Source organism: Symphalangus syndactylus, chromosome 5 (assembly GCF_028878055.3).
Source record: "Symphalangus syndactylus isolate Jambi chromosome 5, NHGRI_mSymSyn1-v2.1_pri, whole genome shotgun sequence".
Classification (NCBI taxonomy): Eukaryota; Metazoa; Chordata; class Mammalia; order Primates; family Hylobatidae; genus Symphalangus; species Symphalangus syndactylus.
Genome location: NC_072427.2, coordinates 95,889,884 through 97,030,000, shown reverse-complemented (window position 1 = coordinate 97,030,000; position 1,140,117 = coordinate 95,889,884). Strand labels below are relative to the sequence as shown.

The following is a 1,140,117-nucleotide window of genomic DNA, read 5'->3' as shown; positions in this document are numbered from 1 at the left end:
AATTTTATATATGTGTACTATAATATTAAAAGTTAGTCAGGCACAGTGGCTCACGCCTGTAATCCCAGCATTTTGGGAGGCCGAGGCGGCCGGATCACCTGAGGTCAGGAGTTCAAGACCAGCCTGGCCAGCATGGCGAAATGCTGTCTCTACTAAAAATACAAAAATTAGCTGGGCATGGTGGGAGGTGCCTGTAATCCCAGCTACTCAAGAGGCTGAGGCAAGAGAATCGCTTGAACCAGGGAGGCGGAGATTGCAGTGAGCCGAGATCGCACCACAGCACTCCAACCTGGGCAACAGAGTGAGACTCTGTCTCAAAAAAAAAAAAAAAAAAAAAAAAAAGTGAGTATGTTATACCCAACACATATTCAAGGTTGATCTGAAATTCAAATGCAACTAGGTATCTTGTATTTTTGCTAAATGTGGCAACCCTCGCACACAGCAATTCACTAGTGGCTTTGGAGGGCAGAGGAGGTATTTCCCTGAGCCCTCCATGTGGCTTTTCCTTCTGTCCTCCCCTTGTCTGCTCAGAGGCCCCTTCCTGGGAGAAGCCTTCGCTGATCACTCTGTATACCACTGCACCCTTTTGCCACACTCCCGGCCCCCTTAGCCTGCCTTTTCCTCCACAACTTATCATTGGATGACATACTACATACTTTGAGTAAATGATTTTTTTCATCTTTATTCTCAGCCCTTTGTATAATGTCTGCCTCAGAGTGGGCCTTAAAAAATATTTGTGGAACTGCATGAATGACAGTGACTCCATGGACAAGGATAAAAACTGAAAGTAAAATAAAGACAGAACTTAGGTAAGTGAGTATTGCCATTTCCACTTACCTGATAGATCTGTGTGTTTTAGTCAGTGCAAAACTCACCTGGCGAAGGGAACCCCAACAAATCAGAGGATGATTGGGTAGGTCCACCACGTTCCCAGGTGATGCCGATGTAGCAAAGAGAGTCCTTGAAGTGAGGCAGGGCACGGTGGCTCACGCCTGTAATCCCAGCACTTTGGGAGGCTGAGGCAGGCTGATGGTTTGAGGCCAGAAGTTTGAGACCAGCCTGGGCAACATGGCGAAATCCAGTCTCTACCAAAAAATACAAAAAGTTTGCCAGGCGTAGAGTTACTGTCATTATCAGCCTGCAATCTGTGAGCAGCTGTTAAAAACCCACATTTTGTCTCAATTGTAATCATTCAAACAAATAATGCTTACCTACAGTTCAAAAGAAGTCAGTATAGAATTAAGTGCTGTTCATACCAATTATGTTCCTTCTTTCAGATATATGGAAAGGGAAAATAAATTATCCATTAAACTGCAGATATATGTAAAGATGCTTTTTTGTAGTAAAAGCCAAAACAACTTGAATCTGACCTGTGATTAGAAATAACAGACATTTGAAATTCAATAACTTAATTCATCGACAATATCACCAGGTTAGGTATCAATGATTCATTCAGTTTTCTTTTAAGCATTATTAATTGCTTGGTACCATTTAGGATCAGGAAACCCTTAGCGCAGTGAAAATTGTAAAAGTTTATGACCTGGGAGCCCCGTGTCTAGCCATGCCTCTGTCATGAATCTGTGGTGTGACTTCTGACAAGAGTTTTATCCCTCTGGATCTGTTTCCTTGGCTGGAAAGTGAGGAAATCGATCCAAAGATTGCCTCGCAAATTCTCTCCAACTCTGACATTCTATCATTTCACACTCACTTTAAAATAGACTATCGGCGACCCTAGACTGTTTTCCTTGAGAAACAGCGCCACCTTCAGGTCATAATAACCATAAGCGAGCTGAACGTGAAGGTACTTCTCCGGCAGGAGCGATTTGCCCTGATCCACAGAAACCCTTCCCCCGCAGTCCTCTGGGATGCGGTCATACACTTGTGAGTCTGCCGCTGGGTTAAGATCAATGTGTATGGACATGGAGCCAAGCTGAGCTAACTGGCCCACAAGGGACGGATGCATGACCTTGGCCTAATTATCACAGCTCCAGCTAACAGTTCGCCCACAGCAAAGCTCCATGTGGAACCCTTTAAAGAAGGAAAGGAAGCAAGGGATATGCTGGATGAACTAAAGTCTACAAAACAATAATAACGGACACACCTCTTCTTTAGGCAATTCCACTTAAGACGGTTTCCACCTGTTCTTATTTTAGCAAGATATCTACTTGGATATACTTTTTTTCTTTTTTTTTTTTTTTTTTGAGACGGAGTCTTGCTCTGTCGCCCAGGCTGGAGTGCAGTGGCGCAATCTCGGCTCACTGCAAGCTCCACCTCCCGGGTTCACGCCATTCTCTTGCCTCAGCCTCTCCGAGTAGCTGGGACTACAGGCGCCCGCCACCACGTCCGGCTAATTTTTTGTATTTTTAGTAGAGACGGGGTTTCACCGTGGTCTCGATCTCCTGACCTCGTGATCCGCATACTTTTATTAAGAAAAATTACGTAGTGAACTCTTAAGTAAATATCAGATTTTTTTCACCCAGCAAATATTTATTGAGCAACCTACAACTTAATGCCAGCACCGTGCTAAGGGCTCTCACAAAATTACTTTTATTGAATTTCCACAACAGCCCTTGTGACAGAGGAATTCATACCTTCATTTTTCAACACAAGAAAATTGAGAATGAGAGAGGCCCAGAAACAGCAGATCTGGCAGCAAGCTTGAATATGCAGACACAAACATTCCACACAGTCCTCCTCTGAGGACACGAGGCAACTGCTCCTTTTGAAGAGCTTATCACTCAGCACAGTGTGGCACCAACTGCAATCAGCAGTGCAGAGGCAAAGGCCACTAGGGAACTCAGTTGATTTCTCTGCAGTGTGATCTGTATGCAGAAAATGGCCCTATCTTTGCTAGCCATCCTCAGCCATACCTCCCTAACCCACTGATGGATGCTGGGCAGGATAAGGGGGATAAGTTAATTTGTTCCTAAGTGTCTAAACAAGGATCCTTCTTAGAAACAGTGGATATTTAAAGTTGTCCCTTTGATCACATCCCAACAATCCCTAAATTCCATAGGCTTTCTTGGTTGGGAAAGGGTCGGAGCAACTGCTAGCCCATGGGAATGCGTCATATTTGGAAATATAATGTTTCCTGTGCATTACAGAGGAGAGAAGTGGGAAGCATCGCTCAGTGCTGGAGGTACTCCAGCTACAGGTGGTACCCTGTATATCTTACTCTTTCCCTTACCTACATATGTGTAGACAACCCCGGTTGGTGAGATCAGGTTTTCAATTCTTTGTACCCCCCACTGCACTTTGCAAAATACTGGCACATAAACTTAAAGTTACTAAATATTTGCTGGTGTGTTCGAAAAAACACATAGTCTGCATGCAGAAAACAGGAATTATACAAGCTAGCATGATTAGACATATTTGAGATGTCAACTGAGTTACTCTAGGGCAGAGCCCAAGGACGAAGCTTGGCTGAGGGAGGATAGGAGAAGTGCCTTCGGACTTTTAGATTATGGGTGGAAGGAATAAAAGGCCCACGTGGAACAAGACACTAGAGTTGGATTGACCCTTTGGGGAAGGAGAAGTTACAATATGACGTCTAAACCGCAAGGAATATGCCAGAAAAAGAAAGAATAATATATTGTGTAAGCAAGCAATTTCTTAATTTTAAACATGTTTTTATATTCAGATGAAATTGTTTTATTCAAGGTTGAATGATCACTAAGTTGCAGCTAATCAGAAGTTGAGAAAGAAATGCTTGGCAGTTGGAATCCAGTTTTTGCACATAATCAGAACCAGTCCTGTCAGTTTCATGGTGTCTCGAAAGCTAAGACTAAGAAAGAAAAAGGGAACAGAGCCGGCCTTGTCACATCACCATAGATGGGAGCAGAAGTGCAGAACTGTCCCCATGGCATGTGTTCTCAAAAGAGTATCATGTAGCAAACCCTAACCACAGCAGCAGTGGCTGAGCTAATCCTGGCTGGATCCCAGTAAGGCCCTTCTCGAGTCCCAGCAATGACGATGGTAGATTAGCAATCTCTTCTCAATGTGTCAATATCACCTATGTTTCTACCCTGCTAGGCTCCTCTTTTCTTTCTTTCTACCCCACCCTCAATTAACCATGCCTCCTCTTACAATTTCTAGCCTGCAAGACACTAGGACAATAGACAACCAAAAACTAGGGTAGAAACATAGAGGCTGCTGTGGTTAGGGCTTGCTGCGTCATAGATAGGTTTGGTTTTGTAGCAATAACACAAGGCGGAAAGTCATAGAAAATTCAACATTCTAACTGCAATTCACCAAATCTTATCTCCAGACTTTTGGTGTTTATAGTTTCAGCAACACAACCTGACTGCCAGGAGGACAGTGAGGATAATAGCATGAATCCAACTGACAAGGAATATGTCTTGGAGAGCTATGAACCATACCAGGAAGAGATTTTTTGCTTATAAGAGCATATTTGTTTGTGGGCTCTTTCCAGGAGCAATAGACTAAGTTGAAGATGTTTTATAAAAAGATAGTTTTATAGAAAAGATACTAGTAAACTATTTTTTTGTGATGACACAAGGATCTTCAGCCGTGTGGCTGTATCTTCCAGCCTGGTTGATCCTTCTGCACTGGTTGGTACACAGTCACTTCCCTGAATGCCCCCACCTCACCCTCCCCACGCTACCTTGTCCACTCAGTCCCACCCCAGGACCATCCCCAGCCCAGCCTCACGGTCCAGCATTCACAGGGTTAATGGCAGACACAGTAGAGAGCCACAACAGTTGCTAAATATTGTCAATATCAACCCTGATTACAAGCGAAGGAGTCTACGAAGAACTCTACAAAGATTCTACGTTCTTTATTCTATACAGATTCTGTAAAAGAAGAATCTAAGCACTTTGTTCTGCACCGTCCGAACATGAGTCATTGTTTTCAGGGCATCATTTGGCTTTTAACACAAAGACCCAGCAGAGGGAGCCATTTCCTAACATGAGAGGAGCTACAGGCCCTGCTAAGACAGCCACTGCTATTAGTATTATTCCACTAGGGCCGCCATAGAGGGGTGGTGTCAACAACAGAAATGTATTTTCTCACAGTTCTGGAGACTGGAAGTCTGAAATCAAGGTGTCAGCAGAATTGGTTCCTTCTGAGGTCTCTCTTCTTGGCTCATAGATGGCGGATTTCTGAGTCTTCACATGGTCACTCCTCTGTGTGTCTGTGTCCTAATCTCCTCTTCCTATTAGGACACCAGTTATATCAGATTAAAGCCCCCTCTCCCCATGACCTCGTTTTACCTTAATTACCTCCCTAAAGGCCCTTTCTCCAAATGCAGCTCTACAATCACTTTATTGCAAACAAGCAACATTAGAAAAATATTGTTATAACCTTCTTTACAAAATCATGTATATTTCATGCAAAATAAACCATGAGCACTGCCAGTATAGTAGATGGGACCCAGAAAGAACAGCCCTTTGCTTAAAGTAGGATTCTATGTGCACTCACTTTACCATAAGATTACTGTGACTTACTGAGTGTACCAGGATGTTAGAGGTGTAATTTAATTTCTCAAAGAGATTGAAAGCCAGTGCCCGAGTTCAAAGGGCGAGGAGGTTTGCTCCTTTTTTTTCCTTTTTTTTTTTTATTATTTTCTTTTCTTTTTTGAATAGGGTCTCGCTCTGTCACCCAGGCTGGAGTGTAGTGGCATGATCATGGCTCATTGCAGTCTCAACCTCCCGGGCTCAAATGATCCTTCCACCTCAGCGTCCCGAGTAGCTGGGACTACAGGTGCACACCACCATGCCAGGCTAATTTTTAAATTTTTTTGTAGAGACCCCCAGGGGTCTCCCTATGCTGCCCAGGCTGGCCTCAAACTCTTGGGCTCAAGCGATCCTCCCACCTCAGCCTCCCTAAGTGCTGGGATTACAGGCGTGAGCCACCACTCCTGGCCAATGCAAAGCTTTCCACACTCCTCTGGGTTGGGGGATAGGGGCAGGTCTAATGAAACAGCAGGTAGTTCTGAATTAACACTGAATCCCTCAGCCATTGATTCGAGACCCCAGAAGTCAGCAGGGGCCTTTCCCTTTGGAGATGGAAGTGCCATTGGCTCAGCCCCTTCAATATCACGACCCAAGATGTCAACTCATGGACCCTGCATCCTGTCCTTGGATCTCCCCATTTACGCTATTGTAACCTCAGGACTTCTTCAAGTCTGCCAAAGGAATCCACTCACACAAAAGAAGCACTGTGGGAGCCTTGGAAAGTATGGTAGAGAGGCGGGGTGGGGTGCGGGTCGGTAATTACGGCACATACACCACAGCAAATAACCTCACAATAGTTCTTTGGCATTTCTGTTTCCCACACCCCTTTCCCGATGCCCTCCCTCAGGGGGCAGAAGTTTGTGCTCTCTCTGTCTTTCTCCCTCTCTCCTTTGCCACCCAGTGCCCACCCTCACTGCAGCCCTCACCTAACCCCTCAATCCCATGCCCCACGCTGCCTCTAACCCACTCAGTGCCATGGTGGGCATCTGTAGGGAACTCCAGCTCCCTCCAGCCCCTATGCCACCTGTCATTTCCAATCCCTTCTAGCAGCTCCCCTGTACCCTCTCTTTAATGAGATCTACCCTTTTTAAAAATCATATTTTAATTGTAATTTTAATTTTCAAAATGTCCATTCTCTTAACAATCTTAACCAATTCTTAATGAATGCCTTCTGCATTGTGGTCACAAAGGGGCCTCTGGATCCAGACATTGGGGTTAGGATCCTGGATTCGCCACTTACTGTGTGACTTTGGGCAAGTTATTTAATCTCTCTGGGCCTCTATTTTCTTGTCCACAATATAGGGAAGGTAACAATAGTAGCTGACTCTTAGGGTTGGTGTGAGAGAATGAGTCACTGAATTAGTGGCTGGAAGGCATGAACAGCGGTACCCAGCATGGAGCGAGTTCAATAATGTTAGATGCCACTGTGTGGAGGCACCAGAGGGTCCCAATAAACACACACAGAGGGACAAGCAAACCCGCAGTACCGGGTCGCAATCCCACGATGGTGGAAATGCAGGATACTGTGGGCTTTATTGGAGGGTCACCTAACCCACACTGGGGTGTGAGATCGCATCACCAACCCCAACAGACTCGGGGCTGTGTTGGGGTGGGGGGGCGGTGCTGAAGTTCTAGCCTCAGGGTCAAGCCACTTCTGATCACAATCCAATTCACCCACATCACACACACCATGGCACACACACCATACACACACATACACACCATGCAAACACCATATACACACATAACACACAAATACCACATCCACCACCCACACAACACACACACATACCACATACACCACAGTCCCCCGACAATAACACCATATGCACAGCACACACACACACACACACACACACACACACACACGAAACAGGTCGCTACTTCCCTCGTATATACTATGTGCCCTGCTATTTTCTATTCTGTTCCATTTCATGCCATTTCTTCTTAGTGGGACTCACTAAGTTGATTTCAGGACCCACTAATAGGCCTGAACAGGAGTTCAGAAAACACTGACTTGGAGGGAGGCAAAGGAAACCCTTAAACCTCTATGAAATGGAGCTTTGACCTGTGGTCTGCCCTTGACCTCTAAGTGGGGTGAGCCTCACACTAGGGGTGCCCTGACCTGTGACATAGCCATAGCAGTAGGCCATCTTACCACTGGGCTGCCCTGGCCAAGAATGGGAGAAGCAGAGCCTCATCACCAGCTGGGACAAGGGCAGCCCGAGGAGAGACCCTTTCACAGTGTCTGCACAGCTCCATTTGACCTAAGAAGTAAGCTCACTGGTTTTTGTTTCTAATCACCCCTTCATTTCACAATGGCCTGCAGGTTTCTTTTGCCACCTCCTAAAATCAATGTTTTCCAAAGTGCAGCTGAGTCATGACACATCAATATAGTGAGTCTCAGACAACATTTTTTAAAAAAGAAAAAGAAAGGCATGGGATAGGATAGGATAGGATAGGATAGGATAGGATAAAGTAGAGCATGTGGCACAAGGATAAGTACTGATGTGGGGTGTGTGTGTGTGTGTGTGTGTGTTGGGCTTCAACTTTCTTCAGCTGTCAACCCTGCTATTAATATGTGAAGCTATAAACACAGGGCAAAATCCATCATGTCTGGTGATTCAGACACAGAAGTACAGAGTGGAGCAACCTGAGAAATTACAGGCTGAAAAATACACACCTGAAGTCCACAGTCCATGACTGAATCTGCTAGATGATGACTCGGTGGTTGCTGAGGAATTTAATCATCTGGACCATGTCCTTCCCTAGTTAATTTTCAACCCGGATGATCGTATCTCCTGTTTCGGGCAGACACATTTCTGGCGCTAAGACTGGGGCCCCTATTCAGCCTTAGTGGATGATTCAACCTCCTGAGAGGCACTTCAGAAGCCCTTGCGTCAAGATTGCTTTCCTCTTCTATGCCTATCCCAGGAATGTGGCCACTGCTCAAAATGTGGGAATTCCCTTCCAGAATTCCCCTTGAAGCTGCTGCGCGGTTCTTAGACCACGTCTGAGCAATGTCTGCATCACTAGACTATTTGGCCTCAATTGTGTTTGTTTCTTTTTTTTTTTTCAGGCTAGAGTTCAGTGGTGCGATTTCGGCTCACTGCAGGCTCCGCCCCCCGGGTTCACGCCATTCTCCTGCTTCAGCCTCCCGCGTAGCTGGGACTACAGGCGCCCGCCACCTCGCCCGGCTAATTTTTTGTATTTTTAGTAGAGACGGGGTTTCACCGTGTTAGCCAGGATGGTCTCGATCTCCTGACCTCGTGATCCGCCCACCTCGGCCTCCCAAAGTGCTGGGATTACAGGCTTGAGCCACCGCGCCCGGCCTGTTTCTTAAAAAAAAAAAAAAAAAAAAAGTTTTTTTTTTCTCAACTAAAACTTAGGACAAGGCAATCTTAATTTGATCTTTTGTTTTCTGTTTTATATGATTTCTATGAAAACTACAACAAAATTAATAAAGTTAAATTCTATTTAAGTGCCTTTTTAATGAATTGCCTTTGTTAGAAAAAAATTAAATGTTTTTGTCTCACTCTGTCACCCAGGCTGGAGCACAGTGGCACCATCATGGCTCACTGCAGCCCTGACCTCCTGGGCTCAGGTGATCCTCCCTCCTCAGCTTCCCAAATAGCTGGGACTACAGTTGTGTGCCACGACGCCTGGCTAATTTTTGTATTTTTTGTAGAGAGAGGGTCTCGCCAGGTTGCCCAGGCTGATCTTGAACTCCTTGGCTCAAGTGATCCACCCACCTCAGCCTCCCTGAGTGCTGGGATTACAGGCATGAGCCACCGCACCCAGCCAGAATTACATTTTTTTTAAATGGTACCGTCCTAGAAAATCCAGGATGTGCAGTGATCACGTATGAATGCATGGACCTGCACACACAGGCGTGAACACGAGACCCACCCCTGCCAGGTCACCACTCATATCTCACCCCAGCCCACGCTGGCTCACACTCCTCCCCACACACCATTGACCCCATCATTGCTAGGTCCCCACTTGACTTCTCAACAGACTCAAGACAACTGGCCTTCCTCCTCTCTTCTAGAAACATCCTCTTTTCTGGGCTCTGTGTAACACCTGGTCTTTCTCCCCTCTCTGGCCACTTCTCAGCTTTTTTTTTTCTTTCCTTTTTTTTTTTTTGCCACTTCCTCTTCCTCTACACCAAGCTTGTCCAACCTGCAGCCCAGGACAGCTTTGAATGCAGCCTAACACAAATTCGTAAACTTTCTTAAAACATTATGAGATGTGTGTATGTGTGTGTGTGTGTGTGTGTAGCTCATCAGCTATTGTTATTTTTAGTGTATTTTATGTGTGGCCCAAGACATTTCTTCTTCTTCCAGTGTGGCCCAGGGAAGCCAAAAGATTGGACACTCCTGCTCTATAACATCTCAGTATAGGCCCTTTTCATGTTTCATTCTAGATTCTCTCTCTAGGCTACAAGTTCTTAAGGGGAAGTGGCATTGGGAAATGTGTGAAGGTGGCTTTGGTTGTCACAACAGCAGGGTGGATGCTGTGTTACTAGTGTTTGGTGGATGGCGGCAGAGGGGCCAAACAGAAGGCAGTATCACCAAAGAACTGTCCATCCTCGCATGCCAATACCCACACTCCATAGAGAAACACTGCAATGGCATCCACTCCCACAGATTCAGTTACCATCTGCCAGCCAAGGCCTGTCCAGCCAGACCTCTCCTCTGAGCACTGGTATTCCCCTTAGACATCTAACAGGCACATCAGAGTCAACGTGTCCAAAGCTAACTCATCATTTTCTCTGTAAATCTGCTTCTTCTCCAAGATGTCCTTCCTCTGTGCTCACCATCACCATGAAGCCACGTGTTTAAGCACAGGGAGTCATCTATATAAAGCCAATCCTCCATATTCATGGGGAATTGTTTCCAGGCCCCCATGGATACCAAAATCCACAGATGCCCAAGCCCCTTGTATTAGGTTGGTGCAAAAGTAATTGCAGTTTTTGCCTTTTCGTCTTTATGGCAAAAACCGCAATTACTTTTGCACCAACCCAATACAAAATGGCATAGTATTTGCATATAATTTATGCACACCTCCAGTATACTTTTTTTTTTTTTGGAGGCGGAGTCTTGCTCTGTTGCCAGGCTGGAGCACAGTGGCGCAATCTCGGCTCACTGCAATCTCCACCTCCCGGGTTCAAGTGATTCTCCTGTCTCAGCCTCCCGAGTAGCTGGGATTACAGGCACACACCACCACACCCAGCTAATTTTTGTATTTTTAGTAGAAACAGGGTTTCACCATGTTGGCCAGAATGGTCTCAATCTCCTGACCTCGTGATCCACCCACCTTGGCCTCCCAAAGTGCTGGGATTACAGGCGTGAGCCACTGCGCCCGGTCTAGTATACTTTAAATCAGCTCTAGATTACTTATAATACCTAATACAATGTAGATACCATGTAAATAGTTGTTATGCTATATTTTTAATTTGTATGATTTTTATTCTTGTATTGTTGTTTTATCGGGGCTTTCTTTCCCAATTTTTTTGATCAGCAGTTGGTTGATCCTCAGATGTGGAACCAACGGATATGGAGGGCAGACTGTACCTGCCTCTCCCTCCACACCCAACCTAATCACCAAATCCTACCAATCCAGCTCCTAAATATCTGCAAAACCCATCCACTTTTCTTACCCTCCACTGCCAGCACGCTAATCTTGGCCACTGTCATCTCCACCTGAACGCCTGCAGTAGCCCCTCCCAGGTCTCCCTGCTTTCATTCCTGCCTGTTTCAGAGCCCCCATCCTCACTGCAACACGTCATCTTCAAAACAGCTGCTCTGATCCTATCACTCTGGCTTAAACTCCCCAATGGCTTCTTGTTCCTCTCAGACTACAGCCCAAATCCTTAACCCTGCCTCTGAGAACAGCCCTGCAGGGTCTCCCGGCTCCTTCCTTTCCAGCGTCGCTTCCCCTTACTTTGGCCACGCTGACCTCCTGCCAGTTCCTCAATGGCTCTTTTCCCCTTCCACCACCCCACCTAAATGAATGCCCTTCCCTCTGCCTGAGAGGCTCCTCCCCGCCTGCCCTTCCTTTCCATGGCCGATGTCTAACACTCTTCCATTGCTCTTCCAACACTCTTCCCCATCGGTTCAACACTGCTTCTTCCAGGAAGCCTCCCCAGGCCCCTGGATAAATCCCCGTGCATTCTCATAGTGCCTAGACTGTCTCTTTTCTAGAACTGACCACAAATGTCATGAATTACCTAGTTGCAAAAGTATTTAATGTCCATCTTCACTGCTCTGTAAGCAGCCCTGTGGATAAGGAATGAGCCAGCCTCATTGGCTGTGGGTGCTGTGGCTCCCAGCACAGTGTCTTGCAAGCAGACATTCAGTAAATATCTAGTGCCGATTCCCCTAAGATAAACCTTGGAGGAACTACAAAGAGAGAACTGACAAAATTTTGAGAAAATCCATGGGATGTGTCTGGAGGGGAACAGCTGGGAAAGGGCCAGGGGACTTTGGCCAGGAGCAGGATCAGTGGGTGGCTGTGGAAAGGGTAAAACAGAAAAGGAACTATGGGTGTCTGTCCTTGCCCGTTCCCCCACCAATGCTAGGGACAAACAGTGCCTGCCCCTACCCTGATGCTGACTTAGACATGTGTCCAGATGTCCCAGGAGTAAAATTCAGGCATCTCACAAGTCCTGTGCCTGTGAGGAGCTGGGAAAAAAAGGTGGGAAGAAAAACCCCAGGCAGTTGCTTCCTTCTCTAACACCACCTCTTCCAAACCTTCAGGCCAGGGGAACTGCGATCCAAAAAGTGCCCCTTCCTAAACCACTCCTCCCTGGGGACCAAAGATGGAGCACTGACCTGAAACATTGTTTTGCTGGGCGTGGAGTAACAGGGTGGCGCAGTTGTCTGGGACTGATCTGTCCCCACCCCATCTCTCCATAGGTATTGCCTAACAGCGAAGCCAACTGACCTCACCACTGCCATGGAGAATGAGGTCAAAATAGCAAGATAGTTGAGAAGCAAACCATTTTTTTAAAAATTGAATTATGGATTCCATCGGAAGAGGAAATGTTGGAAAAGTCCAAGAAGTTAAAATTAGCCTAATAAGCTTAATAGGAAATAAAGAGAAATGAAACAATACTAAGACAACATTAAAAAGGAACCAAGCATAAGAAATAAAAAATATATTAGTTGAAGGAAAGAACACACAAATGTGACTAAACAGTAGAATGAATACAACTCAAGGACAAATTAGTGAGTTGGAAGTCCAAACTGAGGAAGTTCTTCAAATGAGGGACAAAAAATAGAAAATATTAGAGAAAAGCCAAAAAATGGAGTATTTACATACAAATGCTAACATCCATATCATAAGGCTCAGAAAGTCAGAGGAATAAAATGAAAAGAAGGAAATATTTGAAAAAATAATGAAGCTAGATTTCCTAGAATTCAAAAAGAAAAAAAGAAATACCTCAGAATGAAAGGGCCTACAGAATGACAAAGAGAAGAAAGAGAAAAATATATCACACCTTATGGTAAAATATGAGACTATGAAAGACAAAGAAAATTCTGCAAACAGTAAATCATACAAAGGACCAACATCAAGATTGACACCAGATTTCCCCACAGCATCAGTGGATCCATGAAAGCAATGGAGCAGTATCAACAAAGTACTGAAGGATATGACCTTAGAACCTAGAAATATATATCCAGCCAAACCGCCCTTTAATTAAGTATCAGGGCATGAAACAAATATTCTCAGTCATATAAGACCTCAAAACTTGAATAAGTAGAGAAACAAATCAAAGAGTTGCTGCAAGAAACAAATAAAAATAATCAAATACCTTACAAAAGTTGGCTGTAGTAAACAACAAATTTTTAAAATTCTAAGACCAGGCTGGGTGTGGTGGCTCATGCCTATAATCCCAGCACTTACGGAGGCCAAGTCAGGAGGATCGCTTGAGGCCAGGAGTTCAAGACCACCCTGGCCAACATGGCAAAACCTCATCTCTACCAAAAATACAAAAATTAGCTGGACGTGGTAGTGTGCACCTGTAGTCCCAGCTACTCAGGAGGCTGAGGCATGAGAATCACTGAAACCCAGGAGGTGGAGGTTGCAGTGAGCTGAGATCAAGCCACTCCACTCCAACCTGTGTGACAGAGCAAGACTCTGATTAAAAAAAAAAAAAAAAAAAAAAAAAAAAAAAAAAAATTCTAAGACCAATGAACAAGAAAAAAGAGACTTACACTTGCCTGGACTTAAAAGTATAGATCAGGAATATTTGTGTTATAATGTTAAATTATATAAAATTAGATTTACTCTATAGAATTGTTTAAATCAGAATACCTTTGAGAGTAAAAGGTATTATTTAAGAATTGTATCAGGAAAAGACAAAGTAAACTAGGACTGTCTCAGGCAAATCAGGACGTATGGTCAGTCATGGTATATAAAATAGATCAGAAAATATGAAGGATGAGGAGGGCCCCCAAAATGATAAAAAGTTTAATTCCCCAAGTGTATATAAAGCAAAAATTGATAGAAATATACAGATAAATTGATGAATCCCCCTTCACAGTGGGAGATTCTAGCATACCATTGTAAATAATGGGTCAAGTAAACAAAAAAACTCAGCAGGAATGTGAAAGATTTGAACTTCACCTAATGAATGCAGAAAGTTATGCCTCTAAAACTTAAATGATACATTTTTAGGCCAGGTGCAGTGGCTCATGCCTGTAATCCCAGCACTTTGGGAGGCAGAGGCGGGCGGATCACGAGGTCAGGAGATCGAGACCATCCTGGCTAACATGGTGTAACCCTGTCTCTACTAAAAATACAAAAAAGTAGCCAGGCAAGGTGGCGGGCACCTGTAGTCCCAGCTACGTGGAAGGCTGAGACACGAGAACGGCGTGAACCCAGGAGGCGGAGCTTGCAGTGAGATGGAATGGCACCACTGCACTCCAGCCTGGGCAACAGAGCAAGACTCCGTCTCAAAAAAAAAAAAAGACACATTTTTAAGCACACATGAAACTTTTATTAAAATGGATCACATACTAGACCATAAAAAACTAAACAAATTTCAGAGAATGGATATCACATAACCAGGTCTTCCAGTCACAGTATAATTAAGATAGAACCCACTTTGGGAGGCCGAGGCAGGCAGATCACGAGGTCAGGAGATCGAGACCACGGTGAAACCCCTGTCTCTACTAAAAATACAAAAAAAATTAGCCGGGCGTGGTGGCGGGCGCCTGTAGTCCCAGCTACTCGGAGAGGCTGAGGCAGGAGAATGGCGTGAACTCGGGAGGCGGAGCTTGCAGTGAGCCGAGATTGCACCACTGCACTCCAGCCTGGGTGACAGAGCGAGACTCCGTCTCAAAAAAAAAAAAAAAAAAAAGATAGAATCTAATATTAAAAAAAAAAAACCCTTGCATATTTGCTAGTGGGGATATACATTAATGCAAGAACATTGGAGAAAAGTTTGACATTTCCTTCTAAAGTTAAAAATTCACATATCCAGCCGGGCGCGGTGGCTCATGCCTGTAATCTAAGCACTTTGGGAGGCTGAGGCAGGCAGATCACGAGGTCAGGAGATCAAGACCATCCTGGCTAACACGGTGAAACCCTGTCTCTACTAAAAATACAAAAAATTAGCCGGGCATAGTGGCGGGCGCCTGTAGTCCCAGCTACTGGGGAGGCTGAGGCAGGAGAATAGCGTGAACCTGGGAGGGGGAGCTTGCAGTGAGCCGAGATCGCACCACTGCACTCCCACCTGGGTGATGGAGCCAGACTCCGTCTCAAAAAAAAAAAAATTCACATATCTTATGATATAACAATTTCACTCTAAGAATTATACCTAAAATGCTTGCACACATACAAGAATGTTCATAGCACCACAGTTCTCAATAACCAAAAACTGGAAACAACTCAACTGCTCATCAAGAAAAGGGAGAAGGATAAACTATGGTTGTATTCATTTTCCATTGCTACATAACAAATGACAAACGTAGTGGCTTGAAACAGCACCCGTTTATTATCTCAGTTCTATAGGCCAGATGTCTGGACATGTCATGGCTAGGTTCTCTACTCAGGGGCCCACCAGGCTGAAATTAAGGTGCTGGCAGGGCTGCAATCTCATCTGAAGGTGGGGGCCCTCTTCCCAGCTCACTGGTTGTTGGCAGAATTCAGTTCCTAGAGGGTGAAGGAGTGAGTCTCCAACATCGTGCTAGCTGTCAGCTGGAGCCATTCTCAGCTTCTAGAGGTTGCTGGCCCCATGGTCCTTTCCACGACATGATAGTTATCTTCTGCAAGGCTGGCAGGAGATTTTCACTGCTACTTTGGATGTCTGACTTGCCTGTCTCTGACTCTAGACCCAGGTTTAAAGTGTTCATGTGATTAGATTAAGCTCCCTTCCTTCAGGTCCACCAATGAAGGGCATTAATTATGTCTGCAAAACCCATCACAGTAGCACCTGGATTCAAGTTTGATTGAACACTATATGTTCCCCAGGGCCCAGAATCTTGTCAGTCATTTTCAAATTCTGTGTCCTACAATGGTCTATTCACACAGTGAAATATTACACAGCAGTCAGGTGGAGTGGATGATAACCGCCTGCAACAAAGGGATGAGGCTTGGCAGTTTGATATATAGAAAATATAGACCCAAAAGACTGAAAATTTAAAACAACTAAAATTTTAAAAGTACATTTAAGGAACACATATAGAAAATATAAAGCAATATAAGAAAGAAAGGAAGGAGAGGAACTGGATTCTGAACTTATTGCCCAGATTTGAGGGAAGCAAGAGGAGGGGTCTGTGGGTTCATAGATGCCATTATACTATTTAAAATAACTAATGAATAACTAACTAAAGCAGGAGAAATATGGACCAATGAGAAGAGAATGTCATGAATGAATGATTATGATTTTCCCTATTCTGTGCACCTGATGTCTAACAATGAAGAAGTTCGGCCTCGATGGCTCACACCTGTAATCCCAGCACTCTGGGAAGCCAACGGGGGTGGATCACTTGAGCCCAGGAGTTTGAGACCAGCCTGAGCAACATGGCAAAACTGTGTCTCTACAAAAAATACAAAAAAATTAGCTGGGCATGGTGGGGTGCACCTGCAGTCCCAGCTACTGGGGAGGCTGAGTGGGAAGATCACTTAAGCCTGGGAGTTTGAGGCTGCAGTGACCTGTGGTTGCACCACTGCATTCCAGCCTGGGCAACAGAGCAAGATCCTATCTAAAAAAAAAAAAGATTAAAAAAACAAAAAAGATTTAAAAGATTTGAGAAATGAAAGAACATATTACGGAATTACAAAATGTGTTCCCTCCAGGGCCGGCAAAGCAGCTTGGTTTCCAGATAGCACCAAAGAAGCGCCAAGGGATTTGTCTCCTCAGGTCAAACCTCTCTCCCTGGAAAACTTCCAAAATGTAAGTCGAAATTATTATTTGTTCTTGGAGAAGCCTAGTCAGAAAATACTAAGGATAATCAGATGGCACTGTCACCCCTCAGACCTCAGTCGGCCTCTTACTCCTGTTTCCCGTTTCCACCCGCCCCCCGCCCGCCCAGGCACCACTAGTTGTTTGCATCAGCATTTAAAAACACTCAATGGTGCACTTTGGGAGGCAGAGGCAGGACGATCACTTCAGCCCAGGAATTAGAATCCAGCCTGGGCAACATAGTGAGACCCTGTGTCTATTCAAAAAAACATTCTTTTAATTATAAAAATAGAAAAATAAACACACTCAAGACTTTCCCATTTGGGGGAGAAAAAAAAAGAAAGAATGAAGCAGGACCCCTCTCCTCCCCCACATCTGCCTCCAGCTGCAACATATCTCCCTTCCTTGCCTTCCTAGCAAACTTGTCGAAAACAAGTCCTCTACATTCTTGTCTCATCCCTTCCCCATTGCGCAAAACCCGCACTCAACCAAGTCACCAGCGACTTGTTCAGCACTTAATCCTCCTGATATCTCAGTGCCCTTGGACTCTGTCAGCCACTTCCTCCCAGAACCCTTTGTCGTCGCAGCTGTGATGGCGCTCTGGTGGCTTTACTATAATCTCTCTGCTCCTTTTCTGTCTCGTCTGCTCGCTGTTGCCTGTAGCTCTGCCCTCACATCCTCAGTTTCAGTTCTCCAACCTCTCTGGAATAGTTCATCTGCACTCACAAGACCAACTGATGCCAGACACTGCTGGTCTCCAGATCCATTCTCGCAGTCTAAATCGTCTTCACTCTGGACATACGGAAGCAGCTGCCTCCAGGAAACCTCTGCAATGCCCTTAGCAATTCCACCTCTCTGTGCCTTCAGTTGAATGCATCATTTCTTTCACCCTCAGCATGCTGCTTCTTGTTGTATACTATATTAGGGTTCTCCAGAGAAACAGAACCAATGAGGTACGTGTGTAGAGGGAGACAGAAGGGGAGAGAGGGAGAAAGAGAGGAAAACTGATTGGTTTTAAGGAGTTGACTCGTAAGATTGTGGGGGCTGGCAAGTCTGAAACTTGCAGGACAGGCCAGCAGGCTGGAGACCCAGGGGAAGGTTGATGTTGCAGCTTGAGTCTGAAGGCAGCTAGAAACAGAATTCCCTCTTGCTCAGGGACTTCAGTCTTTTCTCCTGAGGCTGATCTGATGAGGCCAGGCCCTATTATGGAGGATAATCTGCTTTATTCATGGTACATGTTTTCACATCTTTAAAATACCTTCACAGCAACATCTAGGCTGGTGCCTGACCAAACAACTGGGTACTATGGTCCAGCGAAATTAACACATGACATTAACCATCACACATACCATCTTAGAAAATGGTTCCACCATCTAACAGATGCCTTAATCCAGGATCCTGGGAGTTTGCCTCAGTTCCTTATATGACCCAAACTTCACACAGCCAATCTAGCACTAAATTTTATGTACTCCTCTTCCTCGATATTTCTCATCCATCCCCACTGCCTCCTCGTCCAGGGCTCTATTACATCTGAACTGCTACAAGAGCATCCTCGCTCACTCAAGTTTCCAGTCTTACTTGCTCCAAATCTTTCCTCGACACAGCAAAAGAGAGACAAACCTTGTTAACTTGTGAATCAGATCATGCTGAATTCCCTACGTCATCTGGATTCCTCACAAATGCCACAGCTGTCACACAGTCTGGTACAGGTGGGATCTATCATTGACTCAGACATCATGAGTGTTATTGGTATGTGATTTTCCAAAATGGAGAAGAACTCATGGTAAATTTCTGAACAAAACAGAGTACAATCTTCTCTCAATTTACACAGCAGTTACAATTCTGGAAAATGCAGTGATATTAAAACCCTACCATCTGAGTCTGCATGGCTGCTATAATAAAATACCATCGAATGGGTGGCTTAAGCAACAGAAATTTCTTTCTCACAGTTCTGGAGGCTTGGAGGGCAAGATTGAGAATTGGTTACTGGTGAGGACTCTCTTCCTGGCTTGTGGATGGCCATCTTCTTGCCGTGTCCTTACTCGTAGGGACAGTGAGAATTCTCTCCTGTCCATTCTTATAAGGGCACTAACCTCATCGTGAGGGCTCCATCTTCATGATCATGACTTAGTCACCTCCCAAAGGTTCAACCTTCAAATACCATCACATCAGGTGCCAGGACCTTAACATATGAATTTGAGGGGCCACGATTCAGAAAGTATGGTAAAATGTAAAACAGAGTTAGGTTCTAAGCTCAACTCATTAGAAACATGTTTTGTTTTTTTGTTTTTGTTTTTTACCTACATAAGTATCTAACCATGGATTCAAGAGTCTTGAAGAGCTGAGAACTACTTTCAACATGGGAGACCATCCTGAAATTACAGAATATTTAGCATCTCTGGCCTCTACCCACCAAGTGCCAGTAGCACCTGCCCATCATCATGATAACCAACTTTGATCCCACAACTTTCCACAATGCCTCCGGGGGGTGAACATACCCCACCACTGGACTTCTACCACTAACCCCAACCTACACCTGTAGCTCAAGCCCAACTTTCTAATCACATATCTCAGTCCTTTAGCCGGGAATCCCATTTTCCTACCATGGCACTCTCTACTCCAGAGTCATTCATCACGAAGCCTCCCCCCAAAGCTTTGGCATTCTTACTGAATGCTGATTTTTGCTGAATGCTTATTCTTTCTTTTTTCTTTTTCTTTCTTTCTTTCTTTTCTTTTTTTTTTTTTTTTTTTTGAGGCAGGGTCTCACTCTTATTGCTTAGGGTGGAGTGCAGTAGTGTGATCTCAGCTCACTGCAGCCTCTGCCTCCTGGGCTCAAGCAATTCTCCTCCCTCAGCCTCCAGAGTAGCTGGGACAGGCATGCACCACCACATGGGCTAATTTTTTGTATTTTTAGTAGAGACAAGGTTTCGTCATGTTGGCCAGGCTAGTTTCAAACTCCTGACCTCAAGTGATCCACCTGCCTCAGCCTCCCAAAGTGTTGGGATTACAGGTGTGAGCCACCATGCCCAACCCTGAATGCTTATTCTTTTGCTGACTTTATCATCTTCACCTTTTTTCCTTCCCAATTTCCAGACCCAGTGGAAATTCCTTCATCACTCCCCAATCAGCTAATCAGAAACAAAATAATCCAATTTGGGCTCTGAATTCGAGGGGTTCAGTAAATATTGTTTGCAAACAAATGTCATCCTCACTTTTCCTGGCTACACCTGCCCGAGGGATGAACTGGAAGAGGTCTGGACAGCAACAAAATGATCCTGGGAACATTACTTGGTTCTTCTCTCACACCCAGAGAAATTATTGAAATTTCAAGTGCAAGTTCGCTCCCTGCCAGCATCATAGATCATTCGAGTCCCCAGAGTGTGGTTTAAAGCTCTCCAGAATTGTACTTTTGGCAGGATTCCCTACAGCATTCTTCTGTGAGTTTCCTACAGCTCTCCCTGTGGGGGACACTGACTGCATTCTCCCTGGGGTGAGTTTGGGGACCTTCGAAGGGTCCTATACCCAAAACCTAAGATCAAGTCTAGGCACCTTCATTAGCCCTTAACAGCCTCATTTGAGCAGCATGCCCACTGGGGCTACTCCCATAGAAGAGCAGAATCTCCTACAAATCCATCAGGTCCTCATGCACAGAGATCTCCCGGCAGATGGCCATGGGTCATTGGGAGACCCAAGAAACTTGAGAAACAGTTGATGAGACTTGGGTTGTTGTTGTTTTTTTATGAATCTACATTTCTGTGGTAACTCACTGAATGATATTCAATAATGTCTACGCAAAATTAACTCATTGCCACAATCTAAAGCAAGCCTGAGAAAATCTCAAGCAAGCTTGAGAAATGGTCTGGACACCACAGGACTGTGGCAGCCACAGAGCCCTGGCATCTTCCCCATGAGAAGGCTGGTGGGGTGAGGCTGTGGGCAGAACCAAGCCCAAGTTAGTGACACTAGCTTAAAAAGAGTGAAAGAGGAAGCCAATGAGCAATTCTGAGAATCAGAGGTGGAGAAACCAGGTCACGTGCATGTGGTTAAGTCACTGAGTCAAAGTTGGGTATGCTGGAAGCTGTTGCCTCTTTCTCAATCTTACAAAGCCAGGAGCTTGCCAAAGCTGCAATGCCCTATTAGTAAAGGTTGAGCATCCAAATCCCAAATCCAATATGCTCCATAATCTGAAACTTTTTGAGCACTCAGCAGAACTCCTGGAGCATTTTGGATTCGAGATGTTTACATTAGAGACGCTCAACCTGTAGCAACATGTAGCAGCTGAGCAGGAAGAAGCAGTCCCTCCCCGCCTGACTTCCTTCCACCTTCCACCTTCCAGCCACCTGGGGTGGCTAAGGAGGGCAGCTAGCGAAAGAGAGAGGCTAAGTGTGGTCAAACTTTAGTCTGTGGTTTCTCAGTCAGAGACTCAGTGAGGGAACTGGCCCCCACTGTCCTCACATGTGCAAATTTGAAGTTGACCTCATAGCTTCTCATGAACAATGCCATCTGGAACCTCAGCCAGGGCCTCCCAAGAGGAAGCCAGAGTTGAATATTTGGCCTCACAAGCAAATGTGACCAATGAGATGTTCATGCCAGAGTCGGGGCTAGATTCAGTTCTCCTAATTTGGCACTCCTTCCCCTGACCCCCTGGGAGACTAGAAAGTTGTAGGGGTGTGGATTTTATGAAGAGAAGGATCAAACCCACATTAGTAGTCTCTCCAGCCCAGAGAAATGCTTTCACTGAGTCACCTTCCATCAGGCAGTCTTTGATACACAAGAGTATTCCATGTTTAAAATGTTCTTTCTCCACAAACCTCCTTCGTGATCCTCTCTCGGCAGATAATATTGCCACATATTTCCTGTTAAGAGCATGCGAGCCCAAAATATCTGAGACAGGTCTCAGTCAATTTCAAAAGTTTATTTTGCCAAGGTTAAGGACACACCCATGACAAACCCATGACACAGCCTCAGGAGGTTCTGACAACATGTGCCCAAGGTGGTCAGGGCACAGTTTGGATTTATACATTTTAGGGAGACATGAGACATCAATCAATATGTGTAGGATGTACATTGGTTTGGTCCGGAAAGAGGGGACAACTCAAGGCGAGAAGGGGGCTTCCAGGTCATAGGTAGGTAAGAAACAAACGGTTGCATTATTCTGAGTCTCTGATGAGCCTTCACTGAATACACAATTTACACATGAGAGGAGAGTAGAGGAATAGTCTGGCTTAGCGAAACAATAGGGCAGAGGAAACAATCAGATATGCATGTCTCACGTGAGCAGAGGGGCACTTTGAGTTCTGTCCTTTGTCCACACGAGGAATTTCCTTGTGGGCAAATTGTGACAGAAGTATGTAGCTTTTTTTTTTTTTTTTAAATCATTGTTGCTGTTTTATTTAGGAATGAAATAGGAGGCAGGTTTGCCTGACACAGTTCCCAGCTTGACTTTCCTTTGGCTTAGTGATTTTGGGGTTGTTGAAAGAAAAACTTTAGCTGAATTAAATTTAAAGGAGTTTAATTGAGCAATGAATGATTCACTGCAAATCGGGCAACCCCCAGAATCACAGCAGATTCAGAGAGACTCCAGCCTCTCCACATGGGGGGAAAATTTGATGGACAGCAAAAAAAAAAGTGACCTACAGAAAATGGAAGTGAGGTACAGAAACAGCTAGATTGGTTACAGCTCAGTGTTTGCCTTATTTGAACATGGTTCTGACAGTTGGCTACATTTGATTGGCCAAAATTCAGTGATTGACACAAGTGTAGGCTACAGTCAGTTTATACCTCCACTTGTTATAGTTCACAATGTACAGAAAAACTTTTAGTCCGAACTTAAATATATAAGAAGCCAGCTTTAGGCTAAACTTGATCTAACTTTCCCAGTGGGTTTCAAGACCAAATAAGTATCTTACTTTGGTAGTAATGACATCAATGACTACAGTTTTGGTCAATCTCTCAAAATTGAGAAAATGACCAAAAGGGGGGAAATTGTTAAATCAGTTGGGTCCATCGATGATAGCAAACATTCTGCACAAATGCAAGATGTTGATAACAGGAAAATTGACAGCATGGGCTGGGGGTGGGGAGTTCAGAGGAAGTATACGGAACTCTCCATACTTTTCACTCAATTTTTCTGTAAACCTAAACCTGCTTTAGAAAAGAAAGTCTATTAATTTCAAAATATAAAAATAAAAATATCCACCCTTGCCCTGCAAGGCCTCCTTTGGTTCCCAGCCCATTCTTTTGCTCACTTACACAGCAAAACTTCCAAATTGGTTTCTCTCACGTCCAATTTTTTTTCTCAGCCCTCTCTCTGTAGTAGTTTCCTACTGCAGCTGTCACAAATGATCACAGCTTTAGTGGCTTAAACAACACAAGTTTATTATCCTATAGTTCTGGAGGTCAGAAGTCAAGGTGCCGGCAAGGCTGCGTTCCTTTTGGAAGCCTCCTGCATTCCTTGGTTCATGGCCCTTGACCCTTCATCTTCAAATCCAGCAGCACAGCCTCTTCCAGTGTCTGGTCTCCTCTTCTGTCCTTCCATCTTCTTTCTCTGACTCTGATTCTCCTGCCTCCCTTTTATGAAGACCTCGTGATTACTTTGAGCCCACCTGGATAATCCAGGATCACATCCCTATCTCAATATTCTTCATTTGGTCAAATCTGCAAAATCCCTTTGAACATGTAAGATACTACATTCATAGATCCTGGGGATTAGGAGGTGGACATCTTTGGGGGGCCATTGATCAGCCTACCACCTTCTCTAACTGGTCTCTCCTGAAATAGCTCTTTTCAGTAGGTTACTGGCAGCCTCTGGGTTGCAAAGGCCCAGGGTCACTCTTTCATCTTGCTTGAGCCCTCAGCCACATTCAGCAAGAGTGATCTCTCCCTTCTTCTCAAGAAATTCTCTCCTCTTGGCTTCCATGACATCCAGACTCCATGCTCCTGGGTCCCCTGGCCTTGCTTCTCTACTGGATGTCTAAACACGGTCGTGACCCAGGGCCCCACCCTCAGCCCTCTTCATCTGTTCTTTAGGTGAACCCATGCAAATGATGGCTCCAGCTCTATGCTGATAATTCACAAGTTTATATTTCCACCTCATACTTTTCCACTGAGGCCTGAAATTATATATCTCCTTGATGCTGTCTTTGTATGTCTTCAATACCTTTTTTTTTTTTTTTTTTTAGACAGGGTCTCATTCTGTCGCCCAGGCTGGAGTGCAGTGGAACGATCACAGCTCATTGCAGCCTTGACCTCCCAGGTTCAGGGGATTCTCTTGTGTCAGACTCCTGAGTAGCTGGTACTACAAACATGTGCCACCATGTCTGGGTAATTTTTAAATTTTTTTAATAGAGACAGAGTTTCACTGTGTTGTCCAGGCTGGCCTAAAATTTCTGGCCTCAAGTGATCCTCCCACCTCAACCTCTCAAAGTGCTGGGATTACAGGCATGAACCAACACACCCTGCCATTGTTACTTTTAGGCAATTATAAACTTCACAGAAAAGTTGAACTACAGTACAAACAAGTTGTTTTCTGAGCTATTTCCTGGTGCCCCATCACCCCTAAAGAGTTTTTGTGTGTATTTCCTACAAACAAGGACATTGTCCTACGTAACTATAGTACCACCATCAAAGCAGAAAATTAACTTTGATTCATTAGTACCATCTAATCCTCTGACCCCCTTCAAGTTTCACCTGCCATGTCTGTTATGGTAAAAGGATCCAGTTCAGAATCATTAATCATATGTAGTGGTCATGTCTCTAGTTTCCTTCAGCCTTGAACGGTTGCCCAGACTTTGGCCTTCAAGACCTTGACACTTATGGAGACTACAGGCCAGTTATTTTGTAGGATGTCCATGATGGGCTTCCATGGACATCCTTTCCTTCCCTCCATGGAAAGGCCTCCGTAGAAAGGTATAAGATGGAAGTATAAATTTGTGCATCATCAACATAGAGCTGGAACATTAAGCCACCAGTTGCAGGAGTCACCTAAAGAACAGACGAAGGCCGGGTGCGATGGTTCATGCCTGTAATCCCAGCACTTTGGCAGTCCGAGGTGAGTTGGATCACTTGAGGTCAGGAGTTCAAGACCAGCCTGACCAACATGGTGAAACTCTGTCTCTACTAAAAATACAAAAATTAGCTAGGAGTGGTGGTGGGCACCTGTAATCCCAACTACTCAGGAGGCTGAGGCAGGAGAATCGCTTGAACCCAGGAGGTGGAGATTGCAGCGAGCCGAGATCATACCATTGAACTCCAGCCCAAGTGACAGAGCAAGACTCCGTCTCAAAAACAAAAACAAAAAAATCAGAAACAAAAAACAGTTGAAGAGGGCTGAGGGCTGGGCCCTGGGCCAATTTGGTATGCACCTTTGGTGGAAGCATCACACATGAGGTGCTGCCTTGTTTTCATCACTTCCTGTTGCATGGTGCACAGTTCTGCTTTGTCTCATTATTGATGAAGTTCAATTTTACCATTTAAGATGACCTCACCAGGGTCTATCACTGTAAAATTATTCTTTTCCTCTTTGTAATTAATAAGCATTTCTGTGATGAGACATTTTGAGACTATATAAATGTATTGTTCTTCATCAAATTTTCTATTTATTCAGTATTTAAAAAGGAAACCACAGGTGTAAACTCCCAATACGTAGCTTGTCTTTTCATTATCTTAACAGTGTGTTTCACAGAGCAGAACTTTTTAATTTAAATAAAATCCAATTTTTTTTTTTATTTCATGGATTGTGATTTTGGTGTTGGATCTAAAAGTCGTCACCAAACTCAAAGACACCTAGGTTTTCCCCTATGTTATCTTGTAGAATTTTTTGATTTTGCCTTTCACATTTAGGTCTATCATCTAGTTCGAGTTAATTTTTGTGAAAGGTAGAAAGATGTGTGTCTCAATTCATCTTTTCACATATTCAGTTGTTCCAGCACCATTTGTTGGAAAGATTATTCTTTCTCCATTGAATTGTCTTTACTGCTTTGTCAAAGATCAGTCTACTGTATTTTTTATGGGTCTATTTCTGGGCTCTGCTTTCCGTTTCTTAGGTCTATTTGCTTATTTTTTCACCAATACCACACTGTCTTGATTACTGTAGCTTTATAGTAAATCCTGAAGTCAGGTAGTATCAGTCATCCAGCTTTATTCTACTTCAGCATTATGTTAGCTATCTGGGTCCTTTGTCTTTTCACATAAACTTGAGAATCAGTTTGTCAATATTCACAAAATAACTTGTTGGGATTTTGGTTGAGATTCCATTAAATGTATATCAAATTGGGAAGAATTAACCTTTTAACACTACTGAGTCTTCCTATCCATTAACATGGACTATCCCTCTATTTTTTTTTAATCTTTTATTTCTTTCATTAACGTTTTATATTTCTCCTCATACAAATCTTCTACATATTTTGTTAGATTTCTCTCTCTGTCACTCTGTGCTAATGTAAATGGTATTGTACTTTTAATTTCAAATTCTAATTGTTCATTCTTGATATATAGGAAAGCAATTGACTTTTGTATATTAATCTTGTATCCTGCAACCTTATTAGCATTTAAAACACTTACTATTTCTAGGAGTGATTTGTGAGGGTTTTTTTTTTTTAATCAGTTCTTTAGAATTTCCTACATAGATAATTATGTCATCTGCAAATTTAAAAAGTTTTATTTATTCTTTTCCAATCTGTATATCTTTTTTTTCTTATCTTATTGTATTACCTAGTACTTCCAGTACAATGTTGATAAGATTAATGAAAAGGATATCCTTGCTTTCCTCCCAGTCTTAGGGAAGATGCATCCAGTTTTTCACAATAAAGCATAATATCAGCTGTAGGGTTTTTTGTAGACGTTCTTTAGCAAGTTGAGAACATTCTCTCTTCCTAGTTTGCTCAGAGTTTTTATCATGAATGTTAGATTTTGTCAAATATTTTATCTTCATCTATTGATATGTGATTTTTCTTCTTTAGCCTGTTGATATGATGGATTACATTAATTGATTTTCAAAGGATGAGCCAGGCTTGTATAACTAGAATAAATCTTATTTAATCATGGCCTATAATTTCTTTTATATATGGTTGGATTTGGCTTACTAATATTTTGTTGGGAATTTCTGCATCTATGTTTATGAGAGATATTGGTCTATAGTTGTCCTTTCTTGTATTGTCTTTACTGGTTTTACCATTAGAGTGATGCTGGCTTCGCAGAATAAACTAGAAAGTGTTCCCTCTACTTCAATTTTCTAGAAGACATAATAGAGAATTGCTATAAATTCTTCCTTAAATATTTGGCAGAATTCACCAGTACAATCATCTGAGCCTAGTGTTTTCTTTTTGGAAGGTTATCAATTGTTGATTCAGTTTTTTTTTTTTTTTTTTTTTTTTTTTTTTTTTGAGTCAGAGTCTCACTCTTACTGCCCAAGCAGGACTGCAATGGCTAATTTTTGTATTTTTTGGTAGAGACAGTGTTTCACCATGTTGGCCAGGCTGGTCTTGAACTCCTGATCTCAGGTGATCCACCTGCCTCGGCCTCCCAAAGTGGTGGGATTACAGGCGTGAGCCACTGTGTCCGGCCTTGATTCAGTTCTTTAATAGATATAGGACTATTTTGACTATTTCTCCTTGTGTGAGTTTTGATAGATTGTGTCTTTCAAGAAATTAGCCCATTTCATCTAAGTTAATAAATTTGTAGGCACGAAACTGTTCATAATATTTCTTTATTATCCTTTGAATGTCCATAGGATTAGCAGTGATGACTTCTCTTTCATTTCTAATATTAGTAATTTGTGTCTTCTCTCTCTTTTTTCTCTTGGTTAGCCCACCTAGAGGTCTATGAGTTTTACTGATCTTTCATAGAACAAGCTTTTGGTTTGGTTGATTTTCTCTATTCATTTTCTGTTTTCAATTTCTTTGATTTCTGTTTTAATTTTTATTAATTCTTTTCTTCTGTTTGTTTTAGGTTTACGTTGATTTTCTTTCTCTAGTTTCCCAAGGTAGAAGCTTAGTTTTTGATTTTAGGTCTGTGTTCTGTCAACAAAAAGAGTCAAACTCTGTAAAATATTTGAAGAGATTTATTCTGAGCCCAAATGTGAGTGACCAATGGCCCCTAACATAGCCCTCAAGAGATCCCAAGAACATGTGTCCATGGTGGTCAGGGCACAGCCTAGTTTTATACATTTTAGGGAGACATGAGACATCACTCAGATATGTGTTAGATGTACATTGGTTAGATCTGGAAGGGTGGGATAACCCAAAGTGGGGTGAGGCTTCCAGGTCATAGGTAGATTTAAATATTTTCTGATTGGCAATTTGTTGAAATAGTTATTATCAATAGAAAAGAATGTCTGGGTTACAGTAAGGGGTTATGGAGACCAAGGTTTTTATCATGCAGATGAAGCCTCCAAGTAGCTAGCTTCAGAGAGGATAGATTGTAAATGCTTCTTATGAGACTTAAGGTCTGTGTTGATATTAATGCTGGTCAGCTTTTCCTGAATTCCACAAGGAAAGAGGGTATAATGAGGCATGTCTGACCCCACCTTTCATCATGGCCTGAACAAAATTTTCAGGTTAACTTTGGAATGCCCTTGGCAGAGAGGACAGATCCACTCAGATGGTTGAGGGGAGGGCGGGGGCTGCTTATAATTACATTTTTTGGTTTACACTTCTTTTCTTGTGTATTCATTTAATGCCATACATTTTCCTCTAAGCACTGCTTTCATTTTATTCCACAAATTTTGATGTTTTATTTTCATTTTTATTCAGTTAAAATATTCCAATTCCTCCTAAGTCTTCTTCTTTGACCCATGTGTTAGTTACAAGTTTATTGTTTAATCTCCAAATATTTTGGGACTTTTTCTAGCTATCTGTTATTGATTTCAAGTTTAATTCAATAAGATCTAATAGTATATTTTGTGTGATTTCTAGTCTTTCAAATTTGTTAGCATGAGTTTTATGGCCCAGAATGTGGTCTATTTTAATTAATGTTTCACATGAACTTGAGAATGGGTATTCTGCTGCTGTTAGATGACATATTCTATAAATGCCAGTTAGATCAAATTAATTGATGGTGCTGGTCAGCTCAACTATATCCTTACTGATTCTCTCCCTGCTGGCTCAATCTGTCAATTACTGATAAACAGATATTGAAAAATCCAACTATAATGATGGATTTGTCTATTTCTCCTTGCAGTTCTATTAATTTTTGTCTCATATATTTAGACACTTCAGAGTTGGGTGCATATACACTAAGGACTGTTATGCTTTCTTGGAAAGCTGACTTTCTTATCATTATATAATTGCCTTTTATCCCTGATATTCTTTGTTCCGAAATCTGCTTGCCTGAAATTAATACAGCTACTCCAGCTTTCTTTTGATTAATATTAGAATGTCATATATTTCTCCATTTCTCTTCTTTTTTTTTGAAACAGGATCTGCCTCTGTTGCCCAGCCTGGAGTGCAGTGGCACAATCATAGCTCACTACAGCCTTGAGCCCTCCTGGGCTCAAGTGATCCTCCCACCTCAATCTCCTGAGTAACTAGGACTACAGGCACCTGCCACTATATGCAGCTAAAATTTTTTGTGTTCTGTTTTTTGGTAGAGACAGGGTTTTACTATGTTGGTCAGGTTGGCATTTTTAAAAATGTAATCTATCAGTGTCTCTATATTTAAAGTGGGTTTCTGGTAGACAATATGTAGCTGGCCCTTGATTTATTTTTAAATCCACTCTATTAGTCTCTGTCTTTTAATTGGTACATTTAGACCATTCACTTAAATATACTATTAATAGTTAGATTAATATCTACCATATTTGTAACTGTTTTCTATTCAATGCACTTGTTCTTTTTACGTTTGTTGTTGTTGCTGTTATTGTTTTTCTTCCTTCTCTTTTTCTGCCTTCTCTGTTTGTTTTTTTTTTCTTTTGAGACGGAGTCTCGCTCTGTCCCCAGGCTGGAGTGCAGTGGCACGATCTCGGCTCACTACAAGCTCTGCCTCCTGGGTTCGCACCATTCTCCTGCCTCAGCCTCCTGAGTAGCTGGGACTACAGGCACCTGCCACCACACCCAGCTAATTTTTTGTATGTTTAGTAGAGACAGGGTTTCACCGTGTTAGCCAGGATGGTCTTGATCTCCTGACCTCGTGATCCGCCCGCCTCGGCCTCCCAAAGTGCTGGGATTACAGGTGTGAGCCACCATGCCCGGCCCTTCTCTGGTTTTAATTGAATATTTTATATGATTCCATTCTCCCCTCACTTAGCACATTAATTGTATTAGTCAGGATTCTCTAGAGGGACAGAACTAATAGGACAGATGTATATATGAAAGGCAGTTTATTGGGAGAATTGATTCACATGATCACAAGGTGAAGTCCCACGATCAGCCATCTGCAGGTTGAGGAGCCAGAAAGCCAGTCCAAGTCCCAAAAGCTCGAAGTAGGGAAGCCAACAGTGCACGTTCAGTCTGTGGCCAAAGGCCTGAGAGCCCCTGGCAGACACCGGAGTGAAGTCCAAGAGTCTAAAAGCTGAAGAACTTGGAATTTGATGTTCGAGGGCAGGAAACATCCAGCATGGGAGAAAGATGGAGGCCAGAAGACTTAGCCAGTCTAGTCTTTTCCCCTTCTGCCTGTTTTTATTCTGGTCATGCTGGCAACTGATTAGATGGTGCCCACCCAGATTGAGGGTGGGTCTGCCTTTCCCAGTCCACTGACTCAAATGTTAATCTCCTTTGACAGCACCCTCACAGACACACCCAGGAACAATACTTTGCATCCTTCAATTCAATCAAGTTGAAACTCACTATTAACCATCACATTAATTATACTTCTTTTAAACAAATCTTTAGTGACTGCCCTAGAGTTTGCAATACACATTATAACTAATCTAAGTCCATTTTCAAATAACAATACACTAATTCATGGGTAGTACACAGGTATCTTAGAAAAGAGTATTCCCAATTTCTCCCTCTCAACCCTTATAACATTGCTATTATACATGTCACTTATTCATAAGCTATAATCACCCAATATGTTGCTGCTATTATTATTTGGACAGTTATTCTCAACCTGATAAAGAACATCTACAGAATCCCTACAGCTACTCACAGAACTCAGGAAAGCACTTTACTTACTATTACTGGTTTATATAAAAGATACAACTCAGGAACAGCCAAGTGGAAGAGATACCTAGGACAAGGTATGGGAGAAAGGGGCACTGAGCTTCCATGCCCTCTCTAAGTGTACCACCCTTCCAGAACTTTAATGTGTTAACCAACCCAGAAGCTCTTCAAACTCTGTTTGTTGTTCAGGGGTTATTTATGGAGGTTACATCATGTAGGCATGATTGATCACCAACTCAATCTCTAGTCCCTCTCTCCTTCGTGGAGGTTGGGGTGGAGGGAGTAGGGCCAAAAGTTCCAGGCTTTATTGATTATTGGGCTTGGTCTTTTTGGTGGCCAGCCTCCATCCAAAAGCTATCCAGGGGCTCACCAAGAGTAGCCTCATTGCCGGGAGCGGTGGCTCATGCCTGTAATCCCAGCACTTCGGGAAGCTGAGGCGGGTGGATCATGAGGTCAGGAGATCAGGACCATCCTGGCTAACACGGTGAAACCCCATCTCTACAAAAATACAAAAAAATAATTAGCTGGGTGTGGTGGTGGGCGCCTGTAGTCCCAGCTACTTGGGAGGCTGAGGCAGGAGAATGGTGTGAACCTAGGAAGTGGAGCTCGCAGTGAGCCGAGATCGCACCGCTGCACTCCAGCCTGGGCGACAGAGCCAGACTCCGTCTCAAAAAAAAAAAAAAAAAAAAAAAAAAACCAGTAGCCTCTTTACAGCTCCTATCACCCCTAGTACTCAGGAAATTGCAGGGGATTTAGGAGCTCTGGTCAGGAACCAGACCAGATATTTTTCTATGATAAAACAAAACCCCTAGCATAGCAATCATCATGATTTTAAATTCCTAGTCCAATTTGCAAATTATCTGCCATCTCTGAGTCTTATTTCTAAGCTTGCTTTGTCTCTTCCAATTGTGCTTGGCGTTGTCTGCCTTTCAGCATGCCTTGTAATTTGTTGTTACAAACTAGATATAACATATCAGGTCATGGGAGTTGAGATAAATGGCCCTTTAGGATAAGGCGTTAGGTTTATCTGGCTGAGAGTTAGGCTGTGTTAAATGTTTGCTGTAGTTGTAGGTGTCAGAGGCTTCAGTTTCATTTAGTGTCCTCATTTTTGTCTCCTCCATTGTCTTTGGGTTTTCCTAGAAATGCCTTCTTAAATGGAGTTGTAATCCACCGTTATTATCCTACAGAGTCCTGTTGATGTGGTGGTAAGATACTGTGGAGGCAAAACATTCTACAATCTTATGATTACTTCCCAAAGTTTTCTTTAATGGGCCTGAGTCTCTGGGCTATGACCCTCTGAGAAGTTTCTTAGCTTTTGCTTTTTTCCTCCAGTCATGACAGACAGGAAGGCTAGAGGGGGCTGAGTTGTCTAATTGCCCTTCTGCTACGTCAGTTTAGGCTCTAGTAATGTAATTCCCCTGAGGACAGGTTTTTGTTACAGAACACTCTGGGCATATCTCAAAATGGTTATTTTTCCCCTCCCCACTGGCCAGTCAGGAATTTTTCTGTGGTCTTTACCGTGAGAACTTTGTAGAGCTTCCTGGGGTAAACCTTTAACAAGTTGGGGAGTATCCCGCTAAGACTGAGTACCCAGCAGTGTTTAATTTTCAAGCTAGTCCACACTCAGTCTCCAGCAAGTTTTGCTATGATTTCAGAGGCTTCTGGTCCCTGTAAACTGTGATTCTTTGCATTTGTCTTTCAGCTTTTGCAGTTTGCCCTGTGACTCAATTCACTGCTACTGAAACAAGAAGAGTTGTTAATCTTCAATTTGTTCAGCTTTGCTCTTGTTGTGGGGAGTGGAGTGACAGCTTTCAAGCTCTTCACACCTTGGCATAGACTGCATTTGCTTTTGTTTTGTTTTGTTTTGTTTTTTCATTTGCTTGTTTTGAGACGGAGTCTCGCTCTGTCGCCCAGGCCGGAGTGCGGTGGCGCTATCTTGGCTCACTGCAAGCTCCACCTCCTGGGTTAACGCCATTCTCTCGCCTCAGCCTCCCGAGTAGCTAGCTGGGGCTACAGGCGCCCGCCACCACACCTGGCTAATTTTTTTTTTTTTTTTTTGGTATTTTTAGTAGAGACGGGGTTTCACCATGTTAGCCGGGACTGCATTTGTTTTTAAAAAATCTTTTTCCTAATTATATAAGTAAGGATGTGTACTGTAGAATGTTTGGAAAGGAAACAAAATAAAAATCACCTACTATCATCCAATCTGCAATAAGTCATAGTTAAGGTTTTGATATAGTTTTATTTTTAATATATATGTTTAGATAAAAGAGTGCATGCGGCACATGGAGTTTGGTATTGGATTTCTCCCATTTTCAGAGGCTATTTCTGCAAATTTTCTAAAACTGTGGCTGAAAATATTTTCAATGTTGAATGTCTTTTATAAGAAATAGGATCCTAGATGAGTTCCCTTCGGATCGTATGGGGCTGGTGGGAATTCTGCCAAGGGTCACATGAGAGGCAGGACCGTGACATCCTCTTTATGATCACCCTTGTGCCTAGTTTTAAAGGAGTATCAGCAAATGTTGGTTGACTTCATAGATTAAAAGGCTCATTATTCCCATCTACAAAAAGTATGAAACATCATCCTCCTCCCTTTCCTAGGAGGCCAGAAAGCTGAACGAGAGGTTAAATACTCAGTTAAAATAATTTAGGTGGTTAGTGTATCTTTTCCCTCTCCTTCAAAAAGATATTAACATTTCTATCTTAGGCCGGGTGCGGTGGCTCACGCTTGTAATCCCAGCACTTTGGGAGGCCGAGGCGGGCGGATCACGAGGTCAGGAGATCGAGACCACGGTGAAACCCCGTCTCTACTAAAAATACAAAAAAATTAGCCAGGCATGGTGGCGGGCGCCTGTAGTCCCAGCTACTCGGAGTGGCTGAGGCAGGAGAATGGCGTGAACCCGGGAGGCGGAGCTTGCAGTGAGCCGAGATTGCGCCACTGCACTCCAGCCTGGGCGACAGAGCGAGACTCCGTCTCAAAAAAAAAAAAAAAAAAAAAAAAAAAAAAAAAAAAAAAAAAAAAAAAAATTTCCATTTTAGTACCTGTAATGTTTAGAATATACATACATTTTACTTGAAAGCTGCCTCATAGTCTATTTTGGTTTTGGATCTTTTTTTTTTTTTCGTTTTTCTTGAGACAGAGTTTCGTTCTTGTCTCCCAGGCTGGAGTGCAATGGTGCAGTCTCAACTCACTGCAACCTCCACCTCCCAGGTTCAAGCGTTTCTCCTGCCTCAGGCTCCCAAGTAACTGGGATTACAGGCGCCCACCACCACGCCCAGCTAATTTTTGTATTTTTAGTATAGACAGGGTTTCACCATGTTGGTCAGGCTGGGTCTTGAAGTCCTGAGCTCAGATGGTCCATCTGCCTCGGCCTCCCAAAGTGCTGAGATAACAGGTGCGAGCCACCACTCCCGGCCTCACAGTCTATTTTAGAAGTTGACAGACTATAAATAACAAGTAGACAAATTAATGAAGAATATCTGTCTTTCTGCCTACCCCGAAACACGTTGATCAGTGGGGGGGTCGAGGGAAGGGTAGGAGTATGGAAGAGAGACCCGCGGAGAAGAGGGGAGAATCTACAACGGATAATGTTGTAGATATTTACAACATTTACTCAATGGTAGGTATTTTTCTCCTCGTGTTACTGGTTGGAGAATTATATCATGCAGGTTTATACAACTAACAAGCGGGGGAGCCAGGAGAGAACCCATTCACTCCTTAGTTCATTCAGTCAACACATTTTTGTGTGTCTTCTAAATGCCACGCACTATTCTATCCCCTGAGGATACTTCAGTAAACAAAACAATCCCATATTCTTCCCCTATGGGGCTTTCTTGGCGAAGGGGGGATTGGGGATTGGTTAGGAGCTGACAATCGGCAGCAGACGCTTGTAAATGACCGGACCTTTTTTTTTTCCGCCCAGGCTGGAGTGCAGTGGCGCAATCTCGGCTCACTGCAAGCTCCGCCTTTCGTGTTACGCCATTCTCCTGCCTCAGCCTCTCGGAGTAGCTGGGACTACAGGCGCCTGCCACCACGCACGGCTAATTTTTTGTATTTTTAGTAGAGACGGGGTTTCACCGTGGTCTCGATTTCCTGACCTCGTGATCCGCCCGCCTCGGCCCCCCAAAGTGCTGGGATTAGAAGCGTGACCGGACCTTTTTTGTATCCTCCTGCCCAACCCCCGGCCCGGCCTCCGCCTCCGGCCTTGCTCCACCCCGCCCGCGGCTGCGGCCCCGCCCCCGGCTCCAGCCCCGCCCCCGCGCCGGCGCCGGCGCCCGCGCTCCCGGAGAGCTTCTCGTAGGCCGGTGCTCGGCGCGCGCACCCGCACTAAAGACGTTTCTTCCCGGCGGGGAGAAATCCCGTCGGCGAGCCGAACAACTCCCCGAGCGCAGCCCGCGGACCACCACCCGGCCGCACCGGCCGCTTTTGTCTCCCGCCCGCCGCCTCTGTCCGACAGGCCGCCCGCGGGGCGCATCCCGACCGCGAGCGTCCGGTCCCAGAGCCGAGCGCGGCTGGGGCCCGAGGCTAGCACATCTTGGGAGCCGCAAGGCGAGAGCTGCAAAGGTAACGCGGCACGGCGGGGACGCGGGAGCGGAGAGCGTGGCCAGCTGACTGGAGGGAAAACGCCGCCTCCCTGCAGCGGTTCCCGGAATCCGCAGCGGTTCCCGAAATCCCCTCTGGTTCCCTTTGGCTCTCCCCGACTCCTCCTCCTCCTCCTGCCCTCCCTCCGGGTCCTGAGTATGTGGCTAGTGCGCCCTTCCTCTCTCCCGGGGCCGCACTTGCGACCCCAGGACCCCTCCCGGGCCCTGCCCTGCGCCTTCCACGCGTCGCCCCTGCTGGGAGTCCGCTTTCGTTGCACCCCTTCGCTTCCCACCTCACCCCACCAAGGATGCCCAGGACACCGGGCACTTGCCACTGCAAGATGTGAGTCGTTGCTAAGTTTGAGGGTCACATTCCTCCAGATCCACCCCGCCTTGCAATACCGGCACACCAGCCCGGTGCTCAGGTTCGGGATCTCCAGCCCGCCCCCTTGAGGTCCCCTGGGATTAACCCCCCTCGACCTGCATCAGGGTCACAGACTGCAGCCTGGGCTGGAGTGGCCTACACTCCTCCAGATCCGCTGCGTGGAGGCAGGAGGGGGAAGGGGCGAGGGGACGTGGCCGCGGAGACAGAAGGGTGCACCCTCCCAGGGTCGGAGAGGGGAGATACTGGAAAGATACTCCGCGAATATGGAGAGGCCGTCGGCACTTGCATTTCCACCCTGAGCAAATCAATCCGTTACACGCAGTAGCGAGTTGACTCCATCAGCCCGTTTATTTGGTTAGCGATGGTTATATTGACTCTGAGTATTCCCACCTCCTTTCTTTTAACTTTTTTTTTAAATTTCCTTGTTTTGTTTAGCAAGAAGTCTTAGAAACGAATATAGCATGCTTGGGCGTCGAGTCAGTGGTGAGAAGTGCCCGAGCTGTCTCAGGGAGACGTGGAGTTTCCATGTGTGGTCACTTAGCCCCACTGCTTGCCAAGGTTTCTCAGTATCCTGTCCACCCACCCCCAATCCACCTATGCAGGCTTGAGGGGGTGAGGGGGTAGCAGAGACCCTATCAAAATCTACCCTAAGGAAAATATTCGATAAACTCCCCTAGCAATTAGGGCATAGCTGATAAGGTTTGATCTGTTTCTCAGAAAATGACTTGAACTTGTAAGTTCTATTGTTCATAAAGTTGTTTTCCACAATTTTAGATAATCAAAAATGTACCTGACTCATTTTTCTTTTTTTTTTTTTTTTTTTTTTTTTGAGACGGAGTCTCGCTCTATTGCCCAAGCTGGAGTGCAGTGGCGCAGTCTCGGCTCACTGCAAGCTCCGCCTCCTGGGTTCACGCCATTCTCCTGCCTCAGCCTCTCGGAGTAGCTGGGACCACAGGCGCCCGCCACCACGCCCGGCTAATTTTTTGTATTTTTAGTAGAGACGGGGTTTCACCGTGGTCTTGATCTCCTGACCTCGTGATCCGCCCGCCTCGGCCTCCCAAAGTGCTGGGATTACAAGCGTGAGCCACCGCGCCCGGCCACCTGACTCATTTTTCTTACCTATATTTCCTCTAAAGTTTCTCATGTATTTACTGAAAAGTTAAAATCTGATTTTGGTTCACATAATTTGACAATGGTGATTTGTCTGAAAGTCATTTCAAAAAGTAGTATGAAAAGGATCATACCCCAAGAGGTACTGTCTTAGAAGTGAAACATTTATTAAAATATATATTCCATGGCTCACACTTGCACACTCAAAGCCACATTGGGCTCATTTTTTCTGCTACCTTTATAAACCTTTAAACTGTTCAAGAGTCAGTGGTATGTATCATCTTCTGTTATCAATCATCATGTTTTGTTTTGTTTGGTTTGGTTTGGTTTGGTTTGGTTTTTGACAAAATCTCACTCTGTCGCCCAGGCTGGAGTGCAGTGGCACGATCTTGGCTCACTGCAACCTCCCCCTCCTGGGTTCAAGCGATTCTCCTGCCTCAGCCTCTTTAGTAGCTGAGATTACAGGCGCGTGCTACTACGCCTGGCTAATTGTATTTTTAGTAGAGATGGGATTTCCACTATGTTACCCAGCCTGGTCTGGAACTTCTGACCTCAAATGATCCACCTGCTTTGGCCTCCCAAAGTGCTAGTGTTACAGGCTCAATCATCATGTTTTATCAAAGCTAAAACCCAAACTAAAATGCCATTGCTTATAAGATGCACTTTCATTTTATGTAATGAAGTAAGAAAAAAACACTGTCAATCATGCTATGCCATGCCACCAGAATGAAAGCATTCTGATTTCAGAAATGCTCAAATGTTAAAAGAAAATGTGCATTTTATAATTTGTGAAATATTAGTGAGTTAGAGCAGAGCTTGACGGCACTGGCCCTGAGGGTCCTTCTTCTTCTTTTGGAAGAATGAAACGGGGGGCTATGCAATTCAGGGAAGAGTAAAGGAAAAACAGGTAATTGGCAGAGGAGGTTGGCTGACTTAGAGGTACGGAAAAGACAAAACAAAGGAGGGAAAAAGAGAGGTATGTATGATGGGGAGGAGTTCAGAGCCACCGAAAATTTTTTCTGGCCCCAACAGGAAAACAAGTTACCCCACAAGCCAGGGTTTTACCATCTGGTACATGGAGGTATCCATTAGCATCGTCATTGGTTTTCATTTGTTTGTTTTTAATTCTCAAGTTTAAAAAATATATTTAGAATTTAAATGTGTCTCAACCACCAGAAACTATAGTGAGATTTCTCTGTAATAAATAGGAAAGAAGGAAACTGATCCAGTCCTTGTTTTTTTTAAAAAAAAAAAAAAAAAAAAAGAGGAAACTGAATCGCAACATACTTTGCTTTTTTCTTTTCTCATAAAGAAGCAGTGGGCCCTTTATGCTGGATGAAGGTGAGTGAGATGGGGGAAGGTTCACTGGGCACCAACTTTCTGGGCTAGAGAAATTGCCCAGGCTTTACAGAACAAGCTGGAATCAGGTGCAGTTGTAAAAAGGAAGTCAAGGTTTCACTCCGCCATATCAGTAGGAAGTACTAAAGCCAAACTAGCACCAGCAAAGTGAACAGAAATGGTAAGGGGGAAAAAAAGGAAAGGAAAGAACAACGTGGCTTGCAAGGCGTCTTATTAAAAACAAAGAATTACGCTTGGAACAGAAGAAATTCATTACCATTGCCTTACATTGTACAACAACTTGATAAAAATATAAATCCAATAAAACAAACTTAAAGATGAGAAAATTGTAAATTGGAGATGAAAAGGGAGATTGCAGACCTAAAGGAAAATTGGAGACCATAAAAACATAGTGACAGAATAAATAAGTCAGGAGAAAGAACAGAAGCAATACTGCTGAAAATAAAAGTATTTTAATAGAAAAAAGCCCAGTAAGGAAGCCCAGTGAATTCAACTGAAAAGGGACAAAGATTAAGAAGAAAGAAGCTATTATGAAAGACAAAATACAATCAAGAATTGGGACCACTGGAGTCCAAGATGTAGAGAAGTCAACAAGTGGGACAGAAAATTCAAATAAAAATAAGTCCAAAGAAAGCTTATTGAAATGAAGAAAAAATGGTCTGTAGGCCAAAGGAACATGCCATGCTCCAGAAAATGTCATGTGGGAATACGGAAGCACTAAGATATCTTAAACTATTTAAATTCAAAGAAAAAGAATTATTTAGGAATCTAAGAAGAAAAAGTAAAGGAGGGAAAAACAAAATCAAGCTGACCTCAGACTTCAGTGCAGCACTAAATGCCAGACTATGATGGTTGTGAGGGAACAGTTCCAAGGGAAAGAAACTTTTCCGAGGGGGGTATTTTTTTTCCAGAAGAACAAAGGGAATTCAGCACCCATGAACTGTTTTTGGAAAAACAAAAACTTGCTGAGTAATAAAATCCAGGAAATAGCAAATTAAGAGATAAATCAAAATAAAGAACTTAAGAGTAGAGAATGGAAAAAAGACTTGGTGAGTATTCTATTTAAATATAGAAGTAATACATCTATAGAAATTGTGGGTAGGATAGAATGGGATTGTTATTAATCTAGACAAAAATATACAGCCAAAAAAAAAGAAGTCGGGGAGGAAGATGGAAGGAAATAGGAGAATACCAATATTCTCTTCTTTCAAAGAATGGAATAGTAAATATGGTATAAAATTAAAAGATGCTATGTGAATATATAATACTGCAACTTTTAATATCTTTCATAAGTTTTATTTAAAACCTTAGAGGGATATCGTAGGAAATTATACTTTCTTATGGACAAAAAAATTTAAATTTTAACAACTCCTTTGACTTTATTTTAGTCTTTTCCCAAGTAACATTAAACAGAAACACCGTGTGTGTGTGCGTGTGTGTGTGTGTGTGGTGTGTGTGTGTGTGTGTATGCATAGAAAGATCTGTGGGATTATGTTCACCTAATGTTAATGATAGTAATAGTTTTTACAGAAGAAAAAAGAAAGATGTTTGAAAAGTAAACTAGAATCAAATATGCCAAGACGTTAACAACTGTTGATGCTGGATGGTAGGAATAAGGATGAGTGTTACTTTCTTATTTGTACTTTTTCATATTTTTCTAATTTCCAGAAAAAGATACGTAATTGTATTTGTCTAACATTTCTGAATCCAGTTCATTCATTATTCATTGCCTTCTTGACAATGTGCATCAGTCTGTGTCAGACAGAAGGAAAGACACAGCCATACTTTCTGCTGGGAGACTATGAGGCAGCGAGTTTGTGGAGGGTTGTTTGTCCGTCTAGGAGGAGTTGGAATCCAAAGAATCACTTCACCCAATCCATCCATTTTATCTGGGCCTTGAAAATTGGCAGGGTTTGTCTGGTCTCAGGGTGAAGAGCAGGTAGAGCTCTTCTTTCAGAATGGAGAAGGCCAGAGTATCACAGGGTGAACCTGTGACAAAATTGGGGTGCAGCCTGGGAAGCCACATGGGTTGTTGGCTTCGCACAGGAAGGAATTAAAGAGCAAGCTGGCAGAATAAAGTGAAAGCAAGTTTATTAAGAAAGTCAAGGAATAAAAGGGTGGCTACTCCATAGGCAGAGCAGCAGCATGCGCTGCTCCACTGAGTATACTTATGGTTATTTCTTGATCATATGCTAAACAAGTGGTGGATTATTCATAAGTTGTCTGCGAAAGGGGTGGGAGTTCCTGAACTGAGGGTTCCTCACTTTTTTCGACGATATGGGGTAGCTTCTGGATGTTGCCATGGCATTTGTAAACTGTGGTGGCACTGGTGGGAGTTTCCTTTAGCATGCTAATATATTATAATTAGCATATAATAAGCAGTGAGGACACTTTTGTCACCATCTTGGTTTTGGCAGGCTTTGGCCAGCTTCTTTACTGCATCCTGTCTTATCAGCAGGGTCTTTGTGACCTCCTATTTTACCCTATAACTAAGAATGCCTAACCCCCTGGGAATGCAGCCCAGCAGGTCTTATCCTCATTTTACCCAGCTGCTACTCAAGATGGAGTCACTCTGGTTCCAACACCTCTGACAAGAGCAGGGGGTGACCTATCACCTGGAGCTCAGCAGAACAATAACTCTAGGAAAAACTGGAAAGGCTAATAGCCTTGAATTTAACCTAAGGACCTTGGTGCATCATCAGGCAACAGTGAGCTACAGACTGAGCTGACTACATAATTCACAGGGCCCACACAGAGCCAAATAAAAATGCAGGAGAAAGTACCACTAAAGGTACTAAAATATAAAGCCTTTTCTCCCACAGTCCCTCTCTCTCAACACATAATTTTTTTTGTTTGCTATTTAATATCATTCTAAGTAAAAAAAAAAAAAAAAAAAAATAGGCCGAGCGTGGTGGCTCACGCCTGTAATCCCAGCACTTTGGGAGGCCAAGACGGGCGGATCACGAGGTCAGGAGATTGAGACCATCCTGGCTAACACTGTGAAACCCCATCTCTACTAAAAATACAAAAAATTAGCTGGGTATGGTGGTGGGCGCCTGTAGTCCCAGCTACTCAGGAGGCTAAGGCAGGAGAATGGAGTAAACCCGGAAGGCGGAGCTTGCAGTGAGCCAAGATCACGCCACTGCACTCCAGCCTGGGGGACAGAGTGAGACTGTGTCTCAAAAAATAAAATAAAATAAAAAATAAAAATAAAAACTTGAATTATTAGCATGAATATTGCAGTTCTTTATATTATGCAAAACCAGATTTAAATAAGAGCATTTAATTCATATATGGAATTGCCAAGTTATACCATTAGTACTTTACAGCACATCTTGGGAGATTCCCTTGAACTAGCCAGAAGAAGCAAACTGAAGCAAGACAGGAAGATTGCAAAGAGGAAGAGAAGGTCTCCACCGGGCAGAGCCACCCAAGGGAGCCCTCCCTCAGGCACAAGGATACCAAGGGAGCCAGAGCAGATTCCCACAGGTCCCTGGGGCCCCTCTGCCCTGGTGACTCTAGGATGCATGTACTTGCACCTGACTTCTAGGCATCCTCCTCCTGCTAGCTTCCCCTCGATCCAGCCTGGGGCAGGCTCTGGGGAAGTCAAGCCTTGCGTCTCCCTTTCCCAAGCACCTACCATCCTAACCCACAGTGTAGTGGCCACGTCCTAGGGTCTTTACATGTCTGCCTCAGACATGCTAGGTACCTGGGTCAAGAGTGACTCAGAGACTCATCCCTACCGGACTCAACCTCCAGCCAGTCGCCCTCTGACTCCAGTCCATGGGGCGAGGCTGGAGTGCTGGCCCTGACCTCTTCAGCATCTGCACCAGGAGGGCTTCAGTGGAACGTGGTCCCAGTTGACGCCCCATGCCAACAGCAGCAGCAGTTGTTAGGCATAGAGAGTGAAGCCATACAGGGCCTGGGATTCCTCTGCTGGGAGCCTAACCTGCAGGTGATGGGGAAGGATCCAAGTGTTAGCTGGGGCTCCTAGCACAAAACACACATTGAAAGATAAAATGGTTAAGAATTTCAGGATAGCCGCAGGAGAACCTTAAGCCAAGTGTAGGATCCTTCTAGCTGCAGGGCCCGGGGGAACTGAGACTAGCCCTGTTGACAGGAGTCATGCTTTAGGAAGACTGATCTGTTTGTAGTCAGCAAGAGTTTTAAGGAGCTCCATTAACAATTTAGGCAGGATGCCAGGATGGGATATTATATTTTCCAAGCAAGAAGAATCTAGTAATCAGGCATATGGTTCCAAGTGAAGTATAAGTCACCAGAAAGCAAGGGAGGAAGCCATCCCTTGGCCCAGAGGGGGAGAATGGGACTTCTGTGCGTGTGTGTGTGTGTGTGTGTGTGCGTGTGTGCACGCATGTGTGTATGTGTGTGTGTTTTCTTGGCTGCTGAAGAGACTGAATGTTCCTGCAGATACATAACAAAGATGAAGATGTGTCACCATTGGAGACAAACGGAGGGACCAGAGGCCACGTCAGAGGTCAGGTCAGGTGTTCAAGTATAAAGGAGTTGTCCTGGCTGAGTATGGTGGCTCACACCTGTAATCCAAGCCCTTTGGGGGCCTGAGGCCAGAGGATTACTTGAGCCCAAGAGTTCAAGACCAGCCTGGACAACATAGCAAAGCCCCATCTCTAAAAAAAAAAAAAAAATACAAAGATTAGCCAGGTGTAGTGGCACATGCCTGTAGTCCCAGCTACTTGGGAGGCTGAGGTGGGAGAATTGCTTGAGCCCAGGAGGCAGAGGTTGCAGTGAGCCGAGATCACACTACTGCACTCCGGTCTGGGTGACAGAGTGAGACCCTGTCTCAAAAAATAAAATAAAGAAGTTGCCCTTCTACAATCTAGATGTGGTGGTATTTAGGGGAATGTTCACAACTAGGCAACGCCTCTGCTGTGGAGTGATTATGGGAGATGATGTCACACATCAAGATATCTCAGCAGATGTTTCTCAATGGGTACAGTATTATGGGATTAGTTCCAGGCAGTCATGCTTGGATATCTCACGGGTGGTGGAGTCTGTAGCAAGGCTGGAAATTTTGACTTGGAATCACTTGGATTTCTGTAAGAATACCCCCAGGTTGGATCTGTTACTGTGGCAGCAGAGAAGACTTAAAAATTACATTGTTTTTAGCTTGAACTTGGTCTTGTGAAGTCCTAATTAGGGAAGAGGAGTCAGGCTGGGGGTCTAGGGGAAAGCAAAGAGATAAAGCAGATAAGCCATAGGTCTACCTTGCTTCATGGTCCAGGACATACAAACAAAAAGAAGAAGCAGATAAGCTATAGGTCTGCCTTTCTTTATGGCCCAGGACATACGACTCTCCTGCACACGTAACTCACAATCTTCCTGCATATCATCAAATGCTTCAACTTATCAACAAACATCTCAGCTTACAGAAGAATGCAAGTGAGCTCCTTGCTACCTTGGCGTTGTCAGTCCTCCACGTAGCACTCTTCAGCTCAAATTGCATTTTATAAAATCCCCAGCAAGCCTTTGTCTCCTGGCCGTCAGCTCCTCTCTTACTGACCTGCCCATTGCTCCCTTGCAATGTATTTTCCTACTTTCTCTAATAAATCTGCCTTTCTTGACCTAAACTGTCATGGTAAATTCTTCCTACCCCTGTGTCACCAGCCACAGACAGTCTCCACAAGCCATAACAAGTCTGTGATTTCATGGTCTTTTTTTATTTTGATGATATTTCCCCAGTGTTTGGGGGACAGAAGAATGCCCACAATCTATAGGTCTTAGTCACATGGATGGAGACAAAATATCTGAGAGAGAGAAGGAACAAGATCTACTGGGGCTCCTTAAAATTCTTCTTGAAGAATTCCTTTCTCACCTTGGAGTAGGGAAGACTTTCTGATTATGACTCAAAATTTAGAAGCTAAGAAAGAAAATACCTTTAAATCTGAAAACATAAAACTCAAAAACTTTTGGGTGTTTTTTTTGGGGGGGGTTGGTTTTTTTAAACAGCACAAGCAACTCAAAGGGCAAGTGACGAACTGGGGAGAGAAGAAAAAGGTGTGACTCACACCACAGTTTCCCTTCTACTTAAAAAAAAGCTCCTGCAAACCAGTAAGAAAATAGCAACAGCTCAATGGAAAAATTGCTAAAGGCACGAACAGTTAATGAGAAGGAAATGCAAATCACTCTTAAACCTATGAAAAGATGAAGACGTTCGATCACAAAGAGTAAGAGAAATACAAATTAATATTAATGTGAAAGACAACTTTTCATGTATGAGTTTGAGAAAAATCCAAAAACTTGATGATATACCTCTAAGAAGAGACGGTAGGGAAACCAGAATTCTCACACATTACAGGTAGTTATGTAAATTGGTACAGCCCTGAGGGTGGCCAGTGTGACAGTTTCTATCCAAATTGCAGATGCATGGTTTTGTTGCCGGGTCTCTTCTGTCTGCTTCTTCAGACCCATCCTCCCCTCTCCCTACTCTTTAGTTGGCCCAGGGCCCTGTCTGGTAAGGTACGACTCCAGGCCCCTTGCCCTATGGCTTCTGGTTGTGTTCAGCAGATGGGGAGCCCCAAATGAGAGGAGAGGGACACAGTGAGGGATATTTATCCCTCAGCCTCCTGCCTGCACTGGCCTCTTGGTCTGGCTGTGTCCAGTGGTCTCATGTCATAGCTGCTCATACAGGAGTTTCTCCTTACAAATGGCAGTGTTGGCTTCTTCTCCTTCCCCTTCCAGCCCAGAGTGATTACAGCCATCAATGTTGTGAGCTACAGGTTCCTATACCCTCCCTTCTGCATGCCCAGAATGGTTACAGCCCTCAATGTTGTGAGCTGCAGGTTCTGTACTCTCCCTCCTGGGGCCCAGAGTGGTCACAGCCCTCAATGTTGTGAGCTACAGGTTCTGTACTCTCCTTCCTAGGGCCCAGAGTGGTCACAGCCCTCAGTGTTGTGAGCTACAGGTTCTATACTCTCCTTTCTGCAGGCCCAGAGTGGTCACAGCCCTCAATGTTGTGAGCTACAGGTTCTATATTCTCCCTTCTGCAGGCCCAGAGTGGTCACAACCCTCAATATTGTGAGTTGCAGATTCTATACTCTCCCTTCTGCAGGCCCAGAGTGGTCACAACCCTCAATGTTGTGAGTTACAGCTTCTATACTCTCCCTTCTGCAGGCCCAGAGTGGTCACAACCCTCAATGTTGTGAGTTACAGGTTCTATACTCTCCCTTCTTCAGGCCCAGAGTGGTCACAGCCCTCAATGTTGTGAGCTACAGGTTCTGGACTCTCCCTTCTGGGCCCCAGAGTGGTCACAGGCCTCAATGTTGTGAGCTGCAGATTCTATACTCTCCCTTCTGGTTTGCCTACAGCCCGCTCACACATTTGTAAATATAGTCCTGCACCCCCTAATGATGTCTTGGGCAAAGATGGACCCTTTATATGACGATAGCCCCATAAGATTATACCATATTTCTACTGTACCTTTTCTGTGTCTAAATATGTTCAGATACACAAATGCCACTGTGTTGCAACTGCCTACAGTATTCAGCACAGTACCATGCTGCACAGATTTATAGCCTAGGAACAACAGGCTATACCATATAACCCAGATGTGTAGTTGGCTATGCTATCTAGGTTTGTCTAAGTATACTCTATGATGTTCACACAACGAAATAGCCTAACAATGAATTTCTCAGAACATAGCACTGTTTACAGTTGCAAAGTTATGGAATCAACCTAAGTATCCATCAACAAATGATTGGATAAAGAAAATATGGCTAGGTGTGGTGCTCACATCTGTAATCCCAGCACTTTGGGAGGCCAAGGCGAGAATCCAGGAGTTTGAGATCAGCCTGGGCAACACAGTGAGACCCCATCTCTAAAAAAAAATTTTTTTCATTAGCCGGTGTGTGGTGACACATGCCTGTAGTCTCAGCTACTTAGGGGGACAGATGGGAGGATTGCTTGAGCCTGGGAGGTTGAGGCTGAAGTGAGCCATGATTGCACCACTGCACTCCAGGCTAGGCAACACAGCAAGACCCTGTCTCAAAAAAAAAAAAAGTTACATATATATACACACAGTATATTCAGCCATAAAAAAGAATGAAGTCATGTTTTTTGCAGCAACATAGATGGAACTGGAGGCCATTATCTTAAGAGAAACAACTCAGGAACAGTCAATACCACATGTTCTTGTAAGTGGAAGCTATTAATAAATAATGTGCACACATTGACATATAATGTGGAATAATAGTCATTACTGACTGAGAAGGGTAGATTGGGTGTGGGGAGTTAAGGAATGAGAAATTATTTAATGGGTATAATGTATACTATTCAGGTGATGGATACACTAAAAGCCCAAATTTCACCACTATGCAATATGTCTATCTAACAAAACTGCACTTGTACCCCTTAAATTTTTTTTTTTTTTAAAGCGTCTATCCTAATTTGAGCTGTTTCCTGCCAGAACCCTAACTGATATGTCCTTTGTCTAGCAATTCTACTTCTGGAAATTTTCCCACACTTAAACTGGCGCATGTGCAAAATGAAAGAGATTTCCTTGCAGAAGAGACTGGAAATAATTCAAATGTCTATAGTAGGGGTACTAATTATATAAATAATGGTGTGTCTATAGAGTAGAACTCTATCCAGCTATTTAAAAAACAAGGATAGAAAGATCTTCCAAATATATTTTTAAGTGGAAAAAGCAGGGTGGAACAGGGACTATACATGCTATCTCTTGTCTAAAAGATGGGGAAATTAGGAATATGTATTTGTTTTTGCTTATGCATGAAGATACTCTGAAGGATTCACAAAAGAAAAAAAAAGTTTTCTAAAGGGAGCAAGACTTTTCACTCTTGTTTTTTTGTATGCTTAAAATTGTTGAACCCAACAACTGTTGCCTGTTCAAAAGTTAAATTTAAAATTCCTCCTGGACTAGGTAGGGGATTGGGCCCAGAAGCTGAGACCAGGCTCACTCGAATAAATGGGGTAAATGACTAGGAATTTTACTATTCCTTACAGGTCTCTCATTATCTTGTCTTTGCTCCCATTTTTATATTTGCAGTTTAATTAGACACTTCAGAATTTTGATCACCTAATGTTGATTTCAGATGTAAAAGTCAAGAGAAGACTCTAAAAATAGCAAAGATGCTTTTGAGCCAGAATGCCTTCATCATCAGATCACTTTATTTGTTTCTCATGGGTAAGTGCTGCTTTTTATCTTAGCTCTTGTAGAAGCAAGCTGTGATGCCATCCTCACTGAGAGCCCTGGCAGGAAGTCGCAAACTCATTTCCCTGACTAGAGGACCCAGTACCACCCTGCCTAGTGTCAGGAGTTAAGTGGAAATCAAATAGGAAACCTACACTAGTAGTTTAGATTCAATGTAGATTCCTGTCCTGTTGTTAATTTTAGGAAAACAAATGAGCGACTTAAGGCAATAATGATCAGGATTATCCTTGCCTATAATTTGAAGAGTAATTTCTCCTAACACCCTTTCTTCTTCCCCAATCTTTGATAAATGTCTTTTACCTCTAAAGTTGATTAATTAGCAACGTGCTTATTCATATTCTGTGAATATTTCTAGGATGGACAATTGCCTCTGAGGACCCTCCCTCAGCCAGCTCAAGTACTTAAACAAAAACAAGGAAATTCTTTGGTGTTAAAGATCTCGTGTGTGGCCGGGCGCGGTGGCTCATGCCTGTAATCCCTGCACTTTGGGAGGCCGAGGTGAGTGGATCACGAGGTCAGGAGATCGAGATCATCCTAGCTAACACGGTGAAACCTCGTCTCTACTAAAAAATACAAAAAAATTAGGCAGGCGTGGTGGCGGCTGCCTGCAGTCCCAGCTACTCGGGAGGCTGAGGCAGGAGAATGGCGTGAACCTGGGAGGCGGAGCTTGCAGTGAGCTGAGATAGCACCACTGCACTCCAGCCTGAGCGACTGAGCATCTCGCTGTCTCCAAAAAAAAAAAAAAAATCTCGTGTGTGTGTGTGTGTGTGTGTGTGTGTGTGCGTTTTGAGACACAGTTTCACTCTTGCCCAGGCTGGAGTGCAGGGCGTGATCTCAGCTCACTGCAGCCTCCACCTCCTAGGTTCAAGTGATTCTCCTGCCTCAGCCTCCCAGGTAGCTGGGATTACAGGCACCTGCCACCAGGCCTGGCTAATTTTTGTATTTTTAGTAGAGACAAGGTTTCACCATGTTGGCCATGCTGGTCTCAAACTCCTGACCTCAAGTGATCCACCTGCCTTGGCCTCCCAAAATGCTGGGGTTACAGGCGTGAGCCACTGTGTCCAGCTTTTTTTTTTTTTTTTTTTTTTTAGACAGTCTCCCTCTGTCACCCAGGCTAGAATGCAGTGAGTGATCTCAGCTCACTGCAGCCTCCGCCTCCCGGGTTCAAGCGATTCTCCTGCCTTAGCCTCCCGAGTAGTTGGGACTACAGGTGCACACCACCACACTCAGCTAATTTTTTGTATTTTTAGTAGAGACAGGGTTTTGCCATGTTGGCCAGGCTGGTCTCGAATCCTGACCTTGTGTGATCCACCCACCTCGGCCTCCCAAAGTGCTGGGATTACAGGCGTGAGCCACGACTCCCGGCCCCAAATATATTTTTAAGTGGAAAAAGCAGGGCAGAACAGGGACCGAACATATTGTTGTTAGTGTCAGCTCCCAAATGGATCTTATTTTAGCTCAGATCACAGTCCTTGCACCATGTGCTGCTGGCACCAATGTAGAGTAAAAAGCATCTATGTGGGCATTTTTTGGCACAAGAAAAGTCTCAATCTGATACCAATAAATGTGTGTTAAAGAATTCCAGACTTAATCATTGCAAGTTGAGCCCAGATAAAACTATTGCCTCTCTAATGTGTTTTCTTCCTTCTAGTGTGTATCAGCCTCGTGTTTGGTATTTCACATGATTCGCCCGGTAAGAGTTGTTTTTTTGGCTTCACTAAATTTTGTATAAGAGTGAAAGTGTTGGGGCAACCATTCAGAGGTATAAAATGTGGGAGATTTGATTTCTGATTGTACATCTGTTGCCTATTTTATTGGGATTCCTTCTCTGTAAAAGGAGCTAAAATGAGCTAATTCTGGTTTTTTGAGAGATACAAAACTAGTCTAAGAAATGAACACTAGAGATCATTTTTAAACTTCTTTAAAGAATATTCAAACTCTTAATAATCTCACTAATAAAAGAATGAGGAGACACAGACTGTGCCAAACAAAAAATGGCCCAGAAATATTTGCTCTTTAATTTACATTCTTCCACCCTGATGGTTCCAGACAAAGGACGATAATTTTTTTTTAACTAAACTTCCTACGTATATAAATCTGTCCACAAAACTTCACTAAGCATTAAATATGTGTCCAACCTTGTGCTAAGCGTTGGTTGGGGGTGAAGAGTTGGCAGTTGAGAAACAAAGGCCTGGGTCCTAACCACAGGAAACTTAGGTGATCTTTAAAAATTTAAGCATATAAGGCAGACTTTGGCAAGTCTGGCTTTAATGTCTCATTTATCACTGCCACTTCCCACCTACATGACATTGTATATAGTTCAACTCAGTTTCACAGTCTGTAAAATGAATCTCTTCATGGCGTCTACTTCAGCATTGTTTTACGGCTTAAATGCTTAGAAAGGGCCAGTCTGGGCTCATGTTATACTCCCCTGCTCTCTGATCCAGGGAATAAGTGTGCTGGGGAATCTAGAGGAAGGAAAATTTGCAGCGGGCTAAGCTACTTAAGGAGGACGTCATGGAGGAGCTGGGAGCTGAGTTGAGAGAACAGCTTGGGGAAGGAGAATGGGTAGGGGAGAGTGAAAGGAAGTGCACCATGTGGGCTGGGATGGCCTGCTTTATTCTGGTCCAGTGAACCATGGAGGGACAGTCCAGGGCATTAGAGAAGCCCTCTGTCCAGACTCTGCTTAAACAGTGCACAGTTCCTGTTTCCCATGCTTGCCTGCCCTGAACAATATGTTGCTCGTTAATTAACTTACTAGTTTATTTCCCATGTCCTGTAGACTTCCTGTTTTCAAGACACCAGGGCTCTCTGGGGGGTTATCTGCCAGAGGTGTGGGTTCTAGATCCCAGGAAATGACTGAACAGTGGCCAGAATACAACTGTGGCTTCCAAATTTCAATGCCTTTTTTTCTTCTTTTCCTTAGATTATACGGATGAATCTTGCACTTTCAAGATATCATTGCGAAATTTCCGGTCCATCTTATCATGGGAATTAAAAAACCACTCCATTGTACCAACTCACTATACGTTGCTGTATACAATCATGAGGTTGGTTTGATATTTCATTTTCTCTTGGTAAACATATTATTGTTCTGTTATATGGGGAGTGGGAGAAGAGGTGATCTTTTCTCTCTCTCTGTCTCTCCCTCTCCCTTTTCCTATCTATCCTCTCTGCGTTTCTTATTCAGAGCCTTAAAAAGCCAAAGACAAAACACCATCACACATCCATTTTTTATTCAATTGAATACTTTAATAATCCAAATCTATTTTGACAAAGCTTGTATGTGTCATCAAAGCCAATTTCTACAGGTCAGAACCTCACATACAAAATAATTCTTGTGTATGGGTTAGGCAATGATTTCTCTAATTCAGTCAGTCTGAATGTTTAAAAGTCCTGTTATCTGAGGACCGGAATCCAAAGGTCTACTGACCATATTGATGGTTTATGTTCACTTTCTTTACTCTGGTGGGACACCAGAAAGCTGCCTGGCCTAGTCTGGGACAGGCCTGGGTCCAAAGTCTGGTTTGGTCACTAACCAGCTTGACACTTGGCACGGAGCTCAGCCCCTAAGCTAATGCCTATGCTGAGGGGTTGCTGCAAAGGTTCATGACATAACGGATGGAGTCCTGTTTGTCTTTCTTCTTCCTACACCTACCAATCACTCTTAGAAGTCATTGCTTTGATCCAGCAGCCCCTTGGAGTGTCCTTTTGTTGGTTATTTATTTGGCCTAGAGCTGCTGCTGCTACTGCTTACTGACTGAGCCAGTGGGAGACCTCTTGTGAGTTTCTGTTTGGTGCCTGCTAAAAAGTTTTTCTCTGCATCGAGTGGTCACATGTATCATCCAACTAACTGAAGCTTGGTAGATGAGATAGCTGCATTGTCCCTGAAATAGCCCAGGTCTGACTTAGGACTGGATCATCTAGTCTTAGCCAGAGAGGGAGGGGGTCTCAGGGAAGGCATTCATGATTGTCCCATAGAGGGAGGGAGATCTGAGGCCTCCACCATGAGGGCCCAAATTTCATTCATTCATTTACTCATCCGGCAATTTTTTTTTTTTTCAAGATGGAGTCTCACTGTGTCACCGAGGCTGGAGTGCAGTGGTGCGATCTCAGCTCACTGCAAGCTCCATCTCCCTGGTTCATGCCATTCTCCTGCCTCAGCCTCCCAAGTAGCTGGGACTACAGGTGCCCGCCACCATGCCCAGCTAATTTTTTGTATTTTTAGTAGAGACAGGGTTTCACCGTGTTAGCCAGGATGGTCTCGATCTCCTGACCTCGTGATCCGCCTGTCTTGGCCTCCCAAAGTGCTGGGATTACAGACGTCAGCCACTGCGCCTGGCTCATCTGGCAAATTTTACTGAGCACCTACTACATGCCAGGGGGTCCAACTGTGAACCAAAGTCCCTGCCCTCCTGGAGCAGACATTATGTAAATGGAGACATCAGTAAACAAAGGTATAATGTGACAGGTGTGGGTAAATGCTACGATCAAGAAGAGAGAGAGGGATTGAAAGTGCAGGGGTGGGGAGGGCATAAGATGTTCCATTTTCAATAAGATGGTTGGGGAAGATCACTTAATACAGTGATATTTGGGCAGAGCCTTAAAGGAAACAGTGAAGTAAGGCGCCCAAAAATAGACTCTCACTACGTCAATGCTAACACTTTCCTTTTTCCATTGTTTTTCTTTCCAAAGTAAACCAGAAGATTTGAAGATGGTTATGAACTGTGCAAATACCACAAGATCATTTTGTGACCTCACAGATGAGTGGAGAAGCACACACGAGGCCTATGTCCCCATCCTAGAAGGGTTCAGCGGGAACACAACCTTGTTCAGTTGCTCACACAATTTCTGGTTGGCCATAGACAGTGAGTTTATCTCTGTTTCTCCACTTTGTCCCCATCGTCAAGATCATTATTATTTGCTATTCCATGAAATAGGAGGTCTACAAAGGTGTTTTAGACCTGAGGCTGGGCTCACTTCTTGGCCCTGCCACTTCCTAGCTCTGTAACCGTGGACTGCTTTGCTTCTCTGAGCCTTGTTTTTTTTAAATCTGAAAAGTGGAATGATAATTTGTACTTTGCAGATTCGTCCAGTGCCTGTATAAGGCAGTAGGAGCTGCTGTTTTTTGGTTTCACAGCCTGACAGGAAGTGTGGAGCCAGGTTCAGGTGGACTGGATCTAGCTCTTTCATCTCTCTCCCAGTATTTTCTTTTTTTCTTTTCTTTTTTTTTTTTTTTTTTTTTTTGAGATGGAGTCTCCCTCTGTCACCTAGGCTAGAGTGCAGTGGTGCGATCTCGGCTCACTGCAACCTCCACCTTCCAGGTTCAAGTGATTCTCCCACCTCAGCCTCCAGAGTAGCTGGGATTACAAGCACAACACCACCACGCCTGGCTCATTTTTTGTACTTTTAGTAGAAATGTTTCAGCATGTTGGCCAGGTTGGTCTCGAACTCCTGACCTCAAGTGATCCGCCCGCCTCAGCCTCCCAAGGTGCTGAGATTACAAGCATGAGCCACCACACCTGGCCCCAGTGTTTTCTTAATACAGCAACTCCACCCACACATTATAACCCAATATTCTCTTGTGTGTAAACACCAAGTGTGCATGCACCTAGTACCCAAAGCTCAGAGGAAAAGACTAGACCCCAAGAACAGGTCTACCCCTTCTTTCTTTCTCTGTGACTCAAGTCAGCTCCCTAACGCACTGTGTTAACAGCCCCAGCTCTGTTACTTTTTCAATTTCCCACTTTACAACGAGTTTCCAAGAGAACCATTTGGTCTCAGCTTCCTGTTGTAGGCTGTGCAGGTGTGCACGTGCTCATACATGCTTAGCAAAGTGGTAAGGATGACCGAATCCCACTGTGGCAAACAATTCGGATACGACATTTGCTGGATTTGTGTGCATGTTTACGTATATGTATAAACAGACATCTGTGTGTACACACAGGAAAGAAAATCAGAATTTATAGTTCATGGTATTTGGGTTATAAAGAATGCATATTAAAGTAACAGTGAGATATGTTTCATGACTCAAATGATAAATATGAAAAATACATAAATATCCAGGTTTAGAGGGAATACAAAGAGTATTTGTATATACAAAGAGTATATACAAATATCTAGGTTTAGAGGGAATACAAAGAGTGTGTTTTGACATGGTCCATCTGAAGTAATTGACAGCAAATTACTAATCCAGAATTCTTTAGTAATTTGTCCCAAAGAAATTATTAAGGCCAGGCACAGTGGCTTACACCTGTAATCCCAGCACTTTGGGAGGCCGAGACCAGTGGATCACTTGAGCTCAGGAGTTCAAGACCAGCCCGAGCAACATGGGAAAACCCTATGTCTACATTAAAAAAGAAAGAGAGAAAGAAAGAAAGCGGTGGGGGCAGAGAAGCAGGGGAGGGAGGGAGGGGGAGAGAGAGAGAGAGAAGGAGAAAAGAAAGAAAGAAATTATTAAGGACAAATGCAAAAATTTAGTTCCAAGAATATCCCATGATACATTAAGTCTTTAATAAAAATTAGAGACAATTTAAATGTTCAAAACAGTGAATCAGTTAAATCATGATACAATCACTTAGTGGAATAGCATTAGCAATGAAAAATTATGATTTAAATCAGGACTTGGCAGATTTTCTATACAGAACCACTTTAGATTTTGTGGGCCGCATATGGTCTCTGTGACATATTCCTGTTTTTGTTTTCTGAACAGTGTCTTTTGAACCACCAGAGTTTGAGATTGTTGGTTTTGCCAACCACATTAATGTGATGGTGAAATTTCCATCTATTGTTGAGGAAGAATTACAGTTTGATTTATCACTCGTCATTGAAGAACAGTCAGAGGGGATTGTTAAGAAGGTAAGTGTCTTCTCCTGTTAGGATCAAAACAGTTCTGAGTGGGCAATCAATGTACTTGACTGTCTCTTTTGAAAGGAAATTTGCAGTTGAACAATTAAAGCTAAAAGGTCAGGCTTCAGTATGGTCCGACTTAGGGAAGAAGTCACTATGGTTCATTCACTATTGATCTAAACCTGCAGCACAGTCTTCTTTAAAAGAATAAGCCACGGCCGGGCGTGGTGGCTCACACCTATAATCCCAGCACTTTGGGAGGCCGAGGCAGGCAGATCATCTAAGGTTAGGAGTTTGAGACCAGCCTGGCCAATATGGTGAAACCCCATCTCTACTAAAAATACAAACATTAGCTGGGTGTGGTGGCAGGCACCCGTACTCCCAGCTACTCCGGAGGCTGAGGCAGGATAATCGCTTGAACCTGGGAGGCAGAGGTTGCAGTGAGCCGAGATTGCACCACTGTGTTCCAGCCTGGGCGACAGAGCAAGACTCCGTCTCAAAAAAAAAAAAAAAGAATAAGCCACATGCACAATATCAAGGAACACACAGGAGAGGGCGTGGGAGGGAGATGCAGAGTACAGCCAAATTTCAGTGAACCCTGGAGAGATTTCTTTGAAAAGGAGGGTTTAGCTGAGCCACCCCTGAAAAGCATCTGTCGCTGCCTCTCTGGCCCTCACACACAGTAAGGAAGTGGTTTATCTGGCAGGTTCTGTCCTCTCCTAATTTCTGCGAAGGACATGACTCTCAGTAACCTCAGGGTAATCTGGTATCAGACAGACCTGCATCTTCAATTTTTGTTGTCCCTATCCCTCCGAATGCTGGAATAAGTGGAAATGGACAAATTGCTCTCACTGGTGTAGCAGCAGCTTATGTCTGTAGAGCCCTTTGCCAGGTATAAAACCCTTGCAAGTAAGACCAGCCTGAGAGATAATCAGGGTAGATGCATTTCTGGCAGAGGGCGCAGGAAGTTCAAAGGCTCTGAGGCTGGAGTGGGCCCAGTGTGTTTCAGCAACAGCAGGGAGAGGTGGCTGAACTGGAGTGACCACGTGGGAGATGAGGAGGAGGTGAGGTCAGAGGGTAGATGTGGCTGGACCTAGTAGGAGTTTGTGGGTCTGGGTCTTCTGAGTGTGATGGAAGCCCCTGGAACCCAAGGCTTAACAGGGCATCCTGGCTTGGCTGTTAAAAATAGACCACAGGGGCAAAGATAGGAGTTAGGAGACCAGCTAAGACACAATCCAGGGTGGCAGTCACTTAAGAGGCAGTAATAGATTACATGATTATTATCATTGTTCTTTTAATATCGACATGGATTATAATCACTACTCTAGGAAAAGGAGCAAAAATGGGGGAAAAATAAGTTTATGTGGCCTAAGGACTATGTGGAGTGTCATTAAATCTCCTGTTTCAATCATGTCTCATTTGTGTTCACCCATAAGCAACTAACTCTATGTTTTAGATTATGATTCCTAAAATAAGAGACTGAAGCTTATTAGGATATTGACTACTGTGTAAGAGGAAAAACTGTAGTTAATAGGCCTCTTCTTCATAAAGAAAATTAGCCTTTAAATTAAATCAAGAAAAAAAAATAAGCTACTAGTATAATCCAAACAACAGATGGTGGTGGCTTGGACCTTGATAGTAGAGGGGTAATGAGTAGTGAGAAGCCATCAAATTCTGCATATATTTTGGGTTTTTTGTTTGTTTGTTTGTTTGTTTTTGAGACAGAATTTTGCTCTTGTTGCCCAGGCTGGACTGCAATGGCGTGATCTTGGCTCACTGCAACCTCCACCTCCCAGGTTCAAGCGATTCTTCTGCCTCAGCCTCCCTAGTAGCTGGGATTACAGGCACTCGCCATCACATGCAGCTAATTTTTTGTATTTTTAGTAGAGACGGGGTTTCACTGTGTTGGCCAAGCTGATCTCGTACTCCTGACCTCGGGCAGTCCACCCACCTCAGCCTCCCAAAGTGTTGGGATTACAGGCGTGAGTCACCGTGCCCAGCTCATAATTCTGCATATATTTTGCATGTGGAGCAAGACTAACTTCCCCATTAACTATGGAAGATGATGAATGAAGCAGGTGAGGGTTAGATAGGGTTAGAAGGTTTGGGACATGTTAAATTCCAGGTGCCTATAAGGAATCTAGGAGGAGACATGGGGAGGGAGCTGGATGTGCCAGTCTGTTGTCCAGGGGAGAACCCCTAGCTAGAGAGAGAGCCTGGGAGTCACTGGCTTCTTGGTGCATGTTGAATGCCCTGAGACCAGATGAGATCACCTGGGAATAGACACTCAGAGAGAAGACAAGACATCCAGTGACAGAGCCCGGGAACATTCCAAAATTTGGAGATCTGGCAAATAAGGAAGAAACAGCAAAATCGACTGAGAAAGAGCAACAGCATGGTAGGGAGAGAAGCAGGTGAGAGTGATGTCCCGGTAGCTGAGAGAAGAACGTTCCAGAAGGTGAAAGTGGTCTACTGAGTCCAGTGCTGTAAATGGGACAATTGAAGAGGACTGACGATTGGATTTAGCAACATTGTGTCCTTGATAAAAGTAGTTTTAATAGAGTCAGGGGCAAAGAGCTGGTTGGAGTAGATTCAAGAAAGAGTGAGAGGAGAAAAATTGGAGACAGTGAAGAGAGCTCATTCTTCCAAGGAGTTTTTCCAAACAGGGAAGGAGATTGTGTGCTGGCCACTGGAGGGTAAGCTTTTAGTTTGTTGGGTCGTAAGTTTGTTTGTTTACTAACTCCTCCTCCCAAACAGAAATTTACAGAAAAACATTATTACTGAAGGCTGTATTTGAGCTGCTAGGAATCCTCATTTATTAAACTGCTAGTAAGAATGTATTTTAGCCGGGCGCGGTGGCTCAAGCCTGTAATCTCAGCACTTTGGGAGGCCGAGGCGGGCGGATCACAAGGTCAGGAGATCGAGACCATCCTGGCTAACACGGTGAAACCCCGTCTCTACTAAAAATACAAAAAATTAGCCGGGCGTGTTGGTGGGCGCCTGTAGTCCCAGCTATTCGGGAGGCTGAGGCAGGAGAATGGCGTGAACCCAGGAGGTGGAGCTTGCAGTGAGCCGAGATCGCACCACTGCACTCCAGCCTGGGGGACAGAGCAAGACTCTGTCTCAAAAAAAAAAAAAAAAATGTATTTTAAAAACTGTCAAACATGATACAAAAGTTATTATTCATGAAAAAGCTTTCATATCATCTTTTAAATTCTGAAGTGAAATGCAACTACAGGAAAGAAGAGGCAAGGTGTTTAAAGGGAGATGGCTGGGCACAGTGGCTCATGCCTGTAATCCCAGCACTTTGGAAGGCCAAGGCAGGCAGATCGCTTGAGGTCAGGAGTTCAAGACCAGCCTGGCCAACATGGTGAAACCCCATCTCTACTAAAAATACAAAAATTAGCCAGGCATGGTGGCGGGCGCCTGTAATCCCAACTACTCAGGAGACTGAGACAAGAGAATCTCTTGAACCCAGGAGGTGGAGGTTGCAGTGAGCCAAGATCATGCCACTGCACTCCAGCCTGGGCAACAGAGTGAGACCCCATCTATCTATCTATCTATCTATCTATCTATCTATCTATCTATCTATTGATAAAGGGAGAAGATGAGAAACTAGACATCAGTCAGTTTTGTCATAGACAAGCTCTGTGACCTTGGAGAAGTTACTGAGCCACCCTGAGCTACAGTTTTCTCATCTGTTGAATGGAGATAATGCCTATTTTGCAGACTGTTTTGAAAGTCAAAAGAGTCAATGTTTATGAAGGCACTTTCTCAAGTGTAAAGTAGACACACACTGTCCATGAGAGAAGATAATCTTGTAAAAATGACGTCACAGAGACTTTTATTCCTCTTTGAAGACTTTTATCTCATTTATAAAATGAAGGCGCTAGATTAGATTTCATGGTTATAAAATATGTGTGTGTGCGGGTGTATATTAAAAGTAGATGTAGGTGTAGTTTTCTGATAAATTACTTGCTCCAGGTGACTTATAAATCCCTTTTCTTACCAAGCCTGTGATAAATCTAACCCTGTTTGAGATTTGAAGACAAATCCCAAAAGAGATTAAGGCCTGCCTCTAAATGAAATTCTCAGTCTTACTGATTTTTTGCTTGTGTTTACAGCATAAACCCAAAATAAAAGGAAACATGAGTGGAAATTTCACCTATATCCTTGACAAGTTAATTCCAAACACGAACTACTGTGTATCTGTTTATTTTGAGCACGGTGATGAGCAGCCAGTAATAAAGTCTCCCTTAAAATGCACCCTCCTTCCACCTGGCCAGGAATCAGGTATGTTCATTTTTTTAAATTCATGTTTTGAGTATTCATGCTTTTACTCTGACGGCAAGCCTATTTAAAGAAAAGAATCTGAAATTCATGGCTCACTAAAGTCTTTCTTCCAATAAACACCTCACAGAGATGTTTTCTGTTGGTTCGTGTGTATGATCTGGTAGAGTCACTTTTATGTTGTCATACCAAAAAACAATCAGATACTAGTTGATGAGATCAGAAATCTTCAAATGGAAAGATTTTATTTCAGGGAGTCAGGATTAAATTCAGCGCTGTGTGCCCTTTGTGTGGCCATTGCTGAAGCCAAATGCCAGAAGAGGTGGAGTTGCTTGAGACAGTGGTATACAGTGGCATTAAGGGGTGAAAAGGTGGAAGCAGCGAGGTTGGGTGCAGTTCATAGATGTGATCTGGCATCAGCTCTCGCTCATAGATGAAAGGGACCCTTGCCAGGGTGTACGAGAAAATCACTGATGAAGGCTGAACACCTTTCTGTTACACAGACATCAGAACAGTAAACAGTGTGATCCCAAACCTCCTTCCCCTTTGGAGTGAGAACAATCAAGCCTCGGAACTCCCTGCTGATTGTTTTCTCAGAAAGTAGCCAAGTCTCCGCCTGTTTTACCAAAAATGAGAAGCTATGCAAGTCTCCCTCAAAGAAGCCCTTCTAAATGTCCCAACCCCAATGTTGGGGAAAAGAGGTCCCAATCCATACCCCAAGAGAGGGTTCTTGGATCTTGCGCAAGAAAGAATTCAGGGCGAGTCCATAAAGTGAAAGCAAGTTTATTAGGAAAGTAAAGGAATAAAGCATGGCTACTCCATAGACAGAGCAGCCCCGAGGGCTGCTGGTTGCCCATTTTTATCATTATTTATTGATGATATGCTAAACGGGGTGGATTATTCATGCCTCCCCTTTTTAGACCATGTAGGGTAACTTCCTGACATTGCCATGACATTTGTAAACTCATGGTGCTGGTGAGAGTGTAGCAGTGAGGACGACCATCTTGGTTTTGGTGGGTTTTGGCCGGCTTTACTGCAGTCTGTTTTATCAGCAAGGTCTTTTCGACCTGTATCTTGTGCCGACCTCCTATCTCATCCTGTAAGTTTCAGTGCCTTAACTGTCTGGGAATGCAGCCCAACAGGTCCCAGCCTCATTTTACCCAGCTCAAGATGGAGTTGCTCTGGCCCAAATGCTTCTGACACCAATGGAAGTATCTGTAATGTTCTGATTTACCAGAATAAAAATAAGGTAGGATCTATAAAGAAATTACTTCGGTTGTAAACCAAAATAAAATTCTAAGGCCCCCAACCAACTGAATGGATCCCTGCTCTCAGCCAAGGGCCGAGTAAAGTAAATTAACCTGAAACACTAGTTCAGGCCATGATGGGAATGAGTGGTCCAGACGTGCCTCACTGGACTTTCCTACCTTTGGAATTCAGGCACAGCTGGCCAGCACTAATATTAAAACAGAAACCTTAAGACTGACAAAAAGATGCTTTGTAGCACTAATATCAACATGGTGGATAGCAGGCCCTAAAAGAAACCAAAGTATTTTACCCCAAAATACATTTCTTCGACATATTTTGAAATGGCCCTGCAAAGCTGTCTCTTGCAGGAAAAATCTGCTTTCTATAAAGAACCCCCTTCCCAGTCCAGGTCTTCTTCCTGATCCAAGAGAGAATTCACTAAGAGTCTGGCACTTTTTTGAGTCCGGTAAGAAACATTTACAATCTGTTCTCTCCGAAGCCTGCTACCAGAGGCTTCATCTGCATAATAAGAACCGTGGCCTCCGCAACCCTTTGTCTTAACCCAGATGCTTCCTTTTATTAATTCCAAGTTTTTAATCAGAAAATCTTTGAATCTACCTATGACCTGGAAGCCCCCACTTCGAGTTGTCCCACCTTTCCAGATTGAACCAGTGTACATCTTACATGCATTGATTGATGCCTTATGTCTCCCTAAAATGTATAAAACCAAGCTGCACCCTGACCAAGGGTTCTCGGGATCTCCTGGGGCTGTGTCATGGGCCATTGGTCACTCATATTTGACTCAGACTGAATCTCTTCAAGTATGTTACTGACTTTGGCTCTTTCAATTGACAAAGTGATACCGTCATTTGTGAATGAAGTGAGCTACGGAACGTTGCCTGGCACATAACAGTGCTCTGTGTTGGCTTCACTACAGGGCAGTATGATTTGATTCTCTAGTGTTCCTCAAGACCAGATGATGCACAGGCTGGTTCTAAAGGAAAAAACATGTCAAACACCTTTAGCGTAAGTTATTTTTATGTCAACAAATACAGGCAAACCTCAAACTGCATATAGATTCTGACTATAGCTCTTTCAAAAATATAAATCCAAAATAAATGTGCATATCTTTGTTCTAACACCAGCTATCTGACACTAACTAGTTGTCCAATGATTCCATTCATTTCTGATACTACCCAAGGTTAGCACAGACCCCACAGGTTAAAGGCTCAGTCCCACAAAACTGCCTGCCCCTACTTCAGACGCCAGCCACAAGTCCTGGGTGACAAGGTTCCCTGCACTTCCATCTGACTTGGCTATAAATTCAAGAGTTCCCATGACCTCCCTTTAGGTTTGATAATTTGCTAAAATGACTCACAGAACTCAGGAAAGTGTTATGCTTATGATTACCATTTTATTATAAAGGAATTGATGGACAGCCATTGAAGAGGTGCACAGGACAAGGTCTGAAAGGGTCCTGAGTGCAGGAGCTTCTGTCCCTGGGGAGTCAGGGTGTACCACCCTCTCTGTATATTCATATGTTCATGAATTTGGGGACTCCCCAACCCTTGGTGTTCACAGTTTGTATTGGGTTTCATTATGTATGTGTGATTGATTAAATTACTGGCTGCAGGATTGAACTCAGTCTCCAGCCCACTCCCCTCCTGGATAGAGGTCAAATGGGGGAGCTGGAAGTTCCAACCGTCTGACCATGTGGTTAGTTTTTCTAGGGACCAGCCCTCATCCTGAAGCTATCCACACCCTGCCCCGTCACCTCACAAGCATAAACTCATATATGGCCCCTAAAAGGGGCTTGTTAACAAAAGACACTCCTATTGTTCAGGAAATTCTACAGGTTTTTGAAGCTCTGCCCCAGGAACTAGGGACAAAGACTGGATATATATGTATATTTTATTATATCATTGATCTTACATACAAACAAAACTCTTATAGACAATAAAAACTGAAATTAGTGACCTGGCAGACAGATGGTGGTTTATTGAAACTCAGTCCCCAGTTCCAAGGTGAACGTGTTGCTAATGAGAAGGCACAAGCTCCTTGGAGGTTGATGAATTCTGTGATGACTCACTTTCTCCCCTGACTCTTTTCCATTTCACCTACTAAGAAATGTTCATGTAACAACATCCTCTCAGGTCATTCCATTTTTACTTGGTGTGAACACGTCGTGTTGCACATCAAGTCAACCCTCATTCTTTGATTATTACCCAAGACAGGTCAAGTACTGCTCTCTTTAATTATCCAAATACTGTACCTGATGTCAAATTCTTGTTTGAAACTCAGGAAGCAAATAGGTTCAGATAACGTGGCCTCTGTCACTACCTGCTTGCCATCTGACATACCCTTAACTAGCCAAACTCAGAAACCAGACAGGTTTGGATGGTGAGGGGTCTTGGAAGAATAGCCTGAGACCAGCATTAACAGGCTCAGCAGTAAGCACTGCGATCCAATCCTAGGGCAGACTGATATGGGGGGAGTTTAGCCCAGAGATCTGGAGAAACACCTTCTGCTTGTCAAGCCCTAAAAGTAATTGTTTGGCCCTTTTATTAATATTAAGGCCCTAAGGAAAAGCTCTATTCATTCATTTGACAAATGTTTATTGGGGGCCTATTATGAGCCAGATTCTTTTCTGGATATTGAGGATTTAGCAGTGAACAAAATAGATTAAAAACTTCTCACCTTGTGGAGCTTACATTGCAGTAGGAGACAGAATAACAAGATCAACATGTAAAATAGATAGTATGTTAAGTAAGTACCACAGAAAAAAATTATGCGGGAAAGGAGGTGAGGGGGATGTTAGGTGGAGGAGAGTGGGTTGCTGTTTTTAATAGGCTAGTGTCTTGATTTGCCTTTGCTAGAAGCAGAGCCTGGGATGTGAATTCATATTCAAGTGTGATTTATTGGTGGGGGCATCTTAGGAGAAGAGGAAAGAGGGAACAGGTAGGGATAGGGAGAGAGAAATTAAGCAAGCATGTGGCTCTCGGCTGAGCCTGATCCTAAGGGGTTCTCTGAAGCATGAACCATATCCTCAAGTCAGCAGCCAGTCAGTTACTGGTGGCAATCTATGGCATGGCCTGCAGATGAGGCAGCCCACTTTCGGGCAAGGGCAGTTCTTTATGTGTCCAGAGTTGGTTCCTGCCAGTGGGTTCCTGGTCTCGCTGACTTCAAGAATGGAGCCACGGACCTTCCTGGTGAGTGTTAACAGCTCTTAAAGATGGCACAGACCCCCAAGAGTGAGCAGTAGCATGGTTTATTGTGAAAAGCAAAAGGACAAAGCTTTCACACCCTGGAAGGGGACCTGAGTGGGTTTCCACTGCTGGCTGGAGGTGGCCAGCTTTTATTCCCTTATTATCCCATCCCATGTTTGTTTCTGTCCTATCAGAGTGCCCTTTTTTCAATCCTCCTCGTGATTGGCTACTTTTAGGATCCTGCTGATTGGTGCATTTTACAGAGCACTGATTGGTGCATTTTACAGAGTGCTGATTGGTGCGTTTTACAGTCCTCTTGTGAGACAGGAAAGTCCCTGATCGGTGCGTTTTACAATCCTCTTGTAAGACAAGAAAGTTCCCCAAGTCCCCACTCCACCCAGGAAGTCCAGCTGGCCTCACCTTTCACTTAGAGAAGGATCAGCTCTGAGAGATATCAGCAGACATGTGTGGCAGCAGTAGTGGGTGTGCACTGACTGGAAAAGGGGACTTGGGCAGGCCACCCACAGCATCCACCACAGATGGCCAGAGATGGCCTTCCTGAGAAGGTAGCATTTGAGTAAAGACCCAAGGGAAATGTGGTAAGCAGAGTAATGGCCCCCAAAGATGTCTACATCCTAATCCCAGATATATGAACAGGCTAACCTCTATGCCAAAGGGGCTTGTGGGTGTGATGAAATTGAAGATCTTGGCTGGGCGCAGTGGCTCATACCTGTAATTCCAGCACTTTGGGAGGCCGAGCCAGGTGAATCACCTGAGGTCAGGAGTTCGAGTTCAGCCTAGCCAACGTGGTAAAACCCCATCTCTACTAAAAATACAAAAATTAGCCAGGCATGGTGGCATGCGTCTGGAGTCCCAGCTACTTGGGAGGCTGAGGCAAGAGAATCACTTGAACCCAGGAGGTGGAGGTTGCAGTGAGCCAAGATGGTACCACTGTACTCCAGCCTGGGCTACAGAGCGAGACTGTGTCTCAAAAAAAAGAGAAGCAGGAGACTCAGAGGCAGAGAAGGAGCTCTCACAGCAGCAGCAGAGGTCAGAGAGTGAGGATGAACGAGGGGGCCATGAGCAAAGGAATGCAAGTGGCCTCTAGAAGCCGGGAAAGGCAAAGAAATGAGTTTTCCCCTAGAGCCTCCAGAAGGAGTGCAGTTCTGCCAACATCTTGATATTTTTTATCCCAGCGAAACCCATTTTGGATTTCTGATCTCCACAACTATTAATATATTTATATTGTTTTCTGACACTAACTTTCCATCATTTGTTACGGTGGCAATGGGAAACAAACACAGGGTGAGGAAGTGAGTCACGCAGACCTATCAGGGGAAGGAGTTCCATATGCGGGATTCATCAAGTGCCAAGTCCCTGAGGCAGGATATGCCTGGCACGGCACGGCAGGAGTGAACTGAACAAGGGAAGAATAGTAACAGTTCGGGTCAGAAAGGATGGAGGAGCCTGAATGACATAGAAGTTAGAAGCCGTTGGAAGAGATGGGGGCCCTCAGAGGGTTGTGAGCAGGTTGCTTTCCGTGATCTGACTTAGGATGTAAAGGGAACGTCCACATGCCTTGAAGTGGGAGCCAGGTGACCCCTGGGCTGATTACTGCAGTCACCCAGGGGAGAGGCAGTCTTGCTTGTTCCAGAGAGGTAAGTCCAGGAGGAACTGTAAGAGACTGATGTTAGTCATCACTAATCTTTTCATAAAGTTCTTTCTCTTTTCCATTAAAGATCATAGTGATCAGATATTACCAACCCCGTTGCTCAGTTCAGCCCTCTGCTTGTGAGGTTTCTTATTTTTTGCTTAAAATATCTCCACAATGAATCCAGAGACAGACAGGTTTGTCCAAGGCCAAATTTTTAAGACACGACCTGGTCTGTCCTTTCCAAGATGGGTTGATCTGGCCCATCTTTCATGAAGAAGATAGTTAACAGCAGTAACATTCAATCACAGCTTCTCTTTTCTGAATCGGAACATGATGGGATGCATCTCTTTTCAAATATGAATATTTAAAAATAGCATGCATGTATAATTGTCATGACCCCAAGTGAGATTTATATTTTTTAGATTATCATCAAGCTGAAAACAAAAATTCTAAGTTCTCATAAAGAATTCACAGACTCATGAGAATACCCCAAATTGAGAATATTATCCTAGCATATTAACTAGAATTTACACAATTTGGTTTGGAGGATGTCCTATTAAATAGATGACATAGAGTGCTTTGTAGCTGTTATATGCAAGTTGGATGGGTGCATGAGTCTCAATCCCTGTATTATGCCATTCCTTCACCAATGAAATCACTTTGGTTTCCAGTACCCCTTTCAAGAATGTAAACTCTATACCTGTCAGAATTTTGTATCCTAAAGGCGTGCCTCTGTGGCTAGATCTGATTCTGGAACTGTCATTGATATGACAATCCAATCCTTCACACTCTCTTGATGGAAGTGAGAGTGGATTCTTGAACCCTGTGCTATCTAACAGTGCAAGGGTTTTTACTGAACTTCTTTCTATTCATTCCTTAACCTTCTGGAAGACTTAGAGTACATAATCCATTTTGATTTCCTTTTTTCTCCCCTCTATCTATTTTTGCCTTAGGCTATAGTTCCAGGATTAATACTAATGAAGACCTTTCTGGAAGTGCAGGAGAGCCTTAGTGATATAACAACTGATTTTTCAGTCCGGTCGCACTTCAGGAAAATAACTATGGTCAGTCAAAAAGTTGAAATTTTCCAAAAGGAATTGATGAGAAACTAAGGGGAACTGTTAATAGAGCAAGGCAGGTTCTGCAGAGCCCTGATTTGGGGCCCCGGCGTGGCTCAAGTCCAGCCTCAGAATGACCCAGTTGTTTGTTTTCAAGCAAACTTTCCTTCCCCACTTCTTCCTGCCCGCAGCGCGTGCTAACCAGTGTGGCTGCCAAACGTTTGAGATGTGTTTCATGTGACTGAGAGACCGAGCTCTTAATTCTGTTTAATTTTGATCATTTAAATTCAGCCAACTGCAGCCAGTGGCTACTCCACTGGACAGTGCAGTTATAGAACATAAACTGAAGGAAATTTTACTTTTAAAAGCTAAGTCTATTTTATTGTTTAAAAAATGCACACTTAGATTATTCTCCAGTCCTTGGTATTTCTCAATATAAAACTTTTTTCAAACCTTCAGTTTCTTGATCGTCTTGTAACACCAGACCAATGTACATTTATTTCCATCTGCAATTGTCGATTGCATTTTTTGAAATAAAGTCATTTAATTTTTCATCAACAGAATCAGCAGAATCTGCCAAAATAGGAGGAATAATTACTGTGTTTTTGATAGCATTGGTCTTGACAAGCACCATAGTGACACTGAAATGGATTGGTTGTATATGCTTAAGAAACAGCCTCCCCAAAGTCTTGGTAGGTAGTTTTTTTGTTTTTTTGTTTTTTTGTTTTCTATCTTCATTTTTTATTTTAACTTAACAATTTGTATTTATATAAATATTTTCACAGAAGAAAATCTCATTTTCTATAAACACCAAAATGCTTTCTCACTCTGAGTTCTTTTCCATATCTATAAATATATATTTTGCAGGGGTTTTTTTATTTTTTTTTGTTTTTGTTTTTATTATACTTTCAAGTTTTAGCGTACCTGTGCACAATGTGCAGGTTAGTTACATATGTATACATGTGCAGTTATAAGTGTATCTGTGCATTTTATGTTTTCTTTTTTTTTTTTTTTTTGAGACAGAGTCTCACTCTGTCACCCAGGCTGGAGTACAGTGGCATGATCTCAGCTAACTGTAACCTCTGCCTCCTAGGCTCAAGCAATTATCGTGCCTCAGCCTCTCATGTAGCTGGGACTACAGGCGTGTGCTACCACACCTGGCTAATTTTTACATTTTTAGTAGAGACGGGGTTTTGCTATGTTGGCCAGGCTGGTCTTGAACTCCTGACTTCAAGTGATCCACCTGCCTTGGCCTCCCAAAGTTCTGGGATTACAGGTGTGAGCCACTGCACTCAGCAATGTTTTGTTTTTTGTTTGTTTGGCTTTTTTTACTTTATCACCTATAATTTATAATGATCAGGTAGAACTTCATTATTATTAACATACCAGTTTTCATTTAACCATTTCTCAGCTATAGGGCATTTGGATTTCTTTTCCTTTCTTTTCTTTGGTCATGATGAATAGTACAATAAACATTTTTATATGGATCGTCTTTTTATTTTGGATTACGTCAGTGGAACATATACACAAAGTGGATTTATCCTATAAAAAGATTTAAAAAGGGCTGGGCGCAGTGGCTCATGCCTGTAATCTCAGCACTTTGGGAGGCTGAGGCGGGTGGATCATTTGAGCCCAGGAGTTTGAGACCAGCCTGGGCAATATAGGGAAACCTTGTCTTAGAGAAAATAAAAATCAATTAGCCAGGCGTGGTGGCACATGCCTGTGGTCTCAGCTACTCAGGAGGATGTGTTGAGAGGATTGCTTGAGCCCAGGAGGTGGAGGCTGCAGTGAGCTGTGATCGCACCACTGCACTCCAGCCTCAGTTACAAAGTGAGACCCTAGCTCTAAAAATATATAAATATCTTAAAAATATAAAGAAGCAGCCAAAGGAGAGGAAGCCAAGAGGAGTAAGTCAGAACATAGTCTATGTGGCCAGCAGCCTGCCTGGTTTGAAAGGCAGCTGCTCCCACTCACTAGTCACAAACCTTGAGCAAGTTTCTTAACCTCTGCACCTCATTTTCTCATCTGTAAAGTGGACATAAGAATAGCAAGCCTGGGCCGGGTGCGGTGGCTCACGCTTGTAACCCCAGCACTTTGGGAGGCCGAGGCGGGCGGATCACGAGGTCAGGAGATCGAGACCACGGTGAAACCCTGTCTCTACTAAAAATACAAAAAAAAAAAATTAGCCGGGCGTTGTGGCGGGCGCCTGTAGTCCCAGCTACTCTGAGTGGCTGAGGCAGGAGAATGGCATGAACCCAGGAGGCGGAGCTTGCAGTGAGCCGAGATTGCGCCACTGCACTCCAGCCTGGGCGACAGAGCGAGACTCTGTCTCAAAAAAAAAAAAAAAAAAAAGCAATCCTGGCCAGGCGCGGTGGCTCACGCCTATAAACCCAGCACTTTGGGAGGCCGAAGCGGGTAGATCACGAGGTCAGGAGTTCAAGACCAGCCTGGCCAACATGGTGAAACCCCGTCTCTACTAAAAATACAAAAATTAGCCAGGCATAGTGGCGGGCGCCTGTAATCCCAGCTACTCAGGAGGCTGAGGCAGAGAATTGCTTGAACCTGGGAGGTGGCAGTTGCAGTGAGCCAAGACCACGCTACTGCACTCCAGCCTGGGCAACAGAGCGGGACTCCGTCTCAAAAAAAAAGAACAGTAAGCATACCTCATAGAGCAGTTGCAAGGGAGAGGTAAATTATATATAAAGCACCAAGAGTCATGCCCAGCATATAGTAAGCATGGTGGAACTGTTAGCTGTTACTATTGCTGTTATCATCATCATCTGCATCATCATTCAGTCAATCTCATTAAGTTTATTTTTTATTTTTTTAGAGGCAAGGTCTCGCTAAGGGTTGGAGTGCAGTGGCTATTCACAGGCGCGGTCATAATGCACTACAGTCTGAAACTCCTGAGCTCAAACAGTCGTCCTGCCTAAGCTTCCCCAGTAGCTGGGATTACAAGCGTGCATCCCTGTGCCCCAATGATTAAGTTTTATTATGTAAAAAATAAAGAGCAAACAGTCACAGCTGATATGGACTCTCTCTCTTTTTTTTTTTTTTTTTTAAGAATTTTCATAACTTTTTAGCCTGGCCATTTCCTAACCTGCCACCGTTGGAAGTCATGGATATAGTGGAAGTCATTTACATCAACAGAAAGAAGAAAGTGTGGGATTATAATTATGATGATGAAAGTGATAGCGATACTGAGGCAGCGCCCAGGACAAGTGGTGGTGGCTATACCATGCATGGACTGACTGTCAGGCCTCTGGGTCAGGCCTCTGCCACCTCTACAGAATCCCAGTTTATAGACCCAGAGTCCGAGGAGGAGCCTGACCTGCCTGAGGTTGATGTGGAGCTCCCCACGACACCAAAGGGCAGACCTCAGCACTTGGAACTCTTGAGTGGGCCCTGTGAGAGGAGAGAGAGTCCACTCCAGGACCCTTTTCCCGAAGAGGACTACAGCTCCAATGAGGGGTCTGGGGGCAGAATTACCTTCAATGTGGATTTAAACTCTGTGTTTTTGAGGGTTCTTGATGACGAGGACAGTGACGACTTAGAAGAAGCCCCTCTGATGATATCGTCTCATCCGGAAGAGACGGTTGACCCAGAGGATCCTGACAATGTGCAATCAAGCCATTTGCTGGCCAGCTGGGAAGGGACACAGCAAACTTTTCCCAGCCCCTCTTCAGAGGGTCTGTGGTCTGAAGAGGCTCCATCTGATCAAAGTGACACTTCTGAGTCAGATGTTGACCTTGGGGATGGTTATATAATGAGATGACTCCAAAACTATTGAATGAACTTGGACAGACAAGCACCTACAGGGTTCTCTGTCCCTGCATCCTAACTTGCTGCCTTATCGTCTGCAAGTGTTCTCCAAGGGAAGGAGTAGGAAACTGTAGAGTGTTCCATTCTTCCAGGTGACGTCACCTATGCACATTCCCAGTAGGGGGACCATAGTATCATTCAGTGCATTGTTTACGTATTCAAAGTGATGCACTTTGAAGGAAGCACTTGTGCACCTTTCCTTTACACTAATACACTTAGGATGTTTCTGCATCATGTTTACCAGGGAGCAGGGTTCCCCGTGGTTTCAGAGGTGGTCCAGGACCCTATGATATTTCTTTTCTTTTTCTTTCTCTTTTTTTTTTTTTTTTTTTTTTTTTGAGACAGTCTCATTCTGTCGCCCAAGCTGGAGCGCAATGGTGTGATCTTGGCTCACTGCAACGTCCGCCTCCCAGGTTCAAGTGATGCTCCTGCCTCAGCCTCCCTCGCAAGTAGCTGGGATTACAGGTGCCTGCCACCATGCCCCGCAAATTTTTGTATTTTTAGTAGAGAGGATTTTACCATGTTGGCCAGGCTGGTCTCAAACTCCTGACCTCAAGTGATCCGCCCTCCTCAGCCTCGCAAAGTGCTGGGATTACAGGGGTGAGCCGCTGTGCCCTGCTGGCCCTGTGATATTTCTGTGAAATAAATTGGGCCAGGGTGGGAACAGGGAAAGAAAAGGAAAATAGTATCAAGAGCTGCAAAGGAGGCAGGAAGGGAGGAGGAGAGCCAGGTGAGCAGTGGAGAGAAGGGGGGCGCCCTGCACAAGGAAACAGGGAAGAGCCATCGAAGTTTCAGTCAGTGAGCCTTGGGCACCTCACCCATGTCACATCCTGTCTCCTGCACTTGGAATTCCACCCTGTCCAGCCCTCCCCAGTTAAAGTGGGGAAGACAGACTCTAGGATCACGCATGTGACTAATACAGAAAGGAAACATGGCATCGGGGAGAGGAATAAAACCTGAGTGCCATATTTTAAGGTTAAAAAAAAGCAAATACAAAGATGCTTCAAGATCTTCAGAAGTATGGCATACAAGTTTCAGAGACCCTATTTGACAATTTTCAGAGTGCTCTCTGTGCTGATTCCGAATCCGAATCGAGTGTGTCAGCTGTGATTACAGTTCCTGTGAATCTAGGCCGGGTTGGGGGGTTGTGGGTGGGGGAAGGGAAGTCTGACCCCGAGCAATTGTTCCTGCCTGTAACCCCAGCACTTTGGGAGGCCTAAGCAGGCATATCGCTTGAGGCCAGTAATTCGAGACCAGCCTGGGCAACATGGCAAATCTGTCTCTACCAAACAAAATTAGAAAAATTAACTGGGCGTAGTGGCATGTGCCTGTTGTCCCAGCTACTTGGGAGGCTGAGGTGGGAGAATGGCTGGAGCCCAGGAAGCGGAGGTTGCAGTGAGCCAAGATCACGTTACTGCACTTCAGCCTGGGTGACAGAGCCAGACCCTGTCTTTAAAAAGGGGGTTGGTGGGGAGAGGTTCTAGAATGTCATGTAGCAGCCAGTTTAAGGACTGGGATTCAGGGATCCAACTCCCACAGTTTCCCTGTGTGACCCTAGGCATTTGACTTAGCCTCTCAGAGCCTCAGGTTTTTTGTTTCTGAAATAAAAGGATTGGACTAGGTAATCTCCCAGATCCTAGGAACCCAGGAGAAAGATGAGAAAATGTACAAGAATGAACACTCAGGTGGAAATGTTGCAACCCTGAGAAGCCCCCGGGATGAATGAAAGGCACAGGACCCTCTTACCCCTCACCCCTCCCCCACTCAAGGGCTGGTTTCTCAAACCTTTCTCTTAGGCCCCTTCAAAGGGGGAAAACTAAAAATTATACAAGTTATAGCTCAAGGACTATAGATTATTTATATGATTGCTCAAAAGGATAGGGCTGTGAGGAGGGGGGAACACCTTATTTAATCTAATGAAATTCCATAGGAGAGAGACCTTTTGTATATGGAATCAATTTATCTGCCTTCTCAATGCATCTGTCATATTCTGAAAGATTCTGGGTTGATCTTTTGGGATAACCTCTATGGCTGTGAGTGTGTGTGTGTGTGTGTGTGTATTTTTTTAAATTTTGTATAATGGAGATTGGTAAAAAATAATACAGCAGTACTTTTTTAATACAAACTTGGTGTGGTCTTGAGTTGTTTTCCACTGGAGAGTGTACGTGTGCCACAGATTGGTGCACCTGCTGGCATCTCTAGGATTGCACCAACTCCCTCTAGCTCTTCTTGGTGGCCTGCAGGGGCCTAGGGTGCATTCACTTCCCTCTGCTTGACTTTACGTGGTGTTCTAGCGTCAGACATCAGGCGATGCTGTACATTACCCAAGACATTGGACAGCTCCGGATTTTCCCATCTAACCACTAATCAAGTTAAAAAGAGGAAATTAACGCTTTCTCAGTAGTCTCTGAAAGAAACTAGTTATTTGCATAAAGATAACTTGGTTTTGTGTTGTTTATCCCTGGGGAGGAGAAGGGTAAAGAAGACCCGCAAACTGGATTTGCTGCTGAAGTGCTTTTAACTCACCTGTGCGGAGAGCGGACTTCAAGAGAGGGCGTGCCGGTGCTCCGGACAAAACCTGGGGAATACTGAAAGCCACCACCACCACCGTCATTCCAGCATCCAGTTCTCAGTCCTGGGTTGGTGGTGTAGGGCATTTATTTGACTTGACGGCGCCTTTCAAAGCTTGCGAGGATCCCTTCCTCTTCCTCGTGTGCATCTGCCAAGCCGGTGCCCCGCGCCTCGCGGGCGGACCCGGGCTGGTGGGCGGGGCCTGCAGCGGGGTAGGAGCCCGGTCGCCCGGCCCCTCCCCACCCCGCCACGCCCCGCTCCGCTGGTTCCCGGAAGCGACCGCGGACAAGCGCTCCCGGGCGCAGGCGGGGGTCGTGTGCTTGGAGGAAGCCGCGGAACCCCCAGCGTCCGTCCATGGCGCGGAGCCTCGGGAGCTGGCTGGGTGGCTGCCTGCTGGTGTCAGGTGAGGAGTCCGCGGGGAGGGGGCGCGCTTGGGAACCGGGAGGCCCCGCGAGATGCCACCCCGATCCCATCCCTGGGCGCCCTGCAAGTGATTTAAGAGGCATCGGGGCCTCGGGACAGAAGATGCGAACGCCACGGCCGGCTGCCGAGATGCAACTAGGCTGCCGCTGCCGTCGATTCTGTAACAGGAGAAAGCCCCGTCCGCGCCCGGATTACAGACCGTCTGGGCCCTAAACTCAGGGGGAGACTCCCGGCGTCTTTTGACTCCCTGTCCTCCTGCAGCTCTCTGCTGGCGGGGGTCTAAATAAAGTAGCTTCCCCAAAAGACCCAAGATCCCACGGTGGCTGTCATCTGACCCTTCTGGAGACCATCAGTTCAAGTGGAGGCCCCCACCAGCCCCCGAGTGCCCTGACAGCCCTCCCCAACCCGAAGTCTGCCCCCTCAGTGCCAGCCCTCCCTACAGATGTGCCTCCCATCACCCGCTGCACCTCCCCTCCTTCCGGTTCAGGCCTGAGCAGCCTGAAATCTGGATTCTGCCCCCCCAGCGCCCCAGCTCCATGGCTTCTAAACCTAAATCCATTGAAACCTTTTCTGTCCTCCTCTAAATTGACTGTCTAGGTTCCAATAACACCATGGTCACCTCCTTCCTTTCTCATGAACTCTTCCCTGGCCTTCCGGGATACCCCTCCGGTTTCCCGCCTACTCGTCAGGCTGTCTCTGCTTGGGACCCTCCTGCTCTGTCAGGTTTCTATGTAGCTAATTGTGATGCCCAAAGCCTCTTCTCTCCTTCCCTGGCACTGTTCCTTTGGGGGATTTCAGCCAAACCCTGGCATTAAACACGGGCTATAGGCCCATGACTCGCACATTTATATCTCTCTTGGTACCAGTTGGGTGATGGGTGGTGGTTTATTATAGTCTTCTACTTTTCTACTTGCATGTAGGTTTCAAATTTTCTTTTCTTTCTTTCTTCTTCCTTTTTTTTTCTTTTTTTTTTGAGACAGGGTTTTGCTCTGTCGCTTCGCCCAGGCTGGAGTGCAGTGGCTTGATCGCGCCTCACCGCCACCTCCGCCTCCCGGGTTCAAGCGATTTTCCTCCCTCAGTCTCCCGAGTAGCTGGAATTACAGGTGTGTGCCACTACACCTGGCTAATTTTTGTATTTTTATTGGAGATGGGGTTTCGCCATGTTGGCCAGGCTGGTCTCGAACTGCTGACCTCAGGTGATTCATCTGCCTCGGCCTCCCAAAGAGCTGGGATTACAGGCGCGAGCCACCATGCCTGGCCAGGTTTCGAGTTTTCTATTAAAAGGTTTGAAAATAATTTCTGTCTCTAGCCCACATCTGTTCTTGGTGTGACCTCTGGGCTCATTCATCTGGCTGTCTCCCTGACGTTCCTACTTCAGCCCCTCCCCAGCATCTCCAACCTAATGCAGCTCAAATGGGACTCGTGAGTTCCCCAGCTGAGCTCCAATCGGGGCACCAGCTGCTTAAGCCCAAAATGGACATTGACCTCAGCTTTTATGCATCAAATGTATCAGGAAGTCTCCAGTTTGTTTTTACCTCTGGAAATATATCTGAAATCCACATACCCCACCCTACCCCCTCATACCTTTCTGCCACCACGCAAATCCAAGGCTCCTTTGTCTGTCCCCACTTTACTCCTGCCCCTCCAGAAATTTATCCTCATGGCTGTTCAAAGAAAATCTAGCCTCCTCAGCACAGCCAACCTGTCTCTGTCTCCCTCCCTCACCCACGTGGCCTTTGAAGACATGGAGCCATAGAGGAGAACCAAGTACTGGATGTGGGCTTTCTCATGGGCTTCCATTTTGAGGAAAAAGGTTGTAAATGTTTTTGTCTTATTTTCATAGCATTGGGAATGGTACCACCTCCCGAAAATGTCAGAATGAATTCTGTTAATTTCAAGAACCTTCTACAGTGGGAGTCACCTGCTTTTGCCAAAGGGAACCTGACTTTCACAGCTCAGTACCTAAGGTGGGTCTGGCCTCACTATTGGCAGGAACGCACCGGAGGAACCAGCCCTGGGCTGGTCACTGGGTTGGGCCACAGGAGGAAGGGAGTCTGACTACGGTCACCGTGTGACTGTGACAGCTCTCAGGGAGCCTCCCTGCCAGCCTTTTTCTGTCTGGGAAATTCTCGTGGCCACCTTTTCTCTTTTAGATTTTCTAGTTGTGATGCTTGATGATTTGACTGTTGATCACAGGGCTGCTGGCAGATATAGACATTTTATCATGCGTATGTAGATATAATCAGCCATAGTGGTAACCTCATGATGTGCAGATCCTAGCTTGTTTGTCACACTTGATATATTTTAAAAGAAAAATACCACTGCTGTCATCTCCAGGTATGAGTAGTATTGCTAGAAGTCAACAATGTTGAGTGGATGCTACCCAAGAAACCGAGATATGCAAAGCAGTCAGGAAGCCCCTTGCTACCATATATCACCTGTTCCCCTTCAATGGATTATAACATCATGCCCCAGTGCCATGCACGATGCACATAATTTGCATAATGAGCGCTCAGTTTCTCCGTGGTTTCATCCTGAAATTAAAAGTAAGACAGCTACTGTTAAAAGCCCCATTCTCTGACAACAGCAGGGACTGTGAAGGAAGAATGAGTGTCACCCTAGACAGTCATCTCAGTGGTGATCTGAATGCCCTCTACCTCTCCTGCCTATCAGTGTATCCCTATGCCTGGCAAAGGAAGTCAGTGCCAGCACTCCCTTGGCAGCCTGCCACCATACGCCACATGCTGGACTGCAGGTGCAGGTGACACACCTTTAGGCCAGGCGCAAACAGCAGCAGGAGGCCCAAGGCTGACAAGCCAACACACCTGCTTTCTATGTGACTCAGAAACATACGAAGATAGACAAGTCCTTCAGTGAGGCAGGAGGAAATTTGGTCCCAGATCTAGCTGTCATTTCACAAAAATCCCCAAGGCCTGCTACATCAGAGAAGAAGTATAAAGATGAATAAGGTAGTCCTCGTCTATGCATTGCTGGCTTTTGTTTTTTAACTTTTAGTTCAAAATAATTCCAGACTAACAGAACATTTCAAAATTTTAAGTAGAATACAAAGAATTTCCAGATAGCCTGCAATCAGATTCACCAATTTTTTTTTTTTTTTTTTTTTTTTATGAGACGAAGTCTCGCTCTGTCGCCCAGGCTGGAGTGCAGTGGCACAATCTCGGCTCACTGCAAACTCCGCCTCTCGGGTTCACGCCATTCTTCTGCCTCAGCCTCCTGAGTAGATGGGATTACAGGCTCCCACCACCACGCCCAGCTAATTTTTTGTATTTTTAGTAGAGATGGGGTTTCACCGTGTTAGCCAGGATGGTCTCTATCTCCTGACCTCGTGATCTGCCCTCCTCGGCTTCCCGAAGTGCTGGGATTATAGGCGTGAGCCACCAAGCCCGGCCCAGATTCACCAGTTTTTAATGTTGGTCACATTCTGTCCCTTCCTCTTTCTCTCTCATGCCCTTTGTGCTGTAATATTTCACTGTGTATTTCACAAGAACAAGGATAATCTCTTACATCACATAGTACAGTGAGAAGCTCAGGAACTTTTACATTCATACAATACTTGTATCTAATTTACAGTCCATAGTCCAGTACGGTCAGCTGTCCCAAGGATTGAAGGAGGGCATATTCTATACTTGGTTTTTTTCCTGATGTGCGTTTTCTAGTACTGATTGGCTTTATCATTTGCTTTGTCTACTCAGTCTGGGTAGCCACAGAGATTTTACTTTGGAAAATTAACTTTCTTCTCTGTCTGTCTCCCCTGTAGTTTATTTTTTTCTTGTTCTGTGCTGTGCTTTTGGGTTTGTTTGTTTGTTTTTGTTTGTTTGTTTTTTGAGACAGAGTCTCGCTCTGTCGCCCAGGCTGGAGTGCAGTGGCGCGATCTCGGCTCACTGCAAGCTCCACCTCCCCGTTCACGCCATTCTCCTGCCTCAGCCTCCCGAGTAGCTGAGACTACAGGCGCCCGCCACCACGCCCAGCTAATTTTTTGTATTTTTTAGTAGAGAGGCTGTTTCAGTGTGTTAGCCAGGATGGTCTTGATCTCCTGACCTCGTGATCCGCCCGCCTCGGCTTCCCAAAGTGCTGGGATTACAGGCGTGAGCCACCGCGCCCGGCCTTTTTTTTTTTTTCTTTGAGACAGGGTCTCACTCTGTCACCAAGGCTGGAGTGCAGTGGCACGACCTCTGCTCACTGCAGCCTCCACCTCCTGGGTTCAAGCGATTCTCCTGCCTCAGCCTCCTGAGTAGCTGGGACTACAGGTGCATGCCACCATGCCCAACTGATTTTTGTACTTCTAGTAGAGATGGGGTTTCGCCATGTTGGCCAAGCTGGTCTTGAACTCCTGGCCTCAAGTGATCCACCTGCCTCAGTCTCCCAAAGTGCTGGGATTACAGGCATGAGCCACCACACCCAGCCCATGCCATGCTTTTTTGCCATTATAGTCGAGGCACTTGGCTTTGCATGTTTATCTTTTATGTTAGTGATCCCAATGACTTCATGAAGTGATTTCATGAGGGTATCCACACCTGGGTTCCAGGTCTCCCCGGCATGGAACTACAGAGTGAGTATGGCATGTGCTGGAGAAAACAAAATATGTGCTGGGCGTGTCCTTGGGGAAGATATTTGACCCCTAAAGGTGTGATTACCCTCATGTGGCTCTACAAAAGAGTTGTTTAGAGTTTAGCATGAGCAGTTGCATAGCACAAACTCTCTGTTGTTTGTGTGCATTGGGGCAGGGCAGCCAGAGCAGGGGGCACTTCAGAGGATGTACTGGTGATTTGAATATAAAAACATCCAAAACAATTAGATGTAAATATGAGGAATGGGTCATATTACCTATTTAATGCGGGGAGAAATATTTGTACATGCAATAAAAATAACCTAGTGAAGGCCAGGCGCGTTGGCTCATGCCCATAATCCCAGCACTTTGGGAGGCCGAGGTGGGTGGATCACCTGAGGTCAGGAGTTCGAGACCAGCCTTACCAACATGGCAAAACCCCATCTCTACTAAAAATACAAAAATTAGCTGGGCATGGTGGTACATACCTGTAGTCCCAGCTACTCGGAAGGCTGAGGCAGGAGAATCACTTGAACCCAGGAGGCAGAGGTTGCAACAAGCTGAGATTGCACCATTGCACTCCAGCCTGGGCGACAGAGTGAGACTCCATCTCAAAAAAAAAAAAAAAAAAAACCTAGTGGAAAAGAAGTTATTGCAAAACAACTTTTGAAATACTGCACATGCTAGACAATTGATGCATTAGTTTAAAAGAAGGAAATGGGCCAGGCGTGGTGGCTCACACCAGTAATCCCAGTACTTTGGGGGGCCAAAGTAGGATAATCATTTGAGGCCAGGAGTTCAAGACCAGCCTGGGCAACATAGCAGCCCCTTGTCTGTACAATTTTTTTTTTTTTTTTAATTAGCTGGACTTGAGTTGGAAAGAAGGAAGGCGGGAGGGAAGAAAGAAGGGAGGGAGGAAAAAAAATATGGCCACATGTGAGAAAACTCCCTTAATGAAATGACCTCTGGATTTTCCAAATGATGGGATGTTAAGCAGCCGTGAAGAAATGATTGATTGACAAATATTTGTGGTATATTAAGTGAAAAAATAGCATGATCCCAATGATCTCTATCTACTTTTTGCAAGGGATTTTTCTAGGTATCACTAAGAATGCTGTGAGGTGTGATGTGCTACCTTAGACTATGAAGTCAAACAGATCTGAGTTCAGTTAGGCAGATTTCTTAGGCTCTCCACGCCTGACCCCTGTGTACTTAATAAATGTTGGCTGTTGTTATTTTTATCACCATCACTTTCATCATCACTTCTGGGAGCAACCAAATTGGTTTTTGCACCAGAAGATGCCTTGGGGGACCAGATAGCTCCTCACTTTTTTATTTTATTTTATAAATTTTTAAATTAAATTTAATTTGATTTTTTGAGATAGTCTCACTCTGTTGCCCAGGCTGGAGTGCAGTGGTGCAATCACGTCTCACGGCAGCCTCCACCTCCCAGGCTCAAGCAAGCTTCCCTCCTTAGCCTACTGAGTAGCTGGGACTACAGGCGCATGCCACCGTACCCAAATAATTTTTTTATTTTTTATAGAGACAAGGACTCACCACGTTGTCCAGGCTGTTCTCAAACTCCTGGGCTCAAGTGATCCTCTGCCTCGGCCTCCCAGAGTGCTGGGATTATAGGCGTGAGCCACTGAGCCGGACCAGCTCCTCACTTTTTGCAGGATGAGAGCCTGGGCTTCCTTTGATCACGTGGAGCCAATTACACCTCCTTGGCTGTTGTGAGCTTAGATTCAGGAGATTGTATTTCCCTAGCATCCAACAGGCATGTCCAAATGTCATCTGTTTTCTTCCACTTCACTTTCTGTCATGTTCCCTTCAGCGGTTGCCGTCGGGGCTGGTGTTCTGAGACTGATGAATTGTTTTATAATTTTTCCAGAGTAATTGCAATGATAGTCATTTATAGGACAGGACAGTCACGGGTCACTTAACAACTGCGATACATTCTGAGAAATGCATCATTAGACAGTTTTGCTGTGTGAACGTCATACGGTGTACTTGCACAAACCTAGATGGTGTAGCCTCGTATACACCTAGGCTATGCGGTTTAGCCTATTGCCCCAGGCTGTAAACCTGTATAGCATGTTACTGTACTGAGTGCTGTAGGCAATCGTAACACAATGGTATTTGGATACAGGCATATCACAGAGATAAGGCAGTTTTGGTTCCAGACTACCACAATAAAGCTAAAACCACAATAGAGTGAGTCACATGAATTTTTTTATTTCCCAGTGCATATAAAAACTATGTTTATACTGTAGTCCACTAAGTGTGTGATAGCATTATGTCTAAAAAATGTGCACAGCTTAATTTTAAAATACTTACTTGCTGAAAAATGCTAGCAATCATCAGAGCCTTCAGCAAGTCATAATCCTTTTGCAAGTGGAGCATCTTGCCTTGATATGGATGGCTGCTGACTGATCAGGGTAGTGGTTGCTGAGTTGCAGTGACTGTGGCAATTTCTTGAAATAAGATGACAATGAAGTCTGCTGTATCAATTAACTTCCTTTCACGACAGATTTCTCTGTAGCATGAGATGCTGTTTGGTAGCATTTTACTCACGGAAGAACTTCTTTCAAAATTGGAATCCTTTCAAACCCTGCTATCAACTAAGTTTCTGTAATATTCTAAATCCTTGGTTATCATTTCAACAATGTTCATAGCATCTTCACCAGGAATAAATTCCGTCTCAAGAAACCACTTTCTTTGCTCATTCATTAGAAACAACTCTTCATCTGTTCAAGTTTTATCATGAGATTGGAGCAATTCAGTCCCATCTTCAGGTTCTGCTTCTAATTCTAGTTACCTTGCTGTTTTCACCACATCTGCAGTTACTTCCTCCACTGAAGTCTTGAACCCCTTAAAGTAATCTATGAGGGTTGGAATCAGCTTCTTCCAAACCCCTGTTAATGTTATCTTTTGACCTCCTCCTATGAATCACCAATGTTCTTAATGGCGTTTTGAATGGTGAATCCTTTCTGGGAGGTTTTCAATTTACCTTGCCCAGATCCATCAGAGAAATCACTATCTATGGCAGCTATAACTTTACAAAATATATTTCTGTATTTTATTTTATTTCATTTTATTTTATTTTTTAAGATGGAGTCTCACTCTGTTGCCCAGGCTGAAGCACAGTGGCATGATCTCGGATCACTGCTGCCTCCACCTCCCAGGTTCAAGTGATTCTCTTGCCTCAGCCTCCCAAGTAGTGACACCATACCTGGCTAATTTTTGTTTTTTTTTTTTGGAAAGTCAGGGTTTCACCATGTCGGCCAGGCTGGTCTCGAACTCCTGACCTCAAGTGATTTGCCCACCTTGGCCTCCCAAAGTGCTCAGATTACAGGCATGAGCCACTGTGCCTGGCTTCAAAATATATTTCTTAAATAATAAGATTTGAAAGTCGAAATAACTCCTTGACCCATGGGCTGCAGAACGGATGTTGTGTTAGCAGGCATGAAAACAGCATTAATTTCCTTTTAAATCTCCATCAGAGCTCTTGGGGAACCAGGTACATTGTCAATGAGAGGTAATATTTTGAGAGAAAACTTTTTATCCTGAGCAGTAGGTCTTAATACTGGGCTTAAAATATTCAGTAAACCATGCTGTAAACAGATGTGCCGTCCTCCAGGCTTTGTTCTTCCATTTGTAGAGCACAGGCAGAGTAGATCTGGCGTAATTCTTAAGAGCTCTCGGATTTTCAAAATGGTAATCCAGTGTTAGCATCAATTTAAAGTCACCAGCTACATTAGCCCTTAACAAGAGTCAGCCTGTTCTTTGAAGCTTTGAAGCCAGGCATTGACTTCTCCTCTGTAGCTATGAAAGTCCTAGATGACATCTTAATAGAAGGTTGTTCCATCTACATTAAAAATCTGTTGTTTAGAGTAGCCACCTTCATCATTTTAGCTAGATTTTAGCTAGATCTTCTGGATAACTTGCTGCAGCTTCTACATCAGCATTTGCTGCTTCACCTTGCACTTTTATGTTATGGAGATGGCTTCTGTCCTTAAATCTTACGAACCAACCTCTGCTAACTTCCAACTTTTTTTTTTTTTTTTTTTTTTTTTGAGATGGAGTCTCGCTCTGTTGCCCAAGCTAGAATGCAGTGACACAATCTCGGCTCACTACAACCTCTGCCTCCCGGGTTCAAGCGATTCTCCTGCCTCAGCCTCCTGAGTAGCTGAGATTACAGGCACATGCCACCACACCGGCTAATTTTTTTGTATTTTTAGTAGAGATGGGGTTTCACCATTTTGGTCAGGCTGGTCTTGAACTCCTGACATGATGATCCGCCCACCTCGGCCTCACAAAGTGCTGGGATTACAGGCGTGAGCCACCGCACCCAGCCCCAACTTTTCTTCTGCAGCTTCCTCACCTCTTTAAGCCTTCACAGAACTGGAGTGTTAGGGTCTTGCTGTGGATTAGACTTTGGCTTAAGGGAATGGTGTGGCTGGTTTGATCTTCTATCCAGACCACTGAGACTTTCTCCATATTACCAATAAGGCTGTTTTGCTTTCTTATTATTAATGTGTTCACTGGAGTAGCACTTTAAATTTCCTTCAACAATTTTTCCTTTGCATTCACAACTTGGCTAACTGTTTGGCCAAGAGGCCTGTTGTGGCCCGCAATATTCCTTCCTCACTAAGCTTAATCATTTGCAGCTTTTAGAATAGGGAGGCCTGAGGAGAAGGAGAGAGGCAGGGGAGTGGCCATTGGGTAGAGAAGTCAGAACACTCACAACATCTATTGATTAATTTCACTGTCTTATATAGGTGTGGTTCATGGTGCCCCAAAACAGTTACAACAGTAACATCAAAGATCACTTATCACAGATCACCATAACAGATATAATTGTGATGAAAAGGTTTGAAATATTGTGAGAATTACCAAAATGTGACATAAAGACATGAAGTGAGCATGTGCTGTTGGAAAAATGGCACCTATAGGTATGCTCAAGGCAGGGTTGCCACAGACCTTCGATTTGTAAAATGCAGTATTTGTGAAGTACAATAAAGCAAATCACAGTAAAATGAGGTATGTGTACATCTAAATGTATTTAAACATAGAAAAGGTACAGTAAAAATACAGTATCCTTATCTTAGGGCACCACTGTTGTATATGTGGTCTGTCATCTACCGAAATGTCATTATGCGGCGCATGACTTTATTGAAAATCATTGTAATATCTTTATTTTAGTAAATCTTTGTAAATCAATGTCTCATAAATCACGTGCCCCTGCTTTCAAAAATACATAATCAAGGAAGGAAGCTTTCTTGGTCAAGTATGCTGAATACTCAGCCCCTTGGAGAGGCACGTAGTCGTTAAGATGTTCAAGTCTCTGAGAAGTTCTGTTTCGAAGACACCTATTTCTGTGTTTAACATAGTTTCCACTCCCGCCCTGCCGCCTCCAAATTAAGTACCAGTCAGCCTCAGGAAGACTGATGCTAGAACTCTCCTGATTGACCTATCTTTTTGATTGTGTAGTTATAGGATATTCCAAGATAAATGCATGAGTACTACCTTGACGGAATGTGATTTCTCAAGTCTTTCCAAGTATGGTGACCACACCTTGAGAGTCAGGGCTGAATTTGCAGATGAGCATTCAGACTGGGTAAACATCACCTTCTGTCCTGTGGATGACAGTAAGCCATTTTGTTTTCCCTTTTTTTGTAATGTCATCATCTTGCCTTGTTTTTTTCCACATCGGTTGGTCCATCAACAAGAATTCTTTGAGGGCCCACAAATGGATGGCCTTGCACAAGGAGCTTAAGGAATATAATAAAGAGAGTTGTATCCCTAAAGAAATTCATGGGAGAGACAGAAAAAGATAGGCATATCATCAATGCAACAAGTAAATATAAATCTAACACCTTCAGTGCCTCAAGGATGTGACTATGTTGGGGCCCGTGCTGTTAAGGAGAAGTTCTGGAAGGATTCTTGTGGTGAATTTTCTGGGAGAAAGTCAGTATGGAATTATGACTTAAACAAAGAAATATAACATGATAGGCAAAAGAATGAAGGCAGGTGTAGAGATGGAAAATCTGATGCACACAGACAGCTTGCCCAGAGCGAAGGACAGAGGGAAGGATAGGGCTGATGGCAGGTGGGTTGGGTCAAACTGGTTGGTCAGCATCAAAAATTGTTCCCAGGTTAGGTGGAGATTGCAGTGAGCCGAGATCACGCCACTGCACTCCAGCCTGGGCAATAGAGCGAGACTTGGTCTCAAAAAAAAAAAAAAATTGTTCCCAGGTTAGATTTGGAGGGTCGTGGTGACCACCACAGTCCCCTAAATATGAGATGAGCATATTTAGAATATCAGGAATTGAAAACTAGTTAAACCATATATTAGTAATTGAGAGAGTAAAGAAGATTAGAGGTTAAAAGAACCTGATTCACAAAATTCACATACAGCCCTTCAAAACTCACATAGAGAAAAGCACTAAAAGAATTGTCTCTGGCTAGGCATGGTGGCTCACGTCTATAATCCCAACACTTTGGGAGGCTGAGGTGGTGGATCACTTGAGCCCAGGAATTTTCTTCTTTTCTTTTTTTTTTTTTTTTTTTTTTTTTTTTTTTTTTTTTTTTGAGACAAAGTCTCACTCTGACACCCAGGCTGAAGTGCAGTGGCGCAATCTCAGATCACTGCAAACTGCTTCCAGGGTTCAAGTGATTCTCGTGCCTCAGCCTCCTGAGTAGCTGGGACTTCAAGTGCCTGCCACCATGCCCAGCTAAATTTTTTTGTATTTTTAGTGGAGACGGGGGTCTCACCATGTTGGCCAGGCTGGTCTTGAACTCCTGACCTCAAGTGATCCACCTGCCTCAGCCTCCCAAAGTGCTGGGATTACAGACATGAACCACCACGCTTGTCCTTGAGCCCAGGAATTTAAGACCAGCCTGGGCAACATGGTGAAACCCCATCTCTACAAAAAACAAAAAAAAATACCAAAAAAAAAAAAAAATTAGCCAGACATGGTGGAGTGTGCTTGTAGTCCCAGCTACTTGGGAGGCTGAGGCGGGAGAGTCACCTGAGCCTGGGAAGTCAAGGCTGCAGTGAGTCATTATCACACCACTGCACTCCAGCAGCCTGTGTGACCAGAGTGAAGTCTTATCTCAAAAAAAAAGAACTGTCTCTATATGGGGAGCGGTCTTTATGCCAGACCCTGCTCTGGACCCCCATGACCCCCACAATTACATCCTCCCTGGTAGAGAATGAGGCTAGGATGCCTTTCTTCCCTTTCCCAATTCCATCCCAAGCCTGGGTAAAAACATCTTACTTTTGGAATCATAAATTATCAAAGTTAGATTATCTTTTCTAACGGTACCTTTACAAAAACAAAGATGAACAGAAAAGTAAGTTTCACAATAGTTAAAAGTACAAGTTTTTGCTCCTATAATTGCTAACTGGCTTACCATGTCCTAACTTGTCCCAAATTCTGTTAGCTCCCATCCATGGAAGTTCTCTTTAGAACCTAGGAACAACAGGGTTAAGCAGCTTGTCAAAAAGTCATATAGGTCATGAGTGGCTGAGTAAGGATTCAGACCCAGGCTCTTGCATCTGTGCTCTTAGCAACTACTACCCAGTATTGGAGATTTGCCTCTTGAAGTCTATGTATTTTAGTGATAGGAAAGTGCTTCCAGGCATCATGCATAACCTGCTTATACTTGCTTTGGCAAAGTATTCCAACAAGTTTTCTTGTCTGGTTTTCAGACGAGCACTTTAGAATGACATAAGCAGGTCCTTTAACAGCCCTGAAAAAGTAACAGCAGCCGAAGAAGAATACAGGACATAACTCAAACACCATGATTGCCCGGAACCATTTGTGACTCATTCTATAGTTATTATTGAGTACATCTGTGTAACAGCTGCATTCTGAACACTGCAGCTACAACAGTGAACGAGACAAAATACCTCATGGAGTATATATGTGCTAATCAAGAATACAGACAATAAATAGATACATATTATATGACAGGTAGTGACTGTGGTTCTTAAGAAGACTGAAGCAAGGTAAAGGACAGAAAGTAATGGGAGCTGCGCTTCTCCATAGAATGGTAAGATACAGTCTCTGTGAGGAAGTAGCATTTGAGCAGAGACCCAAATGAAGTGAAGGAGCCAGCCACATGAATATCTAGTAAAAGAGCATTCAGAAGGGAAACAGCTTTGGACATTGTTGGAAATATATATGGTTAATTATATATGTTAAACATGTAAAGGTGGCCACTAAAAACAATAGAGATGCCATCTGTAGCTTCCATCCTAAAAAAGGAAATAAAATTCAAGCCAACAAAAAACAGGAATAAAAGAGGAGAAGACACCAAAAACATAAAATAGAAAATTAAAAAGAAATCCTTAGAGAAAATATAAAATAATGTAGCTGGAATAATTCCAAATGTATCAGAAACCACAATAAACACAAGCGGACTAAACTTCATTAATAAAGACAAAGATTATCAGATTTTTTAAAGGAAACTAAATCCAACTATCCTTCTTAGCCATGTCAATCAATGTCATGACAATAGTATATCAAAGCAGTGTACTTCTGTGGACTAATTGTTCTGCATGGTTATGAAAAATTAATGTTGAAGTTTTTAAAATGTGATTTTTGATTGTCATTTTGCTTGTTCTTCTGCTTAGCCATTATTGGACCCCCTGGAATGCAAGTAGAAGTACTTGCTGATTCTTTACATATGCGTTTCTTAGCCCCTAAAATTGAGAATGAATATGAAACTTGGACTATGAGGAATGTGTATAACTCATGGACTTATAATGTGCAATACTGGAAAAACGGTACTGATGAAAAGGTAAGCTTGGCTAATTGCATTTCAGAGGTAGTAGTCTTTCATATTCTTTGCAGAATCTTACAAGGTGGCAGCACCTTATGGACTGGTCCTCTGTAAGCCAAGAGCTTCCCAGACTGAGGGGTTACTGGTATCTCTGGCTCAAGCTTCCCAGACTCCTAACAGATATGTTTAGAGCAGACTTTCAGGACAAAGTCTGCACAGTGACAGCAGACCTTTCCCTCCCTGAGGGGCAGTTGCAGGGGAAGACACAGTTGAGTCAGAGTTGGCTGAGGGAACTTGGAGCTGGCTGAATTAGGTGATAAGCAAATTGACAACCGTCCCATAACTTCAACCCCAGTGTCCCACACACACCAGAAATCAAGGACATCCATGGTCAAGACAGCCCCTAGTTGCTCTATTCTTCAGGGGACAATTTCTTTAAAAACATGGGCTTGGAGTCAAAAGATCTGATTGGAATATCGCCCCTGCCACCATGTGCCATTGGTCATGTTCTTGACCCCAACCTCCTCAAGTCTGCAAAATGGGCATAATAACTTACTTTATTAATAAAACAAGAATAATAACCTACTTCATAGGATTGTTGGGGAATTTAATGAAATAATAGAAAATATAAACTCATCCCATTGCCTGAAATTATGTATATATGGTTAGTACATCTGTACATGAGGTTTCCTTCCTCTTTGCTAGACATGTTAAGGTTATTTTTATTCATCCTTGGTCAAGGTTTATTCTGATACCTAATGTTTCTGAGCCAAATGCCATTCATGGTCCTAAACTGACCTATATATATGTTATGTATGTCATATTACATATATGTTATCTCTTCCACATTAAATGTTGATTTTACCACTTAATTCTCAAAGTGTTTGGGAAGATGGGATCACCCATGTTTATTATCTTAGGAATGATGTAGTTAAATTTATATACACACACTGCATAGCCCAAAAAATCTCAAGTTAATTTTTTCCCCAAAAAAGTTCCATTAAATGATGCAATGTCTTAGTCCATTCCTGCTGCCACAACACAATACCACAGACTGGGTAACTTATAAACACTAGAAGTTTATTTCTCACAGTTCTGCAGGCTGGGAAGTCCAAGATCAAGGCACCAGCAGATGCAGTGTCTGGTGAGCACTGGCACACTCTGCCTTCTAGATGGTGGAAGGCAAAGGGCAAGGATGTAAACAGCTCCCTTGCTGCTCTTTTCTAAGGTCACCAATGGCATTCAGGAAGGCTCTGCCCTCATTATTTAATCACTTCCGAAAGCCTCCACCTCTGAGTCCTATCATATTGACAGTTAAATTTCAACATATGAATTCTGATACTCACAATCGCTGATCAAATGCAGGCATCTCTGCTAAGCCCTGGGGTACAAAGATAAGAGCAGATCGCTCCCCTCCGGGAACTAGCAGCAGACCTCAATTAAGGATCTAGTTTTACAGTAAGCAGGGTCAGGTGCCTCCTGAGGCAAGTGTGAATGCAAACTCCACTTACTGTTTAGCTTCTTTTCTCACACATGCCCACAACACGGGCATCTGGTTACACATTTGTCCTCTCCCTTCGGCCAGTTGTGTGGCAGCCTTCAGTGTGACTTACCGAGTGTGGAAAGGCTGCCTGCTGCACTGCTACTCTCACAGGTGCCTGTGATGCCACCAATACAGGGTTTTTGGGGGTTTTTTTTGAGGCAGGGTCGCAGTCTGTCATTACCCAGGCTGGAAAGCAGTGGTGCGATCTCAGCTTACTGCAACCTCCGCCTCCTGGGTTCAAGCGATTCTCCTGCCTCAGCCTCCCAAGTAGCTGCGATTACAGGCACCTGCCACCACACCCGGCTAATTTTTGTATCAATACAGGCTTATATGGTTCCCCTCTAGAATGCAGAGATTCCTGAGGCGGTGCCAGACTAGGTCCCTAAACTCACAGCATGAAGGGCTTTTGAGAATTCTTTATTCCTGTTGGGAGAAAGTGAGAAGATAAAACCAGAAGTTGCCCAGACGTGAAAGGGCAGAAAAAGCCCCAGCAGGGATTGAGAAGGTCCCTCTACTGCTATGCCACCACCTTACCTGCTTGCCTCTGAGTTTAATGTTTGAAAAAATTTGCATTGTAAGGTTTTAGAGGCACTGGACTTCTGGAACTGCAAGCTGCCATTTTTTTCAGTTGTTGCTTTGATTTGCTTTTGGTCTTTTAATTTACTTATTAGAAGTTAAACCATTTCTTCATATATTCCAATTATTGACCCCCATGGGCTTAGCTCCTCATGCAATAAAGGAATATAGGCATGCTGTCAACAACCCCAACCCCAAAAGAGAAATAACCAATTGCGGCTGGGTGCAGTGGCTCACACCTGTAATCCCAGCACTTTGAGAGGCCAAGGTGGGCAGATCACCTGAGGTCAGGAGTTCAAGACAAGCCTGGCCAACATGGCAAAACCCCGTCTCTACAAAAATACAAAAAAATTAGCTGGGTGTGGTGGAGTGCACCTGTATTCTCAGCTACTCGGGAGGCTGAGGCAGGAGAATTGCTTGAGCCTGGCAACGGAGGTTGTAGTGAGCCATGATCGCACCACTGCACTCCAGCCTGGACAACAAGAGTGAAACTCCATCTCAAAAATAATAATAATTAAAAGACTGGTTTATTTTATTTATTTATTTACTTATTTATTTATTTCTGAGACAGAGTCTCGCTCTGTCACCCATGCTGGAGTGCAGTGTGGGGTGATCCCAGCTCACTGCAACTTCCACCTCCCAAGTTCAAGCAATTCTCATGCGCCACCACGCCCGGCTAATTTTTTGTATATTTAGTAGAGATGGGGTTTTGCCATGTTCACTAGGCTGGTCTCAAACTCCTCAGTCTCCCAAAGTGCTGTGATTACAGGCATGAGCCAACACACCTGGCCTGCTTTATCTTTTTTAAAAAAGAAGTGATGGCTTGTGTGTCATTTAAGCTGGAGAATTTGGGAACCAAAATGGTTTGTGGGCACCACTGTCAGTCCTTGATGCACCCCCTGAGTGGCCTCAGGGTCCCTGAACTGAGAGGAGCACCTGCTACCTGCTCCTTCCTATTTTAAGTCTAAAACAGCTATTATAACTGGTAAATGTGGAAAAAAAAAAAAAAAAGTGGTGCCCTTTCACTGCTTAGTCATGTTCTTATTTTTGTCTCCATTACTAGTTTCAAATTACTCCCCAGTATGACTTTGAGGTCCTCAGAAACCTGGAGCCATGGACAACTTATTGTGTTCAAGTTCGAGGGTTTCTTCCTGATCGGAACAAAGCTGGGGAATGGAGTGAGCCTGTCTGTGAGCAAACAACCAATGACGGTGAGTCCTGAGATGCACCTCCGCTAAGCATCCTAAACAGCTTTATAGACACCTGCCCTAGACATGATTGCATCCAACTCAGACTCTCCAGCTCAGTTCAGAAATCTATCACCCTGACATTGTCTCTCAGCCCTGACTGATCAGCTTCATGCTGGGAAGGAGACCACACCCGCTTCTGAGGCAGCTCATTCACTCTTAGATCAAAGGAGTTGTTAGAAACCTTTTCTGTCTGGTGGAGCGAGGTCTGCCTCCATGAGCCCCCCTTGGCAGTACTTATTCTACCATCCCAGGCTCCCTAAAGCAAGGCCCATCAGTCCTCCCAAGACCACCAGCAGAGCTCGAGCCCTGTCACATACCCCAAAGGTCTTTCCTCCCCAGGCGGCACATCTCCAGCCCCTGCCGACACGTGATGGGAAGCAAGTGTCAGGAAATCTGACCGCCGTCCTCAGCCAGTGCTGCCTGATTCAGGGCCCCTTGTATGCAGGGAACCAGGATGTCAACACAGTCCTTCACACACCATATAGACCACTTCTACCTTGGAGGAAGGAACGGGAGAAGGAAAGAGAGAAGGTTCCCATTGGCCTAAACACTGCATATTTATGTGCAGACACACTGCAGTTGCATATTGGTGAAAACTGTGGCCCAGGTATCTGCATACAAACAGCAGGCCTTCCTATAATTTAAAGATGTTGGTGAAGGGTTCAGCAAGCTCAGACAATGGAAGGATGAAACATGGGCGGCATGCAGTTTGATCAAAACGAAAAACATGTCTGCCAGACATGGTGACTCACGCCTGTAATCCCAACACTTTGAGAGGCCGAGGCAGGCGGATCACCTGAGGTCAGGAGTTTGAGACCAGCCTGGCCAACATGGCAAAACGCTGTCTCTACTAAAAATGCAAAATGTAGCCAGGTGTGGTGGCGCACACCTGTAATCCCAGCTACTTGGGAGGCTGAGGCAGGAGAATTGTTTGAACCCAGGAGGCAGAGGCTGCAGTGAGCTGAAATCGTGCCACTGCACTCCACCCTAAGCAATAAGAGTGAGACCCTGCCTCAAAAAAAAAAAAAAAAAGGAAAGAAAAGAAAACATTTCAAATAGCTTGCAAATACCAATAATCACCCATGAACTGACAAAATCCAAACATTTTACAAAACAAAAGGGTATGAGCCATTGAAAACCTGCTTTCATCAAACACCATTTTCATTTTTTCTTAAAACACACCTATCCCATTTAAATCCCACAAGTTTTCAATGGGAGCATTAGAAGGATCTCCCATTTTACAAACTAGAACATGAAGGTTCAGAGAGTGATACAGTTTGGATGTTGCCCTCATCCAGATCTCATGCTGAAATGTAATCCCCAGTGCTGGAGGTGGTACCTGGTGGGAGGTGATTTGATCATGGGGGCCGATTTCTCATGAATGGCTTAGCACCATCCCCTTGGTGCTATCCTCACGATAGTGAGTGACTTCCTGCGAGATCTGGTGGTTTAAAAGTATGTGGCATCTTGCTCTCTCTTGTCCCCGCTTAGCTTTCCACCATGATTGGGAGCTTCCAGAAGCTTCGCCAGAAACAGATACCGCTATGCTTCCTGTACAGCCTGCAGAATCATGAGCTAATTAATCCTCTTTTCTTTATAAATTACCCAGTTTTAGTTATTTGTTTGTTTATTTGTTTTTTGGATGGAGTCTCACTCTGTTGCCTAGGCTAGAGTGCAGGGGCTCGATCTTGGCACAACCTCCGCCTCCTGGGTTCAAGCAATTCTACTGCCTCAGCCTCCTGAGTAGCTGGGATTACGGCACCCACCACCACACACAGCTAATTTTTGTATTTTTAGTAGAGAGTGGGGTTTCGCCATATTGGCCAGGCTGGTCTCAAACTCCTGACCTCAAGTGATCCACCCACCTCAGCCTCCCAAAGTGCTGGGGTTACAGGCATGAGCCACCACGCCCAGCCATCCAGTTTTAGTTATTTCTTTATAGCAGTGCAAAAACAGCCTAAAACAGGGAGGTTAAGTAACTTGCCCAAATGCTAGTAAATGAAAAGGATCAACCAGAACACAGGCTCATCTAAGCCCAGGTTATGTTCTCTGTAACTTACTACCTATAGATTAATTCCATAGGTAAACTGAGGCACCGTGTCCCTGTGGATAAGACAGCAAAGAGTAGTCTGCCTCCTGGTGTGGTCAGATGGATCTGAAACAAGTTAGAGAACTTTACACAGAGGATGTAGATTAGAGATTCTCCCACAGTTCACAGCCTGTGCAGAGCAGGGTCCTCTCTCCTTCCCCTTCTGGAACTCTCCATCTGGGGTGAGTAACAAAAGCATTCCTTGAATCATGTCACTGTCACCCAGATGTGTCCTTATCTAAGATGCTAAAATGCCCCAGTTTGAGACACCAGGAGACCTAAGCACTGCCCCAGAGGTTCATTACCCAAAATAAAATAACAGGGCGGGGCCCATGGATCCCTGTTTGAATGAGTCTCCCGGCGCCAAATTAGAGAACTACTGAAATGTTAATGGAAGGATGGATGGATGAGTAGGAGCCTGGAACTTTCCCAAGACCTGGGATGTCAAATCCCAAGGAGACCTCACGTGTTCAGCTGTGGTGTGGACTGGGGGCTGCTCCAGCCAGCTCACTGCTGTATGACCCTGGAATCACCAAGAGCAGACTCATATGTTTGAGCTGAACATGCTGGAAGCGTGGGTCAGACGGCACCGCTTCTGGGCTCCGGTACATGAAACAAACAAGAACCAAGAACTGGAATAAGGAGTGCTGAAACCCGCAAGGACAGGAGCTGGGGAGATGGGAGGCCGCCTGTGGGAATGAAAACACAAGAGAACGAGGGCCATGGGTTTGGGGGCGGCACAAATGCTCAGGTCCTTCCAGCCGCTTCCCTCATACAGACGCCAGTTCCATCCATCAGACGTTTAAGGAGTGTCCCCTGTGAGCCACGCACTGTGACAAGCACCATGTGGTGCCAGCAGGTGACTGCACTTGCTGTAGCTCTAGGGTCATGTGCTGTGTCAGGGCTCTTTGATCCCTGTGTCCCTTTAAAATGACATGCTCTTCACGGGCAGTGTTTGTTCTCTTGGCCCCTCTCAGAGCCAAATGCTCTGCTCATGAGGGCGGTGCTGGTTGGCAGGGGATGGGCACAGAGAGATCAGGTGGCCAGGGCAGCTGGAGGAGGGACCTGGAGCCGAACAAGGGGAGCTGGGACCACGAGCAACCCAGGTGACATCCTGGACTCTGTCAAAGATAAGCAAAGCAGGACACTAGTTAAAGCAGTCAAAACATTTTATTCAGTAATGACTGGAGTTGGGAAAAGGGCCAAGTTCCATTTACTCAGAGGTGTTTTAAAGGGAGAACGAGGGCCGGGTGCAGTGGCTCATGCCTGTAATCCCAGCACTTTGGGAGGCTAAGGCAGGAGGATCGCTTGAGCCCAGGAGTTTGAGACCAGCCTGGCCAAAATAGTGGGATCCCCATCTCTATAAAGTATTTTAAAAATTAGCTGGGCATGGTGACACATGCCTATAGTCCCAGCTACCCAGGAGGCTGAGGTGGGAGGATCACTTGAGCCCTGGAAGTCGAGGCTGCAGTGAGCCGTGTTGGCGCTACTGCACTCCAGCCTGGACAACAGATCAAGACTCTATCTCAAAAATGAAAATAAATAAAAGGAGAATGAGGGAGTAAAAAGAAAGAATGCATGGGGAGTTCAGCAGAATCAGGGAAGTGAAAAAATTTTAAATCAGCTAAGGGGGTGGATCAGTGCCGTGAGGCCCTCTGTGTCTGTGAACTGGCGTTTATCAAGGCTAGGCTTCTACCCTCCCACAGAGACAGGGAGACAGAGGCCCTGTCCTTCCTGATGATTTCAAAAGAATGGCTCTCAGATCGTTGAGAAAAATATCCCTGGCTTGTGGGAGATACATATATGTCTCAAAGGGACAGAGGAAGGATTCACCACTGTAAGCCCTTTTTAATAAATGCTCTCCGAAAGAGAGGTCAAGGCCTCTCATCAGGGACTGGGAAGAAGAAATGGTAAGTTCCTTAGGCAGCCTTGGGTTTTTCCAGACAGGAATTCAAGGGGGTTGGGTCGTCTCAGGGATTTGGCCTTGGCCTGCTAGAAGCTATGCTGGGGTTTGGCCGAGTCTCTTAGTGCAGGGGTTTGTTTGTTTGTTTTGGCTTTGGTTTTGGTTTTTGAGGCAGGGTTTCACTCTGTCGCCCAGTTTGGAGTGCAGTGGTACAATCATAGCTCACTATCACAGCCTCGACCTCCCGGGCTCAAGCGACCCTCCCACCTCAGCCTTTCAAATTGCTGGGACTACAGGTGTGTGCCATCATACCCAGCTAATTTTTTTAAAAAATTTTTTGTTGTAGAGAAGGGGTCTCACTATGTTGCCCAGACTGGTCTCAAACTCCTGGGCTCAAGCGATCCTCCCACCTCGGCCTCCCAAAGTGCTGGGATTACAGGTGTGAGCCACCACACCTGGCTTAGTGCAGGGGTTTGGATAGAGTTGTTCATGCAGAGTTTCTGTCTTTCTCAATATAGAATGAGATGGTGCCTGTGTTTGACTCAGGCTCAGGTGTCCAGGGGAGTCTCACTTACTGTGTCAAGGCAGAAGTGGTATATCCAGACCAGGGAGGCCCATTGCTACACTGCCAGTAGGTACAGTGGATCAGAATTCTTGCTTGTTATTCTTTGGATGTGTATCAGCAATAATTCCAGAAACCAAACTTTGGAGAAGATAGGAAAAGGGTGAAACTCTTCGAAAACCTCTGGGTCCTCCAACCAGTTGCTGTTTCTGAGACGTCCCCCAAGATAAACGTACAGGCTCTGTTTTCAGGGATTGTAATGATTAAAATGCTCTTGGGATCACTGTGACCCGACCTGTGACAAGAATGTAACATGCCCATTATCCCTGGCAGAAACGGTCCCCTCCTGGATGGTGGCCGTCATCCTCATGGCCTCGGTCTTCGTGGTCTGCCTGGCACTCCTCGGCTGCTTCGCCTTGCTGTGGTGCGTTTACAAGAAGACAAAGTACGCCTTCTCCCCTAGGAATTCTCTTCCACAGCACCTGAAAGAGGTAGGTAGGATGGAGTGAGATGTGGATTTGAAAACCTTGATTGGAAAGAGCTTTCCTTTCAAGTTAGGGCTGCCCAATTCCAGACAACATGTTTTCCAGGAAAACACACACACACACACACACACACACGCGCGCGCGCATCTTATGTGCTGGTCCATTCTCTTGTAACCGTTTCAGGGAAGTCTGAGGTCAAGGAACAGCCCCGAGGAAAGGGGTGCAGGTTTGTCCAGTAGCCCTCCCTGCACCTAGGGCATCGCTCCTTCTCCAGCCTTCACTGCCCAAAGCCCCAGGTCCCTGAGGAGCAAAGGTGATGGTTCTAGGGCAGGAGGGGAAAAAACAGAGCTCAGTGTGGAAGAAAGAGAAAACTGGAGGCTAAATGCCAGGAAATCGCCAGAGGGAGAGAATAGGGGGAAGGAAAGGCACATTTCCAGTTTTGGAATATACGAGAGCAATTGAAATTCTGGGTAGTGTTTCCTGGACTTTAGGAAGGCTATTTGTAAAAGGGTTAGGAAGAAGAAACAATGCACCTGACTAATGATAACAGGACTGAAGAAGCCCTAAGAAATGAAACTCTGGATAGTTACTGACACTTGAAAATGAAAAGATGCCAAGCCCGGACCCAAAGGAACTATCTTTGGTCTCATTTCCCAGGAAGCAGACTCTAAAATAGAGATTTGTATTCAAAAGGCTTAATGGGGCACATCCTTGGGAATAAGACCCTAAGGGAGTGAAGGTAGCCAGATGAGGCAGAGAGAGGTGGAGCTGTCACACAGCCACAACAGAGGCCTCAGCCAATCCCACGTGGCCTCTCGAGCTGGGGTGGCCCTTTAGAGATGTCCTAAGCTGAGGCAAGAGGGATGGGCATGTGAACTCCCCACTGGCCATGTGCTGGATGTGGGCTACTCCCAGGAAGGGGCCCTAAGCTAGGGTGAGGGGTGAGACAGCAGCAGCCAGGAGCTAGGAGCACGAGTGCCTCATTCCTGAAGGCACCACAGCCTCCATTACAGTCACCCCTGGGACCACTTGGATCTACCGGAAGCAGCTCCTCCAGGATCTGAGTTGATCTCGTTTCCTGGGGAAGGTTGCAGGAGGAAGATGAGTGGAATGCCCTCCAGCCCCCGCTGCTGCTGCTGGTGTCAGGACCACAAAGGAATGCTTGTCGGGCTGGCTGTTCCTCTGCTGGCCCTGAGGGCCCGCTCTCCTCTCCCAGGAGGAGCCTGTGCTGTAGGGGCTGCTGACCTGATCGGGTGACCCAGCCTTCATCCCAGAGAGCACTGAGGCTCCGGTCCCCAGGCCCATCTCAGGCAATGGTCTGTCCCTGCACTTGTCAATTTGCTGTCAAAATCGGGCAGGGGAGTCCCAGGAGGTGCCCAGTGACTCTGGCGGGTACCCACTGTGATACAGTGGTGACTTCTCTCCTTGCCTGCCAGTCTCTTGGCCTGAGGAGGTGGCTTAAAGTTTATCGGGCCTTGTTTGATGTCCCCTGGTAGAAATGCTCCCACTCTGGGAACCTTCTAGACCAGGTGTCAGCAAACTTTTTCTTAAAGGGCCAGATGAGAAATATTTTAGAAGGCCAGGCACAGTGGCTAGTGCCTGTAAGCCTAGCACTTTGGGAGGCTGAGGCGGGTGGATCACCTAAGGTCAGGAGATCAAGACCATCCTGGCTAACATGGTGAAACCCCGTTTCTACTAAAAATACAAAAAATTATCCAGACGTAGTGGCGGGCGCCTGTATTCCCAGCTACTCGGGAGGCTGAGGCAGGCGAATGGTCTGAACCCGGGAGGCGGGGCTGGCAATGAGCCGAGATCGCGCCACTGCACTCCGGCCTGGGCCACAGAGTGAGACTCCGTCTCAAAATTTAAAAAATTTTAAAATTTATATATATATATATATATATATATTTTAGGTTCTGTTGGCAAGAAATACAAGTCAAAATTATGTAGTCACTTATATAACCACTTAAATGTAATCACTTAAAAATCCTAAAGCCATATGAAAAAACAAGTGGTAGGCCGGATCTGCCCCGTGGGCCTTCGTTTGCTGGCCCTGCCCTAGACCCACAGAGCCTCAAATCACAAGGCCAGGGAGCAGCGGTTTCCCCAGGAGGTCACTGGGCATGAGGGTGAACAGCGCCACTCCTGCCCCGCGCTTGCTTCCTGACCCAGATGTTCCACCTGCTGGGGACACAGCACCACGTGATTGTTGGTCTTGGGTGAATGCTAGGGGCTGGAGGACAACGCCCCACTCTCAGCAGATGTCATCTCCAAGCTGGCGCCTCCCCCGCGCTTTCAACAGCCCGCTCCGTCCTTCTTCCAGGCTGGCAGCTGCTGGGTGGTGCAGGGTGTGATACGACCGGGGGGTCCCGCCTTCACTGTCAGTGGGTCCATTGGTCTGGCACCATGCGATGCGCCATCTCTATTAGTTTGTCAGGGCTGCTGTAGCAAAGTAGCACTCGTTGCGCAGCTTAAACAACGGGAATTGATTCTCCCACGGTTCTCGAGGCCAGACATCCCAAATCAAGGTGTCACTAGGGTGGGTTCCTCGGAGGCTGTGAGGGAGGATCTGTCCCAGGCCTCTCCCCTAACTTCTGAGGGTTGCTGGCGATCTTTGGCGTTCCTTGGCTTCTAGAGGCATCACCCATTCTCTGCCTTGATCTTCACACAGCCTTCTCCCTATGTGAGTGTCTGTGTCCACATTGCCCCCTCTTTATACAGACACCAGTCACGGGGGGAGGGCTCACCCTACTCCACTAGACCCTCATTCTAACTTAACTGATCCCCTCTGCAGCAACCCTATCTCCAAATACAGTCACATTCTGAGGTAGAGGGATTAGGAAATACGAATTTCTTTTTTTTTTTTTTTTTTTTTTTTTTGGAGACGGAGTCTCACTCTGTCACCCAGGCTGGAGTGGAGTGGCATGATTTTGGCTGACTGCAAGCTCTGCCTCCTGAGTTCAAGCGATTCTCCTGCCTCAGCCTCCCAAGTAGCTGGGATTACAGGCGCCCACCACCACGCCCAGCTAATTTTTGTGTTTTTAGTAGAGACACGGTTTCGCCATATTGGCCAGGCTGGTCTCAAACTCCTGACCTGAAGTGATCTGCCCGCCCTGGCCTCCCAAAGTGCTGGGATTACAGGCATGAGCCACCATGCCTGACCCAGGACATAAATTTTGTAGGAACAGAATTCAGCCCCTAACAGGATCCTCTCCCAGGAGAGCAAACACCTGTGAGACCTTAGGGGTCCTGACAGGCCCTGCAGGACACGAACAGCAAATCACTCCTAAACTAAAGGTCAGCTCCAGCCAGGATGCACCACTGCCCCTTCCAGAGTGGTGCAAGAGTCGATGTCATCAGGTGGCTGCTACGAGGTGGCTGGTCGGTCTCCTCAGGGAATGCCGTCATATCAGGGGCTCAGCATTGATCTCTGTCGCAGGCAGGTTGGACATTCCACAGCAGTGGTGGCTACCCAGCCGTGGGAGTGGGAGCCCCTTCTTTCAGGCATACGCACAGCCTCCATCCCTGCCACCACGGCTGCTGTGTTCATGAGCCCTGTGCCACGTACAGGTGACCAGTGGCAGAGGCTGGCTGACATCCACTGGCTGTGTCATCATGTCTCCCTGGCTGTCTGCTGTCTATGATACATGCTCTCAGTGGGAGTTAATATGGGATGCAGAAATCTCCACTCTCCAGCTACTCCCTCAGGTCCGTCCTTCTTCCCAAACGTCCTTGTCCCTAACCTTCCAGTCTTCCTTCTCCAGGGCCCCTGACCACCAGGCTTGTCACTAAACCCTGCCTGGGATCCCACAGCTGACCTGATCTTGGGCTGCTTTTCTTTCCACATAAAGGTGATGACCAGACCCACGGCCCAAAGCTTCGCCCGTGGGGAGGCTTTCTCCCTTGTTGGGGCTGAAGTGCAGCAGCGGACCACTTTCGGTGTGTGCCCACATACCATGCTAACCTTGCCATGAAACCAGGCCTGCCTTTCCTCCTTCTCCTGCTAGGCATAAGTACCCATCCCCCCTTTATGGTCATCATGTGAGCAGACACAGACACGGTGCGACAGGGGTAGAGGGGACAGGAGTCCGAGCCACCTGCCTGTGGCCGACATGCACCCTCTGACCCTATCTCAGGACCTACTGGGTCTCAGGCCTCATGATGGTCACTTCTGGGCACACGATCACCTCGTGTCCCTCGTCAGAAGCTCTGTCTCTGCTGGGACCGCATAGCATCCCAGGAGCTGCTTTTTCAAACAGAGTATAATTATCTGCTGCAGATGGCCCCGCCTGACCCCAGAACTCTCGTATCTATGTTGCGATTTTCCTCTTGGGATTTGCCATAAACTCCATCCAGCATCTTTTTCCACCCCAGACACTTCAAGGATATGCCAAGTCACACATTCTCCAGGTTGGATTCACAGGTCGTCCCTGGTGGGTAATGTACCAGTCCTGAGGTGCGCATAGGGCTGCAGGCTCCACGGCCCATACCTTCTGCAGGGCCCTTTCCTGCCTGGGGCCCCTCCGTGCCGGCAGCCTCCTGTGTCGTTTGATAAACATATTGGAGCAGTCAGTATTCCTAGGCGTGGAACATGCTGCCTCCAGAACCCTGAGGCCTCCACAGCACAATGCTTCCTTCTCAGTGGTGGGAAGGGCGAGATACAATAATTGGTCCTTTAAAAAGGATGTCCTGTCATGCCCCACTGCAAGGGTCCCCTCAAATATCACGGATGTGGCAGGTCCCTGAATCTCTACAGGGTGAGTTTCTCACCTTCTGCAGTGTGTGTGCCTCACCAATGCCTTGCCACTTCTTGCATGTCTGGTCCTATTAATGTATTGTTGTGATAGCTAATATCAGGCCCTTGTCCCCGAACCACCAGTTAGCTGATGCAGGCTGCCTCTGGGAAGGGCACAGAGCCTTGACCGAGGCAACTGCCTTCTGGGAAGGGCACAGACTAGAACGGGACTCGGCTGTGAGCCATTTCAGCCTCGGATATTCCTGGAGGCTGGGGGAACAAGCGCCTCCACCACAAAAGGGATCTGGGCAACATAGCACTGCATCTACCCTCAATGGAAAGTGGGGCACAGGACCATAGGCAAGTGTTACAGAGCGACTAGAACCCCCTACAGAGAGTGCCAGGCCAGGCATGGTGGCTCACACCTATAATCCTAGCACTTTGGGAAGCCAAGGCCGGCAGATCACTTGAGGTCTGAAGTTTGAGACCAGCCTGGCCAACATGGTGAAACCCTGTCTCTACTAAAAATACAAAAATTAGCCATGCCTGTAATCCCAGCTACTCAGGAGGCTGAGGCACAAGAATCGCTTGAACCTGGGAGGCTGAGGCTGCAGTGAGCAACCTCCACCTGGGCGACAGAGCGAGACTCGATCTCAAAAAAAAAAAAAAAAAAAAAAAAAAAAGTACCAAGGAGACTGCAGCACCAGAATGAACTAAGAATCCTCTATGAGCTTTTGAGAAGCCACAGCTGTAGCAGGAAGAAAAAAGAATGAGGGTGGGCCCTTTGCTTGGGTAAAAGGTATTGTGTTAACTGAGAACCAAGAGGAAACAAAATTATTCACCTGCTATTTTTGTTTTTGGCTTCACCATCAAAGAAACTGGTCAGACAGGAAAGAACAGACGGAATGAACAGTAGAGGGGCCTGCTGGCATGAGCTCTCACCTCTGAGGCTAGAAGACTTTGCAGACTTGACCGTGGAGCCAGCCCCTGTAAGATCTGAGAAATCAGAGAAGGGATGGAGGGTGCTGGAGAAGGGCCAGGCAACTACGGAGCAGTTCGGGCTCCTCACATCACGACTTTCTCCAGCTTGACTCATAATTTATAGAATCCATTAACCAGGACCCAGAGGATCATTTAGAGTTTAGGGAGATTTGCTAGGAATGGAGACTTTGAGTTAAAAAAAAAGCACTAGGGAGGTTCGTCCTACACTCATCTATTGAGCCAGCCACCAGTTTGTTTGTTTGTGTGTGTGTGTGTGTGTGTGTGTGTGTGTGTGTGTGTGTGTGTCCAACCAGGAGACTCAGCTGATACTGCTTCCTTGAGATTTAATACACCTTCCTTTGATCTCTCCTGTCCCCATTATCCCGGGAAAATCCAAAGTAGCTTCCAGTCCATTCTCATTAATCCACTGGATCCGAAGTTTTAGAGAGGTTCCCCTTCCCTCCAGCCTCCTTCTTGGCCCAACAGAGGAGCACCCCACCACCCTCCATCAGCTGCTCAAAACCCACAAGGGAAAATCCCGACAGGTCCGCACCAGCAGGTAGTGGAGCCACCCTCAGGTTCCATTAAGTCATATCAGAAGGCTGTGTAGAAATGACACTAAGAGGGGTTCCATCTGGAGGGAAAGGGTTCAAGATGCAAAGCTTTACAGAAGATTCTCCATCTAATTATGAAGATTAAGAGCATTGGTGGACCTAGGAAGATGAAGAATGGAGAGTGGGAAACCAGAAGAGATTTCAGGAAACATATAGGAGCATCTTCATCATTCAAAGCACTGGAGAGACAAAGATTATCATGTGGTCCCTGCCCTTAAGGAGCCCTGGCTACAGGTGACACAAACTGAGAAGAGTTGGTGTCTATTAAAAGTGAGAAGGCAGCTCTGTCTGATAGAGCATATTGCAAGCCATGTGTGTTTTAGATTTGCTAGTAGCCACATTTTTAAGAAGTCCAAAGATTGGGCCGGATGCGGTGGCTCAGGCCTGTAATCCCAGCACTTTGGGAGGCCGAGGTGGGCAGATCACGAGGTCAGGAGATCGAGACCATCCTAGCTAATACTGTGAAACTCCGTCTCTACTAAAAATACAAAAAATTAGCCGGGCAAGGTGGTGGGCGCCTGTAGTCCCAGCTACTCAGGAGGCTGAGGCAGGGGAGTGGCGTGAACCCGGGAGGTGGAGCTTCCAGTGAGCCGAGATCACACCACTGCACTCCAGCCTGGGCGACAGAGCGAGACTCTGTCTCAAAAAAAAAAAGTCCAAAGATTGGCCGGGCACGGGCATGGTGGCTCATACCTGTAATCCTGGCACTTTGGGAGGCTGAGACAGGTGGATCACCTGAGATCAGGAGTTCAAGACCAGCCTGGCCAACATGGTGAAACCCCATCTCTACTGAAAATACAAAAATTAGCCAGGCATGGTGGCAGGCAACTGTAGTCCCAGCTACTCTGGAGGCTGAGGCAGGAGAATCTCTGGAACCTGGGAGGCAAAGGTTGCAGTGAGCCAAAACTGTGCCACTGCACTCCAGCCCGGGTGACAGAGCGAGACTCCGTCTCAAAAAAAAAAAAAAATCTTCGTTTGTATAGCAGTGAGTATCCCCACCTGTAAAAATAAAATAAAAATAAATAGTGAATCAAAAGATGCCAGAGGCCGTGGCTCATGCCTATAATCCCAGCACTTTGGGAGGCCAAGGCAGGTGAATCACCTGAGGTCAGGAGTTTGAGACCAGCCTGGCCAACATGGTGAAATCTCATCTCTACTAAAAATAGAAAAATTAGCTGGGCGTGGTAGCACATGCCTGTAATCTCAGCTACTTGCGAGGCTGAGGCAGGAGAATTGCTTGAACCTGAGAGGCGGAGGTTGCAGTGAGCTGAGATCGTGCCACTGCACTCCAGCCTGGGTGACAGAGCAAGACTCTGTCTCAAAAAAATAAACATTAAAAATAAATAAATAAAATAAAATAGATTTTCCAGCCAGGAGTTCTGTGAAAAAATCTTTGTAAACCCAGAAAAAGAAATGGAGAAAATTGATCATTAACTGTCCTCTTTCCCTCCACAGTTTTTGGGCCATCCTCACCATAACACACTTCTGTTTTTCTCCTTTCCATTGTCGGATGAGAATGATGTTTTCGACAAGCTAAGTGTCATTGCAGAAGACTCTGAGAGCGGCAAGCAGAATCCTGGTGACAGCTGCAGCCTCGGGACCCCGCCTGGGCAGGGACCCCAGAGCTAGGCTCTGAGAAGGAAACACACTCGGCTGGGCACAGTGACATACTCCGTCTCACATCTGCCTCAGTGAGGGATCAGGGCAGCAAACGAGGGCCAAGACCATCTGAGCCAGCCCCACATCTAGAACTCCCAGACCCTGGACTTAGCCACCAAAGAGCTGCATTTTAAAGGCTCTCTTGGCAAAAATACTCCATTTGGGAACTCACTGCCTTATACAGGCTTTCATGATGTTTTCAACATTTGGCCACCGAGAGTGTAATTTTCAGCCTCTTATATCACTAAAATAGGATCATGTTTTAATTGTGAGAAACAGGGCCGAGCACAGTGGCTCATGCCTGTAATACCAGCACCTTGGGAGGTCAAGGCAGGCGGATCATCTGAGGTCAGGAGTTCAAGACCAGCCTGGCCAACATGGTGAAACCCTGTCTCTACTAAAAATACAAAAATTAGCTGGGCATGATGGCATGTGCCTATAATCCCAGCTACTCGAGTGCCTGAGGCAGGAGAATTGCTTGAACCCGGGAGGAGGAGGAGGTTGCAGTGAGCCAAGACAGCGGCACTGCACTCCAGCCTGGGTGACAAAGTGAGACTCCATCTCGCTTTGTGAGATAGAAAAATTGTGAGACACAGAAATATTTAAAATGAGGAATCAGAATGGAGATGTTACGTCTGGTAGATGTAATATTCTACCAGGTTATGGATGGACTGATCTGAAAATCGACCTCAACTCAAGGGTGGTCAGCTCAGTGCTATACAGAACATGGACTTTTGGATTCTTTGGGGTACTTTGAATTTATTTTTCTACCTATATATGTTTTATATGCTGCTGGTGCTCCATTAAAGTTTTACTCTGTGTTGCACTGTATGTGTTTGTAATACTACCTGTGTGTAATTGTTAGATATTGAAAAAGGCTCTAGTTTGCCATCTTGATGTCCCCTCATTCCACAAGTACTTCCTAGACCCTGCCTGCTGTTGACCAGGCACTGCGTTAGGTACTAGGTCTGAGTCTTCTGGGAGCTCTCAGTCTAAAGCTTCAAAAACTAGAATTGCAGTCAAGGGCCAGATCCGTTATTTAAAAAAACAAAAACCTAGAAATAAAAAGTATAGTTGTGGAAGTTTAAAAAGCCAGGGGACAGGCTTAACAGCAGATTAGACACAGAACTGAGCAAAAAACGGAGTCTCCAGGTACAATGGCTCACTTCTGTAATCCCAGCACTTTGGGAGGCTGAAGTGGGAGGATCACTTGGGCCCAGGAGTTGAGACCATTCCAGGCAACATGGTGAGACCCCTTCTCTACAAAAAGTTTTAAAATTAGGCATGGTGGCTTGTGTCTATAGTTCCAGCTCCTCAGGAGCCTGAGGTGGGAGGATAGCTTGAGCCCAGGAGGTCAAGACTACAGTGAGCTATGTTCATGCCATTGCCATCCGGCCCTGCCTGGGTGATGGAATGAGACCCTGTAGAAAGAAAGAAAGAAGGAAGGAAGGAAGGAAGGAAGGAAGGAAGGAAGGAAGGAAGGAAGGAAGGAAGGAGAGAGAAAGAAGAAGAAAAGAAAAAGAAGAAGAAAAGAGAGAGAGAGAGAAAGAAAGAGAGAAAAGAGGAAAGAGAAGAAAGAAAAGAAAGAGAAAAGGAAGGGTATTAGGGTTCTCCAGAGAAACAGAACCAATAGAATGAACATAGAGATTTATTTTAAGGAACTGTGGAGGCTGGCAAGTTCAAAAACTGCAGGGAAGACCAACAGGCTAGAGACCCAGGGAAGAGTGGATGTTTCAGCTTGAGCAAAAGCAGTCTGGAGGCAGAATTAACTCTTCCTCAAGGGACCTCAGGCTTCTTTTCTCTTAAGGCCTTCCTTCAAGTGATAGAAGTGAAACTCACCCACATTATGGAGGGTAATCTGCTTTACTCAGAAATCTATGGATTTAAATGTTAATCTCATCTTTAAAAATACCTTCACACCAACATCAAGACTATCGTTTTACCCAATCAGTCTAGCTAGGTTGACACATAAAATTAACCGTCACAGGGAGGGTAGATCTGTGATTGCTTTTTTGAAACTTTTTTCAATGTTTGCTGCATGTATATAGAAATAAAATTTGGCAGGGTGTGGTGGCTCACACCTGTAATCCCAGCACTTTCGGAGGCTGAGGCAAGTGGATCACCTGAGATCAGGAGTTCGAGACCAGCCTGGACAACATGGTGAAACCCCGTCTCTACTAAAAATACAAAAATTAGCCAGGCATGGTGGTGCACACCTGTAATCCCAGCTACTTGGGAGGCTGAGGCAGGAGAATCACTTGAACCCAGGAGGTGGAGGCTGCAATGAGCCAAGATCACGCCACTGCACTCCAGCTTGGGTGACAGAGCGAGACTCCATCTCAAAATAAATAAATAAAAAATAAAATAAAATAAAATAAAAATTATTTTTGAAATTGAATTTCAAGACCTTGTTACACTTTTTTAAAGAAAAAAGAAGTTATTATCCAGGGCACAGTACAGAGAAACAAAAGAATGGAAAATATGAGTGGTTAGGATACAAGACATATGAAGGGTAGAGTGAGATGACCTACCACATGTCGGTTACTAATCAGAGTCCCAGAAGGAGAGGTGAGAGAGAATACAGCAAAAGCACCATGCGAGTATTTGAAAAGACAATGGCTGATAAAAGACACCAGTCTACCAATTTAGGAATCTCAACAATTCTCAAGCTGGGCAAATAAGAAGAAATCATATCAGTGTGAAAATGCAGAACACCAAAACCGGAAAAGGCAGGTTACCTTCAAGGGGGAAAAACAACCAAACGTGCAGATGATTTATCAGCCCTAACAGAAGGCAAACAGTGGTAGGATACCTTTCATGTGCATTACAAACTTTGTCAACTTAGAAGTGTATGTTTTGCAAAAAATGTCTGTCAGGAAAAGGGATAAAGTAAAGACTCAAACAAAACTGTGAGAATTTGACATCAAAACATGTTTATTAGATAAAAGATCTAAAGGATTATTTCAGACAGAAGGAAATCGATCCCAGATGGGTGCTGCGATATTATGAAGAAATATAGGAAAGAAACTGATAAATATTCTGGTTAATCTAAGCAAACATTGACTCTATAAAACAATAATTTTTTTCTCTTTTTTTCCCAAAAGGTATCATGTCAGATTATAGTTAATAACACACCACATGTTGTACAATAGGTCTCTAGTTTAAATTATTGGTTTTTTTTAGTTGTTGTTTTGGAGGGTTTTGCTGACACAATACCTTTGGGGAAAGTACCACTGAGTCAGAGGGTATAACAATGTCTTTTCAAAGTTCTCCACTCCTTACCCTCTCCCTTGCATAAAGAAGCAGTGGCAGAGGCACCTGAAGAAGACCTTGGATAGAGAGACCCGGGAATGAAGGAGCCATGGCTGGGAATGCAGGTGTGTGAAAGAACTTGGCAGGTCAGGGGCCTGAGACCTTGACCTCAGCTCCCTCCAGGGACTACAGTGTCCCGGCTGTGCCAAGTCAGGTGTAGGTAGGGAGTCTCCCCATTAGACCTACCAGGCCTTGCAGTTGCCCACAGCCGAGCCTGGAAAATAACATGCAGGATTTTAACCAGGAGCTGGACTTCTCAGCTTCCTGTCTACAGACCCCACCCAGTCAAACACAATCATAGTGAAATATCAGCCACCTGAAATAACCCACCCTTGACTTGCTTGCCCCACTCCAGGTACTGTCACATTTCTCTGGCAAATCACTAAGAGAGTAGATTTTAAGTGTTTTTTAACACAGAAGATGTTAAGAATATGAGGTAATGCATATGTTAATTAGCTCAATTTACCCATTCCACAATGTATACATATTTCGAAGCATCATGTTGTACATGATAAATAAATACAATTTTTATCTGTCAATGATAGATAATTTTTTTAAATTTAAACAACAATGAGTTTTAAAAACAGCTAAAACACAGGTGGGGGAAAATTAAAGTACTTTAAAGTTCTTGTGTTTGAGAGAAGGATAAACGCACTGATTAATCTGAGACATAGGTAAGTTTAAGTATGTTAAAATTTCTAGAGTAACGTCATTAATAAAGAAGTTGTTCTCAATGGGGAAGGGGGTGAGTTTTGTCCCCCAGCAGACATTCAGCAATGTCTGAAAACATATCTGGCTGCCACAGCTGGAGATGTGCTACTGGCATCTAGTGAATAGAGGTCAGGGAAGCTGCTAAGCATCCTATAATGCACAGGGCAGCCCACACAGTAAAGAATAATCCAGTCCAAAATGTTAATAGTGTAGACACTGAAAACCCCTGTACGAGAGGAAAAAGTGGAATAAAATTACCCAGTCAGCTCCTGGTGCAGTGACTCACGCCTGTATCCCAGCACTTTGGGAGGCTGAGGCGGGCAGATCACTTCAGGTCCGGAGTTTGAGACCAGCTTGGCCAACATGGTGAAACTCCATGTTTACTAAAAATACAAAAATTAGCCCAGTGTGATGGCAGGCACCTGTAATCACAGCTACTCTGGAGGCTGAGGCAGGAGAATCACTTGAACAGGGAGATGGAGGCTTCAGTGAGCCGAGATGACGCTACTGCACCCTAGCCTGGGCACCAGAGCGAGACTCCATCTCAAAAAAAAAAAAAAAGGCTGGGCACAGTGGCTCACGCCTGTAATCCCAGCACTTTGAGAGGCCAAGGTAGGTGAATCACGAGGTCAGGAGATCAAGACCATCCTGGCTAACATGGTGAAACCCCATTTTTACTACAAATACAAAAAATTAGCCAGACGTGGTGGCACGTGCCTATAGTCCCAGCTACTTGGGAAGCTGAGGCAGGAGAATCGCTCAAGCCTGGGAGTCAGAGGTTGCAGTGAGCTGAGATCACGCCTCTGCATTCCAGCCTGGGTGACAGAGCAAGACTCTGTCTCGAGAGAAAAAAAAAAAATTACCCAGTAAAAGGATTACTTGGACAAGGAAGGAGAGAAAAGAACCTAAAAAAAAAAAAAAAAAAAAAGAAGCAAATACAAAACATAAAGCAATATAATAGAAATGAATCCAAAAGTAAATGGACTAACTGATCCAGCAAAAGATAAGTTATCAGACTATATTTTTAAAAAATAATAAAGCTTTAGGTTTTTTAAACACAAAAAAACATAATACAAAATAAACTCTAAGGCACAAAGCATTACTAAAGAAGGACTGCTATATAATCATAAAAAGTTTCAGCAGGATGCAGTGGCTCACACCTGTAATCTCAGCACTTTGGGAGGCCAAGACAGGCAAATCATGAGGTCAGGAGTTCGAGACCAGCCTGACCAATATGGTGAAACCCCGTCTCTACTAAAAATACAAAAATTAGCTGGGCATGGTGGCACATGCCTGTAATCCTAGCTACTCAGGAAGCTGAGGCAGGAGAATCGCTTGAACCCAGGAGGTGGAGGCTGCCATGAGCCAAGATCGCACCATTGCACTCCAGCCTGAGTGACAGAGCAAGACTCCAACTCAAAAAAAAAAAAAGTTTCAGTTCACCAGGAAGGTGAAGCAGTTGTAAATGTGTATGCACTTAACAACATAGCTTCAAAATAGATCAAAATGGACAAAATTATAAGAAGAATTAGACAAATTCACCATTATATTAATATAGTAACGATAGCTGGCATTTGTGTAGCATTGACAATAAGCCAGACACTATACTAAGCAGTTTCCAGTTCTGTTGTCTATTGAATCTAAGATGCCATCAATTGTAAGATTCACCTTTAGTATTTGAACCACTGTGGAAAAAAGGAAAATGTCACTTAAGCTATGCCTCAGTATCAACTGTAAGACACATCTAAATGTCAGAGCTGTTAAAGTGCACTTGTGTGTGTGGAGAAAGAGAGAGACAGAGACAGAAAGCAAATATGGTGAAGCATTAATAGTGATTCTAGATGAAGGGTATCTGGGCATTGAATTTTTCTAAAGGTTTAAAGTTTTCAAAACAAAAGTTGGGGAAAATTGTAATGAATATACAGATGCTTACAAACAGTCATCATTCGAACATGTATTCAGTCCCCATATGTGTTCAAAACACACAGCATTTTCTCAAAATGAGCGCTGATAATGGGTCTTTGTCTCAGAAAAAGAAATCTGTTTGAGAATCTCACTTTCATTTTGCTACTTAACCTTAGAAGTGGTCTTGTTTTGGTATCTTTCTGTCGGATAGGGAACATTTCCACCCCAGTCTGAAAGGGAGGGTGTTACGGGGTGACATCTATAGGAGGGGACACTGCCTGTGCTGAGCAGTGGCTCCCAAATAGCCAGGAACTGCTGAGCACTGTGTTCGGGTGTGCAGCGTCCAGACCAGCTGATACATGAGATGGGCTAAGCCTGTGTCCCTCACCAGCCTTTGCGGGGCCTACTTGGAGAGATGCAGAGAACAGTAAGGCTGATGGCATTCACACAGCACCACAAGGATGCTGGTGAGGACACTGGGGAATCAGCACCCACTTGGTTCCTTTTTATTTGCATTCCTGAAATAGGCACTCAGAGGCCTTTTCTCACCAGGAGAGTTTCTCTTTCCATATCACAGAACTATGTGAGGTCTAGGGAATTAAGACAACAGTTGTCTTCTTAAATGTACTTGATTTTTTTTTTCTTTTTAGGTAAGTCATAATATGGACAAAGGTATCATGTATGAAGTGCTTACTATGTGCCAGACTTTGTGATAAATACATATAATCTTTCATTTAGTCTTTGTGGTTTGAACCTTCCACAGGAACCTCTGAAACCACATAACAAAAGCCTGAGGCAACCATGGCAGCTGTGCTAAGAGCTCATCCCATATGTGTGGCCTATGCCCTGCTGGTACTCAGGGTGGATTTCGAGTCTCTGGGCTGGAGCCCCACTGAGTTGGGAGGATGTGGGTAACACATTTAATCTGCCAAAGCTGCAAATTTTGCAGCCAGTGATACAGGAGTTGAAAAAGAAATTATTTAGGCAGTTAGTAAGGGTAAAAGAGTTCTTGGTGGAATTTTCTTTTAATAAAAAAGCAGCCCCCAAAACATTTCTAACAAAAAGCAGCCTGAAAAATCAAGCTGCAAGCATAGATAAGCAAGCTGGAAGCTTGCACAGGTGAATGCGGCAGCTGTGCCAATAGAAAAGGGATACCTGGAAGCCAGGTACATCCAATATGGAGGTTCCTCCTCCCTTCTCTTTGTCGTCATGTGTGCGGGTGTCATGGTGCTGGCCAGGTAGAGACCCCATCTGCAGAATAAAAGATTAGGGTGGGATGGCCAGCCTCTTTGTGGGCTATGTAAATGGCACAGCTGGCCCAACTAATCCACTGTGCCCTATATAAATCAAACACTGCCTCTTCAAGCTCGTCTATAAAACCAACCATTATCTTGCCCCAAACCCGGAAACCCACTCGGACCCTCTCCCACTGCACAAGGAAGCTCTCTCTTCTTTCTTTCACCTATTAAACTTCCGCTGTTAAACCCAGTTTTTGTGTGTCCATGTCTTCAATTTCCTGTGTCTGTGTCTTCAATTTCCTTAGCATAAGACAATGAACCTTGGGTGTTTCCCCAGACAAAGGATAGCACTTCACCAGGAAGTGACTAAGGGAAGAACTCCACCTGTGGGAAAATGTCCAAGAATTCTGGGACCAGAAAGGGTTTCAGCAGAACATCTGTGGGCCACCAACCAGACATTCTAGCAGAAAACATATGTCCAGTTGGTTTGAAAGATTCCCTGAGGGGAAGACAGTATAAGCCATCCTCACCCCCTTCTACCCTTCCTCCTCGCTCTTTCTGGCTGCCTCGCCTTGTTGAAAATATCTCACTTCCTTATAGGGCTCTTGCCCCTCCCCTAACATACCTCCCACACCCATCCCCAGACTGGTTTAGCCTCCAGGGCACCTTTGTTCCTTCCTCTCACAACTATGGGTCTCAGCCATAGCTGCACACTGTGGCTTCCAGGAGAGCTTTAGAAATGTGGATGCCCAGGCCTTACCATGACCAATGAATTTCAGCTCTCTGCGGAGGGATTCTTGCATCAGCATTTTTTAAAGCTCCTAGGTGATTCCAGCGTGCAGGCAAGGTGGAGAACAGCTGCTGTAGCAGAGCAGGTATGATAGATTGAAAGGACGTGCTTACCTGCACTTCTGTGTGACCTTCTGTTATCTGGCTTTCAAAGGGGTCACTTTCTTTTAATACCCAGCTAACTGACTCCACTCATTACCTTGTGCTTCCACAGGAAGATTTCTTTCCTGAGGGGTTGTGAGTGTCTCTGGGAAACGTGCCCCAGGAATGCATCCTTCCCATGCACTTTGGGCTTCTCGGCTACTCACCACTGACCACCTGGGAAGAAATTCTCCAAGTTGTACCCCTTTCTTTGTGCCTAATAGATAATCCTAAGTAGCTGGTACAAAGAAATATTTGTTGAATTAATGGATAGTAAAAAATGAAGGCTGGGTGCAGTGGCTCACCCCTGTAATCCCAGCACTTTGGGAGGCTGAGGCAGGTGGATCACCTGAGGTCAGGAGTTTGAGACCAGCCTGGTCAACGTGGTGATACCCTGTCTCTACTAAAAATACAAAAAGTTAGCTGGGCGTGGTGGCAGGTGCTTGTAATCCCAGCTACTTAGGAGGCTGAGGCAGAAGAATTGTTCGAACCCAGGAGGCGGAGGTTGCAGTGAGCTGAGATCGTGCCATTGCACTCCAGCCTGGGGGACAAGAGGGAAACTCCATCTCAAAAAAAAAAAAAGATAAACAAAAGCCTTCTTGGGATACATGACAATTATACATGCAGATTAAACAGAGAGCTGTAAGTTAACAAATCACCATAAAACATATGCAAGCGAAAAACAAAAATAAAACAAATACGCGAGGTAAAAGAAAACAGTTATGATCTGTACAGGATGCTACAGTCTGGATGTTTGTGCCCCTCCAAAATCTTTAAGAGGTGGTGAATGGGATTAATGACCTCATAAAAGAGGAGCTGCCCATCTCTTCCACCATGTGAGGACACAGAGAAGGAGCCACCTATGAGGACAGGCCCTCACCAGACACTCAATCGGCTGGTGCAGTTCTCAGAGGTGTTTGAACCAGAGCGACTCCATCCTGAATAGGGGCTGGGTAAAGTAAGGCTGAAACCTACTGGGCTGCATTCCTTGGACAATTTCTGTTGTTTTAAACCATCCAGCTTGTGATCATTTGTTACTTCAGCCACAGGAAACTTAATCCAGCACGGAAAGGCGCCGTTGTTTTATCCCGACCAGTTCTAGTATGTTCTTAGTACCTAAAATGGGGAAGAAGATGGGCAGAGGGTCATTTGGATTTATTTTATGGGAACTTAGTATCTTACTCTTCTCAGCAAGGGACTTAACTGAGAATGACTGTGCATGCTGCCTCACTGTCCCATTTCCTGAACTCTCTAGTTCAGAAAATGCTGTTGCAAACCAACTTCCTTAAAAAACAAAAGGGAAGTAAAAAACAAAAGGGAAGTAAAAAACAAAGTCTATTTTATGAACTGGAGACTCAGAGACTCAACACGATTTTTCTCCCTGAGTCAGGTCCATGGTTCTGTCTCCTGACAGCCTCACCACTCCTGTTTGAATCAAGCAGACACCAAACAATGTCTTTGTTTCCATGCCCATCAGAACTCTTAATTAAACAGCCACTGACTATTGGGCTGGCACTTCATGAGGTCAAATTTATTGCTGTTGGATTGTGATAAAAAAGATTCCCGGAAGGTTAAAGGTGTGGGAGTAATATCTCGGAGCAGGAGGAGTCGTGGCAAGGACAGACTTTAAATTGGGTTGAACGATTCAATAAAAACAGGAAACACAAGCCAGCTGCAGTTCCCCTCCTCTTGGCCTGTGCCTGGGGCCTGCCTGCTACTGGGCTGCCCCTGAGGGTTGCATTGCACACCTGCCCCGTGGAGCTGATGGGGTGGGAGTGATAGCCAACCCTTACTTACTGCTTCCTATGTGCAGGTCTTGTTCTAAGCACTTTTGCATTTTCATTTAATTCGCACAGCAACCCAGTTAAGCAGATATTATTACCTGCCTCATTTTTCAGATAAAGAAACTATGGCACAGAGAGTTTCAATCACTTATCTAAGATCACACAGGCAAGAAATGACAGAGCCAGGACTTGAACCCAAGTGGTCTGGCTCCAGAATCTATCATCTAAGATAGCCACCCATGATCCCCACCTCCTGGTAGCCACACCCTTGAGGATTCCCTTCCTCTTGAGTGTGGACAGTGCCAATGACCTGCTTCTACCCATGGAAAGCGACACAGGTGACAGGATGCTGTCTTAGATTCCATAGGATCGTAATTCTCATCTTGCCAGCAGACTCTGTCTGTTGCCTTCTTGGACAGCACACTTGCATGAAGCAAGCTGCCATACTGGAGAAGTCACATGGCTAGGACCTGAGGATGCCTCCAGCCAACAACGAACAGGGAATCGAGGTCCTCAATCCAACAACAACAGGGGTGAGGCACTGTTCTAAAAACAAGAGGCTGGAGCTCAAGGTGGACTTTCAGCGATTCCCTGCTCCTCATCCAGGGAGCTGCCAATCAGGCATAAGTCACGACCCTTCTGCCAGGCAGGAGACTTCTTTCATTTCTAGGGAAATGGAAGCTTGGGGTTCCCCGACGACTGCTCCATGCGGGAGTGCCAAGGCTGGGCCCCCTTGCGTTAACTTCAGGCAACTCTGAATCATCATGCATCTCCAACGTCTCCCTCTGCCCAATCCTACTTTCCTCACTTCTTACAAGTGTTGTCCCCAAGAGCATTTCCAGATGAATTTCCCACATGCAAATCTTCCTTCCAGAGTGTGTTTCCAGGGAACCCAGCCTAACCTAGAGACCTTGGGAAGACCTGTTGCAGCAGAGTGATGACAATAAAGTCTAGACTTCAGGGTATTGAGGAGTGAACGGGAGGGTGTGGAGAAGCTGGGACAGCAGGTGTAGCCAACTACTTTGAGAAGGATGGCTTTTGGGCTCAGAGAAGTGTGACAGTGTCTGGAAGGGGCAAGAAGAAAGTCAAGGGGGGATATTTCAGGTGGGTGATATTACACCACCATTGTATACTGTCGCCTGAGGCCTGTAGACAGGAAATGAGGAGTCCGGCTCCTAGTTAGAATCCCAGGGCTGGTTTTTCAGGACTGACCCTGGGCAACTGTAAGGCTGTACCAAGCAGGCCTCACAGGGAGGCTCCCTCTCCAGACCAGAACTGGCAGAGCCGGTGCACTGCAGTCCCTGGAGGGAGCTGTGGTCAAGGTCTCAGGCCCCTGCTGGCCATGCTGTTACACGCACCTGTGTTCCCAGCCCCACATCTGTGCCCAAAGCCTTCTTCAGGCACCTCAGCTAAGGCCTCCTTATTCTCAGGGAGTAGGGAAGGGGGAGCCATGAAGACATTGTTATCCGCTCTGACTCAGTTCTTTCCCACTCCTGGCCCTCTCCTCTCTCCCTCCCCCTGGTTCCCGGGTCCATAAAACCGCAGAAGCCTCAACAGAGAGATGACCTTCACCCCCACATCTATACTGATTACTTGACTCTTGACTGGAGCTCTGTTGCGGGGATGGTGGAATCCTCTTGCTTCTGCCCCTGCAGTGAGTGATGAGGACTGCTTTTTTTTTTTTTTTTTGAGACGGAGTCTTGCTCTGTTGCCCAGGCTGGAATGCAGTGGTACAATCTAAGTTCACGTCAACCTCCACCTCCCGGGTTCAAGCGATTCTCCTGCCTCAACCTCCCGAGTAGCTGGGACTATAGTTGTGTGCCACCATGCCTACCTAACTTTTGTATTTTTAGTAGAAACGGGGTTTCACTATGTTGGCCAGGCTGGTATCGAACTCCTGACCTCAAGTGATCCGGCTGCCTTAGCCTCCCAAAGTGCTGGGATTACAGGTGTTTCTGTTACTTTCATTTTTGGCTTATTGCTTCAACTAGCCACTCTCTCCAGCTTAGCTGAGCCCTTGACAGATGCATTGCTGACACCCATGAGAGAAGGCTTGATGTGCCTGGAAAAGACACAAGAGAAGTGACCGGACCTAGAGCCCCCGCTCTGGCCTTTGGCAGGAGGAGGGATACTCCCGAGGTTGTCACTGGAAAGAACACAGGGCAGGGACAGGCAGGTGATCTGACCAAGGGGGTCAGGGGTTAAGGAAGCCTGGTGTCTTCTATGTTCCTGGCAAAGTAGAGGTCATCAACAAAGGGAGGGAAGAGAGGGGCTTGGGAGGAAATGAGTAGGATGGAGCAGCTCCCTAGGGGAATGAGAAAGCGAGCCCACCTGACAAGGCAGAGGGCTGATGGGGCACTGCCAGAGCCCGCTAGAAAACCAGTGGCAGAAAAGCTGCAAGGTGCCCAGCTTGATGACCAGCCAGTAGCAGGGTCTGCAAGATGGCTGGCTCCTCCGTCCCAGCACAATGTGCATTTCTGCCACGGCGGGGACAGCACAGCACAGCACTGTTGGCCAAGAAGGGGGCTGAAGAAGAGCCTTCCCAGGGGGAATGTTGGCATTGTTGCTCTGTTTCTAGTTTCCACAGCAGTCTGGAGGAAAAAAGGACCCAGCCTGAAGATGCATCAAAAAGTGATTGATACTAGCCCAGTTGAACAGCCAAAGCCTGAAGGCAGGGAAATTCAAACACCAAGTCAGCCGGCAAAGTACAAACCATGCTGACACGGGCTGCTGAGCCATCAGCGGGATGGCTGGATTACCGCTGATCCAGCCAATATCCATCCAGAGATTACACACCGTCCCTCAAGGTGCAATCGTGGTTTCTTTTTCTTCTGGTTCTTTCTTCAGCACCAGCTAACAGAGCATCACTGATACTATTTTCCTGAAAGCTTGCAAGGATCCCAAATGAGCTGCCCTGAAAGGCCCCCTACCTTTGAGTATGTGCACTCTCCTAGGGACTTTGTGAGTCCCCCAGCTCCCAAGTATACACAGAGCCAGATCTACAGTAGCAGAGGCCTCATCATTGCAGGGCTGAATGGCCAGGAAGAAATAAAACTGCTGTTTCAGTTAACTGAATTGATCAGCACTTTCATAATCAGTTAAACCAAGCCAGGTCCTTCTTCAAACAAGCAGTTACAAAATGGCTTTTATTGGTGGCATCACAAACACTGTGTAATTAGTCATTGTCTTGTCTCAGGCTGTGCTGTCAAGATAAGACATTCAAACAGCATTATTTTCCTAAAGATCATAAGACTAAGGACACAAAAAAAGCAAAACTGGCTGGTTACAGCCAATAACCTCCACAGTTCCTTACATAATGAGCAAAGGCTGTCCAAAAAAGATAAAGAGTCTATTCTACTATTCTATGTGGATAAGGTCTCGTGGGAGGAAGCACCGTCTCCTATCCCTGGTTCTGAGTCGTCAACTGTTTTTGTTGTTGTTGTTTTGAGATACAGTCTTCCTCTGTCACCCAGGCTGGAGTGGCATGATCTCAGCTCACGGAAGCTTCCACCTCCCCGGGCTCAGCTTCTGGAGTAGCAGGAACTACAGATGCACACCACCACAACAGGCTAATTTTTTTTTTTTCTTTTTATAGAGACAGGGTTTCACCATGTTGCCCAGGTGGGTCTCAAACTCCTGAGCTCAAGTGATCCTCCCACCTTGGCCTCTCAAAGTGCTGGGATTACAGGCATGAGCCACCATACCCGGCCCTTCAACTGTTAACCTGTATTGATCACCCACACTGGTAAGCAAAGGTCACTCTGACTTCCTAGGTCATGATCTATCAATAGGTCAGAGTCCTAACAGGAAACCCATGGCACACTCCAACAGAGTAACCGGGAAAGGCATAATGAAGGATCTTATTGTAGCAGCGTCGGCAGAGTGAAGGGAAACCAAAAAACAATACAGTAGCAATAGTGGGAAGCTCACTAGCTCTAGGCCTGTGGGGGGGGCAGGGGAGGAGCCATTACCCTGGAGAGCACAGGGGTCAGCCCCACAGCCCACTAATGGAGACCCTGCAGGAAGGGAGCACACCTAATTGTCCCCCACCCTCTGATCTTGGGCTGATGCCTCCCACTGGTGGAACCCACCCAAAGTCAGAGGGTAAAGGACTCTGCTGATGCATTTTTTTTAAATTTTTTATTTTTTTGAGATGGAGTCTTGCTCTGTTGCCCAGGCTAGAGTGCAGTGGCACAATCTCGGCTCACTGCAATCTCCACCTCCCAGGTTCAACTGATTGTCCTGCCTCATCTTCCCAAGTAGCTGGGATTACAGGCGCCCATGACCACACCCAGCTAATTTTTGTATTTTTAGTAGAGTAAGGGTTTTACCATGTTAGCCAGGTTGGTCTCGAACCTCTGACCTCAAGTGATCTGCCCACCTCGTCCTCCCAAAGTGCTGGGAATACAGGCATGAGCCACCACACCCACTTTTGATGCATTTTATACAAGAAGTCTCCCAGGGCATGGAACAGGGCAGGCCCAGAGGATAAGGATCTGGAGGGGCAGATGGAAGGCCTCCAGCACCCAGGGAAGCAATATGAGAAAAAGAATATAAGAACAGAGACTGTGACAAAGCAAATTTAGATCCACAACACTGACATTTTTATAAAAAGGTTTTTGGAGGTTTAAACTGAAAAGTTTTGTAACTATTATATTAATGTGTATCAGGTTTGTAAGGTGTTCAAACCATTTTAAAATATCCATTTGGCTTATAATTTTCATTACATTTTTAGTTTGAAAGAGTTTAATGGATTAAATTTTTAATCATTGTTTAAATACTCGAGGAACTCTAATTTGTAAAATTCTAGTTTTTGATATAATAGTTATCTGAGCAGAATGTGAATTTACATCACTGGATTTTTGGGAGTGGGATTGTTTGGAGTGCAGTGGTGTGATCATGGCTCACTGCAGCCTGGACCCCACTGGGACCCAGCAACCCTCCTGCCTCAGCCTTCCAAGTCGCTGGGACTACAGGTTCGTGCCACCATGCCCAGATAATTTTTTTTACTTTCTTTACTTTCCTCATTCTGCAGGGGCTCAGCCTCCTTGCTGTGCTTGCGTGGAGACAAACGTGACTGCATCTTGGATGCTAATCCATCATGTTGACTTCTGATGCACCCCAGTCCCTGAAGCCCTCCTGATTCCTACTTTATTTACTGTCCTTAGTGTAAGAACAGGTACTCTCTACAAATCCTGCCTTGAGATCAAAGCAACCATGATACTATCACACCAAGTACAGGCTATGACACACGTAGCAGTCTTGCCTGTTCTGGACAGTGGCCTTTCATTGTCTCTTTGGAGTATGTACCCTCTTTCCCTCTAGTATATAATCTCTGGGTCTGGGGGTAACCATGAGAAATCCCTCTGTCTTGCATGCCCAAGACCATGCTTCTGTCTGTGAGTTCCCCAATAAACCACCCTTTACCAACAAACTGAATTTGTCTTCCTCGTTCTTCACTTTCTCAGCTCCTTTGGCATTTGGGGGCCTTTTTGCATATAAGGCCCTTTCACGGAACAGCCTGGGATGTGCCAGAGACACATCTGTCTCGGAGCCTGTGCATATGCTCTTCCCTAAGCCTGGAACACTTTCTATTTACACAGCCCTCTCCTTGTGTCATTGAGTCCAGTGTCTCTTCCTTAGAGAGACCCTCTCCCTCGCTGTCTCTTGTCCCTCTTTTTCTTCACAGCATGTAGCATTACTTGACACCATAATATTTCAATTCAATTCAACAAATATTTTTTGTTCACACATTTGTCCTTGTCCAACTAGACTGTAGGCTCCAGGAGAGCACAGACGTTGTGTATTTCGTTCACTCCTGGATCCCCAGCCCTTAGAACAGTGCTTGGTGCTTAATAGGTGGCTCAAGATCTGTTTGTTGAATGCATGGATGTATGAATGAAAGAATGAATGAATGAATGAATGCCTGGGATCTTTCAGTAAATCCGTGGCTGACTCATGCCCAGAGTTCAGGTCTTCTATGTTCCTTTCACTGATAGCTGCATTGCATTCCAGGATTTCCCATCTTTCAGATTCCCAGAAATTATGTATCCATATGTGCTGTGCCCCCTCAGCTGATGGCTTCCTTTTCCTTTCTTCACAGCTCTCTGGCATCAATTTTTCCACTTCTCAGAAACACTTTGGCCCACAAATTCCCAAAGGAACCTTGTTCTTCATTCTGGAAAACACGATGCCAACATATCAGAATAAAGGACAGATAGGAGCTTTTGCTTCAAAGTGAATCACTTCATGGATGTTAATGTGTCCTAAGAGATTCTAAACTTCACAACTTTTGATAGTAACTGTACTATATTTGCAACATATTTGCATATATTAATTGGTATAGCTGAAAAGCATGAGATTGCTGTTTTTTAAAATTAAATGAAGTAAGTTAATATTTTATTGCTAGGTATAAGAACTGCTGATGAGGACATCTATAGAGGTAGAAAATTCTAAATGTCCTATCATCACCAATAAGAAACTTTGACCGTCCAGTAGATACAATACGATCACATAGAAAACTGTATACAGTATATTGTATGTGAAGGTCCCACGAAAAGAACAGGGACTGTAAGAAATATAATCATCTAAGCTACAGGTAAGAAGAACATCAAGATTCTTTAAAGCAATGGCTCTCAAAGTGTGTTTCCTAGACCAGCAGCATCAGCACCACGTGAAAGCTTAGGAATGCAAACTCTCCAGCCCCGCCTCAGACCTACTGGCTCAGCAACTGTGAGGGAGAGGTCCGTATTTTCATCTATGTTGTAGCGGGTCCTTGGGTGACTCCAATAAACACTAAAGTTGGCAAACCATTGCCTTTAAGGGTGTGTAAGTTGTTAATTTAGTACAAAATTTGCAGCTTTCTGTGTTGTTGTGACTTTCTATTTTTGCAGGAGTAGAAAAGTACCCCGTTGCAGTTGAGATAAGTGGATCCAAAACCCCAATAGCAACCGAAGAGGTTCTTTATGACAGCTGGAACCTGCACTCCAGTTGCCCTTGCACGTTTGTGGTTTAACAGTCCCAGACGCAAATCTGCCACTTCTGGCTTGCATCCAACAAAAGTGCAGCTGTTCATCAGTAGGAGATGTTGGCTGATGTACATAGACATGTAAGAAAGCTTCAAAGCGTCATGGATGGATCACCAATAGCACCAGTATATGCAAGACCAGAGAAGAGTGTGTGATCCAGGTCCTAGGACTGACAAATGGGGACTCAGTCCGTACTTGGGATGGTGTTTTATTTTGACTTTTTTCTGAAACAGCAGAGAAGCTTACCAAATAATCACAAGGAGATAAGAAAGTGTTTACACTTGTTTCAGTTGCTCTTCACTGCCTCCCTATGACCAACACTCTTAGCAGTTGCACTGAGAAGTCAGAAGAACCTGCTATTGTGGATTCATAATCTTTTATTACCTTTCACTGAGAAACAATTTATACTACTAAACAAGACATCAGTTATGCTCAAGATTTTAAGTGCTTTTTGAACTAAAAACAAACAAAAAAACTGTGACCTGCATATAATGTAAATGGTTTATCTTCAAGTCAATAACAATCAAGCCTTTATTAACTGCAAGCAAGAAGCAAAAAGAGGCACCAGCACCCCAGTGTTCCTTTTTCCCCTACAGAATGGCCAGGAATGCAGATATGCTTATGAGCAGGGTTGGCCAGAGGTGGTGTGGAAGGTGGGAAACTGAGTCCTTAACCACAAATCCCTCTAGAAAAATGCAGTGCACTGTAGTGCACATGCAAGTCTGGTAGGGGGAGGGCAGTTTCTCCCCATGAGGCCTGGCAGACAAAGCTTTGTAATTTCTGTGGTCAGGATTGAAAGATCACGCACAAGATTTTGGGATGGAGCCAGACTCCTCAAATGAAGAGCAGAATCGTTAGGGGAATAAAAGCTCATCTTCCTCTTTCCACTACGCTGATAGATATAAAATCTGGATATCAGGAAAGAAATCTAGGCAGAAGACCAATTTGGGAGCCATGAGCCTAAATGACAGTCAGTGAACTCACAGAAGAGGAAGAGACCACTACGGGAGATGAGAAAAGAAGATGAGCCAGAACAAAGCAGTGAGGGACACTAATATTTAAGTCACAAGCAGTGGAGTGGGTTGTCCTGGAGATTGAGAAGAATGGCCAGACAGACAGACACAACAGCAAACGAGTATGGAATCATGAGAAGAAGAGCATGGGGAATGATAGATACCAAATGCTATGGAGAAGTCAAGTAAAATCAAGGCTATAAAATGTCTAATAGATCTGAATACTAGAAATTAGCTGATGATCTGGGTGAGAAGAGAGTAAGCAAAATGAGACAGAAAGATAAACTTAGTGGGCTGAGGAATACATAAGAAGTGAGAAAACAAAGATAGTTGTGGACAGATGTAGACAGATTTGGCTACGAATAATAACAGGAAGGACAGCTTCTGGCGTGAATGCAGCATATATGCCTTTTTAAATTGGGAGAGACTTGAGAATGTTTAACTGTTAATGAGAAGAAACTAAAGAGAGGAGATAAAGTCATGAAAAAACGTAAAAATAATCAACGGAAAGCTATCCCTATGAAGGAGTGGCTCACAGAACCGGAGAGAGATTTTCATTTGATTGAAAGAAGGATGTCTTCCCAATGACAGAGAAAGACAGAATGGAAGCAGGTGCAGAAGAGTTTAAAGTTTTGGTGATGGAGAGCTGAAACCTGATCTGTTGACTGTATTTTCCAAGAAAGTAGGAGCTAGGTGGAGGAACATCTGTTGAAAATGAGAAGAAAAGTTGTAGGGTAGAGATTTGAAGTGTAGGTTTTTAATTTCGGCTCAATTGAGGTTGCAGACTATGAAGTTTTGATCACTGGGGCTATTTGATCCTTCACGTTTTCTCCAGAAAAACCAGATCTCCCCTCTGAGCCCTCCTGAAGTAGGAAAAACAATAACCACGATGGTCAGGAAAAAATAGCCAAAATTACTGAGCACACTGCGCCAGACACTAAACTAAGCTCTTGATGTGCATTAACTGATTAAAAATTAATCACACCACTATGATATAGATATTGTTATAGTCCCCATAAGGAAACAGGAAAAAAAGATTAAGTAACTTGCCCAAGATCCCAGAGTGATGGATCTGGGATAGCAACCTAAGTCAACTTCAGAACTCAGACTCTTAGCCAGTAAGCCAGTCTCTGTTTAAGAGATACTTAATTACCATTTGAAAAGACATATGGCTGTCTTCCATGTTACTGCTTAAAAACAGACATCTTTCTCAGTATGCAGTGAGCATGCAGCCACACTCAATCTTTCCTCAAGCTATGTGAACACAGACCAGACCTTCAAATATGCTGTCCCCTTTGTTTAGAATGCTGTATCCCTCTTCTTTTCCTATCTCCTACTTATACTCTGCCTCTCCTTAAACATCTCTTACTCCAGGTCACCTGCTGCAATCTATATCCCTCGCCACTAAACTAGTTTAGTGTTCCCACTGTTTGCTTCATCATCATCATTATTACTATTTTGAAATAGCATCTCACTCTGTCGCCCAGGCTGGAGTGCAGTGGTGTGATCATGGCTCATTGTAGCCTTGACTTCCTGGGGTTCAAGCGATTCTCCCGGCTCAGCCTCCTGAGTAGCTAGGACCACAGCCTCTGCCACCTCATCCAGCTAATTATTTGTATTTTTTGCAGATATGGGGGTCTCACTTTGTTGTCCAGGCTGGTCTCAAACTCCTGGGCTCAAGTGATCCTCTTGCTGCAGCCTCTCAAAGTGCTGGGATTGCAGGTGTGAGCCACTGTGCCAGCTTCACTACTATCTTTTACTGAATTGCCTGCCTCCTGGGATGAGGAAATGTGTAGGATGATAAAGCACCAAGGAGAAAGACATTCTGGAGATTCCAGAGTAGAACTGCTCAGATTCCTTCCTGAACATCCTGGAGCTAGTGTTTGTACACCCTCAAAGTCTGTGCCACTGGGCTGCTACTCAGCTAGGACTCTTCTCGTTTCATCTACCAACCTCTCCTCCCAGAAAGAAGTGAATTTATTCTTCCGGAAGGTTCTAAAGCAATGATTTCTAACCCAGGGTGCACCCACCCTAGGGGTTTGTGTTGGAATACAGGGTCCACTGAAGTGCAATGAAATTCTATTTACATTCTTTAATAAGAAATAAATTAAGCTTTTGATATTTGATATATAACCTAGCACGAGCACCTTCACTTGGTCCAAATGCCAGAGGATCACATGTCACATTCAGTGATGTGTGACACACTTGAGAACAGAGTGAGAAACTCACAAGGTGGAAATGTGTAGCAATGCTTCTGCTTGTACACTTTTGGAGTTGGTGACCATGTCTAGCCATTTACTTGGCTTGATGTGTGTTTACAGGTCGTTAGCTAGTTTTAACTAAATTAATGCTCATAAAATGGATGTGACAAGATTCTTGCAAATAAATTGGAAATTAAAGATAGTACCATTAATACACAAGTGAATAACAGCAGCCTTGACATATTAGCTAATCACAGTATGAAGCCATCACATTAGGAAGACATTTTCCAGAAAAGCAAACCCCCACAATTTCTTTTCAAGAGTGTTTAAAGTCATACGATACTCATTCGTTTTGGTTCTTTACAAAATTTCGTAATTGGTGACAGTGTTTAGAAACTGCTTTGGGGGTTCTTAATAGCAAAATACAAAAAGCCACATGCCCCTTGTTCTTCTTTCTACAATATGACAAACTAAAATACATTCCTCAGTCAGCAATAGTGTCGGACTATGTATAGCAAATAGGCTGACGACGTAAAGAAACAAGAGTTCAATTTCACAGTGTGGAAAATCTGCCATGTAATCATATGGAAACATGCTCTAAAGCACAGATGTTTCTAACATGTCTTTTTCCAAAAAGTGAAATACACAAGCAACGACTTTTTCTTTGTTAGCCAAAAAGGGAAAGATAAAATATATACTCGACAGTAATTTACTTCCTTAATTAAAACAAAAAGTTTTAGTGCCTATATATTGGTTTCTAAATACCATACCCCAATAAAAACAACAACAACAACAACAACAACAAAAAGCAGGGCCCCTTGAAGAAATGGCTGATTTTAGAGCTGAGCAGGAAAAACATAAGATGAACTTGGAACATCTTGTCCTAGAAAGTAAAGAAGTGTTAGAAAAAATTATGAGCATATTAGCAAAAGGAACAAGAGTCAGCTTGAAGTGGCTGCCACTGGCCAAATCTGGGACAATTTGAGCATTAAAATAAATAAGGAGGGTGAATTGGTAGAGCAAAGGAGATATTTAGGGCGGTGAAATGCCTCTGTATGATGCTGTAATGGTAGATACATGACATTATGTTGCAAGTGGTTAGGTATGAGAGGGGCAGGAGACGGCTCTTCCCTCACCCACCAGGAATGTCAGGTGATGGTTCAACGATCACATTGCCCCTCTAAAAATAATTCAGCATCCAGCATCGAATTATCTCCTAATGGTCCGCAGCTATTACATTACAGTGTTAATTGAATGTAGGCGCCAGGGAGAAGCAAAAAGAGCTTCCAATAAAATCTCCGTTATTGGGTGAGTGAGCCCAAACAGGCACATTAAGAGACAAAATGGCAGATTATGACCTTCCGGGGGCAATCCACCGGAAACGGGCAGAAATCTTCAGATGGGCATGTGCACAACTTCCTAAACACACTGCACATGTTCACCTCCCAAGCGTAAGAAGGGCATTGCACATGCGGGCAGCCCACCCTAAGGGAAGAATCATGGGAAAGGGGTGCAAGATCCCAGAAGTGGGCCAGCCTGTAAGTCCTAGAATCACAGTTAAACGCTGCACTTGTCCTTCAAGTTGCCCGCTTGGGTCTCTTCCAAGTGTACTTTCCTTTCTTTCCCGTTCTAAAGCCTTTTTAAATACACTTCCACTCCTGCTCTGAAACTTGCCTCAGTCTCTTTTTCTGCCTTATGCCCTTCAGTCGAATTTGCTGTGCAGGTAACTGGGATGCCTTCTACCAGTAACAATTATACATTGTAAAAACCCATAGAATGTACAACCCCAAGAGAGAACTCTTATGTAAACTCTGGACTTTAGTTAATAATAATGTATCAGTATACGTTCATGAGCTGTAAGAAATGTATCACCCCAATGCAAGATGTTAACAACGGGAAACTGAAAGCAGGCTTGGGATGCGGGGGTATATAAGAACTCTCCACACTGTCTGTAAACCTAAAACTCCTCCAAAAGTTGTATATTAATTGTAAAAATTTAAATAAGGATAGCAATGAACTATAACCGATGAAATAAAATAAGAATCTGTGAGTCTATACTAATAATAAATGGAGACCGGGCGCGGTGGCTCACGCCTGTAATCCCAGCACTTTGGAAGGCTAAGGCAGGCGGATCACCTGAGGTCGGGAGTTCAAGACCAGCCTGCCCAACATGGTGAAACCCCGTCTCTACTAAAAAATTAGCCAGGCATGGTGGCAGGCTCCTGTAATCCCAGCTACTCAGGAGGCTGAGGCAGGAGAAATGCTTGAACCCAGGAGGCAGAGGTTGCAGTAAGCCGAGATCGTGCCACTGCACTCCAGCCTGGGCGACAAGAGCAAAACTCCGTCTCAAAAAATAATAATAATAACAATAATAAATGGAGGCCAGGCGCAGTGGCTCACGCCTGTAATCCCAGCACTTTGGGAGGCCGAGGCGGGCGGATCACCTGAGTCCAGGAGTTCGAGACCAGCCTGACCAACATGGAGAAACCCCGTCTCTACTAAAAATACACAATTAGCCGGGCATGGTGGCACATGCCTGTAATCCCAGCTACTTGGGAGGCTGAGGCAGGAGAATTGCTTGAACCCAGGAGGCAAAGGTTGCGGTGAACGGAGATGGCGCCATTGCACTCCGGCCTAGGCAACAAGAGCGAAGCACCGTCTTAAATAAATAAATAAATAAATAAGGAAAGAAAGAAAAGCTCTTTCTTAAAATGTGTCAACTAATATTTGTAGTGAGAGGGTCAGGGTTGAAAACTTACCATTTCATGACCGTCACAGGTAGGATAGTTTAGGCAAGGATGATTAATGGATGTTAATTCTAGAAGAAAAGTGGACCGTTTTGACTAGAATAAAGGAGAGAAGGGAGGTTCTGGGTTAAGGTTACAGAGGTAGCACCACAGGGGAAATTAATTCATGTCTTATCCTTAACAAATTATTACAGCAAAAAAGTTGAAACTAAAGTACACGAAGTACTTACCACAGGGTGTCACAGCTGTGGCAAATTTTATTAAAGCACAATTTAATTTTATTAAAATACAATTCAATGTTTATAATAGGTTGTATTAAGATGAGGAAGACTGAAAATCTTAGGAAAGGAGGAAGAAAAGGAGAGGAGGAAATTGCCAATGTGTTTAAAAATCTAATTAAGCGTTTCAGTCATTTTGAGCTCATTGTTCTAAATATAAAAATGCATCCTATTCCAACTAGTTTGCAAGAACTTTTGGACAGCAGGAAATGGAAATTTTAATGTAAACATGCAGAGTCGTTTGAAAGGCTTTTAAAATAAGTATTATTTTGTCATCGCAACCAGGAATTTTTCCTCTTCCATTTGGATCCACGTATCTTCATGGGGTGTTTTTCCACCTTTGATGTTGTTAAAACGAAGTACTGACACACTCAGAATCAAACCCCCAAATCGATGAATCATAAAGTGATAATTCAAAGTTTTTAAAACGATACCTAACAACTGGATAGATTGTCTAAAAATCATTATTCACTCAAACTGGATGAATTTCATGATACGTAAATTATACCTCTAAGATGTTTTTAAAATAGGCATATTTCCCCTGGGCGTGGTGACTCACGCCTGCAATCCCAGCACTTTGGGAGGCCGAGGCGGGCAGATCACTTGAGGTCAGGAGTTCCAGACCAGCCTGGGTAACACAGCGGAAATCCCATCTCTACTGAAAATACAAGAACTACCCGGGCGTAATAGCGCACGGCTGTAATCTCAGCTACTCAGGAGGCTGAGGCAGGAGAATCGCTTGAACCCGGGAGGCGGAGGTTGCAGTAAGCCGAGATCGCGCCACTGCACTCCAGCCCGGGAGACAGAGCAAGACTCCGACTCAAAAAAAAAATTCCATTGCATTGTTCTTTACAAACATTCATTTAATCATATAATTGCTAATTAATTGCTTGGTTGTTATAACAACCAAGTATTTGATTCCTTAAATTATTTCATCATTTTAACTGTATTTCGCATATTTTCACAATGCACTTGATCTATTACTGAGGAATTTAATTAAATAATCATTCGAAGGGTGGGCTGGAATTGTTTACTGATAAAGCTCGATGAGCCTAGCGACTGCTGTTTGGAGCCCCTCGGCCCAGGGCCCGTGGCGGTTCTCTCCAAGGGACCATCTCGCCCCTCAGCCAAGTCGCCCCGAAAACGAGCGCTCGACCGCCTCTGCCCCGCTCTCGCTCTGCACACAGGAACGGTCTGGTCGCTCAGCCCCTTCCTCCTTCCAGCCGCATCTGGTTCCCAGGCCCCTGGGGACTCCCAACGCCACTGTTCAAAGCTCTAGGGTCAGCAAGCGCCCCGGACGAACAGCGCCGGGCCGCGACCAGGACCCCACCCGCGCCCTCCGGCTGCAGACAGGGGGAACAGACGCGGGAACTCCAAAGTCCCTGGGTCTGCGCAGGTGTGTGCAGCGATCCTGTGAAGGTCAAGGCCTCCCGTGAGGCGGAGTCTTCTTGGAATGCGATGGTGAACCGCTCCAGATCGACCACTGGCCGGAAAGAGTGAGGAAGAAGAGAATGCAGGAGGCCTACGATTTCTAAGACGCGCGCGCACAGGGGTGGTACAACTAGGATGGGGCAATGGGAGCTTGGAGAGGCGGTGCTAGCTAGGAGGAAAGGCGCGCGCACGGAGGAACGGGCGTGCGCGGAGGGGCGGTGCGAGCCAGGAGAGGCGGTGCGTGCGCAGCGGGGCGGTGAGCGAGCTAAGAGGGGCAGCGCGTGCGCAGAGGGGCGGTGTGACTCAGGAGGGGGCGATGGAAGCTAAGAGGAGCGGCGCGTGCGCGGAGATGTGACTGGTGGGACCTGCGGCGGCTCCCAAATGATGGTCGCCCTCCTGGGCGCGACGACCCTAGTGCTCGTCGCCGTGGCGCCATGGGTGTTGTCCGCAGCCGCAGGTGAGAGGCGGGGAGGAGAGTCGGCGCAGGGCCGGAGGTAGGGTGCGCAGCTGGGCTACGGGGGCGACGACGGTGCTGGGGGCGACAGACGCCCAGTCTGGGAAACCTTCGGTCCACTTTGCCGCAGCAAAGATTGAACCCGACCTGGGCTCGAAAATCAATCAGGAGAAAGTGGTGTTCTGGGTCCTCTGTCGCCGCTTGCCTGTGGCCAGTGTACGGGTACTCGGGCGCGCCCGGGTGAAGGGGCGGTGCCAGAGCTTTGTGTCAAGTTTGCTTCTTTCCGGGAATGTATCGCGGCTCCGCTGGCCTGTTTGATAATAAACAAAACATTTCCCGAAATGCATTTCCTCAATCTGGTAAATAGGCTCCCAGTCCCACGGGGGAGTGAGGCAAGTGTGGCCAGGATTTCTTTGCCCTCAGGATTCATACAGGCCAATAAAAAATGACAATCGGAGTGACTGAGGCATTCATAATTCTCAGTCCTCGAGGTTTACTAAGCCTGCTTCAGGGCGCATCCGGGAAAAACGTGAGCCACAGACACATCTGTGACTGGTTTTCCAGAGGTTTTCAGGAGGTGGGGCAGGGAGGCAGTAAGGCAAATAGTTCTGTGAGACTTTAGTTAGTGCCCAAGAAATCTGTATTTTAAGATACCATGAGTGTCTTGAAGAGAAAAAGAGAGTAAAGGGAGTCAGCTGTGCAGATGCCTCTGGGTAGGTGAAGTCTTGACTTTGTTTTGCACTTGAGAAGATAAGCTTGTAATTGACATTGTCAGTGTGGAAGGCCTGAACTAGTTTTTCAGGTTAACTTTGGAATGCCATTTGTTGAGAGGAGAGGTCCCTTCAGATGGCTGGGGGGCTTAGAATTTTATTTTTGGTTTACTTAACTACCTACTTTTTTCCCAAAGAAATAATCATGTTCAAAACTCAATGAAATGTTATCTCAATGAGATTGTAATGTTGCTCAGTCTTTCAGAAGTTATAAAAATAGTCATACTTTTTAAACTAGTAAATGCAATTCTAGGACCCAAGACTAAGAAAACTGTCCAAAATATGGGAAGACATTTTTATTTATACTTTTTTTTTTTTTTTAACAGCCTGTTGCCCAGGCTGGTGTTCAGAGGTGTGATCTCAGCTCACTGCAACCTCTGCCTCCCAGGTTCAGGCGATTCTCCTGCCTCAGCCTCTTGAGTAGCTGGAATTACAGGTGCATGCCACCACATCCAGCTATTTTTTGTATTTGTAGTAGAGATGGGGTTTTGCCATGTTGGCCAGGCTGGTCTTGAACTCCTGACCTCAAACAGTCCACTTCAGCCTCCCAAAGTGCTGGGATTACAGGTGTGAGCCACTGTGCCCGGTCTATTTATGGTTTAGACTTTAGTTTTCGGAACTAGACTTAGGTTGTAGACCTGAAGTTACAGTTGGCATCCCCTTGTTTATGGGAGACCAGCAAAGAATTGACTTATGAATGATCTGTGGGGATAGCCCTTCCCAGATAGCTGAGTCTTTTTATCTTTCTTTGGGGATTTGGCTGAAGCATAATGCTAGTAACAGCCATTCATTTGGAAGAGGGTGTTGCAGTCACTTGGCCTCTGGGCTTAACTAACTTCCCTTTTGCGTAAGAAAGTTGGGAGAGGTCCTGAGATTTTTTTTTTCTTTTACAAAAATAATAAAAGAAAAATACAAAGGCAGGGCGTCACCAGGCTAATTTGCTGAAATTCTTCATACTTACTTGGGATGCAGGGGGGAATGGCAACTATTATAAGGTTGATAGAGAGTGAGAGGTAATTTTGTAGTGAGGAGGGGTACCCAAAGAGAATCAGGGCTAGCATCCCAGTGCAGGAGTCCAGGTGGTCTGTGAGCCTGCAAGTGAGTTCAAAATACTTTACCTGTTGGCTTGGGAAACCATATACCTGTTTGGTACATGATATCCTATTTCTCAAACTTTTCCACAAATATGTAGTATACTTTTCCTAGGATGTGGGTACTAGGGTCCTGGTGCATCCCATAGTAATTTCTTTGAAGTCTTTTGTTTATGAAAAACTTGCATTAAACTTGTGTTTGGTTTGATGTGAAAAGAGCTTTCCCAGAATTTTCATATAAAATTGACATTCCAGGAGGGTGTGCATTAAGAAATTAATTTAAAATTAGGTTAGAGGACAGGTGGCAAGATATAATTTATAGGCATTTATCATTTCTTAAGCTCTTAGGTGTGTGCCAGGCACTACTCTAAGTGTTTTAAAGGTATAAACTCATTAAGCTTTCAGAGTAGTGTAGATACTGTTATCTTTAGTTAACAGACAAGGAAACTGAGCAACAGAGAGATCAAGTAACTTGCCTGAGGCTATATAGGCCAGTCCGTGGAGGAGTGGGAAGTCAAACCCTGAGTCTGGCCTAATAGCCTTGGGGCTTAACCAGACTAGACTGTTTTCCCAAAGGCCAAACAATTTAAATTCCTGATTGTCCACTTGTATGTTAAGGGCCTAATTGTCAGTATCTTTCAGTTAACTGTGAGCCCAAAAATATCTGAGACTGGTCTCAAATCAACTTAGAAAGTTTATTTTGCCAAGGTTAAGGATGCATTCATGACACAGCCTCAAGAGGTCCTGGCCACATGTGCCCAAGGTGGTCAACGTCCAGCTTGCTTTTATACATTTTAGGGAGACATAATATATCAATCAGTACATCTAAGATGTACATTTGATTGATTCGATCTGGAAAGGCAGGACAACTCAAAGCAAGGCTTCCACGTCATAGGTAGATTTAAAGATTTTCTGATTGGTAATTGGTTGAAAGAGTTATTATCTAAAAACCTGGAATCAATAGAAAGGAGTGTCTGGGATATCCTAAGGGGTTGTGGAGACCAAAATTTTATCATGCAGATCAAGCTTGTTCAACCCACAGCCCACTGGCTGCACGCAGCCCATGACGGCTTTGAATACAGCTCAACACAAATTCATCAACTTTCTTAAAACACGAGGGGGTTTTTTTTTGTTTGTTTTCTTTCTGTTTTTTTTTGCTCATCAGATATTGTTAGTGTATTTTGCGTGTGGCCCAAGACAGTTGTTCTTCCAGTGTGTGGCCCACGGAAGCCAAAAGAGTGCACACCCTTGATGCAGATGAGGCCTGCAGACAGCAGGCTTTAGAGAGAATAGATTGTGACTGTTTCTTGTGAAACTGAACGTCTGTGTTGATGTTAATGGTGGTTAGCTTTTTCTGAATTCCAGAAGAGAGGAGGGTATAATGAGGCATATCCAAACCTCCCTTCCCATCATGTCCTGAAGTAGTTTTTCAGGTTAGCTTTGGAATGCCCTTGGTCAGGAGAAGGGGTCCATTCTGATGGTTGGGGGACTTAGAATTTTATTTTTGGTTTACATAACCACTTTTCCCCCCCAAAAAATTCATGTTCAAAACTCAGTGTTGAAAACTCAAGACCGTAAGTTTACAGCTCAAGCTGATCCTGAAAGTTAACTCAGTGAGATTGTAATGTTGCTCAGTCTTTTCAGAAGTTGTATAAATATACCTTTTAGCCTAGTAAATGCAATTCTAGGACCCTAGATTAATCAAACTATCTAAAATGTAGGAAGACATTTACTTACATATTTGTACAGATATCTATATTTGGATTTATGTCAGACTTAAAGATATAGTAAACCATTTTAGTCATGAAGATGAATGTGAACAGTTGAAAGCAACCAAAATTATAAATGCATTATATATATTAGATTAAATGTCCATTTATACATTTACATATGGGGTAATAATTGTTAATATACTAATATAAAACATTTTAATATACTAGTAAATTAATATATTGTATATTAATGTTACATAACAATTTATGAAAAAATTATTAAAAGGAGATTGCCAATACTAATAGAGCAAAATCTGTGAAAACTAAAATCCTGTTTAATAACTTCATTTCCAAGCCCCTGTCCATTTATCAGTCAGTTATTCATTGGTCTTCCAAATGCCAACATGCCTGTAACTTCGGGGTCTCCTTCTTTTAGCAGTAAAGGATTTTTTTTCTCCCCGAGGAAATCGCTAGCTGTACCCTATAACATTTTCTATTCTTGTCTCAAGGCCCAAAATTACTAGAATTATAATATTCTGCACAAGATATTGTAAATGCTACAAATGCCATCAGATCTTTTGTTAAACTCTGTAAACCCAGTTGCTACCCTTTGGCTGCATAGAATCTATAAATTCTAACAAATGGATGAGAAGCAAGTTAAGAATTCTAGAGTGGGATAAGGGGATGTGATGTATTCTATTCAGGGATGAAGTTTTAGAGACTCCAAGTATGAAACAGAAAATTGAGGATGGGGAGACCTGATAGGTACCACCTTAAATTAAAAAAAAAAAAAAAAAAAAGTGTTTTCTCAGATGTCTCCCCTTTTGACCCCATACTATAAGAGCTAACTGGAAAGAGCAAGAAGCTGTCTCAATTAAGAAAGTTCTATACAAGAACCCCTGTGGTAGAACAAGTCTACAATGAGATAACATGATTGCCCCAAGGCAGAAGTAAAAGAAATATTGTAGGAACCATAAATAAATTTAAAAGCTGGTCTTTTAAAAAATATATCGCTTATCAAAGTGAGAGATCAGTCCTTTATTATATTTAAGGAGTTCCTGTGAACCCACCATTATACTGGATACTCTGAAAAAATGCAAATCAAGTATGAAGTGATATAGATTCTGCCCTTAAGGAACTTGCAATCTAGTTGGAGATTTATGTTTAACACAAAGAAGCAGTTTTTACAAATACTTCTTTTGAGGATTCTGGAAAGATGGCAGAGTAGAAAGCACCAGGAATCTGTCTCCTCACCTAGATGAGAATTGTACTAGCAGAATCTGATGTAACTATTTTGGAACTCTGGAGTCTATTGAAGGCTTGCAACTTCCAGGGGGCAGGCTTAGATGGTAAATTGCAGTTAATTTTGGTCTATTTGAGCTCTTAGTACAGTAGCAGCTACCCATCTTCCACCTCTCAACCCTTAGCAGACAGCTTTGCACGTTATTAGAGCAATCTGCACACAACTTACAGGAATCAGGTGGGCAAAAAGAAACCCACCATCCAGATATCTGGGATCTGTGCTCTAATTGCTCATTGCTCCTTCTCATCACAAAAGCGCAAAGAGATGGGCAGTTGTTGTTGTTACACCTTACTCATTGTTACAACCCCCTCCCCACTCACCCCCCTGCCCCATGGATTTCTCATTGTTACAACCCCCTCCCCACTCACCCCCCCTGCCCCATGGATTTAAAGGGCTAGAAATCTCCCTCTGCTTCATTTTTCTCTTTCACTTTTGGGAACCAGATGTTAAAGACTAGGACATTTAAAAACAACTGCATTTATGGGGAAAATTAGAAAGTCACTGTACATACCTAGGGAAAGGCTCAGGAGAGACCTTCAGTTTATAGCTCAAGCTGATCCTTGGCACAGGATTAACAACAATTAAACAGCAATTAAACAAAGCAAACACACACACACACAATGTAGTCTGGGAGAGTGATGTTAGCAAGATGGCCAACTAGAAGCCCCTTCTGCTCTTCCCCTCATAAGACAGCCAGAACAACAAATAAACAACTACATTTTAGCAAACTTAATTAAGAGTGCTAGAGTGCATCAAAGAAGTAACAGAAATCCTAGTGAGCAGAGAAAAGTGGGATGGCCACATGGAGAATGGGAGGAAATGCCAGGATTCCTAGGATCATCTGGGAACCAGGAGGAACTTCTTCCTATGGCAAGGAGATAAACAAGAAGATCCCAGCTACACCATGGGCACCAACAGATCTCACCACTGGGGTTCCTTAGAGTCCGGACAGCAACTAAGCCAAGCTGAGGAAGCTGCCTAGAGTCTGCACAGCTGTGTTCCCTCCAGAGAAGGAGCCAACACTGTGCTCCACCTGCTGTGGCCCACACAGCTACTGTGCCACTCCACTTTGGAACTGGAACTACTTCTGGAGTATGTCTTGCTTCAGGGACTTGTAGCCATGGCTTCCTTTCATCTGAACCACCCCAGGCTGGTGGCTCAACATCCCTAAGCTAAACTTTAAGCAGTTGTTACACTCTTCCCTGTGGGGTCAAGCAAAGGTGGAACTACTGCACCTACTCCTACCCCACCTCCCTTGGGCTAGAGCTGAAGCAGTATTCTATTTCCTGGGAACACAGTACCTTGGCCACCCAGAGCAGTCATGCACCCCCGTGCCTAAGCTGAAGTGGTATACTGCATTCCAGGGAAACAGGGCCTGAACCATCCAGAGCAGTCACACTCCCCTGGCCTCAGCTGAAGGAGCACATCACTCCCTGCAGAATCAGTGCCCTGGCCAAGCCAAGCAGCTATGCATCCCAGGGCTGAGCTGATGTAGTACCCTACGTCTCAGGGAAACAGAGCAGTGGCTGAGCTGAGACACCCTGTTCTACAGGCCAAACAACTGTAGTACCCCACTTCCCTGGATCTGGACTAGTCTTCTAGAGTCTGAGCTGCTGAGACACTCTGAGGAGTGGAGTCATCACTGTGCTGTTCCCTACCCCCCATTCCCAGCCCAAACAACAGCTATACTTCACCATTTTGTAGTACTTGCTGCTGCTGCTACACCTGGCCTTACAGTCTGGGGTACCACTTATCCCCAGCTGTTCCAAGATTTAGAGTCATGACTTCATGGTGCCTCATCCCTTGGGACCTGTGTTGCCACTGAGCCCTATTAGCTCATATTCCCAAATTAAAACCATACCCTGCTCCCCAGGCCCAAACCTCCAGAGAACCCCTTCTTTATAGTCAGGCCAGTGCTATGTCCTGACCCCCAGAGGGGTAGAATTAAAGCTACAACCCATTCCCTGGGCCTGAGCTGCCAGGAAGTACCTCCAGGTCACAAATCCTGGCTCTATGAGCAACTACATCCAAGCCCTGCCACAGAGAGCAAACCCAGCTCAGGAACCAAGCATCTCAATAGGTTTGTGAGATCCTGAGCCTAGGACCTCTGCCCAGTAGCCACTCTGAGTACCTTCACCTGGAATCAAGAGCTGCTGCAGCTGCATATATATAGCCCCTGTCAGACCTGACACCAAGAGGTATCCCCTTGGCTAAGTCTCCCCATTGTGGGGAAGACAAGAATAGGAGGATCCTAAAAGCCTTCAACACTGAGGACATTAACAACCTACACTACCACTGCCACAAACTTCTGCAGCCTAGGCCCCTGAGGCACCCATTTACTACTGACATTGAACACAGGTAAAGCAGCTGCATGCAGACCATACCACTGCATCTGTCAGGAAACAGTCACCACACCCTTCGAAACCAGCATACTGAAACCCAACTGCTAATAAAAGACTTTATCTTTGAAAGCCACTGTCTGTAAAGTTTGGAAGAGGTAATTATCCTATCAACACAGAGACACAAAAACATGAAAAAGCAAGGAAATATGACACCACCAAAGGAAAGTAAGAACTCTCTAATGGTGGCCCAATGAAAAGAAGATCAACAAATTGCTGGAAAAGGAATTCAAACTAATGGTCTTAAGGAAACTCAACAAGATACAAGAAAATACAGATAGTTCAACAAATCAGGAAAACAATTCACAATACAAAAAATTCAACAAAAAAATTAAAACATAGGCCGGGCGCGGTGGCTCACGCTTGTAATCCCAGCACTTTGGGAGGCCGAGGCGGGCGGATGACGAGGTCAGGAGATCGAGACCACGGTGAAACCCCGTCCCTACTAAAAATACAAAAAAAAATTAGCCAGGCGTAGTGGCGGGCGCCTGTAGTCCCAGCTACTCGGAGAGGCTGAGGCAGGAGAATGGCGTGAACCCGGGAGGCGGAGCTTGCAGTGAGCCGAGACTGCGCCACTGCACTCCAGCCTGGGTGACAGAGCAAGACTCCGTCTCAAAAAAAAAAAAAAAAAAAAAAAAAAAATTAAAACATGTTGAAAAAGAACCGAACAAATCCTACAGTTGAAGAATTCAATGAATTATATTTAAAAAATACAATAAAGAGCTTCAATAACAGACTTGGTAAAGCAGAAGAAAGAATCTCTGAACTTGAAGATATGTCATTTAATATTACTCAATTGTAGAAAAAAACAAGTGAAACCCTACAAGACTTATGGGACATCATTAAAGGAACAAACATTCATACTATGTAAGTTACAGAAAGAGGAGAAAAGGTAAAAGGCATATACAAACTATTTAATGAAATAATAGCTGAAAACTTCCCAACTCCGGAGAGAGATACAGACATCCAGATCCAGAAAGCTCAATGATTCCCAAATAGATTTAACTCAAAAAGGTTCTCTCCAAAGCACATTATTATCTGTTGTCAAAAGTCAAAGGCAGAGAGAGAATTCTAAAAATAGCAAGAGAAAGGCATCAAGTCACATTTAAGAAAATCCCCATTCAGCTAACAGATTTCTTCACAGAAACCTTACAGTACAGGAGAGGATGGGATGATATACTCAAACAGCCAAGATGCTATGCCCAGCAAAACTATCCTTCAGAAATGAGGGAGAAATACAGTTTTTCCCAGACAAGCAAAAACTGAGGGAATTCATCACTGCTAGACCAGCCTTATGAGAAATGCTCCAGGGAGTCCTACAAGTGCAAGTGAAAAGAGAGCAGTCAGTATCATGAAAACATGGAAAAGTATAAAACTCACTGATAGAGCAGATACACAAAGGAGAAAGAGAAAAGAATTAAATCTTATCTCTAGAGAAAACCATCAAACCACAATGATAAATAATAAGAGAGGAAAAAAGGAGCAAAGGATATTATTAGAAAACTATTAACAAAATGACAAAAGTAAGTGCTCAAATATCAATAATAATCTTAAATGTAAATGGATTAAATTCCATACTTAAAGGGACTGGCTAAATGAGTATTTTTTTAAATGACTCAATTATATGCTTTCTATAAGAAACCCACTTCACCTATAAAGACATATATAAACTGAAACTGAAGGGATGGAAAAAGTTATTCCAAGCCAATGGAAACCAAAAGCTGTCAGGAATTGGTATACTTATGTCAGATTAAACAGACATTAAGTCAAAAACTGTAAAAACAGATGAAGAAGGTTATTATATAATGATAAAGGGACCAATTCAGCAAGAGGATATAACAATTCTAAACATACATGTACCCAACACCAGAGCACCCAGATATATAAAGTAAATATTACTATACATAAAGGGAAAGATAGACTCCAATATGATAGTAGTTGGGGACTTCAGCACCCCACTCTCAGCATCGGACAGATCAGCAAACTCCAAGTATAGTGAACTCAAAAAGAGACCACACCAAGAAACAGTCAAACTTTTGAAAGCCAAAGACAGAGAAGTGACTTGTCATACACAAGGGATCTTTGATAACATGATCAGCAGATTTCTCATCTGATACTTTGGAGACTAATGTATTCAAAGTGCTAAAAAAAACAAAAACAAAAAACTCAAAACCCTGTATACGGCAAAATTGCCCTTCAAAAGCATAAGGAAATTAAGATGTTCCTAGATAGACAAAAGCTGAGGGAGTTCATTACCACTAGACCTGCCCTGCAAGAAATGCTTAAGGAAGTCCTGAAAGGTGAAATGAAAGGGCACTAGACAGAGGGGACAGTGCAGATTCAGGCAGGTGCAATAGCTACTGGGGAAGACCCAGCCAGTGGGGCTATTGCCAGCATCCAGTCAGCTGCCACCTTCCCTGACCCCAATGTCAGGTGATGCGCAGGGTGATCCAGGTGTGTGAGGGGCAGCTGGATGTCCAGACTGAGGGCACTGGTGCCATCAGTGGCTATCCTGCCACTCAGTCCGTGACCCAGGTGGTGATCCAGGGTGATATCACCAGTTATGATGCAGTTAACACAGAAGGGACAGCTGCTGAGACACACTATACTTTCCCACCCCTGCAGTGGGAGATGGGGTAGGGGGTACCACATCAGGGAGTACAGCTGCTGTTGTTACTACCCAGGGCTCAGAGGCACTGCTTGGGCAGGTGACTCTTCCTGGCACTGGTCAATTATTTGTGATGATGTCACCACAAGGAGTACTGCAGGGAGGAAGCCAGCACTTGATTGCCCCTAGGACTCAACCTTACTTATCAGGACGTAACACCATTGTAAGTCAAGAAGCATCTCTATCTATCTGTGAACATACAATGTGAAATCAAACTGAGGCCATAAAACAGTTGAACCTCATCATAAGAGTGACTCATCAGTGTCACTTCTAAGACCAAGAAAAATTCTATTTTTATGCAGAGACCATTTGTTTTTTAATTAAAAGACAACTCTTTTTCAAAGAGGAAAAAAAATCAACTTTTTTTTTCAGCTCTCTCAGATGCAGAAATGTAATTACCAGCATCCCTGTGCTGGGAGCAATCATTAGATTTTTTTAGATTTTTAAAATATACTTCATTATATTTCACTATATTCATTCTTTAATCAGGGATGTGAGGGATAGAATAACATTTAGAATATCTGTACAGTTTATATATAATGTTCTTATTTCTTGTTGCCTTTATAGGTGGAAAAAATCTAAAATCTCCTCAAAAAGTAGAGGTCGACATCATAGATGACAACTTTATCCTGAGGTGGAACAGGAGCGATGAGTCTGTCGGGAATGTGACTTTTTCATTCGATTATCAAAAGTATGTGACTCTACTTACTGATTTGTCAGAATGACCTGAATAATTTTTACAAGTTTAACAGCATAATTTTCAGATTTGGAAAGTATTTTGTTTTTCTATTTTTTAGAAATGTTACACCTATTTTACATAATTTTTTTTTTTTTTTTTTTTGAGACGGAGTCTTTCTCTGTCCCCCTGGCTGGAGTGCAGTGGCGCGATCTCGGCTCACTGCAAGCTCCACCTCCCGGGTTCACGCCATTCTCCTGCCTCAGCCTCCCAAGTAGCTGGGACTACAGGCGCCTGCCAACACGCCCGGCTAATTTTTTTTTTTGTATTTTTAGTAGAGATGGGGTTTCACCGTGTTAGCCAGGATGGTCTCGATCTCCTGACCTTGTGATCCGCCCACCTCGGCCTCCCAAAGTGCTGGGATTACAGGCTTGAGCCACCGCACCCGGCCTACATAATATTTTTAACTTTGTTTCTGTAGAGAATTAGTCAAATACATCTTTGGGTGTTGAAGCAAAAAATTGGGGATGAGGGTGGTAGACAGCGTCTCTAACCCATAGCCATTCCTTCTTCTGGGTGTTCCAGCTTCTTTCAATATAAGTTGGGGTCTGAGCTAGAGTATATCTTGAGGATATGGCATAGTACCCCAAAAGGCCCATCCAAGACCTTGGAATAGGCCACCAGGTTTCCTGTGATCAGGCTTTCCTATTATCTCCATCATATACTATATTTTAATTTTAGATACACTTTTTTTTTTTTTTGAGATGGAGTCTTGCTGTGTCGCCCAGGCTGGAGTGCAGTAGCACAATCTTGGCTCACTGCAACCTCCACTTCCTGGGTTCAAGCGATTCTCCTGCCTTAGCCTCTCGAGTAGCTGGGATTGCAAGCACATGCCACCATGTCTGGCTAACTCTTTTATTTTTAGTAGAGATGGGGTTTCACCATGTTGGCCAGGCTGATCTCAAACTCCTTACCTCAGGTGATCTGCTCACCTCAGCCTCCCAAAGTGCTAGGATTACAGGCGTGAGCCACTGCCCTGGCCTAGATACACTTTGTAAATATATTGTTAACTGGGCATGATGGCACGTGTCTGTAATCCCACCTACTTGGGAAGCTGAGGCAGAAGAATTGCTTGAACCCAGGAGACAGAGGTTGCCGTGAGCCAAGTTTGCACCACTGTACTCCAGCCTGGGAGACAGAGCAAGACTCCATCTCAAAAGTAAATAAATAAATAAAATAAAATAAAAATCAGTATATTGGACCTTGCATTTCTAAAAACTCAGTTTTTCTGGAGTGTCGATGTCTCCTCCTTAGTACTTTCTGCTTAATTATTCAAGAGGAGAGGCAGGCAGAAGGAGGAATATAGAAGGGAACACAGATCAGGAAGTACAATACTTTGCCTTCTGGTTATGTGTTGGGGCCCCACCTGCTAACCATGTTCCCCTGTCCAAGAAAAAGCAGGCAATGAAGAAATAAGGCATTAGGCCCTCTGGAACCAGGAGCCCACCACTTCAGCCACAGCTGTGACACTATTCTCGAGTTGTAACTAAAACTGGGATATGAATCTCACAGCTTCAGTAATTGTGTATGCATATATAAATAAATACACACACTGTATATATACATATATACACTATATATATACACACTGTATATATACATATATACACTATATATATGTATATACACACACAAATTCATATATGACTTTTCTCAGAATTGATAATTTAAAATTTTTTATCTCTAGAGATTTTCATTAAATTGAACTTTGAGTTTGGTTACCAGTTTTGTTTTTTCCCTTAGTTTGGAATTTCCTTATGAACAACTATTTTAGGTAGAGAAGGAATTATTTCAGATACCCTTATTTAACGTTACTTGTATAAAGAAACTATTTGCAAAATATACATCCAACAAGAGCTTAATATCCAAGGAACTCAAACAATCAACAACAAAACCCAAATCCATCAAAAGGTAGGCAAAAGATATGAATAGATATTTTTCAAAAGAAAGCATACAATGGCCAACAGGTATATGAAAAAATGGTCAACATCACTAATCATCAAAGAAATGCAAACAAAACCTACCATGACATATTGTCTCCCCCGAGTCAGAATGGCTGTTATTAAAAAGTTAAAAAAGGCTGGGCATGGTGGCTCATGCCTATAATCCCAGCACTTTGGGAGACCGAGGCAGGTGGATCACTTGAGGTCAGCAGTTCGAGACCAGCCCGACCAACATGGTGAAACCCCGTCTCTACTGAAAATACAAAAATTAGCCGGATGTAGTGGTGCACGCCTGTAATCCCAGCTACTCAGGAGGCTGAGGCAGGAGAATCGCTTGAACCCAAGAGGCAGAGGTTGCAGTGAGCTGAGATCGTGCCCCTGCACTCCAGCCTCGGTGACAGCAAGACTCCATCTCAAAAAAAAATAAAAAAACCAACAAATATTGAATATATTTCATGCCAAACACTCTTCTGACTGCTTAGAATGCCTCAGTGAACAGGAGAGGCAAAGATGGCATAAAGTTATATTATGAAACAGATTTCATGAAGTAAATATTACATTAGTTACATATTCATATTTCATATTCTGTTCTGAGCTAATTATTGCATGTGATAATGGTTTTTTGTTTGTTTGTTTGTTGTTGAGACGGAGTCTTGCTTTGTTGCCCAGGCTGGAGTGCAGTGGCGCTCAACGCAACCTCCGCCTCCCGGGTTCAAGCGATTCTCCTATCTCAGCCTCCCGAGTACCTGGGATTACAGGCATGCACCCCCACGCCCAGCTAATGTTGTATTTTTAGTAGAGACGGGATTTCTCCATGTTGATCAGGCTGATCTCGAACTCCTGATCTCAAGTGATCCACCCGCCTCGGCCTCCCAAAGTGCTGGGATTACAGGTGTGAGCCACCACAGCCGGCCAATGATTTTTTTAAGAAAATATAAAAGTAGCTTCTGCTGCAATATCTTTATTAGATGTGAAACAGTTTTAACGGAGCATGCATCAGCATCTCCTGAAATAGGAAAGACAGATGTGAACAGTGAGGTTGGGTTGAAATTATATTAAGTTTTAAATTTTTGATAAGGTTTTCTGTTTATAATGAGAGTTTCTGGATTTTTAGAAATAGATTCTGATCTGGAACCTTTTCAAGAATGTTTAAGGTATTTTTCATGCCAGCTCTAATCTCAGGCCTCAGATATGTAAAGTGGAAGTGAAAACTGGCCAAGAATGAAGTATTTCATATGCTAGTATATATTTTTGGTAATTTCTTAAAAATGTTTCCGTTTTGAAAAACAAGGTAGACTTGTACTTGGTTCAGCAACAAAATTATTTTGGTATTATCTCTGGTTTCTAATATCTAAATCATCTTTACAATGGCATCTGTGATATTATTAAAAATAAATAAATCAGCTAATGAATTAGGCTTGACAAAAATGCCTTCCCAGAAGATAGTTTCTCTGCTACTTACGGTCAATGGGCTTAACATAGGTAAAAGTTTTGAAATCTGCTAAATTGGCCGGGCATGGTGGCTCACGCCTGTAATCCCAGCACTTTGGGAGGCTGAGGTGGGCAGATCACCTGAGGTGAGGAGTTTAAGATCAGTCTAGCCAACATGGCAAAACCCCATCTCTACTAAAAAAAAAAAAAAATACAAAAATTAGCCAGAGTGGCACACGCCTGTAATCACAGCTACTCGTGAGGCTGAGGCAGGAGAATTGCTTGAACCTAGGAAGTGGAGGTTGCAGTGGGCTGAGATCGCTCCACTGCACTCCAGCCTGGGCAGCAGAGTGAGACTCTGTCTCAAAAAAAAAAAAAAAAAAGAAAAGAAAAGAAATGAAATCTGCTAAGTTCATTTCTATCCCTCACTTTCCCTGCAAGCTCTTCTTCCCCTTTCTGGGCAACATGTCCTTTTCTGCTTTAGGCACTCCATGCCCACTTGATTCTTCGTGTTTGCCCCTTTTTTGAAAGGAAGAATCTAATATCAATCACTTCAGCTTTCTGATTGGCCAGTTCCACTTCCAAAAATTTATTTGTTTATGTAAACATTTTAAGTTTTGTGGTTTCTGAGGATGTAATAGAAGAAATTACGGAGACAGGCAAGCAGAAGGGATGGTTTGCTTTTGGAGAGGGCAGAGGAAACCTTGAAACCATACTGATTCCAAAGTCTTTCTTAGGGAAGCTAAGTCTATTCATAGGAGGAGGTCAGAAAGGAATCAAATCCAATTCCCCAATTTCTATTTAATTTTATTTTATTAGAGACAGGATCTTGCTCGGTTGCTGAGGCTGGAGTGCAGTGATATGATCATAGCCTACTGCAGCCTGCAGCCTTGAACCCCTGTGCTCAAATGACCCTCTCACCTCAGCCTACCCAGTAGCTAGGACTATGGGCATATGCCACCATGCCCTGCTTTGCCTTTTTTTTTTTATTATTTCTCATAGAGACAGGGTTTGCTATGTTGACCAGGCTCCGAACTTTCAATAATGAAGATAAGATCCAGAAACACAAAATAGTTTACCAAAAGTCACACAGCTATTTTTAACAGAGCCAACATACTAAATCCACTTTTACCTTGTGGATCATTTATTTCTCTGCTTCCTTGAAATCCTGAAGCAACCACCCACAAAATTATATAAAGAACTGTATTTTAAAATACAATTTTATAAGTAATAACTTGGCTTATATGCATTGAAAAAGAGTGGAAGGGTGTACGCTAAAATGTTAGTAGGACATTAGCTCAAGTAGAAGAAATAACTCTTAAACCAAAAATAGAAATAACTCTTAAACAAGAGTTATTAAGAGTTAAGAAATAACTCTTATACCAGTAAATAGAAAGTATTTGACACTTATATTTATACGTTTACTCACTCTTTCTTTTTTTTACTTTAAAGACCTGGGATGGATAATTGGATAAAATTGCCTGAGTGTCAGAATATTACTAGTACCAAATGCAACTTTTCTTCACTCAAGCTGAATGTTTATGAAGAAATTAAATTGCGTATAAGAGCAGAAAAAGAAAACACTTCTTCGTGGTATGAGGTTGACTCATTTACACCATTTCGCAAAGGTAAGAAAAAGTTGCTAGCTGAATTATATTCTTTAGTAAGTATTACCAGAGCAGTTCACTTTCCAAGCCATTCATTTGCATGATGCAAAATCTAATATCTTTTAAAAAGAACAAAAATTCCCTTAAACCTGTATCTTCTTCCTGCTATGGCTCCATTTGTCGTACTTTCCCTGTAGTAGTGGTTCTCAAAGAGTAGTCCTCAAGGCCCTTTCAGGGGGCTGTAAAGACAAAGCTATGTTTACAACAAATCTAAGACTTACTTGCCTTTTTTATTTTTGTTCTTTCCTGTATTCACAGTGGAGTTTTCCAGAGGAGGCTGTTTGATGTGTGATGTGGTGATATGGTCACTGATTTAACGTAGAATTCAATGTGAAATTCATCTGCCTTCTTTATTAATCCAAACATCCAAAAGATTTGGAAAAAAATGTAAAACAGCACCACTCTGAAGTTTTTATGTTCCTATGGCAAATGTTTGTTACCATAAAATAGGTTTATCATTGTTATTTCTTTTTTTTGTTTTCTTTTGAGACAGAGTTTTGCTCGTTGCCCAGGCTGGAGTGCAATGGCACAATCTCAGCTCACTACAGCCTCTGCCTCCTGGGTTCAAGTGATTCTCGCGCCTCAGCTTCCCGAGTAGCTGGGATTACTGGCATGCACCACCATGCCCAGCTAATTTTGTATTTTTAGTAGAGACAGGGTTTCTCCATGTTGGTCAGGCTGACCTTGAACTCCCAACCTCAGGTGATCCGCCCACTTCAACCTCCCAAAGTGCTGGGATTACAGGCATCAGCCACTATGCCCAGTCCATTGTTATTTCTTAATGGATTAATTAGTTAAAATGGATTGAAAACTTTACCAGTTTTAATTAATGTGCTAATATAAAAATATACAGCCCACATAAATAACGGCTGTTTGGGATCCTCGATAATTCCTTTAAGAATGTAAAGGAGCTGAGTGTAGTGGCTCACACCTGTAATTCCAACACTTTGGGAGGCTGAGGTGGGAGGATCACTTGAGGCCAGAAGTTCAAGACCAACCTAGGCAACATAGTGAGACCCCATCTCTACAAAAAATACATAAAAATTAGCCAGGCATGGTGGTGCACACCTGTAGTCCCAGCTATTCAGGAAGCTGAAGAGGGAGGATCACTTGAGCCTGGGAGATCAAAGTTGCAGTGAGCCTTGTTTGTGCCACTGCACCCCAGCCTGAGCAACAGAGCTAGACCATATCTCAAAACAGAGCTAGACCATATCTCAAAACAGAGCTAGACCATATCCTGAGACCAAAAGGTTTGAGAACCACTGCCCTTTACCAAGAATGATGTGTACTCCCTTTCTATACCACTTATCTTCCCATTCCCTGTCAGCCCTCTCCATTCAGACTCTGTTCCTCATCACTATTAAAACCACTCTCTTCAGCCGGGCGCAGCGGCTCACACCTGTAATCCCAGCACTTTGGGAGGCCAAGGCGGGCGGATCACGAGGTCAGGAGATCGAGACCATCCTGGCTAACACAGTGAAACCCTGTCTCTACTAAAAATACAAAAAAAAAAACTAACCAGGCATGGTGGCGGGCGCCTGTAGTCCCAGCTACTTGGGAGGCTGAGGCAGGAGAATGGCGTGAACCCGGGAGATGGAGCTTGCAGTAAGCCAAGATCGTGCCACTGCACTCCAGCCTGGGTGACAGAGCAAGACTCCATCTCAAAAAAACACAAAAAACAAAACAAAACAAAAAAAAAACCACTCTTCTCAAGGTCACAGCAGCCTCCGCAATGCCAAGCAAATTCCCAGTCCTCTTCTGGCTTCATCCCTCTGTAGCATAGATGTGGTCATCACGCAGTTTTTCCTTTACTGGATCTCTAGAGCACGGCTCTTTCCTGGTTCTCCTCCTGCTCACTGATCGCTTCATCTTCCCGACTTTTCAGTGTTAGACTGCTGCTGGGCTCAGTCGTTGAACCTCTTCTCTTTCTGTGTCACTCCACTGGTGATCTTACAGCTTTCTATCCTATCTGTATGCTCTTAACTCCCAGAAGTGGCAGGCACATGTTAAGTGCTCAGAATTATTTGTTGAATGAAGGTTTTGGCATTGTATTAATAAAGTTCCATAGTAATTGTTTTGATTTTTTCGCAGCTCAAATTGGTCCTCCAGAAGTACATTTAGAAGCTGAAGATAAGGCAATAGTGATACACATCTCTCCTGGAACAAAAGATAGTGTTATGTGGGCTTTGGATGGTTTAAGCTTTACATATAGCTTAGTTATCTGGAAAAACTCTTCAGGCGTAGAAGTAAGCATTATTTTTACCTTTGTTTAATCAATGTGAGAGAAAAATTAGGTGAATTAATCCTAAAATTTAACTTTATACTTTTTTAAAGAACCAACTTATATTTTTATTATAGGAAAGGATTGAAAATATTTATTCCAGACATAAAATTTATAAACTCTCACCAGAGACTACTTATTGTTTAAAAGTTAAAGCAGCACTACTTACGTCGTGGAAAATTGGTGTCTATAGTCCAGTACATTGTATAAAGACCACAGGTAAGGAAGATATTTTGTTTTAGATTCAATAAATATATAAACAGATTGTCAATTTTGGCATCTTCCCCATATTGCTGAAGTTTACATGATAGGTTAATATATGTTAAAAACATTGTAACATTTACATAAGCAAAATAAATGTTACTTGGGATTTTTGTCTCAAATAGTAATGAAAATTAATTCTACTTAAAAGTTCGGGCTGGGCGTAGTGGCCCACGCCTGTAATCCCAGCACTTTGGGAGGCTGAGGTAGACGGATCACTTGAAGCCAGAAGTTTGAGAACAGCCTGGCCAACATGGGAAAACCCTGTGTCTACTAAAAATAAAAAATTAGCTGGGCGTGGTGGCACACGCCTGTAGTGGTAGCTACTTGGGAGGCTGAGGCACAAGAATCCCTTGAACCTGGGAGGTGGAAGTTGCAGTGAGCCAAGATCGTGCCACTGCATTCCAGTGGGGAGAAAGTGGGACAAAGAGTAAGGCTCCGTCTTAGAAAAAAAAAAAGTTCAAATATTTTGTAATGACAAAACTTTTCATTTGTTCAGAATCCACATGAAGCGGGAGGTAGCTGAACTATGAGTTCTGCAAGTGGGAAGAAAAGGTGGGGAAGTAGTTGCTAGTAGACAAGTTATTCTTCCAGAAAGCATACCTTTGTAAGTGGAATGTTAAAATATGAAAGTATCCTGATACATTTAGTCAGTAACGTCTTTCCAATAATTAAGGTCAAGGGCAGGAGCTGGGATTTGTTTATTTTAATTGTAAATTTCATATGCTTCTTTTTTAATCAAACATTACAGAAGGGTTTAAAGTGAAGTCTTCTCCTCCCTTCTTATCCCCAATTCCATTCACTAGAGATGAGCGTTGCTTAGCAGTTTGTGTATATCCTTTCACAGCTTTTTTCAGGACTTGGGTTTTGTTTTTTAAAATTACAAAATAAAATCTTACTAGAAGTATTTTACAGCTTGCTTACTTAACCCAGTGTGTTGGGGATATCATTCTATATCAGTCAATACAGATCTATTACATTCTTCATTTGATCTTAGCCATCTGTTGCATTCTTTCTTTTTTTTTTTTTTTGAGACAGAGTCTCACTCTGTTGCCCAGACTGGAGTGCAGTGGCTCAATCTCGGCTCACCACAACCTCTGCCTCCCAGCTTCAAGCAATTCTCCTGCCTCAGCCTCCCGAGTAGCTGGGATTACAGGCGTGTGCCATCATGCCTGGCTAATTTTTGTATTTTTAGTAGAAACGGGGTTTCACCATGTTGGCCAGGCAAGTCTTAAACTCCTGACCTCAGGTGATCCATCCACCTCAGCCTCCCAAAGTTCTGGGATTACATGTGTGAACCACTGTGCCTGGCCTGTAGTCTTTCAAATGGCTGCATAGTATTACATAGTGTGAATACAAACCGTATTAAACTATTACCTTATAATGATAAAATGCGAGCCTTTATCTTCTTGCCAGTTATCTCACTTGAGTAAAAATGTGTGCTTTTTTTTATCTGTTCTTTGGCTTCTAGTTGAAAATGAACTACCTCCACCAGAAAATATAGAAGTCAGTGTTCAAAATCAGAACTATGTTCTTAAATGGGATTATACATATGCAAACATGACCTTTCAAGTTCAGTGGCTCCAGTAAGTTCCATTCCACAAATTTCCTTTTGCCCAGTTTGTTTTGATTATGCTTCTTTTCACTCTGCGTCAGTCACCAAGTCCTTGCACACAGAATGACCGACTGGGAGGTGGGTACGATATATTGGAAACGTGAGAAATCTCATTTCTAACCCCAGTTCTGCCAGTAACTAACTGGATGACATTGAGCTAATCGCTTAACCTCCATGGGCCTCAATTTCTTCACTCGTAAAATAGATGGATTCTAATATCTGGGATTCTTACTGGCTTAAAAAAAAAAAAAGTGTGACTAGTTGCATGTGTTATTTCCCCAATCTGGAAGACTTGACACTTGACCCTGATCTTTTTCTTAAGAACTCGCTTCTTCATGAGTCCTTAAAATGATCTCAGTCCACTCACTTGTTCAATTCAAAAAATTAGCCTTCCTGTTTTCTTTATTACTTTAGTGGTTTTGACAAAATTTTGTAGTAGTTACCTCAGTGGGAAAGAAAGTTGCAAAGAACTATGTTCTATGTGGTTGAGCAGAGGCTAGCTAAACACGGATGAAGTCTAGGCACTGCATAAATGAAAGAGAACTGGCCTGGTGCAGTGGCGCATGCCTGTCGTCTCAGCTACTCAGTGGGCTGAGGCAGGAGGATTACTTGAGGCCAGGAATTGAGGCTGCAGTGTTCTATGATCACACCTGCTAGTAGCCGCTGCACTGCAGCCTGGGCAACATTGTGAGACCCCATCTCTAAAAATTAAAATGTAAAAAAAGCCGATAAAAGAGAAGTGCATGTAGTTTATATTGATTGGGAAATTGTAGGAGATGAATAGAGAGAGAAGAGAGAAGAGGAAAGTTAAGTAGAAGGAAAAGTGGGTTATGGGGAGAAGAGAGATGAAAGAAAGATATACATTGGTGGCAGAGGAGTAGAGAGGGCAAAGGCAAGTATAGCTAAGACAGGAAAGGAAAAGTGAGAAGAAACTGGAAAGAAACAAAAAATGAGGGAGAAGGGAAGTGTGAGTACTGCTATGATCAATTTCTCTCTATCTTTTAGTGTTAATTTTGAACCAAGGGTGACTGGTAGAATGCAAATGTGTTTATGTGCATATGTGCCCCACAATGCATATATAACCTCACAAACCAATCAGGAAACTGTTCAGTAATCTTTTGTGTATACCTCACTTTCAGAAGTGAATAAATAATAGGGTCACCAAATAGATAACGAGAGGTATTTCTGATAGTTGATCTCTAAGCTTCTTTTCGGTACTTACCATATTGTACAAAGCACTGAAGAAATGGAAAGAGTCAGCAGAATCAAACGTGGTTCAAAAATTGAAAGCAGTTAGCCGACATTGCAAAATGTTGTGTGGTTTAGGACTAAAGACTGGAATACAAATTATAAGGGTTGCAGAAATTGAAAATGTAAAGGTGAATAGGGGCTGAAGAGACCAAAGAAGCCATAAGGAAAGAGATGAGGTATGAACAAGGCCTTGATTGTTAATTCAGATTTTTTTTTAAGTAGACAACTATTAGATGTTAGTTTTCTATTTCTGTAACAAATTACCACAGACTTAGCAACTTAAACAGCTGTTTATTGTCTCAAAGTTTCTGTGAGTCAGGAGTCCAAGCATGGCTTAGCTGGGTCTTCTGCTAAGCAGTCAAGGGGTCAGTCATTCATACAAGACTTGGGGGCCACTCCCAAGCTCACATGTTGTTGGCAGAATTTATTTCTAGAACTCATGGTGGCTCGCTTCTTAGAGGCCATCAGGAAGGGAGAGTCTGACCTCTGGATCCTTTTTTTTTTTTTTTTGAGACGGAGTCTCACTGTCACCCAGACTGGAGTGCAGTGGCACAATCTTGGCTCACTGCAACCTCTGCCTCCCGGGTTCAAGTGATTCTTCTGCCTCAGCCTCCCAAGTAGCTGGGACTGCAGGTGTGCACCACCACACCCAGCTAATTTTTGTAGTTTTAGTAGAAACGGGGTTTCACCATGTTGGCCAGGCTGGTCTCAAACTCCTGACTTCAGGTGATCCACCCGCCTCAGCCTCCCAAAGTTCTGGGATTACAGGCGTGAGGCACCACGCTCAGCCAATTTTTGTATTTTAGTAGAGACAGGAGTTTCTCTATGTTTGCCAGGCCGTTTGCAAACTCCCGGCCTCAAGTGATCTACCCACCTCAGCCTCCCAAAGTGCTGGGATTAGAGGCATGAGCCACCATGCCTGGCCTAGATCCTCTTTTAAGGGGCTCATCTGATTAGGTCAGGCCCACCCAGAATATAGTCTCTCATTTGATTCAACTGATTTGGGACCTTAATTACATCTGTGAAATACCTTCTCTTCTGCCACTTAATGTAACCTAATTATGAGAGGAGAGCCTCCATCGTATTTACAGGTCCTGCCCATGCTCAAGAGGAGGGGATTATACAGGATGTGTACACCAGGGGGCAGGAATCTTGGGGGCCATCTCAGAATTTTGCCTTCTCCAGTGGGGAGGATGTCCTTCTAGAGTAGCAGAACATTTGGACACCAGGTCGCAATGGGAAGAAAGCTGAATAAGTAGAATGGGACAAGATTAGGGTCAACCTCAGGCTGTCCTGTAGGCTTTTGGGGATTTTGTGTTGGGGTGATAGTTAACCTGAGCTCTGGATTTGAGGAAGGTTCACACGGCAACATGGTATGTGGGAGAGTGGACTAAGGAGACACTAGAGAGAGACAAGGAAACCAGTCAGGAGGCTATTAGAGTTCTGGGCTTGAACTAAGATACTTTTAGCTGTTGGTTTCTGGGCAAGTTACTTAACCTCTTTAGTCTCGTACTTATACTTGCTTTCATAACCCTGCAGTGTGTCTCTATTTTACCACTTACCCATTGGTATGCTGGAGCATGTTTAGCAGCTGGCTTTCCAGAAAGAAAAAGTCCTATTTTGTAGTGTTTGCTGATTTTCGTGATATAAATATTCCCACCATGGCCACTTTCAGGCCACCAGCCTGACGTCCCTGAACATAGAGTTGGGAAGATAGGCACAGTAGCACACCACTATCGTATAGCTGCAGTAGATAAAGATAGCCCCAAGAGCTTCGACAATAAAATGTAGTAAAATAATTAGGACAAGGTGAATTTGTTTATTACCTCTGTCTTTAAAACAATTTTTTATTTGCAAATTTATATAACTTAATTTTTAGTAATGGTTTTTCTTTAAAAACCAGTTTGTACTTTGGGAGGCCGAGGTAGGTGGATCACCTGAGGTCAGGAGTTCGAGACCAGGCTGGCCAACATGGCGAAACCCTATCTCTACTAAAAATACAAAAATTAGGCAGGCCTGGTGGTGTGTGCCTGTAATCCCAGCTACTCAAGGGGACAGAGGCAGGAGAGTTGCTTGAACCCAGGAGGCGGAGGTTGCAGTGAGCCAAGATCCTACCACCCCACTCCAGCCTGGGTGACAGAGCGAGACTCGGTCTCAAAAAAAAAAATAAAATAAAATAAACCAGCTGGCAGCATTCCTGGAAATTCTAACTAACAGATATTCTTGCATATTGATATGAGCCACCTCCAGCAGAGCACAACATGATCACAGTCTGGAACAGTCTTTGGTTTTCTTTTAATGTTAGATGCATATCTCTTCCATTGTTTGTGAGTTTCCTGAGTGTGGATACTATTTATTTCTGTAACCTTAGCCCCTAACATAGTGTCTGGCATATTGTAAATACTTAATAAATAACTAATGAATTTAAAAAATATTTGTCTTAAAAGCGCCTTTTTAAAAAGGAATCCTGGAAACCATTTGTATAAATGGAAACAAATACCTGACTGTGAAAATGTCAAAACTACCCAGTGTGTCTTTCCTCAAAACGTTTTCCAAAAAGGAATTTACCTTCTTCGCGTACAAGCATCTGATGGAAATAACACATCTTTTTGGTCTGAAGAGATAAAGTTTGATACTGAAATACAAGGTAAGGCAGTAGTTTTTACTGGAGATTGTAATTTTCTGATGCAAGTTCTTAAAATTGTTTTTCTAATTGAACATTATTTGTTTACAAATTTTTTCTAGCTTTCCTACTTCCTCCAGTCTTTAACATTAGATCCCTTAGTGATTCATTCCATATCTATATCGGTGCTCCAAAACACTCTGGAAACAAGCCTGTGATCCAGGATTATCCACTGATTTATGAAATTATTTTTTGGGAAAACACTTCAAATGCTGAGGTAAAAAGACTGTATAGTATAATTTTGTAACTTAGTTATAACTATGATTTGGGTAAATAAAGCTTGAATTTAAAATTGGGGGGAAATTTTTAAACTTTATGTGGGCTGGATGCAGTGGCCTGTAATCCCAGCACTTCAGGAAGCCAAGGCGAGAGGATCGCTTGAGCCCAAGGGTTTGAGACCAGCCTGGGCAACATAGGGAGACCCTGTCTCAATAAAAATTTTAAAAAATTAGCCTGGCGTGGTGGCGTGCACCTGTATTCCCAGCTACTCGGGGTGGGAGGATCACTTGAGCCTGGGAGGTCAAGGCTGCAGTGAGCCATGGTCGTGCCACTGCACTCCAGCCTGGGTGACAGAGTGACTGACAGCCTGTCTTTAAAAAAAAAAAAAAAAATGTGATTAACTCAGATATTAACAAAATGAAGAGCACGAGCATTTTTCATGTTTTGCACTGTAGAGTTATGGGTGAGCTGCATCTGGGCCCCAGTTTGCTTTTAAAATACAGATTCCTGAGCCTGTTGTTACTGAATCATCATCTCTGGGGATGGAACTCAGGAATCTGCATTTTTAACATGATTCCCATGTATTCATCTAAACCTGGGTTTCTCAGCACTATTGACGTTTGGGCTGGATAGTTCCTTGGGAGGGGCTGTCCTGTGTAGTGCAAGATGCATGGCAACATTCTGCTTTCTGCCTACTAGATGCCAGTAGTGTTCCTTCCTAGTTGTGACAACCAAAAACATCTTCAGATATTGTCAAATGTCCCCTGGTGGCTCCTCTAAGGGGACAAAAATTGGTTCTTATGAGACAAAAGAATTTATGTAGTACAGTTGTTTGTTTTCCTCCAAAACCATTGGAAAGCATTCTTCCAAAGTTCAGCTTTGCCCAACAAAATCTTATTCCTTAGTATTTAATTTTATGATGGGGGAAGGATTAGGAAAAAATTGCCCAAAAAGTTGTTTAGTTGGGGAGGTAATGAAAAAAGGGTTGACAAACACTGGTCTAAACCGTAAAATTCAGATAGCACTGACAAAGATAATATATACCATCAGATAATATACGTGTTTCCCAGATCACTTCTCCCTCGTGGAATTACAGGCAAGAATCGACCTTTAAAACTCCTGTCCAGTCAGGCTGGTAAATTCTTTAACTTCACTTCATTTTCTATTGGAAATCTAAGCAAATTCCATTGATTTGGCTGCTTCCCTTTTTAACTGTCTGACAGCCCTGTAACCATAGCTTAATGTAGCCCATTGAGAATTATGGTCAGTTTTCAGATGTCTGTAGATCAGACAAACCTAAATTTCTATCTCACACTGCTAAATTGTGTAACCTTACGTACGCAAGGTGCTTTACCTCTTGGAGACTTTGCTTCCTCTTCTCTGAAGTGGTGTTAATCATAACAACTAAATTTTTCAAAAGGATGTTTATAAGGTTTAAAAGGAAGTAACAAATATGAAAATACCTAGCACATTGCTGGACAAGTAGTAGAGATTCAATAAATTGTAGTTGCCATCTTAACCTATACTGGATAATATATCAATAATTGTTACTATAGAAACTCTTATTGAATACTTATATGTAAGGTACTATGCCAAGTATCGTACATGAATTGTCTCAGTCATTCTTCAAAACAACCCTGCCGGATGATGTGATTTGTTAAATTGCTGTTTGGCAAATACTTGGGATGACTTCATCCCTGCATCACCAGACTATAGATGCTGGAGCCCAAGCAGATGTGCTGAGAACAGAGGCCTTAAGTGTGCTTGCAGGGTTTGGCTTGGCTCTTGCGCTGCTCCTGTTTGCCAGGAAGAAAGCATATTCCACAGTCTCTGGTCCAAGGAGGATTAGAGGCTGCTGGAGCTGACCTAAACCCCATGCACAGCCTCCATGGGAGCTGCCCAGCCAGTCTGTAGACTTGCGAGTGAGAAACTATGTAATCGTGTTGTGAGCCACTGAATGTTAAGGCAGTTTTGTGTTTTTTGTTTTTGTTTTTGTTTTTGTTTTGAGACAGGTTCTCATTCTGTTGCTCAGGCTGGAGTGCACTCATGTGATGCCAGCTCACTGCGGCCTCGACTTCCTGGGCTTAAGTGATCCTCCCACCTCAGCTTCCCAAGCAGCTGGGACTACAGGCACATGCCACCATGCCCAGCTAATTTTTTGTATTTTTGCTAGAGATGGAGTTTCACCATGTTGCCCAGGCTTTTTTGGTGGTGGTTGTTGTTTTGGAAATAGGGATTTCCTCAGCCTCCCAAGTAACAGAGACTACAGGCTCACACCACCATGCCTGGCTAATTTTTTTGAAATTTCTTGTACAGACAGAGTCTAGCTATGTTGCCCAGGCTCGTCTTGAACTCCTGGGCTCCAGTGATCCTCCTGCTTAGCCTCCCAGAGTGCTGGGATTACAGGTGTGAGCCACTGGCTTGTTAGACATTATTCTGGCAATAGCTGACTGATACAGATAGAAGCAATAACTGTTCCGATTTTATAGATCAGGGAATCAGGCAGAGAGAAATTAAATAATGCTTGCAAGACCACACAGCTGTAAGTGATACCTCTTAGTAAGTCAGTTTGAGGCCAAAACCCCTACTCTTAACCATTCTGTCACTAATCAGAGGTAATACAATGACAATTACCCCAGACTTGGCATGTACTTGTAAATCAATTAGAATTCTCTTAGGAATAGATCATATGCTTTTTTGGCAGCAGCATTTTTAACTTTCTGATTTGGTTATAGTGGTGTGTCTAAAACAAATTTATATTTCTTACACATATACTCTGTAATCCCAGCACTTTGGGAGGCCGAGATGGGTGGATCACTTGAGGCCAGGAGTTCAAGACCAGCCTGAACAACATGGTGAAACCCCATCTCTACCAAAAAAAAAAAAAAAATTAGGCGTGGTGCCATCTGCACCTGTAATCCCAACTACTCAGGAGGGTGAGGCAGGAGAATCGCTTGAACTCAGGAGGTGGAGGTTGCAGTGAGCCCAGATTGCACCACTGCACTCTAGCCTGGGTGACAGAGCGAGACTGTCTCAAAAAAAAAAAAAAAAAAAAAAAAAAAACACATACCAAGTACGTGGGAGAGGCCAATGTTAGACTGAACATAAAAGAATTGAGAAAGTACATATTCCCTGATTTCATGAGGTGAGTAAATTTTATCAATGATTTAATTATATTTTCTAGAGAAAAATTATCGAGAAAAAAACTGATGTTACTGTTCCTAATTTGAAACCACTGACTGTGTATTGTGTGAAAGCCAGAGCACACACCATGGATGAAAAGCTGAATAAAAGCAGTGTTTTTAGTGACATCGTGTGTGAGAAAACAAAACCAGGTCAGAATCTTTTATTGTCTTTTTAAAAAATGTAACTAGACATAATAAAAGTTATTCTATACTGTACATTGAAAATTGTAAAACATTTTCTCTTTACTGCAAAAAATATATAGAAAGAATATTTTCTTCATGAGCTACATGAATCAAAACTAGACTGTTTAGAAAATATTTGTAATGCTTAACTCAAGTCGGTGTTGTTGGATGCTTTATATTTCATCCAGTATCCCTATAATTAATTTCCTTAATTTATTGCTCTTTAACATTTAATAAGACTACTAGTTTTAAATTTTTAAAATATAATCCTTAACATAATTATCATGTAGAAATCACTTAGTTCAATTGTGAGTTTTTTTTAATGTGGGAATTGGTTTAGTCTCATTTTCTATTTTACAGTTTCTAGTGTTGACCGGTAGAGGCTTAGTCACAGAATATCTATTAAATTTTGCTATTTGTGTGGTGTAAAAGTGCTGAAGGATACTTGCATGTTTGGCCTGTCTATCAATATTGTATTTCTCCCTGAGGATCTCTTACTTCCGTTCCCACGCCAATCTTTAAATGTAAATGTCATTGCCTACGGTTGCTGTGGACTCAGTGCTACCAGAAATATTTTTAAGAGTATTATTTAATAGATTTTATATTTCCTTTCATATGGCTAGTCTTTCACACAGCTGTCAGCACTGTTAAGGCACTTGTATGTCAAAATATGTGCTAAATATCACGTATATCTTTTTAGGAAATATCTCTAAAATTTGGCTTATAGTTGGAATTTGTATTGCATTATTTGCTCTCCCGTTTGTCATTTATGCTGCGAAAGTCTTCTTGAGATGCATCAATTATGTCTTCTTTCCATCACTTAAACCTTCTTCCAATATAGATGAGGTATGTTACTTTTTTTTTTTTTTTTGTCAACAGCTAGGAAATGAACAGAAAATATGTTTGATTTCAACAGGATATATATAGGTTTTCTTGATATCCAGAAAATAATAGAGATTGATTTGGGTATTTTCTTCAAAGCTTTAGTCAATTAACTTTAAAAACAGTAATTTAATGTAATAGCATGAGAGAGTAATGATTGTCCTTAATTTCATATTTTTCTGGCAATTCCTAGATTCACTCTGACATTTGTTTTACCGTTTAAAGCCTGTGATTCTTTGGCCAAACGTGGTGGTTCACGCCTGTAATCCCAGCACTTTGGGAGGCTGAGGCGGGTGGGTCACTTGAGGTCAGGAGTTCGAGACCAGCCTGGCCAACATGGAGAAACCCTGTCTCTACTAAAAATATAAAATTAGCTGGGCGTGGTGGCACATGCCTGTAATCCCAGCTACTCGGGAGGCTGAGGCAGGAGGATTGCTTGAACCTGGGAGGTGGAGGTTGCAGTGAGCCGAGGTCGTGCCACTGCACTCCAGCCTGGGTGACAGAGCAAGACTCTGTCTCTAAATAAGTGAATAAAGTTTGTAATGTGATTCTTCTCAGTACAGACAGTCCCCAACTTACGCTGTTTCAATTTGTGATGCGTTTGTCAGAACATAATTCCACTGTAAGTTAGGAGCATCTGTGTATATCCAGAAGACTGAAATATTCTATCAGTGTAGAAACTATATTCTATGGATGAAATCACACAAAACGAAGTAACTAAAAACATGAGACTGTTTTTTATGGCACATCACAGTTTTTTGTTTGGCACGTCTATGAAGTTAGCGTATTAAATGAAAGCACTGAATGGTGAAGGCCTAAGCATAGAATCTGTTCCTGGGAAACCATGTGCTCATCTAGGGTGGGTTTTATGAATTTGAGCAAGTCACTAAGGGCAGGTACGCAAGTACCCTTGGCTGTAAACCACCCCGTAGAGGTGTGAAGAACAAAGGAGATAAACCATAAGAGCCTTACCACTCTAAAAATGCTCCGTAAATATTAACAATTTTACTATTATACCCCTGAGTTTTTTAATGTCATTCCTGTGTACTCTAATATTCATAGCTATTATTTAAAATAGACTTAAAAACTAGTTACAATAGCTAATAATTTCTCAACTGTGCTTCTTCTGGATATATATGGGTTGGATACAAACATTTTTATTATTTCAAAAAAAAAGTCATGATCCCAGAGCCCGCCCGCTCCTGTCCTTCCCCGTGTTCTTCCCTGCCTACCCCTGATGGCACAGTGCACCTTTCTTAGGTGCTCTTCAAAGACTCACCACAAAAGGTACTAAGATATGAGTGACCTCACTAATGGTGCTTTTAAACATTATAAGGCAATTAGTATGTTCTTAGGCGACTTTTTAATATGCATGCCAGAAGATAGGTTTTCTCAGTAATGGACATAAGAAACTAAAGCTATTATAACTAGAAAAGGAATTTTTATTATTTTAAATAATTGATTTCTACTCTTTCCCTTTTTTTAAATTAGTATTTCTCTGAACAGCCATTGAAGAATCTTCTGCTTTCAACTTCTGAGGAACAAATCGAAAAATGTTTTATAATTGAAAATATAAGCACAATTGCTACAGTAGAAGAAACTAATCAAACTGATGAAGATCATAAAAAATACAGTTCCCAAACTAGCCAAGATTCAGGAAATTATTCTAATGAAGATGAAAGTGAAAGTAAAACAAGTGAAGAACTACAGCAGGACTTTGTGTGACCGGAAATGAACTGTGTCAAGTATAAGGTTTTTCTGCAGGAGTTACACTGGGAGCTGAGCTCCTCACCTTCCTCTCAGTAACTACAAAGAGGACATTTCCCTGTTTGGGGGAAGAAAAAACATCTTCAGATCAAAGGTCCTAAAAATACAGACAAGATCTTAACTATTTAAAAATGAAATTACAAGCCCAGGCGTGGTGGCTCACGCCTGTAATCCCAGCACTTTGGGAGGCCGAGGCAGGCAGATCACGAGGTCAAGAGATTGAGACCATCCTGGCCAACATTTTCAAACCCCGTCTCTACTAAAAATACAAAAATTAGCTGGGCGTGGTGGCGCGTGCCTGTAGTCTCAGCTACTCAGGAGGCTGAGGCAGGAGAATCACTTGAACCCAGGAGGCAGAGGTTGCAGTGAGCCGAGATCGCGCCACTGCACTCCAGCCTGGCAACAGCGTGAGACTCTTTAAAAAAAAAAGAAAATAAAAATTAAAAGAGTTGAGACAAACGTTTCCTACGTTCTTTTCCATGTGTAAAATCTTGAAAAAGCCTGTCATCGGACTTGAATTGGATGAGATGAGTCAGATCAAAACAATGGCCACCCGTCTTCCTCCTGGGAGCCTAAGTGCAGCTGTGCTAGCTGTGCACCGTGGCTAAGGATGACGTCTGTGTTCCTGTCCATCACTGATGCTGCTGGCTACTGCATGTGCCACACCTGCCTCTTCGCCATTCCTAACATTCTGTTTCATTCTTCCTCGGGGGATATTTCAAACATTTGGTCTTTTCTTTTAACACTGAGGTTAGGCACTTAGGAAATTTATTTAGGAAAGTCTGAACACGTTATCACTTGGTTTTCTGGAAAGTAGCTTACCCTAGAAATGCCAGAAAGATGATCCCTAAAAATGTTGAGGGACGTCTGTTCATTTATCCCAAGAACATTGGCTTCCACATCACAGTATCTACCCTTACATGGTTTAGGATTAAAGCCAGGCAATCTTTTACTACACATTAAGACTTCTGATTCAAAACTTATTAGAACAATAGCTTCTGGCTGGAATTTGCAATCACTGAAGTCATAGAAAATAGGTAACTATCTAATTAGAGAAATAATTGTTGTATTTTAAGATCTGAGAGTGTGTACAAGGTTTAATATACATGCCATGCCAGAAGATAGTGTATGCAAGAAGTCTTGGGACCAGAAAATGGCAATGATAGGAGACTGACACAGAAGAAGAATGCTTCCATAGGAAAGAAGTCGCTGGCTTTGGTGCAAGAGGAAGAAAATGTTCCACTGGGAGCCCGAGCGCCTAATCAGCTCTCAGTGATTAACACACTCTGTTGTTATGGGTGGTCTCTGTCACTTTGAATACCAGGCTGGCTTCTCTGCACTGTCTAGCAGTATTCAGATACCCCTTCTGCTCAGCGTGCTTGGCGTTAAAATACAAATCATTGAACTGAGGGAAAAAACATAACTAGGAAGAAAAACCTAATTTAAGAAATTACATAATGCTTTCCAAAGGCACCTACAACTTATTTTTAAACTACTTGCTACTGGGGATTACCCATGTATATCCTTAATAGGCAGGAAGTCTGGGAATTCTGGTGGCCTCTAGGGCAGTGTTCTCACAGCACAGTTCCGGCAGGACCAATGAAAGAGAAAAAGAGACAGAGCGTGCTGGGGAGCGGCCATTGCTAAGGCCAGTCTGATTTAAGTAGTCATTTCTGCTGAAAAAACAGATGATCCTGGTGGAAGAAAAGGTTGAAGGCAGCTGCCCTTGGGAGGGCTGTGATGCTCAGCACATCCTGGCACATACACATGTCTGCAGGCCACACCGTGCATGTCCCCAGACCTGCCGCCTGGCTTCTGGAGTGCTTCAAGCAGAGCATGGTGGGCCATTGAAGAGACCCAGGAATCTCCTCTGAGACCCACTCTCTGCTGGAGAACCCCACGGTGACACATTTTCATCTTTCTGACCAGAGGCTGTTTTTTGTTTTGTTTTGTTTTGAGACAGTCTCACTCTGTTGTCCAGGCTGGAGTGCAGTGGCTTGATCTCGGCTCACTGCAACCTCCGCCTCCCGGGTTCAAGCAATTCTTTGCCTCAGCCTCCAGAGTAGCTGGGATTACAGGTGCCTGCCACCACACCCCACTAATTTTTGTATTTTTAGTAGAGACAGGGTTTCACCATGTTGGCCAGGCTGGTCTTGGACTCCTGACCTCGTGCTCCACCCGCCTTGGCCTCCCAAAGTGCTGGGATTACAGGTGTGAGCCACCGTGCATGACCAGCCTGACCTTTGGAAAAGCCTTGTCACTCTGGACTTTTGCATCTTTGAAGAGGCGATGGGAGCATATGATGACTGCCTGCCACCATTGCTTTTCACACTACCGCAACTCAATGATCCTGTCCAGGACTTCTGGCCCTGTGTTCACCACTGGGAAAACATGCTTCAGACTGGGTAGCCTAAAAAGGAGCAATGCCCTTGTAGGATGTGGAGAAGGGAAAATACAGATGTAAACATTAAAAGACACCAGTGAAATTGTTAGGTCTCTAGGAAGTTAGAGCACAAGGCTTCACGTTTTGAGACCATCTGTGGTTTTCAGTGAACAAGCACTGGGCACCAGCAGCAAAAAAAAAAAAAAAAAACTCGTTTTTAGCTTGTCTTCTAGACATGAAAAGGCAGTTGCATTCCACTCTGCATTATGTTCTACATGTTGCTTTATCAGCATATGCTTAGCTGTAAGTGACAAGTATTTTTTCTGAACAGAAGTTTACTTAGAAATACCATGCACTTGGGGGTACCACATAACTGCCTCAAAATTAGCATATTGATAGTTCTTGGAGAGACCAGGTATAATCTAAGAATTTATATGAAAGATTTGTATCATTAGAGCCAGAAATAATTTTATATTAATATATAATACAGATTAACATTATATATGATATGTACCTGTGTAACTTCTGACATGAGCCTGTGAACATATTCATATATGTACCTGCACATGTACCCACATGATGTGGGTCTTATTCCTTTAGTATGGACTTAAAGTACTTACTCATATAGCTTGTAACTAAAAATTAGAACAGCTCCCTAGAATTGCGAACTTTTTAAGAGTCTGACCAGAAATTTGCAACTTATAAAAAAGTTACTTTTAAAAATATAAGTTAGGGCTAGGCACTGTGGCTCATGCCTATAATCTCAGCACTTTTGGGAGGCCAAGACAGGAGGATCACTTCAGGCCAGGAGTTCAAGACCAACCAACCTGGGTAACATGGCCAGACCCCATCTCTATTTATATATATATATAAAACTTAGAGTTTGTATCTTCCCCTAAAAGAGGCTGTGATATTTGCAGCAGCCTCAAATTGCTCTTAAGGGGTTTGGGTGTGCAGAAGCTTTCCTTTCCCTACCCAGTAACCATGTGACTACCTAACATGTTGTGTATTGATTTATTTTGTTTGCTGTCTGTCTCCACTGCCCCACTGCTAGAACAGAGGCTCCAAGAGAACAGGGACTTTATTATTCATTACTGCATCCCCAGTAATGAAGGTACTTAGAAAATAATTATTGAATGAATGAAATCTAAACTGTGAACCTGAGGGTGTTTGTGGCAGTGTTTGTTTTACTGAATTGTAGAAGGACATAACCGTGTTTTCAGTGTTTCTATGGAACAAACTTGTACGTTTTATTTCACTTGTGTTTTGTCTTAAACCCTACTGCTGGAAACAATTTTATATAATAAGCAATGGGCCCAAAAGTCTAGGGGTTTTTTTGTACTTAGTGAATTTGTATGCAACAGAGGTGCTGCATCTGATGCCTTTAAAAGGAATTCGTCATGGAAGGGCTGAGGCCTGTGCTTGGTGTTCAAGAGCCCAGGGTTGAGCATCCTAAAGGAGCCACTGCAGCCGTCACTGTCCCCAGAGCCTGTGGAGATAGAGTCCGTTTGCTGCTTTTTCTTCCCGCTCTTAAGACATGGCTGGAGCACAGTCTTCATTGAATGTAAGTTTGCTGTGGTATTGCATAGCCTTGCTTTCTTGAACTAAACTGTTTGCCCTTCACAAGTATTTCTTCTGTCAGGATTAGTTCGTTCCAAGGAGGCTCTTAGTCTCATAGATAAGTAGATCTCTCCTGCCATCTGGACACATTTCACTCGGAAATTGAATACAATTTGTATTCAGGCTGGGAACCTGAATACACACTTGTGTTTTTAAGCTTCCCTTTTTTACAGTGGACAAGGACACAAAAAATAAATCATCCCTAATGCCCAAGAAATGCCCTGTTACTTAGTAACGACAAAATACCAGTAACTTCCAGTTGTTTCTCACTACCTTTTTTATTGAGTAGGATGGTAATAGAATTACAACTCTTGAGGGCAACATAAATATAGGTGGATATTTGTGGTGTGATATTGATGGAAAAATAGCAATCTTTTTCTTTACCTGAGGGGAACAAAGGCAAGAGGGGAATTCGATAGTGTCTCATAACAAAGGATTTCTGAGTTTTCCTCCCCTTTCTGTGATCTGTCTCCACTTGGAACTCATGTTCTAGCAAAGGACATTTTGTGGGTGAAGAAGTGATTAATGATGAGGATGAAGAAAATGTTGGCAGTTCCAGCCTGGCCAACATGGTGAAACCCCGTCTCTACTAAAACTACAAAAATTAGCCGGGCATGGTGGCATGTGCCTGTAATCCCAGCTACTGGGGAGGCTAAGGCAGGAGAATCGCTTGAACCCGGGAGGCGGAGGTTACAGTGAGCCGAGATCGCACCACTGCACTCCAGGCTGGGTGACAGAGCAAGACTCCATCTCAAAAGAAAAAAAAGTGTTGGCAGAGAAGATATTCTGGTTTTTTTTTTCTTTTTTAAGGTCTTGGGAAAAAGGAGGAAGTTGAAAAATTATACCACTCAACAGCTGGATTAAATTAAACATTACTTCTCACAGTGACTCACCACCCTTAAGCTTCCCTCCCAGATTTTCTGGATACATCAAAGTTAAGAAGAAAAACCTATTTTCCTATCTTTCCAGTAAAAGGACCCTTTTTTCTAAACATAGTCCTTAAATATATAATAGGCTTTTTGTGTACTTGACTCTGTCTATTCCCAAATTTTATAATACTTTTAATATTCTGGAATTGTACTTAGAGAAAGAGATGATTCTAAATGTTGTAGTATAAAAGTACATCATCCACTCTGAAATCTCCCTAAAGACCTACCTCCACTGCGTACATCTGTAGAAGTCATCATGCCCCATCTGTGTCTGTACCTGCGGGTGTGTCTAGCGTGCTCCCTGGGGAAGGGATTTTATACCATTTGCTTATATTTATTTGGCGAGCCCCATGAAAACAAGGACTTTTTTAACTTTGTGGCTGACACTTGGTTACCTAAGTGTTTAATAGTGAGCGGAGACGTTGACGGTACAGACACTGATTGGATTTACCACTAGGGGGCAACAAGTCACCCTGTTCAGGCTGACAATCGGTTACTATTTAATAATGACATTCCCAGAAGATACTCCAAGTATGTTTATACAGGTGGTTTCTTAAAGTTCTGTTTGTGATTATCTCGTCTTGAGCAAATGAGGAAAGGATGTGAAGGATCTGGTGTCCCCATGATCTCACCCAGAAATGGTTTGAGATAGATAAAGCAATTGAGCAAATACTTAGCCCACCACGTCTTCTACCACTACCACCTTCGCCTTTTAATGAGCAGGACTTTGTAGTAAGCGAGTTGTTGAAAAGGAGCTCCACATCCTTAGTAACAGCCTTGGAGCGGATGGGAAGAAGTAGGCATTGCTGCAGAGCTGAGATGAACCTGCAAGGAGACAGCCTTGGCCCCAGGGAATGATCCCTGCACTGCGCCCCCTACTGGCCTGGCTGAGATGACTAGCTGTGATTCCCTCCTTAGTCTCACCTGTTGAAGTTAGAGCCAGGATCAAAAAAGATAATTAATACTTTAGTGTCTCCTGCCCTATCCGCCCCCAGGGAGAGGCCAGACCATTCAGGGTACCAGCTGGAGGTTATAACTAGGGTGGAGTGTAGAGACAGTGTTTTGCGTCACTACTTCCTTTTTTTTTTTTTTTTGAGACAGAGTTTTGCTCTTGTCACCCAGGCTGGAGTGCGGTGGGGCGATCTCGGCTCACTCCAACTTTCACCTCCCAGGTTCAAGCAATTCTCCTGCCTCAGCCTGCTGAGTAGCTGGGATTACAGGCGCCTGCCACCACGCCCAACTAATTTTTCTATTTTTAGTAGAGAGCTTCCTGGTAGCTGAACACGCAGAGGCTGCTGGGAAGGGCATAGAATCTCTGCAGTCCTTCTCACATACCTTATCCTATGCATCTCTTCATCTGTATCCTTTGTAATAGCCTTCATAATAAACCGGTAAACGTAAGTTAGTGTTTCCTCTAGTTCTGTTAGGCAATCTAGCAAATCAGTTGAACACAAGGAGGGGGCCATGGGACCCTCAATTTATAGTCGTTCAGTCAGCACAGGTAAAACCTGGGGCTTGCAATTGGCATCGGAAATAAGGGGGCAGTCTTGTGGGAATGAGCTCTCAACCGGTGGGACTGAAGCAGCATGGTTTGTCTGGGGTAATACGTGAGGTTTATTGCCCCACGCCAAGGAAATCGAGGATAGGGACACACAAGGAGTGGGTTTAAGAGCAGAAGTTTAGCAGGCAAAAGAAAGAAGAGACCTTCCCTGTGCAGAGGAAGGGGTCCCGAACAGGTTTCTGGGTTTAGACTCTGTTGCCTGGGCAACAGAGTGAGACTCTGTAGTGAGTGTGCAGTTAATCACGTAAGCTTGTGTTGATGTCAACGTAAGGCAAGTCCTTCCTCATTGCTCTACATCAGTGAAGAAATGTGAACGCTAAGGTTTAGACTGAGAAGTAGGGCAGGGAGATTGGATGGAGGTAAGCTTTAAACATTTCGTGTCTTAATTTCTGCTTGTTTACCCCCAAGAGAATTTTATAAATCAACTTACTTCTTCATGTTTTAATTAACATCTAAAATATTTCCTGACACGTTTAAATAGTTGCAAAAGAAATACTTTACAGTAGGTTGTAAATGTTCACATTTTAAAATAAACTTGCTTTATCACTCTTATAAATGCATTCAATGGAATCTCCTATCAAAGCAATCTGATACCCATCATTGTCTACTTTGAAATTACAGAAACTCGGCCGGACACGGCGGCTCACTCCTGTAATCCCAGCACTTTGGGAGGCCGAGGCGAGAGGATTGTTTGAGTCCAAGAGTTCAAAACCATCCTGGGCAACATAGTGAGACGACCTTGTCTCTACAAAAAAAATGAACAGAATTAGCCAGGTGTGGTGGTATGTGCCTGCAATTCTAGCTACTTGGGAAGCTGAGGTCGGAGGATCTCTTGCGCCCTGGAGGTCAAGGTATAGTGAGCCAAGATTGTGCCACTGCACTCCAGCCTGGGAACAGAGCAAGACTCTGTCTCAGAAAAAAATTTTTAAAAAGAAACTCCAGAAACTCTTCTTTATGGGTTCTGAAACTTTACATCATTTCCTTTCCTCCTTGAATTCATATTCTTATTCCCACAAAAGTTTATCTTCATGCAGTAGATTTATTATCTATCGTATATCTTTGCAACAAAAAAGTATATAAATTGATATATTTCTTTTTATATGATCATAGTCTCTGAATGTTAAAAAGAAAAAAATCTGACCAGGCGCGGTGGCTCACGCTTGTAATCCCAGCACTTTGGGAGGCCGAGGCGGGCGGATCACGAGGTCAGGAGATCGAGACCACGGTGAAACCCCGTCTCTACTAAAAATACAAAAAAATTAGCCGAGCGTGGTGGCGGGCGCCTGTAGTCCCAGCTACTCAGAGAGGCTGAGGCAGGAGAATGGCGTGAACCCGGGAGGCGGAGCTTGCAGTGAGCCGAGATCGCGCCACTGCACTCCAGCCTGGGTGACAGAGCGAGACTCCGTCTCAAAAAAAAAAAAAAAAAAAAAAAAAAAAAAAAATTTGGTCAGGCACGGTGGCTCATGCCTGTAATCCCAGCACTTTGGGAGGCCGAGGCGGGTGGATCACGAGGTCAGTAGTTCAAGACCAGCCTGGCCAAATGGTGAAACCACGTCTCTACTAAAAATACAAAAATTAGTTGGGCGCGGTGGCAGGAGCCTGTAATCCCAGCTACTCGGGAGGCTGAGGCAGGAGAATCACTTGAACCCTGGCGACAGAGGTTGCAGTGAGCCAAGATCGAGCCACTGCACTCTAGCCTGGGGGACAGAGTGAGACTCCGTCTCAAAAAAAAAAAAAAAGAAAGAAAAATAGCTTTTCTGGATTATTACTGCAATTATTAGTATGCAATTGATCAAAATAAATATTTCATAACCTTTGATAAATAATTTTTCAGCATAAAAAGTCTGATTTCACTGGAAATGCGTCTTTTTTATTTATTTACTTATTGATTTATTTTGAGACAGAGTCTCACTCTGTCACCCAGGGCTGGAGTGCAGTGGTGCTATCTCAGCTTGCTGCAACCTCTGCCTCCTGGGTTCATGCGATTCTCCTGCCTCAGCCACTCGAGCAAGTGAGATTACAGATGCACGCCACCATGCCCGGCTAATTTTTTGGATTTCTAGTAGAGACAGGGTTTCACTATATTGGCCAGGCTGGTCTCGAACTCCTGGCCTCAAGTGATCTGCCTGCCTCAGCCTCCCAAAGTGCTGGGATTACAGGCATGAGCCACCACGCCCCACCTGGAAATACATCTCTTAATGAACTGAATGGAGCTTCTTCCCTCTTCCTTCAATGCCTGCAGGTGTCGCAGATGAATATGCCTTCTTGCCGCATGGAGACAGGACCTAGTGCCTCTGCTGCTCCTGTTTTCCGTGTTTTGGGGTGAGGCTTTGTGATGGGCTTGGAAGGAATCCCAAAGTGTCACCTCCAATCGAGTCTTTGGATTCTCTCTGATTTATAGGTCAAAAGCTATTTAGTGAACGTTTATCAAAAATTATCTCTATCTAGTTGCTGAGCATGATATGAAAGGAAAATAAAAACTCGGGACTCCAATTCACTCTGCCAAAAGAAAAAAATTAAGCTGAAAGCTGTCGAGCAAGAAGCTGCCCTTCCTCGGATCACGCGGTCAGAGACGGTGAAACCCCGTCTCTACTAAAAATACAAAAAAATTAGCCGGATGTGGTGGCAGGCACCTGTAGTCCCAGCTACTCTGAGAGGCTGAGGCAGGAGAATGGCGTGAACCCGGGAGGCGGAGCTTGCAGTGAGCCGAGATCTGGCCACTGCACTCCAGCCTGGGTGACAGAGAAAGACTCCGTCTCAAAAAAAAAAAAAAAAAGTTGCCCTTCCTTTTGTTCCTAAGCAGAGAGCTACAGGTAAAGGTAAGTATCTTGGGGGAATATTTAACCTACTCTGTGTTCACCTTATCTTCTGTAAAGTGCCAATTTTCTGAACATCCAAGGAATACATAATTGAAATTGACTATTCCCCTACCTGCTCCTTTTCTCTTGCAACTTGTGGATTCAATAAGGTGATCATACCCTCCTTCTTTCCACACCAGCCTGTTTTTTTCCCTTATATTGAAGCCCTCAAAATCATCTTTGGAAAAGGCACAGACCTGTCTCCTGGGCATTGTCCTTAACCTTGGCAAAGTAAACTTCTCAATTGAGACCTGTCTCAGATACTTTTCAGTTTACAATCAACAGCAGCTAACATTGACTGGGCGTGGTGGCTCACTCCTGTAATCTCAACACTTTGGGAGGCCGAGGTGGGTGGATCGTTTGAGCCCAGGAGTTTGAGACCAGACTGGGCAACATGGTAAAAACCCTCTCTACAAGAAATACAAAAAAGTAGCTGGGCGTGGTGGTGCACACCTGAGTCCCAGCTACTCAGGAGGCTGAGATGGGAGAATCACTTGAGCCCAGGAGGTGCAGGTTGCAATGAGCCAAGATCAAGCCACTGCATTCCAGCCTGAGTGACAGATTGAGACCCTGTCTCAAAAAAAAAGAAAAAGAAAAGAAAAGAAAAAACCCAGCAGCTAACATTATAAAAACAGAAACTGCCAAACATTATACATCTCCTGATGGACAGATCAGGAGTAGTCTTGAAAAAACCCATTGTTAGGAATGATAAATTCCTCTTCAAAGGGTTTAATTATGTAAAGTTCTTGCTCTGTTCAGAAGCCCAACCTCCTCGTACTCTCTCGTTTCTAGCCTGCAAACAACTCTGCCGCTCTGGTTGCGCCCTGACATGCCCAGACATGTTCAGACATACCTTGTACTCTGACAGACAAACTACTCCTACCCCATCCTTCTCTTAACTACACGTGTACCGTATTTAGAGAAAGTTTAATTCTTATCCAATTCGGTTAGTTTAGATTGTGCGGTCCAGCTCCAACCAATGGGGAAAGGACACAGGAACAGAAGCTGCATGCGGGGTAAAAACCCTTCTCTCCTTTGTTTGGTGTGCTCTTGCAAACAGATGGACACGGGCAGCACCCTTCTGCAGAAGTAAATGTGCCTTGCTGAGAAATTTTCTGTCTAAGTGCTGGTTTTTCTTTGCAGCACTGAGTTCTTGTTTCTAACACCACCCTGACCTGGCCTTAGATCAAATTGCCAACTTATAGAAAATACAGGGGACAAAGAAACAGGTTACATGATACTGTACAGATGCAAATTCCAGACTGTGAGCAAGGCTCTATGACAAAAGGGCTGGTTTCATTAACAAATCAATTGCAAGGAAAAAGAGGGAGAGCTTATCTCTTTTCTTTTCTTTTCTTTTTTCTTTTCTCTTCTTTTCTTTTTTGAGACAGAGTTTCGCTCTGTCGCCCAGGCTGGAGTGCAGTGGCACAATCTCAGCTCACTGCAATCTCTGCCTCCCGGGTTCAGGCGATTCTCCTGCCTCAGCCTCGAGTAGCTGGGATTACAGATGCCCACCACCATCCCCGGCTAATTTTTGTATTTTAGTAGAGATGGGTTTTCACCATGTTGGCCAGGCTGGTCTCGAACTCCTGACCTCAGGTGATTCTCCACTTCCGCCTCCCAAAGCATTTGGATTACAGGCATGAGCCACCACACCCAGCCAAGCTTATCTGTTTTCTTTTTTTTTTTTTTTTTTTTTTGAGACAGAGTTTTGCTCTGTCGCCCAGGCTGGAGTGCAGTGGGACGATCTCGGCTCACGGCAAGCTCCGCCTCCTGGGTTCACGCTATTCTCCTGCCTTAGCCTCCCAAGTAGCTGGGACTACAGGCGCCCGCCACCACGCCCAGCTAATTTTTTTGTATTTTTTAGTAGAGATGGGGTTTCACCGTGTTAGCCAGGATGATCTTGATCTCCTGACCTTGTGATCCGCCCGCCTCAGCCTCCCAAAGTGCTGGGATTACAGGCGTGAGCCACCGTGCCCGGCCTGTCTGTTTTCAATTGTGTGTGTGTGTGTGTGCACATGAGAGAGAGAGGAAGTTACATTTATGAGACTGATAGTGGCAAGAGGCAGGCAAATGCCTAGGAAGATAACAGCGGGTTCCTGGTGAAACCCCACTGCCAAGCCGAAAACAGTTTAAAGCCTGAAAGTCAAGCTACAGTTCAAATCCATGGACTGGACTGAGAACCTGTCTTCCCATTTGGTGCACTTTTCTCTGCGCCCCACCCTTCACCTGTTTTATATATACCTCCTAATTGGCTCTCTACACTGTCATGCCCACCTTTGAGTGGTGTCTTTGCTTTAGCGTCTTTTGCATACTCACAAACCAATCAGCATGCACTGCCCTATTCTGAGTCCATGAAGACCCCAAACTCAGCCACACTGGGAGAGAGAAACCACCTGACTGTGGGGGTCAGGGACCACCCCCACGTCCACTCTCCACTGAGAGCTGTTCTGCTCAACAAAATTCTTCTCTGCCCATCCTCCCCCTTCGAATTGTCAGCATATCCTCATTCTTCACATTCTTCTTGGACAAGAGCTTGGGAACTGGGTACGAGCTATAATGCAGGGGGGGCCGAGTGGTCAGGATGTCTCCAGCAGCAGGCCTGGGGCTGAGCAAAGCCCAGGTGAGGTTGCGGGTGGGGGTGTGTGTCCCCAGCCATGGAGGTCCCTGCTTGGCAAAGTGGTAGAGAAAAATTCTGTGTCAAGACAATTAAAACTTTTAACACCAACAATTTTTTTTTTTTGATACGGAGTCTTGCTCTGTTGCCCAGGCTGTGCAATGGTGCAATTTCAGCTCACTGCAACCTTCACCTCCCGGGCTCAAAGGATTCTCCTGCCTCAGCCTCCAGAGTAGCTGGGACTACAGGTGCACACCACCACACCTGTCTAATTTTGTATTTTTAGTAGAGACAGGGTTTTGTCATGTTGGCCAGGCTGGTCTTGAACTCCTGACCTCAGGTGATCCACCCGCCTCAGCCTCCCAGAGTGCTGGGATTACAGGCATGAGCCACCATGCCCAGCTAAATTTTTTTGTTTTCTTTTGTTACATACATGAGGGCTTCTTATGTTGCCCAGGCTGGTCTCGAACACCTGACCTCACCTTATTATGTGATTATGTGCCAGGACAATAGGCCTGAGCCACTGCACCTCCCACAATTTTTATAATATGAATTACTAACTTATTTTGTGCCAGCTAATAATATTATGGTATCTTATGCTTTAAATAAGATGCATCTGAAATGTTTATAGATGAAGTAAGATAATATTTGAAATTTACTTCAAAGGAACACTGGAAGAAAGGTACAGAAATGCAGGGCAGTGCAATGGCTGTAATGCACTGTGCACAAGGGAAGGCCTTATTCCCCCACCTGCTGAAGCATTGCCAAGAGACAGCCTGGCTCTGTCAGTATCTTCAAGAAGCACCTCACTGAGGAGCACCAGCCTGTGCTGGGCCCTTGTCTGTGACAGCCCACATCCAGTGTCTTCTCCATCAGGGCTTGCCCCACTGGGTCAGCTCCCAGGTCCATCCCCTAGAACTCACTCTTCCCAGCCCTGCTTCCTTCTCTCCCTTGCACAGATTTGATCCTGGGAGCACTCCCTATTCAACTTCCTGCAAGCTAACCTGGATCTCAGAGCCTGCTCCCAGGGAACTCATCCTGTACAAGTTGAAACAAAACTGGCCGTGAATGGATAATTCTTAAAGCTGAGTGTGATAGGTAGAATTCAAAGATGGTCCCCAAGGTCCCCACCTCTGATATAAACACCCTGTATCATCCCCAGTACTGTCTGGCAATAGATTTTACTCCTGTAACTAGCTTCTTTGGCACAGTTGACCGCTAGCCGGGGAGAAGAGTTTTCTGGTGGGCCTGACCTAAATCACATGAGCCCTCCAAAAGCAGCGTTTTCTTTGGCTCCTCCCAGACGCAATTCAAGGCACAGGGATTCAACAGGCTGCTGAGGGCTTTAAGGTGGAGGGAGCCACAGTGCATGGGATGCAAGTGGCTGATGGCAGCTGGGGCAGCCACTGTGGGCAGTCAGCATGGAAACAGGGTCCTAGGTCCTGCAGCCGCAAGGAATGGAATTCTGCCAACAGAAGCAGACTTGAAGGAGAATTCTCCCCCACAGAGCCTTCAGATGAGAACACAGCCTAGCCAACACCTTGACTTCAACCTTACGATACGCTGAGCAGAGAGCTTAGTCATGCTGGACTTCTGACCACAGGGTGTGAGCTAATCCATGGATATTTTTCTAAGCTGCTAAGTTTGTAGGAGTTTGTTGCACAGCAACAGAACCTAATATACTAGGTGACAGGCACAGGGAGGTTCATAACCCTAGTCTCTCTATTTTTGTACAAGTCTGAAATTTTCCATAGTGAAGAAAGCCAAAATATTTCACCCCAAAATATATTTCCTTGACATAGTTCAAGATGGTGATTCAGAAGGGCTAGAAATACAAGAGTAACTAAAACGCTGTCTTTTGTCAGGGAGATTTGCATCTGTCGTGAAAATCTGCACTGATGCAACCAGGCTTCCTCTCAGGCCGTCCCTTGTCCTATCCAGGAAAGTTTAACTGAGAGTCAGACATCTTTAAAGGTCTGAAAAGCATTCATCATCTATTCTCTCTGAGTGCTGCTATCTGTAAAATTTCTAACAAGACCACCTTTGCTAACCAGACCTCCTCTTCTCCCCCTCCCATACCTGTTTTGCCATGATTCAAGTCCCCATTCTGTCTGTACACTCAGGAAGGCGTGGAAGCTACTGAGCCCCACTGGGGAGTTGCGGTCATCACTCTGGGGTTCTCCTGTGTGCACGTTAATACATTTGAATGCCTTCTATCCTTTTAACCTGCCTTTTTTTTTTTTTTTTCTGAGATAGAGTCTCACTCTCTTGCCCAGGCTGTAGTGCAGTGGCATGATCTCGGCTCACTGCAGCCTCCACTTCCCAGGTTCAAGTGATTCTCATGCCTCAGCCTCCCAAATAGCTGGGATTATAGGCATGCCCCACCACACCTGGCTAATTTTTGTATTTTTAGTAGAGACAGGGTTTCGCCACGTTGGTCAGGCTGATCTCAAACTCCTGGGCTCAAGCGATCCACCCACCTCAGCCTCCCAAAGTGCTGGGATTATAGGTGTGAGCCACCAGGCCCAGCCTTAATCAGCCTTTTGTCCATTGATTTTTCAGCAAAACCTCAGAGGGTGAAGAGAAAGTTTTCCCTTGGTCCCCATAACAGTCATCATAAATGTTTAAAATCCTTATTTTCATGTTGCTAATCGAAGCTGAGTGTTGGGAACTCAGCTGAGTGGCTCATTATACTTCTCTCTAATTTCAGGAACATATAAAATTTCCCATAATGAAACCTTCAAAAATTTGTTTAATGATTGATTGGTCAGCAGGCAATTTGAGTAGTTCCTACTTACATTATTTTTGTAAGCAAATATTAATAAGTGCCAGCCTTCTTAAAGGGCTCGTCACCCAGTCACTGGAATCGTTCTGTTTCTCAACTGAGTTGTCTCGTAGCTTGTGCCCCAGAGATTTTCACACCCAGGTCATCCTAGTGAGAGTCCAAAGGTGGGAGAGAGGAGCATCCTTTTCTCTATGAAGTGAAGGAAGGGTGATTGTGGAAGGGAAGGTGGAGAAGAACCTCAGAACATGGGCCCTGAAGATGAATTTTAGGCAAAAGCACTTGTGGAAGCTGAGAGATTGCAAATTAATCGCATTAAAGCAGTGGTGGCAGTTTTACCCCCACGAGAATTTCGCATTGTCTGGAGACATTTTCGGTTGTCACAACTGGAGGGTGGGGGTAGGTGCTACCGGCATCTAGTGGGTACATGCACAGAACAGTCCCTTTTTCCCCACCCAAGTGTCATCTGGCCCAAAACGTCAACAGTGACCAGGTGGAGAGACTTTGCCTTAAACACGTCTGTGTCCACACTTCCGGAAAATCACCAGGAACCCCCAGAATTGTGCATACTCTTTTTTTTGTTTGTTTTGTTTTGTTTTGTTTTGTTTTTGAGATGGAGTCTCACTCTGTCGCCCAGGCTGGAGTGCAATGGCACAATCTCAGCTCACTGCAAGTTCCTCTTCCCAGGTTCACGCCATTCTCCTGCGTCAGCCTCCCAAGCAGCTGGGACCGCAGGCGCTCACCACCACGCCCAGCTAATTTTTTTTTTTTTTTTGTATTTTTTTTAGTAGAGACGGGGTTTCACCATGATAGCCAGGATAGTCTCAATCTCCTGACCTCGTGATCCACCCATCTCGGCCTCCCAAAGTGCTGGGATTACAGGCGTGAGCCACTGCGCCTGGCCGAAGTGTGCATACTCTTGACTTTGTTACTTTGAGAGACGTATTTAGATTTTTCTGCTACTAAAAGTGATTGCTTCTACTTGGGGAGGTATGAGTATGGGATGTAGCATTTGTCACTGTAGAGAGGCCAACAGCCCCCAGGTCTGTAGCAAGACACTCATGCCCTCACTTAATGCTGAAGGAGACCACTGGACTGGCTCCAGAGGGCACCGCCCAGGTGCGCAGGTGCGGTAGGATTGTTTTTGGGGAACCCTGGGGCTAGGCCTCACCTTGTGGGTGGAGTAGAGAGGTTGCTCCTAAAAGAAACGAGAATGGGCCGGGCGTGATGGCTCACACCTGTAATCCCAGCACTTTGGGAGGCTGAGGCGGGCGGATCATGAGGTCAAGAGATCAAGACCATCCTGGCCAACATGGTGAAACCCCGTCTCTACTAAAAATACAAAAATTAGCTGGGTGCGGTGGCGCACACCTGTAGTCCCAGCTACTCGGGAGCCTGAGGCAGGAGAATTGCTTGAATCCTGGAGGCGGAGGCTGCAGTGAGCCGAGATCGCGCCGCTGCACTCCAGCCTGCTGGTAGAGTGAGGCTGCGAAAAAAAAAAAACAACGAAATGAGAATGAGCCTCAGTCCTCCTGGGAAGCAAATGAACTTCAGGCCAGGAAATGAAGACTTGAAGGAATCCATAACCCCTGATTCAGGAAGGCGCCTCTGCCTCCCTCTGATCTCAAGGTGCGTGGGCATCTACCAGGATGAGAGATTTGCCTGAGAGCACTGTGATTCTGAAGAGGTTGGCCTGGCTCCTTAGCAGACAGGAGGCCCTTCAAGGCCCTGAGTTCATTCCTGTGGGTTCCAAGCATGGCCCCAGCATGGCAGCATTAACAAGTGACTGCCTGGGTAGGAATTCCCTTCCTTTACCTGTAGACTTTCAGGGAAGTCACATTAAAGCTGTAATCTTGTCACCACTATCTCTTTGGAAAATGAAGGGAAGGATTTATGCCCAGAGTTGGCTGAACCAGTAGAGAGAAAAGCAAAAGGCAGGAGGTGCCCGTGTGGTGAGCAGACCCCTTGGGGAATAGTAAGCAGGCTCTGCTACCAGGTGACCAGTTGCTTCGAAACTGGGAGAATTCATCTGAAATGATTATTTATGAAGTTCAAGTATATATTCACCCTGAGCAAGAAGAGTTTATTCGATTTCATTAAAATCATAACTGCATGGAAAACAGTACGTCGTTTTTCTTTTCAAAGAGATAAGTTGGTAAAATAAAGCATTTGTGTTGCACGTATGTGTTTTCCTCTAAAATTAAACTGGGATTGTACCCAAAAGCTTCCTTCTGTAACCAGCTCTGTACCAGTTTGGCTGGTGTCTACTTCCTGAAACTCACATCTTTATGACAATACTCATCAAGAATAAATACATGAAGCAAAGCTGGGTCTTCCTAGTTCTGTTGCTGTTTGTCACTTCAGGGAAAGGAAGTTGAAAGAAAGAAGACCGAGTGTATTTGTTCATCCTACAAACTGTGCACGTGTATTGTATGCCCTATAAGGTGCACATCTACTCATTGCCAGGTTCAAGAATCTTTGACTTGGACAAAGTAGAAATTTGGGATGTATACTGCTTTTGGGACTTTCCTTCAATTGTAAACAATTATTATGGAGAAGCATACATTTCTCTGATTCTTTGTTGGCCTTTCGGCCTCTTGACCCACTTCCTCAAATGTATAGCGGTTTTTATATTAAATTTTCCCCTTGACTAAGCAAAGCATGTAGTGTCCAGTTACACTTCCTCTTCAATAGGGAAATGCTTATTTTTTCTATTTGTAGAACTTAAAAGCAAACAGTTGCAATATGAAAAAAATTACTTAGTTCACCCTCATAGAGTGTGGAAATGGATGATTCAGAATTATTCTCAAGTATTTCTTTTGGAGGTTGTACAAAGTTCAGATTCGCAATTAGGCACAAAAGAATGTCGAAGGGATAGGGACTGAAGGGTACGGTAACCCAATTTGAATCCCAGCCCTGCCACCTACTGGCCGTGTGACTTTGGGCAAATAACTTTATGTCTCTGTACCTAAAACCCCAAGAAGTGCTTGGTAAGTATTATATAATAATTATAGTAATAAACATAAAATTGGCATGCTCATGCTCACATCGGTGTCACAGGGACATTGTAAAGAGAAATGATGATGAGCATGCAGCTTCTAGCACAGTTCATAGTTGCAGTATTATCTAGATGATTCTAGGGTCACGTGCTTCAGTCACTTTTTTTTTTTTTTTTCAATAGAGGCAAGGTCTTGCTATGTTGCCCAGATTGGTCTTGAACTCCTGGGCTCAAGCGATCCTCCTGTCTCAGCTTCCCAGCATGCTGGGATTACAGGCATGAGCCACTGCACTCAGCCAAGACACATTTTCTTTCACACACACACAAAAGTCTTCCATTACAAAATGGGAGGTACTGATGCTGATTTGAAGCCAAATCAAACAGTCCCACTCTTCAGTCTTTTCCCATCAACGTAAGTAGCCGCTCCTTCCTTCCAGTCGCTAAGGTCAAAAACCTTATGCCACCCCTGACTCCTGACTTTCTCATGCCCCACATTCTGTCTGTCAGGAAATCGCACCCATGCTACCAAAATACTTCCACTCTGACCACTTTTACCACCTCCACTGCTACTACCCTGGTCCAAGCCACCACTCAGAAAATTAGGACACATCTAAAAAACACCTTCACAGAAACATCTAGAATAATGTCTGACCGAATGCCTGGGTATCATAACCTAGTGAAATTGACACATAACATTAACTATCACATGATGTTCAATAAATGATCAAATAGTTGATCCATTAAAATAAGAGTTCAAATGGCTTAGTTTAAGCTAGTGTCATTGAAAGAAAAAAACACACCATTTAAAAAATATGTTCAGGTTGGGCGTGGTGGCTCATGCCTGTAATCCCAACACTTTGGAAGGCTGAGGTGGGTGGATCACCTGAGATCAGGAGTTCGAAACCAGCCTGGCCAACATGGCGAAACCGCATATTTACTAAAAATACAAAAATTAGGGAGGGTGAGGCAGGAGAATCGCTTAAACCCAGGAGGCAGAGGTTGCAGTGAGCTGAGATCATGCCACTGCACTCCAGTCTGGGAAACAGAGCAAGACTCCATCTCAAAAAAAAAAAAAATTTCAAATTTCAGGGTTTTTAAAATAGACATATTTTTTTCTCTAATGCTAATTGTATTTAAGGTGTTTTCAAAAAGTTAAACAAAAATTTTTCTAAAACTAGATTGTGGTAGTATTTATATAACTGTGAAGTTAATAAGAATTATTGATGTATACATTTAAGATGGATGAGTTTGTGGCATGTAAATTATATCTAGATAAGGCTTTTTTTAATTGGGCAATAAATGAGCTGTTGATTATGTAAAAACATTCTATTTCGGGAAGAATATTTAAACAGAAAATGCCGGGGCTGAGACAAAACTGCACTTGATAGTGTGCAATTATAAGTAGGATAAAATCGAGAAACACTTGAAAATTAGTATTACAGACAAAATCCTGAGTAGACACAAGAAAATAATCTTTTAAAAATAATCTTCGGCCAAGTGCGGTGGCTCACTCCTGTAATCTCAACTCTTTGGGAGGCCGAGGCGGGTGGATCACCTGAGGTCAGGAATTCAAGACCAGCCTGTCCAACATGGTGAAATACCAGCTCTCCTAAAATTACAAAAATTATCCAGGCATGGTGACGGGCGCCTGTAATCCCAGCTACTTGGGAGGCTGAGGCAGGAGAATGGCTTGAACCTAGAAGGCAGAGGATGCAGTGAACTGAGATTGCGCCACTGCACTCCAGCCTGGGTGACAGAGCGAGACCCTGTCTCTAATAATAATAATTAATAATGATCTTTTTAAAAGGTAATAAGTTTTTTTCTTATAAATTTGAATGACACTGAAAATATCAACTGCTTTTGGAAGGAAAGGGCTAAAATGCACCCTTTGGATTTAGCCACAAAGAAGCCACTGGTGCCGTGACAGTGACACTCTCCCTTCATGTTCAGCGGCATCAGCACTGGGCTTCTGGAGGCACCTGGAGGAAGGAGCTTCCTTCCCACCTTGTCTTGCTCCAGCGCCACTCATCCCGTGTAGGGGACAAACAAAACCTTCCAGAGGTGGGCACCGCTCGCCTCTCCGTCCTCATTTTCTCCCAGCAATCACACTGTGCCCAGCCTGCCCTTTTCCTTATTTACTCTCCTTCTTTCTATCTAGCACAGCCGCCTTCTCTACTTTCTCCAATTTGCCAGTTTTTCTGGGATTTTTTTCCCATGCTCTTAAAAATTTCCCATCCTCATGGCAGTGACCACAGTCACCGCAGCATTTTGACAGGCATGAAATGAGACTCATAGTTAGCCACTGTGTGCTCACCTGCTCTGAATGTGGTGCCCTGAATGTCCCTGGACTGTGCGGGTTCACAGACACAGATGACCAGTCACCTCCTGACTCACATGAAGTCCAGAAACCCGTCTGTACAGCTCCCTTCTTGCAAGGGAGCTTAACTGGAGGAAGAGAAAACTCAGCCCCTTTTGATAAATGTCTCATGAATGCAGAGGCTGGCTGGCAATAGAAAGGGTGGCAGAATTTGGAGACTGTAAGAACATACCCCACCTAATTACCCCTTGGCCCAACCTCTGTCATTCACTTGCTTCTCCAGTGCCCAGGAGCGATGGGACTATCCAGGCAGAGCTGAAAGAACTGTGGGGACTCTGTCTGAAAGACCTGGCAAAAGAGCCGGAGCAGTCAGCAGCAGTGTCAGCAGCACAGAGAAGGCATAGCCAACAGCAACATAGCAGAGAAGGCATGGCACAGCCAACAGTAGGGCTGCTTGCAGCAGGTGCAACTCTGAGGATATGTGTGAGCCCTCCTTCTCTGCCTAGGCTTCCCATCTGCTCTTCTCTCCCCACCCAGGAGCCCTTTGAAGAAATGGCTGAAGAGAAGGGGCCTTTCAAAAGCCTGGACTCCCAGCAACATAGCTAAGGATCTGGATTGTTGAGATTTGAGATTCTCTATAACGTCGATACAGTATACGCACACACTGAGTGGAGCCTGGGACATTCCAGAGATGTTGGTATATGGTAAAGCAATTCATTTGCATACATTTGACATGTATCCAGTCACTTTCCCAAGCTCACAGATACTGGCAAAGCTGTCTTGTTTATTTGTTTGTTTTGGGACAAAGTCTTCCTTTGTTGCCCAGGCTGGAGTGCAGTGGCACCATCCTGGCTCACTGCAACCTGTGCCTCCCAGATTCAAGCGATTTAGAGCCTCAGCCTCCTGAGTAGCTGTAATTACAGGTGCGCCACCACACCCGGCTAGTTTTTGTACTTTTAGTAAAGACGGGGTTCCGCCATGTTGGCCAGGCTGGTCTTGAACTCCTGGCCTCAGGTGACCCTCCCACCTCGGCCTCCCAAAGTGCTGCGATTACAGACGTGAGCCACCATGCCCGGCCATGGCAAAGCTTTTAATTGCATCTAAGTGTTTCAGAACAGTAGTTCTCAAAGTATCCAGAACTCCTTTCAGGGGGTATGCAAGGTCAAAACTGTTTTCATCACCAACCAAGAGATGAATTGTCTTTTTCACTCTCATTCTTTCAGTGGGATATGCGATGGGATTTTCTAACGGCTGCATATGTGATATTGCACCCGTGCAGAGCAGAGCAGATGTAAGAACCCAGCTTCCTTCTATTCGGACAGAAACTAAAGAGATTTTTTAAAATCTCTTTTTAAAGAATAGCAATTTTGGCCAGGTGCGGTTGCTCACGCCTGTATTCCCAGCACTTTGAGAGGCCGAGGCGGGCAGATCACTTAAGGTCAGGACTTTGTGACCAGCCTGGCCTACATGGTGAAACCTCATCTCTACTAAAAATACAAAAAGTTAGCCGGGCATGGTGGCATATGCTTATAATCCCAGCTACTTGGGAGGCTGAGGCAGAATCGCTTGAACCCAGGAGGCAGAGGCTGTACTGAGCCAAGATCGCGTCACTGCACTCCAGCCTGGGCGACAAGAACGAAACTCTGTCTCAAAATAAATAAAATTGAATGGCAAGACTCCGGAGGATGCTGGAGGAATGTGTGACCTCAAAATTAAGCAGAGCATCTGTGAGCTGGATGTCCCGTACCCGTTAGCCGTCAATCCCCGTCTCCCCTCCTGCCAGCCCCGGCATCCATTAATGTACTTTCTGTCTCTATGAATGCGCCCATTTTGGAAATTTTACATAGAGAGGGTCATACAATACATGACCTTTGTGACTGCCTTCTTTCACTCAGCATCACATTTTTGAGGTTGGTCCGTGTCGAAGCGTGTAGCAGTGCTTCTTTATTGCCAAATAATTTCCACCATTTGGATACGTCGCATGCTTTGTATCTAGTTATAAGTTGATGGACATTTGGCTTGTTGCCACTTTTGGGGGCGATTATGAGCAGTGTTTCAGGGACCCACTTTCTTTTTCTTTCTTTTTTTTGAGCAATTTTATCAAAGAATGCTTTTTTGTTTTGGAAAATATATTTTTCAGGAAAAATATGTGGTTTGTGTTAACATGTAATTAGTATGTTACTTTTTTTTTTTATTATTGAGATGGAGTCTCACTCTGTCGCCCAGGCTAGAGTGCAAATGGCACGATCTTGGCTCACTGCAACCTCTGCCTCCTGGGTTCAAGCAATTCTCCTGTCTCCTGGGTTCAAGTGATTCTCCTGCCTCAGCCTCCCGAGTAGGTGGGATTACGGGCAGGCACCACCACACCCAACTAGTTGTTTGTATTTTTAGTAGAAATGGGGTTTCACCATGTTGGCCAGGCTGGTGTCAAACTCCTGACCTCAGGTGATCCACCTGCCTTGGCTCAGGACAAACCACCCAAAATATGGCTGTAGGAGATCAGAACATGCCAAAATATACTTCCTTGGCATCTTTTGAGCTGGTTATTTTGAGAAACTGCAGGCACAGGAGCAGCTGAAAAGCTGTCCTTTTGTAAAGAAAATTTACATCTACAAAGGAAATCCACATCAGTAAATTGTATCAGGCAGAAGGCCTGGGATATCTCTATTTTTTTTAATACCTCTATTAGCTCAGAGACTATTTCTCTGCATAGCAGGACAGGGTTTGCTCACCAAGCACTTACTCCCCTTTCCCTGCCATGACTTGCTGTTGCTTAATCCCCGGAAGCCTCAAGCCTCTACTCCTTTCTGTAGAGCAGAATGCTGTATAAGGCCTGAAATGGTGGCTCACACCTGTAATCCCAGCACTTTGTGGGGCAGAGGCGGCTGGATCACTTGAGGTCAGGAGTTTGAGACCAGCCTGGCAAACGTGGTGAAACCCTGTCTCTACTAAAAATACAAAAAAAAAAAAAAAATCAGCCAGGTGTAGTGGCACATGCCTGTAATCCCAGCTACTCAGGAGGCTGAGACAGGAGAATCACTTGAACCTGGGAGGCACGAGTTGCAGCGAGGAACCGAGATCACACCACCGCACTCCACCCTGGGCGACAGAGCAAGATTCTGAAACAAAACAAAACAAAGCAAAAAACTCAAACAGAATACTGTATACATCTCAATCAACTGGCCTTTTTGAGGCTCAGATTTGGTGGGACTTCCATGCGTATGCACATAATTAAAATGGTTTTAGTGGACAGACTGTCATCTGTCCACTGTCAGTTTATTTCATAGACTCAATTATCAAACCTTCAGAGAGTAGAAAGTTTTACTCTCCACCACACTAGTCTTTAAACATGCCCAGTGTCTCTAACATGCAGCCGAGCTGAGAACACTGGCTGGGCTATCTTCAGGCCTCCCACGCCCTCCGCTGTGACTCGCTCTGACTCACAAAACAGGATGGCAGAGGCTTGGCAAGACAGGAAGCCAAAGCCCAGGGCAGCAGCCAGGTCTGTGCTCCCGGAAATTCACATTTGGTCAAAGGGGACACTTTGGGGTTGGTCCTCCCTCTGGCCGGGTTGGCCCGGTTTCTTCCCGCCTCGCCCCCATGCTTCAGAGACTCCTCCACACAGAGCTGGTCTTAAAGCACAAACAAAACCCATGGATGATGGGGCCACAGAGATTAAATGGCAAGACCCCGGAGGATGCTGGAGGAATGTGTGACCTCAAAATTAAGCAGAGCATCTGTGAGCTGGATGTCCCGTACCCGTTAGCCGTCACTCCCCGTCTCCCCTCCTGCCAGCCCCTGGCATCCATTAATGTACTTTCTGTCTCTATGAATGCGCCCATTTTGGAAATTTTACATAAAGAGGGTCATACAATACATGACCTTTGTGACTGCCTTCTTTCACTCAGCATCACATTTTTGAGGTTGGTCCGTGTCGAAGCGTGTAGCAGTGCTTCTTTTCTTTATTGCCAAATAATTTCCACCATTTGGATACGTTGCATGCTTTGTATCTAGTTATAAGTTGATGGACATTTGGCTTGTTGCCACTTTTGGGGGCGATTATGAGCAGTGTTTTAGGGGCCCACTTTCTTTTTCTTTTTTCTTTCTTTTTTTTTAACATGGTCTCACTCTGTCGCCCAGGCTGGAGTGCAGTGGCACAATCACAGCTCACCGCAGCCTCACCCTCCTGGGCTCAAGCAATCCTCCCACTTTAGCCTCCTGAGTAGCTGGGACTACAGGCATGAGCCACCACATCCAGCTAATTTTTTTTTCTTTTTTTTTTTTTCATAAAGACTGGGTTTCGCCACATTGCCCAGGCTGGTCTCAAACTCCTGGGCTCAAGTGATCCACTGGCCTCGACCTCCCAAACTGCTGGGTGCTGGGATTACAGGCGTGAGCCACCACTCCCAGTCTAGGGGCCCACTTTCGAATCACAAGCAGCCACTTTCTGGAAGGCAACTCGTCATGCATTGGCAGGGCTATGTCTCTCACAGGTTGGCCCAGACGATGCTCTTCCCAAGTGACTTCTGCTCCAGGTCCACTGTTCAGGCTCCCCTTGGTCCTAACCCCTCCAGACATCCAGCCTTGGGGGGATCCTGGGCCCTTACTGTTCTTTCCTGTATCAGCCTCAGCCAAGCTCTCCCCACCACTCAATCCATCAGATGTCCTCCAGTGACACTGAACTTCAAATAAAGAGCAGAGGCCGGGTATGGTGGCTCATGTCTGTAATCCCAGCGCTTTGGGAGGCTGAGGCGAGTGGATCACCTGAGGTCAGGAGTTCGAGACCAGCCTGCCCAACATGGTGAAACCCCATCTCTACTAAAAATACAAAAAAAATTAGCTGAGCATGGTGGCAGGCACCTGTAATCCCAGCTACTCGGGAGGCTGAGGCAAGAGAATTGCTTGAACCTGGGAGGTGGAGGTTGCAGTGAGCCGAGATTGTGCTACTACACTCCTGCCTGAGCGGCAGAGAGAGACCCTGTCTCAAAAAAAAAAGAAAGAAAAGAAGAAAGGGAGGGAGGAAGGGAGGGAGGAAGGAAGGAAGGAAGGAAGGAAGGAAGGAAGGAAGGAAGGAAGGAAAAGGAAAAGTAAAGAAAAGAAGGGAAGAAAGAAAGAGCAGAGAGGCCCAGTCGCTCTTCTCAGAGTCTCCGTGGCATCTCGGTAGCTTTGCTGATCCCTTTACATAACCCAAGTTGAGGCATCTCCTAATTTCACCCACAGATGCTACTAAGCCCAGGCCCTTGTCCAGCCAAAACCATCCTGCCAAGCTCCCACCACCACCATCAGCATCATTTTCAGGTTGTTGGTCATCACTGGTTGTTGGTCATCTATGTCACCTAAGAGGCCACTCATGACATTAGCCCTTGACTTCAAAAAGGACCTCAAAGAAAATTCCAGTTTTCACTCCAAAAGGAGAAATCAGGCCAAGCTGTGATGGCTCATGCCTGTATTCCCAGCACTATGGGAGGCTGAGGCAGGTGGATCGCTTGAGCCCAGGAGTTTGAGACCACCCTGGGCAACCCTGTCTTTCCAAAAAAAATACAAAAAATTAGCTGGGCATGGTGGTGAGTGCCTGTGGTCTCAGCTAGTCAGGAGGCTGAGGTGGGAGGATCACTTAAGCCTGGGAGGTTGAGGCTGCAGTGAGTGGAGATGGTGCCACTGCACTCCAGCCTGGATGACAGAGCAAGACGCTGTCTCAAAAGCTAGCAAACTAAACAAAAGGAGAAACTGCTGGCAGCCCCTAATCTAGTACTGTCCCAGCTCCACCCACCTTCAGATCCAGCCTCCTCCCCTGGCACACAGGAGCCCCCTTCTCTGACTGTGCTGAAAGTGAGGGAAGATCCCCTCTGGGGAGAGAGCTGTAGCCTTGACCTCTGCACACCTTACTTATCCAGAGCACGAGGCAGGGCTGCTGACTCATCCTGGTTTACCCCGGGCTTTCCCAGTTTCAGCACTGAAAGTCCCGCATCTGGAAAAGCCCCTGAGTCGCTGACAAACCAGTCAGGACCATGCAAAGCACAGCGCGTGGTGCTTTAGCCACAGAGTTGATTGAAGAGTGAGAGGCAGTGAGCCACAGGAAGTGCCACGTGACCCAGACTGTGAGGAGGACACAGGAAACCAACCCTCACTATGTCCTGCCAGGGGGTTAACCCGTCTACAGGCATCAGGGTTGCCATTCCAGAGATCAGCAAACTGAACAGCAGTCGTGACTTGTCCTCGCCTGCAAGACAAGTGAGTAACAAATCCATGAAGGGAAGGATGCGGAATTGAGCAAGGGGGCAGGGCCTGATGTCATTTTGGCATTTTTTTCTTTTAATGATTGAAGTAAATTTCACATAACATAAATTAACCATTTTAACGTGTACAATTCAGAGGCATTTGGTACATTCACACTGTTGTGCAAGCACCACCTGTGTCTAGTTCCAAAATATTTTCACTTCCCCAAAAAGAAACTCTGTCCCCATCAAGCAGCCACACCCTACTCCCTCACCCCCGCCCCCAGCCTCTGACAGCCACCGATGTACCTTTTGTCTCTGTGGATTTGCCTTTACTGAACAATTCATATTAATGGAATCATACAGTATGTAGTCCTTTGCGACTGGCTTTTCTTACTCAGCATCAATTTTTTTTTCTTTTTCTTCTAGACAGAGTCTTGCTCTGTCACCCAGCTGGAGTGCAGTGGCATGATCTCGGCTCACTGCAACCTCCGCCTCCTGGGCTCAAGCGATTCACATGCCTCAGCCTCCTGAGTAGCTGGGACTGCAGGTGTGCACCACCATGCGTGGCTAAATTTTTTTTTTTTTTTTTTTTTTAGAGAGGGAGGTCTTACTACATTGCCCAGACTGGTCTCGAACTCCTGGCCTCAAGCGATCCTCCTTCCTCAGCTTCTCAAAGTGCTGGGATTACAGGCATGAGCCACTGCACCCAGCCTATCATCCTAGTTTTGTTTTTTGGGTTTTTTGTTGTTTGTTTGTTTTTGAGACCGAGTTTCACTCTTGTCACCCAGGCTGGAGTATAATGGTGCAATCTTGGCTCACTGCAACCTCCGCCTCCTGGGTTCAAGTGATTCTCCTGCCTCAGCCTCTCAAGTAGTTGTGACTATAGCCATGCACCACCACACCTGGCTAGTTTTTGTATTTTTAGTAGAGACAGGGTTTCACCATATTGGCCAGCCTGATCTCAAACCCCTGATCTCAAGTGATCCTCCCACTTTGGCCTCTCGAAGTGCTGGGATTTCAAGTGTGAGCCACCATGCTCAGCTGCCTCATCAATTCTCTATAAACATTTATTAATGAGAAGTCAATTGAGCTGTTTCTATGTATTTGTTTCCAGAAAGAAACAGGGTGCACCTAGACCACCCTAGATCTCAGTAAAAGGCTCTCTTCCCTTTAAATAACTGATCGAGAACTTCTAATTATTCTTCTATGAACCTTAGAAGGTACCAAGAAAATCCATTCCGCAGAGTCTTACTTCTGGGCATCCTGTGCGTATGAGCTGAGAGGAGTCTGATTTTTACACAGCGCTGAATGTCATCAAAAGGCTTCGAGGAAGAGTTTCCTGAGTTTCCTTGATGTTCGCCGCACTTACTGTTACTTTCACACTTAGCTAAGTAACCTTTGATACTGTGTGGTTATAACATAATAACCACAGGTCCTTTGTCTTCTCTGTCAAAAGTGAAGAATTCGAAGGACTTTAACCACTGGTAAAAGTGTCTTCTCACATAAACCGCATAGCAGCAAGCATTACACGAACCAGCTGGTTATTCTCACTAAATGGGTTAGATAGAAGTTACAAGCCGATCGCGAAGCTGCCTAGACTGGATTGAGTGTAGGTCAGCCAAACAGCATGACTGAGAAGATAAATCTCATCTGTCCACCATTTTCCCATTAGTTCCAAGCCAGCCTCGTGGCTGAGCCCAGCTTCCCAAGCCTCTCTGAAGATAGCGTCAGGCAGTCCAAGCCAGGTTTATCTTAGAGTGCTTCTGGCCATCCCAGGCTGCAATCACGCCTTCCTTTGCCATCAGGGCTTTCCCCAGGTTAGTGGAACTGCTTCCAGGAAGGTGAGTCCTGCCCTGTGGAGTGCCTGGAGCAGGGACTGGTCACCAGCATTAAGTGCCCAGGGAGGGAGCACGTATACATGAATCAATTTTTAGAAGAGACAATAACCCACTCAAAAAAGGGCAACAGCCAGACTGGTAGCTCATGCCTGTAATTCCAGCATTTGGGAGGCTGAAGCGGGAGGATGGCTTGAGCCCAGGAGTTTAAGACCAGCCAGGGTAACTTAGTGAGACCCTCGTCTCTCTCTCTCTCTCTCTCTCTCTCTCTCTCTCTATATATATATATGTGTGTGTATATATATATATATATGTGTATATATATATGTGTATATATATATATATATGTGTATATATATATGTGTATATATATTTTTTTTTAATTAGCTGGGCATGGTGACCCCTATGTGTGTAGTCTCAGCTACTTGGGAGGCTGAGGTGGGAGGATGGCTTGACCCTAGGAAGTTGAGGCTGCAGTGAGCTATGATCATGCCACTGCACCCCAAACTGGGCAACAGAGCAAGACAAAAAAAAAAAAAGGGGTGGGGGACAAAAGATGTGATAACAGAAAAAGAGATTCAAGTGTTGTTAAACAGTGGATGGCCAGCCGGGCGCAGCAGCTCACGCCTGATTTTTTTGTTTTGTTTTGTTTTGCTTTGTTTTTGAGATGGAGTCTCACTCTGCTATCCAGGCTGGAGTGCAGTGGTGTGATCTCAGCTCACTGCAACCTGAGCCTCCTGGGTTCAAGCGATTTTAGAGCCTCAGCCTCCCGAGTAGCTGGGATTACAGGTGCCCACCACCATGGCTGGCTACTTTTTGTATTTTTAGTAGAGACGGGGTTTCACCATGTTGGCCAGGCTGGTTTCAAACTCCTGACCTCAAGTGATCCTCCCACCTCGGCCTCCCAAAATGCTGGGATTACAGGTGTGAGTCACTGTGCCCAGGCTGATACTTGGTTTTTAAAAATCATTCAACACAGGACTGGAGTATGACATCTGCAGCTCTCGTGGGAAGAGCTCTGGCCCCTTGGCTTATTCTTGCTTCTTAGCAGTCCCAGTGACCTTCCGCCTGAGGCAGGTGAGCCCCAGGTAGTTTATGACATCCCTGGGTTGTTGGCCTCTCCAAGCCCAAAGTGACACTAGCATTTCTCTAGGCCTTGAACTACCTGGGGAGTCAGAGCCACCAGCATTGAATGGGCATCAGTTTGTTTTTGTTTTTGTTTTTGTTTTGAGACGGAGTCTTGCTCTGTCGCCCAGGCTGGAGTGCAGTGGCGTGATCTGGGCTCACTGCAAGCTCCACCTACTGGGTTCACGCCATTCTCCTGCCTCAGCCTCCCGAGTAGCTGGGACTACAGGCACCCGCCACCATGCCCAGCTAATTTTTTGTATTTTTAGTAGAGACGGGGTTTCACCGTGTTAGCCAGGCTGGTCTCCATCTCCTGACCTCGTGATCCGCCCGCCTCAGCCTCCGAAAGTGCTGGGATTACAGGCGTGAGCCACCGTGCCTGGCCGAATGGGCATCAGTTTTACATATGGGTCCTGAACTGATTTCCGTGGGAGGAAATCCCAGAATTCCCAATTCAGATTAAGAGTGGGACATCCCTAGGTTAAAATTCTCTTAGTAAGTTTCTCTAAGAAGTCACATTTGAGCATACAGATGGACTACTACCATAGCAACCACTGACTGAGCATTTCGCAACCCTATTTTTAAGGTGTCTATGTAGTTTTTTCCCTTTGGTCACAGCTTAATTGAGGTATAACTGGTATCTATTATGTTGTGCATGTTTTAAGTATACATTTTGATAAGTTTTTAACATACGTGAGATCATCCCCACAATCAAAATAATAAATATCCATTACCCCCAAAATGTCCTTGTTGTACACAGCTTTGAAATAAATGTTGTTGGGATTATAAGAGAAAGTAGGCTGGGCACAGTGGCTCATGCCTATAATCTTAGCACTTTGGGAGGCTGAAGCCAGCAGATCACTGCACTGCTGCACTGCTGGCTTGAAGATGGAAGCGGGGAGCGTGAGTTAAGGAATGTGGCCAGGTGTGGTGGCTCACGCCTGCAATCCCAGCACTTTGGGGGCCAAAGCAGGCAGATCACCTGAGGTCAGGAGTTCAAAACCAGCCTGACCAACATGGTGAAACCCCACTTCTACTAAAAATACAAAATTAGCCCGGTGTGGTGGCACATGCTTGTAATCCCAGCTACTTCGGAGGCTGAGGCAAGAGAATCGCTTGAACCTGGGAGGCAGAGGTTGCAGTGAGCCGAGATCATGCCACTGCACTCCAGCCTGGGCAACAAGAGTGAAACTCTGTCTCAAAAAAATAAAATAAAAATCAGCCGGGTGCAGTGGCTCACGCCTGTAATCCCAGCACTTTGGGAGGCCGAGGCGGGTGGATCACGAGGTCAGGAGATCGAGACCATCCTGGCTAACACAGTGAAACCCCGTCTGTATTAAAAATACAAAAAATTAGCCGGGCGAGGTGGTGGGTGCCTGTAGTCCCAGCTACTCTGGAGGCTGAGGCAGGAGAACGGCGTGAACCCCGGGGGGCGGAGCCTGCAGTGAGCCAAGATCGTGCCACTGAACTCCAGCCTAAGCCACAGCGAGACTCCGTCTCAAAAATAAAATAAAATAAAATAAAATAAAATAAAATAAGAGAAAGTAAAATTTTTCTCTCTTACCAAGCTCTTGCTTTTAAGGGACAAATCCAGTTGCTTGACTTTTTGATTTTTTATTTTTTAAAGAGCAAACTAAAGTCAAAAGAGAGTCTAGATTCAATAGCACCAACAGGGTTACACATAATTAATACTACCCTATTTGTAAGTTTCTATCTGCCACTTCAAAAAGAAGCCAAGGTGACATAACGTGGTTGTGGGCTAAAGCAACTCCATTCTGGATGCTGATCTGCCGTGTGGGCTGCTGAGTAACCCAGTTTCAGAAATGCCTCTAAAGAGTTCTACTCTACGGTTCCCTTGCATAAGACCGTGTACTTACTGTAAATCCTGCCCTTAGGTCAAAACAATCTTGATGTTATCATGCACATTATGACACACATAGATAGATAGCATTCTGGTCTTTTACTGGAAGCTCACCTGCCTGCGAAGCACATAGCCCCTTTCCCTATGGCTTACAAGTCCTGGGTCTGGGGGTAACAGTGGGAGATGTACCCGTCTTGTGCTGCCCAAGACCAGGCTTCTGTCTACAAGTTCCCCAATAAACTACCCTTTTCTGACAAACTGGATTTGTCTGCCACGTTCTTTGGTTTCTCAGCTCCTTTTGCACTTGGGGGTGACTTTGCATATAGAGCCCCGGATTGTTTCCTGGAATGGAAAAAGGAAATTAATGTGAAAACTGGTGAGATCCAAATAAAACCTGAAGTTTAGTTAGTATTAAGATGCCAGTGCTGTTTTCTGGGTTTTGACAAATGTCTTAGAAATGTAAGATGTTGGCCGGGTGTGGTGGCTTCCACCTGTAATCCCAGCACTTTGGGAGGCCAAGGTGGGTGGATCACTTGAGGTCAGGAGTTTGAGACCAGCCTGTCTCTACTAAAAATATAAAAGTAGCTGGGCGTGGTGGCAGGTGCCTGTACTCCCAGCTACTCAGGAACCCTGGAAAGTTGGGCATGGAGCCTTGAGTAGCCGCAGGTGAAGGGGACCCAGATGCCTGGGACCTCAAAAGTTTCCAGGAGTTGGGGGCCTCAAACAGCAGCTCCACCCACTTTGAATAAACTGCTGAGTTGTGCTCACAGCAGATGTCACGCCCATCTGTGTACAGAGACCACTAAACAGGCTTTGTGTGAGCCACAAGGTTGTTTATTTCACCTGGGTGCAGGCGGACTGAGTCCGAAAAAGGAGTCAGTGAAGGGAGATAGGAGTGGGGCCGTTTTACAGGATTTGGGTAGGTAGTGGAAAATTACAGTCAAAGGGGGTTGTTCTCTGGCGGGCAGGGGAGGGGGTCACAAGGTGCTCAGTGGGGGAGCTTCTGAGCCAGGAGAAGGAATCTCACAAGGTAATGTTATCAGTTAAGGCAGGAACCAGCCATTTTCACTTATTTTGTGATTCTTCAGTTACTTCAGGCCATCTGGATGTGTATGTGCAGGCTTGGGCTCAGAGGCCTGACAGCAGATTCAAGGCCAGCCTAGCCATCCCTCCACACCTTTCCTGGGCTTTGTCCAACCCTAGAATCCTGGAAAGTTGGGCATGGAGGCTGATTTACTTTGACTTAGACAGCAAAAGTGATATGATCGTTCTTGTTTCTGAGTGTTGTGAAGAAACGCACAGCAGTTCCCAGCTACTTGGTAAAAGACCCACCCTTTAGGCTGATGAAAAAACTTATCTAGGTCAGGAAGTGCATCCTGTTTTCAGTAATCAAATCTGCCCAGTGATCCATCTAGCTTTCTATTTATGCAACACATCTTACTTGTAGATAATTACCAAATTCTTGAAAGCCAGGCTGGGCGACTCACATCTGTAGTTCTAGCTACCCGGCAGGCTAAGGTGGGAGGATTGCTTGAGCTCAGGAGTTCGAGACCGCTTGGGCAACAAAGCAAGACCCCTGTGTTAATTTTTTAAAAGAAAGGAAGAATGGAAGGAAGGAAAAAAAGTCCTACAGTAGGTTGAAGTTGAAGTTTAGCGACAACGCTTTGGTCACCGATGTATCTCAAGTGTCTAGAACAATGCCTGGCATCTAAGGAGTGCTTAATAAATATTTGTTGAGGAATAGAAAAGTAAATGAGTTTGTCTCTCTCTCTTTTTTCTGGTGGAGGAGTGGGCAGGGTCTCACTCTATCACCCAGGCTGGAATGTAGTGATGCAATCATGGCTCATTGCAGCCTCGAACTCCTGGGCTTGGGCGATTCTCCTGCCTTAGCCTCCCAAGTAGCTGGGACTACAGGTGCACACCACCAAGCCCGGTTAATTTTTTTTTTTTTTGAGATGGAGTTTCACTCTTGTTGCCCAGGCTGGGGTACAATGGAGCGATCTCAGCTCACAGCAATCTCTGCCCCCTGGGTTCAAGCAATTGTCCTGCCTCAGCCTCCTGAGTAGCTTGGATTGCGGGCATGCACCACCACGCCTGGCTAATTTTGTATTTTTAGTAGAGACAGAGTTTCTTCATGTTGGTCAGGCTGGTCTCGAACTCCTGACCTCAGGTGATCCGCTCGCCGTGGCCTCCCAAAGTGCTTGGATTACAGTGAGCCACCGCACCTGGCTGAATCTCTTTTTGATACTTGGATAAGTGAAAGCTTCAGCATTGGAATATCATATCTGGTAGTGTTGCCTTTATTTAAGCCAATGTTCTTTGAGGTGAGGCTGTTTCCTAGGCAATGTGAGTGATATTCATTTGGAAAACAGGAATGTCCCTGGGTCTTGAGTAAAGTGGGTTCTGGAGCTTCCTTTGCCTAGATGCCCCTACGCTACCTGGGGGAATGAGTTAGGAGGCATGTGTGGATGTGCCCAGGTCCCTGGGTGTTGGACTGGACTGTGCTGGGAGGAATGGTGCCCTACCCGCTGCGTGAACTGGGAGGCCCAGGCAGGGTGGAGGCTCCCCCAAGCCAAGGCAGGTCATGGGACTGTGAGTTGGGGGTGCAGCCCATTGACAGATGAGAAGAAACTGCCACTCAGTGGACACCCCCCAAGTGCCTTGGGGATGTTGAAAAGCTCTGTGGATTGGTGCTTGTCTAGCACAGCCAGAGGGGCCACCCCAGTTCCTGCCAGGGACTCACCACCTCCCACACAGAGAGTCCAGCCACCTGGGAATCTACCACTAATGCCGGAACAGAGGACAAGGAGGGGCTTTGACAGAATCTCCTACTGCAGACACCAAGAGAGTCGCCTGGGACTGGATGTAATCCGACTTGCAATCCACTCATGGTCCTCTCGATTGCATGATCACCGTCGTTCCAGACACTAGATGCTGTGTTCAGTGATAGACTGGGCATTCTCTGTCGCTGCCACTAAAACGTAAGCTCCGCAAGCTCAGAGTTTTTATCTGTTGTGCTCAGAACAGGGCCTGGCATAGAGTAGCTGCTCAGTAAGTAAATATGTGCTAAATACATGAAAGAAGCGAGGGAGGGAAGGAGGGAGGAAGGGAGAGAAGGCACCATATTCCAGACCACCGCGTCCTTTCTGAAAGTGCTCCACTGCCCCTAGGCTCTCTGTATTCTTGCCCTCATCCACAAAGTACCCATGTGAATTTGTATTTGCTTTGCTTGGATCTGTTTTGTATAGATACACCAGAAGTCACACACTATGATGTTTGAGGTTTCCAAGATAAAAAGAAAGTTCACAGTGACAGTAGTTTAAGATTCTGCAAAAGAAAGGACATTACATTAACAATGTATTTAACGCTCACAAAATGTAGCATAATCTCTACATAATGGCTTACGCCCAGTGCCACAGCTGTACCGGGAAGTCACTATACCCAGGAGTTGGCCAAGGAAGGCTGAAGCTTGAGGGCTGCTGACAGTGAATGTGAGGCATTCGTCATCTCCTCTTATCACTGGTCAAGGCGTGTTCACGACTTTGCAAAGTCAAGACTATACCTGCAGAGAATGTCCTGAAACTACAGGCAACCTGATTTTCATACAATCCTGAAACACAGGAGAAGCAAAAGTTTCCTTCCTCTCCTGTCCTGTGTGTGGTTTCTACACACTTCTCAGAAAGGGTGAAATAATGCTGCCTTCTGGCCGTTTTGCTGGTGCTTAAAAATTGAGGAGTTTCAGGATATGAATTTTAGCCATTTCTGTATTGTAAGATTGTGGGGGAATTGTTTTTTTCTTCTTTATGCTCTTCTGTATTTTCTAGTTCCTTGACAATGAACAAGTACTACTTTTTTTTTTTTTTCTGAGACGGAGTCTCGCTCTGTCACCCAGGCTGGAGTGCAGTGACGCAATCTTGGCTCACTGCAACCTCCGCCCCAGGTTCAAGTGATTCTCCTATCTCAGCCTCCTGAGTAGCTGGGATTACAGGTGTGTGCCACCATGCCCAGCTAATTTTTGTATTTTTAGTAGAGACGGGGTTTCACCATGTTGGCCAGGCTGGTCTTGAGCTCCTGACCTCAAGTGATCCGCCCACCTAAGCCTTCCAAAGTGCTGGGATTACAGGCGTGAGCCACCATGCCTGGCCCAAGTACTACTATTATAAAAACAAAACAAAACAAAAAGTTAGAAAAATTTATGGGTTGGGTGTGGTGGCTCACGCCTGTAATCCCAGCACTTTGGGAGGCTGAAGTGGGAGGATCACCTGAAGCCAGGAGTTCGAGACCAGCCTGGGCGAAATACTATGACTCCATCTTTAAAAGAATTTTTTTTTTAAATTAGCTCATGTGGCGGCACGTACTGGTAGTCCCAGCTACTCAGGAGACTGAGACAGGAGGATGGCTTGAGCCCAGGAGTTCCAGGCTGCGGTGAAATATGATTGTGCCACTGCACTCTGGCCTGGGCAACAGAGATCCTGTCTTTAAAAGCAAAAACAAACAAACGAAAAACTTGTGTATTTAAGTTTACAAGTTCCAAATCAATTAAAATTTCATTTTAAGTTAGCCCATATACTAAGGGCCCCCACAGAGGTACAAATCCTAACAAAAGCAAAAATAGCCGTTGTCTATAGCAGAAGTCAGACTGAAAGCAAAACGTGTGTGCCTGTAAACTGTCCTTCTCTTTTTTTTCTTTTTTTTTTGAGATGGGGTGTCACTCTGTTGCCCAAGCTGGTGTGCAGTGGCATGATCTCAGCTCGCTGCAACCTCCGCCTCCTGGATTCAATCGATTCTCCTGCCCCAGCCTACCAAGTAGCTGGGATTACAGGTGCCCACCACCATGCCTGGCTAATTTTTGTATTTTTAGTGGAGACGGGGTTTCACCATGTTGGCCAGGCTGGTCTCGAACTCCTGACCTCAAGTGAGCCACCCATCTTGGCCTCCCAAAGTGCTGGGATTACAGGTATGAGCCACCACGCCCGGCCTCCAGGAGACTTGGATCCTTACACCACACACCAGCTTGCCCTGGAAGCCTTAGTCCTGGCAAGAGCCTCTGCAAGGGGAATGTGTTCCCAGAAAGAACTGCTTGTAGAGAGGAAGGAGTTAAATAAAGAACGCAGCTGTCCCAGTAACCTCTCCCTCCCTCCTGTAGAACTAACAACTGGCCACACTGCCCAGGCCAGGTCCCCACTGTTACCTTTTCACAACCAGAAAATTGTAGTCTTGTCCATAAATGGATTTGGATAGATTATTCAAGAATCGCAGCAACTCCCTTTCACCCTCACTTGCCCTGAATCCCCAGCCCTAGAAAACAATTTTAATCTCTCTACCTCCCCCTTAGTTGAAGGCAGGCTTTGACTAAGCTAATTTAACAATACACTGAATTTAACAAGAAAAGGACAAGAACCAGCCCCAGGAAATGTAGCCCTATAAGGGCCACAGGCCTGCAGATTTTGAGAGGAGGGGAATGCTGGCACGGTGGCAGCCTAGGGCTGCCAGGCTCTGGGTGTGTGTTGGGAGGGGTGGTTGGGTGTGTGTGTGTGTGTGTGCACGCACGCATGCTGGGCAGGGGTGAAGGGGACAGGCCAAAATGGAAGTGGGGCAAAGAGTCCAAGGTCCAGACGCTGAGAGCTGCCACCTATCTGTCCAGTGTCATTCTGCATAGCCCCTATGGTGGGCTGAATAATGACCTCCAGAGATGTCCACAACCTAACCCCCAACATTTGCGAATATGTTACCTTCCATGATAAACGGGAGTTAGCAGATGTGACTAGGCTAAGGGTCTCGAGATGGAAAGATGATCCTAGATTATTGGGTGGGCCCAATGTCATCACAAGGGTCCTCGCATGGGGAAGAGGCAGGCAGGAGGGTCCGAGGAGGAGGGGTGGGGATGGAAGCAGAGATTAGGGTGGTTTGAAGATGGCTTGAAGATGGAAGCAGGGAGCTTGAGTTAAGGAATGCGGCCAGGCGCAGTGACTCACGCCTGTAATCCCAGCAATTTGGGGGGCCAAGGCGGGCGGATCACCTGAGGTCAGGAGTTCAAGACCAGCCTGGCCAAAATGGCAAAACCCCATCTCTACTAAAAATACAAAAAAAAAAAAAAAAAATAGCCGGGCCTGGTGGCATGTGCCTCTAATCCCAGCTACTCGGGGGCTGAGGCACGAGAATCGCTTGAACCCAGGAGGCGGAGGTTGCAGTGACCCCAGATCACACCATTGCACTGCAGCCTGGAGAACAGAGTGAGACTCCGTCCCAAAAAAAGAAAAAAGGAATGTGGCATCCTTTCTAGAAGCTGCAAAGGGCAAGGAACTGATTCTCCCCAGAGCCTCTGGAAGGACCACAGCCTTGCCAATCCATTTTGGGTTTCTCTCTTTCTTTCTTCCTTCTTTTTTTTTTTCTTTTTCTTTTTTTTTTTTTTGAAACAAAGTCTCACTCTGTTGCCCGGGCTGCAGTACAGTGACACCATCTCGGCTTGCTGCAATCTCTGCCTCCTGCATTCAAGAGATCCTCCTATCTCACACTCCCTGGTAGCTGGGACCACAGGCACGCACCACCACCCTCCCTTTCTTTTCCTATTCTTTTTTATAGATAGGGTCTCATTCCGTTACCCAGGCTTTGGGTTGTATGGAACTGATGTCCCTTTCTTTTTTATAGACAGGGTCTCACTCTGTCACCCAGGCTGGAATGCAGTGGTGCAATCACAGCTCACTGCAGCCTCAAACTCTTGGGCTCAAGTGATCCTCCCAACTCAGCCTCTTGAGTAGTCCTCTGCAGGTGCCCACCACCACGCCTGGCTAATGTTTTATTTTTTGTAGAGACAGAGTCTTGCAGTGTTGCCCAGGCTGTTCTCAACTCCTAGACTCAAGTGATCCTCGCATCGCAGCCTCCCCAAGTGCTGGGATTACAGGCATGAGCACCCAGCCCCATTTGGGATTTCTGACCTCTAAAACTATAAGAGAATGAATTTTTGTTTCAAGCCACTACGTTTGTGGGGATGCATTACAGCAGCCATAGGAAACTAATCCAGCTTCCAGGAACTGGGGGCCCGGCCAGACCTCCACGGGGTGCACTGGCAGAAGAGACTGGCTCACCCATCTCTGAGCTGGGCATCCTCAGCCTGGTTCCCTGAATCTTGAGAGTCCTACATGGAAGGGTGAAGTCCCTTAGTGTGGCCCCAGCATTTCAAAACCCCTTGGAAGTCACCCATGTGCTCCCAGGCAGGCTTCCTAAGAAAATGAAAATATCGAGTTTCTTGATTTGTGGCTAGTATTGCACCCCGTCAGTGTGGCAATGCGGTTCTGTCACCAGAAACGCTGACTGGCAACTTCTGTGTGGTTGTAAAACAGGGACTGGATTCACTGAGACTGATTCCTACGGTGTGGTTATGGTGTGGCAAGCCAAGCACAGGTGTTTTTGAGATCGTGACTGTTGCTATTTCCTTAACAATCTACATAAAATGAGCACCCATCAGGCAGAAGCCGGTGACATCTTCACTTCTGTTTCTCACATCTGTTTTATGGGCTCTTTTTAAAAAAAAAAATTATTTATTTATTTATTTATGTATTTTGAGAAAGCTGCAAATATGGATGCCTTGTGCCCTGCCCCAGCCTCCCAAGGGTAAAGGAATATGGCTGCACCTTTCCTTCCATCTTCCAAGTCTTGCACATTGCTAGGGTTTGAATGTGTCCCCAAATTTCACCTCCTGATCCCCCCTCACTCTCTTCTCATGGATGGGTGGATTCATTCATGGACTAATGGGTTCATGGACCAATGGATTATCATGGGAGTGGGGCTGGTGGCTTTATAAAAGAGGGGATGGGTGTGGTGGCTCACTCCTGTAATCCCAACACTTTGGGAGGCCGAGGCAGGTGGATCACTTGAGGTCAGCAGTTCAAGACAAGGGCAACAGGTGAAACACCATCTCTACTAAAAATACAAAAATTAGCCGGGTGTGGTGGCAGGTGCCTGTAATCCCAGCTACTCGGGAGGCTGAGGCAGGAGAATTGCTTGAATCCAGGAGGCAGAGGTTGCAGTGAGCCAAGATCGCACCACTACCCTCCAGCCTGGGCAACAGAGTGATACTCCATCTCAAAAGAAAAAAAAAAAGGAGGAAAATAAATCTGAGCACCTTAGCACCCTCAGCCCCCCTTGCCATGTGATACCCTGACCACCTCGTGACTCTGCAGAGAATCTCCACCAGCAAGAAGGCCCTCACCAGATTTAGTCCCTAGACCTTGGACTTCTCAGCCTCCCAAACTGTAAGAAATAAATGCCTTTTCTTTATCAATTACCTAGCTTCAGATATTCTGTTATAAGCAACAGAAAATGGACTAAGACACACACAAACATCTGTCCCTGCTCATGTTACCTCAGAACTTTTCAGGGAGGGGAATTCTAGGAAATGCAGTTACAGTTTAGCAGAACTACCGCAGTGCAAACCCACCACAGGCCAAGTCACTGAACTCTGCCGGTGTCCCCATGGGACAGCCATCGCCTGCCTAACTGGGAGGTCTGAGTGTTATAATACCTAGAGAAGCACCACTGGCCAGCAAAAAATGTTGGCTTCTTCCTGCCATCCCCCACCCACTCTCCCGAGGGAGGTGAGAAGAGTCCCTCTAGGTATTAGAAATGCTCCAGAAAGATCAACTGATTAGAAGGTAAGGAATTAATGGAAAGAGATGGTGCAGATTCAGGGTTTGTAGGGCTGAAGTGTATATAATATATGGAGCCCCCTTTATAAACAAATACACAACTCACTATAAAATTAGGCACAAAAGTATTTCTTTTTTTTCTTTTTTTTTTTTTTTGAGTTGGAGCCTTACTCTGCACTCAGGCTGGAGTGCAGTGGTGCTGTCTCAGCTCACTGCAACCTCCATCTCCCAGGTTCAAGCAATTCTCCTGCCTCAGCCTCCCAAGTAGCTGGGATTACAGGCACCTGCCACTATGCCTGGCTAATTTTTGTATTTGCAGTAGAGATGGGGTTTCACCATGTTGGCCAGGCTGGTCTTGAACTCCTGACCTCAGGTGATCCACCCACCTGGGCCTCCGAAAGTGCTGGAATTACAGGTGTGAGCCACCACATCTGGCCAAAAGTATTTCTTTAGAATGATAAACAGGTTACAATTTTTTTTTTTTTTTTTTTTTTTTTTTGAGACAGAATCTTGCTCTGTGGCTCAGGCTAGAGTGTAGTGGCATGATCTCAGTTCACTGCAACCTTCACCTCCTGGGTTCATGTGATTCTCCTGGCTCAGCCTCCCGAGTAGCTGGGATTACAGGCACAGGCCACCACACCTGGCTAATTTTTGTACTTTTAGTAGAGACGAGTTTCACCATGTTGGCCAGGCTGGTCTTGAACTCCTGACCTCAGGTGATCCACCTGGCTCAGCCTCCCAAAGTGCTGGGATTAGAGGCGTGAGCCACCGCACCCAGCCATCAAAGATGTAACCTTGAAGCAAACTGCAGAAGCCTTTTCCCTTAGCCTTAAAATGGACTCCACGTCCCTCCCTTCTTCACAGTATAAACTCCCTTCACATTTACCTAACTGTATGCTCGTGTCTAGTTATGTGCCTTCTTAGAGGTTCCAGACGCTAATGTTGAGACGGACAGACCAAGCCTGGAGATCCTGCTGCAAAATTCCAGACATGACCTCAAGGCGTCTAATTAAGAATCCAGCCATTGTTGAGATGATGCCAGCCCACGCTTCCAGTGGACTAGGACCCAAGACAGCCACCGGAACAAGACAAACAGACATTGTACTTAGCATGATCCTTGCCTGACTTCCACATCGTTTTCCCGTTTTAAACCCTTGCCTTGGCCGGGCGCGGTGGCTCACGCCTGTAATCCCAGCACTTTGGGAGGCCGAGGCGGGCAGATCGCGAGGTCAGGAGATAGAAACCACCCTGGCTAACACGGTGAAACCCCGTTTCTACAAAAAACACAAAAAATTAGCTGGGCGTGGTGGCGGGCGCCTGTAGTCCCAGCTATTCGGGAGGCTGAGGCAGGAGAATGGCGTGAACCCGGAAGGCGGAGCTTGCAGTGAGCCGAGATCGCGCCACTGCACTCCAGCCTAGGTGACGGAGACTCCGTCTCAAAAATAAGTAAATAAATAACCCTTGCCTTTCCCACTCCCCATACCCCACAATTCAAAGTGATTGCTTTGGGGATAGGAATCCAACCATTTCCTCTTGCTAGCTTTGGAAATAAAGTCACTTTCTTTCCACCACATCTTGCTCTTGTTAGACTCTGCAGGCAGCCAGCGACTGAACCAGCATTCGGTTACATCCCCTGAGGCAGATGACACTTGCGTGATCCCGTAACCGATTTCTTGTCAGAATGTTGGCATCTTTCACCCAGTCGTTTTTTTGTAATTTTATCTATTTGTTTGAAAAAGGAATCCTTCTTGCAATCCTGTCATTTTCAGTGCCTTTTTATTATTTTTGAGACGGAGTCTCGGTCTGTCACCCAGGCTGGGGTGCAGTGGCGCAATCTCCGCTCACTGCAACCTCCGCCTCCCGGGTTCAAGTGATTCTCCTGCCTCAGCCCTCCAAGTAGCTGGGATTACAGGCGCCTGCCACCACGCCTGGCTAATTTTTGTATTTTTAGTAGAGACGGGTTTCAGCCATACTGGCCAGGCTGGTCTCCAACTCCTGGCCTCATGTGATCCGCCCGCCTGGGCCTCCTAAAGTGCTGGGATTACAGGCGTGAGCCACCGCGCCTGGCATCAGTGCATCCTTTTTGAAGTGATTCCAAGTTGTCGCCCGCTTTTTTCATGTAACATATAAATACATCTCTATATCTGGAAATATCCAATGCATAATTCAATTGTCTGCTAGGTATTTCATCACATATTTTCACGAGCGTGGCCAATTTCAAAAGAGTTCTACAAAGAGGAAATGCAAGAATGTGGGAAGAGCAAAAGAAAAGCTCTATGTTGCAAAACCCATTTTTGCTAATGTGTCTAGTGGGCTCCCTGGACGACCTGTTTTTAAATTCTTGGTCTCCCTGCACCGCGTCCCTCCTTTGCTGCGCTAGCTTTATGACGCATCTTGGAAGAACACGGCAGATTTAAAACCCTCTCCCAACAGACGTCAAACTGCACATGGTGCAGGCTCGGGCTGGGGAGCGGGCCTGCGGCTGCCCAGCTGCTAAAGGACTTCCTCCTCGTGCACCGCGGCCGGCTCCAGGGCAAACCCCACGCCATTTAGAAATGCTGGAAGTTTCTGTCTCTCCCTCCCCCTGCTCGGAGCCCATTCCCCCCACCCCCAGAGCCCCACCTCTTCCTTCACTGGGCCCTTTCTAACTCCTTCCCCTTAAAACCCTTTTCAAAAGAGGGTTGACGGGCGGCGGAGGTTGCAGTGAGCTGCGATCGCGCCACTGCACTCCAGCCTGGTGACTCCGTCTCAAAAAAAGGGGGGAGGGGGGCGGGGGGGAGTTGAAAGCTTAATATGTACTTTGGGGGCTATTAAAACAAACATTTCGACTAAAGGGGCGAATCCTCGAATTGTGCTATCGAGCACCCGAGAGGAGAATGAGGGGGGATCAGGAGGGGTGGGGGCTCCAGGGAACGCCCAGCGGCCTGGGCCTGGGTCTCGCGGGGCCCTTCCGGAAGGATCGCGGCCCCCGAAGGTGGACGTCCCGCGGGGCTCCAGTCTCCAGGACGTTCCGGGAGGCTCCGAGCTCTGGGAGGCCGGCTGCGTGGGGTCCCCGCGCTGCTGCCGCCGCAGAGGCCCCCCGGGCCGCAGTTCCCGGAGCGGGAAAGTCCCTCGCGGGGGCGGGGGGCCTCGGGGGCGGGGCGGGGGCGGGGGCGCGGGCGGGGCGGGGCGGGGCGGGTTGGGCGCTGGCGGCCAAGCCGGGTCTCCTCTGCCAGGACGCCCCGCCGCTGCTCGGGAAGAGGCGGGCCCTGCGCGCCCTGCGCTCGCCATGGCGCTCCCGGCGGCGACGTGAGCGGCTCCGCGGACCCCAAGCGGGGCCCCGGCCGCGACCTGAGTTGCCGCCGAGCGCCCGGGGCCATGCGACCGACGCGGCTGTGGTCGCTGCTGCTGCTGCTCGGAGTCTTCGCCGCCGCCGCCGCTGCCGCCGCCGCCGCTGCCGCCGCCGCCGCAGCCGCCGCGGCCCCGCCAGGTGAGCCGGGCCTGGGCCTCCGCGGCGGGACGGGGGCGCAGTTGCAGCGTGTGGGGGTTGGGGGACTCCCGGATCGTGGGATGGGGGGAATCTGCCGGGTGCTCAGATTGGGTGGGAATCTGTGGGGTGCTCCTGGTGGGTGGGATATGCGGAGTGCTCAGATCAGGTGGGAACCTGCGGGTGCCCCGGGTGAGGGTCTGCGGGGTGCTCAGGGCTACAGGGGCCCGCGGGGAGCCCGCAGCGAGGCTGGGGTGGGCGGCCAGGAGTTCCAGACAGGAGCTGGGCAGGAGCAGGAAGACGGGGGGCACCCCTCCTGGCGTCCTGGCCGCCGGGACACCCCTCTCCGGGAGAGGACACTCGGTGCCCCTCCGTGAAGCCGGTAACCTCGGCTGCGCCACCTCCCCTACCCGCTCGCCCGCGCCGGGAAAGCCAGCGTGGCCCCAGTCTCCGAATTTCTCGGAATGAACAACAGCAAATTGAATCCAGGGCTCGGGCAGGGGCCGCTTCTGCTGGCCACGGGTTCTGCAGCCGGGCGAGACCGCGCTTAGTCCCCGCCTAGAGTGCCTCCCGAGGGCCTGGCTGGAAGCTAGACTCAGTCCCTTTGTAGAAGCAGCGGTGGAGCAGGGACCAGCGTCTTGGACGGGTGACCCAGACTCAATTCCGACTTTGGCCGAGGGCATGTTTGATACTGGGTGTGAAATCCAGACAGTTCCCGCAGTCATACAGATGGGGCAGCAGCATTCAGGCAGGGCTCAGAACTGTCCGGGTCGCTTCAGTGTTGGGGCGGAAGAGGAAGAGTGTCAACTGAGCCAGGCATGCATGCATTTATTTATTTATTTATTTATTTTATTGTTGTTTGAGACAGGGTGTCGCTCTGTCGCCCAGGCTGGAGTGCAGTGGGCAGCATCTCAGCTACTACAGCCTCCGCCTCCCGTGCTCAAGCGATCCTCCCACCTCAGCCTCCCAAGAAGGTGGGATTATTGGCCACACCTGGCCAATTTTTGTATTTTTTGTAGAGAGGAGGTCTCGCTATGTTGCCCAGGCTGTTCTTGTACTCCTGGGCTCCAGCAATCCACCTGCCTCGGCCTCCGAAAGCGCTGGGATTACAGGCTTGAGGCACCGTGCCCAGCTGAACCAGGCTTTTAAAACCGGTTCTGTCCCTACCCAGGGAGCTTCTTACCTGGTGGCCTCCTTAACCTCTGACACCAACTGACCACGCTTATGAGCCAAACATAAAAACCAAAAGAAGGCCAGGCTTGGTGGCTCACGCCTGTAATCCCATCACTTTGGGAGGCTGAGGCAGGATCATGAGGTCAGGAGTTCGAGACCAGCTTGACCAACATGGTGAAACCCCCGTCTCTGCTAAAAATACATAGCTGGGCGTGGTGGCGCCCGCCTGTAATCCCAGCTACTCAGGAGGCCAAGGCAGGAGAATCACTTGAACCCGAGAGGCGGAGGTTGCAGTGGGCTGAGATCTCACCACTGCATCCCGACTCTGTCTCAGAAAAAAAAAAAAAAAGAAAAAGGGGAAAAGACCTTAATGACAAATGTGTGGCTGGAACATTCTTGTGTATGTATCTGCGTTTGTTTTGCTGGGTTCTTTCCCCTGGGGAGAGTGATATCATAGGTTGGACAGCCCTTAGACAGTCTCGAGAACTTAGAAGATTCTTCCCATTCGAAGCTATAACCTTGTGTTGTGGGTTTGTTTTTTCTACCGGCATTCCTTGCAAAGGCCTATAAGTTCCGTATCTCCTTGATCTGGGGTGCCTTGCACTTGAGGAAATTATTATCTGCTTTTCCATGGGAGTCAGACAGATGGGTTCAAATCCTGACTCTACTTCCACTCGGCTTCAAGTCTTGAGCAATCTGTGTATGCCTCCTCCTAATGAGAGCTGGTGATTGTCCTGTGTGGGATGAGCAGGCGAGTGACTTCATGCCAGAGAGGAGAGACTAGTGGTGATCTGTGGACTGTTTGTGACTTACCTGTGATGAGTCCAGAGGTTGAAAGATATATTTAGAAACTTTATAGTCTGACGTTGCCACGACATCCAGGTGCCTGTCCATCTTGCTAACGATTAACTTTTATTGTATTCTACAAAAGTTTTGGTCTGTGTGATACGTTGCAAAATAAAAAAATTTTTAAAAGTGAGGCCGGGCATGGTGGCTCATGCCTGTAATCCCAGCACTTTGGGAGGCTGAGGCGGGTGGATCACCTGAGGTCGGGAGTTCAAGACCAGGCTGGTCAACATGATGAAATCCTGTCTCTACCAAAAATACAAAAATTAGCGGGGCGTGGTGGTACACACCTGTGTCCCAGCTACTCGGGAGGGTGAGGCAGGAGAATCACTTAAACTCAGGAGGCAGAGGTGCAGTAAGCTGAGAGCACGCCACTGCACTCCAGCCTGGGCAACAAGAGCAAGACTCTATCTCAAAAAACAAACAAAAACAAACAAAAAAACTGCCTCCATCGATCCTTTGAAAAGTAGTAGCAGCTGGGCACAGTGGCTCATGCCTGTAATCCCATCACTTTGGGAGGCAGAGGTGGGCGGATCATCTGAGATCAGAAGTTCCAGAGACCAGCCTGGCCAACATGGTGAAAACCCCGTCTTTACTAAAACTACAAAAATTACCCGGGCGTGGTGGTCGGCACCTGTGATCCCAGCTACTCGGGAGGCTGAGGCAGGAGAATCGCTTGAACCTGGGAGGCGGAGGTTGCAGCGAGCCGAGATCAGGCAACTGTACTCCAGCCTGGGCGACAGAGCGAGACTCTTGTCTCAAAAAAAAAAAAAAGAAAAGAAAAGTAGTAGTGCTTTAAACTAATCTGTTTTGCAACTATTTGAACATTTTCATATTAAACAGCTTAAAAACCTAATGGATATCTTCAAGAGAAACACTCTTTTAGTCAAAACACAGTGAAAGTATTCACAATGATTATATGGCAAATGGGTGGGTGGTAGATAGGTTTTCACACTTTCCCATAACTTACCAGTGTAATTTTGAAATTGCTTTTATGGTCAAAGAAAAAAAAAAGTGTTGGAAACTTTTTTTTTTGAGATAGTATCTCTCTCCATCGCCCAGGCTGCAGTGCAGTGGCATGATCACAGCTCATTGCAGCCTCAACCTCTCGGGCTCAAGCCATCCTCCCACCTCAGCCTTCTGAGTAGCTGGGACTACAGGTGCACACCATCATACCTGGCTAATTTTTGTATTTTTTTGTAGAGATGGGGTTTCACCGTGTTTCCCAGGCTGGTTTTGAACTCCTGGGGTCAAGAGACCCACCCGCCTCAGCCTCCCAAAGTGCTAGGATTATAGATGTGAACCACCCAGCCTGGCTCCGGAAACAGATTTTTTAAAGGGAGACATAGTATCTATCCCTTAGAGTTGTATAAGGGTAGAATATATAAAATACGGGACCTGTGGCAATTTGTAACAATGCCCTGTTAAGTAGTGGCCGTTTGCTCCAGATAGAAAAAGGTAACCAACAGCACAAGTGCAGTAAATCAACTGACTGTTCGGTTAGTTACCTGAGTGTTAAGGAATTAAGGCTTCTATTTGTAATTGTAGCAGCTGCTGCTGACTTTTTCAGGGGATTGGATATGTACTGTGCCACAGAATTTTTTATCATTATTTGCTGACTTGAACAGCCAAAGCTTTTCGTATGCTTAGAGACCACCGAGAAAGACAGTAAGTCCCCAGCAACTTAAAAACCATTGCATATGAATGTCCACTGGGTAAGCTCCTAAGTGTTCATAATCTTGGCAAGTGAAAATATCATGTAGCTGGAATGCTTTTGCCACCTTTATAAATGATCATGATAGTAACATTTATTGGTCAGATGAGATTCCAAGTGCTTTATATACATTACCTTTTTTTTTTTTTTTTTGAGACGGAGTCTTGCTCTTTCGCCCAGGCTGGAGTGCAGTGGCGCAATCTCGGCTCACTGCAAGCTCCGCCTCCCGGGTTCACGCCATTCTCCTGCCTCAGCCTCTCCGAGTAGCTGGGACTACAGGCGCCCGCCACCACGCCCGGCTAATTTTTTGTATTTTTTAGTAGAGACGGGGTTTCACCGTGGTCTCAATCTCCTGACCTTGTGATCTGCCCGCCTCAGCCTCCCAAAGTGCTGGGATTACAAGCGTGAGCCACCGCGCCCGGCCTACATTACCTCTCTTAATTTTCTCAGCCATTCCTTCGAACTAGGTTATATCTCTATTTTACTCCCTGGAAAGTCAAACGTTTTTTTTTTTTTTTGAGACGGAGTTTTGCTCTTGTTGCCCAGGCTGGAGTGCACTGGCGCGATCTCGGCTCACCACAACCTCCTCCGCCAAGGTTCAAACAATTCTCCCGCCTCAGCCTCCCGAGTAGCTGGGATTACAGACATGTGCCATCATGCATAATTTTTTTTGTATTTTTAGTAGAGATGGGGTTTCTCCATGTTGGTCAGGCTGGTCTCGAACTCCTGACCTCAGGTAATCCGCCCACCTCGGCCTCCCAAAGTGCTGGGATTACAGGCATGAGCCACCACGCCCGGCCAACCTTTCTTGATAGGAAGAGCCAAATAACCTAGGTCAAGAACTTGATGTCCAGTTGTTGTTGTTGTTTTTGAGACAGAGTCTTGCTCTGTCACCCAGGCTGGAATGCAGTAGCGCCATCTCAGCTCACTGCAACCTCTGCCTCCCAGGTTCAAGCGATTCTCCTGCCTCAGCCTCCCAAGTAGCTGGGACTGTAGGCACCTGCCACCATGCCTTGCTAATTTTTATATTTTTAGTAGGGGTGGGGTTTCACCATGTTGGCTAGGCTGGTCTCAAACTCTTGACCTCAAGTGATCCCCCCTGGCCTCGGCCTCCCAAAGTGTTGGGATTACAGGCATAAGCTACCATGCCTGGCCTAGTATTTCTTGAAGAGAACAATTTCCTGGTTATGGCTGAGGAATCAGAAAATGCTTTTTTACTTCTCATCTGCAAGGTGATGGAGGTGGGATCAATGATGTTCACCTGATTGATTTTCATCATAATGTCCCCTACCCCCCCACCATAGAAAGATCCTAAAGGGTCAGTCCTTAATTGTCAAGATTAAATGATTAATGTTAATTATATTTTATTATCTGTGTGTGATATATGTTAATCAAACTATGCTGTTAAGACCCAGGATATCCTCCTATTCTTTTTGTTTGTTTGATATGGAGTTTTGCTCTTGTTGCCCAGGCTGGAGTGCAATGGCACGGTCTCGACTCACTGCAACCTCCGCCTCCCAGGTTCAAGTGATTCTCCTGCCTCAGCCTCCCAAGTAACTGTGATTACAGTTGTGCATCACCACACCCGGCTAATTTTTGTATTTTTAATAGAGACGGGGTTTCACCATGTTGGTCAGGCTGGTCTTGCACTCCTGACCTCAAGTGATCTGCCTGTCTCAACCTCCCAAAGTGCTGGGATTACAGGCATGAGCCACCGCACCCAGCCCCTCCTATTCCTAAATATGCATAAAGTCTGAAATGCCTGGATCTGGGATAGATAGATCAAAGATGGTGGGATGGGTCAGGAAGGCAGAGTTTGTTCATTCACCTCTTCACTGGTTGTTAAATGGTCCTAGTGTTTGGCCCTGAGTGTACAAAAATGATTAAGACAATCAATGTAGAGAATAGTCTACTTAGAGACATTGTCAGAATGTCTGTATTACCACATGTACTATAATAGATACACATACACTATATGCCATGATTTTTCTAAAGTACCAGAATAGAAATATTTTTAAATGTTACAGGACACTACTTGCCAGGAAGAGTTGAAGAAAGTCCAATAGAGGAAGAACAAACTGAGCTGGATTTTGAAGCATGGAATTTCAGATTAAAGAAAAGAAGAAAAGGCCAGGTGTGGTGGCTCACACCTGTAATCCCAGCACTTTGGGAGACCAAGGCAGGCAGATCAGGAGGTCAGGAGATTGAGATCATCCTGGCTAATATGGTGAAACCTCGTCTCTACTAAAAACACAAAAAATTAGCTGGGCGTGGTGGCAGGTGCCTGTAATCCCAGCTACTCGGGAGGCTGAGGCATGGGAATCGCTTGAACCTGGGAGGCGGAGATTGCAGTAAGCCGAGATCGCGCCACTGCGACACTGCACTCCAGCCCGGGGGACAGAGTGAGACTCTGTCTCAAAAGAAAAAAAGAAGAAGAAATATGCAAAATTATGTAGGTCCAAAATAAAATAGGATAGAGTTTATGGTATTTTAGGGAGTGGTGGTGATTGGTCTGGGATAAGATCTTGAAGGATTTTCAGCTTACTCAAGTCTGAACTCTACCCTCTATGCCAGGAATTGGCAAGGTTTTTCTGTAAAGAACTAGACAATATGTACTCAGATGGTTACGGAAGCTTGATTAAATGGCTGATTTCTGAATTAAGTATGGCGTTTGAGACTCTGCCTAGGGAGAGTGCTCAGGTCATGCTTATATGAAAATGTGTCATTATTTTTTCCTCTTGCCCTCGCACATGTCCCTTGGTTTCCTTTTGTGTGTGTGTGTGTGTGTGTGTGTGTGTGTGTGTTTTGAGTAGAGACGGGGTTTCACTGTGTTAGCCAGGATGGTCTCGATCTCCTGACGTCGTGATCCGCCCACCTCGGCCTCCCAAAGTGCTGGGATTACAAGCGTGAGCCACCGCACCCGGCCCCCTTGGTTTCCTAAGCTGAGGTTTTGAAAATGAAATTTTTTTTTTTTTTTTTTTTTTTTTTGAGACGGAGTCTTGCTCTGTCACCCAGGCTGGAGTGCAGTGGCACAATCTCGGCTCACTGCAAACTCCGCCTCCCGGGTTCATGCCATTCTCCTGCCTCAGCCTCTCCGAGTAGCTGGGACTACAGGCGCCCGCCACCACGCCCGGCTAATTTTTTGTATTTTTAGTAGAGACGGGGTTTCACCGTGGTCTCGATCTCCTGACCTCGTGATCCGCCCGCCTCGGCCTCCCAAAGTGCTGGGATTACAAGCGTGAGCCACCGCGCCCGGCCGAAAATGAAATTTTGACAATTGAGCCAAAATGCCCTCTATAAGCACGTGTATTTCCTTCTTTAAAGAATTCCCTCTCAGGAATAAGAACGATTGTTCTCCAATGTATTGTAAGACTTGGGGTTCGACCATTAACGCATTAGTCCAGTTCAATAAGCTTCATTTTTTTCGTTGGTAGCAGGGTCCATTTTATGGGAGAACATACCAGTAAGTTCCTTGCCTTCGTGGAAGTTTAAGTTTATTAAAAGCAGTTACAGATATATTACGGATGTATTATACAGGAAGTTTCTCAAGAGGCAAGAAGGTTCAGCAAGTTCATTGTCTTAATTACAATTTTTTTTTTTTTGAGACAGAGTCTCTCTGTCACCCAAGCTGGAGTGCAGTGGTGCAATCTCGGCTCACTGCAGCCTCCATCTCCCAGGTTCAAGTAAATTCTCTTCCTCAGCCTCCCGAGTAGCTTGGATTACAGGCACCCACCACCATGCCTGGCTAATTTTTGTATTTTTAGTAAAGATGGGGTTTCACCATCTTGGCCAGGCTGGTCTTGAACTCCTGACCTCATGATCTACCCACCTCGGCCTCCCAAAGTGCTGAGATTACAGGTGTGAGCCACTGTGGCCAGCCTACAACAACTTTTTTTTTTTTTTTTTTGAGACAGAGTCTTGCTCTATCACCCAAGCTGGAGTGCAGTGGCGTGATCTCAGCTCATTGCAACCTCCACCTGCTGAGTTCAAATGATTCTTGTACTTCAGCTTCCCAAGTAGCTGGAATTGCAGGTGTGCACCACTATGCCTGGCTAATTGTTGTATTTTTAGTAAACACGGGGTTTCGCCATGTTGGCCAGGCTGGTCTCAAACTCCCGAACTCAGGTGATCCGCCCACCTCAGCCTCCCAAAGTGCCGGGATTACAGGCGTGAGCCACCGCGCCCATCCAATTAGAATAACTTTTTGCATGTTGTATTTTTTTTTTTTTTTTTTTTTTTTTTTGGGACGGAGTCTCGCTCTTTCACCCAGGCTGGAGTGCGGTGGCGCGATCTCGGCTCACTGCAAGCTCCACCCCCCGGGGTTCACGCCATTCTCCTGCCTCAGCCTCCCGCGTAGCTTGGACTACAGGCGCCTGCCACCTTGCCCGGCTAATTTTTTGTATTTTTAGTAGAGACGGGGTTTCACCGTGTTAGCCAGGATGGTCTCGATCTCCTGACCTCGTGATCCGCCCGCCTCGGCCTCCCAAAGTGCTGGGATTACAGGCGTGAGCCACCGCGCCCGGCCTACATGTTGTATTTTTAAACTTCATAACTTATAATCTAAAATTTATGCTTAGCACAGCTAACTTTGGAGACATACCAAGAATGGCGCAATGATTCAGCAGCTATTCATGGTAAGACGAGAGCAGCTAGGTGTAACCTGTATGAAACCTGCATCTCACAACCACAGCTCCTTCTCCCCAGCCTTCCAGCCCTGGTGTTTCCCATCGGAGGCCATGTGGCCTGGAACACAGAGGCTGGGCTGCCCAAGGACAGGCCCCCTGACCTGCAAAAAGGACAGTCTTATCACAGATGCGCAATCCTTGGCACTTCCCTGTGGCGTCTGCAGTTCTGAGACTGATTTTCTTCTATAAATGTGAAAAGATAGGGGATGATAGGAAACTCGGATATAGGGCAGAACAATGTTACTTGGGCCATCTCTTACACCTCATTGAAACAGAAATTGAAGGAAGTGGACAGCTGGCATGGGAACCCCGACTTATACCCCTTTTGCTGTTCCACGTGTCGCTTGAGGTGGAGGCCCTTCCTTGTCCCTTCGCCCCCCACCCCGGAGCCCCTTGATGTTTCCTTTCTCAACTGAATGCTTAGATTGGGGAACTGGAGGTGCCTGGAGAGGGAGGTCGGGAAGAAGAGACTATTCCTGTTGGTTCCTTCCCAGAGATGGGAGATGGTGAACAGGCATGTGGAGGGCGGAATAATGGTCCCCAAAGATGTCCACATCCTCATCCTCAGAGTCTGTGAACCTAAGAATGTGCTGCCTGACATACAAAAGGGACTTTGCAGATGTGAGTAAGTTAAGAGCCCTGATGTGGGGAGATTGTCTTGCATTGTTGGGCCAGGTGGCCTTATACCGTCACAGGGTCCTCAAAAGATGGAGCAGAGGCAGAAGATTCAGTACCAGAGAGACAAGAAGGATGCAGCCAACCTTGCTGGAGGACGGTGCCCTGAGCCAAAGAATGGGAGTGGCCTCTAGAAGCTGGGAAAGGCAAGGAAATGGATTCTGCCCTGGAGCCTCGAGAAGGACCCCAGCGCTGCTGATAACTTGACTTTAGTCAGTGAGACTGACTTTCAACTTCTGACCAGCAGGACTATAAGAAAATAAATTTAGATGTGATTTTTAAAAATTTATTTATTTTTAGAGATAGGGGGGGTCTCGCTATGTTGGCCAGGCTAGAGTGCAGTGATTATTCACAGGCATGATCATAGCGCATGCACTGCAGCCTCGAACTCCTGGGCTCCAGTGATCCTCCCGCCTCAGCCCCTTGAGCAGCTGGGACTACAGGTGCGCACCACCACGCATAGCTAAATCTGGGTTGTGTGGAGTCACTAGGTTAGTGATAATGTGTTACAGTGGTAAGAACAACCTAATACAGGAAATAAAAGGAGTTGTCAGATTCTTTGAATGCCCAACCCTAAGCAGGCACTTACCCTGTTCCCAGAAAGAGCCAGGTCCAGCTGCGTTTTCTCTTGGCCCAATAACGAGAAGCAGACAAACGGGGAAAAAAGAGAATTTATTGCTGTAACGGGAAGGTCAGAGATAATCCCACCAGACCAACTCAAAGTGTTTGATTTTCTTAGTGCTTACACAGGTTTGGGTTATGTGCCTGTGTGCGGTATTGCACTAAGTCTATGAGTAACTAATTTTGTTTCAACTAGAAAGAGACCAAAAAAGTGCTTTCTAAGTCTAATCAAGCTGGGAGGTCCCCAGTACCTTCAAGGCCTGTCTCCTAAATTCTATTTATTGAGGACTGTGGTACCAGAGTGTTTATTTATTTATTTATTTTTGAGACGGAGTGCCGCTCTGTTGCCCAGGCTGGAGTGCAGTGGCGCAATCTTGGCTTGCTGCAACCTCCGCCTCCCGGATTCAAACGATTCTCCTGCATCAGCCTCCCAAGTCGCTGGGACTACAGGTGTGTGCCACCATGCCTGGCTGATTTTTCTATTTTTAGTAGAGACAGGGTTTCACCATGTTGGCCAGGCTGGCCTCGAACTCCTGACCTCAGGTGATCTGCCACCTCAGCGTCCCAAAGTGCTGGGATTTCAGGCATGAGCCACTGTGCCCAGCCAGGAGTGTTTATTTCTATCTTATCTTATTTACAGTTTGGTCTGGAGAGCTGCCTTAGACTCTCCAATACATCTTTTCAAACAGCTGCCTCTGTTATCTTGACTTGCTCCAGGTTTGGAAGAAGCCTGTGTAGGATCTGTGTTTCATTTCTGGCTTTGATGTCTGGGTGTCAGTTTCCCTGGGGTTAATTATTAGCTTAATGTGAAGGCAGCATTGTGGAAATTTCTCTGCATAGTTCGGGTGCTATTCAGATCTGTCTGTGTGACTGTCATGCAGGCCTGTCTGTGTGACTGTGAGGGAGCATTGACCTGCCACCACCTCCCTCTGGAAGCATCGAGTCCCCAGCTGTCTTTGGGCATTGCTAGGTCATAGCAGCCACAGCACACCTGGTGGGCCTGCCTCTTTCCATGCAGCTTTACCTATCTGCCTTCGGCCCAGGATGTCATGAGGCCTGCTGTGTGTCAGGAGAAGTGTTGTTAGCTGGTTGGATGAGGGTCACCCAGAGCTTATAGGTGTGGAGGGGAGGGGCATCCTATAACTAAACAAATGGCTGCAGACTTGGCAATTCATCTTTCAGAAGAAGAGCCAGTGGTCAGGCTGTCAGCTGATCTCTTTGAGGTTGGACGCATTTACCGAAAATGTGTGGCTTGAATTTCCTGCTTTGAATTTTGGAACAGCATGTTTTTCAAACCTTTCTTCCACTTTCTGGGCATTTCTTATTAATCTTTTTGGTCAAAAGCCTTATCTTGATTATCTTTTTGGTCAAAAGCCTTATCTTGATTATGTTTTCTTTCTAAGACAAAAGGCTCCCTGTGAAGTATCTGCTTGGGGAAGGGAGGAGTTGTGGCTGTTTCTTCCAGGTCTCCAAAGGCTCCCTGTGAAGTACCTGCTTGGGGAAAGCAGAGGTTGTGGTTGTTTCTTCCAGGTCACCCCAAAGAGAGGGATTCTGATATTGGTGGTGTTTCCGGGGGAGTATAGTCTTTCTCTGTTTATTGCCCCCTAACCTTTTTTTTTTTTGAGACAGAGTCTCTCTCTGTCGCCCATGCTGGAGTGCAATGGCGCGATCTCAGCTCCCTGCAACCTCTGCCTCCTGGGTTCTCCTGCCTCAACGTCCTGAGTAGCTGGGATTACAGGCACTCACCACCGCACCTGGCTAACTTTTATATTTTTAGTAGAGACAGAGTTTCACCATGTTGGCCACACTGGTCTCGAACTCCTGACCTCAAGTGATCTGCCTTCCTTAGCCTCCCACAGTGCTGGGATTATAGGTGTGAGCCACTGAGCTCAGGCCGTATTGTCCTCTAACTTTAATGTGTGTGAGAAGCAGTTGGAAAGCTTGTTTAAAATGCAGATTTCCTGGGGGCCTCAGGACCTGCATTTTAACCAGCACCCAGTGATTGTGATGCTGGGGGTCCTTGAGAGACACAACTCTGATGGTGCCCAGAAGTTGGCGCTCCTTGCCCTCCCCTGCAGCGTGGGCTTTGCATACCTGATTTAGGGTGTTTGTGTGTTTGTGCGTGTGTAGTGTGTGCATGTGTGCACCTATTTGCAGACATTTACCAGACACTCCCTTGGTACTAAATCTGAAGCTAACATGTGTCACATGATCACCACGTTAATCTTCGCCACAGCCCTGTGGGTGTATCATTATTGACCCCTTATGCCTGAAAAACTCAAGCTCAGACATGTGAAGTGACCTGCCCCGAGCCTAATGCATTTACTAATGGTAGAATTGGGACCCCAGTCCGGCCAGACTCCAGGGCCCAGGACCTGTTCATAACAACTGGGACCCGCAGGTGGAAAGGCTGCCCCAGGCGCCTCTTTTCTTTTTGCGCTGCCTGTACCAGTAGGGCCATCTTTGTAGCCAAAAGTCGGGGGTGTGGGGCCGTACCCAGGGGGACCTGGTAATGCCATTTCTGCACTTTGACAAAAACTGAGTTGTATGAATGACTTAGGTAATGTGCATTGAAACATTTTTGTAATTATTTCTCTCTCTCCTCCCTTCCCCCCTCTTCTTTTTCTCTGTCCCCCTCAAGACCCTCTTTCCCAGCTGCCCACTCCTCAGCACCCGAAGATTCGCCTGTACAACGCAGAGCAGGTCCTGAGTTGGGAGCCAGTGGCCCTGAGCAATAGCACGAGGCCTGTTGTCTACCGAGTCCAGTTTAAATAGTAAGCCGGTATTTCTGTTGGATCCTTGCTGGGAGCTGTGGGGGCATCGTGCGGAACCCTAGGGCCACATACTGGTTCCTGCCTCTGTGCAGGGTTTGTTATCAAACCCGTGGGAAACACATCGTTCTTGGAGCTTGTAAAATCTCTGAGGACAGAGGTTTCACAGCCTCCCACTCATCTGAAGGCTTAAACTACACTGGCGGTCAGGACTCCACTGTCTAACCACACGGGTTCTTGCTTTGGTGGAAAGTTTATTCTTTCTCTGGTTTCAGGAGAAAGGTTGTAAAAATAGGCTTCTACCATGGAAGAGCCGGAGGCAGCTTTTAGTCTTCATCTTCGGGCTTAAAAATCGGATTGATTTAACCTTATAGACCAAATATGGCCTGATCAGAAATTTGTTTGGTTAATTACAATGAATTCTGAGTTTCTCAACTGGTTTTCCATTTTGCATATTATCCTGGCTCTTTCATCTGTCTCTTGCCTCTTCAAGCTTTTGCAGAATTGGCCATCACTTGATTTGCAATATAAATACATATAGAAAGCGGGCAAAGTCCACATCCTTTGTTATTTTTTGTTTACGTTGTTAAGTAGGTTAATTGAAGAGTAAGGTGAAGTTATTGGCTGAGTCATTTTGTACTATTCGGTAAACCAAATGTAAAGACATGATGATGTCCATTGCTTGTGAGATGGGACTGGTTCATGTGTGTTCACCTGATGCTGTCTGCAGAATCAATTAGCATAGCCCTTTCAAAGAGGAATTCTACCAGACATTTGAAGTCATGGAAATGTCCATAGTAGTTTTCCTGTGTGTGTGTGTGTGTGTGTGTGTGTGTGTGTGTGTGTGTACACGCACGCCCGCGTGTGCATGTGTGTCTGTTTGTTGTTGTTTTGAAACAGAGTTTCCCTCCATCGCCTAGGCTGGAGTGCAATGGCATGATCTCAGCTCACTGCAACTTCCACCTCCTGGGTTCAAGTGATTCTCATGCCTCCTGAGTAGCTGGGACTACAGGCATGAGCTACCACGGCTGGCTAATAGGTATATTTTTAGTAGAGATGGGGTTTTGCCATGTTGGCCAGGCTGGTCTCAAATTCCTGGCGTCAAGTGATCTGCCCGCCTGGGCCTCCCAAAGTGCTGGGATTGCAGGTGTGAGCCACTGTGCCCAGCCTTCATAGTAGTTTTATCCTACACAGATAATTCAACCCCCTATCAAAAAAAAGAGAGACAAAAACTATAATCATGAAGAGATACATGGAAGTGTATATTCATATCCATCAGTAGGAAAGTGACAAATTGTAGCCTGCTTACTTACGCTTGAACACTAAACCACAGACAGCCACTAGAAGGGATAATTAGATGTCATCTGGTAGAAATTGCAACTCTGTAAACTTTGGCATGTATTTGTATTTTTTATTATTTTTGTTACTTAAAAAAAATTTTATTCACTTTCATACTGAAAAGTTGCAAGTGGTGTGTATTTGTTGTCAAGAATAGAAAGGGGCTGATCACGGTGGCTCACACCTGTAAAAGAATAGAAAAGTAGGCCAGACACGGTGCCTCACGCCTATAATCCCAGCACTTTGGGAGGCCGAGACGGGTGGATCACGAGGTGAGGAGATCGAGACCATTCTGGCTAACACGGTGAAACCCCGTCTCTACTAAAAATACAAAAAATTAGCCGGGTGTGGTGGCGGACGCCTGTAGTCCCAGCTACTCGGGAGGCTGAGGCAGGAGAATGGCGTGAACCCAGGAGGCGGAGCTTGCAGTGAACCGAGATCATGCCACTGCACTCCAGGCTGGGCAACAGAGTGAGACTCCATCTCAAAAAAAAAAAAAAAAAAAAAGAAAAGTAATGTGGAAAAATGACAGGCAATTGATTTTTTAGAGGAGTAGGTTTCCAGGTAATTTTTTTTTTTTTTTTGAGACGGAGTCTCTGTCGCCCAGGCTGGAATGCAGTGGCACGATCTTGGCTCACTGCGACCTCCACCTCCCAGGTTCAAGCAATTCTTATACCTCAGCCTTCTGTGTAGCTGGGATTACAAGTGTGCACCACCCCACCCAGTTCAGATAACTTCTTACTGTTTTTTTTTTTTTTTTTTTTTCAAGACAAGGTCTCACTCTGTCCCCCAGGCTGGAGTGCAGTGGCATGATCATGGCTCAATGCAGCCTCAACTTCCTGGGCTCAAGAGATCGTCCCACTTCAACCTCCCAAGTAGCTGGGACTATGGGCGCACACCACTGTACCCAGCTAATTTTTAATTTTTTGAAGAGATGGGGTTTTGCCACGTTGCCCAGGCTGGCCTCGAACTCCTGGGCTCAAGTGATCCAACCCATCTCAACCTCCCAAAGTGCTGGGATTACAGGCATGAGCCATCACACTGGCCTTTCTTATTCGTTTTTAAATGTCCGTTGTAACAGTATTGGCTTAACAGAAACAGGTGCTAAACTGAGGTTTGAGAGTTATCTCTAAATCACATTGATCTGTTCCTCCAGTAGTTATAAATTACGAACATTAAGTCACCTGTAATTAATGGAGCAATCCACCAGAACAGGCTACACAATTTGCAAGACCCAAAGCAAAATGAAAATGTGAGACCCTTTATTTAAAAAGTAGTAAGCATTTCAAGATGAGGCCGGGTGCGGTGGCTCACGCTTGTAATCCCAGCACTTTGGGAGGCCGAGGCGGGTGGGTCACGAGGTCAGGAGATCGAGACCACGGTGAAACCTCGTCTCTACTAAAAGTACAAAAAATTAGCCGGGCGTGGTGGCGGGCGCCTGTAGTCCCAGCTACTCGAAGAGGCTGAGGCAGGAGAATGGCGTGAACCCGGGAGGCGGAGCTTGCAGTGAGCCGAGATCGCGCCACTGCACTCCAGCCTGGGTGCCTGGGTGACAGAGCGAGACTCTGTCTCAAAAAAAAAAAAAAAAAAAAAAAAGAATTTCAAGATGGCAACCGCAGAGCATCAAATGAAGTGCCTTTCTAAGAACGGGCTTGATGTGAGCGCACAGATCACATGTCATGAAGTTGGCCCTACCCTCAGCATTCAGCAAACATTATACCCTAGAGCTAAACAAGAAGCTTATTGTGAGAGTCACGGCTGATGTATTGACTTAGCGTTGACAGCTGATTTATGGGCTTAGCATTCCTTGGCCTTGAACAAGGAAGTATGTTTACTGGTTTTCAGAGGAGGTGCTTCTAAAAATAGGATAAAATGTTATTGCATTAAAAAAAAAAGAAAACCTTTGATAGAGTTTCATATGATAAAATAACCTGTTTCACTTTGTCTTCTTTTCAAAAAGCATTTTGTAGATATTTTCTCAGGGATAAAGGTTGGTTTTATTTTTTATTTTTATTTATTTATTTATTTTGAGACAGAGTCTTGCTCTGTCATCCAGGCTGGAGTACAGTGGCGTGATCTCAGCTCACTGCAACTTTCGGCTCACTGCAACCTCCAGCTCACTGCAACTTCTACCTCCCGAATTCAAGCGATTCTCCTGCCTCAGACTCCTGAGTAGCTAGGATTACAGGCACCAGCCACTACGCTCGGCTGATTTTTATATTTTTAGTAAAGACAGCTTTTCACCATGTTGGCCAGGCTGGTCTCGAACTCCTGACCTCAGGTGATCCGCCCACCTAGCCTCCCAAAGTGCTGGAATTACAGGTGTGAGCCACCACGCCCGGCCTGGAGGTTGGTTTTAGTAAAAGAAACGTAGGTTAGGGTACCTATGAATGTTCCTGTTAGAAAAAGGTGAAATTGAGGATGATTTTCTTTTTCAGTTTGTAGATTTGATAATGGAAGAGGGCCTTTGCATTTGTTTTTAGATACTTTATTTTAGATACAAACATGTGTTTGGGACTTTTTATTAGTTTTGAGGCTTGTGAGACTTAAATTTCCACCCTGTTTCTCTACAATAAAGCATTGCTATGATTAAAAATGAAGATGCCTTTGTTTTTTGACAGTCAGAGTAGCAAGACCAAAATTACATGAAGCACTTGATGGGAGAATTTCAAGTCTAAATCATGGGTAGCAGACAGTGGCTTGCAGGCTATTTGGCTCCCAGTGTTTAATTTTTTTTCTTCAATTAGTTGCCAACATTAAGAAATCTGGACTTTTCAGTTAGAAAAAAATAATAATAAATAACAGGAAAAAAAAAACCCAATCCTGATTTCAGTTTTCCTTGAAAATGCAGACAGTCGGGCAGCAAGGCCTCTTCCAGATCATGCCTCCTGGTCTACTGCCAGCCCCTCTCTCAGACCTGCCCAGCCCTGTCTTCTCAAACATTTGTTTTTCGTTTTCTTCTGATTTTAATAGCAATCCATGTTCTTTATAGAAAATCTGGACAATCTAGAAAAGTAGAAAAAAAAAATTAAAATAACCTGTTGTTCTACACTCTAAGAATAATCACTATTCTCATTTTATTATTTTATTTTACTTTTTATTTTATCTTATTTATTTGAGACGGAGTCTTACTCTGTTGTCCAGGCTGGACTGCAGTGGCGCGACCTCAGCTCACTGAAACCTCCGCCCCATGGGTTCAAGTGATTCTCCTGCCTCAGCCTTCCAAGTAGCTGGGAATACAGGCGCCCGCCACCGTGCCTGGCTAATTTATTTGTATTTTTAGTAGAGATGTGGTTTCACCACATTACCTAGGCTGGATTAGAACTCCTGAACTGAAGTGATCTGCCCGCCTCAGCCTCCCAAAGTGCTGGGATTACAGGTGTGAGCCACTGCACCCGGCCATTATTCTCATTTTAGACTTTTGTTCTAAATTCATTCTCTTGTTTGAAAGTGTGTGTGTGTGTGTGTGTGTGTGTGTGTGTGTGTGTGTGTGTGTAAACCAAACCAGACTGGGGTCATACTTCTGGGGTGTATTTCCTTTTTTTCTTTTAATTTGACATAGTTAAATGTGAACATTTTTTCATGTAATTATTTCTGTGTGGACATTGTATGTTTCATTATGTGACATGTCACATGTGTTGTATTTAACTTTTCCCCACTCATGGGCGTAGACAGTTGGCAGCTTGTGCCTGTCTTAAGTCATGTCCTCATACATGAATCATATCTGGTTATTTTCTTACACTTCTAGAAGAGAGGTTGCTGGGTCAAAGGGGATGGACTCACTTAACGTTTTTGTGAGTGACATCACAAAGGCTGGACATAGCTCTTGAGTCCCAGGGACAGGCTGAGCCCCGGCAGTGGCGGGTGTGAGGAAGAGCCGTGCACGCTGCTGTTGGAGGAGGAGGAGCGGGGCGGTTAGACGGTCTTTAGGTATCTGTCTACCTTGAAAAAGAAATCACTCACCTCTCCCAGGGCACGCCCCTCACCCCCGACCTGAGAGGAGAGGCTCGTGGTTTGCGATCCCTCTCCCCATTAGGGTCTGTCACCCTGGGGCTGGGTAGTAGGTATCTATGGCGGGTGTCTTCATGGAAGCCCTGGCCACGCATCTTGAAGTGGCTTTCATCTTGTCCCTTGCAACTTAAACGAAAGATGCATCTTGGAGAGGGTTGGAGGTACAGTTAGAAGCATGTGTGGTACGTGAAAGCCGGTGGCCGCGGGGATACAGAGGGGTCTCCAGTCTCGTCTCCTGTCTCCCCATGGCCTTGCTTTCTGGGCCATAGTTGCTGTTGCAGGGGTATACTGTCCACTGCCCCTACTCAGGCTCCCAGCAGCCATCTCCTTGGCCTTTCTGAAGTCTGTCACCCGAGGCAAAGAGGTCAGAGCTGGGGACTAGAGTCCCACATGGGAGTGTGGCATTGGGACTCTGGGAAAGGCACTGTCATTCACAAGGATGTGTGGCCATGTATTTGGCAAGGTTTTCATATGGGTGAGACAAATCCTCTTTAAATGGGCAGCTGTGGGTGGAAAGAAACTCCGCACCAGCAGGAAGCAGGACTGGAGTTTGTATTAACACAGTTCCATTCCCAAAACATAGGCTACAGAGACTGAATTTGAAGTATTAAAATCAGTTATGGGATGGAATAGGAGAAAATATTTGCAAATCATATATCTGACAAGGGACTTGTATCCAGAATAGATAACGAACTCTTAAATTCAACAATTAAAAGACAAATAACCCAATTAAAAACCACAGCTGGGCACAGGGGATCACGCCTGTAATCCCAGCACTTTGGGAGGCCAAGGCAGGAGGATTACTTGAGTTTAGGAGTTCAAGACCAGCCTGGGCAACAAGGAGAGACCCCCAGCTCTCACTTTGGGAGGCCAAGGCAGGAGGATTACTTGAGTTTAGGAGTTCAAGACCAGCCTGGGCAACAAGGAGAGACCCCCAGCTCTACAAAGAAATTAAAAATAAAAATAACAGTAGCAGCTGAGCACAGTGGCTCATGCTTGTAATTTCAGCACTTTGGGAGGCCGAGGTGGGCAGATCACATGAGGCCAGGAGTTTGAGACCAGCCTGGCCAACATGGTTAAAACCCCGTTTCTACTAAAAATATAAAAATTAACCAGGCATGATGGTGCATGCCTGTAATCCCAGCACATTGGGAGGCCAAGGCAGGTGGATCACTTGAGGTCAGGAGTTGGAAACCAGCCTGGCCAACATGGTGACACCCCGTCTCTTCTAAAAATACAAAAATTAGCTGGGTGTGGTGGCTCACACCTATAGTTCCAGCTACTCGGGAGGCTGAGGCACGAGAATCACTTGAACCCAGGAGGTGGAGGTTGCTGTGAGCCGAGATTGCACTACTGCCCTCCAGCCTGGGTGACAGAGCAAAACTCCATCTCAAAAAAAAAAAAAAAAGGGTGGGGGAAACTGTATGGTATATATAAATTGTATCTCAATAAACCTGTGTTTTGAACAAAAGCTCTGGGGAAACTATTACACATGAAACAGAGAATTCTGTGAATTGAAATCCTTTTTTCCTTCCCAGCACCGACAGTAAATGGTTCATGGCTGACATCATGTCCATAGGGGTGAATTGTACACAGATCACAGCAACAGAGTGTGACTTCACTGCCACCAGTCCCTCAGCAGGCTTCCCAATGGATTTCAATGTCACTCTACGCCTTCGAGCTGAGCTGGGAGCACTCCATTCTGCCTGGGTGACAATGCCTTGGTTTCAACACTATCGGAATGGTAAGAGAACTTGGGTATAGAACTTCCTTTGTACTTTCCAGGTTTTCTTCACTTGCAGTATCAACTCCACACACCTCTGTCCTGCCTCTCACCCTAAATGCCCAGCAGACAAATGGGTAAGATGGTCAAACCCACACTCTGACCTTGGAGGCTAATGCTAAGGGAGTGTGATTTGCTAAACCAGGGGTTGGCCAACTACAGCCTGCAGGCCAAATCTGGCCCACCACTTGTTTTTGTAAATAAAGTTTTATCGGAACACACAGTTACATCCATCTTTTATTGTGTCTATGGCTGCTTTCACACTACAATGGTAGAGGAGTTGCAATAGCAACTGTTGAGCCTGCAAAGTCTAAATTTACTGTGGCTCTTTACTAAAAAAGTTTGCCAACCTCATGCTAGAAGGGATGCTAGCATATCTCTCTGATCACCCTCACTTATTCTGGTGCAACTTCTTTTATGTTGCAGAATAGGCACCTTGAATGGTGCCTGGCATGTAGTAGGTATTCAGTAAATATTTGTTGAATGACTGAGTGAACAAATATGTCCCCAGATATTGGAAGGAGACAGAAGAACCCTCAGATTCCAGTTCCTACATTTGTTCCTCCAGTAATTCATTTGTCACGTAGTCAGCCATGCCAGATGTTTCTTCCGTGTCTGGTTTATGCACACACAGGGCATGAAACTTACATGGATCTTGATTTAGACAAACTAATGTATAAGACAATTGAGGAAATGTGATCACTGTCTAGATATTTGATATATAATGAACAATTTTATTGTTGACTTATTTTCAGTGTTACAATGGTGTTTTCGTTATGATTTTTAAAGGGGGAGGTGGTCTGGTTAAGATGTGAAAGTTTATGTTATGTGTATTTTACCACAATAAAAAATTGGGGGAATAAAAAGAGTACCTGCCAGGCGTGGTGGCTCACGCCTGTAATCCCGGCACTTTGGGAGGCCGAGGCAGGCAGATCACTTGAGGGCAGGAGTTCGAGACCAGCCTGGCCAACATGGTGAAACCCCATCTCTACTAAAAATACAAAAATTAGCTGGATGTGGTGGTGCACACCTGTAATCCCAGCTACTTGGGAGGCTGAGGCAGGAGAATTGCTTGAACCTGGGAGGCGGAGTTTGCAGTGAGTCAAGATCACATCACTGCACTCCAGCCTGGGCGACAGAGCAAGACCCTGTCTCAAAAAAAATAAAAAATAAAAATAAAGTGTTCCTATATATCAGAGGTACATATTAAAGTATTTGCAGATGAAATGATGTGATGGCTGAGATTTGTTCAAAGAAATCAAAATAGGCTGGGCGTGGTGGCTCACACCTGTAATCCCAGCACTTTGGGAGGCCAGGGCAGGTGGATCACCTGAGGTCTGGAATTTGAGACCAGCCTGGCCAACATGGTGAGGCCCCATCTCTACTAAACATACAAAAAATTAGCTGGGCGTGGTGGCAGGCACCTGTAATCCCAGCTACTTGGGAGGCTGAGGCAGGAGAATCACTTGAACCAGGGGGGCAGAGGTTGTGGTGAGCCGAGATTGCACCATTGCACTCCAGCCTGGGCAATGAGAGTGAAACTCCATCTCAAAAAAAAACAAATCAAAATAATACAAAGAACAGGAGGGACAAGGACAAAGCTTCCAGGCGTAGAAGAAACAAAATTGGCCATAAGTTGACGGTTGATTCAGTTGGGTAATGAGTACATGAGTGTTTGTTAATGATCTTCTCTCTACATTTTTTTTTTTTTTTTTTTGAGATGGAGTCTTGCTCTGTCGCCCAGGCTGGAGTGCAGTGGCGCGATCTTGGCTCACTGCAAGCTCCGCCTCCTGGGTTCACACCATTCTCCTGCCTCAGCCTCCCGAGTAGCTGGGACTACAGGTGCCCGCCACCACACCCGGCTAATTTTTTGTATTTTTAGTAGAGACGGGGCTTCACCGTGTTAGCCAGGATGGTCTCGAGCTTGTGACCTCGTGATCTGCCCGCTTCGGCCTCCCAAAGTGCTGGGATTACAGGTGTGAGCCACCACGCCTGGCCGATCTTCTCTCTACTTTCTATGTGTTTGAAATTTTCTGTAATAAAAAGTTTGTTTTGTTGTTGTTGTTGTTGTTGTTTTGAGATGGAGTGTTGCGCTGTTGCCCAGGCTGGAGTGCAGTGGCGTGACCTCAGCTCACTGCAACCTCTGCCTCCCGGGTTCAAGTGATTCTCCCTCCTCAGCCTCCCGAGTAGCTGGGACTACAGGCACCCGCCACCATGCCCAGCTAATTTTTTGTATTTTTAGTAGAGACGGGATTTCACCATGTTGTCCAGGCTGGTCTCGAACTCCTGACCTCATGATCCTCTTGCCTCAGCCTCCCAAAGTGCTGGGATTACAGGCATGAGAGCCACCGTGCCCGGCCAATAAAAAGTTTTTTAGAAAGGGTCATGCCTGTAATCTTAGCCCATTGGGAGGCTGAGGTGGGAGGATTGCTTGAGCTCAGGAGATCAAGATGAACCTGGGGAACATAGCAAGACCCCATCTCTATTTTTTTTTAAGTTTTTTTTTTTTTTTTTTTAAATCAGTGGTTTGTGCTAGGTGCTGTGAGGGACAGAAACAGAGAAGACAGGGCAGTCCTGCCGGCTCCTTGTCTGCTGTGGACAAGCCATTTGTCCTTGGGTGCTAAACCACCCTCCATTTGAGCTATAAAGTGTCAAATAAGTGGGAATTAGGAGTATGCAAAGAAGTAAGGATGGCCGGGTGCGGTGGCTCACCCCTGCAATCCCAGCACTTTGGGAAGCTGAGGCAGGCAGATCATCTGTGGTCAGGAGTTCGAGACCAGTCTGGCCAACATGGTGGAACCCCCATCTCTACTAAAAATACAAAAGTTAGCCGGGTATGATGGCACACGACTGTAATCCCAGCTACTTGGAAGGCTGAGGCAGGAGAATCTCTTGAACCTGGGAGGTGGAGGTTGCAGTGAGTCAAGATTACACCATTGCACTCCAGCCTGGGTGACAGAACGAGGTTCCGTCGTTTAAAAAAAAAAAAAAAAAAAGGAATGATACTTAACCGCCACTGCCCAGGGATCAAGAGAACGTAACAGAAGCAGGATGTATCGTGACAGTGGGTCCAGCGCCAGCCAGCTGCCACTCCCGGCCGGAGTCAAGCACCCATGTTTCTGTTAGTTACTGGCTGGGTTGCTGTTCTCTGCCCACATGCTTGAAAAGCTTGACACAGTGGTGGTCTCACGTCACACTTGCCACTTTCACCTCTGCTGGTGGCATTAGAATCAGTAATGGATATGAAGGTGGTTTACCAAGTGGAGAAGTGAGATGGTGGTTGGAGGGGGCAGGCTTTAGCATCACCCCCGCCTGGGTTCATATCCCAACTCTGCCATGTATTGGCTGTGTTACTCTGGGCAAGTAGTGTCACCTCCCGGCTTCCGTTTCTTCATCCGAGAAATGGGGATAACCTTATTTGTTTTTTTGTTTTGTTTTGTTTTTTGAGACAGTCTCACTCTGTCGCTCAGGCTGGAGTGAAGTGGAGCGATCTTGGCTCACTGCAACCTCCGCTTCCAGGTTTAAGTGATTCTCGTGCCTCAGCCTCCCCAGTAGCTGGGATTACAGGCATGGGCCACCACACCCCAGTTAATTTTGGTTTTGTCTTTGTGAGATGGAGTTTCACTCTTGTCACCCAGGCTGGAGTGCAGTGGCCCGATCTCGGCTCACTGCAACCTCCGCCTCTCAGGTTCAAGCAATTCTCCTGCCTCAGCCTCCTGAGTAGCTGGGATTACTGGCATGCACCACCATGCCCAGCTAATTTTTGTATTTTTAGTAGAAACGGCATTTCTCCATGTTGGCCAGGCTGGTCTTGAACTCCTGACCTCAAGTGATCCGCCCACCTCAGCCTCCCAAAGTGCTGGGATTACAGGTATGAGCCACCATGCCCGGCCCGGGATACCCTTATTTGGCAGTGGCACTGATCGTGAGAGGCTTCGTGGAAAGGCCATTTACCTGGAGGCTCCACACATTGTCATCCAGTGTTCCCTGGAGGCAGCCTTCCTCCAGTGCTGTGAGAGGAGGCAGATTGTTCTCCCCTCTAGATGAGGTTTACTGGGTTCATGTCAGATTCCAGGCTGGGACTCTCTTCAGAAGGGCAGGTCTGAGCCCTGTGCTTTCAGCCGTGCAGTGGCCAGCTGTGGCTGGTGTCCACACTCCCATGTGCTAATGGAGATGCCCAAAGAATGTGTCCTACAGCCAGGCCCTGCAGGTGCTTCTGCAACGCGCTTCTGCACACTCTGCCCACTTAGCTGGGACAAGGGAAGCTGGAGAACGTGTGTGCTGGCGTCCCTGAGCAGGCTGAGTGGAAGAGCATTTTGTCACTAGCAGTCAATACACGAACATCACTGTGGCTGGTGGTGGGCCAGGCCTGACCCCACTTCTGCCACTGGGAGTTGTCTGGACTTAGCACCTCCACCAGAACAAATGAGGAGGTACAGCTACAAACTCAGCAGTTCTTTTGCACCGAGAGAAGCTTGGCCAGATCATACACCTAACCCTCACCAACCTGGGGTGCCCAGGGGAGAGAATCCAGCCCCGCTGTTGTGAACACACAGTGACAGGATTGTCTCCTTGTGTAAAATGTGCAGATATTGGTCTCCTAGAACTTCGAGGACCCACCCTGTACTTTGCTATGAGTTTCTCTGGTGAATTATACAATGTGCATGCTTACTTAATAAACGCTTGATAACCCCTCATTGATAGCACATCATGAGTCACAGTCCTAGCCTGACCTGTGAATTATGTGAAAAGCCTGAACAAATAGACTTACCATGGCAACACTTCTCCGTTATTGTGTTTGAATATAGCATGGGCGTGGTGGCTCACGCCTGGAATCCCAGTACTTTTGGAGGTCGAGGCAGAAGGATCACTTGAGCCCAGGAGTTCAGGACCAGTCTGGGCAACATGGGAAAACTCCAGCTTTACAAAAAAAAAAAAATTAGGCATGGTGGCAGGGGCCTGTAGTCTCAGGTACTCGGGAGGCTGAAGTGGTTGGATCACTAAAGCCTGGGAGTTCGAGGTTGCAATGAGCCACTATTGCATTATTGCACTCCAGCCTGGGCAACAGACCAAGACTCTGTCTCAAAAAAAATTTTTTTAATAAATAAATATACATAGTATTACAAGAAGCTAGGAGATAAATGTACATAAAGTTTATAAACACCACTTTTGCTCAGTTATATTGGAATTTTATATATATTGTAGGTAAGGACTAGCAAAATCATTTCTCCTCTGCAGGAAAATTTGACCTTTGGTTAACCTCCCAGTTTTTTTTTTTTTGTTTTTGTTTTTGTTTGTTTTTTTTTTTTTTGAGACGGAGTCTCGCTCTGTCGCCCAGGCTGGAGTGCAGTGGCGCAATCTCGGCTCACTGCAAGCTCTGCCTGACGGGTTCACGCCATTCTCCTGCCTCAGCCTCTCCGAGTAGCTGGAACTACAGGCGCCCGCCACCACGCCCGGCTAATTTTTTGTATTTTTAATAGAGACGGGTTTCACCATGGCCTCGATCTCCTGACCTCGTGATCCGCCCGCCTCGGCCTCCCAAAGTGCTGGGATTACAAGCGTGAGCCACCGCGCCCAGCATAAACCTCCCAGTTTTGTTTCTCTGGAAAGCTGACGCTAAAGGTGTCATGTCAACCATGTTACTAGGTGGCACTGCTTATGGTCACATGGCCTCTGATTGGTAAACTGCATCTCTGCTGTGACAATCCTAAATACTGGTAGAAAGCCACATCTCTAGGATCTGCTGGGCACGGTGATTCTTGTAATTGGGCATGTGCTTTGCGCGGGCCCTGGAAACAACTCCTAGGGAATTGTAGTAAGAGATACTGGCTCTGGCGGCCTTTCAGTCAGGGAGGCTTTTGCACCTGCCTGGTAGAATCTCACCTTCTGGCATCCGAGCTGCCCCCTGAGGAGCCAGAGGAACTTGCTGTGGGCCACACTGTGGACTGCCTCGAGGCCTCTCCTTCCACCTGGAGGCTGACTTGAAGGCAGCCTCACACCTAGAGCCGCCTCTTGTAGTCTTGTGCATCTGAAGTCAACCCCACTGCATATATAAATAGAAATATGGCCGGGCGCGGTGGCTCACGCCTGTAATCCCAGCACTTTGGGAGGCCAAGGTGGGCAGATCACCTGAGGTCAGGAGTTTGAAACCAGCCTGGCCAACATAGTGAAACCCTGTCTCTACTAAAAATACAAAAATTAGCCGGGTGTGGTGGCGTGTACCTGTAATCCCAGCTACATGAGAGGCTGATGCAAGAGAATTGCTTGAGCCCGGGAGGCGGAGGTTGCAGTGAGCCGAGATTGCACAACTGCACTCTAGCCTGGGCGACAGAGCAAGACTCCGTCTCGAAAAAATAATAATAAATAAATAGATAAAAACGTGTGTGTATATATCTACACCCACTATATATATATATATATATATATATATATATATATAGCATTATATAATACATTGTATTATATCTATAATACATATGTGTATGTGTGTGGTTTTCTCTTTGTAATTCTTTTTCAGTGACTGTCGGGCCTCCAAAAAACATTGAGGTGACCCCAGGAGAAGGCTCCCTCATCATCAGGTTCTCCTCTCCCTTTGACATCGCTGATACCTCCACGGCCTTTTTTTGTTATTATGTCCATTACTGGGAAAAAGGAAGAACCCAACAGGCAAGAGCATGTTTCTTTTTTGTTTGGATTTTCTTTTCTTTGCAGTTTCTGGCATAGCAAAAGGAAGAAACCTTTAACATGGGCAAGAACCGGGTGTCCCCATGTCCCCGTGTCCCCATACAGGCTGAGCCCTGAGCCTGTTTTCATTGTCCTCTTCAAGACCTGTTTTTCCACTCAGTTTGCTGAGACCTCCCTCCGCCAGGCCGATCTGAAGGGCCGGCCATCCTTTGATGTCACTCTGTGTCCCTTGTGTGGGGTCCAGACTTTGCCGGTGCCCTGCTTACGATGCCTTTGCCACGCTCTGTAGTTTGGAGGAGGTTTTAGTGGGCCTGGTTCTCCATGAGGAATCCACAACTACAGTCTGCAAGGCTTAACTGTATAAACGTTTGAACAGTTTGTGAAAAGGGCACATGTGAAATCGGGGGGGAAACAGGGAGAAAGAGCTTTCTAGAGAGCAGTACCAGCAGGTATGAGAAGGCATGGCACACGTGGAGAACTGCAGGTGCTTAGATTGGTCAGAAATGCAATCCACAAGGGGCTGTGGCAGGTGATCACGTTGACAGAGGTGCATGACATCAGAGGGGCCTGGTCAGCCTCGGGGAGTATAGGAAAAAACATGATGGTCTTGAAGCATCTCCAGTGCCTAAATTATCCTAGCTGCATTTAAGGAGGTTCTGTTATCTGTGTGAACTTCATGATTTCCTAAATTCAACATTATTATGGTTTTTGATAATAAGAACTTACATTTATTGAGAGCTTTCTTTGTGTTTGGCTGTGGGCCAGAATTTTAGATACTTCATCTCATTTCATCTTTTTTTTTTTTTTTTTTTTTGAGCTGGAGTTTCGCTCTCAACGCCCAGCTAGTTTTTGTATTTTTAGTAGAGACAGGGTTTCGCCACGTTGGTCAGGCTGGTCTCAAACTCCTGACCTCAGGTGATCTGCCCACCTTGGCCACCCAAAGTGCTGGGATTACAGGCATGAGCCACCATGCCCGGCCCATTTCATCTTTATACTAATCCGTTTGCAGAGAGAGAATCCAAGTCGTTAAGTGACTTGCCTCAGGTCAGCAGCGAATCACTGGCAGAGCAGAGCAGAGACGCCTAGCTTCACAGCCCTGCTCTTGACCACCATCTTTTTCTGCCACACACTTTGTATCTGCACTTCTCCTTCACTTTTTTTTTTTAATTATTGTTCTTTTTTTGAGACAGTCTCACTGTCGCCTAGGCTAGAGTACTGTGGTATAATCTTGGCTCACTGCAACCTCTACCTCCCTGCTCAAGCAATCCACCCACTTCAGCCACCCGAGTAGCTGGAACTACAGGCCTGTGCCGACCACACCTGACTAATATTTTTAAATTTTTTTTATAGAGATGGGGTTTTGCCATGTTGCCCAGGCTGGTCTCGAACTCCTGGTCTCAAGCGATCTGCCCACCTCAGTCTCCAAAAGTGCTGAGGTTACAGGCATGAGCCCCTGTTCCCAGCCTCCTCTTCATTTCATTATGGGGAATATGAAACTGGGAAGGGTGAGACTCACTGAAAAACAGACTTAGCATCTAGGAAATAGGGAAAAATCATTTCTCCAAATCAGAGCTCAAGATCTGGGTCGATTAGAATAGAGGGAGCCTGGCAGAATCCACAAGAGAGAGGCTGCCTCTTCCAAGTCTGTCCTCACCAACCGGATATGGTGCCGGAAATGCAAGAGATGGGATGGGCGCTCTGGCCACGTTTTTCTCCACCCTTTGGTTGGTTTCTTCACTCGAGGGCACCGTGTTGCCATGCTCCCTCCCCAAGGGCCCACCCATACTTTTGTTTTTTTTAGGATGGAGTCCATCCACTTTTCTGCACTGAGTCGGCCCCCAGAGGGCGAGTTGCCACTTGTATCCTAGAGCTGGGCAGGGCTGCCCAGCACTGGAGGACTCAGCTCCAGGACCCTGGGGCCAGCCTTGTTGAGCAGCGTGCCCTAATGAAGAGCACACAGAACAGGCTTCCACTGCCTGGGACCCGCTTAGCACCATGTCACTTAGCCTCTCTGGGCTGCAGCTTTGTGTATAAAATGAAACAACTGGCCGGGCGCAGTGGCTCACGCTTGTAATCCCAGCACTTTGGTTGGGAGGCCGAGGCGGGCGGATCACGAAGTCAGGAGATCGAGACCACGGTGAAACCCATCTCTACTAAAAATACAAAAAATTAGCCGGGCATGGTGGCGGGCGCCTGTAGTCCCAGCTACTCGGAGAGGCTGAGGCAGGAGAATGGTGTGAACCCGGGAGGCGGAGCTTGCAGTGAGCCGCGATTGCGCCACTGCACTCCAGCCTGGGCAACAGAGCGAGACTGCGTCTCAAAAAAAAAAAAAAAAAAAATGAAACAACTGAGCTATAAGCTGGAGCCTGTGAAGAGGAGCAGCCGTGAGGGCCCCCAAGTCCCTTTCCTCCATTTGACCAGAGCATCTGCACTTGGCTTCCATGATCAAAAGGTTCAAGGATGAAAATGACTCTGAAAGCCACCAATGTGATCTTTGTTCCAGCTGTGAGTCTGTGTGTTAGGGTCCCCAAGACTCACCCTAGATCGCTCAAAGGACTCCCAGGACTCAGCACAGAGTCACACTCTGATTTCTTTTGTTTTGTTTTGAGACAGAATTTCACTCTGTCGCCCAGGGTGGAGTGCAGTGCCACAATCTCGGCTCACGGGTTCAAGAGATTCTCGTGTCTCAGCCTCCGCATCTGTGCCTGGCCCACACTCTGATTTTTTACAGCAAAAGGATGCAAAGCAAAATCAGCAAAGGGAAGAGGCACATGGAGGAAAGTCTGCAGGTGTCCAGGGGTAGGCTTCCAGGAGGCCTCCGAGCTGAGTCACGCAGGATACACTTCATTCCTCCGCCAGCAAGCTGTGACTGTACATGTGAACTGTTTTGTCTGCCAGGGAGGCTTATGAGAGACCCAGCACCCAGGGTTTTTTCTGGGGGCTAGCCACATACGCACCCTCTGTCTAGCGTATGCCAAAATTCCAACTCCCAGAAGGAAAGCAGATGCTCCTCATAAAGAAAACACATTGTGCAAACAGTGTAAGGACAGTAAGCCACCTTACCAGTTTGGGAATGGGAGGGATAAACTTGAAATCCAAATTCCCAGGCCGGGCACGGTGGCTCACGCCTGTAATCCCAGCACTTTGGGAGGCCGAGGCAGGCGGATCACTTGAGGTCAGGGGTTCGAGACAGGCCTGGCTAGCATGGTGAAAACCCATCTCTACTAAAAATACAAAAATTAGCCAGGCATGGTGGTGGGCACCTGTGATCCCAGTTACTCAGGAGGCTGAGGCAGGAGAATTGCTTGAACCTGGGAGGCGGAGGTTGCAGTGAGTCGAGATCACGCCACTGCACTCCAGCCTGGGCAACAGAGCAAGACTCTGTCTCAAAAAAAAAAAAAAAAACACAAATTCCCAGATGTCACCTAAGGGTTGACCTTGAAATCAGGCCCTTCAAAGGGCATTAGTGTTAGGCCTGTTACGTTAGCTCTTTTGCAGTCTGTGATTCTGAATTTTAGGAATTCCATTTGAATGCTGAAATAAACCCAAAGGGAATTTTTGTCCTTAAAATCGTGTCTTCCTCTGCCCTGGCAGTCCAACACCATTAAACAGAAGAAAAGAAAATGTAAAACCATCAAGTAATACTACTATTTGTAGATCATACAATTATTTTTATTTTTTAATTTTAATTTTTTAGAGACAATTTCACTCTGTCACCCAGGTTGGAGTGCAGTAGTGCAATCATAGCTCACTGTAGCCTCCAATTCCCAGGCTCAAGCCATCCTCCCACTTTGGCCTCCCGAGTAGCTGGGACTATAGGCATGCACTACCATGACCAGCTTTTTTTTTTATTTTATTTTCTGTAGAGACGGAGGGAGGGGGTCTCACTATGTTACCCAAGCTCAAACTCCTGGGCTCAAGTGATCCTCCCACCTCAGCCTCCCAAAGTGCTGGAATTACAGGCATGAGCCACCATGCCTAGCCTATTGTTGTATTTTAAAAAATAATAACATGTTCTGTATTTGAATAATCTGCCTTTTTTCAGTTAACAATTTAGCAGCCTTGTCTTCCCATGTTTTCAAGCATATGTTATACCAACATTTCATGTGGCTGCAGTGGATTATATTGTATCTCAAAATTAGAAAACAGTTCTTTGCAAGAAACCCTATACTGCCACAATAGGGTATCGCTGTTTTCCACTTTGGTATGGGACAATGACAACCTTGCCAAGACAACAGGAGCCATTGCCTGGAAGACCAGGTGGGGAGGCAGCAAGGTCTGCTCGAGGCAGCAGAGGGATGCGCAGAGGAGACACAGAACCTTCCTAGAGTCTAGGGTCCAGTTGTCTCCTGATGACATAAATCCCTAAGGTCATTTTAGCTGAAACTATAGGAGGATCAAGCACATTTTGGTCAAACTAGAAGCAGGTTGGGAATGAAAGGAACATTTCCCAGAATAATTTTTTCTCTGTTGACTAACTTGAGGTATCTAGATTAACCATGAGATACAAAATGTTGGCCAGGCACGGTGGCTCACGCCTGTAATCCCAGCACTTTGGGAGGCCGAGGCAGGTGGATCACCTGAGGTCAGGAGCTCGAGACCAGCCTGGGCAACATGGTGAAACCCTGTCTCTACTAAAAATACAAAAATGAGCTGGACATGATGGTGGGTGCCTATAATCCCAGCTACTCAGGAGCTGGAGGCAGGAGAATTGCTTGAACCCGGGAGGCAGAGGTTGCAGTGAGCCGAGGTTGCACCATTACAATCCAGCCTGGCAACAGAGCAGAACTCCATCTCAAAAAAAAAAAAAAGAAAGAAATATAAAATGTTTGTTTTGAGATGGAGTCTTGCTCTTCGTCCAGGCTGGTGCAGTCTCGGCTCACTGCAGCCTCTGCCTCCTGGTCCAAGTGATTCTCCTCCCTCAGCCTCCCGTGTAGCTGGGATTACAGGTGTGCGCCACCACATCCAGCTAATTTTTGTACTTTTAGTAGAGACTGGGTTTTGCAATGTTGGCCAGGCTGGTCTTGGACTCCTGACCTCAGGTGATCCGCCCACCTTGGCCTCCCAAAGTGGTGGGATTACAGGCGTGAGCCACCCCATCCAGCCCAAAATGTTAATTTTAAAGGAGAAAAAGGTTATCCTAGAAATTGGAATTTGCTGAAGTCTAGTTACTACAATGGGCACTCTGAGACCTCACAGACAGAAACACAGTTCTAAAGCTATCAGCCTCTTTGGCCACACACCACACCAATTTTCACATATAAAATGTGTCCACTGCCAGCCAGTGACCTGCTAAAAATGGCATCTTGTTCTCCTTTGGTTGTCATGTTCACAGTGAATTTGAGGAAACATCAGAAAAGATGTAGGCAGCTTGGCCGTGTTCATTTACATGTGTGCTTGTGATGTTTTTAAAACAGGTCCAAGGCCCTTTCAGAAGCAACTCCATTTCACTGGATAACTTAAAACCCTTCAGAGTGTACTGTTTACAAGTCCAGGCACAACTGCTTTGGAACAAAAGTAACATCTTTAGAGTCGGGCATTTAAGCAACACATCTTGCTACGAAACAATGGCAGATGGTAAAATATACCTTCTTATGTCCTTTCTGAACTGGGAAAAGAATACTCCTCCAATAGTGAAATCGGGGAATGCTTATGAGGTCATGGGTGGTGGGAGTGGGGAGACCCAGTGAGAAGGGAGTGCTGAACTGCAGGAATAATGAGCTTGTGCTGAGATCTGCGGTAGTGGAGGCTGCCAGACAGCTACCGCTTGCTTTATTTCATTACAGGATTGACTTTAGCTATTCATGTAAGCATACCAGGTGAGGGTGGGGGTAGGGGGACTTGCCCATTTTACTAGGACAGGAATGCTCTTTAAGCAGCATGGATGGAACATTAACTGATGTTTGTGTTGTGTGTGGGAAGATCATTCTGTTCACTTTCGTGTCCTCGTTTTAGCCTCCACTGAGCTTCAGCAAGTCATCCTGATCTCTGTGGGAACATTTTCATTGCTGTTGGTGCTGGCTGGAGCCTGTTTCTTCCTGGTCCTGAAATACAGAGGTCTGATTAAATACTGGTTTCACACTCCACCAAGCATCCCGTTACAGATAGAAGAGGTACGTGTGCACACATTTTTTTTTTTTTTTGAGACAGGGTCTTGCTCTGTTGCCCAGGCTGGAGTGTCATGGTACAATCTCTGCTCACTGCAGCCTCCATCTCCCAGGTTCAAGCGATTCTCCTGCCTCAGCCTCCCGAGTAGCTGGTATTACAAGTGCTCACCACCATGGCCTGCTAATTTTTGTATTTTTGGTAGAGATGGGGTTTTGCTATGTTGGCCAGACTGGTCTCGAACTCCTGACCTAAAGTGATCCACCTACCTCAGCCTCCCAAAGTGCTCGGATTACAGGCGTGAGCCACTGCGCCCGGCCACGTAGACATCTTAATGGTGACACATAAGGGCCCCACTGCCCCTGGCAACCCCTAAGAGTGCAGCTGTGGGCAAAGTCGTGGACACAGAGATTTGGGTTAAAAATGGTATGGGGTTGTTTGTACACCCATGTTCATATTGACACGATTCACAACAGCCAAAAGGTGGAAGCACTCCGGTGTCGTTGAAGGATTAATAGATAAATCAATGGATGGTCTTTCCATACAATGGAATATCATTCAGCCTTAGAAAGGAAGGGGATTGTGACGTATCCTACCACACGGATGGACCTTGAGGACATTATGCTGAGTGGAGTAGGATAGTCACAAAAGGATACTGTCTGCTTCCACTTAAATGAGGTCCCCAGAGTCATCAAATCCATAAAGACAGGAAGTAGAATGGTGGTTGTGGTGGTGGAGGGAGGGAAGTGGGAAGTTCGTGTTGAATGGGGCCAGAGTTTCAGTTCTGGGGCTGTAGAGAGTTCTGGAGATGGATGGTGGTCATGATTGCACAATGTGAATGTGCTTGGCACTACCGATGTACACCTAAAAAGAGTTATGATGGTACATTTTATGTTATGTGTATTTTACCACAATTTAATTTTTTTTTTTTTTTTTTTTTTTAATGGCATGGGGTTGGCCAAAAAGGTGGCCTGACCTGGCCTGGAGATTGGCTGCAGTAGGCCCCTCTCTGAGGCAGCAGGTCTCCTCTGCTGTCTGGAGAATGCGCCAGGGAAGCGACCTGGCTGGAGGACATGAAGGCGGTGGAGACAGTGATCAAGAGCTTGAGCTTTGGGGCCCACAGGGTGCTTAGGAGGGCCCTAAGGCAGAGTCAACACCCAGAGCTGTGAGTGCCAGGCCCCGCGCACCCACTGCCCAGTGGGTATTGCTAATATTTGAAAAGACTTGAGAAAGAACAGCAGCTTGGGTCTTGTGGAAAGTCTTTATTTTCCTGCATAACCCCAGCCCCCTGAGGCTTTGTGAGGCCATTGGGCCTTCTGAGGACACGGTCAGGACATTTTGGGGATCAGAGGTGAGCTGAGAGAAGAACATTTAAAAAGGATTTGCAGCCGGGCGCAGTGACCCACACCTGTAATCCTAGCACTTGGGGAGGCCAAGGTGGGCAGATCACCTGAGGTCAGGAGTTCGAGACCAGCCTGGCCAACATGGTGAAACCCTGTCTCTACTAAAAATACAAAAATTAGCCGGGTGTGGTGGTGGGCACCTGTAATCCCAGCTACATGAGAGGCTGAAGCAGGAGAATTGCTTGAACCCAGGAGGTGGAAGTTACAGTGAGCCAAGATCGCACCATAGCACTTTAGCCTGGGTGGCAGAGCAAGACTCCAGCTCAAAAAAATAAAATAAATTAAATAAAAAGTATTTGCTTCTGGAGGCTTCACATTATTCTTGGGCAAACCCAGAGTAAAGGTGTTGGAAACAGAATGTTACTCGGTTACATGTGGGATGAACAGATGTTAGATAAGGTCCAAGTCTGCAGAAACATAGCGGCACTTTCAGAAAGAACCCCAGTCACTTGTTCCTTCATCTGCCATGATGTATTGTAGATACATAGGCAGTATACAGATTCCCTACTAGAATCTCCTTGGTTAATATTGTCACAAAATCACAGCTCCTAAGAGGTCTCAGAATCTTACTTGCAGTAATAATCTCTCTCTCCTGGTAGAACTACCAGCTGAGCCCCAGTACATGAATATAAATATACTATGAGTCATTCCTCTGAGACATGAACAGAAAACACAGGCCTGTCAGTTCACTTTTCTAGGAAAGCATAAAGAACATCCACCAAAGGTCTCTGAGTTACATGGGAACAGTGAATCATGTTTCACCTATAATTCTGGGGTTTCACAAGGGTACATGTTTTGGTTTTGTTCCTCTTTCAGTCAGTCAGCTACAAGCTCATTGTCTTTCAGTATCTTTCAGCATTTCCAAGAGCTAGACACTAGATTCTTGGTAACTTGGTGAATCTATGGCTAAGCCTGCGGGAGCAAAAGAGAAATTAATCGCTGGGAAACACCCCTTTTTATGTTAAGGCCTAAGGCCCTCCCTCCCAGATTCTCTGCTTGCTGTGCGCTGGTGTGAGGGGAGGGGTGGAGTGCCTGAGACCAATGCTTGTGAACTTGCCCCTTTTGTCCCCATCACAGCTGAACAAGAGCCCCCAGTCCCTTCTTCACTGAAAGGTTACAATTTTAGAGACGTCTTAAGATTAATAACCCACAGGCCTACACTGAGGGTTGCAAGGAAGAACTTGCTTTTCTTCCAATCAGAAAATCAGAAGAAAAAAACGAAACTTGCTTTTCCTGAGTTTTGCCCTTTTACACTCTCAGCATATTAACATGGTCAGCCCTGGGATGAGTATTAAAGTGATTACTGAGATGAAGGGTAAGGAGTATTCAACTATTAGAAGTTGTTGGCCGGGCGCGGTGGCTCATGCCTGTAATCCAAGCACTTTGGGAGGCCGAGGTGGGTGGATCATGAGGTCAGGAAATCGAGACCATCCTGGCCAACATGGTGAAACCCTGTCTCTACTAAAAATACAAAAGTTACCCAGGCATGGTGGCATGCGCCTGTAGTCCCAGCTACTCGGGAGGCTGAGGCTGAGGCTGAGGCAGAGGAATCGCTTGAACCTGGGAGGCGGAGGTTGCAGTGAGCCGAGATCGTGTCATTGCACTCCAGCCTGGGCAAGAACGTGAAACTCCGTCTCAAAAAAAAAAAAAAATTGTTTCATTGTTGAAAAAAAAAAAAGAAGTTATGTCATTGGTGGACAGAATCAACTTATATCTGAATAAAATAACAACTATACCAATTAAAACTACAGTAGGCCAGGCGTAGTGCCTCACGCCTGTAATCCCAGCACTTTGGGAGGCTGAGGTAGGTGGATCATTTGCGGTCAGGAGTTTGAGACCAGCCTGGCCAACATGGTGAAACCCTGTCTCTACTAAAAATACAAAATTAGCCGGGCGAGGTGGTGGGCACCTGTAGTCCCAGCTACTCAGAGGGTCGAGGCAGGAGAATCACTTGAACCCGGGAAGCAGAGGTTGCAGTGAGCTGGGATCACACCACTGCACTCTAGCCTAGGCGACAAAGTGAGACTCCATCTCAAAAAAAAAAAACAAACTAAAGTTAAAAGGTCTGGTATATTGAACTGGTAAACTAATTACAATTTTGCTTTCCAACCTCCTCAAGTATTTAAAGGACCCAACTCAGCCCATCTTAGAGGCCTTGGACAAGGACAGCTCACCAAAGGATGACGTCTGGGACTCTGTATCCATTATCTCGTTTCCAGAAAAGGAGCAAGAAGATGTTCTCCAAACACTTTGAACCAAAGCATGGGTCTAGCCCACCGGCTCCCTGGAAGAGATCATCGAGCCATCAGAGCTGCCGGAGTTCTGTCTGGACTTTCCAGAGACCAGTATTCCGTTTTCCTGCCTCCAAAAGGCCTGTCCCTGCAGACATGAGAGACAGCAGGTCTCATGGGGGTGACAAGTTTTTTTTTTTTTTTCTGGGAGAATTTTCAAAATCAAACAAGTTTCCAGAATGATTCTACGGAGATATCCCAGGAAAATTAAGGCTTCTCTTAAACACTAAAAAGCCATGTAATTGCTTGTTAGCAAAATGGATATGACACATCTCTGATACTTTTTTCATTATTGGTTGGGCTGAGCAGTCAGAAGACCTGGTCTTTTTCTTGACTTTGGCAAATGAGCCAGAGCCCCTCAGGCAGGTCACACAACCTGTCCCAGCCTGTCCCAGCGAGGGACACTGAGTGGCCCTTCATGTATGTCCATGGTGTGCTGGCTTAAAATGTAATTAATCTTGTAAATATACTCCTAGTAATTTAAGATTTTGTTTTTAAACTAGAAATAAAAGATTGTATAGTGCATGTTTTTTAAAGTCTACGTGAAGTCTTTTCTTTATTGTAGCCTATTTTCTGCAGAATTTCAGCTTTTTAAAATTACTCAATCTAAACTTGTTTTTTCTTAAATAACACCTGCTAGAGCTACTGAGGCCTCACGGGAACTCAGCAAACACTTCCTATGGATGTCACTTGATCCTCTAAAGGTTATAAAGAAGGCCAGGGCCTAGTGCGGTGGCCCACGCCTGTAATCCCAGCACTTTGGGAGGTTGAGGTGGGCGGATCACTTGAGGCCAGGAGTTCTAGACCCGCCTGGGCAACATGGTGAAACACTGTCTCTATGAAAAATGCAAAAATTAGCCAGGCATGATGACATGCACCTGTAGTCCCAGCTACTTGAGAGGCTAAAGTGGGAGGATGCTTTAGCCTGGGAGGCGGAGGTTACCATGAGCCGAAATGATGCCACTGCACTCCAGCGTGGGAGACAGAGCGAGACCCTATCTCAAAAAAAAAAAAAAAAAAAAAAAAAGGGCTGGGCATGGTGGCTCATGCCCGTAATCCCAGCACTTTGGGAGGTCAAGATGGGAGGATCGCTTGAGGCCAGGAGTTTGAGAACAGCCTGGGCAACATAGTGAGACCTTGTTTTCACAAAAAATAAAAAATTAGCTAGTTGTGGTGGTGCACACCCGTAGTCCCAGCTACTCATGAGGCTGAGACCAGAGGATCATTTGAGCCTAGGAGTTAGGAGTTCAAGGCTGCAATGAGCAATGATTACACCACTACATTCCAGCCTTGGCAACACAGCAAGAGAGACCCTGTCTCAAAAATATAAAAGTTATAAGGGGGATTTGCAGGAGGCACATTAGCACTTCATTTATATGTGACAAGTCACACTGTGTTGACCAAGGCAGGGATTTGTGGGCAATAAAGAGAATTAACTGATTAATCAATAGTAGTGTTATCCACTGAGCATGCAAGTCATCTGATTGTGTCAGTATTGTCGCGCTCTGTTGTTCAAAGGATATGTATTTAAAATCCATTTATAGGCTGGGCACGGTGGCTCACACCTGTAATCCCAACACTTTGGAAGGCCGAGGCAGGCAGATCACCTAAGATCAGGAGTTCGAGACCAGCCTGGCCAACATGGTGAAACCCTGTCTCTACTAAAAGCACAAAAATTAGCTGAGTGTGGTGGCAGGCACCTGTAAACCCAGCTACATGGGAGGCTAAGGCAGGGGAATTGCTTGAGCCTGGGAGGTTGCAGTGAGCCGAGATTGTGCCACTGCACTCCAGCCTGGGCAACAGAGTGAGACTCCATCTCAAAAAAAAAATAAAAAATAGGCCAGGCATGGTGGCTCATACCTGTATTCCCAGCACTTTGGGAGGCCAGGGCAGGTAGATAATGAGGTCAAGAGATCGAGACCAACCTGACCAACATGGTGAAACCCTGTCTCTACTAAAAACACAAAAATTATCTGGGCGTGGTGGTGCACACCTGTAGTCCCAGCTACTCGGGAGGCTGAGGCAGGAGAATCTCTTGAACCCAGGAGGCGGAGGTTGCAGTGAGCCGAGATCGCACCACTGTACTCCAGCCTGGTGACAGAGTGAGACTGTTTCAAAAATAATAAAAATAAATAAAAAATAAAAATCCATTCATATGACTCTTCCCATTTGGAAAACGGATGTGTACATTCATCCCATCTCCCACGCAAAGGGCCACAGCTGCCGTCACGCTGCTTTAGAAAGAAGCCCTGCCAGCAGCCCTGTCTTGACAATGGGAAGAGGTGACAATACCTGGAGCTTTATGAAGCTTCTAGCACTAGTCGATGGAGCCACCTTCTCTCCCTCCGTTGGGGCCCTGTACTGCTGGTAAGAAAGTGGCTAACTTTTTCTTTTTTTTTTTTTTGAGACAAGAGTCTCGCTCTGTCGCCCAGGCTGGAGTGCAGTGGCACGATCTTGGCTCACTGCAACCTCCACCTCCCAAGGTTCGAGCAATTCTCCTGCCTCAGCCTCCCAAATAGCTGGGATTACAGGCATGCACCACTAGACCTGGCTAATTTTGTATTTTTAGTAGAGATGGGGTTTCACCATGTTGGCCGGGCCGGTCTCGAACTCCTGACCTCGTGATCCACCCGCCTTGGCCTCCCAAAGGGTTGAGATTACAGGCATGAGCCACCACGCCCCGCAAGAGTGGCTAACTCTCTTAAGTATTGTGTACCGTGCTGTCTGCAGTGGCAAGAGTTAGAAAAACAAGGCCAACTCCCACCCCATGCACACAAGTCTTCCTGTGAAGCATCTGTTGTATGCATTAGGTGCACCTTAAGTAGACAAGTTTGGAGGAAGAGGTTGTAGATAGGAATTGTAAAGACTTGCCTTCGACCGTTCAGGAAATCGGAGACAGAAGAGCTGCTTCTGTTGGGCAGCAGGATAGTGCCCAGCGAGGAATGGAGGATACATCTATAGCAGAAGAACAGGAAAGAGTTTGAGCCCAGCAGGACAGAGGGCAGATCAACTCTGTTAGGGTAAGTGCGTCTGTGCCACCCCGTTTATTTATTTATTTAGAGACAGAGTCTCACCCTGTTGCCCAGGCTGGAGTGCAGTGGCACAATGTCAGTTCACTGCAACCTCCACCTTCTGGGTTCAAGCGATTTTTGGGCCTCAGCCTCCAGAGTAGCTAGGATTACAGGTGCACGCCACCACACCCAGCTAATTTTTGTATTTTTAGTGGAGATGGGGGTTTCACCATGTTGGTCAGGCTGGTCTTGAACTCCTGACCTCAGGTGATCCACTCACCTCAGCCTCCCAAAGTGCTGGGATTACAAGTGTGAGCCACTGTGCCCAGCCTTAGTATTTTCTGAAATGAAATGCCTCATTCTCCTTAGTAAAATAAACGACTAATTGATGGGATTAGTATTTACACTAGTCAAGGCCAGGCGCAGTGGCTCACACCTGTAATCTGAGCACTTTGGGAGGCTGAGGTGGGTGGATCATGAGGTCAGGAGTTTGAGACAAGCCTGGCCAACATGGCAAAAACCTGTTTCTATTAAAAATACAAAAATTAGCCAGGCGTGATGGCTCACACCTGTAATCCCAGCTACTTGGGAGGCTGAAGCAGGAGAATCACTTGAGCCCGAGAAGCAGAGGTTGCAGTGAGCTGAGATGGCACCTCTGCACTCCAGCCTGGGCAATAGAGCAAGACTCTGTCTCAAGAAAAATAAAGTCGAGCTAAGTACATAATCAATATTTTTGAGTTGGAAGCACTCTTATAAATCATCCGTTGACAGGGCATAATCCATAACCTACTTGCCAAATCAGCCCATTCCCTGTTTTTGTAAAACCCGTGTGCTAAGAATAGCTTTTACATCTTGGAATAGAGAAAAAGTCAAAAGAAGAATATTTCATCACACATGAAAATTGTATGAAATTCAAATTTCAGTGTTCATAAGTATTTATTAGAACCCAGAAGGTAAGCTAGGCGTAGTGGCTCACATCTGTATTCCCAGCCCTTTGGGAGGCCAAGGTGGGCAGATCATTTGAGGCCAGGAGTTTGAGACCAGCCTGACCAACATGGTGAAACACCGTCTCTACTAAAAATACAAAAATTAGCCGGGCATAGTGGTGCATGCCTGTAATCCCAGCTATTCAGGAGGCTGAGGCAGGAGAATCACTTGAACCTGGGAGGCAGAGGTTGCAGTGAGCCGAGATCACACCACTGCCCTCCACCTGAGCAACACAGCAAGACTCTGTCTTGAAAAACAGTAACATAACATAACAAAATAAAATAAATAACGTCTCTGTCCATAGTGTTTACATCACATAAAATGGACGTCTGGCAGGGCACGGCGGCTCACACCTGTAATCCCAGCATTTTGGGAGGCTCAGGTGAGCGGATCACCTGAGGTCAGGAGTTCAAGACCAGTCTGGCCAACATGGTGAAACCCCATCTCTACTAAAAATAAAAAAATCAGCCCAGCGCGGTGGCAGGTGCCTGTAATCCCAGCTATTCAGGAGGCTGAAGCAGGAGAATTGGTTGAACCCACAAGGTGGACATTGCAGTAAGCCAAGATGGCACCACTGCACCTCAACCTGGGCAACAGAGCAAGAATCTGTCTCAAAAAAAAAAAAAAAAAAAAAAAGGACTTCTTGGTACATAACATTTAAAGAAGCCTGCATAGTCACTATGGTCACTATGTCTTTGAAGCACCACAACAGAGAGAGGCTCTCTAAAAGAAAATGATACTGATTTGGGAATAGGGTATTACAAGGGGAACACGTGTGCCAGAGTAAACTATGTACATATTTAGGCAGGTGAAGAAAAACAAAGGTTCTTAAAGGAAAAATGAGGATTAGATCATTGTTTTAAGATAATTATCCTTGGCTATAAGGATCAATAGCAAGGGGGATGCCATTCCAAGGTTAGAAAGGCAGTTGTTGGGCAGATATCTTCATAAAAGTGTTTTTTGTGTAAGGCTGTGAAGGGCTTTGTGCAAGGTTGAGATTTTTGCAGTCTTTTGTGATCATTTTTATTTATTTATTTATTTAGAGAGAGTCTTGCTCTGTCACCCAAGCTGAAGGGCAGTGATGCAATCACAGCTCACTGCAACTTCTGCCTCCCGGATTCAAGAAATTCTCCTGTCTCAGCCTCCTTAGTAGCTGGGACTACAGGCACCCGCCACCATGCCTGGCTAATTTTTTGTATTTTTAGTAGAGACGGGATTTTGCCATGTTGCCCAGGCTGGTCTCGAACTCCTGACCTCAAGTGATCCACCTGCCTCGGCCTTCTAAAGTGCTGAGATTACAGGCATGAGCCACCACACCCGGCCTTGTGATCATTTTTGTTATCAAGCATTTTTGCATGAGAATCCTTCATGGCCTTCCCCAGCTCTATTTGTCAGCGTTTTTTGTTTGTTTGTTTGAAGCACAAGTGACTCCATTTTGATTCTGACAACTTCCACACTATGCAGTCACATCTCTGAGGCACCCAGAGCCCTTCAAAATATATTTGCTGTTTGCCAAATAGTCTCTATTTGAGATGAGAACATCCCCAGCTGTCCTTCTGTTTGGTGAGAAGTGAGACTCCACCCCAGCATTTTCCGGAGATGCAATCACGCCTCCCTGCCCTTCACTGCCGCTCCCAGCCTCCCTTGAGACTCAAGGACTGTCCCATGGGAATGAAGTGAAAGTGATGTCTTTCTCCTTGTTTCCAGTCTGTGGTGAGGGAAAACAGCTGGCTACACTTGGGAGGGTATGGAAACTGGTCAGAGTGGGTATTTGGGACCTGGGGCCTCAGAGCCGCCCGTTGCTAAGGAGAGGACTCTGGTCAGGGCAACTTGCCAATGCTCTAGGAAGATGATCTAGGAATGACACCTAGACATTCCTAAAAAATGATAGCCTAAAAATTCATCCCATTGTAGAAATACATGCAGCACTCGCTTCTCTGGGCCCCTCAGTTATCAAAAAAAGAGGAGGGAGGCAGACCCTCAGGGTTACTTTACATTCATATACCTAGCTACAACATAAACATCAAATGATATGTGGCCAGGCGCGCTGGCTCACGCCTGTAATCCCAGCACTTTGGGAGGCCGAGGCAGGCAGATCACTTGAGGTCAGGAGTTCGAGACCAGCCTGGCCAACATGGAGAAACCCCGTCTCTACTAAAAATACAAAAATTAGCCAGGCATGGTGGTGCACACCTATAGTTCCAGCTACTCAGGAGGCTGAGGCATGAGAATCGCTTGAACCTGGGAGGCGCAGGTTGCAGTCAGCAAGATCATGCCACTGCACTCCAGCCTGGGCGAACAGACAGAGACTCTGTCTCAAAAAAAAAAAAAAAAACAACAAAAAACAAAACAAAACAAAAAGCACAACATATGACACTAATGATTTTCCTTGAAATTAAATAGTGGTATGAGTAACAATGTATAATAACTGTAAATATTAATTCAACTCATTTCATTTCTACATTCAGGTGAATAAAAAATATCTGATCTATTCTCTGTGGGTTATAAGAGTATTTTTGTATCTGAAAAGCCTAAGAGAGGGTCAAACCCTTAAAGAGCTGGTAAGTCCAGGCAGGAGGACCCTGAGGTCCTTGGAGATGGGCAGGTACAAAATTTTGCCTGGCATAAAATTCAATTAATCAATCAAACTAATGTGTTTCTTATTTACTTTCTGAAATTTTGCTGTGACCCTTAGTACAACTGTGAGTACCTTCAAGTGTCCTCCAGATCCAGACACTTCTCAAGTGGCCAGCCCCATGCTAACTACTAAAATATGTGGAGCACCAGTAGTCGGGGCTGTGGGTACATTCCTGTAGGCTGTGCACCGCACAACCCCACCGGTGCTGTTGACCTAAACAGAACACAAAGGCACACAGCAACTGCTAGTAGCCCTGATACATAAGCCACTCGAGTTCCAAATGCCTAGTCACAGAAGACAAAGACTGAAGAACCATTCCAAATGTAAGAGACACTGCAGGGATATGACAACTAAATGCAGTGTGTGACCATAGGCAGGATCCTGCCACAGAAAAATAGAGGTTTTTTTCTTTACTATAAAGTACATTACAGGGGTAATCTGAAGAATTTGAATAAGGCACAAAGTACCGTATCAATGTTAATTTTCTGACTTTGGCATCGTATTGCAGTGATGTTTGGGGGGAAATACACACAGGATTCAAGGGTAAGTAAACAGGCGTCACATCTGCAACATGCTGCCAAACATTTAAAATAACAGACCAAAGCAAATGTAGTAAAATGTTAACTTCTGGGAATCTGAAGGTTATACAGGAATTCTGTGTGCTTTTTTCTTTTTTTTTTATGGAGTTTCACTCTGTCGCCCAGGCTGGAGTGCAATGGCAGGGTCTTGGCTCACTGCAACTACCGCCTCCTGGGTTCAAGCGATTCTCCTGCCTCAGCCTCCCAAGTAGCTGGAATTATAGGCACTTGCCACTACGCCCGGCTAATCTTTGTATTTTTAGTAGAGATGGGATTTCACCATGTTGGCCAAGCTGGTCTTGAACTCCTGACCTCCGGTGATCCGCCCACCTTGGCCTCCCAAAGCACTGAGATTATAGGCGTGAGCCACCATGCCTGGCCTCTTTGTGCTATTTTTATAACTCTCCTGGTAAGTCTGATGTAATTTCAACATAAAAAGTTAATCTCAGGCTGGGCGCAGTGGCTCATGCCTGTAATCCTAGCACTTTGGGAGGTTGAGGTGAGCAGATTGCTTGAGCTCAGGAGCTCCAGACCAATCTGGGCAACATGGTAAAACCATGTCTCCACAAAAAATACAATTAGCCAGGCATGGTGTGTGCATCTGTAGTCCAACCTACTCAGGAGGCTGAGGTGACAGGATCTCTTGAGCCTAGGAGGCAGAGGTTGCAGTGAGCCAAGCTCACACCACTGCATTCCAGCCTGGGTGACAGAGCCAGACCCTGTCTCAAAAAAAAAAAAAAAAAAAAAAAAAAAAAAAAAAAAAAAAAAAAAAAAAAAAAAAAAAAGTTAATTTCTAAACTCACAACTTCCATGGTGGGAGGGAAGTACGTTGATCACACTGAATAATGTTTTTGGCACCAGGAGTAGAAACCGTTGGAGTACAGACCTGTACTATAGTCCCAGCTACTTGGGAGGCTGAGGCTGGAGGGTCACTTGAGCTCAGGAGTTCCAGGTCGAGGTGTGCAATGATCATGCCTGTGAAAGCCACTGCACTCCAGCCTGGGTAAAATAGTGAGACTCCATTTCTTTACAAAAAAAAAAAAAAAAAGCAAAAGAAAAAGAAAGAAAAGAAACTGCTGGCTGGGTGCAGTGGCTCATACCTGTAATCCCAGCACTTTAGGAGGCTGAGGCAGGCAGATCCTTTGAGCCCTGGAGTTCGAGACCAGCTTGGGTAACATGGTGAAACCCCAACTCTACAAAACATTAACAATTAGCCAGGATGTAGTGGCATGCACCTGTAGTCTGAGCTACTTGGAAGGCTGAGGTGGGAGGATTGCTTGAGCCCGGAAGGATCGCTTGAGCCTGGGAGGTGGAGGGTGACAGAGTGAGACCCAGTCTCAAAAAAAAAAAAACCACACACAGAAACTGCTGCTGGAAAAGAGCACAATTTACATCCTTTTTGGAGAGCTCTCTGGTTTTATGTCTAGACCTCTGGGGTGGGGAAGAGGTCAACATGCTCCCCAAATCAAAGACCCAGCGCTCTCTACACTGGCATAATCCATGAGGGTCTAGGCAGCCTGTCCTGCCATACTTAAAGAAATTTAAAATATCGTATCTGCCACAGCTAAAAGAATTGAAGAGACATTTACTGCTATCCAAAACCCTACGTAAAATTACTTAAGCTGTGATAAAGCCTGCTCTGGCAGGCTCTAAACTTGGAAGTCTTGTTTTTCTTAGCATGGCATGCCACCTTGTGGCAAAAAGCTAAAAAGTCATCAGATGAGAAAGGAAACATCCCTTCTAAAGTCATCATAAGAAATGCCGGGTGCAGCGCCTGTAATTCCCTGCACTTTTGGAGGCCCAGGCTGGCGGATCGCTTGAGGTCAGAAGTTTGAGACCAGCCTGGCCAACATGGCAAAACCCCATCTCTACTAAAAATACAAAAACAATTAGCCAGGCGTGGTGGCACGTGCCTACAATCCCAGTTACTTGGGAGGCCAAGGCACGAGAATGGTTTGAACCCACGAGGCTGAGGTTGCAGTGAGCCACTGCACTCCAGCCTGGATGACAAAGTGAGTGAGACTCTGTCTCAAAAAAAAAAAAAAAAAAAAAAAAAAAGGAAAAAAAAAAGCCTACTTGTGTGAATCACTTACTATGTCCAGGAACTATGTTAAGCATTTCCTCAGATTGATTCTCAAACATACTTACAGACAGGGAAACAGTCTTGCAGTCAAATAGCTAATAAGTGGCAGTGCCAGAATAAGGAAATAAGGGAGAAGTAAACCAACCTAAACTTAAATCCATAGGCCTCCAAGAATCCCAGCGCCCAAACCGGAATTGTCTAGTAACAACGCAATTGGAAGAATTCTTCCTGCTGTGCCCTCCTGCCACCATTTTTATTCCCCATAATCAGGCTGGCCACAGCCTTTTCCCAAAGCCAGCCATGCCCACACCTAAACATTTTCCTCTCCTTTTGTTAATTCCCTGTGTTCTATCTATTCTAAAGCCACCATAGCAGCAGTTTCCCCAAATTACATTTTTCTTCTTTTTTGAGACAGAGTGTTGCTCTGTTGCCCACACTGGAGTACAGTGGCTTGATCTCAGCTCACTGCAGCCTCTGCCTCCTGGGCTCAAGCAATTCTCCTGCCTCAGCCTCCCAAGTAGCTGGGATTACAGGTATGCGCCACCATACTTGGCTAATCTTTTGTATTTTTAGTAGAGACAGGTTTCACCATGTTGGCCAGGCTGATCTCGAACTCCTGACCTCAAGTAATCTGCCCGCCTCGGACTCCCAAAATACTGGGAGTAGAGGCGAGAGCCGCTGTGCCTGGCCCCAAATTACATTTTTCAACATGTTCCAGGAGATAAATTTCCAAGTCTCAGTAACAGAAAACACCACATAATTGACACCTTCCTCCTAAAGACACACGTAAAAAAAAAAACTCTAAGAAAGAAAAGAACTTTACATAATTTTAAAAACGTGTTTTTCAAGCCTAGTGTGGTGGCTTGCACCTCTAGTCCCAGCTACTCAGGAGGCTGAGGCAGGAGCATCACTTGAGCTCAGGAATTCAAGACCAGCCTGGACAATATAGCAAGACCCCTCTCTAAAAAAGACTAAGCAAGAAGGCGGGACACAGTGGCTCACGCCTGTAATCCCAGCACTTTGGGAGGCCGAGGTGGCTGGATCACCTCAGGAATTTGAGACCAGCCTGGCCAACATGGTGAAACCATGTCTCTACTAAAAATACAAAAATTAGCCGGGTATGATGGCACACACCTGTAACCCCAGCTACTCGGGAGGCTGAGGCACGAGAATCATCTGAACCCGGGAGACAGAGGTTGCAGTGAGCCGAGATCACACCACTGCACTCCAGTCTGGGTGACAAGAGCAAAACTCCATCTGAAAAAAAAAAAAAAAAAAAAAAAATCAAGAAATAAAGAAAGAAAAAACATGTTTAGACCTAGTTCGGCCCAGGGTTTCCCAAGCTTCTTTGACAAACACACCTTTTCTCAGGTACACCTTCAGGGCCACCAGTGTTCTACAAGCAACTTGGGAAAGGTGCAACTAAATCTAAAAAGGAGAGCTGAATGTGGTGGTGCACACCTACAGTCCTAGCTACTCAGTAGGCTGAGGGGAGGACTGCTTGAGCCAAGGAGTTCAAGGCAGTAGTGAGCTATAATCACGCCACGGCGTTCCAGCCTGGGCAAGAGTCAGACACTGTAAAAAAGACTCCATAAAAAAGAACAATGAAAACAAAGGCTCCTGAGTTGATGTTGTGACTGAAAACCCTTCCATTGGGGAAAAATGTAGAGATCATGAGTTCAATGCACCCATGTCAAACCGTCTGGGGGCTCTTGCTCACGGGGCCAAATTATATGGTTTAACATCATCAATCTTTCAGTCTTCCAATTTCATTATGTTGATGCAAATCAATGTCAAGTCAACGTCTTGTATATAGAAATATATATATACACATACACACACACACACACACACACACACACACACACACACACACATATACTGGAAAAATACAGCCTCTGGGTTTTTACTCAGTGGCAACAGCACAAGGAATACAAAGATCTTAGAGCAATAAAATGGAATACTCTGATAATATTGGTCCACACACAAAAAACACTCAGATTCAATGACCACAGAATCTATGTGACAGCTGGAGAACTTTAGTAAGGGAATCACATGCATTTGTAGATGATTACCAAAGATTCTGCCCTAACTCATAATATTTCTAAGAGTGGATACTAACATTATCTCTTTTATGTTTTTATTTTTTAGACGGAGTCTCGCTTTGTCACCCAGGCTGGAGTGCAGTGGTGCAATCTTGGCTCACTGCAACCTCTGCCTCCCGGGTTCAAGCAATTCTCCCTGCCTCAGCCTCCCGAGTAGCTGGGATTACAGGGGTGCACCACCACGCCTGGCTAATTTGTTGTATTTTTAGTAGAGACCAGGTTTCAGTATGTTGGCCAGGCTGGTCTCGAACTCCTGACCTCGTGATCTGCCCGCCTTGGCCTCCCAAAGTGCTGGGATTACAGGCGTAAGCCCCCACGCCCAACCACATTATCTCTTTTTTTAAAATGAAGAAACAGAAAATTAAGTGATTTGCTCACAACTAAAAAACAAATTCAGGGCTGAGTGTGGTGGCTCATGCCTGTCAACCTAGCACTTTGTGAGGTTGAGGCAGGTGGATGTGTTAAGACCAGTTCACCCAGAACAGCATAGTGAGACCCCCGTCTCTACACAAAACAACTTTTTTTTTTTCGACATGGAGTCTCGCTGTGTTGCCCAGGCTGGAGTGCAGTGGTGCAATTTCGGCTCACTGCAAGCTCCGCCTCCCAGGTTCACACCATTCTCTTGCCTCAGCCTCCCAAGTAGCTGGGACTACAGGCGCCCGCCACCACGCCCGGCTAATTTTTTTGTATTTTTAGTACAGACAGGGTTTCACCGTGTTAGTCAGGATGGTCTTGATCTCCTGACCTCGTGATCCGCCCACCTAGGCCTCCCATTTTTTTAATTAACCAGGCGTGATGAGACGTACCTGTGGTCCCACGTACTTGGAAAGCAGAGGTAAGAGGATTGCTTGAGCCTCAGCATTTGAAGGTGCAGTCAGCTGTGGTTTCATCACTGCACTCCAGCCTAGGCAACAGAGTGAGATCTTGTCTTTTAAAAAAAAAAAAAAAAAATCATGGCAGAGTCAGAAATAGAAAAAAACAGCCACCATTTCCAGTCAGTCTTCAGGGAAACCTTCAATAACCCTCACACGAACATTTTACAAGTCTATTTCTTCTTATTTTATAAACATAACTGCATCTTTAATTGGGTATACTTGAATAATTGAAAACTGAACAGCAAATCAATTTTTATGGTTCATTTTCTCCAACAAACAACAATATTAAGCTGTATGAGAAGTAATATTTATTGCAACAGGTTATGAGGTGGAAACAAATAATTAGTCTTACAATTTGCTAGAAGCATGACAGAGCTTACTAACATTTTGAAAAAAAAATAGCAAAGAAAGAAGTCATCAAACAAGATGGTATCTTGACAAAGGCACAGCGCTCCACAACTGCTTCATACTCTGTGCACAAGAAATCCTCTCAGAAAGAAGAGAGGAGTGATGCCAAACGGGCTTGCATTTGAGCTGTGGACATTACCACTGGTATTATTCATACAACCAAGGCTCTACAATACCCCTCTGGAGAAAAAGTGCAACACAAAATCTGTGTAACAAAGGAAAGCAAAAGTAGCAATAAGGGCCCAGAGGAATACAAACAGTGCAAATACAGTACTGCAAACTCAGTAAAAGGAGTTTTTGATTGGAGTATGAACTTTCAAGTTGAAGATATATTTCGCAGGAACATTCACCCAAAGCTTGAGAGCTAGAGCGAAGAGAGACTTGCAGTCGGTAACTGAGTAAATGAAACGCCTAATTTTTCACTATGTGATAATTCCCTTTGGGAAGAAGTGCTTTATCTTTAATTATTCCACCTTTTGTTAAATGGTTCATGCTTTTAAACTGCGATTGTCTCAAACTTGCTTGCTATTGAATTGTGTAACATCAGATAATGGCAGGTTGTCAAAAGATAACCCCAGTGGATAATTTAAGCTGCTTTTATGAGAAGCATGGTGCTGAGCTGCCTTACACAGTCTTTTTACAGTAACCATAAAAAACTGAGTTTATTTGATCATGTATTATCCCTTCTCACATAAAGTTGTATTAGATGAATTCTTTTTAAAAGAAGCTTTCAAACTAGTCCTTTGGGCATTTAAAAAATCATTATATAAAAGTACACTTCTTCAATACATAAGAACAAACATTTTTCCTTTACAAAAAAAAACTAATTTTTAGGTCAAAATAAATTACAACTTGCTGAAAACCTTCTATGGCTCAGTGCTCATTCCAGATATATGAAGCTGTATTTTTTTGTACATCTTCAGAAATTAGAGATACTGAGAGTGGTCTTTTTTTTTTTTTTTTTTTTTTTTGGAGAGGGAGTTTCACTTTGTCCCCCAGGCTAGAGTGCAGTGGCGCAAACTCAGCTCACTGCAACCTCCGCCCCCCAGGTTCAAGCGATTCTCCTGCCTCAGCCTCCCGGGTAGCTGGGATTACAGGAACCCACCACCATGACGGGCTAATTTTTGTATTTTTAGTAGACGGGGTTTTGCAATGTCGGCCAGGCTGGTCTCGAACACTTGACCTCAAGCAATCCGCCCACCTCGGCCTCCCAAAGTGCTGGGATTACAGGCATGAGCCACCACGCCCAGCCAGAGAGAAAGAGTGGTTACTTCTAAAATGACAAGATAATACAACCCTGGCTCAGGGAACAGATCAAGTTCTAAATCTCAGGAATAAAAAACTGATACTCATTATCCAATTCATATAGTCTTGTATTATATACATATTAACAGTCTATGCAATGAAAAATAAAGAAATTTCATAAAACTATTTCAAAACTCAGAACATAAAAATGTAAAGAAACAAAACATTTAATGTACAATCTACTCCATTTGGCAATGTGTACTGAGAGATAAAAAACCTATCTACAAACAGAATATAACAAAAGGAAAATGTGACTTAAGTGATCTCAGGTCCATAGCTCTTCAGTTCTTCCAAATTTGTAGATCAGAGTGCTAAAAAGATAGGAAAACAAATCATGAGGAAAAAACCGATGGAACAAGCAACACAGAATTCATTTTCTCAATATGCTTTGACAGGTACTTCACTGATTCCTTTCTATCAATTTTAAAAATTAAATTAGACATCATGGCAGTGTTGGTCTTAATTTGCTTATTTTGTAAAGCAGCCTGTTAACTACGATGGCTGAGCATAACTGTATTCTTTCTTAAAGCCTGGGAAGTTATTAACAGGCAACTTGTAAGGAAAAGAGACATTTCTCTATGACTCAAAAACAAAAAAAATGAATCAATAAATCAAAAAAAAAAGAGAGAGAGACCATTCTCATAGTGATAGGCATTAGGGCCGTTTTATGTCTCCAGGAGCCTACCATATCTAAATTACAGTAACTGAAGCACCCTACAACAGACCATGCTGCAATTCTTCATTCCTTCAACAAATAATTATTGTGCACTGAAAACTGGCTACGTACCAAGCACCTAAGTGCTGGAATGAGACTGAGTCCAGACAAACTTGCTCTCTAATGGAGCTAAGGGTCTAATAAGGAGACAATCAAATAAATATAAAATTCCAACTATAAAAAAATGCTATAAACGAGAGGTGCGCAGTATCCTAAGAGTGAAACATAAGGATCAGACCTAGTTGGAGAGGTCAGGAAAGGTTTTCCTGAGGAGTGGTGACTGAATTGAGACCCAAAAGAAGAGGGGGAATTATCTCAGCAAAGTTGAGAGAGGATAAGGAGGCAGGAGCAGGGAGATGGGACACTCCAGGGCCATGTGTTGAGCTGTGGGCATACTAAATGTTTTGGATTTGAAATGTCAGCAACCCAAGAAGGGATGTGAAGTAGGAATCTGAATATATGGTTTAGGCCTGGAAAGGGACATCTGTGACTCATTGGCATATAAGCAATAATTGGAGTCCTAAGTACACATGAGTTCACCCAGAGACAGAAAAATAACAAGGAGTTTCTTACTGCCAAGAACAGAGCTTTAAGAGACTTCAAAAGGTAGTAGGCAGGGAGTGGAGGATCAGCTTGCAAGGGAAACAGAGGAGTGACCAGAAATGTAAATAAAAGAGGTTGTACTCCAGAGCTTAGAACAGGTCCAGCACACAGGAAGCACACAGGCTGCCTGATAAGTTGACAGCCTCTGGGCACAGCACATAGATGACACAGCTGTCAACTATGTCCACCTGAGCATACAAGGTTTCTGTTCATCCAATTGCCATTTAAGTGGATTCATCTACCACCACAAAGTGTTGAATCTGAACTTAATCTCTAAAGACTGCCTAAAATGTCTTCATAACAACTTATCATATCCCCAGAAGGCTGTCAGTCACATGTCTTTGACATGTAAGACAGCAGAAACTGCCAAACATCTTTCAAAACCAGGAGTGTCAAGGCCATAAGGGGAAATCCAGGTAGAGCATGGTGGTCTGAGAGTTGGGGGAGATCACATGGCTAGGGTTTGCCACACAGCGTACAGAAAGCCACACAGAGGGAACGCAGGAGATCTGCAGGGGGTGCTCCTTCAGTCTGTGGCTGAGTACTGATCAGTCTATACATAAGAGGAAACTACCCAAGGGAAGGAAAGAACCACTGGAAAGAACATGTCCCAGAGCTACCACAAGGCTGGAAGAGAGTTCATACTCTCACAAGTCGAGTAGAGAAACCTCGGAATACACGAAGCATCAGAGCGTGGAAACACTCAAAGGGTATGACTGCCTTAGTAGGGGGACAAATCAGTCCTGGGCTACAGCTGCTCTGGTCCTGCCTATAACAAAGCTTACAAGACATAAAAGGATCAAATTGTTTCTGAGTCACCTAACTGCATCCCAAAACAAAGCTCAAAAACATTTAAAGGACTAGCAAAGATCCACTCCCAACAAATTGTATGCAAAGCACCAAATAAGGGAAAATAGGTCCAAAATGAAGAGTAAACAGAAGCAGAAAAAATCAACAGAAGCAGATGCAGAAATGACACAGACAATTGGACAAGGACCCTGAGATAGCTATAAATATACTCTGTGTGTTCAAGAAGGTGGAAGAGGGCATGAGCATGTTAAGGGAAGACATCAGAAATATTTTTAAAGACCCAATCAAGCTTCTAGAGAGAGAAAATACAATGTCTGAGATGAAAAAATCACTGGATGGCATAGATGAGACATTGCAGAAGTAGAGATTAATTTATTTAATTCTTCAAAGTGACAATGGAGAAATTATTTTATTTATTTATGTATTTATTTATTTTGAGATGAAGTCTCACTCTGTTGCTCAGCAATGGTGTGATTTCGGCTCACTGCAACCTCAGCCTCCTGGGTTCAAGTGATTCTCCGGCCTCAGCCTTCCGAGTAGCTGGGATTACAGGCATGTACCACCATGCCCAGCTAATGTCTGTATTTTTAGTAGAGATGAGGTTTCACCATGTTGGCCAGGCTGGTCTCGAACTCCTGACCTCAAGTGATCCACCTGCCTTGGCCTCCCAAAGTGCTGGGACTACAGGCGTGAGCCACCATGCCCAGCCGAGATTAATTTTAAAATGTAACAATAGAAACTATCAAAACTGAAACACAAAGAGGAAAAAAAATCTGACCATTAGCAAGCTGTGAGACAACTTCGAGCAGCCTATTATAACATGTAATTGAAATCCCAGAAGGAGGGTGGAGTGGACATAAAAAATGCTTGAAGAAATAATGGCTGAAAAGAATCCAGATTTATTGATGAACTATAAACCTACAGATCCAAGAAACTCAATATACACCAAGCAGAAGGAATATCAAGAAAACTAGACCACAGTACATCATAATCAAATTACTTAAAACCAGTGACAAAAGCAAAGTTTTTCAAGGCTTAGAACTTACTTAATGATTTATGGGGAGTGGGGACAGAGGCAGATAAAATTTTATAAATAAATACCTAAATATCCTATGTTGACATTAAAAGACATTCATTCTAGGCCAGGCATGGTGGCTCACACTTGTAATTCTACCACTTTGGGAGGCCAAGGCGGGCAGATCACTTGAGGTCAGGAGTTCGAGACCGGCCTGGTCAACATGGCAAAACCCCATCTCTACTAAAAATACAAAAATTAACTAGGTGTGGCAGTGCATGCCTGTAATCCCAGCTACTTGGGAGGCTGAGGCACGGAACTGCTTGAGCCTGGGAGGCAGAGGTTGCACTGAGCTGAGATTGTACCACTGCACATCAGCCTGGCAACAGAGCGAGAATCCAGCTCAAAAAAAAAAAAAAAAAAAAAAGACATTCATTCTAAAAAGCATAGAATGGACTTCATTTTGGGGATATTTTAGAAGACTGCCCCTAAAAAATAGTTTTAATATTGGTTTATTTTTCCACTTTAACTTTTCTTAAAAAGGCATTCAGAAAACACAATTTCCCAACAGGTTTTGTATATAATATGTATATCATGTATTAATTATTATTATTATTTTTTTTTATATGGAGTCTTGCTCTGTCACCCAGGCTGAAATGCAGTGGCACTATCTCGACTCACTCCAACCCCTATCTCCCGGGTTCAAGTGATTCTCCTGCCTCAGCCTTCCGAGTAGCTGGGATTACAGGCACGCACCACCATGCCCAGCTAATTTTTGTATTTTTATTAGAGATAGGGTTTCACCATGTTGGCCAGGCTGGTCTCGAACCCCTGACCTCAGATGATCCACCCGCTTCAGCCTCCCAAACTGCTGGGATTACAGGCATGAGCCACCACACCTGGCTGGCCACTATGTATTAATTCTAGTTTTTCCTTTTTTCTTCATAAAGGTACTTTACCTGTTGTTGTTAATTTTTTTTTTTTCCGAAAGGCTAGTCATGTGAAACAATGGGTCTGATAGGGTTTTTTAATAAAACACAGGCTATGGAAGCAGCAGTCTGGATTCAAATCCAGGCTTCTCATTTACTAGCTAGGCATCCTAAAGCAAGCTCTAAACTTTATTTCCTCATCTATAAAATGGGAATAATGCTGGGTGTGGTGGCTATAATCCCAGCACTTTGGGAGGCCGAGGCAGGCAAATCGTCTGAGCTCAGGAGTTCAAGACCACTCTGGGCAATATGGTGAAACCCCGTCTCTACTAAAATACAAAAAATTAGCTGGGTGTGGTGATGTGCACCTGTAGTCCCACCTACTCGGGAGGCTGAGGCATGGGAATCGCTTGAGTCCCAAGGCGGAGGCTGCAGTGAGCTGAGATTGTTCACTGCACTACAGCTTGGGCTACAGGGTGAGACTCCATCTCAAAATAAATAAATAAATAAATAAAAATAAAAATAAATAAAATGGGAATAACACCTGACATATATTTAAAATAATGAAATGTGATTTTTATTTTATTTTATTTTTTTTATTTTGGTCTCACTCTATTGCCCAGGCTGGAGTACAGTGGTGCAGCCTTGCCTCACTGCAGCCTCAACCTCCTGGGCTCAAGCAATTCTCCCACCTCAGCCTCTTGAGTAGCTGGCACTGTACACCACCACAACCAGATAATTTTTATATTTTTTTATAGAGACAGGGTTTTGCCACGTTGCCCAGGCTGGTCTTAAACTGCTAGACTTAAACAATCCACCCGCCTCAGCCTCCCAAAGTGCTGGGATTACAGGCATGAGCCACTGCACTTGGCCTAAATGGGAATTTAAAGGGTAAAATATATAAAGGATCCAGCTAAAGTCTTGATACACAGCAAGACCCCTAGTTAAAAGGCCTGTCTGCTCTTATGTAACCGTGGAATTCTCACCTTTTAAAAGAAGTTCTATCACTGTAACCAATCCATGGGATTTATATGTGTTCCATGTACATGCTGCCTTAATTAAGTTGACATTTCTGTAAATGTTACAGGCGTGGTTAAAAAATTAGGCAACTTACCTAAAAAATATAAGTGCATTTTGAAAAAACACAGCTAGTCCCGGATAAACATCAGTATCTACATACATAAAGTAAAACAGATTAGAGGGTTATATAGGCAAACAGCAGTAATAAAGTATCAGTGCCATTCATAATGATACATTTTGTATATTACAACATACTGCTATTATTCATTAACTCTAAGACATCTATAATGAAACTGAAAGAAGAAAATGCCAATTTAATTCCCCCAAAGCAAAGGACTGCTCTTACTCTGGATAAAAGTCAATGAACTTATCAAGTTTTCTTTTAGTCTAAAGTAATTGCTGGTTCTAGCTACATCAAAACTGCTGAGGAAGCAGTAACTTGTTCCTTTGCCTCCTATGGCCAACACTGAAATACAAAATCGTAAAAATATACAAAATAAATTCTTGGCTTTTAAACAGTCTGTTAATTTATTTTCTTTCATGAATTCAAGAGGTTTTTTGTGTTTGTTTTTAAAGAAATGGGGCCTCACTGTATTGCCCAGACTGGAATGCAGCAGCTACTGACAGGCACAATCATGGCAAACTACAGCCCAAACTCTTGGGCTCAAGTGATCCTCCTGCCTCAGCCTCCCAAGTGGCTGGGACTACAGGCACACATCACAATGCCTGGCTCTCAATCCAGGAGTTTTATTATGCAAATATGTCAGATATAAATAACACAGTTAGAATTTATCATCATTCTCTTTCACTGAATCTATCCTGGAGGAAATGGTTACTGTCTTTATAGGAAGAGAAAAGAAACAAAATGGAAACTACTTAAATTTTTGTGGATTATTAACTTTTGTAAAACTACAAATGTTGATTAAAAAAATACTGGAGAGGATGAAGAAACTGGTTCAATTCTGAGCTCTTATCATAGCAAACAATACAGCAGCATGGTTAAGATCTCCAAGTTTGAGCCAGACCCAGGTTTGAATCCTATCTATACCAATGACTAAACGTATGACCTTGGGCAAATTATTTAACCTCAGCATATCTTCATTTCCTCACCTGTAAAACGGGCATTGTAATAGCACCTACTCCAGAGTGTAAGAATTAGATGAGTGACTCTATATAGTGCTTAGAACAGTATCTAGCCTATAAAGTAATATATAAAAGTTAGCTATTACTATGAATATTAATAGTTCAAGCAAATCTGTACAGTGGAAGACTTGAAACATGCCCTAGAAATGCTTCTGAAATACAGTCATATTCACTTTACAAATAGAAAAGTATATTTAGGCTGGGCGTGGTGACTCACGCTTGTAATCCCAGTATTTTGGGAGGCCGAGGTAGGTGGATCACTTGAGGTCAGGAGTTTGAGACCAGCCTGGCCAACATGGCGAAACCCTGTCTCTACTAAAAATACAAAATTAGCCAGGCGTAGTGGTGGATGGCTGTAATCCCAGCTACTTGGGAGACTGAGACAGGAGAATCACTTGAACCCAGGAGGCAGAGGTTGCCGTGGGCCAAGACTGTACAACTGCACTCTAGCCTGGACAACAGGGCGAAACTCCATCTTAAAAAAAAAAAGAAAAGAAAAGTATATTTAAATGAGTAATAGAAAGATGAAATTCACAATCAAGAAATTTATCAATATTTACTAGTTCTTTAAATATTAAGATACAATTGGCTGGGAGCGGTGGTTCATGCCTATAATCCCAACACTTTGGGAGGCCAAGGTGGGTGGATCCTCTGAGATCAGGACTTCAAGACCAGCTTGGCCAACATGGTGAAACCCTGTCTCTACTAAAAATACAAAAAATTAGCTGGGAGTGGTGGCAGGCGGCTATAATCCCAGCTATTCGGGAAGCTGAGGCAGGAGAATCGCTTGAACCCGGGAGGCAGAGGTTGCAGTGAGCCAAGACTGCACCATTGCACTCCAGCCTGGGTGACAAGAGTGAAACTCCAACTCAAAAAAAAGAAAAAAGATACACTCAACGATAGTACAGCCTTTACAAACAATATTTCCCTATATACTTTACAGAAATGGCAATTTATTCCTATTTTCACTATAGAAACTGTAAAGTTCATGGATCACTTCAACTGCTAAAGTAAATAAGCAGGAGGCCATTAACCTGAGGCTATCTCCCTACTCTGAGTTCCTGTGTGACCCCAACCCCCCGCCGAACCTAGCTTATGTAAACAAACTGAAACCTAGGGTTATATTTTTTTAATAAATGGCTGAATTTTAGTCAATCACAAACAGCTAAGCTTTAGCCAATCCCAAGCAGCCAGCTGATGAGACCATGCACAAATAAGATAAACATATAGCTACAGACAATCTAAAAATCTGTCTTTGCTTTGTGTTCAGCCTACAGCTGCTCATGCTGCTGGGTGAAGCTCTCCGAACCTCTTCTTGGTTCTGGGTCCTGCCCAATTCATGAATCATTCTTTGCTCAAATTGCTAATTTATCTGAAGTTTTTCTTTAACATAACTATGGAGACCTTTTAAGAAAATCAGTGACAGCAGCCCATCCTTCTTACAGTCAGGGATAAAATGAGTTTAAAACACACTTTCAGGCTGGGCGCCTGTAATCCCAGCATTTTGGGAGGCTGAGGTGGGTAGATCACCTGAGATCAGGAATTCGAGACCAGCCTGACCAATATGGTGAAACCCCATCTCTGGTAAAAATACAAAAAGTATCTCAGCGTGGTGGCATGCACCTGCAGTCCCAGCTACTTAGGAGGCTGAGAAGGGAGAATTGCTTGAACCTGGAAGGCAGAGGTTGCAGTGAGCCAAGATCATGCCACTGTACTCCAGCCTGGGCGACAGAGCAAGGTTCTGTCTCAAAAAAACACTTTCCTATAAGATTCCATGTGTATGAAATGGATACAGACAGAAAGTACATTAGTGGCTACCTAGGGCTAGGAGAAGGGAGTAATGGGGAGTGACTGCTAATGGGTATGGCAGTGATAAAAATATTCTCAAATTGGATTGTGGTGATGGTAGTGTAATTCTGTGAAAATACTAAAAACACTGAACTGCATATTTTAAATGGCTGAATTATATGGTATGCAAATTACATCTCAATGAAGCTATTTTTAAAAAAGCATTTTCCTTCGAATATGCTTCATACCAGAATTATGTGCTCTAGTAGTATTTTTAATTAACTAAAAAACACATTTTAGATACAGGTGACCAATGTTATTTAAGCCAACCACTGTCCTCTTGTAATGTGACTTTTTTTGTACCAAGTGAAAGACAAAGGAAAAACAAAAGTATTCCAAAGATCTTATAGTGATCAAACTATGAGACTTAAATGATACTATCAAAAGTATTCAAAAACCAGCTGTGAGTCAGGACAAGGAGATGTGACAGTTAAGCAAAGAAGGCTGACAAAGAGATTCCAGAGGTAGATGAGTCAGAGGATGAATAAATTGTGTTCTCTGAAACTGACTCCTGTCTTTGGAGCAAAGGAAGATGGCCAGTGAAACAGTCTTCTGACGCTTCCAGAGACACTTCTGAAACTGGGTTCTGTTTTTCATCACTGCCATGAATGAAAAGCTATGGCACCTGGCACAGCCAGAGAACTTAGCGTGGTGTAATAAGAGCTCATTCCATTGCATCAACTGTTTCTGTATGAAGAGTATACATATGTGTTCAGTCTTGCCCTTAAAAAACTCCCCCTGTACCCGTGAATTAAAAATTACAGGATTGGATGGGCACGGTGGCTCACACCTGTAATCCTAGCACTTTGGGATACTAAGATGGGCAGATCACTTGAGGTCAGGAGTTCGAGATCAGCCTGGACAATATGGTGAAACCCTGTCTCTACTAAAAAAATACAAAAATTAGCTGGGTGTGGTGGCGTGCACCTGTAATCCCAGCTACTTGGGAGGCTGAGACAGGCAAATTACTTGAACCTGTGAGGCGGAGGTTGCAGTGAGCCAAGATCACACCACTGCACTCCATCCTGGGTGATAGAGCAAGACTCTGCCTCAAAAAAAAAAAAAAAAAAAAAAAAAAAAATTACAGGATTAGGTTGGAGAGAGAAGGTGTTAATGAAACGAAAGATTATCTACTGGCAATCCATAGCTTATCAAATAAGGGGTCTATACCCCTTATCTGAAATCCCTGGGGCAAGATACATTTTGGGATTCAGAATTCTTCAGGTTTAAGAACAGTAAGGGAAAGCACGTATACCACATAGCACCGCCAGCTGGGTATAGACAAGCATCCTATAATCTAATATATCTATTTTCATTCCTACAATAAAACATCTGAATACTTACACTAAATGGGATAAAGAAAATAGTGAGCCCCATGTCATTTTAGGTCAGGTTTTGCTGCCAAAGTAGTTATAAATAACTTGATTTTTAGCATTTTGTGGATTTTAGAATTGTATATAAGGGACTGTACACCTGTAATGGTTTCTCACTTTTTCTACTGCAACTCCCAGTAAATGGGCCTCTAGCATAAAATCCTGGCTGTCTAAGGTAAGGAAGGAAAGCAGAAAGTCTGGAGATGGCTGAGAGATACCAGCTTTGTCAGTGGCTTGGATTTCCTAACCAGGGCTATCCTACTGCACTAAGTGTTCCCACTGACAAGTTTTATTAAACTCATGCATCTTCACACAGAGTAGTATCTTCAATCTAAGTGAATAATTATACTAAATTGTACTCAAAGTAGAGTAAGCCAAATATAAAAGACATATCTGAATCTCTCCTATAAAATACAAGAAGAATACATACTTACTTTGTGTAACATATGCACCAAAAAGAATCCACATGGAAGCAATAAGTGACCCAAACATCAACATGAAACCAATGAAAAGCCAAACTCGAGCACCTGTGTAGAGAAGAGGCTTTATGATTTTGTTCATTTTTGCAGCTCTATAACGTCTTAGGAATACATAATAATAGGAGCCCTGTTAGCCTAATATATATTATGCATATCAAAGATAGTCATATATTTATATAAATCTGCTGTAAGTTAAATGAATGATGATAAAAAAAAAAACTAAAAGAAGTTAAACCACACATGGAAAAGGAAAAAAAAGAAAGTTATCTTTTTACTGACTAGAGAAACGAATGCCCTAACTAAAAAATTACGCTGTTGTATATATTATCAAAATAATTGCTCTATTAAAAGTAGCATATGTATTCTGGATAGCCATCACCACATAGGAATGAGACACTTCAAATGAAGAAGGACTAATATGTCCCTTTTTAATCAATGGTAAGCTTCTATAATCACACCATTATTCAATATGGTACAAATAACGGCCATTCTTTAGGAGTATGTTCAGGCTTTTTTATTGCTGAGGCAGCCAATCGGTACCACATATTCAAACTTCAAAATCAGAAGTATCTCTTCAACCCTGTATTGAACACAATTCTAGATCTCAATAATGTAAATCATCTGGACACTTGAGTAGATTCAACATATTTTTAGGAAAGCAGGTTAATACTTGCACCAGACTCTGTTCACAGGTATACTGACAGCCCCATCAACCTCTGGAAGGGGAAGAAAGCTCCACTGAAGTAAAAATAAAATCCTAGCCAATTTCCATAACAGAAAACTAAATTTGCCTCAGTTGCAAATATTTTGTTACCAGGGAATAGATTCATTTTAGACACCAGATAAGGAAGAAGCACTGATCAAAGTTCATAATGGTTAGAACAGCTGATATCTGAGAGAAATAGGTCTCTATATTATCTAAATTTTATTACAATACTAAGCAGATCTCCAGAAATAAACAGTAATGTTTAGTTCTTTGGAGAAATAAAATATCTAAATTATATTCAATCATAGCTTTTATCTAACATGAATAAAAGGAATTATTAAAAATCCTTAAAGGCCGGGCATGGTAGCTCACACCTGTAATCCTAGAAATTTGGGAGGCCAAGGTGGGCGAATTGCCTGAGCTCAGGAGTTCGAGACCAGCCTGGGCAACATGGTAAAACCCCATCTCTACTAAAAGAAAAAAAAATCAGTTGGGCGTGGTGGCGGGTGCCTGTAGTCCCAGTTATTCAAGAGGCTGAGGCAAGAGAATTGCTTGAACCTGAGAGGCAGAGGTTGCAGTGAGCCGATATCATGCCACTGCACTCTAGCCTGCGCAACAAAGCAAAACTGTCTCAAAAAAAAAAAAAAAATCCTTACAATTATTTTCCATCATGTCCTTTATTTATGGCTATATACATTAAACTTTCTAATAGAATTAAACAAGAAAAAAATTTCTCTTGAAAAGTAAGTATGTCTGAGGGCATATTAACAAAAAGAGGAAAAAAAGAAAAAGAAGTATGCTTTTGTTTAGCAAAAAAATAAAACTATAACATTTTCTCTTGTTTGCTTTGGCTACAAGGAAGCTCTGAGTTAAGGTTAATGAACAATTAAAAGCATCCATCTTGTCCCAGGTTCTAGGTACAATGATCATTTTTCTACCTAGTTCCTGTTCTTATTTATACTTTTATTATTTAGCTGTTTCATTTATAGTATATTTATTATTTTGATACTTTCCTATTAATTCCTCTGGGAACTAAATAGAGATAGTTTACAAATAAACCACTTAAGCAGTACAAAAGCTTAAGAGTAGCAATACCTGGGCATGACTATAAGACAGTTTGTCCTTAATTTTTGAAGCACTGGACAGAAATTGCACTATATGCACAATATATAAACTGTACTGTTAATTTTAATAGAATAGGGAATATCACAGAATAAAACATAATAATCACTTAGTAAGAGTAAAAATGATGGGCTCGGGAACCAGACAGACCTAAGACAAATACAGGTTCCACTTTTAAGCTAAAAAACTTTGGATAAGTTACAGTGAAACTTCCTATAAAAAACAGGTAATAGTGGCCAGGCACAGACCAGTAATCCCAGCTACTCTGGAGGCTGAGAGGGGAGGATTGCTTGAGCCCAGGAGTTCAAGGCTTTTCTGCGTTATGATCACGCCACTGCACTCTAGCCTGGGCAACAGAGCAAGACCTCGTCTCAAAAAAAGATAATAGTAACATAATTCACAGCAATGTCCGTGGAATATTCTTTAAAGAAAAATGGTGGAGTACATTATTGTATGCTCTGCATACAACATCTTCACTTGCTAATATATACTATTTTTTCTTTACCTTCCCTCATTCCTGACATTACTGCTGAGGCTGACATACAGGATATGCTAAAAAGCGCGATCGCATGCGCATACACACACATATTGTGCACTTCAAACTTAGACTCATCTGTCATTTGTCATTTTACCCTCTCGCGAATTCTCCATGGATTCCAGTAGAAGTGAGGTTACAAAATCTACATCAGCATTTAAAGCATCAGGTAGAAGACTGGGCATGGTGGTTCATGCCTGTAATCCCAGTACTTTGGGAGGCCAAGGCGGGTGCATCACCTGAGGTCAGGAGTTTGAGAACAGCCTGGCCAACATGGTAAAACCCAGTTTCTACCAAAAATATAAAAACTAGCTGGGCGTGGTGGCAGGCACCTGTAATCCCAGCTACTCAGGAGGCTGAGGCAGAAGAATTGCTTGAGCCTGGGAGGCGGAGGATGCAGTGAGCTGAGATCACACCACTGCACTCCAGTCTGGGTGACACAGCGAGACTCCATCTCAAACAAAATAAATACAAAATTAAAAAAATAAAACATCAAGTAGAAAAGAAAGCTAAGCTCTTCACAGCTGCTTTATTTGGTTTAAAAGGCTATGATACTTACTATATGATCCCATTTATATGAAATCATAGAAAAGGCAGAGCTACCATCATAGAAAGTAGATCAGTAGTGGCCAGGAGGTGAGGGGAAGAGTATTAACTATAAAAAGGGGTACGAGGGAACTTTTTGGGGTAATGGAAATGTTCTGTATCATGATTGTAGTGGTAGTTACACAACTGTAACTGTACACATTTGATCAAACTCATCAAATTGTACACTTTAAATGGGTGGATTCTGGCCAGGCGTGGTGGCTCATGCCTGCAATCCCAGCACTTTGGGAGGCCGATAGCTTGAGACCAGGTGGATAGCTTGAGGCCAGGAGATCAAGACCAGCCTGAACAACGTGGTAAAACCCTGCCTCTACAAAAAAAATAAATAAATTAGCTGGGCGCAGCAACATGTGCCTATAATCACAGCCACTTGAGAAACTGAGGCGGGAGGATCACTCAAGCCCAGGCTGTTGAGGCTGCAGTGAGCCAAGATCGTGCCACTGCACACCAGCCTGGGTGACAGAGTGAGACTCTGTCTCAAAAAAAATTAATAAAATAATAAATACATTAGTGAATTCTATTATACTTAAATTATATTCAATTCAATTCAGCTGACAAAACGAAAAAATATACACGTGGTACCAAACCAGACAAAGTGACCAAATGGTTCTAGATGGGAAACGAGCACAGCATGGTGGCTAAAAGCATGGGCTCTGGAGCCAGACTGTCAGTGTTCAATCCTGGCTCCACCAATTACTTGCTCTGTGATTTTGGACACATTATTTAAGCCCACTGTACCTTAATTTCTTCATATTATAATATAAATTTTTTTTTTTTTTTTTTTTGAGACAGAATTTCGCTCTTGTTGCCCAGGCTAGAGTGCAATGAGGTGATCTCAGCTCACCGCAACCTCTGCCTCCCGGGTTCAAGCGATTCTCTTGCCTTAGCCTCCCAAGTAGCTGGGACTACAGAAGTGTGCCACCACGCCTGGCTAATTTTGTATTTTTTTTTAGTAGAGACGGGGTTTCTCCATGTTGGCAGGGCTGGTCTGGAACTCCTGACCTTAGGTGTTCCACCCGTCTCAGCCTCCCAAAGTGCTGGGATTACAGGCGTGAGCCACTGTGCCCGGCCGTAAATGTTTAAAAAACACAATTGGGCCGGGCTCGGTGGCTCACTCCTGTAATCCCAGCACTTTGGGAAGCCAAGGTGGGTGGATCACCTGAGGTCGGGAGTTCGAGACCAGCCTGATCAACATGGAGAAACCCCATTTCTACTAAAACTACAAAATTAGCCAAGCATGTCTGGAATCCCAGCTCTCGGGAGGGTGAGGGAAGAGAATTGCTTGAACCCAGGAGGTGGAGGTTGTGGTGAGCCAAAAACGCACCACTGCACTCCAGCCTGGGCAAGAAGAGCGAAACTCCATCTCAAAAAAAAAAAAAAAATTGGATGACAATTCAAATGAATTCAAACTACAAAAACTAATTTATGTGTAGACAAATAGCATCTTTCTTCTGAACAATTTTGTTGCAATCTGTGTGTGGCTACTCAGGTGATCAGAAGTGAATGTAAAGACACTGTAGTCCTAGGTTTGATCCCCTAATGTGTTCATTACTTTCCTGTTAATAATCATAGTCAGCCATCTTGTAAGTAACATTATTGGTCAACAATTGGGATAATAATAAATCCATCATTAGCACTGGAGTCCAAGATCCATTTGAATAGCAACATTTTTCATCTATATCGTGGGCAGTGTAACATAACAAAAACAGTAACTTCTTGCAATAATTTACTTTCTTAAGGATTTGAATAACAGTAAAACTTTTTTTAAAGCAAATAAAAAATATCCTATATAATCATTACCAGTCCTGAATACAGACTCACAAGAGAGGTTTTTTTTCTGGTGACAAATTTCTATTTTGTTAACACACATTAACAGCTCAAAGTATCTTTACCTGTTCTTCCTAAACAGCCGCTTTCATAGCTATCACCTCTCACCTGAGCATTGGACACAGCATTTATCCTAGAACAGTACAAAATCATCAAATGAATTTCAGTATTCGCTGTTAAAATACTCAAATATTTGTATAACACTTAGACGGAAAACAGATTATTTCATAACTAAAATCAATATCTGAATAATTTAACATATCTTTTAAACTAATAAAAATGCTAGTTGACAGAAATGTTACATTGGCCTTATTTTCATAAAGTACACCCAGAAAACACATTTATTTTAAGAGATTTCTATCACTCGTCTCCAGAGATTATACAGGAGGGGCCAGTTTTCTGGTTTGTCTATTTCACATTTATACATGAATGACTCAGTGCTATCCCATTTCAAGGTTCTCATTATTATCAAGAGTTAAACAGTTTCTCTTTGTGTTAAAAGTCAAGTGATTTTCTATGATCCATTTCTTAAGCTCAGAGAAAATGTAGCTTATGTATAATATGCCCACTTTATTCAGCTTCCCTTTCCATTTTTGTTAGAGCAAGGTACATTAATTAGTAACAAGAATTTCCTTTTATTAGAAGCCACAATGGATGTAAGTAGTTCCATTTTCCATAATATAACCTTTTTAAAACTCCTGGCCAGGTGCAGTGGCTCACACCTGTAATCCCAGCACTTTGAGAGGCCACGGCGGGTAAATCACGAGGTCAGGAGTTCAAGACCAGCCTGGCCAACATGGTGAAACCCCGTCTCTACTAAAAATACAAAAAATTAGCTGGACGTAGTGGCAGGCACCTGTAATTCCAGCTACTTGGGAGGCTGAGGCAGGGGAATCACTTGAACCCGGGAGGCAGAGGTTGCAGTGAGCCGAGAGCATGCCACTGCGGTCCAGCCCAAACAACAGAGTAAGACTCTGTCTCAAAAAAAAAAAAAAAAAAAAAAAAAAAAACCTCCTGACGGTAGAAGGAAATGATGTAATCTTAATATATTTTTTTTTTTTTTTTTTTTTTTTTTGAGACGGAGTCTCGCTCTGTTGCCCAGGCTGGAGTGCAGTGGTGCAATCTCGGCTCACTGCAAGCTCCGCCTCCCGGGTTCACGCCATTCTCCTGCCTCAGCCTCTCCAAGTAGCTGGGACTACAGGCGCCCGCCACCACGCCCGGCTAATTTTTTGTATTTTTAGTAGAGACGGGGTTTCACCGTGGTCTCGATCTCCTGACCTCGTGATCCGCCCGCCTCGGCCTCCCAAAGTGCTGGGATTACAAGCGTGAGCCACCGCCCCCGGCATAATCTTAATATTTTTTAATTGTTAAAAGACATCCATAAAAAGCTTCCATGCTTTTTTATGAAATGAGGTAACATAAACTTAAAAATAATTTAATAAAAACAAAAGCCACAAACAAATCTCTTTGAGGCCAATCTTGCCTCTTCCTCAAACACTGGCAAACACAGTCAAGTAGCACATTAAAAATAATAATAATAATACTGCAAGGTAAAAGTTGAGTGTACTACAACACCTACAGATGATTTACTACTAAAAAATGCAGAAACATGTTTCATGAAATCTCAGAGCCATCAGTTTTAAGATATACCATTAATTTTTAATACTGACAAGAAATAAAAATGTTATCAATTATAATTCTAAGATACCACTGACTATAAGATGCATCCTGGCTGGGTGCGGTGGCTCACGCTTGTAATCCCAGCACTTTGGGAGGCCAAGGCGGGTGGATCACGAGGTCAGGAGATCGAGACTACGGTGAAAACCCGTCTCTACTAAAAATACAAAAAAATTAGCCGGGCGTGGTGGCGGGCGCCTGTAGTCCCAGCTACTCGGAGAGGCTGAGGCAGGAGAATGGCGTGAACCCGGGAGGCGGAGCTTGCAGTGAGCTGAGATTGCACCACTGCACTCCAGCCTGGGCGACAGAGCGAGACTCCGTCTCAAAAAAAAAAAAAAAAAAAAAAAAAGATGCATCCTGATATTCGGAGGTATTAAAATGTGAAAAAGTAGATCTTGGAACTGACAAAATATGTAACTGACCAGATTAAAAAATATGAGGAAAAAAAAATCACAAGATAATTTTTATAGGTGCTAAAAAGATATATGACCAAATCCAACACTCATTTCTGGTTAAAAAAAATCCTAATAAAATGGGAATTATGTATGTATCATGTTAAAAAATAATCTATCAAATAAATTAAAAAGTTATTCAAGAAAGCACTGCACATTAACGGGAAAGTATTTTTAGAAAAATCACCTTGAATAGAGAATTATCTTCATACTTACATGAAGAAAGCCAACGTGGAAAATACACCACATGTGTGAAAGGCATGGTTCAACTGTTCTGGCTTAGGATACACCACAGCTGCATCAATCATTATCCACCAGCCTGTAAAAAACTTAAAACACAGCCCAAGTCACTGAAACATTAAAACTCTTGCTAGCACAATACCTGCTTTTTAACATTTCTTTTGTCCTACAGATCATATAAACGGGCTGGGTGCAGAGGCTCACGCCTGTAATCCCAGCACTTTGGGAGGCCAAGGCAGGTGGATCACTTGAGGTCAGGAGTTCGAGCCTGGCCATCATGGTAAAACCTCATCTCTAATAAAAATACAAGGCCGGGTGCGATGGCTCATGTCTATAATCCCAGCACTTTGGGAGGCCAACACAGGCAAATCACCTGAGGTCAGGAGTTTGAGACCAGTCTGGTCAACATGGTGAAACCTCGTTTCTACTAAAAGTACAAAAATTAGCTGGGCATGGTGGCAGGCACCTGTAATCCCAGCTACTCGGGAGGCTGAGGCAGGAGAATCGCTTAAACCCAGGAGGTGAAGGCTTCAATGAGCTGAGATCACACCACTGCACTCCAGCCTGGACGACAGAACGAGACTCTGTCGCGAAAACATTTAAATACAAATACAAAAACAAAAATTAGCTGGGCATGGTGGCGTGTGCCTCTAATCCTAGCTACTTGGGAGGCTGAGGCACAAGAATCGCTTGAACCTGGGAAGTCAGAGGCGGAGGCTGCAGTGAGCAGACTGCTTCACAATTATCATTAGTTCTTGCTCTGCTTCGTTTCATTTTGTTTTTCTATAGGACTTTGGGTGTAGAACTGTACATTGAAAGAGATGAATTTTTAAAACGTAAACAGATGAAGAAATTTGCTTCCAAAAAATGCTGTGGGAGCCAGGAATGGTAGTATGAACCTGTAGTCCCAGCTACCTGGGAGACTGAGGCAGGAAGATTGCTTGAGACCATGAATTTGAAGCTGTAGTATACTACGATCACATTTGTAAATAGCAACTGTACTCTAGTAGCTGTACAACACAGCAAGATCTTGTTTCTTTAAAAAAAAAAAAAGTGTGGACAGGGAGTGGTTGATGGAATTGTAAACCAAGATAGGTCCTGATTTTGGGGTATTTTTTTTTTTAAGCTGGATGGTAGATACATGGGATAAAGTAGGAGACAGAACCTTTATATCACTCTCTCTACTTTTGTTTTATGCCTGTCATTTTCAATTAAAGTTAAAAAAAATGATGGAAAGAAAATTAAACAATAGTTTCCTTCACAAATGTCTTCCTCTGATGCTCCCCCAATGTTGCAGCTGGGGAAACAGAGATGGTATTTCTTCCCTAGAGTCGCTGCAGGGCTTCAGTTCTAATGGAGCCTAAGGTTGTTACTATTATCTGCAGAGTACTGTCACTGTTGTCTGACCTTCAATAAGTCACAACAATAATTTTGGGTTACATCAAATTCTGAGCCTTTAAGGATCTTAAAGTACTTATATATATGTTCTATCAGTAAGTTAAAAATGCTATTGCCTATAATAATTATATTATCAATGGAACTGAAGAAAAGATATTAAGTACACGTTTACAAAGTCAAAATGAATCCAGGGCCTACCATATTCTGCTTGGCAATAGTATCTAGAACTCTGATAATTATCTATATAAAACAGCAGTGAAATAAATAGTTCTGGAAAGCCATTCTCAGTTCAAAGGAACCGGCATTAATTTCCAGGGCAAAAGGTAACGGATAAATGTCACCAACCAGTCTTTCTCACTTACCAATATACCTGCGACAACAGACGCCACAGCATTTCTTCTCTCACTCCAGTCAATACATTCACATTCTGGCCAACGAAAATTATCTAGGAAGCCTGCCATTTTTACTTCTTAACCATAAATTTTTCATTAAATGCTGTATCCTACAAACAGAAAGACAAAAACTAATCAACTTAAGAAAATGTTTTCTGAAAGTAAAATATCTTATTCCTTTCTTAAAGCTTTACACACAACTTTACTTTAGGTCTTATTCTACTATAGTTAAGAAAAATTCAATACTTCAACAAGTACCTAATTGAGACATATATAGGACTATGCTAGGACCCAAGGGGGAGCTTGCTATTTGATAAATGAGCACTATGGTTTTAAACCATGTCTAGGAGCTGGGTGCCGCGGTGGCTCACGCCTGTAATTCCAGCACTTTGGGAGGCCAAAGTGGGCAGATCACTTGAGGCCAGGAGTTCGAGACCAGCCTGACCAATATTATGAAACCTTGTCTCTACTGAAAATACAAAAAATTAACTGGGAGTGGTGGCACATGCCTGTAATCACAGGGAGGCTGAGGCACAAGAATTGCTTGAACCTGGAAGGCAGAGATTGCGGTGCAAGATCATGACACTGCACTCCAGCCTGGGCAACAGAGCAAGACTCTGTCCAAAAATAAATAAATAAATGAAATAAACATGTCTAAAATATTTGACACTTCTTCCATTGAGAGGTAGATTTATGTCCTACCTTTGAATTTGGGTCAACAATAAAGACTAGTTGACCAGCAGAGTAGAGGAAGTGATGCTATGTAACTTCTGCCATGCCACTTCCAAGATCAGGACACAGAAGGCAATGAAGCATCTGCTTGGTTCTCTGAACACTAATGCTTGGGCTACCATGCTGTAAGGAGACCATTTATAGGTGTTCTGACCCACAGTTCCAGTTGAGGTCCCAGCTAACAGCTAGTATTAACTGCCAGACATATGAGTAAAGACACTTTTAGGTAACTGCTATCCAGCTATAGCACCATCCCAAAAGTTTGAGCCTTCCCAGGTAAGGCACCAGATATATGGAGCAGAGATACATCATCCTGGCTATGCCCCTTCCAAATTCCTGACCCATAAAATCTAATAAACATAATAAAATGACCGTTTTAAGCCACAGGGTTTTGGCATTAATCTGTAACGCAGTAAGATATAACTGGAAGAGGGAGAAAAATCATGTGCCTAAATAACTACAGGAGTGTAGCATACTATTTTTAAAAACAAAGATATTATGTCCACATGAGATATTTCAAGGCCACCATAAATTCTAGAAAGAAATAAAAAAAAAATTGAAAGCACTGGAGAGGGCTGAAAAACAGGCAGAAATTGAAAGAAACTTCATCCTTTAAAGAAATAAAACACAGCCGGATGCATGGTGGCTCACGCCTGTAATCCCAGCACTTTGGGAGGCCAAGGCGGGTGGATCATTTGAGGTCACGAGTTCATGACCAGCCTGGCCAACATGGTGAAATCCCGTCTCTACTAAAACTACAAAAATCTGAGGCAGGAGAATCGCTTGAACCCGGGCAGCGAAAGTTGTGGTGAGTCAAGATTGTGCCACTGCACTCCAGCCTGGGAGACAGAGCGAGACTCTATCTCAAAAACAAACAAACAAACAAACAAACAAAAAAACAAATCAGCCGGGCTCGGTGGCTCACGCCTGTAATTCCAGCACTTTGGGAGGCCGAGGCAGGCGGATCATGAGGTCAGGAGATCGAGACCATCCTGGCTAACACGGTGAAACCCCGTCTCTAATAAAAATACAAAAAGAAAATTAGCCGGGCGTGATGGCAGGCACCTGTAGTCCCAGCTACTCGGGAGGCTGAGGCAGGAGAATGGCATGAACCCAGGAGGCGGGGCTTGCAGTAAGCCACTGCACTCCAGCCTGGGCAACAGAGCGAGACTCCATCTGAAAAAAAAAATAAACAAATAAATAAATAAATCAGCCAGGCATGGTAGCATGCGCCTGTAATCCCAGTTGCTCAGGAGGCTGAAATAGGAGAATCGTTTGATCACAGGAGGCAGAGGTTGCGGTGAGCCAAGATCACACCACTGCACTCCAGCGTGGGCAACAGAGTGAGACTCCCTTTCAAAGAAAAAAAAAAGAAAACACAGTAAGTGGGATCAGCTGTTCCCCTTAGGAACCCCCTTAAACTCCCACTCCCAGCCCAGGGAGTCCCCTTGGCACAAAGTGGCCACAGTGGCAAGAAAAAAGCTACAGTATTCTTGGCTTGAGATGCCAGAAGATGGGAGTTCAGGACCACCATAACAGCTGGAAATTGAAGGGGAACATCTCGGAAAGGAATAAGTCACAAAGAGAGCCCCAAACACTTTAATATAAGGGAGACATTTTGGAATTTTCATTCCACCAAATCAGGGAGGATCAGTAAACACCTGGGGACATATCCTAACAAAATATAAAACCAAGTCTTCACAATTTTAAGGTGATCAGCCAATATTTTAACTGCCTGTTACAACAAAAAGCAATACTTTTCAGATGAAGATAACGAAATTGACTCATATTATTCACAATCTCCAATATATACTAAAAAAATTACTAGACATGCAAAGAATCAGGAAAATGTGATCTATTTTTCAGGAGGAAAAAGAACAGTCAATAGAAATAAATCCCAAAATGACTCAGATATTGAAATTAGCAGACAAGGACTTTAAAGCACCCATTATAATAATCATATTCAAGGACTTACAGGAAAACATGGTCAAAATAACTGAACCAATGGAGAATCTTAGTAGAGAAAAGTAAACTATTTTTTAAAAAAAGAATCAGGAGCCAATGTGATGGCTTGCACCTGTAATCCTAGCTACTCAGAAGGCCGAGGCAGGAAGATTGCTTGAGGCCAGGACTTCAAGCCCAGCCCAGGCAACATTGCAAGACCCTGTCTCTAAAAAATAAATTAAAATGTAAAAAGATTCAAATGAAAATTCTAGGGGCTGAGCACAGTGGCTCATGCCTGTAATCCCAGCACTTTGGGAGGCCGAGGCAGGCGGATCACAGGTCAGGAGATTGAGGCCATCCTGGCTAACACGGTGAAACCTCGTCTCTACTAAAAATACAAAAAAAATTAGCCGGGGCCGGGCACGGTGGCTCACGCCTGTAATCCCAGCACTTTGGGAGGCCAAGGCGGGCGGATCACGAGGTCAGGAGATCAAGACCATCCTGGCTAACACGGTGAAACCCCATCTCTACTAAAAATACAAAAAATTAGCCGGGCGAGGTGGCGGGCGCCTGTAGTCCCAGCTAGGCGGGAGGCTGAGGCAGGAGAATGGCGTGAACCCCGGGGGGCAGAGCCTGCAGTGAGCCGAGACTGCCACTGCACTCCAGCCTGGGTGAGAGCAAGACTCCGTCTCAAAAAAAAAAAAAAAAAAAATTATCCGGGCATGGTGGCAGGCGCCTGTAGTCCCAGCTACTCGGGAGGCTGAGGCAGGAGAACAGCGAGAAGCCGGGAGACAGAGCTTGCAGTGAGCCGAGATCACGCCACTGCACTCCAGCCTGGGAGACAGAGAGACTCCTCTAAAAAAAAAAAAAAAGAAAGAAAATTCTAGAACTGCAAATTACAATGTTTGAATTTAAAAATTAAATGGGTTGGGCAGGATGGCTCACGCCTGTAATCCCAGCACTTTGGGAGGCTGAGGCAGGCGGATCACCAGGTCAAGAGATCAAGACCATCCTGGCCAAAATGGTGAAACCCCGTCTCCACTAAAAATACAAAAACTTAGCTGGGCATGGTGGTGGGCACCTGTAATCCTAGCTACTCGGGAGGCTAAGGCAGTAGAATTGCCTGAACCCAAGGAGGCGGAGGTTGCAGTGAGCCGAGATTGCACCACTGCACTCCAGTCAGGCGACAGAGCAAGATTCCATCTAAAAATAAATAAATAAATAATTAACTAAATGAACTTAATTGCAGATTAGATACAGTAGAAGAAAAGGACAGTAAACTTAAACATCAAAAGAAATTATCCAATTTAGAGACCTGAGGAACAATACTAAGTGGTCTAAAATATATGTAATTAAAATTCCCAGAAGAAGAAAAGACAGAATGAGAAAGAAAAAAATTTTGAAAAAATAATAGATGGGCTGGGCACGGTGGCTCACACCTGTAATCCCAGCACTTTGGGAGGCTGAGGCGGGTGGATCACCTGAGGTCAGGAGTTCGAGACCAGCCTGGCCAACAGGGTGAAACCCCATCACTACTAAAAATACAAAACTGGGTGTGATGGCGCATGCCTGTAATCCCAGCTACTTGGGAGGCTGAGGCAGGAGGATCACTTGAACCTGGGAGGCAGAGGTTGCAATGAGCCAAGATCACACCATTCATTGCATTCTAGCCTGGGAAACAAGAACAAAACTCCATCTCAAAAAAAAAAAAAAAAAAAAGAATAAATAAAAATTTCTCAAAATTTGGTGAAAAATATTAACTTACAAATCCAAAAAGCTCAGCAAACTCCAAGGAGGATAAATACAAAGAAAACATCATAATCAAACTGCTGAAAACCAGAGATACAGAGAAACTCTTGAAACAGTCTTATGGGGAAAAAAAATCAATACAACATATACAGAGATAGAACAATAGGAATGATGGCTGACTTCTAACCAGAACAAAGGATGCTAGAAGACACAAGAATGACATTGTTAATAACGCTTTAAGAAAAAAAAAATCAGGCCAGGTGTGGTGGCTCATGCCTGTAATCCCAACACTTTGGAGACTGAGGTGGGCAGACTGCTTTGAGGCCAGGAGTTCAAGACCAGCCTGGCCAACATGGAGAAACCCCATCTCTACTAAAAATACAAAAACTAGCTGGGCATGGTAGGCCCTTACCTGTAGACCCAGCTACTCGGGAGGCTGAGGCATGAGAATCGCTTGAACCCAGGAGCTGGAGGTTGCAGTGAGCCAAGATCGCACCACTGCACTCCAGCCTGGGCAAAAAAGTGAGACTCTGTCTCGGGAAAAAAAAAAAAAAAATCAATCCCAAATTCTATACCCAGCAAAAATATTCTCCAAAAATGAGGATGGCCAAGCATGGTGGTGTGCACTTGTAGTCTCAGCTACTCAGGAGGCTGAGATGGAAGGATCACTTGTGCCCAGAAGTTTGAGGTTACAGTGAGCTATGATGGGTGACAGAGTGAAACCTTGTCTCAAAAAAAAAAAAAAAAAAAAGGTGACAGCAATTCTCCTCCTATCTAACTACCCAAGAGAAATGAAAACATATCTTCACAATAACTTGTTCATAGCAGCATTACTCATAATAATTGCCACGGAGTGGAAGCAACCAAACATACATCAACGAATGAATAAATAAAACATAGCACATCCATACAACGGAATACAAATTCAGCAACAAAAAGGAAAGAGGTTCCTACTGATAGATGCTACATGAACGAACCTCAAAAACCGACTAAGTAAAAGACAGAAGACCATATATTTTATGATTCCATTTACAGGAAACATCCAGAATAGGCAAATCTATAGACATAAAGCGGATTAGTGGTTGTCTAGGGATGGGAAGAAGAAAGATACGAAGTGACTGCAAAAGGCCACAAGATTCTAAAACTAGATTGTGGCAATGACTGCACAGCTCCGTAAATACTAAAAATCATTCAAGTGTACACTTAAAACAGGTGAATGTTAGAGTATATATACTGTAACTCAACAAAGCTGTGTTTTTTTGGAGGCAGGAGAGGGGTTTTTTTTTTTTTTTTTTTTTAAGAGAGACAGGGTTTCACCCAGTTGTCCAAGCTGGTCTTAAACTCCTGAATTCAAGCGATCTGCCTGCCTCAGCCTCCCAAAATGCTGAGATTACAGGTGTGCGCCACTATTCCCAGCCAGTTTTCTTTTTTTTTAGTAAGAGTAAAATAAAGATACTTCCAGGTAAACAAAAATTGAGATAATTCATCACCAAACCTGCACTAAAAGAAATGCTAAAGGGAATTCTTCAAGCTGAAGGAAATGATACCTGATGAAACTGAGACCTACGGCCGGGCACGGTGGCTCACGCTTGTAATCCCAGCACTTTGGGAGGCCGAGGCGGGCGGATCACGAGGTCAGGAGATCGAGACCACAGTGAAACCCCGTCTCTACTAAAAATACAAAAAAATTAGCTGGGCGTGGTGGCAGGTGCCTGTAGTCCCAGCTACTCGGAGAGGCTGAGGCAGGAGAATGGCGTGAACCCGGGAGGCAGAGCTTGCAGTGAGCCGAGATTGCGCCACTGCACTCCAGCCTGGGCGATAGAGCGAGACTCCGTCTCAAAAAAAAAAAAAAGAAACTGAGACCTCCAAGAAAAACTGAAGAGGCCGGGTGCGATGGCTAACACTTGTAATCCCAGCACTTTGGGAAGCCAAGGTGGGTGGATTACCTGAGGTCAAGAGTTTGAGACCAGCCTAGCCAACATGGTGAAACCCTGTCTCTACTAAAAATACAAAAAAATTAGCCAGGCATGGTAGTGGGCACTTGTAATCCCAGCTACTCGGGAGGCTGAGGCAGGAGAATCACTTGGACCCGGGAGGTGGAGGTTGCAGTGAGCCAAGATTGTGCCATTGCACTCCAGCCTGGGCAACAGGAGCAAAACTCCGTCACCAAAAAAAAAAAAAGACAACAATTTAAAGCAAAAATTAGAACACTGTAGAGAATGTCCACAAAGATAAATTTCTTTCTAAACAGTATGTCAGCTATGTTTTCAAATAATATCATTAGGGGTGGAGCCAAGATGGCCAAATAGGAACAGCTCCGGTCTACAGCTCCCAGCCTGAGCGACACAGAAGACGGGTGATTTCTGCATTTCTGTTTGAGGTACCGGTTTCATCTCATTAGGGAGTGCCAAACAGCGGGTGCAGGACAGTCGGTCAAGCGCACTGTGCGTGAGCCGAAGCAGGGCGAGGCACTGCCTCACTCGGGAAGGGCAAGGGGTCAGGGAGTTCCCTTTCCTAGTCAAAGAAAGGGGTAACAGACGGCACCTGGAAAATCGGGTCAGTCCCACCCTAATACTGCGCTTTTCCAACAGGCCTGGAAAATGGCACACTAGGAGATTGTGTCCCACACCTGGCTCGGAGGGTCCTATGCCCACGGAGTCTCGCTGATTGCTAGCACAGCAGTCTGAGATCAAACTGCAAGGCAGCAGCGAGGCTGGGGGAGGGGTGCCTGCCATTGCCCAGGCTTGCTTAGGTAAACAAAGCAGCCAGGAAGCTCGAACTGGGTGGGGCCCACCACAGCTCAAGGAGGCCTGCCTGCCTCTGTAGGCTCCACCTCTGGGGGCAGGGCACAGACAAACAAAAATTCAGCAGGAACCTCTGCAGACTTAAATGTCCCTGTCTGACTGACAGCTTTGAAGAGAGTAGTGGTTCTCCCAGCACGCAGCTGGAGATCTGAGAACGATCAGATCTGGAGATCTGGAGGACTGCCTCCTAAAGTGGGTCCCTCACCCCCGAGCAGCCTAACTGGGAGGCACCCCCCAGTAGGGACAGACTGACACCTCACTCGGCCAGGTACTCCTCTGAGACAAAACTTCCAGAGGAACTATCAGATAGCTGAATTTGTGGTCTCACGAAAATCTGCTGTTCTGCAGCCACTGCTGCTGACACCCAGCCAAACAGGGTCTGGAGTGGACCTCTAGTAAACTCCAACAGACGTGCAGCTGAGGGTCCTGTCTGGTAGAAGGAAAACTAACAAACAGAAAGGACATCCACACCAAAAACCCATCTGTACATCACCATCATCAAAGACCAAAAGTAGATAAAACCACAAAGATGGGGAAAAAACAGAGCAAAAAAACTGGAAACTCTAAAAAGCAGAGCACCTCTCCTCCTCCAAAGGAACGCAGTTCCTCACCAGCAACGGAACAAAGCTGGACGGAGGATGACTTTGACAAGTTGAGAGAAGAAGGCTTCAGACGATCAAACTACTCTGAGCTACGGGAGGAAATTCAAAACAATAGCAAAGAAGTTAAAAACTTTGAAAAAAAATTAGACGAATGGATAACTAGAATAACCAATGGAGAGAAGGGCTTAAAGGAGCTGATGGAGCTGAAAGCCAAGTTTCGAGAACTACGCGAAGATTGCAGAAGCCTCGGTAGCAGATGCGATCAACTGGAAGAAAGGGTATCGCTGATGGAAGATGAAATGAATGAAATGAAGCGAGAAGGGAAGTTTAGAGAAAAAAGAATAAAAAGAAATGAACAAAGCCTCCAAGAAATTTGGGACTACGTGAAAAGACGAAACCTACGTCTGATTGGTGTACCTGAAAATGATGAGGAGAATGGAACCAAGTTGGAAAACACTCTGCAAGATGTTATCCAGGAGAACTTCCCCAATCTAGCAAGGCAGGCCAACATTCAGATTCAGGAAATACAGAGAACACCACAAAGATACTCCTCAAGAAGAGCAACTCCAAGACACATAATTGTTAGATTCACCAAAGCTGAAATGAAGGAAAAAATGTTAAGGGCAGCCAGAGAGAAAGGTCCGGTTACCCACAAAGGGAAGCCCATCAGACTAACAGCTGATCTCTTGGCTGAAACTCTACAAGCCAGAAGAGAGTGGGGGCCGATATTCAACATTCTTAAAGAAAAGAATTTTCAACCCACAATTTCATATCCAGCCAAACTAAGCTTCATAAGTAAAGGAGAAATAAAATACTTTACAGACAAGCAAATGCTGAGTGATTTTGTCACCACCAGGCCTGCCCTAAAAGAGCTCCTGAAGGAAGCACTAAACATGGAAAGGAAAAACCGGTACCAGCCCCTGCAAAAACATGCCAAATTGTAAAGACCATCGAGGCTAGGAAGAAACTGCATCAACTAATGAGTAAAATAACCAACTAACATCATAATGACAGGATCAGATTCACACATAACAATATTAACTTTAAATGTAAATGGGCTAAATGCTCCAATTAAAAGACACAGACTGGAAAACTGGATAAGGAGTCAGGACCCATCAGTGTGCTGTATTCAGGAAACCCATCTCACGTGCAGAGACACACATAGACTCAAAATAAAGGGATGGAGGAAGATCTACCAAGCAAATGGAAAACAAAAAAAAACAGGGGTTGCAATCCTAGTCTCTGATAATAGACTTTAAACCAACAAAGATCAAAAGAGACAAAGAAGGCCATTACATAGTGGTAAAGGGATCAATTCAACAAGAAGAGCTAACTATCCTAAATATATATGCACCCAACACAGGAGCACCCAGATTCATAAAGCAAGTCCTGAGTGACCTACAAAGGGACTTAAACTCCCACACAATAATAATGGGAGATTTTAACACCCCACTGTCAACATTAGACAGATCAATGAGACAGAAAGTTAACAAGGATATCCAGGAATTGAACTCAGCTCTGCACAAAGTGGACCTAATAGACATCTACAGAACTCTCCACCCCAAATCAACAGAATACACATTTTTTTCAGCACCACACCACACCTATTCCAAAATTGACCACATAGTTGGAAGTAAAGCTCTCCTCAGCAAATGTAAAAGAACAGAAATTATAACAAACTGTCTCTCAGACCACAGTGCAATCAAACTAGAACTCAGGATTAAGAAACTCACTCAAAACCGCTCAACTACATGGAAACTGAACAACCTGCTCCTGAATGACTATTGGGTACATAATGAAATGAAGGCAGAAACCACTGCTCAATGAAATAAAAGAGGATACAAACAAATGGAAGAACATTCCATGCTCATGGGTTGGAAGAATCAATATCGTGAAAATGGCCATACTGCCCAAGGTAATTTACAGATTCAATGCCATCCCCATCAAGCTACCAATGACTTTCTTCACAGAATTGGAAAAAACTACTTTCAAGTTCATATGGAACCAAAAAAGAGCCTGCATCGCCAAGTCAATCCTAAGCCAAAAGAACAAAGCTGGAGGCATCACGCTACCTGACTTCAAACTATACTACAAGGCTACAGTAACCAAAACAGCATGGTACTGGTACCACAACAGAGACATAGATCAATGGGACAGAACAGAGCCCTCAGAAATGATGCCACATATCTACAACTATCTGATCTTTGACAAATCTGACAAAAACAAGAAATGGGGAAAGGATTCCCTATTTAATAAATGGTGCTGGGAAAACTGGCTAGCCATATGTAGAAAGCTGAAACTGGATCCCTTCCTTACACCTTATACAAAAATTAATTCAAGATGGATTAAAGACTTAAATGTTAGACCTAAAACCATTAAAATCCTACAAGAAAACCTAGGCAATACCATTCAGGACATAGGCATGGGCAAGGACTTCATGTCTAAAACACCAAAAGCAATGGCAACAAAAGCCAACATTGACAAATGGGATCTAATTAAACTAAAGAGCTTCTGCACAGCAAAAGAAACTACCATCAGAGTGAACAGGCAACCTACAGAATGGGAGAAAATTTTTGCAACCTACTCATCTGACAAAGGGCTAATATCCAGAATCCACAATGAACTCAAACAAATTTACAAGAGAAAAACAAACAACCCCATCAAAAAGTAGGCAAAGGACATGAACAGACACTTCTCAAAAGAAGACATTTATACAGCCAACAGACACATGAAAAAATGCTCATCATCACTGGCCATCAGAGAAATGCAAATCAAAACCACAGTGAGATACCATCTCACACCAGTTAGAATGGCCATCATTAAAAAGTCAGGAAACAAAAGGTGCTGGAGAGGATGTGGAGAAATAGGAACACTTTTACACTGTTGTGGGACTGTAAACTAGTTCAACCATTGTGGAAGTCAGTGTGGTGATTCCTCAGGGATCTAGAACTAGAAATACCATTTGACCCAGCCATCCCATTACTGGGTATATACCCAAAGGACTATAAATCATGCTGCTATAAAGACACATGCACACGTATGTTTATTGCGGCACTATTCACAATAGCAAAGACTTGGAACCAACCCAAATGTCCAACAACGATAGACTGGATTAAGAAAATGTGGCACATATACACCATGGAATACTATGCAGCCATAAAAAATGATGAGTTCATGTCCTTTGTAGGGACATGGATGAAACTGGAAAACATCATTCTCAGTAAACTATCGCAAGGACAAAAAACCAAACACTGCATGTTCTCACTCATAGGTGGGAATTGAACAATGAGAACTCATGGACACAGGAAGGGGAACATCACGCTCCGGGGACTGTTGTGGGGTGGGGGGCGGGGGGAGGGACAGCATTAGGAGATATACCTAATGCTAAATGCCAAGTTAATGGGTGCAGCAAAACAACATGGCACATGGATACATATGTAACAAACCTGCACATTGTGCACATGTACCCTAAAACCTAAAGTATAATAAAATAAATAAATTAATTAAAATAATAATAATATCATTAAATATGGTTTTAGGTAAAATACCTCTAAATTTAAAGTAGTGAGTCCAATTGTTAATCTGAAAAAAGTACAATAAATATATTACAGAAGGTCCAAACACTGAAAACACAGACTGGGAGACAATATTTACAAAATGATTATCTGGCAAAGGACTTGTCCTTGAATATATAAAGAACTCCTAAACATTAACAATAAAAAGACAAAATATAGGCAATAAAAAGTATATGAGACTTGAACAGACAATTCATGACCAATAAGCACTGAAAAAGATGTTCAACATCATTAGTCAACAGGGAAATGCAAATTAATGAAAGATATCTCACACCTACTATAACAGCTAAACTTAAAAAGACTGACAACGCCAAATGTCAGTGAAGATGTAGAACAAATAAAATTCTCATAACATGTTTCTGATGGCAGTTTTATAAGGTTAAAAATAAATCTCCCTAAAACTCAGCAATTTCATTCCTAGGTGTTTACTCAAGGGAAGTAAAAACATCCACACATACAAAAAGATTTGTACAGGAAAGCTTATAGCAGTTTTATTCACAATAGTGCAAAACAGAAACAACCTAAATGTTCATCAATAGAAGATGGTAAAACAAATTATGTCTCCTCACACAATGGAATACTACTAAGCAATAGAAAAAATATGAACCAATACATATTTTAAGTCTCATATAAAAAATCTCAAAAACATGACTTGAGTAAAAGAATGCAGATACAAAAGAGTATATACTATATGACTCCATTTAGATGAACTTTAAGAAGAGGTAAAACTAATCAATAGTTACAAAAATCAAAACAGTGGCTACCTACAAGGGGAGAGGACCGGTTAGAAGGAATTTTTTGGGGTGAGTGGAAATATTCAATATCTTGATTGGGATAGTGGTTATGCAAGTAAATACACTTATCAAGTCACTGAAGTGTACACTTAAGATCTGTGTGTACAGATCTTAAAATGTTAAATTATCATTTAACTATGCTTTAGTTACACTAAAGTATTATTCTGAATGCAATATGAACATATTTTATCAAGATATTCTACAGACAAGTTAATACATTATTATAAAAGATTAAGTAGTAACTGGTTAAAAGCAAGTATGGGCCGGGCGCAGTGGCTCATGCCTGTAATGCCAGCACTTTGGGGGGCCGAGGTGGGTAGATCACGAGTCAGGAGTTCAAGACCAGCCTGGCCAAGATGGTAAAATCCTGTCTCTACTAAAAATACAAAAATCAGCCAGGCGCGGTGGCAGGCGCCTGTAATCCCAGCTACTTGGGAGGCTGAGGCAGGAGAATCACTTGAACCCAGGCAGCAGAGGTTGCAATGAACCAAGATTGCACCACTGTACTCCAGCCTGGGTGATAGAGTGAGACTCCGTCTCAAAAAAAAAAAAAAAAAGTATGGGGAAGGTCACCATGAATTTAAGGCAATGCTTGAAGGTTAAAAAAAATTTCATTTCTCATATAAAATTCATTTCCCACATATTAATCTATTATAAATTGTTCTATAAGCAGAAAAGAGGTAGGTATTTCCACACACAGATTTATGAAACAAGTCATAATCTCCTCCCAACTAGGGCTTAAGTTGGGTCAGAGATGGGGTGGGACAAAGGAACAGCAAAACAAATTTATACAAATAATGACTATGAAGGAAATGCACAGGATCCTAAGAGAATAAAGGGGAAGCTTATTTTAGAATGAGTGGTCAGGGAAAGCCTCTTTGAAGAGGTAAAGTTTGCTAAAATTAAAACAAAACCTACTGAAATTTAAAAGCTGAGTAAAGTTAATTAGATTAAATAGAAGTAAAAGAGGTAGAGCAGAGAGAGGGAAAAATATACACAAAGCCCCTAAATCCTTAGTACCAGCAAAGAAGAATTAGCTGGTACCTAGGAGAATCAGGATAAAGTAAGAAAGTAAAGGGGGCAGGGCTCAGTGGATCATATCTGTAATCCTAGCACTTTGGGAGGTCAAGGTGGGCAGATCATTTGAGGTCAGGAGTTTGAGGCCAGCCTGGCCAACATGGTGAAACCCTGTCTCTACTAAAAATACAAAAATTAGCCGGGCATGGTGGCGGGCGCCTATAATCCCAGCTACTCGGGAGTCAGAGGCAGGAGAATCACTTGGGCCCAGGAGGTGGAGGTTGCAGTGAGCTGAGATCACGCCACTGCATTGCCGAAGCTGGTCCCTAACTTCTGGCCCCAAGTGATTCTCCCATTTCAGCCCCCCCTAGAGTAGCTGGGATTACAGGTGCAAGCCATGGTGCCCTAACAGAAATATGTTTAGAAGTGTTATACGTCACTATTTGCCAGAAAGAGTCAAGGAAAGATCAATAAATTAAAAAGAAATAAAATATGGCCAGGCGTGGTGGCTCATGCCTGTAATCCCAGCACTTTGGGAGGCCGAGGCGGGCAGATCACTAGACTTCAGGAGTTCAAGACCACCCTGGCCAACATGGTGAAACCCTGTCTCTACTAAAAATACAAAAATTAGCCAACATGGTGGTACATGCCTATAGTCCCAGCTACTCAGGAGGCTGAGGCAGGTGAACTGCTTGAACCTGGGAGGCAGAGGTTGCAGTGAGCCAAGATTGCGCCATTGCACTCCAGCCTGCGCAACAAGAGCAAAACTGTCTCGAAAAAAAGAGGATTTCTTCAAAGAGTTGTAATAGGAAATGAAACATGGCTTTACCGGTACAACCCTGAAGACAAGGCATAAGCAAAGCAATGGCTACCAGGCCAAGGCAGGAGAATCACTTGTGGCCAGGAGTGCAAGACCACATCTCTACAAAAAATGTAAAAACTTAGCCAGGTATGGTGGTGCAAACCTGTAGTCCTAGCTAATTGAGGAGAGGCTGAGGTGGTAGGATCACCTGAGCCTAGGCATCTGAGACTGCGGTGAGTTATGACTGCACCACTGTACTCCAGGATGGATGCAGAGCAAGATCCTGTCTCTAAAAAAATTAAAAATAAATAAATAAATTATTAAAAATAAAGCAATGGCTACCAAGAGGTAGAAGTGGTCTAGTCAAAGCAAACGCAGACTGGTCTGGCAAGGTAAAATGGCTCATGCCTATAATCCCAACACTTTGGGAGGCCAAAGTGAAATGATCGCTTGAGGCAAGGAGTTTGAGACCAGCCTGGGCAAAACAGGCAGACCTTGTCTCTACAAAGAAAAAATATATATATAATAAAATGAAATGAAAATTAAAGCAGACTGGTCAAGAGGAAAGGTCATGCATGGCAAGTTTTTTTTTTAATGCTCCAGGCATTTTGCTGGTTGACTTTCCACAGGACCAAAAAACAATAACATCTGTTTACTATGAGAGTGTTTTGAGAAAGCCAAAGCTTTAGCAGAAAAACACCCCAGAAAGCTTCGCCAAAGAGTCCTCCACCACAAACAACAACACTCCTCCTGCTCATTCCTCTCATCAAACAAAGGCAATTTTACGAGTTCCGATGGGAAATCATCAGGCATCCACCTTACCGTCCTGATTTGGCTCCTCTGACTTCTTTTTGTTTCCTCATCTTCAAACATCTTTAAAAGACACCCATTTTTCTTCAGTTAATAATGTAACAAAGACTTCACTGACATGGTTAAATTCCCAGGACCCTCCGTTCTTTAGGGATGGACTAAATGGCTGATATCACTGCTTACAAAAGTGTCTTGAACCTAATGGAGCTTACACTGAGAAACACAGTTTATATTTTTTACTTGTGCTTTTTAATTCCATTTTTACACAGACTTTCTGAAGTCCCCTGATACATTTCAAAATAACTAGAAGAGAGGACTTGAAACGTTCAAAACACATAAAAATAAATGATAAATACTTGAGGTGATGGAGACTCTAAATACCCTATTACATGTGTTATGCATATAACAAAATATCTTATGTACCCCATAACTATGTACAAATATTATGTATTAATTATAAAAAAGAAACACTGAGAGACTGAAAAATACCCTTTGGAATTTAAAAACATGATGGTAGAAACTTTCTTAAATTCCAAATAGAAGGGTTGGGGAATAAAATTTAAGAAAATAGAGGCCAGCTGGCCCGGCGCGGTGGCTCTCTCCTGTAATCCCAGCACTTTGGGAGGCCGAGGCAGGCGGATCATGAGGTCAGGAGATCGAGACCATCCTGGCTAACACAGTGAAACTCCGTCTCTACTAAAAATGCAAAAAATTAGCCCAGCGTAGTGGCGGGCGCCTGTAGTCCTAGCTACTCAGGAGACTGAGGCACGAGAATGGCATGAACCCGGGAGGCGGAGCTTGCAGTGAGCTGAGATCGCGCCACTGCACTCCAGCCTGGGTGACAGAGCAAGACTCCGTCTCAAAAAAAAAAAAAAAAAGAAAAAAGAAAATAGAGGCCGGCTGCGGTGGCTCATGCCCATAATCTCAGCACCTTAAGAGGCAGAGGCGGGAGGATCATCTGAGGTCAGGAGTTCGAAATCAGCCTGGCCAACATGGCGAAACCCCATCTCTACTAAAAAGTACAAAAATTAGCCGGGAGTAGTGGCAAGCAACTGTCACCCCAGCTACTCAGGAGGCTGAGGCAGGAGAATCACTTGAACCTGGGAGACAGAGGTTGCAGTGAGCCGAGATCGCGCCACTTCACTCCAGCCTGGGTGACAACAGCGAGACTCTGTCTCAAAAAAAAAAAAGAAAAGAAAAGGAAATAGAGCAACGCTCAGCATGGTGGCTCCTGTCTATAATCCCAGTACTTTGGGAAGCTTTTAAGCAGGAGGAGGCTTTGAGATCAGGAGTTCTGAGACCAGCCTGGGGAACACAGTGAGACTTTGTCTCTATAAAAACTTAAAATAAATAAATAAATAAATAAAATAAAATTGCACAGGCATGGTTACATATGCCTCTAGTCCCAGCTACTTGGGAGGCTGAGGCTGAAGGATCACTTAAGCCTAAAAGGTCAAGGTTGCAGTGAACCATGATCATGCCACTGCACTCCAGCCTGAGTGAGAGAGCAAGACCCTGTCTCAAAAAACAAAAAAAAAAAAAAAAAAAAAAGAAAAAGAAAATACAAAAATAGAGCAAAAAAATAGATAGAAAACAGATAAGAAATTAGAAGACCAGGGCCGGGCACGGTGGCTCATGTCTGTAATCCCAGGACTTTGGGAGGCCCAGGCAGGCGGATCACCTGAGGTCAGGAGTTAGAGACCAGCCTGACCAACATGGAGAAACTCCGTCTCTACTAAAAATACAAAATTAGCCACGAGTGGTGGCACATGCCTGTAATCCCAGCTATTTGGGAGGCTGAGGCAGGAGAATCACTTGAACCCAGGAGGCGGAGGTTGCAGTGAGCTGAGATCTCACCACTGCACTCCACCCTGGGCGATAGAGCAAGACTCTGTCTCCAAAAAAAGAAAGAAAGAAGTTAGAAGACCAGTATAAAAGATTCACATATAGGTAACAGGTATTTCAGAAAGAAACTACACAGGAAATAGAAGAGAAAAAAGAATCAACAAAATATTTCAAGAAAGATTCCCCAGAATAAAAGTTCATGTATTTCCAGATTTAAAGTACCCGTTGAATATTTACCTAATGGAGTAAAAAAAGACCCACACTTCATTTTAAATTTCAAAACACTGAGGTCAAAGTGTAGATTCTATAAGTTTGCAGAGAGGAAAAAAACCAGTTCGCATACAAAGGAGCAGGAATTATAGCTTTTGGAATTCATGTGTGTGTGTGTGTGTGATAGAGTCTCACTCTGTCACCCAAGCTGGAGTACAGTGGCATGATCACAGCTTATTGCAGCCTCTACCTGCTAGGCTCAAGTTATCCTCCCACCTCAGCCCCCAGAACAGCTGGGACTACAAGCACACACTACCACGCCCAGCTAATTTTTTATAGAGATGGGATTCTGCCATATTGCCCAGGCTGGTCTTGAACTTCTCGAGTAAGCAATCCACCCACTGCAGCCTCCCAAAGTGCTGGGATTACAGGCGTGAGCCACCACGCCCGGCCCTCAGCTTGGAATTCTTAACAGTAAAACTTCAAGCAAGATGACAATGGGGCAGTAAGTTCAAAACTCTGTAGGAAAATTATTTCCAACCAAAAGATTTTTACCAGCCAAAATATCAATCAAGTATGAGGATAGCATCAAAACATATTCAGAAGCATTTTGAGAGGCCAAGGCAGGTGGATCACTTGAAGCCAGGAGTTCAAGACCAGCCTGGCCAACATGGCAAAACCCCGTCTCTATTTAAACAACAACAACAAAATATTCAGACACGCAAGGTCTCCAAAAAATGTAACTCTTCATCTAAAAATGTAACTCTTCTTTTTTTTTTTCTTGTCAAGAAGCTACTGGGGTTTGAGCTTCACCAGGGACAGTAAATTAATAACAGAGAATACAGGATACAGGAAAGATCCTGCACAGAAGAGCTAAAAAGAATCCAGCTGTGCCCCAGAAGCAGAAGATAATCAGGCCAGACCGAAGCAGTGTAACTCAGGAGATAATGTCCTGGCTGCTATAGCAGTTTTTTGTGGGGGATTTTGTGCCTTTATACAAAACAATCTTTTAATAAATCCACTGGAATATAGCAGCTTTTGAAGCTGAGGACTGAATGCTCCAGGAACTTGGCCCAGAGCCTATCTGTACTCAGTGGGGTTTGGCTTGATCTTGAGCATATGCTGATGCAGTTCCTGCTCTCCTGCAAGGCGTGCAGAGGACACTCACTTCCCCCACAGAGAGGTTCTGCTTTCACCTATCCTGTTAACTACAGGTAGGCCATGGTGAGCTAAGAAGCAGAAAATGCAGAGGAGCCCACTCCTTCTGACCTTATTTTTGTTGTCTTTCCATTACTTGGTCCACTAGAACCTTCCAGATATCCTGACTGAGGTGACCCCCCTTTCCTAGGACTCATAACACAGCACACAAACTTCCTCAGAAAGGCCCCCTGTAAACAGGCAAGGGATCTGAAGCCATTCTGCTCAGCTCATCTTTTCCTAAAAACCTTCATCTAAGTGGCTGTCCTTTCCTTAGCCAAGTTTGACCTTATAATTATAAAATGAGGCTGGGCATGGTGGCTTATGCCTGTTATCCCAACTTTGGGAGGCCGAGGCAGGTGGATCATGAGGTCAGGATTTCGAGACCAGCCTGGCCAACATAGTGAAACCCCATCTCTAGTAAAAATACAAAAATTAGCCAGCTACTCAGGAGGCTGAGGAAAGAGAATTGCTTGAATCTGGGAGGCAGAGGTTGCAGTGAGCCAAGATCACGCCACTGCACTCCAGCCTCAAGCAAGACTCTGTCTCAAAAAAAATAAATAAAATGAAATTTTAATCCCAAATTTAGAAAGTTCTAGCATTGGCTGGGTGCGGTGGCTGATGCCTGCAATCCCAGCACTTTGGGAGGCCAAGGTGGGCAGATCACTTGAGGTCAGGCGTTCGAGACCAGCCTGGCCAACATGGTGAAACCCCATCTCTACTAAAAAAAATACAAAAATTAGCTGGGCGTGGTGGCGCATGCCTGAAACCTTAGCTACTCGGGAGACTGAGGCAGGAGAATCACTTGAACCTGGAAGGCGGAGGTTGCAGTGAGCCAAGATGGCACCACTGTACTCCAGCTGGGCAACAGAGTGAGACTCCGTCTCAAAAAAAAAAAAAAAAGAAAGCTCAGGCTGGATGCGATAGCTCATGCCTGTAATCCCAGCACTTTGGGAGGCCGAGACGGACAGATCACGAGGTCAGGAGATTGAGACCATCCTGGCTAACACAGTCAAACCCCGTCTCTACTAAAAATACAAAAAAATAGCCAGGTGTGATGGCGGGCGCCTGTAGTTCCAGCTACTCAGGAGGCTGAGGCAGGAGAATGGTGAGAACCCGGGAGGCAGAGCTTGCAGTAAGCGGAGATCTCTCCACTGCACTCCAGGCTGGGTGACAGAGCGAGACTCCGTCTCAAAAAAAAAAAAAAAAAAAAAGAAAGCTCTAGCATTTTCTAATAAGTATGTCTGGACTTCATCTATGTTCTCAGGGATAGAACTTTGCTATTACAGTTTATTTAATGAACAGCCCACTATTAATAAAGATGCAGAGAGTTTATAGCCCTCTGAAGTTTAACTGCAGAAATTAATGAGGTGTTATGATTTTATAGCCTGGTAAGAAAATCAGTCCCAAAGATAGATTTTGTTGCCCTGTGGAACATTAACCAATTAAACTAACTTAGCCATACTACTGAAACATTTCTTTCCCTACAAATTACATAAATATTGATTCCTTATATCCTCTTAAAACCAGCTCTTTGGCCAGGCATGGTGGCTCACGCCTGTAATCCTAGCACTTTGGGAGGCCAAGGTGGGCAGATCACCTAAGGTCAGGAGCTCGACACCAATCTGTGCTGGCCAGGCTGGTGAAACCCCGACTCTACTTAAAATACAAAAATTTCCCGGGCATGGTGGCAGGCGCCTGTAATCCTAGCTACTCAGGAGACTGAGGCAGAACTGCTTGAGCCCGGGAGGAGGAGGTTGCAGTGAGCTGAGACCATGCCACTGCACTCCGGCCTGGGCGACAGAGCCAGACTCCATCTCAGAACAAAACAAAACAAAACACAGCTCTTTGAGGTCCTCTCAATAAAACAAAACTGAAAGATGCTCCCTATCTGCATGAGAATTGTGTTTCTAACACTATTTTTTCAAAACTAAGGTGGCTCATGACTGTAATCCCAGCACTTTGTGAGGCCGAGGCGGGTGGATCACCTGAAGTCGGGAATTCAAGACCAGCCTGGCCAACCTGGAGAAACCCCGTCCCTACTAAAAATAAAAAAAAACTAGCTGGGCGTGGTGGCAGTCCCCTGTAATCCCAGCTACTCGGGAGGCTGAGGCAGAAGAATTGCTTGAACCCAGAAGGCGGAGGCAGCAGTGAGCCGAGATTGTGCCACCGCACTCTAGCCTGGGTAACAGAGCAAGACTCTGTCTCAAAAAAAAAAAAAAAAAAAAAAAAAACACTATGTATACTGTTTAAGGATATAGGAGTGTGTATGAAAATTTACGTATATATTTGTAAACATTTATGCACATATGTATAAATGTATATGTATGTGAATTTATGTATACATGCATAAAGCTTATTTTAAAAAGCAAGAGAAAGATAAACACAAAAATCGGGACAGAAGCTACCTCTGGAAGAAAAAAATGCAAACATTTTGTTCCCCCACCGCTGCCACCCACAAGACAGAGTCTTGCTCTGTCACCCAGGGTGGAGTGCAGTGGCGTGATCTGAGCTCACTGCAACCTCCACCTCCCAGGTTCAAGCGATTCTCCTGCCTCAGCCCCCCAAGTAGCTGAGATTACAGGTGCCCACCACCACGACCGGCTAATTTTTATATTTTTGGTAGAGACAGGGTTTCACATGTTGGCCAGGCTGTTCTCCAACACCCAACCTTCAGTGATCTGCCTGTCTCAGCCTCCCAAGATGCTGGCATTACAGGTGTGAGCCACTGTGGCTGGCCACTTTGTTTCTTAATCTGGTAGTGGATACAAAATGATCATTGCAATAGTATTCTTTAAATTATACGTGTTTTATATGCTTTTTTGTACCTGAGATAAAATTTGCAATAAAATAAATTTTTTTTTTTTTTTTGTGAGATGGAGTCTCGCTCTGTCGCCCAGGCTGGAGTGCAGTGGCACGATCTTGGCTTGTAACCTCTACCTCCTGGATTCAAGCAGTTATCTGCCCCCACCTCCCAAGTAGCTGGGATTACAGGTGCCCACCAACCACGCCCGGCTACTTTTTTGTATTTTTAGTAGAGACGGGGTTTCACCATCTTGGCCAGGCTGGTCTTGAACTCCTGACCTCGTGATCCACCCGCCTTGGCCTCCCAAAGTGCTGGGATTACAGGCGTGAGCCACCATGCCCAGGAAGAAATTACTGTTAAAAAAGAACAAGCAGCTGGGCGCGATGGCTCACACCTGTAATCCCAGCACTTTGGGAGGCCAAGGTGGGCAGATCATGAGGTAGGAGAACAAGAAAATCCTAACACGTTGAAACCCCATCTCTAATAAAAATACAAAAAATTAGCTGGGCGTGGTGGCACGCACCTGTAGTCCTAGCTACTCAGGAGGCTGAGGCAGGAGAATCACTTAAACCCAGGAGGTGGAGGTTGCAGTGAGCCGAGATCTCACCACTGCACTCCAGCCTGGGCAACAGAGCCCTCTCTAATCTGAAGGCCCTCTCTTATCACTTCTGCCAACCCAATTAAATGAGACAATATAACCTTAAGGTCAACACCACTTCGTGGTAAAAAGAGTAATAAATCCGCTATTATTTAATACAGTCTTCAAAATTTTCTGTTCCAGTCTCTAAATATGAAAGAATATATGGAGCCAGGCGCGGTGGCTCATGCCTGTAATCCCAGCATTTTGGGAGGCCAAGGCGGGTGGATCACCTGAGGTCGGGAGTTCAAGACCAGCCTGACAAAACCCCGTCTCTACTAAAAATACAAAATTAGCCGGGGTGGTGGCGCATGTCTGTAATCCCAGCTACTCGGAAGGCTGAGGTAGGAGAACTGCTTGAACCCAGGAGACAGAGGTTGCAGTGAGCCAAGATCGCGCCATTGCACTCCAGACTGGGCAACAAGAGCGAAACTCCGTCTCAAAAAAAATAATAAATAAAAATAAAAATATATGGAATCTTAGAAATGCATTTAATTCAAATAGATTTAGCTACTGCTTTTAAATTATAAAATCTTTAAGTTACAACGTCAGGCGTGGTGGCTCACACCTGTAATCCCAGCACTTTGGGAGGCCGAGGCCAGCTGATCACGAGGTCAGGAGACTGAGACCATCCTGGCTAAAACGATGAAACCCCGTCTCTACTAAAAACACAAATTAGCTGGGCGTGGTGGAGGGTGCCTGTAGTCCCAGCTTCTCAGGAGGCTGAGGCAGGAGAATGGTGTGAACCCGGGAGGCGGAGCTTGCAGTGAGCCGAGGTCGCGCCACTGCACTCCAGCCTGGGCGACAGAGCGAGACTCCGTCTCAAAAAAAAAAAAAAAAAAAAAAAACTTTAAGTTTAAAAAGATTCCTTGTGAAATTAAATTATATCAAAGTACAATCACCTGTTTATATTATCTACCTGAAACTTACCCTACAATGACAAAAAGATTTTCATAAAGCAAAGATTAAATGGCTAAAACCCAGAAACAGCCAAAATGTCCATCAATAAGGAACCAAAAAATGTATATTACAGTACACCCAAACAACGGTATACCATGCAACATTCTGAAAATGAGGCAGGTTGGCTGGGCAGGATGGCTCACACCTGTAATCCCAGCACTTTGAGAGGCTGAGGCAGGTGGATGGCTTGAGCTCAGGAATTCAAGACCAGCTTGGGCAATACGAGAAACCTGTCTCTACAAAAATTACAAAAATTAGGCGTGGTGGTACTCGCCTATAGTTTCAGCTACTCAGGATGCTGAGGTGGGAGGATCGTTTGAGCCCAAGGCTGCAGTGAGCCGTGAGGGAACCACTGCACTCCAGCCTGGGCAACACAGTGAGACCCAGTCTCCGAAGTGAGAGGTGGGGTTGGGGGGAAATGAGGTAGGTTTCCACGTGCTTAAGAAGTGAACGTGCCCTTATATTATCATCAGTTGCCGAGTAATATTATAGTATAATACCCTCCTAGGGAATGGAATTGAGGATGTAAAGAGTGAACAAACAAGGAATCCTAACTTGAGATACCTCTGCGCTGTCTGAATTTTACTTGATATTCTCCTGTCATGTTTAAATGTTTTAAACAACCTGAATGTTACTTTAATCATTTAAAAAGTAAAACGGGCTAGGTACGGGGGCTCACGTCTGTAATCCCAGCACTTTGGGAGGCCGAGGCGGGGGGATCACCTTAAGTCAGGAGTTCGAGTCTCTACTAAAAATACAAAAATTAGCTGGGCGTGGCGGCGGGCACCTATAATCCCAGCTACTCGGGAGGCTGAGATAGGAGAATCGTTTAAACCTGGGAGGTGGAGATTGCAGTGAGCCACAATTGCGCCATTGCACTCCAGCCTGGGCAACAAGAGCAAAACTTGGCCTCAAAAAATATATATATATATAAGTTAAAAATAAACTTTAGGCCGGGCACAGTGGCTCACTCCTGTAATCCCAGTGCTTTGGGAGGCCGAGGCAGGTGGATCACGAGGTCAGGAGGTCGAGACCATCCTGGCTAACACAGTGAAACCCCGTCTTTACTAAAAATACAAAATATTAGCCAGGCGTGGTGGTGGGCGCCTGTAGTCCCAGCTACTCGGGAGGCTGAGGCAGGAGAATGGCGTGAACCCAGGATGCGGAGCTTGCAGTGAGCCGAGATCTCGCCACTGCACTCCAGCCTGGGCCACAGAGCGAGACTCCGTCTCAATAAATAAATAAATAAATAAATTTAAAAACAATAATAATAAACTTTAAAAGGCCAGGCGCGGTGCCCACGCCTGTAATCCCAGTACTTTCAGAGACCGAGGCGAGCGGATCACTTGAGGTCAGGAGTTCAAGACCAGCCTGGCCAACATGGTGAAACTCTCTCTCTACTAAGAATATAAAAATTAACCAGGCATGGTGGCAGGCGCCTGTGATCCCAGCTACTCTGTGAGTGATCCCAGCTACTCGGGAGGCTGAGGCTGTAAAATCCCTTCAACCCTAGAGGTGCAGGCTGCAGTGAGCAGAGATCGGGCCACTATACTTGCAGCCTGGTCAACGAGGGAGACCCTGTCTCAAAAAAAACAGAAAAGGAAAATGAGGATAAAATACGATAAATTCTTTACCTTGGCCCCCAGAAGTGAATTCAGAATTCAGAAAAGACTAGCCAGTGTAAGGCTGCTGTAACCCTAGTTGACAGAGAGGAGGGATTGGGGTGGTAAGTGGGGAGGCTGTGTCTCTGGATGAAGAAATATACGTCCCCACCTCACTCTAATTAAACCTGCTTTTCCAGCGCGATAAATATTCAAGATAACTTTTGGTTTGCATTTCAAGAACAAAGTCTTGCACCGCTATCCTCAGTTTAAAAAAAAAAAAAAAACGTTTAATGTTTGCTCTACGTTTGAAATGCACGCAGGTTTAAAAGACGAGAAGACAAGAAACAAAATGATGAAAAAGTGTGACCGGCCTGAGAGTTCAGAGCCTCTGAAGTGTCAAGGGATCCACAGTGCAGGTAGGATGAAGACTCTGGGAGGGGAGATGGGATCCTCCGAAAAGAGAAAATCGGGTCTTACAGCGCGACGAGGCCGATGCCACTTCCCTCCCACCCCTTCTTGTCCAAGGCCTCTGCCCCCTGCCCCTCCGCACCCCCCGACCCAGGCACGCGCAGCGGAAAGCAGCCCAGCCCAGCCCGTCTCACTGCTTTGGTTTTGAAAGGTCATGTATTTACCTTAGAATTTCAACACCTTCCAACTTACTGTTTTAAGTACCTTTAACCAGCCTATTGGCTAAAAACCGAAACGGTCCTACCCGCGACTACGACTGCTCCAGTGACAATGCTCTGCTGCTACTTATTTAACGGAGCCCAAGGTTTATAATTCTCGAAAGAATGTTGTTCCCCTTCCCTTTCCCCTCCCGCTTCTGTACTTGACTCTCGTAAGAATGAAATCAGAAAAGTGCAGAAAACATGGGCAGCTTCCTAGCAATGGTTCGGGGCAAACGGGAGGGGCGAAGAAGGGCTGGAGCCGCCCCGGGGCCCTCGCTCCGGCCTCGGGAGGGCGTCGCGGCCGCAGCAGGGCGTCCCGAAAACCGTCGTCTACGTGCCCGCCGCCCGAGAAGGTGAAAGGCACGAGATGGAGCCTCTCCAGACCTCCCCAGGAACGCAACCTGACGGCCTGACAGCGCGGCAGGCCAGCCTCCCCGGGCTGCTTGCGGGTCGCGGCGACGCCACGGTCACGGTCGGCCCGAAGGGACGCGGGCAGGGGCAAGAAGGGGCGGCGGGGGCTCCGCGGGCCCGAGTCTGCAGGCCGGCGCCGAGCGCAGGGAAAACCCGGCTGGGCGGCGCCACTGCCCCCAGAAGGCCGGGCCGGAGAGGGCCCGACGAGGGTGCCTCCTTACCCGCGGGCGGCGGGCGCGAGCCCTCTAGGGTTGCCTGGCGCCGAAGACCCGCAGACAAGACTCACCCAGCTTCCTCAAACGCCCACGCCGACTTCAGGCGCGCGCGCAAGAAGGAGACTGCTGCGCCACAGCCCTGCCGGCGTCCTCCGGCTCCACCTCAGTCCCGGGAGCCGGGAGCTGGAGGCCGGCGCGAGGCTAGAGCGCCGGTGAGGCGGGGCGAGGCGCCGTGTGCACCGCAGCGACCAATCGGAGCGCAGCAAGTGGCCGGCCGGGGGCGGGGCGGGACGCGAGGGGGCGGGAAGAGGGCGTTGGTTGGGCGCAGCTGGACGCCGGGCGCTCCTCGCGACCAATCGGCGTGCAGCAAGTGGCCGGCCGGGGGCAGGGCGAGCTCTGAGGGGCGGGGTGGGGACCGCTGCTCTGCGGACCTCCTGGAGCGGGGGTCTAGACCCAGCTATCTACGGTTCGGGACAGAGCCGGGCGGGCCACTCCTGTCCCCTGCCGGTGGGCGGCCGCCGCCGGGCTCCCACTGCTGCGTTTCTGCACGCGGACTTGAAGTGCAGTACCGTGAGATCACGTGTGGACGGAGCTCGAGATCCGGGGGACCAGGGTCTCCCTTCGCCTATGGCCGATCGGCCTTGTCTGTCTGCGAGCTGCCCAGAGTAGGGAAGGTTCTCCGGGAGGGTTCTCGGGAACGGAGGGTCTTTAGAGATGCCTTTTTCTAATCCCCTCAATTCAGAAATGGAGCCCCAGAAAGTTGAAGTTAGTAAACCAGGGCTACCCAGCGAGTGCTGGTTACCCGAGGTTATCCTCACAATACAATTAGTCTTCTGACTTCGCTCGGCGCTCTCCCGTCTATTCACAAAGATTTTTGTCTTTTTTTTTTTCTTCATCTTTCTTATAGTCAGATATCTTTCAGCCTCTTGGATTTTCAACATAACTTTAACAGCCTTTGGAAGCCCTGTCTAAATTTCCTACAGAAATGCCTGTAACCATTTAGTTGTTTGGGGAAAAGTCGAGCTTTATTTTTTGGGTGGTTTGTTTGTTTGTTTGTTTTGAGACAGGGTCTTGCTCTGTTGTCCAGGCTGGAGTGCAGTGGTGTGATCTTGGCTCACTGCGGCCTCTTACCTCCCACGCTCAATGGATCCTCCCACCTCAGCCTTCCGAGTAGCTGGGATTACAGGTGCGCACCACCATGCTTTGCTAATTTTTGTATTTTTAGTGGAGACAGGATTTCACCAGGCTGATCTTGAACTCCTGACCTCAGGTGATCCACCCGCCTCTGCCTCCCAAAATGCTGGGATTACAAGCATGGGCCACTGTGCCCAGCCAAGTAGAGTTATTATCAATGGAAATCTAAAAAGCATTTTACTTGAGGTACAATGAAGTAAAAGGTTTTGTATCATGGAACTATCACCAAAAATGCCATCCTGGATAATGTTCTCCTATAGCTCTTATGCATGGGCTAGGATCTAGGTGTTCAATAAATATGTGCTGAATAAGTTGCTTTTGAAATATGTCACAATGCTGGCATTCCACCAGAAGAGAGGATACAGAAGGGAACACTCTCCTCTCTTTAAGAATCTTTTGAAAGGGGCGGGGGTTGCATGTACCATTTTTGTTTTCATTCTGCTAGTAAAATAGTCACTTGACTACACCAAATTGCAAAGAAGGCTGGAAAATGGGGTTTCAGTACTAAGGAAGGAAAACTAGATATTAGGGGACAATTAGAAGTTTCCAAATCTCATCACTTTTTTTGGGCGGGGGGAGGCATCCCAAAGGGCAGACTGGTTTATTAGGCAGCAGCCGGGAAAATTAGCGGTTGGACTTGCCCCCACGCTCCAGCTCATCCTTCTTCTTGATGGCATAGGAGCTGGAGGAGCCCTTGGTGGCACTGATGAGCTCATCTGTCAGGCACTCAGGAATGGTCTTGATGTTCCAGAAGGCAGCCTTACGAGTGCCTGTGCACAGCAGCCAGATGGCCTGATTCACACAGTGCAGTGGGGACATGTCCACAGCCTGTTGTCTCACAGTCCCTGCTGGCCCAATGCATGTGGAGTCCTCCCAGGGACCACTGTTGATGATGGCGTTCACCAGGACCTGGAGAAGGTTCTCGCCTGTGAGCAGGTGGATGAAATCGAAGGCATGCTTGATGATGCACATGATCATGAGCTTGTTGCTGTTGTTGCAGCCATGCATCATCATGGAGTTAGTGAGGGGCTCCACAATGGGGCACTGAGCTTTGAGGAAGCATTTGGCGGCATACCGCCCAGCACTGTGAGGCAGGTACTTGGCATACTTCTCCTTCACTGCAATGTAATCCTGCAGGGAAATGCCATTGATCTGCACATCATCAGTGCTCCACTTCCTAGAGAGCTTGATGTCAAGGGGTCTCTGCCACCGCTGGTGCTGCTGTCTCCCACTCAATCATCCTGAGGGCACAGCCCCAGTGTCTCTGTCGATCAGCATGGACCACGTGCCGCCCTGGCACAGGCTATCGCTTTTTAAAGTACTAATATTTTAAGGTTTCCCAGGATTTTGTTAAGCTTTGTTACAGAATAATACCTGTAGAAAAATGATTACCTCTATATATGAAGGAAGACATTACTGTTCACCTACCACTGGGATGCACATGCTTTAAGTTGCTTTGTTAGTAGTGGAGATTTATGTTAATGCAGCTTGTCTGAAGTCCTTTTCTACTGCTATAACAGAGTAACACAGAACAGGCAATTTATAAACAATAGTGTTTTATTTGGTCCACAGTTCTGGAAGTCGGGAACTCCAAGAGCATGGTGCTGGCATCTTGTAAGGACTTCCATGCTGTGTCATCCCATGGTAGAAAACAAGACAGACAGGGGCCAACGAGCATGCAAGACAGAGAGAGAAAATCAGGCTGAAGCTGTCCTTTTACCAAGAGCCCAATCCCAAGATAACTAACCCACTCCCACAATAACAGCATTAATCCATTCATGAGGGTGGAGCCCTCATGACCCAATCACCTCTTCAAGGTTCTACCTCTCAACACGATTACAACAGTAATTAAGTTTCAAACACATGAACTTTTTGGGGACACATTCAAACCATAGCACAATTTGCTTCTCTCAGTCTATAAACCTCCATTCCACAAAGAGTCAAACATGTATTTAGTTATGCTTTCAAATATATGGGCATTTAGCCGAGCACAGTGCCTCACACCTGTAATCCCTGCACTTTGGGAACCAGAGGTGGTTGGATCACCTGAGGTCAGGAGTTCCAGATCAGCCTAGTCAACATGGTAAAATCCCATCTCAACTAAAAAGAAAAAACAATTAGCTGGGCGTGGTGATACATGCCTGTAATCCCAACTACTCAGGAGGCTGAGGCAGGAGAATCACTTGAATCCGAGAGGTAGAGGTTGCAGTGAGCCAAGATCACGGCACTGCACTCCAGCCTGGGCCACAGAACAAGACTCCGTCTCAAAAAAAAAAAAAAAAAAAAAAAGGCATTTGAAAGATACTGGGATTAAGTTGCTGATGTCAACATTTCACTCTCAATTCCAAATGTACTGATTTAAGTATTTAGTAGAATTGTAAATCAGCCTTTTAAAAAAACCACATGTGGCCGGGTGCAGTGGCTCAAGCCTGTAATCCTAGCACTTTGGGAGGCTGAGGCGGATCACAAAGTCAGGTGTTCAAGACCAGCCTTGCCAACATGGTGAAAACCTGTCTCTACTAAAAATACAAAAATTAGCCGGGCGTGGTGGTGCTCACCTGTAATCCCAGCTACTCAAGAGGCTGAGGCAGGAGAATCGCTTGAACCCGGGAGTCAGAGGTTGCAGTGAGCCAAGATTGCACCACTGCACTACAGCCTGGGCGACACAGTGAGACTCCGTCTCAAAAAAAAAAAAAAAACCACACACATTTTCTGATTCAGTTGGTATTCTACCATGTAGCTACTGAAGCATATGTTTTGTTAAATTCCTGTTACCTAAGCACTTCAGAGAGGCTCTCCTAGATTCTGGAGACATTGTGACTTCAGGACCATTTTCAGGTTTGGGCCAGGACAGGTTCTGAAAGATCTACTTCACCCAAACCTAGACAGAAAATGCAGTCCAGTTGGTACAAGCCTATTAACAGAAAGGAACAATCCAGGCTGTCCTTCATGCTACACCCCATGGGTTCTAGTTTATTCTCTCTCAGGGCTGCTTCATGAACTTACTCTGATAGAGTGGTATTCACTTCCATCTTTTGAGTGTACAAGCCAGATGTGTACCACAGGAACTATCTGAAAGCCTAAAACATGATGCATAAACAGGTACCTCCCAAAATATTCTCTCTCTTTCTTCATATGCTTATGTGGTTGTATAACAAAAAGACGTCATCCGAATAAGTCCTAGGCAGCTATTAGAACTGTTGTATTTTGATAAAGGTGTCTTGAGACTAAAGTCATACTTCCTGTGGGTGTGAAATGGACTCTCTCCTGAAAGGATGGCTATTCAGTGTCAGTCATTTAGGAGAAAAGATGGATTTTTAGATGGGAAACAAAAAACTAAGGCCTGGAAGATAATTTGACTTCAGCAGAAGAGGAAACACTTCTTTCCACATCCAGACCCTGAAGACAGTGGATACATTTGTCAGTTGGTCTCTTTCAGTTACAAGTAACAGAAAAGAACATATCAAACTGGCTTAAATAATGAGGAGGATTCTGCGGCTCATGGAACTGGAGGATCAGAGTTATCGTGGGTGTTATAGTCTAAATGATTATGTCTCCTCAAAACTCTTATGCTGGGGTACTATATTAGTCCATTTTCACACTGCTGTAAAAACATTACCTGAGCTGGGCGCGGTGGCTCACACCTGTAATCCCAACACTTTGGGAGGACGAGGAAGGCAGATCACGACATCAGGAGTTCAAGACCAGCCTGGCCAACATGGTGAAATTCTGTCTCTACTAAAAATACAAAAATTAGCCAGGTGTGGCGGCAGGTGGTTGTAGTCCCAGCTACTCAGGAAGCTGAGGCAGGAGAATCCCTTGAACCCGGGGTACAGAGGTTGCAGTGAGCCAAGATCGCACCACTGCACTCCAGCCTGGAAGATTTTTCATTTTTTTTGAGACAGGGTCTTGCTCTCGCGTAGGCTGGAGTGCAGTGGTGTGATCATGGCTCACTGCAGCCTTGACCTCCTGGGCTCAAGCGATCCTCCCACCTCAGGCTCCCAAGTAGCTGGGACTACAGGAATGTGCTACCACACCTGGTTTTTTTTTTTTTTTTTTGGTAGAGACAGAGTTTCACCATGTTTCCGTGGCTGGTCTCAAACTCCTGGGCTCAAGCAATCCTCCTGCCTTGGTCTCTCAAAATGTTGAGATTACAGGCATGAACCACCGTGCCTGGCCAATCAAAAAGATTTTTTTTTAAAATGCATTTAGGGCTGGGCGCGGTGGCTCATGCCTGTAATCCCAGCACTTTGGGAGGCTGAGGCGGGTTGGATCACCTGAGGTCAGGAGTTTGAGACGAGCCTGACCAACATGAAGAAACCCTGTCTCTACTAAAAATACAAAATTAGCCGGGCATGGTGGCGCATGCCTGTAATCCCAGCTACTTGGGAGGCTGGGGCAGGAGAATCTCTTGAACCCAGGAGGCAAAGGTTGCGGTGAGCCGAGATTGCGCCACTGCACTCCAGCCTGGGCAACAAGAGCAAAACTCCATCACACACACAAAAAAATTAGGTGCCTAGCCCAAAATATTATTACCATTATAACAAAGGGCCATTGAATAATCATTATAATAACTTTATTAACATAGACAACATTTATAAACATAAAATGCACTGTGCTGAAATTAAAAATTTACTGACATTTTTTGGTAACCTTACCTTCTCATTGACCAATATGGAAAATGGTTTTGTTCATCTATGTTGCTGTAATGCAGTTAAGCCTCTTACATCTAATTCCCACTTTTTTTTTTTTTTTTTTTTTTTGAGACGGAGTCTTGCTCTGTCACCCAGGCTGGGGTACAGTGCTGCGATCTCAGCTCACTGCAAGCTCCACCTCCCGGGTTCACGCCATTCTGCTGCCTCAGCCTCCCCAGCAGCTGGGACTACAGGTGCACATCGCCATGCCCAGCTAATTTTTTTTGTATTTTTAGTAGAGACGAGGTTCCACCATATTAGCCAGGATGGTCTCGATCTCCTGACCTCGTGATCCGCCCGCCTCGGCCTCCCAAAGTGCTGGGATTACAGGCGTGAGCCACAGTGCCAGGTCTCTAATTCCTACTTTTAACAAGAGTCACAAAATTACTGCCTTCTAAAATGTTTTTGGAACTATAGCTCTTATTAAGCAACATTCCATACTGTTCACAATTTTATTTACAGTGATACTATCATTGTAGAAGCCAAATGACAACTCATTCAATAAATTATAATCACATATTATGCCAATTAATGCTACAGCATCTAAGCTAAAGGCCCAAAATTTCTTTTTGAAGGTGTAGTTTTGTTTGTTTTAACTATCACACATTTTACAAAATAATACATTCTTCCAAAATGCAGGTAGAGTCCCTCACTTCTGAACCACTTCTGTAACACAGCACTCTGGATGAAAGAAGGAAACACTGCACTCCAGCCTGGGCAACAAGAGCAAAACTCCATTTCAAAAAAAAAAAAAAAAAAAAAAAAAATGGACACTGGACTGGGCATGGTGGCTCACGCCTGTAATCCCAGCACTTTGGGAGGCTAAGGCAGGTGGATCACCTGAGGTCAGGAGTTCGAGACCAGCCTGGCCAAAATGAAGAAACCCCATCTCTACTAAAAAAAATATAAAAATTAGCTGGGCGTGGTGGTGGGCACCTCTAATCCCAGCTACTTGGGAGGCTGAGGTAGGAGAATCACTTGAACCCAGGAGGCAGAGGTTGCAGCGAGCCAAGATTGCACCATTGCACTCCAGCCTGGGCAACAAGAGTGAAATTCCATCTCAAAAAAAAAAAAAAAGTAGACACTGGAGTTTATTTCTAGAATTGCTAAATCAACTAGCTTCACTGATTTCTGCAGCCAATAGACCATCAAGTTAGACAGGAAAAAGTAGAATCTGCATGTTTGGTGTGTTTTTCATTCAGTACCCACAGAGAAGGCCCTCATAAAAAGAAAAGTACAGTAATTCCAGTAGGCTGATTTCCTGATCTTAATATTTCCACCCATATGGAGGGTGTCCCAAAAGTCTTGGAACGGTTTTGAGCCTTAATAAGTTCAGGAGTATAAATCCAGCAAGCTCGTTTAAAAAAAAAGTCATCTGGAGGTTTAATTGGTTAAATTTCATTACACTTCAGTTTTGTGACTTTTGATAACATATTTTTTGGTTTCCCTATTGTTGTTTAAGTATCTATATTTGAAAATGGCAACAGTCACTGTTTTTAAGTTAGTTATTACAGCTCAAAACTGCACTAAAACTTTTGGAATTCATGTATGATTCCTAAGTCAGAAACCTGATCCTAGCTCATTTCACTGGATGACCAATATTTTAACACAGGAATGAACTAAATTATTTTCTTTAGAAGTTTCAGTTATTTCTGGCTGGGCACGGTGGCTCATGCCTGTAATCCCAGCACTTTGGGAGGCCGAGGGGGGGCGGATCATGAGGTGAAGAGATCGAGACCACCCTGGCCAACATGGTGAAACCCCGTCTCTACTAAAAATTTAAAAATTAGGCCAGGTGTGGTGGCTCAAGCCTGTAATCACAGCATTTCGGGAGGCCAAGGCAGATGGATCATGAGGTCAGGGGTTTGAGACCATCCTGGCCAACATGGTGAAACCCCATCTCTATTAAAAATATAAAAATTAGGCTGGGCGTGGTGGCTCAAGCCTGTAATTCCAGCACTTTGGGAGGCCAAGGCAGGTGGATCATGAGGTCAGGGGTTTGAGACCATCCTGGCCAACATGGTGAAACCCCATCTCTACAAAAAATACAAAAATAGGCCAGGCGCGGTGGCTCACACCTGTAATCCCAGCACTTTGGGAGGCTGAGGCAGGCGGATCACGAGGTCAGGAGATCAAGACCATCCCGCTAACACAGTGAAATCCCGTCTCTACTAAAAATACAAAAAATTAGCCAGGCATGGTGGCTGGCGCCTGTAGTCCCAGCTACTCGGGAGGCTGAGGCAGGAGAATGGCGTGAACCCAGGAGGCGGAGCTTGCAGTGAGCCGAGATTGTGCCACTGCACTCCAGCCTGGGCGACAGAGCGAGGCTCCGTCTCAAAAAAAAAAAAAAAAAAAAAAGTAAAAAGAAATACAAAAATAGCCGGGTGTGGTGGTGTGTCCCTGTAATCCCAGCTATTCGGGAGTCCGAGGCAGGAGAATCACTTGAACCTGGGAAGCAGAGGTTGCAGTGAGCCTAGATTGTGCCATTGCACTCCAGCCTGGGCAACAGTGAGAGGCCATCTCAAAACAAAAAAAAAGGAGTTTCAGTTATTTTCTTTTCTTACTATATCCTCAGAACCAACCTGATAGGTTTCTGACTTACACATCATTGGCTATGTGATTAGTTTTGTGATAAGTACAATGGCACAGTTCTTAAATTCTTGTATTATAGCAACAAATCTCACTTTCCATGTTAAGTGTCAGTGGAACTAAGAATGATTTATGATAGTAAACATCAAAATGATCGTATTTTAATAAATTTCCACAGATTCATCCAGTTTAAAAAACCTTTCTTGATTTCGGGTATTTTCTCTCCTTCTCCTTGATCAAGGTTATTTGGGTTTCTATCTGTGACTTCTTTTGTTTTTATAAGGGTCTCGTATATTTTCTGGGCTCTGACAATTTCTTTCTGAGCATCAAAATGGACTTTTTGCCTGGTCAGGATGGGAACAATTAAATTAAAATCATTAATTCGTTTGTTTAATTTTCTGATGTTTTCTTGAAACTGCTCACAAACATGGTCCCACTGTTTCTGTTCAGTTGGTGTCATTGGATTCCCAAGTTTTTTCCTAGACACTAAAATTGCCTCTCTGAGCTGCTCAATAGTATCACTTATTTCCTTTTGCATAAGGATCCATTCTGGTTGGTATCCATTATCGATCAGTATTCGGTTCAGGTTGTGAGTCATGGGATCAAGGTAGGAACAGTCAGAAAACTTTTTCAGAGGTTTTCCTTTCCCACTGAGGTTGTCAAAGTCTCCTTTTGCCATGGATTCTTGAATGAGGTCCTCCACTAAACGTTCTATAGCTTGAGTTATCTTTTGCTGTTTGCTCTGTCTTATATTTTTAACAATTACACTATCAGGAAAATACTGGCTTTGTAGTTTCTGCTTTTGATATTCTATCACTTGTTCAGTAGCACGGTCTGCCCTAAATTGCCTATATTGCTTCTCTCGTTGAGTTGGAGTCCCAAAACCAATACCTTCAAAACTTAAATAATGCCGGTGCTGGGGTGTTTTATATTTGAATTTTTCTACATCTTCTTCTTCTTCTTCACCTTTACTCTGACTGGCATTTGTTTGTTCTATCACATGGGAGAGCACCTTTCTATAAGCTTTTTCAATCCTTATAAATGTTGCAGAATCAGCGATATTAGAGCCACCGTCAGGATGATATTGCTTGGCAAGCTTATGAAAAGATTCCCTGACTTCATCTGCAGAGCATCCTTCCTCCACGTTCAGCAGCCTATAATATTCTCTGATCTTTTTGGATTTATGGGTTGACATCATTCTATTTCTAATGATACCAAAATATGGAAGCATTTTCACTCGATTAGCAATCACTGTAGCCTTTATCAGGTGAGATCTTAAGATCTGAGCCATCATCACGTACATTGTATTCATTATTGTACCCAGAGTTCTTCCTAGCAATGACCTATAAAACGACAACAAATATAGGTTGAACAAAGTTGTATTATCAGTTAATTTCTTATTTTCAGCAATAAGGTAAAAGATACAGCATGAATTTACAAGTACAACAAGGGGCAGTTCTTTTGAATGCTGCTGTCAACATTTTTTTTCCTTTTTTTTTTTTTTTTTTTGAGACAGAGTCTCGCTCTGTCGCCCAGGCTGGAGTGCAGTGGTGCCTCCGCCTCCAGAGCCATGCCCAGCTAATTTTTTTGTATTTTTAGTAGAGAAGGGGTTTCACCATATTGGCCAGGCTGGTCTGGATATCCTGACATGGTTATCTGCCCGCCTCGGCCTCCCAAAGTGCTGGGATTATAGGCATGAGCCACCGCGCCCAGCCCCTTTTTTTTTTGAGACAGTCTTGCTCTGTTGCCCATGCTGGAGTGCAGTGGCACAATCATGGCTCACTGCAGCATCAACCTCCTGGGCTGAAGTGATCCTCCCACCTCTGCCTCCCATGTTGCTGGGACTACAGGCGTGCACCACCACACCTGGCTAATTTCTGTATTTTTGTAGGGATGGGATTTCGTCATGTTGCCCACCCTGGTCTCCAACTCCTGAGCTCAAACGATCTGCCAGTTTCTGCCTCCCAAAGTGCTGGGATTATAGGGGTGAGCCACTGTGCCCAGCCACATTGCTTTTTCTTTTCTTTTCTTTTTTTTCTTTTTTTTTTTTTTTGAGACAGAGTCTCACCCAGGCTGGAGTGCAATGGCATGATCTGGGCTCACTGCAACCTCTGCCTCCCGGGTTCAAGTGATTCTCCTGCCTCAGCCTCCCAAGTAGCTGGGATTACAGGTGCATGACACCACCCCTGGCTAATTTTTGTATTTTTAGTAGAGACGGGGTTTCACCATGATGGCCAGGCTGGCCTCGAATTCCTAACCTAAGGTGATCTGCCTGCCTCAGGCTCCCAAAACGCTGGCAGCACAGGCGTGAGCCACCGCACCCGGCCTGGCTGCATTCTTTTTTTTGTTTGTTTGTTTTTTTTGAGATGGACTCTCACTCTGTTGCCCAGGCTAGAGTGCAGTGGTGTGATCTCGGCTCACTGCAACCTCCACCTCCCGGGTTCAAGCGATTCTCCTGCCTCAGCCTCCTGAATAGCTGGGATTACAGGCGCATACCACCATGCCCGGCTAATTTTTGTATTTTTAGTAGAGACGGGGTTTCACCATGTTGGTTAGGCTGGTCTTGAACTCCTGACCTCGTGATCCTCCCACCTCGGCCTCCCAAAGTGCTGGGATTACAGGGGTGAGCCACCGCTTCAGGCACCAGCTGCATTTTTTTTTTTTTTTTTTTTTTTGAGATGGAGTCTCGCTTTGTCGCCCAGGCTGGAGTGCAGTGGCGCGATCTCGGCTCACTGCAAGCTCCGCCTCCCGGGTTCACGCCATTCTCCTGCCTCAGCCTCCCAAGTAGCTGGGACTACAGGCACCCACCACCATGCCCAGCTAATTTTTTGTATTTTCAGTAGAGATGGCGTTTCATGGTCTCGATCTCCTGACCCCATGATCTGCCCGCCTCGACCTCTCAAAGTGCTGGGATTACAGGCGTGAGCCACCGTGCCCGGCTCCACCAGCTGCATTCTTATAGCTATATTTCACTGATGTGGGCAGAAAAATGGAAGCTGATGAAGTTTAGTGTTAACATATTGTGGGGCCAGGCACGGTAGCACACGCCTGTAATCCCAGTACTTTAGGAGGCTGAGGTGGGTGGATCACCTGAGGTCAGGAGTTCGAGATCAGCCTGGCTAACATTGCAAAACCCTGTCTCTACTAAAAATACAAAAATTAACTGGGTGCTTGCAGTCCCAGCTACTCGGGAGGCTGAGGCAAAAGAATCGCTTGAACTCGGGAGGTGGAGGTTGCAGTAAGCCGAGATCGTGCCACTGCACTCCAGCCTGAGCAACAGAGTGAGACTCTGTCTCAAAAAAATATAGACAGAATCTGGATTCTACCCCTCACTAACTAACTGTATATTTTACAAGTGGAAAGTTCTTAGAGATTATCTAATCCAATCATCTCAATTAATGAGAAAACGTAGGTCCGGAAGGTTAAGCAATTTAACCAAGTCCCATAACAAGGTGTAAGCAAAATGGTTAGGGGTGGGCACAGTAAAAAAGGAGGCTTGCTTAACTGTCTATACCTCTGGTCAATTATAAACTGCACGAGAGGCCGGGCGCGGTGGCTCATGCCTGTAATCCCAGCACTTTGGGAGGTCGAGATGGGCGGAACACGAGATGAGGAGATCGAGACCAACCTGGCTAACACGGTGAAACCCCATCTCTACTAAAAATACAAAAAATTAGCCGGGCGTGGTGGCGGGCGCCTGTAGTCCCAGTTACTCAGGAGGCTGAGGCAGGAGAATGGCGTGAACCCGGGAGGCAGAGCTTGCAGTGAGCCGAGATTGCGCCACTGCACTCCAGCCTGGGCGACAGAGCAAGACTCCATCTCAAAATAAATAAACAAACAAACAAACAAACTGCACGAGAGTCTGCATCATCTCAAGGAGTCTTCTCATAAGACGACTTATGGACAAGGTACGTACCTGGTCTGATACTGGATTGGATAGAATCAAGTATCCAAAAGACTTTAAGCTCCACAGCTCGGTAGGAAGGAGCTTTCTGCCAGAGACCAGAAAAACCACGATGAACTGTGAGGCCTCCCAACACGTTTGCTGCTATTGCAGTAACACGGTCTCGAAGAGGAGGAAGACTTGCACACTGACAATGGACAAAAAATACGGGAAGTGGCTTAATTGGAATTCGGATATATAAACGCTAAAACTGAGCTCCTGAGACCCCCTATTTTCTAGGCAATCGGGGCCAATGGTCTGGGACCCGGCTGCGATGGTGGTTATCATGGCAAGGGAGGTTGGTCCTGCCCCGCCCGCTCCTCACCTGCGCAGACCTGGGGTAAGGGTTCCGCGGCTCCCGCCCCCATGCCGCACCTCTGCGCATGCGTGCGCGGTCCGCCGGTCACCCCGGCTGTCTGTGCCGCGGCCTCTAGCTGGTGCCTCCGCCAGGCTAGACCATCTGCCACTTTACACTGAGGGGCTCAGGGGGTACGGAAGGCAGAATCGTACCTGATTGGGACAGGTGACCTTACCAGGGAAACGGACAATCTTTCGTCAAACGAACTTTACCCCGGAGGACCCAGGCAGGGTACCTCGGGAGGCTTCGTCCCGGCAGGGGACCACCAGCTCCGCCTCCGTCCCCGCCCCGAGCGGAGGTGGTCCGGCCGATTGGGATTGTGGGAGATGTAGTTCGCTAGAAGGGGCGATGTGCGCCTGCGCCTCTCGGGTGGGACTTAGCGGGCGTCGAAAATGATGCAAAGACCGAGTTGGCGGCGTGGGGAGCTGTGGCTCGGCGGGCAAGGGTAACTTTTTGGGGGCGAGGGAAGGCAAGGCTGTTTCCCCGGAACGGGACCTGAACAGGTTTCTTCGGGGTCACAGAAGGAGCCACTTGCGCAGATACATGAGACTTAAAACCTGCCCTTTTATTAATTCAAGTACTGTTGAGGGGCTGGCGACAGGCCAGAGGACAAAATCAAAATAGGGATCTTCTGGCTTCGAGTTCAACCACTGACGTGGAGACTGAGCATTTTCCCTCTCTGTACAGGAAGCAAGTTTTTTAAAAAGGAAAAAGAAAAAGGATAAAAAGAAAGAAAAAGGCAGAGGCTTGGGAATTTTCAGATCTGGGTTGAAAATCCTGTTTCTTCTGCTTGCACCTTAGGCAAGATACCTGCAAAATGAGAGTTGCAATAAATAGTAAACTATAGTAAATAGTATGCCATTGTGCTAAGTGCTTTATGTATATTTACTTTTTTTTTTTTTTTTGAGACAGAGTCTCGCTCTCTCACCCAGGCTGGAGTGTGGTGGCGCGATCTCTGCTCACTGCGACCTCCACCTCCTGGTTTAAGCGATTCTCCTGCCTCAGCCTCCCGAGTAGCTGGAATTACAGGCGTGCACCACCATGTCCGGCTAATTTTTCTGTATTTTTAGCGGAGACCAGGTTTGGCCATGTTGGCCAGGCTGGTCTCGAACTCGAGCTAAGGTGATCTGCCTGCCTTGGCCTTTCAAAGTGCGGGGATTACAGTCATTCATTTAATCTTCACAACAGCCCTCTGAGATAAATGCTATTATTTTCCCTATTTTACATATAATGAAATAATAATTGTATCAAGTTCATTGACTTTTTTAGGGGGAGAATTACACAATGTATGTCAACCACTTGGCACTGTGCCTCGCACATTAAGCAATATTTTTTGTTATGACTGTGTCTCCTAAAAGGAGGCAGAAATAGGTATTAGCCTTCTCAGCTTCAACATCATAAACATTATAATCATTTATTGCCATCCATGCAGGAGCACAGAAAAAGATACAGTATAAACTCTGATTCCGAGGGCTTTAGTTATAAGCAAACAATCAACAAAATAACTCATGTGACAGAAAATAGGATTTCTGGCTGGGCACGGTGGCTCACGCCTGTAATCCCAGCACTTTGGGAGGCCGAGGCGGGTGGATCACGAGTTCAGGAGATCGAGACCATCCTGGCTAACATGTGAAACCCCGTCTCTACTAAAAATACAAAAAATTAGCCAGGCGTGGTGGCGGGCACCTGTAGTCCCAGCTACTCAGGAGGCTGAGGCAGGAGAATGGCGTGAACCTGGGAGGCGGGGCTTGCAGTGAGCCTAGATCGTGCCACTGCACTCCAGCCTGGGCGACAGAGCAAGACTCCGTCTCAAAAAAAAAAAAAAAAAGAAAATAGGATTTCTGTTAAAGTTAACTCTTCTAGGCAGCATCTTAAACAGCATAAAAGAAAAACAGGCCAGGTGCAGTGGCTCATGCTTGTAATCCCAGTGTGGGCAACATAGTGAGACTCCATCTGTACAAACCTTTTAAGAAAATTAGGCCGGGCGCGGTGGCTCACGCTTGTAATCCCAGCACTTTGGGAGGCCGAGGCGGGCGGATCACGAGGTCAGGAGATCGAGACCATGGTGAAACCCCGTCTCTACTAAAAATACAAAAAATTAGCCGGGCGTGGTGGCGGGCGCCTGTAGTCCCAGCTACTCGGAGAGGCTGAGGCAGGAGAATGGCGTAAACCTGGGAGGCGGAGCTTGCAGTGAGCCGAGATCGCGCCACCGCACTCCAGCCTGGGTGACAGAGCGAGACTCCGTCTCAAAAAAAAAAAAAAAAAAAAAAAAGAAAATTAGCCAGGTGTGATGGTGCCCACCTGTAATCCCAGCTATACAGGAGGCTGAGGTGGGAGGATCACTTGAGCCCAGGAGGTGGAGGCTGCAGTGAGCTATGATCGTACCAATGCTGTCCAAACTAAGCAACAGAGTAAGACCTGGCCACTAAAAAATTTTTAAAAAGAAAAATAAGGCCAGGCGCAGTGGCTCACGCCTGTAATCTCAGCACTTTGGGAGGCTGACGCAGGCGGATCACCTGAGGTCGGGAGTTTGAGACCAGCCTGACCAACATGGAGAAACCCCGTCTCTCTAAAAATACAAAAAATTAGCTGGGCATGGTGGCGCATGCCTGTAATCCCAGCTACTCGGGAGGCTGAGGCAGGAGAATCACTTGAACCCTGGAGGTGGAGGTTGCAGTGAGCCGAGATTGTGCCATTGCACTCCAGCCCAGGTGACAGTGCGAGACACTGTCTCAAAAAAAAAAAAAAAAAAAAAAGAGCCACTGAGCAAAACTTCCTAAAAGTTGCCAGTAGCCATCCCCCTCTTCTGCATCCAGGACCAGTAAGGTGCCTTACATCTCTAAATCTCATCCTTCTCCCAGCCTTGCTTCTAACTGCACTCCAAGGCCTGGCACAGTGGCTCATGCCTGTAATCCCAGCACTCTGGGAGGCCAAGATGGGAGGATCACTTGAGCCCAGGGATGTGAACCAACCTGGGCAACATAGGGAGACCCCATCTCTATTTATTTTAAAAAAAATTAAAATTAAAATACACTCCAAGTGTCAACACTTCATGCAGAAAACAGAAATGTTGAAGTTAGCCTTGCCTCCCCAGCTGCTCAAGGACCTTTTGAAATCTTCAACTGAGTGCCCAGTGAAGGCTGGGGAAGGGGCAGGGAGTGTCCATCCTCCTTCCCAATACCAGTGGTTTATCAGTGTATTCAGCCCACAAAGCAAGTCCCTTCTCTAGGTACAGAGGAAAATTTCATTAGTAAAAAAAATAAGAATTTTTCCTTTCAATCCATTAAAATTATAAAAATACATAAAACAAGATGGAAATGACAGAATGTTCTCAATAAAGTGTCCATATAAAAGGCCATACTCTGGCCGGGCACGGTGGCTCACGCCTGTAATCCCAGCACTTTGGGAGGCCGAGGCGGGCAGATCACGAGGTCAGGAGATCGAGACCATCCTGGCTAACACAGTGAAATCCTGTCTCTACTAAAAGTACAAAAAATAAGCCAGGCATGGTAGCGGGCGCCTGTAGTCCCAGCTACTCCAGAGGCTGAGGCAGGAGAATGGCGTGAACCCAGGAGCGGAGCTTGCAGTGAGCCGAGATCACGCCACTGCAATCCAGCCTGGGCGACAGTGCAAGACTCTGTCTCAAAAAAAAAAAAAAAAAAAAAGGCCATAGTCATCCTCAGAGGTTGCAACCAAACAATACATTAATTAATTAATTTTAAAAATGTTTTAAAGGTTATATTCAGCCTAAGAATGATTCACACAAACTTTTTTTTTTTTTGAGACAGAGTCTTGCTCTGTCGCCCAGGCTGGAATGCAGTGGCACGATCTCAGCTCACTGCAACCTCCACCTCCCGGGTTCAAGCAATTCTCCTGCCCCAGCCTCCCGAGTAACTGGGATTACAGGTGCACACCACCACACCTGGCTAATTTTGTATTTTTAGTAGAGACAGGGTTCTGCCTTGTTGGTCAGGCTGGTCTCGAACCCCTGACCTCAAATGATCCACTTACCTCAGGCTCCCAAAGTGGTGGGATTACAGGTGTGAGCCACTGCACCTAGCCCACACAAACTTTGGAATCTTGATTACCTCTGAAAATCTTCAGGTAGATGGGGAGTGTCCCAAGATTTTCATTTGAACCACTATTTATAATAGCGAGGTAGAATAAAGTCAAATTACAGAGAGAAAAATAAATTATGAAAGATTCCATGCTATAGACCAGTGCCGTGGCACATACCTGTGGTCTCAGCTACTCAGGAGGTAGGAGGATCGCTTGAGCCCAGGAGTTCGAGGCTTCAGTGAGCTATGATCATGCCACTGTATTCCCGCGTGGGTGATAGGTGAGACCCTGTCTCAAGAAAGAAGGAAAGAAGCCGGGCGCGGTGGCTCACGCTTGTAATCCCAGCACTTTGGGAGGCTGAGGCGGGCGGATCACGAGGTCAAGAGATCGAGACCACGTTGAAACCCTGTCTCTACTAAAAATACAAAAAAATTAGCCGGGCGTGGTGGCGGGCGCCTGTAGTCCCAGCTACTCGGAGAGGCTGAGGCAGGAGAATGGCGTGAACCCGGGAAGCGGAGCTTGTAGTGAGCCGAGATTGCGCCACTGCACTCCAGCCTGGGCGACAGAGCGAGACTCCGTCTCAAAAAAAAAAAGAAGGAAAGAAAGAGAGAGAGAGAAGGAAGGAAGGAAGGAAAGAAGGAAGGAAGGAAAGAAGAAAGAAAGAAACAGTGCAGTCATAAAGGAGAATGAGATCATGTCTTTTGCGGGAACATGGATGGAGCTGGAGGCCATTATTCTCAGCAAACTAACGCAGAAACAGAAAACTAAACACTGCATGTTCTTACTTATAAATGGGAGCTAAATGATGAGAACTTAGGAACACAAGGAAACAATAGACACTGGGGTCTACGTGAGGTAGGAGGGTGGGAGGAGGGAGAGGAGGAAAACAGAGAACTATTGGGTACTGGGCTAAATACCTGCATGATGAAATAATCTGTACACCAACCCCCCATGACATAAGTGTACCTATGTATACCTTACAGGTGTAAGCCACCGTGCCCGGCCAGTAATTACAATAAGGAGACACTATGTACAGTTGTCTCCCTCCAGATGACCTGGTCACTTCTCCACTCTTTGGGCTAAATTGTGCCCCCATGTTGAAGCCCTAACCCCCAGTACTTTAGAATGTGACTGCATTTAGAGACAAGTTAAAGAAAGAGAAGAAAGATAGAGAGAGAAAGAAAGAAAAGAAAGAAAAAAGAAAGAAAGAAAGAACCCATGTTGAAGCCCTAACCCCCAGTACTTTAGAATGTGACTACATTTAGAGATAAGTTAAAGAAAGAGAAGAAAGAAAGAAAGAGAGAGAGAAGGAAAGAAAAGAAAAGAAAGAAAGAAAGAGAAAAGAAAGAAAAAGAGAGAGAGAAAGAAGAGAAGAGAAAAGGAAGGAAGGCAGGCAGGCGGGAGGGAGGGAAAGGGAAGGGAAGGGAAGGAAAGAAAGGAAGAAAGGAAAGGAAGGAAAGAAGGAAGGAAGGAAAGAAGGAAGGAAGAAAGGAAATGAAAGGAAAGAGGGAAGGAGAGAAGGAAGGGAGGGAGGGGGGGAAACATTTCATGCTCCGTAGTATGTAAAAAGAATGACATGGTTCTTGGCCGGACAGGGTGGCTTATGCCTGTAATCTCAACGCTTTGGGAGGCTGAGGTGGGTGGATCATGAGGTCAGGAGTTTGAGACCAGCCTGGCCAAGATGGTAAAACCCCGTCTCTACTAAAAAGAAAAAAAAATAGCTGGGCGTGGTGGCGGGCGCCTGTAATCCTAGTTACTCGGGGGGCTGAGGCAGGAGAATCGCTTGAACCTGGGAGGCAGAGGTTGCAGTGAGCCGAGATCGCGCCACTGCACTCCAGCCTGGGTGACAGAGTAGGACTCCGTCTCACCAAAAAAAAAAAAAAAAAAGAATGACATGGTTCTCTAGATACAGCCATGGAAAAGTGGCCACTGTGTTTTGTGAATAAATAGGTATTGCTAAATTATGTTCAAGAAGGGATGGACCAGTTCGCACCACCAACATATTTGGGAATGTCAGTTACTCCACACTCTTGAGAACACACATTAGTAATCTCTTTTTAATCTTTGCCAGTCTGATAGGTGTGTGTCAACACACACACTTAAGATTCCTTCATTGTAATTACTAGCCGGGTGCGGTGGCTTACACCTGTAATCCCAGTACTTTGGGAGGCCGAAGCGGGCAGATCACCTGAGGTCAGGAGTTCGAGACCAGCCTGGCCAATGTGGCAAAACCCCATCTCTACTAAAAATACAAAAATCATCCGGGTGTGGTGGTGGGCACCTGTAATCCCAGCTACTTAGGAGGCTGAAGCAGGAGGATCATTTGAACCTGGGAGGCAGAGGTTGCAGTGAGCTGAGATTGCTCCACTGCACTCCAGCCTGGGTAACAAGAGCAAGACTCCGTCTCAAAAAAAAAAAGATTTCTTTATTGTAATTACTGAGGTAATGGAATTACTGCTCTCCATGCTTCTAGTCCACAAAGCTGGTGGGATAAACACTGGTTATTTTGATGACGCATTTGCACAAGGAGGTGGGTAATCAAGATGGTGTTCACACAGCTGTCTCCCTTTAGATGGCCTGGTCACTTCTCCATGCTTTGGGCTGAATTGTGCCCCCATGTTGAAGCCCTAATCCCCAGTACTTTAGAATGTGACTGCATTTGGAGATAAGTTATTTAAAGAGGTGATTAAGTTAAAATGAGGCTGTTAAGGTGGGTGATAATCCAATCTAATTGGCATCCTTATAAAAGGAGGAAATTTGGCCCCAGAGAGACACCAGGGTTGTGCACACACAGAGCAACGTCCCTGTGAGGACACAGAAAGAAGGCAGCCATCTGCCGGCCAAGGAGAGGCCTCAGGAGAAACCTACCCTGCAGACACCTTGATCTTGGACTTCCAGTCTCCAGGACGGTGGGAGAATAACGGTCTCCCGTAGTTGAAGCCCCAGTCTGTGGTGCTTTGTCACATCAGCCCCACCAGACCAACACAGCAGGTGTCTTTGATCCTTATACGTCCCTTCAGCAGGTCCCAGGGATTTGTGTTACCCAAAATGTTTCCTCCCAGATGGAAAACTCTGAAAGCAGGTGGAAGCTTTCCCCCTCATTTTCCTCTTGCTGAACACACCCCTGCCCTGCAGGACCAGCTCTGGTCTGCTGCCTCCTGCTTTCCTCTTTCGAAGTCATTCTGCCAACTTGGAGATTTGGATTTGGGTGAGCTGTGCTGGGGGTGGAATGTGGGGCAGAGTCTCCTCATCCGAAGAAAGACAGGAGTTTCTGATCCTGGGATTTCGGGTTTGCTGAAGGGTGCTTGTGCGGGTGGCACTGACTCTTCTCTCTTCTTGCTGTATTTGGCCTCTAAGAGAAAGGCACCAGAAGCTCGTTCTCCGCTCTTTGAGACACCCTTCAAGCTTTGCGGCATCTCCCTCTCTCTCTTCTGGGTCTCCGCCTACTGCACAGCCTACTCATACCCAGTGTCCTCGGCTGGCTCCGCCCTTCTCATGCGATTGGTGCTCTCAGATTCCACGCCTCTATATTATGTTCATTATCTACTCTCCCTTGCCAACGCCAAAGTCAATGCCTAAACCTCCTCCTCAAAGCTAATGACTGACCCCGGAGTGTTGTCACAGTGTTGAATACGGGAATCCCTCAAGGTGTACAAAGAAGTCCTACCTCCCCTCTGAGCATCATCCCTCCCTCAATTTGCAAAAGAAAGGCACACCTCTCATTTACCCCAGACTGTTAACACCTTCCAGGCAGCAAAGGTGCAATTGAAAAGGTTGATTTACTGTGGGTGCTGAAGAAGGAAAATTAATCCTTTACGGATTGGATGGTTTGGCCAGGTGTAGTGGTTCACCCCTGTAATCTCAGAACTTTGGGAGGTTAAAGGGGGAGGATTGCTTGAGTTTAGAAGTTTGAGAGCAGCCTGGACAACACAGTGAAACCCTAACTCTGCAAAATACAAAAATTAGCCAGGTGGCCAGGCGCGGTGGCTCACGCTTGTAATCCCAGCACTTTGGGAGGCTGAGGCGGGCGGATCACGAGGTCAGGAGATCGAGACCACGGTGAAACCCCGTCTCTACTAAAAAATACAAAAAATTAGCCGGGCGTGGTGGCGGGCGCCTGTAGTCCCAGCTACTCGGAGAGGCTGAGGCAGGAGAATGGCGTGAACCCGGGAAGCGGAGCTTGCAGTGAGCCGAGATTGCGCCACTGCACTCCAGCCTGGGCGACAGAGCAAGACTCCATCTCAAAAAAAAAATTAGCCAGGTATGGTGGCACCAGCCTGTAGTCCCAGCTAATCAGGAGGCTGAGGTGGGAGGATCACTTGAGCCCAGGAGGTCAAGCCTGCAGTGTGCCGTGATCATGCCAGTGCACTTCAGCATGGGTGACAGAGCAAGACCCTGTCAAAAAAAAAAAAAAAAAAAAAAAAAAAAGGCTGGGCGTGGTGGCTTACACCTGTAAACCCAGCACTTTGGGAGGCCAAGATGAGTGGATCATTTGAGATCAGGAGTTCGAGACCAGGCTGACCAAAATGATGAAACCCCCGTCTTTATTAAAAAATACAAAAATTAGCCAGGCGTGGTGGCGGGCGCCTGTAATCTCAGCTACTCGGCAGACTGAGGCAGGAGAATCACTTGAACCCAGGAGGCGGAGGTTGCAGTGAGCCAAGATCACACCACTGCACTAGAGCCTGGGCAACAGAGTGAGACTCCCTCTCAAAAAAAAAAAAAAAAAATTGCTTGGTTTCCAATACTTGGTTTTCAACAAAAGTGAAGGAGGCTCTAATAGACTCCTCAGCTGAATATTTCATTTAAAATGATTTTCAGTGGTAGATTTTCCTGGTGCATATAACTGAAGCATTCAAGGAGTTGAGTGATACTGTTATAACAACAATTTTTTTTCCTGTGACTTTCTGGAGTTTGATGATGTCGAAAATTTAAAATGCTGTTTGGGGCCAGGTGCAGTGGCTCACTCCTGTAATCCCAGCACTTTGGGAGGCTGAAGTGGGTGGATCACCTGAGGTCAGGAGTTCGAGACCAGCGGCCAATATGGTGAAACCCTGTCTCTACTGAAAATATAAAAATTAGCTGGGAGGCCGGGCACGGTGGCTGTTTGTAATCCTGGAACTTTGGGAGGACAAGGCGGGCGGATCATCTGAGGTCGGGAGTTCGAGACCGGCCTGACCAACATGGAGAAACCCCATCTCTACTAAAAATACAAAAATTAGCTGGCCGTGGTGGCGCGTGCCTGTAATCCCAGCTACCTGCATATACCCCAGACCGTTAACACCTTCCGGCATAGGTTGCAGTGAGCTGAGATCTCGCCACTGCACTCCAGTCTGGGTGACAGAGTTAGACTCCGTCTCAACAACAACAAAAAAAGGCCGGGTGTGGTGGCTTATGCCTGTAATCCCAGCAATTTGGGAGGCCAAGGTGGGTGGATCATGAGGTCAGGAGTTAGAGACCAGCCTGGCCAAGATGGTGAAACCCCATCTCTACTAAAAATACAAAAATTAGCTGGGCGTGGTAGCAGGTTCCTGTAATCCCAGCTCTCGGCAGGCTGAGGCAGAGAATTGCTTGAACCCAGCAGGCAGAGTTTGCAGTGAGCCGAGATGGTGCCACTACACTCCAGCCTTGGTGACAGAGTGAGACTCTGTCTCAAAAAAAAAAATTGTTGTTGAGGTTTCAGTGTCCACAGATATTTCAATTCGTGAAACTTTCATTTCATAAAGCAAAATCAACTTGTAATATTAAAATCTTCACATCTTTATTGCAATGCTCAGAATACAGGTGGGCTCAGGAGTTAGCTTCTTAAATAAGTTTACACATGAGGATTATCAGGTTAATAGATGGGGGATTTGAGGATTAGGCTTGCTACTGAGTCTTTAATATGCTTTCTGTTACAAAGCCTGGAAGTTGGAAGTTCTACCTCTAGTCATTTAAAAGACTTCATGTTCTGAATGTGAAGTATGTTCAATGTACTCTTGTTGTATTTAAAAAAACTATGAATCAAATTTTTTTATAAAAAAATGATTTCTTTTTTTTTAGGCCAGGCGCGGTGGCTCATGCCTATAATCCCAACACTTTGGGAGGCCGAGGTGGGCAGATTGCTTGAGGTGGGGAGTTCCAGACCAGCCTGGCCAGCATAGTGAAACCTTGTCTCTACTAAAAATACAAAAATTAGCTGGGCATGGTGGTGAACGCCTATAATCTCAGCTATTTGGGAGGCTGAAGCAGGAGAATCCCTTGAACCTGGGAGGCAGATGTTGCAGTGAGCTGAGATCGCGCTACTCCACTCCAGCCTGGGTAACAGAGTGAAACTCCATCTGAAAAAAAAAAAAATTGGTTTGTTTTTTTGAGTGACAGACAAGTTGGGTCTCTCCTTTTGAGAAACAGTTTTAGAGATATAATTCATATGTCATGCAATCATGAATTTGACATGTACAATTCAATGGCTTTCAGTACATTCTTGTGGTTGTGCAACTATCACTGCAATAAATTCTAGAACGTTTTCATCACTCAAACAAAAACCCCTGTACCCTTTCGTTATCACCCCAAATACCTCTATCCACCTTTGGCAACAACTAATCTATTTTCTGTCTTCTGGATTTGCCTATTCTGGACATTTCCTTATTAAATGTTATTTATTATTAGGTTTTTTTTTCTTCGAGACGGAGTCTCGCTCTGCCACTTAGGCTGAAGTGCAGTGGTGCCATCTCGTCTCACTGAAACCTCCACCTCCCAGGTTCCAGCGATTCTCCTGCCTCACTCTCCCAAGTAGCTGGGATTACAGGCACCTGCCACCATGCCCAGCTAATTTTTGTATTTTTAATAGAGATGGGATTTCACCATTTTGGTCAGGCAGGTCTTGAACTCCTGACCTCAAGTGATCCACCTACCTTGACCTCCCAAAGTGCTGAGATTACAGGCGTGAGCCACCGTGCTCGGCCCCAGTTATTATTATTAGTTTTAGAGACAGGGTCTCACTTTGTTGCCCAGGCTGGAGTGTAGTGGCATGATCTCAGCTCAATTGCACTCAATCTCCTAGGCTCGTGATCCTCCTACCTCAGCCTCCCAAGTAGCTGGGACCACATGTGTGTGCCACCATACCTGGCTAATTTTGAGACGAAGTTCCCCTCTGTCGCCCAGGCTGGAGTGCAGTGGCGTGATCTCGGCTCACTGCAACCTCCCCCTCCAGGGCTCAAGCAGTCCTCCTGCTTCAGCCTCCCGAGGAGCTGGGACTACAGGCACACGCTCCATGCCTGGCTAATTTTTGTATTTTTAGTAGATATGGGGTTTCAGCATGTTGGCCAGGCTGGTCTCAAACTCCTGACGTCAAGTGGTCCACCCACCTCGGCCTCCCAAAGTGCTGGGATTACAGGCGTGAGCCACCGCGCCTGGCCCTTTCTTTCTTCTACTTATTATTTTTGAGACAAGGTCTCACTCGGTCACCCAGGCTGGAGTGCAGTGGTGTGATCCCGGCTCAATGCAACCTCTGCCTTCCAGGTTCGAGTGGTTCTCCTGCTTCAGCTCCCCAAGTAGCTGGGATTACGGGCAAGGGCCACCATGCCCGGCTAATTTTTGTATTTTTAGTAGAGATGGCATTTCACCATGTTGGCCTGGCTGGTCTCGAACTCCTGACCTCAAGTGATCCACCTGCCTCGTCCTCCCAAAGTGCTGGAATACAGGCCTGAGCCACCGCACATAGCCACACCTGGCTAATTTTTATATGTTATTTTTTGTAGAAATGATTTCTTGCTATGTTGCCTAAGCAGGTCTGGAACTCCTGGACTCAATCTTCCCTCCTCGGCTTCCCAACGTGCTGGGATTACAGATGTATGGTACTGCACCCAGCCTGGACATTTCATATAAATAGAATTGTATAGTATGTGGTCTTTTTTTTTGAGACAGAGTCTCACTCTGTCGCCAGGCTGGAGTGCAGTGGCACAATCTTGGCTCACTGCCACCTCCACCCCCTAGGTTCAAGCAATTCTCCTGCCTCAGCTTCCTGAGTAGTTGGGACTACAGGCGCGCACCACCATGCTCAGCTTATTTTTTTATTATTATTTTTCTTTTTTCTTTTTTTTTTTTTTGAGATGGAGTCTCGCTCTGTCGCCCAGGCTGTAGTGCAGTGGCGCGATCTCGGCTCACTGCAAGCTCCGCCTCCCAGGTTCACGCCATTCTCCTGCCTCAGCCTCCCAAGTAGCTGGGACTACAGGCGCCCGCCACCATGCCTGGCTAATTTTTTGTACTTTTTTAGTAGAGACAAGGTTTCACCATGTTACCCAGGATGGTCTCGATCTCCTGACCTCGTGATCCGCCCGCCTCGGCCTCCCAAAGTGCTAGGATTACAGGCACGAGACACCAAGACCAGCCAGTCTTTTTTTGTTGTTGTTGTTGAGAAAATGTCTCACTCAGGCTGGAGTACAGTCGTGCGATCACAGCTCACTGAAGCTTCGACCTCCTGAGCTCAAGGAATCCTCCTACCTCAGCCTCCCAAGTAGCTGGGACTACAGATGTGTGCCACCACGCCTAATTTTTCTATTTTATTTGTAGTGATGGGGGTCTCACTATGTTGTCCAGGCTGGTCTTGAACTCCTGCGCTCAACTGATCCTCCTACCTGGGCCCCCCAGTGCTGGGATTACAGGTGTGAGCCACCATGCCTGGCCGCATGTGGTCATTTATGACTGAATTCTTTTTTTTTTTTTTGAGACAGAGTCGCTCTATTGGCAGGCTGGAGTGCAGTGGCGTGATCTCAGCTCACTGCAACCTCCGCCTCCTGGATTCAAGCAATTCTCCTGCCTCAACCTCCCTAGTAGCTGGGACTACAGGTGCATGCCACCACGCCCAGCTAATTTTTGTATTTTTATTAGAGACGGGGTTTCACCATGTTGGCCAGGATGATCTTGATCTCTAGACCTCGTGATCCGCCTGCCTTGGGCTCACAAAGTGCTGAGATTACAGGGCTGAGCCACCGCACCTGGCCCTGAATTTTCACTTAGCATAATGCTTCAAGGTTCAGCCACACTGTAGCATGTTAGTATTTCATTCCTTTTTATAATTGAATAGTATTCAATGTATGGATATATTTATCCATATATTTATCAGTTCATTTTCTGATGAACATTTCCATTGTCTCCACTTATGAATCAGTTTTTAACTGTTAATTAACATTTGGCTCCAGATAAAAGAAAATGATCTAACACTGTGGTAAATGTAAAATTTACATGGCTTGTGAATGGCTGTCAGAGATGGTCTCTTTTAAACAGTGGAGGAGGCAAATGTATGCATTAGAATTGCTGAAAAACACTTTGGGAGATAAAGACAATTTTGGTTTTAAAAAAGCCAAAAGAAGGCTGGGCGTGGTGGCTCACGCCTGTAATCCCAGCACCACGGGGGCCAAAGCAGGCAGATCAAATGAGGCCAGGAGTTGGAGATCAGCCTGGCCAGCATGGTGAAACCCCATCTGTACTAAAAATACAAAATGAGCCGGGTGTGATAGTGCATGCCTGTAGTCCCAGCTACTCAGGAGGCTGAGGCAGGAGAATCACTTGAACCCAGGAGGCAGAGGTTGCAGTGAGCTGAGATCGTGCCACTGCACCCCAGCCTGGGTGACTGAGCGAGACTCTGTCTCATCAAAACAACTATATGAATGACATTTGCCTACTTTAATTGATGAGGGAATAGAAAGACAGAGTGGATGAGAAATGTGCCTAAAATTTAATGCTTGAATCTAAAAGGCACCAACCCTCCCCCTAATCCTCTAGTGACTTGCAGAGAAGTATGGATCTTTATAAACCACAGGATAACTAAACTTTACTGAAGCTACAATCTGGGGATTACAGAAACTGTCAATAATTAGAGGAACGTTTAATGATACTTCAAAGCATAAAGGATATTATCCTTCAGAAATGGGAGTTATCCAGAAATCTTAACACACCAGATTATGATCACGATGGTCAGAAAAGTCTCAAATCAGCTATGCAATATAAGGAAGAGATACTGCCTTGTTAGACTTGGGGAAGAGATAGTCACTTGACACTGATCAGGAGGAGGCTGGCAACTTTTACACACTGGAATCTATAACCAAGATTATAAATGGAACCCAGGTGATACACTTGGGCTTGTCCTCATGTTTCTTTTCCTCATTTTAACTCAGATACATCCAGCAGTCATGGCTTCAAAAGCATATGATCAAAGATCAGAAAACACATAACTTATTATTTTATTTATTTATTGAGATGGAGTCTTGCTCTGTCACCCGGGCTGGAGTGCAGTGGCGTGATCTTGGCTCACTGCAAGCTCTGCCTCCTGGGTTCATGCCATTCTCCTGCCTCAGCCTCCCGAGTAGCTGGGACCACAGGCGCCCGCCACCACACCCAGGATAATTTTTTTTTTGTATTTTTTTTTTTTTTTGAGACAGAGTCTTGCTCTGTCGCCCAGGCTGGAGTGCAGTGGCACGATCTTGGCTCACTGCAAGCTCCGCCTCCCGGGTTCACGCCATTCTCCTGCCTCAGCCTCTCCGAGTAGCTGGGACTACAGGCGCCCGCCACCACGCCCGGCTAATTTTTTGTATTTTTAGTAGAGACGGGGTTTCACCGTGGTCTCGATCTCCTGACCTCGTGATCCGTTCGCCTCGGCCTCCCAAAGTGCTGGGATTACAAGCGTGAGCCACTGCGCCTGGCCTTTTTTTTTGTATTTTTAGTAGAGACGGGGTTTCACCGTGTTAGCCAGGATGGTCTCGATCTCCTGACCTCGTGATCTGCCCCCTCGGCCTCCCAAAGTACTGGGATTACAGGCGTGAGCCACCACACCCGGTCTATTATCATTTTTTAAGACAAGTCTCACTCTGTTGCCCAGGCTGGAGTGCAGTGGCATGATCTTGGCTCATTGTAACCTCCGCCTCCTGAGTTCAAGTGATTCTCCTGCCTCAGCTACCCAAGTAGCTGGGATTACAGGTGTGCGCCACCACGCTCAGCTAACTATTTTTTGTATTTTTAGTAGAGATGGGATTTCACTGTGTTAGCCAGGATAGTCTCGATCTCCTGACCTCATGATCCGCCTGCCTTGGCCTCCCAAAGTGCTGGGATTACAGGCATGAGCCACCATGCCCAGCTGAAAACAGATAACTTATAAAAATGGAGGTGATTCGTCATGTTGTCAGGCAATACCAAAAAAAAAAAAAAAGGGGGGGTGACGGTTAGAAAAAGAGCATAAAAAAGACCAAGAAAACTGTATGTCTCAGATATGCTGCACTAACTAGTCTTGTTTTTAATGAGTCTCTATTTATTAAAAAATAGATGAAGTAAAGGCGAGGTCTTTTTTATCTTTTAGCAGTTTTTCTTTTGGGCCAAGTCCATGATAAAAAACCACCATGCAAACAGCAAATAATTCTTTCAAAACTGGTCCCATTTCTGAATTAAAAGGGTTCATTCCTCTTTAACCCAACAGATCTTGCCATTTTCTCCAAGCTGTACAGTTCCACTGGCCACCAGCTGAAGGGCTGCAGGAAATATTTTATGTTCTGCTAGTTTTACTCTTTCAGAAAGAGTTGCGACAGTATCATCCCTCTTCACGGGAACAGCTTCTTGCAAAATAATTTGCCCAGCGTCTACATCTTCCTGGAAAAGTAAGCAAAGGTTTTGAACATTACCTTCTAGCCAGTGTAATTTACATCTGACTACTAATACTGTCGGTAGAAAAAGACATACTCACAGCTACAAAGTGTACAGTGCACCCAGTAACTGTGACTCCGGTTTCCAGGGCTTGCTCATGGGCATTCGAACCCTTAAAAGAAGGGAGCAAGGATGGGTGGATATTGAGCATTTTTCCTAAAAATTAAAAAAAGCATAGCGGTCAGAATTTAAAAATCCTGCGTATTCTGTTAAAGGAATACGTTTTCCTGTCTAGATCTGAAGTCAAACAGGAGTTGGATTTCTGGGATGGATGTTTTCTTTGCCAAACACAGAAATGAGGTAAAACGAATTAAGTTCTCATCCAAGAAGGCCCTGGAAGCAGCAAGTACCTGCCTTGCACAGACAAAGGCATGCTGGGGTGCTCTGAACAGACACTCATGGTGACAGGAAGGTGGGGAGTTCAAGCTGAATACCAGCTTGTTGCTGGCACATACTATTAAAAATAAGCAAGAGGTTCTTACATAGCATCTATGTGCTTGACTTCTAACCACAAAGTGACCTGTCCACCAGACAGATGCTAGATTAGTTCCGTGTGGCTCATGTCACCAAAGGCATTGTTTATTTTATATCACACCACAAGTGCTCTAACTACATTCACCTAAGAATACATAAACTCTTTGGAGGGAAAATGCATTTATTGACCAACTGTGTGCACACATACACAAACAGGATGCAGTCAAGGCTTTTGGGAAGAAGGCAGTAACATAGATAGTATGTGTTTTCTGGCAATAACCTCCTCCTTGCCAACTCCTGGCAATGGTCTATGCTTCCTAAGAGAGGATGGAGTCTTCATTTTGGGATATACGGAATCACTCTCTTTTGCTTCCAAACAAATAAAGGAAGGTCTTCTGAATATTTATTCAGAAGATGAAATATTATCTTTGTAGTAATGTGAAACAAAACTAAGCTACATTAGAAAAAGTGATTAATTACAGCAAGCCAAAGTAAATGGATAGAGAGCAGGTTAATAAATCATCATTGGGTCATTCTTTAGTGTGAAACAAAGGAAATTAAACTGTGACCTGTGTTAAATAAAATATCACAGTCAAAAAGGAGTTGGATTTCTGGGATGGGTGTTCACTACTGGGATTGTCTGGCAAGTTATCTGTTCTGGAGACCATTTTCAATTGATTTCCCAATGTGATGTCAAATAATTTTTGCTTACCATTCCACTTTCGGACAAAGGGGCCAGAAAGAATTCTCATGAATCCTGCAAGACAGACTATGTCTATGGAGAACTCTTCAAGGACTAGGTCAATTGCACTGTCAAATTCTACACGATTTTTATACAATTTATGATTAATTACCTGTAATAGAAAAAGATAAGCACAACCCTTTTCAATGAATTACCAAAAATAATTAAAAACTCAACCTTTACACAGACCATACTTCACTTCCTTGTAAAGATATACCTGATAGAGAGATTATTAAGAAAGGGACAGGATGAAGGAGAAGGCAAGCCCAGCACCCACCCAAAATGGCGAAGTCCAAAGAACAAGTGCCCATAGACCAGGGTCCTGTGAGGGCAGATTACAAGCTTAAACATGCCCACAGGAAAGATATTTTCCCAAGTAACTTACTCTAGTGGGAATACCAGCTCTTTCCGCTTTATCTAACCCAGCTACTGCGGCTTTGTTGGAGATAACAATATCGATTTGTGCAGAACTATTTGGTTCCCGAGTACTGTCTATGAGTGCTTGCAGGTTCGATCCTGAGAAGGGAGAAAAACAGCAGTGAGCTCATACTTCTTCTTCTTCTTTTTTTTTTTTTTTTTTTGAGAGGGAGTCTCACTCTGTCGCCCAGGCTGGGAGTTGCAGTGGCACGATCTGGGTTCACTGCAAGCTCCGCCTCCCGGGTTCAAGCAATTCTCCTGCCTCAGCCTCCCGAGTAGCTGAGATTACAGGAGTCCGCCACGATACCTGGCTAATTTTTGTATTTTTAGTAGAGACGGGGTTTCACCATGTTGGCCAGGCTCGTCTGGAACTCCTGACATCAGGTGACCTGCCCACCTCAGCCTCCCAAAGTTGGGATTACAGGCGTGAGCCACCGCGCCCAGCCTCATACTTCTTAAAAAAAGAGATGTGCCATTTTGAATAGGGACGGTCAAATTTTCTGAATAAATGTCTTGGAAAAGACTGGTAATATGTGAGGGTTCTAAATTCCCTTTCTCTTGGCACAGGCAACTAAAGTAAATATGGAAAAAGCTTCTGTATAGCAATGGAAACAAACAACAAAGTAAGGAGACAACCCACAGAATGGTAGAAAATATGTGCAAACTACCCATCTGACAAGGGATTAATAACCAGAATATACAAGGAGCTTAAACAATTCATTGGGGAAAAATCTAATACTCTGATTAAAAATGGGCAAAATATCTGAACAGACATTTCTTAAAAGAAAACACGCAAATTGCAAACAGTATATAAAAAGGTGCTCAACATCACTGATCATCAGAGAAATGCAAATCAAAACTATAATGACATATTGTCTTGCCCCAGTTAAAATGGCTTTTATCCAAAAGACAGGCAATAACACGCTGGTGAAGATGTGGAGAAAAGGGAACCGTCACACACTATTGGGAATGTAAATTAGTACAATTATTATGGAGAACAGCTTGAAGGGTCCTCAAAAATTAAAAAAAAGAGCTACCATATGATCCAGCAATCCCATTGCTAGGTATATACCCAAAAGAAAGAAAACCAGTGTATCAAAGAGATATCTGCAGTTTCATGTTCTCCATAGCCAAGATTTGGAAGCAACCTAAATGTTTATCAGCAGACAAATGGATAAAGAAAATGTGGTACATCACACAACGGAGTACTATTCAGCCATAAAAAAGAATGAGATCCTGTCATTTGCAACAACATGGATGGTCATTAAGTTAAGTGAAATAACTCAGGCACAGAAAGACAACCCTCACATGTTCTCACTTATTTGTGGGAGCTAAAAATTAAAACAGTTGAACTCATGATGATAGTGCAATGATGGTTACCAGAGGCTAGAAGGGTAGTGGGAGAGACAGGGAGAGGGAATGCTAATGGGTACAAAAATATAGTTAGAATGAACAAAATCTAGTGTTTGATAGCATAACAGGGTGACTATAGTCAACAATAATTTATTACACATTTTAAAATAACTGGAAGAGGCTGGATGTGGTGGCTCACACCTATAATCCCAGCACTTTGGGAGGCCAAGGCAGGCGGATCATCCTGAGGTCAAGAGTTCAAGACCAGCCTGATCAGCCTGGCCAACATGATGAAACCACATCCCTACTAAAAACACAAAAAATCAGCCAGGCATGGTGGCAGGTACCTGTAATCCCAGCTACTCAGGAGGCTGAGGCAGAATTGCTTGAAACTGGGAGGCAGAGTTTGCAGTGAGCCGAGATTGCGCCACTGCACTCCAGCCTGGGCGACAGAGTGAGACTCTATCTCAAAAACAAAAACAAAAACAAAACAAATAAAATAATTGGATTGTTTGTAACACAAAGAAAGAATAAAGGCTTGAGGTGATGAATACCCCATTTACCGGGATGTGATTATTACAGGTTGTATGGCTGTATCAAAAGATCTCATGTACCCCATAAATACATATACCTAACATGTACCCATACAAATTTAAAAAATTCCCTTCCTCTTGGGATAATGGATTAATAGATTGTGAAAAGCACAGATATTCCTGGATGGCCTCCAGTTCCATCCATATTGCTGCAAATGATGTGGTTTAGGATAGGTAATTGCTCCTAGGATATGTAATTGCTCCTACAAATGTCATCTAGCATTGTAGTAGAAACAGTATAACATTATGTCAAAACTGACTGATGAGAAATAAGCTGCTTAATTAAGCAAGAAAAACTGACCTTCTCAAGAACAAACCACTATGCTATGACTCTTACAATAGTTTCTTTAAAAAAAAAAAATTTAGATTCGGGGGTACACACGCTTATTTATTACATGGGGATGTTGTATAATGGTGGGGATTGGGCTTCTAGTGTACCTATTACCTAAATAGTGAACATTATACCTGATAGAAAAATTTTCAACCCTCACCCCTTCTCCCACACTTCCCTGTTTTGTATCTATTGTTTCCATCCTTTTTTTTTTGAGATGGAGTCTTGCTCTGTCTCCAGGATGGAGTACAGTGGTGCAATCTCAGCGCATTGCAATCTCCGTCTCCAGGGTTCAAGCAATTCTCCTGTCTCAGCCTCCAGAGTAGCTGGGACTACAGGGGCGCGCCACCAAGCCCAACTAATTTTTGTATTTTTAGTGGAGACAGGGTTTCCCCATGTTGGCCAGGATGGTCTCGATCTCTTGACCTCGTGATCCACCTGCCTCAGCCTCCCAAAGTGTGAGGATTACAGGCGTAAGCCACAGCGCCCGGCCCTATTGTTTTCATCTTTATGTCCACATGTACCCACTGTTTAGATCCCACTCATAAGTGAGAACATGTAATATCTGGTTTTCTGTTTCTGAGGCAGGTCACTCAGGATAATGGCCTCCAGTTCCATCCATATTGCTGCAAATGATGTGGTTTTATTCTTTTTTATGGCTGCACCTTACAATAGTTTCTTTGCTTTATTATCAACTTGGGCCTAAAATACATTAAAACCTTAAGATCGACCTGTAAAGCAATTAAACTTCTGGGAATGAATCCTGAAGAAATATCAGAGCTGGGTGTGGTGCTGCACGCCTGCAGTCCCAGCTACTCAGGGGGCTAATAAGGTGGAAGGATTGCTTGAGGCCAGAGCTGGAAGCTGCAGTGTACTATGACTGCATCTGTGAATAGCTACTGTACTCTAGCCTGGGCAACATAGCAAGACTGTCTCAAAAAGAATCATTATGATCTGGGCCATCAAATAAAAATCACATATGCATTTAAGAACATACTGAATATCTGCAAGAATGTTGATAGCAGTGTTACTTACAATAGAGGGAAAAAAATCAGGCTACATCCATCTGAGAGAATACAATACTCTTACTACTTTACCCCTCTATCCATAAAGGTCAAACATAAACTTCTTCTTATTAATAATATAACAATAAAAATTCCTCAATTGTTCTCAGACTTTTCAACAGCAAAGCTATGATACAAAATGAGCTGGAACTTCTATCTTTTCTGGTTTCTCTTTAACCAGCTTTCTGACATCCTTTGCTTTTTTCTTTGGGAGCTGTCTCAAATTCCTAAGAAAAGTGGAAAGACTAAGAATGCTGAAAAGACAAAGACAACCCTCATGACTCCCCCCAGTCCCTGGACTCTGCCGAGAGTATCCTTACAATCTCATAAGAGTGCAGGGAGGAAAGGAAGGGCAGTCAACAGCTCTACAGTGAAGAGGAAGCCACATCTCACCTGTTCCAGATATTAAGACAGCCACTCTGGCCTTTTTTTTTTCAAAAGAGAAATCATTTGTCAGGGAGCCATTCTTCAACACTGACCCATTTATTTGCATGCTTTCAATCAGATTCTTGACTTTCACACGTGGGGAACCTTCATTTCAAACATATCCATAAATAAATAAAGAACAATTGTGAATTAACAGGAATAATGGAAAGAAAAATATTTTATGAAAACTTTAGGGTATATTTTATCCTGAAAATAAGATAATGCAAGGACTAAAATGAACAACACATTTGTATCACTTAACACTACTCATTCATAAAAACTTCCAAAAGGTGAACATATGTAATTACTTCAACTAAAAGCTGCAGATCACATCACTATCTTGAAGCACACAGTGGATGGATATATATGACTGCCTGCCAGTATTCTGCCCCTACTCCCCAAATCCTCCTAGTGAGACCACCCACAGTAGTGCCATGACCTCCTGGTCTCGGGGATAAGCATGTGACCCAGCAAAGCCATTTAAAGGCTTGACATGCAATGTTAAGAAAGAGAGGGTCTCTCTTTTTTTTTCTTTTTGAGACAGAGTCTCGCTCTGTTGCCCAGGCTGGAGTGCAGTGGCGCGATCTCGGCTCACTGCAAGCTCCACCTCCCAGGTTCACACCATTCTCCTGCCTCAGCCTCCTGAGTAGCTGGGACTACAGGCACCCGCCACCATGCCCGGCTAATGTTTTGTATTTATTAGTAGAGACGGGGTTTCACCGAGTTAGCCAGGATGGTCTTGATCTCCTGACCTTGTGATCCACCCGCCTCGGCCTCCCAAAGTGCTGGGATTACAGGCGTGAGCCACCGTGCCCGGCTAGGTCTTTCTTTTTTTTTTTTTCTTTTTTTTTTTTGAGACGGAGTCTCGCTCTGTGGCCCAGGCTGGAGTGCAGTGGCGCAATCTTGGCTCACTGCAAGCTCCGCCTCCCGGGTTCACGCCATTCTCCCACCTCAGAGAATGAGTAGCTGGGACTACAGCCACCTGCCACCACGCCCGGCTAATTTTTTGTATTTTTAGTAGAGACGGGGTTTCACCGTTTTAGCCAGGATGGTCTCGATCTCCTGACCTCGTGATCCGCCCGCCTCAGCCTCCCAAAGTGCTGGGATTACAGGCGTGAGCCACCACTCTCTTTCTTATTGTAATGTGAGCTGAAGGATGTTATCTTTCTGGCATTTGGAGAACCTGCTTGAAAATGAATCCTGGCTGGGTGCGGTGGCTCACGCTTGTAATCCCAGCACTTTGTCACGAGGTCAGGAGATTGAGACCATGGTGAAACCCCAGCTCTACTAAAAATATAAAAAATTAGCCGGGCGTGGTGGCAGGCGCCTGTAATCCCAGCTACTCGGAGAGGCTGGGGCAGGAGAATGGCGTGAACCCGGGAGGCGGAGCTTGCAGTGAGCTGAGATCGCGCCACTGCACTCCAGCACTCCAGCCTGGGTGACAGAGTGAGACTCCATCTCAAAAAAAAAAAAAAGGAATCCTACACAATAGAGGAAGGAAAGGCAGATAGAGGTAAAGTCAACAAAGTCTGACATTTTTTTTCTATGTTTTATTTTTGTGAATCTTCTCTGTATTGTTCCAATTTTAGTATGTGTGCTGCCAAAGCAAGCATGTGACATCTTTGTTAGTGAATCTTAGTGGATTTTCTGCCCCTCTGCCAAGCTCTAGCACTTCTCGCAGAGTCCTGACTGATACAGTACTTGTGAGGGTGCTTGCTCGCTATTCCTTGAATCGAGCTGAGTGACAAAGCAGAGCCATGAGGTCTTGTGTGTAGGGAGATTACTTTGGGAAGCGATCCTGTGGGGTGTGGCTGTGCATGCATGAATTCTCAGAGTTCTGAGGCAGAAATGAAGAAATACGTGGTATCGCTGGGGTGGGTGCTGTCATGTTACATCTGTGTAAAGATAGTTGCCATAGCAATGGCTGCATTAAAAGGTGGGCAGAAAGCTTGTGAAGCAAGGCTGAGGTATAGCTAAAATTATACAGCTAAAATTATATATCTAAAAATGAATAAGGAACAAGTACCTTCAGCTCGTGCAACCACACTGCCAATCACCCAGGCTTCTTCCTTGTGCTGCTGGATATCCCTCAGAATCTGCTCTGTCTGCTCCTTTGATACCACAAGGACAGCGCCAACCCCACAGTTAAATGTTCTGGCCATCTCTTCCTCAGAGAGGTGTCCTTCCTGCTGTAACCATGAGAAGACCTTGGGGATCCTCCAGGTCTGGGCATCTGAAAAAAATAGACACGAATTGTTTGATTTTCCTACCTTCTCACACAAAGTACAAAAGTATGCACATATTCAAAGATATAGAAATTATAATCGGGCACTGCTGTTTTATGTAGGGTAAAACTATAAACTGGCCTCTGAGAACTTTTTATTTGGGGATCCATTTGTACCTTAGACATTAAGGACATTTTTTTGTTGACACACTTGGCCAGTACTCACAATTGAATGAGGTTTTGTGCTACATTAACTAACTAGACCCTTAGACATTCCCTAATGGATCAGATGAGCTAGTAACTGAATTCCAGCAAAGGCCAGTATACCATCCTTTTGTGAATGTTTGGCTGAGTCTTTGCGATGACCAAAATGCACCCGAAGTACAATGCAAAACTAGATGGCTTATCTACATATTTAGAGAAAATGCATACACTCCTCAAGAAAAGTTATGTTAATGGAAGGCAGATCAACACCCTCTCCCTCTCATTCGTTTTAAAATTTAGACTTCCTAGGTCTGCTATAAGAATACATTCTCTCGGCCGGGCGTGGTTGCTCATGCCTGTAATCCCAACACTTCGGGAGGCCGAGGTGGGTGGATCACGAGGTCAGGAGATCGAGACCATCCTGGCCAAGATGGTGAAACCCCTTCTCTACTAAAAATACAATAATTAGCTGGGCGTGGTGGCGCATGCCTGTAGTCCCAGCTACTCAGGAGGCTGAGGCAGGAGAATCACTGAAACCTGGGAGGTGGAGGTTGCAGTGGGCCAAGATGGTACCACTGCACTCCAGCCTGGAGATTCCGACACACATTAAAAAAAAAAACAAAAACATTCTCTCTTATCACAAATAATACAACAAAAATCTCTAATAAAAATTTTTAGGTAAAGGCCTATATACACACACACATTTCTGAATTTAAAAAGAAACTGGATAGTTCTTTGGAATCTATGATTATGGGATCTGATTTTTTTAAAAAACTATACTGAATTAAATTATTTATGATGCTCTTAAGAAAGGGAAGCCAATGTGAACTTAGCTTTTTATTAAATAATAAGGTTTACTATCAGTTCTGCCTATTTATTTAATTTATTTATTGGATAATTTTTTTCTTTTTGAGACAGGATCTGGCTCTGTTGCCCAGGCTGGAGTGCAGTGGCATGTACATGGCTCACTGTAGCCTTGATCTCCCAGGCTCAAGTGATCTTCTCACTTCAGCCTCCTGAGTAGCTGGGACTACAGGCATGCGACACCATGCCTGGCTATTTAAAAATTTTTTTTTTGTAGAGACAGGGTCTTACCATGTTGCCCAGTCTAGTTTTGATCTCCTGGGCTCATGTAATTCTTCTGCCTCAGCCTCCCAAAGCGCTGGGATTATAGGCATGAGCAATCATGCTCAGCTGATAACCAGTTTTTTAATACTTTGGAGTTGATACAACTTTTTTTTTTTTTGAGACAGAGTCTCGCTCTGTCACCCAGGCTGGAGTGCAGTGGTGCGATCTCGGCTCACTGCAAGCTCTGCCTCCCGGGTTCATGCCATTCTCCTGCCTCACCCTCCCGAGTAGCTGGGACTACAGGTGCCCGCCACCACGCCCGGCTAATTTTTTGTATTTTTGGTAGAGACGGGGTTTCACCGTGTTAGCCAGGATGGTCTCGATCTCCTGACCTTGTGATCCGCCCACCTCGGCCTCCCAAAGTGCTGGGATTACAGGCGTGAGCCACTGAGCCCGGCACTTTTTTTTTTTTTTTTTTTGAGACAGAGTCTCTCTCTGTTTTTTAGGCTAGAGTGCAATGGTGTGATCTCGACTCACTGCAACCTCCGCCTCCTGGGTTCAAGCTATTCTCATGCCTCAGCCTCCCGAGTAGCTGGGATTATAGGCATGTGCTACCACACTTGGTTATTTGTGTGTGTGTGTGTGTGTGTGTGTGTATTTTTAGTAGAGAAAGGGTTTCATCATGCTGGCCAGGCTGGTCTTGAACTCCTGACCTCAGGGGATCCACCCACCTCAGCCTCCCAAAGTGCTGGAATTACAGGGGTGAGCCACCATGCCCAGCCTGGAGTTGATACAATTTTAAAAATGAGGCCGGGTGCGGTGGCTCATGCCTGTAATCTCAGCACTTTGGGAGGCTGAGGCCTGCGGATCACGAAGTCAGGAGTTCGAGACCAGCCTGGCCAACATGATGAAACCCCACCTCTACTGAAAATACAAAAATTAGCTGGGCATGGTGACGCACATCTGTAATCCCAGCTACTTGGGAGGCTGAGGCAGGAGAATCGCTTGAACCCGGGAGGTGGGGGTTGCAGTGAGCCGAGATCGCACTACTGCACTCCAGCCTGGGAGACAGGGTGAGGCTCTGTCTCAAAAAAATAAATAAATAAAAACAAAAATGAATCACATGCCTATGACTCTTAGATTCAATTCCATTTATAATAGCTGGGAAAGGTCCATTCTTAATAGTTGAGCTCGTAAGATTTAGTAACTACATTGTTCACTATGCTCTCAACAGTTAAAAGTGAATAGCAACTTAAAACTAGTGGTACATCTATAAAATGGAATACTTGTTATCAAAAATGATGCTACTAAGACAAGTAGATAGTGATGACATATTTAATGGCAGGGCAAGTAGCAGATTACCAAGTTATGAACTTGTTTTAGTGAAGTTTTACAAAGTATTTATAGGAAAAAACACTGGCAGACTAAGAGTATAGTTTTTATAAATGAACAAGTACTTCATGAATAATGTAAGTTGCAATTTTAATGTTGAAAAGTCCTGGCCGGGTGTGGTAGCTCATGCCAGTAATCCCGGCACTTTGGGAGGCTGAGATGGGCAGATTGCTCTGAGCCAAGGAGTTTGAGATCAGCCTGGGCAATGTGGTGAAACCCCGTCTCTACTAAAAATACAAAAAATAGCCAAGTGTGGTGGCGTGTACCTGTGGTCCCAGCTATTTAGGAGGCTGAGGTCGGAAGATCACTTGAACCCAGGACGTTGGGGCAACAGTGAGCTGTGATCGCACCACTGAACTCCAGTTGGGGCGACAGAGTAATACACTGTCTCAATAAAAAACAAACAAAAAAACCCCCCAGAAGTCCTTACTTAAATCTATTGTCAAAGTATGATTCCTGGAAGAAACTTTCGAGGCTGATGCAAGGAATTGTGCAATGGCTTTTATTGGAATACAGACACTTGTGTAACTCAAAATATAACTGCTTTCAGGAATATGGCTATATCACTTTCAGTTTCTTAATGAGGTGACTACTATGTTGTTTTTAACTAGTGGTGTGCTAGAGCCAGCTTGTAGAGACTGTTAAACAGCCATTTTTAAAGCAGCTATGATGGGAGTATTTATACCACAAAAACTGGCAAATGCACAGATCAGTCCTGTCTCCTTTCCCCATTCAACAGCAGGCCACTGTTTTTAACTATTTGAAAAGGATGATGAATGAACTACTTATTAAGGTTCTTATATATGTTCACACCAGAAAGCATTTCTACCCAGGAATGTCTTGAACCACTAGTTTCACCCTCCTGTGAATCCTTCAACTCCTTACTATGCTCAGTCCATGGACCTGGAAGAGACTCCCACTCAGCCTAGCCTGGCCTGTCTGTTTTGCTTCCCTGACTAGGCTGAAATCCCATCCGACCCCTCTCCCAGCTTCCCTTGCCGATTTCCTCACTTCCACACAACCTACCTCTGACTCTTCAGTTCTCTCCAAGCTTCACATATGCTCTGACTCTTGGGTTAGCTCACCATATCTACTCACCTCTATCACTCTGACTACTTCTCCCCAATGAATGACCCCAATACCTGCTTAGTTCAGCTGGATCAACCTAACCTATTTTTTTTTTCTGTTCTTGCTTCAAGGCTATATACATGCTTTTACTCTGGGAGAAAAACTACATTAGCAGCTTCACCTTCACCTGTGCCTTCAGTTCTGCTCGCTGTCTCATTCCTGTTTGACCTTGACTGCTTTATCCGCTCCTCTCTTCAAGCTCCCACCCCAGGCCTGCTCATCTCACTAATACTTCACGGGGAAGTTATTTTATGTAAACTCCCTCAGTTTCTACTCCTTCAAACCAATGTGTATTAGTTGACTATAGCTAGAAAAGCTTCTCTGACTTTATTTTACAAAAACAAGGAAGGGAGGGGCCGGGCACAGTGGCTCATGCCTGTAATCCCAGCACTTTGGGAGGCCGAGGCGGGTGGATCATGAGGTCAAGAGATTGAGACCATCCTGGCCAACATGGTGAAACACCGTCTTTACTAAAAATACAAAAATTAGCCGGGCGTGGTGGCGGGCGCCTGTAGTCCCAGCTACTTGGGAGGCTGAGGCAGGAGAATCACTTGAATCCGGGAGGCGGAGATTGCAGTGAGCCGCGATTGCGCCACTGCACTCCAACCTGGCGACAGAGCGAGATTCCGTCTCAAAAACAATACAAAACAAAACAAAAACGAATTTCAAAAAAAAACAAAAAAGAACACAGGGAGGGTGGACTCTGTCCCTTACTTTTGCTGCATGCATAAAATTATTCCACTTCCCTTTTACCAGTGTGTTTCTTCAAACAGAAATCTCTACCCACTGTCTCCACAACTCTGCCACAACAATCTAGTGGGTGGTATCTATGTCCAGCAAACTGCCTTTTGACCTAACTCTAAAATACACTGGTCTTTTTCTAGTGCTTATTCTAGATTTCTGTGCTGTACCTGACATTGCGGACCACTGTCACGTTAAAATCCTACCTTGGGGCCGGGCGCGGTGGCTCATGCCTGTAATCCCAGCACTTTGGGAGGCTGAGGCGGGCAGATCACTTGAGGTCAGGAATTTGAAACCAGCCTGGCCAACAAGGTGAAACACTGTCTCTACTGAAAATACAAAAATTAGCTGGGCATGGTGGTGGGTGCCTGTAATCCTAGCTACTTGGGAGGCTGAGGCAGGAGAATCGCTTGAACCCAGGAGGCGGAGTTTGCAGTGAGCCGAGATCGTGCCACTATACTCCAGCCTGGGCTACAGAGTGAGACTGTCTAAAGAAAAAAAAAAGAAAAGAAAAAAATCCCATGTTGGTTTGATGATAATACTTTTACATGGTTTACTCTCTGCTTTGGACTGTTCTTTTCATTCACTCTACTTTGAGAAACAACCTTTTGGTCTCCCTCATTCTCTTGGCTATAACTATTACCATGTGCAAATAACCACCCAATTTATCTTCAGCATGACTTCAACTTCTGCTCACAGTCACCTTGGAATAAACACACTGAAGATTTTGAAACCTTCTACTCCAAGCTTACTCTTCTTCCTATGTTAATGATGTTACCACCTACTCACCTGCTTAACTAGAAACCTGAGACTTCTTTTTTACTTCTAAGCAAAAAATGATTCTCCAATGTGCCTCCCTTCTCTATGCCTTGATTTAGGTCCTTTTATCTCACATATGGATTACTTAATAGCTAATATTTCCTTTCCTGGTGTGTAGGGCTCCATCTTAATAGAGCTTGAAGTTACCAATCCCCTTGGAGGACCTACTTAGAGCACTTCAACTTTATGTAAGTCAATTGCATGACAATATTTTATGTCTTATAAATACAGATAATGAAGCAAAAGGAGATAGAAAAGGGTCAACGAGTTTTTCCCTCCCAAAACCCCCAATGATTAAGAATTTTCCATGTGTAATCATGTGTACACTAACTACCCAGAGTTTTCTCGCACAATGCATTCTTTTCCTTAGCAATTTCCTGAACAGAAGTTCGTTTTAGTGATCTTACCTAAATCTACCCCAAGTTTCTCAGGGAGGACTCTGGGGATGTTCTCTAGTAATCCTCCACCAGTAATATGGGCAAAGGCTTTGACATGTCCTGAACGTAGGACGGGTAACAGTGAATGGCTGTAGATTCTGGTAGGCGTGAGAAGTAAGTCCCCTGTATGTTGAAGAGAGAAGACAAAAACTTAGCCTATGAATAGAAAACCAAAACATAAAAATTAACCCTGGAGAATGACACCAGCTCTACAATAATGACCAAGTAGTAAACCAAGGTAATTCATTCCCTTTTAGCTCTAAGTAATGAGAGACTAAAACCACTAAATGCTTGCTCAGGCATTTCCAAGCAGGACAGTTTAAACATGAGGGAGTTTACCTAAAGTCTGGTCACCACAACCATCAGGCGCTGGAGAGGAGTACTGGAGGGAAGATTTTGCCACGATTTTCCTCACAAGGCTAAATCCATTGCTATGAAGACCAGATGAAGCTATTCCAACAACATCATCACCCTCAGTGATTCTTTCTAGGTGAGGGAGTTTCTGATCTCGCTCCATGGCACCAACGGCAAACCCAGCTAGGTCATACTCTCCAGGTGGATACATGTCAGGCATTTCTGCTGTTTCACCTCCTGGTGGGATAAGACAAGAACAAAGAAATCAGAGTATTTATAAATCTGTCTAGGAAACAGTGGCACAGGCTACTCTTAACATGAACAATTAACACATGGCTATGTCTTGCAAACATTTAAGAAAATGTACTCTACCAGCGGTCTAACAGAACTTTCCACCAAGCATGATTTCAGGAGAAATAGCACTTGTTTCCACAAAGGGTAAGATTAGGTAACACCTCTACAAGTATATATGCAGCCTCCAAACACCACTGCTTTCACAGAATGAATGCTCAGTTGAATATAACATCATTTCCATAGCTGTTTAGTTTCAAAACTGCTTTCATATGTATTTGATCTTTATAATCTGTCCATTTTTCAGGTGATGATACAGCCTTAAAGAAGTGACTTAACTAGGACTGCCCAACTCCAAATACCCCAGCTTAAAAAGTATAGCATTTTACTTAAAATTATATCATGTCAAGATATAAGGTATAGGCAGACTCTGAATAAGAAACTGTGTTCTAAATGGTGGTTGAAAGGCAATTTTTGTTTCAAACTTTATTCCCAGGCTTCTTTAGCTTAATTAGCTACAAAGAATAAATTGTGGGCTGGGCATCGTGGCTCACACCTGTAATCCCAGCACTTTGGGAGGCCGAGGCAGGTGGATCAGGTCAGGAGCTCGAGACTATCCCGGCCAACATGGCGAAACCCTGTCTCTACTAAAAACACAAAAATTAGCCAGGAGTGGTGGCTTATGCCTGTAATCCCAGCTACTTGGGAGGATGAGACAGGAGAATTGTTTGAACCCGGGAGGTGGAGGTTGCAGCGAGCCGAGATTGTGCCACTGCACTCCAGCCTGGGCCACAGAGCAAGACTCCACTCAAAAAGAAAAAAAAAAGAATAAATTGTGTATAAGGAAAAACTGAAAACAGCTGCAGTGTCCAAGGGGAATGGGGCTTAAAATATTAGAGATCTAGATTTTATCAGATCCATAAACAATTTTAGAAAGTAGTCATAATGTAAAATAGCAGCTCCTAGTTACTTCACATTTTTTCTTCTTCAGAAGTTGACTCAGTTCAATTTGCCTCATTCTTAATAGCCTCATCAAAACTCCTCACAAGATCTGGAACTTCATCGCCATCCCCTCCAGTAGCAAGGAGTGCTTTTCCATCCACAGACTATTTGGGCAGAGCTTCAGTCGGTCTCCTTAAACTAGTCATATTGTCTGCACCAAGCTGGTTTAAGATGCTGGTAGCATTTCTGTCAGCTGCTTTGTCTCAGCATGGCCTGTAATGGTGAAAGTGTTCACTGCCCCAGAGAAATGCTACCAGCATTTTAGGTTGTTAAAGTGGATCACTGGTCTTCATTTGAAGACATACTCACCTCTTCAATACCAGAGATATTGTTTACCCTTAACTTCTTAAGGAGAACTGAAGTTTTTATCATCTGCTGTAGCTGAACCACCGTCTTTCTGTTTCTTTTCCATCATTACGCAATTGTGCCTGCAATTTGGTTGTTTCTTTCATCTTGTCAGAGTGGAAAAGGGTCATGTGGAGGACTAGGGTTGGTGCTCAAGGGGTCCTGGGTAGACCAGCTGAGATTAGGTGCACACATGCGGAGACGCAAGATGGCACAATTTCTGGTTTAAATGGTCATATAAAAGAGGCAGTTTCTGGCCGGGCACGGTGGCTCATGCCTGTAATCCCAGCACTTTGGGAGGCCGAGGCAGGCGGATCACGAGGTCAGGAGATTGAGACCATCCTGGCTAACACGGTGAAACCCCGTCTCTACTGAAAAATAGAAAAAATTAGCCAGGCGTGGTGGCGGGCACCTGTAGTCCCAGCTACTTGGGAGGCTGAGGCAGGAGAATGGTGTGAACCCGGGAGGCAGAGCTTGCAGTGAGCCAAGATTGCGAAGATCATGCCACTGCACTCCAGACTGGGTGACAGAGTGAGACTCTGTCTCAAAAAAAAAAAAAAAAAGGCAGTGTCTTTGGGAGGCTGCGATGGGCAGAGAGCTTGAGCCCAGCAATTCAAGACCAGCCTGGGCAACATGGCAAAACCCCATCTCTACAAAAAGTAAAAAAATTAGCTGGGTTGGTGACACATGCCTGTAGTTCCCAACTACTTGGGAGGCTGAAGCAGGAGGATCCCTTGAACCCAGGAGGTCAAGGCTGCAGTGAGCTGTGATTGAACCACTGCACTCCAACCTGGGTGACAGAGAGACCCCCCCTTTTTTTTTAAATAAAAAAAAGAGGTTGTTTTGTTCCTTGATCAACCTACAGATTCATTTTGCTCAAACATTTCATATATAAAGATACTTCTATAAAACTTGGGTGTATATTATTATTTATGTCACTCTATGGGAAAATTTGGCTTTAGTTAAGATCCGGAATGCCAGGAACCCATCTGCTTGTACCGTGGGGTCATAAGGAGGAAATAACTCCTAGACCTGTTTGTTGAGGAGGCTACTGAGACTGATGGGGATGTTAAAAGGTGGCCAAAAATTGGGAAGATAAGGCCTGCCTGACAGTTTAGGAGTATGGGTCTCGTGGACAAACCCTTGAGGAGGGCTTTGAAGGTTGCAGGCTCTAAATTTAATTCAGGTAGTTTTACCTACATTTCATTTGCTGCATCTTGTGATATACAGTCTCTCTTGCTAGCTACATTGGCACTGATCACATTTTTAGTAGGGCTAAAACACAAAAAGAAGAATGACATGTTATTGATTAAAATGGCTGATCATACCAAGGAGAGCACATCCAGCTTTTCCACAAGCTTTGGCAATGCCAGCAACAACAGCTTCAGTTACACTGAGGTCAAGTTTTCCACAGGAAAAGTAATCAAGGAAGAAGAGGGGCTCTGCTCCTTGTGCCAGAATATCATTAACACACATTGCTACCAAATCTTGACCAATGGTATCATGTTTATTGCACAGCTGGGCAATCTATGTAAGAACAATATAAACATCCACATTAGGGAATAAGTTCAAAATTGTATCTTATCCATTTGGCTAGCTGCTCTTAACACCTAAAAACAAAAGAACACGAAATTCTGACAAACTACTTGGTCTAAAAGTACCCCCCTTTTATCCTCTAAAGTACCCTTCCATCCAAATATAATCTAAATAATAATTTGTTATTAGAAATGTGCAGATATTTTAGCCATTTTACATGGTTATTTGGTATGGTCCTTTTTAGCTCATATATGTAAAGAGAAGAAAAATATATATTTGATATAAATTTCCCCGTCTTTCCTAAAAGGCCTTTATTCACAAAGGTGTCTGATTACCTTTAGTTTAGTTCCAACGCCATCTGTTCCAGAGGCCAGAAGGGGATCTTTGAAACCAGCTGCTTTTAAATCAAAAAGACCAGCAAAACCTCCAAGATCAACTTTACAGCCTGTTGGAGAGGAAATTAATTACTTGCTACATTTTAATAGATTAAACATGTAATTATTTAAATGTCTACTAGTTTAAAAAAAATCAGTATATTTAGCAGCCTGTGAGATGTACTTCTGGAAGAAATAGATGATTGGAACAGCTGTTCTCAGAGATGACATAATCAAATCAACTGGGAGAATGTAATCATTTAATAGATTAACATGTAACATGTTAATAGGTTAAACATGTATATACATACCACTTCTTCATAAGAATGGCTGAAACAAGAGATGCCCTTCCTGAGTATGAGAGATTGCATCATGTGCTCAAAGAATTGATTAAAAAAGTAATTAAGGCCGGGTGCAGTGGCTCACCCCTGTAATCTCAGCACTTTGGGAGGCTGAGGCAGGCGGGATCACGAGGTCAGGAGATTGAGACCATCCTGGCTAACACGGTGAAACCTCATCTCTACTAAAAATACAAAAAAATTAGCTGGGCATGGTGGTGGGCACCTGTAGTCCCAGCTACTCAGGAGGCTGAGGCAGGAGAACGGCGTGAATGCAGGAGGCAGAGCTTGCAGCGAGCCGAGATCGTGCCACTGCACTCCAGCCTGGGCGACAGAGTGAGACTTTGTCTCGAAAAAAAAAAAAAAAAAGAAAGTAATTAAATAGTAAAGGACCAGCCAGACACAGTGGCTCATGCCTATAATCCCAGCACTTTGGGAGGCTGAGGTGGGCAGATCGCCTGAGGTCAGGAGTTCAAGACCAGCTTGGCCAACATGGTGAAATCATGTCTCTACAAAAATACAAAAATTAGCCAGGCATGATGGTGGGTGCCTATAATCCCAGCTACTTGGGAGACTGAGGCAGGAGAATCGCTTGAAACCAGGAGGCAGAAGTTGCAGTGAGCCGAGATGGTGCCATTGCACTCCAGCCTGGGCAAGACTCTGTCTCAAGAAACATCAAAACAAAACAAAACAAAACAGTAAAGGAGCATACATATCCTTTTGAGTTTAACATGATAGATGAGAAATATTTTCTTTAATATCAAAGAAAAGAAAGCAGAAGACTGGGTTTGGCTTAGGCAGGGCAAAAATTACAGTAACCAAGCATTACTTTGGAAAAAATTCCTGTTAAATATAAAACCCAAATCCATTCACAATGTATATAAAAGTTAATGAATTAGCAAAGTATAGGATCACTGACCTGATCTGGAAGTGGCTTTTGCTAAAGGCTGAATTTTCTTGACCAGCATATTTCCAGCTGCAATGTCTACTCCAGATTCCTTGTAAGTCAAACCCCTAAAGAATTAAAAACAAGTCATCACATAAACGCCAGGGAAAATTATTTTAATCTTAAAATATTATTTAAAGCAGAAGATATCCCAAGTGATTTTCACATCCCCTAAAGTGCTTAAATTTTTTTAAAGTCAATGCCTGGGCCCCATCTGTACAGATTCTGATTTAACTGGTCTAGGGCAGGCTCTGGGAATTGAAATGAGTTTGAACAATCTCCCCAGTTGACTTGATTACATCATGACTGAGAAGCGCTATTCTAACTCAATCACCTATTTCTTCCAGAAGTACTTCTCTCAGGCTGCTAAATATACCAATTTTTTAAACTATTTTTTTATTAAGGTAGAATATACACAACATAAAATTCAGCATCTTAACAATTTTTAAGTGAACAGTTCAATAGCATTGAATACAATTATAATGCTGTGCACCCAGCACCATCATCCATCTCCATAATCCTTTATCTTGTAAAACTGAACGTCTGTCCCAGTTAAATAGCTTCCCATTCCCCACTACCCCAGACCCTGGCAATCATCTGTTTAAAAGTAAATATACTGATATTTTGCTACAACTTTTCTCAGTTCAATTTTGATATGAACGAGAGGAATGCCTAATCAAGTCAAAAAAATGAAAATTAGATTTGTAAAAACTGTACACAGTATCCCTAAATAAACTGAGTTCTTAATTGCAATAATATGTAACTATATCTGTTTTCTAATAGCTGAGGACAGTAAACACTATGACAAAAGCAAAATCAGGGAAAGATACTAAGTGCATCATTTCCTTCTGTATAGGACCCACAAGTCGGAGCAGTACATTTAGAGATCAAATTTGTGAATGACACTGCAGATTTTGTAGTCTTGACTTGCAAAAATGAGAACTCTGGCCTGCTGGGATGCAGTGATACATGAAGAAATATGTGTTTTTATAGAAGTGTCTTTAAAAAAAGCATACAAAAAAACCCCAAAAAACAAGCTGCCAGAATACAGTTGGGTGTATTGGTAGTTAACTCAAATAAAGCCAGCAGCCCAGGGTCACTCTCAGATAGAAAACAAAGACTGATTTTTAAAAACTTTTTCTCCAGTAGCAACTAACACTGTGGCATTTCAAGTTTTTCATCTTTTTAACTTAAATAATTCAGACTAGAATTGAGATTGCAGTCCCTTGAAATAGGTCATTTCAATGGAATCTAGTCATTTTTAAATGAAAAATAAATTTTTAGCATGGCATTTTAACGTTCTTTATTCTTGGAAAATCTGTGTTTAAACTTTAGAAAAATCTGCCTCTTGGTAACAGTATAGCTTGAATTACGTTGGTAAAAAAATTTTTTTTTTTTTTTTTGAGACGGAGTCTCGCTCTGTCACCCAGGCTGGAGTGCAGTGGCGCAATCTCCGCTCACTGCAAGCTCCGCCTCCCGGGTTCACGCCACTCTCCTGCCTCAGCCTCTCCCGAGTAGCTGGGACTACAGGCGCCCGCCACCACGCCCGGCTAATTTTTTTTGTATTTTTAGTAGAGACGGGGTTTCACGGTGGTCTCGATCTCCTGACCTCGTGATCCGCCCGCCTCAGCCTCCCAAAGTGCTGGGATTACAAGCGTGAGCCACCGCGCCCGGCTTATGGTAAAAAAATTTTGTCTTAAAATTTATTCATTATCCATAAATGAACTTCATGAACAATACTAAATGTGACATATTTTTAAGAAATCAGTCCGGGCACAGTGGCTCACACCTGTAATCCTGGTACTTGGGGAGGCTGAGGCAGGTGGATCACCTGAGGTCAGGAGTTTGAGACCAGCCCGGCCAACATGGTGAAACCCCATCTCTACCAAAAACACAAAAATTAGCCGGGCACGGTGGCAGGCAACTGTAATCTCAGCTACTCAGGAGGCTGAGGAAGGGGAATCACTTGAACCCGGGAGGTGGAGGTTGCAGTGAGCCGAGATCATGCCACTGCACTCCAGCCTGGGCGACAAGAGCAAAACTCTGTCTCATTAAAAAAAAAAAAAAAAAAAAGAAATCAAAACACCCACATTTCCAACTAAGACTTTATTGATTTTACAAGTCAACAGTTTGTACATACCAACAATGAATCAGTAAGAGGTCAAAAAATACATTTTAGTAATAGATACAAACGCAGTGATAAAATGAGACTGTCAAAATTTACAGTATAATCAAATTACAAAGTTAGATGACCAATATTCTCATCTTCAGTTCTTTGATAAAACCATGAACTATGTTTCAAATACAACACTGTGTGATGACGCAAGGAATAAAAATCAGTATCAGGCCAAGTGCAGTGGCTCATGCCTATAATCTCAGCATTTTGGGAGGCCAAAGCAGGAGGATCACTTGAGCCCAGGAGTTTCAGAGTAGCCTTGGCAACATGGTGAAACCCCATCTCTACAAAAAACACAAAAAAATTAGCCAGGTGTGGTGGCCTGTGCCTGTAGTCCCAGCTACTTGGGAGGCTGAGGCATGATGAGAACTTGGGTGAGAGAGGAAGACCCCGTTCAAAAAATTAAAAAAAAAAAAAGAAAACAAAAATCAGTACCACTGTGATTTTGCTAAACTTTCCAAACTTAAGCTATCATGAAGTTTTTTCCATTTAATTTGAATATTGCTATAACCAGTTTTGATTCAAACAAAATACAAACCAAGATTGTATCAGTCCCACAGAGAGAAAAGAATACTGAATGACTTATTATAGGGTTAATGAAATGTTCTACATAGCCATTTAGGCCAGTTTCTGAAATGGCGCTACAGCTAACTTGCTTAGAGTTTTACCTGGGCTGCTGGAGGAAAGCTATGGCACGAAAGCCGATGTCTTTCCTATAAATTGCTCCCTCAAAGTTTATAGCAGCTAGTCCTTTCTTGGCTTCCTCGAGGGCTGATATGAGATTTTCCCGGATGGCTGTGACTGCAAGAACTCTACCCCCATGAGTTACTACTTTGCCATTTTTGAGGGCAGTGCCTGCGTGGAACACCTCCAGTCCTAGAGCTTGAGCCTCAGGAAACCCTAGAAGAGAGCATATTTGACATATGATTTGAAATAGCAACAGTATTTCACACCGTGAAGTGATTCACAATTTCCACAAGTTTCTTTTTTTTTTAAATTTGGCTAGGTGGGGTGGTTCATGCCTATAATCCCAGCACTTTGGGAGGCTGAGGCAAGAAGGATTGCTTGAGTCCACGAGTTCGAGACCAGCCTGGGCAATAGAGCAAGACCTTGCCTCTACATACATACATAAATAAATAATAATAGCCAAGTGTTGTGGCACACACCAGCTGAGGTGGGAGGATCACTTGAATTTGGGAGTTTGAGGCTGCAGTGAGGTGTGATCGCACCACTGCTCCAAACCCAGCAACAGAGTGAGACCCTGTCTCAAAATAAATAAACACATAAAAATTAAAAATTAAAGATCTTTATCTCACTTAAAAGAACCTTCCCTATCAGACAGGTCTTCCTTTATTTTTTGAGACGGAGTCTCGCTCTGTTGCCAAGCTGGAGTGCAGTGGCACGATCTCGGCTCACTGCAACCTCTGCCTCCTGGGTTCAAGCAATTCTCCTGCCTCAGCCTCATGAGTAGCTGGGAATACAGGCACGTGCCACCACGCCCAGCTAATTTTTGTATTTTTAGTAGAGACAGGGTTTGAAAATGTTGGCCAGGATGGTCTCAATCTCTTGACCTCCTGATCTGCCAGCCTTGGCCTCCCAAAGTGCTGGGATTACAGGCATGAGCCACTGCGCCCGGCCCTGACAGGTTTTAATGCAATATAATAGTAAATAGACCTTTCTCCTAAGAACTGTCTGCTATTTTAGGATGACAACCTAAATTCCCGTGTTATCGTAAATCTCATTATAAAAGCAACTGTTTAATGAGGAAAGAAACAAAAATCCTGCATCTGATCACATTAATCTTTTCCTTAAGAGTAAAGGAACTTCCTTTTCTTTTTCTTTTTTTTTTTTTTTTGAGACAGAGTCTTGCTCTGTCACCCAGGCTGGTGTGCAATGGTGCAATCTTGGTTCACTGCAAGCTCTGCCTCCCACGTTCACGCCATTCTCCTGCCTCAGCCTCCTGAGTAGCTGGGACTACAGGCGCCCACCACCACGCCCAGCTAATTTTTTGTATTTTTAGTAGAGATGGGGTTTCACCGTGTTAGCCAGGATGGTCTCAATCTCCTGACCTCGTGATCCGCCTGCCTTGGCCTCCCAAAGTGCTGGGATTACAGGCGTGAGCCACTGCGTCCAGCTGGGAACTTCCTTTTCTTTTTGGGACAGAGTCTTGCTCTGTCACCCAGGCTGGAGTGTGCAGTGGTGCGATCTCAGCTCACTGCAACCCCTACCTCCCGGGTTCAAGCCATCCTGCCACCTCAGCCTCCTGAGTAGCTAGGATTATGCACCACCACATCTGTCTAATTGTTTTTGTATTTTTAGTAGAGACGGGGTTTCACCATGTTGGCCAGGCTGGTCTCGAACTCCTGACCTCAAGTGATCCGCCCGCCTTGGCCTCCCAAAGTGCTAGGATTACAGGCGTGAGTCACTGTGCCTGGCCTGCAAAGGAACTTCTTTTCATCACAGTTATTCAATTAAAGCTGCTTCTTTTTTTCTTTTTCTTTTTTTTTTTAACCAGACCATGAGACTTAAGTTTCTTTCTTTTCAGTATAACCCATATGATCAGTACAATGCAAAACATAAGTAATCTTTTCACTATTGTAACACTTGTATGATTTTAAGACAAACTTGGCTTAAATTAAGTTTTGGGGTCAGCCCCAAATTCCTACCACTTCACTGTATTTTGAATTATTTTTAAACTCTCAGATACAGCTGTATACTTAAAACATTATTAGACTATATATATATATTCTAAATTCTAAAGTGACCAAAGGGGACAGTTTATATAAAGATAACACTTTTTCTTAATTTTTAGAAAACCACTCTTTTATCTCTTGGTGGTCTTCTTTTTCCATCTCTATTTCTTTTGTCAGCGTCCTATTTGGTAGTTTGTTAATATACATCTTCCCTGAGTGCTTTCACAACACAAAGCCATTTAGTGATTCTGAATGGCTACTCTGCCTGCCAGTACTGGTAAAACTCAGTATTACTCTGGCAGAACTATTACACACTTGTTACTTCAATCTTAGGGACATTTCACCAATGCAAGGGATCTTGGTTCTGGCCCATTTCTTTCTTTGTCCATATTCAGAAGGAATCAATTCCTAACTGCCTGCCTAGCTGCCATGTGTGGGATTCATAAGGCAATGGACTTGGTGTCTGGGCAAGACAGTTTATGGGGTTGTTGAATTAAATACACTACTGGAGGCTGGGCACAGTGGCTCACACCTGTAATCCCAACACTTTGGGAGGACGAGGTAGGCGCATCACTTGAGGTCAGGAGATCGAGACCAGCCGGGCCAACATGGTGAAACCCCATCTCTACTAAAAATACAGAAATTAGCTGGGCCTGGTAGCACACATCTGTAATCCAGTTACTTGGGAGGCTGAGTCAGAAGAATTGCTTGAACCCAGGTGGAGGTTACAGTGAGCCGAGATCGTACCACTGCACTCCAGCCTGGGTGACAGAGCTAGAGTCCATCTCAAAAAGAAAAAAAAAAAAAAGGAAACCCCCCAAATACACTACTGGAGCACTGAGAGTGGCCAAACTATAGCCTGCTAGGGGTCACAGAGGTCTGCCTTTGGACTTATGGCACTGGAACTGAGATTTAACATCATTTAACGAGATGTTTCACCTACTTTATATAAAGAGAGAAAAAAAAAAGAGAAGGATAAACTTTGAAACTGTTTGAATTTTGCCATCCAAGTGACTATGGGGTGCACTGTAAACTGGGGGTCAAACCACACAAGACTGTATGCATTTGTGATAATTCAGAGTCCTCACCTCTAAAATGTATCTTATTGATATACTTTGACTAATGTTCCTCTGACTCTCAGAGAATCTCATTATTACCCTGGCTCTAGGCAGGTGGAAGTGGAAGGCTGCACTGGGTGACACTTGGGAGATGTGGTTCTGCCACTTACGTCTTCCTTGTACAGGAAGGGAAATCAACGGTTCTCCGAATACAGTAATTGTGGATATTTGAACACACATATCCAATAAGCAACATGGTTAAGACCCTCTGAAAGGTTTCTGATGGCTTCACACTCTTATCGAGAGCAAGCCTTAGTGTGGAAGGGAGGTCTGCTGTGGTGCTGGCACTTGTCACGTTGTACTCCAACCTCTTGCTCCCTTACACTCACCTGTTATCTCTACACCCTTGGTGTAGTCTCCAGGATAACCTTTACTTGCCATGACAACAGTTAGGGCGGTGTGGTTTTCTAGCCAAACAGGCAGAGATGTGCAGAGCATTCCATCTAAGGTGGACTGAATCACTTCATAAAGATCACTTTTAAGAAGTGGGAGGATTACCTGGAAAAACATAATCCACATGGCAGGTGGGATAAATTTTAGCTTTCCTTAAACATTTTATTCACTGGCGAACTTGCATGAATTTCCCAAAGGTAATTAATTCCAGGCTGATAAATTCCAAGATTAAAATAACACATATCTTCTACTAAGTAATACTTTGATATTTTTACCCACTTGGCACTCTGGATCACCAAAACGGCAATTAAACTCTAGAACTTTTGGGCCATCCTTGGTCAGCATTATTCCAGCATAGAGAATACCTTCATTAAAAAAGAAAAAAAAAAGGGGGGGGGGGAAGAAAATCTATAATGAAGACACTGTATTACAAATTTAAAAAATGGTCCATTAAAAAGTGGTAAAAAAAAAAGGGAATGGAAAATAAGTTTTATCAAAAGTAGAAAGTTACTCTATAGGTGGCTTCCATAGTAATGTGGGTGGGCCTACCTGTATATGGAGTACCCTCTTGCTGCATGCCATCCACTGTCCTCTGAAGAACAGTATCTTTAATTTTTAGTAATAGATCATTAGAAACCTGGAGAACGTGCAGAAACACTTAAATGTAACAGGTAACTTTAAAAGTCTAAGTAGTATTACATTGGACAAGGGAAGGGGATGATGAGGATAACTGATTTTTTTACTACCTGAAACAGGCTGAGCACTTTGAACTTGAAAGATTTAAACTTTCTCAATCCTCACAATGACTCTATCAAGTAGGTATTTTAGCTTTATGATTTTCAAAAAATACACCCTTAAAAGAACTAGCCAAAAATAACTTCCTGAAACGTAACAGAAATGAAACAAGTTCTCTCCTACCCTAAGGCTTCTTTGTACCCTTCCCAGTATACGCTGCATATTTCATAAGCCTATATAGGTAAGAATCTGGGTTTATGAATTTAATTATAAAAATTAGAGCCAGATATAGTTCTTAGAATACACTATTACCAAATGGTAGTTTTAATACAAGTGTTGGGGTTACAGGTGTGAACCACTGTGCCTGGCCTACACTTATGAAGTCTTTAAAAAAAAATGAATTTTTTTTTTTTTTTGAGACGGAGTCTCGCTCTGTCGCCCAGGCTGGAGTGCAGTGGCACGATCTCGGCTCACTGCAAGCTCCGCCTCCCAGGTGCACGCCATTCTCCTGCCTCAGCCTCCTGAGTAGCTGGGCCTACAGGCGCCTGCCACCATGCCCGGCTAATTTTTTTGTATTTTTAGTAGAGACGGGGTTTCACTGTGTTAGCCAGGATGGTCTCGATCTCCTGACCTTGTGATCTGCCCGCCTCGGCCTCCCAAAGTGCTGGGATTACAGGCATGAGCCACTGTGCCAGGCCAAAAAATAAAGTTTATTTTTAATCTTTTTTTTTTTTTTTTTTTTTTTTTTTTTGAGGTGAAGTTTTGCTCTTGTTGTCCAGGCTGGAGTACAGTGGCGCAACCTTGGCTCACTGCAACCTCCGCCTCCAGGTTCAAGTGATTCTCCTGCCTTAGCCTCCCGAGTAGCTGGGACTACAGGCATGTGCCACCGCACCCGGCTAATTTTTGTATTTTCAGTAGAGATGGGGTTTCTCCATGTTGGCCAGGCTGGTCTCAAACTCCTGACCTCAGGTGATCCACCTGCCTCGGCCTCCCAAAGTGCTGGGATTACAGGCATGAGCCACTGCGCCCAGCCTATTTTTAATCTTTTAAGCAAGAAAAATATGTAAAGGTGCACTATATTAGCACAAACAATTCTGACTGTCATCAATGAAAAGAATAGGTGAGTTTTTGGACTGCTAACCTACTTATATGCCAACAGCATAAATTCCTACAAAAAAACTGTGCAGAAGGCCAGGCGTGGGGGCTCACGCCTGTAATCCCAGCACTTTGGGAGGCCGAGGCGGGCAGATCACGAGGTCAAGAGATCCAGACCATACTGGCCAACATGGTGAAACCCCATCTCTACTAAAAATCCAAAAATTAGCCTGGCGTGGTGGCGTGTGCCTGTAGTCCCAGCTATTCGTGAGGCTGAGGCAGGAGAACTGCTTGAACCTGGGAGGTGGAGGGTGTAGTGAGCCAAGATCACGCCACTGCACTCCAGCCTGGTGACAGAGCGAGACTCCGTCTCAAAAAACAACAAAAACAAAAACTGTGCAGAAATTGTTTGGAAACGTGTTGTCTGTTATGAAGTAGAAAGATCAGAACAAATTCTGATCTGACTTGGTTCTCAGTTCATATCACACACACACAAGAAATTCTGATCTGACTTGGTTCTCAATTCATATCACATGCACACAAGAAATTCTGATCTGACTTGGTTCTCAATTCGTATCACACACACACACAGATACACACATACAACACTTTTGTGCTGAACCAAGGATATCCAAAGATGAATCTAAGACCACAACAGGCTCCCATGTGTTAAAAATTGGGTGTAGAGAGGAGGGAATATAAGGATCTATTCAACCCATATTATACTTTAGATTGGCTTATTTTAGTTCTTCAAAAAAGGCTTTTAGGAAAAGTTAGTTTGAGACCAGAAAAGATATTCTTCATTTAATTGCTGATTAGTAACATAATTTATAGTAACAAACAAACAGAAAACAAAACAAAATAGAAAGTATCATCTAAGAGTTCTCTGAGAAAACTAAACTACTACAAGACTTCAGCAGAGTCTTCAGGAAGTACCTGAGGGGCCGGACAATAGGCTCCCATTCCCCCTGTGTTAGGGCCGCCATCTCCCTCCAGTAAACGCTTATGGTCCTGTGCTGGGGGCATGGGGGCCACAGTCCTGCCATCAGTGAAACACAGACACTATAAAGAAAACAAAATAGTCCATTTATGTTAACTGTCAAAAAGTAAAAAAAAAAAAATTTAGTGAGGCAAACTCTATGTCCCTTAATTCTTCTTTGAGGGAAAGTTTTTTTTTTTTTGCAGAGAAATGAACTGAAATGTCAATAACACTAAGCTACATACATCAAGAATCATAACGTACTCAACTTCTGAAGGATTTGTAATTTTTGAGGTAAGTTAGAAAAAACCAAGCTACTCTCAAAGTAAAAGATTTCAACCTTTCCCCCACTTTAAGCTTCCAGGCATTAAAATTTGGTTTAAGGTGACTTTATTTATTATGCAATAAACTGTATATGAAAGAAAAAGCATGAATGCTTGAATTAATCCAGAACCTCAATAGTGTGTGATGTAAGTCCAAGTGCCCCCACTAATACGCTAGGGATGACTAACAGAGGATCAATTATTTTTTCATTTGCACCCCCAACAATAAAAGTATACAAATTCCTTTGTAACTGCTGGGTTTATGTTTTTAGATGAAGCAACCAGAGTATATCAAGTCTTTTCTGGGGTACATAGGTCAGATGACAGCTTCTTATACACTACAAAAGCCAAAAAGATGAATATACATACAGACACCTCTTCTCCGTCAAGAAGTTCTTCAATAACAATTGTTTCTCCAGCTGCCCCAAAGGCTTTCTCCTGATTGTAAGATTAAAAAAAAAAAAAAAAAAAAAAGAGAGATTTGGTAAGTTTTTGATACTTAGTTGACTTTTAGCATTATCCAGCATTTGTATCATGAACCAGTGAGTACTGTACTTTTTCTTTCCCTTTCAGAAAGACTCAAAGGGAACATATAAATGTTTCCTATTTTTAATGTGGCAATAGCGTAGCTAACACTGGTACAGACGGAATAAACACATCTCTAATATTCTCCTGAAGATTTGGTGATCCAGTTTCAAATAAGGTATGGGAAAAACAGATGTTTTCATTATCACCACTTAATCCTTACTTCCGATTATAATTATACATGTTTGGCTGTAATAACTATACTAAAGCATGCTTGTGAAAGTAGATTTCTACAAGGACAGAAAACCCACAACAACAAAGATCGATCACGAAAGACAAGGCATATTCATTCATTAATTTACTTCTCTTAGACCTGGGACACGTGGGACAAATACTTTCGTCCTCATGGATGGCCTGATAATTTATTTATATGTTCTAGAGTCTGAGGATTTTCTTTCAGTGGCAGACAACAAAGGATGTTACAATTTACTTCAAAATAATACAGTCATGGTTTAATTTACAGTGTAAATCCATAATAACTATTTTATAGAGATGGATTATAATACATGGGATTATAAAAAATAACTTACCCATATGTTTGCAAAATAGATTTTCCTTATTGTGAGGAACATTTTTTAAACTTAAAAGGGTATTTATTCAGTACGAATAGAAAAGTAAATTTTTTCAGAAGACTCAGCCTACCTGCATGATCTCTTGTACAGCTTTGCAGGCCTCTTCTTTGCTCTTTGCAACAATCACCCCTTTTCCAGCTGCAAGACCACTGGCCTTCACCACCAAAGCAGGGAAGTCTGCACTGTAAAGACAGAGTAGTCTTCAACATCCAATAAACCATTACAACTCAAGATTTTAAAATGCTGTGGGATTTTGTAGCGATATGCTATAGCAATGACTGAAAAGCAGAAAGAAAAAAATTACTTATCATTCCAACACATTTTGATGTACTTCCCACCAGGATTTTTTCCCCTACGTATTCCTTTATAGTTGCAATCATACAGTACCTATAATTTTGCTTTTTTCATTTATCATGAGATTACATAGGCAGTATCTTTGGAAGAATAAGTAGATGTATAGAGTAGATATGGTATAATCTGTAAGATACAAAGTAGCAAATAGTACTCTCATTCAAGTAGAAAATGCAGCTGTATAACAACAGTAAGCATACACAGACCATTTCTGGGAGTACACATATGAAATTATCCAGTGGGCCTGGGGGTCTGGAAGGAAACTTACCCAAAGTAAGTAACAAAACTGTTACTTGCTCAAGGCATCTGGCTGCTAGGAAATAATAATATTCAGTGTTTAAGAAACTCTGTAGGATATGAACGAAAAAAAAAATGAAACTGACACAACTGAAAGGAAAACATACCAGGAAGCATAAGTGTCAACAAAAAAAGGGCAAATGCATGTGTCTACTAACACTCATTAATTGCTAAATGCTTTCCACATAATAGAGAACAAAGGATGTTTAATTTTGAAATTTAAAACTGCAACAGTGGCCAGGCGCGGTGGCTCACGCCTGTAATCCCAGCACTTTGGGAGGCCAAGGCAGGTGGATCACGAGGTCAGGAGATTGAGACCATCCTGGCTAACACAGTGAAACCCCGTCTCTTCTAAAAATACAAAAAATTAGCCGGGAGTGGTGGCGGGTGCCTGTAGTCCCAGCTACTCTGGAGGCTGAGGCAGCAGAATGGCATGAACCCGGGAGGCGGAGTTTGCAGTGAGCCGAGATAGAGATAGTGTCACTGCAGTCTGGTCTGGGTGAAAGAGTGAGACTCAAAAAAAAAAAAAAATAAATAAATAAAAAATAAATAAATAAAATAAAATTGCAATAGTGGTGGCAGATGACCAAGTGATGATTACTCACCCTGGTTAATTATTTATGATAAAAAAAAAATCAATGTTCTTTATGTTGTAAGATGCCACTGTGTTTGTCAATCTGGCCATGAGGCCTAGTGTTATGGCTCATGCCTGTAATCCCAGCACTTTGGGAGGCAGAAGGAGGCGGATCTCTTGAGCTCAAGAGTTTGAGACCAGCCTGGGAAACATGGTAAAACTCCATCTCTACAAAAAATACAAAAACTAGCTGGGAGTGGTGGTGTGTGCCTATTGTCCCAGCTACTTGGGAGGCTGAGGTGGGAGGATCACTTGAGTCCAGGAGGCAGAGGCTGCTGTGAGCCAAGATCATGCCACTGCACTCCAGCCTGGGTGACAGAGAGAGGCCCCATCTCAGGTTGCGGGGAACCAAAAACCAAAAACATGGCTGTGAAAAGAGCGCACAACTGCAGAACCAAGTGTTTTTTTCCCCCGAGGAACTACTCAGATTTTATTAAAAATGTCATCTTCCTGCAAGGCCACAAGATCATATAAACTCTATATGCATAGAATCCCATTTTATTTTGGTTCTGGAAAAAGACAACCCACATAATATTTATTGAGAAAGTTTTTTCCATAATTATCTTACTACAATCTTGTGACAGCCTAAGGACCTAGCATTACATTTTCAACACAGAAGTGAACTGTGTATTTATTTAATTTTTTTGAGACAGGGTCTCACTCTGTCACCCAGGCTGCAGTGCAGTGGCACAATCTTGGCTCAGTGCAGCCTCCGCTTCCTGGGTTCAAGTGATCCTCCCACCTTGGCCTTTAGAGGAGCTGGGACTACAGGTGCACACCATCATGTCTGGCTTTTTTTTTCTGTATTTTTTGTAGAGACAGGGTTTTACCATGTTACCCAGGCTGGTCTCTAACTCCTGAGCTCAAGTGATTCACCTGCCTCGGCCTCCCAAAGTGCTGGGATTACAGGTGAGCTACTGCGCCTGGCCATTGACCTGTGTATTTAAATATCACAACTAAACAACTGTCATTCACAGGCAACCATTTACCTACCTCAAAATGAAGCTGCAGGCCTCTTCAGGTTTGGTGAAAGCCTTCCATTGTGCAGTTGGGATTCCATGTCTGTCCATAAACTCTTTGGCAAACCTTTTGCTGGACTCTAACTGAGCCGCTTCTGCTGTTGGGCCAAAGCATCGCACTCCTGCAGACATCAGGTTCCCAACAATCCCTATTAATGAAAACAGTAGCCTTAGGTGAACCAAGGTCTCCCCAGGGGCTTTTCAGCCTGAAGACGAATTAGTATCAGACTATATCTACATCGAGACAAGGCAGATGACTGGTGGCAGAGGATAACTAACTTTTTCATGTTGTCTACTGAATAGAAATAAAATGCTACTAACATGTTATTCAAATCTATCAAAAGTTGTTATATTTGCATATATGGACTATTAAACACACACCAGAATACAGCAGAATAAAGACATATAAAATGTTTTCCACGGCTGCAAATTTGATCTCTAACTCATCATATAACTGATGCTTGGGAAACAAAATCTAGACTCCATAAATTTCGAGAGTGGAAGCTCTTTCTCCAATATAATATTACAAATTCTCGTCTGAAAAATGAATTGGATTAGATGATTCCTAAGCTTCTGTTTGCACTGAATACACTGTAACAATAAACAGAAACAAACTTTACCAGCAGCCAGAGGTGCTTCTGGTCCAACAACTACAAATTCAATTTTCTCCTCTTTGCAGAATTGAGCAAGGGCAGTGTGGTCACTGACTGAGATGGCTGTAAACAGAAAGAAAAACCACACTGCATTTACAAAAACATTCCACTTAAGTAAACTAAGTGTCTCACTAAAAACTAAGTTCTATACTTTAGTATGCTTGTTATCTGTTGGTTTTCTTATATTGGCAGAGATGACAGTTTCAACATGTGAAATTCAGAGGAGAGTGCATTAGGCTAACCAACAGAGCTCAGTTCTCCGTTATCATTGTAGACAGACGAAAACACCAATAAACTTCCCAAACAGCCATAAAGTATCACCTCCATGATATTTTCACGTCACTAATATTGATCGTATATTAAACAAAAAACATACCATACAATATACTCAGAAATTGGTCTTTTAATGTCAATCATTCAATTGTACTGAAAATCCACTATGTGCTAGGTACTGTCCTCAGCACTGGTATTAAGATGTCAACACGGCGAGGCGCAGTGGCTCACGTCTGTAATCCCAGCACTTCGGGAGGCCGAGGTGGGTGGATCACCTGAGGTCAGGAGGTCGAGACCAGCCTGAACAATATGATGAAACCCTGTCTCTACTAAAATACAAAAATTAGCCAGGTATGGTGGCAGGTGCCTGTAATCCCAACTACTCAGGAGGCTGAGACAGGAGAATTGCTTGAACCGGGGAGGTAGAGGTTGCAGTGAGCCAAGATCGCGCCACTGCACTCCAGCCTGGGTAGGTAACAAGAGCGAAATTCTGTCTCAAAAAAAAAAAAAAAAAAAAAAAAAAAGTTAACACAAGCAGGGTCCCTATACTTAACATGTTTACAATCCACTGCAGGAATGCTGGGTAATAAATATACAAACAAAAAAATAGCAAATATGAACAAATTAAGCAAATTTGATATGAAGTGAATTGAGAGGCTATTTCGGGTTGGGTCAGGAGGGATCTCTTTGGGGCAGAGCTGTTTAAGCTAAGAACTCAATGACGCTTTTAAGAGGAACCTGTCTTCTATAACCTACAAGTCAGGTAAATTTTCTTCTGTGGAGTTCTAAGTAACTAGCGGTAGGATCAACCACATACTGAACATGGTTTGGCTCCATAGGTGCTCTCCTGCCTCACTGTGTCTGGACCACCATTCGTTAAGTCAGCTGAAGTCTGCAATCACTCTGCCATTGGTACAGAGTGCAAGAAGTGATATTTGTGATGTACAGTTGTCCCTCCTTATCCTTAGAGGACACATTCTAAGATCCCTAGTGGATGCCTGAAACCACAGCGCTGAACCCTATATATACTATGTTTTTTCCTATACATAAACACCTATGATAAAGTTTAATTTACAAATTAGGCACAGTAAGAGATTAACTATCACTAAAACTAAAATAGAACAATTATAACTATATGCCAGCATCAGCTTTGGGGCCATTATTAAGTAAAACAGGGTTACCTGAGCACATGCACTGAGATAACATGATAAGTCAATCTGATAACTGACAGGGCTACTAAGTAACAACATGGATATGCTGGACAAAAAGATTCACGTCTTAGGTTGGACGGCACAAAATTTCATCATGCTATGCTAGACTGGTGTGCAATGTAAAATTTATGAATTATTTCTGAAATTGTCCATTTACTACTTTGGACTGCAGCTGACTGTGGGTAACTGAAACTGTGGAAAGTGAAATTGTGGATAGGCTGGTGACTACTGTATAGGGTCCAAGTCCAGAAAAGGTGGGGTCCTCAATCTGCAGCAACTGCCTGAATGTGATTAGGATGGAGTACCACACACTTTGGGTTAGTGGTTCTGAACACAACTAGGCTGAGCAGGGTCAACAGTATAGCAGAGGGCAACAAGAGGAAGAGATCCTTTAGTAGTCTTACAAGACTACTTGTAGAAGTCTCATGACGATCTTAAGAGATTTTGATGGGCTTGCCTGTATGACCTCAATCGCAGAGAAACTGTCCCAGTTCTCTAATAAACATATACCTCACTCCTAGAACTAAGATCCCAGAAAAGGAGGTATTTTCTAATTTGTCTTTTTCTTATTCTTTTTGGTCTTATACACATGCCACTATCTTCTCCCAGTTTGTGGCTTGTTGGGTCCATGCTCTTCTTTCCATAAATATTATGTGCCACATAGGGAACTAAGCACTGTGCACACCATGCAAAACAAGACAGACAAGTTCCTTGCCCTCATGGAGCTTACACTCTACTAGAGATTATATTCTAGTGGGGGACAAGAACACAGGAGACAGACAATAGTGAAGTAAAAATAAACACAGACATTCATGATCATAAACAAATGAAATGGGGATGGACGCTTGCTTTCAGTAAGAAACTGTAGGAGAGATATAATTAAGGAGGCTAACATTTAAGTGGAGCTCTGAATAATGAGGAGACAGTCATGGTAAGGGGTGGGAACAAATATAAAGTCCAAAGCAGCAAGCTTCTGCTTGGGAAATTAGTAAGACAGCATGGATAGGGTATAGTGAAAAGAGAAAAAGGGATATAAAAGATCAGGTTGGAAGAGCAGGCAGAAGACAGACTGCACAAAGGGCTTTGTAAGGCATGGTACGGCGTTTGAGTTTTATTCTAAGTATTATTAGAATACTGAGGAGTTTCTGAAGCCACTGACAAGCTTAATGTAGTATATGAACTGACCATTTTTTCATTTTTGCCAATCGAGAGATAAGGGTGGAGGCTGGGCACGGTGGCTCATGCCTGTAATCCCAGCACTTTGGGAGGCCGAGGCAGGCAGATCACCCGAGGTCAGGAGTTCGAGACCAGCCTGACCAACATAGTGAAACCCGGTCTCTACTAAAAACACAAAAAAGTAACCGGGTGTGGTGGCATGCACCTGTGGTACCAGCTACTCGGGAGGCTGAGGCAGAAGAATCGCTTTAACTCAGGAGCCAGAGGTTGCAGTGAGCTGTTAGATCATGCTACTGCACTCCAGTATGGGTGACAGAGCGAGACCCTGTCTCAAAAAAAAAAAAAAAAAAAAAAGAGATAAGGGTTGAGATCTATTAGAGTAACAACTGTTAAAAACTTTGTTTTGTGAGACAGGGTCTCGTCTTACTCTGTTGCCCAAGTAGCTGGCACTACAGATGTGCACCACCGTGCCTGGCTAATTTTTGTATTTTTTTTTTTTGTAGAGATCGGGTCTCACTACATTGCCCCGGCTAGTCTCAAACTCCTGGGCTCAAGCGATCCTTCTGCCTTGGCTTCCCAAAGCGCTGGGATTATAAGCATGAGCCACTGCACGTGGTCAGAGAGTTATATTTAATAGCAATACTAAACTTTCCATTTTCAAAAATACACATCAAAATGCCTTTAATCTGTATTAGGCACTTATTACTTTTCCAATGGATGTGTTTTATCAGGTTTAAAACAGTTTAAGATAAGGAAATGCCATATTCTGAACAATAGGTTACCTTAAGTTTATAACATATGAAAGCATTCAAATTACTAAATAAATTTTAAGGTCAAGGAAAACACTCAACCCTGAATAGCAATCTATCTTCATTTTATTTATTTATTTTTTTGAGACGGAGTCTCGTTCTGTGGCCCAGGCTGGAGTGCAGTGGTGTGATCTCAGCTTACTACAAGCTCCACTCCCTGGGTTCATGCCATTCTCCTGCCTCAGCCACCCGAGTAGGTGGGACTACAGGTGCCCGTCACCACGCCTGGCTAATTTTTTTGCATTTTTAGTAAAGACGGGGTTTCACCACGTTAGCCAGGATGGTCTCGATCTCCTGACCTCGTGATCCGCCCGTCTTGGCCTCCCAAAGTGCTGGGGTTACAGGCATGAGCCACTGTGCCCGGCCTACCTTTATTATCATCAAGCACAGATATGGTTGACAGCATACCATTAATAACAAATAATAACTATTACTCCCCACTTTAAAATATGATTACCGGTATTTGAAATCTTTTCAGAGCAGGCAGTGCCTGCGTTTCCTGGGGCAACCAACACTTGTTTGACATGATGAGACTGTGCAAGTTTCCAGGCCAGCGTATGTTCCCTTCCTCCACTGCCAATTATAAGTACTCGGGCTGCCATTGCTCTGTCTGTAAAGCAGAAATTCCAAAGGAAAATGAAACCTGCAGAAAGAAAACCACAGTTTATATCTTAGGATGCACATTTTAGAAACCCAGGGACGGGCATAGTGGCTCATGCCTGTACCCCCAGCACTTTGGGAGGCCGAGGCAGGTGGATCACTTGAGGTCAGGAGTTTGAGACCAGCCTTGGCCAACACGGCAAAATCTCATCTCTACTAAAATACAAAAATTAGCCAGGCATGGTGGCGGGTGCCTGTAATCCCAGGTACTCAGGAGGCTGAGGCAGGAGAATTGCTTGAACCTGGTAGGCGGAGATCGCAGTGAGCCAGGATCACACCACTACACTCTAGCCTGGGCAACAGAGCAAGACTCCATCTCAAAAAAAAAAGAAATCCAGATTTGTAAATATAATTTAAGTAATCATTTGTACTCATACAAATGACATTTTCATCCAATTATTCCTTTTTGAAAAACTGGGATTCATAATTTGAGAAATATGACTGTGGTCACAAGCGTAAGGGAGGTATTTCAAAAAGAAGGCAGGCTGGCCTAGAGAGCTAGGTTAAGGAGTCAAACGATGACTCTCCGCTCCTTATGTGATAATCTCCCTTCTCTGGGCTTCACTTCAAAAAGATTTAATAATCATCATGCCTTAGTTATGAAATGAATCTTGTTTTAGACTCAAAATGTATTATAAAATATCAATTTTTAAACCTTGAAATCTTATAGATTAGGTTATCATAAATTAAAGGATATACTGAAAACTGGGGTAAGCAAACTTTACACAAAAAGGGCCACATGGTTCTGTCAAAACTACTCGACTCAGCCACCTTAGCAGGAAAGCAACCAAAGATAATACAAAAATGAATCAATGTGCCAATGTCCAGAAAAACTTAGTTGACCCATAAACAGGCAGTGGGTCAGAGATCACTGTTGCCTAACAGTACTTTAAGTAGTAGGAAACCATCAAAGGTTTGTAACAAATAAGCGTGACTTGCTTTCAATAAAATTTCATGTACAGATACTATAATTTGAATTTCATAAAGTTTTCACATGTCACAAAAACCTCATTTATTTCCTGTTCTTTTTCTCAATCATTCATATTTGGTGAGCTGTACAAAAGCAGGCAGCAAAAGGATTTGGTATGTGGGCCATAGTTTGCTGACTCCTAATTCAAGTAGCACAATATGCTAGAAAAATGGTAGACAAGGCAAAAATCAAATTCCAACTCATTTCACTTTAGTTCTGGCACCTGAGACTTAGAAGGATGGATACAACAGCAGTGTAACCTAGGAGATTAACTGAAATGGCATTTATAAATAAGTACAATCTAACACTCAGCAGTAGTAAATGTTAACTTGTTACATTTACTTACCACAAGACAAAGTGGTAACAGGAAAAAGAAAATTGAAAACTTCTTTTGATGATGTTGGGAATACACATTTTAAGAAAAATGTAAGCTGACAATATACAAAACTAACATTTTTTTGAGCACTTACCTTGGGCAGGGTACTATTTAAAATGCTTGTCATGAAAGAATCCTATGAGGGAGATACTATTACTATCACCAATTTGCAGATAAGACAAGGAGGCCCAGACAGGTAAATAACTTGTTGGAGGTCACATAGGTAAGAGGGGGTGGAGCCTAACGGAAGCAATTTTGCTTCAGATTCTCTCAACAAGTGAAACGATGATCATTAAAAATTTGAGAAAGGAAAAAAAAAACCCTGTTAAATTACAGTCTCGGAAGGAAAAGCTACTTTACTGTAATGGGAAAACACATTTTACTTGCCATGTGCATCTGAAATAAAGATTTTTTATTTTATTTATTTTTTTTAGACAGTCTCTCTCTGTCGCCCAGGCTGGAGAGCAGTGGTGGGATCTCCGCTCACTGCAAACTCCGCCTCGCGGGTTCAAGGGATTCTCCTGTCTCACGGCCTCCCAAGTAGCTGGGATTACGGGCGTGCGCCGCCACGCCAGGCGAATTTTTGTATTTTTAGTAGCGACGGGGTTTCACTATGTTGGCCAGGCTGGTCTTGAACTCCTGACCTCCAATGGTCAACCCACCTTGGCCTCCCAAAGTGCTGGGATTACATCACATCCGGCCAGAAATAAACAGATCTTTAAATCTAGAGCAAATGTCACATCTTTAGTTTGAATATAGCAGTAGTGTGGGAAAATTCTGTTTACTCTAGTGGATCACTGAAAATAGCATTGCTACCCAGTGGTGAGGACGCCTGGACTTTCCTGAGTCTCACACAGCGCCTTGGCCTGGGTAGAGACGCTGCCCTATACTAGCAGGAAGACCTTGGGGGACTTCACTAACCTTGGGCCTCATTCATTAGAATGGGTAACATAAGGAGAATAAGACAGGCAAATAAAGCCGTATCAGAGGATATGGAGAATAAAGTAGAAACCAACTACAAAATTAACCAATTAATCTGCTAGAGACAACGGGTGCATAAAGAGAAAGTACACCAATTTAGGGTTATGTCCTGAAAACGTATAAAGACACAAAAAGGCCTTGACATCTTAGAAAACAGGAAAAGTAAAAGAGCAAACAAAAACCAGCTAACAGTTAACAAGTGAAAAGCACATGGCCAATCCCCACCCACCGCATTTACAAACAACAGGAAAATTTCTACAAATCAGTTTCTATGGTTTCACTCAGTCCCCGATCTTAAATCCCCAAACCAAAGCCTAAGCCCGCTCCGTGTAAAAGCGAAGGGGGTTTACGCACCGACACCGGGCGGCCACCTGGTTCCCGCGTGCCCGCTGGCCGGAAGTCGGCCCACCGGGACCGGCGCGGGACCAGCGCGGCACCGCCCCTCACCGCCCCGCCCCGCCCCACGACGTCTTCCCTACCCCACTGGTCCGCGCGGCCCTGGGTCTCCGCGGCAAGGAGAATCAAGTCTGATTCCCTCCCGCCCTGGGCGCGGCCTGACTGCTCCCCAGCCGAGACACCCAAGCCCTAGCACGTTTATTAATGTGACAGTGGTACGGGGTGCCACGCAGTGTTTCCAGGAGCTTCGAGTGGGAGCGCCAAAATGCTAAACCCATTCTTAGCCAATTGTGCGCCGCTCACGAGTCAGAGCTGACCAGCTACCGCGGAAAAATCTCGTGACATGCCTGACTCCTGATGCACCAGGCTTTGAATGCTGGTCGCTTAGGACATCCGGCCTATTGCTAAAAAAAAAAAAAATGAGGCTGGTTATAGAACGCACTGGGGGAGACACAGGGCAACAGCGAGTTCTTCCTCTCACATCCCAGTGGGGGCGGGGGCTGAAAAATTCTCTCCCGGATGCATATCCCTGTCGAAACTGAACTTGGCGCCACCTGAGAGCGCCTGGAAGCCCTGTGTTAAACACTGGGTTGCCCTTCTTGCTCTTCTTCCTCTTGGCCTTTAATCTCAGGCGCTTAGCAAGCCTCTTAAGGCTCCCAAACAGCGCTGCGGACCGACAACTTAGGCGGACACGGTCGCCTCGAGAGAGACGGCTCCTGTAATGGCGCCTGCGTCAGACACTAACATGGCGGACATAGTCGTGCGCGGCGCAAACGTCAGCACCTCTACCCCAGCCGCTCAGAAACAGCAGAGGAGAGCAGGGCCGTGCTCACTGATTGGTCCCTCGGTGGAGCGGGCCGGACCGTGCGTTCCCTTTGGAGCCAATCAGGAAGGCGAGAGACCGAATTGGCCACTGCGCCTCCTCCCGAGGCATGCTGGGAGCCTGGAGGACTAGCGAGGAGGAGTTGAGAGAACGGAGCGGACGCCATGGCGACCAACATCGAGCAGATTTTTAGGTCTTTCGTGGTCAGTAAATTCCGGGAAATTCAACAGGAGCTTTCCAGGTAAACGCCTCCCAGATTCTTCTGCTCCCAACGGACCGTTAGGGCCTCACCTAGCCTTCTTTGGCACCTTTCTTCGGAGACGCAGTCGTTCCTCGTCTCAGGTCCCGCTAGGGCCCCGCCTGGGCCTGGGATCCATTTTCCGGGTCCCCCCCCAACCGCCCTCCCCAGCCGCTCCCTTCCTTTTCCCTTGAGGAACTTCGCCTTTTCCGAGGTAACCCAAGACTCCCTGTTTAGAACCGAGTTAAGATGCTCACCCTTCTCCCCTGTTTGGGTTCCCCCTGCCGTTTAGCTACCCGTAGGCCCGGTTGTCCGCCAGGGACGGGCCTAGTTCCTTCCTCAGCTCCTCCGCCGCCGCCGCGTATCCCCTCCCCCTCTCCGCCTCCGCGGATTTTGCCGGCCGGTGCCTATGACCGGAAAGGGTCTCTAACGGCCTTTTCTTGGGTAATCTTAAATCCTCTTTATTATTGCGAGCTTCAGACCGCTTGGGGGTCTGGATCTATTAATAAGATTGTTTGGGGCCTAGTGTCCTGTAGTATCTATCAGCCGTTCTAATAGTTAAATGTTTCAATTAAAACGAACTTAAACTGATACTTGCTAGTTTGTTAAAATACTCGAGATGAAGATGGAAGGGGACTTTGAAATGGTTGCGATTAATTACAGCAAGTGAAAGTGGACTTTGTGTGTAGGTCTATTATTTTCTTGCTACCCCTGCCCCAGTTGACACGCTATTTTTGTCATTGCTGGTAGACTTTACATAATTTGTGCTTGGCTTCACAAAATTTGAAGGCGAAGAGATTGTTAAAGAAATGGTTGTTTAGTCAGGAAAATAATGTATCGTGTTCAGCGGTTGTCTCTCGGTATTTGCTTTTGTGTAAGATACTCATTTCTTTAAAGTACAGAAGTAGGAAAGAGATCTTGAAACGTAAGTGTTCCGAGTTCAAGTGTTTTTAATTGTATTATAAAAATTGAGAGCAAGAACAGTATGTGAATTTGAAAATGGGCCGAAAAACAGTTGTAAGTGCCCAGAGTAATACAGGATTATTAGGGCAATGATGTATTATTGCTAGAATTATCACTTTTACAGAATGTGTTGTTTTTTAAGTGGAAATAGATCCACTCACATTGCTTTTTAAATTTCTGTGACATTGCTAGTAGTGTTTTGGATGAGAAGAGACCCGAGCTAAGAGAATATAATTTTCCTGACAAATCTCTGGATGCAATAAGTAGTAGTTTGCTTAGTTTAACAAGGTGTGTTTTTGTAGCTTTTAAAAGCTAGTCTTTCCTTTAGAAAATGAGTGTTTTATTATAATTTAGAAGACATGAAAAAGGAGAAAAACTCACGTTATCGATATTCTCATGTCATTTCATTTTTTCCCCCCCAAGTATTGTGTGATATGTGATCATCTTGTTTTGTATTGATCGTTTTTCCAGCTAATACGTTGTGAACAAGTTTGTCCCTCTCAGTCTCAGTCTTTTGGACCTCTTCATGGCTGCATAGAATCCCATTGTAGGAATATATCGTTGCATATTTAGGTGGTTTGAAATTTTCATTGCTTTTCAGTAAATGCGGTTAACAATTGGTAGCTTTAAGATGAAATCATTACTTCCTTGTAGATTAACTTTTAAAACCATAATTATTTTTCTGATTTTCAAATTTGTCATGATTATGTATAAATGCTTAGGAAAATTGTAAAATAAAGTGCTACAGAAAGAATATCTAAAAATAATATTAGACGAAGCAGTTTATTACTAGAGGAATATGCATCTTCTCTTCAACACATAATGCATTATCAGTCTGCAAACAAGTTTTTGATTGTTTGCCATTTCAGTGAGCTGTTTTTTTCTCATCTGCTTTTATGTAAATTAGAGTAATGAGGCTGACATTTAGACAGTCAAAACAAGTTATCGAACTTCTGTTATAGCTGGTGTGTAAGAATATGGCCTCTGGTTTGAGTACCAGCTTCACTTCTTAGTAGCTGTGTGACCTTCAGCGAAGTTTCTTTATTTATAAAAGAATAATAGTGGTGATCTCAGAGTTTTGTTAGGATTAAATGAGTTAATGTAGAACAGTATGACACTAGTAGTCAATAAATGTTAATTATAATTATGCAATTCATTGTATTAGAAAACCAGATGTTCCTTAATAATATTTAGGTAACTACTGAATTTTTTTTGGTTTTTGACCATTCAGACTTTTATTAGGTAGTGGAGCATAATTGTTTGATGTGTTTTCATTTAGCTAAAATTGAAGTTAAAATCAAACTGTTGCTGAAATTATTTGATTTTTCAAAATTTTGCAAATTCACACGAAAATAGTAAAAATTACTGGGCGAATGATATGTTCTCACCTATTTAAAAATTTCTCCAGCCCTGTGAATGGAACATGTGTTAAACCATCTATGCTTTTACTGTTTTATGTGAGTTTTATAAACCAGAGTTCTTGATAATTGTGTAGAAATTACATAAATTATTTTCCTTTTTAAGTTCAGTGGCATTTCAGTAACAATGTAAGCCTGGACAGAGGTTACAGGTTACCCTTTTTATTCAGTGTGCCTGTGGCTAACTTTTGTGTTCCTTGATACTATTGGTGGTGATCGTGATTTATGAACAGATGTGGCTTTAATGTAGCCATGGTTTCTACCATAATGTTAGGCCACATGTTTTTCTTTCGATTTGTGACTGGGCTCTTATTAATTTTTCTCCCCTGAGAGAAATATGTGGGTAACCCAAAAGCCTAAAGTTAGATTTCTGAAATTATTTTGTTTAAAAAAGAGTGTACTTAGAAACCTGTTTTAAAGACTTTTTCTTAATTTTCATAGTTCTGAAAACTTTAATTGTATAAAAATGAAATGTCCAAAATATAAGTAGATCATGTTAAGGAAGCATTATTAGTGGTGAATATCTAAAATAGGTAAAAGGTAAAACGTCTGACAGTACAACATATGATTATTGTAATTAATTGGATTAATTTTTTTATTAATGGTATGACAAAACATTAATGAATTTCGATAACTTTTCATGTCAAGTGGAAGGAATGAAGGCCAGCTGAATGGTGAAACAAATACACCCATTGAAGGAAACCAGGCGGGTGATGCAGCTGCCTCTGCCAGGAGTCTACCAAATGAAGAAATAGTGCAGAAGATAGAGGAAGTACTTTCTGGGGTCTTAGATACAGAACTACGATATAAGCCAGGTAAGTTGGAGATAATTAACTGTCTCAAAAATTTTCTTTTAAGATTTTTTTGAAATTTGAAGGTTAATATTAGTTTTTGACTTCAGTATTTAAAATATTTATTAAATTGAAAACTTCAGGCTGGGTGCGATGGCTCACGCCTGTAATCCCAGCACTTTGGGAGGCTGAGGTGGGTGGATCACCTGAGGTCAGGAGTTCCAGACCAACCTGGTCAACATGGAGAAACCCCATCTCCACTAAAAATACAAAAATTAGCCGGGTGTGGTGGTGGGTGCTTGTAATCCCAGCTACTTGAGAAGCTGAGGCAGGAGAATCGCATGAACCCAGGAAGCGAAGGTTGCAGTGCGCTGAGATTGCGCCATTGCAATCCAGCCTGGGCGACAAGAATGAAACTCCATCTCAAAATAAAAATAAAAATTTCAGTAAATTTAAGCTTTTGTTTAATTAATTTAATGAAGACTTTCTTGTTTAAATTCTCCATACTTCCACTGAAAAACAAACATTGATGTACTTGTTTACTCTGCTGGTAGCATATAATTTTTATTTTTGACTTAGTTTCAGTTTATTTGATTCAGTTTCTCAGTATCAGGAATTTGAGTATGGGTTTTTATTAAACAGTTGTGTAAAAACATCCATCCCACTTAAACTGCAGTGGATGGAGAGGAGTCATTGCTTCAATATTTAGCGTTTTTGGAATTGATTAATTGATGTTTAGAAATGAAGGATTTAGCCACAAAAATAACAGTCATTACCTTGATTTAGTTCTAGAATCAAGTTTGTAATATGGTTGGTTTGTCCTCTTTTTTGAGGGGAATTTTAGCTGTGCTTAGATTCATGACTCTCACAGACTTTATGCTTAGATTCATGGCTCCAACAACCTTGATTGAAGTATAACTTATCTAACATTTTGTACTATGAAACAAACAATTAATAGAAAATGATAAGTTTTGCTTTGGCCTATGTCAAGTGTTGATTTATTTTTTTCTGTAGTCTTTTTTTTTTTTTTTTTTTTGAGACGGAGTCTCGCTCTGATGCCCAGGCTGGAGTGCAGTGGCGCGATCTCGGCTGACTGCAAGCTCTGCCTCCCGGGTTCACGCCATTCTTCTGCCTCAGTCTCCTGAGTAGCTAGGACTACAGGCGCCCACCACCACGCCCGGCTAATTTTTTCTATTTTTTAGTAGAGACGGGGTTTCACCCTGTTAGCCAGGATGGTCTCGATATCCTGACCTCATGATCCACCCGTCTTGGCCTCCCAAAGTGCTGGGATTACAGGCGTGAGCCACAGTGCCTGGCGTTTTTTCTGTAGTCTTAATGACTCAGATTTCTGATGAGCTTTTTTTGGGATCCCTAAGATTTATCTAATTTGATATTGGCATTGGAGTAAATAAATCCCATCTGGTTGTTAAAGTTGAATACTCTCTATCTCTTTAGGGTATGTAAATTCAAATCTTCTTAAGTTGTATATTAAGGACTAAGAATTTCCTCTCTAAAATCAGCGTTCTTTTCTAAAATAGAAACATTTAAAAAGTTATTTATTAGTGGTTTTAGAATAGTATTGGGGGAAAATGTTATCTCTTTAGGGTATGTAAATTATCAAAGTTTCTTAAGTTATAAATTAAGGACTAAGAATTTCCTCTCTAAAATCAGTATTTTCTAAAATAGAAACATTTAAAACGTTATTAGTGGTTTTAGAATAGTATTGGGGGAAAATGTTATTTTTATTAGAATGTAACATAGGCATGATAAGGTAAAATTTGAGTTCTCTATGAATATTTCATATTTGTTGTTCAGATATTTCTATACTCTGTAGAAGCAATCACTAAGCTTTGTTGAAAGCTTATTTTATGCCAGGCATTGTTTGATGTACTTTGCATGTTTTAACTCACTTTATCCTCCTAACTCTAGAAGACACAAGTGTGTCAGTAATTTGGCCAAGACTGTTAACCTAGTAAGTGATGAATTGATTGAGGATTCAAAAGTGGCAGTCTGTTCCAGAGCCAGTGCCATGTTGCTTCCTGTATAAACAAGGGTTAATAATCGCAAAAATTATATTATGTGGGTATTTTTAATAGAAACTGTAGCAACTAATAACATGAAATATTCAGTGACAAACGTAGTTTAAAAGTAATTTTGCTATAATTTGGGAGCTGGAGGAAATAATTATTTTAATAGAATTTAGTGAAACATATCTTAATGTAATTCAAAGTAAGTTTTGGTGTTAAATTAATAATTTATTTTTAACCCAGGCATTAGTTGTGGAAAGAAGTATCAGAAAAGTAGTAGTCTCCAGGTTAACTGTTTTATGAAAAATAGTTTATTTGGTAACTTTTAATTTAACGTGAGGTGTTAAACTGTGGGTTTTGTTTTTTTTTTTTTTTTTTTTGAGACAGAGTCTTGCTCTGTTGCCCAGGCTGGAGTACAGTGGTGTGATTTCAGCTTGCTGCAACCTCCACCTACTGGGTTCAAGTGATTCTCCCGCCTCAGCCTCCCAAATAGCTGGGACTACAGGTGTGCGTCACCACGCCTGGCTAATTTTTGTATTTTTAGTAGAGACAGGGTTTCACCATGCTGGCCAGGCTGTTTTTGAACTCCTGACCTCGTGATCCACCTGCCTCGGCCTCTCAGAGTGCTAAGATTACAGGCCTGAGTCACTGTACCTGGCCTGTACTATGATGTTTTAACATGGAATGTAAATATGGGTTTATATGACTTAATCTAACTCTACTTTGGGGAATGTCTGACAAAATTAATTTCTATTACTTTCAGATTTGAAAGAGGTCTCCAGAAAAAGTAGATGTGTATCTGTACAAACAGATCCTACTGATGAAATTCCCACTAAAAAGTCAAAGAAGCATAAAAAGCACAAAAACAAAAAGAAGAAAAAGAAGAAAGAAAAGGAAAAAAAATATAAAAGACAGCCAGAAGAATCTGAGTCAAAGACGAAATCTCATCATGATGGGAACATAGATTTAGAATCTGATTCCTTTTTAAAGTTTGATTCTGAACCTTCAGCTATGGCGCTGGAGCTTCCTACAAGAGCATTTGGCCTATCTGAGACCAATGAATCCCCTGCAGTTGTGCTAGAACCTCCTGTAGTATCAATGGAGGTATCAGAGCCACACATCTTAGAAACTCTGAAGCCAGCTACAAAAACTGCAGAACTGTCAGTTGCATCTACATCAGTAATGTCAGAGCAGTCTGTGGCAGTAATGCCAGAACCATCCATGACAAAGATTCTGGATTCCTTTGCAACAGCACCAGTGCCTACTACAACAGTGGTGTTGAAGTCATCTGAGCCAGTTGTAACAATGTCAGTGGAGTATCAGATGAAGTCTGTGCCGAAATCTGTGGAGAGCACATCTCCAGAGTCATCAAAGATCATGTTGGTAGAGCCCCCAGTAGCAAAAGTGTTAGAGCCTTCAGAAACCCTTGTGGTATCATCAGAGACACCTACTGAGGTGTACCCTGAGCCAAGCACATCAACAACAATGGATTTTCCAGAGTCATCTGCAATTGAAGCGCTAAGATTGCCAGAGCAGCCTGTAGACGTACCATCGGAGATTGCAGATTCATCCATGACAAGACCGCAGGAGTTGCTGGAGCTGCCTAAGACCACAGCGTTGGAGCTGCAGGAGTCGTCGGTGGCCTCAGCGATGGAGTTGCCGGGGCCACCTGCGACCTCCATGCCGGAGTTGCAGGGGCCCCCTGTGACTCCAGTGCTGGAGTTACCTGGGCCCTCTGCTACCCCGGTGCCAGAGTTGCCAGGGCCCCTTTCTACCCCAGTGCCTGAGTTGCCAGGGCCCCCTGCGACAGCAGTGCCTGAGTTGCCAGGGCCCTCTGTGACACCAGTGCCACAGTTGTCGCAGGAATTGCCAGGGCTTCCAGCACCATCCATGGGGTTGGAGCCACCACAGGAGGTACCAGAGCCACCTGTGATGGCACAGGAGTTGCCAGGGCTGCCTTTGGTGACAGCAGCAGTAGAGTTGCCAGAGCAGCCTGCGGTAACAGTAGCAATGGAGTTGACCGAACAACCTGTGACGACGACAGAGTTGGAGCAGCCTGTGGGGATGACAACGGTGGAACATCCTGGGCATCCTGAGGTGACAACGGCAACAGGGTTGCTGGGGCAGCCTGAGGCAACGATGGTGCTGGAGTTGCCAGGACAGCCAGTGGCAACGACAGCGCTGGAGTTGCCGGGGCAGCCTTCGGTGACTGGGGTGCCAGAGTTGCCAGGGCTGCCTTCGGCAACTAGGGCACTGGAGTTGTCGGGGCAGCCTGTGGCAACTGGGGCACTAGAGTTGCCTGGGTCGCTCATGGCAGCTGGGGCACTGGAGTTCTCGGGGCAGTCTGGGGCAGCTGGAGCACTGGAGCTTTTGGGGCAGCCTCTGGCAACAGGGGTGCTGGAGTTGCCAGGGCAGCCTGGGGCGCCAGAGTTGCCTGGGCAGCCTGTGGCAACTGTGGCGCTGGAGATCTCTGTTCAGTCTGTGGTGACAACATCGGAGCTGTCAACGATGACCGTGTCGCAGTCCCTGGAGGTGCCCTCGACGACAGCGCTGGAATCCTATAATACGGTAGCACAGGAGCTGCCTACTACATTAGTGGGGGAGACTTCTGTAACAGTAGGAGTGGATCCCTTGATGGCCCCAGAATCCCATATATTAGCTTCTAACACCATGGAGACCCATATATTAGCATCCAACACTATGGACTCCCAAATGCTAGCGTCCAACACCATGGACTCCCAGATGCTAGCATCCAACACCATGGACTCCCAGATGTTAGCGTCTAGCACCATTGACTCCCAGATGTTAGCAACTAGTACCATGGACTCCCAGATGTTAGCAACTAGCTCCATGGACTCCCAGATGTTAGCAACTAGCACTATGGATTCCCAGATGTTAGCAACCAGTTCCATGGACTCCCAGATGTTAGCAACCAGCTCCATGGACTCCCAGATGTTAGCAACCAGCTCCATGGACTCCCAGATGTTAGCAACCAGCTCCATGGACTCCCAGATGTTAGCAACCAGCACCATGGATTCTCAGATGTTAGCAACCAGCACCATGGACTCCCAGATGTTAGCAACTAGCTCAATGGATTCCCAGATGTTAGCATCTGGCACTATGGACTCTCAAATGTTAGCTTCTGGCACCATGGATGCTCAGATGTTAGCGTCTGGTACCATGGATGCCCAGATGTTAGCGTCTAGTACCCAAGATTCTGCTATGTTGGGTTCAAAATCTCCTGATCCCTATAGGTTAGCTCAGGATCCTTACAGGTTAGCTCAGGATCCCTATAGGTTGGGCCATGACCCCTATAGATTAGGTCATGATGCTTACAGGTTAGGACAGGACCCTTATAGATTAGGCCATGATCCCTACAGACTAACTCCTGATCCCTATAGGATGTCACCTAGACCCTATAGGATAGCACCCAGGTCCTATAGAATAGCACCCAGGCCATATAGGTTAGCACCTAGACCCCTGATGTTAGCATCTAGACGTTCTATGATGATGTCCTATGCTGCAGAACGTTCCATGATGTCATCTTACGAACGCTCTATGATGTCTTATGAGCGGTCTATGATGTCCCCTATGGCTGAACGCTCTATGATGTCAGCCTACGAGCGCTCTATGATGTCAGCCTACGAGCGCTCTATGATGTCCCCTATGGCTGAGCGCTCTATGATGTCAGCTTATGAACGCTCCATGATGTCAGCTTATGAACGCTCCATGATGTCCCCAATGGCTGATCGATCTATGATGTCCATGGGTGCCGACCGGTCTATGATGTCGTCATACTCTGCTGCTGACCGGTCTATGATGTCATCGTACTCTGCAGCTGACCGATCTATGATGTCATCTTATACTGCTGATCGTTCAATGATGTCTATGGCTGCTGATTCTTACACCGATTCTTATACTGACACATACACAGAGGCATATATGGTGCCACCTTTGCCTCCTGAAGAGCCCCCAACAATGCCACCATTGCCACCTGAGGAGCCACCAATGACACCACCATTGCCTCCTGAGGAACCACCAGAGGGTCCAGCATTGCCCACTGAGCAATCAGCATTAACAGCTGAAAATACTTGGCCTACAGAGGTGCCATCATTACCTTCTGAAGAGTCTGTATCGCAGCCTGAGCCTCCGGTGAGTCAAAGTGAGATTTCAGAGCCTTCAGCAGTGCCTACTGATTATTCAGTGTCAGCATCAGATCCCTCAGTTTTAGTGTCAGAGGCTGCTGTGACTGTTCCAGAACCACCGCCAGAGCCAGAATCTTCAATTATGTCAACACCTGTAGAGTCTGCAGTAGTAGCAGAAGAACATGAAGTTGTTCCAGAGAGACCAGTGACTTGTATGGTATCTGAAACTCCCGCAGTGTCAGCTGAACCAACTGTGTTAGCATCAGAGCCTTCTGTTATGTCAGAGACAGCAGAAACATTTGATTCCATGAGAGCCTCAGGACATGTTGCCTCAGAGGTGTCTACATCCTTGTTGGAGCCAGCAGTAACTACTCCAGTGCTGGCAGAGAGCATTCTGGAGCCGCCAGCCATGGCTGCCCCAGAGTCTTCGGCTATGGCTGTCCTGGAGTCTTCGGCTGTGACTGTCCTGGAGTCTTCGACTGTGACAGTCCTGGAATCTTCGACTGTGACTGTCCTGGAGCCTTCGGTTGTGACTGTCCCGGAGCCTCCTGTTGTGGCTGAGCCAGACTATATTACCATTCCTGTGCCAGTTGTTTCTGCGCTGGAGCCTTCTGTGCCTGTCCTGGAACCAGCGGTGTCAGTCCTTCAGTCTTCTATGATTGTTTCAGAACCATCTGTTTCTGTCCAGGAATCTACTGTGACAGTTTCAGAGCCTGCCGTCACTGTCTCAGAGCAGACTCAAGTGATACCAACTGAGGTGGCTATAGAGTCCACACCAATGATACTGGAATCTAGTATCATGTCATCACATGTGATGAAAGGAATTAATCTATCCTCTGGTGATCAAAATCTTGCTCCAGAGATTGGCATGCAGGAGATTCCATTGCATTCAGGTGAAGAGCCACATGCTGAGGGACACCTGAAAGGTGACTCTTATGAAAGTGAACATGGTATAAATATAGACCTTAATATAAATAATCATTTACTTGCTAAAGAGATGGAACATAATACAGTGTGTGCTGCTAGTACTAGTCCTGTTGGGGAAATTGGTGAAGAGAAAATTTTGCCCACCAGTGAGACTAAACAGTGCACAGTATTGGATACCTACCCTGGTTTTAGTGAAGCTGATGCAGGAGAAACTCTATCTTCTACTGGTCCTCTTGCTCTGGAACCTGATGCAACAGGAACCAGTAAGGGTATTGAATTTATCACAGCATCTACTCTCAGTTCAGTTAATAAATATGATGTTGATGTATCTTTAACTACTCAAGATACTGAACATGACATGGTAATTTCCACCAGTCCTAGTGGTGGTAGTGAAGCTGATATTGAAGGGCCGTTGCCTGCTAAAGATATTCATCTTGATTTACCATCTAATAATAACCTTGTTAGTAAGGATACAGAAGAACCATTAACTGTAAAAGAGAGTGACCAGACATTAGCAGCTCTGCTCAGCCCTAAAGAAAGTAGTGGAGGAGAAAAAGAAGTACCTCCCCCTCCTAAAGAGACACTGTCTGATTCAGGATTTTCTGCCAATATTGAGGATATTAATGAAGCAGATTTAGTGAGACCGTTACTTCCTAAGGACATGGAACGTCTTACAAGCCTTAGAGCTGGCATTGAAGGACCTTTACTTGCAAGTGATGTTGGACGTGACAAATCTGCTGCCAGCCCGGTTGTAAGTAGTATGCCAGAAAGAGCTTCAGAGTCTTCTTCAGAGGAAAAAGATGATTATGAAATTTTTGTAAAAGTTAAGGACACTCATGAAAAAAGCAAGAAAAATAAGAACCGTGATAAGGGGGAGAAAGAGAAGAAAAGAGACTCTTCATTAAGATCTCGAAGTAAGCGTTCCAAATCTTCTGAACACAAATCACGCAAGCGTACCAGTGAATCTCGTTCTAGGGCAAGGAAGAGATCATCTAAGTCCAAGTCTCATCGCTCTCAAACACGTTCACGGTCACGTTCAAGACGCAGAAGGAGGAGCAGCAGATCAAGATCAAAGTCTAGAGGAAGACGATCTGTATCAAAAGAGAAGCGCAAAAGATCTCCAAAGCACAGATCCAAGTCTAGGGAAAGAAAAAGAAAAAGATCAAGCTCTAGGGATAACCGAAAGACAGTTAGAGCTCGAAGTCGAACCCCAAGTCGTCGGAGTCGGAGTCATACTCCAAGTCGTCGACGAAGGTCTAGATCTGTGGGTAGAAGGAGGAGCTTTAGCATTTCCCCAAGCCGCCGCAGCCGCACCCCTAGCCGCCGCAGCCGCACCCCTAGCCGCCGCAGCCGCACCCCTAGCCGCCGCAGCCGCACCCCCAGCCGCCGCAGCCGCACCCCTAGCCGTCGGAGCCGCACCCCAAGCCGCCGGAGAAGATCAAGGTCTGTGGTAAGAAGACGAAGCTTCAGTATCTCACCAGTCAGATTAAGGCGATCAAGAACACCCTTAAGAAGAAGGTTTAGCAGATCTCCCATCCGTCGTAAAAGATCCAGGTCTTCTGAACGAGGCAGATCACCCAAACGTCTGACAGATTTGGGTGAGTCATTTTAAAATTTAATGGGATGGTAGTAGAAAATGTTTTAAGCCTTAATTTTTTCTGATCTTGAGTCAAGTGAAATATTTAGTTACTGGTTTAGGATAAATATTTCTGTCTTTAAGTTTTTATGATTAAATGGTACTGTATTTAGGAAATACTGGGATCAGTTATTATAATTAGAGTTAAAAAGTCCTGTTTCAGAATATAATAGAACCAAGGTGTTTCCATACTTGAATGTTTTATTTTGTTTCAGTTATCTTGCCATAGCTAAAAATTGAAAGCAGAAGCAGATGTAGAACTCTAGCTAAATTAAAAACAAGCTAAGTATATGCTCAGATTGTTATTGTATGTGTTCTAACATACATCCTTGCAACTAAGCCTAAAATTACAATGTTCCTTTTTAAATAAGTTAACATATCTTAAAATGGCATTATAGGACTGTTAAATGTTGGTGAAGGTAATTCTGATTGGTATAGTTGGTAATGGAAGTGAGTGGGGAATTTTGCATGTGGGGGTTATTTAATTGGGTAGGTGATACTAGCTAAATAAAGTTAAACGTTTTAGATCAGAGTGATTTTTAATAACCTGTTCTGCTTTACTTTAAAAATAACTGTTCTAATTTCCCCTGATTTTTAGTATGCAGAGGTGATGAATACTTGATCGATATGCATGATTACCTACAATAAATATGGATAATTTATCCTTATCCCAGTATACTGGGCATTTCTAGGCCAGGATTGTCTAAAGAAGAAGAGGTTAAGAGTAAAAAGGGAGAATCCGCATTCAGTTCAACAGAAGTTTTCTGAGTTCTTTTTTATTCACAGCAGAGGAACAGTATGAAATTCCTCAAGTGATTACAAGTTGGTGGAGGAGACATGGGTAAAATGCATATATGTCTCTCTTATAGTAACACTGTCTAAAAAGGACAGAATGTGATTACTATAATACTGATAGAGGTGAGGTACTTTAGGAAAACAATGGGAAAAGGAATGTTAATTCTGACTTAATGACAGCTTGTTAGAAGAGGTGGCACTTCGGCTGGGCGCGGTGGCTCATGCCTGTAATCTCAGCACTTTGGGAGGCCGAGGCGGGTGGATCACCTGAGGTCAGGAGTTTGAGACCAGCCTGGCCAACGTGGAGAAGCCCCGTCTCTACTAAAAATACAAAAAAAATAGCCGGGTATGGTGGCACGTGCCTGTAGTCCCAGTTACTCGGGAGGCTGAGACAGGAGAATCACTTGAACCCGAGAGGTGGAGGTTGCAGTGAGCCAAGATGGCGCCACTGCACTGCAGCCTGGGTGACAGAGTGAGACTCTGTCTCAAAAAAAAAAAAAAAGAAAAGAGGTGGCACTTGAACTGGGGCCCAAAGAGTGATTAAGGTGTCAGATTAGAAGGAGATTAAGGTCATGATAATTTTGTGAAATAAAATTGGCTTTGGCAGATTTATATCTTAGAGTGTGTGTAGTAGGGTGATCATTATAGTTGTGTAGTAACCTATTGTAATATTCTAATGGGAAGCTCAATATGTGGACTTAATTCCCTGAATGAGGCCACTGCTTAAAAACTTTGAGCCAGTGGTTTGATCATAGCTATAACTTAGAGCAGAATATTGATGCCTATAGTTTTTTCCTTTTTTTTTTCTTTTTTATTAGATACCCAAGTTCTTCGATGGATCTAGGATGCCTTTAGTTTTGTTAGTATGTTAGACTTTTGGTAATACAAAATGTACAGCCTTTTAGGAAAACTGCAGCTTGTATTTTTCTTCTTACAGATAAGGCTCAATTACTTGAAATAGCCAAAGCTAATGCAGCTGCCATGTGTGCTAAGGCTGGTGTCCCTTTACCGCCAAACCTAAAGCCTGCACCTCCACCTACTATAGAAGAGAAAGTTGCTAAAAAGTCAGGAGGAGCTACTATAGAGGAACTAACTGAGGTAAGCTAGACAGAATTTGTTTTCATTCTTAAATGGATTATTCCAGTGATGTTGACTCTGGAGCGTGCCAAAACCCGAATTGTGGGCAGAACTGATAATGGCTGGCACCGAGTGGCCAAAACCCGAAATACAGATGTGGCAGCGGCAGAAGCTCTGTTTAGCAGGCCATTATCCGGGATGGCTAAGCTCCGCTAGCTAAAAGTTACTTCCCATTACTTTTGCTTTCCAGTTTTAGAAGCCAAACTGACTGAGGAGTGGGACGGTTCGTTTGAATGGAGGAGGTGTTGAGTGAGCAACACGCAGAAGCTCGCCTACAGTTTCGTTTCCATTCACGACGCGTTCACTGATCGCCACGAGTATACTGCATATACGCAAAGACACAGACAATCTTCAGAAATGATCTTTTGCCACCGGAGCTTGGAAATTAATAAGAATAGCTGGCCATTGCCTGAAAGGAACTTCTTTCGCATCAACATTTCGGGTTTTGGCTGTTTGGTACCAGCCATTGGCGATAATGGCCGGCCATTATCAGTTCTTCCTGCGGTTCGGGTTTTGGCAGTAACATATATATTTTAAACACACTTATTTTTGTTTTTAAAAGTTTGATCTTTTCAATTGAGGCTTTTTTGGGGCTTTGTTTTATTACTATTTTTTTGGTGTGGGTTGGGGGGGGGCGGAGATGCTAAAATATTGCTGCTAGGATCCAGAAATACCACACTGTTTCATATATTGGAACTTGTTATTGGCTAGCCTTATGCCAGCCTGCCACTGTCAATATATTCTGTTCCCCTTGGTTACAAGCTTAATATACTCTTGTGTTTTTGGCGAAATGAGCTTTTTATCCTATTGTAATATTTTCAATTGATAATAGATGTCATTAAATATACTGCTTATAGAGACAGGTGTACCCAAATTTACTCTTGACCTTTTTATAAAGCCAGGTAATAGAGTCTGTTCCTTTGCATCTCAGGAAGGAATTGACTTTGCTTTATGTATCAGACCTCATCAATTGCACCCTCTCCATCATGCCTTATTTTCCTAAGTTCTTCTTAAAGAAACTCAACCCACAAAACATTTATGGAGAGACATGTTGCTATCTAATCCTGTTGCAAATGTTTCAGATCTTTTGTTTTGCCATACATTTGGGAAAATGTAAAGCTTCTGAATCTGTTTCCTCACTTAGATTTATTACAATATGAATTACAACTTTTTTAAAAAAATTAAGGACCTTGTAAATGCTTCTGTTGCTTATTTACCTAATCCAAGCTCCTTATCCAAAATGCTATGAACATTAGTATTTTGCTGTTTTCGGCCCCATCTTCAGCCTTCTTGTCCCAAGTTTCTTCTCACCTTTTTACCACCATCTGACTAGGATGACTTCTCCTTTCCCTACCAGTCTTTGTTCTTTACTATGAAAATCTGGCTTAGAACTCTTCAAGGAATATTCCTTGATTCTCTAACTCTGCCTGACTATTCTCTCTTAAGCCTTTGTTCTTTTAGCACTTATGTATTCAGTTTGTATTATATCAGTTTGCACTTGTTATTGTGTTGCTCTGTAAAAGTGTTCAATTATTTCATGTATATGTATTCCTTCTCTTGAACTAGATTGTAAGCTCCTTGAGAGCAGGGACCATGTCTTCTACTACTTTTTTTTTTTTTTTTTTGTATTCCCCAGACAGTGCCCAGTAAGTGCTCTCTCTGCACATAGTAGGTGCTCAATAAATGTTGTTGACTGACTGACCAGCCAGAGTGTGTTTAAATAGTAGTTAATATTGCCAAGTTACGTATCTATAACCTGTCATAAATCTTGTTTAACTTTTGAAAGTTGCTTTTATGTGGTTTTGATTCTAAGAAATTACATGTTGTACATAAAGCGTAAGATTTATCTTTTGTTTGTTTTTACTTTTAAAGAAATGTAAACAGATCGCACAGAGTAAAGAAGATGATGATGTAATAGTGAATAAACCTCATGTTTCGGATGAAGAGGAAGAAGAACCTCCTTTTTATCATCATCCCTTTAAACTCAGTGAACCCAAACCTATTTTTTTCAATCTGAATGTGAGTATTAGTGCTTATGGATTGGTAAAACAGTGTAACTTGTGGAACTATTTAAATAAAACCCAAATCGAATTTAGTTTATTAATTTTTGTTTTAAATACTGTGAGAAATAATGGACAGTAAATATCATTTCCTTCAGATTATGTCGAAAATCTCAAACCATTTAATGTAGATATTATATTGAGCTTTAATTAAGAAACATTTTATTTTTTAGATTGCTGCAGCAAAACCAACTCCACCAAAAAGCCAGGTAACATTAACAAAAGAGTTCCCTGTATCATCTGGATCTCAACATCGGAAAAAAGAAGCGGATAGTGTTTATGGAGAATGGGTTCCTGTGGAGAAAAATGGTGAAGAAAACAAAGATGATGATAATGTTTTCAGCAGCAATTTGCCCTCAGAGGTAAGTAGGAGGAATATTATGTATTTTTCCTTTTTTATACCTGAATCTGCCATTTCATTGTTATTTTATATCTGATTTGGATTCTGTTTCACTCTTCTTAGGGCCGGGTTAAACGGCAGGGCCGGGTTAGACGACAGATGAAACAACCCGCAGCTTCTCATTTGACAGTAACTCGATGCAATTCACTTTGTGGAACCAAGCCACAAAGTGAAAAGCATCGAATTGCAGAGAACAGTGTTATCACATCCCTACCCAACATTGGGCCCTCCCTGCACTTGTGGGAAGGTAGTCCAAGGTACAACTATTTAGCTTCCCGATTTGCTTCAAGGCTCTATAGCTCTAGATTTTGGTGGTAGCAAATTTATCGGGTGGAGGGATTGATCGGAGAGGGCAGATCCTCAGGTTCAACACAAGAACTGGATTGGAAAAGGTCATTGTAGGCTGATGTGAGCATCTTGGGTACATAGCCCATTGCCCTTAATGATGGTTTCTTACTGTTTCTCTTGGGTTGTTTGTCAGATAGCCTTTAGTTTTAATTATTTTTCCTTCCCTTTGCTACCTTGGCCCTTTTAAATTCTTGTGTTTAACCTAATGCTCAGCCTTGGTACTCCATTCCCTTCTCCTTCCCCTCTTTGCTACTATTAAAAGTCGGAGAAGTGGAATTCAAACGTTGAAATTTCCACGGGGCTATAGTTGTATCTTAATAATGCCAAGTGTCAAAACAACCCCATTAAAATGCCGCCTGATTAAATAATGTGCTGCTAAATATAGTGCACATGAAAACAGCAAGACTGTATATATATGTAAATATATATATATCTGTATCTTTGTATGTATCTCTGTATCTGTACCTTTGCTGTATCTTTTAATAAACAGTTTACTTTTATTTAACTTGTTGTGCAAAATCACGCTTGGGGGATGTGGGAGGGTGGAGTCTTAATAGGGGGGTGGGAGTTTTAAATACTATAGATTAGTTGTCATCACCTCTTGCCCTTGGTTTCCAAAGCCCAGACTTTTGCCAAGGACTGGACTAGGTATCTGATGCCCATCTGGACATTTTTCTTGCAGTTCTTGGATATGTAGATCAGAGACACCTGTACTCTTCACTGTAGGTTCCCTTCCTTGGCTTGGCCATATCATCATCTTGCAGTAAACACCTCCAATTCTACAAATAAATCCTGTTTATAAAATCAGAAAGTGAACAGAACCCAAATCAGAAATTTTTTGATAGCAGTACTTTTTTCCCCAAGCTATTCACAGGTGACATTTTCACTTTTTTTTTGTTTGACCTGCAGCATTTTGAGAGAACAAGTTCTATACAATGAAGCTGGACATGATAACTAGCCAGTGTAACTTACAGTTACTGGTGATAATCTGTATTCCCATGGGATTCAACAAGTGAAGCAAGTTATGCCATCACCAGTTAAGAGGGAGATAGTTGGTTCGGATAATATTTTAGTGAGACCGTTTGAGTTGTTAATCCCCAAATCAGGCTACCTGCATATCTCAAGAGAGAAAGGTTAACTGACATGTGCAGCTGACTTAATCTTCTTGTAGTAGCTGAATAGAAACCATGATAAGAGGGTTGAACAGACTTACTTAGAAATCCTAATATGTATGCTTTTAGTAATTTCCTGCAGATTAAGCATTTAAAAAAGAGTTGGAAAAAAAATAGGGAGAGAGTCTGTATGACAAATATTTTCCAATGAAGTGAAGACTTAACAAATATTGCAGAATTCCAAGGGATCTTCCTGAGAAGATAAGTGAGCATAACTGTTTTGAATTTCTTCAGTTCAATCATGGGGAAAGTGCTTAGTAACTCCTGATGCTTACACTTTTTTGAGAGAGAGAGAGAGAGTGTGTGTGTGTGTGTGTGTGTGTGTATTTGAAATTCAGTACTCAGCCATTTTCAATCTTAACACTGAGTGTGGTGCCTTAGCCTTGTTTGTAATCAAAAGTTGTCAGATTTTAATTAAAGGTTGAGGAGAATTATTCTTAAATCTGGTGGGAAAAGTTGATAGAGAAAGGTACTCAAATAATGGTGACATTACTATTTTTTGTTAAAAAATTTTTTTTTCTTAAGAAGAATCCTAGAAGGTAAAATTATTTTACAATTCTTTTCAAAGGGCTAAATGAATAAAGCAGATGTCTCTTGTGGGACGATATATGTAACTATTTGATATAAAACCTCTTTAAGCTGCTTAGAAGATTAGACTCAAAAGAACATACAGATTAATTCTAAAGAAAAGAATCCCAAAATACTAGGGCAAAGAGGCAGGATTGCCTTTTGCTTTCATATCTGCACTTTTACCTGGCAGTAATGTTAAAATGTGTAGAGGAAATAGTCACAATTTAAAATGTTTAGTTCCAGTTATTTAGTGACCATCTAAATATACTATATTGTATATATAGAAGGTAAAAGTAATGAATTTATTATTTATACAATTAGTGGTATATATACCAGTTGTGAAATACTTTTGGTAACACTTTATGGGAGCGTTAACCCTTTTGATTCCTTGTTAGAGTTTGAAATAAAGGCTTCTAGAGTAAAAGGAGATAGTTCTTTTAAATGGTCAACCTTTGAACTGAATAGTAATTTTTATATATGCCTTTTTCATTTTAATAAATATAAATGGAGTTTGTGGTTCTTTGTTGTTGAGCATAAAACATTTAGGCAAAGATCACAGATTTTATCTCCATAAGAGGGCTGAATTAGCTTTGCTGTAATCCCTAATCCCACCAATTGTCTTGCATATGAATGCTCTTTGACATGAGTATGAATGGATAGACATTGTGGATGAAGCAGCATAAATTCATTTCTTATGGAAAAACAACTCATCAGACTGTGTGCGGTACTGCCATAGCATCGTCTTCATACTCAGAAACCAGCCAGCATCATCCTCAGTAAGGAGTGACTACAGAACTTTGACTGTATTTGTGTGAATTTGATTTATAAACAATGAAATAAAAAAATGTTGGAAAACTAATTTTTTAAAAATAGTCCTCAGGGGCATTAATTCTTGGTAATAAAGTTAGCAGAGGTTTATTGAGTAGATTAGGATGTAATCTTTGACATAAGTGGAGTAATTACTCAACTATTAGTGTGGAGTTTTCATGGATTTAGTATCAAATGTTTTAGGGGTCTAGAGGTAGTATTGTTAAGGTCTAGTGAATGCTCAGATGTTAAGACCATCTTTATCTTAAGCAGTTTGCTGGTTTGTATTTATCAAGTCATATTTCCACATCCCAATGGAATTACAATTTTTTTAAATTTATACGCTCTAAATGTATAGGAAAACTTGAAGGAAAATGAAAATTTTAATTGGAAATTAAACACATAGGTCCTGGCACTGCTAGAATGTGTAATATACAGCCTTGTTATTAATTCTTTTCTTCCTAGATTCTGTTACATGGTTAACGCTGAATTTCTCTGAACCATTTAGTAGGTTATCGATTTGTTTTCCCGTTGTACTTCATTTAGTCTATTATACACTAGAGAATTTTGTATGATACAATAAAAAGATTCGTAATTCACTTTTTAAAGCCAACCAAACACATAACTGGGACATTCTGTGGCTTTTATTTTTGTAGTTGTCATTTTGCTCTTGTATGCATTAACCTCTTTATATTTTAATATTTGCTAAATATTCTAAAATCATGTTTTATATACAGGCCAGATGCTTTTACTTTAGGTCTATTTTCTTATAATTAAAGTTTTCCTTTTATGCCTGCTTTTGAGATATCTGTGATTACCAGTAATAGAAAATAATTTTCTGGTTATAGGTATTTTCCTTATCTGACTCACCCCATCCTAACAATTCTTTAGCTCTTTTATATTCTTTCACTGATGTTCTAAGAAGTCTCAAAATACTTGTTCTTTTTATGTCAACAGTTGTGTTAACAAAAGGAGTAAATGGATTTAGAAGAATTTCCTAAATGAGAAATAAAAATGTAAAAGGCCCACTTACATGTATAATATAGGTCATGAAATGAATGTTATATGGTGCCAGTTGCATTATGGTAATTTCATTATGTCTCAGACACCTTTGTAGGTTTTATAAGTAGTAGTTGTCTGCTTTGTTGCTGAGGGAGAGAGTGAAGAATTTGGGCAGTTTTTATTAACCTGAGATTTGTAATTCAGGACACTTTTTATGTAAATCTCACCTTTTAGAGCAAAGATGAAAAGTCAGTAAACATTTCCCCCATTATCATACCTAGAATATTACTACAGAATTATTTTTATACATTAGGTAACATGCTAGTCTATAGTGTGTTGGTAGAAACTAAGGCTTGTTGGTGACAACTTGGTAATAGTATTCTACAGATTAGAGATTCTCTTTTTCCCAGTTTTTGGAAGGGCCTTTTACCATCATTTTGGTGCCTTTCTTATATTTCCAGTTTCTGAATATTAAAGGATAGTTAAGATTCTAAAGCTCTATTATTGTCCAATGCAGCAGTTACCAGCCACTGAAAAATCACGTTTTTAATCACACTAGTTACATTTCAAGTGCTCAGTAGTGATCACTGTTAAGTTGTACTGGGCACTGCTGCTCTAAAGGGTAGCTGTGGTATTATGAGTGTTTCAATACTGATAAGTAACATCGGGTTTGACCCTTAAACATTGCTGCTTTGGGGATTGTATTGGCTTTTTATGCCTCATTGTATAATTTGAGTTACCTTGAAAGGCTGGAAACAGGCTTTTTGATGTAAACTTTTGAGGATCCTTATGAGGTTAAGATAATCTTGATTCATTCTACTTTGAGTATACGTTTTCTCATTTAAAAATAAAAATATGGCCAGGCGCAGTGGTTCACGCCTGTAATCCCAGAACTTTGGGAGGCCAAGGCGGGCGGATCACCTGAGGTCAAGAGTTCAAGACCAGCCTGACCAACATGGAGAAAGTGCGTCTCTCCTAAAAATACAAAATTAGCCGGGGGTGGTGGCGCATGCCTGTAATCCCAGCTACTCGGGGGGCTGAGGCAGGAGAATCGCTTGAACCCAGGAGGCGGGAGGTTGCAGTGAGCCAAGATGGTGCCATTGCACTCCAGCCTGGGCAACAAGGATGAAACTCCATCTCAAAAAAAAAAAAATGTAACTAATAGTCAAATTACTATTTGGTAATACATTTTTGACATGAACTTGCAGCTCCCTTGGTAAGTCTGTTGAAGAATAAATGAAGTTTTACTACCTCAGGAAAAACATAGTTGTAATTTTATTTAAATATCAAGGTTGCTATAATAAAATTCCTTTCAGAATCATACAAATTTAATATGAAACACTAAGATTTGAAGAGTTTCATTCTGGGGATAAATGGTGAGGCATTTAGGTTAAATGTTTAATAAAGGCTAAGAGAGAAAAACATTCACAAGTGTAATAGTTTGCTTTCCACTTGGAAAGAATTAGCTTTATTCTAGAAGTTATATTTTAGAGCCATCTGAATAGATTTGTGGCTAATTTATAGTTGGAAATTAGGGATCAGGAGTTGGGATAGTGGGTAGACACATTTTCCCCAGTATCCTCTCAGATTTTAGCCTTGTTAGAATAAAAGCCTATTATTTATGCCTAAGCACCCTAACACTTAGATTTATAGAGACTGCTAGGAAAAGCAAAGTAAGTGTGAGAAGGTTAATGAGACAGTACTTGTCGCATCTTGTGTGCCTTCAAAAATTACCTTGACAAAACATCTTAAGGTAGGCCTAGGGGGACATGAATTTTCACCTGAAATACCTGCATTCTCATTTAAAGTCCCAGGAATCAAACAGACTTAAGTGAAAGATGAACATACTAAGTTTCTTAGTGTTTCAGTCTCACTTTGCTTAGATTAATATTTCTAATAGGTCTTAGAAATATTCTAATTTGTGTGATGATTTACTTAAATCAACTTAGCGAAATTACAGTCGAGAGATTCAGTTTGAAAAATGCATTCTGCAGTTGCTTATTAGACTGTTTATAGATCTCTAGGAAGTTTTACATATTAACATAAACAGTCGAAAGAATTAATTTTGTTTTCATTTTAAGAAGGCATTATATCAGAATCCATACTTTCTTAAAAACCTTGAGTTAGCTAAAGGAATATTAGTTTATTAGCAAGGTAACTAAGAATTATGGAGGATTAGGGGTTCTGAAGGTAAGAAAGATTTGTGAATCCTTATGCATGAGTTGTAATTATTCTCATAGTCATACAGCCTTCTCTACTAGACAGGTCTTATTCTTCAGAGAAGTCTTTTATACATGATACATAGTCTTAATTACAGCTAGCCTCTGCTTGTAAAAAAGAAAATCCTTAGCTGTTAGCTGTTTACTGACTTCCCCGTATTTGTTATGTTCATGCAGTGTCTACTTATTCTTTGTATATGAAAACAGCAAAATCTTCCATGTCAGATAAACATTTTACAAAAATGAATTTTCTTGTGTGAGATAACTAGGAAATAATAATAATGTTAAAAGAAGGACAAAAACCAAGAAATGAGTTGATATAAATCAACTTGAGCTTTTAATTTTAGAACAAAAAAAATACCAAATACTTATCTTGATGTGTTTTTCCTTCTGTGGTTAAACCTTCCACAAATCTGACAAATTAAGAATTGGCTCCAAAGATTACTTTGAAAAAAAAAGTTTCTCCCACTTGCCGTAAGGTTTTAAAAGGTAGAATATGAGCTTTGAAAAGAAAGAAACACTTAAAAGTGTTTCAGTTGATGTTATGGACTTCCACAGAAATATTATAATTATAAATAGTATTATACTTAATATAAGTAATAAGTGTGTATAAACTGAAAACATGGTGTGTTTATTTATATCCTGAATATATTGTTTAAAGGAATTGGGTTCTTAAGACCAAAGTGTCCACAACTGGAAGATGTTAAAGATACGCTGATGAGTAAATGAGTGATCGTAGTGGTTTTCTGCTTGCTTATTCAATAATTTTGCTTACTGCTCCTGAAGGTTATGCTAATGAGTAAAATGAAAACTGCTAAGGAATGTAATAACCTTTAACACAGTTGAAAAAATTTGCAGTTTAAATAGCTTTCAGTCATGAAGGGTAGAGAGTTTTAAGTTCTTAATGGAACTTTGTATGATTATAGTTTGATATATATATATAATAGAAAATTGACTAAATTCAGTCAGATTTTGGGTTCAGTTCTGCGACCCGTGTGATACTTTGTAATTTATCTTAATCCTCTTCTGTTTTCCAAGATTACTTTCTCTTTTTGAGTCTTCCCCCTATTTTCCAAGATTATTAATATACAAGACTATTATTTTGTTTTTGACATGTAGCAACCAAAGATATGAGTACTTTTCAGAATTTAGGGGACTATGGTAATTTGAGATAATTATCTCTGTTTTCTTTCTTAGCCTGTGGACATCTCTACAGCAATGAGTGAACGGGCACTTGCTCAGAAAAGACTCAGTGAGAATGCATTTGACCTTGAAGCCATGAGCATGTTAAATAGAGCTCAGGAAAGGGTATGTAGCAGTTTTTTTTTTAAAGTTATTATTTACCGTCAGCCAACTCACACCAATGTACCAATTTTAATGTCTAAATAAGAATTTCGCTAACTAGATAGTTGAGTTGTAACATCCTTTACCGTATTTTCAGTGTCTTATTTTCAATGAAAGTGATTCGAGGCCTGATCATTTATTCAATAAATGTTTATTGTTTACTATGTGGCAGGAACTGTTTATTGAGAGAACAAAATAGAAAAATTTCCCTGTCCTCACAGAGTTTACAATCTGGTGTATAAAAACAACTAAGTGCTTACAACCCTATGAAATGTGTAGGTATTAATAGTTGCCATATTTCAGCTGAGAAAACTGAAGTAAAGAGAGGCTAAGGCCAGGCATGGTGGCTGACGCCTGTAATCCCAGCACTTTGGGAGGCCGAGGTGGGGGCAAGGAGTCAGGAGTTCGAGAACAGCCTGGCCAAGATGGTGAAACCCCATCTCTACTAAAAATACAAAAATTAGCCACGTTTGGTATTGCATGCCTGTAATCCCAGCTACTCAGGAGGCTGAGGCAGGAGAATTGCTTGAACCTGGGAGGCAGAGGTTGCAGTGAGCCAAGATTGCGCCACTGTACTCCAGCCTGCGCAAGAGTGAGACTGTCTTAAAAAAAAAAAAAAAAAGTGATTAAGTGATATCCATGGTCACAGAACTAATTGGGGGAACTGGGATTCAAACCCAAGCAATCCGAATCTGGAGTCTGTGCTCCAGACTCCGGTCTCTCCATTTCAATGGACAGCCTCTCCATTTCATTTCTGCTGTTTCATGGTAAATCAGTAAGTACATGTTCAGACAGGAAATACATTGCTGACTGTGCAAGGTGTTTAGTAAATCTAATTTGTGTGAATGACAGCTGATTCTTTTTTTTTTTTTTTTTTTTTTTTTTTTTTTTGAGACGGAGTCTCACTCTGTCGCCCAGGCTGGAGTGCAGTGGCGCAATCTCGGCTCACTGCAAGCTCCGCCTCCTGGGTTCACGCCATTCTCCTGCCTCGGCCTCTCCGAGTAGCTGGGACTACAGGCGCCCGCCACCACGCCCGGCTAATTTTTTTGTATTTTTAGTAAAGACGGGGTTTCACCGTGGTCTCGATCTCCTGACCTCGTGATCTGCCCGCCTTGGCCTCCCAAAGTGCTGGGATTACAAGCGTGAGCCACCGCGCCCGGCCACAGCTGATTCTTTATCACAACAAATGTTGGTGACTGAAAAAGAGTATACAAGCTTTTTTAGAAAGGTGTTTTACGGCCAGGCGCGGTGGCTCACGCCTGTTATCCCAGCACTTTGAAAGGCCGAGGCAGGCGGATCAGTTGAGGTCAGGAGTTCAAGACCAGCCTGACCAACATGGAGAAACCCCATCTCGACTAAAAGTACAAAATTAGCCGGGCGTGGTGGTGATTGTTTGTAATCCCAGCTACTCTGGAGGCTGAGGCAGGAGAATCGCTTGAACTCGGGAGGAGGAGGTTGCAGTGAGCAGACATCGCACCATTGGACTCCAGCCTGGGCAACAAGAGAGACACTCCATCTCAAAAAAAAAAGTTGTTTATGTATTCAAGTGGACAGTTTCCTATATTTAAACTCTTTAAACCTGTGTCATGAATTTAGTCTGTATAATGTCTCAGAGGAAGTAATTAAGAATCCAGGCTGTCATGACATGTATTATAGTACATTTGTATGAGATAGGAAGGGAGAGTGGGGACCCATTATCATATGAATTCTTTTTTGCATTTTTAGTGTATCTGTGTGATAGTTTGAAGAATATTAACAGCGGTATTTTTTAGTAGCCGTGCTTTTAGATACATTTCAAAATCTTATTAATGGGATTCACTAAATGTTGTCAAACTACTTCTTTAGAAAGTTTAGGCAAACATTTAATGTTAAATATGTTTTAAAAGTTAAATATTTAAGTCTGTTTTTCAGCCATTTTTAGTGAATTATTACCAGTGATGTTTTAATCAGGTAATTTTATTTAGTTAACTGAGACTACTTCTTTTCTTCAGATTGATGCCTGGGCTCAGCTGAACTCTATTCCTGGCCAGTTCACAGGAAGTACAGGAGTACAGGTTTTGACACAAGAACAGTTGGCCAATACTGGTGCCCAAGCCTGGATTAAAAAGGTACACAGTATATGTACATATGAAAGTGTCGAACAAAAAGTTTAAATTTTTTGGAAACTGTTTATTAAAACTGCATGAAAAGACCAGTGACTCTAACCAAAGTTCCAAGTAAATTTGCTATGTGTATATGCTCCAGGGCGGACATTGAAGACGGACTGGATTCATGAGAAAATGGCAAATGTATAAATGTGGCTCAAGAGCCACTAATTTATAAGGTTATTTTAAAAATTGTTACTGCTGCTTTTGAAGGGGTGATTTAACTGTATTTTGAACGCTAACAGCGTATCAGGTGCTGTTCAGAATATTCCACAGTTCCTGCTGGACTACTAACCTAATCATTTCAAAGCAGTGGTTCTCAAATTTTTCTTCATCATGGGATACTTTATTACAGGTTTATTTTTGGTGGATCACTGCCCCCAAGAGCACTCTACCACCTTAATTTTCCATTCCTCTATTCCTTTGCCCTTGCACCCCACCCGCTTCATTAGTGCCTGTGCCTTCTTGTAAGATCTCTTGGCCCCCGTTCCTCACTCCTCTTGTGACCTGTAGCCCCAGGTCCTTTTGGTTATCAGCTGCTGGTTACAGCAAGTGGTGGGGAGGCCCTAGTATTAGCTCTGCATGTGGTGATCTTGCCATGGGACTGGAAGGCTGAGGGAGGATGGCTGGAGTGGGGTGGGCTGTGGTGAAGGGGATGGGATGGAGATTAATCTGTGGACCACCATTTAGGCCCTAGTGGCCTCTGGTGATCCACAGGCTCAATTTGAGAACCACTAATTTCATGACAAAACAGATATGTAAGACCTAAAATCAAGGGAGAGGATGGACGCCTCGTGCTACGAAGATGTAGGTGCATCTGGTTTCAGATTCTGCAGTGAGACCTGTGAACTCCACCTACGGCTGCCTCATCATTGGGGGAGTCTTAGGTGGCTAAGAAGGGCATTCTGAAGAAACACGTTCTGGTGAAGGGACAAAGCTTGGTTGGATGGGTGATGGGAAATTTGTTACAGGAGTACTGGCAGCATAGCAGTGCTGAAACTGGGAGGCTGCGTGGTCTAATGGATTGGGAAGGTTTCTTTATCCTGTTGTACTCCTGACTTCTTGTGTAATCGTGGGCAAGTAACTCTTTGGAATTTCAAAGTCTCCAAGGTGTCTAGTGGTAATCAGTAATGTGATGGTTACCTATAGAGAGTTGCTATGAGTGCCAGTGAATGAGCTGAATTTCTGAAAAATGAGACATTGGTTGCTTTGGGTATTTTAATCTTGTAACATTTATTTCAATTTTGATAGCTTTATCTTTGTTGATCTTACTAACAAATTAATATGAAACATCATGTATACTCATTATGCCTGCCTTTTTTTGGGAAGTAGTTGCACTGATGTGTATAGTGAGTACACAGATTCATTAAGAAATTACAATTTCTGTAGTTTGCTGAGGGTTGGTGTTAGAAAGATTGGATTAATCTTGGACTTCTATATTATAGTTACTCTGAAAGTGATTTATATAATATTTGAAAAAATGTCTTTCATCTTTGGAAGAACTATAAATGTCCATCTATTTCTTTAGTTTTAATTCTTTAATACTATTTAGTCTTGAAGCTAAGTACTCAGCCAGTATTTCAGGAAGTTAGAAATAAAGCTTATGGGTGTGAAAATAGGCACATAATACACAGTCATGTACACTGCTAGGTAGAAACTTCTGAATGTGCTTCCATTACAAAATTTTGGTCTTTATCGAATGATGTGCTGATCCATAATGTTTGTATACTTCTAAATATGTTAATAACTTAAATAACTTTTAAAAAGTGAATCTTTTACTGACTCAATTAGTTTTCCCCTAAAATAATTTCTTCTGGTATTTGCAGTCTTGTAGGCAGTTAACAGACTTTAAAATATTTAGTAGCACCTTTAAAAAAGGCTTCGACTTTATATTTTATGTAAGATATACTTTGGGAAGCAAATTATTTTGATAAATTATGAGATAAAGATAATGTTCAGACCAAATTTTAAATTTTAGATAAAAGTAGCACTTATAGGAAAAGATTCATTTGTATAGAATTACTGAAGAATATTTGATGCTATTATCAACTAAAAAAGACACTTTTTAAAATTAAAAATGGGCCACAACATGTAGAAGTCATTAGGCAGCTGAAAATTTAGGATGTATCATCCCTGTTAAATATCACAAATATTGCCTACTCATCAAATGTTTAGTTGTGTTTAGAAAACCTGTCAAATGATCATTTTGGCTCTTCTTTAGTATAGTCTGGCATCCGCCTTATGTGTTAAAAAACACATGGAATACCAACAACTTCTGTGTTCTTTTTAGTTTGTTGCAGTATATTTTTAGATTAAAAAAAAGCAAAGTTTTATCAGTATTCTCATTAATCAGTAAAACGTTTAAAGTAGTTGGTTTAAAAGAACTTTTATTTCTGGAATGGAATGATTTGGATGTGACCTGATAATACAGTTTATTATTGTGGTCTCATTAAATTAATCAGCTTTTTCACATTGGGGTAAAGAAACAGATGATGATACTAGGGAATGGAAATAAACTTGGAAACCTGGGTTATTTGGGGATTTATATTGTACTCTGCACAGCTGCCCTTTTTTTTAGGAGTGTTCCCTGGAAAAGAGGGACGGATGAACCTGGAAGTAAGTAAAAGACATTCTAGGTGTGTAGCATCAAGGCAGTTAATATCCAAGCATCAGCTTTCTCTTTATACATCTACACTGCATGGCCTGCACCAAATAAGGAACTGAACCAGGGGTATGTTTTTACCTCCACAGCTGCCTCCTTCCATCAGAGCACCTTGATGAACTTAATGTCTAGTCACATGTCATTGGCATGTTTTCTCCCCAGCATTTAATTATAAAGCTGGGAAACAAAAGATGATAGATACAGTTTTACTACTGCATACAAACATTTTTTTTTACATTTAGTATTAACTTATCAATATAGGAGATATGAATACATACTGTTTCCTGAGCTACCAAAGTTTTTTTACTCTCTGTTGATAAGTTAATGACTTTTGCTATATGTATATTTATATATATATATTTGGTAAGAGAACATAAAAACCTAAAATTTAGTAACAAGGGGAAAATAAAGCATGATTTGGAGATATGTTTCAAATTTTTAAAAAATGACCATAAAGATCAACAGTAGAATTTAATACTGTTTGTTATATGTACATGGATGCCCTTTAATAAGAGGCATTGAATATTTCTTAACCTGTAAAAATAACTGTTGACCATGCTAATGGATATACTTGTGCATCTTAGGACATTAAGTGGTTTGCTGCTTTGATGGAAATTATGGTTCAGTGGGTTGGATACAAGAGAGATGATTGTTCACAGAATAACCTGTGAACTTTCACCCCTCTGTATGGAAACTTGTTTCAGGGCCAAATCCTTGTAGCTGTCTTCTTGCCCCGGTCAGTGCCAGCCGTACTATTCACAACACTGCTGCTACCGAGGCCTAGGTATGTAAACATTTAAGGAGTTTTTTTAAAAGTCTTTTAACATCAAGCTAGGTTTTAAAAGAGTTCAAATTCATTTTGGCATACTTACAGGATATTTTATGTGATTGTTTTCTATTTGTTACTGTGTAAATTTCAAGAGTTTTTTTTTTTTTTTTTTTTGCTGCTTTAGGGATTTTCTAAGTAAAATATTTATACTTGCTTTATAGTAGAATGGGGAAGAAAACTTTGGATGACAACAGTATGCTTCTTCAGTGTCTAAACTATTTCTAAGTGATTTCTGGGCTTTATTCATAAACTAGGTACACCTGGGACAATTAATATCATTGATTGTTTTAACATTGCCTTCTTTTTGTTTTGCAAGCTAAGAAGAGATACCAGTGAACCTAAATAGTGGACGAAAACAGGAGTGTTCTAATTTTTTTTTTTTTTTTTGAGGGGGGCACGAGGGCTACTGTTTCAAGACTGCCATTTACTTGTCTTATTTGACTTCCAAAATACTATTACGTTAATGTGCAAATAATCAGAACATACACACTACAGTATGTATAAAGTATAGAGGAATTTACATTTAATTGCTATAACAGATCTAGAAGTAAAATAAGATTCCTCTTTTTAGAAAGTAAACAATCTGTCACCAAGTTCTAACTGTAAAATGGGGACATTTTACCTTTCTTTCTTTGGATAGGATCAGTTCTTAAGAGCAGCCCCGGTAACTGGAGGAATGGGAGCCGTTTTGATGAGAAAAATGGGCTGGAGAGAAGGAGAAGGATTAGGAAAAAACAAAGAAGGCAATAAGGAACCCATCCTAGTTGATTTTAAGACAGACCGTAAAGGTAACAAGTTCTTTTTTGGAACGTTTATTAACACCTCCTTTAACATTACCTTTAATATATCCTTTTGAACCCAGTGATCCTGAACTGAAGGCACTTCTTGTATATATACAGCTATTTGTCAGAAAAAACATTAACCCCTTTGGGGTTCACAGAGCAGCTTATTTTTATATACCTATGGATAGAGACACCAGTTTGAACTTTTAAAAGGCACCTTTTGTTATGCTAGTTGCTAAATATGGAAATGTGTATAAATCTAATTGTATTATTACACCTCCAAATTCAACTGGATTTCATGTTTAGAAAACAGGATTTCCGTTTTATTTTCTCTTGACAAGGAACCATCCTTATTTCTAGAGTTTAGTTTATTTTTTTGTCAGATATTTTAGCACATCTTCATTATTTCTTATTACAATGCTGTTTAGTCTAGATTTCATAAACCCTGTTTGCTTTTTTTTCCAAGCTCAGTAGTTAAGTTGGGTTAGAGTATAGTAGACCAGCTGCTGACAATAATGTTACTTCTTCCTGTTGCCTTGTGTTAAGGCATCTTGGAAGTGTTAGCATTGACTGTTTTCCTTTTACCTTCAGATACCTGGGCAGGGCAGCACTGTGTGTTCTATGTAGCTTGTATGTAGTTGCTAAGTATTTAATCGTTCCCACAGATGATAGCTAATTGGCGTCTTTTAAATAATTTCTTCCCTTGGAATAATGTTAAGTGGAATCGTGAGAGGCTTGCCAGCTCAGTATGATTTTTGTATAGCTTGTTTAAACCTCATTTATAAAAGCTGGCAAATGTAAAACTGGGATTTATTTTCATCTTTGTAATCAAAACAGTAAGTTGAAGCTAACTTCAATAGTTAAACTGTCTTAATGAATTTGGAAATGAACTAGCTCTGCACCACATACTTTGGTGTAAGTATTGTACAATTTCAGGAAGCATTCTCCTTGGAATTGTGGGACATCGCCTGACTGTAAGCTCTCAGAGAACCACAGATTTCCCAGGATAGGTTTAGAAAAGCTTGTATTAGCATGAAATTATTTAGCGAAGGTTCAAAAATTTCCTGTAACATACAGGATGAGCATCCCACATCTGGAAACCTGAAATGCTCTAAAACAGAAGACTTTTTGAATACTGATATGATGCTCAAAGGAAATGCTCATTGGTGCATTTTGGATTTCAGCCTCTTCAGATTTGGGATGCTCGACCACTAAATAAAATGCAAATATTTGAAAACCTGGAATCAACTGACACACTTCTGGTCCCAAGCATTTTGGATAAGGAATACTCAACCTGTATATGGAATTGGGAAAGCAGTGTTTGGGTTTAGCAATGTAGCTAATCCCCTTTGTAATAAGCCTATGGAGAGAGAGGTTATGTAGAAAGGTTATGTTCATATTTTGAGAACATCTCCCATTTGTTAGGAAGGGAGAGGAGTTTGCTAGGAAAAAAGGGACCTATTTGGAGACAACCGTTTTCACATTTTTGGTGGCTTAAAATCCTAACCTTTTTTGGAAGAATCTTAACAGAAGCTTATTTAAGAGACAGTAAATCTGCAGAAATCACTTGGCAATAAGCTATTTTTTTTCTTTTTTTGAGATGGAGTTTTGCTTGTTGCCAGGCATGATCTTGACTCACTGCAACCTCCGCTTCCCAGGTTCAAGCGATTCTCCTGCCCCAGCCTCCCGAGTAGCTGGGATTATAGGTGCCTGCCACCACGCCTGACTAATTTTTGTTCCTTTAGTAGAGACGGGGTTTCACCATGTTAGCCAGGCTGGTCTCGAACTCTTGACCTCAGAAGATCCACCCGCCTCGGCCTTCCAAAGTGCTGGGATTACAGGCATGAGCCACTGTGCCTGGCCATACTTAACTTTTTGTTTTCTGTTTACATTTGGTATTTATTACAATTTCTCATACCAAGATCTGTGAATATTAAGTATAAACTTATATGCTGAAAAACAGTAAAAGAGAAGAAAGAGAAGATTGATAGAGAAATCAAGTGTACTAGGAATCTGTTGATTTTGTTTGAAGGCATACATTTGAGGTTCAGACTCCTACAGAGGGATCTTTGTTTTAAAGCGGTGCTTTGAAATTTATTTACTGAACAATTTTTTTTTTTTTAAAGGTCTTGTTGCAGTAGGAGAAAGAGCACAAAAAAGGTCTGGGAACTTCTCTGCTGCAATGAAAGATCTGTCAGGTGAGAGCACATTTTTGAATTTCCTCTTACCCTAATCCCACCTTGAATTCATTATTTGTTGCAGAAGTTGGTGGAAATAATTTGAAACTGGGTATTTTTCCCCCCTGCAGGCAAACATCCTGTGTCTGCTTTGATGGAAATCTGTAATAAGAGAAGGTGGCAACCACCTGAATTTCTGTTGGTCCATGATAGTGGCCCTGATCATCGCAAACATTTTCTCTTTAGGGTAAATATGAATTTCTGCATTAATTGTATATATATATTAATGTGATGACTTAGAGGGTGAGGGGTAAACATGATCACAGGATTAAGAGTCTGTTCATGGGTGGGGGGTTTGTATTTGTAGTTAAGTGGTGGGGTTTTTAAACACTGAAGGGTGCTTTAATATGACTTGTCAATGTCCTATTTTTTAAAAAATTGGAAAAAAAGGGGCAAAATATAGTATACAATTTGTTATTTTCTAGTTGAATGTGGGGAATTAATTTAATACTTTTGTCAGTCTTTTTCTCAATTTGGAGACCTGCTCTTAATTTGCAGTCCCTTTTTCCAAATGATTTGCTGCTTCTGGGTTGAGATTATAATTTGACTTACATAGTATGGGTTTTATATTTTTGTAAATTATTTTTCTAGCATTTAGTGAAAAAATACAAAGCTAATAGATATTAAAGTTTGATGCTGTTCTTATTGTATGTTTTTCTTGAATAGGTATTGAGAAATGGAAGCCCTTACCAGCCCAATTGTATGTTTTTCTTGAATAGGTATTGATAAATGGAAGCGCTTACCAGCCCAGCTTTGCCAGCCCTAATAAGAAGCATGCTAAAGCCACAGCAGCTACTGTGGTTCTTCAAGCAATGGGCCTTGTACCAAAGGACCTCATGGCTAATGCCACTTGCTTCAGGAGTGCCTCACGTAGATAGATTGAGGTTTTATAATAATCATTTCAGATAATTTTACTCTGCATCACAATGTATTTCCCCTCTAATGTTGTAAATATTTGGCAATTTAAGACATTGTATAAAAAGCAATCTGTAAAAACATCTCCCGGCTTTGATTTTTGTACCATGGAAATTGTATTTAACCATACAGGGTTTTGGTATGTTTATATTGTTTACCTTAGTGATGTATTTGTTTAAGTGGCTAACATCCAAACGACTGTTTGAAGGCATCAGAGTAATCTTCAGTGTGGAATGTTAAATAACGCTTTTATACTGTATTTTGTACTATGATGTAACTCCCCTTCCTTATGGCTAGGCTACTGTAACACTTGCCTGTAATCAGTGAAGGGCTGTGCACCTTGTACTATTTCACAATGGGTTCTGCTGGACAGATACTGGGCCAGTGTTCTTGAGGTGATCAAGATCTGTTCCACAGGGCTAATGCCACCATCTCCCCTCAAAATTTTGTAGAGGTTCTAAAAAGAAAGTGGTATTTGTGTGATGATCAGCACTAAGTCCTGCATTCCTGTTAAAGCCACTTGGGTCATAAGAAGGGAGTAAAAAATGAAGTCTGACTAGAATTCTATTGCAGAGGCCAAGTACATTTAGTATGGCATTGAGTTGTGATATAGTTTTACTTTGATGTGCATTTTGAATTTCAGCTACACCTAGGTAGACGTAAAATGATAATTAAAATGCTGTAACCAACTTATCTAATAAAATTGGCAACCAGCCACTATTTTGTTGACTATGAGAAAGTTAAAGTTTATGTTAATTTTTAGGGTCCGATAGAATATTTCATGTGTATTACAGTGGTATTCATATGCTCTGTCTCTAAACTTTATTTTCAAAAGCTTAAGGCCCAAATACAAACTTCTCTGGAATAAACGTGGTGTTTTATTTTCTGGGTTATAAAGTGAACAAATACTTAGATACTATTATTTCTTTACCCAATGCTTTTGATTTCTAAGCACTTTTATTTTAAAAATGTGAATTATACAATCCCCCCCCCCCACACACACACACCTACCTACCTATAAGCACATTAAATACTACTTTGCCATGACAGCTCAGTGTACTTCACAATTCTTAACACTATTCTATGTGGAATACAAAATGCCTTTTTATCTGAATTAACATAAAAAGTTTTAGTATATGTGAAAATAAGGGAATTATAGATCAGTAGGAAAGATACTAAGGTAGAAGCATCACCAATCAGCTAGCTGAGTAGATGTTGTCTATATTTATTTTCTACCTTTATAAAACAAGAACCTGCTAACAGTCTTAGGTAAATGGTAAAGTAACATATTTTTGCCCTGATGCCATTAGTCACAACTGCTATGTGATTTCCCATTTGCAAGGAAACATATTAATTCAGTTTCTACTCAATATACAATTAGGTTGTAGGGATATAGATATCTCATTTGAGTTATCTGAGTTTTTCATCTTTATATCTAAAAATCTAATCTGAAAATAGTAAAAACACTGATTTAAAACCTTAGATGCTACTGTAATAAAAGTTATGTTTATAAAAACATTTCGGTATATTCCTTCAACTTCAAGAATCTTGAATTTCCTTGCTAGAAGGCTTTTTTCCTCAAAGATTCCTTTTAGGCTTACTTTGGTGTTCAGGATCTCCAATTATAAATGTAGTCTCTCAGCACCACATTCCGTAAAGATGATTTCCCAAGTAATGGTATTTGACTAAGTTGCTCCAGAGTGTTAGGGTGCAAACCACAGTTAGTAAGCTCCTTATGAACAACCTCCTGTGGAAATGTGTGTACAAGTCAGTAAAAAGCACATTAGTCTTTAAACACAGAAGAGTTTACTTGGAGACTGACAAATAAATGGCTCATTAATGTGATTCATCCTATCAACAGAAGTTGATCCTAAGAATTTTTGTAGTGACAAAATCCCAAAATATTAATGGTTATAAGTCTAGCCAACTGAGATGCATGAGACAATTTTAAAGGTCTTAATTCTAACTAAAAACCTTAAGTATGTTCAAGATTAAAGGCAAATATGGTTAAATACCCACAGTGAATCGTTTCCTTAAACTATAAAGGAATCAGGTACTACTGAGTTTTGGATCCAAGAGGAAATGAAAAAGTTGCCCCTTTTTGGAATGGGAAGTTCTTTAGTCACTGTTAAAACTACTTGGGCTGAGGCCAGGCGCCGTGGCTCAAGCCTGTAATCCCAACACTTTGGGAGGCCGAGGTGGGCAGATCACCTGAAGTCAGGAGTTCAAGACCAGCCTGGCCAACATGGTGAAACCCCGTCTCTAATAAAGACACAAAAAACAGCCAGATGTGGTGGCACATGCCTGTAATCTCAGCTGCTTGGGAGGCTGAGGCAGGAGAATTGTTTGAACCCAGGAGGCTGAGGTTGCAGTGAGCCACGATCGCGCCGCTGCACTCCAGCCCAAGCAACAGCAAGACTCGGTCTCAAAAAACAAAAAAATTGTACTTGGACTGAATTCATGAAAGCTACCTCACATAACTTACAGACATTATTCCTTCCTCTAGTAATTCATAAGTAACAGTTTAATTACGTGAAACACAATAGTGACTCAGCATAAATGACTCAATTTCCCTCCAGCTAGTTTGAGGAAACTACAACTAAAACAGTCTGCTCATAGGTGTCTACTTACCATATCAGGCACTTTGTCCATTTGCAGGCAGATGTTAAATACAGCAGTTGGCTCGTGTGGATATAGTACTGCAGAGAAAGATCCACTCTGTGACGATTTGAGCAGCATGGTCAGTGAATGCAGAGAATGAGGCATGATAGGACCTGTAATCTCCAAACTAAATTGGTCTCTGTATCCAGAAAGAGCTTGTGTCTTCACATTTACACTTCGTGCCTTCATGAAAATGCAGAGAAAAGGAAAATTATGATCATCTCTCAACCTTTTGCCTAGCCAAAAATATGTTCAATATATTTCCATTTGGGGTTTCCGAACTCTTTAACAATTATGGAACAAAACTATTTCCCAAGACATCTAAACAATGTTATGTGAGTACAAATACTTAGTAAATTTTCAGCAACCTCTCCATATTAAGAGATTTTCAGGTGAAGTATATTCCAGAGAATACCATTTTTTCATATAGTATTTTATCTGATTTAGTAATACACTGTCAATGCAGACTATTGGGAAAAGCAAAATTTAAAATCCACTCAATTTTATTGCTAAGATTTAGCATGTATTTTGTATTTACATGTATAATTTATTATGATTATAATCCCAGCACTTTGGGAGGCCAAGGTGGGCAGATCACTTGAGGTCAGGAGTTCAGGACCAGCCTGGCCAACATGGTGAAACCTCATCTCTATTAAAAATACAAAAAAATTAGCCAGGCATGGTGATGTGAGCCTATAGTCCTAGCTACTTGGGAAGCTAAGGCAGAAGAATCGCCTGAGCCCCGGAGGCAGAGGTTGAAGAATCGCTTGAGCCCAGTATGCAGAGTTTGCAGTCAGCCAAAATTGAGCCACTGCCCTCCAGCCTGGGTGACAGGGCAAGACTCCGTCTCTAAATAGATGAATGAATGAAAGAATGAATGAATGCAGGGCGGCCAGGTGCAGTGGCTCATGCCTGTAATCCCAGCACTTTGGGAGGCCAAGGAGGGCAGATCATGAGGTCAGGAGTTCGAGACCAGCCTGACCAACATGGTGAAAACCCGTCTCTATGAAAAAAAAAAAAAAAAAAAAATTAGCCGGGCGTGGTGGCACACGCCTGGTTGACAGAGTGAGATTCCATCTCAAAAAAAACCCCAAAAAACAAAAGAAAAGGGCATGGCAGTCCTGTGGTCCAATACTCAAGAGGCTCAGGCAGGAATTTCACTTGAGCCCACATGGTTGAGGTTGCAGTGAGCTGTGCCACTGCACTACAGCAAGACCCTGTCTCCCCAACCAAAAAAAGAAAATAAATGTTCATATAATTTAAAAAGAGGCCAGGAGTTCAAGACCAGCCTGGCCAATATGGTGAAGCTCCGTCTATACTAAAAATACAAAAATTAGCTGGGCGTGGTGGTGCCCACCTGTAACCCCAGCTACTCGGGAGGCTGAGGCAGGACAATCGCTTGAACCCCAGAGTTGGAGGTTGCAGTGAGCCGAGATCCCACCACTGCACTCCAGGCGGTGACAGACTGGATTCCCTCTTAAACAAATAAACAAAAACGAACAAGAAAAAACAAAACAAAAAAAATAGCTAGGCTTGGTGGTGTGTGCTTGTAATCCCAGCTACTCGAGAGGCTGAGGCACGGCGCGAGAATCACTTGAACCCGGGAGGCAGGGGTTGCAGTGAGTTGAGATCATGCCACTGCACTCCATCCAGCCTGGACAGCAGCGCAAGACTCCATCTCGAAAAGAAAATAAAAAGGATTTCTATGATATAATTTATATATTTCCACATAATTTCTTTGATGTAACTGTCTTATATAATTTTTGTTTCTTTTTTTAATGAGAGGAAAGCAGAAGGAAAATATGTACCAAGTAAAAATGCTAGGTTCTTTTTTTTTTTTTAAATCAAGAATTTATCCTATCAAAGTAAAGTACTTCTTAAAAGCTAGGTTATGCAGATTTTTATTACCTTAAGCATTTGCATTGTGGCACCTCGGAAAGCAACAGGGGACAAGAGGGTTGGAGGAAGTCCTGCCTGTGGACCTGAGGTAGCAACTAAACTCTTAGAGTTAATCAAAAAATTGAGCAATGTAAAGGTGTTGATTCCTTTTACCAACACAACAGACTCAGGTCTGTGATCCATTTGTACTTCATGTTTCTCTTTACGCCTGAAGATGACAATCAAGGAAATTGCAAAAGCAAATCTAACCTAATGTGGAAAGCAGTTATCTTGATTCTGAATCACCCGTGACACCTTTTCTCCATAATGAAATGGAAATCCTCTTGCTACCTCTTTACCGAATCATAAGGCATATGTTTCAATCAAAATGTTAACAATCCGAATTTGCTACAAACTGACACCTAAACCTAATTTCTTCTCTAGTCAAAACACACCTATTCCACAATCACAATTGAACGTTTTGATTAAAAAAGGTTTAATAGTTCACCATTTACTGATACTTAGGGGCTTATTTAATATTACAATGGAGAATTAGTTTTAATATGACCTGAAGATAATTTAAGATTATAGTCACATAAAACTGCCAATGTTAAACTTCTCACTAATGTCATTCAGTGAAAAGTAATTCTAGTTAACAACAACTGAAAGGATACAGCTTGATAGAAAGTATGTCTGGCTTTTTAATTTTATCTTGCACACCCATCTCTTCCAACCAGGAAAAACTTTCCTCTTCATCCTCATCACTGATGGCTTGCTCCCTAGGAAATTGCTACAGTTAGAGTCCCTATTTCACAAAGCTGTTCCTGTGCAAATCTATTTCATGAGTCCATAAGTCAGTGGATGATATAAAAAGTTATTTTAATCACATACTCCCCATATCCCAGGCTCGTTCCAGATGCTGTCTTCTTCTTATGGCCACTTTCTTTTATTAAAGGCAGAGAAAATTCAATACCTACATGAGGAAAAAAAATGTAACTGAGTTTTCATTTAAAGTATTTAACAGGCATGCTGTACTTTTAGAGTGTACAAAATTTGAAATGTTAGTTTTTACAAATGGTCTATTAAGGCAGTAGAGTTTTCAAGCTTTCTTCACAAACCTACGTACATGCATAAAACGTATCTCCTTGAAAGAGGTTCGGGAAACAACACATACATGTAACACTCTTTCATAAATTATATTGTATTCCAGGTCACTTTTTGAAAAAGTACTGATTGGGCCCATTAAATAGATTTCATGATCCACTAATGGGTTTAGTCAGTTTGAAAATTTTGTTATTAAAGGGGTAATTGGTACTACAGAAAAATTTCTAGAAGAGTATATTCAGATAGTGACTATCTGGCCCAATATGTGTTTCATTTTAGAGATCAGAGAACACTATGTGGAAGGAACAGTTTAAATCACGGGTCCCCAGCCCCTGGACTGTGGCCTGTTAGAAACCGGGCTGCACAGCAGGAGGTGAGCGACTGGCGAGTGAACATTACCGCCTGAGCTCCATCTCGTGTCACATTAGTGGTCGCATTAGATTCTCACAGGGGCACAAATCCTACTGTGAACTGCGCATGTGAGGCATCTAGGTTGTGCCCTCCTTATAAGAATGATGATCTTGTCCAGGCACGGTGGCTCACGCCTGTAAAGCCCAGCACTTTGGGAGGACGAGGCTGGCGGATCATGAGGTCAGGAGATTGAGATCATCCTGGCTGACACGGTTAAACCCCGTCTCTACTAAAAATACAAAAAATTAGCTGGGCGTGGTTGCAGGCACCTGTAGTCCCAGCTACTCGGGAGGCTGAGGCAGAATGGCCTGAACCCGGGAGGTGGAGCTTGCAGTGAGCTGAGATTGCACCACTGCACTCCAGCCTGGGCGACAGAGTGAGCCTCTGTCTCAAAAAATAAAGAAATAAATAAATGAATAAAAAAAAAAAAAAAAGAATGATCATCTGATGTGTAACAGTTTAATCCCGAAACCATCCTCCCCACTGCCCATGAAACTGATCGCTAGTGCCAAAAAGTTTGGGAACTACTGGATTAAATAATTGTGGGGGAGGAAAAAAAACCAGAAATAAAGAAATAATATATTTCTTAATGTTGCTAATCAACTGGTAAAAGGCATTTTAAATTTAAATAGATTTTAGGCTAAAATAGGTTTACTATATATAGTATAGTATTCTCACTTTAAACCTAAACTTTTACCTTCATTTCTCATAGCTTCTCTTAAACCTCGAGTTGTTGGAGATATGAGAGCTGTGATTAAGTCACTTCCAGCTAATCCTGCTGCTCGGAACAGGACAGTAAACTGATAGGTACAAACGTAGAAATAGGGGCAAAGTTTTGTCTTCAGCAAATTATATAGAGAAGTAAAGCTCACAGACCTATGAAGTAAAAAAATTTTCTTAACGTATTATTAAACATTTAATGCAATGTTTATAATTCTGTATAATTCAGTTTGATACCTGGTTTAAAATACAACACAAATATTTTAGATAATGGTTTGAATTTTTGTGGTTACGTATGACTTAGCTTTAAAAGACTGAAATGGGTTATGAGGACTCGCTGATGACTTCTCAATACTTTAACAGTGTATACCACTTAAACACTTATTTTTTCTTTAAACAAAACTTAATTGAGAATTGCTTGCTGACTTTCTCTGAGCTGCTGATAAAAAAGGAAGCAGAGACTGACAAGAAGTAGCATTAAAGAATTAGGTCTCGGTGGCTCACGCTTGTAATCCCAGCACTTTGGGAGGCCAAGACGGGCGGATCACGAGGTCAGGAGATCGAGACCACGGTGAAACCCCGTCTCTACTAAAAACACAAAAAATTAGCCGGGCGTGGTGGCGGGCGCCTGTAGTCCCAGCTACTCGGAGAGGCTGAGGCAGGAGAATGGCGTGAACCCGGGAGGCGGAGCTTGCAGTGAGCCGAGATTGCGCCACTGCACTCCAGCCTGGGCGACAGAGCAAGACTCTGTCTCAAAAAAAAGAAAAAAAAAAAAAAAAGAATTAGGTCTGTGTATATAGATCTATATATATGTATATATAGATCTATAGATCTATATATATGTACATCTATAGATAGATGTACATATATATGTACATCTATAGATGTATATATATATGTACATCTATAGATGTATATATACACATATATATCTATAGATATATGTACATATATGTGTATATATCTATAGATATATGTACATATATGTGTGTATATATCTATATCTATAGATATATACACGTATATATATCTATATCTATAGATATATACACATATATATCTATATCTATAGATATATACACGTATATATATCTATATCTATAGATATATACACGTATATATATCTATATCTATAGATATATACACGTATATATATCTATATATACGTGTACATACATCTACAGATATATATACGTGTACATACATCTACAGATATATACGTGTGTACATACATCTACAGATATATACGTGTGTACATACATCTACAGATATATACGTGTGTACATACATCTACAGATATATACGTGTGTACATACATCTACAGATATATACGTGTGTACATACATCTACAGATATATACGTGTGTACATACATCTATAGATATATACGTGTGTATATACATCTATAGATATATATATATATATATTTTTTTTTTGAGACGGAGTTTCGCTCTATTGCCCAGGCTGGAGTGCAGTGGCGCGATCTCGGCTCACTGCAAGCTCTGCCTCCTGGGTTCACGCCATTCTTCTGCCTCAGCCTCCCGAGTAGCTGTGACTATAGGCACTTGCCACCAGGCCAGGCTAATTTTTTTTGTATTTTTAGTAGAGATGGGGTTTCACCATGTTAGCCAGGATGGTCTCGATCTCCTGATCTTGTGATCCGCCTGCACCCGGCCTGTCTGTCTGTATATATTTAACCAACACTTATATACATTCTACCACAATTGGGTAAAGAATGAGTAACAGCTAAAAAAAAAAAAAAAAAAAAGTAAACAGTTTACATGTTGGTTATTAACAGGTTCAGATAAAATTCACAAGGATCTAGATACCCTTCTGCCATTAACATATCCAGTCACAAATATGATAGAGAATGCTGCTAAAATAAAATTCACTATTGAATTATACAAGTTTTTCTTACTAATCTTACCAGTCACTCATTAAAACATGCTGCAGGGTTGCATCATTTGACCAAGGACTTGTCTTTCCAGCCATTTTTCTATCAGCTCCAATACGAGGGAACAGTGGTAGCCAAGACAAAGCAGGGTGGAGCCAATAGATAAGGCTCTGCTGGAAGGTACAACGGAGCTCAGTGGAGAGTTTGGGATCCTAAAATCCAAAGGTGACAGTGGGCAGTTTTTGCCCATTGAGAAATAGAGAATTTTATTAAAGATAATATACACAAAACACTTAGGTCTAAGAATCTTTATTGCTTTCTATAGGAAAGCATTAATAACTGTTATAGAAACGAAAACATAGTTTATCCTTATTTGGGCCAGATGTAATGTTAAGCCATAGTATCAGAACATTTAAACACAGATGGGAACATTTGCCTGTTTCTACCATCCCTAAGGACAATGACTACCTTTTTTATTATGAGGACTAGGGGTGGGCATGTGTGTGTAGGTAACACTACATCCAACCCTCTCTTCAAAATGCTGTTTTAAAAGTAGCCAGTAAACACTGATATGGCAAATCACAAATCATCCTAATCTATTTATTGAAAAGATGTATAATATACCAAAACCTTTTTCAGGGTAATCCTTTTTAAACTAGTTTGAAACTTTAAAAAAATTTTTTTAAGATACAGTCTCACTCTGTCACTGAGGCTAGAGTACAGTGGTGCAATCACAGCTCACTGCAGTCTTGACCTCCTGGGCTTAAAAAATCCTCCCACCTGAGCCTCCCAAGTAGCTGGGACTACAGGCACCCACCACCATGCTCAGCTAATTTTTTTTTTTTTTTTGTAGAGATGGGGTCTCACTACGTTACTCAGGCTGGTCTCAAGCAATCCTCCCACCTCAGCCTCCCAAAGTGCTGAGATTACAGGCATGGGCTATTGTGCCCAGCCTCCCAGTTTTGAGTTGACGCTTTAAAATCATCAAAATGTATTTCTCTAAAACCATTCTAGAACCCACAAACTCCACAAAATTTATAAGATTTTTCTTATACAGGTAAGAAAATCTGTAAATCCATCAGCCCTTGCAATCCCACCTGAACCCACAAACTCCACAAAATTTATAAGATTTTTCTTATACAGGTAAGAAAATCTGTAAATCCATCAGCCCTTGCAATCCCACCCAATTGCTTTTCACTTCTTTCTTTGTATTTTCTTTCTCAAAAAGCCTTAGAGCGGAGCTTGCAGTGAGCCGAGATTGCGCCACTGCACTCCAGCCTGGGCGACAGAGCGAGACTCCGTCTCAAAAAAAAAAACAAAAAAAACAACAAAAAAAAAAAGCCTTAGAGAAAAATAATTTAACAATTCTTGCCTGCAACATTGATTAATTTGCAGGACAAGTCTCTAAATGTATGAGCAGTTACTCAATCTGACTGAAAAAAAAAAGGTATGAAAGCACCATAATAAGCACCATTTGGGAAAGACAAAACTTCCTAAGTCTCTGTATCTTTAAATTTCCAAAGAAAAACTTAATGGAAGGCAGTATCTGCTATTTTGCAAAAGAGAGCATTTCACACTTAATTTGTTACTTTAACACATAACTATTTTATTTCAGAGTTACCTGTATACTTTTAGGCAAAGTAACTTCTGTTGCCCTACAATGCTGGACAAGACCTTGAGCTTCTTCCTGTGCTTTCAAATGATCTGCCCAGGTAAAGGGTTGAGAAGAGGTGAAAAGGAGTCGGGTTTTAATACTCCAGTCCACAGGTAACTCAGTACTTTCTGAAGATGGAGTATCAGGCTCGGAGAATGATACATGTGAAGTCTTTAGAAAACAAAGAATGCAAAAATTAGTCGAGTATCAAGAAAAAACCTTCAACCTAAAGATTTTATTAGCTAACATACTCATGATCACTGAAAAGTAAAAATCATATAAACTGTATAATAAATAACATGAAAAATATATTACACACTGTAAAAAAGTCTGAAAGGAGTCACACTAAACTTTTAACCGTGGTTACCTATGGGAAGCGGGAATTTGTTGTTGGGGGTAGGGGTGGTGGAGGGGCAGATTTCACTTTTTAGTTTTTACAGTTCTTTACGGCAGTATAGATGTTTGTATTGAAGTAGAAATATTCCAAGTGCTAAAACATTTTGGATCTTTTAAGCTTCTGAAACTCTGCATCCAGGGCTAACAAAGCCCATATTTAAGAAACATTTCCTGACTTCAAATATTTCCCCTCAACCTGTCTGCTTCAGGTCAACGTTCTCCACAATACAATAATTTTTTCTTTTAAATTGAGATGGACTCTCCCTCTGTCGCCTAGACTGAGAGAAGTGGTGTGATCTTGGCTCAGTAGCAACCTCTGCCGCCTGGGATCAAGCGATTCTCGTGCCTCGGCCTCCCGAGTAGCTGGGACTACAGGCTTGCGCCATCACGCCTGGCTAATTTTTTTGTATTTTTAGTCGAGACGGAGGTTTCGTCATATCGGCCAGGCTGTTCTCGAACTCCTGCCCTCAGGTGTGATCCGCCTGCCTCAGCCTCCCAAAGTGTTGGGATTACAGGCATGAGCCACTGTGTCCGGCCAAGGATTCTTTTATATCACAATAAAATATCAGAGAAGGGGGAACTATCTTTGATAGACCATAAGAAGGCACTTATTTACAAGAGAAACTGGGTCTTGGAGAACTCTTCTAGCCTGTTCCCATTAGGACAAACCGCATTTATCAAACTACACAGCACAATAGTAGTAGTTGGGGAATGGAAACGTGTGTGTGTTAGGGGAGGGGAGCAACGAGGTTCAGTGCTATGCCACAACCTGTGGAGGTGGGCCAGGAGGGCTGGCTCTGAGTGATGAGCTGGAGAAGTCAACTGCCCAAAGAAGAGTGTTAAAAACTGTTACAGAGTAAAAGAAAACCCCCACGTCTATTAGGCCTATTTTAGCGCTGCTACCTTTACAGTCATCATTACTGTATCAAACCAACTCTTTCACCTTGGCTGATGCGGTATTTTCACCCCTGGTAGAGATGATCAAGCCTCTCTGTAAAACTACTTTCCAAGCAAAATGTTTCTGAGAAGTATAAATGTATTTTTAAAAATAGGTTCAAATCCTAGCTATGAAAAAAAAGTTTATACAAATACACATTCTAATGATATTTAAAAAGTATTACCTGAGGTAATTCAGTAACAGTTGTTCTTTCAGGAAACTTCTCTTCCCATAGCAAATCATTTTCTTGATTAGAATCTAAAAACTGAGGTTAAATATACTGTCCTTTAAAATTTAAAGGATGCTGAAGTTTGCGTTAAATACGTACAGAGTCGCACCTGGCATACACGTTTCTCAATAAATCCAAGTGCACCCAAATTCAGACGCACCCCATCCAATCTATGAGTTTCAACACTTCAGTTTTGTGTCTGAACTTTAGTATCAAAATTGAGGGGAACAAGGACCGGTGTTTCAAACCGAAAGATCCAAAAGGCTTTGGGTAAGACAAATGCTAGTGAATTCTGACCCCACGAATCATCGACATTCCCCCATCCCCAGAATAATTTGGAGTGCGGGAGAGAAGGGAGGTCCTGAATCACGGGGAAGCAGGGCTTGTCACCTGCCCCATCGAACAGCGTCCTTGCAAGATGGGGGCTCTCAGGCTTTTTCGAGCTCTTTTCCAAGTCACCTCTAAGTCCTCTCCAAGGGGCTCCTCGCTGCCCTCTGGGGCCCCCTCACTTTCCTCGGGAACGCGTCCCGTGAACACAGCCCGCAGCGGGGCAGCCAGGGGCGCGCTCTTCCCACAAACCCGGCCTTGCCAGAGTCGCGGGTCCCAGCGCGGGGTACCCTAAGGCCACGGGCGGCCGAAGTCTTCGCGCCCATTTCCTTGCCTCGAACGCGAGGACTTTCCATCCCCGATTCACAGCTGGCTCAACCCACGAAAGACAACAGCCCCTTGGTGGCCAGGCTACAAGACACTCACCGGGCCCGGCGCCTCCGGCTGCTCGCGGGCCGGCCCGTCGGGGGGCTCCGCGGCGACCCGCGGTCGGTTGTCCAGGCGGGCGAAGGGGTTCCTCCGGGCAGCGGCCGGTCCGCCGCCGCCGCCGCCTCTGCCCCCTGCAGCAGGGAAAGGGCGAAGGGGCAGCCCCGCCGCCAGGGCGGCTCGGCGGGCCGCCGGCTCCGTCAGCTCACGGGGCGGGGAGGCGGCAGCTCCACGGCTCCGGGCCCTTTTCCGTCGGAGCCGCACTACCTCGGGCGGCTTTCGGAAGCCCGGTGAGTAGCCGGGCACCGAAAGTGCCATGACGCGCGGCGGCTGAGGCTGGCCTGCCGCCCCGCAGAGACTTCCCGCGCGCGCCGGGCCCGCCCCTGACGTGGCGCAGCGCCGAGCTCCCGCCCCCGACGCGGCCCCGCCCGCGCCCCCGCCGGTTCCGAGCAGAGTATGCGCAGTGGGCAGCCCGCGAGACGCAGCCCGCGGCCGCGATCCCTGGTGGCCGTCAAGGCCCACTGTCCCAGCGGTGACCCTGCCCTGGCGCTTCTGCCAGGTGCCTCGGCCAGAGTCCAGTCGCCAGGTTCAGCGACGCTTCTGGAAAGCCAGGTTCAGGGCGCTGATGTGCACTACCCCGTGGGGCACCGAAATAGCTCAACTCTAAGCCCGCAGCAGGGATGTGATCAGCCCGGGGTTTGGCGCCTGGATGAAAAGGAAACAAACTTGAGCTGCGGCGATGGGCTGCTGCTTCCATAAACTTAAGGGAGGGCAGTGGCTACTGCTGTCAAGAGGCGAGGAGAGGGGACTAGGCCACCTTCCTTAACCCCCAAACAGAGAACTCAGATAAGACGTCAGCACGCTTCCTATGCCAGCGCAGCCTACCGACAACCCTCCCTTCCCCGTTCCCAGTGCCTGGTCATCTCAGCCTTCCAGGCAGCTGCCACTGGCAAGTTAATGGGATCTTCTTTGATCCTGGGGAAAGCCGGAGTGAATGAATAGTTGAAAACACAAAATTTAAGTGCCTACGGGCTAGGTCCTTTAAGACTTCAAAATATACTCAAATGCTTAAATTATGACAGCAAAGACTTAAGGAAGGTGTTGAGAACGGAGTTGATACAAAATTAATACGTTACTTTGATAGCTTAGCAAAGGCCTGCAACAGCTTTATCAAGAGTAGTGTGGCTTTTGCTGAAAGCAGCAGTTTTCTTCATGGAAGGAATTTTATAGCAGGGGCAAAATATATAGAAACAATGAAAAGGTTCTTAGAAAATTCCCTTAAGATGTTAATTATAGAATTATCTTGATCATTTGCACAAGAATTTTTCAAACACTTTTCAAATGTGTCAGCTGAGCATCTTGTCTTAGCAGGGAAACGTGCTTAAAAATGCAACTTGTTTTATCTTCCTTGGTTTTTCTCAACAATTTCCAAAGAAAATTCTGGCTTCAAATACTGGAATATGTTCATCCGACTGAGGTCTGAGAAAGAAGAAAATTAAAATTGAACAACTTGCTTTTTTCTTCCTTGATTTTTCTGAACAGCTTCCATGGAAACTTTTGCCTCATACAGTGGAATGGGTTCATCCAACTGAGGTCTGAGAAGAAATGAAATTAGAAGTGTCAGGTCTAGTTAAAGATAAGTAGAACAAACAGGGTGGTATATGACAAATGCTAGTGCTCAAATCTATTACTGTATTAATTAATTTTTTGAGACAGAGTCTGGCTCTCTTGTCCAGGCTGGAGTGCAGTGGCACGATCTCAGCTCACTCCAACTTCCGCCTCCTGGGTTCAAGCGATTCTCATACTTCAGTCTCCTGAGTAGCTGGGATTACAGGCATGCACCATCAAGCCTGGCTAATTTTTGTATTTTTAGTAGAGATGGGTTTCACCATGTTGGCCAGGCTGATCTTGAACTCTTGGCCTCAAGTGATCTGCCCACCTCAGCCTCCCAAAGTGCTGGGATTACAGGCATGAGCCACTGCACCCAGCCTCAAATCTATTACTTTAAGTAATTCAAACAAATTTGTCCATTAGTGTTTCCAATGTTAAAAGTGGTTAAGTTTTGAAGGAAAAAAATTATCTACTTTATTTACTCCCTCTTTTTTTTGAAATGGAGTTTCTCTTGTTGCGCAGGCTGGAGTGCAATGGTGTGATCTCGGCTCACTGCAACCTTCACCTCCCAGGTTCAAGCAATTCTCCTGCCCCAGCCTCCCAGTAGCTGGGATTATGGGCGCTCGCCACCACGCTCAGCTAATTTTTGTATTTTTTAGTAGAGACAGGGTTTTGCCATCTTGGCCAGGCTGGTCTCAAACTCCTGACCTCAGGTGATCCACCCGCTTCAGCCTCCCAAAGTGCTGGGATTACAGGCGTGAGCCACCGCGCCTGGCCTACTCCCTCTTTTATAAGTGATAAACATATTCAACTTTAAACAAATATACCATGGTTTTCTCTCCTTCAAGCTATTGGTTATTTCAAGTTGCTTTGGAAGGGGTGATGAGGAAAAGCAGAGGGTGAGGTACACTACATAATGGAGTGAGGAAAACTCACAAGCCACTTCTATCTCTGGGAGTACCTACTGGTGTACCACCAGATACAGTTTGATCAATATTAAAGAGCAGCTATTTAAACGAAATATAAGATCAGTGCAAAAGTAACTGCAGTGTTTGCCATTACTTTCAATGACAAAAACCACAATTATGTTTGCACCAACCTAATAATAAAATATGGAGGCAACAGGTACATGGCCAGAGCTAAAACAAAAGTGGGACTGCCTGCCTTAGCTCCCTGAAAATAGAAAAACAAACAAGAACAATGATTTGGTTACTTTAGCGTACCTGAAAACACCAGTTGATAACTTCTCCATCACATCCTTTAAGATACGTAGCTGGAAGGATTGTTAAGGTGGCAATGTAAAGGAGAATTAAATAAAACCATTCAATAAGCAGAGGATGCCAGGCAGGCCACTTTCTCTTGTTTCAAGCTTTGCACTCTCAAAGACTCAACATGTTAAGTTAGAGAAATTCTGTAGGACGTCAAGTTTAGCTCTACAACAGAGAAATGATTTGAGAGTTGGTGGTGTAATAGAGCCTAAATTTCCAAGGACAAGTGATAAGAGCAGCAAGTCAAGCCTGGTGCTTATCCTAAGTGCTCACCACTATTATCTCAATGGATGCAAATGAAATAGTGTCTAGTTTTCATTTCTATATTACATATGGCAGTTTTAGTTAAAAACAATTTTAACAAGTATATATCTTACTTTAGATGTACATTTGTTGACCAGGCTGGTTGGTAATAGGCTCAAAATTTGTTTGCAGAAGCCAGTAAACTTTGTGTGTGTATGATATACAGTCATCCCTCACACATCCATGAGGGATTGGTTCCAGGACCCCCATGAAGACCAAAATCTCCAGATACTCAAATTCCTTATAGAAAATAGTGCAGCAGCTTGGGAAACAAGGCTTTCTACAAAAAATTTAAAAATTAGCCAGGCATGGTGGCATGTGCCTGTTGCCCCAGCTACTGGGGAGGCTGAGGCAGGAGGATCCCTTGAGCACATGGGTTTGAGGTTACAGTGAGCTGGAATGAGCACTGCACTCCAGCCAGGGCAACAGAGCAAGACCCTGTCTCAAAAGAAAAAAAAAAAAAAAAGAAAAAAAATGGCATAGTATTTGCATATAACCGAGGCACATCTCCATTATACATTGTCATCTCTATATTACTTATGATACTTAATGCAATGTAAATACTATGTAGATAGTGGTTATACTGTATTTTTTTTTATTGTTGTATTATTACTTTTTCAGTTTTTTTTTTTTTTTTTTTTGAGACAGGGTCTCCCTCTGTGGCCCAGGCTAGAGTACAGTGGCATTATCATGGCTCACTGCAGCCTCAGCCTCTCAGGCTCTAGTGATCCTCAGCCTCCCAAATAGCTGGGACCACAGTGATTCACCGCCACACCAGGTTAATTTATTTTTATTTTTGTATAGACAGGGTCTCCCTATGTTGCCCGGGCTGGTCTCAAACTCCTGAGATGAAGCCATCCTCCTGCCTCAGCCTCCCAAAGTGTTGGGATTACAGGCCTGAGCCACTGCCCCTAGCCTCCAAGTATTTTTGATCCTTGATTGGTTGAATCCCTGGATGTGGAACCCTCAGATACAGGGGGCTGACTGTATGTCACTAAGAGAATCAGAAAATGATGTAAAAATCAAAGAAAAAATCTATCTTGCTAATTTAATTGAAATTATAATATTAAGATCAAGATTCTATGTAATTGCCAGTACTTCTGAATTATTTGTGGCCTAGAATGACACAGTTGGAGGGAGATGTCTCTGTTAAATCACAAGCAGCAACTTAGCTTGTATGAACTGAATGAGGAGGGTTTGCACAAGTGAGGACTACAGTATGATTCAGGACTTTAGAAAATGCAAACTAGGGCTGGGCGCGATGGCTCACGCCTGTAATCTCAGCACTTTGGGAGGCTGAAGCAGGTGGATCATCCGAGGTCAAGAGTTCGAGACCAGCCGGACCAATATGGTGAAATCCTGCCTCTACTAAAAATACAAAAATTATCCAGGCGTGGTGGTGTGCGCCTATAGTCTCAGCTACTTGGGAGGCTGAGACAGGAGAATTGCTTGAACCTGGGAGGCAGAGAGCCGAGATGGCACCACTTCACTCCAGCCTTGGTGACAGAGTGAGACTCCGTCTCAAAAAAAAAAAAGAAAAAAGAAAAAAAAGAAAATGCAAATTAGAAAATACAAGTCATTTAAAACATTTTTTTTTTTGAGATGGAGTCTCGCTATGTCACCCAGGCTGGAGTGCAGTGGCAGGACCTTGGCTCACTGCAAGCTCCGCCTCCCGGGTTCATGCCATTCTCCTGCCTCAGCCTCCCAAGTAGCTGGGACTACAGGTGCCTGCCACCATGCCTGGTTAATTTTTTGTATTTTTAGTATAGATGGGGTTTCACTATGTTCATCAGGATGGTCTTGATCTCCTGACCTCGTGATCTGCCCACCTTGGCCTCCCAAAGTGCTGGGATTACAGGCGTGAGCCACCACACCTGGCCTAAAAATATTTTTAAGAGGAAATTAAAGAATATAAATTTACTAATTCACATCCCTGCAAGTTCCCTTCCTCCTGCTGTTAATAAAATTCTCACCTGTGTGCAAAGCATGTATTTCTGATTCTGGAAAATGTACAGTATTTCATATACACATGTCATGTTTCAACTTGGTCCAAGGATTTGTTGAATAGGTTAAAATTGCCTTCTCATCGGGAGAGGTGGGTTGAGAGAATTAAATTATATACTATAAGCAAAGCAGTCTAGTTTTCAATACGTGAGACTCAAGACTAATAGCTACATAGTATTCTAACATTAACTAATGTTACTTTTGTTAACTAATGTTACTTTTAATAGCCACATGGTATTCTCCACTGCAGCATCATTCCATGTTATTCTTAATAATTATAATGTTATTGGATTGGACATATGCTGGTTTTTTTTTTTTGAGACAGAGTCTCGCTCTGTAGCTAAACTGGAGTGCAGTGGCGCGATCTCAGCTCACTGCAACCTTCACCGCCTGGGTTCAAGCAATTCCCCTGCCTCAGCCTCCGGAGTAGCTAGGACTACAGGTGCATGCCACCACGCCCAACTAATTTTTTTTTTTTTTTTTTTTTTAGTATTTTTAGTAGAGACGGGGTTTCATCATGTTAGCCAGGATGGTCTCGATTTCCTGACCTTGTGATCCCCCACCTCGGCCTCCCAAAATGCTGGGATTACAGCCGTGAGCCACCGCGCCAGCTCATGTACCTTTTTAAAAAATGAAATTAATTAAAAATCCTTTTAGAAAGTTAAATCTAATTTTCAAATTTAATAGGAAATATTTAATCAGAAATAACTTTAAACTCATACCTTCACTACATGAAGGGGTTTTGAAATCTACTCCTTAAAACTTAATACATGCAGTATTACTTTTTTTTTTTTTTTTTGAGATGGAGTCTCACTCTGTCACCAGGCTGGAGTATAGTAGCGTGATCTCAGCTCACTGAAACCTCCGTCTCCCAGGTTCAAGCAATTCTCCTGCCTCAGCCTCATGAGTAGCTGGGACTACAGGCACGTGCCACCACGCCCGGCCTACATAACTACCTTAAAGCTCTGAATAAAGTCTGTCATTGCTCCTGGAGGGAACTGGCCTTTATACATACCACATATATATGACTAGACACATTTAAGAAATGTAAAGTATGATATTCAGTAGAGACAAGCATAAGGCTATGTAAATCTTTCTTCAGACACACACATATGCTCTATCAAGTAATGATAACTTATTTTTTTATCCAATACATTACAACTTTTACCAAGTGCTGCTGCCTCTAAACCAGTCATTTTAGAAATAAAAGGAATTCTTAAGTTGACCCTACTCTAAAGAGGTTTGGACCTTTCTTTTTGAAATTGTTTGTATATTCCAAACTTTTTATTATTTTTACTCAACTGGAATGATTTGGCTTCAATCACACCAGACTTATCTCTGAATGACTTTTGTTTCAAAAGTCAAACCCATCTTCATTTGATAAAGATTTCCTAGCATTGATATTTATAAAACACTCCACAAACTCTTTAATTTAGGAAAGTATTCTGAAATGTTTCTGTGCAATGGCACCATCATAGGAGTAAGTGTGCAACCTTTCAAGGTGATGTGTACTTTCCTTAATGTCAGGTTAAAAACAAAATCTTCCATGTATCTTATGGCTTATCTCCATTCAGAAAGGAGAGAGACTGCCTGAGTGTGATTCTTGCTCTGCCACTTGCTGCATCCTTGAGTCTGTATCAACATCTCTGTGCTTCTGTTTCTTCACCTGTGAAATGGGGATGATGACAGTACTTACATCTCAAAAGGTTGTTTTAATGTTTAAATTAATACTTGCAAGGCACTTGGAACACTGTTTGGCATACTTAAGGAAACTTAACTATTATTATTTCCTATTATCATAATGAAAGAACTTAGTACAGTACAAGGTTTCAAGCCAGAAACTCAATCAGTCGATAAAAAGGATATAAAGATATTTTCCCTGTTGTACATTTGACAAATTCCAAACTTCATCATTCAGGAAAGCTAACGTTGCTCCCTTGAGGAAAAGGCAGTGGCTATCTGGAGGATCCAACTTGGATGGAATGAAACAAAGACTAATCAATTATTGTGAGTTTAACAGCAGGATGATTCGTATCTTGAGTCAGAAAAACTTCTACACAAATTAAATGATGTCCAAATCACAAAAATATGCATATAAACTTTAATAACATGTAAACGATAATATTTTCTATTTCATGGTCCAAAATGATGAAACAGCGAGGTGATAAGTATATGGCAGATGCAAGGCCAATCTAGAATCCTGGTGGTGAAGTGGTAGGGGTGTGTGTGTGTCTTTTCTGGCCGTCTTCATGAGGGTGTTGGAAAATCAGTGAAGATTGGTAGGTGAGAATTAGAGTATCTGCATATCAGCCATCATGTAAATATGTAACTAGAATGCTGAAAAATATAACCTTGAGAGATACATAAACATATATAGTAATTCCAATTTGAATAATTAGGAAATTGTGATAATTTTATATAGAAATATTTTGCTAAGTATATGTCAACAATGTTACCGAGAAAAAATGCTATCTGAGATACTATTAAAAATTCATGCCGGCGTGGTGGCTCACGCCTGTAATCCCAGCACTTTGGGAGGCCGAGGCGGGTAGATCACCTGAGGTCAGAAGTTCAAGACCAGCCTGGTCAACATGGGGAAACCCCGTCTCTACTAAATATACAAAAATTAACTGGGCGTGGTGGCGGGAGCCTGGAATCCCAGCTACTCAAGGGCTGAGGCAGGAGAATCGCTTGAACCTGGGAGGCAGAGGTTGCAGTGAGCCGAGATTGTGCCATTGTGCTCCAGCCTGGGCAACAAGAGTGAAACTTTGTTCCAAAAAATAAAAAAAATAAATAAATAAAATAAATTCGTAAGTCACATGTCTAAATCACTAAATAAAATTACACTTCATTGTCATTGAAAGGATGTCTTTCTCTACTAGGCAGTATTTCAACATTTTGGCCAACATGTTGCTAAAGTGAAAAAAAAAGCTACATTTCTTTCTGATATAAAATATGTAATGGAAAAAAACTAAATTTCTTTATGATTCAGATTTTTTTTCTTTTTTTTTTTTGAGACAGAGTCTCACTCTGTGACCCAGGCTGGTGTGGAGTGGTGCAATCTCAGCTCACTACAGCCTCCGCCTCCCAGGTTCAAGTAATTCTCATGCCTCAGCCCTCAGTCTCTCAAGGAGCTGGGAATATAAGCCTGTGACACCATGCCTGGCTAATTTTTGTATTTTTTGTAGAGATGGGGTTTCACCAGGTTGGCCAGGCTGGTCTTGAACTCTTGGCCTCAAGTGATCTGCCTGCCTCGGCCTCCCATAGTGCTGGACTCAGGTGTGAGCCACCATGCCTGGCCCAGATTTTATACTAATTTAGTCATACCTTGCCTCAAATAACTTAGGCATTATTGTTTGTTAATTACACCCCTTTGGTGTAATGGTAATGCTTTATGGTTTCTGATAATACCTGAAGGTTTTCTTCTGTTGTTACCCAGTGGCCTCCAACACCAAGAAGTGTGATGATATCATGTTTATGTGGTAGTAGTTGTAGTTTTACAGCTGGTTCATCATCTTTACTATACAATCTCACTTGCAAGGAAATAGTTTTAAAAAAAAGAGAGAGAGAAGAAATATATTTTATAATAATCTGACAAAAATTTATTCTTCAAACACGTTCTTATTTATTTAGAGACAAGATCTTACTATGTTGCCCAGGCTGGCCTGGACTTCAGCAATCCTCTAGCCTCAGCCTCATGAGTAGTTGGGACTACAGGCACAGGCCACTGTGTCTGGTACTCTCTTTACTTCTTTTTTTTTTTTTGAGACGGAGTCTCGCTCTGTTGCCCAGGCTGGAGTGCAGTGGCGCGATCTCGGCTCATTTTTTTTTTTGTATTTTTAGTAGAGACGGGGTTTCACCATGTTAGCCAGGGTCTCGATCTCCTGACTTCGTGATCCGCCCGCCTTGGCCTCCCAAAGTGCTGGGATTACAGGCATGAGCCACTGCACCCAGCCCTCTTTACTTTTTAATGTACGAATGAGGAAATATTTTTCTTAGAAAAAGCAACACACAATGTATTCTGATACCTTAAAATCTACTTTTTGCATTAAACTGATCATAAAATTTATTCTACATTTAATTATAATTTATTGTAAATCCATTTATTATAGAAATAAAGATAAAAAGTCTATCTTCATTTGAAAACCAGGCAAGGTAATGTAACACATAACCAAATCTGACAATTAACACTGATAGCTTAATATAGTGAGATGAATTGATTCCCAATTAGAAAACTCATAGACTCAAGATAGTCTTAACATAATTACTGAAATGTCCATGTGAAAAAATGATGCAATAAAGTATGTATTTACTTCCACTGACAGATTTTCCTGAGCTATTTTCAAATCTTAGAAAATACTGGTTTAAAAAACCACACGATAGTCATAACCATATTCATCCATGATTCTTACATTAGAAGATAAATCCTACCAAAGTATAAATAGAAGCACTTTGCAGGCTTGTAAAGCCTATCCTTTAGAAGTCATGCTATTACTTAAGTGTGTTCAGAGTAAGTGTTAAATAAATACTGGTTAGACTAAAAACATTCAAGAAAAGTGAAACTGAAACAAATTTTGGTACTTTCCAAATAGAGACTGCAGAAGTCAACTATCCAATCAAAGGCAGCCACACACAGCAGATGGGACTGAAAAGGCATCACAATGATGCTGTGTTTTCTGGGAGCCACTGAGGAGGCCATGTTTCTAGATTTCTTGTAGCGATATGTCATTTGTTACTCTAATGTCTACACCAAGCTTGTCCAACTTGCAGCCTGCCCAGGATGGCTTTAAATGCTGCACAAATTTGTAACTTTCTTAAACATTATAAGACATTTTTGAGTTTTTTTTTGTTTGTTTGTTTTTTTAGCTCATAAGATATTAGTGTTAGTGTATTTTATGTGTGGCCTAAGACAATTCTTCTTCCAATGTGGCCAGGGAAGCCATAAGATTGGACACCCCTAGTCTACACTGTAAAAGATACGCATGTTCTCTCTGACATACAGTGGTTACAATGAGAATAAAGTGGAAGTTCCAATTTAAATTAAAAAGTCTTTAGTTAAAAACAAAACCTAAAACTGAACATCCAGTTTAATAAGTGCATTAATAATTATGTCCTGGTTAAATTTCTTTTCTTAAATTCATCAAACTAAAAAAACTACACGGGCTACTAATTTCATAAGGTACCTACCTCCAGCATCTAGGACAATATCTACTCCCAGGCCACCTGTTTCTTCCAAACAGCTTTCAGCAACATGAACTTTCCCATTAGATACATCAATCACTCGGGCTGTAAAGGACAGGAAATCAGGCAATTGTAGTGTTCTCTATGTGATCAACACAAACAAATCAGGGAAAAAGAAAAAGAAAAGCAAATAAATATCTATTCTTGAAATGAGTTAAGCAATTCAAACAATTACTGAATTTAAAGGGAGAAAGTCAATTTAAATTATACTTTTTCTCATCTAACCCAATATGGGATATAGCAGTCTAAACGAAGAGACCTGTATATTTAATAAAACTAAAATGTGAACATTTTGTGGAGAAGGTGATCCAAGGCTGGTCTGTTGACACAGAGCACTATTCTCTACAGTTATAGGATATGTTGCCAGAATTAGGAATCTGAAAACACAGAGATACATATATAATATGACATGAACTGGAAGATTAAGTCAGTTTCTTTTTTTTTTCAGACAGGGTCTCACTCCATTGCCCAGAATGGAGTGCAGTGGTGTGATCATAGCCCAGTGTAGCCTTGAACTCCTGGGTTCAAGCAATCCTCCTGCCCTAGCCTCCCAAGTAGCTAGGACTACAGGTACATGCCACCATGCGTGGCTAATTTTTTAAATTTTTTTGTAGGGAGAGGGTCTTGCTATGTTGCCTAAGCTATTTTTGAACTCTTGGCTTCATGTGATCCTCCTGCCTTGGCCTCCTAAATCCCTGGGATTATAGGTGTGAGCCACCACCCCCAGCTAGATTAAGTAGTTTCTCAAGTATGTTCGTATTTAATAGTCTTTAGAGCTAAAAAGCATAAAAATACACAGATGATGCTCATCTTAACAATGGGCTACATCCCAATATACCCACTGTAAGTCAAAAATGCACTCAGTACCCCAATAAACCGATTGTAACATTTAAAAAATCCTAAATCGAAACACTGTCAGCTGGGGACAGTCTTTATTTGTGTAATATGGTAATTATCTACTAGAGGCTGTTTCACCCTTTCTCAGTCATAGAAATCTCCCTCTCTTCCCCACTTACTCTCCCAAATGAAGAAAAATCTTAAAGCTAAGGAAAAGGAACATGATTTTTAGGAGAGTCAGTAAAAATCAAACAAATTTTAACTGGTTGCATTAAAGGATATTAGTAGTATCATATGAATAGAATATAAATTATTGACAGAATTAAAAATAATTCTCAGAATTTTGAACTGGCAAATAACAACATGTTTGTATTCCCTTTCTGTATCTTTTAACACCTTCTAGTTGAAGAGAATTCCTCTTAGAGCTGCTCAGATTAGTGGTGTAGTCCAACAGAGTAATCTAGGATTTGGAGGCAAGGAGGAAGAGGACAAAAGGAAAAGGGGGACAAAAGGCAAATTAACAAATAAGAAATTTTCTCTTCATTCATGTTCTTTTTTTCATACCATTCATGCTTTTTTTTTTTTTTTTTTTGAGACGGAGTCTTGCTCTGTCACCCAGTCTGGAGTGCAGTGGCGTGATCTCGGCTCACTGCAAGCTCCACCTCCCAGGTTCACGCCATTCTTCTGCCTCAGCCTCCTGAGTAGCTGGGACTACAGGTGCCTGCCACCACACCAGCTAATTTTTTTTTGTATTTTTAGTAGAGACGGGTTTCACCATGTTAGCCAGTATGGTCTCGATCTCTGGACCTCATGATCTGCCCGCCTCGGCCTCCCAAAGTGCTGGGATTATAGGTGTGAGCCACTATGCCTGGCCCATTCATGCTTTTTTTTTTTTTTTTTTTTTTGAGGCAGACTCTCGCTCTGTTGCCCAGGCTGGAGTGCACTGACATGATCTCGGCTCACTGCAACCTCCACCTCCCGGGTTCTAGCAATTCTCCTGCCTCAGCCTCCTGAGTAGCTGGGATTACAGGCGTCTGCCACCACGCCCAGCTAATTTTTGTATTTTTAATAGAGATGAGGTTTCATCATGTTGGCCAGGCTGGTCTTGAACTCCTGACCTCAAGTGATCCACCCACCTTGGCCTCCCAAAGTGCTGGGATTACAGATGTGAGCCACCATGCCCAGCCTGTGCTCTTTCTCCATCCTATTTTCAAATCTCTTATTTTTCCTATTCTCCTCCTTTTTCCAGCCCCTGTATTGCCTTCCTTCTATTTCTTGGTTATCTCTGTCACAAGCATAATGTAACAATGGAAATAATGTGAGCTTTACTGTCAGACAGGCCTGGGTTCAAATCTCATTCCAGTCCTTTACTAGGTGTATATCCTTGGGGAAGCTAGTTCTCTGAGGCTTGTCTCCAGTTCTTCCACACCCAGCCTGCATCAGGTGTTTCTAAACTGCAACAAAGTTCACCTAATTCAAAGTTAAGTAAATTGTTAAAAACAATGGGGCAAACAGGAAAAAACATTGAAAAATGTAAGTTTAAAAAACACATAAATAATTAAAATTAAAACTATCACTTAAGTAAATTGGAGCTGGATATGGTGGCTCATGCCTGTAATTCCAGCACTTTGGGAGGCCAATGTGGGTGCATTGCTTGAGCTCCAAAGTTTGATACCAGCCTAGGCAACATGGCTAAACCCATCTCTACAAAAAATACAAAAAATTAGCCGGGCGTGATGGCATATGCCTGTAGTCCCAGCTACTCAGGTGGCTGAGGTGGCAGGATCACCTGACCCCGGGGAGGTCCATTCTGCAGTGAGCCATGATTGTGCCACTGTACTCCTGCTGGGTGACACAGTGAGACCCTGTTTAAATAAAAAAAAAAAAAAGTAAATTGGGAGATAGCACATACACTGCATTTTGAAACTGACTTTCGTTTGGGATTTTATAATTTTTTTCTTTTTAAGATTACATATAGATGAGGTCTTCCATGTTGCTCAGGCTGGTCTCAAACTCCTGGGCTCAAGCGATCCTCCCACCCTGGCCTCCCAAGGTGCTGAGGTTACAGTCGTGAGCCACTGCATCTGGCCAAGGATTTTGTACTTGGTTTTACAAGTACATTTTTTTTTTTTTTTTTTTTTTTTTTTTTTGAGACGGAGTCTCACTCTGTCACCCAGGCTGGAGTGCAGTGGCGCAATCTCGGCTCACTGCAAGCTCCACCTCCCGGGTTCACGCCATTCTCCTGCCTCAGCCTCCCCTAGTAGCTGGGACTACAGGCGCCCGCCATCACGCCCAGCTAATTTTTTGTATTTTTTAGTAGAGACGGGGTTTCACCGTGGTCTCGATCTCCTGACCTCGTGATCCGCCCGCCTCGGCCTCCCAAAGTGCTAGGATTACAAGCGTGAGCCACCGCGCCCGGCCACAAGTACATTTTTAAAGGTGATTTTCCTTCAAAATTTCCTGTTTTAAAGTCTGTGCTCATAATATTACCCACCTATGGGAGGTCTGAATCTTTCAAGGCACTGCTTATCTTCAAGGCTGCATGCTGTTGAAATCACTTTGGCTCCTCTATGATGTGCTAACTGAATAGCTATTGTACCAAATGCCTGTGTAGAAAAAAATATACAGTGGGTGGATGGTTATAGGTCAGAGGCCATATCGAATTGATTTCTTTATATTATTTAATAAAGTATAATTCTTTAGTGTTACTTTAGTATATTTTAAAATGTTATCTAATAGGAAAAGAGCAAAGTTATGGGCAAGTTTAATAGGGGAAATATTTGATTGACTTTCTTTACAAGGGCTGGTGGAAAAGCTGCATGTCACATGCTGTCACTCGGTCTGACCACAGCACATAATTTCAAGGATGGAGGGCCACATTCAGACACATGGCCTTGCAAAGAGAAAACTGGGCCTTGTCAATGTGGTGGTCTAAGCTAATTATATACTATATATGGGAGTCCAGCTACCTGTCTTTGAAGATCAACACTTCAAAAGCTCCATCCTATTCAGACCCGTGGGTAAGTTCAGGCAAACACTACTATCCTGATGTTGTATATCAGGCTAAAGCTAGTGCTGAAGACAGCTTTGCCTTTTCTTCAAAGAAAAGCAGGAAGAAAGCATTTCATCACAAGCCAGTTAGAAGATAAAACTACAATTTCAAGTTTTTCTTAACATTTTTAGATGACAATATTTTATGTATTCTTTTAGTTCTTGAACTATTTTTTGATATATGTAATATGTTTAAATTAGGACATGTTAATCTTTTCTGTGATCCATCTATATATAAAATGCCAATACTTGATCAACATTAAGTGTGAGGGTGGGAAATAGGCTACAAAGCTGGTAGGGAGTTCTGGACTATGACTTCAAAGGCTCATGCGGTATCTTAGGCTTTGTCTAACAGGAATGAATAAAAATGGCTTGTCTGCTTTTTAATGTACCAGCAGATTCAAAGTCATAAACTAATCACACTAAATCTAACTTTGATCTTCTATTGATAAAAGCTGCTTATTATAACAAAATAGAACACTGGAAAAAAAAGTCAATCAATAAGCTATTGGCAAAGAATTATATTAGCAAATGGATGGCTCATTGCTAAATTTCCTAAGTTTACTGTATGCTTGTCTGTTTCTTAACAAAACCATTAGCACCTACACTTGCTCCATCCATTATCAGCACTGATTTTCCAGGAGAGAGATGAGAAAGATAATGCAGAGCTGTATAGGCACGCACTCCATCCCGAATGCTTCCTGCTGCTTCTGTCCATGTGACCTTTTCTGGTTTATGAACTATCGTAAAGAACAAGAAGAAACAATCTGTTAGCAAGTCCCATGAGTCCTACCTCCTGGATCTATTTCTCTCCATCTCTAGTACTACCATGGCCCTGGTCCAAGCCCCTACTCCCATTCTCTCACCTACAATACTTTCCATTATTTGCCCATGAATAATTCTCCACATAGGAGTCAGTGTGTGTGTATTTTTAAAACTTTTTATATTGTGAAATAAAACATGCAGAAAAAGTATGTAAAATATAAAATACAGCTGGATGAATAAATATAAAGGAAATATGCAAAGTTAACGGTATACCATCCTGGTAGAGAGAGAGCACAACCATCACCCCAGCAGCCTCTTCTCTCCTCACCAAAGGTCACCACCATTCTCATGCAATTTCTTATTTGTATCACTCAAGTACGCATTCCTAAATAATACAATTTCGTGGCCTGGCGCGGTGGCTCACGCCTGTAAACCCAGCACTTTGGGAGGCTGAGGCAGGCGGATCACAAGGTCAGGAGATCGAGACCATCCTGGCTGACACGGTGAAACCCCGTCTCTGGCCGGGCATGGTGGCTCACACTTGTAATGGCTCACTTTGGGAGGCTGAGGCGGGTGGATCACGAGGTCAGGAGATGGAGACCACGGTGAAACCCCGTCTCTACTGAAAATACAAAAAATTAGCCGGGCGTGGTGGCGGGTGCCTGTAGTCCCAGCTACTCGGAGAGGCTGAGGCAGGAGAATGGTGTGAACCCGGGAGGCGGAGCTTGTAGTGAGCAGAGCTCATGCCAATGCACTCCAGCCTGGGTGACAGGGCGAGACTCCGTCTCAAAAAAAAAAAAGAAAATTAGCCAGGCGTGGTGGCAGGTGCCTGTGGTCCCAGCTACTGGGGAGGTTGAGGCAGGAGAATGGCGTGAACCCGGGAGGTGGAGGTTGCAGTGAGCTGAGATTGCGCCACTGCACTCCAGCCTGGGTGACAGAGTGAGATTCCGTCTCAAAAAAAAAAAAAAAAACAATTTCATATTGCCAAGGCTTTAAACTTCATCTGAATGGAATCATACCATATGCATTCTTTTCTACCTTGCTTTTTATGCTCCACATCATGTTTTTAAGGCATCCTTTCTGTGGATGAGGCTGTTAGAGCACTTTCATTCTTGTTGTTTTATGGTATTCCAATATATTAAAAACACCTTCATTTGCTTATTCATTGTTTAGCTGATGAACATTTGTGTTGTCTCCAATTTTTGTCAGTTACAAACAATGCTGCTAAGTGTGTTCGTGTATGAAAGATAGTTACACTGTGCATGGTTTTTCCTAGGATATTTAAATCGGAGTGGAAATCCCAGGTCCCAGATATATTATCTGTTCCTTAACTACACTTTTCCAAAGTAATTGCATCAATTTACTTTCCGACAGTAGTGTCCTGTTGCTGTGAATGTTCTTGTCAACTTGTGGAATGATCACATTTATACATTTTTACCAATTATGTAGGTAGGTAATAGTTTCTTACTATGATTTTAATTTGCTTTCTCTGACTACTAAAAGAGGTTGAGCATCTTTCCATGTTTACTGGCCATCTGGAATTCCTTTTGTGAATTCCTTTTTCAAGTGTTTATCAATTTTTCTATTGTTTTGTCTTTTTCTTATTTAGAGCTTTACAGGAATTCTTTATATATTCTAGAGAAGTCATTTGTTCATGTGCTGTAAATATTATTTTCAACTTTGTGCCTTCTGTTTTCAATCTCTTTAACAGTATCTTTAAAAAATAGAAGCATCAGAATGATATTTTAAAAAGATAAATGACATCCTAACAATTCTCTGCTTAAAATTTATCATGGCTTTACACTGTACTTGGAACCAAATGCAACTCCTAATATAGTTTAAAAAGTTCCGCATGATCTGACCGTGAAACTATTCCTTAACATGTTTCACTATTTAATTTTTGTTTTGTATTTATGCTGTACACTGATGTAATTTTTCTGCAATACAAGAAATTCTTTTTCTTTTTCTTTTTTTGAGATGGAGTCTTACTCTGTCGCCAGGCTGGAGTGCAGTGGCGCGATCTTGGCTCACTGCACCCTCCCCCTCCTGGGTTCAAGCAATTCTCCTGCCTCAGCCTCCCGAGTAGCTGGGATTACAGGTGTACGCCACCAGGCCTGGCTAATTTTTGTATTTTTTTAGTAGAGATGGAGTTTCACCATGTTGGCCAGGCTGGTCTTGAACTCCTGACCTCAGGTGATCTGCCTACCTCGGCCTCCCAAAGTGCTGGGATTACAGGTGTGAGCCACCACGCCTGGCCAAGAAATTCTTTCTCATTTTACCTAAGATCAACTTTATAACATTTTCACAGTCTTTACCAGCTCTTTCAAATGTTTCCTCTAATAGCAATGATTCATGTGGACTAGCCATAGTCAGTACTGCATTTAGCAACAAACTAGTGCCATCTAGTGGGCGAAGTGGAGCATTCAAACATGCATGTTGAAATGCTCAGACAAGAGCTGAGAATTAAAACAGTAAAAACATATTAAGCACCAGGAGATAGCACACACAGTACTTTATTCCTTAGGTAACTCTTTAAGATAGCTATTCTCCCAATTTTACGGATTATGAAATAGGGTTCAGGGTAACTGATTAATTTGTCTAATGCCACATAGCTCATAAGGTGAATATATGACTTTAAAGCACATCTATTTCAACAGTGCATGCTCAATCAATGTATAATTTACTTATTGGGAACATCTTCTATCAAAAGGATTGGGACTACCATATTTTTATTAAAAACTCAATCACGTTGTCCTTAAAGAAATGCTAACTGTGGCCAGGCAAGGTGGCTCACACCTGTAATCCCAGCACTTTGGGAGGCCAAGGCTGGCAGATCACCTGAGGTCAGGAGTTTGAGACCAGCCTGGACAACATGGTGAAACCCCATCTCTACTAAAAATACAAAAATTAGCCAGGCATGGTGGCAGGCACCTGTAATTCCAGCTACTTGGGAGGCTGAGGCAGGAGAATCGCTTGAACCCGGGAGATAGAGGTTGCGGTGACCTGAGATCGTGCCATTGCACTCCAGACTAGGTGACAGGGCAAGACTTTGTCTCAAAAAAAAAAAAAAAAAATTGCATGGTTAGATGTGGGTTAATGTCAACACACTTGCTTTTGTGTTAGGGGTCCACAGGTGTTTATTATGTTATAAAAACTAAACAAATAAGGCCAGGTGCAGTGGCTCACACCTGTAATCCCAGCACTATGGGAGGCCGAGACAGGCAGAGCACCTGAGGTTGGGAGTTCAAGACCAGCCTGACTAACATGGAGAAACCCCGTCTCTACTAAAAATACAAAAAATTAGTCAGGCGTGGTGGCGCATGCCTGTAATCCCAGCTACTTGGGAGGCTGAGGCAGGAGAATCACTTGAACCCAGGAGGCAGAGGTTGCAGTGAGCTGAGATCACGCCATTCATTGCGCTCCAGCCTGGGCAACAAGAGTGCAGCTCCATCTCAAAAACCAAAAAAACAATTTAACAAATAAATGAGAGCCATATTTCTGCATCCAAGAATTATAATTTGATCTCTTTCTAGTTTAGCTCCAAAGGAATAAAAACAACAATGCTGAAAATTTTGAATGAAAAATAAAATTAGTTTTAGGCTTGACAGAATTGCTTAAGAACTGAAAAGTACAAAAGAGTTGGAAGAATTACTCTACTCTTTAACTCTATTATCAAGTTGGAGAAACAGGACTAACACCACATTTTGGGGGAATGTTTGAAACATAGCTCTTTGGTTTGGTAAAGAACAGACTTACTTGAGTTGAAAGTGACTGAGCACTGAGCACTCATTAAACAATCATGAAGGCCGGGCATAGTGGCTCATACCTGTAATGCCAGCACTTTAGGAGGCCAAGGCGGGAAGATCACTTGAGCTCAGGAGTTAGAGACCAGCCTGGGCAACAAGGCAAGACCAGTTTCTTTTTTTTTTTTTTTTTGAGACGGAGTCTCGCTCTGTCACCCAGGCTGGAGTGCAGTGGCGCGATCTTGGCTCACTGCAAGCTCCGCCTCCCGGGTTCACGCCATTCTCCTGCCTCAGCCTCTCCGAGTAGCTGGGACTACAGACACCCGCCACCACGCCCGGCTAATTTTTTGTATTTTTAGTAGAGATGGGGTTTCACCATGGTCTTGATCTCCTGACCTTGTGATCCGCCCGCCTCGGCCTCCCAAAGTGCTGGGATTACAAGCGTGAGCCACCGCGCCCAGCCGGCAAGACCAGTTTCTACAAAACAAAGTTAGCCAGGCATGGTGGTGCATGCCTATTGTCCTAGCTACTTGGGAGGCTGAGGTGGGAGGATCGCTTGAGCCCAGGAGTTTGAGGCTGCAGCGAATTGTGATTGTTCCACTGCACTGCAGCCTGGGCTACAGAGTAAGACCCTGTCTCAAAAATAAACAAGCAAACAAAAAACAAAACACCAAAGACAAATTAAAAAAAAAAAAAAAAATTATATACAAAAAAAATCACCAGGCAAGTAATAGAAACTAAAATAGAGTTGTGGTGAACTGAAAGTTTTCCCCTACAAACTTGCCGGGAAACTGAAATTATTCCCTTTTACAAAAGGTTGGAGCTACAACAGAGATTAGAGGTTATTCAGCTAAGTGTCCTCATTTATAGATGCAGTCAGCATGCCTAGGATCTAGCCTAAAGGACACACTGTTAGTCATTCTTTTTTTTTAACATTGTAAATAGACAAATTATAATTGTATAAATTTACAGGGCACAAAATGATGCTATGATTTATGAATACAATGTGGAATAATTAAATCAAGCAAATTAACATAGCCATCATCTCAAATACTTAACATATTTTATGATGAAAACATTTGAAATTTACTCTCAGGAATTTTGAAATGTACAATACTCTATTATTAACTATATTCACCATGCTGTACAAAGAACTGAAAATAAAAACATATCCCTCGGCTGGGCACGGTGGCTCACGCCTATAATCCTAGCACTTTGGGAGGCCGAGGTGGGCAGATCACCTGAGGTCAGGAGTTTGAGACGGGCCTGGCCAACATGGAGAAACCCTGTCTCTACTAAAAATACAAAAAGTAGCCAGGTGTGGCGGCCGGCACCTGTAATCCCAGCTACTCGGGAGGCTGAGGCAGGAGAATCGCTTGAACCCGGGAGGCGGAGGTTGCAGTGAGCCGAGATCACGCCATTGCACTCCAGCCTGGGCAATAAGAGCAGAACTCCGTCTCATAAATAAATAAATAAAAACATATCCCTCCTGTTTAGCTGAGATTTTATACACTTTGTCCATCAACACTCCATTCTCCCCAGCCCGCAGCCTCTGTAGCCACCATTCTACTCTCTGCCTCTATGAGTTTGTGTTAGATTCCACATAGAAGTGAGAACATGCTGTATCTGCCTTTCTGTGCCTGGCTTATTTCACTCAGCATAGTGCTCTCCATTTCCATCTGTGTTGTCATAAATGACACAATTTCCTGCTTTTTAAAGGCTGAACAGTATTCCATTGTGCATATCTATACCATATTATTCATTCATCTGTTGATGGACACTTAGGTTGAGTCCATAACCTGGCTGTTGTGAATAGTGCTGCAATGAACATGGGAGTGCAGACATCTGATTTCAAAGCTTCTGGGAAAATATCCAGAAGGAGGACTGCTGAATCATATGGTAATTCTGTTTTGATTTTTGAGGAACATTCATACACTTTCCATAATGACTGTACTAATTTACATTCTCACCAATAGCGTACGAAGTTTCCCATTTCTCCACATTCTCGCCAATATTTACCTTTTGTCTTTTTGATAGCAGCTATTCTGACAGGTATGAGATGGTATTTCTTTGTGGTTTTAATTTGCATTTCCCTAATGATTACTGATGTCGAGTATTTTTTCACATCTTCTTTTGAGAAATGTCTATTCAGGTCCTTTGACCCTTTTCTAATTGTTTTTTTCTTCTTGCTATTGTCTGAGCTCCTTCTATATCACTATATTAACCCCTTATCAGATGCATGGCTTATCAACATTTCCCCCTAGTCTGTAGGCTGTCTCTGCACACTGTTGTTTCCTTTGCTGTGTAAGAGGTCCTTCTTAAACTACTACTTTTTTTCTGAGACAGGCTAGAGTGCAGTGGTGCAAATACAGCTAACAGTAGCCTCAACCTCCTAGGTTCAAGCAATTCTTCCTTCTCAGCCTCCCAAGCAGCTGGGACTATAGGCACACACCACCATACCTAGTTTTTTTTTTTTTTTTTTTTTTGGATTTCTTGTAGAGATGAGGTTTCACCATGTTATCCAGGCTAGTCTCGGACTCCTGAGCTCAAGCGATTGGCTCTGCCTTGGCCTCCCAAAGTGCTGGGATTATAGGTGTGAGCTACTGTGCTTGGCCTAGTATTTTTTTTTTTAAACAAACTTTTTGTTGAGATGATCTTGCTATGTTGCCCATTCTTAAAATATTTTTCTTTTTTTTTTTTTTTTTTTGAGACAGAGTCTTGTTCTCTCGCTCTGTTGCCCAGGCTGGAGTGCAGTGGCGCGATCTCGGCTCACTGCAAGCTCCGCCTCCCGGGTTCAGGCCATTCTCCTGCCTCAGCCTCCTGAGTAGCTGGGACTACAGGCACCTGCCCCCACGCCTGGCTAATTTTTTTGTATTTTTTAGTAGAGATGGGGTTTCACTGTGTTAGCCAGGATGGTCTCGATCTCCTGACCTTATGATCCGCCCACCTCGGCCTCCCAGTGCTGGGATTATAGGCATCAGCCACCGTGCCCAGCCTTTTTTTTTTTTCTTTTTTTTTTTTTTTTTACAAAATTTTATTTGCTGGTAGAGACAAGCAAGTTGCCAAGGCTGGTCTTGAACTCCTGGGCTCAAGCAATCCTCCTACCTCAGCCTCCCAAAATGTTGGGATTATAGGCGTGAGCCACCACACCTGGCCTTAAAGTACTTATTTTATGTTATTTATTTTTTTGAGACAAAGTCTCGCTCTGTCGCCCAGGCTGGAGTACAGCGGCACAATTTTGGCTCACCTCTGCCTCCTGGGTTCAAGCGAGTCTCGTGCCTCATCCTCTCGAGTAGCTAGGACTACAGGCATGTGCCACCTCAGCCGGCTAATTTTTTATATTTTTAGTAGAGACGGGGTTTTGTCATATTGGCCAGGCTGGTCTCAAACTCTTGAGGGGTTCCACCTGCCTTGGCCTCCCAAAGTGCTGGGATTACAGGCATGAGCCACCACGCCTGTCATACTTCTTTTAAAGAAATATTTTGCTGTGTTTTCTTCCTCAAGGAATATCTGCAATTGTTGTCTCTATATAATTTCTGGACTTTAATCCATCTTCCTGATTTATAAATAAGGTAGAAGAAAAAGGCCATTTGTGTGGTTTGCCTGTCTTAGCTTAAACTTTAGAGCTAGCAAATGGATGCTCTAATTTGCTTTTCTCCTTCTGGTCCATGTCATAATTCTCCAATGTTCATCGGTGCCTAAAGGAATGGGCCTTGTTTGGTTGTCGTTGTTGTTTTTTTTTTTTTTTTTTGAGACAGAGTCTTACTCTGTCGCCGAGGCTGGAGTGCAGTGGCACTGTGTTGGCTCACTGCAACCTCCGTCTCCTGAGTTCAAGTGATTCTCCTGCCTCAGCCTCCCAAGTAGCTGGGATTATAGGCGCCCACCACCATGCCTGGCTAGTTTTTATATTTTTAGTAGAGACAGGGTTTCACCATGTTGGCCAGGCTGGTCTCGAACTCCTGACCTCAGGCTATCCACCCACCTCGGCCTCCCAAAGTGCTGGGATTACAGGCATGAGCCACCGCGCCCAGCCAATTGTTGTTGTTTTTAATAATTTATCTTCTATAGTAATTTAGTGTTGGTTACTTAATGAAAAGACTCCATATTCACAACATTCTCGAAAGAACAGGGCAATAAGGCCAACCATTCAAGGAAACTCTGGGGCCAAAAATAGGATAGTTTCCCGTAAAGGAGCCAGTGGCAGTCCTCAATTTTCAAACTGCACAATTTCAAGATAGCTCTGGATTAGAGACTCTCACTGCATGGTATTTGAGAGGTCTTTATCTTTCAAAGGAAGACACATACTTGGCTCCTAATCTAGGCTTAATGTACATTCCAATAAGTACAGGCCTCAGATCTCTGAAAAAGTATCTTTTGGAAATTAATTTTTAATAAAATAATAGAGTATTATTGGAAATTTTAGATATAATGAATGACATTAATTTAAATAAAAATTACTTTATAATTTTAGAAATGAAATGCCAATGATTTGGTAGCCTAGCTCAAGTTACTGTATGGACTCAACTGAGTAAGATTACTATTTTTGGAAGACCCAAATCCAAATTGGCCTCTGTTCCCAAAAGGTCTGATTAGAGATCACATTATTTAAGAAAAGAACTTAGGAAAAGGTTTAATTCAATAGTTCAAGAACATAAAAGAAGGTATTTGCAACTATGGATATGGTATGAAGAACATAATGAATCCCAGCATAAGAAATATATGCTGGCTGTACCACTGGAGTCCTGGTGTATCCACTGACCATATCTTCCTCCCCTGCTCACACAGGTAACTTCTACCCAACTTTCCATCCTCTACCTTTTCTCTATATCCTTAAATAACATATGCTTAATTTTGTACATTTTTGAACTGTATATAAATAAATGGTATGGGACTGTTTGTATTCTTCTGTAACTTGCTTTTTTCACTTTGATATGTTTTTTCACTTTGATATGTTTAGCTCTTACCCATTTTCACTGCTAAATAGAAATTCATTCTATGAATATTTTCAATTATCTATTTGCTTGGTGATGGACATTTGGTCGGTTTCCAGTTTCTTTCACTATTACAAATAACGCTACTATCAACTCTTATGCAGTATGTCTCCTAGTGCACATCAAATTTCCATAGGCTACATGAGTGGAATTACTAGGTCTGGTATATATACATCATTAATTAGGATGTATATCTAAATTATTTTCTAACATATTTGTACCAACTTACACTCCAGTGCATGAAAGGTTCCATCATTCCACATCCTTCCCACCCTTTGGGATGGTCAGATTTCTTTTTTTTTTTTGAGACGAAGTCTCACTCTGTCACCCAGGCTGGAGTGGAGTGGTGCCATCTCGGCTCCCTGTAACCTCCACCTCTCGGGTTCAAGTGATTCTCCTGCCTCAGCCTCCCGAGTAGCTGGGATTACAGGCATGCACCAACAGCCCAGCTAAGATTTTTTGTATTTTTAGTAGACACAGGGTTTCACCATGTTGGCCAGGCTGGTCTCAAACTTCTGACGTCAAATAATCTGCTCGCCTCGGCCTCCCAAAGTGCTGGGATTACAGGCGTGAGCCACTGCACCTGGCTGATGGTCAGACTTTTTAACTTTTGTCAGTCTAGTGGAAGCATAATGTTATCTCTAAGTGGTTTTAATTGCTTTCCCCTGATTACTTAGGAGATGAAGCAACTGTTTAATATGGTTTCATGAAGTGTGTGTGTGTATGTGTACTTTAAATATTCAAAAAGTAAATTACCATAAGAAAAATTAAAAACGAACATTTCAGTTAAACTCAACACTAGTCAAAAGATATTTGCAATAGAAACCAAAGATAAGTGCTCTTTTTTTCTCTTTTTTGAGACAGAGTCTTGCTCTGTCACCCAGGCTGTAGTGCAGTGGTGCAGTCTCGGCTCCACCTCCAGAGTTCAAGCGATTCTCATGCCTCAGCCTCCTGAGTAGCTGGAATTATAGCCGTGTGTCACCACGCCCAGCTAATTTTTTTGTCTTTTCAGTAGAGACCGGGTTTCGCTATGTTGGCCTGGCTGGTCTCAAACTCCTGGCCTCAGGTGACCTGCCCACCTTGGCCTCCCAAAGTACTGGGATTACAGGTGTGAGCCACTGCACCCAGCTTGAGATGAGTGTTCTCGATTCATTCCTGTCTCAAACTCTACATGTACTAAGTTCTATACATTTTTTGTTTCAGTCAATAACCAAGAGTAAAAAAAAATTTTAATTCTGATTAGGGATATAATTTAAGAGCCAAGACAGAAACCACTTTTCAAAGATCTTACCATGAGCAGTGTTAGTAAAACTTAAAGGTCTATATATTGTTTAGTCTGAATATGAATTTTATGAATACTAATTATAAGCTAGAAGTATTCACATGATCAGGTAACATTTTTTACATACATGACTGGCTAATGATACTTTATTAAGTACAACACTTATGGTAGATTCAAAAAAATTAAAATGTTATTAAACCATATGTCAATGAAGTAAGACTTATGTGAGCTCCAAAGTACTGAATTGCTACATACCCAAGTAATGCTCATGAACTCTAACAACTTCACAAAGTCCAGGGTCTTCAGAGTCCAGGGGCAAAATTCCTAAAAATCAAAACAAGAAATTTAAGGGATATAAGTCAAAACTTCATTCCTAATGAGAGGCCAGTAAGTATTATTACAAATTTTGTTCAGTGAAATTTTGAGGAAGGTTCCAGTAATTACTAGTATGGACAAGAAAAAATTCAGAAATGGGAAGGGAAGTGCACTGTGCCACTCCTGCTATCTCTTTCTTCTTTCCCCTCTGAGTGATAGTAAGATGATGGCTGATGTTACAGAATGAAGTCAGAGTCTTGGGAGCATCTGGACTCCTTGTTAAAATTCTCCCTGATGGGCTGGGCGTGGTGGCTCATGCCTGTAATCCCAGCACTTTGGAAGGCTGAGGCAGGTGAATCATGAGGTCAGGAGTCCGAGACCAGCCTGGCCAACATGGAGAAACCCTGTCTCTACTAAAAATATAAAAAATTAGCTGGGCATAGTGGCAGACACCTGTAATCCCAGCTACTTGGGAGGCTGAGGCAGGAGAATTGCTTGAATCTGGGAGGCGGAGGTTGTAGTGAGCTGAGATTGCACCTGCATTCCAGCCCGGGCAACAGTGTGAGACTCTGTGTCAAAAAAAAAAAAAAAACAATTGTCCCTGACGGGTTGGGCATAGTGGTTCACACTTGTAATCCAACACTTTGGGAGGCCAAAGCAGGAGGATTGCTTGAGGCCAGGAGTTCAAAGCCAGCCTGGTCAACATAGTGAGACCTCATCTCTACAAAAGAAAAATTTAAATATTAGTTGGGTATCATGGTATGCACCGGTAGTTCTAGCTATTGAGGAGGCTGAGGCAGGAGGATTGCTTGAGTCCAGGAGTTCAGTTCTGCAATGAGCCATGATTATACCACTGCACTCCAGCCTGGGCGACAAGAGCAAGATTCTGTCTCAAACTAACAAACAATTAACAAAATTGTCCTTGATGCATGGCTACCTTCCTATAGTTTGGTTCCATAACATACCTCAGTATGTTTCTATTTTTTTTTTTTTTTTTTGAGACAGAGTCTCGCTCGGTCGCCTAGGCTGGAGTGCAATGGCGCGATCTCGGCTCACTGCAACCTCCGCCTCCTGGGTTCAAGCGATTCTCCTGCCTCAGCCTCCCGAGTAGCTGGGATTACAGGTGTGCACCACCACGCCCAGCTAATCTTTGTATTATTAGTAGAGACGCAGTTTCACCACATTGGCCAGGCTGGTCTCGAACTCCTGACCTTGTGATCCACCCACTTCAGCCTCTCAAAGTGCTGGGATTACAGGTGTAAGCCACCACACCTGGCCAGAGTATGTTTCTAATAAAATCCTATTTTTCTTCTAAGCTAGTCTGATTTTATTTTTGGTTTCTTACAAAAAGAATCTTGAATAACACAGAGTGCCACTGATTTCCTGAGCAGAATAAAAAGACAAGAAAGAAACAATCAATTCTCCAGGATAATGCCTGAGTTAAAGGCAATACTATAAAAAGCTGATGAAAAACTTTCTTACAAGTCTATCCTTTAAGAAATTCAGGCATGCTATAATTTTAATGCTATAAGGCTAAATATTTTTTCTTTCTTTTCTTTTTTTTTTTGGACAAGGTCTTGCTCTGTCACCAGGCTGGAGTACAGTGGTGTGATCATGGCTCCTCAAACTTCCAGGCTCAGGCAATCTCCCACCTCAGCCTCCTGAGTAGCTGGGACTACAGGTGTGTGTCACCACGCCTGGCTAATTTTTGTATTTTTTATGTAGAGTCGAGCTTTTGCAGTGTTGCCCAGGCTGGTCTTGAACTACTGAGCTCAAGTGATCTTCCTGTCTTGGCCTCACAAAGTGCTAGGATTACAGGTGTGAACCACCGCATAATATATATTACATGGCCCTATATAAGTTACATAAATGTTTTCTAACTTTATGTCTTCCACAGAGAAATGGAAATTTCAAAGACTACTATAAAAGTCATACCCTATGTTTGTGTGACTGTCTAGGATGCAGGTTGCAACTATAAAGGTCATAGCCTATGTTTGTGTGACTGTCTAGGACACAGGTTGCAAAATTGCAAAAATACTGTGGATTTTAAAGAACAATAAATGTTGCAAGTCAATTTTTAGTTTTACAAGAGTTGTAAGAGCAAAGCTCTGTATGATTTCAGTTGAAATGGTGCATGGAGCTTCTATATGGCCCAGTCAGTCAGCAGCCTTCAAGCATGTGACTTGTAACTTTCCTTCTCCCTAAAGACTTCAGTCTGGCCACAGACTAAGCATCTGCCAGAAAAAGGCTACACCAAGCACTGTAGCAACTATGATTATCTTTTTATCTATAAAACTGTTCTACAGCTAAATATTAAAAAGTTTTAAATGTTCTGCTATTGCAATCAAGGTCCCAATTTTTATCATCAATAGAAATTTGGCAGTAAATTCCAAAAACCAGGAAACTATTTCTTTCTTTTATTTATTTATTTTTTTTGAGATGGAGTTTCATTCTTCTTGCCCAGGCTGGAGCGCAATGGTGCGATCTTGGCTCACCACAACCTCTGCCTCCTGGGTTCAAGCAATTTTCCTGCCTCAGCCTCCTGAGTAGCTGGGATTACAAGCACGTGCCACCATGCCTGGCTAATTTTGTATTTTTAGTAGAGACGGGGTTTCTCCATGTTGGTCAGGCTGGTCTTGAACTCCCGACCTCAGGTGATTCGCCCACCTCGGCCTCCCAACGTGCTGGGATTACAGATGTGAGCCACCGCACCCGGCCTGGAAAGTACTTCTATATGAAGCAACGTCACAGTGAACATAAATAGTTATATAGAAAAAACAGAGATGACAGTAAAATAGATGACTGGAAATAAGACTGTGAACTATAACTTACCAACTACTTCATCATCTGGTTGAAAGAATGATACCTTGCTTCCAACTAAAGAGTGAAGAAAATTAATAGTTAATATTACAAGTTTATTAAATATAATTCTTAACTATTAAAATACATTTTTAAAATCTGTGGATTTGTAAAAAGACTGATTTTGTTCAATTTAGAAAAAAGGACAAAAATGTCAACAACATTTTGATGGTCTATAAGGACTACAGGATATATAGCACTTCAAATCTGGATTCTCTAGATATTTGGGCCATGTGATTGTTGAGACCAGGAGAAGTATGTCTCTCTGCCTATTTAGCTGACTTTATTGTTTTTTTTTGAGACGGAGTTCTGCTCTTGTCAACCAGGCTGGAGTGTGTGGCACGATCTTGGCTCACTGCAACCTCCATCTCCCAGGTTCAAGTGATTCTTGTGCCCCAGCCTCCCGAGTAGCTGAGACTACTGGCATGCACTATCATGCCTGGCTAATTTTGTATTTTTAGTAGAGACAGGGTTTCACCATCTTGGCCAGGCTGGTCTTGAACTCCTGACTTCAGGTGATCCACCCACCTTGGCCTCCCGAAGTGCTGGGATTACAGGTGTAAACCACTGTGCCTGGCCTCTATTTAGCTGACTTTAAGGAAGAAGGAGTAAAGGAAAATAATCTATTCTATAGCTTCTATGATCATTATATTGTTTTCTACTCCTGTGGCTAGCCCAATCTGTCTTTATTTTTGTTGCAGAATCTCATACAACAGGGAATTCTGAGAATGCCGCAGGACAAGCCGCAGACAAAACCCCTCAGACACTGAGTTAAAGAAGGAAGGGCTTTATTCGGCTGGGAGCTTCGGCAAGACTCACGTCTCCAAAAACTGAGCTCCCCAAGTGAGCAATTCCTGTCCCTTTTAAGGGCTTACAACTCTAAGGGGGTCCGTGTGAGAGGGTTGTGATCGATTGAGCAAGTAGGGGGTATGTGATTGGGGGCTGCACGCACTGGTAATCAGAACGGAAGAGAACAGGACAGGGATTTTCACAATGCTTTTCCATACAATGTCTGGAATCTACAGATAACATAACCGGTCAGGTCAGGGATCGATCTTTAACCAGGCCCAGGGTGCAGCACTGGGCTGCCTGCCTGTGGATTTCATTTCTGCCTTTTAGTTTTTACTTCCTCTTTCTTTGGAAGCAGAAGTTGGGCATAAGACAATACGAGGGGTGGTCTCCTCCCTTAAGAAGAGTGACATTAAAATTATTTTGATTTGGGAAATAAATTCAGGTTGCTACCAAGAAGTTTTCTGGAACTTTATAGAAATGATGGCCGGGCATGGTGGTTCACGCCTGTAATCCCGGCACTTTGGGAGGCTGAGGCGGGTGAATCACGAGGTCAGGAGATCGAGACCATCCTGGCTAACATGGTGAAACCCTGTCTCTACTAAAAAATTAGTCGGGTGTGGTGGCGGGCGCCTGTAGTCCCAGCTACTTGGGAGGCTGAGGCAGGAGAATGGCGTGAACCTGGGAGGTGGAGCTTGCAGTGAGCCAAGATTGCGCTACTGCACTCCAGCCTGGGTGACAGAGCAAGACTCCGTCTCAAAAAAAAAAAAAAAAAAGATATAGTTACATTTTCTCTGCATATGTAGAGAAAAAGCCTTGACAATCAGTCAATTCATTTGAGTAGTTTCATTCAAAGAGTTACAAGAGGAAAGGGGAGGAAAAAAACCCAAATATTGTTGAATGCCTCCTTGTGCCCAGCATTGTTGTGTGTTTATACATTTAAACTTCACAATGTACTAATAAGGTATTATTATTTCTATTTAACAGACAAGGAAACTGACATGAAGCAGTGAAGTAAGATGGAAACCTGAATCTGGAAATGGCCCCTTCGACTGGCTCTGTCAACAAAATGGCTCCAGAGTGCATTTGTTGCCACTAGCAAGTAATTCGAAGCCTGGTATTTCCACTTTCAAGTCTTTCTTTTGGAGTTTGCTTCTTCTTTGGCTCCCTCCTGTGCCATCATCCCCAAATCCTTCTGGCTTCGGATTCACTATACTTTTATCTTTCCCTTCTACTGCTGATCCCTGTCCTCCTAAGGTCACTCTGACTCTTTTTTTCTTGGTTTCTTTCATACTCCTCTTCTTTTAATTGACCCTCAAACAGTGCATTCCAAAGGGTTCTTTGTTTACATCTCTCCTCCTTTTCTACTCTCTCCCTTGGAGAACTCATCAACTCTATTATTTCAAATACAACCTACATGGCAACATTTCTCAAATATATACTTTCCAGCATAGAGCTCTTACCCTTGAGCTTTAACTCATTTAGTTGCTTACTAGATATTGCCAGTGAGATGTCACTTAAGTTCCTTGAACTCAGTAAGTATAAATCTAAATTCATAATATTCCTCCAAATTGGATCATCTTCCTTTATCAAATGTTGGTTCTAATTCAAGCCTGAACCAGAACTCTGTAAGCCATTCCTGGTTCTGATCTGTTTTTAATTTCCCAGGTCCTGCAGACTTTATTTCCTCAATATGTCTTGAATCCATCCCTCTTCTCCACCTCTGCCACCACTGTTGAGGTTATGGACTTTGCTGTTTCTTGCCTCTTGGTCTGCAACCCAACCAGTCCTCTTGCCTTTAGACTCGTTTGCCTCACATCCACCCTTCCTTCAAATGCCTACTCTAATAATCTCCCTAAAATACAATCTGATATCTAAGGCTCAACCAAAGGTCTAGCCCTTGCCTATCCTTCTGCTTCATTTTTGGAAGGCAGGAATTAGTGTTCACATCATCATGAAAGTATTTTGTGCAATATCTTTTATTCTGCAATATTTGAAGGATAATTTTTTTTTTTTCTTTTTTTTCTTTTGAGACAGGGTCTTGCTCTGTTGGCTCAAACTCCTGGGCTCAAGCGATCCTCTCACCTCTGCTTCCCAAAGTGATGGGATTACAGGTGTGAGCCACCAAGCCCAGCCCAGGAGGAGAATTTTCTTGACAAAATGTTTCTCTGCTACCAAGTACCATACCCTTGACGCCCGCCGAGGACTTTATCTTGCTCTAGCAATACCAAACTCTTTGTAATTCTTATACACATCCCACTTTCACTTGTTTGTCTTTGTTCATAATATCCCCCCTGCTGGGTGTGATTCCAACCTGCTTGCCCCTTAAGATTTGGACATCTTACTCCAAGAAGCCTTTCCTGTTTCTTCTGGCCGGGTTAAGCAGCTTTCTTCAGAGCTTACATAATAATAATCTGCTCATGTGTGTATTTGTCTCTCCCCTAGAGAGTGAACTGTTTAAGGGCAAGGAGTTCGTTTCACTTATATCCTAAGCAGTTAGCAATTGCTCATTAAATGTAAAATGAGCCGGGCGAGGTGGCTCACGCTTGTAATCCCAGCACTTTGGGAGGCCGAGGCGGGCGGATCACGAGGTCAGGAGATCGAGACCACGGTGAAACCCCATCTCTACTAAAAATACAAAAAATTAGCCGGGCGTGGTGGCGGGCGCCTGTAGTCCCAGCTACTCAGAGAGGCTGAGGCAGGAGAATGGCGTGAACCCGGGAGGCAGAGGTTGCAGTGAGCCGAGATCATGCCACTGCACTCCAGCCTAGGGGACAGAGCGAGACTCCGTCTCAAAAAAAAAAAAAAAAAAAAAAAAAATGTAAAATGAATGATCATCTGGTTATTATACTTATTTTTCTACAGTCTGAGAAAAAAAGAAACATAATTATCATTTAGCTGTGTCAGAAGATTACATATATCAAATCTATTATACGTTAAAATCACAGGTAAAACTCAAATATACTCTAACATACCTTAACACATTTATTCATTCGCATAGGAGGTAAAAGCAAACACACTAATCATGAACCACCTGTTAGTGAATATTAAGTATAGGTCTATTTAGAAATAAATTATATTAAATGCCTGATATAAGGCTTACTGTTCTGTATGTTAAGATCATTATTTCATCATAAAAAGACAATATTGGTCATTCTATTCAATATATGATTACTTGTGGATTTAAATATATAACCCCTATTTACCACACTGTAATAAGCTCTCCAATTATAAAATACCAATTAAGTCCTATTTTTCTTTTCAATTAAAAAAAAAAAAAAAGGGCCAGGGATGGTGGCTCATGCCTGTAATCCCAGCACTTTGAGAGGCCGATGTGGGCAGATCACTTGAGGTCAGGAGTTTGAGACCAGCCTGGCCAACATAGTGAAACCCCGTCTCTACCAAAAAATACAAAAATTTGCCAGGTGTGGTGATGAGCGCCTGTAGCCCCAGCTAGTTGGAAGGCTGAGGCAGAGTTGCTTGAATCTGGGAGGCAGAGGTTGCAGTGGAGCAGATATCATGCCACTGCACTCCAGCCTGGGCGATAGAGTGAGACTCTGAAGAAAAAAAAAAAAAAAAAACCAAAGAAGCTAGACAAAGCCAGGCATAATGTCGTGTACCTGTAGACCAGGGGTGTCCAATCTTTTGGCTTCCCTGGGCCATACTAGAAGAGAAAGAATTGTCTTGAGCAACACATACAATACACTAACACTAAATGATCGCTGATGAACCAAAAAAAAAAAAAAAAAAAAAAAAAACACGTAATTTTTTTTTTTTCAAATTAATTAATTAATTTTTTTTTGAGACAGAGTCTTATACTTGTCACCCAGGCTGGAGTGCAGTGGCGCCATCTCGGCTCACTGCAAGCTCCACCTCCTGGGTTCACGCCATTCTCCTGCCTCAGCCTCTCCGAGTAGCTGGGACTACAGGCGCATGCCACCACGCCCAGCTAATTTTTTGTATTTTTAGTAGTGACAGGGTTTCACCGTGTTAGCCAGGATGGTCTCGATCTCCTGACCTCGTGATCCGCCCGCCTCGGCCTCCCAAAGTGCTGGGATTACAGGCATGAGCCACCGCGCCTGGCCAAAAAATCACATAATGTTTTAAGAAAATTCACGAATTTGTGTTGGGCTGACTTCAAAGCTGTCCTGGGCTGCATGCTGGTTAGACAAGCTTGCTGTAGACTTAGCTACTCAGGAAGCTGAGGCAACAGGATCGCTTGAACCCAGGAGTTAAGGCTGTAGCTATGATCAGGCTGGGCAACACAGACCTTGTCTCTCAAAAAATAAAAATAAAAATAAAAATAAAAAAGGACATTTTCATATAATTAAATTTAAATTTGAAAGGTTGTATATAATTTTATGTACCAGTAAACCAATTAGCTACATTTAATCTCTTTTACCTAGAAAATAAATACATATACTCACATCTGTATACTTACCATCTAATACAATTCCAGCAATTTCTCTCCCAACAGGAAATAAATCCTTTTTCATCTTCATTTCTGCCAGAAGCTAAATCATGACAAAGGCAGTTAACACACTACTGTCAGAAGAAATCCTGGACTCTATTATATATGAGGAAAGTGAGAGTAAAAGTCAAATCACAGAAAGAGCAAATATGGTTCAAGTTTTGGAATTGAGACAAAGCAAATAACTTCACAAAATAGGTTTCTCTGAAGGCTAGGAAACCAAGAATTTACTGAGGCATTAGTTGATCTGCAGGACTTAGGAATGAATATTATTATTCAAATTACCATTAACATCCTTTGTTTAACATCTTTACTCTGCCAAATATGAAGGGAAATTATGGCCAAAACATTTCTTGGTTGGCTAAACACTATCAGTCATCTTATTCAGGTGAAGGGAGGGTAGTCTGGAGAGAAGACTGTTGAATAAGGGGGTGTGGCCAATGAGAACAAAGGGTTCTCCATTCCTATACCCTTTAAAATCACCTGAGTTCTCAAAAGCCTTGGGTTAGGGAGTGGGTGAGAAGTAGTGATGGATATTAACAGGTAATCTGCCATATAATTTCAGATTCATGGTGATTGGAGTTTCTTTTGGTTAAGGCTAAATTTTTAAGAGATTGGTATTTTATTAGATTGTGACCAAATTAACTATAAGTACTTGTCTTTTGAAGTAACGGTATATATACTGTGTTTAAGCCTGTGGTTTAAGCTCCTGGCAGTTAACACTACAGATGCTGAACGTATTTGTAGATACCATAATATTTTAGGAACAGTAAGTAAAAAGAAATTGAAATAATTCTCTTCTATATTTATTTTTCAATTTTCTGATCTCCTGTATTGTATACTTGATTGTCAGAAGTCTCTTTTTCAATGTGGAACATTATATTTTTCTTAAGATGTTCATGCAACACTCTTATAGAAGTACTGGGTGTTTTACAGTATTTCTTTTCTTTTTTTTTTTCTCAGATGGAGTCTTGCTCTGTCGCCCAGGCTGGAGTGCAGTGGCTCACTGCAACCTCCGCCTCCCAGGTTCAAGCGATTCCCCTGCCTCAGCCTCCCGAGTAGCTGGGACTACAGGCACGTGCCACCATGCCCAGCTAATTTTTGTATTTTTAGTAGAGATGGGGTTTCACCATGTTGGCCAGGATGGTCTTGATTTCTTGACTTCGTGATCCGCCTGCCTCGACCTCCCAAAGTGCTGGGATTACAGGTGTGAGCTACTGTGCCTGGCCACAGTATTTCTTTTATGCACATTTGTATGGAGTTAAAACTATGGTTTTAGCAATTGCATCCTGGCTCCTTCACTTACCATAAGCATTTTCTTACATTACCCACACAGTTTTCATAACCATTATGCTTAACAGATGTGCAATATTTCATTCAACTGATTTTACCATAATTTAGTATTTATTTCTGTTAGACAAGGAGATTATTTCTTAGACTTGGATTTTAATGGATTTTTCCATTTTAATAAAAGCATCTGAAGACAGAAGTCTGCAGACAAGGTCTAGTACTAGTACTCTTGTGAAAAGACTTCAGGGATCCCACTAATGCATTTCTCAAGTCACGCTCATGTTGCAGAGTTGCCCAATGAAAGCCTATACCTGGTCTGTAATTTCCTAAGTGTGACTTTATCAAAGAAGACTTTTAGGTTCCTAAAAATTATAGTGACATTAAAATCCAATAAGTTACAAGTCATGTAAACTATGGCATTAATCCCAAAAAACAAAACAAAACAAACAAAAACGGAGTAAATGGACCTACTCAATTTACCACGGCACATTTAACCACAGTTTATTTACCACTGAAAACATTCTATGTATTTCACGGTCAATAATGAAAGATTACTGCAGGGTAATGCGAGGTAGAGATGTATGTTTATGAGAGAGCGACACAAAAAGAAATGACAAGAAAAATATGAACCATAACTAATGATATTAATTAAATATCTAATTGGTAGCTAATAAACTGATTAGGTTTCTAGTTTCTATTTTATTATTTATTTCTTCCTTAATAATAAGCTTTGTTAATTATAAACTCTGTTTTTTGCAATGTAAAGGAGTTTATAAAATATTATAAAATATTTATATTATTTCTATTTTCTTATAAAATATTTGTATTTTCATATAAAATACGTAACTTCCATCAGACTAATAATGTCCCTTATATAGAAATATACAAAAGCACACTAAATTTTTTCCCCTAGCTGTTCTATTCTTCTTTTTTTTTTTTTTTTGAGACGGAGTCTCGCTCTGTCACCCAGGCTGGAGTGCAGTGGCGCGATCTCTGTCACCCAGGCTGGAGTGCAGTGGCGCGATCTCGGCTCACTGCAAGCTCCGCCTCCCGGGTTCACGCCATTCTCCTGCCTCAGCCTCTCCGAGTAGCTGGGACTACAGGCGCCCGCCACCACGCCCGGCTAATTTTTTTGTATTTTTAGTAGAGACGGGGTTTCACCGTGGTCTCGATCTCCTGACCTCGTGATCCGCCCGCCTCGGCCTCCCAAAGTGCTGGGATTACAAGCGTGAGCCACCGCGCCCGGCCTGCTGTTCTATTCTTCTAAAGATGGTAGGCCGGGCGCAGTGGCTCATGCCTGGAAATCCCAGCACTTTGGGAGGCTGAGGCAGGTGGATCACCTGAGGTCAGGAGTTTGAGACCAACCTGGCCAACACGGCAAACCCATTTTTACTAAAAAACATACAAAAATTAGCTGGGTGTGGTGGTGCGCTCCTGTAATCCTAGCTACTCGGGAGTCTGAGACAGGAGAATTGCTTGAACCCAGGAGGCAGAGGTTGCAGTGAGCTGAGATTGCACCACTGCACTCCAGCCCGGGCAACAAGAGCGAAACTCCGTCTCAAATAAAAAAATTAATAAAAATGAAGATGATAATAAATTCTTCACATTGAGAGGTCAGTTATCATTATATTTATACACTAAGAAACTCTCATTTTACTTTGTGCCATAATAAAAGAACCAATACCTTTGTATTTATCTGGCTCAGAGCACAAGCTTTAACTTGAAGTTTCACAAAGTTATCCTCTGTAACAGGAAGATTTTCCTAGAACCAAATGATAACAAAACAATATGTTATTTTACACATTCCTATGAGAATATGTCTTTATGCTGTGAAAATTTTCACATGTAATTAAACAAAATTAAACAGACCCTAAATCTCACAGCTAATTTTAACAACTATAAGTAATTATAGAAATGTATATAACAAAAAAAGAATAAAGAAAATTTGGGGGTACAATTTTAAAAAAGCTTTCGGATATATATTTTTAAAAGTACTCAAATAACAATACGGATATATGTGTAGACAATAAAGTTAGGATAACAAAGTAAAGCAGCAAATACTGTACTCCTTTATTTCAACCTAAATAATCTCAGAACGTCGGATCTTCACATTTACAGGGATATCCTTAAACACATATACACATAACATATAACCTTTACTAATTTTTTTTTTTTTTTTTTTTGAGACAGTCTCGCTCTGTCACCCAGGCTGGAGTGCAGTGGCATGATCTCCGCTCACTGCAAGCTCTGTCTCCCAGGTTCATGCCATTCTCCTGCCTCAGCCTCCAGAGTAGCTGGGACTACAGGCACCCGCCACCATGCTCAGCTAATTTTTTGTATTTTCAGTAGAGATGGGGTTTCACTGTGTTAGCCAGGATGGTCTTGATCTCCTGACCTTGTGATCTGCCCACCTCGGCCTCCCAAAGTGCTGGGATTATAGGAGTGAGCCACCGCGCCCGGCGGGACTTTACTAATTTTTAGAATTTTCTTTTTTTGTTGGTTTTGTTTTGAGACAGGGTCTCGCTCTGTCTCCCAGGCTGGAATACAGTAGCGAAATCACAGCTCACTGCAGCCTCAACCTCCAGGGCTTAAGTGATTCTCCTGCCTCAGCCTTCCAAGTAGCTGGGGTTACAGGCATGCACCACCACACCCAGCTGATTTTTAATTTTTTTGTAGGGCTGGGGTATTGCTGTGTTGCCCAGGCTGGTCTCTAGGTCCTGGGCTCAAGCAATCCTCATGCCTCAGTCTCCCAAAGTGCTGGGATTAAAGGCATAAGACATAGTGCCCAGCCCTTAAATTTTCTTAATGCTATAAGTGAAATTCTTTTTTAAAAACATAATTAAAAAAAATAGAGATGGTGTCTTGCTGAGTTGCCCGGGTTGGTCTTGAGCTCCTGGGCTAAAGTGATCCTCCCGTCTTGGCCTTCCAAAGTGCTGGGATTACAGGTGTGAGCCACTGTGCCCAGCCAGTGAAATTCTTTTTTCCTTTTTTTTTTTGAGATAGAGTTTCTCTCTGTCACCCAGGCTGGAGTGCAGTGGCGCAATCTCAGCTCACTGCAACCTCTGCCTCCCGAGTTCAAGTGATTCTCCTGCCTCAGCCTCCTCAGTAGCTGGGATTACAGGCATGAGCCACTATGCCTGGCTACTTTTTTTTTGTATTTTTAGTAGAAGATGGGGTTTCACCATGTTGGCCAGGTTGGTCTTGAACTCCTGACCTCAGGTGATCTGCCCGCCTCGGCCTCCCAAAGTGCTGGGATCACAGGCGTAAGCCACTGTGCCTGGCCAGCCAGTGGAATTCTTTAGCGTCCTTTATTCAACTCTTCCTTAACATGTGCCTTGGGCATTTCATCATGCCCCATGGGATTCTGGGGTCAACATACCAATGCAATTGAACCTAATTATCCCTCAGATTCCACTTCTAGATAGAAATTCAAAGGCAAGGCCCGGCATGGGGGCTCACGCCTGTCATCCCAGCACTTTGGGAGGCCGAGGCAAGTGGATCGCTTAAGGTCAGGAGTTTGAGACCAGCCTGGCCAACATGATGAAACCTGGTCTCTACTAAAAATATAAAAAATAGCTGGGCATGGTTGCGCATGCCTGTAGTCCCAGGTACTTGGGAGGCTGAGACAGGAGAATCACTTGAACCCAGGAGGTGGAGGTTGCAGCGAGCTGATATTGTGCCACTGCACTCCAGCCTGGGTGACAGAGCAAGACCCTGTCTCAAATAAAAAAAAAAAAAAAAAAAGAAAAATAAAGAAATTCAAAGGCAAAAATAGTCCAAATTCAGACACTCAATGTCATGCACCTATATTATTAAATATCAGCTCCTCTAAACAACTGAACCTGGTACTAATAATTAAATCAGTCTCCTCTACCCGATATGCCCACAATTAGATGAAAAGCTGCCCAAGAATAGCCACTTATATAGCCTCTCCTGTGATGTATCAAAGGGATTACTGTGTTTTGTCACGAAGACAATCCGAGAACATCTTTTTAAATCTCAGTTTTGACAAAACTTGGTGATAATATGAAGATGTTCGATAATATTGGTGAGTTTGTGAATTTTACTCATGATTTTGTGAACCTGGAGATGTTTCTTCCCAAGAGCCAATCAACCCCTGACCCTCATTTTGATCAATGATAGAAGCCAAGCTGTCTGAAACACAGACTCCTGGCCTAATTGTTTTTGTTTTTTTGAGACAGGGTCTAGCTCTATCACCCAGGCTGGAGTGCTGTGGTGTGAACATGACTCACTGCAGCCTTGACCTACACAGGTGGGTGCCACCATGCCCAGCTAATTTTTTTGGTAGAAATGGGGGTCTCACTTTTTTGCCCAGGCTGGTCTTGAACTCCTGGGCTTAAGTGATCCTTCTTCCTCAGCCTTCCAAAGTGCTGGGATTACAGACATGCGCCACTGTGCCTGGCCTAAATGTTTTAGGAGTTAGTGACAGATAAGAGAGAAAACTGGATTGTGTTCAAGATCAAAACTCTCATAATTATTATGAAATACTGATTTACATATAACACTTACTTTTAATCCCTAAATTTACGGAAGAATGATTTTGGCTTGCCACAAATCTTTCTAATAATCACCAATACTGTATATGAAAATTCTACTATCTATGCTTAAAGTAATAAAAAACTTGGTGATAATATGAATATGAGTGATCATTTAAAACTTAGTAAATCAGGTAACTTTGGCACTCTCTGAAATGTGTATGGAAAACAGTATTTTTCCACCTCTTCCATTTCACGTATGAGACACGGTCTTTTTTTTTTTTTTTTGAGACCGAGTCTTGCTCTCCTGCTCAGGCTGGAGTGCAGTAGCGCGATCTCTGCTCACTACAAGCTCCGCCTCCCGGGTTCATGCCATTCTCCTGCCTCAGCCTCCCAAGTAGCTGGGACTACAGGCACATGCCACCACGCCTGGCTAATTTTTTGTATTTTTAGTAGAGACAGGGTTTCACTGTGTTAGCCAGGATGGTCTCGACCTCCTGACCTCATGATCTGCCTGCCTTAGCCTTCCAAAGTGCTGGGATTATAGGCGTGAGCCACCGCGTCTGGCCGAGACAAGGTCTTTTCTGAAATATGGCTACTTTCTGGAAACTTACATTATTGTGGTATTCAGAACACATTGGGTTACTTTCGCAACATGTAATACTATTAAGTTTGTTCTGTCTTTCTAATACCTTTTACACTACCACCCTGAGGAACTAAAAACTCTTTTGCAGCAATTCTTTTAAAAATATTTTTTAAAGTAAGGTAGTGTAATGCCTCCAGCTTTATTCTTTTGGTCAAGATGGCTTTGGCTATTCAGAGTCTTTCGTGGTTCCATACGATTTTTAGGATTATGTTTCTATTTCTGTGAATAATGCCACTGGCATTTTGATAGGGATTGAATTGAATCTGTAGACGGCTTTGGGTAGTATGGACATTTTAACAATATTAATTCTTCCAATTAATGAACACAGACTATCTTTCCACTTATTACTGTTCTCTTCAATTTCTTCCATCAATATTTATAGTTTTCATCGTAGAGATATTTCACCTCCTTGGTTAAATTTATTCCTGAGCATTTTATTTATTTATAGCTATTATAAATGGGGTTGCCTTCTTAATTTCTTTCTTTTTTTTTTTTTTTTTTGAGACAAGTCTTGCTCTGTTGCCCAGACTGGGGTGCAGTGTCAAGATCACGGCTCACTGCAGCCTTGACCTCCTGGGCTCAAGTGATCCTTCCGCCTTAGCCTCCCAAGTAGCTGGGACTACAGGTGTCAGCCAGCATGCCTGGTTAACTCAAAAAAAATTTTTTTTTGTAGAGACAGGGTCTCCCTATGTTGCCCAGGCTGACCTTGAACTCCTGGGCTCAAGTGATCTTCCACCCTCGGTCTCCCAAGTGCTGGGATTATAGGCACCTGGCCTTTTAATTTCTTTTTTAGATAGTCTGCTGTTGGTACAGAGAAGTACTACTCGGCCGGGCGTGGTGGCTCACACCTATAATTCCAGCACTTTGGGAGGCTGAGGTGGGAGGATTGCTTGAGCCCAGGAATTCGAGACCAGCCTGGGCAATGTGGCGAAACCTGCCTCTAGCAATAAAAAAAAAAAAAGTTAGTCAGACAGGCATGGTGGCACACGCCTGCAGTCTCAGTTACTCAGGAAGCTGAGGTGGGAGCTGATGCTGGGGGAGGTTGCAGTGAGACCAGATTGCACCACTGTATTCCAGTGTGGGTGATGGCACAAGACCCTGTCTCAAAAAACAACAACAACAACAACAACAACAAAGAACTGCTACTGTTTTTTTTTTCTTTTAGATGGAGTCTTGCTCTGTTGCCCAGGCTGTAGTGCAGTGGCACAATCTTGGCTCACTACAACCTCCGCCTCTCGGGTTCAAGCAATGCTCCTGCCTCAGCCTCCCGAGTAGCTGGGACTAGAGGCACACGCTGCCACACTTGGCTAATTTTTTGTATTTTTAGTAGAGATGGGGTTTCACCGTGTTGCCCAGGCTGGTCTTGAACTCTTGAGCTCAGGCAATCCACCCACCTTAGCCTCCCAAAGTGTTGGGATTACAGGTGTGAGCCACCGCACCCGGCCTCTTACTGATTTTTTATCTTGTATCCTGTAACTTTACTGAATTCATTAATTAGTTCTAACTGGTTTTTGGTGGAGTCTGCAGGGTTTTCTACATATAAGATCACGTCACCTGCAAACAGGGATGGTTTGACTTTCTTCTTTCCAATTCGAATGCTCTTTCTTTCTTTCTCTTGCCTAATTGCTCTGGCTAGGACTTCTAGTATTATGTTGAATAAAAGTAGTGAAAGTGGGCATCCTTGTCTTGTTCCAGATTTTAGAGGAAAAGCTTCCAACTTTTTCCTGTTCAGTATGATGTTAGCTGCAGGTTTGTTATACACGGCTTTTATTATATTGACATATATTCATTCTATGCCTAATTTATGTAGGATTTTTATCATGAAGGGATGTTACATTTTATTATATGGTTTTTCTGTATCTATTGAGATGATCAGAGGGTTTATGTCCTTCATTCTGTTAATGTGATGTATCACATTTATTGATTTGCTTATGTTGAACTATCCTTGCATCCCTGGGATGAATACCACTCGATCATGGCCATCAGGGAAATAGATATCAAAACCATAAGAAGATATCCCCTCATCCCCATTAGAATGGCTATTATCAAAAAGACAACAAGTAACAAATGCTGGTGAGGATGTGGAGAATGGGAACTCTTATACACGATTGGTGGTCATGTAAATTAGCATAGCCATTATGGACAAAAATATGAATGTTCCTCAAAAAATTAAAAATAGAGCTACCAGGCTGGGCGCAGTGGCTCATGCCTATAATCCTAGCACTTTGGGAGGCCGAGGTGAGCGGATCACCTGAGGTCAGGGGTTTGAGACCAGCCTGGCCAACATGGTGAAACCCCGTCTCTACTAAAAATACACAAATTAGCCAGGCGTGACGGTGCGTGCCTGTAATCCCAGCTACTCAGGAGGCTGAGGTAGGAGAATCACTTGAACCTGGGAGGCAGAGGTTGCAGTGAGGCGGGATGGCACCACTGCCCTCCAGCCTGGGCAACAGAGTGAGACTCTGTCTCAATTAAAAAAAAAAAAAAAAAGAACTACCATTTAATCCAACAATCCCTCTCCTGGGTATACATACATCCAAAGGAAATGAAAGCAATATGTCAAAGTGATATTTGTACCTCCATGTTTACTGCAGCACTATTCACAATAGCAAAGATATGGAATCAACCTAAGCATCCATCAACAAACTAATGGATAAAGAAAATGTGGTATATATACACAACAGAATACTATTCAGCCACAAAAAGAATAAAATCCTGTCATTTGTGAAAATATGGATGAATCTTGAGAATGTTGTGTTAAGTGAAATAAGCTAAGCACAGAATGACAAATATTATATGATCTCACTCAAATATGGAATCTAAGAAAGTTGATTGCACAGACACAGAGAGTCCAATAATGGTTATTAGAGGCTGGGGAGATTAAAGGGGTGGGAGCTGGGTACAGAGGTTGGTCAACAGGTACAAAGTTACAGGTAGATGGAAGGAATAGGTTTTGGTGTTCTGTTGTACAGCAGGGTGACTATAGTTAACAATGTATTACATATTTCAAAATAGCTAGAAGAGAGGATTTTGAATGACACAACAAAATGGCAAGTATTTTACTGATGGATATGCTAATTACCCTGATTTGATCATTACATAATTTATACATGAATCAGAACATCACATGGTACCCCATAAATATGTACAATTATGTGTCAATTAAAAACAAAATAAAACTTAAAAATAGTTAAACTACAATGTGAACCACCATTTTCACATAAAATTTAAAGGAACGTACTGTAATTTGAGGAGTTTCATTTAAATAACTTTTGTTCATTAAGTCTCACTGAAAAAACACATCATTTAAAAGTGGGTTTATTGCATATAAAAATACACTACTTTAATGATTAAACATTTTTTCTTACCTTTTCTTGAAATACAAATGTTATTTCTTCATCTGTGGAACTCTGTTGGAAATATAAGCCTTTCATAGTCACCTAAAAATAAATATATATACATGAAATAAAATAACAAGTCTTCCAGACTAAATGTAAGCAAAAATGGAAAAACAGTGCTAGCAAAGGATAAAATGACAACTACAAATGCAGTTTTCAAATAAGTAAATTTAGAAAATCTTTCACAAAGTGATCAAATAAGAGAATATGCAACACTCACTGGGCACCTGTCTTACTGAGAATGGGTTTACAGTTCAACCTTTTACTACAAAGGCAAACATGCTTCATTTTACTTTCCTATGCAATAAAAAAGATTACTTAAAAGAAGCCTTATCATGGCCAGAGAAACTCAATTTTATTTACCTTTTATTAAATTTTCCTTTAATTACCATTTATCAAAGGCTTTCAAAGTTTTAAAGATCATTAGAAAGGAGAAAGCGAACAGCCAAGACACTGGTTGAAAATTGTGGCCCTAATTCTTTTGTATCAGTCTATAAACCACTTAATGGAAGTATTTAAACTTATAGCCAGGCGCAGTGGCTCACGTGTGTAATCCCAGCACTTTGGGAGGCCAAGGCGGGCGGATCATCTGAGGTCGGGAGTTCGAGACCAGCCTGACCAACATGGAGAAAACCCATCTCTACTAAAAAAAAATTAGCCAGGTGTGGCGGTGTGTGCCTGTAATCCTAGCTACTCAGGAGGGTGAGACAGGAGAACCGCTTGAACCTGGGAGGCGGAGGTTGCGGTGAGCCAAGATCGTGCCATTGCACTCCAGCCTGGGCAACAAGAGCGAAACTCTGTCTCAAAAAAAATAATAAAATAAAATAAATAAACTTATTATTCTGTGAACTTTTTTTTTTTTTTTTTTTTGAGACGGAGTCTCACCCTGTTGCCCAGGCTGGAGTGCAGTGGCATGATGTTGGCTCACTGCAACCTCCGCTTCCCAGGTTTGAGTGATCCTCCTGCCTCAGCCCCCATAGCAGCTGGGATTACAGGCACGCGCCACCATGCCTGGCTAAATTTTGTATTTTTAGTAGAGATGTGGTTTCACCATGTTGGCCAGGCTGGTCTCGAACTCCTGATCTCAGGTGATCCACCCACTTTGGCCTCCCAAAGTGCTGGGATTACAGGCATGAGCCACCACGCCCGGCTCTGTGAACTTCTTGAGGCATCTCTAAAGATTCCACAATTGTTTCTTTAATTTTCAGAGTAATTATGTGGTAAGACTATTTTTTATGCAAATTTTTAAGACTATTTTTTATGCAAAGTATAAAACATAGAAAAGTACATAAATCCTTGAAGCGCATAACTTGTTGAATTTTACAGTGTGAATATGCCCACATCATGGCAGGAAACACATCATCGTACACCTCCAGAAGTTCCCCGTGTCCCCTTCTCCTCCTAAGGAGACCCAATATCCTAAATTTTAACAGCACAGATTAGTTTTGTCTGCTTTTGAATTTTATATAAATAAAACTATACTTTTTAATGTCTGTTTTCTTTCTTTCTATATTAGGTTTGTGAGTCTCAGTCACGTTGTTACTTGTAGTTGTATTCCATTCATTCACACTGCTACATAGTACTCCACTGTATAAACAAATTGCTATTTATCCATTCCACTATAGACACTTGAATTGCTTCCAGTTTGGGGCTCTTAAGAATTGTTCTGTTAAAAACATTCTTGTATATACTTTTTGGTGAAAGTACTATTATTTCGTTTATTCTATGGATGAGGAAAGTGAGTCTTAGCTTAAAGCATGTAGTTGGTGTCTCATAGCACCAGCTGGGCCAGAACTGGGATATAAACGAGGTGCTACTTCTTCCAAAGTCATTACTCCTAACCATGGCATTTAGTGGTTTCCTACTGAGCTGCTAACATTAGATATATCAATTAAAGTTGAATATATATATATATATTTTTTTTTTTTTTACAACGGAGTCTTGCTCTGTCGCCAGGCTGGAGGGCGCAGTCTCGGCTCACGGCAACCTCCGTCTCCCAGGTTCAAGCGATTCTCCTGCCTCAACCACCCGAGTAGCTGGGACTATAGGCACGCGCCACCACACCTGGCTAATTTTTGTATTTTTAGTAGAGATGGGGTTTCACCATGTTGGCCAAGATGGTCTTGATCTCCTGACCTTGTGATCCGCCTGCCTCGGCCTCCCAAAGTGCTGGGATTACAGGCATGAGCCACTGTACCCGGCCTAAAGTGGAATACTTTTAAGAAAATTATTAAGTACCTATTGATAGTTCTGGCTACATAATTTGCAGAGCCTAGTGCAAAATGGAAATGTGGGAAGCCTTGTCTAGAAATTATTAGAATTTCAAGATAGCAGAGCATGAAATCAAGCAAAAGTCTCTTCTGAATCTGAGGTCAGTGAGACTGCATAGGCCATATGTCCATAAAGCCAGCCCTCTGTGTTGAATGTTAGTGGCTCTACTTGGATCCAAATATGTAAAGAGTTTTTACAGAGTGTAGTTGAGCAACGGTTGTTGGTTTCTCGGACGTGATAATCAAATGCTGGAACTAACAGAAATGAATACACATTCAAGATGTATATAGAAATTATGTATGTAGCACGTATCAATGAAGTATATAAAAGCAGGATTAAGCTAGGTTAAATGATTAATTCTAACCCTTTGGCTGCAGAAGGTCTTTGTGTCAATGTTTTTGTTTGGGGGCTGGGGAGAACCTAAGCATGGATACAACATTTACGTATTCCCTCCAGTATTAAATCTAACCTCCTTTGAAGGCTCTCTAAAATGCACACTCATTCTCCCTACTTTACCTTACTGCTTCCACAATGTCCAAGCACATACCCTCTGTCTATCTAGTCAGTATGACTTTACATCATATGGTTACCCCGTCTCAGAGCTTCTAGGCATGGCCTGTTCTCTGACAGAATGCTATAATTTACAGATTCTGCTAAGTAAATAAAGTTCAAGTTCTACCCCTTCTCTGGAATCATCCCCAGTGACACTCACTCCATTTGTTCCATGCTTCCCGATTTCATTACACACTAACGAAACCTTGCTTTATTTATTTACTAACTAGTGGGCTTTCCCAACCATTGCCTGGGAAATATATCCATTATTATTAAATGAAAAAAAAAAAAAAACTCTGTTCCTACTCAGTCTGGAGTTACTAGAACTGCCTTTTTGAGAAGTGAAACAATTACATATCAATGCCTTGTTTTCAAAGCATCTTGTTTTGTGATACTGGAAGCTACTGTTTTCTCTGCCCATTGAATCTTGAAATATATGGCATGTCTCCCAGATAAGCAGTCACATGGACCTTAGACTGTGCCCCAATTTCAAAGACCCTGGAAGATAACTGCTTGTTTGTACCCATAGTATCCCCTAAAACAAATTATATATATATATAAATAAAATAATGGCAATATTTTTAGTCACATCATCCTAAATAGTTTCTCTAAATTAGGTGAAAATTGCCCTGGTTGGTGGAAAAAAGTAATGTTCAGTTGGTCCAATTGAGAATTGTATGGGAACAAAAATATCCTCAAAGTTACAAAGTAAAGAAAGAGAGGTGTTTTTACAAAAGCAGCCAGAAGAAAACTGAGGAAATATTTGTCTTGAAAGCCCCAAAAAAGAATACTGAGTTCCTAGTACTAGGAAAATGGTAGAATGGATGGTATTCAAGGCCCACATGGTTTCCTAGGCAGATTAAATAAAACAGTCTATTATGTAACAAAATTGTATTTCATTTTATTTTTTGTTTTTTGTCTCACATTCTGCCAAGTCTTATGTTATTTAATAAAATTTGTATTGACTTAAAACACATTTGCACATAGGACATAAAAGCATTAAATTTTTTTTTTTTTTTTTTGAAACGGAGTCTCACTCTGTCACCCAGGCTGGAGTGTAGTGGCACGATCTCCACTCACTGCAAGCTCTGCCTCCCGGGTTCATGCCATTCTCCTGCCTCAGCCTCCAGAGTAGCTGGGACTACAGGCGCCCGCCACCATACCTGGCTAAATTTTTTTTGTATTTTTTAGTAGAGACGGGGTTTCACTGTGTTAGCCAGGATGGTCTTGATCTCCTGACATTGTGATCCGCCTGCCTCGGCCTCCCCAAGTGCTGGGATTATAGGCGTGAGCCACCGTGCCCGGCCATAAAAGTATTAAACATTTTATAAAATAAAAATATAAATTAAAATATATAGGCCGGGCATGGTGGCTCACGCCTGTAACCAGAACTTTGGGAGACGGAGGAGGGTAGATCATGAGGTCAATAGATCGAGACCATCCTGGCCAAGATGGTGAAATCCTACTTTAGTCTCTACTAAAAATACAAAAATTAGCTGGGCTTGGTGGTGTATGCCTGTAGTCCCAGCTACTTAGGAGGCTCAGGCAAGAGAATCGCTTGAATCTGGGAGGTGGAGGTTGCAGTGAGCTGAGATTGTGCCACTGCACTCCAGCCTGGCAACAGAGCGAGACTTCGTCTCAAAAATAAATAAAACAAAATATATAATATGACATTTCTAAGAAAAGTCATGTAACTTCAAAATTATAAGTTCTACTATAAATTTTACTATATCAAAAAAGTATGATATAAAACTTTTTGCCCAGAGTGGTGGCTCACACCTGTCATCCCAACAATTTGGGAGGAGGCTGGGGTAGAAGGACTGCTTGAGCCCAGGAGTTCGACAGCCTGGGCAACAAAGCAAGACCCTGTTTCTTAAAATAGAATAAATAAATAAATAAGCCTGGCATAGTGGTGCTCACCTGTAGTTCTATCTAGGCATTGGAGGCTGCTTTGAGCTATAATCACCACTGCACTCCAGCCTGGACAACAGAGTGAAACCCTGTCTCTTAAACATATAAAACTTTTTAATTACAATAAACCTGTTTAAAAATGTAGGCTGATATAGCCTGTGAAAAGCATAGAAATTTTATATTTTTACAGATATATCAGAATTTTAAAATGTTTGAATTAATCCACAAACTGAGGATTATGTTAGTAATACTATAAATTTTTATATTGGCCATACAGTAAACTTACTAAAAAATCTGGAGAAACAAAAATTAAGAAGATAATACCAATTTAGAATAATTTTTAGCAAAAGCAGAACGAGAACTTTGCATAAATTAAACACTTGACTACAAACACTTCAAGAAAGTAGTTAATAAAGATACTGATCTGTTAAGGGATTTCTAAAAAATCAATGGGAAGTAGTTTCAAATGGTTTCACCCTTCTTATAACAGCAACATGAACTCCACCTGCTCCTCTGTTATACTCAATCCCCCAAGAAGCTCATCTATTCTTTTTTTTTTTTTTTTAAGACAGAGTTTCGCTCTGTCGCCCAGGCTGGAGTGCAGTGGCGTGATCTCCTCACTGCAAGCTCCGCCTCCCGGGTTCACACCATTCTCCTGCCTCAGCTTCCCAAGTAGCTGGGACTTCAGGCGCTCGCCATCGCGCCCGGCTAATTTTTTGTATAAAGCTCGTCTATTCTTAATTGTAAATAAAACCTCTACGAACCATTCCTTACCTACACTTTCAGGCCAAAAGTGTTCTGAGCATGAGACCAACCTCAAATTCAACAGACACAAAGCTGGACTCATCTTTCCCCCAAACAAGATTTTGCTGTACTCTAATACCTTTCACCGGGCGTGGTGGCTCACGCCTGTAAGCCCAGCATTTTGGGAGGCAAAGGTGGGTGGATCACGAGGTCAGGAGATCGAGACTATCCTGGCTAACACGGTGAAAAACTGTCTCTACTAAAAATACAAAAAATTAGCCGGGCGTGGTGGTGGGCACCTGTAGTCCCAGCTACTAGGGAGGCTGAGGCAGGAGAATGGCGTGAACCTGGGAGGTGGAGGTTGCAGTGAGCCGAGATTGCGCCACTGCACTCCAGCTTGGGCCATAGAGTGAGACTGTCTCAAAAAAAAAAAAAAAAAAAAAAAAAAAAAAGAATACCTCAGATCCATCCATCCCATCACCTTCACATTAGTGACGTGTGAACACCTCAGTGCCTCAGCCTTGGGCTGTAGTGATAGGCTGCCAAATGCTTTCAATACTCTCCCTCTTTCAACCCATCTATTCCCCTATGGCTAATTTAATTCCTGAAAGTCCAAACTCCTCTTCTTACATGCTCAAACTTTTATTATTCCCCAACACAAACTTTATAATACTATGGCCACTTCAGGCTCAGAGTTCGGTTATAATGTTTTTAACCTACCTTCATTTTAAGGAAAGCAAAGATATATATAAACAGCTATGCAAGAGAAAAACATATACATATATGTATAAACAGCTAGACAAGAGAAAAACAGATGAGGTCAACACTGAAATGTGGCCCTGTATGCTCAACCTGGTCACCATGCCAGGCTCTCTCGGGCAGTTTGAGTATCCAACACCCTATTCCCCATCCATCGTCGGGACCTGTGCATAGCATTATAATACTAGCTGGATTGTTAGGGGGAAATCTTCAGTTATATTTTGATCATTTGGGAAGAGGTGAATTAATATTAAATTTTAACAATGTTCACATTAATCTGTGACTTTTTGTACATATCCACACATTGGAAAAAGAAATATAGCCAAATATTTGATTAAAAAGAATATAGTCACCATAATCAAAGCAACTAGCTGGAGGTTTGGCTCAAATATTACATTCTGCAGGCTGTGGAGGATGGTAGTCCTAACGGGTCAGGTCTGCTTCTTTCTTTTTTTTTTTTTTTTTGAGACCGAGTTTTGCCCTGTCACCCAGGCTGGAGTGCAGCCACACAATCTTGGCTCACTGCAACCTCCACCTCCCGGCTTCAAGTGATTCTCCTGCCCCAGCCTCCCGAGTAGCTGGGATTACAGGCGCACGTAATCACATCCAGCTAATTTTTTTGTATCTTTAGTAGAGATGGGGTTTCACAATGTTGGCCAGGCTGGTCTCAAACTCCTGACCTCGTGATCCACCTGCCTGGGCTTCCCAAAGTGCTGGGATTACAGGTGTGAGCCACCGCACCTGGTCTGCTTCTTAAAGAGGGTAGTGAATGCATGGTTATAACAGTTGAGGATATCTCTACATAGTATAGTCAACAGTCTCTAGAAATATGTATATTCAAAGGACACTTTGCACTAGCAATGAGTCCACAGGTGTTTTGGGTGTTTTGCTGTGCACAACTGCAGTGCTCTTTTGTGCCTGTTATTATACAAAATGGGCACTGGAGATACTGTGACAGTGGCTTATATCTGGCTAAACCTTGTAAAGCAATTCCAGCTGATAATATAAGAACTTTAGGCATTATAGCTTAAAACTAAATGGGAAATGCGTAACATTAGATGGTCCCTATCACTAGAGTGACTGAAACAGAGGCTGGGTACATATTATACGGGCTTCATAAAGGAGATTCCAGCATCAACTGAGTGGGACAGGTGGATCAAATGACCATTTAGTTCTCTTCTAATTGTGACAATCTTGATAAATATTATCAAGGCATATTCGATTGAATTTATACATGTGTGGCATAATCTCTACATCTTATGCAACTTGAGATCTAAAGATAGATAGAGGAACAGAAAAGGAAAATTGTTTCTTTTTTGCCTGTCTAGTACAGTGGCTCTCAACAAAGAAATCTTTTGGATCTCAAAAGAATTTTTGTTGACCTCCCTACCTCCATGAGGGATTTATTATTATCTGTTGATTTTCAGATGGCATTTTCACTTAGGAGTCTAGGGTTTCTTACATGACCAATGCCCCACCCATATCTCTGGGGGCTGGAGACATGGGATGGTCATTATCCCAAAGATCTGAAAATCTCTGATCCAGTTACTATTCAATGTAGGGCTATTTAATATAATATGATCCAGAACAACAGAAACTTTCATTTATATTTTTGAATGAGCATCTTATTTTCCTACATTGTACTACTGGGGAACAAGGGAGCGAACAGTGTGATGAATGAGTCTTCCCTTTATAAGCTGGCTTAATCATGTGACTCTGGGACAATGCAGGTGGAGGTCCCTGGTGATGAGAATAACTAACTGAGGGATCCTCCCGAAACTCTACCACACCACAGTTACTTGCTCCCCTCCAATCCATTTAACTATCTTTTTCACCTACTAACATTATTGAAGTTTGTAAATGCTTAATTTTCCAGTTCACTAGAGGATTGTAGAGAAACCACTTCTTGTTTCAAATGAAAAATATGAATTGTAATTCTGATTAAATATTTGCTAATTCAAAAATCAAGAGAAAATAATTTCATGTCTTTATTATGCATAAAACGGAAGATTTTTTTTGGTAAAATACCATATTTTAGCATATGTAGATATGTGTATTTTTTTTTTTTTTGAGACAGGGTCTCACTCTGTTGCCCAGGCTGGAGTGCGGTGGTCGTGATCTTGGCTCACTGTAACCTCCGCCTCCCGGGTTCAAGCAATTCTCCTGCCTCAGCCTCCTGACTAGCTGGAATTACAGGCGTGTACCACCATGCCTGACTAATTTTTGTATTTTTAGTAGACACGGGGTTTCACCATGTTGGCCAGGCTAATCTCGAACTCCTGGCCTCAAGTTATCTGCCCGCCTTGGCCTCCCAAAGTGCTGGGATTACAGGCATGAGTCACCACGCTTGGCCAATATGTGTATTTTTGCTCTTCTACTCATAAAACTCTCCTGAGCTCAATGTAGTTCATTGGGTCTACAAAAAGAGCATAGTTATCTTAGAAATATTTCATTGCACAAGGCTGGCAGCTTGATCTTGTATGGGGAACTACCTCAGTTTCAAATCTAAACGTCTTATCCCCTGCTGTAAGCTGGAACAGAGGCATCGATAAGGGAAATTAGTGATAAAAGGTAGTAAATTATACACTGCAGTGGCTGCTGGATCTGATTTAGAAGTCATAACTGACCCGAGTTTGAATCCTGGCTTTCCTACTTATTAGCGGTATGACTTTGGACTACTTAATTTTAACCTTTCTGGGCCTGAGATCCCATATCTTAGATAATAATAGCAGTTATCTCAAAGGGTTGCCATAAGGATTAAATAATACATGCAAAGCACTCAGCGCAACATCATACTTTCAGAAATGTTGGCTATTTTGACTATTATTTCTGTAAATTGGGCACATCTCAATTAGAAAATCTCTAAAGTAGTTCTGAATCCCATCTCATAGAGTTGCAAAGGGTTTGGTCAATGCAACCTTATTTTTCACACCTTTTAATTTCTGCAGTAGGCTACTGTAGCAGCCACTGGCACAGGTGGCTATTGAGCACTCCAACTGTGTCTAGTCAGAATTGAGATGCGCTGTAAGTGGAAAATACACATCAGATTTTGAAGATTTAATACGAAGAAAAGAACGTAAAATCTCAATTTTTAAATATTTGATTAAGCGTTGAAATGATAATGTCTCAGATATACTAGGCTAAATGAAACACATTATTAAAATTAATTTCACGTGTTTCTTTTCACCTTTTAAATGTAGCTACCCCAAAATTTAAAATGACATAAGGGACTCGCATTATATTTGTACTGGACAGAGTTCAGGTAAAACCTTTCTACTCATAACGTGGACAGCAGCACCTGGGAGCTTCTAGAAACGCATATGTTCGGCCCCGACCCAGACCTATCCCAAGGCGATGCTTACATCTCGCTCCAGATGATTCCGCTGTTTAGCATAATGAAGAGGGCCGATGTGGCTCAAAAGCCACATACAGCGAATAACTACTAACTGCTTTCCGAAAACAGCAAAGTGATGAGGAAGAAAAAAGTAGCTGAGAAGAAGTAACAGAGAAAGAAAAAGACACTCAAATTCTAGGAACAAGAAGCAGAGGAGAAAAACCCAACCTGGGAGATTAAGTGGAAGGGCACTCCCAGACCTCTGCCTCCATAAAAGTAGACGGAGATGCAAACTGAGATAAGACCTACAATCAAAACCCCTCAAGGTCCAGGAAACTGTCCCTCAAATCTAGTCTTACCCACCCCTCAGCGGCCTCAGCTAAGCTAGGCCTGGGCCCGAACAAGTCCCAGGTTAGGGTTCGACGCGAACCACTATCCTCCCCAGGGCTGCACGGTTCCGTGGGGCATCTCTACCTTTCGCTTAAAGTCCCGTTTCCCAAGACACAGGACGCGTTTCCCGGGGCTCACCTGCCTCTGAGCCGCCCCAACGGCCTGCACCTTCACCACCGCCACCTTCCAGTCCTTCGGTAGAGAGCCCGCCCCCTGCTCCCATTGGTCAGGCCGCTCGTCACTCCTGAAGGGCGGGGTCGGACTCGCGAGGCTGTCGAGAACGCCATGGCAACCGATCTCGGAACTACAACTCCCGTCATGTTCCGCTCGGGGGCGCAGAGAGAGGCGAGGCACCGCCCCAACGACTACCAATAAATGGGCGAAGTTGGAATCGCCTGGATGGGTTCAGTTTTATGCAAATTATAGCCGAAGGCCACACCCTTCCTCATTCCAACCATAGGCCCGGCCAACCCCTTTAGGTTGTGCTTCGCCTCCTTCTTCCTTTCCACATTATTCTCTCCTTTAAAACCTCCAATAATTAAGTCAATTAAGTGCATCCTATCTGGTGTCTCGCACGGCAACGAGCAGATGCGCCGAAATCGTGCAACAAAATCTCCATAAACCACGATAGGCAACCTCAGACCATAAATCTCTGGTTACGCCTACGTGGGGAGGAGGGGGAGAGTGCTAATCCTGCCCCCACACAGCCCCTGCTGATTTGGCTCATTCGGCTTGTCACTCTGTTGTCTTACATTTCTTTGGCTCACCCTCCTTGGGTTCGCACGGTAGGCGGGGCCAGCGGTAGGGGGCGGTGAGAAGGTGCGGGCCCCTTCTTCCGATTGGCAGGCGGTTTCCCCACCCACTTATGGGCGGCGATGGTGGATGGGGGGCGGGGGAGGTAGCGGAGGGAGATGAGGAGATAGGCGGGAGCGAGGAAGCGAGGGAGGGAGCGAGGGAGGGAGAGAAGGAGGTGGAGAGGAGTGGAGGCGCCAGGGGAGGGAGCACAGCTTGGTTGCTCCGTAGTACGGCGGCTCGCGAGGAAGAATCCCGAGCGGGCTCCGGGACGGACAGAGAGGCGGGCGGGGATGGTGTGCGGGGCTGCGGCTCCTGCGTCCCTCCCCGCGGCGCGTGAGCGGCACTGATTTGTCCCCTGTCCGGGGCGGCAGCGCGGACCCGCCCGGAGATGAGGTGAGGAGAGGGCTGCACGGCGGCGGCCTGGACCGCGGGCGTCTGTAGCGGGGGCGGGGGTCGGCGCGATGGCTGCCCGGGGCATCAGTCCCGCGCCCAGCGCTTGTCTCCCCGGCCGCCCTTAGCCCCTCGCCGCGCGCCGAGAGACGGCAGCAGCTGCCCCTCTGCCTCGTCCTTCCAGTCCTCGGGGGCGGCGGCGGGGTGACGGGCGGACCCGCACTGGGAGGCCGGGGGCCGCGGTGGGCCGTGGGGTGGCGGCCGCGGGACGGGCGTGGGGATGAATGGGCCCCGCAGCCCCGCCGCCAAGCGGGCTCCCTCCTCTCGCGGGGACCCCGGGCGGCCGCTCCTTCCCGGGCTGACCTCGCTGCCCTCGGCCGCCGGCGAGGGGCGGCCCGGCCTCGCCTCCGGCCGGCCTCCCGGGACCCGCGCTGGCGGGAGCGGCGCCTCCTCTGCCTGGAGCCCCAGCTCTTTCCTCGGCCCCTCGCTCGCGAGCCTGCAGAATCCTGGGTCAGTGAAGGGCAGGCAATGCCGTTCGGCCCCAGGGCGCGCCGCGGGGCCGCCCCTGAAGGCATTTAAAGGAGAGCGGCTTCCGCGCCCTGTGAGCGCGTCCCCGGGTCCGCCGCGTCCCTTTCCTTCTTACGCACCGACACGGTTTTGTGGTGTGGACCCAAGGCACAATTGCAGTCCCTTGCTTGCGCGAGGGAATGCAATCAGAATTCCCAAAAAAAGGAAACCGGCGAGGAATCTGCCGCACCTTCCTGCGCTTCTGCTTGCCTTGGGATTAGAAAACAACTTCGGAGATTACATTTCCTATGGGCAATCTTTTGTTGTGATTCAGACTCAAGAAGGCTTTGCTGTGGAAGAAATAGATTAGCGGCTTCTCTGTGGAGTTGGAGGCTATAGAGATTTTTATAGCCTCTTCAATATGAAAGTTTCCTCTAGAACTTTGCCATCATCAGTGCTATTCTGAGGGCAGCAGCAACCTGGAAATTTAAATATATGCCGGCTCCGGCCAGATGCGTTTCTTTGTGCTTATCTGTTGGCATTCTTCTCTTGCTGCTCCCCTTGATCAAAACGTACAGATAATAAAAACAAGGCCAATGAAAAGGGTAGATAATAACAGCAAATCCCATACAAACAAATGACTCTAGAAATTCCCCGTTCTGTCAGCGGGGAGGCAGTTTTGCTAATCCCGTGGAACGGATGAAGAGAAAGGCACAGAGATCTCATGGATTATGTAGTGGACAGGATGTGAGGGCAGGAACTGGGGCCAGGACCCAGCAGGCCAGCTGGTTTGCATGGTGCCACTCTAAACCCCCAAAATATGAATCGGAGGAATGTATTTGTTGGGATACCTTCATTTTTAGATGACTTTAAGGTTGAGAGTGCAGAAGCTTAAACATCCTTCATAGTTATTGTTTCTTAGTTTATCTCTGAGAACAAAATATGTTTCTGTTTAAAATTTCTTTTACTGGTGTGCTTGAAAGGTTATTTTGATGGGAGTTTCCTTGTAAGTAAAAACATTGAAAAATACGTACATATGAAAGAAAAATCCTTAGTACAGATGGGTTTGTAAAGAATCCAGGGACTTTGAAGTCATATAAATTAAGGAGCGAGGGACACTAATTTGATGATGGTGTTAAAATTATTTCAGACACCTTTAAGTAGTCCAGTAGAGATCATTTCTGATAGTATGATTTTTTTTTAAAAAATGATATTTCTTTAGGAATGCTTCTGTTGAAATTGCTGGGGCGCATGGTACCGTCACAAAACTCTATTATTATTCTGCCTGAGTAAGAGAGGAAATGAACAAATTTTTAATGTACTTTGGAACCCTGCGGATTGCTCAGATACTAAGCATTGTGAAATAGGGCATAAAATGAGTGGTAGCAAGTTAGTTCGGTGAAATGTTTGTCCCTCTTAGCATTTTTTTTTTTTTTTTTGGCAGTCGACTAGCAATTTTCTTTTCCCTGAAGCTTATCTTCAATATTGGTAGTAGAACCTCTGCTCAAGTTTATCTTTTTCCCAAATGCCTAGATTGGGACAAACTATCAAGGCTCCTGTAAGAGATTAAGGAGGAGCTGCTGGCAAATTCCTTTACTTTTTTTTTTTTTTTTTTTTTTTTTTTGAGGCAGGGTCTGACTATGTCACTCAGGCTGGAGTGCAGTGGCGCAATCTTGGCATACATGCAGCCTCGACCTCCTGGGCTCCAGTGATCTTCCCACCCCAGCTTCCGGACTATCTGGGACCACAGGTGCACGCCACCATGCCCAGCTAATTTTTAAATTTTTTCTAGAGACGGGGTCTCTCTGTGTTGCTCAGGCTGGTCTAAAACACCTGCCTTAAACAATTCTCCCACCTAGGCAGCCTCCCAAAGAGCTAAGATTAGAGGGATGAGCCACCATGCTTCGTCCAAATTCCTCTACTCTAAATCATCTTTTTAATTTGCTAAAATTTGTGAGTTGTAGAGAATTGATGACACGAGAGTTGGGATTATATTATGCACCTCCAGTTCTTCTGCCATAGAGCTGTTCCCTTCTGAATGATCACTTCCTCCTGAATGGCTCCACTTACTGGTTGGGTTTCTTAAAGTGTGGACCTCAGATCACTTACATCAGCATTAATGGAGGCACTTGTTAAAAATACAGGTTTTGGGCATGGTGGATCAAGCCTGTAATCCCAACACTTTGGGAGGCTGAAGTAGGAATAGCTTGGGCCCTGGAATTTGAGACCAGCTTGGGCAACATAGGGAAACCTTGTCTCTAAAAAAAAAAATTTTTTTTTAATATTCTGGGCTTAGTGACTCGTGCCTATATTCCCAGCTTTTCTAGAGGCTGAGGTGGGAGGATCTGGTTCGCTTGAGCCCAGGAGATCGAGGCTGCAGTGAGCCATGATTGCCCCACTGCACTCTATCCTGGGCGACAGAGAGAGCGAGCCTGTGTCCAAAAAGTAAGTAAGTAAATAAATACATAAAAATAAATACAGGTTTCTGTCACCTCACCTCAGAATCAGACAGCTGGAGCTGGGGCCCTGGAATTGGTATTTTTAATGCATTCTCCAGGAATTTCTCCTGCATAGGGAAGTTGGAAACTCCTGGCTTCCTTCTCACTGAGCATCTCCTGAGACCAGCTCCTGAAGTGGATAGAAAGTTTTTCAAGTAGCAGATTAAGTGTTATCCCTTAGGCTGCTAATAAAAAACAATTGACCATCACCTTCAGCTGCGTAATTGTACCTGTTGTACACCTTTCAGAAGGCAGAGGCTTTGGTTCACCTCTGTACCTCCAGGGCCTAAAACAGTGCCTGGAGGAACTCAGTTAAACATTTGTTGAGTGAATACTGAACTACATTGCAGTGAGACCAATCTTTTAAAAGTTACTTGTCAAATTAATCTATCAGTTAGTGGCATATTAAAGCCCAGCATATTACAAAAAAATTTTTTTTAGTAGTCACTGATTTTATAAATTAGGAGCACAAGCACTATACCCCAGTGACTTCTGTAAGTTTGGTTAGTTTAGAAAGGAGAGAGCTTTTCCCAGGCGTAGTGTGCTTAAGGTGATAGCCAGAAAGAAGATTCAGAGCAAAGCATTTGCTTAGAGAGTCAAAATGTAAATTCAAGTCACAGTGTAGTGGTAAATCATGTATCAAACTTATATTTGGTATATTGTCTTATATCAAAATGCCATTTTATAAACCATAAGTCCAACATACTGCTATAAAAATTGGTCTCTAACAAATAGAGAAAATTGTTATGTTTTTCAATTTCACTTTTCATACTAATAAAATTTGACCTTTACACCTTCTTTTCAAGAGTTCACCACAGGGCACCATAGATATTATGTAGTTAAGAGCGCAAACTCTGGAGAATATTGTGTTTGACCACACATAGTGAGTTTGATCTAACCTCTCAATCCCTCATTTCTTAGCTGAAGATAGGAATAGTAATAATAAAGTTCACATATTTCTAAGTGCTTATATAAGTTTTTGAGACACATCTACTTAATAAATGGTAGTTACGGTGATGATAAAGAATTGGGGTGTATAAAAATACCTAAAACTCAAAAGCTAACCTATTTAATTATTGTACTACTGGACTTTATGATAGTAAGTAGAGATCTGTTGCTTAAAAAAGAAGTTTCTTTGGTGGTGTGCATCTATAGTCTCAGCTACTTCGGAGGCTGAGGTGGGAGAATCACTTGAACCCAGGAGGTCAAGGCTGCAGTGAGCTATGATTGCACCACTGCACTCCAGCCTGGGTGACAGAGCAAGGCCCTGCCTCAAAAAAAAAAAAAAAAAGTTTATTGCTAACTCCTTGGTACTATGTATAATTTTTTTAATTGAATGACTAGACTAAACATTAAAAGTATTTAATAAGCTATCAAAGATGTATTAATAACTATAAGTTTTGAAAATAAATACTAAATCTCCTGATCACTTTTAGGTTAAAATATAGTTTATGATGAGCAACTAATATTCTTTGTATTTAAAAAGATAATTGTTTTATGGTAGAAAAGTTGAAATACAGAAAAGTATAAAGTAGAAAACTATGAAATACCCGTAAGTCTACTACCTGCATACATATTTCTTCACATCCTTTTGTGTGTGTGCATGTGGCTATTCATATACAATTTCTGGTAACAAAAATGGGATCTTGCTATATATATGGTTGTAACCTGCTTTTTTTTTGCTTAACATCTTGTCATGAGTGTCTTTCCCTATATATATATATATTGCATTATAACAATTTTAGTAACCAAATAATATTCCGTTTTATGGATCTATGGTAGTTTTTTTTTAATTTTTATTTTTTCAGACGGAGTCTCACTCTTGTCACCCAGGCTGGAGTATGGTGGCTCAATCTTGGCTCACTGCAACCTCTGCTTCCTAGGTTCAAATGAATCTCTTGCCTCAGCCTCCTGAGTAACTGGGATTACACGTGCCTGCCACCATGCCTGGCTAATGTTTGTGTTTTTAGTAGAGATGGGGTTTCGTCATGTTGGCCAGGCTGGTCTCATACTCCTCACCTCAGGTGATCCACCTGCCTCAGCCTCCCAAAGTGCTGGGATCACAGGCGTGAGCCACCATGCCCAGCCATGGATCTCTGGTGGTTTAGCCAATTTATTTTTATTAAACATTAGTTTGTTTATTTTTCCTCCACGGTTACTTATAACCCTGCAGTGACTGTCCTTCTGCATATGTCTCAATATACTTGTGAGGTTATTTTCATTAGGATAAATTTCTACAAATGGAATTCGCAGGATCAAAGCCTATGCTAAATTTTAGAATTTTTTAAATCCGTATTTCCAATTTGTCATTTAGAAAGATTGTAGCATTTTATACTCTTACCATGGTATATCAGACTTCCAGTCTCCCAGCCCCTTGTACCTTCCCCCCTTTTTTGGAATGACTTAACCAGTGACAAACCTAGTGAATTTTTGCTTTTAGGAAGAAGACTGGGCTGTTAGTATAATGTGTTTAGTAGTGTGATATGGAAACTCAGAAATCTCGTGCATGGGTAATAGTGATAGCTAATGTCGATTAAGTTCTTTTGCAGCATCTTATATACATTAACTCACTTCACAAAAACTCTCGTCTTGCAGATGCCTTGGAAACTAGGGTACCAGCAGTTAGACAGCCAGCAAGTGGCTGAGCATATTTTTACTGTAGAGTCCAAAACTCTTAGCCTGTTTCCTAGACATGTTTTGTAGGCATTTGGGTACTTTTTACGTTCTCGATTTCTGTTGTGGAGTAACTAAGAGGTTCTCTGGCATGTACTAATGTATAACTGGGCGGGGCACAAATTTGAATCCCTTTCTCTGAAGAGTTGGTCACATAAGTTAGCTCAGAAATTAGCCTTGGGACTGGTGCTGTGGGTCACTCCTGTAATCCCAATACTTGAGAGGCCAAGGTGGGAGCATTACTTGAGCCCAGGAGTTCCAGACCGGCCAGGGCAACATAGCAAGACCCTACAAAAAAAATTTTAAAAAGTAACCAGGTGAGGTGATGCCCACCTGTAGTCCTAGCTACTAGGGAGGCTGAGGTGGGAGGACTGCTTGTACCCAGGAGTTCGAGGCTGCAGATGCCACAGCACTCCTTGTCATAGTGAGACCTTGTCAAGAAAGAAAGAGAGAGGGGAGGGCAAGAGAGAGAGAAAAGGAAGAGGAGAGAAAGAGAAAGAAAGAGAAGGAAGGAGAAAGAAAGAGGAGAGAGAGAAAAATTAGCCTCGTCAAGTGTCCAGCATTCATCCTTAAAGCAGTCTTGTTATCCTTTACTCTGTAGTGGTTTTCCTAAAGTACCCCTGCATGAAAAACAGGATTAGAGTGCTAGAGAAGACTAGTGAAATTTGAAAAGGCAGTTCACTTGTGATGTGGGCTTGTCTTAGAAACGCAAGACTGTACAGAAGTGTGATGCGGGAGACAGCTGGGTGTGTGTCCAGATAGTTCCATGTTGGCGAGTTTGGAGATAGAAAGTGGCCTAAGGAAGTTTGCTTCCTAAGGAAGTTTGCTGCACATTCAGTGAAGGCCTCAGTGTAGATCTCCCAGATCCACTGGGAGATCACTGAAAAGTAAACCAAAACATTTTTATTAATACATGTGATGGTAGAATATCCAGTTTTGTTTCTAAAGTTTGTAGCTCTCTAAGAAAGTGCATTTTAAGCAAGTTAATCTATTTGAATGCATCACTGCTCTTTCAGCATTTTTCTAGTAGAATTAATGATAGGTAGCTTGCTTTATTAGCTTACTGCCCAGAGAGAACATTGGTGAAATTGTTTTGGCTTCAGCTCTCTGGACTGAGTTTGTGCTACCTAGCTCAGTTTTCAGTTGGTCACCAAAACCTGTCATTGTTTTTGTGTGGTATGGGGTCTGCTGGAGTCATGTGGTAGTGCGTTTGGCTCTTCATTGGGTGGTGGAGCCAGGAGTTGAACTGAGGGCTGTGGCAGAGTTTTGAATTCAAGTGAATTCGAATGTGAAAATAACAATGTCTGGCAGGGCGTGGTGGCTCACACCTGTAATCCCAGCACTTTGGGAGGCTGAGGTGTGCAGATCATGAGGTCAGGAGTTTGAGACCAGCCTGGCCAACATGGTGAAACCCCATCTCTACTAAAAAATACAAAAATTAGGCTGGCGTGGTGGCGCGCAAGTATAATCTCAGCTACTTGGGAGGCTGAAGTAGGAGAACTGCTTCAATTTCCTGCTTGAAGAGGTGGAGATTTCAGTGAGCTGATATTGCACCATTACACTCCAGCCTTGGTGACAGAGCGAGACTCTGTCTCAGAAAAAAAAAAAAAAAAGAAAATAACAAGGTCACAGCAAGTGGTCAGAGTTTTACCCTTGGTGGTTAAAATTAAACATCCTCTTTTTAATACAGGAGGACAATGCTCTTGCTCCTCTGTTGCACTGGTGAGCATTTGACGTGTTCCTCCTTGCATCATGTCTGCAAATCGTTCTGGTGTCTGGTGGCATGCATTTGCAAGACATGGATACAGTTCATGGACGTGGAGGAGATCAACTGGCTTTTAGTGTCAGGCTTTAATCAACCTAGTTAAGAAGGACACTGACTCTTACCATAAAAGCACTGAAACAAGATGCCATTGGAGCCATTCGTTTTGTGTGTGTGTGTGTGTGTGTGTGTGTGTGTCTGTGTGTCTGTTTGCCTGTCTGTGTGTACAGCGTTAATTACTTCTCTGCAAGGCAAATTTCATGACCAGTTTTGTTGTTCTAACACAGACAAAATGTTGTGTAAACACATATATCATTCCAGTGCGTTATCTATAGTGGGAGTGTTCACTGTGGATCCAGTGTTTTACAAAAATCAATTCATTTCTGCTGTGAACTTAAGATAGTAGATTTTAAAACCAAGTTATCTTTCAATTTCTGAAATTATCTGAAACTCAGCTGCCCCAATCTTGCAGAATTGGAGAATTGCATTTTGGCCACTGATTAATAAAAGCTATATAGCTAGTAATGAGAGAAACCTTGAAAAATTGACGAGAAAATGAGTGCCATTCTTGGTATATAGCAGATTTCAACGAATAGTAGTTCCCTTTGCATTTATTTCTCCTCTTTCCTGCATTTAATATAAAGAGCTAATATTAAAGTCATTAAATGAGAATAGATCTGTATTATAGGTATCACTGCTTATTTTTAGACCCCTTCAGATGCAGTTATTACAATTGTTGTTTTAATATTCTTTAAATGATTACAGGAGGAAGAAACTTGGTAGGGGGGTTACCAGGATGTTAGCTCCATGAGGGCAGGGAGTGTATCGCTGTTGTCCAGGGGGCTAGCCCCAGGCCCTAGAGCAGCGCCTGCTGCCTGGCAGACACGCAAGGGTTATTTGTTGGTTTATTAAATCAAGGAGTGTTTGAGGTTCTTCAAGCCTGGAGGCCAGAGGGCTCTGAGCTGGTGCAGAGCAAGTGCTGGGGGCAAGAGAGACAGGTGAGGAGTGAAGGAGAGAGGCCCACTTGGGACTTGACTCAGAATGTCTGGGAAGTAGGAAGTTAATGTAAGTTTTAAGGGAGTCCCATGATGTGCTTTTGTTTAAAAAGCTCCTTCTGGGTATCATGTGGGAGTGGATTGGAGGAGGGATAGAGAGGAACATTGCATTCACTCCGCTTCCACCTGTCGATGGTTGTTGACGTTTCTACCTAGCCTTCTACTTTTTTTTATTTTTATTTTTTTTCAATTTGCTCTCTCTTTTTTTTTTATTATTATTATACTTTAGGTTTTAGGATACATGTGCACAGTGTGCAGGTTTGTTACATATGTATCCATGTGCCATGTTGGTTTGCTGTACCCATTAACTCGTCATTTAGCATTAGGTATATCTCCTAATGCTGTCCCTCCCCTCTCCCCCTACCCCACAACAGTCCCTGGAGTGTGATGTTCCCCTTCCTGTGTTCATGAGTTCTCATTGTTCAATTCCCACCTATGAGTGAGAACATGCGGTGTTTGGTTTTTTGTCCTTGCGATAGTTTACTGAGAATGATGATTTCCAGTTTCATCCATGTCCCTACAAAGGACATGAACTCATCATTTTTTATGGCTGCATAGTATTCCATGGTGTATATGTGCCACATCTTCTTAATCCAGTCTATCGTTGTTGGACATTTGGGTTGGTTCCAAGTCTTTGCTATTGTGAATAGTGCCGCAATAAACGTACGTGTGCATGTGTCTTTATAGCAGCATGATTTATAGTCCTTTGGGTATATACCCAGTAATGGGATGGCTGGGTCAAATGGTATTTCTAGTTCTAGATCCCTGAGGAATCGCCACACTGACTTCCACAATGGTTGAACTAGTTTACAGTCCCACCAACAGTGTAAAAGTGTTCCTATTTCTCCACATCCTCTCCAGCACCTTTTGTTTCCTGACTTTTTAGTGATGGCCATTCTAACTGGTGTGAGATGGTATCTCATTGTGGTTTTGATTTGCATTTCTCTGATGACCAGTGATGATAGCCTTCTACTTTATGTTTGTGATGAGAATAATATGGTTTACTTTGTGAGGTCTCAGGAATGGTTTGAGATGAGTGGTAATTTGTATAAACTTTCTGGAGTTTCTCTGAGGAAAAGAGAACCCCATAAGATTATTACTATTGATAAAATGAAATAGCAGTGTAAGATAAAGATCAAGAATTATTTAGCTTTATAAACAAATTAATTGAGGTTATGAATATAGGTTTCTATGGGAGAGATTTTGTTTCCTTTTTTTAGTGAAAGAAATCTTAAATGTATGGGAATGAATCCTTAAAATATCAGGCTTTTGCATTGTCTGTAGAAGCTGTTCTCTTTGAGGAAGATCTGTTTTGTAAAATGCTGCTGTTTGTCCAATCTGGAGTTTTAATTAGTATCAAAGGGAGGGAAATCCTGCAGTAATTGTAACCTTACATTACTTCTTAGTTGAATTAGTTTTAAACCACAGTCATTATCTGTTATCTTTAGTTGTTTTGATCTTGGTAGATGAAATGACTAATGTTACAGTTGTGATTTGGTAATTTAAGAAATAACATGTTTTTTCCTACTACAAAAGGAATACATGTTTATTGAAGAAAACTTTTGGAAACATATATAAGGAAAGAAGACTAAAAGCCTACCAAGATCTTACCATCCAGTGATAATGACTGTTAATACCCTGTGAAGGTCAACACGCTCAAATTACCCAGCAGGTGCCTGCTGTGAAGCTACTCAGCCCGGGAGACTTGAAGGCCTGTTAGGGACCACGAGCACTGAAGGTGGCAGGACAGTCCAGGGCCAGTCAACCCAGACCTTTGTGGTTCTGGGAGGATGCGTCCTGGCGTTACTATACCTTCTAGTTATTTAGGAGAATGTGGGTTTAATATGAAATCTTCTGATTTTTATGTGGGCCACACTTTTTATTGTTAACACATTGGGGTTCAAAGCATACCTGAGGGCTGGATTCAGTCTTTGTTGCCATGCCAGTTTGTAGCCTCGGGTACATACAGTTTTCTAGCCTGTGTTTTTCACTTAATGTGTTGTATTTGCAGCCTTTTTTGCTACATCATCATATATGTAATCAGTCACTTATTGCTGGACCTATAGATTCTTTGTCTTTTTGCTTTTTAATAAAGATAGGTAAAATTCTTGGACCAAAAGATGTTTGTAAAGGCTTCGCAGCATACTGCCCTCAGATGCATTCCCCCTATTATGTAAAAGGTACCTGTTTCCTGTTCTCTTACCAGGACTGGGTAAAACCATCTCCAAAAACATCTTAGCCAATTTAATTTGTTTTAACTTGGATTATTTTCTGTATTACCAATGAGTGTGAATGATTATTAAATGCCTATTGGCCTTACACAAATTTATTTGGTAACCAACCTGTCTTGCTGGAACTCTTAAGTTCCAGCAATGTTTTGGTCTTGCATTCAATGCTTCTCAATCTTTGTGATTCCAGATAATATTAGTACTGTGTTAGTAGCAATAATTAGTACTGATTGTAGGCATCATTCCCCAAAACTGAGGGCATTAGTATCTTTGGCACAACTATAATCCACTTAAAGTACTGTGACTGGGAAGTTCTTTTTTTTTTTTTTTTTTTTTTTGACAGGGTCGTGTTTTGTTGCCCAGGCTGGAGTGCAGTGGCACAGTCTTGGCTCACTGCAACCTCCACCTCCTGGGTTCAAGTGATTCCCCTGCCTCAGCCTTCCGAGTAGCTGGGACTGCAGGCACATGCACCATACCCAGCTAATTTTTGTATTTTCAGTGGAGACGGGGTTTTGCCATGTTGGCCAGGCTGATCTCAAAACTCCTCACTTCAGATAATCTGCCCTCCTCGGCCTCCCGAAGTGCTGGAATTACAGGCGTGAGCCACCGCACCCAGCCGTGATTGGGAAGTTCTGAGTTTAGTTAGTTGTTTAGTGAATGTTTGAGCACACGCTGTATATGGCTGGCATTGCTCTAGGTGAGTAGCCTTGAACCAAGACAGATTCTCAGCCCTCCAAGACTTTTATGCTTTTTTAAAAATTCTCTTGGGTTTTTCATAGAGACCATCATGTTTATAAAGGACGGTTTTCATTCCTAGAATTTATAATTTATTTTTTTATTTTTTATTTTTTTTTGAGACGGAGTCTCGCTCTGTCGCCCAGGCTAGAGTTCAGTGGCGCGATCTCGGCTCACTGCAGGCTCCGCCCCCCAGGGTTCACGCCATTCTCCTGCCTCAGCCTCCCGCATAGCTGGGACTACAGGCGCCCACCACCTCGCCCGGCTAATTTTTTGTATTTTTAGTAGAGACGGGGTTTCACCGTGTTATCCAGAATGGTCTCGATCTCCTGACCTTGTGATCCGCCCACCTCGGCCTCCCAAAGTGCTGGGATTACAGGCTTGAGCCACCGCGCCAGGCCTATAATTCATTTTTAACTTGTGTTTCTTTCTTTCTTTTTTTTTTTTTTTTTTGAGACAGAGTCTCTCTCTATCGCCCAGGCTGGAGTGCAGTGGCACAATCTCAGCTCACTGCAAGCTCCACCTTCCGGGTTCATGCCATTTTCCTGCCTCAGCCTCCTTAGTAGTTGGGACTACAGGCATCCGCCACCACACCCAGCTAATTTTTTGTATTTTTAGTAGAGACGGGGTTTCACCGTGTTAGCCAAGATGGTCTCGATCTCCTGACTTCGTGATCCGCCCGTCTCAGCCTCCCACAGTACTGGGATTACAGGCGTGAGCCACTGCGCCCAGCCAGTTTCTTTCTTTTTTTTGAGATGATGTCTTGTTATATTGCCCAGGATGGTCTTGAACTGCTGGGCTCCAGCAGTTCTCCTGTCGCAGCCTCCCAAAGTGCTGAGATTATAGGCGTGAGCCGCCATAGCTTGTATTTGTTTATTGGCATGGAACTTCTAAAACAGTGATGAATGCTTGTTACCTTTTAATTTCTTCCTTCTTTCCTTCCTCTTTCTCTTTCTTTCTCTCTTTGTCTCTTCTTTCTCTCTTTTGTCTCACTCTGTCACCCAGGCTGAGTGCAGTGGCATGACCATGGTTCACTGCATCCCCAACCTTCCAGGTTCAAGCAATCCTCCCACCTCAGCCTCCCAAGTAGCTTTGACTACAGCCACAGCCACGCACCACCACACCTGGCTAATTTTTTTTTTTTTTTTGGAGAGACCATCTCGCTGTGTTGCCTACGCTGGTCTTGAACTTCTGGACTCAAGTGGCCCTCTCGCCTCAGCCTCCCCAAATGCTGGGATTATGGGCATGAGCTGCTGCACCTGGCCTTTGATTTTTTAAATTCACTTTAATTATCTTAAGTTCTGTTATACTCTAGACTCTTAGCAAGAGTCTAGAATCAACGTTAGTTACTCTGTATTTTGATTATGAGACAAGGTACAAAGCTGGGACTGTGTGATGAGAACCTTTGGAATGTATATCTGACCCAACACAGATCCCTTAACTGCCCTTCAATCTACACATCCAATTTCTTCCTACCTCCCTCTCCCCACAAAAGACAAAATACATTGAACTCGGGTTGGGCACCTGACCAACCTGGCCCAATCAGTGTTTGTTCCTTCCCTGGAAATTTGAAACTAGGCTGAATAGAGAAGGATTTGGCCTTAATATGCTCAAGAACCCTAAATAAAGGATTGGGAGTTATAAGCAGTTATGTTCTGCTGTCTGGGGATCAAGAAAGATGATTTATGGATGGGGGAATAAAGTAACTGTCTAAAGAGAAGCAGAGAGAACGCTACCTGACTCTCTGACAGCGTTAAGCCACTCTCTTCCAGTCTGTTCTTGGTCCAGCTGCATTCTCGTTCTTGAGTTCTTAAGGTTACCTCCTTCCTTTTGATTTAGGTAGCTGGATTTTCTATTACTGTGAACTAAACATTCTCCTCATTCTTAGCACAATATTCTTTTTATAATACTACCTTGTCTTTTTTTTTCACTCTGTCTAGGGCTGTTGTGAATTTGTTATTATTTTCTCCATATAATAACATCAACAATTAAGGATAGCAAGAAACATGGAAGTACCAAAATTTAATCTAATTCAGACAATCACAATTTGATTGGAAAGGCCATTTTACAAATGTGGACTCTGGCTCGGACCTGTTTTAAACCGGTGTAGATCTCTAGCTGAGGGAAAACAGGAAGGAAGAAATTTTGAAGTTACTTTTAAATGTAGAATTTCAGTGGTGTCATTTCCTTTCACATCCATGTAAAATGTTGATCTCATGCAAAAACCAATACTAGGGACATTCACAGTGTACAGTATTGTGTGCATCTGTATAGGGGGTGAGTCTGAAGTCTGTTCAAGTGTGTAGCCACTGAAAGAAGATTTTTTTTTTTTTTTAGGTGGAGTCTCACTCTCACCCAGGTTGGAGTGTGCAGTGGTGCAATCTTGGCTTACTGCAACCTCGGCTTACTGCAACCTCTACCTCCTGGGTTCAAACAATCCCCCCACCTTAACCCCCAGGAGAGTGGGTAGGATTACAGGTACCACCATGCCTGGCTAATTTTTTTTTTTTTTTTTGTATTTTTAGTAGAGATGGGGTTTCGCCATGTTGGCTAGGCTGGTCTTGAACTCCTGACCCAAAGTGATCTGCCTGCTTTGACCTCCCAAAGTGCTGGAATTACAGGCGTGAGTTACTGCGCAGGGCCTTGAAACAAGACTATTAAGTGAACTGTCTAAATACGAAGAAATTGAATCACAGAATAGTTTACCTGGGGCTGGGCTTAGTTCTTAGATTAACTTTCTGTGTCACGGTGATGTCATGTATCAGGAATCCTTAACTTAAAAAAAACTCAGTGATAAGTTTAAGTAGTCCACTATCTGAATACAGTTGGGTGGGGAGGTGGAAAAAGTGATAGGGAGAGAAAAAAGAGGATTGTAGGAGAGAGAAGGAAGAAAAAGGAAGGTTGCTTTATTGCCACAGTTTTCTTTATTCATAATTGTATTTGGATGAGCTTTTTCATTTCCAAATGGAAGAAGCACAGCATTGAAATGTATTGACTCACATACCTGTGAAGTCCAAGGATTCTGATTGGCCTGGCGTGATCGCGTGTCTGAACCCATCATATGACCAAGGGAAACGTGTACTCTCACTGGCTCTCCTGGGCCTTGGGTCTACCTTTTCCCCGAGTTGGTGAGACCAGTACCTAAACTCCTGGAATTAACAGAAAGGGGTAAAGAGAAGTAGGATCTGTCCAGAGGAGAAAAAAATGCTAGGCAGGCAAAACAGATGGCCTTTACTCAGTGTATGATCCGTGTCATACAAATTAATAATTAATAATTGAAGTTACTTTTAAATGTTGTAGAATTTCAGTGGTGTCATTTCCTTTTACATACATATAAAATGTTGACCTCATGCAAAAACCAATACTACGGACATTCACAGTGTACAGTATCGTGTGCATCTGTATAGGGGGTGAGCTTGAATTCTGTTCAAGTGTGTAGCCACTGAAACAAGCTTTTTTTTTTTTTTTTTTTGAGACGGAGTCTCACTCTGTCACCCAGGCTGGAGTGTGCAGTGGTGCGATCTTGGCTCACTGCAACCTCTACCTCCTGGGTTCAAACAGCCCCCCCACCTCAGCCCCCAGAGTAAGTAGATCAGGTCTGTGGCCTACCACTTGTTTTATTTATTTATTTATTTATTTATTTATTTATTTGTTTGTTTGTTTATTTATTTATTTGACAGAGTCTCGCTCTATCGCCCAGGCTGGAATGCAATGGCGCGGTCTCAGCTCACTGCAACCTCCGCCTACCAGGTTCAAGCAATTCTCCTGCCTCAGCTTCCCAAGTAGCTGGGATTACAGGCGCCTGCCACCACGCCGGGCTAATTTTTTGCATTTTTAGCATTTTTAGTAGAGACGGGGTTTCGCCATGTTGGCCAGGCTGGTCTCGAACTCCTGACCTCAGGTGATCCACCTGCCTCGGCCTCCCAAAGTGCTGGGATTACAGGCGTGAGCCACCGCGTCTGGCCTTTTTTTATTTTTTAATTTTAATTTTTAGATTCAGAGGATACATGCACAGGTTTGCTATGTAGGTTTATTGCATGATGCTGAGGTTTGGGCTTCTAATGAACCAGTTGCCCAGGTAGTGAACATAGCACCAGATAGGTAGTTTGTCAACCCCTGCCCCCGTTTTGGAATCCCCAGTGTTTATTGTTCTTAATTTTGTGTCAGTGTGTACCCAATGTTTACTTCCTACTTATAAGTGAGAACATGCAGTATTTGGTTTACTGCAGAAGCTTTCTTGACCTTCTCCTTTTATCTCTGATCGTCAGTTTCCTCCTAGTTTCATTTCTTTCCATAAGCAGCTGTGACCTCAGCATGGGTCATTTCAGCTATTTCCTTGCCCTGTTGCTCTGTTACATTTAGGACTTCCCAGTCCCCCTAGAGGGCTTCTTATCCTTAAAATGTTGTTGTCGCTAGGGCTTTTCATACCCTCTTTTGGCATTTCACTGGTCTTCCACGACAGTCATTTTCACTGTGTTATCTGTCTATACCTGGAGCGGTATCTTTTTTTCTAACCCTGCATCATGTAATGATGATGTTCTGATAGGTGATTTTGTCATTGTGCAAACATCATAAAGTGTATGGTTGACCTTTGAACAAGGAAGGGATTAGGGGTGTTGGTCCCCAACACAGGCAAATCCACATATAGGCAGGGCTCAGTGGCTCTTGCCTGTAATCCCAGCACACTGGGAGACCAAAGTGAGAAGGTTGCTCGAGGCCAGGAGTTTGAGACCATCCAAGCAACAAAGTGAGACTCCCATCTCTACAAAAATTTTAAAAATTAGCTGGGCATGGTGGTGTACTCTTGTAGTCCCAGCTACTAGGGAGGCTGAGGCAGGAGGATTGCTTGAGCCCAGGAATTTGAGGTTACAGTGACCTGTGGTTGTGCCAGTGCACTCCAGCCTGGGCGACAGAGTCAGATTCTGTTTTTAAAAAAATCATATAACCTTTTTGACTCCCCCAAAACGTAACTACTAATGACCTATTGTTGACCAGAAGCCTTACTGATAACATAGTCCATGAACACATACTTTGTATGCTATATATATACATATATATAGATAAAATATATTTACTATTCATTAAGTGGAAGTGGGTCATCATAACATTCTTCATCCTCATTGTCTTCATGTTGAGTAGGCTGAGGAGGAGGAGGAAGGGTTGGTTTTACTGTCTCAGGGGTGACAGGGGTAGAAGAAAATCTGAATATGAGTGGACCCACACGGTTAAAACTCGTGTTATTCAAGGGTCAACTACTTATACAAACCTAGGTGGTATAGCCTACTATACACCTAGGTTATATGTATAGCCTATTTTGCTCCTTGGTTACAAACCCCTACAGCCTGTTACTATACTGAATACTGTAGGCAGCTGTAACACAAGTATTTACAGCAGTATTTGTGTATCGAGACATCTAAACATAGAAAAGGCGCAGTAAAAATATGCTGTTACAATCTTACGGGACCACGATTGTATGTGCAGTCCATCATTGACTGAAACGTTACTGGCTGCATGACTATACCTACTGGATCCATTGGGCACTTAAAAATTCAACACATCTATAACATTGCTTACCTGCCACCTTTCTTCTAACCAACCTCTTCCTCTGTATATCCCATCTTGGTGAATGATACTATTATCTATCCTTTTGTTCATTATTTCAGCAGTTATTTATTGATTACTTACTGTCTGTCAGGTAGTCTGTTGTATAATTTTATGTCATTTTGTTCCTGATTCCTAGCACATAGCTTCCAAAATCTTTGGAATTTCCTGAGCAGTGGGAGTGTCTTGTTATTCATAATGAGCCCTTTTGGATCTTATCTGAGTTCATGCTAATGAAATGGCTTCTGGGGATGAGGGGCTGGACAGCCTCAGAATTGGGGGTGGTCCGGAGGAAGCAGTCAGGAAACTGCAGGATTGGAGTGTTGGAACTTTCAGCCCTCCACCACCACCAGCTCCAGGGAAGAGAGAGGGACTGGAGATTGAGTTCAGTCACGTGGTCAGTGATCTACTTAATCATGCCTATGCAGTGAAATTGCAAACGAAAGCCCTGGAACTGTGAGGTTCGGAGAGCTGGGTTGGTGAACCCATGATGTGCAGAAAGGTGGGTGCCTATATTGCACAGAGGAGGAGAGGGCATGGAAGCTATGTACTTCCCCTCCCCCATGCTTTGTGCTGTGAGTCTCTTCCATTTGGCTGTTCCTGAGTTGCACAGAGCTTTTCCATGTTCGGTGAGTTCTAGTCAATTACTGAACTTGAAGTGGAGTTATGGGAACCCCTTAATTTGTAGTCAGCCTGGCAGAAGTGCAAGACTTGAGGCTGGCGTCTGAAGTGGGGAAGTCTTATGGGACCAAGCCCTTGACTTGAGGAGTCTGCACTAACTCCTAGTGTCAGAATTGAAATGAATGGTAGGACACCCAGTTAGTGTTGGAGAACATTTTTAGAACTCAGTCTGCCTATAGTGTTTTTGTATACTGTGTCTGTATACAGTATAGACTTAGTACCTGCCCTTAAGCTAGATAGGTGAACAAGCAATTATAATTTAGCTTTGTAAGCTATTCATGGACTAAGTCAGCAGCCTGTACTCTTTTTTTTTCTGGGGTAAAATCTTGCTGTGTCACCCAGGCTGGAGTGCAGTGGGATGATCATGGCTAACTGCAGCCTCAACTTCCCAGGCTCAGGCAATCCTCTCACCTCAGCCTCCCAAGTGGCTAGGACCACAGGTGTACACCATCACACCTGGCTAATTTAAAAAAAAATTTTTTTGTAGAGATGGGATCTCACTGGTCTCAAACTCCTGGACTCAAGCCGCCCTCCCGCCTCAGCCTCCCAAGGTGCTGAGATTAGAGGTGTGAGCCACTGCACCCAGCCTGGATTCTATCTGATGCTGATGTCGGTGGCTTGATTCTGTCAGTTCAGCCTCTGAAAGGTCGCTTGAATTCACCCTTTCTAGCCCCACTGCTCTGGTCTTAGTCCAGGCCTTTATATATTTTTTCACTTTATTGCTTTTCTGTTAATGGTTGCTGCTTCCTGACTTGTCTGGCTTCTCTATTCCACTTCATTTTACACTCACATGTTGCCAAAATAATCTTTGTTATGTGCTGCTCCCACAATAAGATCTTTCCCTGTGCTTTTATCTCCTAAGGTGGTGGACCTCAAGCCTTTTGGTATCAAAACCCTTGTGTCCTCTTAAGTGATTGAGGTCCCCAAGGAACTTTTCTTCATGTGGATTTTTGTCTTATCATTGTCTGCCAGATTAGAAATTAAAACCGAGAAATTTATACTTAAAATAGTTATAATAAACCTATTACATGTTAACATAAATAACATTTTTATGAAAACCGTTCACAAAACAAAAAAATGTAGTGAAAAGTGGCCTTGTTTTACATTTTTTGCAGATCTCTTTCATGCCTGACTGAATAAAAGATGGCTGAATTCCATAACTGCTCCTGTAGTCAGTTTGTTGTGAAACGTTGTTTTGGTTGAAATAGTTGGAGAAAATCTGGCCTTATACAGATACGTAGTTGGAAAGAACAGGAGTCTTTTAGTGGCATTTCCAGAAAATTGTGGTTATTTTGGGATACTGTACCAAAACTTGACACTGGGTAGTTTCTTAAGGATTGGTTGCAGTGTAGAATCTGAAGTCATATGAATGAACTTTTTATCCTCTGTTACAGTAAAATCTGTTGATCCATCCTGTACTTTGAATGGCTGTTTTACCCCTGTTTGATTTGACCAATACATACAACATCATGTATTGGTCATTTGGAAAATACTGGGTCACTGAGTTATGTACATCTTACAAATGTTGACACATTTCATTAAATAATATCACAAAATCGCGTTTGTTATTATCACCACCCATCTTATTAGAAAATTCTTTAAATGTTGAGAAGCAGTCTAGCTCATAGTGGCAGATACAAGTTTTCCAAAATTCTAATTTTCACCCCAAATTCAAATTTTATCATTAACAGCAAGTACTGTCAGTTGTTTTTCTTGCAGCATCAGGCTTGCTTTATTTTTGAGAAACTGTGCCAGATACCCAAATCTGAATAATCATAGTTTTTTTTGGTTGTTGTTTTGCCAAATAAAAATAGGGTTCCTGTAAAAAAAAAAAAAAAAATGGCTAGTTTAGCTCACAACTCAAATGATTGCACAGTGATTTTCTTGGACATTATTGTTTGGTGTACTACATAAATGCTTTGAGTATCTAGTCTTACAAACATTAAGCATGTGTACTCAGGGGCTGAGATTTAATAAAGTAATAATTTTTCATGATTCATCAAAGACATCCTGTTGTAAAACTGACTTTTTTTTTTTTTTTTTTTTTAATGTGAATGTTTGTTTGGCAGTGAAGAATCCAGTGACCACACTGGTACAGTTTGGTGCCACCGCTAAGGTGGGAGCAGTTTTACCCACCATTGTTTTTGCATCAGTGTAAATAAAATCACAGTGAAAAGAGCAGATCTTGCTTGAGTACCATCATGATGATATGGTTTGGCTGTGTCACCACCCAAATCTCATCTTGAAATGTAGCTCCCATAATTCCCACGTATTATGGGAGGGACCTGATGGGAGATAATTAAATCATGGGGGCGGTTCCCCCTTACTGTTCTTGTGGTAGTGAGTAAGTCTTAGGAGATCTGATGGTTTTCTAAGGGGTTTCCCCTTTCATTTTTTGGCTCTCGTTTCTCTCTTGTGGCCGCCATGTAAGACATGCCTTTTGCCTTCCACCATGATTATGAGGCCTCCCCAGCCACGTGTAACTGTGAGTCCATTAAACCTCTTTTTCTTTATAAATTACCCAGTCTCGGTGAAAATGAACTAATACACATAAGAATTTTGGCCATCTGAACCCCCATGAAAGGGTCTTAGGACTCCCAGGGATCCACAGACCACAAGAGAATTGCTGCCTTGTAGGATAAAATCTAAACTTTTACTCACAGTTTAGAGTGCATTGTGCTGTATCCCTGTTGACCTTCACCTTTTCCTTTTCTATTTCTCTTCCATCTGGATGTCACCATAGAATGTTCTTTTGTCACGTCAGCTTTACAATTTATTTCTCTTCTGCCTCCCTCTATCTGTCCCTTATCCTTTAGGCCTAACTGGGTGTTACTGAAGTGAAAATACCCGTACCTGCCGCAACTATGAGTCATTTTCCCTTTGATTTCCAGCACTGAACTTTTGGCTCTACCTCTTTCCATCTATTTTCTAGGGACCTCTGATTTAAAGTTGCGAATTTATAAATCCCATCATAACAGGAAAACATTTTACATCCCTCTTGTGACTTAAACTTAATTTATACTAATATTTTTCATTTTGAACCTTCTTATACCGAATTAAATGAAACATTTGAGCAAATAGGTGATGGGATATTGCCTTTTTTGGAGTCTTCTGTTCTATCAGAAATGGTATTATGGTTAGGTCTAGCCCAGGGAAAAAACTGATTTCCTTTAACAGTTATTTGAATGCTACCCATTTTCCTAATCAGGAAGGTTTCTTGGTATTATCTAGGTACTGGGTTTTATGCTGCTGAGTTCATCAGTTAAATGGCCTTTAGATAAAGGACAGGTTGGAGTTGTGCTCAGCTCATATAGAATGTGCTTTAGAAGGACTCCTGGTATTATCTGACCCACACTGCCCCTCATGTCACACATGTTTCTGCACGTACACAGGATGAGTACTGAGTGCCCATCATGTTTCAGGGATTCTGCAGGTCTTTCACATATGCCATCTAAAATTTGTTTTTCACGATTTTGTGAGCTAGATGGCAAGATCCTTGTGTTACAGATGAGGACCTCAAATTTGCTGCCGTTTGTGTAATGAAAACATAAATGGCATAGTGAGTAGCTGAACTTAAATAAAAAATCATTGACTTACCACATAAATAATAGTATTATAACATTATAAAACAAGATTTGGTATAAATGAGCTTTTATCAGTGTAGACACATCTCAGGCATTAGCCTACCTTGCCTGGAAGGAGCAGGAATTATTTATTGAGCACTATTTTGGATATATACTGAAGTTCCCTCAAATTCTAATGTCTCATAACTCTTCAGGCAGTTATAGCAATTGCTGGATATATCAGGAAGTTATGCCTGTAATTACTGCTCAGAAATGAAGTATGTAAACTCTAGCATTATGTTCATACTGGTTTTATTATGAGATATATTACCTTTTAGATTTCTTCTTATGAGATCCATTTTTTTTTTTTTTTTAGATTTAGCTTACAAAGCCATTAACTGTTATAAAATTATACTGTAAATTGTAAGCTTTAGTTAGATGGGCCATTAGGCCCTAGCTTTGCTGGCAACTGTAACCTTTTATGATTGCAGTCAAAATGTAATCCAGATGCTCTTGGTAATAGACCATTGAGTCAGAATATCCTGAATATTGTTTTGCAAGTTCAAAATGTTGGAAAAGATCTGAATCAGGATGATAAAATGACATTCACCCATCTCATTTTGGGCTTACTGCTTTGTGACATACCTAACCTGATGATTAAATTCTTTTTTTTTTTTTTTTGAGATGGAGTTTCACTCTTGTTGCCCAGGCTGGAGTGCAATGGCACGATCTCGGCTCACCGCAACCTCCGCCTCCCAGGTTCAAGCAATTCTCCTGCCTCAGCCTCCCGAGTAGCTGGGATTGCAGGCATGCACCACCACGCCCGGCTAATTTTTTGTATTTTTAGTAGAGACGGGGTTTCTCTATGTTGAGGCTGGTCTCGAACTCCTGACCTCAGTTGATCCGCCCGCCTCGGCCTCCCAAAGTGCTGGGATTACAGGCGTGAGCTGCTGCGCCCGGCCTCTGATGATTAAATTCTAAAACCAAGAGTTATTTAAAAGATTTTGTAGACAGTGAGGGTTGGAACTTGAAAGTGACTCGTCAGCTATGTAGTTACTAGCATTTTCCTAAAAAGTCCTCAGTGAGGCAGCCGGACAAGGTTGAGAGGCAGGCAGCATAGCCAAGGGATTCTGGAGCCAAGCTGCTCAGCTACTGTCTTAGCCCACTTTGTGTTGCTGTAACAGAATACCTGAGGCTGGGTAATTTATAAAGAAAAAGGTTTATTTGGCTCACAATTCTGATGGCTAGGAAGCTCAAGTTTGAGCATGTGGTGAGGTCCTTAGGTTGCTTCCACTCAGTGTGGACTCCTGAATGTGATGTGGATGTGAAGAAAATGGAATCCTCATACATTGTTGGTGTGAATGTAACATGGTGCCGCTGCTGTGCTAAGGGGAGCTAGAGAGTGCAGAGGTCACATGGTGAGAGAGGTAGTAGGAGCGGGATGGGAAGGGGCTTGGTTCTTAACAGCCAGCTCATGTGAGAACTAAGAGTGAGAACTCACTCACTCTTGGGGAGGGCCTTAATCTATTCATGAAGGATCCACCCCATGACCTGAAAACACCTCCCACTAAGCCCCACCTCCCTACACTGCCACAATGGAGACCAAATTTTAACCTCAGATTTGGTGGGGACACAGCAGTTACTAACTGTGTAACCATAAGCAAGCTATTTAACTTTTCTGTGCCTCAGTTTCCTCATCTATAGAATGAGGTCGATCACAGTTCCTATCTCATAAGATTGTTGTGAGGATGCTAAAACAGCACAGTGCCTCACTAAATAAACACTATATAAGAAATGATTGTTATTATTATCACCTGTGATCCAAGCCTGAAATTTATAATTGAAGATACAAATGAAGTTATTATATGTAGTTTTGTTACCAGTTGATTATATGACCTCTCTTAATTTCTCAGTTGCTCTTTCCATCATCTGGAAGGTTTGCCATTTGCTTTAAGCTTTGAAGAGATGAGAGGAAAAGATGCATGATAGGCTTAAATTGCTCTCATCTACTTATAAAAAATAATTGGACATAACGCGGCCAGGCGCAGTGGCTCACGACTGTAATCCCAGCACTTTGGGAGGCCGAGGTGGGCGGATCACGAGGTCAGGAGTTCGAGACCAGCCTGGCCAACATGGTGAAACCCCATCTCTACTAAAAATACAAAAATTAGCTGGGCGTGGTTGCGGGCGCCGGTAATCCCAGCTACTCGGGAGGCTGAGGCAGGAGAATCGTTTGAACCTGGGAGGTGGAGGTTGCAGTGAGCCAAGGCTGCACCATTGCACTCCAGCCTGGGTGACAGAATGAGACTCTTGTCTCAAAAAAAAAGAAAAAAAAATAGACACAATGCAAGATAACGTCATTAAAAAGTGGGCAAAGACCTGAGTAGGCATTTTTCCAAAGAAGATATCCAAATGGTCAACCAGTACATGAACAGATAGATGCTCAAAATTGTTAGTCATTAGGGAAATGGAAATCAAAACCATGAGAATACCACTTGACAACCATTAGTATGGCTATTATTTTTTTTAAAAAAGGAAAATAACAAGTATTGGTAAGGATGTGAAGAAACTGGAATCCTCATATATTGCTGGTGTGAATGTAGCATGGTGCCACAGCTGTGTAAAATAATATTTCAGCTCCTCAATTAGATAAATACAGAATTACATGGCTTAGCAATTCCATTCCTAGCTCTATACCAAAAGAAAACAGGTGTTCAAACAAAAACTTGTACATAATGTTCATAGCAGCATTATTTACCGTAGCCAAAAGGTGGAAACAACCCAAATGTCCATCAACTTTTGTGCATCAGTGGACAATGTGGCATATTCATATAATGGAATATGATTCAGCTATAAAAAGAAACGAATGATACATGGTACAGTATAGACGTACCTTGAAAGCATGTACAATAAACGTGGAAACATGTATAATATAGATGTACCTTGAAAACATGCTAAGTGAAAGAAGGCAATATACTGTATGGTTCCTTTTTTTTTTTTTTTTTTTGAGAGAGAGTCTCGCTCTGTTGCCTAGGTTGAAGTGCAGTGGCATGATCTCAGCTCACTGCAACCTCTGCTTCCCAGGTTCAAGCTATTCTCATGCCTGAGCCTCCTGAGTAGCTGGGATTACAGGCGCCCACTGCCGTGCCCAGCTAATTTTTTTGCATTTTTAGTAGAGACAGAGTTTCACCATGTTGGTCAGGCTGGTTTCGAACTCCTGACCTCAAGTGATCCACCTGCCTCGGACTTCCAAAGTGCTGGGATTACAGGTTTGAGCCACTGCACCTGGCCTGTATGGTTCCATTTCTATGAAATACCCAGAATAGACAAATCTGTGGAGACAGAAAGCAGATGAGTAGCTGGGGCAGAGCATAGAATTTCTATTTGGGGTGATGAAAATGTTCTGGAACTAGATACTGGTGGTGGTTACACAACTTCGTGATTGTCTGAGATGTCACTGAATTGCATACTTTAAAATCAATACAATGGTAAATTTTATGTTATTTGTATTATGCTGCAATTAAAAAAAATAGTTCGACGTGACATTTATTCCAAGTTTACCTTAGTTGTAATTTTGCCAAAATACTTTCTTAAACCATTTTATTGTAATTTTAGGCTAAGATCATTTGCACTTTATATATAGTTGAATGAAATGTATCATAGTTGTTTTATTCTCTTGTAAATCTAGAAAAGATGAAAAATGAAAGCCATGAGAGTTTTAAATATGTCTTCGCTTTGTGCAGATATTCTCAAAGGGTATTGTGAAGCCCCTGGGGCTCCTTATGACCTTTTCAAAGGATCTGCAGGTTCAAGTTATTTTCATAATAATTGTTGAGAGTTATTTGCTTTTCAAAATTTTATTTATTTATTTATTTAGAGACGGGGCTTTGCTGTGTCCCCAGCCTGGAGTGCAGTGGTGCAATCACAGCTCACTGCAGCCTCGACTTCTGGGCACAAGTGATCCTCCTGCCTCTCAGCCTCCCAGCTGGGACTACAGGGAGGCATTGTTTTACATTTACATGCCACCATGCCTGGCTAGTTTTTTTATTTTTCATAGAGATGGGGTTTTGCCACATGTTGCCCAGGCTGATCTCAAACTCCTGGGCTCAAGTGATCCACCCGCCCCATCTCGGCCTCCCAAATTCTGAGATTACAGGCATAAGCCACCACATCCAGCCTGTTTGCTTTTTTTTTTTTTTTTAACTCTTTCTCTCCACAGGTGTAAAGTGTAGTTTTCCAAACGCTATATAATATATGATGGTGTAGTCTGTTTGTTGGCCAATGGTCTATGTACTTGTATATGTCTGCGTTTTTTTTGTTTGTTTGTTTTACAATTCTCTAAGGTAAACTCTTTGTGATCCTCAATAATTTTTAAGTGTATAAAAGAGTCCTGAGGCCAAAAAGTTTGAGAACAAAATGTCTTGGCAAAAAATGTATGTGCCAGTAATGAAAAAGCATATACGAACTACTTGTATTATATATTTTTGAAAATAGAAGGAAAATAAATTGTAAGCCAAATGACTCTTTTGGCTGCTTAGCTTTTATCATCTTTACTGCTCAGAGGTTACTAGATTTGGAGCCAAAGTGTTCTTTTTGGGACACAGTAGGTTTCTGGTTTTAAAAAAGGATGTCTGGTATTGGTTAAGTCTATAGTTTTGAACTTTCTAATCCAGCAGCTCTGTGGAGTAGGTACTGCTACTTGGATTTTATAACTAGGGCACAAAATGGTTAAGTAACTTATCTGTGGTCCGACAGCTAGTAAGTGGCAGATCTGGTGTTTGGATCCATGAAGTCTGTTTCCTGAGTCTGCACTGTTCACAGTATGCAATCTATATAATACCTCTCCTTATGTACATTGTATAATAATAGCTCCCTGGGAGTGTATATGTGAAGTTCCTATTTGGAAGGCTGGCATCGTAGCACTGCACTGATAGTGGTGGCAGTGATTGTGAGGTGGGTTGGGTTCTGGTGCCTAAGGCAGGGGCTCCAGCAAGCAGATGGTTAGAGGAGAGATAGGGAGCAAGGATAGGAGGATGGGCCGCTATAGGGGCCAGACCTCCTGCCCAGGATATTTCTGGTCCAGTTTGAAAGTTGGACCTTTCCTTCCTAGGGATTGTCTCCACTTATGGCTTTATAATAGGACCTCTTCCCCTTCTGGAGTCCTTTGGAGCAAGATGTATTTTCACAGTTTTCTCCCAGCCTCTTTACTTGAGTCTAGCACTTACTGCCTTTGAACTTCTCTGAGGGTTTTTACTACCAACTAGAAATGAAAGAAAAAGTTGAAGAGGGAGATGGTATTAAAAAGATACGTGGTACAAATTGGAGTCTTTTAGGATTCATATTATTAAAACGCAATTTGTCAACCTCCCTAAGAGGGTCACATCACTGTGGTGTGGGCCCCCCCAAGGCATGTCATCACTGAGGTTAGGATGGGCTTTCTGCCAGGAGGAGTAAGCCAGTGCCTCCAGCTACTGGCTAGAAACAGGGAGTGTTGCCAAGAGGTCTGCACTGGGGCTGAAGGATGTCTCCCCCCTACTTCCCTTTTGCTCTTCTTACTATCAGTCTTTACTACCACAGATCCCTTTCTAGGGTCCACGACCCTTGCTGGGGTAAAGTGGGATGCAGGGATGGGGCCTGGGGATGCTCTAGGCAGTTTGCATGAAGGAGCGGCTCCATTGGTAATAAAGATTAGGCCTTCTGGTACTTTCTTCTCCACTTGTACTTTGAGTTAAAGGCTCTTACCTCAAGAGATTTTCTTTACTCTGTGGCCGTATCTGTAACTGTCCTTAACTCTCTGTACATGGCAGCCCCAAACCTTCCCAGTGGAACGGTGCAAGCTCAGAGCTTTGCAGGTCAGTGACCCCACACTTGGCACAGGAATTCCAGGGAAATGTGTGAAAGGGCAGTAGGTGGCTCCTCCGTCCTGCCTCTTTGAAAACCTCTGACCTAAAAGGTTTTTGAAGCTGAATATTTGAAGAAAATGTGTATGGGATTGTAGAGATAGATGCCTAGGCGGCTGAAGGGGGTGTGGCAAGTGGATAGCCTCCCTCAGGGCTCCTTTCCACCTGTGGCGGCCAGAGGTTCAAGACTCCTGTCCAAACATTCTGGTTTGTTTATGTATTCCAGAAGCAGAGAGAGAAGAAGGTATTGTATTTTTTGAGACAGTCTTGCTCTGTTGCCCAGGCTGGAGTGCAATGGTGCGATCTCTGCTCACCGCAGTGTCCGCCTCCTGGGTTCAAGCGATTCTCCTGTCTCAGCCACCTGAGTAGCTGGGATTACAGATGTGCACCACTATGCCCGGCTAATTTTTGTATTTTTAGTAGAGATGGGGTTTCACCACATTGGCCAGGCTGGTCTTGAACTCCTGGCCTCAAGTGATCCACCTGTCTTGGCCTCCCAAAGTGCTGGGATTATAGATGTGAGCCTATAATATATATACCGTGCCTGGCCCAAACTGGTATTATATCTGCATGAAAAAGGGTCACTGTGCCAATACTGTTTTCATTTAAGTTTTCTTTTTTTTTTTTTTTTTTTTTTTTTTGAGACGGAGTCTCGCTCTGTCACCCAGGCTGGAGTGTAGTGGCGCGATCTTGGCTTACTGCAACCTCCGCCTCCCGGGTTCAAGCAATTCTCCTGCCTTAGCCACCCGATTAGCTGGGATCACAGGCATGCGCCACCAAGCCCGGCTAATTTTTTTGTATTTTTAGTAGACACGGGGGTTTCACCATATTGGCCAGGCTGGTCTCGAACTCCTGACCTTGTGATCCACCCAGCTTGACCTCCCAAAGTGCTGGGATTACAGGCGTGAGCCACCGCGCCCAGCCCTCATTTAAGTTCTAATATGTTTGTGGGTAGAAAACGTCTTAATTTTTTTTTTTTAAATCTCAGAAAATGACATGTGTTGGTGTTGAGATCTCTCTTGAGTGGCTTCATCATTTATTCGTGTGCCCAACCTAGAAGCTTATTCTTTATTCTGAATTCCTTCCTCCCCCTTACACCTGATTTAATTGTGCACTATTGATCTGGCTTAGTTCTGGAACTTCCCTCACTCTCACTCAGGTGTTGCCCTAGCCTCATACCTGCTGTCTCTCCAGCCAGTTTTGCCCTCTCTGTATCTTTTTCCATTAGAGCAGTAGTTGTAAAACTTTTTGATTAAAACTGAGAGGCCAGGTGCAGTGGCTCATGCCTGTAATCCCAACAGTTTGAGAAGCCCAGGTGTAGGATCACTTGAGCCCAGGGACCAGCTTGGACAACATAGTGAGACCTTGACTCTACCAAAAAGTAAAAAAGTTAGCCGGGGGTGGTGGCATGTGCCTCTGTGGTTCCAGCTATGTGGGAGGCTGAGGTGAAAGGATTGCTTCAGCCCAGGAGTTAGAGGCTGGATTGAGTCGTCATTGTGTCATGACTCTCTAGCCTGGATTACAGAGCAAGACACTGTCCCAGAAAACAAAACAAAACAAAATCTGAGAAATTACTTATTCCCTAATTTATGATTTGGTTATTAACTTATTTAAAATGAAAAATAAACCCATTTAAAGTTAGCATACATAGATTTTTAATGAAAATCGCTTTTTTTTTTTTTTTTCAAAACAACATAAAATGTAGTCGGAAGAGTGGCCATGGTTCACTTAAGTGTTGCAGACCTCCTTAATGTCTGGCTGGATGGAAGAGTTTCTCATCCAGTGCATACATGCATGAGTCATCGCAGCCAGGTCTCAACCCTGTCAGACAACACTCTCTTTTTGTAGTAAGTCTTTGGTAATGCTTCCTTTATTCTTACGAAATGTATTCATCTCAGAATTCAAATAAATTCTTGCAACCTACCGACACGCATAATTTCAAAAACATCAATATAATGCCCTACTTTTTTTATAAAGAGAAAAATGAAAGTAACATACTAACATGATAGTAGTTCAGTGTGTCAGTGTTGTCTCAGCTACACTAGGATCACATGCTTAGTAGGTCAGGTGCAGTGAGAATGCAGTGGCTGCAAATGCACACGGTAGAGGTACATTATTTGGTGATTCAAATATCAAGAAGGGCATTAGATGTAATGACATGTTCTCTAAAACTGTGAGCAACTTTTGGTAAAATACAAAACAGTCTTTTGATTTATGTGGTAATTATATTCCTAGCAAATTGAATGTGTAGTAAAACTTGCAAAAAGTCTTTTGTGATTCTATGTGAAATGGAATTCGGTTTTAGGTTCTAATAATTATACATGGGGTTTTCCCCTACACGAATATCCAGAGAAACATTCAAAAGTCATATGGGACAATTCCTCATATGGGACTGTTCTGCACAGCCTGTTAAATAAATGCCAGTGGTGCCTCCCAGCGAATGAGACCACCAAAACTACCCCAAGGATTTTCAAACATCTATTAGGGAATGGTACATACCTATTAAGAACCACTGATAAATGGAATCTTGGCTGTATTTTCTTTCTTGTTTTTTTTTTTGTTTGTTTGTTTTGAGACACAGTTTCGATCTTGTCACCCAGGCTGGATTGCAGTGGTGATCTTGATTCACCGCAACCCTTGCCTCCTGGATTCAAGTGATTCTCCTGCCTCAGCCTCCCGAGTAGCTGGGATTACAGGTGCCGGCCACCACGCCCGACTAATTTTGTATTTTTAGTAGACACGGGTTTCACTGCATTGGTCAGGCTGCTCTTGACCTCCTGACCTCAGTGCTGGGATTACAGGCGTGAGCCGCTGTGCCTGGCCTGTTTTGTTTTTTTAAGTTGGATGATAATTTAAAAAATAACTTACAATACAGCCTGACCAACATGGTGAAACCCCATCTCTACTAAAAATACAAAGATTAGCAGGCATGGTGGCGCACGCCTGTAATCCGAGCTACTCAGGAGGCCAAGGCAGGAGAATTGCTTGAGAGAGGTTGCAGTGAGCTGAGATTGTGCCATTGCACTCCAGTCTGGGCAACAGAGCGAGACTCCATCTCAAATAAATAAATAAATAAATAAATAAATAACTTACAATAATAATTACTTGAATCTCACCATTAATCAGTGTTAATATTTTGTTGTATATCCTTCTTGTCCTTTTTTGTACATTTGTAGTTTTTTTCCATTAAAAAATGGGATCATTTAAAAATTTAGAAAGAATTGATGTCTTGGCCGGGCACAGTGACTCACGCCTGTAATTCCCAGCACTTTGGGAGGCCGAGGTGGGCAGATCACCTGAGGTTGGGAGTTCAAGACCAGCCTGACCAACATGGAGAAACTCCGTCTCTACTAAAAATATAAAGCCAGCGTGGTGGTGCTGTAATCCCAACTACTCGGGAGGCTGAGGCAGGAGACTCGCTTGAACCTGGGAGACGGAGGTTGCAGTGAGCTGGGCAACAAGAGTGAAACTCTGTCTAAAAAAAAAAAAAAATTGATGTCTTGATGCTACTTAATTTTACCTAATTCACGTGTTTTAAAAAATCATAACAAAATCAGTTTTATTCTTCATTTGATCATACAATTAGTACAATCTCAGGTAAGACGCAAACAATGTATACTCATAAGTCTCTTTTTAACATTAAAACTGGTGCTACCTAGGGAAGTACAAATGAAACCACAATGAGATATCACCTCCAACGTGTTAGGATGGCCATTATAAAAAAGACTGAAATAAGAGTTGGCCAGGATATGAAGAAAAGGGAACTCTTGTACACTGTTGGTGGGAATGTAAATTGATATGAAGCAATTATGGAAAACAATATGGAAATTCCTCAGAACATTAAAAATAGAACTACTGTATGACCCAGCAATCCCTATACCCAAAGGAAATGAAATCAGCACCTTGGGAAGGTATCTGCACTCCCATGTTCCTTGTGGCATTGTTCCCAATAGACAAGATATGGAAACGATTTTTTTTTTTGAGACGGAGTCTCCTTCTGTTGCCAGGCTAGAGTGCGGTGGCACGAACTCGGCTCACTGCAACCTCCACCTCCCGGGTTCAAGCAATTCTTCTGCCTCAGGCACCTGAGTAGCTGGGACTACAGGCGTGTGCCACCACACCCAGCTAATTTTTGTATTTTTAGTAGAGACGAGGTTTCACCATGTTGGCCAGGATGGTCTCGATCTCTTGACCTCGTGATCCACCTGCCTCGGCCTCCAAAGTGGTAGGATTACAGGCGGGAGCCACCGCGCCTGACGGAAACGATTTAATAAGTGTCTGTTGCCAGACAAATAAATAAATTGGGGCATATACATACAGTGGAATATTAGCCATAAAAAAGGTGATCCTGTCACTTGTGACAACATAGATGAACCTGGAGGGCATGGTGCTAAGTGAAATAAACTAGAAAAAGAAAAGAAAAATATTGCAAGATCTCACTTATATGTGGAATCTGAAATAAAGCTGAATATGTAAGAATAGAGTGGCTGAGTGGTTATCGGGGGAAGGGGAAGTGGGAGATGTAGGTCAAAGGGGTCAAAGTTGCAGTTACATAAGATGAATAAAACTAGAGATCTGATATGTAGCATGATGACTCTGGCTAATATTATTGTATTGGAAAATTTGCTGAGAGTAGATTTCAAGTACTCAACACACACACGTAGCTATGTGAGGAGATGGATATATTACTTCTGACTGTAGTAGCCATTTCACTGTGTATATGTATATCAAAACATCATGTCGTATACCTTAAATATATACAATAAACAAAGAAGAGGTGCCGGTTTGAAGGGGTGAGGACAGAGCATGGACTTGCAGAGAGTTAGGTGGCCTTGGTGACTTAATCTCTCAAACCTTCAGTTTTCTTATCTGTAACACGTGTTAGGGAAACTGTGTGTCGTCAGAACCTACCCCTCAGTGGAGGTAATCCCAGCTGTTTGTCCTCAGCTCATTTCTAAATGAACTGCAGGCTTCTCAAGAGCAGCCAGGATGTCACCTTTTCATCACCTAGCACCAGCTCAGGACCTGGCTCATTAATTTATTGAACAAATGAATGTGGCAGAAAATTTGCTATTGGTGTTGGACTGTGAATAAACTTTGTTTCATGTCTATCATGGTTAAACCTCCATCAGAGGTAAACAACTATGTTAATTATTGCATCAAACTTCCGTACATCTTGCCCCAAATGGGATCATATATTCGTTCAGGATAAAATGTTTTTGAAGTTTTTAGCGCACCTGATTGTTGTATTTCTTGTAGTTTGGGCTTGGATGTTGTTATTACTCAGGAATCTGGTTGAATGTTTGATTGTATAGCTCTGCCTTTGACATATGTAATTAAATGAGTTTGTATTTAATGTGTTCCTTGAGGCAGCCCAGGTGTATTTACCTCAGAACTGTTTGAAGGCTTGCCATGTCTCTAGGACTCATTGGTACCTTTAAGGCATCTCTACAGGTATGATTTTCTTTTACTGTGGATTCTCTTTTTCTTTCAAAAGTTTTTCAGCTGTTAGAGATTTAGCAGCTCAGTCTGTTTGAATGATTTAATGTGTTACTATTGAAAATTACTTTGAAATACAATTTGACTGCTTTCAAGAGACTTTGGATTCCGAAGGCCCACAGCGTATAGGCTGAAACAGTGGTTCTCAAATCTAGCATGCATTCACTGGATCTGGGACAGGATCCAACAGTTTGCATTTCTAACAAGTTCCCCATTAATGCTGGTGCTGTTGGTCTGGGGACCAGACTTTGAGAACTGTTGGGCTAAAGTGTGGAAGACAATTAAAAGTAATAATATGGAGGGGAAATGGGGCCCAGTGTGTTTGGGAACAGGATCCCTTTGTGCTCTCCAAAGACAATAGAGCAGTAAAGGAAAACTGATTTTGGCACCTGAAAAGAAGGAAAATAGACATAAACTTTGGAAAATACTGTATGATAGTTGCGGTGGTCCTTAAAATTAAGATAGGAAAAGAGATTTGGAAATAATTTCATTTTAAAAAGTTTATTTTACCTTATTATAGGAGTAATACGTGTTCATAATGTAAAGTGTCATAAATACAGAAACATTTATATTCTAAAAGAGAGGTAAAATTTCCCCAAAGTATCTTCTGACTTTTTTGGCAGTGTCCATTCAGTATCTCTTTTATGTGTAGGACTTTTGTTTTTGTTTTGCCATGAAATAAAGTTTTTATTGTCAAAGTAATATATGCTCATTGTAATGAAAGAAAAAGAAAGATCATAAAGAACACTCACTCTTTCCAGAAACAATACTGATAACATCCTGAAGTTTATTATTTGATATCCCTTTATGTGAATATATCCATTTATGTGAATTACCTTGACCATGTGGTTTTATAACCTAATTTTTTCAGTCACTATCTTTTCGTATCATTACATGTAATTCTGAAGCATCTTTTTTAGGCGGGGAGTATCTTACTCTGAAAAACTTAGTTGTACCTGATGCTTTTCATCCACTGGCCCCTCCTATTTCTCATTTCTCTACTAGGAATTTGTAGGTCAAAGAGCATGTAAAAATCTTGATATGAGCTGGGCACGGTGGCTCATGCCTTAATCCCAGCACTTTGGGAGGCCGAGGCGGGTGGATCACGAGGTCAGGAGACAGAGACCGTCCTGGCCAACACGGTGAAACCCTGTCTCTACTAAAAACAATACAAAAAATTAGCTGGGCGTGGTGGCGGGTGCCTGTAGTCCCATCTACTTGGGAGGCTGAGGCAGGAGAATGGCGTGAACCCGGGAGCGGGAGCTTACGGTGAGCCGAGGTTGTGCCACTGCACTCCAGCCTGGGTGACAGAGCAAGACTCTGTCTCAAAAGATAAAATAAAAAAAAAAAAATCTTGATATGTATTACCACATATCCACAAAGGGCATAGAAGTTTCTGTTCCCACTAGTAGCTGCGTGCCTGTACCCAGACTATGCTCATTGCCAATTTAATAATTGCCAGCCTGATAGGTGAAAATAACATCTTTTCATTCACTTCTTTTACTGATAAGAAGCTTAGCACTTTTTTTCATGTGTCAGTTCGTCATTTAAATTCCTTTTCTTTTGAATTTCTGCTCTTGTCCTTGTCACATTTTCTTTTGGGGTTAATCTTTTTTCTTGATTTATATGAACTCTTCATACTTAGGGACATTAATTCCTTATGTCATATGCTTCAGATATTTGTTTCCAAAGTTTCATTTGCTTTTAAAACTAACTTGTGGAATTTTTTTTTTCTTTCATAGAAGTGTTTAAGTGTTTCATAGAAGTACCATCCACTATGATTTTCCTTTTTTTTTTGTTTGTTTGTTTTTGTTTTTGTTTTTGTTTGAGACGGAGTTTTGCTGTTGTTGCCCAGGCTGGAGTGCAGTGGCATGATCTCAGCTCACTGCAACCTCTGCGTCCTGGGTTCAAGCGATTCCTGCTAATTTTTGTATTTTTAGTAGAAACGGGGTTTCACCATGTTGGTCAGGCTGGTTTCAAACTCCTGGCCTTAGGTGATCCCTCCGCTTCGGCCTCCCAAAGTGCTAGGATTACACGCATGAGCCATCGCGCCTGTCCTGATTTTCCTTTTGTTTTTTTTTTTTTTTGAGACGGAGTCTTTCTCCGTCCCCCAGGCCGGAGTGCAATGGCGCGATCGCGGCTCACTGCAAGCTCCGCTTCCCGGGTTCACGCTATTCTTCTGCCTCAGCCTCCCGAGTAGCTGGGACTACAGGCGCCCGCCAACACGCCCGGCTAATTTTTTGTATTTTTAGTAGAGACAGGGTTTCACCGTGTTAGCCAGGATGGTCTTGATCTCCTGAACTCGTGATCCGCCCGCCTCGGCCTCCCAAAGTGCTGGGATTACAGGCTTGAGCCACCGTGCCCAGCTGATTTTCCATTTTTAAGGGTTTCTGCTCATGGTGTCAAATGAGAACATCCCCTGTCACTTCGAGATTTTACCAATATTAACCTGCATTTTCTTCTACAACACTTTCTGTTTTTTAAAAAACGTTTTTAAAGATGGAATCTCGCTAAGTTGCCCAGGCTGGTCTTCAACTCCTGGGCTCAAGCGAACCTCCCACCTTAGCCTCTCAAAGTGCTGGGATTATAGGCATGAGCCACTACGCCCAGCCTCTGCCACACTTCCATGATTTCATTTGTTCACTAGGGTCTTTAAACTGTCTGTAGTTTGTTTTGATGCAAGCAAATAAATTTATTTTAGTGTGGCCAAATGTAATTTACATTTTTAAATATTGAATTATTTTGGTTGCACTTTGCACACATTAGGCAAATTTAGGTATAAAGTTGGAAAAAGCCACTAAGTGTCACACTGTTCTGAGGAGCACTGGGAATTCTGAGAAGGCTTAAAGAGTTTGCCATGGTTTTCTGTCTTTGCAATAGTTTGCTCAGAATGATGGTTTCCAGCTTCATCCATGTCCCTACAAAGGACATGAACTCATCCTTTTCTATGGCTGCATAGTATTTCATGGTGTATATGTGCCATATTTTCGACAGAAAACCAAACACCGCATGTTCTCACTCATAGGTGGGAATTGAACAATGAGAACACTTGGACACAGGGTGGGGAACATCACACACCGGGACCTGTCCTGAGGACCTGTCATGAGGTGGGGGGAGGGGGGAGGGATAGCATTAAGAGATAAACCTAATGTAAATGACAAGTTAATGGGTGCAGCACACCAACATGGCACATGTATACATATGTAACAAAACTTGCGCGTTGTGCACATGTACCCTAGAACTTAAAGTATAATTAAAAAAAAAGAGTTTGCCATGGAAGTGGAGGTCAGGAGAGGGGAGAGCTGAGCAAGTATGTGGGTATTTCCAGCTCCTACTTCTCCCAAGAACTGTAGACTTAGATAGGCAGCTGTCTAGTAGGCAGATCTTCTTGGGCATCTAATAATAAGCTGTTCAAAATTAGCATAGCCAAAGCAGAATTCTTTTTTTTTTTTTTTAAGACAGAGTCTCACTTATAACCTAGGCTGGAGTGCAGTGGCATGATCTTGGCTCACTGCAACCCTCGCCTCCCTGGTTCAAGGAATTTTCTTGCCTCAACCTCCCGAGTACCTAGGATTACAGTTGTGTGCCACCACGTCCGGTTAATTTTTATATTTTTAGTAGAGACAGGGTTTCATCCTGTTGGCCAGTCTGGTCCCAAACTTCTGGCGTCAAGTGATCCACCCGCCCTGGCCTCCCAAAGTGCTGGGATTACAGACTTGAGCCACGGCGCCCACCCCAAAACCGAATTCTTGATGCTGTCCCCACCCTAATGTGCACACCCCAGTCATTTCTCCTCTTAGTAAATAGTGCCATGGAACACCCATTTAGGCAGGCCAGAAACTTCAGAGGTATCTTTGATTCCGCTCTGTTCCACCACTTTATATCTACTCCATCATGAATCTTGTAGACTTTCTGTCCAGAATATATCCTGAGTCTGACCACTCCTAATCATTTCCACTGTTAAAACATTAGTCTAGGCCACCACTGTCTCTCACATGGGTGTTTATTGTGGTCTCCTAGACGTTTTCTTGGTTCCACTTTGTCTCTCCCTTTAATCGGTTTCACACAGTATCTTCTACAGTGTAAATAAGATCATATTATTCCCTTGATTAAAACCTTTCAAAGACTTCCCATTACACTTAAAATCCAAGCCTTACTATAAAAGATCCACTTGTCTGGCCTCTGTGCTTCTCCAATTTCTTCCTTCTGCACTCCCCTTGTCTACTTTGCACTGGCCTAACATGTCTCTTTCTATCCCTTGAACAGGTTCTTTTCTTTTTTTGGGTCTTTATACAGGCTGAACCTCCTCTAGAACTAACTAGAAACTACCTCTGATGTCTTCTCAGAGAGACTTTCCTTTACTACCCCCAGGCACACGAAGAAGCCCCACACACCCCCTCTAGTCGCCATCTATCTTGTTAACCTTACTTATTTCCTTAGAGTGGGGTTATGTATGTGAAATGATCTTCTTTATTTGTTTACTGGTTTATTAGCTGTCTTCCCATTCGAGAATGTAAGCTCCCAGAGGACACTCTGTTTGGTTCACTTCTGAATCCGTAGCACTTAGTCCCGTGCTTGGCCCGTGTCATTTGTGGTAAGTACTAGGTGACCATTTTTGGAACTGTTCCCACCCCACGGCCTCCATTCACACTTTAATCACAGCAGCTCAGCTTTTATATCTTGAGTTTCAGTGGGAGGTTTTGTTACAGAAAGTTTTCTTGGTTGACAAAAGCCTGAAGATGATTTTTTTGGAAGATGAGGATTTATTCTAAGGATATGTGAGGAAGCAAAGTTTTTTGTTGTTGTTGTTGTTTTGGAGGGGGGATGGGGGATCCGAGTCTCGCTTTGTCATCTAGGCTGGAGTACAGTGGCGCAATCATGGCCCACTGCAACCTCTGCCTCCCGGGTTTAAGCGATTCTCCTGCCTCAGCCACCTGAGTAGCTGGGATTACAGGCATGTGCCACCATGCCCAGCTAATTTTTGTATTTTTAGTAGAGACAGGGTTTCACAGAAGCAGAGATTTTCTGTCAGTGTTCCATCTACTTCATAATGTATTGTTGATACGGTTCTTGATTTTTTAACCTGAAGGAATAAGCATGAAAATAGCATAATGATTTTTCACAGTTCCTGTCCAAGAGTACTTTTTCTTTACATGTTGAATTACCTACCATAGATTGTTTTATCCTATAATTAGAAAGATTATGAGAGTGTTTCCCAAATCATAAGCCAAAGCCTTTATATAACCTTATCATGTAAATATTTATGTTTCAGGTGTGTTATTCCCTTTGTGTGTGTGTGTGTATCTATCTATCTATCTATATATGCATAGTATTTGTGTTCTCTTATTCCCTATGACATTGTGAACATTCTAGTTGATGATGTCTGTGCTTCCACTGCAACTCTTCACTGCATGGGTACTCTGATGTGTACGGCTTGCTGCTCCCCAGATATTCGTTGACTTTGTGACATCTGTCCTAGGACAGTTTCACTATTTTAGTTTTTGGCTACTTGGTTAATTAGAAATGCATCTCAGTTGTATTTTAAGTTATTGCTTTCTACATTTTAATCAGTAAATACAAAGAGATTGCCTTTAGGTTTTGTTAGGTGTATTTTCAGGTTATGTTACTGGGAGTACGAAGTTTTACAATTGTTGCTTTAATTGTGGATTATAGGTTTTATGAAAATAAAATTTATCATATTTACAGTTTTTGCCTTGAAATGCTTATTAAATTTAGCAGTCCTCCCTTTTTTGTGTGTTTTTGATCCTTATCCTTTTTTTTTTTTTTTTTTTTTGAGACGGAGTCCCACTTTGTTGCACAGGCTGGAGTGCAGTGGCAGAGCTCACTGCAAGCTCCTCCTCCCAGGTTCATGCCATTCTCCTGCCTCAGCCTCCCAAGTAGCTGGGACTACAGATGCCCACCACCACGTCCAGCTAATTTTTTTATATTTTTAGTAGAGACGAGGTTTCACCGTGTTAGCCAGGATGGTCTTGATCTCCTGACCTCGTGATCCTCCTGTCTCATCCTCCCAAAGTGCTGGGATTACAGGCAGTTGCCACCACGCCCGGCTAATTTTGTATTTTTGGTAGAGACGGGGGTTTCTCCATGTTGGTCAGGCTGGTCTCGAACTTCTGACCTCAGGTGATCTGCCTGCCTCGGCTTCCCAAAGTGCAGGGGTTACAGGCATGAGCCACATAGCGCCCAGCCTCTTTCTTTTCTTTTTTTCTTTCCTTCTTTTTTCTTTTTTGAGATGGAGCCTCGCTCTGTTACCCAGGCTGGAAGAATGCAGTGGCACCATCTTGGCTCACTGTAACCTCTGCCTCCTGGGTACAAGTGATGCTTCTGTGTCAGCCTCCCAAGTAGCTGGGACTACAGGTGTGCACCACCACGCCCAGCTAATTTTTGTATTTTTAGTAGAGACGGGGTTTCACCACATTGGCCAGGCTGATCTCCTGACCTCAGGTAATCCACTCACCTCGGCTGCCCAAAGTGCTGGGATTACAAGCTTCAGCCACCACCCCCAGCCCTTTTTTTCCCCCCATATGGTTTCTGAACATTGTTTATGTTTATTGTCACACTAGGATCACTTAGTTTTGTACTTTTAGTAGTATCTATTGCTTTGTTATGTTGCCAATCAGCAATTGTAAAGGTCATAGATAAAATAGACAAGTATTTATAAGATTAATTTTAACTTGCACTTGTTCTCTTTTTCTCTTCTTGAATTTCCTTCTTCAAATATATGAACTATTTACTTAACCAAACACTCTCTTTCTCTTCCCTCTCACCATGGCAAGAGTGAAAAGGACCAGAATGATGAAAGGTAGACAGCTGGCCTGAGAAAATAAGGTGCCTTGGAGATTCTCAGACTGGATAATCAGCTCCTGGGGAATCAGGCGCTGACTTTTTTTTTTTTTCTCCTGCTTTTACTCAGAGATCATCTTTTCATATTTTGGGATTATGCAGTCATTTCAATGATCTAAAAGTGAAGAGCTTGATAATAAGTTGATTTTAGTCCTACTATCTTTTTGTGATGGATGTACTAGATAAGCTTAATGTGAGTCATTCAAGAACCAAGCCCCTGCTTGAACCTGTCCATTGAGGGCCCTGTTTATCAGAGGTTGAAGCATTTTTTAGCTAGCAGCTGATCTTGGGTAAGCAAGCCATTGTACAAGTTCCCCATGCCTTGTTGTTTTGCATCATTAATCATCTTTTCTCCAAGCCATGGAAACGTGGCTGAGTCTTGAGTCATCTGGCTCTTCCCAGTGCTGGAAATCCACCCTGCTGAGGTGAATGTGTGAAATATTTTTTGTTCTCAGTAGAGATCTGAGAACTGGTTTGTCTCCTGCAATGAACAGATTGAATTCCTTATAAATATATTACTAAAAGGTACCTTTTGTGTCCATTTTACAGAGATCTGACATGATTATTTATTAAACTCCTTTAAATAACTCCTGTGCTTAATGCAGTTTCCAAATATTTGAAATACTAAATGTAGATTTAGGGAACTCAGTGACCAGTTTTCATTTGCATTTTGATGGATTTCTCTATTTTAATATTTGTAGTTGCTATCCATTTTAGAAATATCCACTCTGCCAAGTAGGTTGGGAATGTGGGCAAGAATGACAGCTTAAATAGTGTGCTTGTTTGCTATTGAAGCCGATGCCCGTAAGTAAAGCTACCAGATAAAGAGAGGAAAGGGGGAAAAAAGGAGGAGAATGAAGCCACTGTGTAACATCTGTTAGAGACTCATGTGAGCCCTGTGAGTTAGTCTTCGTTTTCTATGCTATGTTTTATTTTTATTTTTCCTGTTCCATTAAAGCATTTCAGTTAATTCTGTATAAGTAGAATGCTGATAACTCCTTATAGAAATGTGATTCAGTAATAACCTTGTTTCTGTGTGACTACTTATCAAATCTGCCATGCATCTGCTTTAAGGAAGGTGTCCATTAGGGTCAACTCACAGGTCAGACATTAATTTTAATTGTAAAATGTCTCAACTCATTGCTAGAGACTAAATTGATCTCAATGGCACTCATCTGAGTACCGATTCACACTAAAAGACAGTCAAGGGGTTGTTTTCTTTTGTGTTATAATTCTTAGCAGGATCCTAAAAATGAAAGTTTTAAAATGTGGAATGGCATGATTAATGAGGACATTTATTAAGGTTAAGGCAGTTTAAAAGTTCAGTTTAATCTAAGGTTAGCTTGTAGGAACTGATATAAGAGATAGTTAAAAATTTGTTAAGCTTTACTTAAAACCTGTATTTGGGGGTAGAAACAGTTTTCCTAGGGTACTTATAATTTCCTTTAATTAGAAAGCGGGTCTCTTATTAGGATGAAGGAAAAAATGACCCGTCATTCTTTTAAATCGGGTTTAATTTATTCCTGATATTTATATGATTCTTGTATGTCATGTAATTCTTATGACATATAAGAGAGAAAACATTAATCTAGAGTAGGTAATTTCCTAGTTCAGCTTCTTCCGCTTGTGTGAACTACAGAAGAGCTGAAGAGTAATCGTAATTGTTTTATAACTTTAAAGAATTTAAGAGATTAAATTGCTGTCCTTGTGAATTCTTTGTTAAATAACTCTCAATGAAATAGGCAAGTTAAAGGGGATTTACTTTCTAAAACTAGCTTTCTTTCTGTCTAACCTTTTATTATGAAAAATTTCAACATCTAAAAATTCCAACATCTACAAAAGAAAGGAGAGTGGTATCATTACCCAGCTACAGTCACTGTTAACTCTCAGCTAGTCTTGTCTCCATCCTGCCACCCTCCACTCCAGATTATTTTGAAGCAAATTCTAGACATCACTTCCTTTTATTAAAGCAAGTTGCTTTTGATAGTGACAGTAGAAACCATTTACTCTTGGCACAGATGCTAAGGTCTGAATACAACTTTAAGGAGACAGTGTCTGCATTGAAGAGCTTATGTTTTAAGAAAGGATTTTATGTTTTCACTGGATATACTCAGCATTCAGGGAATCAGAGACTTTCTTCAAGTTTCCCTTGTCTTTTAAATAGGGACGTATTTGCAAGTTCTTATCTGTTTGGAAATTCCTGTAGCAAGTTCAGGTTTAGTCATTCTGTACTGCTTTGGTGGTGCCTTATCTGAATAGTATTGAAGGGAAGAAAGAATTATTTCACCAAGAGTTGGCCTTGAAAGGAGTTTAGATGTATTGGGTGTATTTAGGAAGTACCCCTTTAACGCTGTAATAATATACCAACTTTTAAAGCTACCTCATAATAGCTCTTAAAAACACAAATAAAACACTTAGAGGTGATCCTTTTTCCTAGCCATCAGTGGGACAAATTAATTGCTTTTTGAGTTAAAAAAAAAAAAAAAAAAATTCTCTTTTTTTAGTATTCAAGATCTGCAAGTATTGGTTGACTCATTCTTTGTTATTAAATCTCTTGGTTTCTCAGGCCAGTGTGTCTTTTTGTATACTTTGACCTTGCACTTTAAACTGAATTCCTTTTGTCCTTTGAGGGAGGCATAAAGCTCTCAGTTCCTGTTGGTAAGTGTGGGAAATTGAGTTTTCACTCTTCTCTATAATTTCTACATTTCAAGTGGTTTTAATAATAATCATAACTATTTCTCAATTTTACTTCTTAAAAAAGTAGATTCATCAGACTGAATTGAATACTTGTTTTCCTTCTAAAGCTGAAGCCAATTTTGCCATACTTGTTTGTGCATTCTTAAGAGTTTAGTTCTTAAACATAGAAAACTGTGGGGTTCACATTTATATTTTGCTTTATTACAACTTAGAAGGTAATTGATCACTTGGCTCTATGGTATGCTTAAAGTGCTGGACTGAGCTAGTTCAAGAATGTCATTAGAAGTGAATGGGAAATATGTGTCTACTTTTCTTCAGTAGCTAAACAGAAGTAATTACGTATTTACATTCTACCTATTTCATAGGGATGTTAGAATTACTGTAATTAGATTTTTTTTAATTTGCAAAAGTATTTAAGCTTCTTTACAGATAGGTGCTATATAAAAGCAAGGTGTTAATGTCGTTTTTCTCAATTTGTGCTTTTGACACTAGAAATATATATATATATATATATTGCCTTTTCTGTTTTCCTGGTATATTTTTCTGATAAATGTTTTGAAATTTGTTACCTTAAGTTTTTCATAGCTGGAATGCAAGAAAAGCATTTATGTCCTATTTTTAGTGCAAGTGATGAGTCTGGCTGGGTGGATAAGTTAACAGCAAGGTAATTGAACTGTGCTAAGTGCTCGCCAGTGTATCCTTCTGGCCTCTTCATTTTCAGGGTAGAGTTACTGTTTACAGTGACATGTTTCACAGTCTGTGTGACCGGCCAGTCTGAATCAGTTCGTCTATTGCCTGGCTTTCTTGAGCTCAATTTTTGTCTCATTTCCCCTTTCCATTTTATATATCACATTTCAAGATGGATGATCTACTTGTCTAACCACTCCAGTGAAGATTGGTGCCATCTAATAAAGTCAAAATGAGGTCCTGCATGTTACCTGGCATAAATTAGAGAATTATAGAATGAATGTGTGAACAGATCTGAGACTAGAGCTAGGTCACCAAACTCCTCAGTTTTTTGGGTTCCCATTATGTCTTTATGGATGAAGTTGTTCTCTTTATCTGATTTGGGTGGTTTTGTTTGTCAGTGGCCAATGTGGTGGATATTTCAACACAATTTGGACATGCTTCATATATATTTTGCAGAATGGTCTTTTTCTTTTGGTTAACCTTATAACTAATAGTTAAAGAGTTTTCAAGCCTCAGCTGGGTACGGTGGCTCACGCCTGTAATCCCAGCACTTTGGGAGGCCAAGGTGGGCAGATCAGCTGAGGTCAGGAGTTTTGAGACCAGCCTGGCCAAAATGGTGAAACCCTGTTTTTACTAAAAATACAAAAATTAGGCCGGGCGCGGTGGCTCACGCTTGTAATCCCAGCACTTTGGGAGGCCGAGGCGGGCGGATCGCAAGGTCAGGAGATCGAGACCACGGTGAAACCCCGTCTCTACTAAAAATACAAAAAATTGGCCGGGCGTGGTGGCGGGCGCCTGTAGTCCCAGCTACTCGGAGAGGCTGAGGCAGGAGAATGGCGTGAACCCGGGAGGCGGAGCTTGCAGTGAGCCGAGATCGCGCCACTGCACTCCAGCCTGGGTGACAGAGCGAGACTCCGCCTCAAAAAAAAAAAAAAAAAAAAAAAATACAAAAATTAGTCAGGTCTCACTCCAGCCTGGGTGACAGAGTGAGACTCTGTCTCAAAAAAAAAAAAAAAAAAAAAAAATTTAGTCGGGCTTGGTGGCGTGCACCTGTGATCTCAGCTACTCGGGAGGCTGTGGCACGAGAATTGCTTGAACCTGTGAGGCAGAGGTTGCAGTGAGCCAAGATCATGCCATTGCACTTCAGCCTGGGCAACAAGAGCAAAACTCCATCTCAAAAAAAAAAAAAAAAAAGGAATTTTCAAGCCACATTAGGATGCTTATCGGCATGAGTTTTACATAATAAGACAATCTGAAATGTATTTGAGTTTTGATGTTTCTAATCTATAGAACTTGAAGGCCTAAGGATTTTGTAATTTTTTAGGGAACAGCATTCCTCTTTCTCTCAGGTGATCTATGTTATGTTGACCTACTCAAACATGTTAACTTGGAAAATGAACCAACGTTCAGGAACAAATGAAATGACATTTTCAGGACAGCATTCCAAATACATAGTTAGGGACAGTTGTTCGTAGCTTCTGGAGTGTTTGAAAATGGCCCTCATATCATACAACTTGAATTGGCATTCATTGACAATCACTTTGCTTTTAAAAGATGCTTAACAAAGAGTCGTAAGTAACATACTTTGAGACTGAGTAAATAAAATAAACATGTGAACCTTTGATGTTAAGCTGAGTTTGATTTTTCAGGCTGAATATACAAAGACTGTTTCTAGGAGAACTTGTGCTTTGTACAGATAGAGGAACCTCTTAAGAATTTTGATTGTGGCTTCCAAAATAGCAAATTTCTAGAATATGATTACCTACTTTATCTAAAATTTCAAAAAGCTGCTTTGCCTATTTTACAATATAAAGTTTTCAACAAATCATCACTGTTTTGGTTGCCTTTTTTTTTTTTTTCTTGAAAAGGCATGTGTTTAAGCATCAGCCTTATTAGTTGGACTGTTATTTCATGTATTTCTGTTAGAATGCTGGATAACGGACTTGAAACTTACATAATATAATACCATGAAATTTAGGAAACTAAGGACTCATTTCTGTTGTATTCCTTGGAACATATGTGGGTTCAAGATCAAAATCATTATTTCTTCTTTGTTTTGGTATTTGTCTCTTTGGGGAATTAAAATTTGTTCCCAAACATTTGTAGGACTACACTTTAGCAGTAATCTGAATAGAAAACACTCCTTGTTTAGTTCTGAGTTTATGTGGATGAGGACTAAGTGGCCATTGAAGGTGGAAGGGTGATCACAGAGATTACTCAGCACTTAATTTATTAATTCTAAAACGCGTTCGTTGAATACACATGGTTTGTGTGCCTTTTATGGGCCAAACCATGTAACAGAGGCTGGGAATGCAGTTCTTGCTCTCAGGGGACCGTAGTCTTGTCTGAGAAACAGACAATGAACATCTAGTTGTAGGCTTAGAGCATGCAGAGGGAACAACAGAAAAAATCCACTGAGACCATTCTAGGGTCCAAATAGGACCTGTGGCCCAAGTTTAGAATGGCAAGAAAGAGGAAAGACAGAGGGAGCTTGGGCAGTGTTCTGCAAAGGATAAATTCAGTTCTCTAAGAATAGTTCACTAGTCCTTTTTTTTCTTTTTTTTTTTTGAGATGGAGTTTCGCTCCTGTCACCCAGGCTGGAGTGCAGTGGTGCAGTGGCACGATCTCGGTGCACTGCAACCTCTGCCTCCCAGGTTCAAGCAATTCTCCTGTCTTAGCCTCCTGAGTCACTGGAATTACAAGCATGCCTGGCTAATTTTGGTATTTTTAGTAGAGATGGGATTTCACCATCTTGGCTAGGCTGGTCTTGAACACCTGACCTCAGGTGATCCACCCACCTCGGCCTCCCAAAGTGCTGGGATTACAGGTGTGAGCCATTGTGCCCGGCTTGTTCACTAATCTTAGTTATTGCTCATAGTTATTAATCTGAAGAAGTGCTACAGTAAATCAAATGTTCAGGATTGCCTAATGTTGACTTACTGATTTAGAATATCATTCTCTTGGTATGTTTCTATAAACTACCAGGGCTCAATTTTTCTTTTCAATTTTGAACTTGTTGATGGACAGTGTCTACACTCTCTTGACAGTTATGTAATTTGTCTCTATTTAGGTTTAAGCTGTCACCTTCCCAAATGCAGCATCTGTGTAGCCCCAGAGAGAGCGTTCTAAAAGGTAAATCCGAGCCTGGCGCAGTGGCCAGGCCTCTAATCCCAGCACTTTTTGGGAGCCGAGGTGGGAGGATCACTTGAGTCCAGGAGTTTTAGACCAGCCTGGTAGCAAGACCCTGTCTCTACAAAAAAATAACAATAAATAAAATTAACAGGTACAGTGATACATACCTATAGTCCTAGCTGCCGTAGAGGCTAACATGGGAAGATTGCTTGCACTCAGGAGTTCGAGGCTACAGTGAGCTATGATCGCACCACTGTACTCCAGCCTGGTAGCAAGGGCCTATCTCTAAAAAATAAAAAATAGGCTGGTCATGGTGGCTCATGCCTGTAATGCTAGCACTCTGGGAGGCTGAGGCCAGTGGATCACCTGAGGTCAGTAGTTCAAGACCAAGACCAACCTGGCCAACATAGTGAAACCCTGTCTCTACTGAAAATACAAAAATTAGCTGGGCATGGTGGCGCACGCCTGTAATCCCAGCTACTCAGGAGGCTGAGGCAGGAGAATCGCTTGAAATTGGGAGGTGGAGGTTGCAGTGAGCTGAGATCGCGCCACTGCATTCCAGCCTGGGCGACAGACCAAGACTCTGTCTCAAAAAAAAAAAAAAAAAAAAAATTAAAAAATAATAATTAAAAAAAAAATAAGGCCAGGTGTGGTGACTCACACTTGTAATCCTAGCACTTTGGGAGGCCAAGGCAGGTAGATCACTTGAGGTTAGGAGTTTGAGACCAGCCTGGCCAACATAGTGAAACCTCATCTCTACCAAAAATACTAGTCGGGCGTGGTGGTGCATGCCTGTAGTCCCAGCTATATAGGGTGCTGAGGCAGGAGAATTGCTTGAACCTGGGAGGTGGAGGTTGTAGTGAGCCAGGATCACACTGCTGCGTTCCAGCCTGGGTGACAGAGAAGACTCTGTCTCAAAAAGAATTAAAAATAAATGAACAAAAATTAGCCAGGCGTGGCTCGGTGCGGTGGCTCACGCCTGTAATGCCAGCACTTTGGGAGGCCGAGGCGGGAGGATCACGAGGTCAGGAGATCGAGACCATCCTGGCTAACACGGTGAAACCCCGTCTCTACTAAAATATAGAAAAAATTAGCTGGGCGTGGTGGCAGGCGCCTGTAGTCCCAGCTACTCGGGAGGCTGAGGCAGGAGAATGGCGTGAACCCCGGAGGCAGAGCTTGCAGTGAGCCAAGATCACACCACTGCACTCCATCCTGGGCGACAGAGTGAGACTCCGTCTCAAAAAAAAAAAAATTAGCCAGGCATGGTGGTGGGTGCCTGTAATCTTAGCTACTGGGGAAGTTGAGGCAGGAGAATGACTTGCACCTGGGAGGTGGAGGTTGCAGTGAGCTGAGATCGCACCATTGCACTCCAGCCTGGGCAACAGAGCAAGGCTCTGCCTCAAAAAAGAAAAAAAAAAAAAAAAATATATATATATATATATGTAAAAGGTAAAAAAAAATAAATAAAGACCCATTTCTGCTGAAAATCTTTCAGTGACTCCATCACCCCAGTGGGCCATGGGCAAGTCCTGTTTCCACTCTCACATCCTTGCCCTTGGGATTGTTTCATTCCTGCTGAGTTCCCTCACCTGGAAAGCAGTTGTGTGAACCTCTCTTCATCCTTCGTAGGCTGGTGGCCTTTCCTCCGTGCTCAGTTAATCAGTTTCTCTTCTCTGCTTCCTTTGTTCTTTGGCCTGCTCTGCGGTGTTGTATGAAACACACTGTGCCAGAATTGTTTGTTTACTTTCTGTTCCTGTTCTAAATATGAGCTCTTTGAGGCAGGACCTGTGTCTTTCATTGGACCTTTACGTTTGTCGCAGTAACTGTCATATAATAAACAGTCAATACTTGATTTAAGCTGAGCAATGTAACACTTAAACATTAATTTTGTTACATTTACTGGATGATAGTGGTGACTGAAAAAAACATTTTTAAGTTTTTTACTCCACCTGGGACAATTCTAACTGTTTACTTATGTTAAAACTCATTTAATTATCTTTGTTAAAAAATTACTCTGTTGTTTTGCTGCACCCATTAACTCGTCATTTAGCATTAGGTATATCTCCTAATGCTGTCCCTCCCCCCTCCCCCCACCCCACAACAGTCCCCGGAGTGTGATGTTCCCCTTCCTGTGTCCATGAGTTCTCATTGTTCAATTCTCACCTATGAGTGAGAACATGCGGTGTTTGGTTTTTTGTCCTTGCGATAGTTTACTGAGAATGATGTTTTCCAGTTTCATCCATGTCCCTACAAAGGACATGAACTCATAATTTTTTATGGCTCTAAAGTATAAAAAAAAAAAAAATGAAAAAAAATCCTTAAAAAAAAAAATTACTCTGAGGCTTGTTAAAACAGGAAGACTTTATTCAAGACTATTGCAATGATGGGGAGAGATCCAGCTCAATTCTGAATCCAGCAAGGACAAATAGAGGTTTATAGTCAAGTAGCAGAATATGATCAGTGAATGGTAAATTGCTAAGAGGAGACATCAGGGTCAGTAGATCTTATAAAACTGGCTTAGTCTGCTTGGGCTGCTGTAACAAACTGCTATAGACTAGATGCCTTAAGCAATCGAAATTTATTTCTCACAGTTCTGGAGGCTAAGTCTCAGATCAAGATGCTGACAGACTTAGTTCCTGGTGAGGGCCCTCTTTGTGGTGTGCAGACAGTCACCTTCCTGCTGGCAGAAAGAGAGATCATCTCTCTGGTGTCTGTTCTTATAAGGGTACCAATCCCATTCATGAAGGCTCCACTCTCATGACTTTAATTATCTCCCAAAGGCTCGCTTTCCATATACCATGACCTTGGGGATAAGTGCTTCAGTGTATGTATTTTGAGAGGACACATTCGGTCCATGGCACTGACCTAACAAGATTCTTGCTGAAGGCAGGCCTAGAATTTATACATCAAAGGTGGGGGTGAGGAATTTGATCAAATATCAAAGGTGATCAGATATCTCAGATGGGGATGATTCTCACTAAACTGATTTAGCAGGATTCTTTGTAAAACTGAGCTAGGCAGGCTGAAGACAGGAGGGGACTGGAGGAGGTTGTGGCTTCGTTGAGGAGGGCTCAGAGAAGCCTGAGTTTGGTTAAGGAGAGGGTCTTTGTCACTGTTAGGAGCCTTTTAACTTAGGTGCTATTAATGCTAGCATTTTATAGACAAAGAATCTGAAGCTTAGAAAGAGGCTAAGCAACTCACGAGGTCCATACCAGTAAGTACCCTACCTGGATTCTAGCTGTCGTGCGTTCTGTTCCGTAACTTTAAACTGTTGATCATCTGGACCCTGCCTGTGATGGCTCAATTTGCTTTTGCTAACCTGCTGTGAGAATCAATGGGAGTTTGCCTCTGCTTTAAAATGACTCATGGTCTTGCTGCCCTTAGTGCTGTCAATCCTGTGATTTCCACTGGAGCAACATACTCAGATTACAACCCTGGGTAACATTTACATTTTAGCAGCTTTCTTGAAATTTAAAATATATGTGTAAGTACCTCATTTATATACATTTCTAGTTTCTTTATACAACAGAATAACTTCTTTTACATCAAATTTCTAAATTTGACTAAGGAAGGAAGGAAATATGAAAATTAGGATTTCAGATGTTTGGACATAAAAGATAATTTTAAACATTGTCAGTAATCTATTTCTTTCTTTTTTTTTTTTTTTGAGACGGAGTTTTGCTCTGTCACCCAGGCTGGAGTGCAGTGGCACGATCTTGGCTTACTGCACCCTCTGCCTCCTGGTTCAAGTGATTCTCCTGCCTCAACCTCCCGAGTAGCTGGGATTACAGGGGCATGCCAACATGCTGGGCTAATTTTTGCATGCCACCATGCCAGGCTAATTTTTGTATTTGTAGTAGAAATGGGGTTTCGCCATATTGGCCAGGCTGGTCTTGAACTCCTGACGTCATGTGATCCGCCCACCTCGCCTCCCAAAGTGCTGGGATTATAGGCATGAGCCACCGCGCCCAGCCCAGTAATCTATTTCTATGAAAAGCTCTTCAAATGTAGGTGAACCCTGTAAGCTTTATGAATCAACTGTTTTCTAAATGGTAATAAATGAAATCTGACAGTTTTTTATGTGATTTTATTCAATTTTCTAAGAAAAATAAAAAATCAGATACATAGCCGCTCTTCTCTTTGGGACTAGTCTTGATACCTTTTGTATTTTTATATAGTGCTTTGCTCATACCCTTCTTGCTGTTTTTTGTTTTTTTTGGTGGGGGGGTGGGGGATGGAGTTTTACTTTTATTGTCCAGGCTGGAGTGCAATGATGTGATCTTGGCTCACTGCAACCTCCGCCTCCCAGGTTTGAGCAATTCTCCTGCCTCAACCTTGCAAGTAGCTGGGATTATAGGCATGTGCCACCGCACTCTGCTAATTTTGGTATTTTTAGTGGGGACAGGGTTTCACCATGTTGGTCAGGCTGGTCTTGAACTCCTGACCTGAGGTGATCTGCCCTCCTCGACCTCCCAAAGTGCTGGGACTACAGGTGTGAGCCACTGCACCCGGCCCCTTCTTGCTATGTTTTAGCCTGCAATGCTGTTCCTGCTTGTGTCTATATAACACTCCTAATTTAAATCATACACACTGCTATTCTGCAGTGATTTCTTACACTCTCAGTCAGGGTTAGTAGCTTTTTTCTCTGGGCTTTCACAATCCTGTGGAAGGGCACAGGGTTATCTTACCTGATACAATGTGTACGAAAGGATTAACTGTGTCACAGTAAAAGTTTTAGATATAAGTGAAAATATTTACAACACTTTATCCAACTTACAAGTTTTTGATATATTTTGTTTCTGTGTCTTAAACATGATGGACAAATACCTCATATAAAGTTTTATATTTTTAATTGTCATATATTTCATTATATGGATATATCTTTTTTGGAGATAGAGTCTTGCTCTTTAGCTCAGGCTGGAGTGCAATAGCACAATCGTAGCTCACTGCAGCCTCCAATTCCTGGGCTCAAGCGATGCCTCCACCTCAGCCTCCCAAGTAGCTGGAACTACAGGCATGTGCTACCATACCTAGCTAATGTTTTGGTCTTATTTTTGTTATTTATTTATTTATTTATTTATTTATTTATTTTTAAACACTTTGTTGCTTAGGCTAGTATCAAACTCCTGGGCTCAAGGAATCCTCCCAAACTTTGGCCACCCAAAGTGCTGGGATTACAGGTGTGAGCCACCATGCCTGGCTGGATGTTTCATAATTTACCTAACTGTTCCTATGCTATTGAACAGTTAAGATTATTTCAGTTTTTAATTGTTAAAAATAAAGTCATGGTGAATGCCTTTGGACAGGTATCTTTGTATTTTGGATTATTATGGCAGATTTGCAGGAGTTTTGTTATTGGGTAAAATGGAAAGAACAGTTTTCCTTTATTTTTTATTTTTTAAGAGACAGGGTCTGGCCAGGCGCTGTGGCTCACACCTGTAATCCCAGCACTTTGGGAGGCTGAGGTGGGCAGATCACCTGAGGTCAGGAGTTCAAAACCAGCCTGACCAACATGGCGAAACCCCGTCTCTACTAAAAATACAAAAATTAGCCAGCTGTGGTGGTGGGCGCCTGTAATCTCAGCGACTTGGGAGGCTGAGACAGGAGAATTACTTGAACCTGGGAGGCGGAGATTGCAGTGAGCCAATATCATACCACTGCGCTCCAGCCTGGGAGACAGAGCAAGAGTGTCTCAAAAACAAACAAACAAACAAAAAAAAACAACAGACAGGGTCTTTCACTCAGGCTGCAATGCAGTGGTGCAATCATGGTTCTCTGCAGCCTCCAACTCCTAGGCTCCATCAATCCTCCTGCCTGAGCAGTTCTTAGGACTGCAGGTGCGTGCCATCATGCCCAGCTGATTTCTGTATTAATTTTTTTTATTTGTAAAGATGGGGTCTTACCATCTTTCCCAGGCTGGTCTCAGACTTCTGGCCTCAAGCAGTCCTCCTGCCTTGGCCTCCCAAAATGCTGGGATTACAGGCATGAGCCACTGCACCTGGCCACATTTTTCTCCTCTTGATACTTACCTGTGATGTGCTTTCCAAAGGAGTTGTAACAGTTTGCCCTCCCACCAGTGCTGTGAGACAGGGTCTCTTTGCTCTAACAGTATTAATATCAGATATCTGTATTAAACTTACTTATTTTGAGGCCTTACCTCTTTCCTTGTGGTAAACTTTCTGAACTAGGTTGACCTAAAGTAAACTGGTTTAGATTCCCAAATAAAATTTCCCGTTGACAAAAACTTTATAAGATCCATTTTAAAAGTTGGAGTGTCAAGGAAATAGGAAAAGCTTTGTTAGAGAGGGAAATGTTATTCAGTGAAGTACATATTGAATGTGTGAACTTTTCTTCAGTAACAGTTGTTATCTTTTAAAAATCTTCTCCATGGTATTTGGAATTTTAAAGCTTAATACCTCTGCTGGATTTTGCAAGCATGAAACTAAAACACAGTCAAATTTGAATGTGCAAACGTACATAAACTGGAATTGTGGATAAATTAGATTCTAAACCAAACACATTTTGAGTGTAAGTGGGCCTTCAGAAAGTTTTTTATATTATGAGTAGAAAGTGAACCTTTCTAAAGAAAAGAAATTGAGGAAATCTAGAATTTTCTTCTTTTTCTTTTGTTTTGGATCTCAGTGTGTTTGTGATTTTTAACAGAAACTTTCTTTTCTGTACTTTAATGGTGCAGCCAGATCCATGTAAAGAAAAGGAGTGAAATCCCCAGGAAAGATGACCAGCAGCAGGATTCTTTTCAGCTTTTCTCCCTTTCCTCAGGCTTGAATATATTTCAGTGCACCTCAGTCAAGTGAAGTGAGATTAAATATTTGAATCATCTATCTGTTGCCTTCTAAAATGGTCTGGCTTTCTGTTGGCTGCAGTCTAGTGTTTTAGTGATGCTAATGTTATTGAATGTTTTTTAGTTCTAAAACTTCTAGTAGTGATAAATCTTGTGCATAGATGTCCCCTAGGTCACTTAGCAGAGCGCAGTTGGTTTTTAATGACTGCATTGTCCTTTGCTCTCATTCATGATACCCAGTGACTTTTCATTGATGTTGCAGTAAGGCTTTTTGTTGGACTTCTCCCATTCTTTACACATTGGTAAATAATCTTCAGCTGTAGCAGGAGGTAGCCAGCATCTATGTGTGGATCAGATTTATCAATATGTACCTGTGCAGATTGCCTTTATCTCCTGATTGGGCAAATACTTAACAGTCCTTAGCAGTCTCTCCATTGAGTTTTCCACCAACTCTACCTGGCAAAAGGACTCAGTTTTATTGGACAGGAAAATCTTATTGTCTTTGCTGTCCATTGTGGCACTACAGCTGTGAAGATGTCATACATGTGAAGTATTCACTGGATTCTCAGTTACTTACTCGTTATCAAGGATTACATGTAGCCAGTTTAATTTTGATGAATATGTTTAAATGTAGAGCATTTTATAATTACTGGCTCATGGTTTTTTATACAGTATGTGCGTATTTCATTTCTTTTACTACCGTCTTTCAGCCCATATTTAATTCATCCATTTGCAGCTGTTGCACTGTTTTGTTGAAGCCGACTTAAAAATCTGGCAGGAGGCTTCCCTACTTTCTTGCCCTTTTCAGTGTTGCGGTGTTATTTTACGCAGTTAGTACTTTCTATGTAGTTTCTTCTTTCCTAAAGCTGAAGGGCCATATCTCTCAAACTTTTCTCTGCCTATCTTTAACCACTGTTCGTGCCGATGAGCTGATAATACCAGGCTTGGTTGCTGGCTGTATTTAGAGGTATACAATTTAAATACCCAGAGACAAAGGTGACAGTAGAAAATTAGTACACTGTATTGTCTTAAGACTAAGTGTGATTTCAGTTCTTATGCTACAACATGAAAGTTTATTTTAATGTTTTCCTTTATGTATGGGCCTTGCAATGGTTGAAACTTGAGTTTTTATTTGGAAGTTTTGGAAGACAACTTTTAGATTGTCTTTTTTTTTTTGAGACGGAGTCTCACTCTGTCACCCAAGTTGGAGTGCAGAGGCGTGATCTCGGCTCACTGCAACCTCTGCCTCCTGAGTTGAAGCGATTCTCCTGCCTCAGCCTCCCGAGGCATGCACCACCACACCTGGCTAATTTTTTTTTTTTTTTTTTTTTTGTATTTTTAGTAGAGACGGGCTTTCACCATATTGGCCAGGCTGGTCTCAAACTCCTGACCTCAGGTGATCTGCCTGCCTCGGTTTCCCAAAGTGCTGAGATTACAGGTGTGAGCCACTGTGCCTGGACTAGATTGTCTCTTCTTTAGTGACTGTATATATCTACATTACACAGATGACAACATTTTGTTTTCCTGTAACCTGGGTCATTACATTTTTTTTTCATGTGACAAAGTGTTTGCAATTATTTGTGAAATTTTAATTTTTTTCATCACTTGTTAATTTATATTTGAGAGTACTGGAAAGTATGTGAGTTGAAAATAGTTTAAACTTATACAATCTCATTATTAATTTGGCTGTCAATTTGAAACTATTCCATAACTTATATTTAAAATAAAATTTTGATTTGAAATGCTCTTACCTCAATCAGTGGTTCTTAAAATTATTGTTTGCTGTTTACAGTTATATTTTCTTCCAGGAACTACTTTTTAGCTTTCAGGAACTTGATATAATGTTTTATTCTTGATGACCCACTGGAAGATAGAACCTTCTAGAAGAAATAAAGTCCTTCACTTTATTGAAGCTTTATGAATGGCTCTCCTGTCTGCATCTGCAGGGCTCTACAATCTGATTTTTCCAAACAAATAGACAAACTATGATTAATAAGTTTCCAGATGTTACTTTGCAGTTAGTTGGTGGTCTGGAAGAAGAAAAAAGAGCTTCAAAGAGGGGACTGTTAATTCCATTTATCTCTTGAACAGGAATTCCTTTCCTGTCTTTCATTGCTGTCCCTTATTTTTCACCTTTATATTGTAGCTAGGTTTTGGTTTTATTAGCTCCCTGGTGAATTCTCTCCTCCTGCTAGTATTAAAGTAAGGATGATTTAGAAGAACTGAGGTTAAAATCTGCCTATTGAAGCTCTCCAGGCTAGATACCCTGACATTTCTCTTTGTGGAAAGTAAGCAGGAGTAAAGGGACAAATCGTCCGAAATGCCATTGAGTGTTGCCAAGTGATGTGCTGACAGCTGTACCTGACAGTGATTGCTGGACACTGGTCATTCCTGAGTGTCTCCTTTTCACCTCCCATCCCCTGCTGCCACTCCCCCCTAACAACAACAGAAATTCTGGGAGGAATGCCTGTTCCCTGTTTAGAGGACAACTTGAGTGATCATGATAGTTTGTCAGATATAATGTGGACAATGTCTTTGACCTTTTTCAGTTTTAGTAATAAGATTCTTCTTTTTATCAGGTTCTTTATCCTTCATGCAGTTTTAAAATATTACTTATGAACAAGCTGCATATCCCTTTTAGGTCATCTTGTTCTTCTACTTCAAATAGCACATGTAGAAGCCACATTTGAGGCTCAGGGCTTCAGACATGACAATAGGGCATTGATCAGGTTGGCTATATGTTTGGGATTTGTCAGTTCCTTTGTCCATTTTTTGTCTTGCTTTCAGTACCTTTTCTCTGTGTTTTAAAAGAGCTTTGTGTACCTCTTGCCTTTATGTGTAATCTTACAGGGCAGCTTTCTTCTTTTTCATTCATTTCCTGCTCTAAGAGTCATCTCAAGATAGGAATCTGTTATAAGACTCACTTATAGAACAGGGACATAGGCTCTTCTAGTTGTTTTCATTCATTGCAGATTGTTTTAAATAAGAGAAAGCTTTCCTTGTATTTTTCTTTAATGTTTTCCAATTTTGAATTGTTATGGATGCAAAGCCTTTAAAAGGATAATATATTGAGGCAGTATTTGTTTGAGGTATCTTTTAATTGTTTTTCTAGATCAAGGACAGATATAGATAGATTAATACCTGAAACCAAACCCTAACAACTCTCAAATATCAGATAATTTTTTTTATGTTTCTGAGGATGTTTTTATATCGAGATATTTTAAATATCGAGATGTTTTAAATATTGAGATATTTTAAATATACACATTTTTATTTTTCTCCCACATTTGGACATTTCTTTCCCCTCAATGTTTCATTGATGCCACATTTCTACCAATTTTTATCTTGTATTCTATATCTTACTATCCTATGGTTTCTTCAAGCTGAAATTAAACCTTTTGGGCAACTTTAAAACAAACTTTTAAAAATATTTCTTTATAAAAGATGAATTACACTTACTACCTTAGTACCATAATAAAAATCTGTTTCAAGTAAATGAGTCCGAAGATTGGGAAGGGACACCATGAAGTGGGTTTAGAAATAGACCTGTTAAAATGCAGGTCCAGCTGGCTGGGCACGGTGGCTCATGCACTTTGGGAGGCTGAGGCAGGCAGATTGCTTGAGCTCAGGAGTTCAGGACCAGGCTGGGCAACATGGTGAAACCCTGTCTCTACAAAAATACAAAAATTAGCCAGATATGGTGGCACACACCTATATTCCCAGCTGCTTGGGAGACTGAGGTAGGAGGATGGCTTAAGCCCCGGATGTGGAGGTTGCGGTGAACTGAGATTGTGCCACTGCTTTCCAGCCTGGGCGACAGAGCCAGATCCCATCTCAAAAAATTATAGAAAAGATAAATAAGCAAACCCAAAAGGAATTTTATTTTTTTTTTAGAGACAGTGTCTGACTCTGCCACCCAGACTGCAGTGCCAGTGGTGCCATCATAGCTCACTACAACCTCGAACTCCTGGGACCAAAGCATTTTTTCCTGCCTCAGCCTCCCCAAGTAGCTGGGACTATAGGCATGTACCACACACCCAATTTTTAAGTTTGTTTTTTGTAGAGACAGCATCTTGCTATGTTGCCCAGGCTGATCTTGAATTCCTGGCCTCAAGAGATCCTCCTGCCTCAACTTCCCAAAGTGCTAGGATTATCGGTGTGAGCCACCTGCCCTGCCTGAATTGTTTTGTTGTTGTTGTTGTTTTGTTTTGTTTTTTTGGAGATGGAGTCTTGTTCTCTGTTGCCCAGGCTGGAGTGCAGTGGCACGATCTCAGCTCACTGCAACCTAAACCTCCCGGGGTTCAAGCAGTTCTCCTGCCTCAGCCTCCCGAGTAGCTGGGATTGCAGGTGCCCACCACCATGCCTGGCTTATTTTTGTATTTTTAGTAGAGATGGCGTTTTGCCATGTTGGCCAGGCTGGTCTCGAACTCCTAACCTCAGGTGATCCACCTGCCTCGGCCTCCCAAAGTGCTGGGATTACAGGTGTGAGCCACCACACCTGGCCCTGAATTGTTTAAATAGGAGGATGAAGAGGTCTCTGCTGACCTTATTCCTCCGGCCTCTAATACCTTCTAGCCATCTTGCCTTACTTTGGAGGGGAGGGAGACAGATGTAGTTGTTTACAGTTGAGAGCTGCTGAAACACTGTGACTTTAAAGACAGTAGGAGGGAGAAAGCAAGCCTAATCCATTTATAAATGTTCCATTATATACAAAATACCCTTTCTACCAACAGTAGGTTTTTAATTACTGACACCAGGCATGCTTTGGTTGTGACTCCAGCAGCATGGATTGGTGGCATCTTACACTGAACAGCCTGGGTCTGCACTGTCCCCTTCTGTAACCTTTGCCAGTCACTAATTGTTTGAGCCCAGTTTCTTCATTTATATAAGAGAATTATAAGATTTTTGTGAGGGGATGGTCAATAATTAAGTGAAAAACAGGTGATGTATGTTCATAATCACCTTTTAGTCTCTAGGTCATTAAGCCTAGATTAGCCTATTTTGGTGTATTAGAAATTTGCTGATTATCTGGACTATGTATTAGTAGTACATGTAGAAGATTATTTTTTCTGTGTGTGTGTGTGTGTGTGTGTGTGTGTGTTTTCTTATAGATGTGGTCTCACTGTTTCCCAGGTTGAAGTGCAGTGGTGCAGTCTCAGCTCATGCAATGCCACCAATCCATGTTGCTGGAGTCACAACCGAAGCATGCCTGGTCTCAGTAGTTAAGAACCTACTGTTGGTAGAAAGGGTATTTTGTATATAATGGAACATTTATAAATGGATTAGGCTTGCTTAGGCCTGAGTTCAAGCGATCCTCCCGCCCTAGCCTCCTAAGTAATTGGGACTATAGGCACATGCCACCACGCCCAGCTAGTTTTTTTGTATTTTTTGTAGAGACGGGGTTTTGCCACGTCACCCAGGACAGCCTTGAACTCCTGTGACCGTTGTGGGAAATTGATCTGGACTCAAGTGATCTCCCTGCTTCGGTCTCCAGAAGTGCTGGGATTACAGGTGTGAGCCACTGTGCCTGGCCTGTAAATGTGTTTGAATTACCTCATTTCATCTTGCATATTTGTTATTTTTAAAATGCCTTTTCTCCCTTTAATTTTTTAAAAATTTGGCTGGGCATGGTGATGCATGCCTGTAATCCCAGCACTTTGAGAGGCACAGGTGGGTGGATCACTTGAGGCCAGGAGTTTGAGACCAACCTGGCCAACATGGTGAAACCCTGTCTCTGTTAAAAAAAAAAAAAAAATTAGCCAAGCGTGGTGGTGCGCACCTGTAATCCCAGCTACTCGGGAGGCTGAGGCAGGAGAATCACTGGAACCCAGGAGGCGGAGGCTGCAGTGAGCAGAGATTGTGCCACTGCACTCCAGCCTGAGTAACAGAGCAAGACTCCATCTCAAAAAAAAAAAAAAAAAAAAAAAAGGCCGGAATCCTAGCACTTTGGGAGGCTGAGGCGGGCGGATTGCCTGAGCTCAGGAGTTCGAGACCAGCCTGGTCAACATGATGAAACCCCGTCTCTACTAAAAATACAAAAATTAGCTGGGCGTGGTGGTGGGTGCCTATATAATCCCAGCTACTGGGGAGGCTGAGGCAGGAGAAGTGCTTGAACGTGGAGGGCAGATGTTGCAGTGAGCCGAGATTGCACCACTTCACTCCAGCCTAGGCGAAAGAGCGAAACTGTCTCTCAAAAAAAAAAAAGGTAAACATTTGAAAGTTTTCCTTTTTTTTTTTTTTTTTAAGACAGAGTCTTGCTCTGTTGCTCAGGTTGGAGTGCAGTGGCACTATCTCAGCTCACTGCAGCCTCCGCCTCCCAGGTTCAGGCGATTCCCCTGCCTCAGCCTCCTAAGTAGCTGGGATTACAGATGCCCACCACCACACCCAGCTAATTTTTCTATTTTTAGTAGAGATGGGGTTTCGCCATGTTGGCCAGGCTGGTCTGGAACCCCTGACCTCAAGTGATCTGCCCACCTCAGCCTCCCAAAGTGCTGGGATTACAGGCATGAGCCATCACACCTGGCCAAGTTTTTAATTGATGGCATTTTAAAGAATACCTCATATTTTATATTTTCCAGACGTTTCCCCCACTTATACGAAATTTAAAATGAGAGTATAGCCGTTATTTGTTACTTGGCATAAAGGTATTTGGAAAATCACTGACCTTAGAATTTTAATAAAAGGCATTTATTACAAAAAAAACACTGGATATATTGAACTTAAAATGTGTAATTAGTATTTTCCAGTAAAGCATTTTGGATTCAACATAGACTGTGCTTCACCCTACCTCACTTCTATAAGAAAACCTTTTTTAAAAATAAATTTTCTTTTTGTCAGCTTTAGTAAATAATGTCATTCAGGATTCCTATTCACAATCTGAGATCTGCCACTCAACTTGCTCAAAAGCCTTACGGTCCACACCATTTGTTCTATCCTTTCAATTCAGGTTTTATTTATTTATTTTTTTTTTGGAGTGCAGTTGCACAATCTTGGCTCACTGCAACCTCCGCCTCCTGGGTTCAAGTGATTCTCCTGCCTCAGCCTCCCGAGTAGCTAAGGTTACAGACGTGCGCTATCACGCCTAGCTAATTTTTGTATTTTTAGTAGAGACGGGGTTTCACCATGTTAGCCAGGCTGGTGTTGAACTCCTGACCTCAAGTGATCCACCCACCTCGGCCTCCCAAAGTGTTGGGATTACAGGCGTGAGCCACTGCGCCTGGCCTCAGTTCAGTTTTTAACTTGAACTTAAACGAGATATTTTTTAAAAGTTAAAATCTGTGTTGAGGCATATCAAGAATTGCTATGTCTCTTGGGGAAAAGATGTAAATTCCATCAACATAGATATTCTAGTTTATAGTGAACTGTTAGGAATGCTGTACTCTTGACTCTTATACTCAGTGTTTTCTTTGTGGCTTGTGGCTCTCTTTTCGATTTTATTAATATGTAATTGAAGTGTACTAAATGCATATACTTATTTTTTATTTTTATGTTTTTTCAATTTTTTATTTTGTGTGTGTGTGTGTGTGTGGGTCTCACTATGTTGCCCAGGCTAGTCTTGAACTCCTGGCCTAAAGTGATGCTCCCACCTTGGAATCCGAAAGCACTGGGCTTACAGATGTGAGGCACTGCACTTTAAATGCGTATATTTAAAATGTACAGTTTGGTTAGTTTTGACATAAGCATATGCCTGTGAAATCATCATTCCCAAGAGAGCAAACACTTCTGTTCCCCCAAAGTTTCTTATGCCTCTCTGTTTTGTGTCCTTTTTTCTTCTCCCATCTTCAGGAAACCACTGACGGGGTTTTTGTCACTATAATCAGTTTACATTTTCTAGAATTTTTCCGAAAGTGGAATCATAGGTATATACTTCTTTTTTAACCTGACTTCTTTCACTTAGCATAATAATTTTGAGATTCATGCATGTTGTTGCATATGTAACAGTTGGTTCCTTTTTATTGCCAAGTAGCATTTCATTGTATGGATAGATTTTGTTTATTCATTGATCAGTTGATTGACATTTGGGTTTCAGTTTTTGGCTCTTAAAAATAAAGCTTGATAGAACATTTATGTAGAAATCTTTATGTGGACATAAATTTTCATTTCTCTTAGCCAAATGAAGTAGAGTGGCTAGGTGGAGTGGTAGCTGTGTAATGTTTTAAGAAAACTGTATTTTTGAAAGTTTGTACAATTTTACATTCCTCTCAGCAATGTGTAGAGCTGTTCCACATCCTCACTAACACTAGATGTGGTCATTCTTTCTCATATTAGCCATTCTAGTGGAAATATAGTGGCATGTCAATGTGATTTTAGTTTGCATTTCCCTGATGGTTAATAGTGTTGAACATCTTTTCATGGGTTTATTGCCCATTTCTAGAAGTTATTTTACATCTCAGCCATTTCCTCACTGAGCTGTCTTATTCTTAAATTGTAAGAGTTCTTTATATATTGTGGATACAAGTCCTTTTTCTAACGTATGTGTTGCAAGTATTTTCTTGTCTCTGTGGTTTGCTTTTTTGTTTTCATAATGGTTATCTTTTGAAGAACTGTTTTTTTTTTATTACTTTGAAGCCCAGTTTACTAATTTTTTCTTTTTTCTTTTTTTTGAGATGGAGTTTTGCTCTTGTTGCCCAGGCTGGAGTGCAATGGCGCGATCTCGGCTCACAGCAACTCCGCCTCCCAGATTCAAGCCATTCTCCTGCCTCAGCCTCCAGAGTAGCTAGGATTACAGGCATGTGCCACCACGCCCGGCTAATTTTGTATTTTTAGTAGAGACAGGGTTTCTCCATGTTGGTCAGGCTGGTCTTGAACTCCGGACCTCAGGTGATCCACCCGCCTTGGCTTCCCAAAGTGCTGGGATTACAGGCGTGAGCCACTGTGCCCGGCCTAATTTTTTCTTTTATAAATCATGCTTCCTTGTGTTTTGAGAAATTGTCTAGCCTAAGTTCAGGAAGATATTCTCCCATCTTTTAAGATTTTTATATGAAGCATATATGGTTTTGTATTTAGGCCTAGGATCCATTTTGAATTAATTTTTATGTATTATGTAAAGTGTCAGTGTTGACTTTTCTCCCCACCTGGATATCCAGTTGATCCACTTTGTTTGTTGAAAGACTTTTTTCCTCCAGTGATTTGTCTTTACAACTTTGCCAAAAATCAATTAACCAAACGGGTAGGTCTTTCTGAACTCTTTTCTGTTTTATTGATCTGTCTCTTTACACCAATCCCAAAAGGCCTTGACTACTGTTGTTTTATAGTAAATCTTGAAATCAGGGTAAATCTTTCAACTTTGTTCTTTTAAAAAGCTGCTCTGCTTATTCTAGGTCTTTACTATCAGCTTGCCGATTTCTGCCACAAAGCCTGCTGCAATTTTGATAGGGATTGCATTGAATATACAAACCCTTAGGAAAGAATGGCATTTTCACAATATTTAATTTTTCAACCCATGAACTTAGTATCTTAGTACCATTTATTTAGGTCTTCTTTAAGTTTTCTTCACATATTTTGTAGTTCTAAGTGTAGAGGCCTTGTATATGTTTTTTTGTGTGTTTGTTTGAGACGGAGTTTCACTCTTGTTGCCCAGGCTGGGCTTCCCGGGTTCAAGCGATTTTCATGCCTCAGCCTCCCAAGTAGCTGGAATTACGGGCATGTGCCACCATGCCTGGCTGATATTGTATTTTTAGTGGTCAGGCTGGTCTCAAACTCCTGTCCTCAGGTGACTCACCCGCCTTGGCTTCCCAAAGTGCTGGGATTACAGGCATGAGGCACCGCACCCAGCCTGTCATCTGTTAAATTTACATTTAGAAATTTTACATTTTTTGATGCTACTGTAAAACAGTTGTTTTTCTTAATTCCACTTTCCAGTTTTTTGCTTGCTAGTATTTAAGAATTCATTTAAGAATTCATAATACATTAACCTTTTATCTTACAGTTTTGTTAAATTCACTTATTGAATATAGTCATTGTTTTCTAGATTCTCTGGGATTTTCTGTATAAACAGTGATATCTGTAAATAAGGAGAGCTTTATTTTTACTTTCCAATCTTCATGCCTATTTTTTGCCTGTTGTTTTTATTACTTTATTGAGTAGAATCTCCATATCAGTGTTGCACAGAAGTGGTAAAAGCAGATATCCTTGTCTTCTTCCTGATCTCAGGCTGAGAAATTCAGTCTTTAACCGTTAACTGTGATGTTAGATGTAGGCTGTTCGTGGATCCCCTATATCTGTTTGTAGAAGTTTCCTACTAATTCTAATTTGCTGAGACTTTTTTTTTTTTTTTCTTGAGACAGAGTCTCGCTCTGTCACCCGGGCTGGAGTGCAGTGGCATGATCTCGGCTCACTGCAAACTCTGCCTCCCAGATTCACGCCATTCTCCTGCCTCAGCTTCCCGAGTAGCTGGGACTACAGGCGCCTGCCACCACGCCTGGCTAATTTTTTTGTATTTTTAGTAGAGATGGGGTTTCACCATGTTAGCTAGGATGGTCTCGGTCTCCCGCCTTGGCCTCCCAAAGTGCTGGGATTACAGGCATGAGCCACCATGCCCGGCCTGGTTTTTTTAAATCGTGATTGGATGTTGAGTTTTTGTCAGAAGCTTTTAAAAAATATCTGTTCACATGATCATATGGGCTTTCTGCTTTATTCTGCTGATATGGTATATTACATTTTCTGAATGGTTTAATCTTGCATTTCTAGGATAAACTATTTGGTTATATTTTAGTATCCTTTTTATATAATATTGATGTTCAATTTTTAATTTTTGTGAATGATTTTTGTATCTATATTCTTTAGGGATCTTTTTCTATTATTTATTTTTTGTAATGTCTGTGAGGTTTTGGTATTATAGTTGTATGACCTAAAAAAGTGAGGTGGGCAGTGATCTCCTTTTTGTTTGAAAAACTTTGCGTAATTTTTGTATTATTTCTTCTTTGAAAGAATTCACCAGTGAAACAGACTATGGCTTTCTTTTGGGGGAAGTTTTTTTTTTTTTTTTTTTTTGAGACAGAGTCTTGCTCCGTCGCCAGGCTGGAGTGCAGTGGTGCGATCTTGGCTCACTGCAACCTCCGCCTCTCGGGTTCAAGTGATTCTCCTGCCTCAGCCTCCTGAGTAGCTGGAACTACAGGCGCATGCTACCACACCCAGCTAATTTTTGTGTTTTTAGTAGAGACGTTGGCCAGGATGGTCTCGATCTCCTGACCTCATGATCCCAAAGTGCTGGGATTACAGGCGTGAGCCACCGCGCCTGGCCGGGGAAGGTTTTTAATGATAAAATCGCTTCTTTAATAAATATAAGAGTATTCAGATTCTCGTATCAATTTTAGTAAGCTTTATTTTCCAAGAAATTTGTTTCTTTTATCTACACTGTCAAATTTGTTGGCATAAGGCTGTTTTTACTATTTCTTATTTTTTAAATGTTTGTAGGATTGATGGGGATGCCCCTTATTTCTATGATATTTTTTTTGTCTCTGTGTCTAGCTCGAGGTTTGTAAATTTTTTTTCAAAGAACCAGAGTTTCATTCTGTAATTTTCTCTGTTGTGTGTATTTTTATTCATCCTGCCATATCACTGTAATTTCCTTTCTTCCACTTACTGTTGGTTTACATTTCTTTTTCCCAGTTTTTTTCTCTGTTATTGTTTAGAGTATTAACATTTAATGTAATTATCGGTTGTTGGAATTAGACCTGCCATCTTCCTGTTATTGGTTTTGTTTGTCCTTTCTCGTTTTCTTTCTTTCTTCCATTTTCATTTGCCTCTTGACTTTTTGGCTATGTCTTTTTCTGTGTGTGTGTGTGTGTGTGTGTTGTGTAATTGCTCCAGGTAGTAAATATATTTACTTAACCTTTTGTAATAAACTTAGAGTTAATATTTTATCACTTCATGTAGAATGTAGAAGGTTTGCAGCCATAAAAGTCCATTTACTCTCCCCCCAGAGACGTTTATGTTACAGTTGTCATATGTGTTATATTTATGTTGAAACCCTACTACACAGTGTTACAGTATTTGCTTTCAACAGTCTACATATTTTAAAGACCTTAATAGGAAAAATAATTTTGTATTTACTCAGATGTTTGCCATTTCTTTTGCTCTGCTTTCGTTCTTAAAGATCTCACTTTTGCTCTAAAATTTCCATTTGATTCTTTTTAAACTAGTTTTTCTTTCTCTGCTGATAACTTGTATGTTTCCATGCATTTGTGTTTGTGTTTGCCTCATGGAAAGTAGGTGTAATGGCTGTTCTACAGTCTTTGTGTGATAATTTCAACATTTTCATTGTCTTGGAGTTGGCATCTGTTGATTGCAATTTTTTTTTTTTTAAGAATTTGTCAGATTTTCTTACTTCTTTGATGTCCAGTAGTTTTGGATTATATCCTGGACATTGTGAGTTTCATGTTGTATAGATGTTGTGTGCCGTTGTAATCGTCTGCAGAATGCTGTTTGTTTCGGTAGGTATCTAACTTGGTTAGATCTACCTCGGTTATATACCAGACTATAAATTCTCTGTGCTGTCTGTGGACAGGGGTTCCTTTCTCAGTTCAGTTTTCAAGACCAGTGCTGTGCTACTTTGAGCCTGTCGTGCATATCCATATCTCAGGTGTGAGCCTAAGACAAGCGGAAGTTCATTCACACAATGGCAGGTCCCGTTTCTAGCTTTTTTCCTCTCTGGTTTTCCCCACACTTTACAGCCCACAGGTGCCTTTTTTCATTAGTTCCTTTAACCACAAAGACTGTGTTTCTGTTGGAGTTTTAGTCTCTGCACCTGTGCTTCACTGCCTAGCTCCCTGACTGGGGCCCACCTGTGGGGCAGAGTTGTAGAGGAAAGACGAAAAAGAAACTTTTTACTCCACGGAAAGGAAACTTTTTAGAAACTTTTCACTGACCTCCCAAATCTGCCTACTTTTGTTTACTTCTTATTGTCCTCAAGTATTATAGTTAGATTTTGTGTTCTGTCTGCTATAGCAGAAGCAGAACTCTGGTTTGTGACATTTTATTTTATTTTTATTTTTGAGACTGAGTCTTTCTCTTGCTGTCCAGGCTGGAGTGCTGTGGCAGGATCTCGGTTCACTGTAACCTCTGCCTCCTGGGTTCAAGTGATTCTTGTGCCTCACCCTCCTGAGTAGCTGGGATTACGAGCGCCCACCACCATGCCCAACTGATTTTTGTATTTTTATTAGAGACAGCGTTTTAGCATGTTGGCCAGGCTGGTCGCGAACTCCTCACCTCAAGTGATCTGCCTGCGTAGGCCTCGCAAAGTGCTGGGATTCCAGGTGGGAGCCACTGCACCTGCCCAGGTTTTGTGACATTATTTAATGTTTTGGGTATGTGATTATTCTTTTTCAACATGGTGGCCTTTTTTCTTTTTTCTTTGTTTTTTTTTTTTTTTTTTTTTTTTTTTTTTTTTTTTGAGACGGAGTCTTGCTCTGTCTCCCGGGCTGGAGTGCAGTGGCATGATCTAGGCTCACTGCAAGCTCCGCCTCCCAGGTTCACGCCATTCTCCTGCCTCAGCCTCCTGAGTAGCTGGGACTACAGGCACCCTCCACCATGCCCGGCTAATTTTTTTTTGGTATTTTTAGTAGAGGTGGGGTTTCACCATATTAGCCAGGATGGTCTCAATCTGCTGACCTCGTGATCTGCCCGCCTCATCCTCCCAAAGTGCTGGGATTACAGGCGTGAGCCACCACTCCCGGTCTCAACATGGTAGCCTTTTACAAATTACTATATATTTTTTCAAATTATAGTAATTCATACAGCAAGCATATATAATGGTAGGACAAAACACCTTAAGCCAAGATGTCATCTCCATGGTCTGTCCAGGTAGCATAGAACACAAAAGGAGATGTGATTGAAAGATGTTGCTTCATCTACATGTTACTACTATTGTCTGGGGTTCCTTAGGAGCCAAGGAGAACCTCTCTGTGATTGGCATTGGAAAGACCTGTGGTTAGAAGAAAATTATGTGGGAAAATTCCAGCCTTATTTTTTATTTTATTTTATTTTATTTTATTTTTGAGACGGAGTCTCGTTGTGCCACCCAAGCCGGAGTGCAGTGGCGCGATCTTGGCTCGCTGCAACCTCTGCCTCTTGGGTTCAAGCAGTTCTCCTGCCTCAGCCTCCTGAGTAGCTGGAACTACAGGCATGTGTCACCACAATGGGCTAATTTTTTGTTTAGTGGAGACGGGGTTTCACCGTGTTAGCCAGGATGGTCTCGATCTCTTGACCTCGTGATCCACCCGCCTTGGCCTCCCAAAGTGCTGGGATTACAGGCGTGAGCCACTGCCCCTGGCCCAGCCTCATCTTTAAGCCATAATTTTTCTATTGTGTTAGTGAATAAGCCTGAAAGGTACATCTTCATTCATATATAAACATAATTTAGTTTTCATTAGGTAGATTCCTTGCTCACATCCAGCTGAGAACATGACACTAAAGAAATCGGGCTTTAATTAGGGAGGGAAAGAGAGAGAACGTGGAGTCCCTTTGGTTGTCACTTAAGAGATACAGATGAAGGAGAAGTAGAGTTGGAGGTCAGAAGGGCCGGAAGGTAAATGTAGTCTAATATTAGTCATAGTGAGGTGAAGGCTTTTGAGGAGTAGAGATTCACCTAGGGTGAGAATTATTTCCTAAGTTCTAGAGTAGGATGGTAAATAAAAAATAGTCTTAGATGCTTTGTCAGGAACTGATAATGACTATAAGTATATTTTAAATCATAAGAGTTATACTTATGTTTGCTGTGATCCTCTCATAGTAGCTGTGAAATATTTAAAGTAAGGCATAAAATTATTATATCTATATCTATAAGTAAAAATGGTCTAATTTAATGCTTTCAGTATCATAGTTTAGTATTAAGCTAATGCTAACTTCATAAAATCATTTTTTCCTAAGATAATTTTCGAGATTTATAGGAAGGTTGAAATGCATGCATTTCCTCTGGATTTGCCATTTGTTGCATAGTATTATGTATAATATTTTCTTAAACAAAAAGTTTAAAGAAAATATTAGCAAATCAAACCTAGCTGTGTAGTGAAAGAATAACATGCATATATGAATTGGTCTGTTGTACAAATTCTAGGATAATTCAATATTTGCAAATATGTCACTATAATTCAGAATGTAAGTAAAGGAGAAATTCATTATCTCACTAGATGCTTAAAGCTGCTGAAAAAAATTTAGCAGCCATTTCTTAATAAAATTATAAAAAATAGGAATAGAAGAAAACTACATAAACATGGTAAATAATCTTTACTAAACTACAACAACAAACCAACCTATTAAAATATGAAATACTAAAACTGTCACTGTGAAAGTCACAGGCAATACAAAAATTATTGCTATCACAACTATTTTGTATAGCTTAGTATTATTGCTTTGGGCTGGTAATGTAAGGCTAAATTCTTTACTTCCGGAAAATATAGATCTAGGAAATCTAAGAGATTCATATGTGAGACTATTAGCACTAATAAGAAAGTGTGGTAAAGTAGCTGGATACAAAGAAGAGAAATCAATAACCTCTTTATTTTGCAACACAGTAAAAAAATGGAAGTAAAACTGAATGAACAGAATGTATTCTCATATATATTAAATATCTGTTTTACTATGCATTTAAAATCCAGAGCTTACCATTTTTGGGAAACTCTATAAAAAGGTATATGACATGTTGATTCCAAAAGGATTTTATGAGGACTAAATGAGACACTAAAATTTTTAAGAAAATTATCAAGGTTGCCTATACGATATATTGAACGAGAAATTGTCGAGGAAAAGAAGGGCAGCTGCAGTTTCTAAAGGGAATCTACAGTGAGAAGTAGTCTGATTCACAAACCTCTGGTGAAATATGGTGTCTTGACTACACTTGTTTTCCCCTTCCCTAAAGTCTGCAGTAATCTCAAAGGAAGCTTAAAAATGTTAATTCATAGCCGGGCGGATGGGGTGTTGTCACCTGTAATCCCAGCTACTTGGGAGGCAGAGGCAGGAGAATTGCTTGAACCCAGGAGGTGGAGGTTGCAGTGAGCCAAGATTGTGCCACTGTACTCCAGCCTGGGGACAGAGTGAGACTCTGTCTCAATAAATAAATAAAATAATAAAATACATAAATAAAATCTTAATTCATAAGGAGAAGTATAACAGTAAAGGAGACAGGGACCAAAGATTGTAACAATTTTTCAAAACAGAAAGTGAATGAAGGGAGTAGTAACTGAGTTCACAGAGAAAGATACCACCTAAGTACCTGCAGAGGTCAGTTACGGAGATAACAGCATGCCCCAGGGATATCTTGAGAGAGTTCCTTGTGCTTGGAGACTCCACATATTCCAAAAGGCTGAAGTCAGTTTTACAGCTCACAGTGGAAATTCCTTAAAAGTCCATATCCAGATCTTTTAGACCTTCCTCTCCTACACTCCAGCAGATAGGTAACTACTTCAGTCCCCTGTCTGCTGGGGAAATGGGAGGAGCACTAGAACCAGAAGTGCTCCACACTAGAGAGGTGAAGCATGGGATTGAAAGTCAAATGAGCCTGTACAAGTCTGCACACTGAAGTGTGGGGCCCTACCTCCTCCTCCCTTCTTCACTCCTCCTCAAGGCAGCACTTAGGTGAGTTGATCCCTTCACACCCCACCCAGCACTTCGTTCTACCTGGCAAAACTTAACAGCTTCGATGAAGAAACCTCCACATTACTGAACATTTGGAGGTGTCCCAGTGAAAAGGTAACTCAATATACCTGATCATTTCACAGAGAAGCCCATTAGTCAACAAGCCTGCCACCCACGCTGAGCTTGGGCAGGTTTTAGTGCCTCACTGTTAAATATGGGCGCGCATCCAGGGATCACTAGATGATATATAAGGAAAACCTTAAAAGTGAAAGAGATGACTGAGATGGGCGGATCACAAGGTCAGGAGTTTGAGACCAGCCTGGCCAACATGGTGAAACTCCATCTCTACTAAAAATATAAAAATTAGCCGGGCATGGTGGGGCGTGCCTGTAATCACAGCTACTCAGGAGACTGAGGCAAGAGAATTGCTTGAACCTGGGAGGCAGAGGTTGCAGTGAGCTGAGATCGCCTGGGCAACAAAGCAAGATTCTGTCTCAAAAAAAAAAAAAAAAAGGTGAAAGAGACCTAGTCAATGAGCCAATGAACAAAAAAGGAACCCAGAGGAATCCAATGATCCAAGAAACAGAAGAACAGAGAACAAGAAAGTGCTTTTGGAAATTTAAAAATGTGATAGTTGGAAAAAACTTCTGTGGACAAATTGGAAGATGAAATTGAGATGTATTAGGGCAAGAGACTCATTTTTTAAAATCTAAATTTAAGATTTTAAATCTGTGAGTATTTAGTACTCATTTATTCTTTTTTTTAAATTTTTATTTTTGAGACAGGGTCTCTCTCCAGTTGCTCAGGCTGGAGTACAGTGACACCATCTCAGCTCACTGTAGCCTTGACCTCCCGAGCTCAGGTTATTCTGCCACCTCAGCCTCCTGAGTAGCTGGGACTACAGGCTTATGCAACCACGCCTGGCTAATTTTTGTATTTTTACTAGAAACAGGGTTTTGCCATGTTGCCCAGGCTGATCTCGAACTCTTGGACTCAAGTGATCTGCCCGACTCAGCCTCGCAAAATGCTGGGCTTACAGGTGTGAGCCACTGCTCCCAGCCAATACTCATTTTTAACTGTGCGTTTACCCTGTTAAATTAAACGTAAGGAAAAATATTCACTAAATCTGGATTTTTTTGAGACGGAGTCTTGCTCGGTCACCCAGGCTGGAGTACAGGGGCGCAATCTCGGCTCACTGCAAGCTCCATCTCCTGGTTTCACGCCATTCTCAGCCTCCCGAGTAGCTGGGACTACAGGCACCCGCCACCATGCCCAGCTAATTTTTTTTTGCGTGTGTATTTCCAGTAGAGACGGGGTTTTTCCGTGTTAGCTAGGATGGTCTCAATCTCCTGACCTCGTGATCCGCCCGCCTCGGCCTCCCAAAGTTCTGGGATTACAGGTGTGAGCCACTGCACCCGGCCCTAAATCTGGATTTTTGTTTTTAGTTAGAGAAGAGGACCGGCTTTTCTTCACATTGGCTGTTCATGAATAAATAATGCCTGATGGAGATTTTTGGAGCATTAGATTTGTGTTTGGTATTCTGGACAGATGTTAGTGTCATATGCATTGTTTACAGGATATGGAGTTAGCAGGATAGCTAACTCCACAGCCTGTGGTCACCAAACGAATGGTATCACGCTAATCACGTACCCTCTCTGATTTTCATTTTCCTGATCCATAATAGGGGGATGGTGATAATGGTAACCTATCTCACAGGGCTGTGATGTTGAGTAGAAGAGATAAAACCTATAAATTACCTAGTATAATGTGTAGCATGTACTAAGTGCTCAATGAAAAGAAGCTTTGATTATAACCATCAAGTAGATGGACTGGTATTTATAGATGGTTAAGAAAAAGGTACAGTCAGCCCTCCGTATCCATGGGTTTCACAGAGTCCATAGATTCAGCCTACCAGAGATTGAAAACATTTGAGGGAAAAAAATTATGTCTGTACTAAACATGTACAGACTTTTAAGCATACAGAATAACAGTTGTTTACATAGCATTTACATTGTATTAGATATTGTAAGTAATCTAGAGATTATTTAAAGTATGCAAGAGGATGTGCTTAGGTTATATGCAAATACTGTGCCATTTTATATCAGGGAGTTGAGGATCCACAGATTTTTTTTAATCCATGGGAGGTCTTGGAAGCAGTCTTCCTGAGATAATGAGGGACAACTGTATATTTAAAAAGTAACACATGAATGAATGAATTCCTTAATTGTAGAGCTATGCTCTGGCTCTAGTATTAGTCCTCTGACCATTAAAGACAGCATGTTGGTGTGTTTATGATTATACAGGAATTAAGTTTTCATAAACTTAAATGTTGCATTTCACTTACAGGCATCGATTAGCAAGGTAAAAGTAACAGAACCATGGCTCAGTTTCCAACACCTTATGGTGGTAAGTTTTCAGAAATTTCTCTTTTTAATGTACTTTGGGACCACATTTTAAAAACTTGATATTATGGCAAATTTAAAATTAAAAAGTAGAGGAAATAATGTAATCAACATTCATGTATTCCATCATATAGTTTCATTAATTATCAACTCATGCCCAATATTGTTTCATCTGGATTCTTTTGGAGCAACTCCCAGGCATCATATCATTTCATCTATAAATATTTTAGTATGTGTACCTAAAAGATAAGAAAACGTTTGAAGACATAACTTCAATACTATTATCACATCTATAAAAATTTACAATACTGGGCCAGGCGTGATGGCCCACACCTGTAATCCCAGCACTTTGGGAGGCCAAGGCTGGTGGATCACCTGAGGTCTGGAGTTCAAGACCAGCCTGGCCAACATAGTGAAACCCTGTCTCTATGAAAAATACAAAAATTAGCCGGGCGTGGTGGCGGGCGCCTGTAGTCCCAGCTACTCAGGAGGCTGAGGCAGGAGAATGACATGAACCCGGGAGGCAGAGGTTGCAGTGAGCCGAGGTCACACCACTGCACTCCAGCCTGGGCGACAGAGCAAGACTCCATCTCTGAATAAATAAACAATACCATATTATCGTACCTATAAAATATTTGCTATATCTAGTGTGTACCTTATAGTCTTTGGACATTTCCCTGATAGTCTTTAGACATTTCTTGTTATGGTTTGTTTGTTTAAATTGGGATCCAAATAAGATACAGACATTGCAATTAAACATGTGTTTCCCAAGTCTCTTAGTGAATTTTCCCCCACTCCTCTGTTTTTTTACCAGCAAGTTATTTGTTGAAGTGATGGGGTCATTTACACTTTTTCAAAGCCTGTATTTGAAGCATGACATTTTTGTTTGTTTTACTTTAGTTAAACTAAACTAAGTTTGAAACATATCAGTCTGCATAAAATGTGTTTTTTGGGTAATTTTTCCTAATGTTATTAGGTAATTTTTAATTGTTCTTGCTTACACCCAAGTTACTTTTTAACAAAAATACTTATTAAAAAGTACTTATTAAAAAATACTTACTAAAAATTCATATTAACGGATTACTCTTGGAAACTGTCTAATCTTGTCATGAAGAGAGTAAACGTCTCTGTGGGATTCTGGTACACAGATCTGTAAACTTTTCAAAATTACTACTTATTCTATTTTATTTTTGTCCCCCTTCTTAATTACTGTACAATTTTTGGTTTTTGTTTATAATTACAGGGATGAATTCTGACAGGGCAGTGAAAATTTCTTCTAGAAGTTGCAGAACTGTAAGGCCTGTGAGGGAAGGGGTCATCTCTGTCTTGGACACCCGTTCATCCCCACAGTAAATATTTTTCCAGTGACTGAATGGATTTTTACTTTATCTGTCAGCGTCATACCAGACCCGGTAGAGAGGAGAGATGCAATGTTTAGATGTTTTTGCTGGTGTGCTGGGCACATTCACATTTTGTGTGAAACATACATATTGTGTATTCCCAGTTTTGTGGAAGGTGTCCGAGCTTTTGAAAGCTTTCATGTATGTAATCTAGGATTATTTTAGTCAATTTGAGGAGACCTAGGACTAAGTCCGCAAGATCTCAGTCGTGAGTGGACATCTAGTCAGCCTGAGAGCTGAAACTGAAGGAAAACCTAAAACCCATTCTCTTTGGCTGTTGTTTCATATCAGGACATCCCCTGCCCTTCTTTTTTTTAAGTCTGCTTCCTGCATACTGAGATACCCATTTTTAAAAACAGCTTTAGTGAAATATAATTTATATTCCATAAAACTTACTAGCTTTAGCTGTATAATAATTTTTAGCAAATTATATAGAGTTGTGCAACCATCACCACAATCTAATATATTAATATTTTAATCACCCCCAAAAGATTTTCATGGATATTTATCACTCAACTTCTTCTTTCATAACTTTTACCTGTGGCATTTAAGGCACTTGAGAGTACAGTTTTAGGTTTAAGTTAATTTAGTCTGTTGCTTGGGTTTATGTAAGTAAATTACTAATTTACTATAATCATGCTAACTATGGGATTATAAAACAAGTTTCTAAAAAAGGAATGTGTGCCTCTTCTTTCCCTCCCATTCTCTCTCTTTCTGTTTTTTACATTTTGTGTCATGTTTTACACTTAATTTTCTAACTTTATATGCATAACTTCCAAGGACAAGAAGATGTGAATTTATCAAGTCTTTATAATACATTGACAGAATCTTGAAGTGCTGTGGAAATAGTGTGTGAGAGCATTTTGTTTTCCTTTTCTCACTGAATAATTTGTTTGTCTTTTCTTTGGATTTTAGGCAGCCTGGATATCTGGGCCATAACTGTAGAGGAAAGAGCGAAGCATGATCAGCAGTTCCATAGTTTAAAGCCAATATCTGGATTCATTACTGGTAATCAGAGTCAGCATTTTTTCATTTTTACTTATCAGTAGTGCAGATGTCTGTGGAAACTCTATCATGCAAAGCCAAGATGGGCAAATATGACCAAGGAGAGACATTTACCTGTTTTGCCCTAACCTTGTGCCTGTCCTTTTACAATTTTTTTACACATAATGGAATCATACCTTGTTTGCAATTTTTAGTTCACGTCAAACCACTTGTTTTGTGCATATAATTTATGGGAATTGGTTAAGATCAAAGGACCAGTGGTTCACACCTGTAATCCCAGCACTTTGGGAGGCCGAGGTGGGCAGATCCCTTGAGGTCAGGAGTTCCAAACCAGCCTGGCCAACATGGTGAAACCCCGTCTCTACTAAAAATAAAAAATTAGCTGGGTGTGGTGGTGGGCACCTGTTATCCCAGCTACTTGGAGGCTGAGGCAGGAGAATTGTTTGAACCCTAGAGGCAGAGGTTGCAGTGAGCCGAGATCATGCCACTGCACTCCAAGCCTGGGTAACAGAGCGAGACTCCATCTCAAAAATAAACTAATTTTCCTGTTTGATTATTTTTCAGGAATTCACTTTAGAAAAAAATGGAGTCTTTATTTCCTGGGGAATTGTTCTGCTACCATGCCCAGCTAATTTTTTTTTTTTTTTTTGAGGCAGAATTTCGCTCTTGTTGCCCAGGCTGGAGTACAATGGCATGATCTCGGCTCACTGCAACCTCCCCTCCCAGTTTCAAATGATTCTCCTGCCTCAGCCTCCCAAGTAGCTGAGATTACAGGCACCCACTACCACGCCCAGCTTATTTTTTATATTTTTAGTAGAGATGGGGCTTCACCATGTTGGCCAGGCTGGTCTTGAACTCCTGACCTCAGGTATGGTTCTTAATCATTGTTATTTATTCTCCGTAAATATTTCAGAAGTACCCAGAATTTGGGGTATAGGTATTGGAAGTGGCAAAGAACTTTTTTTATAAAGTGAAAGTATGGGTCATCAGTTTCCTAAGGATTCCTATAAATGTGCTTTTGCACAATGGGTAGCTGTTCATATCTTAGTTAATAGCAGATTAATTAAAGTGGAAAATCTATGCCAGGAAATGGTAGGCCCTTTTTGAGATGATTTTTTAAATTCTAAAGTCAGTGCTGATGGATTCTTTTACTGTTGCCTGTGGGCTTATCCTTGGACTTTTACAATGCACTCAACTCAGTGTTTATAGTATTACCAGCCTCTTTTTTAATTTTGTAATTTTGCTATTAGAGGATTTCTGTCAGCTGTTGGTTTTTTTTTTTTTTTTTTTTCCTGAAACTTTTTCCGTTTAATTTACAGGTGATCAAGCTAGAAACTTTTTTTTTCAATCTGGGTTACCTCAACCTGTTTTAGCACAGATATGGTAAGTTGGAATTTTACATAAGCGTAAGGCAAGATAAAATATCATTTAGTTCTATTTGGTAATATGATTTCTTATGTTATAAAAGGAGAACATGTATCTCTAACCTGAAATATCGTGTTACTTCTTACCAGAGAGTTGTCTGAAAAGTGTCGTTCTCATATGGGACTAAAACAACAACAAAAAAAGTGGTGACATTTGAATGACAACACTGTCAAAAAGTTGAATTTCCATGGAGACATCTAAATTTTGGTGTTCCTTCACCAATTAGTTTTGGCTTCATCCATATCACCCATATTTATTTGAATGTCCCACATTTCTTGCTTTATAATGGAATGATTTTTTATCTTTCATTGACTGAGAATAAAAGGTAAAGAAAATATTTGAGAGTTAGTGCCTGGTGAATCCATAATATTAATAGATAATATTGAATTCTTTGACTATCACAAATAGGCATTCAATCTTTTCAGCCACAGGAAATAGAGAGTATAATAAAAAGGGTGGCAAATACAGTTTTGGATTCTAGGCTCGTGGCTTTGGAGAGCCATGCTGAATTCTGTTGTCCTCTAAGATGTCTCATTTTTTCACCAAGGGTGCTTAATACTTCACTTCCCTGAGTTAATTAGTGATATGAAGGCAGCTCGTTATGAAGAAAGAGCATGTAGGCCGGGCGCGGTGGCTCACGCCTGTAATCCCAGCACTTTGGGAGGCCGAGGCGGGTGGATCACGAGGTCAGGAGATCGAGACCATCCTGGCTAACACGGTGAAACCCCGTCTCTACTCAAAATACAAAAAATCAGCCGGGCGTGGTGGCGGGTGCCTGTAGTCCCAGCTACTTGGGAGGCTGAGGCAGGAGAATGGCGTGAACCTGGGAGGCGGAGCTTGCAGTAAGCCGAGATCATGCCACTGCACTCCAGCCTGGGTGACAAAGTGAGACTCCGTCTCAAAAAAAAAAAAAGAGCCTGTGATTTGTAGTCGTACACCTGAGTTTGAATCCCAGATGTACCATTTTCAGTGTCTCTGATTTGGAGATACAGTTACCCTCTTTGACCTCAGTTTTCTAATCTAGAAAATTAGGAATGGTTATAGTTTTGTGAGAGTTGAGAGGATTCCAGAAAAACCAAGGACTTATTGTGGCTCCTGTCACATAATAGGCCCTCAAAATAAAACCCAAAAAGGTATCATCTCCAGGGACTGGGTATTCTACATAACTAAATTTTTCAGCCAACTACTTTGTCTTCTTAAATGACCAAACTTTTAAATTTATAATCTTATGGAAATTAATAAAGGTTGATAGAGCTTTGTGTTTCTTTTAAGCACAGTCTACAGAACATAGTCTAAGCTTTTCTTGATGAAATGTCATCATTATGAAAATTAGTAACTCTGTCCTGAAATAGCAAAACTTTCACAGGATATATGTGTGTGTGTGAGTGTGTGTGTGTGTGTGTGTGTGTGTGTGTATTTGGATATATTTGAATTGAAACGAAATGATACCAGATCCCTGTGCTTTTTTTGGGTATCTGCTTTATTTTCTTTTTCCTGGTTGTCAGCATATTGGCCGCCAGACTGTCTCTAAACTAGTGTGCTTGCTCCTCTGAAGCCATTCTAATTCTAACTTCTTATCTATTAGAGCTAAAAAATCAGATAACCAAGAGGTTTTGGAATTACAGTTTAAGTAAAGTAAAAGGCTCAGATGAAGAAACAGCTCCAAGAATGAGCACAGAAGCGCTGTTCTGTCAGTTAAATGTGAAAGTTTAAACGCAAGAGACCTGTGGCACCTTTGTGAATTGTAACAAGCTGCTTCTGCTTCACAGTTCATACATGATCATGTCTCACACCGTCAGGACCTCTCACTGGAACCTTCTTCCCCAGACTTAACTTCCTCCACTGGATTATGCTTTTATGTTATATTCCCAGTTTTTGAAAGTTCATTTATTCTTTCAACATTGAAAAATTATTTATCAGATATCTGCTGTGGGCCAGGGACTGTTAATAGGTGCTGGGGATATAGCAACGAACAAAATAGAGAGAATCCATTCTTTTATTGAAACAACAGTCTAGTGGAGGAAGACAATAACAACACAAAAATTGTCACATGGTGGTAAGTGTGGTGGAGAAAAATAAAATACACTCTAATGAATTTCATTTTTTTCTTCCGTTTTTTGTAGAGGTGGGATCTTGCTATGTTGTCCATGCTGGTCTCGAACTCCTGGACTCAGGCCATGTTCCTGCCTTTGCCTCCCGAAGTGCTGGAGTTATAGGTGTGGCCACCATGCCTGGCAAAGACAACTGTCTTAATTGAAAAAAGTGACATTTGGCTGGGTGTGGTGGCCCACATCTGTAATTTCAGTGCTTTGGGAGGCCAAGGTGGGAGCATTGCTTGAGCCCAGCAGTTTGAGACCAACTTGGGCAATGTAACGAGCCCTCATCTTTAAAAAAGAAAAAAAATTTTTTTTTTTTTGAGATGGAGTTTTGCCCTTGTTGTCCAGGCTGGATTGCAATGGCACGATCTCAGCTCACTGCAACCTTTGCCTCCCAGCTTCAAGCGATTCTCCTGCCTCAGCCTCCTGAGTAGCTGGGATTACAGGCGTACACTACCACGCCTGGCTAATTTTGGTATTTTTAGTAGAGACAGGATTTCTCCATGTTGGTGATGCTGGTCTCAAACTGCTGACCTTGTGATCTGCCCGCCTCGACCTCCCAAAGTGCTGGGATTGCAGGTGTGAGCCACTGCTCCCAGCCAAAAAAAATCTTTTTTTAATTAGCTGGGCATTGTGGTGCATGCCTGTAGTCTTAGCTGCTAGGGAGGCTGAAGTGGGAGGATTGCTTAAGCCCTGGAGTTCGAGGCTGCAGTCAGCTATGATTGTGCCTTCTAGCCTGGGTGATAGAGCAAGACCCTGTCTCTAAAAAATAAAAATAGCTGTCTTAACTTTCTAAACTATTTTTACCTGAGTGACCCAAAGTCAGGTTTTTACAGTGACCATTTTTATTAATTAAAGATGGGTAATTTGGCAATGTTAGATTGAATCAATTAATCTTTAATTTTTTTCTTACATTTTGCTAAATAAGTTTGTGATGGCATATTTTACTATCAAAAAATGTCTGTAACTCTCTTTTCCCAAAAGAAATGTCTTTGAAAAGTCATTGGAAATTTCATGAACCACTGATATCCTGCCCAGATGATGGAAATTAGGAGTTTAGCAAGATCTGTCTTTCAACCGAGCTGATTGATACTTATTCACATAGTAACCCTGGGCAGTACTTGATCTCTTAAAGCCTAGGTTTTTTTGTTTGTTTGTTTATTTGTATTTATGTTTTGAGATGGAGTCTTGCTGTGTTGCCCAGGCTGGAGTGCAATGTCACGATCTTAGCTCACTGCAACCTCTGCCCCCCAGGTTCAAGTGATTCTCCTGCCTCAGCCTCCCAAGTAGCTGGGATTACAGGTGTCCACCACCATGCCCGCCTAATTTTTGTATTTTTAGTAGAGACAGGGTTTCACCATATTGGCTAGCCTGGTCTCGAACTCCTGACCTGAAGTGATCTGCCTGCCTCGGCCTCCCAAAGTGCTGGAATTACAGGCATGACCCACTGCAGCCAGCCAAGCCTAGGTTTTTAAAATTGCAACTAATAATAGCTGATCTAAAGAAGCAGCTCCCCCCAACCCCCATACTATTCTTATGTTCTTCTGTGATTTTTCTGGTGGGGTCCGAGGGTAAGTCCTTACTCCTTTTGGTAGAGAGAGGAATGGGTTTGATTCTGAAGTTTTAGGCAGTCCTTGTGTCAGTCATCTGGGGAAGAGGATAATTTTTTGCTTTTTTGTTTGTTTTTGAGACAGGGTCTTACTCTGTCACCAAGACTGGAGTGCAGTGGCATGATCATAGCTCAGTGCATCCTCAACCTTCTGGGCTCAAACTATGCTCCCACCTCAGCGTCCTGAGTAGCTGAGACTACAGGCATGCACCACCACCCCTGGCTAATTTTTGTATTTTATGTAGAGATGGGGTTTCGTCATGTTGCCCAGGCTGGTCTTGAACTCCTAGACTTAAGCAGTCTGCTCGCCTCAGCCTCCCAAAGTGCTGGGATTATAGGCATTAGCCACCACATCCATCAAAGAAGAGAAGTTTGGATTGAGAATTGGAAACTGACTAGTTTCACTCTCTGAGCTTTACTTAACTTTGTTCTGGACTTTGTTTCAAATATTTGAGTGACACAAACTGATGGGCAGTATATGTTAGAAACCTTTATTATGTTTTATTTCCATTTAGAAACTATATTCCAGTTAACTAATTTGTTAACTTTCAACTGTAATCTGTTAATGCTTTGGGGACTCCTTGTCTCTCCTAGCTGATTTCCAATTAAGAATACAAGAAAACCTTAATTCTCAGAGGATGGAGTCAAGTCAGTGTGTGTAATGGCCAAATTATAACCGTGGCCAAAGATGATACATCTTCCTAGAAATTGTCTTATTAATAAGGAGCTGGAAGGAGGTTGGCAGACATCCTTTTAGCAATTGAAGTGCTTAGAATTTTTTCAACCTTGCTGTGATGTGGAGGGGAGGAGAATAAAGCAGTGGGAATAGACAAGAGCCAGAAGGTACAGGAAGGAAAAAGAGACAGGAGTAAAGAGGCTGGATGAGGGCTCTGGAATCTGAGACGGAGGGCCAGCAGAAATGGAGAGAAAAGAGGGAGCGAGGAAGCACTACCTGGAAATGGGCCCTGAGAGGAAGGAAGGGAGCCAGACACATGAAGGCAAGGATTAGATCAACTTTGTGATCTGGTTCAGAACGGGTAGTTCAGGGCAAACAGCCATATATTAATAGTTTGTACTTTCTTAAGACACTCCTGAGTATGTGTCAGAAGTGCCTTCAACCCCAACAAGATCAATTTGCTAAACTCATACAAAAAAAAAATCCTGGACTCTTGATCCCCTCTCCTCCATCCCTCATTCCTGAGTCTTTACCATCTCAGTAGTTCATGGCGCTGAACTAAGATGACGTCTTAGTTACCTGGCTGCCCAAACCAACACCTGGGCACCACGCTCGATTTCTCTCTTTTCTTCACCCTGCACACCCAGTCCATCAACATGATTGCATTTACAGACTTTATCCCCAGTCTGGCCACTTCTTTCCTACTGCTACCATCCTAACCTGTCATCTCACCTGGGCCCACTGTTCGAGCATCTGGACTGGCTTCTGTCTTTCACACTTGCCCCTTTAGATTCTAGTCTCCAAACAGCAGCTGGAATAATTTTTTTCTTTTTTTTTTTTGAGACAAAGTCTCACTCTGTCGCCCAAGCTGGGCAGTGGCACAATCTGGGCTCACTGCAACCTCTGTCTCCTGGGTCCAAGCGATTCTTCTGCATCAGCACCTTGACTAACTGGGATTACAGGTGCACACTACCACACCTGGCTAATTTTTGTATTTTTAGTAGAGACGGGGTTTCACCATGTTGGCCAGGCTGGGCTCGAACTCCTAACCTCAGCTGATCCACTTGCCTCGGCCTCTCAAAGTGCTGGGATTACAGGCATGAGCCACTGCGCCTGGCCAGGAATAATCTTTTGAGGAGTGCAGTGGTGCGATCTCGGCTCACTGCAACCTCTGCCTCCCAGCTTCAAGCGATTCTCCTGCCTCAGCCTCCCGAGTAGCTGGGACTACAGGCACGCGCCACCATGCCCAGCTAATTTTTGTATTTTTAGTAGCAGCGTTTCACCATGTTGGCCAGGCTGGTCTGGATCTCCTGACATTGTGATCCGCCCGCCTCGGCCTCCTAAAGTGCTGGGATTACAGGCTTGAGCCACCCTGCCCAGCCTTCTTCCTGTTCTTTAAATGGGCCAGGTTTCTCCTTGCCTCAGGGTCATTGTACTTAGTGTTTCCTCTTCCTATAATTCAGTTGCTCTAGTTCCTCACATCGCAGGTTCATTGCCTTTCAGGTTTCAGTTCATATGTCACCTCCCCAAAGTGGCATTCTCTGACCAGCTAGTCTAAAGTGGTCCCCGCTGCCCACCTCTTTCCCTTTACCTTGGTAGCACTTATCACCATGTAAAATAATCTGGTTTGTTCTCTTGTTAGTTCTGCTTGCAGTAAAATATAAGCTCTGTGGTGGCAGGAACTGTGTCTTTTTCATAGATGTAACCCCAATTTCCAGATAGATGCCCAGCCCCCCACTCCCCCCATAATTGGTTTTTGAATGAATGAGAATGAATGATTGACAAAGCTGGATTAGTCTGCGCTGCTGCTGGATCTCACTTCCAGCCCAGGGGGCAGCAGGTGAGAGATGAGCAGCCTGAGGCCAGCCTTTGTGGATGAACTGGGCTCCTAAAGGAATCTGTAGGTGCCAACACTGCAGGGAATGAGGTGGGGCAAGAGGAGCCTGGCCTCATCCCTTCATCCTGTAACACACACAAAGTAGTTTCAGAATTGTTGCATTCACCTCCACTACAAACAACAAATTTAGGCCCGGTGCAGTGGCTCATGCCTGTAATCTCAGCACTTTGTGAGGCTGAGGCAGGAGGATCACTTGAGCCCAGGAGTTTGAGACCTGCTTGGGCAACATAGTGAGACCTCGTCTCTACTTTAAAAAAAAAATTATCCAGGTGTGGTGGCACATGCCTGTAGTCTCAGCTACTCAGAGGATGGGGTGGGAGGATCACTTGAGCTGAGGATTCAAGCCTGCATTGAGCTGTGATTGTGCCACTGTACTCCAGCCTGGGCAACAGAGTGAGACCCTGTCTCAAACAAACAAACAAACAAAACAACGAACCTAGTAAGTAGTGTAAACCAAAAAGTATCTGAGACAAGAGGTGTCAATCAGTTTAGGAGTTTATTTTGCTAAAGTTAAGGACATGCCGGGAGGAAATAAGCACAGAATCACAGAAACTGTGCTTTTCTCCAATGATGATTTTGATGGCGTCAGTATTTAAAGGGAACAGGTAGGCTGGAGGGCAAAGAGGGAGGATATGGTAATCCATATGTTGCCAGAGACAAGGAGCAGGCAGGGGAATAGTCAATTAGGTAATAGTAAATCGGTAAAGTGCTCAGTAAGTCGGCACTTTACATAAGATAAAATGGAACATAAAGTAGCCACCTGTAGAGGTATTTGACCTTTTATTTGTAGCTCTCTGCTTAGGAACAAAGGGAATGACAGCTTCTTGCATGACCGAGCTTTCAGCTTACTTTTCTACCTTTTGCATAGTGAATTGGAGTCCTGAGTTTTTATTTTCCTTTCACATTAGATTTCCAGATTAGTTTGTAGTTCCTTTTGTTTTTAAACAGAGGACATATAAAGTACTATGTGAAGTTACTTGGACTAGGCTTTTTTTTCCACGGCTTATGTGGATATGTTCGTTATTTATAATATGATTAGGTTTATTTTCATTTTTATTTAATTTAGATATCACTTCTCATCTTCGTGGACTTAATTTTATTATTTAAATACATAACAGATTAAAAAGGTTCTAAAAGCCAAAACTCAACAAAAAGGTGTGCTCAGACAGGGTCACTCCCTCTTCTATCCCTTTACCCTGTTTCCACCCTTTGTATTAGTTTCCTGTTATCCTTCATTTGTTTATTTTTGTTGGAAAAAAGCAGGTACATAATATATATAATGTGTATGTATTCATATTTAAATTACTTCCTTTCCTGCTTACATTAAGGTAACCTGCTATAAATGCTCTTTGTTCTTTTTTTTTTTTTTTTTTTTTTTTTGAGATAGAGTCTTGCTCTGTCACCCAGGCTGGAGTGCAGTGGCATGATCTCGGCTCACTACAACCTCCATCTCCTAGGTTTAAGCAATTCTCTGCCTCAGCCTCCTGAGTAGCTGGGATTACAGGCATGTGCTGCCATGCCCAGCTAATTTTTTGTATTTTTAGTAGAGATGGGGTTTCACCATCTTGGCCAGGCTGGTCTTGAACTCCTTACCTCATGATCCACCCTCCTCAGCCTCCCAAAGTGCTGGAATTACAAGCATGAGCCACCGCACCCAGCCTGTTTTTTTGTTTTTGTTTTTGTTTTTGTTTTTTTTTGAGATGGAGTCTCACTCCCTCGCCCAGGCTGGAGGTGCTATCTTAGGTCACTGCAACCTCCGTCTCCCGGGTTCAAGCAATTCTCATGCCTCAGCCTCCCAAGTAGCTGGGACTACAGGCTCCTGCATGCCCAGCCAATTTTTGTGTTTTTAGTAGTGACAGAGGTTTCACCTTGTTGGTCAGACTGGTCTTGAACTCCTGACCTCAGGTGATCCACCTGCCTCAGCCTCCCAAAGTGCTGGGATTACAGGCATGAGCCACTGAGCCCAGCCGTAACTACCGTATTTCCATAAATTTCTTAGAGTTTTCATTACCAGGGATTCCCCACAGTTATATTTATTGAGAAAAGCATTTTTTGAGTATCACGACATTTTAAACTAAACGTTGGGATTGTGGTATGTGGTTTAAAGTCAAGTCCCTAGAACCTCATGATTAAGTTTCTTCTCCTCACCCATGGAAACACTTCTTTTTTTTTTTTTTTTTTTTTGAGACGGAGTCTGGCTCTATTGCCCAGGCTGGAGTGCAGTGGCGCTATCTCAGCTCACTGCAAACTCTGCCTCCCGGGTTCACACCATTCTCCTGCCTCAGCCTCCTAAGTAGCTGGGACTACAGACGCCCGCCACTGCGCCCGGCTGATTTTTTTTTGTATTTTTAGTAGAGACGGGTTTCACCGTGTTAGGCAGGATGGTCTCGATCTCCTGACCTCGTGATCCGCCTGCCTCGGCCTCCCAGAGTTGCTGGGATTACAGGCGGGAGCCACCACGCCCAGCTGGAAACACTTCTGTAGGACGCCTTTAGGGTCTAATTAAGCCATCACCTAAAGTCTTCTCCCCTAACCTACTCGTTATCCCAAACTGGATATTCCTGTTTCTTACCAGAGACCATATTGGGCAGTGGTGTGGGGAATAGGGAGTGGGCACCTGCCTGACTGATTGATTGGTTTTAGTATGCATGTTGATATTGATTTTGATTAGTGGGAACTCTTCACCAAACCATTTTAAATAATTGCGTATCTTTTAAAAAACTACTTAGCAAAAGAAGGAAGTTCACCATTTCATTTTATTTACTTAATTTCCTTTATAAAACCTGGAAGGTAGTACAAAAATTAAGCAACCAGAAACCAGTTTCAATTGTGAACATAGATGCAAAAAAAAATCAAAATCTTAGCAGATAGAATTTCACAATGTATGAAAAGAATACACCATGACCAACTTTATGCCAGAGTCGCAAGATTGGTTCAGAGTCGAAAAATTCTGTCAACATTAGTCATTATTTCAGCAGATAAAAGGAAGAAGAAAACTTGTGATCGGATTGGTAATTACAGATTAGGTACCCGATGAAAAATACAGTAACCATTTCTAATAAGTAGAAAGGAAACTACTTAAATGTGTGAGACTACTATCCATGAAAAGAGTCAAACTCTGTAAAATATTTGAAAAGGTTTATTCTAAGCCAAATATGAGTCACCAATGGCCTGTGAGACAGCCCTCAGGAGATCCTGAGACCATTTGCCCAAGGTGGTTGGTATATAACGTGGTTTTATACATTTTGGGGAGACATAAGACATCAATCAATATATGTAAAATGTACATTATTTCGATCTGGAACGATGGGACAACTAGAAGCAGAGGCTTCCGGGCCATATGTGGATTCAAGAGTTTTTAATTGGCATTTCATTGAAAGAGTTACTATCCAAAGAGCTGGAATCAATAGAAAGGAATGTGTGGGTTATCATAAGTGGTTTTGGAGAACAAAGTTTTGTCATGTGGGTGAAGCCTCCGGGTAGTAGACTTCAGAGAAAATAGATGGTAAATATTTCTTATCAGACTTTAAGAGCCTCCTTTATCAGTCTTAAGGCCTGTGTTGATGCTAATGCTGGTTAGCTGGGCCTGAATTCCAAAAGGGAGGAGGGTATAATGAGGCATGTCTGACTTCCTCTTCCCATCTTGGCTTGAACTAGTTTTTCAGGTTAACTTTGGAATGCCCTTGGCTGAGATGAGGGGTCCATTCAGATGGTGGGGGGCTCAAAGTTTTGTTTTTAGTTTACATTACTTTCCAGAAATCACTACCAACTGTCATTCTAAACGATGAACTCTATTAAACTATTAGGTCTAGTAAATCTGCTGTTTCATTTAAACTCAGAACTGAGCAAGAACGCATTCAGTAATGTCTTAGAGGCAGTAAGACCAATAAAAAAGATTGGCCTAAATATTGGAAAAGAAAGATAATGCTCATTGTTTTCTAGTTATGTGATTGTATACTTAGTACACCCAAGAGATTTTAGTTTTAAAACATTAATAAGACTTGTAGGGGCTGGGCGCGGTGGCTCACGCCTGTAATCCCAGCACTTTGGGAGGCCGAGGCAGGTGGATCACGAGGTCAGGAGATCGAGACCACAGTGAAACCCCGTCTCTACTAAAAATATAAAAAATTAGCCAGGCGCGGTGGCGGGCGCCTGTAGTCCCAGCTACTCGGAGAGGCTGAGGCAGGAGAATGGCGTGAACCCGGGAGACAGAGCTTGCAGTGAGCCGAGATCGCGCCACTGCACTCCAGCCTGGGCGACAGAGCGAGACTCCGTCTCAAAAAAAAAAAAAAAAAAAAAAAAAAGACTTGTAGGCGTCTGGTAGGATAGCTAAATACAGCCTAAATAATTTTTTAAAATAAAAAATGTTCTCTGTGCTTGAAATAAGCATCTAAAAATGGAAATGGGGGGAATGTTTCATCTAAAATCTGGCAAAAATGATAAAATTCTTCAGAATACATTTAGCAAGAAAAGCGTATTATATGAAAAAAGTGATACAATTTTGTTAAAGGAAATATTAGTATATTTGAACAACTGGAAATATTCTCTTTGGGTTGGGTAAACTATTGGTGCAAAAGCAATTGTGGTTTAATCAATTCTTCAAAAATCCCCTTCTAAGGCAGTTTTTGGATCCCAGTAGGGTTGTTTGTATAATAGATAAAATAATCTAAATGTTCATAGGAAAACAGACACCCATGAATAACTAAGGGGGAAAAAAAAACCTTCCCAGACCTTCCCGGATCACAATATACCAGAGAGCCAGTGTGATCAAATCATTGTAATATTGACCTGGAAATTGTTCAGTCAGAACAGATAGTCCAGAAATAGTTCTCACTGCATATGAACATTTGATACATGATAAAAATGTATATTAGTTCAGTGAGAAGAAGAGGAATTGATTAATAAATATTACTGGGAAAGCTAGGAATCCATGCAGAAGAAATATGATTGGACCCTGGAATAACTCCCCCACCCCTACACATAATTATTGGTTTAAGGATTGAAATGAAATAAAATAATATGATGTTAGAAAATCAAGGACTAACAACCTTCTAATCATATGATAAGTATTTTATATATGAAAATTTAGAATTTCTATGCCATAAATATACATAAGTCAACAAATAATGAATTTTTAAAAATCCTTCAGCGGTCAGCAGATAAACAGTTAATTTGTGATATACTATGAGCTCTTATAATCTAACAACAAAAAGACATGCAATATATAGAAAATTTGGCAAAGGATTTCAATGAGGAGTTCATAGAAGTGCAAATCCAAATGGCCATGAAATATAGAAAAGTGATGCTCAGGTTTACAAGTAGTGAGAAGAATTCAGATTCTGAATTCTTTGCTGAAGGGCCATGACTAGAGGAGAATGGGGAACTCCGATCTGAGGCAAAAAGAAGGTTTCTGCCATGACAGAGCTTTGTTTCCTGCGTTTTTATTTTCTAAAATGATTTGCTGACTTTTACAATCTTGATCACTTTTAGAGATTTTTTGATCTTTGTCTTATGCCATGCTTTTTATTATGTTACATGTTTTCTTTCTTTGAGTTAATTCCATGCAGAATTATTCTATGCAGAATTATTTTCTGTGTAACTTAATTTTCTTTTGTGAACACTGTCCGGATATGGCTCAGTCTAAAAGATTGCTATCATGGTATTTTAATTGAACTGTCTTATTTAGATCTTTCAAATACATTTTTCATAACATTGGTTTAAAAAACATCCTCATGCTTTTAATATCTGTATTAAAAGAAATAAAATCTGAATAAAACTTTTTTATGCAGAAGAGGTTAAGTCATGAATATGCACAGTTTTGATGATATATTGTAGTTTCCAGTTACAAGGACAAACTTTTGCTTACTTGATCTTAGCCAAAAGGCCGAGAAGCGATTCCTTTTGCTTACTCTTCTTTGAGAAAGTACTTTACATTAAAGCTCATTACAGTTTGCACTTGGACCATGTGTATTTGAGTACCATTTTCAAATAGCAAACACATTTTGTAAGCTGAGTTACAAAATTGTTGAGTGATATGGGGCACGATTCTAAAGAAAAGTTAGTTTCAAGAGCTTTAGAGGTTTAGTAGCATTATGGTTGAGTAACCCTAGCATAGCATAAGTAGGTAGCATAGCATACTGTGTCGTGTTCCCACATTGAGGTTTGTAGAGCTCTACAAAGAATGCAATCTAAGTATCTCTAGCAATATTCACATTTTCTGTTTCTAAATCTTTCTCTTTTATAATAGCTTTATTGTGAAAGAATTCACATAATAAAATGTACTCGTTTAAAGTGTCTAATTCATTGGTTTTAGTTTATTCACAGAGTTGTGTGACAGTCACTATTAGCTAATTTTAGATGTTTTCGTCACTTCAGAAAGAAACCCCTTTTGATGTCTAAAGTACAAATCCTCACGCTGAGGCTGAAAATTACCTGCTAAAGTGGCAGAGTGAAAGATATTTTGTGTTTATATAAAACTTGGCCAGTATTTACAGGCTGTTCCCCATAGCTTGGTAAACAGTTATGTTTTCTGTTGTTCTCTCTAGGGGTAAGAGTGCTAATTATTTTGTTTTCGTGTTGGTGAGAGTGGTGGTTTTGGAAAGGTTCTTTTATGGTCACAGTTGTTCTCAGGCCATGCTGTTGGTTTGCAGGGCACTAGCTGACATGAATAATGATGGAAGAATGGATCAAGTGGAGTTTTCCATAGCTATGAAACTTATCAAACTGAAGCTACAAGGGTATCAGCTACCCTCTGCACTTCCCCCTGTCATGAAACAGCAACCAGTTGCTATTTCTAGCACACCAGCATTTGGTAAGTCTGAAAATGAATTGGTTTCTGTATTTTCTTGTATATTTTAAAAATAAATGTTTTCCTTTTTTTCCCTCTCAGTTTATAACATTATGAACTTCTAGGAGGTAATTCTGTCTGAAAAATGATGGCCCCCTGCAGGAAGATGGTGCTGGGGAGAAGAAGGAGCATGTTCACATTTGAACCCTAGGATGTAAAGTAACCAAAATGAAAGCATAGATGCAGGCTGGCAGTCAGGGGAAAAGGAACAAACTTACAGTCCGCTGCTGCAGCTTCTGGGTTTTTTTGTTTGTTTGTTTTTGCCCTTCCATTGATCCTTCAGATTGTTGCATACTTCCTTTTGGTTTTTGGTTTCCATAATGTCTGTTTCTCCTTGTGCATAAACAATTCCTTTGGATTATGGCATCTAGAAATATATATTTTGAATCACAGTATTGAGTCACTTGGTCACATTAAATTCTTTCTTAGAACAAAATGGAATAGAGAAAAAATCAACATTGTTATCCTGATTAAAAACCTAATTCCAGCCGGGCTTGGTGGCTTACATCTCTAATCCCAGCACTTTGGGAGGCTGAGGCAGGTGGATCACCTGAGGTCAGGAGTTCGAGACCAGCCTGGTCAACATGGCGAAACCCCATCTCTACTGAAAATATAAAAAATTAGCTGGGTGTGGTGGTGCGCACCTGTAATCCCAGCTACTCGGGAGGCTGAGGCAGGAGAACCTGAGAAGCGGAGGCTGCAGTGAGCCAAAATTGCACCCCTGTACTCCAGCCTGGGTGACAGAGCAAGACTCCGTCTCAAAACAAACAAACGTGATTCCATAAAAAATTATCTTTCAACCAGGTATTTTTCTTATAAGTTAATTGATTAATTAGTTGACTGAGATCAGTAGTTCTGACTTCTGTTCTCATTCTAGACTTCAATTATTTAGGTTAATTTGAAGATCACAGTAATCAAATCTAACATCTGATTCGTGGAGAGGTTCTTTAACAGTTTAAAACAAAACGTGAAAATTGTGGCTAGAGTTTCTTTTCGTCTCTTCATCCTCAGATAGCTGATGATAGGTGATAAAGTGAAATAGGTTTGGGAGGGGGCAGTCAACAGTAATTCAGGGTGTCTCTGATACAATTAACGATAAGCTAAGATACAGAAATACTCTGGTTTTACTTATTAGATTTCCTATTAAAAACAATGTATTGTCTTTCTTTTAGTAAGTTTTAGCCACAAGGCTGGTTTTTGTAAGGAGAAAGGTTTTAGGAAGATTTTTAGGCAAATAGGATAGTGGTCCAAGAAAAGAAAGAAAAATCCATATATGAGCAAAGGCAAGGAAGAGCAGAAGTGAACACTGCAGCAACCTCCACACGACTGGGGCCGTTGTTTGTCTTGTCCAGTGTGTGCTCACAATGTTTAGCCTTTAGTTAATCAGCTAATTTAAGTGGAACTCGCTTTGAATCCCTGAAGGTCTCTGTAGCCAATCTTTGGTCAGGATCCAGGTGTTAAAATAGTTCAAGGGTGTTTGGGGTCAAACAGTGGCTCATGCCTGTAATCCTAATGCTTTGGGAGGCCAAAGCAGGAGGATTGCTTGGTCCCAGATGTTTGAGACCAGCCTGGCAACATAACAAGGCCTCGTCGCCACTGAAAATTTAAAAATTAACCAGGCACAGTGGTGGGTGCCTATAGTCCCAGCCACTTGGGAAGCTGAGACAAGAGGATCACTTGAGCACAAGAGGTCAAGCCTGCAGTGAGCCAAGATCACACTACTGCACCCCAACCTGGGTGACAGAGTGATACTCTGTCTTAAAAAAACAAAACAAAACAAAAAAACAATGGTATTTGGTTTTCTTTTGGCTTTCTTCCAATGCTACAAGAAGAAATCTCATAGTGGAGAAAAGGTCAGATGACTAGAGGCAGACCATTTCTTCTTTTTCTCTCAAACCTGGGGTCAATAATTTTTCCTGTACCATATAATTTGTTTTCTCTTACTCCATTCTGCCATCAGAATTTCAGTTGTGGTGCTATTGCTGATTTAGTTTCAGGAGGTTGTGACCTTGAAAGTTTTACAGTCATTAAGTAACCTGCTACTGTTAAACCTGCCAGGATTTCTGACCTAATACTCTGCCAGGCAGCCCATCACTCTTCCCCCCAGACTTCTCCCTGTCTTTCCTCACCTCGTTCTCACCACATCGATGTTCTCAGTAAATGATTTTGATGAGGCTAAACCATGAAGGATATCAGGACATAGGAGAAGTTACTAGTACATGATCTTGATCAAGTTTACTTAAGTATTTTCTAGTTCTACCTCTCGGCTCAATCTAGGGTAAAATATATATATATATATATATATATATATATATATAATCGTTCAGCCACTTGAGAATAAAATAATTTATTACTACTGTCATTGTTTTCTTTCTTTCTTTCTTTCTTGCTTGCTTGCTTGCTTGCTTTCTTCCTTGCTTTCTTGCTTGCTTTCTTCCTTGCTTTCTTGCTTGCTTTCTTTCTTTCTGACGGACTCTCACTCAGTCGCCCAGGCTGGAGTGCAGTGGCATGATCTTGGCCCACTGCAACCTCTACCTCCCAGGTTCAAGCAGTTCTCCTGTCTCAGTCTCCCGAGTAGCTGGGACTACAGGCACATGCCACAACACCCAGCTAATTTTTGTATTTTTAATAGAGACAGGGTTTCACCATGTTGGTCACGCTGGTCTTGAACTCCTGACCTCAGGTGATCCACCCACCTCAGCCTCCCAAAGCGTTGGGATTACAGGATGAGCCACCACACCTGGCCTGCTTTCTAATTAATATTTAAAATTATTGGTTAAGTGTGGTGGCTCATACCTGTAATCTCAGCACTTTGGGAGGCCGAGGTGGGCAGATCGCTTGTGCTCAGGAGTTTGAGACCAGCCTGGGCAACATGGCAAAACCCCATTTTTCCAAAAAATACAAAAATTAACTGGGGTATAGTGGTGTGTGCCTGTAATCCTAACTGCTTGGGAGGCTGAGGCAGGAGGATGGCTTGAGCCCAGGAGGTGGAGGTTGCAGTGAGCTGAGATCGTGCCACTGCACTCCCGCCTGGGTGACAGAGCTAGACCCTATCTCAAAACAAAACAAAACAAAAATCTGACTCTGCATTTCCTTGCCCTTATATATAGTATGTGCCTTCGCATATAATATTTGATCACAATGATAACCCTAAAAAGTATGCAGAATGTATTAGCCCTGTTATATAAATGAGGGAACTGAGATTCTCAGAAATTGAACATTTTGCTTAAGGCCATATTTCTAACAAAGGAGGTAGAACCTGTCCAAAGCTACCATTTATCTAAAGGCGAGATGGAGTCTCACTCTGTCGCCCACGCTGGAGTGCAGTGGCGTGATCTCGGCTCACTGCAACCTCCGCCTCCTGGGTTCAAGCAATTCTCCTTCCTCAGCCTCCTGAGTAGCTGGGATTACAGGCACCCATCACCACACCCGGCTAATTTTTGTATTTTTAGTAGTGACGAGGTTTCACCATCTTGGCCAGGCTGGTCTTGAACTCCTGATCTTGTGATCTACCTGCCTCGGCCTCCCAAACTCCTGGCATTACAGGCGTGAGCCACTGCACCCGGCTGGCTTTTAAGTTTTTTAAAATTACCTTCTCCATGCCTTCATTATCACCAAACTAACTGGGTGACATGACGTGTCACTCTTCCATGTTTCCTTGTCTGCATGGGTTTTTCGTTTTGAGACAGGATCTCACTCTGTTGCCCAGACTAGAGTGCAGTGGCACGATCATAGCTCACTGCAGCCTCCAACTCCTAGGCTCAAGTGTTCCTCCTGCTTCAGCCTCCTGTGTAGCTGGGACTACGGGCATGCACCACCACACTGAAGTAATTAAAAAATTTTTTTTGTAGATGGAGTCTTGCTCTGTTGCCCAGGCTGGTCTCAAACTTCTAATCTCAAGTAATCCTCCCATCTTTGCTTCCCAAAGTGCTGAGATTACAGCATAAGCCATGGCACCCAGCTTCAGTTATTTTTTAATGTAGTTAACACACTGTAGAATTAAGGCTCAGACTGGAGTCTGAACAGTGATTTTGTTCAACTCCCCTACAGAGAAGAGAGAAAAATGGGGTTCAGTGATACTGTGACTTGCCTTAGAGCACCCTGAAAATAGAATTTTCTATTCTAGGAAATTCTGTGGGTAGACTTGGTACCTTCTTTCACCAGTGTGCACGCAGCATAATTCTTTTGTTCTGGACCCAACTTATACAGGAGGAGTCTGTTTTTCTTTTGCTTGGTTTTTGTTTTGCCAGAGTACATGGTTTTACTGGATTAAACCAGTGTTTTGTAAGCCCCTACTGTGTGTCCTAGTTGCTGGGAACATGCTGGCCAGCAAGAAAACTTTTTAGTTTGTTTCCATCTGTTTTTAGTTGTTACTTGAGTAGATTGACATTCTTACTTAAGCCAAAACCAGGATTTGGAGTATAATTCAGTATAGTTATCAGAAGAAAACCAAATTTTTTTAAAGAAAAACACATTAAAAATATAGTTATCAAATAATCTTAGAAAATTTTGGAATTCTAAAACTGACAAGGTAAACCTGATACATATTGCTATGTGTGGATATGTAAAGTTAATCTGATTCCAAATGAGATGTGTGGTACTGTGCTTGATAGTGTGTATGTGAACTATAAACCGGTCATCTAGATGACTATAATTAATAAACTTTTACTCAGTAAAGCCCAAGTTAGAATTTTTTTCTTCTCTTTGTTGGACTTTCAGTGTCTATAAACATTGTTTTTAAAAATGAAAATAGGTCGGACGCAGTGGCTCATGCCTGTAATCCCAGCACTGTGGGGGGCCCAGGTGGGCGGATCACGAGGTCAGGAGATCGAGACCATCCTGGCTAACACAGTGAAACCCCATCTCTACTAAAAATACAAAAAAAAATTAGCCAAGCCTGGTGGCGGGCGTCTATGGTCCCAGCTGCTCGGGAGGCTGAGGCAGGAGAATGGCATGAACCCAGGAGGCAGAGCTTGCAGTGAGCTGAGATTGCGTTGCTGCACTCCATCCTGGGCGACAGAGCGAGATTCCGTCTCAAAAAAAAAGGAAATAGTCTGATTTTCTTACTATATAAGCTGATTGTGAGTCAACAATGCAATGCAAAAAGACTTAAAAAGTAAAAATTACTATTAATTCTATTACCCAGTGATGACCACTGTGCTCAACAACACTATTTTTAAAATCTTTTTTTTTTTTTTTTTGTGATGGAGTCTTGCTCTGTCCCCCAGGCTGGAGTGCAGTGGCGCCTTCTCGGCTCACTGCAACCTCCGCTTCCTGGGTTCAAGCGATTGTCCTGCCTCAGCCTCCCTGGTAGCTGGGATTACAAGCATGTGCCACCACGCCTGGCTAATTTTTGTATTTTTAATAGAGGCGGGGTTTCACCATGTTGGCCAGGCTGGTCTCGAACTCCTGATCTCAAGATCCACCCACCTCAGCCTCCCAAAGTGCTGGGATTACAGGCATGAGCCACTGCGCCTGGCCCTATTTTTAAAATCCTAAGTAATACATGCTCTTAGTAAAAAGAAATACAAACAAAACAGAATCGTGTACATTTGTAACAGTGCAGGAGGAAGAGGGAAGAATTGGTGCACTTGAGACAGGAGAACCCCAAAATAGCTAACAGGTATTTGCAAGAAAGTTCAACCAGGCTGAGAGCAGCAATAGAAATAGGAAAAGGTTATGCTCTCTGCAGTACTGAGTGAGTACAAAGGATCTGAGAGATTTGGAGCAGTCCAGCCCCTATGAACTCAAAAGACTGGCCCAACAAGCCTTCCTTGTGGGTGGGACAGGGCTTCATACTCAGGAAAAATGACTGGGAGTGGAATCAAAATTGAGCAGTACAGGGACATGGATACAAAGGAAAGAGATGGTCCAGACAAAAGTAGGGGAGGAGAATGGAGACTGGAATTCCTAGGAAGCAAGGCTCACATAAAAATGAGCAACAGAAAGTATCAAGCAAGGTCAAATCCACTGCAGAAAGTGTCAAGCAAGGTCAAGTAACACAAAGTTATTATTAGAAAAAGGGAGAATAAAGGGAGAAATAACACCCCTGTGGACAGTGAAAGCACACCAGTAAATCACTACTTCAAAACAAGCTCAAAGAGAATAAGAAAATGATAAAAGACTTGAAAGATGAACGTAAATCAGAGTTTTTAAGGCTCAGAAATAAGGTGACAGAATGAGAAATAAAAGAAAAATTCATTCTAGAAATGAGGATGCAACTAGAAGCAACACAAGGGATACTAACTGAAGAAAAATAGAGGTTACAAAGAGGAAAAAAATTTAAATTAAAAGGAAATGAGGCTGGGCGCAATGGCTCACGCCTGTAATCCCAGCACTTTAGGAGGCTGAGGTGGGTGGATCACCTGAGGTCAAGAGTTCAAAACCAGCCTGACCAACATGGCAAAACCCTGTCTCTACTAAAATTACAAAAATTAGCTGGGCATGGTGGCACATGCCTTTAATCCCAGCTACTGTGGAGTCTGAGGCATGAGAATTGCTTGAGCCCAGGAGGTAGAGGTTGCAGTAAGCCGAGATCACACCACTGCACTCCAGCCTCGGGGATAGAGTGAGACTAGGTCTCCTAAATAAATAAAAGGAAATGGAAAAGATATAAAAAGAATTTGAGAAACAGTAACAAGTATTTAAGACAAAGAAGATTGAATGTATGGGCAGCAGAAGTCCCTGAGGAAGAAAACTAAACCAATGGAATAGAACAAATGATAAAAATGAATTCAAGACAACTTTCTTAAAATAAGAGATTCTAAACTATTTTTAAAAGAGTATCATGTGGCCAAGAATATCAATCTAAAAAGTCCAACACTAAGATATATTCTAGTTAAAGGAGAAATTATTTAGACATGTAGAAAAAGAAAGCATATGACTTACAAGGGGGAAAATTAGATTATCTTCAGATTTTTCAACAGCAGTGCTTTCTGCTAGAAGAAAATGGAGTAACATATTTAGAATTCTCAGGGAAAGAACAAGCCAAGGATTTTGTGTCCAGAAAAACTGACTTTCAAGTAGAAAAAACAGACAAAATGTTACCAATTTATAAGGCCTTGGGGTCTATTAACATGAGCCTTTCTTAAGGAATCCATTAGAGAATGTGCTTCAGACAATCAAAATAGCTAGAGCTAGGTCAACATAAGGACTGGTGGTGAGCACTAAATATATAGTTAGCTGTAGAACTAAGACTGAAGGAAGGCTGAGGAGGAGAGAGTATCGGATGTAATTCCCATGCACTGTCAATTAGATATGATAAAACTTTAAGGGGGCAGGACTGCATGCAAAATAAAATGATTTAATGCTTTCAGAAATTAGTATTGTTATTCTGAAACTGTTGTCTGAGATACGTGGTAAAAACAAATGAGTAATTACGGAATAGTCTAATTCTGTCATTTTCTGTATCTTTGAAAATCTCTATTCTTGGTGTGGAAGAAAGGAGATACAAATATAATAGTATCAAATGTAAAGAAAAAGCTGTATAGTCTTGGATTTGAATTTTCAAATCGAAAGTATTAATATGAACTCAGAAGGCATCTCTCGCCACACACCCCATTCTCTTCATCTATCTATTCATCTATTTGTCTCCTGGTTCTGTTCACTGAAAAGACTAGATACAATCATCTACCCCAGCAGCACTGAGCATCCTCAGTGTCCAGATTGTGAACTTGAAATATCATTTCTCACCAAAAGAAACCAGAGTTTCTTGGAGAAATGGCTGAATCCAGGTCTAGATATGAAATGTGAAGAGCTTGAAGGACCCGTCTTGTAGTACTGGTCAGCAAGGAAGCTATCAAAGAATAGTAGGAAGGTATCAGAAATTCTCAGAAGCCAACCCAAAGAGGCTCACATTGGCCAAAGAGAGGACAGTTTGAACTTCAAGCATGATAGCGTGCCATGAATTAAAACTCAATAAATATTTGTAAATTTATGACTCAATAATGATTTAATAATGTATTTAACAGAAATAATTTACCTTACGAAGATCCTAAGAAACCAGTTCATTACCTTGAAAACAGATAAAGGGAAAGAATCAGGCATTTATTATGCCTTTCCTATATGAGCTGTACAACTGGATAGCCAACTAGTATATCCTCATTAGAAGCACCTCTTTATAAAATTATTACAGCTAATAAATGACAAAGACATGGTAGGATTAGAACATCACTATTTTCAACTCCCCATAAATGAATAAATACAGGCGTTAAGCAACAATGACTGCCAAGATCACAAAAAGACAGCTACATTTTGTGTGCTTCCTGTAGTCTTGCCAAAGAGATCCACCCTCAGCCTGATCCATTCTTTGGATGTAGCTGCGTATTTGCAGGAAATACAGAATATAGAGGGAAATGTTGAACTGCACCATGAGAATGCAATCAGCAAAATCCAGACTGGGAAACTCCACAGGTCACATGGCCTGGGTCTTTCAACAGAAAAGAAAATGAAAAGGATGGAGAGGGGACTATCGAAAGACATTTCAGCAGTGAGATTTCTGGCCATGCCTGAGTTGAGATGAGCAAATTCTTCCCTCAAGGGCAGAATTGACAGAATAACCATTTCAGTGCTCTGGAAATTAACCAAAGGTATGTAACATCCGAGAATCATTTATGCCTGAAAAGCTGCTGAGCTTCAGATATGAAGCAGAAGTCTGTTGCATTCTTTCCTGGGCTTTTTCCTATCCCCTAACACTTCAGTTTGGTAACGTGGAGGGACAGGTTGTAAATACTAGCAGTCTTAACTGCTGTCATTGAAGGGGGCTTACTTCAATGGGAGTGGGAAGTCATGCCTGTGCCCAGCAGCTTTGTCAGTGGAAATGACAATTTTGGCCACAGAAGAGCAGGTATGACCAGCCACTCTATTATCCTGAACTTGTGGCCATGGCCAGGGCAAGTATATTCTTGGCTGAAGCTATGCACATGTGTCACGGAGACCAGGGTGGGCCCGAGTCAGCTGCAAACTCTTGACTAGCCCTCAAACTGCATGCACATATAGAGAATATGCAGAAAGGCCCTGTGAAATGTTAAAGTTGAGGAAGACTTTAAAATGGTCTGAACTTTGAATGCGTTTTTGTGCTGACAGATTGGCAGAGAAAGGAAGCCTTACTGACTTGAGGTGTTTGAGCACAACTTCCGTCCCGTCATTGGTTGACTACTGTGCTACAAAGATGCAGGTGCAATCTGTAAAAAGCCAGGCTCAAAGATAAAAACGAATTTTTTAAAAACCCAACTGAGCAGAACCATCAGGGGCTGCACAACAAGGGAAGACAGATTTTTCTGAATTAGCCTATGCCGGTTACTAAATAAAGATAGAAACAACAACCTTCAGGGGGAAAATCAGAACCAGAGTAGCTACAATATATTATCTGAATGTCCATTTTCACCTAAATTCGAGACATTAAAAAAATAACAGGAAAGTATTGTCTCACCCTCAAGAAAAGAGGCAGTCAGTAGGAACTATCTCTGATCCAGCTGTTGGATTCATTTAGCAGACAAAGGCTTCAAAGCAGCAATTACATTCAAAGAACTGAAGAACTAAAGGAAAGCATGGAAATGAATCAACAAACAGACACTCTCCAAAAAACAATAGAAATTACAAAAAAAGAGGAAAATTGAAATTCTAGAAAAGTATGACAATTGATGTGAAAAGTTCAATAACTGGCCGGCCACAGTGGCTCACACCTGTAATCCCAGCACTTTGGGAGGCTGAGGCCTGTGGATCACCTGAGGTAGAGAGTTTGAGAGCCGCCTGGCCAACATGATGAAACCCCGTCTCTGCTGAAAATACAAAAAATTAGCTGGACATGGTGGCAGGCGCCTATAATCCCAGCTATGTGGGAGGCTGAAGCAGGAGAATCCCTTGAGGCCGGGAGGCAGAGGTTACAGTGAGATGAGATTGTGCCATCATACTCCAGCCTGGGCAACAAGAGTGAAACTGTCACACACACACAAAAAAGGAAAGTTCAATAACTAAGGCTGGGAGCAGTGGCTCATGGCTGTAATCCCAGCTCTTTGGGAGGCTGAGGTGGGCGGATCACCTGAGGTTAGAAGTTGGAGACCAGTCTGGCCAACATGGCGAAACCCCGTCTCTACTAAAAATGCAAAAATTAGCTGGGCGTGGTGGCAGATGCCTGTAATCCCAGCTACTGGGGAGTCTGAGGCAGGAGAATCACTTGAACCCGGGAGGTGGAGGCTGCAGTGAGCCAAGACCACGCCACTGCACTCCAGCCTGGGCAACAGAGTGAGGCCTTGTCTCAAAACAAAAACAAAACCTGAAAATTTCAATAACTAAAATGCAAAATTTACCACAGGGTCTCAATAGCAGATTCAAGATAGCAGAAGACAGAGTCAGTGAAGTTGAAGATTAATCAATAGAAATTACTCAATCTGAAGAATATGGAACAAAAAGATAAAAAAATAAAGTTTCGGAGACTTATGGAACAAGACCAAGTTTACCAATATGTGTGTCATGGGAGTCTTAGAAGGAAGATCATGAGAGAAAGGTACAGAAAAAATATTTGAAGAATAAAAGCCAAACACTTGCCAAATTCGGTGAAAAGCAATAGTCTACACAATCAAAAGCTCAACACATCGCAAGTAGGGTAAATACAAAGAAATCTACACCCAGACACATCATAGTTAAACTACAGAAGCCAAACACAGAGATAAAACCTTGAAAGCAGCAAGAGAAAAGCAACTTATGGATAGGGGAGCATAGATATAAATAACAGCAGACTTGTAATTGAAAACAATGGAGGTTAGAAGGCAGTGGAATATTCAAAATGCTGCGAGAAAAAATTCAACCCAAAATTCTATATTCAGCCAAACTATCATTTAAAAATGAGGGTGAAATAATGACCTTTTCAAATAAACAAAGACTGAGAGAATTCATTGCTAGTAGACCTACCTTAGAAGAAATACTAAATGAAGACTTTCAGGATGAAATGAAATGACAAAAGGTGGTAACTTTAATATATGGAAAGAAATGAAGAGCATCGAAAATGGTAAATATGTAGGTTAATTTAGAAGACTGCATAAATCTATTTTTCTTCTTTTCTCTCAAGTTTAAAAGATATAAGATTGTATAAAGTAATAATTATAACTATTATTGGGCTTATAACGTAATGTATGTGACAGTAATAGCACAGGAGAAAGGGAATTGAGCTATATTTGTGTAAAGTTTCTATATTCTGCCATTAGAAGTTGATTATGATAAATTAATTTGGAGATTTTAATCCCTACAACAACCACATAGAAAATTACTTTTGGATAGATACGGTGGCTCATCCCTGTAATCCCAGCACCGTGAAAGGCTTGAGGCCAGGAGTTTGAGACCAGACTGAGTAACAGAGCAAGAGCCTGTCTCTACAAAAAAATAAAAACTTAGCTGCATTTGGTGGTGCGTGTCTGTAGTCCCAGCTACTTGGAGGCTGAGGCAAAAGAATCCCTTGAGCCCAGGAGTTAAAGGTTACAGTGAGCTATGATCACATGACTGTACTTCAGCCTGGGTAAGAGTGAGACCTTATCTCTAATAATAAAATAAAAAAAAGAAAATTTTATTTACTATTATTATGTAATAATACTCTTTTCAATTAGCTTTCTCAGGTTGAAAAGAAAATTTACTTTTAAAAAATAGTAAAGGTCAGACATGGTGACTCACGCCTGTAATCCCAGCACTTTGAGAGGCTGAGGCAGGACGATCACTTGAGCCCAGAAGTTCGAGACAAGCTCAGGCAACATAGTAAGACCTCATCTCTACCCCCACCCCCCCCCAAAAATACATGTATATATATATGAAACTAGGTGTAGGGATGCACACCTGTGGTTCCAGCAAGTTGGGAGGCTGAGCTGGGACGATCGCTTGAGCCCAGAAGGTGAAGGCTACAGGAGCTATGATTATGCCATTTCACTCTAGCTTAGGCAACAGAGTGAGACTTGTCTCAAACAAACAAAAATATTTTAAAAAAATCAATAGGGGGCATTTAAACACTAAAATTTATTTACGCCATATGAAAGAAGGTATTAAAGTTGGGACAGAGAAATAAAAAAGAAGGTAAGCTTTTTACTTTTTTTTTTTCTTTGAGACAAGGATCTCACTGTATTGCCCAGGCTGGAGTACCGTGGTGTGATTGTGGCTCACTGTAGCCTCAACCTCTTCGGCATAAGTGATCCTCCCACCTCAGCCTTCCGTGTAGCTAGGACTACAGGCAGGTACCACCATGCCTGGCTAATTTTTAAAATTTTTTGTAGAGATTGAATTTTGCTATGTTGCCCGGTCTGGTTTTGGACTCCTGCCCTCAAGAGATCCTCCTGCCTTGGCCTTCCAAAGTAGTGAGGTTACAGGTATAAGCCACTGTGCCCAGCTGGAAACATTTATTTTTGTTTTATCATTTATTCTTTATTGGTTAGAATATTTTTGTATAAAGATGCTTCCAGGGCCAGGCACAGTGGCTCATGCCTGTAATCCCAGCACTTTGGGAGGCCAAGGCAGGTGGATCACCTGAGGTCAGGAGTTTGAGACCATCCTGGCCAACATAGTGAAACCTCATCTCTACTAAAAATATAAAAATAGCTGGGCGTGGTGGTGGGCACCTGTAATCCCAGCTATTCAGGAGACTGAGGCAGGAGAATCACTTGAACTCGGGAGGTGGAGGTTGCAGTGAGCCAAGATCACGCCACTGCACTCCAGTCTGGGTGACAGAGCGAGACTCCATCTCAAAAAAAAAAAAAAGAAAAAAGAAAAGAAAATAAATAAAGATGTTTCCCCATCAAACATCTGGTTTCCCTGAGGTATAATAAACATAGGAAAGGCAGGTTGCAGTTTGATTTTTCTACCTTTTATTTACTAGTTTTCAAAGTAGTAAATTGATTGCCTTAGCGTCCTCCTTTTTTGACCAGTTAGGATTTTATTTATTTTTAAATATCATTTTGGACTCATGGATTTAATTATATTTGAGCCTTTAAGTCCACTGCAGTTATTATTCTTTTTGATTCTCATCTTGTTTTATCTGTCTTCAGGTTGAGTCTTGAGTCCTTTTGATGTTATCCTTGACATAATTTTTGTTACTCTTTAAAGTGATTAATTGAAGCCCTGTTTTAATTGGAATATATTACAGCTGGAAAGTGATTTTCTTCTTTAAGCAGTACTGGGTTAATTATTATTCAATGTTGAAATGTGATTGGATGTGAATTGTGTTGGGCTTTTTTTTCTTCATAGGTATGGGAGGTATCGCCAGCATGCCACCACTTACAGCTGTTGCTCCAGTGCCATTGGGATCCATTCCAGTTGTTGGAATGTCTCCAGCCCTAGTATCTTCTGTTCCCACAGCAACTGTGCCCCCCCTGGCTAACGGGGCTCCCCCTGTTATACAACCTCTGCCTGCATTTGCTCATCCTGGTATGTGACTTGCTGAAAACATAGTCTGAATTTTTACTACTTGTATTTTGCTGTTCATTATTAAAATCTTTTCTCTTCACGTTCTGATTATATTTAAATGATATTTTAGTCCAGAGGAAAATATCTTTATTTTTTTTCACTTAATTTCACATTTTTTTCCACTGTATTAAATGGGATATGTTGGTGTGGAGAGAGTCAAAGAGAATTATAGATTTTCTGGGTACCACTGTGGACAAAGGTGAGCTCAGCAGTGAAAGCCACAAATGTAATTTTCTTTCAAGGGCTGAGAACAGCAATTGAAGTTGAACTGTATTTGAACATTTTCTATTTTTATGTATCGTTACTACTTTTCTTTAGCCACTATGAATTGCTAATAAGCAAGCCAATCCCCTAGGAATAGAACTATGTTGGGGGTGGTAGGAAAGAATAAAAGAGAACAGTTTATACTATTTCATGGTATTACATACCTGCTTAATTGAAGGAAAGGATTTAAAAGTTTCTGGCTTAATTAATTCCACTTTGAGACTTTATTAAGTCTTTTTTCCTTTGGTTAAAGTATAAAACTGTAGATTGTCTAACTGTGAACTTGGTCTAACATCTTAATGAATTCATATCAATATGGAAAGTATTATTTTTAAAGTACTTTGACTACATCTAAGTAAATTCAGTATTGACGACATGGGTTTTAGCATCATACTTGAAACATTTCTGTGCCTTTGGCCACCTGAAGTTGTTGTGTATATATCAGGATATATATTTAAGTTATGGCCAAATAAGCTAAATGTACCTCCTTTTTTTAGATTTTTTCTTGTCACATGTAGCTCACCTTGCATTTATGACCATGACTGTGGACATGATGGTAGCCCAGAAAGTGTGTGCAGTTGTTTTTCCAGGAGCATAAGCAAATCCACACGCTCTGAGTCTTCTATTCTTTTGTGGCTAATGGCAAATGTTGCAAGTCATTTGCCATTGGGCAAGGGTGAGGGAATGTGGCTAAGACGCAGAGTGTTTTTTTTCTGACACTCAACTAACCAACCCTGGTGATAATCAGACACAAAAGCTGACCTTCCCTAGTGTCACATGTTATCTGGCCAAGACTACAGTTTGTGACTTCTTGGCTCTTACATCTGGAACTAATAATTCAGCTCCTTCAGTGCAGTGAATAAAATACCATTTTATATATTTAAGCTGTTACCTCTTTAACTATTGGAATAGGTCCTGTAAAATGTGATACAAAATGTTTAATGAAGAGTAAAATTTTATGGAAATCAGCATTACTACACAGTAAGGTGACTTTCAGTAGAACAAGTAAATCTAGAAACCTTTTTGGCAGGAGGACAGAGAGTAAGGAGGGAAAAGCTCTTTTCAGTCTAGGCTGGCAAGAAAGGGGAAATTATTTCTGCCTCAGATTTGTTGACTATGCATTTTAATTTTTGTAAATTGGGGAAAGTTTCTTATCTTTGTAGAATTAAAATTATTCAACATTTATTTTTACAGCAGCCACGTTGCCAAAGAGTTCTTCCTTTAGTAGATCTGGTCCAGGGTCACAACTAAACACTAAGTTACAAAAGGCACAGTCATTTGACGTCGCCAGGTAAGTTTGCCTGTTTTTAAATGGGAAGTTTGGTTAAGGCCGTTACTTGATTAAATCATAAATTTGACCATGAATCATCTATATTCTTTTTGTTGTTGTCATCTTTTTTGTAGGCTTTTGTAGAGTGCTAATAATAATTTTCTTAATTTCTGGATAGTGTCACTAGTTTTTATCATTAATTTGTTGCGGAGATGAGAGAAATCAAGGACATAACATTTCCTTAAAGGCTTTGTGTATTTTTTTTTTTTTTAAGAGGATAACAAATGGATAGTAATAAAATGTTTAAAAACAGATAAAATTCTGGGTATAAAGGAAAAAAGCAAATGAACTATTTTATGTGTTTATGATTTATGAGTTTATGTATACAATTTTTGTATGAAGATTGGAGTTATAGTTGGTCTTATTTTTAATTCTATCTGGGATAACCTTATGGAGTTTATATAGGTAATTAGTAAAATCCTATTAAAAGCCATTTATTATGAAAAAAATTATCCAGATAGTGGACAATTCACATTAATCAAATGTGTGGCTCAGTTTTATTAAAGCTGACATGACCTTATTGCTTATGTTTTGGCCAACCTTGGTTTCAATTATTACCTTTCATATTTTTATTTTATTTTACTCCTATGTTTTACCCTTGCATCCTGCTACATTAAGAAGAGAAATTAATTCTCTTTTAAGCCGTCTCAAAACTTTTGGGCTGGGTGTGGTGGCTCACGCCTGTAATCCTAGCACTCTGAGAGGCTGAGGCAGGAGGATTGCTTGAGCCCATGAGTTTGAGACCAGCCTGGGCAACATAGGGAGACCTTGTCAATACAAAAATTGCAAATGAGATGGGAGGATGGCTGGAGCCAGGGAGATCGAGGCTGCAGTTAGCTGTGATTGTGCCACTGCACTCTTGCCTGGGTGACAGAGCAAGACCCTGACCTTGCCTAAAAAAAAAAAAAAGCTTTTGGAATTTATCCTGTCTTGTGTCAATCCTCACTAGAAATTGTTAAGTGAATCAAGTCATTTTCCCACTTTCAAGAGAAAAGCATGTTGAATATAATTCAGTGATGCCTTCGTTACCTTTTAACAATGATTTAAAGAAAATCCATAAACTGAAAAGCACCGTGCCAAAAGCTTTACATTAACTCATTCTTCCCCATGAGATGATTCTGTTACTCTCTGTTATAGATGAGGGACAAGCTCAGAGACATTATGTAACTCGTGCAACAGAACGTAACTCATAAGTGACAGAGCTGAGTCAAACTGAGTTATGTCTGATTTTAAGACGTGTGTTAACTATGCAAGTTTTCTCTAAAAAACTTAATTGTAAGATACAGGTATTTATTTGTGTTCCATTTAATTGCGGTTTTGCCCTTAAGATGCCTGAATATGTATTGGGCATCTACTTTGCCGGGCACATCATTAATCCTATTCAACCCTACAACTACCTATGCAGTAGATGTCTCAAGATGGTGCATGAGGAAGCACACCCAGAGAAGCTCTAGTCCTCACCCATAGTTTACAGCTTAGTGCATGGTGGACCTGAGAGTTAAACCTATATCATCTTACACTAAGTTCCTTTTTAAAAAAAAATTCTCCTGGGCTGGGTGCGGTGGCTCACGCCTGTAATCCCAGCACTTCGGTAGGCTGAGGTGGGCAGATCACGAGGTCAGGAGTTTGAGACCAGCCTGGCCAACATGGTGAAACCCCCTCTCTACTAAAAATACAAAAAATTAACTGGGCGTGGTGGCGGGCGCCTGTAATCCCAGCTACTCGGGAGGCTGAGGCAAGAGAATTGCTTGAATCCAGGAGGTGGAGGTTGCAGTGAGCTGAGATCGCGGCATTGCATTCCAGCCTGGGCGACACGGCAAGTCTCTTTCTAAAAAAAAAAAAAATTCTCCTATACGATGCTGAAGTTTTGAGTTTATTATGACTTTGCACGAGCGATTTTGACATCTGCTTTATTGATTTGTGACATTAGAATGAATAAACTATCAATATGAGCAAACATTAGTGCTATTAAAACAACTTTTTTTTATGTTGTCACCTTTTTAATAACTTAAATTTCTAGCCAATTTTTGCAATGCAGTATTGAACTTTTGGGTACATCTTCATGAGTTTTTAGTCTATTTAAATTCTCAGGAGTTGGGCAGAAAACTCTGATGTGATAAGTGTAATCTGGGACAACTTGTGTGTGTAACACCCAACATTCCTGGTGTGTAGCAACTAGATAGTTAGCTTCTTGACAAATAGGCGGGAGTTGGAATCAGCAAAATGTTAGTTTAACATGAGAGAGTTGGTGCAGAAGTACCCACAGCAGAATAGATCATGGTAAGTGTTTTTTATTAAGAAATTCATAAAAATGGAAAAAGGTGAATTCATATAAGTACTTCTCGAGTGTTGGGAGCTATTTCCTATACTTGAACTGTATATAATAGGTATAAGTGCATAGATAACACATGGAAATGATGATTAAAAAGTTCAGTATTTCAGTAAGATTGTGCTTTTACATGTTTGAAATAGATATTTTTGTTGAAATGAAATTGCAAACAGAGCATTAGCTGTAATCTGTCCTGGAAGGGGAATGCCATTTTTACTGTCTGAGCTCAGCCATTGGGTTTAATTTAGATGTCGAAGCTTAACAAGCCATTGGTACCAATGTGATATTTGTGTGGACAGTGGCATCTGAGGAACTAATCACTAAGGAAGTGTAGACCCAGCCTAACTACTGGCAGGTGTGTCCTTGGGCCAGGTCAGGATTGTGGCACATTGGCAAGGAGAGATCAGTATTGGATTGTAGTCGAGAAAGTGAAGCTGTCTCCATTCCCACTCTGCTTATGTGTCATGACCATGGAAATGTTCTGTTCTCTCTCTCTCTCTGGGAAACTGTCCAATGGGTCTGAATTTAAACTTACCAGAACGGAGTAATTTCACTTCATTAAGAAATGGGTCCTGTGTATTCATGTATAGAAAGTTAAAACATTTTTGGAGAATTAGTACCTTTAAAGGCAGTTATTGGTTTGCTTTTTGCGTTGCTTTTTAACCAAAAAAGAAGTGTTTTAGAAATTAGAATAGCCTGGGTATTATTGTATTACCTCAGTTACAAGAGGTTTTTCATACTTTTATAGAACCTTTAACTTATTAAATTATATATACAACTTGAAACAGCCTCTCGGTCTGTTGTGTTTATCCATGATTCTGCAAAAGTAATTATCTATTTTGAGGGAAATGTTTATGATCTTAAAAATGGGAAATACCCATGGCAAAAAAAATCAGAAATAGTGATAATAAAATGAATAAAATACGAAAGATATGATTATCTAGAGAAGTTCTTAGTTTACTGTCATTAAGGAACTTTACCAGGCTGTTCCTTATGGATAATCCTCTTTCTCTCCTTTTTCTTTTCCCCACAGTGTCCCACCAGTGGCAGAATGGGCTGTTCCTCAGTCATCAAGACTGAAATACAGGCAATTATTCAATAGTCATGACAAAACTATGAGTGGACACTTAACAGGTATTTACAAATAAAAATTAGTGAAATACGATCTTTGTTTTCAATGTAAACTATTTCTAGATATTGAGTCATGGATATTTTCCATGTGTCTGTGTGGTTATTTCTTGGCATTTTTTCCATTGTCTCTGTTACCTCGTGTTCTTATCCACTGATAACTCTTTACAGTTATATCATTCTCTCATGCCCTATTGCTTTGTGGTAAAATGGAACATAGACCAGGGATACTCCTGTACGCTGAAAGCCACTGATACGCAAATCAAGGCACTAGCAAAGAAACACTTCTTTGAACAAAAACTAGCTTCAACTTCTGAAGTCCAGCTTTGAACTTGATGAACTTGAAGCTGTCTGTTCACTAGGTTAGAGTTGGAGGCAGCAGGCAGGGTGAAAGCAGGGAGTTGAGAACATGGCTCTGTCACTGCCTAGACAGGGCTCACCACTTTGGATATTTCTTTATCTATTAATATAAAAGGCCAGAGTTAACTTAGGTGATCTCAATGGATTTTTTTAAAAGAAGAATGATTCTGTTATCTACCTCAGAAGGATAGACAGGAATTTTAGCATACTGTTCAAAATTTTTCTCACAAAGGTTTAAATACTTGTTAGAAAGTTACAAAGAAGGCTGGGTGCAGTGGCTCACGCCTGTAATCCCAATCCCAGCACTTTGGGAGGCTGAGGCAGGTGGATCACCTGAGGTCAGGAGTTCAAGACCAGCCTGGCCAACATGGTCTCTACTAAAAATCCAAAAATTAGCTGGGTATGGTGGTGGGCACCTGTAATCCCAGCTGCTGAGGCAGGAGAATTGCTTGAACCCGGGAGGCGGTTGCAGTGAGCCAAGATCATGCCACTGCACTCCATCCTGGGCTGCAGAGTGAGACTCCATCTCAAAAAAAAAAAAAAAAAAAAGAAAGTTATAAAGAAAAGCATAACCTTAATAAAAGAAAATAAAGACCTGATACGAATATTAAGTGTTAAAGGGAAAAACTAACTGCCCTCTAACAAATATGAAAGGAAGGGAAAAAAATTAGGTTTCCTGGGTGGTGGAGTGGGGTAAGGGGAGGATTATAATCCAAAACACTTTTAAGAACTGATTCTTACTATTTTTTCCTTGCTATTACTTAAAATTGCAATTTTTACTCTCAAAAGAAAAAGGTGTCTTATGTTTAAAAATGTCAGAGTTGGATGAGATTTTGAAGGGTTCTAATCTAATCTTGAACTCTGGTCCCTTGAAGGATCTCAGCAGTCACCCCAAATAAGCATGTATTTATGTTTGAGTGGGTGAATAGTAAATACACACAGATTCATGATGTGTCATACTGCTTCATAAAGCAGTAGCTGTCAAAACCAGCCTAGCTTATGCAGGCTCTGCTTTTTTTTTTTTTGAGATGGAGCTTCACTCTTGTTGCCCAGGCCAGAGTACAATGGTGCGATCTCAGCTCACTGCAGTCTCCACCTCCTGGAGAGTGAGTCTCAAGTGAGTCTCAAGTGAGTCTCCTGCCTCAGCCTCCCAAGTAGCTGGGATTACAGGCATGTACCACCACGCCCGGCTAATTTTGTATTTTTAGTAGAAACAGGGTTTCACCATGTTGCTCAGGCTGGTCTCAAACTCCTGACCTCAGGTGATCCACCCACCTCAGCCTCCCAAAGTGCTGGGATTACAGGCATGAGCCACCACACCTGGCCCACTGAAGGTATATTTAATAGCATATTTTTAAGTACTGTTTTACATGGTTTGACACCAGTGCTCCATACAAACCCAGAACTACATTGCCAATGAATCCAAACATATTTCTTGAAAACGTTGGTGTTTGCTGTGAGTTGATTAAAATAGTATTCAATTGAGACATTGATTGAGAAATTCTCTCTTTCTTGGTAGGATGTGTGTTTTATGAATGAAATGCAGTATCTACATTCCAAATATAATGGCCTAGGCACTTGAACATTTAGAACTTTTAAATATCTGAGGCAGAAAGTAAAATTTGAAATATACTGGAAAGCAAGCAGATTTTGATATTGTTTATCTGCATACTTATTGCTGCTTTGATCCAGCAAGAATTTAAGGTGGGAATTTTACTTTTGAACCAGACCTTTGTATAGTCATGTCAAGTAGAATAATTTATTACAGTAAATTTTAAAATGGGAATAAACAATAGAAGTTTAATTTGTTTTCCCTTTATATACTTAGGAATCAATATAAAGTATGTTTTATACTAAATTAGAATGTTGATGGAAACAGCTGATTTGTTGAGGTGGATAGAACATAAAGGTCATTGTCTTGATCACAATTATAAAAATAATTTTATGAAGTCAGAATCCCCAAAGCAGTTCACTCAGCTGCAGGAGAAGCAAAATATCAAGAAAGTTGAGAAAAGGTTTCAGTATATAACATGGCCCAGAAGAAATATATAATTTATATTTGTAATCTCTTGTTTTTCATCCTTCTTGCTTTTGTTTTTTGTGGGTTTTTGTTTTCAAGAACTAAAAAGCACTTCTTTTCTTTCTTTTTTTGAAACAGAGACGTGCTTTGTCACCCAGGCTGGAGTGCTGTGGTGCGATAGTAGTTCACTGCAGCCTTGAGCTCCTGGGTTCAAGCAATCTTCTCACCTTAGCCTCCTGAGTAGCTGGGACTACAGGCATGCATGCACCAGCACACCCGGCTAATTTTTTTTTTTTAAATTTTCTTTAGAGGTGGGATCTTTGTTGTCCAGGCTGATTTTGAACTCCTGACCTCAAGCAGTCCTACCACCTTGTCCTCCCAAAGTGCTGGGATTATAGGCACCCAGGCTGGAGTACAGTGACATAATCATGGTTCACTGCTGCCTTGATTTCCCAGGCTCAGGGGATCCTCCCACCTCAGCCCCCCAGTAGCTGGGACTACAGGCATGTGCCACCATGCCCAGCTAATTTTTTGTATTTTTTGTAGAAACTGGGTTTTGCCACATTCCCCAGGCTGGTCTCGAACTCCTGAGCTTAAGCGATCTGCCTACCTCTGCCTCCCAAAGTGGTGGGATTATAGGCGTGAGCCACCGCGCCTGGCCTTAACAGTGGCACTGTTTACCCCACTGACTATCTGGGTTGATTTCGCTGATACATCCTGTTGGACACCCTCTTCTTCCTTCACGGCGTGATGTGTGTACTGTTGCATGTCTTTAAAAGAGACAGCCTTATAAAATAGAGAGGGGTCATTCTTTAATTAAGGTTATGTAAGAAGCTCTAGAACTCTGGTATTCCTGTTAATAATGCTAGCCCTTCTTCTCAAAGAGGTATTTTATTGTTGCATTCTGAAACAATGAATATGCTATTTGGTAATTCATCTATTAATCAGAAAAGCTAAAGTCTTAGTCATTATTTCAAATAAAGCTCATTTCATGTAGTTACTCTCTCCTTTCTAGCCATACTTCCCTGCCCAAACATGGATGCCAGAAGTGGGGTTTGTGTGCTTGGGATTTCTGGTTTTATTCCTGTGTTTCCTTATAAGCCAGTACTGCAAAACCAATACCCCTTTATGTACCTAGGTTTCCACAGAAGAGTTCTGTGCACTCAAAGCTCAACTGTGTGTTGTCCGAATGTGCTAAGATACTATCTTAGCTGTTGCTGATCTATTTTTAATATTTTGCAACATTGATTTAGGACATATATAGACAAATAGTAGAATTACAAGAGATAATTGTGATCTTCTAGTGTGGGGATCAGCAAACATTTTCTGTGAAGAATAGCACAATAAATAGGCTCATAAGTCATATGTTTTCTGCTGCAACTACTCAACTTTGCCATCGTAGCATGACAACAGCCATATATCATGCTTATATCAGTGGATATGGCTGTTTTAATAAAACTTTGCTGACGAAAACAGGCAGTGGGCCAGATCTGGCCTAAGGGCTATAATTTACCAATCCCTGTTGTAGATTATTTTCCTCATTTCACAGATGGAAGAACTTCATTTTAGAAGTTAAAGTAGTTTTTGTTAATGCCACATGCCATTAGGGAGTCAGGACTAGAATCCAAGTCTCCTGATATCCAGGTTTAGAGCTAGTTCTTCACATTTATTGTTAGGCTTTTTATGTGTGATAGATAAAATATTAACTTCCTTTTTTATAGTTCTGGAGTAAGGGCAATTGTTACAAGTGTAAATTAAATCACCCACTAAAGTTTTGTTAATTCTACTTTGTTACCAACATTCTAGATACAATGTTACGGACTAAAGAAAGTGATACCTGAACTTTGATCATTCCATTGTACCACAGTCCTTTAGAATCTTCACATGAATTCAGTAGATTGTTTTTTATTCTTAGATGCTCCCAAAACACACCCATGCTCATGTACGCACACACATCCAGCAGGAATGTGTTCATATATTCACCAGAAGTTAGAATGCTCACTGTTAATAGTAGCCCTAATTGAAAACTACCTGAATGCCTATCAACAGTAGAATGGACAGGCCAGGCACAGTGACTCATACCTGTAATCCCAGCACTTTGGGAGGCCAAGGTGGGCGGATCACTTGAGGTCAGGAGTTGGAGACCAGCTTGGCCAACATGGGGAAACCCTGTCTCTACTAAAAAAAATACAAAAATTAGCCAGGTGTGGTGGCACATGCCTGTAGTCCCAGCTACTCAGGAGGCTGAGGCAGGAGAATCATTGAACCTGGGTGGTGGAGGCTGCAGGGAGCCAAGATGGCGCCACTGCACTCCAGCCTGGGTGACAGAGCAAGACTCCATCTTGAAAAGAAAAGAAAAGAAAAAAAAAGAAAAGAAAACAGTAGAATGGACAATGAATTGGGATGTAATGACACAATGATACACTACATAGCAGTGAGGATTAATGTTCTACAACTCTACACAACAGTATATTGAGCAAAATAAGCCAGGTGGAACAGCGGACAGACTATCTGGTTAGAAGTTAGGCTACCTTGGTGGTAGGTGATTCTAAAAGAGAGGCAAATAGGGGCATCTGGGGTGCGATTATACTCTCTTTCATGACCTCAATAGTGTTTGAGTATTTTCACTTTGGAAAATTAATTCAGCTGTGTACATGTGCACATGTATATATCCACATGTATCCGTATGTGTGCTTTTCTGTCAGGATTTTATATGTAAATAAAAGTTGAACTATTGTCAGTAATGTTACCTGCCATTAGAGCACCTTTCATGTGCTAATGTGATGCTAAGCTCACTGCCCCAATGGATCATAGACCGGTTTATCTGAAATGAGCAAACTAGAGTCCAGACTACGTCGCCCAGTCACTCAGCAAAGTCTAGACTAAGCCAGGACTAGAGCCTACAGCTCCTCGGTTCCCTGACCTCTACTGCTGGCCATGCAAAAACACATCCAGTTTTGTGGTTTTTGATGAGGTGACGCTTGAAGAATGAAATAGCAAAAAGCAAAAGCATATACACCAGAATCTTCCCAACAAAATTGCCACAGCCTTCCATTCCTCTGTCCAGCAGTCTTCCTGGGACCACACCTTGAGAGGCAGTGCTGGAAAGGAAGACATATTTATTTCTCCCTCCCTGACCCTAGTTTATTTAAACAGAGTCTCCTACTGTGCTTCTGTCTGATGTCTGCGGCCACTTTCATACCAGAAGTGAAGATGTTTATGATTATTTTAAGAAATGAGAGCTTATTTTGAGAGAAGAGTAGAAATTCCAGGAATTATTCTTTTTTGTTTGTTTTTCTTAGCTAACATAGGAAATGTGTTTTGTTTTGTTTTTTTTTTTAATTGAGACAGCGTCTCACTCTGTTGCCCAGGATGGAGTGCAGTGGCATAATCTTGGCTCACTGCAGCCTCCGCCTCTGGGGCTCAAGCGATCCTCCTACTTCAACCTCCTGAGTAACTGTGACCACAGGCTCATGCCACCACACCCAGCTGATTTTTTGCACTTTTGGTGGAGATGTGGTTTTGCCATCTGGTCTTGAAGAGCTCAAGCCATCTGCCTGCCTCAGCCTCCCAAAATGCTGGGATTACAGGCATGAGCGACCACACCAGGCTGGAAATGTGTTTTAACCCTGGCTATTAGCGCTTCCTGCAACTTTTTTTTTTCTTTTTAAGTCTGTTTAGTGAAACAGTTTCCCGGAGATCTCTCCGAGGTCTCTCTTAGGTCTCCTCTAAGATTCTCCGAATCTTCCCTGAATTTGCCTGAGGTTGAGCAGGGTGGAGACAGCAGGTGGTAGCAGCGGCAAAAGATGTTAAAAAGAGAGTAAGTTTCAAGTTTGTAAATAAAGCCCAATACAAATAAAGATGGTAATGTGGACAAAAGGTCAGGTTATATTTTGAACCTCCAAATCTTTCACATGGTCATTCTTTATCAAACATCCATTTAACAAAAATTTATTATGTGTCAGATGCTGTGCTCTGTGTTTCTCCTCTTTTTCATTGGGGCTTAATTTCCTTTTTACAAAGCCCCTGCGGTAGTAGCAAATGTTATTTAAAGCATTGTGATTGCATGAGGTCATGGAGTAGTCCATATATGCAGAACCCTGGTCCTCCTGTACAGTGAGTATTTGCTGACTCATCTGTACGTCCTTTTCCTGGTTCCTGTTTAGGTCCCCAAGCAAGAACTATTCTTATGCAATCAAGTTTACCACAGGCTCAGCTGGCTTCAATATGGTAAGGAGTGAAAAGTTCTTTGGTTTGGATAAAGTGAAAACTTGCTTAGATTGGTGTGGCCTCATGGGTTCTAGATTAATACCGTTTTTTATGGGGGAATATGTAGAATTTGCTTAATTTCAATGAGTTGTAATGATTGCCTGCTTTATAATACTGTTTCCCCTCTCGATTTTGAAAAATACAAAAGCAGATTAACACAATGAATTCTCAAGGAGTGATAATACAACTTAACAATTCTCAACTCGTGACCAGTCTTGGCTCTCCCTTTCTTTGATTTTTTTTTTTTTTTTTGGAGACAGAGTTTCACTCTTGTTGCCCAGGCTGGAGTGCAGTGGCGCCATCTCGGCTCACCGCAACCTCCACCTCCCGGGTTCGAGTGATTCTCCTGCCTCAGCCTCCTGAGTAGCTGGGATTACAGGCATGCGCCACCATGCCCGGCTAATTTTGTATTTTTAGTAGGACAGGGTTTCTCCATGTTGGTCAGGCTGGTCTTGAACTCCCAACCTCAGGTGATCCACCTGCCTCAGCCTCCCAAAGTGCTGGAATTACAGGCGTGAGCCACCGTGCCCAGCCTGTTTGATTATTTTAAGCCAAATCTTAGTTATTATATAATTTCTACTGCAAATATTTTAGCTTGTATCTTCAAAAGAGAGGGATTTTCCTTTTTTCATGTATTATTATTATTATTATTATTATTATTTTTGAGATGGAGTCTTGCTCTTTCATCGAGACTGGAGTGCAGTGGTGCCATCTTGGCTCACTGCAACCTCCACTTCCCAGGTTCAACCTATTCTCCTGCCTCAGCCACCTTAGTAGCTGGGATTACAGGCATAAACCCCCACGCTTGGCTAATTTTTGTATTTTTAGTAGAGACAGGGTTTTGCCATGTTGGCCAGGCTGGTCTTGAGCTCCTGACCTTAGGTGATCCGCCCACCTCAGCCTCCCAAAATGCTGAGATTATGGGGGTGAGCCACTGTGCCTGACCAATTTTCTTTTTAGCATAGTCATAATACCAATAGCTCACCTAAATTTTTTAGTAGTCATCCTAATCATTAAATTAATCAGGTAGTGTTCAAATTCCTTAGATTGCCTCAAAACATTTTTATAGTTGATTTGTTCAAATCAGGACTGAAATAAGCCTATATTTTGCAATACTTGATTGTTCCATCTTTTATGTCTCCTTTAATCTATAAATTTCCCCTTGTCTTGTTCTCTACTTCTTTTCCCAAGTTCCCCAGGCCACCCCCCAACCAAAAACAAAAAACAAAAAACAAAAAAACTCCGTTAAAAACAAACCAGATCGTTTGTCCTGTAGTTTCTTAATGGCTTAACTTTTGAAGATTGCATCACTGTGGGATTGTCTAATTTGTTTCTGTATTTCCTGTAAATTGGTAATTAGATCTAGAGCAAAGTTTCTCAACCCCAGCACTATTGACATTTTGGGCCCGATAAATCTTTGTTGTTGAGGTATGCCCTGTATAGTGTAGGATGTTCAGTAGTATCTCTGGCCACTACTCACTAGATGCTAGATGCCAGTAGCATGAGCTCCACACTCAGCATGACAATCAGAAATGTCTCCAGACTTTGATAGATGTGCCTTGGCGTACAAAATCTTCCCTGGTTGAGAACTGCGGATCAGATTTGATTTTTTTGTTTTTGTTTTTGTTGTTTTGTTTTTGATAACACTGTGCCAGAGAGGTCTCTGTGTACTTTCCTCAAGAGGCACTTAATGTCTCTATTGTGTAATGATTTTGAATAGCTATCCATGAGCATTGCCTGGCTTCCTTAAATTTAAATGTTAACTAGAATGGTTTCTTAAGAAATGTGCGTATTATAGCTATATGTTGGTGATTGTCCCTGGAAGATAAACCTTGTCTACAAGGCTCACTGCAAAGTTCGTGATTTTCTTGCAGGCCACATTGATAGGGTTGTTTCACAAATGATCAAGCTCTAATGCAGCTCCCTTTGCCCTTCTCTTCCCTTCTGTTTTGTATGAAAGAGCTTGCCTTTGGCGATAGACTAGACCAGTTAATAAATATCTTATATCTTTGACACGCCCAGAACTCTTTAAATCTGGGTATTGAACAGTATCCTAGGGCCCCCTGAAATATAAACTTAAGATCTAACATTAATGGAGGTTGGTTGACAATTTATTAGGTTGTTCTCATGATACCAGATTATATTGAAATATTTATTTTAAATTTCTCATTTATAACTTATCCTATTTGAGAAAAACGTTTGAGGCTTCTTCTGTTAAAACGTTATATTCTGCTACTACACACTAAAAAAGATATTTTAATTAAATGCTTATAATCATAATTTAGGTAAGTGTGGTGAAAAAACAAGAATTTCAGCCACCTTCTAACTGGTTTACCTAGGACTGGCTAATTGTGAGACACAAAAAGGAAAAGAGAATAAAGAGCGAGCAGGGGTTTCATTTTATTTCATTTGCATTTCTTTTTAAAGCTGGATGTCTTGCATATGGGAAGGGCAAAACTAGAGGAACAGAAAAGAGATCAGCAGTTGCCAGGGGATGGGGGCAAAGGAGGGAGTTGCTACAAACAGATGTGGAATTTTAGGTAGAGCTGATACTATTCTGTATGTTGTGGTTCATGTTTGTCAAAACTCTCAGACTTATACTCTAGAAGGTGTTCATTCTACTTTATGGAAATTATAACAAAAAAAGTTTATAGCACCTAAGGAAATTTCAGAATTAAGAAGGTTTCTTAATTTTTGGCATTGGCAAAGCCAGTTTCCCATTGCATTTGTCTTGTTGACATTCTAGTGAACAGATGTGTTGTCTTGTATCTTCTTTTGATGGTCCAGAAATTGTTTAGTAAAATCACATTCTTGGACTTGCTAGGAAAATGTTCGCTGTAATTAGCTACTTGGGCAAGTTCATTATGAAGAATGATGGAGTCATTATGAAGAATGATGGAGATTGAATCCTGAGATTGAGGAAGAGGAAACACATTTACTCTGTGGCTGGAGTTCATAAAGATCCACCGTGTAGGCCTAGATTAAGGGGTGGCCATCTCTGCCCAGTGGGCTGAATTTGGCCTGCATCTGTTTTTGTGAAGAAAGTTTTTATTGTACAAATAGCCATGCCCATTCATTTATATGTTGTCTATGGCTACTTTCCTGCCAAAATGACAGAATTCAGTGTGATAGGGATTGTGTGTCTTATAAACCATAAAATATTTACTACCTGACCCTTTACTGATAGTTTGTCATTTCCTGGTCTAGAGCAGAACATTTAAATATAGAGCTGGGTGTGGTGGCTTATGCCTATAATCCCAGCAATTTGGTAGGCTCACTGGAGGCTAGGACAGATCAAGACCAGCCTGGGCAACACAGTGAGACCCCCATCTCTACAAAATATTTTAAAAATTAGCTAGGCATGGTGGCACACACCTTGTAATCTCACTATTTGGGGGCTGAGGCGGGAGGATCACTTAAGCCCAGAAAGGCTGTAGTGAACTGTGAACATGACTGCAGTGAGGCTGCAGTGAGCTGTGATCATGACTGCAGTGAGGCTGCAGTGAGCTGTGATCATGACTGCAGTGAGGCTGCAGTGAGCTGTGATCATGACTGCAGTGAGGCTGCAATGAGCTGTGATCATGACTGCAGTGAGGCTGCAGTGAGCTGTGATCATGTCATTGCACATCAGCCTGGGTAACAGAGTGAGAGCTCATCTGTTAAAAAAGATACATGGAATATGAGTGTGTTATATTTTAAATATGCAAAGGTTGGGAAAGAGTATCATTATAATCATAGCATTTGTTGAATGAGGAACACTGTCCCAACTACTTGTAATTTTATCTTTGCAACAGTATAAAATAGGTACTATTTTGACAAAATGAGGGACAAAGAGACTCAGTTGACCTGTGGTCAATAAGAAAACATAACTTTTAAATCACTCATGAATAGTAAAAAACATGAATTTTTATGAAACCGGATTACAGTTAACTTTTTGTCGAATAGGAATCTTTCTGACATTGATCAAGATGGAAAACTTACAGCAGAAGAATTTATCCTGGCAATGCACCTCATTGATGTAGCTATGTCTGGCCAACCACTGCCACCTGTCCTGCCTCCAGAATACATTCCACCTTCTTTTAGGTAAGGAACATGGGCTCTGATCAGGAATTGTATGCAGAGTATGTGAATTCCAAACTTGGCTTTATTGACTATATGTCTTACCTGATTTTCATCCCTGACAAGGAAACTAAGTATCCGTGAATTCTAGAGACTCTTATCTAGGTCTATGTTAATCTTGGGCCCATTCTGTTCTTCAAAGTACTTGTAGTATATTAGTGAAACAATGAAGTAAAATATCAAAAGATTGGTGATTTTGTACCAACATATGTCATCAGTGCTTACCAGAAATTTTCACAACAGATGCCAGCAGCAAAAGAGAAACTGCATGAGCCTGTGCATAGAGAAGAAACCAAGGAGATCACACTTGTGAATTCCACACATTTCAGTGGTAACAAAAGCTGCTAGCAATGTAGAAATTGTAATCAGGAAGACGATTAAAGAAAATTACCCTGGACTGAAAGACAGTCTCAGTAAAGATGTCAAGAGAGTCACCTGAGGTCCAGTATTATGACTGGCATCCTCATTTACATCCATGCATGCATGCACACGCTGTCCAGGACAGCTCTGTCTCCTGGCTTTGAACATAAAAACCGAATATGAGATCTTACAAGTACAAAGGAGAATGAAAGAAAGATTAGGATTTCTGTCCTGAGTCCTCAAACTGCAGGAAGGACCGGGGCAAAATCCCATTTAAATGAAGAGAAATAGAGCCATTACTGTCAGCACACACATGGTACAGGAGCAAGCTGAGGAAACTGTGACTATGTAGGAAGCAACAGGTAGCTGAGGCACTTTGCCTGTGAAATCCCACAACTGCAACATTGGAAGCTGATAATAAATGCATAAAAAGGATTGGGAGACCGTTTAAACACAGCAAAGTTAAAAATGTAAAGTGGGCCGGGTGGTGCGGTGGCTCACGCCTGTAATCCCAGCACTTTGGGAGGCCGAGGCGGGTGGATCACCTGAGGTCAGGAGTTCAAGATCAGCCTGGCCAACATGGTGAAACCCCGTCTCTACTAAAAATACAAAAATTAGCCGGGCGTGGTGGCAGGTGCCTGTAATCCCAGCTACTCGGGAGGCTGTGGCAGTAGAATCACTTGAACCCGGGAGGCGGAGGTTGCAGTGAGCCGAGATTGCACCACTGCACTCCAGCCTGGGGGACAAGAGTGAGACTTCGTCTCAAAAAATAAAATAAATAAATAAAAGTGTAAAGTGGAAGAAATTAGTAAACAAAGTGATTTGTTTTATGAACTATAAAGTATAGACATTGCATGTGTTTCTTAGGGGGTGAAATGGAGAGACTGGAAAGGGAAGAGAGATGCTCCCAGTGAGCCGAGCTGCTGATCTTCCCTTGGAGGAATTTAAGGTCACTTGAGAGGGCAATGGAAATAGCAGCTCCCACTTAGTGCTCACCATGTCCCAGGCATTGTTCTTACCACTTTTTGATTATTAACTACTTTCATCCTTTGGAATTGTTTCAATTTTGGTGGTGATTCTTAAACAAGCTTGGCACTCAGAGTCTGATGACATTCAAATATTCATTAAAAAACTCTTTGTAAATAGAGAAGATCATATCTTTATATTTTCCTTACTATAAATGAAATTTGCTCCATGGTATGGTAAAATCTTTAAAAATTCTTCTTCATAACTTGTCCAACTCCACCCAGACAGCTCTGTGTGAATCTATTTTTCTTTTTTCCCACAATTGCAGAAGAGTTCGATCTGGCAGTGGTGTATCTGTCATAAGCTCAACATCTGTAGATCAGAGGCTACCAGAGGAACCAGTTTTAGAAGATGAACAACAACAATTAGAAAAGAAATTACCTGGTAAGGCAGCCTTTGTATTGAGTTAAATCATTTAGATTAAACAAAATTAGAGATTTCTTATCTCTAAGACAAAGATAGAGGTAAACATAAATTTAGTTTTTGACATTTTTGCCTTGTAACTTAACTGACCTTAGTCAGAGATAAGTGTTAATTAAGCTTGTGGATTTGGGTCTGGATAGAGAAATAAGAACATTATGCACTCTGCTAATGCACCATTGTTCTAACTTGTAACTTGAAGTCTGATTATAAACTGCTAAACAAAAATTATGTAAATGTTATCCATAGAACATACAACACTAAAAATTGATGAGTATTAAGGTGATTGCTTAATACCACCAGTGCAGAAATAGAAAGTCAAATCATCTACTGTTATTTTCTCATGTTGTTATAAGAGAATTGGAAACTCCTTAATTGCAGGAACCTATTTTAAATTTAATGTGAACCTATTTTATTTTATTTATTTTGTTTTTTGAGACAGAGTCTCACTATCTTACCCAGGCAGGAGTGCAGTGGCACAATCTAGGCTCACTGCAACCTCCGCCTCCCAGGTTCAAGCGATTCTCCTGCCTCAGCCTCTGGAGTAGTTGGGACTACAGGCACGTGCACCATGCCCGGCTAATTTTTGTACTTTTAGTAGAGACAGGGTTTCACCTTGTTGACCAGGCTGATCTTGAACTCCTGACCTCAAGTGATCCACCTACCTCAGCCTCCCAAAGTGCTGGGATTATAGGTGTGAGTCACTGCACCCAGCCTGAACCTATTTTAAATAATCCTCATTTACAATGATAAATCCATCATACTATTAAAATATTCTAAGGTGGCTATGAATTATTAATGATGAGATGATAATGATACTAAGAAGCAAATGAAATTATGGAGTCTTTTATGATAAATACTTTGTCGGTGTCATTTTGCTGCATTTAAGATGCTCAGCAGTTAATTGGTCTGGTCAGAACACTAGCTGTCCCAGTTTGTTGTCTAAACTAAATTGTCTTTTGTTCACTGATGAAATACTATTGGAAATATTTTATGTGCAAGGCTGCACATTGAGCAAAGAATCTAAATGTTAATACATGGTTCATACTCTCTAGAAACTTTAAAATATATTAGAGGATTTAAGACATCCATATAAGCAATCACTTAAGCAGTATGTGAGTGGGATAAATTCCTGGAGAGTATTATAGATGCAAAACAGACCTCACTTATGGTTGGTTGGTGTAGACTGGGGAAGATATGAGGAATTAAGTGTCTGTGGAAGAGGTCACAGTTGAGTTGAGAGTTGAAGATGAATAAGGTCACCACAAGTGGAAGTGAGAATAGTTGTTTTGATAACAATGAGAATGAAATTTCAATGGCAGATAAGGACAGGAATGCTTGGAATGCAGAATTTTCTTTTTCTGTTTTTAGTAGACATTCATTTAAAATTTTGAACAGGAAGCAACATTATCAGAGATTTCATTTGTGCATTCATTCCTTCAACAGCCATTTATTATATGCCTCCTATGTACTAGGAATATTGCCAGATGCTGGAATTAAAAAGATGTATAGAGACTTGGAGAGTTTTTTAAATTGAGATGAGATTCACATAATACAAAATGTACAGTTCAGTGGCTGTCTTAGTCTGCTTGGACTGCCATAACAAAATAGCATAGACGTGGCGGCTTGAACAGTGGGAATTTTATCTCTCACCGTTCTGGAGGCTGGAAGTCCGAGATCACGGTGTGCAGATTTGGTTCCCAGTGAGGGCCCTCTTCGCAGCATGCAGACAGCAGCCTTCACTTTTTTTGCTCACATGGGATTTCCTTGTTTTGTGCATGCAGAGGGAGACAGACCTCTCTTCTCTCTCTTTTCTCTATCTCTGTCCCTGCCTTTTTTTTTTTTTTTTTTTTGAGACGGTGTTTCGCTCTTGTTGCCCAGGCTGGAGTGCAATGGCGTAATCTCAGCTCACTGCAGCCTCCGCCTCTTGGGTTCTAGCAATTCTCCTGCCTCAGCTTCCCAAGTAGCTGGGACTACAGGCATGCACCACCACACCCAGCTAATTTTGTATTTTTAGTAGAGACGGGGGTTTCACCATGTTGGTCAGGCTGGTCTCGAACTCCTGACCTTAGGTGATCCACCGGCCTCGGCCTCCCAAAAAGTGTTGGGATTACAGGTGTGCGCCACTGCGCTCGGCGGTCCCCGTCTTTTTATAAGGATATTAATTTCCCATAAGGGCCCCACTCTTAACAGCTATTTTTTTTTGTTTTATTTTGTTTTTGAGATGGAGTTTTGCTCTTGTTGCCCAGGCTGGAGTGCAGTGGCGTGATCTCGGCTCACCGCAACCCCCGCCTCCCGGGTTCAAGTGATTCTTTTGCCTCAGCCTCCCGAGTAGCTGGGACTACAGGCATGTGCCACCACGCCCAGCTAATTTTTTATTTTTAGTAGAGATAGGGTTTCTCCATGTTGGTCAGGCTGGTCTCGAACTCCTGACCTCTGGTGATCTGCCTGCCTCAGCCTCCCAAAGTGCTGGGATTACAGGCGTGAGCCACCGTGCCTGGCCAGCTAATCTAATCTTAACCTTCCAGAGGCTTCATCTCCAAATATCACATTAGGATAATTAGGGTTTAAACGTATGGATTTTGGTGAGGTGACACAAACATTCACTTCCTAGCAATGACATTTAGTGCATTCACAGTGCCTTGCAGCCACAACCTCTCTTGTCCCAAGATACTTTCCTCACCTCAAAACAAAACTCCATATCACTCCCCCCAGCCCCTGGCAACCACCAATCTGCTTTCTGATTCTTGGGATTTACCTTTTGTGGATATTTCATATAAATGGAATCATATTGACTGTTTATGACTGACATCTTTCACTTGGCACAATATTTTTGAGATTCATCCACCTTGCAGCATGTATCATTACATCATCCCTTTTTGTGGTGGGGGGACTTTGAATTTTTTTTTTTTTTTTGAGACGGAGTCTGCTCTTGTCACCCAGGCTGGAGTGCAGTGGTGCAATCTTGTCTCGCTGCAACCTCTGCCTCCCAGCTTTAAGTGATTCTCCTGTCTCAGCCTCCCAAGTAGCTGGGATTATAGGTGCCTGCCACCACACCCGGCTAATTTTTTTGTATTTTTAGTAGAGACTGGGTTTCACCATGTTGGCCAGGCTGGTATGGAACTCCTGATCTCAAGTGGTCCACCCACCTCAGCCTCCCAAAGTGCTGGGATTACAGGTGTGAGCCACTGCGCCCAACCAGGACTTTGAATTTTAAGATATCAGAGTAGAGGATACCATCTCCTCTGAAATCACCAAAGGTGAGCAAGAAAACCAAAATATACTTGCCCGCTTTCATCTCTAATCGCTGACTACAGTATGTGAAGGAAGTCTGTCTAAAGCAGTGAAGTCCAAACAGGAATGTGGGAAGAAGCCAAAGAAGGATGCTCACAGCTGCAGATCTCAAGGCAGAGTGAGAAGCGATGGTTCTTAGATAGACGTGGACCAGGGACTGGCATGCTGCACAGGGTGGCACTGAGCGCTCCCCTGGCCGGCATTGGTACCAAGGAGGATTACGTGAGGCCAACACAGAAATGAAATAGACACTGCTGAGGATAGTAAGGGACACGGATGATGGGACTGTAGAAAATGAAGAAATAAAATGGACATAAAGTATTAGAGAAAAAAAGGATAGAACTGAGTAATCATTCTAAATTTATAATTGATGTATCAAAGAAGGAAACTGAATAATGGGTTAGAAAAAATTGTTGACTGACTGTGATCTCCATAAGGATCAGGGCACAGCTTGTTCTTCAGTGTGAAAAGCGGAATGCTCACCTTTTGCTCTGCTTTGAGAAATCTTGTTAGAATAGAGGACTCATCAGCACAATTACAAGGCAAAGGGAAGGAGGGAGAGAGACAGAGACTCATGGTCTAGAAGAGAGGGGGTTAATTCCTAGGGCAAGTTCATGGGAAGAAGGGAAAGGATGGAGTAACAGGGAAGGAAAGGAGTCTAGGTGGTGATGTAGAACTGCTAGATAAGGATCTTTTAGAAACAGTGTGTCGTGGAGGAGAAGATATAAGCAGAGAGGTTAGGAAAAGGGGGTTTTTGCTGTGCTCATTAACAAGGACACAGAAGCTTAGGGAGTTCTGGGTTTGGGTTTGTACTACAAGTTTCAAATACACTGGTGAGTTTTCCTTTGAAAAGAGTACGTTGAAAATCTTGAGTTTTCATAGTTGGCTGTGTTCCTTGTCTGAAGTAACGTTTGAAGATAAGAAGCGGGAGAACTTTGAACGTGGCAATCTGGAACTGGAGAAACGAAGGCAAGCTCTCCTGGAGCAGCAGCGCAAGGAGCAGGAGCGCCTGGCACAGCTGGAGCGGGCAGAGCAGGAGAGGAAGGAGCGTGAGCGCCAGGAGCAAGAGCGCAAAAGACAACTGGAACTGGAGAAGCAACTGGAAAAGCAGCGGGAGCTAGAACGGCAGAGAGAGGAGGAGAGGAGGAAGGAAATTGAGAGGCGAGAGGTAAGCAGGCGAGAGTGGAGCCACCCTGAGTTGCTGTGCGACTACCCCCTTTCAGAAAGAATTATCCAAGTGATCTATTCATGCCATCTTGGTCTTTCTTTTTACAATTCAGTAGTTTTAGTATATTCCCAAAGTTGTGCAACCATCGTCCCTAATTTCAGAAGATTTTCATCAGTCCAGCTCTTTACTCACTGAGCAGCTACTCCCCATTTCTTTCTCCCTCCAGCTCCTGTCTATCATTAATTTACTTTCTATCTTTCTAGATTTACTTATTCAGGACATTTTTTATAAATGGAATCAATATGTGGACTTTTGTTTCTGGCTTTCATTTAGCATAATGTTTTCAAGGTTCATCCACATTGTAAAATGAATCAGTCCTTTATTCCTGTTTATGGCTGAGTAATATTTCATTATATGGGTATACCACATTTTTTAATTCATTCAGCAGTTGATGGTCATTGTGGCTATTATAAACAATGCTGTTACGAACATTAATATACAAGTTTTTGATGATACAATTTTGTAACAAACCACTGATACCAGTTAAGTGTTTTTCCAGACTGTTTTCTCTGTATACACCTATATAAAAATATAAAGATTTGTATGGTGGAGAGTGTAAGGGCTGTGTAATTTTTTAAAAACCACTGTAATAGTGTCACACCAATTACATTGTTCTGCAACCTTCTTTTTTTTTTTTTTTTTTTTTGTTTGAGACGGAATCTGGCTCTGTCATTTCCAGGCTGGAGTGCAGTGGCATGATCTCAGCTCACTGCAACCTCTGCCTCCTGGGTTCAAGCGATTCTCCTGCCTCAGTCTCCTGAGTAGCTGGGATTCCAGGTGCCTGCCACCACGCCCAGCTAATATTTCGTATTTTTAGTAGAGATGTGGTTTCACCATGTTGGTCAGGCTAATCTTGAACTCCTGACCTCAGGTGATCCACTCGCCTCAGCCTCCCAAAGTGCTGGGATTACAGGCATGAACCCCCGCCCCCAGCTCATGCAACCTTCTTTTTAAACTCTTTTAAAAATATGTCTGGGACATCCTCCCTATATTCTATGGAAGGCTTCATAAATTTAGCACCATACCTGGAAAGGGGCTAAGCAAATCTTGTCTCTCTTTCCAATTTTAGTACATTACTGCAGAAGCAACACATGGTTCTCTCATGTGAATGAAAAATAAAAATGAGGAATTTTTCGATGTAAAAAAATAGCCTGAGTGCTGTGCCTCAAGCCTGTAATCCCAGCACTTTGGGAGGCTAAGGAGGGATGATCACTTGAGGCCAGTAGTTGGAGGCCACCGCATTCCAGCCTAGGTGACAGAGCAAGACCCTATCTCAAAAACAGAAAGAAACAAAACTTATAGCCATATAGCCATAACCCTTTTTTTTTTTTTTTTTTTTTTTTTTTTTTTTTTGAGACAGAGTCTTGCTCTGTCGCCCAGGCTGGAGTGCAGTGGTGTGATCTCAGTTCACTGCAACCTTCACCTCCTGGGTTCAAGTGATTCACTTGCCTCAGCCTCTGGAGTAGCTGGGATTACAGGCGTGAGCCACCATGCCTGGCTAATTTTTGTATTTTTAGTAGAGAGCGGGTTTTGCCATGTTGCCCAGGCTGGTCTCGAACTCCTGACGTCAGGTGATCCGCCTGCCTCGGCCTCCCAAAGTGCTAGAGTTACAAGCATGAGCCACCATGCCCGGCCCCATGACTCCTTTTTGTTCAGACAGACACTAACAAAATTTTAATTTTCAGAATGAACAAGGATAGGCAAACTTTTCTTAAACGTACCAAAAAAAATGATATTCTAGAGTATTTATTCACAATTACTTAATAGACATTTACCATGTGCCAGGTGTAGTTGGAGGACCCATGAGTCAGAGGCAATTCCGATAGACTGTGAGATGCTCTGATATGTACTCCATCTAGCAGTCATCAGAGCCAGTCGTTGGAGGGAGCAAAAGCTTTTGTGGTAAAAAGGAAATGAATGATTAGGAAGGCGGGAGTTGCAGACTTTTAAAATGAGTTAAGTAATAATTTCTCTTTTGGTGGAGTAAAATCAACTTTTGTTTGTTTTTGTTCGGGGGTGTTTTATTTCGATTTTACTACATAAAGAAATTTTCCTTCTTGGCGTATCAGTAAATAAGAAGGAGCACTTTTAGTTAGCACATCAAGCATTCCTGAAGACATAAAGAATGGACTTCTAATGGGGAAATGATTGTGTCATCTTATGTAAATATAATAGCAAGTTCTGTATATTCCCTTTATTCCCATAGAAGGAATACTGTATTTTTATAAGTTATTTTCTGTTTTGTAATGTGATTTCTTGTAATGTTTAATATTTCATCCTTAAAAGGAAAGACTTCCTAGATGCCACTTTTGTGAAAAGACGTTGTGTAGTGTAAGAACTGAAAAATTAGTAATTTGTCTCTTTGTAAATGTCACAGGCTGCAAAACGGGAACTTGAAAGGCAACGACAACTTGAGTGGGAACGGAATCGAAGGCAAGAACTACTAAATCAAAGAAACAAAGAACAAGAGGACATAGTTTTACTGAAAGCAAAGAAAAAGACTTTGGAATTTGAATTAGAAGCTCTAGTGAGTGAAGTTTGGTTATACTTTGGAAATATACTAAGATGGAACCATTAAAAACAGTAACAATTTTTATTATCTTTCATTTGTTCAAGAATGATAAAAAGCATCAACTAGAAGGGAAACTTCAAGATATCAGATGTCGATTGACCACCCAAAGGCAAGAAATTGAGAGCACAAACAAATCTAGAGAGTTGAGAATTGCCGAAATCACCCATCTACAGCAACAATTACAGGTGAGGAAATATGCCTCTTAAAAGCTATTAAACTGGCATCCTTTTCTCTAATTCATTTCATTTACTTATTTATTCAGTAAGCATTAAGCAACTATCTTGTACTAGGCAATGGGAAGCAAAAATGAAGTAGACAGGGTCCTTGTGTGAAAAGTAGCCTGTCAAGGAGACAAACTCAGCAAATGTTTACTGAGCACTGCTTCGGGCCAGGTGCTTTTGCAGTTTCTGAGGCTACAGCAGGGACAGACACTCTGTCTTCTGGGAGCTTACCCTCTGTTTGCAGGAGGAACAGAGACTAACAAAATAAAGTGTGTACTGTATTAGAAGATGAAAAGTGCTATGGTGAGTGAGTAGGGAAGGGAATAGAGAGTCCTAGGGATAGGAAAGGTTGTGATTTTAACTAAGGTAGCCAAGACAGGTCTTTCTGGATGGTGACATTTGAGCAGAGACTTGAAATTAATGATAGGCTAAGCCATGTGGGTATCGGGCAGAGCAAGATCTAGGCAGGGAAATAGCAGTGCCAAAGTCCTGAGGCCGTAGCAGGACTCCGAGATGCCAGTGACAGCAAGGAGACTACTGGTTAGAGCTGGTGGGAGCTGGATCACACAGAACCTGTAGTCCACCAACAGGACTTTGGCTTTACTGTGGTAATTACAATAAATAAGTACACTTAAGTATTTTAGGGGGTCATATGAGAGCTATATGTATACTAAATAGTTGGAGACACACAGAGCACTATTAGTAGTTCTGTCTTCATTTTAAAGCCTATCCAAAGTTGTTATAATATCACCTGGTTTGGTATCAAGTGTTGAACTACAGGGGCATCAAATTCATGTAAATATTGCCTGCGGATGATCATATTTGTCTGTGACTCCTTTATGTTAGGCTTTTTCTTAGCATGATGTTTTTGAGATGGATCCATGTTATTGAGTGAATGACTCCTTTGTTTCTTTTCATCGCTGAGTAGTGTTTCCTTATATGTCCATTCACCTATTGGTTGATATTCAGGTTCTTTCCAGTGTGGAACTTTTAAGAATAAAACTGCAGTGAGCATTTATTTACAAGTCTTTATGTGGAAATGGTTTATTTTTCTTGGGTAAACTTTTAGGAATGGAACTACTGTGTCATATAAGTGTATATTTAACCCCATAAGAAACTGTCAGGCTGGGCACAGTGGCTCACACCTGTAAACCCAATACTTTGAGAGGGCAAGGTAAGAGGATTGCTTGAGCTCAGGAGTTTGAGGCCAGCCTGGGCAACATAGCAAGACCCCATCTCTAAAAAAAAAAAAAAAAAAAACTTAAAAATTAGCCGGCATGGGGGCATTCACCTGTAGTACCTGCGTGAGACAGGAGGACCACTTGAGCCCAGGATATCGAGGCTGCAGTGAGCTATGATTGAGCCACTGACAGCCTGGGCCACAGAATGAGACCCTGTTCAAAAAAAAAAAAGAGAAGAGAAAAGAAAAAGAACTGTCAAATTGCAAAGAGTTTGTACCATTTTACCTTCTGATCATTTAATTTGTGTTTCCCTGAAGGCTAATGATGTTGGGAATCATCTTACATGTTTATTGGCGAGTATCTTTTACTGTATATCTTTGTTGAAGTGTCTGAACAAATCTTTTGCCCATTTTTTATTGGGCTGTTTGTCTTAACTAGTTACTTGTAAAAGTTCTTTTTATATTCTTAACAATTCATTTGTCAGATACATGTTTTGCAAATATTTTCTCCCAGTCTAGCTTGGGTTTAATTTTTGTTAATGGTATTTTTTAAAGGGCAGAAGTTTTAAATTTTGATGAAGTTCAATTTGCCATTTTTTTTCTTTTGGTGTTCATGCCTTTTATGTTCTATCTGAGAAATCTTTTGACTACCCCATGATTGCAAATATTTTCTTTTCCTTTTTTTTTTTTTGAGACAGAGTTTTGCTGTGTTGCCCAGGCTGGAGTGCAGTGGCGCGATCTCGGCTCACTGCAACCTCCGCCTCCCGGGTTCAAGCAATTCTCCTGCCTCAGCCTCCTGAGTAGCTGAGATTACAGGCATCCGCCACCAGGCCCAGCTATTTTTTTTTTTTTTTTTTTGTATTTTTAGTAGAGACGGGGTTTCACCATATTGGTCAGGCTGGTCTTGAACCCCTGACCTCGTGATCCACCCGCCTTGGCCTCCCAAAGTGCTGGGATTATAGGCGTGAGCCGCCGCGCCCGGCGCAAATATTTTATTTTCTTCTAGAAGTTTTTGGGGTTTAAAAAAATTAGTTTTATAAGTTTTTATAAATTGAAAAAAACTTAAAATTTTAAGTTTCATAGTTGTATCTTATATGTTTAGGTCTGTGAGCTATTTCAAGTTGATTTTTGCATATACTATAAGGTAAAGGTTGAGTGTTTTTGTTTTTTTTTTTTTAACATACTGATACGCAGTTGTTATAGCACCATTTATTAAAAACACTGGCTTTTCTCCCATTGAGTTACCTTGGTAGCTTGTTGAAAATTGGTTGAACATATTTGTAATGGTCTATTCTGGACTCTCTTCTGTTCTTTTGATCTGTCTGTCCTTTACCAGTATCTCACTCTGTTGATACCTAATTTTTGAAGTCAAGTGATAAGAATTCTCTGTTACTGTTCTTTTTTCAGAATTGTTTTTGGTTATTCTAGGTCCTTAACATTTCCATGTACATTTTAGAATCAGCTTATCAGTTTTTACAAAAATGCTTGGAATTTTGTTGGAATTCCATTGAATTTATAAATCAATTTGGGAAGATTTGACATCTTAGCAATAGTAACTATGGCATAAATCTCTATTTAGGTTGTTATAAATTTCTCTCAGTAATGTTTTGTAGTTTGCAGTGTCCAAGTCTTGTACATACTTTGTAAAGTTTATCCCTAAGTATTTTGTGGTTTTTGATGCTATTGTATATTGCATATTTTTGTTTTAGTTTCCAGCTGTTTGGTGCCAGTATATGGAAATAGAATTTATTTTTGTATATTGACCTTATATCTATGATTGCTTAACTAACTTTCTTTGTGTGTCTTACTTTGTTGATCAGAACCTCCCATACTATATTGGATAGAAGTGGGAAGAGCCTTGTTCCCTCTCAATGAAGGAAAGCTCTCTCACTATTGAGTAGAGTGTTAACCAGGGTTCTTGTAAACGCCTTTTATCAGGTTGATGGACTTCCCTTTTTGCTGAGGGTTTTTATGATGAATGGGTGTTGAATTAGATCATATGTTTTTTCCCGCATCTATTGAGATAAGTATGTATTTCTTCTTATTTTGTTAATATGATGAAATACATGGTTGCCATTTGAATGTTAAATCAGCCTTCCATTCTTGGGATAAACCACTCTCGGTCATGGTATATTACCCTTTATTAAAATATTTCACTACATTCCATTTCCTATTATTTTATTAAGGATCTTTTTAAATCTGTTGAATTCAGTTCAACAGAGATATTGGCTTTTAGTGTTCTTCTAATATTCTTGTCTGGTTTTGATATCAGGGTAATACTGGCCTCAGAAAATGAGTTAGAAAGTATTCCTTCCTCCTCTATTTTCTAAAAATGTTTGTGTTGAAATCGCATTTCTTCTTTAAATTTTGGTGGCATTCACCAGTGAAGGCCTCTGGGCCTGGAGCTTTCTTGAAGACTTAATTATAAGATTTATTATGTAGGTATAGGGCTATTCTGATTTTCTTCTTCTCCTTAAATCTGTTTTGATTATTTGTATCTGTCAATGAATTTGTTTATATTATCTAAATTATTAAATTTATTTGTATAAAGTTGTTTATCACATTCTCTTATTGTATGTAAGTCTGTAGTATCTGTAGTGATGTCCCTTCTTTCTTTCTTGATATTGGTAATTTGTGTCATCTCACTCTGTCTCCCTGCTTCCTTCTCCTTTTCCTTCCTAATCCCTTCTTCTCTCCTTTCTCCTACTCTGTCTGTCCTCCTCCTTCTTTTCTTGATCAATCTATCTGGAGTTTGTTGATTTTTTAAAAATAAGTTCTTGGCTTTATTGATTTTTTTTTTTAATAAGCTTTTGGCTTTATTGATTTTCTCTGTGGTATGTCTGTTTTCTGTTTTATTTTTGTTCTTTTTCTCTTGTTTCTTCCATTTACTTATTTGGGGTTTAATTTTGTTTTCTCAAGCTTCATAAGGAGGAAGTTTAGATAATTGATTTTGGACCTTCATTTTTGATACAAACATTTTAAGCTTTAAATTTCGATCTAAACACTCACATTGCCATATCCCACAAATTTTTAATATGTTGCATTTTCATATTTATTCAATTCAAAATCTTTTAAAAATTTTCTTTGTAATTTCTTCGAATTCTTTCACATTTATTGAGATTTATGGCTCAGCATATGATCTGTCTTGGGGAATATTCTATGGGTGCTTGAAAAGAATGTGCATGCTGTTGTAATTAGGTAGAGTGTCCCCTAAATGTCAGTGAGATCAAGTTGATTCATGGTGGTCTTCAAGTCTCCTATGTCTTGACTGATTTTGTGACTGCTTTTATTAGCTACTGAGAGTGGAACACTGAAACCCTGATCATTGTGGATTTGTATATCTTCCTTTCATTTCTGTTCAGTTGTTTCATGTACTTTGAAGTCTGAAGAAAGTCCTTATACATTTGAAATTTGAGATTTGTAAAGTAAAAAGTACCACAAGTTGATTGCTGGAAATTATTTTAAAATATTACAAAATGCATGCACCTTTTTAAAGTATATATTTCTTTTCTTTTTTTTTTTTTTTGAGACAAAGTCTCACTGTTGCCCAGGCTGGAATGCAGTGGCACGATCTTGGCTCACTGCAACCTCTGCTTCCTGTGTTCAAGTGATTCTGCTGCCTCAGCCTCCCCAGTAGCTGGGATTACAGGCAAGCGCCACCATGCCCGGCTAATTTTTATATTTTTTGTAGAGATGGGGGGGTTTCACCATGTTGGCCAGGCTGTTCTCGAACTCCTGACCTCAGGTGATCCGCCCACCTTGGCCTAAGTATATTTTTCTATGTGTTAACTCTCTTTATGTGTCTTTCGTTAACTCTTGAGGTGAAGTTTCATAAAATAATCTCCTGGAAAATTTAGGGATGAGGCCATGTGTTTATTAAACTAAGTATTATCACCTAATACTATATGACCAAGTACAATTTTTATTCTTTAAGATTGATGCTTAGAATGTTTGCTTATTTGGTTACTGTAGCCTTGTAGTATAGTTTGAAGTCAGGTAGCGTGATGCCTCCAGCTTTGTTCTTTTGGCTTAGGATTGACTTGGCGATGTGGGCTCTTTTTTGGTTCCATATGAACTTTAAAGTAGTTTTTTCCAATTCTGTGAAGAAAGTCATTGGTAGCTTGATGGGGATGGTACTGGTACCACAACAGAGACATAGATCAATGGAACAGAACAGAGCCCTCAGAAATGATGCCGCATATCAACAACTATCTGATCTTTGACAAACCTGACAAAAACAAGAAATGGGGAAAGGATTCCCTATTTAATAAATGGTCCTGGGAAAACTGGCTAGCCATATGTAGAAAGCTTAAACTGGATCCCTTCCTTACACCTTATACATAAATTAATTCAAGATGGATTAAAGGCTTAAATGTTAGATCTAAAACCATTAAAATCCTACAAGAAAACCTAGGCAATACCATTCAGGACATAGGCATGGGCAAGGACTTCATGTCTAAAACACCAAAAGCAATGGCAACAAAAGCCAAAATTGACAAATGGGATCTAATTAAACTAAAGAGCTTCTGCACAGCAAAAGAAACTACCATCAGAGTGAACAGGCAACCTACAGAATGGGAGAAAATTTTTGCAACCTACTCATCTGACAAAGGGCTAATATCCAGAATCTACAATGAACTCAAACAAATTTACAAGAAAAAAAAAACCCCATCAAAAAGTGGGCAAAGGACATGAACAGACACTTCTCAAAAGAAGACATTTATGCAGCCAAAAAACACATGAAGAAATGCTCATCATCACTGGCCATCAGAGAAATGCAAATCAAAACCACAGTGAGATACCATCTCACACCAGTTAGAATGGCCATCATTAAAAAATCAGGAAACAACAGGTGCTGGAGAGGATGTGGAGAAATAGGAACACTTTTACACTGTTGGTGGGACTGTAAACTAGTTCAACCATTGTGGAAGTCAGTGTGGCGATTCCTTAGGGATCTAGAACTAGAAATACCATTTGACCCAGCCATCCCATTACTGGGTATATACCCAAAGGACTATAAATCATGCTGCTATAAAGACACATGCACACGTATGTTTATTGCGGCACTATTCACAATAGCAAAGACTTGGAACCAACCCAAATGTCCAACAACTATAGACTGGATTAAGAGATGTGTCACATATACACCATGGAATACTATGCAGCCATAAAAAATGATGAGTTCATGTCCTTTGTAGGGACATGGATGAAACTGGAAAACATCATTCTCAGTAAACTATCGCAAGGACAAAAAGCCAAACACTGCATGTTCTCACTCATAGGTGGGAATTGAACAATGAGAACTCATGGACACAGGAAGGGGAACATCACACTCTGGGGACTGTTGTGGGGTTGGGGGAGGGGGGAGGGACAGCATTAGGAGATATACCTAATGCTAAATGACGAGTTAATGGGTGCAGGAAATCAACATGGCACATGGATACATATGTAACAAACCTGCACATTGTGCACAGGTACCCTAAAACCTAAAGTATAATAAAAAAAAAAGAATGTTCGCTTATTGATAATATGATAAAAATCAGGATTCCCAAAAATGTAATGAAGTGAAAAATGAAACATTCTTTGAAGAAAGAAAAGTGTGTAGTAGGTAATCAGATATTGGTTCCGTTTCTGTACAGGGATTAGCAGATACTTGCTTTGGAGATAAGTTAGATCTGATTCGTGTATTCTGTTTTATCAAGATTTTTTTTTTCTGGTATAGATTATTCATAGGAGAAGATGCTTCTAAATTCTAGCTATTGAGTTAACTCTTTCTACCATTTAGACATACATTACACAGAGATTTATTCCACATAAGCCAGTCTGTATCTAAAGGTGGTTATTCGAAAATGGACTGGTTTTTAGCTTCTGATGAAAAATTTTAATTAAGGCATTTTTAGTTTTTCAAACAAAAAGTCAATACGTACAGCTCATTTTTTATCAAGGTAAAAATAAAATTCAAATATTCTTTATTATAATCTGGGAAGACTGCCATTTTACTGAAACGTGCAGAAACTATACAGGATATTTTCGGCTAAATTTAAGCAAATACTGTGCTTGGCAAGTTAACCACAAAAATTCCAAACAGCCTGTGCAGTGTGGGTTAACTTTTTTCTTGTGTCATTTAAAAAAATAGTTGCTTCAAAACTTTTGTGTACCTGTTTAAAATTCCGTCCATCCAGTGTGGTGGAAAAATATATACAGCCACTAAGATTCTAGTTGTTAAAAATCTTTGATTTCTGTTTCCAACTTCAGGTATACGGTAAACCTAAGTTCAGCCTTAGTAAGTATCAAAGTTCAGAATAGAGTAATAGGGTAGCTCCTATTTAGACCACTGAGTTAGTTTACAAACAGTAGGATCACTGCATTTGCATTTGATCCCGGTGCCATTGGAAGATCATTACTTCAGTTTATCTCTGTGGAGTAGTACTTAATGTACATTTTTTGAAGCTTGTAAATATCCAGTAAGTCAACAAAAATATAAGAAATGTCAGGGAAGCTATAACTGTCTAGGGAAAAGCATTTGGCAAACAGAGTTAATTTCTTGGCAAGAAAGCAGGAGCCACACCTAATTAATAATTAAACGCAGCTTCACCATACAGGATTTGGGAAGAGTCTGAGAAAACTGACTTAAGCTCTGCCTGGATCTTAATGTAGACGTGGTAGCCTTCCCTGTCATTCATTACTATTTTCCTCCTTCCTTCCCAGGAATCTCAGCAAATGCTTGGAAGACTTATTCCAGAAAAACAGATACTCAATGACCAATTAAAACAAGTTCAGCAGAACAGTTTGCACAGTAGGTGTTTTATTTTTAAAGTTGACTTTTTCTTTATTCTTTCTTTTTTTGAGACAGAGTCTCACTCTGTCCCCCCGGCTGAAGTGCAGTGGTGCAATCTCGGCCCACTGTAACCTCCGCCTCCCGGATTGAATATTCTCTTGCCTCAGCGTCCCAAGTAGCTGGGACTACAGGTGCCTGCCACCACACCCAGCTAGTTTTTGTATTTTTAGTAGAGATGGGGTTTCACTATATTGGCCAGGCTAGTCTCGAACTCCTGACCCCAGGTGATCCACCCACTTTGGTCCCCCAAAGTGCTGGGATTACAGGCATAGGCCACTGTGCCCGGCCTTTTCTTATTTTTTAATGAGTAAGAATTTCCTTAAGTGAAATGAGAACATTAAAAAACATTTTCCTCACTGCAAATTAAAGTTTTTCTTATCTTTGCAATGTTTTTCTAAAATAGGAGATTCACTTGTTACACTTAAAAGAGCCTTAGAAGCAAAAGAACTAGCTCGGCAGCAGCTACGAGACCAACTGGATGAAGTGGAGAAAGAAACTAGATCAAAACTACAGGAGATTGATATTTTCAATAATCAGCTAAAGGTAACTCTTCTATGTGTGCCAGCATGTATGTCCTACCTTTAATTTTTTTAACTGTCCAAATGATTAGTTGCTATTTAATCACAGGCAGAAAAATTTATTATGCCATTGTGAGACAATCTAAATTGCACTTTTCTCCTTGAAAATATAAAAATGAATTTGGCATCTATAAGTTAGGGCTGAATGAGTGGCCCCAGCATGACATCTGTTTTTAACCTGAATCACATTTTGACACATCTCCATTCTTTTGTCTGTTTATGATCACATCAAGTTGATTCCAAAAGCTTTATCTTTCTTATGTTCTTTGAATACTACTAAAAGGGATTGTTTTCTTTTTTAAAACTAAGAATTTTTCTGCCACTTCTTATCTTCATTGCACTTAAATGTAGATCTTTATTTTGTTACCTCATTTTTAAATCTTACTGTTTTAGTGGAGTAATTGCTTTTGTCTCTTGTGGCAGAAGTGGTGTATGGTTTTGTCACATTTGCACAGTAAAATTGGGAAAATGCCAAAACTCTGAGGAAATGTAAAATGATTAGATCACAGCCTCTTTCAGATTTGGTGTTTCTGATTTAACTTTACAACTGTATCATCTTAAGAATGTTAATTCTTGGCCGGGCGTGGTGGCTCATGCCTGTAATCCCAGCCCTTTGGGAGGCCGAGGCAGGCGGATCACGAGGTCAGGTGATTGAGACCATCCTGGCTAACACGGTGAAACCCCGTCTCTACTAAAAATACAAAAAATTAGCCAGTGTGGTGGTGGGCGCCTGTAGTTCCAGCTACTTGGGAGGCTGAGGCAGGAGAATGGCGTGAACCCGGGAGGCAGAGCTTGCGGTGAGCCAAGATCACGCCACTGCACTCTAGCCTGGGTGACAGAGCAAGACTCTGTCTCAAAAAAAAGGAATGTTAATTCTTAAAATCAGAACACAAACAGTTTATTTCTTATAAACAATCATATACTACTTTAGATGTATGTAGATATTAGCGTTTTTGTTATTCTTATAAGAAATTGGATGTTATACTTTTTTCCCCTCCAAATATTTGTTTTCCTTTTCTAACTTAAAATTCTTTTTAAGCCAATTCAGCTTTTGACAGTAGGAAGAAGTAAAACTCCTATTCTATAATTCTAAAAACAAAATTAAAAATTAGCATATTTGAAACTTTTATAATAGTTGACTTTTGGATTGAGATTCTAGGCCAAATTGTCTAGACATCTGAGTTTGAGGTATGTGTGCTGTTCTTTCAGAGTATTAGGTAATGATCTTTTCTCAACTGTACAATTCCAGGAAAGTGCTCTTAGGGGAAATACTATTTGAGCCAACTTAGGATTTTTCTTCACTTTGCTTTCATGCTTACATGGTGTGTGTATGTGTGTACACTATATATGTTCTATATTCATGCATATATGATTATGTGTGGTATGTCAGTATTGGAAGTACAGCTGTAAATTAACCATCTCTAGAATAAGTGCAATTAAAAACAGAACAAAAAAACAAAAAAGAATAAGTTTAATTAAAGTATGCTCACATAAACTTTCATTGTCACTTGTCTCTTTTATAAAAAAAAAAAAAAAAGCAGTGTTGCAAAGCCTGCATTGCTTTTTAATAGTCTCTTGGGATATAAACTGTTAAATATTAAGCTCTCTTCTGAACCCAGGCAGTAGTCCAGATTTGTGCCTTCACATTAAGATTCTTTTTCTAGAAATTTGACTCCCCTAAACAAGGTTCAGGTATTAGAAAATGATACTGTAGTGAGAGGCTTTTGATAAATGTCTAGAAGATTAAATAATTTTGGTGATTGAATTGCTGTTGCCATTACTAAAGAGAACACCCTTAATATGTGGCGAGTCACCCCTACTTTGTTTAATTGACTATGGCTGCTTTCAGTGTCACAGAGTTTCTTACATAAAGGCCAGTTTTAGCCCCCTTTTCCACTAGCCATTTTTCCAAATATGCTTATTTTTAAATAAGAATATTTCTTCTTGCTTTTTAATTTTAATTTTGGCTTTCTAACTTTAATTAATATGATGAGTTTAAAAAAATCACAGGTCAGGCCTGGTGCGGTGGTATGTGCCTGTAATCCCAGCACTTTGGGAGGCAGGTAGATCACTTGAGCAGGTGGATCATTTGAGACCAGCCTGGGCAAAAGGGTGAAACCCTGTCTCTACAAAAAACAAAAACAAACAAACAAAAAAACACAAAAATTAGTCGGGTATGGTGGCGTGTGCCTGTAGTCCCAGCTACTTGAGAAGCTGAGGTCAGAGAATCACTTGAGTCTGGGAGGTCGGGGCTGCAGTGAGCCATGATTGTGCCACTTTACTCCAGCCTGGGCAACAGAGTGAGACCCTGTCTCAAAAAACAAACAAACAAAACAGTAAACAAATCACAGGTCAGTATAACTATATTGTTTTGTTATTTAACACGCATTTGGAGGACTTAGTGAATACGTTGTGTTATGGTTATTATCTCTAGTATTCCCCTCAAACCTGGTAAAGCCAAAACAAACAATTAAATTGGAGAATCAAAAGATTTATAGAATTTGATTGAGACAACTCAGAGATGGATTTATCATTTAGTCTCTTAAGTGTCACTTGCCCACTTTTCTTTGTTGTAGCCACACTGGAAAATGAAATACTTTTTTTCTCACTTTAGAGCATGTGTCCATTAGCAACTGTGTTTTCGTGGATGAAGAGATAGACCAGGAAGAGCCAGTCTCCTGACCCTTGGGGTTTCTTCAGTGCCCCTCTTGATTGGCAGTGCCTTTAGAGCATCCACACTGATGATGCAAAAATTACTTCTGCCTTCCTGGGATGTGTCATTTCACACATCTAACCTGATGGTGTGAATTTGCTGTATCCTAAACCTTCCTTTCCCTAAAGGAAGCCAGCTGGAGAGTACAGAAAAGAAATTAGGGCTTCCTGTTCTTTTGTATTTCATGTTCACGTAGATTGTTCACCTGGAAGAAGGAAATGCAATTCCCTCATTATAGATTAGTACTGTAACACTGGAGGAGTACCTTACAGAGTACAGAATTTTAAAATTAGTTGATCAGGTTACTAAATCTATATTAAGTGGCTGGCTCCACAAATGAGGATAATATTTAACAAAAACTGATTCTCACTATTTTGAGTAAATTGCAATAAGTCATTCACCTACTTTGATGCATGCTCAGAGTTAAGTCCAGTTTCTTAGGTATAAAGGTAATACAGGGAATAATTGTACCCTGGTTCAGCCCAGATTCTGAGTTATAAGACAGTGATTAGGAAGTATAGGAAGCGTATTTAGTAAAAAAAAAAAACTAAATACACTTATACTTTCCTTTTCTTTTAACATACAATCTGATTTAGTTCTTTCCTCTAGAATGTCTTGCTCAGATTAATTTGTCTTTTGTGGATTTCTCCCATTTTCTTCAGTTCAGGAAGAATTACATTCCTCCCTTCCCTACCCAAAATCTGATAAGCAAAGACAGAAATTCTCAAAGCATTAATTAAAGAGGAAAAAGTTACAGGTTAACAGGTATTTGTTTCTTACAGGAAGCAACCTATTGAAAACATAAGGCATACTTATAATTGTGGTCTTCTGTTAAATGGCTCCATATTCAAAGTCGTGGGCCTTTAAGTTTCTACCTAATCCATGGAAATTGAAGGCTCATTTTTTGTTTTCCAAAAAAGGCTGTTTTTCCATGCATTTTAATAGATATTTACCTTTTAGGTATCATGTTTATATATTCAAAAAAAGATCCTAAGATGTAAATATCTTTCTATTTACCACCCAAACCAATAATTACTTGAGAAAGGAAACAGGAATCTTACTGTAGCAAATAAACTTTGCCTTTTGGGTTTTAAATAAGCCTGTAAAAACAGGGAGGGTGGGAGAAGAGGAGAAACGATAGCACCCTGAAATATTGAAGCTCTTATGCTACAAATTCCCCAATTGGCAGCCTTTGTACTTATGCTGCCCTTGCTATGCATGATAAATTTTAGGTTTTTGATTATCAAATGAAATTTTTGAACAGTGAATTAACCAGGAATAATTAATTTGATTGTGGTTATTGCTAGCATGAATTAGTACATCTTAAAATAGTTTTAATTCAGTGGATAAAATTTATTTACCATTAATTTCTGCTTTTAAAATGCATTCTATATGTAACAAATACCTTATTAAGAAATTGGTAGTCTTCTCAAATCCACGTTCTAGAAACAACAATTTAAAATTATTATCTATGACTTTTACTTCAGTTTACACGAAAATTAAAACTCCCAACTTTTTTGGAGACTCTATGTACCAAAAGGATAGTTGTTTTTCTTACACACAGTGCTTACCTGTAGGCATAAAATTATCATTCAAACAAGTGTTAAATAACTTTACTGCCAGGACTTTTTGGACAGTAGCACCTGACTTTACCTTGACCTTGGCTATGTCAGTAGTTATTGTAGCAGTTTTCCTTGGCACTGACAGCCTAATGTTCCATATTTTAATGTCTTAGCTCTAACATGGAGCAGCAGCATAGAGTACAGCTTGTAGTTTTCCAGGCTCCTTTAAGAGGTCAAATAAGGAGAATCCAACACCCAACGGAGCTAGATTTTATGTTTCATGTTGAAAAGTTAAGTCCTTGTTGGTTCCTGTCTAGTCAGTGTGTACTGGACAAGTCCTAATGTGAATGGCCGTTTACATTTGAGCATTTCTTTCTTCCAGTCAGTGGCAATGGAGGAGGCAGTGTTGCAGTGCCTGGCAGTTCTCCTGGGCTGCGTCATCCACTTAGACTTCTTTCTAAAGGTCTCCATGCCCTACTCAGGCAATGCACATCTTTCTCAGACTAAGAATGATGAACCATCTCCAGCTCTGTGCTTCAGTTTCCCCTGCGCAGATGAGTGCTCAGTGTCTAAGATAGCATTTACCATGAAGTACTAAGCCTTCTTTATAAAAGTTAATTATTAGTTATTATTAATCGTGGAGTATGATTGATTCTTTCCTATTGACAAGTTGTGTGTGTGTATGGTGGTGTAAACTGAATTACAAGCTGGACAAGGTACTGTATATTGTAGTCTTGTCTTTTTAATAAGCATTTTAGATCATTGAATTTGAGCTTGTCTGCAAAAATGTGAAAGCGCTTAGTTGTTACTTGGGTCATGTGCATATTTCCATCATGGGAGACATACTATGGTCAGTATACTATTCCAAATGTGTATAGCATTTTATTTTCTAGCAAAGTTTGAGTATTTAAGACTAATTCACAATTTTGATTTAATTCCTTAGTATACTTGGGAAATCCAGACTTCAAAAATTAGACACAAGAGGCTGTTAGAAATATAAATTCTCCCCATAATGCTACCTGTTCTAAAAATTGCTCTTAGAACTGAATCGATGTTGAATTGAGAAGGCCAGTTGTAGTAAATGAGGTTGTTTGCTTAACTAAAGCCTTTATACTCTTGGTTTCAGACATTTGTTTTCATGGGAGGCTCATTCATTATGAAGGCAGTGAAAGGCAAAATGTTTAGCAACCAGAGGAAAAAAGAAAAGAGCTGGAGAAAGAACTGCAGAACAGAGTAAGAAGTCAGGGAAAAAAATGCTTGTGAAGGGAAACAATGAAGGAAGGAGAAAGACTCAGAAAGAGGAGGTGCAGAGACAGTGAGAGAAATCACTATGAATTCAAATAACCATGTTGCTTTCTCATAATTAGAATAATGTTTGGTTCTTTCATTTTGTTCAAGCTAAAATTTTATTTTTACCTGTATGATCCTTCAGAAAAGACCTCTTCTGCATAGAAGTAATAAAATGCCCTAGCTCTCATTCTATCAGATTCTGTGCCATACCAGTAGGCTGCTTGGTTGTTTTTTAGTTATAGCGTGGGGTTTTTTTGTTTTTAAGGTTGTAAAAATTTCATAAAAGGTAATTTGGGAAAGGGTTAAGAAGAACTCAGTCTTTTGAAAAAATACTTTCTTCTCTTAATGGAATATTGCTTTGTGACTAAAGCAGACACTTTGAGGGAAATTCAGATTTTCAGGACAAACTGGAATCAGTTTTCTCTTTCTGGTAATACTTCCCAAGGGTACTTCCCAAAGCCTCATGGTGGAGGGTGTCTGATTACCTATTCCTATTGCAGAGAGGACAGGAGCTTCTAGCTCTTCTGCCCACCCCCTTCCACACACACCTTGCTCCAGTCTCCCTTAGCACTTGTGATACATTGACTACCATTTTGTGCCATGGGAAATAGTCTTATTATTTTGTTAAATATTGACTTCAAATTTAAATTTTTGAACATGTTTTCAAACAGTATATCCCATTTCAGAATTTAAATAACCAATCAGGCCAGGTGCGGTGGCTCTAGCCTATAATCCTAGCACTTTGGGAGTTCAAGGTGAGTGGATCACTTGAGGTCAGGAGTTTGAGACCAGCCTGGCCAACATGGCAAAATCCTGTCTCTACTAAAATACAAAAATTGGCTGGGTGTGGTGGCACGCACCTGTACTCCCAGCTGCTTGGGAGGCTGAGGCAGGAGAATCACTTGAACTTGGGAGGCAGAGGTTGCGGAGAGCTGAGATCATGCCACTGCACTCCAGCCTGAGCAACAGGGTAAGACTCCATCTCAAATAAATAAATAACCAATCAGTGTATCTTTTTCTGTGTAGTCCTCTCAGTTTTAATGCATCAAGAATGAATAAACGTAGCCTGGTACAGTGACATGTATCTCAGGAGGCTGAGGTGGGAGGATCACATGAAGCCAGATGTTCAAGGCTGTGATCGTGCCTGTGAATAGCTACTGTACTCCAGCCTGGACAACACAGTGAGACCCTATCTCTAAATAAATAAATTTTTTAAATGAATGAATAAATTTATAATTTTGTGATAAATGGGCTATCAGTTTACCTTGATTTGGGTATCGTTTCTGTGTTCTGAAATCGTTATTTTTCAAAATTTTCCATACAGGCACAAGTTCTCACCTCATGGAGTTTGTTAACTGGCTTTCTTTAATAGCTCTTGATTTGTTTCACAACCACTTAATTTGAAAAATTTAATGTATTTTAAAACTCCAAAGGCCTTCTATAAATTTTGATACTGTGTACTACATATTATCTCTAGGTGAGAAATAATGTTTATTTACAGAAAAGCACTTCTACTTCTGACTTTTTATGGATATGATATTATAGATAAACACCTGAAATTTCTGATGCTGGTAGCTACATCATTTTTTAATGAGGTCAATTTAATATTAACAGTATGAAGATTATTATAAATGTTATATGTGAGCTAAATAATTTTATCTTGATTTATGGTGTTGAGTTCATGAAATTTAAGTAATTAAGTTATGTTTGTTTTTGTCTCTCATTTCCAAGAGACATCTGGAGGCGAACCAAAAGCAAAATCCTTCAAAAAAGTTAAATATCTAAATCAGCAAATAGATTTCCATTAACTGCTAGTCTCCTTTCACAGACCCCTGTTGCTAGTTAATTTTTTCTCATCATAAACATTTATGCAAAGTAATGTCTATGAAAAGGAATCCTATACATAGTGTTCAGGTGCATGCTACTTTATATTTCAAGTAATATTTTTTCACATAATACATGTATTTTTGAGTGTCTCTAAGACCAGATGAAGGAAAAACAGTCACAGTTATTAAATCAAGCGATTCTGTGCCTTTTAGCTTAGCAATAGAACAACCATCTTCAGTAAACTTGAGTCACATTTCTCAGGGGAAAAATAGTTGGATTTTCTTGGGTATTCAATTTGTCAAACAGATTGCTTTTGAAATACTTTGGCTCTGTGCCATAGGATGTCCAAAGTTGTTTTATGGTTCAAATATCTTAGTTCTTTAGGGGAAATAAGTAACTTTTCCCTCTTTGGTCTAGGGAAGAAAATTAAAAGCAAGTTGATTTTCATTTATCTTAACTAATACAAAACAGAATCTTGATATGCCAATAATTTTTTATTGTGGTTCATGAGCTGTGCTTGATCAAAGACCCCTTGAGACTAATAAAAGCTGTGAGCTTTCTCCACCAGAAAAATGCCCATATACCCCAAGTCTGCATGCAACATAGTATCCACAGAGCTGAAGCTTATTCATGGAACCTGGTTAAGAAACTCTGTGTTTTCATGATTCTGCATAAATTGTGATTTTTTAAAAAAAACTTATTTTAATATTTAATATTAATATTTAATATATGTGTGTAGTATATATACTACACATTTTATAGTTTTATTTTTCCTGCATAAGTATTTGTTACATGCAGCCAAAATTTCTTGACTACTTAATAATTTCTTATTTAAGAAAGTACTGTAATTATGTTTTATTGGTAGATAATATCAAATTATTATATACTCTACCTAGTGTAAAACATGTCATACACTTCAGTAGAATTTATAGAAGAAAAATCAAAATTGTACACTCCATACTATATTGCTAGATTAATATCCAGCCAAGAAACATGTTTTTGTAGAGTACTGGTTTTAGGAAAAAAAATCACGTAATTTTAGGAAGAACCAAGTGAGATACTGACTTTTGATTCGTGGTAATTTCTTGTTTGTTTTCTTTCTGTTATAATAGCAAAATAACTGTGAAAAATTCCATGTGGATTTAATAGAATTTGCAGGGTCATTTTAATCAAGTTGCCTACCAGGAAAAGTTGATACTTTCAGTGTGGTGAAATTTTCCTTTGCCATTTCCGCCAATAATTTGCTTATTTCCTAGATATGTAATTTAATGACACCAGATTTGTTTGTCACTTTGAATTTTTTTTTTTCTGAAAGAGTTAAAAGGATACTTCTTAATAATTGTAACTGTGCTTGAGTCTCTTTAATAGTATGGAGAAGAATGAGAGAGTAGTGTAGCCATCTGCTCCCCTATGTGAAAGAACTAGGTGTTCTACAAGGACTTTGTTGTGGCAAAGGAAGGAGAGTCATTCACTCATTTTTTTAGGAGTATATTTCTTCATTCAATAGATTGCCTTCTTGGAAGTTCAACTTTTTAAAAAGTTTATCAACTTAGAAATCATCCATGTTCTGCTTATTTTGATTCATGCCATAGTAAACTCCTAAGTCCAAGAAAAGAGAAGACCCACAATGCCTGCCTCTGGGCAGCACGTTGATTTCCTTACAACTGTGTATCTCAGCAGTGTTTGACTTGGGTGAAGGAAATGATAGAAAAACTTTGCCATCTTGAAATCTGGATCATAAGGTGCCAGAGCCTTCTGTTAGCTTATTTGTCATCTATTATTTTATGGTTCCTGCAAGCTCCATTCCTTGGAGGTACTTGAAACTGCAACTTTCATAATCAGTTCCTAAGATCGGTTCAAATGCTGCTATACTCAAAAACAAGTGTGTTTAAAAAATTTAAATATCTTTTTTCATGTATTTGATACATTTAAAAATTATTTTTGAAACTGTCATAGATAGGATTTTTTTTCTGTAGATTCTTCAAAATCACTTTTTCTTACAAGCTTTTCAATTTTATAGTCTCTCCTAATGTATTACTAGCTTTACTTACATCTGGTAATCAATGATCTATAAATCCATATCTAGTTACAAGAGCCTAGTATAGAAAGGAAATGTGCGGTGTAATTCTTGGGGAGAAATGAAAAATCTTCATTTGTGCCTATGGGCTATCTATTATAGTATGTTCATACATCATGGCCAGTGTCCATTCTGGTTGTTCAGTACCTGTTGTTGAATATTTTGAATATCACTCATAAATACATTTTTTCCTGGATGAAATAAGGACTTTTCTTTAATATATAATCAGATTCCTGAACATCAAGCTGAAATGTTATTTCTCTTCCGTCATTTCTTACTCCTTTGTATTTAATTTCAGCTCAGGGTTATTTTGCTTATGCTTTTTTTACTTATTCTTGCAGTTAAGAATAAAATTCTAAATAAAACAGACACTGAAATAAATAAATACTCATGTGATGAACAATGTCTAAGATTTAACAGATCCCAAAACTAGAAGAACACCTAAAGATCGTCTATTCTGATTCATCTGCCAGCTCATGTCAGGGACCTGAGATTAGAATCCTGGTTTCTTAATTCCCAGTTCCGTACCTTTTTTATTTTTTATATATTTTTTTGAGACCGAGTCTTGCTTTGTCACCCAGGCTAGAGTGCAGTGGCGCGATCTTGGCTCACTGCAAGCTCTGCCCCCTGGGTTCTCGCCATTCTCCTGCCTCAGCCTCCCGAGTAGCTGGGACTACAGGCGCCCGCCACCATGCCTGGCTAATTTTTTGTATTTTTAGTAGAGATGGGGTTTCTCCGTGTTAGCCAGGGTGGCATACCTTTTAAGTATAGTCTTTTGCTGTAAATTATTTTTTCTGAACCTATTTAAGAATTTGATGGTATTGAAAATGAAATTTTCATTCATATTATTACTGATTATTTATTCTTGATTCCAGGTTACTATGAAAACCAATACTGCTGATATTTTAACACATTAAAATTAAGTTTTACATCCCTTGGTATGGCAGTGAGAAAGATGATGAAAAATGGACTTCTTTCTCCCTAGGGTTGATTTTCTGATCTCAGCACTTTAAACAGTCAGTGTGAGGCTTCATCATTGTTTTCCAGTCTTAGCCTTCTTTTCCCCTTCCCTCTGTTCCACATGTCAGGTCTGCTGCCATAGGGAACAGTCCAATTTGTGCCTTACAAAAGTACCTTTTCCTGCTGTGTCCTGCCTGGATGTTCCCAGTGTCATCTGCTAGGTTCCCCACTGAAGCCCCTTCTTCCTTTCTTTTCCCTCCTTCCCCCTTCCTTCCTTTCCTTTTTTCCTTCTTCCCTTCTTCTCCATTTTCCCCTTCCCCTTTTCCTCCAGTACCTTCCTCTTCCTAAGTACCTCCCCCCAGACCTCTAATCTCCAGTTAAACTTTTTCTTTTATCTCATTGTTCTCTTTTAAAGCCTCTCAGCATCACTTACAGTTTATAAAACATTTGTGTATGCATTTTAACTTTAACTTTAGCAAAATTAGTAGGAAAAGGTTAGCCTAACCCTTAGGATTTTTTTCCAATAACAAGTGCATTTTAATACTGACTTTCTACAGACAAACCGTCTATCTTTGTTGTTCAATCTCTGAATGAATCTAAAGGTAGGAATTTTAGGGCCTGGAAGAAACCTGCCCATCTAGTCTTGCCAGTGAGAAAGGTGATAGAAGACAGGGCAAATCTTAGTCCTTAACTCTCCCCATAGAGATCCCTGGGCCATGTACTGGGAGGACCAGCCCTGGCTAGATCAAGAAATCAACTGGAAAGATACCTTGGCTCTACTGGGCTCTTTGACTCATCTGATTTATTGTTGGCCCAAGTAAGACGAGTTTCAGTGACTCAGTCTATTGGTGACCATTTGATTTCTATGGAATCAGGGAGTTTCTTCCTCAGCAGACGTTTCCTTGTTCTTCATATTTTCAGGTGTCTAAACTTGTGACTCGAGTACTTTAAATATCATAGAATGCATTTTATTTTCAGTAGCCTGCTAAGGAAATTACTGCTATTCCTGCAGCTAGTAGTATCAAGTGAGGAAATTGGATCCAAGGTAGTCATCATCAAATTACAGCTTTTTACTTTCAACCTGATTGCTGGTTTAGTTTGGGGCAGTTAGCAACTTGAAGGATAGATTTAGTAAGAAAAGATGCTGTGAAGAGGTGTAGTTTGAAGAAAAATAGACCCTGGGGGAAAGAATTGAGGTCAAAGAATTGAGGAGCAAAGAGATGTCCGTTTGTTCTAAGGAAGCTTAGTGAAAGGTGGAGGTGAGGTTTGAATGGAGGTAGTGAGTGAAGAAGAGGCATCTGTATTTTCAAAGCCAGTAAAGGTTGGTGTTGATTGATAATCAAAAGAAACTTAAGTTTTATTCATGATCATCGTCATATCTTGGAATTGGTTACGTTCCATTATGATTGCTGAGCCTTTAGCAGCAGAGCTCACCTCCTGCCCTTCGCTAGCAGGCTTCTTCTAGAGCAGATCATAGAAAATGGTATAATGTGTATGGCTCATTAGAATGTAATCTTAAGTGGCCTTTGGAAATCAGTCATGTCAAAATGTGGTGTGATTTTAGCTTTCCGACTTGACTTTTTCCAACTGTGAAACATTATCTCCTAAGTGTCCTAGGCTTCCCACTATGAAATTTGCATGCTGATAAGTAGTTGATGTATCTGCCACTCATGTCGCTACATGAACTGTTTCTCGGTTAATTATAGGAACTAAGAGAAATACACAATAAGCAACAACTCCAGAAGCAAAAGTCCATGGAGGCTGAACGACTGAAACAGAAAGAACAAGAGCGAAAGATCATAGAATTAGAAAAACAAAAAGAAGAAGCCCAAAGGTGAGTCTTCTTTGGATTGTGGACTCATCTGGAAGGAACTTTGAGGATTTACTATTCTTTGCCTGGTTTCTCCAAGTAGTTACTGCATCAGAAAGAGCCTTCAGTCTTTAGTGTGCATGTGAAGTGTGAGTGCAAACACAAACACGTGTATATATGAATCTTTGCATATATCAGTACCCTCTGAAGTTTTTGGTTAGTTCCCAGAGCTCTCTCAAGCTACTACTATGTAGATAAATGGAATTATACAAGGAAATTGGGACACTTGTTGTGCTCATTTGCATGCTAATGGCCAAAATAACGTTTCCAATTCACAGCCTTTACTAACAGCTAACAGGGATCAGAATGCCTGGTTTAAAATCCAAGCCACTGAGCTAGTGCCCCACACAGGGCTTCTTCAGCAGAGTCAGGGTGGGCCCCTTCTTCTGTTTTTCAACTGCGAATTAAACTTTAGTACAAGGGGGAAATTTGCCACTGCTGCTTAGTGTGTAGGATACAGACATGTTTTTATCTGTTTTTGTTTGAAGATTTGTGTTTGTGATATTTTTATTTTTACTTGTAACTTACTGTAGCAAATTGTAGAAATTTGTGTCTGATTTTGTTACTGGGTATTTGCCTTTTAAATGTCAGTTAATTTTAGACTCCACAAAACAAAAATGACCAAATGTCCCAATGACAGCCTGTAAAGTAATTGAAATTAGATTAAGGCCAGGCACAGTGTCTCACGCCTGTAATCCCAGCACTTTGGGAGGCCAAGGTCGGATCACGAGGTCAAGATATTAGGACCATCCTGGCCAACATGGTGAAACCCCGTTTCTACTAAAAATACAAAAAATTAGCTGGGCATGGTGGCATGCACCTGTAGTCCCAGCTACTTGGGAGGCTGAGGCAGGAGGATCACTTGAACCTGGGAGGTGGAGGTTGCAGTGAGCTGAGATCATGCCACTGCACTCCAGCCTGGCAACAGAGCAAGACTCCGTCTCAAGAAATTAGATTAAAAAGACGAAGAAACAGATACTTGAGGCAAGTCGTTGACTTTAGTGGGCTGAGTTCAGTTAACCTGCCGAGAGCTGTGCATACTTTCTTATGGGTATATAGAGTTGTCTGTTTTTCAGTGCCAGTGGGGAGGTATCTGGGGTCCCAAACCAATTTACAGGATTGTTTTATGGTTTTCTTGGGGGTCAGACTAAGGATCTCCTCCTTGGATGTATTGATTAACTCCATCCTTTTCTTACCTCCAGAGTTTATAAAATGCTTTTATTATTCACACTATAACCACACTGAACTGTTAAATTCCTACAGTGTAGAAATAAACATAAAATAAAATACAGAAAATACACAAAATAGCATAATACAGAACATAGCATAATAAAATATAATATGTAATATATATTCCAATTATATAGATAAAAATTGCAAATTAACTTCAGAAATTAGATGGTTATACACTATATATGGTGACCCTTATTGGTGGAAAAGATAAAGTAATTCTTTTTTTTTTTTTTTTTTGAGAAGGAGTCTTGCTCCGTCACCCAGGCTGGAGTGCAGTGGCACGATCTCGGCTTACTGCAACTTCTGCCTCCCAGGTTCAACCGACTCTCCTGCCTCAGCCTCCCAAGTAGCTGGGACTACAGGCGCGCGCTACCACGCCCAGCTAATTTTTATATTATTAGTAGAGATGGGGTTTCACCATGTTGGTCTAGAATTCCTGGCTGGTCTAGAACTCCTGACCTCGTGATCTGCCCTCCTCAGCCTCCCAAAGTGCTGGGATTACAGGCATGAGCCGCCGCACCCGGCCACTGTTTTTATTATGGTTTTTTTGTTGTCATGAATAACAATATCCTTACCTCTCCAAAAAATGTTTTTATACTTTCTTAAAAGACATTTTAAAAATTGTAAATAAAATGTTTAAGATTTAAGTTTAAAGACTTCTGCATTAATATTTCACATTCATACAGAGTTAGAAATAAATGTAATTTTTTGACAATGGAGAATAAAAGTATAATTTGCTTCAATTATGTTCCCATGGCAGATTCCTAATTCTAGTGGATGACCTGTGTGCGTTAGCCATGTCACAGGATGGCAGTTCAGGGTGGAGACTCTGGGATCAGGCTGCCTGGGATTGAAGCCCATGCATGTATGGCTGTGTGACGTGGGCAAGTCATTTAATACCTCTGCCCCAGCTTCCTCATTTGTAAAATGGGAGTAATACTGGGAATACCAACCTGATTTGCAGTTTAAAGGAGTTAATATTTGGGGAGCTAGTTATTATTATATCATTTGTTATTACATATTAGTTTCATTTAAAGTATTTTCTGACTTTATAAAGTATTATGGAATGAGAAAAATCATTCTCAAGTCTTTTACTGTGGGTTTCAGGTTGAGGCCATCAAAAATTTCAAGGCCTAGATTTAATTACAATTATCTATTTGTGGTAGCTACTTTGAAAAACAAAATCAAAGTAGTTGAAGTCAATAAAACAATCCCTTGCTTTCAACTTCAGGTTTGGGGAGCAATGTGTGTGCATGTAAATGTGTTGTTCCCTTTGCTGGGGGGAAATTTTTACAGTGTTGGGTGTATTTTATTTTTATAGAAGTTATGGTCTCTGTGTTTTATGGCTTTGTTTGTTTGTTTTGTCAGTTTAATACCAGCTTTATTATTAAGAAGTATTTTCTTATTCTTGTAACCACTTTGTAAAATACATCAGAAATTTTCTGTGTTTTCCTAAATCATGTGATTTCTTCTCACTCAGAACTGGAGCCCTGATTCAGTTGCCCCATCTGAAGAACAATGTTCCCTTGATGTTCCCATCCCATTTACTGGATGGAGCTTTTTTTGTGAAAAGAGGCAACAGTAGTGTTAACTTAAAGTTGCTTTCTTGCTCTAATCAAGCGTGTTTGTTGGCAGACGAGCTCAGGAAAGGGACAAGCAGTGGCTGGAGCATGTGCAGCAGGAGGACGAGCATCAGCGACCAAGAAAACTCCACGAAGAGGAAAAACTGAAAAGGGAGGAAAGTGTCAAAAAGAAGGATGGCGAGGAAAAAGGCAAACAGGAAGCACAAGACAAGCTGGGCCGGCTTTTCCATCAACACCAAGAACCAGCTAAGCCAGCTGTCCAGGCACCCTGGTCCACTGCAGGTATTAGAAGCCAAAAATAATTCTAGAAAATAAGTCATCTTCTCTCCCAGATCCTCCTGAAAAATGCCCATATCTCATCAGGACCTATCTTGGCTACATTAACAGATGAGAATGTCAGTCTCTTATTTTGAGCATGGCCAGCTCTTCTTTCCCCAGGGTCATTTGAGATCTGTGTAATTCTCCCACCACCATGCCAGCCTCTGGCCCACATTACACTGGCATCCACGAGTCCTCTACGGAGTTAACAAGTGGCATGAAGTTACACTGGTCTTATATGCTGCAAAAGAACCTGCTGTTTCTCTGTTTTGTTATTTCCCTCCCTGGAATTTCTGAGCTGTTTCTGCAACAGAAAGTGGCACCTTTCACCCTTGTCTCCACTGATGGGCCATTCGCTGTCTTCGGTCTGCATTGCATAAAACTGCTTTTACTTTTTGAAAAATGGCAGCGTTTTACCCTTTAAACATAATTTGCCGTTTCTTTACTTCTCTTTTCTTTTCTTTTTTCTTTACTTCTCTTTTCTTTTTTCTTTGAGACAGAGTCTCACTCTATTGCCTAAGCTAGAGTGCAGTGGCACACTCATAGTTCACTGCAGCTTCAAACTCTTGGGTTCAAGCAATCCTCCTGTCTTAGCCTCCCAAGGAGCTGGAACTTTAGGTGTGCAGCACCATGCCCAGCTAATTTTTTTTTTTTTTTTTTTTTTTTGTGGAGATGGGGGTCTCACTTTGTTGTCCAGGTTGGTCATGAACTCCTGGCCTCAGGCAGCCCTCCCACCTTGGCCTTTCAGAGTACTGAAATTACAAGCATGAGCCACCATGCCTGGCCTAATTTGCCTTTTTTTTAAAAAAAGGGATAAATGAAAGACTGAACAAAAAGATAAATGAAAGACCAATCTAATTGGAATAGCTAGAAAAAGCTATCCTTTATAATATCTGATGTGAGCTAGAATGTATTTAAGATTCTTGTGTGGTTGTGTGGTTATACGGTTTTGCAAATAATGCTCAGTGGAAGCAAGTCATTGCTTTTTCTTTGTGTGGTAAATTATACCAATTTTGCTTGGTCATCCATGTGCTTCTTTAGTGCTGCCAGTATACAGAAAGAAAAGAAAGAAAAAACACTTTCAAGCTATTCTGTAAAGGTTTACTGGTCCCCAGCTGCATAGTGGGCAGAGATGGGCGTGAGGTATGGAGTTGCATTAGGCACCTACCTGCCTTCAGATGCATGCAGTCCAGGGGAAAGACTGGCAGGTCATCAGACCTACAGAGTAGCAACCATGTCATAGGAGGGGCAAATTAATTTTTTGTTATTTTTTTTATCTGAAAATAATTTCACCATTGATCTTAGGAAGTTAGTTTAAGTTCTTCATGCATCCTCCTAGTATAAAATGAGGATTTATTTTTCCCCTTCAGTCAGTAGGAAATCTTGCATGTCATACAGTTCAAAATCATGTGGAGATAATACTTCCCCCTCATTGATTTTCAGATAAGATAGGGTATATGTCAAAATACTTGTAGCTGTTGAGTAAAAATGCCCAAAGGTCTGTTTTTAGTTTTTGCTAACCAGAATCCAAAATATCCTCTGCTCATGTGCATCTTTAAACATTTTATTTCATTTAAAATCTAAGTTATTTTCATCTAGGTTTCATCTTTAGGCTAATTATTTCCCAAAGAAATGTAGAGGAAGAGTTTCTTCATTGGGGATTATCAGTATAACCAAAATCAGCATATAGTTTTTATATGACCAGGTTAAAGAGCCTAAAACATCTGCATTTTCATGTTTCAGTATGGAAACTGGTGCCTCTGTTCCCTCCCAAACAAGTTGACTCTTTGGCTGATTCAGACTTTGGGTCATATCCTAACTGCTACATTGTACTCAACACACTGGGTAGGGAGGAGGGGGATATTGATTCTTTACAGATCTGCACTGCTGGAGCCCAAGCCAAGACGCAGAGACAAGGGACCTTTAGGCAGCCTTGCCGCACCCAGGCTTGGAGTGACCTTTGTTTAGAGAGAGTCACTAATGAACTCTCTGATGGGTTTGAGTTGCTGACGTCAGATTTGACTGTGCTTTGGCATTCAGTATGTGTTTCAGAAATTCCTTGAATGGAGGGAAATAGTTCAGAGGTTAAGATAGGCAATAGAGGAGAGGTTAGTTGTTTGGCTTGTTGTCATACATTTGTGTTCTCTGTAATTATTTATTTTTGTCCCCCCCACCTTTTTTTGTAAACAGAAAAAGGTCCACTTACCATTTCTGCACAGGAAAATGTAAAAGTGGTGTATTACCGGGCACTGTACCCCTTTGAATCCAGAAGCCATGATGAAATCACTATCCAGCCAGGAGACATAGTCATGGTAAGAAAGACTCCAGTGAGAGGGTCATTTCTGTTGAAGATTAGCCTCTGTCCTCTTTTTTCACTTTATTCAACAATTGTGAGATTGTCAGTGAGTATGAAACCCAATAATCCAGCATCTAGATTTTTAAAGTATAAGCTCAATCTTCTTTCTTTTCTATTAAAATGAAAGATGGCATTTAAAAAAATGTATCCTAACATCACGTTAAAATTGAGTTGATAAAGACAGTGTGTTCTTATTTTTAAATCTATAAATGATAATTTCAGAGTTTAGATTACTAATATACTCTGGATATACATATATATGTAATACATATATTTTATATATGATGTATAGACAATATGTATACTAGTGTGCGTGTGTATACATATGTGTATGTATAATATATACTAGTGTGCGTGTGTATACATATGTGTATGTATAATATATACTAGTGTGCGTGTGTATATATTTATATACACACGCACACTAGGATCCTCCAAGGTGGGAGGAGGCCAGGAGTCTTTAAGAAATAGTTATAAGTGCAAAACACTCTATCATCATTCTCATAATTGCAATAACTTTTGTATCTTTGCATCAAAGCATCTTTTTTCCCTTTAATTATGTGAACTTTGAATTATGTAAAAAAAAGTAATGAATTATACAGTTAATCTGCTTTCCTACTTTGTAACAGAAAATAGTTTAGAATTTTGCTTTGTTATTGTTTCTTTCCTTTAACTAATAATAATTTTATGATGTGACTAAAACTATAGGAACCAGTTTAAGAAAGAAAATCAGACAACATGGTTGATCTAAATCATTTTCTAAAAGAAAATAGTTCCTTGTTCTAGTTACTCGCTTTAGAGTCTTAGAAGTAGTCAACTTTGCATTACTCTTAGCGTTTTTTTTTTTTTTTAAAGATAATTTAGATTTTTTTTGTTGTGGTTGACAGAAGTTCTCGCTCTGTTGCCCAGGCTGGAGTGCAGTGGCGCGATATTGGCTCACTGCAACCTCTGCCTCCCTGCAACCTCTGCCTCCCGGGCTTAAGCAAAGCGATTCTCCCACCTAATCCTCCCAACTAGCTGAAACCACAGGCGTGCACCACCATGCCCAGCTAATTTTTGTATTTTTTATAGAGATGGGGTTTCTCCATGCTGCCCAGGCTGGTCTTGAATTGCCTGGGCTCAAATGATCCTCCCACGTCAGCCTCCCAAAGTGCTGAAATTACAGGCATGAGCCACCATGCCTGGCCTAGAATTTGTAAAGAACTGTGAAAGTTAACAATTGAAACAAAGATGTTTCTTGCCGAAGGACTGTATGTCTTTGAAGTATAAAGGGTGGTGTACAGGTGATTATACTATTACTCATGCATTCATCTTGCCATATACACATCATATCTGTGGATCTTTAATAGGCTAAAATACCTAGAAATAACAATATGTTTGGCACTTAGAGAAATCAATTCCTGTGTCCCCTTTTTTCCTAATAGCTGCTTTCTCTGTAATTAACATGGGCTAGAAGAAGCAAGGCCAAAGATCCCAAATTATTTTTTCTTTTCTTTTTTTTTTTTTTTTTTTTGAGACGGAGTCTCGCTCTGTCGCCCAGGCTGGAGTGCAGTGGCGCGATCTCGGCTCACTGCAAGCTCCGCCTCCCAGGTTCATGCCATTCTCCTGCCTCAGCCTCCCGAGTAGCTGGGAGTACAGGCGTCCGCCATTATGCCAAGCTAATTTTTTTTTTTTTTTGTATTTTTAGTAGAGACGGGGTTTCACCGTGTTGGCCAGGATGGTCTTAATCTCCTGACCTTGTGATCCGCCCGCCTCGGCCTCCCAAAGTGCTGGGATTACAAGCGTGAGCCACCGCGCCCGGCCTTTTTTTTTTTTTTTTTGAGACAGGATCTCACTCTGTCACTTAGGCTGGAGTGCATTGGCATGATCTTGGCTCACTGCAGCCTCCACCTCCCAGGCCCAAGTGATCCTCCTGCCTCAGCCTCCTCAGTAGCTCAGAGGCGTGTGCCACCACACCCAGCTAATTTTTATTTTTTTATTTTTTGTAGAGACAGGGTCTCCCTATGTTGCCCAGGCTCCAGATCTTTAAAAGTTAAAATCACCTTAACAGTAGTGAAAACCTCTTCAAATATACTCCATGGCTTCATTCAGCACACAGTTATTGACTGAAACATGCTGGGTGCCAGCCTTACTCATCCTTTACAGAAAGAACTGTTGGTTTGTGCACACCACTCTGTACACACAAATGGTAACGAGCCAGCGGGGTATGTTTGTCAGCTTTCCTCTGACTTCACCACCTGCTGTTTCCTACGCCGTGGTTTCTAATAGCCTGAAGCTACTTTACTCATACTACCTCATATTTGAAGTAGTGTATCCTGTAAAGCAGATTGTCAAATATGTAAATACCATGTAATAGGAATCTAAAATTTCTGAAAATACAATGTCACATCAGTGAGGACCTCATTATAATTTCTTTTAACGTTAAACAAACCAGCCTAATATTTTTGAAACTGGATTTTGTTGCAACACAAGGTGCAGAGAAGCAGCTCACTCTCATCCTAAAGTAAGGGAACGTTATGAAATGTGACGATGAGGAAATGTTGCAGGTGATCTGTATCTTAATGAGAAAGTGTTGCTCTTTTTCGGAAACATATTTGGGCTTCACCTGTAATCCTAGGCCTGTCGAAACCTTTTCCTCGAATTGGCTAGTTAACCACCAGCTTGATGAGATGTGTAGAGTTTAGATATGCTGTAAGAATAAAGCATGTCATTAAACATATATTTTGCCTTGCTTTCAAACCTTTGCTTTCCTGGTGGAGGTTAAAGGGGAATGGGTAAGTGTTGCCTAACTGTCAGGAAGTCTGCATCTTATTCAATGTTTTGTCCTTTTAAGTCACTTGATTTCTGTGTAAGTACATGTATCTCTGGGTGTTGTTGTGGCAGTAAAAATGTGTTTGAGTCTGTGTAGTAGGTTGTGCTTTAAAAAAAAAAAATAAGTCGTAAGTCTTCTCAGCTTGTGTACTGGGTTTCTTTTTGTTAGATTCCTTTTAAGGACTAACTTGAATGCTCTGTGTTTGGCAAGGGATTAGGTCAAGTCTCCATCTCAGGCCATAGACAAAAAGGAGTTCCAAGTAGATTAAACATAAAAGATAAAATTCTGGGAAAAAAAATTTTTTAAGGAGACTGTTGGAATAATTTTCTGGCTAAGAAAGGCCTTTTTAAGCTATAAAAACCAGAAGTTGTAAGAGGCAAAAATGGACAGTTGACAATATGCAAAAATTAAAATGTCTGTGTTTCAAAATATATGAGACCAAGGGTTACATAAAGGGTTACCCCTGTTACATAAAGATTCTAAACAGTTCACTTTGAAAGACACCCACAAGCCTTAAACAATTGGCAGAGGGTGGGAAGGGACATTCACAGATGAAGTAAAAAGTCAGTTATTTAAAAAATACATGAAAAGATGCTTAGCATCTTGGGTGATCAGAAAAATGCAAGTTATAACACAAAATAGCATTGTTCCTCTGTCAAATGAGCAAGTTTAAAAGTCTGGTAATATCCAGCTTTGTCAAGAGTAAAGGACAGTGGATATAATATACATTGTTAGCATGGTTGTATAAATTGGTTAAGCAATTTGGAAGGCAATTTGGCAGTGCCTGTTTAGATTTAAAATTCTCGTTCCCTCTGCCCCAGAAATTCTATTTTTCTCCTTCCTCTCATTCTTCTTCTTCCTCTTTTGGGCACATGCACAAATATGTGTGTACATGGATGTTCACTGCAGTGGTGTTGGTAAAAGCAAATAAACAGCCCAGTGTCCATCAGTAAAGGGATGGCTTAAATAAATTATGATATAGCTAAAAAATACAATGAAGATTAAAACTTGTATAGATCACATATACACATAAGATTTCCATCAAAAAAGCAGAAGAATATGTGCAGCCTAATTGCATTTTGGTTAGAAATAAAACTATATATGTATTCATGTGTTTATGTATAGTTAACAGTTTTGAAATATATATATCAAACTGTTAACAATGGTTACCACTGGGCAGCAAAGAAGGGGCTTTCATGTTGAATTTTATAGACTTCTATGTTATTTTCATTTTTATAAATGTATCTAATTTGTAATTTTTAATAAAACACTAAAAATAAATTCAAGGACAAGTATATTAGAGAATATCTACTCAGGACTGTAATAGTGTTTATTGTATCTCAGACCTCCCAAATATGTAATGAAATGTAGAATGTACTACTAGGCATAATTCGTTGGCTTGTGGAAGGGACAGCAGTGTTTCGATTTTGTACTACAAAATGCATTGTGATACTCCAGGTGCCATTCAGCTGTGTTATCTTCGTGAGGATAACAGTCAATGCAAAAAGATAGATATTGACATCTAATAGCAACAGGTTTGTATTTTTTTAATTTCATGAATTTTGCAGTTAACAAATGATGAGCATGAAACATGTAGTACAACATTACTGTCAGTCTCTCTAGGTTGAAAAATCCGGGGTTCACTTATACTTTTGTGGGCACAGTCATCAGATTCCTCAAACGTCTTTGGGACATAGCTTACTATAATACGTTCGATTTTTAGAAGTCTAACAATGTGACAGTGTTTCCTTTTTTAATGTAGGCAGTCTTAGCCCTAAAAATATTTTGCTTTTAGAAAAACTTAGCCCAGTTTTATCCAAAACTATAATTTTTCATGGTTAACAAAAATTTAATGTGATACCTTGTATATAGCACTATTCTCAGTGCTGTTGATAATAGAAAATTATCAAGTCTGCCATTCATATGTTTAAAATCTTTTTAGAAAAATCTAGAGAAACACATGAAAAGGCCACCATGTGATGAAGTTCTCAGTAAATATTCACTAACTCTGCTAGGAATTTAAAAGAGGAGAGGAATCAGTATACAGTGATGTGCTCAGGGAAGCCGAATGCCTTCCAGTTGAGTTTGACCTTGATGGCTAAGGCTTAGATGCTTAGAAAACACATGGCCTCTCTTGATCTGGAAGTCCAAATACTTGGAGGGTGAATTAAATCAAATTTGACATCCGTAACATATTAGTAGAACATAAGAAATGAGAAGACCTGTGCTCACTGCTGTTTTGTTGAAGTTTATCTTGAGAACACAGGCTGAGTGTCTAAATCAGTATAGTCTTTTGGCTTTCATGAGCCACATTGCAAGAATTGTCTTAGGCCGCACATAAAATACACTAACACTAACAATAGCTGATGAACTTTAAAAAAAAAGCTTGCAAAAAAAATCTCGTAATGTTTTAAGAAAGTTTACGAATTTGTGTTGGGCCGCATTAAAAGCTGTCCTGGGCCACGTGCAGCCTGTGGGCTGCGGGTTGGACAAGCTTGGTTTAAATGCTTATCCTTGGACTGGTACAGGCCTGAATGCATCCAGATTGCTGAGGGAAATTCCAAAAAATAACCATGCCAGGGCTCATCCCCAGAGATTCTGAGAACTCTACTGCATATACAGCCTTCAAAAGTCTGACCAGGTGGTTCTGTTAGGGAGTCAATTTCAGGAACCACTGATCTAACCTAATCTCTTTTTCATGTCAGGACTAATCCTAAATCATTTCTAGAAAATATCCTCTTAAAAATATCCAAAGAAGAATGGACTTCTTTAGTAGTTATCAGTCATTAGCCAGTCAGTTCATTCTGGAAATTGTCTTAGTGTTACTCTTGTAACAGTTTTTAACTCATTCTTTTCCTTTTCTTCTCCTGACAGACATTTTTTTTAAATGTAGCCAACAATACCTTTTTCCTCTGCCTTCCATAGATTTCCATAGATTAAACATCAGAAAGCAGCTCATTTAGTAACAACTGGCCGTAATATCACTGCAGTTTTGAGGGACCAGTATACACATGATTACAGGGTTGGCTCAAATCTGGCTCAATCACTGCCTGTTTTATAATAAAGTTTTATTGGAACACAGCCAGGCTCCTTCATTCACATATTGTGTGCTACAGTGGCAGATTTGAGTAGTTGCAACAGAGGCAAAATTTGCCAACCTCCAGGTTGGAGCTTTAGAAAGAGTTTTTTTGTTTGTTTATTTTTTGTTTTTGAGACGGAGTCTCGCTCTGTCACCCAGGCTGGAGTGCAGTGGCGCGATCTCGGCTCCCTGCAAGTTCTGCCTCCCAGGTTCACGCCATTCTGCTGTCTCAGCCTCCCGAGTAGCTGGGACTACAAGCACCCGCCACCACGCCCGGCTAATTTTTTGCATTTTTAGTAGAGACGAGGTTTCACCGTGTTAGCCAGGATGATCTCAATCTCCTGACCTCAGAAACAGTTTTAAGGCCAGGCGCGGTGGCTCACGCCTGTAATCCCAGCGCTTTGGGAGGCCGAGGTGGGCGGATCACAAGGTCAGGAGATTAAGACCATCCTGGCCAACACGGTGAAACCCCGTCTCTACTAAAAATACAAAAAAAAAAAAAAATTAGCTTGGCATAATGGCGGACGCCTGTACTCCCAGCTACTCGGGAGGCTGAGGCAGGAGAATGGCATGAACCTGGGAGGCGGAGCTTGCAGTGAGCCGAAATCGTGCCACTGCACTCCAGCCTGGGCGACAGAGCGAGACTCCTTCCAAAAAACAAAGACTTTTAATATCCTCATCTAGGAATTTGGGGAGAAACCTTATATTTCAAAATCGGCAAATCCATGGGAAATGTTTTGCTACCTGCACTCCTCAACATATCCCATGCAGCCACTGTCAGCTGGTCTGAATATACAGGCTAAACCTGTTTGCTACACTTGTTTATCATGTTCTGTGAGGGAAAAAGGAATTTCTGCTTCCCCCCTTTGTGACAAGGCCAGAGATTTTAGAAATATTAATCTTACCTAATGAAGATGGCAGCCATGGAGCATATAAAAATTGAGAAAAGAGGTGTAATATTATCAGCCTTTGCCAAATGGACTTGAAGCTGAAGTAGCTGCTGTGTATATTTGACTGTTGCGTCAGTGAGCTACAATATGCAGTGTGTAATTACTAACATTTTGTATAGCAGCTCTGTAACATAGTCTCAGAAATGTGAGCAATATCTGTTGTTTGTACTTCACTTAAATGATGTTTCACTAGAATTACCCCCAAATACGTTGGGGTGTTACAGTGTGCCTGATAAAATTGTATTGAGACCAAAATTGTTAATAATAACATCTCCCGTATAGCCCCCAGTCGGTAAATGTACATTGTGTAAAAGTCCACATTGGAACCAGTCATATTACAAAGCAGTCTGTATTCCTACTTCTTGGTCTGCCATAATCTTATGTTCTCCAAAATTGGATTGGCATTTTGGGTAGTTTTCCAAATCCAGGAAGAAATATTTTTCATTTTCATATGTTGACCTTTGTGCCCTTTCTAGTGGTTTAGTTTAGGTGTTAAGAATGAAAGTCTGTTACATCCCCTGAACATTAAAATGTAATAATTTATTAAAATTGGTGTATACCTGTAAGAGTAAATTAAACTAATTGAGACTATTGTTTGAGGGGCTGTTGAAACCAGCAGATTTCTTTGCTTAAAAGTGAAATGCTGATTTCACTGTTGTCCTTAGGGATGGGAGAAGCTCTTGCTTATGAGGATAAGAGGCTGATATGGCCCCCCTCCTTCACTCCTAGGTGTACACTGCACCAGCAGGCTTTCTATCACATCTGGGGACAGGCTGGGTGTTATCAGTTTACTGGAAGGGGAGGACATTTCCCCAGGGCTTCAGGTCGCATTCCAGATGTCCACTAAAACTTTTTTTTTTTTCTTTTTTTTTTTTTTTTTGAGACAGTGTCTCGCTCTGTTACTCAGGCTGGAGTGCAGTGGTGTGATTTTGGCTCACTGCAACCTCCGCCTCCCGGGTTCAAGCAATTGTCCTGCCTCAGCCTCCCAAGTAGCTGGAATTACAGGCATGTGCCACCACGCCCAGCTAATTTTTGTATTTTTCGTAGAGACAGGGTTTCACCAGCCTGAAACTCCTAACCTCAAGTGATCCATCCACCTTGGCTTCCGAAAGTGCTGGGATTACAGGAGTGAGCCACTGCACCTGGCCTAAAAGTCTTATTAACCAGTCCATACCCTGTGTTTCAAGGGAGTGACAATAGATCATGGGACATAATTAAGCAAAGCAGCTGACCTTTGAGGAGGTCCAAAATGAGCAGACGAGTAGGAGTTCCCGTTGATGAAGGGATCCACTTGAGCCCCTAAAGGATTGCTTATGGCAAGAAGGTAAACCTAGAGGGAGCAGAGGACCCGGCAGTTAGAGCAGGGAACTCCTGAACAGAGAAGCAGATTGTTACCTAGAGGAAGGTAAAGTCAAGACCAGGCTTTTAGAACAAGACAGAAGCCCAAGTAAGAGAACTACAGCACAACATCAGAGCTGGACAGCAGAAGAGAGAATTAAAAAAAAAAAAATCTGGCTTGGCACAGTGGCTCACGCCTGTAATCCCAGAACTTTGGGAGGCCTAGGCGGGCAGATCACCTGAGGTCAGGAGTTCGAGACCAGCCTGGCCAATATGGTGAAAACCCATCTCTACTAAAAATAGAGAAATTAGCCAGGTGTGGTGGCAGGCACCTGTAGTCCCAGCTACTCAGGAGGCTGAGGCAGGAGAATTGCTTGAACCCAGGAGGCAGAGGTTGCAGTGAGCTGAGATTGTGCCAATATGCTCTAGCCTGGGTGACAAGAGACTCCATCTCAAAAAAAAAAAACAAAAAACCACTTTTAGTATGCCAGGCATTGGTGTAAACATTTGTCAGTCCTCACAGTGAGCATGATAATAAGACAGGTATTTTTATTATCCCCATTTTACAGATGAAGAAACTGAGGTGCCACGAGATTAAACTTGCCCAAAGTCAACCAGTTAATAGATTGTAGAACTAGCTCCTAAATTGAGACGGTCTAACTGCAGAGCCCTATTCTTGATCATTACACTTTGCAGTCTTGACACTAAGTTATTGTGTGTTTGGCTCAAGCTCCTAACCCACTCCTGCCTGACATCACCTTTGGTCCTAGAACCAAGGTGGCTGATCTTGACTATTGAACCTACTGAGAAGTCTGGCAGGACCTGGCTTGGACAAAGACAGCTATGTTTCCAGTGTGGAGCAAAGTTATAATGTGTCACCATATCACCAAAATGTAAACAAGGAAGGAAAGACATCTAGCCATTTGAGTTTAGCACAAAAGAAGATCCAAATGGGGGAAAATTTGTCTTAAATCCCCATCTAGAGAAACAGTTGGGGCTGTCCAGAAAGAGAACAGTAAGAACAAAACAATGACTGGAAAGTGGCTAGTGTGTTCATGTGGGTGTAAGTGTGAGCAGAAATGATAGAACTGTGAAGCCAAAAATTCAACCTTTGGAAGTGTTATTGCATTTTATGCAAGGGAACTCCCTTTTTGGTTGTTTGGAGAATTCTCAGCTTTAAAAATTGCTTTTATCTGTGACGGTAAAGATTCCCTAAAGTGAAGCAGCAAGCAGCATCCCCTACTTGCTGAATATATTGTAAATAACAGGTAGAATTCAGTAGTAAGCCTTGCCTTGCATTCTGTTTTCTCCACCTCTACCCCAAACATTTGCTAATTCAAACAAGCTAATAAGTATTGAACCCTATTGCTCACTGTCCACTGAGTACATATAGATTGATGTTTGGTTTGTTTAATGTAATCATTTTTTTGCTTTATTTTTAATTAATTTTTACTGAATACTTGAATGGATTAGATAACTGGTATTTTTGTCAGATTTTTCCAAACTCATTGTTAAGACCCTCCCTACTCATGTCTGATTTCTAAGAAGCAACTTTAATTTCCAGTGAAGTGTTTGATGTTTTACTCCTTAGGTAGCATAGGAAGGGGTAAAAATAAGATATAAGGTTTCATAAGATAAGACCCTTATAAGAATTATAGTAATGAAAATAAATTTTTTTTTTTGAGACGGAGTTTCACTCTTGTTGCCCAGGCTGGAGTGCAATGGCATCATCTCAGCTCACTGCAACCTCCGTCTCCTGGGTTCAAGCGATTCTTCTGCCTCAGCCTCCCGAGTAGCTGGGATTACAGGCATGCGCCACCATGCCTGGCTAATTTTGTATTTTTAGCAGAGATGGGGTTTCACTACGTTGGTCAGGCTGGTCTCAAATTCCCGACCTCTGGTAATCCGCCCGCCTCAGCCTCCCAAAGTGCTGGGATTACAGGCATGAGCCACCGTGCCCGGCCCAAAAATAAATTTCCTAATAGCAAATGTGATTGTCCTCCAAAGTCATTCCCCTGTTGCTCATAAAATAGTAGGGACAACTTGTAAAGAAAAGTAGAATCATTTTGGCTATTTTGGATGATCCATTTGAATCAGAATTAAAATGCTTAAAAGCATTTGGTGTAATAAATGGCCTCTGTGAAATTTTTAAACAGTATAATCCTGTATTTTCCTGTGCACTGAATATGCAAGTTAAATTTATACAAAAGAAAACTATAGGACCTTAATACAATTGATTATTGCTGTAAATAATGACTTCCTTAATTTTCTCATCATGTGTCTGTGGAGCTTTTAAATGCTTAAACACAGCAGCAGTCAGCTTTGCTTCCTGTGGAAACCATTTAAGGCCATGGTTTTTTTTTTTAATCTTCCTTGTCCCTATACTGAATAAATACTACTTAGTTATTGGAAGTTTTCAGAGTACTGAATTCATATTGATTGCACCCTTTGCTTTCAACTTTAAGTAATAAACTCAAGTCAAATTATTTTTGATAATGACGTGACTTTCTGATGAAGCCTGTCAAGTCACTTCCCAAATCAAAATATTTAAATTACATGCCTCAGGACTCCAGGCACTTTGTCTCAACTGCCATTATTAGGAAAGCATGGGGTAAGGCTTTTTAAAAAGGTACAGAGAATAAGAGCTTGAATTATAGTGCATTTTTTTTTCAGCATTACTGCTTAGACTCTTTTCCCAGACACTTGGACTAAAATGAAGAAATTCCTATCCCATATGTGAATCTAAAGAGGGCAGAGGCTTGGGACTTCGCTGTAGTTGGGTGCTGGATCTATTCAGGGGTTGATTTAGTTCTACTTAAAGTTGTGACTTTTTCCACAGGTGGATGAAAGCCAAACTGGAGAACCCGGCTGGCTTGGAGGAGAATTAAAAGGAAAGACAGGGTGGTTCCCTGCAAACTATGCAGAGAAAATCCCAGAAAATGAGGTTCCCGCTCCAGTGAAACCAGTGACTGATTCAACATCTGCCCCTGCCCCCAAACTGGCCTTGCGTGAGACCCCCGCCCCTTTGGCAGTAACCTCTTCAGAGCCCTCCACGACCCCTAATAACTGGGCCGACTTCAGCTCCACGTACGTGTTGGTGGGCTCTTTCTGATGATTTTCGAAATCCCAATTTGGTCATTTCCCCCCCGCCCTTAAGTATTTTCATAGTCTTAGATTGTCCTTCTATGTGAGGGAGCTGGCTCATTTTCAATGCTCCTTTCTCTGGCTGGCGAATTGGAGATTACAGTCCCTGAACTGGATTTAATGATATCATTGTCTAACAGTGACTTACCATGGTACAAAATGAAGCCTGTTATCTTGTTTTTTTCAATAATGTATTTGTATCTATCATTCTTGTGGAAGAAATGGAGAAATACAGTTTCCTAATAATCTGTTTTGACATCCATGTCAGTCAGCAAATTTTCAGAGTCATTTCCTGCATGCAAATAGCACTTTTCTTTGCCAGGCAGAATCAAAAATTGAGTTCAGTCATGTGGTTCTGAATAAGATAGAAAGCTGTTTCCTTTAAAGCTTTCCACTTTCATTAATCTTATACAAATGTACAGTAGAATGAAGAGGTGTTGGTGCTTGGCCACGGTTAGTTCTGTGCCCTGGTTCATCAGGAAATGGCATTTTAAAAACTGTATGTAAGCAGAGGTTTGAAATGATAGATGAAATTGTTGTTCAGACTTCCAGTTATAGGGCCATGACCTAGATGAGCAATTGTCTAAAAATATTTTATACTAGGATACAAGTATGAGTGATTTGAATAAGAAGTGTTTAAATTTTTTTTTCAAGTCTAATCATCTTTCAGAAGAAACAAATTGAAGGCAAGGAATCCAGATGTATTGCTGGAGAAGGATCAGATGGAACAAATAGAGGGAAGAAAGAATAATTACCCAGGGCGGGAGGAAGTGGAGGGAAGGATGTAAGGAATAGCAAGTTTTTCATACTTTATTTTCACATAAAAGGCTGAAGGTGCTAAAGAAGATCCCCTCATCTAATCTCTGCTTTAAGAAAAAAATAGCCTTCCATTAGCTTGACTTCCAAGTTGAAACTTTCCCTTACTCTTTTGGTCTGGACTGAAAAGTTCTGAGTTTTTAAACTAAAGCTTAGGCTAAAATAGAAGACTAATACCATATTTTCCAGGATTCGTTTTGCTGGGGATCAAATCAGTATGCCTCTTCTTCAGTACATGTATGGTGTGCAATTCTATTGCTATAATTGTGGGCACCTTATTTTCCAAATGAAAAATCAGGAATTATTTTGATTTTCAGATTTGTTTGTATATCTTACAAAGATGTAAAAAGTAAATTGCCTTTAGATCTGCAGTCACACAGATATGTTTATCTGAAATTATTTATTATTATTTATTATTATTTTGAGACAGGGTCTCACTTCATCACCCAGGCTGGAGTGCAGTGGCATGACCATGGCTCACAGCAGCCTTGACCTCCTGGGCTCAAGCAATACTCCTGCCTCAGCCTCCCAAGTAGCTGGGCCTACAGGTGCCTGCCACCATGCCCAGCTAATTTTTAAGTTTTTTGTAGAGATAAGGTCTCACCATGTTGCCCAGGCTGGTCTTGAACTCCCGAACTCAAGTGACCCTCCTGCCTTGGTCTCCCAAAGTGCTGGGATTAGAGGTATCAGCCACCATGCCTAGCCTGTTTATCTAAAATTATTGAAATCACAAAACTAGAACTGTCCCTGGGACCCAGGACAACTGGTTGCTGTCAGGATGCCACTTGTAATTGCTGTGGCATCTAGGCATACTACCAGGTACTTACTATAGAATGCATGGGTCTGAGAAATGGTGTTGAGAAGCTCCAGCTCCATAGGTGGCATGTAGCTTTTTTTTTCCTCATTTAACTATTGTTATTACAAATGATAATGATCACGTGAGGATGTTTCTCCGGGGCTTTACAGTTACAGAGTATTTCCCTAGCCTGTATTTCATATACCCTCACAACTAACCTTAAGTGGCACAGTATTGTTCCCATTTTATCACTGAGGAAATCAAGATTCAGACAAATGCCTTTTCCTCTCCTCCTTGTTCTTTTATTTATTTTTCTTTTTGAGACAGAGTCTTGCTCTGTCACCCAGGCTGGAGTGCAGTGGCGTGATCTCAGCGGCTCACTGCAACTTCCGCCTCCCGGGTTCAAGCAATTCTTGTGCCTCAGCCTCCCAAGTAGCTGGGATTACAGACTCAACGCCACCACCTAGCTAATTTTTTTTTTTTTCTTTTTGAGACGGAGTCTCACTCTGTCATCCAGTCCACAGTACAGTGATGCGATCCTGGCTCACTGCAACCTCTGCCTCCCAGGTTGAAGCATTTCTCCTTCCTCAGCCTCCTTAGTAGCTTGGATTACAGGGGTGTGCCACCATACCCAGCTAATTTTTGTATTTTTAGTAGAGACGGGCTTTCACCATGTTGGTCAGACTGGTCTCGAACTCTTGGCCTCAGGTTATCCGCCCACCTCGGCCTCCCACAGTGCTGGGATTACAGGCATGAGCCACTGTGCCCAGCCTCCTCCTTGTTCTTTCACTGTAGAAAGCCACATAAGTATACTAGGTTTGTGTTGCACAGGCTCATCGGTTGCCATCTTTTTCTTTTTTCTTTTTTTCCTCTTTTTTTTTTTTTTTTTTTTTTTTGGTACTTTACTGTGAGTAAAAAGCTGGCATATTAGGGAGTGCTTTTTTTTTTTTTTTTTTTTTTTTGGTACTTTACTGTGAGTAAAAAGCTGGTATATTAGGGAGTGCTTGTTATTCATGGTGTTGTGCTTTTCCCTCCAGGTGGCCCACCAGCACGAATGAGAAACCAGAAACGGATAACTGGGATGCATGGGCAGCCCAGCCCTCTCTCACCGTTCCAAGTGCCGGCCAGTTAAGGCAGAGGTCCGCCTTTACTCCAGCCACGGCCACTGGCTCCTCCCCGTCTCCTGTGCTAGGCCAGGTAAAGGCAGCCAGTGAGAGTGTGAAGACTTAGCATGCTATCCAGTGCCAAAAACTTCAGCAAATGCTTTTTGGCAATGTCATTTTGAAGCAAGCCTTGTTATGTGTGTCTTGGTTGGCTGGCAGTATGGGAATCCAATGCAGGAGCCAGAAATCTGCTGTGAATAGTTGGGAGTTGGGGGTGGGGGTGGGACACAGTCAACTTCTCCTGCCTGGGTTGATGAACGAAGCTTCATTGCAGAAGTGGCACTTGAGCTACATCTTGACCAGTGGGTAAGATCTTACTAGAAAATGCAGAGATCCGGCCTGTCAGACAGAAACTGCTGGGAGAAAGTTTCGAAGGCAGACAGTCAGAATGTATTTAAGGAAAATCACGCACCCCTACATTTGTCTAGACCACTGAGTTTTTTTTGGAAAAGGTAGACCAATTAAAGGTTAATGGGAGGCTCTGAAATGCCCTGCTCGGAAAGAATAATGTCTGAAAGGATAAAGGTGGTTATTCTGAATAGTTCTCTTTTGCTTAATACAATAATGATAAAATACTCAAATTTCTATCAATAATCATGCCAAATAGCAAGTGCCCATCTGGGAGGCACTGGAGGTTCCAGCATCATTTCTGATCTGAGAACACCCAGATGGAACACAGGCTCTAGGCAGATCCATCTGGAGGAGCGACGTGCAGGAAGATTAGAGTGGAGGGCTGGCAGGGCAGTGCCACCAGTCAGGGGGCTGTTGGTGTCACCCAGCTGAGACCCAGGGCAGGCCTGGACCCAGCTGAGTTCACATTCACCAAGTAGGGAGGTGCCGGTGGAAGCAGAAGAGGCGAGCACGTGGGAGAGACTGCAGAGGAGAGTGAAGAGGTTGGAGTCACAATGCCTGTGGGAGCCGAAGGAAAGGGAAGAGGGCTGGGATTGAGAAAACAGGCCCACGTTAAAGGCGGAAAGGAGGAAGGCAGAAAATGAAATGAATGCACAGTTAAAGGGAAGAGTTGGGTTTTAGTTGTGTTGAGTTGAAGGTGAACATGGGACCCTGTCTGGCAGGCTGTTAGAACATGGATCTGGAGGGTGGAAGAGAGCACGGGATTGGGATTATAGATTAGAGCCATTCCCATAGAGAACATTATCAGATCTCAGGAAATGTGTGAGGTCGTCCAAGGAGAGAGAATACAGGGAGAAAATAGCAAATCCACAGGCACGTGTGTGTTCTGTGGTCTGGAAGAAGAGGAGCTACTCAGCAGGAAATGGTACTTTCCTTTGCATCTGTCCTAGCTCAGCATTTAGCACGTGTCACATGCTCAGTCAACAGTGACTCAGTGACGGGGTGGGGGGCTGTTCCAGAGAGTGGAGGTGGGGGAGGGGAGGTTGCTTATGTTACTAAGCACCATGGTCAGGGCAAAAAAGAGACCATTCATTGTGACAGGTAGAGCTTTGTAACCTGGGAAGGAGAAGGATGAAACCACACTGCAGGGGCGTAAAAGGAAATGAGCAGCAAGAAAGTGGAAAGATCTGCAAAAAGAGAAGGACCAGAGTGGAGGGTCCTCGGGAAAGCAAGAACCGGCCATGTTGCCAGTGGAGATGGGGATGGAAAAGTGAAGTGTCAGAGGATATAGTTGGTATAAGGCAGAAAACGTTAAAGGCACAGAAAAGACAGGAGTCTTTTTCTTCTGGGTGAGGAAGACTGAAGAGATTGGAGAAGATAAAGCCAAGAAAAATGTTCATGTTGGGCTGCATGACATTGTTCTCAGTGAGGAGGGAGCCTGGACGGGCTGCGGAGTGTAGAAGAGGTTTGGGAGCAGGCAAATGAGGGATCCGACAAAGAAGAATGAAGAATTGGGCCGGTGCGGTGGCTCATGCCTGTTATCGCGGCACTTTGGGAGGCAGGCAGATCACCTGAAATCAGGAGTTCGTGACCAGTCTGGCCAACATGGTGAAACCTCATCTCTACTAAAAAAAGTAAATAAATACAAAAATCAGCCAGGCGTGATGGTGGGCGCCTGTAATCCCAGCTACTCGGGAGGCTGAGGCAGGAGTATCGCTTGAACCTGGGAAGCGGAAGTTGTGGTGAGCTGAGATCGCACCACTGCACTTCAGCCTGGGCGACAGAGCAAGACTGAGTTCTCAAAAAAAAAAAAAAAAAAAAAAATGAAGAATTGCCTGGCTTAATTTAACCTGAGTCTGTAATAGATCATTGCACATTGCCTCAGCTTTCTCTAGCAATGCTTCACAGCTTGGGACTAGGAATAATAATAGTTACATAGCTCACCACTGTTACTTCTATCATAGCAATACTGTGCATGGATCTTACTAAACTTCCTTCCCCCTCCCCACCTACACACATCTTACATTACTGTGGGATTGCTAAACTTTAATAGCCTTTTGGAGAAAGTATCATCTCTACTTTACAGATGTGGAAATCGAGATTCAGAGAGATTAAACAGTTGCCAAAGCCAGAAAATTAGTAAGTGACAGACCTGGGATTCAAACCCAGAGTCCACGTCCAGCCCAGGCTGGGGTCATTAGGGCCCATCGATGTGAAAAGGTTGACAAAGCAGACACAGGGAAGATTTCTCAGGGGGAGAGATTCTGAAATACCAGTGAGGGCACAGTTGAAAGGCCAACCCTGGGGTCCATACGTAGAGAAATCAGTGAAGTGGCCGAGAGGATTAGATAGTGCAGAAGGGCTGTGAGATGAGCTACGCGGGCAGCAGGTCCGCTGCAAGAGGGGGAAAATGGAAGGTCGAGAATATACAATCTTAGGGGTGTTCAAAATCCAGGCAAACCCCCTCAGCTCTGAGGGACTTGAAGGAGTGAATGTACAGCTAAGTGGAAGGAAGTAGGATAGGGATGTTGTGGGTTTAAGAAGGCAAGAACCCATGAAGACCAGGAATTAGAGGTTATCAACATAGATGCTGAAAGTATTTGACCTGTTGTAAATGCTCCGCTTATCAGACATAATCATAACTTAATGTCAGTATAATATAAATAACTTCCAAAGGCAAGTACAAATTGGTTCTGAAGTAACTCTCTCTAGGCATTATCCTTTGTGCTTGTCCATTCATATATATGATTGAAAGTTGGTGTTTCATTTTTTACTAAATGCTTTAAGATACTGTAATGGTTTAATGCTATAGCTTCTTAAAAGATAATAAATGCCTCACCCTGCCTTTCCAGCCTGACCTCCTCCTCCACCCCTCCATGAGACTAGGCCACATGCAGCCACGGATTGTGCTTCTCTTCCCGGACCCCTTGCAGTGTTCCACCTCGAGGCCTTTGCCCATGCTGTGCCCTCGGCCTGGAGTGCCCTTCCTCCGAAGCCCTAGCTGTCAAAGTCCTTCTCATCCTTCAAGGCCCATCTCAGATGCTGCCCCCTCTGTGAAATTTACGCTGATGCCCCCAGGCAGAATTCATCCCTCTTTTCTCTTTATTCCTGCAGTGAATAGTAGGAACTCCTTTTTAGTATATTTTATTCTGCCAGGTAGTACACTTGGTTGTTTTTATCTCTGTCTTCCCTATTACTTGTGAGTTACTTGCTAATAATACTGCCCATCTTTATAGTGCTTTATGGTTAATAAAGTGCTTTTCCCTAAATTATTTGTGGGAGGCAAAGACTGTTTTTTTCATCTTTGTAATCTCGTGGGGTAGTGCATGTAGATGTACAATAAATGGTAATTACAGTGAATTTATGCTAACCAAATCCCTGTTTTCTCTGAAAAGGAACTAAAACAAGCATAATCCAGATAGGGCCTATTTCCCTGGGTCCACCTAAACTAAAATGCCAGTTAATGATCTCATGATAGTTCATGAAATTTCTGCTCCAGTGTTAATCCACCACTAAAAATACCAGTCAAATTGGAAATGGGGAGGTGTCCTGGGCAACTTGAGAGTGAAAATAGAACCAAAATATAAAAGGCACACAGCCAGATGCAACAGAATAATTGTGACCTCCTGGCTTGTTGAAATAGAGAGTTCTCGATGGTCAGACAATGACTTTGTTAAGAGGCTGGCAGGCTTTGGCCTCCACTTTTGGAAATAAACAATTGTTGGGAAACAGTGAAGCATCCAGCCCTCCTGCTGTGCTGCCTCAGGGCCCTTTGTGGCGGTGTGTGCTTGTCTGGCCTGTGCTTGTTGGAGAGGTGCCATGTTCACGTCTGCCCTAATTGATAACAAACCGCAACATAACGAGAGGTCCTTTATGTTGTTCCACACAAGGGTGAAAAGGTGGAGGGGCTACAAGCTCAAGCCCTGTATCCTTGGAGAGCCAAAAAAGACAACCATTTAAATTTTAACAAAAATGATGTCATCACCGTCCTGGAACAGCAAGACATGTGGTGGTTTGGAGAAGTTCAAGGTCAGAAGGGTTGGTTCCCCAAGTCTTACGTGAAACTCATTTCAGGGCCCATAAGGAAATCTACAAGGTATTTTTGTACTTATCTGCTTGTATTTGATGAAAACAATATTAGGCGTTAAATTACTATTTGCACTAGTTAAGATTCACAGACAGGACTTGCGGGATTAGTTTGTCTTCTAGATATTTTAACTGCAAAAGTTAGAGTATATAGAGTACCAAAAGGGAGCCTCTTATAGATAAGTGCATTCTTTCTTCTCTCATGAAAACCTATGTGCCTTGTTGTTCATTGCCTTATGCAAGAAGGAATTCAGCTCTGAGACCTGGAACACTCTTGTGCATTAGTTGGAGATTATGACTCTCTTTATGCTTATTACCCAGTGCTGTACCAGATATATATGAATACTTGGAAACCCAAAGCATTTGGGGAAATGATCAGAAGGACTTAATTGTCTTTTTCATTAGGGTCTTATAGCATGGAACCTAAGGTTGTTAATTCCTCCAACCATATTGATGTTCAAAACAAATTATGAGCTTTAAAAGGATGAAAATAGCAAAAATATTCAATGAGCATCTCTGTCAGTCATGCCTTGAAATAAACTAGTACATAAGCCATGTGTCCAGTATAGCAAAATGCTGAAAAATAAGAATGTGAGCTTAGAGTCATGCCTCTGTAGTACCTTATTATGTGTTTTTAACCTAGCTAAGTACAACTATTTCAGCTGTGGGTTGTTTAAAGTTTTAAAACTTAAGCAGTTTTAACAGAAAAATCAGTGTCATCATACTATTTTCTTTGAAGATAAAAATTAAAATACTCTCTTCTTCCCTTATTGCAGCATGGATTCTGGTTCTTCAGAGAGTCCTGCTAGTCTAAAGCGAGTAGCCTCTCCAGCAGCCAAGCCGGTCGTTTCAGGAGAAGGTGAGGGCCTGAGTTGTATTATGTTCTTCAGAAGGGTCAAGGACATTGTGTAAATGTTTGAAATGAGATTGAATTTCATCTTAAGATAGACTACATTTATGATCAGTATATTAAACTACAGTAAAGTGAAAGTTTAGCTCCTTACAGAATTGGAGTACTTCATGGAAAATACTGTCAGATATATTAATCATCAAAAACTGGATTTTTCTAATTATATTTTATTATAAGCCCTTTGACTTTTAAAAGAGACCCATTCGGTTCACTAAGAATCAAGTTTTCCGAGGATCTCTATAGCTAAATTGTGGTCATTGCTTCACCTAACATAGTCTAGTCTCATCTGACTTCATAGATAAGTATTTCATTTTAAAAGTAACTACACAGACCACTAGAGTTCTCACAGTAACATGAATGCCATCTGTGCCATCCCAAATGAAAGTGAAACTCAATTTCTGTGCTCCATGAAAACAACCAAACCAGACAATTTAGGACTAAAAAAAAAATCATTTTGAGTATTTATTATGCAAATAATTGCTTTCTTTCCTCAATCTCCACTTGGTGACATAATCCTAAATATTATATGGATGCCAGCTGAACAAAACTTATGTAATTCAGGCCCTCATGGTAAAAATCTCACATCTTTTTTACATTCAGAACAGCCATCATCACATCCTAACTGAAGAGTGCTCCCTGAGTTAGATGGGTTTTCCGTGTAGACGTCTGAGCAGTGTTGTAGTTAACAGATGCCATAACTAACCAATTCCATAGTAATTCTTTATGGGTTCCTTGAATACATTACAGGAGAATAGAATGTTCTATTTAGTTTGTCTGCCATAATGAGATTGTTAAATTCCTTAGAAACCTTGCCCAGTGAAAAATAGTATTATTAAAACAGCTGTTTTAGGTGAAGACAGCAAGGATTAAGGTATAATGGCATTTTAGACTCACAGTAACAATGTTCTTTTTTCAAGAGGATTTTTTAAAGTAAAAATTTTTTTTAGCTCAATATAGCTATAAAACCTTATCACTAAACAAATCCAGCATCTAATTTTTGCTATTACCATGAAAATGATTAACAGAGTTCCCTTTATACATTCTCATTATCTTAATGATTTTTTTAATCCACTGTTAGGGTAACAAGGCAAAAAGCTCCTTTAAACACAGCACATGCAGTCAGTTTAGTAAAAAGCAAATTATGCACCTCACCAAAAAATAAGAAAGAAAAAAACTTTGGTGTGTTATATCCAGTCAAGGCTCACTGGAGGGCTGGAGTTTGTATCTTGACTCACCCATCTAGTAACAGTATTATTTTGTTTATGCCTTAGCTTCCTTGTCTGTAAATTGGCTGTGATAACTACCACTTGAGGTAGGAAATCATCACAAGGATAATGAGATAATATGCAGAAGGCTTTTAGAACAAAGCTCAGTAAATGTCTGCTACTTTTATGTCGTTTTTGCTTTATTCCCTGGATTACTGATAAAGCCACATAAAGTATGAGCATCCTCATCCAATAGCAGTGTGGAGGAATGTTTATTTATTTGTTTTGAGACACGTACTGAGGCCTCAATAAATAGGTCACAAGTGAACTATGCATATACTTAAAATTGGGCAACATAATAGAGTTAAATTCTGATCTTAGTTTGTATTTACTACAGCCATTTTGAAATGACTTAGTTATTAGAAATATTTGGAAAGGTTGCTGGCTTTGTGAAGGGGTAGGAGGACATTAGAAATTCTGAGAAAAGCTATTTACATATATTAATGAGCATCATGTAAATACCACATTGAACATAATCAAATTTAAAGTAAACTGTAAACCAGATAAAATAGATGATTGGCTTGGGTTGCTTTTAAAATATTTAAAATATTGGCTTGGGATGGCCAGTGCCCTCTGTGAAATGTCTCCTGAGAAGGGGTAGCAGAAGAGGAACCTCTGCCTATCCATCATCACGTCTCTGGGTTTCATTGTCACCCTAAAGCCACTCTCAGATGTCTTTGTGCAAGGCAAGCAGGGCAGGGCCAGCCTCAGTCTTCCCAGTCTCTTTTATATTTTATACTGCAATACCAAGTTCAGCCAGAGTTCATGTTTCTGAAGTTTCTTAAGCATTTGGAAAGTTACTTCAAAATCTGAATCAGTTTTAAAGAAAGTAACTTTGAAGTTGAGGAATCACTGGGGAAAGTATTGATGGCCAAGGATCGTGTCTTAAATGGCCAAATATGATCTAAAGAACAGTAACGGAGCAAAATGAAAAGGGAAGGGTGAAAGTATGGAGAAATCAGAAAAATGAGTCTGTTAGTGAAGAAAGAATGACCCTATTAAAGCCACCAAACTTTGATTTCCTTTTGTGGGAAATCATTTTTCCAATTTTCACTGTGGAGGTATGTGTTACCAGTGCCTCAGGGCTAAAGACAGAGAGTCTTCTGTTTTCCCTGGGACGTTTGAATGACCTGTGTCTGCCATGGGGCCCAGTGCTCTCCACCAGCAATTGCTGCTGGCCTCGGCGCTGACAGGTCAACACTGGCGCTGAAGGAGGCCCTTGTTGCTCCAGGGGCTGCCCACGTGAGCACAAGAGTTAGAGGTTTTTGTGTTTTTGTCTGTTTGTTTTAGTTTTCATTAGTACCTCCTGCAGAGGTTCTGATAATCAACCGAAGGAGTTCTCCATACAAAATTCCTGCCTCTTACTCAACACGAGGCTCGACATTAAAGGAACATCATCTGAGGTTTAGAGAGAAACATACATTGTCCATCATAAAAATGAACTTTTTGGGTAAATGGTGATTTCTCTGTTGCTTTAAAAAAATACATACAGAAGCCTACGATAAAATGGAGAAAGAGTGGAAACAAGAAACACGCGCATCTTTCTGTAAATCTTTTATCCTGTACCTAGAACCCCCGTCCAGGATTTTGGGTCTGGTGGTCTTTCTGAGAGTGTGATTTGGTTCTAAACCTTAATGAAATCCACCAAGAGTGATGCAAAGTTCTACGTCTAATTAAAAAGAAAAGTTTCTTCTGTAATGCACACCCTTCAAATTCAAGACACAAAGGAACAATAGTTCTTATCCTTTAAGACTAAATTACATGAATAATAAAATGTGATACACTATGATTTGTCTTTTTAACTTGTTGAAAGGCTTTCTGGGATTGGGTTAGACATTCCTTTTGTCATCAGTCCTCTCTACCTGTTTGTCCTCTTGAATGACAACTAGATGCCCATTTTTAACTCAATAATATGTGTAACTCATTTTGTGTTCTAACAGCTTCCTATCATGTTGTGTATATGGCACAATAGGACATAAGTTTTCAGGCACTTGAATAATGAAAAGTATGTCTTACTTAATTTACGCAAAGGATATATGCTAACAATTTTTTAAAACTGTGACTTGGTACCCTCAAAACTGAAATACACATATTTAATATGCTTACCAAGAGCCTGCATATGAATGCATCTGACCCAGTGTTCAGCACAGAGTAGGTATTGTGTAACTCTTAGTTAAAAATAAATGTAAAAACCATTTTCATTCAAAAAGAAATCGTGACGCTAAATGGTAGATCACTCTTAAATACTCAAGTGTCGGTAAACATGCAGTTGGGTTTTTTGTTCCTGTGTCTGGGTCTTCCCAGGAATTGTCTGCCTGTCTGCAGCTACTGAACTTTTATGTGCACTGGGGGAATGTGGAACCCAGGGCATTCTGCAGCTCTGTATTTTATCTGTGACTAGCCTTTCTCTTGAATGGATCTTGTCCTAACTTCCTTATTCGTAAACTTGCTTTTGCAAAGCTGTCTGGGATTTCTTTAAACAATCAAGCTCTCTCCGTATCTCAATATTTCTCCCCACCAGAATTTATTGCCATGTACACTTACGAGAGTTCTGAGCAAGGAGATTTAACCTTTCAGCAAGGGGATGTGATTTTGGTTACCAAGAAAGATGGTGACTGGTGGACAGGAACAGTGGGCGACAAGGCCGGAGTCTTCCCTTCTAACTATGTGAGGCTTAAAGATTCAGAGGTAAACCCACATTAACTGTTTCCTCTCCCTTTCTGTGCGGTGATTCTCTTTTTGGGGAGTCACGATGTTTGACAGCGGAACTTTGTTGGGTTTTGCTAAGTTCTGGAATGTGACAGTAAATCCAGTGTGACCTGTCATTGTTTGATCTTGTCATTTGGCACTGCGGAGTAAGCACTGGCTTCCCCCAAGCAGAACGCCATCAGGGCTAAGTGGAGGCTGAGTGTGATGGGGCTGGTCCACATCAGCTGGGAGGATAATGTTCAGTATTAAGCTCTCTTCCTGCCTGTAACTGACTTATGCTTTGGAGTAAACTTTCTTGATTAGATCATTATGGTCATTGATTTTTAAATGCCCCAAGAATGATAGCAATATTTTGCCTGTATAAACAGAAGTATTCTGGTGATAATCGCCCCAGAATATTGGATATTACTAGAAAGTTTTTAGAATTTCTGGTTTTGCCCACACAGTAGAAAGACACAAGATCTAAGAGATGGGTACACTTTTGGCTAGGCCTTAGAATCTCCGTTGATCAGGACGGAATTTAAGTGCTGTTACCCGTATAAATTGGAAGTGCTCTCACTGTTGTTAAATAGAGCTCTAAAAATTTTATCGCATAAACTGTGGTCTTAAGATAGTGCAAGTTGAATGGAATGGTGGGGTGGACCTACCACAGAGTATGGGAGTCAGTCTTGCAGGAGCCACTTGCACGTTAGTGGAGTTTCAGGGTATAAATGGAGTCATTTAACAGATCCAATGCACATTTAAAAAAACCAACAAGAATTGACTCCTTTTTTTTTTTTTTAAGCATTGACAGTCAATTCACAGTTATTTTCTCTTTCTCCTCATACCTCTTAGGTACTGAGAGAGAAAAGGCTGGCAGGGGGCCTGTAGGGGCCGCTTTCTCAGGAGTGAGCAAGTGGACAAAGTTCTCTGTCTCTTTCAAATGCCAGTAGTAGAGTGTATACTGGGCCTTCCACGTGCGGCTCCGTGTGCTCGGAGGCTCTGGGGGCGAGGCTGGGCCTGGTGCCCTGCTCTAGGAGTCCTGCCCTTGGCCTGCTCACCTCTCCTGCAGCTCCCAGAAATGATTTTATTTGCTTGGATTTTGTTTTCTTAAGGGGTGGCATTGTTTTGCTTTTTGGTTTTTCTTGCTGTGGTCTTGAGAGCAGCTAAGTGGAATTCCCATGGATGGATTTACATAAGTCTGCCCACCCTTGGAGAATCTGGCAGAAGCCTGGAAGAAAGTAATTTTGCCCTGTGAGACAGCTGGCATATTGGACTTTTCAGACCTGGAAACAGAGAATTAAATTCTTTGCCAGGCCAGCAAGTTGAGTCCAATGGGAGTCATACGGATGATATTTCAGGGGAGTTGGGTAAAACACTAAAAGCCAGACTCAATTCCTACTACCGTGCATGAAAACTCTTAAAGTGACTTTACCTTTTGGATCAGTTAAAATATGAAAGCCATTACTTGTAATGTATTTTAATAAGTTACAGTTTTCTACTTTAATAAAACCATCCGAAATAAATTTTAGGAAAACACACAGTGACTTTTTTTTTTTAAGGTAAGTGGAGTTATAAGGTACTTTCTTAACCACAGTCTTAAATTACTAGCCACAGAAGAACTAGCAGTACTAAAAATTTTTAGATATACATCTAGCTATACTATTCAATAATAATGAAAAAAAGTCTGAAAACTCAGCTCTTTCATCCTACTTGAATACAGAGTTCAGTGTAAAAGCAAAATATCCAACCAAACTTAACACTAGACCCAGCTTCAGATACCAGAATTGACGTCTGGGCACGGGGAGAGTTGTCCCATCCTGCTTCCCTTGTCTGTATGGGCAGGTCTGGGGCACAGTCTGGGGGACTTTATAGGTGCAGGGAGGACAGAACATGGCCTTCTGAATCCATCTCAGCTTATGGGGCTGGCTGTGGTTTTTCAAAGGGAGCACACTGAAACTACTTGAACTCTAGGGTACTGTCAATTGCCTTGTTCTTTTTATGGAGTATAGGGAGTAGGTTCTAAGCCTGTACTAGGAAAGTTAACTGGTCGCTGGAGTCTTGTTTCATTGGTATTCCTTTTTTGATATGCAGCCTATTGAAAAATAGTGAGAGATTGCTATTGTATAACTTTGTTCATTAATAAAGCAGAATCAGAGTAAAAGTTTAACCCGAACTTTTCCTGGTAAATGGTTCTTAAATTTCAATAAGCAAAATAAAGAGACTATAAGTTGTGTTCCTGGTAGATAAATGGCATATTTTTATTCTTTCAGTAACTCATGTTTAGTTTATTAAGCCTTTTGTTTTGTTTTAATTGGAATACTTAATTTACTGCAAGATAGACTGAAGCATAAACTAATTTAGAATAAAGCACTTTGTAACAACAGATTCTGTTCTGGCTCCTGTCCTGCCTCTCGTCTCTGTTGTTGGCTTACTTGGCTGGTTTAAAATTCCATGAGTATCCCAGAGAGGAATTCAACCCCAGAGCACTTTTTAAACACTTGATAGTTGGGAAGAAATATGCTCTGCCTCTATGCATTGATAGAGAAATTTCAGTGTATAAACGCTGTGAAATTGGGTGGAAAGGCCACACAGGACAGCCACTGCCTCTTTGGATAGAGAGGGGTGAATAGGATGGGGGAAGAGAGGCTCCAGTTGTCCCTGTTAGTTTTTTAAAAAGGAAAGCTCCTGAAGCAAATGTGCAAAATATTAATATTTTAATGTGTTAAAACCGGGTGGTAGGCTCATGAGTTATATTCCCTGTACTTTTTATGTGTGAAGTATTTCATAATTAGCCATGTGAAAATAAGTCTGAGCTTAGTGTTTAGGATGTAAACTAACAGTCTTCCTAGCCTGGAACCTCCTGTTAGATTTGACCAGGTCCAAGAAGTGCCTGTGCTCGGAGCCGTCTGGGCTCTTACGGGCCCCATACTCTGCCGTTTTTTTCTCTTATAGAAACGAGTAAAAGCCACATGTTTTAAAGTACTTATTTTTTTCCATGTTTTCCTGATCTATATCCTTGTGTCAGGTGATACAGTGCTGTGTTTTCCCAGAATGAAAAGTGGGGCTTTGGGGCTCAAGCGGGTTTGTATCATCATTAATCGTTTTTAAAGTTGCATGATCAAAACTTCAGCATGCAAATGAGACCTTTTGCTCTGTTTTAAGGGCTCTGGAACTGCTGGGAAAACAGGGAGTTTAGGAAAAAAACCTGGTAAGTTACACACCCTGATGCTTACTTTTCAATGTTTTGAATGTAATTGATAGTTGCTCCCCATCTTTGTGTATTAGGGCCAGAAGCCTAAAATAAAAAGAATCTTTCCTAAGAGTGGTGAGAGTAAGTCCTTTCCTTGGAATCCATTAATAATTTTACTTGGTTATGAGATTTGTCTCTTGCTTCACACATGAAGAGCGGAGATGTTACCTGACAGAATGTTCTCTTGGGTTGTCGAGAAATAATTCAGGTGAGGCCAGGCGCGGTGGCTCATGCCTGTAATCCCAGCAATTTTGGAGAGCGAGGCAGGTGGATCATTTGAGGTCAGGAGTTTAAGACCAGCATGGCCAACAGGGGAAACCCAGTCTCTACCAAAAAATACAAAAATTAGCCAGGCATAGTGGCATACACCTGTAACCCCAGCTACTCGGGAGGCTGAGGCAGGGGAATCACTTGAACCTGGGAGGCCAAGGTGGCAGTGAGCCGAGGTTGTGCCACTTCACTCCAGCCTGGGCGATAGAACAAGACTCTATCTCAAAAAATAAAATAAAATAAATGCATAAATAAATAATTCAGGCAAGATGCTGGGAAGTTATAATACATGGAGCTGTAGGATTATGGGCTCAGCTGCTTCTCCGTCTTCCTCTTAGGCTTGGTTAGCCCTTTTTCATTTTCTAACAATGCATTCCCAGGACACATGCATTGGAGAAGATTAGAGGAGCAACACATCTGAGTGTAGGTCCCATTAATGTAGAAGCCATCAGATGGTTTTCCTCAGTACACATTGAAGGTACAAAATTATAGTCATGCCTCTGAATCCAAAGTGTTTTAGTTTATTTCAATAAAATCACATGTGCTATAAATAGCACTAAAAAGAAAGAAGCAGATGTGAAATAATACAGTTTCTGTGGCACATCTTCCTGGTCTAGGTCATTTGAACTTTTTTGCTATAATATCCTTAGGAAATTATAGGTTGAAACAGTCACTGAAATGCCAAGAGACGGATTTGCCTGTCTGTCTGGTGCCCAGCTCCAACTGGGCTTACATGGCCAGAAAAAGGAAGGGAAATTTCACATAGTCTAGGTTTTTATTTTAGTCAGATAAATACTGTCAATGGATGGAGATACATTGGACCACCCCACCAAATCTCTGTTTTAAGTGTAAGTTTTCTAAGTTTTGGACATTTGTCATTCCAGAGGGTCCAGATATTTCATAGATGAAGCCCAGGTGGGCTGGGCTTTGCTTTGCACTGAAACTAGCAAGAAAGGACACAAAAGACTGCAGAGAATGTTGGGGCAGATTGCTGGCTACATATGCCAGGTCCCTTGAGGAGCAAGAGCATCCAGTGCCAAATAGGACGCTAGTTTGGTCTTTCTCCAAACCATAAACTCTTGGAGCCAAGAGCTGGTCTTTGGTGTGTTGCAGGAGAGTCCTCATCCCAGCGTAGACATCCCAGCTGGAGCTCCCAGGCAGAGCCTCGGCTGGGCCAGTAGACTGTGCTGTGGCCATTCTTGCCTGCCCCAAGCTCTTCAAAGCATTAGGCAGGGCCCGGCCTGCACCGTGACCACCAGGTGCTTCTGTCCTGGTGGCCGACCCCGATAGCATGCAGAACAGGATGAGAGTGGCTTGCTTAAGGGCCAGAGTCTTACTTGTTCCCTGGAGTGAGTAGAAAAGTAGGAAATCTTGTCAGAACATGAGACCTTTTTGCGTTCTTCCTTTCCATTCTTCTTTACTTCATTCCTTCTTTCTTCTTTTTTTTCTGTCCTTCTTTTCTCCTTTCTTTCACAAACCACACTTGGAGAGCAAGGGTAGAGGAGTAGAACAGTTTGTTCTGTATTGCTTCTAGAAGTTCAGAAAGCAGTAGCTGCAGATGTGCCAGAACTCAGGCAGAGAAGGGTTCTGTCTTTTCATACTCGATCTCCGGGGCCAGGGGAAATGTGTGTTTCAGAGCCTGGTCTGTGGTACTGCTGGAATTTTTCCCATGGGACTTTTCACATTCAGGAAAAGTACAGAACTGTTTACATTTTTTTCCCTGTGCTGAATTGTTTTTGTATAAAGTTCCCTTCTTAACTCCAGGTCCCTCCTATAACGTGAAATAAAAAGAAAGAAATTTGCCCTGCCGTGATTTGCACCTGATATTCAGGGATTACTCTCAAAATGTGAGCCATAAAGAAGAAGGCTGTGTCGTTGGGAGTGAGAATCTGCAGCAACAACATAGAAATAAGCCCCTGCCGGGCTTCCAGTGGTTTCTGAGGAAAATGGGCTTCTCTTTCTACCATACTTGGTAGCTGGAAAAGCTATTGAGTCCTTTAGTCACTTTAAAGTAGCACTTTAGCCATTGAGTGCTACTGTGCTGGGGTGGGTGGTGAATGAGGCCCCACACTTGGCCTCAGGGCATTCTGGGTAATTATGGGAGGGGTGTGACAGAAGGTGCCCGGAGTGGGCAAGGAGCGGACTTCGTGGAGGGAAGTTGGTAAGTAAGTTTCACGGGATGACAAGGGAGTCTGCAGCCCACTGAGGGCTCGAGGATCAGCCAGGCCCTTGAATGCTGCATCTTCCTGGTAGCTCTGGGAACAGGGGCGTTTCAGGGAGCCTTACTCGTTTAGTAGAAATCCAGCCCAATACACTGGTTTTGATGTGTTCATCTGTGAACCTGGGAGGCGCCTGCATCTTCTTGGCCATTTCTCCTGCTAACTCTAACAGTGCACTGCCATGTTTGATCTTGTTTTTCAGAAATTGCCCAGGTTATTGCCTCATACACCGCCACCGGCCCCGAGCAGCTCACTCTCGCCCCTGGTCAGCTGATTTTGATCCGAAAAAAGAACCCAGGTGGATGGTGGGAAGGAGAGCTGCAAGTCAGTGTCTTTTTTGTTTATTTACAATTCTCCATCCAAGTTTCAATACACAAAATCTCAAAGGGACGTTATTTTATTGTGAAGTACAAACCACCCCTCGCCGCCTAAATTCTGTATTTGGATAGTGAGAGATGCCAAATTTTCTGTGTTTGTTTAGTTCCTAAGTTTCAGACAGCCGGTAACAGATTTCTGAGAGCTAGGAGCTCATATGAAAACATATCTTTTCCATTCCTGAATTCAGATAGTGTCGGCATAGTGAGAACTCGTATGACGAGGGATGCCTGCATATCCTTATGTGCCTTGGCATTAGAGAGTGGAGCTTTTCGTCAGTGGTATTAGAAGGTGTGGCACAAGAGCAGATTTCTTTGCATTCAAAGCCACATCCATACATCACGGTATTTTTAGTTCCCGTGTGTGTGTGTATGTGTGTGTATTGTTAATCATATCATCTTGTTACACATTTTACCATTCCAGATACTTCCTATAAGTCTCATTTCCAGAGACAAAGATGCTTTAAAAAGATTACTGTTACACAATTCTCATGGTAAAACTTCTTAGAATCATTGGTGGATGCCAAATCTGCAGGAAAATTTTCAGTAGGAGCAGAAAATGTGCATGGTCTTGAAGTGACCCCCACAGATTGCTCATGATCTGCAGGGGAAAACACAATAATTATAGAGTGGGGAACTAGGACAAGACCTGAATGAGGTGATCAGAATGATGAGCAGTGGGGAGACCAGAGGACATCGTGTGTGTGCAGTTGTGCTGGGAGGGAGGAGGAAGAGAGTGACTGTTCTTCAAAAACGTCAGGATCATAAAAGACAAAACGTGTTGAAAGGGGACTAAAGAGGCGTGAAGACTGGCTGCAGTACCTAGACTCTGCAGTATCTAGACCCTGTGTGAAAGAAAACCACGCTGTAAAGGACATTATTGGAATAATGGACAAAATTGGGTTATGGACACTAGATTAGACAAAATTACTGTACCAGTGTTAAATTTATGGAAAACAATAACTGTACTATGGTTATATAAGAGAATATTCTTATTTTTAGGAGATACATGTTGAAGTATTTAGGGGTAAAGAGTTAAGATGTAAGCAACTTGCAATCAGATGATTCAAAAAAAGAACTTGCAGAGAAGAGGGTGGGGAGGGAGGGAGAATGCGCACAAATGAGGGAGTAGCTGGCGCTGAGTGTTGACAGTAGGTGAATTCGGGTAAAGGGCCTACGGGTGTTCTGTGTGCTTTTCTTATTCTTGCCACTTTTACGTGATTTTGAAATCATTTCTAAATAAAAAGTTGCCTTTAAAAAGTTACTACTATAGCAGTTACTTGAGAGGTAAGCCAGCTGACTTTTCATACAGAAAGTGTGTCTCCCTCCTGGCATCCTCCCCCATCCAAAGTGAAGATCAGCCTCAGACCGCCAGGCGGGCACCTGGCCACCTGCTTCATAGCTTAGTGAAGGACAGGGCTTGCTCCCTGGCTTGCCCACGTGGGGCCTGTGGAAGGACTGAATTTTCCAGCAGCCATCCGTCTCTCTGGCGTTTGTTGAACGTGGGCCTCTGCTTAACACAGGGGGCCTCAGTAAGGCTTGGCTGGATGTAGGAAGGAATGGTTTCTGGAATGCTTTGTGAGGAAGGGGCCCATGGGAACCCTTTGTTGGCTATTAGTGGGCCTGTAGACTGACTTCCCAAATCTGCTGGTATTTGTCTGCCCATGAGCAGGACGGTATGGAACTATGTAAGTTTGAGGGGGAAGAGGGAGGCAGGAAACCTTTGCCATGCAGTGGGCTAGCCACGGAAGACAGACCCTCAGGCGCTGAGGAATGGGGGTTGGAACAGCAGGAGCAGGAAGGAGGAAGGCCTTGCTGGGGAAGGCCTCGGGTCTCACGCAGTCCCCTGTTTACCACTCTGTGGAGGTGAGCCTGAGGCCAGGACAGGAAGAGCCGCACTGGAGAGCTGAATATATAAGAAACGCATCTTGGCCAGAATAGAAGGCACAACCTGGAGTGTAACTAAAGATGAAACTTCCCCGGAGAGCTCGCTGGTGGACACCCTCCAGATACTACTCACTGGTTAAGGAATCTGACCTCTGGAGGTCTGGAAATCCACTCCTTTTTGTCAACATGCCTTCTCCTGTGCTGGGGAGGGAGAGGCCTCCTTAGACCCTCAGGTCCCACTCCCTGCTTAGAGTTGTGCTGTGTCACCCATTGGCCCTGCCAGCATCATGCCACTGTCCTGTTCTGGAGACGTGGGAGACTCCCATCGCCTTTCCTCCTCGCCTGCCAGGGGAAGGCTTCCTGCGGGGCCCCTCTCCCCGGTGCAGCCTCACGTCTTACCGCTGAGCAATGACGTCTCCACTGCAGCCTCTTTGAAACACCAACACCCCCTGCTCTCCTGCCTTGCTGCCTTTGTTCATGACATTTCTCCCCAGGGGCCAACCAGCTCCAACCTCTCCACTTCCACAAGAGCTGGCAGATCCCACTTCTGGGAGCTGTCTGTGACCATCCCAACCAGAAGCACCATCTCCCTCCCCTGAGCTCCAGCGCTGGCCCCGTGCCAGCACCACTCTTTAGTATTTTATATTACTTTGATTTCTGTGCACATTTCTTATTTCCACATGTAGTTGACTAGCCCCTTGGAGGCAGCAGCCGTATTTTTCAGTCCCCATACCTCTATCACTGTGCTTATGTGAGTGTTTGAGTGGTTCTTAGGATACTCAATAAAGTGGCTGAGTTGCCATGACCCAGGAGAGCTCCTGGCGCTGTCACCAGAGTGACTCTCAGCGTGGATCCACAAATGAGGAAACACCAGTGAGTTCTGTGCTCTGCGGCAGAGGTGTGGGAAAGAGTGGTGTCATTGCGAGCAGAATGGTGGTATACTCGGTAGATAAACGTGGAAATTTGTAACCAGATGGCTTCAGTCATCGGCAGGTTCACTGTGAACATGAAAGCTTTAGTCCTTGAGCCAAGGGGATGAAATCTATCAGACCTCAAGGAAAGGGAAACCTGCTCTGTGTTCTGAAAATGACCCAGAGGTATCCCTCTTGATAAATTGGCAGGTGGGAGGGCGGAGGTAATGTGGTGGAAGTTTTCTTTTCTTTTAGTTTTATTTCCTTATTTTGGGAATAGGTAATTACAGTCACATGGTTTAAAATTCAAAAGTTACGAGGGGATATAAATGTCTCCTTCCCACCTTGTCCCTAGAGGCGGCTGTTTCGATGAGAGCCTTGTTTTCTAGACGTGTGTGTGTGTGTGTGTGTGTGTATGCATGCGTGTGTATGCACAAGTAGTTTTGGGTTCTCTTTTCTTGGTGGTATACAGAAGGGTAGTCAAAGCCCGACTCATGATCCCCAACTCGAGTCTTTTAATGGGATTGTGTCCTAAACTGCAAAACCTGCCTCGCCAACTTTGTTATAAACTCCCCGGGTTTATAGGGACAGTCATCTACTGTCCCTTCCTAACAGCATGGTGCAGAAACACGCCATAGATGAGTCTTGTGTTGAATCAGATTGAATTAAGTGAGAAAGGAATGGCGGTGAAAAATGTGGCTTTAGTCATCACATGGGCCTACGGGTTTGTGAAAATAACGTCGAGTCTCCTTGTGTTCTGTGTGTACTGCATGTATGTCATCTTGCATCTAAGGATGTATATTACCCATAAAGGGGCATGCAGACACATGAGTGCATCTTGGCTTGCCACTAACTGCCTGTGGCCTTGGGGCTGTCACTCAACTTTTCATCTGGAAATTGAGAATAATAATACTATTATCCTTCTGGAATTGTGTGCATAAATGCACAGGGCCTGGCTCATAAAAAGTACTCAGTGAGGGCTAGGTGCGGTGGTGCACGCCTGTAATCCCAGCACTTTGGGAGGCCGAGGGGGTGCAGATTACGAGGTCAAGAGATCGAGACCATCCTGGCTAACACGGTGAAACCCTGTCTCTACTAAACATACAAAAACAAAATTAGCCGGGCGTGGTGGCGGGTGCCTGTAGTCCCAGCTACTCGGGAGGCTGAGGCAGGAGAATGGCCTGAACCTGGGAGGTGGAGCTTGCAGTGAGCTGAGATCCGCCACTGCACTCCAGCCTGGGTGACAGAGCGAGACTCCGCTCAAAAAAAAAGAAGTACTCAGTGTGTATTGGTGGCTATTATTATTATTATTATTATTCCTAAAACCCATATACAGTGTTGGCATTAACCATAATGCCTACATTACCTGAAATTAACAGCTGAGTGCTAGCATTACATGAGCAGAATTTCCTATCCCAGGCAATCCATGGTATATCTTGATTTTGTGATCCACACAGTCTAGCCCAAGCAAAAACATTCTGGGCTTTGCTGACCAGTGATTGCCACAATTTGAATTTTAACTATGGTGTTTTACTTTTGTGACATAGTAATCCATAGATTTTACTGTTAATGTCATAAGTGCTCTGTTATAAAGTGAGCTGTATTATAAAAGATGAGCCTTTAAAAATGTTTGATGTAATTATTTTCTTACTAGGCACGTGGGAAAAAGCGCCAGATAGGCTGGTTCCCAGCTAATTATGTAAAGCTTCTAAGCCCTGGGACGAGCAAAATCACCCCAACAGAGCCACCTAAGTCAACAGCATTAGCGGCAGGTAAGGAGTTTCCCGTCTCTAACTGGAAGATGGTCTGCATGCCATTTGAGTTTTTCCACTTGATTTCCTCATTAAATATCTTAGGTTGTTTTTCACATGTGCTTTAAAGCACTTCCTGTACTTGCTGGGACTGACACCCAACTAATGTGATATGGAATATGTCTTTCAAAAGGACCAGATATCTAAGTGGCTTTTCTGTGCTGGATACAACAGAACCCTTGTTGGAATGCTCTTCTTGCAGGAGTCATGAATGCTGTGGCATTAAGGCCACATTTTCCTCTTGATTTCCTTCCAGCCATTTAAGTTGGGGTTTAGGCTAGGGGGTGAGGTGACAGAAAGGGACACCCAAAAATAAATGGCTGGGGTCTCAGTAGGTCAGGAGATGGAGCTGGGGGCCACGGGGGTTGGGGGCTATAATGTGGTGTTCACTGAAGACCAAAATAGCTCCCCTGTGACATTCACTGTGGGCAGAGGGGGCTTTGCTGCGCAGGCAGGATGTTGTACTCACTTTCCTGGAGGACTGGAAAAGAACAGAGCACAGCAGTTGGCCCAGTTAGCTATTTTCTGATTGAAGGGACCAAATGAGACGCTTCAGCAAGATCTGAGAGAGGTGAGGTCAGGGGAGCAGATTTCTGCTTTAGGTCTTTAAGCCACCATTCTTGGTTGGCTTTTGTGGAAAGTGTAGAATTTTTGTTCCAATACCTTGTGGTTAAATACCTGTGCTGTATATACCCAGTGAGATAAGATAAAAACTGGCAGCCTTCTCAAGAAATTAAAGGATGGGCAAACTTTGTGATGAGCCGCAGTCCCCACTGGGCCTCTTTGCTTGAGCTGTGGCCTTGTGTAGGCTGAGGAATGTGGTTCCCGCAGGGTTTGCTGTCCCCTGGAGAGATGTGTCAGTATCCCTCCACTTCCACGTACAGCCCCTTCCTCAGGCCCGCCGAAATCAGTTGCTGAAGTGATTGAATTAGCTGGAGAATTTGAAAAGCCTAAACCTATTTATTAATAGGTTTGTTAAGAAAGATTCATAGGGACTGTGACCTGTTGGTGCAGACTCATCTGAAGTAGAAGTGCCAAAGAATGAGAACAATTTTACCTCCTATAGGCTTGAGAGAAAATGAGAAAAGAAAAATTGTTCTTGAGGGTGGAGATTTCTTTCAAGACAACATTTTGAGACGCAAAGATACAGCAGCAGAAAAATCTTTTGAAACACTGATTTTAGGCCTGGCATGGTGGCTCGTGCCTGTAATCCCAGCACTTTAGGAGGCCGAGGCGGGTGGATCTCCTGAGGCCAGGAGTTCGAGACCAGCCTGGCCAACATGGTGAAACCCCGTCTCTACTAAAAATAGAAAAATTAGCCGGGCGTAGTGGTGCATGCCTGTAATCCCAGCTGCTCAAGAGGCTGAGACAGGAGAATCGGTTGAACCCTGGAGGTGGAGGTTGCAGTGAGCTGAGATCGTGCCACTGCACTCCAGCGTGGGCAACAGAGCAAGGCTCTGTCTCAAATAAATAAATAATAAATAAATAAATCACTGGTTTTAGTTTTCCCTAAGATTTGGAATTCTTGGAGGTCAAATGATGATTACCTTCCACTTTAAACCAAAAAGGAAAAATGATAGTAAAGTCCCCATGATACATAGCTGTCCTGTGCAGCAGAAGATAGGATGGGGTTGGGCTGCTCTTTCCAGAGTCAGCAGTAGGAAGGAGTTCCGCTGCACTCAAAACGAAAGCCCTCGATTAGCACTGTACATTTTCTGCTGACAAGTAAACATGAAAAACTAAAGACTTAGTGTGAAAATTTTGCTGTTGTCTTAGTTTTTAGTTCTTCATCTTCCTCTGTTGCCTACACTGTAAAAAGCCCAATAGAACAGTTCCCCCTACTGTCACTGTCTTCCGAAAGGACAGAAATAGTAGCTGGGACTGTTGAATGGCTGCGTGGTACCCGTTGTGCGTTCTCCGGCGGGTGTGCAGCCACTCACCCAGCCCTGTCTCCTGCAGTGTGCCAGGTGATTGGGATGTACGACTACACCGCGCAGAATGACGATGAGCTGGCCTTCAACAAGGGCCAGATCATCAACGTCCTCAACAAGGAGGACCCTGACTGGTGGAAAGGAGAAGTCAATGGACAAGTGGGGCTCTTCCCATCCAATTATGTGAAGCTGACCACAGACATGGACCCAAGCCAGCAATGTAAGTGCCCTGGTGGCTCTGTCGCCTCGCCTTTCTGGTATCTTCCCGTAAAACATGCAGCATTGCTCTGATTCTGCTGAGCTTTGTTTGCAGAACTTAAAGCTAGACCATTGCTGCATTCGCAATCGTCTCTTTGAAGACCTTCTGTAATGCAAGAGTTTATCTCATGGGGTTTTATTTTTCTTTAATTTTCATTCCTTCTGTAGCATGTCCCCTCCCTCCCCTCCCTCCTTTTTCCTTTTTTTTTTTTTTAAATCATTTTGGCACCATGCTGTTTACATGCCTGACTCATTTTCCTAGCTTGAATTTTGCTCATTGTTTTGTTTTGCTTATGTGTTGTTTTCCTCCTTTTTCTAGGAATCATATGTTGTCCATCCCCCCCTCAGGCTTGAAAGTCCTCAAAGAGACCCACTATCCCATATCACTGCCCAGAGGGATGATGGGAGATGCAGCCTTGATCATGTGACTTCCAGCATGATCACCTACTGCCTTCTGAGTAGAAGAACTCACTGCAGAGCAGTTTACCTCATTTTACCTTAGTTGCATGTGATCGCAATGTTTGAGTTATTACTTGCAGAGATAGGAGCAAAAATTACAAAAACACACAGGGTAGTGGGTCCTTTTGTGGCTTTCCTTTTCAAATTGACTTTCCCCCACCTTTGCACAGGTGCTTTCAATAGTTTTAAAATTATTTTTAAATATATATTTTAGCTTTTTAATAAACAAAATAAATAAATGACTTCTTTGCTATTTTGGTTTTGCAAAAAGACCCACTATCAAGGAATGCTGCATGTGCTATTAAAAATTGTTCCAAATGTCCATAAATCTGAGACTTGATGTATTTTTTCATTTTGTCCAGTGTTACCAACTAAATTGTGTAGTTTGGGGCTTTTCCCCCTTACTATAGAAGTGCAGAGGAGTTCAGTATCTCTGTTTTAAAGACGTGTAGAATGAGCCCAATTAAAGCGAAGGTGTTTGTGCTTGTTTGTGTGTATCAGCTGTACCTTGTTGAGCATGTAATACATCCTGTACATAAGAAATTAGTTCTTTCCATGGCAAAGCTATTACCTTGTACGATGCTCTAATCATATTGCATTTAATTTTATTTTGCACAGTGACCTTGTAGCCACATGAGAAAGCACTCTGTGTTTTTGTTTGGTCTCAGATTTATCTGGTTGAGTTGGTGTTTTGTTTGGGGTTTTTAATTTTGCGTGTTTGCATAGCATAAAATCAGTAGACAACACCGTTGAGGTCGTTACGATCAACGATATCCACAATCTCTTTTTAGTCTCTGTTACATGAAGTTTTATTCCAATTACTTTTCATGGAATGACCTATTTTGAACAAGTAATTTTCTTGACAAGAAAGAATGTATAGAAGTCTCCCTGCAATTAATTTCCAATGTTTACATTTTTTAACTAGACTGTGGAATTTCTACAGATTAATATGAAATGGAGCTCATGGTCCGTTTGTGTGTTAGATATGCTGTAGCTGAAGCCCTGTTTGTCTTTTAAACACTAGTTGGAAGCTCTCAATAAAAATGCCTGCTGCTCACAGCACAGAAAATGGGGCAGGGGGAGCCTCAAGCACAATCTAGGTGTCCTCCTAAAGACTCTGTAATGCTCACTCCCCTCGCGTTCTCCCGGCGCTGTTGGGAGGCTGTGCTGGTGGTCGTGTAGAGGTCCTTCTCCTTTCACATGGTGCAGAGAGCGAGGACCTCTCCTCCTCGTTCAGTTGCGCTTCAGTATTTTCACGGATATGAATGTAAAATATATAAATATATAAACCTGCGGCTTTAACAACTGTAATACAACCTTTTGAATTAGTTCCGTGTATAGATAATTAAATTCTTCATATAAAAGTTAGACGGAAATGTCTCTGTGTTCTTGATGTTGGAACCTGGCAGTGGTGGTGAGGAACCAAGCAGACTAGCTGTCAGCAGTGGGCCTGCTGCCCGCGTGTCAACCATGACCTGTGCTCTTTGAAATACAGACATAATCAGAGGCTCGCCGAGTCTTTGTTGAACAGCCCTCCCTCTCCCCGTGCTCTCCACCCTCCCTGATCAATATGCAAATGATCATTCCTTATAATACCAGTTTTGAAACATAGAACTCTACCACCCAGTTTAGCAGTTCACTGTCTCACCGGGCTTTTGATATAAGTTGTCAACACATTGAGGGTGTGTGATTTGGCTCAGGGTACAAACCATTTGTCCAAAAGATGTATCATAATAAGGTACTGGTGAACACCCCCAAAAATATGTGGGTAAAGACAGAAACTTGCACATGCCCCACGTTCTTGTCTGGGATCAGCTTCTGCCTGGCACACTTTGCAGAAATAAACCAGCGTTCAGATTGATGCCACTGTTTGCTACAATGACCACATGCTTGATTCCATCCTCATGAGCTTCACTTATTGGACCTCTCCTGCCATTCAGTGGAAAAGTGGTTTCCTTCCTCAGTTCAGCAGATATTTGGTGGGGGGGATGTCTACCATGAGTCGGGTGCCCCATTGGCTTCTGGGAGGAGTGTGGTACTCTGTGGAAACAGGGTCCCTGTCTTCTTGGAGTTCATATCTTAATGGAAGGAACAAACAGAAAACCAAACTCCTGCAATCCATATAAATATACACGGTTTGTGTGTGACAAGGTGACAAGTTCTGCACTAGAAGTTTGGATGCGAGGCACCACTGAGCAGACTGGCAGGGCCAGGGGAGGGTGGCCGCAGGGCAAGGATCAGAGAACCTTCAGGGGGCGGGGCGGGGAGTGCCATTTGAGCCGAGACCTGGAAGAGTAAAGAGGAGCCAGATGGATTGGGGGAAGAGGTGTGGCTATTGTAGATGGAGCTGTCAGGACAAGCAAAGGCCCAGGGGTGGGTGGAGAGATCTTTCTCACTGTGCCCCAGGCCACCCCCTTGTGGAGCAATGGTTGAGTCTGCAAGTCCCATCTCTTCCCCAGGATCCCTTCAGCTGTGTAAGCCAGTGTTGCTTCTCCAGTCTTGAGTTTGGCTGGAAGGGATGCAGTTGTCAAGGTGGGTACTACTCCATAACACTCTATCTAATTCACTCCAGAGGCCCCACGCCCTCACTGTAGGCCATTTCCCCAGGCTTCCCCCCAGCTTTGTGAAGCTGACGTGGGTTGTTCCCCAGGAAGCTGTGCTTTCCCCTACAAATCATTGAGTTTGCATTTGGTTGTATCCCCCCATGATTCTCAGCCAGTGGGAGTGCTGCTGGTGTCTCATGGTTAGAGTCAGGGATGCTGCTCCTCATCCTGCAGTGCACAGGACAGTCCCCCACAACAAAGAATGATGTGGCCCCAGATGTCACCAGAGCTGAGGTTGAGAAGCCCGAGTCTCACCCCACTGGCCACTGTGGTTAATGTCCACCTGGTTATTCACCACCAGAAAGGCTGTCCCGGTAACTCCTGTTGAATAAATTTAATCACTTAAGCTCATGTCATGTATCTGCAGCATCAAAAGTATCTCAGAACCTTGGTTTTATATTTCAAAATCTTATTACCCCCCATATTCTGCACTTTGGTACTAGATTAAACTACTTCAGTCATATTCACAGAGAATCTGGTTAACAGAAAATTGAGTACAAGGGGAAGAGCATCTTCTAATAAATTAGTGAAGGGATACTAGGTATCTCCTATGGCCTCAGAGTTTAAAGGTGTCAGGTTTTGGTTGGTTTGTTCTTTAGCTATTTGTTTTTTGTTTTTTTATTTTTTTTGAGACAGTCTCACTCTGTCACCCAGGCTGGAGTGCAGTGACGCGATCTCGGCTCACTGCAACCTCCGCCTCCCGGATACAGGCGATTCTCCTGCCTCAGCCTCCTGAGTGGCTGGGATTACAGGCGTGCACCACCACGTCTGGCTGCATTTTGTATTTTTGGTAGAGACAGGGTTTCACCATGTTGGCCCGGCTGGTCTCCAACTCCTGACCTCAAGTGATCCATCCGCCTCAGCCTCCCAAAGCACTGGGATTACAGGCGTGAGCCACCATACCTGGCCTAATTTTTGTATTTTTAGTAGAGATGGGGTTTCACCATGTTGGCCAGGCTGGTCTTGAACTCATGACTTCAGGTGATCAACCCACCTCGGCCTCCCAAAGTGCTGAGATTACAGGCGTGAGCCATCGCACCCGGTCTGTTTTGTTTTTTTAACTGATTATTAAATCATTTAATTTCATATTGGTCTGTGTAAATATATTTGCAAGTGAACTTTGGGTACAGCTTTGCTCCAGTAGCATTAGACAAGATGAGTCCAAATGAGATTGTCTTCACTGTGCACTTACGAATCACTCTTCTCTGGCCGGCTCCCTCTCCACACTGCAGAGCAGGGCCTGCAGAGGTGGGGAGCCATGGTGGTTAAGCTCCCCAAGTGGCCCACGCCTCAAACTGCCTCTGCATAAAAGGGTGTCTGGGAGAAGCCGATCTAAAGCAGTAACTCAGCCCTATGTTAAGTCACAAAATATCTAACCATTACATGCATGGTAGAAACTGGTATCTGCCCTGTTTCTGGAAAGGAACCTGGGCAGACCCAGGCCGCAAATATTAACGATTGGGTTATCTATGCCTTCAGTGATGCTATCAGAAGAAATAGTAACACTAGCTTAGGAAAACCCTCTAAATACTAGGTTTAACCATATGAAATTGTCAATTCTTACCTATAAAAACAGCAATCTATAATTCAACCTAGTACAATGTGTCATCACCTGGCACCTGGTAGGTTAGGTTAAAAAAAATGCTTATTGAATGAGTGAATGAAATCAACCAGTGACTGTAGAAAACACCAGTCTCAGCTTTTGACACAGACCACATCACCCTCAGAGAGGAGACCATGCTGTCTCTCCAGTTTCCTTTTCCTTTAGACGTGAGCTTCCCAAAAGCAACAGTGGCCTTGGAAGGGGCTGCTCCTGGAGTCTTTTGCTCATTTGGCCTAAGGAGGCTGAGGACCAGGGACCGTTGTCTGAGCCAAGTCTCCACTCCAGCACAGGGCAGGGGCAACACCCCACCCAGGTAACAGTTGGGCAACGGGCACAGCAAATCTCAGTCCTGCTTCATTAATCCTTTTCATTCTTTTTAGTTCCAAAAATACCCAAGAGAATTTTTGGGGAAATGACATTGGATGCCAACGGTCCCAAAAATGCGAGGAAAAATAGCTCCTTCTTTGAAATGTCTGGTATTTGGGGTCTGGTAGGATAGGGAGACGTAATGAAGTCCAAGATCACAGTAGCCTTAGGTGAATGTTTCGCTTCAGCCAGACTTCTCTTGGGCACTTTTTTTTTTTTTGAGACGGTTCACCCAAGTTGGAGTGCAGTGGCGCGATCTTGGCTCACTGCAAGCTCTGCCTCAGCCTCCCCAGTAGCTGGGACTACAGGCGCCCGCCACCATGCCCCGCTAATTTTTTTGTATTATTACTAGAGATGGGGTTTCACTGTGTTAGCCAGGATGGTCTCGATCTCCTGACCTTGTGATCTGCCTGCCTCGGCCCCCCAAAGTGCTGGGATTACAGGCGTGAGCCACCGCGCCCGGCCACTCTTGGGCACTTCTTTAAGAAAACCCCACATAGAAAAAACCAGGCTTCCAGAGTGTCTCTTGATGTCTAGTTAGCTACTCCATTTCAGAGGGCTCCATAGCCTCTCAGGAAGAATCTATTCTTTAAATTAAAAGCTCCCCAGGCATTTTTAAGTTGTATGACCTGATTCACAAAAATGTTTTGTTTATAAAAAATGAGCATCAGCTATAAGATATATATAGTGTCCGTGCAACTTAATGTTGGGCATACTACCTCTTAGAAGCTACCAGCTACCATGCTATTGTTTTATGATGTCAACTGTGTGTGTGTGTGTGTGTGCGTGTGTGTGTGTGTGTGTGAGAGAGAGAGAGACAGGCAGTGAGCAGCAACTTTCAGGTGACTTAAATGCCTACATCTGTAGCTTAGTAACAGTAGGTCAAACGGTGAGTTCAGGGTACAGCCAGAAGGCAGATAAATACTGCTGTATAGAAGATTCTGGCAGAGGCTGACAGCTGCTATTTCTCCACATCTGCTTGGCACCTCGCTTCAGAGTGATTTGCAAGCCTCAAAAGAGATGTTCCTTATTTTGACTCAGACTATCATGTCTTTAAAAGCTGAACAGTTCCTCCTCTTGATGCGGTTTCTCTGAACTCTGACCCAGGAGAGGGGAGAACAGTTTTGATCTACCAGTTTTCATCAAGGATGCTGTTTCCCTCAGCGAGAGGTGAAACCCCTGACGCCTCTGCTTTCCCCTCCCATTTCCTATGCTGTCCTGACTGCTTCTGATACCTGTCCCCACACACTCATGCACGCTGATCCACTGCGTTGCTTCCCGGGCCCCACTCAGAAAGTGAGGAAAGGCCTGGGCTGGGGTGGAGCACAGGATGTTCTCTGCGGATTATTCAGTGAAGTCGAGATCTTAGAGAACATTGAGCATAAGGCCTGCACCTACACAGCTGAGGGCACTGAGGGTCTTGGGAAACACAGTGATGTTCTCAAGTCAGCTTTTCAAACTCCGGCAAGTCCTCGTTCTAGGCGTACCATTTGATGCACAGATAGATGGACATGTGTGTCCAGAGCCCCAGGGCTCCTGCCTCCACAGAACTGGTGGCTGCATCTTTGGAAAGGTGGGGAAGGGGCCCCTCTTCCCTCATGTGATTCCTTCACTGGTGGGGTTGCCATGGGAGTTTGGAGCCATTGGTAAGGATTCCAACACATTTTCAACGCACAAGCTCCATGCTGACCCACCTCAGCCCTTTGTCCTTCTCTCCTCCACTGGGCAAGTTTGCCAAACGCTCAGGCTTACTTAAGACACCCTCAGTCTGAGCCAAATGTAAGAACATGTGCTGCTGTAGCTTCTCAATTTTCATTCCTGGCCTCCAGAAAAACATGGTGCTGTATATAACAACAAGGCTTCTCTACAAGTTCAGCCTAATATTTTACTCCATTTCTCTTATAATTTTGGAACATTCTATTTTCCTGTAGGCCACCTGCCTATAGGAAGATAGTGATTCAGACGGGGCATCCACATAACTGCATCCGGGGACCTTATAGAGGCTAAGGAGCAATCTAGGATGGTGGCCCAGAGCCCGGGTTCAAATCCCGGCTCTGCCACTTACTAGTGGTGTGATCTTGGGCAAGTTATGTAACCTCTTTGTGCTTCAGTTTCCTGATTTACATATGGAGAGAGAATGATAACATCTAGCAGAAAATAAGCAGAGAATAATAGCTTTGTTGCTGTTGTTTTTATTGGAGAGAAAAGGCATTTGTGCCTGGTCAGTGAGCATCATGGAATCCAGTCAAGTGGCTTCTTTCATTAAACCAAAACAGCAGGTAGGTTGTATGCATTTTTAAGACTTTTTAGAAAGTCTTTTTATAGATTAGGAATTTCCGAGAGAAAAGATTGGACAGCTTCCCTAAAAACTTTGAGCTATCTCATTGCAAGATTTGCCCCACTAATCTGTGCACGAACCCTGGCCCCCTTCCTGATAGCAGGAGGCCCACCGGTGGAAGCAAGCAGCTTTTTAAACGCCTTCGCTGCACTCCTGCAATGTGCAGAGACCTCTGGACCAAAGACCAGAGCCTAGTCAGCAGACTCTTGGTTGATGTGGACAAGCTGCCTGTGTTTCACACGGTCGACGGTGGGGAGGCCACCAGGGAAAATGGAATGTGCAGGGCTTTTAAATGTCACGTCTGGACTGTGTTGGCAGGCCCATGCAGCGCTCCACAATAAACCTGTCACAAATGCGTTGAGTCACTGGGTCCTTTATTTCTCATCATGGCATTTTGTGGCCTTGTGTTCTCTTGCCAGCAAAGAATGGAACGTTCAGCCCCCTAGACATGTCGGCTGCTGGATTTTTTAAGCGATCATCCAGCTTAGATAAGGGGCGTGGGCTGCTGGGGGATGCTGCCCCAAAGCGCTGTCTCCAGAGCAGCTGCCCCAGGCATGCTTAATTCCCTCCCTGCCCACTGCGTGCACCCCTAAGATGCCTCTCAAGATCCAGACCTGCGGTTTCACTGTGTTTGTTAGGCCCCCAGGAGAGGGAACCAGGCCAGGGATGCCTCTTTCCTCTCTGGAGCGTTACCTTGGAGTCCTGAGGCCCCGTGACTAGACCCCACACGGCTGAATCCTCAGTAACAGCCCTCCACTGACTTGGTATCCAGTGGGATTCCTCACTCCATCCCATCCTCTAGGGGCAGAAGCACATCTGCCAGTCCTGTCCGCCTCCCCTTCCATCCTGCATCCTGTCTTCTCCTCTCCCTGCCCCCTGCTGTGTGGCCCATGAGCCCAGGACAGACCCAGTCTACTCTGTTTACCTCTCCAGCTGCCCACTGAGAGTCGTGGCCGAGACCTGGTCTGGCCTGGTCTGGAACAGACCTGGTCATAGGGCCGTGCTCAGTGCAACACAAGCAGAGGAGATGCCTAGAACTTTCAGGAGCAGGTGACAAGCAGCAGAGAAATGAGTGGTGGTTCCAGCTAGTGAAGGATGGGGTGGCACAGAGCATGACTGGGGGCCAGGGATCCAGCCGAGAGGATGGCCCCGGAAAGCTCTCTGAAGAGGGGATGGAGACCTGGCAGCAGAGGAGGCACGTCCAAAGATCAAGGGGGAGGAGCTTTCTCGGCCCAAGGGACAGCAAGTGCAAAGGCCAGGGCTGAAGGAGCTGCTCCTGCCCCTCGCAGAAGGATGACTGAGTCTTCGACCTGGTCTCTCTGCACCCACTCTCTCTTTCCAGCTTCCCCCATGCTGCAGGCAGAGAGCTATTCTAAAAACATCACTTCTTATGCTTAAAATCATCCAGGGGATTCCCGGTCCTCCGAGATAAAAGACCCGAATCTACTTGGTCTGCAAGCCCTGCCTGATCTGCCCCCTTCTCCAGCCCTCTCACCTTCCCTCTCCTCGTTTATTCCTATTTGTGCTGAATTTTAGCACGGCTCAGTTGTCACCTCCTCAAGGAAGCCTTCCCTAACCCTGCATTCTTCTGTGCTTGTAGAGGGGAAACTGGGCTGACTGGTTACAGAGCTGCTCTACAGGAGCCCGCTCAGTGTTCTTTCTTCTGCCACCTATGAGTCACCGTCATGATCCGTCACGAAAGTCCAGGCTTTTGTTGCCCCCATGGCTTTCCAAATGGCCCTGTTGAAAACATCCCCTTTGACCCCCCAAACCAATTTATGGAAAGGTCCATTTTCATCATGGGAGTCCCTCCTCAGAGTCGGAACCCACATCTGGTGCCCACTGTGGCATCCTGGGCCCACGTCAGCAGGAAGTGATGGGGTGCAGGCAGGCAGTGTGGGCAAGGAGCCTCCCCCAGCCTTAGAGACTGCATGACTCAACCCCCCTTGTCTACCTCCCAGGAATCTTGTGTGCCCACCTGTCCAATAGGGAGGTGGTGCTTGGGTCCAGGGACTTCCTTCATCATCTAGCCTCACTCTGCTGTCCAGTCTCACCCAACCCAGAACCTTCCCTCCATCATGTCAGCCTCCACCACCACCCCAGGATTCTTGAGTCTCATTTAAGCCACTGGTACGCCCCAGCTGCAAATACCTTTGCCCCACCTCCCCTGCCTTTCCTGCCCACCTGCCTTCACCCCTCCTGATTTCACTGCCACCTCTCCTGCTCCATTAACTTGTAACGACTCAGCTCTTTTCTGAATTCCTTATCACAGAGAAAGATGACTAGATAGAAAGGCTGATACAGAAATTCATAGATACTCTTACCTCCCCAGTTAGACTGTGAGCTCCGTGAAGGCAGGGCCCAAATCTTGTGGTTTGTTACATCCCCATTAAGACCTCCATGGTAACAACACTAATGAACAGCGATGGTACCTTGCCTTGTATAGTTGTCTTATTGCAGGGCACCCTGCCTCCCTGCTGATTACAAACCAGAGGGCAGGGCCTACCTCCCACATGTGCATATCCTCCTGGCGCCTCACTATTGCCAGTTGCTCAGGAAGTGCTGTGGCACACAGTCCTGGGCTGCCTTTCTACCCGCCTGTTGTTCCACAGGCTTGGTCCTTCCTTCCCAGCTAGGCTGTGAGGGGCAGGACACATCACAGTGTTCATTCTCCCTGCTGCGTGTAGCCTGGAACCCAACACGAAACCTGTGCTTGAGTTTCCCTCCCCAGGAGGAAAGGGAATGGTAAACGAGGCACCATCGTTTACAAAATAAATTCTCATGAAAAGACCCCAAAACAGGAAGTGAGTTTATGACGCATAAGGATTGTTCTTCATCGTTCTCATAACCACTTTCAGTACTGTCTATTTATGTATGTATTTGGTTTTCTGTCTCCCCCACCAAAATGGAAGCCCCACAAAAGTAGGGGCCCCTGCGGATCTATGCAGCTGCTGTGAATGAGCAGGAAAGGTCACGGCTCAGGTTGCCTCTTGGGTTCCTATGGGACCAGTTTGCTAAGTTAGGAGAGACCGACCCCAGGGAACAGGCTATGTGTGCTTAGACCCTTCTGAAGAAAGTTCCATTGAGATAAGTCCATCTGCCCCTCTGGACAGCTCAGAGCTGGTCTGGCCTCCAGAGCTTCCTGTGGGCTGGGGCTGTCCAGGGACCGGTCAGCCAAGCGTCATTTTCAGAGAAGGCCTGGCTGCCCTGGCCTAGACGGGCCACTGCCATCCCCTGCCAGTCCCCACCAGCCCTGCGCTCCAAGGACAAGCACAACCTCTCAGCCTGATCTTGCAGGCATCTGCTGGGAGAGAAAAGCGTAAGGACCATCCTCAGGCCTGCCCTTTGAAAAGCTGGTGGTTTCCTCATGATTCCATTTCCTGACGTATCACCAGCATAGGTTTTATTCTTGATAGGCTAGGTCACCGTACATCGCTGGGATCTGCTGCTCCATTCATAAGATGAGGGCGTTGAGCAGAGAGAGTAGCCTTTGAAGCCATAGCCCCAGGCCTGGGGGTCAGTGGTGGCAGCGTGGCCTGAGGAACAGCTTCAAGGGGCCGGAAAAGCAGAGTGTCAGATGGTCTCTGGGCTCAGAGAGATGGCGTTCTGCGGTTACAGCCATTGAGCCTCTTGGATAATGGCTTGAGTGACCTGCCATGGGCTGGATTCAGCTCAGCAGTTGTGGTAGCTCTCATGATCCCTGGGCCTGGACGGATCAGTTTCCAAATCCCACTCCCTTTTTGCGCCAGGTGTCTTGATTTCCAGGCCATCTTTCCTCTGATCTCTTGACTGCACGTGGGAACCACACGGGAGCTTTGCAGATAACAGTGCCTGCCCACTCCAGCCAGTCCGGTTTAGTTGGTCTGTGATACAGCAGGGGCACTGGGATTTTTAAAAACTCCTTGAGTGACCCCAGTGTGTGGCCAAACTCCAGGGCCATAGCCCCGTCCATGCCACACACAGCTGCTGCACTGATCCCCTGAAACCCAGCCAAGACCTTCCCAGCTCTGCAGCCAGAGCCTGCTCGACTGGACTTCCCCACCTGTTAGGGCTGAACTGTGTCCCTCAGATTCACACGTTGAAGCCCAGGACATCAGAATATGACTTCGTTTGGAGATAAATTCTTTAGAGAGGTGATGAAGTGAACACGAGGCTGTTAGGGTGAGCCCTAATTCCATCTGATGGGTGCTCTTAATAAGAGAGGGAAATGTGGACACACAGATGCTGGAGATGTGCATGCACAGAGGAAAGACCCTGCCGAGGAGAGAGGCCTCAGGAGGAACCAGCCCTGTTGTCACCTTGATCTTGGACTTTGTATCTTTAGAACCATGAGAAAGTATATGTTGTTTAAGCTGCTGGGTCTGTGGCCTTTGTTATGGCTGCCCGAGCAGACTAGCACACCAGCGAGGAGGAAGAGGCCTCCGGGGAAGAGCATGAGCTCTAGGGTCAGACTCCCTCTGCCATTTATCCTCCTGACTTACCCTCCCTGTGCCTCAGTTTCCCTGTCTGTTCAGTGGGGGATAACAACAGTATCGTTACCGCATAGGATTCCTGGTGAGGATTCAGTGAGTTCGCACATGTGCAGCACCCGGCATTGTGAGCTCCGAGTGGCGTTCCACGTGAACGCCCATGACTCGCCATCACGCAGAGACTGCTTCCCTCCTCTGCACCTGCCCCCAGGGCTCCATGCCCCTGACTCCAGCTTCTGTTTACTCCCATTCTTCCTCCCTCCATTTGAATCCCTCACCACTGCCTGCCCCCTCACCACCGATATTAGCCTGCTGAAGTCCAACTCAAATTCCTCCTCCTCTGCTAGATATTTTCAAATCCTTCTCATCAAAACAACAGGCCCCCTTGAATTAGACCTAGTATTTGGCCGGGTGCGGTGGCTCATGCCTGTAATCCCAGCACTTTGGGAGGCCGTAGCGGGCGGATCATCTGAAGTCAGGAGTTTGAGACCAGCCCGGCCAACATGGTGAAACCCCGTCTCTACTAAAAATACAAAAATTATCTGGGCGTGGTGGCATGTGCTTGTAGTCCCAGCTACTCAGGAGGCTGAGGCAGGAGAATCACTTGAACTCCGGAGGCGGAGGTTGTGGTGAGCTGAGATTGCGCCACTGCTCTCCAGCCTGGGCAACAGAGTGAGATTCTGTCTAAATAACAAAAACAAGAACAACAACAACAAAAAACTCTAGTATTTGACTGGGCACAGTGGCTCATGCCCGTAATCCCAACACTTTGGGAGGCCAAGGCAGATGGATCACTTGAGGCCAGAAGTTCGAGACCAGCCTGGCCAACATGGTGAAACCCCATCTCTATTAAAAATACAAATATTAGCTGGGTGTGCTGGCACATGCCTGTAATCCCAGCTACTCGGGAGGCTGAGGCATGAGAATTGCTTGATCCTGGGAGGTGGAAACTGCAGTGAGCCAAGATCGCACCATTGCACTCCAGCCTGGGCAATGGAGCAAGACTCTGTCTCGAAAAAAAAAAAAAAAGACCTAGTATTTGAGAGCACAACAGAGCAACTACAATAGTAATTTAATTGTACATGTAAAAATAACTAAAACAGTGTAACTGGATTGTTTGTAACACAAAGGATAAATGCTTGAGGGGATGGATACCCCATTCTTATGATGTGATTATTACACATTGCATTCCCGTACCAAAACAGCTCATGTGCCCCATAAATATATACACCTACGATGTACCCACAAAAGTTAAAAATAAAAATAAAACCAAAACCAACAGGCTCCTCCTTCATATTCCAATAAAAATGCATTTGTACTTTCATTATAACACGCCAGTCTGCCTTTGTACCCAAAAAACTTGTTAACAGGAGCTACTCATACTACAGGAGAGGGCGCAGTGAGAGCAGGAAGTCAGGGGTGGGACATAAAAGGGGCCTGGAATGAGCTGAAGCGTACCTACCACAGAGGATGTAAAGCCGTGCCAGGAATTCCAGTGCCCATTGTAAAACTATGAATGATACACCCTTTCACTCTCCGAAATGTGCATATTTATGGAAAATTAAGAGATGATTTATCCCTGAGAAGAATTTGATCTTCACCACTTCTCAGCAGTCATTAAACTGCCTGGCAACCCCTGTGGACTGGATTCCCCTCCTTGGGAGAAAATAAAGCTTATTTGGAGTTACACTGGCACTTTTAAGCATCTAGGTTACATCTGAGTGGAAGCCTCCTGAGGACCCAGCTACATAGGGCAAGGTGGGTCACCAGGACAGGCTGGGGTGGGATGCCTGAGCTCTGCTGGACCCACGAAGGTCTCTGGTGCCTTTGGGGGCATTCCTTCCCCTCTCATCTCTGTGCCCACCGGCTTCTCCAGACCCCCATAAAAATCACATCTTGAGGATTTGCAACTCCGAGGTCTCAAGGACTGATAACCGCTTGTAGTGATGCCCTGTGCAAAGTGCATGCAACTCAGCAAGGATCCAAGTTGGCCCGGGACGCCCAGGTCTAGCAACCAGCAGGCTCCCAGAGGACAAGGACCCGGCCTGCCTCCTTCTCACTGAACCCCGGGGTGAGGCTGCTTCACAGCAGGAGTACACAGCTTCACGGCTTGGAGAACTCTGGGGTTTCAGACATCAGCTGCAGGGTAAAGGGACATAGTGTTTGGCCAGAGAACTTTCTTCACGTCACATCCACGTGGCTTCATCTGCTTTTCCTACATGACAGGCCACCCCACACCTACCAGGAGAGGCCCAGGATGTTGAAGGGAGTGCAGTTAGATTAATTTGCCCGGGAGAAACCAGTGCAGCCCTGGGGTGCATGGGCTCACCTGGCAGGAGAGACTCAGGCCATGGGGAGAAGCCTGCAGTATAGACGGGACCTCCAGGAGCCCAAGTAGCATAGACCCTGCTGATCTGGGGCCATTGAGCCAGAGGATTTGGGCTGAACGTCCCCAGAGACAAACGGGAAAGGTAGATCCTTTCCCTTAAAGATGAAAGCCGTCGCCCGAGCTTGCTTATTGCTCTCTTTCCTGGTCCTTCCACATGTTGTTTCTGAACTCTTGTTCTGGCATCACAATCCCTGTCACCCTGTCATCTGGCCCTTCCCACCTTTCCACCTTATCTCTTGTAGTGTCTCTGCGTTGACCTGGCACCTGGGTGAAGCCTTGCTCTTGCTGGTGCCCATACCCCCCAATGTATGGTCTTGACCTCCCCAGCCATATGGAGACCCAGCCTCAGGAGGGGCCCTCGAGGAAGCCTCCCCTCAGCACGAGGAGTTGCTCCCTTCTGAGGTCCTACTGTCTCCACCAGCAGCACAGCACACGGGCTCTTTTTTCTTTTCTTTTTTTTTTTTTTTTTTTTTTTTTTTTGAGACAGAGTCTCTCTCTGTCACCCAGGCTAGAGTGCAGTGGTGTGACCTCAGCTCACTGCAACCTCCACCTCCCAGGTTCAAGCGATTCTCCTGCCTCAGCCTCCCGAGTAGGTGGGATTACAGGTGCCTGTCACCATGCCCAGCTAATTTTTGTATTTTTAGTAGAGACGAAGTTTCACCATGTTGGTCAGGCTGGTCTTGAACTCCTGACCTCAAGTGATCCACCTGCCTCAGCCTTCCAAAGTGCTGGGATTACAGGTGTGAGCCACCACGCCCGGCCTGGGCTCTTCTTTTAATGCTTGCTATTTTAATTTCTTTTTTTTCTCGTTTTTTTTCTTTTTTCTTTTCTTTTCTTTCCTTTTTTTTTTTTTTTTTTTTTTTTTTTTTTGAGACGGGTGCTTGCTCTGTTGCCCAGGCTGGAGTGCAGTGGTGCGATCATAGCTCACTGCAGCCTCTATCTCCTGGGCTCAAGTAATCCTCCTGCCTCAGCCTCCCAAGTAGCTGGGACTACAGGCATGTACCACCATGCATGGATAATTTTTAATTTTTTTGTAGATATGGGGGTCTCACTATGTTGTCCAGGCTGGTCATGAACTCCTGGGCTCAAGCAATCCACCCACCTCTGCCTTCCAAAGTACTGGGATTACAGGCATAAGCCACCAAGCCCAGCTGCTTGCTATTAATATTTTTAATTTAATTTTCTTGTTGTGTCTCTCCCAAGATTGTGAGTTTCCCTGAGGACAAGGACAGTATCTTGCTTATTTCTGCGTCTCTTGGACTTCAGAGGAACTTAATATTTATGGACCAGCTTATTGTATATTTTGGCCCCTTTCATACAGGAACAAGATCTGTTTATTTGCTTTGTTCAATGGGCAACTTGCTGCGGGGGCTGGCTTCGTTTTCAAAATTCTGCTTCTCATTGGGAAAGGTAGAATAACTGGAGGTGTGGAGATGCGTGAGGTGCACTTTTTACCCTGAATGCTCTGTAGCCCTTGAAATTTTAATAATCAGCATGTGTTTGTGTATTACTTTTGTAATAAAACAAGTTCTTGAAATGGTGCTGTTCATGCAATTATCAGTTGAGGGAAGCAAGATGACCTTTTATTGGGAAGGTTTTTTTCCCCGTGATTTTCTTCAGGGCCTAGACTCAAAAAATCCTTCCAGAAGGCCATCACATCTCTCTCCATTTCGTAAATGTGTCTAACTAGACAACATTCTAAGGGACGGCACATAGATTAGGAATTTTATGTGGGCTGTAACAGGGGATCATTTGTAACCGCGTGGAGTCATTTGCAATATTATTTCAGCTGTGTGTGGATTTCAGTTAGTTTTGAGAATCCCTCCGTCACACCAAGATGTTCATGGAAAACCATTTGATGTGTTTTCTCCTCTCGTTTTTCCCTGGGAAAGGGGGCCAGAAACCATGTTTATCCTAGGACCCAAAGGAGGAAAAGGCCACGTCCCTCCACCCCTAAAGAAAATGCTTTTATTTGAACTGTCTTTTCCATTTACCCTACTTTGAATAATGGAGTTTTTAAACTCGCTTGTTTTTCTAAATATTAAATTTTCAAAGGAAGGATATTTTTGAGCTCAAAGTGCCTATTTCAAATCTGTAATGGTTCTCTTGGTCTGGCATTCACCAGCAAGTTTTAAAGCAGCCTCCCGTGGGTCAATCTGATGGCTAAAAAGACGATTCCAAGCCAACATCATTGGCACATAATGTAGAGAAGACTCTCCCCACAAAACCTTTGCTTTTCATTGTGTTCTGCAGAGGCCATCGGGGCCATCCCCCTGTCTCCAGGCAGGGTGGTAGGTGGACCTGCGAGAGGTGGAATTTGGTGGGGGCAAGCAGCCAAGACTTGCCCAGCGCTTCCTCTGACCTCCAAGCTCCATCGGCTCTGACTTGGGCCTTGCAAAGTGTTTGGACCAGAGGCCAACGCTACCTGGAGCAGGAGGCCACGCAGCAGCCCTCCAGCTTGTCCCCAACTGGCCCCAGGCTCCTAGGATTCTTGGACAAATGGCCCAAATTTACCCCGAACCTTCTGCTGTTGCTCTGGCTCTGAGCTTCTTCACACCCTGCACCGTGTAAAACTTGAAGACTCAGAAGAACTTCTGAAATCCAAAGCAAGCCAGGACTTTTCCTCGTAGGTCCTTCTTTCCAATTTCTCATCATTCTATGTGTGTCTGCTGGTCCCTCGCACCTCCGTGCTGCAGACTGGAACTCTGGTCAGGTTGTCAGTTTCAAGTAACGCTAGTGTTTCTCAACAGGGTGCTCCTCTATTGGCATTTGGGGTGAGCAGTTCTGTGTCCTGCATGTTGTGGGTCATTTCGCAGCCCTGGCCAGCCTGCCAGATTCCACTATGACAACCAAGAACACACTCTCCGCCCTGGGACTGGAGTGGGGTGCAGTGCAACCCTCAGCCTTTGGGGAGTGGGGACAGTACTGACCTTGAGCAGAGGGTGGGGCAGTACCACCCCCTGTTGAGGACCACCAGACCCCCAGGTTCTTAGCTATACCATGGAGGGCAGGAGCCTCTCCTCTTCTGTCCTGAATCCCCAGCACCCAGAGTGGTTAGTCCTAGCCTCATAGTAGGACATCAGTAAATATTTGCCCAATGAATGAATAAGATCTGTGAACAGTCTTCAAAAGGGCCTGTGAACCCGATAAACGTGTGCTCTAAATGTGTGCATTGTACACATGTATTCGCTGCAGCAAGAACCCATAACATCCCTCAGATTCTCCAAGGCAACTGTGGGGCATCCTTAAAGGGACATTCAGAAAACTGGCCCAGCCAGTGTCCACTACTGGCCTGATGTTCCTGTGGCTGCAAACGTCGCTGCACCGTGTTTGTGCGGTGACTTTTAGAGCTACCACTCTGTGCCAATATTCTAATCTCCCTGCAGAAGGGAACATCCTGAACACTCCGGGGACTCTGCTTCTGTGAGAGAGCATCCAAGTTGCCTAATGCAGGGGCTGCATTCAGCCCTTTAACAAGAAATGACCTGAGGCCTGGGCCCTTTCACTCACAGGAGAGTGGGGTAAAAAGAGGGCAGGAACAAGATATGTTTCCCCCCAAACTCGAGTGTTTCTTGGGTGACCTTCCCAATAAAAGTCAAAGAACTCGGAGACATCACTCAGCTTCCCACAAACCCGAGCTCACACAGCAGCTTGGCTGAACTGAATGAGTGAGCCCCGTGGCCTGCCTCCTTCCTGAGAGTTCATTGTTGGTGCAGCTGTTTTAATAAAAGACAATCTATGCCCTGAGGCAGGAAGAACAGTTGGGCCAAACCCGTGGCTGAGCAGAGGGCTCAAGCTCAGACACATCTGCAGACCTGTGCAAAGGTGCGAGCTCCCCTCGCAGCCCTGTGGAATTCTGCTTGACCTCAGGGCAGGGGACTCTGAGTGAGATCGAGGGTGTTGATATAATGATGGCTCATTCCTGCTGCTTTCCCAGCATCCTCCTGCTGGTCTTGGGTTGTTCCTGTCCCAGCAAGAGAAGTTACAGCATCCAGAAAGGACAATTGGCCCAGAGAAGCGACAAAACCAAGGGCTGGAAGCACCACAACCTGAGAGTTAACCTCTAAAGCAGCAAAGCATTTGCCAAGAAATCTCTGATATCATTTGCCCCAGAGGGATCATACGATTTGCAGAAGCTTTCAGCACGTAGGCTAGATCAGTCATGACCCCAGATAACTCCCTTGAGGGAAGATGGAAACTCGACGAACCCCTGGTAGTCCAGAGCAGCCTTCTCGAACATCAGTGTGCCTAAAAAAAAAAATCCCCTGGAGAGCTTGTTACATCACAGATGGCCAGCCCCCAACTCCAGAGTCACTTCAGCAGGGGCATCTCTAGTGAGCTCCTAGGTGACGCTGATGCTGCCAGCGTGGGGACCACGCTTTGACAACCACTGGTCCCCAGCAGGGGGTTTTGCACTGTGCTCCATTGCGCCCCCTTGAGGGGAACAGAAGGGATGGGAAGAACAAGTAATGGGGATTCAGCCTGGACCCTCCCACTTACATTTGGGACACCTCTGGGTCTGTCTTCCAAGTCTGGCTTCTGTGATTAAATAAAGAACCTCTGACAAAAAGCAGAGGTGGGCCCAGGCCTGCACATGGGATGCTTCCAAGAACCAAGCCTCCGTCCTGCTCATTCCAGTGTGTCTGGGGCAGGAGGCTCAAACATGCAAACAAAACCCCAAATAACAAGCTAAGTGGGCAGAGTCATGAGTGAGCCCCACTTCCAGTGCAGGCACCATCTCAGGGCAGCTGAGTAGCCCTTCCCCTCGGGCAGCCTTGGCCTCCGTGATGGTCTTGTGCCAGGCTCTCTGCAGTGGGAGGGACTACCCTGTCTGTGGCAAGCTTGCTGCTCAGCTGCCCCAGGGGCCAGGCAGGAGCCTTGTCCAGGAGAGTGTGCCCAGTGCTGTCTGGAGGCACCCTGCATCTGCCTGGTCCTCAGGACCATCAGAGCCTCAGCACAGCCACCTCATCCTCTACAAACCAACCTCGACATGGATAACCCGTGGCCTCCTGGAGCTCGGGGATAGAGCACAGCCTCTGCAGCCCAAGTCTCAGGGTTTAGCTCTTGCCTTCACCACTTCCGAGCTGAGAGACCTGGGGCCAGTCACCCTGTGTAAACCTCAGTGTCCTCGTCTGTAAAATGGGGCTAATTCTAGTATAATACTTGAGCATTAAATGCAGTTCACCACCTGACGTGGTGTGAGCCCTCCAGAGTTTTGGCCGATCGTCACTGAGTGTTTTGTTTTCACATTATTTTCATGTTTCTGATGAAGCAGGAGTGTGCCGCCTGTGTCAGTTTCTAGGGTTCCCTAACAAACGACCACAAATGGGGGGACTTAAAACAACATGAATTTATTGTCACACATTCCTGGAGGCCAGAAGTCTAAAATGAAGATGTTGGCAGGTGCCAGCCTCACTCTGAAGGCTCGGGGTGTGTCTTGGTTTGGAGACACATCACTCCAGGTTCTGCCTGTCTGTCTTCTCTGTGTCTTCTTCTCATAAGGACACTGATCATATAGAGTCAGGTGCCCACCCTGAGTATGACTTTATCTTAATTTGATTATATATGAAAAGACTCTATTTCCAAATAAGGTAACATTTACAGGTACCAGGGGGTAGGCCTTCCACATATTACTGGGGAGGACACACTTCAGCCCATGACCCCACTGGAGGGGAGCAAGGCCATAGGGCCCAGCAGCCACAAGGATCTTCCGTGTAAAGTTGTGTGGGCTTCCCCAGACTGTGCTAAATTCTCCCAAATGGTTTTGTTTTCCAGGGTGTTCAGACTTACATCTCTTGGATATGTTGACCCCAACTGAAAGAAAGCGACAAGGATACATCCACGAGCTCATTGTCACCGAGGAGAACTATGTGAATGACCTGCAGCTGGTCACAGAGGTAAGGGAGCTGGTGGGGCAGGGGGCATGGCAGGGGGCAATGAGGGAGGGAGAGGGGCGGGTTCCGTCGAGGAAGTCTGCGTCCTGATTCTGAGCCCAAGACACTTTCTGATGTCTGGGGAGCATCTGGACGGCAAATGCTATAGGAGATTCTGACCACAGAAATGGTTTGTTGCTTATCTATGGCCAACATTGAGTCATTCCCACAGAGAGACAGAGATCACTTAGCCAAGGGCAAGTGAGTCCCTGAGCAGTGGATGGAGGGAGTCATGTGAACTGAGAGTCTGGAGTCCATGCTCTACTCAGAGCGGCTGCAGCTCAGCCACCAACCAGGCGGTGCCATGGAGCCAGCCACGCCGCCCTCCTGGCCCCCAGTGTTGGCATCTGGAAATGGGGGCCATCTGGCTGCTATCTCGAGTCACTCCTGCCACATATTACCCTGAGACAAACCTGTCATTGAGAATGGCAACGTTTCCTACCAGGCCCCTACAAAACCCCCTGACCTGAGTGATGCCTCTTCATCTTGTCAGTCCTCCCAGAAGGGCCCTGGCCACCCCATCCAGAACTACGGGGAGATGCAGAGCCGCGCGCTCCTGCTGCTCAGCAGGCCTTTTGTCCACATCCACGGGAAGGTGCCATATTGGGAGACAGGGATTTGCAGAGATGGGTCTGCAGTTTGGAGAGTGCTGTGATAGTCTGGAAACCACCACCACCACACCAAACAGGTGTGAAACAATGAAACCATCTTGTCTGATAGTCTTAACATCCAGGAAAGACACAGCAGGGCTCGTGCGGTTGGAGGAGTACGGGGGGGTTGTTGGCCGCAGGACCACCGTTAACACTTAGGAAGCATTGATGCAAATTCAAAAAGGTGCCCTTTTCTCAAGGCGTTTGACTGTTATTAAATATACAGTTCAGGATGTCCAGGGTGCAAGGGTCACCCCTTAGATATGGCTCCTTTGTGCCCTCCGCAAAACGCACCACTGTATGTGGTTGCCCTGGTACATGCCGGGTTCAACGTCAGCTTAAGGGCTCCTGTGGAATAGGGCTCCCAGGGAGCAGCCGCAGCCCAGCCAAGTTTTTGTCAAAGATGGGCTGTCCCCTTCCCTAGAGAGCCTTCAGAAGCCCCTCCTGCCTCCCGTGGGAGAAAATGACCTCCTTGCAGGCGGGGGCTCTACCACACGGGGTTCCACTGAGATCAGTGATTTACTGCGAGTTGCTCAACCACACAGAGCTTGGAGGGGCTCATTCATTTTCCAGAGCCCAGGAGAAGGGCGGCACTCACCCCCTTGTAGTAGGCCTGCAAGTGCTGGGTCTGTCCAGGGTCAGCCCAGGAGGCTGAGGACACAGCAATGGAGTCAGTCACCGAGGTGGCCACTGGCTTATTAGAGGACCTGCCGCCTGGGCTGCTCCTCTCAGAAGGCCCTCGGTTTACCTGTGCAGATGAAAGGACAGGTATCTTTAAGCCACCGGCATCTTTAAGCCCCGCTTTTCACACTGGTCCAGCCCCTCCCAGTGCGCAGGTGAGACCGCTTAGCCTGGGTGCGTGACTTGGTACTGGCCTCCCTGCTTGTCTGGTGGAGTTAAGACCTGTCTCCTGGAGACTTCAGCTGGCCTCCTTCCCCTGTAAAACAATGCAGGCCCTGCTGGGGACCCCCCTCCAGCCTCCAGGGCAGAGGAGGGGCTCTCTGCTTCAGAAACTGCAGGAAGGCAGGCGTTGACCTCTGGGCCTCTCAGCCAAGGTACAGACACCTGAGCCCTCTCCCTGCTCTCAGCGGATCGGTGTGTGCGTGTGTGTGTTTTAAGCTAACTGCTTTCTGAACTGCTTCGTTTTCTGCATCTGTAGATCTTTCAAAAACCCCTGATGGAGTCTGAGCTGCTGACAGAAAAAGAGGTTGCTATGATTTTTGTGAACTGGAAGGAGCTGATTATGTGTAATATCAAACTACTGAAGTAAGCCTCTCCTCTAATCCCCAGCTTGGCCTGGCCTCCTCGGCTCTCACGCACTCGCACCTCTGTGGGTCTGTGTGTCCTTCCTGCATGCTGCCCTGTGCTTCTTTCTGGCTTTTTTTTTTTTTCTCATTGCCACTCACAAGCACCATCACCCTTTTGTGCCTTCATACTTTCTGGAAACACACTCCGACTCTCTCATTGCAAGAGTAGGTTGCCCGGGCCCCCCCGAGCCTGCTGTTGGGTGAATTACTGTGGTGGTGAATTTCCAGGGCTAGGACCAGGCTGGCTTCTGATGGCGCTGGCTCCATCCTGGGGCGTGGGGCTGCTCCCTCCACGCTTTCCCTTGGACGCAGGATCCCATGGGGGATTATTGGTCTTTTGAGGCATTCTTGGCCCTGCAGATGGAAAAATGTGGAACTGTTCACTGCCTAACGTCAGCAGTTCCTCAGGATCACTCCGGGAAGCTGGCCCAAGGCTGGTTGTATTTTCTTCCAACTTTAGTTTGCAGAGGCAACTCCAGGGCCAGGAGTCAAGAGACCTGGGTTTGGATTCTGACTTACTCACTGCCTTTCCTTTTTGAGCCTTAGTTTCCCCATCTGTGAAATGAAGGGGTTGGATTCGATCATCACAAAGATCTCTTCCAATTCTTAGGGGAAAAAAAAGTCAGAAACCAAAATCTGTATCCACTACACTCTCATTAAAACATCACTTGCTAGAACACAGATTAAGTCACAGCCTCCAGGGCACGTGACACTCCCTGCTGGGAGGAAGGGCCACCCACTTCCTGGGCCCGAGGATGGAGGGCAGGCTCCCAGAACCTTGCGTCCATTCCTAATCTTCATCCATGTCATTGGGAAGCCCCCATTTCCTAAACGTGGTCTCTGCATTGTTCTTATAAAGTAATTTCAGGTCCCCACTTTCCTGAGCATGTGTTTGGGAGTGGATGAAGGGATGGAGAGGAGGTGTGGAGAGGTGGACACGAAGAAAGATACATAATGGCCGGGCGCGGTGGCTCACGCTTGTAATCCCAGCACTTTGGGAGGCTGAGGCGGGTGGATCACGAGGTCAGGAGATCGAGACCACGGTGAAACCCCGTCTCTACTAAAAATACAAAAAAATTAGCCGGGCGTAGTGGCGGGCGCCTGTAGTCCTAGCTACTCGGAGAGGCTGAGGCAGGAGAATGGCGTGAACCCGGGAGGCGGAGCTTGCAGTGAGCCGAGATTGCGCCACTGCACTCCAGCCTGGGCGACAGAGCGAGACTCCGTCTCAAAAAAAAAAAAAAAAAAAAAAGAAAGATACGTAATGTCTGCTGGCTTGGTGCTCTAGAAGACGAATAATCCAAGGTGACATCAGGCAGGCTTTTAGAGAAGGTCTGGACTCCATTGCCCGCGCCCCCCGCCGCCCGATGCCGTGGAAGCCTTTCGAACTTAGGTCTGGCGTCAGACCCTTGGGCTCACGTCCACTATTGCCTGTGGCTGTGTGTCTTCCGGCAGGTCCCTGGGCCTCAGTGTTCTTGCCTACATAGATGATATCCGGGCATGGTGGCTCACGCCTGTAATCCCAGTGCTTTGGGAGGCCGAGATGGGTGGATCACTTGAGGTCAGGAGTTTGAGACCAGCCTGGGCAACATGGTGAAACCCCATCTCTACTAAACATACAAAAATTAGCCAGGTGTGATTGTGGGCGCCTGTAATCTCAGGAGGCGGAGGTTGCAGTGAGCCAAGATTGCACCACTGCACCCCAGCCTGGGCCACAGGAGTGAAACCCTGTCTCAAAAAAAGAAAAGAAAATATACTTGTAAGTTAAAACCTTTTTCCTTGGGCAGTTATCAGTGGGGGCTGGGGGGGGGGGCGGGAGATGTTTCTGAGGTTCCCAAGTAGCCGTTAGAGAGGGCTTCCCCCACTTCACGGTTGGCCTGAGGGAAACTGGTGCTGGCCTCATCTCCCCATACCTCTCTGTTGTCTTCTCACCCCCGTCTGGGAAGAAGCAGCCTCTTTCTTGAGCTGTGCGGGGGGCCAGGTGTGCGAGCTTCTTCCTCCTGTCGGCTCTGCCTTGCTCCACAGCCGTGGAGATGGGAACTGACAACCCTGTTACAGCTGAAGCAGCGAAGCTCAGAGAGGCTGAGTGACTTCCCTAAAGTCACACAGTAGGGTGGCTGCTCTGTGGATGATGCCTAGGTCCCGGAGTAGAGACTCTGCCCAGTCCTGCCCCCGTGGAAAAAAACATGGGCCCAGAAGTCAGACATCCAAGTTTTTGTCTGGGCTCCAGCCCCTTCTAACTAATTTTGAGCATGAAGATGGCAGCCATGGTGCTTGTCCTGCCTACCATGCACGGTCATTCTGAGAGCAAGGGATTGGGTGTCCCAGGGACATGCCGTCTATCAGGGCGCTGATGTGTACAGGGGCTGCCGGCTTCCCTCCATCCCAAGGTTCTCTCTCCCCGTTCTTTGATTCCCGGATTAGCTGGTTTGGACTAACCGGCTCATGTCTTCATCCTCCAGATAAAATCTTGTGTTGAACCGGAGCCTTCTGGGGACCTGATTTCTTTTTCTTCTTTTCTACATTTTACTAGAAAAAATCTCAAACATGCAGAAAATTTGAAAGAATTGTAGAGTGAACACCCACATCATAAACTGGACAAAGAACATTGTGCTGTATTTGCGTGGCTGCATAGACATAATTTCTTCATGCCAAGGAATAACTGTGATGAGGGGAGATTGAGGGCTCCTGGCAGCTGAGAGAGGGAGGCATTTGAGGGTAAGGAGAAGTTAAGGCAGCAATCCGTGGAATGCCACCAGTGAGCAGCCATATGTCTGCTACTCCTGATCCTACACACCTTGTATTTGGGGGGTGGGGCGGGGGCATGGCAGTTATCAAACGAGTCAACAATAAATAAATGACATGGAAATAAAAAGGGCTAACTGGGACACAGGGACTTCCTACTAATGATGCCTCATCGAGGGTTAGAGCAAATGGCTGGCTATCTTGCGAGGAAGCTGAGATCTGAGGAATGTGCCTTTCATAGACAAGGTAGGGCAGACAGGTCCAGAACCTTTTCATATCCAGAGCCTGGAGCAGGGCCCTCAGGACAGCTGTCAGAAATGACGGCAGAAGGGCCGGGTGTGGTGGCTTATGCCTGTAATCCCAGCACTTTGGGAGGCCAAGGCGGGCGGATCACGAGGTCAGGAGATCGAGACCATCCTGGCTAACACGGTGAAACCCCATCTCTACTAAAAGTACAAAAAAATAGCCAGGCATGGTGGCAGGCACTTGTAGTCCCAGCTACTCGGGAGGCTGAGGCAGGAGAATGGCCTGAACCCGGGAGGCGGAGTTTGCAGCGAGCCGAGATCTCGCCACTGAACTCCAGCCTGGGCGACAGAGCGAGACTCCATCTCAAAAAAAAATAAATAAATAAAAATAAATAAATAAATAAATAAAATAGCTGGGCGTGGTGGCACATGCTTGTAATATAAACTACTCAGGAGTCTGAGGCAGGAGAATTGCTTGAACCCGGTGGGGGCAGAGGCTGCAGTAAACCAAGATCATGCCACTGCACTTCAGCCTGGGCAACAGAGTGAGACTGTGTCACAAAAAAAAAAAAAAAAAAAGATAGCAGAAGGGAAGCAGAAGTGAGGTGGGATGATCAACCCAGGTTTGAGGAACTGTTTTTTATCAAGAGCCTTTCCTGTCCCCTTGATGGAAAAACAAAAGAAAAGAACAAAAAAGAGCTTGTCCCAAAAACGTGTTTTTCTTAAATATTTGACTCATCTTCTTTTTAACTTAACAAGAATGGATTCCATTTTATCTTGTTTAAACAGAAAATGAAGGAAAAATAAAAAATAAAAATCAGTTTGGGGTAAAGACAGATGGTGAGAGAGAAGAAGAAAAGGATGTGGGGTGGGAGAAGGAGGAGAGGGAAGGAGAGAGGGTATGGAGCAGATGGTGGGAAGTCCAGCAGGGCAGGAAGTACAGAGGCTGAGGCTGGGACCAGCAGGGAAAGGCTTGAGGGCGAGATGGTGGGAGCAGGGCAGCCACGTCTGGGAAGATGGGCAGGTGCCCAGAGCAGCTTGGAGGCAGTCGTGGCGGGAGGTGTGTTGGGGCTTCTGAGGCTATGGTCCCAACCATGGGCTCTGGAGTCAGACTTGGGTTCCAGGGTTACCTCTGTCACCTATTAGCTCTGAGACTTGGGTCAAGTCACTCAATTTCTGCGTGCCTGGGTTTCCCCAATAGGAAATGGGAATAATAATATATGTAAAACTCTGTTTGACACATAGGAAGCATTAATAAATGCTAGCTCCATGACTGTCCTCTTGGTCTGCAGACTTCAGAGGGTTAGGGACACTCATGTGTTCAGCAAACATTGAGCGCTCTTTGAAACGTTCGTTAGCCAGTTAATTGCCTTTTGCATTTCAAGGCCTCTCATCTGTAAACCTTTCTAGGAGACTGCCGATCAGCTCACCACAAGCAGAGTGCTCTCAGGGCTGTGGCTGCAGCAGCCGAGTCACATGACCCCTGGGCCTGGTAACACCTTGCAGTCTTCATAAGTCTTTGCCTATACAGTAGACCATCCTGGACGAAGACCCACGACTGAATCTAATAGGTGCCTAGTCCATAGTAAATCAGGCCTTAATTTTAGGCCTGTCTGCTGGTTGGGTAACTCTAGTCTACAAGTGTGGGTCTGCAGAACCCAGGAACTAATTCCTCAAGACAATCACTGTCTGCAGATGATCTTTCTTCTTTTCTTGTTTTCTTATCTCCTTCATCCTTTAAGAAAAAACAGGCCAGCGGCCGGGGCCGGGCACGGTGGCTCACACCTGTAATCCCAGCACTTTGGGAGGCCAAGGCGGGCAGATCACTTGAGGTCGGGAGTTCGAGAGCAGCCTGGCCAACATGGTGAAACCCTGTCTCTACTAAAAATATAAAAATTAATTGGGTGTGGTGGCGGGTGCCTGTAGTCCCAGCCACTTGGGAGACTGAGGCGGAGGTTGCAGTGAGCTGGGATTGTGCCACTGCACTCCAGCTTGGGCTACAGAGTGAGACTCGGTCTCAAACAAAACAAAACAGGAGAAGGAAAGGGTGAAAGTACTTTATTCACTTGTTAAAAAAACTACTCCTCATAGGAAAATGATGGAATAATGGAATTTCTTCCTGTTTCCATTCATGGCAAGTTTATAACGTGGCTATTCAGGGCTCTCATCCCCCCAGATTATTGGTGACATCACCCTTGAGCACATTTCTCCTCATTGTGGTATTTCACACCAACCCCTCGATGAGGCAGTGGCCTTTGGGCCATCCTGAGGACACTAAGCTGCCACTGCTCCCCACACCCCAGGCAGCCAGTGCTGATCTCCCCGTGAGGGCATCCGCTTCAGGTGGAATTGCTGACTGCTCACACCACATCATTTATGGTCCCTAAGTTTCTCTCCTTGGCTTGCCCGGTCCAAGGGACTTTATTTTAGCCAAAAATGTGGGAGAAAGAAAAGAAAGTGATCTGAAGTTTTTAAAGCCTAATATAAATATTGCAGAGCTTCCTTGGAATTCAATAGCCCACTCCGTACCTCAAAGGCTTCTCCAACATGACCATGAAAGCAGCCAAAGGCATTCAATAGGGACATCCTCCCAGCCTTGTGTTAAAGTCATAGGTTATACCATTTTGTTCCATTTACCCATCCATCCACCCATGATCACTAACTAGGATAGCTGGACACACCCATGGCTTCATGTTGTGGTCCTGCCGTGTAGTACACTGCTGTCCTTACTGTGTATAAGCTCAGTGCCGTGCCCTTCTTCCAGATGCTGATGTTAAGCGTTCACGTATTGAAGTTGGGAGAAGGGAAGCACAGTCCTAGTTACCATAGCTCTGAGCACTCACACTGCAGGCAGACCCCAGAACAAACACTTCCCAGTCCCATCAACACCTCTCCTGGATTCCAGGATATACATTTTTTAGGTTCATTGGCCCATTGTCATAGTTAATAGACCTCTTTTCCGAACTCCTCTTAATTTAGTTAACTTAGCTCTAGCAATGAAGCAGCGAATCACAGAGATAGTTCAAACAGTCATTTATACCTGGCTTTTGCTGAATCTCATGGGATTATTTTGCCAAAGCAGTGTTCTGCCATCTTAATTATGTTCTTTTTAGCCAAAAATCATCCTTCCCCATCCCCTGGCAATAGCAGCTTCCCTTGGGCAGAAGTGTCTCCCGGAAATAGGATCAGTTCTCAGGCCATATCAACCTGGGGATTTCACCACTGATAATCTGTGTAGTGAGGCATCGACACAGGGGACCCGTTTGAGTTGTTCAAGAAAAAAACTCTGTATTTCTGCACAAGGAAAACAAATTGTAACGAACAGCCACTCTGCCAAAGAAAAATGCCCTGGTGCTACCTCTCTGTAGCTCTAGACTCATTTCTTTCTCCATTCCTTGTCTCCCAAATAGATCCTTTAGTGGCCCTTGAGTCTGTGCCCCTCACACACATTCTGTTTCTGTGCAACCTAGAAGTGTGCCGTGGTGCTGTCAGATAGCGTGAAGGCGGGGGGCTCACCTCCTGTGTTTCCCTGCAGAGCGCTGAGAGTCCGCAAGAAGATGTCCGGGGAGAAGATGCCTGTGAAGATGATTGGCGACATCCTCAGCGCGCAGCTGCCGCACATGCAGCCCTACATCCGCTTCTGCAGCCGTCAGCTCAATGGGGCTGCCCTGATCCAGCAGAAGACGGATGAGGCCCCAGACTTCAAGGAGTTCGTCAAAGTAAGGAGCCAGGCTGTGCAGAGACTGGGCCCCAGAGTGGCGATCTTTGGGCAGCTGGACGTGTGAGGGGCTAATTCAAAAGTCTGCAAGCGTGTTCCCACTAGAGGCCAACAGGGCCTGGGGGCTTGGCTAAGCCTTAGGGGACTGGCACTCACTGGCAAGTGTGGCTGTCACCGAAGGGGTGGGCTTGGAGAGAAGGGGTGAGCCCTGGGCTTGGAAGCTTTGTAGTGTCTTCAAGGATCTGTTTTCCAGATGCCATTGGTGTTCTTTGGATGCATGTTTAAATCTTTCATTTCATTTGCAAGGCCCAGGCAGGTCTTAGATTTCCTCTTGTGTTTAATCGCCACATCCTGAGTTCTCTGCTGGTCTCTGCCCTTCACTTGCAGAGGGAATGGCCAGGACTCTCAGTGGCCCCTTCATTCCTTTCGCAGTTGGTTCTGCTTGATGGGTTCCAGCCCTAGGCAGCCTGTGGGAGTCAGTGTGGGATGCCAGGACTTCTTCCTTGGAGGTAGCAGGGATCTGGAGAGTTGGGTGTCCACCAGGGGATGTTTGGGGAGGTAATGCGGATACTGCTGGAAGACCTGCAGCTCTGGGACTTGGCCTTGGCCAGGGTGGGTCTCTGCTGGTCATGCTGGGCCATTCAAACAGCCCCCACGTCTCCTGGAGAAAAAAAGGAGGAAGAGAATAAAATAGCTTCTAAGAAACAGGTATCTTTTGATGAATAAACAACAAAATAATAATAACAGGCGTATCTTTGGATCTCATGCATTTTGGAGACAGGCCATCCTCACCTGTCCTAGAGTGGTGTTTGTGGAATCACTGTGGTGAGGCACAAGTGCGGCCTCTTCTTGGTCAGAGCCTCATGTGAGCTTGTTATTTCTGCCTCTCGTGATGTTTCTCAGCCTAGACTTGCCAGCCAAGGCATGGGGCACTCTGAGGTCATTCCAAGGGGAGAAAGATTGCTAAGAAGGAGGCCTTGGGTGGATGGAGATGAGAAAGCAGATGCTGAGCTGCTGGGCGCCATGGACCGCCTGGGGTTTCAGCCAAGGGCTGGGCTCTTCCTAGGCCCGAGCAAGATGAGTTCATTGTTGGATGCACTTGAACTTCAGGGAAGTGCTGACACCAGCCCAGGGCAGGGGCCTCATTGTCCCTCCCCACCCCTCTCCTCTTCACCTCTCCCCACCTCATCTCAGCGGGAATGTGGCACGTCGTTGCCAGCTGCGAGGTGTTCCTGGAACGTTGGTGTCCACAGCTGAAGCAGGTCCCGGTGCTGACAGTTATCAGGTCTCAGGGCTCCAGTCAATGCAGCTGCCTGTTTCTAAGGCATGAAACCGGACCATAGCCTTTGACAGCTAAGTGGCCAGACCCTGAAACTGGAGTCTTGACCCCCATTGTCTCAGCTCCTCTCTCTCGGCCCTGCCTGGAGCTCCCAGAGGCACGTCAGGCTCCACTCAAAACTAGACAATGAGATTTAGCCCTTCCAGCATTTCTGGGGTGTAAGGAGAATTTTTCCTCTAACCGTATAGTCTTGTGATTCTTGTTCCTGGGAATGTTATAAAGTTTCTGCAGACATCCAGACGAAATATTCTCTGTAAAGCCAGAATCTCATCTCTGTGCGTAAGGAACCATGCATGCCATGGAAGGTATGCTGAATCCAGAGTGCAGGGCTTAACCCTGCTGGCTGAGTCACATCTGTGGGTCTCCATTCTCCATCTGGAAAGTCTGTCATACTGGACAGGGTAACTAGTCAGGCCCTTCCAACCCCAGGTCTCTCAGTTGTCATCCAGATAAATGAGATAATGGGTGGAGAGTCCTCACTGACATTAGTATTGATGTCTTTGGATTTTGCAAGTTTCTTAAGTACATTTAAAAACATCTCTTATTTCAGAGATTGGCAATGGATCCTCGGTGTAAAGGGATGCCACTCTCTAGTTTTATACTGAAGCCTATGCAACGGGTAACAAGGTACCCACTGATCATTAAAAATGTAAGTACCCGTCTTGCCTTTTCAAGCAGGGGAATGCTTTCTCTGCATTGGAGGGGGCTGGGGTCATGGACAAGATTCCCAGTGAACACACCTGGTAGCTGTTGTGTAGAAAGCACGAGACAACAAGGTGTCACAGAGGTCTGCTTGGTAACTCAGAAAGAAAAGCTGGTTTATCACACAAAGAACTGGCCAGGCACGGTGGCTCACACCTGTAATCCCAGCACTTTGGGAAGCCGAGGCGGGTGGATCGCTTGAGCCCAGAAGTTCAAGCCCAGCCTGGGCAGCATAATGAGACCCTATCTCTATTTAAAAAACATGAGAGCTAATATTGCACAGCCTTCAGATGTGTAAACAAGTGGCTTCTACCTTGTAAGTCAGAAAATGAGAGCTTAGTCCTTGATTCTTTCTTTATTTTTTTCTAGAAGAAAATAACATGGAATCACAAAAACAGTCTGTGGTCTGTGCCTTTCTCCCTCGACTCTTTCTTAAAGACAGGCCCAGTGCCTCTAGGCCTTGACTTTCTTAGCAGAAAAGAGAAAGAAACATAATGCTACGACCTGTCTTCAGAAGGCCATTGTGAGACACTGTATTAGTCCATTCTCACACTACTATAAAGACTGCCCAAGACTGGGTAATTAATAAGGAAAGAGGTTTAATTGACTCAGTCCCACATGGCTGGGGAGGCCTCAGGAAACTTACAATCATGGTGGAAGGGGAAGCAAACACCTCCTTCTTCACATAATGGCAGGAAGGAGAAGAATGGGAGCCCAGCGAAGGGGGAAACCCCTTACAAAACCATCAGATCTTGTGAGAACTCACTCACTATCACGAGAACAGGATGGGGGAAGCCACCCCATCGATTCCGTTATCTCCACCTGGTCTCTCCCACAATGTGTGGGAATTATGGGAACTGCAATTCAAGATGAGATTTGGGTGGAGACAGAGCAAAACCATGTCAGACACTATGTGTTGATATTAGATGATTGTTCTTCTCCTGTCACTTTGAGAAAGCCAATACCAAAAGAAAAAAAAAAAGAACAAAATTAGGGTTTCAGAGTCCCCACCTGTAAAATGAGTGAACAGATTTAGATGTCCTCTGAGCCTATGTTTGTAAAACCACAGGGAGTGTAGCTCCTGGAAAGAGGTTTTAGATCTGGTTCCTTTTAATGGAAAATGGTATTTAGAAACTCAGATGTGGGCACTGGCGTGCTCATTGCTACTGGGGTGATTTTGTTTTGTGTTCCTCTCAGTGGCAGAGCTGGGAAATACATGAATGTCTTTTCTTGCACACATATTTACATATGCCAATGTATATACACATATATTTATATTTATTTCCAGATCCATCTATCCATGTATATTAGAACTCATGAATTCACACCAATACCTCCTATTCTAATCCAGTACTGCAGAATTTATTCCAGCCTTTCCCCTTCTGCCTTTGTAACTCCCTACCCTGTGAAGAGCCTGGCTGTCATTATCCTCAATGTGTTTCCTTATTTGCTCAGTCTTCTTACATGTGACAAATCTCCCTCCCACATAAGCCATCTCCTCAGTCCAGCCCCAGCTTAACTCCACAAAATACACTGTGGATCTTTGGCTGAGTTAAATACTTAGTTTTGAAATAAGCTTTCAACCTACTGTTTTCTCTCTTCCAACGCCACAGTTACTATTTAATTAGCTCAGTACTTCTCTTTTTTCTCCCAATGTTTAATTGCAAATTGAAGTTGAAAACAAGCTTTTAAAATAGGTGTTCTATATGTAGCCAATGGGAGAAAAACTAAAACAAGAAAAGGACTGAATGGCCCAAATATTTAAAAGGGGGAAAAAAACTCATTATTTGCAGAAACACTTTTGATTTCTTCCAGAGCACCCAGAAAAATGAACTGAAAACCAGCTGAACTAAGAAGAGAATTGAAAACGGTGGGCAGCTATGAGATACATATGAAATCTGATAAAGTACTAATACTAAATATTTTTATGATACTGATGTGGAGAAATTCTTAGCATGGTCTCAAAGACAGAAACTTAAAGGATTTAGATCATAGCAACCTAAAAAATACCCAAACTTTCATCTGGGCATAGTGGTTCACACCTGTAATACCAGCACTTTGGGAGACCAAGACAGGTGGATCACTTGAGGTCAGGAGTTCAAGACTAGCCTGGGCAACAGGGTGAGACCCTGTCTCTACTAAAAACACAGAAAAAATTAGCCAGGAGTGATGGTGTGTCAGGTTTGAGGCCCAGCTATGGTCTGAGGGGAGTGGGTGGACATGAGGCAGGGAGCTGGAAGAATACTTGAGAGACAGCAGGTAGATGGGACATGGCTTTATTCAACAGATTTTTCACAATGTCAGTGTTGTCTTTATATACCTCACACACAATAGTGGCGTAGAGCGGTGATGAGCCTCCCATGTTATGGCTACATAGCTGTGATTATGTAATGCACAGAATTGTACACCTGCGCTCTAATCCTGCTGAGTCATGCAGGGTGTTTATATCTGCCTATGTCTGCCTGGCTGCAGCACAGCCATGTTCCTTACATGATGCATATCTGTAATCCCAGCTGCTCGAGAGGCTAAGGCAGGAGAATATCTTGAACCTGGCAGGCAGAGGTTGCAGTGAGCCAAGATCGCACCACAGCACTCCAGCCTGGGTGACAGAGTGGGACTCTGTCTCAAAAAAAAAAAAAAAAACCCAAATTTTATTCTGGGGAACAACCTATATGTTCATTAATGGGAATGGTTAAATAATTATGGTAGATCTGTACTATGAAAATATTTAAAAAGCTATGGGGCAACTTCTACTGTATGTATCAGTGTGGAGAGACACTGAGAAAATGCTGTTATGTGAAAAAGCAACACTAAACTCACTGAGCAATCCTATGGTATGATGCATTTTGCAAAAAGAGGGGAAAAACTTTACATGCAACTATTAAATATATAAAGGGTATCCAAAGGAATGCCCTTCAATCTCTTGGCATTGGTTACCTCTGGGGTAGGAGAGTGAAGGAAATTTTTACATTTGCTGTACATATTTCTGTAATGATTGAATCTTGCATACCAAGAATGTGCTAATGTGTTATTTGCATAAAAATTTTTCTTAAAAAGTTCTCACCACAAAATATAATGAGCAAAGTTTAAAGACAAATGACAGGCTGGGTATGGTGGCACATGCCTGTAATCCTAGCACTTTGGGAAGCCAAGGTGTGGGAGGATCGTTTGAGGCCAGGAGTTCAAGACCAGCCTGGGAAATATAGTGAGACCCCCCATCTCTAGAAAAATTTTTAAAACCTCAGCCAGGCATGGTGGCATGTATGTGTAGTCCTAGCTACTCCAGAGACCGAGGCAGGAAGATCCTTGAGCCCAGGAGTTTGGGGCTGCAGTGAGCTGTGATAACACCACTACACTCCAACCTGGGTGATAGGAAAAAAAAAAAAAGAAAGAAAATAAAAAGACAAATGACAGACATAAACTAGTTAAACATATTTTTAACTGTACATACATAGGTATTAAAATATAAATAAATATATATAGCTATATCAAGCACACTTACAATAACCATAAATACTCTAATAGAAAAATAGGGAAAGGCCAGGCACGATGGTTCACGTCTGTAATCCCAGCACTTTGGGAGGCTGAGGCAGAAGGATTGCTTGAGCCCAGGAGCTGAAGACCAGCCTGGGCAACATGGTAAAACCCTACCTATATAAAAAATAAAAAATAAAAAAATTAGCCAGGCATGGTGGCACGTGTCAGGAGGCTGAGGTGGGAGAATCACTTGAGTCTGGAAGGTCGGGCTGCGGTGAGCTATGATTGAGTCACTGCACTCCAGCCTGGGTGATGGAGTGAAACTCTGTCTCAAAAAAAAAAAAAAAAAAAAAAAAAAAAGGCCGATGTAGTGGCTTATGCCTGTAATCCTAGCACTTTGGGAGGCCGAGGCAGGCGGATAACGAGGTCAAGAGATCGAGATCATCCTGGCTAACATGGTGAAACCCCGTCTCTACTAAAAAAACAAAAATTAGCTGGGCATGGTTGTACGCGCCTGTAGTCCCAGCTACTCGGGAGGCTGAGGCAGGAGAATTGCTTAAACCCGCGAGGCAAAAGTTGCACTGAGCCGAGATCGCGCCATTGCACTCCAGCCTGGCGACAGAGCGAGACTCTGTCTAAAAAAAAAAAGAAAAAAAAAAGATAGAATATAGAACTTGAAGTTGCTGAGAGGCAGTAGGCAGTATAGAATAGCAGTGAAGACCACATAGCCTGGCCAGGCTGTCTGGGGTTTGAATCTTGGTACTTAACCACTGTGTGCTCTTGGGCAAGTTGGGCCTCAGTTTGGGCCTCATTTTCTTGTCTGTAAAATAGGGACACTGATAGTACCTACTGCATAGTGATGTGAGAATTAACTGAGTTAATGCATGCAAAGTGGCTCATACTAGGCGGTATATAAATGTTAGTTTTATCATTGAGAACACTTATGCACTAAATGTACAAAAAGTTCAAACTCACAGGCAATAAAAGAAAATACATAACAAAACAAGAAAATACTTTGATTTTGGCTTGCCCGATGGGCGTATATTGAAAAGATTGTAGGTCCCCAGTGTTGGCAAAGATCTGGGTGGAAGTTAAATTGATGCAGGCTTTTTTGGAAGGCGATGTATAGATCAAACTATAATTTCTCTTTGGCTCAGCAATTCCACCTCTAGGAATTTATTCTCAGGAAATAATTTAAGAAATATTGAAAAGTTGGAAGCAACATAAAGTTTTATGGGAAAGCAGCTACTTAGATGCATTGTACTCAATAACGTGCTCAATCATTATTGGGGTCTGCCCCAATAATGGTATATTATAAAACCCTCAGAAATGATAATATATATGAAATGGACATGGAACATTGTACTATAAAGCAATGTACAAAATAGTACAGTGTAAAATGGTAGTTTTTGTAAAATGGTAGTATGATCCAATTTTTATTTTTATTTTTATTTATTTATTTTTTTTGAGACAGAGTCCCCCTCTGTCACCCAGTCTGGAGTGCAGTGGCACGATCTCAGCTCACTACAATGTCCGCCTCCTGGGTTCAAGCGATTCTCCTGCCTCACCCTTCTGAGTAGCTGAAACCACAGGCATGTACAATCACGCCCGGCTAATTTTTAGTAGAGTTTAGTGTTTAGTGTTAAGTAGTTTAGTGTTTTTAGTAGAGATGGGGTTTGACCATGTTGGCCAGGCTTGTCTCAAACTCCTGACTTCAAGTGATCATCCCGCCTCAGTCTCCCAAAGCAATTTTTATTCTTAAAATAATGGGGAGATTATTGGTGATTTTTAGGTTCTTTAATAACTTTTTGAATTTTCTAAAATTTGTACATTGTACAATATTACTTTTATAATTAGAAAAATTGATAAACATGTTTGAATTTTGAAACTAAACAAAACAAATGAATTTGCTCAAGCCAGCTGGGTGCGTTCCTAGCCTATAGTAGTGGTTCTCAGATTTGGCTGCATATTAGAACATCTGGAAACCTCTAGAAAACCCCTAAGCCTGAGTTTCACCCCCAGGGATTTTGGTTTAGTCATGGATGAGGCCTCAGATTTTCCAAAAGGATTCTAATGTACAGTCAGGATTGGCCCAGAGGTTGGGGTTGTTGCTTGGAATTGATTTGTGGACACACAAGACATAGAAAACAGTGTGTGTTTTTCTCCATTTGAGCGCCTACTTAGGACTTTAAACCACGGTATGCCTTTGGGATGAGATATTCAGAGTCAGGGCCATTTACATTATTTGTATGTGGACAAGGCCTGGGCAAATATGCCCTCAGCATTCTCCTGGTACACTTCAAAGGTGGCTTAGGGTCTTTCTTCACTCTCCAGCACAGGGTGATAACTGTTTTTAGGGGCCTCGACGTCCTTTGAGGATCTGATGGTAGTCACTGTCGCTTATTGAGCACTTTCTAAGGGCCAGGTGCTTTGCCAAGAGGTCCACGTGTATCATTCAGTTCTCCACACACCATATAAAGGAGGCTACTAACCTCCCCATTTCTCATGTGAGGAACCTGAGACTCAGAACATTTACGTGGGCCAGGCACGGTGGCTCACGCCTGTAATCTCCGCGCTTTGGGAGGCTGAGGCAGGCAGATCACCTGAGGTCAGAAGTTCAAGACCAGCCTGGTGAGCATGGTGAAACCCCCATCTCTACTAAAAATACAAAAATTAGGCAGGTGTGGTGGCTGTAGTCCCAGTTACTCGGGAGGCTGAGGCAGAAGAATTGCTTGAACCCGCGAGGCAGAGGTTGCAGTGAGCCGAGATTGTGCCACTGCACTCCAGCCTGGGCAACAAGAGCAAAACTCCGTCTCAAAAAAAAAAAAGAACATTTATATAACCAACCCAAATCATGGGTGGTCTGTGGTGGGGCAGGGATTTAAATTCAGGAGGTCCAGCTCCGGAGCTGGCATTCTTAGCCCTCACCCCAAATGGTCTGCTTAGAAAAGCACACACTTGCTCTGATGCACCCGTCTGCATGTGGTTCCAGAGGTGCATTGACCCAGGAAGGAGCCATTCTCTGTGCAGGTGCCCTCACCTTTGCTGCAGCCACCGCTCCTCTTATGCCCCAGGCTGCATGCTAAGCATAGACTGCGCTGTCCCTGCCCTGCCCTCCAAGAGCACCTGTTGGCTCTTAGACCCTCATCAGTGGGTTGATAGAACACTGCACATCAAACGCCAGAATTGCATTGTAAGTTCCCCAAGTGAGTGGACAAGTGGGAAAACAGCACGGAACTGGGGCTGGGATGCCTGGGCTCTGCTCCTGGTCTCAGGGACTAGTTTATTCCTCTGTGAAACAGGGTGAATATTTTCTTTTTCTTTCTTTCTTTCTTTTTTTTGAGATGGAGCCTCTCTCTGTCGCCGGGCTGGAGTGCAGTGGTACAATCTTGGCTCACTACAACCTCTGCCTCCTGGGTTCAAGTGATTCTCCTGCCTCAGCCTCCCAAGTAGCTGGGACGACAGGCATGCGCCACCACGCCCAGCTAATTTTTGTATTTTTAGTAGAGACGGGGTTTCACCATGTTGGCCAGGTTGGTCTCGATCTCTTGACCTTGTGATCTGCCCACGTTGGCCTCCCAAAGTGCTGGGATTACAGGCATGAGCCACCGCGCCTGGTCAAGGGTGAATATTTTCAAAGAGAAACTCTAAGGGCCCCATGGTTATATGGACACGCTGTGATCCTGTGAGTCTGCACGTGTGGCTCAGGGTCCACCCTGCGATGTTAGCATTTTGCAGGACAGATCACACAGCTTGCCCTGGACATTCAGGGTGTGGGGCTGGACTGATACCTCAAGGATGGGACCATTCACTGCTTCCTGGTGGGGGCTTAGCCCCCACTGGGCCCATGAAGAGGCGAGGCCCCCGCAATGCCACCCACTGGAGCCATCAAGGAGTGGCCGTCATCTACTATGTGATTGCCATGTGGGTGCTCAGAGCTGCGGTTGCTCAAGTGGGCACCATTCTTGAAAGGATGGTGCCCTGCCCCGCTGGGCCTGGTCCTGCAGGACCCTGGATCACAGGCCTACCCACATTGCCTAAAAGGAGGTGGTTGTTTTTATTCTCCTGTGTAGATCCTGGAAAACACCCCTGAAAACCACCCGGACCACAGCCACTTGAAGCACGCCCTGGAGAAGGCGGAAGAGCTCTGTTCCCAGGTGAACGAAGGGGTGCGGGAGAAGGAGAACTCTGACCGGCTGGAGTGGATCCAGGCCCACGTGCAGTGTGAAGGCCTGTCTGAGGTAGCCACCCTTGGGCTGGGCCCTGGTCTCCCCTGGCAGAGCCTCGGCCACCAGCCTGGAGGAGGACAAAGAAAAGCATGAACCATTCTCCTCCCCAGCCGATAGCATCCTCATTTCCATCCAGCTGCTTCTCATCTGCTGTTTCATCTACCCACTGAGTATTTATTTGTTTATTTATTTGAGATGGAGTCTCACTCTGTTGCCCAGGTTGGAGTGCAGTGGCACCATCTTAGCTCACTGCAACCTCTGCCTCCTAGGTTCCAGCGATTCTCCTGCCTCAGCCTCCTGAGTAGCTGGGACTACAGGTACACGCCACTACACCTGGCTAATTTTTGTACTTTTAGTAGAGATGGGGTTTCCCGTGTTGGCCAGGCTGGTCTTGAACTCCTGGCCTCAGGTGATCTGCCCACCTCGCCTCCCAAAGTGCTGGGATTACAGGCATGAGCCACCGTGCCCGGCCATCCACTGAGTTTTTAATTTAAATTGTATCATTTCCCATTGCCAGAAGTTCTATTTATTTTGTCCTGTCTGCTGATTTCTTTCTCTCTCTCTCTCTCCCTTTTTCTTTCCTTTCTTTCTTTCTTTCTTTCTTTCTTTCTTTCTTTCTTTCTTTCTCTTTCTTTCTTTCTTTTCTTTCCTCCTTTCTTTCCTTCCTTCCTTCCTTCCTTCCTTCCTTCCTTCCTTCCTTCCTTCCCTCTTTGTCTTTCTTTCTGCTTCCTTCCTTCCTCTCCTTTTTCTTTTTTTCTTTCTTTCCTTCTCTCTCTCTTTCTTTCTTTCTCCTTCCTTCCTACCTACCTTCCTTCCTTCCTTCCTTCCTTCCTTCCTTCCTTCCTTCCTCCCTTCCTTCCTTCTTTCCCTCCTTCCTTCCTCCCTCCCTCTCTTCTCTTCTCTTCTTTTTTCTTTTTTTTTTCTTTCAACAGAATCTTGCTCTGTCACCCAGGCTGCTGGAATGCAGTGGCACAGTCCCAGCTCAGTGCAGCCTGGACCTCCTGAGCTCAAGTGATCCTCTCACTTCAGCATCCCAAGTAGCTGGGACCACAGGGGCATGCCACCACGCCCAGCTATGCTGGTTTCTTTCTCGTATCTTGTTTTTTTGCTCAAATGTTAATCCTTCTTATTTATTTCTTAACACATTTTAAACACAGATATTCCTGGCCAGGTGAAGTGACTCACGCCTGTAATCCCAGTGCTTTGGGAAGTGGAGGCAGGAGGCTAGTTTGCGTTCAAGATCAACCTGGGAAACAGAGTGAGACCCTGCCTATACAAAAAAATAAAAAGTAAATTAGCTGGGTGTGGTGGTTCACACTTGAGGTGGGAGGATTGCTTGAGCCCAGGAGTTCAAGGCTGCAGTGAGCTATGATCATGCTACTATACTCCAGCCTGGGCAACAGAGCAGACCTTGTCTCAAAACAACAAACATATAGATGTAGATATAGATATAGAACCCATAACCTGAAGTTATGGGTCTTATTGTTTTGTCTGTTGTTTCTGCCAGCCCTTGCTAAACTTACCTTGTTTCTCATATTATGATTTTTTACTGTGAACTAAATGTTCCTTGGAACTTTACCTGTGGCATCTTTTTTTTTTTTTTTTTTTTTTTTTGAGATGGAGTCTCGCTCTGTCACCCAGGGTGGAGTGCAGTGGTGTAATGTCAGCTCCCTGCAACCTCTGCCTCCCGGTTTCAAGCAATTCTCCTGCCTCAGCCTCAAAAGTAGCTGGGATTACAGGTGCACACCACCATGCCTGGCTAATTTTTATATTTTTAGGAGAGACGGGGTTTCACCATGTTGGCCAGGCTGGTCTCGAACTCCTGGCCTCAGAAGATCCACCCACCTCAGCCTCCCAAAGTGCTGGGATTACAGGCATGAGCCACCGCACCTGGCCCACCTGCGGGCATCTTTATTGTCTGAACTTATATTCCTTCTGGGAGGACTGTTATTGTGATTATCCAAAACTATGTTTAGAGGGGTTTGGGCATCACGCCCCTTGTATGAACCGTGGTTGTAAACTTGCGTGAGAGCTACCTGATAAACCACACATTCTCAGGGCACATTTTCCTTCATTACACCAAGGTCAAAAACAGAAATGTTTTATTGCTCATCCCCTCTGAGCTGGAGTTTACCTGTCACTCCTCCTCTGGGTTCATCTTTTTGTGAAGGTCTCCTATTAGACCGCTCACGTTGGCTCTGGATGCACCTGTTTCTGCACCCTATGTAGTGAGTAAAATGCAAGGTCAGCATCAGCGGATTCAAGAGAGACCCTCAAAGCTATAGTGGCATTGGCTCTCGGTGATCTTCCAAGGTTCCTATTTTCATTCTGTTTTCAGCCTCTGCAAATTTCTTACTTTGCTTCTACTTTTTTTGTGTGTGTGCCAGTTTTCTTGGAGTTATAAAGTGGATGTTTGCATTTTTCTGTTTTTTTAAATTTTTTGTTGGGTGAGTCATTCCGAGTATCTAGTCCACTCTACTTCCAGAAACAGAAGTCTCTCTCTCTCTCTCTCTCTCTCTGTGTGTGTGTGTGTGTGTGTGTGTGTGTGTGTGTGTGTGTGTGTGTGTGTGTTTAGTCAGGGTCTCACTCTGTTGCCCAGGCTGGAGTGCAGTGGCACAAACTCAGCTCACTGCAGCCTCAACCTCCTCAAGTGATTCTCCCACCTCAGCTTTCCAAGTAGCTGGGACTACAGGCACTGGCCACCATGCCCAGCTAATGTTTCTATTTTTTTGTAGAAACAAGGACTCACCATGTTGCCCAGGCTGGTCTCAAACTCCTGAGCTCAAGCGATCTGCCTGCCTCAACCTCCCAAAGTGCTGGGATTATAGGCGTGAGCCACCACACCTGGCCAGAAACCTCTCATTTGGCCTTTAATTTTCTTCTTTTCTCTTAACCTTTCCTTTGGTCTCATTCATTCTTTTTGCCCATTTTTTCTCGCTGTTTCTGTATACACATGCGCTTGTGCATGTACACACATACACACATGCATGTATGCACACATGTACACTATTCACTAGGGTTTCCCAAAATGCCCAGCGAGAATGTGTCTCCCTTATCCACTCCCCGTGTGGTTTCTTCCCTCTCATAAGCTACAAAGGCAGTCACCGCCTGAGGGAGTCACCATGACTGGTTCCTCCATGGCCCCACCTCCTGTCCACCTTCAGTGTTGGTGTGGGATGAGCAAAGTTGTGGAAGCAGCCCCGTGGAAGCCGAGGGGACAGCTGTGGGCTCCCATTTTGGGATTTTGTGTTGCTCTGCAGTCAGTGGGTGGCTCATTTATTTGCTCATCATCCATTCATTCAATAAGCACTTAGTGAGTATCCGCCCATGTGCCACTGCTCAGTACTAAACCCTGGGACATAAAAACAAATAAGATGTGACCCCCACTCCCGAGCAGCTTATGGTCCAGGAGGAAGCTGGGGGTTAAACCAACATTTATAACAAGATGTGAGGGATAAGGAGGCAGAGCTAGGTGCCAAGTGCTGTGGCGACATGTGACGGGAGCAAGGGACAGTTGTACGGGGGACTCTCAGGGGCCCTGGAGGTGATGCTTGACTGCGTGTTGCCGGATGAAGCATTGGAGGAAGGCCAAGCACTGTGTCTCAGGCCTGTAATCCCAGCACTTTGAGAGAACAAGGTGGGAGGATCCCTTGAGGCCAGAAGTTCAAGACCAGCCTGGGCAACATAGTGAGACCTTGTCTTTACAAAAAATGTTTAGAAAATTAACCAGGTGTGGTGGCATGCACCTGTAGAATCAGCTACTTGGGAGGCTGAGGCAGGAGGATCGCTTGAGCCCAGGAGTTTGAGGCTGCAGTGAGCCATGATTGCACCACTACACTCCAACGTGGGCAACAGAGCAAGACCTGTCTCAAAAAAAAAAAAATCGAGGCAGGGCATTAGGAGTGGAGGACGATTCTGAGATTCCGAGCAGGGCATTGGTGAGGACTGTAGAGGAATGATGGGCCATGGGGCTGCAGGGCAGGCTGAGGCCCAGCCGAGGAAGGCCTGTGTATCATGCAAAGGAACGTTAACTTGATCCTGAAGACAAGGGACTCGAGCAGCCCCTGCCCCGTTTCCCCAGTAAATAAAAAAGAGAAATGGCCAAGCCCAGTGGCTCACACCTGTAATTCCAGTATTTTGGGAGCCTGAGGTGGAAAGATCGCTTGAAGTCAGGAGTTCAAGACCAGCCTGGGCAAAGTAGTGAGACCCCATCTCTACAAACTTTTTTTTCGCATGTGTTGGGGGGCTGAGATGGGAGAATTGCTTGAACCTGGGAGGTCAAGGCTGCCTGAACTATGATCACACCACTGCACTCCAGCCTGGGCAACACAGTGAGACTCTATCTCAAAAAAAAAAAAAAAAGAAAAGGAAAAACACACCAATTGCACCGTAAGACACTGGCATGCCCCTAGAGGAGAAGCCTTAGAAATTACCATTGAGAATCTTCTTGATACTTGGAATCCCCTGAACTGTGCCTTTGTCTGACTTTGATCTCTTGGCTCCAAAGTCTTCAAAGCTATCCTTGACTTTTGCCTGAGATCCGAGTCTGCTGGGGCCTGGCCTCTGATTCTGATGGAGCCCATGCTTTCAGATGCGGAGAAACAAAAATGCTACACTTTGGGTTTTGTTTTCCTTTCTCAGCAACTTGTGTTCAATTCAGTGACCAATTGCTTGGGGCCGCGCAAATTTCTGCACAGTGGGAAGCTCTACAAGGCCAAGAGCAACAAGGAGCTGTATGGCTTCCTTTTCAACGACTTCCTCCTGCTGACTCAGATCACGAAGCCCTTGGGGTCTTCTGGCACCGACAAAGTCTTCAGCCCCAAATCAAACCTGCAGTATAAAATGTATAAAACAGTAAGTTGGATTCTAGATTTTGCATTATCAGGGTTGATGTGTTTGGGGAGGAAGAAGTTTCCAAAAAGGAGGTAGAGTTTTAACAGGGTCAGGGGCTGTGGTGTGCAGGAGAAGGCCAGGAGTTGAACTGCGATTTAGGGTGTCCGGAGTGGAGGACGATCCATAACCCACGCAGTTTCAGTGACACTCATTGCTATCGGTGGAACATATATTGGCTGCCAAATGGCTGCTGGGGTCCCCTGGGACGTGATAAAGGCATGCCTTAGCCTGTAGGAGTGAAGTCTAGGGTACAGATGAGGCGGGTGTGAAAAAGCTCGGGAGAAGAGGTGCAAAACAGCACCCAGGGCCCACCATCGCCTCCAAACAGTCCTAAGTCCCCTGCCAGACTTCTCCAGGTAGCTTGAAACATCTGAGCCCTCTCCTTTCTACCAAAGTCTCTCTCAAAAGTTGATGAGTGAGAATTTCCCTCAGCTGTTTATATGGACTGCTTATACGTGCATGGCTGTGTTTGTGTGTCTTCGTGTCACAGGACATTGTTTTTCTAAATTTGTCTGCATGGGGGTGTTTTTACAGAAGAATTTTCTCTGAAGCGGCAGTTAGCTTTATTATGGGAAGAAAAGAGCTATGTAGTTATATAGTTACTAGAAACTTCATGTGAAAATCTTTGGAGGGAATTGCTTGATGTAAAGTGGATGAAGACTGCTGTTTAGAATATACCAGGAAAAGCGACACCAGCCAGATCTTATTCCGAAGGACTTAAAACATACCTGCAAAATCGCGGGCGGGGGAACCCATATTTATCATATTTATAATTTGTAATATGTAAAAGTTGATACTAACCCAAAATTATTATTCTGGGATTCTTTACTGGAAAACACAGAAGCCCTTAGTCTGGTTTACTGGAACACACCTACAAACACACACACCTGCTCAGTCTAGGTTACTGAAGTGTGCACACACGTGCTGACTTGCTGTCTCGTTTACTAGAACACATTGGCATAAGCGTGCTCACACACTCACGGTTTACCGGAGCACACAGACCCCCAGCCTCGCTTTGTAATGCCTGTGCGTTACTTTCCAGCCTATTTTCCTAAATGAGGTTCTAGTAAAATTACCCACCGACCCTTCTGGAGACGAGCCCATCTTCCACATCTCCCACATTGACCGCGTCTATACTCTCCGAGCAGAAAGCATAAATGAAAGGTAAGACCTGCCACCTCCCCAGCATGGGCCCCAGGGCTCCACGGCTCTAGGACACACAAGGGGTGGGTGATTAATCAGCAGTTGCCAATGTTTCCCAAGTGGCAATGCCATCACCCCTGGCTGGGAGTGGGGATGGGGCTATTACTTTTTTCTACAGCCTCTCAAAAATCTGTCACATGGCATGCACTTTCCAAAATAACATGGATTCAAACTAATTTTGCTTGAGGGTTTTTTTTTATTTTATTATTTATTTTTATTTTTTTTTAAGGCAGAGTCTCACTCTGTCACCCAGGCTGGAGTGCAGTGGTGCAGTCACAGCTCACTGCAGCCTTGACCTCCTGGGCTCAGGTAATCCTCCCACCCTAGCCTCCCAGGTAGCTGGGACTATAGGCATGTGCTATCAATATCAAGCCTGGCTAATTTTTTATATTTTTTTGTAGAGATGGGGTCTTGCCATGTTGCCCAGGCTGGTCTTAAACTCCTGGGCTCAAGGGATCCACCCGCCTTGGCCTCCCAGAATGCCAGAATGCTGGGATTACAGGGGTGAGCCACTGCACCTGGCAGTTTTTTTTGTTTGTTTGTTTTGTTTTTTTTAAGAAATGTTTCGCATTCTTTGAGGTAAACGGAGCATCTCAAGTTTCGCCTGGCTTCCCAGTTGGCAGAAACCAATAGGAAAGCAATTTTGGGGTTAACAGGACCACCCAAACCCAAACCTCTCCGCACCTTGGCTCACTTAAATGTGCATTCTGGAAACTAGGGCTGTGGGTATTTTGCTTCAATCTGTCTTCAAGACACTGCCCTGGAGCCAAATGAAACAGATCATTTTCTGAAGGGTGAAATTGACACAAGGCCAGCATCATTCCAAAGAGCATTTACACCAAGCAAGAAAATTGGCTAAAGCTTTTGTGCATATGGTTCTCAGAAAAAATGAAGGAGAAAACCGCGGCCACAAATGCCTTCCCCCAGGGCGTTTTGCTCTTTCATGTGAAGTGGTTCCCAATCTGGGAAGTGGTTTTTGTTCTTTCTTTGCGTGATTTCATAAGCGAGATCCTTCTGGCTTTGTTAGATTAGGCAAATATGTGCTGCTCTTCGGTAAGGAAGGAAGAGGAGTCGTGTCCCGATGTTGCCTCCAAGACAGCATCTATCACAGATTTTCTTCCCTGGGGACATCATTGCAGGTCTTTAGGACATCCATAGAAATGGTCCTCATGCCTTTCTTATTGATGGCAGGAATAAGTATTAGCATCACGTGACATAAAATCAGATTTTCTTTCCCGAGCCTTTGTTGTTAAAATCAAATGAACAAAGAAACAGAGTCCTGGCAACAGTGTTTGAACAGACCTGAAGCCTTTTTCCTGAGTTTCTGTTTGGCAATTTTCTGTCTTTTTCTGTCCAAGGACTGCCTGGGTGCAGAAAATCAAAGCTGCTTCTGAACTCTACATAGAGACTGAGAAAAAGAAGCGCGAGAAAGCGTACCTGGGTAATGCATGGCCCTGTGGGGTGTCCTGCATAGCTGGGCAGGAGGGAGGGCCATTTGGCTGGGCTGAAAATCCTCAGAATAGAAGAGTCCCCTGGACCTAGAGGAGGGGCATGAAATGAGATGGAAGTGAGCTTGGGGTGGGATACAGATGGGGATGGAGGGCAAATTCCAGGAGCAAGGAAGCAAGTGTTTAAGGAGAGGAGGGGAGAATTACTTTTGAGTCGGGAGAGGTACATGAAATGTATTGTGAGGCTCACAGAGATGGGAAAGGTGTGGCATGTTCAAATGAAGCATTTTGTGTTTTTCTTGCCATCATAGTCCGTTCTCAAAGGGCAACAGGCATTGGAAGGTTGATGGTGAACGTGGTTGAAGGCATTGAGTTGAAACCCTGTCGGTCCCATGGTAAGGCTCTGAGCCATCCCCCACCCCGGCCCGCTCCTGCTTTAGGGTTGGAAGTAGGGTCCGGGTTCCCCACACCCCCACCCGGCTCTAAATCAAATGTGCTATTTCCATACTCCCCAATCTCCTTCCAGAATTGGTTTAACTAGCACTTGTTAAAAACCTGGAGGTTTTCTGTTTTTTTTCCATCCTTTCTACCATTCTGCTTCTCCGAGGGATCTGAGTGGCTGCATTCACAGTGGATGTGACACAAAATCAGGCCAAAGTAAGGAGACAGGAAGGGCCTAGTTTCAAAGCCCACTCAATTAATTATTTGTTTTTAGTTTAAGGATGAAGCTGACTTCTGGGAGTTTTCACCCGGATTCTCCACCGAATGACACTTATTAAGCATAGTAGTTATTAAGAGTGGGGAGCAGCTGGGCATGGTGGCTCACACCTGTAATCCCAGTACTTTGGGAGGCCAAAGCAGGCAGATCACCTGAGGTCAGGAGTTTGAGACCAGCCTGGCCAACATGGTGAAACCCCATCTCTACTAAAAATATAAAAAATTAGCCAGGCATGGTGGCAGCCACCTGTAATACCAGCTATTCATTCAGGAGGCTGAGGCAGGAGAATCACTTGAGCTCAGGAGGTGGAGGTTGCAATGAGCTGAGATCATACCACTGCACTCCAGCCTGGGCGACAGAGCAAGAATCCATCTAAAAAAAAAAAAGAGTGGAGATCAAAATGAGGTGTGAGTTCCACCTGGCGAAGGCTTTTGTTCCCTCCAGGAAAGAGCAACCCGTACTGTGAGGTGACCATGGGTTCCCAGTGCCACATCACCAAGACGATCCAGGACACTCTGAACCCCAAGTGGAATTCCAACTGCCAGTTCTTCATCCGAGACCTGGAGCAGGAAGTCCTCTGCATCACTGTGTTCGAGAGGGACCAGTTCTCACCAGATGGTGAGCGGAACGCGGCCCCGTGGTTATTCCTCCTTCCCTGGCACTCGTTTGCGTGGGTTAATGTTTTCTCACCTGGGAACTTGGTGCCAGGATTCCTTGGGTTTCCCTCCCGAGAGATGAGGCTGGCTGGCACAAGACGAGGCTCCGTCTCCCCTGGAGGAGCCTTCTGGAGGTGTCTCATTGCATGTGGACAGAGCATGCTTGGTCTAGAATTGTGCCAGCTGCCCTGGGCAAACACGTCCATCTTCTGCTTTCCAAAGCAGGTGACTGTGGAGAGGGGTATGTTTAAGAGCCTCAGCATAGTTCTTCAGTCCTTGGCAAAAAGCCGTGCTGGCAATGGATGAAACTGGCCAATGGAACAAGGATATTAGCCCACAACAGGAGCTGCAGAATCGGCCAGGTCCCTTTGGGTGGCATTTCTGTGGCAGTTATTAAGTAGGCAAAGGGATGCAGTCATGTTGGATGAATCATTTCTTCAGCCAGCCTTCTGTTTCTGCTTGGGCCTGGAAAAGAATAGTCTCGGCCCAGTGATTCCAAGAAACTACCTGTCTCTCCCTCAACCCAGTAAAAATCACCGGTGGGCATGGTGCTGCAGGCCTGGAATCCCAACACTTTGGGAGGCTGAGGCAGGAGGATCGCTTAAGCCCAGGAGTGCAAGACCAGCCTGGGCAACATAATGGGACCTTGTCTCTACAAAAAATACAAAACTTAGCCAGGCATGGTGGCATGCACCTATAGTTCCAGCTACTCGGGAGGCTGAGGCAGGAGGATTGCTTGAGCCTGGGAGGTCGAGGCTGCAGTGAGCCATGATGGTGCCACAACACTCTAGCCTGGGCAATAGAGCAAGACCCTGTCTCCAAAAATAAAAAGATCACAGAGTAAGTTAAAAGATTATGGTCTCAATTATAACCGAAGGAGTGAGGGTTGAATGCTAGCATTATCTGTACAAGGTTTAAATGGCTCCATATGGCCTTCATCTTTTAGTACTTTTTATGTGAATTATCTCATTGTGAGTTAGGTACTCGTTGTGGTAGCTGGTTAAATGTTTGAGTGTGACTGGAACAGTTTGGCTCCCAAGTCTGGACTCTTAACTGGACACTATGTGTACTGTCAACTTCTAATTCTTTTTTCTTTTTATTTTTTTACATTTTTTTTTTTCTTGAGACAGGGTCTCGCTCTGTCACTCAGGCTGTAGCACAGTGGTGCAATCATAGCTCACTGCAGCCTCCACCTCCCAGGCTCAAGCAATCCTCCTGCCTCAGCCTCCTAAGTAGCTGGGATGAGAGGCGTGAACCACCACACTAGGCTAATTTTAAAAAATTTTTTGTAGAGACAGGGTCTCACTCTATTGCTCAGGCTGGTGTCAAACTCCTGGACTCAAGTGATCCTCCTGCCTTGGCCTCCCAAAGTGCTGGGATTACAGACGTGAGCCACTGTGCCCGACCACCCTCTAATTCTGAGAGATAAATATTGGGGTTGGGTTTTCTTTATTTAAATAATGAAATACCATGACACATTGGCAACTCTGCTGGGGAGTGAGTTGGAAATCCCAGTGTTGGTTTACATCAGAGTCCAGAGAAGAAGGGGGAGCATAACAGTTCATCGGGGGTCCCCAATATGCCAGACGTGTGCCTCGGAGAGAGGGAATGGTCCCCCTTAGCAGGGTCTGTTTGTTCTCTTTTCAGATTTTTTGGGTCGGACGGAGATCCGTGTGGCGGACATCAAGAAAGACCAGGGCTCCAAAGGTCCAGTTACGAAGTGTCTTCTGCTGCACGAAGTCCCCACGGGAGAGATTGTGGTCCGCTTGGACCTGCAGTTGTTTGATGAGCCGTAGGCAGCGGGCTCAGGGTGTGCTCAGCAGGGTCCCAGCCCACGGCCACACATGCTGTCTGGAAATTGTATTTCTTTTCTAAGAAACCACCGTTTGGTATTCAGTCACAGGGATATGGGACGGCAAAGACAGGCCCCTCAAAGCTCCTAGGAATCATTCTCGACAATCCTCCCTGCCCCGAAACAGTTTCCTGTTTCATGAAACAAAGCTGTGTTTTCCCTCGTCCTCACTACAGGTCTCATTATGGCTTCTAGGGTCGCTGAAATCCCATAGCCCTCAACAGGGTGCAGCTGGGAGTCTAGCCCCTTCCCGGGCTTCAGGGATGGGTCTGGTTACTATAAAATAGATCTATAAATGCAATGTCTATATTTTTGGAGAACTCATGTAACCCTCCTATTTCTTACATCCACCAGTCCCCAAGGAGACTTCTTGGCCTACAATGCCCAGTCCTTGGTGTGCGTTTAGAAACAATTATGATGGTCCTGTCATTGCTTCAGAATCCCATCTCTCCTGCAGGGAAATGCTGCCTGGAGCTGATCACTCAGTGAGACGGTCTGATCAGGCCCTGGCTTAGCTCTTTGAAGAGGTGGTCTATGGAAGTTTCCAGCATGTGTGCCGTTATAGCCGTTCCTTCCCCCTCTAGGCCTTGTATTATATGTCAATGAAAAACACACCGGCGTATTGTTGCTTGGATTCAGTTCTGATTCCCAGCATGCTTGGAATATGGTCACAGAAAGTCATTATCTAGAAAGTCACCCCTCTGCTGGGTCAGATCACTGCAGGTCACTGGAAAGGCAACTTTACAATGTTGGGTCATTGGGTCTCGGTCGGCAGCCATGTTGGAAAAATCTCTTTTGGCTCAGAGGCCCTGTGATACTTCATGGCAGCAGTAGTTGCTGGTGACCTGTTCTGTGCTTGAATGTGCTGAATCCTGATTGTCGTAGGACATTTCAACAGCTCTCTTTGGTACGTTCCCCAAAAAGCCACGTCCTAGATCCCCAAGGCGTGAAAAGGAAAACTATCAAGCTGGAGGTTGGGAAAGAAAATGAAGGCAGTCCATTATGTGGTGGGTGAAAGACCCTAGGAGGATGCAAGCCCCGCACATCCTGGGGCAAAGACCTAAGACACTTTTCCACCCTCCACCACCCCAACCTCACGTAATGTGCTTGTTGCAAGAGTCAGGACTGTATGACTATGTGCCAAGCTGTTTGGTTTGAGTTCTTTAATTTTTTTTTCCCTTAAATGCCAGGAGATCGTCTAGTTAGTTAGATAGTAACTTGATTTGCTAATGAAAAGTGGGGGCCGTGTTTTGTTCGCATGTTAATATTCTCATAATCCCAGTTTGTTGTGGTCATGAAATGTCCTTTGCATGTTCTGTTGGTACTGGAGTCTAGCTTTCCTGTACTAGATGGTGTTCTCTTTGATTGTAGGTCCTTAGACTTTAATTAGGGTTATAAAAGTGCTTTCTAAATGATAGCATCAGCTTTGTGGCACAGTACCCCCTTTGCTGGGAACTGAATGTGTAGTGTTATAATTTCCCATGAGAGCCCGGTCATACTTCAAGCAATTTTTTTTAAAGTGTGTGTTGGAAAGGACAACAAAGTTTACATTTCATACTTTTAAGAAATACTTTATTATTTATTTATTGAAGATAGTGTAGAATTTTGTATCAAGAACAACAGACATAAGTATTTTTTGAAACAAGCAAATATACCCTGTAGTTAGAAACTTTCAACTGAACATGTTAGAGACCAAGTTTAACTTCAGGCATGCATTTGTTTACCATTTCCCAGCAGAAAACATGGTTAAAATACTTTAAGTTTATATTTTTTGATGTTGTTAAGAAACTTTTAAATTAAATCTATAAATAGACATGCAACTCATGCTTTCCTATTTCTATAACCAATACCGTTTGTTCAGTGTATTTATGAAAGACATGCTACCATGGTAGAAAAGAAAGTATTCAATGTGTAAATGGGGTAGTGTGGGTCACCATTCCAATCTCTTTTTGTTTTCTGTCCTGTCTTTTCTTCATTGACTTTATTTGCGTGTTAATGTTGGACATCATTGTTCATGTAGGTAGCGTATGGTATGCACAATGACAAACAATCGTTTTAGGTCCCAGGTCACCCACTCATAGTGTCCTATTATTGGAATTAATGTAGCATGAGAAAGCAATATGTGACTCTCTTTCCTCAAGTGACTCTGTTGAGCATCCTTGAGATGCTCCTGCTGTGTAGCAAGTTCTGGATTAGTGTCCTTGTATTTACTGGTGTAATTTGTAATGTAACCGATCGTCCATATGGAGGAGTCAGGCTGGCCCTCGGACCCAGCTGTGATTCATGAGTTGTGTCACGGTGATTGAGGAACATGGGTGATGCATGGAGTCTCAAACTCTCGGGCCTCTCTGTTCCTTCACCTCTACCTTCTTGACTATCTGGGCTATATTTCATAGAAATTAAATGCTCCTTGCCAACAAAGAGTCTGTCTCCTAGCTCTTTGTTTTCTAAATATAGGAGTTCTCTAGGCCACTGCATCCTGACATCCTGATCCCAGCCTTTTAGACACCCCTGCAAGCATTCCTCTGTTCTGATACACACTGCTAGCTCCTCCTGCACACTCTGATCTCCTTTCGCCTAAGAAGGGGCTGTCCTGGTCATAGGGTTATGCTATAACCCTCAGTCATCCCCGAGAACTGAACTATCCTGGGACCTCTTGGGCTGAGCCTTCTTCATAGAGCAGTTCTCTAGAAGGGAGAGTCCGCATCCTGGTCCCTCTGGGGCAAGGCCTGTCTGGCTGCTGGCATCATCCTGGCAGGTGGATGGACAGCATCATCTCCTGGAACCAGGTTTGCTGTGACCATGAGAGCCTGAAGATGTGGCTCATTCGGATCCAGGCCTGGACTAATCTGGAAAGAGGGACTTTCTAGGTGCAGGTCACCAGGGATGCTTGAGAAACTAGAGCCAGACTTCCTTGTTTGTTTGGATAATATGTCCCCGTCCTCTGATAGCAGAGGAAAGAGCTCTGCTCCCAAAGAACATTCATGTAGGAGGAGGCATGTTTTTCTTTGCTTTTTTTTTTAACAACCTAAAGTATGACCTAAGTATATGAAACTAACTGATTTCATCTGGTAGGGTAGCCCTGAATTTAACTGGGAAAAAAAAATCCCATCAGAATGTGAGTAAATTGACCACCCACATTAAGTCTTATCTCGGTGACCTGGTACCAATGCCCAGGTGTCCTCCAGGGGAGTATTCCGGGGTGGCAGAGGGATTAGGTGCTAGCACCAGCAGGGAAGGACACTTGCAGGTCTGCCTTCCAAGGCTGAGCAGGCCGGCTGTCTCTCCAGGAACTGGCTAGGACAAGTGTAAAGCCACTGACCACAAAGAACGAGGATGTTCTAGAATCTGATGGGGCTGAAGATGAAGGGAGAAATGGACAAGGCACTTCTGGCTTTATTGAAAAGGTGAAGCTCTTGGAGTATATTTTAGAGTAGGCCAGTACCTAGTATAAGCAGAAAATGACTTCTCTATCTCTACTCCAAGTCGTTTTTTTCTAGTTGATTGGGACTTTTTGATTGATAAGAAGAAAATGTGTTTTGTATGTGTAACAACTTTAAGCATTTCCATTGGAAACAGAAAGTATGATTTGATTTGATTTGATTTCTAAATTCTCCCTTCCTTTTCAAGGTTAGTGATGTGCTTTATAGCAGACACTAGCACTTTTACATGAATACCTGGTGTGCTTTGGATATAACAGAGTCATTTCGGGCTTGAGGTGAGTGCACAATTAGCAATGGGTCTGCTTGGTCCAGATACGCTTGTTTACAAGTTTAGAGCATCCTATGCCAGAAAGTGAGATGAAAACAAAGGCACCTGGATGGCTTTGTTTTGCTTTTAGATAAAAGAGCTTTATCTCACACCAGGCAGAAGCATAACCGGTAGCCCCAAAAACCAGTGGCATGATGAAGCCCTCAGACAGTACAGTCTGAGGCACCATAAGAGGCATTAGGGAAAACTAACACCTCCTTCTCTTCGCACCGTGGGGTGCTGAAATTCCTGCTAGAGACTTCCCCTTACTTCCAGGGATGGCCCAGGGGCTGCTTAGTATATCATTAGAATGTTCATTCTCCTCCTTTTGCCTGGAGTGGACCAGTGAGACCAAATCCTTATGTTTCTCTATGTTTTCAGTTCATTTCTTCAAATGACACAGATGAATCCATTTCTGGGAAGGCTGAGCTCAGATGAGGATTGTTAGGCCAGCCTAGGTTCTGGGGCAGATCTCAGGGACAGAAACAGGCTTGTGTTAAGTATAAGTGGCAGGTACTTCTCTAGAACAGCCCTAACCTGCAGTAGTGAGGGGGGCTTAGGAATTCCCATGACACTGATCTAGCAGCCTCCTGCACATAGACACTCAGTTCCTTTTAGGGACGTTCAATGCTTGATTAAACGGGGGCATTTTCTTTCTTTCTTTTTTCCCCTAACTACAGTGTAATTGCCTACCTGCCTGGGCCCCTTCTAGAGGAAGGTGGGCTTTCCTTGTCCATCAGGCTGCACTCACGAGGTGATATTGTAAAGCAGCAGAAAGACTGAGGGTGCAAAGAAACCACAGCTGCCATTCACGGGGCAGCTCCCTCCAGCTCTTCTGCCCAGTGACCTTACAGGCTTAAGAGGAGCCTGATGAGAGCTATCCTGGGGGCCAAGGGATGCATTCCCTGCAACTTCCTCCTGGGGGACCCACAGGTCAGCCCATTCCAGGAGAAGCAGTCTTAGGCCCGTTTGCATCCCCTGCCACTGCCATGTGCCTGCCAGCCCGGTTTCTCATGAAGACGTGGCTCAGTCCCTGCTCTCCTTGTTGCAGTGGCTTGTACTTCATGTGCAGTAGCCCAGGGCCCGCCTTCTAGAGTGAATGTTTCCCTCGAGCCCTTGGATATTTTTATTCTATTTTGAATGGTTACGATCAATTAATGTTGCTTTGTGAGGGGTTCTTCAGAGAAATAATGCAAACCAGCCAGGTGCGGTGGCTCACACCTGTAATCCCAACACTTTTGGGGGCTGAGGCAGGCGGATCACCTGAGGTCAGGAGTTCGAGACCAGCCTGGCCAAGATGGCGAAACCTTGTCTCTACCAAAAATACAAAAATTAGCCAGGGGTGGTGGCAGGCACCTGTAATCCCAGCTACTCAGGAGGCTGAGGCAGGAGAATCACTCGAATCTGGGAGGCGGAGGTTGCAGTGAGCCAAGATCACGCCACTGCACTCCAGCCTGGGTAACAGAGCGAGAGTCCTTCTCAAAACAAACAAAAAAAGAGCTAATGCAGACCTCTTCTGGTTAGACCTGACACAGAGGAAGTAATTGGCTGGTCAACTTAATGGTACCCCACAGCTTCCTCTGGATCCTGCTTCTTTGTACTTGGAATGCAGTTGTTTATTTGAGCTAGAGGAAAGGAAAGTTCTAGAATTCTTGTTTCCTCACCCTGCACTGTATCAGATCCAGGATATGTCTGCACGTCGTCAGGATCAACTAAGATACATAACCTTATATCTGTAGGAGCCAGAAAAAAAAATCGATTCCTGATAGGCATGGAGACAGTCCACGTGAAAGACAGAAGACATCTAACAGCTGTCTGTCTTGGGAGCACTAAAACCCAGACACCAACACACTAGACAGTCCATCTCTGGGTTGTGATCTCTCAGAAACATCTTAGTATTTAATGCACTGTTCATTTAGGGAGTCCCCATCCTGGTCCAGGCCACCCTCCTAGAAGCTGGGTGGCAGCTCGGATGGGCCTGCCTTGGTGTATTCAAGCAAGCCTAATTGGATTAGGTTGGTGCAAAAGTGATTGCGGTTTTTGCCATTGCTTTTAATGGCAAACTAAGTCATTAAGACCCAACGCTTATAAAAAAGAGTTCATATCCACCTCCCAATAACTTCTTTAGTTCATGCAGCCTCAATCCGTTCCTCCATTCAAAGGAACCCTCTTTACCCTGGCCCTGGGGGAACCAGATTACACCCACATAATAATTTTTCTGACACTGTGTGTGCTTGTCAGATTTCAGGGTCAGTTTCCCCTTACTGGATGTCAGGGGTGTTTTGTGAGTTGTGTTTTAATAGGATTCTGTTCTATTTTCTATACCAGCCTATATTGTTACTATCATCTGCCTAGTGTGAATATTTCAGTATTCAAAGCCCACCAAATAAAGCTGTGTTCAGAAGTGGACTTATTTGGTCAGCCTTGAAAAAAAAAAATCAGCGTTTCTCTGATATTTCCTAAGGATTAACCAGAAACTAAGGTTTCTTTTTAGGCAGTGGTAAGAATGCGTATTTTCTTCCAGAAGCTCTGGTTTTATACTTTTATCTTTTGAAAGAATAACATTCCTGTGCGACTCCGCTTCTCTTCGCCTTTGCATTTCTCTTTTTTAACTCAAATCTCTTATTTCCTGCCGTTCCTGTATCTAAACAGAATGGGGGCCTCAGGCAGACATGAACCAAAGAAAGGGTGTGGTGGCTTTGCAGCGCTGGGTGAGCAGCAGCCGCTGCCGTTCTGTGCACTGTCACCGGCGAGGGTGGAGGTTCTCCCTGTAGGAGGAGGAAACTCGCTGTTTTCACTGGCGGATTTCAAGGTGCCGGCTCCACCTACCGCAGCTGCTAGGCATTGCTCTTGTGTAGATCGCAGGAGTTGCTGATGCCGTGGGGTGCAGGGGAAGACAGGAACACGGACTCAGAGCTAGGAATGTGGGCCTGGCAGAGACCGAAGGATGGGTGGGAAGGAAGCTCGCGGCGAGCCTAGGGTTCGAGCCTAGCGTGCCAGGGGTCTCCAGTGAGATTTCCCTGCCGCTGAAGCTGGGGCTGCACGGAGGTCCTCAGCCTTTCCACCCTTTCTGCATCAGCTTTAGTGTCTGTCGGCTGGGTGGACTGCAGGGCAGGTGACCTGGAGGAGGCCCTGCTCCCCAGCAAGCGTTCTAGGAGTTACAGTGTGCTCTACTGTGATTGGATTACAGAGTCTCTACTTGCAGACTTTGACTTCTGGAATTTTAGGTGGAAGGGAATTTTTGTTGGTGGGACGCAGCAGCTCAGTGCGTGGTGTGTGCACGCGTGTTTGTGTGTGCGTGTGTGTGTGCGTGTATGTGTTTGTGTGTGTGCACGTGTGGGTGCGTGTATGTGTGCGTGCGTGGGTTTGCGTGCATGCGTGTATGTGTGTGCGCGTGCGTGTTTGTGTGCATGTGTGTGTCTACATGCATGTGTGTGCGTATGTGTGCGTGTTTGTGCGTGCATGTTTGTGCATGTATGTGTCTTCGTGTATGTGCGTGTGTGCGTGTATGTTTGCGTGTGCGTATTTGTGTGCGTGCATGTGTGTGCGTGTGTGTGTGCGTGCGTGTGTGCGCATGCGTGTGTGCCTACCCACACCTGGGGGGATGCTTGGCTCTGTGGCTTGGAGAGGGAAACAGGAAACACGTTGCTCCACAGTCCTGTCACCCTGGTCAGGACTAGTCGCATGGTTTGTGGACAGGGTGCAAAATGAAAATGCGAGGCCACTTGTTACAGGTGATGAAGCATTTCTAGACAGTGACAGGAGAGCATTAAGCCAAGCTCAGGTCCCTTCTGAGTGCATGGCCCCTTGTGGCTGCCAGGTGGCACACCCAGGAGGCCGGCCCTGACCACACTGTTCTCGCTGGTTCCCGAAGCCGATGGGCTCTGTCTTAGGTCTTCTTACTTTGAAAGGTCTCCCGGCAGGCTGTGGCAAGCTGGGCGGGTATACTTTTCTAAACGTCTGCATTTATTTCCTAAAAGCACAAATGGCCTGGACTAGCTAGCGGATGTGGAACTGAGCCCCTAGTTCACAGCTGCACCCCAGGGCTGGAGAGGGGGTTGCCGGTGGTGGCAGGAGCTCTGGGCTCCCAGTTCAGGGTGGGCCACAGGGCCTCAAGCAGCTGTGAGCCTTTACCATTGAGCTCACTGCTTGGAAATAAAACCCTTCCTCTGGGGCCTGCGCATCCTTGGGCTTTTCTCCCCCTTCCTGTGAGGACAGCAAGCCTTTTCCAACCTTCTGCCTTCAAAGAGAAGCAGGGTCATAGAAGTGCTCAGTGTTCCTTCCCCAGTGGCTGGACCCTTGCTCCTCCAGCCTTCACTCCCTGGAGAGAAGGGGAGTCTGCGGAGCCAGTGCCTCCCTGCCCAGCTGGGCCACACGATCTGGTCTGCAGGTGTATGGGAGGAACCTGCTTCGGAGAGGCTGCGACCTCCCAGCTAGACTCTCCCCTTAGGATCCCATGTATGGGGATGGTAGGAGAGAAAAGATCCCTCTGTGTAAGTAGCCTCAAGTTCTAGAAGACCATGGCCCCGGAAGGCAGCTGACCATGAAGCTGGGCTTCCTGTTGTTGCTTTCTTTCATGAGCTTTTACTTTTCCTGGGCTGGACGCTCCAAAATGTTTGCAGTTCCATTTGCTTTTTTCAAATAGGTCCCCATCTCCATATACATTGAGCAATAATCCTCACTATGTTTCCTGATTCTGTCTGGGATTATATTTGCTAAGTAAAAATGTTGACAGAAATTGCAAACTCATCTCACCTGAATTTGATTGAGTCACCTTGAATGATATAACAAATTATGGCTTTGTTTTCATGCGTCATGCAATCTTCCAGACTGCAGGAAGTTCTGCAAGCGTTCTCCAGGGGCATTTCATTAATAGCGTGTCAGCATTAGTTTTAATGAATGAACATTTGAGGTACATTCTATAAATCAATATCCTTAAAATGGCATCTGCTAAACATTCACTGTGACAGAAAGTAGATATTTTAGCAAGATCTATGTTAATGCTACTTAATTTTAGACATGCATTTAAAGCATACATGGCCAATAGCCCAAGTATCTTTGAACTGTGAAATCAACCTCAGATCTCATCTGCTGTAGCCCCGCAAGCCGGAGTCTGTGCCCTCCATGGCCCCTTCTTATCCCTTGGTGGCTCTGCATAGATAGGGGAGTCGGCCCCTGCCCACCCCATGTTGTATTGCCTTAGCTCCATCAGCTTTGTACCCTCACACGTATAGGTGGTGAACTTATGTGTAAATACATGTGTACAGATGAGAAACTGCAACAAAAATGTCCTGTGGATGATAATCAGCTCAGTTTCCGGTTTTCTACATTCTGTGCTGTTTCCACCTAAGAAAAATGCGAACTCCCACTACATAAAGGGAAAAGGTTGTATTCATTTCATGTTCATCATGAAATCTCTGCTGTATGTTTATGGAATGGCCATGACTAAATGTATATATGGTATGTCAGAGGCTATGCTGTTAAATGTTGCATAAACTAACACAGATTCTGTAGTCAAAAATATTTAACTTGTTATTGTAAAATGTGATTTGTCATTGAAAGATTATTTTTCTGTATGTATATGAGAGTATTTTAGGAATCTAATTTAAGTGCATAAAACTATAGAAAAAAATTTAAAACCTATTCCAAGAGTAGAAAATGCTTAATCAGATTACTTGGGTTCAACTCAACTAAATTTCTTATATTAAAAAAAAAATCCAAGTTGTATATGTTAGAAATCAAAGGAGTCATTTTTTTTTTCCTGCAGGAAATATGATAAATTTCAGTGTAATGGGTGGTGGTGTGATCAAATGAAAAGTATCCTGTAGCTATGACCTCGCATGAGACCTTGGTGTTGCATTAAAAATGGATTTTTGCAGATCACATATCTGAGAGGGTACTTGTGCCAGGAAGGATGAAAGGATCGGGAGCCTGTTTTTCATCAGATCCATGTGCCAAGCAGGCTTCTTTGGGTTCCAGTGGATTCATTAGGGATCTGGGGCTGATGCAGCTATCCCACTAGCGAGGCCACTCTCTGACTTCCAGGTCACCCTTTCTACTTCTGTATCTGGATTGATTCAGTTTATCCCTAATTAGCGTTTGTGTTTTCCATGAAATTTCCTGATGCATCTTCACTGTCTTCAACTGTTGCACAGCCAGGTGGGTGGATGGATGGCTTAGGGTTTCTGGGTTAAGCTGTTTTGGGACAGGCTTCCGGATGCCCATGTTCGCATGCAGACCCCAGGGGGAAGATGCCTTCCTCCTCTCTCCATTCCCAGAAAAGGATCAGGAGTCCAGGCTGCTTCTGGGGCACAGACTTTCTGCACTTGGCCGCCAGAAGTGCCCCTTAGGCCACCTAAGGAGGATTCCATGAAACTCAATGTCTAAACCCCTGAGAGAGGCATTCAGAAATGATTTCAGGAGGCGGCAACCCCAGGAGTCCAGCCTCCCCTGGCAGCCTGGAAATACTGCAGTAACAAAAAGAGCTGGTTTCTGGTGATCTCAATGCATCGTGTTTGGGAGTGACACCGCTGATGGAAGGTTGAGGGCCTGTGGTCTGAAAAGACATCTGCAGAATGTGTTAGGTTTTCAACATTTCTTTGAACAGGCTGCATGCATCCTAATGCTGTCAACCAGCAACTGGAGCCCCTTTTTTGAGAGGCCCGAACTGGTAAAGCTCCTGACTTCAGGAGTATGGGAAGCTGTGATTTCTGGAAGCTTTCTGGAATCTATTTAGTTGTATGAATAATCTGCAAATCACTTAGAGGCACTGTCCATGTGGTCCATAACTGGCTTTATTCCCAAACATGGAGCTGTTGAGAGATTTCTTTGTTCAGGCGCAGCCTTGGAAGGTCACCTAAGGCCTGCCAGCAAAGGAGATAAGCTCTGGTCCACCCACCCCAAACAGGCCCTGACTCTCCTTCCTTAGAACGATGCCATCTGGCTGGGGTGGCAAGAGGGCTGTGAGTGGGAACAAGTCAGCCAGTCAATTGTCCCTTGGGCCCTGGTTGTTTCAAAAAAGTCTGGGGACAAGAAAAGCTAGAACATGGGGCCGTCCCTTCCCAGGAGTGCTAGCGAACCCTCCCAGATAGCCTTTGCCTGTTTGGAAAAGAATGTAATCCATCAGAATGTGACCTCCTTGTGCTTCCAGTGACAAGCAGGCCACAGTGCTGGTGGCATGTTGCTCCCCTCACAGCCCTGCCCAGGGGTAGGACCAGGCCCACCCCTTGATGGATGTGCTGTTGATTGTAATATACTTCTGTTGCCAAATAATGGTACTGTTTAATTTTCCATAAAAGAGAGACTATATTGTCTGATATGTAATGTTAATGGAATTCTAAGAATTACTAGACACTATTATAAATTGTCGACTTACATATTTGTCTAAGGGTTTGATGAAGCAGGGCCAAAACATTGTTTCATCTTTTTTGTTTGAAAGAAGCTGAGGTTTGTTTTTGCAGTTTGAGTGTTCCTTTGGCAACTTATTATGTGTGAAATGTTAAATTTTACCGATTAAGATGATGGTAACTGAGACCTTTCTTTAAACCAGTAGCAACATCAGTACAAATTGCTCTTCCTGTGTATCTTGAACCTAAAAAGAACAATCTCTTCAAAAACAAAAACAAAAACTCTTTGGTCATTTTGACCTGTGTGGTTTAAATTCAAATAGTTCATGAATAAAATGAGAAAAGCCAACCTGTTACAGTGGATTATTTTGGGTTCTTTCTGCTTCACTCTTTTCTGAGAGCACAGGAAGCTAATAGCCCTGCAAATGGTGTCTCTTCCTCTTCCCACATATAAGGTTGTAGCTGTGCAAGGAAAATTTTGCAGAAATAAACCTAGAAAACAAAACCAACCAACAACCGTTTCAACTCTCCTATGGCTTCAGATAAATGTTAGCTAACACCAAGCAGAAATAGGTCTCTCTGTACGAAGTCTTTGTGAGAATAGGAGAAGTTCTGTGTTGTACAGCATAAGAAATTCTGTGGGTAGGGTTGAGGGGGCAGCACAAAAAGCTGATTTTCTTATAAAGACATCCAGAAGGGTCACTGAATTTCCGGGAAGAAGTTTCTAACACACGTAACTCCACGTGTTCAGAATTTGGGTGATCTGTAATTCTGAGTTCCATAAAACCCAACACTGAATTCTATTAGGTTGTTTCCTCCCGTTCTGGTTTTAAGGCCATTCCTATTTCATCACTGATTTAACTGACTATAAATAAGTCCTTTAAATTCTCTAGCTGGCTTGGACACTAGTTGAATTGTTACATAGCACATTTTTAAAAAGTTGACCCTAAAGCAGTATGTCTTTGCCTTTTTAAAACTAGTATGCCCCATTTTTGAAGAACATAAAATCTTATGCCCTTTTCTTGGTTGTTATTTGAAGTTTTAATAAGTTAAGGATGGATGTAGTGGCTGACACCTGTAATCCTAGTGCTTTGGGAGGCTGAGGCAGGAGGATTGCTTGCATCCAGAAGTTCAAGACCAGCCTGAGCAACATAGTGAGAGCTTGTCTCTACAAAAAATAAATCAGCCAGGCATGGTGGCATATGCTCATGGTCCCAGGTATTCGGGAGGCTGAGGCAGGAGGATCTCTTGAGTCCAGGAGGTCAAGGCTGCAGTGAACCACGATCGTGCCACTGAACTCCAGTCTGGGTAACAGAGTGAGACCCTGTCTTAAAAATAAAAATAAAAGTTAAATGCCATTAAAAACAAATGTAGTAATTAACTTTCCCAAACTATACCTAGTTCTCTCCAAGTCTGATGAGGGCACCCTCACATAGCCCAGAGAGTGGAAGGAATCACTAGTAGAAAACATGTAATTAATACCTATTTAACCACGGTTAGTAGCCAGCATAATCAAGGCAATACTTTATTCTCAAATATTTAGTTTTTCTTGTTACAGAAGTAATACTTGTTAATGCAGAAAACTCAGCAAGGAAAGAAAAACACAAAGGAAATAAAATCACTTAATGGAGATGTTCTTCTACACAAAAATAAAGGTTGTTTTGACGCACTTCATTTCTGTATTTTTTCTGCGTGTGCGTTTTAAATACTCTTGTACTATTTATTTATCAGATGGAGTCTCGCTCTTGTCACCCTGGCTGCGCTCGGCCTCTTGTACTATTTAATAGCTAATATGCATCGAAAACATCCCATATACAAGATACTGTAAAACTTTCACCGTGATTTAAAAAAAAATATCGTGAAGAAAATCATTGTAGGCTGGGTGCGGTGGCTCACGCCTATAATCCCAGCACTTTGGGAGGCCGAGGCCAGTGATCGTTTGAGCCCAGGAGTTTAAAGCCAGCCTGAGCATCATGGCAAGACCCTGTCTCTACCATAAATATGAAAACTAGCTGGGTGTGGTCGCACTGCCTGTAGTTTCACCGCCTGTGGTTTCAGCTGAGGTGGGAGGATGGCTTGAGCCCAGGAGGTTGAGGTTGCAGTGAGCCACGGTCGTGCCACTGCACTCCAGCCTGAGTGATGGCATGAGACTGTGTCAAAAAACAAAACAAATCCTTGTACATAGATCTCTAGGTTCTCTCTGGTGACCTCGTAAGGCGACATGTGAAGCGCCTCATCATTCCCCAAGATTGTATGTGCTTGATCAACAGGAAGGTTGCTGAGTTTCACTCTGAAGAATCTGGACAGCATCAGCAGCATGAGGCTTCCGCAAACACAGTTTGTCCATTGGCAGTCACATGTCTGTAGGAGCTGTGATTTTTGTGTATGACGCCACCTTGTGCAGAGCAGGCCTCACTGCAGGCAGGAGGCAAGCAGTGAGTCCGGGGGAACCTGGAATGTGGTCATAGTTAGGTTGCAGACTCAGCTGTGGAGACAGAGCTCAATATCCCATGGCTTTGAAGAAAGGTCTATTTCTTCATCGTGTTTAACAGCCCAGGGGCAGCAGGAAGGCCTGGCAGGGCGGCTGTGCCCTTGGCACCGCTTGCCATCTTGTCTGCATCTAGCCAGAGGGATGGACTAAGGATTGCTCAAGAGGGCAGTCCAGGAAGGCACACCTCACTTCCTCACCTTTCCCATTTGCTAGAACTCAGCACCACGGTCAGGTGCTGCCAGAGGCTCAAGAATGTGGTCTCTAGCTGAGTAGCCGTAGGCCCACCTAAAAGGTGGCTGAATGGTCTTCAGGTCAACCAGCAGCCTTGGCACTCCCGGTTCCTGGGAAGGTTGGAGGGGCCTCAGCACTCCTGGTTCCTGGAAAGGTTGAGGGGCCACGTGGTGTCTCCGTTGGTTGTCACATTAGGTGATCATGTATTAAAAGCTTTGCCAGGAGGAAGCCGGAGTTGAAGCCAAGCATGAATGCCAGGAGTGTCGTGCCACGTGGAGGGCACGCTGGTCCCAGCACTAGCATGTAGGGAGCAGCGTTGGGCCATGTCATTGCTCTGTAGGACTTCTTCGCTGCAATGGTCCTGCCTCTGCCCAACCAGAGGTAGTTCTGGGAAGGGAACTGGTTTGTTGGCCAAAAGCTCTTGGAGGTTGACTAAGGAACAGGCACCTGAGCGGGCTGTTGCCTGGGGAACTCTATTTTCTCTAGAAGACCAAAAGGTAAAATGTAGGTGAAGAGCTGACCTGGGAACTGGTTTTGGTTAAAAGGTGAATTGGGAGCATCTTAGGGACAAAGTGGGAAGGGGCAGGGGACCTACCTAAGGTAACTTTTGCCCATTTGCTCCAGCAACGTGTCGGCGCATGGTGTTAGTTTTATAGTGGCACAAACATGGGCTCTAGGGCCTGATGACCAGCTGTCCAGACAGGTGACTCTGAGCACATCTCTAGGGCTCCTCAATCTCTTTCCTCATTTATAAAGTGGGGTGATGTCTGTCCCACCTGTATGACAAAGCTGTCATGCAGCTTCAAATGTACATGAAATGGCCTTGAAAGCTACAGAGCAGCCTACAACTAGGTGTGTTCATGTTAGGATTAAGGGCAAGAGGCCTCCCTGGAGGGCTATGGAGCAAGCACAGATCCAATGATCTAGCAAGGACCAGGAATTCTGAACAAACCCTTAAAGACATGGGATTTTGGCAGGCAGGACCAGATAGACTTTGCTGAGTGACCACGTGTTAGGTGCTGTGTCTAACCAATTAATTCCTAAACATAATCTACTCAGACCAAATTCTCTAGGCCAAAAGGGCTTTTTGGCCTTTATACTCAGGGGATACCAAAAAAGGACATAAAAATAAAGGCTTCTACATTCCAGTTTAAAAGACAGTGAACATAATATGATCTGTTCTGGAAGCTTTTTATTGTTGCTCCAAGTTTAAGAATTTTCACTGATGGCAGAAAACCAACACTTTTAGACAACCTCCCGCATAGCCCTGCCCAGCTTCTGAATCTTGGTCTTGACAGACATGTCAACATATTTCTCTCCAATGCGCACAATCATTCCACCCATGATTGACGGATCAGTCTACAAAAGAAAATAAGACTGGAAGTGTGAAAACGCACTAATCAAATGGGACACACAAAGAAGTGTTTTGAAAGGCTAAACGTGTTACACAAATGTAAGAGGTTATAATTACACCTAGAAAAAGGCAAAAGTAAAACTGCACAGTCAGATAATCATTTAAATTTAAAATAAATACAAAATTTTAACTACAGAAAAATTAGTATAGAGTTAGATCTAATATTTCACTAGTACTTTCTGTAGCCATTTTAAGCTTAAAATAACCTGAGGAAACATATCATAAATAATTTAAAACCTACCTTAGCCTCCAATTTCAATACTTGGCCTTGACTTAGGAAGCTCTTGAGGACAGTTTTTAATTCAGAGAGTGTGGCTTCTTCTAAAGGCTGAAAGGCAAAACCATCCTTTCAATTTAGATAAAGCAAAACAGAAACTTCCAGAGTTAAAATACTCCAGGCCCACATCACCAAGACAGGCCTTGTGAGCTCCTCCCTTAGCTACCTGGGCCCATCATGGAGCTGCTCTGCAGCATTCACTCCTTGTTCACGCTGGAGGTTCAGGGAGCACGGGAAGGCTCTGCCTCACAGCATCACCTGGGCAGCTCCCACTCAGCCGTTCATGGACGGCCTATAAATGCCACTCCCTCCCTGCCTCTGCTCCGTGTGCTAGCAGTATAACTTCGAACTAACAAGGAAAAGCCCTCAAGTTTTTAATGCCTGAAGATGCAGCCCCATCAATGCAGGAGGACGCAGACCTCTCCTGGGTGCAGCCTTGGGGTCACGACATGCATCTATCATGTCCTTGGGTGAAAAGTTGCCATTTTAACCTGGTTTTACATTTTCAGGCTTCCCTAGCTCTGCTGGCTGTTCATCTCCCCACATCCACGGCTACCTGGAGCTCTCACAGGCCACTCCACTCTCTGAACCCCAGTGAGAGAATCTGGAGCAGCTGGCTTTTCCTGAAGTCAGCTCAGCTCCGTAATCTACTTTAGAGCAAGCACCTCAAATGTCCAGACTGCACTCTCCTCTCGGCCCCAACTCTTACTACTGGTTAGTTATGTTAGTGTTAAGTGTTATAACGGTGAAAATGAAGAAGGCTGTAAAAGCAAAGGTCTTTTTTTTTGAGACCGAGTCTCGCTCTGTCACCCAGGCTGGAGTACAGTGGCGAGATCTCGGCTCACTGCAGCCTCCGCCTCCCAGGTTCAAGCGATTCTTCTGCCTCAGCTTCCCAAGTAGCTGGAATTATAGGCGTGTGCCACCACACCCGGCTAATTTTTGTATTTTTAGTAGACACGGGGTTTCACCATGTTGGTCAGGCTGGTCTCGAACTCCTGGCCTTAATTGATCCACCCGCTTCAGTCTTCCAAAATGCTGCGGTTACAAGCGTGAGCCACCATGCCCTGCTGCAAAGGCCTTTTTTTTTTACTTGTCATAAATCCTACCTCCCTGGCCCCTCCTCTAAGAGCCTAAAAAAATTTGGCAAAAAAATTTATGTCTTTGTAAAGATCTAACAATATCCTCTTTCTGGGGGTGGGGGGTGCTGGTAGTGGCCAAAATCTATTCGTGTTCAAAACATTATTTACTGAGACTAAAAGATTACAGAATTCTGAAATATACATACCCTCCACTGAGACATGTACCAACTGCCAGGTACCTGTCTATGCCAGGCATTTCATACCTACTATCTCCCTTCACGTGGGCAACCCTGAAAGGCCAGTGGTTATTATTCCCATTTTACATACGAGGGAACTGAGGATCAGAGTGGTTAAGAAACTCACCTAAGGTCACATCAGCAACTGAGGACTAGCCCCAATATTTGAAACCAGTTTGTGTATTTCTAAAGACTGTGCTCTTGGTCACTCATCAAGACATAATGTTTTTCAAACAGTACAGACTCACGCACCCAATAGTATCAACATCAAAAGCATTAGTAACAGTTGGTTCTAAAATCTTTTGCAAAAACAAAGATTTTCTTTCTTTAAAAGAAAATCGTGTCCTTGTGGCTGGGCATGGTGGCTCACACCTGTGGTCCCAGCACTTTGGGAGGCCAAGGTGGGTGGATTGCCTGAAGTCAGGAGTTCGAGACCAGCCTGGCCAACATGGTGAAACTCCATCACTACTAAAAATACAAAAAATTAGCCGGGTGTGGTGGCAGGTGCTGTAATCCAGCTACTTGGGAGGCTGAGGCAGGAGAATTGCTTGAACCCGGGAAGTGGAAGTTGCAGTGAGCCGAGATCGTGCCACTGCACTCCAGCCTGGGTGACAAAGTGAGACTCAGTCTCAAAAAAGAAAAAAAAAAAAAAAGAAAGAAAATCATGTCCTTGTATTCACTGAAGAATGGCCTGCACCAGTGCTTCATGATGGGTGACCATGGGGCAGGTGAATGTCTAATCTGCGCCACACTGTTAGGGATAACCGGTGCAGCCACAGAGGGATCCCTGCTTATGTCTGAGCTGTAATGATTTGCAGCCAGGCACATGTTTTGGCGGCACCAACTACTGAACTACAAATGTGCAAATAAGCATGATGTGCTAGGATGCCTCTCCTTGAATCTGTGCTAACTAGAAGATTAGACTGTCCTTTAAACGCTACAACTATTAATCTAGATGAGGTCAGGTGCTACGAATTCCAAGTAAATCTACCGCACTCTCCTGTTTTCCTGTAGAGTGAGCTACATTACACTTGACTGAGTTAAATAGGGAAGAAAATACATATTGAAGACAACAACAAAAGTAATTCTAGGGAGGCAATGTAGTGTAGTCTAAGGAATATGGGTTTCTAAGACGCCTTGAGGCCTGTGTTCAAGTTCTAGTCCCACCTCGTATGACTTTGGGCAAGCGACTTCATTTCCCTGCATTCGGTTTCCTCATCTGTAAAATGAGGATAATTATACTTCCATCTCACATGAATCTTTTGATACTGAATAACATAATAAAGCACCCAGCGTATAGTAGGGTTCAATAAACGGTAGCTAATCACAGCCCACTCTATCAAGTCAAAAAGATACAAAGGCCCATCCGCTCTACTCCTTCCCATTCACCACCACCAAAGATGAAAGGTTAGTAACTCTAGTTTCAGGCCAGGTGTGGTAGCTTACACCTTTATTCCCAGCACCTTAGGAGGCCGAGGCAGGTGGGTCACTTGAGCCCAGAAGTTCGAAACAATCCTGTAGAACAAAGTAAAACCTCCACCTCTATAAAAAATACAAAAAAAATTAGCTGGGTGTGGTGGTGGTGGTGCACTGTAGTCCCAGCTACTCAGGAAGCTGAGGCAGGAGGATCACCTGAGCCCAGGAGGTAGAGGCTGCAGAGGTGTGACTGTGTCACTGCACTCTAGCCTGGGTGACAAAGTGAGACTCTGTCTCAAAAAAATAAACTCTAGAATTCTAGTTTCAGTAAACTACTTCAAGTGGTATTTATAAAATAATTCAAACGTGTAAGAGAGTCTAAACCACTCTTTTCTAACACATTTTGATGTACTTTACATTTAACCCAGGACTTATGAATCATCACTGGTTACAGAAGCACTAATAAGATACACGCTGGCTTTTCCAAAGCAAAGGGTCACAGAAGCTGATATAAAAATGAAACAAACATCCCAGGTGACAAGTTACCTTTCCCAATTTCTTGATTTTACCGTTTTTCCCTTTTCTTCCTGCAAAAGGTGATGCATGTAATATCAAGGCAAACACAACAGCAACAACCCGTTACTTACAGATGCAGTGGTCACTATGCAAGGTACCTCTCCGCGATGGACACTCATCATGGTAGAAAAGGCAGAAACGACTCCTTGGGTATTACTTAATCGACCATTTTCAGCAAGCAAATCTGCCAAAGTGAAGGTGTCTCAGTAACATGAAACTCACTTGAACAAGTTATTCATGAAGTTGTATACTCAAGCCAAAAAACAAACTTAGATTTGTGGCCTTAAAACACCATATTCAGGGGCGCATGCCTATAATCCCAACTACTGGAGGCTGAGGTGCAAAGATTGCTTGGGGCCATGAGTTCAAGACCAGCCAAAATAGTGAGATCCCATCTCTACAAAAAAACGTTAGGGCTTGGTGGCGCAAGTCTATAGTCCCAGCTACTCAGGAGGCTGAGGCAGGAAGATTGCTTGAGCCTAGGAGTTTAAGGCTGCAGTGTGCTATGACTGTCCTACTGCACCCCAGCCTGGGTGACAGAGTAAGATCTTGTCTCTTAAAATCACAGTATATTCAATGTCCTTTAAGAACGTGAATGGAGGCCGAGTGCAGTGGCTCATGCCTGTAATCCCAGCATTTTGGGAGGCCGAGATGGGCAGACAGCTTGCGTCCAGGAGTTTGAGACCAGCCTGGGTAACATGGTGAAACCCTGTCTCACAAAAAAAAAAAAACTAAAAAATTAGCTGGGCACTCAAAAATTAGTGGCGCATGCTCGTAGTTCCAGCTACTCAGGAGGCTGAGGCAGAAGGATCACTTAAGCCCAGGAGGCAGAGTTTGCAGTGAGCTGAGACTGTGCCACTGCACTCCAGCTTGGATGACAGAAAGGGACACGCAGTATCAAAAAAAAAAAGAATGGAGAAGATATAACTTGTTATTTAAAATGCATATCCAATTTTGTTTTTTTTTAATAGACTGCACTGACAAGGATTTAAATTAGTAGGTATGGGGGGTTCTCAGCTTGCAATCTGATTTTCATATTTATGTTACAGATTGTATGTTTGGCTACAAATTCAAAGATGATACCATGAACACACTTTCTCTGCAACTTTTGAGCTGGCTATGAGGATCTGAAAAGCAATCCAGGCTGCGTGGTGGCTCATGCCTGTAATCCCAACACTTTGGGAAGCCAAAGCAGGCAGATGGCTTGAGCCCAGGAGTTCAAGACCAGGCTGGGCAACATGGAGAAACCCCATCTCTACAAAAAATACAAAAAATTAGCTGGGTGTGGTGGCATGCACCTGTATTCCCAGCTACTAAGGAGGCTGAGGTGAGTCTGGGAGGTTGAGGCTGCAGTGAGCTGAGATCGTGCCACTGCACTCCAGCCTGAGTGACACAGTAAGACTCTGTCTCAAAAAGAGAAAAGCAGTCCAAATGTACCCAAGAATGCAAATGTCTCCAAGGATCAAGGTACAGCCACAGGCCACAAACCATTTTCTTGGTAGGTATCACATTGGCCGCCTCCACAGTTGAAACTACTGACTATGCAGTTAGACATGCTTAGGTCCTAGTATCCTTTAGACAATGCTCCTCACACTTTAATGTGCAAACAATTCACTTAGGGAGCTGGTTAAGATGCAGACTGTGATTCAGCAGGTTGCTGTGAGGCCTGAGATTCTTCACTGCCAACAGGCTCCCAGGTGATGCTGATGCCCGTGGTCCATGGCCCACATTTCCAGTCATAGTTTCAAGACACTGCAAATGAAAAAGTTCTAATACTCACTGATCAGGTTGGTGGTGAGGGGAGAGAACCTCTCTTTTGCTGTGATGTCATTTAGGCTTTTCACTTTAATGGAACGCTTCACATAGGGATTCAAAACAGAAGCAGCCACTTTGGGTTCCTTCAGGATTTGCTGAAAGCATCAAAAAATAATTTCTTAAATTTTTTAGAGCACAAATGAAGGATGTGCCATGCACACTCTTTCTTTTTTGGAGACAAAGTCTTGTTCTGTCGCCCAGGCTGGAGTGCAGTGGTGCAATCTTGGCTCACGCAACCTCCGCATCCCGGGTTCAAGCGATTCTCCTGAATAGCTCTGCCACCACGCCAGGCTAATTTTTGTATTTTTAGTAGAAACGGGGTTTCGCCATGTTGGCCAGGCTGGTCTTAAAACTCCTGACCTCAAGTGATTCACCCACCTCGGCCTCCCAAAGTGCTGGGATTACAGGCATGAGCCACTGTGCCCGGCCATACACTTTCTTATGAATTAAATATTTTATGAATTAAATTAGCACTGCTGAAGAACATATGAAAACAAGATTATAATTAAACAATTTTCTGACTGCCTTTCAGAATATACTGCACTGCACCAGGATTTTATATAAGGATAGAATGATGTTCCTCAAAAAAATTTAAAAATACTGAAGTTTCTTAAATTTATTTTTGCTTTTCAAGAAAGATTATACAACACTAAACAGCCAAAACTTCATTTGACTGCGTATTTTAATGTATTTAAGAGAGGAATAGTCTGGCTTTTCTAGCAGTGCTATTTCTAAAGCACAGACCTCAAAACTGCGCTCTGACTGCAGAGGCCTCCACACCGCTCCCTTGGAGGGGCCCTGCCTCTTACAGAGTCCAGGGGACCCAGCAGATTCTGTGAGACCTCTGGTGCTGCCAGAGCAGCCCCAAAGAGTCTGGGAGACAGAATGGACAAAAAAACAGGAGCACAACCATCATGGGAAACAACGTTCTTTTCATTTTGTTGTATCACAAATGTCTGAATTCAGTGACCAAGTACAGCTTCCAGCATGTTGCTCCAGAGTTCCAACAAACCAACAACAGCAGTTTCCAGTGGAGCACCTTCAGTTAACACACCTCTCTATGCATTGCAATTACTCTCCCGGCACCTCCTCCCAGGCTCCTGGCCAGAATCCTGTCTCTGATCCAGGATACTGGTCAGATACTATCATCCAATGCTAACGTTTCCACTTGAGTGACCCCACAGAAATGACATTTTTCCATAAAAAATGCAGGAATATACAGATTTACAGCATTCTGGAATTTGGGTTACCTAGTTTTTCATGTTTATCTGTGTCTCCTGCATCATCCAGAGGACAGTGCGTATGATCCTTGTATCATCCTTCCCTCTTAGTGCCAAAACCCTGCTAATATTCAGTGTCTTAAGGTAATTGCCTCCCTTTTTCTCCATGTCTTGACTGACTTCCAGGCTTTAGACAAACTCCATTCTAATATCCACAATCCAAGTAATTCTCTCCATTGTAAACATGATTGTTTCCGCTTAAAATGGGCATAACTGACAAGTAGCAGACAATAACCATCACCTCCAAAAATGCCTGTGTGAGACCCTGTCTGTTCCTGCATGCCCTTCCCCCAAACTCCAACAATAGGGCTGGGCTCCTGGGCTCTGTGAGAATCGTAAGAGTTTATCACACCAGCTAAGACCTTAAGCTTTATCTGCAGAGATAAATGGATCAAGGAAGGAATATGGAGCCAAAATTATTCTGCCTGTTAAGACAGAAGTTCCAATAGAAGTTCAAGTGAAAAATGAATAAAACATAAACAGTACAGAACAGTAATACTTATAGACTATACATATGATGATTAATATAGAACATAAGTATTATTACTCCATACAACTGGCCTATGAATTGTTTTTTCTAAACAATAAAAACTTACAGATATGTGAATTAAGGAATGAAGAATCTTAAAATCAAGAAAAAACCAAACTTCCTCTGAAGAGGCTATATACCAGACTGCGTCTCCCTCACCTTTTTTAATGCAGACCTTACTGCCAGTGGTGGCAGCTAGAAAATCGAAGAAGGAAGCAACAGAATGTGTAGAAACTTGTTAACTAGAAAATTCGGTGAAAACGAAAGCAGACATTCTCCTATTCAGTTACAATGTAGGCTTCTGGTAATATGGTTTATTTATTCTGCTTTTCATGTTTAAAAAAAAGTAAAAAACATCTTGCAGCAGCCTCACAGTCTTTGCCTGTTAGTCCTCTATTACTACTGGGAAGTCCATGTCCCTTTACTAACTGCTGCCCAGCATGCCCCACCCTGTTATTCTTCCCTCACATTTTGGGAACAAAATATTTAAGAGGTTTACCAAAACAATGAAAAGGTCTACATGGTTACTTCTGGGGTTCTGGCAATTGCAAAGGCATCTCTACCAAATGAAAACAACCTGTAAGACAAATCTGAGCCTCCTCTGATTCTACAAGCATAGAATATGGCAATTAAAACCTGAGGAAAAGGTTTCATGAAAACAAATTCTCAGTAAAACCAAACCAAATCACAATATATTCTAAAGACCTAGCCCATAAGCATAGATTTTTTTTTTTTTTTTTTTTTTGAGACGGAGTCTTGTACCGTCCGGGGCTGGAGTGCAATGGCGCGATCTCAGCTCACTGCCACCTCAGCCTCCCAGGTTCAAGCAATTCTGCCTCAGCCTCTGGAGTAGATGGGATTACAGGTGTTCACTACCATGTCCCGCTAATTTTTTGTATTTTTTAGTAGAGATGGGGTTTCACTATGTCAGCTAGGCTGGTCTTGAACTCATGACCTCCTGATCTGCCCGCCTCAGCCTCCCAAAGTGCTGGAATTACAGGTGTGAGCACTGTGCCCAGTTATAAGCATTGATTTTTTAGAGGTAGCTTTTAAATTCTCTTCTGAAATAGCAATTTTCCTAAATTATCATCAATTTTAATCTTATATTTCTACCTTTTCTTAGCCCTAAATCTTGGTTCCTAATATTAATATCCTTATATGTATCTGTTTGTTCTTCTTATATGTCTTATAATAATAAAAACCCAATATTATTACTAAAAATGGGTTTACAGAAAATGGCTTTTTCCCAGTTTTTTCTTGTAGGATACACCTCATTAGGAATGCACAGTCAAACAACCAAAGGAAAAAATACACAAACAGGAACTTCATATGTAATGAATAGGAAAGTGACTTACTGCTACTCTCAACAACTCCTTTTCTACTTGCTCCAGCTTATTCTGTTTTGATGCAGCAGAATAAAGAGCTGTTGCATAGCGACCTTCAATACCGTATACCTGAACAGGAGGCTTTAAAAAAAAAAAAGGTGAAATAGGAAAGGAAGGAAAAAGGAAAATCAGTTAATAGTATACTCTCAAGAGCAGAATTTAAAATTTATATATTAAAAAATATATCTCTTTAACACAAAACAGTTTGAACACAAAACAGTTTAAGTATGTCATTGAAGAGCTGTCCTAAATGGCAATTTGCAAATAAATTAGGGATGTTTCCTTGGTCAGGTCACTCAATCTTTGAGCCTCCAATTCCTCATCTGTAAAATGAGGGGTTTAGTAGGCAGTGTCTAAAGTCCCTTCCAGGTTTACATATCTTTATCAATTACTTGTACTTTAATTTTGAGATGAGCTTATGTTTCCTTTGAACTCAGTAACTATTTAGTTTCAAGTATGAGAGGTTGTGAACACTGACAGTTTCGAGTATGTTAGAGCTAGGAAAACAGGTGTTTATGAAACACACAAGTATACTTTTATACATTTCATACTAACACTATACATTTTCCCTTACATAGCCTATTGATGTTCAACGTAACAGAGCCCTTTGGCAGTTTACAAAAAAACCTGATGCTTGAATTATTTTTCACAATAAACTATAGACCTTTTTCTACCATCAATGTATGACTACATGTTCTTAGTGGTGCTGTATGGTTGTAGTGGGAAAGCTCAGGCTTGGATGAGAAAGATTTAGTTCCAGTCCAGCTCTAGGACTAAGCTGAGTAACCTCAGGTAAATTTTCCCAGGGCCTCAGTTTCCCCTTCTGTAAAATGGGAAGACCAGTTACTCCTTAACACTGTTATGAGGATTTAAGGTCTCACATGAAGGACAAAATGATTTTGATCATTTGATTTGAGATTTAGGGCTGGCAATGAGGACGGGACAGGATAATTATTTTCCTAAGTTCCACCTGATGTGGGTTCATTAAGGACATAGACCTGGTATTATGATCTTTCCTTTACACGATTTTTCCAAGGGCAGGACTGGCTCACTGTTGATTTGCTAGGGAAAAGCGTGGGTAGGATAGTCCGCCCAGCACATCTTAGACAAGTTCCTGCTCCCTGACAGTTGAATCAATTCTCTATCACACAGGAACTTTCTTTAATCAAATAAAGAATTTCAAAATAACCCATAGAAATGGAGTCAGACTTCATGTTCCAACTGGGTTGTTTCCAGCTGTTTGCCATGTATCATTTCTGGGGGGCTTCTGGGGAACTTCATTTATTATGTGTCACTAATAGTCCTCTTTATCCGGGGTCAACTGGACTACTTCTGGTTTGAAAAGAAAGGGACTGGCAGCTCCCTGAAATAGTTAGCCTCCTTGTTGCCTACCGGAAAGAAAGGGTGTGAAGAGTATGAATATTCCTTACCAGAATGGAACATGGAGAACTGCATTAGAAACCAAGGTACCTTGATTTTTTTTTTTCGAGACAGAGTCTTGCTCTATCGCCCAGGCTGGAGTGCAGTGGCATGATCTCTGCTTACTGCAACCTCTGCCTCCTGGGCTCAAGCAATTCTCCTACCTCAGCCTGCCGAGTGGAAGGGATTACAGGCGCCCGCCACCACGCCTGGCTAATTTTTGTATTCTTAGTAGAGATGGGGTTTCACCATGTTGGCCAGGCTGGTCTCAAATTCTTTCCTCGTGATCCACCCGCCTCGGCCTCCCAAAGTGCTGGGATTACAGGTGTGAGCCACCGTGCCTGGCCCGGTATCTTGATTTTAATATCAACTCCTGTAATAACTTCCTGTGATAACTTGGGCATGTCACTTTGTTAAACCTGTTTCTTTCATTAAAAAAAAAATTAGTAAATGCTAGCTTGCCTATTTTAGAGGGTTAATGGAAAAACAAATGATTAAAAAAAAGTTTTCATATTTAAAGATTATGCATAGGCCTGTCATAAAGCAAGTATTCAACACCACTCCTTTCCCTACCTTATGCACACATCACATTTTGGGACCCAAAAGTCATGCAAAAAGGTTTAGATAGTAACTACACAAAAATCCACGCCCTAACTGTACTGCTGGTTGACTCACATTTTCGCGTGCTTTATCATTACAGAAGAATATAAATTAACATACCCTCACAAGCTTGGCAAATGGTCTGACCACAGATGTACTGAAGCATCGCACCTTCAAAGCAATAAAGGAAAATAGATCAAACAAGATTACTTGAAGGATTTCTGCATTTAACTCAGTAACAACAACGAAAAATTTTAAATGACCTTAAAATCATTAGTTTTGTCTCTCTGTATATTCACATATTACCTGAGGGTGAGCTACTTATTATTACTAAGGAGTAAACTTACCCAATGAGGATTATGCCAAGTTGCTTGGGAAATCACCTTCCCACGAACCTCCTAGTTTGCTAGGAATGGACCCAGGCTAGCACACCCGTAAGACAGAAAAACACTAACTTCCAAGGAGTGCATGTTTCAAAAATATTTAATCAAAATTTTGGCGTTTCTATTAACAGACCCTTGAGCAGATCATTTGCATCAGACGTACCCTCCTGGGAATCCAAATGCTATCTTTAAATAAAGATGAACTTTTTTAGTACTGCCGCAGAGTTTGATCTGACAAGAAGCCTTAGTTCTGAGCCAGTATCCTGCCCATCAAAAGACAGAGCTGGAATACACAGTTTAAAAATCACCTGCAAGCGCACAGGTCACAGATCACAGGTCACCTTCAAATACTCCAGCTATGGAACGTGTTTTATCAAAACTGCTTGTGAGGATTAAGACTTTTTAATGCTTATGTAAAAATTACCTAAGATGCCAGGAAGGGGTCATGATATGTAAAGCACCATGGTGAGATGCAGCACAAACAGCATAACATTTTTTCAAACTCGATCTTCTGGGTGATTCCGTGGGTTCAAATCTCAATTCTACCACTTACTGACTGGGCAGCCAAAGACTCATTTAAACTTTTCGGCCTCATTTTATTTATAAAACTGTGAAATGTGTTTTACAAATATTCCTTAGCATTACTAGTAAGTGATCTCTGACAGGTTTTACCACAATGGCAAAGGAAGCTGATTTGGGGGCTAGGCCATGCCCCTTCCCCGGAATTCAGCGAAAGGCAGACCCCCTCTCCTGCGCCCCTCAGGCTAGCAACTTCCCGGGGCTGTGCTCGGAAGACGCCAAGGTTACGGCACGCGCAGCCCCGCGCCTACTGCCCCGTAGGCATCCCGGGGGACAAACGCTGGGTCGTCCTGAGTCGCTCCCACTCGCTGGGTCCCATAACCTTGAAGATTGCCAGACTTCCCCAGCCGAAGCATCGCACCCTGGTGCTCGAGGTTTGGTACCGGTCATCCCAGGAGGGATCCTTCCACTGGCTCTCAGGACCACTTTTCTCTCACCTGCCAGGAGAGCCCGGTCACTGCTGGGGCAGCCATCTTCTCCCGGGCGCTGTAGGTCAAACCCGAGTGGGAAGCGAGAGACGCGGAAGGGCGCACGCGCGCGTTAGCGTAAGCGCTAGGTTCTCTGGGAAGTGTAGGCGTAGGGGGACAGGCCGCAGGCGCAGAGACCTCCCTCAGGCTGGGAGTTGTAGTTCTTAGCAGTGGTAAGAGCTGGACCCTCGGGGTGGAGCCAGAGGGCTTCGACTGCATCTGAAAATGAAATCCTGTTACTGGACAAGCGGCCCTCACTGTAGAATGGATTTGCTGTCCTCAGTTTTAAAATTTACATTTAGATAAATATGGTGGCATTTGTTCCATTTCGCAGTTATTACCAGCGTCACTGGCTTCTTTACACTTCCTTCCCAGCATGCTAAAGCCTGCATCAATGGCTTTTTCTCACGTTGCATACAAAGATAAAACCAAACCAAAACAAAAAGCCCCCAGGAGCCTTGCAGCTCCAGGAGCGGACAGCACGTCCCTCTTACCTGGGCCATGACTACCCATTGTTAAATAAAAAATTATTCAGTGATGCTTGTTAAAGCATGGTAAGGAAGACTTTATTCAGGACCATAGTGATGGGTATAGGACCAGTGCAACCGGGTCTGGGAGTGGGCAGACAGACTGGGCTCAACTCCGAAAGCAGCATGGGCAAATGGGAATTTATGGCCAAGGAGCAGTGCGGGGGTCAGTGGATAGAAAATTACTAAGAGGAAACTGGGGTAAGGGGGATCCTGGCTAAAATGACCTAGAAGAATCTTGTAGAAGACAGGCCAGGCTGATCAGACATCACCTGGGGGATGGTGAAGGATGAGGACCCTGATCAGATATCAAAGATGATCGGTTATCGAAGATTGGGGGTTCTGGCTAAACTGACTTAGCAGTTTTGCTCAAACTGGATTTTACAAGGAGGTGCATAGATAGGCCTACGAGAAGATTCAGAAGCCTCACTAAAGTTTGGCCAAGCAAAAGCCAAGAATCTCTGTGGCCCTCCATTCCCCTCCCCTCTCCCCCATCTCACCTGAGTATAGAACTGAGCTGCTGGTTTGTGAGGGCATATGGGATTCCGGTACCTAGATTCTTGATTCTGGCTAGGGCAGAGTGGCTATCCGAGCATCAGGCCTAAAATAACAGAACCCGGGTTTGAGCAAATTTGATATTGAAACTGAGAACTGGATACTAGACTTGGATATAGTTTGTCTGCATCCATAAAAACAACCTATCTTCAACCCATTCTCTCTAAATAGAACTTAGTCGAATTTTCTCCTCTGTCAGAGAAGAGACTGGCTGGCAGAGCAAGGGTCAGTATTCCTGGTTGTAATAGTGGGGGTTCTGTAATCAACTTAAAAGAAAAATTCTCTGCTCAGATTTATTATAGAAACACGTTAATTCATTATTTTGCCCTTTTAGAGAGCAGTTTTCTCATTATTACAATTTTTTTTTTTTTTTTTGAGACAGAGTCTCGCTTTGTCACCCAGGCTGGAGTGCAGTGGCGTGATCTCAACTCACTACAACCTCTGCCTCCTGGGTTCAAGCAGTTCTCCTCCCTCAGCCTCCCGAGTAGCTGGGACTGTAGGTGTACACAATCACGCCTGGCTAATTTTTCCCTTTTTAGTAGAGATGGGGTTTTGCCATGTTGGCCAGGCTGGTTTCGAACTCCTGACCTCAAGTGATCCGCCTGCCTCGGCCTCCCAAAGATTAGAGGTGTGAGCCACCACACCCAACCCCCTAAAAACTTTTTAAAATGTAGAGAAAGATAAAGAAAGTAATCGTCCTCTTTTCTTCTACTCGGAGGCAATTGTTGTAAATATTTTGGTGTCTTGTTTCTCAATATTTGTTTAGGCTGTGGCCTGAACTACCCTGGCCTGAATTCCAATCAATTCCTTGGCCCAATTATATAACTTCTCTGTGCTTCAGTTTTCTTATCTATAAAATGGGTATTATAATAGTATCTGCCTATAAGTCATTAGAAGAAATAAAAAAGTATATATGTAAAGTGCTTAGAACAATTGCCTGACAGAGTGGTACTCATTAATTTAGTCTTTTTTTTTTTTTTTTTTTTTTAAGACAATGCCTTGCTCTGTCACCAGGCTGGAGTGCAGTTGTGTAATCACGACTCACTGCAACCTTGACCTCCTAGGCTCAAGCAATCCTTCCACCTTAGCCTCCCCAGTAGCTGGGCCTACAGACACATGCTACCAAGCCTGGCTAATACAAATTTTTTTTTTTTTTAGAGATGAGGGTCTCACTACGTTGCCCAGGCTTGTCTCCAACTCCTGGGCTCAAGCAGTCTTCCCACCTCAGCTTCCCAAGTAGCTGGGACTACAAGTGCACGCCACCACACCCAGTTATGTTAGTTCTTTATTTTGTTTGCTTTTATTATACGTACAGATTAACAATCTTTATACAATTTGGTATTTTGCCATTTTCTTTAATGCAAGAAAGAAAAGGATGCAAAATTACATATGAGTTATGCATTCATGCTTATGAGCATATTTCCAAATTATAAAAGTTTCTAAGTATCATTTTAATGGCTGCAGGGTAGTCCATCAAGTGAATATTCTGCAACTTAATTATTCTATGATTTTTGAACATAATTCAGATGATTTCCTTTTTTCTTTTTGCTATTTTAAATAATACTGAATCTCCTAAGCATATTTAGACATACATTTCTTTTCTTTTTTTTTTTTCTTTTTGAGATGGAGTTTCGCTCTTGCTGTTCAAGTGATTCTCCTGCCTCAGCCCCCCAAGTAGCTGGGATTACAGGCATGTGCCACCATGCCCAGATAATTTTTTTGTATTTTTAGTAGAGACGGGGTTTCACCATATTGGCCAGGTTGGTCTCGAACTCCTGACCTCAGGTGATCCAACCGCCTTGGCCTCCCAAAGTGCTGAGATTACAGGCATGAGCCACCGTGCCCAGCCTTCTTCTTTTTTTTTTTTTAAAGAGATGGTGTTGGCTATGTTGCCCTGGAGTACAGTGGCTATTCACAGGCATGATTCCTACTAATGATCAGCATGAGAGTTTTATTTTATTTTCATTTTCATTTATTTATTTATTTATTTATTGAGATGGAGTCTTGCTCTGTCTCCCAGGCTGGAGTGCAGTGGCCCAAACTTGACTCACTGCAACCTCAGCCTCCTGATTTCAAGCTATGCTCCTACCTCAGCCTCTAGAGTAGCTGGGATTACAGGTGCACGCCACCACACCCAGCTAGTTTTTGTATTTTTAGTAGAGATGGGGTTTCGCCATGTTGGTCAGGCTGGTCTTGAACTCCTGACCTCAGGAGATCCGCCCACCTTGGCCTCCCAAAGTGCTGGGATTACAGGCATGAGCTACCATGCCCAGCCTAAAAATGGTAGTTTTGACCTACTCTGTTTCTGACTTGGCTGGTTCACCCCTCCTTAGGCAACCTTGTGGTCCCCTGCTCCTGGGAGGTCACCATATTGATACTTAATTTAGCGTGGACACCTGACTGGCATAGTGCACTACAGTTGAGAGCTCCTGGACTAAAGCAATCCTCCTACCTCAGCCTCCCAAGTAGTTGGGACTACAGGTGCACGCCACCATGCCTGGTCATTTTTTTTTTCATATTTAGGAAAATTTCTGAATAGATTTCCAGAATTTACACAACTTGGTGAGAGAATATGAATACTTTAAAAGCCTCTGATGCATGAGGCCAAGCTGCTTTTCAAAATTTTAACCAATTTATACTTTCCGTAGCAGCACGTGAAAACCCTTGTTTCACTCTACTCTGCAAACTTTCAGAGACTATTTTCAAATAAGCCTAATGAGAACTATTCAACACATTATTTAACACAATTTAGTGAGCAGCTATTACATGTAGCCAGCTGTTCTATTCACTGAAGCTACAACAGGATACAAGACACAGTGCCTACCTTTATAAACTTTATATTCTAGGAGAAATTAAACTGCAAAACCTGTGTTTTCTGAAGTGTGGGTGTTAACAGATGTTATACAAATAAAAGGTTCTAGGGACAACTGTACTTGGGAAACTCTAGACTCTGAATATAATTCAGATGGTTTCCGTTTTTTGTGTTTTTTTTTGCCATTTTATTTTATTTTATTTATTTGCTTATTTTTTGAGATAGGGTCTCACTCTGTTGCCCAGGCTAAAGTGCAGTGGCACAATCATGGCTCACTACAGCCTCAGCCTCCCAGGCTCAAGCAATCCTCCCACCTCAGCCTCCTGAGTAGCTAGGACTACATGTGCACACAGCCACGTCCAGCTAATTTTGTATTTTGTAGACACAGGTTTTTGCCATGTTGCCCAGGCTGGTCTTGAACTCCTGAGCTCAAGCGATCCTCCTGCCTCAGCCTCCCAAAGTGCTGGGATTATAGGTGAGAGCCACCTTGCTTGGCACCACCCCCTCTTTTTTTTTTTTTTTTTTTTTTGCCATTTTAAACAATTCTGAATCTTCTAAGCATCTTTTTTGTATCTAGAAAAATTTTGAAATAGATTTCCAAAACTGACACAACTTGGTGAGAGAAAATTGAAAAGCCGCATAGAAAATTAATTATAAGGAGAAAAAAGGAAAAAAATCAATTATAAGTAAACTGTAAGGTTGCACAGCAGCAGAGAAATGCCCTCTGTTTATTTTGTATTTCCCCAAGGATGATCTCAAACTCCTGGCTTCAAGATCCACCCACTTTGGCTTCTCAAAGTGCTGAGATTACAGGTGTGAGCCACCGCGCTTGGCGCCCTGCCCCCAACTTTTTGACATTTTAAACAATTCTGAATCTCCTAAACATATTAAGACACACTTTTTTTCATATCTAGAATAATTTCCAGCCACTTGCACATCTCCAAAATAGTGGTTTATGGTCATTTCAATTTTAGGATTTGTTAAGTGGTTGCACATATATGGTTTCATTTTTATTTTGAGTTTTAGGATGACTCGAGATGTAGATGGGCTTGGTATTCCCCCATTTTATAGATGGTGAAAACGTTTTGGATCCTGCTTAGGCAGCTTATCTAGGAAATGGCAATTTGCATCTCAAACCCAGGCACCTGCACCAAGTCCCATCTCTTTCTGTCTCTATGGTTGAATGAATAAGTGAATCATTCAGGATGTGTTTCTGGAATGGGATTTTGAAGCCAGTGTATTTTAGTGGTGTGGGCAAAGGGAGAAACACAGAAGCCCTGAAGCCTGATAATCCTGCATCCACACCTCCCTCCTGCCTGCTGTTGGATTTCTGGGTGCCTGTAGGCAAATCACTGCGATGTCAGGCCAGGGTGCCATGCGCAAACTCCCATGTGGAGGGAGCTGGCAGAAACTTCCCAGCTGTGACACTGCCACACCCTCTGCTATGCAAGAACAGAGCATTTGGAAAGAAACAAAAAGTTGTATCCTATAGAAAGGAAGAGGCCGGGCGTTGTGGCTCACACCTGCAATCTAAGTACTTTGGGAGGCTGAGGTGGGCAGATGGGCTTGAACTCAGGAATTCAAGACCAGCCTGGGCAACATGGTGAAACACTGTCTCTACAAAAAATAAAAAATAAAAAAAAATTAGCTGGGCGTACACCTATGGTCCCAGCTACTTGGGAGGCTGAGGTGGGAGAATCACTCGAACCCTGAGGGCCAGAGGTTGCAGTAAGCTGAGATCCCACCACTGTGCTCCAGCCTGGGTGACAGAGTGAGACCCTGTCTCAAAAAAAAAAAAAAAAAAAAGAAAAAGAAGGGAAGAGACTTAGCACTGCAGTTATCGCGCTTTCTGTCTGCACAAACTCAAATCATTTAAAAATGAGTTATTTTAATATGTTAGTAGTTGAGGCCAATGGAGTCAAAGGCACTTGCCCAAGTCCACAGGGCAAAACTCGGACATCTAATCTTGATATTTTTGTTTACACTGACCTTCAATTCAAAATAAATATTGCTCGCTGTTTTATTTTCTCTGCAAAGGAACCATATGCAGTAGTAGAAATGAGCAGTGTGGTGGCATCAGACCCTCACTGTACATGCTTTAAAAAAAAAGTGACTCAAAGGCTTAAAAAGTGACTTAAAGGCTCAATCCTGTAATCCCAGCACTTTGGGAGGCCGAGGTGGGCGGATCACCTGAGGTCCGGAGTTTGAGACCAGCCTCGTCAACAGGGTGAAACCCCGTCTCTACTAAAAATACAAAAATTAGCCAGGTATGGTGGCGAATGCCTGTAATCCCAGTTACTCAGGAGGCTGAGACAGGAGAATCATTTGAACCCGGGGAGGTGGAGGTTGCAGTGAGTCTAGATTGTGCCACTGCACTCCCGCCTGGGCGACAGAGTGAGACTCCATCTAAAAAAAAAAAAAAAAAAAGTGACTTAAAAGAATTTTTTGTGTGTGTGACAGGGTCTCACTTTGTCACTCAGGCTGGAGTGCAGGGGCGAAATAATGGTTCACTACAGCCTCAACCTCCCAGGCTCAAGCAATCCTCCCACCGCAGCCTCCCTGGTAGCTGGGACTATAGGCATGCACCACCATGCCGCCAGCTAATTCCGCTATCTTTTTGTAGAGATGAGGGTCTTACTATGTTGCCCAGGCTGGTTTTGAACTCCTGGGCTTAATCGATAATCCCCCCTTCTCCTCCTAAAGTGCTGGGATTACAGGCTTGTGCCACCATACCCAGCCAAAAGTGACTTTTCCTTTAACCCAGAAAGAACGCTTCCAGTCTATACTAGTCAGAAATCTGGACCAGTGTTAATGTGGAAAATGCTCACCACACAAGGCTTTAAAATGGCAAAAAACTAGAAACACGCATCTGAACACAAGAAAATGGCTTTTTAAATGGCATATTATATAGCCGCTAAAATGAGATTTTTCAGGGTTGGATGCAGGACTATAGGCATAAGCCTATAATCTCAGTGCTTTGGAAGGTCGAGGCAGGGAGAATCACTTGAGCCCAGGAGTTCCAGTTCAGCATGGGCAACACAGTGAGACCTCGTCTCTACAAAAAAAAAAAAAAAAAAAAATTGCCAGGCATGGTGGCACATCATGCCTGTAGTTCCAGCTACTCAGGAGGCTAAGGAGGGAGGATTGCTTGAGCCCAGGAGGTCAAGGTGGCAGTGAGCTGTGATTGTGCCACTGCACTCCAGCCTGAGCAACAGAGTGAGACCCTATCTAAAAAAAAAAAAAAGAGAGAGATTTTCAAAAAGTATGTAATGACATAAAAAATAATGACATGAGGAAAAATTACAAACCACATTCTGTATTTTTCTACAATGAGCACATGTCACTACTATAATCAGAAAAAAAAGGATGACACGATCCTGTCACTTATTACTATGACCCTTAAAGGGGAGATACATCCTCTGTGGTTTTTGATAACACAGCTTCTGACACGAAAGGCAATTGCCTCAAGTTAAGGAGATCCGTGAAAGACTGAGGAATTTGATCAGATTACCTCTTAAATTCCTTCCAAAGCTTAGCTTTAACATAGACTCCTCCAACCTGGGGGAATTTTCTTTAGCTCTGCAGAATGCAGATAAGGATGGTATTTGTTCAGAGCAAAGGGTAGTAATAACAATTTCCCTGTGCATTTCTTTTTTTGAGTCAGGGTCTTGCTCTGTATTTCCCTGTGCATTTCTTTTTTTGAGTCAGGGTCTTGCTCTGTCCCTCAGGCTGGAGTGCAGTGGTGCCATCACAGTTCACATGCAGCCTCGACCTCCCTGGGTTCAAGCGATCCTCCTGCCTCAGCCTCCAGAGGAGCTGGACTACAGAAGTGAGCCACCATGTCTGGCCCCTATACATTTTGTTACACCAGAAGGACCTGAGAAATATTTGCATTATTCAAGTATTTATTTACCTTGGAGTGAATTCTGCTTCAATTTTGTCTTTCTGTTCTTTTCTTTTCTGAGTTCATTTTAAAAAACTGTGCATGAATCCTTTCTAGCAGACCAGAGCCACTTGTTTTCTTGGAGTGATGGGCTTTTACATGTAGCTGGTCTTTCTGTTTAAACCCAAAGGATGGGAAAGTGCCCTCGACAGCTTTCAGCAAGGGTCTCTAGCACTTACAAAAAGGGGGCTTTAAGGGAGTCATGTCAATCTATGGAGGTCGCTGGGCTGGAACTGATCAGGCTTTCAACAAAAAAAGTGTTGATAGAAATGGACAATGGGAATTCCAGGTACTGAATCCATATCATTTTAAACTGTTTATCTTTAGGACTTGGTGCATCTGCTAGAGAAAAACGGCAAATAGCACATCTAAAAACAGCTTGGTGGTTTTTTGCATCTTTAGAGAAAGCTGCTTTAGGAGGGTCTGCAGTATAGACCTCCTGTATCTGCAAGGTGACAGACGGAGGACCCCAAGCCGTGGGAACTGGTCACCTACTGTGGGGCCCAGGCCTCTCCCCACTGCAGGTCAAGCCCATCTTGAAGCCACCACCTGCTTAGCGCTCAAGGTCACCGCTCTCAGCCTGGTCCAGGTGCTGAAGGATCATCTTGACACGAGGGGGCGCCATGTCCTCACATTGTGAGGAAGCCTTTGGCATCGGGATGAATTTCCTTCTAGAGCTTTCCTTCTCCAGACCTCGGTGTTGTGGTCGCTCCCATGCAAGAAAGAATCGGAGTATTGTGAGGTCTGCAAATGAAAGGGTCCCTTGCCAAATGCTCTCATCCAGGCTCCTGGTGTTTGCGGGCCCAGATAGCTACAGTTTGTTGTCCCCTGGCTGCAAATCTTCTAGGAGTTTCTACCCTTAGAAACCCTAGAAACAAACCCCTTCTAATGTTTCAGCTCCACGGCCCCTGCCCACCCAGCCCCTCAGACTTCCCATAGCAACCCAGGTTGGGGTCATCTCGCCCAGGTTTTCATATCTGCTCCACGGGCTTCACAGAAAAGTGCTGCTGGGTTGGAGCAGATCCATAACTCTGCTATCAAAGTCCTTTTTCTTTTGGGGCTAGGGCAGTTCAGGGAGAAGTTATGCCACTAAACGGGTGCCTCGTTGGGGAAGACGGTAATGACAGTAGGATTGAACAAATGATAAACAGCAGAACATTCTTCTGTTCATTGATTTGAATCAAAACAGACTGTAAATTGAGATGAGGAATGAATGTATTAACAGTAAACTGGACCTGCTTGGTGCCTTTTTTTGATGTCATGAAGCACTCTGCAATTCCAGCTGCGGCCGAGCCTTGGGGCCTGGGGAGCCTGGGCTACTGGGGTCTGGTTATGATCCTGTTGTTTCTGCAGAGACAGCGTCAGGTTCTGCAGCCCCAGGGCCTGGGTTGGAATCGCAGCCCTTCCCTTCACCAGCTGTGTGCCTTGGGCAAGTCACCTAACCTCCTGCCTCATTTCCTCACCTGGAGAATGGAGATAGTGCTGGTAGATACCGTGTAAATTATGTAATGCCTGCGAAGCATTTAACACAGTGTGGGCACCGAGTCAGCACACCACAAACTAGAGCTGTTACTCTCATCCCCAGGATGCAGTCCCCTCTAAATGCAGTATTTTGTCTTTCAATAGAGGCAAGATGAATGCAAACATGGATCATTCTTCATTATGGATTTTTTTTTTTTTTTTTTGAGACGGAGTTCTGCCCTGTCCCCCAGGCTGGAGTGAGTGCAGAGGCATGACCTCAGCTCACTGCAACCACTGCTTCCTGGGTTCAAGTGATTCTCCTGCTTCAGCCTCTGGAGTACTTGGAACTACAGATAAGCCCCACCACACCCAGCTAATTTTTTTGTATTTTTAGTAGAGATGGGGTTTCTCCATGTTGGCCAGGCTGGTCTTGAACTCCTGCCCTCAAGTGATCTGCCTGCCTTGGCCTCCCAAAGTGCTGAGATTACAGGTGTGAGCTACCGCCCCCGGCCTTCCATTTTGGAATGTTAATGCTTTGTTTCATTACCTTCTTGAGTTGTGGCTCAGACACTACAACAGAGCTCCGTCATCTCTTTCTAAAAGCTGGGAAATGGTTATTGTCAACGCCAGCCCCATTTTGGAGGCACCTGGCTGCAGGCGACCACAGCTAGGTGAGTCAGAAGTGGGTGTCTTCATATGGGGGTTTACAAGGGAAGACAGACTAGTAATTTTAGAACAATCAGCAATCAGGGCACATTGGCAAGCAAGCATAGAGCACAATTTATTTCATAAAAAAAGAGCGTTTATGTTTGGTCCGAACAAAAATGGGAGAAGGGCTGAGGCTTTGTAGGAGTTCAGCACGAAAAACGAAATTACATGGTAAAAAAAAAAAAAAAAAGAAAGAGAAATTATACATTTTTTTCTTTATATAATTATTTAGCTGGAGCAAAAGTGAAAGTAAAAGTTGGGGCAAGGAAACACATTCAGATGTGGGGAAGTGCTCCCAGAACGTGGGACAGTGAGTGGCGGAGTCCAATTTTGAAATGCCCCAGAGAGAATACGATCTTCCTGGACCCCACAGTGGGATGCACCACCCCAAACACCGATGGCAAAGCTTGGTGACAGAGGAATCATTTTGTTTCTTTTTATCCATAAAAAATACACAGAAAGGAACACTTGCTTTGCGGATCCTGGTAAATCAGGCTGGCATTCTGTTGGGGCAGTGCAGTTTGGTACAAGGAAGTGGTCACTGCTGACCCCATGGAGAGGCCGGGAAAAGCATAGACGAGGTGACTGGAGAATAAAGGAGGCTTTTTCTAGCCCAAGGTTTAAAGGCAGCCACAGTGTCTGTAGCAAATGAATTAGTGTGACCTTGGAGATGGCCCCTCAACCCGAAAGTGGTAAAGAATGCCATGCTTTTCATTTTGCCGGACACCTCCTTGGGGGAGACTGGGCTGGTAGCATATTTCTATGGGCTTATGGTTCTGTGGATAGAATTGTAGGTCTGGATAAAAGCAGTGGCTATTTTGAGTTTTTAAGCAATCGGGGGCTATGACTGGGGTGGTCTTTGGAAACCAAGGCCAAATCTGCAGGACAGCAGAGTAATTCAGATCATCTATATTGTATGGCTTAAAATGGGATAGAAAGCCATCTCCTAGTTCATTCCTTCATTTATTCGTGCATTCATGCAGGCATGAACTCTTTAAACAAACATGTGTGGCCTATTTGAGATCATGATAGAAATTGTAGGGAATAGAGAAGCAACCAAGACTGACCCTATAAGGAGCTGTCACCAACTCCCTTTGAATCAATTTTAACTTTTTTCTTTTTTTGAGACAAGGCTTTCATCCAGGATGGAGTGCAGTGATGCAATCTCGGCTCACTGCGACCTCCGCCACCTGGGCTCAAGCCATCCTCCCACCTCAGCCTCTCAAGTAGCTGGGACCACAGGCGCACATCACCACACTCAGCTACTTTTTGTATTTTTTGTAGAGATGAGGTTTCATCATATTGGCCAGGCTGGTCTTGAACTCGTGAGTTCAAGCAATTTGCCTGCCTCAGCCTCCCAAAGTGCTGGGAATATAAATGTGAGCCATCATGCTTGGCCTGAACCAATTTTAACTTTTAAAAATCACCTTTTCTTTGTTATATGTTCAAGAAGACACTGAGATGGGCATTAGACTAATATCAAGCTAAGTTGCATATAATTTCATCAACTCTGAGCTTTCTTGAATATATTTTTTAATTTATAGGAATTCCTTGTACACCTGAGCCCCAAAGACACGGCAAACTCCAGTCATAGCTTGGCAATTAAATGAAGCAATGAAAGAGAGAGAAAAAAAATGATAAAAACAAGTCGTTCCAGTTGGCAGAGCCTCACGGTACAGTTTTCAAAGTGGCTGTTCATCAGAAATGAAGTTGGCACCATCTTAGGGGCATTGGATCAAGTCAGTCCACTTGTGACAAGGACAAAAAGAGTAGTAGTCTTTCCTTTTGTGATGTGTGACAGCACTGCTCACCCTGGAATTAATGGGGTTTATATAATCCAGATTTGCTGATGTCCTCAGGGCCTGGAAATTTTCCTTATTTGTGTTCCAATTCTAAAGGTTTCCTGAGAATATTCTAGAAGTAGTCTTTCATGATAGCCATCAATCCTGGCTACTGATTGAAGTCAACTGTAGAGCTTAAAAAACGACAGATGTCCACCAAAGGCCTATGAATTAGAATCTGCCATATTTTATTTTATTTTATTTTTTCGAGATGGAGTCTCACTCTGTCACCCAAGCTGGGGTGCAGTGGCACGATCTCAGCTCACTGCAGCCTCCGCCTCCCAGGTTCAAGCAATTCTCCTGCCTCAGCTTCCTGAGTAGCCAGGATTACAAGCATGCACCACAGTACCCAGCTAATTTTTGTATTTTTAGTAGAGACGGCATTTCGCCACGTTGGCCAGGCTGGTCTCTAATTCCTGACCTCAGGTGATCCACCCACCTCGGCCTCCCAAAATGCTGGGATTACAGGCTTGAGCCACCGCCCCTGGCCTTATTTTATTTTTAATTAATTGTTGAGCTTGAATATTCAGTGATTGAACAGGGATTAAATATCCCAGCATATCTATGGTGGAACACTATGCTGCCGTTTAAAACTATGGTGAAAAAGAATTTGTTGACCTGAGACAATATTCATAGTGCCTTGCTAAGCTTTTTTTTTAAAAAGAGCAGGCTCAAATTCAAAAAAGAGTAGCCTGTGTATAAATGAGGTTTTTGTTAAATAATTGTGTATTTATACACATTATGTAAAAGGCCAGAAAGAACCTCAAAAACTGTTGACAGCGGTGGCTTCTGAGCAATGATTTCTGTTTGTCTTTTTATTTTTTTGAGACAGAGTCTCGCTCTGTTGCCTAGGCTGGAGTGCAGTGACATGATCTTGGCTCACTGCAACCTCAACCTCCTGCATTCATCCAATTCTGGTGCCTCAGCCTCCTGAGTAGCTGGGATTACGGGCATGGCCACCACGCCCAGCTAATTTTTGTATTTTTAGTAGAGACGGGGGTTTCACATGTTGGCCAGGCTGGTCTCGAACTCTTGGCCTCAGGTGATCCATTCACATTGGCCTCCCAAAGTGCTGGGATTACAGGTGTGAGCCACCATGCCCAGCCTTAGTTATGTTTCATAATAACAAGAAGACACTCCAATGGAAGGTTACAGCTGACCTTAGGGACAGTGTCCCCTTTGATGACTTGGGACCTCCCCTCATGGGAGCAGAGACAGCTGGCCGGTTGCAATGGGTCTGTAGGTCCTGAACTGAAAGTGTGACAGGTTTCTAGGGTGGGACAGGAGTGAATCAAATATCTTGATAGGATAAATTTTGCAGAAATATTTTATACAAGTAAAATCAACACTGTGGACTCAGCTTTGATGTTTTTAAAAAATTTTTGCATGCTAAATTAAAAAAAAATTGTATTGCCCCCTGCTTTATTGAGACATAATTGACAAGTAACACTGAATATATTTAAGGTACAGAATGTAATGACTTGATGTACATAAACATTGCAAGATGCTTACCACAATCAAGTTAATGAACATATTCATAACCTCCCATAGTTACTTTTGGATGTGTGTGTATGGTGAGAATACTTCAGATCTTCTCTGTTAGCAAATTTCAAGTGTACTATAGATTGTTATTAACTATAGTCACCATGCTATACATTAAGTCTCCAGACAAAACAGTTTTAAATACATTATTCTAAAGTATCCCTGGAGCTAACAATTATATATGATCCCCCTTATTTCACATATTTCTTTTCTTTTCTCTTTTCTTTTTTCTTTTCTTTTCTCTTTTCTTTTTTCTTTTCTTTTCTTTTGAGAGGAGTCTCGCTGTGTTGCCCAGGCTAGAGTGCAGTGGCACGATCTCAGCTCACTGCAACCTCCACCTCCTGGTTCAAGGGATTCTCCTGCCTCAGCCTCCCAAGTAGCTGGGATTACAGGTGCCTGCTGCCATACCCAGCTAATTTTTGTATTTTTAGTAAAGACGGGATTTCACCATGTTGGTCAGGTTGATTTCGAACTCCTGACCTTAAGTGATCTGCTTGCCTCGGCCTCCAAGGTGCTGGGATTACAGGCATGAGCCACCACACCCAGCCTGTTTGTCTTTTCTTTAGTGTTTCTCTGTGTTTTTGGAGTTTTAAGCATCGATCTCATGTTACTTTTGTACTGAGGAAGAATCCCCTCAATAAATATTAATGCTTTCCCCTTCGGGGACAACATGGTGAGGAGCAGCAAAGAAGAAACGAGATACGTGTGGCTGCTTCATTTATTCATTCATGATTTTTGGTTAGCCTTTGAAAGTTTATTTTTCAATTTTATTTAGTCTTTTTTTTCTATTCATAAAGAAAAAAGAGTCTTCAGTGCTTGTGTGAGCCTGGCACTTGGTTTTATGCCCTTGGGCTATAGAGATCAGTTTCTCAAGTCCAACTGCTGCAGTTCTTTTTGCCTTTTTTTTTTTTTGAGTCAGGCAGGATCTGCTCTGTCACCCAGGCTGGAGTGCGGTGGTGTGATCACAGCTCACTGCAGCCTCAACCTCCTAGACTCAAGTGATCCTCCCACCTCAACCTCCTGAATATCTGGGACCACAGGTGTGCACTACCACATCCGGTTAATTTTTTTATTTCTGGTAGAGATGGGATCTTGCCATGTTGTCCAGGCTGGTCTTGAACTCCCGGGCTCAAGCAATTCTCCCACCTCGACTTCCCAAAGTGCTGGGATTACAGGGGTGAGCCACTGTGTTTGGCCCAGGTGGTGCAGTTCTGACTCTCCAGCTCACAGAAGAGGCAACGAGGAGCCTGTCGAAATGCAGATTCTCTCCCAAGAGGCTCCGTGAAGTAGTCCTGGGTGGGGCCAGGAATTTCCTCTTTTAAACCAGCTCCTCATGTGATTTCTGAGCTATCTGGCACAGATCTCTGAGAACCTGCAAATGGGGCTTAAATTGCTTAAAGCCTAAAGACAATGAAAAGTGACAGAATGTGAAGACCTGGTTTGTTGGTTTCACCCTGGAATCTCAACTAAGTTCCCCCAGAATGTCCCTGGACCCATGACCCTTGGCTGAAATGTCTTAGTTTAGAATGTGACATGTCTAAGTGGGATGACAATCAAAATAGACCCAGCTGGGAAGTTGCCAGCATCCTTGAAGGTTGTTAGATGTGGCAAACACCTTCCTTCCTTCTTTAAGGATGGTAAGAAAACAACAGCTCAGGAAGTCATAATACTTCTAACAGCAGCATCTGCTCAGCACTGTCTAAGCACTTCATGTTCATTTACTCATGTAATCCTCCCAAAACCTATAGGATGCCTATAGGTAAAATCATCCCCATTTTACAGATGAGGAAACTGAGGTTTAGAGAGGTCAATGATCTTGCCCAAGACTACATGGCCAATCAGTTAGCTTGCCTCCAAAGACCCTGGGCTTAACTGCTATATTATCCAACCCCAATCTCTACCAGTGGCCACTGTGCAAATTCTGGCTGTGCGGCTGCCTCCAGGGTTCAAGAATATTGACCATTGCCTGGCAGCTTGCTGCTTGGGGGCCCCTGCTGAACATTTTCTGGTGTGAAATTATTATTTAACTTCAACCTTCTAAAACTGTGCCCTTCATGGTCCCAGCTAGCACAAAGGTAAAAACACTTGATAAAACGCATAAAACACAGCCAGCAGCGTATTTCCAAATCACGTTGTAAGCCAGGCAGCGTTCTCTTGAAACATACATTCTTGGGGGCAAAGCAGTTAAGAGAGGTTCCACTGCAGTGTGTGGACTGGGGTGTTCATTGAACCAGACAAAGCTGGGGGTTTTGGGATGCCAGAGGCCTGTAGTGGGAACAGCTAGGGGAGGGCTGCAGCCAATCTGGATAGTGGCAACAGGACAGGGAAATTGACTCTAGTTTTTGCTCAGTAGCAAAACTGTTTTGAAAGAGAATCTCTCCTCTACCTCACCCGCAGGCGTGTTTTTTAAGTCTTTAAAAAGTACTGTTAAAGCAAACTAAATATGGATATGGCCTGAAAAGGACTCCCTGCTTCTTCTTCTTCTTTTTTTTTTTTTTTGAGATGAAGTCTCGCTTTGTAGCCCAGGCTGGAGTGCAGTGGCACGATCTCGGCTCACTGCAGCCTTCGCCTCCTGGGTTCAAGAGATTCTCCTGCCTCAGCCTCCTGAGTAGCTGGGATTACAGGCGCCCACTACCACGCTCAGCTAATTTTTCGAATTTTTATATTTGTAGTAGAGACAGGGTTTCACCATGGTGGCCAGGCTGGTCACAAACTCCTGACTTCAAGTGAACTGCCCGCCTCGGCCTCCCAAAGTGCTGGGATTACAGGCATGAGCCACCGTGCCCGGCCCCGGACTTCCTACTTCCATATTTGAGTCCTTGTGGACGAACTGCAATCTAACTTTGAAACAAATTGAAACCCTAATTTAGGATTATGACAAGATTGAAATCCTAATTGAGGAGTATGCAGCTGTAGCAATTGCTGAGTCTTGGCCAATCCCAGCAGCCTTACTTCAACCACTCACACACTGCTGAGTGTTCACACTCTGTTCAAATAAGGCAAACGCCGAGCTGTAACCGATCCAGCTGTTTCGGAATCTCATCTCCGATTTCTGTACATCACTTCCTTTTTTTTTTTGTCTATGAATTTGTTCAGACCCGAGTCATCCCTGGAGTCTCACACTTGACTTAGTCAAAAGGCCGAGAAGCGATCATCGCTGGAGTCTCTCTGAATCTGCCATGATCCTGGAGGCTGCCCGATTCATGCATTGTTCATTGCTCAATTAAACTCCTTTAAATTTAACTTGGCTGAAGTTTTTCTTTTAATGGTACTATGATGTGTCATTATTATTTCACTTTTCAAATTATTAAAAATTATTTTAAATTTTATGGTATGGTATATACCATAAAATTTCTGTACCCTTTTAAAGTGTACATTTCAGTGGTTTTCAGTATATTCACAAGGTTGTGCAACTATCACCACTATCTGGTTCTAGAACATTTTCTTCACCCCCAGAGAAACTTCATACCCATTAGCGGCCACTTTCCATTCCCTCCTCCCCACAGCCCCTGGCAAATTCTGATGGTTTTAATGGTTAAATCTTTTCAATTACATCAAAGACACCATGGAACTCATTACTCTTTCTGGCACATAGTAGGTACTTAGTAAATTTTTGTTTTTGTGATAAAGCTTTCAGTTAAGACTCTCCACTCTTTTTGCTGGCATATAGGATAATTTTAAAATTATAGGCCAGGCGCGGTGGCTCATGCCTGTAATCCCAGCACTTTGGGAGGCCAAAGTGGGTTGATCACCTGAGGTCAGGAGTTCGAGACCAGCCTGGCCAACATGGCAAAACCCCATCTCTACTAAAAATACAAAAATTAGCCAGGCGTGGTGGCTTGCACTTATAATCCCATCTACTAGGGAGGCTGAGGCAGGAGAATTGCTTGAACCCAGGGGGCAGAGTTTGCAGTGAGCCAAGATCACGCCACTCCACTCCGGCCTGGGTGACAGAACGAGACTCCAACTCAAAAAAAAAAAAAAAAAGATTGTGTTAAACATCTAGAAGAAGACAACATACAGCTGAGTTGGATTTTTCCCCCTCCTCTCCCATTTAGAAAAGTCTGAACTCAGAGGGCTCATGTTAACTGGATAATTGTTTTATTGGCCTTATTCTTAGTTTGATTTAGGAAAAGACAAGGACATCTAAAGTCATGTTGTAATCACAGTTCTGTGATATTTCATGTTTTTCTAACTCATAAAAATACAGTGAGGAAATTAACAGCTTGGACTGTGGGAAAAGAAGTAAAGCTGAAACTCTGATATGCACAGGCCTGAGTATGTTGTTTACAGAATGAAAAGCGAGTCCCACATAAGCTGAGACTTGGCTTCAGTCATGCCTGGGAATCTACAAACTCAATGCCCTCTCACTGGCAGAACATAAAAGCTAAAGATTACCCCTAATCCCGTGGCATTTTAAAATCCATGGAATGGGCTTTGGTGCTCAACAATTTTCACTTAAAGTCACACACTCTTTTGGAGGTACAAATGTTTCAGTTACCCCAGTAGTATCTCTGGTAAGACTTACCAGAATGAATATTAATGCAGATGAAGACAGGATTGTTCTGTCCAGAAGTGATCACACTCCCCTTCACCCCCAAGTTCCACTTTTTAAGCAATTCAAATAATGGAAGCTCATGTGACAGCTTTTCGCTGGTAAACCAGAGAATAAGATTCACTGCACTGGAAAAAAAGTGGAAACCACTCACATATTTATCAATGGATGCATGAGTAAACAATATGTGGCATATCCATACAATGGAATATTATTCAGCCATAAAAAGGGATGAAGTACTGACACATGCTACCACCTTGAAAAGATGATGCTGGCCAGGCGCAGTGGCTCACGCCTGTAAGTCCAGCACTTTGGGAGGCCAAGGTGGGTGGATCACCTGAGATCAGGAGTTCAAGACCAGCCTGGCCAACACGGTGAAATCTTGTCTCTACTAAAAATACAAAAAAAAAAAAAAAAAATTAGCTGAGCATGGTGGCAGGCACCTGTGATCCCAACTACTTCAGGAGGCTGAGGCAGGAGAATTGCTTGAATCCAGGAGGCAGAGGTTGCAGTGAGCCGAGATTGTGACATGGCACTCCAGCCTGGGTGACAAGAGCAAAACTATGGCTCAAAAAAAAAGAAAAGAAAAGAAAAGATGATGCTGAGTAAGAGAAGCCAGATGACACACAAGTCTACTTGTATGATTCCATTTATATGACATGTCAGCAAATAAAGAAACCCATAGAGACAGAAAGCAGATGAGTGGTTGCCAGGGTCTGGGGGAGGGAAAAGGGAAGTGACTGCTAATGGGTAAGGCATTAGCTTTAGTTAGTTGATTTCTTTTTGGGGTGATGAATATTCTGGAATTAATGGTGATGGTTGCACAACTTTGTGACTATACTAAAAACACTAAATTGTATACTTTCAGCGCATAAATTTTATAGTGTATAAATTTTATAGTGTATAAACTACGTCTCAATTAAAAAAAAAAGTAAAAAGAAAATGTTGCAAAGCCTCCCATGGGGTTAATATAAGAGTAGGAGAAAAAAACATGACTTCACTGTGTGGGTGCCTGTGTTGAAGATGATTTAGTAGCGTCTGCCGTGAGGCATTTGCTGGAATAAGATCCTTTCTGCCCTCATCATTGTCAGCACACTGGTTCGGGCCTTTAGCACTCCTACCTGGATCATGGAACTAAAGAATTTTAGCAGCTGACAAGGACCTTAAAGATCGTAGCCTAACTCTCTCGCTTGTCAGGGGAGGCAGCTGGTGCCAGGCAGAAGAAGTGGCATGTTCAGAGTGGCCTGCCTGGTGTCTGAGCCGGACCTGACACCCAGTGTTCTTTCCACTGGACCTTTATTGCAATTGTTTTCCTCTCTCTTTAGTCTCTTCCTGCTCCAGTAGGACTGTACATTCCACTGACCTAATCTTCCCGAAATACAGATCTCATCACGTCACTGCCCTGCTGAAAAAACCCACAGTGGCTCCCCACTGCCTTCAGGCCCAGACCCCAGGAGCCTCCTTTACCTTCTGTCCACTTCTTGGCTCTCATGGCTTCCTAAACAAACCCCCTTTGCCACTCCAGCACACGGCGTGTGTCCCAATATCACGCTTCTGGGCACATGTTGTTAATCCACTTTGTATATGTTTACGTCTTTGTAGCTCAGCCAGATTGCAAGTTTCCTGGAGATCAGGATCATGCGTTTGACCTCCTGACACAGGGCACAATGCAATTCCTTGTATTTGTTAGGGGTCTGGAAATATTTGTAGATTAGTTGATTTCATTCACAACCACAGCTAGTCTTCACCTGGTACACCTAAGAATATCTTGGAGGAGGCCGGTCACGGTGGCTCATGCCTGTAATCCCAGCACTTTGGGAGGCTGAGGTGGGCAGATCACGAGGTCAGGAGATCGAGACTATCCTGGCCAACATGGCGAAACCCTGTCTCTACTAAAAATACAAAAAAAAAAAAAAAAAAATTAGCTGGGCGTGGTGGCATGCGCCTGTAGTCCCAGCTACTCGGGCGGCTGAGGCAGGAGAATGGCTTGAACCAGGGAATTGGAGGTTGCAGTGAGTCGAGATCATGCCACAGCACTCCAGCCTCGTGACAGAGTGAGACTCCATCTCAAAAAAACAAAAAAACAACAAAAAAAGAAAAAATCGTAGGGCAGTTCTGGCAATAGGTCACTATTTTATGCTGCGTCTCTCATGAGTTTAACTTTTGGGTGTAATCTGGACAAGAAGATTCTCGAAACCTCCTATGAGATTGGATTTACTGTCAAAAAAGCAAAACACACTGCCTTCAAAAGAAAAAAACAAACATTATTTTTGAAACAACCTTTTAATTTCTTACAGAAGCACTGTAATTTGTGTTCTTGGAGATTTAGAAAGTTCAGAGAAAGCTCCAAGAAAATAAAGAAGAAAATTGAAAGCTCCCATAATCCTAGCCCCTAGGGGCTGTCTATTGATAATCTTTCATTTATACAGCCATTTTTCTATGCACACACAAACACCACATATATATTTTTTACAAAAATGAGATTCCACTCTGTAAACTGTTTTATATCATGCTTTTAAATTAAGATAAAAATTAAAATTTAATAGAACTGCATTAAGTGGGAACAATTTTGCTGCTGTCAACTCGAGAGAGCATTCCAATGACACAGAGAAAGAGCAACTCCCTATTTGTTTTGCTTCTTTGCAAAACAAACAGGGTAAGAAGAGTTCTGAGAACTAAGGGGCAGGTGACTTCCTAGCTGCCGACTTGAGTTGGGCGTGGAGTTGCTTCATCTCCTTCTCTGTGTCTCTTCACCAGTTCTATTGAAGGAATTGGAGCTTGTAACCATGAAGGTCCTTTTCTAGTTTTTGGATTTTGTAAGCTTTGCTTTAAATTTCTCCCATCCCTTCTTTCTGAATATTTCAGAGCCCTCTACTCAAGAGGGTAGGGGATGTGGCTACTTTGTTCCCTGTTTTATTGCCAGCATGGTGCCTGGCAAAGAATAGACACTCAATAAATATTTGGTAATGAATGAATGGATGAGACTCTCATGAATGACATCCTTTGTTATGGAAATCACTAGGCCACGTGGTCTTCTTTTGGAAGCAACAAGTAGGAATTCTATATTTAGGTTCTTGGAATTGAAATAATAACACAAGTGACATTGTACATTAATCAATTAATGGAATATATTTAGCTGTGGCCCCATGAGGGAGTTCTTGTTAATTCCATTCCACAAGTGGCCAGGGTCCACTGCTAGCCTCATGATCCCAGGTCCCGGGTCCCCTCTGCTACTCTTCACTTTTGGGCACCACAGTTTCTTTCTGGTTGGGTAAGTCATTCCATGACCAGTAAGGCAAGCTTAAGGCCGAAGTTTTCAAATGTCAGTGTTCTTAAGAATTGCCCAGGCCTTAGTAATCCACATTTTTTTTTTTTTAGATGGAGTCGCCTAAGCTGGAGTGCAGTGACACGATCTCGGCTCACTGTAACCTCTGTCTCCTGGATTCAAGCAATTCTCCTGCCTCAGCCTCCGGAGTAGCTGGGATTACACGTGTGCGCCACCACACCTGGCTAATTTTTGCATTTTTAGTAAAGACAGGGTCTCACCATGTTGGCCAAGCTGGTCTTGAACTCCTGACCTCAAATGATCCACCTGCTTTGGCCTCCCAAAGTGCTGGGATTACAGGCATGAGCCACCACCCCTGGCCAGTGATCCACATTTTAAATAATTCCTTGCTATGATTTGAATGCAGGTGGTCTGAAACCTATCGAGAACACTAGCTTGAAACATTTCAGATTCAGTGGTTTGTAAAGCAGAGGAGAGGCCATGATTGGCCATTAGGATCTGCATCAAGCATCAGCTGGCCCACAGCTTTGGTTTCCAGGGAGACTGGGAAGTAACAATACAATAGTTCATCTTCATTATGAGTGTACCATGCCAAGAGCTTTCCTAAGTGCTTTACATTCATTATCCTCTTTAATTCTCTTAAGAGTTGTATGAGGTAGGTTCCATTGTTACCTCTATCTTACAAGGAAACTGAGGCTCAGACAAGGATATCTAGCTTATCCATGATTAGGTAGAGCTGACAGTGGGATTAAACAATCAAGTCCTGCTACTGCCAGCTTAAGAAAACCCAGCTCTTTGTTATTTTATAACAACTGGGGGAAGCTGGTGTGCGTCATTGGCTGATAGGAAGAGAAATTGAATTCCACATCTATGTCCTACCTCATGCATGGATTGCTCTCAACAACTGTGAAACGGAACACAAAACAGTGAAACAGGTGAAATTCGCATCTTGTCTTTCCCTGTGCATAGTCTTAGGACCAGCCCTGGCCATGTTCTGAATACGACCCCTTTAACCCCAAAACTATACTGTTAAAACTCAACAATAAGAAAAGGAACAGTCCAGGCCAGGTGCGGTGGCTTACACCTGTAATCCCATCACTTTGGGAGGCCGAGGCTGGTGGATCGCTTGAGCCCAGGCATTTGAGACCAGCCTAGGCGACGTGGCAAAACCCTGTCTCTACCAAAATAAATACATAAGAAAAAAAAAAAAAACCTCCAGATCGTGGTGGTGTGCGTCTGTAGTCCCAGCTACTCAGGAGGCTGAGGTGGGAGAATTGCTTGGGCCCAGGAGGTGGAGGTTGCAATGAGCTGACATCACACCACTGCACTCCAGCCTGGGCAATAGAGCAAGACACTGTCTCAAAAAAAAAAAAAAATGAAAAAAATGAAAAAATGAAAAGGAGCAGTTCAATCAAAAAATGGGCAGAAGACCTGAACAGACACCTCACCAAAGAAGATATACGGATAGCAAATAAGCATATGAAAAGATGTTCAACATCATTTATTGTTAGGGAATTGCAAATAAAAATGACAAAAGATACAACTACATACCTATTACAAGGGCCAAAATCCAAACACTGACAACACCAAATGCTGGCGAGGAAGTGGAACAACAAGAACTCTAATTCTTTGCTGCTGAGAATGCAAAATGATACAGACACTTTGGAAGACACTTTGGCAGTTTCTTACAAAACTAACATACTCTTACCATGTGATCCAGCAATTATACTCCTTGGTATTTACCCAAATGAGTTGAAAACATATCCACACAGAAAACCTGCACAGGATTTTATAACTGCTTCATTCATAGTTGTCAAAACTTGGAAGCAACCACGATGTCCTCCAGTAGGCGAATGGAAAAACACACTGTGGTATATCCAGAGAGTGGAATATTATTCAGTACCAAAAGGAAATGAGCTGTCAAGCCATGAAAAGACATGGAGGAAATTTAAATGCAGATTGTGAAGTGAAAGAAATCTGAAAAGGCTACGTATGATTCCAACTATATGATATTTTGGAAAAAGCAAAACGATGGAGATAGTGGTTGACAGGGGTTGGAGGGAGGGCAGGATCAACAGGCAGAGCATGGAGGATTTGTAGGGATGTCAAACTATTCTTTATGGTTCTGTAATGGTGGATCCATATCATGGTACATTTGTCCAAACCACAGAGTATACAACACCAAGAATGAACTCCAATGTAAACTACGGACGTTGGGTGATAATGATGTATCAGTGTAGGTTCATTGATTGTGACAAAGGTCATCCTCTGGTGGGGGACAGGTCCATTGATTGTGACAAAGGTCATCCTCTGGTGGGGGACGTCCATAGTCAGGGAGGTGGTGCATGTCTGGGTGCAGTGGGCATATGGGAAGTGTACTTTCTGCTCAATTTTGCTGTGAACCTAAAACTGCTCTAATAACTCAAGTTCATTAATTCAAAAAGAACCCCTGAATTGTTTTAACAGGGATATTTGAATGTTGAGTACTGACCAGATATTTACTGATATTAAGAAATTATTGGCCGGGTGTGGTGGCTCACACCTGTAATCCCAGCACTTTGGGAGGCCAAGGCAGGTGGATCACCTGAGGTCTGGAGTTGACCAGCCTGGCCAACAGGGTGAAACCCCCCATCTCTACTAAAAATAACAAAAATTAGCTGGGCATTTTGGTGCATGCCTGTAGTCCCAGCTATTTGGGGGGCTGAGGCAGGAGAATTGCTTGAACCCAGGAGGTGGAGGTTGCAGTGAGCCAAGATCGTGCCATTGCACTCCAGCCTGGGCAACAGAGCGAGACTCCATCTCAAAAAAATAGAAAAAAAAAAAAAAAAAGAAATTGTTGGGTTTTTTTCAGGTGTGATACTGGTATTGTGGTTACGTCTTTTTTTTTTTTTTTTTTTTTTTTTTGAGACGGAGTCTCGCTCTGTCACCCAGCTGGAGCGCAGTGGCGCGATCTCGGCTCACGGCAAGCTCCGCCTCCCGGGTTCACGCCATTCTCCTGCCTCAGCCTCACCGAGTAGCTGGGACTACAGGCGCCCGCCACCAAGCCCGGCTAATTTTTTTTTGTATTTTTAGTAGAGACGGGGTTTCACCGTGGTCTCGATCTCCTGACCTGGTGATCCGCCCGCCTCGGCCTCCCAAAGTGCTGGGATTACAAGCGTGAGCCACCGCGCCCGGCCTTGTGGTTACATTTTTAAAAAGTCTTTATGTTTTTAGCTGGGTGCGGTGGCTCAGGACTGTAATTCCAGCTACATGAGAGGATTGCTTGAGGCCAGGAGTTTGAGACTAGCCTGAACAACATAGTGAGTGCCTGTCTCTTAAAAAAAAAAAAAAGTCTTTATATTTTAGAGTTATATACTGCAATATGTATAAATGAAATGCTATGAGGTTTTGGATTTGTTTCAAAACACTCCAATGTGTGTGTGTTGGGGGGAAGTAGATAAAACAGGGCTGGTGATAGGATGATAATTGTTGAAGCTAGCTGATGAGCACATAGGGCTTGATTACACTTATTACTTCAAGTTTGTACACGTTTGGACATTTCCATAATAAAAAGTAAAAACACAATTACGTGCTTCAAGTCTCAATCCCTAGGTCTCTTACACTCTGGGAGCAGATTTAATAAATTTAGCAAATGCACCTGAGGTTAATAATGGATTAATACATTGCTGTGGCTAGAGAACATTTACATTTTGACACAGGTCTTCAATATCTTAATCTAAATAAGCATATATTGTGGAAATTTCAGACATTACCCCAATCTGACAGGGGGAGGTATTTTGTATTAGTTCTAACTTTCCCCTTCCCTAATTTACCTATGTATAGAATTAGCCCTCATCCCTGACTGTGGGGAGACTTTTGATAGTTATTACCTTTTTTTTCCCTTCCTTCCTTCCTTCCTTCCTTCCTTCCTTCCTTCCTTCCTTCCTTCCTTCCTTCCTTCCTTCCTTCCTTCCCTTTCTTTCTTTCTTTCCTTTTCTTTTTCTTTCTTTCTTCTTTCTTTCTTTCTTTCTTTTTTTTTTCTTTCTTTTTTAAGACAGAGTCTCACTCTGTCACCCAGGCTGGAGTGCAGTGGTACGATCTCAGCTCACTGCAACCTCCGCCTCCCGGGTTCAAGCAATTCTCCTGCCTCAGCCTCCCGAGTAGCTGGGATTACAGGTGATGCCTGGCGAATTTTTGTATTTGTAGTAGAGACAGAGTTTCACCCTGTTGGCCAGGCTGGTCTCGAATTCCTGACCTCAGGTGATCCGCCCGCCTCGGCCTCCCAAAGTGCTGGGATTATAGGAGTGAGCCACCACGTCCGGCCAACTATTACCTTTTCTAAGAATGCTTTATGACAACATGGCATTTCGAATTGTGTAACATTCAGAATGTTTTCTGTTGTATCCTTTCCTAGGTCTTCATTACTTTCCTGGGACTTGATAGGGCATATTGAATCTATCTTGTAACACATGGGAACAAATAAGGATTCCAAAACATGAATTGGATTTAGTTAATTTTAGTTTCTCCATCTCTCCATACACACAGGCAGCATGAGTGAACATCTAGTATGTATTGGATATGTGCTGGGTTGATACCATAAAGAGATTTATAAAATGGTGCCGACTTTGAGGGGTTCACACTCTAGGGGAAAGACTGTGCTGTCTAAGTGAATAAATTTGGAGGTTGAGGGCTTCCTGGAGAGGAGGAAAGTTGTGCTTTATAACATCATGGCATATTTGCATGAGCCGTTACAAATAAGCAGAAGCTCATCATCCACCCGATTTATGTCAGAATCAGAACCCAAAGCCAGGGACCCACCAACCAATTGTCCAGCCCAGCACAGTTTCCCTGTGGCAATTCCACCTCTGTTTTCTCATCTTACATCGCAGTATACTTTGTTTCTTGTAACTCTTGCAGGATTTTTCTTAAAGCCTTACACGGTGCTGTTATCACGTGGCACAAAATGAAGCTGACCTCTTTGTGTGTGGGAACAGAGGGAGCATTACACTGCTGGGATGCAACGGATGGAGGGCGGAAAGCCGTCCAGCACCTTGTCTCTCCCAAGATATATAGCCCAGGGGTATTCCCATTCCTCCAAGACACAAATGACAACTTCCTCGAGCCCTGATGGCTTGCCAGGTGGCTGATGGCATGGAGAACCTTGCTCATGTTTACCTGTTCTTGCACCCATTACTCACCTCTTCCCACATGCCCCCACACTTGCACACAAAGCCACAGAGTGGCTTAAAAAAAATGAAAAGCCTCCCCCCAACCCTATTCTAAAATGTCAAGTGTTTCAGTCTTGAGAAAAAGGAAAGCTGAAGAAACCATGACTCATGACATGGGCTGACAAACAACGATCTGAAGGTATGCTGGTGAGTCACAGTGTGGAGCTCTGCCTTTGTGTTGTGGTGAGGGCCGGGCTGGAAGGAGTGTCATGGGACCAGCCAGTAAAATTCCACTACTCTCCGAAGCCGATTGGGAGGCAATTTAAAAACCCTGGGCTTTTTCCAGCCCCAGTGTAGTGGATGACTCTGGGTCCCCTCAGGTATGTTGATCTGTATGGGAAATCAGGAAGAATGATTATTAATAACTGGAAAAAAAACCTATTATTATCTTTCCATGCCTAATGCCATGCTGAACCAGCCCTGCCTGCTTCTGCAAGCCAGCGAGGCTGCTGGATTTTCTCGAAGGGTATTGAGTTGCTAAGCAACAGCACTGGCGGTGCCTGTCATGCCCAGCAATGTCAATGCCTGAGTGTGGCCTGCAGAGCACACTTACTCCCCTCCCCCTCGTCTCCTCTCGACCCCTTCCCCCAACTACATGAGAACATTAATTTGCATCTCAGGGACAGGAGCTGTGCCAGGTGATTCTGTGTATAAAACAGCACAGTGCAGCCCCTGAAGCACAAATATTGTTTTGGGTTGCAAGGCGGTGCATGTGACGTAGTTGAAAATACAGACTTACTTGTGTATACTCCCCACATAAGGAGTGTAGGCTTCATCTAAAAGCCTGCATGTCAAATATTCCTTTCTAATACATCCTGATGTGCTCTGCCTTGAAGTGTTTTTTTTTCCTGTCTGCCCGTCCAGCATCTTATTTATGCCCCATTCTGTCCCTCTCTCTCGTTGCCTTTGTTCTGTGGTCTCCTGGGTGATGGAGTTATTGTTTGTGTGTAGGGATGTGTGGATAAAAGGGAGCTGATTTCTAGAGGTGAGATGGCCCTGTGGTTAACGGTTGGAGGCTGCTGTTGACAATGCCTGTTGCTGTGGCAGTTTTGCTCCGGAAGTGGCCATTTTCTGGGCAGGGCTCCACCAGAGCACCATCTGTCTGTGCCTTTTACTTCCTGTCAAGAGGCAGCAGGCTTCGTGAGCTGGGGAACTGCCAGAGGCAGCCTTCGAGTTAGACAGACCTGGACCCAAACCCTTTCTCTTCCCCCAACCCGTTTTGGCATCTTGGCACGAGACTGTCCCCATTTCTGGAAAGGATGTTCACAAGAACAGTCTGGCTGGGTTGTTGGGATGACCGAGTGTGATCATGCATCTCTGTGGCTGGCCATGGTGTTTATTCAATGGCAGATATTACCAGGATGGAGCGAGTCCCAGTAGGAAGGGCCTTTAGGATGTCATCTGGTTCTGCCCAACAGGGATGGGAACTGTAATTCCCCACTCTCCCTGTGGAGAATCAGGGCGGGCTCCAGATGGATGGCCAAAGGCTGCACAGAGGGGAGCCTCCAGGGTAGGGTTGGGTTCTAAGCGCTGTTCACACTCCTGTCCTGGTGGTGTTTGGTCTGGGGCACATTGTGATATGTTTTCCCTCCTTTCTTAAAATTAGCCCTTGGCTTCGGGGCCTTATAGTGGACTGGTGTCCCTCCTTAACTGAACAGTCAGTCTGCTTATTTTTGGGGGGTCGTTTAGGGGAAAAAAAAAGTAGATAACTGAACAAAGCTGGCTGGCAGGAACCTTCGGCTGACTGCAGGGCTTTGGTGGTGGTCAAGACCTGGAATTGGATTTGAGGTCTGGCCAGGGTGAAGGATGTGCCATAGGAGCCCAGCAGGATGACTCTGCCAGGCCTGCTTTTGACATCTCTGTCATGCTTCATGTTTTATGCTACTCTGGGTCATTAAGCAAGAACTAAGTCTGACGCCCAATCAAGGCGGAGCTCTTTTTTTTTTGAGACACAGTCTCACTCTCTTGCCCAGGCCGTAGTGCAGTAGTGTGATCATGGCTGACTGCAGCTTCAGTCTCCTGGACTCAAGTGATCCTCCCACCTCAGCCTCCTGAGTAGCTGGGAGTACAGGTGAGACAGGTGAGTGCCACCACACCTGGCTGATTTTTTTTTTTTTTTTTTTTGGTAGAGATGGGGTTTCACTGTGTTACCCATGCTGGTCTCAAATTCCTGGGCTGAAGGCCGTCCACTCACCTCAGCCTCCCAGTGTTGGGACTACAGGCGTGAGCACTCATCTAGTCTAGGCTGAGCTCCTAAACAGGAAATGTGTGGCATGCCTTCTTTGAAGGTGGCTTTCTCATTCTGAGTTTTAAGCCACAACCACTGACGATGGTTAGTGCCTGCGGAATGCGTACCATTTCCGCTCAGAGAAACCACTCCTCCTTAAGGAAAGCTGGGTCCATTCCTGGTCTGGCGTTCCCAGTGGAGGAAAAGCCAGGTGGATGCCCCTCAACCCCCGCCTGAGGCAGCTGTGTTGTTATGGTCCAGCTGGGCACCCCACTCTTTAGGAGGTGGAGAGGGAAACAGGGGGATTGGTCTAGGTTTGTGTGGGTCAGAGCCAGGTGAGAATAGTTATAGTAGTTGCTGGGCAAAGTAAATAGGAAGGAGACAGAAAGGCGCAGGCGTGCAGGAGACCCCAGCTACAAGGGCAGGGAGAGGGACACGTTGGTGGCCAAGAAGAGGGAAATGAGGAGGGGCTCTTGGAGATCCTGCCAAGGAGGCATTCTGTGAACCCCTCCCGCTGACACACCCACTGAAGGGTCCACTGAGACAGCAAAGCAGAAAGGGTGGAAAGGGTCCGCCAGGAGCAGTGCCTGGCATGCGCTAGAGGTGACATAGAATCTGGGATCAGCGACAAAAGATCACATCTAGAACCGTGGTCAAGGATGTGAGCCAGATTTTCTGGGGCTCAGTCCTGGCTTTGTCACTTAACTGTGTCACTTGGAGCAAGTCACATACCTCTTGCAGTCTCAGTTGCTCATCAGAAAAATGGGAATTTTATATATATATAAAATATATAATTATATATTTATTTATAATATGTGTATATATAATTATATGATTATAATAATCACAAATGGGGTTATATATAGTATATAATTATACATTAATTTATAATATATATTTATTTATAATATATGTGTATATATACACATATATACATAGGTATGTATATCTATATCTCCATCTTTCGGGTTGTTTTGAGAATTAAATGAGCTAACCCATGTAAAGCCCTGTGTACTGTGCCTGGCATGTAGGATACTTCATCACTGTCACCTCTTTTTGTTGTTATGACCTGAGCATCTCCCTGTTCACCAGCCCTTGTTCTTTAGCCACAGGTTGAAGATGACAGTAGATGCTAAGGAACCTCAGTTCTATCCCGAAATGTGAAAGCCTTTTTACTCAACCACAAAGAAGTGGTCAGCAGAAAACTGGTCATCCCGGCCTCTGGGGCCACGCGCAACACTCAGGAGGAGCTCCTGTTTTCCCTGCCTGTTAACATGCGGCCTGGGGCCTGTGGGCTATTTGAAAATTAGGATACGAGAAGTCCAAGCAGCACCTGGTGATTAAACTGAGTCCTTTATCAGAGAGAGGCATGACCTTGAAGGGCATCCATACAGGAGCCAGGGGCAAAGCAGAAGGTGGGAGGGATTCTCCAGGCTTGACCCTCTCAGCACATCTCAGTCAGGGGTGCCTGGCAGCCTGGATTCCAGCCTTGCCCAGAGCCACCCAGAGACCTGAGGGAGGTGGACAGCTGCTCAGCTGGGTGATGGGAGGCTCCAGAAATAGTTGTCAACCTCATCGAACCAGAGATGAGCCTTTAGGACAGCCAGGGTGTTGACTTCCAGCCAGGCAGGGCATTGGTTTTCCAGTGGGATGTGGACAAGGTGCACTGCAGCCTCTCAGCAGATGAACTAGGGGAGAGACACTACCCCAACCACGCTCCCCCGACCCTTGGGTGTTCAGTGACAGTACCTTCCCATTTCCTCTCTGCTCTCTCCACTTTACAACAAAATATTATCTTTAGTCTGCAAAACCAGGGCCAGGAAGAATCTTCACAGCTAGACAGGGCCATGGAAAGATGATGAGGCATATCAGGAACTATGTAACCTCGTAATACTTCTGCTGCAAAACCTCCTCACGTTCTGAATGAACAGTCACATGCGGCCTCTTCAGTGCAAAACTGAGCTCATAAGAAAGTAAAGCAAATCTGTAAGGGCCAAATGAAGACGGAACTGGAAGTCAGAGCTTCAAGCACATGACTGATGCGGTGTATCCCTTGGGGGTGGGGGTGTACACCTTGGGGATGGGGGTGTACATGCTGGTTTTGGGAACCAGGGCACTTGGGTTTGAAAGTTCGTCCAGGACATTTGTGTGACTCTCAGTTTTTGAATATTGGTGAATAGTGCTGCTTAGAACATTCTGGTATGTGAGTTTTTGTTGCACATAAGATATTTATGTTGGACAAATATTTAAGAGAAAAATTATTGACTTTAGGTATGTATAAACTCAGATTTGGAGAATACTGCTAAACAGTTTTTCAAAGTTGTTGTTCATTTTAAATAACAGCATATGGGCCAGGCACTGTGGCTCATGCCTGTAATCCCAACACTTTGGGAAGCCAAGGCAGGAGGATTGCTTGAGGCCAGGAGTTTGAGACCAGCCTGGGCAATATAGTGAGACCCCCATCGCTACAAAAAATTAAAATATTAGCTGGGCATGGTGGCATGCACCTGTAGTTCCAGCTACTCAGGAAGCTGTGATAGGAGGATCACTTGAGTCCAGGAAATGGAGGCTGCAGTGAGCTGTGATCGCACCAATGCACTGCAGCCTAGGCAACGAGGCGAGACCCTATATCAAAAAAAAAAAAAAGTCCAACAGCAATGACAACAGCGTAGGAGCATTCTAATTGCTCCACATCCTCAATTTGTATTGTCTTTTCCTCAGGCTTATTTTAATCACTCTGGTTGGATTTGCATTTCTTTCTTTCTTTCTTTCTTTTTCTTGAGATGGAGTCTCACTCTGTCGCCAGGTTGGAGTGGTGGCACGATCTCAGCTCACTGCAACCTCCACCTCCCGGGTTCAAGCAGTTCTCCTGCCTCAGCCTGCTGAGTAGCTGGGACTACAGGTGTGTGCTACCATGTCCAGCTAATTTTTGTATTTTTAGTAGAGATGGGGTTTCACCATGTTGGCCAGGATGGTCTCGATCTCTTGATGGAGATTGTGATCTGCCCACCTTGGCCTCCCAAAGTGCTGGGATTACAGGCGTGAGCCACTGTGCCTGGCCTTGGATTTGCATTTCTAGGATGATGAATGAGAGTGTACTTTCTCGTATGTATTGTGGCAATTTGATACCTGCTTTTATGAAGTGTCTGTTCAAGTATTTTGATCATTTTTTCTAGTGGGTCATCTGTATTTTTCTTACTGATTTATAGTTTATACTTGATTTATAGATTTGTTTGAAATATAAATCCTGGTGACCATAAATATATTGCAAATATCTTCTCCCATTCTTTAGCTTGCCTTTTCACTGTTTTTTTTTTTTTTTCTTCCTTTATTGAGATGGAGTCTCACTCTGTTGCCCAGGCTGGAGTGCAATGGTGAGATCTCGGCTCACTGCAACCTCTGCCTCTTGGGTTCAAGCGATTCTCCTGCTTCAGCCTCCTGAGTAGTTGGGATTACAGGTGCCCGCCACCATGCCTGGCTAATGTTTTGTATTTTTAGTAGAGATGGGGTTTCACCATGTTGGCCAGACTGGTCTCAAACTCCTGACCTCAGGTGATCCACCCGCCTCGGCCTCCCAAAGTGCTGGGACTACAGGCATGAGCCACCACACCTGGCCTCATTCTCTTAATGATGCTTTTGATAAGCAGATGTCCTTGATTTTATTAAAGTTCAAGTCTCTTATTTTTCCCTTATAGTTATTACTTTGTGAGATCTACTTAAGAAATATTTGCTTAGTCCAAAATCATATATTTTCCTGTGATTTCTTTTAGAAGCTTTATTTTTATATTTTTCAAATTTAGAGCTACAATCCAATCTATCTTGAATTCTTTTTTTGTATATATAGTTTTAAAAAAATATATAGAGGTTGGTATTAATTTTTTTACATCTAGATAGCCAACTGACCCAACACTATTTATTGAAAATAATATTATTTCTCTTGTGTTACATTGTCACCATTGCTGTAAATCAAGTGACCATATATCTATAGGTCAGTTTCTGGATCCTGGATTCTTTTCCAATGGTCTATTTGTTTATCCTTGTGACATTATCTTACTGTATACCATTACTTCATTTTATAACGAGTCTTGATATCAAATAGGGAAAGTCTTCCAACTTTGTTCTTCTTCAAGATTGCCTTGGTTCTTTTTGCCCCTTAACATTTTCATATAAAATTTAGAATGAGCTTGTCAATTTCCATGCACGCTCACAATAAACCCGCTGGGATTTTTATTAGAATTACACAGAAACTCTAGATATGCCAGATTGTAGAGAGTTTATATCTTATATCTTATATCTTATAATATCGAATCTTCCAATATTGAATGGTAGAGCTCTTACACAACTTCCATTATGTTAATACCTAGGTTTGTGATTTTTTGGATGCTACTGTATATTAGTCTGTTCAGGCTGCCATAACAAAATAACATAGACTGGGTAGCTTAAATAACAGAAATTGATTTCTCACAATTATGGTGGTTGGGAAGTTCAAAATCAAGGTACCAGCCAATTTGGTTCCTAGTGAGCATTTTTCCTGGTGTAGGAGATGGTTATTCTTCTAGGTGGGCACCATCTTGCTATGTGTTCACATGATCTCTTCTTTGTGGGTGTGTCGCAAGAGATAGCAAGTGAGTATGCTCCCTGGTGTCTCTTCTTATAAGGGCACTAATTCCATCATGAAAGGCCCACCTTCATGGCCTCATGTAACCTTAATTACTTCCCCAAAGCCCCATTTTCAAATACAATATATTGGGGGTTAGGGCTTCAACATGTGAATTTTGGAGGGACATAAACATTCAGTACATAACATACTGTAAATTCTTCATGGAGGTTCAAGGTTCAAATGCATATTACCCATTTGGTCTGGGAATTCTTAAGATAAAACATTAATATAGAAGTGGTATCAAGCAGTGATGGTATCCCTGCAATGTCTGTCAGAAGCAATAAGAAATCTTCTCTGGAGGAACATTCCCTCAATCCAGGCAGTTCAAGATCACTACAAACAGAGCCCTACTAAATATAAGTTCACAATCCAATTACAAAACATACGAGGAATCAATTTACCATGAGCAAGAGTCGGCAGACCAAGCAAGTGATGGATTATGTTTCAAGAACTTAAGACAATAGAACTATCAAATATACTATAAAATAAATATATTTAAAATGATTAAAGACTTAAAAAGGAATTGAAAATTGATAAAGAGAAAAAGACTATTAAAAAAGGAGGCAGATTTGAAAAAGAATCTAATAATATTAATAAGAATGAAAAGTATATAGTCATTAAAATTAAAAACTCAGTGGACAGATTACAGACAGCTGAAGGAGAATTAGGGAATTGGAAAGTACAGGAAATTTCATAGAAAGCAGTTTAGAGAGATTAAGAGATGGAAAATATGAAAGAGAGATTAAGAGACAAGTAGGACAGAATGAGAAGTTCTAATATACATGTAATGGGGTTTCCAGAAGGTAGGAAGATAGATAATGGGGCCGGGCACAGTGGCTCATGCCTGTAATCCCAGCACTTTGGGAAGCCGAGGTGAGTGGATCACTTGAGGTCAAGTGTTCAAGACCAGCATGGGCAACATGGTGAAACCCCACCTTTACTTAAAAAAAATACAAAAATTAGTCAGGTGTGGTGGTGGGAGCCTATAATCCCAGCTACTCAGGAGGCTGAGGCAGGAGAATCACTTGAACCCGGGAGATGGAGGTTGCAGTGAGTTAAGATTGTGCCATTGCACTTCAGCCTGGGCGACAGATGAGACTCTGTCACAAAAAAAAAAAAAAAGATAATGGGGAAGAGGCAGCAGTCAAAGTGAAAGTGGCTAAAAAACTTTTAGACTTGATTTAATACTTAAATCCTAAAAATCAATAAGTCTGATTACTCTTGAGCAGAATTAAAAAAATATATGTATAGTTTATAGGATAAAGGAGGAATCAGTAAAACTCAAACAATCCAAGAGAAAGACAAAAGAAACAAAGAAAAGACAGAGTAAGTAGGAAGTATAAAATAAAACAATGGTAATAAAACTAAACGTATGAGTAATCATAATACATATAAATAGAATAAATTATTCAGTTAAAAGACAGAAGTTAGGTGTGGCTCATGGCTTAAAGTCTCAGCTACTTGGGAGGATGGTGTGGGAGGACTGCTTGAGTCTAGGAGCTTGAGATCAGTCTGGGCACCACAGTTAGACCCTGTCTCAAAAAAAAAAAAAAAAAAAAACCAAGAGATTGTTAGGATAGGTTAAACACACACACACACACACACACACACACACACACACACACACACGCAATCTAGTATTCTAGTATGCCTCTTGTTTAGAGAGTGATGCAGAAAGGTCGAAAATACACACCAGGGAAATACTAATCAAAAGAAAGCTAGTTCAGCTATAGTAATAACAGACAAAATGGACTTTTTTATACATGTATAAAAGCACTTTAAAGAGAAAAATAGTCACTACATATGATAAAAGGAACAGTTCATTAAGATACATTCACCTCCATTGTACCTAGCAAGATCACCTTAAAACATATGTAGCAAAATTTTACAAAATTAGGAGGAAAAATAGACAAATCCATACCTGCAGTGAGAGATTGTAACATACCTCTCATAGTAATTGATAAACCAAGAAGACAGAAAATTAGTATGATTATGGAACATATGAACAATATAAGAAGCTTGAACAATATAAGAAGCTTGAACAATAATTATATGTGTAATTTTACACTCAACAGTCAGAGAATAGGCCAGGTGCAGTGGCTCATGCCTGTAATCCCAGCACTTTGGGAGGCCGAGGTGGGTGGATTACTTGAGGTCAGGAGTTCCAGACCAGCCTGGCCAACATGGCGAAACTCCAGGTCTACTAAAAATACAAAGATTAGCTGGGCATGGTGGCGGGCACCTGTAATCTCAGCTACTTAGGAGGCTGAGGCATGAGAATCGCTTGAACCTGGGAGGTGGAGGTTGTAGTGAGCCAAGATCATGCCACTGTACTCCAGCCTGGGCAACAGAGCAAGACTTCATCTCAAACAGCAACCCCACCCCCCACTGAAAAAAGTTAGAGAATATACATTCTTTCTAGGCAGATACAGAAAATGTACAGATTTTGACTATGTACTAGATATTTATATCATGAAGCTATTTATGTAAAGCTTAAAAACTTAAAAACTATACCATATTCATGGATATTATCTTCATAAAAAACATAAAATACATGGGAGCAATAGATCCTAAATTCAGGCTGTAGGTTTTTCTGCAGTTGGAAGGAGGAAAAGGGGATGGGGGAGGGACATATTAGGGGCGTCAACAGTATCTGTAGTGCTTAAAACAACCTTAACTAAAAGATCAGCTTCCTGTCCTGATCCAGAAGGAGTCTAACCTCTAAGCCTCTCTCTCTCCCACTGATTTATAACTAAAACTTTTAAAAGCAGAAAATACTTAAGACTTGGAAAAGTCATAGCATGCAGACTGAGGAAGGGAGTCAAAACTTGAAGAATGAATTGTTCAGAACTGAATTTCTCATTTTCCCCCCTTCTATTTCCCAACTTTGATCTGAGGGCAGCCTAGTTGTGGACCTAAAATCCTGAGAAAAACCCTGTATTTCTGGCCAGAGGACTGAGAAAATGGATCCCTGGGAACTAGATAATAGGGCTGCAGTCCCCAACCTTTTTGGCACCAGGGACCAGTTTCATGGAAGACAATTTGTCCATGGACCTGGGTAGGGGGATGGTTTCAGGATGATTCAAGTGCGTTACATTTATTGTGCCCTTTTATTTCTATTGTTATTACATTGTAACACATAATGAAATAATTATGCAACTCACCATAAGGTAGAATCAGTGGGAGCACTGAGCTTGTTTTCCTGCAACTAGACGGTCCCATCTGGGGGTGATGGGAGACAGTGACTGATCATCAGGCATTAGATTCTCATAAAGAGCGTGCAACCTAGATCCCTTGCATGCACAGTTCACAACAGGGTTTGTGCTCCTATAAGAATCTGATGGCTCTGCTGATTTGAAAGGGGATCAGGCAGTAATGGGAGCGATGGGGACTGGCTGTAAATACAGATAAAGCTTCACTGGCTTGCTCACAGCTCACCTTCTGTTGTGCGGACCTGTAACGGTCTATGGCCCAGGGACTGGGGGCTCCTGGAGTAGGGGAAATGCTGGAGAAGAGGGATTCCTTAGTTCTGTGTATGGACCAACACGAATCTTGGGTTCAGCCTCAAGTTGTATATACCCAGGACAGACCTAAAAGCACTACTGCAAAGGTTTTCACAAATGACCTGACACTAGAAGCCTGCAAACAGAAGTCAAGACAGAACCTGTGATCTGAACACAATAGGCTGATGGCCTGCTGAACAAATTGAAACCGACATTCTCTAGAAGTTTGACAAGGAGAATCTAGAATTTCATGGAATAATATTAGAAATGTATGAGATACAATCCAAACTTACTTGACACATAAAGAACCAGGAAAATGTGATCATTTTTCAAAGGAAAAGGCAATCGATTACGTTAATCCTGAGATGGCCCAGATGCTGAAGTTATCAGACAAATACTTTAGCTGTTATAACCAAGCCCATGAGGTAAAGGTAAACACCTTAAGATAGAAAGAAAAAAGTGTTTGGCAAAGAAATAGAAACTATTATAAAAGAATACAACACAACTTTTGAAAATGAAAATTGTAATATCTGAAAAACAAAATTCATTGAATGTGCTTAATAGCAGAATGGAGATGACAGAGGAGTCAGTGAACTTGAAGATGTATCTATAAAAATCATCTGGTCTAAAGGACAGAGAGAAAAAATGATTGAAAAAAATTAATAGAATCTCAGCGGCCTGTGGTACAAGACCAAAAGGTCTGACATTCTTGTTCTTGTAGCACCAAAAGGAAAGAGAAAAGAGATGGATTAGAAAAAAATATATATTTGAAGAATTAATAGCTGAAATATCTTACATTTGGGAAAAACATAAATTTGTAGATTTAAGAAGCTCGGCAAGTCTCAAACAGAATAAACTAAAAGGAAATCACGTCCAGATGCATCATACACTGTTGAAAATCAGATATAATGGAAAAATCTTGAAAGCAGCCAGAAATAAGTAACATTATATGTAGGGGAAGAAGGATTCATATGACTGAGTATTTCTCACCAGAAACCATGGAGGCCAGAAGACAGTAGAATATCATTTTTAAAGTGCTTAAAGAAAGGAGCTTTTAACCCAGAATTCTATATTCAGAAAAAATATCCTTCAGGAATGATGGTAAAATAGAGGCATTCTCAGATTAAGAAAAAGTGAGAGAATTCTTTGATATTAAACCTGCTCTAAAATAAATGCCAAAGAGAGTCTTACAGGCTGAGGTAAATATACCAGAAGGAAACTTGAAACTTCAGGAATGAAGGAAGAGCAAAAGAAATGGTAAATATGGGGCTAAATAAAATACCCTATTTTTATCCTTTTAAATTCTTTAAATATTTACAGCTGTTGAAGGCAAAAATCATAACATTGGTGAGGTTCTCAATGTATATAGATATAAACATATGACAGCTATAACATAAAGGGGGAGGGTAAAAGTATGTATATGTTTGTCAGACTCCTACATTTTACTTTGAATTGGTAAAATGGTAACTTGAAGTAGACTGTAAAACACTAGGAATGCATATTGCAATATCTAGAACAGTCACTGTACACACACACACACAAACAGATATTGCCAAAAAAGCCAATAGATACATTAAAATGAAATACTAAAAACTTTAAGTAATTCAAAAGAAGGCAGGAAAAATGGAACAGAACCAAAACACATAGAGGACAAACAGAAACCACATAATACAAGAATAGACATAAATTCAACCATACGAATAATTACATTAAATGTAAATGATCTAAACATAGCACTAAAAAACAGAGATTGTCAGATTGGATAAAAAAGAAGACTCAAATATAAGCTGTGTACAAAAAGCTAATTTAAATATGACATAGGTTAAAAAAGGAAATAATATAAAGCAAATATGATGAAATGATAGAACCAAGTGGTAGATACCTGTGAGTTAATTCTGTTACTTGCTATTATATTCTATATGTTTGAAATATTTATAATAATAATAAAAGGTGATTGGATAATTTTTTACATAAATATTCTAGTCCTCTAGGGAGGAAAAGGAAAGATTGGTTAATAGATACAAGTTACAGTGAGATGGGAGGGATAAGTTCTAGTGTTCTGTAGCATTTTAGGGTGAATATGGTTAACAGTAATTAAATGTACATGTTCAAAAAGCTGGAAGAGAGAATTTTTTTTTTTTTTTGAGATACAGTCTTACCCTATCACCCAGGCTGGAGTGAAGTAGAGTGATCTCAGCTTACTGCAACCTCTGCTTCCTGAGTTTAAGCAATTCTTGTGCCTCAGCCTCTTGTGCCTCTGCAGCTCTGTAGCGATTCTTTTTTTTTTTATTTTTTGAGACAGAGTCTCGCTCTGTTGCCCAGGCTGGAGTGCAGTGACATGATCTTGGCTCACTGAAATCTCCGCCTCTAGGGTTCAGGAGATTCCCGTGCCTCAGCCTCCTGAATAGCTGAGACAACAGGCTTGCACCACCATGCTCGGCTAATTTTTCTGTATTTCAATAGAGACAGGGTTTCACCATGTTGGCCAGGATGGTCTTGATCTCCTGACCTTGTGATCTCCCACCTCGGCCTCCCAAAGTGCTGGGATTATAGGCATGAGCCACTATGCTCAGCCTAAAGGAGAGGATTTTGATTGTCCACAACACAAAACAATGATAAATGTTTGAGGTGATGGATATGCTAATTACCCTGATTTGATCATTATACATCGTACACATGTATCAAAACATCACTCTGTGTCCCATAAATATGTGCAATTATTGCATATCAACTAAAAATAAAAAGAATCAATGCCCCTTAGATGGGTATATGAGATCTTTAGATGCCTGGCTCCAGACTGATGCCTCATCTTTTTCCTTCTAGTCCCTGGTGTGGGGCTAGAGCTTAGGATCTGGAATCAGACTTCTTAAACTCAAATTCTACTTCTTACCTAGGTGATCATGTCCAAAGGACTTTAACTTTCTTAAACCTCAGAAGACTTCAACAGTAAAATAAGTATAACATTGCCTAACTCTAAAGGTTTATTTTGAGGAATAAATGTAATATTGTACCTAAGTAATGGCAAAATTCTTGGCACATAGGACTTGTTCAATGAACACGAGCTATTATTAGCTAGACTGACTCACCTGGCTGGAGTCACTGATTCCACTGTAGGTCATCCTAGTTCCCTGCCTTTTACTACCAATGAAACACAGATTGCAACACATTAATCAGTGGTGAAATCAATGGAGTTTATTGTGACCAGCATTTAAAAAAAAAAAAATTGTAGGCTGGGCACGGTGGCTCATGCTTGTAATCCCAGCACTTTGGGAGGCCGAGGCGGGCGGATCATGAGGTCAGGAGATTGAGACCATCCTGGCTAACACGGTGAAACCCCGTTTCTACTAAAAATACAAAAAATTAGCTGGGTGTGGTGGTGGGTGCCTGTAGTCCCAGCTACTCAGGAGGCTGAGGCAGGAGAATGGCGTGAACCCGGGAGGTGGAGCTTGCAGTAAGCCGAGATCATGCCACTGCACTCCAGCCTGGGCAACAGAGAGATACTCCATCTCAAAAAAAAAAAAAAAAAAAAAATTTAATGAAATGATATACAACAGAATAGAATGGGTTGGAATTTAATAGAATTGAAAAGAACAGAATAGAATAGCATTTTTAAAAAGTGAATTGTGTGTAGTTAGGATAATGATTGTTTCAGTGTGTGGGTATAAAACATACTGATTATTGTGGGTTTTGGCCAAAAGAAGCTTGAGAAACATGGGTTTCCATGATTCCTTTTGCCTGGAGTAATGAAGCTTAGTGTCGCCCTCCAATGGATTTTCAACAGCCTGCTGGAGCCCCACTTCCTTGAAAAGTTTTCACATGATTTTCCTTAGCCAGAATGCAAAACCTGTGGAAGCCATGGGTGGGTTTTAAACAAGGGAGTGATGAGATGTGATTTAAGTTCTAAGAACAGGTGCTCCTGTGAAGAGGAAGCCTCAGGAGGGAGTGAGAGCAGAAGGGAGCCCATCTGTGGTCGTTTCAGCAACAGCAGAAGAACCTGGGCTGCTGGGAGTGGAGTTGGAGAGAAACAGGTTGATCTGGAAGTTATTCTGCAGGTAGAATGGAAAGGTGAATTCCGCAAGATGCTCTGGGGTCCACTGAGCTCAGCTGCTCAGGCTCAGCTCTTTCTGTGGCTTCTTCTTGGGCAGCCTGTTGACCAAGATGAGGCCCATGCCACTCCCTACATTCGGAGTCCATTATCTGATGCCCTCTTTCAGCTCTTTGCCTGCACTCATCTGTGACTGCCTGGTACTGCTAGGAAGCCTCTGTTTGTGTCTCATCTCTCCAAGGTGGACTGGAGCTTCTGGGGGTCCTTTCCTCTGTGGGGGTTATCAATATCAGAATGGAGTCACTTATGTCAAACCCTAATCAAATGGAGGCGGAGGCCACGAAGAGGAGCCTACATGCGTGCCTGTAACAGGCCTTGTCACAAGGAATCCCTGCACATATGCCTATGACGGGGAGTATGCCAGGAACTCCTCACATATGGAGGATTCGAGGTAAGCCATTTGCTCAAGGACACTTGCCCAGCGATGGCAGCCTCCACTAATGAGACATTGCCAACTCCTGTAATCAATGGTCTTTGTTTCCAAACAGCTTATGTGGAATTCTCCGTTGTTTTGTCTGTAAAAGTTTTCTTTAGCCCCAATCTCTTTGGATACACCTATGATTCATCATAGCACATGTTTCCCAGGTTGCAATCCCCTGCAATTCCCAAAAAGCTCCTTTCGTGGAGATCCTGTCTCTGTCATTATTTAGGTTGATATCTTTTATGTCCTGCATTGCTGTTGATGACACCCACATTTGTACCTCCTGCTTGAACGTCCCCTCCCCCAACTCCAAAATTCCTATCTCTGTCTACCCTGTACCTCTATTTGAACCACTAAGAGGCATCTCAGACTTAAAGTGTCCCAAACTGAGCTCCTGTGATGCCCGCAAAGCTGCTCCTCCCCACCACCTCCTCCTCTCAGCAATGGCAGCTTTGTTCTTCTTTGGGCTTTATTCAGTCCCCCAACTTTGGAGCTTTCTTGACTCCTCTCTGTTGCTCACACGCCATATTTAGTGTGTCGGCAAATCCTTTGGCCCTGCCTTCCAAAGGCATCCAAAATCTGCTCACCTCTCACCACCTCTCTGTCTCACTCTGCGTCAGGCCACCCTGTGTGTCACTTGCCCAACTGCAGGAGCCTTGGATCAAGTCCTCCAGACCTTCTACCTCTTTGACTTCATCTAGTGCTGCTGCAAGCCCCGTGCTCTTGCTTGGACACACCGGGCATGCTCCTGGCAGAGCCTTTGCACTTGCTGTTCCCTTTGTCGGGAAGCCTTTTCCCCAGATATCTGCTCAGCTCATCCCTTGTCTCTTTCGTCCTCACTCGGATTCCCCTTCTCAGTGAAGCCTTTCTGACCATCCTCATTAAAACCAAATAACCCCACCCCTCCACTCCCTTGCCCATTTTCCTCATACATTTTCCCCCTAGGACTAATCACTCTCTAACATTCTATATATATTTTTCTGATATATTTGTTTATATGTCCTGCATAAACAAAATGATTTGATTTATGGTCTATCTCTTCTTGCTAGAATGTAAACTCCACAAGGGTAGGAATGCTTGTTTCTTTTGTCACCGTTGTGTCCCTGGCTCCTAAAATGCTGATGATGTGGCCAGCTGCATGCCCTGCTATCCCTATTTTGAAATCCTTAATAAATTTTGGACAAGACCCTCCTTTTTCATTTTATGTTGGACCTGGAAAATTACGGAGTGGGTTCTGACTTCCAGGGATATGGTATGCATTCAATAAATAATCTCTTGAATGAATGTTGAATGTGATGGTTTTCAAAGCAGATGTGAGATAAGAAGTTACTGATTGGTTGACTGAATGGAGGGAGAGCTGATCATTCTTTCATTCATTCATGCATTCATTCATTCACTAACATTCAACAAATATTTACCTGACATCCTTAGGGATTAAATTTCTGTCCACTGATAGTGAACCTCATGCATCGTGTTGCACACTCCACAGATGTGAAGGATTTTAGGAATACAACACCCTGTGATGTAGGTATGATTGTCTCCACTTCCAGATGAGGATACTGAGAAGTTAAAGCATTGCCTAAGGTCACGTGGCTAGTGGAAGCCACAGGCAGGATTATCCCATGGCTGGCCAGGCTGAGCTGTGGAGGCAGCTCCTGTACTCTCAGCCTCCTCCTTCAGAATCCCTCCTCCTCACTCCCCATTCATGGGCTGCTTCTCCCAGGATCAGGCAGCCTCTGCCCACCTTTTCTGACTTCACCCTTTCTCCTTGCAAAATTAGAAAGAATCGGCTCTCAGCTATTTGTTTCTTATTGTGGATTTATCCATGTGTCACCTCTCCCAGGCAGAATTACATTCTGAAGGCATCTCTAATTGAGATTGCTCCATGGGGAAGGACTCTTAGGCCTCAGGAAGCAGGTGTTAAAGCCCTGGAGTGAGGCAGGAACCCCAAAGTCCTGATGACACCCCATGTAGGTACCCCCAAACCTGCCTACACTTCAGGCCGGGCCCCCAGTATAGAGATGGAAAAATAGTCCCACTTTTGGTCACAGATTTTAGAAAACTGTGAGATTCTGGGGAAATCCATTTTGAGTAATACCTTTTAGAAGAAGAAAAAATGGAAGTAGCTTATCATAGCATGGGTTTTGTTAGACAAAGATGGCAATTCAGGAGGAAACATAAATTTAACAACTCTTAAGTATGCACAGCTGACATCTCGTAGAGTGGGGCTGGTGACTAAGCCAGAAGTTACTGTCTGCATCCTCTGTAACTTACAAATAAAAATGAGGACCAGACCTTAGTTATGAAATGCATGAACAACCACTGCTGTGGGAGCCACATAAAAAGATGCTGATTCCAAATATTTAACCTTAGCATTTGCCTGTGTGGTTTTATTTGAAAATGATGGGGTGCTTGAAACTCTCAGAACTTAGAAAACTCTTAAGTTTTTTTTTTTTTTTGAGACAGGGTCTTACTCTGTTGCCCAGGCTGGAGTGTGGTGGTGCAATCATAGCAAACTGCAGCCTCGAACTCTTGGCCTCAAGGGATCCTCTCGAATACGTGGGATTACAGGTGCATGCCATCATGGCCAATTTTTAAATTTTTTTGTAGAGACAAGGGTCTCACTATGTTGCCCAAGCTGGTCTTGAACTCTTGGCCTCAAGAGATACTCCCACCCTAGCCTCCCAAAGTGCTGGGATTACAAGTGGGAGCCACCACGCCTGGTTGAAACTCTATGCATTGAAATAACAAATATAAGAAATAGATAAAAATATAATACATAATAAATATAATAAATAAACAAATATAATAAATATACAAATATATAAATATAGTATTCCATATGTCAACTCATGTATTTTATATATGAATATATTATATGTTTTATATATGAATATATTATATATGTAATATATTGTATATATATTTGAAAATACTGTATATATAAAATATATAACATAAAACATAAGGAATGTAAGTATTGAAATTACATCGTGAGCTTGCTTTTTGTACTCAGACCCTCCCCACAGTATTAGGATGGTTTCATTGGCAAGTAAAAGAAACTGAACCCAACCCAGCTTAGGACTTCAGGAAAATTGATTGAATGATTGATTGATTGCTTCTATGATTGAACACGCTGCCTCACCTCCAGGCCTCCCTGGCTTGATGCCCAGAGGGGCAAAAGGAGCTTCTCTTTTCTCCCAGCAGTCACACGTCAAATCCTAGATGAGCTCAGGCTGGCCTTACTTGGACACACGCCCCTCCCTTGGGCCTTTGACTTAGCGGGAAGGATGGGGGGCTAATTAGCCAGACCTTGAGGGGGCCAGACACTGTGACTGAACCCCCCAGAATCAATACCGTCAGCTTTGGGGAGAAGCAGCTCCCAGGAAAAAGAAACAGTAATTGCCTATAATCGTGCTTTTCTTTCCATGCTGACAAGAGACATTTTCCCTGAGACTGACAGAAAGCGCTGTGTTATAAAGAACTAGTCCTTCCTCTTAGCTGTTTTCATAATTCCAGGTGTTTTCTGTTCCAGTCGAAAGACTCAAGAAAAGAAAATTTCCCAAGAGACAGGATCAACTTCTTCTTTATTTTGGGAACAGTAGCTAAAATGTGGTCTCTGGACTCAGGCTAACCTAGATTTCAACACTGCATCTCCTGCGGAGTGTAGGAACTTGGGAATTTAGGTCCAGTTGGCCCTCACTTTCCCCGTTTGTAAAACAGAGATAAAATTATACTCCTCTTAGTTTTATGGTAAGGATTAGATAAAATAACACGTATTACCAAATAGCACAGTTCTTGGTAGATTTTCTTTTATTTACTTTCTCCTTCAAATACCCACTGGGTAATTTTTTACCCCTCGAGAAGCCTTGGAAAAGCAGTGATACCGGATGCATTCCCTTATCTTATCACTTGTCACATTCATTATGCTTAAATCATCCATTTAAGTGTGACTCTCTCTTTTATTTGCCATCAGGCGGCAGGTTCCTTGAGATCCAGGGCCATGTGTTATCCATTTTGATGTCCCCAGTGTCAGACTTAATGCCTGGGAACACAATAGGAATTCAATCAATGTGGAGCTGCTGAACTATTGAACCACCAGGTAGAGCTTTTGAGGGTGACCGATCGTTATTGCCTTTAGAAAAGCAAGATTGGTGGGTTACACCCACACAGAGCCAAGTGAGACTATTTTCTGGAATTTGTTTAACCCGGGGTATGTATTTACCTGGACCTCAAAGAGAATGTTGATATGACCAAGTCATCTTATAGGGGAATGGCAAGGAAGGGAAAAGGCAACAGGGAGTTACACGGCTGGGTTGGAATCTTCACTCTCCCGCCTACTTGCTTGTGGAATCTTAAGCAAGTTTTTTGATCTATTTCTACTTCAGTTTTCTGATCTTTAAAATGGTACAACAATAATACCAACCACATGGGACTATTGGGATAATTAAATGAGACAATGTATTTAAAAAGCCACTGCGGGCTGGGCGTGGTGGCTCATGCCTGTAATCCCAGCACTTTGGGAAGCCGAGCAGTTGGATCACTTGAACTCAGGAGTTTGAGACCAGCCTGGGCAACATGATGAAACCCCATCTCTACAAAAACACAAAAAAACTAGCCGGGCATGGTTGGCATTTGCCTGTAGTCCCAGCTACTCGGGAGACTGAGGTGGGAGGATCACTTGAACCTGGGAAGCAGAGGTTGCAGTGAGCCAAGATTGCATCACTGAACTCCAGCCTGAGACCCTGTTTAAAAAAAAAAAAAAAAAAAGCCACGGCCCTGATGCATCAACATACAATATGGAAGAGTCCCTGAGCTGGAGCCACAGGGTATGCTTGGTAGGCACTGTGTTTGTAGGAGTACAGTCTTAACTGCTGTAACAAAGAGGCTCCAAAGTACAGTGACTTACCAAGGGAGAAGTTGATCTGTTTCCATGTCACAGTCTGGAGGTCAGCAGGTCAGGACTGCTGGGGTAGCTCCACATCCTTAATACGTGCTTTCCATTTCTGTGTCTAAGGAGATACCCTGGTTCTTGTCCTCTCCTTCCAGCAGTGGAAAGGGGGAAAGGGACTGGGCACAAGATGTCGATGATACTACCAATTTTTTGAGGGCAAGATCAGGATGTGATCCTCATCACTTCTGCTGGCTTTACCTAGTCACGTGACCATGGCTACTGCAAGGGAGACTGGGAAATGTAGTCTTTGGCCAGGCAGCCATGTTGCCAGCTAAAATTTATACTACAGAAGTATAGAAAAACAAAAATTGGGAGACAACCAGCCACCTCCATAGCCACTTAGTACCTCATGAAAAAAGGCAAGAGTGATAGTCACCTCTCAAAAGGGCTCTTTGCTGGGTTCCCTTGGCAGCAAGTGCATTGTACAAAGTCTAACTCCCCATGAACCAGAAGGGAATTCAGGAAATGATTCAGGCTCCCTGGTTGACTCAAACACTCAGGATCCTGGAGAGAAAAGTAGCCATACACCCATTTGGGGCTTGGGGTTTAGTTTATAATAATAATAATGACTTTGGCACAGAAAACTTCCTGAGGGTTAATGAATGACTGGCTTGGATTAATAGCCCAAATCACTGCTGAAATCTATCAACTCCTTCCAGCTTCGTATTAATCTACAGGAAATTCTTTGTATACCCAGCTATTACAGCTTCAATCTCACAAAATAAAAATGAATGGATGTTTCATTAGAACTTGGAAAAAAACTTGATCACCATTGTGGGTGGCCACCATGCTATTATTATTTTTTTTCCAGGCACATTTCCTGCACTTCCTCTGGTTCTCTTTCTGGCTTCAATTTGCTGCAGTGGCAACAGCAGCAGCTGGCCCTCTAGACTAACATCTCCTTGCTATTTATAATACACTTTGCAATGCTCATTATTTCTTAACTTTGTCTTCCCAGATAGACTGGGAGCTCCATGAGGTCTGAGACAACCTGAAGATGCCCAGCTCAGCAGAGACTGGCTACGGCTGTCACTCAGTAACTATTTGTTGAATTAGACATAATAGAAGAGCTGACAAATTTTAAACAAGTCACCGTCAGTCCAGTGGATTCCTCAAAGCAAACCTGGAAATCTCGGCATGAGTTGGATTTAAGGCAGTACATTTTCAGCTCCTCAAAATTTGAACAGTTTCTCAAGAGAACAACTTGAAACAGAAAGGCAAGGATGTAGATGTGGTTGTAGAAGACGATGTCTAAGGCCACTAAACTGTCCACTGTGAAGATAAATCATGCATGTTTAGCAGGCGGTGGCTCCCCTTCCCTGTGGGGAGTCCCACTGCTTCCCTGGCCTGGGTGTTCTCTGCCGGTAGATGTTATTGACAAAATAAGCAAAGTCCTCTGATTCTGAGACTTAGAGTTTATGATAGCTCTAGATTGCCTCTGCCATGCTATTTAAAGTCCTGCTTTGTTGTCTGACATGAGTTTGGCATCTATGAGGACTTGTCCAGTGCAAAGTACAATCTCCACTGAAAGATATCACCAGCACATCTTGTCACTGCGAGCTGGGCAGTACAATGATGTTGGCAGGATCCTGTTTAGGTGGGGGATGGCCACCTGGGCATCAAGAATCTTCTACCTTGATTCCACATTGATTCCCCAAAGTGGGCTTCAGACAGCTCTTCACTTACGTCTTCTGATTAAAGCAGCAGACGGGGTCCCAGCTAGAGAAAAGTTCTGGGAGCAGGAGAGGTGTTGGTGGCTTTAAAACCGGGGGTGAAGATTGAATTAGGAGGTTAGGCAGGAGTAGGATCGAAGGCTTAGAAAATGCTTGTTTCTTTCTATTATTCTTATGAGAGCTGATAAGGGGCTTTCAGTTTTGGGGGACAGCCTTGGAAGAGAATGAGGGAATTTAATCAACTAGCGGGAACTTTCCAACTTACATTTCCCAGTGTTTGTTGGATGATACGTTTGCCTAATAAGTTAAAGCTTCCAAAAATAGAAAGGAAAGCTTGGTGACACTAAGCTCTGGCATGCTGTCATCTTCTGGCTAGGGGTCTTGTGCTTCTGTTTTTCTATTTCTGACCAAGGACATAAAATGTGTTGTGACCTCTCAGATAATGCTATGGTATCATGTGCAAGCAGTAACTAACCAGAGTGGAGTTTTTAACAGGTAAAAAAGTATTGAATAGCTCAGCAACAGGGAGGATTTCATGATAAATTGCTTTTTCAGAAAATGACAAGGGGACAGACACTTGCGTTTCTTCCATTGAGAGCCTTAAGGAAGTTAAGCGAAGCTCTGCTCACCCCTTCAAGTAACGATGACCCATCCGATTATGGTCATAACCAGTAGCATCTGAGCCACCCCTAACCTCTCTGGGCCCCAGATTCCTTGTTAAGTTAAATGAGGTGGCTCCCCAGTTTACCATTCTAGGGGTTCCTGAGGAGTTAAAAATGAAGGAGAAAATGCAACATGTACCAAGTGAGCAAGGGCTCAAGGCTTATCTCTGGCACGAAAGTGACCGCTGTCCATTAGAGATGTGCTTGCCCTAGATTTCCTTTAGGAAATGCAAACATTGAACTCTGACCTTGAGGACCCAAGCCCCGGCTTGCATCTATTCTATACACTTTCTGTTATTTGTTAGGGCTCACAAGGAACAGTTATTTTTTTTTTATTTTTAACTTTTTTTTTAGAGATGGAGTCTCACTCTGTCTCCCAGGCTGGAGTGCAGTGGTGCCATCTCAGCTCACTGCAACCTCCACCTCCCAGGTTCAAGCAATTCTCCTGTCTCAGCCTCCTGAGTAGCTGGGACTACAGGTGTGTGCCATCATGCCTGGCTAATTTTTAGTATTTTTAGTAGAGGCGGGGTTTCACCATATTGGCCAGGCTGGTCTCGAACTCCTGTTCTCAAGTGATCTACCCTCCTTGGCCTCCCAAAGTGCTGGAATTACAGATGTGAGCGACCACACCCGGCCCATTTGTTTTCTTTCATGTCCTTCTGTAAGACCAGTGCTTTAGATGAACACGTGGACAGAACAAGATCATCACTATTTTGCAGTATGAAGACCAACTGCACTGTGACCAGAAAAAACAGAGGCAAAATGTTGAACTTAATGATACCTTTTTATAATTTGTATTTGGTGTTTCTCAATTTTCCATTGGATAGTTTGAGAGATAAGTACAAGTCAATGACATGTTCTCTTTCGTACCCTATTGTCTAATCCTGCTAACACACACACACACACACACACTCTGATTACCTAATTCATCTGATTATTACACTCTCAATTGCTGCAGAGTCTCAGAAGCAGCATGGTGTAACAGAAAGAATATGAGGCTTAGAATCCAAAAGCCAGAGTGTGAATTCCAGCTCCACTGACTTGCTGCGTGACTTGAAGCAAGTCATTAAGTGTCTCTGTTTACTCATTTTATTACTTTCCTATTGCCTCTGTAATATAGCACCACAAACTTGTGGACTTAAAACAACATGCATTTATTCTCTCAGCATTCTGGAGGTCAGGAGTCTGACATCAATTTCATCGGGCTAAAAGCAAGATGTTGGTAGGACCAAGATCCCCGTGGAGGCTCTGGGAGAACCCATTTCCTTGCCTTTGCCAGCTTCTAATGCTGCATTCCTTGCATTCCTTGATTCTTGACCTCTTCCCCCATCTTCAAAGCCAGCAGAGCAGCACCTTGTTTCATTGCCTTCTTTCCTGTCAAATCTCCCTCTGCCTCCTTCTTATAAGAACACTTGTGGTTGCATTTAGAGGTTATGATGATAATCCAGAATAATATCTTTATCTCAAGATCTTTGACTTAGCCTCTTCTGCAAAGTCTCTTTTGCCACAGAGGGAAACATTCACAGGTCCCAGGGGTCAGGCTGTGTACATCTTTGGGGGACTTTATTCCGCCTACCACAGTCATCTTTTTTTTTTTTTTTTAGATAGAGTCTTGCTCTGTCACCCAGGCTGGAGTGCAGTGGCATGATCTCGGCTCACTGCAACTTCTGCCTCCCTGGTTCAAGCAATTCTCCTGCCTCAACCTCCCAAGTAGCTGGAATTACAGGCTCCTGCCACCATGCCCGGCTAATTTTTGTACTTTTAGTAGAGATGGGGTTTCAATATGTTGGCCTGGCTGGTCTTGAACTCCTGACCTCAGGTGATTCCCCCACCTTGGCCTCCCAAAATGCTGAGATTACAGACGTGAGCCACCATGCCCGGCCCCACACTCATCTATTAAGTAGAGCTAGGAATTCCTATCCTAAGGGACACAAAAATGAACAAAGATAAAATTTGTGAAGAGGCACCTAATGAAAGCCCATACATGTCGCTGAGTTCGGAGGAGGGTGGGTCTGACCTCCCATTGGCTGGTCTCTGCCTGGTGGACATCGTGGAGAAGAGAGCCAGGACTAGTGTGGCTGGGGGATGTTCAGGGGCCAGAGTGGCTTCAGGTGCCAGCAGCCCTGGCCGAAGGATGACTCCAGGAGCAAGCTCAGAGCCAAGTGGAAGAAGCTTCAATAAACGGCACCTGAGCCAAGCATGATGGGATGTGCCTGTGGTTCCAGCTACTCAGGAGGCAGGTGGGAGGATGGCTTGAGTCAGAAGTTCGAGGCTGCAGTGAGCTATGATCACACTACTGTACTCCAGCCTGGGTGACAGAATGATACCCTGTCTCTAAAAAGAAAATTCACCTGGATGCTCATGACCAAGATGGGGTGGCGTGGGTGGGGTGGGACAGCCTCACTTTATAACTTTGCTTTCAGAGTGATGTGGATTAGTGTCTCCCATGTGGGAAAATTATGTTTACCACTTAGAGAGCTGATAGTGCTTGGTTACCCCATAACGCTGGACGGTGGCAGGCTTAACTCCCCCATCAAGGGCCTTAATGTATGTGGGGCCCTAGTCTTAGCAACAGCAGCAAATCTCCATTTTCTTTTTCTCGAGCTGGTTGTTCACCAGGCAGTTGGGATGTTACATGGGAAGAGAAGACACACACAAGTCCCTTGTTTTCAATAAGGCAGTCTGGTCACATCCTTAGCAGGTTATTAATCTTTTTCAAGCCCCTCCTCTCCACCAAGTTTTATGATCCTGGGAATGAGATTCCTCCCCAGCATCCTTAGAGTTATCGGGGGTTAGGATCAGTGCATGCAGCCACTTCCCTGGAATCATCAGTAGCCCTCCAGCCTCTGGGGGAGAGCTGCCAGTGGTCAGAGATGTTGGGAATTACAAGGGAGAAGCTAGGGAGAAGGAACTCACAGTCCCTCAGTCTCTGAAGGTGGCTTCTGGCAGGAGAAGCCAGGAGAGGGGGCCAGTCCTAGATAGGAGCTCTCCCAGGGAATTCCAAGGGTCCTCCCAAGGTCCAGTCATAACATGAGGAATTACTGTTGGGCTCTTGCTCAGATGTGCCTGTGAATTTATATCACAGAGGCTTGATGCATTTGACAACTGTTTAATTGCTTGAGCCCAACTGATACTCTTTCAGTCACTTTAAGGGAGTAAGTATGATCATTGCCTCAAATCTGCATGGCTTTCCTTACCTTTCGGGTGCTTTAAGAGGACTTATGTTCTTTGACTCCCCTAGTAACTCAAGAGGGTGGCTAAGATGCAACTCTGGAGGTTTCCAAGCTCTCTGCAAAGCCTGCCTTCAGTAGTCTGTGCACCACAAGAAGCATAACTTTATTATTCTCTAGCTGAATTTACCTCCTGCTTCGAGCCCCTGTTTTCCCATGTCATTTTAGGGGTCCCATGTTTTCCCTGGAGGCTTTTATATATATATACACACATTCCAGGGGCCTCTGAGGTGCCAAGACATGTGTGGGGTCCATCTGGTTCACACTGATGTCCATGATCATTGAGTTCCTTTTTTATATCAACTATGTGACACTTCTTATAGTTTCCAGTTCCTGGCTAGAATTTGCAAACTTGTTGACTATTTCTTTGAATAGAGTAGCTAGATCATGGGTCTACAGGGGTCATCAGGGAGCGATTTCGCTGTTGGAAGCTCCAAGCAAATTGTCAGCTCCAGCATTCCACACAGCTCTGGTGCCACACTCCTTTTCCTTTTGAAAGATGATGATCTGCTAGTGGTGAATGCTCTTGGGGTTTTATTTGTAGGTTTTTCTTCTTGTCGCAAATGTCTATATTTCATCTTCACTCTTGAGGGATATTTTCCATGGGTAGAGGATCTAGGCTTTTATTTGGATTCCATTGTGGCTTTAAAAAAAGTCAGTTGACTGTTTATTTATGGCTTCTTTAAAGGTGATCTTTTTCTTCCTAAGGTTGTTTTAAAAGTTTTCCTTCCCTCCCTCCCTTCCTCCCACCCCATCCCCCTTCTTCCTTTCCTTCCTCCCTCCCATCCTCCCTTCCTCCCTCTTTCTTTTTTTCCTTCCTCCTGCCCTCCTTCCTTCTTCCATCATTATATATTAAAATATTTTCTTTCTGTCTTTTTTTTTTTTTGAGGTGGAGTTTCGCTTTTATTGCCCAGGCTGGAGTGCAGTGGTGTGATCTTGACTTACTGCAACCTCCACCTCCTGGGTTCAAGCGATTCACTTGCCTCAGCCTCCCTAGTAGCTGGGATTACAGGCGCCTGCCACCACACCCAGCTAATTTTTGTAATTTTAGTAGAGATGGGGTTTCACCATGTTGGCCAGGCTGGTCTAGAACTCCTGAACTCAGGTAATCCACCTGCCTTCGCCTCCCAAAGTGCTGGGATTACAGGCGTGAGCCACCACTCCCAGCCTATTAAAATATTTTCTTCTGGGCCTTCCCTCCTTTTTTTTTGAGACGGAGTCTCGCTTTGTCACCCAGGCTGGAGTGCAGTGGCGCGATCTCAGCTCACTGCAAGCTCCGCCGCCTGGGTTCACGCCATTCTCCTGCCTCGGCCTCTCCGAGTAGCTGGGACTACAGGCGGCCGCCACCACGCCCAGCTAATTTTTTGTATTTTTTTTTTAGTAGAGACGGGGTTTCACCGTGGTCTCGATCTCCTGACCTCATGATCCGCCTGCCTCGGCCTCCCAAAGTGCTGGGATTACAAGCGTGAGCCACCGTGCCCGGCCTCCTTCCCTCCTTTTACTTCTTTTGATACTGCCATCAAATGCATGCTAGGTTGACTCACTGTATACTCTATTACCCTCTCTTCCAGTTTTTAATCTTTCTGTCTCCTTATACTGTAATCTCAGTGTTTCTTCTGCTTTAATTTTGGTATATGAATTATTCAGCTGTGTTCAAATGTGGTTAAAGCCACTTATATGCTCTTTAATTTTTAGTTATTGTACTTTTCACGTCTAGAAGTTCTTCTGAGTTCCTTTTTTATATCAACTATATGACACTTCTTATAGTTTCCAGTTCCTGATTAGAATTTGCAAACTTGTTGACTATTTCTTTGAATAGAGTAGCTAGAATTGTTTTAGTCTGTGTATAGTGAGTTGAATATCTGAAACCTCTGTGAGTCTGTTTCTTTTGTCTGCTAACCCTACTCATGGCGTCGTGTTTTCCTGGATGTTTGGTTGGTTGTCTTTGAATATGTCCAACTCCAGTTATTTCTAGGAACACCCAAAGGCACATCTGTTCACTATCACCCAGTGAATTGCCATGTGTTTGTCTCCTGTCATGGTAACCTTTGCATTCAGGGAGAGGCCTCTGCTATCTGCAGAACTGTGTGAAATCACCTCATTTTTGCCTTCAATGAAGGTTGTCTCTGGCTGGTCACCGCCACTTCCTCAAATGACTAATGCCACTCTTGCTCACAGTGCTAAGGCGCAAAGGAGTTTTCAGAGGGCTAGAGTGATTCTGTGTCCTCTGAGGTTCTCAGGAAATGAGGCCACAGGGCCATCCGTGCATGAGTGACAGCGGGGTGGGGTGGATGAGCAGTGGCAGTGGTGGGCACCTATGCTGCTGGCGCCACAGCTTTTTGTATCTTGGTGAAAACAATGCCTTTCATTTTCACTTGTAGATTCTCCGGCTACATTCCACAAGAACAAATTCTGGTCACAGAGGCCAGAGTAAACTATCAGTGTAATGGCCCTTCCCCTTTGATGATAGCAGCTTTTTTCGGGGGAGCAGGGGTGGCCAAACTTCTTAGCCTTATTTTCTCTTCCTTTCTAGTTCTCCCCGGAGGCTGCTGGGTTCACCTCTCCCTCTGCCAGACAGACAGGCTCAGACATGCAAGAAGGAAGGGAGTGTGGGGGTGGGTGGGAGGATTAAGTTAGGGAGAGCCAGTCTTGTCTTTGTAGATTACCAGAACTGACACACGAACACACACGTACACTCACTCACTCACTCACTCACTCACTCACTCACTCATCTATTCATCTATTTTTGGCCTAAGTGCCTTTGGACTCATCTTCGGAAAAGCACATGAACTCTTTGGAGTCTCCCGTTCCACTTGGTAAATTTCCTATAGCCACGCACTGTAAGTCCCTGCTGCCCTCCTTCCTCTGAGCTTGTGGGGCCCACAGATCCCCTGCTCCACTTCCTGCTTCATTTCAGCTGACGGTGATGAGTCGGGGGCAGGCTTGTAGGAAGGGCGGGCTGGGCGCGGGGAACTGCAGCACCCACCCCACCCCCGGCCGCAGTGCTTGATGCCCCAGCCTCTGTCTCCCTCACTGTGCCCTTCCCTTAAGCCCCACTCTTGGCCTCCCAAAGACAGAGTTTGTTCTGTTTTTATTGATAGGATGACACTCCCTCGTTCTAATACCATCTGAATGCCTGAGCAATTACATCTTACAACCTCATGAAAAACACAGCAGCTTGTCATGATGAATGATGTTACCGTGAATAATGCAGTTTTGAGTTCAAACTCCTTCTTATTCCAAGAATGAGTAAATATCCCTATTCCCTCCCCTCCCCATTGCATTTGGGTTTGACATGACATGAATCATTGTGGTTTTACTCCTGGGTAGAATTGTTTTTCTGTATTGCATTGCCAACCGATGGAAGGACAAAAAAGGAACCTTACCAATGAGCAGTTTCAGATGAACTTAAACTCTCAGAAATCTTGAAGAATGAATGAACTACAACTTTTCGAAGTTGCAAAAATGTTCAAGTCGGAAGTGACCCATGGGAAGCAACCTGGTCCTTAATTAGGACTGGAAAGAAAACGGAGGCCCAGCGAGGGAACAGTGGCTTCCCCAACGTCACACTGCAAGTGAGTGGTGGCACTAGTCACCTAGCAGTCCTCCTGACTCCACGGTATCCTGACCCCAGACCAGCAGCCTTATTTGTGGTTAAAGAACGTGGAAAAACAGCTTATGTTTGAATTTTAAAATCATGCCAGTACTAAAGATCTGCATTCCATGAATATTGAGCTTTGCTGTATGCGGGTTGCTATGAATTTTGTAACTATTTTCTGTAAGAGCTCTCAGTATTTTACATATACAATTCCATTCTTTATTGTCCAGGGAAAAAGTTGCATTTACTGAGCAGTAAGAAGGTGATTTGAAGTCCCTGGGGACCCTGACCCTTGTCTTTCTATGTGAGATTGTATTGCAGGGCTCACATTTATTCTCTTCAGCAGCTCATTGCACAGATAGTGTATTTATTGAGCATCTACTGTGTGCCAGGAGCTATGTGGTAAGCTAAGCAGACAAAAACTCCTGCTCTCACAAGAAGAAAGAATTAACAAGCAGACAGTTGCACCTATAATGTCGGCCGGGTGTGGTGGCTCACTCCTGGAATCCTAGCACCTTGGGAGGTGGCGATGGGAGGATTGCTTTAACTCAGGAGTTCAAGATGAGCCTGGGCAACCAAGACCCTGTCTCTACAAAAAAATTAAAAAATTAGCTGGGGGTGATGGCATGAGTCTCTGGTCCCTCGGGACCAGAGGCCTCGGGAGGCTGAGGTGGGTTTATCACTTGAGCCTGGGAGGTTGAGGCTGCAGTGAGCTGTGATCACACCACTGCACCCCAGCCTGGGCCACAGAGCGAGACCTTGTCTCTAAATAAACAAACAACCTAATGTCAAGTTAGGAAGTGTGGCAAAAAGGAACAAAGTCAGGGTGACTGCCATTCTAGAAAGGGTGGTGAGGGAAGGTCTCCTTGAGCAGACCCTGTGGAAGTGGAAGGGTAAGTCACAAGACTCTCTGGAGGAAGAAGATTCCAGGTGGAAATGCCTTAGTGGATGTTAAACGCTTTAACGGTTGTTAGCCAGAAAGCCAGAATGGCTGGAGCTGAGGGAGTAGGGGAGGCAGCATAGAAAATGAGGTCAGAGATGGAGGCAGGGCCGGATCACAGAGGGGCACAGAGAACGAGGAGGGAATTGGATTTTTGGAAAGGATTGTGGCAAAATACAAAATATAAAATACAAAAATAAAATATAAACTATAAAATCTACTACCTTTACCATTTTAAGTATACAGTTCAGTAGTGTTAAATACATTTATGTCATTGTTCAACCCGTCTCCAGAACTCTCTGCATCTTGCAAAATTAAAACTCTATGCCATTTCAACAATTTGCATTTCCTCTTCCCTCTTGTTCGTGGCAACCGCCATTCTTCTTTCTGTCTTTGTAAATGTTAGTACTTGGGGTATCTCATCTAAGTGGAATCATACAGTGTGTGTCCTTTTGTGACGGACTTATTTCACTTTGCATAATGTCCTTAATATTCATCCATGTTGTAGCATGTGTCAGATTTTCCTTTCTTCTTAACACTGTGTAATATTCCATTGTACGCATAGACTACATTCAGCTTATCTGTTCACCTGTGGATGGACACTTGGGTTGCTACAGTGAATAATATTGCTATAAATATGGGTATACGATTATCTCTTTGCGACCCTGCTTTTAATTGTTTTGGATATATACCCAGAAATGGAATTACTGAATCATGTGGAGATTCTGTTTTTGATTGATTTATTTATTTTTTAATTTTTGAGATGGAGTCTTGCTCTGTCACCCAGGCTGGAGTGCAGTGACACTATCTCTGCTCACTGCAACCTCTGCCTCCTTGCACCATTAATTCTGAAAATGCAGGCCCGGATCCAACCGCCTTTGGGGACGGCTACCTGCCCACAGGAAGAGGTTGAGGAGACAATAATGTCACGAGAATCATCATCTTTGACTGGGAAATGGTGTGCAGAGTTTCTGGTGCCTTCTGAAGCGATTCTCGCACCTCAGCGTACCTAGTAGCTGGGATTAGAGGCATGGGCCACCACGCCCGGCTAATTTTTGTATTTTTAGTAGAGACGGGGTTTCACCGTGTTGGCCAGACTGGTCTCAAACTCCTGACCTCAGGTGATCCACCTGCCTCAGCCCCCCAAAGTGCTGGGATTATAGATGTGCGCTATGCACCTGGCCTGATTGGTTATTTAAATTCTGAGATGGGGTATACTAATGTTTGAAAACCACAGGGATGGGATAGGTATAGGTGGGGAGGGAGAACAAAAGTGGTATTTAGAATATGTTACGTTTGAAAAACCTAATATACATTCTACATCCAAGTGGATGTAGATGGCGTTATTTGAAGCTCAGAAGACACCTGAGTTGGAGACAGGAATTTGTGGATCATCTGATATATTTAGCATTTACAGCCACAGGGCTGCTGCCTGACTTTTTTTTTCCCCCTAGACAGAGTTTCACTCTTGTTGCCCAGGCACGATCTCGACTCACTGCAACCTCTGCCTCCCGGGTTAAAGCGACTCTCTTGCCTCAGCCTCCTGAGTAGCTGGGATTACAGGTGTCCGCCACCACGCCAGGCTAATTTTTGTGCTTTTAATAGAGATGGGTTTCGCCATGTTGGCCAGGCTGGTCTCAAACTCCTGACCTCAGGTGGTCCACCTGCCTTAGCCTCCCAAAGTGCTGGCCAGGCGTGAGCCACTGCACCTGGCCACCACTGCCTGCTTTTGTACTGCTTGGCAAGCTAAGAATGGTTTTCACAGTTTTCTTTCTTTTTTTTTTTTGAGATGGAGTCTCGCTCTGTCACCCAGGCTGGAGTGCAGTGGCGCGATCTTGGCTCACTACAAGCTCCGCCTCCCGGGTTCACGCCATTCTCCTGCCTCAGCCTCCCAAGTAGCTGGGACTACAGTTGTCTGCCACCATGCCCTGCTAATTTTTTGTATTTTTAGTAGAGACGGGATTTCACCGTGGTCTGGATCTCCTGACCTCGTGATCCGCCTGCCTCAGCCTCCCAAGGTGCTGGGATTACAGGCGTGAGCCACCGTGGCCACCCACTGCTGCCTGTTTTTGTACTGCTTGGCAAGCTAACAATGGTTTTCACATATTTGAATATTTGAAAGAAATTTTTCAAGAATACCATTTTGTGACACACAAAACATATGAAATTCAAGTTTCAATGTTCACAAATAAAGTTTTATAGGAACATAGCATGCTCACTCATTTAGGTATTGTTATGGCTGCTTCCACACTACAGCAGCAGGGTTCAGAGGTCATGGGAGAGACCACGTGGCCCGCAAAGCTGAAGATACTTCCCTTTGTAGAAGCTGTTTGCCAAACTCTTGGCTAGGAGAGTGAGTCATGAGAGAATAGAGAAGTGCACGGACTGAGGTCTGTCCAGGGCCTGTCAAGAGCCAGTAACCATTGCTGTGAGTCAAGGATGCCAAGATGGTGCCTGCTCCATGAGCACCCAAGCCCAGGGGCCCAGCAAGCCAAGGCTGCTTGCCTCTTCTGCTGGGGCCAGCTGGGCATCTTGTGGATGGCTGAAGTTGAGTGACCCATAACAGGGTCCTGACCCACTGTGAGATGGTGGCATGTGAAAGGACCAGCATCCAACAGTCTTGCCCTTACTATATTAGTAATTTCCTAGGGCTACAGGAACTATTTACGACAAACTGAGTGACTTAAAACAATGGAAATGGATTCTCTCGCAGCTCTAGAGGATATTCTTCCAATCAATCAAGGTGACAGCAGGGCCATGCTCCCAAAGACAGCTCTAGGAAAAGCTCCTGGTTTCTAGCGGTTGCCTGCACTCCTTGGCATTCCTTGGCTTACAGCTGCATCATTCCAGTCTCTGCTTCGGTCACCACGTGCCTTCATCCCTGGGTTTCTTCCATGTCTCTATGTCCAAATGTCGCTCTTCTTATAAGGGTATTAGTCATTGGATCAGGGCCCACCCTAATCTGGTATGACTTCATATTAATGTGATTACATTGATAAAGATGCTGCTTCCAAATAAAGCCATCGTCACACGTATAGGGACTAGGACTTCAACATATCTTTTTGAGGGACAAAATTCTACTCACTATACTTTCACACACATGCAGATTTCACGTGGTTGAATCTAAGAGTATTTGGGTTCTTGTAATAAAAGGATATGGCCAGGTGACTAATCTTGGGGAAAGAAATAAAAAGAGAAAAAAAACTCTAGTATTGGTTTTAAGACCCTGAGTTTTACTTAATTTCCTCACCACTCCCTGCTGCCTTCAGGCGGGCCAGCTGCCTCCCTAGGGGCAGAATTGGAGAAAGAATACGTCTCTCTGATGTCACTACTGCGCTCAGGCAAACCACTGTGGAGCTTCACAGAGGTTCTCTGCCAAAGATTCTGAGGCTTTCAGCCTGAGACGATATGTCAAAACCAGGGAGGTGCTCATGGGGGAAAGCAGCACTGGACAGAGTCTAGATGCTGCTTCCCTCAGGCTGTGATGACCTTCAACTGGCCCTCATCCCCAAGAACCTCAGCTTCTTCCTCTGTATTAAGGAAGTAACCACAGCCCCGTCTGTCTGTCACAATGCAGAAGCCATGATGAGAAGTGAAAAGTGAGGTCTTGCAAAGGTCTTGCAAGTCCTCTGCAAAGCTAAGGGGTATTACTGGACAGCGACTTGGACGAGGCTGGCCAGACATTGTCCTCCTCCTTCGGGACCAGCTTCTCAGAGCAGAGTCTCCAAACATAATGTTGCTTCCAGATGAGGCAAATCTGACATCAGAGAATGACTAAAAGCTTGCAACTTTGCTTTCAATCTGTTGTGGATCAAGTTTATTTTCAAATAAATCAAAGTTTGTGAACTTAGGAAGGAGGAAAATTGCTGGCTATCTTTTTCGGCAGGGAGGCGGGGGGCTCTCTAGCAATTTAGCCAATTCAAAGTGTCCAATTCAGTGGCTTTAAGTACACTCTAGTTCCAGAATTTGCTCATCATCTCAAATAGAATATCTATACTCATTAGCAGCCTCTTCCTGGCCCTTCACCCTTCTCCTGTTCCTGGCTACCATGAATCTGTGTCCGTCTGTATAGATTTGCCTGTTTTGGATCTCTTCTCTTCCCTTCTCTTCCCTTCTCTTCCCTTCTCTTCCCTTCTCTTCCCTTCTCTTCCCTTCCCTTCCCTTCCCTTCCCTTCCCTTCCCTTCCCTTCCCTTCCCTTCCCTTCCCTTCCCTTCCCTTCCCTTCTCTTCTCTTTTCTTCTCTTCTCTTATTTTTTAAGATGGAGCGTCTTGCTCTGTCACCCAGGCTGGAGTGCAGTGGCGTGATCTCGGCTCACTGCAACCTCCACCTCCCGGGTTCAAGTGATTCTCCTGCCTCAGCCTCCTGAGTAGCAGGGATTACAGGCGCCTGCCACCATGCGCGACTAATTTTTGTTTTCTATTATTATTTTTTTTTTTAGTAGAGACGGGGTTTCACCATGTTGCCCAGGCTGGTCTCAAACTCCTGGTTTCAAGTGATCCGCCCGCCTCAGCTTCCCAATGTTCTGGGATTACAGGCATGAGCCATCACTCCTGGCCCTATTTTGGCTATTTCGTATAGTGGAGTCATACAACATGTGGCCTTTTGTGTCTGGCTTCTTTCTCTCAGCATAATGCTCTCGGGTTCACCCACATTGTAGCATGTATCAGTATTTCATTTCTCCTTACGGCTGAATAGTGTTCAGTTGTGTGGGTTTGCCATATTTTGTTTATTCATTTATTGATGGACATTTGGGTTGTTTCCATCTTCTGGCTATTATGAATAGTGCTGCTATGAACTATAATGAACATTCTGCATACATTTTTATTTGAACATTTGCTTTCAATTCTTTTGGTTATATACCTAGGAGTGGAATTGCTGGGTCAAGCGGTAATTCTGTGTTTAACTTGATGAACCATTGAACTGTTTTCCATGGTGGCTGCACCTGCATCATTTTGCATTCCCACCAGCGGTGATGAAGCTTCCAATTTCTCCCAGATCATGATTTAACACTCATTTTTATTAAATGCAACAACCCCTCCTGCATCTGGCCTGAGTGTCCTGGGCCAGCCGACTGCTTGCTCTCCGTCTTTCCTGTTTTGGTCGGAGGCCCTGGGTGCAGCCAGTGGGTCACCTACTCTGATCCCCTCAGTGACTTCTCCTGGGGGGTCACCAAGGATACTCATTCAGTCAGGTCTTCCAGAGCCACAGTGTTGATCCTGCAGTGAGGACATGAGTGTGCAGTGACTGGACTCTCTCAGGCAGTCGTGGAAGCAGAGGATTGCTCTGGCCAGCCCGGGGACAGTTCCCATGGTTCCTGGACTTGATCTGAATCAACTCCTTCTTCCTTGCCACCTCTTGCCTGGTGCTACTGGCTGAGGCATTGCATCTGCAGGGTCTGTCCGCTCCCAGCCCATGTCTTCTGGCAACTCCTTACTCTATTCTAATGCGCCTAGTGGTACTGCCGGATTTTCTCTTTTCCCAGGCACCTCTCTCCACACTCCTTCTCCCACATTGGCCTGGTCCTCACGGCTCTTTAATCCTCATGGAACATTCTATTGTCTCCTAGTGAGAAGAAAAGGCATCCTAGCTTATATTCAGACACATGGCCTTGAACTCATAATAACTCACGCATGTAAGCCACAATAACTTCATTTGCATGCAATCACCTTGAATGAATGGTCTCAGTAAATGTGTCAATTATTCTCAATATTCTGGAGTGCTGGAAAAAATGTGGAGTCAAAGGATCCCTCAGTCTGCTGGTGTGACCTGGGGCACCCATCCCTGTTCCCTCTCCTCTTACATGGGATAAAACCCCAGGGGAGCCATGTCTCTGGATCATTGTGATGGATTAGGTGAGTCTCTACCTGGGCACCCTCTTTCACGTGGCAGCATTTTTATCGCTGGGACAGCCTGGAGTCACCTTGCCATTTACCACAGTTGCCTTGGATGACCAAGTAACCCTCCTGCTCTTCATGGGGGGATGTCCTTTGAAGAACGCCATTCATTCTGGAAGTGCAGGTCTGGCCTGAACCACTTTGGGGACGGGCACCTGCCACAGGAAGAGGTTAAGGAGACAATAATGTCACGAGAATCATCATCTTTGACTGGGAGATGGTGTGCAGAGTTTCTGGCTTCTGGGGGCATTCCATCTGTGGGGTTTTCAGTTCTTCATGAGCTGTTACAGGAAGCAATGTTTTCAAAAACAAAGTTGTCCCTGGCCCAGGGGCGCCAGGTCATTCCATGCAAGCAGTCCCCATCAGCTGAGGGAAGGCCCAAAATATGCAGGTGCATGAGCCAGGCTGGCGTGGCACGTGAGGCTGCATAATTTTCGCGGCCCTTCCCTAGGTGTTCTGCTGAGAGCTGGGCTGTCTGCTTAGGAATCAGCCTCCAGGCCTGACTTTTGGCCTCTGCCCCGCCTGTGGAGTCTGTGCGGGCTCCAGATTCCAGAGGCGAAGGATACATCCTAGTGCCAGCTCAGATCTGAAACAGGCGTGCCCTTCATTTTCAGGTAACTTCTGTTCCGGTCTCCGAGGCTGTGCTGGAGCACTGGTCGGGATTCCAGGCGGCATTTTGTATTTGGAGATAGCAATCTGGGGAGGGGCATAAATAGTGGGAGGCGCAGTGTCATCTGTTTTTACCTTTTCTTTTCTTCTTCTTCTTCTTCTTTTTTAATGTAGTCTGGTCTTTCCAATTTTGTTTTCAGCCAATGCAGAAGATGTCTATTTGTGCTGCATGGCCCAGAAGGGAACTGCCAGTTCAGAAAATGTCAGGTCAACTTGATGCTCCCGGTTGACATTTGGCACTGGATTGGGGGAGCAGGAAGGAAGGGGAGGAAAAGGACGTGGAGAAGAACCTAGGAAGGATTCGTACTTTTGTGCTTTTCTTCTTTTCTCCTCTCCTCCTCTTCCAGCCTGCTCCAGGTTGAAGGGAAGGGAAAGCCAAGTAACTGGGTTTGATGGGGCCCTGCGGGGAATGGGGTGGAGGCGGGGCAGGAGGGGGAGCTGTGTGTCTCAGAACCGCTCCTGCTCCTGACCACGCTGTCCCCCAACACACACCACACACACGACACACTGCACATACACACCACAAACACCACACCACACTATACTACACACATACCAGACACACACCACACCACACACACCACACCACACACACCACACCACAGCACACCACCCGCACCACACCACAAATGACACACCACACATACCACACCACACACACACAACACACACCACACCACACACACAACACACACACTACACATCCATACCACACTACCCACACCACATTACACTATGTCACACCACACCCACACATCATACTACACATACACACCACACACACACCACATAACGCCACACACACACCACATAACACCACACACACACACCACCCACATTACACCACACACACCACACACTACACATACCACACACCATCCACACAACCCCACACACACACCACACCACACACACCACACCACCCACACGTCACACTACACTATACCACACCACCCACATACTACAACACACACACACACACACACACTACACATACACACCACACACACATCATACACACCCTCCTCACACCACGTACACACACACCACACCCCACACCTCACACCCTGCAAGGCTGTGTTCCAAGCTCCTCAGGGAGCAGAGGCCCCTGAGGAACAGCCCGAACAAGCATTTCCCAGGGTTTGCAGCTCCAGTTCCTTGCCTGGCAAATTGAGTAAATCCCAGGCTGTCACAGTTTACCACGGCTGCGGTAACAAAGCACCATGAGGCACGCTGCGCCTACAGAGATGTCCTGCCTCACAGTTCCGGAAGCCACGTGTCCCAGATGGAGGTGGCGGCAGGGCGGGTTCCTCTGAGGCTGTGAGGGAGGCGCTGTCCCAGGCCCTTCCTGGCTTCCGCTGGGGGTGCTGCCCATCCTGGGCGTTCCTTGGCTTCTAGAAGCATCACCCAGATTGCTGCCTTCACCTTCACCCGGGGTGCTCTCCCCATGTGTGTCTGTGTCCACATTTCCCCTTTTTATAAGGACACCGGTCAGACTGGATTGGGGGCCCACCCTAGTCCTGTACCATCTCTTCTTAACTTTTCTCTGCAACGACCCTGTTTCCACATAAAGCCACATTCAGAGGTACTGAGGGTTAGAACTTCAAAGGATGAATTTGGGTGGCGGGGGCCGCAATTCACCCCATTGCAGCAGGTGTACATGCTCCCTGCTTCTGGGGCTCCCTGCCGTCTGGGGCTTTTCACTCTGAGATCAAGGTGCCCAGGATGTCGAGCAGGTCAGGTGTTCCGAATTAGGAGGAGTGCAAAGGTAAGCAGAGACTTGTCCCTCGGCCCTCAAGACAGAACTGGTCTCAATAAAACTTGGCAATTGCCCGAGGCCGTTCAGAGCTGCCAAAGCATTTTCCTGCTTATTAGCCATTCCAGCCTCACAACTAGCAATCTTGAGAGAAAGGTCTGGAGAGAATTTTTATCCCCATATCCAAAAAGATGGAGTAACTTGTGCAAAAATCACACTGTTAGCTGGAGTTGGAACTTGGGTCTTCAGGCCCTGTGTGTGGCCCTCTCAGGAGGAAGAACCAGTGATATGGGGGAGGGGTGTTCACGAAGGTTCACCTGTTGCAGGGGTTCTGGGAAGACATCGTGAAGGTGGTGACATCTGAGGAGGGCCTTGATTAAAATTTGAGGGAGAAGGGAGCTTTTTGGTTGCAGGCGACAGTTAAGTGCAAAGAGCCACCAACTCAAAGTGTCCCTGAGCTTGGGGTGCTCCGAAGTGGCATGGTCCTCATGTAGAATGGGAGGGTTTGGTTTTTATCTGATCTCCGTCACCCGCTGATACCTTTGTCTCATCCATTACCCTCAGCCACACCTCATCTATTCATTAGTTGATTAATTAATTTTTTATTGAGACAGGGTCTCGCTCTGTCACCCAGGCTGGAGTGCCATGGTGTGACTATGGCTCGCTGCAACCTCCTCCTGGGTTCAAGTGATTCTCCCACCTCAGTCTCCTGAGTAGCTGGGATTACAAGTATGCGCCACCATGCCTGGCTAATTTTTGTATTTTTTGCAGAGATGGGATTTTGCCATGTTGCCCAGGCTGGTCCTGAACTTCTGAGCTCAAGTAATCCTCCCACCTTAGCCTCCCAAAATGCTGCAATTACAGGTGTGAGCCACCGCGCCCGGCCCACCCCCTCTACTGGAAAATAGAAAGCTCTTGCTGCTTTCTCTTCACTGGGGCCAACAGAACCTCCTCGTCTAAACTCTCCTCTCTCAACAAAAATTCTCCCCACAGCCTTGGTGTGCAGAAGTTCATGCAAATAAACCCAGCGGATGATGCCAAGCTGGACTCTTCACTCCATTTTGAGCTCCTGTCCTCCGTGCATGGCTCAAAGCCCCTCTGACTCAGGGTTCCCACCTGCACACCTCAAACCTTGGGATGAAAGAGTTCATAGCTCTGGCCTCACGGATCTTTCCCACAGCAGAGCCAGGCAAGCTTTTCTATGGACACGGCCCAGGCCTTCATCCCTTGCCTGCTCCCCAACTCCCACAGGCTAAGATGGCCCTGCAGGACGGGTAGGACCTTGGCAGGCAGGACAGGATGGGAGTGGGGAGGCTGCAAACATCTGTAGAGCTCCATGCTGTTCCTGGATGCCTCCCCATGCGTTGTCCCATCTGGTTCCTGCTCCCTTGAAGAGGTGGGCAGATGCCATTCCCCTTTTAGAGCTGGGAAAAGAGCCCTCCGTGACTTGTCCACGATCCCACAGTCAGAAAGCCTCTGAGGGAGATCGAACACAGTTCTTCTGGATTCAGACTCAGTTCCCATTTCCCAACCTGACTCGGCCTCTGGGTGGAGGCAGCTTCTTTAGAGAGGAAGCGCATCTGATGTCCTTGCAGAGAAACCCTCTTGGCAAGGGCATAGGGGAGGGGACAGGGTGGGTGCAGCCCAAGATTACTGGAGTTCCTGGGAAGCGGGAAGTCTGTGGTTCTCTAATGGACGATTTTTCTAGGGAAAAGATGGTGTCGACTGTCCAAGCTTGGATGAGAGAATTTGTGTATTGCATCTAAAACCAAGAAAGACTAGGATCGTCTTTGGAATGATTGGGATGGTTGATTCAGCTAAGGGCTATTCATAAGGCATACTTACCAGATCTCCCTTAGGTCTTTTCATGAATGTGTTTTTATTAGTTCATTCTCACACTGCTATAAAGAAATACCCGAGATTGGGTAATTTATAAAGAAAAGAGGTTGAACTGGCTCACAGTTCTGCAGGCTGTTCAGGAAGCATAGTGGTTTCTGCTTCCAAGGAGGCTTCAGGAAGCTTCCAATCATGGTGGAAGGCCAAGGGGGAGTGAGGCACTTCACGTGGCTGGAGCAGGAGGAAGGTGCTGGGGAGGTGCCACACACTTTTAAACAAGCAGATCTCATGAGAACTCACTCACTATCATGAGAACAGCACCGAGGGGATGTGCTAAACCACGAGAAATTGCCCCCATGATCCTGAACAAGCACACGGAACAGGCTGCCCCTACTGCTAGAAGGGCTTCTTGTGGGCCCCCTTCTAACCCCCACAAGCTCCTGAGTTAGAATCCAGGAGGGCGCATCTGATTGGCTGGACCTAGGTAACGTGCTTGTGCCCCAGCAGCCCCAGCAGCCCCAGCAGCAAGGAAGGCTGGAAAAGGCAGGGGTCAAGGGGCTCAGCTTCTGTACCAGGAGGCTCCACGCCCTGCCTCCTACGAGATTCATACATAAATAGAGGATTCCCTGAACCCAGGAAGGGAGTTCAGATGCTGGGCAGCCAGGATAATGACAAATATTCTCTATGTTAGGGTGTGTGTGTATGTACAGGGCAGGGCTGGGAATGAGCAGGGTGGTTAAGAGAATGAGATTTGGCATCACACAGATGGGTCTGAGGACCAGCAATCTCACTTATTATCTCTCAGTCCCGGCAATAGACAGCCTGTCCCAGCCTCCGTTTTCTTGTCAGCAAAACTGGGATACTAATGCCTATTTCACAAAATGGTAGCCTTATTATTTTTACAGTAGATGTTATTATTAGAAATATCATGATAGCCGTCAAAACATGGTGTACCTATCATGTTAGGATACCTCAGTCACGAACTCTAAGCCTAACCGCAAGGCCTGGTGAGATTGACCTTCTAATTTTTTACCTGTCTCTCCAGCACAGATGGTCAAATCAGCTTTTGTTGCCTGAATCCTGATACAGTCCTCAAAAGGCAGGTGCTTTTTTTTTTTTTTTTTTTTTTTTTTTTTTTTGAGATGGAGTTTCACTCTTGTTGTCCAGGTTGGGGTGCAGTGGCTCACTGCAACTTCCGCCTCCTGGGTTCAAGCGATTCTCCTGCCTCAGCCTCCTGAGTCGCTGGGATTACAGGCTCCTGCCACCATGCCCAGCTAATTTTTGTTATTTTTAGTAGAAACGGGGTTTTGCCATGTTGGCCAGGCTGGTCTCAAACTCCTGACTTCAGGTGATCCGCCTGCCTTGGCCTCCCAAAGTGCTGGGATTACAGGGGTGAGCCACTGCGCCCGGCCAAAAAGCAGGTGCTTTTAAAAGGATTAACCTGAGCTCTAAGTATAGAGTTTTTATTGCTGTTTTATCCTATGGTGTAACGACCCTTTAACTTTTAATTGTATATATATATATATATATAAAATATATATATGGTCTTATATAGCAATGTTTGGTTGGGTGTACCCAAAGTCCTTTATAGTTCCAAGCTTCAGAAAAGTAAATAGAAGAAGATAATTAAAAGACTGAGATAAAACAATTGTCTTTACCACTGGAATTTGGAGGAGATTGAGTTTGGAAGTGGGAGAGTTGGAGGGGTAGTTCAGCAGCTGGTTTTATCAGCAAATAGGCCAGTTAGGAGGGATCACTGAGGTTTATTACATGAAATCCTTAATGGGTGGGCACTGCAGCACAGAGCGACCTGGAGTGTGTGGGGTGGGTACCCCAGCCAACATACACAGGACTCTTGCAAACAGGCTCCTTGACTGACATGCTTCTGTATAACTTTCATAAAAAGATATTGATGTTCAGATTAATCCTGGGGCTATGTAGATCCAGAAACCATCAAAGAAAGTTTAGATCCTACTCAGTAGATTTTTACCATGAAGCATATTTCACTGTGTTCTCATTCTTGGAAACTTAGGGATGGATGACTGACGTTAATTGCAGTTTGCAATTCTCTATCGACCACAATGTTGAAGAGAGTGGGATACTCTGTTCTCATGCCTACCTGAATAGTTACCTAAATCTGGTTGTTAAATAGGCCCATAAGGTTTACAGGACAGATTTTTTTTTTTTTTTTTTTTTTTTGCACATAGGGGAAAAAAATGAGTACATGGTACATGGTTGATTTCCGGATTGTATCAAATTTGGAAGAATTTATGTAATCCCAAACTGGTATATTTGCACCGAAATTCTTGATAATGACAGGTTGAGGCTGGGCGTGGTGGCTCATGCCTATAATTGCAAAGTTTTATATATTTTTTTGGGAGGCCGAGGCAGGTGGATCATTTAAGGTCAGGAGTTCGAGACCAACCTGGCCAACATGGTGAAACCCTGTCTCTACTAAAAATTCAAAATTTAGCCAGGCGTGGTGGTGCGTGCCTGCAGTCCCAGCTACTTGGGAGGCTGAGGCACAAGATTCGCTTGAGCCTGGGAGGCGGAGGTTGCAGTGAGCTGAGATTGTGCCACTGCACTCCAGCCTGGGCAACAGAGTGAGACTCTGTCTCAAAAAAATCAAAAAGGAAGAAAAAAAGATAGGATGGTGTGATGAGTAGAGATTTACAGAAAGCAATTTTCCCTCAGAAAGGAGGAGGGGAGTAGGTGGAGGACAGTCCTCTGGGAATGGTGAGAGCTGGGTAGAGGAGGTGGGTTTTGAACAGCAAGTTTGAAGAATTCATCCATATGGTCAACAAATGTCTACTGAGCACCTACAATACATCACGCAGGGTTCTAGGCACTGGGGATACAATAGGGAACAGAACAGATACGCCTCCTGCCCTCATGGTAGGTGTGTGGTTTTCAGGTGACTCTGGAAAAAGGATGAACATTGGGAAAGATGGAGGAGAGAGTGAGTGTTGTGTAGAGGACTGTGGGTGGGCTTGCTTCTTTTATACATTCGTTCCATTAATCCAGCATTTATGGGCCACCTTCCGTGGGCAGATTTTATGCAAGACACTGGGGATACAGAGATGGCCAAGTCTTACTTGAGAAGTTCAAAGTCTGGAGCATGGAGGCACAGACTTTATAGAATAGGATGACTGAGTTCTGGGAGAAGCAGGCTCAGAGGAAAAATATGCTAATCCTGCTAGAGAGGATTTGAAAAGCTTCCTAGAAGGAAAGAAAGGATGCTGATTGCCAGCCTTTAGAGATAGCTGAGAGAGAGCTTGCCAGGTAGCAGAGAGAGTGGAAGAAGATTCTAGGCAAAGGGAATGAGAAGACATCTACTGGGGGAAGGGAGCACTAAAAGAAGGCTGTCAGGCAGGGGAAGGCTGATGGTGGAGAGCCTTCATGGGAATTGTGATTTTAATTTAATTTGAGACATGATGGGGGCCACAGCCAGGTTGAGGAGGTAACTCCATGAGAATTACATTTGAGGTTGATGACTTCTGTGTGCTTGTTCAGGATCATGTCCTTAAACAGGGAATACTCATTAGCAAACTAATTAAGGCCCTTAAGAGGACGGACGGTAATTTGTTGGGTTTTAGAAGACTTAGTACAATAAATATATTGATTGAGTTTGGGTTTGCCAAGGAATTAAAGAGTCTGCACTTCCCTAATAAAAATAAAATGAAAATACTTTTTTGGAAAACTGACAGTAAGGCAGTAATGACTATAATAAATCAGAAGTCCTTCGTCCAGAAACCACTGTGGTTGACAATAAGGGATTAAACATTATCCGAATTGGTAGAGAAATTATTAATAGCTGTTGCTTTTTAAAAATAGGCATTTACTGCCAGTCTCTGGGGAGGAGGGAGAAGCAGAAAGGTGCAGGTGCTGATGGCTTTGAAAGGCATCAGCTGTGTCTCTTCCATTCTCATTTTCTCTTCCCTCATTCCCTTTTCCAAACTGAGAACCTGGACTCTATGTCCAGGGGGGCAAAGGGAGGAGGAGGAAGACCTGGGAGATGGCTGGAGAGAAGAACAAGCCAAATCCTTACGTACTTCTGGGTATGCTTGTTCTCCTGTTTTAATTTTTTATACCTTGCAATTTAGTGAACTTGGAGCTCCAAAATGTCTCTTGGATCTTGCCTCAGTGCTCTGGTTCTCAGCCTTGGTGGCAGCAGAAACCCTTAAACAAAAGGTTGAAAACTGCATGTTCCCAGCACTTTCCTCCCCGCCCCTTTCCTAGGTCTTCTGTTTACTGGGACGTGGAGGGGAAGTGCAAACTCTGTAGTTTCTAAATTTCCACAGGGGGCTTTGGATGCTTTATCTGGGGTTGAGGTACTGACTTGGAGGCTCACTTGTTGTATTAGTCTGTTTTTATGCTGCTGATAAAGACATACCTGAGACTGGGTAATTTATAAAGAAAAAGAGGTTTAATGGATTCACAGTTTCACATGGCAGAAGGCAATATGCACGTCTTACACGGTGGCAGACGAGAGAATGAGAATGAAGTGGAAGGGGTTTCCTCTTATAAAACCATCAGTTCTCATGAGACTTAGTCACTACCATGAGAACAGTATGAGAGAAACCGCCCCCATGATTCAATTATCTCCCACTAGGTCCCTCCCACAACATGTGGGAATTATGGGAGCTATAATTCAAGATGAGATTTGGGTAGGGACACATATCACTTGTGTCCCCAAACCATATCACTTGTGTTCTCTCTCTCTCTTTCATTTTTATTTTTTTGAGACAGAATCTCTCTGTTGTCCAGGCTGCAGTGCAGTGGCATGAACATGGTTCACTGCAGCCTTGACCTCCTGGGCTCAAGTGATCCTCCTGTCTCAGCTTCCTGAGTGGCTGGGACCACAGGGGTGTGCCACCATGCAAGGTTAATTTTTTAATTTTTATTTTGTAGAGATGGGGTCTTGCCTTGTTGGCCAGGCTGGTCTCAAACTCCTGGGCTTAAGTAATCCTTCTATCTTGGCCTCCCAAAGTGCTGGCATCATAGGTGTGAGCCACCACACCCAGCCTCACTTGTGTTATCTGGACCCCTATTTTAGATGGAAGTAGTCCTGGGAAGGTGGTGCTGCTCTAGACTTTCCATGGCTGTTTTGCCAGACATGGAGGAGAACTGGTGTGCCTGTCTGGGGTAGGGAGATGGGGCCCAGGGAGGGCTCTGAAAGAAGGCTGTGGAAGGAGTTTGGAGCATGACAGCATTGGATGCCCTCAGGGGGCAAAACAGCAGAGGACAAGGTAGAGAAAGATCTAGGTGGTAGGAGAGGCTTCCAGAAGAGAGGCAGTAGGGAGCTGGGTCTCGGCTATGCAGGCCCACGCCCTTGGACCTCAGGCATGCTTATCTCCAGCCTCTCCCCTTCCCTGCTGTGGGTGGGGCATGCCCACCTGCTGAGGAAATACCTGGAAAGAAACCATGGGACAACCATCTAACCCTGGTACTTTTCCACTCCGTATGGATCTAGAACTCCTGGCACATACTCCTGTGTGATCTCGTGGAACACTGGGTTTCTCTGGAGGAGTCATTAAGTGTTGGCTGCACCCTGAAACGGTGGCCCTGTGACTCTGCAGAGGTCACCACAGAAGTTCTTTCGCTCTGGGTCATCCCCCATCTTCAGCTCCCTTCCCCTTGGTCTTGTGTTGCTCATCCTCATTAATTTGTGACGAGGAGATATGTTTTTATCACTGTGGCCTCAGCCTGCCACCTGCCTCCCCGTTTTCCTTTTGCATTCAGAAACTAGTTATTTTTACAAAGGAGGGAAGAGTGCTCCTCCCTCTAATTCCATTTAAAACAAATATGGTTTTGGCACAACAAGCCTGCCTCCTCGAGGTAATGGCCGCTCCCCCGTGCCAGTTGCTATTCTGCCCTCATGAGAGTGGAGGGTGTGTTTCCTCCCCTGGTTCCTGTTTGTTTCTCTGCCCTTCCTCCTCTGAGGGCACAGGGGCAGATAGGACATCCTCTCACTAGGGGCTGCCTAGTGACTGGCAGAAGATTCTGATCATTTCAGGCCTCCCTTCACATTCTCCAGCAGCATTTTAAGGTCTTTGCTGCAAGGCAAAAGCTGGTTTTTCATCCTTCCTCCTTATCCAGGTCTTCCGTTTCTGGGGTCAGTCTGGTGCGTAGACACTTCCATACATACTCTGTATTAGGGATCCTGAAAGAGACAAAGCTGAAAGGGACTTGTTCCATTTCAAGAAGAGACTTAAACAAGATAGAAATCCCTTTCCTTCTTATGAGACTGAGAATAAGCACTCTAGCAGCCCTTAGTGTCGGGGTCCCAGGCTCCTTCTGCCATATTGCTTTGCCATCTATAGGGTGTTGCTGCCTTTTACAGGACTCACAGTGGGTCACAATCATTTATTGATCCAGGTAGTAGGATGCCCTTTAAGGGCCTGATTCAGAAGTTGTACATATCACTGCCACTCACATCCCACTGGTTGGCTCTTAGTAACATAGCCCTACCTAGAGGCAGGTGAGGCTGGGAAATGTAGTCTTTATGTGGGTGTCTGGGAAACCAACTAAAATCTCTATTAATTATTAGAAGTTTTAAAAATATAAATGTTTCATGCATGTGTGAGAAAACGGCATTCTCTAATTGTTGAATGCAGAATTCTATACATGGTCGTTAGTTCAAGCTTGTAATTTGTGTGGCTGTTTTGTCTGCCTGACCCATCAATAATAGAGTCCTATCAATAATTGAAATCTCTCTCGACGGTAGTGGATTTGTCAATTTCTCCATGTGTTTCTATCCATTTTTTGTTTTATATATTTTGAGGTTAATTAGATGCATTCATATTTAGCATTGTCATGTATTTAGCATTCCCCATGTATTTCTATCAATTTTTTGTTTTTCTGTATTTTGAGGTTTGTTCATTAGATGCATTCATATTTAGCTTTATCATGTCTTCTTCGAGAACGCACCCTTTTCTCTGCATCCAGTGATCCTCTCTAGCCCTAAGTATGCTTTTTCTTTTAAAGTATATTTATCCTATATTGACATACGTTGTTATCTTTCTTCATTCTTTTAATTTCAACATGTTCATGTTTTTATACTTTAGACATACCTTTTATAAATAGTATGTAGGTGGATTTTGTTTTTTAAATCCAATCTGATGCTTTCTGTCTTTTAGTTGGCAAATTTAGACCATTTATATTGTTGTTTTTTTAATTTTTTAATTTTTATTTATTTATTTATTTATTTATTGAGATGGAGTCTCACTCTGTCACCCAGGCTGGAGTGCAGTGGCGTGATCTTGGCTCACTGCAACCTCCGTTCCTCGGACTCAAGCGATTCTCCTGCCTCAGCCTCCCGAGTGGCTGGTATTACAGGCACACACTGCCACGCCTAGCTAATTTTTTGTATTTTTAGTAGAGATGGGGTTTCACCATGTTGCCCAGGCTGGTCTCGAACTCCTGACCTTAGATCATCCGGCTGCCTCAGCCTCCCAGAGTGCTGAGATTACAAGTGTGAACCACCATTCCCGGCCAGATTTTTAAATGTATTTAAACTTTTTTCTGCCTTCTTAATTTAAATTTAAATTAAAAATTGGCCAGTGCAGTGGCTCTTGCCTATAATCCTAGCACATTGGGAGGAAAGGTGGAAGGATCACTTGCGCCCAGGAGTTTGAGAGCAGCCTGGGTCCCATAGTGAGACCCCGTCTTTACAAAAAATAAAGAAAATTAGCCAGATATGGTGGTGTGTGCCTGCAATCCCAGGTACTCAGGAAGCTGAGCTGGGAGGATTGCTTGAGCCCAGGAGGTAGAGGCTGCAGTGAGCAGCGATTGCACCACTGCACTGCAGCCTGGAAGACAGAGCGAGACCCTGTCCAAAAAAATTAAACTATAATATTTCTGCTGCTGTTATTTAGAAAATTTTATATCTATAGCTTATCTTTAGCAAAATAGCTTTGGTATGCCTTCAGATCCTTTGAGTTCATCCCATCTCTCATGTTAATATCCACACACACAAAATTTTCAAGATATATGTTCCCCCTTATTTCACATATTTCTTTTTTTTTTTTTTTTTTGAGAGGGAGTCTTGCTCTGTTGCCCAGGCTGAAGTGCAATGGCTCTCAATCTCGGCTCACTGCAACCTCTGCCTTCTGGGTTCAAGCGATTCTCCTGCCTTAGCCTACCGAGTAGCTGGGATTATAGGCGCCCAATACCATGCCCGGCTAGTTTTTTGTATTTTTAGTAGAGACAACGTTTTGCCATGTTGGCCAGGTTGGTCTCAAAATCCTGACCTCAGGTGATCCACCCACCTCAGCTTCCCAAAGTGCTGGGATTACAGGCATGAGCCAACACGCCTAGGCTTATTTCACATATTTCTTGCAGCTTTTCCTGGATTTATTTTTCTTATTCGAATATCACTTCTTCAAAAAGTGTTTTTAAATGTGGAATGTAGCATGACAAACTTCTTCAAGCCTTGTATGCCTGAGAATATTTTTATCACACCCTACATTTGAATGACAATCTTGCCAGAAATGGAATTTTAGGTTCAATGTACTTTCCTCAGTACTTTATTTATTAACTAATATTTTTTAGAGACAAGGTCTCACTCTGTGTCCCAGGCTGGAGTGCAGTGGCATGATTATGGCTTACTTCAGCCTCGACCTCTTGGGCTCAAGCGACCCTCCCACCCACTTCAGTCTCTCAAGTAGCTGGGACTTGCGGTGCTACCATTCCCAGCTAATTTTTGTATTTTTGGTAGAGATGGGGTGTCGCCATGTTGACCAGGCTGGTCTCTAATTCCTAAGACTAAGCTATCCACCTGCCTTGGCCTCCCAACGTGCTGGGATTACAGGCATGCACCACGGCTCCCAGCCTTTTAGCACTTTACAACTCACACTTCATTATGTTTTTGCATTCACTGTTGTGGTTAAAAAGTATGATATTCACTTTTAAAGTGACTTTTAAAAAGTATGATATTCACAAAGGAAAAAGGTTATTTTTTCTTTGTGGGTGTTATGCTCCTTCTGAGAGTTTTCAAAATTTTCTCTTTGAGTTTGGTATTTCTAAATTAATTAATTAATTATTTCCACGATTCTGCATGGTATTCCTAAATTTGATTCTAGTGTGCCTAGATGTAGAATTTTCTTCTCTTTCCTTTTGATGTTCTATGCACTCTTTTAATTTGAATATATTCATCTTTAATGCTTAGAAATATATCTCCATGAATTCTTCATCTATTTTCTTCTCTTCATTTCTATTTATTTTTTTCTATTCTGTGACTTTTATTGTCTGGATGCTGGTAGTTTTACTTTTATTCTCCAAGTCTCTTAACTTTTCTTTTATATTTTCTGCATTTGAATTTTCCCCTGCTTGCTTTCTGGAGTGTTCCTCAATCTGATTTTCTAATTTGCTAATTCATTCTTTAGCTGTGTCTATTCAACCATGAAGCCCATTTATTGTGCTCTTTATTCCCATTATATAATTTCCATACCTTGTATTTTCTCCCTGTTCTTGTTTTATATTGCTACGTTTGGATGAACAAAGAAAGAGAATGGGCAAGCCTGGGAGAGAACCCCAGATAGGATGCCCCCATTTGGTATCACCCACCAAGCAACACCTGAGGCCAGAGCTTCCTCTTCAGATCCTCAGGCAGAAACAGCAACAGGAATAGGCATGCAGAGTTTATCATCCCCAACTCTGGGATTGGGAGGGCAGGGAATGCAGAGGCTACTCAGCCTTCACTGAAGTTCTATAAGGTTTCGCTGGAATGGGACTTCTGGGCTGCTCTGATTTTACTCTTGTGTCGGCAGTCTGGGCCACAACTGCCAATTTCTAAAGGCCGAGGAAAGATTGTGATTTTCCCAAGGCAATGATGGAAGAGAAGAGTGGAACTCAAGTTGCTTTTTCTACTGTCTCCTCCTAGAGCAGCACCAGCTGGCTCATCCCAGGCTGCAACCATTACCACTCTTACCACCACACACACGTAACAGTTTTTCTTTCAGTGTTCTCACAGTTTTTCCTTTAGTTCCTGAATTTTGTGTTTTGTACCTCAATTACGTTGACTCTGGGCAAGACGTATAATGGTTTGTGTGAATTCTCCATCTTGGCAAAAATTGGAATCTCAGCAGAGCAACCTTTGTAACCCTGTTGTATTAGTCAGGCTTCTCCAGAGAAACAGAACAAATAGAATGTGTATATATTTATAGAAAGAGATTTATTATACGGAATTGGCTCATGAGATTATGGAAGCTGAAAAGTCAAAAATCTGCAGGGTAAGCTGGCAGTCTGGAAACCCAGGAGAAGCAATGCTTTAGTTCTAGTTCTAGTTCTAGTTCTAGCTCAAAGGCAGTCTGCAGGAGAACCAGGAGGTGACAACATTGCAGATGAAGTCCAAAGGCCATCTGCTGAAGAATCCTCTCTTGCTCAGGTGAGGCCAGTCTTATTGTTTTCTATTCAGACCTTCAACTATTTGGAGGACACCCACCCACATAATGGAGGGCAATCTACTCAAAGTCTATGGATCTAAATGTTAATCTTATCCCAAACCAACCTCACACCCAGAATGGTGTTTGACCAAATATCTGGGCGCCCCATGGCCCAGTCACATCAACACGTAAAATTAACCCTTACACCTGCTATTCCAAGTATGGTTTGAGGACCAGCATTGGCCTCACCTGGGAGCTTGTTAGAAATGCAGAATCTTGGGCCCACTTTTGCCAAGATGCCTGCATTGGAATAAGATGCGAATCTTTTCAATTTATTGAACCAGAGCTTCATATCGGTAAAAATAAGAACTTTGGATTACATAAGAGATTCTCTGATTAATGTCCCTGCATGATCAGGGACCCTAAAAAAAAAAAACAATTACGTAAAACTGCCTAGGCTCACCCCAGACCAATTAAAACCGAATCCCTAGAATAGGGCTCAGGCATCTCTTATAGTGGTTTTTTTTTTTTTTTTAATCTATGCTGGTGAATCTGTTATCCATTGAAGGTGAGAATCTTCGGAGTTGTGCTTCTCAAACTATAATATGCATGCACATCACTTGGAGATCTTGTGAAAAATGCAGATTCTGGCTCATGAGACCTGGGAAGGCTGGAGATTGCATTTCCATCACTTCTTGTTTCAGGACCACTGTTGGACTTGGGAGATGCTAGACTGGATGACAGGTGAGATCCTTTGCAGTTCTGAACTGCTCTGATCCCTGAAACCAGGAGAGCTTCACAGGTTTGCCAAGGTGGGTTCCACCCAGGGACACACCTCTTAGTATCTAACCAGGAAATAAAGCCTCCCTCTCTGTGGTTTCCAGCATCTTCTGAACTCCTCAAGTCAAAGAAATCAGATGCCTTCCTGCTGCTGCTACCCACATGGAAACTAATACATTGCTCCTATTGAAAGCTTGGCTGTGTGCCCTGTGGCCAGAGTATAAGGCTCTAGAAGATATTACCTGTGTCCTCTGTGGGGATGGGCAGATTGAGAATGGTGATTTGGCATCAGAGTAACCTCATGTGGTGACTGAAAAACGTAAATTACTTGCAGACCAAATTTAAGATGGTTGTACCCGAAGCCTAGGCCGAGGCCTGAGTGGCACCCTCAAGAGTCCCCTCCTGTCTCCTCAGCTGGAATAACTTTTTCTCAACTGGTGGCTGTCTTGGCCGTTAGTTTAAAGCTCTGTTGTAATGTATGTCACCCTGACTGGAGTTCTAGGTATTTTGCTCCTTTTCTAGATTGAGATCTTTGGGGCAGCCACTATGACTCTCTGCTTTCCTTCCAGTCCCTTCCACCACCCATCCCCAGCCACAGCCGGGGCACTCCTTAGAAAACCTAAGGGGTTTTACTCCCCTGCTTGGAGCTCTCCAAGGAGGCGCTTGATGCTTGGAGTAAAATCTATACTCGTCCTCATCCTATCTAGTCCCTAACGACCCTGCAATGTCATCCTTCACCACTGCCCCTTGTCAGTCACCCTGCTCCAGCCACACTGGCCTCTCCGCATGCAACAAGCCCACTCTGGCCTCAGGGCCTTCCCAGCTACTATTCTGCTTTTCTTTTTTTTTCTTTTTGAGATAGAGTCTTGCTCTGTCACCCAGGCTGGAGTGCAGTGGAAGATCTCAACTCACCGGAACCTCTGCTTCCAGGGTTCAAGCGATTCTCCTGCCTCAGCCTCCCGAGTAGCCGGGACTACAGGCATGTGCCACTACGCCCTGCTAATTTTTGTATTTTTGGTAGAGACGGGGTTTCACCATGTTAGCCAGGCTGGTCTTGAACTCCTGATCTCAGGTGATCCACCTGCCTTGGCCTCCCAAAATGCTGGGATTACAGGTGTGAGCCTCTGTGTCAGGCATCCCAGTTACTATTCCTTCTGCCAACACACTCTTCCCCAGCTCTTCATTTAGCTGGCTGCTTCTTGTCACTCATCTCACAGCTTCAATGTCACTGCTTCCAAAGGAAGACCTCCCTTCTAAGTGGTATTTCTCATGCCAAAATGACTGTGTACCCCATAACTTATTTTAATGTCTTCATAGCATTTATGACTATTAGAATTCTCTTACATATTGATGTTTTCTGATTTATTCTCTCTCCTCTCGTCCTCATACCCTACCACTAAATTGTAAACTGTACAAGCCACTCTATGATCTCTTAGTGTCACCTTAGTATCTCTAGTGCCTAGAGCTTTGACCAGCAGCAGTAGGCGGTCCTTGATTATTAATTGGATTAATCTTGAATTTTCCACTGTACTTAGCTCAGTTCATTCATTTAACAAAGGATGTTTTTCCTCTAACCAAAATATGGGTAGCAATTTTGGGTGTCCTCTGGAAAAACTAATTCATGGAGAAACTTACAAAAACAAGATACATTTGACAGAAATAGCATGGAACTCAGTCAGACTCTAGTTTGCATTGGTAAGGGTAAATGTGGGGCCCTGGGCTGTGAAATGTTTGCCAATCAGATTTGAGGAACTCATAAAAAGTTCAGAATCAGCTTTTGCTTCTGCCCCCTGCTCTACATTCCTCTTGCGTGCCCAGTGGTAAGCTGGCAAGAAGCAGCAGCTGAGGGCATGGGTAGGATGTTCTGGTCCTGGATCTCTGCCTTGCCCCCACATCCTAACACCACTGGGAAGATAGAAGCTCCAGCAACTGGCCCAGGTTTCCACTAAACCCTGGCAAAGTAACCCAGATGTGGGATGCCAGTGCCGCCACACGGGGAGGCAAAGAGACCTTCATTGGAGGAGGCTGCTGCTGTTAGGGGTGTAGAGGTGAGCCAGGGGCCAGCAGCAGATTGTGCCAGGGGCAGCTGGGAATGGGCTGTGCCTCCACCGAGCCTCAGACCATCTTCTGATCTCGCTAGTCAGACTTGACCACTCTTCCAGATGTGCATGATTCAACCCAACACAGCTGGCAAGGTGAAGGGGCAATATGATGTTTCTCTAGTACTAATGTTGTAGCTTCACAGCCCCTTGGGGGTGGTCCATAGGCCCCTCCAAGGTGGCCTTGGGTGGGTGGAAGGAGGGGCAGAGGTTGGCATCCAAATTGCTCCAGACTGAGTCTACTTTCAAGATCTATTTTGCACTGGAGATGTAAATTTCCACTTAAAAATGCAAAGTAAGCATTAACACAGAGGCGTGGCTAAAGTTATTTGCTCTGAAAAAGACGCACAGATATTTCTGTGTCTGGTGGGAAAGGAGAGAGTGTCAAAGGATGGACAAAGGCCACCTCTGTGTGAAGGTGGCTTTTGTGATTTTGGCTTAACCAAAAGGTCCTGGAGATGGAGTGACTTGGATTCTGATTATGAGAGTGTCTGCTGTGTACCACTCTTCTCATTCAGTTGAATTTAATTCATCAAGGAGGAATCGTGTGCCTGCTCTGTGCCAGGCACTGTCGGGTGCCGGGAATGCAGCAATGAACAAAATGTAGATCAATTCCTGCCCTCTTGGGCCTTACTACCTGGCAGAAGATATAAAAGAGAGCCACTTCCACAGCATTGTGATGACAGTGAGATGTGACCATCCCTTTCCTAGCTAGAACCGGGGACTTGGAGTCCGAAGGCCCAGTTGACGTTTCTGGCCCTTCAACTTCCAGTTGTTTGACTTGAGGCCAATTATTTATTTATTTATTTGAGACGAGGTCTTGCTCTGTTGCCCAGGCTGGAGTGCAGTGGTGTGATCACAGCTCATTGCGGTCTTGAATTCCCGGGCTCAAGTGACCCTCCCACCTCAGCCTCCCATGTAGCTGGGACTACAGCTGCACACCACCAGGCCTGGCTAATTTTTTGATTTGTTATAAAGACAGGAGTCTCTCATGTTGCCCAGGCTGGTCTCGAACTCCTGAGCTCATACAATCCTCTCACCTCAGCCTCCCGAGTATCTGGGACTATAGGTGTGAAGACCACGCCCAGCTGATTTTTTAATTTTTATTTTTAGTAGAGATGAGGTCTTGCTATATTGCCCAGGCTGGTCTCCAACTCCTGAGCTCAAGAGATCCTCCCACCTCGGGCTCCCAAAGTGCTGGGATTACAGGTGTGAGCCACTGCACCTGGGCTATTTACTTTTTTTAAGCCTTCGTTTTTTCAGTTCTCATATGAGGAAACGACATCTGCCATGTCCACTTTGTGAGTTTTTAAAAATGAGAATCCAGTGAGATAATTTACCTGAAAGCTTTTTGTGAGCTCCTAAGGAGACTTTTGAACTGTTATTGGTACTATGATCTCTCACTATCCTCTGTAATGTCATGATGCTACTTGTTATCAAAAGCTGACAAAAGCTGTAAATGTGCACTCTTTGTCATAGTAGCCACTAGCCGCATGCAGCTGAAATGGGGCTAGCTGGAATTGAGATGTGCTGTGAGGGTAAAATACACACTAGATTGTGAATTTAGTAAAAAAAAAAAAAAGGGCCGGGCGCGGTGGCTCACGCTTGTAATCCCAGCACTTTGGGAGGCCGAGGCGGGCGGATCACGAGGTCAGGAGATCGAGGCCACGGTGAAACCCCGTCTCTACTAAAAATACAAAAAATTAGCCGGGCGTGGTGGCGGGCGCCTGTAGTCCCAGCTACTCAGAGAGGCTGAGGCAGGAGAATGGCGTGACCCCGGGAGGCGGAGCTTGCAGTGAGCCGAGATCGCGCCACTGCACTCCAGCCTGGGCGACAGAGCGAGACTCCGTCTCAAAAAAAAAAAAAAAAAAAAAAAAAAAAAAATACATCTCTTATATTGAATATATTTTTGATATTTTGGGTTAAATTGAATATATTATTTAAAGTAATTTCTTTTTCTTTTTTGGAGACTAGGTCTTACTCTGTGGCCTAGGCTGAAGTGCAGTGGCGTGATCATGGCTCACTGCAGCCTCAACCTCCTGGGCTGAAGTGATCCTCCCACCTCAGCCTCCTAGGTAGCTGGGACCACAGGTGTGTGCCTCGAAACCGGGCTAAGTTTACTTTTTGTGTGTATTTTTTAGAGAGATGGAGTTTCGCCATGTTGCCCAGGCTGGTCTTGAATTCTTGGGCTCAAGCTATCCTCCCACCTCGGCCTCCCAGAGTGTTGGGATTACAACAGGCCCAGCCTAATTTTGTTAATTTTTAAATGTGGCTACCAGAGAACTTTAAATGAACTATGTGGCTCACATTATGTATTGACTGAACAATGCATCTGTAGAGGCTGTCTTTGGAAGTTTATTATATACCCAGGACCCATGAATATTCATGCAGTTTCCAGGGGTATCATGGACTGCTTAAAGTCCCATCTGTGAAATCCTAACATGACAATTTTAAAGGTTACTTTTTATTTACATTCAAAATGTACATAAAAAATGTCCCTGTGAGATTAGATCACTTAAGGGAGAACCATGTCTGTGTTTCGCTACGCAGAAAACGGTTTCATCGTCATCGTCATTGTCCTGAAAGCCGCTGCCTGGAAGGGCTGTGCAGCGCTCAGAGTGGGAGAGGCAGACCTCCGAGAGAAATGACTTCAGCATCACTACAACTGGCTAGAATGAGAACAGCCTCAAATTTCACTAATGAAGAGATTTTCTGAGTTCCATGTGAACAATGCCACTTCCTTCCCATTCCCGAGTCATTCCCCTTGTCAAAGAAAAAAGACACAACCAAAAGGGAGAGCCGCCATCCTTTCAGGTCCCTTCGTGTTCTTCGTCTCACTGAATTCACCCCTAAATGCTTTGAAGTATTCTCCATGACTGTTTCATCGACTGAGGAAAGGAGGCCCAGAATGGCTTAGAAACTTGCTAACTGATTTAGAAGAAGAACTGAGATTCAAATGCTTTGCAGTGTAAGTCTGCTTCTGCCACAAAACCGCAGCCAGGGGAGGAAGGAGAAAGTGAGGAAAAGGGGAAAATTAGCACTCGGGCTTTGTCAGATCTCAGGAGAGGCGGACGCTGGCTAAGCTCCATCGTCTTATCTTTATTTTGTGAGAAGCAAACTGTGGGATTTGGTTGCAAGAGAAGATCTTACTAGGGACCAGTTGCAGGGTGTATTAATCAGGGGTTTCCAGAGAAACAGAACTAATAGGATCTATCTACCTGTCATCTCTCTCTCTCTCTCTCTTATCTATCTATCTATCTGTCTATCTAATCTATCATCTATCTATCTATTCATCATCTATTTATTATCATCTCTCATCTATCAACTATTTGTTTGCCATCTATTTATTATCTATCTAACATCTATTTATCTATTAATCATCTATTTATTAACTATCAATCTATCATCTGTCATCCATCAACTATTTATTTGTCTATCCATTCTCTATCTATCTCTCTCTCTGTCTGTCAATCAGTCAGTCAATCCATCATGAGAATTGTCTCACATGATTATGGAGGCTGAGAAGTCCCACAATCTGATCTACCATCTGAAAGCTGGAGAGCCAGGAAAGCTGGTGGTGTAATTCAGTCCTGGGAATGGAGGTGGTGGGAGGATACCGGTGTCAGTTCCAGACTCTAAAGGCTCGAGAACCAGGAGCTCCGAAGTTCAAGGGCAGGAAAAAATGAATGTCCCAGTTGAAGATGAGAAAACAAATTCACCCTTCCTCTGCCATTGTGTTCTATTCAGGCCCTCAATGGATGGGATGAGGCCTACACACACTGCTGAGGGCTCTCTTCTTTGCTCAGCCAACCAATTCAAATGCTAATCTTTTCCAGAAACATCCTCATAGGCACACCCAGGAATAATCTTTTACCAGCTATCTGGGCATCCCTTAGCCCAGTCAAGTTGACACATTAAAATTAACCATCACACAGGGATTTCCTACCGTTTAGGGGAAGCCATCTTATCATGGCTTCCTTCCAGAGGAAAATTCCTGCTATATGCTTGACAGAAAGAACAAAACCCCAAACATACAAAAAGACCAGTCTGTGGAATGTAGACAACTTGGGTCAGATGTGGTTCCCTGCCTAGAGGAGCCAGTGGGATGAGCCATTTCCATCCACCAAAGATGGTCTTGAAATGTGGTCTACCTTTCAACATGGTGCCACTGAGGGCTTCTGAGCTGGCTGTGATCATCTGACAAAACGCTGTGTTGGCCAACTCATAGAAGAGTTTGCTAGCTGGCCTGGCCCCAAGCAGAAGCAGCAGGTCACTGCCCAAATTCTCCAAATGGGATGACCAGTGGCTATATAAAGGGCAAACAAACAAGAAAGCCTTTCTTTCTGAGAATGTTTCCACTGCAGTTAGGTTAGCAAATGATCCAGGGAAGATATAAACTAGCCCTTTCATTTAGCAAAATAAAATGCCTATCCGCTTGGTAATCTGTGCAGTGGAAGTCAGAGCCAGAGTCTTGTTTTTAAAGATTTTGTTTAATTCACCACCCCCATACCTCCCCTCCCACTGCCTAGCATCAGGCTGGACAAGAAGAAAGGGGACAGTGGCCTGCAGATGCTGCCACGTGACATGTCCTTATAGAACAGTTGCTGTGACATTTGTATTAAGTAACCACAGGAAAAAAGGTGAGGTGTTGATGACAGAAGGCATCTATATTTTCTGGGGTTGGGTTCCAGTTTTAATGAATATGGATAATGCACAAAACATCTCATTTTTCAGAGCTGTGTTTTTTCATTAAACACTGCCACTCTGCATGGGAAAGGAACTGGACATTCCTGACACATTATTTGGCAGGTCTCAATCGCAAGTGCTCCAATATTGGCTTTCAGAAACCCGTTCCAGATTTGGCCCAGATTGTCAAATCTTGTCCAGATCACCAAGTCAAAAGGTGCCTTTAAGCCCTGGGCAGAGTGCCAGGCTCTGAAAAACACTGGCTGGATCTCCGCAGGGACCCTGGCTGAGACAGGCGAGTGATTTGTTCTTCAAATGACCTTTCCCTCCTTAGAAAAGAGCACCCGGAATAAAAGTGCAAGAGGTGCTTCAGACGCTCCCCAAGAGTTTAACGCAAGCAAAGGTATTGAGGGGCCTCTGTGTATTGACCAAGTAAGAAACATTTTTTTGGCTGGGCATGGTGGCTCACGCCTGTAATCCCAGCACTTTGGGAGGCCGAGGTGGGCGGATCACCTGAGGTCAGGAGTTCAAGACCAGCCTGGCCAACATGGTGAAACTCCCATCTCTACCCACAAATACAAAAATTTGCCGGGCATCACCTGTAATCCCAGCTACTCGGGAGGCTGAGGCAGGAGAATTGCTTGAACCCAGGAGGCGGAGGTTGCAATGAGTGGGGTGGTGGGCACCTATAATCCCAGCTACTTAGGAGGCTGAGGCAGGGGAATCAATTGATCTGATCTTGGCTGCAGTGAGCCAAGATTGAACCACTGCACCCCAGCCTCGGCAACAGAGCAAGACTCCATCTCAAAAACAAAAACAAATGAACAAACAAACAAAAAGAAACATTTTTTCCCTGTGGCAGGATGTCTGCCCTCAAGCAGTGAACCCAACTACTGTAGAACTGGTGGCACCTGTCCAATTAAAAATAACATTTGCTTTAAGGTAAAAATATATTATATATTAGGGTTGGGGCTCTGTCTTCTCCTGAGTAGTGTGTCACCCAGCATTTCTCAAAGCATGGTCTGACCCTCCTACATCAGAATCAGGGGACGTGTTTCAATTACAAATTTCTGACCAAACCACCTAGCAAATATGTGGGAGCTAGAGCCAAGAATTTTCATTGTACCAAGCTCCAGGAAATCCTGATATATCCCAAAATTTGTGAGCCATTGGATGTAAAAAACCCTTCATATATATATATATATACATATATATATATATATATACATATATATATATATATATATGTATATATATTTGTTATTGTTGTTGTTTGTTTGTTTTTGAGATGGAGTCTCGCTCCGTCTCCCAGGCTGGAGTGCAATGGTGCTATCTTGGCTCACTGCAACCTCTGCCTCCTGGGTTCAAGCCATTCTCTTGTCTCAGCCTCCTGAGTAGCTGGGATTACAGGCATGAGCCACCACGCCCAGCTAATTTTTGTATTTTTAGTAGAGATGGGATTTCACCATGTTGGCCAGGCTGGTCTTGAACTCCTGACCTCAAGTGATCTTCCCACCTCAGCCTCCCAAAGGGCTGGGATTACAGGTGTGAGCCACCGCACCTGGCCACCTTCATATATTTTAAAGCCATTAAAGCAAATTGTGATGGACAGTAAGATTGGTTTCTTTTGCTCACATCCATGTGAACTTATTTAATTGTGTGTCTGTGGTAGTGAAACTTTGAACCACAAAAGACAGGGGCTACTTTAAGCCTTTGCTTTTGCAGATTGATACGTGTATCTCATCCTTTTGCAGTTATGTGTCATTATCTGCCCAAGAATAGTATTTCTAAGAAGTTGTTTCTGTGTATCTTCTGGGGAAGAATTTGTCCTTCAATTACATGTGATTGCAACATGTTGATAAAAGCAAAAGAAAAGCAATAAAATCATTTGGTTGAATATCTCATTTCTCTGAAGCCAAACAGTTTTTGAGTGATAACAAAGCAATCCAGTGGAACTCACTGTTCAGCATCTTACAGAACAGGATTCAAATGAACTTGTGTATTCACATGCAAATTCATGCACACATTGTCACCTAAGAGAGTCTGAGTGTCCTGGTCCTCAAAGTATGTGGTTTTCAGAATTTACACTGTACACAAATCTAGAACGACATTTGCTGCCTAAAGGACACTGACGTTAGATCTACACAGCAAGAGTTGAATAGAGCTTTGTTCATCTTCTGACAAATTTGGGTGGATCTAAATTGCCTATTTTAGGTCAAATTAAACTTCTTAGTTTAAAACTTTATGGTTATCTGGTTAACTTAGGCGAAGTCTATTACATTAGACAGGAATGAAAACAAATGAGCCACATGCCAAGTAACAAATGGACCTTTAACCAAATATTCCTGAATATTCCAAATATTTCTAAATAACTACAAAACACTTCTCTAAGATCCCCGAAACTGTTCCATCCAGGGACAATGTAAAGTCAATAGGACCCTATGAAGATGTCAGTGCTAAACCAAAGTCACAACATGTTTCTTCTTATGAACAATGGAATCTTTTATCCATAACGGGGTCTCTTTTTAGTTTGCCTGGTAAATCTAGAAACACCAGGGTGACCCCACTGACACATCATAGTACCCAAAGGAAAATGTTGCTTCCTTCATTTTGTGACCATAAAGAGTTTAAAAGTGTGTAGCCAAAACTTTTGTTAGTTTTAGAGGAGATACATCTAACGATTTTGCTGTGGTTGTTAGGCCAGAAGTTCATTTAGAGTCCATCTATGCCTCTAGATCATTCTCCCAGGTCCTCTTACAACTTTCTGGCTCAATCATAGTGGTAAGGTCCACCTTGTTCAACTCCCATGTTCCTAAGAAACATTAACTACTATGACATGAAATCAGGAAGACAATTGCAAAGTGCTTTCAAAATGTGTGTGTGTGTGTGTGTTTGTGTGTGTGTGTGTAGGGGAATGAAAAAAACCAGGTCTTAAGACATTGCAGAGGCTGGGCGCGGTGGCTCACACCTGTAATCCCAGCACTTTGGGAGGCTGAGATGGGCAGATCACCTGAGGTCAGGAGTTCAAGACCAGCCTGGCCAACATGGTGAAAAATACAAAAATTAGCCAGGCATGATGACGGGTACCTGTAATCCCAGCTACTTGGGAGGCTGAGGCGGGAGAATCGCTTGAACCCTGGAGGTGAAGTTTGCAGTGAGCCGAGGTTGTGACATTGCACTCCAGCCTGGGAGACAGAGCAAGACTCCGTCTCAAAAAAAAAAAAAAAAAAAAAGACAGCAGAGTTTAACAAGGAAATTGAAATCTACTCTAAGTATTTTAAAAGAGGGTATTAGAAAACACTCTGCCATGTCTCAGGAAAAACGGAGAGTATTTAATTTAATTTAACGTATTTACTTAGAGATAGGGTCTTATTCTGTCCTCCAGGTTGGAATGCAGTGGCACAATCACAGCTCACTGCAGCCTTAGAGTCTTGGGTTCAGGTGCTCCTCCTGCCTCAGCCTCCTGAGTAGCTGGGATTACAGGCATGCACCACCACACATGGCTAATTTTTATTTTATTTTTTAAGGAGGATCTCGTTATGTTGCCCAGCCTGGTCTTGAACTCCTGGGCTCAAGTGATCCTTCCATTTCGGCCTCCCAAAGTGTTGAGGTTACAGGCATGAACCACCGCTTTGGCCAACAGACGGTATTTATGTAACTGCCCAAGGGGTTCCCCTTGCCAGCTGCCTAGACAGAGCCTATTTATCAAGACAGGCGAATTGCAATAGAGAAAGAGTGATTCAAGCAGAGTCAGCTATGTGGGAGACCAGAGTTTTATTATTACTCAAATCAGTCTCTCCAAGCATTCGGGGAGCAGAGCTTTTAAGGACATCTGGGTGAGTGGGGGCACGGGAGGCTAGTGAACCAGGAGTGCTGATTGGTCACAGATGAAATCTCAGGGAGTCGAAGCTGTCTTTTTGCACTGAGTCAGTACCTGGGCAGGGGCCACAAGATCAGATGAGCCAGTTTATCAATCTGGATGGTGCCAGCTGATCCATCAAGTGGAGGGTCTGCAAAATATCTCAATCACTGATTTTAGGAGCGGTTTAGGGAGGGTCAGAATCTTGTAACCTCCAGCTGCATGACTCTTAAATCATATTTTCTAATCTTGTGGCTAATGTTAGTCCTACAAAGGCAGTCTAGTCCCCAGGCAAGGAGGAGATCTGCTTTGAGAAAGGGCTGTTATCATCTTTGTTTTAAACTCTAAACTATAAACAGAATTTCTCCCAAAGTTCATTCAGCCTACACCCAGGAATGAACAAGGACAGTTTGAAGGTTAGAAGCAAGATGGAGTCGATTAAGTTAGATCTCTTTCACTGTCTCAGTCATAATTTTGCAAAGGTGGTTTCATTTACTACAAAGAATTGGTTCAGTGGGTGATAAAAGTTCTGAGAGGCCAAACAAAGGGCAGTGGAGGAACCCAGAAGTTGGTAACGGCAGGAAGCCACTATGTTTCTAGGCTTGCGAGTCAAAAGGAGGGGAGGTTGCCAGAGCCAGGAGCTGGGTTACTCAGCACCCATGGTGGACATGTCTGGGAAGAACTGGAGTCACATGGGATTTGCAGGAGTGGCTGAGATACCTGGTGAGGTAGAGAGAGAAGGGGAGAGATCCTCTGGCTTCTCCTTTCTTCCCACTCTTAATCTCCTGACAATGCCCCACTTAGCCAAACTCACCTGGAAGCCAGGAAAACACCATCTGCACGGGTCAGCCCCACTGACCAGCACAGGGGAAGAAGCACTGGATCTGACTGGCTCAGTGGTCCGTAAGGAATACGGCAGGACCGACTCCTGGCTGACGAAGGTGGAAGTCATTGAACTAGGGGAATTCTGGCCATCACCTCACACACCTACTTTATGGCATCTTTTCATCTGAACCATTTTATTGCTTGAGGGTGATAATCCATGACCTTTAAAACACAGATCTATCACTGGGTGTGGTGGCGTGCCCCTGTGGCCTCCCAGATATTTGGGAGGCTGAGGTGGGAGAATCCCTTGAGCCCAGGAGTTGGAGGCTGTTGTGAACTGTGATTATGCCACTCTACTCCAGGCTGGGTGACAGAGGGAGACCTTGTCTCAAAAAAAATAATAATACACACATAATTAATTACAAAATTAAAAAAATAAAAATTGAAAGTTAAGAAAACCACAGATAAGTCACGGGCAGACCTTTATCAGAAACCACCGTGCTTGACTACGTGGGGCAGTGCTGTGGTTCTGCTGGGGGTTAGAAATGCAACTGGAAGGCCTTTGACGGCCACTAAGAGGGCCACGCCTTTCGTTAATTCTCCTCTAGGATGTTCTTGGGAAACTGAGTTGGAGACTCTTCATGAACTCATATTGGCTCTTCTCAAGGAAGATCGTCTGCCTGTGGAGAGTTGTACTAACTTATACTCCTTAGAGGATATAATGACCTAATATAGGCAAGAAAATACAGTACTTACTAGAATAACAATCCATCTATAAAATGCATCTGTTACGGAAACCCAGCTCATGTTGAGAAGTGTAAATAGCTTTGTTTTCCATTTTCTATACTGCCTCCCCCACCAATACAGACAGTAATCAATCTGGAATGTCACTTACTTAATGGTATGATCCGGCCTTTAAAAAATATATATATATAAAAATATAAAATAAAAAAATAAAAATCTAATTTTAAAGCAATTTTTGATGTATAGAAAAATTGCAAGCGTAGTAGAGAGAGTTCCCACAGGCCTCACGTGCACTGTTTCCTGTTATTAACATCTTATGTAAGTGGAGTACATTTGTCACAATTAATGAGCCAGATACATTATTATTAACTAAAGTCCACACGTCATTCATATTTTCTTCAGGTTTTCCTAATGTCGTTTATGTACTGTTTTCTGTTTTAGGATCCCACTGGGGACACCACATTACATTTAATCATGCCTCTGTAGGCTCCTCTTGGTTGTGACAGTTTCTCAGACTTTCTTGGTCTTTGGTGACCTTGACAGTTCCGAGGAACGCTGGTCACCTATTTGTTAGAATGCGGAGTTGAGATTTGTCTGATGTTTTTCTGTTGATGAGACTGGGGTTATGGAATTATGGGAAGACCAGAGAGGTGAAGCGTCGTTTTCAGTAACTCATGTCAAGTAATGGGGGTTAGAAATGCAACTGGAAGGCCTTTGACAGCCACTAAGAAGGCCACACCACAGAACACCTACAAGATTCATCACTGTTGATGTTGACCTTGATGACCCGGCTGAGGTAGTGCCCGTCAGACTTATCTAGTGCAAAGCTCCTCTTCCTCCATTCCTTCCGTGCTGTACTCTTTGGAAGGAAGCCTTTTTTTTTTTTTTGAGACAGAGTCTCGTTCTGTCACCCAGGCTGGAGTGCAGTGGTATGATCTCGGCTCACTGCAACCTCCGCCTCCCGGGTTCAAGCAATTCTGCTGCCTCAGCCTCCTGAGTAGCTGGGATTACAGGTACCTGCCACCATGCCCGGTTAATTTTTGTATTTTTAGTAGAGACAGGGTTTCACCATGTTGTCCAGTCTGGTCTCAAACTCCTGACCTCAGGTGATCCACCTGCCTTGGCCTCCCAAAGTGCTCAGATTATAGGCGTGAGCCACCGCACCTGGCTGGAAGGAAGTCATTTTGAGTGATGCTCTACTTTTTTGAGGAGCAAATATCTACATGATTTATTTGGAATTCCTCTGCACTGGAGATTGGTCTATTCTTCCTGATTGATTATTTAAATATTTGGTCATTTATTTATATTAGTATTGGACTCATGAATACTTATTTTCTATTTGGGGATATCATTCAATAGTACTTTATTTATTTGTTTATGCTCAAATGGTTCGTGCTTTGGTCAGTAGGAGTTCTTTCAGTTGGCTCTTTTTTTCATTTGACATACTCCCCATCATTGTGGTTTTTTGGTTTGCTTAGTTGTTTAGCACGTCATTTCTTTGGCACTACAAAATGCCCCAGTCTTAGAATCAGCCATTTTTCAGGGAGCCCTGGATAAGCCATTGCTGAAGAATCATTTTAGAAATCAAGATCTAGGTGCTAAATGTGTCCAAACTGGCCACTTTTTTTTTTTTTTTTGAGACAAGATTTTGCTCTGTTGCCCAAGCTGGAGTGTGGTGGTGCTATCTCGCCTCACCACAACCTCTGCCTCCTGCGCTCAAGCCATTCTGCCACTTCAGCCTCCTGAGTAGCTGGGACCACAAGTGCGTACCACTACACCTGGCTAATTTTTGTATTTTTTTGTAGAGACAGCGTTTCTCCATGTTGCCCAGGCTGGTCTTGAACTCCTGAGCTTGAGCCATCCTCCCATCTCAGCCTCCTGAAGTTCTGGTATTACAGGTGTGAGCCACCGTGCCTGGCGGCAGCCTGTCCACTTTTAATCTATCCATGCATTTACTAAATATACACATTTTCTGGGTCCTGATTTTGGGCAAGACTCTGGGGCAGGCAAGAAAAATGGGGTGCGAGTAACTCTATTACTCCATGGTCCAAGAAGAGGGCTGCCTGTAAGCTATGAATAGAGCCCATAGAGTGTTTAAAGGTGGAAAGAGACTTTGCTCCTTATTCTAGACTTTATCTCCTATCCTCAAGGTCCATGTCTTGGTAGCTCTGCTCAGATCTACCCTTCTAGAGTCTGTAATATAAGGCTGACCCGAGTTTGAATCCTAGCTCTGCCACTTAGTAGCCATGTGATCTAGAACAAGTGTCTTAATTGCATTGAACCTCAGTTTCCTCATCCTTAAATTGGGGGCAGTGATGCTAAAAGGAACCCCCTCCAGAAGCCCTGGGGAAGATGAAAGGGAAGACTTGTGGAATGTCCAGCCCAGTGTCTGTACAGCCAGGCACAGCAAATGCTGGTGAGCAAAACAGTGACAACAGTCAGTGTTCCTCCTGGGATATAATTAACTTTGGAGTACCAGCTGATTCCTAGGACAGAGTTGGAGAAGAGGATATAATTAACACAGGTGGTAAAGGCAGAGTCAAGGAAGTAGCTGTGGAGTGAGCTACTTACTAGAATAACAATCCATTGTGACAAATGTACTGTATTTTCTTGCCTATATTAGGTCATTATATCCTCTAAGGAGTATAAGTTAGTACAACTCTCCACAGGCAGAGGATCTTCCTTGAGAAGAACCATCCTGCGGATGACATTTCTCTTGAGAAGTAAACCATCAGCAATCAGGACCTAGGGGTCACCTAGCATTTGGTGGCTTAGCCCAAGCTCTAGTACCAGGAGGTATGGCATCTGCTACAAAAACAAAATGCAGTCGTCACAATTTGTGCTCATCAAAATGCACTAGCATAGTTTCTGCCATCAAAACCTGCTTGACATTCAGAAGGGGTCCTCTTGCTAGGGTACCCAACCACAGAGCTGCTCCCCCAGAGGGTGAAAATATGCTTAACACAGGGCTTTCTGTTCTGGAAAGAAAACAGGACTTAAACTGAGCTGCTTCAGAGGGGGTTGAGAGCTTCTTTATGGAGCAGGCAAAGCACGGATGTCATGAACTTTCCTAACGCACTAGGTGAGGGGCATCCCTACAGCACTGAGATAGAATGGCTTTTCCATTGGTTTTTCCGATACCCGAGGGAGGGCATGACTATCCCCATTGGTGTTTTTTCTTCACTTGAGAAGCATCTAGGCTAGTGATTCTCAAAGTGTGGTCCCTGGACCAGCAACAGCAGTGTCACCTGGGAACTTGTTAGAAACACAACTTCTTGGGTTCCATCCCAGATCTACTTAATTAGGAACTCTGGGGCTGGGCATCACTCCTCTTTCCTGCCCACTGAAATCTATGTTTTAATAAACACTCCAGGTGAGTGACTAGGATGCCAGCTAAAGTTTAAGAACTGTATTAGTCCGTTTTCACACTGCTGATAAAGACCTACCTGAGACTGGGTAATTCATAAAGAAAAAGAGGTTTAATGGACTCACAGTTCCACGTGGCTGGGGAGGCCTCATAATCATGGTGGAAGGCAAAAGGCATGTCTTACATGGCAACAGGCAAGAGGAAAATGGGAGCCAAGCGAAAGGGGAAACCCCTTGTAAAATCATCAGATCTCATGTGACTTACTCACTATCACGAGAACAGTATTGGGGAACCGCCCCCGTGATTCAATTATCTCCCACTGGGTCCCTCCCATAACATGTGGGAATTATGGGAGCTGCAATTCAAGATGAGCTTTGGGTGGGGACACAGCCAAACCATATCAAGAACCATTGATCCAAAGGCTGCAGGACTGTCCACAACTTTCCATTGGAATCCTAAAGACATTTGAAACTGTAAGGACTTTGAGGTAGAGACTGACTTTCTCTTGCATATGCCATTAAGTAGGTATGCAGTAAATAGTCGTTGAATGGAGGCCGAGGTGAGCAGATCACTTGCGGTCAGGAGTTCGAGACCAGCCTGGCCAACATGGTGAAACCCCATCTCTACTAAAAATACAAAAATTAGCTGGGTGTGGTGGTGCACATCTGTAATCCCAGCTACTCAGGAGGCTGAGGCAAGAGAATTGCTTGGACCGGGGAGGCAGAGGTTGCAGTGAGCCGAGATTGCACCACTATATTCCAGCCTGAGTGACAGAGTAAGACTCTGTCTCCAAAAAAAAGTACTGAAGTAGCTAAAATCCGAAACCCTGACAACACCAAATGCTTATGATGATGTGGAGTAACTGGAACTCTCATTGACTGCTGGCAGGAATGCAACATGGCAGTGTCACTTTGGAAGACAGTTTGGCAGTTTCTTACAAAACTAAACATACTCTTGCCATGTGGTCCAGCAATGACACTCATTGGTATTTACCCAAAGGAGTTGAAAATTTGTGTTCATGTTTATAGTAGCTTTATTTATAATTGCCAAAATTTAGAAGCAACCAAGATGTCCTTCAATAGGTGAATGAATAAACAAATTGTGCTATATCCAGATGGTGGAATATTATTCAGCAATAAAAAAGAGCTATTGAGCCATGAAAAGTGCAGAGGAACTGTCATGCACATTGTTAAGTGAAAGAAGCCCATCTGAAAAGGCTACATACTATATGACTCCAAATATAAGACATTCTGGAAAAGGCAAAATGATGGAGACAGTAAAAACATCAGTGGTCACCAGCGGTTCAGAGGGAGGGAGGGATGAATAAGTGTGCATTAGTCTGTTCTCACACTGCTACAAAGGAATACCTGAGACTGGGTAATTTATAAAGAAAAGAGGTTTAATTGGCTCATGGCTCAGCAGGCTGTACAGGAAGCATAACACAGGCATCTACTTCTGGGGAGACCTCAGGAAGCTTCCAGTCATGGGGGAAGATGAAGGGGGAGCAGGTGTCTCACATGGCAGGAGCAGGAGAAAGAGAGAGAGAGGGGGGAGGTGCCACACACTTTTTTTTTTTTTTTTTGAGATGGAGTCTCACTGTCGCCCAGGCTGGAGTGTAGTGGCACGATCTCAGCTCACTGCAACCTCTGCCTCCCGGGTTCAAGCAATTCTCCTGTCTCAGCCTCCCGAGTAGTTAGGACTACAGGCACATGCCACCATGCCCGGTTAATTTTTTGTATTTTTAGTAGAGATGGGGTTTCACCATGTTAGCCAGGATGGTCTCCATCTCCTGACCTCGTGATCCACCTGCCTTGGCCTCCAAAAGTCCTGGGATTACAGGTGTGAGCCACCGCGCCCAGCCCATCACACACTTTTAAATAACCAGTTCTTGTGAGAACTCATTCATTACTTCAAGGACACTACCAAGAGAACACTGCTAAGCCATTCATGAGAAATCCAACCCCATGATCCAATCACCTCCCACTAGGCCCCATCTCTAACACTGGGGATTACATTTCGACATGAGATTTGGGTGGGGACATAAACCCAAACTATATCAAGGGGGAACACAGAGGATTTTTAGAGGTAGTGAAACTATTCTGCAGGATACTGTGATGGTGGATACATGTTATTAGACATTCTCAAACCACACAGCATATACAACACAAAGAGAGAAACTTAATGTAGACTATGGACTTTAGTTAATAATAATGTATCAATATTGTGTCATCAATGGAAACAGATGTACCACATAAGTGCAAAGTATTAATAATAGGGGAAAATGGTGAGGGCATGTGGGGATACACAGGCTCTCTCTGTACTTGCTGATCTATTTTTCTGCAAACCCAAAATTACTCTAAAAATGTCTTTTGAAAAAATGAAATTAGGGAAGGTCAGAATGCCCTTTGATGAACAAGCACTGTTTGGGCATTTGAATTAATATCCTAACGGAAAGCAACTAGAGTCGTTTCCCAGGTATACTGTCAGATCTGGTTGTCCTTGACTTTCCCATGATCTCTTCTTGCTATTAAGCCTTACTACCAACACACTGGGGTTAGCTCCCTGGACACATGAGCATGCCGATTGAAGAGCATCTTGTTTTATTAGAAGCATAAGTTCTTTCATCTGTTCTCCATAGTAAAGAGGGATATTTCTAGCTTCCAAGTGTAGCAATGAATTCTGGATAGAATTTTGTCTGGCCCTCTTTGTGAAATTCCAGATACTTGGGGGAATGTCCTGGGACACTGGAAGAAATTTTTTTTTTTTTTTTTTTTTTTTGATGAGATGGAGTCTCGCTCTGTCTCCTAGGCTGGAGTGCACTGGCGTAATCTCGGCTCACTGCAGCCTCTGCCTCCTGGGTTCAAGCCATTCTTCTACCTCAGCCTCCCGAGTAGCTGGGATTACAGGCATGTGCTACCATACCCAGCTAATTTTTGTATTTTTTAGTAGAGATGGGGTTTCACCATGTTGGCCAGGCTGGTCTCGAACTCCTGACCTCAGGTGATCCGCCCGCCTTGGTCTCCCAAAGTGCTGGGATTACAGGGATGAGCCACTGCGCCTGGCCTTCTTTTTTTCTTTTTGAGACAGTTTCACTCTTGTCACCCAGGATGGAGTGCAGTGGCGTGATCTCAGCTCAGTGCAACATCCGCCTCCCAGGTAGCTGGGACTACAGGCATGCGCCACCATATCCAGCTAATTTTTGTATTTTTAATAGAGACGGGGTTTTGCCTTTTTGGTCAGGCTAGTCTTCAACTCCTGACCTCAAGTGATCCATCCGCCTCAGCCTCCCAAAGTGCTGGGATTACAGGCGTGAGCCACTGCACGAGGCTTGACAAATTTCAATAATTTGACTGTTCTGGTGAAGGCCTTGGATATTTCTCCTTGTAGGGGGAATCAGTTGTTCTGAAGAAGTTTGATGTTTGCCTTAAGATGATGAATAGAAGCTTCTCTGTGACAACTGCATTTCACACTCATGAAAACATTCCAGTAATATTAACCGCGTGGCTCTTGTAATCTTAAAAAGTCCATATTGCTTCAGCAATGTTGTCAAGGGGCTTGCTAGGAAAAAAAGGGAGAGGTGGCAGAATGTCAATTTTCTTTAGGGTGGCAATAAGCTCAGCTAAGATTGTACATTTCTCAGATTCCTTGTAGCAAGGGGAGACCTTTGGCAATTCTGGCTAATGAGAAGTAAGCAGATGTTACAGGGTGGGGCTTCCAAGAAAGCTCTTTAAAAGAAGACAGAAAAAAAAATGTTGGTGTCAAGGGAATAAATTGGCATGCAGCTTTTATCATCTGTTGTCCCATTTCTTCTCCCTGGAATGCTGATGCAATGCTGGAGGTAGAGTCGCCATTTTGTAGTCATGCAGTGACTGTGAGCACGAAGACACAAACTAAGCAGGGAAACAAATAGCTAGAAGAAACATCAGTTGTAGACAGTGTTGTGCAGCTGCCTTGCCAGTCCTGAATGGCTTACCACGGCAGCCCTTTACACGAGAAAAGCAAAGCCCCTAATTTGTGTAAGTTAATATTTTGGGAGTTTCTGTTACTTGCAGTTAAACCCAACATCTAACTGAATCAGAGGTATTTTCAGTTTACACTAGTGGTTGAGAGTATGGACTTTGAGGTCTGACAGACCTACTGATATGTTGAGCTATGTGACCTTGGACATACTGCCTCACATATCTCAACTTCAGATGCTTCATTTGTAAGATGGAATCAACAACAGTACCACCCACTGGGTTGTTTTAAGGATAAGTCGATATATTTTGAGAGCTAATTAGCTCAGTGCCTGACATATACCAACAACTGACTAGATGGTAGAGCAAAACTGAAGTTGCCTTCCAATACAGATAGAGGGTGCGCAGTTATGTACAAGAAGTTTTAAAATTAGGGCACAGTCTGGGTGTGGTGGCTCACGCCTGGTAATCCCAGCACTTTGGGAGGCTGAGGCAGGAGGATCACTTGAGGTCAGGAGTTTGAGACCAGCCTGGCCAACATGGTGAAACCTTATCTCTACTAAAAATACAAAAATTAGCTGGATGTGGTGGTGGGAGTCTCTAATCCCAGCTACTCAGGAGGCTGAGGCAGGAGAATCACTTGAGCCCGGAAGGCAGAGTTTACAGTGAGCCGAGATTGCGCCACTGCACTCCAGCCTTGGTGACAGAGTGCGATCTTGTCTCAAAAAGCAAAAACAAAACCAAAACTAGGGCATGATTTGGCAGCAGTGTGTCTTGGACACTGAATATTACACAGCTGCTGCACTTCACTGTCATGTGAAAAATCAGGGTCATCTGATGGTAAGTGGATCTGGCCAGGCCTACCCTCAGACTGGTATTCCCTCTCTCTGCCCCTTCTAGGGGTCTATGGCTACAGATCATTGTAGGAAAACTACCTGACTCAACATATAGCCCCCCTTATTGGCTAAGGAGAACTAGGCAGTTATGTAGAGAGGACAGGCTGTAATGCGTGTTCCAAGGCCATCCCTTGACTCGGCTGGTTGCACCCAAAATGGACATCCAACGCAAAAAGCCCATTTTGCAGGCTGGCCAGAGGCTGACCAAGGGTCCTAGCAGGAAAATTTCTCACCTCTGAGATGGCTGTTTCAAATGTTCTCATCTCTCCTTAGAACTCCTTCCCTTCCTCATTCCCATCTGATGATATTGCTTCTCATTGACTGTAGTGAGAAAATAGAAGCAATTGGAAGAGAACTGATTTGTTCTCCCAGAACTGAATCTCTGCCCCTTGGCCCCGCCTTCATTCCTGTTCCCAGGGATGAACCTGACCTGATCCTTGCAGAGGAAAGCACCTCACCAGGGCACTGGGGCTGTGCCCTCTTGCCACTCTGGAAAACCACTTCTCTCTCTCCTGTATCATGACATCCAACTGTACCTTTCTTCTGGATCATTCTCTATGCAAATGAGCTCTAACGTCTCCATCTTAACAACACAACAACCTTCTGCCTTGAGCCTGAGCCCCTCCCTGCTCCCTCCTCACTGCTGTGCTTCCCTTTACAGCCACGCACCTGGCCTGTCCTCACTGTTCTGAAAGTGCACTCATCAAGGTCACCAATGACTCCTTTGTTGCCAAATGCAATGGCCAGTTCTGAGTCCTTGGTTTACCCAAAGTTTAGCAGCATTTCACCCAAATGATTACTCCCTTTTTGAAAAACTGTCTCCACTTGCTCTCTTCAGTGTGAGAAATAGACAATAACAAATATTAATACCTTTATAACACAATGTGAGCTCCATTATGGTGAGGACTTTATTTCATTTACAGCTATATTCCTAGCATCCAGAATGGTGCCTGTTACATATAAGGCATGCAGTATATTTGTTGAATGGATGAATCTGGATCAGAGGCCAGCAAAGTGCAGACCACAGGCCAAATCTGGCCCATTGCCTGTTTTGTATATAAAGTTTTATTGGAACACAGCTATCCTCATGCATTTGTGGATTGTATAAGGCTGCTTTCACACATCGGCAGAGTTGAATAGCTGTGACAGTGACTGTGTGACCTGCAAGGGCAAACATATTTACTATCTGGCCTTTTACAGCAAAACTTTGCTGACCCCTGATTTAGATAATTACTTCAACTTCCACTACGTGCTGTGTGGGTAACACCCTGACCCCACATGACCAATGAGAGAAAGTTCACATGGAAGAAACACAGCTGCCTCTTTCACCAGGAGCATTCTCAGGATTTGTCCATGGCTAAGGGCTGAGAAGGACTCTCTACGTAAATATAATAAAAGGACATGGGGTGAAGATAGAAGCAAAAAAAATTAATCAGTATTAATAAGAAAAACATTCCTGTGCAACCATTTCATATCATGCACTTTGCATATATGTTTCACTGAATGCTCCTGTAATCCAGTGAGGCAGGCACTGTCATTTCCATTTTGCAGATGAGGAAATGAAAGCAAATGCAAGTTAAATGTTTTGCTGAAGGTCACAGAGCTACAGAATACCAGAAAAGGGGTAGCTGATGCCAGTACCAAGAATAGACCCTTGGGGCAGGGAGCAGCCGTGATAACCACAAGCACATACAGGCGTGTGATGACATGCAAGTTCTGTTCCCAGTCTGCCCATCCATCTCGGGAAATCAAGTCCTAGGAAGATGGACTGACTTGCCCAAGGCCACACGGCTGTGGTAAAGGGCACAGCAGGACTTGATCTCACAGTCTGGCTTTAGACTCAGTTCCTCACTACTCTCCTGTAATGCATAACAGGTCCTCAATGAATAGCTGTCAAGCAAATAAATGAATTTGAAGGCAAATTGGTGGAATCCCAGCCAGCGCCTCTGCCTTCACCCTGCAGAGGCCCGCCTTCTAAGGTTCAGAGGGCTCGGCAGCATCTGCTTAGAGTAGAGCTAGCAAGAAGCGGGAGTTGTCATAGAAATTACTAGAACATTTCAGGATTTATTCATTCTCTGTCTACACTTTTGTCTCTCTTGGGGCAGTGCCCATTTCCCTGGGGAAACTATCATTTCAATAACTGGTGATAACATCTCTCTTTAAACTTGTGAACCACTTGTAGAAATGTATTTCAGAAGGGAACTAAGCCTTCCTTCCGGTTTTAGGGCAGTTTCTTCCAAAATCATTGAAGTTGCTTTCTTACTCAATCCTGGCTACAGGTTTGAATTGTGCAACAAAATGTATTCCCCAAAAGACTACTGTACAAATTATGCCCTCCACTGGGAAGTGAATTTTTTTCCCCTGTCAAAGTTACTTAACTTAAAAAAATTGGGATTTGATGTATTTCTCTTTCAAAATCAGATAAAGCCATCAATTTTGTGTACATTTGGCCAGCTCTTATGAGCAGGACAGGGGTATTCTAGAGAGGAAGCATTCTCTGCTCAGTAAGGCATGTTTTCGATTTTCTGGTTGTGGGGTAAAATTAATGATATCGTTCCTTCTGTATTAATCAACTCAGATTGCCATAAGAAGATACTATAGATTGTGTGGCTAAACCAACAGACATGCATTTTTCACAGTTCTGGAGGCAGGAAGGTGAAGGTGCCAGCTGATTGGCTTCCAAGTACGGCCTCTCTTCCTGGCTTGCAGATGGCCGCCTTCTTGCTGTGTCCTCACATGGCGTTTCCTTAGTTTGTGCATATAGCAGGGCCGGGGTGGGAGTTGGGAGTGAGGGAGAGAGAGGAATTTCTCTTCCTCCTCTTATAAGGCAACCAATTCTATTGGGTTAGGGCCCCACTCTTCTGACCTCATTTAACCTTAATTATCTCCTAAATGCCCTATCTCCAGATACAGTCTCACTGTGGGGATTGAGGCTTCAACATATAAATTTTGAGGACAACACAATTCAGTCCCTCTCCTGGGACCCTGAGAACCATCCCATGTGACCTGATACTGTGAAAGTTTGCAAGCTGACTTTGCAAATATTGTTCAATCTGGTTTTGAGACCATGATTAACATGCTTCCATGTGGGAAGGTCCCAAACTCTATTCTTTAGTTTCAAGTCCTTGCACACATGAGGTAAAAATCGTGTGCATTGTGCAGCAGTTAGTAGTTTTTCTCAGTATTCCATACGGTAATAATAGCTTTGCTTAAAGGGTACCAGATGCCCTACTACACCTTTTGTATCTCTAAGCATTTTGTATTATCTTTTAATCCTTTTCACAACCTTGTGACAGATGAAACAGTTATTATTATTCCCAGTTTTTGGATGAAGAAACTCAGGTTTAGATAAGCTAGGTAACTTGCTCAAGAGAACACAGCTAGGAAATGACTCAATTCGGGTTTGAACCCAGCACTGTGTAATTCCAAGGAATTCTGCTAACCACACTCCATGTCTCCCAGTGGTTGATGAAATGTATACTTCCAAATACTTCATTCCAAAATCATCAGGAATGATGGTTCAGCTTAATGCTTTAAAATTAACCTCTGGCTGAGAAGAAGTTAATTCAGTTTGGTTTAGTTCTTGCTTTTATTCAGATTTATCTTATTCATTTATTTTGGTTAGTAACCATTGAGGCAAAGGGATATTGCTCTGAAAAGCCACTCCTAACTTAAAACATTTTGCTTTTATTAGAATGTCAAAAAGGTTTTTGGTAAAAGACACTTTTAAAAAAATCAGTGGAGAATGGTAATGGTGCCGTTTCCCATTCTGTAATTTATTTTAATGACTATCTTCTCTTATCTGTGTCGAGAGTGTCCTAAGACAATTTTATGGGTTTTTTTAATTAAAAATTTTGCTCACTTTTCAGAAACCAAAAGAGAAAACTATCACAAAAATGTTTTTCTCTTCTGTTTGTTCTGTGTTTCAAGTAATATGTTTCTATCATGATTAAAGTCATTTTTTTTTCAAAGTCCAGCTGTTTGAACCATCTGAATTGGAAGAGTGGAAAAGAATTGAAGTGTTTCTCCCTCCTTCTAGAAAGTTAAGCGTAGCAGAATTTGAACACCACAAGCCTCAGAGAGAAGTGACAGAGGTGAGGACAGATGACCTAATTGGTTATTCCTAGTTATTAGAATTAGGGGGCTTATCTCTTTTTTCCTAAATGTTTATACCTATAGGATAATTTTCCAGCTTCCTGGGAACACAATTTTTTTCTTTCTCGAGAGAAATAAGTGTGTTTATACTCTCTGCAGTATCTATTCAACTGCAAGGAAGTATTGCAGGGCAGAAGCAAGCTCTTCAATACAAAGCAGCTCGTTTCAAAGCATCCAGGCTTACTTTTGTTGTCTGTGCCTATTCATCCTATAAACTGCTCTTCATCAAAATAGTTAACTCTCCCCTGTTCTTCCCCCGCCCACTCTTGAGAATGAGTGGATGGCAAGAAACCATCAATACAAAAATCTATGTGGCAACAACAACCATTTGGCCTGTTGAGAGGTGCTTATGCAGAAAGAAACACAAGAAAACAAAGAGGAAGTGTGTGAACTTCTGACCCTCTTTGCCACATGCCATTTGGTGGGTGGGTGGCATGAGCAAGCATCCTGCAGTGGGTGTTTTTATGGGACCAAGTGACAAAGAGCCAAAGAGGGTGAGAACTCATGAGTAGCAAGTGGAAAACTACCAAGAGCTGTCCCATCACTCCTGCAACAAACTTCACCTCGCTCAAGGGAGGGTAGCTGAGGCTCACTTCTCCAAATCCTGCAGGACCCAGGCACTCTGATGGGGCCAGCTCTTCACCGCATAGGAGAGCTTTTGTTCAACAGTGGGTTTTTGTGCCCTGCTCTGTTTTTGGTCCCTTTTGCCCAAGTGGAGTGACACTTTATCAATTGGGGGGCAGGCAATGAATAGAGGATATTAATGATTGCTAACTGACTCCCATCTGCTGTTCTGCCTGCAGCTTTTATGAAACCCACATGTTAAAATTAACACATGGAAAAGACAATCTTAGCTCAAAAGTGTCAGATAGGAAAGGAATTCAGTTGATCCCCACTCTGTAGTTGTCTGAGTGGGTCCGCTAAATGTGGACTTGCAGGAGGGCAAGAATTGTTCTGAAAACTAGTATGAGAACACAGGCCAGCCTGTGCAGTGGCTACATCAAGGAATTCCAGAAGGTTTTACCTTTGGATTTACATGTTGGCTTTAGCATTTGGTGGAAGTTTTCTGGGGAGATGAGAATATGATAACTCAGGGAGGAACAGTAAAAATTGGCTGAGGATGGCTAATGCCCTGGGGTTAGTGGTTTGCGTTTTCTTAGAACATGCAGGAAGGCAGGGGGCTTTTCTAGAAAGCACTCTGGGTCTGAAGATGTGAGAGCTGTGATTGAGCTGGGTTTAGCCCTTATTGTGACACCCTGAGCAAGAAACTTAACTTTTCTGAGTATCTGTTAAAAGGTGACAATAAGACCTGCATCTCTCAAATGAGACAGTGGGTGAGAAAGTGATTTGTAACACAGGACCTTACCATAAATACTACATAAATTTTTATATAATATAACTTGTAAATAATGCAGGCTGTCAATGCATTCATTTGTTCAAGGAACATATATCTACAAGGAGCTGTCGATCTACAGTAAATAACAGACTCAGTCTCTGTCCTCGCAAAGTTTACAGTTGACACTCACATGTAAACACAAAAGTCCTTTAAAGTGCGGTAAAAGGTTTACCGCCTGTATTTACCGGCTTCATAGAAGTTTATAAAGATGACACCTGCCCTGGTCTTGGAAAATTTCCAGGAGGCTTCCAGGAGGGAGTGATGTTCAAGCCAAGCTTAAATGCCATCTCCTCGGTGAGGACTGTCATGTCCTGCTTAGTTAAAAACTTAACCCCTTACCCTCCTGTTTTATTTTTCTTTAAAGCACTATCACTATCTGATGCACTCCCTGTATTCACCTGCTGATGTTTTGTGTCTGTCTCTCTCAACCAAAATGGAAGCACATGAAGTGAGATATTTTTCTGTTTTGTTTTCTACTGCATCCTCCGTGCCTAGGATAGGTTGTGACACATAGCAGGCACTCAAGATATGTCTGTGGAATAAATGAATATAAAATGTAAGTGTGATTTGGGCAGCCAGGAGAGCTGGAAATAATATTCCAGGAGCAGAAAACCATAAGCAAAGACCAGGAGGCCAAGTGTAGGTGGCTTAGTTTGGCTGGAGTATTAACATGTGAGGGTGGAATATGGAGAGATCAGACTGGGGAAAGTAGGTAGGGCCCAGATGGTGAAGGGTCTTGTAAGCCAAGTTCAAGGGCTTGGACTTTATTCTGAGGGTTGTAAGGACAGTTGAAGTATTTAATATGGAAGTGATGAGATCTGAGTTTCCACACAGCTTGGGACAGGGAGACCATGGGGAAGCTTTTTTCCTAGTCGGGGAGCAAGACGATGATGACCTGAACTTGGACTATGGTAATGGGGAGAGGGATTAGAAGGGATTAGAAGGGACAGGCCCTGACGGTTGATTGGCAGTGGGGAATGAAGGGGAGGGAAGCTCAGTGATCGGGTGGAGGCAATTCAAGTGACCTCATGGGTGGTGGTCCATTCATGGACGTGGGGAAGACAGCAGCAGAAGCAAGTTTGGGAAGAAGATGATGAGTTTTCGGTGTGGACCTTTTAGCTGAGTATGTTTTGTGAGCCTTTCTGTGTGAGTCAGTCTAGAAATGGCAACTGAAGCCATAGATGGTTGGAAATTTCCAGCTAAGAGAGAAAAAGAGTAGGCCTAGGAAAAGCCCCAGAAGACACTAATGGCAGAAGGATGGACAGAAGGAGAGAAGTCCAAGAAGGAATGTGGGAAAAAGATTTCTGGGGGTTCTAAGGAGGACCAGGAATAGATGGTATCTCAAGGAGAGAAGGGCTTGCCAGGTCAAGTTAGATATAAAAATGTTATGGGTTTAAAATGTGTCCCCCAAAACGAAATGTGGAAGTCCTAATTTCTGGTACCTGTGACCTCATTTAGATGTCATGAATTTGCAGATATAATCAAGTAAAGATGAGGTCATGCTAGATTAGGGTAGGCCCTAATCTTATAAAAAGAGGGAAATTTGGACACGGAGACACAAAGAAGGCAATGTGAAGACAGAGGCAGTGTTTGGCATGATGCCACCATAACCCGAGGAAAGCCAAGGAAGGAGGGCAACCACCAGGACTAGGAAGAGGCAGGGAAGTCTCCCTCCCGAGAGCCTTCAGAGGGCGCGTGGCCTTGTCAACACCATGATTTTAGACTTCTGGCCTCCAAAATGTTTCTGCTGTTTCAAGCTACCTGGTTTGTAGTAATCTGTTATAGCAGTCCTGCAAAACTAATACAGGAAGGGAAAGTGTCCACAGATGTAGCAACAAGGAAGTCATAAGAAACCGTGGTGAAACTAGCTTCAGTCTAGCAGTGAGGGAGGCTTGGACTGGGGAGGGTGGTAAAGCTAATGACAGAGGAGAAATGGAGACTGGGTCTAGGTAAGTCTTTCTCCAAGCCTGGCTACGCCGGGAGGGAGAGGAGGCAACAGTAGCTAGAAGGTGTTAATGAGATCTATCGAATGATCTATCAAATGATCTATCATCTATCTATCTATCTATCTATCTATCTATCTATCTATCATCTATCTATCTATCTATCATCTATCTATCTATCATCTATCTATCTATCATCTATCTATCTATCTATCTATCTATCTATCTATCTATCATCTATCATCTATCATCTATCTTGAGCTTTTTTTTTTTTGAGACAGAGTCTCACTCTGTTTCCCAGGCTGGAGTGCAGTGGCATGATGTCAGCTCGCTGCAACCTCCTCCACCTCCTGGGTTCAAACAATTCTCATACCTCAGCCTCTCGAGTAGCTGGGGATTACAGGCACACACCACTTTGCCCAGCTAATTTGTATTTTAGTAGAGACGGAGTTTCACCATGTTGCCCAGGCTGGTCTCAAATTCCTGAGCTCAGGCAATCTGCCCACCTCGGCCTTCTAAAGTGCTAGGATTACAGGTGTGAGCCACCACGTCCAGCCCTCTATTGGTATCTATCTATCTATTATCTATCTATCTAATCTATCTATCTATCTATCATCTATCATCTATCTTCTATTTATATCTATCATCTATCTATCTGTCTATCTATCTATCTATCTATCTATCTATCATCTATCTATCTATCTTCTATCATCTATCATCTATCATCTATCTATCGTCTATCTATCCATCCCTCTACCTGCCTATTTTAAGTAACTAATTAATATATCCATCGCCTTACATAGTTACGATTTGTGTCTGTTTGTTTGTGGTGAGAACACTTAATGATCAACTCTCTTAGCGAATTTAGCACATTCAATACAGTATTACTCACTATAGTCACTATGCTGCACATTAGCTCCCCAGAATGCATCGCTCCTCTATAACTGGAACTTTGTACCCTTTGACCAATATTTCCCCATTTCTCCCATTGCCCCCTCAGCCCCTGACAACAACCACGCTACTCTCTGCTTTTATGAGTTGCACTTTTTTTTTTTTTTGAGAGGGAGTCTCCCTCTGTCACCCAGGCTGGAATGCAGTGGTGCAATGTCGGCTCACTGCAACCTCCGCCTCCCAGTTTCAAGTGACTCTCCTGTCTCAGCCTCCCGAGTAGCTGGGACTACAGGTGCATGCCACCACACCGAGCTAATTTTTGTATCTTTAGTAGAGACTGGGTTTCACCGTGTTGGTTAGGCTGGTCTCGAACTCCTGGCTTCAGGTGATCCTCGGCCTCCCAAAGTGCTGGGATTACAGGCGTGGGCATGCCGGCAATGACTTCCACTTTTTTTTAGACGTAAGTGAGATCATGTCATATTTATCCTTCTGTGTCTGGCTTATTTCACTTAGCGTAATATCTTCCAGACTTATCTATGTTGTTCAAAATGTTGGGATTTCCTTCTCTTTTTAAGGGTGAATAATACTCCAGTGTATGCGTATGTGATATGTATGTATCATATTTTTTTATCTACTTATCTGTTGATGGACACTTAGCTTAATTTCATATCTTGGCTATTGTGAATAATACTGCAATAAATGGGGGTGCATATGCATCTTCAAGATATTAAGTTCATTTCTTTTGGATATATCCCTAGAAGTGGGATTGCTGGATCATATGATAGTTCTGTTTTTAGTTTTTTGAGGAATTTCTCCATAGTGGCTGTACTAATTTACATTTCCACCAAGTGTACAAGAGTTCCCTTTTCTCTGAAAGAGACCAGTACCAGTCCATGGCCTCTTAGGAACTGGGCTGCATAGCAGGAGGTAAGCAGCAGGCAAGCGAGTGGAGCTTTATCTGTGTTTACAGCCACTCCCTATTGCTCACATTAGTGCCTCAACTCTGCCTCCTGTCAGATCAGCATTAGATTCTCCCAGGAGGGCGAACCCTACTGTGAATTGCACACGCGAGGAACCTAGGTGGTGCACTCCTTATGAGAATCTAATGCCTGAAGTTCCATCACTGTCTCCCATCACCCCCAGATGAGACCATCTAGCAGGAAAACAAGCTCAGGGCTCCCATTGATTCTATGTTATAGTGAGTTGTATAATTATTTCATTATATATTACAATGCAATAATAATAGAAATAAAGTGCACCATAAATGGAATGCGCTTGAATCATCCCCAAAGCATCTCCACCCTGGTCCGTGGAAAGATTGTCTTCCAGGAAACTGGTCCCTGGTGCCAAAAAGGCTGAGGACTGCTGTTTTTGACAATAGCCATCTTGACAGCGTGAGGCGATATAGGTGGTTTTGATTCACATTTCCCCGATGAGATCTTATTTTTCATATAAAGATTTGATCAGATTTAAATGTTGATGGGAAGCCACTGGAGAGGAAAATATTTTCTGAAAATACAGTCATGTGTCACTTAACAAGAGAGATATTTGTTGTTGTTGTTGTTTCTTTCTTTCTTTCTTTTTTTTTGAGACAGTGTCTCACTCTGTCACCCAGGCTGGAGTGCAGTGGTGTGATCTCGGCTCACTGAAACCTCCACCTCCCGGGTTCAAGGGATTCTCATGCCTCAGCCTCCCAAGTAGCTGGGATTACAGGCACCCCCCACCACATCTGGCTAATTTTTGTATTTTTAGTAGAGATTGGGTTTCACCATGTGGGCCAGGCTGGTCTCAAACTCCTGGCCTCAAGTGAACCGCCTGCCTCAGCCTCCAAAGTGCTGGGATTACAGGCATGAGCCACCATGCCTGGCCAACAATGAAGGCATGTCCTGAGAAATGCGTTGTTAGGTGATTCTGTCATTGTGTGACCATCATAGAATGTATTTACGCAAACCTAGATGGTGTAAGGCACTACACTCCTAGGCTGTATGGTATATCCTACTGCTCTTAGGCTACAAACTTGCCCAACATGGCACTGTACTGAACACTGTAGGCAACTGTAACCTAATGGTAAGTATTTGTGTATCTAAACATAGCGAAACATAGAAAAGGTACTGTAAACATAGGGTATAAAAGATTAAAAATAGAGCGTAAAAGATAAAAAATGGTGCACCTGTATAGGGCACTCGCCATGAATGGAGCTTACAGGACTGGAGTTTGCTGTAGGTGACTCTCAGTGAGTGGTGAGTGAATATGAGGGGCATTACTGCCCACTCCTTTATAAACACTGTTATAGACTTTATAAACACTGTATGGCTACACTAAATTTATAAACACATGAAGTCATTGTGCTACAACATTACAATGGCTAGCTTGTCACTGGGCTATCGGAATTTTTCAGCTCCATTACGGTCTTACGGGAGCTGTGGTATACACAGCCCGTTGTTGACTGAAACGTCGTTATGCGGCACATGACTGTATAAGAAAGGGAAGATGTAGTCCCAGCTACTCGGGAGACTGAGGCAGGAGAATCTCTTGAACCCGGGAGGCGGAGGTTGCAGTGATCCGAGATCACACCACGGCACTCCAGCCTGGGCGACAGAGCAAGACTCTGTCTCAAAAAATAAATAAATAAATAAATACATAAATAAAATAAACAAAAAAGGAAGAATCTGTCAGTGAGCAAGGTGTCCAAAAGGGGTAAGTATGGGATCCAGAGTAGAGTACTGGGGTGCACAAGTGGGTCTGGAGGTTTGGCTGCAGGAAGCAAAGCTGGTTCCTGCCGGACAGCTCTCTGCGAGCCCGAGTGTAAGGCCAGCTTAAAGGCAGGCAGAGCAGGTCCACTGGCGGGCTTGAGAAGTGAAAACAAAGTGGTCCACTGGCCAGAATGGGAGGGCTGACAAGGTAAACAGAAGGTTCTGAGGCAGACACACATAGCCCAGATGCAAGACAGTTCCGCAGACATTCTGACTGCCCCTCCTACGCACTCACTTTTCCTGGCTGACTAAGCCCCAGGGTCAGGAATCCACCACTGAGAGAGGGTAGCCCCTCTTTCTGCCGGATATTGGCAATTATGCTGTTAACAAACACCCCCAAGATTTTAGTGGCCTAAACTCATACATATTTATTTATTGTTCAGTGGGTCAGCATCTCTCCTCAAGTGCAGATTTAGGGACCCAGGTTCCTTTCACCTTGTGATGCTGCCAGATGTATGACTTACAGAAGAAGCTAGAGGGTGGGTCATTCACATGGAGGTAGGCTCATCCCTTTGGTGTACATCTCATTGGCCAGGCCCAGTCATATGCCCTCAACTAACAGCAAGGGAAGCTGGGAAATGTAGTTTTCCTGCATGCTGAGGTGGAAGAATGACGTGGTCAGCACAGCGCAAGTCTCTGCCTCAGCACGTGATGCCTGAAATTATGGCAGTATGGTACAACCATGAGGGCAACTAATCGCACATTTGAGGATGGAAGAGGAGGAAGATGCAAAGAACCTGGGTCTTTGGTGACGTCGTTAAGCAGTTGATGTAATCAGCCTGGGATTTTCCTTTCTGTAGATTTTTTTTTTTTTTTTAAGGACAGATAACTTTTTTCTATTGCCAAATTTTTTTGAATTGGAAATTTTTTTGGTTACTTACAACCACAATTGGCATCATTCAGAAACCATGAATTTAATTACATTACTTAAACAACTTATTATACTTAGAATATTATATTTCATCATAGGGAAGAAGTGGAACAGTATCTAGTTTATTGCTTAGATTTCAGGAAACTCACCTTGTTTATTCTTGACCCCAGTGGGAAAGGGGATTCAAAATACTTTTTGTCTCAGAGTGAGGGTAGAATTGAATATTTGCATGACATTTACATCCTGTAAGAAACAATCAAGAATATGACCGTGCTGATTGGCATTTTAAGCAATCTGTCATTGACTGACCGTAAAGATGTGACCTGCTTTACAAACCTCTCTCTAATTCTTCATTCTTTCATTTATCAAGTACTTTTGTAGGACCTTCTACATGCGATTGCTTCCATCTTCATCTGCTAGGTTGTGCACTACTGAAGGGAGATGTTTCTCTTATTTACTTTTATACCCGTGTTACCTAGCAAACAGGATTCCACACATAGATGGGACATAAATAAATATTTGTTGTCAGGTGCAGTGGCTCATGCCTGTAATCCCAACACTTTGGGAGGCCAAGGCAGGTGGATCACTTGAGGTTAGGAGTTCAAGACCAGTGTGACCAATGTGGTGAAACCCCATCTCTACTAAAAATACAAAAATTAGCTGGTTGTGGTGGCAGGAGCCTGTAATCTCAGCTACTTGGGAGGCTGAGGCAGGAGAATTGCTTGAATCCAGGAGGCGGAGGTTGCAGTGAGCTGAGATCGCACCATTGCACTCCAGCCTGGGTGACAGAGTGAGACTCTGTCTCAAAAAAATAAATAAATAAATAAATAAATTGTTGAATAAAGTTTGATCTGATCTTCCTGGTAGAATTGAAAATGAGTGGGGTTTAGACAGTGTTGGAATGGAATTTTGACTTTATAACTCTCATTGGGTGATCTTGGGGAAGTTCCTTAATCTATCTGAGCCTCAGATTCCTACTTATTGAGAATAACAATCCACAAGAGAGCAAATGTAAAGTGTCTAGCTTATGGCCTGGCACAAAACAGGCCCATTGTAAATAGCGGTCCTTCTTCCAGTATGTTATATAGATCAAGTCGTTTCAATAGATGAATACTCTAAAAACTCAAATTTTATGGTAAACTGTTAAGAAAGTGAATCCACTGCCAGAAAATTATGTAAAGCACATTGCAAATTATATTTGGATTAGTTTCTGCTTTGGATGATCCATGACAGGGTTTCCTGCTATTTGTGAAGATAGTTGAGAGTCAACAATCTTTCATTTTCACTCACGTGTACCCAGAGCATCTCCCAAACACACAAATGCAAAGAATGGAATTTTCTCTCCAATTTCCAGATGAGGAATTTATCTTTGCAGCTGAGCTAAAGGATAGCTTAAAATCGAATCTTATGCTAACACTACGGGCTCGACCAACTGTTCTTCTTAGTTTAAGTGATTTCTCTCACAACGGAGCTGGGCGACGCAGTTTTATGACAAGGTTAGACAGCAGTAATTCGTTCCTGTTGGTGTTGGCTGTGCAGGTGAGGCAGATGGCATGGCTTGTGCTTATTTTGTTTGGATTAGAGAGCGCTGCATGCACTCAGAATTCCTCAGCTGAGTCGCAGGTCTGTGACTTAGTCACACTGTGACCTTGGGCGTGTGAGTTCAAACACGCCCTGGTTTCAGTTTCTTCTTCTGTACAATTAGGGCTTTAGACCAAGTGTTCTGGAGGTGTCTCGAACTCTAAATTCTATGATAGGGGTTTCTTTGCTGCTTCCTTTTCCCCTTATTTATTTATTATTTCAGTATTCATGTCTTAAATAATTTTTAAAAAAAGAACAAAAGCATGTGTATGCACATAGTCATTACTCTATTATTTTTCCATGGGGAAATAAAAGGAAATAGCCTAAGTGTCCAATATGCCAGAAAAGGCTAAGTAAATGATAACAAATCAATCAATTCAGTGAAATACTATCCAATGGTCAAAAGGGTTGTTTATGAAGCCTCCCTAGCAAAATGGGAAAATGTGTCTGTCTGATGTTAAATGAAAAAGACAGAAGATAGGTGATCCCTCTGCCATGATAACAACACTCTAAAAAATACACAGGAATATGTGTGGATTCTAGAAGGGAGTGTGAGAAGTGGAAACAGTTGATACATTAAAAATATGATGATTTTCTCACTTCTTGTGGGAGGAAGGAAGTGTTCAATATATTTCAGGTTTCCCATTGGGTGTCTTGTTTTGTACATTTATCTAAGGTGGGCTAATGGGTTTAGGTGCCTTAAGTGCTGGAAGGGGCTGGGGAATAGCTAACCTCAAGCAGGTTAGAGCCCAGTCCTTCTCTCTTCTGTGTCAAAGCTCCTTCCGTAATAAGAGAGGAAAATGTACAATGTGTTCCTCAAATAGATTGAGTTTTGCTTTTTTTTTTCCTGCCTCCCTCCACTGCTACCTTCTCCTTCTCCTCCCTCCCCTTCTCTCTCTCTCTCCATTTTGTTTGTTGTTATTTACTTTCCCCCCAACACTTTTTTTCCGTTGGAGAAAAATTTACATATAAAGAAATGCACAGCTGTAACGCATACAGTTCCCTGAGTTTTGATAAATGTATACACCCCTGTAATCAACCCTCCCATGAAGATCAGCAAGATAGAGAGCATTCCCATCACCTCAGAAAGTTCTCTGTGTTCCTTTCCAGTAAATCACCTGACCCCAGACAACCAATGTTCTGATCTCTATCAACATAGATTAGTTTTACCTGTTCTAGAACTTCATCTCAATGGAATCATATGGCTGGCCTCTCTGTTTTCGGTCTGGCTTCTTTGGCTGCACATTCTGTTTTTGAGATTCATCTATCTTGTGTGTATCACAGCTCATTCCTTTTTATTCCTAGTTAGTATATTCCTGAATGATGGCTCCAAAGATATCCAGGTCTTAATCCTGGAACCTGTGAATGTTATGCTGCCAAAGAGATTTTGCAGATGTCGACTGAATTAAAGATCTCGAGATGAAGGGTTAGCTTAGATTATTCAGGTGGGCCCTAGATGTCATCACAAGTAAGAGGGAGGCCGAGGGAGATTGACTACAGAAGAATAGACAATGTGACCACAGAGTTAGAGACTGGAGGAGCGTAGGGGGCCGCCAGAAGACAGAAAGGCCAGGAAATGGATTCTTTCCTAGAGCCTCCAGAGGGAACTGGCCCTGCCAACACCTTGACTTTAGCCCAGTGAAATTGAATTTAGACTTCTGACCTCTAGAACTGAAAAATAATAAATTTGTACTGTTTTTGTTGTTGTTGTTTGAGACAGAGCCTCCCAGGCTGGATGGAGTGCAGCGGCACAACCTCGGCTCACTGCAACCTCTGCCTCCCAGCTCAAGGGATTCTCTGCCTCAGTCTCCCAAGTAGCTGGGATTACAGGTGCCCACTACGGTGCCCAGCTAATTTTTGTATTTTTAGTAGAGACAGGGTTTCATCATGCTGGCCAGGCTGGTCTCGAACTCCTGACCTCAGGTGATCCACCTGTCTTGGCCTCCCAAAGTGCTGCAATTACAGGCATGAGCCACTACGCCTGGCCTGTTTTAAGCCACTAATTTTGTGGTAATTTGTTATAGTGACAATAGGAAACTAATATAATTTTAAACACAATTTGTTTATCCATGCACCTCTTGATACATGGGGTTATTTGCTGTCCGGAACTATTCTGAACAAAGCTGCTAGGAACATTCTTATGCAAGTCCTTGTGTGGACATATGTTTTCATTTCTCTTGGGTAAATATACCTAGGAATGGAATTTCAGAGGCATGCAGTCGTTATGTGTTTAACTGTATAAGAAACTTTCAGTTTTCCCAATTAGTTTTACCATTTTACACTTAACAGTATGAGACCTGACCATCTTAAAAAAAACACACACACGAAACAGGAAAGTTGGGGTCATTCACCCCAAAGGGTAAGGGACTGGTGGGAGTCAATCCGTGTGTGTGTTCTGGATGATTCTAGACCCTGACTGTACTTCCAGAGTCTCAGCATGAGCTCTAGTACAGATTTATGCCTAGATTAGTTTTTCTTTATTTTCTTTCTTGAACAAGAAATGGTTCACCTGATACACTGCTCTCATCCTCTTCTTCCCTCCCGTGTCCCTGTGCTTCCCCTCAGCATGCACTGTCCTTTCCCTGTGGGCGGTAGTCACACCCCCAAAGACCTGGAAAACCCAGGGAACAGGAGCCAGTGAGTCTAGACCTCAGAGTCCTGAGAATGACACAGAAAACAAGTCTGCAGTGTGCTGCATGCCTCTGCCGTGTGGGGCAGTCAACCATATTATTCTTCAGCTAATGGAATTTTCTTTCTCCTCTAAGTAGAAAAACAACAGTAGCTCAGATGCCACCCACTGCAGTAGTTGATAAAACACTCAAAGAAAAGGAAGCAGGGAGAAAGAGGAAAATCTCCCTGGATCTGTTTTGTTTTTCTCTTTCTTTTTCTTTCTTTTTTTTTTTTTTGGTAGGCAGTGGGGTGGGGGTTCTGGGGTGGGGTGTAGCAGGGAACTGTTTTGTTATTTTTGCTTTTTTTTCGCCTAACGAAAATTTGCCAGGTCCCCTTCCAATTCTGATCCCACTAGATTCCAGAAGTCTTCTGAGGTTAAGCTCAAGGACAAAGAGATGGTTGTTTTCCAGATGCAATTTTGGTGAGCCAAGCTTTGACTCCCGAAAGAGGGTCTGGAATTTGGAAATCAGCTGGTTTGTCCCCCCTTGCCCCCCAGACTTCTCAAACTTGTTCAGATCATAGATCTCTCGAAACAAAATGGCTTATCAGCTCCTCTCATCTCCTTCCGTTTATAATACCTGTGTAGTAATACCTTGCATAGCTCACTAAGCACACCTCCTCCATATGAGCTGTGTTATATTGTGGTACATCATTTGGAACTGCTGAGTCTATATGGAAATCCTGATGTACTCTCGTAGACCACGAGCCACACTGAGAGTGTTGGAAACTAAAGACCCCAGTGGTCCTTTGGAGCCAAGGACAGTTGTCTTGTACAAGATCAGTGGGGCTGGACCCATCCATTTGTGAGTCCTGAAGTTGAGCTCAATGATACCGTCTTTTGCAGTGACTGAACGGGCTCCCATGCCAGGCCTGGCCGGATGTTGGCCTGGGAGCCCTCTTTGCACACGGTGGTACAAGTCCTCTCCCTGCTGTGCAGAAGTGAGAGCTCTGGAATGTGGGCACAGCATGTGGTATAGGCACATGCCTGGTCCTCTGCAGGTTTAGAACGAGTTTGCACAGACATGGAGACCTCATGGGAGGCACAGTGCAAAGGAAATTATTTGGACAAGCCCTCAGCCTTCATGCCAAGCAAGAGGTGGAACTACTCAGTTAACCCACCTTGGCATGAAAGTGCTGCCCTGGGTGTAAAGGAGTCTTTTCTCCCAGGTATCCTTCTATATTGGACTCATACCAGCCCCAGACATTTGTTGTGCTAGGCATGACAATACATGCTTGACCTACGTCATCACTTTATCTTGTCACCATACTTGGAAGGTAGGTACAGAAACAGCAGCGCAACTTCTTCCAAGTGCCTACATTTCCCCATCGCCTTCCAAGCTGGGCATCCAGAGAACCTGCACTCTGTGGTTCTGGGATATGACAGCAGCAGTGGGTATGGGCATGGGCTTGTCCTCTCAGGTTGAGCCAGTTTGCACAGATGTCAACACCCCGTGGGTACCATGGTGCAGCCTAGCACCATGAAAAGAACAGGACATTTGGGTAAAATGATAAGAATATGAATATGAATCCCGGGCAGTGGTGAGGATCAAAGGTCAAAGGGGACTGTGAGAATGAAGGTGCTTTGTCAACTGTCGAGGGGCATACAGATACGGATGATTCTTGCTCTTGGTTGGGAGGGTAACACTCATTCAGGCAACATAAGAGTACTCGTCTTTAGCAGAAAATGGTACCCAGTGAGATTAGCACCCAGCAAGGTGGGTGGTATACAGAGAGGTGGTCGTACTAATGTGGAGGCTGGTTCCCATTGGTGAGGTGGGGACTCAGTGAGGAGGTTGTTACTCAGGAAGGAGGATGGTACCCAGTGCGCCCAAGGGGGAGAGTGTGCTCAGCAGGGAGGTTGGTATCCAGGGAGGATGATGATACCCAGTGGGAAAATTAGTACTCACTGGGGAGACTGGCACCCATTGGGGAGGTTGTATCCAGTGGAAAGATTGGTACCCATTGGAAAGATACCAGCGGGAAGGTTTTACCCAGGGGAAGGCTGTACCCATTGGAGAGACTAGTACCAGGGGGAAGGTTTTACCCAGGGGGAAGGCTGTACCCATTGGAGAGACTGGTACCAGGGGGAAGGTTTTCCTCAGGGGGGAGGTTGTACCCCACTGGGGAGATTGGTACCAGTGGGGAGGTGGCACCTGGGGGGAGCTTGTACCCAGTGGGGAGCTTGGTACCCAGTAGGGAGTTTGCTGCACACTGGGAGACTGGTACCCAGTAGGAAGGTTGTAACCAGTGGGGAGGTTGGAGCTAGTAGGGAGTTTGGACCTTGGAGAGTCTCATCACCTGATTTAGGCTGTGAAGGGGACTAAGGGCAGAGGTCAAAGGAGATAGAAAGAGGTGGCTTGTGCAATTTTTCACATTTAAATAAAAAAGCAGAGGCATGGACAAATCTTCAGTACCCTGCCCACGTTAGATGTTTTAGAGCATCCATTTGTCCATGTTGGTTTTAGATTTCTGCCCAAGAAAGCCTAAAGTCAACATTACTGTGATCAAATGGAGCTCATATTTCTCCTGCCTGGAAATACCTATAATTCCTTAAAACAATGTTTCAATTTACCACAAGTCTGGTGGCATTTCAAAGTGTAATAAAAAACCCACCATCCTTTTCCTGCCTCCCACTCTTGGTGTTCTGGAGAAGACTGCGGAACACACACGGAGTTTCAATCAAGGGGAGACGGCTCTTCCTCTGTTTTGTGTACCTTTGTCTTTCCTGGAGTAGAGTGCTGTGATAAACCTACAGATGCCGGTGACTCAGGCTGGGTCATGGGAAGAAGTGGGCGAGTCGGAGCCAAATGAATTCGTGGCATGCTTTCCTATCCAGCTGACATGTTGCAGAGGTTAAGTATGGTGGAGTTTTAGGCCAATTTGGAGCCATTCATTCACTCAATGAGCTTCATCAACCCATCCCTCACCCACCATGTGCCTGCATTTGCACTGGTGTTTGGCAGGTACATCTCGACCTGTTAAAATATTGAACTACTTTCACACTGGTTGTCAAATAACCACTGCCTGGATACCTTCCAACCTCCCCAAGGGCTCGTGTCCATTCTAATTGGTTAGTTTCTGTTATTACACTGATTGCTGAATAGTTGACACCCCAGATTATGGAACAATTAAAACAAATCCTCTCCCAACAAGGGGGTGGCAGATGCCATGCCTTCCTTTCCCTGGAAAATTCCCCATGACTCTTTCAGGACGAAAGGAGGCCTAACTGCTATTTTTGTTTAGCTGATTGAGAAAACCAAGTGTGGAGAAGAAACTCCGTTGACATGATAAAAAGAGCAGAATTAATATTTGCTGTCTCTTTTTCTGGTGCCAAGAAAGTTACTGGAATAATTCAACCAGATAAAATAAGTATATATGTGACTTTAAAAAGATGAAGTTTGTACAATGAGGCAGATGCCATCTGGCCCAGGAGGAATTTAGTGATGGCGGCATCATTCTCATTAATGTCAGAACTGCCCGGGGTTGTTGTCTATTTGTAGAGTCTAGGGAGACGTTGAAGGCAAAATTCAGAAAGCAATTCTAATTCTGAGGTTTTCAATCCTGAACCCACAGTTGATCACCATAGGCATGCCCATACTGGAAACCTCGCGTTAGTTTCTGTATTTTTTTCCTGGTGATATGTGATCAATATAAAATATTTGAATACCTGATGTTACATATTTTCCCCCATCTCAGCCACCACTAACCCTTCCCCTCATCCTCCTCAAGGGAGCCTTCATTAATGATTTCATGTGCTCCTTTTCCGGCCTTTCTAATGCCTATATATCAACCTATATTTTAATGACTAACATATAGTGTCTATAATCTGCTTCTTTTCACTTACTATATGGCAGACAACTTCTGTAGCAGATGATATGGTGTGCTCCCAGATGCTGCTTCAGAGTGAAGGCACTCATTGCCAGGCTGTCAGGAAGCTGACTGGTGATGGGTCACAGCTAAGCCCTTTCTCAGGATTTGCCATTGGCAAGGTTACACCTTCTCTCCAGAGGACAATTCACATCCAAGGTTTGGCCAATGTGGAGTATAGAGGCTCAGTCTTCCCTCTGAAAGGCTCCCCTGCTCCAGAGTTTCTTGTGGGATCAGCTGAGACCCCGTGTTCCACCTGCATCTCAGTTTGACTTCTCTTTCTGTCCCCTCTTGCTGCCCTCATTCCCTCAGATACTCATTGTAACTGAAGGCCTTTCCCAGTAAAACGCCAGCCCACAAACCTCCAACTCAGATGTTCCCCAGGAATCAGTCTAACACAATGCTCATTGTGTTGACATCTTCAAGCATTCCACTGCATAGAATCTAACAAACAATATGTTTAGTCTCATTCCTATAATCATGTTTGATATTTTCGGTTTGTTATTCTTTCTTGTTTCTTTCTAATTTTTAATGGATTTAATTTTGTTTCATTTTAACAGATTAATAGTTTCTTTAGTATATTTTTTTCCTCCTGGATCAACCCTGTCCAACAGAAATATATCAAGGCCACATTTGTGATTTGAACTTTTCTAGCAGCAATGAAGGCATGACTCATTGGGGATCATCTTAGAATCCTGCTTACCACGCACATTAAAAAAGGTTTAAAGAAGCAAAATTAGTTTTAAAAAATGCATTGTTATTATTTTATAGAGACAGGGTCTCACTATGTTTCCTAGGCTGGTCTCAAACTCCTGGGCTCAAGCAATCCTCCTGCCTCAGCTTCCCAAAGTGCTGGGATACAGTGTGAGCTACTGCATCAGGCCCCAGATTAATTTTAACAATACATTTTACTGGATCTAATATAACCAGAATATTATCATTTCAAAATATATTCAGAGTAAAAATTATTATGGACATATATATATATATAGTATTTTGAAAGCCAGTGTGTGTTTTATACTTAGAGCACATCTCAGTTCGCACCAGCCACATTTCAAGGGTTTGACAGCCACATGTACTAGTAGTGGCTGCTGCACTACACGGTGCACTTCTAGAGGTTGAAAATTTCCATTAAAATTGTATTCTAGGACATCAGCCAAAATGGCAAATAAGGATCTCCGAAAATTCCTTCCTCCATAAAAGCAACAAGAACGTTATCAAAAAATGTCAGAATCAACGTTTTCAGAACTTTGGAAATTAACCAAAGGCTTGTAGCAATCTGGGAAACATTTATTTAAGAAAACAGCAGAATCTTGGTAAGAACAGGGAGCTTTGTGGCACTTTAACTTGCCGTATTCCCATCCCCACCCTCCTCAGCACCACGTTAGCCGTGAAATCCCACAGCCTGCAAAACAACCTGTGACCACAGGGGAAAGCCCGGCAGTCACTGGAAGGGCTGAGAGCTCCTCAAGGCCCATTCTCAGAGAATTGTCATTATTTGACCTCTCTGGTCACACTACTTGCAAGGCTGTTTTCATTTGAGCTGACTTAGGGCTCATCTAGCACAAATAAAAGCAGCCTTGAGAGTAGGGTCAATTATTGAACCTCACAGCTGACTGAGGTAGTAGATAACAAGTGGGATAGACGATGGGCTAACCAAAAAACGTAAAAGAAAAAGCAGAGAAATGGGATGTCCTTGGAGAGAGCGGGCGCTTAAAAAAGTTCTAACAATATTCCTGGGAATATAGAAAGCCATACAAATGTGTAGGGCTGTGTGGACACCCAGTGCTGTGTGTGTGCCCAGGAAATCTCCAAGAAGACCCTAGCTCTCACCTCTGGCCAACCTTGAGCCTCTGCTCAAGCAGGAAGTGAATGCTAAGATGGAGCTGTAAGGTGCTTGTCTGAATGCTGAAGGAAACACACACAGAACTTCTTGGCAAAGACTGAGAGTCTTATTGGTTCCAGTCATCTAAGGAAATCTTTGTTGAATCATTAAATGACCATGAAGCTAACTGGTCAGAGACTCACTGGCCACACAAAACAAAGAATATACCTTTATAGAATTAGTTCAGGAAAGTCACCAATCGTCCAACCAAATAATACCAATTAAACAGTAAAAACAACAAACCCAGGGCAAAATCTGATTTCCAGAGTTGCTATGTTATATTGTTTTAAATGTGTAGTTTTTACCAAAAATTATGAAACATGACAAGAAACAAGAGAGCCTGTCTCATATACAGGGAAAAAGACACTCAATAGAAACTGTCTCCAAGAGGGCACAGACACTGGATTTTCTATACAAAGACTTAAATCAACTATGTTAAGTATGTTTTAAAAAACCCCAAAAAACTAAAGGAAACCATGGCTATATGGGGAAAAATGTCTCATGTACAGAAAATCCTAAGGAATCCACAAAACACAAGATCAATATACAAAAATCAATTTTATTTCCATAAGCTAGCAGTGAACAACACAAAAATGAAATTAAGAACACAATTCCACTTAGCATCCAAAAATGTTTAGGAATAAATTTAAATGAAAGAAGTGTAAGACTTTTAACTGAAAACTCTCAAACATTGGTGAAGGAAATTAAAGAAGACCTGCATAAATGGAAAGACATTCCTGTGTTCCTGGACTGGAAGATGGCAATTTTCTCCAAATTGAAATCGCTATAAAAATCCCAGATGCTGGGTTTTTTTTTTTGTTGTTTGTTTTGTTTTAGAAATTGAGAAGCTGATTCTAAAATTCATATATAAATGCAAGGGATCCATAATAGCTAAAACAATCCTGAAAAAGAATAACAAAGTTGGAGGACTCACATTTCCCAGTTTCAAAACATAAGCTACAGTAATCAAGACTGTGTGGTTCTGACCTAAGGATAGACATAGACAATGGAATACAATTAAGAGTCCAGAAATAAACCCATATATTTATAGTCAATTGATTTTCAACAATAGTGCCAAGACATTCAATGGGGGGAGAAATAGTCTTTTCAACAAATGGTGTTGAGATAACTGGATATCCGTATGCACAAAAGAAGACATTGGATCCCTTACCTTACACCGTATACAAAATTTAACTCAAAATGGATCAAAGACTTTGCTGTAAGACTCTTAGGAGAGAGCATAGATATAAATAATCATTACCTTTAGTTAAGCAAGTTTCTTGGCTATGACACTAAAAGCATAAGCAATCAAAGAAAAAATAGATAAATTGGACTTCATCAAAATTTTAAAAATCTGTGCTTCAAAGTACACAATCAAGAAAGGAAAAAGACAAGTCACAGAGTGGGAGAAAATATTGTTGAATCACATATCTGATAAGGGTCTAGTATCCAGAATATATTGTTGGGGCTCAGAAAACATTACCCCCAAATAGGACACTTTGACATGAAGCAGCCTCAAGGTCTCTCTGACCTCCCTGGTCCCTGCACCTGACTAATCCTCTGTCTCTCTCAAAGCACAGAATGTAGTTGTTCACCGAAGTTCCCTTATCTACCTAGAAACTGAACCTCCTAAAGAGAAACACAATTGCCTTCCCTGAAATTTAACTAGAGAAGATTAAAACTCATAACACAGAGGAAGAAATTGAAAATTAAACACCAGACGAACTTTGTCCCAAACCACTGTCTGCCCTCTGTCCCATTCAATTTCCAAAGAAAACTACTAACCATTGTCTGAGCATTAGGCCCACTCATTTCCCCTAAAAATCATTTACTATCCCTCAAATCATCCACATTTCCCCATGTTCTTTTTCCCTATGAAGAAGAATATATAAGCATGTGTATCCCTTTGGGTTACTGGGTAATTATTCTCCTGCAATTCCACTGTGCTGTGTTAAAATAAATCTGTATGCTTTTTTCTTCTATTAATCTGCCTTTGTCAGCTTATTTTCAGCAAACCTTCAGAGGGTGATAGGGGAAGCGTTCTCTTCTTCCCCCTACAATATAAAGGACTATTACAACTCAACAATAAAAAGACAACACAGTTTAAAAGTGGGCACTATAGTCGAATACCTATTTTTCCAGTAAAGATATACAAATGGCTAATGAGCACATGAATAGATGCTCAATATCATTAGTCATAGGGAAATGGAAGTTAAAACCACAGTGAGATATCATGTCACATTCACTAGAATGGCTATAATCAAAGACAGTCAATAACAAGTGTTGCCAAAGATATGGAGAAGCTGAACCCTCCATACATTACTAGTAGGAATAGAAAACTGTGCAGCTGCTTTGGAAAATAGTTTGACAGTTCCTCAAAAAGTTAAACATAGAGTTTTCATATGACTCAGTTGTTCCACTCCTAGGTACATACTCAAAAGAAATGACATTTGCCCACAAGAAACCTTGTTTGTGAATGCTCATAGCAGCATTATTCATAATAGCTAGAAAATAAAAACAATCCAAATGTCCATCAACTAGCGAACAGATAAACAAAAGGTGGTGTACCTATCTAATGGAATACTTTTCAGCCATAAAAAGGAATGAAATACTGATTCATGATACAACAGGAATACACCTTAAAAACATTGTGCTAAATTAAAGAAGCCAGACATCAACAGCCACATACTGTATGATTCCATTTACAGTAGCCCCCCCTTTTCTGCATTCCAAGACCCCCACTGGATGCCCAGAACTACAGATAGTACCCAACCCTAGGTATACAATGTTTTTCAATCTGATAACCAAGATGGCTACTAAGTGACTAACAAGCAGGTAGTGTATGCAGTATGGATATGCTGGACCAAGGATGATTCACATCCCAGGTGGGGTGGCGTAAAATTTCATCATGCTACTCAGAATGGCGTGCAATGTAAAGCATATGAATTCTTTACTTCTGGAATCTTCTACTTAATATTTTCTGATCATGATTGACCATGGGTAACTGAAACTACAGAAAATGGAAAGTGCGGATAACAGGGGAACTATTATATATAAAATGTCTAGAAGAGGCAAATCCATAGATACAGAAAGATTTGTGGCTGCCAGGACCTGGGCGTAGGGAGAGAGGAAAATGGAAGATGACTGCTAATGGGTGTGGAGGTTCTTTCTGTGGTGATTAAAATGAGATAATGATAATGCTTGCACAACTTTGTGAATATATTAAAATGTATTCAATTGTAAACTTTAAAAGGTGAATTTTACAGTATATGACTATATCTTAATTTTTAATATGAAGTATTTTTTAAATAAAAGAAAATATTATATTCTATCAGACATTCTTAAATTTTTAACAAATCTATTTTTTATTTCTCTATCAACATCAAGGTTGAAACAGCATATGTAACCCTCCTTCCCTTCTATCATCTCCACAACGCAAGAAACTTAACATGCTTTCATTCTCCTAGTCACCTCTCTACAATCTAGATTTTGTTGTTGATGATGATGATGAAAAGAATCTGTAATTATTACTTGTTGAATGCTAAGTACCATGTATCCTGTTTGTTTTATAAGCATTATCTTATTTTTCCCAAGCTCTTAACTACTACCTCAAACTACCTCTCAGGCTGTTTAGGGATTTTTAAAAACATTATGTCTTCTATTTTAAGCCTCCTTTAAACAATTTGAAATTAAATGGGGCAACTACTCTGTCAATGAGTTTTTTGTATTGGTTTCTTAAAGCCATTTCTGTAGCTTCTGTCATACTGCATAATCTCAGTGTTCCTTTACCTCTTGGAGTTTCCCTCTCATTCTCTTTTGCTTGGTTGTCCTCCTGTTCGTCACCCCTAAATATCGGGGTGCCCAACACTGAGTCCTCACACTGCTTCTCTTTTCACTTACCTGATACCTTGAGTGATCTCTTCAGGTCCCATGGCCTTGAACAGCACCCTTTGCAGATAATTCTCAAATTTGTATCTCCAGTCTTAACCTCTCTCCTGAAGTCCACCTGTCAATTTGACATGTTCACTGGGATGTCCAATAGGCATCTCAAACATAACATGTCCAAAATCAAACTCTTGATTCTGTCCCCAGACTTGCTCTTCCTCCAGTGTTCTCCATCTTTGCGAATGGCACCTATTCATCCAGTTACTCAGGTTGAAAACTTTAAAATCAAACTTGAATCCTCTCTTTCTCTCACGCTTCCCAAATTCAATTCTGTTGGTTCTACCTTCAAGTACATCTCCAGTTCCTCACTAATACTGTCCTGGCCCAGAGTACCACCACACTTCCGGAATACCACAGTAGGCTCTTTTTTTTCTTTTTTTTGAGACTGAGTTTCACTTTTGTTGCCCAGGCTGGAGTGCAAAGGCACGATTTTGGCTCACTGCAACCTCCGTGGAATACCACAGTAGGCTCTTACCAGTCTTGATTCTTTCCTTCTTGCCTCCCTATAATCTTGTCTCCAAACTGAAGACCAAGTGATCCTTGCTGTTGTTTCTTATCACATGGGGTCTGCAGACCTTAGGCGATCTGGTTCCTGGGCACTGCTCCCATTTTACTTCTCACTGTTTTCTTCGCATTGTCTTCACTCCAGCCACACTGGCCTTCCTATTGTTTTAGTTTGTTTGTTTGTTTGTTTGTTTTGAGACAGTCTTGCTCTCTAGCCCAGGCTGCAGTGCAGTGGCATGATCTCAGCTCACTGCAACCTCCGCCTCCCGGGTTCAAGAGATTCTCCTGCCTCAGCCTCCCAAGTAGCTGGGAGTACAGGCACACGCCACCACCCGGCTAATTTTTGTATTTTTAATAGAGATAGGGTTTTGCCATATTGGCCAGGCTGGTCTCAAACTCCTCACCTCAGGTGATCAGCACACCTCAGCCTCCCAAAGTGCTGGGATTACAGGCGTGGGCCACTGCACCCAGCCTGACAAATTATTTTTATATCTCAGTTTTCTAATCTACGTAATAGGGATAATAATAGTACCTACTCCATGGTGATATTGGAGTGATTAAATGAGATATTATATCTAGAGTTATTCAGAATAGTACTTGAATCAGAGTAAATCCACAGTAAGTGTTGGCTATTATTATTACAATTACACACTAGACTTTTTTCCTTGATGTCTTTATTCTGTTTCTTCTTTTTTTATTTGGTTATTCTTAGAAAGGGTAAAAAATAATGAATGTTCTACTTTCCTGTATTCCAAGTCTTTTCCTTTGATTATCACATGCTTGACCCATAATAAATGCTCAATAAATGTTAGCTATCAGGTTGGTGCAAAAGTAAGTGCAGTTTTTGCTATTAAAATAATGGTTTTTGCCATTACTTTTGCACCAAACTAATATATTTAGAATACACAAAACCTTCCCTTTCTGGTTATTCTTACTCTGATGCATTTCTATTGGATTACTCTTCAAGTAACTTCTTCAGAAGAAACATGGGGTCTTCATCTTTACATGTAATCTTCAGAAGACGAAGTTTAACTTCAGAACTTTAGCTTCAGTAACTTCAGAACTTTTCAGAAGTTTAAGTAACTTCTTCAGAAGAAACATGCCATCTTCATCTTTATATGTCCAAACCTGTCTCCCTTTTACAATCACACGTGAATCACAGTTTGGATTGGAAGAGATTTCTAGAATTACCTCAGAATTTGGTCAATGTTGTTCTCAATACATAGTCCTTTGTTTTTGTTTGCAAGTGTATGGAACTTTCTCTTCATCTTCAAGATTCAGGAATTTCACCACGACATATTTTGTTGGCTGTCTTCTTTAGTATTCCTGCCTAGTGTTTGGTGGGTCCTTTTGATGTAAACACCGCGCCCGGCTATTTCCTTTCTCTAGCGAAAGGAAGTTTTCTTTTATTATTTTTTGCATTATGGTTTCTCTTCCAAGTGACATTATTGTCTGCTGAAACTCACTTAAGTGGCTGACTCTCTTAGATTGCACCTCATGTCTCATATCTTAGTCTTAAATTGTCTATTTCTTTGGTTAGCATTTTTGGAGAATTTTTGAAAGTTATTTGTACATTAAAAGTTATTCGTACATTGAATTTCAGAAGTGTTCATTTTGCTATTCAGTGCCCCAGTTGAAGTTGCTTTGATGTACTTTAGAATTTTTTTTCTGGGAGATATTCTCCATGTGCATAGCAAGTTGCATTTTGAATGTAAAATCTTCAGAAAAATAAATAAGGATGAAAACTAGGAATTTTTGAAAGTTTCCTCATGTTTTCTGCAGTATTCCCAATGTCTTTATGTTTTTCTATTTCCAATGGCACTCCAAATGGGTTTACCTGTCCCATTGCACTAGACTTGTCCACTGTAGAATTGTATAGGGACTCCTGGAGTTGTCTTCAAGTTAGTGCATGTTGCACTATATTTGGACAATATTCATCAGACTTTGTAACAAAAGGTGGGGTTTTTCTTAGGTCCTGCTAAAAGTAGTTTTCTTCTCTATTTTAATTTCATTTTGCTTGTTTCCTTCTCTACAGTTTTTATAAATACACTGTAACTTCATAGTTTCACTTTTACTATGTACGTATATTAACACCTTAATTTTTTTTTTTATGACGGAGTCTTGCTCTGTTGCCCAGGCTGGAGTGCAGTGACATGATCTCAGCTCACTGCAACCTCCACCTCCTGGGCTCAAGCAATTCTCCTTCCTCAACCTCCCAAGTAGCTGGGATTACAGGCATGCACCACCATGCCCAGCTAATTTTTGTTATTTTTAGTAAAGACAGGATTTCACCATGTTGGGCAGGCTAGTCTTGAACTCCTGACCTCAAGCGATCCGCCCACCTTGGCCTCCCAAAGTGCTAGGATTACAGGCTTGAGTCACCATGCCCAAAAACACACCTTACTTTTTTTTTTTTTTTTTTGAGACGGAGTCTCCCTCTGTCGCCCAGGCTGGAGTGCAGTGGTACAATCTCGGCTCACTGCAAGCTCCGCCTCCCGGGCTCACGCCATTCTCCTTCCTTAGCCTCCCGAGTGGCTGGGACTACAGGCACCTGCCACCACACTCGCCTAATTTTTTTTTTGTATTTTTAGTAGAGACGGAGTTTCACCATGTTAGCCAGGATGGGCTCGATCTCCTGACCTCGTGATCTGCCTGTCTTGGCCTCCCAAAGTGCTGGGATTACAGGCGTGAGCCACCGCACCTGGCTGGCACACCTTAATTTTTATAACAGCAGAGACTACAATGGAGGCTGGTATAAAAGGGTAATACTTTTTTATTATTCAAGGGTTGACTGGTGAACAGTTTCAGTTGTGCCCTGATTTTTCCTATCTTAGGATATTATCTTAGTGTTTTATCAACAAACCTTTCTGAGCTTCTTTTTGTGACATTTCTGCAATATTGAGTTTATATGTACTGTAGGATTAATCTATTATTGCTCTATCAGCATTCTTGACTGAGTTCTTCTGTGTAACTATGACCATTCATGTGCTATGAGAAATTTGGAAGTGTCGTATTTGTCCTTACCCTCAGAAAACATATAGTTTGATTGGACAAAGCAATAAAATTTAAAAGTATATAATCAAGAAAAAATTAGAATGCAGAGATAAAAATAATAGATGTTCAGAGAAGAGAGAAATAAGTGAGGGATGAGATAGTCATCAAATATACATGGAGACTGTGAAACCTTGTGCAGAGCCTTGATGTATGAATGTGGCTTGAAAAGGCAGCAAAGTGAAGTCTGGCTTTACTGATGAAAGAAACAAGGAAAGGGTTTTTGTGTGACAGTAAAGATTCATGCCTGATTATCTTTAAAGTAAACCAAAGAGTCAGAAATTCAAAGATGGACATCACTACAGATCCAATAGGTATCAAAAAGATAAGAGGAAATCATGAAACTTTATGTGAAAAATGAAATGGGATGTTCCTTGAAAAACTCAATACTTATCAAAATAGATTTAAGAAAAACAGACTATCTGAATCTGAATAATTGGTAAAGAAATTAAATTAATTATTTAAAAAAACCCCAAAAACCAAAAAACAAAAAACCAGGCCCTGAAGTCTTCAGCAAAAAAGTATAATAAACATTTAGGGAAGAAATAACACCAGTCTTATACAAATAGCCCCAGAAAATAGAAAAAAATAAATTCTCCAGAACCTGCCATATGAAGAAAGTGTAACCTTGCCAAAGATATTACAAGAGAGGAAAATTCAAGACAATCAGACTCTAGCACATACAAGCAAAAATCCCAAACAAACACCAGCCAACCAAATCTAGCTATGCAAAAGATATCATGACCAAATTAAGTTTGTTCCAAGAATACCTTTAGAAAATTAATCAATGCAATTCACTATATTAACAAAATAAAGAAAACTATGACTACCCCAGAGATGCAGAAAAAGCGTTTGATAAAATTTGTCGTTCATAAAAAATATTCTTAATGGAAGAGAACTTCCTTAATCTTATAAAGTTTATCTGGGCGGCGGCGGGGGGGGGAACCTATGGCAAACTTACGGTGAAATGTTTACAGCTTTCTCTTTGAAAATGAGAATAAGATACAGATGTCCACTCTCATTCCTATTAAACATTGTATTGAATCTCCTAGACAAACGAAGAAAAGCAATAAAATGAAATGAAAGATATATGAAGTGGGAAGGAAAATATAAAACTCACTATTCATAGATGATATCATAGCATATGTAAAATAACCAGAAGAACATACAGGTGTAAAAATTCAAAGGGCCCAAAATAGCAAAACACTCTTTAGAAGAATAACAAGATGGAAGGATTTGCTCTACAGGATATCAGGTTATCATAAAACCACAGCCATTTACATAGTGTATATATATATTATATATGTGTGTGCATAGGTAGATAAATGGATCAATCAAACGGAAGGGAGAAATCTAGAAACGGACTCATGCATATTTTGACACTCGATATTTCACAAAGTTTTGTTCAACAAATAGTGCTGGGATAACTGGATATCCATATGGAAAAAAATTAAACTTGATCCTTATCTCACACCACATGTAAAATTCAATTTCAGGTGAATTGCAGATCTAAATGTGAAAGGTAAAATAAAACTTCTAGTTGATAGCGTGGTATAATATCTTCCTACTCTAGTGTACAGAAAGACTTCTTAAACAGGACTCAAAATATATTAACTATTAAAAAAATTACATTTCACTAAAATTAAGAATTTTTGTTCATTAAAAGATAACAGTAAGAGGGTGAAAAGGTAAGTAACTATTCAGAATTCACACATTCACACACACACACACACACACACAGAAAAAAAAAAAACTCTTACAAGCCAGTAAGAATAAGATAAACCAGTAGAAAAAGGGACAAGACACTGGGATGGGTACCTCATAAAAAAGGCTATCCAGATTAATAAACCTATAAATCAGAAATCAGAGAACTTATAGGTTCAATGAGATTCAACTATGCATCCATCATAATGGTTACAATTAAAAAGACTGATAATAATAACTGTTGGTGAGGATGTAAAGCAAAGGGAATTCTCATACAAGGCTGGTAAGAGAATAAATTGCTATAGCCACTTTGAATAAACAGTTTAGCATTCTCTATTAAAGTAGAAGATATGGGTATATTATGACCCAACAATTCCACTCCTAGATATGTGCCCAACAGAAATGCATGCACGTGGGCATGCACCAAGAAACGGACAAGAACGGTTAAAGCAGAGCTGTTCCCAACAGCCTCAGACTTTACACAGCCCAATTGTCCTTAACAGTAGGATGGATAAATAAATCGTGGTGTATTTGCTGAATAAAATACAGTAGCTGGCTCACACCTGTAATCCCAGCACTTTAGGAGGCCGAGGCAGGCGGATCACCCGAGGGCAGGAGTTTGAGACCAGCCTGACCAACATGGAGAAACTCTGTCTCTACTAAAAAAATACAAAATTACCCGGGCATGGTGGCACATGCCTGTAATCCTAGCTACTTGGGAGGATGAGGCAGGAGAATCGCTTGAACCTGGGAGGCGGAGGTTGCAGTGAGCCAAGATTGCGCCATTGCACTCCAGCCTGGGCAACAAGGTAGAAACTGGAAACAAATGAACGTTGGCTGCGTGGAGCAACATGGAGAAATCTCCAAAAATAATTTTGAGTGAAAGAAACCAAGCACAAAAGAAGGTGTACTGAAAGATTCCATTTACATGAAATTCAAAAAGCAAAACTAAACTCTAATATTTAAGAATACAAGTTTTGGTGGTAAAACTATCTTTTAAAAAATCAGGGAAATTACTTCCATAAAAATCAGGGTAGTGGCTACTTTAATCAGAGAGGGATGGTATGGTGATTGGAATACAGAGGGGGTTTCTGGAATGCTGGTAACATTTTATTTCTTGAATAGGGTTATATGGATGTTCACTTTGGGATAAACCATTGAGCGATACATTTTTGTTTTTTCCCTGTTCTATATTTGTTTTCACACACACACACACAGACATACACACACACACACAAACATATGCACACACACAATTATAAAAAGAAAAAAGAGAATGGTTACATATACTAAGTACAGTAAATTATGAAATGCTGAGTAGCAGTCTTTAAACATGAAGTAGATTTATATATAGTGATTTGGAGAGTTTTTGAAGCTGTACCATTACCATTGAGAAAATAAAACAGTTTGCAGAATGATGCACACAATGCAATACATATATATCAAAACAGTGCTATACATGTTTACATATACAGCACAGTCATTCATGCATAGAGGTACGTGGAATTAAATTTCACAGGCATACATCCAATCTAAAAACAGTGATTACTTCTAGAAAAGGGACTGAGTATTTGTTGAGGGGGCTATCTGTATGATTGGTATAACTAAAAAATAAATAAACAAACAAAAGAAGAAGAAAGAAAGGAGTAAGAGAGGAAAGAGGGGAGGAAAGGAAGAAGAGATGAGCAAACCTAGAATTTTGAGCCAAGCCCCCCAAAATCACAATGGAGATGGTATTCAGCAGCTTCATCTAGAATGTTCCTTGAACATTTCTTTCCTACTTCCACTTTTGGGATTGCCATAAATTTTAAGAATTTGTTCATTCACTCATTCATTCAACAAACGTATGTATTATTGTGTTTCCTAAGGCAGAGCTTTTGGGAGTTTTCATGTTTCAGTCCAGCCACCGAGTGGGCCAACATTTGATGACCACATGAAAACCTCACTCCAAAAACATTCAAAATCTTCACCATGAACAGGTGCTGGGTAGATCATGTTTACAAGAATTGTGTGCATTTCTGAGTGTTTAGAATTGCATGTGTTTAGGCCGGGCGCATTGGCTCACGCCTGTAATCTTAGCACCTTGGGAGGCCAAAGCAGGCGGATTGTTTATGTCCAGGAGTTCAAGACCAGCCTGGGCAACATGGCAAAACTCCATCTCTACTAAAAATAAAACAAAAATTAACTGAGCATGGTGGTGCATGCCTGTAGTTTCAGCTACTTGGTGGGGAACTGAGGTGGGAGGATTGCTTGAGCCCAGGAGGTCGAGGTTGCAGTGAGCCTAGATCGCACAACTGCACTCCAGCCTGAGTGACAAAGTGAGACCCTGTCTCAAGAATTGTGTTTTTATTTATTAAGTTAATCAAAGCTTTAAAAGTCTCAAAAGATAACAATGGCTGAGTAGCTTGTAGGACTCTGGGAAACTGCAGGGGAAATACTCATGAAATCTTAAGGAGGAATTTAATAGACTTAGTGATGAAAATGAAACTTCAAAGAGACAGCCCAGGCGCAGTAGAGAGACACACACAGTTGTACCAGTCGTTTTAGAAGCAGATGTGAATGATGGCCCAGGTGTGACGATCATGGTAGAACTTGATGCAAGACATGTGTGTGGCAGGAAATACAGGCATGTTTTCACATATTCCATCAGGCACAAATGTGCTCTTCATATCCAAGAGAACATCTTCTAAACTTGGCCTTTCCAGTGGCATATGTCAGTAAAGCTCTGATACTTGACTAGATCTGCTTCTAGAAACAGAAAGTTAGAAGCTTCATCTTTCTTTCTGTCGCCACAGCCTCTGGGGGTGGCCTCCCTCTCCTACCCCCCTGCCATTCATTCTCCATCTGCAGCTGGCATGCTCCTTTAAGAGTGTAAATTAGGGGCCAGGTGCAGTGGCTCACGCCTATAATCCCAGCACTTTGGGAGGCTTAGCGGGTGGATCGCTTGACAGGAGTTCGAGACAGGAGTTTGAGACCAGCCTGGGCAACATGGTGAAACCCTGTCTCTACTAAAAATAGAAAAAATTAGCCAGGTGTGGTGGTGTGTGCCTGCAATTCTAGCTACTTGGGAAGCTGAGGCAGGAGAATCGCTTGAACCCAGGAGGCAGAGGTTGCAGTGAGCCAAGATTGTGCCACTGCACTCCAGCCTGGGCAACAGAGCGAGACTCTGTCTCAAAAAAAAAAAAAAAAAAAAGAGTGTAAATTAGATCATCTTTCTTCCTTGCTTAAAACCCTGCAATAGGCCGGGCATGGTGGCTCACGCCTGTAATCCCAGCACTTTGGGAGGCCAAGGTGGGCAGATCACCAGGTCAGGAGATCAAGACCATCCTTGCTAACACAGTGAAACCCCGCCTCTACTAAAAATACAAAAAATTAGCTGGGCGTGGTGGCACACGCCTGTAGTCCCAGCTACTTGGGAGGCTGAGGCAAGAGAATCATTTGAACCCAGAAGGTGGAGGTTGCAGTGAGCCGAGATCACGTCACTGCACTCCAGCCTGGCAACAGAGCGAGACTCCATCTCAAAAACAAAACAAAACCGAACAAAAACCCTGCAATAAGGGCAATTTTTATTAAGTGTTGGTGCTGTATTCATATTTTCTCATGTAATCCTCCTAAGTCTCCAAGCACCTCAGTACTGTCATCATTCCCAACTCACTGATGAGGAAGTTGGGGTTAAGGGGGGCCTTCCCAGGCCGGGTGCAGTGGCTCAGGCCTGTAATCTCAGCACTTTGGGAGGCCGAAGTGGGCTGATCACTTGAGGTCAGCAGCACTTTGGGAGGCTGAGGTGGGCGGATCACTTGAGGTCAGGAATTCGAGACTGGCCTGGCCAACATGGTGAAATCCCATTTCTAATAAAAATGGAAAAATTAGCTGGGCGTGGTGGCGGGCACCTGTAATCCCAGCTACTCGGGAGGCTGAGGCAGGAGAATTGCTTGAACCTGGGAGGCAGAGGTTGTGGTGAGCCGGGATCGTGCCACTGCACTCTAGCCTGGGTGACAGAGTGAGACTCCATATCAAAAAAAAAAAAAAAAAGAGGGGCTTCCCAAATCACCCCAGCTGATGTGGAGGCTGCTCTCCCATCTCCAAGAATGCCTCCTCATCCCGTTATGATGTTTTCTTCATAGCATTTATCACTCTCTGAGATTTCCACTTATTTATGTGTTTACAGTCAGCCTTTTCCCACTAGAATACAAGCCTTAAGAGTAGAGGGACTTTAATTTTTTCACTGCCATATTCCCTGTGCCAAAATGATACCTGGCACATAGTAGGCATTCGATAAAAATCTGTTCAGGAAGCACTGGCCCAGTGAACTTCATGCTACTCTGAAAAGTTTATTAAATGTATCCACGGTGACCAAGACATTAACCTGCATTTATAATGAACTATATAAATAAATGTAGTCAACAAATATTTTACTAACTCAACAGTAAGAATGAACCGTGTTATCTTTATATGGTTTATTTACCAAATACAGACCATATACCAGTCGTTTTTAGGCACCAGTGATAAAAACACCCAGGCCCCCTTATCTTAAGGGGCTCATAAATGTGTGTGTGTGTGTGTGTGTGTGTGTGTGTAGGAAGTGGGTGGGAAAGGGAATATAGGCAAGTAAACAGTGTCACTACACTGCGTGGTCAATACAATTATGGAGGTAAACACAGGTGCTGGTGACACAGGGGAAGGGCAGGTAGATCTGAATGGGGATGAGGAAGGGTGTTGGCAAAGCTTTTGAGAGGAGCTGAGAATACAGTTGAGTTGGGAAGAACAAATAGTGATTATCCAAAGAAAGAATAGGGAAGCATAAACAGGGCCAGAGAAGCAACTTGCTCTGGGTGGGGAAGCGCCATGATTCGGGAGCTGCAGGGTCGTGAGTTTAACAGTGGAGAATACGGCTGGGATGTGGTGAGGGATCAGACTCGATGTGCATGGGGCAGCCCTTCGTAGATGACCCTAAATATCAGTGGATATCACTTCCCCATGTCTGCTCTATTTTCCACTGGATTCCCAGTACTAGCGTGGTGCCTGTCAGATGGAAGGCCCTCAGTAAATATTTCCTGAATGAGTTAATGAATGAATGGATTTGGAATGTTACCCCCAGTACCCCTCGTTCCAGGAGGCAGTTAGAGTTTTACATAAACAGAGATGTGATCTGATCAACATGCTGTTTGAGGAGAACCACTCTGGGAGCCCGGGAATAGAAGAGGGAAGACCCGGGTCAGTGAGGCAGGTAAAAAGGTGCATGTGGGAGTGCATTTGAGGGCTGTGGAGTGAGGTGGGTGGCAAAGAAGGAATGGATTTGAGAACTCCTTGGTGACCTACTGGATGGAAATAAGAAATAAGTTCACCTCTAGGAGGTTTTCTGATTTCTGGCACAAGGCCTGGGTATGTGGTGGGGCCATTCACAGGACATGAGATTGGAGGTGGCGCAGCCTAAAGGCAAGATACTGGGTTCAGCCGACTCCTGGAACACCCAGGCGGAAATGTCTAATGATCAGTCAAAACCTGGGCCTGGGGCCCAGGAGACAGGTCTGGGCTGGAAGAAGGTCTGGACATCAGCAGGGTCTGGGCAGTTCTGGAAACCAGACAGTAGGAGGAGAGCACTCAGAGAGGGAGCCCTGTGGGGTGGGCACAGCAGTGGTCTTGGGGACAGATGGGAGGAATCGGCAGAGGTGACCCAAAGCTGGCTAGCTGGTGACAGTGGAACCAGTTACGGTTTGGGGGAGTCAATGGCAGCTGCAAGAGGACCTTGTCATTTTCACCTGCAATAGTGAAAGAGGGCCGGGCGCGGTGGCTCACGCTTGTAATCCCAGCACTTTGGGAGGCCGAGGCGGGCGGATCACGAGGTCAGGAGATCGAGACCACGGTGAAACCCCGTCTCTACTAAAAATACAAAAAAAAATTAGCCGGGCATGGTGGCAGGCGCCTGTAGTCCCAGCTACTGGGAGAGGCTGAGGCAGGAGAATGGTGTGAACCCGGGAGGCGGAGCTTGCAGTGAGCCGAGATCGCGCCACTGCACTCCAGCCTGGGTGAGAGAGCGAGACTCCGTCTCAAAAAAAAAAAAAAATAGTGAAACAATGCCCAGGTTGGAAGCTGAAAAAATAAAATCCAAGACAGAATGAGGTGGGAGGAATGGGCTGAGGCAGGCAGCTTGGAACCAAGAAGGGAGTGGATGCTGGAACTCCCTTTTTATATGGTTTCCTGGGCGAAGTGCAGGGTGGGGTGGCTTTCAGGAACCATTTGGATGAGGCAGTTTCTGCCTTTGAGTAACTTTCCATGCCACCTCCCAGGAGATTAGAGCTTTTTTTTTTTTTTTGAGACGGAGTCTCGCTCTGTTGCCCAGGCTGGAGGGCAGTGGTGTGATCTTGGCTCACTGCAACCCCCACCTCCCTGGTTCAGACAATTCCCCTGCCTCCGCCTCCCGAGTAGCTGAGATTACAGGTGCATACCACCACGTCCGGTTAGTTTTTTGTATTTTTAATAGAGACTGGGTTTCACCATGTTGGCCAGACTGGTCCTGAACTCCTGACCTCAGGCAATCCACCCACCCAGCCAGAGCTTCTTTTAAAAATATGTCCCTGGGATCCTGGCCTTCACCTGTACTTTGCCTGCAATTTTCCACCTCTTGGTCTTTGCTGTATAGCACTTGAGCAATCAGCTGTTCAGGGTGGTACAGCTGGAGGCACCATATGCACGTGGGCAATTACATGTCTAGACTCATTACCCACTTTCTTTTGGCACTGATTCCACACGATTCAGGCATTTCCAATCATCCCTAGTTCCTCTTCCTAGATCTTCTGACCTCCTAGCCTAGCCCTGGAGAAATTTTATTGCAGTGTTTCAGGTACTGAGAACACAGGATCCTTGCTGTTCTGGCCTCAGTTTCCCATAGCTCTGATTTTATTTTTTATTTTTATTTTTATTTATTTATTTATTTATTTTGAGATGGAGTCTTGCTCTGTTGCCCAAGCTGGACTGCAGTGTGTGATCTCGGCTTACTGCAACCTCCGCCTCCCAGGTTTAAGCAATTCTCCTGACTCAGCCTCCTGAGTAGCTGGGACTACAGGTATGCACCACCATGTCTGGCTAGTTTTTTTGTATTTTTAGTAGAGATGGGGTTTCACCGTATTGGCCAGGCTGGTCTCGAACCCCTGATCTCAGGTGATCCTCCTGCCTAGGCCTCCCAAAGTGCTGGGATTACAGGCGTGAGCCACCGAGCCTGGCCCCCTAGCTCTGATTCTAACCCGAGGCCTCCTCAGCACTGCTGATGCCCTATTTGGAAAAAAAAAAAAACATTTGGCAGTGGACCCAAGGAGCCATCAGTTTCAAGAAATTTCGCTTTGGAAGGCCAAGCGAAGGAAGCATTCCTAAATGCAGAAAAAGCCAGAGAACAAAGATGTTCATGTAGGGATTTGCTATACAAATGAAGAGTGAAAGAGTGTTGACTGAAACATCCAAGAGCAGAGGAAAGATTAAATGGACACCGGCATTTCCTGGAGTAGAATATAACACAGCAAGTCTAAATAACAGTTATGAATGTTAGTTAAAAACATGGACAAGCTCATGATTAGATATCAATGAAAAAATGGAGTATAAAATTATATGTATGGTCTGATTAAATAACACATATCCATAAAAGTTTAGAAAGAAACCTCTAAAGTGTCAACAGTGGCTCAGCTTGAATTGTGGGATTATGCGCGTTTTTTTGTTTCTCGAATTTTCTGTAATGAGGTTATAGTAATCTTATAATAGCAAAATACAAATAACAATCTTTTAAAACCCTGAAGCCTAATTTGACAGGTACCTCCTCTTCTCGATTGTTCCTCAAGCATGGGCTATCCCTGTCCTGTCCCCAGCCTGGCCTTCCCGCTCCCTATGACTCAATTCCTCCTCTTGGCTTATCTATTGATCTGGGGAGGTTTTACAGAGGCTAGCCAGAAGCTTGTGGGCACAGCCTCCTGGGCGGAACCAGACCCCCTCCCTGGGGTAGGGCAGCCAAGGCTCTCTGTTTTTGTTTGTGTGTTTTTTTTTTTTTTTTTGAGACAGAGTCTCACTTTGTCACTCAGGCTGGAGTGCAGTGGCAAGATCTCTGCAACCTCCGCCTCCTGGGTTCAAGCAATTCTCATGCCTCAGCCTCCTGAATAGCTGGGATGACAGATATGTGCCACCACACCTGCCTAATTTTTGTATTTGTAGTACAGACGGGGTTTTGCCATATTGGCCAGGCTGGTCTCTAACTCCTGGCCTCAAGTGATCTGTCTGCCTCAGCCTCCCAAAGTGCTGGGATTACAGGTGTGAGCCACTGCACCCCACCTCAGGGGTGTTGACTTTTAAAATGTGGGAAGAAGACAATTAAATGAGGGCTTTAAAGCTTTACATGCAGTGAGCAAGGAAGCTTCTGGAAAGCATTTGAGGCCCATTTCCCACAACTTGTCCCTGACAGTAGCTATGAAAATCCCGGGGTGGGGCTCATGGGAGTGAAGTATGCATCCTCTTGTGGGACGCTCCGGCTGAGCAGGGCAGGCCAAGAGACATCCAGGCCACAAGGAAATAACACCGTCAAGACTGGAGCGATGGCATCACGGGTACCCCTCAGGGAAATTAAGAAGCTGGCACAGAGGGGCATGCTGGCTGAGGTGAGGTAAGCTTCCTGGTATCCGGGAGGTCTGCCAACAAGAGGAGAGGAAGGGAGACTGGGATTGGATGGCGTGGTAAGATAGGGACCTGGGCACAGGGATGGGACACCAGTGTGTGCTGTAGCTGCTCTAGGTAGGGTAAATATTTCCCACCTGAGGAGGGAGAAAAACACCAGTGGTGTTGCAACGTTACTGTTTTGCACAGCTGCGGACCCAGAAAAGGAGAAGGACACCCTTTCCTGCCCTACTCTAGATTAGAAGATTCCTGCTGTCTTCTATTCCTCCCCGGCTGTTTGTGTTTCAGGCCCTCTGAGGGGGATCATGCTGAAGGCACCTTCAGGGAGAGAGGATGTGGGGGGAGCAGCAATGGCAGAGACCTGTGTCCCAAATGGAACCCATGGCTCCAAGGCTGAGGCTCCTCAAGCCTCCAGCTGCACCCCCTTTTCCTCGTCTCCCTCCCTGGGGACTCAACCTAGCCAAACGCTTCAGGTACCACCCTCAGAGGGGCCGCAGAGGTTGACATCCCCAGCTAAGTGGGGACAGCCCACCATCTAGAGCAGGGGTGTCCAATCTTTTGGCTTCCCTGGGCCATACTGAAAGAAGAATTGTCTTGGGCCACACGTAAAAGTATGCTAACACTAACAATAGCTGATGAGCGTTTCAAAAAATTGCAAAATAAACTCATAGATTTTAAAAAAGCTTATGAATTTGTGTTGGACTGCATTCAAAGCCATACTGAGGCATCCTGGGTCACATTCAAAGCTATCCTGGGCCGCATTAGACCCACGGGCCACGGGTTGGACAAGCTTGATCTAGAGGAAATTCCTACCTTATTCTTCCAGCAAATATCTATTCATCACCCTCTGTGTCAGGCATTGTATCGGGGCCAGGACCTTACCATGATTAGACCAAGGCCCTGTTCTCTGGAGCTTACATTCTACTGAAGCCTCATGGCACTGCAAACCCATTATGTACTGCAGGGAACACTGATGGAGCCGGGCACTGTGTTAGAGCCAAATTAGAGCTCCTTACATCCCTTCTGCTCATTACGATCTGCTTTTTCTCAGCTCCTGGAGTGCCACTGAGCCTTCAAGTGGAGTCAGGTTTCCCCAGCTGTGGAAAGAGGGGACATCTGGGGAATAAGTGTCAAGCAGAGCTTGGTGATCTGAATCAATTTTTATTTTAAAGCATTGGGCCTTCATAGCAATAATGGCAAACCGCTGTTAAGCAATTCCCACACTGCAGGCTGCCTTGTACTTTCCATGTATCGTGTGTGGTATCTTGGATATGACCCTATGCCTTAGGTCTGATTATGTTACAGATGAGGAAACTGAACCACAGAGAAGTTCAGTTACTTGTTCAAGGGCACACAGTCATTGGACACAGGCAGTCTGGCTTTGGCTCCATGCTCTTGACCACCAAGCTGTACTGCTGCCAACTAGCCAACTTTGGTGAGACCTGCTCTGCCTACAATTCTCTTGGATAGTTCTTCTCTGGGAAGCAAGCATTTGTATGCCATCACTGTACTCTCATGGATTCAGACGGATCTGAAGATGGATGTCAAGTGAGATTCCTCCTCCTGATCAGAGATGGTGGTATCTGCTGTCACTTGAACTTGGCATGTGTGTCCCCAGGACACCTGGGCTATGGGCTAGCCATCTTCCATGGTGGGCCTGTAGAGGCAGAGAGTGCTTGTCTCCAGAGAGACAAGATGGCATGGGGAGGGTGCGGTAATGTCAGATACTTCATGAGCAGAGCAGAGACAAGATACATGTAGTCCCAGAGAAACCAAGGATGTCTTGTCTAGTTCCCCAGGAGCCCTGGATGTACGTTCTGTTCCTGGATTCTAGGATGCACTTGAGTCCTTTGATAAATCCTTGTTTTTACTTTTTTAATGTAATAATTACAAAATGATGGCCAGTGAGATAGGCAAAAATATAAAGAGTGTTGCAAATAGCACTCATTCAATGAATCCTAATCTTTCAGCAAAGAGATTAGCCTGGTGTGTGTATGTATGGGTGAGAGTGTGCATGTATTTGTAGGATCTGCCCACTCAAATCAGGTGATGAAAAGCTGACAGAGGTTTCAATTAAAATTGACATAAGGTGAAATTTGAAAGCCACCCAGAATACACTGTTATGAAACTAAATCCCAGGGCAAAGATGTGGGCACAGAGGGACTCTCTTGACACAGCAGACAAGTTCCAACTCTACTATTCCAACTCTAGTATTCATGGCTGCTCAGGCAAAATCATTCTGGAAGTACAAAGCACCTGTGTCCAGATCTGGTGTTTACTTCTTTACCAAGAACTTGAATTTGTAACTGAGTCAAGGTCCTGAATCTGCCACCAGTAGACTCAGTTAACTGGAGACAGCAACTCTCTTCCCCTTAGTTGAGTAAGTGACTTTGCAACCCTTGGAAAATGTAGAGACTAGTGTAGAATCAATGAGGAGCAGAATCAAAACCAGAATATTGTCATATTTTATTGATTCTAAGGTGCACAGTGTTTTACATTTTATCATCTTGGGAATGGGAATGCATTTTACAATCAATGGCATCAGGCCATGCACAGTGGCTCACTCCTGTAATCTCAGCAGTTTGGGAGGCTGAAGCAGGTGGATCGCCCGAGGTCAGGAGTTTGAGACCAGCCTGGTCAACATGGCAAAACTCTGTCTCTACTAAAAATACAAAAATTAGATGGGCATGGGGTGGGCGCCCTATAATCCCAGCTACTCAGGAGGCTGAGGCAGAAGAATAGCTTGAATCTGGGGGGTGGGGCATGGAGGTTGCAGTGAACTGAGGCTGTGCCACTTCACTCTGGCCTGGGCAAAAGAGTGAAACTAACTCTGTCTAAAAAAAAAAAAAAAGAAAAGAAAAAAAGAAATCAATGGCACCATATGATTATAAATGGTGATCTAAAATAAAAGTTGAAAATTTCCAAAAATTATAAATGTTTGTGTTTTTTCTACCTTAGTGATATCCTAAAAAAATGTTGAATCTTATATCTTAGATTCAACAAAATATAGCACTCTGCTTTAGTTAGTTTAACTGTCTCTCCCAAAAAACGTGTGTTGGAAACTTAATTCCCAATGCAACAGTGTTGTGAGGTGGGGCCTAATGAGAGGGCGATTCAATATGAGAATCGATAAAATTTGACAATACTCTGGTTTTGATTCTGCCCTCATGAATGGATTAATGCTATTATTGTGGGAGTGGGTTCCTTATAAAAGGATGAGTTTGGCCCTCTCTTGGCCTGTCTCTTGCCCTTCCACTTTTTGCCATGGGATAACACAGCAAGAAGGCCCTTGCCAGGTGCTATCTTCTTGATCTTGGATTTCTCAGTCTCCAGAACTGTGAGAAATAAATTTCTATTCATTATAAATTATCCAGTCTGGGTATTCTGTTACAGCAGCAAAAAATGGAGGAAGACACACTCTTTTGTGGTAAGGTTAGGAATAAGTTTTTAATCATCACTGTAATCTTTTGGTTATTTAAAGAGATTGGAACATGGAAGAAAATCTAACATAGTAGACAGCCTGGCATATTACACTTGCAATTTTAATTTGAAACATTTAAGAGGATATAACTAATTGAATCTGTGGATAGTCTTTGGAAGTTGTATTATTGGGGTACAATCTAACTGCAAAATATAATGGCTCAAAGATGATGGAAGTTTATTTCATTTTTTGTTAATAGTCAGTAGTGAAATGGTCCAGAGCTGGAGGCCAAGCAGCCTTGTGATTTGAGGTCTTCTAAGGAATTGGTTCCTTCTCTCCTTTGGTTCTCCCTTGGCCTAGGGTGTTATCTTCATAAGCACGGTTGATGGTGGCTCACTACTACATCAACGGGAAGTGGGAAAGAAGAAAGTCTGTGGCATGTGTCTTTAAGGAGATGCACTCATTGTAGCACACATCATATCTGCTCATATTCCATTGGCCCAAACATAGTTACATGGTGACAGCCAGCTGCAAAGAAGCTTGGGAAATGTAGTCTGTGGTTGTGTGGTCATGCATCCAGCTAAAGCTTAAGGGTTTTAGCTAACAGGAAAAGAGGGGAGAATTAACACTAGAAAACAGTTGATACTTATCCACCATGAAGCTTAAGAGAACCTCATTCCCTAGATTTATTAAATTTCAATAGTTGCTTAAAGGCTTAGAAAGATCTTGTCAGGTTTATGAGTTTGCCATATCAGGTGTTTGAAGTGTTTTAGAGAATTAGATATATTTTAATTTCAAATGCACTAAAAATGTCTTAGGAAGTTTAATAAAGAACAGAAATTTATTGTCTCATAGTTCTGGAGGCTGGGAAGTCCAAGATCAAGATGCTGGAAGGTTCAGTTGTCTGGTAAGGGTTTGGTCTCTGCATTCAAGATGGTGCTTTTGAGTGCTGCATCCTCTGGAAGGAGGAATGCTGTGTTTTCACATGGTGGAAGGCAGAAGGGCAAGCAAGGTGCATTCACTCCATCAAGCCCTTTTAAAAGGGCACCTAATCCCATTCTAAATGGAGGAGCCCTCATGGCCTAATCATCTCTTAAGGGCCCCACCTTTTATCACATTGGCAACACACGAATTTTTCAAAGGACACTTTCAAACCATAGCAGAACCTTTGGATGGGTTTCTATTACTTATGACCAAAAATCCCTGAGGAAGACATGGTTTCTCCTCCAACCCCCTTATGTTTCTATGTGTCTCTGTGTCACAGAGCTCACAGCTACATTTCTAAAATTACGACAGCTCTCAACACACACATGAATGGAAGAGACACCCATGATACCCATTGGGTTGCCTGTCTAGTCTCCCCTTTGCTGCAAACTTTCTCCTTACCTATAACCTCCCAAATTTGTAGGGTTCAGAGGTAGTTATTAGCAGCCACAGTGATATGATTTGATCTACTCTTTAGACCTGGCTGATTGGCCCAAGTGTGGACCAATGAACCAGTTTAGGCTAATCGAGTGTCAGTTGAAGGAGAGCCTCGGATTATCCCTTGGTGGTTAGAGGGATTATATGTGGAACAAGGAGCTGAGAACGGCTACCATCTATTGCGCAGATTGGAGACCAGAGAAAAAGGGCCCTTTCAGAGAGAGAAGAAAGCTCACGGGCAGAGAAACAGAAACAAAATGCGGAGAGCATCTTGGTTCTAGTCAGTTCCTGAGACTGTCGGCTGCATATTGCCTCGAGTCCTGGGAGGCATCTGGTACACTTATAATAATTCATCTAGAGTCAGTTTCTACTATTTGTAACCCAAAGAATTCTACCTAATACGCCTGAAAATATATTAAACTAATTGTGTAAAGCAATCCTGTGAGTTTTGTTTTCAAAAGAGATAGCTACTTAGTTGTCTCAATTAGTGGAAAATTCCAGTGCAGATCTGACCTTTGGGTTTGAGATTACAGGGACTGATCCAAGGCATGTGCCCTGGTAAGCCCATAAAACCAAACTTACCTAAAACTCAACTCTTTCAGTAACTCTAGCCTGATAATCACTGCAAAATACCCAGCAATGACTGAGTGTTAGAAAGTTATGGGCAATTAACCATTTGTGACTTGTATAACATCTTATTATACTTAGAATAATTTACAGGGTGATATCCAAATTGCATTATATGGTCTGTGGCATAGACTGCTAGTTTACCGTACTCTGCAACGTAAAGCTACATTTCCCAGCCTTTCTTGAAGGCAAGGCAGGTCCACAGGAAGGACTAAGTTCTGATCCATGGAATACGAGTGTAAGCGATGGGTTCAACTTCTGGGCCACTTCTTTAAAGGGAATCACTCAAGTCTTTCTTCTATTTTGCCGTACTGCTCCTGGAATGTGAACATGGTGCTGGGAGTGGAACAGCCATAATGAACCATGAGATTTAAGCTATGTCTTGTAAATAGATGGCAAGCTGGAAAAAGCCTGAGTCCCATGCCCTGGTTACATTCAGATCTTTCCATGAGAGACAAAGTCTCGTTTAAGTCACTGTTACTTTGACTTTTGTTTCAGTAGCTGAACCAGTACCCAGGCTATAATATAGTCTTTGCATGGGAAAACAAAAAAGGAATGACTTTTATTGAGTCACAAAAGGTCTAAATGTGGGCAGTTGTGCACTCTTGGAAAAAGCACCCAGGCTGCGGAAACAACTTAGCCCATGTGAGATGAGGAGTACCCATCTCACATGGAGGAGGAACAAGGGAACATTTAGCCCAGAGAAGGTAGGGCTCAGGATAGACCATAAAACTATCTTCAGACATAGGAGTTCATGTGACAGAGGGAGTAGATTTGTGCCATACGGCCCCAGGGATCTGAACTAAGACCAATAGGTTATGCAGGGAACTGAAGTGCCATGACCCAAAGAGTTCTGTCAGTCAGGGTTCTTGGCTATAAGCTACAGAAACAGACTCTGCGTAAAGCAAAAATGAAATTTATTGAAATGATATCTGGGGGAATCACAGAATGGACTAGAGACCAGGGGACTGGCCAGGAACCAAAAGCACTCTGGAGGGCTGCTAACCAGGAAGATTGGAAACCACAGGCATGCAGCAGGAAGGGTCTGGCCAACATCATGAGTCACTCTAACTGTTCCTCATGTCACCATGTTGTTCACTCAGGATTCAAAAGCATGGGGGAGGAGTCTGATTGGCTGCAGTTCAATGTCTTCCCTTCCTTGACTAAATGCAGGGTAGGAAAGGGGAAAATTTGGCTCTGTTGACTCCGGCATGAGACTCAGGCACCACCTCCAAGAGGAACCAAGATGCTATGAGACAAATGTCCTGTGCTACCTGCAAAGATGGTTTTGAAGCCCATGAATCTGTGACCAGTGGCTCAGAATTGGGAGGGACTTGTCTATTCAAGAGTTAGCTCCTTTCCTACTTCCCTCACATGCGTACACACTCTGCTGAATGATTCTGGTGATGAAAGGCTATCTCCCAAGTTCTTCCTCATGTGAAGATGAAGTCAAGGCTGGGAGTCTAGACACTGCCGGCGCTTAAGTCCCTCCCACTTTGGTCTCACTTTTGTAGAGTTGAGTCCCGTGATTCTCTTACTGAAATCTTTCCTCCTGTCAAACTTATTCACTCCATGTCACCACCCTCTGACCCCACCAAAACATCTTGTGCTCATTCTCTTCCCTCTTATTTGTAAAATGTTATCCATTCTTCACATTCCAGCTTAAGTCCCACATCATACATGAAACATTCCTGAACCATCCCAGTTCAAAGTAATCCCTCTCTGGAAGTTTTTGCCCTTAATCTTGATTAGACAGCTAATCACACTCTTTTTTACATGTTTTCTATTTTTTAGAATAGATATTTCAATCTTGTTAAGACAATTTAACTGTAAACACATTTATATCTTCTCTTGCTACCTAGATTTCTTACACATCTTTGCATCTCCTATAAACTATTTCTTATACTTCTTTGCATCTCCTGTAGAACTTAATGGGACTTTTTGTTTGTTTTGGCTTAATTGACTTGAATACCAGAAGTGGGTGTGATCTTGATCCTTTTATCCAGGAATTTGGGGAAGGGGAAAGAGAGGAAGATGAAGATAGATGTACATCAGACAAGCCAAAATTACTTTCCTCTGAGCATAATGATGTGAATGACTTATATTTTTACAGTTTTGAGGTATAATTGATGTATAATAAACCATACATATTTAATGTATACAACTTGATATGTGTATATATAATCCATGAAACCATTGCCCTATTCGAGATAATAAATATATCCATCATGCCCTCAGTTTCCTTATGCCACTTCATAATATCTCTGCTTCATTCCGACCCCAAGCAGCCATTGATTCGTTTTATGTCACTATAAGTTTGCATTTTCTAGAATTATATATAAATAGAACCATTTAGTATGTACTCTTTTCTGTCTGGCTTCTTTCACTAAGCATAATTATTTTGAGATTCATCCGTATTGTTGAATATATCAACAGTTCATTCCTTCTATTGCTGAGCAGAATTTCATTGTATAGGTATATCACAATTTGTTTTTCCATTCACCTGCTGATGGTTATTTGAGTTGTTTCAGTTATTGACTATTACAAACAAAGCTGCTGTGCACATTTGTGTACAAGTGTTTGTGCAGGCACATGCTTTCATTCATCTTAGGTAAATACCTTGGAGTACAATGGCTGGTCACAAGGTAGGTCTGTGTATAACATTGTAAGAAATTACTGAAATGATCACACAATGTACATTCCCATAAGCAGTGCGTGTTTCAATTGCTCCATCTTCCCAACAGCACTTGGTCTTTTGAGTCTTTCTAATTTTCGCCATTCTAATAGCTATGCAGTGGTATTTCATTCCAGTTTTAATTTGTATTTTATTTATTTATTTTTTTGAGACGGAGTCCTGCTCAGTCGCCCAGGCTGGAGTGCAGTGGCATGATTTCCGCTCACTGCAAGCTCCACCTTCCGGGTTCACGCCATTCTCCTGCCTCAGCCTCCCAAGTGGCTGGGACTACAGGCGCCCGCCACCACGCCCGGCTAATTTTTTGTATTTTTAGTAGAGACGGGGTTTCACCGTTAGCCAGGATGGTCTTGATCTCCTGACCTCGTGATCTGCCCGCCTCAGCCTCCCAAAGTGCTGGGATTACAGGCATGAGCCACCACACCAGGCTTTAATTTGTATTTTCTTAATAACTAATGATGTTGAAGATCTTTTCATGTGCTTATTGGCCCATCTTCTTTGATGAAGTGTCTGTTCATTTAAAATGTTTAAAAAATGGGTTGTTTTCTGTTTTCTTTTACTGGGTCGCTGTTCAACCTTGGCTGATGATCACGAGGGCATTCTCCCATGTGGATCAACAGAACCATGTCCAGTCAGTCCCAGCAACAGGGGGTGGCATGAGCCTCACAGAGGGCTGGACTTTGAGATGACATCTGCATGCTGACTGTCTTACCAGGAAGTGTTGCCTGGCGGTGTCATGACACTTAGGTGGGGACCCAGTGAAGGTTTTGGGACTGACCCCCTCCTCTTGGTTAAAGCCCCGAATTAAGAGACTATTAGAGAAATAAGAGTTACTACCTCAGCTCCTCAGAAGATGATCATGTTGCTATGAAGACCGATGAAAATAAAACATCCAAGAAGAAATGCTAATGAATTGAAGTGTAACAGAAACCTTACATTAGGAGCTGTGGAAATACCAAAGGTGCACGTGGCCAGAACAAAAGCTAGTTGGTCAAGAATGTTTCTGGAGAAGAAACCCAAGACCGCAGTTGACACTGGCCCCCCGAGCTGGCCCTCACACATCTCAACAGTCACCAAGCCCTCTGGTTCTGGTCTCCACCGTTCCTCTCTGCGGCCAGCACAACGCCCTTCTCTGCATTCCAAAGCACACATGCTTGCCCCTTTTGAATCCTTTTGGGCCTCATCTCCTTCTGTCCTTTCATCTCCAGCCTTAAAAAACTCCATGCTGAGTGGGCCTGGCTCACCCAGCTCTCCCCGCCTGGCCCAGAGGACTTCCCCCCAGTTGATTTTGCGGGGTCCTCCCGAGGCCCTTTGTTTAGCGCCTGGCCGGGGAGGCCCACCCCCTGGAGACCCCTGCCCACTGCAGCAGTCTCTGGTGCCTCGCCTTTGTTCCCTTTACTAAATCTAAAATGCTTCCACATGTGTTCTTCTGATTTTGCACTCGTGGAGAAAGAACATAAGGCTGTTTAATACCTCCAACTTTATTGACATTTAACATTAAGAACACTTGCGGGCCTGTTGGGGGACACTTTACAATCTTGTTATTAGAAAAAACTAACTCTTTCAGCAAGCAGTGATGCAAGCAGTATTTTGTCTTTTTAAAGTCATAAGAGTTAAAAAAAAAAAAAGTTCTCTCTTTCCTAAAAAAGATATTGTAGTAAGGAGAATATCTCTCAAAAACATCCCATAACTTTTTTTTGGCAGGGTAGGGTGAGATGGGGCTGGAAATAACAGAACATGAGATTTAGGCAATCTTTCCTTTACCTTTTTTCTTATAAGTAGAGCCCAAGTTGAACCACACCCCCCACTCAGTTGATGAAAGTTAGAAAAATAATCATGAAATCGGTGGATTAAAAGAAAGAAAATGTTTAAAGAGCTCTCCAAATGTCTGTCCTAAGAAGTTCCATACAGTATTCCATTGTGCAAGGAACACAACCAATAGCATGTACAAGCTGACAGAGTTAGAGAGGTACAAATTAGCATATGTAGCACCTGGGAGCTTATGGAGAAGAAAAAGAAGAATCGAAGCAAATGGGCATGGCCAAGAAGGTCTGAAAGGGTGGGTGAGGGTGAGTGTAGGGGGATCAGGAAATACCAGCGGTTTCACTGATAAAACAGTTACAAACGAAATACATTTGAAATGTGACTTGCATTTGGGACATTGGCTGAGGAACACAGATACACACAGGGCAGCAAGGCAAATAAATGGGGTTTTACAAGCCCAGGTCCTAGGAGTTAGTTAGGGAACAATTCCAGGACTTACTGATGCAAAACTGGGGAGTTGGAGTATACTTTACCATGAACGGAGGCTCACTTTTATCTAGGAGAAGATGACAGGCTGATGAGAGTGATGACTGACAGCTTAACAGATGATTTGGTGTTACCGTGGGATCACTGTCTCCATTAACTGGAAACGGTCACATTTTGCCACTTTCTGGGGGCAGTATTTAGAGACACAAGGTTACCTAAGCAGAATGATGATTTGTGTTTATCTTACCTCTTCCCAATGACTGTTAGAACTCACCTTTATGGCCAGGCGCAGTGGCTCATGCCTGTAATCTCAACACTTTGGGAGGCTGAGGCAGGTGGATCACTTGAGGTCAGGAGTTCAAGACCAGCCTGGCCAATATGGTGAAACCCCGTCTCCATTAAAAATAGAAAAATTAGCCGGGCATGGTGGCGGGTGCCTGTAATCCCAGCTACTAGGGAGACTCTGTCTCAAAAAAAAAAAAAAGAAAAAAGAAAAAGAACTCACCTTTTAGAATACAGGAGTATCACACTCACGGTGGATTCATCCATTAGCAATAGTAAAACTGGCATCATGGCATGCAGTGCATGCCTAAGAAGAATATGGTAAGCAAAAGTTTTTTCTTTGAATTGTGCCACCCCAGGGCTCTATGGCTTCGGATAAATAATGTACCTTGTTTTTGTATCAGATTCCTTATCTACAGACAAGATCACTCATTTATACACTTTCCACTGCCCACCTGTACTGTTACAGTAAATCGGGATTCTGGCAGGAAAGATCAGTTTAAGGCTGTTCAGAGCCAAACTCCAATACACTTGGATCATGGGAACTCATGTTATGGGCAAGTCTTGCCTTAAATCCTTGCTGCTGAGACACCTCCTTGCTTGCAGATCAGCCACATTCAGGGACAGGAGGGGATAAAGGAGCCAGACACAGGGACCAAGGAGGCAAAGGAAAACCCCAAAAGTACAGGATCATGGATGGCCAAGAAGAGACCCTCAGGACTGCAGAGAGGTCCCTGACGATGATGCCAGGGAAACTGCTACTTGGTGGGCAAAGGGAAGGCCAGTGGTGACAGTGTGAGGGAACACAGAGTGCAAAGGCTGGAAGATGCAGTGGGTCTGGGGATATGTGGCTGTGAGAAGAAGAAAAAAATGACAACTTGAGAGGGTAACAGGGTTATGACAAGGCTTTTTTTTCCCCTTAGCTAGAAGAGACCTATATATGCTTCATGGCAGAAGAAGTCTGTGCAAGGGGAAAATGTGGCCACTCAAGGGAGGGCGTTATATGGGTGCAAGGAGTGGGAGACTGCCATCACCCAGGTGAGAGGACAGAGTAGGACTACAATAAAATTTGGTTGATCAACAGATAGTTGCTCAGTTTGCACTGGCTAGTAAACATAATGCTGTATGGTATTGGGGTTAAGCGTGCAGGCTCTGAGTTCTGCATAATTTGGGGCAAGTTGCTGAAGATGTTTATGAAGTCTCCTTTTCCCTATATGTAAAATGGGGGCAGTTATAACATATATCTTTGTGGTCAGAACTGAGAGTTAATACATGCAAATAATTTAACATAGGTTCCGGTTCATAGTTAATGTTAATGCTCAAAATGTTGGACTCAGTAATAAAAATAATGGCCATCTTTGAGGATTAACGATTGAAAGCTCAAGGTCAAGTCTCATTATACAGCAATATAAAATAAGAAGGTAAAGGTGATTAAACTGACCCAGGGCATATCTTGAGATTCCTTTTTTACAAATAGGGCTGGATTTCAACTTCTGTTCTTATTCTTCTTTCCTATTCCCCCTCAAAAAAAGTTACTTAAAAGTTAATCAAACCTCCGGTTAATCAAATCTTAAACATATACCATAATAAATGTTTTGGAGAATCTAAGAGTTAGAGTCATTTTTAAATTAATATATCAAATGCTGCAGTAATATGTTATACTTCTACTATGCTGACTATACATAGTATAAAGTTAAAAATTGTTTTGGTGAATTTAAGTTTGTAGTTATAGTAGGAAGACACTAAATTTGCAACAGCATTCCTCGTGATTTAAAAAAAAATCTTTTTTTTTTAAATGAAGCCACAAGCATTCTGCTTCCGTGCTTTTTTATTTTTTATTTTTTTGAGATGTAGTTTTGCTCGTTACCCAGGCTGCAGTGCAATGGCACGATCTTGGCTCACTGCAACCTCTGCCTCCCAGGTTCAAGCGATTCTCCTGTCTCAGCCTCCCGAGTAGCTGGGATTACAGGCATGTGCCATCATGCCCGGCTAATTTTGTATTTTTAGTAGGGACGGGGTTTCTCCATGTTGGTCAGGCTGGTCTCAAACTCCCGACCTCAGGTGATCCGCCCGCCTTGGCCTCCCAAAGTGCTGGGATCATAGGCGTGAGCCACCGCATCCGGCCGCTTCTGTGCTTTTTAAAAAAAGGTCGAAGGGGGAAGATCACAGTAGCTGCCCTCTCTCTACTTTTAAGAAGTGGAATGAGTCCGTGGGTGGCTACCAGACTGGGAGGGCTTGGGGATGCTGACTCTGTGGTGAGGTATTATGCAGTCAGGTTAATTTCCTTGTACCAGTTGTCAAGTTAGAAGGAGGGGTAGAGAAGATGCCAGGTCTTCACTCATCCCTGGGCATTAGGGGAAAACTAGGGAGCTTCCAAGAGGAAATGCTCTGAGTTGAACTCAGCTCATTGCACTGCCTCAGTGTTTGACTTGGCATGTTACTACAGGGTCTATATTCTGTCATTACTAAACTGAGTCATGTAATTGACAAGACGGGGGACAGTCGACGTGGGACCATTCTAGAAAATATGTAACTGACTTTTTTTTTTTTTTTTAAACGGAGTCTCGCTCTGTCGCCCAGGCTGGAGTGCAGTGGCGCGATTTCGGATCACTGCAACCTCCGCCTAGTGGGTTCAAGCGATTCTTCTGCCTCAGCCTCCCGCGTAGCCAGGACTACAGGCACGCTCCACCGCACCCAGCTGATTTTTGTATTTTTATTAGAGACAGGGTTTCACGATGTTGCCCAGACTGGTCTCAAACTCCTGACCTCAGGTGATCCACCCGCCTCAGCCTCCCAAAGTGTTGGGATTACAGGCATGGGTCACTGCACCCAGCCTGGAACTCACTTCTGAAGGTCCAGAAATTCCTTGTTTCCTTCTGTTATTTATAGTACGCTACTTGTTTAAACCAAACATGAAGTTAATTGACACTTAGCCAGGCAATTTAGATTACCTGTGTGGCTTCACACAGGTATGGGTTGTAGAATAGAAAGTGTTAAAATCCAGCTATCTCAGAAAAACTTGGGTTCATCTCCTACCTCCCGTATGTCACAAATAGACGCATGGGATGTGAAATGGTAACCACTGCAGTGGTAAGATAACAAAGGTACTCTAATCTTGGCTTACGTGGACTACATGGTTAATCCACTGAATAATAACCAGCATCTTCATCTGTGTGGTAGGAGAACCAGAGGTCAGAAGGGTAGAGGTGCGGCTAAAAGTACTTTGTTTCTATTGCTGTATGACCTTGGACTAGTTACAAAACTTTTTGTGCCTATATTTCCTAATCCCTAAAATGGGGTTAACAGTGCTTGCCTCTGTTTAAAAAAAAATTACTCAATGATGCTTACTAAAGCATGGTAATGAACACTTTATTCAGGACCAACGCGATGGGTACAGGGATCAGAGAAACCCCGGGGAGACAGAGTGGGCTCAACTCTGAATGCAGCGTGGGCAAGTAGAAATTCCCCCATGTAAAATCACTAAGAGTAGAAGAGGCATTCTGGCTAAACCAATCTAAAGGATTCTTACAGAACTTAGGCCAGGGTGAAAAGACATGACTGGCAGATAGAGGAAGATGAGGAACCTGATCTGCTATGAGGGGATGGGGGTTGTGCTAGAACTGGATTTTACAAGGAAGAGCACAGATGGGCCTAGCATGAGATTCAGAAGCCTGACTAAAGTTTGGCCAAGCAAAGAATCTTTGTCATCTCAGGGCTGTTGTGAGAATTTTAGGAGACACATCCACCAGCCTTGGCATGGGGCCTGATGCAAAATAACTGCTCACTAAACTTTACCTATTAACATTAAAGCACTTTAAGTTGATAAACACTTCACACACAGAGCTTTTAATGGGGCAAACAAGGGGCCAGGGGCCTCAGGTGCAGGGTACTCAACCTCTAAGGAAGGGCGCTGGAGAAAACTGCATTTGCAGAGCCCCTGGCTGGAGGGCGGAGAACCCTGTGTGTGTAAAGGGATGGGAAGTGCAGAATGCATGCCCCCGCCCACCGCGGACAGTTGTTACAGTGTCTCCCAGGCACTCAGCCTAGCCTTTAAGTGAAAGCTGAACAAACATTTAAAGAAATGAGATAGAGTTAAGGTGTTCGCCCGCCCTCGGCTACAACACGTGGGGGCAGGTCAGGCGCACACCACAAATGCCCGTATCGCGCCTGTGTGTACCAGGCACCGTCCTCGGAGGTTTACGTGCATCAACTCACTCGGGTCCCCACTTTCGGCACAGGCGGCCGGCCCAAGGTCACGCAATGCCAAGGGATTGAGTCAGACCCGAGCCCGCGCGCCGCGGCCCACGGCCTGTGCCAGCGTGCTCCTCGCCGGGTAGGGGGCCTGGTCAGCCGCGCCAGACCTGAGGGCTGTGGTGGGGGGCGAGAGCTGCACCCCTCCACCGACCCCGGGCGGGAAATGTTCCAGAACCCCTGCGAGCAGCCGTTGGCCGCAGAGCCCCCCGGCCGGTCGCGACCCCGCCTTCCGCCGGGAAGGTCCCTAGCGCCGGGGAGTCGCAGGCGAGGGGCGCGCGCACGGACGAGACCGCACCGCAGCGCACGCGCACTGGCGGGCACTCACTCGCCCGCCGCCCGGGAGGAGGAAGGCATGGAAAGTTCCAGCCGGTTCGAGAGCTAGGTAGCAGGCATGGCAGGAGGCGGGGTTGGGGGAGGCAGGGTCGCGAGGGGGCGTGCGGCCGCCGCCAGCCGCTCTGGGCTGAGTCTGCAGCACCGCCCCTAGCAGCGGCCAGCGGGCTGGGCTGGGGTCGGGGCGGGGGCGGTGCGGCGAGGCGGGTGCGGGGCTGCGGAGGGGGCGTGGCGGCCGCCCGCGGGCGGAGAGGGGGCGGGGCGGCGGCAAGGCGCGCGGGTGGGGCGGGGCGCGCCGAGGGGGCGTGGCGCGGCGTCTGCGCAGCTGCCAGCGCCTTTAAGCCCGGGCTCGCGCGGCCGGAGCGTGCTTTCGCTGCCTGGGAGCCCTCCGGCGCAGCAGTTTCTAGGTTCCCCACTGTCCCCGCCGTCCCGCCCCTTCGCGTCCCGGGAACCGGCTGGCTTCCGAACCGCACTCGCCGATCCTCCAGGCATGCCCCGCTACGAGCTGGCTTTAATCCTGAAAGCCATGCAGCGGGTAAGTGACCTTCCCTCAGAGCCGGTCTTCCCGCGCGGGCGCCCCCGCTGCCGCTAGGCCGCCGTCCCCCTCGCGCCCTGGCCGCGGGACCCCGGGCCTTCCTGCACTCCTGGGAGGAGGCCGGGGCGGCGGGCGGGCGGCGGGCGTCCGCGGGGAGGGGGCGCGCGTGGGCCGGCGGGCCCGGCCGCGTGCGCGCGGGAGGCGGGGGTGTGCCTGCGCGTGTGCGCGGTCCGGGAGGGTGTGCCTCGCAAGCGGCCGGCCGGGCGGGGGGGGCGGGGCGGTCCGAGCGGGCCCCGACCCCGATCCCGGCGCCGGCCCGCGGGAGTCCAGTGGAAGGTCCGCGGGAGGACACGCGCGAGCGCCCAGCCCGGCTCCGGCCCGTCCCTGCCAGTCGTGAAGCTGCCTCGTCGCCGGCCCCGCCGCCGCCGCCGCCTGCTCCGTCCCGCTCTGCCGGCCGCCGCCGCCCGCCTCCGCTCTAGCGCCCGCCGGCCGCCCGGAACGTCCGCGCCCAATAAAGCGTTCCTTCAAAGCGTGTTTGTGCCGTTGTCTGTATCCCGGTCTCTTGCAATCGCTCTCATGTTAAAAAAATTCTTTGACTTTTCTTTTTCTGACTTCAGCGAAAATCCCGCTCCGGGTGCCCTTAGCCCAGTTTCATTCATCCAAGTTGTGACCTTTCTTGTGCCTCCAGAAGACACTTTCTTCCCCCTGCTTTTGATTGATTTTGAGGTAGGGGATTTCAGGTTTGGAGGGATGCTAAGCGAACCAGCAGCCCCTTTCAGGTGACGGCGTGGCCAAGGACAGGGGCCCGCGGCCCGGAGGCAGCTCACTTCGTCCTCTGTCCTGGGTCATGTACTCCTCAAGTCGTCGCCGAAATCCCCATTCTCCCGTGAATTCGGAATTCGGTAACGTAGTTTGGTGTATGTTTTTTTGTCCACCAGGTGTAATAAAACAAAATTCATTGTACCACGTCCGAACTTTGTAAGCACAGCTTCCTACAGCGCTAGAGGAGTGGACGCATTTTTACGTTTGAAATCAGGCTCCGGGTCAATTGCGAGGAGTATTACCAAGTTTGGTTGAACTAAGCTCAATTGATAAACTAACAATCACGGAGCGTCGGGAGGTTGTTAGGAAGTGTGCTTTGCATACTGTTAACTGGGAAAGGACGCCAGTGCCTCTCTATGAGATCCAGACAGCCTGGCCAGGCATGCCATTGTGTCCCCCAGCTTGTTCTTCATGGATTTGGAAGAAGTTAAGATTGTATCATTCAGCCTCTTGAATATCCCTCTTGGCCCTCCTCCTTCCTTACCAGCATACGTAACTCGGAAAGGATAGGAGCAGTGAAAACAAAGCATTATTAAAAGGGAAGATTTTTAATTAGGTGGAAGTTGTTTAAGCCCTCTCTTTAATTTATGTGTTTTAGGAAGTGTAGAACCTGGGAAATTCGTACTGAAATTCCTTTTGTTTACTCTCCTTGTCTTGGGGAGGTAGCAGGTGACACTGAAAGAGGCAACCTGTAGGCAATAATATTTGCTCATTCTGTAACCCTTTGAAACCTTTGAAATGAAGATTTGCCCTCCCCTTTGTTTTTGCCATAGTTGCCAAGTATCTTGGTTAACATAGTTGCAAGTATTAAGTGTATTTCTTTTACCATATTTTTTTATGTCCTGTAATAACATAGCCTTTGGATGTGGAGCACCCATTTTTCACTCTAGTTCAGATCAACCGAGTGTAATTTGGTTAAAATAATAAATAACCTTCCTTGAAATCTTCGCATGAGGAAAGGGGGCAAAAAAAAAAAAAAAAAAAAGAAACCCTAGAAAGTAGATAATAAAGATGAACTGCCTCTTGGAGAAAGAGGCCCCATGGCAGTAGATAGAAGGTTGTAACAATGGTGACTTATGTACAATGGTGAAGTTATGTTGAGGAGATCCTTGACCTAAATAAAGTAATATTAAACAACAGCTTCTCACTTATTTGTTCAAAAACCTGTCTGTAGCTTGTAAATGTGTCACAAACACAAAGACTTCCAGGTTTTAGACCAGTTTGCTTGCTTTCAGTTTAGGAAAATAGGATTCTAAAATAGGATGAATATTTTGGGGGAAACGAATTTAAAAAGTTAACTCTAGGCTTATGAAATGAAAAATGAGACTGTGAGCTTGCACACCGGTAGCAGGCCCTGGAGAAACCACCGTTCTAACCTGAGGCACTTTGTGCTTCTGTTGCAAGAAGGGTATTATTGAAGCTCCTCAGTTCAAAGTTACGTTATCTTTCACGTTTTTAGATTAAGTGTATACCTCTTTACCCCTTTAATATGATGTATTTTCGTTTCCTCCCCCAAATCACTTATGCATCTTGGAATTGAGGAAAATTTTGTGTTAGGCAACTTTAACAGCGGATGTGGAAGTTAAGAAACTGTAGTTTTTCCAGCCTTTGGACTCCCAGCCTGCTCTCCTGTTTCTTCTCTGTAGTACTCAGCCTGGAGAGCATTCTTAGTCTGTTTGGAGAATATTAACTCCTCCCTGTCCTCATTAGTTTTTTTTTTTTTTTGACGTTTCTTCTCTGTAGTACTCAGCCTGGAGAGCATTCTTAGTCTGTTTGGAGAATATTAACTCCTCCCTGTCCTCATTACTTTTTTTTGACCCTAGCTTGACTCCTTTAAATTGAGCTTACAAAGTTTTAAGATTTAAAATGCAGGCCCTGTGTTGGCTGTCACAGTATCTGGATTGTAGCAAAGTCAGTTGCGGGAACCCCCATTGAAAGATTTCAAGAGTGTATTATGTAGAATAAGTCCTATTGAACTATACAATTGTACAATTAGTCACCCAGAAATTCCAATACTATGTTTTTCTCAGTTTGCAAGTAGGAGTTGATTATGAGTATCTACTTTTGTACTTCCAAGTTTGGCCATTTATGAATGTAGATACTAGTCTTTCTAAGAAGAAATTTATTTTCGGGTACCATTTAGCTTGATATTTTAAAAATGTGTGTATATAAAAAAAGTTATTTCTATTTTCTCCCTACTTTAGCGTGAAAAGTAGGTAAAAGTGTGGTTAAATTCTGAAGTATGACAGTAAAGTAATGGATGCTGTGAAACTAGGCCTTTAAAGGTGACAAGCAATTTGAAAAACTAGTTGTTTAGACCAGTCTTAGACCATATTTATAGAAGAGTCTCTGGAATAAAAAGATTTTAAAAGTCCTGTTACGCCCATATCAGATAGCATCAAGAGAATTTTATTAACTTCTGGAAAACACAGTATTCAAAGGCTGTAATGTGAAAGGACATAGCCATAAAGGAGAGACCAAGGCTGCAGTCCCAGGTAGCCTCATTTCAGTGTGAGGAAGACCTTGTCTGACAATGGAAAAAGAAATGGATTGCCTGTGAGATGGTGAGGTCTGTATCCACCTCTACCCTGCCCCCCTGCAGTGAGAACTTTGAGGTAGATGAGGAAAAAGGGGTCATGTGTTTGGTGAGTGAGCTCTCTTGAGAGTGGGAAAATGGTTGAAGCCCTTTGGTTTCACTTGATAATTAGATTTTAAAGGTTGGTATTTCAGTTAGGTAAAAGACAAGTGCCAATACATGAATGGTAAAGCCACATACTGTGTAATGTAGAGGAGCTTAGGAAAAAGATGAAACTTTGTAGACACTTTTTATGCTTTGGGTATACAGGAAGAAGAAATCTGAGGAAAGAAATCTGTGCAATACATAAGTATTTTGTGGTTGGTTACTTTAGGAACGCTAATTACGTCTCATTCCCGTTGCCCAGAAGGTGTTCACAGTTGGCATAGATTATGAAAGCCCTGGGATAATACTTTTCCTGAAATCTTCTCATTGGCGTCCAGGAATTTTTACTTGAAGAATTAAAGGTTAATGGCTTAATAACTAGTTCACTTGCTAAATGATTGCATTGCATGTACAATAAGATAGCATTTATATATATATCTTCATATATTTTTCTAATAGGAATAAAGAAGATAGCTATTTTGGAAATCTTAAATTCTTATTAAACAGTAATTTTTATGTTTAATACTCAACGCAGATTATATTTTACATTTGGATAACTCATTGAAATAGTACTTTGGTAGGGTAAGGAGTTTTGTGTAATCTGAGTTTAAGTTCTGACTTGGTTTAATTTGAATATAGAAAAGTATAATCAGTTACTAAAATGTAGAAAACAGTTGGTTTTCTGGTAGAGTGATGAAGAGTTTTTCTCTAAACGCAAGCCTTTTTTGATTAGAACACCTGGCAAAAGTTTTGCATTCGTTCTAGAGTTCAATTCAAGTTAGGATGTTCTGAAAGTAATGCCTATGAAGTGCCTGTATTTTAGATACCTTTTGGAGACGGAGGGTGCTAATAAACTCAAGTATGCGTCAGGTCAACCCTAGGTCCTTGTAGTTTGCTTGGCAACCATTTGATAACTAGGAAATAGTGAAGTTTCTGCTGTGTGTTGGTGGGAGACATCAGTTCAAACGGAAACATCTAGCTGTCAAGGGGTCAAGTCTTTTTTTTCTTCCCGTGGGCCCTCCCTAAACAGCTTAGCCTTGTGTCTTTAATAATCTCTCTTTGTGTTTTATCTGCTTGAAACCAGGCAACTTAAAATAGTACCTAGTAATGGAAGACTTGACCCTATGAACAATGTTATACTTTCATTTGGTATTAAATTTTCTTGGGTTACAGCTTATTGCCGCAGCAAGCTATTGAAGAAGGAAGGAGTCCTGTTCCTGCCCCTGAGCTACAGCTAAGGTACAAGGAATGGCTTGGGGGTAAGGAGTCCTTCCTCACCAGATATGGTTTGTATGTGTGAAGACTGCTTGTCAGAAGTTGACATTTTTCACTAATTTTTTTTCTTAATTCATGACTCACACATTCAATACTGATGTTTCTAGATTTAAAAAATCTAGGTTATATCTAGTATTATATGCAGACTGCTATTGAATCTTCTAAACTTTTAGATTATAAAATCAATTTCAAAAAATTAAGAGTTCAAAAGCAATGACGGGGAAATTCTGAAGTAATATTTTTCATCTAGTGCCTTTGCTGTATTTGTACTACTACATGTTTAACTCATCTAAAAGAAACCTGGAATACCAGAATGGGGTTTAACATGAAGGTGGAAGGAAGGGTAGAGAACAGATGATAAAATACTGTGTGATTACTCATGTTATAAAAAGCTGTTGCAATTTAATTATCAAACTTTTCCTATTTAATGTTCTTAGCTTTGTGTTAGAATTTCCAATATATTCATGAGTTTATCTGTTTTTAGTGGAAGGCAATATTTTTAAGACACGTGTTATCAACACATGTAGTTACCTCTTAGGGGAATCCTTATTTAAGCAATTAGTCAAATGAATGGTAAGTTATCAATTTGTCTAAAAGAAGAACTACCCTTGGGTTTGGAAAGTGACAGTTAATTCAGCCTCTTATCCTTTTTGTTGCTCTGAAATTAGAGCAAGAGTTGGCAGCCTGTGGCTTCTGGGCCACATCTGACCTGTCACCTATATTTTTATGGCTTGTGAAGTAGGAAAAGATTTTACAGTTGAATAGGTGGGAAAAAAAAAACAGCAATACTTTATGACACTTGAATTTCATAAAACTTTCACGTTTCAGAGTCCGTAAGTAAAGTTACATTGGAACATGAACCTGTTCTTTTGTTTATATTTATTATCTAGTCCTTTACAGAAGAAATGTGCCAGCCCCTGATTTAGAGTATATAGACACAATTTTCTAGGTGCAACATTTTTCTTGGCTTCTTATGGTGCCGTTTTCTGATGTTACTCCCTTGATTTCTCCCTTCCTCTTCTTTCTTTTTTTTTTGAGACGGAGTCTTGCTCTGTACCCCAGGCTGGAGTGCAGTGGCGCGAACTCGGCTCACTGCAACCTCTGCCTCCTGGGTTCAAGTGATTCTCATGTCTCAGCCTCCTGAATAGCTGGGATTACAGGCACGCGCCACCAGACCCAGCTAATTTTTTTTTTTTTTTTTTTTTTTTTTTGTAGAGATGGGGTTTCACCATGTTGGCCAGGATGGTCTCAATCTGACCTCATGATCTGCCCGCTTTGGCCTCCCAAAGTGCTGGGATTACAGGCCCTCTTCTCTTTATGTACAATTCCTTTAACCTTCATGTGGATGATTTGCCGCCTTTTTTAACAAGCTGGCAACTCTGGCATTTCCTGTTGTCTTCTGTGCTGGTTATGGCCTCCTGGGTATCCCCTTGGCACTGCAAACTCAGTGTGGTTAAGAACTTAGTGTGTTGCCTATCCCCAAAGTTGCCTCTGTTATTGCTTATTTCTGTTTATCGCTTCTCTGTCTTCTGTCATCTGGGGCTGAACAAATCCAGTTCTTTCTTTTCCTGCAGTCTCAATCCCATATAGTCTTCTCTGCCCTAGTTGAACTGCTCATGTTGTTTATTTCTTCCTTGGACTCTTGCAGTTTCTTAGCTGGTCTCCTGACATACTACTGAGGGGAGGATAGCTGATACCTGTAAATATGCTTGTAGTGCAAATATATGTCCTTGAGATACTTTAAAACACCTAAATAGGTGGACTTATAACGAGGAAATAGTAGAAAGCATTGTTAAGTGATGGCTTTCTGATTCCCATACTAATTGATTGTATCAACACTGTTGCTGAATTACTGCATACTTCTCATTTTCAAATACGTGCAGTATGAAGTCGCATCCAAGGCTGCCTCAGTATGACTCCCAACTTATTTTTTTAACCTCATCTTTTCAGTTTTTTTCCACTTTATTTTATATGCCCAGTAAACAAAGTTGTGCAGATTCTTAGAAATACCGTTACCTTTTATTTTCTTTGGTGCTGGTATCATGCTGTTTTTCTGTTTGGAACACCCTTCCTTTCCACAATACCCCACCACCTCCATGAAAAGCCAGTATCACGTTCTTCCAAGTTCATCTTAACTCATTTGGTACATTAAACAAATATCAAGGGCCTGCACCATTAGGAGTATAATAGACTAATCTTTCCTTTGGTTGCATGAATCTCATCACGTCTCCCATCACATGGATCACTTTCTACTTTGTATTACAATTGGTGAATATGTTTTACCTCCTTTGCTAGATTACAAATTCTTGAGAGTTGAGTCTTTCATGTCTGTTCTGCTATGCTTTGCATATATGGTAGATACTTACTAAGCTGCCTTGAGGGGTTACTACTCTCATCTCTACAAAACAGTTATTTGCTATGATACAGCGTGTTGACCTCGTGCTAGTAGTTTGCTTACAAGTCAGTGCACTTCGCTCACGCTGGGTGAGTTGTATGTTACCAGAAGTCGTGTTGATTTCCAAGACTATTTTATGACAGGTTATCTTGTTTCTATAAAATAATTTAAATATCATGTGAGCTGATGAAATGAGTGCAAACCTTTGTTTCCTGAAAACCAAGTTGGATTCTTTGAGAAGACTTGATAAAAGGTGAGTCATTAAAATAATGACTGTAGAATTAGATATGGCTGAAATAACTCAAAGTTTGGGAAGAAAAATAACAATAGGAGGATTCTGTATGTGGAGTGTTTTACGAGGATCTTTTAAACTTTCCACTTTAATGAAGCTGAAACTGGAAATTGTAGATAATGCCATTTGTAGATGTCGCTTAGATCAAGCAGAAGGAACTCAAATCATCAGGGAACTCCAGGTCACCGATTCCATTCTCCAAGTGCTTGTCATGACCCCCATATTGAGGTTGGCAAATAAATGTATGTTTATGCGTTGAATAAAATACTTAAAAAAATACTTAAGGTACGTATATATGGTTTTATGACTGGATATGGCTTTGGGTATGAAGGCTTCTGCTTTGTAGAAAAGTGCTGATTTTTTTGTTTTCTATTATAAATGAGTAGAAAAACCTTGTAAGATCAGAAATGAAGATACTGAATGTGTTACCATAGAATAAACAAAGACTGGCATTGGGAGACTAGAAGGAGGTTTAGAGGCAGATGGGACTGGGTTTTGGATTCTAGCACCTACTTCCTAAGGACTTTAACCTTTTGGATCCACAGTTCCTTCTTTGTAAAATGGAAGTAATTCATTTGGGAGGGCATTTGAAGTTAAAGTGGTTATGTGACCTTGGAGGTAGTTAAGTGTAGTTCTGTCATTAAAGTAGCTTTGTGATCTTAGGCAAGTCACTGTGAACTTCATTGTCTAGTTTTTCATTATTCCCAGTTTATTAATGAAGAAACTCTAAAAGATAAAACTTATTATATCTAAGTTTATTTCATCAGAATCCCAAACTAGATCAAACCTGAAATACAGTTCTTGCTCAGTAAATGTTTGAATTAGTAATGTTGGTGCTTACTACTCTGCTCCCATCTATTATTGCCATGAGGGGTGTGGGCCTGGTTTTGCCAGCTTTTTTTTCCTGTCTTCCTCCTACCAGCCAGAAATCCAGATTTTATAGGAAATCTGGTTGGTTTTTTTTTTCTTTTGATGTTGTCAGCTAATTGAAGAATGCTTAGGTACCATGGATCAAATGTAATGTATCTGTGGGTTAGGTTGGCTCTCATTTTGTAATCTAGATATTCAGATAATTAGCTGTAGGTAGCCTGTAAATCTCTTAGCATTTATGTTGACAAAGCCCACCTTGTTAATTGGTCACTGGTTTGCAGTAGGACTGATTTCAGTGATGGCAGGCATATTCAATTCTTGAAAGTAGTATCTATAGTTTCGGATTGTTGGGTTGTATATGTGCATTTAGGCTAAAATATACATGTAGGCTTCAGAGCTGCACTGTGTAAACTGTGAGGGAGTGACATTCACAGTCCGCTTTTTCTTTCAATGTCTGAGTGATTGCTTATTTTAGGCATGTATTAGTAGTATTTGGTTTGTACCCATTGTATTAACCTCTTAGGTATTTGAAATACTACTGGCATGCAAAGATTGCTTTGTCTAGAAAATATTTTTTTTTTGCTCAGAGTGTATCTGTGGAATTAAAAATAGTTTACCCATGATCCCTGGAAAATAGTATTACCATGAAAAAAATTCAGGTGCTCTCTTAGTAAAGATCATAGAGCAGGGACGTGATGACATTTTTATTTTTGACCAGGCTTTTTGTTTCCATAAAATAGAAGCCAAGTTATTACCTTGACTAACCTTCCTTTTTTGTCTTTTTTTTTTCTTTTTTTCCACTCCCACTCCAGATAGATAACATCAAATTGCAAATAAAACGAACTCAGATCCCAGGTTGTTCTTACCTACCTTTTGGCCCGAGGTGTAATTGACTTGTTTTGCTTCCCCTTCCAATCATTTTTACTATGATTACAGTCCCAGGTAAGGTAATTTCTATCAACTTTGGGCATACCTCAGTAGAGGCTGGTGTAGATGAAAGCTTAAAAATGAAATTGCAAGAGAAAGCACAGACTTAGCAAAACTTTCTTTGTTGGAGCCCTCCAACCTCATAAACTGGCATTTTTCTGCTTCTGCCCCAGAATCGAGAATTCCTGGTTTTGTGTTTGTTTAGATTTGAGTTTTTAAAAGTTTCTCTGTAACACCTACCCTGGTGGTTAAGTGCTTTAATTTTGTCAGGTGAAGAAACCAAGTGCAGTTATGGTAGCCGGATTGCTGTGGATATAATCCAGTTTGAGAAAATTCTCATTGTGGTGATCAGCAGTGTAGTGTTGTGCTTGCATTTCAGCTGCTGGGAAGATGCTGCTGCAAATCCATGTGTCGTCTTTGCTTCTGTTAGAAAGGTGCAGAATAAGTTCCAGATATCTGCTCCCTTTTCATTTTGTGCTCAGATGCCCTGTGTATGAATTCTGAATATAAAACATCTGTTCAGTCTGGTTTTGATTCAGATTTAAGGTGAATTTCTGTTGCTCAGTTGAAAAGCTAAATTTGAGAGTAGGCTCTGTCAGGCATGTTGTAGGAAAGGTGTATGGTACTGAGTGTGTGGTTTTGTTTTTTAACTGCTTGACACTGTTAAGCAAATGACCCAGTCATGGGTTGTTTTGATTGCCATTCTTCTGTTGGTGTACTGCTTGCCTTCTGTTTTGTTAATAGTCATATGAGAAAACAGTTGTATGAAGTATAGTATCTTGAAGCTTGAAGACACTGAGTTTCCATTAGGCAGTCTAAGTCTCGCAGACTTTGGTAGCACTACTGGTCTCATAGGAATGCCATTCTTATATGTGGACTAAGTAAGGGCCAGGAGTTTTTGCAAATTTTGTGTGTGTAAGAAGATTGAAGAAAACATTTTTCCTAATGTCATTGTCTTGAGTATTTTATCTGATTAGGATGGACTCATTGGAAACTATTGATAATTTCAAGATTTCCTGTCATCTGGCATACAAAGAAAACAGTCGTGACCCTATTTCCCTGGATTTTTCTATCCCTTTACTTGTCATATGTTTGCAGTGCAAGAGGAAAATCCAGCTACCTTTATAATCTAGAATACCATGTTTCTGTTTTGATTTCTTAGGTTTAATTCAGGGCATAATTTCTACCAGTCCCTCCAAATACTGTTAAAGTTACCCTTTTTGTGGTCTTCTTACTTCTTGAGTGTTATATTCTCCAGACCTTGGAGAAAATTAGGTTTTAAAGTTTTCCAACTAAAAAGTATCTTTCAGAGGAAATACCCCAATTTCTGAATCTTCTATTTATAACTTGGCCTGGAGAATTATAATCTGGTCTACCAGGAAGATGCTTGTGCCTAGGTTTTCTGCCTTAGTCACATGGAAAGATGAGCAGAAACGATTTCCTTCTAGAAACAGGTTTTTTCTAGAAACATAAAATTGGAACCAAGTAGACTGAGAACAGAAAAAAACACAAAGTTGACCTGGTAGGATGTTTTACCTCTATAAACCTTATAGTTGCTAGCCTTTGAGGGAGGCTAGATGAGTTGCTAATAATGCCTAACCTTAGCAATGGATTGAAGTAGGGGTGCAGGGGTTATGTAGGTGTGTATATGTATTTAAGATATATATACACACCTGCATATTATACACACACACATATATACAATTCTCTTGAATCCTCAGCCATTTAAGGTTAGGTAGAGTGATTGCCATTTTACAAGTGGAAAACCTGAAGAATTAAAACACAGACTTGGTCATACATATGGTAAATACAGTAGTTTAATGAAATTTTGTATTGTACCACTCACCTTCAACAGTTAATTTCCAGTCTCCTCACCTCTATTTTCTTTATCTTAAAATTTTTTTCATTAATTTCCCTTGGCTAACATGACTAAACAAATTTCAAACTTAAAGAGCAGTTCATTTAACACTTGTATGATTTTTGCCTAGATCACTAATTGTTAGAATATGCTTTATTTTATCTTTTTTTAATCTGCATTATTTTGAGAGTTGCAGACATCTTGACATACCTTTCTTAGGGATAAGGGCTTTCTTCCTAACCACAACATAGCCATCACATTCAAAATGGACATTGATACGATACTACCACCAAATATTCAATTCATATAGAAATTTATGCTGTTCTTCCAGTAATAGTTTTTAGTGTTTTAATTCAGTATTCCATCAAGGATCATGTATTTACTTGTTTAGTCTCCTTTAACAGTTCCAAAGCCTTTGTCATTAATAACAGTGGCACTTTGAGGAGTTTTGGAGTCCAGGCCTACTGTTTTGCAGAAACCCTCACTTTGGAGTTGACTGTAGTTGCTTTTTCATGATTAGAGTTAGATTAGTCATTGTTGACAGGAATGAGTATTTCATAGGGATGTCAATGCATCACATCAGGAGGCATACCACTTTGTTAAGCAGTCATTTGGTTAGGTGGCATTCACCAGAATGCGCCATTGTGAATGTACCCTATTTCCCTTTTGTATTAAGTGATCTATGGAATAACAAACTTGAGACTGAATATTTTGTTCTCCAACAATCTGCATTGGTTTTAGCATCTGATGGTGACTGAATCATTATTACAGGAGTACTTTAAAGCAAACGTAGTATCATTTCACCTGTAAGTAATTAGTATGTAAGAAATAAGGACTTTTTTTTGTTTTTGTTTTTTTGTTTTGTTTTTTGAGACTGAGTCTTGCTCTTTCGCCCAGGCTGGAGTGCAGTGGCGCGATCTTGGCTCACTGCAAGCTCTGCCTCCCGGGTTCACGCCATTCTCCTGCCTCAGTCCCAGCTGGGACTGGGACTACAGGCGCCCGCCACCATGCCCAACTGATTTTTTGTAGTTTTAGTAGAGATGGGGTTTCACCGTGTTAGCCAGGATGGTCTCGATCTCCTGACCTCGTGATCCACCCGCCTCGGCTTCCCAAAGTGCTGGGATTACAGGTGTGAGCCACCACGCCCAGCCAGAAATGACTTTTAAACAACCATAGTGCCTTTATCACACCTAACTACAATTCCTTAACACCTCATGTTCATGTTCAAATTCCCTGAATTGTCAAAAGTCTCTCTCTACAGTTTTGGTTGACTCTGAATTTAAACAAGGTCCACAAGTTATGTTTGCTTAATGACCTTAAGTCTCATACTCTGTAATAGCTTCTTCCTCCACTCTTTTCCTTTCCGGATTTGACTGGTCACTTAATGCTGTTTATATATATTCTTCTATTCCAGGTAATTTCTCTAGACCCATAGGTAGAAATTTGATTAGATTCAGGTTTTGTTTTGTTTTGTTTTGTAAGAGCACTTAAGTGGTCTTGGGAGGGATAGATCACATCAAGAGGGACACATGTCTGCATTTTAGAGAAAAGATTAACTCTTGGTGTGGGTACAGATGTTATCAGCTGCTTGCGTCCATTTTGAAGTACCCCAGCAGCCATTCTCCTGAAAATTGTAGCATCCCTGTACTCATAGCCTGGGTGCATTACTTCAGGGCTCACCGGTGGTGATTTTTCTCATTACATTAGTCCTTTTGCATCAGTTAACTGGATTTTATCTGACTTGTGTTTATTTCTAGTTTGTGTGTGTGTGTGTGTGTGTGTGTTTGTCTTCCTGAAAGGTGTTGTAAAAGGATGCATTCTTCATCTTTATTTCAGAAGGGATGTTCATGAACTCCCTTAGTGATCCTCTCAAATGTCCTCGGTTTTCTCATTTGTAAATTGGGGATCATTATCATGTCTGCCTCTTGGGATTTTTGTTAGGATTAGCTGAGCTCAAACATGTAGCGTAAAATTAGTAGTTGGCACATGGTGTTTGGTAAATGGTAGTTACTAAGGTAACTTCTTTAGTTTTGTGGGAACTCTGAACCCAAGTGTAATGGAGAGGTGGAAGAGGGAGTTCTTCATGAGTTGACATCAGGGTGCTTGGGTTCCTGTTGGGTGAACTGAAGGGAATTGTTGCTTGCCGGTACTGACCTGCTCTTTGAGCTGTGTGGGAACGGTTGCCAGCAGACACGCACAGGGAAGGTCTGCACGTATCACTGCACACTAAGAGGTGGATGTTGACAGTTGCAGCAGTAAAACTCGAAACACATTCCACAGTGGAGTTAGCACAGTGAAGGGAAGTGGGCCAGACTGATGGTAGGTGGTAGGTTGAGGGAGATGGTGGCTCCAGATACAGGTTTTTACCATGTCATGGGCCACTGAGATTTTTATCTGAATGAACATATTTGTCTAGTCCAGTTTGCCTTGTCATTACACATACCCTCAACTGGAGCTATTTGAGATTGCAGATCACTGGTGGAGGAGGGAGGAGGCTCTTTCTCCCTTTAGGCCTCTTTAATCTGCATCTCTTGTTGCTTAAAAAACCCACTGTTGATGGTAATATAGGATATTGGAAGTTTAGCAGTCTTGATGGCTAAGAACTTAGTTGTTAATATTTGATTTTTTTATTTAACATTTGAGCACCTGTAATATGTAAGATGATGTTCTGGACACTAGGACACATCAAGGAACAACACAGAAAATTCTACCCTCATGGAGTTTACATACATGGTAGTGAGGAGACAGAAGAAATGTTTTAAGTTTTATAGCATGTTAGGTGTTGAGTACTGTGGATAAATACAAAGTTGGAAGGGAGGCATTGAGATGGTCAGGGAAGTTACTTTTGTGCAAAGACATAAAAGGAGAGGAGACAGGTCTTGTGGAAATCTGGGGTTACAAAGTGTTGCCTGCATAGGAAATAGCCAGTCCCAGAGGCTAGTTTGGTCCATTGTGATGAAAGGGTTGACTGCTTGCTGTGCTAGTGCCCTGTAGTGGGCCAAGGGCAGAAGCATGGAGACAAGAGGCCGGGACAGGGATCTGGATGAGATGGAATGGTGATTTGAACCAAGGTGCTAGTAGTTGTCTTTGATTCTGGATGTATTTTAAGTAGAGCCAACAGGCTTTGCTGATGGATTGATTGCATGTGGGTTGAGGGAGAAAGTGAGCAGTCAAGGATGACTAAAATTTTTGGACTGAGCAATAGTGAGGATGAAGTTGCTGTTCTGAGATGGGGAGGATTGAGAGTAGAACAGGTTTTTTGGGCAAGAGCAAATTACTCATACCCCTGAACAATAGGCAACTACAGCACTTCATCCATTAAGAGCAGTTGTCCATAAATTTTACTGTGAGAACCCTTGCATCTGTAGATTGTACAGCTAATCTTTTAACTTAATGTTTTAAAGTCGTGGGAGTTGATAGATAAAGATTGGCTTAGATAGAATCCTATAGCCTGTGATGACTGGGTCAAGTATAGAATACACCTTAAGACTTACTATTTTTCCCCCTCTGGTGGAATGACTAATTAACACTGATAAAAAGAATGAAGGCAGAAAGCCTTGAACTTGGATGGTGAGAACACAGATAAGTCTGGTCTTACAGCTGACTCGTCAGGGCTTTGCTGTATGTGAAGCCTATGCCTGGGATTTCTTTTTACTTTTAATCTCTTCATTTTCTCCATACACATCCATTCACATGATCACACAAAGATTTCAACTGGTTTTTATCTTATGTGCTGTTTGCAGTCTTACTTTGTTAACAATTGTTACATATCCATCTTGGGTGTTTTCAAGTACAACTTTTTAAACATGCATGATCTTTTATCAATATCGTTAATGTTTCTTCCTGTCAGTAATGTCCTTTTCATTGAAGGTAGTATTGCATAGTGATTAAGGGCAAAAGCTGTTTAGACATACAGATGTGAGTGCACATCCTGGCTTTAACACAGACAACTGTGGCCTGGCGTGAGTTATACTACCTCATGGCTTCAGTTTTCTCATCTGTAAAATGGTCATAATAATTGTACTTATCTCATGATTGTTATAAGGATTAAAGTAATGCACATAAAACTAGACACAGTACCTAGATGGTGTTAGGACTTAGGTTAGTGTAAGGTTTTTTTAAATTTCCATTATTTATAACTCACTTATCTTTGATAAACAGTCTTTTACAAGCAGATAGTGTTGAGCCTCTTGAATTCTTCTCATTGAGTTACACAAATGTTTGGTCAAGATTACATAGTAATAGGCATTGCTGCTCTGTTATTTCATATTTTCTTTTATTTTTGAGACAGTCTCACTCTGTTGCCCAGGCTGGAGTGCAGAGGCTTGATCTCGGCTCACTGCAACCTCCACCTCTCTGGGTTCAAGCGATCGTCTTGCCATAGCCTCCTGAGTAGCTGGGATTACAGGCTTGTGCTACCACACCTGGCTGATTTTTGTGTTTTTTTTTTTAGAGATGAGGTTTGGCCAGGCAGGTCTCGAACTCCTGGCCTCAAGTGATCCACCTGCCTTGGCCTCCCAAAGTGCTGGGATTACAGGTGCGAGTCACCACGCCCGGCCTGTTATTTCATGTTTTCATTTAAGAGTTTGCTCCTATATGTGATCTAGTATCATTCACATAAAAGTTAAAACCAGTGGTAGTTTCATAGTTGTTCTTCCTCCCTGATGCCATATCTACAAGGTCTTATTTCTCTGAGATTTCTATAAAAAAATTCATGATGAGCCAAACTCATTGGTAGAATCAGGTTAAAATGAATATATCTTGGGCAGAGTGTATATGGATGAAGTAAATCTGGTGGTTTATGAACTTTTCTAGGTGAATAAGATTTTATTTGAGGAAATTATTTACTTTGGAAATTATCCATTCTTAACCCCTCCCCACTCCTGTCCCAGGAGAAACTGATAAAAGTAGAGCTGTTCTGGTGGTAGAGGGTTGGGATGAGGGCCGCAGTCCCTCCCGACTCTGCCTCAACTTCACCCGTCAGAATATAGCTTCAGCACCATTTGAGTCCAATCAGGGTTTTGTATAATTAATAACTTTTAAAAACGTGAGGGTGCAAATTTAATAGAAATGTTTTGTCAAAAAGATTTAAGGGCAAATTCTTTATATTTTAGGGATGATTAAAACATTATGGTACTGGTTGAATATCCCTTATCTTAAATGCTTGGGACCAGAAGTGTTTTGGATTGTGGGATATTGCAGATTACTTGGTGGCTGAGCATCCCAAATCTGAACATCCCAAACCCAAAATGCTCCAGTGAGCATTTCCTTTGAGCATCATGTCAGTGCTCAAAAAGTTTTGGATTTGGGAGGAGCATTTCAGATTTTGGATTTTTGCATTAGGGATACTTAATCTGTAGTGTTGTGTTTAGCTCCACTTACAATTTAAAACTGGCTGAAGTTCAGGCCAGCTATATTAGGAAAACCTGTTTTGCTCTTCATGTTACTGATGAACCGCTACAATATCCTTGCTCCACATTTTTAAAGTAAGCAACGGTTGAGGACGGTCCTGTGTGAATACACATACAGTCTGCATCAAGCGTTGGTAGTCTATTCCACCACTGGAATTTGCTTTCCTAGACCTTGAGTCAAGGTGACAAAAGTGAAAGCATGTATGAAAAGTCTTAAGAATTTTATATACATTTTTTCTTCTTGTATTTTACTTGAAGTGATTTAAGTAGGAGCTAATAGTTGATGAGACAGTTGGGAGTCTAAAATGTTTGAGAGAGCTACGTCTTTAATGCATTATTTTATCTAGTTCTTCTATATATAAATAATTTGGGAAAATCCTAATATGCCTTGCACATAGTTGACAGTTTTATTTGAAAGGAACTAATATCACTTCTAGTATATTAAAGTTGTAGGGAGTAAACTGACATTTACTGAGCCACCTCCCCATTGCACTGGGCAATACTAGCTTTTTCTGTTACTTATTCCTTATAAATCATAAGGAGCAAGTTGGTTTCATTTTAAAAGCCAGACAGTTGAGACTTGTTGAGGCTCATAGAGATGAAGTTGTTGCCTGAGATCCTACAGTTAGGAAGTGATGGAGCATGGAATCCAGCCCTTAAAAACTGTGCTGTTTTCTTCTGTACCATGCCGCCTACATAGATGTAGTACCTACACCCACCTGCCTTCTTACAGGATCATGAAATCTATCTGTTGGGGTGGGGAGAAAACAAGCTTGGGTATGCCCATGTTTTTTGTTTTTGGAAGGTTACACAAAAGTGATTGTAATTCAGGTAATTAGGTTTTCAGAGGTGTCTGTGTGTTCTATAACCCTTAAATTATTAGCTGGCTAAGTGAATATTTTTCATTTGGATCAGAGGATGAGCAGGGCTCATCAAGCTTACCATTGAGAGTGCTGGACTAGGCGTCTCAGATTGTACCTTGAGTGTGTGGTTTGTAAATTGACTCCAAAGCTAAAGAGGTGGTTGTTTGGTCACGTTTAAGATTATTGCGTACTACTCTTTGCAGGCCTGCTTGTGTCATTGAACTTATTATGACTTGGAGCCCCGAGTATAGGAGATAATTTTTCTTGTTCCTTGTTTGGTTTTTATGGCAGGTGGTTTTTTATTTTATTATTTTTTTGATAGAGTGCCCATATATCCTGTAGTTTACAGATAGTTCCAGAATAAGTTTTTGGTTTGGAAGATAAATTATATGGTCACCCAGATAGTACAAGAGAGATCTGGTCGTGATAAATAATTACATTTTGGTTAACATGGTTATATCACCTGAAAGAGTGCTGATTTAAATTTGGTCTTACTTTTTTTCTCTATTTGGTCAAATGCAGCAAATATTTATATTTACACTTCTCTATTTGGATTAATTCTTCAGTTGCAATTTAATTTCTCCAGATACGTGGAATAGAACCAAAACTGCATTCTAATTCTGTGCAAAACAATAAAATACTACTTTCTGAGAAGGATGCCTTCTCTTTTGGGAAGAAGGGGAATCTGCTCCGTTTCAAAGCACCTTTGTGTTCGAGGTTTGGCTAAATCTGCTCATCACCACTAGGGGACTGTTTCTTTTTGCATTGTACAAGTATTACTCCCATTACAGAAGCTTTTTAAGAAAAAAATGGACTACCAGGGAACTACATGCTTTTCATAACTATACCTATTTTATTGTCTTATAATTTTTACTTGAGAGGTTTGCCTGAATGGTGAACTGTGACAAAAAGCATATATAAATATAAAAATACAAGTTAAAAAGCCTCATGTTAGCTGAAGATTCTTCCATGTGTATTCTTGTAAAAATAAGGGAACCCTGGACAGTGCTCATTGTATTTTGTTGAAGAAATGTTTACTTCTTTAAAAGGAAGAAAAACATATATATATATATATATATATATATATATATATATATATAAAACATACTGTATATTCAGAACCATTTTTAAGGAATGTAGTTTATCTCTTGAAAGACTGAAATTCAAGGCTGTGACTATGACTAGAGTGTAAAATATAGCTGTATTGCATTATGGTATTTTATATATTTCTACAAACTAAATTGACCTGTTTCTGGTTTTGTTTTTCCTTTTCCAGTCTTTACCAGGTGCTGGTCTCTGCATGTATTTTGTTTAAGTTGGAAAAATCTAGAAACCTACCCACAGACTGGTATGGTATCCAGTGAGAAGGGAACTGTCCGCAGTGGCTTTGAAGGATCTGAGGAAGCCTAGGTGGAGAGTTGAGAATTCAGCCTTGAGCTAGTGTTAGGCTACTCTCTGCTACCTCTCCTGTGGGCAGAGCGACTTTACTAGAGAAGTTAGGAGTTAGGGCTAGCATGAGAACTTCATGCAGTTTGAGCATTCATCAGGCAGCAGAATATAGCTTCTATATCTACCTTGCATAAATCAGATTCGACAATGAAGAACAATGTTACTGATAGTAACAGTGCTTCCCAGTGATTGAGGAAGTGCTTGTTTTCTTTTTCAGCACTTTGTTCTCTGAACAAATAAGCTGCAGCAGCTACTGTGACACATAACCCACCCTATATCCCCCACCCCCAAGATGAAACCAGAAATACCCACTGTGTTTTTCTCTCCCTTCTTTGGAAAGCACGTGGTTGCTACTGCCATGGGGAAGAGTGATACCTGATTAGCCTGGTAGCCTTCTGAAAATTGAAACAAGTGGCTGAGGATGACTTGGATGGCTGTTAGGTAACAGAGAGCCCTGGAGGCAGGGTTTCATAACTGCGAACAGCAGTTTTTATTGTAATTGACATAGCAGTTTTCATTGTAATTGACAAGCTTCCCTTATGCAGAAACATTTAACGATACCCTTTTAAATAATGTTTACTAGTCATCTGATTAGATTTTATTAAAAATTTAGATGATTCTTCCTACATAATGTCAAAGCATTTGTTTAAAAACTTGAAAGCTTTTGGGGGCGGGGAAAGGTGGTCATAGAAATTTGATCATCTTCAGGATTTGGCAGGTATGAAGTGATACAAACCTCAACTTTTCAGATTTTTTTTTTTTTTTTTGCTTTTCTCTGGCAATCTTATTTATGCCAGCCATTGACACTTAGAAAGGATTTAAATCACTTTTCATAGCATAATTGTTGTAGTGCTTAATGCTTTAAAAAGGCATGCAGATGGGATTGGGACATTTCTATCCAGGCAGTTTTTTCTGCATTAGACCTAAGAACCTAATTTTGTAGGGCAGTAGTTTCTAGGCATTATGTTTAGCTCCTTTTGTCAGTGAGAAGCGTGTTGTAAAGTTTCTAATACTGTGGTCTGTTTTGAACAGTTTTGAGAAGAGGTAGCTTTAGTATAATTTATAGGACTTAAAAGGAAAATGCCTAGATTCATCAGAAAAAGAATGGAAAAACATTGTACTCTGAGGTTGCCTTATTGGAAATGGAGAAATCATTTAGAAGTTAATGTGTGGAAGGCATTAGGTTGAATAAAAATGTTTTTCGTATTGATCTGTCAGCTACAATTACAATTAATTGAAAATTTAGTATTTGTCTCTTTTTCAGGAGAAAAGCCATCAAATTTTAATACATTTAATTTTAGGTAAATTTAAATGTCTGTTTTGCAGAGTGATTATCTTAATCCAGAACTGAAAAATTCCTGATGGTCCTACTGAAGATTTATCTAATGGTCAACAAATGTCTGTTTTGTTGAGGTTTGGCGGACATAATAATAAATCATTTTTTAGTCTTCAGAAAACTTTTCTCCTCCTCCCTCTTTTCTCTGCTTCCTATACCCTTCAACAAAAAGCATTACAAGGAAAAAATAAAATCACACCTTTAGTCAGTGCCGTTACCCTCTCAGAGGTTCTTTTGGAAATACTGCCTGATGAAAAGGAAGAGAAGGAAATTACCTCTTTTAAAGTTTTCTTTTTATCTTCTTGCAGCATCTTCTAACTAGCAGAAATAATACAATTTTTGAGTTGTTTTGTAAGTTGGATATTTCTAGTTTTGTGTGGAATGTCTTGTTTCCCATTAGGGCAGGGGGCGTCTCACAAGTTGTAAGTTACTGTATGACAACTATATCAGTTTAAGAAGCTTTATAACAATACATTTCCAGAGACTGAGCAGTACTTGGTTTTCTGTATTTAAATTTTCTGAGGGTAGGTGATAACATCTAGTAAACACTACCTGCCTGTTCCATCCAGGACCCTAACTGGCCATAAAGTTAGCCCCAAACTCTCTTGGGATTCATAGTATTTTAAGATTGCATTTTTGTGCCCTTATTATGAATATAATTAGTGTTTTCTCCCCTTTAGGGTGCTTTAAGATCTTAGTACCTGTTCCAGTCTGAGACTACCACAGTAAGACAAGAAAGGGCAATGCTGTGGTAGGCAGTTAGCTGCTGAAGTTAGGCCACTTAGTTATGAGGTTGATGAATTTTTGTCCTTAGGTCAAAATGATAATATTCTCACTGACATAAGTATCAGCTGTGATCATATAGATTGCTCTTCCCTGTGGAACTGAAGTGTATTTAAAAATTTTTTTTTTCTTTTTATAAAGAATGTCTTGTTGCGCCGTGTTTGCTAGACTGAAAGTTTCCTCATCACGTGGTGAGACCCTCCTCTAATTCAATCTTTGTCTTTTGTCTTTGCTGCCTTGCAGGGTTGGTACAGTAGGCTTCACTAGACTTAGCTGCAACTCAGAATTTCTCCTCCAGCACCTGAGTAAATGCTGATGGTCTTGTGGAGAGTGGATTAAGAGTACGAGCTAAGTTCTCAATCCCAATTAAGAAGCGGAAAATTTAAACTGTCTTCTTCAAAGTTTATCACAACCACCACCATCAAGACAGCAAACCAAAGGACAAAGACTTTGACCTGCTGTGTTGCTCTGTGTAGTCCAGTTCACGTATGGTTTACAGACTTGGCTGGGGTTACTAAAAATAAATAAAAAGTTGGACACTTCTGTCATTGGACGCTATTATTCACAAGTTACCAGAATGAGAGCTGTACTGGACACAGCAGACATTGCCATAGTGGCTCTGTATTTTATCCTGGTCATGTGCATTGGTTTTTTTGCCATGTGGAAATCTAATAGAAGCACCGTGAGTGGATACTTCCTGGCGGGGCGCTCTATGACCTGGGTAGCAATTGGTGCCTCTCTGTTTGTGAGCAATATTGGGAGTGAGCACTTCATTGGGCTGGCAGGATCTGGAGCTGCAAGTGGATTTGCAGTGGGCGCATGGGAATTCAATGCCTTACTGCTTTTACAACTTCTGGGATGGGTTTTCATCCCAATTTACATCCGGTCAGGGGTATATACCATGCCTGAATACTTGTCCAAGCGATTTGGTGGCCATAGGATTCAGGTCTATTTTGCAGCCTTGTCTCTGATTCTCTATATTTTCACCAAGCTCTCGGTGGATCTGTATTCGGGTGCCCTCTTTATCCAGGAGTCTTTGGGTTGGAATCTTTATGTGTCTGTCATCCTGCTCATTGGCATGACTGCTTTGCTGACTGTCACCGGAGGCCTTGTTGCAGTGATCTACACAGACACTCTACAGGCTCTGCTCATGATCATTGGGGCACTTACACTTATGATTATTAGCATAATGGAGATTGGCGGGTTTGAGGAAGTTAAGAGAAGGTACATGTTGGCCTCACCCGATGTCACTTCCATCTTATTGACATACAACCTTTCCAACACAAATTCTTGTAATGTCTACCCTAAGAAAGAAGCCCTGAAAATGCTGCGGAATCCAACAGATGAAGATGTTCCTTGGCCTGGTTTCATTCTTGGGCAGACCCCAGCTTCAGTATGGTACTGGTGTGCTGACCAAGTCATCGTGCAGAGGGTCCTTGCAGCCAAAAACATTGCTCATGCCAAAGGCTCTACTCTTATGGCTGGCTTCTTAAAGCTCCTGCCAATGTTTATCATAGTTGTCCCAGGAATGATTTCCAGGATACTGTTTACTGATGATATAGCTTGCATCAACCCAGAGCACTGCATGCTAGTGTGTGGAAGCAGAGCTGGTTGCTCCAATATTGCTTACCCACGCTTGGTGATGAAGCTGGTTCCTGTGGGCCTTCGGGGCTTAATGATGGCAGTGATGATTGCAGCTCTGATGAGTGACTTGGACTCTATCTTTAACAGTGCCAGTACCATATTCACCCTCGATGTGTACAAACTTATCCGCAAGAGCGCAAGCTCCCGGGAGTTAATGATTGTGGGGAGGATATTTGTGGCATTTATGGTGGTGATCAGCATAGCATGGGTGCCAATCATCGTGGAGATGCAAGGAGGCCAGATGTACCTTTACATTCAGGAGGTAGCAGATTACCTGACACCCCCAGTGGCAGCCTTGTTCCTGCTGGCAATTTTCTGGAAGCGCTGCAATGAACAAGGGGCTTTCTATGGTGGAATGGCTGGCTTTGTTCTTGGAGCAGTCCGTTTGGTACTGGCCTTTGCCTACCGTGCCCCAGAATGTGACCAACCTGATAATAGGCCAGGCTTCATCAAAGACATCCATTATATGTATGTGGCCACAGGATTGTTTTGGGTCACGGGACTCATTACTGTAATTGTGAGCCTTCTCACGCCACCTCCCACAAAGGAACAGATTCGTACCACCACCTTTTGGTCTAAGAAGAACCTGGTGGTGAAGGAGAGCTGCTCCCCGAAAGAGGAACCATACAAAATGCAAGAAAAGAGCATTCTGAGATGCAGTGAGAATAATGAGACCATCAACCACATCATTCCCAACGGGAAATCTGAAGACAGCATTAAGGGCCTTCAGCCTGAAGATGTTAATCTGTTGGTAACCTGCAGAGAGGAGGGCAACCCAGTGGCATCCTTAGGTCATTCAGAGGCAGAAACACCAGTTGACGCTTACTCCAATGGGCAAGCAGCTCTCATGGGTGAGAAAGAGAGAAAGAAAGAAACGGAGGATGGAGGTCGGTACTGGAAGTTCATAGACTGGTTTTGTGGCTTTAAAAGTAAGAGCCTCAGCAAGAGGAGTCTCAGAGACCTGATGGAGGAGGAGGCTGTTTGTTTACAGATGCTAGAAGAGACTCGGCAAGTTAAAATAATACTAAATATTGGACTTTTTGCTGTGTGTTCGCTTGGAATTTTCATGTTTGTTTATTTCTCCTTATGAACTTAAGGATATGGTGAGACACTAACTTAAGACAATACTGACTGGTCTTTGGGGAAAAAAAGTTATGTAACTGTTGCATCTCTCAGGCATTGTTTACGCTGTAGGTTTTAGCCAAATTTTACTTAGCAGAAAATCATCTACTTACAAGACTTTATTTTCCCAGAGATGGATGAAAGTAAATCTTCAACTTAAGTGAAGCAAAACTTAACAGACTGAATTGTGCAAATGTGGTTTTAAATTTTGCATACCAAAGTAAGGAGAGACCAATTATTCTCACAGAGCACTTAGAGCAGAATATATGTTAAGTTACCATGAATTAAGGTATACTGTCTGCACTGCCAAATCTTGGCAGACCTTCTTACCCTGAAGTAGAAGATTTGCTCATTTCTAATTTTTTTTTCTGTCTCTGTAATCCCTCCTACCATTCAGAAAAACTTATTTCTTAGACATTGTACAATCAGTTATGTACTGAAAATCGAATGTGCTTGTGTAATACTTGTTTCAGGACAAGTTCGTTTGCCAGGTTCATTTTGTTAGCATGAGCCTACGGATTCTGATTGCCAAAAGAAAGAATGTTTTCCTGTAGGTATTTTTGTACCACCAGTAGTGTATGGAATGTTAGGGAAAAACTTTGTTCCAGTTCCTTTTTTTTTTTTCTTTCTACTTTCAAGTTTAAGTGAACCATACTGAAATGACCAACAAGTCTGCCTGTAAAGTTACATGTCATGATTGTATTGTTAAATGATTATGGGGGAGAAAATGAAGTAAATGTTGCTGATGATCCCCATATTTATTGATCATATTAAGGTTGTTCATATAGTTTGGAAATGACCAGCCCCCTAAGCAGTGTTTGATTAACTTATGCTAATCAGATGATTACTCATATATTCTGCTAAATTTCTAGCTTTGTTCTTGTTATTTGGAAAAATTATTAGCCACATGCCTTCCTAAATGGATCCAGTTGGAAGATATGTCCAGAAACCTGAAGAAAAATTGACGCTGCCTTTGTGTGCTGGATTGCTCTATTTGATTAGATGATGATGTATCAAGGTTGAATTTTTAGAGGGAAAATTTAATTCTGATATCTCATTGCATCCTTGATAAGTTTTTCCCTGATTTTTTTTTTCCTCAAAAGACTTTCCATCTGTACACAGCCTCTACATTTTTGTTATAGTGACTTAGAGCATGAGGATGTTTCAATGCAAGCTGGGCCATCGGTAACAGAAAACTCAGCGCATACTTTGCTGTTGTTAGGTTGTCAGTATAGTCTTTCTGTAGGATGGATAGCATGTTTGAGAGGTGCCAAACAAGAACTTTTGGGGTTAGTAGTGTGTCTTGTGGAGGGTATTACAGGACTGTGTAATTATAGGACTCTAACTTGACATGGCTTGGCACCCACTTGCAGCTAGTGGGTACAGGGTACAAAAGATGTTAGAGAAAAGCTCTACAGATTACGTACTTCTGTGTCTTTGTATGCTCAGCACTGTCCTTTGTCCTCCATGAAAGATGAAGGAAGCAAATTATGTATGTACTTTCTTTGACTTTCTTTAATCTCTGGTACTTTTTAGATTGCATGATTTTACTAGGCTTATATTTAGGGAAATTACTTTCATAAATACTTTTGTAGATTTTGAATCAAAACTCAGTCTTTTTAATTTTTTTGTAGTCTATAAACTAGTTTCATTATGATGGACTTGATTAGTCCAAAGTTAATTTTAGAAATTGTCAGGTAGCATAGTGTCTTCCCATGATCAGGAGGCTTTCTGATGGACTGAGTCTGTAAATGAAAAAATAATTTATGTATGAATAGCATGTATTTCTGAAGAGCTTAGAGTGCCTTGTAGAATTTTTTTCTCAATTTTATTCTTGAGGTTTATAATTTGGGGGCCAAATAGATAGAGCTCATCCTTTTCTTGTTTGGAAGTTGAGGCTGCGACATGTCCAAGGTTATGAAGTCTTATTTGGGAAGAACAGAAACCAGGTCTCCAAATCTGGACTTATGGTTTGTTCAGATGTGTCTGGACAAATGGTTGTCAATGTTTTGTCCTATTTTTTCAAAGGAACTGTTCTTCCTTTGGGACAACCTTTTGGTGTTTGGGAAAGTAATAAGATCTTGGATTTTTCAAATTAACATTAAGTTGTAAGAACTAAAATTTTCTTTGAACCACACTACTGTGTAATTCAGTGATAATTGACATATTGACTGGGCAGCCTATCTCTTCCATATCCAGCGTAAATGAATAGGAGGTGTTTGTGATTTTTTTTTTTTGTCCCTTTATTTAACATTGAGTCCTAGTAGTTTGGAGAATTAGGGTCCCTCTACCTTCTTTCTGCTCTTGTCTTAGTAAGATACATAAGCTACATCATCTTGTGTCTGTGTGTATATAGCAGTAGGTCAAGTTTAGAGTACTAAAGTCTGTAAATAAGGAATGACTATTAGCATATTCATTAGAATTGTTTATTCTTGCCAATATAAACATCATTTTATTTAGACTAACGTCCCTGAAGCTTGTCTTTCTTATTGCTTCCCAGTAATAGATAATGTGCTTGAGTAAGTTTGTGAATTGCTGATGGCAACTTCATTCAGGGACCAGTCTTCAATCTATATTTCATTAGAATGATTGTTCCTGGAATGATACATGGACTGTCTTAAGCTAGTAAAAATGTTCATACTTTACACTGACTAAATGGGTCCTAAATGATGACATTGGTCTTTAGACATTAACGTGTATATTTTTATATTAGCTCAAGCTAAGGTTCAGAATTGAAGATTGATATTGACTAGAATAGCTAAAAGTCAAAATGAGGTGAGGACACTGGTCTTGGAAGGTAGAGAAAAATAAATGTCTTACCAGGTGTTAATGGTATCCCCAGTTCTTAAGACTTTTGTCTTCTCAGGCAGTTTTAATCTCCAGATCTGATGAGAAGGGCATATTACATTGGTATGCAGGATGATTATTGCGTATTTTGTGGGACCTCTAATTTCCCTGGTCATCTTTCAGAATATTCTGTTCTGCCACCCCCAGAGAGTAAACACTTGAGCCCGATTTCTTCTTCCCCAGCTGTTCTTTCCTGGGGGTAATTATGCTTTGTCTTTAGATTAGAGAAGCATCAAGCAATAGCAGTGGTGCTGTGTCCTTTGGCCTAAATTCAATAGATCTCATCTCCTAGGGCTTCCTTTTCACTTGGCTCAAAGGATCCATTGTCTTTTGGCACAAAGAGGCTGGCCAGGGTCAGGTAACCATAGCTCTTAGGGATGATACCTCAAGAAATTAGCTGGGGCCCATCACTCTGTGAAACTTCACATTTTAAGAACTGAGCTGAGGGGGTTGTTATGCACTTCTGTAACCTGAGGCTAAGCAAGGGGTTAAGTCTTGTGAGAGCCAATTGAGTGTGTCTGTATTCGCAGTCCATGGCTTATTTTCTTTATAGTGGGCATATGGATCTTCCCCCCCGACTTTGAATATCATTTGGTGTAGCCTATGGGTTATTTTCATTCTTTACCACCAAATAAAGCGGCTTATTAGCTACTCAGTTACTTGCTACTCAAAGGTTAGGTCTTCCCTGTTCCTGCTTGGCAGTGTTAAAACTTACAGGGTTACCTTATGTTGATTCCCCTGGCTCATTTTGATCAGAGGCATGATGACTGGAAAGGGATCACATGGGTCGTTGGTGGTGACACCTCACTATTTCCTAGGTTTGGGTAGAGAGATGTATACAAGACTTTTCCTGTTAAATTATGTGACTACAGAGACTAGCCAGAACAGAATTTTCCTAAGAAATCAGAAAAATGATTAAGTGAGATTAAGTACGTGGGTGACACAGACATTAGCCCGTTGGTAAAAGACAACAAATATTAGCTTAAAATCTGCATATGTAGAATCATTTTCATGAGATTCTAGAGCTTGAAGCACCTTGGCTCTCAGCTACTTTAAACTCCTCCCCATATAAATTAGGGCACCAATAAATAAGTTTCAGCTTTTTAAACCCTGGTTTGATGTTAAGCATTATAAAGTACAAAGTTTGTTGACACAGTAGAGATAATTTAATAGGAAAATGCTTTGAAGCTTCAGTATTTGTAAGATTTTGCATTGGCCAGATGCTAGGTTGTTGAAGGCATTTCAGTGTTGATAATAGCCTGAGCAGACTTCTTTACAAATGGGATATATTTCATATGTGTATATGCCCACTTACCATTCAGAGAGACTGGTCTTTCTCTTTGTCTTCCTTCACATTGCTGTGTCAGTTCTACACCTAGTCTTTTCAGCACTTAGCAAATTCAAATTTTGATTTTTTTGTCAGCTTAGTTCACTTTAAGGCATATTGGCATGGTGTGTGAAAGTGACGTTTCGCCCCAGTATTGAGGACTTTTAGATCCAAATAATGATTCAATAAATATAATTATGTTTTAAGTATACTGAATTTCTGTTAGCTTAAAATGTTAATTCTCAAGAATGATTTTCTCACTTTGTGTTGGCTAATAATAAAAGTACTATTTTATTCTCAAAACTCCTTTTTCAAAAATTATAGAGAGAGCAGTAGTGATCATTTATGTGAGCCCCTTTGAAATGATGGTGTCAGAGTGCAGAGAAACAATGGAGTTTTGATGCCAAAAAGGTTTTTTTGCAGTAAAAGTAAAAATTTGGAATTAGTTGGCATATAGAGGAACCGTTTTGTACTGGAAGGTATGAGGCTGGATTGTGAAAAAGTAATCTTTCGATTGCTAGACTTGGTTAACTTAGGGCTGCAAATCTTTTTCTACTATCAAGGTCACTTAATATGGAATGTTTTTGTCAGACTGTCCTCTGTTGGAATACTTTAGCTGTTCAACTACTTTGACTCCTAGAAGAGAATTTAGTTAAGGTTCAAAGTAATTAACCGGCTTTGCCAGTGGTGAGTCCCACACCGTTATTCACTTAGTAGTCATATAAATGTTTTTATTTAAACTTCTCTCTCTCCAATGCTGAGAATAAGGCTTTAAATTACTGATTCACCTTTAAAGGAGTGTTGTGAGAATTGATGTAATTTGTGTTTCTGTTTCCATCTAAACTTCTTTATAAAAAGAGGGATTAGTTTTTTTGTTTTAGGGTAAGCACCTAATTTACCTGGTAACCAACAACCCTAACCATTGGCATATAGTCTTTCACTCGGAAATAAACAAAACTGTTTGGTATATCTGTATCATTGCTAATCTTGTACACTTTACTTTTTGGGCAGTACCATACATAGTCTTAGGCTGTTGACTTAATAACCTTACTTTATGTAATGACTCTTAAATTCGGTTACCTGGGTTCACAGCTTGCTTGAAGAGAAAGGATGCTAGAATAAAGTAAGCAGCTGAAGAGCAAGCAAATCAAAACACAGTGGTGTCAGATTTTTCGTAGTGTAGGAACAGTGGTTTTGCTCTATACCACCGAAAAGCACTATAACACAATTGTTGCCCATGATACTGAAGCTCTTCCCCTCACTTCTAGGTTGTTTACATTCAGAGCTCTATCAATAAGAGGAATACGTATTACAGTGAATTCGACAGCAGCACAAGTTGGCAGTAGCTATCCCCCAACCTAATTTATCTTGGTAAATTCACCGTTTCCTAGTGCTGCTGGATAAAAGAATGTTTACTTTTTATTGCTCTTGGACAGAGAGTCTAGATAAGTTTTCAATTTATCAACATAGCCTAGACTTCTGTAAGTGGAATGTTCATTAGTAACTCATCTTTTTGTTGTTATAAGTGGAAATAGAAACGAGGCTTATTGCTATTGTAGAAATCCCAAACTGGCACAGGCCAGTATATATGATATTCCATAATATAACCAGCTTTTGAAATTTATGTGTTTGGATTAGTGCCTTCTGGTTACCAGTATTGACTCTGCTAGTTTGCACCTTTCCGTTCTTAACAGAAAATTTGTATTTGTTATTCCTCTTAAATTTTGTCATAACTAGTGAAGGAAGTAAAAAAAAAAAAAAAAACATGCATTATATTTACATACTTTATGTGCAGCCTTTATTTAGGTTCAGTGAAACCAGGTAGTTCTGTATTTGTGTTGCAGCCTAAATGTTGTTTCTTTTATATCCATAATTAAAAATTTAAAGTTACTTATGTTCTGTGATCTTAATTTTGTTGTTTTTCCATTGTAGGTTGATAGGTATATCTGAGAACAGGTATGTGACAACAGTTTATATTCCATGATAGAAAGCTAAAGTCCATAGAAAGCACAAAATCGTGTTCACACATTGGTGTATCCACACATAGAAAGCACAAGACTAATAGTATTCTCTGTATCCCACAAGTGCCAGTCATAAAGGCCACCAGGTATTTGTCTCAGAGTTGCTATGAGGACTACAGTATTGATAAGCCCAAGACAATGCGGTATCTAAACTGGTCCTAATGGTAAGGGATCCAAAGGAATAATCTCATTAAGTTTGTACCACATTGATGGAGGGAGAGAATATGAATGTCAGGAATGCCAAAATTATATTTGAGGGTTACTAGCTAAAATGGGGTTTGAGGGCTTTTTACTGCAACTTGAAACTAGAGAAACAGGGATGGATGTCTAGGTTTTTGGTGGGTGGAACAGGTGACACATTTCTGCTTTAAGCTGTAGTGTCATTGGGGTTTTTTGTAAAAAATCTTAAATCTTTTAAGAAATATTACCTCTTAACGGTGCCCCCCCAAACATGGAGAAAGTCATACTTTAACAGGGCAAATACTACTTGTCGTTGATTTTTTTGTGTATGTTTGTATGTGAGGGATGAAGTTACCTTTATTTTTTTCCTATACTTGACTGTGCCTCATTTTAATAAAGGATAATTTGATCTGAGTGTTCTGAGCATCAGATTAATTCTGAAGCATATTTGCTAGAGGAGCTACTTTTCTTTTCACAATGGGATGGAGAGGATTCTTTCACTTGTCCCATTAACCCTCTCGTAGTCTAGATGAGATGAAATCTGTTAATGTGTGTGCAGAAGAAAACGTATGTTCTTCTACTCAGCATTGCCCTTTTCCACCTCCTCACTTCACCTCCGAGTAGCTTGTTTATCAAGAATGAATGAATGTCTTTGTCTTAAATTTTGCCCATGTGTTAAAAGATGTAATTCTCAGAATGGGAGAGAAATGACTACCTTTGTTCCTACTCTTTTATATAATTACCTTTTTAGGGAAAGACTTGGTCAACTCTAATATATCTAGAAGGAAGACTATATCTGGTGTAGACTAATTTGAGATGTTTTAGAAGAGTTAACCTGAACACTTTGAGGGAGAGATTATTCTTGCCAGCAAAAAGCTAGCCAGGAATGAGCCTACCACATTATTTGAGAATATCAAACCTCAGGCCTGGGGGGATGATGGGAAGAAGAGTACCAGAAGTGCAGGAAAGAGAAGTTTGAGGAACATCCTTGGCTTAGCAACGTGTGATAATGCAAAGCTGTTATAACCTGTTAATCCTACATACTATGTGTTCTGTACCTTTACATGTTTTTAAATTTAAGATAGTTTGTAAGAATTGTACAAAAAAATGCTTCTGGAGATTTCTTTGGCAGAAATGCCTTTCATTTATAATTTCATGGAGAACTGCTTTAATTAGCCTAGGTGAAAAGTAGTCCTAGCAGTGTAAATATGTATAATTAGAGTTTTCTAATTTCACTGTGAGATCTCTAACTTTTGAGTGGCAAACAGATCAAGTCTTTTGCTCATAGACTTTTCTGTGGGGTTATTAAAATGCAAAAGCTTTATTTTTTTTAATAATGCCATACTCCATTAGTGTCAGATGATGGTATGGAATTTGTTCCCTTGCTTTCCCCCACTGTTACTGCTTCAGTTTATAGATTGCCAGCAGAGTTCAGAAATAGAGCAGGGATTTACCTGTTCTTTGCTTGGACATCCCATTTTCTTTTGTCCAGACCCATGTTGGCAATCACGTATGAACTGTGTTATACTTCTCAGTGCTTTTTTTTCTTTTTGATAAGATGGATATCAAAAATAGTTGCTGTGCAAAAGTTAGTAGTCTTCTTCAAGAAGAAAACCAATTCTTTTTCTAATAATATCCTGTGAAATTGCTTCATTCATTCATTTATTTTTAAGCCAAATGTCAGCAGAGTGCTGCTGCTTTTATCTAGTAATTTTGATATGTAAGTATTAATGCATTTTTAAAAGATGTCTACATTGAAACATGTTCTTCCCAGTGTCCTGCTTATGATGCTTTGTTCAGATTTTTTGTAAGAGACCTGTTAGTACACTGGGGGTGTGTATTGTGTACATGTGTCATTTTAGTTAGGCATTGTAGACCAAATGTGATTATAAATAAAGTTGATGAACATTAATTTTGTTATTAGTGAGTTTTTTGAATTGTAAATGGATTTCCAGTTTACCCTCTGTTGTCCACAGCTTTTTTAATTTTAAGGTTTGACTAATTGGATCCATCTCATTGTACAGTGTTTTAGTTGCAAGCAGAAAGTAGAATTTGGTATAAAGCAGGTTATTTCTATATTGAAAGGAGTACAGTTGAAATTGTAGATTTAAGATTGTTAAAATCATGACAATTCTAACTTGTCTGTTCTAACCTACTGTGTACAATCTGATTTTTTAAAATTGTAAACATGTATTGATCTTGGTTTCATGTGTTTTTGAAAGTGTTATTGTTTAAAAAATGAAAAAAAGCATATCTGCTAAAGAGCTGTCAGTTTTCATTACTGACTCTGTAAAATACACTGTTCTTTGTGTACTGTGTGTTATTTTGCCAGCTGCTGCATTAGCCTTCAAAAGTATTTGGAAACTTAAGATGAACTACATTTCTTGCAAAGTACATTCCTTTCTGTGGTATTTTGTCCTGTAACTGAAGTATAGTAATTATTTTATGGAAATGTTAGTAATTCTGTACCAACTTTGAATAAAATGAAAAATTTATATTTCTGTGACTAAGTATTTTCAGTATGAACACCGCCACAATGTAGTGTTCTGGGTCTCAGAGTTGAAGAAGTTTGTACCTCAGTTTCTTTTGCCCTTGGTCCATGAATGGTTTCCAGTGAATTTCCCCCTACCAATTTTTGTCATTTTTAATTTTTGTAAACACTGACTCACAGGTATTGATGGAGAATAGGATTATATGTAAAACCGAGAGTAAAGTAAAATATTCTTAATTTTTTCACTTCTAATTTTGAAATTTCAAGTTATAGGAAAGTTGTTAAGAATGGAATGAGGAATTTAGGACTTGACTGCATCCAGGCTCACCAGGGGTTAACATACTGCCTGCCACATTGGCTTTGCCATTCTTCTGAAGCATAAATATTTTTTCTGAACCATTTGAGATACTATTTGCAGACATTGTTCCCCTTTACTCCCTGAGTACTTTGTGTGTATATTTCTTAAGAACAGTCACTCATCAAACTGGACAGAAACAGTGATTTTGAATCAAAAGACTATTCAAATATTCCTGGGTCCAGTAATGTCTTTATAGCAGCTTTTCCTCCCCTTTCAGAAGCCAGTTCATTGCATTTAGCTTTTATGTCTTTTGCCCCCTTAAATCTGGCTCACTTCTTGGATTTTGTCTTTCACAGTATTGACTTTTTTTTTTTGGCAGTGGGGGGGAAATGTGACTTGCTCTGTCGCCCAGGCTGGAATGCAGTGGTGCGATCTTGGCTCACTGCAGCCTCTGTCTCCCGAGTTCAAGCAATTCTCGTGCCTCAACCTCTTGAGTAGCTGTGATTACAGGCATGTGCCACCACACCTGGCTAATTTTGGTACTTTTAGTAGAGATGTGGTTTTGCCATGTTGGCCAGGCTGGTCTTGAGCTCCTGACCTCAGGTGATCCACCTGCCTCGGCTTCCCAAAGTGCTGGGATTACAGGCGTGAGCCACTCTGCCCAGCCGGTATTGACATTTTTAAAGTAATACAGGCCAATCATTTTGTGACTGTCCCTTTTCAGTTTGGGTTTGTCTGTTCCCTCATGATTAGATTCACACTATGCATTTTTGGCAGAAATGCAAAAGTGATGCTATCTCCCTAAAGCTTCACATTAGGAGGCATTGGATGTGTTGTCCCATTATCGATGATATTAACTGATCTTGGTTAAGGTGGTGTCCACCAGGTTTCTCCAGTGTTACTATTTTTTCCCTTTGGTAATATGTAATTAGTGGGGGGATACTTAAAAACCATGTAAATAACCTATTTCTCATCAAACTTGAACCCCTAGTTTTAGCATTCATTTGTCTATGAATCTTGCCTGAGTTGTTACTGTAATGGCTATTTTCTGGCCTTTTTTTGATGGGGAGGATACTGTACTCAAGAGCTTCCCCTTTTCCCGTTCATTTGTCAGTATGAACTCCTGGATTATTTTGTTCAGTGAGTTATTATTCATTACTGTCATTATTTTGCTGAGATGTTTCCAGATTTAGCTGGTTTCTTTTATCAATAGTTTCTTTGTCCTTTGTGACGTTTCCATCAATTCTTGAGTACTTTGCATTTTCCAGCACAGTAAGATGTTCTGGGTGCACCGTGTCATTTCCCTGCCTCAGTCTGGGGACTGGGCATTTAGTAGAGTGGTTTGGAGTACTCACTGCTGTAGGGGTATCATGACTTCTGGGCCCTTTCAGTGTACAGAACTAGGAAATACACATAGAGTCACATATCTTATAATGGTGTTTCAGTGAACAATGGATGACGTACATGATGGTGGTCCTATAAAATAATGGAACTGAAAAGTTTCTATAGCCTAGTGACCTTGTAACGTACCATAACACGTTACTTCTGTTGGTGGTGGTGCTGGTGTAAACAAACTGCTGCCAGGGGTATAAAAGTGGACAGTAATGTCTTAAGCTTTCACATTCACTAACCACTCACCCAAAGCAACTTCAGTCTTGCCAGCTCCATTCATGGTAAGTGCACGTTATGGGTATACCATTTTTTATCTTTTATACCATATTTTGACTGGACCTTTTCTATGTTTAGATGCTCAAGTACTTATCATTGTTGTGCAGTTACCTACAGTATTCCCTGCAGTAACTGCGTGGGTTTGTAGTCTAAGAACAGTAGGCTACACCACATAGCCTAGGTGTGTAGTAGGGCATGCCTTCTAGGTGTGTGGAAGTACACTTTATGATTGTACAAAACAAAACTGCCTAACGACACATTTCTCAGAACATGTTCCTGTTCCTAACCGTGCACATCTACAGATGCCTCTGGTTCTAAACCAACACCAGTGGTTTCTTTTTAGCCTTCCCTCGGTGTTTGTATTTCTCTTCTCCAGCAGTGAGAAATCTGATAATACTGATGCAACTCATTTTGTTGAATCCTGTAACACCTTATAATTAATTTTTGCATAGATAGAGTCTTTATTCTACCTCGTATTTGTTTGCAAGTTTGGCTGAATGTAGAATTCTAGGTTAGAAAGCACTTTCCTTCAGAAATTTGAAATCATAAAACCATAGGAATTTTCTAGCCTCTAGCCTCTGTGCTCTAAAATTTCAGTTAGGTGCCTTGACAAAGGTTTTTCTTGGACAGTACTGGCCCTTGGTGGGTTCTTTCAGTACGGCAGCTCTGCGCTGGGACTGTGATTCTCCTTGCTCTCTCCTGCTTAGAGCCCCTTTTGTTTAGCTCTTGGACCTCCTGGACTGATACACTTGGTTTCATGCCTTTGCTCTTAATTTTCATCTCTCTTTTGCTCTTTCTAGAGCAGTTTCTAAACTTTATCTTCCAACCCTTCTGTTGAAAAAGAATAAAATTTCTGTCGAGTTTTTCAATTTTAAGAGCTCTTTTGCTCCTGAAATCTTTTTTTATAGTCTGTTATTCTTATATCTTCTCATCTCTGAAGGTACTGTCATCTTCCACTCCCTCTTTATTTACTTCAAGATAGTTTTTTTCTGTGTTAATCTTCCATGTTAAAGGCTCTTCTCCGATATATGCTGGTCTGCTTATTTTTAATAGGGTGGAGCATGCTGGCATCACGATTGGGCCTGCAACGGCCTGGCTGTGTGTTGGGTTAAGTCCTGCGATATCTTTAGAATAAGTCAGGCTTTCCAAAGAAAGTTTTGAATTTTAAACTGAAGGATAAAAGGCCTTTTGCCATGACTGTGAGAGCCAAGTGGGGAAAGAACACAGGGGCCCCATCATTCACAGCCTGCATTTTTTCCTTCATCTCTTTGGTACAGTACTACCATTTAGAGCTGTGCCTGTGCCCTCCAATGCAGAGCCCTCTTTTATCTGCCACAGAGTATAAACCTTCAAATATGCATCTCAGGATCCAACTAGTCCTTAAACTTTTGACCAAATGTATTTATTTTAGTGTCACTTCACCCCCACTTCCCAGAGGTGCCCAGTGTTGGTATGGTTGATTCTTAGTTTTTCCCATTGTTGATTTTCTACTTCTACTTCCTTTCTTCCAAAATGTTATTGCTAATGTTTCTTCTCGTATTCTTGTGAGGTTGTACCTGAAAAATCCTGCACAATATGTGCATCAAAACATCACATTGTTTACCTTGAATATATATCATTTTTATTTGACAATCATACCTCCGTAAAGCTGAAAAAAATCTCTTTACAGTAGTTCTAGTAGGTTTTCAGGTGGGAGCATAATTAGGTGCTTGTGTTGAACCCTCTGGCTTGCCTGGAAATTCTGGTACTTACCCTTTAACCTTTGAAGGTTGAAATTTCAGAGCCTATTGCCCATTTCTGCCCTTCCCTGAGATAACATGTTACCTACCAGAAGCACAGTTGGAGTTTTAAAATTCTGCTTATTTTAAGTGCTAAATGATGAAAATTGTTCACATTTCAAAGGGGCCTTAAAAGCTGTGTAGTTGGCTGGGCATAGTGGCTCATGCCTGTAATTCCAGCACTTTTGGGAGGCTGAGGCTGGTGGATCACTTGAGCCCAGGAGTTCGAGACCAGCTTGGGCAACATAGCGAAACCCCACATCTACAAAATACACAAAAGTTAGCCACGTGTGCTGATGCACACCTGTAGTCCCAGCTACTCAAGAGGCCAGCTACTCAAGAGGCCGAGGCAGAAGGATTGCTTGAGCCTGGGAGGTCGAGGCTACAGTGAGCTACTGTTGTGCCACTGTACTCCAGCCTAGGCAACAGAGTGTGAGATCCTGTCTCATTAAAAAAAAAAAAAAAAAAGGCTGTATAGGTGATTCTTTTATACAATGTGTGTTGAATACCACCCATCAAAGCTATTTTATTGTGAGTTTTAACATATTCCATAAAATGACACATGTACAGTGTAGTAAACACAGTTGTTTGTGGTAGTTATGTTTTGTAAATTTACCTCAAACGCTGCACGAGTGAATTCTGAATCATTGCCCCTTGCGTTAGATTCCTTCCAGTGTATGGTCATGTCATTTTTGTCAATACATGTTTGTCAATCAATACGTGACCTTGCTTCGTGTGTGTTTCTGTTTAAAGACACCATAGTTACTAATTGTTGATAACATTGCTAACAGTGATAACATTGTGCTCAAGACCGATAGCACTAGAACTCATGCCTGCATGAAGCTTATCTAGCACAAAATGTGCTTTTCTCCCTAAGGCACATCACATCCTTACGCTTAGGAACACCAGACAGCCCTTCAGCACTGCACTTGGGAGCCATTTTAAACAACGAAATGACCCCCAGAAAGCACACATGCAAAAAAACATGATACTAAATAGACGGCCAGAGGACCCTTGTTTATGATATGTGAGCTGAAACGAGGGCAGAACATTGCCTTTGTCTACCTCAGCTGGGAATGTGTGCAATAGGTGACTACAGTTTTCCACCACACTGTGCACATATGCATATCTACAGATGACTGCAGTATTGCTGGGAGTATTGATTTGGGGGCTACAAATAAATTTTAGCAAGCAGGCAAATTGGCATATATGGATTCCATGAGTAATGAGAATCACTTGGAATTGTGAAGCACATACGTATGTAACCACCACCCATAAGAAATAGAACATTACCAGCACCACCACCCCCTTCCTGCCAAGGAGGCTCAGTCCACATTCAGAAAGTTCTAAACTTCAAAGGATTTTCTGATTGACCTTAAATCTGTCTCTGGCTTTTACTCCCAAGTTCTGCCTCTGAAGTGTTATCCCCTCCCCCACTTTTATTTGAAGAGAAATGTTGAAGATAAATGTATTCTGAAGTCTCGAAATTAGACATCATGTTCTTCACTCTCTGGGTGTATAGCACAGGGCATAGATTTCAGACCCTTCACCATCTTGCTCTTCTGTTTTTTCCTCTGGGTAACTTCTAGGTAGTTGAGGTTCCTTTTCATATGTGGCCTCCATGTTTCAGTAACTGAGGAGAGACACTGCTAATAATGCAACAAAATGAGAGCCACCATTCCCTAGGGCTTGCCCCCTTCCAAGTCTAATTTGGAATCTCACTGGCACACCCTAAGGTAGGCCCCCTGTAAAGTCCTGTTGTCTCTTCATAGGAGTTTCTGACTCTCCAGCTTTCCATGGCTTTTCAGAGTTGAGGTTTTTTGTTCTGTATTGTTCCCCATATGCTTCAGGAGTTGAATACCCATTGGGTTTTATATTTTAATCCCAAGAATTTTTAGAAGTTTGGATGCACTGCTAAGTGTTTCTGCCTGTGCCTTAGCCGTTGTTTCTGTCTTTTGTCTTATTTCTAGTTCTTTTACTCTGCATCTCTCCTTTTGACTAGTGGGGTGTGCATTAACTTCATTATGCATCTCTGTCTTTCAAAAAATATTCTGTTTGCCTCTTTGCAGTGAAGATCTTTTAAATTTTATGACTCAATATAATCTTTTCTTTCTAGTTATATTAAGTACAGTTAACAACTTTTATTTCTCAATTCTCCATTCTTTGATTAGTCATCAAACATTTATTGAATGTGTATTGTAAGCCAAGTTCTTTGGACCTCCAGCATCTAATAACCATGAGTAAGAAGCAACTTGAAGAGGTTTAAGGATAGGTACAGACTCCTAAATAATTACGCTTGCAAGATGTATGTGGAATGCGAGCGATACCTATGGGGTTACAGAAGAAAGGCACGTTTATAGAAAGTAGCTGGATCTTTTCGAAAAAACAGTTTCATTGAGATAAACTTCATATATCTTACAATTCACCCATTTGAAGTGTACAGTCCAGTGGTTTTTAAAGTTGTGCAACCATCACCACAGTCAGTTTTAGAACATTCATAATCATTTGTCGTCACTCCCCAATTCTCCCTCCCCACACCTATTCTCTCCCCACTATCCCTTGGCCCAGACAATTACTTACCTACTTTCTGTCTGTATTTGTCTATTCTGGACACTTTAAAAAATATTCCTCTGTCTATGATTATATATCATTTGACTGGCAGCTCCCAATCCCCGCCCCCCCCCCATAACCACCTAAGCCTCTGGTAACCACCATTCTACTCTCTACTTCTGTGAGATCAACTTTTTAAAATGTCATGAGTGAGATTATACAGTATATGTCTTTCTTTGCCTGTCTTATTTCATTTAACATAATTCAGAGAAACACAAAACCACTGAGGCTAGGCATGGTGGCTCATGCCTATAATCCCAGAACTTTGGGAGGCTGAGGTGGATGGATCACTTGACATCAAGAGTTTGAGACCAGGCTGGCCAACATGATGAAACCCTGTCTTTATCAAAAACAAACAAGTCAACAACAACAACAACAACAAACCACATTGAGATATCACCTCATATCTGTCAGGATGGCTATTACGAAAAAGACAAAATACAAATGTTGACGAGGTTATGGAGAAAAGGAACTGTTGCACACTGTTGGTGGGAATAAATCTGTACAGCCATTGTGGCAAACAGTATGGAGATTTCTCAAAATATTAAAAATAGGACGACCATATGATCCAGCAGTCTTACTACTGGATAAATGGAATAAAATCAGCATCGAAGAGGTATCTGTATTCCTGTGTTCGTTGCAGCACTATTCACAATAGCTGAGATGTGGATCAACCTAAGTGACCATCAGTGGATGAATGGATAAAGAAAGTATGGTATACATACACAGTAGAATACTATTCAGCCATAAAAAAGGAAATCCTGTTCAACAACATGGATGAGCCTAGAGGACATTATGTGAAGTGAAATAAGCTAGACACAGAAAGACAACACATGATCTCCCTCATATGTGGCATCTGAAAAAGTAGCTGAATCTTGATGGATGTTTTTATTCCTATAATTCCTTTGTGTTTGTGTCCTTTCTCTTCCCTGCTCTGCAGAGTAGAGCAGTCCATTAGGTGCCTTCCTCCCACCACTTGAATTTAAGCATCACTGCAGTTGGCCTAGTTCGTGGACATGCTTTTGTCTGTTGTTTAGCAAATTATGCAAATCTGACTTTCTTGTCAAAGTCCGTGTTTGTCATTCTAGGAATGTATGATTTTAAGAACTTCTCTTAACCCAGTCCACCAGGTGATATTTTTGCTAAACCTTACATGGGTATGTAGAAGATTCATTTTCTTATAAACCTTTTGTCTCTACCATCTAAATCTTTGGTTGACTGTTCCCTCCCCTGGTTTTCTTGTCACTCCAGTGCTGTCTCCCTTCTACCCTGTGAAGAGGTTGAAATATAAGGCGAAGGCAGGGAACTGAATTGTGCATGAAGGCATGCAATCAACAAGGCAGGTGGCTCAGTAATGCCTACCTGATTCCTGCTCCCACTATCCATTTCACAAGCTTAGGCATTTCCTTTACTTGCTGTCATAGTAACCAGAACTCCTGCCAGTCTTCCCGTTTATCTTTTATCTGTGAGTGCATCTGAAGGGGGATGGGGAGTATAGAAACCTTTCAGCAAGAGGATCATGGACTTTAAAATGTCCTCAGAATAGCAAGCAGGGTACCTTCATTTTGGCATTGTTTCTAGCTGATGCAGTAGTATTTACCACAAATAGTCACCCACTGGGGTTGTCATTTTTCCATTTCACATTCAGGCAAGACTCCAATATTATTGGTGAGAAAGAGTGAAACTTTTATGTTCCTTAAATTAGTGTTGGAGAAGATCATTGCTTAAAATCTTTTACTAACTGCAATTCAGCCAGAGTCATTCATCTTTGGGAGGATGCGAAGCCAGCTAGCTTCCTACTAGAATGCGGTTCTCACTTTTGTTTGCACCTGGGGAGCTTTAAAAAAATCTTAGTGTCCAAGATTTTTGAATCCCTAAGCCAATTGAATTGAAATATCTGAGGGTAAGATGCAGGCACCTTTATTTTTAAAGCTCCCAGGTGGTGATTCCAGTGCTGAGGAATTCCTTGGTGATTTCTGCCCTTTTTCTTTTGACTTACCCAAATCATGAAAGGAATGATTGATTATATGCAAGTGAGCCCCCAAATTTGTCCTTAAATGAATGACATCTGAATGATATTCTTTGATTTGAAACCTCGGAAATTAGTTGATTAAGGAACAAAGGTACATTATTATTTGAACTACAGAGATTAATGTTAACCAAGGCACATGACTAACTAATATATAGCTGACAACTAGTAAGTTCACACAAGGTTGGATCTCCTATAATTATGTCTTCCCTCCTGCTCAGTGGGTTCGTTTTTTAAATTTATTCGCTCATAGCCTTTTGATTCCAATGCTGGTATTGATGGCTTAGCAGGCACTTGGTGCAGGGGCCCCTTGGATGGGTAAGTGTAGTTTAAGACCTAAAGGCATTTTGCCTACCTTGCAGCTCAAGTTGCTTTACTCCTCAGTCATCTGCTTTTTACGTTTGCAAATTCAGCCATGCATTATCTCACTGAGAAGATAACGATGCCTCTGCCTTGTTCTTGGGTCCTTCGTTTTGGCCCAGGATTAATCTGTGCTAAACTCAGATCAGTTACTGGACCAGTTATTGGCTTCTTGCTCCTGTTTTCTTTTTAACCTCCATTCTTCCCTGAGTTCTTTTTGTTTTCATCACATAGCCCAAAGAATACTTCTTAATGTTGGATTTCCCAGGTCTCAAGAGTCTTATTCCTGGCTGCATGGCCATAGAATGGGCAGGCTCCTGTTTCCACATCCCTTGGCTTCATTGGCCACTGTGGTGTCAGGGCCAGACTTGGTCTTGTCCTGTCACGTCTTTCTGGTGCACTCTGATTCTGGGACCAGTACTTCTAGATTCCAGTTTTTCCTCTCATTCCCTGAGAGACAGAGTAACCAGTTGTAATAATTAATGATGCTGGAAGTACCAGCTTGCAAGACTCTTTCAGTAACCTCTGGAAGCCACCTGTTTATACCTCTCTGATTATTACTATATTGTTAAAAGCCTGGATGGACATGGAGTCAGTGAATGAGTTTTCAGTGTCCAAGTGTAGATCTGGGACTCGAAGACAGAATTTACAAATTATGGCATCTGTGGCAAGATAGCAGTTGGGATAGATTTAGGAGAAGAAATTCTTTTAAGGAAAAATTGAATTTATTGCAAAAGAAGTTTGTCTCTGAAACACCTTTTAATTGCTCATCGTCAAAGAAATCAGAGTGTAAAAGAAAAAAAAAATGGAATACTCCACTTGTTTTACTACCTGGGGAAGACTAATACCTTGCATAGTCATCCATACTTTTTTCCATGTTTGTCTACATAGTCCTTTTTTTTCTTTTCGAAGATATATGGATGTACTCTCCATGCTGATTTTATTTTATTATTAAAATGTTTTTATGCCAGTATGTAAGGATCATTCTCCACCCCAACCCTGACAGGGTTTCACTCTGTTACCCAGGATGGAGTGTGGTGCCACTGTCATGGCTCACTGCAGCCTCATCTTCCTTGGCCTCAAGCAATCCTCCTATCTTAGCTTCCTGAGTAGCTGGGACTACAGGTGTGTCCCACCATGCCCAGCTAATTATTATTGTTATTTTTTTTTTGTATTTTGTAGAGACGGGATTTAACCATGTTGCTCAGGCTGGTCTCGAACTCCTGGGCTCAAGCAATCTGCCTGCTTCAGCCTCCCAATTATCCATGGTTTTTTTTGTTTTTTTTTAAATTTCTATAGGTGTTTTTGGGAACAGGTGGTGTTTGGTTACATTAATAAGTTCTTTAGTGGTGATTTCTGAGATCTTGGTGGATTTTTAAATGGTTGTATAGTACTTAATCAGTGGAAATCATTTATTGAACCAGTCTCCATTGGGCAATTAGATTTGCATTCGTTCACTATCCTAATAACTTTATGATGAGCATTTTCATAGCTAAGTCTGGTACATGGGTATGGTAGTTTGCTTAAATTCCTAGAATGCTGGGTGTGTCCCGCAGACCCTGGCCTATGGATGAAATGAGTACTCAGACACAGGTATGCAGTGTAAGAGCAGCTAGCTGACTGCCTGGCTCTAATGGCCAGAGCAGCCCTAAGAAGCTGGAGCTGCTTGGTTTTATTCAGTGCCGGCACAATGCTGAAAACCTGGAGCAAACACAACCTGTAGGTAATTAACATTTATTGCTCCCCTTTCAGAGAACCTCATGCGGGAGGATGATCAAAGGTCAGTTCCTGGTCAACATAAGTAAACAAGCCTCTTTAAGATAAATTCCCCTACACTCCCTTGTACCTACTCCTTGGCCTCTGCCTCAGGGTTATAGAACAGCTGCCTTCAGCTATTCTCCCCTGGGGCTCTGCAGAACATTCCAACCTTTCAGAAGGTTTGGGTCCTTTCCCTGTAGTTTTTCCCACCACTCTGACTGATCCCCCACACTAGAAGTAGCTGTGGAGTTAAAGGTATACACATTTTAAATTAATATACGTTGCCAAATTGTCTTCCAGAAAGTTTACATTTTTACCAACAGTGTAGGTGAGTGTTTGAAGTAACTGAAATCTTAATGTTCTAGGCAAGATAGTGCCATAGGTGGAAGAAAACAAAGGCTTCTACCTATACTAAATTCAGTACCCATGCTGATTCTACCCCAAATATAAATTTCATCAGAATTTTCTCCCTTCCTTTCTTTTGTCTGCTGTTAGTTCAGACCCACTCTGAGAGCACCCAAAGTGGCCCTCTTTCCCTCCTGGCAGGGTATTCATTTTTCAGGGTCTGGCTGAAATCTGCTTTCTTTAACCAACCAGTTAGTAGTAGTAATTCCTTCTTTTGAGTTCTTGTGGCATCATTGCTTTTCACGTCAGTATGTCCTGTGTTTGAATCTGCCTTTTATTAGTAACTTACAAGTGTCTGTCTTCCTATCTGTATCACAGACTTTTTAGGGACAGGGACTTGGTGCTCCATTTCCCTGCAGCTACCCTTTTGGAGATGGGCTTCCTAGCGAGCAGCTTGGACATACTTGTCTTGAGGAAGACACTTTGAGAGGAATGTTTCCAGATAAATGTTAAGTTGAACCAAAATGGCAATTTCGTAAGTTTCAACCTACATTTCTGATACCCGCAGAATTTGGTCTGCCCATAAGAGATCGTTCACTTTGCCCTTTCACTCCACATGCAGGTGTCAGGATATATGAATCTCCTGTGTACACTCGACTTGTGCCATTTAAGTTATTTTAAAATGGCTTCCCCATAAAGATGTGTGATGTTTTCCCGCATGTAACTGTTTCTCAGAAAGATGATTATATAAATACCATGTTCACGAGTGCTTTTTAGTTAATATATTAACTTAAGCAATTCTTAAGATTCTATACTATAGCCTAACAATTAAATGACCACTTGAAAAGCCTGACCTGTGAATCTGCAGTATTTTTTTTTCAACGTTATTTAAAAATTTTTTAAATTTGGGGTATTTTTGTTTTTGCAGAGCACACAGCATTGGTTTATTAAAAGAGTTTTTCTCTGCATTATACTATTTGTTATTTTCTTATTATACTTTATGTACAGGTAGACCCTTGAACAGTGTAGGGGTGTGCATAGTTGAAAATCTGTGTGTAAACTTTTGACTCCCCAGAAACTTCACCAATAGCCTACTGTTGACCTGGAAGCCTTACCAATGTTATTTTGCATGTTATGTGTATTATATACTGTATTACAATAAAGTAAGCTAGAGAAAAAGCAAGTTTTTTTTTCCAAAATGTTGTGACTCTTCAAAAATTTTTCCAATATATTTATCGAATAAAATTTGCTTGTAAGTGGACCTACACAGTTTCAACCTGTATTGCTCCAGGGTCACTGTATTTTGGTTCCTGTCTCTTCTTTCCCCTCCCATTTACCTACTTTTTAAAAGCCTGTTAAGTCTTTATTCATTAGTTACTCCATATTTCTTTTTCTTTTCTTTTTTTTTTTTTTTTTTTTTTTGAGACAGAGTCTCAGCTCACTGCAACCTCCTTCTGGCTCAAGTAATTTTTGAGCCTCAGCCACCCGAGTAGCTGGGACTACAGGCACGCACCACCATGCCTGGCTAATTTTTATATTTTCAGTAGAGATGGGGTTTCGCCATGTTGGCCAGGCTGCTCTCAAACTCCTGGCCTCAAGTGATCTGCCCGCCTTGGCATCCCAAAGTGCTGGGATTACAGGAAAGAATCACTGTGCCCAGCCTACTCCATGTTTCTTAAAAATGGCCTATTTAATATGATTCATAAGCAAAGGAGTATAGCATTTAAATTTTAATAAGTATTTTCTATCTTTGACCTTTACAAAGCCTATAAAGGTTACTTTTCTAGTCACTTCAAGTTATAACTTCAGGTTCAGGCCTGTAGAGGTAAGTTATCACAATTGAACTTGTACTTAGGCATCTTTATGTTTCTTAGTGTTCTAGACTTGTCCTTATTGAATTTTATTCTAATTTAAATAGTAGTTTCTGTGTTCGATAATTTTTATTCCTTAATTACTTAGAGGACTGAAACTCCTGATTCAATAAATTGTTGGGCAAAAGAGGTTCTCTACAATGAAGAATATTTCATCAAACAGTTCCTATGGAATCAATTTCATAATTGGGCTTTGCTTATGTCATTAGGCAAGGCTGGCACTTCACATATTTTTATGTAGATGGTTCTCCCAAGGTCTGCTAGAACTTCAGCCACTTTCCATGACACCCATCTGACTGTTGAAAAGTTAGGGCTCACAAATTTTCAGATTGCTGTGAGAATGTCAATGCAGAATTCACAGGGACATCCTTTCTATTTGAAAATTTAAATTGCAAGGAAATTTTTTAAAGGAAGTAAGATTTGGAATTAAGATTCAGCAAAGAATGGGAAAGACTTTTACATGTACATTTTCACAGGTTTTGACAGTTCTCTGTCTTGGCTCTGCCTTCCCTGAGTCCTGCCTGCTCTTGAGTGTTGTATAACTCTTTGTAACGTGAGGCGGGCAAGGTGTAGGTAGATGCTGCATGCTGTTGAATGTTGTGGATTCTATGTGTGCTTTATTTTCTGGGGAACTAGGGTGTGGTAGTGCTAGCTGGGTACATTGGAGGCCACTGGCTTAAAACTGTCTTTCCCGTAGAGTCTAATTTCTAAGATAATTTTGTTGACAAGTTTCTCTTCTGGGATGAAAATACGTTTAATTAGGTTAAACGTTGGTCATTGACCAGTGGTGGTGGTTATGATACTTCCATGAATTCTTAGCTTCGGTAACCTTCCTGAGTGGGGATTTTATTTGGGGGACAAGGAGAGATTCCTTTCTTCCTTTCATTCTTCCCACCTTTTTGCTCTCATCTTTTACTACAGCAACTTTTCCCATTAGCATCTCTAGAACTGTGGTTTTCAAAATATGGTTTGAGGACTCTTGGGCTTTACGGGGGACCCTTTTAAGAGATCATTGTGAAAACAGTAGTGAGTAGAACAGCTGGTACATTAGCATGAATCTAGTCAGCAGCATTAACTTTTCCTAGCAGTACATGTATTCTTCATCGCTATGCAGTTGCACTTTTCAAAACTGGCTTCACTGCAGAATGTCCTTCAGAATAATGAGTGGTACTAGGGTAGTATTCAGTCTTGGTCGGGGCTCTAAGAAGTTGTTGAGTTCAACCTCCCACCCATGCAGATATTAATCCGACAGCCATCCTGTATCTATTTATGTACTTCAAGTGATGGGAAGGTCACTACTTCACAAGGCAGCCCACTTCATTTTCATACAGCTGTATATTTTTGGAAATGTGTCCTTGTTTACAAAATACGGCTTGATTTCTCTAATTTTTACCCTTTGATTCTAGTCCACTCTTGGAATCCAATCAAAATAAAATAAATCTACCTTTTGCATAATAGCCCTGCAGATATTTGAAGTTAGCTCTTGGGTTTTCCCTAAGTCTTCTTTTGTAGGCTAAACATTAGTTTTAGTAATTAATATCAAAAATTAGCTTTAATTTTTTTCTAGGATTACCTTTTTTTAAGTATTACACTATTTAGTTAAATTTTTGGATAGTACTTTATCTTACCTAATCAGCAAATAATTATAATGTAATTTTAACATTTATATTTGTATGTGTATTGGAATTTAATATTTGAAATGTATAAAATATTTAATATTTAATTCACTTCTAGATGAATTGTAGATATTTTTGAAATACAGTATTGGTGTGAACAGCATTTTGGTACTGCGTGAAGTAAATGGGAAAACATTAGTATTGTAATTTTGCTTCAGTGTTAAAGTTACCATCTTGATAGTGAGCTTTGTTGTATATGAAAAGTGGCTTCAAGTTATGTTAGAGATAGAAGGAAACTTAGAGTTCCTTGAGGAAAGATAGGAGTAAGTAAGCAAGAGACCCTCTTAAGGAGGTACAATTGGCACTGCTATTTCTAGCACCTGTTCGATGATGTGTGGACCATTTTAGACGTTGGGAATACAGTCATGTACAAGATAGACAAAGGTCCTTGCTCTTCTGTAGCTTACATTCTAGTTAGTGAAAGAATATTTTTGGATTGCTGTAGTGCTGTTAGAAGTAAAAAAGAATGGCATCAGGAGAACTGGGGGATGGGGGTGCATTTTGGGTGATGAAGATATCAGAATGGGGGGGCATAAAAAGAAAGACTTTCATCAAACTTTGTATGCCTCCAGCAGATGTTGAGAATTGCAGTATGAATGTCGTTTATTCATGTGAAGCTTGTAGCAACAGGAAAATTGAGAACTACTAATTTAGCAGATGAGGAAACTGAGGTACAAGTTTAAAATTGATAAATTTTAATAACATATCCAGGTTTGTATAACTCACTAGTGAATGAGCTAGGACTAGAATCATAGTCCTAGTTTTCCTAGTTCCCATTCCCATTCATTCATTCTTTTCTGTATTTTTTTTTTTTTTTTCAAATGAATGTTTTCAGCCCTCAGTCTGTGCCTTGCCAAAAATGTGTTTCATTGATGCATTTGGTAGGTTGAAGGAAAGAGTTGAAGGAGTTGCTTTCAGATGGGGTGAGAGAAGCCTCTCAGAAGCCTGCACAACTTCTCTTAGAATAGTTGGAATTGAGTGGTTCAGAGACCTTATAAATGAGAATTATGGCAGCAAGATCATTCGCTTCCTGTAAACTATATGCTTTTATAAGTAGAACATTGTCCTGGATTGAGCAGAACTTTTTCCCCTCTAAGCGTAAGAATTTTATTTTAATAGATCTATAGGTTTCACCAAATGAGGAACATTGAAGTTGGCAACCTGGGTTGGTAAAGACATTATTAGGAGCTTGGCAGATGGAATAGTGGATTAGTGGAATCAGTTCTGAGCCCTGCAGTGAGTTCAACAGCCAAACTGATGGTGTTCGTTAGATGGAACCCCATGTGTCTACCTGATGGCATATCCCATGAGGAATACACCCTCTATACCTCAGTCAGTGGCCCAGGCTCATGGTTTTATTTGTGGTGCATTTTAGGGTACATGGATTAAGGACCTGCCAGCTTCCCTCAGCCCATCACAATGTAGAACAGAGGTTGGCCAGATAGTAAATAGTTTAGGCTCTGGGGCCATATGGTCTCTTGTAATTACAGATCTACCTTTAGCACAGAAGTAGCCATAGACTATGCAGATGTGTGAGTTGGCTGTGTTCCAGTCAGACTTTATTTGCAAATACAGGTAGCAAGCCAGATTTGGCCCAAGAGCCCTGGTTTGCCAACCCTGCTTTATGGTGAGGTAAGGTCTATGGGGCATTATTTTTGCTCCTCCTTCCACCTTTCTTTTTCTACTTCTGGGTGTTTTGAAATTAAAGTGAGATGAATGTGGCCATTCCAGTAGTCTACAGTTTGACCTTGACATACCGAAGTCAAACAATTTTTTTTTATATATTTTCCTAAGTTACATTCTTGTTAGGTAGCCTTTCCCCTTTTTGAGACAGATGTAAGAAGAAAATGTTTTTTACTTTATGAGCTCTTACTTCAGAAGAGGATAATGAGTTTTATACTGTAAACACTTCAGTTGGAACTTAAAAGATATTGAGATATATTCCTTTTTAATCAGGCAAAACTGGAATTGAAATTTATTTGGATAGCTAATCAGAAAACTAATCAGTCAAAGGTTTTTTTCCTTTTTTTTTTGAGTGCAGGTAACAAAGCTGAGACCCGACTCTTTATGTGGATAGACTGTTCCTTTACCTTATCATAAGTTAATTGATGTAATGCCAGGTCAAGAAACAGCATTTTCAGTTAAATGAAATACTGTGCTGCTGTTAATAATGAGTCCTCTGCAGATGTATGGCGATGTCTTTGTGAGCTATAATGAAATGTGAGAAGAATGTAGTCTTCATATGATTAGAACTGTCTAGGAATGTGTTTGATACAATCATAAGGATAAATTGCCTTAGACTTTTTACCTAGTGTTAATGGGAAGAGATTTTGGCCTGAATTTTTATTGTCTTCAGGAAATTTCTGTTTTAAGGTTGGTTAAATATATAAACATCATGATTCAGTAGGAATTTTAAAAATCCCTAATGGACTTCAATATGAAAAGAAAGTAAAGAATGTTTTTTTCTAAGCCTTAAGCCAATACTTAGCACATTTCATACCATTTTAGCAGCACTTGTCAGAAAGAAAATTTTAAAAACATAGTGGATTTTGTTTGGTTGCCAGAATGCACACTTAAACTTGTTCTGCAGTTTTCTCTTCATTTGATCCCCAAATGAACCTCTGGAAGGTAGCCTTTTCTTAAGTTTCCTCCTGCACTTTAAAATCACCCTGCTTGCACCTCTTCACGTAGGTCTTTGAGGAGACGTGCACCTTGTCTTTGCCAAGGTGTGCCTCTGGCTTCCTCCCCGACGGTTTCCACAGCTTTCCTTCTCCTTGCAGCAGGCGTTTCCACCCTGTCAGCATCTCTCTAGAGATCCAATCCCAAATCTGTAAACCTCCTTGGCTTTTTTTTTATGAAGATAAAATACGTAACAATAAGACACTAGACCATATAGTAGTTATCCAGTAAATCATAGCTGTCATCGTTGTTATTTTAGAAATCCTACATTTTATCCTCTTGCGTGGTCTGCTTCTTTTCGACTACCAGCTTGCCCATGTGTTTTCTCCTAAAACACGTTGCTCAAGTTGCTTGTCCCTGGAGCCTGGGCATTTTCTCCTCCTCACCATTGTTCTCACACCTCTACCATGGGAACCTCGGCAGCCTGCTTTCTGGCCCCATCTCGCTAAATGCCCATGCAGCTACCACACTGCGGCTTTTTCTTGATTTCTGTCCTCTACCCCATTGTCATTCTGGACAAGGCAGTCTCCCGATTTTCCTTGTCCTATTTGATGATACGTTTTATATTTGCTTCTCTGACTTTGAGTAGTCCTCTTGTTAGCCCCTAAATGTTTGTGCTACCCAAGGTTCCGCTGGTGATCTCCTTTCCTCTCCCCCTCCACCCTTTCTATTGATCTCACCTCCTTCTCAGGCTTCAGAGAGCCGTCTGTGCAGATGACTATGAAATGTGTATTTCTCATCCACCTGCTTTGAGCTTAAGATTTACATCTGGAGAGGTCAACCTAGGGGAGCCATGGCATCTGAGACTCAGCATGTCTTAAACCAGATTCATCTCTTACTGTCCACACCAGCTTCTCCAGCTCTCTTTTTAGCTGTAGTGTCAGTTCCACTCTCCCAGCCACCAGATTGTGGTGCCCTTCTTCACCACATCTTGCTTTCATTCTCCACATTGCATTCATTGCAGTTTTCAGGCTTATCCTTATAAAGTATCCTTTCTTCCAAAAATTGCTTGTGTATACATATGCATAGAGAGATAACTGATCTGGAAAGAAATCCACCAGAAAGTTTAATTCACCATCCAGTCATCTCTGGGTGATGGGATGCTATATTGTTCAAGCTTTTTTTTTTTTTTTTTTTTAATAACAGGCCTTAATTACTCATAGACTTGTGCCCAGCCTATATCCAGTCTGTCTTCTCAGCACTCCCTTGCCCTGAATCCCATCACTGGGGCTCAGTTGCTGGTTCATTCATTCTTTGTACCTCTGGTCATCATTTTCCAGGCGCCTTTCAAGTAAACTTTCCTTAGTGAAACCCTTCTCCCAGCTGAATGTTTCTTCCTTCTGTGAACCCTCTGGTCTCTATGCTATTTCCTGTATTCTGCCCTCTGCTCTCCATACATGTATATTTTGTGTTCTGTGCTTTATTAGATTGTAAGCTCTATGAGGGCAGAGTTTGGGTCTGATTACCCATCCTTTCCCCCTTTTGGTTACAGTCTCCCAGTTTTTCTTCGGGAGACAACCCCTTTCCCCCCTGGCTACAGTTTTGGTGGGATGGGCAGTTCAGGTGTCCTGCCAACAAGATGCTCTTCTCCTGGAATTTGAATTTTGAGTCATGGGATACAAGGACTGACAGTGATTGGCACTGATTCAGCCTGGCTGAGGTGCCCTGAAGAAGCCACTCATTAGTTCCTGCCTCCCAGATCCCTGGAGCTGCCCTGGTCCCTGAACTCTCCGAAGCCTGGTTCTTCAGATATTCCTTCATATCAGTGAGCTATCTCATATCCTTACAATAAATTCTCTCTCTCTTTTAAGTTAACCGAAACCAGCTTCTGTTGCTTTTACCCAACGATTCCTACCAGTAGAGCTGTTATGATTGGAACTGAGCAGACTTAATCGTTCTAGCTCTTATATTAATTCTGATGCTTTTTTTTCTTTTCTTTAAAAACACCAACAAAAACAGCCAGAGACTGCTGCTACTTTGAAACGTACGATAGAGGCCCTGATGGACAGAGGAGCAATAGTGAGGGACTTGGAAAACCTGGGTGAACGAGCGCTTCCTTACAGGATCTCTGCCCACAGTCAGCAGCACAACAGAGGCGGGTAAGTTTCTTCATGAAGAGCTTGGAAAACGTTTTTGATAGTCTCAGTAAAGAGTACTGTTCAATTACTATTAGAAGTTCTTAAAATTTCACATTCAGACCCCCGTTGCGCCTAGGTGTCCTTTGGGTACACACTCTGGCAGTCTTGTGTTGCAGATGGGATGTGATATGCTGGCCCTTTGTGGACTATGATCTGAGTTCAAAACTAGGCCATCCTAGGAGCAGAGGGCTTACCAAGTCTAGCTTGTGGAACCCTTTCCTGTCAACCTTAGCACTGTTTTCCCTGACATTTCTTTAACTTTTGCCTTTAAAATACCTTAGTGATGAACAGTGCTGTCCACATACATAGTGTATCCGTTTTAAACATATGCAGATAACAGAATGTGCTGTTTTTGACTAATGTTGTAACCCAAGCCTAATCCACAAAAGAAAAATGGTAATACCTACTCCAAGTAATGATCACAGTTTGGAGTTTTGTCTCCTACTATGTACAGCAGCTTCCTCAAATACATGTCACAGATTTGATTCTGTAGTAATAACTATCTTTGTAGAAGTTCTTTGAGAACAATTTGTGGAATAGATTTGAATCTTCTCATGTTGTAGGATTTCCTAGGAGTGGGTGTTAGAGAAGATGGGAATCAGGTTTTAGCGCGGTGGGAAAAGTCCAAGAGTAGAAGAGTCAGCTACCTTTGGCACTCAGCAACTCTGTGGCCTCCCCTTCTGTTTCCGGCTTCTTTGGGTACAGAACTCAGGTAATGGGTCTCCCATCTGCATTGCCACAAGGACCCAGCAAGACAGTCTCTGCAGATGTGCTCTGCAGCGAGAATGTTGCTTTTAGTTAGGTGAGTCTAGCTGTCTTGTGCAGGTACAGTATGTGTGTAGGGCCTGAGTGGAGTCGCGTCTCACATCGAGGCTTTCTTACTGCATTTAAACGTTCTGCCGTGCTGCATATTTCATCTTTTGATTGCTTCAACCTTGTTTTGTGCTAGTGTTCAGCTTCTTGAGAACACCTCTGAAGAGAATGCCTGAGGCGTTGCTAGGCAACAGGAAATGCACAGTGGCTAGGCTTCTTCCACAGTCATAACAACAATGAGGGATGGAGAGCATGTGTGTCTGTTTCTTTTAAGCTTAATCACAAATGGGTGTGGTTTTAACAGTACAGTTATGGATCCTTTTGCCTTTTTTGTTTAAAGAGGAGCATATAAAAACTGTCCAAGAGTTATTAGTGCAGTTCTTGGATGGAAGGCAGTGAAGGGAGAGAGAAGTCAGTTTCTTCACTCATGTAGTACTTCCAGAGGTTTCTGCCCTTTTTTCAAGTAGAGGATTTGACTTTGTTGAGAGCTGGCATTACAAGCATCCTAGGATCTGCACTAACACGTAGTCTGAGTAATGCTGACGTCACTTGTCTGAGGACCAGGCTCAAGAACTGCTGTGGTCACTCAGTTCATTTTCAGACCTCTGTGTGCAGTGGTGGGGGTTGGGGGTGAGTAGCCGTTTCTCTTTATGGGTGGAATAAATTCAGGTCCTGGAGGAGCCCACTGGGACCAAGCCAGAACTGCTGAGAACACTGGCCCTACTTCTGGGTTCCCCCCTGGCAAAGGTGCATGTGCCTCGCTGAGGAATATATTGCAGTCACTTAGTTCATTGACATTTAAAGATTTTATTGCTGGTTCTTTTACTTTCAGACTCCTCAACAAAGGAGAAGCAGTGTTCTGTATTATATATGTGTATTATATATAGACACAGAAAGGTGGTGCCCAGCTGCAGTGGGGGAGGTTCATGCTTTAAGCCTATTTTCTGGGATAAATCAAAGTCTGGTATTTATTTGTTTAATGTTTTTTAAAGTGTGGTCTCTGAAACGCTAATTCTGTAGAGATGCTCCATCAAAAAAAGAGAAGTAGGGTGTGTGTGATCAATTAGATGTGGGAAGCCTTACATGATCGAATTCCTTCTAGAGGTTCACATTGCACATTGGCACATAAATGATGAGAAGCCCTTCAGTAAGATCCATTCATTAATTCACTGTATTTGATTATGCTACCTTTTATTTCTGTAATACTCATGAACATTCTCCACAGTGACTTTTGGGAAATGAGGATGTGAGAGGCGAGCGTAGTTTGAAGTTACTTGAATAAAGATTTGGAATTGGGTGGTACGTTTACATGTCTGCAGTGTGGAGCTTAAGGTTAGTCTGATATTCTCTTGGCTTCAGGCAGTGGCCCCATAATCACTAACCCTAACCATGTCAGTACCAGGTATTTTGTTCATTTGGCAGATACTTTGTGTGCATTAATCCATAGCCACAGAAAGTGTTAGAAACATGTAATAAGTGGATTATGTACTGGGAGGCTCGCTTTTCTGAAGTGGTTGAGAAGAAACAGTGGTCTTATTGGTTACGTGTTTAGCATTCAAAGTTTGGCTCTTTTTGAACAGCCCTGCATGACACGTATCTGAAATTACGGCAAGGCACCGATTTGAATCCTGACAGTGGTGTGCAGGAGCCAGCTTTTGGCTGGCTAATGGAGTGAGCCTAGATATTTCTGAGAGTCCACATTCTGTCATGGTACTGTTGGTATCATGTGTTTGTTGCTTTTACGTTTTGTGGGGAGAAATGGTATGTCCTAGTGGTGTCCACAGGTCTCAGGTTGATTCTCACGATTGTCGTGGTTCCTGGTCTCAAGGAGTTTTCAGTCTAATCAGAGAGTTGGCTGCATAATGCTAACCTAGGCACCAGCTGAGGGAGTGTGTGTGAAAGTGCCCAGCACAGCAGGACTAAAGCTAGGCCTGGGGCGGACAGGTAGGTATCTCTGTTCCAATGACTTCACTGTGTATTGGGCAATTGCCTCTACTGTTCTCCCATGCCCAGCCCCCCTGCCCCCCAAATCAACCGCCTTACCATGTACATGCCCAGTAGGCTGGAAGAAAAGAGTAGGTAAGGGAGAGCCTGTTTTTTTAGGGTTATCTGGGAAATTTGCCCAGAGGAGGAGGAGGGTATACTTTGGAAATGGTACCTGATGTTTATTATTATATCAAGACTATTTCCAGTTTATGCCAAAAATAAAAATATAGTCATTATATTTCAAATATTAGTTTGGTCAGACTCCACTTTAGAAACAGGTTGTGTTCCAGAAATTTGTCTGTAAGTCTGTTGTTTATAACTGAGAACTTATTTTCCCAGTGGAACAACTTGATGGTTAAGTTCCCAGACTAGTCCACAGAAATTTTCTTAATTCATAATCTCTGAAGGTCAGTAGAACTGGGGGAGTCATTTGTGTTCAGCTGAGGACCATTTTAAACTTGTTTTTGAAAATGCAATTCAGTGTTCCCCTTGGCAGCAGAATGGGACCTGGATTGGGCCACCCTTATCAGGGATTGGGACAATATCTCAGCCCTCTAACTTGTTAACACTAAATAAATCATTGGCGCACGACCTGGAGCTGGGTGGCTCAGAAGCCTGGGAGTCACTCCCAGCTCTGGATTTGCTGGGGTCTGTTTCAGGCCCCCGAGATTACCTCCACTTTGTGTCTGCACGTGCTCACCCTGACACCCTCATCTGCTCTGCGGGACAGACAGGGTGTTGGTGTGGAAAATTCTTACTGTATTCCTGGGTGTTTGAAAGGGGAAGATGTCATTTATGCTAGAGGGAGCAGTGACAGGAGAGGCTCATTTAGACCCATGCTAAAAGGGGCAGGCATCTTACTGAATCATAGTAACAGTCACCCTTTGCCAGAACCACGTCACTCACTCCAGGGCTGCACGGAGCTTACGGTTCTCTTTCCACTAGATGGGGCTGAGCTGAGACCGAGAGGAAACTGTACAAGAAAGTGCGGTCCGTATTTCAGCGTTGGGCTAGTGCTGCTTTGTAAAAGGATGCCTCTGCTCTGTTTCTACTGGGTCTGATTTTATGGCAGTGAGATTGGGCTGGCTTCCAAATGCCTGTGTATAAGAACTCTTAAGTAGAAGGTGTTTTTCTTGCCTGTTTTGCCCGTTCTTTGCCTGTTCTCATCTGCTTTAAAATTTGGATAGGTGCTTATAGCAGAGATCTGCTGGCCTACATATAAGATGCCCTTCTATTTACGGGTAAGCAGAATGATAAAAATAACCAGCTCCATGGTGAATCAGTGGAATTTTACTGACTTGCTTCCCAAATGTGTCTGCAGCGTACTCCAAGAGCGCTGGCACCCTCTCTAGAGGAGATTGATTCTCCTCTGTAGTTTTCCCGTTAGCTAACATTTCCATGTTCTCGTGCCTTTCTGCCAGCGTTCTGACCCCGTTCTTGTGTGTAGGTACTCCATACCAGGTTTTCAGACAGGGCTGCTGTGGCCTTGGAGGTTTCTTTTTAGTGGCAGTGCCCCAAGATTTGTAAGGATTCTGCAGCAGGTTTAGTGTTAGTGGTTTTGAAAATGTATGAGACCCAACAGATATAAAAAGAAATGGGGCTTTTCCATGCAGAGGGTACCTCAGTTTGAAGGTGAATAATTCACTGCCTCGGTGAAGCCTGAATCCAACAAGGTTTAACTGAGACGGTCTAGGAACTGGCATTTAGACAGATCTGTTTCCTATCTTCAAAAAGGCTCAAGGATGCTTGAGGGCTGCAAAGCCCTCCCATCCCCCTCCCCCATCCCCCCACCCACTGTGAGCCACTGAGTGCTTCAGTGGAAATTTCCACTTGTCTGCTAGGGAGAAGGGGAGGGTGAGAGAGAGAGAGACAAAGAATGTAACTCAAATTCAAGCAAGCTCTTTTTATGGAAAACTTGTAAATACAGGGTTAAGACAAAAGTGAATAAAGAAAATACAACCTTCACATTTAAGGGCACTATCAGAAAACACATTTTTCCCCCTGGACAACTAGGGGAGTGGGGGAAGGGCTGGCAACACTGGGCAGTCTGCATGGTGACTGAATGGTGGAGGGGCTAGGCCTCTCCAGGGGAGGGGCAGAAGGGACATGAGAGCTGCTGGCTCTCTTACAACCATGCTGCTGTGAATGGAGTGTTTTTGGTGGCATTGTTTTCCAGTATTGGGCAGTCTGTCTTGGGGAAGCCATTTCTCTGAGTGTTTTCAGATCTCTAGAGGGTTTGGGCCATGTAGTAGAGAGTTTTGTAGCATGTGAGTGTCTTACGAAATATAAAGGAGGGCACATTATCACCTTGAAGATCATGTTGGCAAGTTCTACCTAGGAAGAAGTTCACCGTTGCTCCAGCTTTCGAACACTGTTATCTGCAGTGAGAAATGCATTAGTGTACTGAATCTTTCTTGGTTCCTTCTTGCCTGGCATCAGTCATCACCTCACTTCCACTTCTGCAGAGTTAGTGTGGGTCAAAGTTATGTGCTTTTCTATAGAAAAGAGAGATGGTTTTGTGAAGCTGATAGCAACTTCATAGAAGAAGTGATTCTATAATTAGCACCACACATGGGAAAACAAACCTTTAAAATGTAAACACTGCTTGGCTTTGTGTTCAAGGCGATGTTGGTGCTTGCATGGACCCTGGCTACCTGGTATGCGGAACCGTGTCACTTGTGCCATGTAGCACATGGTCGAAGGTGCTGGGAATGTGTACCGTAATTAGATTTTAGACTATTTTCCCAAAATGATCTATGTACTTATTGATTCAGTCACCAAGAGCAGAAGTGGAAAATGGAAAACTAGCTATTTGGAGAGCTTTTGTTCAGTAAGAACATCAGCTTTGGGGCATGTCTAGGCAGTTGCAATGTAGTCAAATCCAAATGTTTGTACCTTGAGTGAGGAGTTGATCGTGAGTCCACGTGCGTTAGGACTTCTGGTCTTGTGTTTTGATTCTGCCTCGTTTGGCTGGGGAAGAAGCAGACACTGATAGCTCATTGTGGTTGTGGAGTCCTCTTGAGTCTCTCTTTTCCCAGGGTCAGGAGGAAGTTGGGGCAGAGGGCTGTAACTCCCCTGGAGACACTGAGCCCCTTTTCTGGTCACCTTCCCTTGAACAGCAGCTCCTCTGATTGTTAGAATGGTTTCTCCATGGCAACCTTCATGAGGATGCAGGGAGCAGGTATCAAGGGAGTTAGTTCCAAGGCCATTTTTTCAGCCTAACTCCCATTTTTGTAGGTCTCTTGTGGACCTGTGCTGTCATGAGAAAGGGATCCTTGGCAGGCATCAAAAGCCACCCAGCCCCACTACCCCACACAGGTTGTTTCTAGGCCTTGCTTTCTTCATGTGTAAAAATAGAAATGCGGGACTGTACTTGGTGTTGTCATAGCTGTAAAAAGTCTCATTCTCAGTCCTTAGGTCATCTGTAGTTAGCAAAGCCCAGCAGTGAGTCAGGGGTCCTTGACCGCCATGGACAGTCTCCCACAGGACTGCGGTGGAAGCCTGGGTTTCTGTTCACACAGCAGCTTGTACAGCCTCTCTGCCCAGCTGGGCTGCATATTCCAGGAGGATGAGACCATGTGTGCCTCATCCATTTAGCCTCCTGAGGTTTGTCTATAGTAGATGCTCATTAACAAGTTAAGTTTGCCCAGATAAATAGGTAAGAAGAAAAGGATATATACTGGAAGCAACCAGGAATTGGTCAAGGTCCTTCCTGTGTGGGAAAACCATAATGGACCGTTTATCTGTGTACTTGGGTCACTGAAGCAGGCAGAGATTGACTTTATCCTGGACTTCTGGTCAGTTCTCTTGTGGCCTGGGAGAGACACCTTGGTTCCCTGGGAGAAGAAGTCGGGAGAGTTGGTAAGAGGTTCGGCTTCGGAGAGTGGCGAATATAGTAAGGTCTGCCTGTCTCGGAGTCACTTCTCACCTTTGCTGTTGTGGTGGCGTTTTCTTTCTGTGGAAACTTCCACGGTGTAATAGGGAGCCATGGGAGTGGAAGCAGTCTTTGCCCCCATCAGCCCCGGGAGCATATCAGCAGGATGACAAGCATGAGATGCCAGTCACCAGCTGTGCATGCCGGCTTGTGCTTGTTTGGTTGGTTGCTGAAGGAGCATTGTCATGCCTGGTGGCAGGAAGTCAGAGCAGTTAGGAGGGTGAAGGCAAGAGAGGGGTTTTGGTAGCAACAGGGAGCCTCCTGAAGCTAGGAAAGCCCAGTGTTAGGATTTCCAGGTCTTTATCTAGGTTTTCTCTTTATCCTTGAGAATCCTCCAACATGTGGGTACTAGGTAGCAAGAGATACAGTATACAGAGTGGGGAGCTGTGGGATCTGGAGTCTGGAGCTTGACTCTCACTTTGTGATCTGGGGCCTATCAGTTCCCCTCTGGGCTTCAGTTTGCTCATGTGAAAGGTTTGGGCTGCGTTGTCTTTATGGTCCTTTCCAGCACTTCCATTCTATGATTCTGTAACCCATTTGGTCCCAAAGCTATCTGTGGTTTCTTGTGTCCTGGAGTCAAAAGACCTGTTCTGTTTGAATCCTGGCAGTGACCACTTCATAGCTGAGTGACCTTGGGCTAATGACTTAACCTTTTTGAGTCTCTCTTCTTAACTACATTAAATTGTATGACTCAAAGGAGGCAACGTGTAGGAAACCACTTTGAAGACTCCTAGAGGAGTATTGTTGCTGGGGAGAGGGGAGAGGGCTGCTGGACCCCAACCAACACTCGGCACCACTTTCTCTCCTCCCTTTCCTCAGTTGCCACACGGAGTTGAGCTGCCACTTCTCTTTCGTCCTCTTGCTCAAAAGTTGTCTGAAAGCTGTGAAAGCACTTTGAAAATTAGAGTCTTATGAAAGACACTTCTTTTTTAAGTTCAGAAATATGAGGTTTCTGATATATCTGGCTTCCAATTTCCATCCTTGGGTATTCTTTTTACCCTTATCACAAAATAGTGTCCAAAAGCTTTGGGTGTATTTCTTACGATTATTGAGTGACTGCTGAGTATATGGAGAACACTTTCAGGAGGGCTGGATGAGAATTGATTAGCGGGCGGTTGAGTTGGTTGTTGGCATCTGTAAACACACTTTCTCTTAGAACATGTTGAGACTCCTAGGCTAGCTCACAAGCCTCTAACCCTGTGAAAGCAGTTGAATGGAAAATGGAAGAAAGCAGTGCTTGCTATGAACAATGTTATAAGTAAGACCAAGACAGCCCCAGAGGTGCTATTTGAATAAGTTGAATACTTGACTGTAAGGAAGGGCAGGCTTGGACTTCCTGTGGACTTTTTGGAGGCAGGGGCATGGAGCACTCAGCAGTGGTGGTGTCTGGGTTGCTTGATGGCCAGAGCATGTCAGGTTGTTGCTAGAGCCTCCCTCCTGATGCATGGCATTTCAGCAGCACATTACGCTAAGCACAGGGCTTCAAATGGAATGAAGCAAGAGAGGAAGGCTTCTAGGGAAACTGGACAAGGCCAAGGAAGAGGAGGGAGCTCAGAGAAAAACTACCTGCTATAGACTTCAGTGTGGTGGGAATGTTGGCAGACAGGGTGAGGTCATAACTTGTCTGTGGTAGATTGGAAGGACATTTTGGTGAATAGTGAGTGAAAGAGCAAATGGATAAATGGGAAGGAAAAAAGCGTTGGGCCTCTGTTGGGTGAGAGTTCCCTGTACTGCCCACCAGGTGGCCAAATGGAATTATTGTGGGGCAGGGGGAGTGACTGGGTAAAAGGCTGAGGGTTGCAAGGAGGAGGTGATTTGAGGTTGATCGCACTATTTTAAGCTCTATTCCAGAGCCTAACTCAAAGTAAGTAATCAATAATTAAATCTTGAATAAATGAGTAATTCATAAATTGGGTCATTGCAACCCTATTACCTGCTATATGGAGTAGAAATAAGCAAGTGGAATTAAACCTTGGAAAATGTGGCCAGGATTATGTGTAGTTTTCAGAGTGAGCCCAAGTGGCAGTCTTGTCAATGAGCAAATGTGCAAGTCATTGCTTCAAGAAGTTTGTGGGATAGTGGATTCGTTTGTACCATTTTTATTTTGTTGCTTAAGGAACCCTGGGAGTCTTCATCAGCTGTAATTGCTCCCTGTTGCCTTCATCCCACGTCAGCTCATTGACCAAGTCCTGCCCATTCAGCTTCTTAACTGCCATTTTTAAATCATGAGCTTTATAGAGATGATTAGCATATAATAAACTGCATATATTTAAAGTGTATAATTTAATAAGGTTTGACATATGTATACACCCACAAAATCACCACGGTCAAGATAATAAACATATTTGTCACCCCTAAAATTTCCTCCTCCTCCTTTGATTCCTCCCTCTACTTGTCCTTCATCCCAAGCAACCACCGATCTTTTTTCTTTCACTGTCGATTTTTTTTGACTTTATGATGGTGCAGAAGTGACTGCAGATGCAGTAGAAGCCGTACTCGAATACCCAAACAACCATTCTGTTTCTCACTCTCAGTAAAGTATTCCATAAAATTACATGAGCTATTCAACACTTAATGTAAAATAGGGTTTGTGTTAGATGATTTTACACAACTGTAGGCTAAGGTAAGTGTTGTTAGGTTAGATGTATTAAATGCATTTTCAACATAAAATATTTTCAACTTAACGGGTTTATCGAAATGTGTATATTGTAAGTTGAGGAACATCTTTTTTTTTAGACTTACATAGAATTGGATGGTATGGACCCCTTTTACTCTAGTGTCTTTCACTCGGCATAATTATTTTGAGATCAGTAGTGTGTATCAATAGTTTACTCCTTTTCATTGCTGAGTAGTATGGCATTGTATGTGGTGAATATTTGTTTTTTTCCAGTTTGGGGTTGTTATAGGTACAGCTGCTGTGAACATTTGTGTACAAGTTGTTGTGTGGACACCTGCTTTAATTTCTTTGGGGTAAATACCTAGGAGTGGAATGGCTAGATCATAATGGTAGGTGTATGTTTACGAAAATTCCAAACTATTTTTTCAAAATCGTTGTCATTTGCATTCCCACCAGCAATGTATATGAAAGCTGTTTTTTTTTTTTGTGGTGGGGCGGGGCTACCCCAAAGCGCAGACTGGTTTATTGGGCATTAGCTGGGAAAATCCGTAGTTGGACTTGGCCACACGTTCCAGCTCATCCTTCTTCTTGATGGCAAAGGAGTTGGAGGAGCCCTTGGTGGCAGTGATGAGCTCATCTGCCAGGCACTCAGCAATTGTCTTGATCGCCCGGAGGGCACCCTCAAGAGTGCCTGTGCACAGCAACCAGGTGGTCTGATTCACACGGTGCAGTGGGGACACGTCCACAGCCTGTCATCTCTCAGTCCCTGCTCACCCAAAGCCTGTGGAGTCCTCCTGGGGACCACCATTAATGATGGCGTTCACCAGGACCTGGAGAGGGTTCTCGCCTGTGAGCAGGTGGATGAAATGGAAGGCATACATGATAATGCACAGTCATGAGCTTCTTGCTGTTGTTGTGGCCATGCATTATCATGGAGTTAGTGAGGGACTCCACAATGGGGCACTGAGCTTTGCAGAAGCATTTGGCAGCATAAGGCCCTGCATTGTGAGGCAGGTACTTGGCATACTTCTCCTTCACTGCAGTGGAATCCTGCAGGGAAATGTCACTGATCTGCACATCATCATTTGTGCTGCATCATTGATCTGCACATCGTCCACTTCCCAAAGAGCTTGGTATCGGGGGTCTCTGCCACTGCTGGTGCTGCTGTCTCCCCCTCAGTCATCCTGAGGGCACAGCCGGAGTGTCTCTGTTGCTTGGCATGGACCTTGTGCCACCCTGCAGTGCCAGTTTTTCTTTTCTTTCTTTTTTTTTTTTTTTTTTTTGAGACGGAGTCTTGCTCTGCCACCCAGGCTGGAGTGCAATGGCGCGATCTTGGCTCACGGCAACCTCTGCCTCCCAGGTTCCAGCAATTCCCCTGCTTCAGCCTCCCGAGTAGTTGGGATTACAGGCACGTGCCACCATGCCTGGCTAATATTTGTGTTTTTAGTAGAGATGGGGTTTCACCATGTTGGCCAGGCTGGTCTCGAACTCCTGACCTCAGGTGATCTGCCTGCCTCGGCCTCCCAAAGTGCTGGGATTACAGGCGTGAGCCACCACACCCATGGAATGCCAGTTTTTCTACATCCCTGCCAACACTTGGTGTGGTCAGCCTTTTTAATTGTATGGCACTTTAGTAGGTATCTCTTTGTGGTTTTAATTTGCATTTCTCTCATGACTAATGGCTTTAGGCATCTTTTCATGTGCTGCTTTGCCATCGTATGTCTTGTGTGAATTGTCTGTTCAAATCTTATGACCATTGTTATAAAAGTTTTTTTAAATTAAGTTTTGAGAGTTATTTGTATTCTAGATACAAGTCCTTTATCAGACTTGTAACTCACAAATCTTAGTGGCTTCTCTTTTTATTCAAAGAGCAGTTTTTAATTTTGATGAAATCTAATTTATCAATTTTTTCTATTATGGATTTTGGTTTTGGTGTTGTGGAAACACCAAAACCAAAGGAAGCAAAGGAAACTTTGCTTAATCCAAATTTACAAAAGCTTCCAAGTTTTATAGCTTTATATTTTACATTTCAATCTGTGTTCCATTTTGAGTTAATTTTTTAAATGGTACAAATAGGGAATAAAGTTTCCTTTTTTGCATATGGATACTGGATTATTTTAGCACCATTTGTTGTAAATCTCTATTTCTGTACTCTGTTCTAGTCTTTTGATCTGTCTGTGTATTTGTACATGAATATCATACTGTCTTGATGGCCATAGCTTTATAATAAGTCTTGAAATCAGGTGGTGTTAGTCCTTCAACTTACATTCTCTATCAGAGTTGTTTTGGCTGTTTTAGATCCATTATGAACTTTCTAATCAATATTCTAGGGTTTTGATTGAGGTTCTACTGAATGTCAATAGATTTTATTTCAGTAAAATAAATAATAGATCTCAATTTTTAACTTGGAGAGGGTTGACATCTAAATTTTGAGTCTTCTTACACATGAACAAGATATACCTGATAGGTTTTGTTTCCTTCAGCAATGTTTCGTAGTTTTGCATACCTTTTGTCTGATTTCTGTGTAAGTATTGAATGTTTAATTCAAGATCTGATTATTTATTGCTAGTATATAGAAATAACATTGATTTTTGTATCTTGCAATCCTGCTAAACTCATTAGTTCTAATTTTTTTTATAGATTTCTCAGTACTTTCTCGAAACACAATCATGTCATATGCAAATAAGGCAGTCTCACTTTTTCCTTATCAGTCTAGATACCTATTCTTTTTCTTGCCTTATTGCACTGGCTAGAACCTCCATTTCAGTGTTGAATAGAAGTGACAGTGGACTGTCTGGTTTGTTCCCAGTCTTAGGGGAAGAGCATTTAGATGTTTACCAGTTGGTGAAATGTCAGCTGTAGATTTTTCAAAGATGCTGTTTGTAAGTTTGAGGGAGGTCACTTCTATCCCTAGTTTGCTGAGATTTTTTTTTTTATCAGGAATGGCTATGGATTTTGTTAAATGCTTTCATTTGCGTTTGTTGAAATGATCATATGGTGTTTCTTTTTTAGTTTGTTAATACGTTTTAATTTAAATTACATTTTTTTTCAAATGTTAAAGCCAATCTTGCATTCTTGGGATAAAGCCTGCTTGGTCATGGTATATTGTGTTTTTTAATATATGATAGTAGTCAATTTGCTAAAATTTTGTTTAGAATTTTAAAATGTGTATTCTTGAGGGACATTCATCTGATTTCTTGTAATGTCTTTGGTTTGGGTATAGGGTAATGCTGGCTTCACAGAACAAATTGAGATGTGTCTTCCTTTTTTCTCGATGAATTTGTATCAGAATTGGTGTTTTTGCCTTAAATATTTGGTGTGATTCACCAGTGAAGTCATTTGGGCCTGTAGTATTCTTTGTGGGAAGCTTTTAAACTTCTTTAATAAGATATAGGGCTTAAGGGTTTAAACTACACATATTTCTTTAATAAGATACGGGGCCATTCAGGTTATCTGTACTTCTTGAGTGATGTTTGGTAATCAGTGTTTTTCAAGGAATTTGATCATTTCATCTGAGTTGTTAAATGTAATGCTTTTTTTTGAGACAGGGTCTCGCTCTGTCACCCAGGCTGGAATGCAGTAATACAATCACGGCTCACTGCAGCCTGGACCTCCTGGGTTCAAGTCATCCTCACACTTCAGCCTCCCCAGTAGCTGGGACTACAGGCACACACCACCATGCCTGGCTAATTTTTGTGGTTTTTGTGGAGATGAGGTTTCACCATGTTGCCCAGGCTTTTCTCAGACTCCTGGTGTCAACTGATCTGCCTGTCTAGGCCTCCCAAAGTGCTGGGATTACAGGTGTGAGCCCTGGCGCCCGACCTTGCAAAAATTTTTTATAATATTTCCTATTATTTTAATATTTATGAAATCTGTAGTCATTTTCACCTTTCTCATTCCCAATGCCGATAATTTATACCTTACCTCTTTTTACTCAACAGTCTGGCTATAGAGGCATATCAATTTTACGAATCTTCTCCATGAACTAGTGTTTGGTTTCATTGATGTTCTGTGTTTTTCTTTTTTCTGCTTTAGGGATTTCTCTCTCTCTCTCTCTCTCTCTCTCTCTGTCTTCTGTCATCTTACCGGATTTAATTTGCTCTTTTCCCAGTTTCTTAAAGTAGAAGCTGAGACTATTGATTTGAGGCCTTTTTTCTTTTCTTACCTAGGTGTTCAGTAGATACGAATTTCCTGACAACTATTGCTTTCATGGCATCCCCCAAATTTTGATTTGTGGCATTTTCTTTTTCATTCAATTCAAAGTACTTTGTAATTTCCCTTTTGATTTCTCCTTCTACCTGTTTGTCCAGCTTATTTAGATATCTGTTTAGTTTCCAAGTGTTGAGGCATTTTTCCAAGATTTTTGTGTATAACTTGAATCCCTTTATGTTATATGGCCCAGAATATGGTTGGCCTTGGTAAATGTTCTGTATCTACTTGGGAGGCATGTCTATCCTGTGATTGTTGGGTAAAGGGTTCTATAAATGTCAGTTAACTCCACTTGGTTAATGTTGGTGTTCACTTTTTCTATATCCTTGGCGATTTTCCGTATAAGTAGTTCTATCGATTACTGAAAGAGGAATGTTAAAAGGCTTCAGCTGTGATTCTGGATGTGTCCATTTCTCTGTTCAGTTCTGCTGTTCTTATATGTTGAAGCTCGGTTATCTGGTGCATGTATATTTAAGATTGTTATATCTTCTTGGTGAGCCCATTATTATGTATGTGGCAATGTCGGGGAGGCATTACCCAGTACCCACTGAGGTCCGGAGCCAGGGTGGGGCAGGGGAGGAGGGGTGTGTCTGTCTGTTCCTTACTGGGCACATCACAAAATCAGTGACTTTTCCTTGCACACCTCACGTGTCATTGTGGTTTGTGCTGCTCTTTGTGGTGTGACGTGTGTTCTGGTGCAGTTAAGCTCTCATGCTGCTCCCCGTCATGAGAGCACTCCTATCCCTAGCACTCTATTTGGAGTGCTAGGGATAACACCAGAGTCTTTCTTCCTATGGCAGTTGTGCTGTAGTGGAGTGAGGCAGACAGTAAGCAAATGCACACTGTGCCAGTGGTGAGAACGTACTCTGTGGAACAAAACAAAGCCCTGAGTGAGGGCAATGGAGAGTGAGGGGCATTGGTGGAGCTAGGAGGATGCTGTTTTAGGAGAGTGGGCACAGAAGCCCTCTCTGAGAGGATGACATTTGGACAGAGACATGATAGAAGCAAGAGATGAGCTATGTGGAAGTTGGGCGGAGAACATTTCCAACAGAAGGACCAACGAGTGCAAAGGCCTGGGAGGGGAATGTGCTTGGGAGTCCTGAGAACTGCATGTATGGCTAGAACAGGGCAAGCGATGACAAAAAGATCATAGTTTTAACCAGCTAGAACACTGCAGGATTTTGAAATACTGTGCTGAAAACTGACCTTTAGTCACATAATGGTCCAAATCAAACAGTACAAGGGAGGCTTAACCTTTTAGGTCTGAGAGGAGCAGGGAGTGGGTAGGGATGGGCTCTTTCCTTGCACTATCATCCAGCAGGCTGCTGAGGACCTTGTCAATCTTTGAAGACCGGTGAGCCACGCGGGATGCCCGTCGGCATTAGTCTGGTTTGGGTGATGAGTGGTAAATTCTTTTTCTTACTTAAGGTTCCAGTAATTTTCTTTTTGTTCCCTGTCCGTATTAAACATAGTTGTAGGCCAGTCCCATGCCTTTCTTAATCTTTTCCTGTGTTTGTGGGCTCATGGTTCTCTTAGGTGTGTTAGTTCACAGGGAAAATCCTTTGAAAAGTTAGAAGAGTATCTAATAGATGTTTTCACACACACACACACACACACACACAACATTAATTAATAGTTTGGAAAATTCAGTCTTGTCAATGGATTAGAAGTTTTTCCCCATGCTTTCTAGTACTTCACACTATCTGTAATGTAACAATGTGATTTTGCTGCCATAAAGCTGGTTTGGATTCATATTTTCACAAGAGTGTAATGGGAAAGGCCATAGAAAAAGGGAGATTGGGCATAACACTGCAATTCTGTTTAGCTGGTCAGCTGGTAGTTTCTATTTTGACAAGGTTGTGTGTGTGTATGTGTGTGTTTGTGTGTAGTTGATGTCTGTCTAGGAAGAGTAAAATGGAAACACTGACCAAAATAATAGAATTGTTCAAATGCAGACACTCACAAGTTTTTATTTTATTGCAGGTATTTCTTGGTGGATTTTTATGCACCCACCACAACTGTTGAAAGCATGGTGGAGCACTTGTCTCGAGACATAGATGTGATTAGAGGGAATATCGTCAAACACCCTCTGACCCAGGAACTAAAAGAATGTGAAGGGATTGTCCCAGTCCCACTCGAAGAAAAATTATATTTCACAAAGAAGAAGAAGTGAGAAGATTTGCCAGATTTTAGCCTTATATGTAATCCCTTCACATTTGAGCAGCATGGACGAGAAGGAAGAGTTTGCAAGTTTGGCCTTTATATAAGCATGTGCTGCAGGTGCTGTTTGATTTTTCTAAGGTATTTTTAGCCCTTGATCCCCTTTGCTTGCGAGAGGTGGGGAACTGCACACTGACAGCTTCTCTGTAACCTGCAGTACCAGTGGATCATTCTTGATTTTGTTTTCATTAGTGTCATTTCTTTGTCAGTGAGGACTTTTCCCCTTACAACAGTAACACCATTTTTTGAAGAGCAAAACTTATAATACCTCCTGGGATTGTGAGCTAGTCATTCAGCCTGTATAACCATGCAGAAATAAAAATTGATGACCAATGTATTATATGGACAACTTTTGCTTTGAGTAATAAACTTGATTGTAGGAATGCGGGAGGTGTTTTTTCCCTTTACTTACCCAGTGTGGTGCACTTCCAGGGCCCTGCAGCTCCAGTCTAGCTGGCAGTGCCTGGCAATGTCGGGGAGGCATTACCCAGTACCCACTGAGGTCCGGAGCCAGGGTGGGGCAGGGGAGGAGGGGTGTGTCTGTCTGTTCCTTACTGGGCACATCACAAAATCAGTGACTTTTCCTTGCACACCTCACTTGTCATTGTGGTTTGTGCTGTTCTTTGTGGTGGGACGTGTGTTCTGGCGCAGTTAAGCTCTCATGCTGCTCCCCGTCATTCCTTTGCCACTAGCACCTGCCTCCTCCACTGTCCCTCATCCCAGGGCAGGCCTCTTGTAGGAAGTAGCCTCCTAGCAGTGGCATGGCTTCCAGGATGGGTGAGGATGAGGCTGTTCCCCAAAACAGTCACCTGCATCTCTTCCTCGGTCTCCTCGGGGCTGATTGGAAAGACGACTAGCCCTTCCCCCTTCCCAGGGGGTGCCCTGCACAAGGTGTCTGTCACCATCACAGATGACAGAACTCCTGCACATAAAATGTTGGGGGAAGTGCCGGTTCTAGGAATCTCTGAAAAGCAGGAAGGAGCCGAGAGTTCTGGCCTCTGCCTTATTTTTAACCATGGCAAGACCGGAGGATGGAGAGATGCGCAAGAGATGCCCAAAGCGCCAGGAGGGCCCGGTCTCCCCGCTGTGGCCCAGCGCCTCCTCCCTGTGTAGCAGCTGCCTGTGTCTGCACTGGGTCATCAGTGTTGTCACCTTGCTTATTAAGAACTCAGGCAGTATCCAGCTTAACTTCCTCCAGAGGCAAAAAGCTATAAAAAGTCTCTTTGAAGAGCAATAATTCAGTGTAGAGGCTCATTAAGAACTGTAGACTGGAAATAAAAGGGGTAAAGATTATCTGGGAAAATACGCTACTTCCTGTTTTATTCGGAATTTCCTGAAAGCACAGGCCCTCGGTCAGGGCTTGCGAGAGCACCAACTCTGTAGCAGACACTTTGCGTCCTGATGTTCTTTGACCCGGTGCGATCTGAGGTCCATTTTGCTTGGAGTTTATTAAACGCATGCCGTGTGCCATGCTGCACACTTTTGTCCGTTACCTCAGTTACTCCTTTCAGCAGCCCCAGGAAAGGCAGCATTGCTATACCTGTTGCTTGGACGACGAAACCCCCACTCAGATTTGCCCTTGTCCCCACAACTGCTAGTGATAGCTGGAATCTTGAACTAGGGACCCTGATGCCATCTGTTTTTTCCTTTTGGTAACAGTAAGGTTGTCTCTGCCCTCTCAGGCAAGGCACTTGGGTGTCTGGAGTGAATTGTCACCACTCCGTTAGTGGCGTTTGGCCTCATGGCCCGAGTATAGCACTGGCGCTTTCTTTTCCTGCACTTGCCAGTCCCTGACAAGATGACGCCATTGGGTATTCCAGGTCATGCAATCCCGTGACACAATTTAGAGAGCATTAGGAAGGAGGCTGGCAAAGTAGGGCAGCCGTGCAATATGCCAGTTCCCCTCCTTGAAAGCTCCAAAACGAAGCCACTGTCTTTCCCCTGTGAGCGGTTGGTGCATAGCTAGATGCTCAGCAACTGAGGGGTCCTCACCCCCTGGCAGCCGCTGGCCTGTCGGGATGCCTAGTGTTGGAGCAGGGCATGCAGGTGGGTGGTTTCCAGGCCACTTATTGTCACAGCAGAGCATCCGGTCTCCCTGCCCAGGCTGGCGGTGGTCCAAGGCTGTGGTCTGCTCCTTCAGGGGATGATGATAGGCAAAGTGCTGGCAGTAGAGCAGTAGACAAAGACAGGCCCTGGCCTTGTGGAACTGAGAATTGGCATGGAGGTAGACAAAGCATGTACGGTGTAGTTAGCTGCACAGGAGCTGCTGGAGGGAGTACAGAGGATGGAGCAGGGAGGGCATGTGCAAGCTGAGCTCCGAAGGGTGAGGAGCCAGTCGTGTGATGTGACAAGGAACTGAGGGGCCAGATCTGGGAGACTGGAGACCTGTGAGGAGTTAAGCGCAAAGGGATAGGAGGTTGCCAATGGGAAATGACGCACCGAAGGCGAAAGGCTGGCATCGGGTGAAGCACCAGCTCCAGGATGCTCCCTGGGGGGCTTGTGTCCTTGGAAAGGGCATCTTCCTGGGATTTGCAGCTTTGACTATTTGTGGGCCTCTTTGGACAGGCTCAGTCTTCAAGAAGTACTTGGTTTGATCTCACCAATACTCCACTTGACTGGCTGCATTTTAGGACATGAAACTTGGACTTCTGAAAGGAATTTAAGAGGAACATCAGCATTTAAGATATGGTGCTCAGGGTTGATGACATAGGTGATATTTATCCTCATGATCCTGTCAGCGCTCAGAGTCACCCCTTTCCTCTTCCAGCATTTCCGGAAGGGCTTATTTTTGCCAGTGGGCCCTGCCCCCTGGCTGGAGGAAAGTATGCTGGCTGCAGTCTATGAGAGTGGAGGTCCTGAGAGTCTGCAGTCCCAAGTCCAAAGATAGTGGCCACAGTTCAGGCCTGTGACAAGCCAGGGGATTGTTTTTTTGAAGGTGGCCCAGGGAGGTCGAAAATGAGAGCCTGGGGGCCCAAGAAGCTAGTCTCTGAGGTGTATCTTAGAAGCTATCGAGACCAGCTTGGTAGGGGAGACCCTAACCCAGCAGTGCTAGAGGAGACCCTAACCCAGCGGTGCTAGAGGAATTAAAGACATGCACAGAAATATAGAGGTGTGAAGTGGGAAATCAGGGGGTCTCACAGCCTTCAGAGCTGACAGCCCCAAACAGAGATTTACCCACATATTTATTAACAGCAAGCTAGTCATTAGCATTGTTTCTATAGATATACGATTAACTAAAAGTATCCCTTATGGGAAACGAAGGGATGGGCCGAATTAAAGGAATAGGTTGGGCTAGTTAACTGCAGCAGGAGCATGTCCTTAAGGCACAGATCGCTCATGCTATTGTTTGTGGCTTAAGAATGCCTTTAAGCAATTTTCCGCCCTGGGCAGGCCAGGTGTTCCTTGCCCTCATTCCCGTAAACCCACAACTTTCCAGCTTGGGCATTAGGGCCATTATGAACATGTTACAGTGCTGCAGATATTTTGTTTATGGCCAGTTTATGGCCAGATTTTGGGGGGGGGGGTGCTGCTCCCAACAGAAGCTGCTCCATGACATTCACAATGGTGGATCCATTCACGTGGATCGTTCTCGAAGCGTCTGAATGGAGACAGGCGCTGTACCATGGAGTGTCAACAAAGGACCATGGAGCCCAGTAGATTTTTGCTGAAAGACCAAATGTATGTTGATTGAGATGAAGTATTTGGTTAAAAGATTAGAGAGTATGGAAAACATAAGCTGCTCTTCCAAGCTTTTAGTTGAGTCTGGAAGAGCCCTGGTGTACCCCCCCCCCACCTGAGGGATCCCACAGTGCTTTCAGCAGGAGTTCAATGTGGATATTCCTTTACCCTCCCGACAGCCCCCTAAGCCAAATATTCTTCTGTTTTATGACTTAAGACACCTGAGGCTTACAGGATAATAGATAACATCCCCAAGGCCGCCAGAGGAGGAGGAGTTGGAGTTGGGAGTCATGTCTGTCTTTGCAGAGCCCATTTTGGCCTGCTTACAGGCTCCTGGAGGTAGACATTGCCAATCCCTGCAGTCCTGATTACGCCGCGAGGGGCTGGCTCTGGATGACCTGCTCCTCTGGGCCCTTCTGACCCTGCACCTAGAGCCAGACCCCAGGCTTCCTCGCTGCCAGAGAAGGGGAGCGCGGGGAGCTGGGGCTCCTTGGGAGTGTTTTAAATCTCAGGTCTTCAAACGGAAATCCTGAGAACATCAGAAAATGTTGGTGTCTCCTGGAGACCAGGCATTCTTTTCTCATGATTCTCCCTGCTCTGTAATTCCCACTGGCTCGTTTCTCTCCACATTGCTCCAGGGGTGTCTTTCAAGAGTACACACACATGGCAGGTGCTGCTCTGTGCAGGATACAAAGATCAGAGGGGCAGTGTTCTGGCCTCAGGGCTCTCACACGTGGCGGTTGGACTGTTCAGCTGTCTAAAACACAGCCAATAGTAAATATAATAACAAATGTTTAAACCAAGTGCTAGGAAACTGGGGCGGGGAGCCGGGAGAACTAGATTGACTAGTGCCTGGAATGGAGAGTGGGGCCAGGTGGGCAGGTGGCGAGACTGCATGGTGGGCTTTGGGAGCCCCTGGGAGTGGGGCAAGTACGGTGTGATGGGGGGAAGGATGGTAGAAATGTCAGAGCTGCAGGGCTTGTGGCTGGAGGTAAGACTGGGAAGTCAGGTTGCTCAGGGTTTCTTGAAAGATCTTCACAAAGAGCCAAGAATGAGTCTTGTGCACGTTAACTTGCTATAAAACGTGCTTCCTAATTGAGTAACCCCATGCTGCCTGCATATTTGTGAGGAAGGAAATAATTCCACTGATTGGCCATGGAGAAGTACAGAGAGAGCTGAGGCAGGGGGTGCAGATGTCTACAAGAAGGTGGGCAGTGTGGACTAGAGGGCGAGTGCTCGCCAGGCGACTCCTTCATGAACAGCGTGTGCTTTGAAATGTGCGTAGGAGCGTGTGAAAAGTACAAATTATTCTCTCTCTGCTGTGGTCTGGGCTACTGCCATTTGCATTAGGAGGTCTCTGCAGAAAGATGACGGCACCTGTAATGGCCTTGTGATGCTACCTGCCAGTCCCTGGCCTGTTTTCTGCACCTGGGAACAGACAAGTATGGAGTTGATGGTGGGAAGTTTCCAAGGCAATTTGTGGGATTCTTGGTCACCTTGAAAAAATTCGGTAGTGGAATGATCATAGGACTTTGGGTTGGAGACCTGCTCAGAGAACTCTCCACCCACCAGTCTTGACCATGTTCAGTTTCTTCTCCCAGTCTAAGTGTCCTCACGTGGAAAATGTGGCCAGTGAAGCAGATGGTCTCAAAGAGCCTGTCCTAATCTCTAATGCCCTGGACCGAGTTACTGCCTGGTTTGCTGAGAAGTTATTCTATCAATGATTAAGGAACTTGATAGTTGGTAGGATATGGAGGTGGGGAAGGGTTAAAATAATTTCTTAGAGCCTTATTCTTTGCACACTTCTTTTCATGTTCTGATAAGCATAGCTGTTGTTTTCGTAACCTGCCAATGGATTCTGTGGGGCCGACTATTACTCTCATTCTAAACAAAATAGGCCTGTCTTTAATCACAAGAAAACAGCAAAGGAGTCCCAGAGGTCAGCACAGTCATTTGCTGGGCTCAAATTGCCAGCATTCTTTTTGTTCTCTGAAAATGAAGCTTTAAGGGACATGGGCTTACAGCCAAATACAGGCAAGACACATTCTGTTAGTCGCAGGAGGAAAACCATGTTGAAACTAAAAGTCCATATTGGTGGTAGTTTTTTGAGAGCTACACCACAACCCCCAAAATTCACCTCTAAATTTAAAGTGACAACAGTAAGACCTGGATAATCCTGCACATTCCTAGTGCCACCACAACCCAGTGAGATTAACAAAAGACTCGTGGAACCAAACTTCATCCCCAAAGTATTCAGGTCTGCTGGGCTGCTGAAGGGGAGCAGCACTGGTGTCTGGGTGTGGCATCTGAACCTTTGCTTCCAGAACACCAGCATCGTCACATTTCTCAGAGAAAGCAATTTGCCTTGAGACAATTCCGTTGTGAGTGGAAGAGACAGGGGTGCATTGTTCACCAGACAATGCCTGAAGTAAGGATTATGCAAAATGGACTCTTGACCTCTCTATTCCAAATAAGTGGGAGACTCTATAGTTTTCATAAAGCTTGTATTGAGCTAAATGATGTGACTTGGATGTGGCATCCTTTGTCTAATCGGATCCCAAAATGTTAAGCACCTATTTGTGAAAGACCGGATATTACACTTTGACAGAGGTGTCAGGCTCTGTTAATCGGTATCGTGGATGCTCATTATTGGCAGATTCCATATTTGCGAGTCTGCTTACTTGCTAAAATTTATGTCCTCAAAATGAATACCCAAGGTACTTTTGCAGTCATTCAACGGATATGTGTAGAGTAGCAAAGAATTGGAGTTGCTTGACAAGTCTGTTCCCTGTCGAACAAAGCAACACTCTGCCTTCTTGTTCCAGCTCTCATACTGTAAACAAGCGTCTTTTTCACTATTTAGTGCCATGTTGTTTTGCATTTGTGTGCTTTTTCATGGTGCTTCTGCTGTTTAAAATGGCCCCCAAGTGTAGTGCTGCAGGACTGTGTTCTAAGCACAAGAAGGCTGTGATGTGCCTTTTGGAGAAGATACCTGTTAGATAAGTTTGTTCAGCCATGAGTTCTAGTGCCATTGGCCTTGAGTTCAATGTTAATCAACAGTATGTAGTAAACGTCTTTAAAACGAAACACACATAAAACAAGCTCACGTATTGATGGGTTGACATAAGCGTTGTGACCACAGGCTAACCTGACCCTGTATTTCCCCTAGGAGTGATGATTCAGGGTTCTCTAAGTCAGTGTTGATGGCAACTTTAAAGAACATAACTGCTGCAGATAACAAGAATAGGCTGTATTTGATGCTGGAATTTTGCTTAGTTTTCTGCTGAGGGTCTCTTTGACATCTTTCTGTAAATCTCCAACTTTTACCTGCAATAAAGGGGAGTTTGATTCCCACCATTTTTCTTATTCTGCTTGTCTTGTCTCCCACCATCCTGCCTCCTCTTCTCATGCACACAAACTTTCATTCTCCACCATCTCCCGTCCACTAGGCAACTATGACACCTGCATGAGCAAGGGGACTTCTCTTTGAAAGGAGCCCTTAGAAAAGTACCTTGGCAGAGAGTTTGGTGATGTGGCCAGAAAGAGCCAGACTGTACTAGGAGAGCCTGGATGCAGTACTCCTGTTACCTTCCAGCCTCAAGAGCAGGCAGATTGGATGGGGTTTAGTGAGGCCGTGGAAAGGGATAATTAGTAAGTATAGCAACTCCCCTCTGCAGGCACCATGACAGCTCAGGAGTTTTCAAATACTCTCCAAATAAATACATTTTAATTACTTTTAAGACACCAGCAAAGGGTCATTCACAAAGCAAAATCACAAGGCATTTTAAAGGCGCCGATTTTATAAAGTTAGCAGTTAAATATTTTAAAAGCTTGTTCCTCTTCCATATACCTTACCAGATCTAAAAATAATATGAAGAAGTTATTTATAAATGTGGCTAGGTAAAAAACTAAAGAAATCTCTGTTAACCACTCTGTTAACCCAAATGGTTTTGGGGTTAAATCTCTGTTCTGTAAAGCATGACGCTGTAACAGCGAGTGTCCCCACCTTGTAGCGCTATTCACACTCCCTTTCCTTTCCTAAAACTGGCACATGGATTGAGAAACTAGAAACCTATGTTTGTAAAAATATCCAAACATACCTAAAAATAACAAGTTAATGTAACAAATTTGAGGAACTTACCGCTCAGATTTAATAGATACTGTATTTTTGCTGTATATCTTTCAGAGCTTTTATTTTAAAGAAAATATTAGGTATAGTTGAAATTCTTTGTACCCCCTCTTATCCTATTCCTTCCCTCAAGAGGTAGCCATGTCTAAAGTCAGTGTAATAGTCTGTTCTTGCACTGCCATGAAGAAATACCCAAGACTGGGTAATTTATAAAGAAAAGAGATTTAATTGGCTTATGGTTCTGCAGGCTGTATGGGAAGTGTGGTGCTGGCATTTGCTCGGCTTTTGAGGGAGGCCTCAGGAAACTTACAATCATGGCAGAAGGTGAGGTGGAAGGAGGTATGTCTTACATGGCTGGAGCAGAAGGAAGAGAGAAAGCGGGGAGGGGCTATACACTTTTAAACAACCAGATCTCACAGTAACACTCACTATTGCCATGACAACAATTAGGGGGATGGTGTCAAACCACCAGAAACTGCCCCCATGATCCAATCACCTCCCACCAGGCCCCTTCTCCAACACTGGAGATTACAGTTCAGCACAAGATTTGGGCAGGGACACAGACCCAAACCATTATCAGTCAGTGTGTATCATTTATATCCATATTTTATATTTTTGATACATATATATGCAGCTACAACTCATTGTTTTGTGGATTTTTATTTGTGGTATGCAAGCTTCAGTGATAGGCTTTTGTTTTTCATTCCTTCAGCACTCGTTTTGAGATTTATCAGGTGGATGCTTGTTGACCTAGTTCACTGATTTCTCCTGTCGTACAGTATGCCATGTGTGACTGTATCCCAGTTTGTCCACTTGCCTATTCGTGGGCATTTCCAATTTGACAGTTTCAAGCAATGCTGCCATGGACTTACTGCTAGTTAGCTATCCCCTGGCGCATGTATATGAGCGTGCGAACTGAGAAGAACTGCTGGCTAGAGAAGGGAAGAACTGGTTTGTTGGGTATTTTTATTTTCATCTCCGTTACCAACAAATTTCTCTCCAAAGTCATTGCATCAATTTACACACCCATCAGCAAGATTTAAGATTTCTGTTTTCAAGTACCTCCCACTATGTGGTATTACGTTTTTTAAAGCCTTGCCAGTCTAATAAGTGTCAGCAAGTGTCTCTTTAAAGTTATATTGTCTCTATTATTAATAAGCATGAACTTTCATGGGAACGGTCATTCTGAATTTTTCTCCCTGTTAATTGCCTGTTTATAATATTTTATAAACATAATAATTTGCTGATTTCCTTCCTGGATTGTTTGTCATTTTTCTGACCTAAGAAAACAGAAAAGCAATGCTTACTATACAAAGTGCAGTTCGGAGAGGGTTTAAGACCACCACCATGAGGCCGGGCATGGTGGCTCACGCCTGTAATCCCAGCACTTTGGGAGGCTGAGGCGGGCTGATCACCTGAGGTCAGGAGTTCTAGACCAGCCTGGCCAATGTGGTGAAACCCTGTCTCTACTAAAAAATACAAAAATTAGCCAGTTGTGGTGGCAGGCACCTGTAATCCCAGCTGCTCGGGAGGCTGAGGCAGGAGAATTGCTTGTACCCGGGAGGCAGAGGTTGCAGTGAGCTGGGATTGTGCCCCGGCACTCCAGCCTGGGTGACAAGAGCAAGACTCTGTCCCAAAAAAAAAAAAAAAAACACCACCACCACCATGAATTCTCCATACTTCCCCTTGCACTTCTGCTTCCCCCAATAGACCCCTGCTTCCCACCTCCTGACCCCCAGAGCCTGGCTCTACTATCTACCTTGAGAACTTTGGGACTAATATTACGATGCCCTTTATTCTTGTTGATGACAGTCACCATGAGAATCCCAGGCCCTCCAGAAGATCCCTCACCCTTGGCGACCCAATCTCCACTCAGCTTCATACATTCCTTCCTTTGACTCAACTTCCTCTCCAGTCCTGAAACCTGTTCTCAGGGCCCCTGGAACTCACAGTCATCAGTGGTCTCTGATCACCTCCACCTCTTCTGTAAACATTTCCTGCTTGTTGCTCCAGTGGAAACTGGGGCCCCTTGAAGCCCCTGCTTCCCCTGTAGCCCTCTCAGGAGTGGCTCTTTTCTCTACCATGAGGCCTAGAGGTAGAGCAGGCGGCTTCGATCCTCTTCGTCCCATCCAGACCATTGCCCCCTTGCCCTTCTAAACCCCTAGACATGAATCTCATGCCATTAGGCTAAACCATCGGGGGTTCAGTCATCTGTGGGTCCCCAGGCTACCTCCTGTGTTCCTTGAAGGCGTCAGCTCCCAGCCACTGTTACTGTCTCCAGTCTCACGTGACCCTAGGTGACTTAGGTGATCCTTTCCAAAAGCCTGGCCTCCTGGCTACCCAGTCTCCTCCCCACCACCCTGCCATCCATCCAACATTAGTCACCCACTCCCAGGTTGCACCTCAGGCCCTGTCATTGCCGAAAACAACATTATCCAGAGTCGTAATTGCAAACATCCCGCTCTTCCCTCCTAGCTCACTCCCTCTTATACCCTGGCTCCAACCCCATTCCCTCAACCCTACAGGGCCCCACTCACCCTACTGGCTATCCACTGTCTCTCCTCATGCCCTCACTGCCCTCCCCACCCTCCTTAAATTTCAAGTCTACTGCTGCAATCAACTCTCCGGGCCTCTCTTGATGATACTCAGACTCGACCACAGCCTGCACCTATGGGCTGGATGTGCCTGGGGAAAAGCACATCTTTGCTGACTGGTCTCATGACCACAACCACACAGGAGCCTGTGGTGCTCCTGGGGGCAGCACAGCTCCCCAGACCTCTACCTTCCCAGGAAACTAGGTCCTTCTTTCCCTTCTCAACCTTCCAGTACCTTTGGGCCCTCATTTTACCCCTGCTGATTGGCCTTGTTCCCTATTTTACTGAAAAAATGGAGGAATCAGAAGAAATATTCCACAAATGTTTGAACAACTTCCTCTGTTCTGTGTCTGTGACCGCACCCTCCAGCCCCGCTCCGGGGAATGTTCCTGATGCTGCGTCTCATTGAGGTGGGGGTCAGGGGAGGGGTGCTCCCATCTCCTGTGCCCAAGGTCCGGTCCCCTCGGACCTGCTGGGGGCTTCACTCTGCAAACTTCACCTCACCCTGCTGCATCATCAAAATGGTCATGCAGTTTGACGGTCATTCCCACCAGCAAAAAAGTGTTAATTTTTCCTGGAAAAAACTCAAAAGAGGCCAGGCGTCCTGGCTCACACCTGTAACTTTGGGAGGCTAAGCCAGGTGGATTACTTGAGGTCAGGAGTTCAAAACCAGCCTGGGCAACATGTTGAAACTCCTCTCTACTAAAAATACAAAAATTAGCCGGGCGTGGTGGCATGCGCCTGCAATCCCAGCTACTCAAGAGGCTGAGGCAGGAGAATCACTTGAACCCGGAAGATGGAGGAGGTTGCAGTGAGCCGAGATGGCGCCATTGCACTCCAGCCTGGGTGACAGAGCGAAACTCCGTCTCAAACAAACAAAACAAAAAAACTCAGAAGAGTTAGCTGCAATTATTGTCATTTCCTCTCAGTCTCTTTAATGAAATAGTGGTTTAATGAAGAGAAGCCAAGCTTTGTCCCGGAAGTGCCCCCACGTCCCCGGGACTCACCTGCCTCGTGACTTGCCCCGCAAAGGGACCTTCCTTGGGGTGCTGTGTGCCCCACAGTGGGTTGACCAAGCTGCCTACGGCAGGGCCCTAATGTGAGCACCAGTGTCGTAACTGAAGGAGCAGTTTGGTGGCCTGGAATGGCGTGCTTAGGGCCAACCCAGTCCTTCCTTGCAGATGACCCTCACGCTGGCCGGTTTTCTTCCAAATTGGTGCCAATCTAATGTTTCCATGCTCAAAATTATGTCAGTGGGGAGAATGGGGAGATATTGGTCAAAGTACCCAAAACTTTAGTTAGACAGAAGGAGGAAGTTCAAGAGACCTGTCATACAGCATGGTGACTAGAGTCAATATATTGTATATTGAAAATTGCTAAGAAAGTAGATGTTAAGTGTTCTCACCATAAAAAGTATGGGGAGTTATATATGTGTTAAATAGCTTGATTTAGCCATTCCACGATATACACGTGTATCAGAACATCAGGTTGTACACCATACATATATACAATTTGTGCTTGTCAATTGAGAAATTAAAATGTGTATATACATCTCAACCCAAGCCTTCCTGTCTGAGCACTCTTGTGTGCTTGTGGCTGTGTTGTTCTCCCACTTCCTGAGCTGATTCTCTTCGGGTAAATGAATCAGTGTGGGTAGATTCATTTCATTTTGCCTCCTAGGCCTATCTGAACTGCTGCGAGGACTGGTTCTGACGTAGGAGCTGCTTCTGTGTTGAATTGGGTTTGTGGCAATGGTGACAGTTGGATGCTGTGGGGGGTGAGGCCACCCTGAGCTGGGGGAGGGTGTGAGGCACTAGTTGTCCACCCATGTTCCATGTTACCATGTGAAAAAAGTAGCTTACAGAGCATGTCAGCACAGCCTGTTCTCTTCTTAAAAGAAAACTGGCAGGGCACGTTGGCTCACGCCTCTAATTCCAGCACTTTGGGAGGCTGAGGCGGGTGGATCACCTGAGATCAGGAGTCTGTGACCAGCCTGGCCAACATGGTGAAGCCCTGTCTCTACTAAAAATACAAAAATTAGCTGGGCGTGGTGGCGCGTGCCTGTAATCCCAGCTACTCAGGAGGCTGAGGCATGAGAATTGCTTGAACCCAGAGAGGCGGAGGTTGCAGTGAGCCGAGATCACGCCACTGCACTCCAGCCTGGGCAGCAAGAGCAAAACTCTATCTCAAAAGGAAAGAAAATTATCTGGGAAAAAAAGACTTAAATGCTGAGCACCAACATATGAGCTGTTGTTATCTCTGAGTGTGATGATAAAGACTTTATTTTCTTCTTTTTAACTCCAATTCCTAATTTTTAAAACCAAGGACCCTGTGTTAAAAAGCCCGTTAGAAAAATTTCCAATAACAATCAAGAAATACAGGACTAGCAAAATAATATAAGAAACAACCTAAAGGGTGATCACAGCAAACTTCCCTAGGTTGTAAACATGAGAGAAATGCCAGGCTTTTATTTAGAGAAAGCCAATTTGATTTGGAAGATCATCAACCTGGTTTGCGAAGTCATCGTCCCTGGGGCCTTATTATGTTCTTTCTGTTCTTAGAAGAGGCCTGACCTGAGAGATTCTCAGCAAAGCACAACTAATAATAGAATTAAGATGATAACAGTTTGGATTATTTAGCCTAACAGAAAATGATGGCTTAAAAATGGTCTTTAAGTTAGTCAAGAGGTTTTAGGTGAAGACACTGATCAATTGTTAGCCATTTTCATAGACGACAGAACAAGAAGAAATGGCCCTAAATTCATAAAGGGAGAGCTTAAGAGCGATCCCTGCCAGGGAGGCTGAAACACTGGCTATTGATGAACACTGGGCTCCCTCAGTCTAGGAGGACTCAAAAGAGGAAACACCATCTGTCATAGAAGATCTAGGGGATGTTTTCCTGAGGCAGGCTGGCCAGAAGGTTCCTTCAAGTTCCAGTCCTATGATATCTTCATGAAGGTGTAAACATACCTAATCCATTCCTGAATGACCTGTCCTGGAACTCAGTGTCTGTTTTTGGCCAGGCCCAGTCCTGGGAGAGCTGGTGGCCATCTGTGTAATTGGAGGGCTGCCAAAATACCATTCCTACTGCCAGCCCGTGTCTGAGATCCTACCGGGCAACAGTCACTTTTTGGTCATCAAGAACCCGATGGGGGCTGGGCACGGTGGCTCACGCCTGTAATCCCAGCACTTTGGGAGGCCGAGGTGGGCGGATCACAAGGTCAGGAGATCGAGACCATCTTTGCTAACACGGTGAAACCCCATCTCTACTAAAAGTACAAAAAAAAAAAAAAAAATTAGCCGGGCGTGGTGGTGGGCGCCTGTAGTTCTAGCTACTCGGGAGGCTGAGGCAGGAGAATGGCGTGAACCCGGGAGGCGGAGGTTGCAGTGAGCCGAGATGGTGCCACTGCACTCCAGCCTGGGTGACAGAGTGAGACTCCGTCTCAAAAAAAAAAAAAAAAAAAATCCCAATGAGGTGTGAGTAATGCACTTATGGTTTTCTTCTTCTTCTTTTTTTTTTTTATGTTCAGAAAGGAATGTTTGGGGATTTTGAGATAACTAGTTTAGAATTTTGTCTCCTGAGGAATTATTAAGAAAAATTATCCAAAACTTAGAACTAAGGCAAAGCGGAAAGGGGCATGTCCTCTCAGTGTTGTGCTGGGACAGTTTGACAGGCTGACCCAGGAGTTATTTTATTTCGAGGGAGAATATACCTGTGTTTAACTTTACTGTTTACTAGGTGATAAGCCCAAACACAGTGAAGTCACACGTTAACTTGTTAATTTCTGTTTCCAAGAAAAGATAACCAGAAAAGTTGTGGTCTTATTCCTGTGTAGGACATTAACCAGTTTGTGTGTGTGTGTGTGTGTGTGTGCGCGTGCGTGCGTGTTTGAGTCATGGCTTTGCTCTATCACCCAGGCTGGAGTGCAGTGGTGCAATCATAGTTCATTCCAGCCTTGACCTCCCAGGCTCAAGTGATCGTCCCCACTCAGCATCCCAAGTAGCTAGGGCCCAAGGCTGCTCGCCACCTACACCCAGCTAATTTTTTGTTGTTGTTGTTGTTGTTTTGGTAGAGATGGGGTTTTGCCATGCTTCCCAGGCTGGTCTTGAACTCCCAGGCTCAAGTGATCCACCCACCTCAGCCTCCCAAAGTGCTGGGATTACAGGTGTAAGCCACCGTGCCTGGCCTGGTTTTGTATCTAACCTAGCAGTCCTCGCATTCTGTTTTGTTCTTAAATGCTGATGAATTCCACAAACCCTCTTTGATTCCTCTTTACTATCCTATTGGCTTGCTCATTAACGAGTTCAATATTCATTTTATATTTGTGTGAGAGTCATGTGTTTAGATTTTGAAACTTAATACTTTGACAGGGAGGAGAGGAGACATTAGGGCAATAACTTTAAGAGTGTGACATTGATTCTCCTCTGCCTAAGATGAATATATGGTCATTCCTTGAAGCAGGAAGATGCATCAGTTCTCAGGTGACCCATGAATAGTTAACCCCTTGGTGAGCAAGAGCTAATTGGATTTTTTTTCCAACCTTAACAGCTAACTAAGCAAGGTCTGCCTGGTGAGTTGTGGGTGAAGCCACCCTGGGAAAGAGGGAATTCTTTTTTTTTTTTTTTTTTTTTTGAGACAGAATCTCGCTCTGCTGCCCAGGCTGAAGTGCAGTGGCGTGATAGCTCACTGCAACTTCCACCTCCTGAGTTCAAGTGATTCTTATGTCTCAGCCTCCTGAGTAGCTGGGATTACAGGCACGTGTCACCATGCCTGGCTAATGTTTGTATTTTTAGTAGAGATAGGGTATTGCCATGTTGGCCAGGCTGGTCTCAAACTCCTGACCTCAGGTGATCCATCCACCTTGGCCTCCCAAAGTGCTGGGATTACAGATGTGAGCCACCGCGCCCGGCCTGGAAGGAGGGAATTCTGGCTGCTGTCGTGACTGGGGTTCTGAAACAAGAGCCCTGGTGGATGCCAGGGTCGAACTGGAGAATCAGATTTCGGAGGGAAAGGAATTCAGGGAGAGACAAGTTCTGGTGCGATTGCAGGAGAAGGTGGCTGAAGTGGAGTGGGAAGCTCATTGGAGCAGGGGAGTTAAGGCAGAGAGTGGCTGGGAGCCAAAGGAGGCGCCTGTCGGGGTGCTGAGCTCCTCCCTGATGGTGACAGGCCCTGGGGTGGCAACAATAGCACCTGCTCTGGGCTGCTTGGAGGGAAGTGGAGTGCCTGCGGGAGACCCAGGCCCCAGCCATGGCCAGAGGGTGGAGGGGCCCTGGGAGGGAAAAGGGTGGCAACGAAAGTCTCTTTTAAACGGAATAGGGGGAAGGAGTGCAGGGTAGCGGGGGTGCATATTGCAGATCTATACAGGGAATGAGGGTCTAGGAGAGAGTTTTTTGTTTTGTTTTGTTTTGTTTTTTGTTTTTTTGAGACAAGGACTCTGTTGCCCAGCCTGGAGTGCAGTGGCACGTTCACAGCTTACTGCAGCCTCAACCTCCTGGGTTCAACTGATCCTCCCACCTCAGCCTCCCAAGCAGCTGGGACTACAGGCACCCGCCATCACACCTGGCTGATTTTAAAATTTTTTTGTAGAAACGGGGTTTCACCACGTTGCCCAGGTTGGTCTTGAACTCCTGGGATCAAGCCATCCCACCCACCTCGGCCTTCCAAAGTGCTGGGAGTACAGGCGTGAGGCACCGCGCCAGGCCAGGGCCAACATTTTGGACCAAGCCAAACGATTTCTAGGATGAGAGGCATGAATGGAGGAGGCAATGAGAGACCCATCCATCCACCGTGAAAATTATCTGGTGACATCACCAGAGTGTCTGAGTGCCTGAGTGAGGTCGCAGCCTACGCCGCCCAAGCCCAAAGGCACAGGGAGGGCAACCTCAGACACCCGCTTGCAGGGCAGGGACGTCTCCTGTTAGGCTTTTCTCGGGAAGAAAAAAGGGAGGTAGTGGCCTACCCTGCCTCACCCCCCCGCCGCTGGTGAAAGCTGGGGGCCGCTGACCCACCTGCCCAAGCCATAGAACGCAACAGCGGTGCCTGCAGCCTCTGTGCCTGCGGGGCTTATTTTGCTGGTGGTCGACTATCTGCAGATGGTTTAACTCCACTCCTGTCTCCTGCCCTGGGGCTGCTAATCTGTCCAAAACTCTGCTGCCTGCTGGTCTCCACTGCGGAGGGCCTGGGGCCCCACTCAAGGGGCATGAGCTTCTCCTGAATAAAACAAAATGCCGTGTGCTGCGCGCTTTGTGTGGGGGCTGCTTCACTCTGTGTCTCTGGATCACAGCTGCAAATTCCAGTTTTATCTGTTGTGTTTTTGAGCCTATTTGCTTGTGATTACAGTTTGGTTTTGAAAGAGAAGAGGCACATACTATCCAGCTCCCTTTCTTCTCTCTCAGATGGAGCAATAAAGCTTTTTTATAGTGGAATTGGTTTTTTCCATTATGGCGCATTTAATTTTATTATTCTACCGCCTTGCATTTTGAATTGCGTAGGGGAAGAAACACATAAAAGAATACTCCCCCGCCCTGCCCCCCTAGTTGATTGTGGAAAAAAAAAGATGTAGCATGATGATTTTTTGCCTGTGACCAACAGAATTACGTTTTACGTTTGAAAGAACTCTCCGTGTGAACGCTGTCAGTGCAACAGAAATGGATACAAGATTCAAAGTACGGTCAACCCTTCGCATCACATGCGAAGTCCATTTCCTCCATTGCTGATGGTTCTCTCCAAGGCCGCAATGTGCCGCAGAGCACTGTCGCTTGGGCTTCCGAAAAGAAGCTGAGTACAGTATTCATTTTGCGCATCCGCCTTTCTAGTCAAACTAGCTGAAAACATCGTTTAATTCTAGGTGCTCTGGTCTAGCTTTGGTTACAGCCACTGTGGTTCCCAGTTACTTCTTCATCACCCTGGTCTTTGTTTTCTTGCTCTGGAAAGAGGACAAGGAAAACCTCCGTCTTTGGAATCAAGTGTGTTCCTTACTTGCTCAAACAGGCTTGCAAAAGATCTGGTTGCATTTTACATGAAGCCTTGTTACATGTTGTAAAGTTTTCATTCTTAGGTCTGAATCCACATTTCTTACCATTTTCTTTTTCTTTATTTTTATTTTTATTTTTATTTTTTTTGAGATGGAGTCTCGCTCTGTCGCCCAGGCTGGAGTGCAGTGGTGGGATCTCGGCTCACTGCAACCTCTGCCTCCCGGGTTCAAGCAATTCTCCCGCTTCAGCCTCCCGAGTAGTTGGGACTACAGGCGCCCGCCACCACGCCTGGCTAATTTTTATATTTTTAGTAGAGACAGGAGTTCGCCATGTTGGTCAGGATGGTCTCGAGCTCCTGATCTCAGGTGATCCACCCACCTCGACCTCCCAAAGTGCTGGGATTACAGGCATGAGCCACCACAACTGACCACCATTTTCTACTGTGTTTTCTTACCACAGAGCTGGGCTGAGTAGGTATTTAAATAAGGGGCTGATGCCTCTATTTTTATTTCTAGTAAAGAAAATGGAATCCCAGGGGAGGGCACGTGCCTTGCCCGAAATCCCCACAATTTAGGGAAAGGGCTTTGATCACATCCTGTTGCTTCTGTTTCAATTTGTACAAATAAAAGAGAAGCAACCATATCTAATATGTAAGATAGTTTTTTTTTTTTTTTTTTTAAAGGGAAGCAGATGACCAGGCGTGGTGGTTCACACCTGTAATCCCAGCACTTTGGGAGGCCAAGGCAGGTGGATCACGAGGTCAAAAGATCAAGACCATCCTGGCCAACATGGTGAAACCCCGTCTCTACTAAACATACAAAAATTAGCTGGGCATTGTGGCACGTGCCTGTAATCCCAGCTACTTGGGTGGCTGAGGCAGGAGAATTGCTTGAACCCTGGAGGCGGAGGTTGCAGTGAGCTGAGACTGTGCCACTGCACTCCAGCCTGGGCGACAGAGCGAGACTCCATCTCAAAAAAAGACAGAAGTACATATAATTGCTGTTAGATTTAGGGTAAGAACGAAGACTGACCTGCTTCCTTCCGACAGGGGGTGCCATTTTGGGGAAATGGCAATCAGAGCTCCCTCAGAGGCCTATGTAAGTGTCCCTGGCAGAAGGGGCTATTGTCAGAGGCTCCGGTTGCATGACTGCTTGGAGTTTGATGGCCTGAAGGCAAGAACAGACAAATGGGGTTATTAGAAAACATGTATCAGTACGAAACAAGCGCAGGGGTAAGGACAACTCAGAAATTCCGAGGCGTTTTATCAGTTTGCACAGGGAGAGGGAGGCCAAAAGCCTAACTAACTGGTTAAAAAAACTTTACCCTTTTGCCAGCATGTTGGGCTTCTGGGTTTCCTTCCCCTGAACCCAGTCCTAAGCCAACCAGTTTAAGGTTTGGGAAATTAACTCTTTCCAGTTTGGAGGATGCATCTGAGGGGAGTGTCCCATAGTACAGAGACACAATTACCTATCAGTGAAGAGAGGACAGAGGAAAAGAAAGGAAAAGAAGAAGGCATTTTTTCAAAGGAGTCCCAGGGGTTCAGGATGCATTCTAAAGGGGCACAGACTGAAGATGAAGGGCTACTCATCTAGAAAGAGAGGAGCAGGTATCCCTGGTTCCTTTCTCTTCCTAACAGATACCCGGGGTACTTGAGGGAGAAGTGGAAGAGCATCCTCTTTCCCTCTACCATCCTTGCATTCCAAGTCCCGGTGACCTTGGCAGGTCCCGCCATGAGTGACAAAGCGACTTGCACCCATGAAGCAGGGAGGACCTAGAGAATAGAAACTATCTGCTCTCACCTATGTCTCTTTCCGACCTACTGTCAGTAGCCTTGGAGTTCCCTGGACCTTTTTAATGCCACGGATATTAATGTGGCCTTTATCCATGAAACAGGAAGCTTGGGCTTGACTTAATCAGCAGGAATCAGCCACCCTCACCTGCGCGGTGCCTTTTAACTTAACTTCTGTTTTTATCTGCATCTGGATCTCTTAGATCCAGTGTTCTTTCATAGAGCTTTGACCCAAAGCTTGGAATTGAGTTTGGGATAAAAATATGTCTCTGGGGGGGGTTGCATGGACTCCTTATCATAAGCTGAATGCTAAGGTGAAGATGTGGAACTGAGTCCTCCAACAAGAGAGAGGAAAGGGTGTCTTGTGACACGCCCAGATAACTGGTAGCTACAGTTATGCTTTCTGGGATTTGGCTGCATGCCACTTGGCTTTGGTTAGCTCCCTTGGTTTTACTTTCCCACAAAAAAGCCTCTGGGTGATGGGCATCCTATTTATTCCCATCACCTGGCAGGATTTGTACAATAATTGCTCAGAACTAGAATATTGATCCAGATTTTTACATTTCCCATCCCTCTTGTTCTTTCTGAGCTGCAGCTGGAGATTGCTGGTTGGTTCACAGGAAGAAGCAGGGTTAGTCTAAAATGTAGGCAAAAACTTAAAAACGACTAGTGAGTTTAGAATTTAATGACAACTATAAGCTTGGAAACATGATTTCTCTCTCTCCATTCCTCATGTTTGTTAAAAAAAAAATGATCATAGGACTGAATGGTTTGCAAAATAAACTTTAGTCTTATTCTTGGCTTGATTATTTGGATAAAGTACAGCAAGAATAATTATTTCTACATGGCCTTTTGGATTGGCTTTGATGGAAGTTCATTCCACAAGAAGCCTCAGATAAGACCTTCTAAAGCTGAGCCCAACCATGGGTTTGTATCCTCAAACACCTGGGTGATTCTCTCCTCTTAAGGTCCCAAGATAAACTTGGAGCTCCTAGACCTGTTAGAAAGTGACATTCTTTACTGACCACAGGTCAGGAACCCTGTACAGGGACTACAAAGATGAGCGTATGAGGCCAGTTTCCCCCATGGGGCTTTTATCAGCTCTGCAAGTCGAGATTGACTCCTTAAAGGGAAGCATACGCTTCCAGTCAAAGCCTTGGTAAAATAATCACTTTCTCCAATTGTGTCCTGTTGCAAAAGAAAAATGGATTCCTATTGCACTGATGCAAACAACTATGTTGCCATAAGAATACTCACAGATAGTTTCCAAATTCTAGAGGAACCAGGCAGAGAGAAACAAACATGCTCCACGTTTTTTTTGTTCATAGGAGTATACCTTACTCAATTACTAAAGGCCATAATAGTTCAAAACACGTTTCCTTGACTATGAAAAGCAAAACAAAGATCAGCAATATTCCAAGAAAAAGTCAAAAAGTTTACTTCCGCTTCGTGAGTGCAGCTTCTTTAGTTAACTCCAGTTTTGTTTGATATTTGTGAACATTTCTGCTTTTTATGAGTCCTGTACATTTTCCTTTATTCCAATGTCACAGTCTCCAAAGTTATCAAAACCTGATTGTCTCAAATACAATCAGAAATTGTATCTGAAAGCACCTGTCAGAGTCTTATAGCCTGTTATAAACCATCTTTTGAAAAGGATTAAAACAAGACAACAATTGTCTATGAACAGCAAAATGTCCAGAGTAGTTACAGTTAGAAACACAATTGACAAAGAAGTTTGGTTATCTCTGTGGTTTGCAATAACTTAACATAAAAACCTTAATTATGGTTGATAGCATATACTCAGACATTAGAATTTTAGAAATCCCATACAATTTTGGAACATATATTAGCATTATTCACCAAGATATAACCTAAAGAAGATTGAGCATCATTTTGGCAATCCCATGTACCTAAACATGTCAAATAATCCTGTTTACCTTTCTTTTCTGGACGCTCCAGGGGCCCTCTGAAGTATTCAAAAAGCAAAATATCAGGAAAGACAATTTTGAAACTGAACTTTGATTTTGGGAAGGCTAGTAAATGTTCGAGGTTTAAAACATTTGCTATTATGAAATAGAGTTCCAGATTACTATAAGTTATTTATTTTGCCAAAGTGATGACTTAGAAATTTAAAGAAACAAAAAGCTTTTATAAACCTTTATAAATTTTGCCAAATAGCAGATTAGTATTTTAAGAATTCCTTGTTGTGTTTTTATTTCAATACTCAATTTACAGAAAAACCATATGTTTGAAATGTTTGTTCCCCGGTGCCATAAAGAAATAGCACTTGAACATAAATTTAATTTTCTCAGCAAGGCCATTTTTATATTTTTTGCAGAAAAGGTACACTTGCCAGCAGTTTTGCCATGAGAGTATATCGAACAAAGGAGACAGGGTCATTTATAACCTGACGCATCCACCCTACTGCTGTGTCTGGTTTTCATTGGCAGGAGTGGGACCTTACGTTTTGTATTTGTCCTGATTGGCTAGCAGCTTAGAACTTTTTAAAAGAGGCAAAGGCAGAGGAGAATAAAGGAAGGAGGAAGTAACTTGTGGAATGCTGAGAAAGGTAAAAACAGCTCTAAATAAAGAAGAGGAACAGGCTATGACCTAATGCTTGCTTGGACCAGTATAAGCATGCTGAGGCAAATATTTAGGCTAAACTGTGGGACCTAAGAACATGAAGTATATTGACTTTTTTATTATGGCTAGCAGCTATTTAAGAATGTTAGCACAGGTCTTTGAATAAATTTTGCTTTTTTTTTTTTTTTTCTTTTTGAGATGGAGTCTTGCTCTGTCACCCAGCCTGGAGTGCAGTGGCGCAATCTTGGCCCACTGCAAGCTCTGCCTCCCAGGTTCACGCCATTCTCCTGCCTCAGCCTCCTGAGTAGCTGGGACTACAGCTACCCGCCACCATGCCCAGCTAATTTTTTGTATGTTTTTAGTAGAGACAGGGTTTCACCATGTTAGCCAGGATGGTCTTGATCCCCTGATCTCATGATCCATCTGCTTCAGCCTCCCAAAGTGCTGGGATTACAGGTGTGAGCCACCATGCCTGGCCTAAATTTTGGTTTTAAGAGAAGTTACTATTTGTTCCTAATTAGATGGGGAGGAAAGTTTTTGAAGAGGAATCTTTACTTTTTACAGGTATAATACTGTTTTGAATTTAGCTAATATGTTTGCATAGAGACCCTCTTCTACAAGATTAACTATTCTTCCACCTCTTCTTTGAACCTTCAGTTTCTTCCTAATTTAACTCAAAACAGTCTTTAAACCCTAGGTAAAGGTTTACATTTCCATGTGTTCTTATAACTTTTCACCAAAAAAACACATTTTACTGTTCTTACACACCTTGCATGTAAATCTATTTCTAGTAGTTTCAGTTAACTCCTAGCAATTTTTAACTTTAAGGTAAAACTTGGTAAGTTGCTTTAATTGTGTGCTAAGTGCAGCCAAGGTTTGACTCTTGCATAATTAAGGGCGTAGCTAGTTCCATATGTCCCCAGTCCCTACCAGTTGTGAAGCTGAGAAGTCAGATAGTTCTCAAAACCCCAAAAGCAGTTTGTAACCTCAAAACAGTTAGCAAACCTTGCATCTGACCCGCATTTTACCAATAGTCTTTAGGGCTGTTTTTATTTCTTAATGATTAAAGTCATGTGAACTGAAAGGTACCACAGCTTTTAACTTCCCTTTAAAAAATATTATATCCAAGTGCTTGTCTTTCTTTGGACTAGATTAGTTAGAACTCTTTTTCCAGGCATCACACACAGTACACACACAGACAGGCTGAAGAGAACCCAGTCGCTGGGTGGGAACCTTTAAGAGACAGGGCTAAGAAAACATGCAGGTATCAAATCTGAGAGGGCTGTTCCCCTCAGGCAGGGTTGCTAAACAAAGCCTTGCCAAGCAATTACCAGCCATGCCCCCAGGGCATGCAAGATGGAAGCTTGCAACAGAAACCATACAGACATGCAAAGCACACCAGATTGACCACAGCCCAAGACTAGCCCTACAAATCCTTTTTCACAATTAAAACTTTACAGAAAATACAAACAGTTGTAGTTGCAGGGATCCTGGACTAGTAAAGTGTCCCCTAAAAGAAAATGAAACTTTAAAGGTTAACTTGTTGACCAGGTAGATAAGGGGAAAGAAAAAAAAAAACAGTTTAAAAATGCCTGGGGAAGAACTTCTTATTCTTATGCAAGTGGTTCCTCCACCAGGAAGACAAGTTTAAGCTTAATTACTGTCCAATAGAGTTAAACGCCTTGAACATGGATGGGGAAGGCTATGGCAGCAGCATGTGGCTGGGAACCAGCCAGCCGGCTATGCGGGACTCTTGGGCCATACTTCCCAGCCCTGGCAGGGCAGGGAGCTGCTGCTCAGTGGTGGGTCTTGAAAAAGGAAGGAAAAGGCCATGAAAAGGCCCAGGAGCGATGGGGAAGAGGGGATGGGGGCGTGGAAAAGGCTTAGAAGCAACAATGAGAGGTTTTGAGTACCCGTTTCACTCACTGCTTCTCGAGCCCCACGTTGGGCACCAAAAATGTTGCAGGACTTTTCTTTAGTTCAGCTGAAGGTGGGGTTCTTTGAAAATTCAGGCTCACATACAATTTGAATGGTGAGTGAGACAGGATTTTATTGAGTGAAAAGGAAGCAAAGGGGGAAACAGGGACTCTTACTAGGCCAGGGTCCCTGCTAGAGTGCTTCCCCCCAACAGCTCAAATTCCAGGCTCCATGCAGGAAGAGGAGGGGCCAAGCTCAGGCTCTCCCTGCTGCAAATGTCTTGAACTTCCTGAGGCTGCACCTGAGTGGGGAGGCTAGTTGGAGTTTCTCCAGGGACCCCCTTCCCATCTGGCTGTCTCATCATCAGGTGACCCCACTTCTCATCCCAAAGCACTGAGCTTTTGTCTATAAATTACAAATTTTATCAGGAATTCCAGCAACATATTGAAACTAAAAATAAAAACAAACCACTGGGGGTATTTTTAAAACTTCAAGTAATCTATTTATACCAAAAATGTCATCATCATTATAATACTCATTTGTTTGTTATAGTTATTATTGTATCTACTGCATGATAACCTTAAAAAGTAGTTGTGGTCACTCCCGTTTTCAGATGAGGAAACTGGGGTTTGAAGAAGCACAATCCTTTTTGAAAATCCCCCCAGCTCTTGTGTCTCCAAAGCCTGGCTTTCCTCACTATCTTACAGTCTGCCTTCTGACAGTTTCTGAAATCTGCAAGGCCCACAATGTAGCTGGTGCCACAGTGGCATTTTCAGAAGGGTGCTGCTTCCTGCAGAATGCACTTGACCTTGGGCAGCACAGCAGGGTGTGGTAATGGTGACAAGAATCAGCTGCAGTGTGGTTTCGATGTTTTCAACAAACGTTCCTCCAAGTGTAGGAGTGGGGAGCACAGGCCATGCCACCATCTCCAGTGGGTGCAGTTCTACTTGGTCATTAGGTAAAAGATTTGGGCAGACACGGTTTTGCATCTGCACCCCATAATGAATGTGGGGGCAGTTCTGAATTCAGGGACAGGAGAAACCATAATATATTCATTCAGTGTAATTACTTGGGGGTAGTTCTTGCAGGTAGTTCTTTTGCTGTCCCCCACGGTTCAGGCTGGGTCTGAGGCAAGCTTCGTGGGCCTGTGGGTAGAGTTCTAGTTCGGTTTCAGGAGCCAAGTCACTCTGGGTAACTCCTATCTTTATGCTGCTGGCTCCTTCCAGTTCCCAGTCTGGCCTGCTCTTCTTGTGTGGACCCAGAACCCCAGCTCAGGTGGCTAAACCTATATTTGACTTTGCTGGGCCTTGGACTGTTTATGAGACTTTAGTTATGGCTCACTGATCTGTGTTATCCCTTTATTTCTGGGCTTTCTCTTTGGTTTTGAGCTCAGTTAGGTAATAGAATTCCTTTTTTTTTTTTTTTTTTTTTTTTTGGCAAGGTCTTGCTCTGTTGCTTAGGGTGAAGTGCAGTGGCACAATCATGGCTTACTGCAGCCTTGACCTCCTGGACTTAGGTGATCCTCCCACCTCAGCCTCCTGAGTAGTTAGGACTACAGACACCGGCTACCATGCCTGACTAATTTGTTTTTATTTTTTGGTACAGACGAGGTCTCACTATATTGCCCAGGCTGGTCTCAAACTCCTGGACTCAGGTGATCCTCTGCCTCCTGAAATGCTGGGATTACAGTCATAAGCCATTGCACCTGGCCTGTAACAGAATTCTTGTGTTTCATTCTCTTTCTCTGGTGGCTGGATTTTGGGAATTTCACCAGATTATGTCCAAGTGGGATTCTCTTTTTTGCTTTTCAAATTATTATTATTACACTTTCTTTGTACTTATAGTTTACATTCTGGTCCCCAAATTGGTTTTTATTCAATTAAGGAGCATTTTCTTCTATTTGTTTGTTAAGTTTGTTTCTCCATATCTTCCTCCGCCTTTTTTTTCAGGAATGCCTGCTATTCACTACTCAATAGTCAATATTCTCCCAGTAGCTGATATTCTTGAAGCTGTATTCCTGTCTCTGATATTTTTATTTATGATTTTCACTTCACTGAATTTTTGCTCCATATTCTGAGACAGTTTCTGTCTGATCATTCAGATTAGATTGTTTATGGGTACCATCAGGAGATGGGTTAAGGCTGAAGGATGGATGGAACTCTGCATTTTTCATGCTCATTGCTCAGGGATGGTTTACATCTGGATGGCAACAGGATCCCAAATCCCTTGTTGGGGATGCTACTTTGATAAGGGTGCAGCTTCATACTCTGAGTCTGACCCCAGATGGCATTTCCAATCTGATGGATCCCAGGATGAATTTAGCTTCTAGAGGCAGTAGCAGTACAGACAGTTTTGAAGTTAAGTTTATCCTTTGACCCTCTTGGTTATTTGTTGGACTCAGTTCTCTCTGCTGCTTAAAGGACCCCCACTTGCTCATCACCCTGCTGCCTGTTCTGGTTATTGTCACTGTTTGTCTCCGGGTCAACTTCCTCACAAGCCTGTGAGTTCCATCCACCTTTGCACCTGTTTTAGTCCGCTCAGGCTGCTGTAACAGGATACCACACACAGACTGGGGGGCTTAAACAACAGACATTTATTTTCTCACAGTCCTGGGCACTGACAGTCCAGATCAAGGTATTGGCAGGTTTGGTTTCTCCTGAGGCCTCTCTCCCTGGCTTGCAGATGGCTGCTTTCTTATTTATTTATTTATTTATTTATTTATTTATTTATTTATTTATCTTTGAGATGGAGTCTCGTTATGTCTCCAGGCTGGAGTGCAGTGTGCAGTGGTGTGATCTTGGCTCACTGCAAACTCCACCTCCTGGGTTCAAGCGATTCCCCTGCCTCAGCCTCCCGAGTAGCTGGGACTACAGATGCGTGCCACCATGCCCAGCTAATTTTTTTATTTTTGTTTTTTTTGAGATGGAGTCTTGCTCTGTCGCTTAGGCTAGAGTGCAGTGGTGCAATCTCAGCTCACTGTCAGCTCCGCCTCCCGGGTTCATGCCATTCTCCTGCCTCAGCCTCCCGAGTAGCTAGGACCACAGGTGCCCACCACCATGCCCAGCTAATTTTTTGTATGTTTAGTAGAGACGGGGTTTCACCGTGTTAGCTAGGATCTCCTGACCTTGTGATCTGCCCGCCTCAGCCTCCCAAAGTGCTGGGATTACAGGCTTGAGCCATCACGCCCAGCCTAATTTTCTTCGTATTTTAGTAGAGACCGGGTTTTGCCATGTTGGCCAGGATGGTCTTGATCTCCTGACCTCATGAGGTGCCTGCCTCGGCCTCCCAAAGTGCTGTAATAACAGACGTGAGCCACTGCAGCCGGCCATGTCTTCTTGCTGCGTCCTCATGTGGTCTTTCCTCTGAGTGCTGCACTCCTGATGTCTCTTTCTGCTGTGTCCAAGTTTCCTCTTCTTCTTCTTCTTTTTTTTTTTTTGAGACAGAGTGTTGCTCTGTTGCCCAGGCTGGAGTGCAGTGGTGTAATCTTGGCTCACTGCAACCTCTGCCTCCCGGGTTCAAGCGATTCCCCTGCCTCAGCTTCCCAAGTAGCTGGGACTACAGGTGCATGCCACCATGCCTGGTTAATTTTTTTGTATTTTTTGTAGAGACGAGGTTTCACTGTGTTGACCAGGCTGGTCTCAAACTCCTGACTTCAGTGGTCCACCCACTTGGGCCTCTGAAAGTGCTGGGACTACAGGTGTGAGCCACCTTGCCCAGCCAGGTTTCTTCTTATAAAACACCAATCAGATTGGATTAGGGCCCACCATAACGACTTCATTTAACCATAATTGCCTTTTTAGAGACATTGTCCCCAAATATAGTCATATTCTTAGGTACCAGGGGTAAGGGCTTCAACATAATGAATTTTCGGGAGACAAAATCCAGTCTATAACGCACTCCTAGAGCTTAGTTTAGGCTTGGCTTATAGTAGGTGCCCAGTAAACGTTGAGTGCCTGATTGAAGCTTTCCCAAATGTATTCTCTTTCCCCATTTTGATTTTCAAGCAAATTGTGATGCCTAGGATGGCATCACATTTTTTCTTTTATTTATTTTTACATAGGGTTTCACTCTGTTGCCCAGGCTGTAGTGCAGTAGTATAATCTCAGCTTACTGCAACCTCTGTCTCTCAGGCTCAAGCAATTCTTCCACCTCGGCTTCCTGAGTAGCTGAGACTACAAGAGCACACCCTCCACACCCAGCTAATTTTTAAACTTTTTGTAGAAACAGGGTTTCACTATGTTGCCCGGCCTGGTCTTGAACACCTGGGCTCATGATATCCATCTACCTTGGCCTCCCAAAATGTTGAGATTACAGGCGTGAGCCACTGTGCCCAGCCCAAATTTTTTCTTATGCTAAATTAAGAACTATTACTATCTCTTATTGCCTATTTTCAGTTTATCCTTAGTCAGTCATTTTTTGTAAGCAATTCTGTAGTGGTGTGGATACATGGTCTCTATTTTTTCTTCTATTTCATGGTGAAGAGATGAGCTCTATGCCTGTGGTCAGTTTCAGCTCATAGTCTCTGTGGCAAGGCCACTGAATTTTTCACAACAGGTCTGTGTGTGTTTCTCTGTGGGGATTTGAATTGTATTATAGCATGCTGGATTTACCTTCTTGGAAATTTAGTTTCTTCTTTATTTCTAAACACGTTTTCTCCATTTCATTGTATTTATTCTTGTGCTCTGCCTTAAGCTCTGACAAATTTGAATTTTTTCAAAAGCACAGAGAAATGCATTATGTCAGTTATTTGCAGGTGTTCGTCTAGCTTATAATAATAACAAAAAGATGGAATTAAACATCTTTTCCTTTGGCCATTCCATTCTTTTGCATTCTTCATTTTTGTATTTTGCTTTGTCTCCTCATTGAATTTTTGATCTCTGAAATAGCAATTTAAAATAACTATCCAATGGTATACGTACCCACAACAGTTTGTTGCCAAGCATGCAAAATGAATGGATTCTTTATTCACATGTTAAATGCCTACATAGCAGAGTCTATGTATAGAACTGAGACGGAAGTCTGGAACTGGGTCCTATGAAGGATATCATCAAGATGACAGCTTCCAGTGCATTTAGAATTTCATTGAATGTAATAGTTCACCAATGGTATCTAATAAAACAATGTGATTTTCTTCTTTACATGGCCTCAAGAGCCCATAGAAATTCATGTTCTGGCTATTCTGAACTTCTTGCAATGACCCACACTTTCTTTTTTCTTTTTTTTTTTCTGTTTTTGAGATGGAGTCTCACTCTCCCACCCAGGCTAGAGTACAGTGGTTCGATCTTGGCTCACTGCAACCTCTGCCTCCTGAGTTCAAGCGATTCTTGTACCTCAGCCTCTCAAGTAGCTGGGATTACAGGCATGTACCACCATGCCTGGCTAATTTTTTTTTATTTTTAGTAGGAATGGGGTTTCACCATGTTGGCCAGGCTGGTCTTGAACTCCTGACCTCAGGTGTTCCACCCGCTTCAACCTCCCAAAGTGCTGGGATTACAGGGGTGAGCCACCGTGCCCAGACCATGACTCACATTTTCTATGCTTTGGTTGTTTTCTGGCTTGTGAACATGGCTTTCTGCCTGCTGAGAACACTTTTCCTCCCCTGCTCACTGGGAAGCCTTCCTGAACCCAAACTAGCCTAGGTCCTCTTCAAGCTGTCTTCAAGAGATTCCAAAGATCGTTGCTCCTTCTCCTGAGCATGTACTGGTTTGCAAGTGATTGTTGATATGTCTCTTCCTTACTTTTGGCTAAGGGTTCTTTCTGTGCCATGGACCATCCTAGGCAGCTGATGAAGTCTATGGATCTTTTGCCAGAGTTATGTTTTAAATGCATAAAATAAAACACATTGGGTTCTAGTTCAGGGCAAGATGGAGTAAGCACACTCCACCCTGACTCCCGGTGAATGTTGCTATAAAACCCATACAAGAATGTATAGAATAGCTACTTAAAGATTCTGAAAAGCAAAAGGTAGCCAGCAAATTGGTAAAGAATACAGAACTCAAGTACTGCTGAACTGGTGGTGAGTTACCATTTTTCCCCCTCCAGAATCACCTGGTCTGGATTCAGTGCAGTCTGAAAACCCAGAAGTGGGCACTGGTGCAGACAGAGAGCCCTGGAGGAGCGCTGTAGTCTGGCTTGAAGGAGCAGAAAGGAAGTCTCCTAATACTTAGAAGGAGTGAAGAAATCCCCTGTTTTGTTTTGCTTTTTCTTCTTCATTCTCTTGTATCCCAGTGCCCAGGCAATCCTGTGGTAGTAGGGGTACGGGGGCTCACAGGAGCCCAAAACTCTGAGGCAGGAGAATCTTTCCTGGATCAGAGGAGCTGCTGTCCCAAGAGAGTGAAGAAAATCCCTAATGCTTTTTTTTTTTCCCACTCTGTTATCCTACTGCTTTTCCCTGGACACAGATACAGTTGTGGGAAGTATACAGCAGAACAGCCTAAGTAAAGCCCTGGCTTTCTGGCCAGATGACCAAAAAATTGAGCTCCTGGGAACAGGAAAGTACTAGGAAGTGGGAAGAGCTGGGAAAAGCAACCCTATAAAGTTGTTTATGAACTTCTAGACTTACCCCTGGGATATACAAGAATAGAACTTACCCTAAATAACATAGATAGACTAAGAGAACTGAACTACAAAATAAACCATTGCCCAGGTCTCAGACTGGTCACTGGATAGTGTACATATACAAAGGGATAGATCTGAAGTATTGGAAAACAGAACTGATATGGGAACCATAATCCATAGAAGACCAGTGGGGACTTGTGACCTGAACTCAGCCAGATTGATTTCCTACTTTAAAAACAAGCAAAACAAAACAATATTCTCTATAGGATTTAGATAAGATCTAGAGTCTTATAATCATCAAAATATCCAAGATACAATCAATAATTACTCAACACATATGAAGAATTGGTAACATTTCAACTAGTATGGAAAATGACAATCAACACGTCAATGCTGAGATGACACAAAATTTAAAGCAGCTATTATAAAATACTTCAACATATAAGGGCAGACATTCTTGAAATAAATGAAAAAAGTCTTAGAAAAGAGATAGAAGATATAAAGAAGAACCAAAAGGGAATTTCAGAAATGAAAAATACTATAACTGAAATAAAAATCTCACTGGATGGACTCAATGGCAGAATGAAGACAACAAAGAAGAGTGAGTGAATTTCAATATAGATCAATAGAAATCATGAAACCTGAACAATACAGAGAAAACAGATAGAAAAATAAAGGAGAACCAAGTTTTATGAACCCATGTGGCAATACCAAAAGTCTAACACTCTTGTAATAGGATTCGTAGAAAGAAATGAGAAAAAATGTGGTACCTTAAAAAATTCAAAGAAATAATGGCTGAGGCCAGGCACAGTGGTTCACACCTGTAATCCCAGCACTTTGGGAGGCTGAGATGGGTGGATCACCTGAGGTCAGGAGTTCAAGACCAGCCTGGCCAACATGGCAAAACCCCGTCTCTACTAAAAAATACAAAAATTAGCCAGACCTCATGGTGGCCGCCTGTAATCCCAGCTACTCGGGAGGCTGAGGCAGGGAGAATTGCTTGAACCTGGGAGGTAGTGGTTACAGTGGGCAAAGATCATGCCATTACACTCCAGCCTAGGCAACACAGTGAGACTCCATCTCAAAAACAACAACAACAACAACAAAAAACAAAAAAACAGCTGAAAGTTTCTCAAATTTGGAGAAAAACAGAAACCTACTGATTCAAGAATCCCAGGAAATCTCAAATAGAATAAACTCAAAGAAATCCATGCCCAAACACATTCTTATTAACTGCTGCAAACTAAAGAAAAATATATTTACAGTAGCCAGAGAAAAACAGCACATTACTTAGAGGGCAACATAATTTAAATAGTTACAGATTTTACAGAAGGAAATGGAGCATTTTTTAAGTGCTAGAAGAAAAGAACTGTCAAACTACAATTCTATATTCAATAAAAATATCCTTCAGGAATGACGATAAAATAAAGACATTCCCAGGTGAAGAAAAATGAAGGCTTCATTGTCACCAGCACTATTGTTACAGAAGTTCTTCAGGCAGACGGGAAAGTTATATCAACATACATTGAAAACCCCACTAGATGATGTTATAATTTTTGCTTTCTACCATCAAATATATTTTAAAGAGCTCAAGAGAAGAAGAACAGTCTATTATGTTTGCCTAGGTGTCTACCATTTTTGTTGCTCTTCATATCTTTTTGATATTCCAACTTTCTTTCTGGTGTCAAAAAGACAACCACAACATAAAGGAGGGTGGGTAAAGAAACCCATATATCACGGTAATATATCATTTGAATTGGCAAAATATACACTGACTGTGAACAGTTAAGAATATATATTTTAATCCCTAGAGCAACTACTTAAAAATTACACAAAGGGATAGTCAACAAAAATGCAATAGGTAAAATAGATAACTAACAAATGTTTAAGTAACCAAAAAGAAAGCAAACAAAAGGAAAACATAGAAACTGAAAATACAAACAGAAAACAAACAATAAAGTGATAGACTTAAATAAAAACATCAGTAATTACATTAAATGTAAATCGATCAAACATACTAATTAAAAGATAGATTTTTAGAATGGATTTTAAAAAATGACTCAATTATATACTGTCTATAAGTATATAAGTAATACAAGTGTGTCAATTGTACTCACTTCAAGTATAATGACATAAGTGGGCTAAAAGTAAAGAAAGATATATTCAAAAGATGTACATTATTAATGAGAATGAAGGTAGAGTGGCTATAGTAATATCAGACAAAGTGGACTTCAGAGCAAAGAAAATTACCAGGGATAAAAAGGGGCAATACCTAATACATTTCATCAAGAGGACACAACAATCCTAAATCTGTATGTATCCAACAGCAAAGCTTGAAAATACATGAAGCAAAAACTCACAGAACTGAGATAAGAAATACAAAAATTCATAATTATAGTTGGAAACTTCAACATTCCTCTCTCTGTGATCAATAGAACTTAGTAAACAGAAAGTCAGCAAGTGTATAGTATAGAAAATGGAACTAAATGATAAACAATTGTTTCTAATTGACATTTATAGAATACTGCACTCAGTAACAGCAGAATACACATTTTTCTCAATTTCACATGGAGCTTTCACTAAGATAGACCATGTCTGGGGACATAAAACAAATTTGTCACACATTTAAAGAATTGAAATCATACAAAGTATAAAAAACAGAATGATAAGAAAATTTACAAACCCTTAGAAATTAAACAACACACTTGTACATAATCTGTAGGTCAAAGAGGAAGTCTCAGGGAAGTTAGAAAATATTTTGAACTGAATGAATATAAAAATATATCAAAATTTGTGAGATGCAGTTAAAGCAGTGGTTAGATGGAAATTTCATCATTACGATGCATTTGTATTAGAAAAGAGAAGGGTATCAAACCAATAATCTAAGCTGCTTCCACAAGAAATTAGAAAAAGAAGAGCAAAATAAACTCAAAATAAGCAAAAGAAAGGAAGTAATAAAAATAAGTACATAAATTTAAAAAATGAAAACAGGCTGGGCGCAGTGGCTCACGCTTGTAATCCCAGCACTTTGGGAGGCCGAGACGGGCGGATCACGAGGTCAGGAGATCGAGACCACGGTGAAACCCCGTCTCTACTAAAAATACAAAAAAATTAGCCGGGCGTGGTGGCAGGCGCCTGTAGTCCCAGCTACTTGGAGAGGCTGAGGCAGGAGAATGGCGTGAACCCGGGAGGCGGAGCTTGCAGTGAGCCGAGATTGCGCCACTGCACTCCAGCCTGGGCGACAGAGCGAGACTCCGTCTCAAAAAAAAAAAAAAAAAAAAAAAAATGAAAACAATTTCAAAAACAATAGAGAAAAATAATGAGGAGTTCAATAAACCTTTGGTGAGACTGGCAGAGGAAAAGATAGAACATGAATTACTGATATCAGGAATGAAAAAAAGGTTATCACTACACACCCTGCTCATAAATTTGACCATTTAGATAAAATGGCTGTATTCTGCAAAAGACACAAATTACCAAAATTCACCCAAGATAACATGTAGGTAACTTAAATAGCACTATTAGTATTTTAAAAATTGAGCCTGTATTTTAAAACCTTCTATAAAAGTATTCTTCAGGCCAAGATTCTAGCACACACCACATAGCATATGCTACCAAATATTTAAACAAGAAATATGATAAATTCTACCAAATATTTTCTAGAAATAAAATAAATTGTACACAATCTCTTCCAGAAAATAGAAGAGGAGGGAACACTTCTCAACTCATTTTATAAAGCTAACGTTACCCTGGTACTGGAACCAGACAGATGGTACAAAAAGTACAAAACAATATCCTTCATGAACATATATGCAAAAATTCTCAAGAAAATATTAGCAAATATCCATTAATACATAAGTATACAAAGAGATAGTCAATAATATTGACTATTAGGGAAATGCCAGCTAAAACTCTGATGAGATATAACCTATGGAATGAGACACACCTATTGAATGGCAAAAATAAAAACTACTGACAATACTAAGTGCTCACAATAATGCAAAGCAACTGGAACTCTCATACACTGCCAATGGGAATGCAAAATTGCACAGCCACTCTAGGATCGTCCCGCTTCAGCCTCCTGAGTAGCTAGGACTACAGGTGGGCACCACCATGCTTGGCTAATTTTTAGTATTTTTTAGAGAGACAGGGTCCAGGTTGCCTGGGCTGGTCTTGAACTCCTGGCCTCAAGCTGTCCTCCCGCCTCAGTCTTTCAAAGTGCTGGGATTACAGGTGTGAGCTATTGTGGCTGGCCCTACTTTGCAGTTTCTTACAAAGCTACACACACAATTAACATATGACCCAGCAATCCCAAGTAAACTGAAAACTTGTATTCACACAAAGACCTATGCATGAATGTTTATAGCAGCTGTATTCATTATCACTAATAACAGAAAACAACCCAATGTCTTTCAGTGGGTCAGTGGGTAAATAAACTGTGGTATGTTTCTACAATGGAATACTACCCTATTTAGCAATAAAAAGGAATGAAGTATTGACATACCCAACAACTTGGATGAATCTCAGAGATTTTATGCTGAGTAAAAGGAGCCAATCTCAAAAGTTCTACATACTGAATGATACACTTTATTCTCAAAAAGGTGAAACACGTAACAGAAGAAATCAATGATTTCTAGGAGTGAGAGTTTAGTGAAGACAATGTTGTAATTTCTTCCCATCTAAATTCCTTAGACCTCTGCATTCTAATTATGAACCACCTGGAGGGAGGGTCTATGTGCCCCAAGTAAAAAGCCTGCTCTGTGCTATATGCTGTGTAGGAATTGTATGTTTTTTGTTCATTCTTCTATGTCCCATACCTAGCAGAGTAAACTGGCATAGAGTGGGCACTCAGTTATTTGGTGAACAAAAATATAAATGAATGAACAAACTATGAAATGATTTCAACATCCAACAATGCATTGAGAGGCTTTAAAAACTTTAAGAAAAATTGACACATTTTGTTTAACCCAACACGTGATCATCGTTGATAATTGTGGGCTGCACTCTCTCTAATGACTCTCCTAACTGTACCCTTCTGTTTGGGCTACTGACCAGGTTTTGTCTTGTGTGGGTCTACCTGCACCATTTCTGAGCATTTCTCCCGCTTCTGTCCTGTAGAAGCAAAACAATTAGATACACGAATCCCTTCTCCAGAATTATGCAGCTACTGTCACCAAAGATGGTAGATAACTGCCAGTGATGTACACATTGGAATTAGTGTTAGAGATTTATCAGACACTAACATATGACAGGACTTGGTGGGCGATGCTGAGATAATAATGAGGCCTTGCAAATGGGCATCATTCAGCATTGCAGGGAGTCCAGGGTGAGGGGCAGGACTGGACTAGCTCAACAGAGTACTTGGCATGAGGGGGCAACATGGGAAATGTATAGGGACTCGAAAACTATAGTTGGTATTAGAGCCAGAGGCCCTTTGTCTCATCCCTCACCAGGAGTAGGGGCCCTTAGAGAACTCAGTCACCAGAAGGTTCTGGGAAAGTTGTAGAGACCGAATGAGTTGCTGCTACACTGCTGACCCTGCCATGTGCCAGCAGTCTCTCTGATGGTCTCTGTGCAGTCTGTTTCACAGACCTGAATAAAAGATTGAGAAAGCCTATAATATCTTATTTCATCAAGTCCGGTCTACAGTGGTTTGATGGTAAGACCAGCCATTATTTTCTATACCAATAGGAGAGGAAAAACACTGCCAACACACTGTGACAGATGCCTTTAATGACAGTCCTGAATGACATATGAGTCAATGATATCAGATTCCTTTTAAATTAATCTTCATCTCTTCTAGAGATTTGGCAATGAAACAAGTATTTCGGCAATAGAAAGTAACACAGCTTGTCCAACTGGTGGGTATCTTCTTTTGCAAGGTTTCTGGTGCACTTGATTGTTTCTTTGCAAGAAAATATGAACTCATGATCATTCCTTCTGTGATAAGTGTTGTTCACTAATACCACCTTTGCATCTGCTTGGTTTCTGTACCTTTCTGACTACAAAATAGCTTGTTATTTCAGTGCTGAATCGTAGTGAAATTTCTTTGGGGAGATTCCTACACAGCAGTTAAACTCTGAGGTTAAACTAACAAATGTACGATCTCAATCAAAGTGATGACAATGTGAACAGCTACAGCTGGGTGGATGCACATGGCCGATGGCTTTTGAAAGATACTACTGATTAAGATGCATCTGGGTCTCAGCAATGTTAGCCTGTGAAAAACTGTGCCTCTTAAAATCCGTAGAATACAGCAATTCTGCCCAATTCAGTAATTTGGGAGGGAGAGTTCTGCACTTACGACATGTTTCTTGGACATCTTTGTCTGCTGGGGAATGTTCTAGGGCTTCAGTGGGAAACAGGCTGACTCCCCTGCCCACATGGAGCTCACACTGAGTAAGGAGAACAGACAATAAAGGAATAAACAGAACAATGTTCATGTTATTTTAAGTGCAAGGAAGGAAATAAACAGGAGGCTGAGATGGAGCCTCACAGTGGGGCGGGTACAGGATGTACATGAGCATTTGTGACGAGCCTTCTGATTTCCAACTAAGTCAACACTTGGATTTTCATCTCTAAGAGTCACTGGCAGCCTGCAGGGCGATCACCTGTCCCTAGGTTTGCCCAGGACTGAGGGGTTTCATGGGATATGAGCCTTGAAGTCCTATAATGGGCAGATCCAAGCACACTAGTACAGTTTGTCCCCTATGGGGATTCTAACTCAAGTTTCCTTGTAGTTTAATATTTTTATTACTATTTCCATGTCTAATGAAGTTTGATACTTAACCATCCACTGTGGCTTTTATTATCTTTCACTCCCATCTCTCTTATTTTCATAAAAAGAGATTAATTCTATAGTACAACTAAAGTCTTGTAATTCTGAAATGCAGTCACTCAACACCACCAGTTAAACACCTACTTAAAGTCCTTCAGGGGCCTCAATGATAGGTCAGGGTAGCTATCAGGGGTAAGAAGTGTCTATTGACAGCTAGAAGATCAGGTAGTGGCACAACCAAGTGTCCACCAAAGGCTCCAGCTGGGAGAAGGTGGGTGGTTGCTAAGCAGGGATGAGGGCAGGGCGAGCCGCTTTGTTTTTCTAATTTTATTTTGTTTTGGATGAACAATTCCAACCAAAGGCTTTGAAGAAGAGCAATTTTCTTTGCCTTTGAAATGAGTTAAAGGCAAAAACTCCATCCTTTCATGTTAGGAATCATTTTGGTAAAACAGTGCGGCTTTCTGTTTTTTTAACTAAAAGACAAGCTGAACTCTGGATTGCAAATGCTTTCATGGCTATTAGAAGTATAGTTTGTTTGTTTTTTCTCTTTAAAACAATGAAATGCAAATTCTTGGCTTTCTCTTCAAGCAAGGAGCAGCGAGGGGAAGCCACTCTGGAGGCTGGATGCAGATGTGTTGTTGTCAGTGACGCTACAGTACTTACTAGTTTTTGCAAAGTCCCAGTGAACTTCATGTTCGTTCCCTGCCTTTTTAGTCTCAAGGTTAATGTGTAACGACGCCTGTGCCCACTGTAATATTCCAAAACTACCATGTCCTTTCCATTCTTTCCCCCTGACCCCATTGTGTTTCATTTTCTTTTCCTTTTTTTAAAATTTAATTTAACTGAATTTTAAGTTCAGGGATACAAGTACAGGGCGTGCAGATTTGTTACACAGGTAAACGTGTGTCATGGTGTTTTGTTGCACCTGCCAAGCCATCACCTAAGTATTAAGCCCCTATCCTAATGCTCTCCCTTCCCCCACCCCACTGTGTTTCATTTTCCTCTCATATCTCATGACCACGTAATTCCTTCTTTAATGACAAATTGTATTGAATGCGGTGGCCAGTCTTAGAAGTGCTGTAATCTGAATGAAAAAATGAAGCTTTCCACTTGATCACTCTGGTATATTATTATTTTTAAAAAGATGGAAGTTGTCATATCAAAGTGGAGGCATTAATTCCTTAACCTATTCCAAAACTTTAGCTCATATTTGCCAAGAAAACAGAATGCGAATGTGAAGCCGTGTTTGTGCTTGAGGCAGTAAGAAGCAGAAGGAGACCAAAAAGTCATCTTACTATTAAGCAAAACTTTGAATCAGCATTTAAATTAGATATGCTTTAACGGCTGATGTTATTTGAAAGCTGAATAGCCAATGTCAAAAATAGATTTCCCTTTCTTTCCAAAGTGCAGACGGGGTCCAGAAAGGGGCAAAAATAACCACATGCCTTTCTTGGACTCCTGACTCTCACCACCCAAAGGGTTTTCTTGTGTAGGAACCAACAATTCCTTGGATGGAAACACTGGATAGGCTAGTCATTATTTTGAGATTGAAGGGACTGCAGATTCTTGGCAGACTTCTGTTGTTTTTCTAGAGTTGTAGGCAAGTTGTTGGACAAAAAGCAAGAAGCTGATCGATGTTGCTGGCTTTGGATTCTTTGTGAACAAATGAGACAAGGTGAGTAGCTGCCCTGCTCAACTCCCTCTTCGTTTTGGTGCGGGGGCCTGGGGAGGGAAAGGTTCTGATGACTGCAATCCTGGTGTCGGATCTTGGTCTGTTGGAAAACAACGGGCTCGCCGGCCCCTGTAGGAAGGCCTAGGCAATGTCTGCATGCTGCCTGTGCAGCCCATGGAGGGGTTAGAAATAGTAGGATTGCTTGTAGAGAGAGAACAATCACTCAATTGTCAGATTTTTTTTCACTTTTCATCCACACGCTGGGTGGCTTTGCAGCACAGTCGGAGATACTGTGTTGAGGAGCCTTTGCTCATGGCAATGTTTCTCTGTTCACTTTCTGCTGCTTCTGCATTGGAAAATTCCATCCTTTAATACTGGGATTATATGTCACCGTTGCTGAAATCATAGACAGAGTCCACTTAATTTGCTGCGAGCATGAGAAATAGCCACAGAATGGGAGAAGCATAGCATTCCCTTGTATAAAGAGAGGATTGAATAAGGTCAGTGAACCAGAGACAGCAGGTCACAAACCCTCAGAGGGTCATGAAAATGTTCCCGGGTTTCCTGTCTTTAGGAGCAAAACGGATGCCTGTTTAAATTTTTTAAAAAAGTATTGAAGATTAGCCATGATAGTTGTTTGAGCTGGGCGAGATATCTGAGGGCTCATTATACTAGTTTCTGTACTTTTGTACATTTTTGAAAATTTCAAATGATAAAACATTTTTTAGGAAATATTTAAATACCTCCCTGCTTCATCTCAGAACGATTCCAGAGCCCCTGAGTGGGTCCCATGTATGCATGCATGGCAGTAGGGGCTGCTCAACTGAGCATGCTCGTGATTTGGCCTCAGTCAATTTTACTGTGTGCTGAGCCCCCAAAGATGCTAACCCCTATGCGGTTTCAAATGGCCTTTATTCTTAGCCATATGTTCTTTGGCCCATATCCTGAATGGATCATTTGTTAAAGGCTAGAAGCATTAGCAACACAGATGTTGAAATTCATGTTAATAATTCAGTAAATTGCCTCATGATAATCTTCACTTTATCTGAAGATGACCTTTGTCTCGTTAAAGTCTGCCCCTGGACCTCAGAAACCCAGTGTTACAGAAAGAAAAGACAGGGACAGTTATGTCTAATTTTGGTTTTCATTTATAGAGAACAAATGGTTGTAAAGAAGTGATTACAAATAGCAGCTAGCTGATATTTTAAGCACAAAATATAAGAATTTCAGACATGAGGTCATGAAAGCAATTTTTGATGCCCCAATTCCTGGTTAATTTCAATTTTTATTTTAGTCTGAGCACCCAACAGCTGACACAAAATGACTCTTTTATTGACTTCCTCCTTGTATCTGGTGGCCCTGAAACGGTTATCATAAAATTTATTGTGTAGTCACTGTTTTCTAGTTCTTGTGGACACAGAAATGGTAGAAGGTTCTAGAAATGAGGCATGTAGGTACATTGTAAGGTTTATGGGTTTTAACCACACACTCCTGAAACTTGATGTTAATCTTCACATTTGATTAAAATTTTAAATATATTGATATTAAAGATTATAGCTAACATGAAATTTATGTTGATGAAATAGAAAATATTTTGACTATCAGTTTCTACTTTTGCATACACACTATATTGGACATCTTCTGTGTGTATCTCTCACCTTCTGACCCATCTTCCACACCAGCCATTGCTGGAGCAGCCAGCTGTGCGCAGGTGTAACCAGAAGGTGCCTTGTTTCAGCTGCACTGTGTGTCTCTGTTTCTGCCCTGGGCCTCTCCGATACAGTGTCCTGGTATTGAGGCTTGTGCAACCTGGAAGTGTAAGGGAGTCAACACTCTATGAGGAAATTCTTGGCCAAAAGGGGGTGGGAGTCTATAAATTAGTACTCCCTTTTTTCTTCCCCTAGGCTGCAAATTCAGAGGATACTCCCAGAAGATAAGATGGATCAGGTCACCACCTTCTTTCCCTTCTTCCCTGCTTCACACCCTCAGACCCCGACTCTCGTCCGCTGAGATCACTCTCCAAACCAATCTTCCTTTACAAAGCCCTTGTTGCAGGCTATGCCTTCTGAGGGGAACCCAGGCCAAGACACTAAAATGACACACCAACATGAAGACATGAACACAAACTGCAAAGGGATTTGTTGGATTGCATATCTCTGTGAATGGGACTCAAGAGAAGTTTGGGAAATGCTGGACCAGATGACCCTTGCAATCATGGTGCACAGAATTAAAACCGTCAAGGTCCCCATCCATCTCTGAGATGGATGGGAATCTGAGTCTTCCACAAGATGCCCAAGCCTTGTTAAACCCGTGGAATGTCTTTGGATATGTGTGACATCAACAAAAAGCAGCAAACAAAACAAAATATTTTCACAAACATTCAGAAATCCCTAAATCTTGTGAGTTGTCATACCATTTGTAGATTTAATTATAAAATGGCACGTGATGCTGACCTATTCCAAGGCAATTGTTCATCTCATGCTAGGGTGTAATCTCTGCCTACAGCTTAAGGCAGAAGAGACCAAGGAGGTCTGTTTACTCCGTCATGATCTATCCCAGGGGAGGGTGGGTTTTGGACCAGTTAGGTTATGTGGCTGGCTGCTGAGGATTCGGAACATCTAGTTACCTCCCTGTACCTCTGTCCCATATACTCTAGGCCAGTGGCTCTTCCCTGGATTGGGCCATCTTTTTCTGAAGGCAAATTTTCCACTAGGAGGAAGGTTAGAAATGCCAGTTCTTGAGTTGCGCCCCAGATCTTTGGCAATCTGTTGCGATGTATCTTCCAGGCGACTCTGATGCTGGCTGAAGTTGGAGAACCATTGCCCTTGGCCTGTTCCTGCTCATCCTGGCTTGCAGGCTTTGGAGCCCTTCGCTGTTGATTGATTTACACACTCCTGTCCACAGAATGGGCTCAGGAAACAAAAGATTACTTGATTAGCTGAGAGGTGAGAAAAAAGGGGCTGGAACTGTGTAGGCAGCCACGCAGCTTACAAATAGATTATGTTCTGGACTTTGGAAGTCAGCTGTTTGGAATAGAAGCTGTTTTCTTAGGAATGGTAGATAGCTTTTTATGCCAGCACATAAAGGCATATTTAATTCCAAACTTGGCTGAAATACTGCGGCGTCACAATGAAAATGAGCAGATCCCAGTGCTCCTGGAGTATTAGGACCTAATCAAAGCAGAACAGAACAATAAATGAAACACGGAGATGGTATTTTATGTATGTTAATATTGCTGGTCAAAGGAAAAGATTGATTTGGAGACGAATTAAGAGGTAAATTGGGATATGTCAAGATTCATAAGGAGTTTCTGGCCTTTCTCTAGAATATGATGATACTCATTCATTTAGGCAGACTTTCCTTAACTGTGGTTCTGGACTGTTACCTTTCTTTTTTCTGAAGGCAAATTTTTTCTGAAGGCTAAACACCACCCACTAGGAGGGAGGTAAAGAATTCTGAGACCAACTGAAAAGGGCTGAAAAGGAGAACAGAAAGAGTAATGGAATTAGAGAGAATGCAGGTGTATTTATTAATTAATACGAGCATCAGCGGAGACAAAACTAACATGAGTTGTGAGCCATGAGAGGTGGATGGGCACAGGCCGACGTTAGGATTCTCCTCTGTACTTGGCAAGACAGGAAAGACAGCAGACCTGTGTGGAGCATGTGGGCTGGGAGCTGCTGTTTGGAAACCTTCCCTCCCACTGTATTTGCCTGCCCTTGTCCCTTACACAGTTCCATTTCATGTCACCTGACTCCTTTCCTTTCCCTGGTTACTGATAGGGCACAAGAAGATGAGCTGGACCAACTCTCTTTTTCTTCCTAGAGATTTGAACTAAGAAACAACCAGATACATTGCAGTCCGTGATGGGAAAAGGTTTGCGGCTGGCCGTGAGCACTTCACACGTTCACAAATCACGCACTTCTAGTTAGCTTTCTTGTGATGGCAAAAATACTTTCTTTTTGTTTTCATGATGCATTTATTAACCATTCTATTTCTGTATCATACAAATGATCAGAGCTGACAGTTGAATGGCTGGGTTTGGAGAAGTGTGGTAGCCCTAATGGAATTAATTAATTGAATAATATTGCCTGACAAATGGCTCCATTACACCCAAGACGGCTTGAGACTTAATTACTGATGTCATTTATCTCTCTATTTGCCCCCCAACAATAAGTGACTCATTTCTCATTAATATTGGGTCATCTTCCAAAAGGAAGAAAAGAGGCCAAAATATCAGGCGGGTGGGTGGGGGGTGAAGCAATGTCTTTGTTCCCTATCTCATTATTTTGATAAATCATAACAGACTCCGTTAATTAGGTGGGCAGGCTTAACTGGCTGACTCCTGTCCAACAATTACCTCAGAAAGGAGCACCACTGGGAACACGTCCTTCCCTTGGGACGACATGAAAGGAAGTCTCTAACAAAAAAGGGGATCGTTCCCTTGGCCACGCTGGGGGCATCACAGTTGTCAAGACACATTTCTAGACACAAGGGCTGGAGCTGTCTCAGGGACGTCGCCTGTGCGTGATGGTGATGTCTGTGGGTCTGATGCTGCCTTCCTAATCCAGGGTTGAGCTAATGGTTCTCAGTGCCTTTGAGTCCCCCTGGGAAATGAGAACCTAATTAAGCAGCGGAACAGGTGTAAAGAGAACCTGATTTGATCTGGCCACATTAATTGCTGAGATTGGGCTTGCATTTAGCTGGAGACAGTGAATTAACTACAGCCGGAATACAGCTAATCCCTTGGTTTCGCTGCGACTGTGTATAAAACACACTGGACCTGCTGGGGAACACAAACAAAGAGGGATTTGCAGTGAAGGTAAAACCGCATCCTTGCATGGGAAGGGCTGAGAAATGAGCTTAGCCACAGAGGGTGGCCATGTGGCCCAGACTGGGCGGCTCATTTTCCCTACAAAATTATCAATAGCACTCTCTTTTATTCTCAAAAAATGTTCCAGTTTGGGCAATAAATTAAATGGTTACTTTATTTCAATGAGAATTTTAAGTTGGTTTAAAATATTTTTTTCTTTACTGGAGGAGTGGTATTATAGGTTGAGGAGTTACAGGTTGAATTTTGTCCCCCTCAACAAAAATGTTGAAGTCTTGAACCCCAGTATCTCTGAACGTGACCTTATTTGGAATTGGGGTCTTTGCAGATGATCCAGTTAAGATGAGGCCATTAGGGTGATCCCTAATCCAGGATGACTGGTGGCTTTTAAAAGGGGGGCATTTTGGACACAGTCGCAGGGAGAGCCCCATATGAAGGTGAAGGCAGAGTCTGGGGCAATGTTCCCAGAAGCCTGAGGAACCTGAGGATTGGCAGCGACCCCCAGAAGTTAAGGGAGGGGCCTGGAACAGATTCTCCCCCAGAGCCCTCAGAACAAACCCTGCCAACATCTTGATCTCACACTTCTGGCCTCCAGAACTGTTCAGCAATAAACGTCTGTTGTTTAAGCCACCCTGCTTTTGGCACTTTGTCACAGCGGCCCTAGCAAACTGACTCACGTGAGCACTAGTCTCGAAGCATCTGATAAGACTCTAATGACTCATGGTTTGTACAGTTCACAGAACTGAGCCGTCTTGATGGCGAGGGCTGGTTGCAGGGTTAGGGAGCAGAGCTGCTTAGAGGGCCAGTACCAATTTCCCACCTCCTCGGTGCCAAGCTCTGGGAAGAGGGTGACAGAGATGGCCCTGGTTCCTGGCCTCAAGGGGCCAGCAGTCCGGTGGGCAGGCAGCCTGTGCAGGTGACCTTGTACTTCATTAGCTAAACATGAGTATGTATCTATGTACACACACCTGGAAGGGAGGGAAGCTCAATATGGGTTGGGGGCAGGCCTCCCAAGCTGGGCTGAAAAGAAGCAGCCTTCCCAGGATAGGACATCTCAGCTGAGACCTGAGAAGAAAGGGCTACCTGGATTTTCTTTTATTTTATTGTCTTATTTTTGAGACAGGATCTCATTCTGTTGCCCAGAGGCTAGAGTGCAATGATGCGGTCACAGCTCACTGTAGCCTTGACCTCCGTAGGCTCAAGCGATCCCCCCATCTCAGCCTCCCAGGTAGCTGGAACCACAGGCACACACCACTGCGCCCAGCTAGTTTTTGTATTTTTTGTAGAGACGGGGTTTCGCCATGTTGCCCAGGCTGGTCTCAAACTCCTGCGCTCGAGGGATCCACCCACCTCAGCCTCCCAAAAGTGCTGAGATTATAGGTGTGAGGCACGATGCTGGGCTGCTACCTGGATTTTAAAAAGGCAGGAGAAACGGAGAACAAATGCGAAGTTCTGAGGACCAGGAGAGCAGGAGCTTGAAAATTCCAGCCCGGGAGCGGAGAGACTGGAGAAGGTTGTTTTCCAATTCATTTTCTCAGCCTTCATTGCTCGTGTATCGAGCGTGTGAGCGCACTGCCATGCACCAGGACAAAGCCACCTCTTCTGTCAGGAGAACTCACTCATGGTAGGAGAGGAGGCCCCTTGAAGTGAATGGAAAAGCCTTAAATGGGAGAGGGATAGGAGGAATGGACAATGTTCACTCCTGGGTCAGAAGACAGGAGCTCTTTGGTCCCTGACCTCTCTGGTCAGTTGTTTGCATGTGGCTGGGCTTGGAGGGGTCACAGGTCACATCCAAAAGTGCTAAATTATTTCTAAGTGTATAATGAGATTCTCTGTCCCTGAAGCCAAATTTTGGTTGCAGCTTGTCAGAGTTTCATTCACAGATATGGCTGGTCATTTGAGAACATTCTAGAGAACACTTTTGTGATGGTTCCTTTCTCTTGAGGTTCTGAGCTCCATATCCTTGCACCTCAGACCCCACATCCAGGACCTACCATCTTGAATTTAGGTTTTTGCCCCTTAGCCCAGAGTCTAAGGAAATTACGAGATCCATAGACCCAATCCATGCAGTGCTTTTGCTTTTGAATGCCAGCGATGGCATTTCTTAGGTGCTATTTTCAAGGCGGATTTCTAGGCTGGATGTTAAAGTCATCGTTTCTCTTCTCTAGTTGACTTCAATGACCTGTCGCCGGTGGGCCCGGGACAAAAAGTTTTGGTAAGGCAAAACTGGGGTCTGATTTTGTAGGCATGGCATGGATTATGTAAGTGTACAGGTCTGCATTTCAAAATGAAAAATAACAATAATAATTAGGGTTTCTTTGGGCTCCTTGTGTCCAAACCACTCTTGCAAAACCACCTTTGGATGAGCCTGAAGTGTCAGCAAATCAGAAACATGTGGATTTAATTTCCTTTGAAATACACCAGGGGGAGAGGGAGCTGTGGGACTTGGCAGCCTGCTTCTTCAGGTTTGCCAAACCCCAAATATCTCACACTCTGTGAGAGCTCTACGCTGGCCCCCAGCAGTCTCGTCTGGCCAGCCCAGCCTCTGCATTTCTTGCTGTACCATCTAGGTCTCCTGTAACCATGACTCCCTTCTCTGGGTCCATTTCAGCTTCCAGAGGGATGCTAAACACCGCCCACGTGCTGCAGCAGGACTTTGGAAGGGGAACCAGCACTGTAATGAAGTGTTGGGTTGGCTCAAGTTTTGTCTGGACCACAAACCATTTTTCAACCATTGGTGTGCCTTTAAAACCCAAACCAACTGTGAGAGTGGTTTTCTACTTTGATTCTAGATGGGAAAATATTTTGCTTTTTTGGTGGATGACAGTGTCAGGTCCCAAATGGATTCGGTTTCACTATCCTCCAGCACGCATGCATACAATGTGAAACATGCCCACGCTCTGCAAGGGCCACAGCCACCCCACCGTTAGGTTCCAAGGCAAATATGTGTCCACGGGAAAGTAAAGGAGGAGTTTCACATTGAGGAGCTGAGCCACACAGTCTAGCAGTTCTGATGTCTCTCCAAGGCCCACAGATCCTGGTCTACTAACTTAAGGGTAAGGTTGTGTAAATAAGGTCTGCATCACTTGCTGGTTCATTATTGTTCTTTGTTGATAGTAAGGCCTCCTTTTTTCTTCCTATATATTTTCCGTGTCTGACAGCCCCTTTTGTCTAAAATAATGATGCACATTAAATGCAAAGGGCAAATGGAACCATTGAAAAGTACTTTTTGCATCCAAAACAGCCAATGCTTTGGTGCCTGCTATGTGTCAGACACTGATTCTTCTGTCACCCTTATTCTACTGATGAGGCAACTGAGGCAGCTTCAGAGAGTTTGAGTAACCTGCAGATCACACAACTAGGAAGCAAGAGAGCTGGAACTTGACCTTGTGCTCTTGACCTCCAGAAATGGTGTTTTTTCCAGTACTCGGTGCTGCCTCTGACTCCATTGTGATGGTTGATTTTATGTGTCAACTTGACTGGGCCCAGGGGTACCCAGATATTAGGTCAAACATTATTCTGGGTGTTTCTGTGAGGGTGTTTTGGGTGAGATTAACATTTAAATTGGTAGACTGAGTAAAGCAGATGGCCCTCCCTGATGTGGCCAGGCCTCATCCAATCCACTGAAAGCCCGAATGGAACAAAAAGGCCAACCCTCCCTCAGTAGGAGGAAATTTCATCTGCTTGACTGCATTCAAACTAGGACGTCAACTTTTTCCTGCCTTTGGATTTGAATAGAAACATCAGCTCTTCTTAGGTCTTCAACCTGCCAGGCTTCAGATTGAAGTTTATACCATCAGCTCTATTGGTTCTCAGGCCTTTGGACCCAGACTGTAAGTGCACCATCCATTCTCTTGGGTCTTGCTTGCTGACTCACCCTGCAGATTTGGGGACTTATCAGCTTCTGTAATTCTGTGAGCCAATTCCTTCTAATAGATCTCTCTGTATGCATCCTGTCTCACTGGAAGAACCCTGATATGGTTCGGCTTTGTGTCCTCATTCAGATCTCATCTTGAATTGCAAATCCCATAATCCCCATAATCCCCACGTGTCAGGGGAGGGATCAGGTAGAGGTAATTGCATCATGGGAGTGGTTTCCCCTGTGCTCTTCTCATGATAGTGAGTGAGTTCTCACAAGATCTGATGGTTTTATAAGGGGCTCTTCCCCCTTTGCTCTGCACTTCTCCTTCCTGCTGCCTTGTGGCCTTGTGAAGAAGGTGTCTTGCTTCCCCTTTGCCTTCCTCCATGATTGTAAGTTTCCTGAGGCCTCCCCAGTCATGCAGAACTGTGTCAATTAAACCTCTGTCCTTTATAAATTACCCAGTCTCAGGCGGTTCTTTATGGCAGTGTGAGAATGGACTAATACAAACCCTAATACATCAATTTCTTTTTGATCTACCAGGCAATCCTGTGAAGTAGATGGGTCAGGTAATATCATTGCTATTTGACAGATGAGGGAGAACCAGACCTAGAAAATAAGCACGCATGTGTGTACATGCTCACATAGTCACACACATGCTCGCACGCACGTGCACAAACACACCCACCCCCCCCCACACACACACACACATATGTACAGACCACACACTTCAGGACGAAGGTCAGAATCCAGGTCTAATCATTTCTTAGTAAGTGCTTCTTCCCCAGGGTGTCCACAGAGCAGCCAGCCATGGAGGGCAGTGCTAACTTACTTTTAAAATGTCCTTAATGTCCAGGATCATGATAGCATTCCTCCTTCATGCAGAAAAATCTGCCTCTGAGTATCTGGGTGTGCAGAGGAGCTACTACTATTATTCTGTTCTTCAAATTCCATACTGTAAGTTCCAGCTACAGAGAATATTGTAGCAAAGTGCTAGCAAACCTAGCACGTTCCCACCTGGAGACAGCGAATCCAGAGAGTGGATCCTCGAGGGTAAAATTATCCCACAAACAATTGCATGTTGAGTGGGACAAGGATATCTGGCCAGTAGAATGTCTGTATAAGAGAAGGCAGAAATCTCATTATCTTTGTTGGCTGATGTAAAATCTAAGGCCATGCAATGTGTTAAGACGGCTGTCACTTATCCTAGGTGATGACTCAGTCTGCTTACTTGCAAGGCTTTCTGTTTTGCAAAGCCACCCCCGCTTCAGGGTTCAGAAGAAATAGTGTTCTCCCCCACCTGCTCTGGTCTTCACAATATCCACTCTGGCAGGCCAGGGCCATAGTCGAGCTGTTAAATATTGAAGATGTGTCGTCTTGATTGTATTTAAGTAGTATTTCACTGAAAGTGAGTGGAAGATGGGAGAAGCAATGTTTATACATCTTCAACTGCTCTTATCAAGCAGACAGAAGTTCAGACGGAGGTGGCTGTGACCTTCTACTGCTGTTTATAAGCAGCAGGGAAATATATTTTGGGTTTTGGCAGCCACAAGATCCCTGCATAATCCACCAGTCCTCCCCCGTGCTCCCACCTCCCACCTCAATCATTTTTGTATTGAAATGTCTGCAGAAAATGGATGTGGAATGGCACTTTTGTCTTGGGTAAGTAAGTTTTTCACTCAAGGCACAAAGCCCCTGTCATACACCTACCTCTGGTTCTACAGGATCCCATAAACTGGTGCCAGAAGAGGAAAGGCTCAGCTGATACTGCAAAGATGTGGCAGCAGATGGGAACTTGTGCCTGCAAGCGGGAGCCTTGGTTTTAATGAATGAAATCTAGCAAGTTCCCATCTGGAGATAGTGAATCCAGGAAGAGGATCTTGGATTGGACAAGTGGATGGGATTCAGTTTGGCCAAAGGGCCAGAAAAAACTCTCATTCTTTAAATGAAAACCTTCTCATCTCTTCCAACCTCCTAGCCTTAGAACAATATCATTTTTTAAAGGTCAGGTTTTGTGGCTTCACACTATGAACTAGCTGTTGTGAGTCCCAAAGAAGAAAAGAGCATTACTTTTTTCATTTTAAAAGTGAGCTTCAAACTCCCTAGTTCTGCCTGAAGCCAGAAGCTTCCGACTTCCACCGGCATTTCTGTAACCGGCATCTCTCTAATGGGATAATGGGTAGTTTTCATACTTTGAAAAGCACTGCTTTTTGTCTCTGCTGGTTGAGTAAGCTTTTGCAAGCAGGGTTGAACAAGAAACACTGTTTCAGATGGCAATGGTTTTATTTACATTATACCCACACAGGAGCTTGTTTTCATAGAGGGGCTCAAATGTGCTGGACAATGGACTCTGAATTGAGGAGGAGTGTGGAGATCATTGAAACATTTGCTCTGGGGGAAGAAATCAAGCAAAGAGACCTATTCATTCACATTGACCTTGGAGATAGGTATCAAGTAATGGGGCAATTCAGGGCTAATTATTTCCCATGGGGCAAGCAGGGCTCCCATTGGGTGTTCTGTGGCTGTGGGTCTCTCCCTCCTGCAGTCTCAGGACCAGGAGTGTCAGAAGCCATTCCCCAGTGGGCTGGTGCCTTTGATGGGTGCTGACATTGCCTGGTCACATTCCACTCCGTGAGTTGTCCTCAGCAGCCAGCCAGCCCAGGTGTCATTGGCCATGCCACAGAATAACATAGACCTGACTGTTTAAAACAGGTGGCTTTCTACTTGGGTCCCCTCTGGGATATTCTCAGCATGCAAAAGGGGTTTGTTTGCACATTCAGTATACTTATGCAGGCTTTAGAAATATTGACTTAAGTGGAAATTGCCTCAAAAAATACAGATACCGGCTGGGAATGGTGGCTCATGCCTGTAATCCCAGGACTTTGGGAGGCCGAGGTGGGAGGATCACCTGAGGTCAGGAGTTCGAGACCAGCCTGGCCAACATGGTGAAACCCTACCTCCACAAAAATACCAAAATTAGCCAGGCATGATGGCAGGTGCCTGTAATCCCAGCTACTCAGGAGGCTGAGGTGGGAGAATTGCTTGAACCCAGGAGGTGGGGGTTGCAGTGAGCCAAGACTGTGCCATTGCACTCCAGCCTGGGTGACAGAGTGAGAGTCAGTCTCAAAAAAATACAGAGTGAGAGTCAGTCTCAAAAAAATAAAAATAAATAAATAAAACACAGATACCTCACCCCACCATCAGATCAAAGAAGCAGAGTCACCTGGGGATGTGACCCAGGCATTGGCACTTAAAAAATCTTCCCAGGTATGTGCAGCTGGTTTGAAAATGACTGAACTCAGGAAATGAAAGCTATTTCTTAGCTACGTTTGCGGGGATTTCTTGGTCTCTGTTTCTCACTGTGGGTGGTGCATGACATTTGTAGGTGTGGACTAAAGGCCACAGGAGAGTGTTCATGCCCCTGGGAGGGGTTTCATGGTTGGTGGCCCTGTTGTTAGGGAAATGGGCAGTGCATGGGCTAAGCCCACCTGGCAGGTGGACACAAACACACACACACTCTCAAACCCTCTTCCTGGTTGAAGAGCTCTCACATGAGTCCTGTGGTTGGGCACGCAGGGTATCCAGGAGCCACAGAAGCTGCTGTCCCCATGACCTCAACTTCGAATCGGCTCTCTAATTCTTTCTCACCTGTATCCTGGTTTCTCACTGATTAAGAAGATACTTAGTTGATGCCAGTGATGTTAATGACTCATCTTATGACTCTTGGGGACTTTCTCTGCCCTGTATATACCACATCCCTCTTCTACCAAATAAATGTTATTATTATTATTTTTTTTTTGTAGCCCATGGCCCAGTCTAATTATGACAAAAAGGTTTACAAAGAGACACACTTTAAAGATAAGGACATGGATGGGCTCAGACGGTAAAGGATGTGCTGTATTCTGCAAACCCTAAGCACAGAAGCATAGAAGACTGGAATGGCTATCTTAAGATCAGACAAATCGGACTTCCAGGTATACAGTGTGAACCGAAACAATCCCCGCAGACATCCCCTCCCTGTCTCTCACCCCTACACCGCCTAGGTCCTTCAGACCCTGTGGCTGGGCTGTGTCTATGTGATATGGTCTGCGTCTAGTGATATGGTTTGGCTGTGTCCCCACCCAAATATCTTGAATTGCAGCTCCCATAATTCTCACTTCTTGTGGGAGGGACCTGGTGGGAGATAACTGAATCAGGGGACAGGTTCCCCCACACTGTTCTTGTAGTAGTGAATAAGTCTCACGAGATCTGACGGTTTTATAAGGCGTTTTCCCTTTTGTTTGGCTCTCGTTCTGTCTTGTCTGCCGCCATGGAAGACATGCCTTTCACTTTCCGCCATGATTGTGAGGCCTCACCAGCCACGTGGAACTGCGAGTCCATTAAACCTCTTTTTCTTTATAAATTACCCAGTCTCGAGTATGTCTGTGTCAGCAGTGTGAAAATGGACTAATACAGACAGGCATCTTGGGCAGGTTGCCTGGGGTGGGTGCCTTGGTTCCCACTTTGGGTGTTCCCCAGACCCTCTGAGTCTCCACAGCTGCTCCTTATGTTGCCTGGCTCCGGATTCTTCCTCCCTTCCTTCCCCTTCTCCTCTCATCTCCCAGGCCTTTGGCATAATCTCATCCAGGAATTTAGTTTTTACCAAAGCCAGGAAGAATCTTTTCAGCCAGCTCAAATCCCTAAGGTCAGGAAGTGTGTGAAGCTCGGCCACCGGCCAGGATTTGATGTGGGTGAGAATAAAGAGAACTGAACGCAGATTAGTATTTTAACAGAGGGTCCTGCAAGGCCTTGACATCGTGACACTTTCCCCAGGTGCCCACCATCAGGGATCATTGTTTCTGCCTTCTGGGCTCCTCCAGGCTCTCACCTCTGTCTAGGTCATTGCTTTGGAGGTACTTGGCTTTCTTGGCCCCTCCCCAAACTTTAACCTGTTTAAGGCAGCCGTCAGTTTTTGCAGGGCCTCCAAGCTCACTCAGAAATCTTGTGTTGAATGGTGCAGAGCTAAGTTGTTCACTGCAGTATCATATGAGAAGAGATTTGGTTTACCCTGAATCCACTCTGACGAGGTTTGTTGGTTTGACCCTCAGGTGTGCAAGTTGGTTGTCTTCAGGGAAGAGAGCGTTCTCACTCAACAATCAGACGTAACTCTGTCTTATAACAAAATTGCATCCATGGAGCGTCTAGGAACCCCCTCCCCAAAGTGTGGTCTGTGGGCCAGCAGCACCTGCGTCATCTGGGAACTTGTAAGAAATGGGATTCTTAGCAGACCCCAGACCCTGCTGCATCAGAACCTGCATTTTAATGAGATCCCAGGTGATTTGTGTAGCTGTGAAAATTTAAGAAGCCCCACTCCAGGGCATACACATCCCACTGACAGGAATGGAATCAGGACTATTACATATTTTGGAAATATTTTTAAACAATTACGAAAAAAGTTATAAAAAATTTCCTTATTAAATTAGCAAAGAACCAAAATGAGAAGATTATCCCAGTGTTTTTGTTAAATAGGTTTTTTTTTGTTAGACACTGCTGGTGGGAATATAAATACAATGTTTCTTAGTATAATGTTTCTAAAGGGCAAATTGTTAGAGAAGTCTGAGAACAAATGCGCTGCCTTTAAAAAAAAATTGACAGATAAAATGGTATGTATTTTTCATGTACAACATGATGTTTTGAAGTAGTTGTACATTGTGGAATGGTTAAATTTAGCTAATTACCTCACAGAGGTTTTTTTTTGTGTGTGAAAACAATATCCATTTTCTTTGCATTTTTCAAGAATACAATATATTGTCACGAACTGTAATCCCCATGCTGCAGGACAGAGCTCTTGAACTTATTCCTCCTATGTAATTGCAATTACATATCCTTTGCCTAACAGCTCTTTAAAGGAGCAATTTCCTTTCTGTGACTTGTTCTTAAGGAAAAAATTAACTTGTGATGTAGCTCCAAGGATATGGGGAAAAGGATTTTCATGACAAAGGTTTGTTTTTCTAATCTTTTCTTCTTCCTTACTAACAGAACCCCAGTTTTGTGGCGGGATGGGGGCAATGCATTCCACATGCTCTGGACGCTTTGCAGGTAAGGGTGGCCAATGAGATGTAAGCAGAAGTCACTGGGAGATACCAGGCAGGAAAATGCTTTATCAGGGGAATCCATTCAGTTACCAGCATCCTCTGACCTGTAATTCTGCACCCCTCTCCCGCTTTGTCCTGCTCTGGAGTCCCAGTGGCCTGTTGGAGATGACCATTACCCAATAACCAATGTCAGTGCAGCCTCTTTCTGACTTTTTATTTTATATATATAAAAAAATCTAACTTGTCCAAGTCAGTCTTTCAGGAGTTTGATATTTGCAGGTGAACACAACTCCTCACTTGCACACAACCTATATATCCAAAAATAGGGGCTTGATGAATAAATTATCATTTATCCACACAATGAAATGCTATACAGCATTAAAAAATCATGCAGAACTGTGGTTTCAAATTATTTCTAGTAAAGGACACCTCCACTTTTTCATAATCAGTCTTTCTAGAATCCCAGTGTGTAGAACTGTTTAAAAGTAGAGCTCTTCTACTTTGGGAGGCTGAGGCGGGCAGATCACTTGAGGTTGGGAGTTCGAAACCAGCCTGGCCAACATGGTGAAACCCAGTCTCTACTAAAAATGCAAAAATGAGCTGGGCATGGTGGCACGCACCTGTGGTCCCAGCTGCTCTGGAGGCTGAGGCATAAGAGTAGCTTGAATCCAAGAGGCGGAGGTTGCAGAGAGCAGGAATCGCAGCACTGCACTACAGCCGGGTGACAGAGTGAGACTCTGTCTCAAAAAAAAAAAAAAAAAGGATATTAAAGTCATTAAGGTCCCTGAAAATGGCTATAACAACAACAACAAAAATGTGACTTACAAAAAGAAACCTACAGACTTGTCAACCAAATGTAACGTGTGAACTCTGGATCCTACTCTGAATATTGACCACATATCTGACGATTTGAAGAACTCTTTGGGAATTTTATCTTATTTTCTAAATTTGTTTGTTACTGTGGCTTGTTTCTCCAATAATTTTTTTTTGTAACTTAAATAAAAAATACAAAAAAGTAATGCTCTTCTAGGTTGACTTGGGAGTAGGGACTCATCATCTCTTCCTTCCATCTGCAAAATGTCTTCTCCCCTCTGTAGGGGCCCTGAAATACCTTCACAGGTCTCCAGAATTTGGTAAAACTATAGAACACAGTTTGAAACACATTATTATATAATTATCTATTAATCTGCAGAGAGAAAAAAAGCTTATGAGATCTTAAGCAAACAGCTTACTAATTGATTTATGGTAGGATCCGATTTTATATTTAAGAATATATATATAGAAATATTAATTTTCCCAGGCTTCAACACTCTTTGAAAAAAATGAAGTCACATTCATCGTCATTACTCAAATTCCCCTGGTTGGTGGACTTCATTTGCGGAACAGCAGCACTTTCTTCCTCTGTCTCTCTAGTTATTCCTGAAGGGCCTTAGGGGTGTTTCCCCTGTGTCAGGAGCATGAACCCTCAAATTCTCTCCCTGGCTTCATTGTTCCTATGGCCTACTGAGGTGTCAGAGGACAATCCAGTCCCTGCTGGTGCCCTGGAAGGAGACACCATCTGGCCAGCATTCCCATCTGTCCCGCATATGCCTTGATCCTGCAAGGGGTCAGGCTGTGCCACTTTCTGCAAAGAACCAGGAGGATAAACAACCTTTCATGGGGCTGAGCTGTGGCTCAGGGACAGCCTGGGTCTCAGAGGCCATGCCAGTAGTCATGCTTTCTTCCTTGTTGCTAGTCTTATCTGGCTCCATGCATCCACGCACCTAGCTTCAACCTCCCAGACTTTCTCCACCTTCACCTTCAAATGAGCTGGGGTAGGAGGCGGGGGTCCCCTCCCCAATCCTCTGTGTGTGTGTGTGTGTGTGTGTGTGTGTGTGTATGTATGTAAATTGGAACTTAAAAATTTAATAGTAGTTTCTGAATGGCAAGATTGGGATGCTTAAGTTTTTCCTATTTTTTCCTGCATAATTGTAATTTTAAAAATTTCTACAATAAACATGTATCACTTGTATTTAAAAAAAAAATAGAGGCTGAGATGGGATAATTGCTTGAAGCCAGGAGTTCAGCAAGACCAGCCTAAGCAACATAGTGAGACCCTCCCCCCAACTTCTCTAAAAATTTTAAAAAATTAGTCAAGCGTGGTGGTACGTGTCTGTAGTTCCAGCTATTCAAGAGGTTCAGGTGGGAGGATCACTTGAGCTCAGGGGTGGGCTCAATGACTGCTATGACTGTGCTACTGCACTTCAGCCTGGGTAACAGAAAAAATGAAGTCACCCCATCTCTGGAATAAAAATTTCGGATGCACCTGAAATCAGTTCTGACTCTGATCTCTGAATCTTAATCCATTTAACTGCGAGTTTCCTGCCATCCAACTTAAAGTCTTTTCCCTGTGTCAATGTTGGAGGGGTGGAGGTGGGAGTGGGCAGAGGACAGTGTGTGTGTGTTTGTTGAGAGGCGGAGGAAATACTATAGACATGAAAAAATCCTGTAGAACTGTAGCTTCAAGTTATTTCTAGTAGAGGACACCTTTCCTTTTTCATATTGTCCTTCACAGAATACCAGTATTGACCTACTGTGAACAGCTAATAAAATGTGCGTATGGAGGACTGAAGACAGTCCGAAGACGCATTTCAACAAGGCCCAAAGCCCCCTTCCTCTGGGACTGTCCAGAGCGCTAGTTCACTGGGCTCCTTGCTCAGAGGCTGGTGGGAACTGGATTTCAGGACACAGGCGGACCACACGGGGAGCTGTATTGCAGTCCTTCCAGCTGGGGCTCCCCTCGGTCCCCACACTGTAGCAGTAGTGGGTTGGGAGGCTCCAGGCACGGGGAGGGTAGTAGGATGATGAGGACGGTGGTTGATATTACAAAGGACGAGTATGGTTTTCACCACAGAAAACCACATAATGTCCTAATTCCTATTCACTTCTGCACCTTGCAGGCCTCTCTTCAGCTGCTAAAGGCTGTCGGTCTTTGCTGATTCGCAGAACACTTCATGCTCATGATGAGGTTTTCAATTCAGGTGGGAACTAGACGAGCAGGTCAGGGCCGCCTGCATGGAGGGTCCCTGTCTGTGGAGTTTACGGTATTCGTGGTTTTCCTCGGAAGGAGCTGCTTGTGTGGTGAATTCTGCTTTGAGAGCTGGACTTTCCAAGTGCTCTCATGGCAGGGGACAACATTTCAGAGCTCCCTTTTCACTGTTACAACAAAAGAAGGCTCTTCCTGTGTCTGGTGAGACCCCTGAAATACAAGTCATCCCCACTCCTGACCCGCCCCCAGTACCTACCAGCTGCTCCTTGCTTTAGTTTCAGAATATCCCTTTTGACCTTCTCTCTCCCTTTTTGTCACTGTCCTTTGACCCAGAGTTTCCCCTGCCCACATCCTGCCTACAGTGCTTCATGTTGCTTTAAATGACGTCACAGCCCCTTGCTCCTTTAAGTGATCTAAGCTGAGCGGGGTTAGCAGGGCCACTTTCTGTGTAGCAAAGGGATGGCTAAAGGCTGCAACCCAGCTGGGTTAGCTGCTCTAAGGGGACTCCAGTCTTCCTCACCCCACCAGGTCCCCCAAAGAGCAAAACCAATGTTTCTTTTCATCCATCACCTTTTCCTCGACAACACCAGCTAACATTTGTTAAGCACTTACTCTCTTTCTGGCGCGTGTGTTTATTGGCCTAATCCTGACTGCAGCCCTATGCGGTAGGTGCTTCAATAAGCCCCATTTGTTAGATAAGATAATTGGCTCCTGGCCGAGATGCCCCATATAGAAGGTGGTAGAGCTGGGGCAGATTCCAGCCCAGGCGCCTTGCTCGTGGCATGAGCAGCCTACCACAGCACCAGTTCTGTGGTTCTTCCCTCTGAGAAGCCTGTATTGAATTGTTTTTCTTTAAGTTGTATTTTGTGTTTAGTTGAAGTGCCCAATCCTCCCATTCAGAGTTTTCAGGGGAGCCAGGTGTGGTGGTGGTGCACAGCTGTAGTCCCAGCTACTCGGGAGGCTGACGTGGGAGGATTGCTTGAGCCCAGTGAGCCGTGATTGCAGCTCTGCACTGCGCTACGCTCGCTGGGTCGCAGCAAGATCCTGTCTCCAAAAAAAAAAAAAAAAAGTTGTAAGTGGTTTTCATGGTGCCTCAAGGCTCTTCTGCCTGCAGGACTGACTGCTGTGCGGGGTTCTGGCCCTGGAGTTTAGATTAACAGCAGGAAGCCTCTTGTTTACATGGATCCACATGGCTGCAGCTTCCTAGCCAAGGGACCTCAGGACAGTACAAAGTTCTGTTCCTGGTTGACGCCCCAGTTGGTGCTGGGTGGGCCTCAGGTTGCCTGAGTTTTAGCTGTATGTTTGAAAAAGTGATGCCCTAATGATCCACTCTAGAAATAAGGTAGAGAGAATCAGGAAATAGGGTTTTTAAGTTGCTCAAACATCGCTCCATAGATTATCACATTTACTCCTTGGGCAGGTTTTTTCTTTATTTTATTTATTTATTTACTTTGAGACAGAGTGTTGTTCTGTCTCCCGGGCTGGAGTGCAGTGGTGCGATCTCGGCTCACTGCAACCTCCGCCTCCCGGGTTCAAGTGATTCTCCTGCCTCAGCCTCCCCAGTAGCTGGGATTACAGGCGCACACCACCACACCAGGCTGGGCAGGTGTTTTTATTATTAGCCCCATTAAAAAGTATTTTATTGAGATGAAATTCACATAACATAAAAGTAGCGATTTTAAAGATGCACAATCCAGTGGCACTTAGTACCTTCACGATGTCGTGCAGCCAACTCCTCTAACTAGTTCTAAAACATTTTATCACCCCCAAAGGAAACTCCATGTCCATTAAGCAGTGACTTCCTATTCTCCCTGCCCCCAGCCCCTGGCAACCACCAGCTGTGTTCTGTCTCTGTGGATTTACGTGTTCTGGATATGTCACGTAAATGGAATCACAATATTTCATCACATATTGTGTGTGGCCTCTTGTGTCTGTTTTTATCACTTAGCATGTTTTCCAGATTCGTCCATGTTGTAGCAAGTGTCAGAATTTCCTTCCTTTTTTATGGCTGGGTAATATTCCATTTTCTTTATTCATTCGTTGATGGACACTTGGATTGTTTCCACTTTTGGCTCTTGTGAATAATTCTGCCTTGAACATTTGTGCACAAGTACTGTTTTGGGTACTTGTTTTTAATTCTTTTGGGTATATGACTAGGAGTGGAATTGCTGGCTCATAGGGTAATTCTCCATTTACCTTTTGAGGATTTATTAGCCTCATTTTAAAAGTGAGGAGTCTGAGGCTCAACAAAAATTATGAGTTGTCTAAAGTCACAGGAGAAGTATATGATGGGCCTGGCATGGTGGCTCACGCCTGTCATCCCAGCACTTTGGGAGGCCAAGGCAGGTGGATCACCTGAGGTCAGGAATTCGAGACCAGCCTGGCCAACATGGTGAAACATCATCTCTACAAAAAATACAAAAATTAGCCAGGCATGGTGGTGAAGGCTTGTAGTCCCAGCTACTCGGGAGGCTGAGGCATGAGAATCGCTTGACCTCAGGAGGTGGAGGTTGCAGTGAGCCGAGATGGTGCCACGGCACTCCAGCCTGGGCAACAGAGCAAGACTCCATCTCAAAAAAAAAAAAAAAAAAAGAAGAAGAAGTATATGACCCAGCCAGGATGAGGAGCTGGAGTTCATACTACCTTCATTCAAGGGCCCTGACTGCCGGGAACAGCATTCATTCACTCATCAAACATCCTGTGAGGGCCAGGGCTGCCTTTGTGGCAGATTTAACCATAGCTTTCAGAAAGGAGCTTCCTAATGCAGTCACTCCAGGAGTGCAAATAAAACAAGGGGCTATTTTAAATCAAAAATCAACACGACTGGCTCACACATAAATTCCGTTAAGCCAACACTCTGTTTGAACACGCTGCCAAGCCAGGCGTCTTGTCTTGCTGCATATTTTAACTTCAAGGTGGGCATTTCAGCCTGCACAATAAGGTCCACTCCCCTTAGTTCTAATTTCCTGCCACCTTCTGCATTTCTTGTTCGACCCTGGGGGTGGGGGAGTACTGACTTGGTCGAGAATCACTGTCGCGATTGGGATCTGTGAAAGTCACTGCAGAAAGAGAGTTTAAGGGGTTAAATGCCAGGGACAGGAGAGAGTAAGGTCCTGGTTTCAGTTCCGGCTTAACTGGGGGATGGGGGAGATTAAGAGGAGGTGAGGGAGGGGCAGGGTTTAGCTTAATAATCTTATTTTGCAGTGGTTTCTGGGGGGATTTTACGATGAAGAGGTAAATTCTAAGGTTTGCTGTCAACTGTTCCCAGCTCCCTGGCGCAGTTTCCGTGCAGCGAGGGGACGTCCAAAGGCTGCAGCAGAGCTGGGTTAGAAAACAGGCTCCCACCCGCCCTCTACCCCCCTCCCTGGCCCCGCTGACCTGATTAATCAGAGCCCTGCAAAGCCCACTGAGGAGGGCTCCCTGGCTAATCTCATCTCCGCACCCACGCGGGGACAGACACCTCTGCTCGGCCAATGAGACGCAATTCTGCAAGCTCGGCTGAGCGGTGGAAAATTCCATGCGCTCGGCGCTGCCCTCGGTGGCGGCCCCTGGCGGGATCGCGCGCTCCGAATGCCGCAGCCCGGGGCCGCCGAGCGGCCACCAGCTGGGGGAGAGCTGAGCGAAACCGCCCCGGGGTCCAGGCTTTTTGCCACGAGTCGCCGTGCGACAAGTTGGGCTCTCCCTTGTTCTCCCACCTCTCTGCACCAAAAGCTCTTGAAGCAAATCAAAGAAAGCAGGCGATGCTTGTATCATTGCGGAGTGGGGAATGGAGCTGGGGGACAAATGGTGACACTCTCCCTCCCTCCGTGTGTGTGTGTGTGTGTGTGTGTGTGTGTGTGTGTGTGTGTGTGTGTGTATGTGTGTGTGTGTGAGAGACAGAGAGAGAGAAAGAGGCCACAGTCCTCCACCCCCACGCTTGCCCACCCAAGTTACAAATCCTGCCTGTAATTGTCCCCCTGCCTCCACCAGGCTTTCAACCCAGAAATCGTGGGGGAGAATGAAGGAGGCACCTTTCTAGATCAATCCACCTATGAACTATGATGCCCTTTTAGGAGTGGCCAGTGGGTCCTAGAGAGCAAAGGGTGATGAGTTCGCAAAGGTGTAGGAAAGAGACCAAGACCAGCAGTCAAAACCAATGGAGCAAGACCGGTGCCATGATTCAGAGACGCACAGAAAATTCCAGGGCCACTGAGGAGGGACACGTTGCGCATTCTGCCAGCACAGGGGAGGAGGGGATGGAGGCGAGACGGAGGACAGGACTTAGCCAGGCAGGGAAGGGGGAGGCGCCCCGAGCCTGCGTTCCAGTCCCCGGAGCTGGGGCCGCAGCTTTTCCGCGAGGTTGGGCTGTGTTAGGAAATCCTATCTTTCTTAACTCTGTGTGAATTATGGCAATACCTCCCTATTATTTCAGAGGATCCAGGCCTGTTTCTGCTCCTTGCAAATGTGAAAGACCTTGGTGAACGCAGTCCAGAAATTTAGAATGCAACCTGGTGCACAGCGCTCAGCTCGAGGAGACTTACAATGGCTTCTTCTGCCATCTGCATCGGGCAGGGGTGGGGAACTGTGGGCCCCAAGCTATCTGGGAGGAGGGAAGAGAAAGAAAGGGGGAAATACAAGTTCTTAAAACAAAGTAGGAAGCTTCAGCAAGAATCCACGGAGAAGCCCTGAGGTGGAGTCCAAAGCCCTGAGGTTTAGTAAACAAAGCCCAGCACATGAGACCTAAAACCTGGATGCCCCGGTTCTGCTAGTGACCGGTTGAAGGTCCTGGGGAAATCTCACTCTTCATAGTCTTAGTTTTCGCCTCTGTAAAATCAAGGTCATAACCGTTTCTGCCCCATCTAATCAAGTAAGGTCATTGGTGAGACCCAAATAAAATAAAACTACATCTATGAAACAGTAAAGAAGTATAGGGAACTGTTTTTCATCCATGTGCTCAAGCAATGTAAAATCTATGTTGTTTTAATTCGATTAACTTCAAGAAAGAGCCCCAGCTAAATTAATCAACCAATACATATATTAACGTATTCAGTAAATATTTGTTGAGCACCTACTAAATGGCAGGCACTGTTCTGTGCCTGGAGGGATACACAGCTGAACAAAACACAAAAAGCTCTGCTCTTAGAAAGCTTAGATTGGAGGAGACCGGTGATAAAATAAATAGGAAAAATGTTTTTTTTTTTTCCTGTTTAGGCAGTGGTAAGTGATATGGAGAAAAAGAAGCAGGAAAGGGGGATGGGGGAATGCAGGGTGAGAGTGCTTTAGAATAGGGTGATGGGGAGGCCTCATGGAGAAGGTACTCTTTGAGCAGAGACCTGACAGGGAGATGAGGGGGTGAGCTCCATGGATTTCTAGGGGAAGAACATTCCAGAAGTTGGCAGCCAGCAAGTGCAGTGGGTCTGAGGGGAGATGGTGGCCTTTCCTGTTGGAGGAACAGGAAGGCCGGCACTGTCCTTGGAGGGGTATGAGTGCCAAGGTCAGAGGCTGATGGGGAGGCAGGTCCGGGTAGAGTTTGTAGGGCCTTAAAGGTGACCTGAAGGGCCAACTTTTGCAGTGAGTGTTCCTGACAGCTAGGGGGGCACAGCTGAAGCTCTGCCTTGGGTCTTACCTGGCCGTAAGGCAACTCCATTTTTAGCTTGGATCCTGGCAGGCAACCAACAAGCATTTATTGCAGGGCTGGCTGTGTGTTCTCGGCTGCGCTGGGAGCTCTGTGAATATCCGGAGATATAACACGGATCCTTAGCTTTGGGGAGGCCACAGACTTGCTGTGAATAAAATTTAGCTGCAAAAGGCAGTTAGTGACCAATGCAAGACTATTTGTGTCACTCGCTGCATTGTGTGGAGGGCCTAGAAGCATGAGGAAGCCTGGAGTTTTGGGAACCCCAGGGGCACCCAGGACTATGCTGGGATCATGGTAGGTGCTTTACTTGTTTGTGAACAGACTGAGTGATTCTGAGTTGCATACTCAGGGAGCTCTTTGTGACTAATTAAGTCCTTTTCCTACCCAGGCCCAGGTGGCCAGCAGCCCCTGGCAGCCGCACACATGCTGGTCAGTGTTGCTAGCACAGCAGGGGCTGCTGCAGATGGTCCTCCAGCCACAGGGTGATAAAAGGCCTCCTGAAGAAGTAAATGACCCTGCTGGTTGCTGTAGGGAATGTTTCCCCCAGGGAAATTAAAAAATGGAATCCAGCGTCCAGGCCTCAGCCTCATGTCTTTAATACGCTGGTCAAAATCCTGGGGCCAGGGCCTGGGGGCAGCTGCTTCCTGCTGGAGAGGCCAGTTTCCTTTCCCAGTCTCTGACCCTTCTCAGTTTTGTAATCCTGCTTGAGACCTCTCAACTCTCACCAGGCGAGGAGGGTGATCTGGGATAGAGAAATGACATGAAGTCAGTTCAGAAAATCCCACAATGCCTTGTCACCCAGAATCCTTTGCAGAGCTGGCTGGCTGGCCCTGGGATCCCTTTCAGCTGCTTTAGAATGTAGCAATGGTGGGCTCCTTTGGGGGCCATCTAGAAGGGCCCTGCCCCTGGGCACCTGCCTTCTCACTGGAGGAGACCAGAGGCCACGTCCCAGCCCTGTGCTTCCAGCTCTGGAACTGCCCTTGACTCCACTGGACAGGCCTGAGCAAGTCGTGTAACCTTCAGGGACTTAGCTATGCCCACTCCAGGCTCTGTGAAACCAAGACAACCTCACGTGCTCAATTCCTCAGCTCTGCAGGAGCCAGGCTGCGCTGGGGTAAGGAGAGGGAGAGAGAGGGATATTGTCCTATGCTTCCTTCACATAGCTGAACGTTTTATTTATTTAACTTTTTGGATAAGTAACGCATTGTATGGTTAAAAAAATCAGCAAGTATAAGACATTACACAGTGAAAAGTGTCCTTTCCCATCTGCTCAATTCTTTTCTTTCTTTCTTTTTTTTTTTTTTTTGAGACGGAGGCTCAGTCTGTCACTCAGGTTGGAGTGCAGTGGCACAATCCTGGCTCACTGCAACTTCTGCCTCCCAGGTTCCAGCAATTCTCTTGCCTCAGCTTCCCAAGTACCTGGGATTACAGGCACGTGCCACCACGCCCGGCTAATTTTTGTATTTTTAGTAGAGACGGGGTTTCACCATATTGGCCAGGCTGGTCTTGAACTCCTGACCTCAGGTGATCCACCCGCCTCAGCCTCCCAAAGTGCTGGGATTACAGGCATGAGCCACTGTGCCCAGCCCCTATCTGCCCAGTTCTTATCCCCCACCCTAAAGACATAGCCACTGTTATTAATTTGTTGTTTATCGTTCTAGAGTTTTGTGGGATTTTTGCACATACAAGCAAATGGAATATATATTCTTCCCCCACTCCCAACTCTTTTTCTACTTGATTGGTAATACACAGTACAGTGTTCCTTACCTCACTGTTTTCAGTTGACAGTGCATCTTAGAGATCTTTTCATCATAGTACATAAACCATTTCCTCATTTTTCTTTACTAATGCTTGCTGTCTAAAATATGCCCAAACAATCCCCTATAAATGGACATTTAAGTTGTTTGCAGTCTTTTGCTTTCAAACAATGCTGCTGTGGACAACTGCAATTCTTCATTCAGCACAGAATTATGTTTATGCATAAGGTAAATTCCTAGAAGTGGAACTGCTGAGTCAAAGGGTAAATGCATCTCTAATGTGGACAGATGTTGCCAAATTAGCCTTTACAGGGGGTATGCCAATTTATGCTCTCAGCAGCAATGTATCAGAGAGTGCCTATGTTTCAAAGCTTACCAACAAACTTGGCTTTTAAACTTTTGGATTTTTGCCATTTGATAAATTTGAAAAAACCAGTAGGGTTTTTTTTTTTTTTTTTTTTTTTTTTGTTTGAGACAGAGTCTCGCTCTGTCGCCTAGGGTGGAGTGCAGTGGCGCAATCTCGGCTCACTGCAAGCTCTGCCTCCTGGATTCATGCCATTCTCCTGCCTCAGCCTCCCGAGTAGCTGGGACTACAGGCGCCCACCACCACGCCCGGCTAATTTTTTGTATTTTTAGTAGAGACGGGGTTTCACTGTGTTAGCCAGGATGGTCTCGATCTCCTGACCTCGTGATCCACCCACCTCTGCCTCCCAAAGTGCTGGGATTACAGGCGTGAGCCACCGTGCTGGCCAACCAGTATGGTTTTAATTTATATGTTTCTCATTGTGATTGATATTGAGCCTATTTTTACATGTTTAAGAACCATGTATATTTCCTGTGAGCTCTCCATATCCATGCCCATTTTTCTATTGGTTTGTTTGCCTTTTGACTCATCAATTTGCAGAAGCTTATTAGATACTAGGGAAATTAATCCTTTGTGATGTGAGTTACACATCTTTCTCATTTTGTCATTTATTACTGATTTTGCTTAGGGTGTTTTTCTTTTTTTTTTTTCAATTGCTTTTTGCCATGCAAAAGCTTTTGGTTTTCATGTAGTTGAAATTATTCACTATTTATTTCGTGGCTTCTAGATTTTGAGTTGTAGTTAGAAAGGCCTTCCTCATTCTCCCATTTTTGTTTTAGTATTATGTTTTTTCTTTTTACATTTAAATCTTTGACACAGTCAGAATTTATTCTACTATAAATGTGAAGCCCATATTCAAAATCCAAAAGTGGTGGTTATCAACACCATTTATTGAATAATCTGTCTTTTCCCCATATAGTTGAGTGCCACCTTAATCCTAAACAAAATCATTGCATGATTTGGATGTTTTCCAGTATTTCAATTCTGTGCTATATGTCCGTCTAATAAGTAATATGCCACTACTATAATGTTTTAATTGTTGAAGATTTTAAATATATTTTAATATATAGTATAACTTCCTCATTTATTTTATCAGAAATAGCTGGTCTATTATTTTTCCATGTAAAATTTAGAATCACTTTGTATAGATAAAAACTTCTTTTACTGGGATAACAGTTAAATGTTAACATTTATAAGTTAAGGGAAATTGACATCCCTGTGAGCTGTCTTCCTATCTAAGAACATGATAGGGATTTTTATTCATTCAAGTCTTTTTGTTGTTGCTCTGAGTGTTTAAAAGGTTTCTTAATGTCAGTTTCCATGTTTCTTTTAAACTTATTTTTAAATATTTTATCTTTGTTAGTGCTTTTGTAAATGAAGTCTTTTCTCCCATTATATTGTCTAACTGAATTTGTTTGAATCATATAAACAAAAGCTATTGATTTCTATTCATTTTACATATCCTGCTATGCTATTGAATTTTCTTCATGATTCCATAGTTGTTTTCACTTATTTCTCTTGTTTTTTCAAAGCATAAACCAAATCGCCTTCAAATAGTGACAGTTTTACCTCCTTCTATCCATTTTTTATATTTTTGATTTTGTTCTCTTTCTAATTGTGTTGGCTAATATCTCAAGTACAAAATTAAATAACAGCATGATAGTGAGAAAATGCTTGTCTCATTCCTGACTTAAGGGTAAAAGCTTTTAGTATTTCTTGATTAAGCATACTTTTTGTTTTTGAGGTTAAGACACACACACATACACACACACACACACACGCAATATTTAGGGGTTCCTATGTTATTGACTATGAAAAATCGAGAATGGATTTTTAAATTTTGTTGAGTTCTGTTTGCACATGTACAGAGGTGATTACATAATTTTCTCCTTATAATTATTATCATTTGAATTGGATTTTTCACGCTGAACCATCTTTCTATTCCTGGAATAAGGCCCATTTGGTCAAGGTGAACATTATTGTTTCACTTGCTGATGAATTCTGTTGGCTGATATATTTGCTAACATTTTATTTATAAAAGTGCACGAATCTTTAGTTTACATAAAGTATAGAGATACATAGTGTACAAATATATGAATTTACACATATACACGCATGTGTTTATATATGCAATATGTACATAAGAATTTGAGTATAAAAAATATAATAAAAAGCTAATAGATGAGAAAAATAGTATAGAAAAATACATGATCAATCCTGAAAAAGGCAGAAAACGAGAAACAAAGGAGTAGAAAAGATGAGATAAATAGAAAATAAATACCAACATGGTAGGACTTAATGCACTTATATCAGTAACTAAATATAAATACAAAACACTTCAATTAAAAGAAAAGGTTGTTGGATTAAATGAAAAGTGTTGAGACCCATGTGTATACTGTTTACAGTGAATACTTACTAAATATAAGGACAAAGTTAGGATGAAAATAAAAGGATGAAAAAAGTTGTACCATGCAGTATTGACCCAAATTTGTGTGGCTATGTTGATATCAGAAAACTACACATTAGGGGAAGAAGTATTACTAGAGAGAAAAAGAGATGCTTTGTTATAATAAAGTGATCAATTTGACAAGAATATCTAAGAACTGAAACTTATATGCATCTAATAACATCATTCAAAATATAAATCAACAAAATGAAAGGAAGAAAGAACAAGGCATCAGTCATGGTTGAGGATTAATCATGTATTTTTCTATTCTATGTTCTTATCTATTAGCTTTTTAATTATACTTTGTGTGATTGCCCTAAATATTTCATTATGTATCCTTGACTTATTACTTTCTACCTTAAGTTGTTACTTTTACTTCTTAATAATAATGCAATAACCTTATGACAGGTTAAGTCCATTACTCCCTCCCACACTTGGTGACCCCACCCAAATCTCATGTTGAATTGTAATTCCTAGTGTTGAAGGTGAGACCTGGTGGGAGGTGATTGGGTCATGGGGGTGGAGTTCTCATGAATGGTTTAGCACCATCCCCCCTTGGTACTGTATAGTGAATGAGTTCTCACCAGATTTGGTTGTGTAAAAGTGTGTGATACCTTCACCCTCTCTCTCTCTTCCTTCTGCTTTGATCATGTAAGACGTGTCTGCTTCCCCTTCACTTTCTGCCGTGATTGTAAGTTTCCTGAGGTCTCCCCAGAAGCTGATATTGTCACACCTCCCATACAGCCTACAGAACCATGAGCCAATTAAGCCTCTTTTCTTTATAAATTACCCAGTCTCTGGTATTTCTTTAAAGCAGTTCGAGAGCAGACTGATGCACTTGGCGTATTGTATAATTTTATCTTGACGTGTGTCATAAAGCTCATAAGACATTATTATCTTTTTTGCTTCAAACAGAAAATATTTTAAAATCTTTTCCTACATATTTATTCTTTTCAGTGCTGCGTGTTCCTTCCTCAAGTTCTGTGCTTCTATCTGGAAACATTTTTCTTCAGCTTGAAAAAAATTGTTCTATAGTATTTCATGTAGTGCTTCTCCACTGAGGATGAGTTTTCTCAGCATTTCTCCCCCTGCATTTATTTTTATTTTGCCTTCAGATCTAAAGAACCTTTAACTGGATATAGCATCCTAACTTGATATTTTATTTTAACACTTTAAAGATATAATTCCATTGTCTTCTGGCTTTCATGCTCTCTGTTGAAAAAGTCAACCATCAGTCTTAACTATTGCTCTTTTCAAGTTAACATACTTTTTTTTTTGAGACAAGGTCTTGCTCTGTCACCCAGGCTGGAGTGCAGTGGTGTAATTATGGCTCACTACAGCCTCAACCTCCTGGGCTCAAGTAGTCTTCTCACCTCAGTCTCCTGAGTAGCCAGGACCACAGGCTCATTTAAAAAATGGTTTTGTGTGTGTGTGTGTGTGTGTGTGTGTAAGTGGGGTCTTTCTATGTTGCTGTATTGGTCTGCTCACATGCTGCTAAATAAAGACATACCAGAGACTGGGTAATTTATAAAGGAAAGAGGTTTAACTGACTCACACTTCCACATGGCTGGGGAGGCCTCACAATCATGGCAGAAGTCGAATGAGGATCAAAAGCACGTCTTACATGGCAGCAGGCAAGAGGTGTTGTGCAGGAGACCTCCCATTTATAAAATCATCAGATCTCATGAGACTTATTCACTATCATGAGAATAGTATGGGGGAAACTGCCCTTATGATTCAATTATCTCCACCTGGCCCTGCCCTTGACATATGGGGATTATTACAATTCAAGGTGAGATTTGGGTGGGGACACAGCCAAACTGTATCAGTTGCCCAGGCTGGTCTTGAATTCTGGGCTTAGGCAATCCTTCCACCTTGGCCTCCCAAAGGCTGGGATTACAGACGTATGCCACTGTGCCTGGCCTACTTTTTTTTTCTAGCTGCCTTTAATGTTTTCTTATTCATCTTTGGTCTTCAGCTGTTTAACTCAGATATGTCTTGGTGTGATTTTCTTTTTATTTATCTTCCCTGTGGATCACTGAGACTCCGGATCAATGGGTTGACATCTTTCATCAGTGTTAGAAAGTTCTTGGCTATTATCTCTTCAAATATTGCCGTGCCCTTACCTCTCTATCCTCTCTTTCTTGACTCCAATTAGGCATTTATTAGATCTTTTGACTGTGTCCCAAATTTCACTTATGTTTTATTTTGTTATTTCCATTCATTTTTCTATCTGTGCTTTATATTGTTTTTTGGTTTACTAATCCTGTCTTTTGCTTTATATAGTTTTCTTTCAAAACCAACAAGTTCTTAATTTCGGCCTTTGTATTTTTAGCTGTGGAATGTTCACTTGATTATATTCTAATTGTTACATTCATGGATTCTAATTGTTTTCTTTAACACATTTTTCATATATACATATTTTTGAGATGGAGTTTCGCTTTTGTCACCCAGGCTGAGTGCAATGGCATGATCTCGACTCACTGCAACCTCCGCCTCCCAGGTTCAAGCAATTCTCCTGCCTCAGCCTCCTGAGTAGCTGGGACTACAAGCACCTGCCACCATGCCGGGCTAGTTTTTGTATTTTTAGTAGAGACGGGGTTTTACCCTGTTGGCCAGGCTGGTCTCAATCTCCTGACCTCAGGTGATCTGCCCACCTTGGCCTCCCAAAGTGTTGGGATTACAGGCATGAGCTACCATGCCTGGCTTATTTTTCACATTTTTTCAGAATCATAAAGTCTGCAGATGATATCTCTACCTCTGAGGGTTGCCTTTTCCTTCTTTTAGGCAGATAAGATGAAAAGAGGATTGTTCCAATCCAATCAGGGACTGAGTGGGCTTGAGGCTGGATTCTACTTTAGTAGATGATTTTCACCCCTGATTTGCCTGGAAAGTCCTGTCTTTTGGAGGTTTTGAGCTAAACGATTATCCCAAGAAGGTTAAAATTTGGCAAATGTCTTGAGGGGAAGACTGGCCATGTATTTTGCAGGCTTCTCCCTCTGATGAGACTTTGTTTCCTAAACACCTACAAGACCGAAGAATATTTCACTCTGCTTTTCTGACCCTGTTCCCCTCTGGACACCCTAGAACTTAGCAAATGTCTCATGGGAAAAAATTGCTTTGTATTTTGGGCTCTTGTAATTTCTAATCCATTGCACTAACTGAAAGCTTTGCTGGCTTCTCTTCCCATGTAGAGTTCCTCTGTTTGAGGCAAGCTGATTATTAGCTCACATCCAGCTGGTGATATTCAGCTCGTCTAGGATGAGCTCTTCCTCTTCCGGAATTTTTCTTGACCTAGTCCTTGTTGTTTCCGTGATTCTCTACTGTCTTTAGAATATGATTATTTCTCATTTACCTGGTTGTTATTACAGATTGTTGATCTTTCTGACCTACGGTATTCCACAAGTATGTAGAGTACAAGAAGGCCAAGTATCCTGTTTATCAGTCTTTTATATTTAGTATTTGTTGTTGTTGGTTCATTTGTTTGTTGCTTCAGTATCCATAAGTGAAATTAATTTATGAATTTTTGTGTGCAGTCCTTGTTAGGCTTTCTATTGTGGTTATTTCAGAAAGAGCATTTGAACATTTTTCTCTTAAAAATGCTCTGGCACAGTTTAAATATCATTGGACCTACTGCTCTGTAATGAGAAATGAACTTGGTTTGGAGCTTTTATTGGCAGAGGGTGGCAGGGAGAAGCTTTTGGGAAAATTTGTTTGTTTCTCTATGGGTGTTAGTTTATTAGATCTTCTCATTCTTCTAGTGTGTTTTAACAAGTTATATTTTCTTTTACAGCATTGTACAGTATAAGTTGTACAGTGCATATGTATATTATACAATACAAATATAAAGCTATATATAGGCAGAGGCAACATAAGTTGCCTATATAAACAGAGGCAACTTATAATAAAGCCATTGTAAATGGAAAATATCATAAGTCAAAATGAGTTTAACCTACCTGACCTACTGAACATTATAACAGCCCAGCCTACCTTAAACATGCTCAGAACACTAACATTAGCCTACAGTTGTGTAAAATCATCTAATACAAAGCCTATTTTATAATAAAGTGTTCAATATTTTATGTAATTTATAGAATACTGAAAGTGAAAAACAGGATGGTTGTATGGGTATGCTTGAAGCATTGTATCTGCTGAATGTGTATTGCTTTCACACCATTGTAAGTTAAGGACCATCTGTATAATTTCACATTTTTCTGGTAGCCGTATTTTAAAAGTTTTTAAAAAGCAGGTGAAATTATTTAAAATAATATTTTATTTAACCAAATGTATCTAACATATTATTTCAACATGTAATTAATTGAAATTTTTAATGAAAAACTCTTTTTTGCTTTATTAAATCTTCAAAATTTAGTGTGCATTTTGTGCTTACAACACATCTCAGTTTAGACTAATTCCATTTGAAGTGTTCAGTTTTCACATTTGGCTGGTGGCTACTGTATTGAACAGCTCAATTCTAGAACATTGTCCTTTTTATCCATATATTTGAAAATTTATTTTTATTATGTTGAAAAAGTAATTCTGTATAATTTATTTAATTTCCGTGATTTCTCTGGTTGTTTGAATTTATTTAATCTCATTTTATATATTTACTTTCTTCCTTCTTCTTGATTTTGTTAGCTAGAAGTTTATATATTGCATTGTTATTTTGTTTTTCAATGAAACAGCTGTTGCATTATTTATCAGTTAGGTCTATAGTCTTCTATTTTATAATTTCTTTTTTTTTTTTTTTTAGTTTCACTCTGTCGCCTAGGCTGGAGTGCAGTGGCATGATCTCACTGCAACCTCTGCCTCTCCAGTTCAAGCAGTTCTTGTGCCTCAGCCTCCAAGTGGCTGGGACTACAGGTGCGTACCACCATGCCTGGCTAATTTTCTGTATTTTTTTTAAGTAAAAATGGGGTTTTGCTATGTTAGCCTGGCTGGTCGCAAACTCCTGGCTTCAACTGATCCACCTGCCTTGGCCTCCTGAAGTACTGGGATTACAGGCGTGAGCCACTATGCCCATTCTGTTTTATAATCATCCTATTGTAACTTTTTCATGGTTAACTTATTCATTCAGCCATCCTATCCTTCGGTTCATGTGGTTGCTTTTTTCTGACTTATTTTTTTTTTTTTTTTGAGACGGAGTCTCGCTCTGTCGCCCAGGCTGGAGTGCAGTGGCGCAGTCTCGGCTCACTGCAAGCTCCACCTCCCGGGTTCACGCCATTCTCCTGCCTCAGCCTCTCCGAGTAGCTGGGACTACAGGCGCCCGCCGCCACGCCCGGCTAATTTTTTGTATTTTTAGTAGAGACGGGGTTTCACTGTGGTCTCGATCTCCTGACCTCGTGATCCGCCCGCCTCGGCCTCCCAAAGTGCTGGGATTACAAGCGTGAGCCACCGCGCCCGGCCTTTTCTGACTTATTTATTATGTTGTTTCATTCACTTTTTAAATTTTTTTATGCTTATTAATACAGTTAAATAAGGCTCTGCATTTTCACCAAGGACTGCTTTAGCTGTATGGCTATAGGTACTAATGGCAGTGTTTTCCTTATTACTACCTTCTGTTATTTTGTATTAATGTTTGCATTTTTTTCTCTGACTCAATAGTTGTTTAAAAGAGTACTTAAAATTATTCACATAGTAATGGCTTTTTGTTTTTTTAATTTTTGATGTTATTTCTACATTGTCATTAACGAAATTTTTTGTTCTATTTTTGTTTTTCGAAAATTTTGAGGTTCTGTGGTCGCTTGACAAGACGGTCTCTGTTTTTTTTTTTTCTTATTTATTGTGTAACTTAGTTCTCCTTCAACCTTGTTAATGTTTTCACACTTGCCTTTTTCAGCTTTAATGTCTATCTCTCTTTGCCTGTGGTATCCTGTAGTTTCCTATGATGTATTTTGGCATGTAGTTCTTTGAATTATCCTTCTTAGGTTTTGGTATACTTTTTAAACTGAAGATTCATATCTTACTTCAATATTCAAGAGTTCTCAGTCACTACCTCTTTGAATATTGCCCAATTCCTTTTTTTCTGTATTGGACCTCCTCTTAGACGTATGTTGGTTCTTCTCATTTAAATGTTCATGTTTCTTCTCTCTCATATTTTCCATGTCTTTATTTTTTGAGGCATGTTGAGTAATTTTGTCTAATCTTCCAGTTTCCTTTTTTTGTTGTTGTTGAAGAGAGAGTCTTGCTTAGTTGCCCAGGCTGGAGTGCAGTGACCCAATCTCAGTTCACTGCAATCTCTGCCTCCTGGGTTCAAGTGATTCTTGTGTCTCAGCCTCCCTAATAGCTGGAATTATAGGCACACACCACCACACCTGGCTAATTTTTGTATTTTTAGTAGAGATGGGGTTTTGCCATATTGGCTAGGCTGGTCTCAAACTCTTGACTTCAAGCAATCCTCTTGCCTTGGCCTCCCAAAGTGCTGAGATTACAGACATGAGCCACTGCATCCAGCCATCTTCCAGTTTCCTAATACTGTCCTCATTTATGGCAGATATCCTATTCAGTACATCAATTGCACTTTCCTATAGAAAATATATATGTTTTCTCTCTCAGACTTCTGTTTGGTCCTTTGACAATATGCCTGTTTTATTTTCATTCTGTTTACGTTTCTCCCTTTATCTGTTTAAACATATTAAACATTTTCCTTTATTTATTTGAACATATTAAATTTCTTCCTTTATTTAAACATATTAAAACATGCTAAATTTAAACATATTGTCCTATTATCTTTGGTTCTTGATATGCAATTATTCGTATTTATTGAATCTGTGGATTTTCCCTCATGGTGATTCATTTCCTCAAACAGTTTGTTATTTCTGCTTATCTTTAGCGTGGCTCATATTTTTATGGTAAGGCCCTATTCCCTGGGTTTGGGGATCACCTCTACAGAATTGGTTTGCATTTTTCTCTAACATGGTCCTTGTGGATTTCTTGAGTTCTGAGCTACTTTTTACATCGATTTGTGGCTTGAGGCCATCATGCTAGGCAGGTAGTGGTAAGTCACTATCCCAACAGTGCTGGCCCGGATTCTGATTTCTAGTAGTTTTCTCTTTTTCTTCCCCAAGTTCCAAGTGGATGGCAAGCTTCCTTGTGACTTCTCATCCTGGTGAGTAGAACTTTTCTTATCCATGTTTCTTATTTTAAGTTAGAAGCAGCAGTTTATGAAACCTAAAATCCTATGAATTTTAGCTCTTTGGCACAGCTCTTCCCGTGTACACACTAGATTCTGCCCAGGCTCGTTTCTCATGTGGGCATTAAATCTGCACCTCCCAGCCTGTGTCAAGTCCCACTTTTCCATACGCCCCTCGCTTGAGCTCCTATCATCACTTTCACTTTTCACGCCTTGGAGTCTATGAATACATTTTTTTCTTGTTAAGTTTTATCCAGAATTTTAATGTGTGAAATAGGATTGAGGGATTTACCAACATAATGTCCAGACATCCATAAGTAAGATTTGAAGAGAACATTTTTTTTACAATAAATTATATATGACTCTGTTATTGAGTAAAAATTTGAAATTTGCCTTAATTTTTAAGATAGTCTGAACACTAAAGAAATTTTGTTTGCGACAGAGATTTGGGCCAATTGCCTTCATCCCCTGAGGTTACATGTTTGTTCTATTTTGTCATCGGGGGTACTTCTGTGGAAAAGTTTGAGAGGCCTTGCCCCGAGGTGACCTTGACTGCTAGGATGGAAGTCATTCCGTGGGCAAATCCCCTGACACGTAAATTACCCACTTGCTGGCTCAGTGGGCTGTAGTTGTTGTTTTGCCTAGGCTTGGGCTAAAACGTCAGGACGCAGATTTTTAAAAATTATTGTTACTCGTGACAAAAAGCTAAAACACTACAAAAGGCTGTAAAGTGGAAAGAAAAAGAGCCCTAACCAGTCTCCCTAGTCTCCCCCTCCTATTCCCGTAAGTCCTCACTGCTAACAGCTTCTCACAAACCTTTCCAGAAATGTTATATTTGTAGATACAGATTTCTTCTTTTTTTAAAAAAACCAAAGGAAATCATAGTATACCTGTTCTGCAGATTGAAAAAAATTCCTCAATGCATTTTGGATATTTTTCCATATCAGCACATGTAGCCTTCCCTCATGTTTTCAGCAGCTGTAGTGGATTTCCTGTACATTAATAGATGTAGGGTTTCTTTCCCATATGTGTGCTATTTATGAAAACAATTTAGGGAGCATACTTGTGCAGACATCTTTTTGTGAAGTGTGTGAGCAGATTTGTAGGTTAAATGCTGGGCCAAAGGTATGTGCCTTTGAGCTTTTGATGGACAAGTTTGAAGTGCTTTCCAAAAAAAGCTGCAGCAATTTGCACTCCCAGAAACAGTAGAAGACCCACCCAGTGAGCAGGACTAAGGAGCCTCCAGATTTGTCCTTTCTGCCTGCCTGGCATCCTCAAAGCATGCAGGGATGTTGCTGTCTGACACCCTTCCTCCCGAAGCTGAACTGGCTGTCAAGAACAAAAATCTGGTTATTGGTATCAAGATCAGATGCTGCTTGATTTTGAGGGATATGGTTGCTTGAGTGGCTTTGGTATTCCAAATGGAGATCAGGGATGGGCCAGATGATGGTTGGGGGGCGTAGGGGACAGTGGATGAAAAAGCAATCTATTCATGGATTCACAAAACTCTTTATTTCTTAACACGTATTGTTGTTTTTTGATAAGTAAGATATTTTCACTGTTAAAAAAGGGGGAAATATGAAAACACACAAAGTAGTTAATAAAGCTACTGATACATGGGTAATTAAATAATGCTAATTAAATAAAACTACTTTGTATGTGGGGTAACTGATACCCCAGACAGTTAATAAAAATAATTCCAATGCTGAGACAAACACTGTGTTTGGTCATTTCCCTGAGCCACTTCCCAGCTGTCCTAATTCCCCAGCTACCCAGCCTCTCTCCAGGACTTCCCAGACCTTCTTATGGTCCAGAAACTAATAGGTCAACACCCAGTACAGCAAAATATGGCCTCATGTTTTTTTCTTCTGGGTGCATATGCATATGTGTACACCCTACACATAGGAATGATAACAGCTGGTTCAGCATGGGCACTGACCAACGGGGTGGACAGGAGTCTGGGAGGCTGGCTTTTGCTGTACTGGGTGTTGACCCATTAGGTTCTAGACCATGGGAAGGTCTGGGAAGTCCTGGGTGGTAGGAGAGTTAGGAGGACTGGGGAGTGGCTTGGGAAGTGACTATCATTTATTATGAAATGTTTTTAATATTTTATTTTTTTGAGACGGGATTTCACTCCTGTTGCCCAGGCTGGAGTACAATAGCATGATCTCAGCCCACTGCAACCTCCACCTCCCAGGTTCAAGCAATTCTCCTGCCTCAGCCTCCTGAGTCGCTGGGATTACAGGCATGCACCACCACGCCCGGCTAATTTGGTGTTTTTAGTAGAGATGGAGTTTCTCCATGTTGGTCAGGCTGGTCTCAAACTACCGACCTCAGGTGATCTGCCCACCTTGGCCTCCCAAAGTGCTAGGATTACAGGCATGAGCCACCGCACCCAGCCCTGTTTTTAATATTTTAGCACCCTCGGTGTCCATACTGGTGCATACTGCCCTCTAAGTGTGCATTCCAGTTTGTGTACTTTTAAATATAATTAAAACCATACATTGCACCAACTATTTGCTGCTTACAAGAGCTATGCTTCAATGATAAGGATACAGGAGGTTTGGAAGTAAAGCTAGAAAGATACACCATGCAAATAGTTACCAAAATTTATACTCATCTTAATGATTTGTAATTCTTTTAACTTAACATTGTCCCTATGGTAAAACATTCTTCTGTGTTGTTGCATATTATGTTATGGAATGCATGTATCATCATTCATTTAGCTAATTAAAATATTATTAGACATTTTAGTAATTTCTAGCATTTTATTTATTTGTTTATTTTGAGATGGAGTCTCACTCTGTTGCCCAGGCTGGAGTGCAGTGGTGTGATCTCGGCTCGCTGCAACCTCTGCCTCCTGGGTTCAAGTGGTTCTCCTGCCTCAGCCTCCTGAGTAGCTGGGATTACAGATGCCCACCACCATGACCAGTTAATTTTTGTATTTTTAGTAGAGACGGGGTTTCACTATGTTGGCCAGGCTGGTCTCAAACTCCTGACCTCAGGTGATCTGCCTGCCTCGGCCTCCCAAAGTGTTGGGATTACAGGTATGAGTCACCACACCTGCCCTAATTTCTAATTTTTTAATATAAAAAATAACACTAGGTTGAATAATTTTGAGTGTATAGTACCACCTCAGGTAATTCTTCATTTCTTTCCTCAGGATACATTTTTGGCTATGGAACCATGACTTTAAAGTTTATGTACATTTTAAAGTCTTTTTGCTCTATTTTGCTAAATTGACCTCTAGAAAGTTTGCATGGGTTTCTAGCGCCATTAGCAGCACATAACAGTCCCAGTGCCACCTCCCGTCTCTGCGTGGTGTTCGTCACCATTTTATGATGAAGCAAATAAGTGAACAAAACAGAAAAAGAAAAAAGAAACAAATGCATCTATTTTTTAAACTTTCCTTTTTTTGTTACTCATGAGTGGCAGCATTTTAGTGTTTTTTATATGCTGTGAGTTGTATACACTTAATATGTGTGTTCATATTTTAAAGACTGCTCTGTAAGAGTTCATGATAAAATAAGGATATCAAACCTCTGTCATAAATGTTGCAAATATTCTCAGTTTTTTGGCCATTTCTTGGTCGTTCTTTTTGAAAAAGGTATTTGATATACAGTCAAGTTTTATCTTTTTACTTCTCACCTGTGAGTCAGCTACAAGTTCGGCGTTGCCTTTTACTAGGGGGAGGATGCCCTCAAGTCCTAAGAGGTTTAGCAATACTGGTGGAGTCTCTTTGTCCAGCCCCATTAGGGAAGACTGTTAATGGACAACTGAGATTTTATAGAATCCGAAGGAGATAGGAGCTCTGGGTAAAGCTTCTTTTACTGCTGCCTTGATTGCTTCTAAAGCTTCTTGCTATTGGATCCGCCTCAAATGTGGCCACTTGCCTAGTGATTTGGGATAGAGGCTGGATTGAAACTCCCTGGGGTTTGAAGCATATTGTTTTCCAATTTGAAGGCCACTATGATATGGAGCCTCCTTTTTGTTGTTGGTGACTTCAGGGCAAGCAGACTATCTTTTCATGGCCTATAAAATGTCTCTTTAGATCTAAATGTCACTTTGGGTATTGGGAGCTTGGATTTTGTCTTCCCTCAAAGCCCATCCGTATGTAGTCAGTAGTACTTGATGGCTCAGAATGCAGAGCCACTTGTTTTCTTGGTGGAGATCATTAATGAAATGCTTAGAATTCCCACCGTGGTCTTGATACCAGATGGAGAATGAAGCCCACACCAAAAGCAGAGATGGAAAGAACTGGATCATTGTTGACGTTCTTAAACCACTTATTCAACTGTCTCCAAAACTCCCCTACAGAGCATTTGTATTATATAAGAGAATGCACTATCTTATTGATGATGCTGGTTCAAGCAGGGGTTTCTGTTATTTGTAGCCAAAGCCTCCCAGTAGGTGGAGTAGCAATATTGCCAAAGCCCCATGAAGCCCCATGGCTTCTTTGTACGCCTCAGAGCAGAATCTAAAACACACAGATCCATTGCTCTTTTGCAAATCTTCGAGTTGAAATGTCCTTGTGGCTCTCCTGTAGGGAGCCAGTCCTTTCTCCTCGGCTGAAGTTTCCCCTTCCTTTCAGCTCTCACTCTTTTGAAAGACCACCCTCCCTGCACTCATCTTCCCTTCAGCCTCCTGTTTGTGGGGAAGGACGACTCACCGCTGTGGGGTAAAGGGAGGGCTCACAGGTGTGGGGGAGTGAAGAGGCAGCTCACTCACTACTTGGGAGGCAAAGAGTATTAACAGCCAGAGAAGATTTGGAGAAGACTGGTCACATGGAGCGTGTTTGGCCTGCAACGTCTCCCTGTCTGGGGACTTTAAGTGGCCTGGGATACTGCTTTTGGGGGCTACTGAGAAGCTCAGAAATAATGGGCTTTGGAGTCATTTAATAGCTACTTCACCTTGATGGTGTTGCCTCTTTCCTTCTCCCTGCTCTGTCATGCTTCGTATTGGCCCCATCCTCATAGCTGGCTTCAAGATGACAGCATCAGCTTAAGAAATAACATCCTGAGGAGTCAGGGACACTCTTCCTGTGGCTTCTTCTCAGAAGAGAAGGCATTCCCAGTCCTCACTGTACCCCCACTGCAGGTTCTATTCACATCGTAATGGCCATCACTGTGCCTTAGGCTTATCTTAAGAAAATCACTGGCTAGGGGGAATAGAGGAATCTTGGGCCCTTTCAGGCTCTTCCCTGAGGCCCTGGCCTGGGCACACAGCTGCATGAGAGTGGAGCAGATATCTGAACAAAATGGGGGTTCTTTGAAGAAGGAGGATGCCGATAATGGATACCATGATAATCAAAGGCACCATCTATAAATACCATTTGTAGAGTTTCACCATGTTCCAGGACTACAATATTTCTAACACCCCCTCAACCTCAGCAATGAAGTCATATTATTATCTGGTTTTACAGAGGAAAAGACTGTGCTCAAAGTTCAAGATCTTTTGATATTGTTAAATGAAACTTTTTGTGAAATACTGTGATAATAGAGTTTGCCAGTGGGCAGCCCAGGGATAGAACTTCCTGGGTGGTGCAGGGACTTCAGCCAAGTGCAATGTGAGACTTGTCCCCTGCACCTTTCATTGAGCTCCTCAGATACTGACTACCCCCTGGATGCTTCTTGCCTCTCACCATAGAAAAATCACGATCAGCAAAGCTAGGCCTGTTTCTAATATGGGAAGGCTTGCCAGGCACCAGGTAGACTTACATTGGAGGACAAGGTCAGGCACAAACCTTTATACATTCGAATGTCTTCCCGCCCCCACCCCAGCCCACTTGGGGCCAAACAAAAAATGATGCCCTGGAGCCTTGGCATGCCATTAAAAGTGAAGAAATGCTTAATCAAATCACGCCACTTGAAGCGAGTTGAGTTGGAATGAAAAAATTGTGCAGCGCTGCCCGCAGTGGAAATTTACCAGGCCAAAGTGGACACCAAATACTCCCAGGTTGTTTTGAAATAGATACGGTCGCGTTCTGTAAAGTTCTGAGATCCCTTTCCAAATATTTGAAAATCTTTCCATTAACTAGGATTGCTTTAGGAGAACACACACACACACACACACACACACACACCTCCCCCACCCCAAAGGCTTATGCTATGTGCATGGAAGAAACAGAAAACTCTAGACACCCCAAATATCTCTTGAAATTGGCAGAGATCCATGAATCCCCTCTGTTGTCCGTTGAGACAGCTCTCATTTTTTAAAGTTTATTTGCGTATTCCCCCCTCAAAAATGTCATGACTAACTTTCCATTCATTATCAAAATATTCTTTTGCCACTAATTTCCCTTCTTGGTTAAAATAAACAAAACAGAGTGAATGCTGTTGGCATTGCATCTAGGATGCACTCAGCTGTAAACAAGAGAACATTTTCTTAACGGATCTTGAAAAGTCCTCCTGTGAGAATTTCCTGTGCAGTCTGTCTCTGTTTCTTAACTCCATTTGGCGTGGAGGGCAGAGACTCAGCGGCGGCAGGAAAGGGGAGGCTGCCTCGGGCTTGCCAGAGTCCAACGTCTCATCCCCTGCGGCCAGGCCCCTGCAAGGTACCTGTGGATTCGTCACATGACGTGGACACCGGGGCTGGCTACCATGTGACCCCGGGTGGCCATTTAACATCTTTGGACCTCAGTTTCCTCAGCCATAAAATGAAGCCATTGGATCTGATAATCTCTAAGCTCTATCCTGTACCAAAACTCTAGGACTCAAATCTAGCAATGTCTAACCAAAAAAAAAAAAACATGGAGAAGATACTTGAAAAAAATCTTAAGTTTTAGGATTTGTGAATATGCAGTGAAGAGCTCCATGGGTGAGAGAAACATTTCATTTTTAAAAGGTAGAACACAAGAAAAGTAGGTCAGAAAACCAGCTTGTCCAAAGCTCCCTTTCCAACAACACAGATGAGAGCTTGTGAACTCCCAGAATATACCCTGTTAAGTGGAGGAGCAGACAGGGGGTGCAAAGCAGGCCTCCTCCACTTCTCGGAGCTGGGGGAGAAGAGTTCCTAGCTCTTTAGCTCCTTCTAGTCCACGGCCTAATTTGTTTGGCTGCCGGGAGGACTCTGGGATGTGGGGCAGGCCAGCAGTCCTTTTTGCAGAAGTTCCTCAGGCCTCCTAGAGAAATGGGGAGAGGTCTGAGGGTGGGGGTGAGGATGACTCTCAGTGCAAAGGGAGGGCCAAAGGTGTCCGTCTCGGGAGAAACCCACCTGAAAGTGGCAAGATGCTGAGTCCTCCCTTGATTAATATGGCCACTGAAAGAGGGGGCACTACCCAGTGTTTCTCAGGGAGTCTCAGGGGTGGTCTCCTGAGGACGCATCCTCCATGGAAGGATGTGAAGCAGGAAGAAGAAATGCTAGTGACAAAGGTGTGACCCTTCAAGGTTGGCCACAAAGAGACATCATCATCTCTGCTGGGGAGACTCCTCCGTCTGGAATACTCTTGGGAGGCAGCAGCAGCCCTGTGGTCGAACTTTCTGGAGACCCCTGATATCATGTAAAGGCCCAAAGTGGGATGGGGAGGGCAGCCACAGCAGTGCGTCCCAACTGCCCAGGACCTGGTCAACCCTGGGCATTTGGAAATGGGAAGGGACCTGAGAGGATGGAGGCATGGATTTCTATATTAGTACCAGGTGGAGCCTGGGAGTCAATAACACTGGGAGCTCTCGTAGTCACCCCGTAAATCAGATTGGCTTAGGGGGCTGAAGATGACATTGGCAACACTCTTAACAGCCGCTCCTCAAACATGGCTCCCAGTTCAGGTCAGGAGACCAAGGCTTGGCGGCTGTGCCAGTTTCAAGGGAAGTGAGAAAAACAAGAATGAGATCGTGCTTTCTTCCATACGTCTAAATTCATTTCACTTAAAAGACTGTTCTCTATTTTGAGAGTATGTCTTCCCCAATTTTGGCATTAAAAGTGTCCTTTCATGAAATAATGGCAACACATGATAGGTTTAGAAAAAAGGTTTTTATTTGACAAAAGAAGAAGTTGGTAAATTTTGCTGAGCCCTGTGGCCGATTCTTGTAGTTTTCTCTCCGTATTTGCTTTCTCCTTTTTTATTCTAAGAGGAGTTTAAAGGGGCAGGTGACCATCCAGAATAAAGCTTACAGTTCCCAGGTGTCCCTTGGAGCTCAATGTGGCCATTTGCCCAAGTTCTGGCCAATGAGATGTTGGCAAAAATGATGTATACAACTTCTGGGCTGTGTCCTCAAAGGGCAAGGGTCTGTCTGTTCCCTGCCACTTTTCCTCTTCCCAAAGGCTGTAGTGCAGACCTGGTGGTGAGTTATCTTGACTGTGCAGATGAATGCAATATCCCAGGGGCGGCAGAGCAGCAAGACATGGGGAGCCTAGGGTCCACTATCAGCCCAGGATGCTTATGGAATGGGAGAGGGAAATAGCCATTGAAATTTCATGTCTTTGGAGAGAAAATGAGTCTGCACTTACATGATATTTGCAGAAATGGAAATAGTTGAGATCAACCAGGAATAGAGAGTGGAGAGCGAAAAGAACAGTGCCCAGCATGGAGCTGCAAGAGCTCCACCATGTAATATTTACAGCATGGAGGAAGAACCCATAAAGAGACCAAGGAGTGAAGCCAGAGAAATAGGAAGAGAAAACGGTGTGAAGAAGCCAAGGGGAGAAAGTATTTGAGAAATAAGGGAGTGGTCAACCCGTTTCTGTGACGCTGAGAGGTCCAGTAAGATGAGGCCCCACATGTAGCCATTCTGTTTAAAACAGATGATTGGAGACCTTATTAAGAATTGTTTCCTTAAAGTGATGTAGTGAAAGTCTGTGGGAATGGGGTCCGGGGTCAGTGAGAGGTGAGGGAGACACAAGGAGTGTGGCCACAAAGGCAAGCATAAGAGAGGCCGGATACAATGTCTCATGCCTGTAATGCCAGCACATTGGGAGGCCTAGGTGGGTGGATCACTTGAGCCTAGGAATTTGAGACTAGCCTGGGCAACATGGTGAGACCCTGTCTATATCAAAGATACAAAAAACAAAAATTAGCCAGGCATGGTGGCATGCACCTGTAATTTCAGATACTTGGGAACTTGAGGCGTGAGGATCATCTGAGCCCAGGAGGTTGAAGCTGCAGTAAGCTGTGATCACACCACTGTACTCCCATCTGGGCAATAGGGCAGACCCTGCCAAAAAAAAAAAAAAAAAAAGACAGTAAGAGAAGATAGGAGCTGGAGGAAGAGGGGGGTCTTCTGGTCCCTCCTTCCCTCCTCTCCCCTCTCTCTTTTCTTTTTCTTTTCCTTTTCCCTTTCCTTTTTCAAAGATTGCAGCTATGGTAATTTTTATTTATTTATTTTTTTGAGACGGAGTCTTGCTCTGTTGCCCAGGCTGGAGTGCAATGGCATGATCTCGGCTCACTGAAACCTCTGCCTCCCAGGTTCAAGTGATTCTCCTGCCTCAGCCTCCCGAGTAGCTGGGATTACAGGTGTGCACTGCCATCACAGGCTAATTTTTGTATTTTCAGTAGAGATGGGGTTTTGCCATATTGGCCAGGCTGGTCTCGAACTCCTGACCTCAGGTGATCTGCCCACCTCAGCCTTCGAAAGTGCTGGGATTACAGGCATGAGCCACTGTGCCCACCTGCAGCTAGGTGATTTAAATGCTGATGGAGGAGATGGAAGGAACAAGCTAGAGAGGATAGCTGGTAGCACCAGGCCCTCGAGAAAGCAAGAGGCAAAGGGCACAGAGGGAATCTGTGAAGGAGCTGGCCATCTCAGCAGGAGGAGGGAGAGTTGGGTGCAAACTCAGGGACATCTGTTTGTAGATTTGGTGGGACAGTTTGTTCTCTTTTCTCAGTACAGTAGAAGACAAGGTCATTTGCTGAATGTGAAGGAAGGAAGGAGTGGTTTCAGACGTGGTGAGATTGGAGAAGGTTTGAAGTATAAATTGTGCAAAGTAAGAGCCTGTATTGACTGAAGGAGCCCTTTGTGGTTCCAATTACCAGGCAGTCCTGAGGGCATAGCCAAGATGGGTGGCTGTGCGTTCTGGGATGTCCCTCCAGCAGCCATCTGCTGGCCGATAGCAGGTGTAGAGAAAGTGGATGCTGATGTCCACCCAAGGCTTGAATTTTGCTAGATAGGTGTGATGTAAGGACAGAGAGGAAGGGAATGTCTAGTACAGACGGTCCCTGACTTGTTCCACTTATGATTTTTTTGACTTTGCAATGGTGCAAAAGTGATACACATTCAGTAGAAACTGTACTTCCAGCCCCCATACAGCTATTCTGTTTTTCACTTTCAGCACAGTATTCAATAACTTACAAGATACCCATCACTTTATTATAAAATAGGCTTTGTGTGAGATGATGTTGACCAACTGTAGGCTAATGTGTTTTGAGTGCATTGAAGGTAGGCTCAGCTAACCTAGGATGTTTAGCTGGTTAGATGTATTAAATGCATTTCTGACTTATGATATCATCAACTTAGGATGAGCTTATCAGGATGTAACCCCACTGTAAGTCTAAGAGCATCTGTATTTGGAGGAGAGTAATTAAAAGATTGGACCATTGAATGTAAGCAGGATAAAATGGAAGGTGAAGTGAGTAAAAGTAATAGATAAGGAATATCTGGGGGGTGGTCACTGGACTGAAGGCCTCAGTGGGGATGAGAGAGAGGTTAGGACAGGATGCTGTGGTCAGAGAGTGGGGAACTTGGGTTTGAGATTTAGGAGTGAAGGAGCTCTGAGTCTTGGCCAGATCCCAGCAGTGAGCATGAGAGTGGGTGCTGAGGTGGAAGAAGAGAGGTGGTCATTGATCATGGAGGGGACAAGGGGCTGAGGGGCCAGGACCTTGGCTGGGCCTTACACAGGGATGCTGAGGCAACAACATGAATGGGGGTGGAGAAAGTTGTGAACTATTTGCTAAATATTGGTTGGATGAGGAAAGCTGCTAAGAGAAGTCCAGAAACGTCCTAGACAAGGGCAGTGAAAATCCAAGATTGGCTTTAGATCTAGTTGAGCAGCTAATTTGCAGGACTGTAATTTCCAGACCACACGGAGAAAAAGTCTGGAAGTGACTCTATGGAGCCAGGAAGACAGGGGTCCAACTTCTGGTTCCAAAAGTTTCCATTTGAGAGGGCTGCAATAGACGCAGTATCTCTTGGTCAGCCTGGGGCAGCTGGGTCTCCTCAGCATCTCCTGGTGAGCTTTTAAAATGCAGATTCCAGGGGCCTTACCCAGGCTAATTAAATCTGAAGGTTTAGGGCAAGTACCTGGGCACAGGGCTGCTCCATGGCCTTGGACCTGGGCAGTGGAACTCAGATGGGCCCTGTGCTTGTTTTAATGCTCTGCTGCTGCCATCTTGAAAATCCTTAATGTTTGTTGAATAAGAAAGCCTGCATATTCGTCTTGTACTTGGCTTCAGAAATTAGGTAGCCAGCCCTGTCTGGGCAGGAGTATCTTTTTAAATATTTCCTCAGGGGATTCTGATGTGAAGCCAGGGCTGGGAATCACTAAGTTAAGCCAAGAGTTGGAGGGAACATTCGATGAGATGGCTGAGATGCAAAGGTAGAGAGTTTGCAATCATGGAGCAAGAATTTGGAGAGCAGCATGGGAGGCAGGAGGGAGAGAGGGATGGCAGATTGAGTCGAGAGGAAGATGGGAGAGGGTATGATGGGAGAGGATGGATGGGTATGGAATTCCCACTCTAGGTTTCCACTTGGTTCCTTGGAGAAGGATAAGTGCTTTGGCATAAGAGAAGTCTGCTTCAGCCTGAAAGGAAGACCCAGTGGTGGGGTGTGGAGCTGGAGGCCCTTTGCCTTGAGGTCTTCTGGGGAGCGCATGCGTACAAAGGTGGGCTGTGGCAATGGATAGGAGAGCAGGGCCTTCGCAGGGCTGGGCATGAGTGTGAGCAGCCTTGTCACATGGCTTTGGGCTGGTTGTACTGCATGTAGGAGTTGTGTGTTTGGGAGGGTCTCTAGGTCTCCTTGGAGCTGAGTGACTCATGATGTTTTGGCTGGAGGACAAGAACTGGGAGCTGCCATTACATAGATGGGGCATAGCGCAATGTCAGTCTCAAGTGTGGATAACTTGGAATGCTCAGGGAACCTTATCAGGGATGTGGCATGTCCATGGGAATCCTATTTTTCCCTGGGAGTCCAAGAGGAAGTGAGTGGTGCAAAGGAAGCCAGGGCAGGGCTCTGAGAAGAGGAGACTCCCCAGAGAAGTGAGCCGTAAACACAGGCGCCACGGGGTCATGCGTTCATGAAATGTTGGTTGTTTTTCTAAACTATGAGAGATAAGAGGCAGTGAACTCTTCCCTCTGCTTAAGCCCTTTATTGTAAATATTTCTTTCAAAATCAACCCAGATGGGACTGGGCCTGGAGAAGCAACCAGGTGCACAGTCGTGTTGCTCCACCACTGCGAGCTGCCTGATCCAGGTCCTGCCATGAAGGGACAAGGCTGGAGACCCCTGAGGCTCCTCCAGGAAGGACGCCTCCCTAAGAGCAGAGGAGAAGGTGCCCGAGGGGAATTTCATCTCCTGAGCTTGTAGCTTGTAGTTTGGTCAGGAGAGCAGCAAGCACTGTTGTCACTCTCCCAAACTCAGACATAGCTGAGCAGCAGGAGAGGATGGCGAAGGGTGTCTGCTCCAGCACACCATGCCAAATCAAAGCTAGGAGCAGCTGGGGCATAAGGGCATTTTATCCAGCTTGGCCTTGAGGGAGTCTGGCCTCCTTGCTGGACTCCAGCCTCTTGTGGTCCAGGTTAATCTGTTTCAAGGGCATCTGTGGTTCCACTCCAACGTTAAGCCTGAGTTGGTCCTGAGTGTCCCCAGCAGACAGCCACATGGTGGAAGGTTCATACTTGGGCTTCCTAGACTGTATTAGTCAGGGTTCTCTAGAGGGACAGAACTAATAGGCGATATCTATCTATCTATCTATCTATCTATCTATCTATCTATCTATCTAGGACCTTATTAAGTATTAACTTGCACTATCACAAGGTACCACAATAGGCTATCTGCAAGCTTGAGGAGCAAGGAGAGCCAGTCCAAGTCCCAAAACTGAAGAACTTGGAGTTTAATGTTTGAGAGCAGGAAGCATCCAGCCCCCGAGAAAGATACAGCCTTGGAGGCTAGGCCAGTCTGGCCTTTTCACCTTTTTCTGCCTGCTTTATATTCCCTGGCAGCTGATTAGATGGTACCCACCAGATTAAGGGTGTGCCTGCCTTCCCCAGCCCACTGACTCAAATGTTAATCTCTTTTGGAAACACCCTCACAGACACACCCAGGATCAATACTTGCATCCTTCAATCCAATCAAGCTGACACTCAGAATTAACCATCAGATAGACTAACAGCAGAATCAGAAGCCTCACCGGGAGAGCCCAGAGCATGTTGAGGCAGTAGACATGCTCTCCAGGCCACTTGGGATGTCCTGCTCTCCATAGAAATGTACTAACATTATACATTCTCAGTATACAAATGGCCAATATGCACATGAAAAGATGCTCAACAACACTAATCGTTAGAAAAATGCAAAACAAAGCCACAATGAGATACCACCTCACACCCATTAGGATGGCCACTGTCAAAAAAAGAAGGAAGGAAGGAAAGAAGGGAGGAAGGGAGGGAAGGAGGAAGGGAGGGAAGGAGGAAGGGAGGGAGGGAGGGAGGAAGAAAGGAAGGGAGGGAGGGAGGGAGAAAGAAAGGAAAGAAGGAAGGGAGGAAGGAAGGGAGGGAGGGAGAAAGAAACGAAGGAAGGAAGAGGAAGGGAGAGAGGGAGGGAGGGAGGAAGGAAGGAAAGAAGGGAGGGAGGGAGGAAGAAAAGGAAGGAAGGAAGGAAGGAAGGAAGGAAGGAAGGAAGGAAGGAAGGAAGTAAAGAATAAGTGTAGACAAGTATGTAGAGGCAACCCTGGTGCACTGCTGGTGGGAATGTAAATGGTGCAGCCACTGCGGAAAATGGTAAGACAAGTCCTTAAAAAATTAAAAATAGAATTACCACAGCATCCAGCAATTCTACTTCTGGGTGTATACCCAAAAGTAGGGTCTCAAAGAGATATCTGTATGCCCACCTTTTATAGCTGAAAGGTGGACACAACTCCAGTGTTTGCCGACAGATGAATGGAATAAGCCAAATGTAGCATATGCATACAATGGGATGTTATTCAGCCTTAAGAAGGAAGGAAATTCTCACATATGCTACCACATGGATGAACTTTGAGAACATTACGCCAAGTGAAATAAGCCAGGCACAAAAAGACAAATAACTGTATGAATGCGCTTATGTGAGGTACTGATTGTTCAATGGATATAGAGTTGTGTTTCTACAAAATTCTGGATATGGATGGTGGTGACAGTTGCACAACATAATGAATGTACAGTCATATGTCACTTAATGACAGTGATATGTTCTGAGAAATGTGCCATTAGGTGATTTTGTTGTGCGAACATCATAAAGCGTACTTACACAAACCAAGTTAGCATAGCCTGCTACACACCCAGGCTGTAGGGTAAAGCCTATTGCTCCTAAGCTACAACCCTATATGGCATGTCACTGTATTGAATACTGGAGGCAACTGTAACACAATGATAAGTATTTGTGTATCTAAACAAATAAGATTATAACACTGTAAAAATAGTGTATATGACAAAAATACTGTATATGACAATACCACTATCTTATATGTGGTCTGTTGTTGACCAAAACACCACTATACAGTGCATGACTGTACTTAACACCACTGAACTGTACAATTAAAAATAACTAAGATGAGGCCAGGCACGGTGGCTCACACCTGTAATCCCAGCACTTTGGGAGGCCGAGGCAGGCGGATTGCTTGCTTGAGGCCAGGAGTTTGAGACCAGCCTGGCCAACATGGTGAAACCCTGCCTCTACTGAAAATATAAAAATTAGCTGGGCATCATGGTGCACACCTGTAGTCCAAGCTACTCAGGAGGCTGAGGCACGAGAATTGCTTGAACATGGAAGATAGAGGTTGCAGTGAGCCAAGATCACGCCACTGCACTCCAGCCTGGGTGACAAAGTGAGACTCTGTCTCAAAAAACAAAAAACAAAAAGACTAAGATGGTAAATTTTATTTATGTCTATTTTAACATAATAAAAAATGAAAATTATTTTAGATTTTTTTTTTTTTGGATCAAGAGAACCTGACTGCTTTGAAGAAGTCTGACTCGCCTAGTTTGACTGCCAGGGATAAAATGGTCAGGAAAGCCTGTCGTATTAGTGGGTTGGTTGAGTGACTGGCAATATGATACCCTTTGGCTCCCGTCCTCATTACTGAAGTTTGCTTAAAGCACCATTGGAAAGGATGGGTGCTGAGGAAATCTACACAGAATGCCATGAAGAAGGTTCCACCTCCTCTTGACCTCGGACCCCAGAGTCACATCCCTAAATGTACAGAGTCAATGGGGGTTGCACTTCCCATCCAGCCAATTCATCCTTTGCTCGAGAATAAGTGTGTGGGGTTTACTGCGCACACCTCCCGAGTTTTCTGGGGTTTCATCATTGCGCCCCAACTACTTGCAAGTTCTATGAAGTTCTCCATCCTCCCTGGAGCCCCTTACATCTGTCTTCCTTGCCTGAGGACCTGCCCCTAACCTCTTCATTTGGAACTCTTCAAACTCTTTGCTTGGTTGGCTCTTTCCCATTTAATTCTTCTTTTGCATCAGAGGAGGGTGGAGGGGCTTCAATTAGGAAGATGGAGAAGAAAAGGAAGATGATCAAAGAGTCCAGATTCTGGAAGACAGTTGACTATCCCCATCCTCTCCTCCACCCTGACCCTGGATGCTTAAAGTCTTGCACTTCAAGGTTCATCTCTTGCTGAGACTCGCCAGAGCCTGTGAGGCAGCACTTGCTAGAAGAGTGTCCACTCCTCACCAACCTTCAAACACATTAAAAAGTCACCTTCACTTGTTCATTTCTAACATCTGAGTTCCCTTTCACTGCAACAGGTAGGGGACACCATTCTAGTGCACGCTCTTCCTGGTAGAAATCTTCGTGCCCTTGCAAAGTTGAGAAGTATCTCCTTCCTCCTCCCCTGAGTGCATGGGTCCATACTGCTGTGTTGCGCACCTGTTCACCAGGCACGTTCCTCTCCAGCTCTGGGCTGCTGCATGTCACCTGGCGTATTGGGCAACTCTCCCAGCCCCTTCTGCAAATGTCAGCGTTGGTTCCTCTGCCTCAGAAGTTTTTTCTCAGACCTCATGATCACATCACTTCATCCCTGGAGGCATTTTCTTGTCCAGAATGTCTCTGATGCTCAACAGCATCTGTCTCTGGCTGAAGATCAGATATAAGGACTCCAGAACCCCCTGTTTTTGGGTGGCTAATGTCACTTATCTATCTGCAGCCCATGCCCTAAATCAGTGGTCTGCAAACCTATCTCATTAGGTGACACACTTAGTAAAATGTTGGTGGGGGGGCGGGCACGGTGGCTCACACCTGTATTCCCAGCACTTTGGGAGGCTGAGGCGGGTGGATCACGAGGTCAGGAGATTGAGACCATCCTGGCTAACACGGTGAAATCCCATCTCTACTAAAAATACAAAAAACTAGCTGGGCGTGGTTACGGGAGCCTGTAGTCCCAGCTACTAGGGAGGCTGAGGCAGGAGAATGGCGTGAACCCAGGAGGTGGAGCTTGCAGTGAGCCGAGATTGCGCCACTGTACTCCAGCCTGGGCGACAGAGTGAGGCATTGTCTCAAAAAAAAAAAAAATGTTGGGGAGCACATAGGTTTACTTATCAACTATATATTATGTAAATTATAAGACATACATACAATTGAAACTAAAAGGATGAAGAAGATGAAATAAACAATATTTTGAGTGCCATTAATTGTGACAGCTTTGTATTACCATTCGTTAGTACTTGAAGGCATAATATACATTTAGATTTAAGGTTCATCGTTAACGATAAGGGTTATAGATATGCATTTGAAGTAGTCTTCTTGTGAATTTCTATCTTCTTTTGACTGGCTTCTTGTCAGATCTGAATAGCTCCATGCATTTTTATGTATTTATTTATTTGAGACAGGATCTGGCCCTGTCACCCAGGCTGGAATGCAGTGGCACAATCACAGCTCACTGCAGCCTCAACCTGGGCTCAAGCGATCCTCCCACCTCAGCCTCCTGAGTAGCTGGGACCACAGGTGTGTGCCACCATGCCGGCTAATTTTTTTTTTTATATTTGCAGAGACAGGGTCTTACCATGTTGCCCAGGCTGGTCTCGAACTTCTGGGCCCAAACGATCCCCCCACCTCGGCCTCCCAAAATGCCTTGTATGGCCTCAGAGGAGGTTCCCCTGTCTCAGTGTGAGGAGAGAAGTTAGCATCGCCTTTTCTTTTTGCTTCCTGTGGTGGCCAGGTCAGTATAATCCCCAATCAACTTTTAAAATACTAATCTACTAAATCCACCCATTCATTGCATGAGAATTGATTACATTACTATGAGATGGTCTAATCTATAAATCCACTTACCTGCCTGCAGGTAGATTGCTCTGGTCACTCTGACCAGGAGGGGCTTGTCTGTCCCTCTGAGGTGTGGCCATTCTACTCCCTAAGAGTCTTCAAGTCCTGCATGTGAGGGACTAAGTGAGGGGACCTGCGAACACCTTCATATAAAATATAGTATATTAGCTCGCAAGGACTGGTCTATCAAAGTACCACAGACTGGGTGGTGTAAACAACAGAAACATATTCTCTCCTAGTTCTGGAGACCAGAAGTCTGAGATCATGGGTGTCACTGGGTGGGCTGGTCCTGAGGCTGGGAGGGAGGATCTGTTCCAGGTCCCACTCCCCTAGCTTCTGGAGGTTACTGGCAATCTATAGTACTTGTGGACACAGCACCCCCACCTCTGCCTTCATCTTCCATGGTCTAACTCTGTGTGTGTGTGTGTGTGTGTGTGTGTGTGTGTGCATGTGTGTGTGGTCCAAATTTCTCCTTTTTATAAGGATATCAGTTATATTGAATTAGGCCTCACCCTACTGGTCTCATCTGATCATCTCTGTGAAGACTTTACCTCCAAATTAGGTCACACTCTGAGGTTCTGGGGGTTGGGATTCCATTATATGCTTTTTAGGGGAATGACATTCAACCTATAACACTCTGTGAAGCTCACGTTTTTCAACTTTCTAGATAAAATAAACAGAAATAGAGGTTCTAATGGCTTCCTCTGGCATCCCCACAGAGAGTGGTCTGTTGCTGCCACGGGGTGTATGTACTTTCCTATGGAGGCCACTGCCTCATCAGTTCTGGCCGTCCTCCTCCCCTTATGATCACTCACCCATAGTTCTCACTAGGAGCAGGGGGATGTGGGGCGTTGATATGGTTTGGCTCTGTGTCCCCACCCAAATCTCATCTCGAATTGTAATCCCCATAATCCCCATGTGTCATGGGAGGGATCTGGTGGGAGGTGATTGGATCTTGGAGGTGGGTCTCCTTGTGCTGTTCTTGTGATAGTGAGTGAGTTCTTATGAGATCTGATGGTGTTAAGTGTTTCGCAGTTCCTCCTTCACATGCCCTCTCTTGCCTGCTGCCTTATAGATGTGACTGCTTCCCCTTCTGACATGATTGTAAGTTTCCTGAGGCCTCCCCAGCCATGCAGAACTGTGAATCAATTAAGCCTCTTTATAAATTACCCAGTTTTGGGTATTTCTTTATAGCAGTGTGAGAATGGACTAATACCGGTGTGGAGTAAACTAGGACTGTAGGAACTCCACCTGAGATCTTCAGAAGATTGATTTAATGGGAAACTTCTGGTGTCAGGATAGCCAAGTGAGCCACTGGCTTGCCTCCTCTCCATCTTCTCCCTTGCTCTGAACGTCAGAAATAATACTAAAGTTGTGGGTACCACACAACTTTTTTTTTCCAGATAGGGTCTCACTCTATCACCCAGGCTGGTGCAGTGGTGTGATCACGGCTCACTGCAGCCTCAACCTCCAGGGCTCAGGTGAACCTCCCACCTCAGCCTTTCAAGTAGGTGGGACTACAGGTCCACACCACCCTGCCTGGCTGATTTTTGAATTTTTTGTAGAAACAGGGTTTCTTCATGTTGCCCAGGCTGGTCTTGAACTCTTGGGCTCAAGTGATCCACCTGCCTTGTCCTCCCAAAGTAATGGGATTACAGACATGAACCACCATGTCCAGCTCAAGACATAGTTTTAAGTGAAGACATAGCTGTAAACAAGAAGGGGGAAAAACAGTTTTACAATTCTTCAAAAAGTTAGCCATGAAATTATCTTATGACTCAGCTATTCCACTCGTAGGTATATACCCCAAATAATTGAAAATGTATTCAAATAAGAAATTGCATATGAATATTCATAATAGCAGTATTCACAATAGCCAAAACGTGAAACATTCCAAATGTTCACCAGTGGAGGGATAAGCAGCATGTGGGATAATCCATATAGCGGAATATTATTCAGCCGTAACAAGGCATGAGACACGGATACATGCTACAACATGGATGAACCTTGAAATCATTATGCTAAGTGAGGGAAGCCAGACACAAAAGGTCACGTGTTGTATGATTTCATTATACAAAATGCTCAGAATAGCTCAATCCAGAGACAGAAAGCCAATTTGTGATTGTCAGGGGCTGGGAGGAGGGGAGAATGGGGATTGACTGCTTAATGGGACAGAGTTTTCTTTCGGGGTGCTGAAGATGTTTTGGAACTAGATAGAGGTGGTAGTTGTGCAACATTGTGAATGAACTAAATGCCACTGAATTGCACACTTTAAAATGGCTAATTTTAAGTTGTATAAATTTTACCTGCATTTAAAATATAAAGCAAAAAGGAGAAGTCTTGGAGAATCAGAGACATGGACTCAGTAACCAGGAATGGCTTCATATGTGAAGGGGATTCAGTCTCCAAGTTGGTGCCATCCAGTGTAACAAAGGCCCTACAATCAGCCTGGGCAGCCTCCACCAACTTGGTCATGTGAAAATTCTAGCAACGACATGGATTTAAAAACAAAAACAAAAACAAATGGCTTGATGTTTTCTGCTCTTCAGAGCTCCAGGACAATGTCAACATATTAATAACCGCAATTTACAAGACCCCTTCCTGTCTTCTCTGTCTCACTTCCAAACCTTCGAATCTTGTATTTTAAGTTCCTCCTGTTTTCTCTGGAATGCAGTTAATTGACTTGGAATGACTATAATCTCCGGTAGAGAATAACATGCTTACTGGGTCAATAGCTCTTTCTCAAAAGAGCTGCACAAAGCAGATTATGTGTGAATTCAGAGAATGATCTTTGGTGCCAAGCTGTGTTGGATTTGAAATGTCCTGTCAAGTTTCAGATTCACAGCTTGACATTTATATGGTTATTTATGTCACTTATTAACTGTGGTGTGTTTGTGGCGATCTAGTTATGATTGCCCTCCTAGCTTGTGAATAGCAAGAAGAGATTGCTTTGTGACAAGAGCTCACCCTGGGATGTTCTGTTGAACACAACTTGGGGAGGATGGGGATCGAAAGGGCCGATGGCTTTGTTATGTATTATTTTTGCTCTGTGATGTTCTAGAAGCTTTTGCCCCAAGAACACTGGTTGCCAGGTATTCTGCTGCTCTGGGTCCAGGAGGAGGCGGGAAGAAGCTTGTGAATATGCTTCAGGTGCATGGTCTTGAACAGCCTTTGTTTCTAGGGGATGCAGAGACACTCAGAGAAAAGCCCTGGATTTCTTTAAGGTGGTTTGGAGATTTGGCCTGAGTAGGGGATTGTAGAGAACCAATATTCTTCTTTTGGAGAAATTTGTCTTAATTTTTGACATTCTGGCATTAAAAACAAAGATACTAAACTGTGATTTTTAGCTTTTGCCTGCGGTGCAGGGGTACTGCTCTGTGCTGATGGGCGTATCCTCTCTAATGCAGACCTGGAATGAAATGAACTCACATTCCAAGGCTTCTGGTTATAATGTTTGTCCTCCCTCCACCTTCCCCACCCTGTAGAGCTTTAGGGTGAAATGGGTTATGAATGGCAGACTTGGTAGGATGAGGGAGAGGCTGAGGCAACAGAAGAGAAGAGCTTTGGGTTCAGCTCAGAACCAAATCTACTGGGCTTCTCCAGCTTCAGATGAGGTTCTTAAGAGGGCATTCCATCCTGACACTTCCAGAAGAACCAGAAAAAAAGTTTAAAAGCCTATCTGGGCCAGACACAGTGGCTCAAACCTGTAATCCCAGCACTTTGGGAGGCTGAAGCAGGTGGATCATGAGGTCAGGAGTTCGAGACCATCCTGTCAAACATGGTGAAACTCCATCTCTACTAAAAATACAAAAAATTAGCTGGGCGTGGTGGTGGGCACCTGTAGTCCCAGCTACTCGGGAGGCTGAGGCAGGAAAATCATTTGAACTCGGGAGGTGGAGGTTGCAGTGAGCCGAGATCGCGCCACTGCACTCCAGCCTGGGCAACAAAACGAGACTCTGGAAAAAAAAAAACCATCTGTGCTCCTATCAAACTACTAATGACATTCTTCACAGAATAAGAAAAAACAATTTAAAAATTCATATGAAACAAAAAAGAGAATAGCCAAGAATCCTAAGCAAAAAGAACAAAGCTGGATGCATCATGTTACCCAACTTCAAACTATATTATGAGGCTATAGTAACCTAAACAGCATGGTACTGGTACAAAAACAGTCACACAGACCAATGGAACAGAACAGAGAGCCCAGAAATAAGCCCACATGTCTACAACCATCTGATCTTTTACAAAGCTGACAAAAACAAGCAATGGAAATAGGACTACCTATTCAATAAATCGTACTGGGAGAACTGGCTAATCATACGCAGAAGGTTGAAACTGGACCCCTTCCTTACACCATACACAAAAATCAACTCAAGATGGATTAAAGACTTAATTGTAAAACCTAAAACTATAAAAGCCCTGGAAGATAATCTAGGAAATGTCATTCTGGACATAGGAACTGGCAAAGATTTCATGACGAAGACACCAAAAGCAATTGCAACAAAATCAAAAATTGACAAACAAGGCCCAATTAAACTAAAGAGCTTCTGCACAGCAAAAGAAACTGTAAACAGAGTAAACAGACAACCTACAGAATGGGAGAAAATATTTGCAAACTATGCATCTGACAAAAGCCTAATAACCAGCATCTAAAAGGCACTCAAACAAATTTACAAGCAAAAAACAAACAGCCCCACTAAAAAGTGGGCAAAGGACATGAACAAACAGTTTTCAAAAGAAGAGATACATGCGGTCCACAAGCATGTGAGAGAAAGCTCAATATCGCTGATCATTAGAGAAATGCAAATCAAAACCATAATGAAATACCATCTCACACCAGTCAGAATGGCTATTACTAAAAAGTAAAAAAAATAACAGATGCTGGCGAGGTTGTGGAGAAAAGGAAATGCTTATACATTGCTATTGGGAATGTAAATTATTTCAACCACCATGGAAAGTGGTGTGATGATTCTTCAAAGAACTTGAAACAGAATTACCATTTGACTGGCCATCCCATTACTGGGTATACACCCAAAGGAAGGAAATCATTCTATCATAAAGACACATGCATGTGTATGTTCATTGCAGCACTATTCACAATAGCAAAGACATGGAATCAACCTAAATGCCTGTCAATGGTAGACTGGATAAAGAAAATGTGGTACATATACACCATGGAATATTGCACAGCCATAAAAAGAATGAGATCATGTCCTTTGCAGCAACATGGATGGAGCTGGAGGCCATTATCCTAAGCAAACTAATGCAGGAACAGAAAACCCAGTACTGCATGTTCTCACCTATAAGTGGGAGGTAAACAATGAGAACACATGGACACAAAGAGGGGAACAATAGACACTGGGGCCTACTTGAGGGTGGGAGGAGGGAGAGGATCAGAAAAAATACTTATTGGGTACCATGCTTATTACCTAAGTGATGAAATAATCTGTCCACTAACCCCTGTGCACATGGTTTGCCTGTATAACAAAACTGCACATGTACCCCTGAACCAAAAATAAAAGTTATAATTAAACAAAAAATAAAGAATAAGCATGTCTGAAAAGAAATACCACATTGAGACTGCAAGACACTGCGAGACACTCTGTAAAAAGATGATCCCCAACCCTCACCCTCGCAGCTGGTTGGGAATGGATTGTCTCGCACCCATCTGGTTACACCCTGGTGACACTGTCCTCCTCTTGACCCTCAGGACTTCAGAATCACTCAGTGTTTTAGGGCAGAGAAACTTACTCACATTTTGCCTCCTTCTTGGAAAGTGACCTATACTGCTGGTTTCCACTTTTAGAAGATCTAATGAAGGGATGATTGACACTTTCCCTTCCCCAAACCATCTTCAGCTCTTGCTTTGCTTAAGTTAGAATGCCATTTGCCACAGACCTGTTGCTTTGCAACTGGGTGAGAATTTTGGCCCAGGCTGCTTGAATTAGTGACTATCTATCTATCCCGAGTCTCTGGGACTTCAGACAGGCACAACCACTGCCATTCTGTCAGGCAGAGGAGTTTCTGTAAGGAAAAACCGATGAGAAAAAGTTAAGTGAAGACCCACACAAATATGTCAAATTGACTTTTTTTATCTGCTGGTAGCTCACGCCTGTAGTCCCAGCACTTTGAGAGGCCAAGGTGGGCGGATCACAAGGTCAGGAGTTCAAGATCAGCCTGACCAACATGGTGACACCCCGTCTCTACTAAAGATACAAAAAATTAGCCAGGTGTGGTGGCATGCACCTGTAATCCCAGCTACTGGGGAGGCTGAGGCAGGAGAATCATTTGAACCCTAGAGGTGGAGGTTGCAGTGAGCCGAGATAGCGCCACTGCATTCCAGCTTGGGCAACAGGCGAGACTCTGTCTCAAAAAAAAGAAAAAAAAATTTATTTCAGAATCTCACTGTCGCCCAGGCTGCCGTGCAGTGGCATGATCTCGGCTCATTGCAACCTCTGCCCCACCGGGTTAAAGCAATTCTCGTGTCTCAGCCTCCTGAGTAGCTGGGATTACAGGCGTGAGCCACCGCACCTGGCCGACTTTTGACAAAGATGCAAAAGTTACTGAGAGGAGGAAAAATGGCCTTTTCAACAATCATGCTGGAGCAATTTATACTCCTCTGCAAAAAAATGAATCTCGACCTAAACCTCACACATTAGACAAAAATTAACTCCAAATATGTCATGAACTTAAGTTTAAAATACAAAATTTTAGGAAAATATAAGAGGAAGTTATGGGGACGTAGTGATCAATGACATGTTCCTTGACTTGATACCAAAAGCATGATCCATAAAAGAAAAAATTGATAAATTTTGCCTCCTTAAAATTAAAAAAAATTTAAAAACATTTGCTCTGAGAAAGACCCCATGAAGAGAATGAAAAGACAAGTTACCTCCTGAGAGAAAATATTTGCAAACCACATATGTTAGTCTGTTTTGCATAGCTATAAAGGAATACCTGAGGATGGGTAATTTGCAAAGAAAAGATATTTACTTTGGCTCATGGTTCTGCAGACTGTACAAGAAGCACAGTGCTGGCATTTACTTCTGAGAGGCCTCAGGAAGCTTCCAATCATGGCAGAAGGCAAAGGGGCAGTAGGCGTGTCACATGGCAAGAGAAGGAGCAAGAGAGAGAGAGAGGAGGAGGTACTAGACTCTTTTAAACAATCAATGCTCGCTGGAACCAATAGGATGAGAACTCACTCATTACGATGGGGAGGGCACCAAGCCATTCATGAGGGATCTGCCTCCATGACCCAAATGATCCTGCCAGGCCCCATCTTTAACTCTGGGGATTCCCTCCCCTCCCCTCCCCTCTCTTCTCCTTTCCTTTTTTTTTTTTTTTTTTTTTTTGAGACAGAGTCTCACTCTGTCACCCAGGCTGAAGTGCAGTGGTGCATTCTCAGCTCACTGCAACCTCTGCCTCCTGGGTTCAAGCAATTCTCCTGCCTCAGCCTCCCGAGTAGCTGGGATTACAGGTGTGTGCCACCACATCCAGCTAATTTTTTGTATTCTTTTTTTAGTAAAGACGGGGTTTCACCATGTTGGCCAGGTTGGTCTTGAACTACTAACCTCAGGTGATCCGCCCACCCTGGCTTCCCAAAATTTTTGTTGAGAAGCTCCCAACAATGGGGTCTACAACTCTTCCTGTCTCACCTGGCCCAGTGGTTCTTAGCCCTGGCTGCATATTAGAATAACAGGGAAGCTTTGAAAAAGCTTACAGGCGTGAGCCACCATGCCCCATGGATCACATTTCAACATAAGGTTTGGAGGGGACAAACAGCCAAGCCATATCACCACATATTGGACAAAATACTTGTATAGACTGTATAAAGAATTCTCAAAACTCAGCAGTAAAAAACCCCCAAAATCCAATTAGAAAATTGGGGAAAGACACGAACAAAACTTTTCATTGAAGAGAATATGCAGAAGCACATGAAAAGGTACCCAACACCGTTAGCCTTTAGGGAATTGCAAATTTAAACCACAATGAGATATCGCTGCACACCTATCTGAACGGCTAGTGATACCACCTGGTGCAGGCAATGATATGGAGAAACTGGATCACTCACACGTTGCCGACAGGGATGTAAATGGTAACAGCCCCTCTGGAATAGTTTGGCAGTTTCTTACAGAACTAAACATGTGCTTGCCATATGACCCAGCATTTGCACCCTTGAACATTTATCCCAGAGAAATGAAACCCTACGTTCACACACAAAAACACCTTTACAAAAATATTCCAAGCAGTTCTACTTGTAATAGTCAGAACCTGGAAACAACCTCGATGTCCTGCGGTGAGTGAATGGTTAAACAGAATGTGGTCCATCCATGCAAGTGTCAATTTCCTGGGGGTGACATGGTACTATAGTTGTGCAAGAGGGTGCTGTTGTTGGGAGAAGCTGGGGGAAGGGATCTTCCTGAAATATTTCTTACAACTGCATATGAATCTATAATTATCCCAAATGAAAAGCTTTTAAAAAGTCAAGCAATTGTAGGCCGGGCATGGTGGCTCACGCCTGTAATCCCAGCACTTTGGGAGGCCGAGGCAGGAGGATCACGAGGTCAGGAGATCGAGACCATCTTGGCTAACACAGTGAAACCCCGACTCTACTGAAAATACAAAAAATTAGCCGGGCGTGGTGGTGCATGCCTGTAGTCCCAGCTACTCGGGAAGCCGAGGCAGGAGAATCGCTTGAACCTGGGAGGTGGAGGTTGCAGTGAGCTGAGATTGCGCCACTGCACTTCAGTCTGGGCGACAGAGCAAGACTCCATCTCAAAAAAAAAAGTCAAGCAATTGTAGATACTGAGGGCAGCGACCCCAGCACCGGGCTTTTAAAGTCCCTCGTGGTGCTGGGAGCTGAGGAAAATGGAGCCTTTGGTTGAAAATGGAATTAATGAGAGCATGACCTCTTACCACATGATCCAGCTATCATGCTCTGTGGTATTTACCTAAATAAGCTGAAAACTTATGTCCATGCAAAAACCTGCACACAAATGTTTATAGCAGTTTTATTCATAATTGCTGAGACTTGGAAGCAACCAAGATGCTCTTCAGTAGGTGAATGGATAAACACACTATACATCCTGGCAATGAAATATTACTCAGTGCTAAAAAGAAATTAGCTACCAAACCATGAAAAGACATGGAGGAACCTAAAATGCATGGTACTACGTGAAAGAAAACAATCTGAAAATGCTGTATACAGTCACGCACTGTATAGCAATGTTTTGGTTGATGACGGACCGCATACGCAGTGGCGATCCCATAGGACTATAATACTGCATATTTTCTGTACCCTTTCTATGTCTAGATACACAAATCCCATTGTGTTACAATTGCCTGCAGTATTCCCTACTGTAATATGTTGTACAGGTTTGTAGCCTAGGAGCAATAGGCTATGTACCATATAGCCTAGGTGTGTTGTAGGTTACACCTCTAGGTGTGTGTAAGTACACTTTATGATGTTCACACAACTGCGTCACCTAATGGCTGATTTCTCACAGTATTTGCCTGTAATTAATAAATGCATGACTCTACTGTATGATTCCAACTATATGACATTCTGGAAAAGGCAAAACTGTGAAAACAGTAAAAAAGGTGAGTGGTTGCCAGAGGTTGGCTGGGAAAGGAGGGATGAATAGGTGGAGCACAGAGGATTTTTAGGGCAGTGGAATACTTTGTATGGTAGTACAATGGTGGATTCATGTCATGCATTTGTTCAAACCCTCAGAATGTACGACACCAAGAGGGAACCCTGATGTAAACCTGGACTTTAGGTGATAGTGAGGTGTCAGTGTAGCTTCATTGTTTGTAGCAAACGTCCCACTCTGGTGTGGGATGTCGGTAGTAGGGGAGTCTGTGCCTGTGTTGGGGCAGGGGATAGACAGGAATTCTTTGGCAGCTTCCACTCAAGTTTGCTGTGAACCTAACTCTGCCCTAAAAAAGAAAGTCCATTTGAAAATAATATTAATTGCTTCTCAGCCTTTTGGCTAAGATCAATTATTAAAAATAATATTAGCAAACCTCTGTTAATATTTTTCCACAGTTCAAGGTGCTTTTAAGAACATTTTCTCCTGTAAGCCGCATGACCATCCTCTGGGGCAGGTGGAAGGTGGAGTGTGTTAAATGATGGTGAATGCCATGCGCAGAGGACATGCAGCAAAGGCCTGGGGAAGAAGTGTGCCCCGCATTCTCAAACTCCCATAGCCGGCAGGAGGCACTCATGTGGTCAAGGACACACTTTTCCTTCAAAGATAGCGATAGGGCGAGGGTGGGGATTGGGGCTCACCAGTGGAATGAGCTGGGGGTGGGTGAGGCTGCAGCCCAGACAAGCTGGATGGAGGCAAGGAAAAGAGGTGTGTCGTCCAAGCATGAGGGTAGGACCAGGTCAGGGAAGTGCTAGGTGCCAGCTGGGTCACTGGCTGCCACAGCTTAGCACGTCAGTGGGACACTACCGTGCAGACAAGGAAGGGAGAGGAGGAAGGCAAAAAGAAGGCCAGTAATGGGGTCCAGTAAAAGACATTTTGGATCTCAAAATGAAAGAGGTTCGAGTCTGAAATCTGGGATGGATCCAGTAATAAATCCAAAGTGCTGATTTATGTTGGGAATTTATATGTAGTCAGAAAATGAGAGAGGACACAGTGGGAGCGATTTTTCTGGGGGCCATGACTAGGTCCCATGACTGCTGGCTTTCCTCCTTTATGCCTTCTGAAGTTATTTATCTCTTTACCAAGCACTTGTGCTGGGCACATGGTTGGGTACATAGGCATTCCTGCTGCCAAGTTTGGTGGAGAAAGCTGTCTCCCTCTTGTGGTCTCCTGGGGAAACCACTTGGTCCTCTCTTGCCAAGGAGAGAGGGGCTGGGATTTTGGGAGCCTTCAGAGGCCACCTTGGTGCTTCCAGGTGTGAGGCCACCTCCGGACAAGAAGCAAACAAAGATTGGGAAGAGGAGCCTGGGTTTGACTCTTTCTTGGATATTTTAGACCAAAGGGAATTCACGGGAAACCTGAAAATTGGGGAAAGTGACCAAGAAAATGAAGCAACTGCAGATGGGGCAGAAGACTCTAGAGCCTCAGGGGCTAACTAGTACTGCCGCTTTGGTAGAAGGAACAAAATGTTTGGAAAGAGCCAGGCAAGGAGTGCTTTATCCTCCATGTCCTCTTTTTCTGAGCAGCTCTCATGACCCTATCCAAAATGACCAGGGACACCCTCTTCCTATGCAGTGTGGCAGCAGAGTCCCACTCTTCTGCAGACTATAATGATGTTTCCTTATGAGAACAATTACAATGATTTGAGAGCAAGCAATGGCGTTCTAAGTACCTGTGGTTGTCTAATTCCTTGTAACAAGACCAAAGTCTTGGATCTCCTTGACATCCTTGGAGATCTGGTGTGGTCAGCAGAGGTGTTGACTTGGGCCATGTGGCACAGGTGGCCAAGGGGCCAGTGCTCCTGCCTCCTGGGGCATCCCAGTCCATCTCAGCTTTGGGGAATCCCAAGGCTGACCTCGTCCTTACCAATGACGGAATCCAGAGGTTAAGAAAGGAAAAAATGTTGATGCTTACTGGAAAGAGAGGAAGGAGATTTGCCCTAGTGGCAGCTCTGTTTGGAACTTGAAGTCAGATTGGACGCCCCTGGGAAGCAGGCCCCTCCACCTCTGGGGATGAGGAGCCACTCATCTTGGTGACCTATTGCATTTGGGTGGCCTTTAATCACTGTGGGTAATGGCCCATGGCCTGTCTTTCTCTCCCTGCTGACCATGAGCTACAGGAGGGCAGATCAGGTCCCTTCACTGGGTCCTCTCTAGTGAAACTCAGCTGTGTGGGGCTGACAGGCTCAGCTTTTTGGCCCTTGTCATGATGCACTGAAACCCAAGAGAGTTGGTGAACTTAATTAGAGCCAGAGGCTCTTACTTGTCTGCATCTGCTGCCTTTAATCCCAAACGAAGATGTTTTAAAAATCCCTAGACATGTTGCTTTTACATTTCTGATTTCATTTTATTTTAAACTTTTTATTTTGAAAATTTTCAAGCCTGCAGAAAAGTTGCAAGAATAGTGCAATGGACATCTGCCTGCTCCTGACTACACTTACCAATGGTTAACATTGCCACATGAGTCTCTAGCTCTTTTCATATAGAAACTTATTACTATCATTTACTGAACCATTTGACAATAAGTTGCAGATACCATGATCCTTCATTCTCTAAACATTAAGATGAAGAACACTCATTTTCATAATCACAACACAGTTATTACATTTGGAAATTTCAACACTAACACAGTACTAATCTGTAATATGCAGTCCAAGTTCATATTTAACCAATGTCCCAAAAATGTCCTTTACAGTAATTTTCTTTTCTCTTCCCAAGTAAAGACCTTTTATCCTTAGTGTCAACAATTGTTGAAAAGGTGAATTTGGCTACATGCACACTCATGCACCTGTGTGCACACACACCCATACACACATGGTTTTAGTTTATTTACTCATTTATTTTTTGGTGACAAGCAGCCTCCCCTGCTGCTGCAGGCTTCTAACCACTCTCTGGGCTCATTCTTCTTAGTGCTGGAGAAAGCGGCTCAAGGGCTCTGTCTCATCTTGTGGGAGGAGGAAGGGAGGATGAATTCAAACAAGATTTGAGGCCTGGCCCCAGTTTTCCTGCAAGGATATTCTGCTCTTGAATTATCAGTGGGATTCAGGGAGCTTTTGCTTTTAACTTACCATCATCCATGTATAGAATCAGAAAACATGGAGCTGAAGGAGTCCACGGAGGTCACCTGCTGCTCATCTTTCCTCCTCATTTGACAGAGAAGAAAACTGGAATTCAGGGAGGTGCTGTGACTTTGCCAAGCTCACTTAGCCAGTGCTGATATTTTTTTGAGGTGTCCAGCTATTTTGCAGACACTCAAATCTGGGGAGCAGGGAACACATAGAAAGAGTGGTCCCCAGAGACAATGAGAACCAGTGACATGAACATGCTTCTTGAAAGATGAAGAGGCAAAACTTTGGGTGCCATGGTGCCCCTGTGACTTGTAGCTGCAGGGGAGCTGGGTGTCAGGCTTGCTACCTCTGAGGAGTGAGGGGCCAGGCTGAGGTGGTTCCCAGGTTCTTGGTGCTTTCTGTCAGGGGTCCAGGCAGGCAGAGGGCTGTGAGACTGTCTACGCTTCTTGTCTAACCACTCTGGGTTTTGGTGTCCTACTTTGACTTGGAGTCCAACACGAAGAATTCGCCATAACCTGCTCTTCTTGCTTTTCAACTCACCAAGGGATGAGACACTCAGGGTGAATGAAAAGTCATATTTAAAATAATCCTTTCTTAAGTCATACCCAATCTTACTTCATACAATGTGGATCTTACAGGATTCAACAATTAGTCAAAAAGTCATGCGCTAACAAAATAGGAGCTTTCTGCCAAGAACCCCTGTGCTGTAGGTTTTGGGGTTGGAATCAGTTGCTTGATTTATGGGGATCCCATCCACTGGGAATGCAGAACTATGTGCCAGAGTGGTGGAGCATCATTCCTCCTGAAGATGGCTTGGAGGAAAGCCTGACCAAGCTGCATCTGTTTTGCAGATTAAGAGAGACACACACAAAACAAGCTATTGTGTCCCTGCACTTCCATGGCCTGTGACGGCCCAAGCAAAGCCGTGATGGCTGAGCATTAATATGCAGTGAATGGAACTTGGCCTTCTTTGGAAAAAATCTTTTTTGTTTTGAAAAATATTTGAACACCATATTCAGAAGTTCATGACTACCGAGAGGGAATTTTGGGCAAATAATCAGCCCCTATCCCCTTTTCAGGATAGATTTTCTGTTTTAATTTCCAACAACAAACAGCACGAACAGAATATAGACATGTATTGAGAGTTTTCTATGTGCCAGACACTGTTCTAAATGCATTACCTATTGTTTTCTTTGATCCTCAGCACAATCCTATGAAATAAGTTCCCATTTACAGATGAGGAAACCAAGGCTGAGAGAAGAGGTTAAGTAACTTGGCTAAGGTCACACAATAATGAAACAGCAAAGTCAGATTCAAATACAGGTAGTCTGGTGCCCAAATGCACACCCTTAACCACTGTTCTTTATGTTCTCTTAACAAATTCATCATTCTGTTTTAAGTGAGTGAGTGTTAGAGGTGGGATGTGCCTGGAATGCAGATTCCTAGGTGATTCTTCTTGGGTGTAGATCTGATATGATTTTGCCAACTTCTAAGCCAATGTGGGGCATTCAGGTCACAGGACTGGATCTGTGGTGTGTTGTTGAGCCCTGGTAGGTGGTGTGGCCTCAGGGTGAGGTAACAGCACTGCTTCATTTACCAAGTGAATGTTGGGGAGAAGGAGAGTGGTAGGCAGCCTCCAAAATGGCCCCTTGTGATCCCCAGGTCTTGGTATTTATGTCCTTGTGTAAATCCTTCTCCTCCAATGTCAGCTGGACTTAGTGACTTCTAACACATGGAATGGGGCAGAAATGATGAAATGCTACTGCCAAGATGGACTTATAAAAAGACAGTGCTGGCCGGGCATGGTGGCTCACGCCTGTAATCCCAGCACTTTGGGAGGCTGAAGTGGGCAGACAATGAGGTCAAGAGATCAAGACCATCCTGGCCAACATGGTGAAACCCTGTCTCCACTAAAAATACAAAAATTAGCTGGGCAAGGTGGCATGCGCCTGTAGTCCCAGCTACTTGGGAGGCTGAGGAAAGACAGTGCCCCCCATCTTAGATACTCATTTTCTACTGGATCACTCGTCCTTGGGGAATCCAGCCAGCATGCTGTAAGGTAGCCCTGTGGAGAGACCCACACAGTGAGTGAGATCTGCCAAAAACTGAATGAGTGAGCTTGAAGATGAATCTATCTGACCCCAGTCAAGCCTTCAGATGAAACTGCAGCCTTGGCTGACAGCTTGACTGCAACCTCATGCGTGACCTTGAGCCAGAGGCACTCAGCAAAGCTGTGTCTGGATTCCTAACTGGCAGCAATTGTGGCATGGTAAACGTTTGTTGTGTTCAGCTGCTAAGCTTTGGGACGATTGGTTACACTGCAATAGATAACTAATGCAAGGGGCAGCTGGGACCCATCTCCTCTAGGTGTCACCTGAGGTGCTCGGATGGACTAAGCCTTGGCCAATCTGCAGGTTTTCACCAGCCCCTCTGGTGGTTCCTGGGTGTGCACTGAATGTGTATGTTTTGCTTGATGTCTGAGGGTGGCAGAAAGGCAAGTGAGTTTGGACCAACCAGCAGGGTGTAGACAACTGGCCTGGCCATTGAAGCCCCTGTCTCCCTACTCCATTCTGAACTTGGATGAGGAGACAGACCATTCAGGCTCGTGGGAGCCACAGCCACCCAATAAGTTTTACCTCATGCTCTTGCCATCCAGGTACCCTGATTCCCTCACCAAAAAATAAATCTTGACCGAAAACTCTAAATTATACACAGCACTTCCATGTACATTCTCCTTTGAATTCTTATAATTGCCCTGGGATGCAGGTAGATGAGGAAACTGTCTCCAAGGCTGGTGTAACTCTCTGTATTGTTTACAGTTTCTTTTACGTTCAAGGTCTCTCCCAAGACATACTTATGTTTGAGCTCAGAGGAGTTGAAAGAACTGCTGGAGCCAGAACCTAAACTCAGACAAAAGAAAGAGAGCCCCAGCATAGCACCCTCCTGCCCCTGCCTGGCTTCTAAGCCTCCGTGTACCTCTGATCCTCACCCTGCCTCTTGGGTACCACAGAAGAAACACTTCTCAGGAGAGACCATCTGGAGAAGGAGAGCTGAGGAGTTAGGCTCCCCTCAGAGGGGGTTCTCTAAAAATTCTGAAATGAGATCATTGAAAAATATGCACACACACAAAAACAAAACGCCCTCTGAAAACCACATTTTTTTTCTAGTTATAAATTGAGGATAATAACATTGTGTTTGATTTTGAGGGTTTTTATGAAGATTAATTTTTATGAAGAGTAATTACTTGGTTAATTAATTCAGTAACTCAACAAATATATAACAGAATGTTTTCCATGTCCCAAGTATTATTCTAGATACTCAGAATGGTGGAGCACAGGATCCAGAAAATTTCTCCCCACCTGGGCTTGTATTCAAGTGAAAAGATGTACTTACTCTGCAGGAGCTAAACATCTCTATGGTTATAATTAGTGTTCAGAGGTGGGCTACTTTTTTCACTGAATTTATGTCATATGTACTGTTGCATAGGTTTTAGTCACTCCAGTATTAAACAATTTAACTGCTACAGTTTACTTAATCTTGCCTAATTGATGGGCATTTTGATGTTTTCAGTTTTGACCATTATGAAGAGAGTTTCTGTAAACAATTCTGTATAATTAATTTTCAATAATTCTTTTGAATTATTTCCACAAAATAAATTCATAGGAGGGGATTTGGGCTAAAGGATGTGAATTTTTTTTACTCTTTTTAGATAATACCAGATCACACTCCAGAAATTATCAAATCAAATAACTATCAACAAGGTTTTTTTTTAATACCCAGCATTCCTAGCATTGGTTTCTTGATCATTTAATTCCTTTTTGCTAGTTTCACAGGTACTTGAATTTTATGAAGTTGAACATTTTCTTTCATGTCGTATAAACAAATCTAGTTACATTGGATTAAGATGTGGTAATAACTCAAAAGTTGTAGTGATGGCCAGGCATGGTGGCTCACGCCTGTGATCCCAGCACTTTGGGAGGCTGAGGCGGGAGGATCACCTGAGGTCAGGAATTTGAGATCAGCCTGGCCAACATGGTGAAACCCCATTTCTACTAAAAATACAAAAATTAGCCGAATGTGGTGGTGCACGCCTGTAGTCCCAGCTCCTCGGGAGACTGAGGCAGGAGAATTGCTTGAACCTGGGAGGTGGAGGTTGCAGTGAGCAGAGATCGTGCCAATGCACTCCAACCTGGGTGACAGAGCATGACTCTGTCTAACAACAACAACAAAAAATCGTAGTGACTTAAAATGACAAAGGTTCATTTCTTGCTCATGCTAGATTCCCACTGTGAGTTGACCTGTTCCTGTCCTCATTCTAGGGGCCAGACAGTGGGGCAGCCACCATCTGAAATGCTGCTGGTCACTGAGGCAGTAGACAAGGGAGAGTAGCAAATTACATATAGGTTATTAAACAGTCTGGCTGGAAGTTACACATGTTACTCCTGCCATTTCATTGGCCAAAGCAAGTTACATGGCCATATCCTACTTCAAGTGCAAAGGACCTTTGATTCTATCATGGGACCAAGAGAAGATACAGAAAAACCAAGAAGGTAGAACTAATGACCATCACATCATGGTTTAGTATTTGTGAATTTTCTTTTATAAATTGACTATTTATCCTTTTATTGCCTTTTGGTATGCAGTGATCCAGAGAGAAGAGTATAATGTTCTTTATTTGATGCTTTTCTCTGGGAATGTTACGTTCTCACATCATTACCCAGTAGAACTCTGATATGGCCTTTCCTCTTCTTCCTGTTCTTTTACCAACCCAAGATCAGCATTAACTGGGGGTGTTTCTTACTTTGTCTTCCCTTTTCCTTTTTGCTAAGTCAGAATGACAACCTTGAGAAGCATCCAATCATCTTTTCCCCATTCTTAATGCCCAGGCATTGCTCTCTTGGGTTTTCCTGCAGTTTTCAGACTAACTGGCATGAAGCCTGAGGAGTCACTTTGAGCCAAAATGTCAATGGACCTAACTAAGTGGTGATTACAGGATAGTGAGTTACTTGTTCCCTTTCAAAGGCAAGCCAGTTTGGCTTCACTTCTGGTTAACTGGTGCTTCCTTTGATGTCACTTGCGTAAAAGAGAGTGTCATTAAAAACAATCAAAGCAGCCAGGCATGGTGGCTCCTGCCTGTGATCTCAGCACTTTGGGAGGCCGAGGCAGGCAGATCATGAAGTCAAGAGATCGAGACCATCCTGGCCGACACGGTGAAACCCTGTCTCTACTGAAAATACAAAAAATTAGCTGGGCTTTTTGGCGGGTGCCTGTAGTCCCAGCTACTCGGGAGTCTGAGGCAGGAGAATCGCTTGAACTTGGGAGGTGGAGGTTGCAGTGAGCCAAGATTGTGCCACTGCACTCCAGCCTGGGTGACAGAGCGAGACTCTGTCGCAAAAACAAAACAAAACAAAACATAAACAAAAAGAACAATCAAAGCATATTTGTGCTCCATTTAAAAAGCCATTTGGTGCATTTTTCATTATCTGACCGAGAGTATGTATTTGCTTCAGATAAATGCAGATCTAATTTTCCTTTCAATATAAACCTGAGAAGCCTAATGAGCTGACTCTTGTCTTTCTCATTGGATCTAGCACTTCATGTACACACTAATTAGAAAAGAAACAGTTTGATGAGGTAAAGATGTGGTTTCCATTGGGGGGAGAACTTTCAGGAAAATGATGCTATTCTTAGTAGGGATTCCTAACATTGTCTGGAATATCCCCATTTGGGGAGGAGGATCTCAAATACAGAAAAAGGGAGGAATCACTTATGGTAAGAGAACGATGTGTGTGCACATGGGTCTGGGAGGCCACACAGATACTGGCAAAAGAGAAGCTGAGAAAGTCAATTCCACCCAGTTCTGGAGAGGCAGGTCCCTAGGACACATCTCTAGCAGCTGAATGCTGAGAAATGCCTGCTTGGGCAGCGGTTTTAAAGGGGGACAGGGCTGTCTTCCACTTGCTCCCATGGTGGGTTGGGAGCTTTGCAACAAAAACAATGGGGTCTATAACTCTTCCTGTCTCACCTGGCCCAGTGGTTCATAGCCCTAGCTACACATTAGAATCACTGGGGAAGCTTTGAAAAATATTAATATCCAGGCCCCATCCTCTAGAGATTTGTATTCAGTTGGTCTGGAGTGAAGCCTGGGCTTTTGCATTTTTTTTCAAGTGAACAAGGTTGAAATCCAATGAAGCACAAATGTATCATGCCCCTTCTTGTGGCCAATGTGTCAAAATACCCATTCACCATCAAACAACCACACTTGGGGGGGTGTGGTTTTTTTCATGCTTAAGAGGGGCAGTTATCTTAACTCTTTTCTTTGAAGTTCCATGGAGTGGTGATGTGGTTTGGCTGTGTCCCCACCCAAATCTCATCTTGAACTGTAGCTCCCATAATCCCTATGTGTTATGGGAGGGACCTGGTGGGAGGTAACTGAGTCATGGGGGTGGGTTTTTCCCATGCTGTTCTCTTGATGGTGAATAAGTCTCAGGAGATCTGATGGTTCTATAAAAGGGCAGTTTCCCTGCACATGCTTTCTTGCCTGCTGCCATGTCAGATGTGACTTTGCTCCTCCTTCACCTTCCGCAATGACTGTGAGGCCTCCCCAGTCATGTGAAACTGTGAGTCCATTAAACCTCTTTCTTTATAAATTACCCAGTCTTGGGTATGTCTTTATTAGGAGCATGAGAACAGACTAATATAAGTGGTTTGAATGGTGGTCCCCCAAAATATATGTGAATGTCCTGGATTCTTTGAATGTGACCTTATTTGGAAAAAGAGTCTTTATTAATATAATTAAGTAAAGTCAGGCAGCTTGAGATAAGATCATCCTGGATTACCCACATGGGTCTTAAATCTAATGACAAATGCTCTTATAAGATACAGAAAATGATAAGACAGAGACACAGATAAGAGGGTATAGCCACGTGGAGATGGTGGCAGAGGTTGGAGTGATGGGGCCACAAGCCAAGGAATGCCTGCCGCCTTTGGAAGATGGGAGAGGCAAGGAAGGCTCTTCCCCTAGCGCCTCTGCAGGGAGCGCAGCCCTGCTGACACCTTGATTTCAGAAGTCTGCCCTCCAGAATCATGAGAAAATAAACTTCAGTTGTTTTAAGTCACCAAGTTTATGGTAAATTATTACAGCAGCCACAGGAAACAAAATATATCCTATTGAATCCCTTTTCCTTTATGCATCCTTTCCTTAGTGCTTTTCCAGATGTCTTGGCTATTTTTCCAGAATAAAGTTTACAAAATTTCCATTTTTTTTTTCTGATTTCTACACATCCCTCTTGACTGATGCATACTGGTGCAACAACTTGCACACAGCAGCAGCTGATGCAAACCCATGGCTGTGGCCCTGTTGAAGTTCCTATCTAACTGGAGTCTTTGTAGTATTAAGTTGATGCTTTAGGTTACAGAGTGAAATGATGGCAGTAGAAGTAGGAAATAGGGAGAGGGAAACTCTAGGGCATGAGGCAAGAGCCAGAACAAATTTTATGGGCCAAACGCATGATTTGCAGCTGTTTATGAGAAAGGATCCTTGTGCATTGCCTTGGGGGAAGGTCAGGGGTATGTTGGAACTTTAGAGCTTGAGAATGTTCTAGGTCTTCAGAGTCTGAGAAAACTTTAGGTCTTCTTTCTTGGTAAATCCCTCTCAGTGTCTTATGTAGAAAAATAGCTCCTTCTACTAAAATGGGCAGAAGCAGAGGGGAGCAGAGGTGGGTGTGTCACAACACAATATTTCTGAGTATTTACCGGCATTGAGTGAGGGCTCGTGTTAACCATGAACGTCATGCCTGGGACACCTGGAGAAAATGATGTGAAGGACAAGGGGAGTCCCAGCTGGGTCTTGTGCCAAAGAGTGGTGGAAGAAGGGGAACCCAGGTGGATCCAAGGAACAGATCTGGGGGACCTTGAACAGGAAGTCTGGAAACAACAGAGGCCAAGAAGAATGGGGGAGTAGTCAGGTCGGTCATGGCCAGCTGGGGAGGGCTCAGACCTCTCCTCCCCTCTTCCCACACCAGGGAGCTGCCACACCAGAGAGAGCTGGCTCTGCTGATATTGGGTTATTTTTTAAAATAAACTTTTAATTTTAGAATAGTTTGAGATTTGTGGAATTGTTGTGAAGATAGCCTAGAGTTTCTATGTGCCCCACATTCCCTCTTATTAATATTTTACATGTTCACTAATTAACATTAGTATGATACATTTGTCACAATTAATGAAGAGATATTAAGGCATTATTTTTAATTAAAGTTGACCCTTTGTTCAGATTTCTTTAGTTTTTCCTTAACGTCTCTTTTCTGTCCCAGGATTCTACCCTGGATGCCACATTGCATTTAATTATTGTGACTTCTTAGGCTCCCCTTGGTTGTGAGAGTTTCTCAGATTTTCTTTGTGACGACCTTGACAGTTTTAAGAAGTACTGGTCAGGTATCTTGTAGCCTGTTCCTCAGCTGAGATTTGTCTGATATTGTTCTCATGATTAGACTAAGGTTATTGGATTTGGGGAGGAAGACCACAGAAGTAAAATACCATTCTCATTATATCATATCAGATGTACAGACTATCAACATGATTTATCACTGCCGATTTTAACCTTGACCACATGGTTGAGGCAGTGTTTTTTACATATTTGCACATTGTAAAGTTATTCTTTTTCTCCCCTTTCCACTTTGCACTCTTTGGAAGGAAGTCATTATGTACAGCCCACACTTAAGGAATGGAGAGCTGTTTACCTTCTTGAGGTGTACTCCACCCTACAGAAATTATTTGGAATTCTTCTGCACAAGAGATTTACTCATTCTCCCCCATGTATTGATCTGGGCAGTTATTTATATTAGTATGATCTGACTGATATTTATTTTATACATTGGGTTATCATCCAATACTACTTTCTAATTTTGTTGCTCAAATTGTTCCACCTTTGGCCATTGAGAGCTCTTTCATTTAGTTCCTGTGTCCCTTTGACATAGAAATGTGGGGGTTTTGTTCTTGCTTTTGTCTTGAGCACTTTCTTACTTTTTGGCCCTACAAGATGTCCCAGGATTATTTTGTATGTATATTTCTTGCTCCAGTCCTAGAAGCAGCCATTTCTCTAAGGAGGCCTAGTTCCTTTTATAGGAGAATGCTATTAGAAACCAAGATCTGGGTGGTAGGTGTGCTCGTTGCAACTGAGTGGTCATTGAATCTAGGCCCCCTCAACTGATAGAGTAAGGATATATGTATGTGTGGTATACTGACTTGTGTATTTACACATGTCTTAAATATTTTTATGTGTAACTACGTGTATCTATATTAAGCCAAATATGTGTTCATACTGATGTCTCCGACTCTAATCTATTACTACATAGATCATTCTAGCCTCTTCCCCTTTCCTGTCTGTAACCTTCCACTCTAACAGTAAGAAACCTAGCTCTTACCATCTGCTATCCATTTACTTAATTGTTCAGTTTCAGTATACATATATAATGATTTCAAAGTTGTTAACTGTACCCTCATGGGAAACGACTTTATCAGCTAGAGTACAGTGCTGGGCTTATGTACAGTTCCTTAACCTTCAGTCTTACAGACTCCACTCACTTCCAAAGTTACTGTACCTTATTCTCCTACATTGTGCATTTCATCCTGGGATCTTCTGACTTCTAAAATGATTTTATCCCAGCTTCAATTGAAAAATACCAGAGAAGGAATTACACTTGCGCCAGCCCTTGTAGTTAGAATAATCGGGTACTTTGATCATCAGGGACTGTGTCGGTTGCCCTGTTCTGTGCTGAGAGATGGTGTTGGGTTACTAGGATTATCTCTCTGTCCATAATCACGTGACTGGTATGGAAGAGGAGAAGGTCCCACAAAGGAAATGGGGTGCAGGACAGACACAAAAACAGATGCCCACAGTATTCCACTTCTTAGTCCCACAGCACACATGCACACATCCATCTTCCCACATTTATAGCTAGAAACCTAGCCTTTCCTAATGAAATTTATATGTCTTCTCTTCCCAAAGGCAGTCAAGTTAAAATCCACATAGTTACTATAAGCAGCTGCAAGTCCAGGAGCCCTGAGTGATATATTTTGTTCTCACTTAGATTTGAATGTGGCTCTCCAGGGTCAGGCGAATTCCTGCCCAAAAGTATTTGGATTCTAACAAAGAAGAAAAAACAGGCTAATATTTAACCAAAGTTATAAATTTTTAATAGAAGAATAGCAAGAGAGGTTTTCTTGATCAGTAAATATTTGTACTTTTGTAATTCTTTTCACATAATGCTGTGTAGATACTTAATGACTCTATCCATATTTTAGCCTGGGTCTGTGGAGAAGGTAGACAGTGAAGGATATGGATTCTTGTGTTCTGGAGACATCAGTTTCTACCCTCAGCATTGCTTAATGTGTGTTCTAATTTTGTTTGCATACAGGGTTCATTTCTCAGTGCTAATTGAAATTCAAATAAGTATCTTTTGTATTCTCATGATAGTTTCATTTAGTAATCACTTTGTGTCTGTCAAGAATTTTATGTATGTTCTTCTTTAACTCCATTAATCTTAGCTGAATTTCAAAACATTGTAATTACATTGTATCAAATTTTTTACTTTGAAACCCTTTTTAAAATGTCAATGGACTGGAATTAAATTCTATTAATTGGTACAGAGTGCCTGCAAAGGCAGAATGAGTTGCAATATGCGACCATTGCTAATATGATGAGACCAGAGTTGACATTAATAAAAGAACTGTAATAATTTACCATCTGTTTGATCAGCTGATGCTTCTTAGCATATCATAAAAGACTACAGAAAGAAGAAAGCTATTTTCAGTTCATGAAAGGTAATGATGCTGTGATTCCAAGCAGAACCTCTCAGTGATTGCATCTTTATCACTTCCATTCTTTTAAGAATTCTGCTATATAACACACACACACACACACACACACACACACACACACAGTTTCCAAGTTCCTTAAATGGTAGAATATTTTAAATATTTCCATTTAACAAATCAATGTTTTTAACATGAAAATCCAAGTTGAATATAATTGTGCCACCCACAAAAATGATAGGGTTTATAAAAAGTAGGATTTCGTAGATATTATAGGTTATGTAGACCAATATTAGGACATAAGTTTAAAATCTGCTGAATAAACATTGTCTTCTCTCAATTCTATCAATGTATTGCTATGACTGGGTATATGAGCTCATTTGGAGATAATGTCAAAAATTTCCATTTAAGACTGTTTATGAATGTGGGACCCTGCCCTCTGCTACCTGGCTTCCTGGCCTCCCCATAACAGATAGTTCTGATTAGTAGTGCTTCACAGCTCAAAAATCTTCAGTAACTCCTTAGTCTTCCACCTATGTTCTTCCACATTTTTGTTATCACTTGCCCATTTCCCTTATTTCTCATCAATTATTTTCCCTTTACTCCTATTCTTTCCTCTGCCTAGGAACCCCTTCCCAGTTTTTTCTAGCAGTTTCTGAGGGCATTGACCCTGTCTGGCTGATGGCATAGCTCATGGGTGGTTATAATATTTCCGTAGATATTTGCCAACAAATGAACAACTATTTACATTCTACCCATTTTTCAAAACCAGGCTCAAATAATACCACTTCTAAAAAGATCTCTCTGATTCTTCATCTGGAACTAACCTCTATGTCCACACGTTGTAATCTAGAACTCTTTTTGTTATAGCACGTTTTACGTACGGACATCCTCTGCTGACAATCTCTACTTACACATCTTCTAGAACATGGGGTAATATAGAAATTCCTTCCTCTTTCCATAAAAAGAAATCACCAGCCAATCTTATGTTTGCCCCACATATTTGCTGCTTTTTTTCCCACAAATGACAATATGACTCTTTTCCTATCAAAGTTTACCCCCTCCACGTGTGTTCTAGAACCTACCTTTTCTTCTTTTGATAAGGTACTTGCTCCCTCTAGCTCCTCTAACATCAATCTATCAGTCTTCTTCTCTTTACAGCATCATTTTCACCAGCACTCAAATGTGTTCTAATATTTCCCTTCTTAACAAATAATTCCTGTTGATGTCATATACTTTATGAATCACCATCACATTCTCTTTCCTCCCTTTCATAGCAAAACTTCTTGAGTTGCTCATGGTACCTGTTTCTCGTCTTCATCTTTTATTCTCTCCTCATCCTAGTTAGACTGGGTTTATAACCTCACCAGCTGACTGAGGTTTTTTCTACTGAGGCCACCAGATTGACCTCCATGTTGCAAGACCCTACGGTCATTTTTATGTCTATATTCATTCAAGGTCTCAGAGGCATTTAACATAGTGTTGATAACTTCAATTATTTTTGAAATATTCTTTTATGTTGACTTTCATGACACCACACTCACCAGATTTTACCTCTTAGTTGCTCACCAGTAATGGAGATAAAATGAATCATAAAGAATTCTCAACTAATTCAAAAGAAGGAAGTAAAATAGGGGAAAGGAGAGTGAAGAATAGAGAGGACATATAGAAAACAAATAGAAAGATGGTAAACTGGAATACTACCATATGGATAATTAAGTTAGATACAAATGGTCTAAACATCCCAATTAAAAGGCAGATTGTCAGATCGGATAGCAAGACCCCATTATATGCTGCCTACAAAAAACTATATAAAGACACAGATAGATTAAAAGTTAAAGGATATAAAATATATACTCTATTAACACTAATCCAAAGAAAGCAGAATTGTCCGTATTAGTATTAGACAAAGTAGACTCAGAACAAGGACTATTACAGGGATGAAAAAGGAGAGTTCATAAAGAAAAAGTGATCAATTTATAAGGAACATAAAACAATTTTGAATGTATATTCATCATTAACAGAGCTTCAAAATACATGAAGCAAAAACTAACATAACTGAAAGGATAAATGGACAAATTCACAATTATAGTTGAAGATATCAACACTCTTTTCTCTAATTGATAGGAGAGGAAAATCAACAGGCATGTGTAAGACTAGAACAATATATGAACAATGTGATATAATTGACATTTATAGAAAGCTCCCCAGCACAAAAACAGAACACTCATTCTTTTAATTTTCATATGGACATTCATTAAGATCATATGCTAAAGCATAAAACAAGTTTCAATAATTTAAAAGACATGAAATAATACAGAATGTGTTCTCTAGTGGTAATGGAACTAAATTAGAAATCTATCACAGAGATTGCCCATGGGGAACATGCAGAAGGACAGAAAATATGGTCCAAGATTAAAACTTTGGGGAATACCAATGTAGTGGTGGTAGAGGAAGAACTCTTCAAAGAAGGCCAATGAGAAGAGATCAAAGAAGAATAAGGAGAACCAGGAAAGAGGAGCCATGGAGATAAAGGGAACAGAGAATTTCAAGGAACAACAATGTTGTATCTAGAGGTGTCCAATAAGATAAGGATTGAAATAAATCCATTGGATTTGGAGGCATGGCGATTACTGGTGACTTTAGCAAGTGAGCATTTGATGGGAAATGAGGAAGTAAAGGCAGTGAGTATCTATTCCTCTTCCAGGCAAATCTCTTTTCTTCTTGGGAAAGCAAAAAACATGAAAACAAGGCAGTGGCTGGAGAGAGTCAGGGCCAGAGGAGGGAATTTTTTTCTTTTTTCTTAATTAATTCATTGTTATTTTAAAGACAAGAGAGATTTGGACATGTTTGTAGGCTGAATATTAAGAGCTGGTGGTAAAAGACAGTTGAAGATACAGGAAAGGAGTTACTTGTTGGAACAATGTTCCCAAGGAGGTGGGAAGGAATGGACTTACTACTGTAGATGGGGGATTCATCTTGAATACAGATATGAGGGGCAATAATATAAGGATGAGTCTAAATGTAGGTGAATTTGTAGGTGGCCATGGAAATTGCTCACACAAAGCACCTTCATGGATTCATCTTTTACCTTTATGCTGACTCCCAAAATGTATTCCTTCTCTTAGCTCTTGAGCTCCAGATCCAACTTCCAGTTTGTACTTAACATGTACAAAAACAAGCTTGTATTCTCCCCAAGTTCCCTTCCTGACTCCTTTTTCTTCCTTTTGTTCCCTTTTGACCCAGACAACTGGAACCTTGAGTTAGCCTTCCGTGTGGCACATTCTAGCCTTTGTTCAGATGAAAAGTTGGGTTTCACTTGTCGAAACTGCAGAGCATGGAGTGGGCTGCAACATAGGGGAGGGGGTGGAGAGTGGATAATAGAAAATGGGTTTTGAGATGATGACAAATCAGAGATGGCCAGGCTACCTGAGGGTGTCGCCCATTCACAGAGGTGAGACAGGTAGGAGATTCTAGGCAGAAAAACAGCAAAATGAAATTCTGTGAGATTAAAAAAGAGTAAAGAGTTTGGAAGGTGGGAAGCAGGCCCTGGAGAAAACTCTGAGCTGGTGAAATTCTGGATATAAGCCCCGTTCATGGTGTTCCTTTGAACTTGAACATGAGCTTGGATGGAATCACTGAAAGCACCAAACTGATATGGACTCCCCAAGTCTACTGAGGCTTCCAGAATTCTTCCAGACTTTGGATTTGAACTGTGGGCTTTCCTTTTGTGGTTCTTTTTCCATCTTTCATCCCCATACCAGTAAGATTCATTTTTGAGTGCTAGATATTCTTCCTCTGCAATGTCTCTCTACTCTGGCCTCCAAATCATACATCTCCCCTTTTTTTCCTCCTCTTGCCAACCACTGTCTAGATTCCTTGCACCTTCTGTTTCTAGTCAGTTTAGAAATGTTAAAAAAAAAAAAAAAAAGCTTTTCTCATAGTTTTTCTACTCTTGGCAGAGTAGACCTGGCCAGAAGCCAGTAGTAGCAATGTGCATGAAGATGAAATATATATATATATATATATATATATATATATATATATACACATATATACACATATATATGTAATAATGAAGTGAAACACTGATCCAACCTTGGAAAATAACTTCCCTAAAAATTTAAATTTATAATCTAGGCCAAGATGTTGATTGCTGTTTATTTTCTCTGAGCCAGACATAATGGCTACAAGTTGCTTGGCTGTCCAAAGGTTCTCACAAGGCGTGATAGCCATGCCTCAGGCCCCCTGCAGAGTAGATTTAATTAGGGTAAATGATACTCATGTTTTGGCCTGGAGACCTTTGCTATGGTCCATTTGCCCCACTGTGAGATTGGGAATCACCCATGCTGGGCCACTCATGTGCTCCTGCGAGTTAACTCTGAATTTCACACATGCTTGGTTGCGTGAGCCCTCAGAAAAGTGAACTCTTTCTTCCTTCATCTTGACCACCTGGGATCACCTGTGGTTTTGAGACCACTGTGTTTATACCATTCACAAGCTGGCCATCCCTTGTCTCTTTGACATTATTTTTTCAAGGACAAACCCTCCATTTTATGGTAGATACAGCTGCTTTTGACAAAGAAGAGTCTGGAAACAGGGTCTTGTCAAAATTCAGTTCAGATGTGTGGCTGTGTTTACTCTCGCCTTGGTCGGGTGGCAGCAATATGTCTGTTGAGAATAACGGAGCTACCAGTCATGTCAGCACCCACTCCTAGCCCCCTGCTCACATAATTAAACTGTTCATTCACCCTCATATCCTCACACTCAAGAAATGTAAAAGCCCATTGGGGCATTTGTTAATAATGGCTGTTTCTGGGTCCTACTGTAAAGGAACAGGTGTCTCTGATTATCATGTGAGGAGACGAAGCCACGACAGGTGCTGTCACTGAAGCCATGAGAGGTGGGGAAAATGGCAACACGGCCAGCCCCTCTCAGCCCACCTGAGACTGAGCTGTGTAGGGTGGGCGACATGGGAGGGAGGCAGCTTAGAGGCTTGCAGGAGGCAGCTTAGAGGCTGGTAACACAGTGGTGCACTGGTTCCTGTTGATTGTCCTAGACCTGGGTGTGACTGAGGTAGAAGAAAGACACAGCCCTGGGTCCCTGACTCCTTCTGTTCTGGGGTTTCCCCTGATAGTGGTTATTACCAGGTACCACCTCTTCTAGGGGAGTGTTTGGAAATGTGAAAGGGGCATTTTAGTCACCATGTGCGGGCACTGGCATGACAGGCTGAGCATAGAGGCTAAAACTCAGCAAGACCCAGTACAGTGGCACCAACAGGAATTCCTCCTGCTGGGATGTGTCCCTTTGAGAAACATGCAGATCTCAAGGCCTCCCAAGGAGAAGCCTTCCGCGTTTGGACAGACTCTGAGGCAGGTCTGAATTTAAACATGGCGTCTCGCCCCTGCCTTTGCCTGACTGAAGGGCATTCTCTGTGGGGGCACAGAGCTCTCTGCAGCTGAAAAGAAGGCCTATGGCTCAGCATTTCAGGAGTGGGCACTACTCCAGTGTTAGCTAGGAATACAAAGTGCCTGTAGAGGTTTGAAAAAGACTGCAGGCACTGGCAAAACAAGCCCCCGCAGGTGATGAGACCCATCCTTCACTATCACCAGAGCAAAGACTGTAGTTCAGTTACTTCCCTAAGAGGAGCACGAGGTTCTCTGGCAGGATTCAAGATGAGACTGGTGTTAGAGGTATGGATGGGAAACAGTATTAGTTTACTACACCACCCGTGACCCTCAGAAAACAAAGGTATCCCCAGAGATAGAAGTTCATACAGCTTCTAGAAGGCTCTAAATGTTTGCACAACTTGGCTCTTCTCTCCCAGGCACTAACCTGTACTCCTGCCCAGTTGTTGGTCTGTCAGTCTCTTTCCTCGAACCAGAGCAATAACATTTTGACAGTGTTTAGAGCCAAGCTTGGAAACAGAGGTAGACAAGGTTCTGGCTTCACTTTCTGAATTTCTTTCTCTTTCCCTCTCTCAAGGTAAGAGCAGAGCCTGCCAACAGTTTGCTAATTGTCTCCAAGTGAAAAGATTGTTTAATTCAGAAGAGATTTTAGACTCCCAGGGGCATGACACCCGTCATTTCACAATGGAGAATTATTTTTGTGGTATTTATTTTATGATTCCTGACCCTTGTTCTAAATCTTGCTGGTGTGTTTTCATTTAAAATGTATTAACTGAGACTTGGCATAGGCACTTGGCTCCATTAAGCTCTACAACAGCTTAATCCAGATTTTATTATATTGGGACTTGAGTATACAAACTTTAAGATGAGAGGAAGCTTAAGGATAAATAGAGTAATTTTAATACTTACTATGCATTTAACTCTTTTGGTTCCCTCTAGGCAATTATCTGGAGTGTTTGTGATTGGACTTCAACGTTTCCAAAATGTGGCGACAGTGACTGTTAAGTCTTCCCGAGACGAGGGTTCCTGGGAGCCCCAGGGTAAGTGGCAGACTAAGGTGAGCATTTAGGGTCCCATGATTGCTTTAGGTTAACAGCCATGCATTGGGCCTGTCTAGTGGATGCAGAGCCCTGCCAGGCAACATGGAGAAGGCAGCCTTGACTCTCCTCTGGGCTCTAGGACATTAATATTTAACTGCCTCCTTGCCATCTCTATTTGCTGCTCTCCCAAACTCCTCAACATTAACACTTCCAAAGTGGATCTCCTGACCTTCCCCTCAAACCTGACCCTCCAGTGTATTCCCCTTACAAAAACAAAATCACTGTCCACATATTTTAGTTGCTCCTGCGGTAGTATCTCCTACATTACAACCAGAGCCTGTTGGCTCCTCCTTCTCAGTATGTCTGCAATCTGTCTACTTCTCTCCATCTCAACTGCCCTGCCAGGTCCAGCACCAACAGTTCTCACCTAGAGTCTCCCACCCCCCATTAGCCTCCTACCTGTCTCCTCACATCCATTTGTGGCCTCCACTTCTGCAGCTAGAGTGATCTCCTCTAAGTAGAAACCAAATCAGCCTATAACCCTGCCCCAAACCCATCAATGGATTCCCACTGCACTTGGCTTAAAATGGAAGTGTTCACACTTCCTGAAGACCCTGTGGATCTACCCCTCTTTACCTTCCAGCTCCTTGCATGCCCTTGTCTCCACTTCTTACTGGGCTCAGTCAGACCCCACCAGTCCCCAAATCATTCCCTGACTAAGGCTCCTTCATCTTTCAGGCTATTTCCTCTGTGAGGCCTTTCCTGACCCCCTCCTAACCTAACTGAGGCCTCCGTTATACTCTTTCATAGCACCCTGTGCTTCTTTTCCAGCCTCCATGGTTCTTCTTTCCCACACACAAACCCTCTACTCCTGCCCAGTTGTTGGTCTGTCAGTCTCCTGTACAATCACGGTGTGTACTTTTATATTTATTGTTGTAATTGTGAATTTGACACCTGTCCCTTCCACCAGACTCTAAGTTCCTTAAAGATCGAGGCCCTATCTGTTTTGCTCAGAACTAGAAATTCAGCAACTGGATCAGTGCCTGGTACATCCTCAATAAATATTGGTTGAATCCATAAATTTAAAAATGGAATGGTTACTGCTTTCAAGGAGTTGATGATCACTGCCACCAGGAAAAACCCACTGAGCCTCACCCTTGTCCACTCTAGATAAGGAAAAAAATAAATATCTGAAAAAACTCAAGAACTGCTCGAAGCATTGTGAAATATGGTGAAAATCCATATCTTGGAAAATCCAAAGGACTTATCCAAAGTCTGGTGAGTCTAACCATGTTAAGGTCATGGACTGGCGGCAGGTGGGGAGAGAGGTACGTTTTTCAGAATGATCTTTGCATCCATAACCACAAATTTCAGAGAGCCGAGCAAAGGGCTGAGTGGAGAGGGAATCCACAGAAATATGAGTGTTGGCCACCTAGCTAGGTCCTCTTCTGGGTCCTGTTGGAAGTCCTTGTTAATCCATTAAGTCTATGCATTCGTGGTTCCAGGCATCCTGCTGGGGAAATCCCCAACCACACCCTCCAAGGAGATGCAGATCTGCTCTCATTTCCTGTCCTCTCCAGATTTCTGGAGCCCCCAGGTTGAGTGTCACGGGGGAACTCCATGGATACTCAGCAGCTACTGGTAGGAAGTCCTTCTTCATCTCTAGCTGACTGCTGGAGCTGAGCTCCTTTGGGCTGGGCTCCTTTTCCAGGAGGTAAAATAAAATGTGCTTACTTGTTCCTAGCTGCAATTGTTTAATTGGCTTGTTTTCATGTGGGTCTGGAGAGTTCGTATGTGAAGGAAACTTTTAATAATGGGTTTGAAAACAATAGTTTATAGAAAATTAGAAAGAAAAATACAAAGATTGATGAGGGCCTTTTGCTTCATGGCTGCTGGCTTATTCTAAAGGGATTCAAAGAGTTCACACTTCAGGGCCATATCTCTCTGCTTTTCCCAACAGCAAATACAATTTTACAAGTTTTAGATGGTGGTTTGTGCTATATACTGAATGTTTGTATCTCCCCAAATATTTGTGTTGAAGCCCTAACTCTCAGTGTAATGGTCTTTGGAGGTGGGGCTTTTGTTGGGGGTGATTAGGTCATGAGGGTGCACCCTCGTGAATGGAATTAGTGCCCTTATGAGAAGAGACTCTGGAGGGTGCTCTTTCTCCTTCCTCCATGTGAGGACACAAGGAGGGGTTGGCAGTTTGCAGCCTGGAAGACAGCCCTCCCTAGGACGAGACCAGGCTGTCACACCAGTCTTAGACTTCCAGCCTCCAGAACTGTGCAAAATAAATGTCTGTTGTTCATAAGCTACCCAGTCCATGACACTTTGTTACAGTAACCCAAAAGGACTAAGACAGTTTGTAAAACACTAAAGGGAGAGAACCAGGTATTCCAAAACGATGCACAAAGTCTTTTTGTCAACATTTTTAGTAATGAGCTATTCAGGGCAAAGCTTGACAAGCTAATGGAGAACCTAGATAGGCCCCTGGAGGCCCAGGCCTTGGCTTAATCCCCCCAGGGCCCACACTGAATAACAGGATAAACAGAAGTAAACAGAATAAACTTTTCCCCAGCCAGCTCCCAGGAGGGCAGCATATTTCCACCAGCTTCTTGAGCACCTCTTTGTTATGTTATGCTGCTGAAAACTGAAAGGGAATTCCTATGGTGTGGATACTAGTCCCCTTCAAACCTGATGTTAAAATTTGACCCCCAGTGTTGGAGGTGGATCCTAATGGGAGGTGTTTGGGTCATGGAGGTGGATCCCTTGTGAACAGGTTAATACCCTCCCTTGGGGGTAAGTGAGTTCTTTCTCTGTTAGTTCCCTCAAGAGCTGGCTATTGAAACATGCCTGGCACCTTCCCCCTTGCTTGCCGTCTGGCCATGTGATCTCTGCACAACAGGCTCCACTTTGCCTTCTGCTATGAGTGGAAACAGCCTGAGGCCCTTGCCAAAAGTAGAGCAGTTGCTGGTGCCATACTTCTTGTATAGCCTGCAGAACCATGAGCTAAATAAACCTTTCTTTATAATTTACCCAATCTCAGGAATTCCTTTATAGCAACACTGAATAGAAGAAGACAGGAATATTCTCAAGAGCTCTTCTAGCCTGACTCACTTCAAAAAGGAAGTGAAGAATAAGAAACACCTTGTATAGTTGGATCCAAAGAGGTTAAGTGTGTGACTTTTGGCAAGGTCACACAGCTAGCAAACAGCAGAGCTGATGCTAGAACCCGGCCACTTTGAAACCAGACCTGTGTTCTTAACTCCTACATCATATCCTGCCACCAGTCTACCATCCATGGTCCTCAGTGTTTGGTGTTATGGTTCAGTGTTTCATTGTTGTGAAATCCCCTATTGTTTCTCTTCTTTTCCAACTACTCCCCACTTCTCACAACTCCCTAACAGTCCAATATGAAATAAAACTGGAGTAGGTTTCCTTTCAGAGAATGTTCTAACCTCTGAGTCTTCCACCCCACCTCCCTCCCTGCCCATCATAACAGTAATTGGAGACATGCTGGACTGTACATGTGCATGAATTGAGAGGTCTTGACACCAAGGTTGAGAAACTAAAGCATGTAGAACTTCATGACTGTTCCTCACACAAGACAATTCCCTTTCATTTATTGTGCAAAAATGTGCCTGAAACATGGAACATAATCTTCCCTATTCCCAGAGATACTATGCTGGCCTTCTGTTAGCAGCATTATTTTCTCTGGAGCATCAAATACGTATACAGAAGGATTTAATTATGTTTTAGCAAATCTCAGTGAGAAAGATCTAGTACAAAAAGTCTATCTCATTTCAAGTAAAGGCCATATGCAAAAATTTTATCCAATTTTAAGGCATACAATCTTATATTTTAAGGGGTTTTATAAGTTGCTTAAAATGTTTTGGACAAAATGGTAGGCTGTTTAAGTAATAAAATATATATGCGTGCACACACACACAAATCTGAATTCACTGAGAGCAAATCTATAAAGGGTAAGGAGACTGGAATTGAGAACACAGAACTAGAGCCTAAAATAATATTTCTTCTTGTACTAGTGATAAAAGAATATGTGCTATTTTCCCACTGAAACAAAAGTAATGTTAATTACGGAGCCACATATAATGTGAAATATGATTGTGCCTGTGATCTGCCTAAGTCACTACTCTACTTTCAAGGTAGGAGGATGAAAATTCTCAATCCCTTTCCCTCTCCATCTGCTGCATGTATTCTGTGAGAGTGTCAAGAATGATTTGATGTCTCACAGTTGTGTTTCTCCCTCTGGTGCTGCTCTGTGCATTCCCTGAGAGGAAGCCACCTGCTTACTGTCTTCTCTAACTGTAGGGTTCACCCAGCTACCTCCCTTTCCCGAGTGTTCAAATGGGTAGATTCACAAATGGCACAGATGGAGAAACAAATTAACTTTAGTACAGATGCTGGCATCGATATTCCTGGGACTGAACTGCTTCCAAGCCAGAAATAATCCACAAGCTTTCAAAATTGGAAAATCAGATGCAATTTACTCTCCTCGTCAGATGGCTGGATGTGGTACAATGCCCACTGGAAAAACGAATGGGAAAAGTGTGAGCCATTCAGGTGGCTTGGATATGAATAGCTTTAAAATTAGGCACTCTATTGTGTCACAAGGATTTTCTACTAAGCTATCAGGTGATTTTTTTTTGAATTTGAAATATGGACAACTGATTGGATTCTGAGCCCAAAACGAATTGTCTCTAAAAGCCAATTGGTTTATGCATTTATTCAATAAACACTTATTGCACATACACTAGGTGATATAGGGCAAAGAGAAGTAAGACATGATCCTTACACTCACTGCACAGCGACTCATGTGGGAGATGAGTGTGGACACGGATGGCTATGCTACCTCTTGATAATGTGCTGTGATTGTCCCCACCTGGGGAGGAAGGGCGGTTTCCTGGCTGTTAGGAGCTGAATTGTGGGTCCCCCTCAAATTTATATGTTGAAGCCTCGATCCACAGCACCTAAGACTGTAACTATATTTGGAGACAGAGCCTTGAATAAGGCAATTAAGTTAAAATGAGATGATTGGGGTGGGCCCTTATCCCATCTGACTGGTATCCTTACAAGAAGAGGAAATTTGAACACATGAAGAGACAGCAGGGGTGTGAACACACAGAGGAAAAAGACCATGTGAGGACACAGTGAGAAGGCGGCCATCTGCAAGCCAAGGAGAGAGACCTCAGAAGAGACCAACCCTGGCAACACCTTGATCTTGATTTCCAGCCTCCAGAAGTGTGAGACAATACATTTCTGCTGTTTAGGCCACCTGGTCTGTGGTATTTTGTTATGGAAGCTTGAGCAGACTGATACACCTGGACTCACCCCCCCACATCTCATTACCTATTGCTTTATTTTATTTTTGTTTCAGTATGTGTTGCTCTTTGAAATTATGGTGTTTCTATTCCATTTCTTTCCAGTAAAATATCAACTCCACAAGGGCAGGGACTTAGCTTTATTCATCACTCATTCCCAGTCTCTGGAATAGTGCCTAGCACATTGTAGGTGCTCAACAAAAAGGTGTTACGAGCAAAGGGTTGTGGCAGTGGCAAGGAGGGGGAGATTTCCTGGGCAAAAGGATGGTGGTGAGGGCTGGAGGGAAGAAGCCTTCCCTAAGAAGAGGCGTCTGGATGGTTGAGTCTCGCCGGGCAGAGAAAGTGAAGCAAACGCATGCCTGGAAGAAGAGACAACATGAGCAAAGGCTCAAAGGTGTGAAAATGACGTCAGATGGAAAAGTAGTCCACTGAGACGGGATTTTAGGTGAGCCGGGGGTGGGGCAGGAGAGGAAACTTCAGGGAGGAAGGTTGGGCCAGATTATGAAAAGGTCTAGCTCCTGTACAAAGTGAAGAATGATGTGGATTCACCAAGCTGTCAGAAGGATAATGGCATCCTTTCTATGACTATATGGAATACATAGGTCTATTCTACTATAAGGAATTTATTTATGTCTATATTCCATATAGTCACATATAGTATATATTTACATCTGTATTCCAAATAGTCAAATATATAGTGTATATGTATAACTATATGGTATATATGTATACATGTAAATAAACTCTCTGTGTGTGCACTGTGTGCACATGTGCCTGTGTGTGTACAACACATGTTCACTGAGCATTTCACACATGGTAAATAACTAGTGAAATTAGTTTCCTTGTTATAGTATGTCAAGGAATTTATCCTACAGTGCTTAAAGGACCCCATGAGGTATTTAACAAGCAGAGGGGATAATTTTGAAAAGCACCAGAGAAAATACGGAGGATGGATCAGGCAAGAACCTGTAACATGGCAGTCAGGGGTGGGAAGTCACAGGTACTAATGCCCAACTTAAGGCAATGCCAATTTGGAGAGGCAGGAAAGCTTCCATTCAAGGGATATTGAGCCAGTCAAGGGATAGGTCTTAGTATCCATGCAGATGCAGGGAGTAAAGGAGAAAGGAACCGAGGATGACTTTAAATGCCTTGCCTTTCACCATGTTTATTGTCATTGACATTATAAGATATATCTGGTCTTTGTTTGCTTGTTTGTTTTGTTAACTGTCTTCTTGAGGCCTTTGGTGAGTTTTCTTTCTATTGTATTTCATGAATACATGGCTAAAACTGTACCTAGCTGATATGAAATATGCAATCAGTATTTGCGACTGAATTAATGAACGAGTGGAAATGTTCTTTGACCTAGATAAGGAATGCAGGAGAAATATCAAGTTTGGGCAAAGAGGTATGAAAGAAGGCATAAAAATAAAGATCCAGGTGGTGACACCCATGGGCCATTTTGCACCTGGAGACAAGTCAGGTTTTTGGCTGCAGATGCTGGAATCATGCTGGAGTCATTAACATGTTGTTGGTGGATGTGAATGAGATCACTCAGGGAAGAGACCCAGGTGGAGAATGAGAATATGCAGGAGACTGAGGCAGGAGGATTGTTTGAACCCAGGAGTTGGAGGTTGCAATGAGCTGTGATGGCACCACACTCCAGCCTGTGTGACAGAGTGAGACCCTGGCTCAGCAAATAAAAAGAATGAAAATTGGGTGCACACAAATATGCCAACGGAGTTAAAGGAGAGAGATGGAACCGAGGCAGGAGATGAAGAAGGCTTGCTGGAAGTGTCAAAGGAAAACCACCATAGCAGGCTGCCCTAAACCATAGGAGGAGAAAACTTCAAGGAGGGCAGTGTCAAATGACCATGAAATCCTTTCACACAATAGTTTTATGATCCAAATTTTGATGGAGAGATGGGCTGGTGTGTTAGAGCTATGTGCTAGGGCCGGCTTTCAAGAGCTGATTATTAACTTTTCAGTAATTTCATGAGCTATTATTAAATTTTGTAATTCATTACAATTAAATTTTGATTAGATTAAAATTAAATTTTATACGCTTACAATTAAATACATTTTGTTAAAAACAATGATAATAAATATTCAAAACTCCTCATTTTCTAATGATTTTATTTCATTTTACTATTATCTATACTTTATTGTCCCTGTGTGTAAATACTACATGATGCTTGTGCTATTGATTACGCACCTTTTCTCCTCTGTATTCGGCGATGTCATGTTGGTAGCTTGAACTCAACCATGGGAGGAGTATTTAAACCATGGCAATTGGCAAAGGCTGTAAGTCAGAGCTCTTCTTTCCAGAGAGCTGGTTGTTAAACATTTGCTGGCACACCACTGTCTGAAGGGAAAAGGAAAGATCCAGTGTAAGTTTCATTTAGATTAAGGACAATGGAGTAAGAAGCCACTGGAGATGACAGTGGAGGAGCTAGCGACAGATGGAACCCTGACGAAGCAGGACTCAGAGGAGGTGGTGGGCTGAGTCCCGGAGCTTGGATGTAGGGAGGGCTCGTTGTACACAGATACGGCAGAAGTTCCATTTAAGTGTGTAAGAAAATAATGAGACTTTTTAGTCATACACTCAGAGAATATTTGGTCTTCCATTTAGTCCACTGCCCTCAGTAACATTTTAAAATTCCCTTTAAAAATTTGTCTTTGAGTGTATGACCATATTGCCATCTCGGCAAGACAGACCAGCAGCCTGTTTATCTCATGTAAACCCTCTTCCTTAGCAAATCATTGGATAGGCAATTCTTTTGTGTGTTCCTTGCACCTCAAGATCATTGTGGAAGGCTAGACTGCTTCAATATGGGCAATTTCAATGGAATATCTGCAGATCCAATTTACACGGCATTAAATAGTTTCATAAATACCTAGGACAAGTTAAAAGAGGGAACTTTTTCTCAACCTTTTAAGCCTCGCTTTTGATAAACATACAAAGCTCACATTCTTTAAAAATATTATTTGAGCTTCAAATTCAACTATACATAATCTCACACACACACACACACACACACACACACACACACACAAACGATTCGGCAAAACACTGCATTGTTTTTAAACTATGCATGCCTCCACCTTCTAGTATTGCCTCTCCCTTCTCAGGAGAGTGTGCAGCCTACAAGTTGAGAATAGTAGAATTTATAAACTAAGCAATGGAGGTCAAACAGGCCCATCTAAAAGGCAGGTGAAATAAAAGCTGAGGAATTCCAGTAACTGAACTGCTTCATCCCCAGTTCTTTACATCACACACCCTCCTATGGAGGCAGGAAATGTTGTCTTTCACTCTGTGCATTGCTATGTTTTTTCCTCTTGCCATTTAAAATGATTTTGCATGATACTCCTCAGATTGCATAATCTTCTCTATAATTGTCATTCGTAGTGACCACTTAATATTCCATTATATTAATAGAGCACAGTCTGCCTAAGCCATTTCCTCACGGTTGGGTACCGGGGCTGTTTCCAATTATTCATTTTACTATATGGAAGGGCTCAACACATCTTTTTACAAATATTTTTGTTTCCTTGGAATTATTCCTTGGAACATGTTTCTCCAAGAGCCCTACTGGGTCAAAGAGTAGGATAATTTTTATGACTTGTCACATATTGCAAAATTGCTCTTGAAATGATTTCTTTTTTCAATTTATGGTGTCACCAGCGAAGCTGAGTGTGTCTTCTTCCCCAAAGCCCTGTCAACAAACAATTTTGTCATTTTTATTCATTTCCCCTGTTGTTCTCCTGATTGTAGCACAATACATGTAGCTAAGGAGATGCAATCAGGAAAAAAATCTTCCCCTAATTAAAGCCTGGTGCAGCAATATGTGGGTGGTTTTAATATATATCATAAAGAGTTAAGAAACATTCTATCATTCAAGGACAAAAATGAAAAAAAATAGGGTTTTTTTGGGTTGTCCTTATAAAGGGTTAGGAACAAAAGCAAGAACATACATTAAGACTACACAAAGAGGGAAATGATGAGAGGCATTGTATAAAATAAAACAAGAATGTAAATATTCTTGCTTTATTTTCAGCACTTCATGAAGCAAAAACATTACTGGAATTACTAAATCTGAAAAAGTAAAGCTGTAGAGTAAGCCTTGTCTTTGTTATTTCTGTTAAATATGTTGAATTAAACACAATATATGGGGTATTGTCTTTCTCTCTATTTGGCTTGAAATCTGCTTTCTCTCTCAATAGACATAATCCAAAATAAGAGCAATGAAAGCGCTATTGAATTGGATTTTGCATTTTTAAGCGTGTTCATTATTTATATAGTAATCCCTAAAGACCTCATGTGGTACCTCTGGCGTTTGTAACAGACAATGGATGTATACAGCAAATTCCTTCAAGAGGACTGCTGTATTCATACTTTATTATTTTTGGACATTTAAAAAAGATTTCCTCTAAAGGAACGAGACTTGTATTTTTAGGTTTCACGGAGAATCTTCTAAAAGGAAACAACTGCAATCAAGGTCGCTACCGGATTATTTCACAAATTGCAATTTTATATTCCTAGGGTAGAAAAAATATCTCTAAGGCTGCATATACTGTACTCTCCTTTTAGTTGCTTATTAGAGTTTTAACTTCTATGATCTCAGGCTTTTAAACTGTTGACTATTGAGAAGTTTCTGGAACATGTTTAGTACGGCCAGATTTCCCAACACACATTTTTACTGACTGGGTGCCCCTCCTCGGAACAAAGAGCCTGTGCCTCCATAGCACAGTGAGGTACAACACTGAGGCACCTTCCAGGTAACCCAGGCCAGGAGAACAGCTTCTGCCCCAAGTAGTGGACTTGGTTTCTCTTCATGAGATGGAATTAAATTCCATTACTTTTTCTCTGATGTTCAGGTCAGCTCCTTCTCTCAGCAGCAACTCTCCATATTGGGAGTGTTTATGCCTTGGAAATTGGTAAATGCTACTAATCAAGTCCCTCACCCACCAAGAGAGGGTTGCTGAACGTTTACCAGCACACCGCTGTAAATTCCATTACTCTTTCTTTCTGAGAAATGACTTATTTTTCTCTGTTTTAGCCTAGCTAACATCCCTGTCTGAGAAAGGAGAACTTATTTTTCCCTGTTTTAGCTTAGCCAACAACCCTAATGCATTGGACATACACTTCCCTTTGGGAAATGGCCCCATCTTGGTCTCTGAGACCTTTTCTCTAGTTCTCCTACCCTCTGGGGACTTCTTATCTGGAATCATTTGTGGCTCTTCTTCCTCCTCCCGCCTTCAGATGCCAGTGTGTGCCAAACTTAAGCCTTCTTTTCTGTGTGTCTTTCTCCAGAGAGCTCATTCATCTCAAGACTTCTGCCAGCTCTGGACTGAAACCCCAAAATGGACATTTCCAATCACATTCCTCTCCCACAGGCTCCAACCTCGTATCTCCTGACAGTTGTCCACAGTGTCACTGCTGTACACCTTTCCCCTGCTACATCTCCCTGGCCATTGCCTCCCATGCAGCAGGTTCAAGAACTCATCTTCCTTCCCAGGATGTTCAGGTCAGCTCCTCTCAGAAGCAACTCCCCTCTCAGCCAACCAGACTTACCTCCTGCACCTTTAATGGGCCCTTCTCTGAATTCCCAAAGCTGGGTGCCATATTGTGCTGGGTTTACTTAAAGATATCCCCTCATGTTAGTCTCTCCATCTCCACCCTATCTGTCACCCCAATTTTAAGCTCCTCTTCCTGCCCCGCCTTTGAGTGCACACTCCTTCCCCAGTCTGTCCTGTGCACCCCTCTCCAGCTTCCTGAAACATCGTGGCAGCTCCATGCTTGGGGGCTCTCAGTCCTACTACATTCCCTCTACACCAGGTTCCTCGTCTTTCTTGGTCTTTATGATCTGGCTCTATGAAGTGAATGTTATTTCCCTCAAACCTCCTGCATGAATCATTCCTGTGGGACGGTTTTCCTGTTTTGAATCTGGGCCATCATCATGTGCAGGAACTCTCTCTCATACAGGCTCTCAAGAGCCTGTGCTAAAATTTTCAGGACGCTTGTGAGCCAGTTGGTAAACACAGTTGTCATTATACCGTAAATTATATAAACTTACAATTAAATAAATTAGGTTTAAAAAGTTAATAAATACTTAAAACTCATAGCTTCCAAATAGTTTTACCATTATCTGTGCTCCTGAGGTCATTCATGACTGTCGTATCTTAATGGTGGAAATACTCTATGATGGTTTGCTAATGCCCATCCCTTCCAACTACCCATTCCGTGATGTCATGCTGGTCACTTGAGATTAGCCATATTGGGAGTGTTTATGCCTTGGAAATTGGCAAATGCTACTAATCAAGTCCCTCACCCACCAAGAGAGGGTTGCTGAACCTTTACCAGCACACCGCTGTACTATGCATGCCTTATACATATCCTGTCTCTGGGATTTTGTTCTTTTTTTCTTCCTATCAAGCATAGTTTCACCTTTTTCCTTGACATAATATTTTTACTGATCTATTAATATCCAGCTAAGTCTCTCCTTCTCCATGACACTTCCTCTAACGATAGTCACTTTAATTGGTCTGTTTTCCATCCAAACCCCTTTATCATTGATATCATGAACCACAAAACCTAGCCCTTCATAGTATGTTTCTCATTAATTCATTTTAAATGATTGGTCCAATCTCGTTATTTCATTACGTTCCTTATAGTGAGTGACATGCCCTGTGCTGGTTTCAGTTCTGGCCCAAACCATTTATTACTACTTTGTATATTTGGGGGGTTTCTGCAAATACACTCATAAACCATGGGAAGCCACCAATCACTGTACTTCAACGTCGCTTTTGGGCCCTAGCACAATGCTGAGCCACTAACAGGAGATGAGCATATGTTTGTAAATCGACATGACGCTCTGTAAATACCAGGTGCTCAAGGAATAGTGATGGTGACTATGGCTGAATTTCAGAAAGAATGCATTCATTCAAGTTGCTCAAATATTTTGTCTCAAGTGCTCAAGTTTCAACCCCAAACCTAGCACAAGGGGAGGAGGAGAGACTAGGGAATGCTTGGGAGACTTGAGTTCAATGCCCTGTGGTCAGGTCACACTAGTCCTCAGCTCCATTCTTCAGTCTTTGCAACCAAGTGATGCTATTTGTCCTGCTTACTGACTTGGTTGCCAGAAAAGTATGTAAAAGTGCTTGTAAAGTGCTCTTCTAATATACAGACCAAGGGCCCCAATAGCCGCATCCTTCACCATATTTATGCTACGTTCTTCCTCCAGTCATCTGTAAGCAAGAATAAAAGGACTAATTTGTATTGATTACACACATGTTTTTCCTCTTTCTTTCCTGAGGTAAGGAAGCAGAAAGCCAGGATTGATATATAAAATGTTGACTAGAAAAGACAGAAGCCTGGGCCTGTTGTAGTTATCAGTGTTGAGTAGTCATAGCCCCACCTCTGAAGGTTGATTGTGTCCAAAAATTCCTCCATAAATACAGCACCCACAGGTGCTTAATTTTGATGCATTTGGCCATCCTTCGTGGAGAGTAGGGCAGATATTATTTTTATTCCTATTTTTTGGTCAAGGAAACTAAGGCTGAAGAGGTTCAATGAGTTTCTGAAATTTGCATGACCATTGAGTGGCTGAACCAGGATGAGAACCTAGGTCTAGCACAAATATATAGACACCTGTTGTCTCACTCTAAGCCATTCAGCAACATCACTCAACTTTCCATCTTTCTATGAAGATTTAGGTCCAATTGCCTCTTTGCGACACAGTGTAAAGAACTCGCTTTGGGAGTCACCTGGGTTTCTTTGGAGCATCTCACACCACTTTGGTGTGCCCAAGAGGCTGACACATCTGTCAAAGGAGATGACTGCACTTGTTGTACCCACCTCATGGGGCTTTGAGAGGATAAAAGGAGCTAGTAGTTGTGATAGTCCTTTGAAAACTAAGTTGCCACATGCATACAGGACTACATAAGAAATAACAATCGTTCTGTCTCTTTGAAGTGGCTCCTAGAGAAGTTGGTGAATGAAAAAGATCCAAATGCATTGTACTTGTGCTCTGTTCTCTTTGGTTTTCCCTGAATTTTCGTGACTGCATCGTCCATACAAAGGGCATTGAGAAATCCAGACAGTTGTGTTCCCTCCTTTTTTAATTTAATTTTATTTTTTTGAGACCGTTTCACTCTTGTTACCTAGGCTGGAGTGCAATGACATGATCTTGGCTCGCTGCAACCTCTGCCTCCTGGGTTCAAGCGATTTTCCTGCCTCAGCCTCCCAAGTAGCTGGGATTACAGGTGCCCGCCACCATGCCCAGCTAATTTTTGTATTTTTAGTAGAGACGGGGTTTCACCACGTTAGTCAGGCTGGTCTCGAACTCCTGACCTTAGGGGATCAACCCACTTTGGCCTCCCAAAGTGCTGGGATTACAGGCATGAGCCACCACACCCGGCCTGTGTTCTCTCCTTTGCAGAGTCTTTAAGACGGTTGTGGCAGTTTGTCTGAACACCTTTTCATCATGTGGCAAAACAGATCAGCCATAAGTTGGTAACTTTGTACAACTGTTAAGTCAAGCCCCATTTGTCATTTCTGACATTGAAAAGACATCATATTGTCCCTCAAGTTCCTGTCATAGTCATAAGTACCTGATTCTCATTGTGGTGGGGTCATGTGACTGTTGTAGGGTCTGACTAGACAGTTTGAGAAGTAGGAGAGGCAGAGATGAGTAATCATTCCGTGGAGACACCAGATGGGGAAGGCTTTGGGCCTCTGGTGAACCCATTCTCATCCACTAAACTGTACGTGTAGTTCTGAGAACAGGAGCAAATAAGGCTGAGGACAGGCATTTGACTGAGTCTCAGTAATAGATTTATGAAATGGGGATAGGATTTTTTGTTTTTTGGTTGTTTGCTTTTTGTTTTTGCAAACTACTCATGTGATTTTCCCTTTGGCATTTTTGTGGGCAGAACTTCCCCCCAGTTCTCCTTATGCAGTTTGAGCCATCTGTTGCCCCTCAGGGAGGTTGGGAAATAATCGGAATTGTTATGTCAGGATGCACAGAGAAAGGAAGTTTATGACATCCAAAATAGAATTTTGCAGGAAGACAATAGTCTTGAAATCCAGATTTTGTAGAGAGGAAGAGGATTTTCAAAATTTATTAACATTTTAAAACCCAGAACTGGAAGACTCATATTCTAAAATTTTTCCATAATTATGGAAGAGACAGATTTCAGCCTGTGGCAAGTAGGCTTTTAGGCTTGTTGCTCCTGGGCAGAGGAAAGCTGTGATCTAGGAGAAGAGCTTGAAGGCCACCCTATGTGGACCTGGAATTGTGAGTGCAAAGAAGAAAGAAAAAGGAAGACAACTGGGTCAGGATCAGGGATCTCGATCACAAACTTGTATCCCATGGGGCCACCAGAAACATCCAGAGAGCCATGAGAAGGCCAAAAAATCAAGACTAGTGACATGCCTTCATAGGTATATAAAAAGGGGCTTCAGGCCAAGTATGGTGACTCATGCCTGTAATCCTAGCACTTTAGGAGGCCAAGGTGGGCAGATCACTTGAGGTCAGGAGTTTGAGACCAGCCTGGCCAACATGGCTAAACCCCATCTCTACTAAAAATACAAAAAAAAAAAAAAAAAAAAATTGGCCGGCCATGGTGGCGGGTGCCTGTAATCCCAGCTACTTGGGAGGCTGAGGCAGGAGAATCACTTGAACCCTGAAGGCAGAGATTGCAGTGAGCCGAGATCACACCATTGCTCTCCAGCCTGGACGACAGAGTGAGACTCCGTCTCAAAAAAATGAAGTTGGGCGGGGGGCTTCAGACCTCTTGGAGGACCCCTGCTTTTGGCCACTTCCATAGGCCATGGAAGGATTGGCAGAGGGCTGACAGTAAAAAGGGAGGCAAGAGACCAAGCCCCAGCCCTAATATCCTTTGTCATCATCACACTGCTAGAGTTGATGGTGGTGGGGGACTGTTGGATAAACTGAGAAACACCATTTAGGACTCTAGCAAGAGACTGTTTCATAGACTGTCCCTGCACCAGCCTGGGCAATACATATCAATTCAGTGGGTCAGGCAGAAGGAACACCAGAGATTAGGCTCTTTAGATGCCTTCAACGCCAGTATGGAATGGACCGACAGAAGTGCCTGGGTGCCCTCAAAGCGTCAGGTAGAAGTTGATAAGGATATCTGGCTAGGGGAGTTTTCCAGTAGGGGGGTTCAGAGATGACTCCCTCCCTCCTCAAAATCATGAAAATTCCATCTTTCCTCCAACACTGGCTGCCATATTGGAAAGCAACAAAGCAACCACAGGAGGAAATCTGAGCTGTCCTATACAGGCTATTAAAATACGAGCTACCCTAAAGGGAATTGAACTTTGAATAAATAGACTCAACGTTTAAATTGAAAGGAGGCAGTTTAAATTGGAAAAACCCTGAACTATCGTCAATTGGCCAGTCTTAGTAGCTCCTACTGCCCAGCAGCCTAGCGTCTCATGAGAAATATCAGATGAAGCTATAGAGACAATAAAGAATAGTTTCTTTGAATCTCTGAGTTGTAATGTGAATAAATTCATGGTCTCCATATATTTGCATTCTGTGTCTCCTCTCCCCCAGCAGATATTTTGGATCGGATGCCACCCTCCTGCAAGCTTCTCTGAAAAGTGGCAACTGCCTAACCTGTGTTGCTGTTCGTAGTTAGTGTTGTCCTAGGCTAAGGTGAAAAATTGGCTGGTTACGGGGCTCTATTGGAGGTTTCTATTTTCCCTTCGCTGACAAAGGTTACACAGGATGACTGAAAGCCTCACTATTAGAGTCACATATTCCTTCAAGGATAGAAGAGAGGGGAAACTTTCAACACTCCCTAGTCCACAGAGGAGGAAACCCCACGGACATGACATATACTCACACACAAATGCATATAAAGTAAATACGTCCAACTACATAATAGTTTGCATTCACCCGTCAAGGGCACGGGCTAAGGGCATTCATCCCCTCAGGGGTATGACTTTGCAATCTTACACGTCTTTCCTACTGCACCAGAAGTAGGGAACAGGGTAGACTTTCTGAAAAGCATCCCGACATCATTTAGGTCTTGTGGCAGCTATTTTGCCCTCTAAACTCCTACAGTGTTTTCTTACTGGATTACTTTTCTATTTCTCCCAAAGCTTCATGCTTGTTGCTGGGGAGGTTATGACCCTAGCCCTGGCTAAACTAGAGTGGAGACAAAGTGACCTGTCCACCCTCTCTCTCTCCGGGGCCCTGGCTAGGTCACCAGAAAGGTCTGGGGTAATTTCTTGGCATGGCTGCTCACCAAGGGCTCAAACAGCAGCTGGGAATTTTCTACACTATATAGACTAAATCCCGAATTAGCTTTTAGCTTTCACAGGGCTCCCAGGAACGCTGAGATAGAACCATCTGGGTTTAGTCCTTAGGCCTAAAGTCTTAAGGTATTAAAGGTACAGTTTGTTATCATATCAGTACTCATGGTGGAGTGATACTACCGTGAGGTACTACTCAGGATGCTGACATAAAGAGTCCCAGGTGTGTGGTTTTGAATTTAAAAATGTTCTTAAAATGTATTACATTTTTAATGTAGAATTTTGATGTTTTTGTGGTAAAATAGAAGTCTCTTTCAGGTTATGTACATTAATACATGTACAATTTTTAGAACAATGCGTGTCCCATAGCTTGATCGATATTAATAACATATCATCCAGCCTTAAGATGTTTCTGCCTGGATTGATGCATGGTAGTGGCCTGGTGAAATTTACTGTTTCCTTGCAAGGCTGGGATAAATGATTTCTGGGTACAGGTATCAAAATGCATGAAGCGCTTCCTCTGTAGTCAACCTACTTTCCCTTTGGCCTCATAAATGGGAATCTGAATAAATATTTACCGTATTGATTAGTTTATGTGGAGCAGGAGTCACTGAGCAGTGCAATGAGTTTGAAATATGGTCCTCTAGCAAATATTTCAGAAAGGGCCCCTTGCCCTTAATTCATGTCAAAATATACTCAGAAAGGATCCGACCCTGTCTCTTGCCAAATGCAGAGGCTGTCTTGGAGATTTTTAGGCCTCTTGGGAGTGTCTGCCAACAGGCAGTTGTCTTCACCGGGCAGTAAGGATACCACAGCCCCTCCATGTCGCCAGTTCTGGTTAAGACAGACAGGCTTGTCTTCTGCCTCCGAGACTCCTGGATCTTAGCCAGATTCTGGGGTGAGTTGGGGAGTAAGGCTGGGGTGGGGTAAGGATGCCTGGGGCTGGAAGATGAATGGTTTCATCAGTTTCACAGAGGAGGAGGGAGATGGGCTGCAGGGCTTGCAAAACATCACATCTTGGCAAAAATACTTTACAAAACAGGAGATTCCTGGAAAGCAATAATGCTGACAGTGGAGAGCCGGTTTTTGGTTCTGATACAGAAGGGGTGCTGAGTCTGAGAACAGGCTGGCCTCTCCCGCTGTCTGCAGGCGCTATTTTGGCCACAGGCACTGCCTCCAGCTCCTGCTCTTTCTGGGGCATGTAGCTCTGGGGATACAATTGGAAAACTCGCCTTTGCTTGGGTCAGAACAGGTCTGGAATCTGGTCATTGTACAGGCTGGGCCCCCCACTTCTGGGATGCCCTCCCACTTGCCCGCAGCCTTCCAGACTCAGCTCAATGGCCACCTTCCCCCAAGCGTTTCCCACCCGGGCCTCGGGTCTGACCTTCCTCTAAACGGCACCACATCATGTTCCATCTTGCAGTGCTTTCTCACAAATAGCAGTGCTTCTCTTTGACATAGATGTAGGCATCTTTGCCCTTTTAGAGTAGATTTCGTGAACTGTTTTGGCTCTTCCGTTGTGAGGATCAAACCAATTCTCTTCAAACAGCTGCATGCAGCCTCCAGCAGGCTCTGGTCAGTGCCTTGGCCCGTCTCCACATGGGGCCTTCCACGCAGCGTCCTCTGTCCGATGAGATCACAAGTGCTCCAAGCAGGCCTGGACTGAGTGCTTGGGTCCCGCACATAACTAGAGCACTGCAGGCACAGCAATTTCTGTCACCTGGGGTGTGTGTGAATCCTTTGTGAGATTCTTCTCTGAAGGCTGGGGGACCATGGCTTTGAGCCAGGATAGCTGATCAGTAAAAGTCACTAGGTGATGCCCATCGACAAGGGAGATGGGGGTCTAAACAGGTGAGGACTGGAGCCTGCCAGTTATTAATTTCCAACACTTCCTCCCAGTGAACTTTCTACCAGAGCTGTGAACCAGAAGCAACTGACTTAACTGAACTTTCTGTCTTCCCTAATCACTCCAACTCATGAGGAATGCGGCGGTAGGTAGTCTGGCTCTGAGGCAAGGCGCAGGGGGCTTGGATTTCCACTGGGTGCATGCTTTGTGGCTGTCGTGGGCTGAACTGTGTCCCTTCAAATTCATATGTTTGAAGTCCTAACCTCCAGGACGTCAGAATGGGACTGAATTCAGAGATAGGGTCTTTAAAGAGGTAACCAATGTTAAATGAGGCTGTTAGAATGGGCCTTAATCTAATCCAACTGGTGTCCTTATAAAAAGAGATTAGGGTACAGACTTACAGAGGGATGAGCATGTGAAAATATTAATACCAGAAGCAGGTGGCCATCTGTAAGCCAAGGAGAGAGGCCTCAGAAGGAAACTAACCCCACTGACACGTTGATATGGGACTTCCAGCCTCTAGAATTGTATTAAAAACAAAACAAACAAACAAACAAACAAACAAACAAACAAGAAACTGTTGTTTGGCCGGGCGCAGTGGCTCACACCTGTAATCCCAGCACTTTGGGAAGCTGAGTTGGGCGGATCACGAGGTCAGGAGATTGAGACCAGCCTGGCCAACATGGTAAAACCCCGTCACTGCTGAAAATACAAAAATTATCTGGGCGTGGTGGTGCACGCCTGTGGTCCCAGCTACTTGGGAGGCTGAGGCAGGAGAATTGCTTGAACCGGGGAGGCAGAGGCTGCAGTGAGCCTAGATCACGCCACTGCACTCCAGCCTGAGCGACAGAACAAGACTCCATCTCAAAAAAAAAAAAAAAAAAAAAAGCAAACAACAAAAAAACTGTTGTTTAAGCCACCCAGTGTGTGGTACTTCATTATGGCAGCCCTAGCAGACTAATACAGTGACATAGGCATGTGTAACCATGCATAGTCCTGAATCGTCTTATATATTCACATCTTGAAAAGTCTGTAAGCAATACAAGCGTCACTCATCCAAACTCTGGACACTTCCTCACTTGGGGCTATAGAGCTAGCAGGGGAATTCCAGAAAGGAAAAGCACAACACGTGAGTTTATGATCTAGAATGGGAAGCAACATAAATGTGTGTTGCTTGTTCTGTGTCCCCAGGAGAGTCTGATGGCAATAAAGATCAGAGGCCAGGGAGGGTTTGGACATGGGAGGTGCTTGAGGGTTGCTTACTGTCCTCGAGATGAGTTAGGCTTGGTGGATTGGAGAAAGGGTGTGTGAGGCCATCGATCCCTAAGCTGGCCCTAGGAGTCCTCGGAGACAGACGGGAAGACCTTGGGCAACCGGAGACTAAAGCAGGCCTGAGGACTGATCACCTGGGTGGATTTTCCACAGCTTCTGCTTATGAGGGCTTATGAGGACCAGGCACTGTGACTCCATTCAGAAGGTCACAGAGGGCAGGCTGTGAGCATCGAAGGGATTTCATTCCCCATCTGTGGTTTCTGAAGTTTGTCACCCTGGAGCTTGCCTGAGAATGAGTTTGTGGCCTTGGGATGACAGTGACAGTTCTTGTACAATTTGCAAAGATTGAGGAAATTTATTTTAATTGAAAACCTGTAGGTGTATTTCCAGCAGTGATATTCCCCAGATGACCCCCTTGATGGACGGGAAGCTAAACAAGAAAATGTGCGTGTTTCAGGAAACCTGATGATTCCAGTGTCAGATAAGTCCTTCCAGTCCTTCCCCCGAGTCCTGCATCTGCTAATGTGCAGATGAAAGGCTCTGTGTAACTTGGATCTACAGAAACTGTCAATTCTGAAAGGCTGCCTTTTGGTCTTAAAAGGTGTCCTTGAAATTACTCCCAGGTTTTGGCCCCGACTGACTTTCCAGTGAAATCTAATTGGCCGGGTTTAAAACACAGCTGTGAGGATTTTGAAGCCGCCTTTGAAAGTGAACTGCTGGTGCACTATTGCAATGAGGACATGCACAGAGATCCCAACCAGAGCTCAAGAGTAATAATACTGTGGTACCTTTTGGAAAATGCTGTTGTCAGGTAGCCCTAGTGGGGTAGGAAACGTGAGCTGGTTTTCAGGTAGTTTATCTTCCTCTCCCCAGTTCTCATCACTTTTGTGTGACTAATGGACTAATCTGCAGATAGCTGTCGGGCAATGGGTGTGCTCTCTGGACACAAGCAGAGAAAGCTAATAGACTCCCAGAAGACCTGCCCCATGGCCCGAGCCTCATTATGTCTCTCAGTTTCTAGGCATACAAGTCGACCATAGATGTACAATGCCACACAGATATCTGCTAATGACAGAGCATCCCACGTGCCTGCTAGTACGTCCTGCCAGCACCTCACTTTTACAGTGGCCAAACCCAAACATATATATTACTTTCGACCAAATTCGTGTGTTTCTCCTACCCTCCTAGCATGTTCTCCTACCCTCCTTGTTTCTGCTAAAGGCCCCACCATCCTTCGGTCACCCTGGTCAGAAACCCTTGGCTGCTTGTCCATTGCTGGCTTTTCCTTCATGTGTCATTACTTGTTTCATTCTAGATCAAATCCCTCTAGTTTATTCTCTCATCACCTCTCTTTAGCAGAATCTCTGCAGCCACCGAACTGGTTTTCATATCTCCCACCTGCTGATTCGTAAATTTCAATGTACATTAAAATCTGGGAGACTGTTAAAATGTAGATTCCCAGGTCCCACTCCCAGAAATTCTGACTGGAGGTCTTGGGTGTTCCCTGTGTACTTTAAAATGCTCCTGGGGGGTTCTGATCCAGTTGATAGAGGACCACATTTTGAGAAGTACTGCTATTATCTTTCCTGGTCCCTGTGGTCAAAGAAGTCTCCCTATAGCACAGCTATAATTGGGCTTCTCCTCAGCTCAAAAGCCACTCAAGTCTCCCCAGTGCTTAGCACACCACTACTGTACTGAGCCAGGCTTTCAGGACCTCGTGTATGTCAATAGTCAGCCTAATTTCCCACTTTTCCACTAACTATGTGGTCTTTTCAGTAAATTTCAAACTTATTTAGGAGACAGTCAATTAAAATAACTATATAAATACTGCAGAGTCAGTGTCCTATACTAAATTCTAGTTTAGACAAGTGGTCACAGGGACCAGAGACATTTAAAAAATTATAAAGGGCACATATGTAAAATTTTTAAAAATTTGGTTATTTACTGCGATTTGGGGAAAAAGCAGTATTAGCACTTGTTGATATTGTTTGAGCAATACTTTGGCTCAACCCTTGAGATATTAGGATGCAGAGGGGGTGCATAGTTTGGAAAACATGGCCTAACTAAACATGGCTACTTGGCTGCAGTGGTTAATTATGTGTCAGCTTGACTGGCCACAGGGTGCCCTGATTAAACATTGTTCCTGGCAGAGTCCGGAGGATGTTTCTGGATGAAATTACCATTGGAATCAGTGCACTCAATAAAGAGGATTGCCCTCCCAATGTGGATGGGCATCATCCAATCCCCTGAGGGCCTGAAGAAAACAAAACGGAGGGGAGGAATTTGCTTCTTTTGGCTTCCTGCCTGCCTACTTGACCTGGGACAGCTTCTCGCATCTTCTCTGACCCTCTGACTGGGATTTACACCTTCAGCTCCCCTTGTTCTCTGGCCTTTGGAGTCAAATGGAATCACATTAGAGGCTTTCCTGGGTCTTCAGTTTGCAGACAGCAAATCCTGGGACTTCTCAATGTCACAATCATGTGAGCTAACTCCTCATAATAAGTCTATATATGTACGTCAGTATCAAAATCCATATTGGAGTTTTCCAGGGGACCTTCATGAGAGTTCAGTTTCTCTGGAGAACCCTAATACAGATTTTGATACTGAGAGTGGTTCTAGAGGGCCAGAATTTTAAAGATGAATTTTCTAAAATAAGTTCTGGAGTTTCTGAAATTGAATCTCTAATCTGATTAGATTTAAAGACACTAATGATGCTATTTCCAGTAGTAAAGAGAGCAATGACAATCCATGGTGTAAACTGTTTATAGAAATGCACAAAATAGCTGCATAGAATACACTTAACTAACTATGAGAAGCAAGGATCTAGGTGAATCTGTATATAATACTTACAAATATTTCTGGAAAATGAACAAATATAATGAATTGGTTAGTTGTTCCTAATGAGCTGAGCTCAGGGACTTGAAGTGCTGAACAGGGACTCCCAGTTCAAGTGCTACATAAATGACTTAAGAGCTTCTTGGTGTGCCCTAAAAAAGACCCTGATCATGTGTAGCCACAGAGCTGAAATTGCTGAAAATCAAACACAGAACCTTATCTTTCAGCTGACTGAATTACAACACAAATTAAGCTCCCAGCCTCACAGGGTAAAAGTGAGGGCATTGATTAAGAAAGAATGGGATCCTGTAAATTGGGATAGGAAGGTGTGGGAAGACCTTGATGAAGCTGGGGACACTGAGCCCCTAAATTCTGATTATTTTGCTTCACAAGTGGCAGATGTCTCCCCATCTCCAGTGGAATTGACCTCCTTACCCCCAGCAGAAGTGGCCTCCTCAACCCCAGTGGCCATGGCCTTCCCACTCTCAGGTAATGGCATTATCATCCCAGTGGTATCAGCCTGTCCCCTTGGGTCTCAGGAGGATTAACCCTGCATTGCCTGAGGAAATTGTAATGACTTCACTTGAGGCAGTTGCCTTGGAAGACAATGCTGATTCTCTTCAGGACACACTCCCACCATCCCTCTTTGCTTCCAGACCTATAACTTGACTTAAGTTCTAACAGGCCTCTAAAGGTGAGCCATGTGTGACTGAAGAGAGTACTTACAGTCAGAAGAACTGCTTGAGTTTTTAAATTAATGTAGGCAGAAGTCCATGGAACATGTGTAGGGCTGTATACTAAAAGTGTGGGATAATTGTGGAAGGAACATAAAATTGGATCAGGCTGAATTTATTGACATGGGCTCACTAAGCAAAGATTTTGCATCTAATATTGCAGATCATGGAGTTAGAAAGGGCTCTAACAGTTTCTTTGGTTGGTTGATTGGCTGAAACGTAGATCCAAAGGTGTACCACTGCGAGCAAATTGGAAATGACCTACCTACCTTAGTTTAATGTAGAGGGAGGGAATCAAAGGCTTAGGGAGATTGGAATGTTAGAGTGGTTTTGTCATTTAGGATCTACTCACCCACACTGGGAGGCTGTAGAAGACATACATTTCACCAATACTGTGAGGAGTAAATTTGTCAGAGGAGCCATAGCATTCTTGAAGACCTCTGTGATTGCTCTTTTCTGTAGACCAGACCTCACAATAAGAACCACAGTTACTGAATTGGGGAACCTAAACACAATGGGAATAAATAGATTATTGGGTGGCAGGGACCAGGTAGTGGCACTAAACAGCCAAAGGTGAGGTGGGCAGGGTTACTGTAATGGACAGCAGAGTCAAAGCAGCAGTCAGAACAGTCTACTCCTGCAGACTCTGGCATTAGCTAATTGATCATGGTGTTCATATAAGTGAAATAGATAGGAAGCCTACTAAATTCTTATTTGCTCTGTATAAGCAGAAAAGTTATAGGTCAAGTGAACAAAAGTCTAATTTGAATCATAAAAACAGACTCATGACCCTTCAATCAATTCCCAGACTTGAGCTTTTTACAGACTCAGAATCCCTTGAGTGAGGCTGGGCCCACTCCAGGAAGAGCCCTCATTATACTATAGAAAATTTATACTGTTAATCTTTTTCCCAGCTTTCCCCAGAGGAACATACAGCCTTAAAAGGGTAATTATATTAGGGAAAAGGAGATAATCAGAACTTTTGGGGACTGCTGGACACTGGCTGTATTAATCTGTTCTCATGCTGCTAATAAAGACATACCAGAGGCTAGGTAATTTATAAAGGAAATAGATTTAATTGACTCACACTTCCACATGCTGAGGAGGCCTCACAATCATGGTAGAAAGGGAAGGAGGAGAAAAGTCATGTCTTACATGGCAGCAGGCAAGAGAGCATGTGCTGGGGAGCTCCCTTTTATAAAACCATCAGGCCTTGTGAGACTTATTCACTATCATGAGAACAACATGGGAAAGACCCATCCCCATGATTCAATTACCTCCCACCAGGTCCCTCCCATGACACATGGGATTTATGGGAGCTACAATTCAAGATGAGATTTGAGTGGGGACACAGCCAAATTATATGATTGTGCCCCTGGCGCCTTCCAGATCTCACGTCTTCACATTTCAAAACCAATCATGCCTTCCCAACAGTCCCCAGAGTCTTAACTCATTTCAGCATTAACTCAAAAGTTCACAGTCCAACGTCTTATCTGAGACCAGGCAACTCCTTTCTACCTACGAGCCTGTAAAATAAAAAGCAAGTTAGATAATTCCCAGATACAATGAGGGTACAGGCATTGGGTAAATATACCTGTTTCAAATGGGAGAAATTGACCAAAACAAAAAGGCTACAGGCACCATGCAAGTCTGAAATCCAATAGGGCAGTCATTAAACATTGAAGTTCCCAAATGATCTCCTTTGACTTCTTGTCTCACATCCAGGTCATGCTGATGCAACAGGTGGGCTCCTGAGGCCTTGGGCAACTCCACCCCTGTGGCTTTGCAGGTACAACTCCCCTCCTGGCTGCTTTCATGGACTGGTGTTGAGTGTCTGTGGCTTTTCCAGGGGCACGATGCAAGCTGTCAGTGGATCTACCATTCTGGGGTCTGTAGGACAGTGGGCCTCTTCTCACAGCTCCACTAGCTACTGCCCCAGTGGGGACTCTGTGTGGGGGCTCTGACCCCATATTTTCCTTCTGCACTGCCCTAGTAGAGGTTGTCCACGAGGACCCCACCCCTGCAGCAAACTTCTGCCTGGACATCTAGGCATTTCCATACATCCTCTGAAATCTAAGCAAAGGTTCCCAGACCTCAATTCTTGACTTCTGTGTGCTCACAGGCTCAATACCATGTGGAAGTTACCAAGGCTTGGGGCTTGCACCCTCTGAAGCCATGGCCTGAGCTGTACCTTGGCCCCTTTTAGACATGGCTAGAGCAGCTGGGATGCAGGGCACCAAGTCCATAGGATGCACACAGCAGGGGGGCCCTGGACAAGGCCCAGGAAATCACTTTTTCCTCCTGGGCTTTAGGTCTGTAATGGGAGGGGCTGCCATGAAGGTCTTTGACATGCCCTGGGGATATTTTCCCTATTGTCTTGGTGATTAACATTTGGCTCCTTGTTACTTATGCAAATTTCTGCAGCAGGCTTGAATTTCTCCCCAGAAAATGATTTTTTCTTTTCTATTGCACTGTCAGGCTGCAAATTTTTCCACACTCTTATGCTCTGCTTCCTCTTGAATGCTTTGCCGCTTAGAAATTTCTTCTGTCAGATACTCTAAATCATCTCTCTCCAGTTCAAAGTTCCACAGATCCCTGGGGCAGGGACAAAATGCTGCCAGTCTCTGCACAGCAAGAGTGATCTGTACTCCAGTTTTCAACAAGTTCTTCATCTTCATCTGAGACCACATCAACCTAGACTTTATTGTCCATATCACTATCAGCATTTTGGTCAGAGCGATTCAACAAGTCTCTAGGAAGTTCCAGACTTTCTGACATTTTCCTGTCTTCTTCTGAGCCCTCCAAACTGTTCCAACCTCTGCCTGTTAGCAGTTTCAAAGTTGCTTCCACATGTTCGGGTATCTTTATAGCAGCACCCCACTCTACTGGTACCAATTTACTGCATTAGTCTGTTCTCTAGCTGCTAATAAAGACGTGCTCAAGGCTGGGTAATTTATAAAGGAAAGAGATTTAACTGACTCACAGTTCCACATGCTGAGGAGGCTTCACAATCATGGCAGAAGGGGAAGGAGGAACAAAGTCACATCTTACATGGTGGCAGGCAAGAGAGCATGTGCAGGGGAACTCCCCTTAATAAAACTATCAGATCTCCTAACACTTATTCACTATCACAAGAACAACATGGGAAAGACCTGCCCCATGATTCAATTACCTCCCACTAGGTCCCTCCCACAACATGTGGGAATTATGGGAGCCACAATTCAAGATGAGATTTGGATGAGGACACAGCTAAACCATATCATTGGCTCTGAATGGAGAGACCCCAAACTTCTGTATGGATTATCAAGGTCGAGTGATCAATGGAGTTTTAGCTCAGGTCCATCTTCCACTGGGTTCAGTAGGCCTCTTAATCCATCCTGTGGTTATTCCCCGAGTTCCAGAATTCACTGGAATGGATTCTGCCAGCTGGCAGCTGAAAGAATCCTCACAATGCTTCCCTGAACATGTTGAGTGAGAACCATTATGATAGGAAAGGCTGAGAGCCATTAGAATGTTCTCTACCTAGAAAAATAATAAATCAAAGGCAATACTGCTTTCCTGGAGGGATTGCAGAGATTAGTGCCGCCATGAAGGACTTGAAAGATGCAGGGGTAGTGATTCCCACTATATCTCCATTCAGCTTTCCTATTTGGCCTGTGCAAAAGACAGATCATAGAGAATGACAGTGGATTATGATATACTTAACCAGACAGTGGCCGTTTACCCAAGTGATCTAAAAAGTTGCTAGCTTTGAGTGGGACCTAGAAAAAGAAAACACTTCACTAGATCCCAGCTGCTGTGCCTGCTGCTCTGCTACTCAGGCCATATGATCCAGCAGATCCAATGGTGTTTGAAGTGTTAGTGGCAGATGGGGATGCTGTTTGGAGCTTTTGGCAGGCCTTTGTAGGCAAATTGCAGCACAGGGCTTTAAAATTTTGGAGCAAGGCCCTGCCATTATCTGAAGGTAACTACTCTCCTTTTGAGAGACAGCTCTTGGCCTGCTACTGGGCCTTAATAGAGACTGAACATGTAACCACAGGCCACCAAGTTACCATGAAACCAGAGCTGCCCATCATGGTTTAGATATTGTCTGACCCATCAAGCCATAGAGTCGGGCATGTAAAGCAACACTCCATGATCAAATGAAATGGTATATATGATTGGTCCCAAGTGGGCCCTGAAAACACAAGTAAGTTATATGAAAAAGTGACCCAAATGCCTGTGGTTCCACACCTGTTATGCCTTTTCTCCCAGCTTCATGGGAGTTTCCCTGTGGCTTCATGCAGGGAATCAGTTGAGAGGGGAAGAGAGGACCCAGGCCTGGTTTACAGATGGTTCTGCACAATATCCGGGCACCACCTGAAAGTGGATGGCTGCAGCTCTACAGCCCCTCTCTGGGCCACCCCTGAAGGACAGTGGTGAAGGGAAATCCTCCCACTGGGCAGAAATCTGAGCCACACTTCTGGTGGTTCACTTTACTTGGAAGGAGAAATGGCCAGACATGCAATTATATACTGATTCATAGGCTGGGGTCATCCTGACTGGATGGTCAGGAACTTGGAAGAAACATGATTAGAAGATTAGTGACAAATATGTGGAAGACATAGGTGGACATACCTCTATAAATAGGTGAAAAAAGCGAATATATTTGTATCCATATGAATGCTCACCAAAGGGTGACCTCAGCAGAGTAGGACTTTAATAAATGAATGGGTAGGATGACTTGTTCTATGAATACCTGCCATCCTTTTTCCAGCCATCCCTGTCATTTCCCAGTGAATTCCTGAGCAAAGTGGCCATGGTGGCAAGAGTGGAGGTTGTGCATGGGTTCGGCAACATAGACTCCCATTTGCCAAGGCTGACCTGGCTATGGCCACTGCTGAGTGCCTTGTCTGCTGGCAGCAGAGACCAACACTGAGCCCTTGATATGGCATCATCCCCTGGGGTGATCAGCCAAGTACCTGATGGCAGATTGATTACATTGAACTGCCTCTATGATGGAAGGGTAAACATTTTGTTCTTACTGGAACAGATACTTATTCTGGATACAAATGTGTTTTGCCTGCATGCAGCTCTTTTGCCAATACTACCATCCATGGACTTACAGAATGCCTATTCACCACCATGATATTCTACACAGCACTGCTTCTGATTAAGAAATTCAGTTCACAGCAAAAGGTGTGTGGCAATGTGCCCATGCTTATGGAATTCACTCTTCCTACCATGTTCTCCACCATCCTGAAGCAGCTAACTTAATAGAACAGTGGAATGGCCTTTTGTAGATGCAGTTACAGGGTCAGCCAGGTGGTAATACCTTGCAGAGTTAGGGCAAAGTTCTCCAGAAGGCTCTCTATGCTTTGTATCAGCATCCATTGCATGGCGCTACTTCTCTGATAGCCAGGATTCTTGGGTCCAAGGAAATTGGAGTGACTCACTATTACCTACTAGCAAAATTTTGCTTCTTATTCTTATGACTTTATGCTCTGCTGGGCTAGAGGTCTTATTTCTGGAGGAAGGAATGCTTCCACCAAGAGACACGGTGATGATTCCATTGAATAGAAAGTCAAGACTCCCACCTAGCCACTTTGGGCTCCTCATGCCTCAAAAACCACAGGCAAGGAAGTTGTGGTATTGGCTGGGTGATGGGTCCTGATTACCAGGGGAAATTGTACTATAGCTCCACAATGAAGGTAAGGAAGAGCATGTCTGGATTGTAGGAGATACCTTCTGGTATCTCTTAGTATTACTATATCCTGTGATTAAGGTCAATGGAAAATGACAACAGTCCAATCCAGGCTGGGCTAGTAATGGCCCAGACCTTTGGGGAATGAATGGTTGGGCCACCCCACTGGATAAAGAACCATAACCAGCTCAGGTGCTTGCTGAAGGTAAAGGGAAAACAGAATGGGTAATGGAAGAAAGTGATTATTAATACCAGCTACAACAATGTAAGTAGTTATAGAAACGGACTTAACGGTCACAAATATTTCCTCCTCATTCTGCTATGAATGTGTGTGTGTGTACGTGTGTCTGTATGTGCATGTATCTTTGTTTTCTTTCCTCTCTTCTTCCCTTACCATGCAACATAAGATCCACTGATTTTTGTCATAGTACGTAAGTATTGTTAATTTCACACAACAGTGTTTAAATTAGGGGTATCAAGGGAAAGAGTAAATATCACTCAAGGACTTTACTACCTCTTCTGGGGAAGGGGTCAGTGTATTTTTGGTTGTATGCAGGATGATTGTATCATATTCGGTGGAATTATGACCTCATTATTACCTTTATTTGGAGATTAAGTATGGTTTAAGGAGATGTGTGGGTGTCCAAGTTGACAAGCGTTGGAGTTGTGGTGGAAAATTTTGTGTGTAAATTTGACAGGCCTCAGGATACCCAGATTAAGAATCATTTCTGTGTGTGTCTGTGAGGGTGTTTTCAGATAAGAGCAGCATTTGAATTGATGGACTCCATAAAGTAGATGGCACTCCCCAATGCGGGTGGGCACCATCTCATCTGCAGAGGGCCTCAATAGAGCAAAAGGAAGGGGAAGGAGGAATTTGGTCTCTTTTGCTTCCTGCCTGTCTGCTTTAGTGTGGATAACACATCCCATCTTTTTGACCCTTGAACTGGGATTTATACCATCAGCTCTCCTGGTTCTCAGGATTTTGGATTCAAACTGAATCACACCATAGGCTTTCCCAGATCTCCAACCTGCTGACAGTAGATGCTGGTACTTCTCAGCCTCCGTAATCACATAAGCCAATTCTTGTATCCTGCTGGTTCTGTTTCTCTGGAGAACAGGAGTTCAGTGTTAGCATTCCCAAATAGAAAGGACATGGGCCTCGGAGTCAGCTAGGTCTAAATTCAAAATGTGATTCCACAATTTACCAGCCTGTAGCCTTTTATCTGTGACCTGTGACTGGGCCTATCTGAGACTATAAAATAAGGACAATAATGTTTCCTTTGGGGGTGAGGTGAGAATAAAAGACAACGTAGGTAAAGAAGAGTCAGTGTTAGTGAGCAAAGGGTGAGAGGCTAGTGGTGGGGAAGAGAGGACTATGGCTTGACCCTTAGGCAGCACATAGCTCCCTGAGTTGAGGGAACGTGATCAGCTGAGAGGTCCCAGGAGCATAACCAGCTGGCAATGAGAAGAGAGATTAAAAGGGCAGATTACTTCAAGAAAGACCAGTTGGGAGCCACACAACAAGCCACACCTGAGGCAGTTTGGGCCAACAAAGATGGCGGCACTGAGTGAGGTAGGAGAGGAAGGCTTGGGGAGACACTTCAAACTGTTACACTTCAAACTGTTTCTTTACCAATGAATGCTGAGATTATAGTAGACCTCAGGCCTCTAGTGGATCATTTAGCAGGTAACAGCTGTTCACACAGCAGAGGCAGTTCATAGTTCCTAATTGTCCTGTCATCTTCCATTCTCTCCCAGGTTGAATCTGTTCTTCAGAAAACCTAGAATAAACTTTCCAAAGCATCTTATTGTAACGCTTCCCTGTGTTCGTCTTTCTTGGGCTCCCCACTGCCCACAGGATAAAATCGTACCGATTTAGCATGACCTAGATGAGGCCCTTCATAACCTGGCCCTTGAGCTTCCTTACTGAAATGCTCCCTCTCAAATATCCTTCACCTGAATCCTATGGCCACACGGAACTGTTTGTTCTGACACTTCGATACCTTCATGCCTCTGCACATGCTTTTTCCCCTCTGCTTGGAATGTCCTCCCCCCGTTTTCTTCTTTGAAAACCTTTTTGTCCTCAACTAAAATCTCATCTACTGTGAGACACCTTTTCCATTGCTTTCAGAGAAATTAAAATACTTCTGTTGGGCCACATGGTACTCCCTGTGTACTTCTATTTAAACTCCCATCACAGAGTTTTGTAAAGATTTGGGTAAAGTATTGCTTTCTCCTAGGAGTCAATGCCTACTAGGTATTCAGTAGTTAGTTCAAGTGTTGTTTCTTCATGTCTGCAAGTCTAGATTCCATCTTTGCTATGCTCTTTCATAGACCTGAATCTTTCTCTCAAAACCTGCATGTTCATGAGAGAGATTATCCATCCAATGCTCCTTTTTGTCCTAGGCTGCAAGCATCAGGAGGGCAGAGACCAGATTCATCATCGAATCCTCAACATCTAGCCCAATATGCCTGGCATATGGTAGGAGCCCAATAAATATTCTTTAAATACATGGATGAATGAATGAATGAGTGAATGGTTGAAGAGCACCTCCTTTGGGTACTGTGAAGATCAACAAATCCCTCCTTCTTGAATTACTTTCTTCATTAGATAGAGTTCTTCTTGTTGCAATTTTAAAAAAACTCAAAAAGTTTAGGCATTAACAGAAATTTATTAGAAGGTTGCTTGGCAAATCATTTAATTCAGGGAAGAGTTGATTGGGTCAACTCGAGAAAGACAGTATCTATGCTGTTCTAGTGATGTCAGCCTCAGGAGTTAATAGATCTTTCCTCAGGAACTTTGCTATTAATGTGATTAGTCCTCATCTCATCATCTCTTTCTCTCATTCAAATTTCAGATTCCTAGAAGAGAGAAGTTGATTGGCCATTTTAGGTCAGGAATTTGTTCCTATACCAGTCAGCCCTCAGGAGGCAATTTCATGCAAGATAAACATGGCTGCCAGCAGTCCATTTCTGTGGTTCCCAGAGAAAAAGGAATCCCCAAGAGCAAAAGATATAGAGTTACCAAGTCAGGAGTGCAACTCAGTCTCTTGATTCATATCTAGGCTTGTTTCTTCTTCCTGTCTCCCTATTTCTTTATATGATTTATAATGATGGTGATGGAGTCCATAGGGTTTCTGGTAGGGAGAAATGACTGTGTTGGAATGAGGGGAAAGGAACAAACACAAACTGGAGTTTGGTAACATTCTGAAAAGTGTGTCCTGAGCATCATCCTCTGCATTGCCTAAGGTAGCACTAGCTGCCATAAAACCAAACCCAGGCCGGGCGCGGTGGCTCACGCTTGTAATCCCAGCACTTTGGGAGGCCGAGGCGGGCGGATCATGAGGTCAGGAGATCGAGACCACGGTGAAACCCCGTCTCTACTAAAAATACAAAAAATTAGCCGGGCGTGGTGGCGGGCGCCTGTAGTCCCAGCTACTCGGAGAGGCTGAGGCAGGAGAATGGCGTGAACCCGGGAGGCGGAGCTTGCAGTGAGCCGAGATTGCGCCACTGCACTCCAGCCTGGGGGACAGAGCGAGACTCCGTCTCAAAAAAAAAAAAAAAAAAAAAAAAAAAAAAAAAAAAACCAAACCCAATAATGTGTTAGGGCTCAAACACCATAGAAATTTATTTCTTGCTCTCCTAAATTCCAAATATGTACCTGATCTGCTGGTGCCTCTCCTCCAAGAAGTGACTCAGGGATCCAGGCTCCTTCAATGTTGTTTTTTTTCCCATAATATACAGAATCTGCCAAGGTCACTATATTAATATGCGTCAAGTCTGTGAAGGGGAAAGAGCAAAGTGGATAAGACTTGGAAGTGATGCTCGACACTTTTGCTCATATTCCGCTGGCCAGAACTTGGTCACAGTCCACATCTAGTGTCCCCAGAGACTAGGAAATAGAGCTAATCTGTGAGCCCAGGAAGAAAAGGAGTGATGTTAGATGAACTGTTAGCCCATCGATGGACTGTTAGCTGGATGTACCTGTAGTTGTTTCTCCCAGCAAGTGGGTGTGTGTGCTTGTACCTGTTTGTTCTGCGCTGTGTTACCCGGGGGCATATCTGGATACATAGGAAGGTTAGAGTGTGTTGAGTGCCAAAAGGGATGGATTTTCTCTGGACTTGTTCAGCTACATAAGGATTTTCCTCTCTCTAGAAACTTCTCCCTAAATCATAAGATCAAAACCCTATAGGCCTTGCTGATACTATATGACCTCCCTGCCCTGGGCACAATTGGTTGGCACAGGGTTAGATGCCTGAATGATCAGTCAGATTCTCATCTGGAAATCTGAAATTCAATCAGGGAGTCAGATCTTGGAGGTGGGCTGTGGAGTCATCTACATAGCAGCTGCATGGATGAAGAAAGCCCTGGAAGAACTGTGGCTCCAGTCTTCCCAAGGCCAGTTGCTCATGGCTTCCTTGGCTGGGGGTATCTGTAGTATCAAATTATTTTATGTGTAAGTTACTCACATTGGTATTGGTGGCTATTTCTTGCAGCCAAAATAATTTTAGTTAATAAAGAAAAATGTCATGTTTATTTGACATTGAGCAAATCACTCTAACAGCCACAGATTTCTCATATATAAAATGAGAATAGTTTCATCTGCTCTGCCTACCTCTTGGGACTGTTGTAACAGTTTAATGGAACAAAGTACATGAAGTGCTTCAGAAACAGTGAAAATCCATACACACATTAAGTGGGGCTGTTTGTCCACAGCAAGAAGAGTTTTAAGAGCTTTCTCCAAGTATGAAATAGCTTTTCTTTCTTTCTTTTAAAACTTTAATAACTTTGTGGTCAATCTCTCTCAAGTTCAGGAAGTCTCCATAGTTGGAGGCTTACTTTTCTTTTGCTAGATATTTAATACTTTGATTACTTCTGACACTGAAATTACCCATTACGGTGTTGTCCTTTGCCAAACCAAGCCTGATTTTTGTATTATTATTGCTGTTTGGGGCCATTTTCAGCAGCTCTGCCTGACAGTCTGAATAGAGCAATTGTTCTCAACCACATCATACCCAGTGTCCTCTTTGTATAACACATTTCACACCTCCTTACTTTTCTGGAATGAAATTGTATTAGTTTGCTTGGGCAGCCATAACAAAGTATCACAGACTGGGTGGCTTAAACCAGGGGTCCCCAACCTCTGGGCCATGGACTGGTACCAGTGCATGGCCTATTAGGAACTGGGCCATACAGCAGGTGGTAGGCAGTGGGCAAGTGAGCATTACCACCTGAGCTCTGTCTCCTGTCCAATCAGTGGTGGCGTTATATTCTAATATGAGCGAAAACCCTATTGTGAACTGCACATGTGAGGGATCTAGGTTGCACGCTGTTTATGAGATTCTAATTAATGCCTGATGATCTGAGGTGGAAGAGTTTCATCCCCAAACCATCCCCTGCCCAACCCCATTCCATGGAAAAATTATCTTCCAAAAAACTAGTCCCTGGTGCCAAAAAGGTTGGGGACTGCTGGCTTAAACAACAGAAATGTATTGTCTCAAGGTTCTGGGGGCCATAAGCCTTGTCATAAGTGTCATCAAGGTTGGTTTCTTCTGAGGCTGTAAGAGTCTGTTCCAGGCCTTTCTCCTTGGCTTGTAGTTGGCTGTTTTCTCCCTGTGTCTTTTTATACCATCCTCCTTCTATGTGTGTTTCTATGTCCAAATTTCCCTTTTTAATAATGACACCCTTCATCTTGCATTAAGGCCTATCCTAATGACCTCATTTTGACTTGATTGTCTCAGTAAAGACCCCTTGTCCAAATAAATATGATCTGAGGTCCTGGGGGTTAGAACTTCAGCATATCTTTTTTGGAAGACACAACTCAACCCAGAACAGAATTATAATTCTGTTGTAATTAATCATAGAGAGATTATAACTAATCATATAACCTCTCTACACATACTATTTTTAAAAGGTTGACATAATGCTCTGACTTAAAAATAAATGGAAAGTTATTTATAATAAAACAGTATGTGTTTCCATAGGTAAATGCTCAGGCAGGAATAAAGCAGAAAATATGATGCCCAACTTGATACCTGGGCCACTATGCCACCTCCCTGAGAAAGAAACAGATAGAAATGCAGCCTGCTCAAGTGAGCTATGTTGGCCACTCAAGCACTGAACAAGGGGAACTGCTGTCAGTAACATGGTGTCCCAAATGGTGACTGACTCTTGGCAAACAAAATACAACCCTCCCTCTGTTGACATGGTAGTCACATTCCTGGAAAATTCAGCATATTTAAAAACCTTCCAAGGAATGCTTTGTGTTTGTATGTAAAACAGAACAGAGATTTTACCTACATGAAGCCCTGGTGAAACACTTGAACATCAGGCATTATGTGGATGACTCTTCTCTGCAGGGGATTGTCCCAGGCATTGCGAGATGTCGAGCCTTCTTTGCCCCCGCCAAATAAATATCAGTAGGACATCCACCAGTCATTGTGACAAATGAAGCACACGAATTGCTAAAATGATTCTGATCCATTGAGAACCCTTGGAGGAGAGAGGGCTTCAAATTGTCCAAGGGAGCAACTACAAAGAAAAGACAGGTGTGAGAGCCAATGGGGTGTGCCATGCTGAAAGTAACGTGTCTGCTTTCCAATCAAATACTTGGAACCTCCAGGGTCAGGAAGGACAGCATAGGATACAGCGATTCGAGTCCTGTCTGCCATGTCATATGCCTGTGTGGGACTTGGAGGTCTCAACTCTCTTCTCTTATGAGTCAGATGTGCTAAGCCCAGCAAAAGACAATTGCTGATTTCAGAGGGTATAGTCTAGTGATGAAGAAAGACCTAAGCAGGTATATTACAACACAATGTGTGTTAAGTATTGGGTACTGTGGGAGTTTGTAAAAAGGGACACTGTACCCAGGCTGGGATGTGGGGTATGATAAGGGAATTCTGGTCAAATATCAGACGGTGACAGAAAGAGTACCCCAGGGAGCAATGTACTGCTGTGGTGTTGCTTTCCTTCTCAGTGGGGACAGAAGATGATGACGTGGACAGGGAACCCTAGTTTCATAGATAGGAAGCAGGATGTGGGGTAGGGAGATGGGATGTCCCCTTGGACCCCATTCTCAATCCTGATGCCACCAGAACTTCAATCAATACCTGGAACTCCCAAAGTCTCCGTGCCCAAGTCACATCCCATTCTTCTTCCTGTTTTGTCACCTTTCTTAACTCTGTTTTCTGAATGTAAACTCTACCCTTGCAGCAGAGAACAAATATTCAAGGGTGGCATATCCTGGGGGTTCAGGTCTGGCTTGAGCTTTGGAGAAGCTGATCCTCTTGGGAGTCACAGTAGGCTCCTGATTCCGTAGACAGCCCCTAGATGCATCTTCCTGGGGCTTGCACCTATAAAGATATGGGTACAACATGCTGTACCGTCTGGCATCTCCTCCATGACGGCAGAAGGAACTGCCCTCTCTTAGTCCACCCCCACCTCCCATCTGTCCTCTCCTCAGCTGCACATGTTCCCAGCTGTGTTCACCATCAGGGATGTTTTCATCCATGTCCAACCTCCTAACAAGGAACTCTGGATTCCAGCTAGAAGATGGGGACAGAGACACGTTTAAATGCACTCCTAATGTCAACAAGAAGAATCAAATTAAACAAAAAAGCTTCTGAGTGGGGTCCAGGGCCTCAAGAACACATCTTTATACTAGGACTTGGACAAAGACTTTGATGAAGGGAACAAATGGGGAAAATGCAGTCCCTGCTTGCCCTCTGTGAAGCTGAAGGCAGCATAAACACTTCCAGGCATTATTTCTAGCCAGGGAAAGATGCTGACCAGTTGCTCAAAGCCAAAGACTGCCAGGAGTAATAAGAAAACTCTTTAAGCATGATTTTCCCATCTGTTTAATTTCTTATGCTGAAAAAGAAGAAAAAATATAAATAAATGATTCAGAGAAATGTCACATGCAATTACCTCCACCAGGGAAAAATAAACAAGGCTTCACTTCATTAGGAAGGTTCTCATGTGACCTGTGTCTCCTGGTGGGGTGACTGTTCCTCCTGGCTGGAGGTCTTCAACGTAGGAGCTTCCAAGTTGAGTTGCTCAAGCTCAACTTTGGCTGAAACTTAGCTCTGGCAGCCAGGCAGGACCGTCTCTAAGGGTATCTATCCCACAGGCACCTCCCTCTCTCCTCAATCACATTGTCCAAAGATGAAATCAAGCGAAAGGATGCATTGGAGCAGCCTAGAATATGAGAAGTCAGTGATGGGCTTATTGGTGTTGGTTCAGGTGTGCTGTTGCAGGGAGGCAGGGGCTTGCCCTATGGGTGTGCTCACCAGCCCACCATCTTTTTTTATTTTAATTTTAATTAAATTTTTATTTTTTTAAGTACCAATTGTGCAAACTAGCCTTTAGTCCCTTAGTAGCTTCCCTGGGATCATTGAGATAAAATTACAGCATGGTCTCAGTTGGCAAACACTCTGATGGGCCATGCCCTTGGGGTTGATTCTGTCCATCAACATCAGAGCAAAGAAAGCCAACTTGGACCTTTAACTTAAATCCAGTCTTTCGAGGATAGTGAGTGTTTGCCATCCTTGTAAGCCACAAGCAGTTGGTCATTTAACAACTCCCATTAAGAACAGTGTCCTTTAAGAATTCTCTCTGCAGAGCACAGAGCCCAGGGTCTTATAGGCACGGGTCATCGGTGAACAGTGAACGTGGCGAGTGTTAACTGGTGGTTGCTTCCTGTGCTAAGATCTCTGCCCCCATGTCTACCACAAGCAGTTGACCACACCACTAGTTTTTCAGGAAAAGCCAAGGTCAGGTTCCACTAGCTACTTCAACTTTTCTGTTTCATATATCATGGTTTTTCTACATCTTTCCTTCCCTTTTTCTTTTCTTTCTCTTTTATCTCAGAAGAAGGAAAGAGGAGTATGTGTCTTCATCTCCCTTCAGACAAGACCCTAACCTATGTATTGGTCTCATCTGCTCCTTTCTCATTTGGAATCTTTCTCCAACAATTCATTTCACTTCTTCAAATTCTTCTTCCACTTAGTAAAGTGCCTTCTTCCAGTTTGTCTGCAAATGCCTTAAACTTTCCCTTCATATCTCAAACTTGGCTTGTCTAAAAATGCAGTTATGTTTTGCCTTACAAAACTAGTCCATCTTTCCAGTGGGAGAAGGTTCTAAGCAACTGAGACCAAACTTTGGAGTTATTTTTGATTCATCTGCCTTCCTTGTATGTCTCTGCATTCAATCCTCTTTTCCATGACCACTGAGAAATTTAGCTCAGGTCCCCATTATCTCACATTGGGAATACCAATGATAATGACAATTGTTTATGAAGTGTTTACTCTTGGCCGGGCACTGTGCTGCATACTTTAGATGCATTATCTCACCGTTCATATTAATCTTAGGAAGTACCTTCTATTATTATCCACCTTTTGCACACGGGGAAACTGAGGCTTAGTAAAGTAGCTTATCCAAGATCTGTATAGTTGACAAATGGAAGAGCTAGGATTCACAGGCTGGTCAGCCGACCCACAGCTTGAGCTTTTAACTGTTAACACCAGGCTGACCACTGTGGTTGCTTCCAAATCAATCTCATAAACACACAGGTCTTCTGTGCTTCCTCTAGTCTACCTTGTTTTCTCTCTCTAATGTACCATTGGGACTACATCTTCCCCAGCTCAAAATGTTTTGTTGGTTCTTCATTGCCTGCAGGATCAATTGCAAACACCCTAGCTTAGATATTCAAGGTTCCAGTTCAAAGAGGAGATTCATACCTATCTTCTCTGAGAAAATCCCTTCTTAGCTCTGTCTACTGAAATCTTCTGTCTCCTCCAAAGGCCATCGCAAAGGCCTCCATGAAACATTTTCTTACCACAGTAGCTAGAACAATTGTTCTCTTTGCTTAAACTGCCATTGTGCTTAATTTGGGCCACTCACATGGTGCTTGTGCTCTGGACTGATTCATAATATGATTATTTGCATATGTGTGTTAGTTATATTCTTGAGGTTAAGATTATTTCTGTTTACTTTTGCAGCCCTCATAACATCTATCAAAACATCTTAAACATAAGAAGTGTATTAATTAAAGTAACTCTGGCTTTTGTAACAGATAGACTCCCGACATATTAGTGACTTAACATAATGCAAGTTTATTTCTCACTCTTGTAAAGTTCAACTGATGGCAGAGGGGTGGGAGTAGTGCTCTGCTCCACAGAGTCATTCAGGGGCCCAAACAGATGGAGACTCTGTTGTCTTCAAAATATGGCTTCCCACTTTGCTTTAGACATTGAGAGCAGATTTAGTAATACAGAGAATGGGGAGGAAGATGGCATGGGAGGTTTCATGGCCTGGGTCTAGAAGGCGCACATTCCATTGGCTGGAATTAAGTCTCTTGGCCACATAAGCCATAAGGAAGACTAGGAAATGTAGTTCCTGAGTGTTAGGAAGGAGAAGAAATAGATTTGGCTTGTAGCTAACAAGTCTATATTTGTGGAATAAATAATTCATATATTGCTATTTATTTATCAGGGAGGGAGCTGAGTTAGAAATGGTGGTCTCTGAAGGAGGGTAGGCACACCTCAGGTGCCCAAGATGATCCATTGCTATGAAGAAAGGTGTATTAAAAGATCTTTTTTAAAAATCTAAAACAATAAGAAAGAACTTCAGTGTGGCTGACATTCAGAATATGGAATGACACTGCTGCTTACATTTGATCCTTATGTCACTGGTCTCATGTCTCATCCAACACATGAATTACCTTGAGGGGAGAATGTGTCCTTGTGTGCAGGGGATGACAGCAGCCCTGTAATCATTCACTTGCATTCAGAGCCTTTTGACAAATTGCAAAATCTGTGAGCTTGGGTAAGGGGGTTCATCTTGTTTTTAACAAAACCAACCTCCATGAAGTGGATGAATAGCTTTCAATAAACCTGTAGAGAAACCGCTTGCTCCAGATGATACTGACGCACACTCTTTTTTGGCCACATTATGAGGCAGAACAATATGAATAGAATCTGTTCTGGCAAAAAGTCACATACACACAAGAATTAAAATGACCAAAAAAACCCCCAAACTTGCTGGAAATATGAATTTACATTCTCTACCATTAACAATGAAACTCAAGCTAAATAAGTATTGCAACTTGTGCTATCAATTAAAGCTGGTGTGAAGTGAACACTATTTGCAAAACATTGAAAAATGTGTTACCTAGAATATGAAAGTAAACTTTTATAATTCTTTGAATGTTTAGAGCCATTCATTAATCATTTTCAATCCAGCACTTTACCACAATCACAATAAATTTGATGATCACTCTTTGAAGCCTGTATTGAAAAAATTTCTTATTTAATAGTAAAAGGTGAAAAGCTATATGCTATGAAGGAAATACTTGTTTTTTGTTTTTGTTTTGTTTTGTTTTGTTTTTTTGAGAAGGATTCTTGCTCTGTTGCCAAGGCTGTAGTGCACTGGTGCCATCTCAGCTCACCGCAACCTCCGCCTCCTGGGTTCAAGCGATTCTCCCACCTCAGCCTCTTGAGTAGCTGGGATTACAGGCACGTGCCACCACACCCGGCTAATTTTTGTGTTTTTAGTAGAGATGGGTCTTCACCATGTTGGTTGTCCAGGCTGGTCTCGAAATCCTGATCTCAGGTGATCTGCCCGCCTTGGCCTCCCAAAGTGCTGGGATTACAGGTATGAGCCACCGCGCCCAGCCATCACTTGTTATTTCTGTTGTAGTGGCAACAGCTACAAACTAATGTGTAGAACGCAAACTGATGAGTAAACTAAGATGTATTCTTGAGTCAGCAAATGCAGCTGGAAGATGCCTTGAAAACATCACTAAAGAGTTGAAGAAATAAATACTGGGAGCAATGAGACAGTGTGGGAGGTTCACTCCATAGTTGGATTGATGTACTGATGTTTCTAACATGTGGAAGGTGTTAGGAACATCTTTTGGAATTTGCTAATTTCACTCAGTAATGAAACACATCCAGGACTACTTTCCTTGTGAACCTCTAAAAGAAAGATGGACTGGAGAAGATAGTTTTAATGCAAAGTGACTTCTGTAACAAGAACAATGGTCTATGAGAGAACAGTATTAGTGCAACCCTAGATGTGGCAGCCAATTTGACCAGAGTATAAAAGGAATCCCAGTGTAATCCTACAGAGACAGGTCCAAAGTGACTTTCATTTCCTATTCCTTTCACAGGCAAACTATCATTATGAAGAAGTCCCCAGGGGGTACAAAGTTTTAGAGGACGACAGTGAAGAGGCTAACTTTCAAAACAAAATGAACCAATGAAATAAACACAAAAAACTTTAACATATGCAATACATTCTGGAGTATTTTGTAACAGAAGGGTGTTAGTTACACCCTTAACTTAATTAATGAGAATTCTTAATGGTGAAGACATTTTGTATCACACAGAAGTTTGCTAGTTATCTGTTGTAAAATACTTGAAAGGGTTGCCCAACTTGGAGATGAGGTATCTAGTTTATTTTACTATGACTAGCATTGCACATTCACAGATGCCATCTGTGGCATGTGGCTGTCGGTGAGGTGGCAGATAGTTTTGAAGTAATAAATAGACATGATCTATAAAGGTAAAGGGGATATTTTAACTTTGAGTAAGAACGTTACTGATTTTCAAGAGTAAATCACTCCATGGAGAAAGCATTTTGGAAACAAAATGCTTAGAAATATCTCTACTACTTTGCTGTATTGTTGTTGAAAATGACGTGTTACTATAAAAATTCATCCTCTGCGTATTTTTCAAATGGGAAACAATTTTTAGTCTGCTCAAAAAGCTTCTGGAGGAAGAATTTTAGAGTGTTTTTAATGTATTTATTAAAAATATTAAAATGTCACTGTCCTCTGACTAGATTGCAAGAAAATTTTACTGAATCAGGGAAAAAGAAAATGACTAGTCCAATTTCAAGAAAACCTTTACGGTGGTTATTATAAAGGATTGGATAATGAGCATTCTGACCCAACAAGTACGTACAGATATGTGCATGGATCTCTTGTATTTGGACAGTAAATTTTTTAGCCAGGATATCCTGTAAAACCATGTCTCTAAAACCAGCATTTTGTTGTTTCACAAATAATAAAACTAAGACCTGCAAAAATAATGAAGTATATTCAATCATCTTGCTCTCATTAAAGATTTTTAAAAAGTCTCCTTTAATGATCAGTGCGTATTCTATGGGAGATGAGTGACGATGCTTTATTTAGTTTATAAAGCTCTTCCAAATGCATGACCACATGTCTTCCTGGCATTTCCACACCAGGTGACTGTAGAGTCATCGACAGTAACGAAGTTTCTTAGCAATTTGAGGAGTTTAATAGCTGGGCTCCAAACTAGGGACAAGAAGTTTTCATTTTAAAAAAGCCATCGCAGGAAACAATTAATAGAGTGAAGAGACACCCATAGAGTAGGAGAGGATATTTGCAAACCATACATCTGATAAGGAGTGAATATCTAAAATATGTAAGAAACCCAAACAACTCAATAGCAAGAAAAACAATTTGCCTGATTTTTAAAATGGGCAAAAGATCTGGACAGACATTTCTCATAAAAAGACGTGCTAATGGCCAACAGGTTCATCAAAAGAAATGCTCAGCATCACTAATTATTGGGGAAATGCAAATTAAGCCGCAATGAGGCATCACCTTACACCTGTTAGAATGGCTATTATCAAAAAGACGAAAAATAAGTGTTGACAGGGATGTGGAGAAGAGGGAACCCTTGCACACTGTCAGTGGGAAAGTAAATTAGCACAGCCATGGTGGAAAACAATACGGAGGTTCCTCAAAATATTAAAAATAGAACTACCCTATGATCCAGCCATCCCACTTTTGAGTATATATCAGTTTGTCAGAGAGATATCTGCACTCCTATGTTTATTATTCACAATGACCAAGAAATGAAATCAATGTAAGTGTCCATCAGTGAATGAATGGATAAAGAAAATGTGGCATATATACACAAATAAATATGACTCATGATTTTTTTTTTTTTTTTTTTGAGATGGAGTCTCACTCTGTGGCTCAGGCTGGAGTGCAGTGGCACGATCTTGGCTCACCGCAACCTCCACCTCCCGGGTTTAAGCAATGCTCTGCCTCAGCCTCCGAAGTAGCTGAGATTACAGGCACTTGCCACCATGCCCAGCTAAATTTTGTATTTTTAGTAGAGATGGATTTTCACCATCTTGATCAGGCTGGTCTTGAACTCCTGACCTCGTGATCCACTCGCCTCAGCCTCCCACTCCCTGGCGCCACTCGTGGAGGGCCCAAGTCCTTCTGATTGAGGGCCAACCTGTGGAAGGAAATTCTTTTATTTGCAACAGCATGGATAAACTTGGAGGACATTATGCTAAGTGAAGTAAGCCAGGCACAGAAAGACAAATACCACATGATCTCACTCATATGTAGAATCTAAAAAAGTAAAACACATAGAAGTAGAGAGTGGAATGGTGGTTACCAGAGGCTGGGGGAAAGGGTGGCTGAGGGGAATGGGGAGATGTTGGTCAAAGGGTCAAAGGGTACAAATTTTCTGTTAGATAGAAGGAATAAGTGAGATTATTGCACAGCAGGGCAGCTATTGTCAATGATAATATAGTGTACATTTCAAAATAGCTAAGATAGTCCATTTCAAATGTCTCACCAGAAAAAATGAAAAGTGAGATGATAGAGGTATTAATTAGCTTGATTTAATCATTCCTCATTGTACACATATACCAAAACATCGTATTGTACCCCACAAATGTATACAGTTATGATTTGTCAATTGAAAGCAATATTAATTTTAAAAAGCTATCCACTGACTTACCCATGCTAAATTAAAATTTGAATAATGCTTAAATTGATAGGTAAGGTGAGGGAAAAATACCAAGTAATGTCTCCTGCACTGATTCACCATTTATTGGTTCTCTCTCATGTGGCAGACATTGTATGTACAAAGATACCTAAGATAATGCCCTCGCCCTCACAGAAATTATAGCCCAGATCAAACCAATGACTGAACGTGACAAAGTCACACCAAAATGCTGACTACAAATATTTCCTCCTCCTCATTTTTTTTTTTTTTTGGTTGTTAAATTTCTTTTGGAAAGTGTCTTAATTCCACCTCTTCTCCAAATTCCTGTCATTGTGCTTCTGGTGTCCCTGACAGGAACCAGAGAAGCCTGTCATTCCAGAATCATGACACTTTCCTGCAACTAATTAAGGTTCTTCTAACTGTTCATCTGTTTTCAGCCAGAATCTTCTTAAAATCTAAAGATTTGTATCTCCTGACTCTTTTTACATTTCCTCACAACTTATTCAATGTTCGTCTCAAAGCTGCTGACAGCTTTCACTTACCTTCCTATGGTAGGAAAACAGAGTGGCAGGCTGGATTGACATATGAAGGGCCCTGGAAATAAACAACCATAATTTATGAGCATTTATTGTGTTCTAAGTATGAGGCTGAGCACTTTACATATTTTATTTAATTTTCCTGTGGCTTTACCAAATGACTCAGTCCCCAGGAAGACATCTACTTTCAAGGAAGAGGGCAGGACCAGCACCCGCGTCCACACAACTGTGAGCAGGTGACAATGCCCATCGCTGAGTGGGCATTCAACATTTCTTCTCCCCACTCTTGTCATTTCCTGACATTCCGTGCCTCTCCCTTGGAGAATAGCACTTTGTATAGCGCAAGTGATTAGTCATTGCCAAATGAGCAAAAAGACTTTAAAAACTTAGCGTTCAAAAGTATTTAGTAGAAAAAGTAATTAATAAACCCAAGGCTTATTATTCCTCATCTATGGATAAAAACTCAAAGACTGCCAAACACTACACAATCATAGATGGCTTTACCATAAAAAGAGAAGGGAGGGAGAGTGACAGGCATAGGAATGGTTGCCTGTTTCACTTCCCCATGCTCCTCTAACCCAGCCTCAGTTGGGCCTTAGGATCATCCAGAGACCCTCCCCAGACTAATTAAGTCAGAATCTCTGGGCATAGGGCTAGGGCATCATGATTTCTTTAAACACTCCCCTGAACTATTCCAGTGCCCAGCCGGGGTGACAGCATGAACCTTGTCAGTTTGTATCCCACCTCTCAGGGAATGAACTTCTGGAAGTGAATTCCCAGTCCCCAGTGGCCACATCTCCACGATGTCCTGTTGCCTGGTCTAACCCAATGAGACAGATCCCCAGTGTAAACCTGTGCACCTGTCTTCCTCCCCATGAGGGCTTCGTCAGACACCGATAGGACATAGCAGTGCTGGAGAGAGGGGCTAAGGGAACTCCAGGTCCATGGCCATGGTGGTCTGGAATTCTTTAAGCCCCAGAGAGAATGGACTTCTGGTGGAGCTGCCAAGGTGAGAATCTAGATTCTCAGGGACAGGTCACAGGTCACCTGGCAGCTACCCCCGTGCCTCCTGGAATCGGTGATCCAATCCCAGCTGCTGCCTGACCAGCTCTCTCTCCTCACCCTGCTCCCCAGGCCAGACATTTTGCTTACCCCAACCCAGTGAGTGATCATCCTGCATGACCCCTGCTCCCCTTACTGCCATCCTGAACCCTGCCTTAGGCTAAAATTCAGATTCAGATCAGCTGTCCATGCTCAGGCTCCCTGGCCTTCTGGTATGGAGTCCCCCAAGCAGAGATCCATGGCTTCCCCTCACCCTAGGGGTCTGTCTGTCTTTCAGTTCTGGTGTTTTCCAGCCCCCTCATTCCCCTTCCTGCCCAAGTTTGCTCATGACATTTTTCACAATTGTCTCATCCGAGGTTTCCACAAGGAACCAGATCTGGTCCCCACAAGTGTGTGGGGAGCTTTAAACAAACACTCACAGTGCCATGATGGCCACCAACTTTAGCTCCCAGGGAGTGGGTGAAAACTCAGAGCAGAAGAAAATGTGGTTTCCGGCATCAGTCTTGTAAGTGCATAAGTATCCTGGTGAGTGGTAAAAAGAACCCCAGCTGTTTATTTTACTTCTCCCTCAATTCAAGTTGAAGACTTCTTGCCTATAAACTATGAAGATGCAAATTACTGTGGCCATTTTGTGGGCTTTTCTATTATAGCAACCACTCGTTTTTATGGTGGTTCAACATTATGCAATTTTGAAATTTTAGGTGAAAAACTTGATGAACTCCCAGCATTCCTGTTTACACCAGTGGAATTTTACCAAGCTTGGGAAGCGCAATTGATCCGGACACTTGTGGAAACTACAGAGAACCAGCCTTGGGCACACCTTGGCGTCCACTGCGGCATGCTCTTGTGGTCAGCAGCTAGAGGCTGCAGGAAGCTTGTGGAGAGAAATTTCCCGAGGGTCCTGGCCTGAGGAGTGTACTTTAGCTTCTCACAACTCAAAGTGTGGTCCAACGACCAGCAGCATCACCTTCATCTGGCAACTTGCTAGATATGCAGAGTCTCAGGCCCCACCCAGACCTACTGAACCAGTCAGGAGATTAACAAGATCCTGAGGTGACTCAGGTCTCGAATTTCCAGTTCGAGAAGCAGCAGTGTTTTCAGCCCCTTCTTTCTCTTTCCCTGAGGGTTACTATTCTCTCTCAAGGAAGTACTTGATCCAATAGCCCCGTTTACCTAAAAGCCAAGAAGACAATGATGACTGGGTGTCACCTGGTTCTCAGGTTGCCTGTCAGGAGGTCAGTGACCCTGTAATGAGGGTGGGTGGGGGCAGGGCAGGCCTTCATGGATATTGTACCCCCAAGAGATGTGTCCTTCTGCAGAGGTCAGTGTCATCAGGGGTGAACAGACAGGAGGGTGTCTGCCTTCCCCTGCTAGCCCTCCACATCCGTGAGAACTTTAGCAGAAGTACTCTGCCCCCCACTGCCCTCATCCCGTGCACCTACACGGCAGAAGACTTTGGGCTGAGGTTTCCTAACCCATCAAATCATAGATCTTTTTTTGAGACAGGGTCTTATTCTGTTGCCCAGGCTGGTGTGCAGTGGCATGATCACAGCTCACTACAGCTCAACCTCCCAGGCTCAAGCCATCCTCCTGCCTGTCTCCCAAGTAGCTGGGATTACAGGTGCTTACCACCACTTCTGGCTAATTTCTTTTGTGTTTTTAGTAGAGATGGAGTTTTGCTCCATTGCCCAGGCTGGTCTCAAACTCCTGGGCTCAAGTGTTCCTCCCGCCTTGGCCTCCCAAAGTGTTAGGATTATAGGTGTGAGTCAGTGCGCCTGGCCAAGTCTTAGCTTTCTCAGTTCCTTTATCCTTTGCTCATGTAGGTGGGCATTACCAAAACCCTGCGTTATCTGACAATTGTTTACAATAAAATGGATTGTTCATGAAGTATGCTTCCCTATCCATTCAGATGGCTTCCCATTTGGTTATTTCACTGCCCAGTAGCTCCTCTTCCAGGAGGGAGATGAGGGAGATGAAAGGAAAGGAGGGATTTTTTTTGACTTATCTGACTTTGACTTATTTAGGTGGTTCCACGAACTCAGCAAAATAGTCCTCCCCACCCCCAAATTGTTCTCATTTACTCTGCATAATCAAAAATAACATATCCAACACAAAGTTTTGGGAATTTGTCAGGTTTTCTCCACGTTTGTTTCACCAGTGATAAAATAAGGAAGGCAGTCACCTGCAATGCAGTGGTTCTTACCTGAATGAAGACAGGACTCACTTGGGAAGCTTTTTAAAAATACCAGTGCCCAGGCCTGCTTCCAGCCCTATTTGGTGGGAGTCTTTGGAGGTAAGGCCAGGCAATGGTATTGTTATCAAAGCTCCCCAGATGATTCTAATGGAGAACTCTTAAAATCATTAGAAAGTTGAGAACCTCTGGTCTAGTAAACTAGTCAAGAGCATTAGTTTCCAAACCTTCACGCACATCAGAATCTTTCCAGAGGCATATGGGGCTCAAGAAGTTATTTATTTATTTCGAGACAGAATCTGGCTCTGTCACCCAGGCTGGAGTGCAGTGGCGCAATCACAGCTCACTGCAGCCTCGACCTCCTGGGCTCATGCAATCCTCCCAACTTCAGCCTCCCTAGTAGTGGGAACTACAGGTGTGTGCCACCATGTCTGGTTAATTTTTGTATTTTTTTGTAGCGATGGGATCTTGCTATGTTGCCCAGGCTGGTCTCCAACTCCTGGGCTCAAGTGATCCGCTTGTCTCGGCCTCCCAAAGTGCTGGGATTAAGAAGTTGCACCTTTAACAAGTTCCCAGGTGCTGCTGATGCCGCTGGTCTTTATTCTGGGACCAACTTTGAGAATCATTGGTCAAGAGACCTAAGATGAAATTCTAACTGCTGCTAAGTTGTCATATGATTTGAATAATCAGTATCTTCTCTTTAATATTCTACAACTGGAATAGGCAAACATTTTCAGTAAAAGGCCACATAATAAATATTTTTAGCTTTGCAGGTCATACGGTCTCTGTTGCACTTCTTAACTCTGCTATTGTGGTATGAAAGCAGTCATAACGCCTAAACAAACAGCGTGACTGTGTTCCCATAAAACTTCATCGAGGTGGCAGGATCTGCTGACCCCTGTTCTACAGTCTTACGAGTGATGTCTCTAAGTGAGGATTTCTTTGTACTTATCTAATTTGGTGCTCTTTGGACTTTCTGAATCTGAGGGTTGATACCTTTCATCGATTCTGTAAAATTCACAGTTATCATCTTCTTCAATACTGCCTTTTCTACATGGTTTCTATTACCAATTCATGAAACTCAGATCTGGTAACATGTCAGACTGTCTCACTTTATCGTCTGTGCCTCTTAGCTGCTTATATATTTTCTACCTGTGTCTCTTTGTGCCACATTCATGTCTATCTTTTGTTTCTAGTAGTCCTTGTTGGCTCCTTATCAAGTCTGCATATTTTGATAGTCTCTTGTGTCTTCATCATTTATTCAATCACCTCATTTATTTCCTGAAACATTTTCATATGAGTTTATTTCATATTCCATGTTGATTTTTCTAATATCTGTGGTCTTTGAAGGTCTGATTCTGCAGTTTATGATTTCTGTGGATTTTCATTCATGATGGCTCATTTTATTCATGATGGCCTGTTTCTTCATGAGGTTAGTAAATTTTGATCCTGACCTCTAATTCCTTGGAACTTTATCTGTGATAATTTTTTGAGGCCTATTATCAATAAGGCAGTGCGATAGTTTCTTTTGGATGCCCGGGGATGCTTCTTTATATAAGTCGTTGGCTTTAGAGCTCCCCAAGTAGTGTGAATTTTGGTTTGCTATTAGAAATTGTCAGGTGACACATTTCTTTCCTGCTACTTCCCAAAGTGGAGACAGGCAAGTTCTTTTCTTGACAGGCAAGGAGGGGCAGGTACTTGGTCTCTGGTTCAGTTCCTGAAGGTACTGCTTTTTAGTGGTCTTAGCCTTATGTGAGGGGTCTCCAGCCATCTCCTCAATCCCTGGTGCCCGCATGATCCCTTGAAACCTGGGACAGGCCAGTAAGATATGGCCCATGCCCCACTTGGTGACCAATGCCTTCAGCATTAGCTCTTCTCTCTAGATTAATGCTTTCTCAAAGTTTCTGACCTCCTAGGCATGACTTGTTCTGATGCCAGTTCAACTGTGCTTAAAAAAATTATTTTCTTTAAATATCATCTATAGTATTTTGAGTGGCCTCTTTGGGAATGGTGGCATGGTATTACCAGGGACACCAGTAGGCAACCAACCACTTCCAATTTCTGCTTTCTCATCTCTGAATGGAGAAACCAACAGAACCAGAAATGCTTCTTCAATACTTTTTTTTTTTAAAGAATGAATCAGTATTTTTTTAATACTATTTTCAGTATTCTTATTGTTTATTGTCACTATGCCACTATGCAATGTGGAGGATAGGCTATTACCATGTTTCTCAGATTAGATCAGGTTAATAATATGAACCGACTTCACAAGATCTTTTTAAAAATGTACTGTATAGAATTTGTGGACCTATAATTTGAAGTTTTGAATTTCCCTGTGTGATTCAGAAGCCCTCATTTGGCTGAGGCACTGATATGAGCTAATTACACCATGAAGCTTGTATTGGGAACAAATCATTTACCACCCTCCATCTTCATCCCAGTGTGGTGTGTGGATCTCCTCTCCTTGATTACTAAAAGTCTTTTGAAATTATAAAACTTAGAATTTTCATGTGTGTGAAAAGCAGTTCTCAAGAAAGAGCTAGATGTTTTGTGTGAGTTGAAGAGGCAGCTAGATTGCAGTGTACGAGATGCTGAGGAAGCACTTAACTCCCGATGGAAATACGATTCAGGAAGGTGCCAGGAGCCTGTACAAATTTTCCACATTCTTGAGTTGGGGAATTCTGGAAGAATCAAGAGTGCTATCCCATGAGGATTTCAAGCGCCTACTATTACTACTATTACTGCATATTAATAAATAGTTTTGTAAAAAATAAAGTGAGGCAGAAATGCCAAATTAAAAAGGAATCTGCACAGTTTGGCATTTTCTTACAAAACTAAACTCTTGTTGTACAATCCAGCAATTGTGCTCCTTGGTATTTACCAAAAGGGACTGAAAACTTATGTCTACACAGAAATCTGCACACAGATGTTTATAGCAGTTTTATTCATCATTGCCAAAACTTGGAAGCAACCAAAATGTCCTTCAGTAGGTGAATGGATAAATAAACTGTGGTACATCCAGACAATGGAATATTATCCACGAATAAAAAGAAATGAGCTTTCAAGCCATGAAAAGACATGGAAGAACCTTAAATGTATATTGCTAAGTGAAAGAAGCCAATATGAAAAGCCTACATACTGTACGATTCCAACTACATGACATTCTGGAAAAGGTAGAACTATGGAGCCTGTAAAGAGATCAGTGATTGCCAGGGGTTAGCAGGGAGGGAGGAATAGGTGGAGTACAGAGGATTTGCAGGACAATGAAACTGTTGTGTATGAAGTTATCAGGTGGATCCATGTCATTATGCATTTGTCCAAACCCGTAGAATGTACACCATCAAGAGTGAACCCTGATGTAAAGTATGGACTTTGGGTGATAGTGATGTGTCATTGTACGGTCATTGTAGCAAATAGATGGCTTTGGTGGAGATATTAATATTGTATGGACGGGGCAGGGGGTGTCTGGGAATTCTTAAAGTTGCCACTCAATTTTGCTGTGAACCTAGAACTGCTCTAAAAAATACAGCTTATTAATTTTAAATAAAGGAGTTTGCAGAATGGAATGAGATGGTACCTTGGCTACCTCTCTGGAGTAGCTGTTATTCGCCGAGAAAAACAATCAAGTTCAAGTCACACACAAGGTCTAGGCCAGGCGCCTGCCCCTCTGTGTATCCCTGCCTGGCTGGAGAAGAGACCTTAGGCCCCAGGATGGAGGCAGGAGCAATGGCTTCTTGGGGCTTAGAGGGCAGGGAATGGAAGAAGGACCTACTTCTGAAAGCCTAGGCATGCCCACTGCAGAGGGGCCAGAGGGGAGGAAGAAAGGAATTCATGCCTTTGGCATTTCCTGCCTCCCCAAGCACTGCAGGAGTGGTTTGCTGGGAAGGCTGGTTGAACCAAAACCTGCACCTCTGGGAGTCAACAAAGAGAGAGCCTGGAGGGGCTGGAAGGGCAGCTGGAAGATCCCATCTCTGGAATCTTTGCAAAAGAAGGACCTACCCATAAAGACACACTAGCATATACATGAGAAAACACACAGATTTAAACAGGTGAACAGGCATACAGTGACACACACATACTGGCACACACATGCACAGTCAGATGCATGTATGCATTCAGAGTTCACGTCTGTTGTAGAAACACACACAGATGATCAAGGCAGCTTGCCATTCTGGAAGTACAGCATAAGCAGTAGCTGCAGATAAACATGGCCTCTTGATAGCCTGGGGAGCAAATTGTTCTAACATGTGTCCCCTGAGAATGCAACAGTCTTCTAGAACAATTAGCCCTCCCTTCTCCATCACTCAGCTGCACCTGATGGAGCTCTGTCTGTGTCTGAAGCTCCCAGTATGGTTTCTGGCAAATGCACAGGTGTGTTCATCTCAGTGTGCCTGCAGGCAGCTTTCCCACCCATGTGTCTTCGGTGCTCTAGGTAGGTTGTAATATAGTGCTGTCAGTTCATGACATTCACTTTATCCACATGACACTGCAGGTCTTCGGTGGTGAGAACTTGCTGTCCATGCTGCCTGAGAGGTTCAACAACAGAAGCAGTGAAGGAACTGAATCTTGCTGGGCCATAGGAGCTTATGTTTCCCTATGTCCCCTACAGCGTTGCCCTTCCGACTTGGGGCTTTCCTCTCAGTTGTTGCATGAGCTGTGGGACAGAAATTGGGGGTAGGTGGCATTTTCAGTAGTTTGGGACACATCTTCCTTGGGGCAGCACTAAGTGGAAACAGGCCCATTTGCACATTGGCAGATGGAATCCAACTGAATGTGGAAAAAAGCTCCTCCACAGAGGGCTCAAACCAAACAGAACATTAACCAAAACAACACCTTTTAAGTTTAACAAGGACTTAGAAACTAGTTTGAAAAACTTCTGGTACTAATAGACAGCTTTTTAAAAACCAATTTAAAAGCTCTTCTGTTGAGTTAAAAAGCAAGAAGGCTTTCAATGCTTCCATTCTTTTCAAATTCTCTGCTTTTGAACATAATAGGATTATTTTCTTTTAAAATTATTTCACTGAACTGTTTTGCAACTGCAGTAGACAGAATAATGGCCCCCAAAGAACTCCATATTTGAATCCCTGGAACCTGTGAGTTTGTTACCTTACATGGCCAAAGGGACTTTGCAGATGTGATGTAGAATCTTGAGATGAGAGATGATGCAGGATTAACTAGGGAAGCCCAGTATAATCACAGAAGTCCTTAAAACATGGAAGAAGGAGAGTCAGAGAAGGGGATGAGGCCCTGGAAGTAGAGGTTGGAGTGATGCACTCTTAAGACAGAGGAAGAGGCCGTGAGCCAAGGACTCCACTCATCCTCGATGGGCTAGAAACAGCAAAGAAATGGACTCTCTTCTGGAGCCTCTAAAAGGAAGACAGCCCTGTGAAGTCCTTGATTTCAAGGCTGGGCATGGTGGCTCATGCCTGTAATACCAGCACTTTGGGAGGCCAAGGCAGGCAGATCACTTGAGATCAGGAGTTCAAGACCAGCCTGGGCAATATGGCGAAATCCCTTCTCTGCTAAAAATACAAAAATTAGCTGGGCATGGTGGCAGTTGCCTGTAATCCCAGCTACAGGAGGCTGAGGCAGGAGAATCACTTGAACCTGGGAGGCAGAGGTTGCAGTGAGCAGAGATTGCACTACGGCACTCCAGCCTGGGTGACAGAGTGAGACTATGTCTCCAAAACAAAAACAAAAAAACAAAAAACAAACCAAAAAAAACCCTTGATTTCAGGATTTCCGACTTCCAGAACTGTAAGATAATATATTTGTGTTGTTTTAAGCCACATTTGTGGTAATTTGTTACAATGACAGTAGGAAGTTAATACAGCCTATCAGGTATGGGTCAGATCCTGCCTGCTAACTTGAAAAAAAGACCAACTTATTGAGAAATAAATGAATTGTTTCATTGGACATCATATAGTTTCTTTGGTTGCCTTTCTCTGTTCAGGTGAGCTTGTAGTATGAATTTTACACATATTCCTCACTATGCTAAGTGAAACGTTCATGTTAGGAGGTTTAAATCTAACTGCATCTGACTCCAAGCATCTTTGTCTATCTTTGCTGGGGATTATCCTATTGTATTAGGTTGCTTGGGCTGCCCTAACAAAATATTGCAGCCTAGACAGCTACAACAACAGGCATTTATTCTCTCACAGCTCTGGAAACTGGAAGTCCAAGATCAAGGTACTGGCTGGGTTGGTTTCTCCTGAGGCCTCTCTCCTTGGCTGGCAGACGGCTGCCTTCTTGCTGTGTCTTCACATGGTCCTTCCTCTGCACATACAAATCCCTGGTGTTTGTATGTCCAAATTTCCTCTTTTTATAAGGATACCAGTCAGAATGGATTAGTGACCAACCTAATGGACTCGTTTTAACCTAATTACCTTTTTAAAGGCCCCATCTTTCATTAAATTCTGAGGTACTGTGGTTTAGGGCTTTAATATATTAGTTTTAGAGGACACATTTCAGCTCATAACACCTATGTTGAGTACAGCTAAGAGAGGTCTGTACAAGCCAAGAAGAAAGGACTGTACTACTTAAGTGGTGTGTCAGGACTATTGTCTATTATCCAGGTTTACACTCAAGTTTACTGCAATATGCAGCAATTGGAACTATATCACTTAGTCACCTTCTGGCCCAGAGGAAGTGTATTCCAAAGCCATTAAGCTAAGATGAGGACAGGCCAGCTCTCTGAGTGGCAGAAACTCTCTCATAAAAATCTTACGGGGTTGGGGGTAGGGGACTGAGGAAGAAGGGGCAGCATAAATGCAACTGAGTCCCTACCTCATACCATACACCTTACACATAGGAAAATACACTACACCTTACACCAGTAGACCAAAATGTAAAAAACATACTTCAAAATGAATAAAGAAAATAAAGGACCATATCTACATGATCTTAAAATAGAGAAAACTTTTTTTTTAAAAAGAGCTAACAAAGCCCAAAGAATAAAGAAAAAGAGATACATTCAACCACTTCAAACTTAAAAATTCTGTACAGAAAGTGTAAAAAAAACTTCCGTTGGCAAAAGTTTAAAAAAGCTGCTTGGAGCCACATTAAATAGACTAGGAATTTGTATATAAAACACAGAATAAGAAAAATAAAAGTAGGAAAAAATAAATTAGCTGCCAGAATAGTAAATGTGAATAGCCAATAAAAAACAAAAAGACGCTCAAGGTCAGGGAAGGGAAAGAAGAACAGAGAGAGGCCATATCCCACCCATGGTATTAGTAAAATCAAGTTGTCAAACGATCTCAACTGTTGGCAAGGTTCTAGGGGAAATGGTACTCTCATAAATTTTTGTTGGAAATGTAAATCGGTAAAGGCATATTGGAGAGAAATTTGACAGCATCTAGGAAAATGGAAAATGTGCCTATCCTATGTCCTGGGAATTATGCTTTGGGATACACACTGAATAAGCTTCTGCATATTTCCATGAGGGCCCTATACACAATGGTGTCTGTTGCAGCATTTTTGGTAATAGCCGGGAAAAAATGATCCCTTGATATAGAAAGGAATAAATAAAATGTATTTTCCTGTGATGAAATGCCACATAACAATTGATAATAAATATGAAGTTTATATCAGCCTGAATAGATTTAAAAAACAAGGTGGAGTATAAAAAGCAAGATGCAAATTGATGGGATATTTACAGACAATGTACATGTATATTTTTAAAAAAGAAATCATACAACATGTGTTTTAATTAATGCATATGTATCTAGAAAAAAGTTATTCTTAAGGAATGCAATGGATACATGATCATTTAGTTTCTGGGGCGATGCAGAGAAGAGTGGGTGTTGAGGTTGGTGGTTTAGGGGACATGAGCTAATATCTCTTCTTGCCTCACTCCTCTCCCCTTCCCTCCCCTCCCCTCTCTCCTTCCCTCCTTTCCCCCATTCCTTCTTTCCTTTCTTCCTTTTTTCTTCCTAAAAATTGACAAGAAGGAGATACGGCAAAAAGTTAGCACTTGTTAATTCTAAATTGTAGGAATATGGAAGTTATTTTTAAAATTTTATGGTAACTTCTAAATTTCAGAAAGCAGAAACCAAACCAAACAAAAACCCTAGTATTTATAAAAATAAAATCATAAACTATAAAACTCTACTGCAGGACATCATTTGTACTCCAAATCTCAGCATCACGCAATATATCTTTGTAATGAATCTGCACATGTACCCACTGATTCTAAAATAAAAGTTGAAAAAAAAAAAAACTCTACTGAAGGAAGCAAAGAAGACTTAAACAAGTGAAGGAAAGGATTATTTTGCATCCACTGTCTTCCAGAGAGCCAGCCATTTCCTGGCGTCATAAACTGACTCCTCAATGTTGAGAGTCCTCACTGGCTTTTGAGTTAGAGAGAACCATATGGGCTATTCTGTGTTGAACCTCTCTTTTCACCTCCCCCATGGATGCCTCCACTCTCTTGAAGTACTGTTACAGGTGTCTGTTTTTCAGGGCCAGTAACTGGCCCCACTGTCCTGAAGCAGGGAGTTCCATTTTTAGGCAGCTTAACCTATTAAGGAAAATTCTTCCTTATTTTTCAGAAGAAATCTATTCCTGTAGACTCCACCCCTTGGTTCTAATTTTGGAGCAACACAGATCAAGTTCAGTGCTCCTTTAACAGCAATGTCCTTCAAAATGTAAAGACAGCCCAGGATGCTGAGTTTCGATCCTGCATTAATAAGTTTTTGGATCTAAAAACATAGAGGGCTTCTTACACAAATGCAAACTCATGAACCTCATACGGAGAAATCACCCTAAAATATCTAAACGGCTGTGAAATTCAACTTTTAAACTTCTCTTTGGTAAATATGGAAGAAATTAACCTGAGAACACAGAAAGATAGGCTCATATCAGGTAGTGGATTTTTCTCTGGTCTTGGAGTTGGAGGTGTCTTCCCTGGGAGGGAGAAGTACATAATTCATGAGCCGTGCTTATCAGACTCCAAAGGGAAAGATACAGTGGGGAACGGGATGCCTGGTTAGAAACTGATACCTCAACAGACATAAGAGGGAGCTACATGATCTCCTTATGAATGACATTGCATATTTTATAAGGGAGTAGCAATGGCTTGCCAATTTCAGTGCTAAGGTGGGTTAATGAAGTTTGACTTAGAGGTAGGCTCTGGGGACACATTCCCCACTGGGTTGCTGTTTATCGGCTTGTTTCCTTTTCACCTGCCTGAGAAGTAACCGATGAATGAAAAAGGCTATTGGCACTCCGTTCTAGAGAAGTGATTGGTTGATGGTGTGTCTGAGTTATGTGAGATGTTGTGTATCATTGTGGGAAAGAGGAAAGAAGAAAGGAAACTGAAGCTCATGTTCTCCTGTTAGTAGTGAAACAGGGATCGAAGCTCAGCCTCCTGGGCTCAAATGTTCTTTATTTTGTTTAAACCTCACTACTCTCACAGAGACTATAAAGGCATCAATAGCAAATACGAAAAATATTTAATGACTGGTACCAACCAGTCAAAATGGACTCCAGCTGCTTTATGGGCATATGTTGGTGAGATACCTGTCCCACTCACAACCATCACCAACTAGAGTCCAAGAGATGCTTTCAAAGGTGAAACAGAAGAAGCACTGCTCAATTAAATTACAACTAATTATATTGTCCTTGTCTTCTTTGATGAAATGGCTTTGTTTACATCCAGGCATGGTGGCTCATGCCTGAAATCCCAGCCCTTTGGGAGAGGCCAAGCTAGGAGGGTCACTTGAGCTTGGGAGTTCAAAACCAGCTGGGCAACATAGCAAAACCCCATCTCTACAAGAAATACAAAAATTAGTCGAGCATCGTGGCGAGCGCCTGTAGTCCCAGCTACTCAGGAGGCTAACGTGAGAGGATTGCTTGAGCCTGGGAGGCAGAGGCTGCAGTGAGCTGTGATTGTGCCACTGCACTACAGCCTGGGTAACAGAGTGAGACCCTGTCTCAAAAAATTTAGAAAAATGGCTTTGTTTCCCAGTAGATCTCTCTGAAATTATATTCTATGTATGAAGCCATTTCTTCTTAAAACTTTTTGTAGGAAATCACTTCAACTCTGACTGTGAATGCAAAAGAAAGTAAAGGAGAATGGATACGGGGAAGGGATGGCTTCATTTTTCTACATTTTGAGGTGGCTGACAAAACTTGCTTCTTCTTAAAGTCCTTCAGTGTCCTGAGTCAAGAGAGGAGATGCAAACATCCTTTAACTCTCTCTTTCCATAACATCCAGCCCCATGGTTTTATCTTTGGAGAATAGTCTCTTCTTTAAACCCTGTCTCCCATCTCCACCTGTTGCCATCTTACCCTAAAACCATTTCCAATAGGACATCCACTGCACAGCCCTCCTCATTGTCTTGCCGGGTTCTATCTGCCTCTCCTTTCAGTCATGAACCAATTTCCTAATCTTGACATTTTCTAGGAGGGTAAATACATCTTAGGTGATAGTTCCCAGACAGCATCCCTAAATTTGGGGGTGTCTGATCACCTACAAGGGAAGACAATTATTTTACAACTTTTCCCTCACTGCTCTCCCACCCAGTGCTGTATGTTTGTTTTTGACTACAGTGAATTAAAATCAGTTTTGTTTGGAAGATTTCACAACACTCCTTGACATTTTTGGAGTTCCGATGGAGAAAGATTGAAGCCGGAATGAAACCTAAGGGCCTGCTGCATCGCACGTGTTTGGGGGCTTTTCTGTTTTGTTGTGCAAACTCAGTCCAGTGGGACACAGACATGACTGCTACGGGGAGGCATTTCCCTGTTTGCCAAAAAGCAATGGTGTGGAATAGTTTGAGAGACCACAAAATTACATTTCTCTACTCAGCGCTGTGAAAAATTGTCATGGAAAAATATATTACCAACTCACATCACCTGGATCCACTACAGCCCGGGAGCAAAAGAGATTTCAACCAGTCACTAATACGTAATGGATTAATTCAACCTGAGTGTTTGTTGTGTCTTTCTGCTATCTTTGGATTCAAACACATAAGTGTCTAAATTGAGCAGTGAAGATTGTCTGGCTCCTTAGTTCTTGGGCTTCTATCCCTTTGAATTCGTGTCATTCTGATTAAGGGAGAGAAGGAGGCAAGCAGGAAGTTTCTAGTTTGGGATTAAAGCATCAGCCCCAATTCTGGCCCCAGCATTTCAGGTGCATGAATACCAGCTGGTTTCTCCAGAATGTCTCTGGTCTGGTCTCCATTTGAGAAGTTTGCTCTCCAAAACTCAAACCTCAATAATTATAAAAACTTATTGGAAGTGTTTTCAATATTTTTGAAGCTGAAAATATACCCACATATTTTAAACAACCCCAAAGAGATCAAGAATGGGAAATGGCAGGGCTGGACAAGAGGCAGTCTGAAGCTGAAAGCCCAGGTGGGAAGATGCCAATGTCAAACTACTGGACAACAATCAAATATTTGAGGCCTCCAGCATTTGTGGAAATTATTTTAGCAGGGATAGTGGCACTAAGACAATGATTTGTTTTCTCCAAGTCCAAGTGAAGAAATTGTGTGGTCCCATGTTTCTCTTTTAATTAAGAATATAACCTTTTCTTTAAAAGAGTCTGCCTGAACTACTAAGCCCACAAGACAGGGCTCTGCATTTTAAAATGTCAGGGAGTCTTGAAGACCCAAAAAACTGCTTAGTAATTGATCAGTGATAGCCAGCCTCAAATGACTTCCACATCTATAAATCGTAAGCCAGAAGGAGACACTAAAGAGAAGAACAGAAGGGTTTGTTGGGAGAGTACCACAAATAATTAAAAGTTATGGGAACAGAGAAGAAAATAAGACATGTTGATTAGAAACATCAGGATGAATTGGCATTGATTTTGCTGTACAATAGAAAACTTGTTTCAAATTTTCTTCCAATAGATGCATAGCATGGTGAGTGAGGAATTGAATTTTATTCCAGGTTCAGATTTAAGTTTGGAAATAAAATTTGGGAAGGTATGCCTCATTTCACAAAAACTAAACAACTTTTTGAATACTCTTACATAAGGAATCCCACAGAAATGGATCTAATTTGATTATCCAGTATCTGTAGGCTCAGAAAAGTTTTTCTCTTGGTTTTGAATTTTAATGCATGTTTAGCCCCTTTTTTGTTCATTTGCTGATACATTCTAATATTCTTCCTTATGAATCTTTGCAGGTCCTGTTACAGTCTGGTTGTAAGTGCTCACCTCTTTTAAAAACAACCAACATTTTCAATAAATTCCTTGAGAAAAATAATTGCTTGTTATACGGCTACAGAATATGAAAGCACACATTTGAATTGCAGCTGTTACTTTTCCTTCTGGTCCTTAATAATTGGACCAAATATAAAAGTCACAAGAATATTTTATTTCTCATTTTAAATGAAGAGTTCGTTAGCACTATCAGTTTTCTACCACATTCTTTTTTTTTTTTTTTGAGATGGAGTCTCATTCTGTTGCCCAGGCTGGAGTGCAGTGGCGCGATCTTGGCTCATTGCAAGCTCCGCCTCCTGGGTTCACATCATTCTCCCACCTCAGCCTCACGAGTAGCTGGGACTACAGGTGCCTGCCACCACGCCTGGCTAATTTTGTTTTTGTATTTTCAGTAGAGATGGGGTTTCACCATATTAGCCAGGATGGTCTGGATCTGCTGACCTCGTGATCCACCCACCTTGGCCTCCCAAAGTGCTGGGATTACAGGCGTGAGCCACCACTCCCGGCCTCTACCACATTCTTAACATGTGATTTGACTGCCTGTGGAGCTAACATTTTTCTCAGAGGGATGGGCCCACATGATCTCATGACAATGCCGACCTGTCCTCCAGCCTGCCAGAGTGCAGGCACAACACTGGCCCTTGGCACAGCTTGCAGATGGGCACGGCCTCTGGGCTGTGTCACAGCTGTTCCACTAAACCTCCTGTGAGAAACTGGTGCCCTAGAAGGTCTGTCCCCACCCTGAGCTCTCCTGGAGCCCCACCATTTAAAGGCCACCCACAGCTCACTCCATTTGCCTTCCTCTGCCCTAATCCTCAACTCAGGAGCACCTTAACTGTTAGCAGGTCCCTCCTTCCAAGCCTCAGAAGGACTTTGCTCATGGGTGCCTGTTTGCAAGGCTGGAATTTCTGCACAACTGATGATCAACTCCAGAGAGCTCCTAGTTCACTGCCCATGGTGGTTACTCCTGCTTCCAGGGCTCCCCTTGGCCCTCTGGGTGGTTACCACCTCCCATCTTATTCTCAGCGATGCCTGGGCCCACTAGAAGATAGTGCAACCCACTGGCAGGTTAGAAGCACCATGAGGGATCATGATGCATATACTGATGTCCCCAGTGCTTCGAAGAGCACCCGGGATGATGCCTGGCTCATAACCTGTGCCCAACACTGTTGTTTCTGATTGGACAAGCCCCCCTGTGCACACTGTTTCTCCTCCCTCCTTCCCCTTCAGAGAAGCAGACACAGCCTGTCTCTCCTAGTCAGGAATGACCTCCCCCTGCCCTGTCATGCTCTTCTTCTAAAACCCTGGTCCTTCCCTTGCTTCTTTCCTAGAACCATCAATGTCATCCTCACCTTGCTCCTGGCATTGACTCCCTAAGTGACACTCTATTTCTCACCTTCTCTCTTTCACATTCCATACCAAAAGTTGAAAACTTTTTTTAATAGGGTAAAGAAAAGTGCCACCACTTAAAGAAAGCATAGGTACTCTAATAAGGAATTAAGTGGAAACTTTATGGAAGAAGTGACATTGGACAATAGCTTGGAAGCATCCTTAGAATGTTTGGAGTTACTTGCTGATGTGGTTTGGATGTTTGTCTCCACCAAACCTCACATTTGAAATGTGATCCCCAAAGAAGTGTGTGGGTCATAGGGGTGGATCCCTCATGAATGAGCCAGATCCCCTTTCCAAGGTAATGAGAGAGTTCTTGCTCATGAGATCACATGAGATCTAGTTGCTAGAAGAGCCTGTCACCTTCTCTGCTCTCTTCTTGCTCCCTCTCTTACCATGTGACAGGAATGCTCTCCTTTGGCTTCTTCCATGAGTGGAAGCTTCCTGAGGTCTTTGACTAAAGCAGAAGCCAGCACCGTGCTTGTACAGCCTGCAAAACTGTGAGCCAAATTACCTCTATTCTTTATAAATTACCCAGCCTCAGGTATTCCCTTATAACAATGCAAAATGAATGAATACAATTGCCAACATTATAAAAAGAGAGATTTCAGATAAAAATAAACATTTTTGCAGGCTTCTCCTGAAAAATTAGAAGCTCTAGTAATGCCTGGCCAATATAACCACATCTTAACAGCCACAAGAAGTTCAGGAGCAACCGTTACTGTCAAGAAGGCCTTGCACCAAAGACACATGCAACACATCTCACATCTGTGATGGTCTGCAATGAGGAGCCATCAAGAGATACCACCCTGCCATCAAGAGATGGAGTCAAATTCTTCTCCCCTTGAATCTGGACTAGAATTGGTGATTTGCTTGTTACCAAAAGAATGCAGGAGAAGAGATGCTGCATGACTTCTGGAGCTAAAAGAGGCAAGGCCATGCAACTTCTGCTGCTTCTCCTAGACACTTCCTCTCAGATGTCCCCTCTTGGAATCCAAACGCCATGTTGTGAGGAAGCCCAAGCCATGTAGAGAGGTCATGTGTAGGTGCTCTGTCCACCAGTCCCAACCGAACTCAGGCTTTCAGTCAACCCAGTCCAGAGGTGAAGAGCCTACAGGTGAGTCTAGCTTCAACACCATCATGGATCAAATCTTGATGATCAAGACCATCACAGATCACAGACAGATGATCACCGCTGAGTCCCATTCAAATTTTTGATCCACAGAATGCAGAACATAATAAAATCATTGTTGAAGACCACTGAGTTTTGAAATTTTTTGTTACATAGCGTGAGATAACTGGAACAGCATGTCTTTATATTTTCCAGGATTTTTAGTACAAGGTCACTGGCAGAGTGGCTGCTCATTATTTTTTCACTAATTGGGTCTTAGAAAGTAGAAGGCAGTTACAAAGTGTTCCCCTCTTTTTTTTTCTTCTAGAACAATTACATTTTAACATCTTGGGATGCAAAAAGCCAACAATCCACTAGAGAGGAGAACTATTTCCATGGTTGGCATGTAGAAATAACACTTTTTAATTTTATTTACAAAGACATCATCCGCTACGCAACCTTCCTGGACAGATACCCACTCTGACTTCTGTTTGCATAGCTGATAATTATTATTATAAACTTGATTGTAGACTGCATTACAGGTGAAGAGAAGAAGAGTATGAACTACTACTAAACTCATTTCCCTCCGTCCTTCAATCAAATGCAATGACCTTCAGCTACTCTCACCATTCTCTACCGAAAACGTCCCAACTATCTGGACAGAACTCACCTAAAGTTCCCCAACATCCAAAAGATTCAGAGCCAGACAGAAACAAAATACCCTTTGCTGATGAAGCATTTACTCACACATACCTACGTGTGTGTGTGTGTATATATATATATGTGTGTGTCTGTGTGTGTGTGTACATATATATATATATATATTTTGAGACAGAGTCTCTGTCACCCAGGCTGGAGTGCAGTGGTGCAATCTCAGCTCACTGCAACCTCTGACTTCCAGGTTCAAGTGATTCTCTGCCTCAGCTTCCCAAGGAGCTGGGACTACAGGTGCCTGCCACCACGCCTGACTAATTTTTGTTTTTTTTGTGGTGAAGGGGATTCGCCACATTGGCCAGGCTGGTCTTGAACATTTACTGATAATTTTTGAAGGATTCATTGGCATCAGAATATAAAAAGGGGCTATGTGCAAAATGCCCTATATAAAAATATATATTTAAAACCTTGATTACAGACATAGTTCACATTCATTGCAGAAAACATAGAGAAGCACAAAGAACAAAATTAAAATGACCTCTAGCCTCAACACCTAGAGGACAGCATTGTTAACATTTAGGCCACATCCTTTCCTTTATATTTATTCATATAAATGGAACAAATGATGTTCCAGAGATCAGATCTCATTGAAACCCCTGTCCTGCATCATCATAGTGTACACATTTACCCATGTCATTAAATAGTCATCTACAGTATAATTTTATGCATAGTATTCTGTTGTATGAATGTATCATAATTTTGTAATTATCTCCTATTGTTGGACATTTAGGTTGTTTCCAGTTTTCTCTTACTGTCTACAGCATAGCAATAAACATACACCCTTGTCATATGTTTTCATATGTCCATGATTATTCATATGTTTTCATATATCCATGATGATTTCCTGGCTCAAGCTTGTCCAATCCATATGCAGCCCAGGATGGCTTTGAATGCAGCCCAGCACAAATTTGTAAACTTTCTTAAAACATTATGAGTTTTTATTTTTATTTTTATTTTTTTTTTAGCTCATCAGTTATCATTAGTGTTAGTGTATCTTATGCGTGGTCCAGAACAATTCTTCTTCCAATGTGGCCCCGGGAAGCCCAAATATCGGACACCCCATCCTAGATAAATGTCTAGAAAGGGGTTTGCTGAGTCAGAGGTGTGATATCATCAAGGCTTTTGATATTTATTGCCAAATTTTCCTCTAGAATCACATTCCCCAGGAAGTGCATAGGAATTTTCATTTTACCAAACCCACACCAACTGGAAAACATTTCTTTATGGTCTTGGAATCAATGGTTATAGTAACTTGGACTCAACAATAATACACCAACAGACAGCTCCCAAGCACTGAAGATGGGAGAGCAGAAGTCTCTGAGAATGCAGAATGGCTCCTTTACAAAAGAGAAGACCGAGGGAAGTAAGTGATTTTTCCAATGTTATACAGATAGTCAATGGGTGTCTGTTTGACATTCGACCTGGGTGTATTCATTGGCCTGGTCAACACAGTGACCAAATCTGGTCACAGTACGGGATCAGTTCATGATTGTCCTAGGCTTACTTGACCTCTCCTTGCACCTTCCACTTTAAAGCATTGCATTTAGGCAGCTTCCCATACTGGTCTTGATGGATCATGATGACTAGAAGTTTCTAGGACCATGAAACTGGGCTGAATCCTCTTCATCTGTGCTTATAAATGTATGTTCTGTGTCTGGTCACATTTGCTGATCAGGAGCCTGTATCAGGCTCAAAAGAGGGCTAAATGGTCTGTGAGCAAGAGTGGCAGGTTCCTTGAAAAAAAAGTGCATGCCCCCATATCTCCTCAAGTTCAAGATGCATGACAAGCTGCAGACAGAGGCAGCTGGTAGAGTCTAGAGAAACACTGACTGTTAGTATTTATGGCGTCTGTCCCTTGAAAGCCCACTGCCTCATTTCTCATGACATAGACACTGTGGCTCATCCCTGGCCCTGTGGCATTTGGCATCCCAGACCGCCACCCACACTTCAGGAATTTCTTTCCTCCTCTGACTTCTGTGACATCCGTATCCCTCTCCTGGCTTTTGTCTTAACCTTCTTGTGTCTGTTTCAATGTCTCTACTTTTCCCTTTTAGTCTTAAATATGTGGCACAAATCTCAGGTCATGAACTCAGAAATGTTCATTATTTTAATTTTTAAAATAACCAATTTTACATTCTGTTACAAGCTCTTATTGTGCTAGATGGTGAAAACTAAAATGTTGGTGAACCAGAGTCATCTCAGATTCTTCCTCCTTGCCCTGTTCTCTCTTCCTCTGGAATGCTGATGACTTCTGGGGGTTGGGGAGCCAGATGCTGGCACCAGGTTACCATTCATTGTCTTCCACACCCTGGTGCACCCTGAGGCTTCTGTCATTCTTGTCAGGTCCCTATCCTCAGCAATGTACGTCAGTGCAGCATCCTCCCAGGGCCCTGAATGCTTCTAAGAGCTGGCACACTCTCTATCGCTTCTGTGCAACTTTGGGCAGCTGGGAGACATCTGGCTACTCTCAGCACTGATGTGGGTGCAGGGAAGTTGAAACATTATTGAATTGTCCGCCTGGACAATTGTGCCCCCCAGTTTTTGCTTCTCTAGTACTCATGGCTGGCATAGAGCGTAGAGACACCCTCCAAGGCTTGCCCCCTTTCAGGAATCCTCAGAAGTAGTTTTTCCTAAGAAAGATTCCCCACACTCTTCCCGCACTTCTGTCCTTCCTATTGCTGCTCTCCACCCTCCCCTTCGTATATCTCCATATCACCCCAACCTTGGTTGTATCAGATAGAAAAGTCCTAAATTTGCAATGCCCTCATTTATAGAATGGGAGAAGTTGGTGAGCAGAAAGGAATGTCTAGAATTAATGTCTAGAATTTAAAATACTACTTTTAATACTTAATATTATTTTGATGCAACTCATGAATCTATCCTCAACCGGTGACACTCTGAAATTCCAAGAGTGTCTTCACTCTGCTCTGGTCTCCCCACATCACCTCTGTAGGGTTCTATTCTCAGCGGTATCCCTAATGGATGGTGGCTCACACGTGACATAGCCAGAACAGAAATCAATGTCTACCTCTCTTATTATGTGGAATAAGAATACATCCTCCACCTCCACCCTCTTGACTCCCTAAGGTCTACCCTGCCACTCTGCCACTGTCACTCAGTAATGCCTTCCTTCTCAAGTCCTGTAGCACTTACTGTCATGCGTGCACATGTCACTAAGGACAAGCTGCTCAGAATTGTAGTTCTGTGAGATATTGCGTAGGCTGTGACCTGCTAAGGGGAAGAGACCTTGTTTCCTTCACTGCTGTGTCCCCAGGGCCTGTTGTAGCATTGGACACACAGTAGGAATGCATCAAACTTTTAAAAACAAGCTTTTTAAAACATTGATGAATTCTGTTAACAGGGTTGAAGGCTCCTCAAAAGACGGGCTCGTGTCATACACGAGTCCTTAATATGTGTCTAATATTGAGCCTGGAGAAATGGAAAATGGAAAAAAAGTGAAGACTGTTTCAGGGGATGTGCTTGTCTCCCAAAGACTTAACAGCCTTGGGATTCAAGGTATAAACACCCCAAATAACAAACAGCAAAAACTTGCTTTTGCAGCAGAAACCCCCAAAAAGGGTCTAAGCAGCTAAAGAATTGAGAGATGAGAAATCCCCACAGGGAACAATGAAATCTTCGCAGACATGATGATGCTTGGGTTGGACCTTATGTCATTAGGTCCATAGTAACATCAACACACCCTTGTGGACATCCAAGGGCTTTGACCAATACTCATACTATGTATACTTAATTTA

General features: G+C 43.2%; 14 protein-coding genes, 2 long non-coding RNA genes and 3 pseudogenes across 91 annotated transcripts; 12 read left to right on the top strand and 7 right to left on the bottom strand.

Moving 5' to 3' along the window:
• The first annotated feature begins 35,125 nt into the window (after positions 1-35,125).
• IFNAR2 (interferon alpha and beta receptor subunit 2) lies at positions 35,126-71,887 on the top strand. Of its 15 annotated transcripts, XM_063639349.1 has the most exons (12): positions 35,261-35,559; positions 46,528-46,598; positions 47,471-47,608; positions 47,991-48,133; positions 49,287-49,328; positions 50,562-50,685; positions 51,864-52,092; positions 52,331-52,503; positions 54,348-54,493; positions 58,609-58,777; positions 66,502-66,632; positions 69,005-71,887. In XM_063639349.1, the coding sequence occupies exons 8-12, from the start codon at positions 52,350-52,352 to the stop codon at positions 69,713-69,715; spliced, it is 1,311 nt and encodes a 436-aa protein (XP_063495419.1). In that variant the 5' UTR covers positions 35,261-35,559; positions 46,528-46,598; positions 47,471-47,608; positions 47,991-48,133; positions 49,287-49,328; positions 50,562-50,685; positions 51,864-52,092; positions 52,331-52,349; the 3' UTR covers positions 69,716-71,887. The 15 variants fall into 15 exon arrangements, 14 of the variants coding, with proteins under 14 accessions (XP_055135538.2, XP_063495421.1, XP_063495423.1 ...); XM_063639348.1 differs by lacking the exon at positions 51,864-52,092 and having other exon boundaries at positions 35,262-35,559; XM_055279560.2 differs by lacking the exons at positions 47,991-48,133; positions 51,864-52,092 and having other exon boundaries at positions 35,262-35,559; positions 47,517-47,608.
• A 605-nt stretch (positions 71,888-72,492) lies between these two features.
• Positions 72,493-119,203, top strand: IL10RB (interleukin 10 receptor subunit beta). Of its 5 annotated transcripts, none has more exons than XR_010120796.1 (8): positions 72,493-72,736; positions 74,600-74,723; positions 82,817-82,974; positions 85,968-86,134; positions 89,299-89,446; positions 94,373-94,530; positions 115,989-116,138; positions 117,429-117,822. XR_010120796.1 is itself a non-coding variant. In XM_055279582.2 (8 exons), exons 1-8 carry the CDS (start codon positions 72,688-72,690, stop codon positions 102,623-102,625), a joined length of 972 nt encoding a protein of 323 aa, XP_055135557.2. In that variant the 5' UTR covers positions 72,493-72,687; the 3' UTR covers positions 102,626-103,344. The 5 variants fall into 5 exon arrangements, 4 of the variants coding, with proteins under 4 accessions (XP_055135557.2, XP_055135558.2, XP_055135556.2 ...); XM_055279582.2 differs by lacking the exons at positions 115,989-116,138; positions 117,429-117,822 and adding exons at positions 102,310-102,439; positions 102,588-103,344; XM_055279583.2 differs by lacking the exons at positions 115,989-116,138; positions 117,429-117,822 and adding an exon at positions 118,497-119,203.
• An 8,087-nt stretch (positions 119,204-127,290) lies between these two features.
• On the top strand, positions 127,291-168,054 carry IFNAR1 (interferon alpha and beta receptor subunit 1). 6 transcript variants are annotated; one of them, XM_055279554.2, is made up of 12 exons: positions 127,337-127,548; positions 138,056-138,179; positions 143,051-143,226; positions 145,357-145,511; positions 145,624-145,765; positions 147,279-147,393; positions 151,121-151,320; positions 151,419-151,573; positions 154,760-154,910; positions 155,644-155,789; positions 157,317-157,534; positions 159,739-168,054. In XM_055279554.2, the coding sequence occupies exons 1-12, from the start codon at positions 127,473-127,475 to the stop codon at positions 159,755-159,757; spliced, it is 1,677 nt and encodes a 558-aa protein (XP_055135529.2). In that variant the 5' UTR covers positions 127,337-127,472; the 3' UTR covers positions 159,758-168,054. The 6 variants fall into 6 exon arrangements, with proteins under 6 accessions (XP_055135530.2, XP_055135529.2, XP_055135531.2 ...); XM_055279555.2 differs by lacking the exon at positions 159,739-168,054 and having other exon boundaries at positions 127,291-127,548; positions 157,317-158,051; XM_055279556.2 differs by lacking the exon at positions 159,739-168,054 and having other exon boundaries at positions 157,332-158,051.
• Positions 135,383-137,981, top strand: LOC134736657 (upstream stimulatory factor 1-like; annotated as a pseudogene).
• A 32,408-nt stretch (positions 168,055-200,462) lies between the features above and the next one.
• On the top strand, positions 200,463-237,432 carry IFNGR2 (interferon gamma receptor 2). 3 transcript variants are annotated; one of them, XM_063639354.1, is made up of 8 exons: positions 200,463-200,810; positions 206,568-206,735; positions 213,163-213,295; positions 220,180-220,385; positions 226,942-227,090; positions 232,526-232,685; positions 233,064-233,221; positions 236,736-237,432. In XM_063639354.1, exons 1-8 carry the CDS (start codon positions 200,699-200,701, stop codon positions 236,868-236,870), a joined length of 1,221 nt encoding a protein of 406 aa, XP_063495424.1. In that variant the 5' UTR covers positions 200,463-200,698; the 3' UTR covers positions 236,871-237,432. The 3 variants fall into 3 exon arrangements, with proteins under 3 accessions (XP_063495424.1, XP_055135545.2, XP_063495426.1); XM_055279570.2 differs by lacking the exon at positions 206,568-206,735; XM_063639356.1 differs by lacking the exon at positions 200,463-200,810 and having other exon boundaries at positions 206,576-206,674.
• Positions 237,433-249,469: 12,037 nt separating this feature from the next.
• Positions 249,470-295,412, bottom strand: TMEM50B (transmembrane protein 50B). 3 transcript variants are annotated; one of them, XM_055279588.2, is made up of 7 exons: positions 295,241-295,412; positions 269,758-269,897; positions 267,974-268,086; positions 265,694-265,761; positions 260,788-260,880; positions 256,084-256,141; positions 249,470-251,208 (listed from the first exon to the last, which is right to left on the bottom strand). In XM_055279588.2, the coding sequence occupies exons 2-7, from the start codon at positions 269,854-269,856 to the stop codon at positions 251,163-251,165; spliced, it is 477 nt and encodes a 158-aa protein (XP_055135563.1). In that variant the 5' UTR covers positions 269,857-269,897; positions 295,241-295,412; the 3' UTR covers positions 249,470-251,162. The 3 variants fall into 3 exon arrangements, with proteins under 3 accessions (XP_055135563.1, XP_055135564.1, XP_055135565.1); XM_055279589.2 differs by having other exon boundaries at positions 295,176-295,410; XM_055279590.2 differs by lacking the exon at positions 295,241-295,412 and adding an exon at positions 270,490-270,637.
• Positions 295,413-296,987: 1,575 nt separating this feature from the next.
• LOC129482946 (small ribosomal subunit protein uS7-like) lies at positions 296,988-297,655 on the bottom strand (annotated as a pseudogene).
• Positions 297,656-300,922: 3,267 nt separating this feature from the next.
• On the bottom strand, positions 300,923-308,247 carry DNAJC28 (DnaJ heat shock protein family (Hsp40) member C28). 9 transcript variants are annotated; one of them, XM_055279571.2, is made up of 3 exons: positions 308,100-308,247; positions 307,563-307,737; positions 300,923-304,989 (listed from the first exon to the last, which is right to left on the bottom strand). In XM_055279571.2, the coding sequence occupies exon 3, from the start codon at positions 304,956-304,958 to the stop codon at positions 303,792-303,794; it is 1,167 nt and encodes a 388-aa protein (XP_055135546.2). In that variant the 5' UTR covers positions 304,959-304,989; positions 307,563-307,737; positions 308,100-308,247; the 3' UTR covers positions 300,923-303,791. The 9 variants fall into 9 exon arrangements, with proteins under 9 accessions (XP_055135546.2, XP_055135548.2, XP_063495429.1 ...); XM_055279573.2 differs by having other exon boundaries at positions 308,123-308,241; XM_063639359.1 differs by having other exon boundaries at positions 307,925-308,213.
• Positions 308,248-323,266: 15,019 nt separating this feature from the next.
• On the bottom strand, positions 323,267-364,188 carry GART (phosphoribosylglycinamide formyltransferase, phosphoribosylglycinamide synthetase, phosphoribosylaminoimidazole synthetase). Of its 22 annotated transcripts, XM_055279546.2 has the most exons (23): positions 362,584-362,699; positions 362,036-362,097; positions 359,825-359,977; positions 355,866-355,961; positions 355,220-355,394; positions 353,015-353,126; positions 352,157-352,225; positions 351,422-351,547; positions 349,205-349,292; positions 348,935-349,020; positions 348,592-348,760; positions 345,120-345,351; positions 342,249-342,343; positions 340,953-341,062; positions 340,410-340,608; positions 337,429-337,680; positions 337,060-337,212; positions 331,103-331,309; positions 329,044-329,181; positions 325,278-325,408; positions 324,863-325,004; positions 323,717-323,832; positions 323,267-323,622 (listed from the first exon to the last, which is right to left on the bottom strand). In XM_055279546.2, the coding sequence occupies exons 3-23, from the start codon at positions 359,967-359,969 to the stop codon at positions 323,431-323,433; spliced, it is 3,033 nt and encodes a 1,010-aa protein (XP_055135521.1). In that variant the 5' UTR covers positions 359,970-359,977; positions 362,036-362,097; positions 362,584-362,699; the 3' UTR covers positions 323,267-323,430. The 22 variants fall into 22 exon arrangements, with proteins under 22 accessions (XP_055135521.1, XP_055135522.1, XP_055135517.1 ...); XM_055279547.2 differs by lacking the exons at positions 362,036-362,097; positions 362,584-362,699 and adding an exon at positions 364,069-364,188; XM_055279542.2 differs by lacking the exons at positions 362,036-362,097; positions 362,584-362,699 and adding an exon at positions 364,069-364,157 and having other exon boundaries at positions 359,825-360,010.
• LOC134736655 (uncharacterized) lies at positions 336,779-352,162 on the top strand. The gene is made up of 3 exons (XR_010120792.1): positions 336,779-336,840; positions 351,671-351,758; positions 352,060-352,162. It is a non-coding gene; the product is annotated as an uncharacterized lncRNA (long non-coding RNA).
• On the top strand, positions 363,670-398,010 carry SON (SON DNA and RNA binding protein). 6 transcript variants are annotated; one of them, XM_055279529.2, is made up of 12 exons: positions 363,670-363,814; positions 366,841-367,007; positions 369,774-375,680; positions 377,451-377,611; positions 379,523-379,669; positions 379,884-380,072; positions 387,426-387,536; positions 389,564-389,680; positions 393,848-393,995; positions 396,116-396,187; positions 396,298-396,413; positions 396,946-398,010. In XM_055279529.2, exons 1-12 carry the CDS (start codon positions 363,738-363,740, stop codon positions 397,102-397,104), a joined length of 7,371 nt encoding a protein of 2,456 aa, XP_055135504.1. In that variant the 5' UTR covers positions 363,670-363,737; the 3' UTR covers positions 397,105-398,010. The 6 variants fall into 6 exon arrangements, with proteins under 6 accessions (XP_055135504.1, XP_055135506.1, XP_055135510.1 ...); XM_055279531.2 differs by having other exon boundaries at positions 396,893-398,010; XM_055279535.2 differs by lacking the exon at positions 369,774-375,680 and having other exon boundaries at positions 396,893-398,010.
• DONSON (DNA replication fork stabilization factor DONSON) lies at positions 381,048-410,233 on the bottom strand. Of its 3 annotated transcripts, XM_055279552.2 has the most exons (11): positions 409,778-410,233; positions 408,980-409,060; positions 407,430-407,633; positions 405,842-406,020; positions 403,893-404,071; positions 402,572-402,653; positions 402,355-402,459; positions 401,711-401,909; positions 399,773-399,985; positions 398,743-398,888; positions 381,048-381,250 (listed from the first exon to the last, which is right to left on the bottom strand). In XM_055279552.2, exons 1-10 carry the CDS (start codon positions 410,093-410,095, stop codon positions 398,751-398,753), a joined length of 1,698 nt encoding a protein of 565 aa, XP_055135527.1. In that variant the 5' UTR covers positions 410,096-410,233; the 3' UTR covers positions 381,048-381,250; positions 398,743-398,750. The 3 variants fall into 3 exon arrangements, with proteins under 3 accessions (XP_055135527.1, XP_055135525.1, XP_055135528.1); XM_055279550.2 differs by lacking the exon at positions 381,048-381,250 and having other exon boundaries at positions 398,338-398,888; XM_055279553.2 differs by lacking the exons at positions 381,048-381,250; positions 408,980-409,060 and having other exon boundaries at positions 398,338-398,888.
• Positions 410,234-410,793: 560 nt separating this feature from the next.
• On the bottom strand, positions 410,794-463,330 carry CRYZL1 (crystallin zeta like 1). Of its 5 annotated transcripts, none has more exons than XM_055279587.2 (13): positions 463,237-463,330; positions 453,108-453,179; positions 446,282-446,359; positions 443,278-443,350; positions 438,021-438,065; positions 435,129-435,197; positions 424,699-424,832; positions 423,536-423,647; positions 420,151-420,249; positions 418,375-418,496; positions 416,830-416,935; positions 412,612-412,657; positions 410,794-411,372 (listed from the first exon to the last, which is right to left on the bottom strand). In XM_055279587.2, the coding sequence occupies exons 2-13, from the start codon at positions 453,171-453,173 to the stop codon at positions 411,273-411,275; spliced, it is 1,050 nt and encodes a 349-aa protein (XP_055135562.1). In that variant the 5' UTR covers positions 453,174-453,179; positions 463,237-463,330; the 3' UTR covers positions 410,794-411,272. The 5 variants fall into 5 exon arrangements, with proteins under 5 accessions (XP_055135562.1, XP_063495408.1, XP_055135559.1 ...); XM_063639338.1 differs by having other exon boundaries at positions 463,183-463,283; XM_063639337.1 differs by lacking the exons at positions 410,794-411,372; positions 412,612-412,657 and adding an exon at positions 416,584-416,715.
• Positions 463,331-464,045: 715 nt separating this feature from the next.
• Positions 464,046-705,930, top strand: ITSN1 (intersectin 1). Of its 8 annotated transcripts, XM_063639315.1 has the most exons (40): positions 530,516-533,853; positions 536,086-536,145; positions 538,457-538,549; positions 539,866-539,929; positions 552,900-553,060; positions 566,315-566,494; positions 567,992-568,088; positions 571,490-571,590; positions 578,131-578,194; positions 582,179-582,316; positions 584,007-584,122; positions 588,358-588,620; positions 591,058-591,207; positions 591,297-591,437; positions 599,362-599,449; positions 599,895-600,034; positions 612,205-612,332; positions 615,237-615,466; positions 617,693-617,814; positions 620,618-620,632; positions 628,877-629,124; positions 631,831-631,990; positions 636,198-636,403; positions 637,170-637,252; positions 641,090-641,256; positions 644,422-644,467; positions 647,201-647,322; positions 651,825-651,942; positions 653,941-654,132; positions 674,173-674,294; positions 676,140-676,246; positions 682,810-682,993; positions 684,882-684,980; positions 692,584-692,751; positions 697,381-697,593; positions 698,675-698,796; positions 700,194-700,276; positions 700,595-700,678; positions 701,446-701,619; positions 703,305-705,930. In XM_063639315.1, exons 2-40 carry the CDS (start codon positions 536,118-536,120, stop codon positions 703,451-703,453), a joined length of 5,166 nt encoding a protein of 1,721 aa, XP_063495385.1. In that variant the 5' UTR covers positions 530,516-533,853; positions 536,086-536,117; the 3' UTR covers positions 703,454-705,930. The 8 variants fall into 8 exon arrangements, with proteins under 8 accessions (XP_063495388.1, XP_063495385.1, XP_063495386.1 ...); XM_063639316.1 differs by lacking the exon at positions 620,618-620,632 and having other exon boundaries at positions 617,693-617,829; XM_063639317.1 differs by lacking the exon at positions 620,618-620,632 and having other exon boundaries at positions 530,517-533,853.
• Positions 705,931-718,499: 12,569 nt separating this feature from the next.
• ATP5PO (ATP synthase peripheral stalk subunit OSCP) lies at positions 718,500-730,879 on the bottom strand. Its single transcript, XM_055279597.2, has 7 exons — positions 730,753-730,879; positions 729,474-729,524; positions 727,305-727,415; positions 724,106-724,235; positions 722,397-722,509; positions 718,983-719,069; positions 718,500-718,686 (listed from the first exon to the last, which is right to left on the bottom strand). Exons 1-7 carry the CDS (start codon positions 730,786-730,788, stop codon positions 718,573-718,575), a joined length of 642 nt encoding a protein of 213 aa, XP_055135572.1. The 5' UTR covers positions 730,789-730,879; the 3' UTR covers positions 718,500-718,572.
• Positions 730,880-740,536: 9,657 nt separating this feature from the next.
• Positions 740,537-747,414, top strand: LOC129481833 (uncharacterized). The gene is made up of 2 exons (XR_010120793.1): positions 740,537-740,751; positions 747,268-747,414. It is a non-coding gene; the product is annotated as an uncharacterized lncRNA (long non-coding RNA).
• Positions 747,415-883,670: 136,256 nt separating this feature from the next.
• Positions 883,671-917,222, top strand: SLC5A3 (solute carrier family 5 member 3). The gene is made up of 2 exons (XM_063639286.1): positions 883,671-884,140; positions 905,828-917,222. The coding sequence occupies exon 2, from the start codon at positions 906,162-906,164 to the stop codon at positions 908,316-908,318; it is 2,157 nt and encodes a 718-aa protein (XP_063495356.1). The 5' UTR covers positions 883,671-884,140; positions 905,828-906,161; the 3' UTR covers positions 908,319-917,222.
• On the top strand, positions 884,372-952,588 carry MRPS6 (mitochondrial ribosomal protein S6). Of its 2 annotated transcripts, none has more exons than XM_055279605.2 (3): positions 884,372-884,623; positions 936,248-936,387; positions 951,969-952,588. In XM_055279605.2, the coding sequence occupies exons 1-3, from the start codon at positions 884,579-884,581 to the stop codon at positions 952,156-952,158; spliced, it is 375 nt and encodes a 124-aa protein (XP_055135580.1). In that variant the 5' UTR covers positions 884,372-884,578; the 3' UTR covers positions 952,159-952,588. The 2 variants fall into 2 exon arrangements, with proteins under 2 accessions (XP_055135580.1, XP_063495381.1); XM_063639311.1 differs by lacking the exon at positions 884,372-884,623 and adding an exon at positions 898,718-898,815.
• LOC134736649 (uncharacterized) lies at positions 945,790-951,962 on the top strand (annotated as a pseudogene).
• Positions 952,589-1,140,117: the final 187,529 nt, after the last annotated feature.

Coding starts and splice junctions, on each gene's coding strand:
- IFNAR2 (XM_055279559.2), top strand. CDS start 35,885: ATGCCCAGGACACCGGGCACTTGCCACTGCAAGAT. Junction 47,609..49,286: donor ACTTTATTTGTTTCTCATGG/GTAAGTGCTGCT, acceptor TCTTCCTTCTAG/TGTGTATCAGCCTCGTGTTT. Junction 54,494..58,608: donor CAGAGGGGATTGTTAAGAAG/GTAAGTGTCTTC, acceptor TTGTGTTTACAG/CATAAACCCAAAATAAAAGG.
- IL10RB (XM_055279580.2), top strand. CDS start 74,545: ATGGGCTTCCATTTTGAGGAAAAAGGTTGTAAATGTTTTTGTCTTATT. Junction 82,975..85,967: donor CTTCTGTCCTGTGGATGACA/GTAAGCCATTTT, acceptor TCTTCTGCTTAG/CCATTATTGGACCCCCTGGA. Junction 94,531..102,309: donor TTCCACAGCACCTGAAAGAG/GTAGGTAGGATG, acceptor TTCCCTCCACAG/TTTTTGGGCCATCCTCACCA.
- IFNAR1 (XM_055279554.2), top strand. CDS start 127,473: ATGATGGTCGCCCTCCTGGGCGCGACGACCCTAGTGCTCGTCGCCGTG. Junction 143,227..145,356: donor ATTTACACCATTTCGCAAAG/GTAAGAAAAAGT, acceptor ATTTTTTCGCAG/CTCAAATTGGTCCTCCAGAA. Junction 151,574..154,759: donor AAAACACTTCAAATGCTGAG/GTAAAAAGACTG, acceptor TATATTTTCTAG/AGAAAAATTATCGAGAAAAA.
- IFNGR2 (XM_063639354.1), top strand. CDS start 200,699: ATGCGACCGACGCGGCTGTGGTCGCTGCTGCTGCTGCTCGGAGTCTTC. Junction 213,296..220,179: donor TACCGAGTCCAGTTTAAATA/GTAAGCCGGTAT, acceptor TTTCCTTCCCAG/CACCGACAGTAAATGGTTCA. Junction 233,222..236,735: donor TCCCGTTACAGATAGAAGAG/GTACGTGTGCAC, acceptor AACCTCCTCAAG/TATTTAAAGGACCCAACTCA.
- TMEM50B (XM_055279588.2), bottom strand. CDS start 269,856: ATGGCAGGCTTCCTAGATAATTTTCGTTGGCCAGAATGTGAATGTATT. Junction 260,881..265,693: donor CGGCTGTTTAGGAAGAACAG/GTAAAGATACTT, acceptor TTCTCTACACAG/GTGCTCGAGTTTGGCTTTTC. Junction 251,209..256,083: donor AATGCACTTATATTTTTTAG/GTAAGTTGCCTA, acceptor CTATCTTTTTAG/CACTCTGATCTACAAATTTG.
- DNAJC28 (XM_055279571.2), bottom strand. CDS start 304,958: ATGAATACAATGTACGTGATGATGGCTCAGATCTTAAGATCTCACCTG.
- GART (XM_055279547.2), bottom strand. CDS start 359,969: ATGGCAGCCCGAGTACTTATAATTGGCAGTGGAGGAAGGGAACATACG. Junction 355,395..355,865: donor AGAAGCACCTCTGGCTGCTG/GTAAAGTTTGTT, acceptor TTTCATTAATAG/GGATTGTTGGGAACCTGATG. Junction 337,681..340,409: donor AGCTGGATGTGCTCTCCTTG/GTATGATCAGCC, acceptor TTATCCCACCAG/GAGGTGAAACAGCAGAAATG.
- SON (XM_055279529.2), top strand. CDS start 363,738: ATGGCGACCAACATCGAGCAGATTTTTAGGTCTTTCGTGGTCAGTAAA. Junction 367,008..369,773: donor AGAACTACGATATAAGCCAG/GTAAGTTGGAGA, acceptor TATTACTTTCAG/ATTTGAAAGAGGTCTCCAGA. Junction 393,996..396,115: donor TTTTAAGACAGACCGTAAAG/GTAACAAGTTCT, acceptor TTTTTTTTAAAG/GTCTTGTTGCAGTAGGAGAA.
- DONSON (XM_055279552.2), bottom strand. CDS start 410,095: ATGGCACTTTCGGTGCCCGGCTACTCACCGGGCTTCCGAAAGCCGCCC. Junction 407,634..408,979: donor CTGTTACTGAATTACCTCAG/GTAATACTTTTT, acceptor TGTTTTCTAAAG/ACTTCACATGTATCATTCTC. Junction 402,460..402,571: donor ACGAGCCTGGGATATGGGGA/GTATGTGATTAA, acceptor GCAATTTCCTAG/GGAGCAAGCCATCAGTGATG.
- CRYZL1 (XM_055279587.2), bottom strand. CDS start 453,173: ATGAAAGGCTTATATTTCCAACAGAGTTCCACAGATGAAGAAATAACA. Junction 443,351..446,281: donor TGAGCCAGATAAATACAAAG/GTATTGGTTCTT, acceptor GTCATGATTTAG/CTTCTGGCAGAAATGAAGAT. Junction 438,066..443,277: donor TGCTGGAATTGTATTAGATG/GTAAGTATACAG, acceptor TTCACTCTTTAG/TTGGAAGCAAGGTATCATTC.
- ITSN1 (XM_063639315.1), top strand. CDS start 536,118: ATGGCTCAGTTTCCAACACCTTATGGTG. Junction 615,467..617,692: donor GGCACCCTGGTCCACTGCAG/GTATTAGAAGCC, acceptor TTTTGTAAACAG/AAAAAGGTCCACTTACCATT. Junction 684,981..692,583: donor ACCCACTGATCATTAAAAAT/GTAAGTACCCGT, acceptor TCTCCTGTGTAG/ATCCTGGAAAACACCCCTGA.
- ATP5PO (XM_055279597.2), bottom strand. CDS start 730,788: ATGGCTGCCCCAGCAGTGACCGGGCTCTCCTGGCAG. Junction 727,416..729,473: donor CATTTGCCAAGCTTGTGAGG/GTATGTTAATTT, acceptor TTTTTTTTAAAG/CCTCCTGTTCAGGTATACGG. Junction 718,687..718,982: donor TATTGAAATTGGAGGCTAAG/GTAGGTTTTAAA, acceptor TTTCTTTTGTAG/ACTGATCCGTCAATCATGGG.
- MRPS6 (XM_055279605.2), top strand. CDS start 884,579: ATGCCCCGCTACGAGCTGGCTTTAATCCTGAAAGCCATGCAGCGG. Junction 884,624..936,247: donor TCCTGAAAGCCATGCAGCGG/GTAAGTGACCTT, acceptor CAACAAAAACAG/CCAGAGACTGCTGCTACTTT. Junction 936,388..951,968: donor CAGCAGCACAACAGAGGCGG/GTAAGTTTCTTC, acceptor ATTTTATTGCAG/GTATTTCTTGGTGGATTTTT.
- SLC5A3 (XM_063639286.1), top strand. CDS start 906,162: ATGAGAGCTGTACTGGACACAGCAGACATTGCCATAGTGGCTCTGTAT.